The following is a 989,575-nucleotide window of genomic DNA, read 5'->3' on the forward strand; positions in this document are numbered from 1 at the left end:
CAATTTGCTACTTCACGTATCTAGTAATTTTTTACTGGATGCCAGACATTGTGAACCTTATATTGTTGAGTGCTAGTTTTGTCTTTAAAGAGTGTTCAGCTTAGTTCTAGCAGGTAGTTTGGTTACTTGTGGATCCGTGTATGCCCTTTAGTCTTGTTTTCAAGCCTTGTTGGGAAGTCTCAAGTAGCTTCTCTGGGTGACTCCAGGGTGGAGCTGCTTCCATGAGAAAAGTTTTCTGTACACAGCCATACTTCGTTTGGACAACAGCAGCAGGGTCAAGGGGCTGATAGAAGCCACAGCTCACAAAGCCTAAACTGTCTGCAGTCTGGCTCTTTAAAGAAACATTTGCCAAAACCCAGGCTTGACCAATTCCCAGAAGTGGATGGGCTACCAGACAGGATGGGATGTCATGAACACTGAGAGAAACCCATCATGCACTGCTCACGCCGGTGTCTCAGGGAGACCCCAGCATCTCAGGGAGACCCCAGCACAGACGGGTTCCAGGTACCTTCTGTTGGTGCTGCTTTTCTCAGTATCAGCTTTTCGCCTGGGTGGGTGGCCTGGCAGTGAGCCATGTTGGGTCAAGGCAGTGAGGCCTCTGGTAGCTCCTGGGACCCTGGTCAGCCCAGGGGTCCTTTGTCCCAGTTCCTGTAACTTAGGTTCCCATAACCCCTCTCAGGCCAGGCCACAGAGGGCCTCTGAAGACATGGTTTCCTCTTCCAACGCCACCTCTGCCCAACTCGCCTGCTCTTGGTGGCATTTCACCATGGGGTCAGGGGTCCTCTGCTCCTTGGTTGATGTCCCAAACCTCACTGGTGAGGCCCCATGCACTTTCAGGATGGTTGACACTCAGAGACTTCGTGTCCACGTGCTGGCAGAGGGGGACTCCAAACCAACACTCCAGGACCAGGGCGAGGGTTTCTGTGTGATACTCCAGAGGCTCTAGGACATCTCCCCTGGTCCAGGTCAGCTACTGGGCTTGTTCCTGTGCCATCCTCACTGCAGAGGGTCAGAAGACTGGACAGGTCTGGGGCATAGGGATTTGGCAGGCGGTGCAGAGGCGGGGGGGCAGTGCTGGTTCCAACAGACCTGAGGCCCCGAGGGTGATGCTTCTGCTGGGCAGCCGGGTTACTTTTGCCACGGAGAGAAGTGTGCAGGTGGCCCTCATAGTTGGTAAATACCTGTGACCACAGAGAGAGATACCTGGTAAACAATGCTGACAGTCACGGAAGGCTGTGGGCGACTGCTGGGCACCCGTTCCTCAGCGTGGCCTCAGAAGAGCTGCCATCTAGAGCCACGCCTGTGCCCTGTTCCCTCCTGGCCCCTCCGCCTCCCACTGCAGTCAAGGCCCCATCTGCACCATTTGCCATGACATGCACAGGGTGATCCATACCTTTCCCACTGTGCCCTGTGGTCACTGGTCAGGGATGAGGTCACGTCCTCAGACCTCAGGGACACAGCTGCTGAGGTCATGGTCCTTAAGGAAGGCCCTGCCAGAGTGGCCTGGGGATGTCCAGGCAGTTCCAGAAGGAGTCCAGAGCGGCTGCCCTTGAGAAGGAGATGGGTGTGCCCTGAGGAGGGGCAGGAGAAGGGGGTGCTGGGGGGCTCTAAGGCAGGGCCAGCCCCCAGGTCCCCAGGCATGGGCCTGAGGACCGGAACCAACTTGCACCCAGGCCCTCCCAGCCAATGCCCAGCCCCTGGCACTGCTGCCTGTGAGTGAGGACAGTGATGCCAGCCAGAGGACAAATGGGATGCACAGGGCGTCCCTGTGCCCCCCAAGGGAATGAAAAAGGGGTCTGAGGGCTCTCTAGCAGGAGAGGAGGGGCGCCCCACACCGCCCAGGTCCTAGAACCCAGGTGGAAGGAGGAGGCCTGTGGACTGAGGGGAGGAAGGAACAGACAGGGGCCTGCGGACAGACAGGTGGACCCCGACAGGCCCAGATAGGAAGCGCGTTGTGGCATTTCTGCCGCAGGACCCCTTTCCCTTGCCCGCTAGAGGGCGGCGCTGCCCCAGAGACGCACAGCCAGCGGCTTAGCCAAGGCCCCAGCACCAGCGGCCCTGGGCCCTGCCCTGACCCTGTGCTGACTCTGCAGCAGCCTCAGCTCCGAGTCCTAGTGTCTGTCGTGTGAATTATGATTTGTGACCAAAACCTTTGTCTTTCATGTGAGTTATCTGTGACTGAAAGCCTTCTTTCTCTCTCCCCTGAGTTACCATTTATGACTAAAACCGTTCTCTTACTGCCTCTGGGTCATTTTTTACTAAAACCTTTATCACCTGAGCTATCACTTGTGACTGAAAACCTTGTCCATCACCTGAGCTATTTAGTTTTGATTGAAACATCTTTTCTTTGTCATACCTACAAGAATCATAAATTATCCTTTATGACTTGCAGCTTCATCTGTCAATTTAGTTATCATTTATGAGTGAATTCCTTTTATCTTTATCAGCTGAGCTATCATATATGGCTGGAAAACTTTCTTCTCTCTCGCCTGAGTTACCTGTAATGGAAGGCTTCTCTGTATTACTGGACTTATTTACAACTACAGCGTCTGTCTCTCTAGCACTTGAGTTATCATTTATTTATGACTGGCCACCCCGCATCTCTCTCACCTGGTATCATTTATGTCTAAAACCTTTCATTCTCTATCAACTGAATTATTACTGGAAAATGTCTTTCCCCATCATCTAGTTGTCATTCATGATTCAGACCGTTTTCAGTCACCTCAGTTCCTTGTGGCTGGACACTTTTCTTTCTCCATCATCTGAATTGTGATTTATGACTACAGCCTTTCTTTTTATCACCTGAATTATCACATATGACTGGAAAAATGTATGAATGGAAACCTTTTTCTCTACCACCAAATTTCTATCTAAGCCTTTTTGGGTTTTGGGTGGCAGTGGGGGGTTGTTTGATTTTTTTTGTGTGTTTTTTGTTTGTTTTGTTTTTGAGACAGGGTGTTGTTCTGTCACCTAGGCTGGAGTGAGTGGTGCCATCACAGCTTGGCCTTCACCTCCTGGGCTCAATCAATCCTCCAGCCTCAGCCTCCTGCATAGATTGGACCAGGGGCCTGCGCCACCACACTGGCTATCCTTTTATTTTTAGTAGAGACAGGGTCTTGCTATATTGCCCAGGCTGGTCTTGAACTCCTGGCCTCAAGCAATCCTCCTGCCTCAGCCTCCCAAAGTGCTGAGATTATAGACGTGAGTTACTGTGCCCAGCCTTACAAAACCGCTTTTTCTTTATCACCTGAATTACCATTTATGACTGGCACCTTCTTTCTGTTACCTGAGTTATCATTTATGACAGGAAAACTTCCTTCTGTCTCACCTGAGTTGCTTATGATGGAAGGCTTCTCCCTGTATTACATGAATTATTTTTGAGTGAAGCATTCTATCATCTGAGCTATCATTTATGACTGAAACTTTGTATCTCTATCACCTAGATATCCTTTATGAATAAAAGCCTTTCCTTCTCTGTCATTTATGACTGTAATCGTTTTTCTGTATTACCTGAGTTGTCATTATTGCCCAAACCTTCTTTCCCTAGCACCTGAGTTACCACTGTGGCTGGAAACCTTCCTCATAACCCGAATTATCATGTGTGAGTGACACCTTCTTTTCTGTCACCTGGGTTACAATTTATGACCAGCAATCTTTCTCTCACCTGAGTTATCAATTATGACTGGTAGCCCTATTCTTTCTAGCAGCTGAGTTTTATTTATGACTAAAAACCTTTCTTTCTCTAGCATCTGATTTAACCCTTATGACTGGAACATTTCTTTCTCTATCACCTAATTATCATTCATGACCTCAAGCCTTCTTTCACTCAACTGAGTTATTTCTTATTGAAAAACCTTTCCTTCTCCACCTGAGTTGATTGATGACAAAAATCTTTCCTTCTCTGTCCATTGCCTGAGTTATAACCTGTGACTGGAAAACTTCACCCAGTTTTCATTCATGACTGAAAACCTTTCTTGACCATTGAAATGATATTTATAACTTGAAACCTTTGTTTTTCTATCCCTTGAATCATAATTTATAACTAAAACCTTTCCTTTTCTACCACTTATCACTTATGACATAACTTTATGAATCAAAACCCTTATTTCTGTAGCAGATGTATTATTTATGACTAGAAATCTTTCTCTATTACCTGAGTTATTATTTGTGACCTTGCTCTATCACTTCAGTTACCGTTTGTTACCTAGAACCTTTCTATCTCTACCATTTTCTATCGGAAACCTTTCTTTCTCTATTATTTATGACTAAAACTTTTCTTTATTACATGAGTTATCCTTATGGCCAGAAGCCTTCTTTCTCTGTTATATGAATTGTCACTTATTACTAAAACCTTTATTTCTCTTTTAGCTGTGTTATCCTTTATGGCAGGAAACCTGCCTTGATGTATCTACCTGAGTGATACATGAATAAGGCTTTTTTCTCCATTATCTGAGTAATTTGTGACTAAGCCTCTTTCTCTATCACCGGGTTTATCATGTATTAATGACTGAATACTTCATTATGTGATCAGTCTTTCTCTTCATTTGTGTGGTGGTTGGAAACCCTTTTTCTCCATCACTTTAGTTTGGATCTTTTGTTCTCTGTCATTGAGTTGTCATTTGGGACGGAGGCCGTCTTCCCCATCCCCTGAGTTCCGCTTTATGACAGCACCTCTCTTTCAAACCAAACCCTGTTGTAGTTTAGGGCTGGACACGTTTCTCTATCTCCCGAGTTACCATTTATGATGAGAAATCACCACTCATCCATCGCACGTGCTGTAATTCATGACTAAAACCTTTATTTCACTTGTTCTTCATTTTGGAAGCCTTCCTTCTCTATCACCTGATGATTATTACTGGAAATTTCTGTCTGTGTCACGCGAGTTACGGTTTTCTCTCTGGCGTTATTATTTTTACTGGAAACCTCCTTTCTCTCCCCCGTCCGAGCTGTCCTCGCGGCCGCAGCCTCCTCCTCCCGCCCTGCGGGGGCCGCCGTCCGCGCTTCTTCCCCGCCCGCCCCTCCTGGGCCCCTCGCGTCCCCCTTCCCTGTCACCCGAGCTTCGTTTGTGACTGAAACTCTGCTGCGTCTGTCATCTTGGTGTCCTCTATGAAAACCTTCCCAGAGCTCTTCACACTCCACACGTGGCTTTTATTTAGTGTTTTCTACCTACTCGGCAGCGTTTCCTGGGGAGGGAAGGCACCCAGAGCCTCCGGAGCCACGCGGCGCTGTGTTCCCGCGCCCTCGGCTTCCCTGTTGCTCAGGGTTATTTCTTCCTGCCATCAGCTGGAGAAGCGCTCTCCGAATATTTCCCCGGGAACGCGGACTTGCCGGCCCTGCGAGGCACCCGGCGGGAACCGGCGGAAAGGGAGGAACGGCTGGATGGCGCCCGCGCCTGGCAGCCCCGTGTGCCCGAGGCCAGGAGGGACCGGGCGAGCCTGGGGGCTGCGTCAGGGCCGCTCCGAGGGCGGCTTCGCGGGGACTCGGGCCCCGCCCCAGGCCAGGCAGGGTGTGACCGCCCCCTAGTGCGGGAGGCTGCGTCTACACCCGCGCCCAGGACCCTGGAAGCCACGGAACTGGCCCCACCCCACGCACCGAGTCCACGAAGCCCTCGCCCCCAGCCTCACCGGCTTCCAGACCTGTCCCGAAGCCCTGTTCTCCGCGGCTCTGGGTGGGCGCGGGTGGCGCTGGGGCGACCCCAAATCCAGGCCAGGAGCCCAAATCAGGCCACGACCCCAAATCCAGGCCAGGACCTCAAATCCAGGCTAGGACCCCAAATCCAACCTGCAACCCCAAATCCAGGCCAGGACCCCAAATCCAAGACACAATCCTAGCCCAGCGACCTGGGGCTTCCCTTGGGCCAGCGACTGACTGCACCGGCCCTGCTGTTCCAGCCCCTCCTGGCCTCCCTCCTCCCATCCTTTACCCCAGCCTCTCCCCTGGCCTTTTCTGGCAGCCTCTCCTTCCGGCCTTTGCCCCCGCAGGCTTCACGTCCTCGCGAGCCAGAGCAGGGACGCCTTCACTGGGAGAATCTGCTCAGAGCTGATTTCGTTATCGATGAGTACTAACAAAATATTATTTTACACTGATGTGTTAGTTTTTTAAAAAATGTGCTTAAGCCAGGAGGCTTTTTAGGATATCTTCTTCTACTGCTCAACAGCCATCTAAGAACTTATAAAACGTACATCCAGTTGTGTTTGGGGCTAGAGAGAGTACTGGGTGACGTCATCACTGACATCCTCAACAGATCTCTATTTACAATGCTTAAAAGTTGCTCCAGTGAACCGACAGGTAAGTACTTGAAGACCATCACCGACCTTTAGTGTTGGAATTTCACTCCTGCCTTCATGATGTCCAGGGAGCGGAATACTACAAACAGGTTGATATGCTTTGGATTTGTGTCCCCACCCAACTCTAATGTCGAATTGCAATCCCCAGTGTTGGAGGTGGGGGTCGGTGGGAGGTGATTGGATCATGGGGGCTGATTTCCTCCTTTGGTGCTGTTCTGATAGAATTCTCCTGAGATCTTGTTTAAAAGTACATGACTCTCTCCCCATCTTCCTCCTGCTCTGGCCATGCGGAGACATGCCTGCTTCCCCTTCACCTTCCACCATGATTGTAAGTTTCCTGAGACCTCACCAGCCATATTTTCTCTACAACCTGTGGAAACATGAGCCAATTAAACTGCTTTTCTTTATAAATTATCCAGTCTTGGCCGGGCGTGGTGGCCGTAGCCTGTAATCCCAGCACTTTGGGAGGCCGAGGCGGGTGGATCACCTGAGGTCAGGAGTTCGAGACCAGCCTGGCCAACATGATGAAACCCTGTCTCTACTAAAAATACAAAAAATTAGCCAGGGGTGATAGCGGACGCCTGTAATCCCAGCTACTCAGGAGGCTGAGGCAGGAGAATCACTTGAACCCAGGAGGCAGAGGTTGCAGTGAGCCAAGATCGTGCTACTGTACTCCAGCCTGGGCAACAAGAGCAAAACTCCATCTCTAAATAAATAAATAAATAAACCAGTCTCAGGCAGTTCTTTATAGCAATGGGAGAATGGCTAATACAGAAAATTGGTACCTAGGAGTGGGCATTGCTGTAGTGATACCTGAAAATATGGAAGTGACTTTGGAACTGGGTAACAGGTAAAGGTTGGAAGAGTGTGGAGGGCTCAGATGAAGACAGGAAGATAAGGGAAAGTTTGGAATTTCTTAGGGATTTGTTAAATTGTTGTGACCCAAATGCTGAATAATGATATGGACAATGAAGTCCAGGCTGAGGTGATCGCAGATGGAGATGAGGAACTTATTGGAAACTAGAGAAAAAGTCACTTTTGTTATGCGTTAGCAAAGAATTTGGTGACATTTTGCCCCTGCCCTAGAGATCTATGGAACTTTGAACTTGAGAGAGATGATTTAGGGTATCTGGAAGAAGAAATTTTTAAGCAATAAAGCTTTCAAGAGGTGATCTGGCTGTTTCTAAAAGTGTACACTCATATGTGTGAAGAAAGAGATTATCTGAAACTGGAACTTGTATTTAAAAGGGAAGCAGAGCATAAAAGTTTGGGAAATTTGCAGCCCAGCCTTGTTGTAGAAAAAGAAAAACCCATTTTCTAAGGAGAAATTCAAGCCTGCTGCAGAAATTTGTATAGCATAAGTAAAGAGGAGCCAAATGTTAATAACCAAGACAATGGGAAAATGTCTTCAGGGCATGTCAGAGATCTTCACAGCAGCCCTACCCATCACAGGCTCAGAGACCTAGGAGGGAAAAATGGTTTCATGGGCCAGGCCCAGAGCCCAGCTAGCTCTGTACAGTCTCAGGACATGGTGCCCTGTGTCCCAGCTGCTCCAGCTCCAGCTGTGGCTAAAAGGGGCCAAGGTACAACTTGGGCCATGGCTTCAGAGGGTGCAAGGCCCAAGCATTGGTGACTTCCACATGGTGTGGGGCCTGCAGGTGCACAGAAGTCAAGAGTTGAGATTTGGGAACTTCTGCCTAGATTTCAGAAGATACATGGAAATGCCTGGATGTTCAGGCAGAAGTCTGGTATGGGGCAGAGCCCTCATGCAGAACCTCTACTAGGGCAGTGCAGAGGAGAAATGTGGGGTTGGAGCCCCCACACAGAGTCTTCACTGCAGCACTGCCTAGTGGAGCTGTCAGAGGAGGGCCACTGTCTTGCAGACCTCAGAATGGTAGATCCACTGACAGCTTGCACCATGCACCTGGAATAGCTGCAGGCACTCAACAACAGCCTGTGAAGACAACCATGGGAGCTGTACCCTGCAGAGCCACAGGGGCAGAACTGCCCAATGCCATGGGTGCCCACCCTTTGCATCACCATGATCTGGATGTCAGACATGGAGTCAAAGGAGATCATTTCAGAGCTTTAATATATTAATGGCTGCCCTGCTAGGTTTCAGACTTGCATTGGGCCTGTAGCCCCTCACTTTCGACCGATTTAACCCACTTGGAATGAGAGCATTTACTCAGTGCCTGTGCCTCCATTGTATCTTGGAAGTAACTAATTTGTTTTTTATTTTACAGGCTCAGGGGAAGGAGGGATTTGCCTTGTCTCAGATGAGACTTTGGACTTGGGCTTTTAAGTTAGTGCTGACTTAAGACTTTGGGGGACAGTTGGGAAGGGATGATTTATTTTACAATATGAGAAGGACATGAGATTTGGGAGAGGCCAGGGGTGAAATGATATGGTTTGGATTTGTGTCCCCACACAAACCTCATGTTGAATTGTAATCCCCAAAGCTGGAGGTGGAGCATGGTGGGAGGTGATTGGATCGTGGGAGCTGATTTCTTCCTTGGCTGATGTTCTCATAGAGGTCTCATGAGATCTGTTAAAAAGCATATGGCACCTACCCTCTCTTTCTCCTCCTCCTGCTCTGGTCAAGTGAAGATGTGCCTGCTTCCCCTTAGACTTCCACAATGATTGTAAGATTTCTCAGGTATTTAGAGCACTGCAAGAACAGACATACACAGGTATACTCCAAATACTTCCACCGTGAGCACCATCACCTCCAAATGTGTTCACCTGTGAGCACCTTCACCTCCCAGTACATTCACCTGTGAGTACATAACCTACTGGTACATTCACCTGTGAGCACCTTCACCTCCCAGTACATTCGCCTGTGAGCACATAACCTACTCGTACATTCACTGTGAGTACCTTCACCTCCCAGTACATTCACCTGTGAGTACCTTCATCTCCCAGTACATTCACCTGTGAGCACCTTCACCTTCCAGTACATTCACCTGTGACAGATTCCCCTCCCAGTACATTCATTCACCTGTGAGCACATTTAATCCCAGTACATTCACCTGTGAACACATTCACCTCCCCGTACATTCACCTGTGAGCACATTAACCTGTGAATATGATCACCTGTGTACAGACTCTCAGGCTGCACCGGAGAATTTAACTGACGCAGAAAGATCAACAGGAGGAAAGCACGGAAGCTTATTTAAAGGAAGCTCTATATGGTGGGAGAGCCTCCCATGGAAGGAATGCCCTAAAGCCACAGAGTTGGACACTCACACCCATGTGAGCAAACAGGACTTGCAAGAAGTGGATGGGTGGATCTCTAGTGGCTCACCGGCCCTAAATCCTCATAGAGCCCAGTGACCGTTTGCTGACTAGAGGTCACACGGGTACCCGGAGTTCCTTGAAATCCCATACCTCTGTTAAACTTTGGGACTTCCAGAGCTCCCCTGAACCAACCCATCAGAACACAGGAAGTTTGAATTTTTCATTTGCATAAGCGAACCTATGTGAGAACTTTCAGTATAAAAGCTGGACCCTCTCTTTGTTCTCTGGAAAGCATCCTGGTTTTACGCTGAAGGCAGCATCTCCCACTTCACAAACTGTTCATAGGAATAGTCTTTCCTCTACATTCCTTTTCAAAGAACTTTTGTGCACCCTGAATTGGAGGTGGAGTAGTAAGCTGTGAAAAATACATTGTGTGCGGAGGCTGCCAAGAAGAGTGATTTTAAGGAGGCTATGCTGAAATCTCTCTGGGTCTGGGCCTCCCACTGTTGATAAGAAAGATGCTTTCCCAAACGTATGGGGAGGGCATCTTTCACATGAGAATTTCGTCTCCTGCTTTTAAGACATGGAATGGCGATCAGCTTAAAGCCAGAGCAATGCCTTTGGGGTGGTGGGCTCTTAGCTCCTTCAGGATCACGCCACAGAAGGAAATCGGTGAGCACCTGCTCCCGCCCTCAGAAAAAGCTGCAGTTTCTTAGGGAGTGACAGCTGTTCATGCCAGCTTTGGGGGCACTTCCCATCTGGAGCAAAGGAGGTCAACTTCGAACAGCACGAAGCCAGCTGCTTCCCAAGGTAAGAAATGTCAACAAAATTCAAGTGACCAAACTCTCCGTTTTGAAGATGGGGACTCTCAGTTTGGGGACAGGCCACACCGCTTCAAGAGAGCATGGGGTTCTGCACCCGCACCTCTGAGCCCTCCTTTCAAAGGACGCATTTGGTTCTTGCCTCGTTGGAAAGGCAGGTGGAGCTTCATTTAAGGAATAATGACCCTGCCATTACTGGCCATTTTGGGCTTGATTCATTTTCCTTTCCATAAACTCAGCCAAAGAGAGTCAAAGGCTTCCTTTAAGACACTCTCTTTTCTGTACTTGGACCTGCAGTGTGGCCCCTGGGAGGTGGACAATGACTTCACTCTCAGCTCACAGCATCCTTGCGTTCTGTGTCAGGGGAGCAAAATCCCATGTGAACTGGGCACCCTCCCTTTCCACAGACATTAACCCCCAAACGTGAGAGCGGGCTCCCAGCCACCTGGAAGGCAGCAGCATCCACGCCGCCGGAGCTGGTGTCTGAGGGGCAGATGGCATGGACAGGCTCCTCCCTTCAGGCATTGCTATGTCCTGGGAAGGAACAGAGAGAGGAATACAAGGATGATGGGAGTCAATTCAGTAATTCCAAGTGGGACATTAACATGCCAGCCCTCTGCTCACTGAGGGACAGAGTGGTCTGCCCAGAGGAAGCATGGTAGCCTGGGCCCGAGCTGCGGGACTGAGTGGCTGCCCTCCTGAAACCCACCCTCCTCTGTCCAAGAGCAGGAGCTGTGTTCAGCTGGGCAAGGCTGATGACTGAAGCCTGGCTGCTGGTGCCTGGGAATAAATCAGAGGCTGACGATGGTCACTGGAGAAGAACAGCAACAAGGCATCAGTGACGATTGCCACCTGTCAGTCGCCTCCTCAGAACCACATCCTGAGCTGAGCTGTGACTAACTTGACCTCTGCACCTCTGTGAAAAAGGATATGGCTGCCCGTTTTCCAGCAAGGAATGAGGACTGAGGGCAGCTCTTGGCTTTGGTTGGCCAGGGCTTGAACCTTCTGTTTCTGGGCAGAACTAGAGCCATAAGGGGTGATCCAAAGGGAAGGCAATTCCTGGGTTCACCCATAAACTCATAACAGAGTTGTTATACTTTCTGCTGAGATAAATGACTTCTTTTATTTCCCTTTTGGAGAACAATTGCCCAATGTTCTGGCTAGTTTTTATTTGGCTTAAATTTTGGAATGAAAGGAAAGTATGACCCATTAGTGAAGCTGGATGTGAAGATGGAGAAAGTGTGTATGCCTGTGTCTCCATGAGAAAGACAAGACTAAGCAAGAAATACTAACCCCTGAGCAGCAGGTCAGGCCCTCTTCTGGAAATGAACCTAAAGTTAGGTCTCTGTGTACTTTCTAATTATATTAGTCTGTCTTCACACTGCTATAAAGAACTATCAGAGACTGGGTAATTTATGAAGAAAGAAGATTTAATTGACTCAGTTCTGCAGGCTTAACAGGAAGCATGACTGGGAGGCCTCAGGAAACTTATAATCATGGTGGAAGGTGAAAGGGAAGCAACGCACATTTTCCTATGGTGGAGCAGGAGAGAGAGAGTGACGGGGGAAGTACCACACACTTTAAAACTTTCAGATCTCATGAAAACTCACTATCATGAGAACAGCAAGGGGGAAGTCAGCCCCCTGGATTCAGTCACCTCCCACCAGGCCTCTCACCAATTCAACATGAGATTTGGGTGGGTACACAAATCTAAACCACAAAATTTGACCCCTGGCCCTTCCCAAAGCTTACGTCCTTCTCACATTGCAAAATGCAATTATCCCTTCTCAACAGTCCCTGAGTCTTAACTCATTTTAGCATTAACTGAAATCTCCACAGTCCAAAGTCTTATCTGAGACAAGATAAGTCCCTTCCAGCTATGATCCTGTAAAATAAAAAATAGTTACTTCCAAGATATAATGGGGGTATAGGCATTGGGTAAATGCTTCCATTCCAAATGGAAGAAATTGGGCAAAAGAAAGGGGCTACAGGCCCCATGCGAGTCCAAAACTCAGCAGGGCAGGCATTAAACCATAAAGCTCCAAAGTGATCTCCTTTGACTCTGTGTCCCACATCCAGGCCACACTGACACAAGGAGTGGGCTCCCATGGCCTTGGGCAGCTCTGCCTCTGTGGCTCTGCAGGGTACAGCCACCATGGCAACTTTCATGGGCTGGTGTTGAGTGCCTGTGACTTTTCCAGGTGCATGGTGCAAGCTGTCAGTGGATCTACCATTCTGAGATCTGCAAGACAGTGGCCCTCCTCTGACAGCTCCACTAGGCAGTGCTGCAGTGAGGACTCTGTGTGGGGGCTCCAACCCCACATTTCTCCTCTGCACTGCCCTAGTAGAGGTTCTCCATGAGGACTCTGCAGGCAGACTTCTGCCTGGACATCTAGGCATTTCCATATATCTTCTGAAATCTAGGCAGAGGTTCCCAAACCTCAGCTCTTGACTTCTGTGCACCTGCAGGCCCCACACCATGTGGAAGTCACCAATGCTTGGGCCTTGCACCCTCTGAAGCCATGGCCCAAGTTGTACCTTGGCCCCTTTTAGCCACAGCTGGAGCTGAAGCAACTAAGATGCAGAATGCCATATTCTGATGCTGTACAGAACAGCTGGGCCCTGGGCCTGGCCCATGAAACCATTTTTCCCTCCTAGGCCTCTGGGCCTGTGTGGAAGGGGCTTCCATGAAGGTCTCTGACATGCCCTGGATACATTTCCCTCATTGTCTTGGCTATTTGGCTCATCTTTACAAGCAAATTTCTGCAGCAAGCTTGAATTTCTCCCCAGAAAATGGGTTTTCTTTTCTACCACATGGCTGCGCTGCAGATTTTCCAAATTTTTATGCTCTGCTTCCCTTTTAAATATAAATTCCAGCTTTATATAATCTCTTTGTTCACGCATATGAGCATACACTTTTAGAAACAGCCAGGTTGGCCGGGTGCAGTGGCTCATGCCTGTAATCCTAGCACTTTGGGAGGCCATGGCAGGTGGATTGCCTGAGCTCAGGAGTTCAAAACCAGCCTGGACAACACGTGAAACCCTGTCTCTACTAAAAATACAAAAAAAAAAAAAATTAGCTGGGTGTGGCGATGTGTGCCTGTAGTCCCAGCTACTCTGGAGGCTAAGGCAGGAAAATTGCCTGAACCCAGAAAGTGGAGGTTGCAGTGAGCTGAGATCGCTCCACTGCACTCCAGCCTGGGTGACAGCAAGAATCTGTCTCCAAAAATAAATAAATAAATAAAAATAATAAAACAAAGAAACGGCCAGGTCACATGGTTACATGTTGAACACTTTGCTGCTTAGGTATATTTTCCACCAGATACTCTAAATCATCTCTCTCAAGTTGAAGTTCCACAGGTCTCTAGGGCAGGGGCAAAATGCCACCAGTCTCTTTGCTAAAGCATAGCAAGAGTCACCTTTACTCCAGTTCCCAATAAGTTCCTAATCTTCATCTGAGACCACCTCAGCCTGGACTTCATTGTCAATATCACTATCGGCATTTTGGTTGAAACCATTCAACAAGTCTAGGAAGTTCCAAACTTTCCCACATCATCCTATTTCTTCTGAGTCCTCCAAACTGTTTCAACCTCTTCCCATGACCCAATTCCAAAGTTGTTTCCACATTTTCAGGTATCTTTGTAGTAATGCCCCACTTTCCTGGTACCAATTTTCTGTATTCATCCATTCTCACACTGCTATAAAGAACTACCTGAGACTGGGTAATTTATGAAGAAAAGAGGTTTAATTCACTCAGTTTCACAGGCTTAACAGGAAGCATGGGTAGGAAGCCTCAGGAAACTTACAATCATGGCAGAAGGGGAAGCAAGGTACATCTTGTGGTGGAGCAGGAGAGAGAGAGCGAAGGGGGAAGTGCTGCACACACTTAAACCGTCAGATCTCGTGAGATCTCACTATGATGAGAACAGCAAGGGAAGTTGGCCCCTTGGATTCAATCACCTCCCACCAGGCCCCTCCTCCAACTTGACATGAGATTTAGGGGTGACACAAATCCAAACCATATCACTAATCTTCCCTTGTGGCGAGATGAGCAGCTCAGTGTTTGCACAGCCTGAGGAATGAGTGAATTGCTGCAACTTAAACTTCCAGCAGGCAGATGACAAGCTGTCCATTCGACACAGTCAAAGGCTTGGTCTTACGCTGCGTGTGTGACTACAAGCAGACCCTCTCTCGCCTGCGTGAGGAAGTGGAGTTGATACCTATTACATGGCTCAACACTTTAGTCATCGGGTCCTCAGGAAGTTGGAAGCCTCTAAGCCCAGAGGCAGCCTGGACCCTTCCTCACAGATGCTTGGTGCTGGCAGTCCCACACTGTCCCCCACGGTGGCAAGCGGTGGTGTTTCTGGAATGTTCCACTTCACCCTCGTTCCTGTGTGTTCTCCTGCCCATGGTCTGTTGTCACGAGGCCTGTGCCCTGACGCTGGATCTGCCTGTCTCCGGCCGCTGCTGGGTCCTGCTCTGCACCTTCATGAGAAGCCATCTAGGAAAGTTTCTTCTTGTTTCTCCCGACTGGGGTTCATTCCCATGGGACTGGGGAACTGGGACTTTGCCCCGCTTTAAAGTTCTCCCTCTGGCTTCCTCCGTGGGCTATAGCCCTGACCCCACCCCAGCACGGAGAGAGCCAGTCGGCATCCTGGCTGCCCACTCAAGCTGGTGCCGTCACAGGGAGAGGCTGGGTTGGGAATCATGACGTCTTTGGATAGAGAGCTTTGCTTTTCACCTTCATGCCAGTTGTTTTCATGAAATCCACAGAAACTTCCTTTAGAAGAAGTCTTACCTAGAAGCCCACCCTGTAAATGAAGTGAAACAGAATTCTCTGGTGAGAGGAAGGTGGAATCTGGGACCCCACAGGTGGTTCTGTGGCCCCCTAGAGACCCCCTTCTGTGGTGGCTCCAGAATGTGGCCCCATGTGGTGTGTTGGTGGCTTCCCATGACATGTGTGCCTGTGCCCCCCACGCCATGTCCTCTTCTTGGTGCATCTGCAGCCCCCTCATGTCTGAGGCCTCCTCAGTGCTCTCTTTCTGGGCCCCTATCCCCATAGCCTCCACCTCCTGTGGCATGTCTGTGGTCCTCTCCTTGGTGCACCCATGGAGAGGTGCACCTCTGTCGTATACTGAAACACATCCGGGCTCTGCAGAGTTCAGCAGGCCACGCTTCTACTTCAGGCTGCCTTTCAGGAAGAAAAGTTTCTTCCCCAGCTTGGGGATTGTGATGGGAAAAACAAGATACCGGGGAGGGGTGATAAAAGAGGAGTGTGGTGGGAACTTGTTCTAGGAAAAACATTCAGTGGCGGACTTCCTGGAGAGGCTTGGACCTGAGCTCTTGGGAAGCTTTGCAATCTCTCCCATCGTGCTGAAGGGGAAACAGAGGCCGTGTAGGTTGCTGGGGCCAGTGGGCCTGTGCCTTGATCCGCCCGGAGCAGGCTGGAGGATTCAGTGTCTTGGTCGCCATGATCCCAGACACCATGCTAGGTGACATAGAGCCTCTGGCAAAACAAAGGGGACAGACTGGCTCCTTCCTCAAGAGGGAGTGTGTTGCTTCAGTAAAGCCACCCTGAGCTTTAAGGCAGAGTTTTAGGGTAAGAGTTCAGGCAGCTGAAAGCCATCAAGTCAGCGGGGCTGAGATCCTCCCAAACTGGGGCAAGGACCAGGGCTTGGATGTCAGAAGTAAAGTCAGAGGCCGTCTGGGCCAAGGGGACCCCTGAGCACACACTATAAGCATGGCGGGCGGTGGCAGGACTGCACCTGGGCACTGAGTGTCCACCACCTGACACCCCTGGGGAGCAGGGGCTGGCATCCCAGGGCTGCACCGCGACCCAAGGAGAGGCTCCTTGACCAACAGTTGCAGGTTGCAGCTCCCAGGTGTGGAGCACACTTGAAGATTCTCACTCTGGTGACCCAAAGCAGGATCAGCTGTGGATGCTTGTGTTTTGTTTCGCTTAAAGTTTCCCTTTTGTGGCTGGGCGCAGTGGCTCACGCCTGTAATCCCAGCACTTTGGGAAGCAGAAGTGGGTGGATCACCTGAGGTCAGGAGTTCGAGCACAGCTGGCCAATGTGGAGAAACCCTGTCTCTACTAAAAATACAAAAATTAGCTGGTCCTGGTGGCGCACACCTGTAATTCCAGCTACTCAGGAGGCTAAGGCAGGAGAATTGCTTAACACCGGGAGGCAGAGTTTGCAATGAGCTGACAGGGTGCCACTGCACTCCACCTGGGTGACAGAGCAAGACTCCGTCTCAAAAAAAAAAAAAAGGTTCCTTTTTGTCCCATGTCCATGTTCTCGGCATGCCGGGACCACTGCCTGTCCGTGGAGGTGTCTGGCCCAGCAGGGTCACTGCTGAGCAAGCAGAGAGGTGGGCCCATGTTCCGGGCTGGGCTGGGAACGTATCCCTGACTCCAGGCCCAGGACTCAGGACCCACAACCTCCAGGACAGACCTCAGCCCAGTGGCCCTGGCTTTGGGGTCAGGGCTGAGGCTGGTGGCAGCCCACCCACCCCTGGTGTGGCACTCATACCACCTCCTCTGGACCGGGCCTCTCGTCAGGAGAGGAAGGCTCAGGGGGAAGGCAGGGACAGAGGATGGAGGTGGGTGGCCAGAGCTCCACGTTCTTGTGAGAAGACCGAATGCCAGACCAAAGCTGGAGCAAGACTGAAGAGGACCAGGCAGGGAGAAGGGAGGCCAGGTCGCCTCTGCCGTGGTCTACCCCTGCTGCGTCTCCTGGGCTCAATCTCCTGTTTTGAGTTCTTAACTTAGATGCTTTGCTCACTAAGCTCTCTTCTTTTCCAGGTGAGTGTTTAACACATTTCTCTCAGAGCCATTCCTGCTGCCTCCCACATGCCCAAGAGTGGGGGAGTCTATCATTCAATTCCAGAAACTTCTCATTTCCACTATGGTCACTTTGATCCAGGAGTTATTTTGAATGTATTTTACGATTTCAGAAAGCATTTCAAATGGTTATTTTTGCAATTCATTTTCACACTTTTCCTCTCTCTCCTCTACCTCTCCCCTCTTGGATCTCTAGGAATGCATAGATTTTTAGAAATTCAATATTTTATACTCCATTATCTTCATTTTTTTTCTGTTGCCCAAATTGTTCTGAATTTGGTCCATGGGAGCAATATAGAGATATGAAATTTGTCTCTTTACCATATTTCAGGGATTGTTTATGTTTTTCTAAAATAAAAAGTAAACTTTTTTGAAGTATAATATACATAGCAAAAAAAGTGTACATCTCCCAAGTTTACAACTTGTTTAATTTTCACGAAGTTAACCACACTTGTAGTAACCAGACCCAAAATAGAACATGACTGGCCCCCTACAAGCCCCTGCCCCAGTCTTCCTACCGGTCACCATCTGTCTCAGTCAGCATGGGCTGCCATAACAAAATACACCTGGGGGACTTCTAGACAGCAGAAATTATTTTCTCCTGCTTCTGGAGGCTGGAAGTCCCAGATCTATGTCTGCTAGGGTTGGGTTCTGGTGAGGACCCTCTTCCTGCCTCACAGGTCTTTCCTCAGCGGCACGCGGAGGGCGTGGAGAGGCAGAGAGTTCTTCCTCTTCTTATAAGACCACCAGTTTTATAGGGTTAAGGCCACTCTATGACCTCATTTGACAGTTACCTCCCAAAAGCCCTGTCTCTGAAGACAGTCACATTTTGGGTTAGGGAGTCAGCACACATAGTTTGGAGGGCCCAGCCCACTCCATGGTCCTGTTCCACCCCACAATGAGGGTAGCGCCCCTCTGACTTCTGACGCTGTCCATGGGTGTGGCCTGCTTGGGGCTGTCTGTAAACAGGGTCGTGCAAAAACCTTCCTTTGCTCCTTTGTAAGATCCAGCCATGGTTTTGCATGTAAGTGGGTTCCGTTCATTCTCAAAGCTGCTGTGGTGTGAATATGTGGCTATTCATCCATTCTGCCGTTGATGGACATTTGGACTATTTAAGTATGGGGCAATTAGGAGTCATCCTATGAATGTTTTTACACAGTTTTTTGGTGAATAAAGGTTTTTACCGGGATATACCTAAAGAACGGAGTTGTTGGGTCATAGAATATGCATACATTTAACATGAGAAGACTACTGAGCTGCTTCTAAAATCCTACTCTAACATTCATTATAATATATATATAACTTGAGCATTCTGAGGTTTTAAAAAAGTATATTTTAATTCCCTCCCTTGTTTATTTCCAATCAATTCATCTTGAGTTATATGCTGTTAATGTCCAGTATTTTAGTTCTATTTTCTTTTCTTTAATTTCCAATAATATGTTTAATTTCTATTGTTTTGTACAGCTAATGTTGTTTGTTTGTTTTTGAGATGGAGTCGTACTCTGTTGCCCAGGCTGGAGTGCAGTGGCATGGTCTCAGCTCACTGCAACCTCCGCCTCCTGGGTTCAAGCAATTCTCCTGCCTCAGCCTCCCAGAGTAGCTGGGATTACAGATGCCTGTCACCACGCCCAGCTAATTTTTGTATTTTTAGTAGAGACGGGGTTTCACCATGTTGGCCAGGCTGGTCTTGAACTCCTGACCTCGTGATCCGCCTGCCTCAGCTTTCCAAAGTGCTGGTATTACAAGCATGAGCCACTGTGCCCGGCTGTACAGCTAATGTTTAATGACATTGACTATGTGTGGGTTTTTTTTTCTCTCTCTCTTTTTTTTTTAAAAGTTCTGGGCTACATGTGCAGGATGGGCAGGTTTGTTACAGAGGCAAACGTGTGCCATGGTGGTTTGCTGAACCTTTCAACCCATCACCTAGGTATTAAGACCAGTATGCGTTAGCTCTTTTCCCCAGTGCTCTCCCCACCCACCCTCCCCAGACAGGCCCCAGTAAATGTTGTTGCCCTCCCTGTGTCCATGTGTTCTCATTGTTCAGCTCCCATTTATAAGTGAGAACATGTGGTGTTTGGATTTCTGTTCCTGTGTTAGTTTGTTGAGGATGATGGCTTCCAACTCCATCCATGTCCCTGCAAAGGACGTGATCTCATTCCTTTTTATGGCTGCATAGTATTCCATGGTGTATATGTACCACATTTTCTTTATCCAGTCTATCATTGATGGGCATTTGGGTTGATTCCATGTCTTTGCTATTGTGAATAGTGCTGCAATGAATATACAAGTGCATGTATCTTTATAATAGAACGATTTATATTCCTTTGGGTATATACCCAGAAATGGGATTGCTGGGTCAAATGGTATTTCCAGTTCTAAATCTTTGAGGAATAGCCACATCATCTTCCAAATGGTTGAACTAATTTACATTCCCACCAACAGTGTAAAAGCATTCCTATCTCTCCACAGCCTCACCGGCATCTGTTTCTTGACCTTTTAATAATCACCACTCTGCTGTGAGATGGTATCTCATTGTGGCTTTGATTTTCACTTCTCTAATGATTAGTGATGTTGAGCTTCTTTTCATATGTTTCTTGGCCACATGTATGTCTCTTTTTGAGAAGTGTCTATTCGTATCCTTTGCCCACTTTTTAATGGGGTTGTTTGTTTCTTGTAAATTTGCTTAAGTTCCTTGTAGATTCTGGATATTAGACCTTTGTCAGATGGATAGATTGCAAAAATTTTCTCCCATTCTGTAGATTGTCTGTTTGCTCTGAAGATAGTTTCGTTTGCTGTGCAGAGCTCTTTAGTTTAATTAGATCCCATTTGTCAATTTTTGCTTCTGTTGCAATTGCTTTTGACAATTTCATCATAAAGTCTTTGTCCGTGCCTATGTCCTTAATGGTATTGCCTAGATTTTCTTCTAGGCTTTTTATAATTTTGGGTTTTACATGTAAGTCTTTAATCCATCTCGAGTTAATTTTTGTATAAGGTGTAAGGAAGGGATCCAGTTTCAATTTTCTGCATATGACTAGCCAGTTCTCCCAGTTTCCAATTTTATTCTTTGCCATTCCTTCTGATATCTCAATTATCATTTAGGGATCTTTCTCTCCTTCTTGAAGTTTGCCCTTGGAAACTCCTTTATGAAATATCTATTGATAGTAAACTTGCTTTTTTTTTTTTGAAAAACAAAATTATCTTCAGTGCTCATTCTTGAAAAATGGCTTTGCAGGATATAGAGGTCAAGGTCAAAGCATTTCCTTTCAGTCCTTGAAGGTATTATTCTGACCTCTTGTTTTTTCTGTTGAAAAGTCTGCTGTTGGCCGGGCGCAGTGGCTCATGCCTGTAATCCCAGCACTCTGGGAGGCCGAGGCGAGCGGATCACGAGGTCAGGAGATCGAGACCATCCTGGCTAACACGGTGAAACCCCGTCTCTACTAAAAATACAAAAAATTAGCCGGGCGTGGTGGCGGGCGCCTGTAGTCCCAGCTACTCAGGAGGCTGAGGCAGGAGAATGGCGCGAACCCGGGAGGCGGAGCTTGCAGTGAGCCGAGATCAGCCACTGCACTCCAGCCTGGGTGAAAGAGCCAGACTCTGTCTCAAAAAAAAAAAAAAAAGTCTGCTGTCAGTCTGATTGGCATTCTTTCCAGGAGGTCTGTGTCTTTTCTCTATGGTTACTTTTAAGATGTTCTCTTTGTTTGTATTCTGTAATTTCACTAAAATGTGTCTAAATTTGACTTTCTTTTATTTACCCTGTTTGGGGTTTCTCAACCCTTCAAAATTCTCAGCCATTATCTCTTCAACATGGCCTTCCTCTGTTTTCTTCTAGAAGTCTGAGTAAATGAACGTTCTACTTCCTTGCTCTGTTCTTCATGCCGCTTATCTTGAACCTGTTTAGAAATCTCTTTGTCCTGCAGATTTGTCTTCCAGTTCACTAGTTCTCTCTGAAACAGTGTCATATCCTCTGTTAAACACACCATTACACTTCTAATTTCAGCTATAATTTCTTCATATATATATACATACACACACACACACATATGTTGTTGTAAGTTCTATTTATCTCTCTTTCAAATCTGATTGGTTATTTTGGATAGTCTTGTGTTCCTTAGTCATATTTTTTTATATCCCCTCCCACATGTAAATATATAAAGTATACTTATTTTTTAAAAAGTAATTTGTATCCAATGTTCATAGGTCTTATTCTGCTGTTTGCTCCTTCTGGTGAATCTCACTCATGTTGGGCAGTTTATCAATATATTTTGTGATTTTTTTGAAGAGGAATTCTTGTTGAATAGAGTTCTATCTGTAAGAGTCTATGAGTCTGGCTTGGGGTGGGTTCTTCCAGAAACAACTCACATAGGCTGCCGGATGCCTTGGAACATGACCAGCTAGAGCCTCTATTAGCCTCATTCTCAGCTTGAGTTTAGGACACACAGGAAACCTAAATTCTGATGCGGAGGCTGCGTGAATATGGGCTTATAGTTAGGAATTCTTAGAAAAGTCCTTCCCTGCACCTTCCCAGAGCCAGGGCTAAGGCAGGCAAGTTTCCGTATTGTCTCCCTTGATAAGCAATTTTTATTAAGTTGTTCGTCGAGGGTTTCACCTGGTGGAGGTGCCAGCTCCCTGTGGCACTCTCAGGCCTGATTTTCCATCCTGCGTGGTCTCAGATTTTGATGCCGTTCTGCATCCAATGCGCCTGGCCACAGGGGACTGCTGTGGCTCCTCTCGCCTTGACCCCACTTCCCTCTCTGGACTTCTGCTCACTCTTGCCCGCTCAGCCATGCATTAAAACAGGAAAAAAATAACTTTATTCAGTATTTTACATGTTTTGTACCAGGGGTGTTTTTCTAGATATCTAATCTGTAATAGTGCATGAATGAAAGTCTCTCATGGCTTAATGTTTTGAAATTCGATCTGGTGTTGGCACTTTTTGTGAAACAGATGGCATCCTGAAAGCAGAGACCATCAAAGCCATCCTGACCAGACATTCCTTCCTAAGTTCAAGAAACAAGCAGCACAGGAGGAAACAACTGTCTTACAAGAGTAAATGCTTCTGAGAAGAAGAAACTCTACTGAAAATATCCACATAAAGAGGTTATAGCAAACCAAGAAAAGAAGCACAAAAGTAATTCAGAACTGACAGAATCAAAGCAGAGAGTTTAAGAAGTGGGGCTGAAGAGGCTGACCTGGCCTGAAGCAGGCATCTAGAAGTTCTCATTAGTGACAAGGGGCGGAGGTGGCTCCGGAGAAGCAGGAAGCAGACACAGAGAGAGGGAGGGAGGATGGCAGGAAAATGCAGGGAACTTTGTGCTCATTCAGAAGAAACTCCCTCTGATGTTTAAGGATCTGGCTCCTTGAGAGAAAAGCACAACCTCCAATCACAGAGGTTCAAGATAGAAGCAGAGTTCAGTGGGGCCCTGGGAAGGTGTCACCCGGGCGGATGAGCAGCCCTCACAATCTGGGGATCAGGAGGGCTATGGGCTGTAGAGAACTGCCTGGGGCCAGTGGGGAGGGTCCCCAAGGCCACAGCTGTTGTGCCCTCTGGGTGGTGGAGGACACACATGTGCCCAGGGCTGTAACTTCCAGTGCTTTTCATGTTCCCCCACCTGGGCAACCCCAGGGCTCCTTGTGCTCCTCAAGTGCCCTGCACTCCCCTGCTCTCCGTGCTCCCTGCTCTGTGCTCCCCATGCTCCTTGTGTGCCCTGTGCTTCCAGGGCTCCTTACATTCTCCATGCTCCTCATGCTGTCTATGCTGCCCTGCTCTTCGTGCTCCTGGTGCTCCCCATACTCCTCTTGTTCCCCATGCTCCCCATACTCGTCATGTGCCCTGTGCTTCCAGGGGTCCTTACATTCTCCATGCTCCTCATGCTCCACATGCTGTCTGTGCTCCCCTGCTCCTCGTGCTCCTAGTGCTCCTCGTACTCCTCATGCTCCCCATACTCCTCGTGTGCCCTGTGCTTCCAGGGCTCCTTATATTCTCCATGCTCCCCATGCTCTTCGTGCTCCCCATGCTCTCTGTGCTCCCCTGCTTCTCATGATCTTTGTGCTCCCCGTACTCCTCTTGTGTCCTGTGCTTTCAGTGCTCCTTATATTCTCCATGCTTCCATGCTCTTCGTGCTCCCCATGCTCTCTGTGCTCCCCTGCTCCTCATGATCTTCGTGCTCCCCGTACTCCTCATGTGTCCTGTGCTTCCAGTGCTCCTTATATTCTCCATGCTCCCCATGCTCTTCGTGCTCCCCATGCTCTCTGTGCTCCCCTGCTCCTCATGATCTTTGTGCTCCCCGTACTCCTCATGTGTCCTGTGCTTCCAGTGCTCCTTATATTCTCCATGCTCTCTGTGCTCCACATACTCCTCGTGCTCCCCATGCTCCCCGTGCTCCTTGTGTTCCCATGATCACTCTCCATGCTCCTCCTGCCTCCTCTGACTCTGACTTCTCCTGCCACAGGGGATGTGGACCAGGGAGGAATCGGAGTGGAAGGAGAGTGCGGTCTTGTCTGACTCTGGTTAAAATTTCTCTTTTTTGCTCATCACCAGGATGTAACTGTGGGAACACTTTGCTAAGGTCCCTCCCAGGACCTGCACATGTGCAGCCTCTGGTCTTTGTGGTTTTGCATAAATGCCCCATAAAAAGCAGGTTCCAAAGGGTCAATTGCCATCAATGTGAGCTAAGGTTATTAGGAAAATGTGGACTCTACATTGCCGTCTGAGACTCGGATTGGGGATCTGGCTGGTGCCGCGCAGGGCTTGGCAGACGCTTCCTGGCCACGCTGACCCTGAGAGAACCCACAGAGACTGCAGGGTGCTGACCACAAGGGCAGTCTGTTGGAGGCTTCAGCCTCCAAAAGTGGGGCACCAGCCCTCCTCTCACCTTGATGTACTGTGTGTTGCTGTTAGTGATGTCCCAATGGCATCGATTCAACCCACCACGAAGGCGCTCCTCTCGGAGAGTGAGTCTGCAGAGATTTGAGACCAGGTGTGCTCCAGGATGGAGTTAGGCTGGCTGGCTGCTGCTGCTGGAACTTTCCTGGGGAGCCTCAGCTTCTGGGTTGGAGAGGCAGCCCGGCAGGAGTGCCAGCTCCACACAGCAGCCCACGTGTTCTGTGGCTTCAGCTCCATTTGTCAGGGTGCAGGGTGGTGGCCGGCTGACCAGTGTTCCCCTTGGCTGTGGCTTCTGCCAGGAGCACAGAGGGGAGCATCAGCATAGCTCTGGCAGATGCCCCAGGTCCCACTTTATCACTTCTCCCCCCATCTCCTGCCTTGACTGCAAAATGAAAAATGCTGAACTGGAAAACCTGCCGGCAGATGCCCCGGCCGCCTGTGAAAGCATCAACTTTCAAGGCGCCAGCAGGGTGCAAAGTGTTCATTAAACCTCGTGACCCCAAGCTCACATGTCTGTGCCAGGAACACACCCGCCACCCTGGAGCTGTCCGGCGCATCCAGCAGGCTCTGTAATCAATCACAGTTCAGAACACAGCAGCCAGACACAGAGCTTTCAATAAAAGTGTGGTCTCAATGATTTCCCCTGTCATGCTCAGCAAAGGGCTGCTCTCCTGGGGAGAGATGCACGGGACAGCCTGGTTTCCCTGGTTCCTCCACCATAGGCTGCTTTGGGGCGGGAAATAACAAGAGCTGGCGGATGCAGCCTCACCTCGCTAGAGCCAGGCATTGTTCTGCACCGTTCTGGAGGTGGGTAAACCCGGGTAAACACAAAGCAGATTGGGGGCATGTGTTCTGAGCGCTGTCGTCCTCAGCACGCTGCAGGCACTGAAATGTACGTTGGCGACTTTTTAACCCCATTGTTCCCAGGCTGCTTTGGTAACTGGAGAGCTGTAGTGCTTCTTTGCTACATCATGGAAACTGCTTTAATGAAAATAGACTCCTGCATCCAATTATATGGTTTTTAAAGCCTCTTTCTCCAAATGAGGGCCATAGGAGGGCCTTTCAAAGGGAACCGCCCTCAGCCCTCCTGGGGCTCAGCTTCTCCTTCCAGCTCTAGGGGTCTTTACAGCGCCATGCTGGGAGTGGCTCTGGGGTCCCCTTGGTCCACCAGGAGGTGGGCATCTGAGGCTATGTTTCTCTCGGGTCAGGTTTGCAGCTGCTGCAGAAACCGCCTGTGTGCAGCCTGTGCCTTTGGGTCTCGTGAGGGCAGGCGGCAGCGTCCGTGCTGTTAGGATTGCATGTGGATTCACGCTCCTCAGCGTGACCTTGGTCAAGCCAGCGAGGCCAGCAGGGATGATGGAGAAAGCTCCAGCTCTATGCTCCTGGCCCCAGCCCAGTCCCTGTTCTGATGTCTCAGAAGTGAAGCAGGCAGTTGGCCTGGAGGATCCAGCTCAGGGCCGGAATCGGGCCGGGCTGACCTTCAGCCTCGATGCCTGCTGGCTCTGTGGGCTCCGGTGCCTCGTGTGACTCCCCTGTGCCCCCACGGCCTCTTGTAAAATCCAGCATGGAACTCACAGGCAGAAGCCGTCTGCTGGGCCCCAGAGCCTGCTCTGAGCTTTCTGTTGACTCCTGGCACACTGTGCACAGCACTGGACACGCACTGACCCTGCAGGCGTGGGTGTGGGGCCTGGAGACAGACGTGGCTTCCTGTGGTCACACAGCCAGGACAAGAGCCTTGGGCTCCCTAGGCTGTCTGAGGTCCGGGACCGTCGAGTCTCTGCCATGCCTGCTGTCTCAGGTACCTCCCAGCCCCGCAGGTCACACCCCGGAGTCCACCACAGTCCAAACTCTCTTCCCCACAGGAGTGAGTTAGCACCAGGGACAGGGCTGAGGTCGGATCAAAACTCAAGAGGAACCACGGGATACTGGGGCAGGCGGGGACTGCAGGCTGATTTAGTTCAAAGACTGTATCTTTCTGGTGTCAATGGAGGTCCAGAGAGGTTGATCGACTTTTTCTGGGGTCACACAGCCAGGGAGTGGATAGGAGAATGTTTCAGATATAACATCTGGTCCTCAAAATCTGGGCCAGTTTCCAGACACCAGTGTGGGTGGCAGAACATGTCTACAGCACCTGAATCTCTAGGGGACTGTGATGGGCACTGCTGATAATTGCTTCCCTGTTGTGGCCTCTGCAGAAACCACACAGATCCCTCCCGGGAATCTGGTTCAGACACCAAGACCTGTGGCAACCCCCCACCCCCGCCACCCCTCCACCTCAACACACACACCAGGAGGATGTGAAAAGCTTCTTTCTTCACACTGCGAGGCTTTTTGGGGGAGCAGGGTGGCTCCGAGCTGCCCTGAGGATGGATTGAGAGGGCGGGGCGGGGAGGGGGACCTGGGTTCCCGTGGCTGGGCTTGGATGAGGGTCCTGCCTCGTGTGGTCCTGCCTGAGGGAGCGGCCCAGGCGTGGGAAGGAGGAGGAAGGGCTGGGCTTGACAGATGACAGCCCAGTGTCAGAAGACCACACCCCCAGAGGTCCCCTACGGGTCTTCACCAGTGGCACTTAAAACACAGCAAGGAAAGCGCCTGGTGGGAACTGCATGTGCCCCATGGGGTGTCACTGTGGGCGTCACTCGCTTGCACCCAGGAACGCAGGCTTCTCAGTGGAAAATGGCAACAGCTCTTCTCCGATCTCGAGGTCTCTTAGCAGACTCCAGAGGGAGCTGGAGAAACCTCTCTGCTCTATCAAAATAACAACCAGCAAGTTATTCTGATCCTGTTTGATGAAGGCAGGCCGGCAATGCCTGTTTCTCTCATGAGCATCCTTCGCCCTGGCCTGGGGCTGGGGGACTTGCTGGGCCTCCCAGGCTGGTCGTCATCTCAGGAAGTTGCCCTTTCTTGTCTTGAATTGCATCATATGGCCCAAAGACCATGGGTTTAAAACAAAATCCCAATGGGGCTCAGAGCTCCTTCTGAAGCGTGGGAGGCGGGGGGCTGACGCGTGCTATGGGGTCCAGCATCTTCTGCTCAACTTCGGGTTTTCAGGGGGCGCAGAGTGGATGGCGCAGGTTCAGCTTCTGCCCCCAGTTAGGCCCCTTCACCCAGAGCCACAGGTGAGCTTGGCACAGGCCTTGGCCTCTCACTGCATTTCCCATTACCTCATGTCCCCGAGCTGGCCCTGCCCTGTGCGATCCTCTCCTGATGCTTGGACGCAGAGCTCTGGCCCCCGTGGGCCCCTCCTCACTGGCCAGTGCCTCTGCCGCCACCTGCACCCCCAGAACAGGCACCACGCCCACGGCTGAAAGACGGGAGGGATGGAAGTGGGGCTTTGAGGAAAGCCCAGTGAGGTCACCCCTCAGAGCACCTGGGTGAGTGAACAGGAGGTGGGGAGCTCTGAGCAGGGCTGGGTGAGTGAACAGGAGGTGGGGAGCTCTGAGCAGGGCTAAGGACCAAGCAGACCAGGCCTGAGTGCGGCTCCAGTATTGGGGATACCTGGTTCCCAGGTGAGGGGGCACATGATTGCTCCCCCAAGAGGTAAACTGAGCAAAAGAAGGCTTGGCCTGGGAGGAGAAATTAAATGTAAGGGACGGCAAGATTTGAACACCTTGGTGGGTCAGGGCAGCCATTTAGCGTGATCTGGGGTCAGAGCTGGACGGGTGCCCAAGGACCAGCTTATCCAGTTATCGTTTTCCACAGATGAGGACCCTGAGGCCCAAGGGGCTTGGGAGATGCTGTCAAAGTTCCGTGACTGGACCCAGGGCCTCCTGCCCACTGCTCTGTTTGAGCCTTTTCCTTCCATATGGACAGGTGGCTGTCTCACCCAGCTCAGTCCCACGCATGCCTCATTTTTCTTGGTTATCCTAAGGGTTGTTTTTCTAATTTTTAATTTTAAACACATTTTTTCATTTATTTCATTTTCACTTCTAGAATTTTTATTTCTGTTTGAGCTCGTTCATTTCTCTTTAAAAATAGTTTGCCATCTTTTCATCTATATATTTAAAAAATTTTTTTCTGATATTTTAAAAATATATTTTTTATTTTAAAACAATTTTGAAGCTATAGAAAAACTGCTAGGATGCTGCAGAGAGCTGGTATACTCCTGGCACTCAGGATTCCCCTACTGCTAACCTCTTACATTCATTCGCTGGATGTGTCCTAATTAGTGAGCCAATATTGACACGCTGCCATTAACAAAAGTCCGTAGCCCATTCACATTCCCCTGGTTTTCACCTCATGTCCCTTTTCTGCCTGAGGACCCTGTGCAGGATCCCATGTGACACGTCGTGGTCACGCCTCCTTAGGCTCTTCGTGGCAGTGACAGTTTATCAGGCTTTCCTTGTTTTTGATGATTGTGAGTAGTACTGGTCAGGTGTTTTGTAGAATGGTCTTCAAATAAGATTTGTCTGATGTTTCTTCATGATTAGACTAGAGGTAAGTGTTTTCGGGGGGAACACCCGAGAGGCGAGTGCCAGTTTCACTACGTCTCATCATCCGAGGAGAAGTCCAGCGTCGCTTCCGCCTCTGTCCCCCTAATGGTGAGGCGTTTTCCCCTCTGGCTTCTTTCACCATTTTCTCTCTGTCTTTGGCTTTCTGTCATTTGAATATGATATACCAAGGTGTAGATTTCTTGGGATTTATTTTGTTGATCTCTGAGCTTCCTGGATCTGGATCTGTGGTTTGGTGTCTTTCATTAGTTATGGACTGTTCTCAGCCATTATTACTTCAAATATTTCTTCTCCCTTCTCTCTTTCTTCTCCTTCTGGTATTGTAATTATGCATGTGCTACACTTTTTACAATTCTTCTGCAATTCTCGGATGTCCTGAATTTTCCCCATTCTTGTCTCTCTTCTTAAACTGAAGTTTGGGACATTTCTGTTGGCCTATTGTCAAATGCACTAATACATTTTCAGCTTTGTCCCATCTACTGATGAGCCCAGAAAAGGCCTTCTTTGGTTCTGTTACAGCTGATTCCTGCCTTTCCTTATGATTCTTTCTTAGAGCTTTCACCTGTTCCTGCATGCCGTCCACTCTTCCATGAGAGCCTTTAACATATTACTTTACATTCCCTGCCTGGTAATTCCAAAACCTCTGCCACATCTGAGTATTGTTCAGATGATTGTGTTTGCTCTTCAGTTTTTTCTTACCTTTTGGCATGGCTTGCAATATTTTGTTGAAAGCCATACGTGATGCATTGAGTAATAGGAAGGGTGGAAAGTGGGGATTTAGATTGAAGTTTTATTTTAATCTGGCTAGAGTTAGGCCACGTGTAATATTTTCCATAGCTCTAGGTGCCAGAGACTTCAAATTCCCCTAATGTCCTTGCGTGTGTCTCCTCTTTTGACTTTGGACTTCCCTAGGTCCTCCTCTTTAAATAGAATCCATATCTGGTAGCTCACTCAGCTGTAATCCACTGCAACCTGGTCATAATAGAACCCTGGTTGTGTGGTAGTCAGGTGTGTGGGAAGGGAGCATGCTACAATCTTATAATGAAGTCTCTGCCTTTCACTGGGTCTGCCTCTTGGCCTGTGACCTTCACTAGTGTTTTTTCAGTGGCATAGGGTCCCCCACTGTGGTGAGACAGGAAAGCTCCAGGGAGCTGGAGTGGGAGGAGTGCCTTTTGTCCAAGTGGGATAAGGCCCTGGTAAGGTCTGTTTGCCTTGGAAAGGCGGTTGCTGTGGCAAATGCCCTGGCTGTGCTCCACAATGATTACTCCTCTCCTTCTCTGCCAGACCCAGAGGAGGTCTTTTTGGATCTTTGAGAACCCAGCGGGGTTCCTGAAAGTAAAACCCATAAATGTGAGAGCCCCAGGACTGCAGCTCCAGGGAGATGCTCACCCTCACATGGCCCATGCCCAGCCTCTGCCACCTCCTCAAAGCCATCATTATGCTCACCTTCACGTGGCCCATGCCCACCCTCTGCCATCTCCTCAAAGCCATCATTATGCTCACCTTCACATGGCCCAGGCCTGGCCTCTGCCACTTCCTCAAAGCCATCATTTACATGTGTGCACTAGTTTCTGGGTCCAGTGGCTTTGGCTTTAGGTAGGCAGATCTCAGCTGTGATACTCTGTGTTCACCTGTTTCTCCAGGTGTCAGGTGGCACTCTGCCCTTTGACCTTGGTTCTTTCATGGGTCCAAGACAAATTGATGATTCTCACTTAGTGGTTTCCAAGCTCTTTACGTGTTGGAGCTGAAGGGAAAGTTCATCCCAGAATTTTGGCCAATGTTCTGGAAAACGAGCCCCCTCCCAGCTCAGCTGGCCCCTTCCCTGTGAATTCCTAATGGTCAGCTCCTGAGGAGAGGGAGGAAGCCCAGAGGCTGCCAGCCCCTTCCCACAGGCCCCGCTCCCACCCCCTGCATTCCCTGGGCAGAGTCAGGGACACGGGCTCTTCCCACAGGCTTCCTTGAGGAGTCCTCGTTCAGACACCGTGACTGGGGCTGAGCTACACGTGTGCACTGCTGTCCTGGCATGACCCTGACCCCTGGGTGGGCTCATGTGGCCCTGGGAGAGCTGGCGGCAGGACAGGAGAGGTCTTGGCCACCCCCCACCTCCCTCCCCTGGCTGTTCCCCAGCACTGCTGTTGACTTTTCCACATCTCCTGGTGTCTCCTCCACACACGGGCCCTTCTGACCTGCAGCCTGGGCCAGAGCTGACCCTGCACCTGCGCTTCCCAGGGCCTCGGCTGTGGCTGTGGGTAGCTGTGGGAATGATCCTCTTCCCAAGGTCCCAGGCAAGTGGTGGGAAAGACCCTGCCCCTGTAGGGCCTCCCTGAACCTGGTGCCCCTGAGTCCGGAGCACAGGCCCCCTGCCCTGGACGTCCTGTGGAGAAGCCGAGGGCGGTTCCACCTGCTTTCTGGGGTCCAGAGTCTGCCCCCCCGAGTCTTTGCCCTGCAAAGGTCAGGCGGCTCCGCCTTGTATGCCCACTCTGTCTTCGTGGTCACTCCCTCAGCCCCTGTTCTCATTTGCCTGTTCCCCTCTAAACATGGGCAGGGAACCAGAGACTGTCACTCACACTCAGCACAGACACCTGGGCAGGGCGCTGGGGCCTCTTTAGGGCAGGAGCTGAGACACCCCTGATGGCAGTGGCCCTCCTGTCCAGTGAACACAGGCCCCGGGCTGGGAGCACAGGGGGCTCCGGGAGGACAGCCCTGTGGCTCTGAGCATGCAGAATGTACCACAGGGGCAGGCGTCCTTGAGCCAGGACAGGCCTGCAGGGTCTCTGCACAGGGAACGGGCACACATCCTGGGCACGAGTGGAGGTTTGAGTCTCACAGGCCATACCAGGGAGCAAAATGTTCAGTGCAAGGCAGAGTTCGTCTCCCAGCCAGGGCCCCCTAAGCCAACTTAGAGAGCCTGCGGCTGGCCTGGCAGCTCCTGAGTCTGGGGTTACAAGCCTAGGCCTGAGTGTCAAGTGCGGAGGCCACAGGACACGGGGGCTGCTGGCCCCTGAAACTGCCACTCAGTAGCAGGTTCTACAAGTGCAAACAGAGGCCGGGGTGGGAAGAGGCAGGAGGGGGAAGAAAAGGCAAAATGCTTCAGCAACACCCTTTACGTTTTGCTTACATGCTGGAATAATATTTGTTACATTGGGTTAAACAACACATATTACAATTAATACCTGTTTCTTTTTTCTCAGTGTTACTTAGCTACTAGAAAATGTAAAATTTCATATGTAGCTGGCAGTGCATATTCCACTGGATGAATCCTAGTGCAGCAGAAACACCATCTGGGCAGCATCGAATCCCCCTCACCTGTGATCCTGTGGGTGAAGGGACACGGCAGGAAGGAAGCACGGAGGCTTTGCTGAGGGTGTGCAGTCCCTCGTGGAAACTCCTGGCACAAGTTCACTAAAATGCAAGCGCTATGTGCACTTTCATAAGAACGTGTACCTTGAGGCAAGCCTGGCCGGCAGGGAGTGTGCACACGCTTTCCCCTGCAGTGTGTGCAGGGCAGTCAGATAAGCAGGGCCCACAAGCACGCGGCCTTGCTGAGAGGCTCCAAGGAAGGGAACCCAAGGGGAGCCCACACCCAGGGCCGCTGACTCCATCCCAGGCTCGCAAGACTCAAGTGGGGTGACTAGGAGAGAAGGCAGGCACCCCCAGCCAAGTCCTCTCATGTTCTCTGATGAGTTAGAGATGCTCTCGGGTTGTGAGACCCTGAGGTTGCCGTCATGGAGGGTCTTTGAGAACATGTGGCTGAGGTGGAGAGAGTGCTGGCCTGGCTCGCAAGCCTGAGCTAGATGGGTCCCCCAAAGAGAGCCCATACCCTGGAGGACCCTCGCCCCGCTCCACAGGGTGAGTCAGGGGACATGTGTGGGAAGCAGAGGCCCAGACTGTAGGATAAAGTAAAAAGTAAAAATGCAACACACACCACACACACACACACACAACAACTCGACCTCGCACGGCACAGGGCTGGCCCTCGACTCAAAAGAGCAAAAAACGTAGATGGGCTGTGCCAGAGTACCAGCACCCACAGCAGAAGGAGCTTAAAATTAATTCCTTCATCCATTCGGTAACAGCTGATGACACGGAAAAGAGATGCAAAGTCATGCTTTGGTGGAGATGACACGCTCCACATCAGAAAACTCAGACAATAGACAGGAGCTCCATCCACACCATCAGTCAGGAGTGACGTGGTAGAGGGAGGGCAGACAGTGAATAGGTCTCTCGGTAAAGTTTTATGATGTTTTCCTCAATTGTTCTGTGCATCTTTTATTTGATTTTTAAACTGTAAATGCTTTTGTCAGCTGGGCGCGGTGGCTTACACCTGTAATCCCAGCACTTTGGGAGTCCAAAGCAGGCAGATCACGAGGTCAAGAGTTCGAGACGAGCCTGGCCAACATGGTGAAACCCCATCTCCCACTAAAAATACAAAAATTAGCTGGGTGTGGTGGTGGGTGCCTATCACAGGAGGCTGCGGCAGGAGAATCGTTTGAACCTGGGAAGCGGAGGTTGCAGTGAGCTGAGATTGTGCCACTGCACTCCAGGCTGGGTGACAGAGCGAGACCCCATCTCAAAAAAAAAAAAAAAAGGCTTTTTTTCTGGATGATGGAATTATGATTGATTGATTGTGAATGCTGGGTTTGCATCCAACATACTTGCTACCTTTTTTTTGTTTGTTTTTGAGACGGAGTCTCGCTCTGTCACCCAGGCTAGAGTGCAGTGGCGCAATCTCGGCTCACTGCAAGCTCTGCCTCCCGGGTTCACGCCATTCTCCTGCCTCAGCCCCCTGTGTAGCTGGGACTACAGGTGCCTGCCACCACGCCCGACTAATTTTTTGGATTTTTAGTAGAGACAGGGTTTCACTGTGTTAGCCAGGATGGTCTTGATCTCCTGACCTCATGATCTGCCCGCCTCGGCTTCCCAAAGTGCTGAGATTACAGGCGTGAGCCACCGTGCCTGGCTGCTACTTTTTATTATATCTAATAATATACATGTAAATCCTTTTAAATTTCTATGTTTATCTCTTGTTTCTTATCTGTGTTATTTTCTTTTCATTTTGTTCATTTTCTCCCTAACTCTTATAACTATACTGCTGTAGTCGTTATCGAGCTCCCTCGACAACCACGTTAATTCCTCAGGAGGGCCTCACCTCTTAACATGTCTGCCTCCACTCTGCACCTCATCTGGAAAATGGCAATTAAGTTTCAACATGAGTTTTGGGAGAGACATTCTAACCACAGCAAATACCATTTGTGAAGAACGTTTCTCTTTTATTCCAGATATTGTTTCATTATCCTCTGTGAGTGTCTCTCTCTCTGTCTTTGTCTCTCTCTGTCTCTGTCTCTCTGTTTTCCTATGTCTCTGTCTCTGCTTCTGTCTGTCTTTCTCTGTCTCTCTGTTTCTCTATGTCTCTCTCTCTGTTTCTCTGTATTTCTCTGTCTCTGTCTGTTTCCCTATGTCTCTGTCTGTTTCTCTCTTTCTGTCTCTCTGTTTCTCTATGTCTTTCTCTCTGTTTCTCTCTGTATTTCTCTGTCTCTGTCTGTTTCCCTATGTCTCTGTCTCTGTTTCTCTCTGTCTTTCTCTCTCTGTTTCTCTATGTCTCTGTTTCTCTCTGTATTTCTCTGTCTGTTTCCCTATGTCTCTGTCTCTGTTTCTCTCTTTCTCTGTTTCTCTATGTCTCTCTCTGTATTTCTCTGTCTGTTTCCCTACGTCTCTGACTTTGCTTCTCTCTGTCTTTGTCTGTCTCTCTGACCCTGTCTCTGTCTCTCAGTCTCTCCCTCCTATGAGTGACAGCCATAGCCTCTCTTAGAATGCTAAATGGAAGCGTTGTTAGAAGGCCTGTCTACTGTGTTCTGGTCTGACGGGGACAGTTTCTCTGTCTCGCCATTTAGTGCCGTACTGTATTTGCTGAAGGTTTTTTGAAGACCCTTTGTCCAGTTAAGGAAATGCCTTTCTATGCTTAGCCTGCTGAGAACCTTTTCATGACTGGCTGTTGAATGTTCCCAGATGCTGTTCTGCATTTGCTAAGGTGGCCACGCGGTTTTCTTCCTGACTTTGCTAGCGTGAGCTCCAGGAAGGCGGGCCTGTCCGTGTTCACCGCTGAGCCCGCCCGGAAGGCACCGTTTACGAAGCACCTTGCACATCCGGCTCCATTCTGCACCCTGGCTTCCTCATCTGGAAAATGGGTCCATCTCGGTGATCTGGGCTGGAGACCTCGGACTCAGGGCAGTGCCAGCTGGGCCCCAAGTGGAGGTGACAGCTGGGGACCAGAAGGGGCTACCGCATAGCCGGGGAGTGAGGGGCTGGTGCTGGCCAAGGCGCCTCTGACTGACCTCTGCTCTCTCGCCAAGTACCCAGGAGATGTCCCAGAAAGAACGGCAGCTCCACTGAGATCTTGAACCTCAGAGACCCCCTCCCAGGGCTCTGACACGCGGCGTCCACGGGGTCTTCAACTCACCCGTGAAGACCCGGCACCCTCTGAGGGCAACTCCACCCCACCTTGCAGTCCCACAGCAGCTGAAGCCCAGCAGGGCTGGGGGCTGAAGACCCTCCAGCATGGCTCAGGACCTCGGAAGGGCCAGGGGAGGCGGGCTTCCTGCAGGAGATGCCGGCACTCCCCAAAGGACTCTTCAGGGTTGGGGGCGGACGTGAAGGGAGGAAACCCACTCACCCTACTTGAATTCTGAACACGCACATGGATCTCGGTTCCACCTCCCTTTACAGTCTATTTAGGTCCTGCTCCACCTTGGAGTTCTGATGCCCATGAGTGGGGCAGAAATTCCCAGCATCATGGCAGGGAAAGTCGGTGGGGCTCAAAGCTCCAGCCAAGAATGGCTCTGCATCTGCCTGGTTCTCTCTTCAATCGGGGCTTCTGTGGCCAGGACACTGGCATTTCATAAATAATTACACATTCCTTAAACTCTCACAAAGCCAAGAGGAAACAAAACCGCAATGCTGAGATTCCTGGAATGTTTTCCAGTTATCTGGGCCAAGCAGAGGCCCAGTGGGGGCTGTGCAGCGCGCTTAGCCTGGGACTGGGCCGTAGTCCCCTTTCTTGTGGCATTTTAGCTAAAAGACCTGAAAGGAAAATGAAAGGCGCTTTATGACTGTGGTGTTCGTCAGGGTCCCCAGACAATGGGGGAAGCCCATCCAATCCTCAGAGCTGGCTCGGGGCAGCCCCATGGATCTGTGCCCTGGGACTGACCTCGGGGCCAAGAGAACCCTCAAAGGCTGAGGTCACCCCGCCAGGGTCGGTTTAGGTGTGGCGCCTCCTCTGGACGCCCCTGGGATTGCCTGCGCGCCCGGCCCGGAGCTCCTGTTCCAAGCAGGGAGCATCCCTGGACCGTGCCCTCGTTCCTTTGAGGTTTTCTGTGGCACGCACCACAGTTTAATGCGACTCACCCCAGCCATGCTGGGGCTGGTTTCCTGTTACAAACACAGGCTTAGTTTTAAGATCAAACAACTGTTTGGGTTGTGGTCTGACCTCGCAGGGGATGTGGCTCAGGGCCTGGTGCAGCCTGGCCAAGGGGTGACGTCCGGTCATGCTGGCTTCATTCCCTGAGCACCGCAGCCTTCTCTGTGTCCCCTGTCCCTGCCCACCTGGCCTCCTCAAGCGTCTGTCCAGCCCAGCCCAGGTTGCGCTCAGCAGTGGCTCACTGGCCCCTCTGCCATCCTTGCCACCGATGCCCAGCCTTATTTATTTGGGGTATTTCTGGGCCATTCCACCCACTCCTCTTGAGGGCACCCAGCGTGTCCCTTGCCCTGTGTGGTCGGCGCCCATCTCTGAAGTGCGGGAAGCAGGAAGCAAGGCCTGCTGATGGGAAGGACCCACGGCTCTGGCTAGAATGGCTTTGGCCCTAAGCCAAAGCTGAGGGTGTGGGGAAGCAGGAAATCCAGTGTGGAAGCCATTTTGGACGTCAAATCAGTGGGTCAGGGACTGCTCACACAGGGTCGTCTTCTTGTGACTTTTCAGGGACTTGCTTTTACCCCCCTTCTCTGGTGAGCTTTCTAGACAAGGCTGCGACATGACATTCTCATTCTGTTTGGAGCAGGATGAAGGGTTCGTGCGTAACACTATGAGGCGTGGACGGGGCTGAGAACTGGCGCATGGCTGCCACCTGCTGTGGTGGTGACCACCGGGAGTCTCCCTCGCAGGCTGTCTGGCTCAAAAGGTGACAAAGTTCCAGCCACGGGGCCCCTGCTCAGCCCTGAGGACACCCACACTGGCACAGGGGACACTGCGGCAGTCAGGGAAGGGCACCTCCCCACGCTGGCACAGGGTCTCAGCACAGGGGACACTGCGGCACTCAGGGAAGGGCACCTCCCCACGCTGGCACAGGGTCTCAGCACAGGGGACACTGCGGCACTCAGGGAAGGGCACCTCCCCACGCTGGCACAGGGTCTCAGCGAGAGACTACGGCATTTGGGGAAGGGCCATTTTGTCATTGACTGGAACTTTCTCAAGAAAGCATTTTCCACTTGCGTTTCCATGGAGGTCGGCTTTGCTGGAAACCACAGGACCCTGCCCTCCACCAGACACACAGTGTGCAGAGGCGTGTACCCGAAAAGCAAAGTGCGGCCTCACACGGTTCTTTAATCTGGAGCCGGACTCCTGGGAAACAAACCAAACAGACGCAGGTACGTGCTCAGCTCTGCCGTTGCGGTTTGGTTCAGGACTAGGGCCGTGCAGATGCCTGGCAACAGCCGTGCCTGGGGGAGGATGTGGCGCTGGGAGCCCGCAGGCCGGGAGCAGGCGCCGGGGGAGCTTCGGCGGTTCTGGAGGGACTGGGTGTTCCCGCCAAGGCGTTGCTGGCCAGGGGCACAAAAAACAGCGCGGATGGGAAACGGAGCAGCCGCACTCTGTCCGATGAGTCCACACGTGGGCGGCTGCGTTCAGTGCTCCCTGGCACGGGGACCCCAAGCCGTAAGCCGGACACCACGTTCCCAAAGCCAGGAGGGTCATGACATGTGCGTGCGGTGTCCAAAGGCCAAACCAAGGTTGCGGTCCCTGCCAAGTAGGCAGTGATTCACACCTGGGGAAGCGATGTGATTGGCCTTCTTCTATTCAAATAATGTAAGCATAAGGGACAGAGAACGCCAGTGCTTGCGCTTGACAAATCTCTGGGCATTTTGCCAAGGGCCGAGCTCGGCTCCCCACCCCCAGCCCTGCCCCCCACGTGACAAGGCCCCATCGGCCCCCAAGTCCATCTGAGCTCACACTCACGCAACAGGCAAGCCTCCTTCCAAACGAGTACCCTTTCCAAAGCCCAAGTGGCCACTCCCCCACCATGGGGCTGGGACAGAGATGACCGTAGACCTCAAGCCGCTATGGGGACTTGGGTCACAAGGTGCCGCAATGCCCGGGTGCCCCCTGTGCCTCAGTTTCCCCATGTGGGAAATGACTCCATATTGGCAATGTGAGGCATCGAATATCTGAGACTTGGGCAGCGTCTCGTTGCCAAGTCAGGGCACTGCCAGCCGGGCCCAAATTCAAGGCGACGGCCGAGGCTTGAGGCACCACGGCCCCAGTGGTCAGCGGGGGGTCAGCGGGGGGTCAGCGGGGCAGTCAGCGGGGCCGCCATAAGATGGTGGGGCCGGTGGGGGGTTTCAGAGGCAGCTCTTCCCCTCACACTCCGATGCCGCGGAGAGAGCCCAGGGCTGCAGGTGGGGAAGGGCGTGCCTGCGTCTCCGATGGAGGTGACCTCTGGGGCTCTCCTGCTTGCTGCCCAGGTCGGACGTCCCTCTGCTGGCCCATCTCCTGCGCCACACCCACCATTCCCTTCTCACCCCCTGAAGCTCCCTCGTCCTCACAAAAGCAGCAGGGCCACTTATGCGCCGTCCTGTTTTTCTGGACACCATGACCAGGATGGGACAGGACTCGTGAACCCACACGTGAGATCACACTAAGATCCTAAAGGCTTTGCGCTTCTCCAGAGCGGCTGCTGTCTCATGCACACCCGGCCTGGTGTGCCCGCCCCACCCAGTGTGCCCATCCTGCCCAGTGAGTGTCCCCCCCGTGTGCCTGCCCTGCGTGGTGAGGGCCCCCCTCCCAGTGAGTGTCCCCCGCCCGGTGTGCCTGCCCTGCCCGGTGTGCCTGCCCTCCCGGTGTGCCCTCCCACTGGGTGTGTGCCCGCCTGGTGTGCCCTCCCCACCCCACCCCACCTGGTATGAGCGCCCAGGTCAGCCGGGCTGCAGGATTCTCAGGGAGTCCAGGCAGCCGCCCCAGCCCCTGGCAACCCCTTCTCAGCAGGCTGGACCCAGAGCCTCACAGGGGCGTCCCCAGCACTTCCTGCCCCTGGGGTTCCTCTTCCCTGATTCACCTGAACCCAGACCGCACGTGGCAGACACGTTCCTGCCCAGACCCGGACGCCTCCATCTGCTTGGACCACTGGCTTCCCTCACGCTTTGACCGTCAGAACAGACAGGTGGTTTCTTTTAAACCTGGGCCACCCCGTTTTGCCCTGTAAATGCTGTTATTTTTAAAGCAACTGAATAATGTGATTTTCCTGCTTTGCTTCACGCCAGCCCTGGGCTGCGACTCTGCTGCTGCCTGCCCTTGCCCTGCCACTCCTGCAGAGGCCTCCTCCCCACCCACAACTCACAGTGGCCACATGGGCTGGGCTTCTCACCTCGGCCACCTCCTCCCATGTCACCCATGTGATGATGACGGAGGGCCCAGGGGTGCCAGGACTCAGAGCCGGAGCCTCTGCCCTAGTGCCTGGCTCTGCGTGGGAGGTGGGGTGGCCAAGCTTCAGCTGTCTTCTCAGTGGGCCTTTGACACCACTTTGTATCTTCCTATTAAAAATGTGTGCAATGCTGTAATGGAGGGGGGCCTTTCCGTCACCTTGGTGCCAGCACACACTCCACCCTCCAGGGAGGCCACAGGATCTGGTGAGGACAAGGCGCCCTCCACGGCAGCACAGCTGCCACAGCTTCCAGGGAGATCCCTGGGGGCCCACCGTGGGACCACTTGCCAAGCTGCTCCCCCTTCTCCGTCTCTTTCCTGACCTGCTTCGTCCTCTGGAACCCAGCCAGGCTGCTCTCCTCAGCAGCCTTCACACACGGGCGTGGCCATGAGGCCACTGTCCTTCCAGAGAATCCAGGGGACGGGAGGTGAGCCACTCCCGACGGGCGAAAGAGTCTTCCTGCGTGTCCCTCTGGGACCTGTGGGCCAGCTGGTGGGGAGACAACAGCCCCAGAGACCGTGAAGCCTCTGCCACGGCGGGTCTGCGTGAAGGATGTCCTTCCTGGTGGTCCACACTGCCGCAGAAAAATGACCCCCAAACTCAACGGGGTTCTGAAGGGCTTGGCTGGGTGGGTCTGGCTCAGCTGAGCAGCTGTCCCAGGCCATGGCTCTGAAGCCTCCACAGGGCTGGAGGGGCAGGTCCAAGCTCACCCCCAGTGCTGGCAGGTCGCGGCTCCTCGTGGCTGTGGGCCGGACGTCTCCTCACCATGAGGGCCTCTCCACGCAGGGCCCCGCACGCAGTGGCTGGCTTCCTTCAGGACGAGTGACCCAAGGCAGACAGAGTGACCCAGAGGGAAGCCACAGGGTCCTTCAGGCCCTGGACTCAGGAGTGGCATCCACTTGTGCTCTGGTCACATGGACACACCTGGCCCGGCATGGGAGGACGACACACAGCTTTGAGTACCTCCTTGTCTCTGGGCCGTCCCGGGCCCTCAGGCCCCAGAGATTCTGTGATTCTCCCAGCAAAATGCAGCCACTCCTCCCAAGGCCCCCAGAGTCTGCTGCCGTGTGAGGGCTCTATTGGCCCCAGGAGACTTTTCGAGGGTCCTGCACAGCTGCTGGCAGGCTTTGGTCCTTGCGGGCTGTTGTCTGGAGTCCCGTGCACCTCGGGAGATCGCTCTGTTCTCGCGTCGCCTGAGTTCCCACGGCATGGCTGCTGGCTTCACCCAAGCCCGTGACCCAGGAGACAGAGCAACCAGGAGGGAGACCTGGCATGTCCAGCCCAGTTTCGGAAGTGACCCATCTGCACTCTGCCGCATGCTGTCGGCCGCACAGACTCACCTGGGACTACGTGGAAGAAACCGCAAGGGCGTGAGTGCCAGGAAGCCAGGCTCACCAGGCAGAGCCGTTGCATGAGCAGGACACAAACCTCCGTTGTGTCAGGATCTTTCCATCCCAGGGACCACTTCTTGCCGCAGATTAGCCCTTCCCACAGACACAGAGACTGGAACCTTCATGCAGGGTGTGGCCAAAATATATTTCTACAGCATAGTTACACTGGGGAGGAAACAGACAGGGCAGGTGGAGACTGGGGGCCCTGCCAGGGGCCAGGGTCTGCGGGAATGAGGGGGCAGACCACCCCCACCGAGCCCAGATGCCAGGGAAGGAGCCTGGCCAGAAAGATCCAGAAGGACTCAGTGTCTGGCGGCCCTCGCTGCTCCCCATTCTTTGAGGCCGTTGTTCCCAGATGGGATGTCGGATGCGTCTCTGGCCCGGGCCCCTGGTGAAATGTGATGGAGGGGTGTGGATGGAGCGTGGTGGACACAGCAAGAGCCTGGCCAGGCATCCCTGGGGCAGGACAGCATCAGCCGGGGAGCGGGGTCTAGCCCCAGCCGCCTGGCACAGAGTGGCGCCCAATTCTAGAGCTTGAATGAAAGAGGGAATTCAGGAAGACGCTTACACCAGCCAGGCCCCGGGGCACTCAGGACGGTAGCATCACGGGGTGCCAAAGTCTGCAAAGGTGACAGAGGACGTGGGGCCTCGGCAGGGCTGCCTCCACTTCCCCAAGCACACGGAAGACAGGCAGGGTGGACGGGGGTGACCCGGCCTGGGACCTGGGCTGTACCTTAGACCTCAGTTCCCCTCCACATGGAAGCAGCACCAAGACCCACAAGCCCTCGCTGTGGGGACCCCCGGCCTCACCCACCACCGTCCACATGGCCCCCACACCCACGGCGTTCATCTGGGCCACAAGAAGTGTTCCTCCAGGGCACGGCCCACCCAGGCCCACCCTTGGAGCTTCCCTGGTATGGACTGGCTGGGCTGGCAGAATGGGTCAGGGTGCCAGGCAGACTCTCAGGGACTTGAAGCGAGGACAGAAAATACTCCCCAGACAAGGGCAGACACAGGAGGGAACAATGCCTGAGGACACAGGCCTGAGGCAGGCCAAGCGCTGCCACGCGTGGACTGGACGAAGGCCTGCTAGGCATGGCCTGGCTGGAAGTGAAGAACCGAGGCAGCACCTCTGGCTTGGAGGGAGCAGGTGGGAGCCCTTGCACTGGCTTCCTCTCCCCTGTTCTTATTCTTCTGGAATTAGGGAGGCTGCTGGGAGGTAGAGGAAGCACCTGCCCCAGTCCTCAGAGGACAGAATCATGCGAATGCTTAGTTACCGAGACCTCCTTCCCACCTGCACGCCGGGCCAGTGGCTCTGCCCGTGACAGCCCCGGGCCTGGCCTGTGCTCAGCACTCATCACTCTTGGGTCTTCCAGGCCATGGTGGCATTGCACGCCCTGCCCTAGGTGTGGGGTTGTTTCATGTTTCAGAAGCCGAAGGACCTGCCCTCCCTCTCATCTCAACACAGCGCCTGGCAGAGAAGCAGTTCCTCTGTCTACTCCAGGGGCTCACACGCCCCTCTGTAGCCCGAAAGTCGGCCTCGGATGTGATAAGCCAGGAAACTCCCTGGTCACCAGTGCATAAGCCCTCAGGGGCTCCAGACGCAGCAGCTGGTTCAGAATTTGTTATCCTGGACTAAAGCCTCCCCTTGCACCACCGTGGGGGTGGAAGGAGGTGGCTTGTCTGAGAAACACCAACATGGACAGGGACGTTCACTGTCACAGAGACAAGGCCTGGCCCCACCTCCCCACAGGACTCCCTCCCCAGTGCCTGGTCTGACGGCAGAACCAGGCAACACCCAGTTCCGCTCCCCTCACCCTTGCCTTCAGAAGCAACAGATAACGGCAAACCCTTGCGTGCAGCGACCACATGAAGACCGCAGCTGCGCGGGCTGTAGTTTCTTACCCTCTGTCAGCACGCACGGCTCTCCAACAGATGGGCGATTTCAAGTTGCTCTGCATCTTAAATGACCCCTTGATAAAACCCCAAACGGCTTTGGATGGGTCTGTTTCCTGTATCTTAAGCACAGAAAAAACAGCCCAGATGTTTCTGATTCATTCAAGCTTTAGTTCAAGAGCACGCTCTGCCGTGGGAGTTTCTTTGAAACTGAGGAGACACACAGGCCCTTCCTCCACTCCCTCCTGCCTGGCTGAGAAAAGGGACTTGCTTGCAGCCACCTGAGAGCAAACAGCACAGGTGCATGGAAGAGGGTCCCGCAGAGCCCTGGGGAGCCCGGCTGGGGACTCTGGGAAGCGGACGGCATCCACACGTGTCCACGCATTCATCGTTGGTACGAGATCCAACTCCCTACCTCCCGGGGGTGCAGAACGCAGGGTCCAGGGAGACGGCAGCCACCTTGGGGAGGATTCGGCCTTGTGAGATAGCAAGGTCCTTCCCTCAGTGGTCGTGGCCTCCCCAGAGTCCTACACCCCTCTGCTCTGCCCCCAAAGCCTGCACCCCCTTTAGAGGCCCCCTGAGCATGGAGACGGGTCCGTGTACCTGAGATCTGCAGGCACACAAATGTATCTGCAATGCTGCCTCGGTCAGCTGTGTCACATGGTTCTGCGGCTGCTCTGAAAATGGCCATTAGGTGGGAGTTTTTCTTTCCTTTTTCCTCTCCCCTTCTCTGTTATTGATTTAGAGACTTCATGCAGAAATTGAATAGGAGGAAGGGGGTGACAGTCCTCTGAGACCTGAAATCTCAGCCACGCCACGAGTGGCCGAGGGCCCAGGTCTGGTGACCAATGGTGAGAAGGAGTCATCTCTCAGAACGAGGCCCAGACAGTGCCGGGAACCAGGGGGTCCCACCAGGCACAGGCAGAACCAGCACGGTGCCTCCCCAGAGTCCGGTGACCTGAGGAGCTGCCAGGACGGCCAGACCCCAGTGAGTCAGTGACCACCAGGACGGCCAGGCACTCTCAGCAGCAGAATTCAGGCTGCATTCATTTTCTCCAAGGAGTGCAGTGTGGGTTCGGACAGTTTGAGCTCAAGCATTAGGGCTCTGTGGAGCAGGATCACAGCTAGTTATTGGGAAATCACCAAAAATGCATCGATACACAATTCTAGGTTCCAAACAAGAAGAGAAAGGACACTTTCGCTTTTAAAAGAAGGAAGATACAAAGCCTGGCAATGAACAGAAGTTTACAGAACAGAAAAATATGGGGTTAAAAACAGCCATTGGAGTCTTCCCAATTCTCATTCAGAGAGGGTGGCATGAAAGCCAACAGAAATCGATGTTGATAGGAAACAAGTGTCATCAGAGAAGGTAAGGGCATTCGCAGAGGGAATAATATTATTTGTGAACTGTCATGGCATGGCCGTTTTTAAACTTATCTTCACAGCATCTCTCCTCATAAGCAAGAGCATGAAGAGCACGGAGAATGTCTGTTTGGTGGCCGACAGCCATCACGGGGTCTCTACGTGCCGGCCAGTCCTCACCTCGTTTGCACGCGTTTATGAACTTAGCCCTCCCTCCGCACCATGAAGGGGCCCTTATCGTCCCGTTTCACAGGTGTGGAGACAGAGGCTCGAGGGGAGAAACAGCCCTGGCGGGCGAAGGCAGAGCTGAGCTTCCGAGAAGGGCCTCCTGTGTTCAGAAATTCCAAAGGAGAAGTAGAAGTTGTCCTGTGGGCAGGAGGGGAGGGAGAAACTCCCAGATGACAGGTGCGAGCCGCGGCCTCGTGCTGACATCTAGAACCGGATGATGGGAGCGAACCGCGGCCTCGTGCTGACGTGTAGAGTGGGAGGGACCCTGGCATCCAGGGGCTTCTTTCTTGGGGAAACACCAAGTATAGAAAGTCAACCATCGTTGTCTCTCACGTAGGATTAACTGTTGCTTTTCAGCTTTTTTACACTTATTTTTTGTTAAGCTATGTCACTACACTTTTTTTTCTGAAATAACGTTAGACTTATGGAAGAGTTGCCAAGATCGTCCAGGAGTCCCCGCCCCCTTCAGGCAGCTTCCTCCCGTGTCAGCACCTTGCATACCCGACCTTGACCACAAGGATTGAGGCTAAGAATTAACACGGGGCAATTAACTACACAGTAGCTTGATTCAGATTCCTCCAGTTTCTGGTAACATCCACCTCCTGCTTTAGAAACAACACTGAGTTCCATGAGCACGCAGGTGTCATCTCGCTGTAGGCTCCAGCCCACGGCAGGCCCCGTGTTTCCTTGCCTCCCATGGCCTTGCCACTTGGAAGAGCACTGGCTGGGTGTTTTGAAGAACAGCCCTCAGTTTGAGTTTGCTATTTTATCATGTCTGGATCGAAGTTATGTGTCTGTGCCAAGAAACTGGCAGAAGCCCCATACCCTGCTCAGCGTCCGCAGTAGTGACTCACGGGCCCTATGCTTTGCCTCATTATGGGTTGTTTTGGCCCTGGTCACCTGGTTCTGGTGGGATCTGCTGGCTTCCCCCACTGTAACGTTACTATTCTTCATTTGTAATTTATTTATTTGTATTTACTTATTTTGAGATGGGGTCTCTCTCTGTCCCTCAGGCTGGAGTGCGGTCGTGCAATTTTAGCTCACGGCAACCTCTACCTCCCGGGCTCAAGCAATCCACTCGCTCAGCCTCCCAAGTAGCTGGGACTACAGGTGTGTGCCACTGCGCCCAGGTAATTTTTGTATTTTTTTAGAGACAGGATTTCACCGTGTTGCCCAAGCTTCTCTCAAACTCCTGAGCTCAGATGATCTACCTGCCTTGGCCTCTCAGGGAAGATACTTTGAGACTACAAGAGTATCCTATTTCTCCTCAAAGTCTTTTCTGCTAATTTTAGCATGGGTTGGTGGGTTTTGTCTGCAACAATTACTACTGTGGTGTTCTGAGATGATTTGTTTCCTCACTACTCTGCTGGAATTCCTCTGAAGGAAGGACCGCCCTCCCCTCACTGATTTATTCAATCACTCGTGTGCCTTCATGTGGACTTGTGCATATTTATGCTTTGGATGATCATCCCACACTGTCATTATTTACTTAGTTGCTAAAATTTACCCAGCTCTGGCCACTGGGCTTTTCCAGGCGGGCCCTTGGGACCCTCCCATCCTTCGGGAGCACTTTCTCGCTTTCCAGCATAACCCCAGGCTGCCCCGGTTTTTCCCCCAGCCCTGGAATCCATCATTTCTCCAAGGAACCCTGCTCTTTTTACTGGAGAATGAGCTTTAGAGACCAAGGTCAGGGCACTAACTGTGCTCATTGCTGCTGGGGTGTCGCTGAGCAAAGAGAAATGTGAATAGCAAATTAGCCTATAATTATTAATAATTATTTATTGATGGGTAAATAAAGGAATGAATGAAGGAGGAATTATTCAAAATACTCAAAAGATGGATGTTGAGTACGACACTTCCTCCTTGTAAGAAATAATTTAAATGTAAATGAACACGTATCTAACTTACAGCAGGGGCTATGCCTCTTGGTGTTTTCCTGTGTGTACATCGCTGTGACACATGAAAAACGGAGAGACACCCAGAGGCAATGAGAAATGCTGAACGACGCAAAGCAAAACAAAAGCAAACATTTAAAACAAACTTCTAAGTTTACAAGAAAGAAAGAACAGACTTCGAAAAAATACCCACCTGTCGATAAAATGAGATAAATTGACCATAGATGAACCTGCTCATCAACCAGTCTGGGATCCATATTTACATTATTTCTGTGATGCCAGAACTACCAGGTAAAAAGACAAACAAACAGAAACGGTCCCAGGCTGGTGACAAGCCAAGACTGCCTAAACCAGGGCCACCTGCTCTGAAGGGGGACTCCCCCACCTGCCTCCTGAGATTCCCACGGTCAGAGTTCCCCCAAAGACGATCCTACAGTCCTAGTGACGAAACACCCAGGGAAGCCAGCCCCAGGAGTGAGAGCTGCCAGAGGCCGCCTGTGCCCAGACACGAGCCCCAGAGTTAATCTATAGTGACCATCTTTAAAGTTATCAACTGTAGAAGAAGGGTTCAAAATCAAAGGAAAACATGGGACACCATGAAAAATACGAAGAGTTTTAAAAGAATAAAATAAAGCCTCTAAAAATGAAGTGTAGAGCTATTGAAATTTCTTTTTTTCTTTGAGTGGCTGAAGGGGGTAGTTCCCTTTCTCTGTGGGTTTTCAGCAGTTTCCCTGTGATTTTCAATAGGAAAAGCAACAGATTCAGCATAGCTGAAAGATTTCCCCTACAAAATAGCCCACAATGTCCACACAGAGAGTGAAGGAGGTGCGGACAAATGGGAGATGAAGACACACAGAGGAGAGAATGAAAAGCTTCCACTGGTTGTTAACAGGATTCACAGGGGAACAGGAAATCAAATGTTACGGGCTGGCAATAATAGAACAAGACAGATAAACTCACATCCAGACACATTGCAATGAAACCATAAAACACAGAAGACTGAGATCTTTAAAGCAAAAAACAATTGCTTTAAGCCACGTTAACTACAAAGGGGCATTTGAACGATGGAGGCTTCCCAAGAGCAGAAGCAGGACAGAGACGCAAAGTCCCTTCCACACAGTGGGGGAATGGCAGTCAGCCTCAAATTCGACACCCGGTTTGTGGGGTGAGAGGTTTTTCTCATTATCTTGATTATGATAATGGCTTCATGGGTTTATATCTATATTTCAAAACCTACCAAATTGTAGCCTTTCAATATAATCATTTTTGTATGCCAGTTGTTCCTGCATAAGGCTATAAAAAAAAAAAAAAGAAGAAGAAGAAAAGAAAGACAAACCCTAACAGACAGGCTTCACAGCGGATTAGACACAATTGAAGAGGAGACTGGGAAGCCAGACCATGAGGCAGTGGAAAATATCCAGACAGAAGAACAGAGAGAAAAACCTAAACCCTAAAATAAAATCCAACGATTTAAAAGATGGAAGACGTGTTGGAAACAACTAGCAGCAGCGAAGTGTTTGTGGCATCCTGGAAAGAGGGCCAGGAAGCGTAGCCATCCCTGAGCCAGATAAGAGCAGAGAGAACAGCGTAGACAAGTCACAGGAGAACTGCTGGGAACCACAGGCCAGGGGAAATATCCCTAAGGCATTCAAAGAAAAGAAATGCCATTTTATAAGGAGCAGTAAAATAATGGAATCCAGGAGAGAATGGACCTCCATCCTCCTGACGCGAAGAAAACACAATTGCCAAGCCAGGCTTCCCTGCCCAAGACAAACAGGCTCCACGAGTGAAGGTGAAGCAGACATTCCAGATTAAAAAAGAAAACAAAAAACAGAAAAAACTCTTTGGCAAGATCCTGTGCTGAAGGAGACGCGATATGAAGTTACTCAGGCAGAGGAAATGTATCACAGATGGAAGCAAGAAAGTGCCAGATGGACTGCAAAGCGCAGGAGGACAAATGCACCACAAACCCGCACGCTGGCGAGAGCTCCAAAGCAACTCTGCGTCAGAGTCCAAGTGAGTAGAACAAGACAGACAAACTCACATCCAGACACATTGTAGTGAAACCACAAAACACGGAAGACTGAGATCTTTCAAGCAAAAAAACACAATTGTTTTAAGGCACATTAACTACAAAGGGGTGTTTGGACTGATGGGGGCTCCCCAAGAGCAGAAATGGGGCAGTTAAAGCACGACAGCCACCAAAGCACGAAAGGGGCTCTGCACATCGGGCACCACGAGCTCAACTGCGTGAGCCGGGCTCTGTGAAGGAGGCGCTAAGCTGTGTTTGACTGAAGAGTTCATGGAGGGAAACTGGAATACGTAAAACACGACAAGGTTTATTTCTACTTAGTAAAGTCAGAAGATCAATTTAAATACAAATATATTAGGAATTGCACTAAATACTCTCGTTAAGAGGTAAACATCTCCAAGGTCAGGTTGGACTTGAAACAAAACAAAAACCTATGCATGGCTTTTGAGAGATATGTCTTAAATATAGGTATATTAAAGGTGAAAAGTAAGAAGGTAGAAAAAGACGTGCTATCCAAATTCCAGTCAAAGGGAAGCTGGCACAGCTGCACCACTGTCCAAGCTGACGTTAGGGCAAGAGGCACTCATGGTGATGTGGGACTGGTCCCCTAGGAAGGTGTAGCAATTTCCAAGCTGTGTGCACCCAATCACATAGCCTTATTATAGGTTGTAAAATTCAACAGAATCCACAGTCGTTGTGGGAGTTTTAAGCACAGCATTCTCAGTAACTGTTAAACCTGCTAAGAAATCGCCAAAAGATACTGATTTGTAAAACATCATTTACATAATCATCAAATACAAGGCCCTGTACAGAATGCATTAAACAAAATGCTCATGTGCACACAGAACATTTAAACTAAATGACAACAAACTGGTCACGAAGCCAGATGACATTGTAGGATTAAAACCATTTAGGATATTTTCTCTGATCCCAATGCAATAATGGAAACCTAATTTTTAAAAACCATAAAAAAATCAGTGTTTGAAAATTAAACAGTGACCTTCTAAATAATTCAAGGGTTAAAAAATAAATCGCAAGAGAAATTAAAGCATATTTGAATGAAACAATAAGAATATGACAAATTAAAACTTGAGAGATGTAGTGATTTTATAGCCTTAAATAAATATTTAGGGGAAAAAAAAGGACTCAAAAATAGTGACCTATTATCCATCTTAAGAAATTAGATTGGCCAGGCACAGTGGCTCATGCCTGTAATCCCAGCACTTTGGGAGACCGAGACGGGCAGATCACGAGGTCAGGAGATCGAGACCATCCTGGCTAACATGGTGAAACCCCGTCTCTACTAAACACACAAAAAATTAGCCAGGCGTGGTGGCAGGTGCCTGTAGTCCCAGCTACTCGGGAGGCTGAGGCAGGAGAATGGCGTGAACCCAGGAGGCAGAGCTTGCAGTGAGCGGAGATCACGTCACTGCACTCCAGCCTGGGCGACAGAACGAGACTCCATCTCAAAAAAAAAAAAAGAAATTAGATTAAAAAGGCAAAGAAGGCAGTAGAAAGGAAATAATAAAGATAAGAACAGAAGCTAATAAAATAAAGGAGACACAATAGAACATCTTAAAAGATGATTCTTTGAAAAGAACAAAAACACTAATAAAATCTTGCCAAAAGTAATAAAAGAAAAAGAGAAAAGACATGAAGTATTAATATTAAAAATAAAAAGAGAGATGTTACTGTATATTCTGAGGATACTTAAAAATAATGAGCTTATTTTGAAATAATGTGCCATTATATTTGACAATATAGAGGAAATGAATGAATTCCAAATAAACACAGTTTTTCAAAACTGATGCAAGAATAAAAGAAGACTCGAAGAAATTAGAGAAGACACAAACAAGTGGAAAAACATGCCATACTCATGGATAGGAAGAATCAATATCATTAAAATGGCCATACTGCTCAAAGCAATTTACAGATTCAGTGCTATTCCCATCAAACTACCAACAACATTCTTCACAGAACTAGAAAAAAAATTATTTTAAAATTTATATGGAACCAAAAAAAGAGCCCGAATAGTCAAGGCAATCCTAAGCAAAAAGAACACAGCTGGAGGCAACACGTTACCTGACTTTAAACTATGCTACAAGGCTACAGTAACCAAAACAGCATGGTACCGATCCAAAAACAGGCACACAGACCAATGGAACATAAGGGAGAGCCCAGAAATAAGACTACACATCTAAGACCATCTGATCTTCAACAAAGCTGACAAAAACAAGCATCGGGGAAAAGATTCGCTATTCAATGAATGAATGTGGGATAACTAGCTAGCCATGTGCAGAAGATTGAAGCTGGACCCCTTCCTTACGCCATACACAAAAATCAACTCAAGATGGATTAAAGACTTAAATGTAAAACCCAAAACTATAAAAACCCGGAAGACAACCTAGGCAATACCATCCTGGACATAGGAAAGGGCAAAGATTTCATGACAAAGGCACCAAAGGCAATCACAACAAAAGCAAAAGTTTGCAAGTGGGATCTAATTAAACTTGGTAGTTCTGCATAGCAAAAGGAAATACAGCAGAATAAACAACCAACAGAATGGGAGAAAATATTTGCAAACTTTGCACCCGACAAAGATCTAAGATCCAGCATCTATAAGAAACTTTAACAAATTTACAAGAGAAAAACAAACAATCACATTAAAAAGTGAGCAAAGGACATGAACAGATACTTTTCAAAAGAAGACATACAGCCATAAAAAAGAATGAGTTCATGTCCTTTGCAGGGACATGGATGAAGCTGGAAGCCATCATCCTCAGCAAACTAACACAGGAACAGAAAGCCAAACACCACATGTTCTCACTCATAAGAGGGAGTTGAACAATGAGAACACATGGACACAGGGAGGGGAACATCATACAGTGGGGCCTGTCTGGGGGTGGGGGTCAAGGGGAGGGAGAGCATTAGGACAAATACCTAATGCATGCAGGGGTTAAAACCTAGATGATGTGTTGATCGGTGCAGCAAACCACCATGGCACATGTATAACTCTATAACAAACCTGCATGTTCTGCACATGTATCCCAGAACTTAGAGTAAAATTAAAAAAAAAAAGAAGACATACATGCAGCCACAAGCATAGGAAAAAAAGCTCAATGTCACTGATCATTAGAGAAATGCAAATCAAAACCACAGTGAGAAACCATCTCACACCAGTCAGAATGGCTATGATTAAAAAGTTAAAAAATAACAGATTCTGGTGAGGTTGTGGAGAAAAGGGAATGCTTATACATTGTCGGTGAGAGTAAAAATGAGTTCAACCATTGTGGAAAGCAGTATGGCAATTCTTCAAAGAGCTAAAAGCAGAAATACCATTTGACCCAGCAATCCCATTACTGGGTATATGCCCAGAGGCATATAAATCATTCTACTGTAAAGACACATGCACACGAATGTTCACTGCAGCACCATTCGCAATAGCAAAGACATGGAATTAACCTAAATGCCCATCAATGACAGATTGGATAAAGAAAATGTGGTACATATACACCATGGAATACTATGCAGCCATAAAGAAGAATAAGATCATGTCTTTCAAGAGAACATGGATGGAGCTGGAGGCCATTATCCTTAGCAAACTAATGCAAGAACAGAAAACCAAATACTGCATATATTCACTTATAAGTGGGAACTAAGTGATGAGAACACATGGACACAGAGAATGGAACAACAGACACTGGGATCTACCTGAGGGGGGAGGTGGGAGGAGGGAGAGGAGCAGAAAAGATAACTATCAGTCATCTTTTGGACTTGATGCCTGAGTGATGAAATACTCTGTACAACAGCCCCCTGTGACACGTGTTTATCTGTGTAACAAACCTGCACGTGTACCCCCAAACCTAAAATCAAAGTTAAAAAATAAAATATAAAGATTATTTCATGGTGTTCTAGCACCTTGGAAAAAAAGAATAAAAGAATAAATCTGAATAGATTCCTTTAAGAAATGGAATCTGGGCTGGGCGTGGTGGCTCACGCCCATAATCCCAGCACTTTGAGAGGCCGAGGTGGGTGGATCATGAGGTCAGGAGATCAACACCATTCTAGCCAACATGGTGAAACCCTGTCTCTACTAAAAATACAAAAAAATTAGCTGAGTGTGGTGGTGCATATCTGTAGTCCCAGCTACTCAGGAGGCTGAGGCTGGAGAATTGCTTGAACCTGGGACGCAGAGGTTACAGTGAGCCAAGATCGTGCCACTGCACTCCAGCCTGGGGACACAGCAAGACTCCATCTAAAAAAAAAGAAAAGAAAAGAAATGGAATCTGTAATTTAAAATTTTACCACAAAGAAAACTCTAGACCAAAGTGGTTTTACTAGTGAATTCTTCTAAACATTTAGGAAGTAACACCAAACTTGTAGAGTGCTTCCACAGAACAGAAGCAGGAAATATTTCACAAATAATTCTGTGAGGCTCGCATACCTCCATGTCCAACAACTAGACAAATTACAAGAAAAAATATTATAGCTCAATCACTCTCGTGGACATGAATGCAAAAATCCTCAACAAAATATTAGCAAACTGAAGTCAGATTTACATAAAAGGCATAATATATAATAACCAAGACATATTTTTCTAGAAATTCAAGGTTGGCAATTTAATATATTAATAGACTAGAGGGGAAAAATCATATAGTCATTTCAACTGATGATTTTTAAAAAGCATTTAATACAAGGCAACACCACTCATGAAAAATATGTTAAGCAAACTAGAAATAGAACGTTACTGCCTTAATTTGATAAAAAGCACCTACAAAGCCCTGCAGCAGGTGCGATGGGAAGACACAGAGCGCTTTCCCTGAGATGGGTCGGCTATCACCTAGTCCACCCAGCAGGGTGCTGGGGTCATGGCCAGTGCTGACAGGTAAGAAAAAGAGAAAAAGAAGTAGCACAAAATAAAACTAGCACTTGTTGAAAACACAACCGTGCCAGTAGAAAATCCAAATGAATCTATGGATCCTCAGAATTAATACATTTAGCAAGGTTATTGAGTACAAGGTCAACATACAAGCTGTATTTTTACAGGTGAGCAGAAGCAAACAGAAAGTGTTTTAAAATGTAAGGTTTTATAAATGGCAGTGAACCCATGAAAATACTCTGAGCCTCACTCATCAAGAGGGAAACTCAATCAAAACCACAATGAGATGCAACCTCATGCCCATTAGAAGGCAAGAAATAATAATAATAATAATAATAATAATACCTGTTGGGGAGGAGGTAGAGAAACTGGAACCTCGTGTACATTTCCTGGGAATGTCAAATGGTGCAGCTTCTGTGAAAAGCAGTATGGCAGCTCCTCAAAAAATTACGAATAGAATTGCCATATGATGCAGCAAGTTTGCTTTGGGTCTGTACCCAAACTAATTGAAGGAAGGGTCTAGAACAGAACTTCCACACCCATGTTAATAGCAACAGTACTTGCAATAGCCAAAAGGTGGATGCAACCCCAGTGTCCACCAATGGATGAATGGGTACATGCAACGTGATCTATTCACACAATGGACCATCACTCGGCCCTTCTCCATCAATGGAAGAAAGGGTACATGCATCATGGTCTATTCACACAATGGACCATCACTCAGCCCTTCTCCATCAATGGAAGAACGGGTACGCGCATCGTGGTCTATTCACACAATGGACCGTAACTCAGCCCTTCTCCATCAGTGGAAAAATGGGTACATGCATCATGTTCTATTTACACAATGGACCATCACTCAGCCCTTCTCCATCAATGGAAGAATGGGTATGTGCATCGTGGTCTATTCACACAATGGACCATCGCTCAGCCCTTCTCCATCAATGGATGAATGGGTACGCGCATCTTGGTCTATTCACACAATGGACCGTCGCTCAGCCCTTCTCCATCCATGGAAGAATGAGTATGCATAACGTGGTCTATTCACACAATGGAATGTCACTCAGCCCTTCTCCATCAATGGAAGAATGGGTACATGCAACATGGTCTATTCACACAATGGAACATTGCTCAGCCCTTCTCTATCCATGGATGAATGGGTACATGCATCGTGGCCTATTCACAAAATGGAATATTGCTCAGCCCTTCTCCATCAGTGGAAGAATGGGTACACGCATCATGTTCTATTAACACAATGGACCATCACTCAGCCCTTCTCCATCAATGGAAGAATGGGTACGTGCAACATGGTCTATTCACACAATGGAACATTGCTCAGCCCTTCTCTATCCATGGATGAATGGGTACATGCATCGTGGTCTATTCACACAATGGACTGTTGCTCAGCCCTTCTCCATCAGTGGAAGAATGGGTACGTGCATCATGGTCTATTCACACAACGGAACGTCGCTCAGCCCTTCTCCATCCATGGACGAATGGGTACGCGCACTGTGGTCTATTCACACAACGGAACGTCGCTCAGCCCTTCTCCATCCATGGACGAATGGGTACGCGCACTGTGGTCTATTCACACAACGGAACGTCGCTCAGCCCTTCTCCATCCATGGACGAATGGGTACGCGCACTGTGGTCTATTCACACAACGGAACGTCGCTCAGCCCTTCTCCATCCATGGACGAATGGGTACGCGCACTGTGGTCTATTCACACAATGGAACGTCGCTCAGCCCTTCTCCATCCATGGACGAATGGGTACGCGCACTGTGGTCTATTCACACAATGGAACGTCGCTCAGCCCTTAACAGGAAGGAGATTCTGACACAGGCTACCACATGAACAAACCCTGAGGACATGATACTGAGTAAAATGGGTTAGTCACAAAACTACAAATTCTGCATGATTTCACTTACAGACGGTCCCTGGGGTTGTCAAATCCACAGAGACAGAAGGTAGAATAGTGGGTGCCAGGGTCTGGGGGAGGTGGATGGGGAGTTAGCATTTATGGTGACAGAGCTCCAGTTTTGCAAAATGAAAATGTTCTAGAGATGGTTGTTGGTGATGGTGGCATGGAATAATAATGCCACTGAACTGTGTACTTAAAAGTGATTCAGATGGTAAATTTTATGTTTATGTATATTTTACCAAAATTTAAAAAATGGGAAAATATCACATTTTCAGCTGCATAAAATGCTATGGTAAATCTAGCTAAACTTTCCTCTACACAGAAAATGACAAGGTCTGATTGACGGCCATAGGCTATTCAAGGAACAGGGTTTCTGGGGGCAGCAAGCCAGGGGCCCAGGAGCTGGGTCCGTTTGAATTCTCCTTTGAAAGGAGGGCCAGGAGAGAGCTGCCCCAGAGGTCCCTCAGCAGGGCTGGAGTGCATTCCCACAGAGCAGGATGGAGCTGAGGCAGTGGCCCCTCCTCCGGGGCCTGGTGGGTGGTTCCCAGGTTCTGGGACCTCCTTACATCGGGCAGCGCCTTTCAGCATGGGAAGCTGGAGGCACTGGGAGATGGTAGGCTGGGGGTTCTGGGCAGCTGTGCCGCGCGGGCCTGGACTGCTGGGTCCTCGGGAGGCTTTCGCCCTGCAAGGACATGTGGGCTGTGTGGCTGGAGAAAGAGGACTAGGGCCCAGGGCGTGAAGCGGCCTTGGATGTGGCTCAGGGGTTCCATGGCCCCACCGTTGCCTGCTCTCCACAGAGGCCCCACTGCCCACCCCACACTCCTGGTTCCACCGGGGACTCACTCCGTCCACACATATCCTCAGCGTGGGCACTGGTCCCTTGTCCAGGACCAGATGCTGAGCCCACCCTCCAGCTGGGGCTCTTGTGACCCCAGTGAAGCCCACGGAGCCACTCCCTGCAGTGAAACCTGAAGCACATCTCGATGACACCGACGTCACTGACCGGGAAAGGCCAGCTCCAGAACATACCATGCGTGAAGGAGCCACCATGGGCCAGGGTGGTGGCTCTGTGGACACAGGCCCTGGGCTGAGGCCACCCTCTTCTGTGGGGGTCAGCACGGGGACCGGCCCTTCCCTCTTGGACCTGGTGGACCCTGTGGCACGTGGGGTGGCATCGGCTGCCTGGGCACAGCTCTCAGCGGGAGGGCCAGGTCCCAGGAAATGAGGCAGGGGCTGCCAGGCCCCCACAGGCCACCTCACCTGCAGCCCCTCTTTCTGGCCCTCTGCACGCAGGGAAGTGGTGGTCAGAGAGGGGCACACGGGCGGGCTGGCAGCCGCCCTGTCCCCATGCCCCCACTCCAGACTTTCCCCTTCCCATCCTTCCCAGAGGACCCAAGGGAGGACCACGCCTTTTTAAATTATTTTTAATTTTTTGGATACATAACAGTTGTACATATTTATGAGGTATGTGTGCTATAGTGATGCGTGCACGTAACACCTAACGATCAGACCAGGGAAACTGGGCTACCCATCACCTCGAGTGCTGATCATTCCTTTCTGTCAGGAACATCCCAAATCCTCTCTTCTAGCTATTTTGAAATAAACGATAAAGTATTAACTATAGTCACCCTACAGTACCACCAAACAGCAGGTCCTAGTTCTTCAGCCTGGCAGCATGCCTGCAGCCCTTCATCTCCCCCTTCCCTTCCCAGCGTCCGTGGCCACCAATCTACTCCATGAGACCCACTCTCAGCTCCCGCAGGAGGGAGGCACGGGGCGTTCATCTTTCTGCGCCTGGCTTCGTTCCAGTTCCATCCACGCTGCCGCGAACGGCAGGATTTTGCTCTTTTCAGCTGAAGAGTACCCCATGGTGTCCACGCACCTCGTTTTCTCTGTCCACACATCTGCTGATGGACAGATGCCCAGGCTGATTCTGCATCTTGGCTATCGAGATTAGGCTGCAGTAAACCCAGCGGCACAGACATCCCTCCACAAATTTCTTTCCTTTGGATGGGTGCCCGGCAGATTTCTGGGCCCTGTGGGAGCTTGGTCTTTAGTTTTCTGAGGAGCCTCCACACCGTCACCTCCCTGCCAAAGGTGCTCATGGGTTCCCCTTTCTCCACACCCCGGCCAGCACATTTTCTGTTTTTTTTAAATCGCTTTATTAAAGTTTGTAAAACTGGGTTTAGAAGCAGTTCTTTAAGAAAACCTCTGAACACTATGACTGTTTCCCTGTAAGCTGAAGGCGTGGGTCGCTGTTTTGGGTGGAAATAGGTGGGGCTGGCTCATGCTCTGGGGAGGAGGGATTTGAAGACACAGCTTATGGAAGGTTCCTGTGGGTCTCCTTAGGGAAATGGGGAATGTCCATGTTCCCACCCCCAAGAGACACAGTCTGGAAGAAGACAGGAAACAGACAGATTGGCTACAATCCGCAATGTGGGCTCCAGGCCCTTGTGAGCTGAGAGGAGGTGAGAAGAGGGGAAGGGAAGACAGAGAGGAGCTGCGGGCACGTGGGCGGGATGACGCCTGCACTGAGGAAGGCCAGAACCCCAGACAACGACATCTTTTTGGGTTCTGCTGTGACTCCCTACAGGAACCCCAGACCTCCAGGAAGCCCAGTGACACGGCGGCCTTCACTGTCCCCCGACAGCCAGGTGTCCACGAACCCTCATCTGGTGGCCTTTGTGACAAAGGAAAGTGGGCTGGCTGTGAAATAACAGCAAATGGATAGCAAGTGTCAGAAGAACTGTATTCCCACACCCATGCACACACACACACACACACACACGGAGACACACGCACACACACACACGCACACACATGCACCCGCAAACACACGCATGCACATGCGCACACATGTACACGTGCACACAGAGACACACACACATGCAAACACACACACACACGCACACGCAGGAACTCCAACCTCCCCTTCCCACTTTGTCAAAAGCGAGCTGGATGAGAAGCCTGGGAGGTTTGAGTTCTGTCTCCATGACCATAAGTCTGCAGCCACACAATTGTGTGATGGGTTGTGTGATCTTCCTGACAAGGAACCAGTTGAAGGATGCTGACTGGGAAGCCGTGCACGCGACCGGCCGTCAGGATGTGCCCGAGGTAGGAGCAGCCCTTCCGGGTTGACTGGGGCTGGAGACGCCCAGCTCGCCCCGCCCTGGCAAAGCCCAACACTCCTCTGGCCTGACTTCGTAATGACAGGGGATTGGGGTGCACAGCCAGCAGGTGCCCCCACATTGCAGGGAGGATTCAAAGCAAAACCACTTCAGTTTGCTTCCAGGAAGGGGTGAGCGAGTCGACTCCAGGCTGTCAAGGGCAGCAGCTGTGGCTGGGACCCTGGATGGTGCTGGTCCTCCTGCGGTGGAAGCAATCCAGGAGATGCTGGGTGCAGTGCAGGGCCACCGCACAGGGAGGTGGGCAGAGGCGGGCAGAGGTGGGCAAAGGTGGACAGGGCCCCACCCTTTTCTCCCTCCTTTCTTTGCTTTTCTCCTTCTGAGCTTCCTGATCATTTACAGCAGGAACTGTCTTCCTGATGACCTCACTCCCACCCCAGTGCCTGGTATACAGTGGGCGCTCAATAAATGTTGGTGGAGTGAATGGTCACTGGCAAGGGCAGAGGCCATAAAGAGGAGAGATTTCGGGCCTCAGCCAAGAGCTCCTGGCCACCGTGGGGCCTCCTCGCTCACCGCACAGGTCCTCCCACCCAACCTGGGCAAGGGATTGTGGTGTGAGTGTGGACGAGGCCTGGGCATCCTGAGACTTCTCAAGTTCCCATTTCCTCAGCTGGCACAGAGAAGCCAACTCTGTGAGGGCCCCAGGGCTCAGTATTCACCTTCTGAACTTGGGGGAAGAAAAACCAGTCCAGGTTACATCCAAGGAGCACTCGTTGAGACACTTGGTCTGGGAGGACAGTGCTAATCAAAGCCTCACGTCCCTGGCAGTGCAACTCCACAACTGCTCAGCCCCACACAGACACAACATGTGGGCGGGTGATTCGGTTTTTGCGGAATTGACTTTGTGTGTGGATGTCATGGAGACACTTCCTGGCGGGCGCCGAGAGAAAGGGGCATTGTTCTTCCCGCCGGAGAAAGGAGGGCACTGGGGGAGCCTTGGGCAGTCCCCTCTGTGGCCAGAGAAAGAGGCTGGGAGGCGTCCCGGGGGCCTCTGAGGCTGGGCGATTTGGGGTGCCAGAGACCGCTAAAGCAGCGGCCCACTGCCCAATTTATGTGTGCGCTAAATCACGACCATGATTTCTGCGTGTTTTCTAGAATAGTAGCCAGTCACAAAACACAGGACATGGTCTCATAACGTTCCAGATTCTAAACATTTACAATCAATCTCTATGCTTTTTAACAAATATCTCAAAATCAGACTCATCTTTTCAACATATTTTTAGTGTTCTGGTTTCCGTTTCTGTTTAGGCACATTTGTCACGGCAAAGCCTGGAGCTGCACTTATCAGAAACGTCTAAAAATTCAGAAGCTGATTGCTTTTAAAAGTAGCAGAACTAAAACAAAAACCTAAACACTAGGTTGTTACATTTTGGGAGGTGTCTCCATGTGGACTCCTAAATTATTGTCTGAGGTCTGCTTACTCCAAGAGGCATTTCTCTTTTCAGAAAATTAAAAACATTAAGTACTCCATCCGGACACAAAGCGTCTCCATATGACAGAGTTTTGTTACTGTGGGGAGAGGACAAAGCACCAGCCACACCCCTCATTCCACAGCCTTTCCCAACCCTCCCCTCGAGATGAAACACTGGCCATCTGCAGCGCTTCACCTCTGAGCTGGAAAGAAGCTTGTTTCTTTTGCTTTGATGAGGTTCTGCTGGTTTTGGCGGGACTTTGAAGTTTATTTATTGTCATTAAATTGCATTAATTATTTTTGAAGTTTATACTTTTGTTCACAACTCTTAAGACTTTGTGAAGTGCATAAAATAAGCGTAAATTCAAAAAATTCCAAGAAATGGATCCAACAGTTACTTTTAATTGGCAGCAGAATATGGCCCCCAATTTATTACAAACTTACATGCAATGGTTTAGAACTAATTTTAACTTCCCCTTGAAGTTGGAATTCAAAACCTCACTGGTGGCTTGACATGGTATTAATCAAGGAGAATGTTTGTTTCATAATTTGAAACAAGAACCTGGATCTTTTATGAGGTCCAACATTATTTCCATATGAGGGGGCAGAGTGGGAAGAAGGCAGCTGGAACAGACGCCAGGGCCCAGCCAGGATCTGGGGCCCTCTTGATCTCCCTCATTATCGGAGCTCCTTCTCCCAGGGCCAGCCAGGGGCGCCACACAGCGCAGCCTTTTGCCTGGGGTCAGAGAAAGCTTATGGGCCAGGGCAACAACAAAACCACTTACCACCGCCAGATCGCATTCCCCCCAGCAGAGACCCCAGCCTGCTTCAGCCCCACCCCGAGCAGAGACCCCAAGACCCCGGCCTGCCTCAGTCCACCTGTCCAGAGACCCCTGCCTGCCTCAGCCCCACCCCGAGCAGAGACCCCAAGACCCCGGCCTGCCTCAGTCCACCTGTCCAGAGACCCCTGCCTGCCTCAGCCCCACCCCGAGCAGAGACCCCAAGACCTCGGCCTGCCTCAGTCCACCTGTCCAGAGACTCCTGCCTGCCTCAGCCCCACCCCGAGCAGAGACCCCAAGACCCCGGCCTGCCTCAGTCCACCTGTCCAGAGACCCCTGCCTGCCTCAGCCCCACCTCGAGCAGAGACCCCAAGACCTCGGCCTGCCTCAGTCCACCTGTCCAGAGACTCCTGCCTGCCTCAGCCCCACCCCGAGCAGAGACCCCAAGACCTCGGCCTGCCTCAGTCCACCTGTCCAGAGACCCCAGCCTGCCTCAGCCCCACCCCAAGCACAGATCCCAAGACCTCGGCCTGCCTCAGTCCACCTGTCCAGAGACCCCAGCCTGCCTCAGCCCCACCCCAAGCACAGATCCCAAGATCCCTGCCTGCATCAGCCCTACCAGTCCAGAGCCCCCGGCCTGCTTCAGCCCACCCGTCCCCTTCACTGCATTGGTCTCCATTCCTTTCTCCACAGCTTCCCAGCACTCCTGTGCCAGGGCCTTTCCCCAGCTCCAGGCCCAGCTGCAAGTGAGGTCCAGGCCTCCCTCGGCCCGTGCCATGGAGAGAGGCAGTAACCTGGCGAGGATGCCCGGGTGTGGAGGAGGGACCTGGGCTGGGGCTGTGTTGTGGGGAGGGGCCGGGGATGCCCCCTAGCGGACTGGGATGGTGTCTCTGATGCAGAGATGTTGGGGGAGGTGGTCGCAGAGGTAGAGGGAGGGTAGAGGGAGCTGGAAACGGGGAGGGGAAAGGCCCCTCGCACTGGGTGCCCGCCCTGCAAGTGTTGTGCTGGCCAGGATGAGAAGCTGTGGCCACTCAGCAGCCCTGGAGCAGGCCATCGGGGAATCTCCAGGGAGGGGCTGGCAGGCAGAGGCCCAGAGGCAGGACCTGCAGCTCGAGTTGAATGGGCAGCAGGGCCACAAAGACGCCAAGGCCGGGGCACTGTGGGACCCCTGCCCGCAAGGAAGGGGGGCGCCATGTGGGCTGCGCGGGGCTGGGTTTTGCTGTTTTGGCCCATGCTTTCCCTGTGCCTCTGCCTGTTCAGAGCCCCTGGCGCCCTGGAGGAAGGTCTGGGGGCAGCAGGGGGACCTGGATGGCTGGGGGTGGAGTGGGAGGGGAAGGTGGGGTCCAGGGTTTTCCTCCTAGTCCAGGGAGTTGGCCGCGGGTTTGGAGGACAGAGCCCTGACAGGGACGTGAGGCATTGGCTGTGAGCTCGAGGGGACGTACTCATGGGCGCCAGGGCAGAGACAGAGGAGGCTCAGAATTGGAGTCTGGGGCCTCTGGGAGGGGAGCTGGCTGGTGAAGTGGTCCAGGGTGAGGGCGGGGGCATGGCAGCAAGCAGAAGGACCCCTTTCCACTGACCCACGCCGCTCGTCCACAGCAGAGGCTCGGACCCCATTCCACGTGGGAGGTGGAACATGCTGGGGGGGACAGCAGCCCAAGTGGGGACAGAGGGGGGTCCAGCAGCCTTGCCCCACCCCACCCCCCACCGGATCCCAGGGGTCCAGCAGTCCCCTTGCCTCTGACCAGATCGCTGGGTCCAGCAGCCCATCATCTGCATCACAGGGGCAATGTGTGGTTTTTAGGTTTTGGTGTGTGTGGTGTGTCTGTGTGGTGTGTGTGTGTGTGTGGTGTGTGTTTGTGTGTCTGTGTGTGTGGTGTGTGTGTAGTGTGTGTTTGTGGTGTGTGTGTGGTGTGTGTGTGTCTGTGGTGTGTGTGTGGTGTGTCTGTGTGGTGTGTGTTTGTGTGTCTGTGTGAGTGTGGTGTGTGTGTGGTGTGTTTGTGTCTGTGTGGTGTGTGTGATGTGTCTGTGTGGTGTGTGTGTGGTGTGTGTGTGTGTGTGTCTGTGTGGTGTGTGTGTAGTGTGTGTGGTGTGTGTGTGTGTGGTGTGTGTTTGTGTGTCTATGTGTGTGTAGTGTGTGGTGTGTATGTGTCTGTGTGTTTGTCTATGCACATTTCTTTGGTCCTGGCCTTTTTTAATGATGGCAACAAACTTTACGAGAGTTTAGTCTTCATCTTTCTTTCTTTCTTTTCATATCTCTTGCAGCTTTTCCTGGATTTGTTTTTCTTTTCATTTTGAGGTTTTCTCCATAAATGTTTTCATTGTGGGTTTTGTTGGCAAGTCTTCTGAAGGCTTATGAGACTATTTTTATTATACCCTCAAAATACTTCTTTCTTTCAACTATTGTATTTTTTTACAGCCATTATTTCCACTTTGTTCTTTTTTCAGGACATTTTTCTTTTTCACACCGCTAACATCTTTTCTTATCATGTTAAATATGAGCATCCTACTCATGTTAAGTCATGTGTCTATTCTAACACACCTGCTTCAGATGTCTGTCATACACCTTCCAGTTTGTGGCTTTTTCTTTTGTGATATTTAAATTGCTTGGGCGTTTAGTTCCCTTCACCCAAGAGCTCACCTTCCTCTACAAGTGGGTTTAATCACCTCTGGAGGAAGATACATCCTCCACAACTTCTATTTTCATGCATAGCATCCAAAATACAAACTTCTGGCTATGCCAAAGACCACAAGGCCAATCACCAAGAGACAAAAAGGAAATATAAACAGAACTGAATAGGAGCAGATGTTGGACTTACCAAATATGATTTTAAATTAACTTTAGTTAAAATCACATGACAATATGAACAATACTACAGGATAACTGAAGTCTTTTGTTTTTTGAAAATCAAATGGAAATACTAGAACTAAGAACTGTATTAACTGAAAGTACTTAAAAGATGGGGTTAGCAACTGATTGAACATCAGAATAAAGATCAGTGAACCAGAAGCTAGGTAGGTAGAACACATAAAGAATAATGCAATCAAAACTAAAAGGAAAAAAGTAGAAAAAAGGGCGTGACAACGTATGAGACATGATGCAAATGCATGACATGTATGGACTGGAGTCCCAGAAGAAGAAGAGAGAGAATGAGGGAGAAGAATATTTAAAGAAACACTGGTTAAGACATTCCCAAAATCAATGAAAGACATCAGACCACATATCTATGAAGCTCTGCAAACATGAAGCAAAATGAATGCAAAGAAAACCACGCCTGGGCATCTTACAGTCAAAAATAAAAAGGAAGAGAAAAATTGTGACAGTAAATAGGCTGATGTTTTACTTCTCAACAGAAAATAATGGAAGCTGAAAGACAACTGAATGATGTATTTTTAAATTCTGGGGTTAAAAATAACAGCTCACCTAGAATCTTATATCCAGTTAAAATATTTTTATGAAAATAAACATGAACTGAAGATGTATTCAGATGAAAAGTTTGAGGGAATTTATCACCACTAATCTTCACTAAAATAAATGTAAAGGAACTTTTTCAGGCCAAAGGCAAATTATCCAAAAATATCTTGTTTTCAAACACAAGAAAATAGGAGAAAATTTGAAAATCAATAGAAAAGGTAAACTTGTGGGCAAACCCACTGAAAACAATAAAAATAATGATATATTGTAGAATTAAATATGCATACAATTAGGATACAGAAAAATGATGCAAAAGCCAGGATAGGAAAATGAGGTTAAAGAATTATAACGTGCTTGCATCCAGGAGCAAGTGTGCTAAGTCTGATACATCACCAATGCAGGTGAGGAGTCATTAAGAGAATGATTTAAAATGCACATGACTAAAAGCTTAGTGGAGAAAAATAAGAAAAAGTATTAACTCATCAAAAACTAACAGGAAAAGATGAAAACCAGCTAATGAGGTCACAATGAAGAAAACTGTAATGGGGTAAATCTAAGCACAGAAGTATCGTTAATTAATGTAGTCATATAAATTACACAAATACTCCAACTAAAAGACAAAGATTGTCATGCTGGATTATAAAAATAAAACAAAACAAATGATATGTTCCTTTAGATGGTACTCGGTAGTGCAGGTGCCTAAAGGCAGAAGGATAGTGCCGAGACCAGCTCGGTCGGGGAGACCCTAACCCAGTGGCGCTAGAGGAATTAAAGACGCACACACAGAAATACAGAGGTGTGAAGTGGGAAATAGGGGTCGCACAGCCTTCAGAGCTGAGAGCCCCGAAACAGAGATTTACCCACATATTTATTAACAGCAAATCAGTCATTAGGATTGTTTCTATAGATATTAAATTAACTAAAAGTATCCCTTATGGGAAACGAAGGGATGGGACGAATTAAAAGAATAGGTTGGGCTGGTTAACTGCAGGAGGAGCATATCCTCAAGGCACAGATCGCTCATGCTATTGTTTGTGGCTTAAGAATGCCTTTAAGCGGTTTTCCACCCTGGGCGGGCCAGGTGTTCCTTGCCCTCATTCCCGTAAACCCACAACCTTCTAGTGTGGGCGTTATGGCCATTATGAACATGTCACAGTGCTGCAGAGATTTTGTTTATGGCCAGTTTTGGGGCCAGTTTATGACCAGATTTTGGGGGGCCTGCTCCCAACAGATAGGAAAGGTGTCTCATGCAAACAGAAAACCAGCAGAATGTTTGGGAAAAATGATCAACAAATTTGACTTGGTCAGCATGGACAGAGCCCCGTGCATGAGGACTGACTTCAGCCTATGAATTTCTCCAAGTAGACAAGGAACATTACCAAAACTAATGGCCCATTGGATCATTAAAGAGTCCCCCCAAAATTGGTGGTGTTGAAAACATACAGAACATAGTTTCTGACCTGGATTCCATCCAAGCCATGAGGGGTTTTATGCCCTGGGCTTAGATTATGGTGCATCAGGGTAGGCTTCCACTCTTTAGCACAGAGCTCGGTGTTCCAAAGGCCACGAGGAGTTTTAGATCCTGGACCCCGGACATGTTCCAAGACTCTTTTACATTATGTCAGACATGCAAGCCCTGCCTCAGCTTCTCCCAACACTCAGCTTTTCTCCCAACATTAACTATATCAAAAATGAAAATGGAGACATCACTAAAGATCCCACAGATACTAAGTTAATAATAAAAGAATATGCTGAACAATTTATGCCAATAAATTTGACAATTTAGAAAAATTGAACAAACTCTGAAAAACACAACTTGCCAAAACTGATGCAAGAAAAATTTATGAGTCCTGAACAATCTTATTTAAAATGTTCCCACAGAGAAAACTTCAGGTCCAGTTGGCTCCACCAGCAAACCATTCTTCCAAACGTTTGTGGGAGAAAAAACACCAATCTTACACAAACTCTTCCAGAGAAGAGAAAAAATGATTAATGCTTTGCAACTTTATTTAAAAGACTAGCCTGACTTTGTGATTAAAATGTGATGAGATCATTGCAAGAAAGAAACATTACAACAATCTCTGACATGTGCATGGACCAAGTATCCTCTAAAAATGAATGAATTGCTGATAAATGAATTCAGTGAAGTCTCAGGTTACAAAATCAATGTACACAAATCAGTAGCACCGCTATACACCAACAATGACCAAGCTGAGAATCAAATCAAGAACCCGAGCTCTTTTACAATAGCTGCAAAAAGTAAAATAAAATAACTAGAAATAACTTGACCAAGAGGTGAAATATCTCTACAAGGAGACCTAGCAAACACTGCTGAAAGAAATTGTATATGACACAAACCAACGGAAATACATCCCATGATCATGGATTGGAAGAATCAATATTGTGAAAGTGACCACACTACCCAAAGCAATCTACAGATTCAATGCAATTCCTATGAAGATACCAACATCGCTTTTCAAAGAATTGGGAAAACAATCCTAAATACCATGCTGTTTTGGTTACCATAGCCTTGTAAGATAATTTGAAGTCAGGTAATGTGATTCCTCCAGCTTTGTTCTTTTTGCTTAGGATTACTTTGGCTATTCAGGCATTTTTTTATTCTATGAATTTTAGGGAGGGAGGGGAAGGAGGGAAGGAGGAAGGGAAGGAAGGAAAGAAGGAAGGAAGGAAGAAAGGGAGGGAGGAAAGAAAGAGAGAGGGAGAGAAAGAAAAGAAAGAGAAAAGAAAAAGAAAGAGATGGAAGGATGGAAGGAAGGAAGGAAAGAAAGGCAGAAAGATAGGAAAGAAAAAAAGAAAGGAAGAGAGAAAGAGAGAAAGAAAGAGAGAAAGAGAGAAAGAAAGAAAGAGAAAGAAAGGGAAAGAAATCATTCCAGTCAAAAGCCCCGTGTTAGAGATCAGCCGGTGGTTTCTGCTTACCTGAACTATAACCATGTACACTGAGATGGACTTTGGTTTGCTTGAGTTGAAACCCAAGGCGCTGGGGTCATCTCATTCTAATGATCTCCCAATTATTTTAACCTGTGTGTGTGTTTACTATGTGCACACACACAAGCACAACTAAGAACTCAAATTCAGAATAAAGAAATTCTACAAATCAATAAAAGACAAAAACCCAATTTTTGAAAACGCAAAGACAGTATCCAAATTGCCAATAAGCATATACAACCGTGCTCAACTTCAACGATTGCGGGAGCAACGAGTATCAAAAACACAATAAAATACCAATATACACCCGACAAAATGGCTAAAATTTACAGCTGACAATTGCAAGTGGTGGCAAGGGTGTGGGGCAACTGGAACTCCCATAGACTGTTGGAGAGTGTGAGTTGGCACAGCCACTCTGAAAAGCTGTTAAGCCCTGTTTGATAAAGCTGAGCATGTGCATACTCTATAACCCAGCACTTCAAATCCAGTGTATGTTCCACATCTGTACAAGAATTCCATCTGCCACAAAGTACACATGAGGCTGTTTGTGACACCCTTACTCACAACAGGTAAAAACTACTGTGATTAACAGAACGGATAATAAACTGCGTTCACATAATGGAATACTATAAGGCCGCTTACATGAATGAAACAGTGCTGTGTTCAACAGCATGGGTGAGTTTCACACTTATATGAAGTTCAAGAAGAGCTGAAGGTAATCTGTGTGTTAGAAGAGGGGTTGTGGAGCCTTATGGGGTGGAGGTTTCTGGGGGCTGGGATTGTTCTATGTCCTGGTCTTGGAGGTCTCGATGCTGTAACAATTCACCATAATTTTCTTATTCATATTATACTTCAAAAAATTGCCTAAAAACAATAAAAGGGTTAGGAAACTAAATAAATCAAATTTAATTTAAAAATAAATTCCTGGCTGGGCGCAGTGGCTCACACCTGTAATCCCAGCACTTTGGGAGGCCAAGGTGGGTGGATCACGAGGTCAGGAGATTGCGACCATCCTGGCTAACATGGTGAAACCCGTCTCTACTAAAAATATAAAAAATCAGCCAGGTGCAGTGGCTCACACCTGTAATCCCAGCACTTTGGGAGGCCAAGGTAGGTGGATCATGAGGTCAGGAGTTCAAGACCAATCTGGCCAATGTGGTGAAATCCCGTCTCTACTAAAAAATACAAAAATTAGCCAGGCATGGTAGTGGGCACCTGTAATTCCACCTACTTGGGAGGCTGAGGCAGGAAGAATTGCTTGAACCTGGGAGGCAGAAGTTGCAATGAGCTGAGATCACGCCACTGTACTCCAGCTTAGGCAACACAGAGAGACTCCATCTCAGAAAAAAAAAAAAATACAAAAAATACAAAAAATTAGCCGGGCATGGTGGCAGATGCCTGTAATTCCAGCTACTTGGGAAGCTGAGGCAGGAGAATTGCTTGAACCAGGGAGGCGGAGGTTGCAGTGAGCTGAGATTGCACCACTGCACTCCAGCCTGGGTGACAGAGTGAGACTCCGTCTCAATAAATAAATAAATAAATTCCCACATTGATTCTTTTGCGGGAAAAAGCAATAAAATGTGTGACCAGGCAAACAGACTAATGGAATAAAAGAAAGTGCCAAAAAGGGCCCCCTTCAATGGGAACCCTGATATGACAGGACCATCATCTATGGAACCCCACTGTGATGAATGTGGGCCCCGCATCCCTGGAGAAGGGGTACCAGGACCAGCATGGGGGGTGAGAGCTTCCAAAAATGCCCGCCAACTGCCTTCCTTCTTCACCAGGCCAGGCGAGTGCTCAAAGCACTTTTCCTGCAGGAACCGAGACGCGAGCTCCTTTAACAGCCACCAGCGAGTCCCACATCACCCTCCCCCTCTACCCGACATCCCTTTTCATTCTCAGGGGAAGCACCCTGGCCCCTCTTTGGCCTGGGCCCCCTGGGATGGGCTGCCTGGCGCAGCTGCATCCTGTAGGAGTCAGTGGGCGGCTGGGGCTCCGTGTCTTCCTGGGACTTCTATTGAAGGCATTTTGAGGAGGTTGGAAGATAAGTGTCTAGTTAGGCATTAGAGAGAAGTCTCCCTTCACAGTGGCAAAGTTAGGCTGTGTGTCTTTTCCTGTCTTGGGAGTAGCCGCTCTTGCCCCAGCTGCGGATGCTGGGTGTGAGCAAGGCTTTCAGGCTGGCCATGGGCTCCTTCCAGGCTTGAGCTGTGTCCCCTGAAGCCAGGGGGAGCCATTGACCTGCGGCCTCCCAGAGCAGGGGCACGAGGTCTGTCGCTGGACTTTCCAAGTCGACTTCCTTCTTTTGTCCTGCCAATTTTCTAAAGAAGAAAGCTGCCTTTTCTCTGGAGGCTGGCAGGAGCCATCTGGGAGAATGAAATACAGCCTCTTCCTCTTTGTCTTTAACTTCCCTTCAAAGCTGAGCGAGAAAAAAAAGATGACTTGGTCTGGGGTCCTTGGTGGCATCAAGCCCCCAGCACCCCTCCTGTCAAAGCAAAGAATATTACCAAGGGTAAAAAAGCGACATTTCATAAAGAGGCAATTTATCAAGATGACATAGCAGTCCTAATTATTTGTGCCCGTAATTACAAAGCTTCAAAATACTTGAAACAAAATTGATAGAATTGCAAGGAGAAATTTTTAAAATCACAATTACAGTAAGAGATTTCAACATCACTCTCTCAATAATTGAAAAAAGAGCAAGCAGACAAAGCAGCAAGAAAGAACATTGTGTAGTCCCAGCTACTCGGGAGGCTGAGGCAAGAGAATGGCATGAACCCAGGAGGCGGAGCTTGCAGTGAGCCGAGATCGCGCCACTGCACTCCAGCCCGGGCAACAGAGCGAGACTCCGTCTCAAAAAAATAAAAAAAATAAAGAACATTGGACAACATCGATCAGCACGATCTGACTGATGCCTACAGAACCCTCCACCCAACCACAGAGGAACTCATGTTCTTCTTTTTTTGAGACGGAGTCTCGCTCTGTCGCCCAGGCTGGAGTGCAGTGGCACCATCTCGGCTCACTGCAAGCTCTGCCTCCTGGGTTCAAGTGATTCTCCTGCCTCAGCCTCCCAAGTAGCTGGGACTACAGGTGCCCGCCACCACATCCAACTAATTTTTTTTGTATTTTTTAGTAGAGACAGGGTTTCACAGTTTTAGCCAGGACGGTCTCGATCTCCTGACCTCATGATCCGTCCGCCTCAGCCTCCCAAAGTGCTGGGATTACAGGCGTGAGCCACCACGCCCGGCCAATTTTTAGGTTTATGAGTGGCTGTCCCTGGAGCTCAGCTATGCTTGGGAAGCTGAGCCTCCCAGTCACAGGGGGCAGGTGCAGACAGGCTTGTACCAGAGGAGGTCGGCTGTCACATCCTGTCCCCACCACTGCCCACAAGCTGTGGGGCCAGGCCTGGGGACTTAGCACACCTGGCCCACCAGCCATGGCCCACAGCCCATGGTGAGCTCAGGGAGGTGGGTGAGACAGATGGAGCTGGCCTGTGTGGCTTGGCCCTGGGAGGCCTCTGTTTCCTCCCTCAGTGCCACCCCCAACCCCAGGAGGGGTAGGGACCAGTGGGCAGACGCCGAGCCCCTGGGTGCTGGAGCAGAGGAGACTGGCGATGAGGACCTGCATGCCCATCACACCCTCTGATGATCAGAAAGAAACCAATGCAATCCCTTCCCCGGCTCTCAGCCCTTCCAGGACTTCTCACCAGTGCAGAATTCCACCGTACACCTCATCTCCATCCTGGCCCAGGGTTAGCCCTGAAGATCAGGGGGCCTGGCCCAGATACTTCCTGCTCCCCACAGTGATTTTATGGGACTGAGCCAAGAGGATGCCCTGGCAGGGGGCTTCTGGAACCTGGTGGCCTTCATCTGCACCGCCTCTCTCTGCAGGCTCCCAGGCAGCATCAGGGTCTGTCTGGCCCAAGGGGAGGTGGAGTGCCCAGGACCTTGGTACATGGGCAAGTAAGGACTGAGATGTGTGGACTGCAGACCAAGCCCATCTTCCAGGGAGAGCAAAGAGAGCGGCACTGTGCCCACCCGGGCGACCCCTCCTGCACAGGTCCCATCAGAAATGGCATGGCTCCACCCCCAGCCTCTGCGATAAAGAAATCGAGATGACCCTAAGTTGTGCAAGGTCAGGCATCCCTCAGTGGCACAGGAACAGAACCACGGGTCTGTCCTGTTGTGCTTTTTTTTTTTTTTTTTAAAATAAAAGTGGTGGTTTTTAACCCCTTCGATCCAGAGCTCTTCTGTCTCGGTTGTGGTCCCACAGAACATTCTCTGTCTCCTACTCCTCAGTGAGACTGAAGGAACGGCTGCCAAGGAGCAGAAAGGCAGCTCTGGGGGCTGAACCCTGTGTGCAGCTGAGAGGCCGTGAGGCCTGGGATGTCCGGCAGGGTTGGGAAATAATGAGGAATAACTGGCAACTAGAATCCCAGGAGAGGGGCTTATCTTTAATGAAGTTCCTGGAAGTTATAAGCATTAAAATTAAAGAGGCAATTTCTGCTGGGCGAAAACTTTTTAGCACCAAGTGTCCATGGGCTTGCGGGAGAGAAGCCCAGGACAGAAACCCCCAGGGCAGCAGAGCAAGGCTCTTTTGTCCATCACTGCCGAGCAGCTGGGAGCCCCCTGTACTCACTGGGGAGAAAAAGCAGGTGGCCAGGGCAACAGGCAAGGGAGGGAGGGCTTGTGTAGAAGGGGAGTTGATTTTTTTTTAAGTGCATTCCCTCTTGGGACATATCTATGGACACTTGGAAAACCCAGGAAAGAGAACAGGTCACTTCCATTCCACAGTGCAGCATGGTTATTAAGCACTTACTGTGTGCCCTGAGTAACACGGGGTCCCTGCTCTCGGGAACGGTGTGACATGCTCGGCAACTCTGAGTTACCAGGGAGCGGGAGGGGTTCTGAAGTTCCCAGGCTCTGAGGACCGACTGTTGATGGAAGGCCTGGGCCACATCAGGTGTTTGCCCTGAGGACCCTTGTCGAGTCCCGGGACACCATGAAGGAGAATCCTGGATTTGGGGTCTGTTGTTCAGAAGAAAATGATCCCAGGTCGGCCGGGCGCGGTGGCTCACGCCTGTAATCCCAGCACTTTGGGAGGCCGAGGCGGGGGGATCACGAGGTCAGGAGATCGAGACCATCCTGGCTAACATGGTGAAACCCCGTCTCTACTAAAAATACAAAAAATTAGCCGGGCGTGGTGGTGGGCGCCTGTAGTCCCAGCTACTCAGGAGACTGAGGCAGGAGAATGGCGTGAACCCAGAAGGTGGAGCTTGCAGTGAGCTGAGATCGCACCACTGCACTCCAGCCTAGTGACAGAGCGAGACTCCGTCTCAAAAAAAAAAAAAAAAAGAAAATGACCCCAGATTGTGAGGCCCGGCTGAGCAGCCGTGAGCAGCTGGATGGGCACAGAGCCACCTCCTACTCCTCACCCAGGCTGTTCCCGAGGAAACCATTTCTGGGGTGACTGCAGAGAGGACAGCCCACCCTCTGCTCTTAGAGAAACAGCAGGGAGGAGAAGGCTGGAGTTCAACCTCCACCCCCACTCCCTGACTGTCAGCCAGGATGATGGAATCTGTGGTCATTTCCAGGAGAGCTTGTGCAAGCAGGAAGTAGCCAGACAGCAGCAGCGACCTCTTTAAACCCATTTTTTCAGACTTGGTTGATAGAGAGTATCGGAGTCGAGCTAGCCCCACCTCTCAGTCTGTCGCTCTCAAGTTGCCCAATGTGGAAGAGATATGGGGTCTGGAGGAGGAACGAGTGACACAGGTTCTGCAGGGCCAGTGGGTCAGCGGTGGGACGGGAATGACAGCCAGGACCCAGCATGCACTGCCCCCTCACAGGGCTTTTTCACAAAGGCTGAACTCTGCCTGCAAATTGCACAGAGACCCTTACACGGCAAGAAACTTTTATAAATGGGAGGTACCTGCAGGCTCCAGGGGAGGAGGGGAGAGAGGAGAGGAAAGGAGGGAAGAGAGATAGGAGAGTAGGGGAGAGAGGACAGAGAGACCAGGGGAGAAAGGAGGGAGGGGAAGGGAGAATGAAGGGGAGAGAGGAGGGGAGGGGAGCAGGGAGTACCTGGGAGGGCTAATGCCCATTCTCATCCAGGAGCGAGGAAGGACCAGCTCCCAGGCTGGCCTTCTGTTAGGATAGATCCTGCTCCATAAGAGGCCATGGAAGCAGGACCTGCCACAGAATTTCCAGGACCCAGGGAAAGATGTCCATGTAGGACCCCTTGTTCAAAAGTTAAGAATTTCAAGACAGCAACAGCAGAGCATTAAACCAAGCTCAGGGCCCAGGAAGTGGGGCGTGTTACATGCAGAGGGCAATGGAGCCCTTGAAAATGCAAAAGGCATCTATCCCCGTGCACAGGCTCTGTGTGTGCTTGTGTGAACTTGTATATGGGTACATGTGCTGTGTGCATGCATGTGAACGTGTGTGTGCATGTTTGGAGGGCAGGTATGCAGAGAAGTGTCATCAGGTACAACTCTCCTCTACTTCAGTGGACCCTGGGCTCACCCATGGTGAGGGCCCCCCACATAGAGCGCTTCCACATCTCAGCCAGCTGGGAGCCCACAGTGTCCATGCCCAGGCCCCATGCAGTGTTCAGAGTCCATGCAGAGTGCTGCCCATTGGGTGGGCCTGAGGCTCCAGGAAACAGACATGACAGCCCATGGGCAGGTGGCCTTCTGGTCAACAGCCATGAGGAGGCCTCAAGAGAAAGCTGCCTGGCAACCTCTTTCATCTGGGACAACTGGTCTGGCCCAACTGAGAAACAGCCTGGACTTCAGGCTGCCTCCTGCCAGTGGCTCCGTGGGTACCAGAGGCCAGGGGTGCTCCATCCTTTTTCCTGGGAGGGGTGAGTTGGGCCAGCCAGCCTCACTGTGGCCGCCTGGTGGGGCTGCAGGCCTGCCCCTTCCACCTCCCCACAGCCTTCTGGAGGGAAACACTAAGAAGAAGGCCGCTTCCTACACCATGTCCCACTGGCCTGGGGGACTTCAAACCCGGAAGCTAGTGTGGCCACAATCTCCTTTTGCAGCCCAAGAGTTGGAGACTGGTTTCTAAGGAGACAGTCAGTGCCTGGGTTGGTGGCAGGTGGGCTGTCTGCAGGAGGAAACCTCAGTGGGCCTGGGCCTGCCTGCAGGAGGGCATTGTTGGGAAGGCTACGGAAGACTCTCAGAGCCTACATCTCCATTCAGGGGCAACTCCATCCACCCTCATCGCCCCCTCTCCACCTGGCTGTCCTTACCTCCAGCCGGACACCAAGCCAGCTCTGCTGCAGGTGCAAAGGGGCCACCTGCCCCAGCCCAGCTTCCACATGTGAATGTCCTGTGCTCTAGACAGCCAGGACCTGCTGCCACCTGCTTGCTGGGGCGGTGAGCACCCTCAGGCATACCTGTTCATCACCCACAGATGCCCAGCCCTGTGCTTACCCCACAGCACATGCACACAATGCCCCCTGGATGCCACAAATCGTTTCTAGCAGCAAATGAGTCAGAAGGGAATGGACCCAAAGTCTAGACCCCACTCCACCCCCATCCTGCTGAGGTTGTGAGCTCCAGGGGAGCAGAGGCAGCTAAGGACACGGGCCATGGCTGGTCCCTGGCAACCTTGTAGCACCACCTGGTGACCCAGCAGTGAGCAGGGTGCTTGAAACACCACTGGGCAGGTATCACTCACACCTACACCGTGGAGCAGCCCATTCCAATGGCAAAGATTCCCGATTACACTATTAAATAAGAAAAGAATGTACTTTTTTTCTTTTACTACATAGAGATGTTAAGCTTCTATAAATCAAAAAACAGGGCCAGGCATGGTGGCTCATGCCTGTAATCCCAGCATGTTGGGAGGCCAAGGTGGGTGGATCACCTGAGGTCGAGAGTTCAAGACCAGGCTGGCCAACATGGTGAAACCCTATCTCTACTCAAAACACAAAAAATTAGCCGGGCGTGGTGGCATGTGCCTGTAGTCCCAGCTGCTTGGGAGGCTGAGAGAGGAGAATGGCTTGAACTCAGGAGGCAGAGGTTGCAGTGAGCCGAGACTGCGCCACTGCACTCCAGCCTGCACAACAGAGCGAGACTCCCATCACACACACACACAAAAAAAATCAAAAACCAGATAAATGTAATAGCAAACTGGGTGAATGTTTGCAGCAAAATTACAGAGAAAACATATCCTTCACAGAGGAAAAGCTCTTACTAATCAAGAAAACAACACCATAATGGAAAGAGAAATATAACTGTAGACATTCAACGTAGATGTCAACCTTGCCCATGACCAAGGAAACAAACACTGAAACCATCATGAGACTTTGTTTTTCAGTTTGCTACAGTTTGGAAAGGAAACGAGCTTGCCCCTGTGTGGCTGGTGGGCATGTGGGCATGTGGGCTGGCAACAGCTTTCTGAGCGGCTGCACCTCTAAGAACAAAAGCAGTTCCATCCTCTTCCAGGGAAGAGGAATGTTTCAGGAATCACTTAGAAACATAAACAGGAATTTGTGAAGGAGGCCACCCAATACAATGTTACCTGCAATGGCAAACTAAAAGCAATGTAGCTGCTTGATGGGAAGAAATGGTGAAACCCATGTCCCTACATTTGTACCTTCAAGGACCAGGCAGAAGGGTAAAGTGCACTTTTAAAGAATATTTGAACATTGAGAAATAAAAATACAATCCCAAGACCTCCAACTGACTAAATGAACCCCTTCTTGGCCAAGGGGACTCCAGAGAAACCTTAAACACTGGGTTCCAAGCCATGAAGGGATGAAATGCCAGACAGACCTCATTATGCCCCCTCCCTCACTAACCGCTGCCATTGAGTTTCTTTCCTAAGGGTAAACAGAAAGCCCTTTTGAAAGATTTGCCAGACTCCCCACCCCTCGTGTAGTTTTGACACAACAACCAGCCAGCATTCCTTCCTGATAACAGATCCTGACTGTGGACTGGTTCTAGCTGGTGTAGAGGCTGCACACAGGATGCCTCTGTGTCCTTCATTTCACCTTTTGACCTACAGAGCCTCATTTCAATGCACTTAAATGTGAAGTCTCCACCCCAAAGTGAACACAGGACACATGTAACACACATGTGAGCTCACTGTGCATGCGTGCCCCTCACCCTTGTAGAGTACTCACAGTGCCTCCTGTAGCCTCTCAGCCACCACGGTCAGCACATTCCTGTCTCATCCTCCCCACCCTCAAAGTGCCTGCTTCCGGTTTAGGGTGGAGGCCACACCTCCCAGCCTGTGGATGGTTACTTGCAGGCTGCAACTCTTTAGAGAAATAAAGCTCTCCCTTCCATGTTTATGAATCTCATGAATCTTCAGTTGACAACATATAAAGAAATGAGCATGAAATGATTTTCAGTAAAATAAGTAGGAAACAAAACTGCAGATAATTAGGTGATTATCTTGGGAGATGGGAATCTGTGGGGGGGGGAGGGAATTTTTATTTTTCTCTTCACATTTTTCCACATTTTTCTAATTTTTTTACAATGATCATACAGCACTTTCATAACAAAAAATAATAAACATTTTATTTCACAAAACTATAACCTGGAAAAAGTGATAAATGTCTATAAGTGAATATTCCATAGCGGTAAGAATGGATGAGGCATTTTTATCCACAAGGCAGATCTTCAGAACATGAGGCACTGCTACTGGTACTGGGCATGGCTTTGGCTGCTCTCCCAGTGGGGGTCTGAGGTGGCCCTGGGCCATCTGCCCTCACCTGGCTCTGGGGCAACAGGGGCAGGGGTGGGAGAGGCATCAGGTCTGGGAAAAGGCACAGTCCACGGGCTCCACTGGATCAAGGCAGTGCCCTCCACTCCATCGGGCCTGAGTGGAGATGGCCTCACTGGCTTAGCTCTGCCCAAGCAAATCCACCCTCGTGTTGCCTCCAAGGCATCCGCCAGGTCCTCACCTCACCCCCTGCCCCAATTACTTATGTTCTTCTTTTTATCAGAAAAACATTCGATGTGGCCATATTTTCAATAATAGCTTGAGTCAGTCTCACTTGGTTGTGATAACTCAGAAGACTGGTGATCAGAGAGAAAGAGGAAAAGGGGGACGGGGGAGAAGGGGAAGAGTGAGGGACGGGGGAGGGAGGGAAGAGGGAGGGAGGGAGAGAAGAGCAGGACGGTGGGAGGAGGTTTCTTGGCATGCTTCCTGCTGGTTCAGACCCAGTCCAAGTTTCCTGAACCCATGTTCTGGAATGTCTGGCGCTGCCACAAGATGAGGAGGAGACCCAGCCACAGGCGTGAGGACATGGGTGCATCCTCCTCATGGCCGACCCGAGTTCCCACCAGGCACAGGACTTCGTTAACAGAAGCAGCTTCTCAGGCAAATCACACAGCACCCCCAGCCCCTGCTGAAGTGCCTCCTCCTCTCCAGCTCACCCAAGGAGCCGGAGCTTTGGCTGCACTGGTGCTGGGGGCGGCTTCACCCCGTGAGGGTGCCACTCCATGGGCCACTGGGAGGTTGTTGTGCAGTCCTGGCCAGTTTACAGAACAGAGATCCAAACTTTCACCTAATATATAAGACAGGAACCATTTTCATTTGACCAGAGAGGGCCTCAGGGGGATCCTGGCCCTCAGCTCCCAGGAAGAGGTCCTCTCCCCGCAGCATCCATGGGAAGTGCCTTCAGTTGCTCCAGTTCTTCACCCCTCTCTGTATCTGCCCTATGTCTGCAGCTTGGCAGGGTGTTTGCTGCTTACATTTTGAGACTCTCGGAAACAAACTGTGCCTTCTAAACACACAGTGGAATCTGACACCAATGATGCAGTCCAGAATGCTTTCTTCCCCTGGTGACAAACTTTCCGAGTATCTTACATTAGTTTAGTGGGGCCTTCCAGCAGCTGTCCCAACTCAGAGACAGACCTGCAGGCCCATGGGCCAAGACAGAGCCCTTCCCCACCAACCTTGACCTTGGATGAAAAGCATCATCCCTGTTTGCTGGAAGTGTGTAGTAGGATGACGGATGTGTTGGCAGAGCCAGGCCCATGCTGTCCAGGGAGGCATCAATGCTTTGCGGTGTCCAGACAGTTTACAAGGCCCAAGAATGCTGCTCCCTTGGTGAGGCAACCACCTCGTGCTAAAAATCCCCTGACAAGTCACCAAGACTTGAAGGGAGGAGGCTCTCTGGAGCATGAGCCAACTCTCCCAGATGCTAACTTGGATGGCTGTGAACCCAGTCCTGCCTCAGCCATGGGCACCCCCTTCGTCGGAATCCAAGTACATTGCTGCCACCTGTGTCCATGGTTGCAGAGACTCAAGACACCACCCACAGGAGAGAGTTGCAGGAATGCCTGGCCTCACTACCCAGGGTGGGGAGCCGGATGTCCAAGGCAGGGAGGACTGGCTCTCACATTCTGCAGAAAAGACTATTTGTGTCCACCTGGGGCCATGTGTGGGGCGGTGGGGTCAGGGATGCCTCACTGCAATTCACTATTCTGGCAGTGGGGTGGGAAGAGCCTCTTTTAGTAACTCCCAAAACTGCCACTGAAGAGGGGATCCTGGACATATCCACCCTGACCCTCTGAGGTGAGAAAAGAAACTATAACACAAGGACTGCTGCAGTTGCTCTCTAAGCAATAGGCTTGGCCCAGCAGGCACTGTTTAGGCAGCCCAGCAGGCTCCCCTGTTGCCAGGAGAATCCCAGAGACCCACTGGGACCCTCCAGCACCCAGCTATACCAGCTCCACTCCACAGCTCACCCAAGATGGACATGAGGACTTCAGATCGTGATGTCCAGTTTTAACTAAACTAACTCCCCAAAAACTGGACACGTGACTTCACGAGGCTTTTGCCGAGGAGCCCTGGGCTGCAGGGAACATTAATGGGGTAGGTGCACCCAGGCAAGGATGTGGGCAGACCCTCCAGCCTCTTGTGGTCTGGGTGTGCCTTGGGAAATGGCCAGCAGGATTCTTCTTGGAGGCAAGCTGGAGATTTTTAGGTCCTGGGTTAGAGGGAGAACTATGCGATTCCTCTGAGAGACCTGGGGATGGAGGGACTGGACCCTTCCAGCCACCTGTGCTGAGCCCATCTGCTGCCTCCTAAGGGGCTCCTAAGGGGCAATGGGTGGAAGTCTCCTGGGCTATGCCCTGAGCAGACACCATCCTTTTTGCTCCTTGGCAAAGATGCCTCTCAGGATCAAAGACCTGGTGGCCTGGTCCCTCCAGGAGGAATGGGAGGGCCAGCTTCCTTCCCTGACAGCTATGGGAAGATGGAACCCAGTCCAGGCCTTGAGTGCAGTTCCCTGACCCTCATGGTAAGCGCCGTGCCTGGTCCCCTCATCTCTCTCAGGGAAGAAGTGATAAACACCATTGGGTTTCCGTGACTCAGGCACAGTGACTTATACATCCTTGTCACAACCTGGGCTGTAAATGCTGCCCCACACGTTCCCAGCATGAGTGAGCGCTGCCTTTCTTTAGGAGATGGAGGCACGGCCGCCTCCAGGGGTCCTGCTGCCTGTGGGCGCCCATCAGGATAGAACTCACAATCTGCCCACCACTGCCTGCCATGTGGTCCCTCAATATCCCCAGGCCTCCTCCCACCAAGTACCCTCAGGCTTCTGTGCCTGCTGCAATCTCATCGTACAGACATCCATGATGTGGTGAAGACTTGAAGAAAAAGATGTTAAATGAGGGGTTCCTTCCTCAAGGTAGAAAGCCCCTTTTGTGGGCTGAGAATTGAAGACTGAGGACTGGGTTCGTTCCCTGAGTCCACGTCCGCTGCTGCAAGGAAAATGTGCAGTACACCCCCAACCCAATCTGCCTGGCATCTACACCTGTGCACCGGGCAGGGGAAGGAGTGGGTCCTTGTTGCTGGGACCCCAGGGAGTCCCCAGCGGTGGATGAGGTGGGCCATGGAAAGGGACTCCCCCCACCACAAGAGCTGCACAACCTGTTGAAGGGGCCGAGGCCTCCATCTTAAAGATAAGCGGCTTTAGGCTGGGCTCAGTGGCTGACGCCTGTAATCCCAGCACTTTGGGAGGCTGAGGTGGGCGGATCACTTGAGGTCAGGAGTTCAAGACCAGCCTGGCCAACATGGTGAAACCCTGTCTCTACTAAAAATAGAAAAAAAATTAGACGGGCGTGGTGGTGGGTGCCTGTCATCCAAGCTACTCGGGAGGCTGAGGCAGGAGAATCGCTCAAACCCAGGAGGCAGAGGTTGCAGTGAGCTGAGATCATGTCACTGCACTCCAGCCTGGGTGAGAGACTGAGACTCTCTCAAAAATAAATAAATAAATAAACAAATAAAAGATTTATTTATTTAGCTTTGTGAGCCCAGGGCTGGGGACTGTCCTGGGCAGCTATGAGGTGGTAGACCCAGCTGGCCTGCTGTCCCTGGGAACTTGGGACTTGGGCAGGTAATAGCAGCATGTCTCAGCACTGCCCCAGGAGCTGGGGATCCTGGGTAGAGGAATGGACAGGGGAACCCTCCTTCCTTCTCGGGGCTGATTGGCACACACAAAGCGCCTTCCATATGCACGCAGCCCCATGGACGGGGCAGGAGGCAGGGCAGTCAGGGGCAGTGGCAGGTGTCCTGGCAGGAGGGAGGACGCATCCCTGGTGAGAACCATCAGGAGAGAGTCTGGCATTGCATGACCAGGCTGGAGAAGGGGAAGCCCGCGGGACCAGGCCACAGAGGGGCATCTTGTGGCCTACCAGATGGCGGAGACTTCCCTCAGGGAGTATTCCCTGCACACTCACTGACAACACCCACGAAGGCATGCAGATTCTTCCAGAAGCAGCTGAAAGCCACACATGGAAGACTGCAGTGCAGTGGAGAAGCAGTTCTCTGGGTTTCTCAGGGGCAGGCAAAGAGGTGTGTGAGCCCCCTGGGCTGTGGACAGCAGGACACCTAACGGCCCTCGAGCCTCTGCAGAAGCATCAGTCACCATGCCCAACGATCGCATCCCCTGTCCCCAGACAAGGCCTGCGTGGGAAACAGATGTCCACAGAAATCCCTGAGCCGAGGTCGCTTTGTGATCTTTTCTGATTTCCCAGTGAAATTTCACCACAAACCACACATTTGGAACATGGCTGCTGCAGCTCAGGCAGAAGCAGGCCTCAGTGGTCGGGTGCAGAAGCTGTGGGAGTTTCCGTGTCTCAGGCCAGTTCCGGCCTGGGGACCCAAGGCCGACCGCACGTTGAGTTGAGCGGAGGATGAACCTGAGCCCCTTCACCTGGAAGTGAGAGCAGCAACTCACTGCTGATTCACACTTTCATTTCCAGCCAGGAGAGACTTTCCTCCAAGCCAGAGCTGATAAGATACAAAGACTAAGACTAAAACTCCCCAGGTTGGGATAAGATAAATATCACCAAATTACAGCAAGTGTTTAGGTGGAGAGGACCTCAGTGATCATAATTGATGCCCACACATGTTTCTTGGCATCTGGGCTTCCTTCACTGCTCACTCAGATTCCTGGGTTATTTTAAAAATCACGGCCAGGCGTGGTGGCTCACGCCCGTAATCCCAGCACTTTGGGAGGCTGAGCACTTTGGCAGGCCGAGACGGGGGTGGGGGGAGGAATCACTGGAGGTCAGGAGTTCGAGACCAGCCTGGGCAACATGGCAAAACCCCATCTCTACTAAAAACAAAAATTAACCAGGCGTGGTGGTATGCATCTCTAATCCCAGCTACTCGGGAGGCTGAGGCAGGAGAATCACTTGAACCCGGGAGGTGGAGGTTGCAGTGAGCTGAGATCACGCCACTGCACTCCAGCCTGAGCAACACAGTGAGACTCCGTCTCCAAAAAAAAAAAAAAAAAAAAAAAAAAATCACGCATACGGGACTCCTGGAAGGCAGCTTCTCACCGTCACTGCCGTCTGCCCTGCTACATGTGACGGCTGTGTTTCACATGTTCACCGGTGTGTACGCCCGGGTGTGCTTCGAACTGAGAAGCCAGGAGCCCAGGGCTTCTCTGCTGCCCACGAATCATGCCTTCTACTTGCCCTCGCTGCCCAGCTTGCAAGGCCCTTTTACTGAACTTACTTTGATTGCAATAAAAACCAGTAAAACCCAAAAAACAAGTGCATACAAAAGTATGCCCAGAACACCTTTGGAAAACCATTTTCTGACTTGGGTGGGTTTTTTCCTTCTAGGTCTCTAATCACAAATTGCCTGAAAGATTTGCACAAATATTTACCTGAAACTGGAAGAGGTGTTTCCTCAACCATGAATCGTGGCCAGTTGTGGGTCCCTTTGAGGCAATTTCCCTGGAGAAGTGCATGGTTATTAAATTTAATAGTCGGTGCAGATGATTCATCTTTTGAAGGCGCTCAGAATGATGGCTGAGGATAAATGTAGAATTAGCCTTCTAAGTATCCAGTGGTCTGGCAACGTTCCAAGTATGCCAGGAAACAGGTAGGCGTGCTTCAGATCCACCTCCCTTTCAATAGTTTTAACAGTCCATGTACCAGAGGTGATATCACAACCAACCTGTAATTCAGAATAAGCCTCGTGTGGCAACATGGTTGGGGGGGGTGCGGGGAGCAGGCGAAATGCAAGGCACTTGGGTGTGGCAGCCACGTGAACTTCTTGTTCATGCCTAAGAAGGCATGTTCATGCCAAAGCGTGTGTCTGCAGGGAAACCCGGTGCACTTGGGAGGCACAGCCAAGGCTTCAGGGGTCAGCATGGCTGGCGGACGCTGCACAGCCAAGGAGAGGTGGACTCAAACAAGGGCGGCCTCGGGGGCGGTGTGCAGGCGACACCCAGGGGATCTTGTGCACTTAAAAACGTAGGGATCCATTTGCAAAGCGAAGAGCACGCAAGGGGAGCACACATCCAGACCCGGAGTCGCCATCCTCCCTCGTGGGGCCAATCCGCCAGGGCCAACGCGGCATGGGCAGGGAGGGGAAATGTCCCGGCAGGCTCCGTGTGACGCGTCACAGTAGCGTTTTGTCCGATGTCAGGCAGTGCTTTTCTTAGACGTCCCCAGGGCTCCGGTGGAGACCAACCCGTGTGTGAATTTCAGTCTTGCCGGCTACTTCGGGTCGCGAGGCTCACGGCTTTGCTCGCACTATGGGGAAAAAGCCGGGCACTGAAGGGGACGTGGGTGTGTGTGTGTGTGTGTGTGTGTGTGTGTGTGTGTGTGTGCCGGCTCCGCGCATGCGCCTATTTCAACTCCAGCCACAGCCTGGGGCCAAGACAGTGTCTTCAAAAGAGGCCCCTGACCCCGGGGTCAGAGTTGGCTACACCATGCCTTCCAGGCACGCCACACCGTGAGGTCACACCGCGGACGCCCCTCACACAGGGGACGCCCCTCACACAGCGGATGCCCCTCATGCCACGGAGGCCTCCGCACACAGGGACGCCCCTCACTCCGCGGACGCCTCTCACACAGGGACGCCCCTCACACAGGGACGCCCCTCACGCCGCGGACACCCCCTCACACAGCGGACATGCCTCGACGCCCCTTCACATGGCGGACGCCCCCTCACACGGCGGACCCCGACCTCGCCGCTTTCTAAACGGGAGGGGAGGAGCCGTGGCCACCGTGACAACCACAAAACAGGATGAGCCCCGCCTCCCAGAACGCGGAGTCGCGGTGGAAGAGGGTGACGCCGCCGAGAGTTCACGAGCGTGTCCCAAGCCGAGTGAGGAGCGCGCGGGGGCGCTCTTGCTCCCAAGGCCGCACGAGCGCCAAGGCCTCGCGGGGAGAATAGCCACGGGGGGAGACGGGGCCCGCGCTGCCCCCACGAACGCTGTTGGTGGGGACCCCACGGCTGCGCCCGCTGAGGTGGAGGGGCCGGGAGGACAGAGCCCCGCGCCCGCCGCCGCCCGCTTCTGACCCTGCCGGTCCCGGGCTGGGGCAGAGAAGGGCGGGCGCGGGCGGCCGTGCCGGGAGCGGAGGCGGACGCCGGCCGGGTCTCCCCGGGTCTCCCCGCTGGGCGTCCTGCGGCCGCACCTCCTCCTCCATCCGGAGACCAGGCCCCTGCCCCGCCCGCGGCTGAGGAGATAAGGAGAGGCTGATTTGAAAAGCTGCGAGGACGCGCATTTTAACCTCCAGGGACGGCTTGAGCCCCGCCCTGCCTTTCGAAAGTGCTGGGAACGGATTTTATCAGCAGGCGAAACTGTCCTCAAAGCTCCGTGGCCCAGCAAAAGGCAGGGCGGGGACGCCCATGGCCCCCGGGCCGGCCCCCTACGGGCTCAGCCTCCGAGTCCCCGGACTGGACGGCGCGGGCGTCGGGGGTCCAGGCTGCTCCGGCCGCCCCGCTGTGAGCCCGAGCTGCGCTGCAGCCGCTGGTCACGTATGGGGGTCCCCCGCGTCCTTTCCTCCAGGCCGGCAGTGGGCTGGGGCCGCAAGTGTCCCCGCGTACACTGGCCGTCCCCCAGGGACAAGGACAGTTGCCCTGAAAAGCTGCGGCTCCCGCCAGAAGGTCCCAGCTCGGGCTGCCCCGGGCAGACGCAGAGCGAAAGGCGAGGCAGGACGGGCCTGAGGAACCTGGAAGTCCCTGCAGGGCCCCTGGAAGAGGCAGGCAGGGGGCTGCCCCACAGACGGGCCCAGGAGAGGACACGCCGGGCTGGCATCACGTGAGGAGAGCGTCCAGCAAACCACACTGGTCCCGAGGCCTCCACGAAAAGTAGATGGGCATCTCGCGGCAGCCACCACTGAGGCAGCACCGGGAAAGCATGGTGGGTGCCCACTGGCCCCGCAGAGGGCAAAGGCATGCACACGCCAGAAGGGAACGTCAAGGGGAGCAAAGAGAACCCCTTCCTCCTGGAATGGCTGAGGGGACCAGGCCGCTCTGTGATGCAGACATCTCAAGGGGCTCTCCCTTGCACTACCCCATGTGGACTTTAACTCCCAATTTGGAAAGTAATGATGTCATCTTCTGTGGTCTCAGGGTCCTAGTGAGTGTGTGAGGATAATAGTGTTACATGTTATGCAAAGGGATTGTGAACTGGCATGGGGGTCAGGTTTGCAGGGCCTGGAGCTGGTGACTCCAGCTCTAGAACAACCCCAGGCCGGCTCTGCCCTACCCAGGAGAGATGGTCATAGGGGAAAGAGTCCAGTGGGCATTGGAGGCGTAGGGGCCACTTAGGGTTGCCCTTTGAGCTGACAGTGGGGTACAGATTCAGCTCTGCAGTGCCCCTAACCCCCACTGCGGATCCACCCGGGGGAATGCCCTGAGGACACGCGAGGTGAGGGTCAGGCGTGTCCTGCTGGGTGGGAACTCCGGACCCTCTGGGAAGGAATGGGTGAATCGGCTGCTCTCACTCTCCAGCTCCCACTCAGAGGAGCCCTGGGGGATCCCATTCCTCTACCTCAGAGGACTCCCAGGACACTGTCTGAGCCCAGTGGGAGGAGGACACACAGCCCTGATCTGCCAGTCAGTGGGGCTGAGGGTCAAGCTGTGCGCCTTGTGTGCTGGCGGCGTCCCGCCTGGGATGGATGGAGATGGTCTGTACTTTCATGGGTGAATTGTAGGGCCCCTGAATTGTATGTATCTCAATAAAGCTGCTAAAGAATAAATGTAAAACCTTTGCCTAGTAACTCAGGTTCACTGGAGTGCATGGGGAGTTTCTGCTGTTTGGACTCTGCATGTGCCTAGTTCCAAGTGACAAGGTGGGTGCGAGGGCACGGCAGCCAGTGCAGGCCCAGCCTCATGGGCTCCTCCAGCTTGGGCACCCTGTAGGGTGTGGGGTTGGTGCCATGGCCCGCCCCCACCCCCCACCTCCACCTGTCCTCCCAGGACACTTCCTCCCCCAGACCTCCTGACATCTGCATTTAGCAAGGACCAGAGCTCAGTCAGCAGAGGAGTGAAACACAATGGCCCTTCCCCACCTGGCTGGGGCACCTCAGCCAACCTCCCCCAGTGGGACCTTCTCGGGGTCTTGGGAGGAGGGCCCATGCATGTGTGAGGCAAGGCTCCCAGCCACACAGGGGACACGAGCCCACCAGCAGATCTTCACCCAGGGTGGCTCATCGGTCCTCATGTAAGGGCAGGATTTAGAGGCACGGGAAGGGCTGCAATCCTCAGGCTGTGCTACTTTGCATAACATGTAACACTATCATCCTCACACACTCACTAGGACCCTGAGACCACAGAAGATGGCATTGTTACCTTCCAAATTGGGAGTTAAAGTCCACTTGGGGTAGCGCAAGGGAGAGAGGAGGGGCCGAAAGAGCCTGGGAGGGTGGCCCTGGCCCTGAATCTGGACGCCTGGACGCTATACACAAGGGCGCTCTGAGCCCATCGCAGGCACGGCCTGGCCGGGTGCAACCCTGCTACCAGGTGCCAGAGCTGTCTGCCTGCAGGAAGTGGCCCCTCCACTAGGGTTCTTCAGAGGATGGTGGGAATGGCTCGCAGGCAAGACTACTCCCAGGAGGGTCCGTGTGCCCTTGTTCATGTGCTCGCCCACAGCTCATGTATCTGCGGACAGCCAGCAGGGGAGGCTGCTGGGGTGGGGGGCGGGCCTCTGGTTTAACTTTCCGTTTTGCCACTGAGCAGCCTAGGCCTCTGTAAAATCGTGTGATGGCGGCATCTGCCCCGAGGATGGTCTGAGAATGGGAGGCAGTAATTGGAGTGAAAGGGCTTGGCTGGACGTCAGCTCCAGAGGTGCAAGTCAGCACTGGGCAGCCGCGGAGCTGCGCTGCTCAGCTGTGAGACAGGGCTCCAGCCAGGGGAGTGGGAACAGAGAGACCGGGTGGGACCTGGGCCAGCTTAGCGGAGGCCTGGCAGGGCCGGAGCTGGGCAGGTGAGGGGTCCCGCACCGCCAGCCTCGGAGCTCCAACTCCAGGGACGGGAGCTGCCCTGGCAGAAGGTGGGGTCACCCACTGAGGTTGGAGACGTGGGCGTGGCAACAGCCCGTGGGGAAAATGCTGAGCTAGCTCTTGAAAGGCTGGGGAGATACAATGTATCAATGCAACAGGGCGTGGCAGGGAGGAGAGTCATGGGTAGGGAAGGGAGAAATGTCCCAGAAACAGGAGCAAGTTAGGGTTCCAGGAGGAAGTGAGGGAAGAAGGTTCCTCTGAAGGTAAATAAGGAAGAGAGCCCTGAGGTACCCAGCAGGGTAGGAGGCAGAGAGGGGGTCCAGTGAAGGGTACTGAGGGACGGGTCTCCAGAGCCAGCTGGAGGAGCTTGAGATGAGGCCAGGGAGGTAGCAGCTGAAGCCACTGAGTTGGACACGTGGAGGAGGCAGCGCAGGTGGCCAGGCTTGGGGCTCCTGGGAGGCTCCAACACCCTCAAGGCACAGGTCGGAGGAGACCCTGCTCAAACCAAGGACAAAGTGAGGGGGTGCAGGGCCCTTCCAGCCGGGGCCGGGGGGGGCCAACGCTGGTTCTTCATCAATTTGGAGCGCCAGGAGAGGGCGGGGATCTAGTCCTGCCGGATACCACCCCCCTTTGGGCTGCCCACACCCCCACCCCCTCTCCAGCAGCCAAGGGAGGCGGGTCCTCCCTTTCAAAGGGAGGTGCCCTCAGGCTCCTCTGGAATTGGGGATCCCTTGACCCAGGACGGCCTGGTGAGGGGTCGGAGCTGACTCCCGCCAGGCTCCGCTGCAGCACCTGACCGCCCCCACAGGTGGCCGGGCCGGGTCCTCATCGCTGGTGGGGCTCCAGGCTGGGAACGGGGGTCGAGGCCGATGCGCTGCGGGCAGCGGCCGCCGGGGGCGCTGCGGGGGCCGCGGTTAAAGCCCCGGCGCGGGCGCACGCGCTCAGAGGGAGCCGGGCCGCCGTCGCTGCCGCCGCTGTCCCCGCGCCCTGCGCCCGGTGGCCCCCCACCTCCGCCCCGCGGCCGTACCTGGCGCCCCCTGGCTCCCCCGGCCCCCGCGCGGCGTGGAGCCATCTTCCCTCACCTCCTACCGGCACCCTAGCTTGCTCCCGGCCCATGCGGCCCCCGCGGGCTCCCGGCCCCGGCTTCAGAACTCAGCCCTGCACCTGAGCGCGGGGCCCGGCGGGGCGTGGCGGCGGCGATGGGGAAACTGCAGTCGAAGCACGGTGAGCCGCGGGCCGGTAGGGCGGGAGGGCGGGCGGGCGGGCGTGGGGCCGCCTCTCACTGTCGTTTTCCTCTCCCCGCGTCCCGCCGTGCCGCAGCCGCCGCCGCCCGCAAGCGGAGAGAGAGCCCGGAAGGTGAGCGGGCGAGCCGACGGGCGGGGCGGGGGGCGGCGACCCGGCCCGGGACCCTCAGAGCTAGGAGCCCGCGCGCGTCCTGCCCTGGAGCCAGCAGTGGGGGGACGGGGCCGCGGGTCTCCAGGAGCGCGCGGGACCCCCACGCCTGCCCCTGCGCGGTCTCCAGGCGATGGGGACACAGCGAAGGCGCAGCGCCCGCGGGGCTCACGGCGCGTCTCTTTCCCTCCTCGGTGCGGGTTTCCCGCGCGTCCGCCCCCGGACCGCAGGGGACAGCTTCGTGGCGTCCGCGTACGCGAGCGGCCGCAAAGGCGCGGAGGAAGCGGAGCGGCGCGCGCGGGACAAGCAGGTAGGCGGCGGGGCGGAGGCTGGGGTCGCGCTGCGCACCCGCCCGGGGGCGGGGAGCGGTGTCAGAGCTGTTCCTGGTGCCCGCCCGCGGACAGGCGAGACGTGGGCCGCCATGGCCGCACGAGTGACCGGGGGCCAGGAGAGCCAGTCTCTCCCCAGCCTCCACGACGTCTGGGGCTCCCGTGGGGCGAGCCCTTGCTAGTGTCCCATGCTGAGTGGCGGGTAGGGGAATCGGAATTCCTTGTCCTAGGCTGGGAGCCGTGTGGGGGCTCCATGTTTCGGGCTGGAGGAGCTGGGCGAGTGGGAGGGGCTGGACCTAGACGTCCCGGGCTGGGGGTCCCGGGGAGCGGGAATGCAGTACCCCGGCTGGATGAGCTGGAGGAGTTGGAGGAGGGGTGGGAGCTACAGACCTGGGGCATCACTGGTCATAGCCTCAGTGCTCAATCAGCAAACATGGCCAGAGTCAGAGGCCTCGGTGCCTCCCATCTCTGGGAGGGGTGACCACAGGCCTGCTAGAGGCTCAGGAGACAGAGGGACATCTGCACAGCTGTGGCAAGGCTGCAGAGACTGCAAGGCTGGCTCAAGAGCCAGGCGGCCCTGAGGGTGGGTGAGGAAGGTGCTATGTCCAGGAGCAGAGAACTGTCCAGGTCTGGGGCCCTGGAAGGGCCTGGGGTAAATTAGACCTGCATGTTTGCTGAGCGTGAGAAAGCTAACATTTGATGGTCATCAGTGTCAGTGTGAACTGTATCGGTGCAGACAGCCCCACCAGGTGGCCAGGCCCACACTTGCCCCTTGCTTCCTCCCCCACTGTCCCCAGAGGTCCCCAGACACAGAACATGCCGGGTCACGCAATCAGTTTCCTTTTTGGAAAGACATTGTTCTGGCAGTTGATTAAAAAAAGTTCTGGGTGTGTTTGGAGACATTTTCTGCAGCTCTGTCTTGAGAAGGGGCTTAGGTCTGCTTGGAAATTAACATGCAATAGAGTTAGGATTGGTGCTTCCTGAGAGTGACCATCTAACGCCTGTGATGGTGGGAAGCACGCTGTAAGGTACAGTAAGTTGGGTGGTCCTGTGAGCCTCTATCCGGGACAGGGAGACCAGGGTGAGGTCATCCAGGGAGCTGTCCCCGCCCCAATCTGGCTCTCTCTGCCAGTTACATTTGCACAGGGGCTTGCTGGTGAGTGGATGGTGCCACTTAGCAGCCAGGTGCTCCTGGTATGATTAGTCAGTGATGTGAGCACCTGGGGTGGGCGGGCGTTCACCTCTCTCGTGGTCAGGGCTTTGGCCGGCCCCTGTCCATTGGCCCACTGGCCTGGAGCCTTCTCCCTGGGAGGCGCTGCACCATGAACCTTAAAATCCCTGAGCCAGCGCCCTCACCATGAAGTGCAGCTCCCAGGGCCATGGGGCAAGGCCAGTGCGCTCTGGAAAATGCAGGTGCTCCTCATGTGACTACGATGTCAGCGTGAGGGCTGCTCGTGGGCGTTTAGACCTGCCACTCTACACTGGGACATTTTCTTTAGAGAATAGCTTGGGAATTGGGGCTTGCTTGGATTGTTACCTTCTAATTTTGCCATCATTTCATGAAAGAAAACTCCTTTCTAAGTTAAAATGAACAAACTCAGAATCAAAGGCTGTCCTGTGAATTAAATACATTTCAGCTTTCAGACAAAAGTGCTGCCTTTCTGTATTTTCCGCCTCTGGCCATGACTCCTCCCACCTGGCATGGAGACCCCAGGGCCCAGGTGCGCCCTCACCTGGCCAAGTGCCCTCCCTGCCACATTGCTGTTCCTCTCACCTGGCAGCTGTTCCCCCTGCGACAGATCCTACTGACGTCCAGGAGAGTCGCAGGCCACCACAGCGAAGTGTCCCTCTGGCTCTCACCTTCTTCTTTTGTGTTGTCCAGAGCCTCGCCCATCGTCCTTGTCCTCCCAGGTGGTATCCACTGAGGAGGGCCAGTCCTGGGTCACCCAGGGCACCCCTTGTGATGCCTGGCTGGGGCCAGCGAGGGGACTCACTCCTTCCCTTCTCCAAAGTCCACCTCCTGGTTCCGTGCGAGGCATCCTGGGTGCCACAGAACGGTGGCAGAGAACCCTGTGGAGATTGGGCGCACTAAGAGCCAAGACCTCCGACCTACCCTCTCTCCCCAGCCCCCAAAATAACACAAATGAGATTGGCTATTATTAATTCCCTGTGAGCAATGCTGGCTCCTGCCTCTGTACGTGTCTGAAAACACCAACAGCAGCACTTTCCCAGACAGGTGTGTCTCTGCACCCCCGACGTGGCTCTCCCTGGCGACTCTGCGGAGCGCCACACTTTGCTTTTGGCGGGACCCGCACGGCTTCATCACCGAGTGTCCCTGAAGGGCTAGGGCCATGGGATCACTGGTGACGGTGCCGTGAAGGTCTGGAGAGTGGATTGTGAGGGATCCGGAGTCCCTGGGGATGTGCGTGGGTGAGGAGTGGTGCCATGGTGGCAGTGCACTTGTGTGGCTGTTTTTCCAAGTGGTAGTGACTGCAGGGAGGATGGCTTCAGGCCTGGGAACAGGCTGCCCCTGCACACTCACCCTCACCATCTGGTCTGCGAGACTAGCTTTAATTTCTACAGCGCTCCCTGAGGCTGGCGGAAAATGGTTCTGAAGACAAGAGTCACTGTTAACTGGAATGTTGTTGTGAATGGAGCACAGGCTTCCATGAAGTAGTGCTGAGGAAGGGTGCGCTGGGGCTAACTCCAGAGGCAGCATTGTAGCGAACACTCGTGACAGACCAGCCAGTGCGTGGAGGAGGCCGTGGCCCTGGCCTGCACGGGGGGCTCTTGCCCACATCTGCAGGAGGCAGCAGGCACGGCTCTGAGTGGCCCGTCTAGGGCAGGTCCCAGCTTACAGGAGGCACTCGCCAGTCCCATCCCCATGCCACGGCCCTTCTGAGTGTGCCAACATGGTACATGTTTCCTGGAAGGGAGCCAGGAGGACCACAGTCGTAAGACCTGCTGGCTCTGTCCAGGGCTGAGCTCCAGGCCAGGGCCCAGGCCTTCACCTGCACTGGCCTCTGGCTTCCAGCAGCAAACTCCATCTGCCCTCAGCATGGCCTTGCTCACGGGAACTGGGCTCAGCCCCACTACATGGCTTGACGCCTTCCGACTGGAACCAGCCACAGTGCCCCAGAGGCTCATATGCCTGCAGCTGGCCTTCCCCCAGAGGCAGGGGTGGGGCTGCCCCTTCCCTGCCCCTTCCCTGCCCCTCCTGGCCACCCAGGAGCCAGCGCTCACCTGTCCTCTGTGGGTCCAGAGAGCTGGATGTGGCAGTGGGATGCCCAGTTCTTGGTCAGTGGGAGCAGTTTCTTGTAGAAGATCCTGGAAAATTCTTCATGGCTTCAAGCACAGTCTGGACGCTACCGCATCAACACAGAGATGCAGGGTGGGGGCAAGATACACATTTGCAGGAGAGACTCGGGCCAGTGCACGTGCGCCCAGAGACAAGGCAGTGTGGACCATACTCTGCTTGGTGCTCGGCCACGTGCCACACAGAAGGAGAGGTTGTGGGTGCCCAGTCCACCCAGCTCTGCATTTGGGGGTGCAAGCCACTCCAAGATGTCCAGGAGAATGGCAGCTTCCAAAGGGAGCAGGGGTGCCTGGGGATGCCTCCAGCACAGACTCTGAGGGCCAACCTTCTGTCTTCTGTGACTCATGTTCCGGGACCCTGTGTCCTCATGGAGCTGAGGCCCATGTGGGGCTTTGTGTCAGAGCCGGCGGCAGCTGCAGTGTGTCATGGCTGCCCTTTGCTTTCTTTTTGGTGCCCTCTGTGTGCCTGGCCCTTGGATACAGGCAGCCGTGTTCCTACCCTGGGATGTGGCCCAGCCATGTGGCGAGGCCAGCACAGACATGCACAGAGGCTCAGGCACAGAGGGAACCGAAGGGAGTTGCCAGGCCACCTGGTCATCCCCCCTTGTGGGAGGCGTCGAGGTCACCTCTGGGCATGACACCTGATGCCCAGCACCTGAGAGCCATAGGACGGGTTGGATACCATGTATGTAGTTTCTGTGCCAGCCTGGGCCTTGGGCCCACTGAGGGCTGTGTGTGCGCCCAAGCTCTCCACCAAGCCGCAGGCATCCCCTGTCCTGCAGCAGGGGCTCTGGGGTGCTGACTGGGAGAGCGTGCTGACTGGGAGAGGCTGCTGCCGGTGCCTGGCCATGAGGTTGGGCCAGTGGATCTGTGTTGCCCATGGTGGAGGCCGGAGGCTGGCCAGTGGCGTGGTCCTGCCCGCTCGGGTCACTGTACCTGGACAGTGCAGATGTGCATTCTCAGTGTCGGCCCCTGTGTCTGTGAAGTGCATCCTGAGAAGCCCTGCACATGGACCAGGCAGGTGTCTGGATGGAGGCCCTGGAGCACAGAGCGTCCCTGCCACAGGGCCTTGGGCTAGAGTTGGGGGTTTCACAGACGAGGCCATCTGGGGCAGCTGTCACCCCTGGACTTCCAAAACAGCTTCCTGAAGCTAAAACTGCCCATTTTGCTGCTGAATGAGCTGAAGTTTTAGATTTCTGCAGGTGAAAGAAGACAGGTGGCTGCACCCTGTTCTCCTCAGTGGGCTGAACCACCATGGGAAGCCTGGTGCTGCTCCGTCCTCCTTCCTTCCTACTTGTGGCTGAGTAATTTGAATTCCTTTGAGGTTTTCATCTTGTTTTGGCTAAAGAGCTTACATCTTTCCTTTTCTTAAAAAACCCAGGCTGGTTTGCAATCCTCGGAAACCAATCATCAGCCCTGCAGCTTTGGGCCGCCGTATGCCTGCATTAGGGTGTTGGGGGTCCATCAGACGCACACGCGACTCCTGGGAGCCGCGGGAACTGTGGCTGGTGCCGGCCAAGGCAGTTGTGCCAGAAAGGGCAGGGCCGTCTCGAGTACCCATCCACGAGTGCCCTTCGGTGCCCTGGGCCCCTGCTGTGCATGCCTCCCGTGTGAGCAGCAAGGTGATGGTGAGATTGGAAATGCAGTTTCATCTGCCTTGTAGGAGTGGCTGGCTCTCCTTTGCCCCTGGGTGGGCACCGCTTGTTCAGAGCTGGCAGTAAGTCCATGGCCACCCCAGGTCCAGGCCCCGACTGGGGGAAACACACACCTTGCCACTGTCCTGTCTAGGCTAGGGTTGGGGGTTCGGCTCTTTCTATTTCTCAGGAAGCCAGGAGTCTGGGCCAAGGGCTCCTGTCCTCCACCCCCGCTTTGCGGCCAAGGGATACCCACTTGGTCAGCCCCGACAGAGGCTGTGAATGAAGTCCTAGTCAAAGACCATAGTTGGGAGCCACCATATGGCCGTGTTACGTGTGGCCCCCTCGCCAGCACCAGGTTTCTGTCATCCCATCGTTAGCAGAGGCGGCTTGCATGGTGGCTTGACAGCCTCTGGACCCGGCTTCGGACCCGGTGCTGCCACTCACAGCCTGGCCACATCCCTCGTGCCTGGGCCACCTGCTTCCCCTTGTGGTCCTGTGAGGAAAGACAAAAGGGACAGCTCCACGCTCCATAAGGCCAGGCAGCGAGGGCCACCTGGAGAGCAGCCAGGTGTGGCCGGGCCCCTTCCTGGCCTTTTGCCCCAAGTGCCGGGGTGCTGCAAGCCAGAGGGGTGCGTGAGTCCGTGAGCTTGTGCCAAGATGCTGTGGGCCTGATTCGTACTGCACAGTCATCTGAGCTGTCAGCAAGCTCTCACTGGTTGGCAGTGCCCACAGCCTCCCTGGCGTGGCCAGGTGTGGTGGGAGCAGAGGCCAGTGGGTGGGAGTGGGGTCCACCGTCCTTCCTGTAGAGAGGAAGCCTCTGGCCTCCTGGCTGCTGTTCTTGAGTTGGCAAAGCCACACTTTACGGAAGCGGTAGTTCTTGAAGCCAGACACACCTGAATTTGGAGTTGCCCAGCCTACCCCAGAATTTGTAGACAGCTACCTGCCAGATCACTGGGTCCCTGGAGCTCTGAAGGCTGAGCCCTATGTCCTTCCTGCAGGGCTCTCAGACAGATGCCTGCATCAGAAACTCCCTGGGTTATGACGAAAGGCCTATGACACCCCTAGGGAGTTGGGGAAGCCTCAGGAGCATCAGGAAGCAGGAGGAAGCAGGAGCCACTGCTGGGGTGAGGTCAGCATTTAGAGGCGGTCCTGCCCGCACATGCTGCCGCCAGCATTTCAGGGTGGGCTGCTCCCAGCAGGACTGCAGATCGGCCTGTCCATGTGTGGAACCCGAGGGGGCCTGTGCTGCGTCCTGGGGCATTCATGCTGGAGGGTTCCTGTGGCTCCGTCCTCTCACAGGTCTTACCAGCCGTGGCCCCTCTCCTGTTGGACTTGCCTTCCTGAACATGGGGAGGGGTCCCGAGCCCAGGACCCCTAATCAGTTCCAAGGGCTCCAGAGCTTTCAGTCTCTGCCACCTTCTGAGCCGTCGTCTGTCACAGATCATGACCGTCAGCTGTCCCTGGAGGTGCGGAAGGAGCCCTTCCTGTGGGGCTGCTGGGTTAACGCCGGAACCATGGGGAGCAGAAGGCGCGGTGTGTGAGAGGGGTCTGCCCAGGTAGCAGGATCCCCCCCCACACCGGACACTTCCCCAGCGTGGGGCGGAGCTCGTGGTGCTGGCCTGGAGGGACACACGGTGCTGACCTGGCTGCCGCCTCTGGACTGCGAAGCCTGGACCTGCTGGGACAGGAGCCTTGCAGAGACCCCGATCCGCTCTCACGGCGAGCTGCACCCATGCTGGCTGATGGGAGCTTTAATCTGCTTTCATGTTGGCAAATACTTGGCAGGGCACCCTTTGGCAGCCTTTCACGCTGGCGTGAAACAAATTGGGTCTGTTCGATCCTGTCCTGCGCAGAGCTGGAATTCACTGGTGGTGATGGCCAGCCCTTGGCAGCTGGAGGGGGAGGGTTTGTTTTCCTTTTGTTCTGCAGAATTTTCCAAGGAAATCGTAAATAGTTTTGCGCACCAAAATCAGAGAAGCTAAAAAGCACGAAATATTGTAATACAAACATTCAAATTGGAGATTATTTTAATGGTAAGTGTCTTGGCGGATTTAGACTGAGAGCCTTGCCAGAGGCCGATGGAAACGGGGGTCCCTCCTTGCTGTCTCCAGTGAGGTTCTCCGTGAGGCACTCACGTCGGTAGCTGGCAGGACCCTCCAGGGCTCCCACCTGCCCTTAAGGCCGTGGTCCTGCGTGGATGTACTTCCAGGACGAGGCCTCTCACATCCGCTAAGGGGGACGTGACAAGAGCTACAGCAGCTGTTTTTGGATAACAGAGCCTACCCCATCCTCCTTTCCACAAAGGATAACAGAGCCGACCTCATCCTCGTTTCCCCAAAGGATAACAGAGCCGACCCCATCCTCCTTTCCACAAAGGATAACAGAGCTGACCTCACCCTCCTTCCCACAAAGGATAACAGAGCAGACCCCATCCTCCTTCCCACAAAGGATAACAGAGCCGACCCCATCCTCCTTCCCACAAAGGATAACAGAGCCAACCTCATCCTCGTCCTTCCCACAAAGGATAACAGAGCCGACCTCATCCTCGTTCCCACAAAGGATAGCAGAGCCGACCCTATCCTACTTCTCACCAGGACGTGCCTGGACATGGTGCAAAGCTGCTGCCCCTGGTGGCCTCCCTGCTGCCCCGGGGACGTGGGTAGCTTGGCTCTCTGTGGCTGGCGTCTGGGCCTCAGCGTCCTGGGGTCCTCAGAGGGACCCCATGTCCCTCTGCCCACCATCACCGCCTGCTCTCTTGGCTGCCCAGGTGCACCCAGCTCAACTGTCCCGAGGGCGTGCCAGGCCAGTGGCCAGGTCCGTGTGCCCTGCACCCTTCAGGGCAGCCACTCATGTCTGAGACCAGCCAGCCCCAGACAGAGCTGGAGCAGGGGCCATTTCAGTGGCCCTGATTTTGCTCCTGAGGGCTGTGGTGTAACACGAAAGAACGTTGCTGTAGGCTTCCAGCCGTGGGATTCCAGGGCTGTCTTTGCCTTGTGCTGCTGGACAGAGCAGGACCTGCACCTCTGTTTGTCACAGGCTTGTCCTGGGCACCGCCTCAAAAGGAGGAAACAAAAACAGAAGGGCTGAGTCCCGGAGCCAGGACCCCAAACCAGAAGTCCCTCCCAGAGCCCACAGCCCCCCACCACGGGGCCGCCCTGCAGCCCCAGGGCCTGAGCTGCTTTCTGGATGCTGGGAGAACCGGACAGTGGCTGCTGGAAGGCAGGCCTGGAGGGCTCTGGGTGCTGGGGTGCGGGTGAGGCCGGGCATGGGTGCAGGCCTGTGGTGCTGGGGTGTGAGAGATGCTGGGCTGGAGTGTGGGAGAGGCCAGGCAGGGGTACAGGGCCCGTGGTGCTGGGGTGTGAGAGAGGCCGAGCTGGGGTGCAGGGCCTGTGGTGCTGGGGTGTGGGACAGGCCAGGCAGGGGCGGGGGCTGCCACTTGATGTGGGTGTCAGGACAGTGTGTGGTGAGGAGGCATGGAGGAAGCGTGGCCCCCCAGAGGCTTCCAGGCTGGGCAGCCACTGCAAAGGCCCTGAGGCAGGAGTAGGCCTGGAGGACGGGACGGTAGCAGGCAGGGGCTGCGAGAGACACAGCGGAGGAAGAAGAATGGCGGCCCCCACCCATCTCCCTCTGCCAGAAGGAGCCACGGGCACAGCCTACAGATGTGCACTGGTCTCTGTGCTGTGGGAGGCCAGACCTGGTGTCTGTGAGGAGCACCACAGCTGCAGACCTGCCGGATGACCCTCGGGTGACACTTTGGGGTGGAAGACCCCACCCACCCTGCAAGCCATGTTCCTCGGGCTCCGAGCCCCATCCTCACATCTGTGGAGCAGGTGGGACCACTAGCAGGGGCTTCTGGCCCTTCCTCTCCTCCCATTGATTTGTTGAAAGCGATTTAGGTTTTCTGTAAAACAAAGCGGACATGGGCCTGGGGAAGGTGCTTGCGGGTATTTCATGAGCTTTTCTAGGCCTGAGACATGTTTTAGGTGGCAGCGGGCTCACGTGTGTTGGGGGGAGAGACTGGTCACAGTCAGGGCGACTCAGGGGCTTGTGCTCAGATGGTGACGCCCAGCCCCCTTGTCCCCAGGGTGACAGGGAGAGGTGGCAAGAACTGGCAGCTGCCCACAGGCTGAGCCGAGCCCAGCAGAAAGGCCCAAGGCCGGAGCACAGAGGTGGCCTGGATGCTTCTGGCCGGTGGTCAGGACCCTGCCAGGCCTTGCTTGGAGGCATCTTGTGTATGAGGGGAGCCCTGCCCATGCCAACCACCTAGCTGTGCCCAGGGGAAGCCGCCCCAGAGGCCCATTCTCGGGGTCTGTTTGCCTGTCGTGGGGAGAGAGTGTCACAAGCTGGGCCCACAGGGAGGAACATCCTTGGCCTCCGAAAGGGCAGAGAGCACCATCCCTGCTTTGGGGCATCTAGGGGAGCAGCAGGTGGGGACGTCACGCCTCTGTCCACAGCCCAGTCTGGGAGACTCAGAGCCCTGTTGGTGAGTCCTGGGTCAAAGGGCATAGCGACCAGGCCAGAGCGTCACCTTCCCGCTATCCCTGTGGCGGGGCTGTGATTGCCTCTAGCTCTAGTGACCGGGGCGGTGGTCCTGGCTGCCTGCACCTCCCCTGCCAATTATACCCACTATAGGCACCCCTGTGCCAGCTGCTCCTCTTTTGCGGTTGGAGTGACCCCAAGACGTGCTGTAAGGGTGTCTTTGTGTGCGGCTCAGAGCTCATCCCGAGAACCCTGCAGCCTCCAGGCCTTGGATCCGGTGCCCTTCCTGAGACGAGATTGTGTGTCCCGTAACAAAGATGCGCGTGGTCTTCTCTGAACAATTTTTACCTCTCACGCGGGGGTTCTCACCGCTCTCCCCTGAGAGTGGGCTGTGGCTTGTGTGGACGGCAGCCGCCAGGCATAGCCCCTGCCCCCTAGAGCCCTCTGCAGCCTCGGCCAATAGCAAAGCCGCAGGTGGCCACTGGGCCCTCCTTTCATCTCGTGGAGCCTCTCGCCAGCCACAGCAGGGCCCTCGTGGAGGTTCTGAGATTGTCGCGTGCAGGGCATGCGACGGGGGTGCTTTAGAGAAAGAAAAGGCCTTGATTACTTGTTTGAGTAGCTCAGTCCCCAGGGTCTGGAGCTGTAATCAAATATAAGCCCCTCAACCAGCATTTTCCGCTGTTTCTCTTTGGTAAGGACATCGACGTTGCATGTTCACATATGGTGTCTTCCAAATTAGAAAAAAGAAAACCCTGAAACGCGGCAGGGTTCTTTCCAGCTTTGGAATTAATCTTCCTTTGAAATAGGAAACATGAGGCTTTAATATGAATGAAAGAAAACAAAAACGTCCGGTGGGTTTTTCCCGGGGAAGAATTCAGATAGAAGAGAAGTGGATTCGGGTCTGCTTTCAATCCCAGTGGAATTCAGCCTCCTCTGAGTGGGGCGGTTGAGGGTGCAGCAGTTCGGAAGTTCAGGGCCCGAGTCGTGGTTTTATTTTGTGTGTTCTGCGCTCTGGATGGTAAGCTGAGGGTGGCAGCTGAATTTGGAAGGTTTTCCTTTTTCTGTGACATTGGGGATCGTTAGCTCTGAAGACAAAGACAGTAGCAGGCGTGACTGGGAGAAGAAAATTAGACCTGCAGATGAGTTGTGAAATGGTTGTCTAACATTCAGTGTCAGCACTTCAGGATGCTGAGAGTTGAAGGCAGGGAATAAAGTTTCGGCAGAGTTTATGATCACGCCTCTATTATCTGGGCAGGGGCGCACACACGTATATGTAGGTGTATGTATGATGTGTTCACATATGTGAGTACACACGTGTATACATACATGTATAGAGGTTACACACACATGTACGTAGGTCTGTATTTAATACCTGAGCTGAAGACATTTCATTTCAAGACACCTGCTCTCCACCCCCACCCCCTAGTCACCCTGCTCAGCCTCAGCCACACCTAGCTGACGATGGAGACTCTGGGAGGGCTGTGGGTTCCCATTCCTGAGCCAAGGTGTGGGCCCAGTGGCGCTCACAGCTTCCCCCTCCCATCCGCGTCGGTTAATGCGGGTAAAGTGCTCCCTGAGTCCCTCTCTCCAAGCGTGGGGAGAGGGAAGCTCGGCTGCCTGGTCAAAAAGCCAGGTCTTGCTGACCACGTGTTGCTTGTCTTTTTTTTTTTTTTTTTTTTTCTGCATGTGTTTTACGTTGGGGTTTATTTCATGGGCAGGGCAGCCCTGGGCCTGTCCCTGTAACTCATCTCTTCACTTCCACTTGTAAGGATGCCCCGTGGGTTGGGCTGGGTGCCCCTTTACCCCTTGGTGTGGTCAGTCGTCCCCTTAGGCTGAGCGTCCACCCTCGTGGCAGGGGTGGGCACTGCAGAGACCCTCCCTGGGCTTAGGGCGTTTACTGGGTGAGGGGGCGGATGCCAACACAAAAGCCCTGTAGTGAGGGAGTGAGGGGCGTGGGTAGTGTGGCACCTCCACGTTTTCCCATTTAAACAATCCAGATGATGAAAAGCTGCTGTGAGGCAGGATGAAGAGGGAGACAGAAACATTTCTATTTTCTGGTCTTATAGGAAGTTAAGTCGCAGCAGAACTCTGGCTTGTGAGGACATCTGAGTATTTTAGGAGACCTTTTGACCCCAAAGTTACTGCTTTTCTAGGTATAAATTTCACATGTGGTTATTAAAAGATCTCTCAAACCCAGAAGAACCGATGGGCAAAATCTGCAAATGCCTCTCAGATATGGAGGCTCCGTCTGAATGTATCTAGGGCTTATGTGGGAAGCCCGGCTCCCCTGCCCGGTCCCCCCGGCCCCCCACCTCCCAGCCCCTTTGCTCCTCCCGCTGACCCGGCCCCCCGCCCCTCCACCCACCCACCCACCCACCCACCCGTCCCAACCCCTGCCCCCGACCCAGCCCCCCCCAGCCCCTCCCCACAGGGCCTCAGTCTCATAGTACTTAAATCTTTCACTTTAGAACCAGAAGTTCAGAATAGCAAGCACAGCCTGGAAGGAACTGGCGCACAGTGTTGCTGTAGCCTTTCTGGGCCCCAGCTGCACATGTGTCGGAATTATTAAGCCCGTAAAACTACATTGTCACATCTGAAACTGTTTAGCCATTGAAACCGAGACTTTGACTTCAAAGCCGGCTGCGGGGTTTCCAGACAGGCGCGCTGGCGGATCACCTTGAAGTCAAATTCCATCCTATGGCGGCCGGCAGAAGTGGGCCCCCGGCACCTCCTTGTAAGAAAACACTCTCTTCCGCAGACGCCGGTGGCAGGTTCCCCCCTCCCATGGTGACATTTTGGAGAGGCTTCTTTGCATCTGAGCTCCCAGCAGGGATAAGGCGGATGGGGTGGTGGTCTTTGCATTTAAAGAGCCTTGGAAACCACTGCTCCCCACCAGGCCCCAGGCCCTCTGCCTGCTGCTCCGGGCCCCTCCCCCAGGGCCGCCTGCAGCCTGCTGCGACCAACCCCTGGCCTCCTTCCCTGTTTCCTGCTGGCCTCATTTTCCACCTTGTCTCATAAGGTGCCCTCCCACCCTCCCCCTACCGCCAGTCGAAACGGGGTCCTTGCTGTCCTTCAGCCCCAGAGCCTGCACCCTTGACCTTGCTGGCCCCTGTCCACCAGTAGCCAGTGGCGCTGTCCCTGTCCCTGCTCTTCCCACCTGCTGTGGGTGTCCCAACCCATTGTCCCTGCTCTTCCCACCCGCTGTGGGTGTCCCAGCCCTTTGTCCCTGCTCTTCCCACCCGCTGTGGGCGTCTCAGCCCATTGTCCCTGCTCTTCCCACCCGCTGTGGGTGTCCCAGCCCTTTGTCCCTGCTCTTCCCACCCGCTGTGGGTGTCTCAGCCCATTGTCCCTGCTCTTCCCACCCGCTGTGGGTGTCCCAGCCCGTTGTCCCTGCTCTTCCCACCCGCTGTGGGCGTCTCAGCCCATTGTCCCTGCTCTTCCCACCCGCTGTGGGTGTCCCAGCCCTTTGTCCCTGCTCTTCCCACCCGCTAGTGGGTGTCCCAGCCCTTTGTCCCTGCTCTTCCCACCCGCTGTGGGCGTCTCAGCCCGTTGTCCCTGCTCTTCCCACCCGCTGTGGGCGTCCCAGCCCTTTGTCCCTGCTCTTCCCACCCGCTGTGGGCGTCCCAGCCCTTTGTCCCTGCTCTTCCCACCCGCTGTGGGCGTCTCAGCCCGTTGTCCCTGCTCTTCCCACCCGCTAGTGGGTGTCCCAGCCCTTTGTCCCTGCTCTTCCCACCCTCTGTGGGTGTCCCAGCCCTTTGTCCCTGCTCTTCCCACCCGCTAGTGGGTGTCCCAGCCCTTTGTCCCTGCTCTTCCCACCCGCTGTGGGCGTCTCAGCCCGTTGTCCCTGCTCTTCCCACCCGCTAGTGGGTGTCCCAGCCCTTTGTCCCTGCTCTTCCCACCCTCTGTGGGTGTCCCAGCCCGTTGTCCCTGCTCTTCCCACCTGCTGTGGGCGTCTCAGCCCGTTGTCCCTGCTCTTCCCACCCTCTGTGGGCGTCCCAGCCCGTTGTCCCTGCTCTTCCCACCCTCTGTGGGCGTCCCAGCCCATTGTCCCTGCTCTTCCCACCCTCTGTGGGCGTCTCAGCCCGTTGTCCCTGCTCTTCCCACCCTCTGTGGGCGTCTCAGCCCGTTGTCCCTGCTCTTCCCACCCGCTGTGGGCATCCCAGCCCATTGTCCCTGCTCTTCCCACCCTCTGTGGGCGTCTCAGCCCATTGTCCCTGCTCTTCCCACCCGCTGTGGGCGTCCCAGCCCGTTGTCCCTGCTCTTCCCACCCGCTGTGGGCGTCCCAGCCCGTTGTCCCTGCTCTTCCCACCCTCTGTGGGCGTCTCAGCCCATTGTCCCTGCTCTTCCCACCCGCTGTGGGCGTCCCAGCCCATTGTCCCTGCTCTTCCCACCCGCTGTGGGCGTCCCAGCCCATTGTCCCTGCTCTTCCCACCCTCTGTGGGCGTCTCAGCCCGTTGTCCCTGCTCTTCCCACCCGCTGTGGGCGTCTCAGCCCGTTGTCTCTGCTCTTCCCACCCTCTGTGGGCGTCTCAGCCCGTTGTCCCTGCTCTTCCCACCCGCTGTGGGCGTCCCAGCCCATTGTCCCTGCTCTTCCCACCCTCTGTGGGCGTCTCAGCCCATTGTCCCTGCTCTTCCCACCCTCTGTGGGCGTCTCAGCCCATTGTCCCTGCTCTTCCCACCCTCTGTGGGCGTCTCAGCCCATTGCCCCTGCTCTTCCCACCCTCTGTGGGCGTCTCAGCCCATTGTCCCTGCTCTTCCCACTCTCTGTGGGCGTCCCAGCCCATTGTCCCTGCTCTTCCCACCCGCTGTGGGCGTCCCAGCCCATTGTCCCTGCTCTTCCCACCCGCTGTGGGCGTCCCAGCCCATTGTCCCTGCTCTTCCCACTCTCTGTGGGCGTCCCAGCCCATTGTCCCTGCTCTTCCCACTCTCTGTGGGCGTCCCAGCCCATTGTCCCTGCTCTTCCCACCCGCTGTGGGTGTCCCAGCCCTTTGTCCCTGCTCTTCCCACCCGCTGTGGGCGTCCCAGCCCGTTGTCCCTGCTCTTCCCACCCTCTGTGGGCGTCTCAGCCCATTGTCCCTGCTCTTCCCACCCGCTGTGGGCGTCCCAGCCCATTGTCCCTGCTCTTCCCACCCTCTGTGGGCGTCTCAGCCCATTGTCCCTGCTCTTCCCACTCTCTGTGGGCGTCCCAGCCCATTGTCCCTGCTCTTCCCACCCTCTGTGGGCGTCTCAGCCCATTGTCCCTGCTCTTCCCACCCTCTGTGGGCGTCTCAGCCCGTTGTCCCTGCTCTTCCCACCCGCTGTGGGCGTCCCAGCCCGTTGTCCCTGCTCTTCCCACCCTCTGTGGGCGTCTCAGCCCATTGTCCCTGCTCTTCCCACCCGCTGTGGGCGTCCCAGCCCGTTGTCCCTGCTCTTCCCACCCTCTGTGGGCGTCTCAGCCCATTGTCCCTGCTCTTCCCACCCGCTGTGGGCGTCCCAGCCCATTGTCCCTGCTCTTCCCACCCTCTGTGGGCGTCCCAGCCCATTGTCCCTGCTCTTCCCACCCGCTGTGGGCGTCTCAGCCCATTGTCCCTGCTCTTCCCACTCTCTGTGGGCATCCCAGCCCATTGTCCCTGCTCTTCCCACCCGCTGTGGGCGTCCCAGCCCTTTGTCCCTGCTCTTCCCACCCGCTGTGGGCGTCCCAGCCCATTGTCCCTGCTCTTCCCACCCTCTGTGGGCGTCTCAGCCCATTGTCCCTGCTCTTCCCACCCTCTGTGGGCGTCTCAGCCCGTTGTCCCTGCTCTTCCCACCCGCTGTGGGCGTCCCAGCCCTTTGTCCCTGCTCTTCCCACTCTCTGTGGGCGTCTCAGCCCGTTGTCCCTGCTCTTCCCACCCGCTGTGGGCGTCCCAGCCCTTTGTCCCTGCTCTTCCCACTCTCTGTGGGCGTCTCAGCCCATTGTCCCTGCTCTTCCCACCCTCTGTGGGCGTCTCAGCCCGTTGTCCCTGCTCTTCCCACCCGCTGTGGGCGTCTCAGCCCGTTGTCCCTGCTCTTCCCACCCTCTGTGGGTGTCCCAGCCCGTTGTCCCTGCTCTTCCCACCCGCTGTGGGCGTCTCAGCCCGTTGTCCCTGCTCTTCCCACCCGCTGTGGGCGTCCCAGCCCTTTGTCCCTGCTCTTCCCACTCTCTGTGGGCGTCTCAGCCCGTTGTCCCTGCTCTTCCCACCCTCTGTGGGCGTCTCAGCCCGTTGTCCCTGCTCTTCCCACCCGCTGTGGGCGTCTCAGCCCGTTGTCCCTGCTCTTCCCACCCGCTGTGGGCGTCTCAGCCCGTTGTCCCTGCTCTTCCCACCCGCTGTGGGCGTCTCAGCCCGTTGTCCCTGCTCTTCCCACCCGCTGTGGGCGTCTCAGCCCGTTGTCCCTGCTCTTCCCACCCGCTGTGGGCGTCTCAGCCCGTTGTCCCTGCTCTTCCCACCCGCTGTGGGCGTCTCAGCCCGTTGTCCCTGCTCTTCCCACCCGCTGTGGGCGTCTCAGCCCGTTGTCCCTGCTCTTCCCACTCTCTGTGGGCGTCCCAGCCCGTTGTCCCTGCTCTTCCCACCCTCTGTGGGCGTCTCAGCCCGTTGTCCCTGCTCTTCCCACCCTCTGTGGGCGTCCCAGCCCGTTGTCCCTGCTCTTCCCACCCTCTGTGGGTGTCTCAGCCCATTGTCCCTGCTCTTCCCACCCTCTGTGGGCGTCCCAGCCCATTGTCCCTGCTCTTCCCACCCGCTGTGGGCGTCTCAGCCCATTGTCCCTGCTCTTCCCACCCTCTGTGGGTGCCCCAGCCCATTGTCCCTGCTCTTCCCACCCGCTAGTGGGCATCTCAGCCCGTTGTCCCTGCTCTTCCCACCCGCTGTGGGCGTCCCAGCCCGTTGTCCCTGCTCTTCCCACCCTCTGTGGGCGTCCCAGCCCATTGTCCCTGCTCTTCCCACCCGCTGTGGGCGTCTCAGCCCATTGTCCCTGCTCTTCCCACCCGCTAGTGGGCGTCTCAGCCCATTGTCCCTGCTCTTCCCACCCTCTGTGGGCGTCCCAGCCCATTGTCCCTGCTCTTCCCACCCGCTGTGGGCGTCTCAGCCCATTGTCCCTGCTCTTCCCACCCTCTGTGGGTGCCCCAGCCCATTGTCCCTGCTCTTCCCACCCGCTGTGGGCGTCCCAGCCCTTTGTCCCTGCTCTTCCCACCCTCTGTGGGCGTCTCAGCCCATTGTCCCTGCTCTTCCCACCTGCTAGTGGGCGTCTCAGCCCATTGTCCCTGCTCTTCCCACCCGCTGTGGGCGTCCCAGCCCTTTGTCCCTGCTCTTCCCACCCGCTGTGGGCGTCTCGGTCCATTGTCCCTGCTCTTCCCACCCTCTGTGGGCGTCTCGGCCCATTGTCCCTGCTCTTCCCACCCGCTGTGGGCGTCCCAGCCCTTTTTCCCTGCTCTTCCCACCCTCTGTGGGCGTCTCAGCCCATTGTCCCTGCTCTTCCCATCTGCTGTGGGCGTCTCAGCCCATTGTCCCTGCTCTTCCCACCCGCTGTGGGTGTCCCAGCCCATTGTCCCTGCTCTTCCCACCCTCTGTGGGTGTCCCAGCCCATTGTCCCTGCTCTTCCCACCCACTGTGGGTGTCCCAGCCCTTTGGGTTCCTTGGGATCCAGACATCACCCTCAGCCTTTTCCTGAGAGGCCCAGCTCCAGCCCGTGTGCCATATCCCAAAGCTCCCCTCCCTGAGCCACCTGCCAGGCACTCACTTCATTCTACCACGTCCAGCATCCTCCCAGCCCCCGAGGCAGGAGGTCACTGCTGGCCTGGACGTGGCCTTGGTCCTGCCCAGCCGCATCCCAGGTGCCTCCCGAGTGCCCTGAGGTGGCGGTGGCTGCAGCCTAAGCTTGGCAGGCGCCTACCTTGCTCCTCACCACTTGGCATCCTGCCTGAGCCCCACAAACTGGCCCTCGATGCCACGACAGCCCCGTAATTCTGGCAGCCTTGGGCCTGGCAGCCCAGTTTGTAGGATTAGCCCTGCAGAACAGGGTGGCCACAGGGGTGGTGACAATGACCACAGGACATGGGCCAGGCTGTCACCCCGGCCCTTCTTTCCAGCTCCTGGGGGCCCCCTGGGCACAGCTCGAGAGCCACTGCTTGACCTGCCAAGGACAGGGAGGTGCACCAAGGCCATTTCCCCAGTGGCAGAAACTTCGAGCCAGGGGCTCCACCCAACAGGGCCGTCCCCACCACAGTGCAAGGTGGCCAAGGCGCTGGGGAGCCAGAGTGCAGCCTGGGAGGTGCCTATGGATCTAGGGGTGCCAGGTGCTGCTGGTGGCGATGAAAGCTGTAGGAGAGGCCCGTCCTGTGTCAGGCGGTGTAGGAGCTGTGCCTTCTGGATAACGTCCCAGACTTGGGGTTCCACACCCACTCCAGAGGGACCCGGGAGCCCCGAGGTCTGGAAAATGCTGCCCGACACGCCCACCCAGTTCTCTGAAGCCTTCCTCTCTGTCTCTCTCCTCCCTCCCCGCTCCCTCTCCTCTGCCTCGGCTCCCATCACCTCCACCCTCCCAACTCGTGGGGAGACGTTGGGCTCCAGGGGATGCTCCCAGCCTGGCCTCCTGGACACGCTGTGGCCTTTGCCTGTTGATCGGGGTTGGTATTTCTAGAACCCTAGACCAGGGTTTAGGTCATGTCCCAGAGGGCCGTGACTTCACTGTGGACACCCGTGTGTTTCCCACCGGGCGTTCCACCAGAGCTGTGGCCAACAGCTGCCCTCACGAGGCCCAGGAGGGGACAGCGCCTCCTTGCATTTGCGAGACCTGGGAAAGGTGCCTGGCCGTGCCCACCTGTCCACTGGGAAGAGGACATCGCCCGCTCCAGGTGGCTCCCAGAGGTGCCTGCACCGGCACTTCCAGGTTGAAGGCCACCAGGATGATACCTGTGTTGCAGCTGCCTGGCGCCTCTGCAGGGGTTCCGACAGACGGGGTGGCTCTGGGGGGCAGTGGTGCTCCAGCTGCTGGGCGCTGCCGAGCGCTGGCACGTGGGGAACACACTCCTTTTGACTTTTCCAAGGAAGCTGGGGGTTGAGGTTTTGTGAGCGTCTCTCCGTGCCTGGCCGCCTGTGGAGGCTGTGGTTTGCATCTTACCGTCTGGGCTGGGACCAGGACGGGGGCTGGGTGCTGGGAGGACGAAGCGCTCAGCCCGGTGCCTGTGGCGGGGATCAGATGTCCTCACTGTCGTGGCGGGGACGTGGACGGTGGCCTCGGGGTGGTTGGCTCACAGACCAGGGTGGCCTTCCTGAGCATCCCGTAGGGCCGTGGGACCTGAAGCAAAGGCTACCTGTTGTTGACGCCGTGTGACAGACGCCTGCTGCTCATGCAGCTGCGAGGCTATGGGTTCTGGTCCCGGAGGCCTCCGTGGGTTGGGGTCAGACCCTCCTCCCAAATCTGAGGTGATGCTGAGTGAGGGAGTGGGGTTGAGCTGCTCAGGCAGATGCGGCTGCTTTCCTTATGGGATGAGGCCCCACGGGGCAGGCCCACGGTCGGGTTCCTGTCCTCCCAGGGGCCAGGAGAGCCCCCGGCATCACAGGAGGATGCCATGGGCGGGAGGGGACAACGGGCATGGGGAGGTCTGCAGGCCAGCCGTGGGGTCCCTGCTGACCTGGAGGGTTCTCAGGGATGCAGAGCAGTGGGACAGGCTAGAGGAGGCGCCTAGGCACCCCAAACCGGAAGTGCAGCTGGGACAGGAAGGGGGGCGGAACAGGTTGGGGGATCACAGGAGGGTCTCGCTAGGGACAGGGCCAGAGGGATTGAGGGGGAGGGTTGGGCCCTCGGGAGGGAGTGAGGGTAGGGTGGGTCCTCAGGAGGGCGAGGCCAGGTGGGGGCTGCATCTCAGGGAGGGGCGCCCGCCCTGGGAAGCTGAGGCTTTGGTGGGTGCCGGGGCACATTGGGCCAGGCCTGCTGGGATCCTGTGTGCGGACTTGGCCTCTCAGAAGGTCTTCCCAGTGGGGAGGGGCTGCACATCTGGCCAGCGGCCCGGGGGCAGGTTTTATAAGTTGCAATTAAAGCTCTTGGCCTTCTAGTTAACCGAGGCAGCGTAGATTAAAGGGCAGTTTTATGCAACCAGGACGGATCTGATGAAATCACCAGCCACAGAGATTGGAGTGGCTTTGACTGTAGATGCTCATTTTTTCCCGTTTGATCCTCCCTGCATCTCAGAGGTAGCTGTTGACCTGGGTCTTAGAAAAAACACTGTGCGTTCGAGCGCTGAGAATTCTAGGGAATAAGGGGATATTTTTTCAATGTGGTTTTCCTCTGTGTTAGGAACTCAGTCATGGGCTGGTTGGTGTAGTATTGGCTGGTTGATACAGCGTTGGCTGGTTGGTGCAGCGTTGGCTACATGGTGTAGTTTTGGTTGGTTATTACAGTTTTTATTGGTTATTGTAGCTTGGCTGGTTGGTGTAGCGCGCGGAGCGTTTCCAGACATCAAACCACGGGTCTGTGCAGATTCTGTCTTGAACAGCTGCGCCCCTCCTTCTGTCACCCTGTGCATTTACACTCCTGTCTGTAACCAGTGAAATCCCCCACAAGTGCGCTCAGAATTTTTAGAAACACGGCACGGGCTGCGTTTACATTTTCACTGTATTAGCTTTATGCGTGGAGTGCGTGATGTGCTGTTTCTCACTTGACATGTTCAGCAAATCGTGGGAAACACTTAAAAATCCTTAAAAAATACTCCACCCCGTCCAACCCGTCGCCCGCTGCCTGTCCTCAGGAGCCACCGCACCTCCGGCTCCTCTGAGTTCTGGCACTTTCCAGGAAGCCACTGCTGCTGCCCCTCATCTGGGCAGCGATGTGGCCTCCATGAGTGACCTCAGTTAAGGCTCTTTAGCAAGGAGTGCTGTACGCGCTGGCCCTCAGGCCCCAGGGCACCTCACTGCTATCTGTAAGGAGGCTCAGGGCACCCAGCACCATGCAGGAGGCCTGAGCTCTGCCTGCTGGTCTGATGGGAGGTGAACTGGGTGCCTGAGGGGGGATTGTGGTGCGGGGGGGGGGGTACTGAGAACCCTGGGGGCTTCACCACACAGGTCCCCTGCACCCTCCCCACATCCCAGAGGAGAAGGTCTGGGCTGGAGCTCCCAAGGGTAGACAGGGATGCCTCGGGGCACCCACCTCAGCATTTAGGGTCACCTTCCCCTCCCTACCAGCCCTCCACAGTGGCAGTGCCTGCGTCCCTCAGCCTGGGCATTGGTGGTCTTGGCTGCCCCCCTCCACAGTGACAGTGCCTGCGTCCCTCAGCCTGGGCATTGGTGGCCTTGGCCCCCCTCCGCAGTGGCAGTGCCTGCATCCCTCAGCCTGGGCATTGGTGGCCTTGGCTGCCCTTATGACACCATTTCTGTCGGCAGCCACCTCCAAGCACCTGCACGAGTCCACCTGAGGGGCTGTAGAGCTCCTAGTATCTGGTCCATCCCACGAGGATTCTGTGCCCATGGGGGCTGCAACTCTGGGGCTCTGGGCACTGCTCTGCACTCCATGGAAGCCCACGACTGCAGCCTCACCCATTATTCTGATTTTGAAATAAATAAATAAATAACTACAGCCTGGGTTTTAGAGATGATTTGGTTTTATGCCAGCGTCCACCTGGACAGAGCTTTTCCCTCACAGCGGTGCCTCCCTGCTGTGTGGATGTACAAAGGCCTCGCCGGGCTGGGCTCATGGGGCCCCTCAGGCTGCAGCAGCCAGTCCCGGAATGTCGGGACTGCAGCCCCCAGGAGGGAGGCCTACTTTTTAATAATCAGCTGTTTTGTTTCTTATTAAAATGAGGGCAAGCTCTCCTGCCTCCCGCTGGGAGCTGCCCACCCTGCCTTGGCACCGCCCTGGGCGGCCAGCAGGAGACCTCAGCTCTGGGGGGCCCTTGGCTCAGCCACAAGGGGGGCTGGGGGCCTGGGTCTCACTCAACAATATTCAGCCTCGGCAGCGCCACCTTAGTGCCCATGTGTGGGTGGGGGTCTGGTCCCTCTCTCCCCACCCAAGTTCTGGGGTGGCAGCTGGCCAGCCTGGAACCTTCCACCATACCCTGTTTGGACCCTGGCCAGTGACCACGGTGGCAGGAGGCGCTTGGGGGGGTCCAGGTGCCCTCGAGGGTGACCCTGCTCAGCCTCCTGCCTGGGCCAGACTCCAGGAACCCCAGGGACCCCGGCAGGGCAGACAGCCCCATAGGAGGTCAGAAGAGATGAGGGGCACATGACCCCTGGTCAGGAGGAAAGGATGAAGCCGTGGGGACTGTGAGGGCAGTCCCAGCTGGGCAGCCCTGGGGTCCTGTGTCCACCCACGGAGACACCAACTCGGCACCAAAGTCATCTCCAGGGTCAGGCTCTGGCCGTCCAGGTGGACGGGACTGAGCTCTGTGCTGTATCTCCTTGTGGGCTTTCCACGGCTTTCCAGGGACCTGGAATCAGAAGCAGAAACACAGCTGCCCATCCCTCCCGCCCGCCTGCCCGAGAGCTGCCTGCTCTCAGGAAATGCTCCAGGGCGGTGTGTGCTGGGCCGAGGGGCTCCGCACCTCCACCACTGCGCAAGGCCCCTGCCCTGACCACAGGTCTGTCTCCTTCTCTGTGTCCTGAAGGCTGCAGATTATTCATGAGAACCATGTGAGCTTCGGCTCAGCTGAAACACCGCTGGGATGTGTTTGAAGTTTTTCCCCATTTTCCGTAACTGGTCTCGGCCGGCAGCCCTATAAGAGGCATGTTGGGGTCCTGGGCAGCCATGCGGGCAGCGGCTGGAGTCCTCGTGTCAGGCTCCAGTGGGCAGTGCTGGGAGCAGGCCCCAGAGCAAAGGGGCAGTGTGTCTCCTCTTGCATTTAGGGTAATCCAGCATGGGGGCCCTGGCCAAGGGGATCCCCAGGGCAGCACTGACTGAAGGGGTCATTCCAGGCAGCTGCATCTTCTACCTGGAAATGCTTTGGGGAACCTGACAACACAGGAATGTCTGTGTGTTTTGCTTCCTAAAATCTGAGGCTGAGTGGGGCACGAAGGGTTGGTGTTTCTGGACCCAGAGATTGAGACGCCCCAGGAGGCCTGAGGCGAGTGTCAGGCTCCAGTCCAGCCGCCCAGAGCTCCTGCCCATCTCCCCCGCCTGCCCACTGAGCTATGTGGCCACTGACTGCCCCGTTCTTCCTGCAGGAGCTGCCCAATGGGGACCCCAAGGAGGGGCCTTTCCGGGAGGACCAGTGTCCCCTACAGGGTGAGTGCAGCTCCCGCAGCCCTCCCTCCCCAAACTCACAGACTTCATCCCGTACCAAGGCAACGCCGAAAACCACCCTTAAAACAACCCCGTGTGCGGAGCGAGGGCACTTCCCAGGCTTAGACGCACTTTGTTCTTAAAAAGCCTTGGCAGCACAACTCACAGGGTCCTCGCTGGACTGGCAGCTGCGATCTGGCAGCAGAGACCAAAAAGGCCTGTCCCATGGGCAGAGCCCTAAGCGTTACCTTTATGTGTTTGGAGTCTCTGTGAGCCTGTGTTTGTGGATGGGGGTGGCTCTGTATAAAGGGGACCTGTGAATTTTCAAGTTAGCCCTGGGCTGGAGGATGTGTGAGATGCTGGCCCAGCCTAAGTCACTGCCACGCGTGTATGCCTCAGTGGCACCAGTCCTACCTGTGGCGCGTGGCAGGTCAGCACTTGGCTTACCTGTGGGTCTGTGGGAGGGTGCTGGGAGGCCAGCAAGCAGGGCCACCTTCGGATGGCTGCTGAAGCCAAGAGAGGCACCCACACCCCCTCAGTGGGAAGGCAGGCCCAGAGCATCGTCCCAGCTCAGGCTCGACGTGCACCTGTCTGCAGGTGCTGAGCCCGGACAGTCCCACACTCCTATCCTGGGGACGCAGCTTGCAAGTGCTGGAGAATAACGGAATAATTGTGCTCCAGAAACCAGAGGACTGTTCATCCATCCTGCCCAGAGGCTGCGGGGAGGGGGCCGCCTGTTGACACACTCAGTGCACAGGTGGCCTGTGTGGCCTGTGGGCTCAGTGCTAGGATTCTGGAGTGGAGGGCCGGAGGGACTGTGTCTATGGGGAGGGGGCCCAATGATGACACAGGGAGCATCTCCTGGAGGCCCAGGCTATGTTCCCCTATCTGTGCTCCTCGGAGTCTGCTGCACCCCCAGCTCTGAGGTGGTGGTTGCAGTTGGGGGCCACCGTGGGCTGGTGAGAGGAGGGCACACCCGGCTGTGGCTGGCCGGGATAGGGCCTCCCTCCCCTCCGCAGGGGTCCCAAGATCGGGCTCTCAGCTCAGGCCCGTCTGGACAGGATCATGGTGTGGTGAGGGGAGAGCAGCGAGGGTCCCCAATGGCGGGCCACATCCTCCATGTGCCCTCTGCCAGCCCCTTCGCCTCCTCTTGTCCCCCTAGTGGCACTCCCCGCTGAGAAAGCTGAGGGCCGCGAGCACCCGGGACAACTCCTCAGCGCAGATGACGGAGAGAGGGCAGCAAACCGCGAGGGCCCGCGAGGACCGGGCGGGCAGCGCCTCAACATTGACGTGGGTCTCTCTCCGGCCTCACTTGCGGGAACACGTCCCTGGGGCCGGGGGCTCAGGGACAGGCATGTGTTGCCCTAAACTGGGCATCTGTGGACACGGCGTAGTTCACTCAGTCTTCCCCACAGTTCACCCCGTTTAAGGCATTGAAGCAGAACTTGAATGTGCAAGCCAAAGTCAGCAGGAGCCAGAGAGTGCAGGATGTTGCTGTGAATTTGGCCAAAACTGACTGGTCTGGCATCAAATAACTTGAGCCGCATTCCCAGCCTTGGTGCCCTTGGCACTACAGGAGTAATGCCAAAGCTGACTTGACGGACAGCCCGACTCTCTGCCCGCTGGAGGCAGGGCACAGGGCTTCCGTTTCCCGGGAGGGCTCAGGGAGGACTGGGGTCTCCGTGTCCAGTCAAGATTTCTGGAATTGACAACACTTGACGGCCAGTGTGTCCTCTTCTCCTTCTGGGTGACGTGGAGTGCTTGCATGAGCTGAGATAGGTGTCACTGTGGGGGAACCGAATCACAGGGCACAAAGCTGGGTCCCCCCAAGAAGGGCTGGAGCTGGGCAAGAAGGGGTCTGCTGGTTCAGGGCTTGAGCTCCAGCCACGCTGCCCTCTAGGCTCCGCCTTTCCTAGCTGGCATGAGGGACCCCTGGGAAAGGCCCCAGAAGATCCTTCCCCCTGTGGAGTTGGGCGTGTTGGCGTGGGTAGGAGGCGAGGTCCCGGCCCCCACGTCCCCCCACAGGCACTCCAGTGCGATGTCTCGGTGGAGGAGGACGACCGCCAGGAGTGGACGTTCACGCTCTATGACTTTGACAACTGCGGGAAGGTCACCAGGGAGGTAGGTGAGCTTGTGTTTGCGTCAGGTCCACAGTAGTAGACAGACGGGGCAGACAGACTGTGCTGGCCTCGCGATACCTCAGGGGGCAGGAGGGGACCTGCCTGCTGCGAGGTCCTCATGCCAGCTGGGCTTGCGTCTCCCCAGGGCCCAGTTCACGTGTGTTTCTGGGCCGAGCCTGCGCCGCCCATTTCTGCGGCTGTGCTTCCCACACTGCAAGGCTGCCCTCAGGGCACTGGAGGCGCTCACAGGGCCACCTGGGCAGACCCAGGCTGCTCCGAGAAGATGCCTGTGTTGGTTCCTGTGGTCTGTTGGTGGATGCAAGGATGGCATAGGAAGGGGCGGGGGCTGGATGTGTTTTCTGGCAGGGAGGGCGGGTGGTGTCCCCTGGGGTCTGCTCTGTCAGTGAAACTGATGCCGGGCCCCAGGACATGTCCAGCCTCATGCACACCATCTATGAGGTCGTGGATGCCTCGGTCAACCACTCCTCGGGCAGCAGCAAGACCCTCCGTGTGAAGCTAACCGTCAGCCCTGAGCCCTCCAGCAAGAGGAAGGAGGGTCCTCCTGCTGGCCAGGGTGAGTGAGGCCTGGGCACACACAGAGGACCCTACCCAACATTGGCAGGGGCCTAAGCTGTGTGCGCGGGACAGGGAGGGACAAGTGAGTGGATGGAGGAGTGAGTGGGTGAATGGATGGGTGAGTGAGTGAATGAGTAAGTGGGTGAGTGAGTGAGAGAGTAAGTGGGTGAGTAAGCAGATTAATGAATGAATGAACAAGTGAGTGAGTTAATGAATGAGTGAACAAGTGAGTTAATGAATGAATGAGTTAATGAATGAGTGAGTGTTAATGAATGAGTGAGTTAATGAGTGAACGAGTGAGTTAATGAATGAGTGAACGAGTGAGTTAATGAATGAGTGAACAAGTGAGTGAGTTAATGAATGAGTGAACCAGTGAGTTAATGAATGAATGAATGAGTGAGTGAGTTAATGAATGAGTGAATGAATGAGTGAATGCTGAATGAAGGAGGGAGGGAGTGAGTAATGGCAGGACCCCCCTTTCAGACCGGGAGCCCACCCGTTGCAGGATGGAGGGTGAACTGGCAGAGGAGCCAAGGGTGGCTGACAGGAGGTTGTCTGCACACGTCAGGTGAGGGCTGGGGTGCCAGGGTGGGGCTGTGCCTTAGGCGGGGGCACCCTGGCCACACCCCTGCTTCCCGCAGGCCACAGGCCACAGGCCACACACCATCCTCTAGGTCAGACCTGCAGGGGGCACCTGGTCCAGCAGCTCTGTGGGGCATGGGCCCTTCCAGCATCTGGCACCCTGGCTGAGCTGGGCCCCCAAGTCTGTCTGAGCAGAGGGCTTTGAGGGGCAGCAGCCACAGCGGCCTTGACACCCTCAGTCTGGACTTGCTGTGGCTCACTGTGGCTCCCTGTGGCTCCACTCAGCAGCTTTGGGGGCAACAGGGCTGGGGGTGGCTGGGGCAGTGGCTGAGGGTGGCTGGGGCAGTGGTTGGGGGTGGCTGGGGCAATGGCTAAGGGTGGCTGGGGTAGTGGCTGGGGATGGCTCAGGCAGTGGCTGAGGCAGTGGCTGGGGGTGGCTGGGTGGCTGGGGTGTGGCTGGCGCAGTGGCTACAGTGGTCCCAGAGTGGTGATCAGGTGCCACTACAGCATGAGCCACTCCCTAGAGCACCTGCGGCTCTGGTGCCTGGGAGGGAGTTCACAGGGTTCTGGGGGTCGGCTGTGACCTTGTTTCTCTGGACGGCACTTGACTGTCTGTGCCCAGGCGTCCACTCTCCTTCCTGCTCTGCGAGGAGGTGGGTGCTGGTCAGGATGCACCCCGGACCCCTGCCGCCTGCTGTAGGCACCCCGTCATCAGGGGTGCGCCACCCAGTCTGTGCGGGGGTCAGGCCCTTCTCTGTGCTCCAAGCAGGAGGCCCAGTACTGACCCCCAGCCCTGCTCGGAGCGGGGGCCCTACTGCGTGGACGAGAACACGGAGCGCAGAAACCACTACCTGGACCTCGCCGGGATTGAGAACTACACGTCCAGATTCGGCCCTGGTAGGTCCTGGAGGCCACCCTGGGCGTGAGGCCCTGGCTGTGGGTGCCCATCGAAGGTCTTGATTCCCACAGCCCTGAGTGCAGGGGGCCCCTCCCTGCCCTGCCCCGCCCCCCCCCAACCCCCCCCACCCCACCCCACCCAGGACGGCACCCAGGTCCTTCCACAGCTACCTGTTGGTCATGGCTGCCTCCTGGCTACCTGTTGGTGCCGCCTGAAAGCAAGGCGGGCGTCCCGTCCAGGTGTGTGTATGTGGCGGATGCGGGGGTGCCTGGTTCAAAGTGAGATGGAAGACATTGGGTTTGCATTCAGGGAAACCCTGCCTTGGGGTGAGAAGTCAGTATTTTAGGGTGGAATCACCGGCTCAGTCAGCAGAGGGGGTCGTCCAGTAGTGTGGATGGCCGGCAGTGTGGACAACAGGCAGTGTGGACGGCAGGGCAGGCAGTGTGGACAACAGACAGTGTCGACAGCAGGCAGTGTGGATGGCAGGCAGGCAGTGTGGATGGCGGGCAGTGTGGATGGCAGCCAGGCAGTGTGGACGGCGGGCAGTGTGGATGGCAGGCGGGCAGTGTGGACGGCGGGCAGTGTGGACAGCGAGCAGTGTGGATGGCAGGCAGGCAGTGTGGATGGCGGGCAATGTGGATGGCAGGCAGGCAGTGTGGACGGCGGGCAGTGTGGATGGCAGCCAGGCAGTGTGGACAGCAGGCAGTGTGGATGGCAGGCAAGCAGGTGGATGGCAGGCAGCATAGATAGCTGGCAGCCTGCCCAGCACACGTTTATTTCCGACTAGCAGCACCCCTATGTGGCCTGCATGGAGATTCTTGTACCAAAGCCCAGGCCACTCCCCAAGGGCTGGGGCCAAGTCTCTCTCATAACCCCGGCTTCAGGAGTCCCCAGGGGCAGGAGGGGTGGAGCTGGATCAGGGTCATGGGGGCTCAGTGCGCTGTGTGCTGACCCTGCCCTCCTTGGCCGCGCTCTGCACAGGAGCTGCACCCTACAGGGCTCGCACTGCACGTTGTGAAGGTGGCAGTCCTGAGTCCTTCTCAAATCTATTTTGTAATGAGGGTTTAGGGGATGCGAATCCTGGGGGCGCCCTCCCTGATATAACCTGGCTTTCTGCCACGGCGCCCCAAGCAGGGTCTCAGCTGTGCGAGAAGAGAAGCTCCGCTCCCAGGACACACAGTGGGGACAAGGCTAGAGGAGTCGGCCTTTGCAGGGAGCTGTGGAGCCAGGCAGGTCACCCACAGTGGCCAGGCCCCTTCCCTTCAGGGCTGGTGGCCGTCTGACTGCAGACTTGGCTAACAGACTGGCCTCAGGTGGGACCCCTGGCGCAGCTCTTCCAGTGGGCCCTGGGCCGTTTCTGAGGAGATGGGAACCTGAGCCTGCACTCCCAGGGCCTCACACTCTGACCTGTGTCCGCAGGGTCCCCTCCTGTGCAAGCAAAGCAGGAGCCCCAGGGCAGGGCCTCGCACCTCCAGGCCCGGTCCCGCTCCCAGGAGCCAGATACACATGCCGTACACCACCGCAGGTCACAGGTGCTGGTGGAACACGTCGTGCCAGCCTCGGAGCCTGCTGCCCGGGCCCTGGACACGCAGCCCCGGCCGAAGGGGCCGGAGAAGCAGTTCCTCAAGTCCCCCAAGGGCTCCGGGAAGCCGCCTGGGGTGCCAGCCAGCAGCAAGTCCGGGAAAGCCTTCAGCTACTACCTGCCGGCCGTCCTGCCGCCCCAGGCCCCTCAGGACGGCCACCACCTCCCGCAGCCCCCACCGCCACCCTACGGCCACAAGCGGTACCGCCAAAAGGGCAGGGAGGGCCACTCGCCACTCAAGGCCCCACACGCTCAGCCTGCCACAGTGGAGCACGAGGTGGTGCGGGACCTGCCGCCCACGCCAGCAGGAGAGGGCTACGCGGTGCCAGTGATCCAGCGGCACGAGCACCACCACCACCACGAGCACCACCACCACCACCACCACCACCACTTCCACCCGTCCTAGCGCCACTGCCAAGCACACCTCGCTCCCAGCACACCACAGCCCGCGACCTCAGGGCAGGGAGCAGAGCAGCTGCCGGCTGTGTGCCCATGGGGAGCCCAGCCCCCACCCCCCACCTCCGACAGCAAACAGCAACTGACTGCAGGTGCTGGCATGATGGAGGTGGTGCACCTTGGACACGTGGACAAGGCCCAGGCGCCCTCTGCTCTTCTGCCCTCGATGCCACATGGCGGTGAACACATCTGAAGCCACTATGTTTCCTGGCTCTAAGGCTCGTCTGTGTAACCCATAAAACCTGCTTTGATTCCAAAATGAGGCCCTGGAGTGCGCAAGGAGTGCCCGGATGCTTGGGGTGGGTGTTCCTCCCGGGGCTTCAAGGGGTGACTGCTGTAGGCTGTCCCAGTGCGAGGCCGGGAGCGAATGGAAAAGCTGAGGCTTTGCCTGGCTTGTGCATCATGAAGTGAGAGGGGACAGGGCCGGTGGGGGGAAGCAGCTTGTGCTTAGCAGGGAGCATCCGCGGCTCCCCGCAGGAGGCCAAGCAGCAGAAGGCAGCAGTGCTAGAAAGAGAAGTGCCAGAGTAGGGAGTGCAGACCAGTGAGGAGGGGCCACAGGGCACAGGGGGAGCCCACACCAGTGAGGAGGGGCCACAGGGCAGCATGCGGCAGTGGAGGTAGCCCCTGGTCCCGGAGCCACAGCAGCTCAGGTGCATGCAGGACACAGTCAAGGCGGGGAGGGGCAGGGCAACAGATGCTGGGGAGAGGGAGAGGCTCGCGCTGGGTGCGGCTCAGAACACGGGGACTTGCACATTCACGGTCCCAACACTCACGGGGCGACTTCTGTGACATGTCAGCTTTGGAGAAAGGTGTGTCCTGCAAGGGTCAGGAGACGGTTGCAGGCCAGAAGGACGTCCCAGTGACGTTTCGGAGTCTTGCAGCCTGCAGGGGTCCATGTGGTTACCCGGAACAGGAACCGTGGGGGTGCTTTCCGGGACCCAGGGGGCCCGTGCCAATGTTTCTGAGTCTTGGAGCCTGCAGGGGTCCACGTGTTTACCCTGAACAGGAACATGCGGGTGTTTTCCGGAATCTGGCGAGGCCGCGCGGCAGTTTTGCATTTACATTCCTTGTTTTGTTTTTAAGGATAAAGCGGTGCTGGGTGGGGTCTGTGGGAGGGGTTTGAGCCATGGCGGAAGATCCCTGGTGAATGGCTTGGATGTTTGTCGCCTCCGAGTCTCATGCTGAGACGTGATCCGTGGTGCTGGGTGGGGTCTGTGGGAGGGGTTTGAGCCATGGCGGAAGATCCCTGGTGAATGGCTTGGATGTTTGTCGCCTCCGAGTCTCATGCTGAGACGTGATCCGTGGTGCTGGGTGGGGTCTGTGGGAGGGGTTTGAGCCATGGCGGAAGATCCCTGGTGAATGGCTTGGATGTTTGTTGCCTCCAAGTCTCATGCTGAGACGTGATCCGCAGTGCTGGGTGGGGTCTGTGGGAGGGGTTTGAGTCATGAGGACAGATCCCTGGTGAATATGGCTTGGCGCCCTTGCCGTGGTGATGAGTGAGCTCTCATTCGGTGTTTGTGGGAGATCTGGTTCTTTAGAGCAAGGGCCACAACCCCCAGGCTGTGGACTGCTACTGGTTTGTGGCCTGTTAGGAACGGGCCTCACAGCATGGGGTGGGCGGTGGTGAGTGAGCATGAGTGCCTGAGCCCCGCCTCCTGTTAGATCAGAGGCGGGATTAGATCCTGATGGGTGCTCGAACCCTGTTGTGAACTGCGCATACGAGGGATCTAGGTTGTGTGTTCCTTATGAGAATCTAATGCCTGATGATCGGAAGTGGAAGTTTCATTCTGAAACCATCCCCACACCCCGTCCGTGGAAAACTTGTCTTCCACAAAACCAGTCCCTGGTGGCAAAAAGGTTGGGGACTGCTGGTTTAAAGGAACTGGCACCTCCCCCTCTCTCTCTTGCTCTGACCATGTGACATGCCTGCCCCTCCTTTGCCTCCTGTGTTGAGTGGAAGCTTCCTGAGGTCTCCCCAGAAGCTGAGCAGATGCGGGCACCATGCTTGTACAGCCTGCAGAACGGGGAGCCACATAAACCTCTTTTCTTTATAAATACCCCAGTGCCAGGTATTCTTTTATAGCAATGCCAAACAGACTAACACAGGAACCTCCCCCCCGTCAAAAACCCTACAAAAAACACATATGCACAAAAAGTGAGCCAGTGCTGAATGGTCTCGTTCATTAAACACCCACATGTAAAGATCAGTGTGTCTTGTCAGTTACGCTGCAGCAGCTTGGCCTGGGGCCAAGGGCGAATTGTGTGTGTGAAGCTGTTGGGTACCATGTCCAGCAGGCCTGGCACATGGTGGATGGGAAGGGACACAGCACAGGATGGCATCAGGTCCCTCTCTGGCTCCCGGGCCACACCTGTCGGGGGACATGGGTGCCACCAAAAGGAAGGCCGTGCTGTGCTGCAGGCAAGATGGAGGCAGAGGCTCCTCGGAGGACTCCCGGCACACAGCCTGCTCCTGGGGCAGCTCTACCTGCCGTTTGGCCCAGTCTTCCCACCATGCTGGCACCAGAAAGGCTTCACTGCAGGAGACCGGGTGACAAAGGTGACACACAGACAGAGGCCTGGGTCACAGAAACCAAGAGCCTTGTTCTTTCTTGTGTGAGTGTAGACTTTGACTACCAGATGATCTTGTCGCTGGACCAGCCTGTATCTGAATGAGTGGGAGTGACTTGGTGTAAATTAGTGAGTGAATGGGTGAAGGATGAGTGGGTGAATTAGGGAATGAATGAGTGAACGGGTGAATAAATGAATGGAACGGTGACTGAGTGAGTGAATGACAGTGGTGAGTGAGGGCTGAGGGGTAAATGAGTACATGAGTAGGCGAATGAATGCATGACAGTGAGTGGGTTAGTGTGTAAATGAGTGTGTGAATGAGTGAACGGGTGAATGAACAATGAGTGAGTGACAGTGATGAGTGAGGGCTGAGGGGTAAATGAGTACATGAGTAGGCGAATGAATGGGTGGGTGACAGTGGGTGAGCTGTGAATGAATGGGTGCTTAAGGAGTGAGTGAATGATGAGTGGGTGAATGGGTGAGTCAGGGAACGGGTGGATGAGCAGGTAAGTGAATTAGTATGCAGATGACTGGGTGAACGAGTTGGTGAGTGAGGGAACCAGTGAGTGAGTGGGTTAGTGTGTGAATGAGTGGGTTAGTGTGTGAATGAGTGGGTGTGTGAACGAGTGGGTCAGTGTGTGAATGGGTGTGTGAACAAATGGGTTTGTGTGAATGGGTGTGTGAACGAGTGGGTGTGAATGAGTGAATGGGTGTGTGAAGGAGTGGGTTAGTATGTGAATGGGTGAACGAGTGGGTTAGTGTGTGAATGAGGGAGTTTGTGAATGAGGGAGTTAGTGTGTGAATGGGTGTATGAACGACTGGGTTTGTGAATGGGTGTGTGAACGAATGGGTTAGTGTGTGAATGGGTGAGTTTGTGAAAGAGGGAGTGTGTGGATGTGTGAATGAGTGGGTTAGTGTGTGAATGAGTGGGTGTGTGAATGGGTGGTGTGTGAATGAGTGGGTTAGTGCATGAATGAGTCGGGTTATTGTGTGAATGAGTTTGTGAATGGGTTAGTGCGTGAATGAGTGGGTGGGTTAGTGTGAATGAGTGGGTGTGTGAACGAGTGGGTGAGTTAGCGTGTGAATGGGTTAGTGTGTGAGGGGGTTAGTGTGTGAATGGGTGTGTGAATGAGTGGGTTAGTGTGTGAACGAGTGGGCTAGTGTGTGAACGAGTGGGTGAGTTTGTGAATCAGTGGGCGAGTTAGTGTGTGAATGGGTGAATTCGTGTGTGAATGTGTGTGAACGAGTGGGTGACTTAGTGTGTAAATGACTGGGTGTGTGAGCGAGTGGGTGTTAGGGTGTGAGTGGGTTAGTGTGTGAATGGGTGAGTTAGTGTGTGAATGAGTTAGTGTGTGAATGAATCAGTGGGTTAGTGTGTGAATGAGTGAGTGAATGGGTGGGTTAGTGTGTGTGTGAAGGGGTTAGTGTGTGAACGAGTGGGCGAGTTAGTGTGTCAATGAGTGGGTGTGAATGAGTGCGTGTGTGAATGAGTGGGTGAGTTAGTGTGTGAATGAGTGGCTGTGAACGAGTGGGTGAGTTTGTGAATGAATGGGTGAGATCGTGTGTGAATGGGTTAGTGTGTGAATGAGTGGGTGGGTTAGTGTGTGAATGAATGGGTAGATTAGTGTGTGAATGAGTGGGTGGGTTAGTGTGTGAATGAGTGAGTTAGTGAATGGGTGGGTTAGTGTGTGAGTGAGTGCATGAATGGGTGAGTTAGTGTGTGAACGAGTGGGCGAGTTAGTATGTGAATGAGTGGGTTAGTGTGTGAAGGAGTGGATGTGTGAACAAGTGGGTGAGTTAAGTGTGTGAATGAGTGGGTGTGTGAACGAGTGGGTGTGTGAATGAATGGGTGAGTTCGTGTGTGAATGAGTGGGTGTGTGAATGAGGGGTTTGTGAATGAGTGGGTGAGTTTGTGAACGAGTGGGCGAGTTAGTGGGTGAATGTGTGAATGAGTGGATGAGTTAGTGTGTGAACGAGTGGGTTAGTGTGAATGAGTGGGTGAGTTAGTGTGCAAATGAGTGGGTGAGTGTGAATGGGTGTGTGAACGAGTGGGTTAGTGTGAATGGGTGAGGTAGTGTGTGAATGAGTGGGTTAGTGTGAATGAGTGGGTGTGTAAATGAGTTTGTGAATGAGTGGGCAGGTTAGTGTGTGAATGAATAGGTGAGTGTATGAACGGGTTAGTGTGTGAATGAGTGTGTGAATGAGTGGGTTAGTGAAAGAGTGGGCAAGTTAGTGTGTGAATGAGTGGGCGAGTTAGTGTGTGAATGAGTAGGTGAGTGTGTGGGTGTGTGAATGAGTGGGTGAGTTTGTGAATGAATGGGTTTGTGAATGGGTGGGTTAGTGTGTGAATGAGTGGGTTAGTGTGTGAATAAGTTGGGTTGTGTGAATGAGTGTGTGAATAAGTGGGTGGGTTAGTGTATGAATGAGTGAGTGTGTGAATGGGTGAGTTTGTGAACGAGTGGGCAAGTTAGTGTGTGAACGAGTGGGCAAGTTAGTGTGTGAACGAGTGGGCGAGTTAGTGTGAATGAGTGGGCGAGTTACTGTATGAATGAGTGGGCGAGTTAGTGTGTGAATGAGTAGGTGTGTGAATGAGTGGGTGTGTGAACGAGTGGGTGAGTTTGTGAATGAATGGGTTAGTTTGTGAATGAGTGGGTGGGTTAGTGTGTGAATGAGTGGGTTAGTGTGTGAATAAGTTGGGTTGTGTGAATGAGTTAGTGTGTGAATAAGTGGGTGGGTTAGTGTATGAATGAATGGGTGAGTTTGTGAACGAGTGGGCAAGTTAGTGTGTGAGTGGGCGAGTTAGTGTGTGAAGCAGTGGGCAAGTTTGTGAATGAGTGGGTGAGTTACTGTGTGAATGAGTGGGCATGTGAATGAGTCGATGAGTTAGTGTGTGAATGGGTGTGTGAACGAGTGGCTGAGTTAGTGTGTGAATGGGTTAGTGTGTGAATGAGGGATTTTGTGAATGGGTGTGTGAACGAGTGGGTGAGTTAGTGTGTGAATGAGTGGGTGTGTGAATGAGTGGGTGAGTTGGTGTGTGAAAGAGTGGGTTAGTGCATGAATGGGTGGGTTAGTGTGTGAATGGGTTGTGAACGAGTGGGTGAGTTAGTGTGTGAATGAGTGGGTGACTGTGTGAATGAATGGGTTAGTGTGTGAATGAGTGGGTGAGTTAGTGTGTGAACGAGTGGGCGAGTTTGTGAATGAGTGGGGGAGTTAGTGTGTGAATGAGTGGGTGAGTTAGTGTGTGAATGGGTGTGTGAATGAGTGGGCTAGTGTGTGAATGAGTGGGTGTGTGAACGAGTGGGTGAGTTAGTGTGTGAATGAATGGGTTAGTGTGTGAATGGGTTAGTGTGAGTGAGTCAGTGGGTTAGTGTATGAATGAATGAGTGGGTGGGTTAGTGTGTGAGTGGGTTAGTGTGAAAGAGTGGGCGAGTTAGTGTGTCAATGAGTGGGCGAGTTTGAATGTGTGTGAACAAGTGGGTGAGTTAGTGTGTGAATGAGTGGGTTAGTGTGTGAATGAGTGGGTGTGTGAACGAGTGGGTGAGTTACTGTGAATGAATGGGTGGGTTAGTGTGTAAATGAATGGGTGAGTTAGTGTGTGAGTGGGTTAGTGTGTGAATGAGTCAGTGGGTTAGTGTGTGAATGGGTGGGTTAGTGTGTGAATGAGTGAGTTCGTGTGTGAATGGGTGAGTTAGTGTGTGAATGAGTGGGTGAGTTAGTGTGTGAATGAGAGGGTGTGTGAACGAGTGGGTTAGTGTGTAAATGAGTGGGTGTGTGAACGAGTGGGTGAGTTGGTGTGTGAAAGAGTGGGTTAGTGCATGAATGGGTGGGTTAGTGTGTGAATGGGTTGTGAACGAGTGGGTGAGTTAGTGTGTGAATGAGTGGGTGAGTGTGTGAATGAATGGGTTAGTGTGTGAATGAGTAGGTGAGTTAGTGTGTGAATGAGAGGGTGTGTGAACGAGTGGGTGAGTTGGTGTGTAAATGAGTGGGTGTGTGAACGAGTGGGTTAGTGTGTGAATGAGTGGGTGAGTTAGTGTGAATGAATGGGTGTGTGTGTGAATGAGTGGGTTAGTGTGTGAATGAGTCGGGTTAGTGTGTGAATGAGTGTGAATGAGTTAGTGTGTGAATGAGTGGGTGAGTTAGTGTGTGAACGTGTGGGCAAGTTAGTGTGTGAGTGGGCGAGTTAGTGTGTTAATGAATAGGTGAGTTTGTGAATGAGTGGGTGTGTGAACGAGTGGGTGAGTTAGTGTGTGAATGAATGGGTTAGTGTGTGAGTGGGTGGGTTAGTGTGTGAATGGGTGGGTTAGTGTGTGAATGGATGAGTTAGTGTGTGAATGAGTGGGTTAGTGTGTGAATGAGTCGGGTTAGTGTGTGAATGACTGGGTGGGTTAGTGTATGAATGAGTGTGTGAATGGGTGAGTTAGTGTGTGAACGAGTGGGCGAGTTAGTGTGTGAATGGGTGAGTTAGTGTGTGAATGAGTGGCTGAACGACTGTGAATGGGTGTGTGAACGAGTGGGTTAGTGTGTGAATGAATGGGTGAGTTCGTGTGTGAATGAGTGGGTAAGTGTGTGAATGAGTCGGGTTAGTGTGTGAATGTATGAATGAGTGGGTGGGTCAATGTGTGAATGAGTTAGTGTGAATGAGTGGGTGAGTTAGTGTGTGAACGAGTGGGTGAGTTTGTGTGAATGAGTGGGCGAGTTAGTGTGTGAATGGGTCAGTGTTTTGGTGTGTGAACGAGTGGGTGAGTTAGTGTGTGAATGAGTGGGTTAGTGTGTGAATGAGGGAGTTAGTGTGTGAGTGGGTTTGTGAACGAGTGGGTTAGTATGTGAATGAGTGGGTGAGTTAGTGCATGACTGAGTGGGTGAGTTGGTGTGTGAATGAGTGGGTTAGTGCATGAATGGGTGGGTTATTGTGTGGATGAGTGTGAATGGGTGTGTGAACGAGTGGGTTAGTGTGTGAATGAGTGGGTTAGTGTGTGAGAGTGTGTGAGGGTGTGTGAATGAGGGGGTTAGTGTGAACGAGTGGGCGAGTTTGTGAATGAGTGGGCGAGTTAGTGTGTGAATGAGTGGGTGTGTGAATGAGTGGATGTTATTGTGTGAATGAGTGGGTGTGTGAACGAGTGGGTTAGTGTGTGAATGAGTGGGTGAGTTAGCGTGTGAATGAGGGATTTAGTGTGTGGGTGTGTGAACGAGTGGGCGAGTTAGTGTGTGAATGAGTGGGTTAGTGTGTGAATGGGTGTGTGAGTGGGTTAGTGTGTGTATGGGTGTGTGAACGAGTGGGTTAGTGTGTGAATGAATGGGTTAGTGTGTGAATGAGTCAGTGGGTTAGTGTATGAATGTGTGTGAGTGGGTGGGTTAGTGTGTGAATGAGTGGGTGAGTTAGTGTGTCAATGAGTGGGTGAGTTTGTGAATGAGTGTGTGTGAACAACTGGGTGAGTGTGTGAATGAGTGGGTGAGTGTGTGAATGAGTGGGTTAGTGTGTGAATGAGTGGGTTTGTGAATGAGCCGGTGGGTTAGTGTGTGAATGAGTTAGTGTGTGAATGAGTGGGTGGGTTAGTGTGTGAATGAGTTAATGTGTGAATGAGTGGGTGAGTTACTTTGTGAACGAGTGGGCGAGTTAGTGTGTGAATGGGTTAGTGTGTGAATGAGTGGGTGTGTGAAGGAGTGGGTGAGTTACTATGTGAATGAATGGGTGAGTTAGCGTGTGAATGGGTGGGTTAGTTTGTGAATGAATGGGTGAGTTAGTGTGTGAGTTGGTTAGTGTGTGAATGAGTCGGTGGGTTAGTGTGTGAATGAGTTCGTGTGTGAATGGGTGAGTTAGTGTGAATGAATGGGCGAGTTAGTGTGTGAATGAGTGGGTTAGTGTGTGAATGAGCGGGTATGTGAACGAGTGGGTTAGTGTGTAAATGAGTGGGTGTGTGAATGAGTGGGTGTTTGTGTGAATGAATGGGAGAGTTAGTGTGTGAATGGGTGAGTTAGTGTGTGAATGAGCGGGTGTGTGAACAAGTGGGTTAGTGTGTAAATGAGTGGGTGTGTGAATGAGTGGGTTAGTGTGTGAATGAGTGGGTTAGTGTGTGAATGAGTGGGTTAGTGTGTGAATGAGTGGGTTAGTGTGCAAATGAATGGGTGAGTTTGTGAATGGGTTAGTGTATGAATGAGTCGGTTTAGTGTGTGAATGAGTGTGTGAATGAGTAGGTAAGTTAGTGCGTGAACGAGTGGGTGAGTTAGTGTGTGAATGAGTCGGTGAGTTAGTGTGTGAATGAATGGGTTAGTGTGTGAATGAGTGGGTGGGTTAGTGTGTGAATGGATGAGTTAGTGTGTGAATGAGTGGGTTAGTGTGTGAATGAGTCGGTGGGTTAGTGTGTGAATGAGTGGGTGGGTTAGTGTATGAATGTGTGAATGGGTGAGTGTGTGAATGGGCAAGTTAGTGTGTGAATGGGTTAGTGTGTGAATGGTCGAACGAGTGTGTGTGTGAATGGTTGTGTGAACGAGTGGGTTAGTGTGTGAATGGGTGAGTTCGTGTGTGAATGTGGGTGTGTGTCGGGTTAGTGTGTGAATGTGTGAATGAGTGGGTGGGTCAATGTGTGAATGAGTTAGTGTGAATAAGTGGGTTAGTGTGTGAACGAGTAGGCGAGTTAGTGTGTGAATGGGTTAGTGTGTGAATGGGTCAGTGTGTGAGTGGATGTGTGAACGAGTGGGTGAGTTTGTGAATAGGTGTGTGAATGAGTGGGTTAGTGTGTGAATGGAGTTTGTGGGTGTGTGAACGAGTGGGTTAGTGTGTGTTAGTGTGTGAATGGGTGAGTTGGTGTGTGAATGAGTGGGTTAGTGTGTGAATGAGTGGGTGGGTTATTGTGTGAATGAGTGAGTGGGTTAGTGTGTGAGGGAGTTAGTGTGTGAGTGGGTGTGTGAACGAGTGGGTTAGTATGTGAATGAGTGGGTTAGTGTGTGACTGGGTGAGTTGGTGTGTGAATGGGTTAGTGCATGAATGGGTGGGTTATTGTGTGGATGAGTGTGTGAATGGGTGTGTGAACGAGTGGGTTAGTGTGTGAATGGGTTAGTGTGAGTGTGTTAGTGTGTGAATGAGGGTGTGTGAATGAGGGGGTGTGTGAACGAATGGGCGAGTTTGTGAATGGGTGTGTGAATGAGTGGATGAGTTGTGTGAATGGGTGTGTGAACGAGTGGGTGAGTGTGTGAATGAGTGGGTTAGTGTGTGAATGAGGGATTTAGTGTGAGTGGGTGTGTGAACGAGTGGGTTTGTGAATGAGCGGGTGTGTGTGAATGAGTGGGTGAGTTGGTGTGTGAATGAGTGGGTTAGTGCGTGAATGAGTGGGTGGGTTAGTGTGTGAATGAGTGGGTGTGTGAACGAGTGGGCGAGTTTGTGAATGGGTGTGTGAACGAGTGGGTTAGTGTGTGAATGGGTTAGTGAATGGGCTAGTGTGTGTCAGTGGGTTAATGTGTGAATGAGTTGGTGAATGTGTGAACGAGTGGGCGTTAGTGTGTGAATGAGGGTGTGTGAACGAGTGGGTGGGTTAGTGAATGAGTGTGCGAATGAGTGGGTAAGTGTGTGAATGAGTGGGTGAGTTAGTGTATGAGTGGGCAAGTTAGTGTGTGAATGGGTGGGTGAGTTGAGTGGGTGTGTGAACAAGTGGGTTAGTGTGTGAATGAGTGGGTTAGTGTGTGAGTGGATTAGTGTGTGAATGAGTGGGTGGGTTTGTGAATGAGTGGGTTAGTGTGTGAACGAGTGGGCAAGTTAGTGTGTGAATGAGTGGGCGAGTTAGCGTGTGAATGGGCGAGTTAAGTGTGTGAATGAGTGGGTGACTGCTCTAGCCGAGTTCTTGCTCCTTGGGAAGCACCGGCCAAGGCTAGGAAGCAGCCTGGTTTTTGGGGTCCCAGGGAAGGGGACACCTAGGGGTTTCTGGCTGGGCCCTGGTCCCAGATGTGTAGGCATCAGTGGGTCTCCAAACCTCCCTGCTGGAATTTGTGAGCATCTGGCCCTCAGGACAGTAGGCCCACCCCAGCCGGCCGCTCCCGTGCTCTGAGTCCCGGGTGTGGATGCCTGGGTGCAGCCAGCACTCACCCCTCGGGGGTCCGAGGACGACGCTGCTCTCACGGTCACTCTCCTGTGACCCGAGAGCCAGAGCAGGACCCGCCACCCTCCTGTGCCGTGTCCCTTCCTGTCCACCATGTGTCAGGCCCACTGGACACGGTGCCCGGCAGCTTCACACACACAATTCGCCCTTCGTCGTGCACGAGGCAGTGTTCCAGCATGTTCAGTCACATAAGCTTCACCACAGCCATTTCGGAACATTTTCACCCAAAAAGAAATCCATACCCTGTAAGCAGCCTCCCCCCATCCCCCATCTCCCCCCATTCCCCTTGACCCACCCCCAGCACCCGCCAGTGCACCCCCTGCCTCTGTGCCTGGCCCACTCTGGCATTTCGTGTTAAGTGCAGTCCCACAGCGTGAGACCCTTTGTGTCTAGCTTCCTCCCGAGCGTGAGGCTTCCAAGCTTGGCTCCTGGTTCTAGCTGAGAGGCCTGCAGCAGGCACGGCCCACATGGACTCAGCATGTTCTCGGGCTGCATCCATTTTGGCTGCTGTGAACTTGCGTGCACCCGTTCCTGAGGCTGTGCCACACACCAGGAGTGGACCTGCCGGGGAAGGGGCGGCTCTGTCTCTCACACTTTCAGGAACCACAGGCCCTTCCCGTGCAGCTACAACCCTGCAAGAGGGGTCCGATTCCGCACGTCCTCCCCGCGATTCTCTGGTTTTGGCTGTGACCATCACAGGTGTGAGTTGGCATCTCACGAGTTAGAACACGCTGTCCCCACTCATGGCGGACTCTCTGGTGCCTCCATCCTTATATAAATTAAATTATAAATCGAATGGCCGGGCATGGTGGCTCATACCTGTAATCCCAGCACTTTAGGAGGCTGAGGCAGGCAGATCACTTGAGGTCAGTTCGAGACCAGCCTGGCCAACATGGTGAAACCCCATCTCTACTAAAATACAAAAATTAGCTGGGCGTGGTGGTACACGCCTGTGATCCCAGCTATTCGGGAGGCTGAGGCAGGAAAATAGCTTGAACCTGGGAGGCGGAGGTTGCAGTGAGCTGAGGTGACGCCACTGCATTCCAGCCTAGGCAACAGAGACTGTCTCAGAAATACAGAGATTGGGTCACTTCAACACACAGCACTAGGAAGTTTGGGGTAAGGTCATTTCCAAGCCGATGACATGATTTGGAAGCCCTCGTCCAATTCATATGGTCACTCTTCAGCCACCTGAGTTGGCTGTGGCTGGTCAGCCCTGACGCTCCTGCTAGAAAAGGGGCGGCCAGTACATTTTCTCCAGCTGTCTTTCATGCTGAATGAGACTCAAGAGATTCTTCAACGTACTCAGATTTCATAGGATTTTATTTTTCTACTAACACAGACAGACAGGGAAACCTACAAAAGGAAACGGAGTCAATTGTAAATGGCTGTAGTTACTGGTTACACGGAGTTGACAACACAAAGGATGCCTGGTGCTTGCGTGCAGAGGCTGCAGCCCAGGGCGGGGGCAGAGCTGAGCCCTCAGGAGGTGGTTTCGTGTGCAGAACTGAGCGGCCCTCAGAAGCAGGGCTGTTTTCCAGCCACCAACCAACGTTCAGAGCCAGCACCATGTGGCCGCTGTGCCTCTAGCCTGCTCTCCTCCAGGTGCAGGGGACACAGGACCTGCCGGCCCCATCCAGACATGGAGGAGCGTTTTGCTGCTTAACTCATGCTTAGCCAAGGCAGGCAGAGGCTGTGGGAACTGCTGAGCCCCGCTGTGATGTCTGGGACACGCTCTGGGCAGCAGCCGTCACTCTACAGCAATGCCAGCCCTAGTCTGGCTCCTCAGAAACATCTGGGGGCACAAGTGCAGCCTCTGCCCCGATTTGAACTTTGTTGATGGGGCTGATTCCCTTGGGAGACCATGCAAGCCAGACGTAGCCCAAGGCCTGGCCATCTGGGGCCTCTAGTATATAGAAGCAACCTCTTTATGGACAACCTTGTTACCACGTAACTCCCTGGGGTGTTTAAATAAATAAATATGCCACATAGAAAGGGAGGCCCAAGTCGGTGCCACTGCCCGCAGCCTGCAAATGTGACCACAACCTACAAAGCAGAAACTCACAGCCAGCCGAAGTGCAAAGTGTTGGGCCCTTGAAAGCTATCTCTTCAGTGCCACCGCCGCCTCCATGCAAGGCACAGGCCATGGCAGGGGACGCCCGGGACTCAGCCAGACAGACCTGACACCAGGCGCCACTGCTGCCTGAGGACCTCCCACGTCGGGTCCGTGTCCTCCTTCCCTGGAGCACCGGGGTGGGGATGGCACGTGTGAGCCAGCTCAGAGGCTGAACTGTGTGCCGTGCTCCTGGGGTGGGGTGGGGTGGGGAGGGCAGTCCTGGCTGTCGTGGGCTGTCGGGGGAACTCACTGTTCACTCTGCGCGCGTGTGCCCCTGGGTTTCAGTGCATTTGCCTGCGTGAGGCACTGATCGCACCTGTGGCTGTGGGCTGGGCCCTGTCAGTGCTTATGAAAAGAAGTGGCTGGTTTTCTAAAGGTGGATGGAGACTCGGACAGCTGCAAACACAGCCCGGCATGGCAGAGCCACAGCTGGGGGCCCCTTCCCGGAGCGTAGGCCCTGATGAACTGAACGTGTTCACCACACACCCGACAGATGATCCACCACGTTCTGGAAAAGCCGAGTTCCCTTTCCAGATGGCCCTGGCCCACGCCTCAGCTCATGAAATGTGGACCTGCCGAGCCCAGAGGCTCCCACACGAGGGTGACACGGGCATGGACAGAGTCCTCCAGCTTCAGTGCCTTGAGGTACAGAAACACAAAGACAGTCAAGGAACAGAGTGACTCGGAGGTGACCGGGGCCCTGAGCGGAGCCATGGCCAGGGCTGACGTTTCACCTTCATCATCAGGGACAGCTTCAGCTCCGGGTGCTCTTCCAAGAATGTTCTGGATGGGGTAGAAATGCAACCTAACCACTGGGTAAATCCAGCCAAGGAAAAGAACTTCCAGAAACCAAGGCAAGGGCTCACTGGCTTCTTGTGACCTGCGAGAAGATCTGGCCACGTCCAGGTCACTCCGGTAGCAGCGTCTGCCCTCAGATGCAAGGAAATCGTCCAGCCACGCCCTGATTTGCTGAGCCTGTTAAGGCTGAACAGGAGAGCCCTAGGTGACGGGCCTAGAAACTTCCGTAGGAAGCCCCATGGGCAGCTTGGGCGGCATCACTGGGGGACAGGTGTGTCTGCCGTCTGTTTCCCTGGGCCAAGCCCAGGCCCAGGCTGCCCACGCCGTCCTCCGTGCCTGTCCCAGAGTGCCGTGATGCTGTTGGGCATTAGGAGTAGATGGTGATCACCTCCCGGCCGCCACCCCTGACCAGGAGGACTCTGTTCAGCCCCTCGGTCAGGACTTCAAGAAACTCCATGTCTGTGGTCAACAGAGTTAAGGCCACAGCTGATCTTACCTGAGCGTGTGTAGCTGAAATCGTGATAGGAGTGAGGTTTATCCTCTCCTGGTTAGCTAAGATTTGGTTTGAGAAACCCAGAGCCAAGGTGAAAAGAGAGGTGGGGATTAGAGAGACCCCCCAGGCGGGGAGGAGCAGGGCAGGGGAGAGAGGGGCCAGTGCTCGGGAAAGAGAGGGAGCACCGTGGCCACAGGGAGGACGAGCAGAGACAGCGACACAGCCCACGGTGCTGACCCCACCCGACAGGGAACCCCAGCCACGGGACTGGGTCCTCACCAGCCTACAGGGGACCTGGGCCACGGATTCCGATCAGGACGCATGGAGGACATGCCCTCACTGGCCCCAGTTCTTGGTGCCAACCTGGCAGGGATGTGCCAGGCGTCACCCTGTCTGTGCCAATACGCCCAGATGCACTGCGGAGTTCTCCTTCCAAAGCACAAATTCCCAAAGCTGCGACCAATTGTGGCCTTAAAGCCGAGAGCTGGGCTCCTCACCTCCCACCGTTGTCGGCGCAGGGTGGGGCTGAGCCCCAGCGGAGGTCCCAGAATGCACAGCTGCTGTGGGGATGCATGACAGGGAGCCTCCCAGCCCCAGGGCAGCCCTGAGCACCTGGGGACAGTGGGGCTGGTACTGTAGGCGGGCCCTCCCTCCCCCACACCAATGCCAGGGCTGGCCCCAACTCTGGCCCGGTCACCACTGGGCTCAGAGCCCCACTGCATCCCGGTCGTAGCTCCCAGAGCCTGGGGCTGAAGGAGAGGCGGGAAGCCAGCCTCACTCCCAGCACCCACAAACCCAGGTCTTAGCGAGAAGCCACCAGGGGGTGCCCGCACGCTCAGCAGGCACACTGCAAGAAAGGATACAGTTCTCGTCTCCCTGCCGGTTTTTGGGAGGACCTGGCATGTTGAGCAGGACCAGCTGCGCATCCTGGGACTTGTTGAGGACGACGCCATTGAGCTTCACAGCCGTGTGCATCCGCCTGACGTTGGACTGGTCCCTGCAGGGGAGGTGGGCACGGTCAGCGGGCGGCGGGTGCACCCCACGCTCCGGACACGAGGCTGAGCTGAGCCCTGATGAGCTGCATTCACACGTGTTGGAAAGGGCTGTGTGAGTCAGGATCAGGCGGATTCTCTGACCCTGAAGGATGCAGAAGTGGCGGCTCCGAGCGAAAGGCGCTGACTGCAGCCAGGGCGGGCGTTCAGCAGCGGGATGCTTTGGCCTCCAGGGACCTAGAACTCAGCCCACTAAGGCTGCCAAGCTTCTAAGGGCTACAGTCACACAACACAAACCGCAAGCGCTTTCCTAACTACATCTACATCTGCAAAGCAGGCAGAACAGTGGAAGCCGTCTGGGTGGCCCATGTGCCTGACGCCTTCAAGGCTGACACGCTTCTCTTGACATCTACATCATCGCCCCTAAACCCCACGTCAGACACTGCCAAACACAGACCCGTCAGGCTGGGCACACATGGCCTCCTCTCCGAGGGTCCTGATACAACTGGGTCCAAGGGGCCGGAAGCTCAGGAAGGAAAGGCCCAGAGTCCCCCACACCGGCCTGTGCAGCCGTTGCTGCTGAAGCTCCCAGGCCTGACAAGGACAGGGTATGCCGAGGACTCAGCTGGAGGCACAGGCCCTCAGTGGCCACTACTGGGTCCCCTCCTACGGCCCACCCTGCCCCTGTCTGGCCAAGGGCTAAAGGACAAGCACTTCCACCGTGTGGCCGTCCAGCCCCCGCCTTCCGTCCTCACAACGCAGCTCTGCTCCACGACCCTCCCTGTCTGCTCTCTGAAGCTGCTGTGGCCGGTCCATGTCTCAAAGCGTCCCTGGCGGCCTGGGCCCGGCCACAGCCCCACAGGAGGCTCCCCAACCAAGTAGGTTTGGGGACACTGCAGAATCATGCTGTGAGGTGCTCAGGCCCTTGCGGGACAGAGCTTATCTCCCTCCTCTACCCCACGGTCCCCTCCTAGGCAGGCCCCTAAACTGCAGCAGAACTGGCGTTCCAGGAGGCCACCTGGGGAAACGCTGGGCGGAGGGGAGCACTTGCGTTTCTGTGTTGGAAAAACCCGGCCCGTGTGTGGACTTGAAAGTCGGAGCGGGTCTCAGGCCAGCTGCAGCCGTGCGGTCGTGACTGTGGCCCCCTGGGGGAGGTCACCAGCGCCCTGGACGCAGAGGGGCGGCGGCGGACAGACAGAGGCCGCCCATGCAGGGTCATGGAGAGGCCCCACGGACGCTATCCAGGCTCACGCCCTTTGATCCGCTTGACGCTTAAGCCACATAAACGTGATCATAACCACCAATTTCCAGGAGGAACACAGGGAGAGACCTTCTATCTTCTCTCCAGCCTGGTCTAATTACAGATGGGGTCTCTGTCCACAGCACAGTCAAGGGGCTTTCGTGCCAGGAACTTGGAACTTTGAATTCGACTTCTGGATAGACCACAATTACCAGTGTGTTTGGGGACAAAGAGCAGCTCCAGGAAGTGAAAGCAGGCCAGGAGCACAGGGGGGTCGGAGTGGGCAGCGTGTCCACAGCCAGTGAGTGCTGGGGTGAGGCGGAGACCTGGCCCTTGGCTACTGGTGGAGTATGCCGGCCGCCACAGCAAGGAGGACCAGTGCAGACACAGGCACAGACACGCACACTAATGTGTATACGCACACACACATACATGCAGACACACTGATGTGTACACACACAGGCATAGTCACACTAATACACAAGTGCATACACTATCATGTACAAACAGGCATGCAGTCACAATGTGCAAATGCGTGCAGACACACTAACATGTAAGACATGCATAGTATGTGCACACAGACATGCACACTAACGTACGTGGACGTGCACACAGGCAGGTACACGTCCACCGGCAGGTGCGCTGACAGGTACATGCGAGCACGCACACAAACAGACATCCGTTAAGTGTGCTCCCGGGGACGTCACAGTAAGCCACGCACATCTCACGCCCGCACTGCCCAGAAGAGGTCAGGGCCGACCTCCAGATCTTCGGAGGGCTTCTCCCAGCCCAACCCCGAGAAACTGCTGGGCCAAGAGAGTCAATGCCATCCCAGACGCACGCCACACATGAATACAAAGCCCACGCGTTGTCCATTCTGGCCCACCTTCTCCTGACCCTACAGGCCTGTGGGGACCTGCCCCCGCCCCGACCAAGGGGAGGCAAGCCCCGGCGCTGGGAGGAGGCACAGGTGCCACTGAGGGTCCCCGAGTGTGTGTGCCTGTGCATGTGTGTGTCAAACCCTACTCCTGGGTCTACGTCGTTCTTCGGCTTTAATTAACACGCTATTCTGAAGGCACTTTCAGATTTACAGAACGGAGCAGGAAGTACAGGGATTCCCTGCACGCCTCGCACATAGCTGCACAGTTTCTTGAGTCTGATTAATTCAGGTTTCGGGGTTAAAGATAAAAAGGGAAGGGAAGTGTGGCCACTCAGCCAAGGCGTTCCTCACTCAGGCACCAGGCACTGCCTGCCCACAAGGAAAACATGGCCCAGGCGGTTACTGGCGGGGGCAGGCAGGGGACAGAGACGGCATCGAGGACTCCCAGGGAGCACCCTGGGGGTCCGTCCAGGGTACACCCTCCCACCTGCCCCGGAGCTCAGACGCAGGTAGCTCCTGCCGAGGGTCCGACCACACAGAGAACTGATCTGCACCCCTCTCCGCCTGGAGGCTGGACAGCTTTAACATGGAAGGCATTCCAGGTGGGAACGCGACTCAGCTAGCGCCTGACCCAGAAGGACGTGGATGGACTCACTGACGGGCCCTGCGAGGCGCACGCCTCCCCTCCACTCCGGAGCGGCTCGGACACCTCCCAGGTCTCAGTTCCTGGGCCTCACTTAGGAAGAGGCTTCAGGCGTGTGCTGGAGCCACCGTGAACAGAGGGGAGCGAAGGCAACAGGAAACTGACGTGGGAGCCGCAGCAGCTCTGGGTGAGCTCTGGCTGTACGCGGACGCACACAAGCCACCGTGCACGGGGCAGGCACAGGCCTAGAACACGCGCACAGACACACGCAGGCCACACACACACAGGCATGCAGGGCAACCGGGCCCGGAAGGCGACCTGGTTGTAGCGAGTGGACTTACAGGTTTCCCCATTCTCTATGCAGGAGAAAAAAACAAGAGTGTGTTACTGACTTCAGGAGAGAGCACCAGGCTGTTCCAGATCGCATGGCTGCCCAGGAGGACGCCGCCTCATCCCACCCCACAGGGCCCAGGAGCCCCCAGCCCTTCCTGAGAACCTGGCTTTAGGGTCTGGCTCTGACCCCGGGTGAGAGGTGTCTCTTGCGCTCTCATCTGGAACTCAGAGGCTGCGTCTGCAGAACCAAACCCACACCCGCAAGGACCCTGTACAGCCCTGGTGTTCGCAGCCCAAGGCCACAGGTGGGAGCCTTGGCGTAGGGCAGGCCCTAAGGCCCGACAGCAGCCTGAACTACCCACAGGGTGAAGGCCAGGAATTCTGTGCCCAGCGGCACAAGCCTCCTCGCCTCCATGGAACAGACCCATCTGCCTGCTGCAGTGAGGCTTGCCTGAGTAAAGCAGGCCTGGCCGCAGGGCTGACTTCAGGGCTGGCCCAGGTACCAGGAGGACTGCTCGTCACCCAGCTGTGGGGTTAACATCAGGACCCACCCTAGGTCCTACAAGGACCCCTCAGCGCTTGGCACTAGAAGGACCCCTCAGCGCTTGGCACTAGAAGGACCCCTCAGCACTTGGCACCCAGGTCTTACAAGGACTCCCGGCCTTGGCACTAGAAGGATCCCTCAGCGCCCGGCCACAGGGCTGAACTCAGGGCCCGGCCTTGGCACCAAAAGGACCCCTCAGTGCCCACTCAGGCGGCTCCCTGTTCTCTAACGGGCCCACTGGCCTGCAGGGTTGCCCCGAAGCTCTTCAGTGGTCAGGGAAGGGACTCTGTCCTCACTGCCGGGCCAGCACTGCCAGGATCTGTTCCCCCCAGGCCACACGCACGGACACTCACGGCTTCATGCTGAAGAGGTCTTTGAAACCAGATAGGCTGGTGTCTCTGCTCCTGTACTTCTCAGCGATCAGCTTCTCCCTGGTCCAGGTCATCTGCACCTTGTCTGGCGTAGGCGGCGCTTGGGTCCTGGCTGCCGCCGCGGTGTGGGACGCGGTGTTCCTGTCGTGGATCAGCTGGGCCTGGCGGGCCCGGGACTTGGTGAGACCAGCCGGTCTCAAAACTCCTCTGGGCGAGAGCGACCCGGGATGCCAGGCCGGAGGTGAGGGCAGCTCACAGAACCTGAAGGGCCCTGTGTGCCTGACCCGGGACCCAGCCTGGCGTCCCACACTGGTCCTGCGCCGCCCCCGTGACTGCCTCCCTCCTCCCAGGCTTCCCGACCAAACGCTCACCCCCTCACCTTCCCGCCCTGGCCCTGAACTGGAAAGGCCCCATGACCCCGTACTGACAGGAGGTGACACGTGCTGGCAGAGTCTCCCCCTCACCTGACGGGGCTCCACACACGTGTTCACCCCAGACCACCTGCTCGCCCACACGACCAGCACGCAGGCGTCCCCGTCTCAGGGAGGCTTGGGGCAGGTGGGGCCGTACCAGCATCCAGGCCCTGTCCCCGGGGAAGCAGGCTGTGTCTGACCAGCCAGGGGACGTTTGGGGGCCGGCCAGGCTGGCAGGGGCCCTGTGGGGCACCGCTGGGGCCAATGACAGGGCCGGCCCCCTGTGCGTCACTTCTGACAATCCGAGGAAAATGAAAACACCGTCCACGCCCCTAGCTGTAGGCGCCGAAGGGGAAGTGGCGCCCTCACCGCGAGATCGCACCAATGGCGCAGCCCCTGGTGGTTAAACACCCTCCACTGGGTTCTCATTCCTCCCTGCACCCTTCACGCCCTCCATGCTGTCGTGGCCAGCCTGACAGGTAGGCCAATGGGAGCTCCCAGACACGGGTGCCACCTTGGAAGTGGTATTTATGCACACACTGGAATGGCCACCTCTCCCACTGTGGCTGGAGCCCCGCCTGAGTTTGTGACGCAGCCCGGGGAGCCACTCGTCCCAGGGGCATCAGGAGTTTGTGAGCCCCGGGGTGATTTTAAAAAGCCAAAGGTCCAGAGTGATTTCACTGGACCAGGTTCTTCTTCCCTGGATAAAACTGTTTAACTTGGATGTCGGTCCTTCCCGAAAGGGAAGAGATTGGCACAGATGGGGGAGGGCCTGGGGCTGCCTCCCTCTCTGGACACAGACAGTGGGCCCCAGGCCTCTACTCATTGTGGCGCCCGGCCCAGCCTAAATTTCCCATGGCCTTGAACGTGAAACCAGAGCCCAAGGGCTGCCCGCTCTCGGCAGAGCCAGCGCCGCCCACCTGGCCCGAGGGCCACCGTGTAAGTCACTAGAGGGTGTCCACCCAGCGTCTGCACAGCAGCTCATCCAAACCCTTCTGCAGAGCGGTGACACCTCCAACCCCCACCTGGCCCAGGAGGGGCCCTTCGAGCTCGAGCTTGCTGTTCCCGCTCCCGGTCCCTCCTCGGTCAGCATTTGCTGACTCTCCACACTGAACTTCCCATGAAGCCATGGGTGGATTCTTGTTCCTAGCTGGACCCGGGCTGAACCCTTGTGACGCCAGGGCGACCCTGCCGGATCTCAGGGACCTGGCCTGGACAGAAAACAGAGGATGTGGGTCCTCCCAGACACTCCCGGCTGCCCGGACCCCCGTGGAAGGGGTCTCTGTCCACGGACAAGCTGGGCGGCCCCCCGTGTCCTGCATCTGTGCCCACCCTGACCTGCCCGGGGTCTGGGAGTGGACAGGACCGCAGCTCCACACGCCTTTCTCTGTTGGGGGAGAGCAGCAGTCGCTGCTTAGTGATTCCGGCTGTCAGCACATATGGCCCCACACGCAGACCCGTGTACTGCAGGTTCCTGCTGAGGCCAAGGCCCCAGGGCAGGCAAATCCCCTGCCCCTGCCTCCGCCGTCACTGCAGTCTCAGAAAACCAACACCTGCACCTGGTCTGCAGACACACGTGTGTGATACCAGCCTGGTGGGACCCACGAAGACCCCATGAGGCCGTGACCTCACAGAGCTGAGCATCCCGCTACCAGGTGACCCCCGTGCTGTCCTCCAGTGCGAAGTGACCACAAAGACACCTGCCCTTGGGGTCTCACAGTGGCCATGGGGCCCAGGCCAGTATAACTCAGGTGGATACACCCAGACGTCCTCAGCAGCCTACAGTTACCCACGGAGCCAAAGCCGCTGCAGCCAGGCGGCCAGCTTCCACGCACGGAGGCTGCACAGGTCTGTGTCGGGGGGTGGGGGGTGGGGGGGTTGGCAACTCCCCTCCAGCTCGCTTCCCTCCCTCCCTGCACACTCACTCTCCCCTCCCACTTGGTCTTAGGACAGAAATCTGTGCATGCTGCGGGGAAGGGCACTGAGGGGCTCCACGGTTTCAGGCTGTGAGACAAAGCAGCCATCGTAAGCAGCTGTGGGCACTCATCCGGCTCAGAAGCCGCTGACCCTGTCAGAGGGCACTGCCCTTGGGGAGGGTCCCCATGTCTCCTGCCTGCACGCTGCTCGGTTAGAAAAGCTAAGTTCAAAGGTCTCGGCCCTCGTCCCTTCCTGCACATGAGCATGCATCTGGCAGGCTGCCGTTCCTCTAACCAGGCACCCGCACGCCCAGGCTCCGATGAGCTCTGGCTTTGACGCCACTCCTGTGCTCCTGCAGGGCCTCTGCCACCTCCACGCAGGCTGGGGGCTGAGCCTGCGACGCAGTACCTGAGGCATGCTCTCTGGAGGACCCTCGTGGGCTGCAGGAGGGTCCCAGAAAAGACTCGGCGAAGTCGGCTATACTTCTCAGAAAGCCTGGTGTCTGTGGCCACGGCCCCCACGTACCTCTCGCTCCTGCTCGTTCTTGGACAGCTGCATCTGCTTCAGCATCTGCGACCTCTGCTCCATCATTAGTGTCCTCTCGTAGGTGAAAGCAGATATGTCGTTTTCAACCTAGAAAGTTCCCAAGCACGTAGTAAGCCCGGTGTGCACAGAACCACGGATGGCTCCAACACCAGCCCGGTACCCAGAGACCGAGCCGCCCTGAGCGGTGGGAAAGGCCACGCGTCCCGGGCCCCACAGGCCCCCTCTGGCTCTCAGGCCCCCCGCCCAGTGGCCAGGAAGGTGTGAGCGCACGATGGGCAGTCACGCCGCACACACGCTCTGCTCATGTCCCTCCCCGGGACCCTCCGACCGGGCACAAGGGCAGCTGTGAGGGCAAGGCCACAGCCACAAACCAACCTGGCACACACGGCTCAGGGCGAGGCACTGCCCCATGGGGCTGCATGATCCACGCTCACAGGTGTCATTGTCTATGCTCAGGGGGGCTTGGCACCATGGGAAACCCACCCAGAACACATGGAGAAGCCACAGCACAACCTCAGCGCCCGCCATGCAGGACCCTGGGTCTCACCCATTGCACCCACCGTGCGGGACCCCTGCGCCTCACCCGGAACATCCACAGTGTGGGACTGCTGCGTCTCACCCACTGCACCTGCCGTGCAGGATCCCTGAGTCTCACCCGCCGCACCCGCCGTGCGGGATCCCTGAGTCTCACCCGCCGCACCCGCCGCACCTGCCGCATCCGCCATGCGGAACCCCTGCGTCTCACCCACCGCACCCGCCGTGCGGGACCCCTGCGTCTCACCCGCCGCACCCGCCGTGCGGGACCCCTGCGTCTCACCCACCGCACCCGCCGTGCGGGATCCCTGCGTCTCACCCACCGCACCCGCCGTACCTGCCGCATCCGCCATGCGGAACCCCTGCGTCTCACCCACCGCACCTGCCGTGCAGGATCCCTGAGTCTCACCCGCCGCACCCGCCGTGCGGGATCCCTGAGTCTCACCCGCCGCACCCGCCGTGCGGGATCCCTGAGTCTCACCCGCCGCACCCGCCGTACCTGCCGCATCCGCCATGCGGGACCCCTGCGTCTCACCCACCGCACCCGCCGTGCGGGATCCCTGAGTCTCACCCGCCGCACCCGCCGTGCGGGATCCCTGAGTCTCACCCGCCGCACCCGCCGCACCTGCCGCATCCGCCATGCGGGACCCCTGCGTCTCACCCACCGCACCCGCCGTGCGGGATCCCTGTGTCTCACCCGCCGCACCCGGCTCATGGGAGTTGGGAGCAGCTGTGCCTGTTAAGCACCAGTATTTAAAACAGCACACCAGATCAGGTGCGGTGGCTCACACCTGTCATCCCAACACTTTGGGAGGCCGAGGCGGGTGGATCACCTGAGGTCAGAAGTTCGAGACCAGCCTGGCCATCATGGTGAAACCCCATTGCTACTAAAAATACAAAGAAAAAAAAAAAAATTAGCCAGGTATGGTGACGTGTACCTGTAGTCCCAGCTACTCAGGAGGCTGAGGCAGGAGAATTGCCTGAACCCAGGAGGTGGAGGTTCCAGCCTTGGGGACAGAGCGAGACTCTGTCTCAAAACTTTTTTTAAAAAAATAAACAGCATGCCAGACTGAATGGCAGCGACCCAGACGCCCCTCTCCAGCCAGGTGGCACTTGTCCCTGCGGCCAGGGCTACGGAGGGGTGGGCAGCCCCAGCCCTGCCAGAGACATGGCTGGGAGCATGGGGGGTGCTGGGAGCTCCAGGTTCCCGGACTTCAGAGCTAACAACCCCTGCTCAGGAGCTGGGGAGCTGCTTCTGGCACCACGGAGGGGCTGGGGGTGCGGCTGGGGCCATGGGCTCACTTTGCCTGTTTCCTCTGGGCCCCAGTGGCCGCCCCACCTGGCCCCCTGGCAGGGCTGGTTCTCCCAGGCAGCATTTTGTTACTATTTTACTAAGCGGTTTTATGACTTGGAAATAACGTTATTCATACGACTATTAGCACCAATAATAACCCCTACAACCTTGAACCCGCAAAGCCTCGTCCAAACAAGACAAACTCCAGCCATCGTCCCCGAAGACACAGCCACATGGAAACTAAGCCCAGTGTACAAAACTGGGCAGAAAACCATCCAGCGTCACGCAGGCCTGCAGCCCTCGGCCTAGGAAAGGTCCTGCAGGGCAAGAGGAAGAACAACCCCACAGGACAACTGAGTTCCACGGGAACTGACACAGAAACACAGAAGGTTGTCGGTGAGGCACGAAGCCGTGCCTGGCCTCACTCACAGCCCGACACAAACCAGGAGCAGGTGCTCGGGGCCTCTGCCATACCCAGGGCTGGGGGGCTGGGGGGCTGGGGGACTGAGGGACTGGGGGACTGGGGGGCTGCGGGGCTGGAGAGACCGCACCTCCCAGGCTGCTGCAGGGGCACAGGTGGCTTCCTGGGGGACAGCGTGACAGTCTCTATCCAGCTTTATGTCTTCCCAGCACCCACCTCCAGGAGTCCAGGCCCCTGAGGACCTGCAAAACCATGCGCTGGGGTCACGGGAGCCGGAAGAAACCAGGACTTTGCGGGTTCTGACTTCAAGACCAGTGTTGTCGGCGTGATCCAAGTGGGGTCAGAACCCACAAAGTCCCGGGACCGCCAGCAGGACCGGAGGGGAAGGCACAGCCGTGGATCCGGGTGGGCTGGTAGCGAGCAGGCATGGTTCCATCCAGCACAAGGGGCCCACCAGATCCCCAGGATCCAGAGCTCCATGCTTGGGGGCCGGGGGCAAGCGCTCCAATGCCAGGCCTCCGCCCATCAACCCCGTCCTCTCCAGGCGTGAAGGACGGGACGAGTCTCTGTCCAGGCCCTGCCTATAGCTGACCGAGGGCCTGTCTGTCCCACGTGACAGCTGCAGCCTGGCCTCACTGACCAGTGCCCCTCTCCCCGGGTCCCGACTGCTGATGTGTGGTTTCCAGCCGTGGGAAGGTGAGCCCATCTGGGGAGAGCACCCAAAACGGGAGGTGCTCAGAGGTGCACCCACCATGGCAACACCACTGAGGTGTGAGGTCCTGGACGGGGTCCCGGGCCGAGGAGGACACGGGACCATGGAGGACACGGAGATGCTGATGCCGGCTCTAGGGCAACACCCACACCCGTGTTACACGAGGTGTCCACAAGCAACACACGGGGCTCTGTGCTTTCTGTGATGTCCTGGCGATTCCAAAACCAAGCCTCCTTGACCACCCCGCAAGGCCTGGCAGCCCCCGCCACAATCGCCACCACCTTCTCCTCCCCACCTCCACCTCCACCTCCTGATCTCCCCCTCCACCCCCACCTCACGAGGCCACAGCCCTCCCGATCTCCACTTCCCCCTCCACCCCCACCTCACGAGGCCACAGCCCTCCCGATCTCCACTTCCCCCTCCACCCCCACCTCACGAGGCCCACAGCCCTCCCGGGCCGCCCCCCACCTCCTCCCCACCTCCCCCCGGCCTCCTCCCCTCAAGCCCTCGGGACTCACCATCTCCACCACCTCCACCTCGGCGCTGATGCGCAAGTGGTACAAGAACATCTGCAGGTCCTTCTTCATCTGGATGCTGTTGTCGTCCACCTGGGCCACGGTGAAGATACGCATCCGGCACTTCCTCCACACCTGCAGACAGGGAGGGCATGGCTGTGGGGCCTCAGAGGAGCCCGTCCCGGCCCGCAGCACGTGGGGTGGCCGTGCTCCGGCTGGCGTGTCCCCGTCGCACGCCCCACCTTGTGCTGGCGCAGCAGGAAGGGCAGCAGCATGAGCATGCCGCCGTCGTGCACGATCCACCACACGTCGATGTGGCCCCCGCCGAAGCGCTCCTGGTTTTGCGGAAACGAGTCGACGTTCTTGGCCACCAGCAGAGCCTGGTGCGCGGCGGTGGTGTCGCGGACGGTGTCTGCGGAGAGAGGCGGCCGTCCGCAGGTCATCTGAGGCCAGGGTGCGGAAGGGGCCTCCCCGGGGACTCACAGCCAGTGCAGGGGCGGGCACGGCGAGGCGAGGGGGGTCCCCACAAAGCCCCCACCCTCACTCCGTCAGCTCCTCCAAGGACCAGCCAGAGACTCACAGCAGAGTTCAGCTGCTGGTCATGTGTCCAGGGAATCCCCCAGCCCCTGCGGGGCTCTGGGAGAAGGGGAGGGAGTGCCTGGACACTTTCAGATGGCCGCTCCCAGGGCCAGGGCCTTCGACAGCCTCAGAGCACACACCCTCGGGTCGGTGGCCTCAAGGCCCATCGGGACCTGACAGCGCACAGGCCTGGGGACGTTGAGGGGACAGCGAGGAGACAGAGGGGACGGCGAGGAGACAGTGAAGGGATAGCGAGGAGACGGTGAAGGGACAGTGAGGGGACGGTGAGGGGACAGCGAGGAGACGGTGAAGGGACAGCGAGGGGACGGCGAGGAGACGGTGAAGGGACAGCAAGGGGACGGTGAGGGGACAGCGAGGAGACGGCGAGGGGACAGTGAGGGAACGGCGAGGGGACGGCGAAGCGACGGCGAGGAGACGGCGAGGGGACAGCGAGGGGACGGCGAGGAGATGGTGAGGGGACCGCGAGGGGACGGCGAGGAGATGGTGAGGGGACAGTGAGGGGACGGCGAAGAGATGGTGAGGGGACGGTTAGGGGACAGCGAGGGGATGGCAAAGGGATGCAGAGGAGACTGAGGGGACACGGGACAGTGAGGGGACAGCGAGGGGAGGCAGAGGGGGACAGTGAGGGGACAGCAAGGGGACACTGAGGAGACACACAGGGGACAGTGAGGGGACGGCGAGGGGATGCAGAGGGGACACCAAGGGGACAGTGGGGACGAAAAGGGGACAGTGAGAGGACAGCGAGGGGACACTGAGGAGACACACAGGGGACAGCGAGGGGACACTGAGAGGACACAGAGGGGACGGTGAGGGGATGCCGAAGGGCCGCCAGCCATGCCTACCCACAAAGTTCTTCCAGGAGAAGGGGTTGTCCTCCTGCTTCCAGGATGCGGGCCAGGCCATGAGCACCGTGTTGTGCTTCAGGCCGCCCAGGCCGGCCGACTGGATCAGGTGGGACATGCCATCCCGCAGGCTGGACGAGACCACCAGCTGGCAGAAGCCCTTGGTCTTCTCTGTGCTCATTAGGGACCGTATGTTCTGCGGGAGACAGGACAGGTTGGTGCTACAGCAGGAATGGGGTGCACAGACCCACGCCCACCACCCACGGTGGCCAGGGCACCCGCACCACCTCCCCTGTGGACCCAGCAGGAGGGAAGGCCCGAAGGCTCAACGGTGTGCTGCGGTGCTCCCGGCCGCTGTGTGTGTATGTGTGTATGTGCGTGCTCACACACTGGGGAGAGAGACACAGAGCAGGTGTGACTGATGCCACGTGCAGGGGATGTGGAGGGCTGCTCTGGGGACACAACGCCAGGCAGTTCTCTGAGGCGATCCACAACATCCCAGACCCACCCCCAGTTCACTCGGACGCTCTGGGCCAGGTTCATCCACCTGGTGCATCAGAAACACCCGAAAATGGGCCAAATTAGCAGCTCTTCAAAGGGAGGCCGTGGGGTCCAGGATGCAGCACCCTAACAGCAACGGCGGGGGGCGGGGGTGGGGGACTGCCGTGTGGTCTCCTCCCGGGGTTGGAGGGGGTCACTGCTGTGTGCAGTCTCTTCCCAGGGGTGTCTGATGAGGCTGCACCACGGAACGGCTTGACTCCATGGGGTTTGCACGTGCGTGGCCGAGGACCTGCCACGCACTAAAGCCATGCATGTGTGGACGCAGGCCTCCCACCCTCTGACCTTCAGGCCCTGGAACCCCAGGGCCTGCCCTGCTGGGTCTCAGCCTTGTGTGGTACCAGTGGCCCCTTCCCACCTGATTCTCCCTTTTGGAGCAAACATGCCTCTCCTGGCTTGTCCCCTGCTGCGTTCTGGGATAACCACCTCCTCACTTGCACATCTACAGACACAGCAGTTTTGTCCAGGATGGACCAGACCCCACATTTCACTGGCTTCTGGTTTGGATGCTTAGAGGATGAGATTTGGGAGCTCCGAGCAATGAGATTTACATGAGAGTTGGGACTCAGAGCTGGTCTGTGCAGGCCTGAGACTTCAGGAGACACTGAGATGGGGTGAACATACTGTACATGTGTGGCAGATATGAATTTTAGGGCCGAGAGCTCAATTGCAGTGGGTTGAATAGTGCCCCCAAAAAAGAGGATACCCGCATCCCAGCCCCAGGAACCTGAGAATGCAACCTTATTTGGAAAACCTGTCTTTATGGATGTATTGAAGAACCCTGTAATTAGGTTATGATGTTGAGAGAGCATCCTGGGTCAGAGGTGGGCCCTGAAGCCACTGACAAGTGACCTTACAGGATGAAGGCAGGAAGAGCTCTCAGACTGGGAGGAAGAGACTGCGTGGAGGCACAGGCGCCCAGGGTCGCCCGGGGGCCCAGGAGCTGGAGGAGGCAGGAGGATCCTCCCGGGAGACTCTGGAGGCAGCGTGGCCTGCGGTCTCCTTCATCTCAGACTCCTGGGCTCCAGAACTAGGAGAGAACAGACGCCCTTTGCTGTGAGCCGTGTGGTCTGTGTCCCATCACAGCAGCCCCGGGCCACTCAGGGATCAGAGCCACCACCTGCCTCCTTTGCCGAGATTCCAGCAGCCCCTACGTCAGCCTGACTGGTATCCTCACCCCCTACCCTGGCTCACACCTAGAGCTCCACCAGCCCTTCACACACAAAACAACATCCAATGTTCTCCCACGGCCCCACTCCTCCTCAGGCACCCCTCGTCCTTACCCTGCTCTCCAGACACCTCCACCTTCTGCCCAGCTGCCCGGGCGCAAGACGGGACAGGGTGCAGGGCCAGCAGATATGCTCCTCTTTGAGACTTTTGTTTAGGTCAGGAAAGGCCTGAACACGTTACCCCCAAGGGGCACCAGCCAGCAAGCGGAGGCAGGGGCCCCAGAGAGGCAGAGACCGGCTGGAGGCGGACGCTGCGGGGTGGACACAGCCGTCTCTGGGCAGGAAGGCACAGGGAAGCACCCGCATCGGGCGTCATGTGGGAAGAAGGCAGGAAGTGTGGCTATTTCAGCAAAGGCCACACAGCAGCCCCTTTATGCGGCTGCTTCTCATCCCCACGAGACCCCTCTGCAGGGCAATTCAGGTTCTCTGTTCTTGTGCCCCGATCTGGCCGGAGAACGGAGCCCAGGGAAACGGCTGTTCAGGATCAGCCAAGTTTGGATGCAGCCACTGGAGGGGCCCTGAGGGCCTCCAAGTGCTGGAGCCACGTCACGGGGCCACTTCCTACATGACTGGCTGCTGTGCTCACCCCCACGTGCTGGCTCCGAGGAGTCGGAGCTGGGGATCTCAACTCTCTTCTGGCCTCACTGTTGGGAAAACCACCTTGCAGGACTGCAGGGTTTCAGGAGGACGCGGCACTGCCCTGGCCTGGCAGGAACTCAACACTGTGTGGGGAGACCCTGTTATCACAAGTCAGCACCGTGTCGGGGACCCTGTTATCACAAGTCAGCACCGTGTCGGGGACCCTGTTATCACAAGTCAGCACCGTGTCGGGGACCCTGTTATCACAAGTCCCCGCACCTGCCCGGCGCAGCAGTCGCAGAGGCCTCCGTGCAGACAGACCTCAACCCGGAGGACAACTTTACGAGCGGGGAGCAAGAACACCAGGGCCTTAGGACCCCTTTTATGCCAATCAGTGCCACACAGAACAGAGCACAAGGGCGCGCATGAGCCTCCCTGGCGACTGCATGAGTCACGAAGCTGCACGCTTCTTAGAGAAATGTCCATGCTTTACAGCCTTGCCCAGACAGGCTGCCGTGGCTCACACCTGTAATCCCAGCACTTTGGGAGGCCGAAGCAGACGAATCACTTGAGCTCAGGAGTTCGAGACCAGACTGGCCAATGTGGCGAAACCCCGTCTCTACTAAAAATACAAAAATGAGCCGGGCGTGGTGGTGGGCACCTGTAATCCCAGCTACTGGGAGGCTGAGGCAGGAGAACTGCTTCAACTCGGGAGGTGGAGGTTGCAGTGAGCTGAGACGGCGCCACTGCACTGCAGCCTGGGCAACAGAGGGAGACTCTGTCTCAAAAAATAAATAAAAATTAAAAAACAAATAAATAAAAAAGATTTGCCCAGATTTCTCTAATTTCACACTAACATAGCCACGATGGAGGAGAATACGGCTCCCCAGGGCAGTGCAGCCCCAAAGGCAGCCAAGGGAAGGCGGGGCCTGCGGCTGGCTCCAGCCCTCGCAACCAATGCAGCTAAGTCACAGCCAAAGGCTCGCTGAGAGCAGCGGGGGCAGGGTGCGCTCGTCCTCCCGTCCGCAAGAGCGGGCTCCTGTCTGAGGCTGCCCCAGACCCCCCAGCCGAAGGGCTGTCGGACGGAGAGGATCTGCCTGTGAGCTCCGTTAACGTGAGAGTATAAGTGAGCGCAGCTCTTCCCATGGCCGTGAAGACTGTGGCAGAGCGTGGCAGGGGGTCCCGTCATCCCCCAGTCACTGCAATCCCTGCCCTGTCCCTCGTGCGCACAGACGCGCCCTCACACACCTCCAGGGAGGCCAGGCAGTGCCAGGATTCTTAGAATCCACGCCAGCAGGGCAGTTCCAACTCCGGGATTCCTCCTAAGAGCATTCCAGCATGGGATAAGGAACACGGAAAGGGACATATGGGGACCAGGACCGTGAACATCCCCCCGAAAACCACGATACCTAAATCCACGGGTTCACAGTCAATAGCAGCTAACGCCTGAACCCGTGGTGAGCCATGACGCCGCCGTCAGGGAAAGGGAAGGCCCAGAGCATCTCCTGTCTTCCCTGGGAAGGCGAACCTGTGCAACAGCCTGAGAAGGTGGCCATCCACGTGGCCAACGTGGCGGGAGCGGCGGGGGCCATTTTTTACCTCCATGGGATCCTGGCCCTAGGCCACACCACCTGAGGCTGCTACCATCCACGTGCCCACAGCCCTCTTGAGCAGGGTTCCCACCCCTAGGCTGACCGGCCCAGACCTGGACGGGCCTCAGTGCGGCTGTGGTTGTGCAGAGAAACGGACCGGGGAGGCGGTGGGGGGCGGCTGCAGATGCCTGGACACACCCACAAGGTCCCAGTGGGGGCCTGGCAGCAGGGAGCTGGCTCCCAACCCACAGCAAGGACAGAGGGGGCACCCGCATGGGAGGGACCTCGGACACACACCACTGCAACAGGCACGTGGTATAGGCCCCACAGACTCCCACACACATGAGGGGGAAGGAGGAGGCTCGAGGCGCCCACGGCAGCCAGCCCTGCCTGGGAATGAGGTGCCCTTGGCATGAAAATCACGCAGGTGGGCACTCAAAAGCTCCCTGCTTTAGCAAGAAATACAGAAGTAACTCCAGGTGACGTGACGTGACGTGACGTGATGGGACCCCACAGGCTTTCATCGTGTCATCATTCCGTTTCTGGATAGTGTGAAGCTTCCCATAAGAAGTTTGAAAATCAGAGAAATGAAGACACAAAGTCTCAGACCCCGATGTCCTGGGGCAGCCGACTGCAGCAGCAGGGCTCAGAGCTGGCACCAGCATGCTACACGCCCGGGGCACTCACCCGTCCCTCCCCACAAAGCTCTGAGTGGGCAGAAATTCAGCAGCACACGGCATCACACTTAACGCAGCCCCCAGTGAGCCCCCAGCACACGGGCATCACACTTATGCAGCCCCCAGTGAGCCCCCAGTGAGCCCCCAGCACACGGGCATCACACTTATGCAGCCCCCAGTGAGCCCCCAGCACACGGGCATCACACTTATGCAGCCCCCAGTGAGCCCCCAGCACACGGGCATCACACTTATGCAGCCCCCAGTGAGCCCCCAGTGAGCCCCCAGCACACGGGCATCACACTTATGCAGCCCCCAGTGAGCCCCCAGCACACGGGCATCACACTTATGCAGCCCCCAGTGAGCCCCCAGCACACGGCATCACACTTATGCAGCCCCAGTGAGCCCCCAGCACACGGGCATCACACTTATGCAGCCCCCAGTGAGCCCCCAGCACACGGCATCACACTTATGCAGCCCCAGTGAGCCCCCAGCACACGGGCATCACACTTATGCAGCCCCAGTGAGCCCCCAGCACACGGGCATCACACTTATGCAGCCCCAGTGAGCCCCCAGCACACGGGCATCACACTTATGCAGCCCCCAGTGAGCCCCCAGTGAGCCCCCAGCACACGGCATCACACTTATGCAGCCCCCAGTGAGCCCCCAGCACACGGGCATCACACTTATGCAGCCCCCAGTGAGCCCCCAGCACACGGGCATCACACTTATGCAGCCCCAGTGAGCCCCCAGCACACGGCATCACACTTATGCAGCCCCAGTGAGCCCCCAGCACACGGCATCACACTTATGCAGCCCCCAGTGAGCCCCCAGCACACGGGCATCACACTTATGCAGCCCCCAGTGAGCCCCCAGTGAGCCCCCAGCACACGGCATCACACTTATGCAGCCCCCAGTGAGCCCCCAGCACACGGTATCACACTTATGCAGCCCCCAGTGAGCCCCCAGCACACGGGCATCACACTTATGCAGCCCCCAGTGAGCCCCCAGCACACGGGTATCACACTTATGCAGCCCCCAGTGAGCCCCCAGCACACGGGTATCACACTTATGCAGCCCCCAGTGAGCCCCCAGCACACGGGCATCACACTTATGCAGCCCCAGTGAGCCCCCAGCACACGGGCATCACACTTATGCAGCCCCAGTGAGCCCCCAGCACACGGCATCACACTTATGCAGCCCCAGTGAGCCCCCAGCACACGGCATCACACTTATGCAGCCCCCAGTGAGCCCCCAGCACACGGGCATCACACTTATGCAGCCCCAGTGAGCCCCCAGCACACGGCATCACACTTATGCAGCCCCCAGTGAGCCCCCAGCACACGGTATCACACTTATGCAGCCCCCAGTGAGCCCCCAGTGAGCCCCCAGCACACGGTATCACACTTATGCAGCCCCCAGTGAGCCCCCAGCACACGGCATCACACTTATGCAGCCCCCAGTGAGCCCCCAGCACACGGCATCACACTTATGCAGCCCCCAGTGAGCCCCCAGCACACGGGCATCACACTTATGCAGCCCCAGTGAGCCCCCAGCACACGGGCATCACACTTATGCAGCCCCCAGTGAGCCCCCAGCACACGGCATCACACTTATGCAGCCCCAGTGAGCCCCCAGCACACGGCATCACACTTATGCAGCCCCCAGTGAGCCCCCAGCACACGGGCATCACACTTATGCAGCCCCCAGTGAGCCCCCAGCACACGGGCATCACACTTATGCAGCCCCCAGTGAGCCCCCAGCACACGGGCATCACACTTATGCAGCCCCAGTGAGCCCCCAGCACACGGGCATCACACTTATGCAGCCCCCAGTGAGCCCCCAGCACACGGCATCACACTTATGCAGCCCCAGTGAGCCCCCAGCACACGGCATCACACTTATGCAGCCCCCAGTGAGCCCCCAGCACACGGGCATCACACTTATGCAGCCCCCAGTGAGCCCCCAGCACACGGGCATCACACTTATGCAGCCCCCAGTGAGCCCCCAGCACACGGGCATCACACTTATGCAGCCCCCAGTGAGCCCCCAGCACACGGGCATCACACTTATGCAGCCCCAGTGAGCCCCCAGCACACGGTATCACACTTATGCAGCCCCCAGTGAGCCCCCAGTGAGCCCCCAGCACACGGGCATCACACTTATGCAGCCCCCAGTGAGCCCCCAGCACACGGGCATCACACTTATGCAGCCCCCAGTGAGCCCCCAGTGAGCCCCCAGCACACGGCATCACACTTATGCAGCCCCCAGTGAGCCCCCAGCACACGGGCATCACACTTATGCAGCCCCCAGTGAGCCCCCAGTGAGCCCCCAGCACACGGGCATCACACTTATGCAGCCCCAGTGAGCCCCCAGCACACGGGCATCACACTTATGCAGCCCCCAGTGAGCCCCCAGTGAGCCCCCAGCACACTGGCATCACACTTATGCAGCCCCCAGTGAGCCCCCAGCACACGGCATCACACTTATGCAGCCCCCAGTGAGCCCCCAGCACACGGGCATCACACTTATGCAGCCCCCAGTGAGCCCCCAGTGAGCCCCCAGCACACGGGCATCACACTTATGCAGCCCCCAGTGAGCCCCCAGTGAGCCCCCAGCACACGGGCATCACACTTATGCAGCCCCAGTGAGCCCCCAGCACACGGCATCACACTTATGCAGCCCCCAGTGAGCCCCCAGTGAGCCCCCAGCACACGGGCATCACACTTATGCAGCCCCCAGTGAGCCCCCAGTGAGCCCCCAGCACACTGGCATCACACTTATGCAGCCCCCAGTGAGCCCCCAGCACACGGTATCACACTTATGCAGCCCCCAGTGAGCCCCCAGTGAGCCCCCAGCACACGGGCATCACACTTATGCAGCCCCCAGTGAGCCCCCAGCACACGGTATCACACTTATGCAGCCCCCAGTGAGCCCCCAGTGAGCCCCCAGCACACGGGCATCACACTTATGCAGCCCCCAGTGAGCCCCCAGCACACGGGCATCACACTTATGCAGCCCCCAGTGAGCCCCCAGTGAGCCCCCAGCACACGGGCATCACACTTATGCAGCCCCCAGTGAGCCCCCAGCACACGGGCATCACACTTATGCAGCCCCCAGTGAGCCCCCAGCACACGGGCATCACACTTATGCAGCCCCCAGTGAGCCCCCAGTGAGCCCCCAGCACACGGGCATCACACTTATGCAGCCCCCAGTGAGCCCCCAGCACACGGGCATCACACTTATGCAGCCCCCAGTGAGCCCCCAGTGAGCCCCCAGCACACGGGCATCACACTTATGCAGCCCCCAGTGAGCCCCCAGCACACGGGCATCACACTTATGCAGCCCCCAGTGAGCCCCCAGCACACGGGCATCACACTTATGCAGCCCCCAGTGAGCCTGAACAGCGGGAGACTGAGCTTGCAGCAGAACCATGATTACGGCTCTGGACGGGGCTCACCCATGGCGGGAGGAGGCGGTCCCAGGGTTCGCCCTTGGAAAGCTAATGGCCCTCACACCTCCCAAGCTTCCCGGGGTGCGGCTGGTGCTCCCAGGCCTTAGCGCGCTGCTCTGAGCTCAAAGCCACCGCCACGGCTAAAACACAGCAGCGCCACGCACAGCACCGTGTTGACACGCTGCGATGAGGACATGCCAGGGCACGTTTCCTGTGCAGCTGGGGTGGGAAAGAGGCCTGGCCCCCAGACCCCGCCCGGCCCACCTCCTCGGCCCGCTGAGCCTCCATGTGCTTGTCCAGGTACGTCCCCTCCAGCACCGAGCCCACGATGGTCAGGCCCTTGCCGGCCTTCAGCTGCGACGTGAAGGACAGCAGGCGGGGGTGCTTCACGGCCTGCTCCGCGTCCAGGTTCAGCATCACCAGCACCTGGGGCCTGCAGCCAGGGTGGGGCGGCTGTTACCACGGCAACGCTTACCAGGGCACGGCCCATCAACAGGCAGGGCAGATGGGACGGGCGGGGCACACGACACAGGTGGGACGGGAGATACATGACAGGCGGGACAGGGGACAAAAGGGGCAGGTGACAGATGGGATGGGGAAACGTGACACACGTGGGGTAAGTTGAACAGGTGACAGGTGAGACAGGCCACAGAAGCCAGGTGGGACAGGCAGGGCCGATGGACAGGTGGGCACTAGCCAGGCAGGACAGGAGAACAGGTAGGTTAGACAGGTGGGACAGGTGACATGCTAGACAGGTGAGACAATGGCCCAGGACACACACCTGAAGCCCCCACCGAGGCCCTGAGGGGACAATGGCCCGGGGCACACCCGAGGCCCCCGCCGAGGCCCCTGAGGGGACAATGGCCCGGGGCACACACCTGAGGCCCCCGCCGAGGCCCTGAGGGGCAGAGGCTTCCCAAAGATGGCCTTTGCTTCAGCAGGAGCCACCCTCTCCCACCCCAAGCCCAGGGCTGTGCTGGCAGAGGGGCCGGCTCCCCACACCCCCACCCTGCAGCAGGGACACCCCCGGCCCCCAGCTGCGCCATCCGCTCTGCACCAGGCAGTGTTCACACCCCAGACCTTGCCTGAGCGGCTGAAGGTGAGAGGCCCCTGAGACTCAAAGGTCCCCACTCAAAGGCCGACCTCAGAAACAGCTCTTCTGTGCGTCTGAGGACCACGGGGCATGGGCGGTGCTCACCTCCAGTTCTTGGTGTGGGGGGGACCGTGCTCCACGCGCAGCAGGGCGTAGCGGGCGGCGTTCAGGGATAGGCCACGGATGCCATCGCCCCACTCCTTCTCGGCCCTGTGGGAAAGGAAGTCGGGGTTTGTCCAGCCGCGTACCTGGAGGCTCCTCTCCCACCTGGGAAAGGGGACTTCTGGGGGCAGGTGAGTTGGGGCAAACAGGACCCCCAGGAAAAGTCCCTGGATGAGGAGGGAGGCCTCCATGCCCACCCTTGCCCTGAAGGGAGCCCGTCCTAGGAGCCACCGGGTCAGAGGGTGCTGTGGCTGTGGAGGGAACGAGGTCTACGTCCAGCATGCGTGAGGTGCCTTCCTCACAGGACGGGGGACAGGAGGCCCATGACAGGGAAGTGGCTGGACCCCGGGCACGAGGCGGGTGCAGGTGGAGGGAGGGTGGGTGCTGGGGCACGGGGAAGGACGCCTGTGGCTGCCGAGTGAGTACAGACACAACCTGGGGACACCTCGCGAGACACGTAGCAGGAATAGTCAGCCGTGGGCTCACCGCCTGCTGAGGACGGCACGAGACAGAGCTCCAGGCTGGAGACCCTGTCCACAAGTGCAGGCACCTCGGCCTGGCTGGAAGTGGGAGGGAAACCCCAGCTTTCACAACACAGCCCACCTGGACGTGCTCCCAGCTGCCCCTGTGAGGGCACACGACGCTCAAGCCCCAGGGAGGCCCCTCCAGGGAGCTGCCCCAGGCATAGCATGAGAGGGGCCCGCCCTCCCGTGCGCCGGGTCTGTAAGGGGGGCTGACAGCGCTTACCCGCGGTACTCGATGTACTTGTAGATGCAGCCAGCGATGAGCATGGCGGACAGCGCGTAGTACCAGGAGCAGATGAACATCAGCGCCAGGCACAGGCTCATACCCAGAAAGGACAGGGTCCTGGGGGCGGGGCAAGTGGCTCGGGGCGGCCCAACGCCATGCAGCCCCCACACCTCAGCCACCACCACACGGACACTGCCCCTCCCTCAGTAAAACTCTCTGTTAACACTAGGAAAACAGTCACTGACGCCTGACGACCATGGCTGTACTCAACCACCTCTGAGGGGTGACGTGGCTCCCTGGGCCCCTGTGGGAGCTGTCACTCCAAAACCCAGTACATAGCTCCAGCTCCCAGCGTGCACACAGCACCTCGGCTGTGCATGCAACAAGGGGCTGAAGCGTCCACCCAGCGCCTGATTCCTGGGGAGGGGAGTTAAGAAGACCCACAGCCCTGATGGGCTACGCCCCAAGCCTGGGAAGGCTGGGCTGACCACGGGAGGTACAAGGCACATGCAGACACCTGGGCATCCTCGTAACCAGAGGCCTTCCTCAGGTGCAGTCTCATCAGCTGCGCAGGGGCTTACTCCGCAAAGGAACAGTCAAGGACGCGCTGGGGTCTTCAGGCCCAGAGCAGCTGGCCTTGTAGAGGCACCCAGTGTCCCAGCCTGTGGGGCTCCTGACGCCTGTGCTGAGCGGCCTCACCAGTGGCAGAGGCACCCAGTGTCCCAGCCTGTGGGGCTCCTCACGCCCGTGCTGAGTGGCCTCACCAGTGGTAGAACTTGAAGCGTGGACGCCAGTTGGGGGTACGTAGCAGGGTCTGCACGGCGCAGGCCAGGTTCACGAACAGGTAGCACATGAGGAAGAACCTGCAGGGACGGCCGGCCACTGATACGGGCCCACTGGGCCCCCCTGAGCCCCCAGTCACTGCCACCTGGGAGACCACCCTTGTCACTGTCCCTCCCACCTGCGCCTTGTCTCCCCATGTCTGTCTCTGCACGTGAGCTGACTCAGACTGATTCCGAATCAGGCCCCCTCAGGTTCCAGCCATCCTGTGACCACCTGGTCCATCAAGAGATGGGCCATCGTCCCTTCCCCAGCAGCCGTCTGTCCAGCCACACTGTCCCTGGCTGACCCCAGCGGGCGGCTGCCTGGAGGCCTGTGTACTTGTCTTCCCCGGCGCAACTCCCTTCCCGGCAGGATCCTGACTGCCCACAGCTGGCCATGCCTGTCTACTGCTTGTCCTGAGCAGGACCTCCCATCCACACTGCCCCACGCTCCAGGCCCATACACCCATCCCCAGGTCCCCGTCCTGTGGGGGCTCACATGGAGAGGATCGGGGCCACGCTGTCCAGAGAGGCGATGAGGATGCCAGTCTCGCAGATGAGGACTGTCAGCAGCAGCGCCCACGTGGGCTCCCCGTTGGCCTTCCCGTGGCCAAACACCTGCAGGGAGAAGGGCAGGAAGATGGGGCAGATGACACCACCCTTTTAGGAGAGAAGCTGCAGGCTGGTCAGGTCTAGCCCAGATGAATCTTAAAGACACAGACCAGCAGAAACGCCTTTCACAGTAGGTCCCCGGGACATCACGCGGCTGGCCTGGGAAGAAGCCCTGACAAAGGGCTGCAGCCCAGGAGGCTTCAGAGCTGTGCCTACGCCCGGCTTGCCTGCAACCTGTGTGGCCCCAGCCTGCCCCCCCGCCTCAGTTTCCCCGACCACACAACACAGGACCAGCGTCTCCAGGGCACTCGCGGTTCCCCAGACCCTGTGGTGACCTTTCTCATCAGGCCACCCTCACCTCCCAGAAGCTGAGGCCCACGGGGCCTGTGTGCCTGTCCCCTTCCTGGACACCATGCCCTAGGCCCGGCTGGGACTGAAGATGCAACCACACAAAGGCCCTGCGGGTCGGCACCCTGCCGAGGGACCAGCGACGGGCAAGGATGGCTCTGCCATCCACGACCTTCCCACAGCTGCCCCTGGGCCCAGGTAGCAGGAGGAGCCACAATCGGCAGCTCTGGGCACAGCACACGGACAGGACCCATGCGGGCGTCCGTGCAATCCTCAGAGCAGCCACACACACTGGCTGCAGGTGGCTGGTGACGCCACCTCCCACGGGCTGAAGAGCTCAGCCACACAGAGAAAGATGTGGCAGGCAGGCAGAGGGCTTCTGACCAGACAACAGACCAGGCACCTCTGGACACGTGGCTGTGGGCCCTCACAGCCGCTCCTGACACACCCGGGGCCGAGCTCGGAGGGACCTGCAGGCAGGAGGGCTAGAATTGCCTCTGCCCACCACCCACCTCCCACCACTCCCATGCTCTGTGCAGTGGCCAGGGGCAGAATGACCACCATGGGGTCCAAGCCGCGGGCATGCGTCCCACACACGGCACTGTGAGGATCCCGCAGGGGAGGAGAGCCCCCGACCCTGACCTTCCAGGGTCCCCCCGACGAGGGTGCGGGACTCACCTGCAGGAAGGGGACGATGCCGTCACGGGCAATGGCCTGCAGTAGGCGCGGTGCCCCCGTGAGGCTCTGCAGGCCGGCACCGCAGGTGGAGAAGAAGGAGCCGATGACGATGACCCAGGGGGAGGGCCAGGCCAGCATGCCGATGACCAGGTTCCCCTGCAGGGCCTCCCCGAACCTGCAGGCAGGCGGGCAGGCGGGCGGGCGGCTTTCAGAAGTGAGCCTGAGTCAGACAAAATGTCTTCTCCCACCCAGAGCGAGGGGCCCAGTGCAGTGGGGGCGACTCCTTGGAAAGCTGAGGCCCGGCCTCCAGTCCCCGTTGGCTGAAACCTCCACCAGGCTCTGCCCAGCATGGCCAGAATGCTCTGGAGGGTCTTCAGCGGGGGAGGGGGTCCTGCTCACCTCAGGGTCGCTCTTGGGAGCAGGGAAGACCCAGCCTGGCATCAGCTTCAGTCAGGGACCACCCAGGACCCCCGGGGCCTTGGGGCTGCCAGACACGCACACCCCATGAGGATGCAGGGTCAGTGATGACCTGCCTGGGACCCCACTACTTCTCCACTTGCCAGCAGGGCTGAGGGATCTCCCAGGGCCAAGCCTCACCCGTCCACACCCCTGTGGCCTCCCCAGGAAGGGCCTGCGCCCCCAGCCGCATCAGGGCTTGGAGTTGGCTCTGAACGGTTCCCCAGGCCCTAGGCTCCAGCGGAAGAGACGACACATCAGACCAAGGGATCCCAACCCTGGGACCAGGACGCCTTCAGCTCTGCACGCGGACATGAAGTCCTAGGGCGATGTAATTTCAAAGCCGAATTCATCCTCAGGAAAACCCTTGAAGACTACAGGCTTTGCACGAAAACTGCAGGTGGAAACGTACTTATCTCGTAAGACCACGCCTTCAATGCAGGCCCCAAACAGCACAATGCAGGAGAGATCCACAGCCCTCGTCAAGGAAAGGCAGGTCCGTGGGTGCAGGGTCCTCAGGTACGGGGGGTGGGGTGGGGTGGGGTGGGGTGGGTGGGGAGATGCACTGGCCAGCGGGCCGCAGGATCCAGGTGGGCGGGGACCGTTCTGCATCCCATCCCATCCCGGGCACGTCCTGTCCCCCGTGTCCTCAGCGCACCCTCCTGGGGCTCTGTCCAGCGCCACAGAACGGGGCCCTGGGGTGGTGGACACACACCTGGCCTGGTGCTTGACCGCCAGGGATTGGCAGGGGACCATGCTGAGGGGACAATGCTCGGCTGGAAAGAGGCAGCCTTGGGATTGAGAAGCCAGAGGCCCCGCGGGCCCAGCCTGCCGGCGGCACACCCCACACACCGCTGCGCATCACTGTCCACACGCGGCAGGGTGACTGCTTCTGTTTTCTCTACGATCGCATCACACAGTGGTGAAGAAGCCAGGGTCCTGACAGCAGCCCTTGCCCCGTCTCCCAGGGAGGATGACGTGGTGAGAGCACAGCCTAACCTGGGAAGTCACATGCTGGTGGCCGAGGGTATGATGCTGAGCCGGGGAGGGCATGGGGGCCTCCCCCCAGGCAGAGGCTGGAACCCTCGCCTGCACCCCTCCAAGGATACAGATGAAAGACGTCGTCACTATGGCCAGGATGGTCCCCGTGGGGATGGACTTCTGTGCATCCTTGAGGTCCCCGGACCGGTTTGAACCCGCCATGATACCTGTGAACATGGAAAATGCTGCAAAGACCCATCTGAGGAGTCAGTGCCATGTGATGGCAGCCCCTGCCCAGAAAGCTGGAAAGGCGGTCTCTGGGGAGACCCCGAGCGTGAGCTGCAGCCGAGGCTGCAGTCCAAGCTCCGCCAGCCCACGCTGCAATACTGCGGCTGAGGGGATGCGGGCCCAGGCACGCGGATGAGCACCCACGTCTACTGCTCCCCTGGATCCGAGGACGAGAACCGACCCCGTCACTGACCCCCACGCCCCCCACACCCAGGGCTTCTCTGGAGCCTGTGTTAATCCCATGGCCAAGGGTCAGCCCAGAGACGGTGCTGAGCAATGGCTCACAGGCCCCCAGGACCTAAGGACTTTGGGAATGAGATCCTAGAACGACTCAGCCCAGCCAGCCAGGCCAGCAGACGCTGCGACCCCTCCCGCTGTGGCACCACCTTGCTCTAGGGAGCCACGGCCGGGGATGTTTCCACACAATCGGCTCCTACAAAGCTCTGGGAAGCCGGGTCGGTGGGGGCCACTTCACGCCTGGCTCGGTCCCATCCAAGGCGCAGCCTGAAGCACCCATTGCTCGGGGTGGCCTGGGAGGCAGCAGAGCCCACAATCCAGTGCCGCGGAGACACCCGGAGCCACGCAGAGGCTCTGCCCCCACGCCCTCCACCCGCGGCTCAGAGACACCCGGAGCCACGCAGAGGCTCTACCCCCACGCCCTCCACCCGCGGCGCGGAGACACCAGGAGCCACGCAGAGGCTCTGCCCCCACGCCCTCCACCCACGGCGCGGAGACACCAGGAGCCACGCAGAGGCTCTGCCCCCACGCCCTCCACCCACGGCGCGGAGCGCACTCAGACGGACGGGGGAGGCTGGAGCGGAGGTACAGGGAGAGGACCCCCGGCAGATCACCCCCTCCATAGCAAGACGGGCCCACCTTCAGTGGAGGCAAGGGAAACACGAGAAGCCAGCGCTGTGGCCAGGCCCTGCAGCTGACCCTGGGCTCCAGGGCTTTCGGATGTGCTGAGATGAAGTCCGGGAGCAGACGTGGGAGGGACCAGAAGGGACCAGAAGGGCAGCTGCAGGCTGCACAAGCAGCCAGCGCCTGTCAGGGGCGTCCCGACAAGAAGGCCGAGTGGAGACAGCCGGGGGCGTGTGTGTGCGACTCGAAGAGCACGGGGCCTGGCCCCACCCCCTGGGGAACAACCAAGGGCCCCACCCACCGCCGGAACAAGGCCCACTGTTTGAGGAGGACACAGAGGGCCGAGGTCCCCGGCCTCTGAGCTCACACTGAGGCCACTCCTAGGTGTCTCCTAACAGCCTGCCAGGTGTTCCCAGCAACCCTACAACAGCTTCTCCTGACACAGGGCTGCCTGGGAGAGCAGCAGACAGGCTTCTCACAAATCCATCAGGACGCAGGGCAGAGACCTCAGCCACTTCCCCTGAGCCAAACAGGCAAGATAAGCAGGGGCAGGAAGGAACACACTACAGAGAGAGAGACAGAGAGAGAGACAGACAGACAGACAGAGAGAGAGAGAGGGAGGGAGGGAAGAAGAGGGAGACAGAGAGAGAGAGAGAGACAGACAGAGAGAGAGGGAAAAGGGTAGGGGGAGAGAGAAAGAGTGCCGGAGGAGAGAATGACAGAGACAGAGAAATGGACAAAGACAAAGGAAGAGAAAGAAGGAAGCCAGGCGTGGTGGCTCAAGACGTCTGTAATCCCAGCACTTTGGGAGGCTGAGGATGGCTTGAGCTCAGGAGTTTGAGACCAGCCTGAGCAACGTGGGGAGACCCCCGTCTACAAAAAATACAGACATTAACCGGGCGTGGTACCGTGTGCCTGGGGTCCCGGCTGCCCCCCTCTACAAAAAATACAGATATTAGCCGGGCGTGGTACTGGGTGCCTGGGGTCCCAGCTGCTTGGGAGACTCAGGTGGGAGGAATATTTGTGTCTAGGAGTTGAGGCTGCAGTGAGCCGTGATCACACCACTGCCCTCCAGCCTGGGTGACAGAGCAAGACCTTGCCTCAAAAAAGAGAGGGAGAGAAAGAAAGAGAAGGGGAAGCCTGGAGCAGCGGGCTCACCGGTCACGGAAGGGAAGTAGATGCCAACCAGCAGGGTGAAGGAGGCCGCGATGTCGGTGAGCACGTAGGGCAGTGCGCTGGCACGGCTCTCCTCTGCCACGGGCACCGAGGGCACACCTTTCTTCTCCACAAACGCCCCCGCGTGCGCGTACGTACTCCACAGGTTCTCTGCCGGGCAAGGAAGATCCCATGGGTTTCTGGCACCTTCTGTGCAGTGCCCCCGCCATGGGGCCGCCCACTCCCCGGCAGGTGCCACTGGTGGCCGGAGGGGAAGGGTCACAGCTTGTGCGCCGCAAGCAGGCTCCAATTCAAACACGCTTTCGAGATGGTACCTCTGGGAAAGCTGCCTGTCTGCGTCTACGGAGGGAAGGTCAGCACTAAAGAGAAGCCTCATGTGGGGAACAACATACTCCTGGAAAGCCTGGGCTTCCCGTCTCGGGTTCTGGAAAGTCCAGGCTTCCCGTCTCGGGTTCTGGAAAGCCTGGGCTTCCCATCTTGGGTTCTGGAAAGCCTGGGCTTCCTCTCTAGGGTTCTGGAAAGTCCGGGCTTCCCCGTCTCGGGTTCTGGGGAAGTCCGGGCTTCCCGTCTCAGGTTCTGGAAAGTCCGGGCTTCCCGTCTCGGGTTCTGGAAAGTCCGGGCTTCCTCTCTAGGGTTCTGGAAAGCCTGGGCTTCCTCTCTAGGGTTCTGGAAAGTCCGGGCTTCCCCGTCTCGGGTTCTGGAAAGCCTGGGCTTCCTCTCTAGGGTTCTGGAAAGTCCGGGCTTCCCGTCTCGGGTTCTGGAAAGTCCAGGCTTCCCGTCTCGGGTTCTGGAAAGTCCAGGCTTCCCGTCTCGGGTTCTGGAAAGCCTGGGCTTCCCATCTTGGGTTCTGGAAAGCCTGGGCTTCCTCTCTAGGGTTCTGGAAAGTCCGGGCTTCCCCGTCTCGGGTTCTGGGGAAGTCCGGGCTTCCCGTCTCAGGTTCTGGAAAGTCCGGGCTTCCTGTCTCGGGTTCTGGAAAGTCCGGGCTTCCTCTCTAGGGTTCTGGAAAGCCTGGGCTTCCTCTCTAGGGTTCTGGAAAGTCCGGGCTTCCCCGTCTCGGGTTCTGGAAAGCCTGGGCTTCCTCTCTAGGGTTCTGGAAAGTCCGGGCTTCCCATCTCGGGTTCTGGAAAGCCTGGGCTTCCCATCTCAGGTTCTGGAAAGTCCAGGCTTCCCGTCTTGGGTTCTGGAAAGCCTGGGCTTCCCGTCTCAGGTTCTGGAAAGTCCAGGCTTCCCGTCTTGGGTTCTGGAAAGCCTGGGCTTCCCGTCTCGGGTTCTGGAAAGTCCAGGCTTCCCGTCTCGGGTTCTGGAAAGCCTGGGCTTCCCGTCTCGGGTTCTGGAAAGCCTGGGCTTCCCGTCTCGGGTTCTGGAAAGCCTGGGCTTCCTCTCTAGGGTTCTGGAAAGTCCGGGCTTCCCATCTCAGGTTCTGGAAAGCCTGGGCTTCCCGTCTCAGGTTCTGGAAAGTCCAGGCTTCCCGTCTTGGGTTCTGGAAAGCCTGGGCTTCCTCTCTAGGGTTCTGGAAAGTCCGGGCTTCCCCATCTCGGGTTCTGGGAAGTCCAGGCTTCCCGTCTCGGGTTCTGGAAAGTCCGGGCTTCCTCTCTAGGGTTCTGGAAAGCCTGGGCTTCCTCTCTAGGGCTCTGGAAAGCCTGGGCTTCCTGTCTTGGGTTCTGGAAAGCCTGGGCTTCCCGTCTCGGGTTCTGGAAAGTCCGGGCTTCCCGTCTCGGGTTCTGGAGCAGGTCTCGTGTACCCTGCCAGGGGTCCTTTTCCCTCAACCCCCTGGGGCAGGTCCGAGGCAGCCTCTCATCAGAGAAGGATACACAGAGGGGGAAGTTACCGCCCAGCTACCACTCCCTTCTTAACACAGCAAGTTCCCCATACATGCTGCCAGGAGGTCATGAAAATAAATCCATAGCATTAAGACCAGCTTGCTGACCATGACGGAGGCTGTCTCCCTGCCACACCGTGTTTGGCTTCTATGGCTCTGCCAGGGGTGTGTACAGGGACCCCCAGGCTCATCAGCAGCAGCTGGGAAGGGGCTCGGCCAGGCAGGAGGAATTGGGGCCCTGAGAGTGACTCTAAGGCGAGAGCAGCCACCAGGGCCAGCGCCTGCTGCCCCCGCCACCCCCCAGCTCCAGCTGCAGCCCTGTGAGCCTCACCCAGGAAGACACCACTGGCCGCGCCCGGGATGCCCTGGATTTCGGTGACGTTGTTCTGGATGAAGTACTCGTCACAGGCGGCGCTGGGCTGGGAGCCGTTGCAGAAGAGGCCCCAGAGCGCGGAGGTGGCTGAGTTGTTGTGGATGCCGTAGGCCTTGACGCAGGCATCGAAGCTGCGCCGTGACAGCGTGCGGTTCCCCAGGAGGCAGACCCTGGGCGGGACAGGGAGGCACGGCACGTGTGCTGCCACCGAAGTGGCTTTTACTGCCCCACCCAGCTCCCCCAACGGGCACCCATGGTGTCGCCCGCGAGTGGCTCCTGGCACCCTGCACCTCCCAAGACAGGAAGGCCACAGATCACGCCAGGGACCGGGCCCAGGCCAGGCTGCAGCAGGAATGCAAGGGCCAGGGATCACACTGGGGACCGGGGACTGGGGACCAGGGACCGGGGACCAGGCCAGGCTGCAGCAGGAACGCTGTACTGTACAGCCGTCCCCTCATCCATGGTTCGGCCACCCGTGGTCCAAACGTGCTAAATGAAGCGTTCTAGACGTAAACAATTCACACGTTTTCCACCGCGCGGTGCCGAGTAGTGAGGTGGAACCCAGCAACCTCCCCCCGCGCCAGCACAGCCACGCTGCAGCCGCTCCCTCCCCGAGGCCCTCGGCGGCGTCCTGGCCGGGTCAGCTGTCACAATCTCAGTGTCTGAGTTCAAGCCACCCTCGTGCCACGTGCCAACGGCCAAGAGCACAGGAGTGCCGCCCCCGACGTATAAGCCAGGCCTGTACGTGGAAAACAGTCTACACAGGGCCGTAGCGTCAAGCATCGGCAGGGGGTCTCAGGACGGGTCCCCGAGGGGGAGGGCAGCTGTGCTTCCCTAAAACGGGCTTGTGGGGTTGCAGCTGTTCTGCCTCCCTCTGTTTTGAGGCCTCTATGAGGCTGTTCCTTCAGGGGCTCCCTCCACGCAGAGACGGCAAAACCGCGGGAGCCTCAAGGGGCTTGGCTGCTGGCCCTTTCTGGACCTGCTCCCTGCGGGCTCTGGTGGCCACTCCCATGTTCCAGGACCCTGGGCCGCCTCCCAGCTGCTCCTCCAAAAGGACAAGAAAAGAGCCCCTCCAAGCACCTCTGGGAGGGAGAAGACACCCAGGCCCCAGCAGCAGCCAGGGCCACACCCATGACGCTCACTGCACCTGACCGTGCTCAGGGCCACCGGCCACCCCTGAAACCTGCCAGACCCCTCACCAGCCCTCCTGCCACTGAGGAGGGTCTTCATGCTCAGACCCGGCCACGAGGGTACCTCGGCCCACCTCACCGTTGGGTTTCCTGTAATCCCCAGAACGAGCCCACGGGGGTTCCCGCCACGGTCACACCCAGCCCACCCCTTGCGGGGAGCTCGGCGTCAAGGATGATGGACGAGAGGCGGGCAGAGCCCATGGGACCTGGCCCCAGCCCCACACCCACCCACGGCTCAGAGGCCCCGAGACTCACGGGATGTCCGGGGGGTCGAAGGCAGACTTGATGACGCCGGCATAGATGGCCAGGATGGACAGCACGACGCAGGCCAGGAAGACCAGCGCCAGCTTGTTGACATACTTGACGCCCACGAAGACCACCAGGGCCATGAGCACGAGCGTGCACGTGCCGTACACACGCATGTTGTGCAGCATGGCGGCCGCCTCGCCACCTGCAGCCTCCGCCTGGAAGATGGCCGCACCCGGGGAGATGTACGTCTGTGGGAACAAGGCCGGTCGGGAGGCCGTCCCCGGACACAACTCCCCAGTGCCCGTCCCTCCCGCAAGCCCCCAGCGCCACACAGGGGCCTCCTCCCAACAGGTGCCGGGGCCATCGGGACGCATCCGTGCTGGACGGAGCCCGCGGGGGTCAGCGCACAGGCAAGGGACGGAGCCCGCGGGGGTCAGCGCACAGGCGAGGGACGGAGCCCGCGGGGGTCAGCGCACAGGCGAGGGACGGAGCCCGCGGGGGTCAGCGCACAGGCCATGGACAGCCAGGGGCCTGAACGTTTCCCAGGAACCACCCGGGAGCCTTAGAGTAAAGCAACTTCAGGACCCGGGGCATCCGCATGTCCGCACTCAAAAGAAACACCTTCTGCTAAGAGGAATGTGACTGCTGCCCAGAGAGCTCGGCCCACCCCGGCTGGACGTCCTGGACACACACAGGGTCTGACCACGCCGGCGGGGGGCAACCTCTGTTCTGCCCAGATTCAAGGGAAGGGACGGAGACGTGAGACAGTGCTGCTCAGCTCCCTCAAGACCAGGACAGGACTGGGGTGCAGCAGGCATGGAGGGCATGGCACCCACCCCCACCAAAGGGGATCCTGGGAGTGCGGCAGCCACGGCACCCGGGGCAGGTGGAAAGATGGAGGGACATGGCCAGGGGACTCGGGTTGGGACGGGTGTGGGTGCGACCCCACTGAAAGGTTTCAGAACCTTCTTGGCCATGTGGCTCTCTTCAGGAACCCAGGAGGCCAGGAACCAGGTCTGGCAGCAGAGGGAGGGGCAGAAAGACTGGGGACAGGGGCTCAGGTGAGCGTCTCTGAAGCCCTGCAGGGACAGCGGGTTTCAGAACCTCAGCAGGAAGGACAGCACCCGTCGGCCAGAGAAGGGCGGTTCCCGTCCCCACGAGGACCAAGGAACTCAGGCCACAGCTCTCAGCTGTGCTCAGGTGATGTGGGACATGCTTTGAGCATGCCTGTTTTGAGAAGGTGATGACATCACCTGGTTGTACATTGCTGGGCTCTGGGACCCTCGGCCAAGTGCCCAGATCAGGCAGAGAAGAGGCTGGGATCCTGGCAAAAGGTTCTTCTAAGCCGAGTTCCAGCCCTGCTCCTAAAACAGCTCCGACTGCAGGACTGCACCTACGCGGGGCTCAGATCTACAGTCCAGATGTCTACCCAGCTCATGCCAGGCACGCCTCACGGAGGGCAGCAATGGTGCTCAAGGGGGACACAGGTCGCTGCTGAGTGGACGCTGCCCAGTGGCTTCCGCCATGGCCAGAGCCCAGGAGAGCCCAGGGGCAGCCAGGGCAGTGGGGTCAGGATGGCTCAGTGTGCTGTGTGTGCCACAGAGTGGGTCAGGCAGGGCCCCTTGGCATCCTGCCACAGACTGTGGGGTGGGAACCCTTCCAAAGCAGCACACTTACCAGAAAAATCTCGATGGTCCCCAAAATATACATGGCCCCTGCAAACGTCGTGCCCAGGTAGAAGCAGAGGCCGACAGCGCCTCCAAACTCGGGTCCCAGCGAGCGCGATATCATGTAGTAGGACCCGCCAGCTGCGGAGACAAAGGCGGCAGCCGCGGGTCAGGGGCGCACTTGGACTCGGACCCGAGGTGCGGTCTGCGCTGCCATTCACGGGCAAAGGAGGGCCTGTCTCTGCGAAGGCAGCGTGTAGACCCTCGTCCACCCGCAAAGCAGCACATGGAGACGCTTCCACGGTGAACTCTCCCCTCCCGAGGCTCGGCACACGTTCCACACCAAGAGCACGCGCTCTCATGGACATGAGGACCAGGTGAGATCAGGGATAAGGCTCTCTGGGGAGCAGGAGGCCCCAGCAGGTCCCAGAAAAAGTCCCGCGTACATCAGTGGCAGCCCCAGCCCCCACTTCCACTAAGTTTTGCTTATGAAAAAGGCAAAAGAGAAACTAGGATGTTCAGGAGTCGTCTCGTGTACTGTGAACCACGCACGCTATCACTGGCGGGAAAGCCGGGCGCAACCCCAGGGCTGCCTGGAGAACACAGCTCTCCCTGCTCTGAGCAGTGCGTGTGGCATGTGGAAGGGGTCCTAATGGACGCGGCCATCGTGAAGCAGAGACTGGTCCCTTGGCTGCGGAGGGAGACCCCTGGTGAAGGCCCTCGTGCTCTCCTGAGGCCGGGGAAGTCCGCTGAGCACCAAGCGATGCCCCCGTGGGGATGGGGACCAGCTGCGTGAGGACCTGGTGCTGAGCAAGCCCAGCCGTTAACACGCGCAGCACACATGCACTCAGAAGCAGACGTGGCAGCGTCTCCGTTCACTAGTTATTTCGTATCGTAATTCGTTTATTACTAATTAACAGTATCATCTCAGTTTACTAGTTATTACGTATTGTAATTAACTTATTACTAATTAATATCATCTCGGTTCACTAGTTATTTAGTTATTATGTATTGTAATTAACTTATTACTAATTAACAAGGTCAGGGCAGTGTTTTGTCTTCACCTTCCCTCGTGAGATACAGGTTCCAAGAACTCAGCCTATGGCACACGCTGGGCTACAGGAGCCACTGGAATCGCCCGTGCCTCCCCCTCCCCAGCCCGCTGCCTGGTGGGCACTGCCTACCCTGGCAAGAGACGGTCACCACGCAGCAAAATGGGGAAGAAAACCAAACAGCCGTGACCTCACGGCTCAAACGCCAGAGGAGCCAGTGGAGAACACGCAGAAGGCCCGGCTGAGACCCCCAGGCAGCCCCCGGCCCGGCCTCGCCAAGCGGCCTCCTCGCGGTTGCCGTGCGGCAAAACACAGACTCCTCTAACAGGACTCAGGGCCGCGGCTGGCGGGCACCCCTTACCTGGGACCACACCGTTGGTAGCGATCGCACTCATGGAAATGGCGGTCAGCATTGTCTGCAAAAAGACAGGCAGCCATCTGAGGAGAGTTTTCCAACAGCCTGCCGGCATCGCAACACTCCCAAGTCAGGGTCTATGACCCGGCTCCCGCCGAATGCCAGCCCCCAACTCCAGGGCTCTCCATCTCAATGGAGTGGCTAGGAAACAGGACCTGGAGGCTCCCGGGCACCAGGCATGCGTGTCCTGGTTCCCACCCCTTCCCCTATGACAGCGACCCCTGAAAGTGCCCAAGGTCCTTCCAAACTGGAGGTGATGTCATCAAAACACAGGGTGTCCCTTCCCTTGGAAGCCTCAGCCCCCGGGTGCCGCCCCATGACACCCACCACTGGCTGAGATGCCTGTCCGCAGACACGGGTAAATGAGGTGCCAGCACGCCAGTCAACACGCCAGCACTAACCCCGGACAGTGTGGCATCTCATCCCCGCAGCTGCCCGGCTCTCGTGGAGGAGACGGCGCTGAACGACGTCTACACGGGCGTCTGGGGAGGGCCCTACTGTCCGGCTGCCACCGCCCGAAGGCACAACCACAGCGGCCAGGGGAGACGGCATCTGGGGAGAGCCCTACTGTCCAGCTGCCACCGCCCGAAGGCACAGCCACACCTGGCCGGGGGAGACTCACACATGTGCAGCACATGGCCACGATGAGGAAGGACTCCAGGACACCAGCCACCCCCACGATCCACGTCAGGCGCAGGAAGAGGATGACGCCCAGGATGTTCTGCAGGCACGGCAGGTAGACGCCGATGAAGGTGCCCATGCGCGGAGCCTGCGACAGAGCATAGCGTGTCCCAGGGGCTCGTACCCCACACCCAGAGGGAGCCCCCTCCCCAGGCTGCACTCAGGCCCTGGGCAGGCAAAGCGGCCGTGGGGGCAGGAGGGGGCAGGAGTCCTTCCCAGAACAGATGGAGGTTCAGAGAGAGGCCCAGGACAGGACCCCTGACCATCCCGGAATGAGGGCTTAGGGGAGGGGAGCAGAACCACATGGTTGGCAGAGAACCAAGATGCAGCTGCTCCGCTGTGCCTCCCCGACGGAGGGAAACCTGTTACACTGGAAAAGTTATGGAAAAAACAAGAGGGAGAACGAGAGGGCCCCCGGCTCCGTTCCCTGGATGGCTCAGGGCCTGAGATCTGACACCCTGGGAGAGCCTGAGACTTCAGGAATGGAAGCAGAGCCAGCGGAGGGATGAGACGGCTGCTGCCCATAAAGCTAAAAAAAAAAAAAAAAAAAATCCACAGCTCAGCGTCGGCCCTGGGCAGAAACTGACACATCTTAACCGGGCACGGAGGTCACCACGAGATAACAGCAAAGGTTCAGATATCCACGTGGGGGCCACCCCGCCTGCCCCAGCACGGAGCAGGCAGCCTGCTTCAGACACCTGTGCCAGAGAGGGGGACACACCCTGTGCCCTGAGAAAACCCACATGGGCAAGGGTCAGCAGCACAGCCAGGAGCAGGCCAGCGCCTGCCAGGCAGCTCCCCAGCTCCACTCGGGACGGGCCAGGCTGGGGTAGAAGTTTCAGCTCCATCCCCACTGCCTGCTCAGCCCCACTCCCGCCATGAGCAGAGGCACGTGGCTCAGACCTGGAGGACGGCTGGTGCCAGCACAAGGTGACGTTTTAACAGGAAAACGTCTCAAGGTCAATACGGAAAAGGGGGAAGGTTTTATTTGAAGACACTTCCTGTGAACAGTGGCCACAATGTGGATCAGAACAGGCCCCGTGCGGGGCTTCGATCCTGGGGTTCACACAGCCCAGGCCTGGGGAGGATGGGAACAGGGGACCAGGTGAGGGGCAGCTCCCAGGGAGAGCACGCTGAACACCACATCACAAAAGCAAACAGGGTGGCTTCTGGGGTCACCGTGCCGGAACGCCTCCCACAGACTGGCCAAGGCTGGGGCCAGGGCAGGGCTCTAGGGCTCCACCAACTTTAGGACCCTGGGAAAAATAATGTAAGAGCAGCTCGGAGCGTGGGAAGCCCTGGATCTGAGAGCCTGGGGGATTCACTTGGTTCCCTGAGCCCTAGGTGGGAAGCAACAGGGGAGCGACTTGCTTCTGACGGGGGCCCTGGAGAGGAGAGGGTGACGGGGCTGGGGGCCGCTGCTGGGCCCTCCAAATCTGGGTATGCTTTGTTCTTGGTGCAAACGAGAGAAGCGGTGGCGGATGGTGGAGAACCGGCTTTGGGACATTCTCATTGGATAAAACTGAGAGCCCAGGGCAGAGGTGACAGCAAGGCTCCAGGGACAATTGTTGCTGTGACTTCCCAGCGAGGCTTCAGCTAACGCAGGAGCCGACAGGCAGAGCTCCAGGCAGAGACGCGGTCCACACAGGGGCCCCTGCCCTCCAGGCTCAGCCTCAAATCCCGCAGCCCCGTGACAGGCGAGTCAGAAGCTGGTTCTCGGCCAAAGGCGGGGGATCCTGACTCCTCACGGAAGGGCATGGCCGGCCTTGGCCTCTTGGTTCGCGCCTAAAGGCAACTTTTAAGGCTCAACCTGACCCAATTTCAGGCGCGGGAGGCTGGAGATGCCTGGGCCCTTGAAAAGGCTCCTCAATGGGAGCAGGTCTGCTGGGGATGAGCCTCTGAGCCTGGCAAAGAGGACCAGGGGCGGCCCCTGCCCTTCCACCCCAGGGGCCGAGCCACGGTCCCCTAAGGGAGCCGAAGGAGTCACTGCCAACTGAAACCCGCCACCGTCAAACAACAGGCCTGCTGGGGTCACGGGCCCTGGTCCCTCCACGACTGAAACGCAGGCAGCATCAGCCTGGGGTACCTGCATATTGTCCCTGAGGGACAGAGGCCTGAGAGCCACCAGCCTGGGGGTAGGGTTGCCAGGGAGGGCCAGGGAGAGCCTTCCAGGTGGGAACCTCCTGGGCCCTGGCCCACAGTGTGCCATGAACAAACACACCTGCCTGGACGTTTCAGTCATGTCTCAGTACCAAGTAGGGTGAGAGAAGCTGGGGTGTGCTCTCTATGGGCACCTCATGGCAGGCTGGGCTCCATCAGGCAGAGGGGTTGGAGCTGGATGTCCAGGCCAGTGGTGCCTGAGCCCAGCCGAGCTGGAGCTAAAGCCTGTTCCCGGAGCACTCGGACCAGGCCCGTGGGAAGACACCTGCTCCCTGGAGAAAGCCAACATCTCCCTAGGACACAAACTCCAGCACACAGGCGGACAGACAGGGAAGGCCTGTGGCTCCTGAGTTTTGGTGCCAGAGTACCAGCCTGAGCCCATGAGGCCTCAAGGTAGTGCCCAGCATGCGTGAAACCCCAGAAAGGTGCTGAGTGCTGAGCCCGGCAATACCCAGTTCCACAGCGTCCACGTGCGGAAAGGTACTGAGTGCTGAGCCCGGCACACCACCACCCAATTCCGCGGCGTCCACGTGCGGCACGGCAATACCCAGTTCCGCAGCGTCCACGTGCAGAAAGGTGCTGAGTGCTGAGCCCGGCAATGCCCAGTTCCACACCATCCACGTGCAGAAAGGTGCTGAGTGCTGAGCCTGGCAACACCCAATTCCGCAGCGTCCACGTGCAGCAGTGATGGTCCCACCCCAAGGGCTGGCCGAGCTACAGACAGGGGGGGCGGCCACAAGCTCCCCGAGCCGGGAAGGACCCAGCAGGGGAACCAGAAAGAGGTCCAGAGATGCAGCTTCTGAAGAGGCCACTACCCTGTCCTGGGACAACAGCCAGGGCTGAGGGCCCTCATCAGGCCAGGCCCCACCCCAAGGTGGTCTCACGGTCACGTCCCTCGTCTCCGGTTACTTCAACCCCAGATTGAGGCTTCTCAAAAACAAAACCAAATGTCTTCAAGTATTTTGGAAATGCAGTATTAATTCCGCTGTGTTTACAGTAAAAGGAAGGAAAGAGACATCTTGAGCGGCCTGACTTCCCGACTGCTGTGTGGGACCCAGGTCAGCAGAACACTGGACGCTGGCAGGAGGCACTCAGGGGTGGCGTCGACGCAAAGCGCAGAGCCCAGGCTGGGAGGATGCAGGGGAGGGCAAGGAGCCGGCCGACGGACGCCCCACTTGGTGGAGGTCACACGCAGCAGGGGGGCCCACCCTCCCTGGACCTGGGGGCGCCTGGCTCAGCACCTCCTTCCTTCCTGCTCACTGGCCTCTACCTGGCACTACAAAACCCTCCCTTCTGAGAAGATAGGGATCTCCTGATGGTATTTTTAGAGTTAGAAAGTTAAGGAAAATAATAGGGGAATTTAAAAATCACCCTAAAAAGCCAACGTATGCCCTTAGCTGTCTGCCGAAGGAGGGGGGCACAGGCTCGGGGCTGACTCGGGAAATGACAATTTTGTGTCAAGACTGGGGGAGGCCGTCGCCCGGCTTCAGAGCAGGGCCTGCGCTGCTTGGTTTCTTCCGGTGGATTATTTTTTTTTGTTTTTTGTATCTTATTCTAGAGCAACACAGACATATTTGAAAGAAGATTTAAAAAGCAGAGGGAGTTGAGAAGAAACTGAGCCACCCGCCGCACCCCCACAGCGAGGACCTAAGATCTCCCCCAACACGGGTCCAGGGTCTTTCTCGCCTGTGAGCGTCACCTCAGGGCCTCAGGCCTCAGGGTGGCTCTCAGGCAACCCGTCTGTACAGGACGGCAGAACCCTCCCGAGGATGCTCAAGGGGTTTCCACACCTCGTCACCCACAGAAACCACTCAAGGGAAACCTTTCCCCACTGCACCCCCCTCGTTTCCTAGGACGGATTCCTGGAAACAAATCCTCAGGGAATAAAACTGCAGGGAAAATGCTACCAGGCTAAGTGTCCTGGACAGGAAATGAAAAGGAGGGCGGCCCCTGGGAGCACCGAGGCCACAGCACCCTCTGGAAGGGGCCACGTCCCGGCCTCTCGGCACCATTCAGACTCCTCTCCACAGCAGGGGATGGGGCCGCTCCCGCAGAACGAACAAAACACCCCAAGTTCATTTCTCGACAGGGAACCCGGCCACCCAGATGCATGGGGGTGTCACGCTTCCCCGGACGGTGGAGAGGGAAGAGGCCTGGACAGGAGCTGCAGGGCAGGCACCATCGAGCCCTCCCAGGAAGAAAGGGCTGGACGTGGCCATGATACCAGAGCTCAGGGCAGCTCTTCTGACAAGCAACTGCCTTGCCGGCGTGATCTAACCCTGCCGGGACACACGGGGCGGGGACTGGGCGGGCACGGGCAGGGTGGCAGTACCTTGGCCTCCCGCCGCCGGCTCTCCTCGTCCTCCTCGTGCTCCACCACGCCCTGGCTCAGGTTGGTGTAGTTGGCCAGCTTGTTGAGCAGCGAGGACACCATGGGGTTACTGTCCATCTCCTCCTGCGCGGCGTGGACATGGTCACAGGCGGCCCGCACCTCGCCGTGGGCCCCCCGACCTCCCTCCCCGTGTTCAGGGTGTGGAGCTCAGGCCCTCCCCGGGTCCTCAGCCCCTGGGTCTGAAGCAAGCCAGAGAGGCCTGGACACCTGTGTGGCAGGTCTGAGTCCGAGGCCAGGGCTCCAGGCCTCACTGAGTGGGGCCACCCACCCATGGCAGGGACCCCAGGGTGTCCAGCACTCAGCAGCTCAGAGGGGTTCCCGTGGGGCCGGAGCACCCTAGATCCAGGAAGGAGCCCAGAAGGCACCAGCCGAGGAGCACGTCCCAGCTCAAGTGCGGGACTGGGCCCCCGCCACAGCCTTCAGGACAGGGAGGCCCCAGTTCCTTCCACGTGGTGTCCAGTCCTGTGGGAGGCCCCGGCCTGGGGGCCCCCAGGGGCTCCTTTACTTTTCCACATCAAAGCAACGGCCCTGGCACCTTCTTCTTCTAAAAAGTAAAGTTACCTCGAAAAGTGCCATGTTCTTCCCTTCAAAGAAGCTCTCTTGTTCCACCTCGACATTGTTGAGGAATGGGCTGTTTTCTCTTGGATTTCCATCTCCTAGTGAGGGAAAAACAATTCAGAGTCAGCTTAGAAGGAACTAAAAGCAAGCACAGAAGGCCAACTACAGATCTTGCACGGAGGGCTCTGGTCCCCACCAGCTGTCACCTCTAAACCATGGCTAAGGGTGATACTTCTCACACACTCTCCTTCCTTCCACACATCTGTGTTCCAAAGAAAGGGGCATTTCCCAGGGTGCACGCTAGTCCCAGGACACATGCTAGCCCCAATGCGCAAGCTATCCCCAGAACACAAGCTATCCCTAGGACACAAGCTATCCCCAGAACACACGCTAGCTCCAGGGCATACGCTATCCCCCACACACATCATCATTGAAGACAAAGCCCCTGAAAGCCTCGGCAAGTGAGCTGTTCAGCCCAGGGCAAGGGTACCTCCCTCTGGCGTTGAAAATCTCTCATTCAGCCAAATGTGGGCAAAATTCTCACTCTTAAAAGTCGGGGTGGCACCTCCTAGCCTTGCTGCTTAATCCGCCATTTCGGAGGGACACAGAGGACTTCCCACTGTTCCCTGTTGAGGACGCCGCCCACAGGCTCTCTAGGTAAATGAGCCCCTCCTGAGTCTTTCAGGAAGGCTGGGCCGGCGACCCCTCCATGGGGCTGAGCCCAGGCTTCGAACCAGGGGGTAATCCTAGCAGCTGCCCGAGAGCATGAGCAAGGGAATTGGTGGGGAGGAGGACTTGAGGCTCCCTGGCAGGTTGAGGCCCGATGGCCCATGTGACGGTGTTAGAAGATAGGGTCGGTAGGAGGTGGGGGCGGTAGGAGGCGGGGGGCCGGTAGGAGGCGGGGCCGGTAGGAGGTGGGGCCCGTAGGAGGTGGTGAGGTGTGGAAGGGGATGAAAGTCCCTACCCCCAGGCCTCAGCAGCAGAGCTGTCGCCCTCCCACCCTCCATGGGAGGACACGGCAGGGAACCTAGGGCCCTCGCCAGACCCCAAACCTGCCCAGGCCTTGGTCTAAGACTTTCAGCCTCAAGAACTCTGAGAAGTTTCTGTGTTCATGAATCACCTGACCTGGGGGACTGTCACAGCAACACAAGGAACTCGGCACAGGCCACTGCAGAGACCACAGCCTGCCCGGGACCCCTGAGCAGCCCATGGTCAGAACAGGGTCTGCAAATGCACATGCCCCAGCCAGGCACGGTGAGGAGCTGAAGGGCATCAAACCATAGCCACCCACGCACCCCAGGGCCCTCAGGGCCCTCTGCCCCATGTGCTGCACACCAGCTCCCCAGACTGGGAACGACCAAGCCGGGACCCTTCCTAGGGGTGCTCGGCCCATCCTTGCCCAGTCCACCCTAGCCCTGCACAGAATGGTGTGGGACCCTGAGGGTGCAGAAGAAACGGTCAAGGCAGGATGCGAGGTGGCCGGAGGAGGGCAGGCCAAGACCTCATCACTGCACCAAACAACCCCAGCTGGGAGGGTGGGCATTCTCTATGGGACATTTCAGATGTGCCAGAGCCCACTGGCGGCCACCCTGGCTGGCTGACAGGCACCAGCCGCAGGAGTGGTGGGTTCCAGCCGTGCCAGCAAAGAGGGCATCGCCGTCTGGGGGCAGGCGGGCAGCACGTGCTCCCAGTAGGGTGCCTGGGGCGGAAAGCACAGCCTTCAGGGTGTGCAGGTCCTTGGTGCGACCATGAGTGACTGCAGATGCCTAGACCATGGGGCACACCACAGAGAGGCCAGTGCCACGGAGCAGCGGCCCCACCCCTCAAAAACGTCAGGGAGACAACTCAGAGGAAGCTCCAGGTGACAGAGACGGTCAAATGCACGCACAACCTCAGACTTCTTTTTCTAGAGACCGTGATTGGGCCAGTTGGTGAGATCTGAAAAAGATCTCTCGTGTGTGATCATTAACTCCCTGATTCTGGTGACTGCACTGCAGAGATTCTGAAAGAAACGTGCTTGCTTTTAGGAAATACGCCTGTGAGAGGCACCACGTCAGCTGCTTACTCCCAACAGTTCAGAAACAAACGTGGGAGTGAAAGACGGAGACCTGGGGCAGGGCAGGAGGCAGGAGGGACACAGCCAACATGGCAGGAGGTTGGCATTTGGGCAACGGAGGCCAAGGGCAGATGGGCGTTCTCCACACTGGTCTTGCAACCTTTCTGAAATCTAAAATTACATGGAAATCAGGTTAAAAGAAAAATTACACATACTTTCAACTAAGAAAATATGTCTAAATGTCTTTCCCATCAATTATAGGTGTCTTTCCAAGATGAGTCCCATCCAGGGCCCTTCCCCACTCCTCTTCAATGGTTTCAGTGGATTCCTGCTCAGGCCCTTTTTCTGGACACAACGGCCAACTGTTTACAGAGAGATCAGTGGTGACTGGCGACACTTTCTGGAGTCAATGGAAGATGAAGGACCAGGAGCCTGGTGCAGCTATTCTTAGAGGGAGGGAGGGAAGGAAGAAAGGAGGGAGGGGGGAAGGGAGGGAAGGAAGGAGGGAGGAAGGAAAGGAGGGAGGGGGGAAGGGAGGGAAGGAAGGAGGGAGGAAGGAAAGGAGGGAGGGGGGGAGGGAGGGAAGGAAGGAGGGAGGGAAGGAAGGAGGGAAGGGAGGGAAGGAAGGAGGGAGGGAGGGAAGGAGGGAGGGAGGGATGAAGGGAGGGAGGGAGGGAAGGAAGAAAGGAGGGAGGGAGGAAGGGAGGGAAGGAAGGAGGGAGGGAGGGAGAGACCCGAGGGTTTCGGGTTCTCCCTCCCACGCAGCCAACCCCACAGACAACCTTGGACAAAGTCACAGCTGCTTGGGCTCAAGTTTCTCTTCCCCGCAGGAAGGGTGCGTGGCTCCGGAGGCTCAGCCCTGCCTGCCCTTCTCCACCAGGAGTGCAGCTTGGGGCTCCGCTGCCCGGCCTACATCCCTTCTGGAAAGCACAGGTTTACTGGTGGTTGAGGTCTTAGCATGTAACTATGTCTGCGTTCAGCAAGCAACCACTGTTTATCTGAACTCCTACGAACTGTACAAGTAGGAAAAACGTGTACACAGCAAGCACATTCGCTCAAACCAAGGGGACCAACATCCTTCCCGTCGCCTCCAACACTCCCAGCAGAAGCAACCCCTGCTCACCGCAGCGTCTCCTCTGCGCAGCCCACTTGGGAAGATGGCAACGCCTATCAGGCCCCAAGAACACCCCGAAAAACACACACACAAGCTCCCCACAGGCAACCTATGCAGTTGGAAAAAAGCACTAGAAACAACTTGCTCAAGTTGGATTAATATCGAGAAATTCATTAAACTTAGAAAACATAACGATGTAACCACCACAGGGTCACACCCGAGATCCCTGCGTCTGACTGTGCAGGGCTGTGCGCCAGCGGCCTCACGACAAAGCCCTGCGTGTGGGGCCAGCGAGGCACGACTCTGTCCTTCTGCTGCTTATTAAAGTAACACAGACGATGAGTCCAGAACGCGAGGACGCACAGAAAAGGGGGACGGAATACAGAAAAGCAGGGTGTGGCTGGTCCTCCCAGGTGGGGACTGCACTGAACATGTGAGCGTGTGTTCAGCCACCAGCATGTTGTCACCAAAAGCAGCCTCAGAGCATGATTACAACCTTCAAGCCTTTAAAGAGAACGCATCTCCCCTCACTTTCTTGAGAAGAGTGTCGCTTGGTCTCTACGGAGGCCACAGCAAGCGTGCTCTCAGCAGGATGGAAGTGCCCACTTGGGAGTGCCCACAAACGTTTCTATCTGGTTAAAACAGCCAGGTCAGACCTGAACCAAGAGTGCGTCCCGGGGACGTCATGGGCTCAATGCCATCCCAGTCAAGAGACCCTTCGTTAAAAATCCAATGCCCTCTCTAACCTTCTGCACACCCAGCCGCCCCCTCCAACCCTCTGCACACCCAGCCCCCCTCTAACCCTCTGCAAGCCCAGCCCCCACAACCCTCTGCAAGCCCAGCCCCCCTCTAACCCTCTGCACGCCCAGCCCCCCTCTAACCCTCTGCACACCCAGCCCCCCTCTAACCCTCTGCACACCCAGCCCCCCTCTAACCCTCTGCACGCCCAGGCCCCCACAACCCTCTGCAAGCCCAGCCCCCCTCTAACCCTCTGCTCACCCAGCCCCCCTCTAACCCTCTGCACACCCAGCCCCCTTCTAACCCTCTGCTCACCCAGCCCCCTTCTAACCCTCTGCTCACCCAGCCCCCTTCTAACCCTCTGCATGCCCAGGCCCCCCTCTAACCCTCTGCACACCCAGCCCCCTTCTAACCCTCTGCTCACCCAGCCCCCTTCTAACCCTCTGCACACCCAGGCCCCCCTCTAACCCTCTGCACACCCAGCCCCCCTCTAACCCTCTGCTCACCAAGCCCCCTTCTAACCCTCTGCACACCCAGCCCCCCTCTAACCCTCTGCTCACCCAGCCCCCTTCTAACCCTCTGCTCACCCAGCCCCCTTCTAACCCTCTGCACACCCAGGCCCCCCTCTAACCCTCTGCACACCCAGCCCCCCTCTAACCCTCTGCTCACCCAGCCCCCCTCTAACCCTCTGCACACCCAGCCCCCCTCTAACCCTCTGCTCACCCAGCCACCCTCTAACCCTCTGCTCACCCAGCCGCGTCCCTTGCGCTCCCTGGCCTGGACTTGGACATCGGCAGTCCTGGCTGCTGTGAAGGGCAGTGAGTTTTCCTCTGGCCGAGCCCTGCCTGTGTTTTGGGGATAGAGCCACTCGCCTGGGATAGCACCTCCTCCCTTGTCATTCTGCACATTCATGATGACCGGAAGGCTGAGAGGACAAACGGACACAGGGGAAAGCCTGGGCGTGCGGTGCAGGAAGGTGAGATGGGCAGGGTCCTTGCCAGGTGGCCCACAGTGTCTAACCCTCAGGGCAGGTCCCGGTGGTGCCCCTGCCCAGGCGCCATGCACCAGTGGCCTCTGCCAAGCAGGGTGAAGCGGGGGCGAGGGATGGCCCAACAACCCAGATCAGGTCTCCCCAGCCAAACCCCACCCCATGGGCCAAAGAGCAGCACCCAGATACCACGTGCCCTGAGGCAGGAGCAGGGTACAGACATCAACCTAACCCGGACCCGGTCCACCTCCTCCGGTGGACGGCAGAACCCAACCCGGTCCACCTCCTCTGGGGCACAGACATCAACCCAGCCCCGACCCAGTCCACCTCCTCCGGGGGACAGCAGGGCCCGACCCGGTCCACCTCCTCTGGGGCACGGACATCAACCCAGCCCCGACCCAGTCCACCTCCTCCGGGGGACGGCAGGGCCCGACCCAGTCCACCTCCTCCGGGGGACGGCAGGCATCCTCAGCGGGTCAGAGGATTGATCCCAGTTCCGGCCAGGACACAGAATGAGCCATGGTACCGACCTCCACAAAACTCGCCTCCCCTCCCTCCTCCCGAAGACGAACCCGTTTCTGACTTATCTCCACATTTAAGGGCTGAAATGCTGAACTCACCTCACAGAAGCCCTGTAAAGGCCGGCTCCTTTCACATTGTACATCACAGCCGTGGCCTGCCCACCACAGCTTAGAAAGGCTGACTCGGGAATCTCAGTTTGCGCCAAGCTCATGGTCTCCCCAAAACCAAGTGCAGCAAAACTCGGGACACCTTAAAACCAGCGATAGGAACGGCCCCTTCACAACCACCACGGTCCCCTCCGGCGGGTGTACGGGGCAGGAGTGCGCAGGGGAATTCCGGGGTCCCCCAGGCCTGGCCCGCCCCACTTCGCAACCTGAGGGCGCATGACCGTTACTGTTATCACTGAAAAAAGCGACTCATAAGGCTTTAAAAGGAGGCTACTTCAGCCAGTAGCATCCAGGGCGAGAAGAAGAAGGCATGGCATTTCAACCCTCTCCTCCTACCCGGCCGGGCTGGGCTCCCACACGCCTCGGAAGAGAAGAGCGAGGCAGCCGCTCAGGAATTTCCCCTTAAAGGAGACTCAGGCGGGTGTCTGCAAATAGCTCACGAAGCCCGTGAATCATCCACGAATGTCCCTCACCCTCGGGCGGCACCGGGACGGCAGGGGCTGGTACCCTCCGCGCCGCCTGATGAGGCTTGTACGGTGCTCCATTCTGCAGACACGCCGTCGGAATTAAAAATCCACAGGACCCGGCCAGAGTCACTGGGAAAGAAGCCCATGTAAAGGCCGCCTGGCCCCTGGGCCACCCGCAGCCGCCTGTCATCTATCTTTCCACAGCCTTTCAAAGGCTCGATGGTCTCGCAGCAGCCCCCAGGTGCCCTGGGTTACTCCACAGCACAGCAGGCCCCAAAGGCAAGCCCATCTGCGGATCCGACAGTGGGAACCAAAACCAAACGAGGCTCCAGAAGCCTGGCTGGGGCGGGAAAGGAAGGTGAGCTGCGCTCGTGGGTAACAGAGGAGGAAGACGGCGCCCTCGGGGAGACCGCGCCAAGTGCTGTTGACGCGTGTGCCCAGACGCCGCATGCAGGGAGGGCGCCTGTCCTCTGGGGTCTTCCTCCCCGAAACACTCAGCTGCAGGCTAACCACGAGAGAAAACACCAGACACCTCCCAACTGAGGGGCATTCTCTAAAAAGGACCAGGACTCCCCAAAACTGCCACAGTCGTCAAAAAAAGAAAGTCCGAGAAACCGTCACAGCCAAGAGGAGCCCGAGGCAGCGTGGGAACTTGGTGTCTGTCACGTTGGATCCCGGATGTGTCCTGGGACAGAAAAGCACACCCGGGAAGAGGCAGTGAAACATGAGCCTGCAGGGATGTGGCTCTGCATGGTGACCACCCACCAGGAGCCCTCGACGAGCTGAGCCCCGCACCCATGGCCAGCTCCCCCACAGCTGTGTGCGCTGCCCTCCTGCTCCGTCCATCCCAACATCTTCCCAGCTCTGGGAACAGCCCCGGCCTCGGCCCGCCTCGTACCTGGGAACAGCCTGTTTCAGCGCCCTCTCCCCAGAGGCCCCTCCTCGCTCACCTGCCCCGAGCGGCCCTAAGCAGCTGGCACTGGGTGGACTGCCCTGCCCACCTGCACTGGGACAGGGCCTTGGTCACTGTCACCGGTGCCCGTCCCTCCAGGTTTAAAGCAGTTCCAGCAGCAGCTCTGCTCACAGCTTGTCTGGTGCCTTCATGAACCCCATGCACCAGGCTGACCTATCCCCAGGGGCCAGGGTCTCAACAGAACCTGCCCCAAGCAGACGTGCCCGGGACTGACAGCGTCTGGCCAGCAGGCCCGACCTGGGTCCAGGCCCCAGAACCACAGCCTCTGGTGGGTCCCTGAGACCTTGGAGGAGCCCTCCCAATAGCCAGCAAAGGCCGACAGCCGCTGGTGGAGAACCAGCAACACCAGGCTGACCAATGCTGCCCTCCTCCTCAGCCATGAAGGCGGCGAGGTCAAGCCCTGGCCTGAAGAACTGGCCACAAGTCAGTTTTTTCTCGTCTTATTTTTTCTACCTCTTCATTTTATTATAAAAACGACCCCAGGTAAGCAAGTGGGCAGACACCCTGTGCAGCCCTATGGGTGCTAGCTGTCCACGCACAGATCCGCCCCACACAGCCCTGGTCTGATGCATGTCATGGCACACAGTGGCCACCACTGCCCCGACCCCCCTCCACCCCCCGACACTAAGCAGCCTTGTGGCCCTCCGGAGCCGCTTTGCTGAGTTTTCTCTGGCTGCAGCCGCCTGGGCAAGAGAACGTCTATCTGCTGAGCATTAACAAAGGCCTGCCCCTGCTCACCGGACCTACCAAGAGCCTCCCACCACTTCCCCAGCTCCCTCCCTGCCAAGCCCCCCAGCCACAGAGGCAACCTCCGGTCTGTTTTTCACTCTAGGTTAGTTTTCCAGACACCTTATCAACAAAGTGAATGCAGACCCTGTGGTCAGTAAGCAGATCCTGATGGGCTGGGCCCTTGGGGAACAGCCTCCTGGGCTTGTCCAACCAGGCTGTGTCCCCACCCCGAGAGGGAAGGAGGCGGCTGCAGGTGGAAGGGCAAAGACCAGACACACGAGTGTCCCGGCCAGAGGAGGGGCAGCCCCTCCAGCCAGAGAGGCAGTGAGAGTGTGTGTGTCAGATCCCTGACCCATCCCGATCCAGGCCTGGGAAGTGCGTTCATGGGTAGTTTCTGCAGGGAGAAGCTGGCTCACCTCCCTAATCGGCCCTAATCCCCTCTGAGATCACAATGCCTCCATCAGCCTCCCTATCTCCAGGCACAACCTCCTCCCTTTCTCAGTGGCTCATCCCTCCCCCTCTTCCTCCCGCGTTTTGGGATTTTACAGCCATTCTCCGCAAAGGGCTCTAGGAACGTCCTCTTAGACTCAGCCTCAGCCGGAAGCAGCTGACAGGCAGGAGGGGCTGTGAAGCTGAAGCCAGGTCCGACAGCCTCCGCCCCTTCCTGCCCTCCAGCGTGGGTGGTCCGTCCAGCTACCCAGCCCTGCAGAGCAGTGGCGGGTGGCACCGGACCTGTGCACACAGAGAGGCGCCGGGCCTGGGGCAGGGGACAAGCAAGTCCAGGCTTCCCGGCTCCCTGCACTCGAGGAGGTTCTCAGGCCTGGCTCTGTGTGTCCCCTGGGTCCAGCAGGCCACCCTCCCCTGGAGCCACAGGGGACTCACAGCAGAATGAGTCCCACCTGGTGACCCAGTGGCATCAGCTCACGTGGCCTCTGGGGACAGCCCGAGACTGAATGGACCCAGGAGCACCCCCCACCCAACCCCACTGCCTGGAGGCTGAGTTCCCTGTGAAGGCGCGAGGACCCAGGAACACTCCCAACCCCACTGCCTGGAGGCTGGGCTCCCTGTGAAGGTGCCGGGCACTGAAATAAAGTGTGTTTAGGTTCCAGGATCCGAACGCCAGCTGACGACCCCTGGCCCTTGCCCTCCCTCTGCCCCTCACAGTTTGTGCTGTGTGGGCCCCTAAAATCTAGAAACTGAGGCTCTCAAGGGGCACAGGATGAGAACGGCCCAGTGTTCAGGCTGGGACACGGGGGGCTTCAGGCAAGCTCTCAGGCTTCCAGCACAAGTTTCTGGCTAAAGCAGCGCTGCCTTCTGAGGGAAAAACAGGCCCTTCATCACCCATTCCCGAAGTGACCTCATCCCAACAGTCTGTGCAGACACCACCGCCAGTATCCTGTAAACCAGGAGAGCGCCGGGAGATCCCAGCTCACCGTCAGAGGCACTGGAAGCAAGGAAGCCTGGCTGGAAGGTCCTGGCAAGCTATGGCCAGACACACATGAACACACGCCACAGAAAATATACACTCACATGCACAGAGACATGCATGTGTACACATGCACAGACAGGCACTTCCACGTGCACACGCAAACTTGCTCACACGGAAGACACTCTCCATACCCATACTCACACGCTTCCCCCCTCATTCATACACACAACACTCACCTCGCAAACCTGCACACGCACCTGTCCTCACATGTGCATACCCATACCCGCAGTCACATACACACACCAACACCCGCACATACACGTGTACACACACACATACCTGCAGCACACACATCTGCACAAAGTCCCAGGGGCTACAGCCCCCAGACTGCACGACCCACGGGGCGGGGTGCCCAGGACACAGGCATGCACTGGGACTACAGCCCTTCCATCTAAAGGACACGCCTGCTCGCGGGAAGGTGGCCTCGGGTGAACTCACTTCCCGAACCCTCTGTCACGTGGCTGTTTGCTGGTCCTGGTCCAGCCTCCTCCCTCAGCAGCCAGAGTGACGTCTGAGCCATGGAGGGGCCGTGGGGTCCCCTAGTTCCAGAGACTCGGGGCCCAGGCAGCCTGCAGGAGCAGAGATGAAGGAAGGCGGGAGAGGCAGGGCCCCCAGCGCACCTGCCAGGCCCTCCCAGGGCGGCTCCTGTTACAGGCTGCCTCTGGGCTGCGGTCGGGGACCCTTGGCGGCATGGAGGGGACCCAGGAGGGGCCTGGCCTGGCGCACTTCCCTCCTCCGATTTCCACTCCACTCAATCCCTCCCCAGTGACTGCCCAGGGCGTCTCTGAGCCTCCCTGAAAGCCCAGGCCCGACCCGCTGGCGCCAGAGGTCTGCAGACAGAGCCAAGGAGATGAGAGGTCACAGCCACCGCCACCCTCGTGACAGGCTGGCTCCTGCCAAGGGAAACTGAGGCACAGAGCAAATGTTCAAGGATCACTTTAACAACCTCCTCCCGGCTGCACGTCTGCAAGGTGGACATCCCCTGTGCACGGGACTTAAATGGACAGGAACGCTGGGAGGGCCAGCGGGGCTACCCCACCATGAGGACAGCTCCAGGCCATGGCAGACACACAAACCAGGCATGCCAACCAAGCACACGGGCATGCTGCGTGCGGCTATCCATGGCCAGCCTTGGGCTCAGGTCCCAGCCCCCAAACTTCCCAGAGCCACTGTAACCACTACAGTGGATGGCAATCTGACTCCAGGGGTCAACACAGGCCTGGGCGGGGCCCACTCTCATCCCGGACCCCAGGACCACTCCCCACAGAGCCGAGGCCCACCGGGGGGTGCGTGTGGGGTGCGTGTGGGGTGCTGCCCAAGAAAACCCCAGAACGCAGGAAACAAACCACCCCAGGTCCACACGTGATTCAGAAGCAGCACTCTCCTCCCCACAACTGTTTCCTCAAAAAGACACCGCCCAAGGGGAGAGCGGAAACAGGCACGGGCTGGCAGGATGGGGGCCCACGTCACAGCCCAGGGCCGCAAGCACCACTCGGACCCCGAGACCCCTGCAACGGCAGCACACGCCCCTCCCCGCAGGGGTGAGGTCCTGCAGTCACCCACCAGCCAAAAGGGACCCTCCCCGCAGGGGTGAGGTCCTGCAGTCACCCACCAGTCAAAAGGACCCTCCCCGAAGGAATGAGGTCCTGCAGTCACCCACCAGCCAAAGAGGAGCCTCCCCGCAGGGATGAGGTCCTGCAGTCACCCACCAGCCAAAGGGGACCCTCCCCGCAGGGATGAGGTCCTGCAGTCACCCACCAGTCAAAAGGACCCTCCCCGCAGGGATGAGGTCCTGCAGTCACCCACCAGCCAAAGGGGACCCTCCCCGCAGGGATGAGGTCCTGCAGTCACCCACCAGCCAAAGGGAACCCTCCCCGCAGGGGTTAGGTCCTGCAGTCACCCACCAGTCAAAAGGACCCTCCCCGCAGGGATGAGGTCCTGCAGTCACCCACCAGCCAAAGGGGACCCTCCCTGCAGGGATGAGGTCCTGCAGTCGCCCACCAGCCAAAAGGACCCTCCCCACAGGGATGAGGTCCTGCAGTCACCCACCAGCCAAAGGGGACCCTGCCGTGGGCCTGCCCCCCGGCACTCCCGGCCAGAGGCTCCAGGACCCTTGGGGAGTCAGCGGCCACAAACAGGGGAAGAGGCAGGGCCTGGACAGCATGGCCAGCCAGGCAGCTCATCGTTCAGGAGCTCATCGTTCAGGCTGCTGCGCTGAAGCCAGAGGTTTATCTGCACAGAACAGGCCTCTGCCCCCAAAAGGGAGTTTCCCCTTTCTTCATAAAGGAAAGGTATTAACCCTTTGTGCTCTGCCCTTGTCCCTGGGCAGCACTTCCCCAGCATCTGAGAAGGAAGGCCAAAGGAGACCAGCCCCCCATGTCAGTTACCAGGAGGGCCCCCAGCCAGCTGCTCACCAGGCCCCAGACACCCCCAGCCCAGCCCACTGCCCTGAAGACCAGCTGGTCCACTCCTGAATGCCGTCCACGCCCAGCCCCACTGGGCTCCACGGGGTTCCCATGCCCCACAGTGGGAGGGGGAGGTCTACCCCTCAAGGCCCTGGCGGGCCTCACACTCCCCAGCACCCAGGGACTCCTGCCCCACCCACCACACGGCCGTCACAAAATGACTCTGGGATCCACCCTCAGAAACACTCAGCTGATGGAGCCGGTTGAAATCAAAAGCACCCAGCCAGGAACTGTGGTTAATACTTAACGTCAAACATCAAACTTTGCCCTCCAGACCTCGGTCTAAGGCACAGCTTAGAAAATTCATATTCTGGCCAGATATGGTGGCTCACTCCTGTAATCCCAGCACTCCGGGAGGCCGAAGTGGGCAGACCACTAGAGGCCAGGAGTTCAAAACCAGCTTGGCCAACATGGCAAAACCCCATCTGCACTATAAATATAAAACTTAGCCAGGCGCGGTGGTGCGTGCCTGTGGTCCCCGCTACTCGGGAGGCTGAGGCACGAGAATCGCTTGAACCTGGGAGGCAGAGGTTGCAGTGAGCTGAGTCTGTGCCACTGCACTCCAGCCTGGGTGACAGAGTGAACTCTGTCTCAAAAAAAAAAAAAAAAAAAAAAAGAAAATTCATATTCCAACAGGGATGGTAACAGGAGAGCCCTCCGGGCAGCCAGCTGGCCTCACAGACGCCATCCATCCCTGGGGTGTCGGCTCCACTCGTGCCCTTCACAGCTGGGGGGTCACCCTGGGCTGACCTCCACTCCCAGTGCTGTGCCCAGCGGTGCCACGTCGGGATGTGTCTGCAGTGCCCAAGGACAGCAGCCCTGGGAAGGCTCCCTGGTCCAAGGTATGAAAGGAAAACAGGATCTCGGGACCCAAACACACTAAGCCACAGGCAAGAGTCAGGCTGGGAACCGGGTCACGCAAGCTGCCTTCCATTTTCTTCCTGTGTAGAAAGCTGCAGGCCTCCCTCATATTTTAGGACCCACAGGATCCTTACACTAAAGCAGTTGTGATGAAACTCACACTGACGGTGGAAATGACAGCTCATCCTCACGGGTGTGGGACCAAGGACAGAACCAGGAGTTGCTGCTCTGCTCGCCGGAGGCAAACGCACACCTCACTGCTTCGCCCACCCTGTACTGACTGTGTCGAAGGTAAATGTGCAGAGTCACTAAGCGTGAGCCGTGAGGGGTTCTTCCTTTACCCCCATGTGTAACACACGGGTTCAGTGAACGCTGATCAAACGCTGCCTGCCTCTTATCTGCCCTCCCTCTTCTTTCTCTTTCTTTCTTCCCCTAATACTCACGCTTTACTCTCTGAATATTCAAGTTCTCAGCCTTCTTTGAGAAGAAAAGCCGGACCACAGGAGTTCCCCGTGGTTCTGTGTTAGGCGTAGCCTTAACCTCGGCAAATAAACCTCTCAAGTGATTGAGGCCCACCTGGGTCGCTTTCTGTGCTTTACAAAGGCCACCCATCCCCCATGCAGGAGCCTGGGCCATCTGGGAATCCCTGGGTCAGGTCCAGGGAGCTGTGTAGGACGTGGCCCCACGTCCAAAGGGCAGAGGCCCTGACAGAGGTGGCCTCACTCCACGGCCCACTCACTGCCGGGCATGAGGGGAGGACAGCCCCCAACTCACCCTCAGGGTCCCTCAGGTGCCTCTGCTTGACTCCAGCCACCACCTGGCAAGGTCTCCGACATTCACCGATCCCCAGCAAACCTGTGTGACTTCGGCCCCGACCAGCCGCCCTGCACCCAGGCCTGAGCACCTGGCCCTCCCCTTGGCACCACCTTCCCGACAGCCATCCAGACCACGGGAGAGGCACTGAGAAAGCCACGCACTCTAAGAAGGGGATCTGGTGTCCAACGCTAGACAGAAAACCACCGTGGAATCCGTTTGGCCTCGCCCACTCAGAGAAGCCTGGGGAGCTTTGCAGAAGAGGAAACCATGAACCTGAGTCCACGAGGCAAAGGTCTCCTCATATGATCAGAGGCCCAGGAGCAGGTTCAGACCTGAACACGAGGCCACACCAGGAGAGGGAGCCCCTCACCACTCACTGATGGGCCTAGACCAGGGGGAGGGAACGGATACCCAACACCCAACACCGCGTGACCCTCTGCTGTGGAGGAAGCCCCAGCCCCTCTCTACCTGCCACAGCATACAAACACACACATACACACACACACGTGAGCATGCCCACAGCACACAGCTGTGCAAGAGCACAGTACACATGTATGCACACGTGTGTACATATATGTGCACATATACACAGTGCAAGCACATGGCTCACACGTGGATACACCTGCACGCTCACAAGGCACATAGGTGCCCGCACACATGGACCCGGCCAGCTGACCTAAAGCACCATGCTTTACCGCATGCCTGCTAAGGAGAGCCTCTTGCCGGGAGACAGCCTGGGAGTATGTCAGGCGCAGGAGGAAGCACAGGCCCCGGCCTGGATGCCCAGCAGCCACGGCGTTCCTGTGTATCTTGTTTCCTTTGGTTTTAAAAAGGGAACTCGATACACAAAATGCATGTCTTGTAGCCTCCCTGCCTGCTCACCACATACCCATGACCTTCCGTTCCCGCAACGCAGTGCCCAGCTGCTGCAGGGGCTCCCGGGCACAGCCGCGGGGTCAACAGCCTGCCTGTCCCTCCTGCTCCGACTGCCTCCCATGTCCGTGTCGGGAACGCCCTCCTGAAATCTGGGCACAACGAGAGCTCTCTGTCCCTACTCGGCAGGACAGAACCTGGACGCTCTGTGTGTGGTCCCCCTATCTAATGCGTGATCCCCCAAGTCCCTGCATCCCCAAAGGGGACCCCAGATCAGCACGACCGGCGTGCACCGTCTCGCCATTCCCAAGGGCAGTGCAGAGCATGGCACCCAGCACCCGACAGGCGAGGACGGCCCAGGACAAAGCGGCAGCTCTAGCTGTCCTCAGATTTTGGGAGGGGGCTCCCAACACGGACACGGTAGGTAGTTGGAGCAGGAGGGACGGGCAGGCCACTGACCACGCAACCGGGCCTCTGTCAGCGGCCAGGGGCAGAGGGAGGCAGGACCGCCCCTGGACAACCGACACGAGCTCAGCCACAGTGGAAAATCTCAGAAACGGAACCCAAAGAGGGAAGTGGCGCCCAAGCCAGGAAGAAGCTCCCGGCAAACCTGGGAGAGCCCCAGCTGAGGGTGGGAGACCTGGGGGTACAAGGCAGGACCCACCCTCTCCCAGCCCAGGGAGCCCCAGACGAGTGGAAGTCCCTCCTAGACAGTGGGTGGCCAGGGCCTGTGGGACCTTGACAGAGGCTCTGCACGCTGCACCTTCCAGACAGGCCGGGGCACTGGCCAGCCCTCCTTTCCCACCCCTCCCAGGGTCTCCGAGGCCTCTGGACGCACCCCTACAACCTGGGAAGGAGTGAGTCTACCCTGATGTGGTCACGGAGGAAGGGTGGGCTCCCCCAAGTCAGTTACAAAACCCACTCTACCCTGAAGTCGGACGAGACGCAGCCGGCCCCCAGCAGTGTCCTCCCACCTCCTACTCTCAAAAAACCACCCCACTGAGAAACTGAGGGTTAACACGTCCTTCTCATTTCAAGACGAGGTATTTCACATAAGAATAAAAGCTCCGTCCCAAGAAGTGCTGAGGGCACAGTGCCCATCCCCGGGACAGGACGCCTCCCGCAGAGGCTCCACCAGAAGCAGCAGGGAAGCTGCAGGGGTCGGGGACAGAAGGCCCCTGGAGCCAGGCTGGGCAGACGCGGCCTTGCTGGGCTCTGGGTCGAGCCAGGCAGCCCGGGCAGCAGCATCTACCCCTCTTTCCCCAGAACCCCCCAACCCAGGCTGGGGACACCAAGGCCCCTGCTCCTCAAGTTGGGGTGGCTCAGGACGCCCTCTCCACGCCCACCTGGCAGTGCCTAGGATCAGCCCACCAGGCCCCCCAAACTTGCTTCGCCGTCACCCAGGCGCCAGCCCAGAAGCTCCAGTACCTCCACAGACCGTTCAGGGGAACGGCAATGGAGTCAGGAAGAGCTTGGGTGCTGGTAACTCTGTGGCCGGACAGTTTTGGACCTGGCCTGTGACCTTGTGGTGTGGACCCCACACAGAAGGCCTTTGGGAGGGGCTCCGGCTTCTGCAGGACCCCCGCCCCCAACCACCACCAAAAAGCAAAGCCTGTGCCTCCTTCCCCAGGCTCCGTGCCCATCACGGGACTCCTCGCCGCACCTCTGTGGGCTGAAGATCAGGATGTGATCAAGTGGATTCCGAAGGGCAGCTGCGTGCCCGTTACAGCCTGGCAGTGGCTGGGCACCGGGCCCTTTCTGTGGAAGTAGGAAGCGGGTCCAGCACAAAAGCGCCAGGTGCAAGTTCTCTGCCAGTTCGGAGAAATCTCCCAAGTTCAGCTCACACCACAGGGCCACCCTCAAAAGTGTCCAGAAGCCCACACCTGGCCCATGCCCTCCCGTTCTCAATTTCATGAAGGCCAGGGAGCCTCCTGACACGCCCGTAGCAGGACCTGAGTGCGCGGGCAGCGACATGGGCAGCGCTCAGCCAGGGCCACTTCCTGCTGGGCAGACACAGGCCCAGGGCACTGCTCAACAGCCTTGAGAGTAGAAGAGACAAGAAAACGAACAAGCACAAAATTCTCTCTGGCTTAAAAGCAAATGACACTTACAGTCTAAAGACAAAAGTGAACCTGATCAGCCTTGAGAAGGGGCCGGCCAGACAAGAAGAGGCTCCTTCTGAGTGCGTTCCGGGGGCGTTGCTACAAAGCTCACACAGAAAGACCACGCCAGGGCCCACACTCCTTGGTGCTTCCTGCCTCCACGGTGGTGACTGGAGAGAAGGGGCTTGGACTCACGGACCCTGCTTAGTTAGCACTTCACCTGGTGTTGAGCCTGGCGCCCCGCCTGACCACTTCCAAGATCTGGGCTGGCCTCTGTGCAGAGGAAGCTGAGACCACTCTTCGCCCGCCACGGGGACCCTGATGACGCACCCCAGGCCACCAGGCCACTGCCTTCACGGTGGGTCCCCACCCGTGTCTCCGGGTTCCTAAACTGCCTGGAGGGGATGTCTGGCCTTTCCTGCCCGGGATGGTGGGTTAGGAAGGATCTGGGGTCTGGCACCGGACTTGTCCCTGGACAGACCTCACCTTCCTTCCACTGCCAGGGAGCAGGGAGGCTGCCACCCACTGCATGAGACCCGGGCACATGCGGGCACTGCCAGCACGCGGGGTGGGGGCTGGACTGAGTCCGGACACCTTCTCAGAGACTCCGGATGGAAGGGCCTAAGAGCCTCCGGTTTCTAGAGGGGGCTGAGATCCGGGGAGTAACTGGGATTTGGAGCCAGGATGGAGGGAACAGGGCTGGGGGATTCTCTCCCCAGCCCCGTCCCCACCCCCTAGAGAAAGTGAAAGTGCTAGAAACCTCCAGATTCCCGGAACGGGGGACGGGAACACGGAGGACGCGGCCTGAGCAAGGCCCCGGTGGCTGCCCCCTCCCCAGCCAGGGCGCAGTCCTTCCTGTTCCGCCTCTGGGGGGTGGGCGGCTCCTCCAGGGTCAGGCGGGGGCAGGACGGGCCGGCCCGGGCTAGTGTTACCGGACGGCCGCGGCGCAGGGGAAGGGAGAGCGCGGGGGACGCAGGACGCCCCGGCTCCCGAACCGCCCGGGTCTCCACCGCCACCCCTGTCCCACTAGGGACCACCCAGGGGCCCGGGCTCCCTCCGGAGGCGCGCTCCAGCCCCTCCCCGTTTCCATGGCTACCAGCAGCGGCGTCCACACCTCTGCCCCCGGTCCCACCCGAGCTGACCGTACCGGGAGCCCTGGCAGGGCCCCTCGCCCCCTAGCGCTGCCACTAACGTGGGGTGGGGGCCCTCGTGGGGGACCGAGAACAGGCGGTGGGGGCGCGGGAAGGGGCGCCTCCTGTACCCCCGGCCCCGCCGCCCGCCTCCGCTCCCGGATGCCGGGCCCAGACCCGCGCTCGGGGCGCTCGGCCTTTGTCCGGCCAGGTGCGGCCGCGCTCACCCGGGCTGGGGCGCTCGGGCTCGGGGCCCTCGGGGGTGCCCGGAGCCTCCGTCCGCTCGGCAGTCTCGTCCCCGCCGCCGTCGGCGTGAGCCTCCACGGGCACCACGGTGAAGTTGGTGGGCATGGCCGCCTGCAGCCGACAGTCCCCGTCCCGGCCCGGCCCGCGCTGCGCCGCTCCCGCCGACGCCACGGGACTTGGAGGCAGGGGCGGGGTCCGACCGAGCCGCCCCGCCCCGCCCGGGCCACGTGACTTCACCTGCTTGCCCCGCGGCCCCACGAAAAGTTGGCCCGCGGCGACTTCCTGCAGGGACCCCAACCCAGGCTGCGTCTGTCTGACCGCCGCGACCCGGGACGCGGGGCTTTCGCTGCCTGCGCTCCCGACCATCGCAGAGCCCGCGAATCCCCGCTCAGTCTCCTGCACCCCCTCCTGCTCCAGCCCCCTGCCCCTCCTGCTGGAACTCCCCGCCCTCCCCGCCCTCCCCGGCCCCCTCCCCGCCTCCCCTCTTGTCCCCTTCCCCGACCCCCCACTCCTGCTCCAGCCCCCTGCCCCTCCTGCACGCCCTTCTGCTGGAACCCCTCACCCCTCCTGCACCCCCCCACCCTTCCTGCACCCCCTCCTGCTGGGCCCCCCTGCCCCTATGAACCCCCTCCTGCTGGAACCCCTGCCCTTTCTGCACCCCCTCCTGCTGGGCCCCTCCTCCTTCTGCGCCCCCTCCCGCACCCCCTCCTGTTTGCCCCCCATTTCCTGCTCCAGCCCCCTACCCCTCCTTCTTCCCCCTCCTGTTCCCCCCTGCCATCCTCCAGCACCCACCTCCCACACAGTCCGCCCACCCACTCCAGGCTGTCAACACCCGCTCAGACCCTGGGCTCCTAGCCTGGCTCCTGGCTAGCCCAACCTGGCTGCAAAGGCAACTCCAGTGGAAGGAGCCTTGGATAGCCTGGGGGTGGGGTACTCCGGAGCTTGGTCCAGCTCCAGTTTAGGGACCTAACCCAGTAGAGGGAGTCCCCCCCCCCACCCATGACAAATACCACCCACGAAGACCCCAGTCTCCTCCACACCTGCCCCAGGAGTGCCCCGCGGCCCCTGCCCTAGAACCCTCCCTTCCCTCCTTGGGAAATGTTCCAGAAGCTCACAGGGTGATGCAGGGAAGGTGGAGTTCCAGAACCCACCAGGCAGACACCAGGATACCACCGGCCAGCACCTGGCACATTTCTCAACAAATGACTCATGAAAAACGGAACAATCAGATGTCCGTCAATGGGGAATTGGGCTAAAATGCTATGGCACACAGGTGCAATGAGTCAGCCTTTATTCCTAATCACCCACAACTGCTGTACGACAACAAAGCAGAAACACAGGTGGTGTGGGCAAACACGGCCACAGCCTCTTGTCACGTGGAAAATGGGTATGGCCTGGCCATGTTTTAGCCGCTTGCCTGTCTAATCCTAAAAGGCAGCTGGAGGGGAGTGATGGCCTCCGGGCTGTGGGATCACCGGGCTCTGTGGGTTCAAGGAACGCAAGCCCAACCTCTCCAGCCATTTCCAGTAAAGCCAGTCATGCCCTGGGGTGGCCTAGGGTTCTACCCCTTTGCCCCATGGACTCTTCTGGGCAGAAGCTGTAGGCCTGGGACCCTCCTGGAACGTCGCCCATCCAGCACCAGCCCTTGCAGAGGTGGGGGTTCCTCTGGCCTGGGTGTCTGGAGCTGTGCCTGCTCCACACTCTCACCCCACCTCCCACCAAAGGGAGCTCAGGGCTGTGGATGGTGCTAGGTCAGCTGCCTCCCTGGGTCAGTGGGTTGGAAGGTAGGAAACCATCACCTCCCCAGAAGATAAAATAGTTCCCAGGCATCCTTATGAGGAGGGCTGGCTTTGCTAAAAAGATCCAGGGGGTGGGAACAGAAGTGCCCAATGGGGTCAATTATAGGGTTCACACTTAGGGTGCTGGGTAAACCCTCTCCTCAGTCACCCCAGCAGGGGCTTCTGTACATTCAACCCTGGTTGCCACCCAGCGCTATTCCCGAGGGTTGGACAGAGCTCAGGGTGGGCACGAGGCCTTCCCAAGTGATGCCAGCAGGAGCAACAGATGTGCAGGGCTCCCGTCGCACATCCAAGCTCTGCTTCACACCCCAGGACCCCAGGGCCGGCTGCCCGCCATGTGCTGGCTGTGGACCTTCAGAGGAGCTGGTTTGGAGGGTCTGTGGCCAGGGCCAGCTCCCGGACTCAGGACTCATCAGCTTCATTTTACAGAGGAGGAAACTGAGGCCCAGGAGTTTAGGGTCCTGTGGCAGCTCCGAGGGTGGTCTTCTCTGTGATTACAAAATCTTGACTAGGACCAGGGGCCATGGCTGAAGCACCTGGGTGGGTGCCCAGCCCTGCCAGGCAGAAGGCAGGTGGCTTCTCTTGTTTAAATCTTAGATCTTACTTGTGGGAGACCTCGGGTGGGGGGTGAGGTCTGCTGCCTTTTGCATTCTAATCAGGTGAGTCACGACAGGGATCAGCACCCTGTAAGCACCTGCGGGTCAAGACAGAGACCCTTGCCGGAGCCCAGAAGCCGCTGCAGGCCCCTCCCATCCCATCAGTAGCCCATCCCTAGGGGTCTGGTGGCCCCTCCCTTCGCTCTGTGGGTTTCCGTGTCCACGTATATCCTCCCACACGGCAGCCTGGGGTTAAATGTGCGTTGTGTGACTTTCAGTGCTCTCTTCCTACCCACCTCCATCCCTCTGTCCTTTTCTGTACCCGGCACCTGTTGTAGGAAGTGGCCCTCGGACACGTGGAGGTACCCGAGGCCTGGGTTGGAGCTGCATCTTTCGGTGCAGGCCTCTGCGTCTCCTGGAAGTGGGCACCTGGAGCCAGGGGACTGCTGGGATCCGGGTCCAGTCCCCTGGCAAGGCCGGGGGCTCGCAGAGGGAGCCACGCACTGTCTGGTGGTAGCTCCTCCGTCCGCAGTCGTTGGTGCTTGATGTCTGAATCGACAGATTCATGGAGCAAAATGGTGATTTTCCAGTGCGTGGTGGCTTCGTCATGAATTCACTGGAGGGAGAGGCTCATCTTGTCCGTCTGGCCATCTGGATAATGGTGCCCACAGGAAAGGCAGGGCAAGGGTGCCTCTCCCTCATTTGTCAGTTTCCACAACGGTGAATTGGTTCCCGACAATCTCCCAAGTATATTTGTACATCGCTGATGAAACACATTGGTGGGTCTCAGTCGATCACCATTAGTGCCCTTTCCAAGCATCGGTGTCCAGCTTTGCCCAGGGGGCCTCTTCAAATGCAATCTCGCATCCTTATGATGTGAGCCTGGTCATCTGCGATGGCCTCTTGGCCGTGTGCAGGGCACAGCCAGGGGAACCCTGGGATTTAGTGCGAAAGTGTAGCCGATGGTGGTTACATTCTGTGTGTAGATTCTCGAAACAGTCCCTGCTGCCTGCCACCCTGGGGTGGAGTTTCTAATGGATTAGGACGGACACCCAATGCCAGCTTCCAAGCCAGGAGGCCGCTCGTGCCCACGGCTTGGAATCAGGGCTGTGGCCTGGGAGGGCTCTCACCAGACGCAGGCTGCCTCCAGGTATCTGTGTGCCTCTGCCCACGGAGCTTCTCCCCAGGTCCGCGGGTCCCCCCAGTCCACTTCTGCTTTCCTGTTAGGGTGGGGGGCTCATCTCCTGGTGCGCCATCTGCATCCTTCTGGGCTGGGAACCTGCTGTCGGGTATCAGGCAGGGCGCACCTCCAGGGCTGAAGGATGCAGGTGGGGCTGGCAGGCAGAGTGTCCGTGGAGAGCTCCGTGTCCAGGGAAGGGGACACCTGGAGGAGGCCGGCCCTGGAGGCCCCACACTCCTTCTCACCAGAAAGCCACCCGCCTTCTGCCTGGCAGGGCCGGGCACCCACCCAGGTTCTTGCCTGTTGGCCCAGCACCCATGGTGAGTGGGGGAGAGAGCGAATAGGGCAGAGCAGAAGAGAGAGGGGAGGAAGGAGAATCGGGGGAAGGGGGAGGGAAAGGAAAGAGGTGGGAAGGGAGGAGAGGGAAGGGAGGCCCCAGTTACCCAAGGCTAAAGTGATTTTTAAAAAACAAACCTTTTTTTTTTTAAGCGTGGTGAGCCTCTCCTGGCAGGGTGGGGTATGTGGACATCAGTGGAGGAAGCAGAGTCTCCGGCCACCTGTGGGACCCACACTCTCCCTGCCCAGGAGTCCCACCAGGGCCGAGAATTCTGCCCATGGCCAGGGTGGCCCTAAAGCCCCACATCCGCCACCACCTGTGGGGGCTCGAAGGGAGCTGTGGTAGGCAGGGATGACAGAAGACCCCAGCCACAGCCCCAGGCCCATGGCTGCATCTCCCCTGAAGAAGCAGCCCTGTCCCAAGGGTTCTGCAAACAATGCCAGGCTCTTCCCAGGCAGGCACCGCAAGCTGCCCCCCGCCCCGATCCCTGGCTTGCCCAGGGCGGGGCCTCTGGGCCTGGTGGATGGTGGGCCTGGCCTGGCGCTGGGGAGCCTGTCTGCACAGTGGCCAGGTACGTGGGGTTCTGAGCCTCCCCCGGGTCCTGTGCCTGCTGGGCAGGGGTACATCCCATGGAGCTGAATCTGGGAATAGAAGGGGCCTCCCCTCCCACAGAGCTCGTCTCAGACCATCTGTGTCTGAGACTGTAAGTGACGCCAACAGAAGGTCAAGCTTGAGCGACAAAGCTCTCAGTCCTGTAATTCACGGACACTGAGTCTTCGCTCAAGTTCCCTCTGGAAGATTCCGTGGATGAGTCCGACACACTCTTCCCCTCACTCAGGAGGCTCCAGGATTTTTAGACCACGTGTGTGGCTTTCCTTCTCTCAAAGTGTAACTCACATAATGTTACTCAGAATCTCACACGGACGCCCGTGAGTTGCAGACACAGGGAAGGTTCGCATCTCCTCTGAAGTCCAAGCTGCCCAGAAGCCCACCCACCCCCCGCCAGCTCTCGTTCCTGCTCCACAGGTGACTTCTTTCCCGTGAAGCTTGGGCAAATGTTTGCTGTCGGCTCAGGGGGAAAGGCCATGCCAGGGTCCAGATGGGCTCAAAACCTCCCAACCTGGCAGACACGCAGCCCTTCAGAAATGGAAGCAGAGCCCAGGACACGATGTGGCCAATCCTCTCTCAGACGTCATAAAGAGCTGGGTTTGGAAGACGAGGCCAACCCTCATGGATGCCGCCCCCGACCCCAGCAACACCATGAGATCAGGGATTTGCTGGCTCTGTCTCAGAGCCGCGGAGGGTCCTGCTCAAACCCCAGAGCCGTGGGGATGGGCTGGGGGGCTGGTGGGGAGCGTACTGCGAGGGGCCACTGAGCAGGCTGGGGTGAGCTGGGCCTGGCCTGCGGGGGTGGGGGTGCAGCCTTCGCTGGGGAGGCAGCCAGGGAAGGGGTTCCTACCAGCCCGAGATGGAGCAACGAAGCAACTAGTGAAGCCAAGTTTGCAAAATTATCACCGTTGGTGGAAGGGTTCCGACCTGACTCCATCTTGGTTCTGACCTCCAAGCTGTCCTTGTTCCTTCCTGGGCGTAGGCTGAACTAACTTTGGGAGGAACTTAGTTTATAGTTAAAATAAACCTCCTTCTTGCCTGAGGGCTAGACTGCCTTTGTAGGATTAACAAATTAGCCACAAGATTAAAGAAATTGTGGTTTAGGAGTCATGCAGCTGGAGGCTACAAGATTCTGACCCTCCCTAAACTGCTCCTAAAATCCATGCTTGAGATGTTTTGCGGATCCTTGTTGCGCTAGATGGATCAGCTGGCACCACTCAGACCAATAGACTGGCTCATCTGATCTTGTGACCCCCACCAGGAACAGACTCCGCACAAAAGGACAGCTTCAATTCCCTATGAGTTCATCTCTGACCTGACCAATCAGCACTCCTGGCTCACTGGCTTCCTCACCCACTAAGCTGTCCTTAAAAACTGATCCCTGCCGGGCGCGGTAGCTCACGCCTGTAGTCCCAGCACTTTAGAAGGCTGAGGTGGGTGGATCACGAGGTCAGGAGATCGAGACCATCCTGGCTAACACGGTGAAACCCCGTCTCTACTAAAAATACACACAAAAACATTAGCCGGTCATGGTGGCAGGTGCCTGAAGTCCCAGCTACTCGGGAGGCTGAGGCAGGAGAATGGCGTGAACCCGGGAGGCGGAGCTTGCAGTGAGCTGAGAGCACGCCACTGCACTCCAGCCTGGGGGATAGAGTGAGACTCTGTCTCAAAAAAAGAAAAAAAGAACTGATCCCAAATGTGTGGGGAGACTGATTTCAGTAATAATAAAACTCCGGTCTCCCACACAGCCAGCTCTGCGTGAATCCCTCTTTCCCTATTGCGATTCCCCTGATTTGAGTGACAGTAAAACTCCGGTCTCCTGCACAGCCAGCTCTGCGTGAGTCATTCTTTCTCCCCTGTAATTCCCCTGTCTTGATCCATCAGCTCTGTCTGGGCAGCAGGCAAGGTGAACCCATTGGGCGGTTACATGAGGGGGAGTCCATGGGCCTCAGCCCCTTGAACAGAGAGATAAGAAGATCCCACACTGGGAAACGTTTCAGTGCAATCTGAGAACATCGTGGGCAGGCCTGGCAGCCATCCAGACCCGGCAGAAGAGTCTTCCTGGCAGCAGCGCCAGGGATTCTCCAAAAACAGGTGTGACCCAGACTCGCGCCCTCGCCAGACACAGATGAGCTGTTGGCCAAATGCGAAGGCCGCCAAAGCCGTCCTTGGGCGTGAAAGGTCTTGGGAAGTTTCCCCTTTCTAGACCGGGGGATGCCTCTTGCCAGGAAATTCGAATGAGTCCAGGAGGAAGGAGAAAGCCTGGACCTGACGTAGGCCTCAGAGAGCCTGGTCTCACCCATTTCTAATGGAACCCATTAAAAATCAGACAGTGTGGGGGACCCAGACAACAGTAAACAGCTGTGCTCATAACATCAAATGTGCTGGCCCCGCAGCCTTGCAGGTACCAAGGTTGTTTCTGGTGGCTTCTTCCAAGGCTGTGGGAGGTGTGGGCGTGTCTCGCTGAACTTCTGGGCCGGCTGGCGGGAGAGGCAGAGCTGGCGCTGACATCAGCCTCCCGGCGGGAGGGGCTCACAACCCACACTGAGCACCCAGAGCCAGACCTCCCCAGAGGAATGTTCTGGGGGAGAGGGAGGGGCACAGACGACTGCTCCCGAAAGGAGGGCCCTGCCTCGTTTTGTGGCCCCGCATCTGGTGTGCTCACCCTCAGTCTGCAGCAGCTCGAAGCCCTCCTGATGAGAGCCGACACAGGCAGGGGCCAGAGTCGCTTTTGCAGCGCTGGAAGGCTGAGTTCTGCCATCAGCTTTGCATTTTACAGCTTTCTGCTGGGATCAGAGAAGCACCTGCACAACCTCCCCTGCGTTTTCTAAACATTCAGCTGGGAACCTGGACTGCAAAGCCCGGCCTCAGTTACCGCCACTTTTTCCCAGAGCCCTTTTGGGGTGAGTTTTCTGGACTTGCTCATCAGGGCCAGCACTCGTTAAAGGTGAGGACCCCGTGATCCCACCCCGCACAGCAGTACCCAGACACCCGCTAGGGCCCCAGCTCCCAGGGGACGCCGCAGGCACGCACACATCCCTGCCCGGGTGACGCCGAGGTTACACAAGCCCTTTGGAAAGCTCTGGTGCTGCCTTGGCTGCACCATGACCCCCTCCAGCTGTGTGCGGCCGGCTCGCCGCCCATGGTGCTGTGGTCCTGGTTGGGCGGTGAGGTTCAGCCCTGACCGTCGGGCAGCGACCGTTTCAGGAAGCACGGGAACAACGGACTTTGAGCCACCTTCCTCTCCCCAGCACCCTTTCAGCCACCCCGTGCCAGGCTCCCCACCCACACAGCCCCATCCCAGGCACGCGGTGGCTCTGGAGGGCTGCATGTCAGGGTGCAGACCAGAACACGCCCGATTCCTTCCAGGCAATGGACAAATGGGGTCCACCGGCGCTGTCCTGTGATGGGCAGGCTGGGGGGCGGTGCCCAGCTTTGGGCCCTGTAGCCTCAGGCCTCCCCTCAGGCCACCTGCCCCCTGTGGCTGCTTCTGCCTCCCCGCAAAAATCCAGTCTGAGCTGGCTGAAGGCGCACAGGTGTCACCATGGCCCAGGCAGCTGGGACCCCCCCATAGGTCAACAGCCTGTCATTGGGGTCACTCAAGGGCCTTTCTGCCCAGCTGGCAGGGCCTGACCAGGTCCCCTGAATTTCACCCCCAGAGTGCAGTGGATCCCCCTGGGGCTGAGGGGACCCTCCACGGCCCCAAAGCCAGAGAGCACAGATTGACACTCAGAATCATGGCTGCAGACCCTGCCACAGCCCCAAACATGCTCTTCATAAGAGAAAGGCTGACAAAGTGGTCTTCACTAAAATGACACACTTCTCTTTCTCAGAAGACGCTCTCAAGGGCAGGGGAGCAAGCCCGGGTGCAGCTGGGTGGGCACCTGCCGTCCACAGGGCCCCCCCACCGGCAGTGTCCGGATCACACGAAGACGGCTTACAGACCAGCAAGGAAACGCTGAACCCGGAGGACAAGAGGGCAAAGACTTGAACTAACATGGAGGAGCACGTGGAGATGCCACCTCGCCGGGGGACGCGCGCCGTCGGCAGTGTGCCGGGGACACCACGGTGTGCTGGCCAGATGCTCACAGCCGCTGTACCTCCCCACACAACTGGAGGTCCGTGGAATGCACGGCCACTGTGGAAAACTCCAGACACGCCTCCATCACCACCCAGAAACCCCACTCTCAACAGAAACACACAGACACTAAGCAAAAGACACACAAAGGCCTTCCTGGGAGCCCAGACTGGACACAGCCCACATTCCCATCAGCAGGGCAGTGGGCGACGGGCCACAGATGGCGTGTCCCTTCAGGGAGTGTCTACCACACACGCCAGGGATGATCTCGCACGTGGGCTGCAGGGCAGGAGGAGGTCGGCATGATGCTGTCTACGTGAAGCTCAAGGGCAGGCAGGACTCACCCTGGGGTGCACACCAGCACAGACGGCAGTCCCTGTGCAGCAGAGACGGCTTCCAGGGCTTGGAACGGCCACGCTTCGACGCGAAGGGCTCCTGGGCCTGCCCGAGCTCGGAGCTCACCCGGCAAAGATTTAAGATGTGTGCTGCTCCCTGGGTGCCAGCTGCACCTCACTCAGAGGAAATAAGAGTGGCTCAGAGCATGTGCTGCACGGTAGACTCGGTGCATCCTGACCTTGACACTGAGTCCACCCAACCCTCCTGCTGCCCGCCACCGTTCCCCAAGCTGCCTCCTGCACGTCCCCGCATCCCTCATCTTGCAGGCAGTGGGACAGCTGGGCTGTTTCTGTCACATTCTCTGTGAAGAAGAGTCCAGGCCAGCAAATATTTATCACCAAGTGTCTGGCCAGTGTGGTCCCCAGACACAGCTGTCTCCGTCCCAAGGCCTGGACTTTACACGTGGAGTTCCCTGTGTCGGTCCCCAGACAGCAGTGGTGCCACCTGGCAGGGGTTTGGCCTGTGGAGGGCTGTGCCCCTGAGGCCCACGGGAAAGCTCATGGACTTGCTGGGGGGCAGGGCCGACATCAGCGCCCGTGTGCGGATCCCCCTGCAGCCGAGTCCCAAGCAGGATCGTCACCCTCACATTCCTCTCCGGTGGAATGCTGCTGAGAGGTCCTTTAAGCATATGGCCTCAAGTAATCGTGGAAAGAGAAGGCAGCGGCATTGGTGGGCACAGGAAGGATCCATGCCACTTTGTGGGACCCAGAGAGGCAGTGTGACCTCAAGGGCTTACAGCCAGTGAGTGGCAGGCAGGGACAAGGGGGAGTTCCAGAAGCCTTAGGACATTCCTTGTCCCATGGATGACTGGAAGGACCCTTCCCAGATGGGAATCCCCTGCCCGCCCCAGCCATGCCCAGCACTGAGGGGTGAACCCTGGAAGCACCCATGGGTCAGCCCCGGAGCCGCGCAGTTTCTCCTAGGAAGGGGTAACTGTGCCCCAGACTCAGGAGGGGCTGTCCTGTCTTCCTGCAGGCCTTGGAGGCCACTGTCCCTGATGGGGTTGTGCAAGTGTGGGGGGCATGAGAGGGGGCCCCTTCATCAGCTCAGCGCCCACCCTAGGCCTGCTTCATGCCAGGCACACACTGCGCTGCAGGCACGAAGCGGGGATGGGTTCCCTGAGGCGGGGCTCTGCCTACTCCCAGACCCTTGTGGAGGCCCTGTCTCCCAGCCTCTCTGCCTTGTGCCCCGGGCCCACGGCAACGCAGCCCCCATTCCAGAGAGCCAGACCCTCCAGCTCTCAAGGGAACAGCAGGGAAGACAGGGATGGTGTGGGGGGACACTGTCCTTGGGAACTTTCCCTGCCCCCACCGCCTGCCCTTGCGCATGGGCCTCCCTAGAAACGTGTCACCCCAACCCTTGAGAAACCAGAACCCCCGGCAGGGCTGTGCGAGGCGGGGTGGGATTTTGGGGGTGTCAGAATCTCACCAGAATCCGGGCAGTGGGGGGATGAAAATTCTGGCTGCCCAGCACAGCCCCCGCCACTGCGCTTGGCACCTCAAGGGGCCTGGGTTCTCAACACCAGCTCAGATAACTGGTAAAAATGTTTGTTAGTTTTAACTTTGCTTTTTCCTTTTTCTAAAAAAATCCATTTTATTTAATTGTAGTAAAATAATACATAAAATTGCCATTTTCACCATCTTTAAGTGTCCGACGGACGAACCGCATTCCCACAGCTGTGCGTCCACCTTCACCACCGGTCTCCAGAGTCCTCCCAAACTGAAGGCCTCTCCCCAGCCTGGCACCTGCCATTCTGCGTTCGGTCTCTACAGATCTGGGAACTCCAGGGACCTCCCAGGAGAGGATCAGACAGGGCCCCGCGGCATGACGTCCACACAGCTCCTTGGTGCTGTAGCCCGTGCCAGCATCTCTTTCATTTTCTCGGCTGTCGAGTGTCCACTGTCTGGACGGGCACGTTTTGTTCACCCACTCATGTGCTGATGGACACGAGGGTTGCTATTCCCCCTATGTAGTGATGGGTAACAACTTCAAAGGTATGTATCTAAGTAAAAATGAAAATGTGTAAAATGTGTGAAGCGCCCCACGTGCGCACGCACAAGCCCTCTGGGAGGAGCTGGGGGCGTCGCCCTGGCTGCCTGGGGGCGCGGGGCCTGACCTTCTGCCTACGCTCCTCTGTCCTGTTACCTGGGGTGGCTACGCCAGCATCATCTGGCCAAAAATACCTCCTAATCGTTCTGGCTGAGCCGCTGCCACTGCCACTGCCCAAGATAAGCAGGGCACGCTCGGGCTCCCGGCAGTGATTTCTGTCCTATTTTTACACTTGGCTCAGATAAGGTCTCGGGTGGCCTGTGCCCAAGGTCACTCTGTGGGGCCCCAGGGAGGCAGTGGCTTGCCCTGGGTCCACATTCCCTCTGGGGAAGTGGGTTCTGGGAGCCGCATAGAGAGGCATGCTGGGCGTGCAGAGCAGGAGTGGTCGCAGGGACCCCGGCTCCGAGGAGGGGAGGGGGCCACTCCTGGGCCCTTGAACCCTTGGGTCCCAGCACCTGCAAGCACAGCCCTGCCAGGTAACACCACCAACTCCTGGAGGCGCACTAGAGCTCACATCTAGGGTTCCTGGCAAAAGAACCCCCAGATAAATGAGTTAAGCTGTCTAGCCTCCTCCCTGCCAAAGACCCCCAGATAAATGAATAAAGCTGCCCAGCCTGGCCCCGCCGGCCCACTGAGGGGTAGCAGCTCAGCAAGGCAATGAGGCCGGCCAGAGACCGCCGCACAGAAGTGGGCGTTCCCCGCTGAGGGGCCGGGGGCCGCGGTCAGCTTCTCTGAGTGTCCTGGTCTTGGAGGACACACGTCACGTGTGTTGGCCAAGGAGCCGGGATCGGGGCCTCCATCAAACAGTGTTGCAAACTGGTAGGGCATATCCTGAAGGTTTAAGCTTCAAATTTTGCTTGGCAAACTGAACCCAAATCCACCTCTCTTTCTTGACTTTCTTCGTTTGTTTCATTAAGAGAAGAGAGAAGAGGAAACATGTTTGAGTAACAGTTTCTGAGATAACTCTCTTGGTCTAATTGCCTCATTGAAACCTTAAATATTTGGCTTGCATCACGAGGTCAGGCCAATACGCTACTAAATTCATCGCTCTCAGTGGAGAATGACTTATCTGTGCAAATACCACAAGTCATCAATTTCTATTTTCTCAGGGTGATAAGTTAAAAATACATTTAAAAAATAAGCTTTGATTGCTTTTGAAGGACAGCAACCTCCATGGACCTCGCAATGCAAAACCCACAGCTGACAGCAGGTCAATCTGCTCCAACAACTAGCAACAGCTAGATTCGTCCTCAGGGACCCACTTCACAGGCCAGAGATCTTCAGCATAGAGATCAGCGCCCACAAGCCAAGAGAAAAGTCTTTCAAAGACCACCTAATCCCTCACTGTTTTCGAGGAGAAAAGGAATGCACATTTAAAAAACAAAAACCAAAAAGATTTGCAGCTCCAGCGCCTGGTCATGAGGAAGTAGCTGCGTGCAGTGGTCAAAGAAAACACAGAGGACAGAAGACCATGGGAGGGTGCTTCCAAAGTACAGAGAAACAGCTGCAGCCTCGACCTCTGCGCCAGCAAACACTGTCTTCAAAAATGAAGGCAAAATCAAGACATTTCCAGACCAACGAAAACTGTGAGGATTTATCCCAAGTGGAAGGAAAATGGTTCCTGATGGAAACACCGAAATCCAGAGCTCAGAGAACACGGACTGGCGGGGCAGGCGGCAGAGCCTTGCGGCGCTGGACACATTGAACACTCAGCGCCCAGCACAGGGGAGGGAGGCCCTGGAGTCCCTGATCGCAGCAGACCTGGACCATCAAGGGCATCTGTGCAGGGCAGACACTGGGGCGACGACCGTGAGAACAGCAGAACACACAGCTAGCAAGCGAACACAGGGAGAAAACGGAGTAATAAAAAAAGTGTTTAATCCAAAATAATCAAAAGAAAAGACACCAGTGCTTGCACTAACCGGAGCGAGGCGGCCGGCCAGACCTCAAATCTCACACCCTGATGACGCCCCGCTTCAGCAAAATCCAGAGAACTGGAGGAGAAACAGACACTACTCCAGGGAACAGCTAGAGATTTCAAGACACCTCGCCCCATAACTGGTAAAACAAATCACTGGAGAGAAAGAAGATTTGAACAACCCATAAGCAAGACTGACCTAATTAATGGTCAGCTATGTGGAAATGCACCCAGCCACTGCCCGGCCCCTACTCCACACCACAGGGTTGAGAGAGGAGCTCTGACAGCTGGGAATGGAGCACAGAGCAGCTGTGGAAAGATAATGGAAAATCCCCCGGGGCCTGGGAACTGCAGCACATGGAGAAACCCACGTGCTGAAGAGTGAGCCGTGATCGGAATGAGATAATGTTTTAAACGAAAGTGTGTGTGTGTGTGTGTGTGTGTGTGAATTCTTTTTAATTCTAAGACTTTCATACAGAAACATCACTTCATGGGTAAAAGCAAGTAAAGTCAAACGGCACACTTTTTAAGTTTATTTTAGTATTTTTATGCTGAATAGTGCATAATAATGGTATTTTAGTATTTTCATTGAATCTGCAGGCGTGTCAACATGTTAGAAATTGTACTGCGGAAAATGTCACTGCTCTCCAAACTCCAAAACAGTGGTTTTGGAAAGTTTATCTAGGGTGGGAGACTATTCTAATTTATTTATAACTTTGACTAATTGGATCCCAATTACTTTGTATAAATGGTAAAATTTGAAATATATCAAACATGGTTAAAATGTCTACCTGGGCCGGGCACAGTGGCTCATGCCTGTAATCCCAGCATTTTGGGAGGCCGAGGCGAGCAGATCACCTGAGGCCAGGAGTTTGAGATCAGCCTGGCCCACATGGTGAAACCCCATCTCTACTAAATATACACAAATTAGCCAGGCATGGTGGCATGTGCCTGTAATCCCAGCTACTCAGGAGACTGAGACAGGAGAATCACTTGAACCTGGGAGGCGGAAGTTGCAGGGAGCTGAGATCACATCACTGCACTCTAGCCTGACAACAGTGCCAGGCCCTGCCTCAAAAAAAAAAAAAAAAAAAAGTCTGTCTGCTTGCATTGTTATATCTTCATTAATTTAATTGTTAATGTTTCCAAAAAGTCACTCATGTTATTAAGCTAATTCTTAGCAATATACACATAGTATATTTACACAATATTAACCCATGAATTCATCTATTCTTTTTATTTTATTTTATTATTTTTTGAGACAGAGTCCCACTCCAGGCTGGATGCAGTGGTATGATCTCAGCTCACTGCAGCCTCCACCTCCCAGGTTCAAGTGATTCTCGTGTCTCAGCCTCCCAAGTAGCTGACAGCTGGGATTACAGGCATGGGCCACCATGCCCGGCTAATTTTCTATATTTTTAGTAGAGACAGGGTTTCACCATGTTGGCCAGGCTGGTCTTGAACTCCTGGCCTCAGGTAATCTGATCGCCTCGGCCTCCCAAAGTGCTGGGATTACAGGCGTGAGCCACTGCACCCAGCCCCTACCTATTCTTTTTAATGTTTAATATAATTGAGATGTTACTCACTTTTTAAAACATTTTAAATTGTTTAGTTTTTTTCTTCTGATTTGTTTTTGGTTTTTGTTTTGTGTTTTAAGTTTCAGAGGTACATATTCACGTTTATTACACAAGTAAATTTGTGTCATGGGGTTTGTTGTACAGATTATTTCATTACTCAGGTATTAAACCTAGTACCCATTAGTTATCTTTCCTGATCCTTCCCCTCCTCCCACTCTCTGCCCTCAAGTGGGCCCCAGGCTGTGTTGTTTCCCTCTATGTGTCCATGCGTTCTCATCGTTTAGCTCCCACTTATAAGTGAGAACATGCTGTATTTAGTTTTCTGTCGAACTAAATTATAATGAAAATACAACCTATCGAAACCATAAGATGCAGCTGAAACCGTGCTTAAGGGACGAGTCACCACTGTAGATCCTGCAAAAGTATAAAGGTAGTGGAGTGGGTTGAGCTGGGCTTCCCCAGAAGGATATGTTGAAGTTCTAACACAGGTACCTGTGAATGTCCTGACTGGGAGGTGGCTCCTTGCAGTTGGGACCACATCATGAAGATGAGGTCATCCTGGAGTAGGGTGTGGGCTCTCAATCCAATGACTGATGTCTTTTTTTTTTTAGACGAAGTCTTGCTTTGTTGCCAGGCTGAAGTGCAGTGGCGCAATCTCGGCTCACTGCAACCTCCACCGCCCAGGTTCAAGTGATTCTCCTGCCTCAGCCTCCCAAGTAGCTGGGACTACAGGCACACGCCACCACGCCCAGCTAATTTTTGTATTTTTAGTAGAGACGGGGTTTCACTGTGTTGACCAGGATAGTCTCGATCTCTTGACTTCGTGATCCACCTGCCTTGGCCTCCCAAAGTGCTGGGATTACAGGCGTGAGCCACCACGCCTGGCCGACTGATGTCCTTATATGGACAGCTTTGAGGCCACAGAGGAGAGGCAAAAGGCAAGGGCCACAGAGATGGAGGCAGAGGCTGAGGCGATGGGGCCACAGACCCAGGGATGCCTGGAGCCGCAGAAGTTGGAAGGGGCAGGAAGGAGCCTCTTTTAGAGCCTCCGGAGGGCGTGCAGCCCTGCCCACACCTGGACTTCAGATTTCCTTTCTCCACCACTGAGAAGGCAGATCTGTGAAGCCACAGTGTGTGGTGATCACAGCAGTCCGAGGAAACTGATGGATATACAAATACCACAGATAACTCTGTGATAACGATCTTGTAAATGGAGATAAAATAGACACATTCTCCAAAATCCATACAAAAAGAAACAGAAGCTCTGAATAGTACTATGTCTCATGAAGAAATTAAATCCTTGATTTAACTTTGCCCCCCTCCTGCACATAAAACCTTCAGGGCCACACAGACTCACTGGTAAACTTTTCCAAACACTGAAGGAAGAAATAATACCAGTTACATTGAAGTCTTTCAGAGAATTTTAAAAAAGAAGTAATTTTGCACATCTCCTGTTATCAAATTAGCACTTGTCATCAAGGAAGGGAAGATAAAGCACGAGGAGATGCCCACACCCCAGGAAAGTGTCCCAAGAGTGGCTCAGATTCTCCAGGGCTGCGACGTCCTGGTTTTCATCTGGGGGTGGTGACAGGCGCGTGATCTCTGGTTATTCCAGAAGCAGTGAATGTAGGATGTGTGTCATTTAGCTTCTCACGCCATGCACTGGGGCAAGTTCACTGAGGAAACAGATCTCATCCTTAAGGCAGGCTGGGAGTGGGCGTGGCTGGGAGGTGGGTGCCTGAGGAACACTCTCGCCCCTTCCCCTGCACCTGTGGTCTCAACCTGGCGGGAAGTCCGCTCCAGCTCCTGTGGGACCAGGGTTGCTGGATCCAAGTTGCCAGGTAAACTCCCGCTGATCTGCAGCACAAGAGCCAAATCCCAGGACGAGCTCTCACGGAGCAGTCAGGCCCAGTGGAAACTGGTGGCCTCGCTCCAGGAAATGAAGCCAGACTCAGACAAACAAAAGCCACCAGCAATGCATGGAGGCAGGATGGGACATCTCACGCGGACCCAGTGACCCTGGAGCATGCCTGGGTACAGATGGAGCCCCCAACAGGGGTTTCCTTCCTCATGTGGTTGATGGAAGGTTCTAGAATTCATCTTCTCATAGGGAGGAAAAGTGCTGCCCAGCCCCCAACACTCTGAGACCTCTGGGGCTCAGTAAATATTTGATAAACAACAGGCTCAGCAGGTGCGGTGGCTAGTGAGACTGGTACAGACCAGGTGGCCCATGGGTATTGGGTCTGCCCTGTGACCACCAGTCCTGACAGGCTGCAGCGGAGCATGTGTGCACGTGTGTGCATGTATGTGTGCGTGTGTGTGTGCATGCGTGCACACCAATGGGAGTGGCCCCAAGTGCCTGCCTGGTCTCTACACGGCTTCCAGCCTTTTCCTAGAATGGATCACATGTTTGCATACACACATATGTGCACACACATGCAGAAACCAGACCCACTCCCACCATCCACCCACACAAGCTGGACCCTCAGTCACGCGGCTCCCTGCCACGTGCTCCATCCCCATGTGCGTCCAACACACCTGCCAGCTCTGCTTTCAGCTTTCCCTGATGGCCAAGCATACCCCGCTGCCCCTGCAAGGCTTGGGAGCACTCCTGGGATCCCCTGCAAGGCTTGGGAGCACCCCTGGGATCCCAAGTCTGATGGCCTCTAGAAGTCCCTCTCCTCAAACCTCGGTCACAGCTGCTGCCTAGGGCCTGCCAGGCCAGGGGGACAGCCACGTCTCTCCTAGACACACGAGGACACCCCTCCAAGAGGCCTCCCTCAGCCAGCCGCCACTGCTGCCGGCCCCTCTGTGCATCCCCAAGGGCTGAGCTGTTGCAGGGTACAACGCCTCCTGGCTCCAAGTGAAAGTCGGAGGTGGGCAGGACGTTCAGGTAACACCCCCACCTCCGAAGTCCAGTCTCACAGAGCCTTAGCAGCCACCCAAGGCAAGGAGGTGGCCATGGGCCACCAGGAGTGTCCCGAGCATCCCAGGCCCACAAGGGCCAGAGAAAGTTCCGGGCTTCCCCTAGCGTAAGGGACAGAACCAGGCGCCCTCCCCTCCTGGCCCCCTCAGCTTTCCTGTGACGCCCAGGACCAGGACCAGGACCAGGGAAACCACAGCGTCCCAGGCGACAGGGTGGAGGGCGGCTCCAGGAGCCCAGCTGGGGCATCGGCCAACCCCCGAGAGACACACTTGCTCAGGCATCCCTGGCAAGGTTTCCAAAGCCCTCACGCGGATGAACACGGGAACACCTGGGGCACCCACTGTTTCACGGAAAAAGTCACAGGGGTCACCCTGATGGGATGTAATTTCTGGATATGATTAAACAGGAAGAAAAGATCCCGGCTGAGATTACCGTTCAGAAGCACCTTGGAGCCGGGCTCTCGACACTGCTGACCCGAAACCTGGTGATTCAAGAGGAAAAGAACGCCCTGCTGCCGTCAGAGCTGGAAACTGCACAGCCCATTGTGTCCTGGGCGTGAAGCCATCACCTGACTCCCAGGTGAGGAGCCAGAGGGTCAGGGGTCAGAGCTCAAGGGACGCCCTGGCCAGCTGGGGCAGTCAAAGCTACCTCTGCTTCTTCCCCTGAAAGAGGAAGTTTAGATACCCAAGAAGTTTTGATATCTCCTCCACGACTTTACTTCTGGATGTGGTTCAGAAAAATCTGCGGAAAATCACCCAGAATTGCACCCGTTTGGTTTACAGGAGTATTAGCTGTGGGGGCCCCTTTTCCACCACCCCCATCAAGCAGCCTCCCGGGCAGCCCAGGACCCTCCAGAATCTTCCAGAAGCCGCACCACTCGCTTCAGTCGTAACCTGCAGGACCCCACCGGGCGAGGCTGGCTGGGAGGAGGCACTCTCAGGACAAGGGACCTGGGCAGGCACCTCCTGTCTCCGCTCAACACCCAGCGAGGACAGGAGGACCCAGGGTGCACCTGCATCTGCGTCTGGGCAGAGGAGCAAAGACCTGGCCTTCCCAGAGCTTGAGCTGTGGGAGGAAGAGAGGCTGAATGAAAGCCCCGCCCCCACCCCACCCCAGGAGAGGCCACCTGGGGCCTCCCACAGCCCTGCCCACGGCTGCACACGCGTGTCCCCTCACCTCCTTAGCCAGGGCGGCTGCCCGCGCAGGTCCCCTCACCTCCTTAGCCAGGGCGGCTGCCCGCGCAGGTCCCCTCACCTCCTTAGCCAGGGTGGGGGCAGCAGGGAGGGAGGGCGTGCTGCATTCTTCCCTGGGCCTGCAGGTGCACCTGTGCCTGCCCAGAGGGAGCAGCGGGAGCTTCCAGCAGACACACCTGGACAGGTGCACAGAGCTCCTGCCAGGGAAACCCAGCACAGACGCAGGTGGGCGGGTGGTGGGAGGGTGGCAGAAGCGGAAAGAGGAGGAGGCTGAGCTCAGCACAGCCCATGCAGTCTCCTTCCGGCCAAGGGGAGCGGCTGGGCCAGTCTGAGCCGGGAGGCAGCTCAGGGAGTAAGCCCTGGGGACAACATTGGAGTAGCACAGGGTTCCCTGACAGAACCTCACGTCGGAGGGTGGTCTGAGGGCTGCTGGGGGCCCACCTAGGAGATGGGGTCCCAGGACACAGAACAGGGAGGGGGTGGTGTTTCCAGGGTGAGGCCTGGGGGAGGGTAGCAAGGCCTGGACTAGGAGATGGAGGCCTAATCAAAGCAAAACAGAGACTCAGAGCTCAGCGCCTGTATTCGCAGGGACACACAGGGACTCACAGGGACGTCCCGGATCGCTAGGGGACTCACGGGGACACGTGGGGACACGCTCGGACTCACGGGGACTTGCAGGGGCCCATGGGGATGTGCAGGGACACCGTCCCTCCCGGCCGTCCTGCTCCTTGCCAAGAGTCACCCAGAGGCTGGGGCCTGGCACCACTTGCAGACAGGGGCATTCCTGGGCCCCTCCTTTTGGCACCTCAGCCTCAGCAGCTGCTGAAGGGTGTGGGGGAGGGAGCCGGTATTGGTGCAACAGGCAGATGGTTCCAGAAACTCAGGATTCTACACAATCCTAGCACCTGAGGCACAGTCCTGCACGGCCGCCACGCTGTCGGAAGCAGGCACCGGCCCTGGTGGTCAACACAAGCCCTGAGGACCTCCCAGAGGGCATGCTCCGGGCAACCTGCCAGGACCACCTCTCCTGCCTGGTGTTGGGGGCCTCACCTGACCTCTCCGGGTCCCTAACCAGGCGCTAGGGCTGCCTCCCTTGGGGCCCCCAGAATCCACCCTGGAACGGCTGCTGGGACTGAGACCCTGAGTCAGGCCAATCCCCAGAGCCTTGCCTAGCCATGGCTTGTCTGGGGTGGGTTCCCAGATCCTCGTCCAGGACACGGGAAAGGGGCTCCTTTTGTGGCCTGTGCTGTGGAAGGGCTCAGTAAGCAAGGTGATCCTCCTGGGAGGTAGGGCAATGCCTGCCAGGAGCAGCTTCCCAGGTGGGGCCCAGCGCCCTGGCTGTGTACACGGCAAAGCTCACTGCCCCTGGTTCTGTCAGGGGCGTTTGAACCAGAGTGACTCCATCTTGAACAGGGGCTGGGTCTGATGAGGCTGAGGCCTGCTGCGCTGCATTCCCAGGAGCTTAGGGATTCTCAGTCACAAGGTGAGACGGGACGACCGCGCAAGAGGCAGGTCGTTAAAACCTTATTAATAAAACAAGTTGTGGTCAGGAAGCCATCCAATACCCAGTACCCACCAAAACCAAGGCGGCATGAAAGTGACCTCTGGTTGTCCTCACTGCTCATTACACGCTAATTCGAATGCATTAGCATCTAAGAGACACTCCTACCAGCACGGTGGCAGTTTACAGAGGCCACGGCAACGTCGGGAAGCTACCCTCTATGGCCTAAAAAGGGGAGGAGCCCACAGTTCTGGGAATTTTGCACCCCTTTCCTGGAAAATTCATGAAAAATCCACCCCTTGTTCAGCGCATAATGAAGAAGTAACAGTAAGTGTCCTTGGTCGGGGAGCCATTCTTCATCCCTTCACTTTCTTAATAAACTTACTTTCACTTTATACTCTATGGACTCACCTCCAATTCTTTCTTGTGTGAGGTCCAAGAACCTTCTCTTGGGGGTCGTCTGGATTGGGGCCCCTTTCTGGTAACAGTTCTTTTTTCTTTTCTTTTTTGAACTAACACCCGGGCTGTTTTCTGTCCCTTCCCTTCCAGGGGGCCCTGACTCATGAAGAACCCTTGCCTGCCTTCTGGACCATTCCAGGGCCAGCTTTCCCCCTCAGCTTCCTGAGATCATCCTAATGTCCCCAGAACATCTCCTTGGCGTGCTCCGGCCCCTCCTAAGAGGCGTGTGCCCAGCTTGCTTCCCTCTGGAGCCTTGGGGCCAGCACCGCCTCCCAAGAACTGCACTGCAGTGTCCATGGCCAAAGGACCTGGTAGGGCTGCCGGATAAGACACGGGCACTCGGCCCAGCACAAATTTCAGATAAATGATGAATTTTATTTTGATGTAGTGTGACCCAAATATTGCTTCTACTAAGAATTTATTTTTGAGACAGTCTCGCTCTGTCATCTAGGCTGGGGTGCAGGGGCGTGATCTTGGATCTTGGCTCACTGCAACCTCTGCCTCCTGGGTTCAAGTGATTCTCCTGCCTCAACCTCCCAAGTAGCTGGGATTACAGGCGTGCGTCACCACACACAGCTAATTTTTGTATTTTTGGTAGACGGAGTTTCACCATGTTGGCCAGGCTGGTCTCGAACTCCCAACTTCAAGTGATCTGCCAGGCTTGGCTTCCCAAAGTGCTGAGATTACAGACATGAGCCACCGCACCCAGCTGCTTCTACTAAGAATTATTTGTGTTAGTTTGAAACAAATTTAACCAGGCGCCCTGCGCTGGGCTAATGGCTGGGAGTCGCACATGTGGGCAAGAGCTCCCCCCAACCCCCCGACCTCCTCAGGATCTTCAGACCCCAGCTTGAATCCCGTCAGCCCCACCTCCTCCAGGAGTGGAGGATTTTCAAATGCACACAGCTCCCTGGAAACCCTGCCCTGCTGGTCCTGGGGGAGAGGGCTGGGTGAGGTGGGGGCAGAGCCATGAGGTGCCTGTTCTTTCCGTCGACAGGACTTAAGGCAAGAGATGCGAGGGGGACCCCACACAGTGCTGTCTGGGGTTGACTGTGGGTGGAGAGAACAATCCCAAATACTGGTAGGCCGCTGTGGCTGCTGCTGACGCTGACGCTTGCTGGCCGGCATGCTTGCTGGGTGTCATCCCAAAGCACTGTCAGAGACGGGAGGCTGGACGTGCGCCCCTCGGTGAGAACTTCCTCTATGTGTGGAGTTTCGGGGTATGAACATCTGCTGCTGAATCTCAGAGGCTGAGGTTGGGGGCAGCTCAGGAACCCCCTGGGGTTCTCAGACCCTGTAAATAGCTTTCCCAGTAATCCCAGGGGAGCCAAGTTATTTCCCTGACCAACCGAGGCAGCAACACCAGAGAGGGTTGTGTGGAGCTGCAGCTGGAGGTGGGGGTGGGCTCTTGTTCTAACCGCTGCATGGCCTTCCTCCCTGAACTTTCCAGCACGTACACCATGGAGAGAGGGAGCTTGATTGTGCCCACAAGCCTGCTCAGCCCAGCTAGTCTCCCTGGCCCACCACAGACCCACCCCAGACAGCCAGAGCCTAGTACAAGCCCAGCCTCCCCTTTAAAAGCCTCCCGGCTGATTCTCATGTTGTGAGAGAACTGGGTGGCTCTCCCAGCTCCAGCTCTGCAATTCTGGGACAGCTACGTGTTTCTAGTGAGTTAAAAAACTTGGCTGGGCGCGGTGGCTCATGCCTGTAATCCCAGCACTTTTGGAGGCCAAGGTGGGCGGATCACCTGAGGTCAGGAGTTCGAGACCAGCCTGGCCAACATGATGAAACCCCGTCTCTACTAAAAATACAAAAATCAGCCGGGTGTGGTGGCACACATCTATAATCCCAGCTACTGGAGAGGCTGAGGCAGGAGAATCACTTGAACCCGGGAGGCAGAGGTTATAGTGAGCTGAGATCATGCCATTTCACTTCAGCCTGGGCAATAAGAGCAAAATTCTGTTTAAAAAAAAAAAATTTGAACACCCATGAAGACGGCTACTATCAAAACAGGAGAAAATGAATGCTGTAAGAATGTGAAAATACGGGGCCCTTGTCTTCTACCGGTGGGAGTGTAAATTGGTACAGTCCATACGGAAACAGAACGGCAGTTCCTGAAAAAGTTAATAGAATGACCCTCTGACCCAGCAATTTCACTTCTGCACGTGCTATAAAGAACTGAAAGCAGGGACTCGAACAGATATTTGCACACCCGTGATTAGAGCAGCACTACCCACAACAGCCAGGTGGCAGAATCAGCCCGAGAGGTGGTGAGCAGATAAAGCCATGAACAAAACAAGTCGGTCCACACAGCGGGATGTTGTTCCACCTTAAAAAAGAAGGGCACGGCCAGGCGCGGTGGCTCATCCCTGTAACCCCAGCACTTTGGGAGGCTGAGATGGGCAGATTACCAGGAGTTCGAGACCAGCCTGGCCAACATGGTGAAACCCCGTCTCTACCAAAAATACAAAAATTACCTGGGTATGGTGGCGGGGGCCTGTAATCCCAGCTACTCGGGAGGCTGAGGCAGGAGAATCGCTTGAACCCGGGAGGCAGAGGCTGCAGTGAGCCGAGATCTCACCACTGCACCCCAGCCTGGGCGACAGGGCAAGACTCCATCTCAAACAAAAGACATTCACCTTCCTGAGCCTCGGTTTGCTCATCTGTAAGATGGGGATGAGTAGATGGAAAATGAAAGGAGAAACATCTGGAAAGACTGTGGGGCCAGCCAGAACCTTCCTAGTAAGGAAATTGAAAGGTGCATTTGCAGCTGAGCCTGTGAGATTTTGACTAAACAGGCAGAGGGAGTTCCCAGGACCCAGGAAGTCAACCACACACAACCACCATGCTCCGTTTTCCAGGGCCTTGGACAAATGCCTCAACACTAGGCCCGTTTCCAGGGCCTTGGACAAATGCCTCAACACTAGCCATTCTCGCTCCAGCCCAGGTGCAGTCAACTGTGGGTGATGTCACCTGCGGCCCTCGTCCCCAGCCCTGCTGCCCCGGGATCCAGGGTGGCCATGGAGATACATGATGCTGGTCCCAGGGTTGAAGTCGCCACAGGGGTACAAAGACAGCTCCAAAACAAGTCTAGGGCGGTGCTTACCCCTAGTGCCATTTCTGTAAGTGTGAACATGTGCAAAGTGATGCCACACGCAGCTTCAGGTGCGTGCATGAGTGGTGACAGTGTGACGATATTCCTGGAAAGACAAACATCCCATTCAGGGTTTACTGAAGGCTCAGCTTAAGTCCCTCGCCCTGGTAAGGGCAGGAACACACCAGGTCTCTTGCAGAGGAGTGCAGTTTCACAGCTGGTGGGTTTTCCAAAAATATCTTCAAGAGTTTGACAAACAGTGCCAGCTTGGACTGCACCATCCCCACATCCAAAACGCACTCCCCGTTTCCCTCAACCTCCCTGCTCATCCTGTAAGTTTCCCACAGAAATGGTGGCCTCGTCGGCCCTGCGGGGTGCAGGGGTAAGCAGCACACCATCTCCAGGCCTGGCTCGGGTCCAGAGGACACGGATGCACATTGCCCCTTGATTCATGCTGAGATTCCCATGTTTAAGCAAACAGCTGCTGATGAGAAGGTTCAGAGGCCATGGAAGAGGAGACTGCGGAGAGGCCACAGGAGGAGGGAGAATCGTGGCCGTCTCTGCTCCTGCAGGCACTGCTGTGCGGCTTTGTCCTCCCAAGGAACCATCCGTGCAATAGAGGGAAACACTCCACTGTCCCTCCAACCCAGCTCCGAGAAATCACGACTCCTCCTGACACCCACCAAGACATGAGACACGACTGACACACAGACATGTGCACACACCCCAACACCAGGACACGCAGGCACACACGTGCTCAGACACCAACACCAGGACACGCAGACACACGTGTGCTCAGACACCAACACCAGGACACGCAGGCACACGTGTGCTCAGACACCAACACCAGGACACGCAGGCACACGTGTGCTCAGACACCAACACCAGGACACGCAGGCACACACGTGGTCAGACACCAACACCAGTACACGCAGGCACACGTGTGCTCAGACACCAACACCAGGACACGCAGGCACACATATGCTCAGACACCACCAGGACACGCAGACACACGTGTGCTCAGACACCAACACCAGGACACGCAGGCACACATGTGCTCAGACACCAACACCAGGACACGCAGGCACACACGTGCTCAGACACCAACACCAGGACACGCAGGCACACGTGTGCTCAGACACCAACACCAGGACACGCAGGCACACGTGTGCTCAGACACCAACACCAGGACACGCAGGCACACACGTGCTCAGACACCAACACCAGGACACGCAGGCACACATATGCTCAAACAGCAGGACACGCAGGCACACATATGCTCAAACAGCAGGACACGCAGGCACACATGTGCTCAGACACCAACACCAGGACACACAGACGTGCACACATACCACCAGGACACACACACATGTACTCACACACCACCAGGACACACATGTGCACACACACCAACAGCAGGACACACACACGTGCTCACACACTCCAACACCAGGACACACATGCAGACACACGTGTGTCTACAGCCAGTGTTTCCCAGCCCAGAGCTGGCTGCACAGAGCCACACCCAGCCACAGTGAGGCCGCTGCAGTCCCGGGTTTTCACCCCCTCAAGCTCACCCTGCCCCTACTCCAAGGATTCATGCCCCCATCACAGGCGGGGCCACCTGTGCCCTCTTCCCAGAGCACTCGAGGCCAGGCACGATCCGGAGCCACTTCCTGCGTAGCCCCCTCCATCTGTGCCCCGAGAAACCAAGGACTCCGAAGGACAAGGATCAGACCACGAATGACAAAGAACCTTGGCCCAGAGAGCCAGGACTCCATCCCTGACTGCCTGCCTCCCCACCTTGTTTCCTTACAGCTCAGCACCTGCCAGGGACGTCAAATACACCGCACCCAGCCCCAGGGGGTCCCCACTGCTAGAAGACCACCTTCAGCTCCAGCTACACCTTCCCTTCCCGTTGTCCACACCTTCCCCCTCCTCCTCAACCTGCCTGGACGTCCAGACCCCCCGAGCAGGCACTGAATGACCCCGTTCCCCTCCGGGTGGTCCCCACTCATGTCCATGGCCTCATCCTGGACTTGGCAAACAGGGCCCGCCCCAGGACTTCGCACGGCTGTCCTTGGGCCACACATCTGGGCGATTCGGGGCCGGGGCTCCTCTTCCTGGACATGGCCTCTGCAGGTCAGGCCCTCCCTGCTCGCCCAGGTGCGTCATCAGAACCCTTGGTCTGGCTGGCGGAGAAGACAGCACAAGCGCCTGGATCTGCCCCTCCCCCGGCACCAGCTCCCCGGGGCCTGGCGCACTGTGAGGAGAATCATGGATGTCGGCGCCAGCGCTGTGGAAGACACCCTAAGGGGGTCCAGTGAGCTGTGGCAGAAGGAGCAGTCTCTCTTGCCGGGCTGGTTCCTGGGCTCCTGGTTCCTGAGTGACCCTGGAGCAGGGATAGCCGCCGGCACCCGCCCCTCCTCTTCTCAGAAGTGGTCACGCTGTGTCCAGAGTTGGTTCCTTCCAGTGGGTTCTTGGTTTATGCTGACTTCAAGAATGAAGTCCCAGATCTTTGCAGTGTTACAGCTCTTAAACGTGGCACGGACCCAAAGAGTGAGCAGCAGCAAGATTTATTGCAAAAGGGGAAAAGCGGAAAAAAACACAAACCTTCCACATCATTGAAATGAACCCCAGGGCACCACCCACTGCCGGCGGGGTGGGGCAGGGCAGGGCGGCTTTTATTCCCTTATTTGACCCCACCCACATCCTGCTGATTGGTCCATTTTACAGAACACTGATTGGTTCATTTTACAGAGTGCTGATTGCTCCATTTTTACAGAGTGCTGATTGGTGCATTTACAAACCTTTAGCTACACACAGAGCTGCTCATTGGTGTGTTTACAATCCTTTAGCTAGACAGAAAAGTTCTACAAGTCCCCACCCTACCCAGAGGCCCAGCGGGCTTCACCTCTCAACCTCATAGGGCCTCCTCCTCTGTGTGCCTCTCTCCTCGTCTGTTTCTGATTTGCCAGTGGGCTTAGAGCCCGCTCACATAAACTGGGGCGACTTCAGCTGGAGATCTTTACCCCACATGCAAAGATTCTTTTCCAAATAAGGTCATATTCTCGGGTTCCAGGAATCAGGACATAGATGTAGCTCTTTGGAGGCCACCGTTTAGTTTACTACAAACCTTGAAACCAAAACAGGATCAAGGTCCAAACTTAGAAGGACTTGGGCTCCAGAGAGAGGCCCAGGAAGCTAAGCCCCACTGCCCGACACAGCCCTGTGTGCACAGTGGGAGCCCCAGGGTGTCTGTTCAACTGCAACACACAGCTTTCTACCAGGTCCTTAACACATGCTGGGTCCTAACATGTGCCCTGAGGTGAGCCGGGGATACTCGACTCCAGGGCACTGGCCAGAAGCCTTGGACCTGCACCCACCACCCAGGCCTCTGAAAGGAGAGCAAGCTGAAGTCTTGACTTTGAAACAGCTGCAGGGGTCGCCCCTCACCCAAGCTTGGGGTGGGGGGGGGGCTCTGGGCGGCAGCAGGTGCACTTTGGGAGCCTCCGATGGTCCCCACAGCTGGGCTCCCTCCTCATCCCCATGGGCGTAGCCCACCAGGTGGCTGCTGAGTCCTCATGGTCCGTAGGCAAGAGGAAGGGGGAAAGTGTGAGCCCTTGGCCTCCACGGCAGCCGGCTGGGATCCTGGCGGGGGACCCTCGCTGGTAACAGCATCTCCCCAGGACGTGCGGCCCCAGTGCCTGCACCCAAGCCCAGCCCTGGTGGGGAGCAGCCCCTGGAAGGCAGGAACCACTCCAGGCAAATGCAGCTGGTGCTCAGCTACATCCTCACGAGGGCCCTGGGCCCCAAACCAAGAGGCGGCTCAGCCTGACAGATGCGGTTCTGGGAGCTGGGGCGGTTGACACTGCCTGGGCCTTGCCGGCTTGGCCTTCTCTGAGGGGTGGTGTCCACACAGCAGCAATGGTGCCACATGCCGGAACCTGGAACCGAGGTTGCCTCGAGAACTGTTTGGGCAGTGGCCCTAGCGGGTGTGGGTGCCGGGAAACAGGAGGCAGAGTGGCCCCCATGTTCCTCTGTAGGCGTCCGCACAGCCTGCCTTCCCCGAGTGCACACGGCGAGCTTGCTTGACCCTGGGGTGGCCACGGCCCACTTTTGTGACCCACGTCCCTCCTCCCGGCAGGCCCCGTGTCTTTGGGGAAGGTGAGTAATTCTGAATCTGGTTCCCGAGCCCCACTTCCCAGTCTAGGGCCACTACGTCCCCACGGTTCTGGGACACTTGCTGAGACAAAGGCAGATTTTGTGAGTCAAAAGGGACTTTCCACATCTCCAAACGGCGTTTCCGGATGCATGGGCCTCAGGGCTCTGATCCCAAGAAGTGCCAAGAAGACCTCTGTGGTCACAGATGCGGACCAGGCCGGGACATGCTGGAAGGTGTCAGGACACGCCCGGCCTGCACCTCTGTCTCCCAGAGCATCCCAGGTCTCAGGGCATCAAACGCTCCGAGGTCGGTGACCAGGCACCACCGCCTTGGCCTCAACCAGCACCCCAGAGGCGCCGTCCTGCCCTCAGAAGGCCCCCCAGAAACGCTGTTTCCCATCGCTGGCTGGCTGTCTCGTACCAGCCGCTGCAGCCCCGGCCCACCTGCATGCAGGGAGCAGGGCCCCATGGGAACCCAGGCAGATCCCCCTCCTGAGAAAGGTGGCCCTGCCCCAGCCAGCACATCCCAGGCGATGAGGCATGTGATCCCCATGGCCCCTCGGGTGAATCCTGACCGCCAATCTGCACACACAGCCACACCTGCGTCTCCATCTCCCTCGGTTCTGTTCCCCCCCACCGGGTCTGGAAGACACTGGTAAGCAGGGGAGGAGGAAACAGGTGCAGCTCCAGCGAGGCGGTGCTCCCTGCTGGTGAGTGGGTGCCCCCTGCTGGTGAGGGGGGGTGCTCCCTGCTGGCTTCCCCTCCCCACAGCTGTCCCTGGAGGGAGGCGTCATTCTGTAAACAGGGAGATGGGGTTCAGGACGGTGCCAGCATGCCCAGCAATCCCGGAGTTCCCCGTGCTCAGGAACTCGCACCGCTGGCTCCACGCTCTCTACTCCAGTGGGACAAGAAAGCTCTGCTCACCAGGCAACGAGAGGCGCAAGGGCGGAGCCCAGGGCCCCGGGGAGGGCTCAGGTGGCTGGCGGAGGGGGTGCAGGGAAGGGAGATTCACCCAGGAGGGCCATTGACAAGCACTGGCTGGGGAGGGATGTGGTCACTGCACCGGCATGACAGCTCGGAGTAGCTTCTAGGTGACCACGCCATGGGAGAATGTTCTGAGGGGAACCCCTTGGGAGGCTCAGCATGAGGCAGAGCCGTTGGGGGCTGCAGCCAAGGTGGGCAAGCTGGGCCTGGGCCAGTTCAGAGCAGCCAGGCTGAGGGGGAGGGTGGACACGGGACGTTTATACCAATACGCTCGGGCCGCTGTGGAAATGAGTGCAGCCAGGCTGTGCACACCACAGACACGTCTCGAAGCCTCGGGCCTGAAGTCCCAGGTCAGTGTGTGGCTGGGCTGCTCCCCTGAGCTGTAGGCGGGCACCGGTTCCGGCCTCTTCTTGGCTTGCAGGCCCCAGCTTCTCCCTGTGTCTCTGTATCGTCCCTGCTCTGTGAGTGTCTATTTCTGTGTCCAAATTCCCCCTTTTAATAAGGACACCCGTTATATTGAATTAGGATGCACCCCTGTGAGCTGTCACTTGATGACCTCTGCAAACAGCTCCCTCCCAATACCATCACATTCTCAAGTGCTAGGCAGTAGGACCCCCAGTCCTCTCCCAGTCCTAATGGAGAGATGTCACTGAGCCTGTAACTTGGCTGTCCCAGCCGTCCCTGCTGCCACGGGCACCACAGCCGCCATGGGCACCAGAGCCGCCACGGGCACCACAGCTGTCCCTGCCTCCCTCTCTGTGCTCTCCCCTGGCTTGTTTTCTGTATCTCCTGGGATGGAGGCTCCCTGGGGACTGTCTTCCCCACTGTGTCCTCAGCACCCAGACCTCACTGGGACAGCAGCCACTAAGCTTGTGTGGTCACTGAAGTTTATATTTAAGTTAAAATTTTTTTTAAAAAATGAAGAATCCAGGTCCTCAGCCACAGCAGCTACAGCTCAAGTGCCGATAGCCACATGTGGCCGGTGGCTGCTGCATAGGACAGCGTGGACAAGGAATAACTCCGTTGGTGCAGAGAGGCCACTGGACACTCAGGCAGAGACAAGAGGGTTCGCCGGGACAGATCAACAGATGAACAAATTCAGAACAAAATGCTTAGTGAGGGAGAAGTGAACTTTCATTTTGCCCAAGTCACCATTATCATGGGTGCTGCTGGCAGGATCAGACCTGGTCATGTGGAGTCTGAAGTGCTCCCAGCCACCAACTGTGGCTGTTGCTTAGAGATACCCCTCTTCCCTGCAGCCCTGCAGGACTTCCCGGGGCTTCCTGGCCTCCACCTTTGCTTCTGGTGCTAGAGGCGGGGCAGGTGGCGTCAGGGTGGCCACTCCCCTCCCCAGAGCTGCACTGGGCCGCAGTCAGTTCACCCGGCCACCCCTGGCAGCATCTCTGGGCCCCAGACAGGGCCCCTCCATACAGAGCCCAGACGCTCCACAGGGCAGGGGCAGCCCAGCCCTATAAGCCCTGGTGCCCCCATAATCAGGAGGAAGAAAACCTCCCCCGTCTCCTGTCCCCTCTCTCCCCTCTCCCCTCCCCCCTCGCCCCTCCCGTCTCCCCTCTCCCCTCTCTCCTCTCCCCTCTCCCCTCTTCCCTCTCCCCTCTCCCCTCCACCCTCTCCTGTCTCCCCTCTCCCTTCTCCCCTTTCCCCTCTCCCCTCCTCACTCTCTCATCTTCGCTGTCCCCTCCCCTCTCTGCCCTCCACTCCCCCCTCCCCTCCCCCTCCCCTTTCCCCTCCCCACTCCCCTCTCTCCCCTCTCCCCTCTCTTCCCTGTTCTCTGCTTCTCTGTGTGTGTCTCTCTCTCTGTCTCTCTTTCTGTCTCTGTCCATCTGTCTCTGTCTGTTTTTCTGTCTCTGTGTCTCTGTCTCTCGCTGTCTCTGTCTGGCTGTCTCTGTCTCCCTGTCTCTCTGTCTCTGTCTCTGTGTCTCTCTCTGTCCCCCTCCCCTCTTCCTGAGCCACTGCCCAGAACTCCAGGCAGGAGGTGCTCACGGCCCTCCCCACATCTTCCCCCTAGAATACCCGTGACCATCAGCTGCCCCCCCCATACACACCCCTCCCCTCCAATCCCAAACTCACTCAGAGCCCCTGTTCTTTGGGCAACGTGCTCAGAACTCAGGGGAGGTAAGGGGGAGTAGGTCAGCAGAAGAGGAAATGGACTTTCCTGGCCCATTCTCCATCCTGGGAGGGCACTGGGCCCTGGGCCCCAGGCCCCGGGCCCCGGTATTCATGGTAACGGGGGCTGAGAGGCGGCCAAAGAAGGCTTGTTCCCGTGCCGGGCACCACAGAGCTTACGGCTCCATCTGTGACACGGGCCTTCCTTCCCTGAGGGCCCCAACACAGCCTCCTGGGCAACATGCCCCTCCATCCGCAGGGTCAGAAGCCGCAGCTCAAGGATCACCTGCGGAAGGTGGCATTTCCCAAGACCGGAGCTTCCCGACATCCCGCCACCTCCCGCAGCGCTGGTGCCAGTCCTGTCGGATAAGGGGCAAGTGTAAGACCGGCCTCATCAGCTCCAGCAATTGTAACAAAGCGCCATGGGCGGGGGCTTCAACACTAGAAATTGTTCCCTCGCAGCCTGGGGGCTGGAAGTCCCAGACCAAGGGGCTGCTGGGCGGTTTCTCCCAAGGCCTATTCATGGCCCGCAGACGGTGGCTTCTCCTGTGTCCTCCCACGGCCGCTCCTCTGCACACACGCATCCCTGGTGTCGCTTTCTCTTCTTACAAGGACACGTCCTATTGGGTCAGGGCCTTCCTCACAACCTCATTTAACCTTAAGTCCCTCCCTCAAGGTCCTAGCTCCAGATACAGTCCCGTTGGGGCTGGGCCTCAGCTGCGAATCTGGGGGCACGACTCAGTCGGCAGCTGTCTGTGTCCTGCATGCGCCTCCACTGACCTTCCCAGGGTTCTCCCTGTGTCCTGGTGCTGCTTCTTCACCCAGAGCGCTGCCACCCACTGCTGAGCTTCAGACATGTGACCTGCCCAGTCCCCTCTGCAAGCCCTGCACCTTCCTCAGTACCAACCAGCAAACCCGTGGCTGCACCGGGGCCAGCAGACACTCTCGGGCAGAGTGCTGGGCACCCTGGCCTCCTGGGCACCCTGGCGCTTGGCACCCTGGCCTCCTGGGCACCCTGGCGCTGGGAAACCTGGCCTCCTGGGCACCCTGGCGCTGGGAAACCTGGCCTCCTGGGCACCCTGGCGCTGGGAAACCTGGCCTCTTGGGCACCCTGCCCTCCTACCCCTGGCTGGCTCGGGCGGCTGTCACCAGTGTGTTCTAAGACTGCAGCCCAGAACCAAGAAATAGGGAGGGGGCGAACAGCCCTGCAGGGAGGGGCACACCCGCCAACCTCAGAGAGGGGACCTGGACGCACCCACCACCCTCAGGGAGAGGACGTGGACGCACCCACCAACCTCAGGGAGGGGACCTGGACGCACCCGCCAACCTCAGGGAGGGGAAGTTGGCCGGCGCAGCGCCGGGTGGCGGGAGAGGATGGTGTCTGGGGCTTACGCCATGCCCAAGCTCCCACAAGGCAGGGGCCCACGTCCCGGGCTCCACGCCAGGGCCTTGCTCTGCCAGGGCAGCTCAGGGCAGCTCCGACAAGGAGTGGCCCCTTTGAACGAGATCCTGGAGAGTCAGGGTTTTCACTCCAGCTTTAAACCAGTTGCTCCCAGGCCGCCGCCACTGCCCCCACCCACCTGTTCTTGGTCCCAGCATCATCATGACAATTTGGGGGCAGGAATTCAACTGTGGAACGGGAGGAGCCCTCAGCTCCGGGTCACGCTGGGTGGAGGGCACGGTGAGGTCACGCTGGGTCATGGTGAGCTGGTGAGGCAGGCAGCCTGGTGGGCACCCGCCTTGAAAATGACCCCTCAAACCAGCGGACCGCACCACACTTTACAATTGAGTACAGCTATTTATCCATTAACACCTGTACCACTTCCAGACCAACAGATCACCAGGCTGCAGTGGGGACATGTGAGAAAATTACAGGCAAGGAAGCAAAGACTAGAACCAGGTGTGTCTCTGAGTTCCAGCCCTGCTGAAATGCCCGTCTGAATAAACAGGGGCCACTGCCATCCCGGCTGCGCATGCACAGGCCTCCGAGCGGCAGAAAGCAGGGATGACACCAATGTGGCTTTAAACCAGTGTTCAATTCCCATGGCTGATTCGGAACGTCCTGAGGCAAAACGTGAAGTTTACTGCATCCGAGGAAGGAAGTGCAGCACCCACAGCAGCAGCCAGCACCACTGGACCAACCGGGCCGGGGCTGGGGAAGGAGCATGTGCTGTCGGCACGGCCAGGCCGGGCCTGGAGGGCTGGAGAGAGCCTGCGTGGGACAGCAGCTGGAGGCCGCAGGGGGCCCAGGGATCACCCCTTCTTCAAAGGGAACCTGGCCGAGAACTCGGCCCTCACACTTGGGTGTGGGGTCTCTGGAGACAGGACAGTGAGTGGCCACAAGGGCCAGGCAGGGGCCGCTGCCAGTGGGCCTGGAAGACCAGCGAGGGCTCATGTCCATCACACGGTCTGTGCAGTAAATGATGGCCGGTTCCGCAGACCCCCTCCCTGTGGGGACACAGCTGCTGGGGTGGTCACCCCTCCCCCTAATTCCCAGCTGAGGTGCCCCTGCAGAAGCCCCGAGTGCCCAGCGGGGTAATTGCGGCCAGGTGCTTGCTCTTGGAGCACTGAGGAGCCATCGGAGGCTGCAGGCTGCCTAGCGGCCAGGCTTGCTGCCCCTTCCTGGAATCTGCCCACAGGAAGTCAGAGGCTGCCAGCCCCTTCACTGACCTTTCCAGGACCAGCCAGGAAGGGCTCACAAAGGATGTTATTTGAAACAGGAAGGTCCCTGGACAAAAATATCTCTTCCAAGAGGCCTGAAAGAGCACCTTGCAGAGAGTAATTTAGATTAAACAGGACCCCCTCCCTGGAGAGCCTGCCTAGGTGTGAATTGATTTAATCAAACTGGCCTCCTCTCAGAAAACTAGAGGCCAGGATCAAGCGCCTCTGTCCTCTGCAGAAGGAAGGGGCTGGGGGTGCGGGAGGGTTTAGTTTATCTCTAGGCCCCTACTGTCTGCTTGCATTTTCTTTTTGGTATTTTTTGTATTGTGATAAAATACACATAACATTTTACCATTTTTACCATTTTTGGGTGAGCAGTTCAGTGGCATTAAATGCAGTCACAATGCTGTAAAACCATCACCGCCATCCTTCTCCAGAACTTCCTTTGCAAAACTGCAGCTCTGCACCCATTAAACTGACTCCCATTCCCCTCCCCCAGCCCCTGGCAGTCCCCGTTCTGCCTCCGTCTCCCAGAATTTGACAACTCCAGGCTCTGCCTGCAACTGTTATTCTGCAGGATTGACCTTTCTGTGTCTGGCTGCCCCATCCCTCCTCATTCCCAAAGGCTCTCCCTGGAACCTGCTCCCAGCAGGAGGGGCCATTCCCTGGTCACCCACCTTCTTGAGGCTCCTCTGGGAGAGTCTCCAGGTCTGTGATGAGACCTCAGGGACCTGCCAGCAGGTGGGCTTTTGGAGTGGAGTTGTGGGAGCCCAGATGCTGGTGACCCCTGGAGGTGACCACCTGGGCCAGTGACCACGGACCTCCAGGCCTGGGTCCCTCTGACCTGGCCGTGGAATGAAGCCTGGGGTGCCTGCATGTGGGTGGGAGCAGTGGTGGCCTGCTGAGAGGTGTTCAAAGCCATCTCTGCAGTGTAAACAAAAAATAAAATTCTAAGGCTCCTCCCCGACCGTCTGGATGGACCCCTCCTCTGGGCCAGGACACCCCAACGTTAACCAGAAAGACTGCTTCAGGCCACGACGGGAAGCGGTGGTCGGCCATGCCTCATGCCGCCCTCCTCCCTTTCGGAATTTAGGAAAAGCCGACCAGCAGTAACATCAACACAGACCTTAAGTCTGGTAAGAAACACCATACAATCTCTTCTCTCTGGAGCCTGCTACCTGGAGGCTTCACCTGCATGATGAAACCTTGGCCTCCACAGCCCCTTACCCTAACCCAGACAATCCTTTCTATTGATAGTAACTCCCAAACAATTGCCAATCAGAACATTTTTAAATCTACCTATGACCTGGAAGCCCCACTTGGAGCTGTCCCGCCTTTCTGGACCTGACCAATGTATATCTTAAATGTCTCATGCCCGCCTGAACTAAGGCCCAGCTGCACCCGCCCACCTCCCGAGGGCCGTGTCACTGCACAGTCACTCTGTGTGGCTCAGAATCAATCTCTTCAAATATTTCACAGACTTTCGCTCTTTTCATCGACAGGCTTATTTCGTTCACACAATGTCCTCAGCCTCCATCCATGTGGCAGTGTGTGTCTGAATTTCCTTTCTTTTGTAAACTAAAAACAAAATCCAAAGTCCCACAGACAAATGAACGGAACACCCCTCTTGGACAAGGGGACCCAGGGCAACAGGAAACACTAAATTCCCACGGTGACAGAAGGGAGGAGGGACTCTCCTCATCACGGCCCACCCCGCCACCCCCCCCGCCCCCGCCTTTAGGAGTTCAGGTGCAGCTGACCCACACTAACTCCAAAATAGTTATCCAAAGACGGCAGAACAGACTCTGTGGCGGTAAGACCCCAAATCCAGCCTGACCCTGGTATAGAGACCCACCGAGAGTCCCTCCGACCCGGAGAGACCCGCCGAGGGTCCCACACCCGGAGAGACCCGCCAGGAGTCCCCACACATTTGAAGGCCCTGCCTGCCCTCTGTCCTCTCGGGGCCGCCTCCTGGAGGCTTCTACGTCACCAGCACCTTGGTCTCCACAGCCCCTCAGCTGAAGCCAAGTGATTCTTTCCACCCACTGCAAGCCTTCACGTCTTCAGCTTAACTCTTTCACCCAAATACTAATCAGAAAACATTTAAATCTCTCTGCTCCCCTTCAAGATGTCCCTCATTTCCCACCGAATCAATGTATACTTTCCATGTACTGATTTATGCCTTTGCCTGTAACTTCTTTATTTAATTAAATTAATTAATTACTTTTTTGAGACAGGGTCTCACTCTGTCACCCAGGCTGAGAGTAGTATCTCAATCACAGCTCATTGTGGCCTTGACCTCCCGGACTGGAGCCTCAGCTTCCCAAGCAGGTGGGACCGTGGGTGTGCACCACCACGCCTGGCTAATTTTTAGAAAATTTTTTGTAGAGACGGGATCTTGCTATGTTGCCCAGGGTGGTCTTGAACTCCTGTAGGGAAACAATTCCCCCACCTCAGCCTCCCAAAGAGCTGGGATTATGCCTCGCCTGGCTTTGCCTGTAACTTCTGTCTCCCTGAAATGTATACAACCAAACTGTAACTGCCTCAGGCACAGGCTCTCAGGCCCTCCTGAAGCTGTTTTCTGGGCCATGGTCACTCACATTGGCTCAGAATAAACCTCTTTAAATATTTTACAGAGTTTGCTTTTTTTTGTTGATACTTTTTTCTTTCTTTCTTTTTTTTTTTTTTTTTTTGAGATGGCGTCTCGCTCTGTCACCCAGGCTGGAGTGCAGTGGTGCGATCTCCACTCACTGCAAGCTCCGCCTCCCAGGTTCACACCATTCTCCTGCCTCAGCCTCCCTACTAGCTGGGACTACAGGCGCCCACCACCACGCCCGGCTAATTTTTTGTATTTTAGTAGAGACGGGGTTTCACCATGTTAGCCAGGATGGTCTCTATCTCCTGACCTTGTGATCCACCTGCTTTGGCCTCCCAGAGTGCTGGTATTACAGGCGTGAGCCACCGCACCTGGCCTTTGTTGATACTTTTTAAGGCTAAATAATATTCCACTACATGTACTATCAAAATGTTATACAAAATTATAACAAATTTAGCTGTAGATTGAATTGGCCTTTATTCTCGATTCACGAATGGGGCAGCCTCAGTCGAGGAATGAGAGCTCCCCCTGGGCAATGGCCAACAGTGGGTTTTGTAAAGTGGGTACAGGGACACGGAACAGAAGAAAGGCTGACGGTTGACATCGGGTTCCCTCAGGTTCCTTGTTGTAAGGGTTAAAGCAGAGGGACTTCCTTTGTACACTGACCAGGTAGACTGCAGTCTCCTGTTTTCAGAAAAAACTGGTCAGCTTTGGGATCTATCTGCTTCCTTAAAGTTTCAGTTTGATGATGCCATTTAGCCTTCAGGCCAAACCAAAATGGAGTGATGTATTGGGGCCTGGTGTAGGAGCTCCATTCAAAACAACAGCTGCCCATAATTTTTGTTTAAAAGTACATGTCACATTTTATGAATCCGTTCATCCACCCACGGACAACTGGGTTGCTTCCACCTGTGTCTACCGTGAATGATGCTCCCAGGAACATGGATGTGCAAATGTCTCTCTGAGCCCCTACACCCAGAAGGGGGACTGTGGATCCTACGATGCCGCACCCAGAAGGGGGACTGTGGATCCTATGATGCTACCGTGTGAGCTTCTGACATCTGTTTTCCAGCCATGCCACTTTACATTCCCACAAGCAGCGCACAAGGGTCCCCACTTGTAACATCCTCACCAACACGGTATTGTCCATTCTAAAAATAAGAGCCTGGCCAGGCGCGGCGGCTCACACCTGTAATCCCAGCACTTTGGGAGGCCAAGGTGGGCAGATCACTTGAGGTCAGGAGTTCGAGACCAGCCTGGCCAACATGGCGAAACCGCATCTCTACTAAAAATATAAAAATTAGCCAGGCGTGGTGGCAGGTGCCTGTAATCCCAGCTACTCTGGAGGCTGAGGCAAGATAATCACTTGAACCCGGGAGGTGGAGGTTGTAGTGAGCCGAGATGGTGCCACTGCACTGCGGCCTGGGCAACAGAGAAAAACTCCCTCTCAAAAACAAATAAATTAAAAAAAATAAAAATAAGAGCCATTCAAATAGTTGTGAAGTGGTGTCTTCACAATTATTAGTGTTGATTTGCATTTCTCTAGTGATTAGGGATGTGAAGCATCTCTCCATGTGCTTATTATCATTTGTGTATCTTTTTGAAGAAATGGCTATTCAAGCCGGGTGCGGTGGTTCACATCTGTTATCCCAGCACTTTGGGAGGCCAAGGTGGGCGGATCACCTGATGTCAGGAGTTTGAGACCAGCCTGGCCAACATGGTGAAACTCCGTCTCTACTCACAATACAAAAAATTAGCTGGGCATGGTGGTGCACGCCTGCAATTCCAGTTACTCGGGAGGCTGAGGCAGGAGAATCGCTTGAATCTGGGAGGTGGAGGTTGCGGTGAGCTGAGATCGTGCCATTGCACTCCAGCCTGGGCAACGAGAGCGAAACTCCACCTCAAAGAAAAAAACAACAACAATAAAAACAGAGAAATAGCTATTTAAGCCCTTTTCCCATTTTTAAAAGGGTGTATTTGTTTGCTGTTGCTGTTGAGTTGTAGGAGTTCTTGGCATCCTCTGGGTATGAACCCCTCATCAGCTCTATGATTTGCAAATGCTCTCTCCCATCCCGGGAGCTGTTCTTCTACTCTGTGTGTGTCCTCTGATGTGTGTTTGCATTTTTTTTAGTCTGTGCTTGTAGTTTCCTCTGCCCCTCCCCCGACCCCGATAGAGCCATGCAGGAGCCGACATCCATGCACACACACCTGCCCCCTAACCCCATCCCTCATTTTCAGGGCACAGGCCTCGACCAGAGGAACAGAGGAGGCACCTGGGTGGAGCCCTGCACCAAGGCCCAAAGGCCCAGCCCACAGTGAGGACCCCAACTCATGCCACAAGCAGCTGAGCTGCAGGATCTCTTCCGAATATTCAAGTCTTTATTTAAAGAAAATTCTGGTGTATACATGGAGCTGGTGTCTCAAAACCCAGGTCCCCTCCAGTGGAAAAAGAAGCCAAATTAAACACTAAATAGCAAAGAACAGAAAGGATGGACATGCGTTCAAGCATTTTCTTTTAAAGCCAAAATTAAAATCACTGAGTCGAGACTTCTTTAAGAGCAAAGTGACAAAACGCAAGCTTGTCCTGCTCCACAGATAACTAGAGGCAGCTCATGGATGAACACGACGGCCGAGCTCCATGAAATATTTAAGCAAAAAGAAAACAGAGCCTGCCCCGTGGGGCTGGCAGGTTTTCAGACACCAGAACCAGTGGCCTCCGCCTGGGATCTGCACACCACGTTTCTGAGTGGCCCAGGAGGGCACGCAGAAGCAGCCTGGTGGTCTGATTTTCCCAACAAGGAGAGCATGCAGCCAGCTGAGGACATGGGATTTTCCTGAGGCTTTCCCCCATCAGAAGGCAAAGGCTGAGGGGGCAGCCCACTCTCCTGTGGTCCACGGATGGGGAGGGCGGCCTTGGGAGCTGGACGGAGATGGCGGGGCCAGAGCCTCACTGCTGTGCCAGCAGGGTCTGGGCCCATGGGTGGTACCCAAGGATCCTCCTGTTCCAGATCCCCGGGATCCCAGCTCACAAAGCTCAGGCTTGCAAAGGCGCCTTCTACCATGAGCGTTGCTTCCCAGCCAGAGCAGTTTCCAAGGCTCAGGCAACGAACTCTTCACCTTCTCCTTAAGCGGCAAAAACCCAACACGCTCCACAGAGATGCAGACATCCACTCACACACAGAGACACACAAAGAAACCTCAGCCTGGCCTCGGCACACATCTCATTGAAGATGTCAGTGGGCGCCGTTGCTAAGCTGGCGTCTGCAGGGGCCCGGCCTCTGCCAGCCCCAGCACTAGGGGAGGGTTCCTTTGGCCTCCCAGAGTGTTCTGGGCTGCACACAACCCTCCAGGTATAATTATGAGCGTCTGTAGGGCTCTGATGGCCCCACCAGCCATAACAACAGCTGCAGGGAACAAAAGGCCCAACCCTCTAATCAGGGACTCAGAACTGGTCTCTGTCCCAGTGCCAGGGGTGAAAACCACCAGAACCAACCGGTGCCAGAAGGGTCCGACAGGCTGAGGGACCCTGAGTTCCAGCCTGCCCATCCTCTAGAGCAGGCTCAGTGCAGCCCGGGAGGCGGGGGGCAGGGGGTGGGTGGTGAGGGGCGCACAGCTTGTGCTCCCCCTCAGCTGTGGCCTTGAGCCACTTGGACCTCCCTGAACGTCCTGTCCTCTGGGCAGCCTCCTGCACACGGCTCTCCTTGCAGGCTGGGAACCTACCTTTCCTCATCCCTTCCGGGTCTGGGGGCACGCCAGGTGACGAATCCTGCCATGTCCTGATAGCTGGATCTGGGACCCCGCTGAAACCGTCCCACAGAGGAAGCTACATGGGGGCTGTCATCGGCATCCCTTCACTGGGAAAGAGGGTGCAGTCACATTCACCTTCTGGAGCCTCTGGAACCATCTGTGAAATGGTCCTATCAATGCCGAGCTGGACCTTCCCACAGGGCCAGGGGGCTCTGCCATTGCCTGGTGCTCCCTGTCTCCCCTCCCCTCCCCTCTCCTTTGCTTTGTGAAATGGCCAGCCCCATCACCTCCCAGCTGGACCCTCCCACAGGACTAGGAGGCTGTGCGATCGTCTGGTGTTCCCCAGCTCATCTCCCCTCTGCCCTGCACACCCGGCCACCCACCCTTGTGCCCACGGAAGATGCCACAGTGTGCAGGGGGCAGTCATGCCTGCAAGGCTGACTCTGCGGCCGGCCACCAACTGAGTGTAGAAGCCACAGGCTGCTCCCTGCTGAGCAGGAAGTGGCACCACCCTCCTTGATGCAAAAACATAGCCGGAAAGCCCCTGTCAGACCTGCCTGTGCCCGTGGGCTCACCCAGCAGGACCGAGGGGGATGCTGGCACAGGGCGAGAGTCCCAATGGCATGTTTACATCCTGTGGCAGAGAGAAGGGACCCATCCCCTAGAGAAGGGAGACCTCCCTGGTAAGGGAGATCCCCCAAGCTAGAGAAGGGAGTCCCCCAAGCTAGAGAAGGGAGACCCCCAAGCTAGAGAACGGAGACCCCCAAGCTAGAGAAGGGCGACTCCCTTACAGAACGGAGACGCCCCCCGGACCATGCACTGCCTCAGCACCGACACACCCCAGCCATTCTCAGCAAAGTCAACTGAGTACAAAGTCGGTGTGGATTCCTGCATTGAAAACTGAGGGATGACCGACACGGGGGAGGCCTGCGGGGATTACTGACTTATCCCTGGGGCCTGTGAGCAGAGAGGAGCTGTCTCTGGAGGATTAGAAAGTTCATCTGATCACCAGGCCACACATCTGCAAGGGAAGGTCAGCCCAGGACAAATGGCCCGCCTGGCATGCAATTCCTGTGGCGCCCAACGCATGCCAATAAAATGTTTGTTTGCTTTTTTAAACTTGGTTTACATTGTCTTAATGGCACTGTTAAATAATAGGTCTTCTGTTCATATGTAGCGGGCACGACACAAAATCATTCAGCTGATGGTTGGCTGGAGCCATCCTCCTCCAACCCCCACAGGACTGGAGCCCAGCTGTCCACGGCAGCCAGGCAGCCGCATGGCCGTGGGCACAGGGTCTCTACCCCCGGGTGCTGACGTGGGAGGAGGGACGGGCTTGCCCAGTCCCTGGGCGGTCCAGCCCAGCCTCCAAGCACCCACCCCAAAGAGGAGATGAGGTGGGTGGGGGAATGCTAGGCCTGAACGGGGTCTCCCACCTGCTCCATCCAGGATTAAGGCAACACCTCCCTCCATGCCCACATGAATGTGCAAACATTCACAGCCTGAAGCAGGAAGGACAGATGAGTTCAGACCTTCACCTGCCCCCACACGCTTTCCTCAGGGGCCTCTGGGGGGGTCCATGGGCCAGTGTGCTGGGCACCCGGAGGAGAGGCCAAGGCTCCCTAGAAAGGAGAATGAGGCGTGGAGGAGACCAGTAGGGTCGGCCCGACTCAGGACCCTGTCCATGCCTGGGGTGCTGGCCCTGGCACTACAGAGCCAAGGAACAGCCCATGGGGAAGCCCCTGTTGCCACAAGCCGTGTTGTCAAACCATTTCCCCCGGAACAAACAAGGCCTGAGGACGCCCGAGAACCCTGCAGCCCTGACTTGGCGCTCTAGTTCACACTAACCGGCGACCTGCAGAATCACCAGCTCCTTTGTTGGCCTCCACAGAGAAAATCAAGAGGAACGTGCACCCTGGTGAGCAGGCTGACTTCAGAACTAGAGAGAAAACTTTGTGTGCATCTGGGGAGTGCCACACAGCAGCTGTTTGAAGACAGGGTCTTCCTTTAGGGAGGAGACCACAGCATCCTGTATCAGACATTGCAGGGCATGACCCTGGAGTCCAAGAAATGACTCCAGGCTCAGGAGAAGGACAGGGCTGGACCCGAGAGCCACAGCTGCCACCTAGAAGGGCAGGTGTCTCGTCCATCTCATCTCCACACGCATGTGTTCCCAACCCTAACCCTAACCGAGAATAACAAGTGTCCCATCCTTTTCATCTCCACACGCATGTGTTCCTGACGCTAACCCTAACCCACAGGAACAAGTGTCCCGTCCACCTCATCTCCACAGGCTTGTGTCCCTAACCCTAACCCTAACCCCTAACCCCTAATCCCAACCCTAACCCTAACCTTGTCTCCAAAGCGTGTGTGTCCACAACCTATCTAGGGCACTGAGCCGAATCCAACTGAGACACAGACCACAGCTCCCACCACACCCCTGTACCAATCCATGCAGTCCTGGACAACTGGTGTCCGCAACACACACACACACACACACACACACACACACACACAGAGACACATACAATGCACCACACACATCTAGACACAGACACACACTACACATAATATAGACACACACACCTCATATGCCATACACACACATATACACACATCACACTATAGACATATACACATACCACACAGCACACACATAGACACACACACGGACACACACAGGCGTGGACACTCACATGGCTCCCGGCAGTGCTGCAGGAGGTCAGCACAGAGACGTGCTGAGGAGCCTGAGATGCTCGCTCCTCTGGGCCATCGCGTGTAAAGGCTGCCCTCGCTGTGGACTCTCACATGTGTGACATACATGAACAGGCGAAACGGACACGCACGGCCCCCACACACGTGAGCTGGGTCCCCCAGGGCCCGTCGGAGCCCTTCTGCCTGGGACCTGCCTCATCCCCGGCCCCTCACAGGGCAAGACATCGCAGTAACCGCAGGTCTTCAGAGCAGCCTACCCTGGCCATGCCAGGCGGGAACAGCAGATGGACCCTCGGGGCACCCAGGTCCCACGAGAGAGTGACAGCTCAGGGACATCTGTCCTCGGGGCCCACGAGCTTTAAGCCCAAGCCAGGGTCCAGGCCTGGTGGCCTCTGTGTGGCCAAGGCTGGCGGGGGGCACTCCATGGTCCCAGGCAGGGCCCTCCTCAGCCCACTGGAAGCGGGCTTGGCTCTGGGTCCTCTGCCTCCCCCCGCCCCCGCCCCGCCCTCCCAGGCCCCTCGCCCACCTCAGGCTTCGGGACCCCCGTGTGAGCAGCGAGTGGTCAGGAGGACACGGTTCTGCTCCCCGCAGGGACGAACCCCCACTGCTTCCCAGATCTGCCGGGCCAGACCCCTGCCACCCTCCCGCGCTATAAATCATCAGATCACAGCCCCGCCCAAGGCCTCAGGGACCCGCCGTGGTCCCGAGAGAGGCAGCCCTGGACGAGAACAGGGCCCCTTTTCTGCCTGGTCCCCGCCCTCCCCGCGAAGTGACCCCGTCTGGACTCTGCAGCCGCGGGAACAGCGAGGTCAGAGGGCGCCCCGGGAGCTGTCGGCCCATCCCCGCGGCCCCTGCCCCGGCTCGGTGTCACCTGCAGGCCCCGGACAGGGCGGGATCCCCGCAGGGAACTGCCCCAGGTCCCCGGAGCGCGCGGCGGGCGGCAGGGGCGGGGCTCCGCTGGGCTGGGGGGACCCCAGGCAGGGACCGACCCCCGGGCTGACCGGGAGCCCCACCCCCGCCGGCCCGCCAGGCCGCCGCCGCCCACCTGCGCCCCTCGAGGGGACCGGCACCTGCGCGCACCTACCGTAGCGGCCGGGCTCGCGGCAGTAGAGCAGAATGGGAAGCGGGTCCTCGTCAGGCGGCTCGGGCGCGGCTGCGGGGTCCAGGCCGGGGTCGGGGGCCCGGCGGGGGCTCGGGGTGGGGCGCTGGCTGTCGCCTTCCTTGGCCCCGGGCCCCGCACCCCCCGCCGCGGGGGTCACCACGAAGCGCTGGGACATGGTGTCCGCGACGGCTGCGGGGAGCGGGGACCTGAGCGCGGGGAGGGCGGGGCCGGCGGGGCGGGCGCGGGAGGCCGGGAGGAAGGGAGGGAGGCCGGGGGGGAGAGAGGGACCGAGCGCACCGCCGGGGATGGGGCCGCGCGGCGCGGGGAGGGGCCGGGAGGGCGAGGCGGACTCCGGCTGACACCTCGGCAGCGGTCCCTGCCCGCGGGGGGACCACGGCCTCGGCCCCCGAAGAACGAAGAGCGGCCTCGGCTCTCGCTGCGTGACCTTGGAGACGCCCCAGCCGGGCGACCGGGTCAGCGCGCGGTGCAGAAGCCTGAGGGGAGGAACAGACCTCGCTCTGCGCCGCCTGGAACCGACGACGACCAACCCTGGCAGCAACGCTGCAGCCCGCGGTCTCTGGCGACGCCCACCGAGGGCCGGGACCAGGGGGCCGGTGAGGGTGGAGGTCTCGCTGGCCTTTGGGTCCGTGGGGAGGGGCGCCCTGATCTGGGGCCTCCACCTCCCCCATCCCCAGACTCCAGCCCTTGGCCAAGCAGGGTTCAGCCGTGCCTGCGTGCGAGGCAGAGGCCTCCTCCTGGGACTTCCACCTGGGGAGAAAGGCCTCCGGGGCAGCCAGGGTGGAAGGCGGAGGCCAGCCTGGCTGCGGAGGCGCTGGGAGCCGCGGACCCTAGAAGTCTTGGGAGACCCCGCCTGCTCTTCAGGGGTTCCTGCAACCACCGCAGCTGCACAAATTCTGCAACTGGCTCTTTCCTCCCCTCTAATGATGCTGTTGCCACCACCTTGCGTGGAAGTATTGAGCACTTTACAATATGTATTCACAGATTCAATAAATATTTATGAATGCTAACCTGTGCCGGGCCCTGCAGGTGACAGAAGGGAACCCCTGCCTCCGTGAAGTGTAGGTTCTAGAGGGAGGCAAGGGTAAGAGCTCTGAGGTGTGGGGAGGGCCTCAGGTGACATCTAGACAGTGACTTACAGGGAGCAAGTGGTCAGCTGTGCTGCCTCCAGTCATACTCTGCCCTCGTCGTCCACGGTGGCTGCTGCTGGTCCAGCCATCACATCTGAATCCCAGCAGTAGAGTGAGGAAACGGGAAAGGTAGCTAGCCACTCCTTCGCAGAGCACAGCCTAGGAAGCCTAGGAGTGCACATAGCACCTTCGCTTATCCTGTTAGCCAGAACTTAGTCCTGTGGCCACACCTTCGTGTGCAGAAGGCTGAGAAACACGCCTCACCCATGTCTGTGGTGCTATGGATAAGAAATCACCAGAGGCTGGGTCTCAAGGGCACAGCTAACACCAGTGGAAAGACCAGGGAGGATGAGAACTCCTTTCTTCAGCACATCCTCTCACCATCGCCCCACCTCCACTCATGTGGCACCGGCAGGCATGCCTGCTCACACCTGCCCACACTGGCTCACACCTGCTGACATCTGTCCACAGCTGTTCCAGCCCACTCACACCTACTCACCCCTGTGCCACCTGCCCACACCTGTTCCCATCTGCTCACACCTGCCCACACTGGCTCATACCTGCACACATATGTCCACACCTGTTCCAGCCTGCTCACATCTACTCACACCTGTTCCCACCTGCCCACACTGGCTCACACCTGCTCACATCTGTCCACACCTGTTCCAGCCTGCTCACACCTACTCACCCCTGTGCCACCTGCCCACGCTGGCTCACACCTGCACACATCTGTCCACACCTGTTCCAGCCTGCTCACATCTACTCACACCTGTTCCCACCTGCCCACACCTGTTCCCATCTGCTCACACCTGCCCACACTGGCTCACACCTTCACACATCTGTCCACACCTGTTCCAGCCTGCCCACACCTACTCACTCCTGTGCCACCTGCCCACACCTGCTCACACCTGTTCTCATCTGCTCACACCTGCCCACACTGGCTCACACCTGCACACATCTGTCCACACCTGTTCCAGCCTGCTCACATCTACTCACACCTGTTCCCACCTGCCCACACCTGCCCACACTGGCTCACACCTGCTGACATCTGTCCACACCTCTTCCCACCTGCTCAACCTTCTCACACCTGTTCCCACCTCCCCACACCTTTTTCCAAGATGAACTTTTGAATCATTTTTGGACGTTCCCCCCAAATACATTTCTGATTTGGTTGAAAAGTCACTAAATGTATAAATAAATTTGCTGAGAACTGACATCTTTATGGTGTCAAATATTTTCACCCAGGTCCTGCACATTTTTTCCATTAATTTATGTGTGTGTATTCACATTCTTGTCACTACTGGACTGACATGTAAAAACAGGATGAAACACCTTTGGCTGTTGTGTGTTTCTTTTGTAATCTTCTACCTTGCAGAACTCTAAATCCTATTATTCAAATACATTTCCAGTTCAACCTCTCGCATTTTGCAAGGAATTTTTGTTCTGTTTTGTTTTGTTTTGGAGACTGAGTCTTGCTCAGTCACCCAGGCTGGAGTGCAGTGGTGCGATTTTGGCTCACTGCAACCTCCAACTCCCAGGTTCAAGCAATTCTGCTGCCTCAGCCTCCCGAGTAGCTGAGATTACAGGTGCGAACCACGCCCGGCTAATTTTTGTATTTTAGTAGAGATGGGGTTTTGCCATGGTGGCCAGGCTTGTCTCGAACTCCTGACCTCAAGTGATCTGCCCACCTCGGCCTCCCAAAGTGCTGGGGTTACAGGCGTGAGCCACCGCACCCGGCGTGCAAGGAATTTTTTTAACCTGTAAGTAATGATATCGTTGTCCTTTTTTGTCATTTTTACCTCTTCTGTTTTCTTTTCACCCCTTTGTTCTTGTTTTGGAATTTCCTAGAAATTCCAGGGCGATATCCAGGGCTGTGTTGCTGGTGGAACTGAGTGTGTGGCCTGGACCCAAGTGAGGGTGGTTCTGGTGTCTCCGGGAAGCACTGTGCCGCCTGGGGAGTTGAAGTGCTGCCTCTTGCTCTACCCCATGAGGCCGACCCTGGACGCCTCCCCTGAGACCCGGAGGCGGCTTGGGACGGACTTGAGGAGGAAGGAGGTCCCACAACTCAGATCCTCTCACCTCCCGGCCTTCCGCCTCCCCTGTTCAGGCTCCTCAAGTGAGAGCTCCTCCGGACTCCTGCCCCAAAGGCAGCCTGTCCCCAGCTTTCATTTCCAAATGCCCCAATATCTGCCATTCAGCCACACCCTCTGCCCACCCTGTCCCTGGGTTTGAGGCTGCCAGAAATTTGGGAGGCCCTGGAGCCCCTTAGAAGCCTCTAGCCATGCTGAGTCAGCCTGAACGATGGGGCTCACTGCGGCCACTGCCCACCTTGGCCTCCCGTGGACAGTGGCTGCATGTGTCCCGGGAGGACTGTGGTGAATGCCTCCCGAAGACAGGACTGGAGACACAGGAGGCCCAACGGGCTCTGATCGTCTGACGCCTCCGCAGGAGAGAAAGGTTGTAAGAATCCAGGTTCTTTTATGAAATGCTAAAGACAGAAAAATGCCGCCTGGCTCCCGTAAGTTCTCCACGTTGAGCAGTGGATGGGAAGAAGGACAAGGGCTGTGGACGCCGAGTGGCTGAGGACAGGGGAGAGGTGCACCGGCCACGCGCGTCCCTCAGTGGGGAGATGGCTGCAGACATCAGGAGGCTGAGCACAGGCTAACCGCTGTTCCTGCTTTATCCTCCTCTCCAGGTCTTAAATTCTGCTTCTATCACTTTCTTGTTTCAAGACGGTTTTTCCTCCCATCTTGATCTGAGTACTCCTTCATGCTTTTTGTTTATCTTGCTAAATGGAGAAAACAGTGAAGCTTATACAGTTTCCCCTGAAAACAGCCTTGGCCTCTTGGTGTCATTGTTTTCCACTGTTTGTAATGACAACTTTAATCTCTTTGACTAACAACCTACTTATAGCCCCTAATTTTTTCAGTTGTCAGTTTGCAAAATTGAGGTCTGATCTGCAAACAGTAAGACTCGCCACTTTTCCTGCAAGTTCTGTGGGGGACTGACTGCAAGGGCCAGGAGGGTGGTCTGGCCCCATGCAGGCACCTCCGCCTTCATTCTGCAGCCAGGTCAGAGGGACTCAGGGGTCACCTCCAGGGGTCACCCGCACCTGGGCTCCCATGACTTCACTCCCACCTGCTGTCAGATCCCTGGGGTCTCACCACAGACCTGGAGGCCCTCCTGGGGGAGCCTCAACAAGGTAGGTGACCAGGGAACGGGAGAGCCTTTGGGAGTGAGGAGTGATGGAAGTGCAGTGGGGAGCAGAGACAGAGACAGAGAAAGAGAGGGAGAGAGAGACACAGAGAGGGAGGGAGAGAGACAGGGAGAGTGATAGAGACAGAGAAAGATGGAGACAGAGAGAGGGAGGGACAGAGAGAGGGAGGGAGAAAAACAGACAGAGAGAAGACACAGGATGAGTGATAGAGACAGAAAGACAGAGACAGAGAGAGGGAGGGAGAGACAGAGAGAGACAGGAAGGGAGAGAGAGAGAGAGAGACAGAGATGGGTGGAGGCAAGGGGCAGGAGAGAGGATGTTAACCCTTTCTCCCCACCATTTACTGAACTGTACGTTGGACGATGGGACGCCTCCTCCCCCTACCCCGTGACGGGGTCCTGGAGGGGCAGACTTTGGAGAGGAGCTGCTGAAGGGTGGTGGGAGAGCAGGCAGGGTGCCACCACAGCGCCACAGCGACACTGCTGCTGGGGGCTGGGTTCCATTCCCTCTGCCTCGAGATCATGGGGGGTACTTGGATTATTGTTCAGCAAACACCTGCTCTCTTCCCCCTCCACCCCTCCGAGGACACAAGCATGCTCTGCTCTGGATCAACAGTGGATCAATAATGGATTTCAAGCAGGCTGGGCTTGGCCTCTGCTGTCACTGTAAGAAACACACCCCAGGGGCCAGGCGCGATGGCTCACGCCTGTAATCCCAGCACTTTGGGAGGCCGAGGCGGGCGGATCACAAGGTCAGGAGATCGAGACCATCCTGGCTAAAACAGTGAAACCCCGCCTCTACCAAAAATACAAAAAATTAGCCGGGCGTGGTGGCGGGCACCTGTAGTCCCAGCTACTCAGGAGGCTGAGCCAGGAGAATGGCGTGAACCCAGGAGGCAGAGCTTGCAGTGAGCCGAGATTGCGCCACTGCACTCCAGCCTGGGTGACAGAGCGAGACTCCGTCTCAAAAAAAAAAGAAGAAAAGAAAAGAAACACATCCCAGGTAAGGCTGCCGGCCCCTGGAGGGTGAGAGACCTGGAGAGAGGTCTCAGCCCAGAGCACGGCCCAGAAGGGCCGATAAGCCTAGACCAGCTGGCCCTGACAGTGAGCAGGGATAAGTAACTGCAGCTCGACTTGTTACGCAGTGTTACTGACCCAACAGCAGACTGATGCACTTGTCCTGCACCCCCTTGCCGAGGTAAATCCTCCCAGGGCCTCAGCCTCCTCACATCCGAAGTTGGGAGAACAATGGTGCCTCCGCCCCAGGACGGGCTCAAGGTTGAGATGACTCAGCGCAGGGGAATTCTCTGCACACCCTGTCCTCTGTGAATGCTGCTCTTGTTCCTGACTTCCAGGACCAGGCGAAGGTGGCCCAGCTCCCTCCCCGCAGCCTGTTCCATGGCCCACGGTGCTGGGCGTGAGACTGCTCCCTGGTTCTGTGGGCTGGGCCCTCCCTCTGGGCAGGTTCTGTGGTGGGAGAGACAACAGGCTCGCTTTGTAACTCCAGCTGCCAGGTGCACACCCACTGTGTCCTCCAGCCCAGGCGCTTCCTGAAACTCCCCCTTGGTGCTCTGCAGCTTGTTTGCAAAGGTGCTACTTCGCCTGCTGAAATAAAGTGTCCCATTCAGCTCTCTACTCCCGCGTGGTCTGTTGGTCCACGATTTGCCCTTTGTGAGCAGCTAGCTCAGTGGCGTTTCCTGGAGACAAAGGCCCAGGGTTGAGGGTGCCGTGGAGACAGCGCTACCTAAGGAAAGGCGCAGCTACAGGGCACAGCCCCTTGCTGGGGGCGGCCGCCGCAGGGCCGGGCATCTGCCGACCCTCAGCCAGGTCTGGGATCACCCTCACCAGGGCCAGGCCAGTGGGGGACCTGCGGCAGACCTATAGGAGTAGGAGCTGCTCCAGGGCCCCAGCCGTTGCCCGTCCACGGAGGTCACGTTCAGGCTAAGCTGGGCAGCCCGGCCTTGTGTTGCTGGCCCCCAGCCGAGGGAGGAGCTACGGGAGGGGTTGGGGTGAGGCTGTGGCTGGGATGTGCAGTGCCCAGCGACGGAGGGTGCTGGACATGTGCCCGGCTACTGGACAGCAGCCAGGGAGCAAGTCACAACAGAAGCCGAGGGGGAGGATCCTGCATCCCCACTGCTCCAGAAGGTGCATCCAGCTGGGGCGCCCTCACCGTGCGGACACAGGGGCTCCCAGCTTTCTGTGCACGCAAGGCCACAGCAGGAGCTTCCCGGGGTCTGCAGATGACCCAAAGCAGAGTTCATTTTCTTCCAGTACCCTCTCTGCTTCTAGAACCTTCCTCCAGCCCCATTCCAGCGCTCACTCTGGCCGAGACCCCTGCCCACTCACTGGTTGGTGGCCGGCCAGCCGCCCACCCCACGTCAGCAAAGCCAGCTGCCCGTGGCCCGAGGATGTGTCCTCGCCATGTTCCTACGGCCAGTCCTCCTGAGGCCACCGTGACCCCGAGGGGTCCCGTGACGGGACAGGCAGCTGACCCAGCACTGGCCACGCGGCCACCCACTGGAACAGGATGAGAGGAAGCTCCCGGGCAGCAGAAACCAAGCCACCCTCCCCTAGTCACCCCTGCATTTGTCATGTGCCTCCTGCATCTGAGGATGCCCTTCGAGGCCCTGGGGGTGGGGGGTGGGTGTGTCCTCTCTCAGACTAAGGAATCCGTGTCTAAGGTGCGGCTGCCCTTGGGATTTTGCAGGGTGGGTGACGTGCAAAGGGTGGGTGATGTGCACAGGGTTGGGCCTAGGGTAGAATTTGGGCTCTAGGGGACTCTGAACAGAGCGGAAACGTAACATCCAGACGTTCAGGGGCCTGGCTTTTGGGTGCAGCCTCCACCTGGCAGCAGGTTCTGTTCAGGGACAGGGGCTGAGAGCTGGCGCCTGCCCCAGCCTAGTGAGGATGCCAACGAAGGCAACTTCTGCTTTTCTTGAGGAAGAAACTTGGCTTTTGACTGGCCGGATTCAATGATTTTTCTTCCCTCCGAAACATTCCCTCCTGTCACTAGACTCTTTTCTTTTTGATATCTGTTTCTTTCTTTCTTTAACAATGAGCTCAGCACAAGGGGTGTGTTTGCCACCTGTCAGGAGGCAGCTAAGGGCTTATTGTAAGAACTTCTTTTCTTCCCATGGCAGCACTGGGGGAGAGGCCATGGCTGTCCCCATTTTATAGAGGAGCAAACCAAGGGCCACAGCCGTCGGTCACCTTGCTAGGAAGAAGAGGAGGGGAATTTAGGCCCAGCAAGCCGGTGAGCGGCTGGAGCTGTCAGCTTGGTGCTGGGCTGGGCGCCAGGAAGGCCTTGAGTGCTGGAGGGGCTCTCGGTGGCCTCAGAGTGTCTCTATAACCTCCCATTCCCACTCCTGTGCTCTGCAGTAAGCTCTGGGGCTCCCCACTGGGAGGGTGGCTGTGCTCCTGCCCCTTGGGGACTTCCTGGGGGCAGAGGTCTGAGCCATCTCCAGGGCCGGCCCCTGCAGCGCTCAGTTTAGGTGCGATACAAGGGTCTGGCTAGCCAGGTGTGGGGGCCGGTCACGGGCTGAGGGTTGAGGGAACCGTAACATTTCTGGACGCGTTTTTCTGTGGAGCAGGCAAGGTGGTCTGGTCAGGGTGGTGGTCTCCCCTGGGCCGTGGCAGGGGTATGGGGACACTGAACCACAGTCGTGGGGTCCACGGCCCAGTTCCAGTAGCCAATCAGGGGCACATGGTCCTGGTTCTTACCTTGGCTCATTGAGCAGCTGTGCCCAGTGCTGTGGGGTCAGGGGTGACATCCCAGATGGGTCTCCTGGATTTGGGCTGAAAGATCAGTCTTGGGGTACCCCCAGGGTCAGGGTGCTCAGAAACCCCCATGGTGGGCCTGGCCTGCCTTCCTGGCCTGCAGCCCTGCCTGATGCCAAAAGGTCACTGGGCCAGTCCTTGCCCACGGGCCCCTCCCCACGGTGAGACCTGCCCCACTTGAAACTTGCAAACATGGAAACTTGGCGATCTGACCCATGGCCTGGCCCAGCACTGCGACCTGATCCTGCGGCCCTGTGGGCCCCGGGCTCCCCATCGAGGTTGGGTTTCTAGGCTGCCTCAGCCTGTTCCAGCGAGAGGCGCTCGGGGTACGCTGGCCCAAGCCCCGCTGAGGTGCCTCCCAAGGAGGAGCCTGTGACCCTCAAGTGCAGGGGGTTGCAGATGCCCGTGAGCTCTGTCTCCCTCGTGAGTGGCCTGGGCACTGCTGCACGCGGGTGGTGGGGGCTGTGGCCCACCAAGGATTCAGCCTGGTAAGCGGCAGTGGGTGGGAAGGATGGTGTGGGCTCACTTGAGGGTCATGGGAGTCCGAAAGACTGGGGGACAGACTCAGGCCCGGGGAAGTCACATCCACAGGGACATCAGGTGCCCCCCTTGGGCCACCAGGACCAGACACATAGCACCCTGGACTCTCATCTCACAGTGTGGATCTGTGCACACACAAACATAGACACAGATGCACACAGATAAACACACACAGAGATATACACAGAAATACACACAGACATGCAGATACACAGAGACACAGATGGAGACACACAAATATGGAGACACACACAGATACACACAGAAATAGACACAGATACACACAGACATACACAGACACACAGATATGGAGACACACACACCGACACACACACAGAAATACCGACACACACAGCCAGCTGCTCCACCTTTGTGACCCCACCACCTCCTCCAGGGGCCCACCCTGATTGACTGAGAAGCTTTTGCTCCTAATTTGCTGAAATGAAGCCACCAGCGCTGGGGGGAGTGTGGCCCCGTGTCCCTTGAGCTCCCCGTGTCCCTTGCGCTCCCCGTGCTGGCCTCAGAGACCACATGTTCTAGCTGCATGAACAGCCAGCACACGGATAAATCCGTCTCCAGAGGGTACTTTTCGTGCAGAGCCAGTCGGCTGGGCCCTTTTTCTCCCTGCAGGACACCCTGTGTCTCTGTGGGAGGAGGGCAGTGATGCGGAGTGGGGAGTCCTCCTCAATCAGATAACATTGTGTCTCCCAGACGAGAGGCCCATGAAGGTCAGGGAGGGCACAGGGCTCTCGGAGGGAGTGTCTGGGGCCAATGTCACAACCTCTGCTTCACGCCCTTTCCAGACACAAGCGCAGACACTGAGCAAGGAGGAAGGAAGCTGAGACTCTGCGGGCCCGGGGACTGGCAGGAGCTCTTGTCCATGAGTTGAAGCTGTAGCACCAGGGTGGGGACAAGCCGGGCCCATGGTTTCCAGGGCCTCTGTCCTCCGTCCACCTGAGAGTTGTGCCTTGAGACAGGAGGCACTGGGCAGCCAGCACAGCCGCACTTTGAACAGCCATGCAGAAGCCTCCACCCAGGCAGCCCCTCCTCCCAGGCTGGCCGCACCATCCTTCTGATGAAGAAAAACCAGGTTCAGCCCTCTCTTATCGGGACACAAAATAAGGGCCCTGGCGCACCAGAGCAGGGTCATCCCCCTAGGGTGCAAGGAGGTGTTTTGGCCTCTAAGGACACAAAGAGCTGAGTGGAAAGACCAGCCCCTTCTAAGGGGGCGCGTAGAGGTGGATGTAAAGGGCCCCGCCCAGAGCTGGAAAAATGCTGGCCCCAGGCCACATCCTGGAGACTGAGGCTGCGCCTACTGGGAGACCAGGAGCCTTTACCTTTGCAAGGAGCTCCTGGGTGGTCCCAGTGAGTAACGCCCTGAGAGGTTACACCCATATCTCTCAGGAGTCAGGCTCCTGCCTCTGTGTGGAGCATAGTTCACAGAGACTGGTGCATGGGACACAGGCCACTCAGGGACAGTAGGGTAGATCCAGCTCCAGGGCCTGAGGAACAAATCACCTACTCATTCATTCACTCATTCTTTCATTCACTCATGAACCCATCCATCCAGTAATCCACCCACCCATCTCCCCATCCATCCATCCATCCATCCATCCACCCACCCATCTATCCATCCATCCATCCACCCACTCACCCACCCATCTGTCCATCCATCCATCCATCCATCCACCCACTCACCCACCCACTCATCTGTCCATCCATCCATCCATCCATCCATCCATCCAATCATACATCCATCCTTCCATCCACCCATCCTTTCACCCACCCTTTTATCTACCCACCAACCCACCCATCTATCCATCCATCCATCCATCCACCTAACCATCTATCCATCCTTGCACCCACTCATCTACCCATCCATCCATCTATCCACCTACTCACCCACCCACTCATCTATCCATTCATCCATCCACCCACCCACCCATCCTTTCACCCACCCTTCTATCTATCCACTTACCCACCCATCTATCCATCCATCCATCCATCCACCCATCCATCCATCTGCCCATCCACTCACCCACCTATCCATCCATTCATCCATCCATCCATCCACCCACCATTCATCCATCCATCCATCCACCTATCCACCCACCCACCCATCTATCCATCCATCCATCTATCCATCATTCCATTCACCCATAAATCCATCCATCCACCCACTCATCTGTCCATCCATCCATCCATCCATCCACCCACTCTTCAGATAGAAATCTATCCACCTACCCACCCATCTATCCATCCATCCATCCATCCATCCATCCACCCACCCAACCACCCACCTATCTACTCATCCATCCACCCATCCATCTACCCACCTATCCATCTATTCATCCATCCACCCATTCATCCATCTACCCATCCACCAATCCATCCATTCATGGTACGGGGATGTGCAGAGAATGAGATACCTTATGTGGCTGGGGACACAAAGGGAAACCTCCCAAGGTAGCAGTCCTGAGACGTCTGCCATCAGGAGGGAAGTGAGAGGCACTGAAGGGGTGTGTAGGGAACCCAGGGAAGGTCAGTCGTGGGGTGGGCAGTGCAGGGAGAAGAAGCATGGGGGAAGCACCTGCCCATCAGGTTGATGCCAGGGGTTCAGAGCAGTTAAGAAGAGCCAGGGCCGGGCGCGGTGGCTCACGCCTGTAATCCCAGCACTTTGGGAGGCCGAGGCGGGCGGATCACGAGGTCAGGAGATCGAGACCATCCTGGCTAACAAGGTGAAACCCCGTCTCTACTAAAAATACAAAAAATTAGCCGGGCGTGGTAGCGGGCGCCTGTAGTCCCAGCTACTCGGGAGGCTGAGGCAGGAGAATGGCGTGAACCCGGGAGGCGGAGCTTGCAGTGAGCTGAGATCGCGCCACTGCACTCCAGCCTGGGCGACAGAGCGAGACTCCGTCTCAAAAAAAAAAAAAAAAAAAGAAGAGCCAGAAGGTGTTCAGGCAGAGGGACCCCCAGGCTACCAGCGTCAGGAAATAAATGACACAGATTTGCAGAGAGAGGCCGTGGTCAGTCCTGCCTCCAGCTTCCTGGCCAGCCCTGCCTGCCCAGACATCTGAGTCAAAGTAGCCTCTGTCTTCTGTTGTTATTTTCAACATGTGTGCCTGCCACTTACGGTCCAGAAGGTGATGATGACAAGCACTGAAATAACCTTCTTGATCCAGGTGCTTCCTTTCTCCACAAAGGCCTCCCTCAACCTAGAAGGCTCCGTGGCTCTTTATGGCCAAGCAAAACCCTGAGTGGTTTCAGGGCTCTTGGTAGCTCCTGCCCACTCCACACACACATAATCTTAGTCCCATCCTCCCTGCTACAAATTCCTGCAAGTTTCGTACTCAGGAAATGCAGCTGGGGATGGGCACATCTGGGTACCAGGTGCTTTCAGAAGAAGCAGGTGTGGTCAGGGTGCAACTTATGGCAAAAACAGAACTTTCGGTCAAAAATGTCCTGTGCATGGTGACTGAGCACCACCTTGCGGACAAACTGCCAGTGAGCCGAGCCCTCCGGGACAGATGCTGGCAGTGGGGGAGGTGGACTCCGTGTAGACAGCTGCGTCCACCTGCATCAACACCACCCCAGAAAGCTCGGTCCTGGCCTTGCTGTTGGCCCTCGCCCAGGGGTAATATTGGCCTGGCCATCTCTGTCCCAGGCATGCTTTGCCTGCTCCAGAACCCCACAGGACAGGGCCCCCGGCTTCCCGTCTCCTCGCCCACCGTGCTCCTGACATTGCGTCCACAGCTCCGTCCACAGCCCCTGCCCCTGGTGCTGAGCAGCACTCCATGGCACAGATGTGCCACAGCTGCCAGTCACGCTCCTGAGCCTGGACTCTGTGTCATCTCCAGTTTGGCGCAATTACAATATTGAAACACAGCGGCCACGAACCTTCCTGTGCCTGCATGTGGGCAGATGTCTGCGTCCATTTCTCTCTGGTAAACACCAGGGGGAGCCGCTGGGTCACAGAGTAGAAGGATGTTGCATTTCCTGAAAAAGTGCCACACTCTTCCAAATGCCTGTGCCCTTTCCCACGCGTGGGGCCCCTGCCCATTTCGTAAGGCAGATCCGCCTCCATGCCGCACTGCCTCCTCCGTATTTTTGGCATTCGGTTGCTGAAATAGAACAACAGCCATCTCTGCTCAGCACTGTCCATTCTAGGAACCTGCAAGCATTTCATATACATGATGCTATTTTGGCAGAATCCTTAAAAACACAAGTGTTACTACGATGGACAGATGAGTAAACTGAGGCATAGAGCAAGAGATAACTTGCCTGTTTCTGCTTGTTGGTGTTGAGCTCAGTTGCCCCAACCCCCATCAGGCTGGCCCTGACACAGAGGCCTTGGTCTCCCTCAAAAACCATGATTCTCAAGGTCATAAAGATCCCAACACACGCCCCATCACAGGACCCCACCGCACAACTTCCTGAAATGACCACCCCCCAGCCACCGCCCAGAGGCCCCGTGTGCAGCCCTGACCACCAGGCCGGCCCACTTACAACACACAGGATCTATTTCTAGGGACCCAGGGCCTTAGGCTGTTGCGTCAGCCCAGAGATGGTGCGTGGCGAAGCTCCCAGTGCAATGAGAAATTGTGGTCTTGATTTGTATCCAACCAGACGTTTAATATCCGAGACCGTGCCCTGTGGTATGATGGTTGGCGGCAGGCGCTCTGGAGCCTAGTTGGCTTGAGGCCTAACTGCTGCTCTGGCAACGGTGCCCAATTTTCTCAAAAGTGCGATCGTCCGTAACGATAGCACCAGGGTGGTAGCTGTGAGGTTTGAGAGTCCCAGCACCTACTGGGACTAGAGAGCCCCAAACACCCAACGATGACTAAGACTCCTGAAGTCTGCGGGTGCCTGGAAACGGCGTGAGGGACGCCTGGGCCCTGGACAGAGCTGCCTCCTCCTGCCCGTCTTGCCTTGCCGCCTCCCCGCACACTACCAACATCCCCAGCTCCAGGGCCCAGGTGGATCCACGGGTTCCCCACACGGCCAGCTCTCCGGTGTCCTGGGGTTGGTTCAGTGATGCAAGCATCACCCCGTTGGGATCTGTCATGTCTGGGATTTCCAGGAGGGATCACGAGATTAGAAACGTGGCCGAGGCCTGGTGCTTCGTGGACGAGAGCTGTGGGAATCGCATTAGGGTCTGGGGAGGTCAGGGCGGCCCCTTGTGCCCCAACCCCCAGAGGACCCTCTGGTTCCTGGAGGCAAGCCCGCCATGCTCATGTATGACTCTGGAGACCAACCACGCTGGCGCAGGGGTGGTGCAACTCAGGAGGCGAGAGCCTCACTGATGAGGAAAATGTCACCCTAATGAGGAAAGTGCCATGTACCTGGGTAAGGTGGTGTCTGCTGGAGACTGGAGACTGCGCCTCCCAGCCCAAGCCTGCCGAGCACGGGGGCTCCTGGGGGGCATGGCAGGGCATCAGCCCCAATGAGGACAGGACAGCCAGGGTCTGAACCCTAAAGGCTACAGCAGGGAAGGAGGGGAGGAGGGAAGGAGGGCCGGGGGCTGGCCATGACCGGTGTGAGACATGGCCTTGGTGTCTGTCCCCCGCCAACAGACCAAGTCGGGTCACAAAAGGGCCTCCGTTTCAGGACAGCTGGCTCAGAAGGAGAACAGAGCACAGAGCCTTTGGTGAGGGAGCAGGGCCTGAGACAAGGCCGGCCCTCCTGTCCTGGACGTCTCGTGTCCCTCAGCTCATAGCCCTGTCCACTAAAAAAGGAGTCAAGCTTTTAAATAAGGGAAGTTCATCTTATTTGGAAGTTTTTCTGAGCACTGCAGCCCGGGAGGGGTCTTTCAGAGGCACATGGTCAGGCTGCTGCGGAACAGTCCCAGCTCCTGGCACAGCTCTGGTGATGCAGCTCGAAATGTGCACAGAAGTCACGGAAGAGCAGAGTCACACGGAGCTGCAGTGGGTTACAGAGAACGTCTGGATTATAGACGCAGAAGTCACGGAAGAGCAGAGTCACACGGAGCTGCAGTGGGTTACAGAGAACGTCTGGATTATAGACGCAGAAGTCACGGAAGAGCAGAGTCACACGGAGCTGCAGTGGGTTACAGAGAACGTCTGGATTATAGACGCAGAAGTCACGGAAGAGCAGAGTCACACGGAGCTGCAGTGGGTTACAGAGAACGTCTGGATTATAGATGCAGAAGTCACGGAAGAGCAGAGTCACACGGAGCTGCAGTGGGTTACAGAGAACGTCTGGATTATAGACGCAGAAGTCACGGAAGAGCAGAGTCACACGGAGCTGCAGTGGGTTACAGAGAACGTCTGGATTATAGACGCAGAAGTCACGGAAGAGCAGGGTCACACGGAGCTGCACGTGGGTTACAGAGAACGTCTGGATTATAGACGCAGAAGTCACGGAAGAGCAGAGTCACACGGAGCTGCGTGTGGGTTACAGAGAACGTCTGGATTATAGAGAACGTCTGGTTACGGAGAAAGCCTGGATTGTACTGAATGTCCGATTACAGAGAATGTCTGGTTGTAGAGAACGTCTGGATTACAGAGAATATCTGGATTAAAAAGAACATCCAGGGCCGGGTGCGGTGGCTCACGTCTGTCATCCCAGCACTTTGGGAGGCCGAGGTGGGCGGATCACCTGAGGTCAGGAGTTTGAGAGCAGTCTGACCAACATGAAGAAACCCCGTCTCTACTAAAAATACAAAATTAGCTAAGCATGGTGGTGCATGCCTGTAATCTCAGCTACTAGGGAGGTTGAAGCAGGAGAATCGCTTGAACCTGGGAGGTGGAGGTTGCAGGGAGCCAAGATCTCACCATTGCACTCCAGCCTGGGCAAAAAGAGTGCAACTGTCTCAAAAAAAAAAAAAAATCTGGATTATAGAAAACATCTGGTTACAGAGAATGTCTGGATTATACAGAATGTCTGGTTAGAGAGAATATCTGGTTGCAAAGAACATCTGGATTATAGAGAAGGTTACAGAGGACAACTGGTTATAGAGAAAGTCCAATTACAGAGAACTTCAGTTTACACAGAACATCTGGATTACAGAGAACGTCCAGATTATACAGAATGGTTACAGAGAATGTCTGGTTACAGATCCCAGAGGCATAATTACCAACCCTGCCAGACCTTATCTCGTGCAGGACACAGCAAGGACGTGAGTCACGTACCGTCTTTAAGGAATGGAGTGGCTCAGGCAGGAGTCGGGGTGACGCATTGTCAGTTCATTGTGTCTTCAGAGCATCTTTCCAGCAAGCGGCAGTCATCACAGTCGGGTTGAGAAATGAGGCTGCAAGTGGCAGTGGGCACACACGGCTCCTCGTGCTGCTCCTTTGCCTCACAGCCCCCTTGTTCTTGGTCCTACAGCATCTTCCTGCATCGTCCACCCTCCACCCTGCTGCCTGTCCCCATCCTTGGTTGAAGTGGATGCCCAGATCCCACGAGTCTAAATATTCAGTTTTAAATCTCAGGACAAACTGTCACATAAAGTCAGCTCTGGGCCGTCACAGTGACCCACAAGGCCAGGATCCAGGTAGAATCTTGGCTCTCCGCATTCAGAATGGGATCTCTGGCCCAGGCCTCAGGGGGACAAGCTGCCCCCTCCACCCAAGCCCTGAAGGCTCCAGGACGCGCACCCTCAGTCCTCACACTGTCATGGGTGTGTAACCTGCCCCAGCACTGTCCAGCAAAGAGGGAGACCCAGCAAAGTGGGAAATGGGAAGGTGGCCTCCTCTGCCCCACCCCATCCCCCAGCAGCCTGGGGAGATCAGGAACACGGCGCTGCCCACAGAGGACCCTCCTGGCCCACCGTCCCCTCGTGGCGGGTATCTGCCCTGTGGGCTCGTGAGCTCTGACTTGACTATGGGCGGTGTGGGGGTGTCCACAAGGCTGTGCGTGGAGGCATGAGCCACCTGGGTGACCCCACCACAGGGACGGAAGCCAGCAGCATGGCTGGGGTGGGAACACTGCCTGGCTGGTACCCTGATTCCCCACCTGGATCTGGGGAGTTGGGCCTCTCTGGGGAGGCTTCCCTGACCAAGTGCCATGGGATCCCGGGATGCAAGGAACTTCCCGTCACCCTATAATGGCCAGTAGGTCCGGGGCTCCTCGCAAGCCCTCCCCTGGCCGAGGCCCCCTTCCGGTCCAGGATTCTGCAGAGTGACCAAGACCCGGGAGAGTCAGTCCGGAGTAGAAACCACCATACGGGCCCGGCCTGGTGGCTCACGCCTGTAATCCTAGCACTTTGGGAGGCCGAGGTGAGTGGGTTGCCCAAGCTCAGGAATTCGAGACCAGCCTGGGCAACGCGGTGAAACCTCGACTCTACTAAAATACAAATTAGCTGGGCATGGCAGCGTGCACCTGTAATCCCAGTTACTCCGGAGACTGAGGCAGGACAATTGCTTGAACTCGGCACGTCCGGAACTGGTTCCTTCCGGTGGGTTCTTAATCTCACTGACTTCAAGAATGAAGCCACAGACCCTCGGGTGAGTGTTGCAGTTCTTTGTGTCCGGAGTTCCTTCCGGTGGGTTCCTGGTCTCGCTGACTTCAGGAGTGAAGCCACAGACCTTCACAGGGAGTGTTACAGCTCTTACAGGTGGCGCGTTTGGAGTTGTTGGTTCCTCCCAGTGGGTTCGTGGTCTCGCTGGCTTCAAGAATGAAGCTGCAGACCTCTGCGGGGAGTGTTATAGCTCATAAAGGCAGTGAGGCCCCAAAGAGCAAGCGGCAACAAGATCTATTGCAAAGAGCAAAACAACAAAGCCACCAGGGTACCGAGAAGGACCCAAACGGTTTGCCACTGCCGGCTCGGCTACCAGCTTTTTATTCCTTTATTTGACCCCGCCCACATCCTGCTGACTGGTCCATTTTACAGAGTGCTGATTGGTCCATTTTACAGAGTGCTGATTGGCCCATTTTTACAGAGTGCTGATTGGTACGTTTACAAACTTTAGCTAGACACAGCACTGATTGGTGCATTTACAAATCTTTAGCTAGACAGAAAAGTTCTCCAAGTCCCCACTAGACCCAGGAAGTCCAGCTGGCTTCACCTCTCACCGGGAGGCAGAGATTGCAGTGAGCCGAGATCGCACCATTGCACTCCAGCCTGGTCGACAGAGCGAGACTCCATCTCAAAAAAATAAAAGAAAGAAAGAAACGGCCGTGTGGGGTGGATGGTCGTCAGGGTCCGCACTGCAGAGACCCTGGGAGCTCCTGTGCCTGGTGGGCAGAGAGTGCCCACCATGGTGAAGGGGCCTGCATCTGGCCTGACCAAGGACCAGGCCAGCTGATCGCTGCTCAGTGGACTTGGTGTGGACAGAGGGTAGGGAGGCTCCACAGGCCCTGGCCGCAGGCACCTCTGGGAAAGCATATCCACATCATCTTCCACCGTGAGGCGGGTGGCGACCAGAATGCAGTCAGTGTCTTGTATAAAACCCAGCGCGATGCCTGTGTTGCTGCCCCATGTCCCCAGCGGGGAGAAATCGCTGGGTCTGAGTACTTGAGGATGCAATTCAGACTGTCAGGAGGGGAGCGCCCCACCCAGCCCGAGGGGCCTCGTCCCACCCGTGCCCAGGGACACACGTGGACGCAGGTGGGGCTGAGCCGCCCCTGGGGTACCGTGGGCACTGGGGCACTGCTGGTGCCATCTCCCACCTCAGGCCCCTCCAAGGGGTGTCCCTGGGCTGCTTCCCCTCCCTCTGCTGGGGGGCTGCCCTCTCCCTGAAGCACCCCCAGTCCCTCCCCAGCAGACTGATGCCGAGACTGAGGCAGAGGCTGAAAGTCATTTCCAAAAGGTCCTCGGTGACACTGGAACTCGTTCTGCTTGTTAAAAATTTCAAACCGGAACGAGACTTTGGAGCTTATTTTGTCCAAGCCTTTTATTTTTCAAAGGAGGCAACTGCACTGAGAGCGTTAGACTCAAGGTGCCTGGCACTGACTCAGGCTCCAGGGCACCCCCTCCCCGGGATGCCCCACACGAAGCACCCGTCCCTAGAAGGTGGCCCCAGGTTCGTGGTCCCATCTTCAACCCCAGGGTTTACTGTCTCTATATTCTCTGCCGTGAAGTCTAAGGGCAGCTCAAATTTCATAAACGGAGAAACAGTCCTATTTGTCGATTCTCAACTGCCTTTATCTCCAGAGATCCCGTGAGAGCAGGGATTTGTGGAATGACTCACTGTGTAGCGGCGTCTTCTGGCGGTGGACGAGGCCGGGCGCACGATTTTCCCCGTGGGTGAGAGTGCCCTCTGCTGGTCCATCCAGACACCGCTGTCAACAAAGTTTCCTGAGGAATGGTCACCTGGCTCAGCTGGGGGAACCGGACTCCCCATTCTATCCCATTCCGTGCCCCACCCAGAGTCTTAAGCTAGACCAAAGCTGATTTTTCTCCCACACTAAGAATATGCCCGGGGCTGGTATAGGGCACCAGGTGTCGGGAATGCAGGCTCTGTGAGTCTCGCCAAGTCACTGAGTTACCATTGCAGCACAGGCTTCCTCCTGATGGCCCAAGGTGGCTGCTCAGGCTCCAGCCCTCACATGTGCCTTCCAGGCAGCCAGAAGGAGACATGAGGAGGGGAAGGGCCTGTCCCTTCCTTTAAGAAAACTCCTGGAGGTTGTATTCACACTTTTGCTCACCTGTCATTGACCTAAACATTTTCCTGTGGCCACGCCTGGCTCCAAGGAAGCTGGGGAGCCAGGGGGTCTAGGAACAGTGAGAGATGCTCATGTTGACAAAGAATGTGCCCGCCAGCCACAGAGCAGCTCCGCCCGGTCCTACACTCACCCTGCATGCAGCTCCATCGCTTCTCTCAGTGCTGGCGGCTCCAGAGCTTCTGGAGCTGCAGGATGCTTGGAAAGAACATAGACTCAAGGAAAGTGGCGCCTGGAGCCTGCAGCCACTGGTGAGATGGGTGGAAGCAGCCCTCAGAGGCCGATCCCTCCCTCACACCATCAGGATAGTCTGTTAGCCTCGCCAGGCCCCAGCTTTCTTGTCCATGGAGTGGGGTTACTAACAGTTCCCACCTCAGAGGCTGGGATTCATAGAGTCTGGGTTTTAGGGGAGGCTGGGATCAGAGAAGCTGGGATCGGGAGGCTGGGAGTGGGGGTCCTGGGATGGAGGAGGCTGGGATTAGGAGGCTGGGATTGGGGAGGCTGGGATTGGGAGGCTGGGATAGAGGAGGCTGGGATTGAGGGCACCTGGGTTCCCTCTGGTCTCTGCCTTCTCCCTGGCTGCCTGGTTGGTCCCAAGGCCACACTCAGATTTGGAAGGTGATCTGTGTCTCATCCAGGCGTCCACTGTGGCTTCACGTTTCTGTCAGTCATATGCACTAGGCTGCACCTCACCTTGTTAAGTAGAGATTTTAACATTCACCCCCTGAACATGAAATCAGCATGTGGACTAAACTCAGAAAGATTTCCCGAGGCAAAATCGTGTCTTTAGTGGGCCATTTAGTGTGGGATCTACTTAAACTATCACTGGAATACATGGTGGATGTCAAGGAAGGCCCTGGCCCAACCCTGCTGCTGCTGAGGGAGGGGGCGGGGGTAAGGCCTGGTAGGGGGGCGGGAAGCACCTCTGGGTTCTGTACCTGGAGTGCCCACCCTGAATCACCCACCTTCACGCACCGTCTCTGTGGCTGTGGAAACATCCGGCACAATGAGCACGGGGCGACTGTGAGACAGGGCCTTAGAAAGGGCGCGGTCTCTGGACTTGGAGTGAATGTCTGCACCCTTGGGTGTCAGACGCCCCAGTGGCTCTCAGTATCGACTGGAGGCTCTACAGAGAAGTGCAGTTGTGTCTGCTCTGTGGTACTCGCTGGTGACGATGAGTTACTGAGCTGTGACCATCGACACCGACTCCCACTCTCAACAGGGCTGAACACCTGCAGCGACTCCGTGGTCCTGCGAAGGTGCTTATGGCCACGCTGGGGCTTGGTCGACTCCTCCTGGGCTCTGGCATCACTGAAATAGTGTCAGGGACCTCGATCTCGGGCCTCCAGCCTCCAGAACGGTGGGGAAGCAATGTCAGTCACTCATCCAGGCTGTGGCATTTTGTTACAGCGGCCCAAGCAGACCAATGCACCCCCTCGCCCTGTGGGTGGTAGTGACGGGAATCCATCACTCCAGCGGGTCGCCTCATGGCCAGAGGCATGGCAGGCTGGAGAGGCCGACTGCGGTCGGAGGGACCTGCTGTGTTCTCCTGGAGGAAGAATGAAGCCTTGAAGTCAGCAGAGCCCAAAGCTGCGGGGTCGGGGGCGCAGGGAGCGCTTTGCACGTGGGTCGCTGAGAGCGAGAGCATTGCTCACCGCCACTCCCGGGACCTGTGCAGAACGAGCGGCCCCAGCCCCGGCTCTGGCCCCAGCGTTGACTGAGAACCATCGCCCTGCACCTGAGGCAGGAGAACAGGGAATGGGGTCACCGAGGGCTAAGGCAGAAGCCGGAGGGCAGCAGGTGCCACCGGTTCCTGGCTGGATTGGGCGGCACACAGGCCGCAGCCTCCTTCCTGGGAAAACAAGACAGGAGTCTCCACCTCAGCCTCTGATTGGCCGCAGGCCAGTCTTCATAGGATGCAGCCAATCAGAGACCTGGAAAGGGCACCTGGGGGTGTTACCAAATTCTTTTAGCCCAATACAAACCCTAATGGGGGCTCCGGAGCACTTGCTGGAGTCCCGTCCCCCCTTGTGGAGTGCATGTTCACTGCAAAGGATCTGCGCTTTCATTACTCTGTTATTTGTCGTTTTGTGAGTTTTGCTCAATTCTTTGTTCAACATGCCAGGAACATGGACTCACAGTCAGGACCTCCCTTCCGGTAGCACACCCAGTAGGGCCTCCAGCCCACCCACAGCGTGGCTCCCACCGCCCCCGGGGTTGCCCACGGCGGGGATCCCACCACCCCTCGGGCCGCCCATGGCAGGGCTCCCACTGCCCACCAGCGCCAAGCCCTTCTGCTCAGGTCGCCTGCTCCTGAGTGGCGGGGACACGGCTCTGGGATCCTATGGCCACAGATCCGTTCCTCACCCCTTTGCTGTAAAATGCGTTTCTTGGTCAGGAACATCGTGTGGGAAATTATAACATCTGAATAAGGCGTTCGGAAAGACTGTGGGCGACAGTGCTGAAGACAGCCCTGGAGTAAGGGATGGTGACAAGTCCCAGACAAGCACCCACCCCAGAGAGAATAGCTCTGCTCTCCCCACCGTAGAAAAGCCCAGTTTTGGCCGGGCGCGGTGGCTCATGTCTGTAATCCCAGCACTTTGAGAAGGCCAAGGCGGGCAGATCACGAGGTCAGGAGTTCGAGACAGCCTGACCAACATGGTGAAACCCTGTCTCTACTAAAAATACAAAAATTAGCCGGGCGTGGTGGCTGGCACCTGTAATCCCAGCTACTCAGGAGGCTGAGGCAGGAGAATCACTTGAACCCGGGAGGTGGATGTTGCAGTGAGCCGAGATCCTGCCATTGTACTCCAGCCTGGGTGACAGAGCGAGACTCTGTCTCAAAAAAAAAAAGAAAAAGAAGAGCCCAGTTTCCATTGGCCGCCACCGTGGCTGCGCCCTGCAGTGACGCTGTGACCAGAGCCACCTCCATGAGAGAAAACGCTTGCTGGGGAGCCCTCGTGTTCTCCCCAGTGCCACTGTGGCCACCCATCCCCAAGCTCTCGCAGGAAGGATGGGGCAGCTGGGAAGGCAGCATATTGTCCATTCTCACATGGAGAGCCCCAGTGCCCGGGATGGTCCTCAGTGAGCATTCACAGGGCGCGGCGTCCTCCAGCCGTGAGCATTGGATAGGCTGATGTACACCTCTGCCCCGACCACCCTGCCACGCCTTTCCACGGGTGCTCCTCCCTCCTTGATGGTCTCGTCAAACAGCGGCCGTCCACGAGTCAGCGTGCATCCATGCCTCTGGCCGTCTCTCCTCCAGTGGAGGCGAGCAACTCACTTAGTGTGGACATCCTGCCTCCCAGGGCATGTCCCTTCCCCAGCACCTTCAGGACCACCCGTGCCTGGGATGTGGGCCCACAAGCTGCCGCAGCCACACAAAAGCCACCCAGACACCGAGGGGCAAGTAGCACCAGTGCATTGGCAGCCTGCAGCTCACCTGCTGAGCGGGTCAGGATGTGACACGGGCGGTCACTGGAAGGCAGAGGGGCCCCCCAGCCTTGAGCCTCCTTCGCGGTAAGTGGTGCAGGGGCAGCCATTTCTCTTTCACTTCTCACTGTCTCCAGAACAGGAGAAATATCCGGAGCTCAGGCCTGTGTGTGTTTGTGAGGCCAGAGGTCAGTGAAGCCTCACAAACTCAGGATGTGCTCCTCCTAACCCTCATGTCTCCTCCTCTTCCTCCTCCTCACCCGTCCCCTCCTCGTTCCTCCCACTGGGATATCAGAGTCAGAGAGCTACAGGGGTAGAAGGGATGTGGGGGTCACACGGGCGTCCGCTCGAGCCCTGCCTGGGCGCTGGAGGAGGGCCTGGCCATGTTTTCTTTCCTAGAAACTCTCATTTGATCCTCCGAAGGGAGAGAAGGGACGGGAAGGAACAGAGGCCTTGGGTGTCGGCCTAATTCAGTCCCAAGGCCACCCCCACCTGCCATCCTTGGGGCCACTGGTGACTCCACATTGCAGAGCAGCTGCTGGCTGAGGCTGGGCTTGGCGGTGCTCACGTGCCTGGGGTGTGAAAGCTGCACGCAGCCCTCATCTGGCCAGGTCCCCGGCTCCGACTCACACCGTGCTTGGCCAGTGTTTAACTCACACAGCGTGATGCTCTCCACTTCATGCCTGGGGACGGACGTCACTCCTATTCCATGTCTTGTCTTTCCACAGGACTCACGTACGGACTCACATGGCTTTGTGTGCAAAAGACGACTACACGGTCGTAAACGAGGCGGCCCACCCCAGCTCTCCCTCAGGTGAGGCTCAGCTGGGGGCAGACCAGGCCAGCCACGTCCTGCAGGGCGAGAGGCACCCGGCCCGCTGGAGTCCCACGCAGCCCTGACATGCCCAGGACCCTGCTCACCCCACACCCTCGCTCGGGCACCCACCCCCTGCCTGCAGTGGGGGCTTTCCCTGGGGCCTCAAGACTGCAGGAGAGGCAGGCGGGGCCTGTGGGGTTGTGTTTCTTCTCTCCAGAGTTCCTGAGTCCGGAGCACATAGGCAGAAGGAGCTGCTCCCCATGTTCCCAGGGCTGCTCCTGCAGGGGCTCAGGAGTGGGGACCGGGGGGTTTTGTCAGAGCAAGTCCCCAGGGGCCAGGCCCAGTCATCTCGCTCCAGGCAGCCTGGGCCTGGGGCCCTGACCACTTGCCCCGCACGACTCAGGGCCCCCTCCGCACCTGGACACGGGCCCCACAGGCCACGCTCAGGCCACCCCAGGGTCAGGAACACAAGGCTACGCTGGGAAGTGCCAGCGTCTCGCACATAGAATTGGTGTTGCTTCTCTCTTCTCAATATCCACCCCGAATACCCCATTTTCCACATTTCCTATATTAAACTGTATTATTTTGTAGTTAGAAAAAAGTTTTATTTCTAAAGATGGCAGCTTCTGTCTCTGTACCCGTGGAGTTAGAATCAGGAAGAGAATGTGGCTCCCGTCGCGTGGCACCTGTGGTCAGGGTGGGGGCACCCAGCTATAAGCCACATCATTCGTGTTCAGTCCCTGTCAGTTTCATGAGAAGTGGCAGCCGAGAGGGCAGCCCGGGAGGTGCCACCCGAGCTGACGGTGACACCACGGTGATGCCTGGCTGAGCTCAGGGCGGCAGCACACCCCTCCTCGGGACCGCCTGTGTGGGTGTCCCCTGTAAGGTGGCATTGCCTGGGCCCCCGCCAGGCCACAGTTTTCCAAAGACTCCAGGGCTTGGCTGCTGCATCCAGCTGCAAAGAGGCCTGCTGGGAAAAGAGCTGATGCCACAGGGAAGAAACGCGACCCCCACGGGCCCTGCTGGCCTCTCCAAGGCCCCGACCACTGGACGCAGAGGAAGCCGGCCTTGCGTCAGGGTGAGATGGATGGAGACGGCCACGGGCAGTGCTGCCCCCAGCGGGGCGCGCCTCACCCTGGACTGTGGGGTCCTCTCCACAGGCAGCGCTGCCCCCAGCGGGGCGCGCCTCACCCTGGACTGTGGGGTCCTCTCCAGAGCCGCCCATCTGGTCCTGAGACTTGGCCCAAGGCTTTGGGTCCACAGCCTGGCTCTAAGGAAAGCCTGTGCCAGGCCTTGGGGAACCCATTGCCGAGCAGTCACAGAAAGCTCCCGGGGTCCCCGGGGCCCATCTCAGTGAAGCCTGAGGCGGGGGATGGGGGTGGGGAGCAGGGCCCTTCCCGCTGGAGCCTGGAGCCTGTGCCTCTGGGTCCCCTGTGGGGTGGGGGCCTCATAGCCATGCTCCCAGGGTGGGATGCAGCGCCCTCCCCGCTGGAGCCTGGAGCCTGTGCCTCTGAGGCCCCTGTGGGGTGGGGGCCTCACAGCCATGCATCCAGGTGCCTGGTTCTTCCCCCATGGAGCTTGTCATAGGTACGGCTGGTGTGCCAGAGTCTGAGGCCCTCTGTCCCGAGAGCCGTCGTTCTCCAGGCTCTAGGTACCAGACCTCCATCTGTGACTCCCCCAGGCGCCCACACTTTCCTGGCTCTCCTCCGCCCCCGACCCCATCTGCTGGGGCCCTGGCAGCCCTTCCACGTCTGCTCCTCCTTCCTCCTCCCCACAGAAGCCCTAGGGATGGTCCCAAAGCCAGGCCGAGTGTGTGACACCGTCTCCAGCTCCCACGTGCTCAGGGTCGGGGCGGGCTCAGCGGGGTGTCTGGCTGCTGCCTCTCACCCCTTCCCTCCTTCGGAAACACGGCACTGGGCCTGACATCCACCATACGGGACAGTGGCTGGGCTTCTCTGGCCAGACCGAGGGGCCGCCCCTGCTGGCACTACGGGAGGTCACCCTGCAACACCCCGGATGCAGGGAGGATGCCCCCAAAGGAGCCCCCTTCTCCTTCTGAGGCTTCTGAGGAGCCCGGGGCTCAGCGCAGCTATAACCCCTTAGAATCCCCCGCTCCTCGGAGCCCCTGCCACCTCCCCGGGCTTTTCCCAAACACTGCCTGCTCATGGTGGGCTCTGGGACCTTCTGGAAAAGAGGTAGCCCTTGTCTTTTCAGTGCTTCAGAGGCCGTGCTAGTTCTTTGCCAACACACGGGCAGGAAGAGTTGAGTGGCGTCCAAGGGCCGGAAAAGCCGAGCCCCTCCCCAGTCCTGGCCTTGAAGGCTGCTCTGTTCCTGAGCTGGGCACAGAAGCTGCAGTGACTCAGGGTCCACCGTGGGGTCGGGCCTCACCCTGGGCCCAGGTGAGCCAGAAGGGACAGCGCTTTGAGGGCTGACCTCACGCAGGTCCCCGGGCCAGGGAGAGGCCGCACCTGCGCCTGGGTGGTGGAGGGGAAGGGAGGAGGGGCTGCTCCCACTCTGAGCAGGCTCTGGAGGAGGATCAGGACAGGCCCTAAGGCGCTGTTTCTCCCCCACCCCATGGCCTTGGGAGAGGGTCTGCCCCACTCCCTCTTCTCTCCCATGACCTCTGACCCTCAGCCCCTCCTTCCTTTGGGCCATGCTGGCTAGTAGGCTCCTCCCATGTCCACAGCGGTGGCTCCGCGCTGCCCCTTGGACTTCCCCGAAGTGACCCTGACCCCTGGACCTTGGCCACCCCTCCCAGGCCACACCCCGACCTGGTCCCTCCAAGTGTCCACCAAACCCTGGAAGGGAAACACTGCACGCCTGTGCCCTGGGGGCCGGGGTCTGCCCAGAATGCCTTCTCTTCCTTGCTCCTTTCACTAAATGTTCTTTTCTTTTCTTTTTATTTATTTATTTATTTATTTTTGAGACAGAGTCTCGCTGTGTCGCCAGGCTGGAGTGCAGTGGCGCAATCTCAGCTCACTGCAACCTCCGCCTCCTGGGTCCAAGTGATTCTCCTGCCTCAGCCTCCCTAAGAGGAGCTGGGACTACAGGCGTGCGCCACCACATGCAGCTAGCTTTTGTGTCTTTAGTAGAGACGGGGTTTCACCATGTTGGCCAGGATGGTCTCGATCTCTTGACCTTGTGATCCACCCGCCTCAGCCCCCGAAAGTGCTGGGATTACAGGTGTGAGCCACTGCGCCTGGCCTGAATGTTCTTTTCAGGACCACTCAGGCCTCCAGCCCCAGGCGCCCAAGAGGTTTACCTGTTTCCCACCCAGGAGCCCCCACCCTGCGTGTCCTCTGACAGCTGTGGGGACCTCACTTCAAACGGGCTTCAAGGGAGGCCCCAGCACTGTGTCTTACCTCAGGCTGAGGTCTTACCTCAGCCTCAGGTCTTACCTCAGCCTCCCTCCCGGCCCGTCCATCTCAGGTCCCCTCAGCGCCCCCGGCAGATGTGCCTGAGAACCTTGCTGAAGGGGTGCCAGGGTCGGGGACTCCGGGACTCACAGCCAGAAGAACTCTCCCTGCACCCCGCTGCCCCGAGGAAGGGCGTCCAAGCCCTGCCTCTCCCAAGGCCCACCTCTCAGGGGCAGCGGATCGGAATGGGGCACCCACCCGGGGAGGCCCTGTGCTCCCGATTAGATTATCAACACCACACAGTTCACCTTTGCTCGGCTGCGCTGCTGTTGGTTGAGGAAAAGCAAAGAGGAGTTACATTTTAACATTTGTGATAGCGCAGCTAGCAGCTCGCAGCTCCTGCAGACAGCTGCTGGGGGGAGGGTGCCCAGGGAGTCCACGCTGGCTCCAATAAACCCGGCTCCCAGAGACGTGTGTCCTGTCGCCAGGCCTGCTCGCCCCAGAGAGGCTGTGGGGCACAGTGAGAAACGTCTCCGGCGTGATTGCTATTGGTGAACTGTGAGTTTCGTTCACCTGCTAAAAATGTTCCCCCAAACAATGTTTCCTTGGAAGCACTTCCATTTCAAAATACAGCTGCAAAGTGCCTTGCTTGGCCCGTGAAGGTCAATGAGCCCGCAGAAGGGGCAGAGACAAAAGGGTTTTTAATAACGCTCCTTGCTGTCAGCAGCAGCACAGGCTCTGTAGACAAGTCAGGCTTTGTTCCCGGCAGTCCGCTGTCATTACATGGGGCAGCTCCATAAAGATACCAAGGCCAGCTCTGAGGCCAGGGTGCAGACTCCAGATGCACAGATGCTGGGCCGGGGATGCCCCTCACCTGGACAGGAGGACAAAATCCCCAGGAGCCCTGGACGGGGGTGGGGCAGGAATGGGGTAAACCACATGCAGCATCCAGCACCCGGCACCCGGCACCCAGAACCCAGCACCCGGCACTGTGCTCAGTAAGGCCTGGAGGACACCAGGGCCGGCCCCAGGGAAGAGGGGGAGAGCAGGTGGCTCCGTGGTCAGGGCTGGGCAGAGGCAGGAAGGGGCAGGGCCAGCGGCCTTTGGGTAACAGCGAAGCTCCTCCTTGCTTGGTTTTCAAGCTCTGAGACCCCTCAGGGGCTGCTGCAGGGGGTGAGGGAGGGGCAAGAAGGGGCATGAGGGGGAAATAGGAGACGTAAGGGGAGCTCACTTCTCCCCCAACCCTTTCCAGGGCAGCAGACCCCCTCTGGCCAGCGGTGTGTGCTCCACCTCCACCTAAGGCTTCCAGTCTGGGCTGCTAAATGGGGAGCCCCTGTCCCCACCCCGGGCGCAGCCCCAGGCTCCCGATAGGCTGGCAAGGCTGGAGAGCCATGGGCAGGCCCAGCCAGGGCCACCAAGGGTTCTGCACATCAGGGCGTGGAGATGATGAAGGGCTGGGTGCACACGGCCCTGGGGTGGGGCAGGAGGAGCACCCAGGGTCTGGGGGAAGGGGCCTGGATGGGTGGGACACGGGCATCCTAGCCGTGGGCAGAAACCTGGAGGCCCCAGAGAGCAGACTCACCTGGGGACGAGAGCTGCCTGAGTACCCCGCACGGGTGCAGGTGCTAGGCAGGCAGAGCTCCTGGAATGTTCCACAGAGGCGGACCCCGCTCTGCCCAGGTTCTCTTTGCAGGTGCTCAACAGGGTCACAGGTGCTTCTTGGAAAACCACAGGCCACTGAGAAGACACCTCCCCAGTTGACGGTTAATCACAAACCATTGGTTAGAAACCATTTTACAGGATTCTAGAGGTGCTTGGAGAAGGAGCTCAGGGATAACCCAGGTGCTGCGGGGTCGGGTCAGGCTGTGGCCTTGGACGCCCCTTCTGTCCCATCCACAAACTCAACTTGGCGCCTCTTGGGGCTGAGACTGGCACCCGAGCCTCCCCTGCAGTGGAGGCCCCTGTACGCCCTGGGGTCAGGTGGACGGAGGTGAGGACCACTCCCCCTCACCGGGACCCACGGACACTGTGCCCACATCCCAGGACCTTTCTTCTGGGCCATGGAGGCCAGGGGTGGCTGAGCTGCTAGTCTGAGGACCTGGGTTCATTTACTGACCAGGCCCCTAGCGGATGCTTGGGCCCCCAGCTGGAAGATGGGGCTGGTCCTGCCTGGGGAGGCTCCTCTGGGAGAGGCCATTGGGAGGGCTTTATCCTGGATGGGGCTGGGAGGTGAGCAGGGCCATTGGACTGGGCTGGGTTGTGGGAAGGAGACCTGGGGTCTGGTGCCCCTTGGCCTCCACCCTGAGTGGTCTCTTTGTCCCCAGGACTCAGTTTCCTCATCTGTAGAATGAGGGCTGACCCAGCCCACCCTTTGTCACCCGGTACCTGGAGTGCCTGGAGGGTCTGTGGAAGGAGCTCCTCCCCCAACTCCCAGAGGGAGTATTGGCACATACATGTGATACGTGTGTGCATATGCACACATGTCAGGATGGAGTTGGCACATATGTGTGATATGTGTGTGCATCTGCACACATGTGATGGAGCTGGCACATGTGTAACACGCTTGTGCATCTTTACACATCTGCACACATGTCAGGATGGAACTGGCACATATGTGTAACATGTGTGTGCACCTGCACACGTGTCATGATGAACTTTACACATGTGTGATGTGTGTGCATCTGCACACGTGTCGTGATGGAGCTGGCACATGTGTAACATGCTTGTGCATCTTTACACATCTGCACACATCAGGATGGAGCTGGCACATATGTGTAATATGCGTGTGCATCTGCACAAGTGTCAGAATGGAACTGGCACATATGTGTGATATGCGTGTACATATGCACACATGCGTCAGGATGGAAAATGCTGAATTGGCTGTTTCTCGCCCCCATGGATGGTGAAATGAGGACACTTCTCCTCTCCGTGTTTGTTCTGCATTTTCCAAATATGTTACAAAACTGTATTTTATAATCACAAAAGTTACAAAAACACACATTTACACTATGGTTATTTCTCTGACAATAACTACAATAACTAGGGGTGTCCCTTCACTTTTCCCAGCTGTGCACCATAGAGCAGAAGGGTTCCATGGATGGGACCAGGGCTTCCGTGCAGGACTCTGGCCCCCAGGCCTCCAGGCCACAAGCTTCAAGCTGGCTGCTTCCAGGCCCAGGGCTTCTGGCCGGGCAGCCTCCCTGGATGTCGTCCACTCAGGGCAGCCAGGGCCCCATCTGACACACTCTGTGGAGAGGAGGTCACAGCCCCTCTCTGTGCTTCCGCTGCCACCCGCTGATCTCAGCTGTTATCTTGACACAGAGGAAAGTCAAACTGCAGCCTGTCCCAGCTTATCTCTGGGTTATTTCCGCAAAGATCCACGTTTGGGTAAGCACTGGCTCTCCTGATAACCTAGCAGTAAACACAGCCAGGAATGTGATGCCCATAGGAGAGGCACAGTGCCAGTGCAAGGCCAGCGTCCCCTGGCTGGCAGGTGCCCAGAGCGCCACACGCACAGGTGTCCTGGGAATTCCCACCCAGGGACCAGAGCATCTGGGGCACGGCCCCTCCTGGGAATGCAGTGGCCCCAGCATGGAGCACCCATGAGTGCCGTGGGTGCCAGGGACAGGACCATGGGGACTGGCCCCCTCTCTCCCCTTCTGTCCTTTCTCTTCTCCTCTTCCCTCCTTCTCTGTCTCTATCTCTCTCTGCCTCTCTGTCTCTGTTTCTCTCTGCCTCTCTGTGTCCCTGTCTCTCTGTCTCTGTTTCTCTCTGCCTCTCTGTCTGTCTCCCTGTCTCTCTGCCTCTGTGTCTTGCTGTCTGTCTCCCCTGCCCCCCGGCCTCCTGCCCTGGTGGGTGGACACTCTGCTTCCCCTTCCCTGGAAAGCAAAGGTAGAGACAAGGGCAGGGGTGAAGGTGACCAGGAGGAATGTCGGAGGTGGAGCTGACCCTGCGGATTTAGCTCCAGGCCTTGGGGAGGTGGGAGGCCTCAGGGTCTCGTGACTTAGGAAGCTGCTGCTCAATAACTTGGGCCTTACAAACTCGGCTCCTCCATGAAAACAAACCACCCCGTTCAGAACAAAGGTTACTGATCCGTGATCACGAGGCCCCCCATGGCTGCCCTCTTGGCTGCTGCCCAATGCCGGGTGCTGAGGGATGTGAGAGGCACCACCAATGAGCCATCAGCATCCCTGGCACCTTTCTCTGGCTGGGCATGGGGGGCGTCCATGCTTTCAGGATGTCTCTGCCCTGTCCTGGTGGCTGCCCCAGGATGTGGGCACCCCCACCCCCTCCTGCTTTTCTCTCCTGGGCCCAGCCCGGCCTCACACTCATCTTGCTGCACCTGGAAGTTTCCAGAAGGGATGGAATCAGGGCCTTGGGCCTCCTCAGGAGAGACCTGTACTTCGCTGTGATAGCTCCAGCCACACCTCAGGTTTGACCGCCATGCTCCAGCTGGCAGCTCCTCCAGGGCAGATGCAGGAGCCCTGTGGCCCCGCTGGGGTGACGTGGGCCTTGGGGATGAGCCTCCACTGATAATTCTCAGGCAGGGATGGGTGGGAGGGCTGTGGAGTCCAGGACGCAGCAGGTCCAGTCCTTGTTGGGGCGCTTGACCCTGTGCTGGGGACGGCAGCCCCGCCTTGGCTGGCTGTGAGCAGATGGTGGGGGTGGCACAGGAGGACCAAGCCTGGCTTCCTGCTGCTTCCATCTCCTGAAAAGGCTCAGAGGCTATGAAAGGGCGGTGCCTCCGAGGTGGGCCCCCTCCCCACCACCCTACCCAATGGGAGGTCATTCTTCCTCCCTGCAGGGGAGCGAGGACCTGAGCGATGATTCCCACGTGTGTGTCTCCTGAGGGCTTGGTCCCTGTGAGATGCCCCAGGGCCCCGAAAAGCCAAGGCCAGGGCACGCTGGGACCCCTGCTGGCCTGGTGGCTTCCAAATGCTGCCCTTCAGTGAGGGCCCGGCTGAGCAGCCAGGTCATTACCAGTCTGCTGTGCCTGAGAAGTCCTCTGCAGACCTGAGGGTCCACCCACCACACTGGGCTGAAGGCACAGCCGGAGGCCTCTGTTGCTCAGCACTGAGAGGTCCTGGCTGGGAGCTGAGGCCTCTGCCAGCAGGCTGGGTGGGGGCTGGGGGTGGCACAGTGGCTGGGAGGAGGCGGCCGTCCCCCAGGAGAGAAAGAAGCCAGAAAGCATGTCCAAATGCAGTGCTGGGCCTGTGTGGGGCTGGGGCGGCTGCGGCCGGTCCTCGGTGTGCCTGGCCCCTGGCCGTCCATCCTGGCCACGTGGGTACCTCTGACCATGCTTTCAGGCTCTCCTCCTCAAGCCTTGAGGGTGCTGTGCCTCCTTGTCCCCTTGAAGGAGCAGGTGCTTGGATGTTGGAATGGCTTTGGCCGGCAGACTGTGGGCAGGGGTGGCCCATACTGGGTCCCCAGCTCTCCCCCGCCAGCTTCAGCAGCTGTGGACTCTGCAGGTGCTCTGGAGGTGCAGCTGCCTGGAGGATCCCTGGCCCATAGAACATTGTCATGGACAGTTGGGGGATGTTTGTTCCTGCAGCGTAGCCTCTCTTGTGCCGGCTAAAATGTCGTCTCTTCCAGATGATTTGAAAGATGGGGCATCTTATGTGGGAAACATCTAAAGCTGAAAGCCTGCCCCATTTCAATAAAATCCGAGAGGCAAAAACACGAAATTGATTAAGGGTCAAATCCCCTTTACAAAGGATTCCGGAAGCTCTTTGGTATATTTCAGCTGTATGTTGTTAAGCTTATGAAATTAGTGAAGGTTTTAAATAAATAATATTACCTACTGTGAGTGAAAGTTCAGTGAGTAGAAGATCCGTAATTCCTGCTGGCGGAAGCATAACTCAGCTTTTTATGGAGAATTTTGTGATGTACGTGTCTACCTGGAAGATAAGGGCAGCCTGTGGCCTTATAATTCCCATCACAGCAATCCACCCCAAGGACACCGTTGGAAATGTGGATTAAGTCATATGGGCAAGGAACATAGATTATAAAACTCTAAGTCTATTTGTGGTGAACTGAAGCCAGTGTTGTAAAAATTATGCATGATGGACAGATTGGGATTATTCCAGGATGGTAAAATTGGTTTAATATTTAACAATCAAACCGTGGGCCAGGTGCGGTGGCTTGTGCCTGTAATCCCAGCCCTTTGGGAGACCAAGGCGGGTGGATCACCTGAAGTTAGGATTTCGAGACCAGCCTGGCCAACATGGTGAAACCCTGTCTCTACTAACAATACAAAAATTAGCCGGGTGTGGTGGCACGCGCCCATAATCCCAGCTACTCAGGAGGCTGAGGCAGGAGAATCGCTTGAACCCAGGAGGCGGAGATTGCACTGAGCCAAGATTACGCCACTGCACTCCAGCCTGGGCAACAGAGGGAGACTCCATCTCAAAAAACAAACAAACAAACAAACAAAATACTGTGTAATCACCTCATGAAGATAATGAAGAATGAAGAGGAACAATGTCTCCTCAAAAATGTAGGAGATAATTTTATGAAGTTTATCACCATTCATGATAAAAAGCAGAACATCAAGGAGGGTTGAGGGCAATGGGAATTTCTTTTTCGGGATGAGCACGTTCCAGCGTCGATTGCAGTGACAGTTGCAGGATGACGTGAGTTCCCTGAAAGCCACTGGATCATGGGCTTGAAGCGAGTGGATTCTACGGTGTGAGAATCAATAAAGCTCATGAAAAAATTAAAAGAAACTCTTAGTAAACTGAGAACAGAAGGAGGAGCCTTGAATCTGAAATGAGCTTGTACAAAAGTCTCCACCATACTAGGTGACTCCAGGGGTGACCTGCTGATGGCTTCCCACAGGCAGGTCAAGGCCAGGAGGCCGCCATGGGGACCCCACCCAGCACTGTGCTGGACACAACGCGGCAAGACAAGAAACACAGAAGAAGCAAAGGTGACAGAGTGGGGGAGGAGAAATAAAGCCGGCACCTGCAGTTGGCATAATTTTGTATTAAGATATCTTAAAAGGGCCGGGCGCTGTGGCTCACGCCTGTAATCCCTGCACTTTGGGAGGCTGAGGTGGGCAGATCACGAAGTCAGGAGATCGAGACCAGCCTGGCTAACATAGTGAAACCCCATCTTTACTAAAAACACAAAAAATTAGCTGGCTGTGGGGGCAGGTGCCTGTAATCCCAGCCACTCGGCAGACTGAGACACGACAATTGCTTGAACCCGGGAGGCAGAGGTTGCGCTGAGCTGAGATCGCACCACTGCACTCCAGCCTGGGCAACAACAGCGAAACTCTGACTCAAAAAAAAAAAAAGATATCTCTAAAAATCAATGGGTAAAATATTAGAAAAAGATTTTGATGTAAGGTCAATATACAAAAAGTAATTGCACTGTTATTGTCAAACCTAGAGAGTGGTTACAGAGAGACTAAAAGAAACTATTTGTGGCTGGGCTGAGGCTGGCATATCACGAAGTCAGGAGTTCGAGACCAGCCTGGCTATCATAGTGAAACCCCATCTTTACTAAAAATACAAAACATTAGCCGAGTGTGGTGGCGGGTGCCTGTAATCACAGCTCTTCAGGAGGCTGAGGCAGGAGAATCGCCTGAACCCAGGAGGCGGAGGTTGAAGTGAGCCGAGATCACGCCACTGCACTCCAGCCCAGGTGACAGTGCGAGACTCCATCTCAAAAAAAAAAAAGAAACTATTTCCTTGGGAACAGGCATTGTGAGGGGAGCAGGCAAACGCGGTCAGGAGGGCTTTAAAGGGAAAATGAAGAGGGTCGCACATGTTGTTGTGGAACAATTCCCCTTGGTGACAGCATCAACAATGAGGGTGGCGTCAGTCCAAGGTTGGACGGGCAGTGAGTGGGCCGATGTCCGCGAAGAAGCATTTTGTGCAAGGTTGTGGGTTTGCAGTCTTTTTTGTGGTTCTTCTTGTCAGGCATTCAGGCGGGAGACCCCTCCCTTCAGAGCCTTCCCAGGCTCCGGTTTCAGTGGGTTCAATCCATGGGACCCTGTTTCAAATCTGACAGCTCTCACATGACGTCCACCAGGCAGGCAGGTTAGGAGACGGACATTTAAAAACAACACCATTTACAACAGAGTCAAAAGATAAATAACTGGGAATAAATCTAATGAAAGATCTTCAGGACTTCTACACAAAACTATGAAACGTTAACAAAGAAAGCCTAAATTAATGGAGAGATACACGGTGTTCATGGTTTGAAAACCTTAACACTGTAAAGATTTCCACTTCAACTGATTTACAGATCTACAGAGTCAATTAAATGCATTTCCATTAAAATCCCAGCTGCCTTTTTTCTGCAGAAAGTGACAAGGTTGCTATAAAATGTATGTTGCTAAGAAAAACAAAGTGGAAGGACTTTACCACCAGACACCAAGGATTATTGGAAGGCAACAGGGAATACGATGGTGTATTATTGGTGCAAAGTAGACAAGAAGACCAATGAACAAAAGAGGAAGTGCAGAAGTCGATCGAACAGGCCTGGACATGGGTGGGAGGCAGGGGCAGCCTGCAGAGGCAGGAGGTGGAAGAGGAAGCTCCAGGGCCTGAAGGCGGGCAGAGGTGCACATAAACAGCAGACGATTGGTCGACTTACACTTGACAGCTTCTGTACATCAAAACATGTCATGAGGGGAGGAAAGGCTGAGGAGCAGGGGAGATGTCATGGGGGGAGGAAAGGCTGAGGAGTAGGGGAGATGTCATGGGGGGAGGAAAGGCTGAGGAGTAGGGGAGATGTCATGGGGGGAGGAAAGGCTGAGGAGTAGGGGAGATGTCATGGGGGGAGGAAAGGCTGAGGAGTAGGGGAGATGTCATGAGGGGAGGAAAGGCTGAGGAGCAGGGGAGATGTCATGGGGGGAGGAAAGGCTGAGGAGTAGGGGAGACGTCATGGGGGGAGGAAAGGCCGAGGAGTGGGGGAGACGTCATGAGGGGAGGAAAGGCTGAGGAGTGGGGGAGACGTCATGAGGGGGAAAGGCTGAGGAGTGGGGGAGACGTCATGAGGGGAGGAAAGGCTGAGGTGGGGGGAGACGTCATGAGGGGAGGAAAGGCCGAGGAGTTGGGGAGACGTCATGAAGGGAGGAAAGGCCGAGGAGTTGGGGAGACGTCATGAGGGGAGGAAAGGCCGAGGAGTGGGGGAGATGTCATGAAGGGAGGAAAGGCCGAGGAGTGGGGAAGATGTCATGAGGGGAGGAAAGGCCGAGGAGTGGGGGAGACGTCATGGGGGGAGGAAAGGCTGAGGAGTGGGGGAGACGTCATGGGGGGAGGAAAGGCCGAGGAGTTGGGGAGACGTCATGAGGGGAGGAAAGGCCGAGGAGTGGGGAAGATGTCATGAGGGGAGGAAAGGCCGAGGAGTGGGGGAGACGTCATGAGGGGAGGAAAGGCTGAGGAGTAGGGGTAGACGTCATGAGGGGAGGAAAGGCTGAGGAGTAGGGGCGGATGTCATGAGGGGAGGAAAGGCTGAGGAGTGGGGGAGATGTCATGAGGGGAGGAAAGGCTGAGGAGTAGGGGGAGATGTCATGAGGGGAGGAAAGGCTGAGGAGTAGGGGAAGATGTCATGAAGGGAGGAAAGGCTGAGGAGTGGGGGAGATGTCATGAGGGGAGGAAAGGCTGAGGAGTAGAGGAGATGTTATGAGGGGAGGAAAGGCTGAGGAATGGGGGAGATGTCATGGGGGGAGATGTCATGGGGGGAGGAAAGGCTGAGGAGTGGGGGAGATGTCATGAGGGGAGGAAAGGCTGAGGAGTGGGGGAGATGTCATGGGGGGAGATGTCATGGGGGGAGGAAAGGCTGAGGAGTAGAGGAGATGTTATGAGGGGAGGAAAGGCTGAGGAATGGGGGAGATGTCATGGGGGGAGATGTCATGGGGGGAGGAAAGGCTGAGGAGTGGGGGAGATGTCATGGAAAAGGAGGAAAGGCTGAGGAGTCGGGGAGATGTCATCGGGGGAGGAAAGGCTGAGGAGTGGGGGAGATGTCATGGAAAGGGAGGAAAGGCTGAGGAGTCGGGGAGATGCCATGAGGGGAAGAAAGGCTGAGGAGTGGGTGAGATGTCATGGGGGGAGGAAAGGCTGAGGAGTGGGGGAGATGTCATGAGGGCTGGATCGGCTCTGAGTGGGGGAGATGTCATGGGGGGAAAGGCTGAGGAGTGGGGGAGATGTCGTGAGGGGAGAAAAGGCTGAGGAGTGGGGGAGATATCATGAGAGGTGGAACGGCTCTGAGTGGGGGAGATGTCGTGGGGGAAAGGCTGAGGAGTGGGGGAGATGTCGTGGGGGGAGGAAAGGCTGTGAGTAGGGGGAGACGTCATGGGGGGGGAAGGCTGAGGAGTCGGGGAGATGTCATAGGGGGAGGAAAGTCTGAGGAGTGGGGGAGATGTCATGAGGGGAGGAAAGGCTGAGGAGTGGGTGAGATGTCGTGGGGGGAGAAAAGGCTGTGAGCAGGGGGAGATGTCGTGGAGGGAAGGAGAGGCAGTGAGTAGGGGGAGATGTCGTGGAGGGGAGGGACAGGCCGTGAGCAGGGGGCGATATCATGGAGGGGAAGGACAGGCCATGAGTTGTGGGAGATGTCGTGGAGGGGAAGGACAGGCCGTGAGTCAGAGATGTCGTGGAGGGGAAGGACAGGCTTTGAGTCGGGGGAGATGTCACGGAGAGGAGGGACAGGCCGTGAGTTGAGGGAGATGTCACGGTGGGGGAGGAAAGGCTGTGAGTAGGGGCAGATGTTTCAGGAACAGGACATTTTGGAATATGTTGAGAGTCCCGAAATCCCCATGAAGAAGTCAGCATCAGTAGCGTACGGCATGTGGACAGGCATTCCTTGGGGCAGCCGATGGCCCGTGAAAGCCATAGATGATGTCCAGCATCCCTGGCCACCAGGAAAACCAGAATTCAAAGCATGGAGATCCTGTGGCTGAATGGTGGAAAGGCTGGACGCCAGGGCTGGGTGTGGGTGGAGGGGCAGGGCCAGGGTGACCAGCTGGACTGTTCATGGAAATCACCTGCCTGCACCTTTCCGGCCGGACACACTCGCCCCAGGAGGCAGCATCTCCCCTCGTGGGCGCTTACCTCGGAGAACTCCGGGCATGAATGTGCGAAAGGCAGGAACAGACGTCCACGGCGGCTTTCATCCTCATGGCGCAAACGGGACCCCTACCGTCAGCAATGGAGCCGTGAAGGAGCTGCAGCCGTGGACCTGGAGCAGGCACAGCGAGCCAGGGTGCGAGGCCCGGACAGCTCTGAGCGGAACAGCGAGCCACCTGCAGCGTCCAGCTCGAGACAGTGGCTCCTTTCTGGAAGTGGGATGGGGCTGAGGGAGCCGGGCTGCTGGGGTTCTGGAACATTGCGTTTCCTGCTCTGGGCAGGGGTTTGTTCCGCGGATGTGCCGCTTCCTGAAAGTTCATCCACCTGGAGAAAGACGCAGGTGCAGCTCGTCCACCCCAGCAAGGCTTCTTGGGGAAAATGAAAGCCAAGGCTGCCGTGAATTTCCATAATCAACGAGGGTGCCGCTGGTGCAGAGGGCTTTCGATGTCACACTCCGGATGGTATTTGAAAGAAAAATTAAATAAAAATTCAAACCTAACAATCTAAACATTTAATAAACAGAAACTCCTCATGAGATTATGTTTATTTTTTAATTTTTTAAACTTATTTTAAGTTCAGGGCCGCATGTGCAGGATGTACAGGTTTGTTACAGAGGTTAATGTGTGTCATGGGGGTTTGCGTACAGATTATTTCATCACCCGGGTATTAAGCCTAGTACCCATTAATTATTTTTCCTGACCCTCTCCCTCCTCCCACCGCCCACCCTCTGACAGGCCCAGTGTCTTATATTCCCTTCTATCTGCCCAGGTGTTCTCAGCATTTAACTCCTGTTTATAAGTGAGACGTGCAGTATTTGGTTTTCTGTTCCTGTATGAGTTTGCTAAAGGTAATGGCCTCCAGCTCCATCCGTGTTCCTGCAAAGGACATGATCTGGTTCCTTTTTATGGCTGTATAGTATTCCATGGTGCACATGTGCCACATTTTCTTTATCCAGTCTACCGACGATGGGCATGTAGGTTGATTCCATGTCTTTGCTGTTGTGACTAGTGCTGTGAGGGACATAGTATGCAGACGAGACATGATGTTTAGTAAATATCATGCACAGAGTTGAATCTCACATCATGAGTGAGTGTATCACACACAGATATTTATAAACTACAGGACAGGGAGAAAACCATTGACAGCGTTTTCCTCCAGGAGGTATTGAAAATGCTCCAATTTCCTTTGCTGAGCTTGTAATAACTTGCTTTTGCAATAAGATATTTCCGTAGACACAAAGGCACACTGTTTCCGACTGCGGACCCCAAGGACCCTCCTCAGGTCTGTGTGGGCAAGGTGTATGGAAACCTGTTCTGCAAAGACCCACAACAATGACCCCCTCCATGTGCTCATCACGGACAAAGGTAACTTTTCACTACGTGCCCCAGGTGGCCTCTCTGGCCTCAAGGGAGGACATCTTTCTGGCCACCCTGGCCTTTCTGATGAGTCTCAAATGCAACCCGGAACAGGCAGAAGCCCGGGGTAGTTCACCTGCCCCCAAGCTGCCCCAGATTTCAGAAGGGAGCTTCACTCCCTGACCCCCATCAGCAAGATGGTAGGGGTCTCCTGCAGTACCTGGAGCTGGGAAGGGAGGGGCAGAGGTGGTGGGGACGAACCTGCCCTGGGGATATCTCTGGGGCCCCAAGGCTGCAGGGCGTCAGATATTGAGGAGGGCTCATAAGGCATCAGGCAGGTTCTGGGGGCTCAGGGCTCACCAGTAAACAGAGGCAACAAAGATTCCTACCTGGTCCCTCTTATGTCCAAGTGGGGAAGAGAGAGCATGAGCCCTTAGCCCAACAGCTAAACAAACTGGACAGCCTGTTGGAGGAGATCCTGCTATGCAAAGGAAAGGCAAGGAGAAGTGCAGTCCCACTGCGTGGCCCATGCTTCGCCTGTGCGGACCAAGCTGAATTCCTGGGAAGCAGCCCTCAGCCAGCAGCAGGTGCAGGCCAGGCCTGTGGGAGGACCCTGCAGGGTCAGAGGCCGTGCACAGGGCAGGTAGGACCCTGCTGGCCCTCAGGGATCATTGCCTTTGCTCTAATGAACACTGAAGGTTTCTGAGCGAGAGGGACTTGGTGACCACCTGGGGAGTGCAGAGGCCCTGAGAACTGCTTCCCTGGCCCCTGCCCCACCTTGGAGCCCAGAAGAGGACACCTCATCTTTCCCTGCCTCTGAGGAATGACGATCACAGACAGTCACCTCCCACCCCCTGGGGACACAGTTGATGGCCATTACAGACAGTCACCTCCCATGTCCCGGGCACGCAGTCGACAGCCATCACAGACAGTCACCTCCCACCTCCCAGGCACGCAGTCGACGGCCATCACAGATGGCCACTTCCCACCTCCTGGGCATGCAGTCGACGGCCATCACAGCCGGTCACCTCCCACCTCCCGGGCACGCAGTCGACGGCCATCGCCGACGGTCACCTCCCACCTCCCGGGCACGCAGTCGACGGCCATCACAGTCACCTCCCACCTCCCAGGCACGCAGTCGATGGCCTCTGAGACCACAGCAGCATCACAGAGGCCTCATGCTGGTGACCCGGCCTCAGGCTCTGCAGCAGGAAATGAGGTCCATGGTCCTTGGCTTGCCTGGTCCCTCCTCCCAGCCGGCAATGGGCAGGGCTGGCCAGGGCTGTGAGGGTTTTGGGAAGCTCAGGCGGTGGTGGCGCTGAGACCCTCCCAAGGGCTCCCCATTCCTCAGAGGCAGGGACAGATGAGATGCTCTCTTCTGCAGGAAGAAAGCTCCAGTGCAGGATCAGAACCAAAGTGGCCCCTCGAGGCCCTGTTGTGGGAGCTGCTGCAGGCGTCAGGCACTGGTCTTCCATCAGTCATAGCTATTTCTAGATATTTTCTCAGGGAACAAGCATGGAGTACTTACCTAGGTACGAGGCAGTTGAGTACTCTGGGGGTTGAGTACTGTGGCAGTTAGATACATTGGGAGTTAGGTATTTTGGGAGTTGGGTACTATGAGAATTGAGTACTATGGGAGTTAGGTACATGGGAGTTAGGCATTATGAGGGTTAGGTACTGTGGGAGTTGGGTACTGTGGGAGTTGGGTACTGTGGGTGTTTGGTACTATTGTAGTTGAGTACTGTAGGAGTTGGGTGCTGTGGGGGTTGGGTACTGTGGGAGTTGGCTACTATTGTATTTGGCTACTGTGGGATTTGGGTACTGCAGGAGTTGGGTACTGTGGGAGTTGGGTACTATTGTATTTGGGTGCTGCAGGATTTGGGTACTGTGGGAGTTGAGTACTATAGTAGTTTGGTACTGTGGGAATTGGGTACTGTGGGAGTTGGGGACTGTAGGAGTTGGGTACTGTGGCAGTTGGGTACTGCGGGAGTTGGGTACTGCAGGAGTTGGGTACTGTAGGGGTTGGGTACTATTGTAGTTGGGTCCTGTGGGAGTTGGGTTCTGTGGGAGTTGGGTACTGTGGGAGTTGGGGACTGTGGGAGTTGGGTACTGTGGGAGTTGGGTACTGCAGGGGTTGGGTACTGTGGAGGTTGGGTATTGTGGGAGTTGGGTCCTGCGGGAGTTGGGTACTGCGGGAGTTGGGTACGGCAAGGGTTGGGTACTGTGGGGGTTGGATACTGTGGGAGTTGGGTACTGTGGGAGTTGGGTACTGCAGGGGTTAGGTACTGTGGGGATTGGATACTATGGGAGTTGGGTACTGTGGCAGTTGGGTACTGCAGGGGTTGGGTACTGTGGGGGTTGGATACTGTGGGAGTTGTGTTCTGTGGCAGTTGAGTAGTTGGGAGTTGGGTATTGTGGCATTTGTGTACTGTGGGAGTTGTGCACTGTGAGAGTTGGGTACTGTGGGAGTGGGGTACTATGGCAGTTGGGTACTGCAGGGGTTGGGTACTGTGGGGGTTGGATACTGTGGGAGTTGTGTTCTGTGGCAGTTGAGTAGTTGGGAGTTGGGTATTGTGGCATTTGTGTACTGTGGGAGTTGTGCACTGTGAGAGTTGGGTACTGTGGGAGTGGGGTACTATGGGAGTTGGGTACTGCAGGGGTTGGGTACTGCGGGGGTTGGGTACTGAGGGGGTTGGGTACTGCGGGGATTGGGTACTGAGGGGGTTGGGTACTGTGGGAGTTGGGTACCGTGGGGGTTGGATACTGTGGGAGTTGGGTTCTGTGGGAGTTGTGTACTGCAGGAGTTCGGTACTGTGAGAGTTGGGTACTACGCTTTGTTTTACATATACGAATGCTGGGCCTGAGGGCACTAAGAACTATGGGGCCAGTGGCCCAGCAAATGTGGTCCAAGTTGGTTTTGGTTGCTACCCCGCAACCTGGTTGCCTCTGCAGAAGTTTCTAGAGGCACTGGGGAGAGGAGGAAGCCTCAAGGCCACTGGCCCCAGGCACCCTTTAAGTTGGGCCCCAAGGCCCCTGGGAAACTCAGGTGTGTCCAGTGGGGCTTGCAAGGGGCAGGGACCCTCCACACACATCTGGGCTCATGCCTCCAATCGTCTTTGGTGTGGACTCTCCCACAAAGCTCATTCAGAAGACCTGCCCTTAACCATCCCACGCTCATTCTCCCTTGCTGGTCCTTGGGGTCCAGGAGACACGTCCTCCCCATCTGAAGACTGTCCTGTCCCCTCCGCCATTCCTGAGTCCCCACTCCAGGCCTGGGCCAGCCACTGACTCTCTCTCTCTGTCTGTCTCTGTCTCTTTGTGTCACTCTGTCTCTGTTTCTTCCCCCTCTCTGTCTCTGTCTCTTTTTCTCTCTCTGTGTCTCACTGTCTATCTTGCTCTGTCTGTGTCTTTCTCTCTCTCTCCCTGTCTTTCTCTGACTTTCTTTCTCTGACTTTCTTTCTCTGTCTCTCCCTCTCTCTCTCTATCTCTGTCTCTCTCTGTCTGTCTCTGTCTTTCTCTCTCTGTCTCTCCCTATCTCTTTCTTTGTCTCTATCTCTCCCTGTCTCTCTTTCTCTATATCTGTCTTTCTCTCTCTCTTTTTGTCTGTCTCTGTCTCTTTCTCTGTCCGTTTCTGTCTCTCTGACTCTATCTCTGTCTCTCTCTGTCTCTGTCTATCCCTGTCTCTCTTTCTCTGTCTTTCTCTCTCTGTCTCTCCCTATCTCTGTCTCTCCTTGTCTCTCTCTGTTTCTGTCTTTCTCTCTCTCTGTCTCTGTATCTCTCTGTCTCCCCCATCTCTCTCTCTCTGTCTCTGTCTTTCTCTGTCTCTATCTCTCTGTCTTTGTCTATCCCTATCTCTCTCTGTCTCTGTCTCTCTCTGTCTTTCTCTCTCTTCCTGTCTCTCTGTCTTTCTCTCTCTTCCTGTCTCTCTGTCTCTGTCTCTCTGTCTCTGTCTCCCCATCTCTCTCTTTTTCTGTCTCTGTCTCTCCATCTCTGTCTCTCCCTGTCTCTCTTTCTCTGTCTGTCTCTGTCTTTCTCTATCTCTCTGTCTCTCTCTGTCTTTCTCTCTGTGTCTCTCCTTGGCTCTCTTTCTCTGTCTTTCTCTCTCTCTCTGTCTCTCCCTCTCTCTGTCTCTGTCTCTCCCTCTCTCCTTCTCTGCCTCTATCTCTCTGTTTCTCTTTCTCTGTACTTTCTCTCTCTCTGTCTCTCCCTTTCTCTCTATCTCTGTCTCTCCTTGTCTCTCTTCCTCTGTCTGTCTCTGTCTTTCTCTCTCTCTGGCTCTCCCTGTCTCTTTCTTTGTCTCTTTCTCTGTCTCTATCTCTCTGTTTCTCTCTGTCTCTGTCTATGTCTGTCTCTCTCTTTATCTCTGTCTCTCCCTGTCTCTGTGTCTCTGTCTCTCCCTCTCTCTTTCTCTGTCTTTCTCTTTCTCTCTGTCTCTGTCTCCCCATCTCTCTTTTTCCCTGTTTCTGTCTCTGTGTCTTTCTCTCTCTGTCTCCATCTCTCTCTGTCTCTCTGTCTCTGTCTTTGTCTCTCTCTCTGTCTCTGTCTCTCCCTCTCTCTGTCCCTGTCTTTCTCTGTCTGTCTTTCTCTCTGTCTCTCTCTTTTTTCTCTGTCTCTCTCTCTCTCCCTGTCTCTCTTTGTCTGTCTCTCCCTGTCTCTGTCTCTGCCTTTCTCTCTCTGTCTTTCCCTCTCTCTGTCTCTGTTCCTGTTTCTCTTTCTCTGTCTCTGTCTCTCCTCGTCTCTGTCTCTACCTCTCTCTGTCTTTGTCCCTGTCTCTGTTTCTGTCTTTGTGCCTGTCTCTCTTTCTCTGTCTCTCCTTGTTTCTGTCTCTCCCTGTCTCTCTTTCTCTGTCTCTGTCTTTCTCTCTCTGTCTTCCCAAGTCCCCACCCTTCCCTCCAATCTGCGCTGTGCTCGGAAGCCAGGAGTCCTTAAATGCAAACGTGATCTCTTCCTTCTGGCCTCCCTTTCTGAGTTCCTGTGTCCTAGGGGCAAAGGTCAGGCGCCTAAACTCGCTCATCTCTGAGTGACGCCCCCAGCGCCTTCATCTCCATTACTCAGCGAATGTCGATGAGCCCTGTGCAGGGTGGAGGTGGGGGCGGGGGCGGCTCTGGGTCCTTATCGCCCAGCGGTGCAGACTGAGATAAAGGAACCAGGAGGCTAGGGAGAAAGTCCCATGCCTGCCGGGAAGGCCCCGGCTATGGAAGGAGCCATGTGGGCAGTGGGGGCAGGGGGCCAGCGAGGGCCCCCAGGGAGGTGAGCCCAGAGGCTGAAGGAGGCAACGGGAGGAAGGCCTGGGGAGGCGCAGGGTGTGGCACCGTCCCTGGCCTCAGGAAGGCTGGTCCGGGATTCCAGAGCTTGAGGTCTCCTAGATGGGAGAGACGTGAGGGGAGGCCCAAGTGGGGGCCCAAACGGGCAGCGCCCGACAGAGGATGGCCTCCAACTCCCTGTGCGGAAAACCAGGAGAGAATCCCACTCTGGCTTTGGAGACACAACCCCCAGGATCCTCTCCTGAACTCCCCGCAACGTTCCTCCTGCCCCTCCTGGACCCCGTGGTCAGCCCTGTGGCTTCCCTGCACGGCCTCTTTGCTGGGGAGCAGGAACACCATCTCCTTCGCTGTCCCATGCCCGGCACAGGACTGCCCCCCACAAAGTGCTCCACAGAAGGACAGAAACCGTGCAGTCACCGGGAAGGTGGGGATCTGGGGTGGCTGCAGGTTCCATGACACAGGACCCTCCATCCCCCGTGACCCCAGAGGGCCCTTGGGGACGAGGCTGCCCTAGAGGGTGGCTCTGGGTCCTGAACCTATGGCCGGGAGCTGAACTCCTCCTGCTCGATGTTCTCCAGCTCAGCCAGGGATGGGATCCGGGCATCCAGGCTGGGGTTGGGCAGCGTGAGCTGTTCATTATGAAGTTCATTACGAACCCCAGAATGAAACTGTGGCCCAGGGGGCACAGCCACGGGAACCCCACTCTCAGGTTGATTCAGGCCACATCCCAAGGAGCCGTGGTTCCGTGGGGACTGGTGGGAAGCCGGGCCCCCGAGCAGCCGTCTAGAGCCCAGAGCCAGGCTGGAGGGGTCCAGGGCCTCGCTGTGCTTGGTGTGAGCAGACCAAGAGCTGCCCCAGGGCCCCTGCTCCCGCTGAGTTCCCTCTCCCTGGACTGGGGTGGGGGCCGGGGATGCCTGTGCTCCAGGGAGCTGTGGAGAGGCCCACCCGGCGTCCTGCAGGTGGGGGTGTGCGGCAGCCAGGGGCTCCCAGACCGGGGCAGAGCCAGCATCCTGTTTGCCTTGGTTCTTTCTCCCCGGGGTGCACCGGCGTTTGTACGCATTTGTGTGTGCGTTTGTGCAGGGGGAGGGGTGGCCAGCGCCCACGGAGCAGCCTCCGGTTGCCCGAAGGCAGTGGGTGGCTCTGCTGGCCCCGGGGCCGGGCGTCTCTGCAGATAAGGCATTAACAGTCCCTCCGCAGACGCACCCTGCAGATCTGCTGACGACTGGCTCCGTTCTGCCCAGGTGCCTGGGGCGAGGTGCCAAAGGTTCTCTATAAAGTGCCCGGCTCCCGGCCCACGGCCACTCGCCCTCCAGCTTCTGCCCTGCCTGCTGTGTGCGGAGCCGTCCAGCGACCACCATGGTGAGGCTCGTGCTGCCCAACCCCGGCCTAGACGCCCGGATCCCGTCCCTGGCTGAGCTGGAGACCATCGAGCAGGAGGAGGCCAGCTCCCGGCCGAAGTGGGACAACAAGGCGCAGTACATGCTCACCTGCCTGGGCTTCTGCGTGGGCCTCGGCAACGTGTGGCGCTTCCCCTACCTGTGTCAGAGCCACGGAGGAGGTAGGCTGGCCGGGCGGGGCTGCGGGCGAGGCCGTGGCCAGGGAAGCACAGACACACGCAGAGGCCCTGGGCAGACATCCTCCCCGGACCCTCGGCTCCCCAAGCACGGAGGGGAGAGGAGAAGCCGCAGGGTGTGGGGGGAGCTGGGGCCCCCACGGGCCCCCGTGCCCGGTTCCTAGGCTGCTGGTGAGGAGATGGGCCTGGCCGGCACGACCCCAAGACTTCGTGTGGGGCTCCAGGGAGGGCCCTGTGTTCCAGACTGGCAGTCCTGGAACGTTCTGGCCTGAGGGTGGGGCCGGGGGAAGGGTGTTTCTCCCGGTACAGCCCCTCCTCGGAGGACGCGGGGCTGGGCCCTCCTGGGCATCACCTCTCGTCCCAGCCCCACAGGCGGACACCTGCCAGTGCAGGGAGCAGAGGAGGTAGCTGGGTTGGGGGCAGGTGACCCTAGAGGAGCAGAGTGGGTAGCCGGAGCCTGTGGACTCGGGCCTGGCTCTTGAGCCAGGTGCCCTCAGGCCTGGAGGCCGGGAGCCGCTGTGCCCACCCAACACACAAGCCTGACTGCTCCTCGTTCCTCTGGCTCCTGCGGCCCAGGTAGGCATGGCCGCTGCTGGCACAGAGGTGACATTTGTGTTCCTGCCCAGTGGTCCTGAGCATCTGAGAAGTGGCTCCCAGGCCTGGCAGGGGGCTGTACCTAGGACCCCCACACTTGAACTCAGCCTTGGGCTTGGCGAACCCCAAAGCTGCTGCCCTCATAAACCTGCTGCTTTCTCAGCGGAAGGTCCAGGAGGGCCGGGCACCCTTGGGAAACAGGCTTCCTGCTGCCCTGGGGCAGTTCACGGGGGGGCCGTGAAGGTCTCAGCCTCCGTTTAGAGGAGTCTGCCCTCAGGGGGCCCTGTTCCTTCTCACCATGGAGAGCTGCTGTCTCTCACGCGGGCTTTGTGATGTGAAGGTTTTTAAAGAAAAACAGAAATGGGCTTTTCCTGAATCAGTTTCGCCTCCAGCATTGTCAAGGAGTTGATCACTGCCTTGCGGGGGTGGGCGCTTCATGAGCCTCTGGTCCAGCCTGCACTTTCCACTGGAGGCAGGTCGGGGGACCTTGGCCACTCCGATACTATAGTCCCTGACAGTCCCCAAGTCTCAGCTCACCAAAGCCTCAGGGGACTTCCTGGCCACTGTCCTCGCCCCCTCCCCCAGGGCCCTATCCTGTGGGGAGGATCCCTGCGCTCACCCACACCCTGAGTTTGTTTAGCTTGGAGGAGAAACTGAGTCACAGGCTCACATCCCCACTGGGGATGGAGGGGCAGACACATGCCTCCTGGGAAGAGGAGGGGTTGGGACTGCCTGAGCCTGCCTGGGAAGTTATTTGTCTTTGCACAGAAGGGCAAGTTCTAAGATGCGGGCTTGGGCAGGAATCTGATGGGGCTCCCAGCACCTCAGATAGTCCCCGCTCTGACACCCAGAGACCAGCCGCTGTGCACGGTGGAGCCTGGGAGCGAGCAGCTTTCAAGCAGCGGGTGCTGGCGCTGCACCCTGGGCCATGCTGGGGTGGACAGGTGCGGGCAGCGGGCAGCGGGCAGCGGGTTCCGGGCAGGCAGGCCCAGGTGAGGAGGGCCGAGCAGGGCTCTGGGATGTGCTGGGTCTCAGATGGTCCCACTCCTGGGGTGGACACCAGCAGGCCCTTCTCCCCAGACCCCAGACAAGCTTCCCCTGACCTGGCCCTTCGGCTGGGCCACCAGGTCACCTGCTAGACTCTGAGGGCCACTGTCACCTGGGCCCCCATCAGCTGCGGCATCGCAGATGGCTCCACAGGGTTCTGGCAGTCGCCCCGGCCTGGAGGAACCCTGTGCCTTTTGGTCATGCTGTGGGGGCTGACCAGGACCCCACATACCAGACCACCAGCCTGAAAGAGCTGAAGCCCACACTGCAGCCAGAGGGACTCGGGCCAGAAGGGCAGGGCCCCGAGAATGGGAGACGGCTCTGCAGGCCACCGGGTTTCCCAGCAGGGCACCCGTCTCCTGGTGAATCCAATCTGGGCCGCAGCTCTGCCACAAGGGAGCTTTCAGGGAGGCAGCTGAAAGGACCCGGCGACACAGGGTCCCCTCCTATGGCTCCTGGGGGCCTCATGGGCACCAAAACAGTGGGGCAGGCTGCGTCCCTGGGAGGCCACACCCACAGACAGCGCACTCTCTCTCTGTGCATCTTAGTGAGGGCCCCAGCATGCATGCCTTGTCAGTGACACCAGATTTCCTAATTGATGCGGGTCATCGAGACCAAATCGAGGGGAAGCAGGCAGCCAGGTCCTCCTGGTTCCCTCTTGGAAGCCTCCTGAGTGTCTGGGATTGTCCTTCGAGGTTAAAAACCATTTACGCGTGCCTCCGAGTCTCCTGTGTCTTAACAGATTTTGCCCTCCTTGGAGAGCCTGTGCCAGGTGGGCAGGCTCAAGGGACACTTTCCTGAGGAAGGGCATTTCCAAACTCAGCCGCCCCACTCACCTGAGCCGTCTCAAGGGCGTGCTGCACCTGGGCATTCTCACCTGGGAAATGGGTGTGATGGCGGAGCCCCCCGAGGGTGGTGCTGGGGGCAGTGGGCAGGTGTGCAGGAACAGCAACCAAAAGCCGTGAGGCGTGGTCAGCCAGGGCTCACCCCACTCACCCCCACCTGGGAGCACCACATCCCCACGGCAGGGCCCCGCAGTGCCGGTGGCGCAGGCGGAGACGCATTCATGCCCACCTGTGTCCGTCCAGAAACCTCAGTTGCCCCGTGTGTCCCCGTCAGTGGCTGCTGATAGAGCCCACCCCACAGCTGGCCCCTCAGGGGCTGCCCCCCCAGCTCCTCTGCACAGGGCAGTGATGGTGTCCGTGAGCGAGGTGGCGTGCGGGAGCCGGAGGAGCCACCCCTTCCAGGACCATGTGGCGCCAGCACAGCTGTTTCCAGCTGTCTCTTCTTTGCTGCTCAACGCCTGGCCCCGGGGTCAGCTTTCCCCTTAGTCCATCTGCAGCTAATTCTTAGCAAAAATCCATGCAGCATTTACTTGGTGCCACAAACACCACCTGCTGGAGAGAGAAAAAAGGGGAAGCTTAGTCCCTGCGTGAGAACTGCAGCTCCCTCCTCCCCCTCTCTCCTGGTTTCCTACTTTTTCAAGGACAGACAGGAGGAACTGTTTCTGTGCCCAGTGTCTCTTTCCCTCTGGGTGCTTTCCATTTGGCCACGTCCCCACCCCATTCTCTCGGTTACCTGCTTCCACCTGAGTGAGCCAACATCTGCAGCGCCGCAGAGAGGCCTGGTTTCCAGGGACCTTTGCAACCACGTCCAGGCGCCCTGCAGGGCCCCACCAGGCAGAGCCACGCAGTGTTCCCTGGGCGCTGGCCGCCCCTTTCCTTCTCTCCTTCCTCTGCACCTCACCCCACACTAGGAAGAAGTCGCTGCGTTTAAAAGACAAATATTCATATTCTGGTGGCTTTAATTGTCAAGAATGCTTGGCTTTCCTTGAGTTTCTTGGGGCAGGACAGCCTCCTTCATTGGGAGCAACGGAGGGCCTGGCTGCCTCCGGGCTGCATTTGGGGTGGAGTGGGTGTGTGCCCCCCACCCCCAGTCCTCTCTGTTCACTGCTCCATGCTGAGCCTGAGCCCCAGGGGTTGGGGATTTGAGGGTCTCCTGCCCGGAGGAACCTTCAGAAAGGAGAGCCACCAGGAGCAAGGGCAACAACTGAGACTCTCAAAAGAGGGGACACCCTGGTGGGGTTTTCAAGGATGAGTAGGAGTTTTCTCAATGGAGATGAAGCGATAGGAAGACCCGAGCATTTAGGGTTAGGGCATAGTGGAGGGAAGGGAGAGGGTGGAGGACACTGGGGATCATGCACTTGCTTTTTCTTGGTAGTTTTGTCTGGAAGAGTTTCAAATCAAGCTCTTGGGAAAAAAAAATTGGAGGAGTGAATCTTTTCTTATTTTAACCTAATGAGCAGGCCCTGCTGGGGTCTTGGGTGTCCCTGCAGGTGAGCCTGCAGCCCCCACACCCTCCCATAGGGACCCGCTGGTGAGCATCTCCTGCACCTGGCTACCATTCCCTTCTGCCTTTCATCTCTCGATGAATCCAGCATCCCGCCAGCCCACCCTACACACCTGGCTCTGCTGCTGCCACCTGCAGCTCCTGCTTCTGAAGGAACCTGTCCCTGGAACCCCAGCTCAGAGAGAGGGGCCTGTGTGGGGATAGAGGTGCTGGGCTCCAGAGGGCCCTGCTCCACTCAACAGGCAGGCACCAAGTGGACACAGAGGGAGGGGAGAGAAAAGGCTCCGTGTTAAACTGGGAGAGGGAGCAGTGAGAGAGGCTGGCAGGGGCCAAGTGAGGAAGTCACAGCCTCCAGTACCTGGCTTCTCCCTCCCTCCCTCCTTCTCTCTCTCTCTCTCCATCGCCCTGTCTGTTTCTCTCCTCTGTCTCTCTCTGTTTCTGTCTGTGTGTGTGTCTCTCTGTCTCTTTTTCTGTGTGTCTCCATCTCCCCCTCTGTGACTCTGTCTCTGTGTGTGTGTCTCTCTCTCTCCCTGCCTCCCTCTCTGTCTCTGTCTCTCTGTGTCACTGTCTCTGTGTGTGTCTCTGTCTCTCACACATGTGCTGTGCCATCCCCTGAGGATGGTAGTTTGGGATCTGACATGGCCCTGCTGGCTAAGGAGACAGTGGCTGGGTCGGGAAGGGAGGCGATGGGGATGGAATGGAGGGAGCTCAGGGTGTAAGAGATTTGGTGGGAGAAGGACAAATGGAACACGTGTGTGGGGAAGGAGGGTGAGGGTGCCCAGCCTGGGGGGCGGGAGGATGATGGGGGCTTGGCTCTGCTGGTGGGGAGGGTGCAGGCAGGCGGGTCACGCGTCCCTCCTGAGAGGCCCCAGGGACACGCAGCGTGAGGAGGGGCTGTCGCTGGGACCCCAGTGTCATGTGAGCATCCCCACAGCCCTCCCTCTCAGGGTCAGCCACCACGGGACACAAAGGTGGCCCCCAGGAGACAGGACCCATGTCGGGATCAGGCTCACTGGGGTTTGGGACCTGCACACCCCCAGGCCCTTCAGCCACAGCTGTGTTTGGAATTCTTGCGCCGTTGCAGCTGCTGACCTCGGTCCCAAAGGCTGTCGGCTTCGCTGTGCTCACCCCGGCTGCAGCGTGGCCCTTCCGTCCAGCCTGGGGCAGGCGCGACGGGAGCTGCTTCCGCGTCCCCATAGCAGGGTGCTCGGGTTCAGGTAGGAGACGCACTGCGCGGTGCCAGGCCAGCCTCGGAAGCCGGGCGCCACGGCCTGCACTCACCTCTGCTGTTCCCTGACCCTCGTCCTTCTCCACCTTCGAGTGAAGGACCCACCGGTGTCCACGCTGCCCTGGCCGGATGGGAGCCCTGCCAAGGCTGTGTCCCTCCTCGCCCTCTGCCGAGCACCTTGGGCACCGTCATGATGCCCAGGAGTGGCTGCACCTCATCCTGTGTGTAGCCTGGGGGCCTTGTGGCTGAGCTGGGAGGCCGTACGTCCACCCGCAGAGGGAGCGGTCAGGGCAGCCCGCTTGGCCGGGCGAGTGGAGTTCATGGGCGCGGCCAGGCCCCTTCTCTGGGTGCTGGCTGCCGCTGAGCTCTGAGAGGAAGCTGACCTATGCTTTTCAGCTTTGGTTTTTTAAAAGAGACAGAATTTAAAGATGTGAGGAAATGTGAGTGTGAAATCCTTCTAAGCATCTGCGATTTTTCCTGAATCTCTTCTCCCGGTCCCAGGCTGATTCTGAGCCTCTGCGCCTGATGATGGCAGGAGCCACTCGGCTTCCTCTCAGGATCAGCACATCCCTATCTTCTATCTATTTCAAACCAACTTTCAAACAAACAACTCTCCAGTCAGTTGAAACACTAAACGTGGCCCTCGGTTTAGACCATGAGTGAGTCACCTGTCTCCTGGCTGTCAGCGCCTGGACAGTCCCACTTTCCTGCTACAGTTCTAGCCCAGACTGAATGACCACAATTTCACAAAGATTAAATAGCATCATATTTCAAAGGTGATCTTACACTGTTCCACATTAGAGAATTAGCCCCAGAATGATAGCTGAAGGTGTCCTTTTAGAGCAAAGAGGTAGCAGTGCAGAGGTGGGTAGATCCCCCATAAGACAAGACCGTTGTCACAGCAGAAGCAGAAATGTCTCAACGTGGTTCTCCTTTTTGCAATTTTTTATTATTATTGAATACATATATGTAAAATTTGCCATTTTAATCATTTTTACATGTACAATTCAGTGGTATTAAAGACATCCACAATGCCATGTAACCAGCACCTGGGCTCAGGTCCATCTTTAGAACTCTGTCTTAAGAACCAAAACGGTCCCCATTAAACCCTAATTCCCCACTGAGGCCACACACGATTGCCAGGAAACAGCCTCTCCCCACAGGCATGCCAAATCCACAGAACGTTCATTAAGCCAAGGAGGGACGTGGCAGGTGCAGCTGGCACAGGCGGGGCAGGAGTGGCACGCTGCTGTTGGAAGCCCCTGGCTGGACAGGCAAAAGCAGCTCCTCCGTGGGACTCCTGGACTGCCAGGGGGTGGGTGGGGAGGTCGATTCCCAGGCAGCGGCTGTGGTTGCATGTTGGTCAGAGCGCGTGAGGCATGGACCACACCTCCCTTAACGACAGCAACGTCCAGAGGTCCCATAGGCGACCTCAGCCTGTGTGATGGTCAGGAATGTCCAGCTGCCCAGCAGTGCTTCTAGAACGTGGAGTCAGCTCTGGCCCTGATCCCATGGACTGGCTGCTCCATCTCAGCTCTGTTCCCAAGTGGTGGGCCGGCCATAGGGGCTGCAAGGTTTGCTGTGAATGCCTGCTCCCGAGGGAGGCCTTCCTGCTCCCCCGGGAACGGCTCTCAGGCATGGTGGACTCCTCCCATTGCAGGAGCCTTCATGATCCCGTTCCTCATCCTGCTGGTCCTGGAGGGCATCCCCCTGCTGTACCTGGAGTTCGCCATCGGGCAGCGGCTGCGGCGGGGCAGCCTGGGTGTGTGGAGCTCCATCCACCCGGCCCTGAAGGGCCTAGGTGAGTGCCTCGGAGCAGTTCCACCCGGGCCCAGGGGTCGCCTCTGCTGGGAAGCCGTTCCACCCGGGCCCAGGGTTCGCCTTGCCGGCCTCGGTGCCCCTGCTCTGCCTTCCCTGTCTGTTTCTGGTGCAACAAAGGTCCCAGCTTCATCTCCTGGAGGCCTTTGGAAACTCCAGGCCACTCCTGTTCACCAGGAACCAGACAGGCCAGCAGAGGCCGCCCGAGTCCCTGGCAGCCCAGGGCCCAGGAGGGTCCAGACACTGGACAGCAGAGTGACCACTCAAGCCCTGCCCATGGCGGCGCTCAGCGAGAGCCCAGGGCCCAGGAGGGGGCACCAGCCTCCTGTGTCCACTCCCCCACACCTAGTGAGGAGGTCCCCAGCACTGACACCCCCAGACATAGTCACTCATTTATAAGCTCTGGGGCCCAGGAGCAGACCCAGTGCAGCCTCACCAAGAGGACACGGCTCATTAAGCCCTCAGAATATGGGCAGACGGTGAAAGACGGAGGAGGAAAGGGCAGGGTCCACTCCAGAGAGGAGTCTGAGTCCAGGAAGCACCTGCCCTTCGGAAGCCTGCAGGCCTGGAGCAGAGCCTACACCCTCATCCCAGCCTCTCCCTGAGTCTCCAAGGCCTCCCTCCAGGCCCAGGGCAGAGCCCACACCCTCTCGCTGAGTATCCAAGACCTCCCTCCTCCCTCTCTCTTCCTCTCTCTGTCTCTCCCTCTCTCTTCCTCTCTCTCTGTCTCTGTCATTCTCTCTTTCCCCTCCTATTCTCTCCCTTCCCCCCTCTCTCTCATCCTCCTCCTCTCTCTCTCTCCCTCTCAGTCTCTGTCTTTTTTTCTTTCCCCCTCCTATTCTCTCTGTCTCTTCCCTCTTCTCTCTCTTCCCCTATCTCCGTCTCTCCCCCTGTCTCTCTTCCCCATCTCACACTCACATATTCACAACACACATTTGGTTTTGAGTTTGAAACTTCAGTAAAGCATGTACTACATAGCACACTTTCCATCCTGCCTAGCTGTCCCCAAATAATTGAGAACATTCCCCTCTGCAGTTTCTGTTGTCTCCCCTCTCATGAGTCCTCCACAGGGAAGGCTTTCCTGAAGCCCACCCACCTGTCCTGGGCCACGGGGGCTTCCCGGTTTGGGTCAGGGCCAAGTGGGCAGTCCCCCAGCCCGTAGGCAGCAACCAGGCTACTGGTACATCAAAAGTTCTCTGCGAAGGCGGTGGCCTGGATGCACCTGCTGGAGGCTGCACTGGGCAGGTGAGACCCATGCCTGGGGCAAGCCAGGCAGGCATGTGCCAGGAAGGTGTGAGCCGGGAAGGCGTGTGCAGGGCAGGCGTGTGCCAGGAAGGTGTGAGCCTGGAAGGCGTGTACAGGCTGCACCACGGCATCAGCTGCATGATCCCGGCCTGCACTGGGTCGGCCCCTCAGATTCTGGAGTAGCCCATCCCAGCCACACCCTGTGCCAGCCCTGGGACCTCCTGCTCAGAGTGGGGATGGGTGGCCAGTGGAGGGTGTGCCTCGGCCCCAAGCCTCAGCAGCAGCCTCCCTGCAGGCCTGGCCTCCATGCTCACGTCCTTCATGGTGGGACTGTATTACAACACCATCATCTCCTGGATCATGTGGTACTTATTCAACTCCTTCCAGGAGCCTCTGCCCTGGAGCGACTGCCCGCTCAACGAGAACCAGACAGGTGAGTCCTTGCAAGCAGCCCCATCCGTCTCACCTGTGAGGCTGTTGTGTCTCTCATAGCAGGCACATGGCCTCAGGAAACTCAGGTCAGGCGTGGCAGAAACCAGAGCCCCAAGGCAACAGGGTGTCAAAAAATGACAGCACGAAAGAAAAGACCTTAAAAGTGGTGGCTCTTGTGTGGGGGGCGTGGTGGAGGATGAGACCCTTGGGAGGAAAGCGTGGGAGCCCGGGGGGGCTGTGCCTGCTCTGAGGGCCCCCGGTCACCAGCCTGGAGCCCCAGGCTGCTGGGAGGCTGCTCCCTATTCTCTAGGAAGGGACATGGTGTCAGGACTGCCGCCTCCCGCCCCATGCATCCCTGCGTTGCTCCGCACAGGTGGGTCTGTCCTGCCCATGTGGGGCCCGCATTGCCCTCCCACCCCGGCCCTTCCAGAACCCTCTTGCCCAGGGAGGGAGCGTAGGGGGCAGACCCTCTACGTGTGACATGCAATCAGCTCACGGCGATTCACACGTGGTCCTGGGGCCTGAACGGCTTGGTCACCACCGGCTTCTGGTCCGACCAGCACAGCGGGGCCAGCGGGGCTTCCCTGCATGCTGCTGCTCTGTCGGGGCCGGCAAGATGGCCCCTGGGGTTGGAATAAGACAGGTCCTCCCACGATACGTGCAACCCTCACTGCTCGCTGGGACTGTCGGGGCCCTTTCCTGCCTCCGGGGCTGTGGGGTCCTCTGGAATTAGACCACTTCCCCTTTAGAAAGGTCTCAGGATGGTTCCACAAGCCCAGAGAGGCCCACAGTGGTGACAGTGTGTGGAGTGGGCAGTTGCAGGCAAGGGCCCCAGCCCGGGAGCGCAAACACTCTGAGGCTGCCAGACTTGCACAGGGAAGAGGGAGCAGCGTGAGGCCCAGGGTGCACCTGACTGTTGGGGCTGGAGCCTTCTAACCAGTGCACCTGTGTAGGAATGTGTGCTCGTGTGCTCACAAAGGTGTGTGCATGCATGGGGTGTGCAGATGTGTGTACCAGATGTGTATGCAAGGGTACAGCTGTGCATGTGTGCTATGTGTGTGCTGTGTGTGCATGCATGTGTGTGCACGTGAGCATGTGTGCTGTGTGCATGTGCATGTGTGGGGTGTAGAGGTACAGTATCGGATATGCACGTGAGAGTACAGTCACGCTTGTGTGCTGTGTGTGTACATGCATGTGCGTGCATGTGAGCATGTGTGCCTGTGTGCATGTGTGTACTGTGTGTGTGTGCATGTGCATGTGTGGGGTGTGCAGGTGCATGGACCAGATGTGCACGCGAGAGTACAGTCACACTTGTGTGCTGTGTGTGTACATGCATGTGTGTGCATGTGAGCATGTGTGTGCATGTGAGCATGTGTGCCTGTGTGCATGTGTGTGTGTTGTGTGTCCGTGCATGTGCGTGCATGTGAGCATGTGTGCCTCTGTGCATGTGTGTGCTGTGTGTGTGTGTGCATGTGCATGTGTGGGGTGTGCAGGTGCATGGACCAGATGTGCACACGAGGGTGTAGCTGTGCATGTGTGCTGTGTGCGTGCATGCATGTGCGTGCACGTGAGCATGTGTGCCTGTGTTCATGTGCACGTGTGGGCGTGTCACTGGTGTCAAGGCCTCTGGAACGTGGCTGGCATTTCTTCCAGCTCAGGGCCTTCCATTCTCCTCCCTTGGGGGACCCGTACCCTGAGGTGTGTGAATGGCCCTCTCCCCAGGGTATGTGGACGAGTGCGCCAGGAGCTCCCCTGTGGACTACTTCTGGTACCGAGAGACGCTCAACATCTCCACGTCCATCAGCGACTCGGGCTCCATCCAGTGGTGGATGCTGCTGTGCCTGGCCTGCGCATGGAGCGTCCTGTACATGTGCACCATCCGCGGCATCGAGACCACCGGGAAGGTACTGCATGGGCCCGGCCAGGCTGCAGGTGCTCCAGAGGGCGGGTGCGGGCAGCCCTGCCTCCGGCCGGCTGCACTCTAAAACCCAGGTCTGGGGGTCCCGGGCTCTGCCTTTCCCCAGACCCCACCAAGAGAGCTGCCTTTGCCCTTAGGCTCACTGGCCTGGGCGGGAGGGGCCCTGCCTGCCCCAGGTTTCCTGAAATGACCAGACTTGGGGCTCCAGGAACTTGACGTTGGCCCACACGACACTTAGCGTTATGTAGGAGTAATACAAACTACCAGAAAGAGATAGACGATGATGATGATGATGGTGATGATGGTGATGATAAAACAGGAAAGTGGAAATGGAAGAGTAAGGCTTGATCTTCCCCTACATGGGAATCTTTGGTACGAGGTCCAGAGCGGCCATCCCTTTCTTCTGGTGGGCCGGCAGCCTGTGAGGCCCTGTCCCCGTTCCCACTCGTCCCACATGCCCCCCACCACAAGCACGGCCCCCCTCCGCACCATCCCAAATACCCAGGCTCCCGCAGGCCCTGCCCCCCATCCCCACCCATTCCACATACCCAGCCGCCCGCAGGCCCTGCCTCCCGTCCCCACCCGTCCCACATGCTCGGCCCCCCGTCGCCCTGGGCCCCCTTCCCCAGATGCCCCAACCCCTGTAGGCCTGGCCCCCCTCCGCACCATCCCACATACCCGGACTCCACAGGCCTGGCCCCCCATCCCCATCCATTCCACATGCTCTGCCCTCCGCAGGCCCCGCCCCCCACAGCCCCTGCCCCCATCCCCACCCCTCCCACATGCCCTGTCCCCCCAACAGGCCTGGCCCCCTCCCCACCCTTCCAGCATGCCTCGCCCCCCGTAGGCCTGGCCCCCATTCCCCACATGCCCCGCCCCCATATGCCCCGCCCCCACGTGCCGCCCCCACCGCATGCCTGGCCCCCCAACTTCCCGCCCATCCCACATGTCCCGCCCTCCGCAGGCCGTGTACATCACCTCCACGCTGCCCTATGTCGTCCTGACCATCTTCCTCATCCGAGGCCTGACGCTGAAGGGCGCCACCAATGGCATCGTCTTCCTCTTCACGCCCAACGTAAGTCCCCGAGGCTGCCCTGGGCCCAGACCCCGGGAGAGGCCTGGCTGCCCTGTGCCCCCGCCAGCCTCAATACCAGCTCTCACCCACGGGGACAGGCAGCCTGCTGCTCGACCAGTCCCAGGCCTGAGGAGGTCCACGGGGCCAGCGAGGGCAAGGCCTGTCCCTGGGGCCTGGGGCAGCTCCTGGGAGGGTGGCTTTGCCCCTGTGAGCCGACGGAGCCCCCACAGGGAAGGCATAGCTGCCACCCCAGGGGGCCCTGGCCTGTCCTGACCACCCCAATAGCCTCGACCCTCCCCGCCTCCCTGGGAGCACACCCTCCCAGGTCCCCATGGCCCCATCTGCACCATGAGTGGCTGAGGGTCTCCATGTGGCGCAGGTCACGGAGCTGGCCCAGCCGGACACCTGGCTGGACGCGGGCGCACAGGTCTTCTTCTCCTTCTCCCTGGCCTTCGGGGGCCTCATCTCCTTCTCCAGCTACAACTCTGTGCAGTGAGTGCGGGTGTGGTGGGCCTCAGTTTCCCTCTCAGTCCTGGGGGGATCTTGCTGGGAGGATAAAAGACAAGGTGGAAAGCACTCTGTGGCTGTGTGGCCGGGGCCTTGCTGCCCCGATGGGCCCGTTCCCTCCTGCTCGGGGTCCATGTGAGCTGAGTCTAGAGTGCAGCATGTGGAGGAGGGGCAGGTCTCCCTGTGAGGAGGGCCAGGAGCCGGGCGCCTGCAGCTTTCCCCACACCCGTCCCTCCACGAGCCTGGTGCAGACCCCTCCTGTGCTCTCCCCAGTTCCCTGCTCCACACCCACATCGCTCCCAGCCCACCCCTGGGCATCCCAGGCCCCCAGACATGTGGCGCCCCCGACGCCCTCCACGTCCCCGACCAAGGTCTGATCCTTCCACTGCCCCTTCCCCACGTACCCACTGCGCTTCCCAATGCCCCTGGGAAGGATGCATACCCTGGAGTCCCCAGCAGCGTCTGGGAGGAGCACAGCTGGTGTCAGTTAATTTCCACTAGCATTTATGAAGCACCTACTATGTGCCCGACCTGGTGCATCAGGACCTGCCCTCAGTGACCTGTGGCTCTGCAGGTTGACAAGCAAGTGCAGAAGTTGTCCTCTGTGTGGTGACCAGAATTTCAGAGCAGAAGGGGCTGGGGGTGAGGGAGGACTCCTAGGGGTCAGGGTGGCCCTCCAGGCTGTGAAGGTGCGATTGGAGTCAGACACAGGGGACCCTCAGTGCAAGGGGGCAGGGCCTGGGTAGGGAGGGTGGGGCCTAGACTGGACGGGGGCCTGGGTAGGGAGGGTGGGCCCTGGGTGTGAGGGGCGGGGCTGGGCAGGGAGGGCATAGCTGAGGCGGGGCTGGGGCTTGGCAGGTGCAGAGCCCAGGCAGGGAGGGCTGGGGTGCAGAGGGAGATGTGCTTGGAGGCACCTGCAGATGGGCTTGTGGGCAGAGAGGGTGTTGGAGGGACAGAAAGGACCCTGGAGTCATTGTGCGAGCACTGGGTGGAGCAGTGAAGCCCCACCCAGGCCTCAGGAGCTCCCCTGGGTGCTGAGGGCAGGTGCTAGGAGGACCCCTGGGCACTGCAGGCAGCTGGGGCAGGGCCAAGGCAGGATTGAGGACTCTGACTTTTTCGTGGAGTGGCTGAGGTGGAACTGAGGGTGAATTATTTTTATAACAGCTTTATTCAGATCATTTGAATACCACACAACTCCCCCATTTGGAATGCCCAGTTCAATGGTCTTAAGTACATTCACAGAGTTGTGAAGCCAGCCATCAGCACTGTCCAGTTCTAGAAGGTTCCAATCAGCAAAAGCTCCACATATGTGAGCAGCCGCTCCCCAGTGCCCTGTCCTCCTGCCCCGGGTGAGCACTGATGCGCTCTCTGCCTCTGTGGCTGTGCCTAGTCCGGACATTTCCTGCGAATGGGGTGGCCACATTGCCACAGCCCTGTGTCTGATCCTTGCATGGGGCACAACATCCTCAAGGCTCATCCCATCACAGCCGGCGTCAGAGCGCCATTCCTGTTTAGGGCTGAGCAATATTTCATGGTGTGCATGGGCTACGGTTTGTGCATATCCATCCATGGACATTTTCCACGTTTTGGCTGTCATGAGTCATGCTGACGTGAGCCTGTGTGTACGCGTTTTTGTGGACGCATGCTTTCGTTCTTCTGGGTGTGCGCCTAGGAGTGGAGTTGCTGCGTCATGCTGGCCTCTACATGCAGTCCTTCGAGGAGCTGTCAGGCTGTTTTCCACGGTGGCTGCACCACTCACGTTCCCACCAGCGTGCAGGAAGCTCCAGTTTCCCCGTATCCTCACCAACACTTGTTATTGTCTGACTTTTGTTTCTGGCCATCCCAGCAGGGGTGTGGTGAGATCTCACTGCAGTTTGATTGGCATTTCCCTGAGGCTAACAGATTCAGCTTTTGATGGAAGCATCTGGAAGGATGGTGTCAGCATCAACCGAAATGGGAAGGGTGGAGTGAGCTGGCTGGGTTGGGTCAGGGAGGTCAGGGCTTGAGTTCAAGACACACTGAGCACAGGGTGCCTTTAGGAAATGGTGAGGTCTCAGCTGCCAAGCAGCTGGACAGGACGCCTAGGGTGGAGGCTGGGGGAGAATGGATGTGATGTCTTTGGCCTGGAGCTGTCCCTAGAGGCTTGACGGAGGTTACCGCAGGCACAAGACGGGGCGGAAAGAGACCTGAGCTCTATAACCAGAGTGGTCTGGGGAGTCAGGAGCAGTCATAGCCTGGGGCAGCCCCTAAGCTGAGGCCAGGTGAGCAGGGGACCAGGTGCTGCCCTGGGGCCACCTCTGCATCCCCTGAGCCTGCTCGGAGTGGGGCAGGGGCTCCGACTGCCTCCCCGTGTCACTCAGTGGCTCAGCCTCTCACTCCTGGGGCTGGCGCTCTGGGCGGGATGCGGATGCTGCCCTGGGCTGTGTCCTGACCTGGGACCTCATCGCCAGCCGCCATGACACTGGTCTCGTCTGCAGCAACAACTGCGAGAAGGACTCGGTGATTGTGTCCATCATCAACGGCTTCACATCGGTGTATGTGGCCATCGTGGTCTACTCCGTCATTGGGTTCCGCGCCACACAGCGCTACGACGACTGCTTCAGCACGTGAGTGGCTGTCCCACCATCCTGGTGCCTTGGGCTGCGCCTCCAGGAAGCCTCCCAGCCTCCCTGGCCCCAGGTGGCCGTCAGCCTCAATCTGACCCGCAGGAACATCCTGACCCTCATCAACGGGTTCGACCTGCCTGAAGGCAACGTGACCCAGGAGAACTTTGTGGACATGCAGCAGCGGTGCAACGCCTCCGACCCCGCGGCCTACGCGCAGCTGGTGTTCCAGACCTGCGACATCAACGCCTTCCTCTCAGAGGTAGGTCCATTCCGGAGCTCGAGGCAGGGAGAGGGCACCCCTTGCTGGCACCTCAGAGTCCGGCCACCCCTGGGCCCCTGGCCTGTGGAGGACGCAGATGCTGAGCTTCAGCCGGGAGGCCCAGCTCCCACTGTCTGCTCTGCCTGGCGTCCAGGGCTCTTCGGTCTGGGGCGCTGGTGTCTGCCAGGCCACGAGATTTCACTTCCGAGGCTCCTGTTAACGCAGAGGCGTAGGCTCAGAGGCAGGAGCCGGGGAACACCACGGGCTGCCCCTCCATTCTCTCCTATCACACACACAAAACACCCCCTGGGGCCATCTGTAACACGGTGACTTCTATCGACATTGAAAGAGTTTTTGTAGCTGTTTTTGAACCTGTGAGGCCACCAGGACAGGTTTTATTTTGGACTGGCGGGCGAGGCTCAGCCACGCTGATGTCGAGGATACTCCACGTAACGAGTGTTTTTGAATACTATTTCCACAGTTAACGAAGTTTAGATGCTGTTACAATTAAAGGTCGACATTTGCTGATTTTCATTATGCAGTGTTCTTTTGGGGAGCCACCCCATATTTTGCGGGCATGAGGCACTTCAGGGCCCAGTGCTGCTTCTCCAGTGGCCACTGGGAGAAGAGCTGGGCAGAGCGAGCCATTTCCGCACCAGCTGGAGCCAGGCAGAGGGCTCCGCGGCCTCTCCCGACCCTGTGCCACCAACTGTAGGAGGCCTCCAAGTGCAGGATGCGCAGGCAGGAGGGGCCCAACAGGGCCGTCTGGTCTAAATGTCTTTTAAAAGCAACTTTAGTGAGTTATAATTATGCACCATGAAATTCGCCCACTTCCAGTGCCTTGCACAGCCATGTGCAGCACCCCCGTCCACGCCCGCAAGCTTTCCGTGTGCTGTTGCTCCCCACCCCTGGCAGCCCCAGGCACCCCCTCTGCTGCTCTGCCCACCTGCCTTTTCTAGAAACGCCACAGAAAGAAACCCCCGTGGTGTGCAATCTCATGGCAGGGCTGCCCTCGGCAGTGCCATTCCGAGAAGCACCAGAGTTGGCGCCTCCATCCTGGCGCCTCCTCCCGCCACCTCCCACCACCTCCTGCCTCCTCCCGCCTCCTCCCACCTCCTGCCCTGCACTGAAGAGCGGCGTGCCTTGTATGCACGTGCTGCTGCCTGCTTCTAATGATTTCCTTTTAAACTCTTCAGAGCCCTCCACAAGCCACGTCCTGCTGTGCAAGGGGTTCCACTCTTGCCTCTGGAACTCGCATAGTTGTGTTAAGCGGCCGTGGAGGACCCTGTCTTCAGATGGGTCCTTGAGTCCTGCCATATCCAATCCCTGAGCCAGTTCCCTGCAGGGAGCCCCACGGAGCTGGGCAGGTCCCTCAGCCTCATGGGTGGAGGTTTTTCTCCGGAGATTCCACAGCTAGGACCACTGATCGCCAGGACCGTGATGGGCCGGGGCCTGGTTCTTGGTGACGGTCTGGGACCAGACACAGGAGCAGAAGGCGTCCGGGTGGTTGCGCCTTGGTGGTTCTTACCCGAGAGCCTGTCTGTGAGCACAGCCTGCTCTAACCCGGCCGTTGGCCACCTGCCTTCCGAGCACGTCCAGGGTATGCGTTTATTAACAGGTGACTCGCGTAACACCTTGGGTACGTGGCTCAGCTGCACTGGATCAGGGCTGTGCAGGCTGTGAGATCTCAGAAGCTCCCTGTGTTGGGAGAGCCCGTCTGTGGGCGGAACGGGGCTCTGAGTGCCGCTTGGTGATGGGATCCACGTGCTGGTCCTGATGCATAGTTCGGCTTTTGAAAATACACTTTGGGCCTAAAAGACAAGATCTAGCTATTTCATGACAGCTCAGACCTGCCCGCCCCATGCTGCGTGGCTTGGCGACGCACGAGACCTCGGGCGGGGAGGAGACGGAGCCCACGGAGGGCAGAGGCCCTGGTGACTGTGTGTCATCCGTGCAGGCCGTGGAGGGCACAGGCCTGGCCTTCATCGTCTTCACCGAGGCCATCACCAAGATGCCGTTGTCCCCACTGTGGTCTGTGCTCTTCTTCATTATGCTCTTCTGCCTGGGGCTGTCATCTATGTTTGGGAACATGGAGGGCGTCGTTGTGCCCCTGCAGGACCTCAGAGTCATCCCCCCGAAGTGGCCCAAGGAGGTGCTCACAGGTACGTGTGCAGTCGGGAGGGGTCCCCATGGCAATGGTGCCACCTGTGGGATGGCAGCCCCCGGCTGTGTGAACAGCTCTGTCCCCGGCCGTGCGTGCAGCCCCCGGGCGTGTGAACAGCTCTGTCCCCGGCCGTGCGTGCAGCCCCCAGGCGTGTGAACAGCTCTGTCCCCGGCCGTGTGTGCAGCCCCCGGGCGTGTGAACAGCTCTGTCCCCGGCCGTGCGTGCAGCCGCCGGGCATGTGAGCAGCTCTGTCCCCGGCAGTGTGTGCAGCCCCCGGGTGTGTGAACAGCTCTGTCCCTGGCCATATGTGCAGCCCCCAGTTGTGTGAACAGCTCTGTCCCTGGCCGTGCGTGCAGCCCCTGGGCGTGTGAGCAGCTCTGTCCCCCGGCCTGCAGGCCTCATCTGCCTGGGGACATTCCTCATTGGCTTCATCTTCACGCTGAACTCCGGCCAGTACTGGCTCTCCCTGCTGGACAGCTATGCCGGCTCCATTCCCCTGCTCATCATCGCCTTCTGCGAGATGTTCTCTGTGGTCTACGTGTACGGTGTGGACAGGTAGGGGCCACGGTGGGGACAGGTGCCTCTAATGCAGAAAAGCCAGGTCACAGGGCGTTCCTGTGAGGGAGGACCCGGGCTGTGTTCAGGGTACGGAGGGAGAGTCTATGACTCGGGGCCTCGGCCGGCCACAGAGGCTGGTGTAGACCTGTCCTGGCGGGAGCAGAGGGCATCAGCAGGGCCCTGGCATGCCGATAATGGGAGCTTTGTGTTGCTGGGAGCCGGGAAGCCCAGTGGAGCCCAGACCTTGGCGGTGCCCACGCAGAGAGCCAGAGCTCGAGGCCACTGCAGGGCCCACGGCCGGGGATGCTCCTTGTGTGTGTGTGTGTGCAGGGGGGTGGGGAGTGCCTTATTTCCCTGATGCTCCAGGCCTTTTTAGGGCAGAGAGACTCCAGCAGTGTGGTAGAGCCTCAGACAGGGACTCTTGGTTGGAGCCACCACAACTTTAGAAATAATCAGACAAGGCCGGGCACGGTGGCTCATGACTGTCATCCCAGCACTTTGGGAGGCCAAGGTGGGCAAATCACTTGAAGTCAGCAGTTTGAGACCAGCCTGGCCAACGCGATGAAACGCCGTCTCTACTAATAATACAAAAATTAGCCAGGCATGGTGGTGCATGCCTGTAATCCCAGCTACTCGGGAGGCTGAGGCAGGAGAATCGCTTGAACCTGGGAGGTGTAGGTTGCAGTGAGGGGAGATCATACCACTGCAATCCAGCCTGGGTGACAAAATGAGGCTCCATCTCAAAAAAAAAAAAAAAAAAGAGGAAGAAAAGAAATAATTGGACAGACTCAGTTAACATTGAGCAGGCACAGCCCTGCAGGCTCCCGGCTTGGGAAAACCCCAGCAGTGGGGTTTGCAGGACGCAAGGGCAGTAAGCCCTTGCCGGGTGTGAGGTGCATGCATAACCACCTAAATGTGGAGCACGTGAGACCAGCTCCTCCTCACACGCTTCTGCGGGGACCATGGGTACCCACCTGGACACTGCAGGCCTGGGACCGGCTTGGGTGTAACCTTCTGCCTGCTCCATCCTGATTTATGCAGACGATAAACTCCTTTGCGCAGAAGAGGGTTCAGCAGAGGATGGGAATTGAGCCGTAGGGTGGGGAAGGTGTGGGGTTTTCTGACTTCAGGGTGCTGCTAAGGAAGGAGAGGCTGGGGGTGTCTGGCGGCGCTCCCTCCTCCAACCCCCCATTCTGCACCAGTGACCACCTCAGACGTGGGTGAGGGCGGGGCACCTCTGACCATGGGCAAGCCGTCGAGCACTGGCTGGTGGCATCGTAGGGCAGAGGCAGCTGCTGGCCGTGCCCACAGAGGGGTCTGCTTGAGGAGGCACCCATGACCAGGAGGGAGGGATCGGGCCCTGGCAAGGGGAGGCCGGGCACCTCGCAGCACACCATCTGTTCGGGTAGCAGAACGTACAGAAAGCTTAGCGAGTTGAAGCCCAGCTGGTAGCAGCAGTGACAGCTGTCTCTGGCCTTGGCAGGTTCAATAAGGACATCGAGTTCATGATCGGCCACAAGCCCAACATCTTCTGGCAAGTCACGTGGCGCGTGGTCAGCCCCCTGCTCATGCTGATCATCTTCCTCTTCTTCTTCGTGGTAGAGGTCAGTCAGGAGCTGACCTACAGCATCTGGGACCCTGGCTACGTAAGTGTCCAGGCAGTCGCCTGGGGTGGGGAGAGGAATGGGGAAGGGGAAAGGAGGACACTCATCCACACACATGGCGCATGCACACACAATACACACACCCACACACATGGGCACACACACTCACACTCAGGTGCAGTCCAGCCACCACCCCACGCATCTTGCTGGTTCCCCCCTCCCTGACACCAATGTGTCACACCATCCCAGGAGGGAGGTGGGTGGGCTGGGAGTTGGGAGGTAGGGGAAAGGGGAAGCTGGAGGAGCCCCAGGCCACCCTGCCTGCCCCACAGGACAGGAGGTGAGAGTCATGGGGTGAGGGGCCTTTGCCTCAAAGTGAACCCCACTGGCTCCCGGGATGCCTACTCACCCATGGGGCTCTCTCCCCAGGAGGAATTTCCCAAATCCCAGAAGATCTCCTACCCGAACTGGGTGTATGTGGTGGTGGTGATTGTGGCTGGAGTGCCCTCCCTCACCATCCCTGGCTATGCCATCTACAAGCTCATCAGGAACCACTGCCAGAAGCCAGGGGACCATCAGGGGCTGGTGAGCACACTGTCCACAGCCTCCATGAACGGGGACCTGAAGTACTGAGAAGGCCCATCCCACGGCGTGCCATACACTGGTGTCAGGGAAGGAGGAACCAGCAAGACCTGTGGGGTGGGGGCCGGGCTGCACCTGCATGTGTGTAAGCGTGAGTGTATGCTCGTGTGTGAGTGTGTGTATTGTACACGCATGTGCCATGTGTGCAGATATGTATCGTGTGTGCATGTACATGCATGGGCACTGTGTGAGTGTGCACGTGTATGCACACATATACATGTGTGTGGGTGTGTGTATTGTATGTGCATGTGCCATGTGTGCAGATGTGTCATGTTGTGTGTGTGCATGTACATGTATGGACATTGTGTGAGTGTGCAAGTGTGCATGCATATACATGTGTGCGATATTTGCTGCCCGTGTGTGTGCATGTATATATAGACATACATGCCTATGTTGTGTGTGGTGTGCATATGTGTGAACACACACGTGTATACATGCATGCACATGTGCTCGTACAATGGGTGTCCACATGCACGTGTATATGTATATCTGTGAGTGTATATACATGCATGCAATTGTGTGTATGTGTGTTCTGTGTGTGCGTTTGCAAGTATATATGCACATGTGTATATGTACATGTATGCCTGTGTGACGTGTGTATATGTGAGCATGTGTACGTGTGTGTATACGTGTGTTGTGTATATGTGTGTGTCTGTACCTGTTTGTGTATATGTGTGTGATGTGTGCTCGTGTGTGTGCATATTCAGGCAGGTGTGCATTTGTGCATGCCAGTGTGTATGTATGTGCGCATATGGACACGCATGGACACGCATATGGACACATATGGACACACATATGGACACGTGTGGATATGTGTGCGTACACGTCGCTGGGACACATGCCTGCCACTCGGGGCCCAGCTGCCCTCTGTGTTTGTCCTTGCCACAGTCACGGGGTGCATGTGCAGAGGGGAGCAGACCACTGGGGACGTGCTGTGCCCTGCACGTGCCCGGGGGAAGCGGAAGCTGCAGCTGGGGTGGGGGCAGCACCTCTATGCTTCATCTCTGTGGGTGGCAGGAGACAAAAGCACAGGGTACTATCTTGGCTCCTGGGAGCGACTCTTGCTACCCACCCCCACCCATCCCCTTCCCCTTGGTGTTGACCTTTGACCTGGGGGTTCCCAGAGCCCTGTAGCCCTCGACCCGGAGCAGCCTCTCGGAAGCCGGAGTGGGCAGTTGCTGGCGATTCTGAGAAAACTTGGCCGCATCCACCGGGGCCCTGCCTCCAGTCGGCCGCTGCCGAGTCTCTGCGTTCTGGCCGCTTCCCGGCTTAATGAATGCCAGCCATTTAATCATTGCTCCTGCCACCACAAATAGATGAGCAGTTAAATAAAACTCAACTTGGCATAATTCAAGGCAAATACCACTCTGTGCATTTTCTTAAGAGGACATGAGCTGTGTGAATTTTTAGCCAGCCTTTGGAAAAGATGGGTTACAGGGTAACTCAACCCTGGCTGCCATCCTTGGGCACTGTGTGTGTCCAGGGCACCTTGGAGGACCGTGCAGCCCCCAGAAGCTTCCAGCTCCCGCACCACTCAGTGAAGCCCAGCCTGGCGCCTGCCCTGCCCCCGTCACGGGATGGGCCCCCATTGGGGTTCAACATTCCATCGCAGCCAAAGGCAGTCGGCACTTGGGACATCTGCTTCCACGGACAGGTCACCTCCGCTTTGCACGGAAGAATCTGGATGCTTACATTAAACTGGTGTTCTGAGAGTTCCTACGGACAGGTCACCTCCGCTTTGCATGGAAGAATCTGGATGCTTACATTAAACTGGTGTTCTGAGAGTTCCTACGGACAGGTCACCTCTGCTTTCCATAGAAGAATCTGGACGCTTACATTAAACTGATGTTCTGAGAATTCCTACAGGCAGGACTGAAAGCCTGGTGTGTGCCAGTATGATGTTCCACCCACAGAAACCTGGTCACAATCGTCCCTTCCAGCACCCCATCCAGCAGTGACTGCACACACTGAGTCCCCTACCAGCCCCTTTCACCCTGCTGACTGTCACTGGGCCCTGGGATGCGCAAGACTCCACAGCAGCAGAGGTGGGGGGACATATCACAGCCTCTGCCCCCGGCTGTGATGCCACCGAGGGGCTCGCCTGCTGATGGCTTCAACAGGGTCTCACCTCATCTTTTCCTGCTCTTTGGCCCTGGATCGAGAAAATTTCCATCAGTGCCCCATTAATATGCTGCCCTGTGGCATCTGCCCAGGAGGCCCTGCCAGGCGTGCACAGGTGTGCATTGGTGTACCCTGGCATGCACAGGTGTGCACTGATGTGCCCTGGCATCCATTGGTGTACCCTGGTGTGCCTGCCATAGGACCCTGGGCGGGAGCTCCCATCTCATCTACATCTCCTGATTCATGCGTTGTTTCATAGGTTTCAATGTCTCTGTAAATGTGGTAGAAATGCAGGCTTTATGGGCATAAAGTGTACATTTCTAAATAAATCCCTTCTATTGAGTATGCTCACCCTAGAAGTTACTGTTGTCCAGACGTAGAGGGATGAGTGAGCCAGTGACCTCAGACGGGATGGTGGGGACGGCAGGTCCAGCTCCTGCCTCCTCCTGGGGGGTCTGGCTTTGGGGGCTTGCTCCGAAGAGGCCATGGCCCAGGCCTGTGGCCTCACAATGGGGACCAACCAGCTCTTCTCATCTTCTTCCCTCACACTTCCTCTCACTCAAATAAGAACCTTCCAAAAATGTGTCCACCTGGGCCCCTGCCCTGGGACTCATGGATTTGGAGTTGTGGCCACACGGTTGAGGGGTGCAGTGTCCAGTGGAATGGGGCAATTGCGGGCCTGGGGGCCCTTGGCCTGTCCGTGGCGGGAGCATCTGCAAGGAGGAGCCCCAGAGTCCAGGGAGCACTGTGGGGAGCTCCTTAGAGCTGAACTCACCCGGCGTCAACTCATCAACCCTCCACCCATGGACAGGGGTGCCCCCAGCACAGGAGAGGACTCAGCCCTCTGCCCCCACGCACGGTGGGTGCCTGTCACCCTGTCCTGCCCAGCGGCCCGAGGGCAGCAGTGGGTGTGAGGGCAGCCCCCGGCCTCCCAAGAGCAGCTGAGAGGATCCCTGCGGGAATCCGGGCTTCGGGTGCATGCGATCTGATCTGAGTTGTTTCTGACAGTGACAGAGTGACAATCTATAAGTATCTCAAGATCAAATGGTTAAATAAAACATAAGAAATTTAAAACGATTAAAATATGCCTCAGTCTTGGGAATCCTGGTGTCTGCAACAAAAAAACTTGAGGCTGTCCTTGCAAACGGTCCTCATGGTGCTGGGGGTGGTGCCAGGCCCGGCGTTTGCCTGGAACACAGAGCATGCGAGAAGGAGCAGAGGACGTGGGTGCCAGGGAAGGACCCTGGCGTCAGAGCCAGGGCCTGGACCTGAGTTACCCATTAACGGCACTCCACTGGTTTTCCTTTAAAGAAATGAATAAATACAACTGCAGTGGGGCTGCTTGTGGTTTCCAAACGTCGGCAGAGGCTGGAGACGGCTCTCTAGTGCTGGGTGTGGAGTGAGGCACCACCCTTGCCCTGAAGCCTGGGGCACTCAGTCACCATGGCTCATGCCCCAGAACCGGACCCGGCCGCCTGCGACCTCGGGGATGAGAGGCCCAAGTGGGACAACAAGGCCCAGTACCTCCTGAGCTGCACTGGGTTTGCCGTGGGACTGGGGAACATTTGGCGGTTCCCATACCTGTGCCAGACCTATGGAGGAGGTAAGCACCCACCTGCGTCCTGGGGCAGACCCCTAAGCAGGGGAGGCCGTCTCCACCCTGACCTGCCAGGCGCCTGCCACGCATCCCCAGTGCTTGGGCAGAGTCACTCCTCCTGGAAACCAGGGTGCACCATTGCCCACGGCAGAGTCAGTCCCCTCAGGGCCCACCTGCAGTCTTCTGGGACCTCAGGGCAGCTTCACCACTGCCCACAGCACGGAGGATCCAGTCCCCTCGGGGTCCACTATGGTCTTCCGGGACCTCAGGGCAGCTTCCTGCCAGGCGTCAGGTTGAATGGGCCGCCCTGCCCGACACACACACCCTACAAACAGTGAGCGCTCTTCCATCTGAATGTCGTCAGTTCTTTAAAGAACACACAATCCGCTCTGGGTTTCCTCACCACAGCCTTGGTGTGTCCAGACATGTGCTCAGGTGCCCTTCTCCGAGGTTCTTTGCAGGAATTTGGGGGCCCACCCCTCGCCTCCCTGGCTTTGGTTCTCTGGGAGAGCCCTGTGGGGGGTGCCAGGATGTTCAGAACTGTCTGGGTGACTTTAGTGACCTTGGACTCACCACCCCCAGAAGTGCATTGGTGACTGAAATAGGCTCCCACGCACCTCGAGCCTCCCCTCACCCTGTGCCTGCTTCTCTTCATGCAGGGGTCACACTCTGCTCTCCATGTGGCGACACAGGATGTAGGGACAGGCATGAATCACTGCTCTCAGGGAGCCGACGTACAACATCACGCATGGACACCCAGGTCTTCCCCAGGCAACACGGGCAGGGGCTTCCCAGGCCGCAGGGTCCTCCTCAGGCCAGGCCGGGCTGCTTGGTCAGCCTGTTCCCCGGGCCCTCAGCTCCTTCCCTGAGAGCCCCGCACAACTATCCCTTGTTATAAGGTTACTCCTTTAAAGTGTTTTTCCTCCTGCTTAAGAAAAGATTCTCAACAGGCAGAAAATGCAGGAAATGCGCACAAATGGAAAAAACAAAAAGAAACACCCGTCACTGCCACCCTCGGGGCACTGGGGTCTCTTTGGGGCTTTGGGGCTGGAGAGGGTGCATTGGGCCTTGGATCTTCTCATCATGAGAGTCCCTTTGAAGGCATTTCTGAAAGCACCAAAGCCCAAGGGCAGAGGCGTCCCTGGCTCCCGGGGCCCTCGCTGCCTGTGCTGCGGCTCGATCTGCTAAGAGTCACCAGAGCATGCAAGGTTGTGGGGGCAGCAGGCTTCACGCAGAGCTGGAAATGCCGGCCAACGCTTTACCCACCAACGCCTTGTTCGCCAATGCCTTGCCCACCGATGCCTTTCCTGCTGATGCCTTGCCCAACGCCTTGCCCACCGACGCCTTGCCCACCGATGCCTTGCCCACCGATGCCTTGCCCGCCGACGCGCCCAACGCCTTGCCCGCCGACGCCTTGCCCGCCGACACCTTGCCCGCCGACCCCTTGCCCGCCGACGCCTTGCCCGCCGACGCCTTGCCCGCCGACGCCTTGCCCGTCGATGCCTTGCCCGCCGATGACTTGCCCGCCGATGCCTTGCCCGCCGATGCCTTGCCCACCGAAACCCAGTTACCATTGCTAAGCGCCTGCAGTGTACTGGAAGTGTCTGGCACTAGCCTCCCTTAAACTCAGCTGCTCCACGCTGGGGCAAAGCTGGGGAGGCCCCCACCTGGGGTGCTGCTGAGGAGGGAGAACAGCCCTGCCCGCCAGCTGCGCGGGGACTTCAGGGCTGCTCCACTCATGAACGACTCTACCATCAATCTCCTGATGCAAGCCACCGGGTTGCATGTCATGAAACATCCAAGTTTATTTAACTCACACACTTCCTAAGGGCCGTGCCATCAGCATTCTCACCCTGTGTGTGAACATGCCCTTCACTTTGTCTCGCTGTGAGGATCACTCATTGATGATTTTGAAAACAAGATATAATTAAGAAGCAGGTACTGTGTAGCTTTTAACATTTGCATATACTCATGACTACCAAAGGCGAATATTATTTGCTCTCCCATTCATAAGTATTCAACTACATAAATGTTCTCTTCAAAGCTAAGACTTGTAAAGCAACATTGTAACAGAATGTAGCAAAACGTTGCGGTAAAGATTTACAGTGATTTTCTCACACCTATGACATTTCATGGCAGCTGCTTTATTACACATTCAGCGTCTTTAAATCAAAGGAACGTAGACTCGTAAATGCCAAGCGATGGGTTCAGGCCAGCTGCCCGGGACACTCTAACACTTGCTGTGGTTTAAGGTTTCAACCCAGGAAGCTTTTATGACTAAGCTGGTGGCCCTGGGCTGGCTGTGTCCACACACGTGAGGTCACTCATCAAGCGCGCCCCCTCCCCGCTACTTCCTGCCTCCGGTGTTCAACCGACTTCTGTATCTGGTAGGTGCTGTTGAGATCTGTGGATTCTTGCACCAAAAACGACACTGTATTAATTACTATGGCTTCTTCGTTAGTCTCGACGCCTAGTAGTAGAGCAAGGCCTTTTTTTTTTATTCTTTGAACTTTTGCCAGCTGCTACTTTTCCTCTGAGCTTTACACCAGGTTGTCAATTTCCAGAAGAGATTCTTCGGCGCTCCCTTGGCCCTGTGCTGCTTTCTACACTGCCCGGGGGGAGTTTCCACCTTGACGGCCTTCACGCCTTGGAGGCAGTGCCCAGGCAGTGGGGGCTGGCACTGGAGCACCATCTGCCGTCTGCACCCTCGCGGCTCCCGGCTCGGTCTCCTTTCTGCCTTCCTGCGGGTCTCTCCATCATGACCCTGGGCGTGTCTCTGGTTGATTCTCAGCAATCCCTGGCTTTTGCCGCTGCTCTGAGCAGAGCCTGCTTCTCCTCTGCATTTGCTCAGTGGCTGCACTGCGGCCTCTGCATCTCTCAGCCTCGTGTGGTGGGGTGCAGGTTTCTCTCGATCCTGCGTGGATCGATTGTAACAGCAGCCAGCCGTTCACAGCCACCTTTCCCGTCTTCGGCAGACACCACTGCGTCCTCCATGCTTATGAACGACTGCTAAACTTCACGTAATTGTTAAAACTAGGAGCTGCAGCCTGGGCAACATGGCAAAACCCTGTCTCCATAAAAAATATAAAAATTAGCCGGGCGTGCTGGCGTCTACTTGTAGCCCTGGCTACCCAGGAGGCTGAGGTGGAAGGATGGCGTGAGCCTGGGAGGTCGAGGCTGGAGTGAGCCATGACTGTGCCACTGTACTCCAGCCTGGATGACAGAGAAAGATGCTGTCTCAAAACAAACACCCAAAAAGGAGTTGTGTAGACATTCTTACCATGTGGAATCAACGCTTCTTCTTCCTTCAAATTCGGAAAAAATGCATGGACTGACTGTCTCTTCCTGCGCATTCAACGTAAAGACTGCCCAGTGAGACCCGTGCCCACGCAGGCCGGGGAAAGTGCCCTCCGTGCTGGACTTGGGTTGGCCAACAGAGCCACCACCCCCAACCACAACACTCTGGTTGATTTTTTATCTACATTTATGCCCACGTGGCAGTCTACATACGGCTTTAATGCAGCCGCTGTACCACAGAGTCGACGTTCCTGTTTCGTGAAGATCCCAGCTGTGGCCACGATCTCGTATTCACAGAAAACCCTCTCATCTCCTCTCCCCTAAACACAGAAACCCTCAATTCACAGAAAACCCTCTCATCTCCTCTCCCCTAAACACAGAAACCCTCAATTCACAGAAAACCCTCTCATCTCCTCTCCCCTAAATACAGCAGATTCAGCTTCCCCAAATCAGTCACAGAGAGCTCACTTCTCCCCAAATCTTTCCCTTCGATGATCTTGTCAGGGTGGTCTCTGACAAACTGACCTCAGCCTGGTCACCTGAGGCCCCAGCCCAGGCTCAATGGCCCTCACCACAGAGCAAGGGTCAATGGGGCCCAGGGCACCTGCTGGCCTGGAGTCTGCAGTGCTCCCTGGACAGTGGATCCCATATCTGGAACCCGGAGCCCCTGCCCACCGCGACGTGGTGCCCACGCCACCCACATCTGTCCTCCACCCGGCCACTGTGCACCTGAGGCCTGAGTGTGGCCACGAAGCCACTACTGCGGGATGGGTGGCTGGTCACACACCAGCCTTGAGACCTCAGGTGCAGGCTGGAGGTCGGGGGGAAGAAGGCCTCCACGGTGCAGGCTGGGGGTGGGGGGAAGTGATGTTTTCACAGTGCAGGCTGAACAGGGGAAAGGTAAGAGGGGCTCTCACGGTACAGGCTGGAGATGGGGGAGGGGAGAGGGGCTCTCACAGCGCAGGCTAAAGGGAAGGGAAGGGAAGAAGGGCTCTCAGGTGCAGGCTGGAGGGGAGGGAAGAAGGGCTGTCACGGTGCAGGCTGGAGGGGAGGGAAGAAGGGCTATCATGGTGCAGGCTGGAGGTGGGGGAAGAAGAGCTCTCAGGTGCAGGCTGGAGGTGGGGGAGGGAAAAGGGGCTCTCACAGCACAGGCTGGAGGGGAGCGAAGAAGGGCTCTAACGGTACAGGCTGGAGGGGAGGGAAGAGGGGCTTTCACAGTGCAGGCTGGTCGTGGGGGAGGGAAGAGGGGCTCTCATAGCACAGGCTGGAGGTGGGGGAAGAGGGGCTCTCACGGTACAGGCTGGAGGTGGGGGAAGAGAGGCTGGCTTGGGGGTGTCCCCCCATTCACATGGGAGCCTGGCCCTGAGAAAGGCAGGTATGCTGACTCCCTGCCATGAGCTCCCTGGGGTGCCCTGGGTTTTGTTCCCTTTTGCTCCAGGCCCTGGCCACAGCTGTTCCCACCCTCCCAGGAGGCATCTTGGGGTGTCAGGTGCCTCCACCTGAGGCTGACCCCGTAGACCTCAGCTTCCCCTCTTCAATGCTTGTCTTTCTGCCGCTGTGTAAATGACACGGACAAGAGCCGTCCGGCCCCCACATGCTGGCCCTGGAGTCCTGTGCAGAAGCCAACAGGGGTGAGGGCTCACCTCCCACTCTAGGGCCTCCCTGTGCCCGTGGCAGTCGCAGAACATTCTCATGGTGACACAAACCCAGAGCAAGGCTGTGTTGATGACCTGGAAACGAGCTTCTAGAAGCCGGACCCTGCCTGGCAAAGTGGAGCTGATGGGAGATGCCAGGCGCGGAGACGCACGGCGGGGAAGAGTGTGGGCAGCCGGCACCCATGTAGGTCAGCGTCTTAGGGCAGAAGGCCTGAGGTCAGTGCCACCCCGCAGCCTGTCCCAGCACCTGTGCATGCAGGTGGGGAGGAGTCAACAGCCCTGGGCACAGACGTGGAGCTGCACAGAGACCCGAACTCGTGCACAGACGGTGACTCGCTTGGGGAACAGTGCAGCTGCCAACTCTGTGAGGCCACCAGGACTGAGACGCAGCATGCAGACACAGGGGCCTCTTCAGCAGCGTAGTGATGCCCATGGAACCAGGAGCCCGGGAGAACCAGCATCCTCCCAGCAGGTCTTGTAGGCAGCTGCTGAACTTAGAGGTCAAATTGCAGGAATCGATCATGCCCAGCTCTGCCGCTGGGGCCAGGAGGGTCTGTGGACTCCACGGGAAGCCAGCCCTGCTCGCATCCTCAGCACCAGGCCCTGGCACCTTGTCTGCCCCTTCCACTGCGGGTGCCCCAGGCAGAAGGCACGGCCATTCATCTCTACTGGGTGCTTCCACTAGCTCCAGGAAGTGGAGCCGGCCTGTTCCCCCTGCCCTGGGGCCTGTGGGGCCTTCATCCTGCCATGCCTATGGGCACCCCCATCATGGCACTGGATGGAGGTACAGAGGCCCGAGATGCCAGGAAGTGGGGGGACTGGTCCAGCCCTGATGCAGCTCTCAGAGCCTTGGTCTGAGACACCACTCTCCTGCGACATCCCCATGAGCAAAGATGGTTCCAGTTCCCAGGAGAGACCGCCAGCCGCCCCGGGTTCCTCGTGGGAACAGAGCAGCCCTCAAGCCGCCCTGGGGTCCCTGGGGGAACAGAGCAGCTCATGCCATCTGTTGCATGAAGCTCCAACAAGAGCAGCATGAAGCCGGGGAGCCAACAGGCGACCTCACACAAAAGCAGCCAGACCTCCTCCGGTGACTGGGGTGTTTAAAAAACATGCTCAGTCAGCACTTTATTTCTGCAGACTCATGAATTTTCAGAAACATCACGTTAATGAAAGGAGCTGTTTTCCCATGGGGAGGCTGATGGCAGAGGTTTTCAGTGTGATTCCGCCAGGCCCCTGCAGGCCTCCTTCCCACAGAGGCTGAGTCCCCACTGCCGGCCACAGCAGCCCCCAGGAAAAGGCAGGTGCCTCAAACAATGCTGGTCCCTCAGCAAACGCAACACAGGGGTCACGCTTAGACCCCAAGTCCTAGTCCAGGGCCGGCTGCCTCCTTTTGGGCCCCCTGCTCCCCTCCAGGGCCCTGCCCTCTTGATGAGAGGTCTCAGCAACCGAGCCAAAATCAGAGGCAGGGTTTGGCAACCCAACAGTGCCCCAAGGGTGTCTCCACCACCCAAGTGGTGCCCCCAACATTCAGGTCCCGTCTGCCCCTTGAAGACCACAGGTGGCTCCCCCTGGCCCACGCCACAGTCCCCCCCAGCCCCCGACCCTGGGCAGGTGCTGACCACCCCCTCCTCACAGGGGCCTTCCTCATCCCCTACGTCATCGCGCTGGTCTTCGAGGGGATCCCCATTTTCCACGTCGAGCTCGCCATCGGCCAGCGGCTGCGGAAGGGCAGCGTCGGCGTGTGGACGGCCATCTCCCCGTACCTCAGTGGAGTAGGTAGGCCACCGTCCTCGCTTGCCCTGACTGAGGCTGCCAGGGACAGGGCCCTCCTGGATGAGAGGTGGGGCGGGGGCGGGTCCATGCCTGTGGTACGGAAGCGGCCAGGCCAGGCCGGCGGGTGGGGTGGCAGGGAGCCCTTGGGTGTGTGTGAGAAGCAGCGGTGACTCGGGGAGAATTAGAGATGGAGAACATGTGTGCCAGGACATCCCGGAAGGACCTGGAAGCTGGTGTTGCCATTCACATGTGAGGTGTGAGGGAGGCCTGGCTTTCAGCTGCGCCCTTCAGCATGTGTTATTTTATGTTGTTATTTTGTTTTATTCTCACTGCTTCTGGGCAGAGGGAGCTGGGAAGGAGCCCCGGGGCCACCTGACATGGTCCCTGTCCACAGGGCTGGGCTGTGTCACGCTGTCCTTCCTGATCAGCCTGTACTACAACACCATCGTGGCGTGGGTGCTGTGGTACCTCCTCAACTCCTTCCAGCACCCGCTGCCCTGGAGCTCCTGCCCACCGGACCTCAACAGAACAGGTGAGCTGGGCGCCGCCTGCTGTGTGGGTCCGTGCACGGCCGAGAGAGGCATGTGCTGCAGCGTGTCCAGCATCAGAGCAGCTGCGGGTGGCGGATGCTCACCGCGGGGGGAGGGCCGGGGAACCGGTTGCTCTGTGTGCACATGCACGCGCCTCGGTCTCCCCAGGAGCACACGTGCAGTCCAGTTCTTATGACCTCCACGCTGTGCTGTGCTTCCCTGCCAGGTCCGGACCACCGAGGTCCCCTTGCAGCCATGTGCATGGCGTGGTCATGCGAGGGCACTGCTGTTGTTAGATTTAAGACGTTAGGTCGGACGCCGTGGCTCACGCTTGTCAACCCAGCACTTAGGGAGGCCGAGGTGGGCAGATCACTTGAGGTCAGGAGTTCAAGACCAGCCTGACCAATATGGTGAAACCCCATCTCTACTCAAAATACAAAAATCAGCCAGGCATGGTGGCGGGCATCTGTAATCCCAGCTAGCCAGGAGGCTGAGACAGAAGAATTGCTTGAACCCGGGAAGTGGAGGTTGCAGATAGCCGAGATCATACCACTGCACTCCAGACGGGGTGACAGAGTGAGACTCTGTATCAAAAAACAATCGAACAAACAAACAAAAAACAGACTTTGGGTCCAGACCTCAGCCAGGAGCTCCATCTGGGGAGATCCTCGAGACATGAATGACAGTTATATTTTCTTCTTTTTTTTTTTTTTTTGGGACAAGGTCTCCCTCTATTGCCCAGGCTGGAGTGCAGTGGTGCAAGCATGGCTCACTGCAACCTCCAACTCCTGGCTCAAGTGATTCTCCTACCTCCACTTCCCAAGCAGCTGGGACCACAGACAAGTGCCTCCACACTCAGCTAATTTTTTTTTTGAGACGGAGTCTTGCTCTGTCGCCCAGGCTGGAGTGCAGTGGTGCTATCTTGGCTCACTGCAAGCTCTGCCTCCCAGGTTCACGCCATTCTCCTGCCTCAGCCTCCCAAATAGCTAGGACTACAGGCGCCTGCCACCAGGCCTGGCTAATTTTTTGTATTTTTAGTAGAGACGGGGTTTCACCATGTTAGCCAGGATGGTCTCGATCTCCTGACCTCGTGATCCGCCTGCCTCGGCCTCCCAAAGTGCTGGGATTACAGGCGTGAGCCACCGCGCCCGGCCAGCACCCAGCTAATTTTATTTTTTGTAGAGACGGGGTCTCAATATGTTGCCCAGGATGATCTTGAACCCTTGGGTTCAAGCGATCCTCCTGCTTCAGCCTCCCAAAGCACTGGGATGACAGGTGTGAGCCACTGCACTCAACTGACAGTCGTATCTTTCAATGACTTGCTTAGGAAGCAACTCTGACTTTCTTTCCTTCCTGCCTTTTGCTAAAACTCACGCTGGGCTGGTGCTGGATGAGGCTGGCCTCAGGGACGAACACTGAGTCTGCACCTGGATGCCCTGGGCCAGAGCTGGGCACCCTGGGGAGGCCAAGAGCCCTGGCTGTGCCATCAGCCTCCTGGCACCTCTCTGAGGGTGGGTGGTCCTGCCAGGGTTCCTCCCAGCCACACTCCAGAAGCGGCCCCAGTACAGGCTATCTGCAGCCCGAGTTCCTGGGTGATGGTTTGTGGGTCCCAAATTCCTTCTACCTTGTCCAAGCGTTTACTTTTGGGGTCACTTAGGCCAGCCCTTTGATTTTCAGGCAGGCCGAGAGGAGTTAAGTCCTCTCTCAATGCACACGGCAGGGCCCCATAACTGCCCTTCCCACATCTGCCCCAAGCTCCACTGAAGGAAAATTTCCGAAGAAAAGGGCCCGGAGGGGCCAGCTCTGCCCATGCCCTTCCCTCAGCCAAGCGTGGGGCAGGCAGTGCCCACTCAGAGCTGGGCTGTGACAGTGCTTGATGTCAATGACTGGCAGGGCCTTAGAAGGAGACCTAGAAGAAGCCTTGGGGCCCAAGGACAGTGTGGAGGGAGGAGCCCTGTGGCATGGGCAGTGGCCCGGTCGGGATACCGGTAATCCTCAGACTTTTCCATGAGGGGCCCCCCACATTTCCCCAGTCAAGTGTCCCAGAAATGGGCTGCAGTGGGTCCTGAGAGATGTCACGGGAGCCTGCTGTTGTCAGACGCTGCCTCTGGATCCCTGCATCAGCCTGTGGCCCCGTCAAGGAGGAAGTGGGAGTCACAGGACAATCTGCCCGCCTGGCCACAGCCTCACTTTCTCCCCAAGCACTAGCCAGCCACACACTTGACACATGCAGCCGCTCTCCGTCCAGTGCTCCTGTGCCATCCTTGGGGGTCTGGGATGGTGGGTGGCAGGAGGAAGTGAGGGGACCAGCTTTACATGGTGACAGTGACGTCCAAGGGGCTGCAGGCTGCCCCGGCTCAGCAGGGCTCGTAAACCTTCGCAAAGTGGAGCTTCCCTTTGAGGTTCACTCAGCCTGTTCATTTTCACAGCCACGTCTGTTTCTCCATCTCAGCCCTGGGCCCAAAAAGAAGTGAAAGGGCACCTCAGCCCAAAAGGGCAGTGTTGTGAGCAGCCCAGGGAAATTGAGCTCAAGAGCCACATGGTGAGGGTGCCTACGCCCCACAGCCAGCCTGTGACAGGCCCCCTGGTTTCAGGGTTTGTGGAGGAGTGCCAGGGCAGCAGCGCCGTGAGCTACTTCTGGTACCGGCAGACACTGAACATCACAGCCGACATCAATGACAGTGGCTCCATCCAGTGGTGGCTGCTCATCTGCTTGGCAGCCTCCTGGGCAGTCGTGTACATGTGTGTCATCAGGGGCATTGAGACTACAGGGAAGGTGAGAGCTGGCAGGGCCTGATCCCCTCTCTTGCTTCCTCCAGCCCCCAAGACCCCTCCCCATTGACCTGTGTTCGCTTTGTGTCTACAAGCTCTTGCGAGGGGCATAAACATCTAGGATTGCAACGTCTTCTTAGGGAATTGATCCCATTATCACTGTGAAGCAACCTTTTTTATTCTGGTGATATTCTTGGCTCTGAAACTGACTTTGTTTTAAAATAGCCACTCCAGATTTCTTTGGGCTATGTTAACAGAGTGTATTTTTTCCATCCTTTTTCTTTTAAACTTTTTGTATCTTTATGTTGAAAGTGTTTTTCTTGTAGACAGCATACAATTGGATCTGGCTGTTTTAACCAATCTGACAATCTCTGCCTTTTATTTGGGGTGTTTAGAGCATTTACATTTAATGTGATTATTGATATGGTTGGGTTTAGCTCTGTCCTCAGATGTGTTTCCATGTGCCCCATCTGTTTTTTTTTATTCTTGTTTCTCTCTTTCTCTAGGTATTTTTCAGGATCCCGCTCTATCTCCTTGGTTGGTTTAGCTTTAACTCTCTCTTGTTATTCTAGTAACTGCTTTAGAGGTTACAGTCTACATCTCTAGCCTGTCATGGTCTATCATTAAGTGATCTTGGGGCATTCTATGGTCATTTAAGAATCTCATTGCATTTTATCCCATTTCCCTTCCCAGGCTTTGCGCTATTGTTGTCATACATTTTGCTTATAACATGTTATATAAACAGCAAATGCATTGTTATCAGTTTAGTTTTAAACAAGCGATTATCTTTCAAAGAGGCTTAAATAATGAGAAAAACTGTATTGATGTTCAACCATGTGGTTTCCATTGGGAGCAGCAGAAAGGACCAGTAGAACCTGAGCCTCCTGCTTGCCTGGACCCCTCAAGCAAGAAGAGTTCTTACCCTGTATTCTCTAGTGTGTGCTATCATCTCCAGTCTGGTATCACACATGTGTGGATTCTTTTCAAATGACGGTGCTCAGTCCATGCACCCTGGACCGTGCCTCCTGACCCATGGGCCACAGACACAGGACCCCAGTGCCCCATGCGCTGTGCAGTGTCTCAGGACGCCAGTGCCCCATGTCCTGTGCAGTGTCTCAGGACGCCAGTGCCCCATGCCCTGTGCAGTGTCTCAGTGTGCTGAGGTTGTCATTCCTCTTACATGGAGGGTGGGGGTCTTCATGCTTGAGAGGACTGGAATTACTGAATTAGACAAAGCAGCCAGCCAGAAATTCCAAATAATCCTATTATAAAGGCCCTTAAAAATGCATCCCAAGCTGGGCACAGTGGCTCATGCCTGTAATCCCAGCACTTTGGGAGGCTAAGGTAGGTGGATCACATGAAGTCAGGAGTTCAAGACCAGCCTCGCCAACATAGTGACACCCCGTGTCTACTAAAAATAAAAAAAAAAAAAAATTAGCCAGCCGTGGTGTTGGGAGCCTGTAATCCCAACTACTTGCGAGGCTGAGGCAGAAGAATTGCTTGAACCCGGAAGCAGAGGTTGCAGTGAGCCGAGATTGGGCCATTGCACTCCAGCCTGGGCAAGAGAGCAAGACTCTGTCTCAAAAAAAAAAAAAAAAAAAAAAATGCATCCCAGGTGATTCTGCAGTCAGTCTGTATTGGGGGAACTGAGGAGAGGAGTGAGAGAGGAGTGTCCATTTATGCTCTTCCATGTGGATGTCTAGTGTGTAGACCCTTGTCTACAGCTGATGAGAAGTGGGAAACAGCTCTATGTGGGCAGAAGGGGTACAGGGTAGGTGCAGCCAGGTGGGGGCATCGAGGTGGGAGGAAGAAGACTCTGGCCACACAGAAGGGCTGAGAACTCGAGAGTGGACAGGAGGGAGGCCGGAGAGGGGACCAAAGCAGGGAAAGGATATGGTCAGAAACGAGGGTGACCAGGAGAGAGGCAAGTGGAGGTGGGTGGCTTGGGAGAGGGAGGCCAGGGAGGGAGTTTGGCCCAGACCCCTCTTCAGGGCCCAGCCCCTTTGCTCAAAGGAGGCCTGAGTCTCCCAGACAGCCAGTGCTCCATGGGGCACAAACATGTAAACGAATGTGCATGTGACTGTCTCTGGTGAGCCCCAAACCCTCCGAGCTTGCCCTGAGCCTGCACCCCACCATCCCCCAAGGTGCACCCCCATCCGTCCTGGTCAATCCCATACCAGAGGCAGCCACTCTGACCACAAGGGCGGTGTCTGGAGCCTGCCTGCTTCTCTGAGGCTTGTGGACAGACCAGAGGCCATTTCAAGTCTCATGACTCCACCTTTTGTTTCAAGGTGATTTACTTCACAGCTTTGTTCCCTTACCTGGTCCTGACCATCTTTCTCATCAGAGGGCTGACCCTGCCAGGGGCAACAAAAGGACTCATCTACTTGTTCACTCCCAACGTAAGTGGGTCTTGGATCAAAGTTCAGGGCCTCCAGCACACACATTTCAGGGCTGTGGCCAGCAGCTCCCTCCCTCACCTGGGAGCGTGAGAGGCCAGGAGCCACTCCAGCAGCTGGGCTGCCTGGTGGTCAGGGGTGAGGTTGGCCCAGGATGGCGTGGCGGGAGGGGGGCCTTAGGAAAGAGGTCAGGTTTGGAGTGAGCCTGGGGCCTCAGGAAAGAGGTCAGGTTTGGAGTGGGCCTGGAGGACTCAGGAAAGACATCAGGTTTGGAGTGAGCCTGGGGCCTCAGGAAAGAGGTCAGGTTTGGAGTGGGCCTGGGGCCTCAGGAAAGAGGTCAGGTTTGGAGTGGGCCTGGGGCCTCAGGAAAGAGGTCAGGTTTGGAGTGAGCTTGGGGCCTCAGGAAAGAGGTCAGGTTTGGAGTGGGCCTGGAGGACTCAGGAAAGACATCAGGTTTGGAGTGAGCCAGGGGCCTCAGGAAAGAGGTCAGGTTTGGAGTGAGCTTGGGGCCTCAGGAAAGAGGTCAGGTTTGGAGTGAGCCAGGGGCCTCAGGAAAGAGGTCAGGTTTGGAGTGAGCCTGGAGGACTCAGGAAAGAGGTCAGGTTTGGAGTGGGCCTGGAGGAGGACTTCGGTCTGGGGCAGGTGGACTTTGGCACCTGTGGGACACCAAGTGGACATGGATGTGAGGGGTCAGGGGAGGAGGGACAGGGTTCTGGGAGAGGCTGGCTGGGGACTGGATGTCCCTGCTCTGGGCCCGACTCCACCAAGGGCCTTGTCCAGCTGCATGCACCCCATTGGGAAGCCACAGGAGCCAGCGCCTGCTCCAGGAGCCTGCACGGCTTCTAGAGCATTCTGTACTATCCCAGATCGCGGCACTCCCTGCCCAGCATCCCGAGGCAGTTTCCAGGGGCTGGTGTGGGAGTGGGCACCTGGGTATGGGCATGTCTGCCCGGAGTCCTAGCAAAAGACAGAGGACACCTTCCCAGGCCCCAGAAGCAGAAAAGCCAGGCTCCGTGCATGGCATCCCTGCCCTCGGGGCTTCAAATCACCCAGAACCGCCCGGTTAGAGAGGGCACAGTAAACATGCCCATGCAGGAGCTGCTCAAACCCATCTCCAGCCCCAAAAAACCTGCCAGCTACGTTCTCATGTGCGCCTGACAGCCACCGGCTCATTCGGCCACATCCCGGACAGGGGCCTGGCATTTGCCGTGTACAGAGCTGCCACTCCACACCTGCACACCTGCGTGGTCCTACCCTGTTCCTGGTGTCTGTACAGGTCACACTTGCTCACGAGTGTCCCCAAAGCCACCTTGGGAACGTTCTGGAACAGTCAGGGCCACCAGCTCATGTGGTTTGCCTGCTGAGTGAGACGCTCTCCCTGACTCATTCCAGATGCACATTCTCCAGAACCCCCGGGTGTGGCTGGACGCAGCCACCCAGATATTCTTCTCTCTGTCCCTGGCCTTCGGAGGACACATCGCTTTTGCAAGTTACAACTCGCCCAGGTAGGCAGTCGGGCTCAGCTGTCCAGCCAGGGAAGCTTTGGGGAGACGCCCGAGCACTTCCTGATCTCAGGATCACACTGTGGATCCAAGGGTGGCCTTGTGTGAACCTGAGATAAGAACCTCACGCCACAGTCTGGGCCCTCACGGCAGCTCCCAGCACGTCCGGAGCTGGCTGCAGGAAGACAGCCTGGATAATCACACCCAGGAACCAGGGTGTAACTGGGCACGATACCAATCAAAATGCACATGACACGTGGGGCCATAAAAGCCTCAATGGTCACCTGAAATAGACTCAAGGCCCGTTGGTGCCGACATGAGCAGGTGCTGCTTTTATGATATCTTAATATGCACAGATCCCTACAAAGTGCAATTCCACGGATCATAAAGTGCATAGCCCAGTGCACTGTGATGAACCTGAAACAAGCCTTATTTCCCGTGGCTGCCAGTATTTCTGCCCCCTTCGGAGGCAGGCAGTTTGCATGAGATGGGAGAGGCAGGTTGGTCCCTGGGCAGCTCTGCCCGCTGGCGGCCTTTAGGGAAGGAAGTGCCAGCTGGGACGCCAGGGAAGCTTTAAATGTTTGTGATCGACACCTTACTTCCTTGAACTCACACTGGAGCTGCACTTGTGTGCGTTTCTCCTTTGGAGATGATTTTCCAAAACATGTACATTTCAGATCCTCTATGAATGCCCTGCCTCTCAGCTCCCTGTGGGCCTAAAGGCCTTGGTGGGGGTGTGAATGGGTTTCAGACCCTTAGCAGCCTTGAGCTGGGGCTGCTGGAGTAGACTGTTGGGGGGATCTGAGGCCATTCTGAGACTCCAGGACTGGCAGCAGCAGCCCTTGGGTCAGAGAAGGGGCATCCCAGGCGGGAGAGAGGGTCAAGGAGGGAAGCCCCCTCCTCACTTCCTCCCCTGGATGAGGCCCAGTTACCTCCTGCAAAGCCTGTGATGAGCGTGCGTTTGTGCCCAGGAATGACTGCCAGAAGGATGCGGTGGTCATCGCCCTGGTCAACAGGATGACCTCCCTGTACGCGTCCATCGCTGTCTTCTCTGTCCTGGGGTTCAAAGCAACTAATGACTACGAGCACTGCCTGGACAGGTGAGCACAGGTGCCGCGCCTGGCTCTGTGGGGCACAGCCGCCAGACAGGTGCCTGCCGCACCGAGAATCCCAAGGCATGAGGAAGGGTGGCGTGGGCACATTTCATTTCTGTAGGGGTGTGGAGTGAATGGTGTCCCCAGAAGGTCACTTCCACCCAAAACTTCAGAATGTGACCTGGTTGGAAAAGGGTCTTTGCAGATGTAATTAAGTAGGATCGGTCTCTCTGGAGTAGGGTAGGCCCTAAATCCAATAACCACAGTCCTTATAAGAAGAGGAGACAGACACAGAGGAGGAGGCCACGTGAAGACAGGCAGAGGTCGCAGCGCTTGTGGCCACAGCCCAGGGATGCCTGAAGGTGCAGAAGCTGGAAGAGGCGGGAGGAGTCTCCCGTGCAGGCTCAGGAGGGGCGCGGCCTGGCCACACTGGGATTTCAGATGTCACAGTACTCCGGAACGGGAGAGGATGATTTCCCGTGGTTTTGAGGCACCATTGCTGGTCGTTTGCTGCGGTGGTCCCAGGACCTGATGCAGTTAGGTTGTCCCCTGCACAGGCAGCTGCCTCGTCAGACCCACGGCCCTCTTAGAGCACCCAACTTGCTTGTGAACTACCTTCAGGTGGGTCCTTGAGAACCCACTGGGCAGACAGCACGTCCCTGCAACATGGGGTGACTCTGACCCCACCAGGGTACATCTGGCAGTATATGGAGACATTTTTGATTGGCCACACTTGTGTGAGGGGTGTGCCTGGCATCCAGTGGGTGGAGGCCGAGGATACCTCGCAGCACCCTACAGTGTCCAGGACGGCCCCACCCAGAGAGTGACCAGCCCTGAGTGTTCCAACCCCAGCCTCCTGTGCTTGGGAGCAGGGCAGCACGTCAGCACTGCACCTGATGGCACTTTTCAACGGGGACGTCACCAAGAAAACGCACACAAAAGTGGAAAACATGGCACTCACAGGCCACAGAAGGGACAGTGTTTTACAGGATGAGCCGGGTCAGGGAGGACGGTGATTTATAGGATTTACAGGATGAGCCGGGTCAAGAAGGCAGAGCTGGGCTTTGTTCAGCCCCAGCCGGGGACGTGCATGGCGGGCAACTCTGATTTCTGCTCACTCTGAATGTCGCAAGTAACTGTAAAAGTGCGCAAATATTGACGGGGTTACAAGCACATCTCAATGAGCAGGCGGATAAGGACCAGCCGTGCGCACAACGCCCTGCGCCGTGCAGCCCAAGCTGGCCTCGTGTGCCACATGGGGCTAGAAGTGAGGGGAGCGAGGTCTCTCTCTTCAGGATTGTTCTAGGAATAGCTGGAGCCCCAAAAAGGTGTTTGCTGGTATCCATGTGTCCCGCCCTTGGCTGTCTGTGCTTGAACCTTAAGCCCTGAGGACAGAAGGAGCCTTTGGCAGTGGAGACAGAAGGGTGGGCGGGTGGGCTGAAGTCCTCCCAGCAAACCTTCAGAAGCCCAGGTCCTTGTCTGCAGGGCGGCCCCACAGGGCGAATCAGGACCCACCTTCGAAGTGAGGAAGCTGCCACCACCCCCACCCCCTTTGCACCCATGGGGGAGTGCTCCCCTTCCAAACCCAGGGGGGTAGAGAACAGCTTCTCCCCTCACCCGGCAGTGTGCATGGAGTAAACCATGCCCCTACCAGTGCCGCCCTGTCACAGCACAGACGTCCACACGATCCCAACAGGGGCAGGAGGCGTCCACACGATCCCAACAGGGGCAGGAGGCGTCCACACGATCCCAACAGGGGCAGGAGGCGTCCACACGATCCCAACAGGGGCAGGAGGCGTCCACACGATCCCAACAGGGGCAGGAGGCGTCCACACGATCCCAACAGGGGCAGGAGGCGTCCACACGATCCCAACAGGGGCAGGAGGCGTCCACACGATCCCAACAGGGGCAGGAGGGGCCCACACGATCCCAACAGGGGCAGGAGGGGCCCAGCCCTCCCAGGGATGCTGTGCTTCGCAGCACCAACCAAGGGTTTCTCTGGATGTGTTTGGGAACCAGGGCCATGAGCCCACAGTCCTCTCTGTCCCCGCAGAAACATCCTCAGCCTCATCAACGACTTTGACTTCCCAGAGCAGAGCATCTCCAGGGACGACTACCCAGCCGTCCTCATGCACCTGAACGCCACCTGGCCCAAGAGGGTGGCCCAGCTCCCCCTGAAGGCCTGCCTCCTGGAAGACTTTCTGGATAAGGTACCTGCACACCCCCTGGGGTAGCCAGGCAGGGCCGTCCACAGGAGCACCAGGGCCGCACTGGCTGTGTCCCACTGCCAAAGGCTGCAAACAATTCCCACAGACCCAGGGCCAGGGCCTGTGAACCAAGAACCCCAGTCTATCTTTGTCTCAGGTTGCCAGGCCTCCTGGAAAGCCCGAAGTCCTGGGGGCAGCTGTGTCCAGCAGACGCTGCACCCAGCAGTCTTGGGGGTTGGGCTGACCCGAGAGAGTGGGCATTGCTGGTGCCCAGACCCCAGGAGAGGGGGTGGCCAGCATGAGGGTCACAGTGCCAGGGCATGGCTGGGGTCAAGCCACACTCAGGGCCAGTGTATGCCTGGACCTAGGGGCACCAGGCAGGGGGGCACAGCCAGGAGGCAGGTGTGGGATGCATCTCAGGGTGCCTGACTCTAGGCATAAAAGGCGCTGGTTTCTAGGCCCAGCTGCCTGCTGTGGGTTATTAAAGGGGAAGGACCCTCCCCTGCAGAGTTGCGCTTGCAGCCTCGTCTCCCAGAAGGCATGGCCAGCCCTGAGCCACCTCAGCCCGACACCAGGAGGGGTGATGTGCACTCGTGTCCTCGGCCTGGGAGAGTGTGTGTCCTGCAGGCAGGCGTGTGTGTGTGGTGGAGTGTGTGTGTGCGTGGCCTGAAGCCCGGGGCTCCGTGTATTGCAGAGTGCCTCGGGCCCGGGCCTGGCCTTCGTCGTCTTCACGGAGACCGACCTCCACATGCCGGGGGCTCCTGTGTGGGCCATGCTCTTCTTCGGGATGCTGTTCACCTTGGGGCTATCGACCATGTTCGGGACCGTGGAGGCGGTCATCACACCCCTGCTGGACGTGGGGGTCCTGCCTAGATGGGTCCCCAAGGAGGCCCTGACTGGTGAGCGCACAGCTCCGCCGCCCTGGAGGACCCGTCCCCAGCATCTGACTGTCCACTCCCGCCCGCTGTCCAGACGCCCCTCCTGGATGGAGAGCGCAAGGGGCCAAGCCTGAGTTCAGGGAAAGGCTGAGCCAGGCTACTCCTTGCTGACAGCCATCAACGGAGAGCCGAGGGTCGAGGGAGGGTCAGGGCTGCCCCTCCCCCACGGCCCCGGAGGCCACATCCCCCATCTGGAGCAGGAAAGCAGGTCCTTCCTGCTCCTTGAGCACAATACAGGAAAGAGACTGGGGAGGGCAGGGATGGAGGGTGGGAAGCCGAGAGAAGTCTCCAGCCCAGGTGCCCTGGCCCTCCCCGCTGTCCGAGGGCAGGTCTGCCTGGCTGGCTTCCTCCTGACCCTCCCCACACCTCCACTCCCCATCCCCTTACCCCCCACACCCCTTTCCCACTGCCCCAGGGCTGGTCTGCCTGGTCTGCTTCCTCTCCGCCACCTGCTTCACGCTGCAGTCTGGGAACTACTGGCTGGAGATTTTCGACAATTTTGCCGCTTCCCCGAACCTGCTCATGTTGGCCTTTCTCGAGGTTGTGGGTGTCGTTTATGTTTATGGAATGAAACGGTGAGCTGCCGCCCCGCCGAGTGCTCCTCTGGGACCCACCAGGGTGGGACAGGGAATGGCTGCCGGGCACAGGTTCAACCCGCAGCTGCCCAGACCGCCGAGAATGTTCTGCCCTGGGGAGCTGCCGAGGCACCAGAGGGTGCAGGTTGGACCCCAGTTAGGGTCCGATCCTCGGCTTGGAGTGGGTGGACCTTCCACAGACCATGTGAAGCCTGAGCCCAGCATCTGGTGCAGGTTCTGCGATGACATTGCGTGGATGACCGGGAGGCGGCCCAGCCCCTACTGGCGGCTGACCTGGAGGGTGGTCAGTCCCCTGCTGCTGACCATCTTTGTGGCTTACATCATCCTCCTGTTCTGGAAGCCACTGAGATACAAGGCCTGGAACCCCAAATACGTAGGTCCTTCCGGTGGGAACCTGGGAAGTCCTGGGACCCCTCGGGCTTGGTCTGGCCCCTACGGTGCCATCCGGTGCCCGACGACCCATGCGGTGCACATTCACGTGCTAGTGACAAGGTGGCGTGGTCACTTCTGCCTGGCAAACTGGGAAGCCAGGGATGTGAACAGGATGGGCTTTGTGCAGCGCCCGAGTGCCCGCTGGGATCAGAAATGGCATGGGGGTGACCATGGGCAAGCGCCTGGTCAGTGGAGTGAGGACCTGAGCAGTGCCCAGAGCCCAGGGACCCCACAGGGCCCTGGAGCTCCTCCTTGGGGATGTGGCTTCATCCTCCCTGCCTGTGTCCTGCCCATGTGGCATGGGGACGGGCAGCCGGACAACGGCCCATTCCTGGTCTGTGACAAGAGAGGTTGTGCACAGACCCCTACTGCCACCCAGTGGGTCAGTTTGGCTGGAGGCCGTTTCCACACAAAAGCCTCCCGAGGAGAGATCAGAGTGCCAGCCACACTCCGAAAACGCCTCAGGGGCTCCAAGCAGCGCCAGCCCCTGACATACCATCTGAGTCCCCACTGGTGGCCGCTCAAAACCTCACCATGCCACCCCTTCTCGGGAATGTGGACGCCACTCCTCTCCAAATGTGTCTTGGAAAGTCCCTCCGTAGCAGAACACCAAGGGCAGGTGAAGGAGGAGTGACCATGTATTTTTGAAGAATTTCCACGGTACCTGCAGCCGGGTGGGTGGTGCCACCCAGTGTATAGGGGAGAAAGCTGGGGACACGGCCTCCAACGACGCCCAATGGGTTGAGGCCATGTAGCCCCTCTGGTTCCAGAACACAACACCTAGGCCTACCTCGGGGAGGCCCCAGCCCCAGGAGAAGCTCAGCCCAGGTCCCCAAACTCCTGGCCCGGAGGGGCGGTGGTGAGCGGCCACACGGCCTGGCCACTGCTCTGGCCGTGCCTTTTCCATTCCCATCCAAGTCCGGGTGGGCAGGTGGCTCTTGCCCCTTGGATTGAGGAGCACGGGGGTCAGCCTCACGGCCCAGGGTGGCCGGCGCCAGCTAATGAGGCTGTGGTCCCGCAGGAGCTGTTCCCCTCGCGTCAGGAGAAGCTCTACCCGGGCTGGGCGCGCGCCGCCTGTGTGCTGCTGTCCTTGCTGCCCGTGCTGTGGGTCCCGGTGGCCGCGCTTGCTCAGCTGCTCACCCGGCGGAGGCGGACGTGGAGGGACAGGGACGCGCGCCCAGACACGGACATGCGCCCGGACACGGACACGCGCCCAGACACGGACATGCGCCCGGACACGGACATGCGCTGAAGCCGGCCGGAGCGGGGCCTGCATGGGCGGGTCTGTGGGGGGGCTTGGCCTGATGGTGGGCGGGGCCCCGCCCACAGGGCCGACCCCAATACACCAGCGACTCAACCTTGATGCCGCTGTGTACGTGTGGTTACTGCTTTCCTGACGCCCGGGCAGCGCTGCTGCTTGGGGCCCGCCCCTAGGGAGGTCTCGCAGGGCCCCGGCATCCCTGCTGAGCCCGCGGCCTGGGCGTCCTGCAGCGGCTGAGGTCCCTGCGCTTGGCCGGGCTGGCTCAGGGATCTTCGCAGGTGCGGGGCTCCCGGTCTCACAGACTCTGAACCTAGCCTGGCTGGTCTCTGGGGAAGAGCGGCCGCCCGGGTGGCTCAGGGGGCCGCCTGCACCCCGGCTCCAGGTCCCAGGCGGGCTGTCCCCCTACAGCTCGCAGGCGGCAGGGGTACCCAGGACAGATGCTTCCTCCCGCCTGGGAGCGGGGGCCTGGGGTCTGGAGTCTGCGGTCTGGCTGACCCTTCCTGAAATTTCTGAGAAACACTGTAGGTTGCCACTTTTATTTTCCCAAACTGTCAAACTGTATTAAGGAGGTACCAAAAGGCTCCTGCTGTCCCGGGGCAGAGGGGCGACAGGCAGGAGCTCGCTCACGTGGGGCAGTCACCCGCGCCCCGGGCGCCAAGCGCACTGTGCAGCCCCCGTCCAGCCCGCCCTGCTCCAGAGTACCCCGGCTCCAGGCGCCACGCGCGTGCTTCCCTCCTCCCTCTCCCTCTGTTCCCTCCGCCCTCCTCCTCCCTCTTTCCTCCCCATCCTTTTCCCTCTCCTCCTTCCCCTGCAACAGCACCACGGAGCCAGGGATCAGGTCTCTGACTCGCCACACGGAGGGAGGCCCCGCAGGTCCTGGCTTCCTGCCGCCGGGAGGGGCCCTGTGAAGACCCAAGGCACCTGCTCCCGCTTTGGAAAAGGGCGCCTGGCCAGGCAGCACTGTCCGTGGTGCTGAAAAATCCCAGCATCAAGGCGCGGCCGCGGTGCCAAGCGTCCATTACACGCATTCTTGTTGGGAACCCGTCCTTGACCAAGGCCAGCCCAGAGTAAACAAAAGCACGTGCACCGCTACCCACCTGCAGATAAGCTGAGTGCTAAACATGCAGTTAACGCCAGTGCACCCCACCCAAGCGCATCCTGAGCCCACAGTGGGGGAAGCTGCCCACCTAAACGTGTCCTGAGCCCACGGCAGGGGAAGCTGCCCACCTAAGCGTGTCCCGAGCCCACGGCAGGGGGGGAGCTGCCCACCTAAGCGTGTCCTGAGCCCACGGCAGGGGAAGCTGCCCACCTAAGAGTGTCCCGAGCCCACGGCAGGGGAAGCTGCCCACCTAAGCGTGTCCCAAGCCCACAGCAGAGGGGTGCTGCACTTCGTCCCTCCGTCCTGCAGTTGTGATGCCCCCCACACCGGTGGTAAGGCAGGGGGACTTGAGGATGAACATGTCACAAAGCGAGTCAGTCCACTGTGAGATAAGGCTGCTGCAGAGGACAGTCTGGCATCCCCCAGTTCAGCCTCACAATCTTGCCACAACTCCATGCCTTGGGCCTAATAGCCAGCCTCTTCCATTGTAACTGACACAAACAAACTCAAACCAAATGGCCTTCACCAGCTCTCAGAACTGGCCAAGTTCAGGGTGGGCTTCAGGCCCTACTGGACCCAGGAGTTCACAGGATCCATGGGACTCTCTCCCCACACTGTTCAGCTTTTTTAAGTAGGGCGTCTCTGTGACCATTCCAAAATCCTTTTGGTTCATGATCTGGGTGAGATGCTCCCCCTTCAGAGTCTAGACACGAAATTGCAGGGAAAAGTGATTGCAGAGCCTGGAGGGTGGGGTGGAGGGAGGGGTGCTTCCCCAAAGGAAAGCCTCCAGCAGCCAAAGCAACAGCTGCGTTCCATGGTGTCACCCACTCACAGAGCCTGGAGGGTGGAGTGGAGGGAGGGGTGGTTCCCCAAAGGAAAGCCTCCAGAAGCCAAAGCAACAGCTGCGTTCCATGGTGTCACCAACTCACAGACGCAAAAGGTAGAGTAACCTGCTCAGAAGCAAACACTGCCAAGGGCGTGTGTCCCCAAAGGCAGCTCTTGGGACACCTTCCCCAACTCACCATAGGGCCTGCAAGTCCTGTCGTTGACCCGGACGAGAAAAACAGGCAGCTGTTGGCAGCAGGGGTGCTGACAAGCCACTCAGACTTATCCGAGGTTACATTTTGCGTCAATACCATACTTAGAAAATAACTAGGATGTGAGCAGGTGCCCCCTGCTCCCACCCTGGATCAGACTTTTGGGTGTAGCACATCCTAACGAGGGCTGGGGCTCTGCCCAACACTCTGTATGGGGGGAGCTAGAAGCAGCATCTATAGCCCCACCCTGAAGCTTCAGAGTCCTTGTCCAGCTGACGAAAAGGGAAGGGGTGGGGGGCTGGGACAGAGGACACAGTGGACGCTCAGCCCTCCAGAAAATGCCACACCACCCATGTGCCTGATGCAGCCATGGATAAAAGTGGGTAGAAAGGAGGAGGGACAGAGGTGGCCCAATAGGTGATGACAGGTGGACAGACGGACGCCACAAAGGGAGGCAGAGGTGGTCTGTCCCATCACATTGCCAAGGTTGTTCAGGGACAGGGGCTGAGGCCTCATGGGCTGTGGAGGTACCCGTGCACCATCGAGGGAGGGGGAGACAAGGGCCAGGCGGCGAGAGCAGAACTGGAGGGACTGACCCTGCGTGGCCACGCCCCATGCTCAACACCTTCAACTTGTCCCTCACCCTTGGGAAAAACATTCCAGGGGCGGGTGTCTCAGACTGGCCAGTGTCGGGACAGGAACAAAATGCTCCTATCACCTGACCAGAAGTGGCTGGAATAGAGGATCTGTAGCTCCACAGGGGCTCTCCCCTTCCAGGGGCCACCGTGTTGAACTGGAAATAAAGCCGGCTGCAAATGAGGCCAGCCGGCCCCAGAGATGGACACAGCTCCCATGACCATGGTGGTCACATGAGGACAGGCTGTCCCGTGAGCGGGTTCCTGGCAGAGGGTGACCCCAAGGCTGCTTTGCCAGGCACAGAGGAGTCAGGGAGCACTTGATGGGAAAACGAGGTTCAGGGCCCAGTTTTCAAAAGCCTGATGGGGCTCATCCTCAGGGGAGAGTCTGAGGTCACCAAGAACCAGGGGAGAATGCGTGAAGGACATAAGTGCAGAAGGAGAAGTGAGGCGGGAGGTCATGGAGGGCGCAGTCAGCACTGGAGCTGCCCCAGGACTCACCCACCCAGCTCCAAGGGAAGCAGCCCCTTCCAGCAAGGGTGGGCCTGGACCTGACAGAGAGGACCCCGCTGCCACGGCCAGGGAGCATGAGTCTCCCGTCCACACTGGGGGCTGGGGACTTACCACTCCAGGTGGCGAGCCCGGGGCTTCGTGCTGTGTCAGAGGAGAAAGCCAGCCAGGCCCCCTCCGGCAAGACTCGGTTCTTTCATGCCTGCATGAGGCTGAGGTGAGGCCCAGGCCTGTCGTGATGCTCGCTCTCTGGGGCCGCAGAAATGGGACCATGGAACCTGTGCATCCAGATGGCACCTTGGAGACCTGTCCGACCCTCCTGCAGGCCACAGCGGAGTGCCCAACACCAGGCTCCACAAACCTGGGTGACCTGCACTCGCCGGGGGCCCTGGTCAAAGCTGGATCCAGGGTGAAGAGGCTCCATCCCTTGCCCGTCAGTGTGAGGACTCCGCCAGCGGCCTCGGCCATTGGAGCTGGATGGGCACAGGAGCCCTGCTGCCCCAGCACACACATTTCATCATGACCCCAGGTGACCAGCACGCAGGGAGGCTGGCAGCCCCACTGTCTCTGTTCCTTTCTCCCTCTCGGCAGCAACTCCACCTGAGCTGTCCCACAGGATCCCCAGGGGTGGGCTGAGAGTCACTCTGAGAACTGTCCCTGTATTCATTTCCCTGTACTGCTATTCCATTTGCTGCTGTGACGAATCACTGCAGCTTAGTGGCTGAACACAAACGCATCATCTTACAGCTCTGGAGGCCGGAAAGCTGAAACAGGTCCCACTGGCCTGAAATCGAGGCGTGGGCAGGGCCGTGTGCCCTCAGGACCGGGGAGGATTGCTTGCTTTTCCAGCATGGAGCGGCTGCCCCCATTCCTTGGCTGGGGACCCCCTCCTCCATCTCAAAGCCAGCAGTGGCCAGTGGTCCTTCTCACGTCCCCTCTCTGACTCTCCCCTGCCTCCCTCTCTCACTTCTAGGGACCCTTGTGGCCATATCAGGCCCACCAGATAATCCAGGATGACCTTAAGATCGGCTGACTGGCAGCCGTGATTCCACCTGCAGCCTCCACCAGCCTCTGCCTTGCGGGTGACACATTCACAGGTTCCAGGAGAAGGACGTGGGCATCTTTGGGGAGGGGCTGTAATTGTGCCTGCCACAAGTGCCTGGGGCTTCTGAAACCCACCAAAGTTTGGCAAGCCCCCTGCACAGCATCCTTCCCAGGTGGGCACCTGGCACCAACATCGACGGTTACAGCAGGTGCAGGACCGGCAGGAGCGTGGGGCTGAGGCAGGAAAACAACCACTCCCTTTCAGGGGTCCTGGCTGGTGTCACCCACAGCCTCCACCCTTGCCTGCTTCTCCTCCCTTTCTGCTTTGAACTCACTCGCTCCATACACGCTTGTCTGTGGAAGGAAGCTGCTTGAGATGAAGTTCAGGCCTAAGGAAGTCCAAAGAGCTGGGGTTTTTCTTTCCCTTTAAAACTTTGTTATTTTCATTTTGCTCTGAGATTTGACAGTCTACCTAGCACCTAGCAGGCCTCCTTCTCCTTCTTTCTTCCTTCTTCCTTCTTCTTCTCTTTCCTTCTTCCTTCTTCTTCTCTTCTCCTTCTCCTTCTTTTTTTTTTTTTTTTTTTGAGACAGGGTCTCACTCTGTTGCCCAGGCTGGAGTGCGATGGTACAATCACAGCTCACTGCAGCCATGACCTCCCGGGCTCAAGCGATCCTCCCACTCAGCCTCCCGAGCAGCTGGGACTACAGATGCTGGACCCCACGCCCGGATAACTTTTTGCATTTTTTGTAGAGATGGGGTCTCCCTATGTTACCCATGCTGGTCTCAAACTCCTGGCCTCAGACAATCCTTCTGCCTCGGCTTCCCAAACTACTGGGATGACAGGTGTGGAAGCCACTGGACCTGACCTTACATAGTGGTTTTTAAAAGTGCCAGGCAAGGGCAGTGGCTCACACCTGTAATCCCAGCACTCTGGGAAGCTGAGGCCGGAGGATCACTTGAGCCTGGGGGTTTGCGGCTACAGCGAGCCATGACTGTGCCACTGCACTAACAACCTGGGTGACAGAGTAGACACCATCTCTAATAATAATAATAATAATAAATAAAAACAGACAAATAAAGTAGGTGCTTAGTGAGTTAAGCCATATCAAAGCAAATACCTTTTTTAAGGGTCTAATACTTTAGCAAAAAATATAAGTAATCCTGAGTAAAATTTCAACAAAAAACACCCGGAGAAACAGGAATCTGGAGCTTTGTAGAAGATGGATAGCTGAACAATGGCCTGACCTGTTGGTCTGTGATTCAAACCCAGGTGTGCCTGAGCAGCGGCCTCTGCTCCTGGGAGTCCCCGCCCTGTTCTGTCCAACCTCCCACTGAGGTCGTCCGCCCACGGCGCCCGGGGCCGCTCCCTTCCAGTTTGCAGGGCAAAGGCGCCCCCAGGCCGGCTGCCAAGAGCCCCTCCTTCCTCACAGCTCCTATACGGGGGCTCCAGGCACCAGAGTGCATTTACGACACAGTCTGTGGACTTGGGCCCACCATAAACACATTAGGCTCGGTCACTCAGACATTCTCTGAAGCAGCAGCAATAAATGACGCCATATCCAGTGGCCATAAGCCCCCACCCCGACACCAGGCACGTCCGGGCTGCACTCAAACCAGAAGCCCTGTCCAAGGTGCACTCAGTAGGACCCGGCCATACCATAAGGCCCCACCAGGGACCTGCTGGAAGGCTCTGGAGCCACTCACGCAGGGCCCTCGGTTTCGTGTGGCCCAAGCCAACTTCTGAGGAGGGGCTGTTTCTTCACCCCAAGACTGCGTCCCTCTGAGCCGCCCCTCCTGTTCTCTGCAATCCTTCCAGTTCCTTCTGCCTGAGGAAGGACGTATGTCCAGCTCCACTGCGAGCCTGGCACCCGCCCTGGGAGGTAAGTCTGGATGAGACTAGGAGATAAGAGGATAAGAGATGAGACTGGGAGATGGTAAGAGGATGACAGATGAGACTGGGAGATAAGAGGAAGACAGATGAGACTGGGAGATGATAAGAGGATGAGAGATGAGACTGGGAGATGATAAGAGGATGAGAGAGCATCACCAGCCCCACCCTGAAGCCTCCTGTGTCCACACCCTCCACTGCCCCACCCTACCCACCCTTCAGAGATCAGAATCCTGGTCTACTCTTAAGAGAATGGCCAGAGGCGGAATGTGACTTTCAACCTGAGTTGGGGCGTTCAGGAGGAGGAATCCTGGATTTTATACAGGATGGTGTCATGCCCCTGCCCCCCACCTCCATGAAAGCTGATGGCCCAGAGGATGTGCACCAGGGAAGCACATCCGGATCCACGGCTGCAGGTGGGAGGCAGGGGAGGAGGGGGCCCAGCCAGGCTTCCCCATCTTCCCCGCCACCCAGACCAGCCCCCCCCATCACCCCTGCCACCCCAGCTGGGGCCCCCATCATCCCTGCCACCCTGGCCAGGCCCTCCATCATCCCCGCCGCCCAAGCTGGGCCCCCAGCATCCCTGCTGCCCTTCGGGCCTGGACTTACTGTTATGTCTTCCAGGGTGGGGGCTCCCACTGTCTATCCCCTACCCTCCTTCCCCTCCTGCCTCACAGCATCAGAAACCTCCCAGGCCCAGCCAGGCCATGGGCCCGCACTGACCACAACCCCATTCACTCATAGACTTCCGTAAATGCACAGCCAGGCCATGGGCCCGCACTGACCACCACCCCGTTCACTCACAGGCTTCTGTAATTGCATACAGTGGTGTCTATGCAGTGCACATTAGGATTCAAACATGAGATTTTTTTCAAAACTGAAAAACTCATATATTCAGTATTTTACTCCCACAGCACCTCCCCCCAATTTGACCCACAGGGACCCCCATCCAGGTGCAGGGTCCTCGCCTGTGTACAGGGCACACCTTTGGTCACTCCAAATTCCCAGAGCTCCCAGGGTCCTTCTCAGGGTCTCCACCTGGATGGTGGGGGTGGAAGGCAAAGGAGGGCAGGGCGAGGGGTGAACAATGGCGAATCTGGGGATGGACTATTCCTATGTGGGGAGTGGAAGCCGGGCTCCTGGTGAGGAAAAGCTGGCCCTGGGGTGGAGCCGAGCGCCAGCCTGTGGGGAAGTGAAGACGGCAGGTGTGCTGGACACTCAGCCCTTGGCTGGACACTCGCTCAGGCCTCAGCCGGACACTCAGCCTTCAGCCGGACATGCAGGCCTCGGCCAAACACTCACTCAGGCCTCAGACTCCCAGCGGTGCGGGCCTGGGTGTGGGCCGCCCCTCCCTCCCTGGGACGTAGAGCCCGGCGTGACAGGGCTGCTGGTGTCTGCTCTCGGCCTGGCTGTGGGCGGGTGGCCATCAGTCCAGGATGGTCTTGAAGTCTGAGGGCAGTGCCGGGTTGGCTGCGGCCTCCAGGGCAGTCAGCGTCGTCCCCGGGAGCTTCCGACTCAGCTGCGTCTGGGCTGCGGGGCCAAAATCAGACTCCGTTCCAGAAGAGGCCAGAGGTGGCATCCTCCAACCCTCCTAGGACGTGTGGGTGGCCGGGCAGGCAGGGCCTGCACCTCGTGGCCCTGGCTGGTGGGAACCTCAGTGAAGGGACAGACACCCCTCCACCGGGGCGAGCAGACAGGCAGCCCAGTGACGCTGGAGCGGCGGGGCGGGGAGAGAACTTGCTCAGGACCCCAGGAGCTCAGGGCAGCAGCCAGGGAAGAGGCTGTGAGAGGACACAGGTCAGGGGTCAGAAGGCTCCCAAGCGTGGGGAGCCATCGCCCCTGAGATGGGAAGCAGGGGTTCAAGAAGTTGTGGACCCTGCCAGGCTCCGTGGCCTGGGGACACCAGCGTTTAATCACATAGGGCTGCCAGCGTGGCTCCAGGCCCCCAGGGTCAGGCCCGGGGGCGTCTGCACTTCAGCAGCATCTGAGGCTGCTCGCCCCACACAGGGCGTTCAAGGATGACCCCTGGGCAGGTGGGGCCCGCACTGGCCTCCACCCACACTTGCCTGTCCTGAGTGACCCCAGGAGTGGCACGTAGGTGACACGGTGTCGAGTCAGCTTGAGCAGGAATGCTTGGTGGCACAGCCACTGCACGGCCTCGGAGGGCAGAGGGCCGGCGGCGCCCTTGGCCCCCAGCGACATCCCTGGGGGAAAACAGAGGCTGAGGAGTCACAGGCCCAGCCCAGCTCCCCTCCCAGGAGACACCGGAAAGCTGCCCACACCCGACGGTCTGCGGGGTGGCTCCATCTCTGGCTGTCCCGACCCAAGCACCGCAGGAGTCACGACAGAAATGTTTTCTTCGGCTTCTCCAGGTGAAATTTCCACAACACAGAAAGAACAGAAAGTAGAAGCTGTTAAGCTCAGGACCGCAGGTTCGACATGGCTTGAATTTCAGACGGATCAGAAACCTCCCTGATGCTGGACAAAGTGTCCAGGGGCAGAGGACGGTGACTGGGAAGCAGAGGACGGCGCGGGGCTCTGTCGTGGTGATACGCGGCCTCTGCTCCTGAGAGGGGTGGGGTAGCCTGGGCCTGGCCTCCTCCTAAGCCCTTGGCCTGGGTTTGCACAAGGGCCCTAAGTGCCATGGACGGGAGACAGCCCAATCCCACCACAGGGCAAACAGGAGAGGCCAGGCCCCCCAAATCCCACCATGGGGCAAACAGGAGAGACCAGGCCCCCCAGCGCTTCCCCAGGCAGAGCAAGGTGGGAAGGATGGCAGCTCCCAGACAGCTCCTGTCCCTTCCATCAGGTGCTCTGCTCACCCCACGAGAGGGCGGGCAGACGAGCCTGACAGTGGTTGGGTTAAACCACTTCCTGATGCGAAAAGGGGTAAGAACTTCCTAAGCCCAGATTCACTCAGTCTCCTGACACACTAACACCAGCAGGCAGGCACTGCTGCCACTGAGGCCAGGCACCTGCACATACCTGCGTTCTTGGCTTTCAGGATGGAGTAGCAGAGGGAGGCCGTGTCAGAGATGACGCGCAGGAAAAATGTGGGGTTCTTCCAAACTTGCTGATGAAATGGGAGCTGCAGCACACATGCGTGAAACCTGAGAGGATGGCGGACAGCGTCAGAGGAAAGGCCTCCTAATCAGACGGTGCTCGTGGGTGTGGGCATGGGCCCACCGGTGCCTGTGTGCGTGCATGAATGCACATGCATGGGTTTCCTCATGGGCACAGGTGCACACACACGGATGCATGCATGCATGTCTGTGTGTGTGCTTGTGTGTGCGAGTAGCTGCGTGTCTGTGTGTGCACAGGTACACTGCGTTTCTGTGCACCATCTGTATGAACACGCATGTGGAGGCTGAAGCAGCTCCATCCTGGATGCCAGCCCCCCATGCTGGCTTCTGATTAGCCCCTGTTCCGGGAAGGCCTCTAAGGTTTCCAGTTTATCCATTGTTCCTTGTGTACCAGCAGGTACTTATCATGAATCCTGCCCTTCGTCAGACAACCTTGATGTCATCGTATATCAACGTCCTGCGCATCCCTTCTGAGCCACCCGCCCCTGTGGTGCATAAACCCTGGGTCTGGGGTGATGGTGTGAGGACCCATCATCTCATCTCACTGACACCGAGACACCGACTTGGCTTCTGTGTGTAGGTTAAGTTCCTACTAAATGTTTCTTTCCAAGAAACTGCATTTGTCAGTCTTCTTTGTTGTTGTTGAGATGGGCTCTCACTCTGTCACCCAGGCTGCAGTACAGTGGTGCAATCTCAGCTCACTGCAGCTTCCACCTCCTGGGCTCAAGTGATCCTCCCACTTCAGCCTCCCAAGTATTGGAACTACAGGCGCACACCACCATGCTCAGCTAATTTTTGTTTTTATTTTTCATAGAGATGGGGTTCTACTATGTTGCTCAGGCTGGTCTTAAACTCCTGGGCTCAAGGGATCCTCTCGCCTCGGCCTCCCAAAGTGCTGGGACTACAGGTGTGAGCCACCGCGCCAGCCCTGTCAGCCTCCATCTTTGGCCTCTCAGCTTCCTGGGACTTTGGGGCAGGTGTGCACAGACCTGGCTACCATGAAACAGCACATGTGCACATGTGCTCATATGTGCGTGTGATCAGAGCCCCCGTGTACCTGGTCTGACCCTCTGCCTGAGCCCCCCGTGTACCTCATCTCACCCAGTGCCTGAGCCCCCCATGTACCTGGCCTCACCCACTGCCTGAGCCCCCCGTGTACCTCATCTCACCCACTGCCTGAGCCCCCCATGTACCTGGTCTCACTGACTTCCTGAGCCACTTCTGGAATGACCTGAGATCACACCAGTCAAGCCAGCACCCCGGTTTCAGCCTCTCAGTAACTCTGCTGAGGTGGGATGTCTTTTCCCCATTTAGCAACAACGGAAGCCAGGCCCAGAATGTTTTTAAACAAATAAATAAGCCTAAGGTCCCGGGGTTGCCACACGGCCACGCTCCTGACCCAGGAGGGAAACACCTAGCATGGGTGAGGGGCTCTCTTCCAAAGGGAGAAATAGCCACCTGCTAGAGGTCGGGGCGTCCACCCCAAGCCCGTGTGGAGGCGCGGCCAGCACGGGCCAGGAAGGCCGAGCCCCAGCGGATTTGAATCAGACCCCGCCCCCAGCGCCACGTGGACCACCACAGCCTCGCCCACTGCAGCCTGGCTGCCGTGAAATCGGGGCCCAGCTCTCCGTTCTCCCACTCCTGCCTCGAGGGAAGGGGATTCCTGGGCCTTCCACGTGCCTGACTCTGTGTTTGGAAACGGCCCGTGGCCCATCGCATCTCGGCCTCCTCAGGGCTACCCAATCAAGCGACTACCCAAGGGTCCCCACATGGGTGGGGAAACTCAGCCGCCCTGCCCTGAGCCCAGGCCCTCTACGGGAGCTCCTCGGAGCTAGAGACCCTGGTGGGGAAATGAGGACAAGACTGAGCTGAATATGGGAGGAGCAGGTGGCAGGTCACATGGCCCTGGGAGTTTCCCAGGAGTTTTCACCTGGGAAAACTCCTCTGACCTCATCATGGCCCAAGGAGGCCCCAAGCACGCCAGCTGGACCCTGGGGTCAACCACAGTGTCAGACACCTCCAGTCCTCAGTGGCACCTGTATCCAGCACACCCCAAGGGTTTCCGGAAAGGAGTCAAGCAGCTTGCACGAGGGCCCAGGCACGCGTCAGGGAGATGCAAACGAGGGAAGATTTGAGGCAGAGAGAGAAGGCAGAGAGGAGGGCGGTCTGAGCCGGACGCACCCTGGAACTGAGACAGCCTGGTCCCAAGCCTCTGGAGCTGGTGCAAAGGCGGTAACATGCAGCTGTGGCTCTGCCCTCCCTGCCAGAGCATGAAGGCGCAAGCACTCGGGTTAAAAACCATTTTCATGGTACGACCTTGTAATGGAAAACTCTCCCGTGAGCCCTTGCTGGGTTTCCACGATAGACGACGACCTCATTTCACATCAAGTGTGCACGGTAATTCGCGCAGCCTCGGCCCTGGGTAACACAAATGCTCACACTCCTTCTCAGCCCTCATGGGGCGAGGGCTTCGGCCTCCTGGCATTCAGCTCCCAGTGGCTCGGGAGGCCTGTTGAGGTGGAGGCCCGGGCCTGTGGTGCCCGACTGCCCTTTGGTACAGCCCCGAGGCTTGTGCCACCACCTGCCCTGACTCCAGGCAGAAGCTGGCCCTGTGGCCTCCACAGATTGGCCCTTCCCTCTGTGATAAAGTTGTCGATTCTTGGCAGGGGCACCCCCTGACCAGCCAGGACAGGGAACGTTCCAGGAGCACAGCCATGCCCAGAGCACAGGTGCTGGCCGGGCTGTGTGGGGAGCCACAGCTCTGCTGCACCTTCCCGGGGGTGGGGCCAGCGACCCTCACCTGCACCCACCTCGGCCCTCTTTGCTGAGACCCCAAATCCTCCGGGCATCTGATCTCCCATCTACTGTTCAGACACCTTCCCAGCCTCCTCTGCTAAGACTCCCCATAAACATCTCTTTACCCCATGCCCCTGCTGCCCTGGGATGGCCTCCATGACGTCCCACGGCCAGTGCACAGGCACAGTGGGGACACCTGGGGCCACACCGGCTCCTACCACTACCCAGAGATGGAGAACAGGTGCTTTGCACAGAGCCACGCGAACAGAACTGTGCACAGGCAGCAGCACCACTGAAAACGTAAGACATTCCTTGCCCCTAAAACCCAGGAGTTCCAAGGTGAAGCCCCGGGTCAGAGGTGAGCAGAGCGCGGAGGGTCCCTGGAGGCTGGGCCTGCACCCCTTGGTGGCGGCTCACCTGTACGCCTGCAGCAGGAGGATCTTGTAGATGTTGGTGCACACCGTCTGGAGGCTGTTCACCTAGAGTCGCCAAGAAAGAGTGAGAAACGGTAGAAACCTCTCTGGGATTTTAAGTTTTTACTTTTTGCTTTATCATCCATTCAGATGGAACAAGAAAGAGGAACATTTTGACAAGAAACTATCCCTCTTCCCAGTGAAATCCGGCCTGGCCCTCACCCGGCAGCTGCGAACCACCCTGGGCGAGTCAAGACTCTGTGTCATCTGCCTGCCCCCGAGGCTCGGCCAAGACAGGAAGGAACCAGGAGAGGGAGTGGACGCAAATGCCCACAGAGAGGGGAGGTGGACGCAGATGCCCACAGAGAGGGGGAGTGGACGCGGATGCCCACAGGAGAGAGGGAGTGGAGTGGATGTAAATGCCCACAGGAGAGGGGGAGTGGACACAGACGCCCACAGGAGAGAGGGAATGGAGTGGATGTAAATGCCCACAGGAGAGGGGGAGTGGACACGGACGCCCACAGGAGAGAGGGAGTGGATGCAGATGCCCACAGGAGAGGGAGTGGACGCGGATGCCCACAGGAGAGGGGGAGTGGAGTGGATGCAGATGCACACAGGAGAGGGAGTGGACGTGGATGCCCACAGGAGATGGAGTGGATGCAGATGCCCACAGGAGAGGGAGTGGACGCGGATGCCCACAGGAGAGGGAGTGGACGCAGATGCCCACAGGAGAGGGAGTGGACATGGACGCCCACAGGAGAGAGGGAGCAGACGCAGATGCCCACAGGAGAGGGAGTGGATGCGGACGCCCACAGGAGGGGGGAGTGGACACGGACGCCCACAGGAGAGAGGGAGCGGACGCAGATGCCCACAGGAGAGGGAGTGGACGCGGACGCCCACAGGAGGGGGGAGTGGACACGGACGCCCACAGGAGAGAGGGAGCAGACGCAGATGCCCACAGGAGAGGGAGTGGACGCAGATGCCCACAGGAGAGGGAGTGGACATGGATGCCCACAGGAGAGGGGGAGTGGACACGGATGCCCACAGGAGAGAGGGAGTGGACGCAGATGCCCACAGGAGAGGGGGAGTGGACACGGACGCCCACAGGAGAGACGAGTGGATGCAGATGCCCACAGAAGAGGGAGTGGACGCGGATGCCCACAGGAGAGGGGGAGTGGACACAGACGCCCACAGGAGAGAGGGAGTGGATGCAGATGCCCACAGGAGAGGGAGTGGACGCGGACGCCCACAGGAGGGGGGAGTGGACACGGACAACCACAGGAGAGAGGGAGTGGACACAGATGCCCACAGGAGAGGGAGTGGATGCGGATGCCCACAGGAGAGGGGGTGTGGACGCCCACAGGAGAGGGGGAGTGGACACAGAAGCCCACAGGAGAGGGAGTGGACGCGGATGCCCAGATGGGACAATGCCCTCAGGGCTGCAGCTTCAGAGCCTCAGCCCACCAAGGCCTGGGACCCCGTCTCATCCTGTAAGGAGTGGCACTGGTGCTGAGGACCTAGCGGGGTGAACACGAGGACCCCTCAATACATGTTATGTGCACACATGCTACTCACACTGCACACCCACACGCATGCACCTCACGTGAATGCCCACACGACTGTGCACGAACACACATGCATGTCAGGTGTGCATTCGCATGTGCACACACTTGTGCCCTTGCACACCTGTGCACACACTGCCATGCCTTCATGTACACACATGCACACATGTATGTGCTCACGTGTATATGCGTACATGTGCACTCTTACGTGCAGCCAGTCACCATCAGCCTTGCAGGCACGCGCGCACACACACACACACATACTTGCGCACACACCTCCTGAACTCTGAACTCTGTGCTGACCATCAGCCTGCTCACCTGCAAATCCAGAAACAGGCTGTGACACTTCAGCCGCAAGACCCCAAAGAGTTTGCGACGCATGTTCCTCCCAGCCTTGAAGCCGCGGTTGAAGGTGAGACTGGCTCTGATGGAGGTCCGGGCATAGCTGAGACACAGGGGGGAATGTCAGACACAGGTGCCTGCCCCACACCCAGCCCCCTCCTGCAAAGCTTGCTCCAAAGAGCCTCCTGCCTTCCTCCCGCTTCCTTGTCCTGCCTGGGGCATGCGCTGCAGCCCGAGGGGGCTGGGTGCTCACTCCATGGACTCCAAATGCTACATGCCATCCAGACTCTGCATGACCAAACTCCACCAGGACCTGGCTAGTGATGTTGAGTGTATCCAAACCTCGCACGGCCGTGTTTGTGCACTCATCATCTGCCCTGATGAGATCTGCACATAACTCAGCCAAAAACACATAATAAACTGTGGAGCCCTGGCTCCCGGGCGTCCCTCGAGTGAACACAGGTGTGACTCAGGTTTTTTGTGGGAGAACACTGAGTTGGGCGTGGGGAATCTCACTGTGTTTGAATCTCAGGGATGGAAGAGCCAGGTGGCACCAGCTAAACAGGGCTCCAGTGAGTGCACGTGGCACACATGGTGTCTCCAGAGGGGCAGGATGGAGGCATCCCACCGATGTCCTCCAGGGCCTCACCACCACTCACTGCCCATGTATGTCCATGTCCAAAGATGAACACACATGACATCCACGGCAGGCTCCTGGGGTGTGTTCTTTTACATCCAGCTTTGAACACTGCTACATTGAAATAAACGTTTTGTGCCATTAAACATTCTTCAAAAATTCTTTGAAAAATGTTTAATGGCAGAGCAAGTTTTGTGATGCATAATATCTCCTTAGCCCTGTATTTGGGCAGGTTCGTGACTTGCTGTGGCAAGTCCCCCTGCCTGGAACACTGGAAATGGTAAATAAGACCCGTGATAATGTCTGGTCACTTCAGAAGTGGAATTACTGGGAAGACACAGGACATTGTGAGGACTTCCATGCAAACAAGCTGCTTTCCAGAAAAGTCTTTCCAGCTTGCCTCAACCTGATGCTGGCTCTTGGCAAGCCCAGAAAAGGAGCCAGCATGAGGGATGGGGACAGGTCTCGCCATCAGTTTCACGTGCGTTTCTTTGAGGGATGGGTCTCGCTGTCAGTTTCACATGCATTTCTTTGACGCTGCTGGTAGGACCTTCCCAAGTGTGCATCAGACGTCCATTTCTTCTTTCACAGCCATCCCCAACACGACCTTGGGCTCCGGCTCACCCTGAGCCTATGGGTCTGACTTGTGTGGGGTCCTCGGGCAGAGCAAGGGCCCCGGAGCAGGAGGCCAGGCTGCAATCATGCATGCCCTTTGCCAGCTGGGTGACCAAGGGCGGCTGCTCCCCTGGAGCCTTTCCTCCTCTACCTCTCAGGTGGTTAGGAGAACAAAGTGAGAGGATGAATGTGCAGGACCTCACAGGGCGCCTTAAATAAATCACGTGCACAAACGCTCCAGGGAATGGCCATTTTCACTGTGGCTCAGGCAAGCTGAGTTTCTCTGCAGTGAAAGCAATGCCCGTTGCCTCACTGGTTTCATCCGCCTCCCTGTGTGTCCTTCCCCAACACCAAACCAGGGAACGTTCACCTCCCTTCCCTTTGAGTCTTTTGTTTTATTTCTGTTGCTGGTGTTGTTTGCATGTGTCTCCTCTTCTACCTAGAATCTGCTCTGGTATATGCTGTAAAGACACAACTTATTTGCTTCCAGTCAGTTTTCTCAGAAAAAAAAATTACACACACACTCTCTTTTCCATCAGCTGTGCCACATACCACATTAACACACGTTTCTGAGAGATAGGGCTTCCGTTTTGTTCTATTGTTCTGTCCATCAGTTCTGACCACATTCTACCATCTGAGCTGTGGTTTGGGAGACTAAAATCTGGACAAGAAAATTCCCATCTTACCACTTTTCCTTTTTCACTTTTCTTAATCATTTTGCCTGTTTTCTTCTCCCAGATGCCCTTCAAGCCTCTGCTGTATACTTCAGACACAGAGGATGTGAGTTCACCCTGAGTATGGCGAACCACTGCCTCCACTGCTGAGCTTTTAGAGCCACCTCTGCAAGCACACACTCTGACCAAGTGGCCTTTGGGAGCACAGAATATTCTGGCATTGGACCCACATCTGATGACCTGATGCCCACCCATCCTGCACTAGCCTCTGTGGCTTTGCAATGTGTTTAGAGAGAACCCATTTTCCTGATTTGTTTGTCTGTCCTTTGTCCTTCAATAACATTCACTGATGCTGTGCCAGAGGCTGGAACCAGGGGTGCCTGTCCTAAAAAATACATTTCATGGGGAGCAAAATAAGCAGTGGACAGTTCACAGCTGACTGGTATGGCCAGCACTGCAGAGGTGCCTGGGAGAGGCGAAGAGGTGCTGGGAGCCCAGGAAATGTGGAAATCATGCAGACAAAGCCAGTGGAGGCCAGGACCAGGTAAGGCTGTGAGAGGGAAGCAGGGACTGTGGGGAGCACAGGAGACCGGCATCCTTGTGGGGAGGGAGCTGCAACAGGGACATGCTGGGCACCATGCACAAGGGTGTCTGCACCTGCCACTCCCCCATCATGAGGGCGTCTGCACCTGCTGCTCCCCCATCACGAGGGTGTCCACACCTGCTGCTCCCCCATGAAGCAAACCCCAGGGAGCATTCTGGAAAGAGGCAAAGTCCAGATCTGGACTGTTAACTCAGAACGACAGGACCCCAGTTTAAACCTCTGGTTTAACAACCATCCACCACTTATTTCTCTTCCCATGAAGGTGTGCCTTTCAGAGGAAGGCACCCCCAGTTCCGGCCTCTAGCACAGCACCAGTAAATATTATCGAAGGACAGAATAAAAAAACACCTGTCCACTATGGTTTTGGAATGCTGATACTTTTTTTTTTTTTTTTAAGATGAAGTCTCACTCTGTTGCCCAGGCTGGAGTGCAGTGGTGTGATCTCGGCTCACTGCAACCTCTGCCTCCTGGGTTCAAATGATTCTCCTGCCTCAGCCTCCCGCATAGCGGGGACTACAGGCGTGTGCCACCAGGCCAGGCTAATTTTTGTATTTTTTAAGTAGAAATGGAATTTCACTATGTTGGTTAGGTTGGCCTCAAACTCCTGGCCTCAAGTGATCCACCCACCTCGGCCTCCCAAAGTGCTGGGATTATAGGTGTGAGCCACCTTGCCCTGCCTGGAATGTTGATACTTTTTATTCATAAAAGAAACAGCACAGATTTCTGCATCTGTGTCCATCTTCAATTCATTTGTGTCTGAGCCTGAGACGGGGCCTTGAGCTCTCGGGCTCTGGGGAAACAAGACCCCAGAATTTTGTAGAGACCCCCCCCACACCATGGCCCTGTCCCCTGATGGGTCACACGTGATCATGAACTCATGGCATCCTGTAGACTGTGGATGAGCCTTGGAGTGTGGGGCTCACAGCGGAGAGACTCACGCCCAAAAGGGCCCTGAAGTCTCTGGGTTCGGAGAGACTCACGCCCAGCAGGGCCCCAGGGTCTCGGGTTCAGAGGGACTCATGCCCAGCAGGGCCCCTGTGTTTCGGGTTTGGAGAGACTCACGCCCAGCAGGGCCCGGGCGTCTTGGGTTCGGATCCAGACTGCTTTCTGAAGACACCTCAGTGCACCCAGGTCTGGTGCACCATTTCCTTTTACCAAAATAGCACAGAAAACTGCTCCCGTTGTGAGCACCCTCACTCCCACAGAAAGATGCATTTCTGCTCAGCCCCAGATGGGACGAGGGGCACCCTGTGGCCTCTGACCCTTTGGGATTGGCAGTCGCCTGCCCCACACGGAAGCAGAGGTGGACGCAACGGCCCTGCAGCAGCACCTGCCCCAGCCGGGCACAGGCTCCACTTCCGGCCAGGTGCGCTCACCTGGAGTAGTCGCTCTGCACCTCCAGGGTCCGGGTATCCAGCAGCAGGCCGCACCAGGGGAATAGGCCGTGGGCCGGCATCTGAACAAAAGCCGTGCCACCCAGGGCCTCGTCTTCTACAGGGAAGTTCACCACTGTCTTCCGCAAGTTCACCACGCAGCCATACTCAGGGACACCTCGGACCAGGGTCCTAAGGCAGAGGGGCAATGTCAGCCCCAGGATGCGGGGCCGTCACCCAGGAGGTAACCTGACACCCTTGTTAAATGCTTTGGAAAACCCCAGAGAAGTGGTGATTTGGAGCAGGGTGCTGGGCCTGGCAGGAGCTCTGAGGAGCCTGGACCCAGCCCTGCTCCAGACTTCGGGGTGCTTTCCCTGTCTCCCGGGCAGGACAGGTAGGTGAGCATGCAAGAACCTGGCCTGGACCCGGGACAGCCAGGACTCAGATGGGAGGTGCAGCCCCAGTGGCCTCTGTGATGGTCCATCTCATGTGTCCCCATGGCAACACCACAATCCCGTTATAGACTCATCTGTGGTCCGGGGCAGACTAAAATCTGGACAAGAAATTGCCACCATCCCACCTTCTTTTAAGACGTTTCTCAACGACTTTGCCTGTTTTCTCCTAGATGCCCTGAAGGCATCTGCTGTGCTTTAGACAAAGGGGAGGGTTCTGAGTTCCTGCTCAGGCGCGGGACCTGGCTGGGCTGTGAGCTGGGCAACACCAGTCGTCAGCTTCACGTCAAGGAGGTTCCCTCGCCGAGTCATGAGCCTCGCTCACCCAGCTCAGGGAGCCCCCCTGTGCCCGGTAGCCTCTGCTCTGGCCTGGGCATCCCCTTCCCTTCCTGCGGCCTCTGCTGTGGCCCCGGGCGTCCCCCTGCCCTTCCTGTGGCCTGGCCCTGGGACCTCGGCCAGCTGCGCAGCTCCCCTGGTGCATTCCCAGCTCCCTGTGGCCACCCCTTCCTGTTACATGGCTGCCGACTCATCAGAGACAGAGTTCTGCCCCCGGTGGGACCCCAACATACACTCTGAGCCACCTCCCTGGCCAGCACCCTCAGGAACTTGCCACACAGAAGCAGCGTTCCCCGTCTGCTCTGTCCCCTCAGCAGCCTCAGGACTCCTGAGCCCTCAGTTGCTTGGGACCTGGGCTCCCCCCGAGTGAATCTTAGTGGATTTAAATGTGCACAGCCTGCTGTGCTCCGGGCTGCGGCACAAGGAACGCCAGGCATACCCCCAGCCCAGGGCGGCCCTGGAGGGTGGACCTGGAGGGTGGACTTGGAGGGCGGGTCCAAATGGGTTTTCACAAACACAGCCCAGCAAAGCACCTGAAACCACCCCTGGCGGCCACATTTTCTGAGGGTTCCCTTTACAGCTTTCAAGGTTTCTCGTCCCTCGTCAAATCGCACTTTAAAACAAGCCCACCGGCTCTGTGGGGCGCCCTTGAGGGGGACCACATTGGACAATCCCCTGTGCTGAGGCCAGGTCCCCTGTGCCTGATTTTAGTTTGATTCACAAAAATCAACTCTGAAACCCACTCCTAGCCATCTCCGTGGTTCAAGACAGCAGCACTCAGCAAATCCAAATTCTCCCACCGATCCCAAACAACCCCACGCAGGAACGTGACCGCAGCGAACGCTGTGGGCCAGCTCACTCAGCAGCTCCTGCTCTCCGCAGGCTCAGGTGCACCCTGGGGAGGAGGCTGCCGCCTCGGCCCTGCAGGCCCTGTGCACAGCTCCTGGGGGTCTCACTGGGGCCCCAGGAGCCGCCACTCTTGACTTTCCAAAGAGCAGCAGGAGCCAGGTCACCGCCTGCACTCACCACGTGTGTAACCTGGGTGCGTCTCTGCAGGACCAGGGCCTGCACGGTACCCACTCCCTCCCGAAGGTGCCCCTGCGCCCCCAGGCCTGGGTGCACGGCCAAGCGCCTCTGCTCTTGCGGATCCAGCACCGGCAGAGAGAGAGGACTTGGCAGAGACAACGCTGCGGTGCCAGGGGCAGGACACGGGGGGCTCAACTGCAAAGCCCACAGGCTGTGGAGGTCCCCACAGACACACGGCACGGGCCTCACCTGAGGAAGGTTTTCGCGTGGGTGAGGTGAGGTGTCACCAACAAGAAATCATCCACCAAACGCAGGAGCAGCCTAAAATAAGGGAAAATACACAGCAAGGTTAACTTTACACTTTTTACGTAGTATCTGTCTACGAGGGACTGAATGTCAAACAATTTACACAGCCATAAATAAAGTAACATTCTCCAAAGCGGTTAAATGAAAAACTTAAATTTCTTTCCAACAGACGAGCTCTCTACAGTTAACTGCTACAGCAATTCCTCATTCATTATAAGTACTCAGTGTTTACCATCAGCTTGTGCAATTCTGTGCCAGCTGAAGACGAACGAAGGCCATCAGGCGCGGCCCCACTTCTCAGACTCTTAGGGAAAAATAACTGAAGACGGTAAGAAAGCTGGGGCTGGGAACCTCGCCCCCTCTGAGCCACGTGGTGCCCTTTACCAGCATGGCAGCTGTGGTCCTCAGCATGATCCGAGACCCAGATCCTATCCACAGGAAGCTGGGCATGGTGCACTGTGTGACCCTCAGGCCCAAGCCCAGCGCCCCATGACCATGGGCCAGAGGTATCCTGTCCCAGAGGGCTGACCAGTGTGCCGCCAGCTCGAGGACACTTTCCTCCAAATCCCAGAGCAAGTTGTGTGTACAAGAAATTTTTGTTTCTGTTACATAAACTTATTTCAATCTAGAACTTGAACCTTAATGAAGAAGAACCTTGATCCACTGTACATGCTATAATTGGAGCTAGAGTTTCAAAAGATGCACAGGAAAAACCCGGAGTCTTCGAGAGAAATGGCTGTGTGGCCTGCAGGCTTCCTGACGCATCCTTCACTAACTGTCTGCTTGTTCAGTGATACTATTTTCATAAAAAAATAACTGCTGTCCACATCCTCTCCAGCACCAGAACACTTTTACACTGTTGGTGGGAGTGTAAACTAGTTCAACCATTGTGGAAGACAGTGTGGTGATTCCTCAAGGATCTAGAACTAGAAATACCATTTGACCCAGCCATCCCATTACTGGGTATATACCCAAAGGATTATAAATCATGCTGCTATAAAGACACATGCACACGTATGTTTATTGCGGCACTATTCACAGTAGCAAAGACTTGCAACCAACCCAAATGTCCATCGATGATAGACTGGATTAAGAAAATGTGGCACATATACACCACGGAATACTATGCAGTCATAAAAAAGGATGAGTTCATGTCCTTTGTAGGGACATGGACGAAGCTGGAAACCATCACTCTGAGCAAACTATTGCAAGGAAAGAAAACCAAACACCACATGTTCTCACTCACAGGTGGGAACTGAACAATGAGAACACTTGGACACAGGGTGGGGAACATCACACACCAGGGCCTGTCATGGGATGGGGGGAGTGGGGAGGGATAGCATTAGGAGATATACCTAATGTAAATGATGAGTTAATGGGTGCAGCACACCAACATGGCACATGTATACATATGTAACTAACCTGCACGTCGTGCACATGTACCCTAGAACTTAAAGTATTAAAAAAAAAAAAGTAACTGCTGTCAATAAAAGCCAGCTGAGTTGAACCACATTAGGTTGGCACGATATTTAGGTGTGTGCGTCCTTGGGTGTAGACCCCATGCAAGTGGGATGGGCAATGGGCTGAAGAGGCGCCCAGTCCAGGCCACCTGTCGAGGGCCTGCTGGGAGATGTGGGGCCTCAGGCTGCACCAGCCCCATCTCCCCAAGGACCCTAACGGAACCTGGGTGACGTGACAGAAGCTGGTGTGCTTCCTCGGTGTTGAATTCACATGCTCATCATGCAGGGCAGCGGCCCTCCCGCCTGCTGAGCCCTGAGGCCTCTGGACATGGCCGCTGGACAGAGCCTGCGTGGAGCCCGCAGTCCTCAGGCTGTGCAACCCCTCCCGTGCGGCTTCATACCAAGAAGGGGCTGCAACCTTGTCTGGTTCCTCAAGACAGAGCAGTCATGGTCTCCAGAGCACCAGGAATATTAACACTGAATGCATCAAAAGCAAATCAACCCCCACCCAAGCCCCCCTGGGGAAGAGGAGGCCTCACCCGTCCCGCCGAATCCCCGCAAACAGCTTGTTCTCCATGTCGCCGTAGCACAGGCTGCAGAGCAGCGTGGAGAGGATGGAGCCCTGCGGGATCCCCTGGCACTGGACGTAGGACCTGGGGCGGGAAGACACAGGTGAGAGACGGGCAGGGCATGTGCTGGACATGCGTACACTCAAACCGAGCCACACACAGACACAGAACCTCATACACACAAACGACACGTCTACCATTCAGCCGGCAAACACCTCAGAAACATACCAGATGAGACCTCTGAACAAACAATCCCTGCTCCCCACTCTCACCATGCACTGGGGCGGCTGAAACAGATCCAGCCACAGGTGTGACCACATCCTTGCTCTGAATCATCAAGGTTTTCTTTCATTAAGGTTTCTTAAATCTTAGAGTTTATTCACAGAACCAGACACTTGACCCGGAATGAATGCTTAACCGGACTCCTTTTTTTTTTTTCAAGGAATTTGTCCACGGTGAAAGACTCATGACCCTACATGTAGCCGCTGCGCGCCAACGGATACAACCTTGCCCCTAGTTTCAGCATGACCAACGAGAAGCAGAAACTCTCCAAACAAGGATGCCAAGGGTGCGTTTTCAGACAAACAGTGAGAGCAGAATAGCCCCGTGGAACCTAAAGGTGCACACAGAAGGCATGGCTGCCACGCGACCCTCAGCCATCCCCAGAGCCCACAGGACGCCACTCCTGTTGCTAAGAGACGCTTGCAGCCTACTGCAAAAACAAGACCTGTTATTTTCGGGAAGCGCTATAGGTGGTCACCTTAAAAAGAGGCTTTCCGGCTGGGCGTGATGGCTCACACCTGTAATCCCAGCACTTTGGGAGGCCGAGGTGGGTGGATCACCTGAGGTCAGGAGTTCGAGACCAGCCTGGCCAACATGGCAAAAACCCCTCTCTACTAAAAATACAAAAATTAGCCAGGCGCAGGGGGTGGGTGCCTGTAATCTCAGCTGCTCGGGAGGCTGAGGCAGGAGAAATGCTGGAACCCGGGAGGCGGAGGTTGCAGTGAGTTGAGATCGCGCCACTGCACTCAAGCCCAGGCAGACAACAGTGACGTTCCGTCTCAAAAAAAAAAAAAGAAAGAAAAGAAAAGAGGCTTTCCTTGCTGGTGCAGATATCACAGTGATGGGCAAGAGGACTGCACTTTTTGCACAGAAGCACACGCACCAACTCTAGGAGTCCGGCCAGCCCAGCGAGTCAACGCAAGCAGATACGCCCCTGTGAGCACATGGGATGGGAAACTCTCTCTGTTCTTAGTTTTTGGGGCAACAGGTTTTGAAGACGTTTTTATTCAGAGGCCAAACTGGACCACGATGGGGACTAGAGCTTCGGGCCTGTCCGTGTCCTAGGGACAGGACAGACACAGTCACCTCCTGTCTGTCAGGGCATGAGGACGCAGTCATCACCTCACATTCCCCAAAGCCCTGCCACACGTGGACGGTACGTGACTTGATCCATCTTAATAAAATTCACGACCACGAAGGAGGCCCGTGGTGGCTTCTCTGGGGAGGTGACTTTGTCAGCGAATTCTGTGGGCCTGGGGGCCGCTTACACACATGTGCACACGTGTCCCTCGGCCAAAATTCACTCTGCTGCCATGTGCAATTTGTGTTTTTCCAGAACGTGTGTACTACTTAATATTTCTAATTATACTTTAATAAATATTATAATTGCTGATACCATTAGTGATTACTTATAATGCAATAATTAATAGTTATATTTTTAAATAAAAGCTTCCGAAGCTGTGCACAGTCCTTTATCCGCTGGAGACGATCCCAGAGAGAGGCCTCCACGTTCCACCTGACTGCGGATGACCTTGCTGATGACCTTGAGTGTGCACGAATTTCCTCCGTGCTACCACTCTCCCCAGGCACACACAGGGTCGCAGGCAGATGCCTGCCGGGAGGTGTGTGGTTTTACTTAAAATCCAGAGGACGTGATGTGGCACCAGGCACTGTGGCTCTACCACCGTGAGTGTGGCTCACCCAGTGGCTGTGTGACGGCAGCTCTCCCAGGCCGCCTGCCCCATGGCCACCACAGGCCCCCCGAGAGGAGCAAACTACACGGTCAACCCCGCACTTTCCAGATGGGAAATCTAGTCACAGAGAGAAGAGCCCGCGCCCTCGCGGGGGTCACACGACAGGGACAGGAATGAGAATCGGATAAAATCCTTTTGTATCGGGAGAGAGAGATACAAGCGTGTGAGAGCCGGGTGTCCAGCGTCAGTAGTAACTTGGAGCTGACAAGCTGCAGGCTCAAACGCTCGGCGCACACCTGACCCAGACACACCCCCCGCCCCTCGTCCTCCACGCAGGAGCAACTCCACACCCCGCTTGCCATTTCCAGGCCTCGTGTGGCACCTGCTCCGCTCCGGCTGCCGCAAGCCGAGCCATGTTTCCGGGGCCTCGGGAGCCTGCAGCCCAGGAGCCGGAGGGGGCGGGGGCCAGAAAAGGAGACTCTGGTGGCCCCGGGCAGAAGGGCAGTGGGGAAGGGGCAGGAGAGAGGTGAGCAGAAGCCCTGCCAGCCCGCCCAGCCACCCGCAGGGCAATGGCACCTGGCCACCTGACTCACTTGCCCCTGATGCGCACGGCGTGGTGGCACATGAAGCGTAGGAAGACGTCGAAGAGGCCACTGCTGGCCTCATTCAGGGAGGAGCTCTGCGAAAGCAGACGGGAGACACATGGGAGTGAGCCGGTGGGTGCTGAGACAGGCAGGACCACGTGGCCAAGACCCTCCGTCCCTTTTGGGGTCAGTGTTTGTGATGAAGTGCGGGGCTGGGCTGGAATGCAGGGCCATCGTGGGCTGGCCGGGCCGAGTCTCTGCAGACACACATGGGCTTAGGCAGAGTGTGTGACACAGAATGTCTCCTCTGGGCCACCTGTGGGTCCAGCTGGGCTCACACCCACACAGCCCACCGTGGCCCGGATGGCATATGTGATCCAGGAGTTGCTGCCCAGCTGCCGGGCACAGGGTCTGGGTCCCAGCAGCCCAGGCCACCTCCACCCCCACCCTGGGAGCCAAGGAAATTCGCCCAGAGGTCTCTGAGCCTCATGCGGTGGACACGACTGTCCCCTAGAGCCGAGCAAGTGCTAACAGGCATCTGCAAAGAGCCACAGGGCCACGTGGACAGACCACATCTGCAAAGGGCCACAGGGCCACGTGGACAGACCCAGCACTGAGAGGCCCGCTCAGCGGGGCGTGGCTCAAACACGGCCCGTCCTCCTAAGAAGGGGGACACGTTTCCTTTGGCCTCAGACCCAGCACTGAGGGGCCAGCTGGGCAGGACACGGCTCAAACATGGCCTGCCCTCCTAAAGGAGGGGGACACCTTTCCTTTGGCCTCAAGATCAAAACTGGCAGAGAAGACATTTAGCAAATCATGAACAAAGGCACTGCGGAACTGGAGAGAGGCCGCGCAGTCAAACGTGAGCAGGTGCCTGAATGCAGCAGCTGTCGCAGCCTGGCATGGCCCAGCTCAGATTTCGCCAAGGCACACAGCTCATCATGCCCCCATCACAGCTCATTCCCCCCACTGCCCCCCAGGGCCAACAGTCTGTCCGGTCATGAGCCCAGTGATTGCCCAGGGGAGGACCCACTGCTGGGAGTCCGTGCCCAACCCTGCAGGGCAGTGCCCAGACCTGCTCGATGACGACGGCATCCCTCAGCGGGCTGGTCTCCTGCAGGTGAGCCACGAACTGTCGCATGTACGGCTGGAGGTCTGTCAAGGTAGAGACCTGCCGGCAGAGGAGAGGGCATGAGCCACAAATGTGGCCTGCCCCGGCCAGAGCTGGGCACTTGTTTCTTCCGATCAGGACGTGTGGACCTGCGGCCAAGCCCGATGGCGGGATGAAGCCCAGAGAGCGCCTGGGAAGCTTCTGTTTGGGAAACGGGGGCCGGGGGGCCGAGGACGCAAAGTAGCTACAGACACACCTGGGACTCCACCTGCAGCTACCACACATCAGACCCCTGTGACCGATCACCATCCACAGTCACCACATCAGACCCCACGACCGCCATCCACAGTCACCACATCAGACCCTACGACCGCCATCCACAGTCACCACATCAGACCCCACGACCGCCATCCACAGTCACCACACATCAGACCCCACGACCGCCATCCACAGTCACCACACATCAGACCCCACGACCGCCATCCACAGTCACCACACATCAGACCCCACGACCGCCATCCACAGTCACCACACATCAGACCCCACGACCGCCATCCACAGTCACCACATCAGACCCCACGACCGCCATCCACAGTCACCACACATCAGACCCCACGACCGCCATCCACAGTCACCACATCAGACCCCACGACCGCCATCCACAGTCACCACACATCAGACCCCACGACCGCCATCCACAGTCACCACACATCAGACCCCTGTGACCGATCGCCATCCAGTCACCACACATCAGACCCCCGGGACCAACCGCCATCCACAGTCACCACACATCAGACCCCACGACCGCCATCCACAGTCACCACACATCAGACCCCTGTGACCGATCACCATCCACAGTCACCACACATCAGACCCCACAACCGCCATCCACAGTCACCACACATCAGACCCCACGACCGCCATCCACAGTCACCACATCAGACCCCACGACCGCCATCCACAGTCACCACACATCAGACCCCACGACCGCCATCCACAGTCACCACACATCAGACCCCACGACCGCCATCCACAGTCACCACACATCAGACCCCACGACCGCCATCCACAGTCACCACATCAGACCCCACGACCGCCATCCACAGTCACCACACATCAGACCCCACGACCGCCATCCACAGTCACCACATCAGACCCCACGACCGCCATCCACAGTCACCACACATCAGACCCCACGACCGCCATCCACAGTCACCACACATCAGACCCCTGTGACCGATCGCCATCCACAGTCACCACACATCAGACCCCCGGGACCAACCGCCATCCACAGTCACCACACATCAGACCCCACGACCGCCATCCACAGTCACCACATCAGACCCCACGACCGCCATCCACAGTCACCACATCAGACCCCACGACCGCCATCCACAGTCACCACACATCAGACCCCCGGGACCAACCGCCATCCACAGTCACCACACATCAGACCCCACGACCGCCATCCACAGTCACCACATCAGACCCCACGACCGCCATCCACAGTCACCACATCAGACCCCACGACCGCCATCCACAGTCACCACACATCAGACCCCTGTGACCAACCGCCATCCACAGTCACCACACATCAGACCCCCGTGACCGACTGCCATCCACAGTCACGTGGCACAAGTGGCACTCGAGCTCCCGGGCCTCTCCAGCCCAGTGCTGGAGGGATTGCAGGGATGCAGGTGCAGCCACAGCACAGGCAGGAGAAGAGTCTGAAGACGCGGGAGAGAGACCGGCACCCCCACCTCCTATTCTGCAGACTCCCCCAGGACGCTTGTCATTTACTACGGGACCTGCTAAGCCCCTGCGTCCCCAAGACAGGATGTGAGCAGGCACGTGACACACACTAACACGGACACAGGAGGCCTCGAGCTTGTGAGGCATCAAAAGACGCGCACGGTGACTCTGTGCTTCAGCATGTTCCCCAGCCCCCAGGAGCTGGCGGCAGGGCCGTGGGCTAAAACCACATCGAGTACGATTCAACCCTGAGAACCAACCTGGAAGGCAGTAACAGGAAGGTACATGGGGCCTGCACCCTTCCCAACCCAGGAGCAGGCAACACGCCCACAAATAGCCCATGGGTCTGAGGTCGGCGGAAAGCATCACAGAAATCCGTAATTATTCTGGACTCAACACAGAAAAGCCAATATATCAACACTGACGAGAGGCTGCTGAAGCAGGTCTTTAGCACAGGGTCCCCAACCATTGTGGTACCAGGGACTGGTTTCGTGGAAGACGATTTTTCCACAGGACAGCAGTGGGGAAGGGGATGGTTTTGGGAGCAAACGGTTCCACCTCAGATCATCAGGCATTAGATTCCCATAAGGAGCACAGAATCTAGACCCCTCTCACGCACAGTTCTCAGTAGGGTGTGTGCGCCTCTGAGCACCGCATGCCACTGCTGATCTGAGAGGGGCGGGGCTCAGGCGGGAACGCTGGCTCCCCACACCCCACCTAGCCTCCCGCTGTGCGCCGGGTTCCTAACAGGCCCCAGACCGGTGCCACTCCACAGCCAGGGGCCTCGGGATCCCTGCTTTAGAGGGAAAACGGCAACTTCAGATGCTTGTTTAGAAAAGAAAGTTCAAACATCCATAATCGAAACTTTTCCTTCAAGGAGCCGGAAAAACAACAATAAACAAAGCCTAAAGGAAATGGAAGGAGGCCATCGATAAACAGCAGACACCAATTACGCAGGAAACAGCCGGGAAATCAGCACACGTGAAACTCTTCTGTGAAGAGAGTCATGAAATGGAAAGACCCCTAGCGAGACCTGGAGAAGGAAAACGGAGGTTGTCAGCACCAAGGCTGCAGGCAGCTATCGCTGCAGATCTCACGGAAGCTGCAGGAAGCGAGTCTCGGCCGGGCGCGGCGGTTCACACCTGTCATCCCAGCACTTTGGGAGGCCGAGGTGGGAGGATCACCTGAGGTCAGGAGTTCGAGACCAGCCTGGCCAACATGGAGAAACCTCGTCTCTACTAAAATTACAAAAATTAGTCAGCATGGTGGTGGGCGCCTATAATTCCAGCTACTTGGGAGGCTGAGGCAAGAGAATTGCTTGAACTCAGGAAGCACAGGTTGCAGTGAGCCAAGATCACGCCAAACCACTCCAGCCTGGGCAAAAAAGAGCGAGACTCTGTTATCAAAAAAAAAAAAAAAGAAAGAAAAAAAGAAAGAAAGCAAGCCTCCAACTCGCAGGGGAATTCCAAGGACGGAGCGTAGCCAGGGCCACATCCAGGCCAATGAACACAAGGAGGCCTGGAAGCCCTGCCCACCGGCCACACACCACAGCAGGCACCACACGACCCCAGAGTGGAAGAAACAGAACAGGGAGCCCAGGGGAGGCCTCCACACCCCTGACTTACTATAAACCCGACCATAGTTCAAAGGAAGATATGGTCTCCTCAATAAAGCTGTTGGAGCACCTGCAGACCCACTACAGGAAGAAAGCTCGCCTTGAACTCTGTGTTACCCCACTCATAAAAACCAATCCCACAGATCCCCACCTATCCCACACATGAAAACCAATCCCACAGATCTCCACCTACCCCACACATGAAAACCAACTCCACAGATCCCCACCTACCCCACACATGAAAACCAATCCCACAGATCCCCACCTACCCCACACATGAAAACCAATCCCACAGATCCCCACCTACCCCACACATGAAAACCAATCCCACAGATCTCCACCTACCCTACACATGAAAACCAACTCCACAGATCCCCACCTACCCCCACACATAAAAACCAACTCCACAGATCCCCACCTACCCCACACATGAAAACCAATCCCACAGATCCCCACCTACCCCACACATGAAAACCAATCCCACAGATCCCCACCTACCCCACACATGAAAACCAATCCCACAGATCCCCACCTACCCCACGGATGAAAACCAATTCACAGATCCCCACCTACCCCACACATAAAAACCAATCCCACAGGTCCCCACCTACCCCACACATAGAAACCAATCCCACAGATCCCCACCTACCCCACGGATGAAAACCAATTCACAGATCTCCACCTACACCACACATGAAAACCAACTCCACAGATCCCCACCTATCCCACACATGAAAACCAATCCCACAGATCCCCACCTACCCCACGGATGAAAACCAATTCACAGATCCCCACCTACCCCACGCATAAAAACCAATCCCACAGATCCCCACCTACCCCACGGATGAAAACCAATTCACATATCCCCACCTACCCCACACATAAAAACCAATCCCACAGATCCCCACCTACCCCACACAAGAAAACCAATCCCACAGATCCCCACCTACCCCGCACATGAAAACCAATCCCACCTACCCCACACATAAAAACCAATCCCACAGATCCCCACCTACCCCACGGATGAAAACCAATTCACAGATCTCCACCTACACCACACATGAAAACCAATCCCACAGATCCCCACCTACCCCACACATGAAAACCAATTCCACCAATCCCCACCCAGGTTTGCAAGCTGACACAGTAAAGACTGTTCTAAAAGGAGGCGCAGAAGCAACGTCACCACAACCTCAATACCTTGAGTTCCTGCAGAGAACACAAACAGCTTTAGCCACAAACAGCTGATAAAGTGGACTGCGTTACTGGACTGTGTTAGTGGACTGCGATAGAAGTACAATCTTCCAGTCCTCAAAAGGCTTGACTTGAGAGCACAAAAGCAAGACACACACGGCACAGAGATTCACAGTGCACGCATGTGATGCCACACTTGCAGCAGAACACACAAAGAGCTCCTGCAAGCCGATGATGGCAGGCAGGCGCCCCATACAGAGCGGGGCAGGACGGACAGCCACCTCCCGCAAGAGCCCCGGGGCGGCCAGCACGGGAACACTGTGGGCACGTGGGCATCAAGAGAGCCCCCTGCACAATCCCACGAGGCGGCTTCGACACCTTCAGGCCAGCGGCCACCGGAGGCATCGCCCTCACAAGCAGCCAGCCGGGGTGTCACTGTCACCCCCCTGGAAACTCCCACAACATCCCTAAAGCACGTCTGTGACCCAGCAACCCCACCCCTGGAATTCACCCAGAGGCGAGGGCCTCTGACCCCTGGGACACTCCCAGAACCCAGCAGGCTCACAGCAGGCGCAGCCGTGCAGTCCGCACCCAGGAGCCTCCACAGCAGCGGGAAGGATACATCCACGTGGCGAGTTCCACAACGGATGCCATTCATGGACAGAACGCACAGCTGAGGCGTTCAGCATAGCTGAGGCTCGAACCCCAAAACCCACCTCCTGCCTGATCTCACTCACATGGAGACCGGGAGAGGGAGACCATGGAGGTCGAGGTCGGAACGAGGGTCACGGTGGGGGCGGTAGCTTCCGCTGCAGCGGGGATGTGGGGGGGGGTCTCCTGGGCTCTGGTGACTTTCTACACCCGGGCACAGGTGGGCGGTGGGGACGGGGGGGTCTCCTGGGCTCTAGTGACTTTCTACACCTGGGCACAGGTGGTGGCCATCAGCTTTCCATGAGGGTAAAATTCTGCTGAGATTTGCAAGTAGCTGCGATAGCTCAAGAAGTCAGAGAAAGAGGTCCTTGTGGGTTTCCACATGTGCCTCTCCCCAGACCGAAGCTCCAGGGATACTTCTTCACCTCTGCACCCCGGCCTGGCACGACTTTGAGGGCTTACCCCTCCAGCGTGCTCATGACCACTGGGTGGGAACCCAAGCCCAGGGCCCCTTTCACCCCTGCCGAGCCCCAAGGCCCCCGGCCGCTCTGGGAGGAGTGTGTCCCGGGGAGCGAGGCCTGAATCAGCCTTCCTATATCTCATGGAGCCGGCATAGGCCAGACTGGGGTCCTGGGGGTGCCAGGGGTCCAGGAAGGTACCACCAGCATCCCTACTCTCCTCTCAAACCTGGCTTACAGTCTCCAAGGCCCAGCCCTGTGACAGGACAGGGGCACCCATGCTAGAAGTGAGGACCCTGAATGTGGAGCTCCCCAAACCAGCACCCGAGAGCGTGAGGACAATGGTGCGGACCATGCCTGGAGGAGGAAGGAGTAAGGCCAAGGGGCCACACACACCCATGCCATAGACACGCATATGTCACGGACACATGCACACACACACACCACAAATAGGCACATCACAGACATGCAGCACACAGCATGAACATGCACGTGTCACAGACACACACACATGCACACCACAGGCACACACACCATGGACACACACGTGCCACACACACACACACCACAAATATGCACGCCACAGATACATGCACCACGACACACACGTGCCACACACGCATATCACAGATGTGTAAATCATGGAAGTACCTCCACCACAGAAACGCATCACAGACACGACTGCATTCTAGACACATTCATATCCCAGAGACACACATCCTGGACACGACTATCACACGTGAACCTTACGTGGCTCTTGAAGGCCTTGCGGACGTGCCCATGGGCGGCCTTCTGGACCACGGCATACCGACGCACGCAGTACGTGTTCTGGGGTTTGATGATGCTGGCGATGACCTCCGTGAGCCTGTCCTGGGGGATGGTGTCGTACGCGCCCGTCACATCCACCTGTGTGAGTGGAGGCGAGGAGACTGACAGTGGCCACGCAGAAACTCAGACATCACCTCTGCCCTCAGGGCCTGGCCTGGCGGTGTCCCCCACTCTCTCTCTGACCCCCACCACTCCAGACCCCAAGGGCAGGGCGGGCTGTGTCCCCTCTCTGAGCCTCAGGACAGGAGACCCCTGGCTCAGGACTGGGGTGCAAGGCACCGGGGCCTGGTGGCTGAGCCGTTGCGGTTCCTTCTCTGACGGAAACTGGAATCCAGTGGGACCCTCCTTGGGAATAGGAGCCCGGGCAGTCAGGGTGCACAGTCGGCCCCATGTGCTGCAGGAAAGGCTGAAGGCCTCCACCCTAGGTGCCAGGTGTGTCCTCAACAGTGACAGGGTCACCTGCACTCCCTGCGGCCCACCCAGGAGTACCTCCTCCACCCAACATGAGGTGCCAATCAGGCAGCCACTCCCAAGGTCCAGCAGGGCTGCTCACGGGGGTCCCCGGCACCCACCTTGACAAAGTACAGCTCAGGCGGCGGGTCCTGGGCCCGCACACGCAGCACGAAGGTGCGCCAGGCCCTGTGGATATCGTCCAGGCCCAGCACAGAGGCGCCCAGGAGGCCGGGGCGCCGCGCCCGCTCGTAGTTGAGCACGCTGAACAGTGCCTTCACCCTCGAGGTGAGACGCTCGGCCTGGCGGGGACAGCATGGGAGACAGTCAGGAAAGTGGATCCGGCCAAGTGCCCACCCCACCATAGGGACCCAGGGGAGAAGCAGCCCCTCCCCAGTGTCCCCAGCCACCCAGACCCGGGACCTAGAACCCCTCCCAGCTTCCTCAGACCCTGTTTGAAACGGGTTCCTGGCCGCATGTGTGTTGCACACGGGATCCTCATGCCACACCTCTGTCCACCTCACCCCACACTCTCCTCAGATGACGGGGTCACCGCAGCCACCGCAGCCACAGGGGTGGGGTGCAGGAGCCGTGGGGCAAGGTCCAGGATCCTCAGAGCCCGGTGGGCTCCTGGCAGTCGTGGCCTGGTCCCCGGGCCCCGTAAGCGGAAGCGCACGGAGGCTGCGCACCACAGCAGGACACGGATCCAGGACCTCGGGCCGTGCTGCATCCAGGCCCTGGCCCGGCTGCTTCTTGTGGTCCTCAGAGCCTGTCCCTGCCCCAGGAGCTCCCCCTACACCCCCACGCTGCTTTTCTGGAGGCACCGGCACCTCGGCCACCTCACTGTGCGCACAAATGGGTTGGCGCCGTGCCATGGCCCTGGCTGTGTCCCGTGGCCCCTCCTCCGGGCCCTTCATCTAAGCTGATACCAAATGTGGGGCTCAAACGCACTTCTGTTTAAAAAGGAAGTTAAACCAAAGCACAGCCACCCTCTTTTCTCTGCGGAACGTTCTGGCTCCCACGACGTAGTCCATGTTCACAATCGGCCGCAGCCCGTCAGGCTTGGGGATGAAGCGGAGTCTGGACGTCAGCAGGGCGGGCCTGGCTTCCCGATGCTGCCTGACCTCTGCTTCCGACAGCTCCCGCAGCTGCACCCTCTTCAAGTGCTGTCTGCAATAGAGAGCCCCTCAGGAGGCTTGCTCAGCCAGACAACAGACTAGGGGGAAGCTCACGGGAAGCCACAAGCCCCCACCGACTCAGTGAGGGCTCAGGGCACCCACGGCAGCACACGCTGAAGGCCATGCCCGGGGCCACGTCCACCCATGCCAGCCAGACGCCTCTGAGAGCCCCTCTACTTGCAGGGCACCTGGACACCTGGTCCTATAGTCAACCCTGGGGACGCCCAGTCCGGCGGTCAACCCCCAGGGTGACTGTCCCACCATCAGCACCAGGGAGCCTGGTCCCAGGCTGCATCTGGGGCCACGTGAACCCATGCCCCTCCACACAGGATGCCTGTCCCTCTGGTACAGCCACTGGGGTAGCCCAAGGCTGGCCCCAGGCAGGACCCCCAGGTAGAAAGAGCCACATCCCTTCAGATGGAGAGGGCGGGAGAGGCTGCTCAGGGCAGCTCAGCCAAGGAGCAGAATCAGCTCTCATGAGCCCACCAGTCTCCTGACACCTCTGCCCTTTGGCCTTTTCCCCCAAAACCACCCATGGGGGCACGGGGGCTGGAGCGGCCACACCTGGACCTGGGCATCTGTGGCTGACAGCCTGGCACTCCGTGGACACTGGGGCCGCGGGTGCTCCGGAGCTGGTGCCCTGACCGCAGGCCGCAGGCCCAGCAGAGTAGAAAAGGCACGGTACCCTGTCCAGGGAGGAGGGGCCTCCAAGGCCCCCCAGGCAGAACAACAGTCCCAGTAGTGACAAGGAGCATCTTGGGGACCACCACGTCTGTCTGCTCCTTCCGGTCACCCCAATTAAATTCTTTCCAAAATACTGGTCAAATGACCATGTTGGGTCGCACACCATTAAATACGTGTAAAGTCTAAGTAAGGTGCATTGTGTATTAACTTGTTCCCACAGGGAAAGCCCTGACCCTCCCCCAGATGCAAGGAAATGGCCCCAGCACCACGTCGGGGTCCCCAGCCCAGAGGCTGTGTTACCTCTGACGAGGTCTGCTGCCAGCTCCCTCTGCAGACATCCTGATTTGGGGCATGGGGTGTCACAAGGCCCCCCAGGGACTCGAGTGTGCAGGGGAGCTGGGGAAGCCCTGATCTTCTGACTAAAGCCCTCCACAGTCAGCCTGGGCGGGACACGGAGAAGCTAATACCATGGCCTGGGCTCAGCCAGGCTGGCATCTCCCAGACCAGCGCTCCCGTCCCTCACTGATGCAAATCCAGCTTGAATCTGTCACAATCTCACACTCTCATCAGCCGAACATTGCAGACAAAATCTCACAGCCATTCAAATGCAGCCACCTAGAAGTTAGCTCATGGTGGAACTCTCCTATCCCCAGGTGCTCCCTGCACAGGTGCTCCCTGCAGTGAGTCGCCAAGTGGGTGGGATTTTATCCTCTCATGACCTAAATCCAATAGATTGAAGATTCATACAGAACAGCATGAATTAAAAGAGAATCGGGGGCTGGGCACGGTGGCTTAGCCTGTAAACCCAGCACTTTGGGAGGCCAAGGTGGGTGGATCACCTGAGGTCATGAGTTCGAGACCAGCCTGGCCAACATGGTGAAACCCCGTCTCTCCTAAAAGTACAAAAATTAGCCAGGCGTGGTGGCAGGTGCCTGTAATCCCAGCTACTTAGGAGGCTGAGGCTGGTGAATCGCTTAAACCCAGGAGGTGGAGGTTGCAGTGAGCCAAGATTATGCCACTGCACTCCAGCCTGGGCAACAGAGTGAGACTCCATCTCAAAAAAGAAAAAAAAAAGAGAGAGAGAATCAGACCCACATCCCAGGGAAAGGCAAGGAGGCTAGTGGTAGTGTTTCCATCTAATTTAAATCCCTTCTGCTTTACAAACCCTAGAGACCACTTGGCACAAACTCCTGATTTTACAAGTAAGAGAACGTGAGCTCCAGGCAGTCAGAGCCTTGCACAGAATCCACTTGGACCAGGCCTGTGACGGGGCCCCTGGCTCCCAGCCCAGAGCTGCACAGCCAGGGAAGCACAGGCAAGTGGAGACAGGCGCATGCTGAGGCCGGGCTGGTGTTCCAGGACTTCGAGAAGCAGAGGCCTGGCGTGGGGATACAGTACCTGATTCCAATGCTTTGCAACTTGCTCCAGACACTCTTCCGGTAGAAAAAGAGCCTGTTCTTTTGAAACGTGGTCTCCGTGACATAAAAGAAAGACCTGAGCAGCTCGACGACGTACACACTCATCAGCCAGTGCAGGAACTTGGCCAGGATCTCCTCACGCAGACGGTGCTCTGCGGCCGGAACACAGCCAACCCCTTAAACGAGAAGGACATGCCACATCCAGATCACCGAGGGCCTGGTGACCTCACCCCGGACCTGCACCATCCGGACACCGCACATCCAGCTCACCAAGGGCCTGGCGACCTCACCCCAGACCTGCACCATCCGGACACGGCACATCCAGCCCACCAAGGGCCTGGCGACCTCACCCTGGACCTGCACCATTCGGACACGGGGACACCGCATATCCAGCTCACCGAGGGCCTGGCGAACTCACCCCGGACCTGCAGCATCCAGACACCACACATCCAGCTCACCGCAGGGCCTGGCGAACTCACCCCGGACCTGCACCATCCAGACAACACACATACAGCCCACCGCAGGGCCTGGCGACCTCACTCCGGACCTGCACCATCCGTACACTGCACATCCAGCTCACCGCAGGGCCTGGCGACCTCACGCCAGACCTGCACCATCCGGATACAGCACATCCAGCTCACCGCAGGGCCTGGCGACCTCACCCCGGACCTGCACCATCCGGATACAGCACATCCAGCTCACAGCAGGGCCTGGCGACCTCACCCCAGACCTGCACCATCCGGACACCACACATCCAGCTAACCGCAGGGCCTGGTGACCTCACCCCGGACCTGCACCATCCGACACCGCATATCCAGCTAACCGCAGGGCCTGGCGACCTCACGCCAGACCTGCACCATCCGGATACAGCACATCCAGCTCACTGCAGGGCCTGGCGACCTCACCCCGGACCTGCACCATCTGGATACAGCACATCCAGCTCACAGCAGGGCCTGGCGACCTCACCCCGGACCTGCACCATCCAGACACCGCACATCCAGCTAACCGCAGGGCCTGGTGACCTCACCCCGGACCTGCACCATCCGGACACCGCATATCCAGCTAACCGCAGGGCCTGGCGACCTCACCCCGGACCTGCACCATCCGGACACCCCACATCCAGCTCACCGAAGGCCTTGGCTACCTCACCCCGGACCTGCACCATCCAGACACCGCACATCCAGCTCACAGCAGGGCCTGGCGACCTCACGCCGGACCTGCACCATCCGGACACCACACATCCAGCCCACCAAGGGCCTGGCGACCTCACCCCAGACATGCACCATGCAGACACCGCACATCCAGCTCACCAAAGGCCTGGCGACCTCACCCCAGACCTGCACCATCCGGACACGGCACATCCAGCCCACCAAGGGCCTAGCGACCTCACCCTGGACCTGCACCATCCGGACACGGGGACACCGCACATCCAGCTCACCGAGGGCCTGGCGAACTCACCCCGGACCTGCAGCAACCGGACACTGCACAACCAGCTCACCGCAGGGCCTGGTGACCTCACCCCAGACCTGCACCATCCGGATACAGCACATCCAGCTCACAGCAGGGCCTGGCGACCTCACCCCGGACCTGCACCATCCGGATACAGCACATCCAGCTCACAGCAGGGCCTGGCAACCTCACCCCGGACCTGCATCATCCGGACTCCATACCTCCAGCTCACCGAGGGCCTGGCGACCACACCCCAGACCTGCACCATCCAGACGCCGCACATCCAGCTCACAGCAGGGCCTGGCGACCTCACCCCGGACCTGCATCATCCGGACTCCATACCTCCAGCTCACCGAGGGCCTGGCGACCACACCCCAGACCTGCACCATCCAGACGCCGCACATCCAGCTCACAGCAGGGCCTGGCGACCTCACCCCGGACCTGCATCATCCGGACTCCATACCTCCAGCTCACCGAGGGCCTGGAGACCTCACCCCTGACCTGCACCATCCGGACACCGCATATCCAGCTCACAGCAGGGTCTGGCGACCTCACCCCGGACCGGCACCATCCGGACTCCATACATCCAGCTCACCGAGGGCCTGGCGACCTCACTCCAGACCTGCACCATCCAGACACCGCACATCCAGCTCACCGCAGGGTCTGGCGACCTCACCCCGGACCTGCACCATCTGGACACTGCACATCCAGCTCACCGAGGGCCTGGCGACCTCACTCCAGACCTGCACCATCCAGACACCACACATCCAGCTCACAGCAGGGCCTGGCGACCTCACCCCAGACCTGCACCATCCAGACACCACACATCCAGCTCACAGCAGGGCCTGGTGACCTCACACCGGACCTGCAGCATCCGGACACCCCACATCCAACTCACAGCAGGGCCTGGCAACCTCACCCCAGACCTGCACCATCCGGACACCGCATATCCAGCTCACCGCACGGTCTGGCACCGTCTGGCGACCTCACTCCAGACCTGCACCATCCAGACACCGCACACCCAGCTCACCGCAGGGCCTGGTGACCTCACCCCAGACCTGCACCATCCAGACACCACACATCCAGCTCACAGCAGGGCCTGGCGACCTCACCCCGGACCTGCATCATCCGGACTCCATACCTCCAGCTCACCGAGGGCCTGGAGACCTCACCCCTGACCTGCACCATCCAGACACCACACATCCAGCTCACAGCAGGGCCTGGCGACCTCACCCCGGACCTGCATCATCCGGACTCCATACCTCCAGCTCACCGAGGGCCTGGAGACCTCACCCCTGACCTGCACCATCCAGACACCACACATCCAGCTCACAGCAGGGCCTGGCGACCTCATCCCAGACGTGCACCATCCGGACACTGCACATCCAGCTCACTGAGGGCCTGGCGACCTCATCCCGGACCTGCACCATCTGGTACAACAGCCATGGCCATGGGAAGCCCAGCAGGTCCAGGCCGAGATGGCCACGCACGGGACCTACACACGGGATCCCGCAGACAAAGCTCAAAAAATGTCAAATGTCCTGTGAGTGATGCTCCCACCAATAACACCCTAAAATGATGAGGTGTGGACATGCTGGGCTTCAGTAAAATCTATTATTACATTAATTTCACCTTTTCTTTTTTACTTTTTTAATGTGGCTACTAGAATTTTTTTTTTTTTTTTTTTTTTTGAGACAGAGTCTCGCTGTGTTGCCAGGCTGGAGTGCAGTGGTGCAATGTCGGCTCACTGCAACTTCCAACTCCCAGGTTCAAGCAATTCTCCTGCCTCAGCCTCCCGAGTAGCTGGGATTACAGGCACCCGCCACCACGCCCAGCTAATTTTTGTGTTTTTAGTACAGATGGGGTTTCATCATGTTGGCCAGGATGGTCTCGACCTCCTGACCTCGTGATCCACCCGCCTTGGCCTCCCAAAGTGCTGGGATTACAGGCGTGAGCCACCGCGCCCAGCCTAGAAATTTTAAAATTATCCACATGGCTCACGTCATGCTCCTGTTGGGCGACAACGGCTCGGAGCCTCATCCTTTGTCCTGGTTCCCAAGCAGAAGGGAGGAAGCAGACACTCCCCCGCCAGGCAGCACCGTCAGAGCTGGCGCCACACCGCAGGTTTGCGCGATTTCAAACTCGACACCGCGGAGCCACCAGACCCCGACATGCCTGGGGTTTTCCAGGCTGAACCCAGGCCGAGCGGACGTTGCTGTCACTCACTGGCTAAGGAACGCTGGCCACGTGGTGCTCCAGACACTCACGGGCCAAGATGACCGCCCTCCTCGTGAGTCTCCACATCTTCATCTGTGCATCATAAGCAGAGGTCCCCGGACGTCGCTAGATGCCATGGAGGCCAGCACAGGTAAAGCTGGGGTTTACCAGCAATAACAAGACAGAAGAACCACGCAAAGGACAAGGAAGGGGACCCCAGACGGCGGGCCTGAGACAGAAGACAGACGGGGAACAAAGGAGGAAAAGCAGGGCGGGGGCAAAGCTACAGAAACACTCAACACGGAAAACAATATTAATAATGCTTAGCTTGTGGGGGTGTCAAGATGCCTGAGATAGAACTAAGTCAGCAGGGAAAACAGCACACAGGCTGGGGGGTGGCCAGAGCTAAAATACACTAAGGGTCTTATTGCTCAGGACAAGGGTAGCAATGTTTCAGACTTCATTTTAAAAGATCAAGGTATGCCGGGCACGGTGGCTTGCACCTGTAATCCCAGCACTGTGGGAGGCCAAGGCGGGCAGATCACTTGAGGTCAGGAGTTTGAGACCAGCCTGGCCAACATGGTGAAAGCCTATCTCTACTAAAAATACAAAAATTAGCCAGGCGTGGTGGTGGGCGCCTGTAATCCCAGCTACTCATGAGGTTGAGGAATGAGAACTGCTTGAACCGAGGAGGCAGAGGTTGCAGTGAGCCGAGATTGTGCCATTACACTCCAGCCTGGGTGACAGAGTGAGACTGTCTCAATAAACAAAAGCAAACAACGACAATAAAAAGATCAGGGGGTAACACTAAGCAAAGAGAAATAAAAGCAAATGCCCAGTGACCAGGAGGCAACGAGAGGATCAACACACACTCGGCAGGAAACGCACATGGCAACCCAAGAGGTGGTGAGAAACAAGGGAACGAGGACATGCAACAGGCAAGTGGAGAATCAGAGTGCACCAGGCGGGTCTCTAGTGACAAAAAAATGAAAATAAATCAGGTTATCCAGTTAAACAACGACTGTCAGACTGGATTGGAAATTCACCTACATGCTGTTAACAGGACATACCCACACTATAAGAATATAAAAGTGTTGAAAATTAGGCCAGACATGGTGGCTCATGCCTGTAATTCAGCACTTTGGGAAGCCGAGGTAGATGGATCCCTTGAGTCCAAGAGTTTGAGACCAGCCTGGGCAACACAGCAAGACCCTGTCTCCAGAAAAAATTTAAAAATTAGCCAGGTGTAGCGGTGCGTGTCTGCAGTTCCAGCTATTCAGGAGGCTGAGGTGAGAGGACGGCTCAGGCCAGAAGGTAAAAGTTACACTGACCTGTGATCACACCACTGCACTCACCCTGGGCGACAGACCAAGACTCTGTCTCAAAAAAAAAAAATATATATATATATATATAAATTAAAGGCAGAAAACAGACACAGCAGGAAAATACTAATCAAAAGAAGCCCAGTGTGGCAGTACTAAGAGCAATTTAAAAAAAGAATTACTAGATTACTAGAGACATAGAAGTCTCCAAAAGATTCACTCATCAGGAAGATAAAAATTCTACCACGTGCATGCACCTAACAATGCCTCACATAAATGCTACCAAACGAGAAGAAATGAACAGACCCATCCCCCAGGTGAGGGACTATGGCCTCCTTCTTGGAATTTCATGCATCTAGAAGGAGACAGAAGCTTTGCACTGGACCTTAATAAGCTGGATATAGTGAACATGCATGCCCACTATTGACAGGATGTCAAATTTACAATGGACAGTTCTGGAAACCATGCACACACTAGATCACAAAGCAAGGCTCCGCAAACTTCAAATAATTGGTATTATACAGACCACTACACAACTGAGTTAGAAATCAATAATAAAATGATAACTTAAAATACTCTACGTATCTTGATACTCTACATATCTTGAACATAAACAGTGTTCAAATAACTCACTGCTCAAAGAAATCACAGAATAAGCTAAAGAATACTTAAAAGTCACTGATATCAAAATGATTTCACGTCAAAACACAGCGTGCACAAAGAAAAAAATCACAGAATAAGAATACTTAAAAGAAGTATTAACACTTTGAAGTATTTTAAGAACACTTGAAAGTGGCTGATGTTGAGATTACTTCACATCAAAACACAGGGTGCAGGTAAGGCAGCACTTAGAGGGAAAGGCATGACTAAACTAAGAAGCTAGAAAAGGAATGAAAGAATAAACCAAGAAAAAGCATACAATGGAGAGATAGAAACGTCAGAGGTAAATCAGTGAAATTCAAAACTAAGACCCAAGAGGGAAGTCTGACGAAGGCTGGCGGAGACACCGGCCCTCCACGTGGGTCTCAGAGCAGGAGACAGACAGAGACACTCCAACCTGTGGCTGGACGTCAATCCATGTGAGGGGGCGACTGGAGGCAGAGCCCAGCCTAAGCAATGAGCGGCAGGTGCCCAGAATAAGGTGACAAGCGTTGCCACCCACCCAAGGGGGCCAAGCAGAGGGGCAGCTTGGGAGAAAACAGGACAAGTGAGGGGGCTGGGGTGACTTGCTTTCCTTCAGGGCACAGAGAACCCTTTCTGGGATGTCTCCAGCAACACGTGGCAGCAGACACAGGCAGCCCAGAGTCCAGCCTCGGCATGAGACAAGCTGGGAGAGGAGTATTGGCAGCATGCATGTGGCGGGCACGTGGTGAGCAAGCCAGGCCCAACAGAGGCAAGCGGACCTGAAGCTGTGGCTGCAGTGCCTGGCACGCGGGAGGCGAGAGCCTGCAGTCCCGTGTCCCCGTAGCAAAATGGAACGGAGAGGTGACCAAGAAGAGCCGAGCATCAGAAAAGATAGGCTTGGGGACCAGCACTGCGCCTGCACCATCTACCCAGGCAATGGGCAACCGGCGCAGCTGTGGCTATAGAAAGAGCAAACATTCAGGAGCAAGCTCAAGTGAGCAAACGCCAAGGACACCTGGGGACAGAGCCTCACTCACCCTACACGAGACAGGGACACCCAGGGACAGCGCCTCACTCACCCTGCACCTGAGAGGGACACCCGGGGGCCGCAACTCACTCACCCTACACGTGACAGGGACACCCGGGGACGGCGCCTCACTCACCCTACACGTGACAGGGACACCCGGGGATGGCGCCTCACTCACCCTACACCTGAGAGGGACACCCAGGGACGGCGCCTCACTCACCCTACACGTGACAGAGACACCCGGGGACAGTGCCTCACTCACCCTACACGTGACAGGGACACCCGGGGACGGGGCCTCACTCACCCTGCACGTGACAGGGACACCCGGGGACGGCGCCTCACTCACCCTACACGTGACAGGGACACCCGGGGACGGCGCCTCACTCACCCTACACGTGACAGGGACACCCGGGGACGGCGCCTCACTCACCCTACACGTGACAGGGACACCCGGGGACGGCGCCTCACTCACCCTACACGTGACAGGGACACCCGGGGACGGCGCCTCACTCACCCTGCACGTGACAGGGACACGCGGGGACGGCGCCTCACTCACCCTGCACGTGACAGGGACACCCGGGGGCCTCGCGTCAATCACCCTGCACGTGACAGGGACACCCGGGGACGGCGCCTCACTCACCCTGCACGTGACAGGGACACCCGGGGACAGTGCCTCATTCACCCTACACGTGACAGGGACACCCGGGGACCGCGCCTCACTCACCCTGAACGTGACAGGGACACCCGGGGACAGTGCCTCACTCACCCTGCAAGTGACAGGGACACCCGGGGGCCGCGCCTCACTCACCCTGCACGTGACAGGGACACCCGGGGGCCGTGCCTCACTCACCCTGCACGTGACAGGGACACCCGGGGGCCGCGCCTCACTCACCCTGCACGTGACAGGGACACCCGGGGGCCGCGCCTCACTCACCCTGCACGTGACAGGGACACCCGGGGGCCGCGCCTCACTCACCCTACACGTGACAGGGACACCCGGGGGCCGCGCCTCACTCACCCTGCACGTGACAGGGACACCCGGGGGCCGCGCCTCACTCACCCTACACGTGACAGGGACACCCGGGGACAGTGCCTCACTCACCCTACACGTGACAGTGACACCCGGGGACCGCGCCTCACTCACCCTACACGTGACAGGGACACCCGGGGGCCGTGCCTCACTCACCCTGAACGTGACAGGGACACCCGGGGACGGCGCCTCACTCACCCTACACGTGACAGGGACACCCGGGGACGGCACCTCACTCACCCTACACGTGACAGGGACACCCGGGGACGGCGCCTCACTCACCCTGCACGTGACAGGGACACGCGGGGACGGCGCCTCACTCACCCTGCACGTGACAGGGACACCCGGGGGCCTCGCGTCAATCACCCTGCACGTGACAGGGACACCCGGGGACAGCGCCTCACTCACCCTGCACGTGACAGGGACACCCGGGGACGGTGCCTCACTCACCCTACACGTGACAGGGACACCCGGGGACCGCGCCTCACTCACCCTGAACGTGACAGGGACACCCGGGGACAGTGCCTCACTCACCCTACACGGGACAGGGACACCCGGGGACCGTGCCTCACTCACCCTGCACGTGACAGGGACACCCGGGGACCGCGCCTCACTCACCCTGCACGTGACAGGGACACCCGGGGACCGCGCCTCACTCACCCTGCACGTGACAGGGACACCCGGGGACCGCGCCTCACTCACCCTGCACGTGACAGGGACACCCGGGGGCCGCGCCTCACTCACCCTGCACGTGACAGGGACACCCGGGGGCCGCGCCTCACTCACCCTGCACGTGACAGGGACACCCGGGGGCCGTGCCTCACTCACCCTGCACGTGACAGGGACACCCGGGGACGGCGCCTCACTCACCCTGCACGGGACAGGGACACCTGGGGACCGCGCCTCACTCACCCTGCACGGGACAGGGACACCCGGGGACAGTGCCTCACTCACCCTACACGTGACAGGGACACCTGGGGACCGCGCCTCACTCACCCTGCACGTGACAGGGACACCCGGGGACAGTGCCTCACTCACCCTATACCTGGGAGGGACACCCAGGGACGGTGCCTCACTCACCCTACACGTGACAGGGACACCTGGGGCCGCGCCTCACTCACCCTACACCTGAGAGGGACACCCGGGGACAGCGCCTCACTCACCCTACACCTGGGAGGGACACCCAGGGACGGTGCCTCACTCACCCTACACGTGACAGGGACACCCGGGGACCGCGCCTCACTCACCCTGCACGTGACAGGGACACCCGGGGACAGCGCCTCACTCACCCTGCACGGGACAGGGACACCCGGGGACCACGCCTCACTCACCCTACACGTGACAGGGACACCCGGGGACGGCGCCTCACTCACCCTACACCTGAGAGGGACACCCGGGGACAGTGCCTCACTCACCCTACACGTGACAGGGACACCCGGGGACCGCGCCTCACTCACCCTGCACGTGACAGGGACACCCGGGGACAGTGCCTCACTCACCCTGCACGGGACAGGGACACCCGGGGGCCACACCTCAATCACGCTGCACGGGACAGGGACACCCGGGGGCCGCGCCTCACTCACCCTACACGTGACAGGGACACCTGGGGGCAACGCCTCACTCACCCTGCACGTGACAGGGACACCCGGGGACCACGCCTCACTCCCTGCATAAGCCAGGGGCAGATTGTGACCTCATCTGAAGTCAGAGAACAGCAATGACAGGCAGAGTCCTGATCAGAGAACTCAAACTCTCCTCAACGAAGGAAGCTGGAGCACAAAAAGCAAAACTGGGTTGCATGACGCTTATCTGACTCGGCGTGGTCCACCTGAGCCGCAGCAGGTGTGAGGCAGCTGCCGTTCGATGGGTAGGGACTTCCAGTCACGCAAGACGCAGCATTTCAAGCAACCTGCTGTAAACACCGCCGAGTTAGCAATTCTGCACTGTACACAGAAAACGGTGTTAGGAGTGCCAATCTCATGTTATATGACTTTTGCCACCATAAAAAGAAAAAAAGAAAAAAAAGAGCCCCAAGAAGGTCACCCTCCTTGTCTGCATGGCCGGAAGTCTTACATGTCTTGGGAGTTTGTGGGGAGGGGGTGAAATCGGGACTTCTTCTAGCTGCCACGGTAGGGCCTGGGAGCACTGGGAGCCAAAAGGGGGCTGGAGCGGAGGTTCCTCAACATCAAATCCAGAAAAACAGGGTGGGGACACGGCAGGGCCCAGCAGCACCATCCCCTGAACACCCACAAACACTGTCCCTTCCTCAGCAGGTGGAGCCATCTGCTGTCCTCTGCTCCCATGTGGCCCTCTTCATACCTAAAGATGGGACCAGGATCTGTGCTGGAGAACAGTCTTATCTCCCTCCCTCTACCCTGTCCTGGCACAATCAACGAACACTTTTTTTTTTTAAAGACAGAGTTTCACTCTTGTCGCCCAGGCTGGAGTACAATGGCACAATCTCAGCTCACTGCAGCCTCCGCCTCCTGGGTTCAAGTGATTCTCCTGCCTCAGCCTCCCAAGTAGCTGGGATTACAGGCACACACCACCATGCCCAGCTAATTTTTGTATTTTTAGTACAGATAGGGTTTCACCATGTTGGTCAGGCTGGTCTCAAACTCCTGACCTCAGGTGATCCACCTGCCTCAGCTTCCCAAAGTGCTGGGATTACCGGCGTGAGCCACCGCACCTGGCCGTCAACACACAATTAAATCTTAAACACAAACCTGCATATTGGCTGACCACGTGCACCTGCAAAACCCTTACCTCCCACCCCCAGGAAGAGGGGGTTCTCGTCCCCACCTCTCATTCCCACCCTTGAAATTGCGAAGAGGATTATAGGTAACCTGCAGGCACCCTCGCCAGAGCGTCTGTGCTTCCAGACACTTCTCCCCATTGCCGGCAACCCGGCTCCACTGCCGCGCCCAGCCTCCTCTGTTCACTGCTCTGGCCTCGGCGCCTGGAAACCGCGTGTCCATCAAAACGTGAAGGTGAACCTCGTAAGTTTATGCAAACTGGACAGGAGGGAGAGCAGAGGCAGAGATCACCGTGTCCACTCGACGTCCTGAGCGAAAAGCCACGTGTGCCCACGTGACGATGGAGACAGGAGGACCAGGGCTCTGCCTGCCCCCTTTTCTGAGCCCCTACTGCATTCAGCTCTGGGGCCTGGGCCCTCGACGGCCACCACCTCCTCACCTGGGCTCCTGCGCAGCCAAGCGCAGTCCCGCACGCTCATCTTCCACGTCAGCTCCTGCAGCGAGAGCTTGGCATGCTTCCCCAGGGAGATGAACTTCTTGGTGTTCCTGAGGAAGCGGCGTTCGTTGTGCCTGGAGCCCCAGAGGCCTGGGGGCACCAGCCGGCGCAGGCAGGCCCGCACGAAGCCGTACACCTGCCAGGGGCTGCTGTGCTGGCGGAGCAGCTGCACCAGGCGACGGGGGTCTGTGTCCTCCTCCTCGGGGGCCGCCACAGAGCCCTGGGGCTTCTCCCGGGCACAGACACCGGCTGCTGGGGTGACCGCAGCTCGCAGCGGGCAGTGCGTCTTGAGGAGCACCCCGTAGGGGCACTGCGCGTGGTTCCCAAGCAGCTCCAGAAACAGGGGCCGCATTTGCCAGTAGCGCTGGGGCAGGCGGGGCAACCTGCGGGGAGTCCCTGGCATCCAGGGCCTGGAACCCAGAAAGATGGTCTCCACGAGCCTCCGAGCGCCAGTCAGGCTGGGCCTCAGAGAGCTGAGTAGGAAGGAGGGCCGCAGCTGCTCCTTGTCGCCTGAGGAGTAGAGGAAGTGCTTGGTCTCGGCGTACACCGGGGGACAAGGCGTGTCCCAGGGACGTGGTGGCCGCGATGTGGATGGGGGGCCCGCGTGGTGCTGGCGGCCCACGGATGGGTGGGAGTGGCGCGTGCCAGAGAGCGCACCCTCCAAAGAGGTGGCTTCTTCGGCGGGTCTGGCAGGTGACACCACACAGAAACCACGGTCACTCGGTCCACGCGTCCTGCCCGGGTGGGCCCAGGACCCCTGCCCAACGGGCGTCCGCTCCGGCTCAGGGGCAGCGCCACGCCTGGGCCTCTTGGGCAACGGCAGACTTCGGCTGGCACTGCCCCCGCGCCTCCTCGCACCCGGGGCTGGCAGGCCCAGGGGGACCCCGGCCTCCCTGACGCTATGGTTCCAGGCCCGTTCGCATCCCAGACGCCTTCGGGGTCCACTAGCGTGTGGCGGGGGCCGGGCCTGAGTGGCAGCGCCGAGCTGGTACAGCGGCGGCCCGCACACCTGGTAGGCGCAGCTGGGAGCCACCAGCACAAAGAGCGCGCAGCGTGCCAGCAGGTGAACCAGCACGTCGTCGCCCACGCGGCGCAGCAGCAGCCCCCACGCCCCGCTCCCCCGCAGTGCGTCGGTCACCGTGTTGGGCAGGTAGCTGCGCACGCTGGTGGTGAAGGCCTCGGGGGGGCCCCCGCGGGCCCCGTCCAGCAGCGCGAAGCCGAAGGCCAGCACGTTCTTCGCGCCGCGCTCGCACAGCCTCTGCAGCACTCGGGCCACCAGCTCCTTCAGGCAGGACACCTGCGGGGGAAGCGCCCTGAGTCGCCTGCGCTGCTCTCCGCATGTCGCTGGTTCCCCCCGGCCGCCCTCAACCCCAGCCGGACGCCGACCCCGGGGAGGCCCACCTGGCGGAAGGAGGGGGCGGCGGGGGGCGGCCGTGCGTCCCAGGGCACGCACACCAGGCACTGGGCCACCAGCGCGCGGAAAGCCGCCGGGTCCCCGCGCTGCACCAGCCGCCAGCCCTGGGGCCCCAGGCGCCGCACGAACGTGGCCAGCGGCAGCACCTCGCGGTAGTGGCTGCGCAGCAGGGAGCGCACGGCTCGGCAGCGGGGAGCGCGCGGCATCGCGGGGGTGGCCGGGGCCAGGGCTTCCCACGTGCGCAGCAGGACGCAGCGCTGCCTGAAACTCGCGCCGCGAGGAGAGGGCGGGGCCGCGGAAAGGAAGGGGAGGGGCTGGGAGGGCCCGGAGGGGGCTGGGCCGGGGACCCGGGAGGGGTCGGGACGGGGCGGGGTCCGCGCGGAGGAGGCGGAGCTGGAAGGTGAAGGGGCAGGACGGGTGCCCGGGTCCCCAGTCCCTCCGCCACGTGGGAAGCGCGGTCCTGGGCGTCTGTGCCCGCGAATCCACTGGGAGCCCGGCCTGGCCCCGACAGCGCAGCTGCTCCGGGCGGACCCGGGGGTCTGGGCCGCGCTTCCCCGCCCGCGCGCCGCTCGCGCTCCCAGGGTGCAGGGACGCCAGCGAGGGCCCCAGCGGAGAGAGGTCGAATCGGCCTAGGCTGTGGGGTAACCCGAGGGAGGGGCCATGATGTGGAGGCCCTGGGAACAGGTGCGTGCGGCGACCCTTTGGCCGCTGGCCTGATCCGGAGACCCAGGGCTGCCTCCAGGTCCGGACGCGGGGCGTCGGGCTCCGGGCACCACGAATGCCGGACGTGAAGGGGAGGACGGAGGCGCGTAGACGCGGCTGGGGACGAACCCGAGGACGCATTGCTCCCTGGACGGGCACGCGGGACCTCCCGGAGTGCCTCCCTGCAACACTTCCCCGCGACTTGGGCTCCTTGACACAGGCCCGTCATTTCTCTTTGCAGGTTCTCAGGCGGCGAGGGGTCCCCACCATGAGCAAACCACCCCAAATCTGTTAATCACCCACCGGGGCGGTCCCGTCGAGAAAGGGTGGGAAATGGAGCCAGGCGCTCCTGCTGGCCGCGCACCGGGCGCCTCACACCAGCCACAACGGCCTTGACCCTGGGCCCCGGCACTCTGTCTGGCAGATGAGGCCAACATCTGGTCACATCCCGCCCGCACAGGGTGGAGGGCAACCTCGGGGTCCAGGCACCTGGCTCCAAGCCTCGGACTGCAGAGCTAGGAGGCCCGACTTCCAGCCCAGCAGTAGAAGCCACACGGCCACTGGTCCCCTCCAGACCTGGGGCCCCGGCACAACCGCAGGACAGCTGAGGACTTCCCAGGAATCCAGACTCCGGGTTGCTCAAGTTTGGATCTAAGGGGCGAGAAACTTCTGGGTCTCCCGAGGCCTTGCAGGGATGCTGTAGCTGAGGTCGGCAAACACTGAAATGCTAACAAACGCAACCTTAAATGTAACCTTTCCTACTTTCAGAAACTGCCGGAGGAAATTGCTTTATTTATGGAGCTAGCATTTGAACAGGCCTCGCACCCTCCCTGGGCTGTCACGCTCGCTGGAGGTTAGCCTCGTCTTGTAAATACTTAGGATTACAGGTCGCTCTTCTAGAAATCCCCTTAGTGATCCCTAAGCCTTTTTAAAGGGCTGTGTTTGTGAATTGTCTCTGCCACTAGGGCAAAGGGGCGGTTTGGAAAATTTGTTCCAACAAAAGTTAAGTTGTAGCTTACACTGGTTCTCTGCAGAGAAGCCAACATAGAAAACACAATTTTAAAAGAGGGAAGAGAAGAAATGGAAGCAGAAGATTATGCTGGAGTAATTAACACCATGTGCATGGCGAGGAAACGCCTCCCGGCATTCAATGAAGATCGCTGATACCCAGAAGACACCCCAGTATTATGGGTGCAGTTAGTGTGTCTTTGAAAAGCTGATGATGTCTTAGTCATCACAGTGTAAAACATCAAGAGTGTTCTAACAACAATAAAAAAATTCTATCATTGGCTTAAAACACCACAACACTTGAGTGGGGTGAGCTTCCTACCTCAGACCCAGATGTTTCTAAACAGAGTAAATTCTGAGCTGGGCATGGTGGCTCACACCTGTAATCCCAGCACTTTAGGAGGCAGAGGCAGGTGGATCATCTGAGGTCAGAAGTTCGAGACCAGCCTGGCCAACATGGTGAACCCCACCCCCACCCCCGTCTCTACTAAAAATACAAAAAATTAGCTGGGCATGGTGGCGGGTGCCTGTAATCCCAGCCAAATGGGAGGCGGAAGCAGGAGAATCACTTGAACCTGGGAGGCAGAGGCTGCAGTAAGCCAAGATCGCGCCATTGCACTCCCTCCAGCCTGAGCAACAAGAGTGAAACTGCCTCTCAAAACAAAACAAACAAACCAACAAATGAAACAGTGGATTCAGTACCAGCAGTGAAAAATAACAAAGTATCATTCCTTCCTCCACAGGAGTGAGAGGAACTCCTCTGCCCCTGGGGGGGGATAGGGAAGGGGCTCAATCCCAGTAGAGTAGGAGGGATGGACTTTAATTTCTACATGTTTCAGCACACACTGAGACATTGAGATTCAGGACAGTGTCCACACTCGCGCCCTGATTCTACATCAGGTTTCTACTGGCAGATGGCAACCCCACTGGGACCTGAAGCCTGCAGCCTCCCAGCTGCCCCTGCAGTGGGTCCCATGGGATAACAGGTGGTCACAGAAACTGTGAATATGTCAAGAGACGGTGTATCCCCAGTCTACGAAGAATTACAGAAAATATCAAAGGAGGGTAACTCCTGAGTAAAGGGGAAATTGAACTCCATGAACTCCTTACCAGTGGGTGTGACTTGAGCCCAGGGAAGTTTTAAAATGGTTAAATAGGCCAGGTGCAGTGGCTCATGCCTGTAATCCCAGCACTTTGGGAGGCTGAGGTGGGCGGATCACCTGAGGTCAGGATTTTGAGATCAGCCTGACCAACATGGTGAAAGCCCATCTCTACTAAAAATACAAAATTAGCCGGGTGTGGTGGTGCATGCCTGAAATCCCAGCTACTTGGGAGGCTGAGGCACGAGAATTGCTTGAACCCAGGAGACGGAGGTTGCAGTGAGCCAAGATCATGCCGCTGCACTCCAGCCTGGGCAACAAGAGCATAACTCTGTCTCAGAAAGTAAGTAAATAAAATAAAATAGCTAAATAAAATCACTCGTGCCTGCCCTGCCCTTGCCCGGAGGCACTTCAGCCCTGTCCTTGGATGTTTCTGTAAACCTTTGTTTTGAAATAATCCTAGATTCACAGTGCATGGGTTTCCTGTTGCTTCTGCAAATCCCCACACACTTCATGCTAGAAGGGCAGCGCGAGTGCCCTCCTATGGCACGGAGGCCGGAGGTCCACGATGGGCCCTGGTGGGCTAAGGGCCAGCCGTGCCTTCCTGCTGCAGGCTCCGTGGAGGGTCCCTTCCCCGCTTTTTCCAGCTTCTGGAGGCGCTTGCAGGCCTGGGCTCGAGGCCCTCCCTCCCTTTTCAGCCTCAGACTGACTGCCTCCATCGTCCTGAGGCTGCCCCCCTCTGACCCTCCTGCCCGCCTCTTCCCAGAACCCCTGGATTACTTTTCGGGCCTGCAGGTAGTCCCGAAGGATCCCAGACCTCAGGGTCCTCACGGAGATCACACCTGCAAAGGCCCTGGGGCCGGGCGGGTTCTGTCCACAGGTTTGGGGGAATCAGGACGTGGGCATCTCTAGAGCATTATCCTGCCCAGGACACTCGGGCATGGCAAAGATGGCACAGCCTCCGGGTTCCCCCATCCCCACTCCCCTATGGTTAGTCTCCCATAACTGAGCCAATACCATCAGAACCAGGAAACTGGCTTTAGTAAAAGGTGCGTGCAGTAGCCCCCAGCTGCCGCCCCCACCGTCCTTAACCCCCCTAACCACTCCCCTGCCATGGGGTGAAATTCTTTCTTTTTGAGCATGTTGCGTACGTATCCCATGGAGGTGGCAGTTTTGACTCAGCGTAATTCCCTTGAGATGCCTGCAGGCTTTATAAACGGCATGTTCCTCTTCACTGTGAGGAACTGTCCACCGTGCGGATGGACCCGTTTGTTTAACCAGTTTGTTAAAGGACATTTTAGCAGGGATTTCCCTGCTTTGTAGCTATTAAAATAAAACAGCGGGGGTCGGTCGTGGACGGGAGTGTGTACATGATGTGCGTAGTCACGTGAATTCCCAGGGCTGTGGGGCAAATGTCCAGGGGTGCCAATGCTGGGTCTTTTGGGAAGAGGATGCTTAGTGCTTGTGGAAACTGCCACTCTGTGTTCCAGAGGGAGGGGGGCAGAAAAGTGCTGGGCAGAGAAGGGCGGGTCCCTGGCGGGGGCTCCATCCCCAGGCCTGTGCCCGTGGACCTAGGTGAGGACAGGCACTCCTACTTTCACACCCAAATGTTGCATTTCCCAAGAGCGCCCTGGCCCACCACGCCCCCGTCCTATGCCTATAAAAACCCCCAGACCCTAGCGGGCAGAGACACACGCAGCTGGACGTGGAAAGGAGCACAGAAACAGAAGAACACACCGGCAGGCCCCGGCAGATGACAGGAGACGGGGAGCGCCTGGAAATGGAGGTCAGCGTGCAGCCGGACGCCAGGAACCTGCATCGGGGGCCACGAGCCAGGTTCAGGCTCAGAGGAGCCAGTCTGGGAGGCGCAGAATCTCCTCCCTTCAACGCATGTGAGTGTTGGGGAAGGAGACAGACACCCCATGTGAGGAGGAACCGTGCGAGCTACGTCGCTGAGACAAGACACAGTGGGACAGGTGAGACAGTAGCGCTGGAACACGGCCCACCCAGGGTTTAGGAAGCTGCTGGAGAAGCTGAGGCCTGGAGGTGGAGGGTGTGGAGACAGGGCTGGCCTCAGTGTGGCACCCCAGGCTGAGTCTCCAGGGCAGATGGCGCCCTCGGGAAGCAGCAACCAGGCCCTAGAATCTGGGGGAGTGCCTGCCAGGGTCTACTAGTCTAGAGGAACAGACTGTTCAGCCGCTGTTGTCACCCCAGCCTGGTGGCTGAAAGCAGCCTCATCTCTCCTGGACTCTTAATATATCAGGGGTGTGGGCCGTGCTCTGTGGGCCTAGTAAAAGAGTGGTGTTTGTACTGAGTGTTGTCATGGCTTGTCACACCCGAAGAAGTTGCTGGAATCATTCAATCCTTGGGGGTGAAGATGAATAATGATGGAAGGAACGGTCCCCATCAGCAGAGTCGTGTAATTTACATGGCCATTTCCTGCACACCACTTCATTACCCTTGACCCACCCAGGGAAGCAGGCAGGCAAGGGTCATGTTCGTTTCCACGGGTTCAGAGCTCCGTGACTTCCTGGGTTAGTGTGGGTGGGCCCAGGAAGCCGGTATGGGGTCCTGAGTCACACGCAGCGTGGCCGCCTTCGCGTTGCCCAATGTGGCAGCTCCCAGGGAGGACGGTCAGTGGTCCTGCTGTCAGCCTCAGCCTCCCAGGCCGGGGACTCTCTCCCCGGTGGCCTTGCCGTGCTCATAGCCCTGCCGCCCAGTCCTCTCCTCGTGTACTTTCCCTTGCACCCTAAGCCACCTTATGAAAACCAATAAAAAGTACTTAGGGCGAAAAATCCCTCTGAACATGGTTATTAAGTCCTTGGACCTTGGCAAACATAGCTCAGTTCCTGTTTTACGCCTTTGGATTTCTGCACTCCTGAATGTTATTTGATGAAATTTAAGAAAATATTAAGATAAAATCCAAATCCATTCGGATGTGGAAAGGTTGAATTTACTCATGGAATTAAGTCTTTGAATCCCGCCGTCGCTGTCCGCCCCCAGCCACATCCCAGTTTGTTATTAAGCCAGGCTCAGACTCCTCTCTCCAGGGCGGGGGTCTGTGGAGCCCTTTGCAAGAGGGTCCTCAGCACGGGCTCGGAGAAGCTCCACGGGGGTCACTCTGTCCCGATCAGAAACCGCGAGGGCAAGAGAGGGAGAGAGGAAAGAGGTAAATGACCGCAGAGCGGGCGTCTGGTTTTCCCTTGAGAAGGGTGCTTCCATGACTTTCTGTTTTAAAGAAGGCACCTAACTCAAGCTTCCCTCAGAATACACCTTGGTCACTGCTTCAGGTGAAAAAAAGATTTAAGCCATACTTCGAGGTGCCTTGACTCCTCTCCCTCTGGCACACGCCCGGGTGGGCGCCATAGCTGCTGGCCTGGGTTTGAGCAGGAGGCTTCTGACTCCTTGCATTCCCGCTGGCCGCCTTTTCCAGATGGTATCCAGAGCAATCTTTGCAAAGCGTAAATAAGGGCACTTCATGCGCTGCTCACCAACGAGGCAGGCTTCTCATCGCCCCTTCCCATCCGAGCTTTCCTGTCCTCGGGTCATCAGGCCTCTGCCTTGCACCTGGGTCTTGGCCAGAGACCCTTGAAGATTGAAGTGGCTCAGGTCCACAGAGCCACCTGCTTCCTGCCAGGTACTCTAATTCTTCTGGAGGAAATCACCACCATTTTTCGTTTCAGGATTCATACAGATTAAGTTTAACCAAACACGAACACACAATCGAAAATCTCCAAGCACACAAGAAAAAAAGCACCGTGAATGAGAGGACGGTGTGATCAGACGTGCCAATTCTGCAGCTCGATTTTAGAGATATCTGTAATTATTGGTAATTAATAGAGATTACCTTTCACCATTATTAGCAGTTGTTTTAGGGCTTATAGAATGCCTCTTTAACTTCTCCCAGCCTGTCTTTGGTTAAAATTAAGTCACTTACAGAGAGTATGAGCGTCTAACAACAGTAACTTCCACTGTTCCCTCCTCACATTTCTGCCATCGTGGCCATAACTTTTACTTCTTCAGAAGCTAGAAACCCCACATACATTGTTCTTATTTTAGATTAAGTGGTTAATTACCTTTTATAATTGTTTTAATTTTTAACTTCTAATATAGTAGAGTATATATTTATACGGTACATAAAAATTACAATTTTAATCTTCTTTTTTTTGTTTTTGTTTTGAGATGGAGTCTTGCTCTGTCACCCAGGCTGCAGTGCAGTGGCATGATCTCGGCTCACTGCAACCTCCGCCTCCCAGGTTCAAGCAATTCTCCTGTCTCAGCCTCCTGAGTAGTTGGGACTACAGGTATGTGCCACCACGCCTGGCTAATTTTTGTATCTTTAGTAGAGACAGGGTTTCATCATGGTGGCCAGACTGGTTTCAAACTCCTGACCTCAGGTGATCCACCGCCTCGGCCTCCCAAAGTGCTGGGATTATGGACATGAGCCACCGTGCCTGGCCATTAAAATTTTAATTTTTAATATAGTAGGGTTTATATCTATAGCATACATGAGATATTTTGATACAGGCATACAATGTGTAATAATCACATCAGGGTAAATGGGGTATCTGTCACCTTCAAGCATTTATCCTTTCTTTGTGTTACAAACAACCCAATTATACTCTTTTAGTTATTTTAAAACATACAATAAATTATTGTTGACTCTAGTCACCCTGTCCCCCACCCCTCTAGAACCACCATTCTCCTCTATTTCTATGTCAATTGTTTTAATTTTTGCTCCCACAAGTAAGGGAGAACATGAAAAGTTTGTCTTTCTGTGCCTGGCTTATTTCACTTAACATACTGACCAGTGCCCCCCATGCTGTTGCAACTGACAGGATCTCATTCTTTTTTATGGCTGCGTAGTACTCCATTGTGTATGTGCACCACATTTTCTTTTTCCATTCGTCTGTTGATGGACACTGAGGTTGCTTCCAAACCTTGGCTGCTATGAACAGTGCTGCAGTAAATGTGGGAGTGGAGATAGCTTGTTGATACACTGATTCCCTTTTTTGGAGTATATACCTAGCAATGGGATTGCTGTATGGTAGCTTTATTTTTAGTTTTTTGAGGAACTTTCAAACTGTTCTCCATAGTGGTAGCAATTTCCATTCCCACCAACAGTGTCCAAGGGTTTCCTTTTATCCACATCCTCACTGGCATTTGTTATTGCCTGTCTTTTGAATAAAAGCCATTTTAACTGGGGTGAGATGATCTCTCATAGTAGTTTTGATTTGCATTTCTCTGATGATCAGTGGTGTTGAGCACATTTTCAGATGCCTGTTTGCCATTTGTATGACTTATTTTGAGAAATGTCTACCCAGATCTTTTGCTTATTTTTGAAAATCAGCTTATTAGGTGTTTTTCTTATAGAGTAGTTTGAGCTCCTTATATATACTGGTTATTAATTCCTTGTTAGATGAATAGTTTGCAAATATATTCTCCCATTCTGTGGGTTGTCTCTTCTCTTTGTTGATTGTTTCCTTTGCTGGGCAGAAGCTTTTTAACTTGATATGATCCCATTTGTCTGTTTTTGCTTTGGTTGCCTGTGCCTGCAGGGAATTACTCAAGAAGTCTTTGCCCACTCCAATGTCCTGGAGAGTTTCTCCGGTGTTTTCTTTTAGTAGTTGCAAAGTTTGAGGTTTTAGATTTAAGCCTTTCATCCATTTTGATTTGCTTTTGTATATGGTGAGAGACAGAGTTCTAGTATTGTTATTTTGCATATGGATATCCAGTTCCTCCAGCACCATTTATTGAAGAGATTATCTTTTCCCCAAAGTATGTTCTTGGCACCTTTGTCAAAAATGAGTTCACTGTAGATGCATGGATTTGTTTCTGGATTCTCTATTCTGTTCCTCTGGTCCATGTCTCATCTGTTTTTATGCCAGTACCATGTAGTTTGGGTTACTATAGCTTTGTAGTATAATTTGAAGTCAGGTAATGTGATGCTTCCAGTTTTGTTCTTTTTGGTCAGGATAGCTTTGGCTATTCTGGGTCTTTTGTGGTTCTGTACAAATCTTAGAATTGTTTCTTCTATTTCTGTGAAGAACGTCATTAGTATTTTAATAGGGATTGCATTGAATTTGTAAATTGCTTTGGGTAGTATGGACATTTTAACAGTATTTATTCTTCCAATCTATGAACATGGAATATCTTTTCTTTTTTTGTGCCCTCTTCAATTTCTTTTATCAATATTTTATAGTTTTCATTGTAGAGATCTTTCACTTCTTTGGTTAATTCCTAGCTGTTTAATTTTATTTGTAGCTGCTTTTTTGGTTTCTTTTTCAGATTGTTTGCTGTTGGAATATAGAAATACTACTGATTTTTGTACATTGATTTTGTATCCTGCTGTACCAAATTTCAGCTCTAATAGTTTTTTAGTGGTGTCTTAAGTCTTTTCCAGATATAAGATCATATCATCTGCAAACAGGATAATTTGACTTCTTCCTTTCCAGTTTGGATGCCTTTTATTTCTTTCTCTTATCTGATTGCTCTAGCTAGGACTTCTAGTACTATGTTGAATCACAGTGGTGAAAGTGGGCCCTTGTCATTTTCCAGATCTTAGAGGAAAGGCTTTCAGTTTTTCCTCATAATACTACCTCGGTCTGTCATATAGGGCTTTTATTATGTTGAAATATGTTTCTTCTTCTTCCTCTTTCCCTTCCCCTTCCCCTTCCACTTCTCCTCCACCTCCTCCTTCTCCTCCTCCTCCCTTCTCCCTCCCTTCTCCCTTCTCCTTCTCCTTCTTCTTATTCAGTGGGGTCTTGTTCTGTTGTCTAGGCTGGAGTACAGTGACATGTTCATGGCTCACTGCAGCCTCGACCTCCTAGGCTTAAGTGATTCTCCCACCTCAGCCTCCAGACTAGCTGGGACTACAGGCATATGCCATCATGCCTGGCTAATTTTTTAAAAAAGTTTTTTGTAGACCAGGTCTCATTTTGTTGCCCAGGCTAGTCTCAAACTCCTGGGCCCAAGCAATCATCCCACCTTGGCCTCCCAGAGTGCTGGGATCGCAGGTGTGAGCCACTGTGCCTGGCCTGTATGTTTCTTGTATACCTGGTTTTTTGAGGGTTTTTATCATGAAGGGTGCAGAATTTTATCAAATGCTTTTTCTGCATAAAGTGAAATAATCATATAGTTTTTGTACTTCATTTTGTTGGGATGATGTATCACATTGATTGATTTGCATATGTTGAACCATCCTTCCATCCCTGGAATAAATCCCACTTGATCACAATGAATGATCTTTCGAAGGTGTTGTTTAATTTGGTTTGCTAGTGTTTTGTTGAGGATTTTTGTATCAGTATTCATCAGGGATATTGGCCTGTAGTTTTCTTTCTTTCTGTTTTTTTGTTTGTTTGTTTTTGATGTGTTTTTGTCTGGTTTTGGAATCAGGGTAATACTGGCCATGTAGAATGAGTTTGGAAGTATTCTTTCCTCTATTTTTCAGAATAGTTTGAGTAGGATTGGAATTCATTCTTCTTTAAATGATTGGTAAAATCCAGCAGGGAAGCCATTGGGTCCTGGGCTTCTCTTTGCTAGGAGACTTTTTATTATGGCTTTAATCCCATTATTGTTATTGGTCTGTTTGGGCTTTGGATTTCTTCATGGTTCAATCTTGGTAGGTTGTATGCATCTAGGAATTTATCTATTTTTTCTAGGTTTTTCAATTTATTAGTGTACAGTTGCTCATAGTAGCCTCTAGTGATCCTTTGAATTTCTGTGGTATCAGTTGTAATGTCTCTTTTTTCATCTCTGACTTTATTTATTTAGGTCTTCTTTCCTTTTTTCTTAGTCTGGGCAAAGGTTTGTCAATTTTGTTTATCTTTTCAAAAAACCAACTTTTAATTTTGTTGATCTTTTGTATTGTTATCTTTCAGTTTCATTTATTTCTGCTCTGATCTTTATTATTTCTTTTCTTTTACCAATTTTAGGTTTAGTTTGCTCTTGCTTTTCTAGTTCTTTAAGGTGCATCATTAGGTTGTATTTTTAAGTTTTTCTACTTTTTTTTTTTTCTTGAGACAGGGTTTCACTCTTGTTACCCAGGCTGGAGTCCAATGGCGCAATCCCGGCTCACCGCAACCTCCACCTCCTGGGTTCAAGCGGTTATCCTGCCTCAGCCTCCCGAGTAGCTGGGATTACAGGCATGTGCCACCATGCCCAGCTAATTTTGTATTTTTAGTAGCGACAAGGTTTCTCTGTGTTGGTCAGGCTGGTCTCGAACTCCTGACCTCAGGCGATCTGCCCGCCTTGGCCTCCCAAAGTGCTGGGATTACAGGCATGAGCCACTGCGCCTGGCTTTTCTACTTTTTTGATGTAGCTGCTTATAGCTATAAACTTCCTTCTTAGCACTGCTTTTGCTGTATACCGTGGGTTTTGAGAGGTTATGTTTCCGTTATCATTTGCTTAAATAAATTTTTCAATTTCCTTTTTAATTTCTTCATTGACTCACTGGTTATTCAGAAGTATATTGTTTAATTTTCATGTGTTTGTATAGTTTTCAAAATTCCTCTTGTTGTTGATTTCTGGTTTTGTTCCACTGTGGCCAGAGAAGATGCTTTATATTATTTCAATTTTTTTTTTTTTTTTTGAGACAGGGTCTCATTCTGTCACCAAGGCTGGTGTGTGGTGTTGCAATCATGGCTCACCGTAGCCTTGAACTCTTGGGCTCAAGTGATCCTCCCACTTCAGCCTCCTAAGTAGCTGGGACTACAGGCACACACCACTATGCCTGGCTAATTAAAAAAAAAAGTTTGTAGAGACAGGGTCTCACTATTTTGCCCAGGCTGGTCTCAAACTCCTGTACTCAAGAGATCCTCCCACCTCACCCTCCCCAAAGTGCTGTAATTACAAGCATAAGCCATCATGCCTGGCTCAATTTTTTTGAATTTTTAATGGCTTGTTCTGTGGCCTAATATATGGTCTATCCTTGAGAATGATCCATATGCTGAGGAAAAAATGCATATTCTGCAACTACTGGATGAAATGTCTTGTAAACATCAATTAGGTACATTTGTTCTATATTATAGATTAAGTCCAATTTTTTGGTTGATTTTCTGTCTGGATGATCTGTCCAATGCTAAAAGCGGGGTGAAGTCTCCAGCTATTATTGTATGGGGATCTCTCTCTCTCCTTAGTTCTAATAATATTTGCTGTATATATCTGGGTGTCCCAGTGTTGGGCGCATATAAATTCACAATTGTTATATCTTTTTGCTTTATTATTATATAATTACTTTGTCTCTTTTTGTACTTTTTGTCTTGAAATCTATTTTGTCTGATATAAGTGTAGCTAGTTCTGTTCTTTTTTTGGTTTCCATTTGCATAGAATATTTTTCCTTCCTTTTATTTTCAGTCTATGTGTCCCTTTATAGGTGAAGTATATTCTTGTAGGCAACAGATTATTGAGTCTTGTTTTTTTCGTCCATTCAGCCACTCTATGTCTTTTGATTGGAGAGTTTAGTCCATTTACACCCAGCATTATTATTGATAAGTCAGGAATTACTCCTGCTGTTTTGTTGTTTGTTTTCTGGTTGTTTCATGGTCTTCTCTTCCTTCTTTCTTTCCTTCCTGTGTTCCTTTTAGTGAAGGTAATTTCTTCTGGTGGCATGATTTAATTTATTGGTTTTTATTTTTGGTGTATCTGTTATATGTTTTTTTATTTGAGGTTACCATGAGACTTATATGTGCCATGAGATTTGGAAAGGTGCCCAGCCAAAAGTTTTTTTATATATTTATATATATATGTATATACGTATATACATTTATATATATACGTATATACGTATATACATTTATATATATACGTATATACGTATATACATGTATATACGTATATACGTATATACATGTATATACGTATATACGTATATACATGTATATACGTACGTATATACATGTATATACGTATATACGTATATACATGTATATACGTATATATGTTTATATATGTATATATTTGTATATACTTGTATATTTATATATTTATATATGTATATATATTTATATATGTATATTTATATATGTATATATTTATATATGTATATTTATATATGTATATTTATATATGTGTATATATATTTATATATGTATATGTATATTTATATATGTATATATGTATATTTATATATGTATATATTTATATATGTATATTTATATATGTATATATTTATATATGTATATTTATATATGTATTTATATATGTATATTTATATATGTATATATTTATATATGTATATTTATATATGTATTTATATATGTATATTTATATATGTATATATTTATATATGTAAATATATTATATATGTATATATATGTATATAGATTTATATATGTGTATATATGTATATATGTATATAGATTTATATATGTGTATATATATTTATATATGTATATATATGTGCATATATATTTATGTATATGTATTTTGTTTGTTTGTTTTTGAGATGGAGTTTCACTCTGTCACCAAGGCTGGAGTGCACTGGTGCAATCTTGGCTCACCACCTCTGCCTCCCAGTTCAAGCAATTCTCCTGCCTTAGCCTCCTGAGTACCTGGGATTACAGGCATGTGTCACCACACCCAGCTAATTTTTGTGTTTTTAGTACAGATGGGGTTTCGCTATATTGGCCAGGCTGGTCTCGAACTCCTGACCTTAAGCGATCCACCCACCTTGGCCTCCCAAAGTGCTGGGATTACAGGTGTGAGCCACCAAGCCTGGCCTAAAATATGTTTTGAAATATACTTTCAGTGGGTAAAAAACATTTTAATGTAGCATTTTTTTTCCTTTTGGTTTTAAAAAATGTCTTTTGTCTTGTGTTTCCTACAAGAAATCTGTATTGTTTTCGTTGTTTCTTGGCCTGTCATTAATCTCTTTTCCTCTGATACTCTTAAGATATTCTCTTTGTTGCTGGTTTTCAGCAATTTGACTGTGATATAACTTTTAATTTCTTCCTGTTTCTTGTGCTTTGTTTTGTTGAGCTTCTTGGATCTGTGGTTTTATGTTTTTCCTCATATTTGAAAAACTTTTAGACATTATTTCTTAAAGTATTTTCCCCCTGCCTCTGCTCCTACAGGGCCTCTGCTTACACATATGTAAGGCCGATGGAACTTCTGCTGAAGCTCACTGATGCCCTTTTCTTTTCGTTTCTTTATCTTTTTTTTCCTGTGTTTCACTTCATGTAGTTTCTGTTGCTGTGTGTTCAAATCCATTAATCTTTTCTTCGGCAATGCCTCATCTTCCATTGATCTAATCCAATGTATTTTTCTTCTCAGACATTACACTTTTTGTCTGTAGATGTTTGACAAGGATCTTTTGCTATCTTCCATGTCTCTGCCTTAACATCTTAATCTTTCCTCTAGCGACTTGAACACGCGGAATAAAGGTGATCAACGGGTTTAATGTCCTTTTCTACTAATTCTGTCATGTCTGTCGCTCCCCGGTAAGCTCTGGGTGGTTTTCTTCCCATTGCAGGAATTGTTTCCTTGCTTCCTCGCATGCCTGGTAATATGGATGCACGCAGTGTGCGTTTCATCTTGTTTGGTGATGTATATTTTTGTGTTCCTAAAAATATTGTTTAGTTTTTTCCTGGGAAACAGTTACATTCCTTGGAAAAACTCGATCCTTCTGAATCCTGTGCTTGGGCTCCAGTAAGTGGGACCAGGGCAGGGGTTGATCCACGAGGAAGGTTTTTTCTCCGCTACTGAGGCCAGACTCTTCTGAATACGCCAGTCAATACCTTGTGAATTGAGCTTTTCTAACTCACACGGTATTGACTGGAGTACTCCAAAGAGTCATCATGCCAAGATAATTGACGTTTGGGCTGGGCGTGGTGGCTCACGCCTGTAGTCCCATCACTTTGGGAGGCTGAGGTAGGTGGATCAGGATCACTTGAGCCCAGGAGTTTGAGACCAGCCTGGGCAACATGGTGCAACTCTGTCTCTACAAAAAATATAAAAATTAGCCACATGGGGTGGCATGTGCCTGTGGTCCCAGCTACTTGGGAGGCTGAGGTGAGAGGATCACCTGTGCCTGGGAAGGTCATAGCTGCGGTAAGCCAAGGTCGCACCCCTGTACTCCAGCCTTGGTGACAGTGAGACCCTGTCTCTGAGGCCAGGCTCTACTGAGTACTCCAGTCAATACCTGGTGAATTAGGGCTGGGGGCGGTGGCTCATGCCTGTAATCCCAGCACTTTGGGAGGCTGAGATGGGTGGATCACTTGAGGCCAAGAGTTTGAGACCAGCCTGGTCAACATGGTGAAACCCTGTCTCTACTAAAAATACAAAAATTAGCCAGGCATGGTAGCATGCACCTGTACTCCCAGCTACTCAGGAGGTTGAGGCAGGAGAATTGCTTGAACCCGGGAGGAAGACATTGCAGTGAGTCAAGATCGCGCCACTGCACTCCAGCCTTAGCAATAGAGTAAGACCTTGTCTCAAAAACAAACGAACAAAAACAAAAACAAAACAAAACAAATAACAACAAAAAAACCTGGTGAATTAGAAGCTTTTCTGCTCTGGCTAATTAGAACCGGCACTATTGCTGTGGGAACACCATTCCTTCCAATCCTATTGGGTTGTTCTTATTTGGACCTTTTCCTGTAATCCAGTCCTTTTTCTGACACACATGCCGACCAGCCATCAGCCACATATCCTGAAGCCCAGTTTCCACACAGTTCACTCCTCCAGTGCTTTCTCAGACCTCAGCCACCTTGGCCTCCCTGGTCTCCAGCTCCATCTCCTCGCCCCAGGGAGACGACCAGGTCCAGCCTCAGGTGGGCACCATTGCCCGGACAGTCTTCCCAGGTAAGCGATTGTAGGCTTGCCGCATTTGGCTCCTGCCTTTTGAGGTTCACCTTCTTTCCTTGGCTGAGCTTCAGGATCTTTAGGGCTGTGATTTCATACATTTTGTCTAGTCTATTGTTGGTTGTGTTGTCATGTCAAATGGGAGGACGAATCCCGTTCCTGTTGCTTCATTTTGTCCAGAAGTGAAAGTTCCTAGAACAAGGCTAAAGATTAATGAGCTCATTAACCAGCTCTAAAGGTATGAAATGAAATATGAAAATAGACCAATGAATGTACAAAGAAACAAGTAATGGATCTGAGCAGAAATTAGTGAAGGAGAAAACAAAATATCAACAATCAGCAAAGCTAAACATTTAACATTTACTCTTCTAAGAAAAACTAATAATAATGAAAATGACAAAAACAGGTCATTCCAGAAAAATAAAGATACAAGTAACTATGTAAGTGATGCAGGACACGCAAGCCCCAAAGTGGGGCTTAGCAGGTGAGGGTTCTTGGCTTCACTCAAGGATGAGCCAGTGGTAGTGTTACCAGTGGAGGTTGTCCAGGTTCTTGGTGTTTTGAACTAAGAATTGGACAAAATCCACAAAGCAATGAAAAAAAAAAGCACAGATTTATTAAAACAAAAGTACACTCCACAGAGTGGGAGTGGGCTCAAGCAAGTGGCCCAAGAGCCCAGGTACAGAATCTTGGGGGTTTAAATACCCTCTAGAGGTTTCCCATTGGTTACTTGGTGTATGCCCTATGTAAATGAAGTAGTGACCCACAGTTGGTTGGCTTGGTTGTGGGAAGCGAACAATCAGAGGCTGAATTGAAGTTACAGCATTATATTCCCATACAAATGAAGACTTGGCCCACGACCAGTCTGATTGGTTGCAGGAGGGGACTCATCAGAGGTACTTTCAATTTTTCATCTGCCACTCAGAAAAAAGGGGGAGGTATTGCAAAGGGAATAGCTTCTGGTTCTTTGGTAACTTGGGCATGGAAAGTTGGGGTTTTCCTTTTGATTTCGTTCTAGGAAGTCAGCGTGAATCAGCCTTAGGTTCCCTGCCTCCAGACCCTATTCTCCTGCCTCAGTAGGGTGGAAGGAAACAGCTGTATGGAAGCAGCAGGGTTACAGGTCAGGCAGTGTGACAGCCCCAGGACTGCTCCCGTGGGGCAGGGCTCCCCACAGGCGGCGCGCTGAGGGCAGGGCTCCCGAAGTCAATGCGTCCAGGGCAGGGCTCCCCACAGGTGTTGTGACAGCCCCGGGGCTGCTCCTGCCAGGCAGGGCTCCTCATAGGTGGTGTGCTGAGAGCAGCAGCTCAGGGCAGGTCTGCAGTCAGGTTTGTACCCACTTTTAATTACATGTAGACTAAGGGGCGGTTTATGCAGAAATTTCTAGGGAAGGGGTAGTAACCGTTGTGTAGTGGGGTCATTGCCATGGAAGTGGGTGGTAACGCCTGGGGGTTGCCACGGCAATGGTAAACACTGGTGGGTGTGTCTCATGGAAAGCCGCTTCCGCCCTGGCTGTGTTTCAGCTAGTCCTCAATTGGGTCTGGGGTCCAAGTCCCACCTCTGATCTCATAAGAAGTTGTTACGGATTGTACTGTGTCCTCCCCAAAATCTACGTGTTAAAGTCCTAACCCCCAGAACTTCAGAATGTGCCCTTATTTGGAAATAGAATATTTGCACGTGTGATTAGTTAAGATGGGGTCATTAGGGTGGCCCTAAGCCAGTGACTGGTGTCCTTATAAGAAGGAGAAATCTGGACACAGAGACAGACGGGCATCAAGGGAAGATGATGTGAGGACACAGGGAGAAGACGGCCATGTACAAGCCAAGGAGAGGCTGACACAGAGCATCCCTCGCAGCCTCAGAGGGAGCCAGTCCTGCCCACACCTGATCTGGGACCGTGGCCTCCAGAACTGAGTTGGCCAATGTCTGCTATTGAAGCTGCCAGCCACAGTGCTTTGTTGTGGCCGCCCCCACAAGCTCACACAGGGGTGGAGAAGCAGACGTTGCCACAGGTGTCACGTAAATCAAGACAGTGCTATGCCAATGTCATGCCAAGGCAGTTGATATTTGGGCCAGGCGCAGTGGTGCACACCTGTAGTCCTAGCACTTTGGGAGGCCGAGGTGGGTGGTGGATTGCTTGAGCCCAGGAGTTTGAGATTAGCCTAAGCAACATGGCAAGACCCCATTGCTACAAAAAAATACAAAAATTGGCTGGGCATGGTGGCTCAGGCCTGTAATCCCAGCAATTTGGGGAGCTGAGGTGGACAGATCAATTGAGGTCAGGAGTTCAAGACCACCCTGGCCAATATGGTGAAACCGCCTCTACTAAAAATACAAAAATTAGCCAGGTGTGCCTGTAGTCCCAGCTACTCAGGAGGCTGAGGTGGGAGGATCGCCTGTGCCCAGGGAGGTTGAGACTGCAGTGAGCTGAGATTGCACCACTGCACTCCAGCCTGGACAACAGAGTTAGACCTTGTCTTGAAAAAAAAAAAAAAGACAGTTGTCATTTTAGGTCAAACGGACAAATTCTTTAAACAAAATATAATAAAACATCAAGGGGAAATAGAAAATCTGCATGGTATTATTATCACAGAAGTTACAAAAATTAAAACAGTAGTGAAAAAAATATCCCACAAAGGAAACCGCAGACTTAGGCGGTTTCATCAGTTGCATCCACAAATGCCTTAGGGGATGATTTTAGACAACAGACAGGAGGAAATGGTCTCAGCCTCACCGTCCGTGGCCACGGCAGCTTCAGTGAGCCAGCCCTGCACAATCAGCTCTGCAAGGTGTGATTGGAGGGAACAGGAAACAGAAAACACAAAGAGAAGCCACCCAGAGGGTTGGTGAGGATACAAAGGGTTTTCAACGCCGCTAGTCAGCAGGGAAATGCACATTTAAACCGCGAAAAGGCTCCACTACACACCCACCAGAGTGGCTAAAATTAGACAGCAGCATTGTGTGCTGGAGAAGGGGTGATGCCATGGGGCTCACATGCCACAGTGCACAGCCAGAGTGGCACAGACCCCTTAGAACACGGGTGACATGTACTGGAGCTCAGCACACATGCACCACAACAGCCATGTCCCCCCTGGGTCTGTGCCCAAAGGCAGGCACAGCCACGTGCATGATTTGATCCGTAACGGCCCCGGTTCGTGCCATGGAATGCCACATGGAAGAAAGTCACAATGAGCACCGCTTGCGACAACACAGATGGACGCCAGACAGAGCCCAGCCCGAGAACCTGGGTACCAGAGCTCCCAGCATGACTGTTCATGTGTGGGACTTGGACCCGGTGACCCATGGGCTGGGTTCACCCGCCTGGTTTCCACTGAGAGGGCCCCGTGGGGCCGGGGTCTGTCTGTAGCCTGACTCGGGTGCTTGGTGCTGGAGTCTGGAAGCATGCAGGGCTTGTTGAGCTGCACGGGGTGCATCTGCCATGACACTGTGTGGAAATTGTATAGCAACAAGTTTTTTAAAAGTGCCTGCCGGCCTGGTGCAGCAACTCATGCCTGTAATCCCAGCACGTTGGGAGGCCAAGGCGGGCAGATCACGTGAGGTCAGGAGTTCAATACCAGCCTGGCAACATAGTGAAACCCCATCTCTACTAAAAATACAAAAATGAGCCGGGCGTGGTGGCAGATGTCTGTAACCCCAGCTACTCGAGAGGCTGAGGCAGGAGAATCGCTTGAACCCGGGTGGCAGAGGTTGCAGTGCCAGCCTGGGTGACAGAACGAGACTCCGTCTCAAAAAAAAAAAAAAAAAAAAAGTGTCTGCCTCTCAGTGCACCAGCTGAGTCCAGCCAGCAGGACAGAAGCCACTGGGACATCACACTGAAGGTTCAACAAGGGAAATGGCAGGATGAGGGGGAGGTGGGCATGTCCCCCCAGACATCCCGGTTCAGCCCCAGAACCGCGGATGTGATCCCACGTGCCAGAGTGGACTCGGTGGCCACCATCACACTTGGATCTTGGATGGGAGATGATGCTGGGTAATCGTCTGGGACTGATGTAACCACAGAGGGTCGGGGTGAGAATCAGGGATATGACCACGGAGGCAAAGGTTAGGGTGAGGCGAAGAAGGCCACAAGCCCGGGAATGCAAGGAGCACAGCTCTCGAGGTGGAGAGCACGAGGAACGGAGCACCTGGAGCCCCTGGAGGGCAGGGCCTGCCCACACCCCAGTGGCCGCGCAGGGAGGTCTGGTCTGGACTCCTGGCCTCCAGAACCATCAGAGAACAAATATGCTGCTTGAAGCATGAAAGCTGTGGGGATGGTGGCCGTGGCTGGGGGACACTCAGGCGGTGGCTTTTCTGGGACCAGTGTCTCTGCAGAGGCTGCTGCTCTGAAAGCATGGTGGGCCACAGGGCGCCACACCCCCTTGGGTCCTGTGCCTGCTTCAGGAAAGGGGTAAGCAGTGTGGTATACGCCAAGACCTCCTCCTGGTTTCCCTCCTCCGCATGGATCACTCCTCGAACACAGCCCCTGCTTCGTCAGGGTTCCGTAGCCTCACCTATCGCAGGCTGCACCCCATCCTTCCTCCAGACCCCTGGCCTGTGGGGCTTACCGGGGCCGAGGCCAACAGACTGATCTCGTTGCCAAAGACCCAACAGCCACCAAACTGGCTTCAACAGGGCTATGTGTGGCAGGTACTTCACAGGGGGACGTGTTCTCATTTTCCTTGGCTTTCTAATAAACTCTGGTCTAAAGAAAATCTCTTCTATAAAATGAGTGGCCAGTGCCAAGGGGTAGAGACAGAAGCTCCTTCTGGACACTGGCTGCTCCAGTAGAGCCCATCCTGCCCAGGTACGGAGCCCACCAGCTGCGATCAGGACACTGCAGTTCCACCGTGGGGGACCCCGGGCCCTCACCTTGTCAGTCCTCTGTTTCAGCTTCGAGGGCTTTGACACAGTCTAAAATCCACAGGTACTTAGCGCATTTCTAAGTCCCACCTCATGATCAATCATAAGACAGGGCTTTGATGGTATGCAGAAATATCAATGAAATCCAAGAGGAAAACAGAACTAAACTCATCGGGATGAATGACAGATAAACCCTTTAAGCATGTTTCAAGTCGCCCAGGTGGAGCCTCTGTTGGTCAGTGAAGCTTCAGGGTTCCCATGAGATGGATCTGCATGAGGCTCAGTCCTCTCTTGAAACACTGCCCATTTGCAGGAGCGCCGGCCCACAGGGCAGAAGTCAGACTGTCAGAGCAAGTGCCGGTCCTGAAGCTGGAAGGACTTTCAAGGCTCATTCCCCAAACTCATTTTTTTTTAAACCTCTGCTCATCTTAAAGAAAGGAGAGGCAGGCGCCCCAGAAACCTCTCAGGAGTAACTGACACACGTGACTTGCGGTGTCTTCAAAGGAACACTCTGCAACTTGCTACTGTTTAAACAGAGCAAGACTAACAGTCACCAGCAGCTGGTTCACGCATTAAGGCCCTTTGCAGGTGAAAGAAAACGGCACTGGAGGGCCGACTGCAGAAGCAGACGCAGTGCACGGTGGACATCTGCCCCTTTTGGGGGCCTGCCACGGTGCTTCCTGAAAACTCAGGTTAAGCTGACTCTGCTGTCAGGCTGATGAGGCGCCTGCACCCACCTTTGCTCAGCACGCCAGCCCAAATGGAAGAGCAGGTGCTATGACAAAAATCAGTTCTTGTAGCAACTATTTTTGATACTGAAACTGAAAAGCGAGAGCAGCAAAGCTATCCACGGAGCTCCTGACAGTTAGGCCCGGCTTTGGCTGCTGATGCAGGGGCCGAATGACGCTATTTCTGCAGCAGCCGGCCGCAGGCGCTGACCCACCGCGGGATGTGCCCCAGGAGGCAGAAGAAACGCTGGGAACCGCACCTAACCTTGCCAGCATCCCCCAGGCAAAGCCAGGCACTTTGAGTTCATCGGTGGAGTTGGGCGATACTCCTTTCCCGTTTGTGTGCTTAGCTGCTGCCAACAGGATGTGCTGGGTGAAGCCTTACAGAACACAGCCAGTTGTGTTTTATAAAGCAAGGCTCCCCTCCCCCAAAGACAAATAAAACCACAGGTGTGGAAGGGACACCCTCCACCGCACCCCGCCCTAGTAATCTGACACCGCAGGCAAAGGCACGGCCTGTGTGGGTAAGATCCATTGTAAACGTTTAAAACTTCCTGTTCCCTGATGCCTCAACTTCCCCGCAGACCGACGCACCTGTGATGGGCAGGGCCGTGTGACCTCGTGACCTTCACATACACCAATGAAGACCCTCACGCCTTCTGCTGTCTTTCCCCCACTGCTGACTTGCCTGCGGGCCCCCACTATCTGCCCTGCCTCTGGAGCCGCCTCCCGTGTGCCCCCCCAGGCCCCTTAAGGTGCTGTGCGTCCCATCTGGAACCGGCAGTTCACCCGCTCTCCCAGCCACCCTTCCAGACCCCACTTACAACACACGACTAAGTAACACAGTACAGGCCGTGTATTCGTATTTGTTTTCCTGTGCCAACTCATCTGGTATCTTCGTATTTTAATGAATAAAACTGAAAGATGACAACTTGAAGCCCCAGTGCATTCCTCTCAAATCGAGTGAAGTTTACAACACCTTAATTATAAAAGATTTATCTGATCCAGAAGAAAGCAGAGTGTACAGAAACTTCACTGTCATCTGCGAATGGACTGAGAGCATCTGGATTTGGTTCTCAGCCTGAATGAGCATCCTGGAATGGTGTGTCTCGTCCATTTACGTGGAGACACATGGAACAGGCCTGCAGGCTTGGGGCTCTGAGCAGGGCTCCCAAAGCCCCTCAGCTGCAAGGAAGCCAGGCCCATGAGAGGGGAGCCTGTTCCAGAAACACAAGAGGATGAAAGCTGTTATTGGCAAAGGAGACTTAGAGCAAGGAAATGACCAGGAATAAAAAAAGATTATATATTTAGAGGCCAGGTGTGGTGGCTCATGCCTGTACTCCCAGCACTTCAAAAGGCCAAGGCGGGTGATCACTTGAGATCAGGAGTTCGAGACCAGCCTGGACAACATGGCAAAACCACATCTCTACTAAAAATATTAATACAAAAAAGCTGGATGTGGTGGTGCACACTTGTAGTCGCAGCTACTCAGGAGGCTGAGGCAAGAAGATTGTGTGAACATGGGAGGTGGAGGCTGCTGTGAGCTGAGAACAACAAACCCCACAAAAACTAACTTCAACAAACATTAAACTTCACTACACACCGAGTCCAGCAGTTCTCCACCCATCTTTCTATTCCATTTCTCTCTCTCTGCCTCAACCTAGGGCAAGATAAGCTTGACCTGATGGGTCATGGCTCTGTACAATAGTTTAGTCTTAAACAACTAAGATGCTACGTATCTAAGAACACTCATGACTCAAAGGCTTGCAAAGGGCTCTTTAAATTTGCTCTTTTAATGCATAAATAAATCCATATCATGTATTACTTTCTGGAAAAGGGTTAAACTCAAATATCCGAAATACTTTCATTATACCAGGTCAAGAAAAATGCCACAGCCAGAAAAATTTATTTTAAAATAGAAACATACATTAAGCTTTAAAACAACCAACTCTCAAACAAAAGAGGAAAGAGCCTTTGATCCCAGAGTCCATGCGGAATGAATTCCATACGTGTTTGAAATTCACATAAGGAGCACTTAGAAAACCACCTGAAATGGAAATCCAACAGCCCCCTTGCCTGTGAGGGCTCCCACCCCTGCCCGCGTGAGGACATGGCCGAACCCCGGACACTCGTGTGCCGGGAGCCACCACAGCTCAAGGTGACCGGCAGCACCCAGCTCTGTGACCAAGACAGATGTTCACACGTGGGGGCATCGTAAGCGCTACCAGCTCCAAATCTGACGTGATGGGAACTTGGGAGATGTCTGAGAAATGTCCGAAGGGATTTTGGCAACACAGAAAACGCAATGTCTAGGAATTCCTCCAAATGCTTCCAAAAATACTCATTGACAATTCAAGTTGCACTTGGCTGGCGGCAGCCCGGGCGGCCTTCAGTCCGTGTGGGGCGCCCGCGTGGCCTTCTCCTCGTAGGACTCCCCAAACTCGTTCACTCTGCGTTTATCCACAGGATAAAGCCTGCAATGACACAAATGAGCACATCAGCAAACCCCACTGCAGGGGCTATTTTTCTAAGAGGAGGACTTGGCATCCTCGATTTATTTTCCAGTGAGCTGCCACAGTGAGCAAATTAACTAAAAAGTCGAATCCTCAGAAGTTTTACTGCCGAGGGCTGAGGAGGGATTTCTGAGTTGTGTTTTGTTCTGCATGGCCAGGCCAGCGTGCTGCTCTCAAGGAAAGGGAAGCTTGGCCGAAGGGACGACCCGGAGGCTGCACGGGCTGCCATGGCTGAAGGGGGGACCCGGAGGCTGCACGGGCTGCCTTCTGGGAACGGTGGCATCACGGAGACTCGAGTGATCAGAACAGGAACCGCTGTGTTCAGGGACCACGTCTCATCAGCTGTGAACACTTGGCAGGACACTGCCGCCGCCTTTGATCCTGAGCGCCCCGGAGGCCTTGCCAACATCACCCCTACGTATGGATGAGGAAGCTGTGGCATAAGGGGCAGCTCTACACGGCCGCGAACAGAAGTACAGGGTTTCAGCTTAAAAACAGACCTGCTGCCCACCAAGGGCCCTGTGATCCTGGCCAAACACCGTTTGCAGGTCTGGAGCCATTAACACAGAGCCTGAGTACAGCACAGTTTCAGGCACGCCCCGGGCCACCTGCGAGGACTTGGGAGCCACTTGAAGGGCTCACAGTTGAGACAACCACACCAGGCGCAGCAGCGTCCGGGGCTCCGTGGCTTGGACAACCTCAGGCTCTGCAGGGGGCAGGCGGCCAGCTGGGGGATCTGAGAATGGTGAACGGGGGACAGGAACCAAGCCCCGTGTGAGTGTGAGTGTTGCTTATGGTGAAATAGCCCTTCCCGCTGACACAAGCTGGAGCTCCCGTGCAGGGGCTGCACGAGACAGCAACAGGGTGGGGGGGGGCAGCCGGCGGCCAGGCCTGGAGAGCTGGGCAAGGGCGGCCATGAGCCACTGTGTGGATGTGCCAACTGCACCCGAACAAAGAGTTAAACCAGGCAGAACCATGCCAGCCTCATGCTGGCTGGGACAGAGGCTCTGAACACCTGGCGAGGTTGAGTGTGGAGACAGGGCGGGGACGGGAGCACTGCGCTCCCCAAGGGCCGGCACCCCGGACCTAGGCAGGACCCGCCAGGACGGCCTGGGGGAAGAGGATCCCTCTCCTGCACTAGTAGGATGGCCCCAGGCCCTGAGGGAAGGGCACAGGGAAGTGTCACAGCCGTGGTGTGTGAGGTGGCCTCCTGGTCGGGGGAGGGAGATGGGAAAAGGGACCTTGAGGGCCAGAGAAAGGACACAGCCAGGAGGCTCTGAGACACTTGGCAGCAGGTCTTGGGGGTGACACACACTCCTTCGACCCCTGGACAAGGCCCTGGGGCCGGCACTGGAGGTGAGGGCAGTGCTTGCAGTGGTCCAGATGCAACCCTCCCGAGGGGAGCCCCAGATCCCTGGCTCCTACCCTGGCACAGCAGAGCTGGAGGGAGGTTTTGCTGACTGAGAGGGCAGATGTCAGCCCTGGAGGGAAGCGGGAGGCCCAGGGTGGGGCCTGAGCCTCTGCATTTGGAAAATTCCGAGGCCCGGGGTGGGGCCTGAACCTCTGCCTTTAGAAAATTCCACAAAGCCTTTTCCTCAGCCGTCAGCCTTCAACCTGAAGGCCAAGCTGAGAGGTCCACGCAATGCAGTCTTCAGAGGCCCTGGTGGCTGGTTTAAGGGGTGCGGCCAATGCTGAGGTGAGTGAGCTCCCCAGTGACATTGTGCCCTGCAGGTCCACACTGCTGGCTGGACACTTCGAGGCTAGCGCCAAGTATGGATTAGCCATGCTACGGTCTCTGTTCTGCTCAATAGCAATGACTGTGAATAGGTAAATAAATCGCTTAAGGAGAGACATTTGCTTTCAGTGGCTCATCAATAATTCACATAGAAACGAGCATTTCTAAAGCACAGTGAGGAGACAGAGCTGGAACAGTTTCTTGCCAGGACATATCATGGGCAACTGGAACCCAAGTTTAGGCAAGACAGGAAAAACCACCACCTGCAAATTATCTTTTCCCTCAAATGGATAAACAGGCGCAGGGTGCGGTGAAAGCCGTCATTCCGTTCAGCAGCAGCCACGCCGCTGAGACGGAGCAACGGCCGAGCATACGCAGCCGCACTCACCACCGCTGGTACAGGTAGACCAGAAACACCACGTCGTCCCGGAAGCAGGCCAGCCGGTGAGACGTGGGCATGGTGATGATGAAGGCAAAGACGTCATCAATGAAGGTGTTGAAAGCCTGCAGGGCCAGACGGGAGGAGGGTGAACCCCAGTTGCTGGGGCTGGAATCCTACTGTTTTTGGTAACCTAACCAAGCCAACGGCTTTTGGCAGATGCTTGGAACTAACTGGAACTCCTCACAGCAACAACAAAAAGAGCAGAAAGCCGGCAAGTGGAGATACGGAGCTCTGTTCCCTCATGGGCTCCCCACAGCTGCTGGCACCCGACACACTGCGGGTCTTGCCCAGGCTCCCACATCGGGGAACCCAAAGAGAATGGCCTGAAACCAGAGCCAAGGCTGGAGCCGCCCGAGACAGAGCCAAGGGCAGAGCCACCTGAGACCAGAGCCAAGGTTAGAGCCGCCCGAGACCACAGCCAAGGGGAGAGCCAAGGGCAGAGCCACCTGAGCATTGCCCTTTCCTCTGGGAGCTTGTAATTGACTTCAGAAAAGTGCAAATCATGTCCCATTAACTCAGCTCCGCCTGCAATGCCGAGGCACTTCTAATCCCACACGGAGCCAAGGGGGCCTCCACAGCTCTGCCAGCGGGGAATGGCCACGGCCCATGGGGGCTTCCATTCCTGCCTGGGAGGCCTGAATCCGTTGTCCCCAGGCACCGGTTACTGAGCCACAGGGGGTCTGTGTCTTGACACATGTGCTAAGAAGAAACATAAACACTAAAAAAGAAAAAGAAAACCAAATCTGTGACAAGTGAGAGAACCACCCCAGTCTTTCAGGGTCTGAAGTTACTCTATAGCTCTTCGCTTTTTTTTTTAAAGGAGCCTCCTCAATATTCTTCAATGAAAGGGACAGGTGCAGATGCACTCTGGGCAGAGATGGCCCCAGTAATGCTGTTGGCTGGAAGACGCCCTTGCTCACGCTCTGCTCAGTGAGAAGGGATTCCTCACCGGCTGTCACACTCACCTTGTAGGTGAAGGCCTTCCAGGGCAGATGTGCCACTGACTTCAACTGAAACAGGAGAGACAGGCCCAGGTCAGCTGTGGGCAGCACAGGAGACGGGGGCCGGGCCGCGGGCAGCACACACCGCCTTACCTTGTAGTTCACAAAGAGCTGGGGCAGCATGAAGAGGAAACCAAAGGCATAGACCCCTGCAGAAAGACAGACAGCACTCACGAGGTGCGGAGGGCCGGGCTGCCACATCTACGCACAGACGGCACTCACGAGGTGTGGAGGGCCGAGCTGCCACGTCTATGCATAGTGGGCAGAAAACAAGGTCTGCTATCCAGACAACTTCAGAGTCCATCATGGTGTGAAGCAGCTTTCTGGCTGGTAAGTTTATCAAGAGTCTACGACAACTTTGGAGAGCAAAGCTCTTCTATTTATTAATCAGTGTAACTGCTGCCCACGGGGTCAAGTCAGTGAGAGCACTGGAGCACCCTGGGGCTATGAGGACACGGCCTCCTGACCCACAAGGTCCTGCCCCAGGGGTCAGGTGTGGGACTCCTACCAGGGAGGACGGCAGTGCGGGACCCACCTGCTCTGCACCAGACAGGCCCTCGCCCTTAATGCTCACGGGACCACTTCCCAAAGAGACCACAAAGCTGCGATCAGGGCTGGTCTGGTGGGGCTGGGGGATGGACACAGCAGCCCATGCAGCTGAAGGTGCCACCTGGGGCAGGCGGGCCTCCCAGGACATGTGGCCCCGAGCACAGGGCCCTGCAGGGTCCCCACACTGCATCTGCAGGAGGGGGCGCGCCGTGCACCAGAGCCTGGTGCTTCCATTTGCTCTAAGGAACCAGACGTGGATGGTGTTGTTTTAATGCTTAGGTTTCCTTGTTTCCATGAAGAAAACAGACAACAGTCATGCACCACACAATGCTGTTTTCATCAGCGATGGACACATATACCAGGCGGCTGCACCACACAGCCTGGCGTGGAGGGGCTGCCACATCTGGTGTGAGCACTCCCTGTCGCTTGTACAAGGACCTGTTTCTCAGAACCAGTCACTGTTGTGAAGCCACGCAGGGCTTTATCTGCTCACAGCCTGGGGGGAGCCCTGGGCACCGCACATGTGCCAGAACAGGGTGGGGAGGGATTAGCCTCAAATCACAGGGGGGCTTGCCACACTGGGTTTCAATGCAAGAACAATTAAATCGCTGCCTGCTGGAAACACTAGTACTGAAGCAGGGAAGCACATGGACTCACCGTTGACGAAGCTGTTGATTAACCAGGAGTACCAGCTGAAACGGAAAAAAAAGGAGAAGTCCTATTTCTCGCATAGCTTAATATCTGTATTAAATTGATGAAAAATAATTCTTTCATTAAAAATCCTCTGAAAATACCCAGATGCTCTCACGGCAGCTCGGCAGCCAAGAGCAGCAGTGCTGAGCCTGGTTCTCAAGCTGGAGATAGCGCTGAGCACCCCCGGCCGGGCAGCAGAGGCCGGGCACTCCAGGAACCCCTCAGCTCAGGGCCAGCACCCCACCTGGGCAGCAGAGGCCAGGGGCTCCAGGACCCCTCTCAGCTCAGGGCCAGCACCCTGCCCGGGCAGCAGAGGCCGGGCACTCCAGGAACCCCTCAGCTCAGGGCCAGCACCCCACCTGGGCAGCAGAGGCTGGAGGCTCCGGGATCCCTCTTGGCTCAGGGCCAGCAGCCCACCTGGGCAACAGAGGCTGGGGGCTCCGGGATCCCTCTTGGCTCAGGGCCAGCACCCCACCCGGGCAGCAGAGGCTGGAGGCTCCAGGACCCCTCTCGGCTCAGGGCCAACACCCCACCCAGGCAGCAGAGGCCGGGGGCTCCGGGAACCCTCTCAGCTCAGGGCCAGCACCCCACACGGGCAGCAGAGGCCAGGGGCTCCAGGACCCCTCTCAGCTCAGGCCCAAGCCTCCCATGAAGCCTGGTGGCTGGAGTCAGTCCTCTCAGCTACACCTTACCAGGGGGACACTGAGGCCCAGAGCCCACCGTGTGCAGCTGCAGGGGCAGGACCCCTCCCAGGCGCTGGCCCAAGTGCCCCGGCCCCGAGTTTGCCCTCCAGTCGCACCCCGCTCTGGCTCAGTCATCCAAATGGCTTTCTCAGGGGAAAGACGCAGCAGGGGAAGCGTGTGCGGCCTCCTACCTCTTATATTTGATATTCAGGAGTGAATAGACAGCACCCCCGACACAGAGAGGGTACAGCAGGTATGACAAGTACTTCATGGCCTGCAGGGAACAAAGATGGCTTCCAGTTAGAGGCCCAAACGCCAAGCCTCTGTAAACACACTGCATGGAGCTCACCCCGACAGGGACAGACAGAACGAGCTACAGCGCTCAGGGTGGCAGGGCTGCTCTGCAGGGGGCGGCGTGAGGGGCACAGGCAGGGCATCGCACACTCGCCACAGCCCCAGGAGGCACCGCACACGCCAGAGCCCGGGTGTAACTACAGGCGCTAGTTAACAATAATAGATCAATTCTGGTTGGTCAAAACCAACCAACCCACAACAGATCAATAAACATAATGGAAAGAAACCGGAAAAAACTGCCTACTAAGTAATGTAGTTACATCGCCAGCTGTATCCATTCTGATTTCAGCTTTACAACGCCATGCAAGTTGGATATAAGCTGGTGAAGATTAAACCAAACTAAAATCATCTGTGCAGAAATGTTCTATTAACTGGAACTGAGAATTCCAGCTCCCCCAACAGCAATGGGGAAAGGTGACGCCCTGTGCTGCTGGGGCCATTCCTCCAGGCCACTGTGCGGCCGCGGCCATTATGGCCTTGGTGACGGCAAGTGCGTTCCCAGCAACCACAGCAGACACCATGGCCTGCGTCAGCTGCCTGGCGAATGTGACTTACAAACGATGAAAATATCCCTACTATACGGTGACACAGGCAGGCTGTGCCTGTAAGGACTGGGAAATGAGTCTCTGCGAGCCCCCGCCCTTCCCAGTAAGAAATTTGGGTTTTATGTGTTCACTCTTGGGATCCCTGCTCAAGGCGGGCTGACCCGTACTCCAAGGAGACTTCCGCACTGAGCAATGACAGTAAAAGACCCGTCTTTGAGGGTGTTGGATTTGCCTGGCATGCACGTGCCCTGAATCACAAGTGACTTACCTGAGTATCGTACTCCTCGGTTTTCCTCTCAGATTCGCTGTAAGTGCCAAACTGTTGTGAAATTCAACACAGTGATATTAATAGACTCAGGGAGGATCTGAGCACAGCTGAGCTGTGACTAAGGGGCGTCACATATGGCTGCAGAGCTGACCCAGGCCTCACTACAGAGGGCGCTCAGGTCCCTACCAGGCGAGGAGAGGACCCAGAGGACGGGGATCCGCATGGATCCTTCCCGCCTCACCCTGGCCCTGGGTCCCACAAGCCTGATGGGGGCAACGCGGCCTCACTGCTGTTCCTTGCTCAGGTGGCTCAGTTTTCAGTGCCACCGCTTCAGTGAGAACACTGCAGAGCACACAGGCACAGCCAACACTGCTCCGAACCAGCCGGCCGGGAGCCATGGGGCAAGGTGGAACACAGTGGCTGCGCTGCGTGTGCTGGGCTTCCTGACCCCCCTGCCCACAGCATGGAAAATCTCAGCCTGTGACTGCTGAGGGCCCCGCCTCAATCAAGGTCCATCCGTGGGCACTGAGATTCAACTCCAGCTCTGCCCCAGCCCTCATCTGCCTAGGGGCCTTATGGGCGCCCAGGCACTGGGGCAGCCACCAGCTCAGGGCAGGGGCTCACTCACTTCAGGACTGCCAGGACTGTACGGACCCCAGTCAGCACCAGCCTCGGGAGCGCCTCTGGACAAGGTGCCAAAACGAAGCACACGTGCTGGCCAGCCAGCATCCTTCCTCCCAGAGGCCGGCTCAGGCCCAGAAGTGCTGCCGTCTGCACTGAAGACGGTCAGAACTAGGTATATGACCGGGGAATCCTCAGGCGAAGAGAGTGGCTGCGATCAGAAACCAGTGCTGCCTCCACCACGGAGGCTCCCCTGACAGAGGCCCGCAGTGACTCATCTGCAGATGGCCATCTTACTCTTTGCACAGGGGGCAAAATCACACTCTTCAGAGAGGCTTGGGGTTCAGCCATTACAACTAAATCCTACCTGAAATTCGGGCATCAGGCCTCTCCAAAAAATAGTCATCTTCAATGCCTTCTTCACTTTCCACAGCTGAGGGGAGAAATCAGGAAATAGTTCCTTTAATATTCGAAGGCCAGGAGCCACGAATGAACGACCCAGACAGTAACGGGTAGGACCTGCTGCCCATGGCCCCGCGCAGCCCACTGTCCTCTTCCTGTCCCTCCCACAGCTCAGGCCAGAGCGCTGGAGGCTGGACCTGGGCCTCTAACCCACACACGGCAGGCGTACCTGGTCAGGTGGGCTGCACAGCCACCGCCCAGCGGACAACAAAAACAGCATGTGAGGGCAGTTCTTTACGCCACTCTGCCTGCACCCAAATAAGCCCCCACCTACTTCTGCCTGCCACTCGGGCAGCCCTGGAGCCAGTTTTGGGACCGCTCTGAGAGCCGCCACCTCATGGCTAAATGCTTGGAAGGCATCACCCACGGAGCTCAGGACGGGTGCCAGAGCCGGGCACGGCACTGTGACTCGTACCTATGGAGGGACCCTGCCTGTGGAGCTCCAGCGTCATTTCATCCAGCTCCTCCTCTACAGGGACATTCCATCCAGCTCCTCCTCTACAGACACATTCCATGCAGCTCCTCCTCTACAGACACATTTCATCCAGCTCCTCCTCTACAGACACATTTCATCCAGCTCCTCCTCGACAGACACATTTCATTTCATCCAGCTCCTCCTCCACAGACACATTTCATCCAGCTCCTCCTCTACAGGGACATTCCATCCAGCTCCTCCTCTACCGACACATTTCATCCAGCTCCTCCTCTAGACACATTCCATCCAGCTCCTCCTCTACAGACACATTTCATCCAGCTCCTCCTCTACAGACACATTTCATCCAGCTCCTCCTCTACAGACACATTTCATCCAGCTCCTCCTCTACGGGGACATTCCATCCAGCTCCTCCTCTACGGGGACATTCCATCCAGCTCCTCCTCTACGGGGACATTTCATCCAGCTCCTCCTCTACAGGGACAATCCATCCAGCTCCTCCTCTACAGGGACATTTCATCCAGCTCCTCCCCTACAGGGACATTTCATCCAGCTCCTCCTCGACAGACACATTTCATCCAGCTCCTCCTCGACAGACACATTTCATCCAGCTCCTCCTCTACGGACACATTTCATCCAGCTCCTCCTCTACGGACACATTTCATCCAGCTCCTCCTCTACGGACACATTCCATCCAGCTCCTCCTCCACAGGGACATTTCATCCAGCTCCTCCTCTACAGGGACATTCCACCCAGCTCCTCCTCTACAGGGACATTCCACCCAGCTCCTCCTCGACAGGGACATTCCACCCAGCTCCTCCTCGACAGACACATTCCATCCAGCTCCTCCTCTACAGACACATTTCATCCAGCTCCTCCTCTACAGGCACATTCCATCCAGCTCCTCCTCTACAGACACATTCCATCCAGCTCCTCCTCTACAGACACATTTCATCCAGCTCCTCCTCGACAGACACATTCCATCCAGCTCCTCCTCTACAGGGACATTTCATCCAGCTCCTCCTCTACAGACACATTCCATCCAGCTCCTCCTCTACAGACACATTCCATCCAGCTCCTCCTCTACAGGCACATTCCATCCAGCTCCTCCTCTACAGGCACATTCCATCCAGCTCCTCCTCTACAGACATATTTCATCCAGCTCCTCCTCTACAGGGACATTCCATCCAGCTCCTCCTCTACAGGGACATTTCATCCAGCTCCTCCTCTACAGGGACATTCCATCCAGCTCCTCCTCTACAGGGACATTCCATCCAGCTCCTGCTCTACAGGGACATTCCATCCAGCTCCTCCTCTACAGACACATTTCATCCAGCTCCTCCTCTACAGACACATTCCACCCAGCTCCTCCTCTACAGACACATTTCATCCAGCTCCTCCTCTACAGACACATTTCATCCTGCTCCTCCTCTACAGGGACATTTCATCCAGCTCCTCCTCTACAGGGACATTCCACCCAGCTCCTCCTCTACAGGGACATTCCACCCAGCTCCTCCTCTACAGACACATTCCATCCAGCTCCTCCTCTACAGACACATTCCATCCAGCTCCTCCTCTACAGACACATTTCATCCAGCTCCTCCTCTACAGGGACATTCCATCCAGCTCCTCCTCTACAGACACATTCCATCCAGCTCCTCCTCGACAGACACATTCCATCCAGCTCCTCCTCTACAGACACATTCCATCCAGCTCCTCCTCTACGGACACATTCCATCCAGCTCCTCCTCTACAGACACATTCCATCCAGCTCCTCCTCTACAGACACATTCCATCCAGCTCCTCCTCTACAGACACATTCCATCCAGCTCCTCCTCTACAGACACATTCCATCCAGCTCCTCCTCTACAGACACATTCCATCCAGCTCCTCCTCTACAGACACATTCCATCCAGCTCCTCCTCTACAGACACATTTCATCCAGCTCCTCCTCTGCAGACACATTCCATCCAGCTCCTCCTCTACAGGATACATTCCATCCAGCTCCTCCTCTACAGGATACATTTCATCCAGCTACTCCTCTACGGACACATTTCATCCAGCTCCTCCTCTACGGACACATTTCATCCAGCTCCTCCTCTACAGGGACATTTCTTCCAGCTCCTCCTCTACAGACACATTCCATCCAGCTCCTCCTCTACAGACACATTTCATCCAGCTCCTCCTCTGCAGACACATTCCATCCAGCTCCTCCTCTACAGACACATTTCATCCAGCTCCTCCTCTGCAGACACATTTCATCCAGCTCCTCCTCTACGGACACATTTCATCCAGCTCCTCCTCTACAGACAGATTTCATCCAGCTCCTCCTCTACAGACACACTTCATCCAGCTCCTCCTCTACAGACAGTTTTCTTCCAGCTCCTTGTCTACAGACACATTTCATCCAGCTCCTCCTCTATAGACACATTCCATCCAGCTCCTCCTCTACAGACACATTTCATCCAGCTCCTCCTCTACAGGGACACTCCATCCAGATCCTCCTCTACAGACACATTTCATCCAGCTCCTGCTCTACAGACACATTGCATCCAGCTCCTCCTCTACAGACACATTTCATCCAGCTCCTCCTCTACAGACACATTCCATCCAGCTCCTCCTCTACAGACACATTTCATCCAGCTCCTCCTCTACAGGGACATTCCATCCAGCTCCTCCTCTACAGACACATTTCATACAGCTCCTCCTCTACAGAGACATTGCATCCAGCTCCTCCTCTACAGGCATGACGGCCGCAGAGGCCCCCACCCACAGGTGGGCCACCAACTGCAGAGACCTCAGACTCCGGCTCCTGCCGGTGTGGCACAGAGCTCAGTGAGGAGCTAGGCTTAAGCCTGGGCCCTCTCACCCTGAAGGCCATCGCCCCCCTCAAGGGTTTGCTCCTGAGCTGGTCTTGCCCCACGAGGCTCCCTTTTGGCCGGCTTTTCTGAGCTCCGGAACAACCAAGGCTGGACCACAGGGCACCGAGTGATTTCCGTCAGTGCCTACCTGGCCGCTGTGCTCAGATCTCCAGCCACAGCACGAGCCTCTCAAGGCCCCACGGTTTACACCTCTGCTTTGCACATGGTGGGATTTCTCAAGCACATGAAAACACTCTGTTTGGTGGACAGGGCCTCAGGCCTCTGCTTGGTGGACAGGGCCTCAGGACTCACCACTGCTTGGTGGACAGGGCCTCAGGACTCTCTGCTTGGTGGACAGAGCCTCAGGACTCTCTGCTTGGTGGACAGAGCCTCAGGACTCTCTGCTTGGTGGACAGGGCCTCAGGACTCTCTGCTTGGTGGACAGGGCCTCAGGACTCTCTGCCTGGTGGACAGGGCCTCAGGACTCTCTGCCTGGTGGACAGGGCCTCAGGACTCTCTGCCTGGTGGACAGGGCCTCAGGACTCTCTGCCTGGTGGACAGGGCCTCAGGACTCTCTGCTTGGTGGACAGAGCCTCAGGACTCTCTGCCTGGTGGACAGGGCCTCAGGACTCTCTGCCTGGTGGACAGAGCCTCAGGACTCTCTGCTTGGTGGACAGGGCCTCAGGACTCTCTGCTTGGTGGACAGGGCCTCAGGACTCTCTGCTTGGTGGACAGAGCCTCAGGACTCTCTGCTTGGTGGACAGAGCCTCAGGACTCTCTGCTTGGTGGACAGGGCCTCAGGACTCTCTGCTTGGTGGACAGGGCCTCAGGACTCACCACTGCTTGGTGGACAGAGCCTCAGGACTATCTGCTTGGTGGACAGGGCCTCAGGACTCACCACTGCTTGGTGGACAGAGCCTCATGAGCTGATACCACCCGAACACGCATTTCCTTGCTCTCCACTTGTTCAAAGCCTTTACACCCACTGCCTGCCATCCTACAGCTTCCAGAACACTGAGGCCATCGGGAACAAGCACACAGGCTTCCACAGAAGGTCTCAGGTCCCGGGGCTGAAAGCCTTTCCTGAGTGCGTGGAGGCACATGGACCTCAGACAGTTCAGGTCACTGCCCGGAACTCACCTCAATGGCGGCTCCAACACCCGCCGGGACCAGCACCAGCAGGCTCGTCTGCTCGTCCAGCAGGAACAGAAAGATGACCACGGTGCTGAAGCAGCGCCAGAGCACTGGGGACAGGATGGTCGGGCTGGGAGGGGGTGCAGGGCAGACCCCACCTGTGTTCCCCAAGTCACACACATACCCCCAGTCCCCCATCCCAACCCACCACGCCCAAGAAGCTTCAGGTACTCCCCAGTCCACGTCACCCCGTTTAAAAAGAACAATGAAGCATTCAGCAGCTAGGAAAGTGTTTGGAAGGCTGCTGAACTGAACAGCTGGCCCCACACCAGCTCCACAAACACGTGTCTGAGCCACACTTGCAAATGAGCATGGAACGTGGGCAGAGGTCGGATGACGGGGCCAGCACAGCTTTGCTTCCGGGCGTGTCTTATGCCAGTTCTGTGATAAGTGCGTGGCTTTTCAAGTCTGGATTTGTTTCCTCCCCAGCTGTACCTTAAGAACCACTCCAGCTTATTCAACACGTCTTCCTCCTCCTGCAAGCCCTGAGGGCAAGCAGGGGAAGCAGATCCATGGAGCCACAGGACAAACAGTGGTCAAGGCCACAGCCACTGTCTGCTGGCCACTCCAACCCAGGACGCCAGGAAAGGCATTAGGGTTAGGAGACAACAACGCAGAACACGGCACGGCCCCCAGGCAGCCAGGGCCACCTGCTTGGGCGTCTTTTCCATGCGAGAAAAACAACTTGTTCGGGTCTGATACTGGAGCCAAATGCTCCTCACTCCTAACCAACAGGACACACCCACTCCTCGTCCTCACACCCATCAACCACTCGCCCCTGTCCAGACCGCCGCTCCCCACCCCACTGTGACAACCTCCACCCCTGCAAGGTCAGGAGGACCCCTCACTCACTTGGGCCCCTTAAACCACGGCAGGCACCCTTGGCCAGGAACACTGGTCCCAGATCTTGGCAGGCCTCCTGCCTGGGCTGCCTGGCCTCAGGGGTCCCTGACTGCCCTACCTAACAGCTGCACACTGCCTGTCACTGCTGGGCACAGCACCACGGGCCTATTAACTGCCATCACCTGGCAGGCCCCACACGCCCAGGCCTGCGCTGGTCGGGGAAGGAACACCGGCGGGAGGACGGGGCGAGGGAACCAAGACAGGGGATGTGAGGCCCCAGCCCTGCTCAGCGCCCATGAGCAGCCGGGAAGGCTCGAGAGGTCCATGCATCTCACTCTCCACAGCCCAGACCCAGACCCCATGCACGCCAGAGTCCGCAGCCAGGCCCTGAGCTGTGCAGCCGCTGGAGGCCCTGAGCCGTGCAGCCTCTGATGGTCCCACCACAATTGCCGCAACGGCTCCCTGGGCTTTACGGTGCCTGGTCTCAGAGGCTTCTCAAGAGCCAAGCACACACCCGGGGCTGTGTCTGCAGCCAGCAGTGAGGCAGGCAGCCCTCTACCGCAGGCTCCAGTGAGCTCCCTGGGGCAGAGTATCTGAGCAGGGCCACGCTCGGGGGGCCTACCTGCCTTGGTGGACATGCCGATCATGCTCTTCTTCTTCTTCCAGAAACTGATGTCATTTTTAAAGGCCAGGAAATCAAAGAGAAGCTAGAGAGAACACACACGACAGCAACTCACATCTCCTGCTGTTTCCATCTCCTGTGAGACAGAGATAGAGGCTTCGTGTGTGACCGTGAGACTGCAGGTGTACTCAGCCTCAGGATGCATCAGGATAAGTGTCTACACTCGGGACCCATGCCTCTACGCGCCTGGCCTGCCATGTCAGAACCTAGAGTGCCCAGGCGGGCTTTGCAGGGGCACTTCTGAAATAATACGTACCTTTGACTTGAACTGCTGGAAAGGCCCCCAGGCAATTGGAGGCTCTGGATTCCCCTGGATCATGGGCCTGGCTGGGCACCCCTGCTCTCGGGTTGTGCCCACTCAGGGCAGCCTCATCTCTCAACTGTGCTAAAAACGCAAGGGCTGGGCATGGTGGCCCATGCCTGTGATCCCAGCTACTGCAAGGCCAAGGCCAAAGGACCACCTAAGCCCAGGGGTTTGAGACCAGCCTGGGCAACGTACTGAGACCTGTCTCCAAAAAAAACTTAAAAAAACCTAACCATGCATGATCTCATCCTTAGAGACACTGACCTTTTAATAAAAATCGTTTAATTCTCTAGTACGGCTTTGGAAAGTTTTAGCTTGACTGGCAGCCAAACTCCCAGGCACTCAGAACCAGTGCCGGCCGCACTCCTGGGTGCCGCCTAACCACAGGCCAGCCTAACAGCCACAAGGATGGCTCTCCCTAGCAGCTCAGCTCCACGAACAACAGTAAGAGCACAGCAGCCTTGCTTTACCCATGGTTTACTGTCCATGGTTTCGGTTAGCACGGAGCAGTGCGATGAGACAGATATTCTGAGAGTGAGACCACACCCACGTAACTTTATCACACTGTCCTGTCCTGTTTCTGTTACCAGTTATTGTGGGTAATCTCTTACTGTGCTTAACTTATAAATTGAACTTTATCAAAACCATTACATAATACATATATTCATTCATTACGTTATTTGATACACATATTCAGACATCCAATGAGGGTCTTTGAACACACCCCCTGAGGATGAGGGACTACTGTATAACACCAGATGAGGATAAGGGGCGGACTACTGTATATACACTGGATGAGAACAAGGGGGGACTACTGTATACACACGGGATGAGGATAAGGGGGGAATACTGTAGACACACCGGATAAGGGGGGACTACTGTATACACACCGGATGAGGATAAGGGGGGACTACTGTATACACACCGGATGAGGATAAGGGGGGACTACTGTAGACACACCGGATAAGGGGGGACTACTGTATACACACCGGATGAGGATAAGGGGGGACTACTGTATACACACCGGATGAGGATAAGGGGGGACTACTGTAGACACACCGGATAAGGGGGGACTACTGTATACACACCAGATAAGGGGGGACTACTGTATACACACCAGATGAGGATAAGGGGAGACTACTGTATACACACGGGATGAGGATGAGGGACTATTGTATACACACCACATGAGGATAAGGGGGGACTACTGTATACACACCAGATGAGGATAAGGGGGGACTACTGTATACACACACGGGATGAGGATAAGGGGGGACTACTGTATACACATTGGATGAGGATAAGGGGGGACTATTGTATACACACCAGATGAGGATAAGGGGGGACTACTGTATACACACCAGATGAGGATAAGGGGGGACTACTGTATACACACCGGATGAGGATAAGGGGAGACTACTGTATACACACGGGATGAGGATGAGGGACTATTGTATACACACCAGATGAGGATAAGGGGGACTACTGTATACACACCGGCTGAGGATAAGGGGGGACTACTGTAGACACACCGCAAGAGGATAAGGGGGGACTACTGTATACACACCGGATGAGGATAAGGGGGGACTACTGTATACACACCGGATGAGGATAAGGGGGGACTACTGTATACACATCGGGTAAGGGGGAACTACTGTATACACACAGGACTGACTTTTTACATTTAAAAATCAGTGTGTTAGAATTTATACAAGAGAACTACTTTCTGCTAGAGGCTGCCCAGCTCCGCCCCTGGCTCTGCATGGGGTCGGGGCCTGGGCAGGGGAGAGTGAGATGCCTGCACCTATTCATCTCATTGGTGTGGACACTGCTCAGAGTACCCTGGATCCTTTTCAAAACCGCCCCCAAAGCCAGCACAGCCCAAGTCGCCAAGGCTGTGGACGGAGCTTTATGGTCCCTCCCTTTTCAGAACTGGGAGAAACCGCCCACTGGGACAATGGTCGCCTGGTGTCAGGCGTGCTGGCTGCTGAGTGATGGGAGTGGACACTTGAGGGCCACAGGGCTGGACGGCGCCCACAAACCCCAGGTCCAGGACCCCTGCAGGAGGCCCGGGGCCCAGGGAGCCCCCCAAGTGCCTGCGGCAAGCCCCCCGGTGGATGACTCACATGGAACGCTGCGACAAAGAAGGTCAGCGCCAGGAAGTATAAGTTGGTATCTACAAAAATTCCTTTCACCTCATCAGCATCTTTCTCTGAAAACCCTGTCAAGGAAAAAAAAACATACAATATAAAACAGGCAATGTCAATCTTACCTAACATTACAAATACAGTTTTCAATATAAAAATTTAGGCCGGGCGCAGTGGCTCATGCCTGTAAACCCAGCACTTTGGGAATCTCAGGCAGGCAGATCACTTGAAGTCAGGAGTTCAAGACCAGCCTGGTAAACATGGTGAAACTCCATCTCTACTAAAAATACAAAAATTAGCTGGGCGTGGGGGCACGCGCCTGTAATCCTAGCTACTGGGGGGACTGAGGAACGAGAATCGCTTGAATCCGGGGGGCGGAGGCTGCAGTAACCAGAGATTGTGCCACTGCACTCCAGCCTGGGCAACAGAGCGAGACTCTGTCTCAAAACAAACAAACAAACAAACAAACAAACAATAAAAATAAATCTCATCAACAGTTAAGGTTCATTTGACCAAACTCATGGCATTTCACATATTATGTTCTTAATAAAGCCAATTTCCAGACAATCAACCAGGTCATCTCCAAGGAGAGAAGTGAGGCAGGCGCTGCTAGCCTCTGATTCAACGTCTGTGCAAGGATCTGCAGCAGGAGGCGAGGAGGCCCCGGCCTGTGTCAGGATTCGCACTTGGATGCCCGAGGGGCTCCAGGGCGGCCTCACCCAGGCGCCGGCCGTGTGCGGCACATACCGAACTGCTGCAGGGAGTACACGGCGTCCTGCATGTGGATCCAGAAGCGCAGCCGCCCCAGTGAGACCTTGTCGTAGGACACGGTGAGGGGCAGCTCGGTGGTGGAGCGGTTTATGACCTGATGAAGAAAGCCACACTGAGGGCCCTGCCCTCATACCCTTGCACCCAGCTGCCTGGCAGCCCTCGCCAACCCTGCCATCCCCCTTCCCATCCCTGTGTGGCCCCAGGTCAGCCATGACTGGGCCCAGCAAGCATCCCCCGGTCCCTCCTTCTGTCACCACAGGCCTCAGGCCCCAGCGTGCTGCGTTCCAGCACAGGGAGGTTCCCACCCCCACCAGGACCCCGTGAGCTCAGCAGCGCTAGCAGTGCCTGGTCTGTTTTGCTGCACGTGCCCCTTCAATTTTAAGCCGCACAAGTCCTGGTGCCCCGGAGGTGGTGCTTGCCACCCAGCTGCTAGGACTCCATGGCGCAGCATACGGCGCTGAGCTTGGCCTGCAGAGCCCTGGCCTGTCCTAAGAGTTGGAGACCACGGGACAAGCACAGCCCTGCAGCACATGGGCAAAGTGCCTCAGGGCCTAAAGCACAGAGCAGGGGGTGGCCGTGGGGACAACAGAAAGCTTCTGGAACGCAAAGCTAGCAGGGGCAGTAGGGTGGATGTGTAGGTCTCAGAACCACGAGCTTAGTCCTGCAGCCTGCCGGGGCCTCACGCACACAGGCTGTGGGCCAGGTCCCAGGGTGCCGAGGTAGGAGGGTGAGGAACGGGTTCACAAGCGCGAGCCCACACCCTACAGCACGTGGGCAGTGACCACACCCGGTGAGCACCACCCTCCACGTTCTGGAACATCCAGCGAGGGCTGTGCTCTAATCCACCTGCCCTGCCTCAAGCCCTGACCCGCCACCCTCCACGTGCTGGAACATCCAGCGAGGGCTGTGCTCTAATCCACCTGCTCTGCTATGGCGGGCACTGCTGGTGTCAGGGTGTGGTGGAATCAGAGCCACAACCAGCAGGTGCCAGGTTGCCCTGAGAGCGGCTGTCAGGGCGCCCCACGTAGCCAAGTGGCATCAGTGCACATGGATGGTGGCCTCCAGGCACCCCTCGAGCTGCCAAGCGTGTCCGAAGGGTGTCACTGCCTCCTCCATCTGGCAGTGCTGGGCCCAGCCACAGAAGGTGCCGACTTCCTGCACCTGCTGCATCCCAGCTGCCTGCTTCCTCTCTCAAGACAGCACCTCTCGAATCTGGCCCCAAGTGAGACACAGCAACAGCGACACATGAGAGAGACTGTGATTTGGGGGAAAAGCTGCTGTCGGCACACGTGTCTCCATAACCACTGGAACGCAGGCCACCACTGGCACAGCTGCGCCGCAAAGCCTGCCCCGGGCCTCTAACAAGACAGATCTGCAGACAGACACACAGGGCAGCCTTCTGCAGCTGCCTGCCCCTGTCCACCATCTCCTGAATGCCTGCAAGGAGTCAGCGGCATGAGGCTTCACAAGAGGTGACCACGAGCTGGTGCCACAGCTCACACAGCTCTGTATGGGGCATTTTAGCAGAACTTGCTGTCCTGAGGTTTGTCAGCAGCACACCAGCAAACTCCAGCAAACAGAGAAAGAGGTTGGAATTGCAGGGGCCGACAGAGAAACTACTCAGGGATAGGCTGCAGCGCCAGACCTGCTCGCCAGCCACTGCCTGTGCAGCCCCCAGCCTGCAGGTTGTATAGGAGCAATCAGTGACCCCAGAAGTGAAGGAGGCAGTATGTTAGGGACTGCAAGGGGTCTGAGGGAACAGCAGTACAGGGGGACTGTTCTGAGAGCCGCAGTCAGGAGGAGGCAGCAGGGCCTGGGCAGAGATCAAAGCAGCCAGGTGCTCGCTTCTCCGTTTCCCAGCTGCACCCCCCCGCTAGCAAGCCCTCTGCTCTCCCCAGGACTGTTTCCTCTTCAACAAAAAAGGGGAAAGGGCCCGCCTCAGAGGTCAGAGGTGCCGAGAGCCTTAAGTGGAAGTGGCCGGCTCCTAGTGGGTGATCCGGAGTGACAGTGATGGCTTGCAGGGAGGCAGGGCAGGGCAGCGATCCTGCAGGGCCCCAGCTGAGCGTTCACCTCTGAACCCCAAATAACCTCATCCGTGAAACAACGCCACAGCTCCCAGCACCACAATTACGGAAAGATTCACAAAGTGCTTAGCACAGTGCCTCATGTGCAGTAAGAGACATTAAATATTAACTGCTTCTGTGAGTCTCAATACTGGCCAAAGGTTGGCCACATTTCATCTCCTCTCAAAGCAACTATGGGAGAGCAGGCGCTGTCACTGCCCGTAATCACAGGGCGCCAGAGCCCAGAGAGCAGCCACTTCTATTCGCAAAGGCCTTCCGCCTTGCCAGGGGCCACCCCGGGGGCTCCAGCTCCGAGGAAGGGCTGTCACCCGCTCCTCTGGCCGCCTGTGCAGGACCAGCCCTGGTGGGGAAAGCAGGAGTTTGCTCAGGATACTGTGAATTAATCTACATGGCACACCAGGAGCTCACACGCAGACGCTGTTTCACACGGTGCTCATGTGCCTGCTCTCTAAGCGCTGCCCTCTATGCGCTGCATAAACAATCTTCCAGGGGCCTTTCACCAGTGACAGTCCAGAGGCTCAGCAGGACCCCGCAGCCAGCCAACGGCAAACCCAGCACACCACCAGGGCCCCCCTGTCACAACCCTCGCACACTCGAAGGCAGTGCTTCCCAGCACGGGTAAAAGCACCGTGTCAAATGTCAGCAATGGCCCGGTCCATTAGGGTGCAGGGGCTGCGGGGCCAGTCTTGGGGTCAGTGTCTCGCCAGCTGCACAACCAGCGGGCAGAGGTGTCACTCACCATCAGGTCCTTCACGCGGTTGCTGAGCTGGTCGATGAACAGGATGGGCAGGTAATGCACGGTTTTCCCCAGCTGGATCCTGGGATTAAAGCACAACTTTCCAAAGTCAGCACCAAGGCTTTTACCTTTCAATGAATGAACACATCCAGACACTGGGTTTACCCCAGAGAAGTGCCCCCAGCACCACCCTCAACTGCTTCTCAGTCACAATGACCCCAGGGCACAGCCTCCCCAAACGGAAGCAGAGAGCCTGACAACATATGCACGCTTGTGAGACCCGCTCCCCAGGAAGTGATGGCCACAGGTGGGAAAATGCCTCCACGGCCACTAGGAGCGGGGGAATTACAGGGACACGGCCGTACAGCAGAACCCAGGGCCCTCTGCGCACTGACACGGAGCAATCCCAGGATGCACTGACACGGAGCAATCCCAGGATGTGGCCACTACACTTGGAAGGGCGAGTCACCTGCAGCCACCTGGGAGGCGGAGCTGTGGCGCAGGAGTTGGGGGGGGGATCCCCAACACATGGGAGAGACGAGGTGAGCTCAGGTGGCCAAACACGTGAATTCCAATAATTGTATTTAACTGATGGCAAGTGATACTAAATAATCTAAAGATTAACTTTTAAGTAAATCTAAATAAGCCAAGTTAAAAAATCACAAGGGGAGCAAAGCAACCCGTTCCCATCAGCGCCTTCCGTTTTCTCTCCATGGAAGCCTTCGCCAGCCAGGAGCAAAGGGCAGGATGCTCCAGCTTGAATTCCTTTCTCCCCCCTTCCAGCCCTGTGGTAGCAGCACAACCTCAATGAGGAAGTGGGAAAGAGCTGGGAGGCCCGGGCAGCAAGTGCCTCCCCACAGAGGGGACTCCACGGTGCAGGAGTGACCTGCTGGCGAGTTCTGGCCAGCCAGGGTCCCAGCACCCTCCCCCCGGCGCTCCAGCTCTGGGGCCCCACTTACATCTTCATGTACCGATGCACATCGGCAGGCAGGGAGGACCCGTCAAAGACAAAGTTGTCCGCCATCACGTTCAGCGCCAGCCGCGGTCGCCAGTGGGACACTGGCTCATCCAGGGCACTCGTCGGCTTCTTCTCCGCCTCGATCTGCTGTTAAGTGAGGAAAACAGAGGCCAATGCTGGGACAGAAAACCATGCCCAGGACAGCAGGGTCAGCCCCCTAACCTGCGAACAGAACGGCCACACAGACAGGCAAACTGTGCCCGGGACAGCAGGGTCAGCCCCCTAACCTGTGAAGAGATGGCCACACAGACGGGCAAACTGTGCCCGGGACAGCAGGGTCAGCACCCTAACCTGTGAAGAGAACGGCCACACAGACGGGCAAACTGTGCCCGGGACAGCAGGGTCAGTGCCCTAACCTGTGAACAGATGGCCACACAGACTGGCAAACTGTGCCCGGGACAGCAGGGTCAGCGCCCTAACCTGTGAACAGATGGCCACGCACATGGAAAAACCGCACCCGGACAGCAGGGTCAGCACCCTAACCTGTGAAGAGAACGGCCACACAGACGGGCAAACTGTGCCCGGGACAGCAGGGTCAGCGCCCTAACCTGTGAACAGATGGCCACACAGACGGGCAAACTGTGCCCGGGACAGCAGGGTCAGCGCCCTAACCTGTGAACAGATGGCCACGCACATGGAAAAACCGCGCCCGGACAGCAGGGTCGGCACCCTAACCTGTGAAGAGAACGGCCACACAGACGGGCAAACTGTGCTCGGGACAGCAGGGTCAGCGCCCTAACCTGTGAACAGATGGCCACACAGATGGGCAAACTGTGCCCGGGACAGCAGAGTCAGCGCCCTAACCTGTGAACAGATGGCCACGCACATGGAAAAACCGCGCCCGGACAGCAGGGTCAGCACCCTAACCTGTGAAGAGAACGGCCACACAGACGGGCAAACTGTGCTCGGGACAGCAGGGTCAGCGCCCTAACCTGTGAACAGATGGCCACACAGACGGGCAAACTGTGCCCGGGACAGCAGGGTCAGCGCCCTAACCTGTGAACAGATGGCCACGCACATGGAAAAACCGCGCCCGGACAGCAGGGTCGGCACCCTAACCTGTGAACAGATGGCCACGCACAGGCACAACCGGGGGAGAGCCCAGCAGAGAGGGCACAGCGGCCCCACAGCTGCCAATTCCGCCAGACTCTCGCCAAACAGCCCCCCATCCTTATCTCCACGGAAGCCAGGGGGTGCTGCTTTGCAACATGTGGTCACGGACTTCACCAATTCCTTTTTTGAGGTCCTCAAACTAAGTGGGCCCACTTCTCAGAAGTTGAGAGGGTGAGAGCCCCCTGACCTTGGCAGAAGACTGTGCAAGTCCAGGGCTCACACAGCCCTGTGGCTGTAAGGAGACTGAGAGGGAGTCAGCTTCTAAAACCAAGCATGTGGGGCTGCCTAAAGGAGACATACTGAGGATTACACACGGCTCTTACATGAAGTTAAACAGGACATGGACTGACAGGGAAATCTTAGCTCGGCTCAGATCTGATACATCCTAGGAAGCACTATCGCCTCACCCATTTCCTACCTAAAGATGCAGTTTAGCGATAATTTACATTACAAACGGTTTTCCACACCTCCTCACATTTGCTACCTGCAAGGGAGGCTTCCTGCGCTACATGCTACATGCCCATCACCCCACCCACTTTTCAGGACACTGGAGAGGAGGGATGGGGGCCCCAGATGAGGGGACACGGAGAGGGGCAGGTGAGGGATGTTCCTAAGGAGACAGATGCAAACTGGGGAGAGGCAGGAGCAGGTGTTGGTAGGGCTTTCAAAACCCCATCAACTCCGAGAGACCTCTCTTTCTCTCTGTCTGGAACAATTTCACAGCCTCTTCCTGGAAAGCTGCCATCTTTCTTGTTTTGTAAATTTTTCTGAGGCAGAGTCTCCCTCTGTCGCCCAGGCTGGAATGCAGTGGCATCATCTCACCTCACGGGTTCAAACGATTCTCCTCCCTCAGCCTCCTGAGTAGCTGGGATTACAGGCGCGTGCCACCACATCCAGCTAATTTTTGTATTTTTAGTAGAGACGGGGTTTCACCATGTTGGCCAGGCTAGTCTCGAACTCCTGACTGCAGGTGATCCACCTGCCTCAGCCTCCCAAAGTGCTGGGATTACAGGCATGAGCCACTGCGCCCGGCCTTGTTTTGTAAATTATCTCACCTTCCACTCAACACAAAGGTGGGTGTCAGAATTCCCTTGCTTTATCCTTGGCCTGTATTCATGATCACTTAAGTGACTTCCAGTTTTTATTTGCGCATACACCTTTCTACAGATGTACAAACTACAACTTGTACCTCTACCTTTTCCATGATCTCCAATTACATTCTTAGAATAAACATCTAGGAATAGCCCAGTCCTACACAGAATGCAGAATGAGCCCAGCTCTCATCCCCAGAGCTCCTGGTGAGAAGCTGCAGGCCAGCTCTGCAGGACCAGCGCTCCATCCCACCAGGTGCAGTAGGTGCCCCCAGAGACTGAGAGGGCCCATTCCCCGAGGGACTCTGCATCGAGAATGCCAGCGATCACTTCAACTGTCCCTAATTTTAGATAAAACTTGTCTGCAAACTCATGGATATGATTCAGCTGAAAGTCAGAAATGCACGCCAGTAACATTCCAATGGCTTTTGGCTTTACTCCCAACAAAGTCACTGGAGCCCTAGACATCGCCCACCTGTGTGGAGAAAGACATGTCCGTTCTGACGGAGAGGCACAGCCTGTTATCAGTAACCCATGAAGACCCTCACCTGTGTATCAGACTCCCCGGTGAGCAGGTTGATTTCTTCTGGCTTGGGGACCATGTAGGTGGTCAGAGGACTGACCAGGTGCACCTGCTTCCCGTCGTGCCACGGCAGGACCCCAGCGTGATGGAGGAAGATGTAGGCATACAGCGTCCCATTGTTTCTCGTTTTCTTTGGTACAGAAACATTAACTGTCCTGAAACAGAACAATCATTTCCACTACATACATATTATATTCTGGGTCTCTAGAACCTATTCAAATACCTTTATAAAGCTGCTTCAATAAACTAATTTTAGCTCAGAAGTACTAAAAATGAAACCCACCTGCCCAGGGCTTTACGAGTCGTGTGTGTGTGTGTGTGTGTGTGTGTGTGTGCACGCGCACGCGTGCGCGTCCTGAGAACTCGGCACAGGTGTGGGCGCCTACAGCCGAAAGCAAAACGGCCCGCACTTCCTGCCTCCATCTCAGGAGGCTGAGAGGTCAATAACCCACCTGAGGCCACAAGGCTGAAGCAGCCAGATGGAAAGCAGCTTCTGGGCCTGGCCAGGGTACCAGCTGACCACACACACTGAATCACCCAACTCCGAAGCGACAGAAGGGAAGGGCAGCAGCCACGAGGGCTCCAGGTGCCTCGGCCCACACTACTGGAACCTCAGAAATTTAATGTGGGTAGTTTTTTTGGGTGTTGTAGTTTTAAGGATAAAAAGATGATCAGCCACAAAGGACTGACTTTCAAGGCTGTCAGTCCTGACTGTGTGGCATCCAGCACGAGCTGAGGAAAGGCCCGGCGAGCTGCTACAACTGTAGGCCTCGGACCAGGTGCCTGGCTCTTCACCCGCACACCAGGGCCCGACGTCCATACTACAGCCCCATGGAAAAACCTCGCATTCCACCTGTTTACGGTTACATGAGTTCTTCTTCCTCTTTAAAAGTCTCTTTTTTGAGACAAGGTCTCGCTGTCACCAGGCTGAAAGTGTAGGGGTGCAATCACAGCTCACTGCATCCTCAACCTCCTGAGCTCAAGTGACCTCCCGCCTCAGTCTCCCGAGTAGCTGGGACTACAGGTGGGCGTGCCACCATGCCTGGCTAACTTTGAAAACTGTTGTAGAGATGGGGTTTTGTCACATTGCCTAGGCTGGTCTTGAACTGCTGGGCTCAAGTGATCCTCCCGCCTTGGCCTCCCAAACTGCTGGGATTATAGGCATGAGTCACTGTGCCCGGCCTCTCCTTAAAAATCTTACGGTTGGCCGGGTGCGGCGGCTCACGCCTGTAATCCCAGCACCTTGGGAGGCCGAGCCGGGCAGATCACGAGGTCAGGAGTTTCAGACCAGCCCAGCCAACATGGTGAAACCCTGTCTCTACTAAAAATAAAAAAATTAGCCAGGCGTGGTGGCGGGTGCCTGTAGTCTCAGCTACTTTGGAGGCTAAGGCAGGAGAATCCCTTGAACCCGGGAACCGGAGGTTGCAGTGAGCAGAGATCACGCCACTGCACTCCAGCCTGGCAACAGAGCAAGACTCTATCTCAAAAAAAAAAAAAAATCTTACGGCCAAAGTTGTAATGAAAAACACAAAGGCATCTATGGCTCCTCACTACCCAGGAAAGAGTATGTCTCCACCAGGACATCTTAAGTGTCTCTCTTCAGGCAGAGGGTGCAGGGCTGTGTATTTCTGGTGGAATGTGCACTTGGAGACACTTGAGGCGGAGCTGTGTTAAGAGTGCTCATTCTCCCCACTTCCTCCAGGCTGACACTGTGCCAGGTCAAATGGAAAACCTCACTAGCTGTCCTTGGTAACTGGTACACGGCCCGGCACGGAAGAGGCAGTATTCATGTCTGGGAAATTAAACCCAGTGCAGATGAATCCTGAGCATTTTTGAAAGGTGTGGGCAGCTACAACCGAGCGGGCAGCTTGGTCACCAGCACTTCTGGCCTCCCCTTCATGGAGGCAGAGAGAGGGCAGGAACTGGCTTGAGGTCACAGGCCTAAAGAGGCCAGGCAGAAACCGGCTTGCCAGCGCCTCCAGCTACCCCCAGGGACTGGCTGCCTAGAGGGCGTGGAGTCCAGCATGAGTCTCAAACTTTCATTATTCTCTCCTCAGATACCTCCCAGGCAATGAAGGGAAATGGTTGACTTGTGAGAAGCAAATCATATTTAAAAGTATACTTATTCAATTAAAAAAAATTAGGCCATGTCAGATGTAATTTTTAAGATACTCTACATATTTGGACATTGATCTATTCTAACGTCACATGTCACTTATTTATGATTTTCTACAAAATTGCTTCCTCTATCCTCATCTCTTTTCCCTCACAAGTAACTTAAGCGAACTACTTCCACCAGGAAAAGACAAGTTGGTCCCCGGTAGTGAAACTGCAGAGTTGTCTGCTCTCCACTGGTTCACCAAGCGTGGCCCCTGCTCCTTCGGAGCCTCCCCGTCCAGGACATCCCACTGCCATCACACTCTGCTGAGAACTACTTCTTAAACGACATTCATCACCTGTCACCTTCCAGGCTGAATGTTTACAGGCCACGCATAGGCCTCCAGTTAGGATATTCTACCACTTCAAGACATTCGGTAAGACTAGTTCTCTAAAATAAACATGTTATGTACAGAAAGCTAACTTTTAAACAATCTGAACATGAGTAATGTTTTCCCTTTCACTGGCATTTTGTCCTACGCCCATACCTTTCAAATTTGGACTCCACATCAAAGTCTTCCACATTCAAGACCAGGTCGATGTTGTTCTCAGCACCCAGGTGGGACCTCGTCGTGGTGTACACGCTCAGCTGGAAAGGAGGGGGCGTCGAGAGTCAGCTCGGCCAGGCCCTGGCAGGACGCACTCAAATCCCACGGCCAGCTGGAGGGCGGAAGACCTGGCCGCTGGGGAACCAGGAAAGGTTCCATCTCGACTCGCGCGGCCACAGCTCCGAACTGGGACGGGAAGGCGACGTCTGGGGCCTGGAGGAGAGGCCCCCACCCCAACCCGCCCGGCCCCCGGCCCCGCGGACGCTCACCTGCAGCTTGGGCCGCCGCGCCAGGTAGGGCTGGATGCAGTTGGCGTCGCCGGAGCACGGGCGGGTGTAGACGATGCCGTACATGACCCAGCAGGTGTGCACCACGTAGACCACGAACACGCCCACCACCAAGCTGGTGAAGGAGCTGCGGCCGCTCCACATGGCGGCCCCGCGCCCGGCGCCCCCGGCCCGCCCGCCTCTCAGCCGCGAGCCCCGCCCGCCCGGCGCCCAGCCCGCCGCTCCGGGCTCCGCCGCTCACTGGAGAGCCGCCGCGCGCCACCGCCACCGCCGCGGGGGAACGAATGCGCCGCGCGCCGCAGACCGCCGGCCGCCCCGCATGCTCCGGCCCCGCTCCCACCTGGCGCCGCGGGATTCGCCGGCCCCGCGCGCCGCTTCCGGGCCCCGCCGCCTGCCGGAAGTGGACGCGCCGCGCGGCTCCCTGGGAAACGGAGTCTCGGCCGCTGCCGCGCACGCGCATCCAGGATGCGGCGCGTGTGTGACGTTACCCGCCCGCGCCGCCCTCCTGGGGTGCCTCTCAGGGACCCAGGCGCTCAGCTGCTGGGGCCGCGGAGGGCGTTCGCGGGGCGCCGGGGAAGGCTAGGGCCGCGGGGTCCCCGGGGCGCCGTCCCCAACCGCCGACGCCTGCCAGACCACCAAGTGGGGGCCATGTCGACGTGTGAGGAGCCTGGTGGAAGGTGATACTGGAATTCCGGCACTGGGCCTGCAACCCTTTTAGTCCACAGTTGTCAGAATCTAAAGGGAAGAAAAACGAAGTGCTCAGAACCCTCACAGAAGCCGGGCACCTCATCCCGTGTGTGGGTTTTTTCCCCAGTACAAACCCATTGTGGGGACAGGCGCTTTTGAAGAAAAAATTCAGATTCCCGGGCTGAAGTGGCTCCTCACAGCCTTGAACCTGACCCCCAGCTTCCCGCTAAAGCCGAGCGTGCCCAGCACGGCGAGGTCAGCAGAGGCCCCTCGGAGGGCGGCCGGGGGAGGTCAGTGGGAGGCCCTCGGGCAGCCGGTGGATGGGCCGGCGACCTCCCCGACTCCATCAGAAGCGCTCAGTCTGTGCCCTTCAGTTACTGGAGCAGCTCCCGTCCTTTGGCCAGTTCTCTGGAAGGTCGTTTCCGTTTCTGTGTCTGCCACACGTGCAGCACAATCGAAAAACCTTGTTCGACATTTCTAGAAAGAGTAGATGCTACTGAAGACCCAATAGATTGCTGAGGGTTTTCAGAGCAGGGACAATTGCATCAGGGTGCTGGGCTCCGGGAAGAACTCAGAGGACTTGGCTGACGGGCGGATGGGACAGTGATTGGTGCCGAGAATGGGCCAGAGAAGCAGGTCTGCCTGGAGCAGGCACCCGAGGCCGCGTGCAGGGGCGGTCCTGGGCCACCAACCCCTGGAAGCTGGGCCAGGAGCTTCGGAGCCATCCGAGGCTTTTTTCGCTCCTCTCACTCTCATGCACCTAGTTACCCTCCCCACAGAGTCTTCTCACGGCGCGGTTTTCGGCTACCATTGCAGTGGTGTCTGACTACACCCAGTGCCTCTATCGTTCCCCCCTCAGTCTGTTCTCGCTTCTTGGCAAACCTGTCCTTGGAAAGCCCTCTGCTGACTCCTGTTACCCTGATCAAATGCATCCTCCTCAGGAGGCTCGTGAGCCCTTTGCAGGGTGGCCCAAGAGGCATCACGCCCTGCTCTCCAGCCACTCTTGGGGTCCCCTACAGGGCCAGGCGTCCCACACCAGCAGCGGGTGCTGGTCCTGCCACAGTCTGTGCGACACGTGAATGAAGGCTGTAGACCTGTGGTCTGCGGGAGGCAAATTCCAACTCCAGCTGTCAAACATAAGGGGACTGGTAGGCTCTCCAGGGTGGATTGTCTCACGGCATCCAGAGGCAGGGACCGAGGCAGGGACCTAGCCAGGCCTCGGGAAGGAGCTGCAAACCCAGGAGCTCTGGGGTGTGGCTTCATCTCCCTCCCTCCCTACCACCCTACCCCCATCTCTCCGTGTTCTTCAGATGCCTCATTTTCCTGTCAGGCACCTGGCCAGCTCTAGGAGCTGGAATCAGGTTGGTGCCTCCTTGGTCAGTGTCCACCCCTAGTGTCATCCACAGTGACCAACGGAAGGGGTGGCCGGTGGTACAGGACATTGGCCATCTTGGGAAAGATCACAGAGACAGGAAGGGCCTCTCCAGCTGAGCAGATGAGAGGTTCTTCAGTGGTCTGGACACATTTGCCCACTCATGGCCGTCCCCCTGCCCTGTTGAGAGAACCGATGAGGAAAGGGAGCCCTGCATCTGTCGCCTTCCGACTCCGACCGCCTGAGGCTGGGCTGCCGGCAAGCCGCGGCAGCATATGACAGCACTTGAAAGAAAGTCCCTGGAAAGAATGTGGATCATTGCAGAACTCCCTCAAGAAAGCGCCAGAGGAGGACCCCATTCAGCACCCCGCAGAACTCCTCAAACTCCTGCGTCCACACTCCCCCAGCGTGGTGGCTGCTTCTATCTCCCCAGGCTTAGCTGGCCTGGGTCTTGAAGGCCTCTCCTCCTGCTGTCCCCACGCAGCATCCTCTCTGCCACTGCACAGCTGGATGCAGTGAAGGCCAGGCGGCTGTGGCTGCTTGGGCAACAGGAGCTGCTTGACCCTGTTCTGCTGGCCTTGTTGGCCTCACTCCCGTAGAGAGCCAAGGTTACCCACGTCTCTGAAGCTAAGGCTTTCTTTCTAGGCCTGGGGGAGTCACATCTTGCATTCGTACTCACTGAGCTCCACGTCTATGGTTAGAGAATTTATCAACATTTTATAATGCTTTTATCAATTCCATCATTTGAGGGCCCTCTGGCAAGGAACCTGTTAGTACATGGAGTGCCTGGAATGTTCCAGAAAGCTAACATGAACAGCTGGCCCTTGCTGTCCTTATACATTGAGGACTCCAAAGGCCACTCAGGATGACAGGAAATGCAGGCTCCAAAAGATTCGGTTCCTTTGTGAGGCCCTCGGGCAGTGGTCAGACACGAAGGAAATAGGAAATCACCCCCAAACCACACCTCTCCCTATGAGGCCACAGCTGCCGATGCAGCCTTGGGAGGGGGATGGAGGGAGAGAGGAGGGCATCTGAATGTGGACACACCCTGCTGTGAGGGCTGTGGGCGGTCCTGAGACTGGAGCCAGCCCCCAGGCTCAGCTCAGCTCGGGGACCTCGTGCCCGGGCTTTCCTGGGGAGGAAGGTGTTGGATCTCCTGCCTCTCTGTATTCATTCACACTTTGGGTTTCTCTCTCTTCCGCGCATTCTAACATCTGCAGGATTTTTTTTTTTTTTTTTTTTTTTTTGAGACAGAGTCTCGCTCTGTTGCCCAGGCTGGAGTGGAGTGGTGCGATCTCAGCTCGCTGCAAGCTCCGCCTCCTGGGTTCACGCCATTCTCGTGCCTCAGCCTCCAGAGTAACTGGGACCACAGGCGCCCGCCACGACGCCCAGCTAATTTTTTGTATTTTTAGTAGAGACGGGGTTTCACCGTGTTAGCCAGGATGGTCTCGATCTCCTGACCTTGTGATCCGCCCGCCTCGGCCTCCCAAAGTGCTGGGATTACAGGCGTGAGCCACCGGGCCTGGCACATCTGCAGGATTTATGGATGAAGGGCCACAAACCCACATTTGGTCTCATTCAACAGATGTTGTGTCGGCAGGGCGAGGTGGGACTCTGTCTCTGCCCACGCTACCTGCCCCTGGGGTTGTAGTTCTAGGAAAGCAAGTCTCAGACTGAGTTTTGATCTGGATTAAATTCTGTCCCAGGTGCAGATATTTATAGGAAAGCAGGGACAAGAGCCCTCAGGCAAAGCTGGGTATCCTGCGATGGGTGCCTCTGGGAGTTCGCAGATAACAAGGCCTTTTCCTGGAGGCAAAGCAGAAGCGTTCTGTGGCAGACCAGTCAGCTTTCTAGCAGGTCAGGGGCAGGGACATCTAGGCCCAAGGTGTCACACCGTGCCTGGCTGCTGGCTCTCCTCTTGCAAGGACACAGCTCTTACAGGACTTCCTAGCCCACCCAAGAACATCTTTCCATCATCGAAAAGTTATTGATAAGATTTTTCCATCACTGAAAAGTTATTGATAAGTGCCACCATGTGCATGAGCAGCCCTCCAGGTGCTGGCTTGTGGGCCGGTGTTTGAGAATCTTGCCAGTTGAATGTGGGCATCTGTTGAGGGTTTCCCAAAGGCTAACCGTTCGTGCCAGAGGGAGGCCGTGGCTCATTCCTAGGGCCCTGGGTGAGACTGGGGCTCATGCACACACAGGTATCGATGGCATGGGCTGTAACGAGCTGAGTGCCTGCTGCCCTTTCCTAGTGGGGGGGGTGGGCTCCTGGAGAAAGAGGGGAGGCTGCTACTCTCCAGGGCCACAGGGAGCCCAGAACGCCACCTCCTGGTGTCAGCAGCAGCAAATCCATATAAGTCTGCAGCAACTTAGCTTTTGCCTCCTCAGAGGAAATAATTCATCCAGGGGGCACAAGGCAGGGTCAGAGACTGAGGTAAGTTTCAGAGCAAGAGTGAAAGTTTATTAAAAAAGTGTTAGAGCAGGAACGAAAGGAAATAAAGTACACTTGGAGGAGGGCCAGGTGGGCATCTTGAGAGAGCAAGTACACGGTTTTGACCTTTGACTTGGGGTTTATATCTTGGCATGCTTCTGGGGGCTGCGTCCCTTCTCCCCTGATTCTTCCCTTGGGGTGGGCTGTCCGCATGCGCAGTGGCCTGCCGACACTTGGGAGGGCCGCGTGCACAGTGTGCTTACTGGAGTTGTGCGGTGCCCTCTTGAGGCAGTCTTCCCTTACCAGTTCCTAGGGGAAGGTCACACGCTGGTTAAACTTTGCCACTTTGCCTCGTAGTGTGCATGCTTGACCTCACTCACCAACTCCTGAGATTTTTTTTAAATTTTTTAATTTAAGTTCTAGGGTACATGTACACAACGTGCAGGTTTGTTACATAGGTATGCATGTGCCATGTTGGTTTGCTGCATCCATTAACTCGTCATTTACATTAGGTATTTCTCCTAATGCTATCCTTCCCACCCCACGACAGGCCCTGGTGTGTGATGTTGCCCGCACTGTGTCCAAGTGTTCTCATTGTTCAATTCCCACCTGTGCCAACTCCTGGGATCTTATCGGGAAGTGGCTCATCATCAGCTTTAGGTGTTTTCTATCTATTGGGAGCCTGCCTTTCTCTGGCACCAGCTGCAACCAATAATTATTTTAGACAGTTTAACAACAGCTTGACCATCACCTGATGATCACCTGACATTTCTGTTGGGGCGCGGGCCCATCTCCTGCCCCGCTCATGTGGGGCTCAGTCTGCCCAACCTTTCCCCAAGGGCCTGTCTTTACTTCATTTGTGGTAAGCCCCAAGCAGAATGGACTCTTGTTATGATCCCAGGAACTGCTCACGGCCACCTCTGTGGATGAACACCTAGCGGCTGCTCTAAATACATGCTGTGAAAGTTGTCAGAATCAAAATGGAGTCACTAATGTTAAGAAAGCCCTGACAAAGAGTTGGTGGGGAAGGCCACGAAGAGAGGACACTTATGCTTGCATGCCTGATACCAGAAAGGACTACAAAAACCACAGCCCGGCACAGAGGCCATCACACCCTTACACAAAAAATATTTCTGCAAGGACAACTGCCCAGCAATTGCCTGTCCAACCTCAGACTGGAATGACCTTTGTTATTGATGTTTGTAGCCAAGGAGAATTATCTCAAAACCACTGTGATCCTGCTCGCTTTTCCTTTAAAGACCTTTGTCTTCCTTGACCTCCCTGAATAGGCATATGGTTTACTATGGCGTGTGTACTCTCCTTGTAATGTTCTGTTCTCAAGCTAACATCTATTCTTCTAGAGAACCTCTCTCTTAGGCTGACAACGCTGTGGATCTGGGCTCCCAGGAACTGGGGCTGACATCAGAGGGGTGGAAAGAGAACAGCAGCTCTCCCTGAGGGGATGCTTGCCAAGGATAAGGAGACGATGGTTCTCTAAGGATTATTTTATATTCATCTAAAAGGGTATTTTTGTTGTTACCCCTAGCCTTTTTTCCCTTTTAATTTTCTGATGAATAATTTATATAAAGAAAACCCATTCTAAGTGTGCAATTCTATGAGTTTTGACAAATGTCTTCACCCATGCAAATCCTGTTACAACGGAGATATAGAACATTTCCATTACTTAAAAACAGCCAGGTGCTGTAGCTCATGCCTGTAATCCCAGCACTTTGGGAGGTCAAGGCGAGAGGATTACTTGAGCCCAGGAGTTCAAGACCAGCCTGGGCAACATAGTGATGCCCCATCTCTACAAAAATAGAAGAAATTAGCTGGGCATGGTGGTACATGCCTGTGATCCCAGCTACTTGGGAGGCTGAGGTAAGAGGATTGCTTGAGCCTGGGAGGTGGAGGCTGCAGTAAGCCACAATCTCACCACTGCACTCCAGCCTGGGTGACAGTCAGACCCTGACTCCAAACAAAAACCAAAACTTCCTTCTTGCCCCTTTGCAGCCAGACTGTTTTCTGTCATTGTGGATGCATCTGTTCTAGAAATTTACATGGATGGAATCACTCAGTCTTTTGTATCTGGCTTCTTTTACTTGGCACAGTGTTTGTGAAACTCATCATTGTTCCACATAACAGTAGTTCCTTTTAATTGCCAAGTGGCATTCCTTGGTGTGAATGCACCACAGCTGGGCTAGCCACCCAGATGCTGATGGGCAGTCGATAGGCGGTAGGATGTCCCCATTTTCAGTCACTATGAATTGGTCTGCTGTAAGCACTAGAGTAGAAATTTTTTTTTAGAGACAGGGTCTCGCACCGTCATCCAGGCTGGAGGGCAGTGGCTCATAGCTCACTGCAGCCTCAAACTCCTGAGCTCGGGCAATCCTCCCACCTCAGCCTCCCAAGTAACTGAAACTACAGGCACACACCACTACACTTGGCTAATTTTTAAACTTTTTGTAGAGACGGGGTCTTGCTGTGTTGCCCAGGCTGGTCTTGAACTCCTGGGCACAAGCAATCCTCCCACCTCTCAAGTAGCTGTAATAGGTGTAAGCCACTGCCCAGCACCATTTATTGAAGAATCTGTCCTTTCCACAGTGAGTGTGCTTAGCACCTTTGTTGGAAATCAGTCGGCTGTAGAAAGCGGATTAATTTCTGGGCCCTCTGTTCTGTTCCATTGGTCTGTGTGTCTGTTTTTATGCCAGTTCCATGCTGTTTTGGTTACTGTAGCTTTGTAGTGTATTTTGAGTCTGGGAGTGTGATGCCTCCAGCTTTGTTCTTTTTGTTCAGGATGGCTTTGGCTGTTTGGGGTCTTTTGTGGTTCCATACAAATTTTAATATTATTTCTTTTTCTAAAAAGAATGCCATTGGTATTTTGATAGGCATTGCCTTAAATGTGTAGATTACCTTGGGTAGCACAGTCGTTTTAACAATATTAGTTCTTCCAATCCTTGAGCATGAGATGTCTTCTCATTTGTTCATATCCTCTTCAGTTTCTTGCGTCAGTTTTTTGTAGTTTTCCTTGTAGAGGTCTTTCACCTCTTTTGTTAAATTTATCCCTAGGTATTTTATATTATTTGTTGCTATTGGAAATAGGATTGCCTTCTTGATCTCTTTTTCAGCTAGGTTTTTGTTTGTGTATAGAAATGCTACTGATTTTTGTATATTGCCAGGGGCAGCCTGTGGGACTTTTTCTTAGGCCCTTATTGGAGGCACAGAGCCATTGGGCAGGCCAGGGGCGTACCTGCAGGTGGGGGTGCCGTGGGGCTGATTTTCAGGCCCTGAGCTCCTGCTGTCAGTTGCTTGGAGGCTGGTGGGGCCTATGTGGGGAGACCTGCAGCTGTTTGGCTCAAGGGTGGGTTTGCTGCAGGTGGGAGGAGCAGACAGCTGGAAGAGCTGCGGTGGGGATGGGTTTCCCTGCTGTGCAGGACCAGAGTCACAGCTAAGCCTGGGCCCAAGCTCTATGCAGCTGGGGTTGTGGTGTTCAGCTGCCCATGTGGGCTTGGTGGCATGAAAGTGGAGCCCCAGTGCTGGAGAGGTGCAGGTGCTACTGGCCCCAGGGCAGAGCCCCTCCAGATGCAATAGCAGCTTGGCTCATGGCATGGGTGTGGGGTGGGAGGTGCACACCTTTTGCTCCTAATCGGGGGAACACTGCTGTGAGAATTCCCTGCAGTGCTCCCAACTGGGCTCAGGGCTTGCAAGGACTGTGGGTTCTCCTGCAGCAAGGACTGCCAGCATTTGCTGTAGCAGTGGCAGCTGGTGGAGATCTGCTTACCTTTTCCTTGCCACTGGAAGTCCCTCTTTGCTTCTAGGTCAAACTGGTGGGTGAGGAAGACTGGGCAGCAGACGCCACCTGGGCTTCCGAGCACCACAGGGGTGTCTCCGGCCTCTGCTGCAGTCCAGCACTCTGCCTTCGACGCTCCAGTCAAATTGTCACTGTCAACTTGTTGCCTTGATCCTTCTTTGTGGGGAGGAGGGGATGAGCGCCAGACAGTTCTAGTCAGCCCTGTTGCCAACACCACTCTCCTTCTGGTGACTTTCAAAGAGAAAAGTTGAACATTTTTACTACACCCAACGTAATCATGTTTCAGTGATAAGAGTTTTTGAATTTTGCTGTATGTGTTTTGAATTTCTGTTAGTAGGAGCATACTCATTTGGGGTCATTGTGTCCTCTTGATGTCTTGACCCTGTTGTCTTTGTTTATCCCTGGTGATGTTCTTTGTTCTGACATCTGCTTTGTGTCGTGTCAACATAACTACTTCAGCTTTCTTTTGACAGCGCTTCCCTGGCATGCCCTTTTCTCTCCTTTAACTTTTAACCTACCTGTGTTTTAAATATACATATGTATCTATCTGTCTATCTACACATTTTTTTTTGAGATGGAGTTTTGCTCTTGTCACCCAGGCTGGAGTGCAATGGCACTATCTAACTCTCACTGCAACCTGTGCCTCTTAGGTTCAAGTGATTCTCCTGCCTCAGCCTCCCGAGTAGCTGGGATTATAGGCACCTGCCACCATGCCCAGCTAATTTTGTAGTTTTAGTAAAGTCAGGTTTTCACCATGTTGGCCAGGGTGGTCTCGAACTCCTGACCTCAGGTGATCCACCTGCCTTGGCCTCCCAAAGTGCTGGGATTATAGGTGTGAGCCACCACGCCCAGCCTATTTTCTTTTTTTTAAGTAAAATTTTGAGACAGGGTTTTGCTCTATCACCCAGGCTGGACTGGAGTGCAGTGGTGCCATCTTGGCTCACTGCAGCGTCACCCTCCCAGGCTCAAGCAATCCTCCCACCTCAGCCTCCCAAGTAGCTGGGACCACAGGGGTTCACCACCACACCCAGGCAATATTTGTATTTCTTATAGAGATGGAGTTCCACCCTGTTTCCCAGGCTGGTCTTGAACTCCTGGACTCAAGCAATCCTCCCACCTCAGCCTCCCAAAGTGCTGAGATTACAGGCATGAGCCACCATGCTTGGCCTTAACCTATCTGTGTATTTATATTTAAAACGGGTTTCTTGTAGGCGGCTTAGAGTTAGTTCTGTATTTCAATCAACAATCTCTGCCATTTAATTAGAGTGTTACATCATTTAAATTTAATTATCAATGTTTTCTTATTTGTCCTATTCATTCTTTGTTCTTTTTCCTCTTTTTTCTTCCTGCTTTTAGAATTATAAATTTATCTTTTTTGGATTCAAATATGTCTTCTTATTGGCTTTTCAGCTAGATCTTTTTGCTTTACTTGTTCAGTGTTTTTTTCTACAATTGTCAATTTGCAGCTTAAACTTAAGCTAGTCTACTTCCAGATATTATAACCCTTCATGTGGATTTTAATGACTTTAAACAGTAACGTTCCATTTCTGTTCTATTCCTTTCTTTATTGTCATACATTTCACTGTCACGTGAAATACAGCTGATATATACCCTTTAGCCTCAATAACTTCCTTTAGCATTTTGTGTTATGCAGATCTACTGAAAATGGATTCTACCAATTGTCATTTGTATGGAAATATCCTTAATTTGCCCTCGTTTTTTGAAAGATATTTTCACTAATTCTCTAGGTTGATGGGCACTTTTTCTTCTGTCATGTTAAATCACATCGTTCAGTCCACTGTCTTCTGACTTGCATTGCTTCTGATGACAGATTGGCAGCTGTTCTTCTGTGTTTCTTTGTGTTTTGTGTGTATTTGTCTGGCGCTTTTGCCTTGTCTGTCCTGCTTGGGGCTTACTGAGCTTATCAATCTGTGAGATTCAAGTCTGAAAATGTTGCAGTGAAGGTTTCTTCAAATATTTCTCTGCCTGCCTCTTCCTTTTGGGACTCCAGTTATATGTATATGAGCTGCTTGATGCTGTTTCAATGTCAGTGAGGTTCTGTTTATGTTGAAACTTTTCTCCCGTCTCCGTGCTTAGGTTTGAATACTTTCTAATGCTTGTATTCAAGTTCACTGGTATTTTTCTGCAGTTTTCAAACTGCTGCTAAGCTCATATTATGAATTTTTCATTTCAAAGGTATTTTTCATCTCAGAGGTTCCATTTAGTTATATATATACATAATATATTTTGCCAGGATATATCCTTTGGTTAAAAAAAAAGTCTGTAGGTATTAAAAGCAGGGTTACGTTGAATGACCTTGAACATCCATTTTCTGATATTTTGTGACTTTAAGGTAGCTGCTTAGAAGTGGAATTGAAGGATGCAGTTGTGAATGCACACAGGTCTTTCCGGGCATCTCTGAGCTTCTTCCCGCAGGGGCTGTGCTGTTTGCATCCCAGCAGCAAAGCATGAGGTTGTGTGTTTCCCTGCAGCCTCCCCATCAAGGTGTGCTGGTGACCTTGTGGAGTTTTGCCAACCTGTTAGGAGAGATGTTGTAACTCAGTGTTTTCATTTCTAATTCTCGGATCATGAAAACTAACAGGCTTGGCTTGGTGTGGTGGCTCATACCTGTAATCCCAGCACTTTAGGAGGCCAAGGCGGGTGTAACACCTGAGGTCAGGAGTTCAAGACCAGCCTGGCCAGCATGGTGAAACCCCGTCTCTACTAAAAATACAAAAAATTAGCCGGGCGTGATGGTAGGCGCCTGTAATCCCAGCTACTCAGGAGACTGAGGCAGGAGAATTGCCTGAACCTGGAATGTGGAAGTTGCAGTGAGCCGAGATCGTGCCACTGCACTCCAGCCTGGGCAAGAGAGAGAGAGACTCCATCTCAAAAAAAAAAAGAAAAAAGAAAACAACGGGCTTATTTACAGCAGGAGCTGTGGTGCCCTTGGGGGATGTGTGAGCTCCAGGGATGACAGCAACCACCATCTGTTCATCTCAGCACTTGGGAGACAAGCCCTGTAGGATTCATTCAGTAAAAATAAAATCCTACGAAGTGAATTTGTAGGCTTGGGGAAGTGTGGACAATGCAGTTTGGGCATCACCTACGTACAAGCAGAATTCGCAGGAACAGCTCCTGGGCATTGGGATGAAACATGGCCCCTGCCATCTGCTTCTTGGTGTCAGGCCGGCCTCCTGCTTCCCGCCTTTGTTGCCAGCGTGGAGGAAGCAGAGGTCAGGGAGGCAGTCACTGCTTGTCCCTGACACGGGACTCAGTCTCCAGACAAGGCGGCTGCTCTCAGTGTCCTGTCTCATGACTCCAGGAAGGCCCCTCCCTGTAGAGTGTCAGCAAGTGCCCACGACCCACCCACAGAGCAGCTGAGCAGTGCCTAGCGCGCAGGGCAGGCCACACGGCGCCACCATCAGAGCACGAGAACAGAAGGGCTGGGGGCCGTGGGAGCCTGGGCGGGCCAGGGTAACGAAGAGCCCGCCGTCGGTCTCTGCATCCGTCGGCTCACGTGGCCACGGAGCAGCACCGTGTTACAGCAAAGCGGTCCTGATCCAGAACCCAAGAGAGGGTTCTTGGATCTCGCACAAGATAGAATTCAGGGGGAGTCCGCAGTCCCATGTGGAAGTGAGTTTATTAAGAGAGTAAAGTGGCGAAAGGACGGCTGCTCCACAGACAGAGCAGGGCATTCCCGAAACTAAGAGGAGAAAGGCGCCCACCTGGGGTACAATCCTGGTGTATACGGGGAGATGTGCTCTGCTACGAGCGTTGATGATAAAGAATTAATTTTCTTAATTAGTATATTTTGCAAGAATCAATATCATTTATCTTTAAGGCAAAATTAGGAATGCCTTTGTTCTCTGGATATCGGGGTATCTGGACTCCCAAGTCTGGGTCTGTTTAGTAAACATTATTTATTTGTTCCTTTATCTCTAAACGTCTAGAGGCTGGGAATGCCCGACTCTCTGGGAGTGGAGCCTAGCAAGTCCTAGCCTCGTTTTCCAGCCCTCACTCGAGGTGGAGTCGCTCTGGTTCCAGCGCCTCTGACGACCGCAGGCTGGGGCTTAGACAGGACATTTATTGCTCAAAGTACAGTCCATGAGGCTGGCGGTCCCAGATCCAGGTGTGGCAGGGCTACTTCCTCCTGAGGCCTCTCCTTGGCTTCCAGACACCGTCTTCTCCCTGAGTCCTCACCGGGTCGCCCCTCTCTGCGTGTCCGCCTCCTGATCTCCTGTTCTTACAAGGACACCAGTCACAACGGGCCCACCCTCTTGATCTCATTTAACTGAAATCCTTTCTGTAAAGACCCCATCTCCAAATACCGTCACATTCTGAGGTCCTGGGGGTCAGGACTTGAACATTTAAACTTGGAGGCAGGCACAGTCCCACCCATCACAGCCCATTGTCCTCCACAGCCCTCCAATCTCACTTCGAGTCTTCCCCAAGGGTCAGCACAGGCTCTGCCCTTGTGAGCTTCATGGGAATGAGGGTCAAGGGGGTAATGAGGGCCGGAAGTGATCGGAGGGAGGCGGGAAGAGGGAGGACTTGGACTCCGCCCACGGGGTCCCCACCTGGGCATGGCTGTAGGGAGGGGCATCGTGCTGCTCTTGTCCTTACTGGGGGCCAGTGTCTGAAGGAGGAAGGGATGGGTGGCAGGCACTGCGGGGAGGAGAGGGCTCTCCAGCACTCATATTTTCATCCTTTGACCGTGCTGCCTGGGCACTGAGCATAGGAGGATGTCGCTGGCTGGCAGGGCTGTCACCCTCATCGATGGCCCAGTTTCCCAGGAGGAAATGGATGGGATGGCAGGTTTCAGCAGAGAGCACACAAGCCCTGCTATTATCTTACAAAAAGCCAGGCCAGCCTCCCACAGCTCTCCATGTGACTTAGCATCAATATTGGGGGTTTTGTAGTTACCTCAGGAAACCTACTTTTGAACAAATAATAGATTATGTTCTCTGGAACACAGGGGGAGCTAAATGCCTTTTGACAGCCAGCAGCTTATGGAAATAGCCCTTTTCCTGGCAGAAGAAGTCGGTTCCCCACGGCCGCGCCCGCTGCTTCATCCAGCTTCCCCTCGCTCTGTGCCGACGGGTGCCCGGAGTTCAGCCCCTGGCCTGACTGTTGCTGTCACTGCCCCCTTGACCACTGCAATGGTGACAGCTGTGATGTACGATTACAAAGCGGGACACAGAGCCCTCCCAGAGCAAGGCAGCTCCCCTGTGGGCCAAGCGGACCAGGCTACTGGGGGACCCTGGGCTCCTGGGACATGGGGTGCGGGTGCAGACAGGGCCTGAAGTGCTCCTAGGTGCATGCCAGTGGCAGGAAGCCCCATGTCACAGAGATGTGGCCCAAGCGCTTGACAAGAGACGGCGTCAGATGATGTAAAAGAAACCAATGGACCTAAGTGGGTGCCATCCTGAGCCCCGCTGGTGGATTAACTCAGTTCCATGCCCACGACTGCCCGAGGTGGAGCGATGGTCATGCCCACTGCACAGATGAGGAGCCGAGGCCAGGAAGGGTTTTGCCAGATGCCTGGGCTGGGGCCAGGGCTCAGGACCACCCACTGAACTGCCTGCTCGGCCCACCCTGGCAAGTGTGTGCAAGGGCCCGGTGGTGCCGACGAGGAGGGCCATGGGGAGGAGATGTTGTTGTCCTGAGACTCCCAGCCCCACCTGAGGGGGAAGAGGGTGGGAGAGCAAGGCTGGGAGCCACCCTTGGGGGCTGTGCATGTGCCCCCTGACATTGGAGGACACAGGCCACGCCACACCTGTGCCACCCAGGGAGTGGGAAGGAAGCACGTGGCCGTGGAGAGGCCAGCAGGTGGCAGGAAGGGCTGCAAGCCCCCAACCACGGGGTCACACGTAGGGGACCCAGCACCCCATGCAGGAGCTGGGCTGTGCCCTGCATCTGCACAGGCCGGGGCATGAACTGGGCATCAGCACCGCCCTCCCATGGGGACGAGGACCCATGCCCGCGTGGTGCAGGAGCTGTGCACTGAGCAGCCCCATGGGCAACTCCAGCCCGCAGTGCCAGGAGCAGGGCCAGGCCTTGTGGCAGGGGTGCAGGCTGGCTCCTGGCGGTCGCTCAGCTCTCGGGGATAGGTGAGGACGCGTGGAGAGGGGATAGCATGGGCATCAAGGCCGAGGCACTGGCCCCTCCCAGAATGGCCTCCAGGACCACCCTGCCTGCCCCCGGGTGCCCCGCTGTGCCTGGGGAGGGTAAGGGTCACTTCGGGTTCACGGCTCCAGGGTCGCCGTCTTGAAATTCTTACCAATTTTATCACTAAGCTTATGTTTTTCAAGCAAGATAGGATGGGCATGGAGCCCCTGCAAGAGCAAGCCACGGGCGCCCTCCGAGCCCATCGCCGCTCAGAACCTGAACAGAGCACATAAGCAAGGCTCACGGCGACCACAGGGCTGGTCGCAGCCAGGACGGGGTGAGGAGCTGCAGCCCCAGCCTCGCCTTCCCTTCAAGCCGAGCAGCTTCCAGTGGGAGGAAACGCCAGCGACCGGGCCCCCGTCCTTCCTCCTCAGGCGGTCCTGTGGAAGGTGCGGTGCTGATGGAACGTGGTGACTGGGAGGTGGCATAAAAGCAGCCACTGTGCTGGTTTTGTGGGACCTCTCCTCCTTTCTGGGGGTCCCTGAGGACAGGTGCATGTGCGAACTGTGAAACAGAAACTGAGATTTCACCTTCCGGATGAGTTCCATGCTTTCTTTTTTGCATTTAAAACCGGACAATGTCACATTGGCAAAAATCTAGAGTTTTCTGCCGTCTTAGCTGGAAATGAGCTGCAAGTTTTTCTCAAGATGTAGTGTGTAATCCGTCAGAGCAAAACACGGAGAGCCCTTAGCAGAAGCCCACTTCAATGTATTTTCTTCATATCCCTGAAGTTCCTTAAAAATAGGTGACGATGTATTGGGAAGAGGAGAACTGAGAAGTTCCCTTGCAGGTTTTGTATCAGTGACATGTAAATGAGCAATTCACAGATGAGCGCGGGCACAGCTCTGTGTGCTGCGTACATACGGGCCGGGCTATGATGTCTCACACTGGATGATATTCCACCTTCGGAATTTTAGTGTTTGAATACAGAAAATGGGTTTAATAACTCACTGTGGTTTTGATTTATCTTATATTCATCATTTCTTAAAACTCATTTCTTATAAAATTTAAAGTAAAAAAAATAAAACTAGACAATATATGAATGGCAGATCCATGCTAATGATTCTAATTTTCAGAATTTCTTTACTTAGAATGACATAAAATAGCAACTAAAAAATAAGTTGAGAAACTGTGGAAAAAGAAAAAGCTAGGCCGGGCACGGTGGCTCATGCCTGTAATCCCAGCACTTTGAGAGGCCAAGGCGGGCAGATCACCTGAGGTCAGGAGTTCAAGACCAGCCTGGCCAACATGGCGAAACCCCGTTTCTACTAAAAATACTAAAATTAGCTGGGCTTGGTGGCTCATGCCTGTAGTCCCAGCTACCTGGGAGGCTGAGGCAGGAGAATCGCTTGAACCCAGGAGGGAGAAGTTGCGGTGAGCTGAGATGGTGACATTGCAGTCCAGCCTGGGCGACAGAGCAAGACTCTGATAAAAAAGAAGAAGTTGTATATTTTACTACCTTGCACAGCACTTTCCCCTGCTTTTTAATGAGGCACTCCACATTTTCACTTTGCACAGTGCCCTGAGTGGGCCAGATGGAGGGACCCTTCTTCTGGGGTCTCACCCTCATGTGGCTGCTGGTCCACACGGGCCCTGACAGTGGCTCTCGGGGTGATCACAGCCTGAGGCTCCTCCTTTCTCAGGCCCTGGTCACTCAAAGGATTCCCGGCGGGGTCCCTCCAGTGAACACCCAGCTCCTGCTTCAGAGCATGAGGGGTGTGAGTTTTCCAAAGGTACCAGCTTTGGACAGATGGGGTGAGATGGTGGCCAAGGGGTCCCTGCAGGGGCCCCTCATGGTCCTGGGGACACCCTGACTCTTCTGGCCGGGTGGAGCACAGCCCCAGCTACCTTTGCACTCTCCAAGGTCCCAGGGGCACCCAGGCTACTGAGTGTCCCAGACATCCACACGCAGGGATTGGGGGACCAGAAGCTGGGGAGCCCTAGGGGTTTTGAGGGCAGAGGGCAGGAGGAGGGTGTGGTTAATGGTGTCCAATGCAGGTGCTAAGCCACAGGAGGAGTGGGCTGTGGCGTGGACGATGCAGGTAGCTGTCAGCATCAATGAGATGTGCAGTGGGCTCATTGGGGGGTGGGGTTTTTTAAGAAAAAAGCCTCGGGGTGTGGCTGCTGGTGGGTCGCCCTGTCAGAGAAGAGAAAGCTGGAGAGGACACAGGGCTGGGGTGGAGGGCAGGTCTGCGGGTTCCAGGGGGCACACTGGAGGGGACACTCAGGGGCTGGAGGCTGTCTTGGGTTGGGACTGAGGCTGGTGTGGGGTCTTCTGCAGGCTGGGACTCATGGTGGGGCTGGGTTCAGGGGTGGGAAGTTGGAGGGGGATGCTGGGAATATCTGCTGTGACAGTAGAAAATGTACATTCAGGATTAGCCTAGTGGCTCACGCCTGTAATCCCAGCACTTTGGGAGGCCGAGATGGGTGGATCACTTGAGGCCAGGAGTTTGAGACCAGCCTGGCCAACATGGTGATACCCCGTCTCTACTAAAAAATAATAAAATCAGCTGAGCATGGTGGCACGCGCCTGTAATCCCAACTACTCCGAAAGCTGAAGCAGGAGAATTGCTTGAACCTGGGCGGCAGAAGTTGTAGTGAGCTGAGATCGCACCATTGCACTCCAGCCTGTGCAACAGAGCAACACCCCGTCTCAAAAAATATATATATATTTATTCTATTTTGTCCCCAGTTCCTGACACAGTGCTTCTTGGAATGTCCTGCATGGTAGGAGGTGAGAATTCATAACAAGCCCCTTTCAACCTCTCCTGAGCTTATGCTATGAGGGGACTCTTGGTAGGCCCCTAGATAGCTTGAGGGTGGTGCTGGTTGCTAGGGGAACCAGCCGTGTGATTGAAGGCTGAAACTTTCAGCCCCATTTCTCAATCTCTGGGGCCAGGGGTTGGAGATGGAGGCCAACGAAAAATCACCAGTGATGTCACCAATTGTGTCCACATGACACCTCCATCAGAAACCCTCGCCCATGGGATTTGGAGAGCTTCAGAGTTGGTGAACACGTCCGCGTGTGGGAGGGGGCACACCCCAAGTCCATGGGGACAATGGAATGTCCTGTGCCCGGGACCCCACCAGCCCTCGCCCCAGGCACCTCCACATCTGGATGTTCCTGCGTATTCTTCACAATATCTTCTCCAAGAAAGCAGTAACGGTAAGCAAAGTGTTTCCCTGACTTCCACGAGCCATCCCAGCAAATTACTGAATTTAAGGAGGGGATGGTGGGCCCATTTGCAGCCACGTTGGACAGACATGTGGGTGGCCTGGGGACACGATGCTTGTGACTGGCTGAGTGGGGGCAGCCTCACGGGCAAAGCTTTCAACCTTCCGGATCTGCGCTAGCGCCGGGCAGTGTTGGAGCTGAATTAAATTGCAGGACACTCGGGTGGTGTCTGCAGAGACCCGGAGAATTGGCTGGTGTGCAAAACCCACACGCTTGTTGTCAGCCGTGTCGTGAATCGAGGAACAGCTTTCCTTTATCCACAAAAAAAGCGAGTTTTCATTCCCTATTCTTAAGTGCGTGGCTCCAGCTTTTGCAATAATTCTAGTCCTTATGGTGAGGAGGGTAATGTGAGCGAGGCTGAGAAAGCTCCGGAGGAGTCCACACGGCCATCCTCTTTCTAGTTCAGCAACAAGAGCCAAAATCAGGTTTCCACGGAAAGTGACTGGCGTTGGCTCTCCATAGGGAAATGAAAGTAAAAGAAGCAGTTTGGCCAGGCGCAGTGGCTCACACCTGTAATCCCAGCACTTCGGGAGGCTGAGGAGGGCGAATCACCTGAAGTCAGGAGTTTGAGACCAGCCTGGTCAACACGGGGGAAACCCTGTCTCTACTAAAAATACAAAAATTAGCCAGGCATGGTGGCGGGTGCCTGTAGTCCCAGCTACTCGGAAGGCTGAGGCAGGAGAGTCACTGGAACTGTGGAGGTGGAGGTTGCAAGTGAGCCGAGATCACGCCACTGCACTCCAGCCTGGGCGACAGAGCAAGACTCTGTCTCAAAAGAAAAAAAAAGCAGCAGTTTGGGCCATGCAGTGAGCGCTCTGTGGACCAGTGGACTCATCTGCTGGGGTCCAGGCAGCCTGGGCTGCTCCTGGTTCTTCCCTCCTCCCTGCATGCACGGCCCTGCACTGCCCTCCCTGGGGCTGCTGTGGGAGTTCTCGGGGCTCTCGGTGGTTGTCCCGCTGGCTGGGAAGGGCTGTGGTGTGTTGGGTGCTGCCTACCCTGAAGTACACGAATTAGGGTTGTGCTGTGTTGGGTGCTGCCCTCCCCAGGGGCTGCTGTGGTGTGGTGCTGGGTGCTGGCTGCCCTCAAGTACATGAATTAAAAGTTGCTTCTCCTCTTGCCAGATGCAGGGAGGAGGCTGAGCAAAGCCCTAGCTCATTTACGTAGAGACAGACACACAGAATTTTTGCAGGAATTTAATGCACTCTGATTTTTCCGGAGATCTAACAATAGCGCACATCAAAGTGGGTGGCACTGGGCTCTGTTCAGAACATTCCAGCAACTGGTCACTGCAGCAGCGCACTCACATGGCGGTGGGCGCTCGGGCTGACCTCACCTTCTGGAAGGTGCACCTGTGTGCGCAGGCATCCGAGTCCATGTCACGTGCTGGCACGGCAATCGCCATCCTTTCACAACAGGTCACGAAGCCGACTGATTTTGAATGGCTGTGTGGGTAATACTGCCCATGACCTTCATTCCAGAGAGCAACAGGCATCAGGAAACGTCTGTCACAACAGGCAGGGCTGGAGCTTGACACGGTTGAGAATCCCTGATGCTCAACCCGTATTTTCTGGCTACCAGTTGAAAGAAAGGGTGAGAGGATGCTTGGCTCCGAGCAAGTGGCTGAGAAACGCAGCCATAACATTCAGCTCCTTCTCACCAAATTCTTTACCCCAAAGAACCCTGGGAGGAAGACACATTTGCTAGGAGCTGGGTACCTGAAATCAAGGTAAGGAAAGGATGCCAGGTTCTCTCCTCCAAATGGCGCTCTGGGCGTCTCCCCTACAATCAGAGAGGAACGAAACTTACACGAACCTTAAACTTCTGTTAGAGGTAAAATAGAATAATAATAATAAATCCCAGTTCAGTGAATTCAGGTTAACCGCAAAGCTCATCGGTTTGGAGAGACGAGCTCTGACCTTTGTGAAATTTTGTGCACAAACAACCTGGAACACTGCTGTGAGAGAGAGGGCTGTGTCCTGGCCAGTGTCGGCCCCACCTGCAGGAAGTGCTTATCTGTTTCATCGGTGAGGTTTGCTGGCTGGGCTTGGGGAATAATGGGTTCCCACTTTCTCAATTGTCTCCAGGGTTTGGAACACAGGGCTCTGCGCCTCTTTCTTCACTTGCTGTTCCACAGAGAAGGTGACCCGAGCTGCACAGTCCAAACCGAAGGACACTTAGTCCCCAACTGGATGAAACAGGGAAGAAGCGAAAGCATCTTCATCTATCGGTCTCAGTATTTGAAATTTTGCTTTCTAGATAGGCAGACCAACGGAATAGAAGATAAAGTCTACAAATAGAACCAAATATATGTAGAGATTAGGTATACAATGAGGTGGAAAAAGACGGACTTTTGACAATAAGTTTTTGGGACAGTTGGATAGCCACATAGAAAATGATACAACTGGCCAGGCACAGTGGCTCACACCTGTAATCCCAGCACTTTGGGAGGCCGAGGAGGGCAGATCACGAGGTCAAGAATTCGAGACCAGCCTGGTCAATGTGGCGAAACCCATACATCTACTAAAAATACAAAAGTGGCCAGGCGTGGTGGCTCATGCCTGTAATCCCAGCACTTTGGGAGCTGAGGTGGGCAGATCACGAGGCCAGGAGTTTGAGACCATCCTGGCCAACACAGTGAAACCCCATTTCTACTAAAAATACAAAAATTAGCCGGGTGTGGTGGCGGGTGCCTGCAATCCTAGCTACTTGGGAGGCTGAGGCAGGAGAATTGCTTGAACCTGGGAAGCGGAGGTTGCAGTGAGCTGAGATCGTGCCACTGCACTCCAGCCTGAGTGACAGAGCAAGACTATCTCGAAAAAAAATAAAAGAAAACTAAAAGATACAACTTAACCTTTAGCTTATTTTCCACACCAGAATAATCCCCAAAGACCAGAGATCTTCATGCGAGAAGGAAGTAAGGTCTGGCTGAAAACACAGCTGCAGGATGTCACAGGAGAGGAAAAGGCTTTCTAACCATATCTTATAATTTAGAAGAACAAATACAAGATTGCCAAAATTTATCACTTAAAATAATGTATACTCAGGTCTGGCACGGTGGCTCACACCTATAATCCCAGCATTTTGGGAGGCCGGGGCAGGAGGATCACCTGAGGTCAGCAGATTGAGACCAGCCTGGCCAACATTGTGAAACCGTATCTCTACTAAAAATACAAAAATTAGCCAGGCCTGGTGGCACACGCCTGTAACCCCAGCTACTAGCGAGGCTGAGGCAGGAGAATTGCATGAATCCGGGAGGTGGAGGTTGCAGTAAGCCGAGATCGCATCACTGCACTCCAGGAGCATCTCAAATATGTGTGTGTGTGTGTGCGCGCGTGTGTGTGTGTGTGTGTGTGTATACTCAATCAAAATCCTAGCAAGTTATTTTGTGGCTATTGAGAAATGATTCTGAAGTTTACATAGAGAGAGGAAAGACCCAGCACAACCAACACAAAATTGAAGAACAAAGTCACGGGACTCATGCTGCCCGGCTCCTAGGCTCCTGATGAAGCTGCACTAATCAAAGCAGGGTGGTGAATGAAAGATGGAGGAGGGGGCAGGTAGGGGGTGGATAAGGGGGCGGGTAGGGGGCGGATAAGGGGGCAGGTGGGGCGGATAAGCGGGGGGTGGGTAGGGGGCGGGTAAGGGGGCAGAGTGCAGAACCCAGAAACAGACCCATGTGGATGCAGTCAGAGGAGCAAAGCCAATTCCATGGGACAAAGAGTCTTTTCAACAAATGGTGCTGGGACAACAGGACACCCATGTGCAGGAAAGCAAATCCAGACACAGACTTCCCACCCTTCACAAAAACGAACTCAAAATGGATCAGACCTCAATGTAAAACACAAAACTATAACGCTCCTAGAAGATAACATAGAATAAAACCCAGATGGCCTTGGGCATGAGATGACGTTTTAGATTCAACATTCAACATGCCTGTTGGATCTAAAAGGCATGATCCATGAGAGAAATAATGGATAAGTTGGACTTCATTAATGTGAGAAACTTCTGCTCTGCAAGAGACTCTGTCAAGAGAAGACAAGCCACAGACTGGGAGAAAATACTTGCAAAAGACTTATCTGATAGAGGACAGTACTGAAAATATGCAAAAAACTCTTAAAACTCAACAATAACAAATGGACAATAGATTTTAAAAGTGAGCAAAATACTGGAACGTAAATCTCACCGAAGAAGTTCTGCACATGGCAATACGTGTGTGAGAATGTTCAGCGTCACGCATCATCGGAGAAATGCAAATTACACCAACACTGAGACACCACACACACCTACTAGCATGGCCAAAACCCAGGGACTGGCAACATCAAATGCTGACAAGGATGCGGAACAGCAGGAACTCTTGTTCATCGCTGGTGGGAATGCAAAATGGGGCCGCCGCTGTGGAAGACAGTTTGGCAGTTTCTCACAAAACTAGACATGATCTCACCGTACGGTCCAGTAATCATATTCCTCGGTATACACCCAAAGGGACTGAAAACTTCTGTCCGCACAAAACCTGTACATGGGTGTTTATAGCAGTTTTATTCATAAGTTTCAAAACCTGGAAGCAACCGAGATGCCCTTCAGTAGGTGAATGGGTAAGCAAGCTGTGGCACATCCAGACAGTGGACTCAGCACTAAAAGGAAATGAGCTCCCAAACTATGAAAAGGCAGGGAAAGAACTTAAATACTTATCACTGAGTGAAAGTGGCCAATGTGAAAAGGCTACACCCTGTGGGGTTCCAACTCTAGGACATTTGGGAAACGGCAAAACCATGGAGATGTTAAATAGATCAGTGGTTGTCAGAGGCTGGGGGGAGGGAAGGTTGAACAAGAGGAGCATAGAGGATTTTTAGGGCAGTGAAACTCCTCTATGTGATGCTATAATTGTAGACACGTGCCGTTAGATATTTGTCCAAACCCTTAGAGAGTACAGCACCGAGACTGAGCCTGAATGTAGGCTTCAGGCGCTGGGTGATGACGACAGGGGTCAGTGCAGGAGAATCAGCTGTAACACATGCACCTCTGGTGGGGAAGTTCATCTTGGGGAGGCTGTAGTTGGGGAGGGGGGCTATAGGAAATCTCTGTACCTTCGTCTTAATTTTACTGTGAACCTAAAACTGCTCTAAAAAATAAAACATTAAAAATGAAATATACAGGCTGGGCACAGTGGCTCACGCCTGTTAATACCAGCACTTTGGGAGGCCAAGGAGGGTGGATCACCTGAGGTGGGAGTTCAAGACCAGCCTGGCCAACATGGTGAAACCCCGTCTCTACTAAAAATATAAAAATTAGCTGGGCGTGGTGGCGCATGCCTGTAATCCCAGCTACTCGGGAGGCTGAGGCAGGAGAATTGTTTGAACCCAAGAGGCAGAAGTTGTGGTGAGCCAAGATGGTGCCATTGCACTCCAGCCTGGGCAACAAGAGCGAAACTCCGTCTCAAAAAAAAAAACCAAAAAACAAAAAAAACAAAACAAAACAAAAAACCAAAAAATACACATTTTTGCATGAACAAAAGCCCATGAAGAAAATCAAAGGTGTAGCACATGGGGAAATGAAAGCCATAGCACATGAGAAAATGCTTCCAACTTATCGCACAAAGGATCAAGCTCTGCAAACTATAACAAGCTCCTAAAAATCAAGGCAAAAACCCAATTATCTGTTGGAAAAATGGGCAGAAAAAGAAAGGCAATGGGCAGAAAAAGAAAGGCAATGGGCTCTCCCCTGTGAAGACACACTCAGCCTCACTTACAGTAAAAGTGCACCACACCCCAGGTCCTCTGCACGCCATTTCCCACCCATCAGATAGTCCGAGAGGCAGACTTCCAACAGCGCCTCTGCATCCCCAAGGAGATGGGCGGCTCATGGGGCACTGCTGCCTGGGAGGGGAGGTGGCTTTTGTTGGAGGGCCTCCCACTTACCCAGCTACAGCAACAAATGTGACATCTGTCCCTGAGATGGCCAGACACGCAGCAAGTGCTCCATGCTGTTCACTGTGGCATCACATGTAGTGGCAAAGGTTTGGAAACACCCAAATATCAAAGAGCAGAAGGTTTAATAAATAACTGAGACACACCCACAAAATGCATCTGTAAAGAAGAATAAAAAAGGTATCTCTGTGCTGATAGGCAGTTATCTTCCAGAGGTGGCGTTCTAAGTGCAAGGGAGGCGGGAGAGCGGTGGGGCTTATTTCTTGGTCACAGCCTTGCTGACCAAAGCCGGACCCGGTCCAGATGAGGTGAAGTGGAGAAGCTGGCAAAGACCAGCAGATGGTAAGAGGGCAAAACCTGGCTGCCCTTGTTGGTCACTAGCCTAAGACATGCCTACCAGTGCCATGACAGTTTACAAATGCCATGACAGTTTACGGAAATTACCACTGCTTTTTATGGCAATGACCTGGAAGTTATCACCCCTTTCCTAGAAAGTTCTATATAACCTGCCCCTTAATTTGCATTGACCTGTCCCTTAAGTTGCACGTAATTGAAAGCGGGTAGAAGTGGGTATAAATACAGTTGCCAACAACCCATATGCTGTGGACTCTGGGCACACTGCCTATGAGTCAGCCCCACTCTGCAAGGAACAGTGCTGGTCAATAAAAGTTTGCTGCCTAACACTGCCGGATTGCCCTTGAATTCTTTCCTGGGCAAAGCCAAGAAATCTCCTGGGCTAAGCCCCAGTTTTGGCCTGCATCACCTGGCAGCCATGAAGATGAAACAGTGGGGATGGCAGTGGTGGGTGGAGGGGTGGTGAGACAGCAGAGAGGTGATGGTCCACAGTGGGTAGGACAACTGCCATCTCTCAAAAGAAGTGGTGAGGTGGCAATTGACAAGAAGGCTGGACGGTGGAGAGGTAGCAAGACGGCAACCAGCCGTCTGGTGACTGGCTACACAGTGACTGGTGAGATGGGAAGAAGCAGCAATCAGAGATGGCGATTGGCTCTGCAGCGATCAAAGAAAATCAAAGTCATAGAGCGGCTAGTGCAGCGGAGCTGTAACCTCAGCCAAAGGCTCTCTTCAGAGCCGTCATCTTTCCTGGTAGGCAGCAGAGCCAAGTGGTTGGGGGAGTGGCCACAGTGCCACCACCACGCATGGGACCCCTGCCCTGGCTGGCAGGTCACCGGTCCATGTGCCAGTCTCCTCACAGCAGCTGAGCCTGCCCAAGCTGGGGAAACCCTGGGAGGAGACCTTTACCTAGGGATTAAGGTGGAGAATGATCAGCACCATTTTGGCCCCTGTGGTTGGGTGAGTGTCCTCCCCTCTGCCCACCCCTGCCAATATGAGCCAGGAAATTAGGCCTCTGGCTAGATGGTCAGTTTGAAGTCCCCGTAGCACACCTGACCAGCCACATCCTTGTCATTCCTTCTCTCGATCCTTTCTCCTCTAATGCCATTTCATTGCCTGTTGGCCATTTTAATTTCTGCTTTGAAATGTACGTTTCATCTGCAATTTTTGCTTTGGCTCCCTGCTAACTCTACTTGGGCAGTTACTTAAGGAAGGACACTTGGTTGTGGGAGGTCCCCTGTTGTGCTGACCCTAGGACAGCAGGGTCATGTTGTTCTGTGGCCCCAGCTTGGCCTTTGGGGTTCACTGTGGGCCACCAGCTAGATGCTCTGGGGTTTTCGACATTGGTGTGGGGACCCTTGTTGGCTGATACTCGACTGCTCTGGGTTTTTGGCATTTGGGATTGTAGGCCACCCCCAGACGCTCCAGAGTTTTTGGCACTGGTATTCCCTCTAGGATTGTGGCGTTAGAGGCCACCCTAGGGGAATCTTGGCCTTGCCTTTTCTGGTTTCGTACCGAAAGTTATTTTCTGAAACAGCATTTTCTTATTGTCACTTTATCTACACTTTTCCTTCTACGCTTTGCTTAGTAAAAATAGTTGTTTTGTCATATTTTGTTTGCCAGCACTTTTTTAATGACTTGCTACCTTGACTTATTCCTTCTCTGCAGGACATGGGAATCTGAAAGGGGATGACAGCAAAGGTCCAGCTGCTTCTGCTCTTGCTAGACTTAGAAAAATGCCTGTGCCCAGTAGAAATCCTTGCTAGACGTAAGGATGATGATGAGCATCCCAGAACACTTGCAGCTGGAGTGTCTTTTATGCTGGCCAGTGTTTGATGTTCTTCAGGGTACTAGTTCTAGCCCAAGAACAATTGGCATAAAGCTGTGGTTAGACCTGCAGATTTCTGAGCACTGGTCGTGGTAAGAGCCTGGTGGTGTAGACATTAAGGTTGCTTGGTTTCGATGTTCTGGAATTGCATCTGTTTTCAGGCCCGGTGACGGTACGGCTCATGAACGTAAAACGTCTTCTGACGAAATCAGTATATGAATTGATATTTCTATAGGGAAGACTACTCAATTGTCAACTTCATCATAGCTTATAGTAATCAATAGCTTTCCCGGCTTTAGATCTGTTGAGTATGGAAGAGTCAAAATTTAAGTCTTCATAATCTGCATATTCATAGCATCAGTATCATCAGTGTCCTGTAGTTTTGATGGTAAGCGAAGGGTTGTTAATTTCATCTTTGATGTATAGAATATGTAATAGATGAAATTCGGCTTAAAGAAATTCATTTTCTATTGCAAGACCATTTGGGTCCAACACAAAAATTAGAAAATCAAGAGAACTGGTCTAAACATGGTTCTACACATTATAATGCTATTTCACAATTGGACTTATTCCATAAAAAAGAAGAAAAGTGGGAGGAGGTCCCGTATGTACAGGCTTTTATGGCCCTTTACTGGCTCATGTTACTTCCAGGCACCAGGAAGGCACATCTAAGGGAACCCCTCATAGCTGCTCCCCCTAGAAGGCCTGTGCCCTCCTTGGACCCTCCTCAGTTCCCCAATTCTGAGGGGGTGTTCAGCCAGCGCAGGATTCCACCCAGGGCCATCAGGCCCCCACCCCCCTTATCCAACTAGCCCCAGCCTATACCCCCAACTGCCAAGAAAGCAGGTCCAACGGGCACCCCCAGAAGCAGGGCCCCATATCAGCCCTTCAAGTCAAACTTGTGTCTGTGGCAAGAGGCAGCTGACGGAAATGGGGGCACTTGGAGTGCAGGTGCCATTTTCTATGTCTGACTTGGCTTCATGCAAGGAGGCACGTGGCCGGTTTTCAGATAATCCGGGGTTTTATGGAAGAATCAAGTCTACCATGCTCTTTCACTTGTCATGACTTACAAGCATTGTTGCTCACTTGCTGTGACATGAGGGAGAGGCAGAGGGAGACGTGTGAGATTAAGCCAGTCAGTTATGACAAGGTTAGAGAAATAACTCATGGAAGGATGAAAATCACACTGTTTCAAGGTAGTTTGGTTGAGGTACTCGGGAAACGTATTGACGCAGGCCCCAACTCCCCAGAAGGGCAAGGTCTCCTGGGTATACATTTTATCCCTGAACCTGCCTCCGACATGAAGAGGAAGCTACAGAAAGCAGAAACGGGACCTGAAACCCCTATGAGCCAACTCCTAAACATGCCCTTTAAAGTTTGCAACAATACGAACAGGGCAAGAGGTAGAATTAAAAGCAAGATAAATAGCCAAAATGTACAATTGCTAACAGTTGCTGTCAGTGCCTTGCCCCTCAGCCTTACCCATCCTGAGAGTGTGTTTTAAGATTGGCATCTGACATGCCCAGACAAGAGCTCTTGACTTGCTGGCCCCTGGGTCAGAATCAGTGTGCCTACCATAAGCAAAAGGGCCATTGGCAATGAGAATGTCCTAACCCTCCCTGGTGAGAAAGATAAAAGCTGCCTGTCAATACTAGAGTTAACCTTCTGCTAGTCCCAATGAGGTGTTTTTTGTTTTTTGAGATTGTCTCGCTCCATCACCCAGGCTGGAGTGCAGTGGTGCAATCTTGGCTCGCTGCAACCTCCATCTCCTGGGTTCAAGCGATTCTCCTGCCTCAGCCTTCCAAGTAGCTGGGACTACAGGTGTGCGCCACCACGCCTGGCTAATATTTTGTATTTTTAGTAGAGACAGGGTTTCACCATATTAGCAAGGATGGTCTCTATCTCCTGACCCCAATGAGGTGTTCTGCTCAAGTAAGTGTACTGGGGGCCTCAGACCCTTGGCCTGGTGGATGGCTTCCTGCAGGCTGACAAGTGGCCACTTCAACATTTTTCTTTGGTGTCTCCGCTGCTGGGTGAGCTCTCTGGTGGCTCAGGGACTGCAAGGTTTCACACTGAGCCATATAATTCACCACCACCCCCCTTTCCTACAGAATCTTTCTCCACTTCCCCTTGTCTTTCATACTTATCAGGGCAAATAAAATTTGGTCAGGTAAACAGGTCCCAATTTTATAAATAATTTGGGTCCAGCTGTCTTGTACAGGTCACTTCATTTGCATGATATGTGTTGTGACTAGCATGCTATCACATTGGCTTATAAATAAGAGTGCTCATAAATTAAACAAATAAGTCTAAACATGTTAGTTTGAAGGGAATGTTGTGTCTTCTAAAATTTAATTTTTACCTAGGTAAACCAGATGTTCATAGGTTTTGGAATGGTTAAAATGGCTTTAGGTAGTGAGTTTTGTATGGCTTAAAAATCTTGAAACTGTAGAATGCTTCTCATCTACAGGATGCTAATGTCTGTTGGGCAGTTGAAGATTTCTTGCTTCCTACCTGTATATAAAATGTGCTAGGGAAGATACATTATTGGGAAAAGAATAACTTTTGTCCAGAAAGTATTAAATGAGGGGCTCAAAATATGAGGGAACCAGTACGAGTAGAAAAGAGAGAAGTGGGGAGTTATACATACATACATTTTTTTTTTCAGGAGGGGTATGAAGACTGACTTACAGGTGCCCGCCACCATGCCTGGCCAATTTTTGTATTTTTAGTGGAGACGGGGTTTCACCATGTTGGCCAGGCTGGTCTCAAACTCCTGACCTCAGGTGATCCACCCACCCCGGCCTCCCAAAGTGTTGGGATTACAGGCGTGAGCCACTGCGCCCGGCCAAGAAAGACTGACTTTGTATGAGAAAGGATCTCTGGTCCCAGAATAAAGAGACTGGTTGTGAGGGAGGTGTAGGACAGGTCAGAGAGTCCAGGCATGTCATGGGTGGTCTGTGTGGGTTGTAATGGGGTTTGTGAAGGGGAACTTCTGAGAGTAGTTTTGTGTGCAATTAAGCCTGCTGTGATTAAAGAAATTTTTTTTTTTTTTTTTGGAGACAGAGTCTCACTCTGTCACCCAGGCTGCAGTGCAGTGGCATGATCTAGGCTCACTGCAACCTCTGCCTCCCGGGTTCAAGTGATTCTCCTGCCTCAGCCTCCTGAGTAGCTGGGACTACAGGTGCCCACCACCACGCCTGGCTAATTTTTGTATTTTTAGTGGAGACAGGGTTGCACCATATTGGCCAGGCTGGTCTCGAACTCCTGGCCTTGTGATCTGCCCGCCTTGGCCTCCTAAAAGTGCTAGGATTACAGGCATGAGCCACTGCACCCTGCTGATTAAAGAAAAATGGTTTGTGGTAGACTTTCTAGGGAATGATCTATGTATTGGAACTGGGTTTTCTTAAGGTATTGATTTATTAAGTTATGAGAATTTTTGCTTTTAATGCTATAACCAGCTTCTTCTAAAACTTCTTTGGGCTGAGTGCGGTGGCTCACGCCTGTAATCCCAGCACTTTGGGAGGCCAAGGCAGGTGGATCACTTGAGCCTAGGAGTTCACAACCAGCCTGGGCAACATGGCAAAAACCCATCTCTACAAAAAAAAAACAACAAAAAAAAACACCACACACCACTTTTTAAAAAAAATGTAGTGTGGGTGTGGCGCACATCTGCAGTCCCAGCCACTTGGGAGGCTGAGGTGAGAAGATCACTTGAGACCAGGAAGTCAAGGCTGCAGTGAGCTGTGATCACACCACTGCACTCCAGCCTGGGCGAGAGTGCGAAACCCTGTCCCACAAAACAAACAAAAACTGCTTGGGTTGGTGTCCCAGAGGTTCAGCTGTTGTGTCCCACTGCTGTTAAACTGCAGGAAGTCACTCGCTGGGTACACCTGTCCAGGGTTAAACCTGCGTCTTCTGCGTCCCTGCAGGCATGAGGGGAGGACAGCATGCCCTTCACCTGTGAGCCCCTGGAAGGTGTAAAGCTGTTGTTTTGCAAATACACAAATCACATGGCGAGGAGCACGTGCAGTCATCAGCCATACCGATTCTTCTTGCCTGGTTTTGACCTTTCTCAGGGCCTTTAATGACATCTCATCATTACTAACTTTTGGCTCCCTTATTGGATTTTGGGTTTCTTCCCACCCAACCTTCATTTCCCCCATGATCAGACCAACGGTAAAGCAGCCTCATCTTCCTTTGATGCAGGAAAGATGAGCCCTAAAATTGGGGTTTAGCCAGGAGGGTTCTTGGCTTCACCCAGGAACGAGTTACAGGGCAAGCTGGCGGTGTTAGTTGCTCCCTGTGGAGCCGGGCTGACTCACAGGCAGTGTGCCCAGAGTCCACGGCATATGGGCTGTTGGCAACCATGTGGGCTGTAGGAAAGGCAAAGGACCTTTCCCAGGACCTTTAATAACTATCTTATCATTACTAACTTTTGGTTCCTAGCAAAGCTCGAGTCCTGTAGATTGCAACAATTCCACACAAAGACAACACTGGTACAGGCTTCAACCCATCCTATCCTCTGACCTGGAGAATGAAAGTGTCTGGCCTCTGGGGCCCTTAGATCAGAGATTTTCCCTCCTCTAACCTTACACAGGACCTATGCCCATGAACACAGCAGGAAGCAATCCCAGAAGACAGACCCTGCCCTTCTGCACCCCCTTAAGATTAAGGGGAAGGATCTCATCTCTGAAGAGAGGGGATGAGGTAGGAAGGTGGCAGGACTTGTTTTCTGGTCACTGACCCACTGACCAAAACAGGATCTGGGCTGGATGGGATGAAGTGGAGACAGGAATCAGGGGACGGCGAGGAGGGTGATCCCTGGCTGCCATCATTGCTCATTGGCATAAGACCCTCCCACCAGGGCCATGATGGTTTGCAAATGCCATGGCAATGACCTGGAAGTTACCACCTTTTTTCATTGCAACGACCCAGAAGTTGTCACTTCTTTTCTAGACAATTCTAAATAACCCACCCCTCAATTTGCATTGATCTCTACTTAATCTGCATGTAAAAGAAGTGGGTATAAATACAGTTGCCAACAGCCCATACACTGTGGACTCTGGGCACACTGCCTGTGAGTCAACCCCGCTCCACAAGGAGCAGCTAACACCTCCAGCTTGCCCTCAAACTCTTTCCTGGGTGAAGTCAAGAACCCTCCCGGCAAAACCCCAATTTTAGGGTTCATCTTTCCTGCATTAAAGGACAAAGGGGCAGAAAGGGTGAGGCTGCCTTACCGTTGGTCTGATCATGGGGGAAATGAAGGTTGGGTGGGAAGGAACGTAAAATCTAATAAAGCAGTTATCTGTACAGCAGCTAGACCTCTCCGAAGGAATCCTGCTTTGTGGTTTTGGCTTCCGAGGGTGTAAGTCTTCCACGTCTGCAGAATGCCGTCCTCGCCATCGAAAGGAAGAAGGTGAACTCTAAAGTGGAGACGTGAGCTGGATGGTGATGTTGGTCTCCTGTGGCTGCCATAACAAGGTGCTGCACACCACATGGCTCAGGACAACAGGCACCTGCCGTCTCAGAGGCCACAGTGTGACAGTGACGTGCAGGCAGAGTGGGCTCCTTCCACCCCCTTCTCCCACACAGTGGCTGCTGGTGGCCCTGGGTGTGCCCTGGCTGTTGGCTGCATCCCTCCAGTCTGCTCCCTCTCAGCGTGGGGCTCTTCCTCTGTGCTGGTCTGTCTGATGTCTTCTCATAAGACATCAGCTACAGGATTTAGGGCCCGCCCTAATCCAGAATGACTTCACTTTAACTCATTGCATCTGCAAAGAGCCTGTTTCCAAACAAGTTCACATTCTGAAGTTGTGGGCGGACATGTGTTTGGAGGGCACCGTTTGCCACAGGACAACTACGTATCACAGTGCTGGTGATGCAACCACACAAGTGAAATTATTTCAAGTAACTGTCTCAAAACAAAACAAAAAAAGTGTCTCGCTCTGTTGCCCAGGCTGGAGTGCAGTGACGTGGTCTCGGCTCACTGCAACCTCCACCTCCCGGGTTCCAGCAATTCTGTTTCAGCCTCCTGAGTAGCTGGGATACCATGCTGGAATAATTTCTGCATTTTTAGTAGAGATGGGGTTTCACCACGTTGGTCAGGCTGGTCTTCAACTCCTGACCTCAGGTGACCCGCCCGCCTTGGCCTCCCGAAGTGCTGGGATTACAAGCGTGAGTCACCGCGCCCAGCCTTCAGGTGACTTGTGAGCACAGCACTCACACTGTTTATACTTAGAAGGATATTCTCTGAGGATAAAAGATCATCTTGTTTTCATTTTTAATTTCTAAATAGTCACTTTGAAATGATTTCAGTCATGAAAAAAGTTACCAAAAAACAAAAACAGTGCAAAGAATTCCAGCATATCCTGTAAGTAGTTTCCCTAGAAGTTATCTCACATAGAACCATGGTGCAATGTTCAAAATTAGGAAATTAACACCAACGCAATACTGTTTTTAAAAAATTATTTGAAATGCAATACTATTAACTATCTACAGGCCCCATCCCAGTGTCTTTCTGGCCCACAGCCCAGTCCAGGACCACACATTGCATTTGGTTGTCATTCTCCCTGGCTGCCTCCCAGTGGGGACAGCTTGGAGTGTGGGGCCATTGCCCAGCACACAGCTGCTTCTCATGACTGCATTTAGGACATATCCTCTGGGCAGGACCCACAGAAGCTATGCCAGGCTGACTTCAGGGCATCTCATCAGGAGACCTATGATCTGGGCCTGTTACTGGCGTGTTAAGCTCGGTTGCTGGGAGCAGGGGTATCTGCCAGGGCTCTCTGCCACAAAGTTACATTTTCCCTTTAATTATCTTGTCGGGAGATAGTTTGAGGCCAAGAAATATCCCATTTCTCATCCTAATTTTGCCTACTAATCGCAACATCCCTCGATGATTCCTGTGTTGTTTGCCAAATGGCCATTCTCTGTTACCATCGTTCCTTCTACATTAACTGCAATTCGGAGGAGACGAGCATTTCACCCTCTTCCCCCTTATTTATCTATGCATTTATGTATGGACTTGTGGGCATTTAGCCTTATGAGTTATGAACTATTACTATAATTTTCTTTTTTGAGACAGGGTCTCGCTCTGTCACCCAGACTGGAGTGCAGCAGCATGATCTCAGCTCACTGCAACCTCTGCCTCCTGGGTTCAGATGATCCTCCCACCTCAGCCTGCTGAGTAGCTGGGACCACAGGCATGCACCACCATGCCTAGCTGATTTTTTATCTCCTGTAGAGGCAAGGTTTCACACCATGTGTCCAGGCTGGTCTAGAACTCCGGGACTCAAGCCATCTACCTGCCTCAGCCTCCCAAAGTGCTGGGATCACAGGCACGTGCCACTGCACCTGGCCCATTGGTATACTTATGTATTGTTTTGCTCCGATTATCCCAGGTTTGGCTCTGGAGCCGTGTAGATTGGTCCTGCATCCTTTTGGCCCCCCCCGCTGCCCTCTGAGCGCTCTGCCTTACTGACCACCCCCCCCCCGCTGCCCTTTGGGCGCTCTACCTTACTTTGTGGGACCACTCCATGTTCACCCGGGAACCCTCCCTGCCTCAGTGCTATCTGGGGGCCCCAGTGCCTGACCTGGAGAAAGATGTTAGTGCCCGAGATCCGGCTCTGGGGGTGCCCATGGCTGTAGGGTGTCCCTGCTCCGAGGTCCCCCAGTGGACACAGCTAAAGCCTCGGTGAGAACACACGGGCCCATGCCAGGCTCACACCCGTCTACCCAGCCGTCTACCGACACTTCCGTGCTGAAACTACAAGCTCCTACTGCCGCCTCCCCTCCCAGCCTCCCATGCTCCTTACTGGTAGCTCCCTTCTCCAGCAGCGAGGCTCGTCACCCACAGCGCGGCCGCTGGAAGGTGACCTGAGCGGCCAGACAGGGCCTCCTGCTCAGAGTTTAAAGCTCTGCTGTCGCCATCCTTAAGTTCTTAATGAGTTTTGAGCAAGGGCCCTGCAATCTCATTTCGCACCAGGTCCCGCAAATTATGTATCCGGCTCTAATTACCCACAATATGCTTGCTTGCTCAAGTCTGGAGCACACACAAAGTAATCTCATAATTGCTAACCCAGGTTGCTGTGCAAAACAGCTTCACAAACTAGGGCACAGTGTCTGCACGCCATTCTTTTTGTCTTACAGCCCATGATACTGTCTTCCAAAGCATGCGGTAGGTTTTCTTTTCCCCACTCCCTTCGATGAGGTTCACCTGTTACTGCTTATATTCCATTTCGGCTTCAAGCCCCCATCCCGGTTGATTTTAATCACTTATTTACTTTGGGGGGTGTGTGGTATATTTCTGTGGTCCTGGAAGGAACACAAAAGCTGCAGCCTCCATAATAAGGTAAGCCCACCAGCGCCTGTACCTTTGAGGACCATGAAGGGAAGGGTCTGTCTCCCTGTTCCCTCCACTAACTCCCCCCATCTCTCTGGCCCCCACTTCTCCGCAAAGTGGAAACTCCCTGGGGAGGCAGAAGACCAGGGTGGCAGGACTGCAGGCAGAGAGGGATTCCTGCCGCCCCATGGCTGGGTACCGCTGGTAGGCCACGCACACACTGGGTAAGTGTGCACTAGGCACTGACGTTAAGGGCCAGGCGTTGGTCCCTCCGTCTCACCTGCGCCAACTCAGCACAGGGAGAGAGCTGAGGCTCTGACAAGGATACAGGGCAGAGAGCAGGAAACAGCAGGGCTCAGGCTAGGGGTGGGAGCCCAGCTGCTCAGGAGTTGAAGTGCAGGCCCCCTGTGGGCACCTGGCGGACAGGAAAGGAAGGAGACTAAGGAGTGTGTTGTACTTTATCTGTACCTGGCTACGTGAGATCAGACTGTCACCCAGCATTAACTAAACCTTACAGTGGAGACAGTGGGTTGTATCACTCCCGAGAAGAAACCACAGAACGCTGTAGGAGTAATGCCTGCACCGGCTTCCCCCGCACCACACGGAGCGGCTGCCTACAGCTTTGTTAGGGGCTGAATGCAACCCCGATGCAGGCACCAGCCCTCCAGAGCAGCCTCCATGGAGGAATGCGGTTCCCCACTCTGCCCACATACCTCTCCTGCAGCAGCGCTGAACACCGTCTCCGGACGTCTGGAGCTATCACCATGGGCAACACTTTCGTGGTCTTTATTTTTAGCTTCTCCTTTAGAAACTCACTTTTTGGGGTGGTTTTGTGTCCAGAAGTTGGTGGGTTCTTAGTCTCGTCTTCAAGAATGAAGCCGCAGACCCTCGCGGTACATGTTACGGTTACCTAAAAACGGTGTGTCTGGAGTTTGTTCCTTCTGGTGCGTTCGTGGTCTACACTGATTTCAGGAGTGAAACTGCAAACCTCCGCGGTGAGTGTCACAGCTCCTAAAAATGCAGCACGTCCAGAGTTCTTTGCCCCTCCCAGTGGATTTACAGTCTCGCTGGCTTCGGGAGTGAAGCTGTAGACCTTTACCGTGAGCGTTGCAGCTCACAAACGCAGCACAGACACAAACACTGAGCAGCAGTAAGATTTACTACGAAAACCAAACAAGGAAAGCTCCCAGAGGACAAAAGCAGACCCTAACAGGTTGCCACCGCTGGCTCCCGCAGCCTGCTTTTATTCCCTTATCTGACCCCACCCACATCCTGCTGACTGGTCCATTTTACGGAGAACTGATTGGTCCATTTTACAGAGAGCTGATTGGTCCATTTTACAGAGAGCTGATTGGTCCATTTGGACAGGGTGCTCATTGGTGCATTTACAAACCTTTAGCTGGCTACAGAGTGCTGATTGGTGTGTTTACAATCCTTTAGGTAGACAGAAAAGTTCTCCAAGTCACCACCGGAGCCAGAAGCCCAGCCGGCCTCACCTCTCAGTAGCACTCCCTTTAGAACTTTGCAGCATCTACCCTGGGCACTCCGGCAGCCCAGAGGGAGCTCATCCCCAGATCAAGCCCAGCAGGCGTCGGCGGGCCAGCCAAGCCTGCACCCACCCGGAACCCGCGCCGCCCGCGAGCGCTGCGCTCAGCCCCCGCTCCCGCCCGCGCCTCTCCGCCAGCAGAGGGAGCTGGCTCCAGCCTCGGCCAGCCCCAGAGAGGGGCCCCACAGCGCAGCGGCAGGCCGAAGGGCTCCTCAAGCACGGCCAGAGCCGACACGGAGGCCCAGGAAGCGCCGAGAGCCAGCGAGGGCTGCTGGCACGTTGTCACCTTTCAGTTTCACAATATCCCAAGATGCATTAGTAGTTTCTGTAGCCTGAGTGTTAGTGGCCCCCAAAATTGATAGGTTGGAACCTAATACCCAATGTGATGGTGTTAACAGGTGGGACCTTTGGGAGGTGAGTAGATCACGAGGGCTGTGCTCTCACGAATGGCATGAGTGGCCCGGGTAGAAGAGGCTCCAGGGAGCTCCCTCGCTCTGTCCACCCTGAGCCTTGTCAAGAGGCGCCGTCTTGGAAGCAGAGGGCTGCCTCATGGGACGCCACATCCGCCAGCACCCTGGTCTTGGACTTGCAGCCTCCAGGACTGTGAGCAATAAATGTCTGTTGTTGACAAGTGGCTCAGGCTTAGGCGTGTTGTCACAGCAGCCCGAATGGACTCCAGCAGCAGAGCAGCCAGGGCTGCACGTGGTGCGTGAACACACCCGCCGCCCTCCTCCTCCTGGGGCATATGACGGCTGCGCAGCTCTGTGTATCCAGTTTCTGGGCTGTTCCATGCCCCTATTCCCCTGATTGCTATGTTCTCCAGCTGAAAGAGCACACTGATTTTGCCTTCAGCCCACTCTCATTTTCCCCCAGATTTCACTAAGTGATTTTGCTAAGTGATGGCTGTGCTTCCCCTGTGCGCTTCTCTCTGGCTGGTTTCTACTCCGGATCCACTAGTGGGGCCAGAAAGAGCAGTAGGAAGGAACCTGAGGTTCCTGTCCACCATCAGGCATGTGCACACCTACACCCACACACCCCTGCACTGTGCACACCCACACACACTTGCACACCCACCTGTGCACACGTACATCCATACACACATGCTCACCCCTACATGGACACCCACACACGTGCACGTGCCCATACACATGCACACCCATGCACACACCTGTCTGTGCACACCCCACACCCATGCATGCCGGCACACACCCATGCACATCCACACACAGGCACATACCCACACACACGTGCACACCTCACACCCATGCATACCTGCACACGCTTGCACACTCACCTGTGCACACACATCATACCTGCATGCACACCCCCACACGCACACCCACACACCTGTGCACACACCCATACACATGCATGCCCACACCCACATGTGCACACACCGTACATACCTGCACACACCCACGTATGCACATGGTCAACACTCACCCACTCAGGCACTCTTACATGCACACACGCACACAGACATGGCCACTTTCATGGACACACACCCACACACGCCCACATATACACGCATGCCCACCTAAACCACTCACTTGACCAAATAGCTTTTCAGGAGAGCGCCTGGTCCTGAAGCTTTCTAGGCATTTCGGTAGCCAAACCCTCTTGATCGTGTGGTTCCAGAAAAAGCCAGTGCGGCACCCACTTACCCGTACTGCAGCCACCGTGGTCCCGGGAAGAGGGCTTGCTTCCGCAGAGCTAATGAGGGAAGCGGTCTCTGAGAGTAGAAGGGAGGCCTCGGAGGGAGGTGGTCTCCAAGAGTAGCCGGGAGGCCTGGGAGGATGGTGGTCTCCGAGAGTAGCAGGGAGGCCTGGGAGGGTGGTGGTCTCCGACAGTAGCAGGGAGGCCTGGGAGGGTGGTGGTCTCCGACAGTAGCAGGGAGGCCTGGGAGGGTGGTGGTCTCCGACAGTAGCAGGGAGGCCTCAGAGGGAGGTGGCAGAGCAGGCTCTGCTCTCAGGAAGTGCCCCGTGGGTGGCGACGGGCCGAGAGGTGCTCTGGGGGACGAGTTATGGCTCTGAGCTGCCCGTGCAAGGCAGGGAGGCTGCGTTTTCATGCGTTCACACCTCAGTCCCTGGGTAAGGACCTCCCAGGATGTACCTCCAGCACCCCGGTCATGCAGAGGCCTGGGAAAGCCTGTTGAGGCTGGAGGGGTGGGGGCACATTGGTGTGTTGGGGGACCTGTGTCGTGGGCACGGCTCCCCGTTTAGGGAAGGCACTGCGGTGATCACGCACTACCAGTAAGTATTTCAGAGCCCAAAACGCGAAAACAAATGGAAGAAGTTCCATGTCATAGTGAGTCTTGGCTGGGCGCAGTGGCTCACCTGTAATCCCAGCACTTTGGGAGGCTGAGGCGGGCAGATCACTTGAGGTCAGGAGTTTGAGACCAGCCGGGCCAACATGGTGAAACCCTCTCTCTATTAAAAATACAAAGCTACTCGGGAGGCTGAGGCAGAAGAATTGCTTGAACCTGGGAGGTGGAGGTTGCGGTGAGCCAAGATGGCGCCACTGCACTCCAGCTTGGGCAACAGAGTGAGACTCCATCTCAAAAACAAAAAAGAAAAACAAATAAAAATACAAAAATTAGCTGGGTGTGGTGGCGGGCGCCTGTAATCCCAGCTACTCGGGAGGCTGAGGCAGGAGAATCGCTTGATCCCAGGAGGTTGTAGTGAGCCAAGATGGCGACATTGCACTGTAGCCTGGGCGATGGGGTGAGACTCTGTCTCAAAACAAACAAATAAACACACACAGAAAACAGTGAATGTTTTTATTACAAATAATAAATGTTTGCTTTTACATACCACACCTCATTTCCCCAGGGGTTCCTGAGCACCCCCCCCCAACCCCCTGCTCACCCTCCTTCATTCTCTCCACAGTGTTTGAGGCATATTTTGTGCCAGGCCCCTCCCAGGGCTGCTAACAAGAAAATACAAAATAAAAATGGCAGAGAAGCGAGTGCCTCCCGCGTATGGCAATGCCAGCCATGAGCCAAACGGCTGAACAGAGTCCACATCTCCCTCCGGGTTTCCGGGGTCCCCTGCTCAGGCCTCACCAGTGCAGCGCGGACGTCAGACCGCTACCGTCTCACTCAAGGCTCCCGTGGGCCAGGGTCCACCTGGGTTCTGCTCCTTGGGATATTGGCAGGATCCCGGGCCCTGCTGCTGTGGACTCGGGACTTCACTTCCTTGCTGGTCAGAGGCTGCGTGAGCTTCCAGAGGCCACCTGCTGTTCGTGTCACCTGGGGCTCCCCGGCCCAGCCATGTGCTTCCTCAAAGCCACAGGGGAGGGCCAGGTTCCAAAGAAATGGGCATTGCAATCCTGTGTAACACAATCACATTCCTCCACTCCACTTTGCTGTGTTCTGTGGGTTAGAATATGGTTATCGCCGGGACACCAAACAAGGGTGTCACCAACAGGAGGTGGGGGGCCTTGGGAGTATGGCTACCACACAGGAGGAAACGACAGCTCCACTCCATCACTGAACCTGAGCTCAGCAGTGGCTTTGAGTGTCCTGGCAGCCACGCAGGAAAGGGACTCTGCTCAGAACACACATGCAGAAGCAGGACACACTCCTGCTCTCAAGCCCAGCGCTGAGCCCATCAGCGCTGAGCCCATCAGCGCTGAGCCCATCAGGGGCAGGTGTCCTGGGCCTCCGGTCTCAAGGGCATCATTTCTGTGCAGGCAACAGTCACTGGGCTGTCCTTTCACGCCCTTTGGACACACAGACAACACAAGTGGTTCCCAGAAGCCCTCTGTGTCCTGTCAGGTGGTGACAGGTGGGGGTGGCTGTCCTGTGTCCTCTCAAGTGGTGACAGGTGGGGGTGGCTGTCCCCTCTGTCCTCCGTGGTGGTGACAGGTGGGGGTGACTGTCCTGTATCCTGTCAGGTGGTGGCAGCTGCAGGTGGCTGTCCTCTGCATCATGACCCCACCTGTGTCATGGCAGGGCCAGGCTCATCTCCAGAAACCTCAGGTCAGTGATCCCTACGGATGCCTTTTTACATCATGTCAGAATCTGGAAAGTCTGTTTTATTTCATTATCTGAAATACTTTTAAGAGTGGTAACGGTAGCATTAGACTGATAGTTACATGGATCTGGGACATCTGTGGCACTGGTGCATAAACATCTGAGCCATTTCCATCATTTAACTTGTCCAATCCTTTCAACAGCCTTCTGTGCTGGGCGCGATGACTGCTCTCTGCACAGATGAGTAAACTGAGGCACAGGTGCCTGGACCCTTGCCAAAAAGTGAGGGAGCCAGAGATTCTAACCCAGGGCCCAGCCCTGAGTCTCACCCCTGCCCTCTCCCATCTGCCTGTCCCTCCACAACCCCGATGCCCGACCCTGGGTGGAGAAAGTACAGGGAGGGTCTGCAGCTGCCCAGCTGCAGTGTCCAGTGTCCTGGCGACAGGACCCGGAGCAAACCAGGCCTCGGCATGGGCACGGGATGAACTCAGGGCACCGGTGGGGTGTTGGCCGTTTCTGGGTAACAGACCTACAGGTGATGTCTTTTCCTCTTCTTTCTAAGCTTTAAAAATTACCATTGTGATTAATAGAACTTTTTAGAATTTTAGATACAGTTTCTCTGTGTGAACAAGGCTTAAAGGATATGAGAATGTTTCTGTAGCTTACAGGTCATAATACTATCTTTGAATACACAAATTGAAAAGCCACTTAAATATTAACCTTTGATTCTGAACCAGGATGAGCTTAACGATGGGGACCTGCAGGGCGTGGCCGGCTGGAGCCCATGGCCAGCAGCCATGGCTGAGGGCATACTTCAAAACGGTCATTTCTGTCCCACTAATACTGTGTAAATATGTATGCCATCCAATTTTTAACCAAATAAAATGTTCTGTCTGACGGGTCCCTTCATCTATATGACAAACAGTTTTAAGTAAAGAGGATCTCAGCTTGCAGAATAAGTAAAATTGTTTAAATTCTAGATAAATGTGTTCAGTGCTTGATGGGCTAATGCTGGCTGGATTTGTGAAGGTCAGTCATATACATGAAAATTCTTCTGCATTCACCTTAGAAGAGCGATATTTTTAGGCGAACAGAGCTTGCGATATTTTCTTTCCGTGCCACCTGCCCGCTTGGTGTCTGGCCCTGCGTCCTCAGAGGACCATGGTGGGCTGGTGTTCTTGGAGAGGAGGCCTCTCCAGGGCCACCAAGAGGGGGCTGTGGCCCAGGCTGAGCTCTTCTAGTGGCATGAGGGACACGCTTTATTCATGTGAGCGTTGTGAGGTGGGAAGGGAGGCCAGCCAGGGGAAGGGTAGAAGAATGCCTGTTGCTTGGGTCGGAGGCTCGATGGACTTTCACTGCTGGACATAGTGTGAACATGGGAGACGCAGGTTCAGCGATCACGTTTCACTTTCCCATTCCCCGGACCTCAAACTCAGGCCTGTGTAACTAAAGGTTCTGTGCTGCCAGGCTGGGCGTTTCCCCCAGGGAAGGCACGAGAGAGCGAATGCAGGGCCGGCCGCGGGGCCTGGGGACTGTGCCGCTCAGCACCACCCACAGGGCGTTCCTTGGGGCGTGGCCTGGGCCGGGGCGGTAGGATCCCTTGGACAGGGCCGTGTCTGGCTCACAGGAAGCTGCCCTCATGGAACGGGGTGCAGTGGGGTGTTCGTGGTCCTGCTGCCGTTGGCTGGGCGCAGCCATCCCTGCCGGCTCCCCCGCGCCTGTGCCCCGGGCCCTACTGCACCTGCACGGGCGGGGCTCTGGGGCCGGCGCGGGGAGTGAGGCCGCCGGTCTCCTCTGCTGTGGTCGGTGTGGGGGCCGGCGGGGCGCAGAGCTGCTCACCCGGCTGACTCCCCCTTCTGCCCTGCTGGCCTCTGAGCCGGTTCTCTGGGGCCTCTGTGAGCGCCTTGTGCCCCCCACACCCGCCGTGAGTACCGTGTCTCTCTGCTCAGCCAGGTGGGCGCCTCTGCTGCTGCTGTTGCCACCGAGTGACTGACTGACGCAGCGACGCAGCCACCGACACCCAAACACTGGAGCGTTTTACCCAAATGTAAAAGTCTAAACTTCCGGCTTCTCGAACAAAAGAAAACAAAGGAAAACGTCAGACGCCCCGTTGACGCCGGGCGCGCGTGGCCGCGGCCGAGCCGCTCTTCAAAGCCGGCAGCGTCTGGTCTGGCCTGGCTCCGCCAGCTGCCCGCAGGTCCTGTCCTCGTGGCTTTCTGCCCTGTCCTCCCTGGCCGGCTGCACTGGCTTCTGTGACGCTCGCTCCTTGCTGCGCAAGTGCAGGTGCAGCACCTTAAAGGCTGAGTGCGTCCCACACAGCGGGGCTGGAGCTCGGCACCTTCAGTCCACCCCAAACACCGCCCTCCCGCTGTGCACGGCCACTGCTGCCCCTCCTGCACCCCGACACATGGGGAGCTGGTCTGAGCCTGCCCCACCTGCTCTCCTGTGATCTCCCCTCTGCCACCCCCATCTCGCGCTCCATACCCCTTCCTCAGACCTCCTTGCCTGGGGCTGCTCTCCCCAACTCAGCAGAGCAGGGCTGGCCAGTACTAAGGACAGGGGCGACCACTGGTCCCCAGAAATCCTGAATCCAGGAAACCCCTCAGTCCGGGGCAGACCGGGATGGCCGACCACCCTGACTAGGGGAGGGCCGTCAGAAGTCTTTGACCCTGATCTAAGTTCTCTCTGCTTTGCTGAGTCTCTTTCTGTCTCTCTCCTCCTCTCCCTGTCTGAATGTCTGCCTGCCTCTCTCCCACACACATCTGAGACACAGGTCTCACAGAACCGCCCTTGCCCTTCTGTCTGTCTGTCTGCCTGCCTCTCTCTCACACACACACCTGAGACACAGGTCTCACAGAACCGCCCTTGGCCCTCTCTGCCAGGAGGGTGGTTCTCGGAGGTTCCCATCCTCTGTGGGGATGCTGACAGCTGTGGGTCATGGCTGGTGCCGCGGTTCTCACTCTTGGCTGCAGAGAGCAGCTGGGGGCTGCAGGTCAGGCCACACCTAGCTCCCCATGGCCCTGGTTCACTTAAGTGACAGGCTGGGGTGAGGGGAGGAGGAGGCCAGGGTGTGACCGTCGGTTCCATTTCTGCTTTCCCCCAGCTCCCCAAGTCAGGCACCGGCACAGTGGCAGTTGGTTTGTGGGACACCCATCTGTCAGTAGGGCATGAGTATCCTTGGCTCTGTCCTGCTGAATCATGGGTCCTGGCTGTGGCGCCAGGGCCAGCTGTGTTTGTGATCTGGTGCATCCTCAGGAGAAGGAGAGCAGGCGAGGCGCCAGGGAATGTAGGATTTGCTGATGAATTGTGTTTCAAAAAAGGTGGCTTTTTTTCTGTTGTCAGACTTCAGGAAACAGGTAGAGGCTGTGACCTTTGGGCCAGTCAAATGAATCTACAGAGATTAAAGGAGGATTGTGGAGTGAAAACCAAAAAAAGCCAAACATAGAGGAATCCGTTTACCCTTTCAGCCACGTATTTCGCTGTTGCCGAACCTTTATTAAAATGCTTCTCTCAAAGGAAAAATTGTATAGTTTTTTCAGGCTTCAAAAACCCAGGCCATGTGTCTAAAGGTCACTTGACGAACAGCACAAATCCCATGGTAAAGGGCAGGGTGCGGAGGGGTGAGCCTCCCATCCAGCACCAAAGCGGGCTCTGAGGGCTTATCCCTCCCAGGGAGTCCAGCACCAAAGCGGGCTCTGCGGGCTCATCCCTCCCAGGGAGCTTGGGTTCTGCACAAACAGTGTCAGAAGAAAAGACTTCTTCAGACATTTTGAAATTAACATTTCATTTGTATTAAACAGCCCAACCCTCCTTGGAGAGCAAGTACTAAATACAGCATCCACACAGTCAGCCCTGTAGGGGAATTTGAGATTGGACCAGAATGGCAGACTTGTACATGTCATCCAGGACCTTCCACCCATCCATCTGCACATCTATCTATCCCTCCACCTACCCATCCACTCATCCATTCCTCCATCCATCTATCCATCCACCCATGCTTCCATGCATCCATCCATCCACACATCCATCTGTCCATCCACCCAAGCATCCATCCATCCATGCATCCATCTATCCATCCATTCATCCGTTCATCCATCTATCTATCCATCCCTCCAACCGTCCATAACCTACCCACACATCCATTCACCCATCTACCCATCCATCCATCCATCCATTCATCCATCCACAAATCCACTTGTCCATCCATCCATCCATCCATAACCTACTCACTCCCCACATCAACCCATCCACCCACACACCACCTATTCATTCATCCATCCATCACATACCCACCCACCCGTCTATCCATCCATCCATCATCAACCCATCCACTCACCTACCCATTCATCTATCCACCCATCCATGCATCTATTCATCCAGCCATCATCTGCCTGCCCATCCATCTAACTATCCATATATCCATCCACCCAACCGTAATCAACCATCCATCCACCCAGCCATCTACACACCCCCTTTCCCTCTCACCCTCCCTCCCTATCTCCCTTTCTTCTTTCTTTTGTCCATCAATACATCCATTCATTTACTCATCCATCTATCCAACTATCCACTCATCCATTTATTCATCCAACCATCCACCACTCATCCATTAACCCACCTGTGCATTCATCAATCTATTTATCCCTTTCTCTCTCTCTCACCCTTTTCTCTCTCTCCTTTCATCCATCCCTCCCTTCTTCTGTCCATCCATCCAGCCTTCCATCTATCCATTCATCCCTTATCTATCCACCCATTTATCCATCCACCCGCCCCTTCACCCACCCATTCATTCATCCATCTGTAAACATATTAAATGCCACTGCCTTCCATGTACCAGGCCTGTTCAAAACACTGGCAGAAGCGAGTGAGACTAACTCAGTTCCTGCTGGGACAAGAGACAATGGGCCATCTGCCTTCAACAGAACACCTGCTAGGGAAGACCTGGGGAGAATGGGGGTTTCAAGGAACACTGGCCAAGGGCCAGAACCCAGAAGCTGGAGTGGGAACAGACTTTCAGTGGTGATGTCTATGGGAAGCTGACATGGCATAGGAGCTAGTGGGTTAAGGTTGGAAAGTTCATGGTGAGAACAGAAAGAAGGTAGTTCCAGATGAGGGAACAAGAGGAAGTACAGGATGGGAAGGAGAGTGAAGCCTGGGAAGGCATCCCAAGGGCCGGGAATGTCTCAGGTACCCAAAGGCCCAGGCAGGATGGACCTGCTTTCTCTAATGCCCTGGGGACGCCCACCACAAACGGGGCACTTGAAACAACAGAAGTTTATGGTCTCACCGCTCTGGAGGCCAGAAGTTTGAAGTCACAGTGTTGCCAGGGTTGGTTCCTGCTGGAGGCTCTGGGGCAGCATCTGTTCCATGTGTGTGTCTCCAGCCCCTGGTGATGGCTGGCAGCCCTCTGTGAGTCTTGGTTTGCAGGTGCATCTCTTGATGTCTGCCTCCGTAGTCACACAGAGGTCCTGTCCTGGTCTCTGTTTCACTGTGTCTCTTTTCCCCTTCCCAGGACACCAGTGGTGTTGGATTCAGGGTCTCAGTGTCTCTCCTCTCCTCTTATAGAGTCCCTGTCATATTGGATTTAGGGCCCACCCTACTCAGGTATGACCTCGTCTTATCTAATCGCATCTGCAACAACCTTATTTTCACATAAGGAGTCAGGACTTCAGCCTTCTCAGGGGATACAGTTCGACCTTTCCCACCGCCCCACCAGCCAGTGCCGCAGCTCACGGGCCCTTCCTGCCGTGAGCGTCCACTCAGTGCTGGCCTTTCTGCTGCTCCCAGTCTCGGCTTTTATGGCCACTGCACACGCCTCTCCATGTGTCTCTGTCAGGCACACAGAGAGAACTGTGGGGCTTGTGATTGTCTCCCTTAGGCTGGAATCCTGCAGACTCTTGAGTGGAGATTGTTGTGCTCCTGAATCACTGGGACTCACAGGAGAAAACCAGGAGAGAGCGGGAAACAGGCCAAGGGAAGGGAGAGGCCGGAGCAGACATGGTTTCAGGTGGGGTCCAGTGGTCCTAACGGGGACTCTGGACATATATCAGACTGCAGGTCAGGATGGGGGCTTTGACCTCAAGGTGGTCAGGGTCTGGCCCTGGGCCACCCTGGCACAGGCTTCAATCCCAGGGGCCCCTGGACGAGGGCCCAGCTGCCCAAGGCAGGCCCTGGGGGCTCCAGGTGTGAGCTGTTAGGGCGGCAACTGCAGCGGGGGTGGTGGCCACCCCCAAGGGTAAGGGGCATCCTATGTGACAATGGGGAGGGTAGGAGCAGCAGTAAGGCTGCAGGCAGGTTCAGCCCTTGTCGTTTTCCTGCCATGGAGTTCACTCACCCACCTGAAAGCTGCGAGTGTCCTTCCTGTCCACACGCAGCCACACAGGGGCTCAGACTTTCCAAAGCCCAGCTGCTGTGATGGGTGTGCTGCCACATTACGTGGTGGCTGACTGCATTTCCATGACAACTGGTGAGGTTGGGCCTCTTTTCATAGGTTTGTTGGCCACTTGGGCACTTTCCCTTGCTGGCAGTCATTCAAGGTCTCTGTCCACTTTTCTGATGGGGTGTCTGCCTCTTCCCTATGGACTTGTGGAGTTCCTTCTACATTCAGGGTGTAAGTGCCCCTCCCTCACCTGCTCCCTCAGGCACTCCCTGAGTAAATCACTCGGCACGAGGACCCCGTGTGCACCTGCAGTATGCTGTTCCGGTTGCCTGCAGAGCCTGCAAGCTCGCCAGCGGCCAGCGGGCATGGGGCTGGTACCAGATGCCATCCACAGCTCACACGCCAGAGAGGCGGGATCCCACATGTGGCTCCTCACTCCTCCCTGCTCGAGGACTGCCGTGCCTTTGTTTTGGGGCTGGGGAATGTCCTCAGCTGGTTCTTCCCCCAATGCCCTGATCCTGGGCTCACATGTGACCGGTCCCTGCAGACCCCACACCTCTGAGAAAGGCTTCAGTGGCATGGGCCTAGGCTGGACCACGACGCACTCAGCAAAGCCCAGCTGTCTCTGTGACCAACGGCCATCTGGGCCGGCCCCTGCTGCCGAGCTGCTGGGACCACAGGCAGAGGAGACCCACCTGGCAGAGGAGACCCACCCAGCCCCGGAGCCCACCTCTCCGATTGCTGGGGCTTAATACAGTCGCCCATGAGGCTGTCGGAGTCCTTCAAGTCTCAGCCCACATAGTGACTTATGGCCACCCACACAGTATCTGCCTGGACCCCAGACCTGAGTGGTCAGCAGGGATCACACCTGGGGGCTCCAGGTGTGAGCTGTTAGGGCGGCACCTGTAGCAGGCGGGGTGTAGCCACCCCTGAGGGTAAGGGACATCCTATGTGACGATGGGGACGGTGGGAGGCACTAGTTAGGCTGCAGGCAGGTTCAGCCCTTGTAGGCAGCCCAGCACTTTTCCTGCCACAGAGTTCACTGACCCAGCTGAAAGGTGCGAGCGTCCTTCCTGTCCACACGCAGCCACGTGCTACGATGCAGCAGTAGCAGTGTCCCCATGTGCTGCCAGGCACAAAGCCCTCGGTGTGGGGTGTGCCCTCAGGCAGTTCGGGGCAGGGCTGCAGGTGGGGCTGGCGGGAGTGACGCTTGTCTTATCACAGGTCACTGCCTGGAAGGGGTGCTGCCATCCTATCACAGGTCATGCTGAGGGCATTGGCATTTACTCCAAGCACCAGGATAACCCTGGGGTTTCCTTGGGCTGTGGCCTGATCTGTTGGTATCTAGAAGAATCCTTTAGGCCACAGAGCGACGAAAGATGCTTGGACTGAGGACCAGGACCCACCAAGATCTGGGATGGGGCTTGGAAGAGGCTCTTGGGTTGGGCAGTGGCAGTGGTCAGGCAGTGTGGTTGGAGTCTGGACATGTGGGGAGCCCACAAGAATGCTGAAAGGCAGGTGAGGGGCTGGGGGAGAGCGGTGCAGGATGGCACGGAGGTCCAGCCTGAGCAAGTGGGCACGACATAAGGTGCCACAACCTGCCACAGGGGACCCTGCAGGAGTGCAGACGTGGGTGAGGGTCACCACTGCACCCAACACTGTGTGGGAGCCCAGGGAAGGGGAAACAGATCACACCCAGCACACCTGCGTGGGAGCCTGGGGAGGGGGACAGGTCACACCCAGCACACCTGCGTGGGAGCCTGGGGAGGGGGGACAGGTCACACCCAGCACACCTGCGTGGGAGCCTGGGGAGGGCGACAGGTCACACCCAGCACACCTGCATGGGAGCGTAGTGGATGTGTTATCTCTAACGTCTAGGCTTTAGGGGAGGCCGGAAGGAGAGATGGGCCAAGAGGCATCAGGTGAGGAAGCTTTGCTGTGGGTGGGCTGGGGTGGGGCAGAAGCTGACCTCGGGGTGTGAGCAGGTGAGCTGGGCCTGTGTAAATGGATGGGGCCCAGCGGAAACGAGACAAGGAGGCTGAGGCAGTTTTTCCATTGTGGATGTCTTTTATTGTGCTTAGGGACCCACACGATGCTGAATAGAGATTGGTCAACAGACACGGACAACACCTGGGTTGCTACACGGAGCCCCTCCCCAGAAGGCGATGGGGAAGCCGCTCTCTGTGCTGACTGCAGCAGCCAGAAGGCGATGGGGAAGCTGTCCTCTGTGTCCCTCCCCAGAAGGCAATGGGGAAGCCGCTCTCTGTGCTGACTGCAGCGGCCAGAAGGCGATGGGGAAGCCGTCCTCTGTGTCCCTCCCCAGAAGGCAATGGGGAAGCCATCCTCTGTGCTAACTGCAGCTGCCTGGCAGTTCACAGGCTGACGGCTCCCACCGAGCATTACACTCCAGTCCCTGGAGCCCACGTCCACTTGCAGGGGACAGCCATGACTGGCCCTGCACGGCCCCTGCCCTCGGGCAGCACGTAGGCAGGCCCACCGACTTGAGGCATGAATTCAAACTATGGCATCCACTTTCCTGTCAGTGGCAGAGGGCAGTGTGCCATGGAAAGCAGCTTTTGGCCAACATCCTTCACTCAGTATTGCTAATTATTCTTGTAAACAAAAACTGCAATATCAGCAAGCAGGCTCGCGGATACTGCATTCTTGAATTTGTTTTGATTCACAGGTAAATATGATTTTAAAAAGCCATTCGCAAACATAAAAACTGTTGTTATTGATGTGGCACGCACCTGAGAGAAATAAAATTCCAGTGGGGTCCCTTCCTGGAGGTCACGGCTCAAGGCCAGGCAGAGTGTGGTCTGCAGGCTGCCTGCATGGGGGCCCTGCATGCGTCCTGGGGTAGTACACGCTCCTGTGGGGGCCCTGCATGCATCCTGGGGTAGTACACGCTCCTGTGGGGGCCCTGCATGCGTCCTGGGGTAGTACACGCTCCTGTGGGGGCCCTGCATGCGTCCGGTCCGGGGATAGGACACGCTCCTGTGGGGGCCCTGCATGCGTCCTGGGGTAGTACACGCTCCAGTGGGGGCCCTGCATGCGTCCTGGGGTAGTACACGCTCCTGTGGGGGCCCTGCATGCGTTCTGGGGTAGTACACGCTCCTGTGGGGGCCCTGCATGCGTCCAGGGATAGGACATGCTCCTGTGGGGGCCCTGCATGCGTCCGGGGATAGGACACGCTCCTGTGGGGGCCCTGCATGCGTCCGGGGATAGGACACGCTCCTCTCAGGCCGTTCCCTACACCGCAAGGACCCACAGGCTGCCTGAGTGGCAGTAGCCTGAGCTGGTTTCAAGGAGTTTTATTTCTCTCTGCTGCAAGAACATAAACAGAATTTCCTGGTGAGACATACCAGGACCCCCATCCTCCAATGCCTCTGAACAGACTGTGTGTGCAATGTGTCAACTGAACGCTCAATTTACGGCCTCTGCTGGGAGCCACGCATCGGGAAAGGACTTTGCATGAATTTGTGGTTTCCTCCATTTCACCTTCTGCACAGCTAAACCAAGCAGGACACTTGGCTTTTTAATATGGGCAAAGTAAATGGTCTAGGAAGCTACTGTGAGCACGGGGATTCTCAGCAGGTGCGTCTACAAGGATCGTGATCCCCGCCTGAGAACACAGTGCCCCTGGGGCAGCCTCAGAGCCGGGAGCAGGGAGCAGGGAGGGAGGGAGCCTCACACAGACAGCATGAAGTTAGACGTTTTTCTGCCCTGCAGGGACAACAACGGGGTGGACCTCGCTGCACAGATCTACGTCGTTATTACAGCAACACAAGACACGGCGAGGTGCGCTCCCGGCACGGAAAGGTGTAAACAGTCAGAAGAGAGGAGTCTTCTGCTTTGTTGTTTGTGTTTTCAGTAGAGGTTGAAGAGTAGAAGTTGCCCTCCTTTCTCTCGAAACTTAGATTTCCTTGGTTTGTTCGTGTCTCTCCCATTGCAGGATGACTTCCTGGGGTCTTCGTCTCTGCTCCCTCTACACCTTGAGCCAGTGGCGGAGCTGGAAAGAAAACAGGTTTAGTCAGAAACCCTGGGGCGATGCCCCATTTAAGAGCAGCTGAAGGTGGCTAAGAGCAGCTGAAGGCAGTGAGCAGACAGTTTGCAGCCTCCTGGCCATGTGCCCTGGGAGAAGGGGAGGCTCACTGGGGGCCTGGACCAACACACCCTTGACAGGTGCCGGGGATCCGATGCCTCACTCAAACTCCTACAAATCAATCATTACTTGATTTTTTAAAAAGCCGCGAGACTGTGGTTGGCGTGGTGGCCATGGTGGCCTCTGGGGCGTATTGATCAGATGCTGAGTCTGAGAGATGCCGGGCACCCTCAGTCCGGGGCTGGTTCCAGATTGTACCCCAGCGACTTGGGTGTGACGTGGTGATGTCACCTCTCCCCCACGTCCCTCCACCTTCCTGGGGGCCTCAGATGCTCCATCTGAGTGACACGCTACCTCTGCAGCTCCATCTTGCTCTCTGCGACCCGCGCGGGCGCAAGTGCAGCGTGTACTGACTGCTCAGGGACTGATGAGATAGACAAGAGCAGCTATTTACACCACCAGCAAATGTCATCGCCTGCTATTATGCAGCTGTTAGTTCAGCCTGTTTGTGAGCGTCAAAGCCCCTCGATAGCACTAAATGGCAAGAAGTGTGCTTCATAAACATTTCCAAACAGGGGCATGCGGGGCTTGCTTCTGACAAAACCACGCCGGCCATGGAAAGCCACTGAAGCTACCACTGGCCACACCACAGGCTCCTCTGGCCACTCCACCAAGAGCCTGCAGGGACCTCCTCAGCCAGGGTGGGATCACACTGCAGGCCAGGGGTCTACCGGGGGCCTGGAGCAGCCACAGCTGATGCCGGCACAGGCAGCATCCAGGTGCAGCTCGGGGCTCAGTGAAGGAAGCTGGGGTCAGGGAGCCCGGCCAGGACCCACAGCCACGGGTGGCCCAGCGGCCAGAGCCCTAGAGCAGAGGCTCTGGGTGGCAGCCCCACTTCAGGCCAGCGATGAAGAAGCCATGCTTGGGACTTCAGCTGTGAGTCCTGTTCCCCCCAGGGTGAAGCAGTTCTCTGTCCTGCCCGCTGACAGAAGCAGAAGGTCCCCTCTGGAGGGAGGTGTGCTTGGGGGCTCCCAGATTCCCACAGATTAAGATCAAGCCATAAATGTAAAATAAAGACTAGAAACAGAAGACAGCAGCCCACTCTAAGTGAGTCCCCAGAAACCAGACCTCAATTTGACCCCAAAGGACCAGAGCTGTTGCAACAGATTACAGGATGGCCACATAGGGGACTCTCAGAAAAGTGACACACGCACATCACAGTGATGAGAATTTCACAAGAAACAGCAGAGCACACGCAGCTTCCAGAGATGAAGTAGAAAAGAGAATGGCTGGGCTGCAGACCAGGGGCAGGGCAGTGGAATGCGGAGCGTCCATAGCTGAGCTGTGGTTTGTTCACGTGACGGACGGTCAGGGACCAGTCACGGTAGGTGAAACGTAGCTATGGATACAAACATTTCTGACCTAGATGGAATAATAGGGATCGAATTTACCCTACTGTCCGAAACAAGCCCCAAATAAACAAAACACACGTGCCGATGACCTTCCAGACCATGGACACCAGACCGTAAGGGTCAGTGGTCCCTGAGGGAAGCCAACAAGGAGGCCCCCCTGCCACCCTGCTCGCTGCCTCGAGGGAGTTTCTAGATTGCAGCACAGGGAGGGTGCAGCCTGGTGGACTCCCTGAGCTGAGACGCTGGAAAGGAGAGCGAGGGAAACGGAGGTGGCTGCAGTTTGCAGGCCAGAGCGCCAGAGAGGAGGTGGCCACACAGAGAGAAGACCCGGGACAATGGCCCAGGACCCCTGCTGAGGGTTCAGACGAGCACATCCCGCTGTGAATGAGGAGGCTGGGGAGAGATCCGCCGACAGGACCAGAGGGAACCACCTCTGATGCCCACACAGGGCTGGGCACGGTGCCTGTTCCCCCAGCCAGGAGAATGTCATGATTCTCGGGGATCTGCATGGGGTGTGCATAAGGTCTTGCTTCAGTAGGGGTTGGTTAGGGCTACACCAAATGCTGAAGCCAAATAATACACTTTTTAGGAAGCTAGAAATATCTAGAGATGCAACAAATGAAATTGTAAGAAGGGCAAGGGAAAGATCAAGCTAGACGCAGATACAGAATGGGTGAGGGGCAGGCAGTTTCCACAGTGCCTAGTTTTCCTGCTGTGGGCTCACAAGGGTCTGTTTGTTACGGTGACAAATTAATAATTTAAAAATGGCCACATGTGGATTAATGATAAGATGCGTTACTCAACTGTGCACCTAAGATTCAAATGAAAACAAAATCTAAGTGAGGTAAGAGACCTGGAGGACCTGGGGCAAAGTGGACACACCAGAGCCTCATAATGGAAAACACAGAAAGGCAGAAGGCAATCTTTCAGTGTGTGGCTGCAAAATTCACAGAATGACAAGATTTGTGAATCCACAGATCTGGCCACAAAACATATCCAGAGAGGAAAAATAAAAAGAAACCAAATTAACGGTGGTGGGTGCCTGCAGTCCCAGCTACTCGGGAGGCTGAGGCAGGAGAATGGCGCGAACCCGGGAGGCGGAGCTTGCAGTGAGCCGAGATTGCGCCACTGCACTCCAGCCTGGGCTACAGAGCGAGACTCCGTCTCAAAACAAACAAACAAACAAACAAACAAACAAAAAAGAAACCCAGGTCCCGACACTCCGCAGTGAACCCGAGACACCGAAAGCAGAAGAAACTCGGCCGAGTGCAGGGGTGAGGACAGAGCCCACCACAGAGCAGGCTCACAGGCCACACATCTCAGCACAGCCACGGAACACTGCTGCCTCCAAAACGCAGAGATAGTCCCTGTCAGCCTAGAGCCCTGAGCCCACAACAGTGCTTTCGTGAATGAGAGCAGCATAAAGATGTTCCCACACACCAATAGTGAGGGAGGTTAGCAAGAGACCTCCTCAAAGGAATGTCTGAAGGATGCTTTTTGAAAAGCAAGAAAATGGTCCTAGAAGAAAAGAAGTCTATAACAAAAGTATGGGAACCAACAAACACCAAGCATGCACATTAGTCCAAGGAACATGATGAGTCCGTACAAAATAATAACAGGAACAAGAACAATGACAGTGTCTAATTTGTGGGTTAAAAAGAGAGAAATAGATTTGAACAATCATAGCATGTTCATCAGTAGGAGGAAGATTTAAGTCCTTATAATGGGATGGGGTTAAAATATGGTTTCTCTGTAGAGTTTAAGTGAAATATGTATGGTACAACCTCAAGAGTAGCTATTAAAGGAATAGAATAAGTCCGGGCACAGTGGCTTACGGCTGTAATCCCAGCACTCTGGGAGGCAGAGGTGGGCAGATCACTTGAGATCAGGAGTTCGAGACCAGCCTGGCCAACATGGTCAAACCCTGTCTCTACTAAAAACACAAAAATTATCCAGGTGTGGTGCTGGGCACCTGTAATCCCAGCCACTTGAGAGGCTGAGGCAGGACAATTGCTTGAACCTGGGAGGTGGAGGTTGCAGTGAGCAGAGATCATGCCACTGCACTCCAGCCTGGGTGACAGAGCAAGACTCCACCTCAAAAAAAAAAAAAAAAAGAATAAAGTATGTAAGTTCTAAGCAAGTAGAGAGAAATAAACGGAATAATAAAAATGAGTGAACCAAGAAAAATCAATCTATAAAAAGGCAATAAAGGAGAAAAACACTAAAAATGGGACAAATGGAATAGAAAGATAGTAGAATCAAGTTCAAATATATCAATAATCACAACAAATGTAAATGGATTAACCTGTCCAACTGTCAGCGTAAAAAATTCTAGGTGTATGCTGGGTTTGCAAAAGACACTTAAATCTTAAGGTTACTGCAAAGTTGAAAGTTAACAGATTGCAAAAGATATTTCAGGCAAACTCAAAAGACACCTTGGTGCAACTATATTTGTCCCAGACAAGTCAGACTTTAAGACCAAAAGCATCATTAGGGAGTGAAGATGGGTTCATGTCACCAGGAAGAGATGATCATTCTGGACATGGATCAACCTCAGAAAACAGCCTCAGACTACAGAGAGCAAAACCTGATAGAACTGAGGGGAACAGCAAACAAATATACTATCGAGGAAGAATATGCCACAGGCATCTCTCAATTACTCATGGTCAAGCACCCCTAAAGTTGACAAAGTGTAGACAATGTGGGTAACATAATATATAACCCTACTCAAATGGACAGAAGCAGAACTGTGTATTGACAATTAGAGAATAGCACATTCATCTAAAAGATGTGCAACGTTTATCAAAGTTGATCAGGTATAAGGCCCTAAAGAAGTCTCAATACATTTTAAATAATAGGTATCATATGTGTTTGAGAACAATGAAATTAATTTGGAAATTAAAAACAAAAAGATGAGTAAAACATCCCCATATATTTGGCAATTTAAAAGCAGACTTTTAAGCAAGTTATGAGTTGACAAAGTCACAATGGAAATTAAAATATACTTAGAACTAAAAGATAAAGAAAAATACTATGAAAAAAATACGGAATGTAGCACATGGAGTATTTTGAGGGAAATTCATAGCCTTGAGTGCTTACATTAGAAAAGAACGAAGGATGCAAATTAATAACCTAAAGTCCAAATTAAAAAGTTAGCAAAACTACAACAGAGTAGATCCAAGAAAAAGAGAGGAAGAAATGATAAATACAGGAGCTGAGATTAATGTGACAGGAAGCACAGCAAGAATCTCACATGAAGTCAAAGTTGGATATTTGAGAAGACTAGCAAGATCCTGTACAAAGTGTAAGACCCCCAGGTATAGGACTCTCAGAGGAGAGAGGCTCTGGTGGAGCAGGACCGGAGGCCCAGTGGGGAGGGGCTGGCATCCTCTGGATGGATGGGATGGGATGCCTGGACACGCCTCCTGTGTTTGGAGCAGGCAAGTCACTGGGAGGACAGAGGAAAGGGTGCCAACGGAGGGAGGCAGAGCCCACACCAGAACCTGACTTGCAGGTAGGAGGAACAAGCTGTGCAGATGTGTGCTCAGAGGCGGCTTCTCCCCACTGCCTCCCGGCCTGTTCCCTGCTCAGCGTCTTGTTCTGCCTGACGTCACCACCCACCTCCCAGGCACGCAGAGCCCCCTCCCTCTGCCTGTATCCTTGCTCCTGCCCCATGTGCAGGTCCATGCTGGGCTCCTCAGGCATGAGCTCATGAGACCCCTGCTGGGAGGACTGTTTACGAGAACCAGCCACAGAGAGGTGGCCAGAGGGAAGAGGCAGGTCCGAGGTGGGGCCGCGGTGCCCTCCACACTATGGCCTTCTCTCCCTTTTGCTGTGCATTGGACTCTGCTGTCGGCATTAGGCTGACATTAGTGTATGGAATCAGGTCGGGGCTGAGGCCACTCTGGGGTGGAGGAGGACAGTGCCACAGGCCCAGGGCACAGCCCAGGCTCCTCTCCTGCTGGCCAGCTCTGTGATCTTGGGCACATTCCGGGGCCTCTCTGGGTCTCAGGGACCCTGGTGTAGAGAGAGTGCTGGGCTGCCTCTTAGGGTTGTGGGAGTAAAAACACGTCAAGTGTTTACTGTGTGCCCCCGGGAATGCACCTGCTCCACGGCATGTCATGAACATGTTCGCACACAGCTGGATGGCTCCCAGGGTGCAGGAAACACCTGGCGTGACCATCCTCTCACTCGAAGCCAGCCCCAGGCTCCCAGGCCTCTCCCAGCCCCTCCAGGGCTCCCTGTGGCTTCCCATGGCCAGGCCCAGGCCTCCCCTCCTGGCACTGTCCCTTGTGCCCCCGTGAGGCGGGGGGTGGTGGTCCCTTGCTGGTCCTTAACCTGGCTCAGCTGGCCCCACAGGGCACTGCTCCCGTGGTCTGGGACATGCCCAGGTCTTTGCAGGGACCATGCTTTCCTCAGGCGTCTGTGCAGCCGCACCTCCCAGGGCCCCTGCGTCATGTGCCCCCCGTCCCGGGCACACGTCTCCACTGTCACCTGCCACCACTGGCTGCCTGTCCTCATAGAGCACATGCTGGCTGAGTAAATGAGCACCATCTACACCAGCCTCGGAGCCCCCTGGGGGCTAAGAACACTGAGCTTGGGATCATTCTGAATTCCCCCGAGAGAGGCCCAGCAGGGACCTCGACCTCACCGTGAACTGGCGCACCTCCCCTCTGTCCACCAGCTCACGGTCCTTCTCGGGTGCAATGGCGTAGGCCAGTTTCTGAAAGAGAAAGAGAGTGCAGGGGTCAGTGCAGACCAGTACCCACTGCCAGCACCCACCACTGACTCACACTGCCAGGACCCTCACCTACCAGCACCCTCACCACCAGCCCTCCTCACCTGCCAATGCCCACCCGCTGGCATCCATATCACCAGCGCCCACCACTGACTTACACTGCCAGTGCCCATGCCGACCAGACAGCCAGTCAGGCCCGAAGCCAACATCCTGACGGTCCCCTTAAAGTCTAGCGCAGAGCAGAACATCAGCATTTGAGCACTCGCTTGAAAATAAAACGTGGTCCTGGAGATGGCTCTTGAGTCTAAGCTACCACGTGTGCTGGGCTCTGAGTAAGAAAGTGCCCACACCCAGGTGGGCTGCCTCGGGGCCACCTGCAGCTGACATATTCCGGGAGCACTTGCTTTTTGTCACCTGCAGCTCTTGGGAGAGTGAACGCTGAACGTGCCTTCCTTCCACTGCCCGCTGCGGCAGCTCCTGGGGCCTGGACAGCACCAAGTCCTCCCAGAGCAGGCAGCATCTTCAGGAGCTCACCCTCTCGGGCCTGGATGCCTGTATCTGGATCTCTGAGGCCAGGTGACCTCTCACAGGGACCCCTGTGCGTGGCCCCACCCCACGTCATCACCACAATTCCACTTGTACCTGGCTCAGCTGCTGAGGTTTTACTTGGCTTACGTTCAGAGTTTGGCCATGCGAGGGGTAAGGGCGCTGGCTGTTCAGGTCCGCCGGGCTGTAGGCATCCTCCAGCTCTGCGCTGACCTGGGCCCCGCCTCCCACGTCCATCCAGCCTCCCAGAGGAGCTCTCTCCCTGCAGAGACTGCCCGGCTGCCTGCTCTTCCCCTGTGCTGGGTCCTGGCAGGTCAGCCCGTGGGGGTCTGAGAGGGACTGTCCACAGCAGGGTGCCATCAGCTTTCCTGGGGCCATGGCAGCCCCAGAGCTCCTCCCACTCCACAGAAGCCCCCAGCCACACACTGTGCTTTGCCTGCACTGGGCCTTGGCCTGGCCAGGCTGCTGGAGAGACTGGCTCAGTGCCAGCCTGAGAGCATCTGCCACATGTCTGAGCCCAGGGGACACCGTGTGGCCCTAAGGTGGAATCCTTGAACACAGCTGGTGCTGCTCTGGGGTTTTGATGCCCAGGGCCAAGCGACTTCTTTCTGAGAAAGGCTGGGATTTGAGGAAGCAGCTTCCGGGAGTTCCCAGTGGTGGGATCTCAGGTGAGGGCGACCCTCTTCCAAGGAGGGAGTGTCCTTGTCTCTTCCTGGAACCACAGAGCCAGGGTGTTAAACAGGGCCCTGTGACTGGTCCACCTGCCTTTCTTCTACACAAAGGCGGCAAAACCAAGCAGAAGAAAGGAGATGCATATCAGTGACTCCGCAAAGCTTCCTCCACTGCCTGGGGCTCCAGCTGCCCCTGTTCAGCCAAAGTTGGGCTCGGCCCTGGGGGGACCTAGATCACCCCTGATTCTACCGCCCTCAGATGGCTTCTGTGTCCACCACACCACATACCATAGTGTGTAGGCATGCATGCACTCAGTACACACAAACACTTGGACACGAATGTGAGCACAGACCCAGGCCCACACACACGTGCACACGGAGACAGCACATACAGACACAGAGATACAGTGGATGTACACACAGGCACAAGCACACACAGACACATGCACACACAGACACACACAGACATGTGGACATACTTAAAGACACACACATGAATACACATATGGACGCACACCCATGGGCCCGGGCGTGCAGGTGGACACACACACGCACACACACACACAGTGTTGTGGTGGCCACCTCCAGTCTCCTCCTCTTGGTCACAGATGACCCAGGCAGGTGAGGACTGGGGCCATGGACACCCACGGAGCCTTTCTGGTGGCCTCACACTCGGGTGAAGGCGCCCCGTCCAAATACCCACCTCTCGAAAGGACCCAGGCAGGCTGCAGAACTTGTAGGCCGCATAGATGGGCACCATGGCCATGGAGGATGTGGCGATGACCCAGCCCAGCGCGTTGGCCCAGTCGGGGAAGATGTAGGCTCCGTAGTGGGGGGGTCTGAAGGTCACAATGCTGACCACGACCACGAACTGCAACCAGCAGATACGGAGGTCAGGCAGCTCTCAGCCGGCGGTGCCAGGACAAAGCAGGGAGCGGGCAGGCACTTCATGGCAGAGCGTCTCTCAGCCCCCACAGCTGTGCAGGTGCAGACCCCGGCCAGGCCTGCAGACATGGCAGCTGGGCATCCCGGGCAAGCCATGTCCTCCTGAAGCATGATCTAGCCTGTCCTGTCCTATCCTGTTCTCTCCCCTCCCCTCCCCTCCCATCCCATCCTGTTCCATCACCTCTCCTCCCCTCCCCTCCCATCCTGTTCTGTCCCCTCCCCTCCCCTCCCATCCTGTTCCATCCCCTCTCCTCCCTTCCCCTCCCATCCCATCCTGTTCTATCCCCTCTCCACCCCTCCCCTCCCATCCCATCCCATCATGTTCTATTCCATCCCATCCTGTTCTATTACATCACATCCGGCTCTATCCCATCCCATCTCATCCCATCCCATCCCTTCCTGCTGTATCCCACCTTGTTCTATTCCTTGCTTGAAATCACAACAAAAACAAAACTGACCACCACCCAGTACACTGAATCTATGATCATCCATGGCCTGAAGACACAACTGTGACCCATGCGGGACCACCCTAGGGCCATCTGAGCTCCGTATCTCTACTCATTCTAGAAGCAAATCTGATAAAGTCACAGACCTGTCTCAGAACCACCACCACAAAGGTAACAGAGGGTGGGGTGGATGCCACTTGGAGGGGAAGCTTCCCACTCTCCAGAGGCTTCTCCTGAGGCAGCTCATGCATTTGTTCATCCACTCCACAAACATGCACCACCATCTAAAAAGATCCTCCATGTGCCTACATATGCACCTCACACCTGAATGTGTTCTGTGCACCCACATGTGTACTGCACGCCTACATATGTGTTCTGTGTACCTGGGTCCTTCCCAAGGACACAAGTGAAGCTCTGATAGATATGGTTTATGATGTAGCTTAAAATGCAATTTTTTCCCAATTGTCCACTTTTCCTCAATTTCAGAAAAGTTAAAACATCCAAGCCTTCCACCTGAAAAGCATGTTGGACGCGTGTCTCATGCCAGTCTCAGCATCTTCTTCATGCGCTACTTCGGGCCACTTGTAGGTTTGGAGCCGGCTAGCGGAGGACTGGGATGGGGGCTGGGGTTGTGTCTGTCACGTGACCAGAGCCAGGGTGAGCAGCACTTTGGCGAGCAAAGCCAGTGGCCTGCAGCATCTGGGATCAGGGGCGGCTGCCTTGGCTGCACAGAGAGCCCTGAGCATGCTTTAAAGAGCCACGCGTGCATCCCTGGACATGTCGGGCTTGCCTATCTGACATGGAGGTATTGCTGTAATGTGCTCTCTGTTATTGTTCAACTTCTTGCTAGATACCACCTTTCTTAGAAAGAACTATGCCTCCCCAGGCCACAGTCTGCCCATGTAAGTTGCCTTTGCTCCGGCATAATTTCCCTTTAGCAGTGCTGTGGCATCATCTGCCACAGAGTCATCTGAACGAGACTGGGGCGTGTACACCCCTTACGACCAGAGGTTAGCACACGCCAGAGGGCAGGGGACTATGCCGCAGCCTGAAGAAACAGATGATAACACAGACGTTATGTTTCTGCTGAAATCAGAACTTCATAGGAATTGTGCTGTCATATTAAATACAAAATGACATAGAGCAATGAAATTGTCATGTTTCTCTCAACTTGGCAAAATGAAGTCCTGTTTCGTATAGTTTGTAGTTTTATCTAAAAGTCTACGAAGTGTGTTTCTGTATGAAGTTCGAAGATTTAGTCTAAGATCAGTAGAACATTTTATCTCCTAAGATCGAGGTCAGCCCTCTGGGTGTTAAGAGGAGACACCCCCTCAAGGGGAGCCAACGTCCTCATGCAAAACAGCTCAGTTTCAACTAATGGCGGGGGAGAGCGGGAGGTGGGCAGGAGGCTGACTTTCTGGGAGGGCTTCCTCACTTTCCCCTCTGAACAGCCATGTAGTCTGTGTGCTATTAAAAGCCCGCCCCATGAATCCAGGAACCTTCAACGGGAGCCTTCACAAGCGCAGTTAACTGGACTTGGAACACTTACGTGCAGCCACACCACGCGGCCTGGAGCTCAGACACGGTGGAATTTCTACAAGATGCCGGGCAGGTTCTCTCACACTATGTTGAGCTCCTCCGGGATAGGGCCTGTCTCTCATCTCTTTCCTGTACCCCGGAACCCCTCTGCTGGCAACTACGGGGCTGTCCCACCTGCTGTGTGCAGGTGACGAGGGGTCTCCACGCACGCGGGCCCTGCTGACTCCGGGACCAGCCCTTGGTCCATGAGAGGGTGCGGCCTGAGTCCCCTGCCCTGTTCCAGTCCCCACCTCGTGCCTGCTGGACTCGGGAGGTGCTTCTCTACGTGAGCAGCTCACGGGACACTCTGCTTAGACTTGGACAGCTCTTAGGTTGCCTGCCCAGATCAGGCAGCACAGCTTTGCTTTGTGAGCCTCCAGGCCTCTGTGGTTCAGTGGGGGAAGCACTGCAGGCAATCCCTAATGAAAGTGTGCGGCCACCTTCCAACAAAACTCTATTTACAAACACCAGCGTCCGACGGCCTTGCCCGGTGGGCCCTGACTCGGTGGCGGATGACAGAAGCAAGTGCCTACTGGACACAGTGATGCTGCTGAGCCAGAGGGAGGCTTGCGTGAGCAACGGGACAGGGCCGAGGCCCCTGCTGCTCTCATCCAGCACTCGGCATCCTTTGTCCCCACTGCCCCGGAAGCTCTAACTTCGACCTTGATCCTCACAGGCAGAGGTGAGTGGACAGCCCGACTCACCTCCAGCTTCCCCTCCCAACACAGAGGCGCGGCCCAAGTGCAGGACTCACAACGGACTGTGACAGGGGTCCAAGACCATGTGAGGTTTTTTCGGTGGGTCTAGAGGGGAGGGTGGAAGCCACCTTAAGGAGACTATAGATGAGTTCAGGGATCAGCCTGTCCTTCTGGGCCGAGTCTTGAGGCCCCTGACTCCAGCCACAGTGACAACCCACATGCGGGCGCTGGACCTCGGGGCAGGTGCCAGAGTGGGGGCAGTGGGCAGACGGGGGAAGGGCAGGTGGCCCGAGGTCCCTTACCAGGAGAAAGCAGGGGCTGACCAGCTTCCAGCACAGCCGCCAGTACAGGCTGGGCCGCTGCCCGGTCATCTGCTGGATGTCGTCGCTGAACTGCCCAACACCTGAGGGAGAAGAGGTGGCATCAGTGTCCATCAGGGCAGCGCATTCCCCCGATGCTGGACACGTGTGGGGGTCCTCGCTGACTCCCAAGGGCCCCACCTACCGGCCCCAGGCTTCGGCTGCACCCAGCCTCCTGCAGAGGAGGCCAGGCCACACCCCAGCCCACTGGGTGCCTCGCTGACGGGTGGGAGCCCACGTGCCTGCTCCACCCTGGAGATGCACCAGGAAGAGCCGTGCCCCGGTGGGTGCTCCCCGCGCCCCGGCAACAGCCCCTCGGGTCCTCCTCCCCATCCCATGGCTCTCCCTGTCTCCCTCTGCTGCTGGTACTTCTTGTTCACTTAAAAAGATTATGGTAAAATACACATAACATAAAACTTACCATTTTAGCCATTTTTACGTGTAGAGTTCATAATGTATCAATACATTCACATACTGTGTAACCGTCACCACCGTCCATCTTCAGAACTCCATCCTCCAAAATGAAATTCTGCCCTCATGAAACGCCAACTCCTCCCGACCCCCAACCCCCGCCAGGCCCCAGCACCATCTGCTTTTTGTCTCAATGAATGTGACTCCTGTGGGAACCTCCCGTCAGTGGAGTCACGTGGCACGGGGCCTCTGCAACTGGTTTACTCCCTGTAGAGTGTCCCTGAGGCCACCTAAGCTGCGGCCCACATCAGCATTCCCTTTTGTTTTAAGGCCGAATCATATTCCGTCATGAGTATACCGTCACTGTGTCTTCAGAAAAGCTATTTCTAGAAACATAATAAACATTTTTTCTCCCCAAAAGCAAGTACCAGCAGTCCACTTTAGAAATGCATATTTTTCTTTCACTGGTATTATCTAACTTCTTCTAGGAACTGACCCTAAGACCTTAAGAGTGGTTTCTCCCCCCACATCTGGCCTGGTCTGTGACTCGTGTGACCGCGGCTGATCTGCTGAGATTTGGGGCAAGTCTTGCGGTTGTCCCGTGTCCCATCAGAAAGAAGCCTCCACACAGAATCCCCTCTTCACACCCACCCGGCATCCGAGCTCTGAACATGAGAGATGGACGTGGGAGGCAGCGGGGATGCAGAGAGGTGAGGCCGGAAGAAGCCAAGAGGGGCGTCCCCAAGGCCCCTCGGCCCCCAGACCCTGCCTCCCACCAGCAGGTCCCAGGGCCCCTGCCGGAGCAGGAGTCATCAGCTCCAAGACCTACAGGACCGCAGCGTGCTGGAAGCCCGGCGTATTCCGGCACATCTTATTAGAGCACAGGTTTTGTTTCATTTAGATGAGAGGGGCGTGGATTTCTCTTTGGAAAAATAACACAGATCTCGGTCTTCTGAGGTGCAGGTCGCCAGGGCCGGCTTCTCCCCATCTCCCGTGGTTCCGGAGGCCATGGCAATTCAAGGCACTTTCTCCCTTCCTCTGTGAAGGTCTATGTTTTGTTCAGGGAAGATGACAATGAAAGTGATAGACAAAGTATTGATTCCAGACACCCGTGAAAGTACGAGGTTGATATTTCCGTTTTCTGTAGAGCAACACTGAAAACAATGTTCTCAGAATAGGAGCTATTTGTCCTATTTGTCTCAAAGTCAGGGCGTTTATCTGGCTATAAATTCCATGGCTCTGAGGCAGAGAAAATGACCCCCTTGTTTGCAGGTGAGCTGGGCGTCCTCCAAAACCGGGGCTCACGCAGCACCACAGACATTCAGCTTTCAGCCGGATCCACACATTTTTTTTTTTCTTTTTTGAGACGGAGTCTCACTCTGTTGCCCAGGCTGGAGTGCAGTGGTGCAATCTCGGGTGACTGCAACCTCCGCCTTCCGGGTTCAAGCTGAATCATATTCCATCGTAAGTATACCATCAGTGTCTTCAGAAAATCTACAGCCTCCTGACTAGCTGGGATTATAGCCTTGTGCCACCACACCCGGCTAATTTTTTTTTTTTTTTTTTTTAGTAAAGATGGGGTTTTACCATGTTGGCCAGGATGGTCTTGATCTCTTGATCTCGTGATCTGCCCACCTCGGCCTCCCAAAGTGCTGGGATTACAGGCGTGAGTCACCGCGCCCGGACCACACATTCATGGCGAGATGCCCTGGCTCGGCCTCGCCACTTCCCTGGAAGTGAGCTGGCCAGGTAAGCGGAGCTGGCACTCCTGCCCATTTTACAGAAGAGAGAACTAAGGGGAGTCGAGGTGACTTGGCCAGGTCAGCATGTGGGGAAAGGGCAGCCCTGGCTCCAGGCTGGGTTTTCTGTTGCTGTTTAAACCACTGGTGGAAGTCCCAGGACACAGCTGGGGCAGCACAATGGGCCAGGAGCTGCACCCCGTTCGAGCGCCGCCCGCTGATCATCAGGTCCCGACTGCTCTGGAGCTCTGGTCAGCAGGGAAGGCGATGACGGCACCTTTGAAAGGCACCATGTCACATCCCTGCTGAAACCCCAGCATGGATCTGATTGTGTTCCCCTGGGTGGGATGGGCTCACCGGTGCCTCTAGCGTGGAGGAGGCAGAAGACGCCCAGCCGCTGTGAACACCTCTGACCACAGTGTGCCTCTTCTGGCTGCCATCCAAGCTAAGCACCTCACTGATCCCATCAAAGGGACCAGTGCCAAGCCTCTCCCCTCTGCGGAGCTGTGATGACCACAACCCAGGCTTCCTGCAGCTGAAAGGTGTTTCCTCACGGAGCCTTTTTCAGAAGGGGAGTGGCACAGCCACCAAACAAGAGGGTGCCGGCTTGGCTGCCTTCCCCCGGACTCACCATAGAACCAGGCCACTCCGATGGCTTCGATGAGCACTCCAAAGAGGATGGACGTGCCGGCTGCAAAATGGTCCAGGAGCGTGAAGACGTAGATGCCACCCTGGAAGAGAGGGGAGCCTGTGGACCTACAGAAGGGCTTTCCCCAGAGGTAAACCCAGCCTGGGGATTCACTGTGCACACAAATTGTTTCACTCACTGCAAAACTCTGGTTTGAGTCCCTAAAATTCAACCCACATGCAGCTTCTTAGGGCCACGTGTATTACAAAAAATAAAAATAAAAATGACCTCTCCTTTCCCTTCCTAGGGCTTCATGTGCAATTAGAAATGGAAGCAACCGAATGCGGAACTTGGCAGTGCCTCCCTTGGAGAGGGAGTGGCCTGGGCTCCCCCTCCCACATAGATAGGCTCTGCCACCACACCCCCAGCGTCCCCCAGTCCCCAAACCCTAGAAGGAGGCAGCTTCAGCCTGGGGTGCTTCTGGGGGAGCTGTCCAGGTGCTGAAGTGACTCTGGGACCAAGCTCTGGATGTGCAGTTACCCTGTGCACTGCTACGAGTCATTTTCTGGGGTGGGTGGGTTCGCAGCTCCCTGGAAGTGCTGCGGTTCTGTCTGGCCTGACAGTCCCAGCCAGGGCGCCCCGTGCCACGTGCTAAGGAGACATGACCAGGAGAAGGCGAAGCCGGCGATGGTACGTACGTTGGTGACGCAGAACAGGGACAGGAGGAAGGTCGCCAGGACGATGAAGAGCGTGAAGAGCTCACGGTGTCTGTGCAGCAGCTGGAACTCATCGATGAGCCCGGTGATCACTGACTCCATACCACCCATCTGCACACAGAGCACAGGGTCGGGCTGCAGGCTGGCGGCGCTCCTGACCGCAGCCTGGGCCAAGACCTACTTGTCACCCAGTGGACGCACACCCGGGGATGGACACGGAACAGGGGCCACATGGCCGTCCAGGGTGCAGGATGCCTGGTAGTGAGGACAGCTGTTGGCGAGGGCTTCTATGGCGGCACGACCGCAGGAGAGAGGACCCAGAGGGACCACTGTATCCACGGTAGGGGGTTTGCAGCCTCTTCGATGTCTCTGGGTGGGTAAGATGCGGCATGGCTAAAACAATGCCACCCTGTCCACTGCTGCTGCACGGGCTCAGCTTGGCCAGATTTTCCTGAGCAAGATGCGTCCCCCACACAAAGCTTTCAGCTGCACCTGGCCTTGTCATTGGCTACGCCTTCCCGACGGAGCCTCCTGACTCCTGGCATCCTCCTGTGGGACACCGTCCAGGCACCTGACTCCTGCTTAGTGACCTTCTTCACCTTGCTCGGTCCAGACCCCTCTTCATGCTCTCATGTCAGGAACATGAGGCCTGTGGTCAACCCAGGAGCCGTGGACGAGGTGGATAGGATATGAGTGGGGGGCCGGGTGCATGACCAGCGTTTATAAGGCAAGGGATTCTGGGTTCTTTGGTCCCAAGCAGCTGACAGGGAAGAAGGAGCCTGAGAAAGTCCAGCAGGCCCAGGGCCGATCAAGGGCTGGACCCGCCACCCCCAGCAGCTGGAGGTGCAGGGGCCACACACAAAGCATTCAGGGCCAGGCCTGGGATTGGTAGGTGCCAGGAACTTCTGTTGCCCTCCTCATTCCTCATGGGGTAGCTGAGGCTTCCAGGGAAAGCCACGAGATATGAAGGACCTGCTGTGTGCCCTCCAAGGCCCCACCACTCTGGTGTCCGGAGCCAAGTCTTTGGTGGCTGGGGCCCTGCTACACGTGCATGCATGTCTGTGTGTATGTGTGTGTGCATGCGTGTGTGCATGTGTGTGTTCGTGTGTGTTCATGTATGTGTGCGTGTGTGCATGTGTGTATGTGTGTGCATGCATGTGCATGGTGGTGTGAATGTGTGTGTTCGTGTATGTGTGTATGTGTGTGCGTGTATGTGTGTGTGTGCATGTGTGTGCACATTTCCAGGATCTGTAGGTGGCTCAGGGCAGGGCACACAGGTACCCCAGAGTAGGGGGATAAAGGGAAAGGTAAACTCCAGTCACCACTCACTCCAGCCCCGAGAAAGGTCTCCCAAATAATCACGGGGCTCGCCCAAGTCAAGGACAGGAGGTCTGGGGGCCGTACGTGAGCCCAGGGATCTTGCCTAGCCCTGGGAGGGCAGGGCCCCCTCGGGTGGAAGGAACCCAACTGCCGAGGACAGGGCCGGGCGGTGCGGGTTACTCACGGCGCTGTCGATACCCAGGGTGAGCAGCATGATGAAGAAGACCACGGCCCAGGCTGAGGACAGAGGGAGCGTGGCGATGGCTTCCGGGTAGATGATGAAGATCAGCCCTGGCCCTGAAACAGAACCCGCCCTGCTTGCCACAGAGCCCACGCTGTGCTCTCCCGCCCATCCTGCCCCACCCCGCCCCGAGAAGCATGGCCTGCCACAGGCCTGTAGAGACTAGGGCTGGTGCGGCTCTGCTGAAAAGCCCCCTTCTATATGTCCAGCAGACCAGGCCTGGGACTCAGGAAAGCGGAAACCCAGAACTGATCAGAGGGCTTTGGTTCATGCCCACCACCCAGCAATGGGGCTCCTCCAAATTACCTGGGTCCTTTTGGGCTATGGGGGTGCTTGGGGAAGGAAGGGGCAGAAACAAGGAGGAGCAGGAGGGGCTTCCAGGCTGGTCCTGCCCTTCATCCCAGGGACATCTGCTAATGTCCTTCGAGTTAGTTTTTCCTGCACATACCATGCAACATACACACTCAGACACACATACCATGCAACATACACACTCAGACACACATACCATGCAACATACACACTCAGACACACATACCATGCAACATACACACTCAGACACACATACCATGCAACATACACACTCAGACACACATACCATGCAATATACACACACAGACACATGCGCGCACATGCACGAACACTCATTTGTGCATTCAAACTCATACATGCAAGAACACATCCACATGCACGCACACAAACAGAAACATGCACGTGCATGCACAAACATACACAAACACACACAAATCACACACGTCCACACTATTTAGTAGCCTAATTTCTAAAATTAGCAAAACATTTAGGGATACATTCCTGACCTCCGCCTTCCAGGCACATGAGGAAGCTGAGGTCCTCCCACCCTCCCGTGAGGTTAGACGTGGCTGCACTTGGCCAATGTGCTGTGAACCCACAGTGAGCGGGTCCCTGCGAGTGAAGCTTGGTAGAGGAGTGTGTGGCTCCTTCACCACCTCCCCTGCCACGGGGTCCCGCAGGCCATATTGAGACAGGCTCCTGTCAGCTGGGGCCCTGAGGGCTCAGAGGAGCAGCACATCCTGATGGATACAGGGGCCCAGATGGTGGCTTCGGAGATAAGAGACAAACCTGCTACCTTGCTATCCCTGCAAGCGAGGGGCACGCCAGGCTGAGGGCGGCATGGCAAAGGCGGAGGAGGTGTTCCCCCACAGCTCTCTCGGGAAACGACACGTGCTTCCTGCTACCAGCAGGCAGACTCGGATGGAGGTGGAGGGGACGAGAGTGTGGCAGGCAGGCGACCAAAAGTCAACGCAGTTTGGTCTCTGATGACCCCAAAGTAAAAACCAGTCCCATAGGCAATTGACCTTTGACCAGTTCAGAAGCCTTGCATCCTCCACTGGCTGGCACCATCTCCCAAGCCCAATCTGCCTGCAACAGAGTCCCCTGTCCTCAGCAGGCACGTGTCTGGCCCTAGCCTGCAGGAATAGGCCTGCGCCTGGCCTTTTAAATAATCAAAGGCCAGAGCCAGGGGCCGTTCCTAAAGGTCTTTCAGGGGCCTCACTATCAGCCAAGCAGCGGGGTCAGACCTGGGCTCTCGCAGCTCCCAGATACCCTGGTGGATGGGGACAGCCTCCGCGTGGGGTGGGGGAGGCAGGCTCGCCTGAGATGTTCCGGGGCTTAGATGGTACCAGCCAGGAGCCTGGGAAGATATTCATCAGCTCAGGGAATGTAATGTCAACACCCGTGCCTTCGTTTCTGTACCTAAGTTAACATTTCACCCTATTTTCTTGAGAATTAAGGCTGTAAATGACATTTACTTTGCTTGTCATGAAATGCACAGAAGAACATTCAACTTTATTTTCAGGGGTTAATAGAGGTTTTTGCAAACTATGCTCGTTATCATAATAAAGGGCAAAAAGAATGAAGAAAAGGCATAAATGCGGCACCGAGTAAATTTCACTGCTCTGCATTTATTTGCAGATGTTCCCTTTCTCCCGCTTTGACTGAATTTTTTTTCCTAGTGGAAAGAACATGGGCTTAGGAGGCCCACCTCTGAGCTGTGGCTCCAGCCCCGACCCTGGCTTTCTGTTGCAAGCATGGAGTGGGCCCTTTCAGGTCTCTGAGCGTGTTCCTACCTGCGGTGCGAGGGTCCTAGTGCCCCACTCTGTGAGACTCAGGTGCGGTCAAGGCTGCCCCCGCTTGGTGCTTGTCGCTCCCCGCCTTCACTGAGCCTCAACACCCAGGCAGAGATCAGTCAGCAACAACACCCACACGGGACAGGGGCTTTTCTGAGCACAATCATTCCTCACAAATGTAGTGCCCCCACCCCACCCCCGGAGAAGACAGTCCAGAGGAAGCAAGGATGGGGACGCAGCATGGGAGCCCACCCAACCCAGGCCCGTGTCTGGAGCGAAAGGGCCTCCTCCACATCCATGTGGCAGAGCAGGCCGGGAGGCAGGCGGGGGCTCTGCTGGCTGACAGAGACCGAGAAGCCTTGGGACTCCCTGGAGCTCTCGGTTGGCCCAAGTTAGGGCTGCCAACGCCACAGCTTTCCACTGCAAGCACCGGAGCCAGGCACGTGGCCCCAAGTGCCTGGGCCCACTCTCAGCCCCTGCATCTGTGCCCGTCCTGCCGGCTCCATCCTGCCTGGCACACTTCTTGCTGTGGCCAAGGCCTCCCCCCACCACTCACCTGTGCCTGCCCGAGACCTGGACCCCTCCCCACCCTCTCGGAGACAACTCCAGGCGTGCAGGGACACTCAGCGTCATGCGTCGGCCTGGGGAGCGGGCAGGGACACCCTGTGCTGGAGGCCCCAGGGATCTCCCGGCTGCTCTGTGGCCAAGCTGATGTTTGCGGCATCCCAGCCTGCCTCCAGGTGTTGCTGGAACAGCTCATTCCTCCCCTTCCCTGAGCTGCATGTTCCCACACCGCGTGGCAAGCAAACATCTAGAGGGCCCTCAGTGACAGCATCTACGCCAGACCCTGGTGGGGCAGCCTCATGTGGCATCTGCAGGGAGCAGTCGAGGGACTGAGGCACCAACTATGCTGCTCAGCTGCATTTGGGCTTGAGGTTCCCCAGCCCAGGGTGGAGGCCCCGAGAGGCACAAGGCAGGAAAGGCACTGGGTGGGGGGGCCTGGAGGGGCAGGGCGGAGAAGGCACTGGGTGGGGGGCCGGGAGGGGCAGGGCGGGGAAGGCGCTGGGTGGGGGGCCTGGAGGGTCAGGGCGGGGAAGGCGCTGGGTGGGGGCAGGTCTGTACTGGGATGTGTACCACCATCCTTCAAGAGTGAGGCAGCAACTCTCACTGAAGTCGCTCAGGGCCCATGCGTCTCCTTCCTCTTTCACAAGGAAAAAGGCTTTGCTGAGAGCTCGGCGCTGGTGCTACACGGAGCAGGCCCAGGTGCAGCAGGAGGGGCTCACCGTCCTTGGCCACGTCCCCGATGGGCACACTGTGCTTCTGTGCCATGTACCCCAGGAAGGAGAAGACGACGAAGCCGGAGGAGAAGCTCGTCAGGGAGTTGATGGAGGTGGTGACAATCGCGTCCCTGTAAGAACAAGACACGCCGTCTCAGGAACCAGCTGAGCTGCAGCAGCTGCAATTTTCCAGTCATTATTCTTAATTTACTGTGTCTGGGGAAGGGGGCGGGAGGTCTTCGGAGGGGCTACTTTTCCCAGTGAGCACGGCCAGCTCCTTAGCAGCCTGGCAGAGCTGTCCTTGGGCCACCTTGGTCCCCTAGCTGAGCTGCTCAAGGCTCAGCCATCAAGGCTCAGGGTGGGCAGAACAGACGGCCACCCCTGTGCCCCGCGAGTCTTGCTGTGGACACCTCACCCAGGGCAGATCTTCCAGAAGCTCTAGGAGCACACACCTCCCGGGGACCTCGCTAAGATGCAGATCCTGACTGGGCGGGTCTCATGGGGTCTCGGGGGCTGTGTTTCCCATGAACTCCCAAGGGCGCTGGTGCTGCGGGCCTGGGGGCCCCACTCTGAGGGCTGAGAAACCAGAGAGCTGGAGGCAAGCCGAGGACGAAGAGGGAGGGTCCTGGGGTCGGTCAGGGCACCAGCGTCCTCCTCCTGGGTTCCTGTGTGGCCTGTCACTGGGGTGGAAGGACCACACACTTCATCTGCAGAGCACCTGGACCCAGGTGGACGCAGGTGGGCTGCGGGCAGGCGCTGCCTCAGGACCTGCCTTCCAGCGCCCACTCTCAGTGAAGCCTGCTTGTGGTCTGCCTGGCCATTCTGCTGCACACACTGTCCTTGTATTTTTACCGTGTTTCTAGCCTCATGATGTGAAAGAAAGTAAGCACAAGTCCATAAAGGTCAAAGCAAGCAGATCCCGGATAAAATTCTGTTTCTGTTTTTAGAAGGATTTGGGGTCCGGCACGGGGCTTCAGGTGCCTGCCAGTAAGTAACACGGGGTGCATATGGGATGGGGGGACACACTCAGGGGGTTGTGAAGCTGGACCCTGAGCGAGGGAGGACAGAGACCCCCCGGGGCTGGTGTGAGGGAAGAGGGTGTGTCCTTGTGGAGGGAGGGGCTGGCCTTGCCACTTGGGGCCCTCAGTGGGGAATCTGGCCGCAGGTCAAACCTAGGCAGGTCCCTCCCAGGAGGCGACACACCCACTGGCTTCAGTGCCTTCTTTAAAGTTGAAATCAAAATCGTGTTGGGAGCTGCCTCGCTGTCGCTTCTGTCTGAAAGGCCACGCAGCTCACAGGTTTGCGGGTTCAGTGGATCCGCCCTGTTCTCATCCAGGGACACCCTATTTCTGGAAGTCAGCGACCTCTCCCTAGTATTGATGAGGCCCCTGCCTGGCCCTGCTAGGGGCTCACCTGTAGCAGTTGTTGGTGAACTTGTTGTAGCTGGAGAAGGCGATCAGCACCCCGAACCCCACGCCCAGGGAGAAGCACACCTGGGTGGCCGCGTCAATCCAAACCTGCAGAGCCAGAGGGCGGTGAGAGGCTGTCCCAGGAGAACGCAGGCCACAGGCAAAGGACCTGAGCACCCTTCCTGTCCCAGCCCCACACTGAGGCCTCTAAACTCAACACCATCCTCAAGAAGTAAATGGCAGCAGACGACTGGTGGAAGATGCAGCCTCAGGAAGTGAACCCTCCCGGGCCAGCGGCCTGGAAGAGCCTGAGAAGCAGGGGGCTGTCTGTGTTCATTGATCTGGGATTCCCCATGGAGTATCAAGGCAGCGATTCCACAGAACCAGAGGTGCCCTGCTCCATAGCCCTCAGAACAGCATGGACTCATCCACACACGGCATGACCACAGCATCCTAATAACCCTCGGAACAGCACGGCCTCATCTACACAAAACATGACCACAGTGTCCTAATAACCCTTAGAACAGCACGGACTCACCCACACACAGCATGACCTCAGCGTCCTAATAGCCCTCAGAACAGCACGGACTCATCCACACACGGCATGACCGCAGCGTCCTAATAGCCCTCGGAACAGCACGGACTCATCCACACACAACATGACCGCAGCGTCCTAATAGCCCTCAGAAGAGCACGGACTCATCCACACACAACATGACCGCAGCGTCCTAATAGCCCTCGGAACAGCACGGCCTCATCCACACATGACATGACCGCAGCGTCCTAACAACCCTCGGAACAGCACAGATTCATCCACATGCTGCATAATGGTGGCACCCTGATAACCCTCAGAAAGTCATGAACTCATCCACACACAACATGACCGCGGCGCCCTGATAACCCTCAGAACAGCATGGACTTATCCACACTCACACCAGCCCTAGCGGGGTCTCCATCCTCCCTTGATCAGGGTCCAGCTTCACAACCCCCTGAGTGTGTCCCCCCATCCCATGTGCGCCCTGCTGCATGATGGCAGTGCCCTGAAACCCTCAGAACAGCACAGACTCAACCACAGGCTACATGATGGCGGCTTCCTGATAACCCTCAGAACATCATGGATCATCCACAAGCTGCATGATGGCGGCACCCTGATAACCCTCAGAACAACATAAACTCATCCTGAGGCTACATGATGGTGGCGCCCTGACAACCCTCAGAACAGCATGGATCATCCACATGCTGCATGATGGCAGCACCCTGATAACCCTCAGAAAGGCATGGACCCATCCACATGCTACATGATGATGGTGTCCTGATTGGACGCACACCAGCAATGCCTGCTTTGTATCCTTCCCAAAACATGAGCAGTACAGGTGCACAGTGGCACCTGGGCATGGCCAGGAGCCCACCTGCAGCTTAGACACTGGTGCTGTGCCTGCCCAACTCGGTGGATGGCACCCACAACTCTGGACGTGAAAGGAAAGGTGGGTGGGTCCACGATTGGACCATTGTGGTATTTTAAAAAGTCAGCCACAACCTGCTAAGGTGAGGGCACTGCGGAGACCATTCAGTGACTCAGATGCCCACCTTGCCCTTCCCTGGGCCTTGGATGGGGGAGAAGGAGCAGCCAACCCCCCCTTGGAGGCATTTGAGGGACTGGTCAGTTAGGGCTGTTCCTGCAAGTCCCTGGAGCCCATGGTACAGGCCTGTGGGCCAGGATGCTGAGGCAGAGACACCAGATGCTCCTGCTGGGGAGGCCAGGTGGGTCTCAGGGCATCCCAGGTCCCAGGTCAAGCTTGCCTGAGCTTGACTGAGCAAGGGAACTGGGTGCTGCAGAGGGGGCGGGGCCCTCTGTCCTTTGGGCAGCATGTCAGAGCCTCAAGGCAACCCCAGTTCCTGGGACAGTGTGTTTGGAGGCAGATGGCCAGGCCCCGCAGTCAGGACTCTGCAGGTGGCCAGTGTTTCAGCATGAGGGGAGGAGCCAAGCCGAGAGTGGCTGGGTGGGCAGTGGGTGGAGAGGCTCATACCCTGATGTGGCTCCCATGCTGGTCATCAGCCACCTGCCTGGCCAGGTAGCTGCAGGCTGGATCAGGTGTCACAGGGGAGCGCCTGCCTCCTCCTCACCCTGATCTGTGTGTGCAGCTCAGGCCTCTGCCCAGTGCCACACCAGAGCCAGTGCCCATGGCTGCCTCCCTGGGCCTCACCTCATGCACTTTCACTCCAGGACCTGCAATTGTCCTTTCCTTCCATTTCTTTCCTGATTTCTCTTCACTATACATCAATCCATCATCTATTATCTATCAATCAATCATCTATCTATCTATCATCTATCACTGTCATCTATCAATCCATCACCAATCTATCATCTATCTGTCATCTCTATAATCTATCAACTGTCTATCATCTATGAATATATGAAGTACATGTGTGTGTATGTATCTATCTCCATCCATCCTATTGTATATCCATCCTATCTACCTACCTATCATCCATCCATCCACCCATCCATCATCCATCCATCCACCCATCCATCATCGATCCATCCATCCATGCTATCCAGCTACCTATCATTCATCCATCCACCCATCTGTCCATCATCCACCAATCCACCCATCATCCATCCATCCATCCATCCACCCACCCATCCATCATCCATCCATCCATCCATGCTGTCCAGCTACCTACCTATCATTCATCCATCCACCCAAACATCCATCATCCAGCAATCCACCCATCATCCATCCACCCACCCGTCATCCATCCATTATCCATCCATCCATCCATCCTATCTAGCTACCTACCTATCATTCATCCACCCATTCACCCATCCATCATCCATTCATCATCCATCCATCCATCCATCCATGCTATCCAGCTACCTACCTATCATTCATCCATCCACCCAGCCATCCATCATCCAGCAATCCACCCATCATCCATCCACCCATCCATCCCATCCATCATCCATCCATTATCCATCTGTCCATCCTATCTAGCTACCTATCATTCATCCACCCATTCACCCATGCATCATCCATTCATCCATCCATCCATCCATCCATCATCCATCCATCCATACTATCCAGCTACCTACCTATCATCCATTCCTCCATCCACCCATCCATTATCCATACATCCAGCCAGCCAGCCTTCCATCCACCCATCCTATCTATCCATTCTATCTACCCACCTATCATCCATCCATCCTATCCACCTACTTACCTAGCATTCATCCATCCATCCATCCATCCATCCATCCATCCATCCATCCATCCAATCTATTCACTGTCTCCACCTAATTTCTGACATCTCATCTTTGTAATTTGTTCTCCAGTGAGCATCTTTTCACATGCACTGGTGTTTGTTTTGCCTCCTCCTGGGGCTGCCTATTCTTCCTAGCTGGAGCACTAGGCTCTACGTTGTCCTTGTGGTATTTTTCTTTGATTCTGTAACATGCCATGGTCCTGCAAACACACCCCTTGGCTTCATTTTGGCCTTTCTGGGGTCCAGACGCCCTGCTGACTTCATGGTTTGTCTGGCTCCAGCTCTGCACTTGTGGGCCCCCGGCCACAGCTGATTTTGCTGCCCTGGTTGTCCTCCTCTCTCTTCCTTGGCTCCCGTGGGCCACACGCCTGCTGCACCCATGGCTCCTGTCTCCACAGGGCTTCCCCTTCAGTGCTGCAGGCACACTTCCACCCCCACCCCCACCCAACTGCTTTGCAGCCTCATAGGTGCCATGTCCAGGTGCCCTCTCTCACTGCACCTGTCAGCTGCTGCCTCCCTGGGGCTTCCTGGGAGGCTTGCAGCCATGCCCGCCCATCCCTTCTCCCCTTCCTTCCCACTTCTGCCTTGGGTTTACACTTGCCTCATGACCCCCAGACCTGGCTCCACCGGCCCACCCACACAGGGCAGCACCTCTCAACGGCCTCCTGCCTCATACCCCAGCTGAGATGGCCCTTCCCCTCTTGCTGCATTGTCCTCCCACAGCAACATGGATGCCCCTGGGCGGCTTTGGGGCCTGCCACCTCCCCCACTTAGTCCACCTGATTTCCAACGATGCCCCAAGGGAGCTGCCATTTTTGTCATGCCAGCCTTCCGCCAACAGCTGCTTCTGTTTCTGGGCCTGTTTGCCAGGAAGGGTGCAGCCCTTTCTCCTCCCTTTCTGGACAAGGGTCCCATCCCCCATGGCCCAGCTGAGTCTCCTCTCTCCGGGAGGCTTTCTCCAAATATTTTAACCCTGAATTATGTCTTCTTTTGCTGACCAAAGCTGCAGCCTGAGTCTAGATGGAGTTTCTGATGTAATTTGATTTAGATGACTCGTGCTGTATCACAGGTACTTGGGATTTGGCTTCCCGAGGAAAGAACCCTGGTGTCTGCAACTCTGACACCTCTCAGCCCTGGCAGGCAATGCATATGGAAACCTGGGAATGCCAGAGCCCCTGTGGACTGTGAAGCAGTGAGCAGACTGTACTCACAGACGCCTCGCAGAGCCGGTAGAAGTCAACGCTCAGGTATGCTCTGATGCCGTCTATGGCTCCAGGGAGGGTGACCCCACGCAGGAGCAGGGCAGTGAGGACCACGTATGGCATGGTGGCTGTGATCCATACCACCTGCAGGAGAGGACAGTGTCACCAGGCTGCACAGGCAGGGCCCTTGGTGGGAGCAGACACTGGCACAAGGGCACCGGGTTGCCCTGACGGCTTGTCCTCTGATTGGGAGGCCCAATTCCCAAACATTTCCTGGGACGCCAGCTCAGCAAATGCTCCTTGGAGTGAGAAGGTCAGACACTTTCTGTCCTGCACACCCTCCCCAGGGATGGAAAGGGAAGAACAACTTGGCAGGGAAAGCACATTCCTTTTCTGCATTCGGTCCGCCAGAGTAGCTGGGAGTGGCTGATGGGGGTTTTCTGATGCGTGGGACGTGAGTGGATTCACACTGGTGAACGGCACTGTGGCACGATGAAGGGCTGCTCTGGGCTGTGTCCCTGCGGGAGGCTCCCGTGGCTGGTGCCATACTACACGCACTTTTCCAAGGGAGGAGTCGTATCTTGGTCAAAACTGGTTTTGGCCCATATAACAACCAAAGTTTTTTTTTTTTTTTTGAGATGGAGTTTTGCTCTTTTTGCCCAGGCTGGAGTGCAGTGGCATGATCTTGGCTCACTGCAACCTCCGCCTCCTGGGTTCAAGCAATTCTCCTGCCTCAGCCTCCCACGTAGCTGGGATTATAGGCACGTGCCACCGTGCCTGGCTAATTTCGTATTTTTAGTAGAGATGGGGTTTCATCATGTTGGCCAGGCTGTTCTTGAACCCCTGACCTCAGGTGATCTGCCCGTCTCAGCCTCCCAAAGTATTTTTATCAACAAAAAAATCATCTTGTGTGTGCCTTCCTGCCAGAAACACTGCTGTGAGTGCTTCCCTCCTGAGGCCCTTCCCCAAACACAGCCACACGTGGACCCAAAACCCAACTGTGCCGTGTGTCCGCCCAGCCCAGCCACGGCCACGTGTCCCCCCACCCACCCATGGCCGCGCGTCTACCCAAGCCAACCCGGCACAGCCACAGGTGTACCCTCAATCATGGCCACGTGTACACTCCCAACCTGATTATGGCCATATGAGTCTCCCAAACTCAACCATGGCCATGTGTCCACCCCAACCTGGCCATGGCCACATTGGTAGCACAAAACCCAACTGAGGCCACACGTGCACCTCCTGTCCAGCCACGGCCACATGTCCACTTGGTGGCCCCATGTCTACAGGCCCAATTGGTGACCCCCGAGCCTCACCTTCCCTGAGGTCTTCACGCCCTTCCAGAGGCTGAAGTAGAGCAGCACGATGACCAGCACCAGGCAGGCTGTGAGCTGCCACCGCGGAGGCCCCAGGTCGTCGATGCCATGGCTCTGGTGGAGGTGCAGCACGCCACGTCTGCAGAGGGGAGTCAGCGGGGGACTCTGTGGGTGGCTGTCAACCCACCTGGAACTGGACGGCTGAGCTTGTCCGGGGACCTGCCCTCCCCATCTCAGCAGGGCAGAAAGCATCCAGTCTGATGGACAAGAGATGCCTTCCAGGGAGGTCTGGCCCACAGGCCCTGGCAGAGGTGTCAGGGCCGCCCTTGAAACCCGTGGAGCACGTGGGAGGCCCAGGAAGCCCTGCCTCACCATCTGCCCTTGGCACCCCTGCTCACTGGAGCTGCGGAGGCGGAGGGCACCTTGGGTCTTTGAAGAAAAGGAGCCACAGAAACCAAAAGGAAGTTGCTGAGCAATGCTGGGTGCCCACCACTGCCCAGTGCTGCCCAAGGTGCTGGGTGCCCACCGCTGCCCACGGTGCTGCCCACGCTGCTGGGTACCCACCGCTGCCCACAGTGCTGCCCACGCTGCTGGGTGCCCACCGCTGCCCACAGTGCTGCCCACGCTGCTGGGTGCCCACCGCTGCCCACAGTGCTGCCCACGCTGCTGGGTGCCCACCGCTGCCCACAGTGCTGCCCACGCTGCTGGGTACCCACCGCTGCCCAGTGCTGCCCATGGTGCTGGGTGCCCACCGCTGCCCAGTGCTGCCCATGGTGCTGGGTACCCACCGCTGCCCAGTGCTGCCCATGGTGCTGGGTGCCCACCACTGCCCACAGTGCTGCCCACGGTGCTGGGTGCCCACCGCTGCCCAGTGCTGCCCAAGGTGCTGGGTGCCCACCGCTGCCCACAGTGCTGCCCACGGTGCTGGGTACCCACCGCTGCCCACAGTGCTGCCCACGCTGCTGGGTGCCCACTGCTGCCCAGTGCTGCCCATGGTGCTGGGTGCCCACCGCTGCCCACAGTGCTGCCCATGGTGCTGGGTACCCACCGCTGCCCACAGTGCTGCCCACGCTGCTGGGTGCCCACCGCTGCCCACAGTGCTGCCCACGCTGCTGGGTACCCACTGCTGCCCAGTGCTGCCCAAGGTGCTGGGTACCCACCACTGCCCACAGTACTGCCCAAGGTGCTGGGTACCCACCACTGCCCACAGTGCTGCCCACGCTGCTGGGTACCCACTGCTGCCCAGTGCTGCCCACGGTGCTAGGTGCCCACCGCTGCCCACAGTGCTGCCCACGCTGCTGGGTACCCACTGCTGCCCAGTGCTGCCCATGGTGCTGGGTACCCACCGCTGCCCACGGTGCTGCCCATGGTGCTGGGTACCCACTGCTGCCCACAGTGCTGCCCACGGTGCTGGGTACCCACCGCTGCCCAGTGCTGCCCATGGTGCTGGGTACCCACCGCTGCCCACAGTGCTGCCCACGCTGCTGGGTACCCACTGCTGCCCACAAGACAGCCCCAGGGTCCCTCTCCAGGGATGAGGCCGAGCAAACTCTAGCAATAATGCCAGGCACACAGGCACCAGCCAGCACTGTTTTCTGAGGGGATGGCTCACGACACCTGCTCACAGCCCCTGCTGCTATGAGGATTCCACAAGGAACAGATTCAGTGGATGACTCTGCTCCAGCAGGAATCACTCGCAGTTCCACTGTTTTTTGAAGGATCCCTCAGAAAGGGCAGAACAGAGGGTGAGGGATGGAGCTGACCATCGGCTGTGCTCCTTGCCCCAGGCACAGGTCCTGGGCCCCCTGTCTGTGGGAACTCATTCCATCCTGGTGACACTCTCTGTGGGAGAACATGCACCAGGCTACATGCAGTCAGCTGCGTCACCACTGCAGACTGTGACTTGGGGCCAAGACAACTGTAACAGCCGTGCCGCTGCCACCGTAGAGTCAGGAGCTGTGACAGACAGAAGCCGCGTTATGAAAGGAGCTCCCACTGCCCAGGTTTGCTTCTGTTGTGGGTCCACTGAGGTCCCCAGGAGATAAAACCTGACACCCATGGTGGAGCCCGGCCGAATGCAGCCTTGGGGAGCTTTCCACCAGCTGCAAGGCATTCCAGGGCCATGTCCCAGGAATTCGGCTCTTCAAACTCCAGACACCCTGGCTGTTGCCAACAGGGAAGGCCCCACGAGCCCTGAAAGCGCTGGACAGTGCCTCCGTCCTATCCTGGAGGGCGCCCAGGCAGAGGCCCCAGGTTGGCACAGGCCCCAGGTTGGCCGGGTGGGCAGATGGCTGCACCACTGAAACCATCGCCACCATTCTCTGCTCTTCTCCAAGGGCAAGCCGCTCAGTCAAGAGGCTATCCGTCACCCGCACTGTGCAGGGAAAGTTGTCTGAGCTGGTGGAGGTCACGCCTGCCCTTCCTGGGGCAGTGGGGACTCCCAGGGCCTTCTTCTCACTCCTCCTGCCACACACCAGGCTCTGCCCCTGCTGGCCAGTCCCCGTCGTTCTGCTCCCCCAGCAAGGTCTCATCACTGAGAGCTTCTGAGGCCTCCCAGCAACTTTGTGCAGCCCGGACCACTCCTCCCTCACTGCCCATGGTGTCACTGACCCCAGCATGCCACCCGCCCACGCCTTGGCAGCCTCAGTGCCTCACACACACACGTGCATGAATTATACACCCAGACCAGACAGCACACCCTCTCCCCTTGCCCAGGTGCCTGGAGAAAAGGCAAACTCAGTCAATGCCCATACATGGCACAGGCCCTCCTGGACCAGAGGGGGAGGCCCAGGGAAAGTGCGCTGCCCCACTCAGGGCCTTCTCACAAGGTTGCGTCCACAGCACACACAGCTGGCTCAGCATTAAACATGAAAGCAACTTCAGACGCAGCACCTTGACACACTGGGTCGAGCCCCTTCTCGAGATTAGAAAGTCACTGTGCTTTGAGGTTATTTGAAAACCCACAGACAATTTAGAGAACCGGACACTCCTGAGTGCTGTCAACCTGAGAAGAGGGGTCCCCAGAGCTGACCACAGCATGGGAACCAGCCATGCCAGGAGCAGGGGAAAGCTGTGCGTCTCCCAGCATGTCCATGCTTCTGAGGGCAGGGCAGGCGAGACCATCAAAGGACATCCGGGAAGGGGCATAAGTGCAGGCCTACGTGCAGGTGTTTCATAAGCCATAATAGTTGGGAGGACCAGAAAAGTGTTGGCCCAGGATGTTCACCAGGCGTGGAAAAGACACAGCACCTCCCAATTTCTACTGGGCTCTTTTTCCTGGTGAATTCCTGGCCATGATTCAATTGGGTGACAGTGGAGCCACTGGTGGTGATCCAGGCATGCTCAGGCCTCCCATGCATCATTGTGATGACCTCACAGCAGCCCTCTCACCCCGTTTTACCAAGAGGGAGCCAAGGCAGTGAGGTGGTGAAACAAGCTTCCAAAGGATAAAATTGTGCCAAAGCACGTTAACTTCCTATTAGAACAAATCTAACACTCTCTAAACAAAGACGACAAGAGCTAAATACCCATTAGTATAAAACTCACCAAGTCTAGCATCTAATAAAAAATTACTAGACATGACAAGAAGCAAGAAATGTGATCTACAACCAGAGGAAAATCAGTGAACAGCTACTTCACATGATATAGAAAAATTAACCCAAAATGGATAAAAGAGCCAAATATAAGGGCTAAAACCATAAAACTCTTGGAAGAGAACATAGGGTAAATTTTCACAATCTTGGACTTGGCAATGGTTTCTTAGATATGACACAAAAGATGAATTAGACTTCATCAAAATTTAAAACTTTTGTGCACTGAAGGATGCTATCAACAGAGTAAAAAGGAAAACTACAGAATGAGAGAAAATATTCGCAAATCACCTATTAATCTGAAAAGAGAATAATATCTAAAATATGTAAAGAACTCCTAAAACTCAACAACAAAAAAACTGACAGCCCAATTCAAAAATGGGCAAAGGACTTGAATAGACATTGCTCCAAAGATGGTATACAAATGGCCAATAAACACATGAAGAGATGCCCAACAGTCACTAATCATTAAGGAAATACAAATCAAAAATACAATGACAGACCACTTCACACCCATTAGGATGGCTATGATCAAAACAAACAAGCAGAAAGTAAGTGTTGTCAAGGATGTGGGGAAATCAGAACCCTTGTTCCGATTTGCATCCACTGTGGGAAACAGTGTGGTGGTTCCTCAAAAAATTAAACACAGAATTATCACATAGCTCCAGCAATTCAACTTCTGGGTATCTACTCAAAAGTAGGTACTCAATATTGAGGTTCATAGCAGCATGTTTTTACAGTAGCCAAAATGTGGAAGCAACCCAAATGTCCATCAAAAGATAAATAGATCTGGCCAGGTGTGGTGGCTTACATTTGTAATTGCAGTGCTCTGGGAAGCTGAGGCGGGAGGATTACTTGAGCCCAGGAGTTTAAGACAGGCCTGGGCAACATGGCAAGACCCCACTTTACAAAAAATTTTAAAAAATTAGCTGGATGTGGTGTCACATACCTGTAGTCCCAGCTACTTGGGAGTCTGAGGCAGGAGGATTGCTTGAGCCCAGAAGGTCAAGCCTGCAGTGAGCCGTGATCATACCACTGCACACTCCAGCCTGGACAACAGAGTGAGATCCTGTCTCTAAAAAGGAAAAAGATAAATGGATAAACAAAACATGATATATCCATACAATGGAATTGAAATATTATTTGGCCTTAAAAAGGAATGAAATTCTGGTTCTGAAATTCTTCAATAAACCTTGAAGACATATGCTAAGGAAAATAAGGCAGTCACAAAAAAATAAGTGATTCTACTCAGAGGAGGGACCTAGAGTAGACAAATTCACAGAGACAGAAAGTAGAATGGTAGCTGCCAGGGGCTGCAGTGAGGGAGGATGGGGACTTAGTATTTAATGGGGACAAAATTTCAGCTTTGGAGGAGGAGAAAGTTCCAATGGATGATGGTGATGGTTGCACAACATGTGATTGTACCTAATGCCACTGAACTGTGCACTGAAAAATGGCTAAGGTGGTAAAAGCAATGCTATGTATAGCTTACCACAATAGCCCCCCAAGAAGGCAAAATACTTTTGTGTAAAGCCCAAGCTGAATCACTGCCAGCAAGTCTACGCTATGAGAAATGTTAAAGGAAATTCTTTAGATGGAAGGAAGATGGTCTTAAATGGAAACCCCAATCTACATACAGGACCGGACAGCACTAGAGATGGTGCCTATGCAGGTAAATATAAAACATTTCTTTGTTAGATTTATTTAAAATGTAAATGCTTAAAGCAGAAATAACAGCAAGGTATCATGGAGTTGATACATATTGTAGAAAAAATCTATGACAACAATTGCACAAAGGATGTGAGGAAAACAGAAGTCTACTGTTGTAGGCCCTTCTGCTCTGTGAAACGGTATCATGTCACTTGAAGGTCAGTGTTGTAAACCCTATAAAATCCACGAAGAAATGAAAACAGAAAGCTATAGTTTATTAGCTAATAGTGTTGATAAAATGAAAGCCTAAAAAATTAATTCAAAACAGGGAATAAATAGAGGAAACAAGAAACAAAGAAGAGAGGGGGCAAAAAATTAGCACAATGAAAGACTTAAAGCCAGCCATGCTGACAATTATTGAATGGAAACTCTAATTAAAAAACAGAGATTGCCATATTGGATAAAAAGCACAACCAACTCGATGGTGTCTACAATAAATCCATTTTATATATAATGACACATATAGTTTAAAAATAAAAGGCTGGAAAAGATAATACCACACAAACAGTAATGATACGAAAGTTGGGGTGGCCATATTACTATCAGACAAAGTAGACTTCAGAATGAGAAATCTAACCCAGAAGGATAGTTCAAATGGTAAAGCGGTCAATTCAAAGACTAATAATAATAAACATGTATGCACTTCATAGCAGAGTTTCAAAATATGTGAATGAAGCAAATACTGATAGAAGTGAAAAGAAATAGACAAATCTACAGTTACAGTTGAGATTTCAGTACCCCTTTCTCAGTAACTGATAGAGCAAGTGGACAGAAAACCAGTAAGGATGTAGAAAACCTGAAAAACACAGTGACCTAACATAACCTCTCTGACATTTATGCAACTTTCCAACCAAAGACAGCAGAATACATATTCTTTCTAGGTGCATGTGGAACATTCACCAGTGTAAACCATCTAGTAGGTCATAAACAAGTCTCAATATATTTTAAAATATTAAAGATGTATAAGCATATCATCTTGCCAAAACAGAATTAAATTAGAAATCAATAACAAAAATACCTAGCAAACTTCCAAATATTTCAAATTAAACAACAAACTTCTAAAAATGCCCTGTTAGTCAAATAGAAATCAAAAGAAAGATTAGGGAATACTTTGAACTGAATGAAATGAAAACACAGCATATCAAACTTTGTGGGATGCAGCTAATGCAGTCCATTTGAGGCAAATTAATAGCTTTAATTTATAACTTTATAATTTATATTAGGCAGTGTCGATAAGTATTTATGGAAGTGGGGAAACTGTAAACTGGTCACAGTTATGTGGTCCTGTGTTGGGGTTTTGAAATGAAAACACAGCATATCAAATGTGTGGGATGCAGCCAATCAATAATCTCCAGGTTCCTACAAGGAAGGGTTCCTTTTATTTCTCTCCAGGAACCATTTCTGCCACCTCCCTCTGGTGGGTGGGCTGCTGCCCAAGAAGGAAGTGGCAATGCAGGAAGGCTGGCTGGGACCCCTGGGGGCCAGGGGTGCCAGCAACTCCCACAGGATACGTTTCATTTGCCAACCCTGAGGAACACTGGGTGTAGGAGCCAGCACTGCACACGGCATTCATGGCACATGGAGGAAGCACCATTAGTGGGGCAGCTCAGCAGTCTTTTCTGACTTAGGGCCCAGAAGACATGGCCAGCGTCTCACCCAGGCCTCACGGTTACTTCCTGAGGACCTGTAGTAAAAACGCACGATAAAGCCCTTTCAGATCTACTCTTGCTAACATCTTAGTTGTCAAATTTATGACACGTCATGTTTCGTACATTGTGTAGGAAACTCAATCCCTTTTGTGTTTACTGACAAAGTCAGGCATGCCCATTATCTAGGACAAAGAGCTGCACTGTCACACATCACAGCCACTCTGGCCTTTATGGCCTTTCACAGTGAGACATCCACTCCCTGATTACATGCGCTGGCAGGAACCCGACATCCTTTGTCCAGTGATCTGCTTTATAAAGCAGGTTTGAAATCCAGAACACCCCTGGCAGACCTGAGTACGTTATGACTGTCCTCCCTGCTCCCCAAGAGTCACTGGGGCCTGTTTCAGGGGAACCTCAGTCCCACTGGTGGGAAAATCACCTTCAGAAGGTGTGGGAGGAGTGCCAAGCACCTCAGTGCCTTGGGTCATTAATCATTTGTGAATTGATCTTAAACCTTCTCCAACTCCCCACGTCTGCTCTTGAGCTGCCGCCAGCTAAAGTGTACCACGTGCCAGTGCGGACAGGGCTTCTGAGTGAAGGGCTGGGCACCTTTCTGTTTCCTTCCTTCCTTCCAGACTGAGAACTTCCAAATAGACTTCGCTAGTCTGATCGTTTAAAATAATAACACGTGTTCTTTCCTTCTAGCATTCTTAACAACGAATCACTGGACTAATCACTACACTAAGTTTTCCTCTCCAATTCTGTTATCTGAACATCACTTCAATGAGTCAACATTTCCCACACTGCCCAAACAAAAGGAAGGCAGTCCCCACATGGCAGCACTTGGCAGCTTTAACAGGGCGTTGGGTACCGGGAACTCTCAGGCTCTTGCCCTGGTGGCACCTCTGCGGCCACTGCCCCTGGCTCTGTGTGCCCCCCACTTTCTCCTGCTGTCCCCTCTCTTTGATCACATGCTAACCCTGAGAGCTGGGCACACAGCAAGAGCACATGCAGCCCAGGCCTGGGGTGTTCATAGGGTGTTTAATTAGGGAAATGTAGGTGTGAACAGGCCATCCACACGCAATGGGAGTTTTCTCCCTCGAGAATGTTAAAATCTACTTGGACAAATGGTGTGACTGTGCATTATTTGGACAATTTTATCATTTCCCGCTTGCCTGTCACCCACGAGAGTCCTGCCCAGACTCTCCCACGACCTTGCCTGCAGCTGCGCTTCCTATGGCGATGCTCGTCCAAGTGTCTTCAGGCAAACAACCAGGACTCATCCCGGGTGCATCTTCTCTCCCGCCTGCCCCACCTTCTGAAACCAGCCCTCCTCCCATGAGCGTCTTCCTGGCGCCCCAGCCTGGACTCTCTCTCCTCCTGCTGGGTACTTGGTGGGCCACTCTCTCCCATCGTGGCACCGTCCTCCTCAGAGTTCGTCACTCTTGTCCACTCCCAAACCACAAGAAAGGCCCACACAACGCTCACCCCACGCGACCCATGGTCTTCCTCATGCTCTAAGAAAAACGCCGGGTGGCCCCCCAAAACCTGCCTCCGCCCCGGCTCCTCACCTCCAAGGCCAGTCCCGGCAATATGCTTCCATGCCCGAGGAGGAATTCTAGAACCAAGCACTTGGGTTCTGAATATCTGAGTGCAGAGCAGTTTGAGAGACCGAACGCCTGCCCACCATGAGAACTGGTCCCTTTCCGGCAGCATCAGCCCTACTTTCTCCAAGCCACACCCTCCGGCCTGCCCGAAGGCTCCATCTCAGCCATCTCTGACAAGACCCCCAGGAGAGGGCGAAGGTCCCTTCCTTGCAGGAAAAGACCTCAGTGATGTCTGTTGATACGGTTTTCAGATATAGAAAGCATCTCTCTGGGAGGCTGTGCGCCCCGAAGGTGCCCTTGCAGACCAAGACCAAAGTTCTCGGGGATGATCCTCCCCCAGCAGAGGCGAGGTGGGGGCTTCTCTGCTCACCGTGACTTGTACAAACTTAACATGAGATGCTTCATTTGCTTTCAAGCTCCCTGTTTTCTGACTCAAAACAAATTTTGCAAAGGCACCTACTGGCTGTTAAAACTGGAATTAGTCTTACTGGTCAAAGTTCCTTTTCCTACCTTGAAGTGGACTCATTTTGGCATATAAACGTGAATAAGATGCGTCTAACCAGGCAAGCGAGCCCCCCAAACAGGAGCGCCCTGGCTGACGGGAAACACTGGATCTGGGGAGAATCGCGCAAACGTCCTCTCCTCCTCTCCAAAATGACGGCTGAGTCGAAGAGTCCGCCTGTCAGAACGGCGACCCGGCACGAGGCCCCAGGCCCGGCTGGCGAGGGCAGGAAGATGTGGATGGCACCCGCCAGATCCAGATTCCGGGAGGGGTCCAGGGGAAACAGGGAACCCCTGGGTGTCAGTAACGACCCTTCCAGGCTGGGCCAGGCCATTGGTGACGAGGGAGGGCCAGCAGGAGCTGGCACGGGGCCCAAAAGGACTTCATCGGAGACATCGGGGTCCAGGAAAGCAGGTGCTGCAGGTGGATGGTGAGGGGCGGGCCTGGCCTGGGTGGACAGTGAGGGACGGGCCTGGATGGGGTGGACTGTGCGGGTTGGGGCTGGTCGGGGTGGACTGTATGGGTTGGGCCTGGCTGGGATGGACAGTGAGGATCAGGCCTGGCCGGGGTGGATAGTGAGGGATGGGCCTGACCAGGGTAGACAGTGTGGGTTGGGTCTGGCCGGGGTGGACGGTGAGGGGTGGGCCTGGCCGGGGTGGACCATGAGGGGCGGGCCTGGCCGGGGTGGACGGTGTGGGGTGGGCCTGGCCGAGGTGGACAGTGAGCGAGGGGCCTGGCTGGGGTGGACTTTGTGGTTTGTGCCTGGCTGGGGTGGACAGTGAGGGTTGGGCCTGGCTGGGGTGGGCAGTGAGGAACTGGCCTGGCTGGGGAGGACTGTGCAGGTCAGGCCTGGCCAGGGCAAAGGGAGAAGGAGACAGAGACCCAGGAGGCTGCTGGACATGGGATACGCTGGCATGGGAGGTGGAAAGAGGCCCAGAGACAGAAATAAAGCCATGCAGGTAAACAACAAAACAAAGTCTTGTGAAAAGCGGACGGCTGGGTCACCCTGGAGACAGGGGCTGCCTACTGAAGCCAGAGACTTCTTGCGCAGTGACACCCAGAAAGTTATCTTTTCTGGAGAGGGCAAGGGCCGGAGTGAGGCAGTTCGGCCCCATGCTATGCACAGAGGAAGGGTAGGGAGGAAGGGAGCCCAGACATGGGGCTGACTCACTCCAGAGGCGCCACTGCAGCTCCCAGAGACTGGAGCTTGCCCACCTTCTGCACAGGGTCTGCTGTGTTCCCCATCAGCCCCCTCCCACCCTGAGCTGCCGCTGGGAGCAGCCAAGGGAGCTGCTCAGTGCCCCATCCTTGCTGAGGGCTCGCCCTACAGGAGCTTTGCTGAGCTCCTGGAGACCACCACAGTGATTCAGAAATGTGCCCCTCCAGAGCACTAAAGGGATGGAGTGCAGGAACAGATTCCCCCTCCCCGCACCCTGGGAGTCAGCAAGGGCTGGTGTCCAACCAAGGGGCTACCATGGGGGACCTGGCTGCGCCATCTCTCCCGTTCCCGAGGACCCGACTCCCACTTACTCAAAGTACTCGGCAGCAGGTGTGGTCCCAAAAGTGTCGTTGAGGCCCGAGCTGTCTCCACTGGAGTCACCAGGATGGGCATCCGAGCAGTTGGGGCTGTTCCAGGAGTTGTTGCAGTGGATCCAGGGGAGCTCCGTGGTGAAGGAGGAGAAGAGATAGTGCAGCGCCCAGGCGATGATGACGTTGTAGAAGAAGCCGACATACAGTGAGATGAGGATGACCGTGAAGCCCACACCTAGCGGGAAGGGGGAGGCCATGGAGCCCACGCAGGTGGAGCACAGAGCCACCATCAGCAACGTGTCCCTTCCACCTCCCCTCACGGGAGACATTACCCTGAGCCCACAACTCCTGGACAGCCCTGATGCCAGACAGCATCTTCAAACATGCAGGGAAGGCCCGTGAAAGGCCTGAGACCAGATTTCACACTGTGACCACAGAGAAGAAGCTGCCCACTCCCCAAAACCATGCACTCCTACACAAGGACTTTCAGGGTGTCTCTGAGAGACATCCAGAGCCAGCAAGGTCACCCAGAGCTATGGCGAGTATCCAGGGCCACCCTTATGCACCCAGAGACCCCCAGGGACACCAAGGTCACCCCCAGCCACATATGGTCATCCATCCCCACCACAGCCACTCAGGATCCATAAGAGTCATCCAGGATCATTGAGGCCATCTAGGGGGTACTCTGGGTGACCCAGGGCAACCCAACTCATGGTTAACCAGGGCTATCAGGCCCATGTGAAACCATCAGAATCATCCACGGCCACCCAGAAGCACCCAGGGCTACCTAGGGAGCCCATGCAAATAGGGCCATCAAAGGTCGTCTAGGGTTACCCAGGAACACCCAGTGTCTCCCAGAGCCATCAAGACTGCCAATAGTCACTAAGGGACACCTGGGGTCCTTGACAGCCATCCACAGCCACCAGGCTCATTCAGGACTATGGAGGGCACCCAGGACCACATATGGCCACCCAGGCTAATCCAGGGCCACTTTGAGTCGCAAAGGGCCATCCATGGCCATCCACAGCCATCTCCATTCATCCACAACTATCCACGGTCAGCTATAGCCATCCTCAACCATTCATGGCCATCCACGGCCATCCACATCCATCCGCAGCCATCCACAACCATCCATCCATCCACAGCCATCCACAGTCATCCATGGCCATCCACATCCACCCCTGGCCATCCACAACAATCCACTGTCATTCACAACCATCCACAGCCATCTACAGACATCCACAACTATCCATGGTCATCCATAGCCATCCACAACCATTCATGGCCACCCACATCCATCCACGGCCATCCACAACCATCCATCCATCCACAACCATCCACAACCATCCACACCCAACCACAACCATCCACATCCATCCACAGCCATCCATAGTCATCCATGGCTGTCCACAACCTCCCACATCCACCCGGCCATCCACAACAATCCATTGCCATTCAAAACCATCCACAGCCATCTACAGACATCCACAGCCATCCACAGCCATCTGCATTTGCCCATAACTATCTACGGCCACCCATGGCCATCCACAGCCACCCATGGCCATCCAGAGCCATCCATAGCCATCTATGGCCATCTGTGGCCATCTATAGCTGCTCATGCCTCTCCTGCAAGACTACTCAGAAGAGTCATCTGAGCTCATTTACAGCCATGTGGAGCCATCCAAGGTCACACTACCCATGCATGACCATCCAGGGTTTCCTAGAATCACCCAGGGCCACGTAAGACCACCAGGGTCCACCCAGGGCAGGTAAGATCATCCAGGGCTTCCTTGGGCCACCCAGAGCCTTGCATGACTATGAAGGACTACTCAGAGCCATGTTTGACCTTCCGAGGCCTTCCAGGGCCATGCAAGACCATCAAGGACCAGCCAGGGCCATCCATGGCCATGCAATGCCATCCACGGTCTTTTAGAGTGTCCTTTCCAGGATCACAGACCTGGAATTTGGGATCCATCATTTATGGGGTCTCCTGGTAAACTGGAACAGAACTCAGTGGTCAGCAGTCTTTGGAGTGGTGTCAGCCTGACTGGTGGGCAGATGGGCCTGGTGGTCAGATGACTTCCTCCTTGTTCACTGCTGGATGGGCACCATCACGTTCTTGCTACTGGGGTTCACTTTACTAAGCTCCAGGAAGAATTTTTTTCATTTCCACATTTCTTCTCAGTTTACTGACATGATTAGTTTGGGTACAACTTTGATTTACTTTATTAAAACCCAGTAGGCACCATGCCGTCTTGCCTGTTCATGGCCGGGGTAGGAGCATACCTTCAAGGTGACTTTTGCAGGGGGTGGCCTGGGTTGCTTTTTATAGTCTCAATCCTTAGGAGAAGCTGTTCTCATGCTCAGGGCACCTCAGTAAAGTTCTCTTCCTACCTTGAAAGCAAAAAGAAGACTCAAAACTTTGTTTTAAACAAATCTAAGATCAGGAGTGCGGGTAATCCCCCTTGGAAAGCATGCTCAGTAGTGGTGACGATGAAAGCCAAGCTGCTGCCTTTGGAAGGTCTTCTCCTATGTGGATCTGGTCCATATTAAATAATTCTGTATTGCAGTCTGTCATGGATTGCCTTTGAAAAGCCTTCTCCCATATGGATCTGGTCCATATTAAATAATTCTGTATTGCAGTCTGTCACGGATTGCCTTTGGAAGGCCTTCTCCCACGTGGATCTGGTCCATATTAAATAATTCTATATTACCGTCTGTCCGGAGTCCCTTAGGAGAGAGGCTGGGTTGTGATCCACAGTGAACTCACCCAGGCAGCCAGGTTGGGAGCCACACTGTCGGTGAGCCACATTGTTTCCAGAGAGCACTGTGGAGGGTTTTCCATGGTGGTAACTGACAATGGATGCCCAATTTGAAAATTTTTCAAGGTTAAAACTTTCTGTATCAAGTCCTTAGCTTGAAACCCTGGGAAGTCCTTGATCAAACAACACCAGAGTGGATCCCAATCCAGAGTCCGAAGGAAGGGCTGAGTGTACCCTGGGTCCTTCCAGAGCCACTGCTTTTGTTTCCTGCCCTGCACCACAGATTGGCAGGGCCACCATGGGAGCATGACATCACCATGGCCACTGTGCATGACATCACCACTGGCCACACTGGCTGATGCGGCTCCCAGAGCAAATGGGCCTGCTCTGATCCATGGGACAGTGCAGCCCCCACACCAGAGTCCCCCTTACCAAGAGGACCCCTCCTGGTTGAGGATGCTTCCCTGGGCACCTGGGTGAGGAAATGGCTCCCTTGAACAGTGGTGGCCAGTCCCCTCCTGGATGCTTCCCTGGGCACCTGGGTGAGGAAATGGCTCCCTTGAACGGTGGTGGCCAGTCCCCTCCTGGATGCTTCCCTGGGCACCTGGGTGAGGAAATGGCTCCCTTGAACGGTGGTGGCCAGTCCCCTCCTGGATGCTTCCCTGGGCACCTGGGTGAGGAAACAGCCTTGAACGGTGGTGGCCAGTCCCCTCCTGGATGCTTCCCTGGGCACCTCGGTGAGGAAATGGCTCCCTTGAACAGTGGTGGCCAGTCCCCTCCTGGATGCTTCCCTGGGCACCTGGGTGAGGAAATGGCTCCCTTGAACGGTGGTGGCCAGTCCCCTCCTGGATGCTTCCCTGGGCACCTGGGTGAGGAAATGGCTCCCTTGAACGGTAGTGGCCACTGTCAGCACTGGCCAGGCATTCGGTTGCTCCAAGCCCTGCCCTTCAGGAAGGCAGAGCCCGTGACCTGGGCCACTGACGTGTAGCCCCTCACCAACCAGCCAACTTCACCACGAGCTCCTCAAGCTCACCGAAGGCCCAGACGCAGGAAACCCACTACCCTGTTGGCTACAGAACCTTCTAGTGATCTCTGCTCATGACATCACTGTGGGCTCCAGATGAAGCTTCACCTGACACATTTCTTAAACACCATTTAGTGACACGGGAGACTGTCTCCCCAAGGAGGTGGCAGGCAAAGTCCCTGCTCGCGTTTCCAGGGAAAACATTCATGAGAACATGGCGCTTCCCTTCCCTCCTGTCTGACTCCCAGGAAGCTCGGCGCTAAGTGTGAATTTCAAGCATAGCTTTTAAGGCCCATTTCCTTAAATTTATTTTTGCTTAGTATCTTTTTCTTTATATTAACCTTGTGTGTAGTTTGTTTTGTGTTTGAGAAATCACACTAAAATATGACTGACTATAAAATATTTTATATTCAATACAATCGAATGGTGGGGTTTCCAGGGCGTCTGTAAAATGGGGTTGCCCTTGGCAATGAAACCGAAACCTGACAAACAGAAGCTGGCTGAGGGTCGTGCCTGCAAATGGTGCTTCGCCCACCAGAGCACGGCCACCCTGCCCCACCCCTGAACACCAGTACACCCCAGGGCACCCACGAGAGCTGGCTTCAGGAGAGGGTGTTGTCAACGCATGCACGGATCCCGCTGGAGGAAGCCTCTGGTGGAGCAGCCCCTCCATACCTCACAGGAGGCATCAAGCAGGTCTTTGGAAGAAAGACGGGAGAGGGCCGGGCACGGTGGCTCACTCCTGTAATCCCAGCACTTTGGGAGGCCAAGGCAGGCGGATCATGAGGTCAGGCAATCGAGACCATCCTGGCTAACACGATGAAACCCCGTCTCTACTAAAAATACAAAAAATTAGCGGGGCGTGGTGGCACGCACCTGTAGCCCCAGCTACTCGGGAGGCTGGGGCAGGAGAATCGCTTGAACCCGGGACGCGCAGGTGACAGTGAGCCAAGATCGCGCCTTTGCACTCCAGCCTGGTGACAGAGCGAGATTCCGTCTCACAAAAAAAAAAAAAAAGAAAAGAAAAGAAAAGAAAGAGGGGAGAGGACGCCTCTCTGTGTCAGTCTGGGTGTCTTTAGTATGTGCTTGCTGTGTGTGCATGTACCCGAGAGACAGAGAGGAGAAGAGACAGAACAGGAGAGAGACAGAGAGGAGAAGAGACAGAACAGGAGAGACACAGAGAGGAAAGGAGGGAGAGAGACAGAAAGAGACACAGGGAGAGGGAAAGAGAGCGAGGGGAAGGGAGGAGACGGAGAGTTTTAAAGACCCACCTCTCAGGACCCTGGGGTGCACTGCGGGGCTGAAGGCCCCAGAGGCCCCTCTGGCTGTGGTGCCCATCCCAAGCTGCTCTGGTGAGACTACGGGAAATGCACGTGAGTCATGGCTGCTGAGCAGCTGGGCCTCACCATGAACTCCGCCCTCTGGCTTTCAAGGGTGGATCTTGGCTCCCAGTTAGGAGCAGGGAGCAGCTCGCAGGTCTGCAGGAGGGGAAGGGCCAGGAACAACCAGGCTTCCTGGAGAGCTGGCTTCATTCCCCCATGGAATTGCCACCTGCTCAGGGCTGGATGGCCTTTTAGCTCCACAATGATTGTTGTGGGCACTTTAGCTGATGTCTTAATTTACCACGTGGCACTTCTATTCAATGAGACATGAAAACGTATGCATTTTTATTAACCAGATTTTTAAAAAGGACAAAGGCACATGTATCAGGGTGCCGGGGGTGCATGGTGTACATCTGATTTCATAAGCAATGTCAGTCTCCTCTAAACTGGCATCCTGCGCTTGACAGGTAGGCAGAACAAACGGGACGCTGGCACCGGAACCTGCAGCGTTACTGAGATTCAACAACTCAAGGTGTCTCGTCTCTAAAAAGAAGTCCAGCTTTCTTGCACTGATTCATCTATCCCTTCGTGGGTCGAACAGTTCACTTTCTGTGATTTGCAATTTTCCTTCCTCACCAGGACTAGGTGAGTGTGAACAAGCTCTTCCAAAGATCCGCCCGCAGGGCCACGAGCCTTCCTTCCTGCGGCCACACTTTGCAGCCCTCCTCTGGGACTAGTCTTCAGAACGAAGCTGGCGGCATGGAATGCGGGATTGTGGGCACAGGGTCTGTGACACAGAGGAGACGACTGCCCAGCTTACCCCGGCTGCGCATTGTGGAGAACACGATGATATGCCCACATCCGCCGGCTGCATTTCTTCAGAACGAGGTGCCACTGCTCACGCTGATGGAAGTCAGAGGTTCTCTACTAGCCCAAGTTGAGTTGGTGCTCTGAAATTCTTAGAAATTGCTTCTTGACATTTTATGGACTACACCATGAAGACCCACAACGGCAGCTTTGTTGGTGAACATCCTTTCTGTGTGACAGACGGAAGGAAATGAGCTCTTATCTGCGGACCTACAGGTCCCTTTTTCTCCTGCCCTCCTCACCTGAATCCTGCACGTGAAGAGGTGATTTAACTTGCTCCAACACCAGGCTCACTGGCGGGAGTGGGGCACAGGGCTGTGCCTTGTAAGACACTTGTGACAGACTCCAGGGTGGCTCTTGAAAATCCAGCAAAGCACAGTTGGATGTCGCTGCAGCCTGTGCCAGAGCACAATGTCATCTTTCCTCAGTTTCCCCTACCCCAGTGGGCCGGCTTCATCTCTGACTCAGCATCCCAAGGCTCTGAGCCCTCAGATACTCTCCAACACGGACCACGGTGCAAGCTCAGCATCGCTTACGACTGCAGGCTCAGAGGCAGCACTCCTCTCTGAAACACGTCCGTGCCGCTGGCCAGGGCCAGGCAGGACACAGGTAACGCGTGTGTCTTGAACTGTTAGCCTGGGTTCACTGCAACGCCGGATTTGACACGCGCCCCTGTCTGTCTGTAACAACAGGCCTGGGTCTTCCGTTGGCTGCTGCATTCTTCCATTGGGGACCTGATATCAGGGACCTGACGACGGGGACGGAGGCATGTTCTGAGCAATTCTTGTACGGTTTGACTTCTACCTGCAGATCCCGCCAAGGGGTCGTCTGGCACCAGTGCATGCCCAAAGCATCTGTCTCTCACTCTGAAGATGTGTGTGGGGTGGGGGTGGGGGTGGGGGTGGGGAGGGAGGCCTCTTTTTGTAGCTCCATTTCAGTGCAGTCCAGTGAATGTGGAGCCCAGGAAGAAATTACTGAAGTCATAAGATTCACTAAGCAGCCCATTAAGAACGAATGAGTCTCGTGCCTGGGAAGAACCATCACACCTGTCCAGTCTCAGCATTTCCACGGCTGCGAGACTGACTTCTCCTCCTGGAGCCTGACCTCAGCAGCTGTGAAATGCCATCTGTTCCCTCTCCTAAGGGAGGTCAGCGGCTCGCCTCTGAAGGCCCACCCCTGACCCATTGGTAATGCGTCCTGGGGCCGTGCTGGGCTCGGCTGTCTTCTAAACACACAGCTTTTCCAGAACTTCTATGAGTATCCAGAGGCTGACCTTCTAGTAGTCATTTTCTTAATGCCAATTTTCTGAGTGGTGCCTCTGAGTAAATGCCTGAATCCTCCCTGAACCACCAGCCCCTGAGAGGTGGCTTTGGCCCACTGGGCAAGTGTGACCTGCGTGCAGGGATTGGGGAGTCAGAAACGTCTGGGATCAAATCCCACTCTGCTCTGATGGGGACACCAGGGGGAACGACCCCGGCCCTCTGGTCCTCAGCATCTGCATCTCCAACACAGAGACCTAGTGTGTGCCCTTCCCAGGGTCTCATGAAGATGGAGTCAGAAATGCTGGGAGAGGGCTTGGTGCTGGGCAGGCCACCTGCACTCAACACGAGGTGTGTCCATTTCATGGTGCCAGAGCAGGACATCAGCAGCCGGAAAGGTTCAGTGACAACTAGATGGATCAATAGCTAGTAGATAGGTGGATAGGTCGATAGGTGGATGGATGGATTAATCCATACATAGATGAATGGATGGATGGATGGAACAATGGATAACAGATGGATGAATGGATAGATGAATAGATAGAAGATGGATGGATGGATAGATCCATAGATAGATGAATGGATGAATGAATGGATGGATGGATAGATAGATGGATCGATAGGTAGATGGATGGATCAATAGATAATGGATGGATGGATGGATGGATGGATGATAGATCCATAGATAGATGAATGGATGGATGACTGGATGGGTGGATGAATGGATTGATAGGTGGATGGATCAAAAGAAAATAGATGGATGAATGGGTAGATGACAGACGGGTGAATAGATGATTGACAGATAATAGATAGATAGAATTGTGGGATGTGTCCCTCCCCCAAGTTCATCTGTTGAAGTTCTAACCCCGCAAACCTCAGAATGTGACTTTATTTAGAGACAAGGTCTTTACAGAGGTGATCAAGTTAAAGTGAGGTCATTAGGGTGTCCCTAATCCAACAGGACTTCTGGCCTCATAAAAACGGGGAATTTGGTTACAGAGATATGCATAGAAGCAAGAAGTATAAAGAGGCACAGGGAGAAGACAATCTCTGAGACAAGGAGAGAGGCTAGAACAGATGCTTCCTCACAGCCTCAGAAGAAATCAACCCTACAGACACCTTGATCTTGGACTTCCAGCCTCCAGAGCTGTGAGACAATAAACGTGTGCCTTTTAAGCCTCCCAGTTTGTGTCATTTGTTACAGCAGCCACAGGAAACAGATACAGATAGATGATGATGATAGATGGATGGATTAGGTAGATAGGTAGATAGATGGGTGAATGATTGATATAAAGACCAATAATAAAGATAGATAATGGATAGATAGATAACAGATGATTGACGGATGGACCGATGGATGATAGGTAGATGGCAGATCCATAGATAGACATGTGTTTTATCTTAACTACATTTTAGCATCTTGACAAAGTAACACCACAAATGAATTGCAGGACCCTCACCTAGAGCAAGGGAATGAACTATCCAGTCCTTGTCACTGCAGATCTTTAAGGTGGGACCCAAGTTCAAGTGGCGTGTGCCATGCCTGTGTCTTAGCAAAGCAGGGCTGGATGCCCATGATGCGGCTGGCTTGCTTTGAAAGCTCCAGCGTCACCACCATGATCCGCGCTGCGCCAGGGTGAAGGGAGGCACCCGCATATTACCTTTCAGTATGGGGCAGATCTTCCAGACACCAGCGGCCCCTTCCCTGTTGAACTGGCCGAGGGCCAGCTCCATGTAGAAAAGTGGCATCCCAGCAATGACCATGAAGAGCAGGTAGGGGACCAGGAAGGCACCTGTGGGGCAGAAAAGCACCTTTAGTTTGGGGCCTCGGAAGGGCCCATCTCTCCTCGTGGGAGCTTGGGCGGCTACCCCAGTCAACCATCCATGTCCTGGCCCGACCGTTTCACCCCACTCTCCAACGGGAAGTCCCAGGCTAGGGTAGATGAGTCCCGAAGCCCGCCCTCCACTGCTGTCAGTGCCTGACACGTCCCTCCTGGATCCCCTTGTCATTGCGCACCTCGAGCCATGAAGTCAAACCCAAGAGCAGCACAGGGAGGCCCTGCCCATGCTCAGCGGTGCTCTAGGTACTATCCTTCCCCGTGGTGGTTCGGGGTGCCCTTCCCTGGCCTGCGTCCCCCCACTTTGCCCTGATCCTCTTTGCCTCTTGAGTTGTGAATCTGTGACCCCCCAACTCTGCCCCTGAGCTGAGTGGGCCCTGCCGTCCTGTCCCCAGCTTCTGGGGCCCTCAGAGGCTGCCCCTATTGACTGTGGCTGAGGGTCTTTGCTGCCCCAGGTGCTGGGAGCCCCTCCAGGGTAAGGCCTAGTTCCTCTGAAACCTGCACCTCCCCCACCCCCAGCACAAAGCCCAGGGAACCCTGGTCTCAACCTCCTAAATTCCCTCTGCTCCCCTGGTCTGACTGGAGTGAGGGAGAGCTTTGCCACTCTCTCTCCTGGGGAAGGGGAGGGGGAGGCATGGGGCCCCTCAGCTCTGTCTTTGGGCAACTTCCTGTACCTGCTGAGGCCTCTGTCTTCCCCTCTTCAAGATGGGCATAAAAATGCCAGCCTCCTCGCAGGCATCCTGTGAGGCTTCCCCCCAGATTCTTCCCCAGGCCTCCCTTCCCAGACCTAGCATAGAGGCCAATGAGGGAGGCCAGGCAGGGAGGCTGGGAGGCCCAAAGAGGCTCCTGGGAAGGGATCACCAATGTTCTTGGACGTCCCCGGTGGCCCTGCCTCGATCTTCGCTTTCTGGCTCTGTGGCTGGGTTCTGGAGGGTGCAGGGGACACAGTCACTTTCCAGGGGCCTCCTCTGCCACTCCAGGCTCCAGGGCCTCCACATGCTTTGCAAAGGCTGCCAAAGTCAGCCGCAGGCTGTTCTTTGGACCTTTGAGAATTTTCTTTCCAAAGCGAAGATAGCCTCTGGAAACAGGAGGCAGAGCCAAGCTGCCCCGTCTGCCGCCCCCCACCCCCCAGCTTCTTCGCGGGCCTCCCTTTCCTAAACTCTGAAATGCAGGCGTGGGACAAGGCAGCTCCGAGTCCTGCTCAATGGTTTTGTGACATCCTCTGGGAGGATCTGCACCGGCCGTGAGCTCTCACAGGGAGCTCCGTCTTCACGCATGGGAACAGCTTCATCTCGTTTCCGTACGTGCCTTGGCCCCGGCTGCCCCTACGACCCCCGCCCGGCCAGCATGCTCAGGGAGGCTGAGATGGGACTTACCGCCACCATTTTTGTAGCACAGGTAGGGGAACCGCCAGACGTTGGCCAGGTCCACAGCAAAGCCAATGACGGACAGGAGAAAGTCGATCTTCTTGCCCCAGGTCTCCCGATCCTGGGCCTCCACGGGGCTCTGCCGCGGGTTGGTGAGGGTGGAGCTGGTGAGCTGCACTCCGTTCTGCTCCTTGACAAGGATGAGCTCCACCTCCTTCGGGCCCACGGCATTGGGCTCCTTAGCCGGGGCCACCACGGAAGACATGAGTCCCACGGAGCATTTGCTCTTACTCATGGGCACACTGGGAGTTGAGGAATTCTGTGCTTCTTCCCTCTTGGTCTTCAGCCAATATGAAAAATAAACACACAACAGGAACGCAACAATTCAGCAGCCAGGGCTAGGGACATACCTGGTGCGGAGGGCAGAGCCCCGAGGCATTCACGGGCATTCCTCTGGGAAGGGATGGGTGCGTTCTCAGCGCCTGAGATGGTACAGCTGGGGCACGGGAGCTGGGAAGTGCCAGCCCTCACCACAGGGCTGGGGCACTGGCCCATGGAGGCCTCAAGACAGACACTCTGGTTTGCTCCTCCTTCCCCTGCACCCCTCCCCACTCCTATCAAAGTGCAAGGCTGTGTGAGCTCTAGCGTGGCTTTCTACTAACAATGCATGGATATCACTTCCACCTTCCCCCACACTTCCAGAGAGCAATTTTACAATCTTCTAAGAGCATTCAATAATGTCTTCATGACTGTTCATCTGTATTCTTTTTTCTTTTTTTTTTCTTTTTTAACATGAGGTCTCGCTCTGTCACCCAGGATGGAATACAGTTGTGATTACAACTCACTGCCTCAACCTCCTAGGTTCAAGTGATCCTTGCACCTCAGCCTCCTGAGCAGCTGAGACTACAGGTGTGCACCACAGCACCGGCTAAGTTATTTTTGTGTGTGTTTTTTTGTTGTTGTTGTTGTTTTTTTGTAGAGACAGGGTCTGACTATTGTTGCCAAGGCTGGTTTTGAACTCCTGGTCTCAAGCGATCCTCCTGCCTCAGCCTCCCAAAGTGCTGAGATGACAGGCATGAGCCACCAAGCCTGGGCTTGTATTGTTTATACTCAGTAATAAAGAGCAAAATTTATATAAGCAAAATCAGCCACTGTAAAGAGAGTTTAGACATAACCATCACAACTGCTTCCTCAAAAAGTGTCTGTACAAGCCACATCCACCTAGGGCAGGTGGCACCACCCCGCGTGAGAGAGCTGGGCGGAGGATGGACAGGGCTTCATCGCGGGAACTAGCTCCTGGGCCAGCAGGGTAACCCGGGAAATCCTGTCCAAACGGCTACATAAACCCCCCTGCAACGCTGAGCAGGAGAGCAGGAGCGTCTACACCGCCCCAGCCAGGGCGACTTCTGTCATTTGGATCCAGCAGCAGCGTGTTTCAGTCGAGCGCACGCACACACAGACACACAGACACACACAGACTCACAAACACACATACACACTCACACACACACAGGCGAGCACATACACTTACACACATACACACTCACACTCACACAGGTGCGCACACACACACAACGACTGAAGCAGGTCGCAGGTGGAGGCTCTAACAGGCAACTTTCCCTGCATCCAAGTTTGCACAAAACCTCACCCATGAGCTATCACGAGCTATGCCACGCACCCGGTGACAACCTCAACCGGCACGACCCCTCCGGTGGGTAAAACACCCGACGAAGGGGTTCCGCGGCGCGAGCAGGAGGCCGCGTTGGGAGAGGGCGTCGGGTGCGGAGCTCGCGAGTCTCCGGCAAGCCGCCGCCGCCCTGGGGCCACCTGACCCCGCTCCTGAACGCGGGGCCTCAGAGGCGAGTTTTGGGTCTACACAGCAAAATGTGGCCCGTTAGAAAGCGTCCTTCCTCACCGCGCCCAGAACAAGAAGCGGCGCTGCCTGGCGAGTCCTCGCCCGGCCTCCCCGCCCTGCCCAGAGCACCAGCGCGCAGCCCGCGCCCGCCACCACCCCCAACACAGACAAAGCCCCCGCGAGATGGAGCGGCGGTGTACAAAACCCACTCCGATCGGATCTGGGATGCGCCGCACCCCTAGTAGGGTTAAGTTCCACGAGAAGAAACCAGGACCCCCGAGTCACAGCCATAGACACCCACGCGTCCCCTAAGCCGGTGACTGCACCAGGTGCCCACCCGGTTCTGAGCCTGGAGCGGGGCCAGGGGCAGCCCTGCACCCTCCTCGCGCCTCGGACGGCCTCAGGGTCCCATGTGGCGCTATCGGGGGGCGCTCGGCACCCGCGACTGTTGGCGACTTTGGAGACGGCGCGGTCTGCGGGACGCGGGGACCCCAGACTGTGCCCGGTCCCCGGCCCCCGCCCCTGCGCCCCACTTCGGGGTCTGCGGAAGGAGCGGGGCGCCCCGATGCCGCGAGCGACGCTGGCCTCACCTGGCCGCCCGGGCCTGGGCTTTGCACGCGAGTCCTGGCGCCGAGAGCGTTCCGCGAAGCCTCCCCTCCCGCTCCGCAGCGCTGGGCGGTCTCAGCCTCGGCCTCGGGCTCTTATCCAGTAGACAGGGTCCGCCCCGCCCCGCCCTCCCGCCGACGGGGTCGCCCTCGCGTCCTGGCTCCTCCTCCTCACCTCCCCGGGCCGCGCCCCCGCCCCCGCCTCCCGGACGCAGATGGCTGGGAGCAAGCGGCGGCCACGGCTCCACTGTCCTGCGCGTCCCGGAGCCTCGGACACGGGGTGCGGGGGCCTGGGGGTCCGAGACGTCGCGGATCTAGACGGGCGCCTTCCACGCGGGAACTGTCTGGGCCGCCCTGCGCCCTCGCCCGCACCCCTGGGGGCTGCCCCGGGCACCCGCTATCTTCGGACGCCCAGGGCTGGCGGCTCCCAGCTGGACGGGGAGGGAGCCGAGCGGCTGCGCGCGGGGAACTGCTGGGACCCCGTCGGGCCGACCCTTCCCTCCCTCCCCATCAGGGGCCCCTACGGTGGCCCCGCGCTCTGGGGACCACGTCCCTCCCACCCCGCCGCTCCACGCTCTGACCAGCGGGCTCGGGACCCCGCCGAGGACTCTGCACGCTTCCCGGCGTGCGGGCTGCGGAGACGCGGGTCCTTCCGTGGCCTTGGGGTCTCCGCGACCTCGAGGCGACCGAGGTCCCCTAGGCCTAGTCCCCGCCTTGCCGGCATCTAGTGCGCCTGCATCGGAACCGAGGGGCCCGCCTCGCACTCGCCTAAGAAAACCATTTCCCGGGACGGGCCTGGAAAGCCCTGGCGGTTGGTATCCGGCTCCAGGGCCGAATGGACTCCGAGGCTTTCCTTCCGAGATGCCCGGGCGGGATTTCTTCCATTCAGCGCGCGGAGGAATGGAGCCCCCAGGCCGCCAAGGCCCAGGATGTCCAGGTCCTTAGAAGGCACCGAGGTGAGTGGCCGCGCCCAGCTCTGTGCGTCGCCCCTAGGGTCGCCCGAACCCCGGCGTTCCTCCCCGTGTACCCTCGATGCTCCCGTGAGCACCCTGCCCTGGGCGTCCAGGCGAGCCCTGGGGCTCTCCAGCCATTCCAGCCTGCAGCCCGCGCTCAGCAGTGAGGGAGGCAGGGACCCTTGGTGCCTGACTCCGCAGTACCCGCCCGCAGCGCGGTGCCCCACCCCCTGCGCCCGCCCCGCACTCCCCGCACACCACCACTCCCCTCCCCGCCCCCCGCTCCCCCGCTCCCCGGCTCCGGGGCTGGCACCCAGGCAGAAGGCACTCAGGGCTGTGACTTCACGCTGAGTTGGAATCAAGTGGGAGCCTAGTGACCCCCTGGGGCTGCCATGACAAAAAACTCCACAGCCTGGGGGCTCACACAGAAGCCTTCAGTTCTAACGGTTCCGGTGTCCCGAGGCCAAGGCCTGGCCGACTCTGTGTCTGGTGAGGGCCGCTTCGGGGTTGCAGACAGTTCTCTCCCTGTATCTCCCCACGCTAGGGGCTGGGGAGAGCTCTCCGGGGTCTGTTTTATGAGGGCACTGGTCCCATTCCTCAGGGTGGAGCCCTCCTGGCCTGACCACCTGAAGGCCTCCTGACACCACCTCCCATCAGGGGTGGGACTTCATCGCCAGGGAGGTGAGGGGACTTCAGGAGAGGGGGATGTGCCACCTCGAAGCTGTAGTGTGTCAGTGGCTGCCACAGAAGGGATCTCTCTACCCCTATTATCTCCATGGCACAGGTTTCAATAAAAAGGAGTGAGCCAGGGCTTGGCCCCAGAGCAGCAGGGTTGAGGAAACAGTCTCCCAAGGAAAAGACTTTGCAGGTGACTAAGGGAGGCTGTTAAATAAAACACACAGAGAGAATGGATGTTCAGGTATATTAAAAATACACAGGCCAGGAGTGAGGGCTCACGCTTGTAATCCCAGCACTCTGGGAGGCCGAGGAAGGAGGATCTCTTGAGGCCAGGAGTTTGAGACCAGCCTGGGCCACATGGCAAAACCCTGACTTTGAAAAAAAAAATTAGCCAGGCATGGTGGCCCACACCTGTAGTCCCAGCTACTGGGGAGGCAGAGGTGGGAGAATAGCTTGAAGCTGGGAGGTGGAGGTTGTAGTGAGCTGAGATTGCGCCATGGGCCACAGGATGAGACCCTGTCTCGAAACAAAACAACACACAGGCAAACAGCGTTTGGGAAGGGATTGCAAGCGCTGCAGGAGCGCAGAATTGTGACCCAAAGCTAACAGGGTACAGGCAGGAAGGTGCAGGGACTAGAGGTCACACAGATCCAGGCAGCCACATCCTTACTGACCAGTAGCACACAGAGAATGCACCTGCCACACTCAGGAGGGGCCACTGAGTGATCACACGCATGTAACCTGCACTCTGCCAAGACAAAGAGCATTCCTCCACCCCTGCCTCAACCCCGACTTCCAACCACATGAATTAGGATAAAGGAGCTTTGGGTGCTCTAAGAACAAACTAACTGCGGGAGTTGGGCTCATGGATGACACAGAGAAAGCGCAGCTGCCAGACCCATGGGTCTCCATCCTCCCACAACAGGAATGCTCCGTGAACTGTGCAGGTAGAAGCAGTGTGGTTATGAGCTGATCAGACCTGATCAAACGGCCGACCTTTGCATGCTTGGAACTTTGCCCTAAATGCCAAGTCGGCTTTATTATCATTGTGGTTGCTGCTATGGCTGCTGTGGGCTCAGGGCGTTGGGTGCAGGCAGGTGGAGCCCCCCTGCCTCTGCACTTCCTGCCCATGCTCGGCACCTCTCCCCACTGGCTGGGACCGCAGCTGCAGAGCCCACAAGGAGCCCCTGGCCACTGACTGCTGTCTCCAAAGCAACCTTGCCCCACGGGTCCCCCCCTCCTTGGGTGCTGCCTCCTGGGAGGCCCTCAGTGCTGGATGTTGCGCCGTGTCTCGCCTGATTTGGAAGACAGCGTGGATGCTCCCCCCATGAGTGCTGTATCTGAGAGGGGACAAGGACAGTGGCAGTGAGATGACAGTCATTTACCTGCCTGCGTATTTACTATATTGAGGGTGTCCTGTGTGCTTTCAGAGGAAGTCCCAGGGAGCCCAGCTCAGACTTTAAAGACCCTGACCTCTCACTGGTGCTGGGAAGGCCCTGGGGGTAGGGGGCTTGGGGAGGGCAAGGGTGAGGGGACCAGTAGGCAGGAGTGGCTTTTGTCCAGGGGTGTGGGAGGTCAGATCCCAGACCTTGTCTGTCCAGGTTCTGAGAATGATGGAAGGCGCTGGCTCCAGGCAGGAGGCCCTGCTCACTGCTGCACCCCTGTGCCCTCCCCGGGGGCCACCTCAGGAGGAAGATAGTTTCCTCTCGCATGGCAGGGACAGCAGTACACTTCCAATGTCTTCTCTCAGAGCTGTATCATTTTCCGGCTCACTGCTGGTTTTAGTCACAGACATCTTGATGGTCTTGCCACTGCACAGCATGTCACAGTGGTCTGCCACACTGATGACATCAGGCTGAATCAACCTGGGGAGCAAAAAATGAAAAATGCCAAGATGCCTTGGTAAGACACGTGCTTGCTAAAAATTGAAAGAGAAAATAACACATTTTCAAAACCTGCCACCTTGGTGAACTTTCTGTGGGTCCATTGGTCTGATTGGTCAAAATATATATCCAAAATGAAAGAAAACACGCTGTCTCTGGCAAGCAAGACTACCACTAAGAAAGAAGTATCATACCTGGTGAGGCTCTTCCGGTTTGCAAGGTGAGGTGCAAGACACTCGGGGATGCTTCTCTGGCCTGTTTTGTGTTCTTCATAAAGCGTTTGGTTTTGAGTAGGGCCCAGAGTAAGAAAGATTCTGCTGCTGGTCTGGATGGGCAAACTGCTGCCCCAGGAGGCCACACAATCTGGTGTTGTTCTCCGACTTTAGCTGGCATCACAGTCACCTACATAAACCTTTACATGCATAGGAGGCACAGATCACCTCGCTCCATCCTTAGAGACGCAGGTTCAGTAGGTCTGAGGTGGGACCTGAGGACCTGCGTTTCTAGAAAGTTCTCAGGTGACACTGACACTGCTGGCCCAGGAACCACACTTTGAGAACACTGATCTGGCAGAACCAGTGGGAATTGGAGGGTCTGTGGCAGACGGAGATGTTGTAGGCAGCGCAGAAAATAACAGTTGAATAAGAGCTGAACGCTCTCCTGAAAATACGTCCTCTCCTTTTGAGTAAGAGCAGCCCTGAGCCATAGCAGAAACTCAGGGAGCTCTGTTACCATAGAAGCTGAGCGGCCCAGCAGAAGCTATTTGTTATCGGACCCACAGAGGTTGTGTAGACAGCATCCTGCCGTCCTCAGGTGGAATGTTTACGACACAAGGCTTGAGCAGGTCTGGAAGGCGCGGTAAGTTCCATGAACAAGCACCCACTCTTGCTGCATGGAGACCGCTTCCTTAACCCAGACCTCTGGCTACATGAGAGTTTCTTATGACATTGAACGGAGAAAATGCATGCGTTGGGGCCTGGATTACATGTGTCTATACACAGCACACTGCCCCCACCAGAAAGTGAAAGGCTGTGTCATCATGGCCTTCTGTGAAAGACCAGTGAAAGAAAGCTTCCCAGTGGGCACATATTCAAACCATGCATCAGGTTCATCATCTAGCCAAGGAGGGATGGCCAGAGGATGGCCCTAAATGTAGTCATAGGCAGTGGCGAATGGTCTGGCTACAGAGCAGGAGGCTTCAAAAAAATTGAAATATTGATGACAAGATTTTTCTTGGTAGATTTCATGTTTGTAGAAAATCTTGAGGAATTTACAAAAAAAACTACTAGAATTTATAAATGAATTTAGCAAGGCCATGGGATCTGATGAAAACCAATTGTATTTCTATGTACTGGCAGCAAACAATTCTAAAATAAAACCTAAAATAATTTCACTTACAATAGCATCCGAAACAAAATGCTTGGGGATAAACCGTATCCGAGACTTGTGCACCGAAAACCTAGAATCCATTGCTGTGAGAAACTTTTGAAAGTCTAGACAAGCAGAGGAGTGTGTATGTTTATGACTGAAAGGCTCAATATTAATGAGATGTCAGTTCTTCATAAATTGACATACAGATTCAATGCAATCTCAATCAAAATTCTAACTTGCTTTTTTGAAGAAATTAACCAGCTGGTTCTAAAATGTGTTTGGAGATGTGGGTGACCTAGAGTAGCCAAAAGAATCTTGAAAAAGAACAACATTGGAGGACCTAGGAGATGCCTTTCATGATTCCACCATCCTAACAAAACTAATTGGACTTTTTTTCTGTAATTATCTCGGCATTTGTGTCTTTTTAAAAACAGCCTTGCTGAGGTGTAATGGATATGCAATATTCCAAGTGTACGATTTGGTGAGTGACTGATGGGGTCATGGCAACGCGATCACACAGAAGATGATGGCGGTGCTCCTCCCTCGCTGACTTCCCTCTGTCTGTGTCTCTTTACCTCTTCCCATCCCCAGGCAACCACTGATTTGCTCTTTTTTTTTTTCTTTTTGTGAGACGGAGTCTCACTCTGTCACCTAGGCTGGAGTGCAGTGGCACGATCTCAGCTCACTGCAGCCTTTGCCTCCTCAGTTCAAGCAATTCTCCTGCCTCAGCCTCCCAAGTAGCTGGGATTACAGATGCCCGCCACCACACCCAGCTAATTTTTGTATTTTTAGTAGAAACAGGGTTTCACTATGTTGGCCAGGCTGGTCTTGAACTCCCAACCTCAAGTGATAAGCTCGCCTTGGCCTCCCAAAATGCTGGAATGATTTGTTTTCTATGATTACAGAACAATGTGTTTTTAATAGAATTTTATATAAATAGAATTATACAGTAAGTACTGTTTTCTGGGTCTGTTCTTTTGCATTCAGCATATTTGAGAAGAATCCACATCATTGCATCGGCAGTTAATTCCCTTTTAGTTATTTGTAGTATCCATTGTGTGGATATGGGATATGATGTACTTGGCTTTTCCATCTGCCTATTGATGGACATCTGGCTGTTACAAATAAAGCTACTATGAACATTTGTGTGCAAGTCTTTGAACATAGGCTCTCATTACTTTGGGGTAGGTAAGAAGTACTTAGTTGTGGAATGGCTGGGTCATTTGGTAGATATATGTTTAACTATTTTTTTAAAAACTGTTAAATTCTTTTGCAAAGTAGTTGTATCATTTTATATTTCCATGAACAGTGTATGATAATTTTAGTTACTTCATATTCTAATGAATACTTAGTATGGTCAGTCTTTTAAATTTTAGACATCCTAATATGTTTACAGTAATATCTCCTATACTGCTCTAATGAGCGTGATCTTTGAACAATTTCTCATGTGTTAGCTGCATCAGTGCCACTTCGTGTTAAGTGTCTGTTCAAATCTTTTGCACCTTTGGGTTGTTTAATTGAGCTTTGAGAGTTCTTTACTATTCTGGATACCAGTCCCTTATCAGATGGGTACTTTGCAAATATTTTTCCCAGTCTTGGACTGTCTTTTCATTCTCTTAATAGATTCTTTCAGAGAAGAGTTATTAATTTTGATGAAGTCTAATTTATCCATTTTTCTTTCACAAATCCTGCTTTTAGTGTTGTATTTAAGAAATCTTTACCAAATTCATGATCATCAAGATTTTCTCCTAAGTTTTCCTCTAAACTTTTTAAAATTATAGATTGCATATTTACACATAGAATGCATTTTTAAACTAGCTTGGTGTAAGACACCAATTGAAGTTCACCACTTTACCTCCGAAGAGCCAGTTGTTCAGTGTTCTGCTGAGTTGCTTTTGCACCTTTGTTGAAAAGTCAGTTGTATGTATGTGTGTGGGTTTATTTCTGGGCTCCCTGTTTTATGATCTGTTAATCCATTTTGATGCTAATACCACACTTGCTGTGGACTGAATTGTTTACCCCCAAATTCATAGGTTAAAGCCATAACCCCCGCAAGGTGACTTTATCTGGAGATAGGGACTTTAGGAGGTGATTAGGTTAAATTAAATTGTAAGGGTGGGGTCATAACCCAGGAGGACTGTGGCCTTATAAGAAGAGGAAGCTCTCTCCATTTTACTTTCTGCCATGTGAAGATAGAGTAAGAAGGCGGCCATCTGCAAGCCAGGAAGAGAGGCCTCACCAGGAACTGAATCAGCTGCCTTGATGTTGGATTTCCAGTCTCCAGAACTGTGAGAAACAAATGTCTGCTGTTAAGCCCCCAAATCTGGTGTATTTTGTTGTGGCAGCCTGAGGAGATTAAAATGGCACTATCTTCATTATGGTCCTTTTGTAATACATTTTTAAATCAGGTAATGTAAGTCAGACAACTTTGTTCATTTTCAAAGTTGTTTTGCATATTCTCGGTCCTGTGCTTTTTCATATGAATTTTGGAATCAACTTTTCAATTTCTTCCAAAGTCCCGCATGGGATTTCTTCGGGTGGAGGCTGCCATCAATTTTTCATCATTATTCCTTTCTGAGGCAGGCTTCATGTCTAGATTTTCTTCTAAGTTCTGATTTAGCCAAATTCCAAAAGGTTTGATATGTTGTTTTGTTTTCATTCAGTTCAAAATATTTTCTGATTTCCCTTTTGATGTCCTCTTTGACCCATTGTTATTTAGATATGTGATTAGTTTCCAAATATTAGAAGATTGTCTGGATATGCTTCTTTATTTTTTGCCAAATGTATTTTTCATTTTGGTATCAAATTTATTTGCCTCTTTGTTGGAGAACTTGCTTTACATGACCTGAATCCCTAAAGGGAATTTTATGGTCTGGACTGTGGTCGATCTTGGTAAGCTTTTCACATGCATTTGAAAAGAATGTGCACTCTGCTATTATTGGATGAATTATTGTATAAATATCAAATAGGTCATGTTAGTTCGTACTGTTTTTGAAGTCTTCTGTATCCTTAAAAGTTTCTGTGTATCTGTTCTATCAACTATTGGGAAAGAGGTATTGAAATCTCCAAGTATAATTGTGTGAACTGCTCTATGTCTCCTTGCAGTTCTATCAGTTTTTGCCGAATTCATTATGAAGCTATGTTATTAGGTACATAAACATTTGTCCTTTTGGTGAACTGATGCTATCATAAAATGACATTGTTTAGACATGATCTGTTTTGAGGATTCCTATGGCTTGCATATTAGGTGGCTTGAAGTCCCACAGTTCTCTGATGCTTGGTTCATTTTTTTGTCTTTTTTCTTTATTTCATTTTGAACAGTTTGCACTGCCATCTATGTCTTCAAGTTCATGTATCCTTTTCTTCTGAGATGTTGAATCCACCCCTCCTCTCAACCAGTGCATTTTGCATCTGAGACATTGTGGTTTTCATCTCTAGAATTTGGATTCGTGTCTTTTAAAAAATATCTGTCATGTCTCTATTAAACATATTCAGTCTCGCCTTTGGCTAGCTCTTGGAATGAGGTAACAGTTATGATTGTCAATGCCTCTCTAATTCTATCATTTGAGTCATCTCTGGGTCTGTTTCTATTGACTGTAGGTCACATTTTCCCACCTTTTTGCATTGTGCTAATTTCCAGTGGATGCCCAGCATTGTGAATTTAACCCTGTTGGTTTGTGGATAACACTGTACTAATGTGAATATTCTGGAAGTTTGTCTTTGGCCACTGGTAAGGTCCCTGTTGTAGTTTGGTCATTCTTTCAGGTTTTGCTTTTAAGCTCTGCCCAGGAGGACCAGAGCAGTGCTTTGCTCAGGGCTGATGCTTCTTCCCTGCTGGGGCAAAGCCCATCTTAGTTTCCTGCCTAATGACCATGTTTCCCAACGGAGGGTAAATCCAGTCTCTACTCTTCCATTTTGACTGGAAGCAAAAATTGTGGACCCATTCACTTTTCTTTTTCTTTTCTTTTCTTTGAGATGGAGTCTCACTCTGTTGCCCAGGCTGGAGTGCAGTGGTGCGATCTCAGCTCTCTGCAACTTCTGCTTCCTGGGTTCAGGCAATTCTCTTGCCTCAGCCTCCAGAGTACCTGGGATTACAGGCGTGCACCACCACACCCAGCTAATTTTCATATTCTTAGTAGAGACAGGGTTTCACTGTGATGGCCACACTGGTCTGGAACTCCTAACCTTAGGTGATCTACATGCCTCAGCCTCCCAAAGTGTTGGGATTACAGGCATGAGCCACTGCGTCTGGCCCCCATTCACTTTTCTTACATTTAAGGGAGTTAATCTGCACCTAGCCAGCCCTTGACAGTGTCACATGACAGACAGTGGCCTCCTCATCAGTATTGCTGTTTCTGTTGTCCTTCCTCAGCAAATGTTTTCCAGTTACTCTTGTAGCTTCTCGGCCAAGTAGCTCAGTTCTGCCCTGGGGAATATGGGCAGAATTCATGACATTTAGCTTCATTTAGATGAGAGAACATACTCTGTGTGATTTAAACATCTTGAAATTTATCTGTGGTCAAGCACATGGTCTATTTTGTCAACTGCTTCATGTGCACTTGAAATGGCACATCATTTGGTGAATAGAGCTGTTTTTCTATGTAACTACATTTTTCCCTGATAGTTATATCAGTTACTAAGAGATCTATGTTAAAATCTCCAACTATGTTTGCAGATTTATTTCTCCTTTAAATCCTGTCATTGATGCTTAATATATTTAAGCTATGTGATTAGATACATGCACTTTTAAACATTGTGTCTTCCAATTGAATTGAACTTTTATCATCATGAAATGTCTGTCTTTAACTCTGCTAATTCTCCTAGTCTCTAAAGTACACTTAGTATGACAATCTTGCCAAATAAACTTTCTTAAGCTTCTGTTTGCATGTTATAAATATATTTCCTATTCTTTTACTTTCTTACCTTTTTGTTTTGTTTTTTTATGAGACAGAGTCTTGCTGTGTCACCCAGGCTGGAGTGCAGTGGCGCAATCTCAGCTCACTGCAACCTCTGCCTCCAGGGTTCACGTGATTCTCCTGCCTTAGCCTCCCAAGTAGCTGGGACTACAGGCATGTGCCACCACGCCCAGCTAATTTTTTTGCATTTTTACTAGAGATGGGGTTTCACCATGTTGGACAGGCTGGTCTTGACCTCCTGACCTCAAATGATCTACCTGCCTCGGCCTCCCAAAGTGCTGGGATTATAGGCAGGAGCCACTGTGCCCAGTCTATTCTTCTACTTTCAATCTATATTTAAACAGCATATAGTTAGGTATTTTATTTTTTATTTAGTCCAACAAATGTCATTTAGGAGTTTTTAGTCTATGTTTAATGTAACTACTAATATGATTGGATTTAAATTTACCGTTTTGCTATTTGTTATCTATCTCTATTCTCTGTCCTTTGTTCTTTCCCTCCCACCTTCCTTCTTAGTTTGGGTAAAATTTACATTTATATTAGTTATACTTCTTTGGTTCTGTTTTCTATGGGAGGGGGTCTTACTATGTGTATTTTTTTTTTAGATGAAGTTTTGCTCGGTCACCTCAGGCTGGAATGCAATGGCACCATATCAGCTCACTGCAACCTCCACCTCCAGGGTTCAAGAGATTCTCCCACGTCAGCCTCTCAAGTAGCTGGGATTACAGGTACCCACCATCATGCCCAGCTAATTTTCATACTTTTAGTAGAGATGGGGTTTTACCATGTTGGCCACAAGGTCTCCTGACCTCAGATGATCCACCCACTTCAGGCTCCCAAAGTGCTGGGATTACAGGCGTGAGCCACCATGCCTGGCCACTATGTGTATTTTTAACTTACCACAATCTACCTTCAAATGCCAAATTTCTGCATGGTATTCTCTTATTTCTGCCTGTAGAACTCTGAACATTGTTGGTCATTATGAACTACTGGCAGTGAATTATCTCAGCTTTTGCTGATTTCAAAATGTTTCTATTATGCCTTGATTTTTAAAAGATGTTTATTTTAGCATAGAATTCCAGGGTGGCCGCATTCGTCTTTAGTCTCTTTGAAGATGTCATCAGTCATCTGGATTGCATAGTTTCTGCAGAGAAGTCGGCTGTCGTTCTTATCTCTGTTCCTTGACGTCTGGGTTGCATAGTTTCTGCAGAGAAGTCGGCTGTCGTTCTTATCTCTGTTCCTTGACGTCTGGGTTGCATAGTTTCTGCAGAGAAGTCGGCTGTCGTTCTTATCTCTGTTCCTTGACGTCTGGGTTGCATAGTTTCTGCAGAGAAGTCGGCTGTCGTTCTTATCTCTGTTCCTTGACGTCTGGGTTGCATAGTTTCTGCAGAGAAGTCGGCTGTCGTTCTTATCTCTGTTCCTTGACGTCTGGGTTGCATAGTTTCTGCAGAGAAGTCGGCTGTCGTTCTTATCTCTGTTCCTTGACGTCTGGGTTGCATAGTTTCTGAAGAGAAGTTGGCTTTCATTCTTATCTCTGTTCCTTGATAGTATGTTGTTTTTCTCCAGCTGCTTTTAAGATTTTTCTCCTTTTCAGTGGCTTTCAGCAGTTTGTGATGTGTGTCTTGCTGTGTTTTTATTGTATTTTTTCTGCTGGGTGCTTATTGAGCTTCTTGGGTATCTTAGTTTATAGATTTGGAAAAAAATTCTGGCCATTATTTCATCAAATAATTTTTCTGTCCTGTCCTCCTCCTTTTCTAGGGCTCCAATCACATGTGATGGGCCTTGTGGCATTATTCCATGCCCACTTGTGCTTCATTTCTGTCTGTTTCTCCCTGTACATCACTGGGATCACACATAGCTGTATTTTCAGGTTCACTAATATTTTCTCTTGTCGGGTCTAATTTACTATAGTCTCTGCCAGGGTATGACACAGGCAGTGGATGTCAGCCTGTCTCTTTCCCAGCCAACCCAGTGTTTACCTAGTAGAACCATTCACAAACTGGCACTGGAAATAGGGATGGAGATGAGTGTGGATCAATAACAAAGAGCTGACCCATCAACAATAGCCTAGGCTGATGCAGTTATCACTGGACTCCCAACATGTCGGAAGCAGGGTCCCATACTTAGCCCCAGGTACCATTCCTGGGAAAGGGACTAGCCAGCCCCCTGGAGGCAGGTTGATCACACTGGACTCTTCCATCATTGAGGGGAGTATCTCTTGGTTTCAGTTTCCCTTATTCCAGATATGGATATGTCTTTGCTGTCAGTGTTTCTGACAGCACCATCTGTGGGCTTGATGAATGGCTTATTCACTATTGCCCACCTCCTATGGCATTGTTAAGGAATTTACTTTACAGCAAAGGCAGCATGGGAACAGGTACACACTTGGAATCCCTACGTTTCCCATCACCCAGAGGTGGCGAGTCTGATTAAGCATGAGGATGACTTCTTGAAGCTTTAGGTGTGCTGCCCATGGGGAGGCAGTGCCCTAGAACATTGGACTGCCATCCTGATGGATGACATAGTGCCTCGAACTGTGGACCAAGACATGGCACCATTTCATAGCCAGAATAATGTCTGTAATGTCAATGGGTGGAATTAGGACTGGCCCTGCTCACCACCACATCCAACACTTACTGCAGGGTGGCTGGTGCTGCTGTTCAGAAGATCCTTCACCTCCTTTGAGGGGCTCCCTTGCAGGACTGTACGTCTCTGGCTGTTGAATTCAGCTGTGACCACATGGCTTACTGTGGCCAATGAACCAGGAGTGGGCCTGCTGTATTCTGCGTCTGTGCAGCAGATATAGCATCTAGGCAGGCTTGCTTGTCACCTCTTCCCAAAGCCATCTGACTGGCTGAGTCCCAGGAGGGGCTGCTGTGCTGGGCTGGATGCAGATGGTGACATGGAGCAGAGCTGCAGCTGACCTGCCTGGGAGAGACGGGCGAGGACCACATCTGTTTAGCTGACCCTGACATTTTATTGGTTTACATTTGTTACCGCAGCATCAATGATCCCAGGTGGGCTGATAAACCCATTCACATATTTTTGCTTTTCTCGTCTGTGACATTGGGCTCTTTTGCTTTCAAGGTCCTAGTTCCCAAGGCTGGAATGCTCTTACCTGGGACCTCAGTGATCCATCTGCTGCACTGAAAGTTCAGACGGTCATCAGCTATTTGGGGCTGCTCATGCCACTTAGCTAATAGTTCAAGAAAAGCATGCTGTCTTGGTGGGGATGGCTAACCCCAATGAAAGGGCTATCTTGGAGCTCAGTGGATTCTCTAGGTACTTCTCAGGGCTTTCACGACTAATATTGTGACTAATAAAGGCAAGACGACAACTGCATCAGACACACTGGAATGAAAATTTGAGTCCTCTCACTGGGTAAAGAACCCTGACCATCCAAAGTACTGCTTAGGGTCAAGAAAACGTGGAATGGGTAGTGGAAGAAGGAAGGTGTAGCTGCTGATCACAGCCTCACAGCTAGCCACAGCATGAGGACAGTACCGGGCATGCAGGCTGTCCTCTTTGCTTGCTGTGTGTGTGTGAGCATGTGTGGGAGCATATAAGTGTGTGTGCATTAGTGTGAGCATGTGCATGCATGTGAATGTGTCTATGAAGACGTGCATGTGAATGTGCTCATGAGCATGTGTGTACATGTGTAAGCCTCAGCATGAGTGCATGTGAGCATGTGTGTACATGTAAGCCTCAGCATGAGTGCATGTGAGCATGTGTACATGTGTAAGCCTCAGCATGAGTGCATGTGAGCATGTGTGTACATATGTAAGCCTCAGCATGAGTGCATGTGAGCATGTGTACATGTGTAAGCCTCAGCATGAGTGCATGTGAGCCTCAGCGTGAGTGCATGTGAGCGTGTGTACATGTGTAAGCCTCAGCATGAGTGCATGTGAGCATGTGTGTACATGTGTAAGCCTCAGCATGAGTGCATGTGAGCATGTGTGTACATGTAAGCCTCAGCATGAGTGCATGTGAGCATGTGTACATGTGTAAGCCTCAGCATGAGTGCATGTGAGCATGTGTGTACATATGTAAGCCTCAGCATGAGTGCATGTGAGCATGTGTACATGTGTAAGCCTCAGCATGAGTGCATGTGAGCCTCAGCATGAGTGCATGTGAGCGTGTGTACATGTGTAAGCCTCAGCATGAGTGCATGTGAGCATGTGTGTACATGTGTAAGCCTCAGCATGAGTGCATGTGAGCACGTGTGTACGTGTAAGCCTCAGCATGAGTGCATGTGAGCCTCAGCATGAGTGCATGTTAGCATGTGTGTACATGCATAAGCCTCAGCATGAGTGCATGTTAGCATGTGTGTACATGTGTAAGCCTCAGCATGAGTGCATGTGAGCATGTGTACATGTGTAAGCCTCAGCATGAGTGCATGTGAGCATGTGTGTACATGTGTAAGCCTCAGCATGAGTGTATGTGAGCATGTGTACATGTGTAAGCCTCAGCATGAGTGCATGTGAGCATGTGTGTACGTGTAAGCCTCAGCATGAGTGCATGTGAGCATGTGTACATGTGTAAGCCTCAGCATGAGTGCATGTGAGCATGTGTGTACATGTGTAAGCCTCAGCATGAGTGCATGTGAGCATGTGTGTATCATTGTGTGAGCATGTGTGGATGTGAACGTGTTGTGCATATGTGTGTGTGCACGTGAGCCTGGGAGCATGCAAGTCATTTGTTAATTGATTACTCCTTTTCCCACTTCTCAGCATCCCCACTATTTTACACAGGGAATATTAGTGGTGGTAGATGGTGAACTTTGAAACTTAAGTTTTTCATGTCAGAGAATGTCCAGATGGGTTTGTGGCTGTACCAGAGAAACCATTAGTGGCGAGGAAGACTCATGGGTCTCTACTGTTTCTGGGGAAGGTAAAAGCACCTGTGTTGGGTGGTGTGAGTACAGCACTGTGTTGGAAGATGTCTGAGTGTGTGACTTACTTGTGGACACAGAGCAGCTATGGGTGGGCAGTGCTGGTCCTTCACTACCCCGTTTGCCCTCAGCCCCACTTCTCACATTCCCGAGCTCTGCTTCATGGCCCAGGGGGCCTCTCCTCCCAGCCAGCTTCTGGTTAGGATCAGCATACGGCAGCAGCAGGTGCAGCTGTGTCAACTCTTGCGTGAACACCGGGGGTGGGTTTGCTTTTTCCTGAGGGTCCCACCTTCATTTCTCCTGGCTCCAATGCTGAGTGGAGAACTGAACACACAGAAGCAGAGGCATGTTCGATGACAAACACGTGTGCTGCAAACCACACGAGTTACCCTGCTGTGCACCTCCCTGGGTGCACCCGCCGGGCACGGCCACCCTGCCCACAGCCGGCACCTGGAGCCAGACGCTCCTCCTTCTCGGTCTCACACCAGCCGCATCTTAGCAGCAGCTGCCCCATCCAGTGCTGATGTGAGATGTGCAGATCTAGTTTTTGTTTTAACCCTTGCTTTACTTGAAAACTTGGACATATTCAATCAATTTCAACGGCAGTATTCATGTATTAAAAATGGCAGATGCATACAAGCATGAAGAAGTAAAAATTGCTGTTGCTTGAAATAATGTCATTTTGGTGCACATTCTCTCTCACTGAGTGAGGTCAGACTGCACAGCTCCCTGGTAGCCCATGTCTGAGACTTACCTTCCTGAACAACGTAACGATTCATTTTTCACCCTCCCAGTATCCCCCATAATTGTACACAGGGAAATGAGTGGTGGTGGATGGTGAACTTTGAAACTTCGTTTTTCAAAGTATTAAAAAGGAGAAACACCTGCAGATTGGCCATTTGCAGGCTTTTCTCCTTAAGTTTTTCTTCCATCCTTGACGCTGGTGGAGACACAATCTTGATTCTTCACGTGCAGTTTTGGAGAGTGTAACAGGTGAGCTCGGTCTTTTACCTCTAGTTCCAAACCTTTTACTGACTCAGTAGGACTAAATGCCAGATCCATTTTTCTCTCTGCTTGACAAAACACGCTTAAGGTGCATGTGCTTAAAATTGAGAAATTACGTAAGTCAACCCACCAGGCAGGCAGCCAGCCATCCATGTTTCAACTCTGTAAGATGTCTGCTACTGTCCGCAAAATACCAGAACACTCCGGAGCGTCCCTTTGCCACCAAGACAGCTTTTTCTACAGAATTTCAATTCTTGTGTTTTCCAAACATGCTAGAACCACACCAAGAAAATCTCATCTGGATTGGCTCTCCTCTCACAATGCCTGTTGTTGTCTTTCTAATAAAGAACCACACAAAACAACATCATTCCCAAGTATAGACTTTATGTTTTACTTATTCCATTGAAAATCCCAAGTTCCTTCATGGCAACCCTCCCTCTGCCCTCACACCCCAGCAGGTCCCCGCAGGCCAGGGCCCATGCCCCACCTGCCCACGGGTCTGGCCCCCAGGCCACCAGGGGCCCGCTGCGTCCTGTCTCACACACAAGGGGTTTAACTCAACGCTATGTACATTCACAGTTCCGAATATCCGCCAACTCTAAGTCGCCACGAAGAGAAAAGAGAATCAGGAGGAACAAACATCCATTCAAAGTCTGTTTATCAGAGATTTTTTTTTCTGAAAATGCACAGTGGCATTTCATTCAAAAAACCCTTCATCTGCAGACCTGCGGAAGGGAGGTGGCCTGGGTCCCTTCCCTCGGAATATCTTAGTTTATTTACCTCCTTCATTGGCCATTTGCAGGCTCTTCTCCTTGAAAAATGAATCTTTACGCATTCTCCAATTATAAAATCAGTGACTGTTAGCTACCAAAGGCTGCACTAGGATTTCTTCTGTGTCCAACACGCCAAGAGCCCTGAAATTGACTTCGGTTTACTCCATCCCTGTCTGTCCTGCTGGCAGTGTCCATGCTAAAAAACAAGTCGAGGTGATTGATTGAAACGGAGCTGAAGGTTGTTTTTAAATGTCTGTCAGTGGAGAAACGCGTATCACGAATCTCTGAGGAAGTTAGTAAACATTTTTTCCCGTACTTACTGGCCTTGGTGGTCACTTTCTATAGAGATGCCCCAAATATAAAAATCAATTCATTTCAGAAATCAAAAAAATTTTCCAAACAAACCCGGAGCCTTTGCTTTAGGAAGCAAACTCAAGTCTGTGATGATTATTGTGCTTGAAGGATGGGTTTCTAATTCTGTCATAAAAAATGATGAAACAAGGTGATGTCAGAGGGACTTCAGGTGACACCAAAATACCCCATCCAGGGCCTGGAAGCCCCTCTGCCTTTGACTCTAAGATGGGGCAGGACCCCCGCTCTCAGTGGGATGTGCCCGCGACCCTGGCGCTGGGAGGCAGTGCTGCAGAGAGGAGTGGTGTCCGCACGGCTGTCACCAGACATCCTCATCACCCTCCGCACCGCACAGCCCAGCGTCTCCTTCCACAAGCAAAAGACTGCGGCTCCTCTCTCTGCAGGAAGGTCAGCCATACTCGGGTGGCAGCGTGACGCCAGTCACCATGGAAACCAGGGCTGACAGGAAGATGCAGCCGCTTCCAGCAGGGACCTGGCCTGAGGGCAAGGGAGGAGCGGCACGGCGGCGGCTGCCTTGCGCTTCCAGCTCGGGCCCTGCTCATTTGAACAATATCCAACCTCGGACTGGAGTTTAGGCTACAGTGAAATGGATTACGTTATGCCGAAACAGAAACATCAAACTGCCAACGTTTATAAAAAAAGAGGGGACTGGAAAAGGATTAAGAAAAGCAGAAAAAGTGTTTTGGGGCTAGGCCCTTGAGTTCACACCTCCCCAGGGGACCCAGCGGAAGGAGAGGGATTACCTGCTGGAGAGAGGCCTGATGGAAATTTAAGTCAAAGCCCAAACAGCCTCAGATTCTATATTAAAAAAAAAAAGGCCTATAAATAAATATCCTTTGACTCTAAAAGGAAAAATGAAGTAGAAAAACAATTTTCATTTTTTAAAAAATGCTGCATGTTTCCTGAAGTACCTAAATGGAGTTTATAAAATACTCATGAGCTCCAGCACACAGGTAGAAACACTGAAAAATCAGGTGACGGCTCGGCTCTGCCAGGCTGTGGATCCACAGAGGCAGACAGGTTTCGTGCCAGAGTGACACGCAAGCGCACGCTGTGTGGCAGGCGTGTGCTGAGTGTGCACGGAGGCCCGCCCGGTGCACGCTGCCGCCGGAAGAGGCTGTGACAGAGACTCGAAACCAGGGCCCCGTGGGAGAACACGGGGCGGCACCGGTGCCCCCCGCCCGGCAGGGAACCTGACCCCACGGGGTCCAGGCCAGGCGGGGGATCCGCGTGCGCGCCCTCCGATTCTCGCACAGTAAGCGTCGGTTCTGCAACACACTTCACAAAGGAACAAGATACAAACAGCCCCCGAGGCCCCTGGAACTCGGGCTGAAGACAGTGCCTGTACAGCAGGAGTGAGGAGCGGAGCCCAGAGGTCACTCGCAAAGAGGCTCATGGCGGTGATGTCCACGCGGGAGGGGCCGCGTCTCTCCGCAACCCTGGGTCCTAATCCAGCTTCTTGCGAACAGGCTTCCGCCCAGCGTCTGAGTTTTCCGGGCTGAAATCGGCACAGAAGCCGTTTGGGATTGGCGCAGGTGAGGTCTCTGCACAGCTTTCGAAATGTGTCTGATCCGGGTACAGGTATTCCTCTGCGAAGGCAGGGTACATTTCTGCAAACCTGTGGAAGTCAGCTGGAAAGACAAAGGCACCTGTGGTTATGGAATGGGGACGAGCAAATGTCTAGGATTTGGAGGCTCTTTTCCCACGGCCCTGGTGGGTGTCCACCTCACGCCCTCCAGGGAGGGTTAGAATCGTCTGTGAAACGGATGCTTTCAGGGTGGAGAGAAGAACTTGCGCTTACTTTCTTTGCAGCGCACGAAGTCACCCTGACAACCGGGGCAGGCTGGGTGTCCTCCTAGCTACTCCTGCTTTTGGGAAACCCTACAGAAAGCTTCTGGTTTTGAATTCGACAGATATATCCCGGGGACTTAGCACTTCTGAGGCACTGTAACCAGAGAAGCTGGCTCAGGGACAAGACCAAGTGTCTGGACAGTGATCTGGCGCTCTGAGGGGGTGCCCTCGTCCACCCTGGGAGACCCGGTAGGCAGGGGGCCGTCCTCACAGAGCCTCGGACTGCACTTCCTGGCCGCTGTGCCTGGCTCTCATGTGAGCGCCCTCGGCTCCTACTGATGGCGCCATGGAGGCTTCTGGTGGGGCTGGAAAGATGGTGCAGGGGGCTGGTCATGCTAGGCCGCTCCAGAAACACTCAGAACCTGGGCCACCCGGCGAGAAATCCAGGGATGGTTGTTACTGGAAATTGCAGCTGGTCGGTGCCCACTACAAACATCAAAGAGCCCGAACACACCAAGGAGCATTGCACACTTTCAAAATGGAAACAAGCGCACGCATGCACACATGCAAACACACACACACGGTAACCAAACACACATGTGCGCACACACACAAAACAAGCACACACACGGTAACCACACATGCGTGCACACACACACACACAAAAGCACGCACACACACGGTAAACAAACACATGCGTGCACACACACAAAGAGCACACACGGTAAACACACATGCACGCAGACACACACACACAAAACAAGCACACACACGGTAACCAAACACACGTGCGCGCACACACACAAAACAAGCACACACACGGTAATCACACATGCACGTACACACAAGTGTGTGCACACACAGTAAACACATGCGTGTACACACAAACAAGTGCACACACACACTAACTAAACACACATGCGTGCACACACAAAACAAGCACATGCACACACATGGTAACTACACACATGCACGCACACATACAAAACAAGTGCAGGCACACAATAACATGCACACACACAAAACAAGCGCAGGCACACTAAACACACATGCGCACGCACAAGTGCACGCACACACACGGTAACACACATGCGCATGCACACATGGTAACCACACACATGCACACACACACAAAACAAGCGCAGGCACACGCGGTAACTAAACATGCATGCACACACACAAAACAAGCGCACGCGCACACAGTAACTAAACACACATGCGTGCACACACACAAAACAAGCACACGCACACAGCAACTAAACACACATGCCCATGCACACACACACACGCACGGTACTAAACACATGTGCGCGCACACACAAAACAAGCGCAGGCACACAGTAACTAAACACACATGCGCACGCACAAGTGCACGAACACACACGGTAACACACATGCGCATGCACACATGGTAACTACACACATGCACACACACACAAAACAAGCGCAGGTACACACAGTAACTAAACATGCATGCACACACAAAACAAGCGCATGCGCACACAGTAAACACGTGTGCACACACACAAAACAAGCACACGCACACAGCAACTAAACACACATGCCCATGCACACACACAAGTGCACGCACACACACGCACGGTACTAAACACGTGCGCACACACACAAAACAAGCACAAGAGCACAGACACGGTAACTAAACACGTGCGCTTTCAAAATGGAAACAAGCATGCACATGCACGCACACACACAACACACATGCACGCTTTCAATACTGAAACAAGCATGCACATGTGTACACAAACGTGTGCACACACGGTAAACATGCACACTTTCAATACTAAAAGAAGCACGCACATGCGTGCACACACGTATGCACACGCACGGTAACACACGTGCACTTTCAGTACTGAAACAAACGCACACAGGCGCACACGCACACACACGTGTGCACACACACGGTAACTAAGCACACATACATGCTTTCAATACTGAAACCAGTGCGCACATCCGCACTCCCGCCTCCGGCTCCCGCACAGACGCTGTGCACGCAGCTCTCTCGCGTGTCTTCTCGTTTGCTCTAAGACCACCCTTCCAGGTGGGGATTGCGGCATCCACTGGGATGAGCCAGGCCAGGGCCTGCAGCCCTGGGAGCCTCGGGTGGATGCAGCGTAGCTCATTCACACTGCAGGGGAGGGAGGCGCCCCGGGCTCGGGTTTGCGGATTTTGCACAGCAATTTAAAAATATCAACCGCCATTACCGACAGCTCGTGCTCTGGAATCAGCCGTGTTACCAGTCACCTCATCAGATGTCCACAGACAGGTGACTTTTCTCGGGAGGAAGTCGCCCTGGGCGGCACGGGGGTCTGCAGCGCCCGCCTCCTCGTCTCTCCTGACAGACCCCTCCCAGGAGAGGGGGGATGTGAGCCACACCCCGGCTGGCAGTGACAAAGCCCACAGCCAGTGGCCTCGAGGGCTGGGTGCGGGTATCCCCCACCTCCAGGCACCTGAATCCCAGCCTGAGGCCATGGAAGGCTCAGAGCTTCGGAACTGGGCTTGGAGTTTGGTTGTATAAATCGCCAAAACAAATCAGATTGGAAAGCTCCCTACGAACGCTGCCAGGTCTCCAGAACCTTCCTTCTCAGGGGTTTCTTTGTTACACAGGGCAGCCTGGTGAATGGAGGCATGGCGGGGACTCCACTCCTGTCCTGGGCTCCCACGGAGACTCGCCCCACACTCTGTCCAGCCCCCGCCCAAGGGTCGCGAGGACGACCCCACTCCTGCGGGCTCACCGAATGTGATCTTCCCCTTCTCCTCTTGGTCAATGGCTCGGAATAGGTCGGTCACGGTGAGCTCTGCCACCCCCAGGGCCGTCTTGAGGATGCAGGACAGGTCACCTTCGCCGACGCTGCCGTCCTCTTGCGCTCCGTACATCTGCAAGGCAAACTGGGTGTCACCTTGCAGCCTCCTCCCCTGCCCACCAGGCCCCGCTGTCCAGGGACACCCCAGCGGCCCTGCCCCGCTTTGTCAGAGCTGCTGGGCACCTGCAGGGCCGGCGGCTGGACACGGGGGACTCGAACTTCCATGTGGAGCCATGCAGCAGGGCCCTGTGCCTTGGATCTGGCCCCCTCCAGGTGCCTCGTGGACACACAGCAGATGCTTCTCGGGCAAGGGCTCAGACGCTGCCCACCCCACCCGTGATAGCTCAGCAAACCAACCAGCACCTGTGGCTGCCACTGGGAGGCCGCGGAAGGGTCCTGCCTGGGCCACGGGCGAGCGCGGCGCAAGCTTGGGCTGCAGAGTTCCCCCACGGCCCTCTGCCTCCGTGAGTGCAGGCTACAGCAGACGTGTTCACAAGCATCAGTAATAACATGAAAAAGCCCTGATGGTTAGAAATCGACAGGGCAGATCAGGAGCAGAAATGAGAAGGACCTGGGAGGGCCGGGAGGGCTCCAGCGGGGAGCGGGAACCAGGACCCGGGCTCTCTCCTGAGCCTCACAGGTGACGCCTCCTCTCTTCCTCCTGCTCCAGGTGTGGAAGCGGCGGCTCCGGCCCTCTCTGTGCAGGGCCCAGTGCCGAGGCGCCTGCCGCCCGCTCCCCACAACTCCACGGCGCTCCCCTCCCTGGCTCCACAGACTCTGTGCCCTGGAGATCCCCCAGACCCCTTGATCAGGGCCCGCCCATCCCTTTGTCCCTCTACCTCCTTGGAAACACTTCGGCTCCCTGTGGGGTGCAGGGTCCTGCCCCAGCCCTTTAGGCTCGAGCCTGGCCCACGGGCTCTGTGGCAGCGCTTTCCTCTGAGGTCCCGACGCCGCCCGTGTCCTTCCGCTCCAACCCCTGGGCTCCCTCAGATGGGCCAGCTCTTCTACCTGGTTCTTCCCCGAGTCCTCTGCCTGGGGCTGCACCATCCCCCGCCGCCCTCTCTCTGCCTGGGGTCCACGGTTCCTGGGGCTCCGACGGGGCCGTCGCCCTGACTCCGAGTCCCCTTCTCCTGCTGCAGCGCGCTGTGATCTTGTGAGCGTTTGCTCCACCCTCCGAGAAGTGGGCTGCCTGGGAGGGGCGTCGCCTCTCTTCAGGGAGGGGCTGCGCCTTCACCTCCACCGGCTCCTCCTTGCGGTGCTCAGGGAAGAAACGCTGACGCCTCCAGCCTTCCGGCCTGGCAAGCTGTCCCCGCGTTCACACCCTCTTCCCGGGGCTCTGCCTCTACCCCATGGACCGGGTCTGCTCCAGGCTCTGGAGACCCCATCCTCACCCTCCACTCTCCCTCCCCTGGGCCTCATCCCACAGCGCTGCCGCACGCGGCCACCCTGTCTTCTGTGGTCTACGTTTCTCTCCTGCTTTTAGATTTGCTGAATCAAACATCTGCAGACGAAATCCACGTTGGTGCTGCTGGAGCCTCAGAACGGGCCGGGTCAAAGCTTCAGGGCCACGGCCTCCAGCTCCTCGGCCGACCTGGATCCCACTCAGCCCCCAGAGAGCAGTGCCTCCTGCCCCCTAGTGGTTGCAAGGCTGCTTCAGAGGGGACAACCTGACATCTGTGTCCATTTGGACATGAGAACTGCAGATGCAGACTTTCATCCTCGGAGCCTCGTGTAGATGCTGCACGGGAAACGCAGAGGTAGGACTGAGGCTACCACAGGCAACAGACTTCAGGTTCTCACTGTCCACTCTCTGAGCCGCTGGAAGTTTTACCAGGGCCACATCTTAAGGTTTTACACAGTAATGATAACGAAAAAGAACAAAAACAAGGGGCCCCAAGGCGTATGAAGCACATCGGTGCGCTGCGCATCCGGAGTCCTGAGCACCGGCGTGTGCCTCTGGGGTCCTAGGTGCTAGGAGTTCTGTGTCCACAGTCAGCCTGGGGGGCAGCTTCCTGGATCTCTGTGTCCCAAGAGCAGCACGCTGGTGCACTTGCCACGCTCTCTCACACGAGACTGCTCCGTGGAAGCCCTTCCTGCTACATGCAGTCCCCCCAAAATGTGCCAGGCTCCCAGAGCAGCAGCAAAGCACAATGGCCATGACTTCAGGAAATGATGACACCATGAAAGGTATAGGCTGCAGAAAGGGACATGGGGAAGCAGCCTGCAAGAAGGTGGGAGGAAGGCAGGGCATATGCCGTCAGGGCGGAGCTGCTGAGGGTGGAGGTGAGGCGGGACCCTGGTGTCGCCGTGGGGACGCAGCCATATCAGCGGCCTGGAAGCCTGTGAGAAGTGATCACCCATCCTGCCCCCAGGTGGTCACTGTAGGGCAGCCTAGGCCTCACCCATCGCCTGGTTCACCTGAGAAAGACCTCCTAGTGGCACATACCCCACCCCAAGCAGGGACCCGGTGCACACTGTCCTCCCCAGTGGGCGTCCTCAACCCTACCACAGCCAGTTACCCTGCCCACCTGCAGGTGGGGCCTGTGCAGGAGGAAGGTCGGGCTCCACAGCCCATTGTTCATGTTGAGAAACAAGGCAACTGCCACCCCCACCGCTGCTGTCATTCGTTCCAGGTTATACTTGGTGGCTCTACAGCAGGGGCTGGTGGGGCCAGCAGAACGGGGGGCGGTGGCTCATGCCTGTAATCCCAGCACTTTGGGATGCTGAGGTGGGCGGATCACTTGAGGCCAGGAGTTTGAGACCAGCCTGGCCAACATGGTGAAACCCTGTTTCTTCTAAAATTACAAAAATTAGCTGGGTTTCATGGCACGAGCCTGTAATCCCAGCTACTTGGGAGGCTGAGGCACGAGAATCACTTGAACCTGGGAGGCAGAGGTTGGTTGCAGTGAGCCAAGATTGCACCACTGCACTCCAGCCTGGACAACAGAGCGAGACTCCATCTCACAAAAATTAAAAAAAAAAAAACAACAGGGCACAGTGAAAGCAGGGCCAGCAGGGGCCGCAGGGCCACAGGGCCTGGCTCAGATCAGGGGCCCTAGGAGGCAGGCTGCCCAGGCCTGGAGGAGGCAGGGAGGTCAGGCTTTCTTACACAGAGCTGCCAAATGTTGAGGTCATCGAGTTCATCCTGCCTGGGGAGACCCCCACAAGCCACCTTTTCATGTGGGGACATTCCCCAGTGTTGCTATGGAGAGGGTGTGCTGGCATCAGAAGCAAGAGAAGGGAGTTCTTGGAGCGGTGAGAGACATGCAGCTTCTTGACTCACACATCAGGCCCTTGAGAGTCTGGCTAATGTGAGTCACACCCTGTGAGAAGCCTTGGTAAAGTTGTGCCTCTGTACAGGCAAAGCCGGCCCAGCTCTATCCCAGATGAAATCCACATTGGTGCTGCTGGAGCCTCAGAATAGGCCAGGCCAAACCCTCAGGGTTACCTGGCCTCCCGCCCTCCAGGCCTGACCCAGACCCCACTCAGCCCCCAGGGAGCAGCGACTCCCTGTGGTGAGGCAAGTCCTGAGGGCTTCCCAGGAGTCTGCAGCTGGGCTGGGACCCCAGACTCCCCCAGTGGTGATGACTGGGCTCTGACATGTTGTAGCCCCTGGGGTTAGCTGAGGTGGGCAGCTCCTAAGCCGTGCTTTCTTCACCAGTCCAGTCTGAGGGGGAGAGAGGACAAGGTGTGTGGCCCCTGTGTTAGGTGCCCTGTAGTGTGTGATGGTGTGTGACACCACCAGCCCCACCCAGGTGCCCCAGGACCCAGGAAGAACCTCAGCCATGCTTTCTGATGAGTGTGGATTGCTAATCCAGGAAGAAATAAATCTGGGAGTTTTCTGGGCATTTTACAAACAACAGCTAGCATAAAAAGCTTACGTAAAAATAGCAGTTGGGCAAATGATCAATTAACTGATATTATAAGGAACTAGAGAAATGAACAATGGTGCTGACGTGACTGCACCGCCCTGTCCCCCAGTCAAACCCATGTGAACTCTGCACTCACCTTGAAAGCCAGCTGGATGGTGTCCAGGGTCCGGGCCGGCCGGCAGACGACAGACAGGGCAACCACACACTCTCGCAGGTCCACCTCGCCGCTGCCGCTCTGTGGGGAGAGACGCTCTCAGCCACAGCTCGGCCGCCTTCGGCACTGGAGAAACGCCAGGGTTTCCCATGGGTGCTGGTGTTAATTAAAGGCCAGTCCCACTCTCACTCGGGAACATCTGCCCATGTGAAAAGGGAATCTTGGAAGGACATTCCACCAAGTGGGTTCTCCAAGGTCACTGTGCTGTGTACACTTCTTGGGGCCATTACAGTGACTTCCCAAAGTTCACAAGGCTGCCACAGGAAGCACCTCAGCAAAGCACACGCGATGCAATGCCTGCCACCTGCCAAGACCTGCATTTGAGAATACCCCCTAAGCACCAAGGCTGATTCTGGGCTCTAGGAATTTGGTCTGTTTATGGCAACCCATTCATCCTGCAGAAAGAAGGTGAACCCGGAGCTGTGACGTGGAGCTAAACAGCAGCCCGGGCCAGCTGTGGAAGCCAGTCAGCCCCGCGCTGACCATTCTCAGTAACTCCTCACACCCAGAGTCTCCAGGGACATGCTGATGTGAGTGAGCAGGGTGGTGAGAGGCACAGGTGGGGGCTGACAGGGTCTGCACTTCTGATGACGATGGGGACAGTCTGCACGTGGCTGCAGGGTGTGCCCAGGCCACAGGAAAGAACCTCCCAGGTCAGGGCGGGAGGAGGTGAGGAGCACCCTGGACAGGGGGAAGACTCTCTGGTCAGACAGCAGGAGATGAAGGGCAACCAGGAGTGGAGGGAGGACTCCCTGGTCAGAGAGCAGGAGGAGGTTCCAGGAAGAGAGCAGCAGGAGCATCCAGGGGTAGAGGGAGGGCTCCCAGGTTGGAGAGAACAAGAGAAGGTGGGGAGCACACAGGATAGGGGGGAGGACTCTGGCCAGACAGCAAGTGAGAAGCACTCAGGACAGGGGGAGGACTCTGGCCAGAGAGCAGGAGGTGAGGAGCACCCAGAGGCAAAGGAAGGACTCCCTGGCTGGAGAGAGCAAGAGAAGATGAGGAGCACCCAGGAGAGGGGAAGAATTTTGGCCAGAGAGCAGGAGGTGAGGAGCACCCAGGACAGGGGGAGGACTCTGGCCAGGCAGCAGGAGGTGAGGAGCACTCAGGAGCAGAGGGAGGACGCTCTGGTCAGAGAGCAGGAGGAAGTGAGGTGAGGAGCACCCGGGGCAGAAGGACTCCCTGATCAGAGAGCAGGAGATAATGAGCACCCAGGATGGGGGAGGACTCTGGCCAGAGAGCAGGTGAGGAGCACCCAAGGGCAGAGGGAGAACTCTGGTCAGAGCAGGAGGAGGCGAGGTGAGGAGCACCCAGGGGCGGAGGGAGGACTCCCTGTTCAGAGAGCTGGGGGTGAGGAGCACCCAGGGGCAGAGGGAGGACTTTGACCAGTAGTTGCCCCTCTACGCTTGTGTCAACCACAGGCTGTAGGTGCTAGGGGTGAGACGCACACAGGTCCCTGAAGGTCTTCTGAGGGAACTGATAGCTTTCTTTGTGCTACGCCACACCCCTTGCAAGGCATGGGGTACTGGGACTGGGGCTTGGGTGTCTGGCAGGTGGAAATGACTACAAGTCCCTGGCTCTGGGAAGGTCTCGGGCTGGGGGTCTGAGGTCCTGGGTGTAAATGGAGAATACTCCTATCTCATAAGATCATGTGCATCTGAAATTGCAGAAAATAAAAAATTAACTGCACAGTGTCATAAGTTACCTCGGAACGCTGCCTGTGAAACCAGGAATGCTGCCTGTGAAACCAGTATTCACCATTTCACGTTTCAATTCCAACACTGTGGTAAAGCGCCTGAGTGCAAACGCAGCTGCAGATGTGGCACGGACACCAGGAGGGACTCGCATCCGAGACGCTGTTTGCAGCTGCCTCGTAGTAGAGGGCCCGCGGCTGGGGGCCCCTTACGGACACTAGGCAGGACTCGCATCCGAGACACTGTTTCCAGCTGCCCTGTAGCAGAGGGCCCGTGGCTGGGGGCCCCTCTGGTGCGTGTGGGAGAATGCCCTGAGCCACGCACTGTGATCCTTGGTTCACACTCTGCATACTTGCGGGGCAGCCTCCTTCCCCTGTCCTGGGTGCTCCTCATCTTCTCTTGCTCTCTCCAACCAGGGAGTCCTTCCTTTGCCTCTGGGTGCTCCTCTCTCCTCTCTCCTGCTCCTCCTGCTCTCTGGCCAGAGTCCTCCCCCTGTCCTGAGTGCTCCTCACCTGCTCTCTGGCCAGAGAGGCCTCCTGCCAGCCCGGGTTCCACCCAGGACTGCACTGCAGCTGCTCCGTGTTGGTGCAAAACATATATGGTGCTGTCACACGGGACATCTCATGCTGTCACGGGACAGTCATGGCTGAAGGAGCCTTCTACACACACCCTGGCGTATCACCAGCTCCTCCAGGACCACAGTGTAAGTGTCCATGCTGTGACACTAACACCCAGAAAAGACCAGGATTGGCTGACCTGTGGCTCGCCGTGGCAGCCTGTCCCGCCCCTGCGTGCCACCTCGCACCTTCCTAAAACCCCGAGGCTGCCCGCCATGTTCAGGGCCACCTGGTGTGACCGTGGATGCCTCATCAATTACGACGAGGACCTGGGGATGACGTGCGGAGGGCAGAGGGGAGTGGGCGGCTGCACCAGGAGGAAGCCCTCCCACACCCACAGGCTGGCGGGGAGCCTCTAAGCCGATCATAGAGGACGGGCGTGTTATTAGAAACTCTGACGCTGCAAAGAGCAGCTCTGGTGAGCAGGGGACCCTGCAGGGGGTCCCTTGGAGACCCCAGGCTGGGTGTCACAGTTTGATATTGTTAGACTCCGTAATCACACTGAAAAACCCCAAACCACAGGCACATTCATCAGTGAAGGGTAATTTAAACGTCAAATGTGTACGCGTATTTAAAAGCATGGAAGGAAATACCTCAAAATGATAGGGTGGGGTGGTGATGGGTGGTTTTCCTTCTCTGCTTTCAAATTCATGTGAAAATATATTTATATTAGAATGAGAACAATTTATGCTTCAAAAAGCAGGAGGTTTTGCCGACACCCCGCTCCGCAGGCGACAGGCCCTACCTCGTCGAACAGTGAAAACATGTCTTCCAGCAAGTCAGAAACGGGGACTTCCAGGGAGGCGGCAAACTCCGCAATACCTATCTTCTCTCCTCCCTTCATCCTGGCTCTTTCTGAGTATCTGTCCAGATCTTTTTCAAGCTTTTCTGGTTTTAGCCTAGACAAAAAAAGAGGGAAAGCTTTCTTTTTCAATAAAATGGTGGCATGCTAACACCAGATTTACTTCTAAGACTCATCAAAATATTAAAATTGACAGAAGTAGCAGCAAGCTAGTTTTCAAGAAAAGGCATTCTCCTAATTGGAAGGTGCGAGATGTGTTCTGTCCAAGTGTCAAGCCAGGTGCCTGTGCCCCTGAGACCCGTTCCCTTCCCAGGGCAGATGTGGCAGGACACAGGGTGGCCCTCCTGGGGCGCCGTCCACAGACAGCTGATGCCAGCATTAAGGGATTGAAAGACACTATGTGGGCTTAAGTTGATATTTGAAAAAAGCCAGAATAATTAATAATTATCTCCTCAGTTCCCCTCCCTGCAACCCCAGGCAGCCCCCGCCAGACCTCGGCATCACGGGTTCTAGCTAATGCTCAAGGAAGAAGAACCAGGTACTCACCCGAGGCCCCGCACGAGCCTGGCAAATTCTAAAAGGCAAGTGTCAGCGGGGAGACGGAGCTGTCCTTCCGCCAGGGCCAGCTGGCAGTCCTCGAACGTGTAGTCAGTCACGGAGACACCCAAGGCCCTACAAGGAGGGCAGCACCCCCGTCAGCCCAGCCTCGTGGCAGCCAGTTCCCACCGCCCCACCAGAATAACCGCCGATGGCTCAGGGGAGAGGAGGGCTGAGGAGAGGCAGTGAGACAGGGGAAGGGCCAGTTGGTGGGGCAGTCACACATTCATCGATCAGCTTCACCTCTCGTGGGTGCTCTGAAACGATGACGGCAGCCACACCAAAGGTCACTGACACAGACTGCCATCACGTGAGAATCGTGAAAAAGTTTGAAACAGCGTGAGAATTACCAACATGTGACGTGGAGACACGAAGTGAGCTCATGGTGCGAGAATTACCAACATGTGACCCAGAGACGCCAAAGTGAGCTCACAGTGCTGGAAAACGGTGCTAATAGGCTTGCTCAACACAGGGTTGCCACAAACGTGAAGCAACTGTCTGTGAAGCACAGGATGAAGCAGAGTGAGGCGGGCTGTGCCCTCACTCCCAGAGCTGCTCTGACCGTGCCGTGTGTGCTCAGGTGATGAGAAATCGGTGCCTCTCTAGTCCTAGTTGAGAGCCGCTGAAGTTCCCCTTGGCAAACTTAGGCATCATCATTTGGAACAGGAGAGTCTCAGGCTATCCACAGGAAAGGACAAGGCCCAACTGAGCGGCTGCCTGTGAAGCTCACAGCAGTCCTGGCCCCGCCACGTGTGACTCCAGGTGAGCCAGGGACCAGGAGCCCTGGCTGGGAGAACCACCCACCTCCGCCAGCCACACCTGGGGCCATCCCCGGCCTCTCCTGATGGCCCGTCCTGGGTGGCACCTCTCTCCAGGCCAGCACTGCACACGTGCCATTCAACTCAGAACCCCAAATGACTCAGAGGCGAGCCCCATCCCAGATGAAAACCAAGGTCGAGGAAGGATGTGTGCGCTCTGCCACCCTGGGGTGCCACCATCCTTGCAGCGGGCAGGGGAGGAGAACGTGCTTCCAACACTGCCTCCTAGGACCCACTACGGGAGTGGGAAACCAGCCGGGAGGAGGCGCTGCCAGGGTCCCTCTGCTCATGATCAACTCCACTCCCCGAGTGGGGCTGCACGGCCCCGCCCAGGCCCAGGAGTCCGAGGCTGCTTCTCCCTCCCATCTCCACTCCGAGTGGGGCTGCACGGCCCCGCCCAGGCCCAGGAGTCCGAGGCTGCTTCTCCCTCCCATCTCCACTCCGAGTGGGGCTGCACAGGCCCCGCCCAGGCCCAGGAGTCCGAGGCTGCTTCTCCCTCCCATGTTCCTTGGTGGGGGGTTTTGCTGACGGTGGCAGACCCTCCAACGGCCCTGATGTGATGAAACATGGTTCCCGGTAATTTGGAGTGGGGTTTTAAGAGAATTCTGAATTACTACAATGGAAATGGCAGCACTCTCGTACCCTAAAAAAAGTACAAGTTCCTCGGAGTCTGTTTGAAATGGAGGGTTCTAAAATAATCAGTGAGGCCCACAGGCGATCTCTCCTTGAGCGCTGTAAAATCTGTTCTCTTCCTCCTAAGTCCCCAAAAGTAGCCAGTATTGGCAGCAGTCCGGAGCACAGGTGCTGGGCTTGGAGGTGGGAATGCATTCCCCTGGCTCGGCGCCTACTCAGCTTTTTGTATTGTTCAGAGCTGCCTGTGGTGGGGGTTGAGTGGAGCTTTGCGGGACAGAGACTGCCGGGCCCATTTCTACCCTCGGACACATGCTTTGGGAGGGAGAGGATGGGAACGTGAGGGAACGGGCCGCCCAGCTGAATCTTCAGGGTGTCAGCGGAGTGTGAACAAAGTGGCTCGGAGGTCAGAGCCAGGCACACTCTGATGGGCCCGGCCGTGGCTGTGTTCCCCTCTGGGCTCTCTGGAGAGGCGAGTTCCCAGCCATGCCCCGACCTGCTGCAGCAGGAGCCTGGGGGTGGGGCCGGTGGACCGAGGCTGATGTGGCTTCCAAGTGGCTCCTGCAGCTCAGGTCTGGCAGCCGCCCGGTGGAGGGGAGGCTCTAGCTCCACTGGACAGAGCTTTGCAGGAGGAAGCACTAGGGAGGCATTCACGTGGGGGTAAATCCAGGTGGGAGGACCTGGTTGCAAGGACAAGTGTGGGGGGAATGGGACCTGAGGGATGGAAGGTGCTGAGGGAGGGAGATGGGGAGGGCGTGTGAGCTGACGACACCGAGGGAGGGAGAGGGGGAGGGCGTGTGAGCCGACAGCACTGCCGGCCATGCAAGCAGGGGACCTGGGACCATGGGAAGCGAGGACATTCCCTCTTCCTAACTGCATGCACGACAACTGTGTAAGCAGCACAAGTCACCTTACAAGATTAAATGTGCAACCACCACTCCACTCTGCCAGATAGAGTAAGGGCACCGGTAAGTATCACACAGGCAGATGAGCAAAGGTAGGCGTGGAGGCCGCCGCACAGATGTGAAGTTGGCCCAGGCCAGCGCCCCGCTGGCTCATTTAGGGCACAGGAAACATAGGACCTGGGGTGACCAACGGCTGCAGGCAGGTCTGGAAGAACCAGTCATGCATCTTCCCAACGTCAAAGAGGGTGAAATGCCATCAGAGGGAAACAAGGGGCGCACAGCACAAGGCCAAGCACGCTTCACCAACATGCATGAAGCTGGTTCCCGCACTTCTGCAAGAATGCCTTTTCCTAACGCTGTTGCCTATTTTAAATATACAGAGAGCAGCACTCTGGGAGACACCCCTGACTCGGCGATGGGGGAAGGAGCTGCTCACTTACTCGGCCATGACTCGCCGCACGTTGCTGGCATACAGCGCGGGGTTCCTCTTCTCCTCCTCAGAAGGGCTGTACACAGGAAGGAACTGAGCACACAGAGAAGCTGCGTTAGTATCACAAGACGCTGACCTCAGCAACACCACTGTAACGACAACTGGGAGGCTGACAAAATTAAGATCTGTCAAAGTAACGCCCATTAGAACCGTCTTCAAAGTTGTCATGTGCACGTGTGTGTACGCACACACACACCCCCATGATGCATGAACTGCACACGTGTGCACCTGAACACTCACCCTCATTGGTGCTCCCTGGGAGCACCTGCTGCCTACATCAGAACATCTGGCTCTCTGATCTACACTCACCCCCGTCAGTGCTCCTGGGAGCGCCTGCTGCCTACATCAGAACATCTGGCTCTCTGATCTACACTCACCCCCGTCAGTGCTCCTGGGAGCGCCTGCTGCCTACATCAGAACATCTGGCTCTCTGATCTACACTCACCCCCGTCAGTGCTCCTGGGAGCGCCTGCTGCCTACATCAGAACATCTGGCTCTCTGATCTACACTCACCCCCGTCAGTGCTCCTAGGAGCTCCTGCTGCCTACATCAGAACATCCAGCTCCCTGATCTCACAGAGGGGCTTACGCCCATTTCTGACAGCATCAGTTTTGTAATGGGGATAATGCAGCACGTTATTCCTACATTTGGAACAGATTATTGGCAGCGTTTTGCCACCTCTTGCATTTTGAAACTAAAAGAAATTGTCCAGTGAATTTGTCCTTGCCTGAGTGACACTTACACAGCATTTTAAATGAATATGACCCACATTGCACACCGTGCAGGAAAGGGCACAAGACTACCCTGGATGTCCTTTTCTCTAATACGGAATATTTCAGAATACAGGAACATCCTGAAACCCCAATTCTCGCTGTTATTTCTAAAACTTCCGTAAACTGCCATGGTTCCTTGCATCAACATTTGCATCTTGTATGAACAACGTCAGTAAGGACAGAGCAGTTTTGCACAGCCATTCACTTTCTTTTCAACTCTTAAAATTAGAAACCAGGCCTGTAACACAGCCATTCAACACCAGGGAGCCCTCAGGAGCTCAAGCTCAGTCCCTGTGTTCTGTGCTCGAGGCCTGGCCTGCACCCTCCCGGCCACTGCCCATCCAGCCACATAATCCTGCTGGGTGGGGGAACTGCCGCCCTCAGGCCCGGGCCAAGGCCCTTCAGCCCAGTCCTCTGTAATGAGAGCAGCTTATCCTCTATGGAAGTGAACAGCCGGGCTGAAAGCCGGGCTTATCAGTATATTTCGTAGTGCTCTCCAATATTTACTGGAAGGCAGCAAATTGTTTTATTAAATATTTAAGTTGCATGTGACTCATCTTTTATTTCCAGATGCAAGAAGTGCATATTAATTCCCCTTTTAAACAAAAAAAGAACTACTCCTCATCGACTTAGAAAAAATTGTGCAGGCTACACAGAGGTGACTATTTAGCCCAAGGTCTTGACTCTGGAGACCTGGGTCAGGCTGAGAAGGGGGATCTTTGACTATGTATTAAACAGAGCATGGTGCTATGACAAACTCAGCGGTATTAAATATGTAAAGTAAAACTAAGAGCCAAACAAATAATTATTTGCATGTGGGCCAGCTTCATATGTCCTTAAGCTACAATACCCATAATAATGAATGGTAGGTTTAAAAAATCCTTTCCAGCTGGGTGTGGTAGTTCACGCCTGTGATCCCCGCACTTTAGGAGGCCAAGGCGGGAGGACTGCTTGAGCCCAGGAGTTTGAGACCAGCCTAGGCAACAAAGTGAGACCCATCTCTACAAAAATTAGCTAGGCATGGCGTGTGCCTGTGGTCCAATTACGTGGGAGGCTGAGGCAGGGAGATCACTTGGGCCCAGGAGGTCGAGGCTGCAGTGAGCCCATCGCTACACTCCAGCCTGGGCAACAGAGCAAGACAAAATGCTGTCTCAGAAAAACAAAAAACAAAAACCCAAATCTTATCCAAGTGGTTCAGACTCATAAGAGAGACATAAAGTCATTGAGGTAAAGCAACCAGAGGCTCCTCGAAGGAGCCCTGAGAAACGGAAAGATGGGAAAGCAAGACAGGTGATATGCCACATTGTACAAGGCTTATCTGGGCATCCTGGTGTAAGCTCGTGTCTGCATCAACCACTGTGAAGAGCGCTGTGTAACTCTGTATCCATACGAACCTCGATTTCCACTTGGTTGTGAAACTGACACAGCGTGAGCCACAGGATTTCCAGCCTTAAAAACAGATTGCACAATGTTGAGCAGATTTACAACTCGGGTTAACAAGTAAATTACTCCCAATTCTGGGGTGAAACCTCCAGACGCGCCCTCCAGAGGGCGCTACTGGGCAGTCAACGCTCCCACGGAGGGGGTGCCGTGCCCACCCAGCCCGAGCCCCAGTGTGACGTACAGCCGTGGGTGGAAATGCTGCTTTTCCGATTCAACACCTGCTTATGTCCTTGGTTCGTCTAGCAAGACACCATCTCCTGCTTGTTCTCCAGCTCAGGAGACCTCGTACAGCCCACACCTGTCCCTCCACACCTGTCCCTCCTCGCTGTCCCCAGGCAGCACAGGCCCTGAGTCATGCCACCCCTCCAGCCTGGATCCAGAGTTCCCAACCTCAGAACCAGGATCACCATGCCTTTGCCGCAGGAGTTGACATGGGAGACATTTGGAGCTGCTCCCAGGGCCACACTCACGCCTCCGACAGCCCAGTGCCCCAACCCTCTTTCTGCCCTGTCATGCCAGCCCCAGCCCTAGGCCCCCGGGACCCCAGAACCCCTATACCCCCCAGAGCCCCCTCCCAGCTCTGCTCCCAGCTGGGAGCCTCCACACGCCAGCCTGGGAAGCGCTGACCTCAACACCTTCACCTGAAAGCACCAGCGGACCCACATCCTCCCAAACGCCTGGAATGGAGCTGCTCTCTCTTGGACTTTCCCGCTCCCTCTGCCCTCCCGACGTCAGCTCAGACGTCAGCACCCAGGAGGCCCTGACCAGCCTGTGGCCCCGGGCTTCTCCTCTGGGGCTCGTTCCCGTTTCCGTGGGGTTGTTCATTGTTGCATAACTGACCTTCGGTGTCTCTGCTGGGGGGACAGGGACACTGACTCACAGCAGGGGCTGGCCTCCCACCCAGCACTACTCAGTCTCTGTGCCTGTGCAGACGGGGTCCCCCCAGACACCCCTAAATCTCCACTTTCCTTACCAGGGGCCACCAGGTGGACGATCGTAATTACTGAGCTGGCAAACTCGAGAGCCGAATGCAAGACTCACAGTTCCCTTCCTGCTGGTACTGAAGACGTGCAACTTAAGACCCCAGAATCCAGGAGTGTCAGGCCTGGGCCACATCTGTACGTTTAGTTTTCACAATGGGCTGAACCTAACGGCTGTCCCACACCTGCTTTCACAACTGCAAAAGTAACTAGCGTGCACAGCAGACCCCAAGCAGCCCCTACGTGTTCATGGAACAACAGGACAAAGAGGACGACACGGCGTTCAACTTACGCTCCAGGTCCTTGCCACGTCCATGTGATGGTGTCCTGGGGAGGAAGAGGCAGGGTCAGTCAGCATGGGGCCTGCACCCAGGGCCTGCACCAAGCACCTGCGTGTGCCGGCCTCTCCCTGCACCTCCCACCCCACAGAGGCGCTGCAGCCAGGGGGAAGGGAGGAGGGTGCTAGAGCTCCAGCTTCCCAGAGTCCCTGAGGATCCAGGACTCGGACCAGCCCCCCAGCCTGAGGTCCCCAGAGCCTCTAAGGACCCAGAGAACCACCACCTTACAGGTCCCCAGAGTTCCCCCAAGATCCCCAGAGTCCCTGAGGACTCAGAGCCCCCTCTTATAGGTTCCCAGAGCCCCTAGAACCTGGGAAAAGGGTCCTCCCTCCCTCCATGCTCTCCGCTTTCCTCACAGACCTGGGGACACCAATTCCAGTGTGCACCCGGGACCCCGGCCCTCTCCTGCCCACCGCTCTCTCCAACTGCTCTGAGTGTTCCCCCAACCACGGTGCATGTGCAGGGCCCCCCCACCCCGGGTGCTCTGAAGTCCCATCTTCAGCCTCAGTGCCGCCGGGCAGGGACCACACAGCAGGGGCCGTGACGGCAGAGGCCCAGACACCGTCACCCTGGGGTGGACCTTCTGCTCCCCTGACGGCTAAGCTAGTGCTTCTTGGTGCATCCAGTAATAGTGTGTTGCTTTAAACACACTGATGAAACAATCTTAAAAGTGGAAAATCTAGATGACTGCACAGATCGGAGTCTGTTGTCCTCGGGTTGACTTTTTTGCCCACAGGAGTTGCACTGGGGCATGGTTTCCGCAGCGGAGGCAGGAAGGGGCCCTTGGCCAGGAGCCTGGCTGACAAACGCACGCCTCAGTAAGAAGGAAGAGGTCTTTCAGTCGTGTGACTACCGGCCCTGACTCCATTTTATTACCTGACCGTCAGCTCTCCGGGCAAAGTGAAGCCCGGCAGGCATCGGACGGGACAGGCCCTGAGGCGGATGGCCCAGAACCCTGGCACCCAGAGGTCACCTGTATTTCTGCCCCACTATGTCCTGACCCACGGGGGTTTTCTTTCAGTGCTTTCCTTTGCCATCACAAAAAGGAACTGCTATAGACGGGAAGCTCGCTGTGATGGGCAGGCCCTCCTCGGTGCTCTCCCAGGTGGGTGCTCCACCAGGAACCTGCAGTGAGCCCAGCACCAGTGGGCTGTGGGGACCTTGAGTCCACCTGGGCCGTCTTTATGCTCCAGGAGCCCATGAAGGGGCAAGGACGTGCGGGAGTCATTGCTGTGGAAGGGGGAACACAGCTGGCACCAAATGAATGCCCTGAGCTCGGCGGCAGGCCTGTGAGGCAAGGTCGCCTAAGTGGGGAGGGCCGATGGAACCGGAAGTATTCTGAGCATCCAAGAGCACCTGGAGGAAGGTGCAGCAGCCACCTTACAGGTGTGGAAACTGAGGCAGGACATGGGCAGGGGCGGGGCCAGGGGGTGGGGCTGCGGCCAGGGGCAGGGATGGAGCAGGGCCTGGGTCAGGGTGGGGTGGGGCGGGGCAGAGCCAGGGCAGGCTGGGGTGGGGTGGGGTGGGCTGGGGTGGGGTGGGGTGGGGCAGAGCCAGGGCAGGGTGGGGTGGGGTAGGGTGGGGCAGAGCCAGGGCAGGGTGGGGTGGGGTAGGGTGGGGCAGAGCCAGGGCAGGCTGGGGTGGGCTGGGGTGGGGCAGAGCCGGGGTGGGCTGGGATGGGGGGAGTAGGGTGGGGCAGGGGGGTGGGGTGTGATGGGCCAGGGCAGGCTGGGGTGGGGTGGGGTGGGGTGTGGTGTGGTGGGCTGGGGCAGAGCCAGGGCAGGCTAAGCCTCCTCCAGAGGTGGCAAGGCCCCATGGGGAACTGCTCTGAGGCCTCGTCCAGACTTTCTCCCAAAGGTGGGGTCTACCACCTTCGCCCCAGGAGCTCTGGACCCCAAACACCTTCTTAATTCTCTTAAACCAAACAAAACCTGGGCACTAAATGATAAAACCACAGAAATGACAAAGTCACCTCCTTTCTCTCCAGCTGCCTCCGCCTTCCAGAACTTAAATGTTCTTAATTTTTAAACTTCCTGGAGCATGAACTGGGTACTGAAAGCTGCTGGGGGCCCTGGCCGGTGATGTGGGGTGGAGGGGTTCCCTCTCCAAAATGTCAGGTTTGGCACACAGAGGAAAGGGCAGCTTTGTCAGGAGCTATGGAAGCAGGGCTCTGGAACACTGGGGACCACTGTGGAATCATGGGGTTGATCAGGGACACGTGCATAGAACAGGCCGCACTCAGGAACGTGCCGAGCCCAGGGCCCGGGCCTGTCCTGCCCTCTCCAGCGCTGAGGCCGGATGGACTCAGCATGGCCAAGTGTGGGCTGTGGCGCAGATAAAGGGTGTGGAGAGACAGAGACACAGGTGCACAGAGGCAGCTCGCAGTTCCCGTTTCCCGGAGAATTCCCCTGGAAGCTGACCCCAAAAAAACACAACTCACCAGTTTATTTGGATATCGTAAAACCACAGGCTGGACGGGCGCTCCAGGGATGAATGCACCTGCCGAGAAAGGAACAGCGGTGTTGCCCATGGCAGCCCACGCAGGACAGCGTCTGCTGCGTTTCTCATGCTGCCCTTGGGATAAAAGTGAGCTTTTCTGTCTAGGCCTTCCTGGTCAGCAAGGGCACTCCATGCCTGGACTATCTCAACATCTGTCCTGACCGTAAACACCCAGCGCCACAGCACGGATGGGCAGGAACATCGGCCAGGGGCGCTCCCCGGCCAAGGAACACTTTCTGTTTTAACATCGCGCACGAGCTGGAAGGCGTCTGTGGAGGGACACTTGCTATTATAACATTGCGCACGAGCTGGAAGACATCCGTGGAGGGACACTTTCTGCTGTAACATCGCGCACCAGCTGGAAGGCGTCTGTGGAGGGACACTTGCTATTATAACATTGCGCACGAGCTGGAAGACATCCGTGGAGGGACACTTTCTGCTGTAACATCGCGCACCAGCTGGAAGGCGTTGGTGGGAAGTGGGGGTCCTCATCACCGGCCAATGCTCACCCACCTGACGGGGTTAGGGTCTGCCCTCACCAAGCACATACACCTGCCTCGGGGCCCCACCCGCCGCCCTCACCTGCCCCTGGGGCTCAGCTCCAAGGACGGGCGGATTTGGTCACAGCTGCAGCAGGACTTGCCCGGGATCTGCCTCTCTCTCTGAGTGGCTGCCACCTGATGGGCTCCCAAGGAATCAGGAGGAGCCCCAGCGAGGCCCAGCTAGAGCCACAGGCCGCAGAGGCTCAGGAACTTCCCCGTTCCCACTGGAATTGTGGCTGTACCCAGCAGCCGCTCCGCCTTCTCACTGGCCGGAGTTGTGCCCTTGCGGGCTGGAGCAAGGCACCATGGACTCTGTGGATGATTGTTTCTATTTTAAATTCTATTTAAATCTCTATTGAAAGAGTTTTTTTTTAACTGGAAAACTCAGGCATCAGAAGTACTCAAGTTTTAGAACAGGACAGGCGGTCTGAGAAGGGCTCCCCTGCCTGGCGACCTGAGGCCAGGCGAGTGAATCCCCAGGCAGCGCGTTCCTCCCAGGCTGCCAGCGAGTGCCACTATGTGGTCAGGAATTTGCGGTTGGTCCTGGCTGCGGGATTCTGCACAATTCTGGGAGAATGGAGCCCATGCTTGCCCCTAGGGCTGCCAGGAGCATCTGTCCCTAGGGCCAATTCTCCCTTCACGGTGGCCTGAGGCCAGAGGCCCGTGTCAGGGCTGAAACCTCGAGCTGACCGCCCAACCCACTCAGCTTTCGTCTCATGCAGGACATCCACCTGCAGCCTTGGTGTCCAGCTGGCACCCCAAGTCCCTGGGCCCGTGTGCCGCAGCTTCCCCTGTGTCCAGGGCTGGGTTGCCCCCTTCCTGCTGTGGGCTCAGCAGCACCTGGGAGCAAGCTCATGCAGTTCACCCAGCACTTCTGTGTGCCCAGGTGGACGGGTGGCTGTGTCAGGGGAGGCGGAGGACGGCAGGGCTGGCACAGACCCAGGCTCAAGCCCCAGCTCCAACGCCCGGCAGCCGAGTCCCAGCCCCTGAGACACGCAGTGTGGAGGAAATAGTCCTCATTGCCTGGGACCGAGCCCAGGAGCTCGCGTGGAGTGCCGAGACCTGCTGTGGGTGATAATGGCTCTGCTGCTACAGCTCAGCCGACCATCCCGACCATGTGTCAAGGGGACATCACTGAAACTCAGTAAGAATCAAAGGAAACCTCAACACCCTGGGGACCTCTCAGGAAAGTCCCCAAGAGCACAGAAACCCCCCATGAGCCTGAAAGGTCAGTGACTTCATGGAAACCCCGGTGGGAAAGTCTGCAGGGGTCTCTGGCCTCCCTAGTCTCCCAGGGGCCCCTGAGGGTCAGCAGCACCCAGACCCCGCCAGCACTGTGCACCCAAGGCAGGCTGCACAAGGGCCAGGCTGGGAGAAACCAAGATGAGGCAGTCAGAGCCCAGGGCTTCTGAATGCAGGAACAAGGCAGAGGGGAGGAGGTACGGGCTTCTAAACTGCACAGAAACCTCCATATTCACACATAGCTTGTGCTGGGCATGGGTCTAACGTCACTAGTTGCAACAATGAGGCTGGAAGATGGCTCAACAGGGACCCCTGAGGCCCCCAGAAGGCCATCACCCCTTATTCACCCTGACCATCCCCCACAGCCCACCCCACAGGAAGAAACAGTCCACCATGGCCCAGGGAGAGCCGTGTCCACATCTGCTCACAGCCTGTGCAGGGAGGCCGCTGCGGCCCAGGGACAGCCACATCCATGTTTGCTCACAGCCCGTGCAGGGAGGCCGGGGAGAGCCACATCCATGTCTGCTCACAGCCCGTGCAGGGAGGCCAGGGACAGCCACATCCATGTCTGTTCACAGCCCGTGCAGGGAGGCCACTGTGGCCCAGTGAGAGCTGCGTCCACTTCCAACAGCCACATTTGGTAGGCCCGCCTCTGCATCCTCGGGCTGTCAGTGCCATCGCTGGGCCCACGCAGCATCCTAGGGCCTTCTCACTGTCTTCGTTCTGCTCTGAGAGCTTGGAGCTGGCAGGCAGGTGGGGTGTGGGCATGTGGAGGGCGTGGGCCCAGGACCTTCCAGGAGGGGTCTCCAGGTACCCAGTCAGCCGATCCTGCTCTAGTGCCCTCTGACAAGGAGGGTGAGTGTGGGCACTGGAGAGGAAGGCCCCACATGGGCCTGTTTCAGGAGCAACTCAATCCCTGCAGAGCCCTGAGGGTCCCAGCCCTGCTGGAACCCACCACATCCAGCAGACCCCACAGGGCTCTGCTGAGCTCTATCACCCCCACCTCAGAGGCGGCACCCCTGGCCTGGGTCAGAACAGGGGGACTCAGGTGGACAGTGCAGCACAGACAAGAGACACTCAGGAGAAAGAAGGCACCTGGGCCCAGGAGGACCCTGCTGGAGGCTCCAGGAGCCTGAGGCTGGAGGCTGGGCCCAATGCGGGAAGGTCTCCGGGGATGAAGGCGGGGAGTCAGCAGTGGTGCCCAAACGGGTGACCCCAGCAACGTGACCCCAACATCAGGCGATGTGATGAAAGGTGGAGGGAGGGTCTGAGTGGGTGGGCCGCCATGGAGCTGGGGCAGCTGGAGCCCAAGGCAGCAGGCAGGTTGTGGGTGCCTCTGTTGTCAGGCTCAAGGCGGGAGACGCTCACGGCTCTGGAGGGCTCCACCACGAGGCGTCAGGATCACGCACCACACACCAATTTCACCTCCAAACAGGAGGCTCCAAACCTCACTAAGAAGTACCCAGCTAAGACGCATGAGGGCCTGAGAGATTCCGAACACGTGACTCGAGGCAGCCGGAAACCCGGGCCTGCAGGTGACACGCAGAACTCATGGCTGGACCCACTGGAAATGGAGACGGGGAAAGGATCAAGCCACCGTGTCATCTCCCCAGACCCCGTGGAACCCACCTGGGGCACAGCGAGCGCCCTTCCTGGACTGCACACAGTGAGCTCCTACTGGGCACCGCCATGAGTCCCCTCAGTTTCGTGATATGCGTTGAGAGGTGCTCACACGCCCTCCTCACGTCTACACAAGGGCCGCCAGCTCCAAAGGGCAAGGCGATGGCCCTCCCCAGGGGCCTCCCTGCAGGCACGAGGCTCCACTCCCGAGGAACACCTGCCCTTGAAGACAGGGCCCAGCAGTGACCCCAGCCCCACACCTTGTCAAGGAACAAGACCTGACGTACTTGCCAGCTGTCTTCTGCCTGGGGCCTTGGAAACACGGCCCACTTTTGGCCTTCACCAAGGTTGCCCACAGGCCACGCCCAGGCACGGACCCAGTGTGGTGGGGGCACACGGATTCGTGGTCACCGCGTGCCGCCTCCACCCTCTGCATCTCTGGTTCTGATCAGAATGACTCAGAACCACGCGTGGTGAAGACAATGGAACGGGAAGACCCAGTACCTTCCAGTGAGCTGCACCTTGAAGCCTCTGGAAGCAAAACCTGCCATCTGCCTGCTGCACCAAGGAGGGTGGAGGGTGAAAGCACGCGCATCTGAGCTGGAGGAGGATGGCCACAGGCTCGGAAACCCCGGCGGCACACGTAGGTGAGTGACTGCACACTTTCTCGACCCAGCTCCCATAAATGTCCAGACACTCAGGTTGTGCGGCCCCAGAGGCACGGCAGCCGGTGCCAGTGTGAGCGAGGAACTGGCTTTTCCACGTGACTCTGATCCAACCACAGAGAACAGGTCTGCATGCCCCAGTATGGACACAGTTGATGAAAGCCACTACTTTCTAAAGTAGCCCAAGGGAGACGACAGGATCCAGGTGGACCCTCTGACACGCCCAAGGGTGTGCAGAATTCCAAACAGACTCAGCGCAAAAAGAACAGTGGACTCTGCTGCCTGCTCACTGCCACACTTCCCACGTCAGGGGTGCAGACACAATACTAGACCCAGGTAACCGCCGCGGGAGAGACCCAAGTTCACACGCATTTGAGTCCCCCCTCCCCAGGGAGAAAGAACACTGTCTAACTGGGGACCTGGGGACCTGGGCATCTGAGGATGGCTCGCAGGGATTTGCACCTGGGATTCCCAGGCGGGTGTGGGGCGTGAGCTGCAGGCCAAGAAGGGTACCCTGAGCCATTCAAAGGCAGTGAGACCCCTTCTGCACCCAGGACCCTCCAGCCTGGACCTCAAAACAGAGGCAAACATCTATCTCCACCTCACTGGAAACGCCCTGAAACCGTAACTTCTCCATCTTCCTGCAAACATGATAATCCTTGACTCACATTCTCAAATTTATTTTGTGACTTTTCTTAGGAATACCTCTAAGAACCCCAGCACACAGGATAAAAACAGAAACTGTTCTTATGTGCACAGCACATTATTAAAAAACATCTCTTTAATATTTTCCTTTTCTCTAGGAGAAAAATAAACATTTAAGAAAACTACATACCAGGTTTGAAGGTAATTAGGCAGGTCCTGTTTGTACAAGTTCCTTCTGGAAAAATCATTATCTGGAAGTGGGAGAAAGAAAAGGATCAGCATTAAACTGTACATAATTATAATTCAGAACTTACAGAAGCCAATCTTCACAATATATTTTCTTTTCTGCTGACATAATTTGGACACTGGGATCATATTCAGTACGTAAATTATTAAAATGCATTATGGAAGCACACACTGATTTCCGCTCTGCTGGTTTTATTAAAGTGTGGCAGCAGTATCAACACATAAACAGCATCTGTCTTCTTCAACTACAGCTCCTGGAAAGCAGGGTAGTCGCGGTGCCCACCTCTCAGACACTGTGAGAACCAGGTGCAACTAAATATAACCCACGGTTGGCACAACATAAGCACCTCCTGGGGGCAGCACTCATTCTCATCAGGAAGAAGGTGGGGAGGAGAGCAAAGACCCACAAATGGCAGTGCCTGGCTGATGGAGCCGAAGGAGGGCTGGGACCCCAGCAACGGGCTGGATGAGCAGGAGAGCCGAGCCCCAGTCAGGCAGCACCCTCCACACCGGGGTTTCAATTCCTCTGACTCACACTGGCCTGCAGTAGCAAAAACTGCCCTCAAACTCCCAGCCCCGCAGGCTGCTTTCAGTTCTGGGCCCCGTGAGGAAGACAGACCTCAGGGGGGCCGGCGTGGGCTCACCCTGGCAAGCCCAGGGCCAGGCAGGCCAAATGGGTGGGGGAGGAGACTGCCTGTGCTTGTGGGGGCAGAGCTGGGGCACCCTGGAAGTCACAGCCCTCTAAGGGGCTGCCCCCAGCCAGACCCTGCAAAGCTTCGTGAGCAATCAGATCCCAGACAGTTCTGTAAAATTTCCAGCTTCTAATGATGGCTCAGCTGGAAAGAAGAAAAACAGCGTCCAAGCTAATGTCAGCCAGGCTGCCCCTACAGCTGGGTTCAGGGCTTCTGAATGCCTGGGAACCAGCATACAGACCAGGAAGTTTACTCCAGGACTTTTAGAACCACCCAACACACAGCAGGCTGACACATCAACTCCAAAATCACACTGCACCAGGAGGGCGGGTGAGCAATGCTCTATCTGAGTCAGAACTTAGTTCAGAAAAGATGATTCAGGAAGCTGAGATGCATTTGAGAATTGTTTTTCTTTACTTTAACTTTAAATTTCGGGCACCGAAACCAAATGCACCTGACAGCACCCTCCTGAGTTCACGCACTCACTAGGAGAAGAGAATCAGAATCCAGCCCCGGAGGAAGGGCCCCAGTTTCTTTCTCCCCACTCGCGAAGTTCGCATCTTTCGGAATAAAACCACTGAAACACAATCAGGGCTACGTGCATTACCTGTGGCCACTTTCCGTTGGACTGCGCCCGTCTCTTGATTTCTTCTACTGTTTTCCTGCGAGAATCCTGGTCTGACCGGGACACGAACACAGGCCGTATATACTGGATCAGAGCTGGAAGAGAGGAGGGGAGACGGATCACGTGGAATGCACGGCTCCCGCCAGGCAGGGCTGAGGAACGAGGGGGCTGCTGCATGGCGCCCAGTGGGGCGGGAGACTCCAGATGCCCCAGGGGCTGTGCCATGGGTGGGCTGTGAGTCCCTGACTGAGGGAACGGGAACAGCACCCGGGCTTCCCATGTCTGTGACAGCAGGAAGCCCTGTAGCCTCAGTGCCACAAGTAACAAACAGCAAGTCCATGGCACCCACTGAGGACACGGAGCACAGAACGGAGGTCAATGAAAGACAACCGCCAGGAAGCAGAAAGTCTTTAGACCCAGTCTTCACAGAGGACAGGGTTGAAGGTGCCAGGTCCCTAGATTGGACCCCGCCTTCCCCCTGTGGGTTGAACTGCATCCCCTAAAAGACAAGCTGAAGTCCTCACTCCTGGTACCGGGAATGGGACCTCATTTCGAAACAGGTGGTAGCAGATGCTCAAGGTCCCGGATGAGGGTCCCTATGGGAAGAGGAGACAAAGCAGATGCTCAAGCTAAAATCCCAGATGAGGGTCCCTATGGGAAGAGGAGACGAAGAGGGGGAGAGAAGGCCAATGATGAAGGAGGCCATAGGAGGATGTGGCCACAGCCCCCACCACGAGCCGGGAGGGCCGAGGGAGCTTTCAGAAGAGCCCAATGCGGCCAGCACTTTGTTCTGGCACTTCTGCTTTTAGACGGCGGGAGAATATGCTCCTGTTGTTCTAAGCCACCAGCTTTGTGGTGCTTTGTAGCACAGCCCCAGTTTAACCATGGCACCCCACAGCCTCCTGGAAGTTGCGGGGTTGGGGTACAAGGGACACCCCGCCATGAAGGCTGGTGCTCAGCCAAGGCAACGTGGCCACGGCACCTGTCTTTATGCAAGAGGATTGAACGTGGAAACATACTTCTTAGAAGAGAAAACTCTGAAGACTTTAAAATGAAACTATCCCTGAGTGGAGCTTCCTTTTTGAGGACGGTGAGCAGGATCCACACTCGGCGCCCCCCAGGCCAACTGAAGGTGTCTCTGACCCCACCACGGGCTCCTAGGCTGCTGCAGGTCAGCCCCACCTCCCCACCCCAGTTCAGTTTCCAGTTTCTTTTCTTAGCGTTTTTATTACTTGTAAGGAGTAGCATTTCATGACTTTTATTCTTTCTTGGAGGTTCTCTCCTCCAAGAACGAGAAAATTGAAGCCAAAAAAAGAAAATTCCTTCTATCCTGTGGTTGTCTGTTGGGTCTCTGTGGTCTTTCCTATGTCTTGAATCATTTTGCTTTTTCACGATTCCAGTACTATTTCATCCTTGCTCATTGGTTATTCCCAACTCTGCTAAAAAGGACGATATCGGAAGGGAAGAATGGCGGAGTCGTCTCGCAGGATGGCGCACGCGTCAAAGAAATGGCCCTGATTGCGTGGTCTTTCGGTGCCCACTGTTTTGGCCAAAGCGTCCCATGGTCGTCCCGGGGCACACGGGGTCTGGAGATGCCACCCTGCCACCTTCGCAATCCTGTCAGCTGGTTTGTTTTGTGAACAGAGTAGAGATTTCAGAAGTTGTCTATAACGGCAAAGAACAGAACAGTGACGTGGGGGCGTTTCACACTCAGATGGGTCCGGGGGTAAATGTGGGGGGTGCAGGGGGAGGACTCTGAGTGAAGTCTTGGGCCGTGCGTCTTCATGTGGGTTGCCCGGTGTGCCTTTCACGCTGAGAACTGGGCAGTGAGGACAGCAAGGAGATGCAGCTCCTCCCCGGGAGCCCTGAGGAGGGAAGGGTGTCACCACGCCGTGTGCACAGCCACACTGGGACTGGCGCATTTTGCCAGCAAGAAGGTGACAGCGTTCTGCCGTCTTTTGGGCATTTGAGGCTCAAACTTTCCTTGACAAGGTTTGTAAATGGATGGTGCGGATATGAAGGTCACTGAAAGGAAACTAAGAATGTGAAAAGGAAAAAATCTACCTGGTTGATCACTTTCATTGGTATTCATACATCTAAAAATGAAAATATTTTGAACATTTTCAACATTCATCTCTTCAACAAAGTTGTGAGCTGTCAAAGGGTCCACGAAAGGAACCAGAAGTCACCACAAGCTGGGACCGGGGAGATGTCTCTGAGCTGGAAACCTGGGAGACGTCTCTGAGCTGGGACCAGGGGAGATGTCTCTGAGCTGGAAACCAGGGAGATGTCTCTGAGCTGGGACCATGGGAGATGTCTCTGAGCTGGAAACCAGGGAGATGTCTCTGAGCTGGGACCAGGGGAGATTATCTCTGAGCTGGGACCACGGGAGATGTCTCTGAGCTGGAAACCTGGGAGATGTCTCTGAGCTGGGATGGGGGAAGATTATCTCTGAGCTGGGACAAGGGGAGATGTCTCTGAGCTGGAGCCTGGGGAGATGTCTCTGAGCTGGGGCCTGGGGAGATGTCTCTGAGCTGGGGCCTGGGGAGACGTCTCTGAGCTGGGGCCTGGGGAGACGTCTCTGAGCTGGGACCTGGGGAGATGGTTTTGAGCTGGAGCCTGGGGAGATGGTTCTGAGCTCCCGAATCAGAGGGTGCTCCAGGTGCGCAGTAGAGGAGTCATCAGCCACGCCCCAGGACAATGGCCCTTTCAGGCCAGGACAGCAGGGAGCAAAATGTGGTTCCTGCTAAGTCTGAATTCTAACGAAAATTTCTGATAAGCTTGTCACTATCCTCTCCCTCGCAGGTCCGTGGATTATCTCTGAAATGACAAGAAACACGCAGGGCTCCACGAGGGCCCTGCACACAGCAGCATGGCTGTGGCCATTCTTCCTGCTGCGCCGAGATGAAGGTCAGTGCTGGGTCACCTGGGTTGATCTGGAAGAGGTGGAATCCCGGGCCTCTAGAAAGATAGGACTACAACGTCCAGCATCACCGCACCAAACACTCCTTCGTGTTGGTGATCTCCACAGGGAGGCACCAAGGGCACAGGGAGAGCCCGGCCAACGCTCAGATTCACTCTGGGTGGGCCAGCCCCCCTGTCCAAGGACCCCTGCAGCTGCGAGGGTGCCTGGGCACACAGCTCCACAATCCCCCTCCCTGAGCAGATGACGAACGACCATGGGCCTTTGCCACAGTGGGGGGGCAAATGTGGTTTCCTGGGTATGCCAGAACCACAGGATGCAAAGGGTGCTGAGTGGAGCTGGGGCTGCCCCATGAGCCTGTGGAGCTTGCAGAGCGGGGAAACCTGCGTGTGAGAGCCAAGGCCATCACTCGGATGGTGCCTGCAGTCCAGTCTCGCCTCCAGTGCCGGCCTGTCCAGCCTCCTCCAGGCTTCCCCAGCCAGCCGAGTGCAGTGAGCCCTCCAGTCCCACCAAGGACCATCCCCGATTTCCAAGCCTGACCCAGGCAGACTCAGGCCACCCACAACTGCCCAGCTGCAGGCACAGTCTGGACACCTTCCGGCTGCTGCAGGCCCAATCCCCCATGGGCCATGCCAGGGTTCCTCACCCCACTTCCAGCCTTCCTATCCCAGCTGTGGCCACCACCCTCAGTGGTCAGCACCACAGAATGTGTCCCCACCCAGTCCATACTGAATGTGTCCCCCCAGATATTTTCTAGAAAACTGTCATATGAATGCTAACGTTAGGTGCTGCATGGAAACAGAGCCGGCAGGAGTGGCCAGGTGAGGGCCCCGGCCATAGGCGACGCCCCTCGTCCCAGCAGCTCCTTCCCTCAGCACCGCCCACTGCCAACCCAGGACCCGCTGTGCCCCAGAACGTGCTGTGCTGTGCTGATGGCGGCTGTGAAGGAAGCACGAGGACAGAACGGGCCCAGATGCCCTGAAGAGCACCGAGGACAGAGCTCTGGTGGGTCAGGGCTGCGCACAGGTGGGTGAGGGGCCACGCAGGGCTCCCTACAGTCCTCCCAGAGCAGTGGGTCCATGGGATGCGGCCCCCAAAGATGGGTCCACATGCTGACCCTGGAACCTGTGAATGAGGCCTTATTTGGAAAAAGGTTTTTACAGAGGTAACTCGTTAAGGATCTCAAGATGAGAGCATCCTGGATCACCCAATGACTGGTCCTTATAAGAGACTCATAGAGGAGACACTTGGAGGGAGCCAGGCCAGTCGACCACTGAGGCAGAGTCAGAGGGACGCAGCCCCCAGAGGAGGAAGAGGCAGGAAGGGGCCGCACAGGGCCTTCGGCCCAGAGACGCCTTGATTTTGAACATCTGGTCCCCAGATGACGAGAGGGTGAATCTCTGCTGGAGTGAGCCCCCGGCTTTGGGGAGGGGTCATGGCAGCACCAGGTGCTCAGGTCCCTGGTTCACGGCACAGCCGCGGTGCATGGGCAGCCCTGCCGACCTGCTCCCAAAGACTTCCAGAACTGCCATCTGATAAAGGTGAGCCACCCTTGCCAAGCAGACCTGGAGCAAGCACTGTAGCCTGTTATGATAGTGAGGGCACTCAGGTAGCAATAAAAATAACAATTACAACAACGAAAATTACACAGGAAACCCCAACACAGAAAATGGGGCACAAGGCCAATGTGCCCGGCGGTGGGGGCTCGATCACTCCCAGCAGCGTGGTGGGGGGGGGGTCCCTCACTCCCGGTAGGGAGGGTCTCACTCATTTCCAGCAAGTGGGGGTCCCTCATTCCTAGCAGGGAGGGATCTCTCATTCCCAGAAGGGGGGGTCCCTAAAAACCAGCAGGGAGTCCCTCATTGCCAGCAACAGAGGGGGTCTCACTCATTCCCAACAGAGGGGGGACCCTCACTCCCAGCAGGAGGGGAATCTCTTATTCTCAGCAGCAGGGGGATCTCTCACTCCCAGCAGGGCAGGGTCCCTCACTCCCAGCAGGGGTGTCTCACTCACTTCCCCAGATCGGGATGTCTCTGCTCTCTGCCTTCATCACGATGGAGGACATCGTCATGGTCACAGGGATGGCGTCGAAGTAGGACGAGTGAGGCGCGAGCGTGAGGATGGCCGCCTCGGTGGGCAGCGCCTGCCGCCCCTTCACGGCCACCCGGTGGAAGCCGCCGGCGAACCACATGGTGCGCATGATGGCCTTCAGCAGGAAGTCCACAACCCTGCAAAAGAGGGCGCTGCGTCACGCGGGCACACGTCCGCAGTCTCGGAGTCTGTGTGAGGCACAGGGGCGGTCCCACGGGAGAGCCCTCCAGGGCGCAGTCCAGGCCACGGGCTTCCTGTGGTCGCCGCCGCTGGGACATCTGCTTGAGGGAAGAAAAGACGCCGCGCCTTCCTGGCCTCCGCCTGTGTCCTCGCTGGCTGCGCTCTCACCTACGAAGGAGGCCGCGGGGCCCTGTGTGGTGGTCACGGGCCACGCGGCAGGCAGTGCTAAGACAACATGAGACTCCGGAACACAGACAGCACAAGTCCCAGGCCAGAAGACCTCCGGACCTTCATGTTAGCAACTTATTTATCAGCATCCTATCATTTTGAAATGGGAAAAACATTAAAACACCTAAAACGCATATCGCAATATGGGGGGGGGGGCGCTCAGAGCTGAGGGCGGAAGCTGAGACCTGCGTGCGAACTTCCCCATCTCATCTCCACAGGAAGCCCGGGGTTCCCACAACCAGGCGTTGTGTTATTACAGTGAGCTGTTTCTGGAGGAAATTAGATGGCCAATAAATTTGGAAAATAAAGTAAAAATCAGCCTAGGTTAACTGAATTTGTGTACTCTTTATCTCTTTTTAAAATAGGTACAAATTTAGCCTTTTAAATGTGTGTATTCTCTTTCATATGAGGCTACAGATTAGGCTGTTATTCCACACCTCAGGGAATTGACACGCAGCAGACAGCCACGGTGTGTGAGAAGCCACAGGTCAGGCACACAGAGAACATGATTCAGCCTCATGAGAAGCCACGGCTCACTCGGCCACTGGGTTAAGTGGGCGCATCACACTGGGTAAAACTACTGCACAGAGAAACAAGAGCCTGAAGCCTTACTGGATTCACATTGCCCTGGGACAGATGATCCTCCCAGAAGACTTCCAGGACAGGGGTCCCCATGGATCTGAGCCAAGGCGGTTGCTAGGAGGGCACAAAGCCTCCTCTCGTGGGGCCACCTTGGAATGGCCTTTGTGTATGCGATGATAAACAATGGTGTAGTTACACATGGAGATGCTGGGGACCAACCCAGGGTGCTGCTTGTCTAGAGGAGGGGGGATTACACAGGTGTGCACTTCTTCACCACCTGTTCAGCTGCATATTTAAAAATGTACTTTTCTGGCCAGGCATGGTGGCTCACGCCTGTAATCACAGCACTTTGGGAGGCCAAGGCAGGTGGATCACTTGAGGTCAGGAGCTCAAGACCAGCCTGGCCAACATGGTGAAACCCTGTCTCTACTAAAAATACAAAAATTAGCTGGGCATGGTGGCAGGCGTCTGTAATCCCAGCCACTCAGGAGGCTGAGGCAGGAGAACTGCTTGAACCCAAGGGGCGGAGGTTGCAGTGAGCCGAGATTGCGCCACTGCACTCCAGCCTGGGCAACAGAGTGAGACTCCATCTCAAGAAAACTAAACTAAAAAATAAAGATGTACTCTTCTGTGCACATGTTATTTTCCACAAAAAAAAAAAAAAAGTACAAAAACAAAAGCCAAAAGACAGCAATTGATGCCTAAGATGGAAGAAACAAGGCAGCGGCGGAGGGAGAAGCGAGGCTGCAGAGGAGGCTGCGGCGGGCACAGGAGCCAGTCTCGGGCAGGTTCAGGGGCAGGAGAGAGGACAGCAGGAAAAAAGGGATTAAAACCCGGGCGGCCCTTAGAGGAACACACCTGCCAGCCCCGAAATCGAATTGCAGGGACAGACGGTGCTCAGGGGAACTGTACTGGGTGTCGGGGCAGGGAAAAAGCAGCCTCAGCTCTTCTCTAAAGATCTTGGAGGAATTTTATACCCAAACTATCCACATGTGAAAACCCGGACTGCTGGTGTGGATGACAGCCTCAGAGAAAAGCTCCGCTTGCTGTGGGGTTGGGGACCCAGCACCCACTCACCCCAAGGCAAAGGGAGCCAGCACAAGCCCAGGGTGCTCAGGTGCCTGGGCAGCCCATTCCCAGGGGAATGTGAATCAGGAGACAGATCTATCTGCATACACAGGAGCGGGGATCTCCATCAGCACCCCCAGGAAATCCACTCCGTCCTACCGCCCTCACACGGACGACACCCAAGAATCCTGAGACGTGTGAGCAGAGCAGCTGCATGGCAGAGAAGCAGAGGACTGACCCCAAGGAGACAGAAAGGGTGGGCATCAGAAGAGGGGTGCAAAACATCCACCACGCTCGCCAAGAGAGTCTGGAAGAACAGGGCGCTGAGGAGCATCAAAGAACAAGAAAACACTCTCAGAAACCAAGACTGTCACTGTGGAGACAAGCAACTCACAGGAAAGACTGGGAAATGAGGAGGAGGAAATCTCCCAGAACATGCAGGGGGAAAAGGAGGAAGGCCGCTGAGGCCTGCATCTCCTCAAGCCAGCTGGCATGTGGAGGTGGGTGGGGGAAGCCCACACGTCTAAGCGTGAGGGGCAGGCGCAGGCCCCGGCTCTGCAGGTTCCAAATGTTCTGCTGTGAGCAGAGGCAAGAGGCAGAGTGGAGCCGGCCCTGGAGAGGACCTATACACATGTACACAGCCTGAGTGCTGGCTACGGTGCCAGGCCGGTGGGGTAGGGCAAAGGAAGGGGCCCTGGGGCCACGTCTGGCGGGGCTTCAAGGAGGCAAGTCTGGTGATCCACGTGGACTGGCTTAGCTGGGTCAGGGACGGCCCCTGGGTGGCTGGTGGGAGGGCTGTGTTGGGCTGGCAGGTGTGGAGGGGCAGCCCCAGGCTGAGACGCAGGTGGCAGGAGCTGCTGGCTTCTGGGAGACCAGATAAAGTGGTTTGATGCTCAAGTTCAAGCTCCAACCTCCAGGCCAACATACGGGGAGTACCTAGAGTCATCATGGGGATGGCATCCCCAAACTTGGGAACAGGTGTTCCCACACAGAGCATTCAGGAAAGGGCACCATCCATCTGAACCATCCGGTCAGCCAAGGGGCAGCCCCTGGAGGACCTGGCCCAGCTCAGGACTTGGCCCGTGGTCAAGGATTCAGCGCCAGATGGTCGGGTTTTGCAAAACGATGCTACGGTTTTTACAACACTGTGTGTGTTGAAAGTAACCTAAAATAGTGCCTTTTGCGAAACTGTGTCATTCTTTCACTGAAAGCCTAAGATTTTTATTTTAGGAAGGTTTGAATGACACTAACTTACATTCAGCAAAAATGCTTTAACTCAACATCAATCTATTCAAAACTGCAGAGCAGTGCATAACGTGAGCCAACTTAAGTCCCAAACCGACTACGTAATTATTATTCAGCGGTACACTCTGAATCTGCTACTTCAAATTCAGTTTCCTCCTGATCCCTTACGTCCCTAACTACGGTGCTTTTGTGACTAGGTTTCCCCTTGGGGAGTTCAGAATTCAGGGTTTGTTCTCTCTTCTGTTTCCCTTCAAGCACCAAGCCAAGCCCAGGACTGTGCACCAAGGGAGCTTTCATCAGTGCTGCTGAAGGAGACGCCAGGGGCTCCAGGGGTGGGATTCAATGCCAGGCAGCACGGGCAGCTTGAGTGCCCACAAGCATCCGTGCATACTCCCACACATGCACACATTCACACACATACACAGACATCGCTCTCATATATACTCACATGCACACACACACTCATACATATGTACACACATATACTCTCATACACATATGTACATACATCATACATATGTGGACACCTGTACACACGTACACTTGCACATATACACACATACATGTACACAGAGACACAACACTCATACACATGTACATACTGTCATACACGTACATGTATGTGCACACGATACAGACATCCATCCACACATATATACATGCACTCACATGTACACACATGCAACACACACAGGTACACAGCACACACATATACACATGTACACACTCATATACATACTTGCACTGGTGGCTCACATACACACAGTAATGCAACCACATGCCTATGCACGTGTACCTACTCCCGTGCATGCACATACATATGTATGCACACTCACATGCGCATATGTACACACATACACACCCTCTCTGCACACATACACAGAATGATACACAGTGAGTCTCCACAGACCCAGATGCCCAAAGATCTCATGAAGCAGAGGTGACAGAAACCCCAACGTGTCACTGTCACGGGACACTTCACACGTGCATGAGATGTACATATGAAAGCGTCTCTGAAGTACAGCTGCTAGAATAAGAGTCCGTTGTGGTCCATTTATCGCCTGTTGAAGCCAAGTCAATTATTCACAGACAAGAAAAGCCACCAGGGTTAGCATGGGGAAACGGAAAATTGCCCCAAGCCATCTATTTTGAAAAGTGAGAGCCTGTGCTCGCACGGGGCTCCTGCCTCCTGAGACAGAACAGAGGAGGCGGGGAGCTCGGCCCAACAAGGACATGGGGAGTAAAGAGAAAGGGTGCCAGGAAAGCACCACGAAGCCATTGCTGCCCACAGCACCACATTCAGCCAGGTCACCTGCAGCCTGCTTCACACTACAGAACCCCCACTTTCTAGCTGTGGCTTCTCAACTCAGCAAAACTGAAAGCCTGACTTTGATTTGGCCTTGATTTACTTTGCTTGGTTATATATTTGATACCCAATTCCTATTTTATGGTTAAAACGTTTCAAAAACAAACCAAGATAAAGCATAAGAGAATTTTAAAAATCTAGAAAGGCTAAATGAAGAACTAAAGCCCGTGATGATCCTGTTGCCCCTAAAGAACCCAGGCTGCCCCAGGTCACCACTACCCAGCAAGCTGCTCAACGTCCACCCACTCAGCAGGGCCCAGAGTGAGGGACCCCCAACGCCCAGGCTGCCCTCTCCTATGACTGCACCATGTCTGCACGCAACGGTGCGGCAAACCCGGGACCCTAAGTGGCCGTCTTCCCCCTGCACCTAACTGCATGTCTGAGTGTGGCCCTGGGTATCAAGGAGAACCGAAGCTCAGGCAGATGTCAGCTCCCATCAGCCTCTTGGCCGTGAAAACTTTGCTGTACATACAGCCCACAGATCAGACACCTTCCAGAGAAAGGAGGGGCCTGGGCGTGCCCATTACACCTTTCGGAGGCCAGGCAGTGAATGCTTTAGGCTCTACAGCCACACGGCCTCTGTCCCAACCACTTGGCCCGGTTCCCCACCAATGCAGCCCTGAACATCACGCAGGCCAGCGGGCGTGCCCGTGCTCCAGTAAAACTTTACTTATAGTCAGGCAGCAGCCTCCAATTAACTACTAATATTCCTGTTTCTGAATAAAAGATTCAGGGAGCCCCTCCAGAATGATGAGAGATGTTAACAACACATGGAAGGGTTGTCAGAGCTGTGGTTATAGGACACGCGTGGTAACTTTTAAGATACTGAAAATATTTATCAAAGTATTTATGATATCTCAACATTTTCATTTGCTAATGGCAGATACTTTCAGTGAAAGCACAGCTTTAGGAATTTAAATGAAACAAGAAAATATTGTGATTTAGTTTAATTTTTTGTGGTCTGTTTTGGATCTTTAGTTTAGATGTATTCCTCATCGGGTAGGTGTGCTTTATTTATATTCCGTGCTTAAAAGCCAGGAAGAGTTTAGGTCCACAAAGCAAGGGAAAGACGGCCCTGGAGGGGTGGTGCCAGCAGGCAGCAGGCCAGGCCAACGTTGGCTGACATGCAGTCTCGGAGGGCGGGGAAGGACCCGAGCCTCCTGTCCGAAGGCAGGGCTGGGCCTGGCTCCAGCCAGTTGCTGGCCCTGGGGAGCAGGCCCACTGGCCGGAGCTTCTGCTTTTCCAAGACTGGCCAGAAATGGGGATTTTGATGTCAAGTCACTGGGCCTTTATGATGCGGCAACCTGTTCCCACTTAGCCCAATTTTAATAAGACCAGGTTGGCAGGAGATGCCATGGTGGCCACCTGCCCCCCGAGCAGCCGTTCCCCTCATTGCTGCTGCTCTCACACCTGGAAGATGGCCCCTCCCGGGCCCACGGCACCCGCACCAGGTCCAGCTGCCTCTGCATGGGGGCCACTGAGGCAGGGACCTCCCTAGGCAGGAGGCCTGTGTCACTGTGGTGCCCTGTCACTGCAGCCCAAGAGGCCGTCCACTCACAGCCTGAGGGTCTGGGGGAGGCCACCATGGGCAGGGCCAGAGCTGAGGGTCTGAGGTGGGAGGGGTAAGGGGGCTGGCAGTCACAAAGCCAGGAGAGGGTGTCCAGAAGCCTGACTTTCGTCAGCAACAGGGAGCCCCAGCAGGTTCTGGAGCAGAGAAGGCTACGGTGTAGGGGGGTCTCTGTGCTCAAGGGTGTGAAACAATGGCCACACATCCTGCAGACCCCTGGAAAATGAAGCCTCAGAGCAGGACTGTGGCGGAGGCGTGGAAGACAGAGGCAACGGGGAGGTGGCCGAGTCCCCACTGGCAGGGGGCAGCCCTGGTGGACGCTGGGCTCAGAAGGGAAGGACAGATGGGCTAGGGTGGAGACACACAACCCCACTGTGAGAATGGGTTCCCACTGTTTGGCCGCGTGACCCCCCCCCAGGAGGAGAGCACGGCACACGCGCAACTTACTTCCTCCACAGGGCCGGGGGCTGCTCGGGTTCCTTCTCCGCAGAGCCCAGGGATGCGACAAGTGCGAGGGGCCAGGCCAGCAGCATCATGGCAGCGGCAACCAGGAGCCGGACCGGGAAGAGCGTCAGTGTCATGAGGGCCACCTGCAGACAGAGGGGGGCATTATCCAGAGAATCCATGTAGGACACCAGGCAGCTCCCCACCCGGCAGAGGCTAGCCCAGGGGGACAGCGCGCCCCACAGAGTGGAGAGCTGGGGAGGGGCTGCAGCTGGCACACAGCTGACCAAGGCTGACCAGCACTGACCGAGGCTGACCAAGGCTGACCGAGGCTGACCAGTGCTGACCGGCGCTGACCAAGGCTAACCAACACTGACCAGCACTGACCAAGGCTGACCGGCACTGACCAAGGCTGACCAACATTGACCGGCACTGACCAAGGCTGACCGGTGCTGACCAAGGCTGACCAACACTGACCGACACTGACCAAGGCTGACCGGCACTGACCAAGGCTGACCAACACTGACTGGCACTGACCAAGGCTGACCAACATTGACCGGCACTGACCAAGGCTGACCGGTGCTGATGCCGACCAGCCCTCACCATGGCTGTGGACACTGGCCAGTGCTAACTGACATGCTCCACACCCACTGCCCGCTTCCTGCCTCCTTACTGGAGCTGCCATGCGAGTGGCTTGGGAAAGACACAGTGGAGCTTCCTCCTGCAAATTCAAGGGCCACTCTGACGCACAGCACACAACCCCAGGCAGCTCCACCCCGCAGGACGCACCCCCAGGCAGCTCCGCCCCCCAGGACACACCCCCAGCCCCGCAGGCCTCACTCAGCAGTTTCCCCTGAAATCGTTTATGTGGACATGAGAAAGCATACGCCACCCTAGGCAGTGTTGGTGACAGGGGGAGGTAGCTGGCCTGCAGTTTGCAAGGTTGGACCTCAGACCACAGAGAAGACGGCAGAATGAAGGTGTGACTTTCCAGTCAATGGAAGACCCGGCGCAGGAGAGTGAACTGGCGGGAGGGCAGGGGCGCAGGTCAATATGGGGGCTCAGGAAGGCCCCCCAAGCCAGGGCAGGCCCCCACGCCAGGGAAGGCCGAGGCTGCGGGATCCCAGGCAGCCCAGGGTCTGAGGATGGAGGTCCCTCCGGGAGGCGGGCAGGACTCCGTGTAGAGGGGCGGGAGGCTTTGGGTGAGGGGAAACACCAGTCCTGAGGTGCAGGTTTAGTGCAGAGACAGAAAAGACCCAGGAGACACAGATCGCAGTTGGCTCCCCAAGCAGCAGCCATCCCTAATTTCTGATGCCTGTCATGAGAGCGCTCCCACTCTGTTTCCTTGGTTTGTCCCTAGATTCTTTTGAGTTCTCAACGGAGACCAGCATAGCCCAAGAGAAACATGCCTGCCACATGTGTCATTTTAAATTTTCGAGTGGCCACATTTAAAGGGAATGACAATTTAATATACAGCTCATTTCGCCCGGTATATCTGAAATACCATTTCGACACGTACTCAACGTAGAAGTTGCTACTGGCTAGTTTGCATTTTCTCCCGCTGTCTTGGATTGTGCAGTGTGCATTTCACTCTCACAGCTTTATGCCACCTGTGTCTCCACCCTGTCAGTGCCCAGTGGTCAGGTCAGCCTGTTGGGTACGCAGATCTAGATGATGTTTGGTTTGCGAGAGATGACGACCTCTAATTTGCCTCCCCTTCCCCGCTTCTGGGGGCTGCTCCTCACCCCAGCTGGGTCCCCGCTTCAGCATCACACTCGCTGCACCAAGCAACCACAAATCTGTTATCCCGCCATTGGTGACGATCGTCACTGTTCCACATCGTGTTACTGGCATTCAGCAAACGTTCTTTACTGCTGAGAAACCTTCCCAGGCCTCATCCTCCACGAGTTTTGTTTTGCTTTAAATCATGAACGGGTGCTGAGCTTTATCAGAGGTGCTTCCTGCATCTGTGGGGAGAGCCACGTGCTGCACCCCACTTGAAGCCACTAACATGATGCCTTACGGCCACGGTCTCTCTAATACTGAAAGCTAGCTTCAGCGCTGTGCAGCTCCCTGTTAGGATTGTTTTTTAAAAGGAATTGCTAGGTCTGTTGGCCACTGTCACCAGCTGTTAAGTAAGACGCGCCTGTCCGCTCCTGTCACTTCCTCCCAGCGGCTTCCTCGTGCAGTCGCCCTACGAAACCAGCGTGCACCCATGCCTGCCGGCAGCTCCTGACCGTTGCTTCACTGTTTCCAACCCTACTGTTTATAGAGTCCCTTTTTTTTTGGGTTGACTTCACTGTTTTTGTCAATGGGGAAGTCTCTTCCTGGAAGCTTTTGGCATATTTTTCCCTCCCGCTACCAAGGTCTCCTCCCAGCTGCCTTTAAGATAACAGTGAAGTTGCCCGCCACACTCTCCTTGGGTTCACACCAAGCCTGCTCTCTGGTTTCATTTCTAATGTTATCTGTGTCTGCCAAAACTTCTAAACCTACGTTGCCAGATATTTTTCTATTTTATCAGTCTTCTTACAGAACCATCTCAGATTTGTTCATTCTCTCTGTTGTGACCTAATCATATTAATTTTGGCTCTTATTAGTTCCTCTTTCTTCTGCTTTGAATTTAGTCAAATATTCTTTTCAACTTTTTGAGGGAAAAGCCCACTTTGTTATTTTCAGAAATACCTTATTTCCTGATAGTCACATTTAGAACACAGCTCCCCCTAAGGACCACCTTGATTTAATCCCACAAGTCTAAGGGGCAGCCTTTTCCTTTATTTGTAAAATTTAGTTTTAAATATTTCATCCATTCCCATCTACTGTTACTGTTTCATATTTTGTTGCAGTGGAGGAGAGCGCAGCGGAGGAGACCGTAGCCTCGGCCTTCAGCCCACCTGGTCCCGGGGCTCCAGGGCCACTGGCTGGGAAGAGGCCACTCTGCAGTGCACAAGCCTGGCTCTGCTGTTAAAGCCGACAGCTAGGCAGGGCGTGGTGGCTCACATCTGTAATCCCAGCACTTTGGGAGGCCAAGGTGGGAGGATCGCCTGCGGTCGGGAGTTCGAGACCAGCCTGACCAACATGGAGAACCCATCTCTACTAAAAATACAAAAGTAGCCGGGCGTGGTGGCGCATGCCTGTAATCACAGCTACTCTGGAGGCTGAGGCAGGAGAATCACTTGGACCCGGGAGTCAGAGGTTGTGGGGAGCTGAGATCGCGCCATTGCGCTCTAGCCTGGGCAACAAGAGCGAATCTCCGTCCCAAAAAAAAAAAAAAAAAAGCCGACAATAAGTTACTGGGTAAGTTTCTTCTTCCCATAAATTGTTCTTAGAACTTGTTGCCTCCCTGGGCAGACGCCATGAAGTGTGATAACCAGCACTAAGAGAAAGTCTCAGGAAGTTCCCCGGTCTGACCCTGGGGCCACGGCAGCCTCTGCCCACAGCCTGCTTCAGTCCACCTCTGGTGCTGCAGCCAACTCTGCTACAACACTGCTTCCACCAGAGTGTGGAATAAAATCACAGTAACCCACGCTGTTCCTGAAACAGCACCGACTGCAACACTGCTTCCACCACAGGGTGTGGAATAAAATCACAGTAACCCACGCTGTTCCTGAAACAGCACCGACTGCAACACTGCTTCCACCACAGGGTGTGGAATAAAATCACAGTAACCCACGCTGTTCCTGAAACAGCACCGACTGCAACACTGCTTCCACCAGAGTGCGGAATAAAATCACAGTAACCCACGGTGTTCCTGAAACAGCACCGACTACAACTGCTTCCACCAGAGTGCGGAATAAAATCACAGTAACCCACGCTGTTCCTGAAACAGCACCGACTGCAACACTGCTTCCACCACAGAGTGCGGAATAAAATCACAGTAACCCACGGTGTTCCTGAAACAGCACCGACTGCAACACTGCTTCCACCACAGAGTGCGGAATAAAATCACAGTAACCCATGGTGTTCCTGAAACAGCACCGACTGCCAGGCCATTCCATATGGGACCACCCACTGGGAACAGCTCCGGGGCTGGGGGAGCAGCGCCCCATCCCCAAACAACACGGGGCATGAATGAGCCCTGGGTGGGGAGGCCCCGCCTGCATGCCGGGTAGGGTAGTCAGGCTGCTGGTTCCTTAGCACATGGGGTTCGCTGGGCCAGCCAGTGGGGGGATGCACTGTGAGACCACGTGACCCTCGGCTCGCGCACCCCCACGCCTGCTCCTGCGCACATAGGGAAGACTGGGCGACCACCTGAGCCTCGACTTACACATTCCTGCACCTACTCCTTCGTGCATGGGTTAGACTGCATGACCACCTGACCCTCACCTCACACGTCCATGCATCCATGCACCTGCTGCTTCGTGCACGGGGAGGACTGTGTGAACAAGCGACCCTCTGCACCAGCTCCTTCCTCTATGGGAAAGAATGCCTGACCACGTGACGCTCCCCACCAGTCAGTGCACCTGCTCCTGTTGGTGTCCCAGAAGACTGCGTGACCATGTGACCCTCAGCCCATGCACCCTTGTGCCTGCTCGTGGTGCATCAGGGAATGCGGCCCACACTTCTGAGCTTAGCAGCAGCAAGGAGAGGGGCCTGTGGGCCACAGTTGCAATCGCTGATCCTCGGCAAACAGGGCTGATGAGGGGAGGGTGGAGAGGGAACATGGCCAGGGAGGAGCTCCCCAGGCCTCCAGCAGATGGGGAGGGTGTGGCTCTGCTCTGCAGTGCTGTGAAAACTGCTTGGAGAGGGGGCCTCTGGGAGCCCCAGGCAGGAGGAGGAGCAGTGCTCCTGGTGAAGAGCCCGGGCATCTCCACCGATCTGCCTTCACCTCACCCAGCTCTGGGCCTGTGCGCTCTTTCTCTGCCAGGCTCGGCCCGCCCACAGGAGCCGGGAGCCCTCACCAAGGAGAACAGGACTTGGGTGACTGCTGTGACTCCTTCCAGAAGCTTCTATGACCCCGCACCTTCTGCCCACCTGTCTCCACAGGCCCCACCCCTGCGTCCAGCCTCAGGCACACCCATTGGGATCCCTCCATTCCTCATGCCCCCACGCCCTGGTGCAGATGGGTCTGGATGGACTCTAGCCCCCCAGGAGATGCCAGTATGGCAGAGCTGCAGAGAGAGAAGCTGGCTGGGGCAGCTGCGGCAGCCAAGCCCCTCAGCACTGGCAGGGGTGGCCAAGGGAGGTGCTGGGTAGGCAAAGAAATTCTTAGAAAATCCTGGCTAGACCAGAAACTCCCAGAACAATGGCCTTCTAAGGAAAGGGGGCTGGCAGTGCGGTCTCCCAGGCAGCGTCGCTGGAGACTCAGGTCGCTAAAGTGGAGGCACCGGGCACAGCCATTCCTCCCCACGGCAGCTTTGCAGTGTCCACTGAGAGCAAGCGTGCGTTTACAGACCTGCAGCCACAGGGACACCTGTCAGAGAGGGCAGGTGTCTTTTCTCCTCACCCAAGCAAGGCCCAGCACCCTGGCTCAGAGGCTTCCACAGAAGCCCCCTTGGCACCTTCACCAGAGGCAGCAGGGGCAGCATGCGGAACCAAGACATCACTGCAAGTCGTGGACAGGGATAAGCGGGCTGTTGCGTGGACAAGGTGGGCAGATGTGGGGAGCGGGAGCAGCCTCCAGGCAGTGTGGCCAGAGGCTGAATGCGGAGAGGGGGAGGGACTCAGAGAGGAGAACACGGACCACGCTCCTGGTCACCATAGGTCAGGCCTCCACGCGGCAGCCAACTGGGGAGGACACTGTGGACGCCTGCAGACGCTGAGACCTGCAACCTGGCCCTCCCAAGACAAGCTGCTGATGGCTGTGGGCCGGCTGTCACCACAGGACCCTGATCACCCTGAGAAATGCCAGTTGGAGGAAGCAATATGGTCACCCTGTGTGAGCCATAAGTGAGGGTTTATAGCATAATCCTAATGAGGAACTTTGTCTGAAGTCTGAGGCTGAGTTACTTCAACTATTTGAAAGTTGGCTACGATAAACCAAGGCGTCCAGGCAGTGACCTGCCCACATGCAGGGAGAGCTTTGGTGCGGACTGCGGCCGCTAAATACCACTTCCCAGCAGAAGGCCCAGGGCTCCTCAGCCGGGCTTGCTCCAGGTCACAGGTGGGAAATGCAGAGATGAAGATGGGACAGCACGGCGCAGCCCACATCAGGGAAGCTGGCAGGGGCCGGGCGCGAGCGCTCACGCCTGCAGTCCCAGGAGCACGGCGCGGCCCAAATCAAGGAAGCTGGCAGAGGCTCATGTCCTGAGGGCTGGCTCGAGGCCTACCCAGCTCACACTCACGTGACAGGGATCCAGCAACAGCCAATGCCGAGCCTGGTGCAGGAGCAGCACAGCAGACCAGTGGGAACTGACCCTCTCTGGGTCTAGATGCAACCACCAGCTTCCAGAAAGCCCCAATGACAACAAGGAGATGCAATCAATCAGAAAATGCAGAGAACTCCACAAAACACAAAACTCCACAAAACACAGCCCAAATCCATTGCAGCAAACAAGGAGGAGCTGGAGGACCCTCCTGATCCACACGCACCAGAGGCCCGAGGGAGCTCGTTCACCCCTCCACCTTGCGAGGACACAGAAGGTGCCATCTATTGACCCGGAGGGGGTCCTTGGCAGACACCAAATCTGCCGGCATCTTGGACTTCAGCCTCCAGAATGGTGAGAAGTCCGTGTCTGCTGTTCGGGAGGCACCTCGTCTGTGGTCCTTTGTGACAGCAGCCGCGCCAAGCAGGGCGGGCACAGTGGGAGTGCACGTGACCCCGGCCTGGCCACACACCGTCATTCTCCGGGCTGGGGGACAGGTCCCAGGCCCACTGTATTATCACTGCTTTGGTGTTCTAGGTTGAATTTTGCGCCCCCTTCCCCAATTCCTGTTGATGTCCTGACCCCCAGGACTCCAGAGGGTGACTGTATTTGGAGAAGGGGCTGTTAGAGAGGTGACGAAGGTAAAATGAGATCATCTGGGGGCCCTGAGCCAACCTGCCTGGTGTCCTTATAAGAAGAGGAGATGAGGACACAGACACCCAGGGAGGGACGGCCCTGTGAGGACACAGGGTGAAGGCACCATCTGCAAGCCCAGGAGAGGCCTCAGGAGGAACCAGCCCTGCTGCGCCTCGGTCTCGGACTCCAGCCTCCAGGATGGTGAGACAACAATGTCTGTGGTTTAAGCCCCATCTGAGGCACTTTATTATGGAAGCCGGAGCTGAGAAAGACACTTGACATATGTTTGAAATTTCCCATGATAAAAAGTATAAAAGTGATGACTCTTGGCTTAAATGTAAACAAGGCCATCCAAATGTTGGCCTGGAACTCTCTGGAAGTCTCTGAGTGAAGGCGCCGGTGGTCACAATGCCCAGGCCCAGGCTCTCTGATTTCAGGCAGCTGGCAAACCCCTCCCTCGTCTCTGCCAAGGCCACCAGGGCCGTAAGCAGCCCCAGGCCCCAGCATCACCCGGCGTTTCACAATCAGTGCTGAACTCAAAGACACGAGGTTGCCAGAGAACATGTGGTCCCTCTCGTGTGCACTCACGCCATCGCGGTGCCCGACAGGGGTGCTGCGGTGAGGCCCACCAGGCGCAGGGATGCTGCGGCCCCTCCGAGCCCACTTGTTGGAGATGTCACACTGCAGTGCCCCAGCCAGTGAAGGGGCTCCAATGCACCTGCAACGAGGCAGGGGTGGAGGGGAGGCTGCCCAAAGGATGGCGCCCGGAGACTCGAAGGCCGCGAGGCCGCGTCATCCCGCACAGGCGGCCGGGGCAGATGCTCAGTGCCAGCCACCCCAAGCTCTACGGTTAGCGCGGTGGAGGCAGCTCACAGGAATGCTCCCTCCTGAAGGTGCATCCCAACATTGCTGCTTTAATTATGTGGAAAAAATTATCCCAACTCCACAGGATATGCGACAGTGCGCTTGCAAATCCACGAGAGAACGTGCACTCCTCCCACGGTGAGAGGGCGAGCGGCAGCACACACAGGCGCCTGCTGTCCAAGGTCTAATTTTCTTTTGCTTTTTCCTTTTAGAGAAAGAACAACTTTTGAAAGCACAGCAGTTCTCTCAGGCATCCCATCGGACGGAGCCGGCACTTCCATCAGCAAACACCACCAGCCCGCCCTCGGCATCTGAGAGCTGGAGGGAGCTTCGGGAATCACCCACTCCCGTCCAGCACCCACAGACACAAACCGAGCAAGGCAGCAGCAGGAAACGCCCTCCTTTTCTGTCTCCCCAATCACCAAAACACCTTTATTCATATAACATGACTTCTGGTCCAAACCAAACGCTGCCTTCAAATATGGAATCAGCGATCACGCCCACAATGAATTCTCATAGTTAACGATACTAAAAGCAGACAGGAAATGTGAAAAAGTGGCACCGTGAACCATTGCCGTGGGCTCTCTCTGCACACACAACCACTCTTACCTTTGGAGCCCGAGGCACGGCCCGCACCCCAGGCGCTACAGATCCCAGGTGAGGCCTGCAGGAGGAGGGATGGGCTGCCAGGAGCGCAGGCCACATCACGGGGACGGTTTCATTGGGAGGAACATTTTATGTTTACTGGGTATTCCCATTTCTGTTTGTGTAATTTTCTCATTTATATAAATGTATATACATCTTGTGCCAAATTTATGGTGGGTTTCTTTGTCTTTTTCTCACCCCTGTGAACATCCATTGTCTCCCTGACCTTAGATTTCAGTGAGGTCACACTCTGGAGCTTTTCACCCCCACCCCGTGTGACTGCAGGAGGATCTGCGCCTCCCCGCAGGAACCCCTCTCCCCCACAGCCCGTGCTTACTGCTATCTATAAAGCTGTTTCTTCTTCGCTCTCCCACTCAAATCTAAAATTAAATATAGCTTTTCTAAAACTGAACTATTTCTTTGCAAACCCTCAACCAGCCGTACCGCCTCCCGCCGCTGTCATCTCTACTCCACCGTCCTCACCAGAACCCTCGGCACCATCACCTACCCGAGGCTCTTGCCTGCGAGATGACAGTGTGTTCAGTAATTCCCTTTGGATTTGCAAATCGGCCCCGCAGTCCCACAGCACAGTGATTCTCCTAGACCACTCCATTTACCATTTTCAACCCACTCCAGTCCACGGGCGTCTTACGAGGATGCTGCACGGTGTTGAATGGGATCAAAGCCAGTCTGGTCTTGGCCATGTCTAAACCACGACACCCTGTGACTGGGGAACCCCCATCAACACCCAACCAGCTCCCCTGTGAGCCAGCTTCCAGGATACAGGGACGGCCCTGGGACCGTTGGCACCAGTGTCGTCACTGGGACTGGATGGTAGCATGCAGGTAGCACCCTGGGGTGACACCAATGCCGCCTGGGCCGTGGTGCTGCATCTGTGGGACACTGGAACATGACCTGGAGGGCAGGCAGGCCTGGAGGAGCATGTGGTGTCTCTGGAGCAAGGGCCGCTGCTGGAGGGCAGGCGGGCCTGGAGGAGTGCAGTGTCTCTGGAGCAGGGGCCGCTCTCCGCAGCGTGGGTGGAGGCTGTCTCCCATGGCTTCTGCAGGCCCTGGTTAGTCCTGCTTTCTGGAAACAGCCATGGGGGAGCACACCTTCCTCCTGCGGGGCGTCCCCACCAGCGTCTGAGGGGCACTGGCTCTGAGAAAACCCTGGGCCCCTAAGACGGCACTGAAGCCCCATATCCCAGCAAGAAGAGACCAGGGAGTCACTGCGGTTACTTGCTCATGCCCACGCAGGCCTTTCTGTGGATCTCCACACACAGCACCTCCGACTGCGACCGCACAGCTCCTCTCTTGCACCTGGGCTCACGGTTGGCTCTGCGGGGTTGACCTCCCCGGCGCGCGCTGTTTGTGTGTCCCAGTTACCTAGGTTCTGTAGCAGACGTGGCATCAGAGACCACGTGGCCCCAACCCCTCAGGGGACACCACCTGCACGCCTCGCTCACCCTACGTGGGGACATCACCTGCTCACCTCGCTCACCCTACATGGGGATGCACCTGCTCACCTCGCTCACCCTACGTGGGGACGTCACCTGCTCACCTCGCTCACCCTACTTGGGGATGCACCTGCTCACCTCGCTCACCCTACGTGGGGACGTCACCTGCTCACCTCGCTCACCCTACTTGGGGATGCACCTGCTCACCTCGCTCACCCTACGTGGGGATGTCATCTGCTCACCTTGCTCACCTTACGTGGGGATGCACCTGTACGCCTCACTCACTCTGCCATCAGGACACTGCTTGAATTCCTCTCTTGAACACAGAGCTGCTTCCTGCAGACAGGGTCAGAGAACAGCCAGGGAATCCCTGAGTGGGATCAGGCCACTCCAGTCTTGGTTGGCCAGGAACCGAGCCCCTCCAGGAGGGAGGTCCATCGAGCAGCCTCATGCATCTGCACAGCAAAGCTGTGCATCGTCCTCTGCTCCCAGATGGTGGCACCCTCCTGCTTGCCACTCAGCCAACAACCCCAAGGAGGCAGCCTCATGGCTGGGGATGGCTGTGTTGAGCTGCAGCCCCAGCTGTCCCTAAGCTCTGTGGCTTGGGAGGAGCATCACTTCCCGGTCTCAGCGGGTGTCTGGAGGGTGGGCTGGGTCCTGCTGAGGCCAGGCAAGGAGGCTCCACCTGGGCAGCCCCACATCACCACCAGGACACAGCAGGTGGCAGAGGGCGTACCACACTTAGAGCCCTGCTCATTCGCCAGTAAAGTGAGCCCCACGGCCACCCGGACAGGGCTTGGCAGGCACAGTAGTCTGAGCTCCTGTGTGGCGTGCGGCCCCGTGAGTCGCAGTGGGGCTATGTGCTGGGTGGTGCCACACAGGCAGGCCCTCCATGCCCCATGTCCAATCAGGAAGATATGGAGCCGCTGGGCCGGCCACACCCGCCTTCGGAGTCACTGTCAGCTCTGCATCATCATCCCACGGAGGCTCACAGGGTCACAAGGCCCCGGCCCAAGAGCAGTCCCACACTAGAGCCTCCCTCTCACTATCCCTGAAGCACCCAGTGTCCATGCTTCCCGTAGAATCAAGGGCCATAGACCCCCAACATCTGGGGCAAGCACCCTGCAGTCACTGGAGAAGACACAGCTTGCTGAAGTGCCCACGGGGGGCCACATCTCAGACTTTCAACCTTGTGTACTACAAATGCAGATTCCTGGACACCTTGTGACCTTTGGAATGAGGCTGTGCCCTGTGGGCTGACTCCCTCGGGCCCCCTGAGCTATGTATGGCCCACGCCTTCACCTGGAGTCTTCCTCCCATCGGGGGGCTCTGCTGTCTGGACTAAGCGTTCCCTGACACCCTGGCTCACACCCGTGATGCCAGCACAGGGCATGGTGCTCACACATTGGTGCTGTTGGAAAGTAACCAGTAAAAAGGTGTGTGAAAGAAAACACGCTTACTCATTCTGCAGACAATTCCTGAGCACCTGCAATGTGCACTCTGGACAAATGGTGTCCAGGTGCAGGCAGAACGAGACCGACGGAAACCGCAGCACCACCTGGCTCAGACGGCACAGGTGCAGCCCGTGTAAAGATGGCACGCGCCGGCATCCTGGTGTGGGCCTGCGGGAAAAGGGCGTGGGGTGGAGGTGCAAGCTCAGCTGAGAAATCAGGAGTAGAGAGTGCAGAGCCCCACGGAGGGAGGGCCCAGGCAGGGTGGCTATGTGAGCATCACAGCCGATGCCCCAGTTCCTGCTTCAAGATGACCGATGGCAGGCAGGTGCCGGAGCCGCTCCTCCGGTCCCCAGGCTGGCCTCCGGGTCCTGCCCACATGCTCTCCCAGACAGTCCTCATGCCTCCTCACCCGCAAAGCTCTGCACAAATCCCCCTTCCCTGAAGGGTTTGGGACACCCAGCCAGAGTTCTGTCCCTCTGGTCCCTACATATGACGTCCCCCATGTCCAACCTGCAGCCCCACACTCTAGAGGAGAGATTCCACAATACAGGCTGCAGGCTGGGAGGCCCTTCCATTGCTGCCTGGTGACCCCGAGGGCTCAGCTCCTGCAAGGCCTGGCTCACGGCAGGTGCTCGCAAGAAGAATACAGGAGGGAAGGGAGCAGAAACTCAGAAGTGTAAGCTTCTGGGCTGCACACGTTCCACTGTGGGCACAGGCTAAGCTTCAAAAGCAGAAACTAGCTGCAGATTCCTATTTGGAGGCTGCGGGGACTCGGTTACACCTGACCCATTTCCACAGGCTCTCACCCGTGGGGCAGGACACCCTGCGATTATGTTTCCTCCATTTCCACAGGCTCTCACCCGTGGGGCGGGACACCCTGCGATTACATTTCCTCCATTTCCACAGGCTCTCACCCGTGGGGCGGGACACCCTGCGATTACATTCTCACCCGTGGGGCGGGACACCCTGTGATTACATTTCCTCCATTTCCACAGGCTCTCACCGGTGAGGCGGGACACCCTGCGATTACATTCTCACCCGTGGGGCAGGACACCCTGTGATTACATTTCCTCCATTTCCACAGGCTCTCACCCGTGGGGCGGAACACCCTGTGATGACATTTCCTCCATTTCCACAGGCTCTCACCCGTGGGGCGGGACACCCTGCGATTACATTTCCTCAGAAGGCAGCTTTCAAGGCAAAGCTCCCACGTGCAGAAACGGGCCCTGGAGGTGGGAGTCCCAGGAGCCGTGGAGAAGCTCCAATGAGAACGGGGCCAGATGGGCAGCCCGAGAGCAGAACCCCCACCACCAGCGGCTGGGGAGAGGCTGGAGATGCCAGGGCCCTCCTGGGAGGCACCAGCTTTGTCCTCGAGGCCGAGGGGAGGAGAAGCACAGGAGATGCTGGGCACAAGGGGCCCGGCACAGGCCAGGCACAGGGAGGCCCCAGCCTCATCTGCCCAGTGAGCGATATCCAAAAACAACAAACAGGGTCCACATGCCAGCACTGCAGCCACAGCAGCACGAGGGGCCATCGCAGGTGCACGGGCCTCACAGCTTCACAGAGCAGAGCCATGCCAAACGCTCGCGGTGAAAGGCAGCCTGTTTCTTCAGTACTGTTCCTTCGACAGGTCAGTCCTGAGCCCCAGGCTGTGTCCCAGGACACTGGGAGTCTGCTCCGCACTGGGGGACTCAAAGTCCACACGGGGCCCACAGGTGGTCAAGTGAACCAAACGCCCCACACCCTGACCCCCAGGTGTACATTCTGCACATTTTAATTCCGAGGTTGGGAATGCACCCTACGCCGCCAGGCACGCCGCCAGGCCGAGGTCTGCAGCAGCATTTCACTCTGTTGGTGTCCGAGGACCTCAGGGGCTGTGGACCATGCAGGCGCTGCAGACAGTGATACATCGTGGGGGGCTCAGGAGAAGCAGGCTCCTGGGATCATTCCAACAAAAAGGTCCCCCTGCGTGCTCCGCCAGGACCCCACCTTCCACCTCCAGCCAAAACAGGACCTTCACACATACCAGCACGCTTCCCATTCAGCCCAGGCCCTGAGACAGGCCCTCCGGAGCTGTGGCCCAGGGAAACGCCAATCTCCCCGGACCTCCCGCCTGGTCTGAGTAAAAAGAATCCTGAAATTCAGGATCCGTGGCATTTCTAGCTGCTTGCATTTGTTTAACAAACATCTGCAGAAAGCCAGTGGGGCCCTGGTGGAGAGCACCTCCCAAGCCCCCTGTGGTGGGAGCCCCACCCCCAGCACATCCTGCATCAGGGGATCCTGCTACAAGAAAGAGTCCCCAGCCTGCTGGCCCTTCCTACTCCGAACTGGCCGCAGATACAGGGAGCCCCCCAGCACATCCTGCATCAGGGGATCCTGCTACAAGAAAGAGTCCCCAGCCTGCCGGCCCTTCCTACTCCGAACTGGCCGCAGATACAGGGAGCCCCCCAGCACATCCTGCATCAGGGGATCCTGCTACAAGAGTCCCCAGCCTGCCCGGCCCTTCCTACTCCGAACTGGCTGCAGATACAGGGAGCCCCCCAGCACATCCTGGCCCAAACCCTCAAAAGCTGCAGGAGCCCACAGCCTGCCCTGTACACCCTGCGCCACACTACCCGCAAATACAAGGTCCCCCACCTCCCCCGCCAGCCCAGAACATCCTGGCCCAAGTCCCACCCCCAGCCTGCCCTGTACACCCTGCCCCACACTACCCGCAGATACAGGGGCCCCCCAGAACATCTTGGCCCAACCCCCTGGCCTGCCCTGTATACCCTGCCCTGCACTATCTACAGATACTGGGACCCTCCCCCACCTCCCACTGCCGCCCACACACAACATCCTGGCCTAAGTCCCACCCACTTAGCTGCAGGAGCCCCTGGCCTGCCCTGTACACCCTGCTCCACACTACGGGCAAATACAGGGGGCCCCCCGGAACATCCTGGCTCACCCCCACTCCCCCGAGCTGCAGGAGTGCCTCTGTCCCCACAATTCTGGGTCTGCGCCACCATCTCCAGGGAGCCCACCAAGCACATCCTGGCCCTGTCCCTGGCTATGGGAGACCCTCCACCCAGGACATCCTGCTTCCCCCAGCTGCAGGGAGCCCCTGGACCACCAGTAACGTCTGTGAGGCAAGGCTGACCCCTGCTCAGCCAGTGGGTAGAATGGGAGTGGGCAGGGGCTGTGGGCCCTGGCAAGTATGTCCACTCCTCTGAGTGCAGGGAGGTACAGAGGTGACCAGCCTGACGTGCAGCTGTGGACACAGAGGGAGGGCTGCTGGGGGCTGGAGGCCACTGCCCAGTGGCAGTTGTGGGGGAGGCAGAAATGACCTGATCGCTCTAAGGTGAGGGAGAGGAGAGCCCACTCTTTACAGAGACTTCCCCAATGGCACAGGCGCCACGTGGTCCTGGGGCCACTGACTGGGCAGACAGCCTGGCACAGGGACAGGACAGGTCTAGCCTGGGATGTGCTGAGCTTGATGGATGCATGGGACCCAGGAGGATGTCACAATGATGATTCACATGGCACACAGGTGACCATGACTCTTCCCTGATGGAGACAATGACTCACTGCTGCAGAAAGGTGGATCTAACCCCTCCAGGGTAGCCTAGGAGAACAAACAGACTCCACTCTAAGGAGCCCAGGCATTCCATGCTGATCCACGCCTGCCCAGCCCGGCGGCATCCCCACTGTCTGTGCATGGACACCAGCCCTCCCTGGCTCCAGGGCCCTTGCCCTCCAGTACCTTGGCCCAGCTTTGGTTCTACCCCAAGGGTTTTAAAACATTTAGAACTGGGAGAGAAACTGTTTTCTTTCTTTCCTTTTTTTTTTTTAAGCTTGTATGTGGCAAATATCTTTAAGAGGAAATAACTCACTCCTCTGGCTCTAAGAGGGAAGTGTGAAATTCAAGAGTAAAATCAAGGTTTGGAAAAGGCTGCTGTCCCCAGGTACCAGCCCCCACCCCAGCAGTGTCTCCCCACACAGGGGACGAGGGCACAGGGGATGAGGTTAGAGGGCCACCAGTCACAGCAGAGGAAAGACCACACTGAGGGAAGCTGGGAGCTGACTGTGCTGGAAGTTCAAGAACAGCACCTCACCTTTAACACACCTAAGCTCATGCTGCTGGCACATGGCTGAGAAGCCAGGGATGCATTGGTTTTAATACAGCAAAAAGTATCCCCCAGGGTTGCAAAATGACGTGGGTTTCACAGGGACAAACAGTGATCACATTAGAAAATAATGTTATTTCCAAACACAAGCCTAGCATCATGCTTTTTTCCTGGGCTCATTTTCAGAATGATTCACAGCTAGATTAAAGGTTTACACTGGAAATGCTGGAAACAGTAACCGGGAATGGTAAGCATGCCCCAGCACCCACAGGAGGCCCACAGGACTTGGAGGGGACGGTCGCGGCTCCTGGCCATCCTGAGAACCATAGCACTTTTGTCATGGGCCGCGTGGGGATGAGGGCCCTGGAAACAGGAAGAGGAAGGTCAGGAGGGCTCCTCCTGCAGTCTCTGTGTCAGAGGCAGGGACATGGCTTAGCAAGACAGGTGACCTCGTGGAAGCCTAGCTTGGACACTCCCAACCAGTCATGTCCAAGCAGTACAGCACAGGGCGCCTTCTCAGACAAGAGCGGTGAGACGGAGTGGGACAGGGAGCCACGTTCTCCGCTGCCTGGGCCCTCCCAGCACTCAAGGGCGCTCTGCCCCTGCAGGCACAGGAGGCACCGGGCATGGGCCAGACACCCAGCAAGTGTGGTAGTCGAGTCCCGTGCCCGGCTCCTGAAGCAGGGCTCCTGAGTGGCCACTTTTTCAGGCACAAAATCCTAACATGTTTATACGAGAAATAGATAATTCAACTGCAAAAAAAAAAGCCAATGTTAGGAAGAAACGATTTAAATAAAATGGAAGCAAGTAGTGACCATAGCTTGACATTTTCTAAAGACTACAGTTCGTCTAGGAACAGAGGCGACGTGTCAAATTCAAGAGTAAAATCAAGGTTTGGAAAAGGCCGCTGTTCCCAGACAGGAGCCCCCACCCCTGGCAGTGCCTCCCCACACGGGGGACGAGGGGACAAGGGGACGAGGTCGGAGGGCTCAGGAGAGCCGCATCCGGAATGCATTCTGAACGCAGCTGTGGGCCGCCTGCCTCCTCTTACTAAAGAAAGTGGACATCAGAGAGGAAGCATTTGCAAAGTCTGATGACGGCTCACATGGACTAATGCAGAAGTGAACCCGCAGGGCTGACGGACGCCTCAGGGTTCTCGCCCCACTCTGAGCACGGCCCTGCGGCCTCTCTCGAGCCCACCCACTCCTGACCCTGGGTCCCACAGGGTGGGGGATGCACCGTGGCCCCATGCATGGGATGAAGGGCTTGGGCCGGGTGACTGGCTGGACGCCTTCCAGAGAAAAGGCAATGCGTGGTTTAAAGCGGAAAAAAAACACAGCTGAAAAAAAAGAGAAAAATATAAGACAGAGCTGATGTCTTACCCCAGGTTGCTTGTCCCGGGCACAGTAAAAACTTTTTCTTTATCTTTTTCTTTTTGGAGACGGAGTCCGGCTCTGTCGCCCAGGCTGGAGTGCAGTGGTGCGATCTCCGCTCACTGCAAGCTCCGCCTCCTGGGTTCACGCCATTCTCCTGCCTCAGCCTCCTGGGTGGCTGGGACTGCAGGCACCTGCCATGACACCCGTCTAATTTTTTGTATTTTTAGTAGAGACGGGGTTTCACCGTGTTAGCCAGGATGGTCTCGATCTCCCGACCTCATGATCCGCCCGCCTCGGCCTCCCAAAGTGCTGGGATTACAGGCGTGAGCCGTTGCGCCCGGCCCACAGTAAAAACTTAAAATGCACCTGCTGCGGCCAGCACCGACCATGGCTGTGAACAGCAAGCAGAGGCAGGAGCAGAACCCACATGGCCCTGTGTTCCAGTGGGAGGAAGGAGCAGTCCTGAGTGCCAATGACGATAGGGGGCCGGACCCAGGCAAGAGGCCAGCATCATTCTGAAATGCGTAAAAACATGTGCTCCTTTAGAGTTCCGGAGCCACGACCACAGGCAGTGAAGGAGGCGCCCTGGGTGTCATCTCCTGTCTGGGAACGGAAAGGTGTTGTCTCACTTGGGCTGATGTGAGAAAGGAACCGTGCCTGCAGGAAGCGTGCAGAGCAGGGTGCATGAGTGGGGGAAGAAAGCAGCTCCCATGGCTCACGCCAGCCTGGCGTCCTGAAACAGACCCAGAAGCTGCAGAGTTTTAAAAGTTGGCACAGATGCGTGCTGACAATATAAGATAAAGGGCTCTTTCTCACGATGAAACAGGAGTGCAAAGACAGTGTCCGTTTAAGACGAACTTTGGGTCACAATCACGGGTTTCTGCATGAAACTGATGGTGCTTTGCTGTCAGCTGTAAAACAAAACTATGTGCGTGAGCTTCTGTGTGTATGTGGGTATGCTTATGTGGATGTTTGTGTACACTCGCATGTATATGCCTGTGTATGCACTTATGTATATGTGTATGCATGTGTGTACACACATATTCTCATACACACACTCATATTAGAAACCCAAGTTTTAGGACAGAATGCTATAAAAAATGAAAAGTAAAGTCTTTTCCGATTTTGAACCCCCCTTCCCATTTTGCAAAGTTAACCACAACTAAGTTTCACGAGTGCGTCATTCGGAAAATTCATTCGGAAAATTAGACAGGATTACAGGAACGCTCTCGATGACTTTGAGAAAAAAGCCAGTTCCCTAAGGTCAGGGCTCCTTGTGAGGTGAGGGCAGGCATCCATGCTAAGCCAGCCCACGCTGCCCTCCCTGCCTGGGAGACGGCACAGCAGCTGGGCCTCTGTGTCCTCACCTGTGCTTCCTGGGGCAAAGGATGACAGTGACCAGAGGCGAGGACACGGGAAAATGACGCTTGGGCCTCTACTGGGCCAAAACAGTTGGCACCATCACACCCAGGTCATCAGAAGGCAGCTGGGGGCCATGGGCCTGGCACCGTCTCCAAGGCCTCTGAGGCATCCAGGGAGACAGCAGGCCCTGTACAGCCCTGGCCTTCTCCATCCTCCCCAAGGGACAGGCACTCTCCTGCACATCCTCCACAGGGTGTGGCTGCCCTGTGCTCCCACCGGGTACACTGCCCAGGGCTCCTTGGCCCACCCCACCCCTCCACATCCACTGCCCGGCAATGGGGCTGAGCGAAGAGCCAGTCTTACTGAATCCAGGCAGGCAGCACCCAGGGACCCAGTGGGCAGCAGGAGCAGCTCAGAGAAGCCTGAGGAACCCCCATCCCCGTGCATGTGTGCCTGGAGGGCACCAAGGGTCAAGAACACACTGCAAACACAGCCATCCACGTGAGGAGCCTGGCAACGTGTGCAGGCACACGAATTCCTGTTCTGCAGTGGCCATGCTGGACTCAGGAGCGAGGCTGAGAGGGCGGAGTCCTGCTCCTGAGTTTTTTTAAAAAATCACAACTCAGGTATTTGTATAAAAATGTGGAGAAAAAGATGGCCCACTTTTGGGTAAATTCTATGCAGGGCCACCAGGCAGGGAGGGGCAGAATCTGTCCCTGGACTCAACCCTCATCATAATCCTCTCTGTGGATTAGCCAGCGTGGGCAGGCGGGCACCCAGCAGCCTCCTCCACTCTGAGACAGCAACGCCCGTCCAAGGACTCAGCTCCAAGGTGCACAGGAAGGCATTATGCTTTCCAGGATGTAAGTTCTTGCCAACTCTGGTTCCGAGCAGCAGAGACTTTAGAAATGGGGAAAATGGGCCGGGCGCGGTGGTTCACGCCTGTAATCCCAGCACTTTGGGAGGCCGAGGCGGGAGGATCACAAGGTCAGGAGATCGAGACCATCCTGGCTAACACGGTGAGACCCCATCTCTACTAAAAATACAAAAAAAAATTAGCCGGGCATTGTGGCGGGCGCCTGTAGTCCCAGCTACTCGGGAGGCTGAGGCAGGAGAATGGCGTGAACCCGGGAAGCAGAGCTTGTAGTGAGCCGATATCGCACCTCTGCACTCCAGCCTGGGCGACAGAGAGAGACTGTCTCAAAAAAAAAAAAAAAAAAAGAAAAAGAAAAAGAAAAAAAAAAGAAATGGGGAAAACGCATCAGAACCATAGTGGGAAATACTCATACCCACAGATTCCAAGGAAAGTACCGAGAAAACCCTGGGTGACAGAAACCACTTCATGACTCCAAAACGATATATGAATGTGTGACTATGAAGAACCTCAGCTGAACTCACTAAGATCCTGTACCATACCATTTACCGCTCTCTACTAAATCTATATCCTTGCTTTAGCCAGAGGATTAAAACATTGCACGTATTACAGACCCTGATGGCTTTGATACCTCTTTTCAGATCTTAATGTGCTGTTTTCTGTCCAAAGAGATACTTAAGCTCCTCACTAAATCTGTAGTTAAATGACAGATGGGCTGGCTGGAGGAGGAGGTGTCCCCGCATGGCGCTAATCCGAAGACACACAGCAGCCCCTCCCAGGCGGCAAATGCTCACAGGTAAATGCAGGTACTCACTGGTTTATCTCAACTGGGAACTTAGCTGGGTTTCTGCGGGTTCTTGAGTGTGTCAGCCACTACTGGACCCATTTCTTTCTTTGGGGAAGAAGGCTTTCTTGGCTTGAAAGACAGGCTATTTCACTCTGTGGAAACTTTACAAGAATATATCACATCAAAGTAAAAGCTTTGCAAAGCAATGCTTGGTGAAAAGCAAAATGTTTCTGCAGAGAACTTTGAGAACGTTTACAAACTAAACCCTTGAGCCACACATTGCAGACATCCAGCAGAAACGACTGGATGTACAAACACACCTAATTCCTCAGATGGAACCTCTGAAGTGGCAACAAAGCAAGCCCCCTCTCTGAGAGGCCCCAACACCTCAAGCCAGGATCTCTGCCTGGCTTCGGCCCAAGGGAGAACAGCTGCCCAAAGCCTTCAATCTCGGGACCAGGAGCCTCTCGATGACCCCCTGCCCAAGAGCCACTGGGAGCAGCTTGCACCCTGAGGTCTCGGGGAGGAAAGCAGGCCCCTCTGGGCACTCTGGCAGTGCCCTGACATCTGTACCTACCCATGAGAGTCTCTGCCCTGCTTCTCGCCAGGGCAGTGGGTGCACACTTTTGGACAGAACACACCTCAACCGGGGGCTGCAACTATGACAGGGATGACGAAGTGGCCTCCGGGGACCTCCAGGGAGGGGCTTGATGTTTCCCCCCAGGGAGCCAGGAGGGAGTAGGAAAGGCAGGAAGAGAGAGCATGCCTGAGGCAGCCATAGCTGGGGCAGGAGCAGGGCTGGGGAAGCCCTGGAAACCACAGCAGGGGTTCGAATTTCATCCGGGGGCGTCCCCGCTGAGGGCTTCCGAGCAGCAGAGTGCAGGAGGAAGAAAGCCTGCTGGGAGTGACTCAGGGAGAGTGACCAGGGAGAGAGCCTGGTGGCTGGGTGGGGGTGAGGATTGAAGAGGAGGAATGGTTGAGGGGCACAGAATGAGCGACCGTGTCCCAAGTCCTCCTTTGAGGGGCACAGCACACGGCAGCTGACAGCGTGTGGCAGACAGAGGGCCAGGCAGAGCGGCGGCAGAGGGGCCGGCACCGCCCCAGCCCCAGAGTCCAGCTCCCGACACACAGGGAGACGGGGGCCAGGGCCTGGGAGCCAGGCTGGGGACGACCTCACCCTGTGTGTCACCAGGAGGGGCGGCACCATCGGGCTCTCCTGCTCCCCGTCCCCTTCCATACCCTGAGGACCAGCCGCATCAAGGGGCTTTGAGCAAAAGCAGGCGTCCTGGGAAAATGACAAGCTCAAACTGGCCTCAAGAACTTTTCACTTCAGGGTTCTTTCAGATAAAGTACTTTATGCATTAACAAATCTCCATCTTCCCGGAAATCTATTCTCACAATTGGAAGCGTGCTCCCTACAAACCGGACAGCCCCATAGGCCCCGAAACAGTGCTTGCTTCTAGGAATTATTCTAGAGTCAAAAGTAAGGTCCTCTTGAGAGTGGATCTCAGGTAACTGTAAGCCCAGCTGGCAGCCAGGTAGCCGGAAAAGCCAGGCTGAGCCAGCACATCCCCGGTGCAGCTTCCTGCAGCGAGCGGCCCCCTCCCCACGACGCCCCCGGGTCTCCCCTCACCACTGTCCCATCGCAGGATCTCAGCAAACCGTTCCCTCCCACGTGGCAGCCCAGGTTGCATAAAGTTGATTCGGGTCAGACCAGCCCCGAGAAAGCATCCCTTACAACAGGAGCGAAGCATGCACCCCAGAAGGCAACGTGCGGCCGCAGAGCAGGGAGACCCGTGCGCCTACAGGGGACCCTACAGGGGACCCGCACCGCCCGCGCGCCCTGTCCCGGGCACCACCAGGCCCCGCACACGAGGCTCACCCAGAGCCGCGGTGCCCTCCCGCCCGCGGGCCGCGTCCAGGCAAAGCCGCTCCGGAGTCCCCGGGCTGCGCGCAGGGCCTGCCAAGGCGGGCGGGGCCCGGACCAGGGACGAGCGCGGGGACCGGCGATGCGGGTCCAGCCTCCCGCGGGAGCCGAGGTCGGGGCTCTGGGAGGCAGAGAAAGGGTTGTGGGCCCGGTTCAGGGTGCAGGGGTCTGGGGGGAGGAGCAGAACGCGGGGCGGGGATGGGAAGCGGGGACCCCGAGGAAGGCGCTGAGGGACCAGGATGCGCGTGCGGGCGGCGGGAAGCCGGCGCCGAGACCGAGGCATCGGGTGCGGGCGGCGGGGACGCGAACTGAGGGGCGGCCGCGGGGAGGGAAGGCGCCGCGGCTCGCAGGGCCGCGCCGCGCCCCAGGCCCCCTCCCCGGCCCCTCCTCGGCCGCGCCTCCCTGGCCCCAGCATCCCTGGCGTCCGCGCCGGCTCCCGGGGCCGCGCGCCCTGGGCACCCACCTGGGCCTTCTGCAGGGCGCTGAGGCGCAGCTCGTGCACGAAGGGGTTCCGCCCCGGGGGCGCCAGCAGCCGAGCGTCGCTGGCCCCTGCGCTGGAGGCAGGGGCGGCCCGGGGTCCGCATCCCCGCAGCCTCATGGCCGCGCCGTCCCGCGGCGAGCGCAGCCGAGCTGCCTGGGGCGCCGAGCGGGGCCGGGGCTAGCTGGGCGCGGGTCTCGGGGCGCGGGCCGAGGATGCGCGGCGGCTGGAGCGGGCCGGGCGCGCAGGCGCGGGAGGTGACGTGGGCGGAGCGGGAGCGCCGGCCGGGGCGGGGCGTCCCTGGAAGCCTCGCCTCCCGCCGGCCGGCAGGGGCGGCACCAGCCGGAGTTCCGCTACCTGGTGGTTTCTCTGGGGTCTGTGGGGGGCCGGGGCCGCTGGGGACCGGGGGCGCCTCCTGCAGCCACTGGAGCACAGGGATCCCCGGCAGGGTCTGCGCCAGGAGAAAGGGAGGTCCCCCGGGCCCGCGAGGCTGCCACGTCGTCCCCTTCCGCCGCTCGGCCCGCCTGCTCGCGGGGAGGGAGGAAGGGGCGGGCACGCGTCCAGCTTACGCGCAAGGCGGGCCAGGCCCTGGGTGCCGAGCCCCGGGCTGTTCCGGCGAAGGCCCCACGCCATTCTTCTTATTCGTTGGGCTCCTAGCTCGCACCGGCGACCCTGGAAGCTGCCCCGGGCTGAGGGAGCTTCTTCCAGCCGCGCCTCAGCCCAGGCGACTCCCGCCTGAGGTCCACTCGACCTTAGGACCCCCCAGACCTCGGGATCCCCTCAGATCTCAGGACCCCTCAAGCCTCAGGACCCCCTCAGACCTCAGGACCCCTCCGATCTCAGGACCTCTCAGGCCTCAGGCCCCGCAGGGATGGCCCAGGCAGGAGGCGCACATAGGGGCCCTGACTGTCCGTGCTGGTTGTGCAGGGGCTGCGATGAGATCCCAGCGCTTTCTCACCCGTAGCTGCTTTGGCTCGGGCATTGCCCTTGTGGTGCTCAGGAGCCGTGTGAGGAGCCCCAGGGTGGGGCCCATAATTAGCCGGAGCGAGAGTAGGATGGGCTCCTGCCTCCGGGTGAACACGCTTGGATTTCAGAACTCACGCAGGCCTTCGGTCACAGTGCTCACGGCTTCCTCACCCCGGCTGGCCCTGTTGGTTCCTTCATGGCCAACGGACCTCACCCAGACAGAGCCGGTTTGGGCCACCTGGCCAACCCCCCAGGGTCCTGGCTCCTGGGGATGTCACTGCTGTGTTGGCCCCAGCTGGGCCCCATCCTCAGCAGACGCCAGGGAGTGCCCCGACCCCTCCAATGACCCTGCCTGCGCCCTTGTGGACCTCATAGTGCAGCGGGCTGGCAGAGACCCTTCTGTGTCTGAGACCGGGGTGAGGGCCAGGGGTCTGTGCCATCCACATATCATGCACAGAGAAGGCCCCGGCAGGCCAGACCCGCTGCATGGCCTTATTCCTGCCCCATAAGAGTCCCAGCCCATATTCCTGCCCCATAAGAGTCCCAGCCCATGCCTAGCAGCAGCACCTGTCCCAAGTGCCACACCCACGGGGATGGGGTGAGCCCTGTGTGCTGGTGGGCATTGGTGGCTCTGTGGCCCAGCCACCAGCGTTGCACCCACCTCCTGGGCTTTTAGTGGCCACTTGCTCTGATCCCCAAAACCAGAGCCCAGCACCCGAGGCCACCCAAGGCTCCTCACCGAACTGATCATCAAGAAAGCCCAGGACACAAAGCCTGCCAGCCACAGGGCAGCACCTGCACCCCAGCGATCCAGGCGGCCCCACCTGCTGCCTGAGTGCTCTGGAGAGGAGGGGCCCTAGGGTGTCCCAGTCCTGGGATGAGAGCAGCCTCAGGACTGGACTTGGAGAGCCATGAAAGTGGGGTCCTCCCAGAAGCACAGGCCAGGAAGCGGTGTGTGGCGGAGGGGAAACCTGCTGGAGATGGTGCAGAGCCAGATTCAATGGGGAGAGCTGCCAGAGAGTCATGGCTGTGTCCCCAGAAGATGCAAAAGTCCTAACCCACAGCACCTGTGGCCGCGACCTTATTTGGAAACAGGGTCTTTGCAGATGATCAGGTTAAGAGGAAGTCATTAGGGTGGGCCCTAGTCTGAAATGGCTTGTGTCCCTATAGAGAGGGAGATTCGGTCTCAGAGACAGACACAGAGAGAGCTCCATGGGAAGGCCAGGGTTCTGCTGCTACAGGCAAGCAGTTCCCAGGAGCTGGAGAGGCCTGGAGCAGGTCCTCTCTAGTGCTCTCAGAGGGAGCCTAGGCCTAGGGTGCCATGATCGCAGGCTTCTGGCCTCCAGACTGGGAGAGAATAAATTCCTTCTGCTTTAACCTGCAGAGTGCAAAGTGAGTTGGAACCCAGGGAAGGAGGTGGGGAGGCTGGGGGAAGAACCTCATACTGCCCGGCAATCTAAGCAGGGTCAGCAGGTTGTCCTTGAGCCAAGGTCGGTGGAAAGAGGAGTCCCTCTCCCAGAGGGGTCTTAGGTGGAGCCACTGTGGGCAGCGTGGCCTTGGTGTAGAAGCTCAGTGGATCCTTGGGTCACAGGCACCATGTGGAGGAGGCGCAGAGGCCCAGCTCCGGGGTCAGTACACAAGGGGGCACAGCTGGGAGGGTGGGTGTGACAGGGCCAAGGGCTGTGCAGAGCAGGGGGCAGGACTGGGGCACACTCGTCCTCACCAAGCAGAACCCAAGAAGGCCCCAGAGAGCGGCCAAGGAGCGGAGGTCCCCAGAGGGGCTGAGTCCACGGAACTGCCCCATCCAGGAGGACTGGCCAGGAGAGAACTGGGAAGGCCAGCCAGTGGTAGTAGCAAGGGTGGAGACCACCACCCTGCAGGGTGCTGTGGAGTGGGCAGGAGTTACAGAGGTTCTTTCCCAGCTACCTGAGAAAGGAGGAAGCGTGATGGGCAGGAGGAGGAAAATGGATGCTTGGCGGGAGGCTGGGATCCAGGGCAGCAGCTCAAGGAAGGGGCCCAGGACATGTTCCTGGGTGGAAGGCAACAGGCCAGCCTCACAGGAGACGTTGAAAACCCCTGTGAGAGGGGGTGTCATGGGCCCATCTCAGTCTGGAAGGATTCTGCGCTCAGAGGAAGGAAAGGCCTGGGGCCCGGAGCGGGGACTCCTTCTCTGCTGCAGCTGGAAGGGGTTGGATGGTCCACAGGGCACGTGCCCAGGGGGTGGGGAGCTGGGGCACTCTTGTGTGTGGGAGTCAGTTTTCTCCTGGGGACTGCGAGGGGTGGGGGAGAGGGGCTGCTTATGGGGAAATCAGCGCAAGCGTGGAGGAGCAGCAAGGAAATTCCTCCACCCACACTGGGCCTTCACACTTAGGCTTTGGTTCTGCTATGTAATGGAACGTTCTTAAGACCTGGAGGGTCTGGAAGCTTGACTAAGAGAAGTTGGTCTTGGGTGGGGAGGTATAAGCAGTTTTCTCTGTCTAGCAGGGGAAACATGAGTTTCTCATTAGGACTTAGTTTTGGGAAAACCACCCTAAGGGCCCTTTAGCTACAAAGGGAGCCCCCACTGTGGTTCTCAGGAACCTCCTGGAAGCCCCCCACAGCTCCCTGGGGCTGGTAACCACACCCCTGAGGCTTCTTGCTCTGGTTTTGTCTCTGTTTTAAGAGTGTAAGCTCACAGAGAAGTGTTTCCTATACTCCAAGTGCATTGAGAACACAAGGTACCTGCTTGTTCTGGTAAGGCTGAGTATTTTTGTTTTGTTTGTTTAATTTTTGAATTTTAGAGTTATCTATAGGATAGAAAAAGATATTCTCCTTCATTTTCTACTAACATCTTTTTTCAGTTCTGCCTTTCATGGTTGCATTTTATTCTATTTGAAGATTTTTTTCTCTGCATGGAGACCTGATATTCTCAACACCACGTATCAATCACAGACTCCCACTTGTGGGTCCACTTCCAGCATGAACAGAAAGAAGGGTTCCTGAAGCTCCTTCTGGCTGCCCCATCTCACCCATTGGTCCGTGTACTCCTTTACTCCCGTCTCACCCGCCGGTCCGCGTACTCCTTTACTCCTGTCTCACACCTTTCAACCGTCTGCCTTAGTAACTGTAGAGGGGGTTCCTTCCTGTTGGCGCTTCTTCCCAAGAATTGTAGTAGGAATTCAGGGAATTTTATTTTTCCATCCAAATTTTGGAAGCAGTTGTCCCCATTGCTAAAAATTCCCGCTGGAAGCTTCCTTTTGAATCACATTAATTGTACAGGGTACTTCAGTAAGAATGTTACTTCATTCTTACTGTTCATTCTCCCTGTTCCCTAAGAATGTTACTTCAGTAAGAGCTGGCTGGTCCTGGGAGGGGCCCTCGAAGGGCCAGCAAGGCTCCAAGGCTCCAAGGCTTCAAAGCACTAGAAAATACAAAAAAAAAATTTTTTAAATGGATGATGTGGCATGGACACTTTATAATTTTGAGAACGATTTTTCACCAACATGGTTATTCTACCATTTATTTAGATGTTCTTTCATGCCCTTTGATAGCATTTTAAATTTTTCTACATAAAGATTCTGTATTTTTGTTAATTCCTTGATGCTTCATACTTCTGCAGTGATGTAATAATCGTTTCAAAAATTACTCTTGGGCCGGGCGCGGTGGCTCATGCCTGTAATCTCAGCACTTTGGGACGCCGAGGTGGGCGGATCATCTGAGGTCAGGAGTTCGAGACCAGCCTGGCCAACATGGCAAAACCCCATCTCTACTAAAAATATGACAATTAGCCAGGTGTGGTGGCACACGCCTGTAGTCCCAGCTACCCGGGAGGCTGAGGCAGGAGGATTGCTTGAACCTGGGAGACAGAGGTTGCAGTGAGCCAAGATCACGCCACTGTACTCCAGCCTGGGCAAGAACAGAGCGAGACTCTCTTTCAAAAAAAAAAATTACTCTTGACAGTATGGATTATATGGAGAACCACTACTGCTTGTGTAGAGGTTGTATGAAGACAGACCCCAGGGTACAAGAGGACCTGTGGATGTTCCAGATGAGGAGTGCACAGCCCCAGAGTGAGGGACTCCATCATGTACAATGGATGGACTTCCTATTCAACCCACAATCATGACAAACAGAAAATTGTGGTGGTTTTCAGTCACTACAGACTGAGATGGTTTGTTAAGCAGTGATAGTGTCTTTCAAAGAGCAGATATTTTAAATTTTGATGAAGTCCAATTTATCAGCGTTTTCTTTTAGGGATCATGGTTTTGGTATCCTCTTTTATAAATATTTACCTGCATCAAGGTCATTCAGATTTTCTTACTTCAGAAGTTTTACAGTTTTGGCTTTACCATTTAGGTCTGTATTCCATTTCAAGTTGACATTTGTACACGGCATAAAGTAAAGTGGAGGCAGAGGTTTTTTAGTTTCAAATGTTTTCGTCTGAATATTCAACTGTTTCGGCACCATTTGTTGAAGAGAATATTCTTTCTCCATTGAACTACCTTGACAACTTTGTAAAAAAATTAAGTGGCCATATATGTATAGTTGAGTCTATTCCTGGACTCTGTATTTTGTTCCATGGATCTGTACATCTGCAACTGCCAACATCACACTATACTGATTACTAAAGCTTTATATTAGTCTTGAAATTAGACTGCACTGCACTGGAGTGCAGTGGCCCGATCTCGGCTCACTGCAGACTCCGCCTCCTGAGTTCAAGCGATTCTCCTGTCTCAGCCTTCGGAGTAGCTGGGACTACAGGCATGCACCAGCACGCCCAGCTAATTTTTATATTTTTTAGTAGAGACGGGGTTTCACCATGTTGGCCAGGCTGGTCTCGAACTCCTGACCTCAGGTAATCTGCCCGCCTTGGCCTCCCAAAGTGCTGGGATGACAGGTGTGAGCCACCATGCCCAGCCAAAATTTTAGAATCATTTTGTCAAGAAACTGAAGTATCCAGGAACAAACAAACAAAAGGTTGGTGGGATTTTTAATGAGATTGTGTTGAATCTATTGATCAATTTGGGAAAATTGCCATCTTAGCAATATTGAGTTATCCATCCATGAGCATGGTATACAGATCATTTATTTAGGTTTTCTTTAATTTCCCTCAGCAATGTTTTATAATTTTCACTGCATAGGTCTTACATAGGTTTTCGAATTCTGTTCCTATTTCATGTTTTGATGCTGTTATAAATGATACTGCTTCTTAATTTCAATTTCCAGAAGTGTGTTGCTCGTATATAGAACTACAACTGATTTTATGTATTTACTTTGTAGGCATTAACCTTGCTAAATTCATTTATTAGTTCTAGTGACTTTTTTTGTAGATTCTTTAGGATTTTCCCCATTTCACAATCATAATACCTGTAAATAAGGAGCTTTATTTCTTCCTTCACCAGCAACACGTATGCCTTTCGTTGTTTGCATTTCCTCTTGTTCCACTGACTGTGACATCCTCTACAGAATGTTGGACAGAGTGCTGAGACTGGGCATCTTGTCTTGTTAACAATCTTGGGGATTGTTAGTACCCAGTGCCCAGTCTTGACATGAGCTGTGGGTTTTCACAGATGCCCTGAAAAAGGATGAGGGTGTTCCCTTCTATTGCTAGTTTACTGAGTAGTTTTTATCATTTTGGCCAAAAAGCTTGCTCGCGTCTATTGAGATTATCTTAAAATTTTCTTCTTAATCCTGTGAATATGGTGAATTGAATTGGTTCATATTCTGATTTTAAACCAACCTTGTTTTTCTGGATAGGCCTCACTTAACCATACTACACGATTGATTTATTACCGAATTTAAATTGATAAATTTATGTTAAAGATGTTTGTGTCTATGTTCATAAGAAATATTGGCCGTAGTTTCCCTTTCTTATAATGTCTTTGCCTGATTTCTAATGAGGATAATACTGTCTTTAAAACATGAGTTAGGAAGTATTCCAAATTCTCTATTTCTAAGTAAAGAGTGAGTAGGGTTGGTATTATATCTTCCTTAAATGTTTGTTAGAGTTCATCAGGGAAGCTATCTGGAATGAGAATTTTCTTTTTCAGAAAGATTTAAAGATTATGAATTTGAGTGCTTCATTAGATAGGTGTTATTCATCTTTTCTATTTCTTCCATCTAAAAACCTAAATTTTTTTAGTAATTTAGATATTTCCAGGAATTTGTCCGTTTTATCTAAGTTATTGATTTATTGGCATAAAATTGTTTATCATAATCCCTTTTATCCTTTTAATATCTATAGGATCTAGACTGATAGCCCTTGTTCACGTTTATAATATTGGTAATTTGTGTCTTCTTCCTTTTTCTTGATCACTTTGGCTAGAGGTGTATTTTGTTATTGATCTTTAGAAATAGCTGCCTTTTGAATTCATTGATTTTTTCCTATTATTTTTCTGTTTTCTATTTTTGTTGATTTCTGTCTTTATCATTTTCTTTTCTCTCCTTATTTTAGGTTTAATTTGCTCTTCTGTTCCTACTTCCCTAAGTAGGAAGTATAGACCATTGATTTTAGACCTGCCTCATGTAATACCACAAATTTCCTTCTAAGTTCTGCCATATCTACATTCCACAAATGGTGGCATGCTGATTTTTCATTTTCTTTCAGTTTTCAATGTACTTTCTCTTTTCCCATGTGGTTTCTTCTTTGATTACTGTGGCTTTTTTGTTATGTGTTAACTTCCAAATATTTGGAGAATTTCCAGTTAATTTTTATTATAACTTATTTGTGGTCACAATACATACTCTGTATGATTTCAATCCTTTTATAGTCTGTGTTTATGACTGTTCAGGTGTATATTATAAGAAAAGGTTCTCTTGTTTTTGTGTGGAGTGTTCTATGAATGCCAGTTGACTCCATTGGTTGATAGTTTTGTTCAAGCTTCCTGTATCTTTGTGCTTTTCTGTTACTGTTATATGAATGACTGAAAGACCAACTATAATTGTGGATTTGTTTATTTCACCTTTCAATACTGTTAGTCTTTGCTTCGTATATTTTGAAGCTATGTTATTAGGTACATATATATTTGAAATTATTCTGTCTTCCTGGTGAATCAACCTTTCCATCATTATGTTATGTCTCTCTTTTACTCTGGTAACATTTCTTTTTTTTTTTTTTCTTTTCTTTTTTTTTTTGGGACAGAGTCAGTCTATCGCCCAGGCTGGAGTGCAGTGGCACAATCTCGGCTTACTGCAACCTCCACCTCCTGGCTTCAAGTGATTCTCCTGCCTCAGCCTCCCGAGTAGCTGGGATTACAGGTGCGCACCACCATGCCCAGCTAATTTTTGTATTTTTAGTAGAGGTGGAGTTTCACCATGTTGGTCAGGCTGATCTTGAACTCCTGACCTTGTGATCCACCTGCCTCAGCCTCCCAAAGTGCTGGGATTACAGGTGTGAGCCACTGCGCCCAGCCTCTGGTAACATTTCTTGTTCTGAAGTCCACTTTGTCTGATATTCACATAGTCACTCCAGATTTCTTATGTTTAGTGTTTGCGTGGCATATTTTTCCATCCTTTTAATCTTTCTGTGGCTTTATATTTGAAGAAGGTTTCTTGTATACAGCATAGAGTTGGATCTTGCTTTATTATCTAATCTTAAAATCTTTGTCTTTTAATAGGCATGTTTAGATCATCCATATTTGATGTGTTAATATGGTTAGATTTAAATATACAACCTTGCTATTTGTTTTCTGTTGTCTTATCTGGTCTTTTGGTTTACTCTTTAACTGCAGTCTTCTAGATTAATTTAGTATTTTATCTCCACCATTGGCTCATCAGCTATACCTCTTTGTTTTAACTTTTTAGTATCTGCTATTAATATGTGTATTATTGGAAGACATTTTAAATAATACACTGCTTCACATATAATTGAAGACCTTTGCAGTATTACACTTCCACTTCCCTTTTCATCCTTTAAGCTAGTGCTTTCATACATTTCACTCTTATATATGCTGTAGGCCCCACAATATATAATTTTTTTGTCTTGAACAAAGTCTTTTCAAGCGATTTTAAAAAAATTAAGAGGTTTTTGTATTTATCTGTATGTTTGCCATTTCAAGCACTTTCATTGCTCTCTTGAGATTTGAGTTTCCTTCTTGTATCACTTTTCTGCCTTCTGAAGAAATTTTACTAATTTTTTTGCAGTGCAGAGCTGTTTGCAACTAATCTTTTGGATTTGATCTGTATAAAAAACTTTTTTATTTTACCTTCGTTTTGTAGGATTTTTCCCCTGATAAATATAGAATTCTAACTCAACAAGTTTTTATTTTGTTTGTATATTTATTTGCTTTTGAAATTTTGTCTTTATTACTGTTTTCCTGCAAATCAGTTATGATGTACCTGTGTGTGAGAAATCACTGAGCTTCTTTGATTTATGGGTTTATACTTTTAATAAAATTTAGAAAACTAATAGTCATTATTTCCTTTTTATCATGACTTTATTGAATTATAATTGATATATAATAAACCACATAAATTTAAAGTGGACATTTTGCTGTTTTTATATATACACACATATATATGTACACACACACACACACACACACACACACACCCTATGAAATTGCCACTGTATTTAAGATAGGAAACATAGTTATTATTCCCAAAAGCTTTTTCACTCCCTTTTGTAATCCCTACATCCCACCCCTACACATTTCATCCTCAGGCAACCCCTGTTCTACTTTCTGTTGCTGTAAGTTAGTTTGCATTTTCTGAAATTTTATACAAATAAAATCATACAGTTTCTTCTTTGGTTCCAATTATTTCACTCAGCATAACTATTTGAGGTTCACCTTTTTTTTTTGTTTTTATCAATCATTTACTTGTTTTTATTGCTGAATAGTATTCCATTGTATGGATATTTGTTTATCCATTCTCCTGTTGATAAATATTTGGGTTGTTTCTAGTTTGGAACTATTACAAATAAAGATGCTGTGAGCATTTGAGTACAAGTCTTGGTATGGATGTATGGCTTTCATTTTTGTTGGATAAATACTTATCAGTGGGAAGCTGGGTGATACATTTTGAAAGAAACGTTCAAACTCTTGTCCACAGGGGTTGGACCATTTTACATCCCCCAACCCAGACTGTGTATGAGAGTTTCAGTTCTTACATATTTTTGCCTACACTTAGTATGGTAAGACTTTTAGGTTTTAGGCATTCCAATACATATGCAGTGGCGTCTCGTTATGATTTTAATTTGCTTTCCCTTTGAACAATGACCTAGAACATCTGTGCATGTGCTCATTTATCATCCACAAATCTTCCTGATGTGTTCAAATATTTTTCTCATTACAGTATTTTTCTTTGTTTTATTATTAATGGGTCTAGAGAGTTTTTATATATTGTGAATACAATTTCTTTATAAGATAAGTGATTTGCAAATATTTTGTACCATTCTGTGGCTGCTTTTTCATTGTTTTAACAATATTTCTCAAAGAGAAGTTTTTAATTTTTTATGTTCAATTTACCTTTTTAAAAAACAATCATGCTTTTGATGTTATATCTAAAAATATCTCTGCTTAATTCAAGGTTATGAATAGTTTCTCTTGTTTTCTTCAAGAAGTTTTATAGTTTATATTTTATAATTAGGTCTATAATCCATTGTGAGTTAATTTTTACATGGTATGAGGTATAGATACGAGTTTTTTATTTTTATTTTTTTACCTATAGATGTAGAATTGTTCCATATCATTTGTTGTAAGACTATCCCTTCTCCACTGAATTGCCTTTGCAGCTTGGTGAAAAATTGATTGACCACATCTGTGTGCTTCTGTTTCTGGGCTGACTATTCATTGCATTGACCTATTTATTCATTTGGATGCAAGTCTTGACTACTGTAGTTTTATAATATGTCTTAAGATCCGGTGACATTAGTTCTTAACCTTAGTTTTTCTTTTTGAAAGTTGTTCCAGTTTTTTGAGGTCCTTTTGATTTCCATATGAATCTTAGAATCAGTTTGTCAATTACTACAGAAAAAATTCTGCAATTTTGAGATTATGTTGGCACCGCGCACAAATTTTGGGAGAAATAACATCTTGACAATATTGAGTCTTTTGACCCCCTGTCATGGTACATCTCTCAGTTCATCTAGGCTTTCTTTAATTTCTCTCAACAATGTTTTGTATTTTCCAATGTGTAAATCTTACCCATCTTTTGTCAGATTTATCATTAAATATTTAACATTTTGTGCTACTGAAAATGGTACTTAAAAATTTTTGTGAACTTGTGGAGAACGTATATTCTGCATCTGTCAGGTGTAGTGTTTTATAAATGTCAATTAGCTCAAGCTTGTGGATAATGATGTCATGTCTTCTATTTTTAACTGATATTTTTCTCTGATTGTCTTTACTGATGTGTTGTTCATATTGCGATATGGTTTACTTCTCCTAATTCTTTTTTCTTTTTACCTTTGCTTTTGGTGATTTGAAGCTCTGTTATTAGGTACACACATATTTAATTATGTCTTTCTGATGAGTTGAGCCTTTTAACATTATGAAATATCTCTATTTCTGGTAATACACTACGTTTTGAAGTCTGTTTTTTCCTGATATTAATAAACTCACTCTAGTCTTAGTTTTGCATGGTACATTTACTATCAACCTATTTGTGTCTTTATATTTAATATGGATCTTTTGTAGACAGTATATAGTTTTTTCTTGATTTTTCATTCTTTTTCTATCAGCCCATTTACCCCCATTCTTCATAGCACACTTTTAATGTGCCTTATATCTACATTGATTACCTACCCTATAAGAGAATATAATAATTTTTGCTTAGCCCTATGTATTTTAAAGAAATTAATAGTAAATTAATAATCACTTCATTTACTATTTCTGAAGCTCTTTATTCCTTTCTGAAGTTCCCTGTTTCCATAAGGTATAATATATGTTCATCCTGAAGAATTTCCTTTAACATTCCTTACAGTACCTGTCTGCTGCACGTGAATAGTTTTTTAAATCTGAGTTTTTAAATCTTTGTTTTGCTTTCACTATGGAAGGATATTTTAATGATTTTAGAAATCTAGGCTGACAGTTTATTTTCATTCCGCCCTTTAAAAATCTTGCTGCCCTGTCTTCTGGCATCTAAAAATGCTGGTGAGAAATCAGCAGTGATTTAAGTCTTCGTCTTGTGTGTGTCATGTGTCATTTTTACCTGGCTGTGCTCTCTTTTTATCTTGATCTTTGGTCTTTGGCAGCTTGATGTTAATCTTCCTAATTGTGGTTTTCTTAGAGTGTATCCTGCTTGTAGGTTTTCTGAGATCCTTGAATCTGAAAATGTACATCTTTCACTACACTTGGGGACTTACCTGCTACTATATCTTCGGATTTTTTTTCTGCTACTTTTTTTTCTCATTTCTTCTTCTGGAGCTCCTATTACAGATATATAAGCCTTTTGATATTGTCCCATAGGTTCCTGAGATTCTGTTCATTTTTTTAAAAATTTCCCTCTTTCTTCTTTATATTGAGCAATTTCAAATGATCTGTCTTCCATTTTAATTCATTTGTCATTGCCGTTCTGCTGTTAAGCCAACCCGGTACATTTGTATTTTCAGATACTGTATTTTTCAATGTTAGTTTCTCACTGGGTTCTTTTTAGTAGTTTCTTTTTCTCTGCTAATATGTCCCATCTTTTTATTTATTGTGAGTGTGTTTTCTTTGCTCTAAGCATAGCTGGAATGGCCGCCTTACAGCCCACATCTGCTGTCTCCGCACTGGCGCCTCAGGGCTTAGGTTGGTTGGTTGTCCTGTTCTTTGAGATTGGGTCACGTTTCTCTGTTCTTCATGTAGGACGTAGGAGCCTCTGGGGTGCACGTTCTCGCAGTGAATGCTGGTGGTTTCCCTTTGGTGCTGTCTGGTTGGGTCTGACTCACATGTGAACTCTGTCTCCTGGGTGGCAGCCTCTGTTTTGGTTCAGTTCAGTCCTTGGCTAAGCTGCTTTGGGTCACTCCACACCTGGTGATCCTGGTGTTAACCAGTGACGTGACATGGATAGAGCTTATGTACAGAATTTGGGGTTCCTCTTCATGTCTCTTCTCTTTTTAGGGCTCCCCCTTACCCTTCAGTGGATTTTCTGTCATAGTGTTTGCCACTCTGTGCTGTTCTAACCTCTGGCTCAAAGCTACAAAATGGGACAGTTCCCTGTGTATATCTCTTCTTACAAGGTTTACCTCCCATCCCCAATTTGCCAGCTTTTGTTCATTCTCCAAGATAGGTCATCAAAACATTAAAAAAAAAAAAAATTCTCAGGGATCTTGTCTAGTAGCAGCTTACACAGACACAGCCAAAGTGCAAAACTCCAAACTTATGTTTTTAAAAATGCCTGTTCTCTCTCCAGATATCTTAATGCACTTCACAAATGTTTAAAAAACGGAATCAACTGTAACTCTTTCACTTTCACTTTTAGTTCTCATCTAAGATAAACTACCATATAAATTGAGTTGAAAATCCACACTGATGAACTATTTAATAGGAAACAATATGGGTACTTGCCTACAATTTAGGCTTTTTCTGATTTCCAGAAAGGCTACAAATGAAAATGTTTGCTCAGACGTTTACTTTGTACCTGAAATAAGAAGGATGTGGTCCATCTGGTCACTGTGGCCCTGTTTGTGGTAGGGCTGGTGTCAGTATTCTAGCATCAGCGGTGACCTGGGTACTTTAACATGAATTATCTTCTTGTTTATTAACTCCATAAGGAAGTGTTAATCCCAGTTTTCAGAGGAGGACGTTGAATCTCTGCAGGTTGCACAACACACCCCCAGGTGTCGGAGGAGGCCAGGAACAGCACTGAGGTTGGAAACCAGGTTTATGCCTCGAAATCCTGTGCCCGTCCCACCACAGGCACTACCTCTCAAACTTCCAGGTTCTAAATTTGTTGGTTTTGTTCACTGTATGACAGTTGTAGATAGAAATTTAAAAAACGGAAAAGGTTGCCACAAAGCCCTCCTCATTTAATAAAATCTGTGACTCGAGTCTTCTCTTCTGAGCTGGGGTCGGAAGATGGCTCTTTCCCCAGGATGGAGCTCCTTTCAAGGGACACAGCTGCGGTTCCAGGGTCTGCCCGAGTGAGCCTCAGGGTTGGGGGATTCTGTAGTTTGTAGTTTGCTCGTGTTTGCATGGAACTCATGGCAGAGTTTTCCCTTGGCCCGTGTACTCGCTGCTTAGGGCTATCGTAACAAATTACCACAAAGCGGGGGTCTTAAAACAACAGAAATATGTCGTCTCACAGTTCTGGAGGTCAGAAGTCTGAGATCAAGGTGTGGGCAGGGCTGGTTTCTTGAGGGCTCTAAGGGACGGTCTGACCCAGGCCTCTCCCAGCTCCCGCCGCCCCGCCACCCGAGTTCGCGTGGCTGCTCTCCTGTGTCTGTGTCTACAGTTGCCCTCTTCTTTTTCGGATAAGGACCTCAGTCATGGGATTTAACGCCACCTTAAATCCAGGATGATCTCATCTCGAGATGCCCCTCCTAATTACAGCTACAAAGACCCTGTTTCCAAATAAGGTCACATTCACAGGTACCAGAAGTTAGGACTTGGACACATCTTTGTGGGGCCACTCCCCAACTCTACAGCCATCCAATCTCGTACAATTTGGGCAAAATCCATGACAGATGTTAGCGATGAAGTGTGGTCCCTGCTGGCTGTCCATGCCCCCTTTGCCACCTACTTCTCCTTGCTGTGGAGGGCAGAGCTAAGGCTCCCTCCTCGTGGCGCTGGGGAGTTCTGATGGCGGTCCAGGGCCCTCGCCACCATCACCTGAGCGCTCATGTTGCCCACACAGCCGGCCTCGCCGCCAAAGCCTTTCTCCCTCGGACTTCAGGTGGAGAGGCTGCTGCGGTCTCTCCCCCTCCCTCTGGGCTCTGGCCTCTCCTCCTTGTCTTGGCTGATGGCTCCCCCTCATCCAGCTCTGAATGTGGCTCCCTCCACGCCCCTTCCCTCTCTTCTCTGCACACCCTCGTCCTGTGTGCTCTGGACCACGCCTGTGCCTTACACACTGCTTGCCCATGGGTGACGCCTGCATCCGCGTCTGACCTCCTTCTGAGCTCAGATGCACACGTCTGGCAGTGATTTCATGCTTCCGCTTGGAGGTCTGTCTTAGTCTGCTCAGGCTGCTGAAGTAGAAGCCACCATAGGCTTGTGGCTTAAACAACAGACGCTTTTGCTCACAGTTCTAGAGCCTGGAAGTCCAAGCTCAAGGCATGGTAGATTTGCTGTCTGGTGAGGCTGTATCCTGGTTTATATACGGCGCCTTCTCCCTGTGTCCTCATGTGGTGAAAGGGGCGCGGGAGCTCTCTGGGTCTCTGTTATAAGGACACTCATCCTATTCATGAAGGATTAGGCACCGAATCACCTCCCAAAGTCCCTGCCTTCTAATAGCATCACCTTAGGGGTAAGAATTTCAGCGTAGGAATTGGTGGGGGAGGGGGGCGGTAAGCGGGGCACAGTTCAGTACATAGTGGGGTCTAACAGGCATTTCAAATCTACAGCATCCGTGGCTGCACTCCCATCATCCTTCCCAAGCCTACATCCCCTGCTCCCGGGACCACCCCAGGGAGGGCAGCCCATGCTGTGGCTGCTCAAGCCAAGACCTGGGTGCCCTCGGACTGCCCTGCCTCTGCCTCTCACCCTCACTCCCATTTACATTTCCTCATGGCCCAACCTTGTTTGAAAATGTAGGTTTTATTATTATTCAGGTATGGCAAGGCCAATGTGTCAGGAGATGATGCCCACTGACAAGAGAGTTTCTTCCCCACAGTGCCCAAGATGGGGGACTGGAGGGACAGCATACCACGCATGGCCACACAGGCCACACAGGGCCACATGGGGTCACACGGGGTCACACAGGGTCACACGGGGTCACAGAGTCACACAGGCCACACAGGGCCACACAAGCTACACAGGGCCACACAGGGCCATAGGGGGCCACACAGGGTCACACAGGGTCACACAGGGTCACACAGGGCCACACGGGGTCACACAGGGCCACACAGGGTCACACAGGGTCACACATGGGGTCACACAGGGCCACACGGGGTCACACAGGGCCACACAGGGTTACACAGGCCACACAGAGCCACACAGGGTCACACAGAGCCACACAGGGCCACACAGGGCCACACAGAGCCACACAGGGCCACACAGGGCCACACAGGGTCACACAGGGCCACACAGAGCCACACAGGGTCACACAGAGCCACACAGGGTCACACAGGGCCACACAGGGTCACACAGAGCCACACAGAGCCACACGGGGCCACACAGGGCCACACAGAGCCACACAGGGTCACACAGGGCCACACAGAGCCACACAGGGTCACACAGAGCCACACAGGGTCACACAGGGCCACACAGGGCCACACAGGGTCACACAGGGCCACACAGGGCCACACAGGGCCACACAGAGCCACACGGGGCCACACAGGGTCACACAGAGCCACACGGGGTCACACAGAGCCACACAGGGCCACACAGAGCCACACAGGGTCACACAGGGCCACACAGAGCCACACAGGGCCACACAGAGCCACACAGGGCCACACAGGGCCACACAGAGCCACACAGGGCCACACAGGGCTTCACGGGGCCATGTGGGAAGAACCCGTCAGGAGGCATTTCAGCTGGACAGGGCAAGCAGGCTTAGGGTTGGCTCACTGGATTAGTCTGTGGTTCCATGGGCTCCAGGGCACATGTAGAAGCTGCCCCCTGCTGTCCAATACCTGGCCCTGGGGTGGGCAGGGCAGGTGGAGAGCGGGAGGCAAGAGCACCCTGGCCTGTTTGGTTTCCACATGGAAAGTGATGTGGTTTGTCTGTGTCCCCACCCAAATCCCACCTTGAATTGTAATAATCCCCACATGTCAAGGGTGGGGCCAGGTGGAGATACTGAGTCATGGGGACAGCCTCCCCCATACTGTTCTCATGGTAGTGAATAAGTCTCACGAGATCTGATGGTTTTATGAATGGGAGTTCGCCTGTACAAACTCTCTTGCCTGCCGCCATGTAAGATAGGATTTTGCTCCTCGTTCGCCTTCCACCGTGTGTGAGGCCTCCTCAGCCACGTGGACCTCTTTAAACCATTAAACCTCTTTCCTGTGTAAATTACCCAGGCTCGGGCCTGTCTTTCTCAGCACATGAGAACAGACTAATATGGAAGGTGTGCTCACAGGTAAGCAGCTTCCTGACTCTAGGTGCTGGCCAGGCCTGGGAGAGGTGATGGCTCCAGGGTCAGCAAAGCCCCAGAGTCAAAGCTCGGAACATAAAGACGACTGGGACCCATTCCCTCCTCGCCACGCCAGCACCTCCTGCCTGGGGAATCTCTGGCTTCCTGGCTGGCCCTGGCTGTGCCCTGGTTTTTCTTCTCTGTGGCCAGGGGATCCTTCCGGACATAAGTGGGTGGATGGGGCTTCCTTGACTGGGGCCACCAGTGGCACCCACCTCTCCAGCAGGGAGATGCCTCTGGGCCTGGCTGCCACTGTGGCCCCTCATTCCTGACCCCTCTGCCTCATCCCTGCCCTTCCTGAGGGTCCTCCCTGCCCCCCAGGCTGCTGTGCTCTGGCCAGTGGGCTCTTGCCCCTGCTGTTCCTGCAGCCACTTCTTTGAGTCTTGACCCAAAAGTCTGGCAGACAAGCCCTGGGCCCTGCTGTGTGCACAGCTCTTGTGAGTCCACGCATCCTGCCTGCATCTTAGAGAAGGTTTCATTGCTTGGTATAGAGTAGTTTCCAAGGCATCTCGGTGAGTGAGTTAGACCATTTTATAGACAGGGAAACTGAGGCACAAGAGACTGACCCGGGTCATAGCCAGGACCAGTGAAGGAAGGTGGTGACCTCATTCCCAGTCTTTGGGGTCTTTCTTCTGGGCACTCATCCAGCGTCCCAGGTGGAGTGTGCCCTGTGACCGTCCATTTCTGCAGGTGACTTTCTAGAAGGAGGCTCTGGTTCATAACACTTGGTTCCCAGAAGAAACCATTTTTCTCAACTACGGTACATTTGACATCAAATAAGGATTTAGATACTTAACATTGTTTTTATATCCTATTAGAAATTCTGACTTCATTTACTATATTGTGATAAACCTTCAAAGCCCACGGTAGTAATTCTGGCAGCAGAGCTGGCAGGCTGAAACCGCTTCCATGGAGATGCATCTCACAGGGTCCCAAGTGATGTAAACAAAACTTGTGTAATGAACACAGCATCTCCCTCAGCGGCTGTGTCTGTCCCATTTTCTTTGACTTTAAATACATGATACTCTGTGGGAAGCATGAGCTGAAATAATGATCTCGTCAGTGGGTCTTTGTGAAAACTAAAAAGATTTTTGAAATCTAGAGGCACGCAGCTTTTTTTAGTATTTGAATGCATCTTTCTTCACACTTTGGGTTTGCAGAACAAATGTTTGCATGTAATTTTGCTTCCTAAAATGTCAAAAATAGCACAAATATGAAAACAAGTATTCTCAAAGAGTGATCTTTTATGGAAAGACTGCTTACAGTAACTCGTTCCAGTTGGCTTTGAAAAATGCTGCGTGGAATTATCTTCACATACTTGGGAACAGGGAGTGTAAGGGAAACCCCTGCCTCACCGTCTCAGGAGCATTGTGACGAGGGCCTCTTCCTTTCCTGGCCTCCCACAAGCCCCAGCATCTGTTGATTGAAAGAGGAAGGTGTATCTCCTATTTTAAAATCATGTATAATTTTATATTTTCTAAAACATAAGCATGGCTAATTGTATGATCGCTTATGTCATTTGTAAGGAATTCAGCATAAAAAAATTTTTCTCAGCTGGGCGCAGTGGCTCACGCCTGTAATCCCAGAACTTTGGGAGGCCGAGGCGGGCAGATCACGAGGTCAGGAGTTCGAGACCAGCCTGACCAACATGGTGAAACCCCCGTCTCTACTAAAAATGGAAAAATCAGCCAGGCATTGTGGCACACACCTGTAATCCCAGCTACTCAAGGAGAATGAGGCAGGAGAATCGCTTGAACCTGGGAGGCAGAGGTTGCAGTGAGCCGAGAGCTCACCATTGCACTCCAGCCTGGGCAGCAGAGCAAGACTGTCTCAAATATATATATATATATATTTTTTTTTTTTCTCAGAGTTGCAAAGACAGAGACCTCCTTTGGTTGAGAGGAGGGCAAGTTTCGAAAGGAGGAACTTTGCTGTGGGGAGGAGTCAGTGGCCAGGCCCCACAGAGTCTGACGGCCTCTCCTGGCATCCAGCCTCACCTCCTTCCTAATGATACAACCTGCATGTTTTAGCTGGATGTGTGGCTACCCAGGGTGAAGACTGTATTCCCAGCCTAGGTGTGGTCGTGTGACTAATTCCTGGCAGCACATTGGATATGATCCCAAGATTGTGGAGCTTCTGGGAAGTGCCCTTGAGTAACTTCCTGTTGGCTGGAAGGTAGCTGTGTTGGCTAGAGCTCCAGCATCCATCTTGGCCTATAAAACAACTTCAGGAAGGGAAATTAGGCCAGCAGCAACTGGGGAGAAGGAGTCTGGGTCCTGGACCTTTGGAAGGGCCCTCTCAGTTCTGGACTGGCTACCTCTGGCCTTATGAATGGGAGGGAGGAATGAATGGTGGGGGAATGAATAGGAGTGGGGAGTGAATGGGAGGGGGGAATGAATGGGGGGGAATGAATTGGAGGGGGAAATGAATGGGAGGGGGAATGAATGGGGGGAATGAATGGGGGGGAATGAATGGGGGGGGAAATGAATGGGAGGGGGAATGAATGGGAGGGGGAATGAATGGGAGGGGGAATGAATGGGAAGGGGAATGAATGGGAGGGGAGAATGAATGGGAGGGGGGAATGAATGGGAGCAGGGAATGAATGGGGGGAAATGAATGGGATGGGGGAATGAATGGGAGGCGGGAATGAATGGGAGGGGGAATGAATGGGAGGGGGGAGTGAATGGGAGGGGGGAGTGAATGGGAGGGGGAATGAAGTTCTATCTCATTTAGGTGATTATTGTTTTGGACATTTCTGCTACTTGGAGGTACAGCTGATTCTAATGGACCTGCAGGCTCCTGGAGACACTTGGACTGGAAAAGCAAAACCAAGGCCCATGACATCTATCTTTGCATATTGAAGTAGATTTAGAAAACCCTTTCGAATCCCTCTGAGTACTTTTATTTGCTGCTCCCTCTCAACCTCAACTTTGTTCCTCATCCCACTTTCTACTGGACATTTTGACCTGGCCCTTTGCCCTCCCTTCCCTTTGCCCTCCCTTCCTGCACGCTGCTGAGCTGTAGCTCTCTCGGGGGTGCCCAAAGACTCCAGCCCTCCCAGCCCCATCTCCCCACCCTCGCCTCAGCCCTTCCTCCTCACTGAGCCCCCGTGCCTAGCTGTCTGCTGACCGTGGGTGCTGCCTCACACTCCAAAGCCCATCTCCTCCTCAGGTCACCCCTTGGCATCCGACACCCCCAGAACCTTATTCACCTTCTCTGCAGGTCCAGAGCCCAGCAGAGCTCTATGCCATGGCAGGAGAGTGGGAGGCATTTCCTAAGAATGCTGCCTTTGGCTCTGAATTCCCAGGACATTTTGGTTGCATAATATTCATTGTCTGAGAAAAGAAAGAAAAGAGACTCATTTGGAGAATTAAAAAAATTATTGTAGAAAGATTTCATTTAATAAATCCTCACTCTCATTAGTATCTAAGTAGCCCTTTTACTGTCCTAAATAGATGCCAGGGCAGGAACCAGGGTGCAGAGGGCTCTGGCCCTGGCGGCAGCCTGGGACTCACATTGCTATAGGTGGGCCCAGAGGCTTCAGGGAGAAGCCTGTCCCCTTCTATCTCCCCTCTTCTCTTGTGGAGAAGCAGCTCCTTCCTGCCTGGGAGTCCCAGGACATCTTCGAGGAGGGGACATTTGAGAAGGATGGGGGAAGAGGCCAGGAGAAAAGCAGGGAGGGAGGAGGGAAACCCATCATCAGCTCTGGCCGAGGCCTGTCTTGTAAGACCCCAGGGCCAGGGCCAGGCCGGATGTGTACCAAGTCGGACCACGTGGAAGAGGCTTGAATGCGTGAGAAGGTGCCCTCTCCCTCCTTCCCTCCTTCCCTGTCCCCTTCTATCTCCCCCCTTCTCTGTGAGCAGGCATTGGCTCCTCAGAAGGGCCTCTCACTCAGTTGGATGGTGATGCATTCCCCACTCATGCCTGGAAGTAAGCGGGCGCAGCCACTGTGGATGAGTTGCCAGTGGAACCATGAGTGTTCCTGCGTGCGGCCTGCACCTGCACACACACCTGCACACACGGGCACCTATACACACACTTGTCCCTGTGTGCACATACCTACACCTGCACACACACCTCCAAACACACCTGCACCTCTACACACTTGGCCTGTGAACACACACCTGCACCTGCGCACACACCTGCACCTATACACACACTTGTCCCTGTGTGCACATACCTGCACCTGCACACACACCTCCAAACACACCTGCACCTCTACACACACTTGGCCCTGTGAACACACACCTGCACCTGCACACACACCTGCACACACGGGCACCTATACACACACTTGTCCCTGTGTGCACATACCTGCATCTGCACACACACCTCCAAACACACCTGCACACACATGTGAACCTCTACACATGCTTGGCCCTGTGAACACACACCTGCATTGGCACACACACCTGCACATGCACCTACATGCACCTGCACCTATATACAAATTTGCCCCAGTGAGCACACAACTGCACTTGCACACACATCTGCACACAAACTTCTGCACACACCTGCACACACCTGCACCTATACATACACGTCCCTGTGCACACACACCTAGAGCTATATACATACTTGCCCCTGTGCACTCACACCTGCACACACACCTGTACCTGTGCACACACCTGCACACATACCTACACACACCTGCATCTATACACACTTTCCCGTGTGTACACACACCTGCACCTGCACTCACACCTGCATGCACACCTGTACCTCTGCACACCACCTGCATGCACATCTGTACCTCTGCACACACCTGCACACATACCTACACACACACCTGCATCTATACACTTTCCCCTGTGTACACACACCCACACCTGCACTCACACCTGCACGCACACCTGTACCTCTGCACACACCTGCACACATACCTACACACACCTGCATCTATACACACACCTGCACCTGCACTCACACCTGCACGCACACCTGTTCCTCTGCACACAGCTATGTCACCCCACATGTGCACTCTCACCTAAGCTGGAGCAGCCCAGAGGGTTTGCTCATTTGCTCATTAAGTGGTTCTTGCTTGAGCAAACCGGGAAGTCATCTTGAGTGGAAGCACCTGGTCTCTGGTAACAGACGCTGAGAATCACCTGATTTGACCCTTCGACAGTGAGATGATTGTCAGAACAGAACCCTTGTGCATATTTTCAATATGAGTTGATGAGGCCAAGAGCTCTTATTGGATGGGAGGTTTATTTCATAAGCCACTTGATTTTAAAGACTCAACAGAGAGGACATATTTCTTAGTATACTGAGTAAGACATTAACATTTGTGTTTGAGGGAGGACATTTGAGCCAGGATTTTGCAAACATAATTGGTTTGCAGTCCTTGACTCCTTGGAGTGTTTGTGTCAGTTGGGATTGAAACGGCATGTATTTAACTTTATCAGTATGTTTTCAGAGTCATCTTCATTTAGAAAACGCATTGATAACCCAGAATGAACATATTTTTTGCAGTGATATTCTTTAAGCTGAAAATGAAATATTTGCTTCTACACCATTTAGTTGTGCCAGTCGCCTTTGATTTAGCAGACGATTTTGCTCTGGCTAAGTTGCTCTTTTAGACAGACGTTTATATGGGCGATGTTTTCCAGCAATGTGTTTAGCAATTCTCCTTTTCTCCATGTTCACATTTAAAGGGTTGTCTTAGACACCCATTTGCAGCCAACATGATCCCTAAGCTGGGACAAATGCAGCAAGTCAGGCCCTTGTGTTCAGGAAGTTACTCGTCGTGACCCAGGAAGGCAGTGACACAGGGAGTGACAGGGCTCTGGGCTCTGCCCTGTGATCTTGGGAAGTGACTCGGCTTTTCTGCCTCACCTTCCATCCTCTGCAAAGCAGGGGCGAGGTGGAACTTACCTGTAGGACCGTGGAGTCTGGAGGGCGCGCAGCTGTCCTGAGACCGGGCCTGGCCCACAGCGGGTGCTTACTCAATGCTGATGTCTCGGCACGTGCGTCATGTTCCGTTCTGGAGTTAGTCGTCTTTCATGAACACGCGGGAAATTTTGGGGTGGGCAGGGGCCCATCACCGGATCAAGGTAGGGTTTGACCGATGTGACTGGTTAGCTGGAAAACATTGATTATTTTATGGGGGTGAAGAACCAGCCACACTTTTTACAGTGTTGGATCTTAGATTGCAAACTGCGTTTTGTGAAAAGCTGGGAATTTCAGCTTCAGCTACTGATTAAATTACCACAAAAAAGCACTGCCAATTTAGGGTATTTCAGTAGAACTCTGGGTTTGAATATTTCTGATTTCTAGAGGAAGAGACAGCATGTTGCGTCTTGGACAAGTCAACACCTTCTCTTTGAGCAAATTATTTCTTCTATATTCACAGTTGATTCAGAATTAGATGGACCCAGCAACGATGTGTCCTCAGTTCTTCATTTTGACAGTCTGGGTTTGTTACTGCTCAGAGCGCACATGTGTTTCTCCGGACATACATCCCTCGCACATCTGCGCACTGACAGGACTTTAATGTATCAATGTGCACACATCGGGCCCTAGAACCGGAGGCTGTCCACTCTGCTCTGCGGCTACCCTTGCCCTTCAGGGTCTCTGGGGAGACAGTGACACCGTAGGGTGTGGGGCAGGCACCAGGACTCTGCAGCTAGAAAGGCCTGGGTTCAAACCCCCGTACTATTTTTACCACTGTGATAACTTTGGAAAGGGATTTCCATTTCTAAGCCTTGGCGTCTCCTCTATAGAAAGGGGTGAATAAGAAGACCTGTCTTCAGGGCTATTGGAAGAGCATCGTGGTAGAACGCTCTTAGTCAACAGTCACTGCCATCGTTAGCTCCCTAAGTGTGGGTCTCCTCTAACCTAAACACAAAATTCTGGTCTTTCTCCCTCACTGTGCCAGCAAAGGGAATGTACTCTTCACCACCCATCAGGTTTGAAGCTGTGGCTTCTTCTCATCCAGGAGTCTGCTTGGTGCTTGCGGCTGAACTCCTCCAGCATCCTTGTCAACACGGCCTCCTGACAGTGGTGCTCTCCAGAAACCAAGTGCGCTGGTGTTCTGCTGTCTTTTTCTTATTAACCATGAACTCAGAGAATGTTTCAGCAGTTGGTATCATGTCTTTCAAGGTGATGCTTACTTTTTTTTTTTTTTTTTTGAGATGGACTTTCGCTCTTGTTGCCCAGGCTGGAGTGCAATGGGGCGATCTCAGCTCACCGCAACCTCCACCTCCCGGGTTCAAGCGATTCTCCTGCCTCAGCCTCCCTAGTAGCTGGGATTACAGGCGCATGCCACAACACTCATCTAATTTTGTATTTTTAGTAGAGATGGGGTTTCTCCATGTTGGTCAGGCTGGTCTCGAACTCCTGACCTCAGGTGACCCACCCACCTCAGCCTCCCAAAGTGCTGGGATTACAGGCATGAGCCACCGCACCCGGCCAGCGATGCTTACTTTTATTAGAACACGTTAGCTGGCATCTGAGTGTCACAGGGATGCTGTGTGGCAGCCAGCCCGGTGCTTGAGTCACAGCTCAGCTCTGCTTCTCAATTCTCATTCCATCCTTGTTCCCTGGAGTCCTGCGGGAGTGGCTGCTGCTGGATGTTGTCTCTTCTTTGGTAGCTGTCAAAAGAGATTCATGAAAAAAGTGAGTAGGTAAACGGCCCAACTACCTTACTGACCTGTAACCCTAGGAAATAAGCTGGGGTGGTTGGGGGCACAGGATCCTCTAACGGAGACCCCAGGGACCCAGGCGTGTATGTATAAAACCAGCCAACAACAAATCAATCTGTAACAGGCAAGAAGATCTACGGAAATGTTCTCTTTTCCTTTTTTAAGAAGAACGGTGGGAAAGCGATGCACATGGCCAAACGGTGCAATCGGAGGGGCAGATAAACAGCGCGATCGGAGGGGTTGATAAAGGTGTGATCGGAGGGGCTGATAAACGTTGCACAATGTTGCCTGTTTTTCTACATTGTCGCTGTTTCTCAGAAAGTGCCCTCAGGCGATGACACTCAAGAGCCCTCCTCACTGCAGGCTACAGGTGTCTCCCTGGAGAACTGCGGAGGGGCTCTATAGCACGGACCCTGCCCGTGTCATGGGCATACAGAAGAATCCGTGCAGGCTTCCCAACGGGCGGGATCCTGATGAGGGGCTGGTTCTTCTAAAGCAGGAGCAGCTGAGCGTGCAGGGAGGCTGCTGACCATCCTGCCCTGGAGTCTTCCGCAGCCACGGTTGCCTTGAGCAGGCAGAAAGGAGAAATATCTGAAAATGGGACTCCTTGTGCAGGAACCCACATTTGCAAATGGGACAGGTCCACCCCAGAAGGTTGCTGAGCAAGCTTACATGTCTGGGACTGGCCTGTCCTGCTGTCCGAGGGGTCCTTTTTCAGGGCCAGGCTCAGTGGGGAGAGGACGCCGGGTGGGGCTGCCTGCACGGGTGGGCCAGTGACGGTTGGGCTGTCTGCACAGGTGGGCCGGTGCAGCCCGCAAGCGGACAGCCTGCCCGTTGGAACAAAGAGTCATCTAATTTGTTTAAAGTCCAAGTGTAAAGAGACACGGCAACTTTAATGCTGAGGGGCCGGCGTTCTTCAGAAGACGAATCCGGAAATAACTTCCTTCCTTAGAACTGAATCCTGCCTTACGATAGGAACTCGGTAAAATCTGTGAGCAGAAGACTTGCAAACTTTTACTCTTAACATCCTTGCAATGGCCATTTCTCCTTTTGGTCCACCTCTCAAGCTGCACTGCACGTAACATGTTTTCAGCCCCAACGCAGGCTGCCGTGGGATGTGCCAGGTCTCGGCAGGTCAGTGACAGCTGCAGGCAGAGTCTTCCTCCCGGGTGATGTAGCTTTGAAGCACCTGCCATCGGCCGCCATCTCTCCTCATTTCCATTTCATATCGATTTAGCATTTGTGATTGTGTACCATTTTTCTTAAAGAAAACCCCTGAAGTCATCTGAGGCCCAGGCCCTGTGAAATGTGGACCAGAGTGGGAGCGGATCACAGGGAGCCGCCACCTTCTCCTAGAGTCCCCACAGCTTTCAAGGGTGACAGCCCTGGGCGTGTTCTGCAGAGGCAGGAGGAGACAGTTTTTGAGGGCAGCAGGGCAGGGCGCTGATGGAGCCTGCCGGCCTCAGCCATGGACCCGTGGGCTTGCCTTCCTGAGGCCAGCACCTCTGCTCTCCAGCCACGTGGCCATAGGCCGGCTGCTGACTTTGTGGGTCCTTGGTGTTCTCATTTGGAAAATGGGGCATAAGAGCTGCTTCGTGGGGTCATGGGAATGTCAGAAGCCCCTGCCCAGCGTGTGGCACTGAGCATGTGGGTGGCTTTCTCCCTCTGCCCCTGGGCCTGAGTGCTGTCAGGAGTGTGACCAGCACCCTGTCCTTTTTGTCCCACGTCCTCCACCCCTACCTACGGCAACAGTCATCCTGTCCCCTTGGGCTCAAGATGGCCTTGGGCTTGCATTTAACCTGAGTGTGCCTCTTCCCAGGTGAGAACGCAGCTACACAGAAAATGACGGTTCCTGAAGAGGAGCTTTGACCTCTGACCTCTGCTCTGCTCCTGCCCCAGGGCCTTTGCCCGGGCTGCCCCTCCTACAGAAGGTTCTCAAGGCTCGTGGACTCCCGCTGTCCTTGCTAAGACCAGCTCTGCCTCCACCCCACCCTGTAGGCTCCCTGCCTTTTCCCTGGGATCAGGCTGTTTCCGTCCGCACTAGAAATGGGCCCTGTGCAGGCAGGGACGAGGGCTCAGTGGGTACCTGGCATGGTCATCCCTCCGCAAATGTCAGTGGAGGCAATGAGCTCAGTTTTAATAACATGAGTTCTTTCTTTAGAAGTCTGCACAACGGCCCCGTCTTGTGCCTCTTCCTTACCATCTGGAACGGGAGTCTCATCGCTACACCCAGGAGAACAAACATCATGAGAACTGGGGCTGAGGAGCACAGCTGGGGGTGGACACGCAGCACAGTCACTGCCCTGGGGAACAAAGGTTCCCTCTGCAAAGCCATCCAGGCTGCCCTTGCCCAGCCCCAGGCCCTCTCATTCACTTGTTTGCTGTGCCCACTGTGCCTGTCTGTCTGCCTCCCCTGCTAGACAGCAATCCCCCTGAGGGCAAGGCCCGGCCATTAGGAGATGCTCAGCCAGTGCCACTGAATATCGGGTTAGAAAGTGAATGAGTCTGTTCAGGTGATAAGGAGCTTTGGAAATAGAAACGGTGATGGTTGCACAACATCGTGAATGCCACTGACGGGTAACTCAAAGACAGCTAAAATGGCAAATTTTATGTTATACATATTTGATATTCCATAGTTCATAAAAACCCAAAAGAAGGAGTGACTAAATGTAAAAAGTGTAATCTTAAAGTTAAAAACTAGGAGATTTTCTTAATGCCTGAGATAGAAAAGGATTTCTTAATAACTAAAAGCATAGAGAAAAACATTGGCAAATTGAAACAAGGCAACATTGTTAAAGTCACCATAAACCAATGGAAAATAAAAGCTGTGAACTGGCCAAATAGTAGTTACAGTGAATAAAATTGGAAAAGGATTGGCATCCACAGACTGAAGAAGTTCCTCGTAGCTGTAGGAAAGCAAAACACCAAAAAACAGGCACAGCTCATGAACAGGAGACTCGCTGAGAGGAGACCTACCGGGCCACGGAGACAGGGCACCTGCCGTGCTGGAGCTGGCTGGGGTACCGAAGCTGCAATGGGCACCCGGCCTGGAGCTGGCTGGGGTACCGGAGCTGCAGCGGGTGCCCCGCTGGGGATGGATGCACCTCTCTCCCCTCGACTGAGGAAGGGAGCAGGTCTGACCAGGCCTAGAGCCCGTGACTGCTGGGCAGTCACACTGAATACAGAGACTGGAGGCTCTACTCAGGAAGGCAATTTGCAAATCTTCAGCGAGGGAAGCTGCGAGGCTGAGATTCAGGAACAACACTTGCAGGAATATGCCCTGGAGGGACTGACACTCGAGAAGAATTTTTGTTTTGGAATTGTGAGAAACTGAAAATGCCCATCTGCAAGGAAAGTGATAAATGAAGTGGAAGGAGTGATAAGAGTTTTGTACAGTAGTATACGGAACACTCAGTCGAGCCGGATGCGTGACCACGACTGCCCGCACCTGCTCCTGTTGGCAGCATCACCGCGCAGCCCAAGCCCGACAGTGGGATGGGGGTCACTTCAGAGGCCCTGCAGTAACTGTGTTGTGCAACCGGAGAGGAGAGACACGGGTTCTGGGGGACTTTGAAGGCAGCGCTTTTCAGTGGGGGCTCTGGATCTTCGTAAGAGACGGAGTAGAGACGGCAGAGAAAACACCACTTGGAAAGAAGGAGCAATAGCAGATAAACCCTGTGTGGCTGAGCCTGGGGACATGGTGCACAGAAAGGGAACTGGGTGACCTGGTGGACCCTCAGGGTCTCACACGCCAGGCTGGGTGGGACTCGGGAGAGGGACTGAGAGGGGTGAGATGCTACGATACTTCACAAGTGTTCAATTATGACTTTAAGTTTTACCCATTTAGTTTTGTTTTATTTGACAAATTATGGTTTTATATTTTTATTGTAATATTGCTTTTTTCAATTCATTTTACATTTCAAAGTAAAACCATTTGCCTAATCATCAGTCATTTTACTGCTAACAGCATTGATGGGCATCTGGTTTTAGCTTCAGTTTGCAGCCAACCCTTTCGCTTTCAGAGTGAGGATTCAGTTCATTGGCGCGGTTGTGTCTGGCGGCGTCAGCACCCCTGTGACAGGCAGCCTTTCTCCGGGCTTAGAGCGTCAGCGAAGGGATTATTTCAGGCCGACACTTGGCATGGAGAGTTGTCAGGCAAATGCATTTTTGAAGAGTTGGATTTGATCTCAATTATTCCATTTGGCTTTGTGAAAGGAGAGGGTTGGAAAACAGTTTACCCAGCTTCTGGCTCTGTCATATTTTCATTTTAAATCTAAAGGCAACGATGCTGGCAGGCAACCAGCTCTCGGCGTGGACTGACACTTCAGCTACTCTGGGAAAAGCAACCTCATTCAAACAAGCCAGAGCCTTAGTAGCAGCCACCCCACTTTCCCGCCGGGCTGGGCCACGATGCTGACCCAGCGACACACAGCTCCCTTGTGTTCCCGCTGGACGCTGGCCCGGCGGCCGTGGCCTATAGAGCAGGCCCCTCGGTGCATGAAGCCAGCACAGCCCTGGAAATCCCGTGCAACAAAAAGCCTCTGTTCCACCCAGAAGAGCTCTGAGCAGAGAGGGCCCCGCCGAGGCCTGCCGCGACGGACTCACAGATGGGCGCCTGGAGAGAGCGGGCTTTCATTAGGTCAGCCCAGGGGTGGGGGGAGCAGACAGCACTGCTGGGCTTGGCTTGGGAAAGAGGCGCCCCGAACCCGGAGGAACTTCCAAGAGTTTACAGGACGCTCAGGAGCCTCCTTCACTCTGCCTTTTCTTCACGTCCTAAAGTGCACGGAGCTGGTCTTTAGTTTCCAGACAGTGAGCATTAGCCCAGGTGGGCTCTCCTCTGCCAAAGAGGGTCCTGAGGACCCCCACGACTTACAGCCCCCACCACTAGAGCCCCCACGACTTGGAGACCCCACGGCTTAGAGCCCCCACCACTAGAGCCCCCACTACTTAGAGCCCCCACGACTTGGAGACCCCAAGTCTTAGAGCTCCCACCACTAGAGCCCTCACCACTTAGAGCCGCCGTGACTTAGAGCCCCCCACTCCTTTGGATTTTGGGGAGTTGCCCCGCCAGCTCCCCGTCTTTGTGGCTCTGTAATCTGAGATGTCCGGATGGTCCTCTGATAGAAAAGCCCAGCCCTGCAGTTTCCTCTGCAGCCCATTGATGGGGGAAGTGGGGTCCTGCAAGGCTCTGGTGGGCCTGCAAGCTGGGCCTGCTGAGCCACAGGGGCTATTCTGATCACCTCCTTCCTCTCTACCCTATTGGTGAGGGGGACCCGCTGCCCTCAATGGCACCAGATGCCTGAGTGCCCAGCACCCAACCCTGGACAGCTGAGAGTGACAGCAGGCCACGGTCACAGGTGCTGATGTGCGGGTGGAAGGCGGCCCACTCCACTCGGGGACAGGGTGGGCTCTCAGGGGCTGCATGGCTTTGCAGTGGCCGCCCACAGGGTGAGGGGACCCTGGCTCTGTGGGGCTTGGGGCAGGGTGTTGGGAGAATCCTGTGGGCTGGCAGGGATCTGAAGCCCAGCGGGCTGAGGACCAGATGGGTGCTGCTGGTCCCGCTGGTGGAGGAACTGGCAGGGTGGGGAGCCTTTCCCCCTGGGGGACACATCCTATGAGGACAGCGGCTCCCAGGAGGCCTCCAGAGGCTGGGAGGCCTTTCAACGCGAGGATCTTACTGGCCACAGGTGCTGCTCAAACGAACGCTCCGAAAGTCTCAGCAGGTGAGAGCGCAAGTCTCAGTGCCGGAAACTGCTGTGCTGGGGGTGAGGAGGGGTGGACCCAAGGGCAGCCAAGGGCTTTGTGGGGGCACCTGGGGCCCAGGGCACAGGAAGAGCCATGCCCCACATCCAGTGCCCCCAGGTGTAACCCTGCTCCTCATGGCCCAAGAGGTTTTACGTGTGGATGGGTTTTAATTGGGTGTCTGGAAGCAGGTAAAGTTGTGTCTGAGCTTGGTAATGAGAGGCAGGGTAAAAGGGAGGGACATCTTGGAGGTGACATGCCTGATGCAAGGTCTTTACCAAACAGAAACTCCACAGGCCTGACCACACCTGACCAGGGCACAGGGCAGCCGAGGGCAAGGGACAGGTCCTGGTTTGGGGCCACTGCATGTCCTTGATCAAGGCATTGGGTGTTCAGCACCTCATCTTCCTTCTCTGCAAGGTGAGCGGCTTGGTCCCCCAAAACTCCAGTGCATTTATGAATTTTAACTGTTCTACAAGGCTACGGCCAACATGGGTGCCTCCGAGGCTCAGCCTGAAGGCAACATGTGGGGAGCCTGGTGGAAACCAGCCGTGTGGCCGAGGGCAGGCGCGTGCCGGGAAGTGCCCCTGTGCTGCGCTCATTAAGTTGTGATGGTGGCTTGTTAGCAGCTTGTTTTACTTCAAGATACTTCACTACATAAAGATTTTCAATTATGAGACAGATTGAATTGAAAACTGACTTTTCTAAAAACAAGGATTATTCCACATTGCAGAAATGATCCTCAGCTTCAAAGCTTTGTTTTTTAATGAGTGCACCCTTTAGGCATTTGGCACGTCTGGGATCCAAACCCTTGTGTTCATCCTGTGGACTCTGCAAAACGCACAGTGCCTCATGTCTCTTTCTGAACCTGGTCTGGTGTGAGCAGTGAGGAGGGAGTGTCTCAGGCTCCCATGGGGCTGAGGATGGGCTCCACGATGTCCCTCAGCCCACAGAGACAGAGACACACCCAGAACCTCCAAGCCACGGGTCTTGTCTGCAGCTGGGCCAGGTGGACTGCACCTGCCAAGGGAGCCTCCAGGGTGGGTGCTGGCTGGCCGGGCGCCCTCCTCACACACGAGGGCGGGCCAACTTGAGTGGAGCCGTGTCTGCATGCAATGCTGTCTCTGCCCCCAGCAGCTGAATGCCACCTGCTGAGCTAATATTTGCTGAACCATCGAGTCATGGATTCCTTCCTGACAACGTTGCTTAAGTGTTTATCCGAGCAAGAGCTTGGGTCAAGGTTGCCCTCGTCTCCCTGCCTCCCTCTGCAAACACCATTCAACTGCCAGCAGTGCCCTTGATGTCCCGTGTCCAGCTCCTCTGAGTGTGGTTTCCTGGCTCATAGTTGCCCAATGTACGGCATTCCTTGTGGTGAACCACAGGGCTGGCCCAGGATTCTTAGATGTCGGAGGAGGCGAAGATGCCACGTCCAGCAGAAAGAGCTGCACAGTGGCGGCCGCGCGTCAGAACGGCAGCTGTGGGGTGGCTGTGGAGCGGGGCGCCGGCGGTGGGTTGTTTACCACGAGCTCTACAACCAGTGGCTGTGTCTGTGTTTTTTCTCTTTAATGGAATGAAGCAAACGCAGGAGTGCCATGTCCCTGCAAGGACACAGTAGGGGTCTGGGTGATTTAGGGCCCTGGTGAATTCACACCCTCCAGGACATGAAGCCCTGTTTTCTGCACCATTTTACTGATGAGAAGCTTGAGGCTGAGAGAGGCCACTGGAGCAATCTGAGGGGAGGCCAGATCAATGCTGAGCCCTGCGGGCCTCACCTTGCAGGCCACAGCCTCCCTTATCATCTCTCCAACCCCAGCCGAGGCCCTAGGTCCACCCCATGTCCGGGTCATGATCCAGGAAGGGGTCAGTGCTGATCTAGAGCCTGGCGACAGAGCCCCTGGCCCGAGGCCTCCAGGAAGGAGTGTATCTCCAGCTTGCTGCCCATTGGCTGAGGACAGCGGGCTGGGGCATGAATCCCACGTGCGCGCAAGTGCCATTTTGCTCTGTGCTCCATGAACACAGGTGCCCCGAGCGCCTCCTGAGTGCCATGTGCAGAGTGGGCGGTGCCAGATGGGGCCCACCGTTGTCCACAGGGCTTGTGGAGGTGCTGCCGTGCCTCCCAGATGCCCTGTCTGGGCCTGTACCCCTTTGCCGAGTTGAGGAGGCTGTGTACCTCTTTGGGAGATGCCTGGGAGGTCACGAGCACAGACTGTGGGTGGCCCAGAGCCAATGACTGACAGTGGCGGGTGCCATGGCCACCCTGGCCTCCCCAGGGCCAGCAGTGGGGTGCGGGTCACTGGCTGACAGGGACCCCCTCCTGACGCCTGGTCCTGCCCTATCCTGCTCGCCTCGCCCCTTACCCTCAGGTTTCTCCTGCAGGAATCCCCATGGGAGTGCTGGCTGCTGAGGGACGGAGCTTCCCTCCTGGTGGGGCTACAGGGTGAGGAGGGCTTCGCATGGCGGCGGCGGCAGAGGGAACGGTGCTGTGAAGGCCCTGGCAGCACGAGAACAGGTCCACGGGGTGGGGGGGGGGCGTGGGGGGGGCATCGGAATAAATGGAAGAAGAATCGATATGATACAATTTAGCGCTTTAAATTATGCACTTTTATGACATGGAATTGTCTTAAGAAAATACCACGTGACAATGAAGGATGCAGAACTGTGCGACGTCAGCCCTGAGTAGACACGAACACGCAGGAAAGTCCCGGAAGGCCTGTGGCCATGGTCTTCAGTTTCTTCCTTTCCCTCAATGCCTCTTCCAGTTTTGTAGGGTTAGCACGCATTGCTTTCATAAATAAATACAAAATAATAATGTGTGACATAGAAGGGCCAACTTCTTGAAATGCTGAACTCAGGTAACTGTTTGACTCTAAACTGGTTTCTGGAAATGGTTTTCCTGTTTCTCATGAACTGCTCAGGTGGGCAGAGGCCACTTACAGTTGGCAAACGGCAGAGGGCCCGGGTGTGGAGCTGTGGCCCAGGCTGGTAACGGGGAAGTTCCTCTGATTCGGGGTGAGGTTGTTCCCAGTGCATTTCCAGGCACACCCACCTCTCTGAATTGCTGAAACCTTTGCGCCTCCTCCTCAGGTGGAGCCCACACTACACTCCCCTGTCAGCTCAGGTCATGTGTTTTTTACCTGGGGTGAGCAGGGCCCAGCCCACCGCGTGGGTGAGAATTCGGTGAATTCCCTGTGTGTGGGTTTCTGCGTGCCCCACGTGCGTGCACCAGGGCCAGGTGCTGTTTCACTCACAGCCGGGAGCTCCATGGCCCTGGATGGTAAAAGCGTGTTTCTCCCCAGGGCCTGACTCTGCCTTGAGATGCTGCCTTCCTCTAGGGACCTCTTGGAGCGTCTGGCTGGGTCCCTGCGTCCAGCTGTGGATGAGAGAGCTGGGGGCTCAGTGGACAAGTGGGGGCGTGGTGGGGTGGGAGAGAGCGCCGGGGAGCGTGGCATCCTTGCCCCCTATCCTCCCAAGCAGGAGCAGTCATGTGGTCATGTCTGAGTGTAAGGGCACAGAAGCCAGTGGCCCCGTGCTGTGGGAGGGAGTTGGCTTGGCCAGCACGCTGCCTTGTTGCTGCACTGGTGCCTGAAGCATGGCTCCTGATCGGCGTAATAAATGCCAGCTGCCATGGGAAAATGTGTCTCAAAGTGTGTGCATTGCTACATCCAAGAACAAGCCACTTTCTAAGACGAAAGGAGCATATCCCAGGCATTTTAGCAGTAATTGGTCTCACATCTATTCCTATTACATCTGCAGTGACTTCCTTCACTGAAGGCTGGAATCCCTGAAAGTCATCCATGAGGATTGGAATGAACCTCTTCCAAACGCCTGTTCATGCTGACACTTTGACCTCCTCCCATGAATCATGAATGTTCTTAGTGGCATCTAGAATAGTGAATCCTTTCCAGAAGGTTTACAATTTACTTTTCCCAAATCCATCAGAGGAATCACTAACTATGGCAGATACAGCCTTAAAAAATGTATTCCTTAAATAATAAGGCTTGAAAGTTGAAATGAGTCCTTGGGCTGTGGAATGGGTGTTGAGTTAGCAGGCATGGAAACAAGATTCATCTCCTTGTTCATTTCTATCAGAGCTCTTGGGTGACCAGGTGCATTGTCGGTGAGCAGTAATATTTTGAAAGGAATCTTTTTTTCTGAGCGGTAGTTCTCAACAGTGGGCTTAACATAGTCAGTAAACCGTGCTGTAAACAGACATGCTGACATCCAGGTTTTCTCGTTGCATCTATAGAGCAAGGCAGGGTAGACTGAGCATGGTTTTTAGGGGCCCTGGGATGTTCAGAATGATCCATAAGCATCGGCTTCCAATGAAAGTCACCACTGCACCAGCTCCTAACAAGAGCGTCAGCCTGTCTTTGAAGCTTTGAAGCCAGGCACTGACTTGGCCTCTCTAGGTAGGAAAGTCCTAGATGGTGTTCTTCCAATAGAAGGCTGTTCTATCTACATTGAAAATCTGTTGTTAAGCGCAACCACCTTCATCAGTGATCTTAGCCAGATCTTCTGGACGCGGAAGGTAACTTGCTGCAGCTTCTCCATCAGCACCTGCCGCGTCACCTTGCGTTTTTATGTTATGGAGACGGCTTCTTTCCTTAAACCTCATGAACCCACCTCTGCCAGCTTCCACTCTTCCTCTGCAGGTTCCTCGCCTGTCTCAGCCTTCACAGAATTGAAGAAAGTTAGGGCCCTGCTCTGGACTAGGGTTTGGCTTAAGGGAATGGTGTTGCTGTTTTGACTGTCTATCCAGAAAACAAAAGCTTTCTCTGTATTAGCAACAAGGCGGGTTCACTTCCCATCATTCATGCACTCTCTAGAACAGCACTTGTGATCTCCCTTAAGAACTTTTCCTTTGTCTTCATTACTTGTCTCACTGGTGCAGGCCTCGCTTAGCTTTCAGCCTATCGCAGCTTTCAACCTGCCTTCCTTGCTAAGCTGAATCATTTCTGGGTTTTGATTTAAAGTGAGGCGTCGTGGCTCTTCCTTTGAGCACTCTGAGGCCATGGAAGGTTTAGTAACCGGGCCAATTTCAATATTGTTGTGTGTCAGGGAACAGGAATGATTGGGAAGAGGGAGAGAGGTGGGGGAACGGCTGACTGCAGGGGCAGCTAGAACACACCAAACATTTATTAAGTTTGTGTCTTATATGGGTGCAGTTCATAGCACCCAAAACAATTACGTCGGTAACATTGAAGATCCCTGATCACAGATTGCCACTGCGTATATAATACTAATGAAGAAGTTTGAACTGTGGCAAGAATCACCAAAATGTGACCCAGAGCCACGAAGGTGGCACACGCTGCTGGGAAAACTGCGCCCGTGGAATTGCTCCACGCCGGTTGCCACAAACCTTCAGTTTGTAAAAAAAGTAACATCCATGGAGCAAAATCAAGCAAAACACCACAAGACAAAGTACACCTGTATAGCTCTCTATAGATCTACATTTTTAAATACATAGATCTATATAATTTATATAATACTTACATAATATCTCTATATAGTATATATTAGGTATGCAATATTGATTATACAGAGCTACATGTAGATCTATAAATTATATACATAGCCAATATTTTAAAACATATAAGAATGACTCTTTATAATGGCAGAAGACATAAATGTCCCCTCCTTTTCTATCTATGAATCTGGAATCTGACAGAGAAACCAACCCTCACAAGCTTTCGTCGTACGATGGGCCTGGCTTCACTGAATCCTATCTATGAACCTGGAATCTGACAGAGAAACCAACCCTCACAAGCTTTTGTCGTACGATGGGCCTGGCTTCACTGAATCTGCATCTTATGTCACACTTATTGCCAGCAGGACCTGCCTAGTGACATTTAGCTGCCCTTCGAGTGGGCTGGCACCAGATGGAAACTGGACATAAGCTTTCGTGAGAGATCGTGTGCAGTTCCTGAGCTTTGTGTTACCAGATACTGTCTCTTCTCAGATGAGGGTCAAATTGAAATTTCATTACAGAAACCACCAGTCGCCACTGTTGAAGTTCAGAAGGGGTCCACCTAGTAAGGAAGGAGACCACTACTACTCCTGCTGCCCACCTTGCCTAGTTCACAAGACAGGAGGAAAGAGAGAAAGCAAAGAGTTGGAAAGAAACAAAAGTAAGATAAATAGCTAGATGACCTTGGCACCACCACCCAGCCCTAGGAATTAAAAAATAATAATAACATCAACCCCTGACCTAAACTACTTGTGTTATCTGTAAATTCCAGACGTTGTATGAAAAAGCATCGCGAAACTTTCTGTTCTGTTAGCTGATGCATGCAGCCCCCAGTCACGTTCCCCACGCTTGCTCGATTTGTCACGACCCTTTCACGTGGACCCCTTAGAGTGTAAGCCTTTAGAAAGGCCAATAATTTCTTTTTCAGGGAGCTCGGCTCCTAAGACGCAAGTCTGCTGATGCTCCCGACTGAATAAACCACTTCCTTCTTTTTTTTTTTTTTTGAGACAGAGTCTTGATCTGTCACCCAGGCTGGAGTGCAGTGGCATGATCTCGGCTTACTGCAAGCTCCATCTCCCAGGTTCACATCATTCTCCTGCCTCAGCCTCCCAAGCAGCTGGGACTACAGGTGCCCACCACCACGCCCAGCTATTTTGTATTTTTAGTAGAAAGGGGGTTTCACCATGTTAGCCAGGACGGTCTTGATGCCCTGACCTCGTGATCCACCCATCTCAGCCTCCCAAAGTGCTGGGATTACAGACATGAGCCACTGCACCCAGCCAAACCTCTTCCTTCTTTAAGCTGGTGTCTGAGGAATTTTGTCTGCGGCTCGTCCTGCTACACTGGGATAGCCTTTCCTGGATCCATGAAATGAGAATTCAGTGAGTCAACTTTCAGGGTAACAGGATTTTAAGACATCTTCATTTATGTAAAAGAAATCCCATTCACAAACATTCCATTTTCAGTAACTGTGTTAATTGTAAATGACTCTTGTACAGTCACTAGAGCAGGCATCGCAAAAACATTGGTGCCTCGTTTTCTCATTGATAAATATGCATGAAAGTCGTCTGTTTCAACGATGCAGACAAAGATACAATGTTCCCTAATCCAGATTACATCTTTTAGCCTGCTTGATGGATTATCACTAATTAGATTTATTCTTAGTTTTGTTACATGCAAATTTATCTCAGTGAAAAATAAACTCAACTAAATACTGTTCTTTACTTGCTCTCTTGGATAATAAGAATGTGGAGGGAAGGGTGAGGTTGCAGTGATGTGGGGATAAGGGGAAGGCGGAGGACAGACCTGGACCTGGCAGAGGAGGAAGAGGAGGAGGACGAGGTGAGAGAGGCCCCTCATCTTCCCTGGTGTCGTGCACGCGACCTCAACTCTCGGCTCCTGTGGTCTGGGTGGTTCCTGGGTGCACAGAGAGCCTGGGACAGAGGTCCCAGGGACAGAAAGTCCTTGTTTCAGAGGATCCAGGGTGACTGTGCAGTGAGTTTGCAGCAGCTCACCCAGCATGTTGGGGGACGGCAGGGCTGGGTCCCTTTCTTGGGTTGCAGCTTTTCCAGGTCATGACATTGGCTCACTGAGCACAGCTCACACAGTGGAACGGCCAAGGCTCCAGGAACACGGCTGGGCACTGGGTCATTCCGTGTTTGGGAAAATATCTTTCTTTTCACAAGGAATGTGGCATACATGCACACACACACACAAACTGATTAACACACATATATGCATAAACTAATAAACACATATACACACGTGCACACACTCACATATTTACCAACATACAAACATGCATACACTCACACACACACACACACCGACACACACATATGTAGAAATTCATAACAGACACACACCAACACATGACCATACATCTACAAACTTATAAACGCACACACACACACACATCGACACTCATACATACAAATTCATAACACAGACACACACCAACGCAATACCATACATCTACAAACTTATAAACACACACACACACATCGACACTCATACATACAAATTCATAACACAGACACACACCAATGCAATACCATACATCTACAAACTTATAAACACACACACACACACATCGACACTCATACATACAAATTCATAACACACACACCAACGCAATACCATACATCTACAAACTTATAAACGCACACACACACACATACATACAAATTCATAACACAGACATACACCAACACAATACCATACATCTACAAACTTATAAATGCGCACACACACACACACACTGACATACATACAAATTCATAACACAGACACACACCAACGCAATACCATACATCTACAAACTTATAGACACACACACACACACACATCGACACTCATACATACAAATTCATAACACAGACACACACCAACGCAATACCATACATCTACAAACTTATAAACGCACACACACACACCCCAGCAATACATGTGTGTTAATCTGTTTGTGCTACTATAACGAAATGCTTCTTGCTGGGTAACTGATGAAGAACAGGTTGTTTTCTTGCACAGTTCTGGGGGCTGTGAAGTCCCACATCGAGGCACCAGCCTTAATCCACCCTCCGCCCTCATGACCTAAGCTCCTCCCAAAGGCCCCACCCCCAACACTGTTGTACTGGATATTAAGGTTCCAACACATGGATTTTGGGGGACCCATTCAGACCATAGCAGCATTCATACACACAAACTCTTACCCTTGAAAATTAAAACCCTCACACTGAACTGAGGTCCTGAATCCTCCTCTCTGTTCCAGACTCCACTCAGCTCAGCCTCAGCCCCAGGACTCCTTGTTCCCAGGGAGTTCAGTTCCCCGCAGCAGCTCCAGCTGGGCCTCCTCGCCCGGAATGGGCTGGGTCGCTCCAGGGCCTCAACGTGCTCGGCCATCACCACGCTTTAAGGGGTCTCAGGAGGTAGCAGGATGCATCGTGCCATTGGTCACGCAGGCTGCACGCTCCTCAGCCCCTAGAGCAGCGGTCCTAAACCACACTCTGTGCCAGCCGCAGGCCGGGTGAGCACAGAACAGAGGCAGCTCTCGGGACGAGAAGGAAGCTTTCTGGAAATGCCTCCCTGGCTGAGCCTGGTCAAGCGGCTGCGAGCCCACACCAGGCAGCTTCCAGGGCCCAGGAACTGATGCCACATTGGGGACCCCTCCTGTCAGGAGGCTGATGCGGCCCCACACGCTGGCTGGCCACGTGCGGGAGGGTCTCCGGGGGCTGCTGCCTCATGTCTCTGCCTCTGCTTTTCTGGAGGACAGCCCCTAGACAGGCTCCTGAGATGTGGCCGCTGCTGCTGCTCCCCTCACTCACTGGAAGCGCATGGTCTGGAGCTCACCCCAGAATCCTTGGGTGGTTTTCACCCACAGCCTGTAGAAAAGCCACATGGATTCAAGGCCATGCCTCTGCACCATGTCCTCTGTCCCTGAAGGCAGAGGGGACTTGGAGCTGGCCCCAGCATGGCCATCCCAGCTGTGCCCAGGAGCCACCTTCTCACACCCAGTTGAGGGCCTGGTAAAGCAGCACCCCCAGCAACAGCTATACAAAGAGCCCCTCTGGCCAGCCCTGCCCCCCACCTTTCCTTGTGGAGGGTCCTCAGGTCCAAGGTCCTCAGGGTTTTGCTAAGGCCCGTCGGGGGCCCTGCTCTGCAGAAGCAGTCTCCTCCTGTGGACAAGGCTACCGGCACTCACAATGCCAAAAAGCAGCAGAGCCTGCAGGCCACAGAAGCCACGAGCCAGGGCAGCTGCAGGCACTCACCTGGTGACTGGCACCCTGGCCCACCGGCATCCGAGATTCTCCTCCGCACCTCCCCCTGTCCTCCTCACCTCCCCTATGTCCTCCTCACCTTCCCCCACAACCCCATCCTCTGGGCTGTGACTTCCCACCCTCTGGGTCCTGGCACAGTGTCTGGCCTCCCAGAGAGGGGTGAGGTTGAGAGAGGCTGACAGGCGTCTCCGACATGAGTCAGCCCATTCAGTTCCTTTTCCAGGGGCCACACTGAGTCAGCCCATTCGGTTCCTTTTCCAGGGGCCACACTGAGTCAGCCCATTCGGTTCCTTTCCCAGGAGCCACACTCGAAGTCACAAGAGCCTTGACATGTTGCGGTGACCGCCTGCTGCCGGGGCTGACTGGCTTGTGACCCCGGCACCTGGAGGCCTGTCTCAGATCCAACCCATCCTGCCCACCACATTTTCTGGACAAACCCTTGTCCCCAGGGAGACAGTGGCTACTGGTCCCTGAGTTTCTCAGGGAGTTGGGCCTGCCCCTTGGGATCTGGAGGCCCCTGCAGTGTGGGGAGGAGGGGCCGCTCCTGGTGTCACAGGGGAGGGAGCTCAGCAGGCAGGGGAGAACCTCGCAGAGGCTCAGAGCTGGGATGGGACGGGCAACGTGCGGCTCTTCAAAGGTGACTGTGGCTGTTTGTTCATTTCAGAATATCCCTTAAGCCAACTCTCTCCAGCAGGTGAATTATAGAATCAACACAGTGCTTGAAATATCTAAACCTTTGAAGAAATCCCTAAAAGGATGACATGAAAGTATTAAGTTTATTTTAATCAATTCCGCTAAATATGTGGATGGATAGAGGCCATGTTTTAAGACAACCTCCAGCAAATTAAGGTGAACAGTTCTGCAGAGTAATGAAGATCATGCCTAGAGTATACCTCCGAGGTCCTGGGAGTCCTGGGCACAGGCGGGACCCAGAGGACAAGGGTGAGTCCATCCACAGGCGGGTCTGTGCACTGGTGAACTTAGAGAGTGCAGGATGTTCCCAGTGTTGTCTGGATTTCCAGGCTTTGCTTTGCACCTTGCCTCCCTCTGGCCCTCTTGCTCCTGGCCTGGCTCCGGCTGCCCCTCCATGCAGCGCCGCCCTCTGTGCAAGGCTCTGAGTGGGGCTGCCTGGAAGAGGAGCCCAAGGCCTCCTCACCCCTCCTGGAGCCGGTAGCTGGGGGTCCCACCCAACATCGCCCTGTGGCATCTGCCCAAACGCCCCATGGGCATCCTGCCTCCCTGCACCTGGTGAAAGTTCTGTGGGAGGCGCTCTCCATTCCTGCCAGGTCTTTATCATACCATGCTCTGGGCAATGTTTTTGTTAAATAAGATAACATGAGCCCTCTCCAAGTTACCTGTCCTGCAGGGTGCAGGGTGGCGACTCATGCCCAGGCGAGTGACCTTCACCAGCCTGTCCTGGATTAGCCGGTGACTATGCAAGACATCCGATTGTGCAGCTTAGAGCCAGAGCTGCTGTGCAGGGTGCTGCCCCCGAGCCATCCCAGCGCATCCTGGCGTGGAGCAGGGTCACGGCTGGATTAAGGGGAAGGTGAAGTGGGGTCAGTGCCCTGCCCCCTGGACACACAGCAGGGGGCTGCTCCTGGGCATGGCCTTGGGACGTGAGGTGCAACTGGCTACGCACACTGGCCAGGGGAGGACCCCTCTTCGCCTCCACACTGCACGCCCCTTCCCTGGTTTTCCTGCTTTTGCTTCCTGACCTGTGTCCGCCAGCACACACCCATCAGCTGGAGGGCAGAGGAGCCCTCTCCCCAGTAAGGACTCACCCAGGCCGAGGAGCCCAGGTGGACAGCAAGGTTGCCATGAGCAGGGACCGTCCTGAGTCCAGTCCAGTCCCCCCTAGGGGCATGTCAGCCTGGTGGGCAGAGCTCTGTGCCCTTGAGGCCCACCAGGTTTGGAGGCTGGACAGGTGAAGACACCCCGGTGCCATGTGGCTGAGTGGACGTGGCAGGCAGAGCGAGGACAGAGGGAGGGGCACGTGCTAGTGCCAGAAGGAGGCTGCCCACGGCCAAGTGGCCGACACTGGTCTTCCCAGCCAGCATGGAGAGTGCCAGAGGCATCGGGTGGCCCCTGGGGAACGCAACTGGCCAGACAACGGGCTGAAGCCAGGGAAGGCCTGGGCGCCTGCCAGACCACCCTGGCACTTCCTGTCACTGTGGCCTCCACTGCTGCATACTGGGCCCCCAGGGTGCCACGACCATGGCCATGGCCAGCCCCGGAGGATGGCCAGGGGCGGCCCACACTGTGGGCTCATGTCCCCTGTCCTGGAGGCAGCAACCGTGTGCCGGGACCCACCTCAGGGGAGGCTGTCGGGGGCAGGGGGGTAGGGCTTTAGATGCAGGTCGAGGGACCCACCTGGCCTCCAGACACACACTTTGGGGAATTCCTCTCACTCACTGGCTTGTGTGGCTGGGCAGTCTTGTCTGTGTCTTGCCATGTGGGACGGGACCAAGAACCCTGGGCACCAACTCACCGTCAGCCAGCCACCTCCCCGTAGCTGGCGGTGCAAACCTGACTGGAAGGCACCAGCTGTTGTGATGCCCAGAGCCGGGCTCAGGAGGCCTCTCCACCTTTCTCTCAGGCTCCCTGTGCAGTGCAGCCTGACTCTGAAGGGGGCTGCAGGCATGGCTTTCCCAGCACCCACAGCCCAGCTCATTTTCCCTGCCTGGGTGATGCAGGGTGTGTGTGGCTCTGTCTTTTTCTGAAGCTTTGGTGCTGGCTGATTCAGCTCATCATAAAAGGCTTGAAACACTGGTTTGGGAGAGTGCCTGTGGACCTCCCCTCGGACTAAAATAGCAACTTGGGGGTTTAGCCCTGTCCCATCAATCCCCAGGCCTACATGTTCTCCTTTCTTCCAGTGGGGGTCTAGGGGATTAGAGATTATTAGTTCTAGTGGGTTACAGTGACCGGCAGCACAGGAGAGATTGGCTTCCCCTTTTTGAAGGTGAACTGGGTCTTTTTTGTCCTTTTTTTAAGTAGCCTAAATAACACATGGCCAATAGGCACAATTTTCACAGATCCTTGACTTATGACAAACATATTTATTTTTTACTGTGTAGCTCTTTTCCTAGTTAAGAGAACTCCATTTTAATTCTAGCTTGTTACCATTAATGGCTGCACAAGCATCAAATTTTAAAGTTACTTGTTTGGGAATTTCTTTTTCTTCTCTTCTAGTTATTATTTTACTTGTATCGCCAAGGAAAGGACCAGTTTTTTATTTTAAAAACGGTGGTCGCAGGGGGCTTGGATGGGTTATAACACCCATCAGATTGGTCATTTCCTGGGCTACGTACCTTGTACTGTGACATTATACAAACAAGTTCCTTTTGATGTTCCTGTACATTTATAATAACTATAGAATGAAGGGGACCAGCCCCTCCACACCTGTGGGTATTTCTCATCAGGCGGGATGAGAGACTGAGAAAAGAAATAAGACACAGAGACAAAGTATAGAGAAAGAAAAGTGGGCCCAGGGGACTGGCGCTCAGCATACAGAGGACCCGCACTGGCACCGGTCTCTGAGTTCCCTCAGTATTTATTGATTACTATTTTCACTATCTCAGCAAGAGGAATGTGGCAGGAGAACAGGGTGACAGTGGGGAGAAGGTCAGCAAGAAAACATGTGAGCAAAGGAATCTGTGTCACAAGTAAGTTCAAGGGAAGGTACTATGTCTAGATGTGCACGTAGGCCAGATTTATGCTTCTCTCCACCCAAACATTTCAGTGGAGTAAAGAGTAACAGCAGCATTGCGGCCAACATGTCTCGCCTCCCACCACAGGGTGGTTTTTCTCCTATCTCAGAATTGAACAAATGTACGATCAGTTTTATACTGAGACATTCCGTTCCCAGGGGAAGGCAGGAGACAGAGGCCTTCCTCTTTTACTAATCCTACTCAGCACAGATCCTTCACGGGTGTCGGGCTGGTGGATGGTCAGGTCTTTCCCATCCCACAAGGCCATATCTCAGTGGGGAGAAACCTTGGATGGTACCCGGCTTTCCTGGGCAGAGGTCCCTGCGGCTTTCCGCAGTGCATTGTGCCCCTGGTTTATCGAGAATGGAGAATGGCGATAACTTTTACCAAGCGTACTGCCTGTAAGCATTTTCTTAACAAGGCACGTCCTGCACAGCCCTAGATCCCTGAAACCTTGATTCCATACAACACAGGTTTCTGTGAGCTCAAGGCTGGGGCTAAAGTTACAGATTAACAGCATCTCAGGGCAAAACAATCGCTCGGGGTACAGATCAAAATGGAGTTTCTTACGTCCTCCTTTTCTACACAGACACAGTACCAGCCTGATCTCTCTTTTCCCCACATTTACAAACGCCACAGTGAAGAACTTTGTTGCAAACACATGCAGGCTGTGAAAAGAACTCTGTGCCTAAAGTCCTTTCATTTCTTTGCTGGAGTTTTTTTGAGGCAGATTCTAGAATTGCTGAGTCAAAGGGCAAATGCCATGTAGTTTTGTTAGACGCTGCCAAATCCTCTTCCATGAGGCTGCAATATTCTGCATTCCACAGTGACGTATGAGAGTCCTTGTATCCCACAGCTTCATAAACAAAGCATGACGGCACATCTGCACGTTTACCAATCACACAGGTGAGAAATCTTATCCTAGTTTCACCTTTGTTTTTGGTTTGCATTTTTGTGACCAGCTTTTTTATGGTATAATGCACAGAAGGTAATGAACACATTCTACCCACAAGCTTCTTCCTGTGCCTTTGGAATCTGCTCCTGCCAGTCTGCAGGCAACCACGGATCTGCTTTCCGTCACGTAGGAGGCATTCTTGACACCCTCTGTACACAGCATGCACTTTTTAAATTTGGCTTCTCTTACACAGCATAGTGACTTTCAGATTTATTCAAGCTGCTGCGTGTGCCAATAGTCCACTCCTTCCTAGTGCTGAGGCCCCCATCACATGAGCACAACTGTTTCCTGTGTGTGATGTGTTGTTCTCTGGCTGTGCACTGCCAAAAAAGACATCATTAAAAAAAATCTAAATATAATGTAAAACCTGCCTTGTCTTAGGAAAAGTTTTTCTGGCAGTGGCTCACACCTATAATCCCAATACTCTGGGAGGCTGAGGCAGGAGGACTGCTTGAGCCCAGGAGTTTGAGACCAGCCTGGGCAAGATGGTGAAACCCTGTCTCTGTAAAAAATATAAAAATTAGCCAGGCATGGTGGCTCACACCTGTAGTCTCAGCTCCTTGGGAGGCTGAGGTGGGAGGATTGCTGGAGCCCGGGAGGTGGAGGTTGCAGTGAGCCGAGATCACAGCACTGCACTCCAGCCTGGCCGGCATGGCAAGACTCTGTCTCTACCAAGACAAAAACAAAAAATTAATAGAAGAAAAGCAAAGATTTTTCTTACCAAAAATACACTTTAAGGAACAAATTTATCATATTAAGTTGGTGCAACAGTAATCATGGCTTTTGCCATTGAAAGTAATGGCAAACACCACAATTACTTTTGCACCAACCTAATATTATTTTCTAATGACAAACTTGGAAATAATTGTCATTGTTCTCTAAAAAGAACAGTCTAAAAATAAAGCAGCAGCCCATTTACTTCTATGCCAGTTCTTTTAGTATTTGGTTATTTAAACTGGTGGTCCCTAACCTTGTTGGCACCAGGGACTGGTTTCATGGAAGACACTTTTTCCACGGACAAGTGTGGGGATGGTGGGGATGGTTTGGAGATGAAACGGTTCCAGCTCAGATGAGCAGCATTAGATTCTCATAAGCGGCGCATAACCTAGATCCTTCGCATGCGCAGTTCACAACAGGGTTCCACTCCTATGAGAATCTAATGCCACCACTGATCTGACAGGAGGCGGAGCTCACACAGTAATGCTTGGACAGGAGGCGGAGCTCACACGGTAATGCTGTGACGGGAGGCGGAGCTCACACGGTAATGCTGTGACGGGAGGCGGAGCTCACACGGTAATGCTCTGGCGGGAGGCGGAGCTCACACGGTAATGCTCTGACGGGAGGCGGAGCTCACACGGTAATGCTCTGGCGGGAGGCGGAGCTCACACGGTAATGCTGTGACGGGAGGCGGAGCTCACACGGTAATGCTCTGGCGGGAGGCGGAGCTCACACGGTAATGCTGTGACGGGAGGCGGAGCTCACACGGTAATGCTCTGGCGGGAGGCGGAGCTCACACGGTAATGCTGTGACGGGAGGCGGAGCTCACACGGTAATGCTGTGACGGGAGGCGGAGCTCACACGGTAATGCTCTGACGGGAGGCGGAGCTCACACGGTAATGCTCTGACGGGAGGCGGAGCTCACACAGTAATGCTTGGACAGGAGGCGGAGCTCACACAGTAATGCTTGGACAGGAGGCGGAGCTCACACAGTAATGTTGTGACTGGAGGTGGAGCTCACACAGTTAATGCTTGGAGAGGAGGCGGAGCTCACACAGTAATGCTGTGACAGGAGGCAGAGCTCACACAGTAATGATATGACAGGAGGCGGCGCTCACACAGTAATGCTCTGGTGGGAGGCAGAGCTCAGAGAGTAATGCTCTGGCAGGAGGCGGAGCCCACAGAGTAATGCTCTGGCAGGGGGCGGAGCTCACAGTAATGCTGTGACTGGAGGCGGAGCTCACAGAGTAATGCTCTGGCAGGGGGCGGAGCCCACAGAGTAATGCTCTGGCAGGGGGTGGAGCTAACAGAGTAATGCTCTGGCAGGGGGTGGAGCTCACCCAGTAATGCTCTGGCAGGGGTTGGAGTTCACACAGTAATGCTCTGGCAGGAGGCGGAGCTCACAGTAATGCTGTGACTGGAGGCGGAGCTCACAGAGTAATGCTCTGGCAGGGGGCGGAGCTCACAGTAATGCTGTGACTGGAGGCGGAGCTCACAGAGTAATGCTCCGGCAGGAGGCGGAGCCCACAGAGTAATGCTCTTGCAGGGGGCGGAGCTCAGAGTAATGCTCTGGCAGGGGCGGAGCTCAGAGAGTAATGCTCTGGCAGGGGTTGGAATTCACACAGTAATGCTCTGGCAGGGGGTGGAGCTCACCCAGTAATGCTCTGGCAGGGGTTGGAGCTCACAAGGTAATGCTCTGGCATGGGCGGAGCTCACACAGTAATGCTCTGACGGGAGGCGGAGCTCACACAGTAATGCTCTGGCGGGAGGCGGAGCTCACACAGTAATGCTCTGGCAGGGGGCGGAGCACACACAGTAATGCTCTGACAGGGCGGAGCTCACACAGTAATGCTCTGCAGGGGGCAGAGCTCACAGAGTAATGCTCTGGCAGGGGGTGGAGTTCACACAGTAGCTCACCGGCCCACTGCTCACCTCCTACTGTGCGGCCTGGCTCCTAACAGGCCATGGACTGGTAACAATCTGTGGCCTGGGGATTGGGGACCCCTGATTTGAATAATCGAGGACACACTCACCTAGTAAACCATCTGCCAAGAAAAAGGAGGAAATGTTCGTTTTCTCCATTTGCTCTCAGGCACCAACATTAATTTGAACTTAGAAATAAACTACAACAAAGCCAGGCATGGTGGTTCACACCTATAATTCCAGCACTTTGGGAGGCCAAGGAGGGAGGATCACTTGAGCCCAGGAGTCTGAGACCAGCTTAGGCAACACAGTGAGACCCTGTCCCTACAATTACAAAATAAACTAGCTGGGCGTGGTGGTGCACACCTGTAGCCCCAACTACTCAGAAGGCTGAGTTGGGAAGATCACCTGAGCTGCCCAGGAGTCTGAGGCTGCAGTGAGCTGAGATTGTACCACTGCACCAATCCTGTCTCAAAAAAAAAAAAAAAAAAAAAGAAAAAAAAAAAGAAACTACAAGAACATATCTGGATTTTGATGTAACAGAATACAAAGATTACTACATTTGATTTTTAGGTCAACAAATATGACTAAAGTCATAACAGTAAAATATTTTAAATGGATTTGGAAATAAAAGAAAGTTTGTTCATTTATATTTTATTTAAGAGCTGTGCCCAGTTTTATCATCTCACAAGAATGAAGCAAGGGACAAAGGTAAGTGCCACGCTCCCTGGCCACTGGGTTCCTGGCAAGCTCCCAGCCTGGGTGCCAATCTCCCTTCAATGTACTCCTTCTTCCCCGGAGTGCAGAAGCGTATGAAGACAGTTATGACATGGACACATGCATGAGCTATTATACATAATTACAAAAGCTGATTCTGTCATCACCGCATCTTGTCTCATCAGTAGGAGCGAATGGCTGGGGGGACGGTGGCACAGTCAGCCTCGTTCAAAGTTTTGTCGATTACGGGTCTATATCCCAGGGTGACCATGAAAAGAAGAGTCAGTGGTAAGTTAAGCACAAAAATGTACAAAAAACCATCTCTTGTGTTCCTTTTGAAAAATTTTAACTATAAAAGTAGATTTACAGCATGTGAACTTAAAGGTATTTGCTGCAGTATTTTCCAATAACAAATTCAAAAATGATCTACATGCACAACAGGGGACTGTAAATGATGGCAGATTCGTAGAGTGGAACAGAGCAACGAAAATGACACTGTACCAGATTCTCAGTGCTTTACAATAATGCTCCCGTCATGAGCAGTGGGAGAACCCTTGTCTATACCAAGACACTTTATGTTTAAACCATCTACTTCCAGTTTTTCTACTTCAAAGTTTAGTATTTATATAGGTTGAACATCCCTAATCCAAAAATCTGAAATTCTCTAAAATCTGAAACTTTCTGAGCACCAGCATGACATTCAAAAGAAATGTGCTATGGAGTCAGATCTTCCAATTAGGGATGCTCAGACAGTAAGTATAATGCAAATATTCCAAAGTCTGAACAAGCCTGAAATCCAAAATGCTTCTGGTCCCAAGGATTTCAGAGAAGGAATACTCAAGCTGTGTATTAAATATACACACACAGGAAAAGGTAGGCACATATACAAAGAAATTTAAACCATAATGGGTCGTCTCTGGTTAGTGAGCTCTTATTTCAATCTCTTTGTACTTTCTAAAATGAGTATGTATTTCTTGAAAAATCACTGAAACTGGCTGGGCGTGTTGGTTCATGCCAGTTGGAGAGGCCAAGACAGGTGGATCACTTGAGCGCAGGAGTTCAAGACTAGCCTGGGCAACGTGGAGAAACCCCATCTCCACAAAACATATGAAAATTAGCCAGGCATGGTGGCATGTGCCCAGGAGGCTGAGGTGGGAGGATCACCTGAGCCTGGGGGAGGTTGAGGCTGCAGTGAGACGAGATCAAGCCACCACATTTCAGCCTGGGCAACAGATGAGACTCTATCTCAGAAAAACAAAAACAAAACAAAAAACCCGAACCCGGAAACATTAAAAATAGACTTGTGCTAAGCGAGTGAAGTGTGATTTCTATACACTATCAGGAAATGGCCTTCATGAGAAGTCCTGAAAATGACCTACTGCCCGAATCACAGACACACTAGATGATAGTGAGAGTCCAAAGGTAACTTCCACAGACACAGCTAAGTGATTATACGACTCTTACAAGCTATGAAAAGTTTAAGGGTAAAAGCTTTCTATCTTCATTGTTTCTGAATCTTAATGCCCAGCGGAAATGCCACACGGGTGAACTGTGCTTGTGTGGAACAAGGCTGCGACCCCCTACCACACCCTCGGCTGGCTGTTCCCAGGATGCTGCTCACCCCAACCCCACCTCCATTTCTGCCCTTCTCTGCTTGCTCAGTGCCCAGGGGATGCTAAAGACTGCACCACATCCCCTCAGCTCCCCTGCAGATGCTTCCAGTTGGCCCAGCCCGTGGGAGGAGAGGGGAGGCGTCTCTTCTGGGCTCCCTTGACGTGGGACTGGTTTCTGGTAGTGGCTGTGTCCCCACCCCACAGATGCTGACTTTCTCACTAGGTCTACAATCATCTCCTCCCCTGCCACCAGGCCTTGGACACTTGCTCCTGCCTAGTGACGTCCATCTGACCCACACCACGGAGCAACCCTTCCTTAAGGCTCCTCTGAACCACCTGCAGGAACTGGATTCTGTTTCCAGCCCAAAGCCCAACTGCTGTCAGAGTGCCTTTTTCAGCGGTGCCTCAAATCTGTCGGGAGTTGATTTAAATCTGGCCTGCTCCTCCCTGTTCACCATCAGCAAGGCCAGCCCGCAGGCCTGGGCGGGGCCGTGTGGGTGCTGGGCTGTGGTGAGAACGAGCTCCACACTGACCTTCCCAGTGCCAACGTCCACATAGGACAGGGTGTGCTTCCTCCAGTGCTCCTCAAAGGGCTTCTTCTGTTGCCCCTGGATGGGCTTGGAGTAATCGTACTCATCAATCTGCACCTGAGGCCAGAAACACCATCACGTTTCTTATTACTCTAACAGAGCAATACAGAAAAAACACAGCAGACATTAACATGATCTAAGAGACAGATGCCCTAGAACTCATTCCATTTCCACTTCAGCCCAGGAGGTTGGCACCATCAACATGTTCAGAACCCACGGAGGCCGCATGGCTGGCCAGGGGGTGTGCAGCCAGCAGTGAGTCCACAGTAATCCATGTCCGCATGTTCCCTTAAGCATCCTTTATGTACCTAAGAGTTTATCAAATACTTTGTCTTTTTGCTCCATGTGCTGGGAGACTACCTCAATCTTTTCTTTCAGCCTGTTTTTATTAAAAAAAAATTTTTTTTTTGAGACAGGGTCTGGCTATGTCACCTGGGCTGGAGTGCAGTGGTGTGATCACAGCTTGCCGGAGCCTTGACTTCCCAGGCTCAATCAATCCTCCTGCCTCAGCTTCCTGCGCTACCACCGCGCCTGGCTCATTTTTTATTTTTTTGTAGACACGTTTCACCATGTTGCCCAGGCTGTTCTAGAACTCTGGGGCTCAAGTGATCGGCCTGCCTCAGCCTCCCAAATGCTGGGATTACAGGTGTGAGGCACTGCACCTGGCTTCTATTCTAATTAAAACTCGCTGTCACCAACTAAATTTATGCACTGGCCAGGCACAGTGGCTCATGCCTGTAACCCTAGCACTTTGGGAGGCCGAGGTGGGCGGTTCACTTGAAGTCAGGAGTTCAAGACCAGCCCGGCAAACATGGTGAAACCCGTCTCTACTGAAAATACAAAATTAGCCAGACATGGTGGTGCGTGCCTGTAATCCCAGCTGCTTGGGAGGCTGAGGCAGGAGAATCACTTGAACCTGGGAGGCAGAGGTTGCAGCGAGCTGAGATCGCCGCCACTGCACTCCAGCCTGGGGGACAGTGAGACTCCATCTTAAAAAAAAAGTAAAATAAATTTATTATTCTGTATTCTGGCAAACACGGATTCACATACTTTGCAGGAAACTCTTAATACGTACAAGGAGACAAGAGCAAGTTCTGAGCAGTGATCACAGCCATTAGCATATTCTAGTGGAGGGTAAATCAGTAAAATTTCATGGTGAATAAAAATGATTTTCCCATTCACCATGTTCAGCTGACTGGAAAGGCTGCCACCAGCCGCCTACACACGGTCCTGAACCAGCCTGTGCGCCTGCCTTGTGGAGCCTTTGTCCTTTTGCTGATGTGGTTTATCCTGAACTTGCATTTGCACCCCAAGCTTCCCTTTCTGTTGTTTTTTGCTATCATATGGGAAAAACTCTTACCAGGCAGAATCCAACACGTGTGCTCTGCACAAAAATCAGTTCATCTGAAGAACAAGTGACCACAGGGCAGGCTCTATAATCAAACCACAGGGCAGGCTCTATGATACCTTTTCCAAACCACAGGGCAGGTCTGAAACGGTGGCTTACTCGTTAATAAACTGGCATTTCCTCCACAGGGCAGGTTTGAAATGGTGGCTTACTCGTTATTTAATAAACTGGCATTTCCTCCACAGGGCAGGCTTGAAACAGTGGCTTACTCGTTATTTAATAAACTGGCATTTACTTCCTGGTCATGCCACTCTAGCTGCACTTCTAACCTTGGCCTTCTAACAGCAAAGCACATTGGCTTGGAGATGCCACTGCTGGCATCAGTGGATGCCGACCCAAAGCAAGGAAAAGGTCACGGTGATCCAGAAGATGGCGAGAACCCAGGGATCAAAGTTACCAGGGGGAAAAAGGGATTTTTTGGATTTACTTCTGGGGCAACGAAATAAAATGCAGAGAAAATGCAGGGGTGGGGCTGAGTCCCACCAGGCGGGAGGAAAAGGCAGGTGCAGGTGGGCGTGGTGAGAAGGCCGACCTTGTAGCCTTCCCTGGCGTGCGTGCCCCGTGACTCCTTCCGCGCCTCTGCTCCGTAGATGGTCTGCAGCGCACACAGCATCAGGTTCTGCAGCTCCAGGGTCTCCACCAGGTCCGTGTTCCAGACCATTCCTGGGGACACAAAAAGTTCCATCAGGGGCAGGCGGGACCCAGTCACATGGGCCCTCCGAGCTGTCAGCCTGGGCCTGCTAGTCCATGGAGTCACTGGTTGTGGCTTTATAGCTGTGGGCCAGGACCCATCCAGACAGCAAGCACGGAACTAAGTCAGCACTGACGGGACAGACACCAGCCCACCCTGCAGAAGGCAGGGCCCAACAGTGTGCACAGAGCCCACTGTCTGCTGACCCCGGTCGAACGTCTTCAGGTGCTTTAGGTCTCCGTAGAGCTTGCTGATTTTCCCACAACCTTCTTGCAACACGCTTCCCACACGGAACACGGCAGCATGATTTTGCATTTAATATTTTGATATTACAAAATATTATTTGTAAACTTTTAATCCATAGAAGCAGCCATATCAAGAACTGCTTAATTTTTAGACCTGTTGTTTTGCATTTCATTTAAAAGTTAAGTAAATTAAACAGAAAAATTAGGAAATTCAGACTATGAGTTTATTACTCTGAACTTAAAAATGAAGTTTTGACTAAAGCTTCTGAATAAATAAATGTTTCTATTACATACACATCTTAGACCCACACACATCCTTTCCAGCGGGATACAGCCAGGGTCCAGGACTCCAAGCAGACTGCCTGTGAGGCACCATGTTCCATACAGCTCCACGGCCAACCAGGCAGTGCTGCCTCCCCACACCCCTGGCGGGACTCCTGACGCGGGGTCTGGTGGTGAACGTGACACAAGCCAGCAGCCCTGTGGTGATACACACTAGGAGGAGCTGAGCAGAGCCCTGGTGATGGTGGTGTTGGAGCCACAGGTCTTCAAGGAGAGGGAGGGGCGTGGGTGGCTGGGGCCCTAGGCCCATCTGGCTACTGTCTTCTGCCTATCTTGTAGAAGCTCCTTGTACACTGAGTTCCTTCATAGTTTTACTGTGATGAGACATGTGCTATGCAGTGGGCCTGAAGTTTACTTAGGTATGCTGGGAAGTAGGCGTCAGCTTTTGCTTCCTGTGGGACAGACAGGCACCACCTCAGTGATCCCTCCTCCTCCTTGCTTCTCCCTCTAACTGTGCTTTGCTCCACTGACCCTAATTGTCTCTTCCTCTACCAATGCACCTTCATGGTTTAATTTGGAAATTTCATCTGATTTTCCTTAGACTCATACATAATCGTAACACTGTAATGCACATCAACCTAATGATTTTTCAGGAAGAACAAATGAAAAAAATTGCATCTCAGAATCTAGTATTACATTCTTTCATGTCCATTAGCAGCCACGTTTTCATATCCTTTTTTTTTGTATTTCTGGTTACATTATTTCAAGGCATTTTTAATTTTTTGTTTAAAATATGAATGAGGTATTTACTGATGTCTAAGCAGATTACTGCTTGCACATTGCAAAGCTACTGATTTTTAGATACAAATCTCTTACCCAGACACCTTACTACATTCTTGTTTTGTTTCTGTTAGTTTTTCAGTTTATTCCCTGGGAATTGTTTGGAAATTCTATCTGTAAATAATGACAATTGTATCTATTCCTTTTCAATATTTACTGCTGAGACCAGCTCGGTTGTGGAGACCCTAACCCAGTGGTGCTAGAGGAATTAAAGACACACACACAGAAATACAGCATGTGAAGTGGGAAATCAGGGGTCTCACAGCCTTCAGAGCTGAGAGCCTTGAACAGAGATTTACCCACATATTTATTGACAGCAAGCCAGTGGTAAGATTTACTAAAAGTATTCCTTATGGGAAACAAAGGGACGGGCTCTGGCTAGTTATCTGCAGCAGGAGCATGTCCTTAAGGCACAGATCACTCATGCTATTGTTTGTGGTTTAAGAACGCCTTAAACGGTTTTCCACCCTGGGTGGGCCAGGTGTCCCTTGCCCTCATTCTGGTAAACCGACAATCTTCCAGCATGGGCGTCATGGCCATCACGAGCATGTCACAGTGCTGCAGAGATTTTGTTTATGGCCAGTTTTGGAGCCAGTTTATGGCCACATTGGGGGGCCTGTTCCCAACATGTCCCCTTTGTTTTGCAAAGCGATAAAAGCAAAGGCAGCTTTGTCATGGTGGGCTACTTCTTGCAGAGTCAGGATCCACATCTGCAGACTATACAAAGACAACACAGATTAAAAGCACAATCTTCATTGAAATCACAGAGCTTCCAAGTGTTTTTATCCATTTTAATGGGTTACCAGCTGCTAATCTGTCTGCAGCTCCTTCAAGCACTCCAGTTCCTGGCATTAAGGTCAGGTGTGCCGGGATGCTTCAAATATCTGTTCTTTCAATTTTGCAATATCCAAAGACAAGTTTGTAGAGTGTCCTTCTCGATGCTTTTTTATTCTTTCCCAAATTTTGATCTTATTAAGAGCTATTAACAGTTTCCACAAATCCTTATGTTTAGCTCCTACAAAGGGCCATATCATTTGAGGTTGAGGTGCCACTACACCGCCATGGTTCCAGATAATAGGAATTCTTGCCGTATTTCTTATCATTTCTACCATCTGACCATTTTGTTCAGACCAGCTGAACATAGTGGGGCCGTGGCACACAGACTGAGAGGTGCAATTCAAGCTAAACATCCCCGTAGGGGATCAATCAATAATGATTCCATAGGAATCGTTGCCAGCACCCCTGCCTGTTCTGCAATGCAATCTTCCCAAACATGTACGTTCATTTTCTCTGACTGGGTCCAATCCTGTTTACAGATAGGTTTTTGAGGGCGGTATGCCTCAATTATAGGAGCAGATTTATCATGGTAAATACTGAGATCAGAAAGCATGTGTAACTGTGTCATAGAGTGATTACATCCAGGCATTCTTGCCAGCCAAGATTGATAAATATGCCCAGTAAGTATAATTGTTCTCTGTGTCAGCCCTTGTTGAAGGAATACTCATGGCAATGGTGATCACCACTATCATAGCTACCATTAAATTACTCATTTTGACTGGTTGTCCCACTTACCTCAGGTTTTCTTCTGCCATCTGTGACAGCTTCTTGATCTGACCTCAGGTGGATGGCTGTGTTTGACGGGTGTTGCTCGTGACAGTTGGGGTCCTCCTCAGCATCAGTCTTGACATGGCTGCAACTGGGGGGGTCCTCGGGATCCTCCCGGAATCTCTTCCTCAGCATTCGCTCATGATAAGGTTTCAGGTGTCTTGATGGTTCAGTCCTGGAGAAACATAAGCATAACCTCTACCCCAAGTTATTATTTTACCTATTTCCCAACTTTCTGTTATCAGGTCTCTCCACCAAACCAGTTGTTCTGCTTCTGTCTTTGCAGCTGGTTTCTGTAGATGCTGTTCAGCTGCTGATAAGATCCGGCCTTTAGGCAGGCTCAAAAAATTTAAAGTTAATAATGCGATTCAATTGCTTATGGGGTGTCCTGTAGTACCTGTTTTCCCCCTTTTGCTTCTGCAACTGCTGTTTCAGGGAGAGATTCATTCTTTCCACTATGGCTTGTCCTTCAGAATTATATGGGATATCAGTAATGTGTTTAATATTCCGTATAGAGAAAAATTTAGCTAGAGCTTGAGAATTAGGTTCCAATCCTCGAGGATTAACTCCTCCTGTAAAAGATGAGGAATGTACCATTTGGCAAGTTGGGCATCGCTGGATAATAGCTTTAGCTTCTTTCCAGGTACTGCTGTATCTGCGTTTGAGACCAGAGGTATTAACACGGGTTAAATTGTGAAAGTGTCCAGCATTAGATATTGCAGTAGCAACTAGGCGATCAGCCATTTGATTCCCTGCAGTCAAAGGTCCTGGAAGAGGTGTATGAGCCCTAATGTGAGTGATGTAAAAAGGGTGCATTCTACTCCTAACTGCTGTTTGCAATTGCATAAATAAAGTCATCAGTTGTTCATCTGTATGAAATCGTAACTCAGCATTTTCAATTAATTGTGTCGAATGAACCACATATGAAGAATCAGAAATCACATTAATAGGCATATTAAAAGCAGTCAATACCTCAATTACAGCTACAAGCTCCGTTTTTTGAGCTGAAGCATAGGGTGTCTGGAAAACTTTACCTTTCGAGCCAGAGTAAGAAGCTTTACCATTACTAGACCCATCTGTAAAAACATTCTCCACACGTTCAATTGGTTTAGTTATTTTAGGGAGAATACAATTAGTTAATTTCAAAAATTGAAACAGTTTCATTTTAGGAAAATGATTATCGAGAATACCCAAAAAGTCAGCTAAATGGGTTTGCCAAGTAAGACTATTTATAAAATCTTGCTGTATTTGTGCCTTCGTGAGAGGGACAATTTTTTCAGGATCATATCCATGTAATTTAACAATCCGAGTTCTCCCATTTCCTATCATAGTAGCAATTTGATCCAAATAAGGAGTTAGAGGCCATGAATTAGTATGTGGAAGAAAAAGCCATTCTACAAGATCTTGCTCTTGAACAATAACACCAGTAGCTGAATGTGGAGTTGGAAAAATTAGCAAATCTAGAGTCTTCTCTGGATCTATTCTATTTATTTGGGCTTTATGGACTTGCTTTTAGATCAGCTGCATCTCGAGTCTTCTCTGGATCTATTCTATTGATTTGGGCTTTATGGCCTTGCTTTTCAATCAGCTGCAGCTCGAGTCTTCTCTGGATCAATTCTATTCATTTGGGCTTTATGGCCTTGCTTTTTGATCAGCTGCAGCTCGAGTTTTCTCTGCATCTATTCTATTGATTTGAGTTTTATGGCCTTGCTTTTCGATCAGCTGCAGCTCGAGTCTTCTCTGGATCTATTCCATTTATTTGGGCTTTATGGCCTTGCTTTTTGATCAGCTGCAGCTCGAGTCTTCTCTGGATCTATTCTATTTATTTGGGCTTTATGGCCTTGTTTTTCGATCAGCTGCAGCTCGAGTCTTCTCTGGATCGATTCTATTGATTTGAGCTTTATGGCCTTGCTTTTCAATGAGCTGCAGCTCGAGTCTTCTCTGGATCGATTCTATTGATTTGGGCTTTATGGCCTTGCTTTTCGATCAGCTGCAGCTCAAGTCTTCTCTGGATCGATTCTATTTATTTGGGCTTTATGGCCTTGCTTTTTGATCAGCTGCAGCTTGAGTCTTCTCTGCATCGATTCTATTGATTTGGGCTTTATGTCCTTGCTTTTTGATGAGATGCAGCTCGAGTCTTCTCTGGATCATTTCTATTTATTTGGGCTTTATGGCCTTGCTTTTCGATCAGCTGCAGCTCGAGTCTTCTCTGGATCGTTTCTATTTATTTGGGCTTTATGGCCTTGCTTTTCGATCAGCTGCAGCTCGAGTCTTCTCTGGATCGATTCTATTTATTTGGGCTTTATGGACTTGCTTTTCGATTAGCTGCAGCTCTGCCTCAGCTTCTCTTGTTAATTACCGAGGGCTGGTGAGACTAGGATCTCCTCTAAGGATAGAAAACAGATTACTCATGGCATAGGTAGGAATGCCTAGAGCAGGTTGTATCCAGTTAATGTCCCCTAGTAATTTTTGAAAGTCATTTAATGTTTTCAATTGATCCCTACGTATGGCTACTTTCTGTGGCACAATGGTAGTGTCATTTACTAAGGTTCCCAAGTAGGAGTAAGGAGTAGTAATCTGAATTTTGTCAGGAGCTATAATTTAACCAGCACCAGAAATTGAATTTTGCAAGTGATCATAACACTGGAGTAATATTTCTTGAGTAGGGGCAGCACAAAGTATATCATTCATATAATGAATAATGTAACACAGTGAAAATGTTTTACGAGGAGGTTCAATTGCTTGCCCTACACAAATCCGGCAAATCGTTGGACTGTTTAACGTGCCTTGTGGCAACACTTTCCAATGAAAACGCTTAGCAGGCTGCAGGTTGTTTACTGCAGGAATTGTAAATGCAAACCGTTCACAGTCTTGCTCAGCTAAGGGGATAGTAAAGAAACAGTCTTTTAAATCTATGACTATTAAAGGCCAATTTTTTGGAATCATAGCAGGAGAAGGCAATCCTGGCTGTAATGTCCCCATAGGTTGTATAACTGAATTAATGGCTCTTAAGTCAGTTAACATTCTCCATTTACCTGATTTTTTCTTAATTACGAAAATTGAAGAATTCCAAGGGGAAAATGTTGGAGCTATGTGTCCCTTTTCTAATTGTTCATTAACTAAGTCCTCTAAAGCCTCCAGTTTCTCTTTACTCAGCGGCCATTGTTCCATCCAAATTGGCTTATATGTTAACCATTTTAAAGGTATAGGTTCTGGAAGCTTAACAATGGCTGCCATCAAGAATAATATCCTAAACCTTGGCAGGAACTGTCTTTCCACTTGAAGTGGTTCTTTCAAACCTTGCAAATTTTTTCCTAGTCCCATACCAGGGACATACCCCATTTCATGCATCATATGCTGACTTTGAGGGCTATATAATTGCTCTGGAATTAGAACTTGTGCTCCCCATTGTTGTAATAAATCTCTTCCCCATAAATTTATAGGTACAGAAGTTATAATTGGTTGAATAGTCCCAGGTTGTCCATTGGACCCTTCACAATGGAAATATAACTACTTTGATATACTTCAGGGGCTTTACCAACTCCAACTATGTTAAATTGAGCAGGTTGAATTGGCCACGCGGATGGCCAGTGCTGTAGAGAAATGATTGAAATCTCCGCTCCTGCATCTACCAAACCTTAAATTTCTTTCCCTGAATAGTTATTTCACAGGTAGGACGTTTATCAGTAATTTGATTCACCCAATAAGCTGCTTTGCTTTGTATATTTGTACTTCCTCCTGTTCGTTTAGTTTCACTTTTCCCCATTTCCACATATGGCACAATCAGGAGCTGTGCTATATGCTCTCTTGGCTCTGTTTTCCAGGGAACAGAAGTAGATATAACACTTTGAGTTTCCCCATTGTAATCTGAATCAATGACTCCTGTGTGTATTTGTACTCCTTTTAAACTTAAACTAGACCTTCCTAAAAGTAATCCTATTGTCCCCGCTGGCAAGGGTCCACAGACTCCTGCTGGGACCTTTGGTGGGGGTTCCCCAGGCAGAAGTCTCACAGCTAATGTGCAGCATAAATCTACTGTGGCACTACTGGCTGTGGCGGGGAACAGACATTGTACAGGGGTGAGGGAATGGCCTGAGCCGGAAACGCTCCGGTTTGGAACGGGACCCAGGACGGGCCCCTCATGGCATTTCCCAAAATCGAGTTCCCATCTTTATCAAACTTAGAGTGACACTGATTAGCCCAACGTTTTCCTTTTTTACATTTTGGACATATTTCAGGCTCAGCAGTTTTCTTTTTTCCCCTATCTGGCAGCCTGACTCACTCATTTTTTCTACGTTCTTGTTTAGTATGACCATGCTTCCCACAGTTAAAACAAGCTCCAGGCAACAAAGGATTTCCTTTATCCACTCTCAGTCCTGCCATTGCCTGTACCAACAAAGTAGCTTTATGCATATTACCTCTGATACCGTCACAGGCCTTGATATAATCAACTAAGTGTGCGTTCCCTCTGATAGGTCACAGAGCAGCCTGGCAATCGGGATTAGCATTGTCGAAAGCTGATAACTGCAGCACTATATCCTGAGCAGCCGAATCTGCAATCACCTTTTTAAGAGACTCCTGTAACTGAGCTATAAAATCTGCGTACGGTTCTTTTGGTCCCTGTTTTACTGCACTAAAGGAAGGGTATTGTTCTCCACCTGAAGTGATTTTTTCCCAAGCTCTAATGCACACTCCTCTAAGCTGTTCTACGGCATCATCCTGCACGACCACTTGTGCATCTAAACCAACCCAGCCGCTGACCCCCAAAAGTTGGTCTGCAGTTATATTAATTTGAGGTTGGGCCTGGGCGCTGCAAGTAGGCTGAATGGAAGCTTCACCTGCCCACCAAGTTTTACATTGTAAGAACTGAGCAGGAGTTAGACAAGCTCGAGTAAGAGTGTCCGTCAGTAGGAATCATCCGACTGGAAACAGCAACATTCTTTAACAGTCCCATTACGAAATGAGAACCTGGTCCATATTGATTGATAGCCTGTTTAAACTCCTTAAGTAATTTAAAGGGAAAAGGCTCAAATGTGGCTATATTTCCCTGTTGATCTGCGGGGTGTATTCTAATAGGGAACTGCCAAGCCTCTAAATCACCCTCTCATCTAGCTTGCTGAATTCCTACCTGAATAGAACTGAGAGGGGTCGCTCAAGGTGCTGCTCGGACAGTCACTGGAGCAACTACTTTTCGCCCACTGTCCTCTGGAAATGAAAGATCTGGAGGGTCAGGCCACTCTTTTTCTTCAAAATAAGGAGGGGGTGCAGAAGGGTAGGGATGAACCTCTCCCTCCTTTGCCGCTTTAGCTTTAGTTGGCAAACAAACCTGCTCTGTTATTTCTTCTGTTACTTCGTTATACTCTCCTTCCCCCTTATTATTAGCGTGAAAAGGTTCCAAGGTGGAACGAACCAGAGCCCACACGTCCCATTGTTACCCTGATGCTTCCGAGCTCCCCTTCTTACTCACCATGGGGACTGTGTAAGAGTACTCAGTGTCCTCCAGCTTAGAACCAGAGCCCACACGTGTCCCATTGTTACCCTGATGCTTCCGAGCTCCCTTTCTTACACACCATGGGGACTGGGTAAGAGTACTTGGGTGTCCTCCGGCTTAGAACCAGAGCCCACACGTGTCCCATCGTTACCCTGATGCTTCTGAGCTCCCCTTCTTACTCACCATGGGGACTGCATAAGAGTACTCGGTGTCCTCCAGCTTAGTTCCAAGTTTTCTGTCGCTCCGGTGACCCTTCGACCTGGATTCGAGCCCCCATGTGTGGGCGCCACTTGCTGAGACCAGCTCGGTTGTGGAGACCCTAACCCAGCGGCACTAGAGGAATTAAAGACACACGCACAGAAATATAGGATGTAGAGTGGGAAATCAGGGGTCTCACAGCCTTCAGAGTTGAGAGCCTTGAACAGAGATTTACCCACACATTTATTGAGAGCAAGCCAGTCATAAGATTTACTAAAAGTATTCCTTACGGGAAACAAAGGGATGGGCTCTGGCTAGTTATCTGCAGCAAGAGCATGTCCTTAAGGCACAGATCGCTCATGCTATTGTTTGTGGTTTAAGAATGCCTTAAGAGACCCTCTCTAAAACAAACAAACAGCTCTCCCCTCTCCCCTCTTTCCACGGTCTCCCTCTGATGCCGAGCCAAAGCTGGACTGTACTGCTGCCATCTCGGCTCACTGCAGCCTCCCTGCCTGATTCTCCTGCCTCAGCCTGCCGAGTGCCTGCGATGGCGGGCACACGCCGCCACGCCTGACTGGTTTTCGTGTTTTTTGGGTGGAGACGGGGTTTCGCTGTGTTGGCCGGGCTGGTCTCCAGCTCCTAGCCGCGAGTGATCCGCCAGCCTTGGCCTCCCGAGGTGCCGGGATTGCAGATGGAGTCTCCTTCACTCGGTGCTCAATGGTGCCCAGGCTGGAGTGCAGTGGCGTGATCTCGGCTCGCTGCAACATCCACCTCCCAGCGGCCTGCCTTGGCCTCCCAAAGTGCCGAGATTGCAGCCTCTGCCCGGCCGCCACCCCGTCTGGGAAGTGAGGAGCGTCTCTGCCTGGCCGCCCATCGTCTGGGATGTGAGGAGCCCCTCTGCCTGGCTGCCCAGTCTGGAAAGTGAGGAGCGTCTCTGCCCAGCCGCCATCCCATCTAGGAAGTGAGGAGCGCCTCTTCCCGGCCGCCATCCCATCTAGGAAGTGAGGAGCGTCTCTGCCCGGCCGCCCATTGTCTGAGATGTGGGGAGCGCCTCTGCCCTGTCGCCCCGTCCGGGATGTGAGGAGCATCTTGGCCCGGCTGCCCCGTCGGAGAAGTGAGGAGACCCTCTGCCTGGCAACCGCCCTGTCTGAGAAGTGAGGAGCCCCTCCGCCCAGCAGCCGCCCTGTCTGAGAAGTGAGGAGCCCCTCCGCCCGGCAGCCACCCCGTCTGGGAAGTGAGGAGCGTCTCCGCCAGGCAGCCACCCCGTCCGGGAGGGAGGTGGGAGGGTCAGCCCCCTGCCTGGCCAGCCACCCCGTCCAGGAGGGAGGTGGGGGGGGTCAGCCCCCCGCCCGGCCAGCCGCCCTGTCTGGGAGGTGAGGGGCGCCTCTGCCCAGCTGCCCCTACTGGGAAGTGAGGAGCCCCTCTGCCCGGCCAGCCGCCCCGTCCGGGAGGGAGGTAGGGGGGGTCAGCCCCCCGCCTGGCCAGCCGCCCCATCCGGGAGGGAGGGGGGGGTCAGCCCCCTGCCCAGCCAGCCGCCCCATCCGGGAGGTGAGGGGCGCCTCTGCCCGGCCACCCCTACTGGGAAGTGACGAGCCCCTCTGCCCGGCCAGCCGCCCCGTCCGGGAGGGAGGTGGGGGGGTCAGCCCCCCGCCCGGCCAGCCGCCCCGTCCGGGAGGGAGGTGGGGGGGTCAGCCCCCCGCCCGGCCAGCCACCCCGTCCGGGAGGTGAGGGGCGCCTCTGCCCGGCCGCCCCTACTGGGAAGTGAGGAGCCCCTCTGCCCGGCCACCACCCCGTCTGGGAGGTGTACCCAACAGCTCATTGAGAACGGGCCATGATGACAATGGCGGTTTTGTGGAATAGAAAGGGGGGAAAGGTGGGGAAAAGATTGAGAAATCGGATGGTTGCTGTGTCTGTGTAGAAAGAGGTAGACATGGGAGACTTTTCATTTTGTTCTGTACTAAGAAAAATTCTTCTGCCTTGGGATCCTGTTGATCTGTGACGTTATCCCCAACCCTGTGCTCTCTGAAACATGTGCTGTGTCCACTCAGGGTTAAATGGATTAAGGGCGGTGCAAGATGTGCTTTTTTAAACAGACGCTTGAAGGCAGCATGCTCATTAAGAGTCATCACCACTCCCTAATCTCAAGTACCCAGGGACACAAACACTGCGGAAGGCCACAGGGTCCTCTGCCTAGGAAAACCAGAGACCTTTGTTCACTTGTTTATCTGCTGACCTTCCCTCCACTATTGTCCTGTGACCCTGCCAAATCCCCCTCTGCGAGAAACACCCAAGAATGATCAATTAAAAAAAAAAAAGTTGAAAAACAAACAAACAAACAAACAAACAAAAAAAAGAATGCCTTAAGCAGTTTTCCGCCCTGGGTGGGCCAGGTGTTCCTTGCCCTCATTCTGGTAAACTGACAACCTTCCAGTGTGGGCATCATGGCCATCAAGAGCATGTCACTGTGCTGCAGAGATTTTGTTGTTATGGCCAGTTTTGAGCCAGTTTATGGCCACATTTGGGGCCCTGTTCCCAACAATTTACCTCATTTCTTTTTTTGCTTCTTACTATTAATGGCCGGAGTCAGCAGAAAAATCCCTTCCCCCAACGAAACACATTTCCATGAGTACAGGAAGCTCTGTTTGTTCAGTGCCGACTCCAGCATCTCATGGAGCCTGGGATACAGCAGGCACCAAGACGCAACTTGTATGGTGGGAATGCTTCTAGTATTCTCACTTCAAACTATCTCATGGATTTGCCATTTCTGTATCTGAAGGCATGTTCCCATTCTCTAATGCAATGGTTCCTTCTTTCCCAGCTGGCCTTCAACCCTACAAAAGTACTGCAGGGCATCACTCAGCCTTCTGTGCCTTAGTCATGCTGTTCTTCTCACTGTTCCACAAAGCCTCCCTCAAGCCCAGCCTCAGTTGAAGACTGAAGGGCACAGGCCTCTGAAAATGTGAGCAGGGAACCTGTTCTCTTGTGTCTAACACCAAATGCCTTTCAGAATAGGACTAAAGCAATAGACTTCTTTTTAGAAAATATGCAGAAATCCTTGCAAATAGTAGACAAGAGATCTCATTCATGGACAAGAATCCTTGTTATTAGAGGAATTCAGTTTCTTAGACTGACTATATATCAGGTTCTCCACGGCCCCATGGCTAATGGCTGCCATACTGGATGGCAAACACTCGGAACATTTCCATCATCACAGATGGTCCTACTGGACCGACTCCCAGCGCACAGGCCACAGATCAGTTTCCACCCGCCGCCCACTCTCCCTCTCTTCCGAGTATATTTAGGGCCAGCAACAGGTCCAGCTTAAAGACATTTCCAAGCTGCTGGAAGCCAGGCATGATGACATGATCAATATCCGGGCCTGAGATGTAAGCACCAGTGTTGTGTTGAACTCCAGGAAACCTCTAAGAGAAAGCTGCCCTGCTGGGGACTGAGCTTCTCCGGCGGTCCTGCGGTTCCCTCTCCTCCACGCTGTGACTCATCCATGACAGCCATCGACGGTCAGGTCACGGAGGTCACACCCAAGCACACACGAGTGAACCACAGAAGGCTGTCCTGGATGCCAAGCAGTCACTAATTCTGCCCTAGTCTGCTGACCTTCTATGTGGAAAAGAAGTGCACTTCTGTATAGTTCAGGCCTCCTGGTCTCTTTCATATTCTTGATACGGTGAGGAGTACGTCCTACCGCTGTTTACCTCCAGATTCTGGTGCAGCCTTGTGTATTTATCGCAGCACTAGTCACAACAGCAAAGTCATGGAATCAACCTAAGTGCCCATCAACGGATGACCGGATGAAGAAAATGTGGTACATATATACCATGAAATACTACTCGGCCATAAAAAAAGAATGCAATCATGTCTTCTGCAGCCACAGAAGATGGCTGCAGGATGGATCAGGAGGTCACTATCCTAAGTGAAGTGACTCAGAAGGTCAAGTGTCACACATTCTCACTTGGAAATGGGAGCTGAACGGTGAGTACACATGGAGTGGACTAGCAGAGACTGGGGGCTCCAAAAAGCGGGAGGGGTGGGGTTGAACAATTACCTACTGGGTACAACACACACGACTTGGGTGACAGGTACATGAAAAGCCCAGACTCCACCACCTCCCAGTACATCCACACAAAACTGCACCTGCATCCCCCTAGATCTAGTTTTAAAAAAACAAAACCAGTGCAGGGCCAGGTATGCAGCCCGCCTGCTCACTCCAGAGCGAGTCCAGGCTCTTACCTTCTGCATGCTGAGTCGCAGTTCTCATGTTCTTATGCTTCCATCAGCAAATCTCAATTTGTCAAGATTCATGACAGATTCTTCCCCAGCGTTTGGTTTAATTGGAGGGACTTTATCTCCTAAAACAAAAAAAAGCTAGAATTTTACTTTTGAAAACTTTTTTAAAAAACCAAATGGATTTAGAATGACACAGAAACATGTAGCACAGCCACTCAAGGAGCTTGGAAACTGTGTAAGACTCCTGAGCTAACACACTACCAGCCCACCCTACGTCTGAGGCCATCTGTTGAGTTGGGGCCAATTTTAAAGAACATAAAGGCAAAATTGTTGGCACACAGTAGATATCCATTAAGTGATCTTAGAGTGAATAAACTAGAAATCATCTCTAAAATTAAAAAATTAAATGTAGGCCGGGTGCGGTGGCTCACGCCTGTAATCCCAGCACTTTACAAAGCTGAGGTAGGTGGATCACTTGAGGTCAGGAATTCAAGAGCAGCCTGGCCAACGTGGCAAAACCTCATTTCTACTAAAAACACAAAAATTATCTGGGTATGGTGGTGCGCGCCTATAAACCCAGCTACTCAGGAGGCTGAGGCACAAGAACTGCTTGAACCCGAAAGGTGGAGGTTGCAGTGAGCTGAGACTACGCCACTGCACTCCAGCCTGGGCAACAGAGTGAGACTCTGTCTTAAAAAAAAAAAATTAAATGTATACAAATGTATATACATTAAGTGTATATAAGTGTCACTCCACTAAGGGAAAAAAAAGACACCTTCCAGATGGTGGTCCCGAGGGGCCGGCCACCCCACTGTCCTTCACATCAAGGGGAGGAAGGTGGCCGCTGTGTGCATGAAAGTCACCTGCTGATTTGGACTCTTGTCCAAAAGATTTGCAATTTTTTTTTTTTTGAGATGGACTCTGTAGCCCAGGCTGGAGTGCAGTGGCACCATCTCGGCTCACTGCAACGTCCACCTCCTGGTTCAAGCAATCCTCCTGCCTCAGCCTCCGGAGTAGCTGGGACTACAGGAGTACACCACCATACCTGGCTAATTTTTGTATTTTCAGTAGAGATGGGTTTCACCATGTTGGCCAGGCTGGTCTCGAACTCCTGACCTCAGGTGAACCACCTGCCTCGGCCTCCCAAAGTGCTGGGATCACATGTGTGAGCCACTGTGCACAGCCAAGATTTGCAACTCTTGTGTTTCTAAGATGTCTTGAAAAAAACTTTAAAGTTTTTTTTTATAACATTATATATATTTTCTTCAACAGGTAACACATGCAGGAGGTAGGATGTATGAAATGCAGGAGTCAAACAGGCCCCACCCCGCCCACCACCTCTCCACAGGACCAGGCTATGGGTCTCTTGAGGTTCTGCTCAAATGCTTCTAGGCTCGCTGGTGTTTCTCCTCCTTTTGATAATAATGCTTTAAAAATTGATCATTCAGTAAAATTGACTTTTTTCTTTAGGTGGACAGTTCTACAATTTACTTTTTCTTTTTTTTGAGACAGTGTCTCCTCCCTCTCTTGCCCAGGCTGGAGTACAGTGGTGTGATCTCGGCTCACTGCAACCTCTGCCTTCCAGGCTCCAGCAATCCTCCAACCTCAGCCTCCCAAGTAGCTGGGACTACATAGGTGTGAGCCACCATGCCCAGCTAATTTTTGTATTTTTGGTAGAGACGGGGTTTCACCATGTTGCCCAAGCTGGTCTCAAACTCCTGAGCTCAAGCAATCTGCCTGTCTCGGCCTCCCAAAGCGGTGGGATTATAGGCGTGAGCCACCGCACCCAGCCTCAGTTCTACCAATTTTAACATATGTATAGACGCATGTAACTACTTCGGGAGGCTGAGACAGGAGGACCTCTTGAGGCCAGGAGTTCAAGACCATCCTGGGCAACACAGGGAGACCCTATCCCAATGAAACATTTTTAAAAATTAGCCAGGTGTGGTGGCGTGCACCTGATCGTACCACTGCACTCCAGCCTGGGCGACAGAGGGAGACTATCTCTGAAAAAAAAAAAAAAAAAAACAAAAAAAAAACACATATATATACACATATATATGTGTTTTTTTTTTTTTGCAGGGGGGCTTGGGGGAGAATAGTGATGCTACAACCATTTTTTCTTTCCTTTTCATTTTTAAAAATTAAAGCATAAAGATACAGTAAAATAAACTCATCATTTTTAGTGTAGGGTTTTTCAAATTTTGACACACACAGAGTTGTGTCTGTATCAGCACAATCAGGAAACAGCCTCTGGCAACCAGCAATCCCTTTTCTTCCCTAGATGTGCCTTTTCCAGAATGTCGTATCAACAGAACCACAGGCGTGCAGCCTTTTGAGTCTGACTCCACAGCATTCTGCGTGAGATGCTGCATGCGTGAGCGGTTTCTCAGATGTAAAGTATAGGGTATTCTTACAAAATGTTCTTTTTTGCATTTTCAAAGAAAGAGCAGCTCAAAATTTCTACATTGCTCTGAGAGAAGTGATATCGGTCCTCACCGCTACAAAGTGCGGGGCTATGGAGTGAGATAAGCACTACCTGCGGCGTCAGGAACGATGGACCTGAACTCCGCCTTCGCCGATGATCAGCAACGGCTGGGGATGAGACGCCAGCTCTGCGTGTGCTGGCCTCCCGAGCAGTGGTCAGATCCAGAGACAGAGTGTCTGAAGTAAGCTACCCTTTTAATACTATCTGCACCTTTCTAACTACAGATACAAAAGGGGGCATGTTTATAAGTTACGGCCGTGCTAGTTTTTATTTCACTTGAATCCATACAAAAAGCACCTGTTGTATAAAAACAGCAGAAATGATGCTAACAGTTAACACCAGAGAAAGGTAACGGGAAGAACATGGGCCTGGGGTCCCACCATCCTTGCCACGCAAACATCCACCAGTGCCTCATCCACCTCACACTGTTCTGAGCACACGAGGCTGCATGACCACCGTGAAGATGTCTGGAGTTAGGAGCGATGCTAACTGCCCCGTTCTTAGTGCACGTAAGACTCACACTCCCACACGTGGTATTTCCTTTACTGCACATTATTTGACGCTATCATGAAAAGAAAACCAGCAAGTGAAATCCAATCTGTCCGTAAAGGGTGGGAATCCTGTTCACTGTAAGTCATCCCTTCTCCTCTAATAGAGGCTAGCTGTACTTTGTTTCTAGAATGGCCTAAATTACTTTTCTAAGTACCAAGAAGTCACATATTCATTCATGCCAACTATTTAAGATATTTCATTGCAAATCAGTGATTTTTATCAGGCAAGTAAAAATAACAACTTCCTAATAGTGCTTTTTCTAAGCAGAACATAACGACTGCAAAATAATTTTTTAAAAAAACGTAACCCCAAAAATGTCACCTTAACTGTTAAGATCCCCAACCAGCCTCTATCTAGTCTCAACATTACCACCATATAATTTCTGGATTTCTCAGTTTAATCACTTCTGGGGGAAAAACCCAGACTACCTCTATATGATCACTAAGCAAATTTCCAGTAAGAAATCAAGGCTTTGTAACCTGGCTGGGTGCAGTGGCTCATGCCTGTAATCCCGATACTTTGGGAAGCTGAGGCAGGACTGTTTGAGTCTAGGAGTTCAAGACCAGCCTGGGCAATATTGTGAGACCCTGTCTCTACAAAATAAATTTTTGTTAAATTAGCCGGGTGTGGTGGTGCACATCTGTAGTCCCAGCTACTTGGGACTCTGAAGGTTGAGGTGTTGAGGACTGCTTGAGCCCGGGAGGTTGAGGCTGCTATGACTGTGCCACTGCACTCCAGCCTGGGCTGACCCTTTCTCAAAAAAAAGAAAAAAGACTTTCTAACTTCCTGCGCCTTCTCAAATAGTCTGGCTCCTGAAGAAAACACTTACCAGGCCTGCATGACTCTTCGATGCTCAGGGCACATGCCTGACCAAAGACAACCAAGTCCAAGAGCGAGTTTGCCCCGAGCCGATTGGCACCATGTACCGAGGCACAGGCGGCCTCCCCACAGGCGTACAGGCCGGGCACAATCTGATCCTGGCCATTCACGTGCCTCAGGACCTGTGGAAAGGAAGATTTCAGGTGAAATGTCAAGGTGCTCATGCCTCCACCAGCCCACCTTCCCCAATAGGGTGTCTGTGCTGCAGGTCAGAGAGAGAGGGAAGTAGGCCCGGCGTGGTGGCTCACACCTGTAATCTCAGCACTTTGGGAGGCTGAGGCTGGTGATCACCTGAGGTCAGGGGTTCAAGACCTGTCTGGCTAACATGGTGAAACCCCATCTCTACTAAAAATACAAAAATTAGCGGGGCATAATGGCGGGTGCCTGTAATCCCAGCTACTAGGGAGGCTGAGACAGAAAAATCACTTGAACTTGGGAGGCAGAGGTTGCAGTGAGCTGAGATCGCGCCACTGCTCTCCACCCGAAGCGACAGAGTGAGACCCCACCTCCAAGAAAAAAAAAAAAGGGGAAGTAAAGACCGTATCTAAGAGGGAAGTAAGGACCATAGCTACTCTTCTTCAGAGGGAAGCTTCCGAAGGTATCCCCCAGTTTCCCCTCTGCCCCTGAGCACCTGCTGTTACAAGCAGGTCAGAGGACCTCCAATGTCAGCATCTGCGACTGTCCCCCGTGTCCCATGTTCCCGGGGCCCTCACCACCTGTGCTCCGGCTCAGACCCAGGAGCACGGCAGGTGGAGGAACATCAGCAGGGGAGACTGATATTCCAGACTCTTCCACTCGCTGTTCACCTCTTCATCTACACAGGGAAAGTAACAGCTTCCACCCACCTCGCCCAACAAGGAGCTCTGGTGACCTTGGGCAGACACGACTCCTCCCCAAGTCCACCCGCCAGGCACTGAGGCGAGGGGCTACCTCAGCCCGGGAGGTCTCTGGACCCCAGGCCCGGACCAAGGCGGCGGAGGGGACGCCCAGCAAGCCCGCGGGGTCGTGACCTTCACCGGACTACCTGCTAAGGACCGAGCTCCCCGGACCCCCGAGTCCGCCCCACGGCTCCCCCTTGCACTGGCGCAGGGCTCTCCCAGCCCCTTCCAGATCCCGGGACAGGGGGCGCAAGGACCTGGCGCCCGCTCTGCTCGGGCCCGCTGGGGACCGTCCCGCTCCTACCGCCGCCTCGGCCCCCGCCTGCCCCGCCCCGGTCCGCGGCACGGACTCACCGCCTTGGCCAGCGCCAGGCGCGGAGCGCTCAGCAGGCGCGACAGGACCCAGACCGCCATGCCTGTAGTCGCCTCCGCGCAGTCCCGCCAGTCCCCGCGCAGACTACGCCTGCGCACCACACCGGGGTCGAGCTTTGGGGGGCAGGAACCGCGGCGGGTGGGATGCCGCGCCTGCGCACGGGGTCAAGCGGGGCCATAGTGGAGGCGCCTCGCCTGCACAAAGCGCACCTGCGGACGGTGGCGCTGTGGGGATAGGGAGGTCCCGCGCTCCCTGACCGATGTAGGGCGGGCCCTATTCCGGGGAGGTGTTGGGCACCAACATTTTTAAAGCCCCGTGGGTGGTTCCCTGGGATCGCCCAGACCGAAAGGCCCCGAACGTCCAGATCGCAGGGAATGGGGTCGGAGGGGCGGCGCTCGTCCGCGGAGGCGGGCGGGAGCGGCCACGGGCCTCTGGCCTCTAGTGAGCGGGTGTGACCCTCGGTCTCCGGCCTGTGAGGTGAGGGAGCGATCCTCAGCCGTGTCCCTAGCCTCTGGCTTCCGGCTAATTTTTAAATTTTTTGTAGAGGCGGGATCTTGCTGTGTTGCCCGGGCTGGTCTCGAACTCTTGGCCTCAAGCGATCCTCCCTCCTCGGCCTCTCCAAGTGCGGGGATTACGGGCGGAGCCACCGCGCACGGCCGTGGTCAGCTTTGAAAGCTGCGTAGATCCCTTTGGCTCATACGCCTTTCTGCTAGCTTACCCTGATTCTGCTTCTGGTTCAGATAGTATTTTAATATTTCTAGTGTGTCTTTTTGTAAGATATCTGAAATCTTTTTGTGGAATGAAGTGGCATGAAAAATAAACCAATAATCGTTAGTAATTACGTTTCCTGTCTTTTCACTTTAAATTATTAAAATCTTCGTTTTGTGCATGTTTAACAATTTTGAGTTATTTTAGTAAATTTGCAAGGGTTCAGTCCCATTTTATTGATATTTGGGTTGTTTCCCATTTTTGCTCTTAATAAATAACACTGTACAGAACATATTTGTGACCATAACTTTAGGATTATTTTCTTAGATTGTAGGCCCCAGACGTGGCCTTTATTGGCTTGCAGGGAATGAACGTAATAGCTCCTAGACTTTTTTTTGAAAGTTATGCAGTTTTAGTCCTGTGTTAATTACCTAATTTTGTTTTGTTTTGTTTGAGACAGAGTTTTGCTGTTGTTGCCCAGGTTGGAGTGCAATGGCGCGATCTCAGCTCACTGCAACCTCTGCCTCCAGGGTTCAAGAGATTCTCCTGTGGAGCTTGCAGTGAGCGGAGTTCGAGCCACTGCACTCCAGCCTGGGCAACAGAGCAAGACTGCCCCTCAAAAAACAAAGAGATTCTCTCGCCTCAGCCTCCCGAGTAGCTGGGACTACAGGCCCCCGCCACCACGCCCAGCTAGTTTTTGTATTTTTAGTAGAGACAGGGTTTCACCATATTGGCCAGACTGGTTTCAAACTCCTGACCTCAGGTGATCCACCTGCCTCAGCCTCCCGAAGTGCTGTGATTGCAGGCGTGAGCCACCGTGCCTGGCCTTAATTTTTTAATTCTATAATTACCACATGTAGGGGTGGGTTGCCCCTCCACACCTGTGGGTGTTTCTCGTAAGGTGGAACGAGAGACTTAGGAAAGAAAAAGACACAGAGACAAAGTATAGAGAAAGAAATAAGGGGACCCGGGGAACCAGCGTTCAGCATATGGAGGATCCCGCCAGCCTCTGAGTTCCCTTAGTATTTATTGATCATTCGTGGGTGTTTCTCCGAGAGCGGGATGTGTCAGGGTCACAAGACAATAGTGGGGAGAGGGTCAGCAGACAAACACGTGAACAAAGGTCTTTGCATCATAGACAATGTAAAGGATTAAGTGCTGTGCTTTTAGATATGCATACACATAAACATCTCAATGCTTTACAAAGCAGTATTGCTGCCCGCAGGTCCCACCTCCAGCCCTAAGGCGGTTTTTCCCTATCTCAGTAGATGGAGCATACAATCGGGTTTTATACCGAGACATTCCATTGCCCAGGGACGGGCAGGAGACAGATGCCTTCCTCTTGTCTCAACTGCAAGAGGCATGCCTTCCTCTTATACTAATCCTCCTCAGCACAGACCCTTCACGGGTGTCGGGCTGGGGGACGGTCAGGTCTTTCCCTTCCCACGAGGCCATATTTCAGACTATCACATGGGGAGAAACCTTGGACAATACCTGGCTTTCCTAGGCAGAGGTGCCTGTGGCCTTCCGCAGTTTTTGTGTCCCTGGGTACTTGAGATTAGGGAGTGGTGATGACTCTTAAGGAGAGTGCTGCCTTCAAGCATCTGTTTAACAAAGCACATCTTGCACCGCCCTTAATCCATTTAACTCTGAGTTGACACAGCACACGTTTCAGAGAGCACGGGGTTGGGGGTAAGGTTATAGATTAACAGAATCTCAAGGCAGAAGAATTTTTCTTAGTACAGAACAAAATGGAGTCTCCTATGTCTACTTCTTTCTACACAGACACAGTAACAATCTGATCTCTCTTGCTTTTCTCCACACCACAAACCCCTTAGTATTAAGCTCCAAGACATATTTTTGTCATATCTTTATTGCTTATAATTTTCTATCTTTAGATATTAAGTATTTGTTGAAAATCCCATGAAAAGCTTTCAGAAATTGGATTGCATTTCTTGCTTATTATACATCCCTTGACTATTTTGTAATTGTGTGTATTTGTGGAGGTCACATGTAAATAAACTTAAAGTGACTCTACTTTGTGAAAATGTGAAACTTCGTGTAGGTACTCAGTAAATCAGTAAATTCTTACTAACGTTAGCCCCCAGCCTAGCTATGGAGGGTGCATGCTGAGCCCGAAGCAGAGAGCTCTGTAATCTCTGCATTCATCACCACCATGAGGAGGCCTCAGAAGCTTCTAGCACTGTTTGCACCTTCCCCACATCACCCCTCCCTGCCTTCCTCACAGTCTTCCTTCTGATCAGAAGACCCTTTCCTTCTTTCTCTGCCTGTCAAAATGCTGCTCACTCTTCAAACCCTAGCTCATATGAAAGTGTCTGGTGTGAGCCCACTTTTATTGAGTTGATTCTGTATCTTTGATACAACTGTATGAGGGTTCTCCAGAGACACAACAAATAGAAGGGAGACGTAAGAAATTGGTTTAAAGGTTCAATTGCTAATCTCATCCAAAAACACCCTTACAGACACGCCCAGAAATAATGCTTAACCATGTATCTGAGCACCTCATGATGCCGTCAAGTTGACAAACAAAATTAACCATCGCAGCAGCCATACATTTAAATATATTTGTACCAGAGAACTTACCTGATTCTACCTGCACTTCAGATGCTTAAGACATGTCTGTTTTCTCCACTTTCCCCAACCAGATTGTGAGTCGCTTTCACCTAAGGTCTTGTTTTTTTTTCCTTTTTCTTTTTCTTTTTTTTTGAGACGGAGTCTCGTTCTGTCACCAGGCTGGAGTGCAGTGGCGCGACCTCGACTCACTGCAACCTTCACCTCCCAGGTTCAAGCGATTCTCCTGCCTCAGCCTCCCGAGTAGCTGGGACTACAGGTGCCCGCCACCATGCCCGGCTCTGGTCTAGTTTTTTTCTTCTTTGAATCCCGTAGGGCCTCAGTGCTGTGCAGCAAGCACATAGTTAAAACTGAAGAAAAATTTCTTGAATAAAAGTAGTTAACGTTTTTATTCTTTACTTCAAGGTATATCTCCATGAATAACCTAAATGATCCCCCAAATTGGAATATCCGGCCTAATTCCAGGGCGGATGGTGGTGATGGAAGCAGGTGGAATTATGCCCTGTTGGTTCCAATGCTGGGATTGGCTGCTTTTCGTAAGTCATGGTTTTCTTAAAATTAGTGTTTTCCAGGCTGAGAGTGTGGAGCCCCGGTGAGGGAGGCAGCATGGTGTGGGAGCCTGAAGGCCGTGACTTTGGGACCTGCCAGGGACAGCCGAGTTTTATCCCCTGCAGTGAACCGTGGGCAAATCACTTAAGCTCTGAGCCTCAGTCTTCCTGTTCACAGGAGATGGATAATCATACTTAACCTCAGCACACTGCAAGGATTAAGTCAGCCAAGGCGTTTAGAAGCATTTTGTGTGGGGTGGGTTTTAATAACTTAGTTCCCTCTGAAGGCTTTGCTGCTCTCAAGTCGGGGAGGAGGTTCCTTATTTCAGGTGCCCTCATAAGGACTGCTGGGGAACAAAACGGGTGTAAAGGAAACCAGTGGGCTGGGCGTGGTGGCTCATACCTGTAACCCCAGCACTCTGCGAGACCCAGGTGGGCAGATCGAGTGACCAGCCTGAGCAACACAGCAAAACCCCGTCTCTACAAAAAATACAAAAATTAGCGAGTCGTGGCGGTGCACACCTGTAGTCCCAGCTACTCAGGAGGCTGAGGTGGGAAGATCAGTGGAGCCTGGGAGGTCGAGGCTGCAGTGAGTGGAGATGGCACCACTTGCCCTCCAGCCTGAGAAACAGGGTTAAAAAAAAAAAAAGAAAACCAGTTTTGGAAAACCAGTGATGTTTAATGTTTAGGAAATCAGTCTTTGGGAGACTTCATCCATGAAATCTCTGCTTGGCCTGGCCAGAAATTCTCTCTAGTTTAGATTGACTTGGCACCACTTTGGGGAACTGTCAGTCACATGCAGACTTACATCCCCACCACACAATCAATTCACTGATGCAGAGGAGTGAGTTTTGTGTTTCTTCACATTCCATGGTTCTGGGCTGGCACTTAGGAACATGAGAAACTGAATAATTGAATGGAAGAAAGGCAAGACTGCCCTCTAGTTGTAGCGATACATTTTGTGTAGCGGCTTTTTATCTGCTTCGATGTCTCAGGTCAGAAGTTTTGCTGTAGAGGAAGAGGAGGCTGGTAAGAGCAGGTGGTTTTTATGATTCAGTGATCTGCGCAGTGCTTGCTTCTTGGTGAAAGACAGGGCAGGTCCACATCCAATCCTAAGGGGCTGCCATGTAAAAAGCTCATCCGCCTGCAGGCTTGGGAAAAAAACCCTTAACACTTGGAGAGGCTACTGTTGCCTGTGGCTAGGGTGAGTGGATTGGAAGGCTTAAAATTACTCTGACTAATGTAATAATTAATTGGCTTTGAGGCTGGGAGAGGCCCTGAAGTGACTCATTTTCCATTTGTTTTTCAGACTCATCTCAAGCTTTTATAGCCTTTCATGATAACTTTCACTTCTGAAATTCTTACCTTCCCTTCTTGGACTTTTGAAATGATGCTTTCTGTCCCTGAAAAGGGTTGAAGAATATTTTTTCTTCCTGGTTTTTTGCTGAGGTAGTGTGGTCAGAGATAACTGTTAACTTGGTGTTCTTGTAAGGATTCTCCAAAGGTGTGTTACGATGTGTTTGAGGTTCTATTGCACATAAGAGCGTAACCAGCCTTCAGTGTAGTCTAGAAGAAGAGGCAGACATATGAATACTTGATAAGCGCTATTGATTGATTGATGAGAGGCTAGTTTTGTCCTGATCACTCGCTTCATTTAGTATTATTATTATTATTATTATTTTTTTTTTTTTTTTGAGACAGTCTTGCCCTGTTGCCAGGCTGGAGTGCAGTGGCGCGATCTCGGCTTGCTACAACCTCCAACTCTCTGGTTCAAGTGATTCTCCTGCCTCAGCCTCCCGAGTAGCTGGGATTACAGGCACCCACCACCACGCCCAGCTAATTTTTGTATTTTTAGTAGAGGCGGGGTTTCACCATATGGGCCAGGATGGTCTCGATCTCCTGACCTTGTGATCTGCCTGCCTCGGCCTCCCAAAGTGCTGGGATTACAGGTGTGAGCCACCGTGCCCAGCCCATTTACTAGATTTTTACTTAACATAACATAGAAATGTGTGTAATTGTGCTTGCCTGAAAGAGCAGTCCCTGGAGAAATTCTTACCCTGAGTAGCTCCCAGGGGAGAATATTCAGTATTTCAGCACTCCAGAGGGCTTCTCTCTCTTCACACCTCCTCTGTCATTCTGCTTTCCCCCTTTTCTCTCGGTCTTCCTGATTGCCCTTTCCCCGTCTCTCTCTCCGTGCTTTTCCCATCTCTCCGTGCTTTCTCCCCTCTAGCGTTCCTGTACCTCCTGTTTCCTCCCCTGACCTAGAAAACATAGTTTTAGAGGTGAAAGGGACTGGTTGAGTTCACTGGGCCCAACTCAGTTTCTTTTACTTAACCATTTTATTTTGGGGTCATGTAAGTCTTATGCAGTTGTCATCAGCAATACAGAGAGCCCATGTACCCTCTACCTAGCTTTCCCCAATGGAAGCATCTGCAAAATGATAGTGCAGTGTCACAGCCAAGACATCTGCCAGGATGCGGTCAAGATACCCTAGCAGAGGCTGGAGGAAACATGTGCACCCCCTGTAAACACTTTTATTCATGTTTTCATTACTTATTTTTCTTAGTGTTAGTCAAAACTGTTGAAAACTAGGCATATTAAATCTTGCAACATTAAGTTTAAATATATTATTTGTACCTCATCAACATTACTTGTTGAGAAAGTCTAAGGTTAATTGGCAGTGTATTTGTAATAGTAGATAGAATAATGTCTGTTTTATAAACATTGACATCCTACATGTGTGAACCCCGAAAATCTGAGACAGGTCTCAGATTTTTTAGAAAGTTTATTTTGCCAAGTTTGAGGATGTGCACCCGGGATGCCTCCTCAGGAGGTCCTGACGACATGGGCCCAAGGTGGTCAGGGCACAGCTTGGTTTTATACACTTTAGGGAGACGTGAGGCATCAATCAATATGTGAAAGATGTGCATTGGTTCAGTCAGTCAGAAAGGTGAGAAGGCCAGACAGGGGGCTTCCAGGTCATAGGTAGGTAAGAGACAAATGGTTTCATTCTTTTGAGTTGCTGATTACCCTCTCCAGATGAGGCACTCAGATACGCATTTATCTCGGTGAGCAGACAGGTGACTTTGGATACAATTGGAGGCAGGTTTGCCCTCAGCAGCTCCCAGCTTGACTTTTCCCTTTAGCTTAGTGATTTTGGGTCCCCAAGATTGATTTTCCTTTCACGAGGTCTAACATGTTTTACTATGAGCATTAATTATTCATTGTGTATTTTATTGCACAAATAAGGCATAGATTTTTTAAAAATCGTCAACTCAGACACCTTACCACACACGGGCTCCACAAGGAACTCAGGGAATCCTCACAAGTCTAAAACACATGCATGGATGGGAGGTGAGGGAACGAGCCCCAGGCTGCTCTGGGAAACCTTGAGACACAATGCCATGGTCCCTGTGAGGCAGAACTGAACCCGGGATTCCATATTAAAGAGGCCTGAAGGGGGCCACACCTCCCAGCAAAGGAAGCCTTTCAGAAATCAAGTGGGGCGGGGATGGAAACCCGACTCTCCTCAACACCTGCCTCCCAGGCCTGCCTGCCCCTGGAGCTGCAGCTCCACCTGGCTACGGGGGATGGAGACACAGCACGACTCTCCTGAACACCTGCCTGCGCCTGGAGCCTCAGCTCACACCCCGGCTACCGTCTGGGCATGGGGGTGCACACCTGTAATCCCCACTTTTTGGGAGGCTGAGGCAGGAGGATTGCGTGAGCCCAGGAATTCCAGACCAGGCCTGGGCAACACAGGGACACCCTGTCTCTTAAAAGAAACAAACAAAAACCCAGCTGCCTATACAGCTGGGGAGACCCTGGACCCAAAGAAATGATGCAGACCCTCACATTAAGGCTACACATGAACCCACAAAACAAACAAAAATTACAGAAGCATCAAGGAAGTTGGTCACTCTGTGTGGGCTTGAGCAGGAAAAATATTTGGCTGTAGACCACCCTCCCAAGGACTTCAAACACAGTCAAGGAACTCCACGTCACAAATATCTAGCGCTTTTCAAAAAAGCATGTTCTTAAAACTGAAGACTATCATATGAAATATTTGAATAAAGAATGGAATCACAAAAATAAATAAGCAATGTCTATCAAAAACACCCAGATAAGATGTGAAAGTAACTAATAATTTAGAAATTTTAAATATATGTCATCTTTAGAATTAGAAACTGAAAGGACAGGTTACACCGTACATTAAAAATAAACAGAATCAAGAATAGAGCAAACATACACGGAGAGACGTGAAAAGGTACAGAGACGGGGGGAGAGGGATGAAAGGGCCGACGCTCATCTAAGTGGAATTCCAGAAGGGAGCAAAGTGATACGGACCCACAGACAAAGGAAACACAAGCGGGTACCCAAGCGGGTCGGATACAAAGCAGCCCAGGTTGGTCCGTCTGCCGATACTTACATATGATCGACCTGACAGTCACTGGATTAAAGGGAGTCCACGTGCCTGAAAACAAACAACAACAGGAGTTAAAGTAAAAGGAAAATCTTTCTGGGACACTGAGTTTGTGATCTATACCTGGAGGCACCAGGAAAAGCAGTGGGGGCTCTAGGGTAGTGGTTTTCTAGACACTCCAGGTGACGTGTCGGCTGCCATGACTCCTGGGAGGGGGCCAAAGCACTGCCTGGTGGGTTCACACCCTGCTGTGTGTGGGAGTCCTTTGTGGCCTCCCAGACCTCCAAGGCTGTCCACAGTCATCGCGGCTGGACATGCACTCTTATTTAACAGATAACCAAGAAATGGTTCTGTATCATTTTACACACGGAATTTTTCAAGGATGCAGTCACCAGCTAAGTTGAGAAGTTCGCACTTAGTTTTGTTAGAGAACTTCACGAATTCCCATTTCAGAAAATCCATCATCAAGGCCACCACTGCCTGCAGACACCTGAGCATAGCTTGGTCGCTGTGGCATTCACACTAATTCTACTGAAAGGTGCAAGTACCAGACCCCTTCCTTCCATTCTCCCTCAGTAATCATCCTAAAGCACGGTGAAGACATCCATCACACCACACTTCAAAAATTCCTGACAAATTACGGTCTGCGCTTTATACAATTTTCCTTGAAACTGAATAGGAAAGCTCTACTATCCTCAGACTCATCGTTGAATCTGATACCCTTGAGTACTCACAACCATTTATCAACTATGAGGATGAAGATTCACTGATGACCTTCACACACAAGAACCTATCTTCAGAGTGATTTGTACCTTCAGTAATTTCCATACTCACCAAAAATGAACTAAAAAAATATTTTTAAGGTCAGGAGAGACCAGTGGCTCTCCTCATACCCCATCTGTATTAGACACACAGTTTTTTTTTTTTTTAATATACACAAAAATGCCACAGTCCTGGGCAGCACACAGAGACAGCCCCCTGATCTCAGAGAACAATGTCAGGCTCCTGGTGGAGCACGGGCAGTGGGGTCTGCTGGCACGGTCCCTTAGGCCTCTACGTGCCACCACTCTGGGCTCATGGGGCTCTTCCTAGTGCCATGCCCGCTCTCACCTGAAGTGCGTCCCCTTCTAAGACACACACACCCTCCCTCCAGCTCCTTCCTTTCCTTCCTCAGGGAGACTTTCACGGGGGTACCACGTTCTCCCAGCCCAGAAGTTAAATCCATTTGCTCTGCCTGAGCACCTCCCAACTTCCCCTTGGGAAGATCCCACCCTCCAGCAGTTTTGCAGGGAAGCTGTGCTCTTCCCACAAAGGCAGGTGCACCTGAACCCGAGGCATACACACACAGCAGCACTGGATGACCCGCCCTCCAGCAGTTATGCAGGGAAGCTGTGCTCTCCCCACAAAAGCAGGTGCTCTCCCCACAAAGGCAGGTGCACCTGAACCCGCGGCCCATACACACAGCAGCACTCGATGACCCGCCCTCCAGCAGTTATGCAGGGAAGCTGTGCTCTCCCCACAAAGGCAGGTGCACCTGAACTCGAGGCATACACACACACAGAGCAGCACTCCACGACCCACCCTCCAGCAGTTATGCAGGGAAGCTGTGCTCTTCCCACAAAGGCAGGTGCACCTGAACCTGAGGCCCACACACACAGCAGCACTCGACGAGCATCTGTTAAGCTGAATAGAGTGATAATCTGCAGGATTACCTTTCTGTAGGCTTTACAGGTATCTGAAAGGAGAGTAGACAGGTATATGTACATAGAGGTATTCGGAAAGGTCGGAATTACTGAAAACTAGTGTTACAAAAAGCAAAGATGGGCTACAGAGAACCCACAAGGCAAAGAAAGAGGAAAACTCTAAACACCAAGGAGCATCCCTGCCTCACCCAATTCCATCTGGTCTCCCCCATTCTTCACCGCTGTGTGCAGCAACCTAGTGTCTGCACACAAGGGTGACCTGCTCTGACCCAGCGCTGACAAGAAGCCCCAGGAGCCAAAGCCCCTGGAAGCCTCCTGGGCAATCAATCCTCTGTCTTTATGCCATGAGCTTCTTCTCCTCTGTCTTCTGCGTCCGTGGCCCTGGACTGACTGTGTGGAGCTGGATGAGACCTAAGTCCTCAAGTGAAGGCTGCACTGTGACGTGTCCTGATCATAAGTAGAAGCTTCTCTGGGCCATCTCAGCAAATAACACGGTCAAACAAGTTTTAAACCAAAGCAACACAGGTTAAAACACAAGCGAGATGTTAATGCCACAGCACAGGCACAGGGAAGCTCAGGTGCCATCTGGACGGGCACGCATGGAGTGTGCCCAGATGGTGCATTCCTGAGAGCTGGGGCCCAGGAGGAACCGGACGGCCATACTGGGGTCTTCCGGAGTATTCTAAGGATTGCCCAGGAGAGCAGAGGTTGTCCCGGGATTAATCAAGGATGAGAGAGAGGCAGCCACCCCACCAGAAAGGGCCGCTGAGGGATGGACACTCCTGATGTCTCCACTCGCCTTCCTTGCCAACCACAGCGGGGTCTGGCTTCTCCACAGAAACCAAGAGAGAACCACCACAAGGCCTAACGGCCCATAACGAGCTGAAGCACCATGGCGCACAGGCATTTCACGCCTCGGTTACATTAGGTGCTAGACATACCTGGGCAACCGCCTGAAAACCTAAGTAGATGCTGTGCTTTGCCCAAGGCCATGGAGTCACTTGTCACCAAATCCCAAGCCTTCCCCTGAAGCCCTGCCAAGGTGAGTTTTTGGTGAAAGCACGAAAGACTGCATGGGGGTCCCTGAGACCACCCTCCAACTTGAAAGGGTACAGAGTAAACCAGCCAAGGGAAAGGGCTGCCAGGGAAGCCAGGCGCTTCCAGAGTCCCTCCCAGCGGAGTCACACAGGGTGCACCGGATTCCTCCAGCAAGAAGCTGGGACAGCTAGTGCCGTGGTGCGGACCAGGGAGGCTCTCCTGAACCTGGGGGTCAGTCAGGGAAGTTCCAGCCACCCACAGCGAAAGCAGGTGTTTGCCATCCATCACCTTGTTGGTCAACTACCCAGGCAAAGTAGTGCAACATGGCTCCAGTCTCTCTCATCAGTCAGAACACTGCAGGAGCTCAGCTCCCAGGAGCCAGCCAAGGGCCCCTCCTGGGAACGTGCAGGGTTTGAGCAATCCACACCCGCTGAGTTAAACCCTTCCCACATAGGCAGATCAAATCTGCTCCATCACCAGGGGCAACAAATACCATCACCCACATCCCTGGGCCCATGTGAGAGAAGGACAGTGATGGGAATGGACATGTACTTCACAGGGCACTGTCCTGCTTCTGAGGTCTGATTTTTCTCAGTTCTCTTTAATATGGGATCTCCAAGAGAGCCTCAACTGTATTTGATTAAAAAAAAAATACCGGCCGGGCGCAGGGGCTCACGCCTGTAATCCCAGCACTTTGGGAGACCAAGGTGGGTGGATCATGAGGTCAGGAGTTGAGACCAGCTTGACCAACATGGTGAAACCCCGTATCTACTGAAAATACAAAATTAGCCAGGTGTGGGGTGCATGCCTGTAATCCCAGCTACTCAGGAGGCTGAGGGAGGAGAATTGCTTGAACCCGGGAGGTGGAGGTTGCAGTGAGCCAAGATTGCGCCATTGCACTCCAGCCTGGGCGACAGAGTGAGACTCCATCTTAAAGAAAAAAAAAACCTTCAAAAGAATATAAAAATTATTTCTTAAAGTACAGCTTTAAAAATGCCCCTTAAAAATACATCAATGTTATATTAAGGCAAACCTACTTCAGAAGCACAGAGACCTTGAAAAAAGTTAATTTCTTGTAATTCCAAGATGTTTTGGGAATGAGAAATCAGCACAGAAAATGGGCTAGGAGGATAATGGATGAAACCCGATGGGCTGATCATGGTTCCAAGATGGTCTCGCCATGGAGGTGACAGGGTGAGTGCTGCAGTGCAGGACTGGGGATGCCACAGGAACGGGTGCCCCAGGTAGGGCGTCATCCAGGAAGGATGAGAAACCTGAGAACAGCTGGGTGGGAGCAGCTGGGGGGGAGCAGCTGGGGGAGAACAGCTGGGGGGAGCAGCTGGGTGGGAGCAGCTGGGTGGGAACAGCTGGGTGGGAGCAGCTGGGTGGGAGCAGCTGGGGGGAGTAGCTGGGGGGGAGCAGCTGAGGGGGAGCAGCTGGGGGGAGCAGCTGGGTGGGAGCAGCTAGGGGGGAGCAGCTGGGTGGGAGCAGCTGGGTGGGAGCAGCTAGGGGGGAGCAGCTGGGGGGAGTAGCTGGGTGGGAGCAGCTGAGGGGGAGCAGCTGGGTGTGAGCAGCTGAGTTGGAGCAGCTGGGGGGAGCAGCTGGGGGGGAGCAGCTAGGGGGGAGCAGCTGGGTGGGGGGCAGGGTCCGCTGGCTGCACGGGGGTGGGGAGAGGAGCCCATGAGGGCCTGAGAGCAGCGAGGCCGGGCGGAACCCTAATCCCTCATCTGCACATGACATGGGGCCTGCCGGAGCCCCACAGAGCTTGGAACGGAGCTGGGGAAGAGCGTTTGCCAGGCCTCCCGTCCCCTCCTTCTTCCCACTGGGATTGCTCTGAAGGAAGAAGAACCCATCAAGTCCTTGTAAATGTGCTGGGGAGAGAACCCCTGACAGTGCCTGGTGCTCACTCCTGGGGAGCCACTGTCTCGGGTGGTCCTGGTACCGTGAAGTTTCTGGGCTCAGGTCCACGGCACCTGGAAAATGTCGTGTTTAAGTGAAATGATATTCAAAGCCCAAGAGGAAATGTTCCAGGCACTTCTCAGAGACCCCATGAGGCAGGAAGGACAGTGGGGCTATGGGGGCCCCCAGCTTCTCCAGCTGGACCCGTGCCTGGGAATTACTCCCTGAAATCATGAGCAGAGCTGGATGCTGGGTCAGTTCTGTGTGCCTGGAAATTACTCCCTGATATCGATAGCAGAGCTGGACGCTGTGATCTGTGGGACTCTACCCTTAATGGCTTCATTTATTTACATGGATGTAACCGTACATTTGTCTATGTAAAGAAATAAATTTGTCATTTGTTAGATTCGCCTGCACTTGAGATATCTTTTTAAGAATATTTTCCTAGCCATTAAAGAACATGTCGATTTTCTTTTTTCATTTCCCTATTGCTATGTGACAAAAGGTCATATTCTATACTTTTTGTATTAAAGGACTTCAAATTACTGATACTTTGAATGACTTCTAAAGTCTTTGCCATATTCTGAATGAAGAATGTGAGCCCCAGGTTAAAAAGATCAACAATTAAATCACAGGGTGTGTGTTCACCAGGAGGCCTGGTGTCATTTTCTTGTGGGCCGTTTGCGATTGTCTGAGAGGGAAGATCTCGTGCTGTGTTCTCACCACGGGCACAGGCGCAAGGAAGCCCCCAGGAAGTGTGGAATTCCTCGATTGCTTTGATTTGGTGATGGTTTCATGGGTGTTTGCTCAGGTCAAGTCTCACCAAAGTGCACACATGAAATGCGTGCAGCTCTTTGAGTATCAATTATACCTCAAAAAAGCTGAAACACTTTTACACTTGAAATAATCGAAGTGACATTTTAATCTAAAGGTATACAAATCTATCGCCTACATGGCTGATTTTTCCATGAGAGTCTCATTTACAAGAGAAACACAATTATGAAATCAGTACCCTTTACTTTTAAAGGGTAACGGAAGAAGCATAAGTTTCTGTTAGGACAGCGCTTACGCTCTCCCCTATGTTTATTCTGTGGTTAACCACCATGGTAGATCCGCAGTGATTCAGGAAGATGAATTATCTGCAACACGCAGAAGTTCAGTCCTCTGGCATGTACGAATCCTGGTGTGGTTTTTGCACAACATTCTGCCTGGGATGCGTAGGGAGAAGCTGTGATAACAGGATCGGGATTCACTCATGCTTCATTCATCTGGGAGGCCTGCGACTGCCCGGCACAGTGTGGGCTGAGCCTCCAATGCCGAGCACCAGACACTCCACCCTCCTGAGGCACTTGTGCGGATGCAGGTGAGATGCCCAGACCAGCACGGTGTGCGTGGGGGGTCGGGCACCAGAGAACTTGAGATGAGATTCAACTGTGTGGATGGGTCTGGTGGAGGTGGTGGCTCCCGGGCTGGGGAGGCATAAAGATGAATCCCGGTGACCCTTGCCCTGAAAAGCTGCTATGTACATTTAGTAGAAGACTGTCGATGAAAACAGACTCTCAGAAGCAAAGAGGGGCCTCGACGGGCCCCCCCACCCATGTGCAATGCCAGTCTTACTCTCTCCACCCTCGAAGGGAGCATCCTCCTCACCTTTCTGGTCCACCTTCCCTTGCGTTGCCTGCAATTATCCACTGAATTCCTGCAGCCCCAAACAGTCTTTTTGATATGGACTACTTTGAGCTAGACATAAATCAATTAATTAGCAGCGTGTGTTTTTGCTGCTTCATCCACTCACACACTATCTGAGACCCATTCATGTTTCTGGGGGTCCCTCACTCGCCTTGCGCTGGCTGACTCCACTGACATCCACTGGGATGTCCTCATCCACCTGCAGTGAACAAGCATTTGGATCTCTTCCCACTTAGGTCTGTGCAAACAGTGACACCAGGTGCATCTGAAATATGCCACGTGCCCAGGTGCACGCGGGGCGTGAGCAGCTCCCTGACCCCTCTGTGGCGAGAGAGCAGAGGCCCAGGGTGAAGTGGGGAGGTGTGGGTGTGGGGCCAGGCTGGGGTGGGGGAGAGGACACTGGATTCTGGGCTTTATCTGAGGGCCGAGCAGCAGGTGTCATGGCAGATCAGATCTGGTGTTGAACTGGCCTGACTGTCCCATAGAACTGATGTTCATGGTTTCTCTGAATAACACAGAAATGGAGCCTTGTTGTCTTGAAACTTGAGAAAGTGACATTTGTCTTATTTGAGTTCCTTTCTTAGGAAACTGACCATCAGGCCTCCCGGGTAGTGTGAAGGAAGAGAGACTCACCAGATCACGCCATCTGGACAGTGAGATGCCAAACCCCTCACCCATCATGAGTGCCTGACCAGCCACCTGCCTCCTCCTGACCAACTCCTCTTCCTCACTCTCCCTAATTCCTGTTTTCCTTACACACAGTCACACTTCTTCCCTGCTATATAGTCAGTCAGGAAGATGGATTTGAAGCTGACCTCCCATCTCCTGGCCTGTAGCTTCTGATGCACGCCTTCTTCATTGGCAGTAACTATCGTCTTAGTGATTGGCTTTCTGTGTGGAGAGCAGCGGGATCTGGAACAAACCCCTGCATTCCGGGAACAGGGAGAGCAGCCTCAGCAGGCCCCGGGCCCTGAGTGCGGTCATGACCACCAGGGACCACCCACCGAAGGTGAATGTGGACAAGAAAAAAAGGCTCCTGAGGACCCAGCCAGAATTCCTGCAACATCACGGAGAATCATGGCCACCCGGCCCATGCCCCCTTGAAGGGCAGCTGCAAGATTCATCTCATTTGTCTTTCTTTCCTGGACATCTTCAAATTTCCTTCACCACAACCTTGTGATCCTGAGATTCCATCAAGATGTGCATTGTTTTACTATATTGCTTTAATTTACTCTGCCGGTTATCTGGAGAAATGCAACCTCATCAGCAGAAATTATTTCCACCCTGCCACTTTTTAAATGTTATTTCCTATAGCCAGGTACTGAGCCCTTCAATGGAGGTCTAAACCCTCCACTCTCTCCCTCTGGGATTGCCAAGCCTGTGGTTTCAGTTCCATGCTCCCAGGTAGATGATGTCAACTCAAAGTCCAACGGGCTTATGAAATACTTTTTGTGGTTTTTTTCTTAATTTTAAGAGTTTTTTTTTAATGTTTTTGTTTCATGGAGGTGACACCCTCTGTCTTTGACTTGCGGAAGCCTTCCACCTTCAGTCTGCGTGTACTGAAGCCAGTGTTTGCTGTACAGCCTCTCAGCCGCAGCAGCCCACAGTGAGGTGCAGGTGCTCACACCACTGCCCCAGAGAGCTCCTCCATTCGCCCCTCCACCCATAGCCCCTCGAAACCACTGCCCTGCTCCCCAACACGGTAGCACTGTCTTCTCCAAGATGTCATGCGGCGGCATCCCTCGGCCTGTGCGCACCGAAACTAGCTTCCTTCACCGGGCATATGGCCTGGGAGACCTGGGGCATTTGGGTGCATCCTTCCACTGCTGGTTGGTGCCCCCTGTGTGGAAGCATCCGCGTTGGTTCCCGCCTCCTCCTGCCGATGGACATTTTGTTTTCTTCCAGTTATTGGCAATGAGGAATGAGGCCTAAACACTTGTGTGCAGGTTTGTGCATGCATGTTTAAGTTTTCTCTTGGGGGACGTTTCAGGAGCGGGGTTGCTGGATGACAGGGTAAAGATGTGCTTAACTTCATAAGAAACTCCCGGACCACTTTCCAGCATGGCGGGACCCGTCCCATTCCCACTGCAGCTTATGAGGGTCCCAGTTCCTCGGCATCATCACTAGAACCTGGGTCGGCCTGTGGTTTTTGTCTGTTTTTAGCCATTTTAATAGATTTGCAGAGGTACTGTTGACTGGCATTTCTCCAGCATCTCTATGATGTTGAGCCTCTTTCTCGGGCAATATGCCCTCCTTATACCTTCTTTGATTCTCCATTCAAATATCTGCCCTCTCTTTAATACTGGGGTTTTTACTTTCTTATGGTTAAGTTTTGGTGGTTCTTCACATATCCTGCGTGCCAGTACGTTGTGAGACGTGTGATTCACAAATACTTTTTTCTAGACCATAGTTTGTGTTTCATTCTCTTTAGATTTTTATATTGCTTTATAGAATTATAATTTTAAATTTATGATTAAGTTTAATTTGTCAATCTTTTATGAATCATGCTTTTGGTGTCATGTCTAAGAACTTTTCGCCCAACCCCAGGCCATACAAATTTTCCTGTGTTTTTATCTAAGGGTTTTATAGCGTCATGTTCTCCATTTAGGCCTGTGATAAATGTTGAGTAACATTTTGTGTCAGCCATGGCCATACCTTTCTCCATCTCTGACAGTATCGTGGGCGTTTGCAGCTCCCAGTGCCTCGTGCTGTTCCCGTCTTCTTGATCTGCTCTTCCTGTCATACCTTTCTCCATCTCTGACAGTATCGCGGGCGTTTGCAGCTCCCAGTGCCTCGTGCTGTTCCTGTCTTCTTGATCTGCTCTTCCTGTCATACCTTTCTCCATCTCTGACAGTATCGTGGGTGTTTGCAGCTCCCAGTGCCTTGTGCTGTTCCCGTCTTCTTGATCTGCTCTTCCTGTGAGTTCCAGGGCATGTCTTAGTGCTGGCGCTGTCCTGGTCCATCAGGGGGTCCTGTGGGCTTGTCCATGTGGGAAAGTCGGGACTGTGATGTTGACGGGATGCTTTGTGAGTCAGGGGGAGGTGCTGATGGGGGTTTCCCTGTAGGAGAGAGAGGTGTTTGGTTTTCCAGATGGTGCAGACTTGAGAGGGGACAAACTTGAGAAATGCCACCAAGGAGAAGCCCAGGCAGAGCAGGTCTCGGGGCCGCCCAGCTGTGTGGGAGCCAAACGTGGATGTGTCAGTGGCCATGCCAGGAGGTAAACCCTCAACCAAGGGCCTCTGGGTGTCCAAGGCCAAGTCTTATTCAACAGGTGCCTTCAGCTGAGCCAACCATGGCAGAAATGCATAAGGGAGATCCCATGGTTCCTCTGTTTAAATCCCCTGCTAATCCCACCCAACTCAGAGAAGGAGCCAAGTCCTCACAGCAGCCTGCCACCCCCGCCTGACTCGGCCTCCTCTGGCTCTGATTCTCCGTACCCTTCTATCCCTCTCTGTCTCTTCTCCCACCAGAGAGGAGACCCTGCACATTCATCCTGGTGGATTCAAACCCATCTTTGCCACACAGATAGTCACCACAATGAATAGGTATAATCTAGAAAGAGTCCTTTTGAAAAAGAAAAAGGCAGGCCAGGCATGGTGGCTCACGCCTGTAATCCTAGCACTTTGGGAGGCTGAGGCTGGAGAATCACCTGAGGTCAGGAGTTTCAGACCAGCCTGGACAACATGGTGAAACCCCATCTCTGGTAAAAATATAAAAATTAGCTGGGCATGGTGGCGGGCACCTGTAATCCCAGCTACTTGGGAGGTTGAGGCAGGAGAATCACTTGAACCCAGAAGGTGGAGGTTGCAGTGAGCTGAGATCGTGCCACTGCACTCCAGCCTGGGCAACAGAGTGAGACTCTGTCTCAAAAACATAACAATAGGAATAATACAAGAAAACTGCAAATTCAAACAACTTAACAGAAACTGGGCAAAAGAGCTGACCGGCCCTCCACAGAAGAGGAAATGTGGAGGAATGGCTAATGAAAACATGAACAGGGGCTCAGCCTAACAGGGGGAGATATCACATGACACCCACCAGACGGGCAAAAATCCCACCACCCACAACTCAATCAATGCCAGTGTTGGGGAGAATGGAGAGAAGCAGGAACACCACGCCCTGCTAAGAACGGTTGTGAAATCTATTTTGTTATGCTTGTATATGAAAGAATGTATGTTGTGGGTTATGAGGAAAGTTACATTTCTTACCTGGGATGAAATTTTAAAACTTGAAAGCTACTGACCAGAAGAAACTTGCACTTGTGTACAAAAGAAACGCCCAAGAACGTTCCCAACAAAACACAGTCCTCAGGGCCCCAACCTGGCCACACACTCATCCACAGGAAGATGGAAGACATTTCCCATGCTCCCCTCAGACGATGGGAAATCATGCAGCAATGAAAATGAACCGTGTCAGTGTGGGAGGGTCTCAGGGAGAGAATGGAGACGGGAGATCACGCAGCAGTGAAAATGAACCACGTCAGTGTGGGTGGGTCTCAGGGAGAGAATGGAGACGGGAGATCACGCAGCAGTGAAAATGAGCCATGTCAGTGTGGGTGGGTCTCAGGGAGAGAATGGAGACGGGAGATCACGCAGCAATGAAAATGAACCGTGTCAGTGTGGGTGGGTCTCAGGGAGAGAATGGAGACGGGAGATCACGCAGCAATGAAAATGAACCACGTCAGTGTGGATGGGTCTCAGGGAGAGAATGGAGACGGGAGATCACGCAGCAATGAAAATGAACCACGTCAGTGTGGGTGGGTCTCAGGGAGAGAATGGAGGACAGAAATAGACATAGAGCAGATGCTCAGAGCCATGCAGGGCAGGAGCAGCCACGCAGGAGAACTTCCTTACATCAAAGTTCAAAACTACAGCCGAGGCAACAGAGCAAGACCCTGCCTCAAAAAGAAAACAGAAAGTTCAAAAACTAAATGGCATATTTTTTAGGGATGTGCAGATACGTGGTGAAAGAAACGTACTATGAAGAAAAGTGTGGGAATAATAAAGACTAAAGCAGGAACTGATTCCCTCTGCAGGAGAAGGGAAGGGACCCGGGACTCAGGCAGGGCCTCCAGGGAGCATCCACAGTTATGTTTCTTGAGATTCTACTCCCTAAGCTTGGTGGAGGTCCTCTGTGTCCAATGTGTCAATATTCTTTATACCTTACCCATACTGTACAAATGCTTTATTTCTATTCAACATTTAGAAGGCAGTTATAAACAAGATGCATTCAATAGCAAGGTGGCAGATGAACATCAGGAAGGAACATCCATGAGCTTCCATCCACGGAACCTCACCATGGATACGCTTGTGATCAAGGGCCTGGTCTCCCCTCAAGACACGGTCAGAGATCAGAGGCCACACCATCATGGCAGTGGAGCAGGACCAGCTGGGACAGGGTTCTTCTGTGACACCTGCTGCATCCCCAGGCTGTGTGAACGGACTCAATTGCCAGAACTCACAGAATAGCAGTATCAGCGCCGAAACCTCACAGGAAAAATGGTAAGTTCTAAGTTTCTCCACTAATAGTAACTCTCAGATTAATCTCTGTCATCCATTGCTTCTCCAAGAAATAACTTTTTAGGGTGACGTGCCAGGCGACATGTTGGAGGGTTGGTGGTAGTGGCTTGGGGAGATGCTCGCTCTGTTGGTCTCACTCTCTCACATGCTTCCCCTGGCTCCCTTCGTTCCCCCCACCCCACTTGGCCTGCATGCGGGAGTGTGTGCGAGGGAGTGGGAGGACGTCGGGGGGTGAGGGAAGGCATTCTGGTCCCCAAGAGACCCGCGGAGGAAGGCAGAGGCTGTGAGGGACTCCGGGAAGCTATGGACGTCGAGAGGCTCCAGGAGGCGCTGAAAGATTTTGAGAAGAGGGGAAAAAGGAAGTTTGTCCTGTCCTGGATCAGTTTCTTTGTCATACAGCCAAGACTGGAGAAACAGATTCAGTGGTCCCAATTTAAAGGCTATTTTATTTTCAAACTGGAGAAAGTGATGGATGATTTCAGAACTTCAGCTCCTGCGCCAAGAGGTCCTCCCAACCCTAATGTCGAATATATTTCCTTTGATGAAACAAAGGAAAGAATACTGAAAACTGTCACTGGATTTAACCGTATCCCTTTTACTATTCAGCGACTATTGAATTGTTAACAGATCCAAGGAGAAACTATACAGGAACAGACAAATTTCTCAGAGGAGTAGAAAAGCATGTGATGGTTGTTAGCTGTGTTTATCCTTCTTCAGAGAAAAACAATTCCAATAGTTTAAATCGAATGAATGGTGTTATGTTTCCTGGAAATTCACCAAGCTATACTGAGAGGTCTAATATAAATGGGCCTGGGACACCCAGGCCACGTAATCGACCAAAGGTTTCTTTGTCAGCCCCCATGACAACAAATGGGTCGCCTGACAGCACAGACAGCAAAGAGGTAAATTTGCAGCAAAATGAAGAGAAAAATCACAGTGACTCTTCGACATCTGAATCAGAAGTTTGCTCAGTGAGCCCTCTGAAAAATAAACATCCAGATGAAGATGCTGTGGAAGCTGAGGGGCATGAGGTAAAAAGACTCACGTTTGACAAAAAAGGCGAAGTCAGAGAAACAGCCATTCAAGCGACTTGCAGCGAAATTTCTTCGGTTATGGTAGAAGAAACAGAAGCATCACCTTCATCTCAGGATAAAGACAAAGAAAGCCGTTGTACCCGGCAGCACGTACAGAAGAGGATGAAGAAGAGGATGAAGAGGAAGAAGAATATATTGAGAGACCATCTGTAAAAGGGAGGAGTAAGAAGATCCTCAAATTCTTGTATTCATTGCTTTCGTGAAAGAATTGTACATAATAGAACTCCTTGTAATGCCGACATTGGGCTTTTCTCCCACCTGTATGTAGTTGTTGCTGAATTTCAGGGGATGTGATTTGAACTACAGAACATCAGAATTCATGAAACTTAACTGTGGAGGTATTTTGAAAATAAAATTTAAGTACAACAACATTTGCTTATTTTTAGAGTCTTTTATGATATCAAGAGAAATGATCCCGGAAAGAAAAAATCAAGAAAAAGAATCTGATGCCTCAACTGTGAATGAAGAGACTTCTGAGGAAAATAATCAAATGGAGGAATCTGATGTGTCTCAAGCTGAGAAAGATTTACTACATTCCGAAGGTAATGAAAACGAAGGCCCTGAAAGTAGTGGTTCTTCTGACTGCCGTGAAACAGAAGAATTAGTAGGATCCAATTCCAGTAAAACTGGAGAGATTCTTTCAGAATCATCCATGGAAAATGATGACGAAGCCACAGAAGTCACCGATGAACCAATGGAACAAGATTATTTAGAAACATTTAGATGCAGTATTTTACGTACAGTTCTGGTTTTAACGCCGTATAAAACTTTTATGTAAAAAAGTGGACCTTTAGTTTTACAAGAAAAGCAGGTTGTAAAATAAAGTACTTTATGGATAATTCCTGGAAGAGTTGTACATGTAAGAACTGTGAATATCAGCTCCTCTGGGTCCTGCTTACCTTACCGCTGATCTTTCTTTCTTTCTTTCTTTTGGTCTGGGCAAATCAGTGGTTTGTGTATAGATTTTTTTTTAAATTTAGGATTAAGGTTTTTAAACTGGAAGGTAATCATAATGTTGAAAAGTTTTTTGAGATTGTCACATTTAGTTTATACATATGCAAGAAGGTTTTTGTCTTGTCTCTTTCTGATAGCTCTAGCAGTTTTCATATTTTGGTCATAGTTTCAACATTTTAACATGTGAATAATAGGGTTTCATGCTGGTTTCCAGATGTTATTGTTCAGCTACATACAATGGAACATTAAGTTATATTCTAAGGGGGGAAATGTTATATTTTTCTGTTTCTATAAGAGATGAATACAGTGGATACTTTTTCTATTGGTAATGATTGAGTTCACCTCTTTCAGAAGACATTTTCTTTCGCTTCTGAGTAACTGAAATAAAATCTGGCCTTTGTGAAACCCTGGAAATACCACGACCCACAACTAGAAACACCAATACCAGCTCCTCCACGAGTTTCCAGCTCCACAACCTAAGACATCAGAGGCAGCATTGGCTCCTCACCCAGATTCCAGCTCCGGGACCCTCATATTTGAACTGCAGGACCATCTCATCCCTGGATCTCCAGCTGCACCACACTCAAATTAGAACAACATCAGCTCCTCTCCAGGTCTCCACCTGCACAGCCCTCGAACGGGAACGTCAGCTCCTCCCCGGGTCTCCAGCTGCACGGCCCTAAAACTAGAACATCAGCTCCCGCCCGGGTCTCCAGTTGCACCATCCTCAAACTGGAACATCAGATCCCCACGGGTCTCCAGCTGCAGGGCCCTCAAACTGGAACATCAGCTCCCCACCAGATCTCCAGCTGCACGGCCCTCAAACTGGAACATCAGCTCCCCGCTGGGTCTCCAGCTGCATGGCCTGCAAACTGGAACATGAGCTCCCCGCCGGGTCTCCAGCTGCATGGCCCTCAAATTGGAACATCAGCTCCCCACCAGATCTCCAGCTGCACGGCCCTCAAACTGGAATATCAGCTCCACCCTGGGGCTCCAGGTGCACAGCCCTCAAACTGCAACATCAGCTCCCAGCCGGGTATCCAGCTGCATGGCCCTCAAACTGCAACATCAGTTCCCCGCCGGGTCTCCAGCTTCACGGCCCTCAAACTGGAACATCAGCTCCCCGCCCAGGTCTCCAGCTCCACGGCCCTCAACCTGCAACATCAGCTCCCCACCGGGTCTCCAGATGCATGGCCCTCAAACTGGAACATCAACTCCCCACCAGGTCTCCAGATGCACGGCCTGCAAACTGGAACATCAGCTCCCATCAGATCTCCAGCTGCACAGCCCTCAAACTGGAATATCAGCTCCACCCCGGGGCTCCAGGTGCACAGCCCTCAAACTGCAACATTAGCTCCCAGCCAGGTATCCAGCTGCATGGCCCTCAAACTGCAATATCAGCTCCCAGCCAGGTATCCAGCTGCATGGCCCTCAAACTGCAACATCAGCTCCCCCCCGGGTCTCCAGCTCCACGGCCCTCAAACTGCAACATTAGCTCCCCGCCAGGTCTCCAGCTTCACGGCCTTCAAACTGGAACATCAGCTCCCCGCCCAGGTCTCCAGCTCCACGGCCCTCAACCTGCAACATTAGCTCCCCACTGGGTCTCCAGATGCACAGCCCTCAAACTGGAACACTGGCTCCCCACCGGGTCTCCAGCTGCATGGCCTTAAACTGGAACATCAGCTCCTAGGCCCTCAAACAGGAACATCAGCTCCCCACAGGGTCTCCAGCTGCACGGCCCTCAAATTGCAACATCAGTTCCCCCCTGGGTCTCCAGCTGCACCACCTCAAACTGCAACATCAGCTCCCTGCTGGGTCTCCAGCAGCACGGACCTCAACCTGGAACATTAGCTCCTACCCACCCGGGTCTCCAGCTCCACGACCCTCAACCGGCAACACTGGCTCCCCACCGGTTCTCCAGATGCACGGCCCTCAAACATCAGCTCCCAGCCGGGTCTCCAGCTGCACGGCCCTCAAACTGGAACATCAGCTCCCCGCCAGGTCTCCAGATGCACGGCCCTCAAACTGGAACATCAGCTCCCAGCCAGGTATCCAGCTGCATGGCCCTCAAACTGCAACATCAGTTTCCCCCCGGGTGTCCAGCTTCATGGCCCTCGAACTGGAACATCAGCTCCCCACCCAGGTCTCCAGCTCCACGGCCCTCAACCTGCAACATCAGCTCCCCACCGGGTCTCCAGATGCACGGCCCTCAAACTGGAACATCAACTCCCCACCCAGGTCTCCAGCTCCACGGCCCTCAACCTGCAACATCAGCTCCCCACCGGGTCTCCAGATGCACAGCCCTCAAACTGGAACATCAACTCCCCGTCGTGTCTCCAGATGCACGGCCTGCAAACTGGAACATCAGCTCCCGTCAGGTCTCCAGCTGCACAGCCCTCAAACTGCAACATCAGCTCCCAGCCAGGTATCCAGCTGCATGGCCCTCAAACTGGAACATCAGCTCCCCGCCCAGGTCTCCAGCTCCACGGCCCTCAACCTGCAACATCAGATCTCCACCGGGTCTCCAGATGCACAGCCCTCAAACTGGAACACTGGCTCCCCCCCGGGTCTCCAGCTGCATGGCCTTAAACTGGAACATCAGCTCCTAGGCCCTCAAACAGGAACATCAGCTCCCCACAGGGTCTCCAGCTGCACGGCCCTCAAATTGCAACATCAGTTCCCCTACTGGGTCTCCAGCTGCACCACCTCAAACTGCAACATCAGCTCCCTGCTAGGTCTCCAGCAGCATGGCCCTCAACCTGGAACATCAGCTCCCACCCACCCGGGTCTCCAGCTCCACGGCCCTCAACCGGCAACACTGGCTCCCCACCGGTCCTCCAGATGCACGGCCCTCAAACTGGAACATCAGCTCCACCCCGGGTATCCAGCTGCACGGCCCTCAAACTGGAACATCAGCTCCCCACCAGGTCTCCAGATGCACGGCCCTCAAACTGGAACATCAGCTCCCCGCTGGGTCTCCAGCTGCACGGCCCTCAAACTGGAACATCAGCTCCCCGCCGGGTCTCCAGGTGCACGGCCCTCAAACTGGAACATCAGCTCCCCGCCAGGTCACCAGCTGCACGGCCCTCAAACTGGAACATCAGCTTCCCGCCGGGTCTCCAGCTGCATGGCCCTCAAATTGCAACATCAGCTCCCAGCAGAGTCTCCAGCTGCACGGCCATCAAACTGGAACATCAGCTCCCCCGCGGGTCTCCAGCTGCACAGACCTCAAACTTGAACATCAGCTCCCTGCCGGGTCATCAACTGCACGGCCCTCAAACTGGAACATCAGCTCCACCCCTGGGTCTCCAGCAGCATGGCCCTACAACTGGAACATCAGCTTCCCCCCCGGGTCTCCAGCTGCACAGCCCTACAACTGGAACATCAGCTCCCTGCCGGGTCTGCAGCTGCATGGCCCTCAAATTGGAACATCAGCTCCCCGCCAGGTTCAAATTGTTCCAGTTTGAGGGCCGTGCAGCTGAAGACCCGGTGGGGAGCTGATGTTCCAGTCTGAGGGCTGTGCAGCTGGATACCCGGTGGGGAGCTGAAGTTCCAGTTTGAGGGCTGTGAAGCTGGAGACCCGGTGGGGAGCTGATGTTCCAGTTTGAGGGCCATGCAGCTGGAGACTCAGTGGTAGCCGATGTTGCAGTTTGAGGGCCGTGCAGCTGGAGACCCGGGTGGGAACCGATGTTCCAGTCTGGGAGCCATGCAGCTGGAGGCACTGCGGGGAGCAGATGTTCCAGTTTGATGTTCCCCCCTGGGTCTCCAGGTGCACGGCCCTCAAACTGGAACATCAGCTCCCCACCGGATCTCCAGCTGCACAGCCGTCAACATCAGCTCCTCCCCGAGTCCTCAGCTGCGCAACCCTCAAGTTAGAACATCAGCTTCTCCCCAAGTCTTCAGCTGTGCGACCCTCAATCTAGAACATCAGTTCCTCTCTGGGTCTGCAGCTGCAAGACCCTGAAACTACATCAGCTTCTCTCTGGGTCTGCAGCTGCAAGACCCTCAAACTACAACATCAGCTTCCCTCCAGGTCTCCAGTTCCGTGACCCTAAATCTAGAACATCAGCTCCTCCGAGTCTCCAACTGAAAGACCCACAACGCAAACAACTTCAGCTCCTCCACAAGTCTTCAGCTGCACGACGCTCAATCTAGAACATCAGCTCCTCTCCGGGTCTGCAGCTGCAAGACCCTCAAACTACAACGTCAGCTCCTCTCCGGGTTTTCACCTCCATGACCCTCAATCTAGAACATCAGCTCCTCCCTGAGTCTCCAGCTGAAAGACCATCAAAGTGAACATCATCAGCTCCTCCCCGAGTCTTCAGCTGCACGATGTTCAATCTAGAACATCCGCTCCTGTCTGGTTCTCCAGCTGCACGACCCTCAAACTACAACCTCAGCTCTTCCCCGAGTCTTCTGCAGCATGATCCTCAATCTAGAACATAAGCTCCTCTCTGGGTGTCCAGCTGTAGGGACCTCAAATTAGAACGTCACCTCCTCCCAGAGTCTTCAGCTGCACGACCCTCAATCTATAACATCAGCTCCTCTCCGGGTTTCCAGCTCCATGACCCTAAAAATACATGAGCAGCTCCTCCCTGAATCTTCAGCTGCACAACCTCAAATTACAACATCAGCTCCTGTCTGCATCTCCAGCTGCAGGGCCCTCAAACTAGAATATGAGCTCCTCCCCGAGTCTTCAGCTGCACGACCCTCAAACTAGATCATCAGTTCCTGTACAGATCTCCAACTGTAGGGCCCTCAAACTAGAACATCAGCTTCTCCCCGAGTTTGCAGCTGCAAGACCCTCAAATTACAACCTCAGCTCCTCCCGGAGTCTTCAGCTGCACGACCCTCAATCTCGAACATCGGATCCTCTCCGGGTCTGCAACTGTAGGGCCCTCAAACTATAACATCAGCTCCTCTCCGGGTCTGCAGCTGTAAGGCTCTCAATCTAGAAATTCAGCTCCTCCCCGAGTCTTCTGCTGCACGACCCTCAACCTAGAACCGCAGCTCCTACCCGAGTCTTCAGCTGCATGACCCTCAATCTAGAAAATCAGCTCCTCTCCAGGTCTGCAGCTGCAAGACCCTCAAACTAGAACATGACCTTCTCTCCAGGTCTCCAGTTCCATGACCCTAAATCTAGAACATCAGCTCCTCCCTGAGTCTCCAACTGAAAGACCCTCAAGGCGAACAACATCACCTCCTCCCCAAGTCTTCAGCTGCAAGACCCTCAAACTAGAACATCAGATCCTCTCCAGGTCAGCAGCTGCAAGACCCTCAAACTAGAACATCAGCTCCTCTCCAGGTCTGCAGCTGCAAAATACTCAAACGAGAACATCAGCTCCTCTCCAGGTCTGCAGTTGCAAGACCCTCACACTAGAACATCACCTCCTCTACAGGTCCACAGCTGCAAGACCCTCAATCTAGAACCTCAGCTCCTCCCCGGGTTTTCAGCTGCAAGACCATCAAACTAGAACCTAAGCTCCTCCCCGAGTCTTCAGCTGCAAGACCCTCAATCTAGAACCTCAGCTCCTCCCTGGGTCTTCAGCTGCATGACCCTCAATCTAGAACCTCAGCTCCTCCCTGGGTCTTCAGCTGCATGACCCTCAATCTAGAACATCAGCTCCTATCCAGGTCTGCAGCTGCATGTCCCTCAAACTAGAACATCAGCTCCTCTCCAGGTCTCCAGCTGCATGACCCTCAAACTAGAACATCAGCTCCTCTCCAGGTCTCCAGCAGCATGACCCTCAAACTAGAACATCAGCTCCTCCCCGGGTCTTCAGCTGCATGACTCCAAAATTAGAACCTCAGCTCCTCCCCGAGACTTCAGCTGCACGATCCTCAATCTAGAACATCAGCTCCTATCCAGGTCTGCAGCTGCAAGATTCTCAAATCAGAACATCAGCTCCTCTCCGAGTCTGCAGCTGCACGACCCTCAAACTAGAACATCAGCTCCTCTCAGGAACTGCAGCTGCAAGACCCTCAAACTAGAATATCAGCTCCACTCCGGGCCTGCAGCTGCAAGACCCTCAATCTAGAACCTCAGCTCCTCCCCGGGTCTTCAGCTGCATGACCCCCAAATTAGAACCTCAGCTCCTCCCCGAGTCTTCAGCTGCATGACCCTCAATCTAGAACATCAGCTCCTATCCAGGTCTGCAACTGCACGTCCCTCAAACTAGAACATCAGCTCCTCTCCGGGTCTGCAGCTGCAAGATTCTCAAATCAGAACATCAGCTCCTCTCCGAGTCTGCAGCTGCATGACCCTCAAACTAGAACATCAGCTCCTCTCTGGAACTGCAGCTGCAAGACCCTCAAACTAGAACATCAGCTCCTCTCCGGGTCTGCAGCTGCACGACCCTCAATCTAGAACCTCAGCTTCTCCCCAGGTCTTCAGCTGCATGACCCCCAAATTAGAACCTCAGCTCCTCCCCGAGTCTTCAGCTGCATGGCCCTCAACCTAGAACATCAGCTCCTATCCAGGTCTGCAGCTGCACGTCCCTCAAACTAGAACATCAGCTCCTCTCCAGGTCTCCAGCTGCACGACCCTCAAACTAGAACATCAGCTCCTCTCCGGGTCTGCAGCTGCAAGATTCTCAAATCAGAACATTAGCTCCTCTCCGAGTCTGCAGCTGCATGACCCTCAAACTAGAACATCAGCTCCTCTCTGGAGCTGCAGCTGCAAGACCCTCAATCTAGAACCTCAGCTCCTCCCCGGGTCTTCAGCTGCATGACCCCAAAATTAGAACCTCAGCTCCTCCCCAAGTCTTCAGCTGCACGACCCTCAATCTAGAACATCAGCTCCTGTCCAGGTCTGCAGCTGCAAGATTCTCAAATCAGAACATCAGCTCCTCTCCGAGTCTGCAGCTGCACGACCCTCAAACTAGAAACATCAGCTCCTCTCCGGAACTGCAGCTGCAAGACCCTCAAACTAGAATATCAGCTCCACTCCGGGTCTGCAGCTGCACTACCCTCAATCTAGAACCTCAGCTCCTCCCTGGATCTTCAGCTGCACGACCCCCAAATTAGAACCTCAGCTCCTCCTCGAGTCTTCAGCTGCTTGACCCTCAATCTAGAACATCAGCTCCTATCCAGGTCTGCAGCTGCACGTCCCTCAAACTAGAACATCAGCTCCTCTCTGGGTCTGCAGCTGCACGACCCTCAAACTAGAACATCAGCTCCTCTCCGGAACTGCAGCTGCAAGACCCTCAAACTAGAATATCAGCTCCTCTCCGGGTCTGCAGCTGCATGGCCCTCAATCTAGAACCTCAGCTCCTCCCCGGGTCTTCAGCTGCATGACCCTCAAACGAGAATATCAGCTCCTCTCCAGGTCTCCAGCTGCACGACCCTCAAACTAGAACCTGCACGACCCTCAAACTAGAACATCAGCTCCTCCCTGGGTCTGCAGCTGGAAGATCCACTAACTAGAACATCAGCTCCTGCCGGGTCTGCAGCTCTGTGACCCTCGATCAAGATTACCAGCTCTTCCCTGAGTCTCCAGCTGAAAGACCCTCAACGTGAACAACATCACCTCCTCCCCGAGTCCTCAACTGCACGACCCTCAAACTACAACATCTCCTCCTCCCCGAGTCTGCAGCTGCACGACCATCAATCTAGAACATCAGCTCCTCTCCGGGTCTGCAGCTATAAGAACCTAACCGTAGAAGATCAGCTCCTCCGTGGGTCTGCAGCTGGAAGATCCACTAACTAGAACATCGGCTCCTGTCCAGGTCTCCAGCTCCATGACCCTCAATCAAGATTATCAGCTCCTCCCTGAGTCTCCAGCTGAAAGACCCTCAATGCGAACAACATCAGCTCCTCCCCGAGTCCTCAGCTGCATGACCCTCAAATACAACATCAGCTCCTCCCCGAGTCTTCAGCTGCACGACCCTCAATCTAGAACATCAGCTCGTCTCCGGGTCTGCAGCTGCAAGAACCTAAAACTAGAACATCAGCTCCTCCCTGGATCTGCAGCTGGAAGATCCATTAAGTAGAATATCAGCTCCTGTCCGGGTCTCCAGCTCCATGACCCTCAATCAAGATTATCAGCTCCTCCCTGAGTCTCCAGCTGAAAGACCCTCAAGGCGAACAACATCAGCTCCTCCCCGAGTCCTCAACTGCATGACCCTCAAACTACAACATCTCCTCCCCGAGTCTGCAGCTGCATGCCCCTCAATGTAGAACATCAGCTCCTCTCCAGGTCTGCAGCTGCACGACCCTCAATGTAGAACATCAGCTCCTCTTCAGGTCTGCAGCTGCAAGACCCTCAAACTAGAACATCAGGTCCTCTCCAGGTCTGCAGCTGCAAGACCCTCAAACTAGAACATCAGGTCCTCTCCAGGTCTGCAGCTGCAAGACCCTCAAACTAGAACATCAGCTCCTCTCCAGGTCTCCAGCTGCACGACCCTCAATCTAGAACATCAGCTCCTCTCCGGGTCTGCAGCTGCAGGGCCCTCAAGGTGGAACATCAGCTCCTCCCCAAGCTAGAACACCTCTCCCACCTGGATCTCCAGCTCCACGACCCTCACAGAACAATCCCTTCTCATGAAATTCAGCAGTCAAGAAATCTGCAGCGGAAGTAAATGAATAAATGTTTTGTTTTCAAATCGATATCTCTTTTATGTTCGTGAGTTAACTTTTCTACTTTCCATTAGCCTTGCAATCTACTTATGTCCAATGTGAAATAGAAACACACCATTTGAAATCACGTTTAAAATCTTAGTAATATTTTTAAATAAAATCATCACACAGCTGTAGACACGATCTTATTTCTCTCTGCCTGTGCAGAAATCTTATGAAAATTCGAACTATGAATTTACTTTGTTGAGATTCCCAGAATACACATTAATCCCAACTGTTACTCCCCTCCTTAAAATCTTTTAACATATTCCCATCACCTGAGCATAAATGCCAGCTCCCATCCACAGCCCAAAGTGCCCAGCACGGCCCTGCCCTCTGCCCTGGTCTATGGTCTCCCCTCTTAAATGCCAGCACCATCCACAGCCCACAGTGCCCAGCACAGCCCTGCCCTCTGCTCTGGTCTAAGGTCTCTCCCCTGTGCTGTTCCCTTCCTGCCGGGCAGGCCTCTGTCCGTTCCTCAAACCACACAGGCTCAGGCCTGACTCCAGGCCTTTGCCCTGCTGTGCCCTCTGCCTAGGGTGCCTTTCCCGGGCTCTGCATCCTCCTCTCAACCCGCTGAGCTCCAGCCTGCTGGTCGCCCCTCAGGTGGATGAACACATGGTGTCCTCTCGCCCCGCTGGCTTTTGCACAGGCTCTTCTCTGTGCCAGACACAAACCCTCTCTATCGGGGTTTACTCTCTAAATACCATTCGTCCTTGGAGTCTCCACTGAAATATCGCTCCCTGCCCACCCCCCTCCCTTGGACTTAACCTTGGTTAGGTTGCCAACCCCCGTCTCCTGACTCCGGGAAGCTAGATGCTCTCCTAGCACTCGGAACTTGCCCATCGCCACATTTGCACACCCGTGATTACTGGGTTAGGTTGGTGCACAAGTCATCGTGGTTTTTGCCATTACTATTAATGAACTGCAGCACCGGCTCCTCCCCGTTTTTTTTTTTTTGCCATTACTTTTAATGACTGCTGCACCAACCTATTAGAATCATTTATATTTATTCATCCATCATCTGCCTTCCCCTCTAGAAAGGAAGCTCCATGAGAATAGAAGCCAAATCTACTCAAATCACTCCACCTTCCCACACATTGTCAATAATCATTTACCAACTGACTGATAGAGAAATGCCTTCCCTGTTGCTGGGATGAGGCACATGACACGCCCCTTTGAAAGTCACTGTCATGGACAGTTGGCATTCGCTCTTCACTGCTGTACCCGTGGCGTGGCTGGGTTTAGGCTGATCTAGTCTGGCCTTGACTCCAGGCTGAGGATGGGAACCATGCCTGCTCCACATGCCTCTCATCCCACAGCCAGAGCCGCCGTTCCCTGGGGCACGCACATCTCGTGGGGAAAATCAAGAGCCTTAGAGGGCAGGCCTGGCAGCGCCACACATTCCAGGCTTCTGCTTCTGCCGTGTCTGTGAAAATCTCATTGGCAGAAGCAAGTCACCCAGCCACGAGCCACACCTATGGGATGGATAAGTCCATCCACCCTCCCTCGGGCCCTGGCAAGGTTGTGGCTATGTCATACTCTTATGGGGGGAGTGAAAAATTGAGGCCCAACATTAAATCACCCACGCAAGAAATGTCAGCCTCTGTCCCCACGCTGGAATCATTCTTCACCAGCCGGTTTGCCTGAATTCCCTTTGCAATGGTGTCTGCAGGTTTAGGCCAATGCTGTTCCCCGTGGAGGACAGAGAAGCCTCAATGGGCCTCCATCTGTTGGGAAGAACAAGATATTAGCTTGGTGCAAAACCACCGCAAGCCCCAGGGGGCCCTTGTGCCATGAGACAGGAGAGGGGCAGAGAACTGTGAGAACTCAGGAAACTTGCATCCCCAGCCCCTCCCGTGCATCCCCAGCCCCTCCCCCGTGACCCCAGCACCAGTCCTCTTCCCCTGCTTGCCCCATCTCTGCTTTCTTTTTTTCATTTTCTTTCTTTCGTTTTTTTTGAGACAGGGTCTGGCTGTGTCACCCAGGCTGGAGTGCAATGGCACGATCTCGGCTTACTGCAGCCTTCACCCCCTGGGCTGAAGCAATTCTCCCTCCTCAGCCTCCCCAGTGGCTGGGACTACAGGTGCATGCCACCATACCCAGCTAATTTTTATTTTATTTTTATTTATTTATTTATTTATTTATTTATTTATTTATTTATTTATTTATTTTTGTAGAGACAGGATCTGCCATGTTGCCCAGGCTGGTCTCAAATTCCTGAGCTCAAGTAATCCTCCCACCTCAGCCTCCCAAAGTGCTGGGATTACAGGCATGAGCCACCGAGTCCAACCTACTTTATTTTTCTCTACAGTACTTGGAACCTTCTAATGTACTAAGGACACGTGTATTTTCTTTCTTTTTTGTCTTCCCTAGAACAGGAGCTTAATGTGGGCAGGTATTTTTGTTGATCTCATTTATCACCCTATCCCCAGTGCCTGGAACAGGGTCTGGCACATGAATGGTGTGTTCTAAATAAATATTTTTAATAGATAAATAAATGAAATATCCTACAAGAGAAAGCTAGTATCTGGAACTCACCCATCAACAGAACCTAAAAGCCAAAGACCTTTAGCCTGTCTCTGCCTCTGAACACACCCAACCCCGGAGGAGCCAGCAGAGGAAAAAGAGGAACAAAGGCGGGGAAGGGAGCAGGTGGTGCCCACCAAGTAAGGAACCCTGAGGCTTAGGCCGAACCTGAGCTGGAGAAGGGACTCATCTAGGAACTGGGTATGAGATTAAAGTTTAGACTGGTCTGGCCTGGATTTTGTAACACCTAAACAAGGGTTAGTCCATTCTTTTTTTGTGTTTTTTTTTTTTTTTTGAGATGGAGTCTCACTGTCCCCCAGGCTGGAGTGCAGTGGCGCGATCGCAGCTCACTGCAACCTCTGCCTCCCAGGTTCAAGTGATTCTCACGCCTCAGCCTCCCGAGTAGCTGGGATTATAGGCGCACACCACCATTCCCGGCTAATTTTGTATTTTTAGTAGAGATAGGGTTTCACCATGTTGGCCCCCTGGCTCACGCCTGTAATCCCAGCACTTTGGGAGGCCGAGGTGGGCGGATCATGAGGTCAGGAGATTGAGACCATCCTGGCTAACACGGTGAAACCCCATCTCTATTAAAAATACAAAAAATTAGCTGGGCATGGTGGCAGGTGCCTGTAGCCTCAGCTACTCAGGAGGCTGAGGCAGGAGAATCGCTTGATCTCCAGATGCAGAGGTTGTAGTGAGCCAAGATCAATGCCATTGCACTCCAGCCTGGGTGACAGAGCAAGCCTTCAGCTCAAAAACAAACAAACAAACAAACAAACAAAAAACCTTCAAATGAATGTAAGAATTATTATTTTTTAAAGTACAGCTTTAAAAATGCCCCTTACAAATACATCAGTGTTATATTAAGGCAAACCCACTTCAGAAGCACAAAGTTAATTTCTTATAATTCCAAGAAATATGTGAATGTTAAAAAAAACCCAAACACCCGAAAAGGGATCAAACTCAAGATAGTTTGTAACATTTTATTGCAAAAAGAAGGGCAGAGAACAGTCTTTTTCTTCGTACCTGTTCACCGCAGTAATTTTTAGCAGCTCTCCTGTGCAAAGAAGTCTAATCAATGAATCAGCGTATAGGCCACAAATACCTTCTCAGTGCGGTTTCACCTAGAATACAAGCACTCAGAAGCACAAATTTAACTGAAGTGAGAAACCAGGCCATTTTGTAGCTTCAGTTTTTCTACCAGTAATATATTAATTTCTTGAAATAGCCTAATAATTTAGTTCTACTATCAAAACAGAAGCCCAATCTGGGAGAACAATTATTATAGAAGTCAAACTAATTTCAATCATATTAGTATACAAATTCATATTAGCATAGCCTAATAATTCATATTAGTAGAGGTGGGAGGATCACTTGAGCCTAGGAGTTTGACACCAGCCTGGGCAAGACAGTGAGACTCCATCTCTACTTTTTTTTTTAAATAAAGAAATTCAGAGAGGAGAAGGAAGTGGATTGATATGTGTCTATCCAAGGACAAATTTTGTGTGCCTGTACATACAACTCAACTATGAACCTTCCTTCACACAGCTCACAATCTAGTAGCGAGAGGGAATTACGAAAACATGAGCCCCCACGATGAGGAAAAAGGCGCATATCAGAGAAAAGAAAAATGCTGCGATGATCCAATGGCAGGAGCAGCACGCATCCACTTTCTTTGTTTTTTTGAGATGGGGTTTCGCTCTGTCTCCCAGGCTGGAGTGCCGTGGCTTGATCTCAGCTCAATGCAGCCTCAACCTCCCAGGCTCAAGTGATCTTCCCATCTCAGCCTCCCAAGTAGCTGGGAATACAGGCGTGCACCACTACACTTGTTTAGTTTTTGTAGAAACAGGGTCTCACGATGTTGCCAAGGCTGGCATCCTGAAGGGCGGGTGGGGCTTCATCCTACAGAGATGAAAGGCAGAAGAAGCTCAGAGCCCAAAGCAAAGGGGTGGAGGACAAGGGCATCTTCAGAACAGAGTGGCTCGGCTGAGACATCCAGTAGGATGCCACCAGGCAGAGGTGTGGTGGAAAAACACAGGGCCACGGTGAATGCTCACATGTGAGGAGCAAACCACCACAGAACACAACAGAAACACGGTGTACTAAATCAGGCTTCAAATCGCAGCCCTGCAACTTCAGAGCTACCGCAGGTAACCCAGAAAGGGAGCACGGACAGCACCGCCCACTGCCTGAGGCTATGAGATGGACCAGAAACCTGTGCTTACTAACAACCTGCCTTATTCCAGAAAGAATTCAGGGAACACAAAGACACTCACAGTACAGCAAAATAAAGTAAATGTGAATCATGTTGGCTGAGGAGAAAGTGAAGAGTCTAAGACTATGTCATAAAGTTTACCTCTACTCTAAACTCTCATTACTGGCGAGCCACCAATCTGACTTTAAGTTTTCTACCAGCTAAATTGAAGAGGAAAATGTAATCAGGTAAAGGTTTATAAGATGCAAACAAAAGAGAACAGCCACCACAGTTTCTGAGAACACACGCAGCTCCAGCTCCAGGAGAAACAGGGTGGCCATCTCCTGGGGCTGCCCCACAGCAGGCGTGTGAGCCCCAAAGCCAGCGTCTCTCAGGGTGAACGGTGACTACGGGCTTCATGGGGCCACACGCCTCCAGTACAAGCTGAGGAAATCTCCCAGGGCAATTCAAGGAACAGGGTCTCACAATGTTGTCCAGGCTGGTCTCAAACTCCTGGGCTCAAGCGATCCCCCTGCCTCGGCCTCCCAAAGTGTTGGGAGGTCAGATGTGAGCCACTGCATCTGGCCCCGCATGCACTTTATAGAGGAGGGCTTTGCATCCTGAAGGGCGGGTGGAGCTTCATCCTGCAGAGATGAAAGGCAGAGGAAGCTCAGAGCCCAAGGTAAAGGGGGGCGCCTAACAAAAGCGACTCCATTGGGACCACAGTGAGAGGGTCCCGACACACAGCTTGGGTTAAGCCAGACACTGATTTCAAAGTATCTCAGGAATGGTGGACTCAGCACCTGTCAGGCAATTCTCTCTCTCAAGCAGTCTCCTGGTAGATATTTAGTAGCAGCTGAAATCAAGATTATGTTCTGACTGACACTTGCTGATGGTTAAAGAGCTATATATGCTTTGAGGACCAGCTGAACTGGGGCAGGACTAATGCCCTCTGGTGAAAATACAGGAACCCAAACACACAAGTCAGAGCAGGAGGTGTCTCCCCAAACCCCAAACAATAATGCTGACCTTGGATTTGGGTTAAGTGCCTAGCCCAGCATGTGAGTGTTCAGTAAGTGGAAACCATCATCACCATCATCAGGTAATGGAAAACCATCAAAGCTTTGAGCTGGCTTGTTAGCCAAGAATAGTAGCAGTGTATTAGCTACTACTAATACTCACAGCTGACAATTACTGACCACTTGTTCCGTGCCAGGAATCACGGAAGCACCTCGCATGCATTTCCTCAATACTCCCTCCCAGTAACAGCAAGGACACAAAACTGGTAGAGCCAGGACTGGAATCCAGGCCGGCCCCAAAGCACTCCAGTGGAGCCTGCCAAGGTGGGCAGGCTACCATACTAATGCGGTCCAGTATTTGACCACCACTCCTAGTTGAGCAAGTTTAACAGAAAACCTAAAACTAAACCTAAAATCTAAAAATTTGAGCAAATGCATAAAAAGCAGGCTGTTAAAATGGATCATAAATCTTGCATCACTCGCTGGAAAACCACTCAAAATAAACGTCTCTGAGACATGGCCTCTGAGGAGGGCACTCTGTGTGGCTCATATCACCTTGCTGACAAACCACTTGAACCTGGGTGGTCATCTGACCATACTGAACAGACGATGCACAGAGCCATTTGCATCCACTGTGGTCAACATTTAGGAAGTTTTAAGCTAAGATTTGCCAAATTGTAGCCTACTGGATTCCGGGTTCTCTTGACATCTCTTTCTAGTCGCCATGTCTTGCACTTCCCGAGTATAAATGAACTGAGATGCAAATAAAAAAAGGAGGATTTAAGAATAATGAAAAGAGAAAAATCAAGAAAGCACAATCACTAGTGTAGAGATAACAGCATTTCTGAATTCCCTGAAAACAATCTATATAAATGCATGTGAAATAATACACCAGCATCTGTGGCCCACACGCCACATATTAGGAACGGATGTCATAATATAAGGTAAACATGTTACTCTGAAAACACAAATCCTCACAAATCAGGCAGTAAGGCTGAATCCAGCACCCCCCCCACCCACAGCGCAGTGAGGCAGTGTCTAGCAGCCGTAGTGCTCCCCGCGTCCCAGTTCAGTCTCCGGCAACATCAGATACTTCCCACTAATAACGAGGAGCCTTTCAACATTTTCACAACATCTCAAAACTGACCCCTTTTCTAGCTTAAATGGCACGGATCTGGAAAGGCAAACTATACACAGAATCTAAAGCAGTAGTCAGGTGTTCAATGAAGTAAAATGTATCCAATGATAGCTCAGGGGAGGGGGATCAATTGAGCTGAAACTGGCAAGAACGTAACTCCAGGGAGCTCACAACACGCAAGGACCCGGATTTCCCGCTGCCTGAACGCCCAGTATTCGCACACTGATAAGAACACCTCCCCATAACTCCCCTGCCAGCGCCTCCAACACCCCCAATCCTTTCCCCAGGAACCCAGTCCCAGTTTCTGCAGTTCCTGTAACAGCCACGTTCCCACACAAGGGCTGCCTGAGCTCCCCAAGCCCTCCAACAATCACCCCCCAGTGCCCTCGAAGGTCTATTCAGAGAAGTCACCAAGATGCAGTCACCCAGGAAATTCAAGGACCTCCAACTTACCAAAAGGCTTTCGGCTGTACAGAGCTAAGCTTCCTATTCCCCTCCTAAACCTACAATCTAGTTTTCATTTCTCAAGAAGCCTTTCCCTGTGCTCACGCACGCAGTTGTTACCTGGCTCGGTGAGGCACTCCAAGCAGTAACAGCGGTAGCCACAAAATAAACCAGAAGCATCTCCACCATGAAGCAGTATTAACAATTTGTCCTAATGATTCCTTTGTCCTTGGAAAAACAACTTCAGAAAGTTATCCACTGTGAACAGGGCAGGCTCACGGCTTCTTGGTCCGGAGACCCAGTTCCCACTGGCCCACTCACCGTTGGAGAGAGCTTGCTGAAGCTCGGTGTCTGATATCACTCCACTCCTGTCTTTATCGACCCTATAACATCAAGAAGACCAAATAAGCTGGCGATCGAAAGTTCAGGAAAAGCAAAACAAACGTCTCCTGTCAACCCTGCACCGACTCTGGAAGGCTCCCTCCTGGAACCTCCGCCTCTCCCGTCCCGCTGAGGAGTACAGCGGAATCAAGGAAGTGCCCCAGGAGCCGACGTCCAGTGTGGTCTTCCCCTAAGAGGACAATCATCTTCACCTCAATCCTTCCCTTCCTTCCTCTCCTGGCCTGTCTGAATTCCCATTTGCACCAGTTTCCCTTTTTCACAGACAAGAAAAGATTCCCTCAGATAACTAAGCCATTCCCTGGCCATCAGTCACTACAGTTTCGGACATTCGGTGGAAAAGCGACCAGGGACAGAAGGCGCCACCATAAAGGTCACCTGGCCCGAGCAGACGCCAGGTCGCTGCTTCTTCCTTGGCTGCTGACATTTTAACAGCGGCCCAGACAGTCTGTTTCCGCTTTCCCCAAACAAGCACCCTGGAGACCCTCCACCTGGCGGCTCTTGAGGCGAGAAAAAGGGCCTAGCCCAGGAGCCGGTGGCCGCGACCTCGGGTCTGCAGTGGCGCACTCTGCATCTTGGGAAGGGCCGACGCACAGGACAGGGACCGGGCAGGAGGCAGGGGCGGCCCCAGGAGACCGGGCAGCGGACGGGGGAGACCGCGGGGGACCCGCCAGGGGACGGGGGCGGCCGCGTCGGCTGGGGCAGGGGTCGGGGGAGGCGGCGGCGGTCGGGGCAGGGGACGGGGGAGGCCGCTGGGGACACGGCAGGTGACGGGGGAGGCCGCGGGGCAACCGGCAGGGAACGGGGTTGGCCGCGGGGGTCGGGACAGGGGTCCGGGGCGGCTGCGCGGGAGGCGGGAGATGCCGGGGCGGTGCCAGCCCGCACCTCTGGAAGACGTTCCACAGGAAGCTCTGGTCGGGCAGCGCCGCGCCCGCAGCAGGCCCAGGGCCGCCCGGGGCTGGGGCGGTAGGAGTAGGCAGCCAAGGGCCAAGGCCCGCCGCTGGGCTGAAGCGCCTGCGGCGACTGGCGACCCCTCAGAGCGACACCGCTTCCGCCTCTGCTGGGGGCAGGGCCGGGCGTTACCGCCACTTCCGGGGGCGCAGGAAATGCGCGTTGTCCGGGATGCACAGGCCGCCTGCGCGCGGGCCGGGAAGGCGCTTGGAGACAATGTCCCGTGCTGCGACCCGGGACAGGCAGTGATGGAGCAGGGACTTAGTTTGCCTTTTAGTTCTTGTATGAAAAGAAGTTTTGAGGTGAATGTGATTCACGCTAACAGTCGGAAACTCTGGGCGGGGCGCGGTAGCTCACACTTGTGATCCCTGCGCTTTGGGAAGCGGAGGCGGCCGGAGCTCTTGAGCCCAGCAGTGCGGACCAGCCTGGGCAGCGTGGACCAGCCTGGGCAGCGTGGACCAGCTTGGGCAGCGTGGCTAGACCCCATCCCTACAAAAATTACAAAAAGTAGTCCGGCGTGGTGGGCTCCTGTGGGCCCATCTACTCCGTGGGCTGAGGCGGGAGGATGGCCTGAGCCCGGGAGGTCGAGGCCGCAGGGAGTCGAGATCACTGCCCTCCAGCCCGGTGGATAGCGAGACAATGAAAAAAAAAAAAAAAAAAAAAAAAAAAGCAGGCCGGGTGCGGTGGCTGACGCGTGTAATCCCAGCACTTTGGGAGGCCGAGGCCGGTGGATCACCTGAAGTCGGGAGTTCAAGACCAACCTGGCCAATATGGAGAAACCCAGTATCTACTAAAAATACAAAATTAGCCGGGCGTGGTGGCGCACGCCTGTAATCCCAGCTACTTGGGACCCTGAGGCAGGAGAATTGCTTGAACCCGGGAGGGAGAGGTTGCAGTGAGCCGAGATCAGGCCATTGCACTCCAGTCCCGGGCAACAAGAGCAAAACTCCGTCTCAAAAAAAAAAAAAAAAAAAAAAAGGCAAAGCACAATTCGCGTGGGAAGGGCAGTGTGCAGCATTCTCCGTTGTCTGTTCCGCCCCCAAAAGCTTCCCTCCTTTAGATTTAACCTGCGGCCCCGCGCTCTGCATCAGCGCGGTCCCCGACCCGTGCAGCTGGAAACACTGGGCGCCTCCCTGCCGCGCCCCTTCCCGCCCCGGTGGTGGTGCAGCCCTGCCTCCCTCAAGACAGCACTGCCTTCGTGCTGGACACAGTTCTGTGGTGGAGCCTGGAGTGCCTGTAGCACAAATCCCGGAGTTGGGAAGTGCCCACCTTTGGGCCAGTGTGATCCCTGGGTCTTTCCCGCACGGGTGGTCTCATGCGGCCTTCCACTCCAGTCCTGTGTCCTGTGCCCCGGTTCAGAATACTACAATTATTCTCGTTATTTCATGGGGTTATTCCAGCTTTTCAGTTTCTTCAGTGCCTCATTCCATGAATGCTTTTTTCATCCTCCTAGTTCCTAGGGTTGTCTCTGAATATTCACCCAGTTGCCTACCAAGATGTTGTCTGTGTCTACTGCAGGGGATGGTGCAGGTCTGAATATCTTACTCACAGCAGCCACTGTGTCTACTGCAGGGGACGGTGCAGGTCTGAATATCTTACTCACAGCTCACCTTTTTGGTGCCTTTGATCCGTGTTAGGAATTATCCACATCTTCTCTCTGGGCAGTATTCTACTTTCTTTTTATATTGACCCAATTATTTTACTTCTTTGGTGTGTCCTTTCTCCTAAAACATATGGGTTCACTTTGAAACCTTGAAACCCACATTTACAAAAACATTTTCAATAGGAAACATCGTTCCATGACTCATTAGTGGAGTACTATAAACATTTACATTTCCAGACCACCCACTGCCCAGTGGTTTTCTTGGTCTCAGTACTCATGAAAATGGTCTGAAGGTTTGTTTTGGGTTCCTAAGCAGTAGACACACACACAACACTGCCTGTCAGTTATTTCTTGGAAACTAAATCAGCCCTTCTGTTGCCATCCTATCATGCTTCAGGGGTGCCTGTGCTAGTTTTTAATTCTTTGTCCTAACACTTAAATGTTTGTTCAAACGCCCATATTAATACTTCCTCTTAGTTTACAAAAGGATTTACTTTCTTACTGGTTGGGATGAAGCTGCCTGAGGTTGCCACCTGTTACTTTTCCTTCATTTATTGGACCATGTCATCCCATTACATGTCAGCCATGGAGGTTTTCAAACTGTGGTCCCTGGACATGTTAGAAATGCAAATTCTCAGGCCGAACCAGGACTGAATCGGAAGATCTGGGGTAGGGTCCCTCCAGGACTGAATTGGAAGATCTGGGGTAGGGTCCCCCCAGGACTGAATCGGAAGATCTAGGAGGGTCTGGTGCTGTGCACCCCGACATTCCCTCACTACCCCACTGCCTCTCCCTGCCCTGTGGTCACCACAGCAGCCGCCTCTGCAACCTTGACCATCAGCATGCAGGTCCCAGGGCTTGGGGGTCTCCTAACCCGTGCACCCCGACATCCCCCTCACTACCCCACCGCCTCTCCCTGGCTCTGCCTCTGCGTGGCTCCTCTCCTGCTGCCGCCAGAAGGTTTTTGTAAAGCCCGACTCAGGGCGTGCATGGCCTCTCCCTCTCCCACACGTGGGCTCCCTGTCCCCTCCAGCTCAGCAAACACACAGCGCATCCAGGAGCCACGTGGGACCACAGTGTCCCATGGCCGGTCCCCCAGGTCCCTTGGATGTCTCACCCTGGTGAGCCCCTCGCCCCGGCTCCCTCCAGGAAGCCCCCATCTCCCCATACAGAAGGGATCTCTTCCCTCCTGAGCCATCGGTGCCTGACCCTCCCTCTCCTCTGTCGCCCCATTTGTGGCAGGTCAGCCACACCCGTGAGCCCCGGAGCTCTGTGAAGGCCGTCACGGCTCCTTATGATGGCGCCCAAACAGTGCAGGTGGCCGGAAGCTGTTCCCTGATGAAAGAAAGGAAGAGGAAAGGAGGAGGGAGGGAAGAAGGCCTTTTCTTGTCCCAAGAGACTTCTGTAGGAATTTTTGGGTGATACTGAGCATGGTAGACCCAGGTCATCTTTCCATGAGAGGGGCCAGAGTACAGCAGGCTCAGCCGCGGTCAGGGGCTCAGGGCGCCGGGGAAGCATTCGCGTGGGCTGCCCCCACGAGCCGCCTTTGCTACCAAGACCCACTCTTCCAGCCAAGCCTTGGGCCGGCCTTTCTTTCCCTTCGGACAAGGTCTTCAGTCCATGGAGAGGATGGCCCACCTCCTGCCCCTGCGTCAGTGTGTGGCCCCAGGGAGGAGCTGTGTGAACCTGGGAGGTGCTGGGGAGCGAGGGTGCTCCACCAAGGGAGGCAGGAGGCCAGAGACCAGCCCAGGCCAGGAGGAGCCTGGCCAGGAGTCCCACCAAAGCCACTGGACCCGGGCAGCCTCCAGTGACCCAGCCTTGGAGGGTCAGCACTGTCCCTAGGACAGATTCCACTTCGCACACAGGTCTCGCTGTCTGTGGGGGCGGCAGGCCCTGATGCCTGGGCACACAGACTGACGGCAACCCTCGGGGTGGGAGGCCCCAGATGGGACTTCCTGGCCTGCCCGGGGTGGCGGGGTTGTGGGAGAGGATGGCGCGTCTGTGCGCATGTGTGAGAGCATCAAGGATGGCATGTCTGTGAAGATGGCTTCTCCCAGCCGCGGCTGCCTTCCATGTGTGGGCAGTGGTGGGGGAGCCATGACTGCATGGGACAGCCTTTTCCGTGTGGTTTTCCTGCCTGTGATCCCTTTCCTGGGCTGAGGAGCCTGGCTCTGGGGCTCAGGGTGTGGGGTTTGCTAGCACCGGCTCCTGCTGTAGACATCCTAGTGGCCCTGGCACAGGCATGTCCTCCAGCATGGTTCCTAGCCTCCCCCCCGTCACGGGACCCCTAGGCCCCTGAGGGTCGGTAGGAGTGAGGCAGGCAGTCACCAACTGTCCTTGGGTGAGCCTAGTGGCCAGGGGTGGACCCAGCAGGTGCAGGCCAGGCCACCCCCAGCAGGTGCAGGCCAGGCCACCCCCAGCAGCCGCCCGAGCCCGTGTCTTTCCCACCGCACAGCACAGCCGGGACATGGGGGTCAGGCCATTACTTGTGCTTCTAGTTCTTAAATCACCCACAACTCACCCCTAACCTGTGCCTGACTGTGGCGCCCACAGCCTGGGCTCCACATAAACACAAGCCAGGAAGTCCCATCTGGAGCCTGCCACCCCGAAGGTTTCCAGCAGTCTGGGCTCCCCAGGCACCGGCCCTGCAGCCCCCACAGACAGGGAGACCTGTGTGTGAAGTGGAATCCATTTGAGGGACAGCGCTGACCCTCCAGGGCTGGGTCACTGGAGGCTCCAGTGGCTTTGGTGGGACTCCTGGCCAGGCTCCTCCTGGACTGGGCCTGGGCTGGTCTCCGGCCTCCTCCCTCCCTTGGTGCAGGACCCTTGCTCCCCAGCTTCCTGGGAAATCCGACGCCATCTGATCCCCGCACGCATCCAGCACCCCTGACGCTGACGGAGTTGCCTTTTTGCGTGTATAGCTCCTAACAGGGCAGCACGGCCATTCTGAAACCTCGCACATTCTCACTGGGGTGGCTGAGGCTGGGCCACCGGGTGTTCACCTCCTGACCCTGGAACCGTGCACAGGACCTCTCTTCAGGTAGGAGGCAGGTCTTTGTGGCCGTGATTAAGTTAAAGATCTTGAGATAAGGAGGTCATTCTGGATTAACCCGTTGGCCCTAAACGCATGGCAAGAGGCAGAGGCAGGTTACACAGAGGCAGAGGGAGGTTAGACGCAGACAGAGTAGGAGGCCACCTGGAGACCGAGGCAGAGGCGCAGCAATGCAGCCGCGGCCCAGGGACGCCTGGAGCCACAGAAGCTGGCACAGGTGGGAGGGTCCTCCCCTGGAGCCTCTGGAGGGAGCACGGCCCGTGGACTCCTTGATTTCAGACCCCTCGCTGCTGAGCAGGGAGAGAATGAGCCCCTGTTGTTTCGAGCTGCCCAGGCTGTGGGGATCTGCCATGGCAGCTCCAGGACCCTTGGACCCTCGGCTCGGAGCCCCTCCAGCACTGAGCAAGACGACCACTCAGGGCCACCCCTCCCCGCCCAGCTGGTGTGTGCCTCGCTGCTTACCCGAGCATGCTGCCTTCAGTTACAGATGCCTGCCTGGGATGTGTGGGATGGAGGCTGTGGCTTCCCTGGGGACGGGGTGCGTGGAGCCGGCCTGCAGCCGTGCTCCTGTTTAGGAGCTGAGTGAAGCTGGACCTGGGTTGGATGGGGCATTCTGTACAAGGGTCTCTTGGGGGTCCATGAGGACTCTGTTCTGACGATACTGCCCTCCTTCCTGAGGCTGCTGTGGGGCTCCATGGAGGCCATGGGGTGGTGAGGACGGAAGAACACCTAGGCTGGGCTCCTGGGACCCCAGCAGCAGCTGAAGGCACTTGGAGCACCACAATTTCCACCCACGGGCCAGGCAAGGCCAGAACCGTCCCCAAAGAAGGGAGCAAGGAGACAGGGCCTTGTAGTGATAATATAATAACCAAAAAGTTTTTTAAACATTGTTTCATTTTTTTCTGTCACTCAATCTTTTTAAAATTACGTCCTGTTTTTATTACTTGCACCCATCTAATTATTGCCATCTACACCAAACAAAAAAATCTATACACCAATGTTCACAAAGCACTTAAGATGCCTATGAAATGTAATAAGAACTAACTGAAGCTGCACAATATTCCCTTGTATGCATGTTATCACCACGCTGACGCTGGGTACTCAGGTTTTCTTTATTATAATGAATTCTGCAATGAACATCTTTCTGTATAAATTTTTTTTGTGAGTACTTTGCATTATTTCCTAAAATAAATTAGAAGAAGGAATGATGAATCGGAGAATGTAAACATTTGGGGCTTTTGAAACAGACAGTTTTTATAAATTAGAGTCTGTAGTTTTCATTCAGCGAGATTGTTGTGTCTCTGCACATTTTTCACGGTGAAGTCTCATCTGACGGCCCTTCCTCGTCCTCCGCAGAGCCGTGTGTGTATGTGTATAGGGCCCAGCGTGCTGACCGGGCGGTTCTTCAACACAGTGAGTGACAGCAGGAGCCCCGAAGGTTCTCAGGTCTTCTGTCCATGGAGGGCATTTTGTGGCCTCTCCCAGGGCAGCTGGCAGGAGCCAGGTGAGAACAGATGCGTCTGTAGCAGGAGGGCGTTGATGCCTCTGAGGTTGTAGCGAGCTTGGTATTTACCTTTTCCTCCTGGTCCATTCTGAAGCTCCAAAGGACGGTCAATTTAATACAGAGACACAATTACAGCAAGCGTCTAGTGTGAGGCCAATCACGCATTTTGGCTAGAACTACTCAGGGTGTTGGAAAATCACAAAGCTTTTCACGTAAACTTGCAAATTGCTAGCAGTCTCTCTGCAAGACAAGAGATGCTGTCTGTTCCCTGACCCCCGACTCTATACCTCAGCTTGTTCTGCCCCTTTCTGATTGTTCTAAGCAACTGACATACTTACAGCGTTTGGAGCCACGTCATGGCCTTTTGAGGCCGGCGTGCTGTGATATTTTCCTACAGAGCACGGTCACTTCCAGAGGCGAGAGAGGCACAGAATTCTATTCTGAGAACCCCTGGGACGCACGCCGCGGTGGCTGTGAGTATGAAGGCAGATGCTGCGGAACAGCCTGGAAAGGATGTGGGGCCCACGGCCCCTGGCAGTGCCCGGAGCCGAGCAGCCCCTCCCCACCTTCCTGGAGGAGAAGGCCTGGGCCAGATGCCTGAGAATGACACACGCAGGCCCAGCTGTTCTTCAGAGATACAGAGCGACCCACCGTCTGCTTTGCTGGGACTGTCCAGTGTTGGCAGGGAAAGTCCTGCATCCGGCACGCAGGGGCGGTGGCTGCACCAGCTTAGAACCAGTCTCTGATTTTAGGGGTGAGAAAAGTAGAGGTGGGTGCTCTGCCTGAATGCTCACCAGCTCAGGGGGTGCGGCTGAGCAGTGGACATCAGTCAGACATCTCTGTGAAGTGTTAGCGGGAAAAGTATCATGGAACCATTAGCAGCCGCTTGAGGTTAGGCCCAAACCAGTGGGGCCCACCGCATCCAAACACTTGGGGCCACCTGCCGTCATCAGGGGTGGCCCACCTTTCTTCTGAGCGGGGATTCTCTTCCTGCCTGGAGGGAGCAGTTTGGCTACAAAGCTGCCTTTTAGAGCGAGACCCCGTCTCCCCTCCCTGCGTTCCCAGGACTTTGTGAAGAAGAGAAAGTGAGTGGCCCTTCCTTTCTCCTGGATCCCGGCTGTGGGGCTGCCCGCCGCCCTCCTCCTCCCACGCTAGGCTGCCCGCCGCCCTCCTCCTCCCACCCTAGGCTACCTGACCCATGGAGACCGGCCTGAGACAGACGCATCCCCGAACACCAGGTGCCCCGTCTTCTAGGCCATTCCAGGGACGGATGAATCAACATGGGCTTCTTATCCTAATGTTTTAATTTGGAACTCTGCTATTGATCTGATGTTTACAAAGGAACCCATGCGTGACATTAAACTGTCAAAAGAGAAGCATGCACCCTGCGAGAATTCCTGCCTGAGATACTGTCTTTTTGTGACTGTAAGTGCAGAGAGAGCCCACGCAAACCGCAGGACACCAGAGCCGCCGCCCTGCCCCTCCAAGCTGCTGGCACTCGGGCTCACCCTCTCTGGAGGAGCCATCATTCTGGCCTCAGATTCTCCTTCCAAAACATTGCAAATAGAATGTCAGGCAAAGAAAGAAAGAGCCAGGCACACATGGAGAGATGGCAGCGCGAGTGTAAGTGGTGAGAAACCCAGCGAATGAAAACATCTACATAAGAACGCAGACACAGCGCCCTCAGAGGCCGGCTGCAGAAAGGACTGGAGACACTGCAAATGAAAACGTCTACACGAGAATGCAGACACAGCGCCCTCAGATGGCTGCAGAAAGCGCTGGAGACATTGTCCATGAGAAGAAAAAGACAAGGTCAAGAACTTCAGTGGAGAAATAAAAATTACACGAAAAGGAAAGATTTGTATTTTTTTTTTCTGATTGTATTTTTCCTATTCTCCCTCCACTTTCTTTCTAGAACTCCAACTTTTCTCATTGCATTCTCTGTTTTCTCATTGCAGTCTCTATCTCTGTGCCTATTTGTAAATGCAATACAAAAATGATTGCCTGGAAAAAATACAAGCAACGTTTCAGAACTCAATAAGTGGGTTTAAAAATAGTTTAGATGTCATTGAAAAATAATGAATAACTGGAAAGTAGGTCAGAAGAAAATTCTCAGAATGAAGGATAGGAACATAAGGAGGAAAACAGAGAAGAGCAAGTGTGAGGGACTGAACTGCGTCCTCCCAGAATGCACATGTGGAAGCCTGGCTTAGTTCTGGCTGCCATAACAAAATGCCATAGACTGGGGGACTTAGAAACAACAATGCATTTCTCAGAGCTTTGAAGGCTGGGGAGTCTCAGATCAAGGTACCGGCAGATTCCGTGTGTGGTGAGGACGAGGACCGGCTTCCCTAGTTGTGTCACTGCGTCCTCACATGGCGGACGGGGGAGGGGTGCTCTGGGGCCTCTTTTATGAGCAGCCGGGCATCTTGGCCACTCTCCTGTGGAGGGTTAGGTGTGGACAAAAAGTATTTGGCAAAAAGAGTTTGAAACCAGCAATGAGACCCTCCCCAGCTCTGCCCTTTCTACCTCCCACATGAGATGCTTTTCTTTTAGTAAAAGGGAGGGGCCTGGGCCAGCCTGGCCTGCTGCTGCTCCCACACCTCCAGGACTCCTCCACAGGCAGGGTGGGGCCGCCATCAGCTCTGCCCAGCAAACTGTGGGCACAAGGGCTGGGGGTCAGGCTGGGCTGAGGCAGCTCCTATGCCTGCTCTGTGACCCAGAGACCGTAGCCCTGGGGGCTGTGGGAGGGCCACCCAGCCCGGGTTCAGCAGCGACACTCTGTGACCCAGAGACCATAGCCCTGGGGGCTGTGGGAGGGCCACCCAGCCCGGGTTCAGCAGCGACATGAGTGACACACAGACCCTTTGCTTTGAGCCAGTGGGAGGTGGGTGTTACTGCAGCGCAGTCCCGGCCTTGGTGATGCCACCAGCATGTGCGGCACTCACCTGCACTGCAGGACCACCCCCTCTGTAGGACCACCTGCCTCCTCGCCCCACACACGAGCCCTTGGGGGCACCTCTTGGCCCTTGTGCCTGTGTGGAGCTTGATGCCTATTTGAATAAATTATTAGAAAAATTATTAGGTGAGGCCGGGCACAGTGGCTCACGCCTGTAATCCCAGCACCTTGGGGGCCTGAGATGGGCAGATCACGAGGTCAGGAGATTGAGACTCATCCTGGCTAACACGGTGAAACCCCGTCTCTACTAAAAATACAAAAAAATTAGCCGGGCATGGTGGCAGGTGCCTGTAGTCCCAGCTACTCAGGAGACTGAGGCAGGAGAATGGCGTGAACCTGGGAGGCGGAGGTTGCAGTGAGCCGAGATTGCGCCACTGCACTCCAGCCTAGGCAACAGAGCAAGACTCCACCTCAAAAAAAAAAAAATTATTAGATGAAAGGAGCCAGACATGAAAGCAACCACGTGTCCTGTGATGGTGTTCATATGAAATGCTGGGAATAAGCTGCTCTATGGAGGCAGAAAGCAGACTGGGGGCAGCCGGAGGCTGCGGAGAGAGGGAGCTGGGAGTGAATCCAGGGCTCCTTTTCAGGGTGATAGAAATGTTTTGCAATGAGATTCTAGTAATGCCAATATACTAACAACTACACCTCTTTCAGATGCTGCAGGTGGACAGGTGACAGGTGGGGATGCAGTCCCTGCCCCTGACACTCCCATTGAGAGGGCACAACCCTCTGTGCTTTGGCTGGGGGCATCATGGCTGCAGATGCTCCTGCCCCGGCAGAGCTGTTTCTTCCCAGACTCCCATGTGGCCCTGAGTCACCGGGGATCAGAATGAGCATGAGAATGTGGATTCGCGGGGCCCAGGTAGGGTTTTTTCACAAGTGCCCGGGAGCAAGGCTGAAGCTGGTAGCTCAGAAACTGGAGCTGGCTGTCAGCATCAAAACACTGCTCAGTGACAGGGGCTGTATGGTCTGGGGCAGTCCAAGAAAATCATCCAAGAGTGGAGGAAAAACTGTTCTGAAGCCTTCCGGCCTCCAGTGAAATTCCTTGGATGGGAAACCCTGGGGAGGGAGGGTCCCCATTCCCCCATCCCAAAGGGGCCCCTTTGGGCCACTCACCCCGACAAGGGACAGTTTCCCTGGGGACGTCCTCGGACCCGCCCTGGGTACTCAGATATTAAGAAGATGTTCTGATATTCAGTGATTTTCAGAGTACTGGTGTTAAAGTTACACATATATATGCAAAAATAAGAAAATAAACGAATTCCTATTCCTCCATCTAGAGAACACTACCCGTTTTACCTTTTTTGGTGTTTCTAAATAAAATCTTCAAACGAGATCGTGCTGTTCCTGCTATGTAGTTACTTTTAATTCTCTCAGTGATGTCTTAGAGCACCTACCTTCCTGTTTAAACGAGCGCCTGACGCTGCGTTCACGGGCAGTTTTACAACGGGATGCCGCAAATGCATTTCAAGGCATAAAACAGAGCTCCACCGCACCCCGCAGGCAGGTGGATCTGATTTTCCTCTGCTGCAGAGTTTGCTGAAAGCGAGCTCCCCCGCACCCCGCAGGCAGGTGGATCTGATTTTCCTCTGCTGCAGAGTTTGCTGAAAGCGAGCTCCCCCGCACCCCGCAGGCAGGTGGATCTGATTTTCCTCTGCTGCAGAGTTTGCTGAAACCGAGCTCCCCCGCACCCCGCAGGCAGGTGGATCTGATTTTCCTCTGCTGCAGAGTTTGCTGAAACCGAGCTCCCCCGCACCCCGCAGGCAGGTGGATCTGATTTTCCTCTGCTGCAGAGTTTGCTGAAACCGAGCTCCCCCGCACCCCGCAGGCAGGTGGATCTGATTTTCCTCTCCTGCAGAGTTTGCTGAAACCGAGCTCCCCCGCACCCCGCAGGCAGGTGGATCTGATTTTCCTCTGCTGCAGAGTTTGCTGAAAGCGAGCTCCCCCGCACCCCGCAGGCAGGTGGATCTGATTTTCCTCTGCTGCAGAGTTTGCTGGGGGCTAAGGGTGAGAACCGCGGGAACGAACTAACGCGCTGCAGTGTCGGGAAACACGGCCCACAGCGCCACCGTGTGGTCTCCGCGTCCCCAGTTCGGAGCCGCAGCTTACGCGCTGCTGGCCCTGAGCCTGTTCCCTTCCTGCAGTCCCCAGGAGCTGACGCTATTCGGTTTGTTTTTAAACACTCCAGCTGAGCAAGCGTCTTCTCAGGACGTCCTGCGTGCTGCCCACACTCTCTTGTGGATGGTCCCCCGGGTCCGGCGGAATCCCGCCTGGGAAGGCTTCCCCGAAGCCTTCCTCCATCCTGGGCAGTGGCGGGGCTTGCAGGAGGCCTCAGAGCTCTGTCGGGGCCGGACGGACCGCTGTCGTCGCCAGTGCAGGGACAGAAGGGAGGACCCCTTGGAGGGCGGTGGAGACCAGAGTCGTGAGCGGCCCTGTGGAAAGCTGGCGAAGGGGCAGACATCCAACTCGCCAGCAGGAAGCCGCGCCCAGCACGGTCATGCTCAGCCTCAGTGATCCTGGCGGGAAAGACCGAGACAGAAATTCTTCGCACACCCACCAGGCCTCCGGATCCAGCCAGCACCGGGGCTAGCGGACCCAGGCCGTCTACACCTGGGCTTTCCTTCCCAGCTTCCCCGCTCTCAAATTCAGTTGAAAGTGGGTTTGTAAGAATTGTATACCTAGAAAACCCCATCGTCTCAGCCCAAAATCTCCTTAAGCTGATAAACAACTTCAGCAAAGTCTCAGGATACAAAATCAATGTGCAAAAATCACAAGCATTCTTATACACCAATAACAGACAAACAGAGAGCCAAACCATGAGTGAACTCCCATTCACAATTGCTTCAAAGAGAATAAAATGCCTAGGAATCCAACTTACAAGGGATGTGAAGGACCTCTTCGAGGAGAACTACAAACCACTGCTCAACGAAATAAAAGAGGATACAAAGAAATGGAAGAACATTCCATGCTCATGGGTAGGAAGAATCAATATCGTGAAAATGACCATACTGCCCAAGGTAATTTATAGATTCAATGCCATCCCTATCAAGCTACCAATGACTTTCTTCACAGAATTGGAAAAAACTACTTTAAAGTTCATATGCAACCTAAAAAGAGCGCACATTGCCAAGACAATCCTAAGCCAAAAGAACAAAGCTGGAGGCATCACACTACCTGACTTCAAACTATACTACAAGGCTACAGTAACCAAAACAGCATGGTACTGGTACCAAAACAGAAATATAGACCAATGGAACAGAATAGAGGCCTCAGAAATAATACCACACATCTACAACCATCTGATCTTTGACAAACCTGACAAAAACAAGCAATGGGGAAAGGATTCCCTATTTAACAAATGGTGCTGGGAAAACTGGCTAGCCATATGTAGAAAGCTGAAACTGGATCCCTTCTTACACCTTATACAAAAATTAATTCAAGATGGATTAAAGACTTAAATGTTAGACCTAAAACCATAAAAACCCTAGAAGAAAACCTAGGCAATACCATTCAGGACATAGGCATGGGTAAGGACTTCATGTCTAAAACACCAAAAGCAATGGCAGCAAAAGCCAAAATTGACAAATGGGATCTAATTAAACTAAAGAGCTTCTGCACAGCAAAAGAAACTACCATCAGAGTGAACAGGCAACCTACAGAATGGGAGAAAATTTTTGCAATCTCATCTGACAAAGGACTAATATCCAGAATCTACAAAGGACTCAAACAAATTTACAAGACAAAAACAACCCCATCAAAAAGTGGGCAAAGGATATGAACAGACATTTCTCAAAAGAAGACATTTATGCAGCCAACAGACACGTGAAAAAATGCTCTTCATCACTGGCCATCAGAGAAATGCAAATCAAAACCACAATGAGATACCATCTCACACCAGTTAGAATGGCGATCATTAAAAAGTCAGGAAACAACAGGTGCTGGAGAGGATGTGGAGAAATAGGAACACTTTGACACTGTTGGTGGGACTGTAAACTAGTTCAACCATTGTGGAAGTCAGTGTGGCGATTCCTCAGGGATCTAGAACTGGAAATACCATTTGACCCCACCATCCCATGACTGGGTATATACCCAAAGGACTATAAATCATGCTGCTATAAAGACACATGCACACGTATGTGTATTGCAGCACTACTCACAATAGCAAAGACTTGGAACCAATCCAAATGTCCATCAATGATAGACTGGATTAAGAAAATGTGGCACATATACACCATGGAATACTATGCAGCCATAAAAAATGATGAGTTTATGTCCTTTGTAGGGACATGGATGAAGCTGGAAACCATCATTCTCAGCAAACTATCGCAAGGACAAAAACCCAAACACTGCATGTTCTCACTCACAGGTGGGAATTGAACAATGAGAACACTTGGACACAGGAAGGGGAGCATCACACACCAGGGCCTGTTGTGGGGTGGGGGGAGAGGGGAGGGATAGCATTAGGAGATATACCTAATGTAAATGACGAGTTAATGGGTGCAGCACACCAACATGGCACATGTATACCTATGTAACAAACCTGCACGTTGTGCACATGTACCCTAGAACTTAAAGTATAGTAATAATAATGATAATAAAAATCATGTTTACAAGCAAAAGCCACCCTCCAACCTTCTGTCATAGGCGTTTTAATCGTGTGAGGTTTCTAGCCCACGGGCGCCTCTCTCCAGCCCATGGCTCTCTGAGGCAGAAGCAGCCTTCCACTTTCCAAGGTAATGGCACCACCACCCTGCTTGGTGCCCACCAGCATCTCCCTGTCACTCGAAAGACAGTGTCCAAACCCCTGCCTGTTACCCCAGGCCCTGTGGGTCTATCCCGGCAGCTCACCAGCTGTGGCCTCCTCAGACAGCCTCCTTTCCCCCAAATCCCAGCCTCAGTCCCTCGGATGCTTCCAGGTGGGAAGGCTCTGGCAGGCTCCAGGAGGAGCAGATAGAACTTGGGTGATCAGCCACCGGGCGTGGTGGCTCATGCCTGTAATCTCAGCACTGTGGGAATCCGAGGCGAGCAGATCACTTGAGATCAGGAGTTTGAGACCAGCCTGGCCGACATGGCGAACCCTGTCTCTACCAAAAATACAAAAAAAAAAAAAAAAAAAAAATTAGCTGGGCGTGGTGGCCTGCACCTGTAATCCCAGCTACTTGGGAGGCTGAGGCATGAGAATCACTTGAACCCAGCAGGCAGAGGTTGCAGTGAACTGGGATTGCACCACTGCACTCCAGCCTGGGTGACAGACTGAGACTGTCTCAAAAATAAAAGGTGATCAGGAAGTTCTTGTTTTTGCTTTTTGTTTTTCCCCCTGTGGAATCCTTTGCTCTGCAAAACAGGTGAGCGTTTCTTTGGTGGGGCGCTCAGCTCCCCCACCCCCCCCAGAACTGCTGATCCCACCCTCATGTCTGCATTCTTGAGGTGGTCCTGAGACGTGGCTTTGAAAAACACTGCTTGGGCTGGGTGCAGTGGCTCATGCCTGTAATCCCAGCACTTTGGGAGGCCAAGGTGGGAGGACTACCTGAGGTCAGGAGTTCAAGACCAGGCTGGTCAACATGGTGGAACCCTGTCTCTACTAAAAATACAAAAATTAGCTGGGCGTTGTGGTGCATGCCTGTAATCCCAGCTACTTGGGAGGCTGAGGCAGGAGTATCGCTTGAACCCAGGAGGCAAAGGTTGCAGTGAGCCAGGATTACACCACTGCACTCCAGCCTGGGCAACAGAGTGAGACTCCATCTCAAAAAAAAAGGAAAGAAAAAGAGAAACACTGCTTGAAACAAGAAAGGAACACAAAGATTAAAAGCTTAGAATTTTCCATAAACCTTTTGGCCACTTATATGTCTTCTGTTGAGAAATGATCTTTTGTCTACTTTCTATGGGATTATTTATTTATCTATTTTTTTCTGTTGTTTGATTTCCTTGTGTATTCTGGATATTGGCCCCAAAAAGCAAGCGAAAAAATGCTCAACATCATGAATCATTGGGGAAATGCACATCAAAACCACAATGAGGTATCATCTACCCCAGTTCAGATGGCTTTAATTAAAAACAAAAACCATAACAAATGCTGGCGAGGATGTGGAGAAAGGGGAACCATACACACTGTAGGTGGGAATGTAAATGAGTACAGCCGCTATGGACAACAGGATTGAGTTCTTAAAAAATTAAAAATAGAGCTACCCTATGATCCAGCCATCCCCGCTGATGGGTATTTATCCAAAGGAAAGGGAATCCTGTGTGAAAGGGAATCTGGGCCCCCCTGTTTACTGCAGCACTGTTCACAATGGCAAAGATATGGAATCAACCTAGGTGCCTATCAATGGATGAATGGATACAGAACACGTGATATCTATTCGCGATGGAATACTCTGCAGCCATACACAAGAATGAAATCATGTCGTCTGCAACAACATGGATGGAATTGAAGGCTGTCATGTTAAGGGAAGTAAGCCGGGGTAGAAAGACAAATGTACCATGTTCTCACTCATTTGTGGGCACTGAAAGAGTGGCTCTCACAGAGGCAGAGAGTTGGCTGGTGGTTCCCAGAGGCTGGGCAGGGTGTGTGGGTGAGAGGCAGACAGAAAGTGAGGCTGGTTACGGGGCACAAACATGCAGTCAGGGGAAGGAGTAAGTTCCAATGTTCCATAGAACAGTTCACAGACCAAAGGCAACAATCATTTACTGTTTCCTTCCTTCCTTTCTTCCTTCCTTCCTTCCTTCCCTTCCTCCCTCCCTTCTTTCTTTCTCTCTCTCTCTTTCTCTCTTTCTTTTCCTTCTTTCTCTTTCTTTCTCTCTTTCTCTCTCTCTCTCTCTTTCTTTTTCTTTCTCTCTCTCTCTCTTTCTCTCTTTCTTACTTTCTTTATTTCTTTTTGACAGAGTCTCACTCCAGGCTGGAGTGCAGTGGAGGCATGATCTCGGCTCACTGCAACCTCCGCCTCCTGGGTTCAAACGATTCTCCTGTCAGCCTCCCGAGTAGCTGGGATTACAGGTGTGTGCCACCATGCCTGGCTAATTTTTGTGTTTTCAGTAGAGACAGGGTTTTGCCATGTTGGCCAGGCTGGTCTCGAACTCCTGACCTCAGGTGATCCACCTGCCTTGGCCTCCTAAAGCGCTGGGATTACAGGTGTGAGCCACTGCACCTGGTCCGCTGTATATTTCAAAATAGCTAGAAGAACTGGAATCTTCCCAACAGAAAGAAAGAGTAGATGTTCCAAGTGATGGATATACTACATACCCTGATTTGATCACTACATGCTGTGTGCACAATCAAAATATCACAACTGCCCTGTAAATATGTACAATTATTATGTATCAATAAACACTTTTCAAAAAATTTTAGATTTGATTACAAAGACATTAAACCCTGTGACACTTCAAAAAACACCATAACAAAACAAACAAAATCCAACAAAAACCGGAAGCACGCTGTGACGGTTTTGACATCTGATGTCCTCAGTGTCTAGAGGTCTTACGGGAAGAAGGAAGGCGCAATCGAATGAAGTTAGATGTGGAAATAGAATCACAACAACCCAGGAAGATGCAATTTGAGTTTTAACGATGAATTTAGCAATTTGCTTAAAAATAGTAATAGTCAATGTTGGCAAATATTCAGAGGAATATGCGTTTTCAGATACTAGTAGCAAAAGTATCAGCATAATTTTGTTCTGGAGAGGGGTTTGGTAATATGCACCAGAAGCCTTCCAATGTGGCTGACCTAGCAATGCTGCCTTTAGGGTGATAAACTGGCAAGTGGTCAAAATCCGCTCTGTGGCCTGTTGCTGCACGGCCAAGAGCTCGGAATGGTCCGTTACTGTGAAAACGATTAGCGAATAAGGAAGAGTGTGCGGTGGAGACCATCTTCCCCGTCCCCGCCCCCAGCACAATACTGACTCTCTAGCTGTCTGCAGAGCACGTTTGCAGACCCCTGATCTATGTGGAGGAGTAAACAAGTAAACAACAAAACGGTCCAGGTGTTCATTTTGCAGCATTTAGAAAATGTTGGTAAAAATAAAATAAAGAAATAAAGGGCCTAAATGTCCGTCTTTCCAACCTCATGGAAGTAGTTCAATCGATTCTGGCAAATGCAAATCCTGTCGTGTTCGGCAGCCGCTACAGGTAGACAGTGCTGCTGAAGAACTTCCAGTAACATGAGAAAACACTCATGAGAGGGTCGTGCTAAGTGAGAGCATTAAGTTATACAGACGACTTTATTCCAATTTTAATTTGAAGGTGTGTAAATAGAAAGAAATGGAAAGAAAGAAAATACTTGAACATCTTAATTACTGGGTGTTCATCCCGGGTGTGGGGAAGCAGGGGCTTCGGGTGAGGGTGGTGGGGGGTATGAGGAGTTTGGAGGTGGGTGGGAGGGGATCCCTAAAGTGACAGAGTCCTGGGAGCCCAGGGCTTGGAAGCTCACCACCTGGCAGTGCAGCCATGGGATCCAGACAGCTTCGCTGGACAGACGCACCGTGAGGGCTGGGGTGGGTCCTGGGGAGGGCAGGGCCAGAAAAGGGTGGGGCTGGGGAGAGTGGGGTCAGGGGAGGGCGGGGCTGGGGAGGGATGAGGCCTGGGGAGGGGTGAGGCCTGGGGAGGGTAGGGCCTGGGAAGAGTGGGGGATGGGGAGGGGTGAGGCCTGGGGAGGGTAGGGCCTGGGAAGAGTGGGGGATGGGGAGGGGTGAGGCCTGGGGAAGGTGGGGCTGGAAGAAGGTAGGGCTGGGGAGGGGTGGGGCTGGGGGAGGGATGAGGCCTGGGGAGGGGTGAGGCCTGGGGAAGGTGGGGCTGGGGAGGGGGGGGCCACAGAGGGCAGGGCAGGGGTAGGGCAAGGCTGGGGAGGGATGATGCCTGGGGAGGGGTGGCCTGGAGATGTCAGGGCTGGGGAGGGTAAGGCTGGGGAGGGATGAGGTCTGGGGAGGGGTGGGGCTGGGGGAGGACCGGCCTGTGGGGCAGGGCCTATGGGGGCATGGGGCCTGGGTCCTCGGGGCCTGGGACAGTGTCACTCTTCCCTTCCTTGGCTCATCCTGTGACCCGAAGAGCCTCTGCCAGGCCCTGGGCTCCTGCTGAGCTCCTGCTGAGAACAAGGCAGCCTGGTTTTTCTTTGATCTCCTGCCCCGAAGGTTGATGAGGGGATGGAGGGTCTGGAGCAATGGCCCAGACAGGGTGGAAGTTCCCTGGGGAAGAAGGGGGTGCCTGGAGTGGGTGGGTGGTCAGGGACCTTTCGAGAGGAGGGGTCTCAAGGTGAGGGCTCCTCAGGCCCCCGAATGTGGGGCAGGGTGGGTGCACAAGCAGAGGCTGTGGGGGAGGTGCTGGGCAAGGGAAGGGCAGGGCCCATTCTTAGGAGGAGCCTGAGAGTGGGACAAGAACAGATAAATTCTCAGGGAGAATGGGGTCCCTCGCCATGGGGGGTCCTGGAACAATCCATGGCGGCCTGTCCCTCTGCCTGCTCCCACCACAGTTCCGTGCTTCTCCAGAGGGCCAGGCTGGCCATGCTGTCCCTAACCCACTCCAGGGACCACATGAGTGTAACAGGATGTAGGAGAGAGCCAGGGCTTGGAAATCCATGATCTGGCCGTGTGGCCATGGGATCTGGCCAGCCTCGCAGGATGCTGTGAGGTGGGGCGAGGGCCGGGTGCAGGGAGGATGCTGTGGGTCTCCCAGGTGCCCTGTGCAGGACAGCAGCCAAGTGCTCCCAGGGGCCACCCTATGTCACACCCAGTGTGGGGGGCCCTGAGGGCAAAGGGTCCAGGGGAGGATATCAGGAGTGCCCTCCCTGTTGGAGGCTGGACTGGCCCTCCTTCCCCACAAGTGGGTTTTAGGTTGGGGCAGGAGGGAGGGACTTAGGAATGAACACGATCAGAGTAGACTCTGCTCCTGCTTCCTTGGGCCCCCACCAGCCTGGTGACTTGCTGGGGGGACACGAGGAAGATGGGGCGTGGCTGAGGCTTGGGCGGTGGGGAAGAGCCAGCTTGGGCCGGGTGTCTCTCTGTGAGGGGAGGGACCCTGGCAGGCCACGCCGAGGCCTCACAAGGAACTTGTGGTTGATGCTTTCCAAAACAGGCCCTTGGCATTTGGGTGACAGCCAGGCAGAGCTAGCTTGGTGGTGGAAGCCACTGACAGCGCCGGTTTCCCGATGAAAACTTGACGTTCGTGTTTTGAGAGCTAGCTGGGGAGACTGGGAGCTGGGTCCTCTCGGAGTGCCAGGTCAGCCGATGGCGTGTGGCCTTACGTGTGGGGTGGGGTCCCCTGTCCAGGGGTCTGAGCTTCTCACGCCTCTGGGCCCTCCGTGCTCCAGCGTTCTCAGGTTCTTTTTTTTTGGGGGGACCTTGTGGGGGCCACACATCGCGCCTGACTCCCCAGACGGATGGACCTGGCTGCTGCCTCCCCGTCCCCGGGAAGCGGCTGGCCAGTGCATCAGGGAACACAGGTCTCTTTCCTCTGTCTTCCTCCATCAGGCTCCGGAAAAGCTTTCCCCAGAGAAGACACCGGACAGCAGGGGCCGCCTCCCGTAGCTCTTGTGACCCAGCCTGTTTCTGCATCTGAGCTGCGTCCTCTGGGTGGGGGTGTCTGCACCTGGGGTGTGTGTGAGAGGATGAGGGAGGGAGCGTGCCTGTGCCTGTGTGCGTGCAACTGTGTTCCTGCAGGCTGTGCCTCTCTGTGCACGTGTGTGCAGCCATGCGTGCGTGTTCACACGTGTGGAGTGTGTGCGTGCGTCCGTGCCTGGGTGTTGCGGGTGGTGAGGCTGGCAGAGCGTCCTGACCCCTCGGGCCCCAGGCCTTGTCCCTCTTCTCCGTGTCCCAATCTTCCTTCAACCGCCCGCCCCGCCCCTGCCTTTGGTGGCCTGGAGTCCCCACCAGCTCTGGGTACTAGGGCGCCGGGCAGCGCGGGAACTAACGGGCTGAGTCTGTGGGGTCGGGATGACTGAAAACAGGCCCTGTCTTCGGTTTAGGCTCAGGCGGAAACCCCCCGGGGGCCTCTGGGGGCTGCGGTCGGTGCCAGGGGTCCCGGGCAGCTGCCTGAACGCGCACAGCGGCTCCTGCCCCGCAGCCTCCGCCCCGCGCCCGCGTCCTCGGGCCGGCAGCGCCCCCTGGTGCCGCCTCGGGTCTGTGCAGGGCCGGGCGGGCTGCGCTGAGCATCTGCGGACGCCTCCGTGGGTGACGGAAGACAGAGGGGCTGACCAGGTCTTCTACAGGTCAGTGGGCGATCAACAGCTGGACGCGTAGCAGGGGGTATCCGGGTGGCCTAAAAGAATTCAGCAAGGCCGACTGCAGGCCGAGGGTCACCAGGAACTGACCTGGAAGGAGTGGATGTGGCCGCCCCAGGACCACCCTGTTCCAGGTGCCCGGCCCTGGCCATGGAGCCCTTGGACTTATTTGTTTCTTTAGCTGCAGCGAGCGGGGTCCCGGTGCTGAGCAGAAGACCCCGTGCTGCGGTCCCTGTGCTCCCTGGCAGCTGTGGGAGGAACTCTGACCTTTGGGGCCCCTGGGCACCTACCCTGTTGGTTCCCGCTCTGGGCTGCCGAGGGCTGGGTGCTGTGCTGTGTGAAAGGCCGTATGGGCGGGGCTTCTGTGTCCCCTGAGTCAGGCACTGCACCCTTATGCTCCCCTCAGGGGCCACACCACCTGCAGTGGTCCCTGGAGAGCAGAGGAAAGGTCCCCCTGGGCCAGATGGGGGCAATTGGTGGGCGGGGCCTGGCTCTACAGGAATGGGGGACCAGGGGCTTTCCCTCCAGGAGTGGTAACAGATCAAAGAACATCTACCCCAAACCAGACCGGACTCAGCACACACCTTATCCAGAGCTCTAAAGACACTAGAGTGGGGAGTAGAGAGAGAAAGAGACCGACAGAGACAGACAGAGGGAGAGATTCAGAGCAAGGTGGGGCAGGGGTGGCAGAGGAGGAGAGACCCCAGCTCTTCTCACCTCACAGACCTCTCGGGCCAGCTTGGCCCCACCCCCACCATCCACCCTGCAACTCCACCCCCACCCGCCCCCTGGGCTGAGCAGAGACCTCTGGGACATGGTCACCTCCACACAGAGCCTGTTCCAGAAGGCAGGACCCCGTCCCTGCCCCAGCTTCTGGCTGGCAGGGCTGTGTCAATGACTTCTGGCCAAGCGACCCCAGGAAATGGCATTCCATGGGGTCAGGTGGCTCCTCAGTGCCTCTTCCCGGCTTTTCATGTAAAATCATGGCAGGTGGCATCAGGCAGTGTCCCACACCCCTACAAGCTCAGGGGGAAGCCACCTTTACCCACAGGGCCAAAATGTGGACGCAGGCTCCCCTCTGGAGTGGACGCGCTGAGGGCACACCCAGGCCCTGGTCCCCTCAGCCGCATCAGAGCAGCACACAGGGCCGGGTGAGGGTGGCCTCCACCCCTCCACCACACCAGGCACAGCTCGGAGCCAGGCCAGAGAGAGGGTGTCAGCTCTGCAATGCATTGAGTAGTTTCCACCCGTGGCTGTGAGGAGCAGCATTTCCTGACAGAAGTTTCTAGCACATGTGTGTTGGCGAGGATGCGGTCGTCTACTTGCTGGGCACACACTGTGCCAGGCTGAGGGGAGGACCCCAAAGATGTGCAGCCCCGCAAACCTGTGAGTGCCGCCTTAGACGGCAACATGATGACAGGTCTGGAGCGGGGAGAGTCTCCCGGGTCACCCACCTGCACCCTGTGCTGTGCCAGGTAGTGGCCCCCCCAACCCCAGATTCATATCCCTCCCCACACCTCAGAATGGGACCCTATCTGGAAATAGGCATTGCAGACGTGATTCATTAAGACGTGGTCATCCTGGAATAGGGAGGCCCTGATCTAGTATAACCCGTGTCCTTATGAGAAGAGGAGAACGCAGGGAGGAGGGCGCCATGAGCAGAGAGGCCCAGCGGGGCCAGGAGCCCACTGAGGGCCACCAGGGGCTGCCGGCCACACCAGATGCTGGAGGGCAGCCGGCCCGACTCTCAGCCTCCAGGAGGCACCAGCCCAGTTCACAGCTACGGATTCCAGACCTTGGCCTCCAGAACTGCGAGACAGGCGTGCACTGTTGCAAGCAGCAGGTGTGGGTGGTTTGCTGTGGCCACCCAGGAAACTCACACAGGTCCTCACTGCAAAGACAATGTCCTTGCAAGGAGGAGGCAGGAGAAGGCGGCCGGTGACCGAGGATGGAAGTGGAGAGAAACTGGAAGACGCTGTGCGGCTGACTCTGCGAGTGGAACCAGCTGCTTCTGTGGAAACTCCTTCGAAGAAGGCTTTTGGGAACCACCTCTGTTTAGGGACAGACTGTGGTGTGACTTATTTCCTGTACAGCAGCTAAGGTGACCCTCAGTCCTTCACATTCCCACTGCATGTCTGGGTTTACAGATCCATCAGCTCTGGCCCGGCCTGCAGGTGCGGGCCGCTTAGGCACTGCCCGATGCCCTCAGCTCCTCCATCCCCTCCGGTCCACCCTGGGGCTGCCCCCGTACTTCCTAAACATGCGGCCCCTCCTGTGCCATGGCCCATAACCGAAGCCACTTGCCCAGGAGGCGCTGTGGGCAGAAGGTGGGGGCCCATGGTACTCTTAGGGGCTCCCAAAGTGCTTCCATTTCTTTTAAAATAAGAAAAATATAAACTTTTAGGTCAAAACAATGTTTTACTCTAAAAAATAATGTTTCATCTTTATCCTGTGGGTGTCAATGCGCACAGTGTTCCCTGTCCGTGGTGTTGGGGGAACTGTAAGTCACAGTGTGGCTCTCCCCAGAATGTGCCTTCCACCTGCGGTCCCCACCTCACTGTCCTATCCTGGCAAGGGCTTCTCAACTCCCAAACCTCAGCTGAGTCTCTCTTCGGTGCCCTGTGGCTGCCATAACAACTAGGATTCATTCTCTCCCAACTCTGAAGGCCAGAAGTCCAAAACGAGGATGCCACCGGGCTGGTTCCTTCCGGAGGCACTTCTGCTACGGACTCAATGTCATCCTCAGATTTGTAAGCTGAAGCCCCCAGCCCCCAAAGTGATGGTCTTAGAAAGCAGGGCCTATGGGGGGTCATGAGGGTGGAGTTCCCAAGATGGGATTTGTGTCCTTGTAAGAGGACGACCACACCAGGGCGCTCCCTCTTTCTCTGCCCCTCTCTCTTTCTCTGTCTCTGGCTCTCCTTCTCTGTTTGTGGCTCTCCCTGCCATGTGAGGACAGAGTGAGAAGGCGCCTACCCCAAGCCAGGAGGAAGGAATTGAGTGGGCTGGGACCTTAATCTTGGCATGTGCAGGCCCCGGGACTGTGAGAAGTCAGCCTCTGTTGTTTGAGCCTCTGGTCGGCGTTTGTTGACTGCCGGAACTGATAGAGATGCCTGCATGCCTCTCCCAGCCTCTGGCAGTGCCAGCAGTTCGTGGCGCCCCGTGGCTGTGTCTCTGCCTCTGCCTTCTCGGCCTCCTTCTCCCTGCATCTCTTCACGTTGTCTTCACTCTGTGTCTCTGTTTGCCCTTCCGATGAGGGCACAAGTTGTGTCTGGGTCCCAGGGCTGATCGGGTGGCCCAAGTAACAGACTGTGCTGTCACGCTGTCTTGCTGAGATCACGGTGTGGGCAGGACCATGACCCTCCCGAAGCTCCAGGGAGTCCCTTCCTGGCCTCTCCCAGGCCCTGGTGCTGCCAGCTGTCCTTGGTGGGTGGATGCCTGCCATAGGTTGGACACTCAATCAGTTACTGTTTGGAAAAATAAGTGAAGCTGGAGTCCCCACCTCCTGACGAAAACTTGTCCAGCCCCCTGTGTGGGGCACATGTGCTAAGTCCCCTTAAAACCTTGTATTTCTTATTTTTATCTTTATTTTCTTTTATTATTATTATTTTTTGAGATGGAGTCTCACTCTCGTGCCCAGGCTAGAGGGCAGTGGCATAATCTCAGCTCATTGCAACCTCTGCCTCCTGGGTTCAAGCAATTTTCCTGTCTCAGCCTCCTGAGAAGCTGGGACTACAGGTGCCCGGCATCACACCCAGATAATTTTTGTATTTTTAGTAGAGATAGGGTTTCACCATATTGGTCGGGCTGGTCTCGAACTCCTGACCTAGGGTGATCCACCGACCTCGGCCTCCCAAAGTGCTGGGATTACAGGTGTGAGCCACCGCGCCTGGCCAAAACCTCCTATTTCTAATTCCCCTGACTTGGGGTGTGAGCTCACCCCTCGTAGGTGACAGTGTACCTGCTCTGCTTTGCAAAGTATCAGGACTGAAGTGTGTCCCTTCTGCTTCATAATTACCCATGGACTCTGTTGTCCCACACCATGTTTGCGTAGTGAACACGCCTGTTAATGCCCATGTACTTCTGTTCATGCACAAAGGCTTAAATGGTTAAACATCTTAAAACAAATATGCTCAGCAAATGGAAATCAAACCCATTTCCTTTTCATTTCAGAGTTGTCCGGGGAAAGCGGACTTGAAAGACGTTGAAATTGGATAGGTAATTAATTCACGTGCACCTACACGAGAAAGCAAAGAATGCACAAAGTATTTGTAACATTTTGTAAGCACTGAAATTAATGTAGTGTGAATTTGTCATTTCTACCAAAAGTTACAGATTTTCTATATTATAATTTAATCTTTTTAATGTAAAAAGAATAGAAATTTTGCCCTTTCTGGCCTCTCGGGAAGCAGGAACTAGTGTATCTAATTATCTGAACACATAAGAACATAAAGGAATACCAAGTAGTGGAATTATAAATCGGCTGGAACAACTCCATGTTTTCTGATTAAACTCTCTTTCTGGGGCCCTTAGCAATCATGTTGCCCCTATGTTCATAGTAATTGCATGTGTCAAAGCAGAGGCTTTGTGTAAATGGGACTGAACGAGTTACAATTTTAATTTAGAAGGAGATAACTGTGTCCGCGGCTAGCAGGCCGGTCGGCGGGTTGGGAGTCTGGTGGAGTGCGAGGGCAGAGGCCCCAGGGCGTCAGGTTGATGGCGGGCGGAGATCTAATCAGGCCACCTCACAACAGCTGAATTGTTAAAAAAGAGAAACGCAATTTACCAACACAAAACCAGCCACCTGCTCTCTTGCCTGCGTTATCCATGTAAAGGAGGGCGTCTAATTTTTTTCATAGCTCAAGGGCAATGAATTTTAACAATGGATACTGCCTTGATCATCAAAACGGTAACAGGCTTAAAATGAGATCTTTTGGATAGACTGGAATCTTAGAAACAAAGCAAAATTCTGTTTTTAACTTTTAAAATGCTCAGTATATGCAGAGGAGTAGCCACTCCTTTATAATTTTTGTGAGGAATCTCAGGTGCATGGATGTTTGAGGTTGCTTTTTACGGAAGGGCATATTCGATTCTCCCAAGCAGGCTGTGCTGACTCAGTCATTCAAAGGAAAAATCCAACGGGCAGGAGCACCTCTGCTTCTGACCCCAGAAGGGTTCTCTCTCTAAGGCTGGAAGGATTCATAGCAAAGTCTCCATCGGGAAGCACCGACTTAGTCACAGGTGAACCCAGTGATGCTGAGGCTGAGCCTCTGCCCACTCCTGCACCCATGTGGCCCGGGGCTCACCACCACACTTGTGTCCTTCCCGTGGGCTCTGAGTGCAGCCCTCTCCCGGGGCAGGGAGGGTGGCCGCGAGCCGGTGGGTTCGCTGGTGCCGGCTGCTCCATTCCTAGCTCCAATCCTGTCTCTTCCAGCTCAGCTTTCCTGCTGGTCTCTCATTTTTGGCACATAAAAAGCCAGCGTTAAAGAAACTCTCCTATGTAGACAAGGGAGGCTGAGCTGGAGGCAAGAGTTGCAGGACTTTAGACTTCATGGCTGTTTCAGTCTGCTCAGCCCTCCCTAACAGGATGCCACAGGCTGGGGGCCCCAAGAACAGATGTGGGTTTCTCACAGGAGGCCGGGGGTCTGAGGTCCGGGTGCCGGCAGGGTTGGGGTCCGAGGAGGGCCCCCTTCTGGTTCACAGACGGCCCCTCCTCCGTGTGTCCTCACACGGCAGAGAGAGAGGAGGCTCTGGTGTCTCTTCTCATACGAGCCCTAATCCCATGACAAGAGCTGCACCTTCATGGCCTCATCTAACCCTCGTTATCTCCCAAATACCACTGAGGCCGTCCTGCTGGGGCGAGGGCTTCAGCGTGTGAATTCTGGGGCAGGGGCACGGTGACGTGCTTGAGGGAAAGAGCAGGCGCCCTTCCCCCCACCGACCCCGACCCCGCCTGGCCCAGCGCACTCCTCCGGCAGGGGCTGCCCAGCTGCCTTGTGCCTGTGACCCAGGACCCCAGAGTGAGTCTCTGTGGGTGCTGCCCTGACTCCACTGGACACGCGCCATCATCCCTGCCTTAGGGACAAGGAGGCAGATGGGTGGCACTCACTCGAACTGCCCCACTGGCCGGGAGCTGGGGCTGGCTGGAGGCTGTCTGCCGCCTGGGCTCCTGGCACTCTCCTAACCACCTCATGGGCCTGAGGGTGGCAGCTTCTGCCCCCGAGAGGTCACCCACCAGATGGGGGGTTCCCTGCCGCTCTGCGTGGGTGTCTGTGGGAAAAGGCCTCCAATCAGGAAGAATGATCCGCACATTTATGAACAAAAATCTTCCAACTTTTGAGACATTCTGCCACTTTGTGCAAACTCTCTGTGCCTGTGGCTTATTTGTGGCAGGAGCAGGGAAGGGCTCGTGGCTCCCTCCTGCACAGCAGGACGTGGCGGAAGGACAGGCGAGAACACCTCCTCACCGAGGGACGGAGGCCAAAGAGGCCTACTGAGTGTCCTGATGTCAGGAGCAGGTTCCCCTCCCCGGACACAACCCCAAGTCTCAGCTCCCACTCTTCCCGCGGGCCTCAGGTGGTGCCATCAGGTCAGGCTGGGTTGCCTCTGTGTTGTGTGTGTGTGTGTGTGTGTACATATGAGGCTGGGTTGACTCTGTGTTGTGTGTGTGTGTACGTGTGAGGCTGGGTTGACTCTGTGTTGTGTGTGTGTGTGTGTATGTGTGTCTATTATCACCAGTATCAAGGAATACGGTGGGAAATGTTATTATCAACAAAAGTTGAAACAACATGGCAAATAACAGATTCAAATGGTAGACAGGTTTTGTTTATTCGTGCTGGGGTTATTACATTTAATTTTTAAGCTGTGAGGCACACAAACAAGAGGAAGAAGGATGCGCTGGCCAGAAGCGCAGGTGGCTCCAAACGAGAGAATCCCTGTCCCCTAGCACCAGCCTTCTGTCATTACCAAAATACTCCTGGCCACCCCATCCTTTTGCCACGAGCCATGCGAGTCCTTACACACCTGTTTTGCCCCTGAAAGTGAGATAGAGACCAAAATGATTAGATTCTAAAATGACCAAGACCCATGTAGCCTAGAGGACACTAGGCTGCTGGACTGAAACACGATTCTTCAGGGGTGCCAAGGTGGAGCGGGCTGTCCCCACCCACTCAGCACAGCGACAGCCGTGACCTTGAGAGGGGCTCCGGGCCCTCCATTTGGCTGCTGTGCCACTGGGGAGGGACCCCAGGGATGCTGGCCTTGAGAGGGGCTCTGGGCCCTCCATTTGGCTGCTGTGCTGCTGGGGAGGGACCACAGGGATGCTGGCCTTGTGGAGCGGCAGGTGTGGGCCTTGGCACCAAGGTCCCCTGGGAGCTCAGCTGCTCCTGGCAGCCCCGAGCTCAGGCCTCCACGGGGCTTTGCGTTTGTCAGCATCCACACAAGGGCCTTCTCCACGGCAAACCTGCTTTGTTTGTGGCACTTTGTTTTCGGGGGTCGGGGGTCGGGGGGTGGCTATCAGGAGCCCTCAGCAGTGCAACTTTCCTTTTCTGAAACACGTGGAACCAGAGGACTCTGTCCTCGCAGACACGCTGGCCCTCAGAGCCCCTGTTTCTCCCACCTACGTCATTTTACTTCTGGCCTCCACTCTTGGGGTCCATTGCAGGCTGAGCAGTTTGGTTTGAGGAGCCCCCAAGGTCCTAACTTGTGGTGTCTGAGCCAGGGGGGATTGAGGAGCCTGTTTAGCCCCTGCTGGGGGATTTCTCCCACAGCAGACCCGAGAGTGGGTGCCAGGCACTCCAGGGGTAGGGGATGCCTTGGACCAGCCTGCTCCTGCACACCTTCCCGCGGTCCCCGGGGTCTGGGTCCATGAGCTATGGCCACAGCCTCCTGTGGCCCCTGCTGTGATCCGGGCCACCCCAGCTCCCGGCAGAATAAAGGGCACCAGCAATGCGTGTCCAGTAAGGCTTGTCATAAGCTGACCTCCCTATAAACTCAGGTGACCTTCTCATGCCCACAGAGACCTCCCGGCCCTGGAAATGCCAAACTTTCACCCCATAGTCCCTGCCCCTGGACAGCCTGCCACCACCCGCTGCTGACCCTTCCAAAGGCGTCCCTCCTCGGCAGGGTTAGGTCGTGCTCCTGGGTCGTGTCAACGAAGTTCATGTCGGCCTAAAACGTGTGGCCTTCCCGTGGTGCTGCCAGTCCTGCTGGCTGGACCGGACATCTTTGAGGAGGGAGAATCAGAAACTGACCTCTGCCTGCCCAGCCGCCCCTCTGCGCCGGGCACCACTCAGCACGTGGGTGGGAGTGGATGCCGCTCCATCTTTAGGACACTTTTACTTTCTGTACATAGTCCTGCCTGTCGGGATGCAAAACAGCAGGCCCAGTCCTTTTCCGCAAGACAGCATTCCAGATACCGGGAAGCAGACACTCCGTCCCAGTGCTAGTCGGCTGCGTGACAGAGTGCACAGGTGGGGCCGAGAACACAGCAACGTGTCCCACACTCCCGCAGGCTGGGGACACGCAGACAAAGTGTGTCCCTGTGTCTGTGTGTATCTGTCTGTGTGCGTCCCTGTGTCTGTGTGCATCCCTGTCTGTGTGTGTCTTTCTGTCTGCGTGTCTCCCTGTGTCTGTGTGTGCCTGCGTGTCTGTGTGCATCCCTGTGTCTGTGTGTGTCCGTGTCTGCGCATCTCTGTATCTGTGTGTGTCTGCGTGTCTGTGTGTGTCCGTGTGCATGTGTCCCTGTGTCTGTTTGTGTGTCCCTGTGCCTCTGTGTCCGCATGTCTGTGTGTGTCTGCATGCGTGTGTGTCCCTGTGTCTGTATGTGTCCCTGTGTCTGTGTGTCCACGTGTGTGTCCCCATGTCTGTGTGTCCCTGTGTCTGTGTGTCCGTGTGTCTGTGTGCCCTGTGTATATGTGCATGTCCATGTTTCTATGTGTGTCTGCATGTCTGTGTGTGTCTGTGTGTGTCCCTGTGTCTGTGTGTGTTCTTGTGTCTGCATGTCTGTGTGTCTGGTCCCTTCCTGCACCAGAGCCCAGGTGTGTCAGGTCAACCCCAGCCCGATTCTGAGCTGTTCTGACAAACGGTCATTGTGAGTGTGGTCCTGACCTTCCCTGAGGGCCATGTGCTGTGATGTGGCCCAGTTGACCTGGGCGGGGCTGAGACCTGGAGGGGCCGCACTGAGCCAGATCCCTCTCCGGTCTGCTGCCCCCACAGTGTGTAAGGGTGGCACGTGTCCCGCCCTCCTCACAGGCCGTGTACCCCCATGGCGAGTGTCTCCTTACGGTTGAGGGCTGGCGCTGAGATTGAGCTTTCGGGGTTGGTGAGGACGAACCTGTGTCCCCAGGTGTGAGAGGCAGGAGCTGGGAGGTCAGGGGGTGGCTGGTTCCACCTCCAAAGTCCCTCCCAGATGGTGAGTGGACGGAGGGGTCCTCCCGGTGAGGGGCGGCGGTGAGTGGACGGAGGGGTCCTCCCGGCGAGGGGCGGCGGTGAGTGGACGGAGGGGTCCTCCCGGCGAGGGGCGGCGGTGAGTGGACGGAGGGGTCCTCCCGGCGAGGGGCGGCGGTGAGTGGACGGAGGGGTCCCCCTGGCGAGGGGCGGCGGTGAGTGGACGGAGGGGTCCTCCTGGTGAGGGGCGGCGGTGAGTGGACGGAGGGGTCCCCCTGGCGAGGGGCGGCGGTGAGTGGACGGAGGGGTCCTCCTGGTGAGGGGCGGCGGTGAGTGGACGGAGGGGTCCTCCTGGTGAGGGGCGGCGGTGAGTGGACGGAGGGGTCCTCCCGGCGAGGGGCGGCGGTGAGTGGACGGAGGGGTCCTCCCGGCGAGGGGCGGCGGTGAGTGGACGGAGGGGTCCTCCCGGCGAGGGGCGGCGGTGAGTGGACGGAGGGGTCCCCCTGGCGAGGGGCGGCGGTGAGTGGACGGAGGGGTCCTCCTGGCGAGGGGCGGCGGTGAGTGGACGGAGGGGTCCCCCTGGTGAGGGGCGGCGGTGAGTGGACGGAGGGGTCCTCCTGGCGAGGGGCGGCGGTGAGTGGACGGAGGGGTTCTCCTGGTGAGCAGGAGACAGCCTCCGCGGGGCTTTGGCAAAGTGGCCTGTCTTCTCTTTCATGCTATTACAATGGGCTCCACTGGCTGCATCTTGTTACATTGTGTCACATCATGAGACACTAAGATCCCTTCAAATTAAGATTCTAAGATTTGATGAATTTCCTGCTGAGTTTCTTGAAACAACATTTTGTTCAGAACCACAGGACCTGTGTTTTATTTCTTCAAGGAAGGTAGACACAAAAGTAACAGCAGGAGGGAATACTTGTCTATGCAGGTTATGTCAAGTCTACAGTTAGCTCTCTGTCACTCCGCAGACTGGACATGACAGCCATAAAGGTGTCAATATACCCCCTGCACTATTGTTTTGATCCAAGAGCACATGGCTATTGAAAGGTTCTGTCTGTCTGAGAGAATGATTCTCATCTGCTCTGTCTTATAGTAGCCATTTCCTAAAATATTGTCATGGTATATTATGGTGTTATTTTTAATAATTTCTCAGTCCTCAATACAAATAGATATTTACTAAGCCCTTCCTGGATCAGCTCATGTAATCCCCAGTCTCAGGGAGTAAACACTGTGATTATCCCCAACTGAGGCAGGGAGACCTGAGAAACATGCCTAAGTTTGCCATGGGTGGTGGCAGAGAGGGGCTGCTGAACCTGGCAATCTGACTGCACAGGGTGCCCTAAAACTGCTCCTCCATGCTGCCTTGCCATGGCAACAGTTACCCCAAATGTCCCCTTTGGGAGTGCAAGGTCCTCAAAGCCAGGGACTTCTTTTTCTAGTTTTATGCATGCCGTACCTCCCACAGAGCTTTGCCTGGTTTCTACTGTATAGTGAGGGCTGCAAAAACATTTGGTAGTGAATGAATGAATGAATGAAGGTGAGTTGGTTCATGGACCCCACAGCAGGTGAGTTGCAAAAGGTGGCCTCTTGCGTTCCATCTAGTCAAGCTGTGTTCCTGCTGAACTGGGTCTGCAGAGGAAGAGGCAGCTTCCAGTGAAGGGAGCTGGTTTTCTCAGTGGGTGGTGGCCCCAATGATGCAAACGTGAGCTGCTTTGCCTTGAGACATCCTCTGGCCTTGTTGCCTGAAGATGCTCTATTCCTTCTGCTGACAGGAGAAGGAAGCATGCTGAGGCTGGTGTTTGGGAGCCCCCGGGGATGGAGGAATGCCACAGGCTCCTCTGTACACCCGCCATACCCTGTCCCGCCTGGCCCTGCAGCTGTAGGGAGTGCTCACCATCACCATGGCAGCCCTCCAGGAGCAGGCTGTCTGGCCTCTGTGCTGAGGGCTGGAGAGCCAAGGGAAAGGCCAGGTGAGAGCGTGGAGGTCCTGGTGAGAACACTCAAGTCCAGGTGAGAAAGTGGAGGTCCAAGTGAGTACGTGGAGGTCCAAGTGAGAAAGTGGAGGTCCAAGTGAGTACGTGGAGTTCCAAGTGAGAAAGTGGAGGTCCAGGTAGAACATGGGGAAGTCCAGGTGAGGATGTAGATGTCCAGGTGAGGATGTGGAGGTCCAGGTGAGAACATGGGGAAGTCCAAGTGAGGATGTGGGGAGGTCCAGGCAGGATGCAGAGGTCCAGGTGAGGACATAGAGGTGCAGGTGGGAATATGGGGAGGTCTAGGTGAGAACATGTGGAGGTCCAGGTGAGAATGTAGAGGTCCTGGTGAGAACGTAGGGGAAGTCCAGGTGAGGACATGGAAGTCCAGGTGATAATGTAGAGGTCTAAGAGAGGATGCGGAGGACCAGGTGAGGATGCAGAGGTCCAGGTGAGGATGTGGAGGTCCAGATGAGGATGCAGAAGTCCAAGTGAGGATGCAAAAGGACGGGTGAGGATGTGGAGGTCCAGGTGAGGATGCGGAGGTCCAGGTGAGGATGCAGAGGTCCAGGTGAGGATGCAGAGGTCCAGGTGAGGATGCAGAGGTCCAGGTGAGAACATGGGGAAGTGCAGGTGAGAAAGTGGAGGTTCGGGTGAGGATGTGGGGGTCCAGGTGAGGACATAGAGGTCCAGGTGAGAACATGAAGGTCCTGGTGAGAACGTGAAGGTCCAGGTGAGAAAGTGGAGATCCAGGTGAGAATACAGGGAGGTCCAAGTGAGAACGTGGGGCAGTCCAGGCGAGAATGTGAAGGTTCAGGTGAGGATGTGGAGGTCCAGGTGAGGATATGGAGCTCCTGGTGAGGATGTGGAGGTCCAGGTGAGAACGTGGGAATCCTGTGTCAGGTGTCTCTCACAAAGCGGCTGGCCCTGGGCTGCCCCTGGGCTGCCCCTGGAGGGTCCCTGGTCTTCTTGTGAGATGGGGGTGTCCAATCTTTTGGCTTCCCTGGGCCACACTGGAAGGAGAATTGTCTTGGGCCATCCACTCCAACATCTATTATTTTTTGATTTTTTGGATTATGGCAATTTTAGCAGGAGTGAGGCAGTATCACATTGTGGTTTTGATTTGCATGTCCCTGATCATTAGTGACGTTGAGCATTTTTCCATATGCTTTTTGGCCATGTGTATATCTTCTTTTGAAAATTGTCCATTCATGTCCTTACCCCACTTGTTGATGGAATTGTTTGTGTTTTTCTTGCTGAAAAAAATCTCATAATGTTTTAAGAAAGTTTGCGAATTTGTGTTGGGCCGCATTCAGAGCCATCCTGGGCCGCATGCTGCCCCAGCGGTGGGTTGGACAATCTTGTCCTAAGGGGAACTCTTTATAGAGCAGGGGTAGGCAGGGTGGGGCAGGGGCAGAGGGTGTCCCCGTCCAGCCCGGACTGGTTGAGACAGGGGGATCCCGTGTCTCTTGCCTGCCTGTGGCACCTCCTAGAAGGCAGCACCTTCCAGCTCAACTCCAGCGGCTGCAGGGAAGGGGCGGGCGGCGGGAACTAAATGGTCCCTGGGCTCCCGGGCCTCTAAAGGGCGCTCCGCAGGCGGCAGGCGGTGGCCCCGGGGCTGCGTCTCCCGCCCTCCTCCTGCGCCCCAACCCAGGCCTGGGACAGACACTTCTCTCTCGCGCTCTTCCCCGACTAAGTGCGGACTCCTGGCCTCCCCGCGGCGCCGCCCTCCCCTCCTCCCCCCTCCCCCCCTCTCGTCCTCCCTCCTCCCCTCCCCTCCTCCCCTCCTCCCCTCCCCGCGGGTCTCGCCCCAGCGGTGCAGTCTCCGCGCCCGCCGAGCGGTGGCGCCGTTGCCCTGGGAACCGGGGACTGCAGCCGCGGACTTCGGGGTCTCGGCTCCGGCCCCTGCAGGACCGCGGGCGCCGCCGGGGAAGCGAGGCCTTTGGGTCTGAGGGTCCGAGCGGCTCCCGGAGGTGCGGGCGGAGATAGGAGACCCCCCCCGAGCCTGGGGGGGGCGCAGGAAGGGGGCGCGCGGGGCGGGGGCGCGCAGGAAGGGGGCGCGCGGGGCGGGGGCGCGCGTTCTCCCTCCGGGCAGCCTCGTGGGCGGTAGATGCAGCCAACGCGTCCGTCAAAGCGGTTCAGGGGCGCTGGGAAGAGGCGGCGGTGACCCCGGGACGGCAGTGGGCCCGACCGAGCCTCAGTGGGGGTCCCGCGTGTACGCTGGCCTCGCCCTCCCGCCTCGCTTCTGGGCTTTTGCTCCAACTCTCAGCCGCCGTGGAGATCGCAGGGGGCGTAGGGCCAAGCCAGGGATTCCGCTGTGCCCCGGGCTCGGGAGAGGTGTCCCGGGAGTCTATGGCAGAATTTCCCCCTCATCCTGCGCTGGGAGAGGGGTCTCGCCCCGGATGGAACTCCGCGTTCCCACCTCCAGGTTCTCCCCTGACCTCCACTTCTGTACCCTGGACAGGCGGGTATTCTCCCCGGCCCTGGAGGCTCCTGTCCCCCAGCATTTGCGCGGCCAGGCCTGGCGCTGGGCTCCCCACCCCCAGCCCTCAAGGGCACGAGCTTGCAGAGAAATCTCTGGGTTTGGAGGCCTGAAGTCCCCCTTGGGGCCTGGGTTCCCTTTTGCCCTGTCTGCAGGGCGCTCTGCAGGTTTCTCGCGGCCGTGGGTGATCCGGGGGGTTGTGGCCCAGCCTGGGGTTGTGGTGAAAATGGGCTTTTCAGTAGGGGTTGGGGCAGTGCCTGGAATAACCCGCAGTGCTCACATCTGCCTGCGGGGACCTTCTGCAGTCTTTCTGGCCACCCTGGGGGCGAGGGCAGGACAGGGCTAGGTGTGTCCTCCCCAGCCTGGCCTCTGCCTACCTTGCAGGTGCAGTGAGCTCTCCTGCCTGAGAGAGAGCAGGTGTGCAGGGAGGCGTGGGGGCTGGCAGGTGTGGGGGCTGCGTGCTGCGGCTGTGTTGGGGGAGGGGGTGAGAGTGTGACTCACGGAGCCCCGCCCGCAGGAGAGGGTGGCCTTGACAGGGAAGAGAGTGTGGGGGTGTCTAGCCAGTGAAGACAGCAGAGCGGCAACAAGCTCCGAAAGCTGGAAGGTCGCTGTTGGCCTCGGGAGAGGAGGGCCAGCGCTGGGGACCGTGGGACACAGGAATCCCGCAGCGTGTTCTGCGGGTTAGAGCTGTGTGCAGAGACCCAAGCTTGTCGAGGGCAGTGAGCAGCTGTGGAGGAAATGTCGAGGCTCCCACGTCCCCACCAGTGTCCCCAGCTCCACGTTGAACCCCTCTCTATGATGAGGTGTCTTCCTGGATGGGTGCTGTGGGCATTGTGAAAGGAAAATAAGTCTGGGGTCCCCACATCACTAAGCTAAAGGGAAGAGTCAAGTTGGGAACTGCTTAGAGCAAACCTGCCTCCCTTTCTATTCAAAGTCTCCCCCTGCTCACTGAGATGAATGCAGATCTGATTGCCTCCTTTGGAGAGGCTCATCACAAGCTCAAAAGAACGCAGCCATCTGTCTCTTACCTACCTTTGACCTGGAAGCCCTTCCTCGAGTTGTCCCGCCTTTGCTTTGAATTGTCCCACGTTTCCAGACCAAACCAATGTTCATCTTACACATGCTGATTGATGTCCCATATCTCCCTAAAATATATAAAACCAAGCTGTGCTCTGACCACCTTGGGTACATGTCGGCAGGACCTCCTGAGGCTGTCACAGCTGCGCAGCCTCAACCTTGGCAAAATAAACTTTCTAAATTGAGACCTGTCTCAGAATTTTGGGGTTCACAGCATGCAGCCAGCAGACCTGGTGATGAAGGAGGCTAAGATCTGGCCACATGAATCTGAGGCTCATGTGTATCTGAGGCATGATGAGCCAGCAGGGTGGGGACAGGGTTTGTGCAAGAGAGCTGGGACCCTGAACTTGTGGGCTTGTGTGAGTGCCAGAGCTGGGGGCATGGTGAACCATGCATCCTGGGTATGTGGCAGTAGGGCAGTGACTTCCCTGGCCCTCTACGCCTCTGTAGGGCCTCAGCTATCTGGTAAGGGCTGTGTCTAAGACAGACCCCTGACCATGGTCCTGCCCAGCCTGTTCCCGTGGACCCTGCCAGCATCAGGATTTCTTGGCTGCCTAGTCAAGTGCCATACCTCTCAGAGGAGAGGACAGGGAGGGGCCTGGGGTCTACAGAAGGAGGCTTCAGCTAAAAAGAAGACTTGTGCCACAGAGAACGGCACGGCAAAGAAAGCCGGGGGCACCAAGCTCTGAGGACGCACATCTGCAGAAGCCCAGCAGCTGCACACCGGCTCCCTCCAGCCCTTTCCACAGCACACAGAGAGCCGGGGGTTCCCAGGCCTGGAAACAGGACAGAGTGTGGACCCCCTTTCCTCAGGCCAGGGTTTGCCTTGTCACGTCCATTGTGTAAAGCTGAGGATAAGGGTGAAGGGTAAGGGCTGAGTACTGTGGAGGCCCTGTCCATCAGCACTCTCAGCTTGAGGAAGGTGATGAGCAGGGCCCACCCCCCATTCACCCCTAAACCCCACTTGTCTACCTTGGACCTGGACGAGCAAAGCTGGCTCAGGCACAGGACTCCCTGGGTGTTTGAAGCTTTCCACCCTCAAGCAGGGGCTGTGAGCATTGCAGGCTTGCCAAGCACAGATGTGCACTGCACGGAGTGGGAAGGAGACAGTGTATAGAAATCTTCAGCCAGATTCTGTTCATCGCAATATAAAGATGGCCTTGTGCTCAGGACACATAAGTCACAGGGAAAGTTCAAAAGCTGAGAATGTAGGTGTCTACTTTGGAATTCTATTATCTTAGGTAATATCTAAAAGCAAGACAAATGCTTACAGCAGGCTAGCAGCATGAAAGAAAAGTGAAGCTTCTTAAGGAGAGTTGGGATGATGACATACTGTGGTCAATTTTTAATGCTCTTACAAAGGAAAAGAAGCACAGACAATAAATAGTGCCAAATGCAGTTAGTCACACACGTGTGTGGCTCCCACATGCACATGCACTCACCCCATCAGCTGACCTGCCCACCATCCTGGGAGTCTAGTCTGCAGCTGAAGGCTCATTTGCAAGAGGAAGAGGTTCTGGTGATGGTGACTCAGCTACTTACAGAAAAGTCTTGATCACACATTGAGACATTCATGACACGTTTCCATATTTCCAAATCCATTGTCATCAGGTACATAATTAATTGTAACATTGCTAACTCTGGAAGAAGAAGGAGTTTCCATAATTTATTCATAAGACGAAGTCACCTGTTTGAAGAGCCTTGAGATACTCCATTGAGGGGCTCTCTTTTAAGCATCACTTCTCCTTCCCAAATGTTGGAGGACAAAAGAACTTTCCTTTCCAAATTTGGAAACAGTAGAACTTAATCCTACCTGAATGTGTTCTCCCTTCCTGGGACCAGTGAAAGTACCCAGGTAGAAGCAATAAAGGTTTTCTGGGAAAAGTAGACCCCTTCTGATTCCTGATTCCTGAGAGATGGAAGGCGGGTGGGAATGTGGGTATCATGGGGTGGATAATCGGCTCTTCTGCAACCTTTTGGGACTCCTCCTTGGGCCAGGTTTGGCTCATACATCAGCCCTGTAAGGGGGCCAAGAGAGAATTCTGTGTTTGGCGTGCAGAGATAGAGATGAGGGTGTTTCATCGCCATTGTTCAGTGAATTGCCCAAGCATGGACTGCGTGGTTAGGAAAGATAGAGAAGCTTTGTATTCCTCTGTGACATTGACCAGTAATGTCATAAACCTGAGCTGGAAGAGTTTTCTTGATTTCATGCTTGAGGTACCAGGCACAGCATCTGGCCGCAGCACCAGAAGCACCAGCTCCTGCCCAAACAGGCTCAAGGCCTCATAGGTTGAAGTTGGAGGGCATTTCTGTTTTCATGAGCCAGCCATATGCTGGAGAAACTTAGGGTGGCTGATGGATTTCATTCATGGCGCTTCTCTTAAAGTGATCGCTTGAAAACGGATGGTGCTGTGTCCATGGGAGGCACCCCAGGCCTCCCAAGTGCTGTTGCAGAGCAACTCCCAGAGTCTCGGGCGAGGGGCGTGGCTGCCCTGTGACGGTGGCATCAATCCCCATGTTAAAGCATTAAAAAGGACTCGTACGTATTATCGCCACTAAAAAAACTTGTCACTAAAATTTACTTTATAGTAGTTTTATTCTTATGCTTTCATGTATGAACCGTTGTCAAATGTTGACCCTCTAGTTTTTAAATTTGATTTAATTTTATATTTCCAATGCATGAGGAAGATCACCCGGGCTCTCAACATATTTTTCCTAGTGTACTCCCGTGGCGTGATTGTAAATATTGGGAAGCTCTATGTCTGGGGAAGACAGCCCTGATCTGCAGTGTGCGCTGACTTCCGTGGTGTTAATACCCCCACCCTGGCTCATTTCAAGCTGCTGACATGACGTCTGTGAGCGAGGAGTGGAGATTAGGGGTGTGCGTGGGGTCGCTCAGGGGCAGAGGGGCTGTGCCACCCCCAGCTTCACGGGCAGAGAGCTGCTTAGACTCGGGTGACGTTCAAGCCCCACCCATAACTGCAGGCCCCGGGGACATGTCAACTTTTCTTTTGGTTACAGGGGAGCCTTGTTTTTCCAAAAAAGGACTGACCATAGGAAATCTGACAGCATCAGCACAAGTCAACATTATCCGGGGGTTGAGGGAACAAAGTAGTCGGCCCCACGGGGGTGAGTAAGGAACCATCACTGCCCTTTGCCACGCAGTGTAATTTTTATTAGCTCATTCACCATCACTGAAAAGTAATTTATTTTTTTAAAACAACATAGTAGATTGCAAAGAGTCTGGTGTTTTGGGGTGGTCAGACGCACCAGGATTAAAATTCGGGTTCTGCCATCTAATAGCTGCTTGACCTTGAGAATATGACACGAAATGCCCAGCCCGGAATGCCTGCCTTTCCTGGTGCTGCGAAGGTCATTAATGCGAGCGCCTAGCCCGGGCCTGATGTGCATCCACACTCGGGGAGCCAGCTTGCATCTGCATCTGCCTTCTTCCCCAGGGCCTTGGACAGCTTGCAGAACTCACTCAGAGCACCTAAGAAGGATGTAAATCCCTCCCTTGCCGCCAGGTGCCTGGTGGAGGGGAGTGATGGGTATAGAGGTGTCGGGGAGAGCGCGGGGTGTGGTGCTGAGTGGTCTCTCAGTGGGCTAAGAGCTCAGGGCTGCCCGAGGTGCAGGGACCCCCGGGGCAGGAGGAGTCATAGCCGCTGTGTGTGTGATGTATGCAGTGGGTCTTGAGGTGGGGGTGGCATCCGCCAAACGGGGAGGGAGGGCTACGCTATGATAAAGAGTTCGAGGTTTATTTTTCAGATAAATGTTTGGGATTTGGGGCATATCTTATAAATGTTCACACAGAAACCAACGTGGTTCTCTTTTTTTAAACATTCAAGTATGCGAGAACAAGAAGTTTAGGTGTGAATTCCTCAAATTCTGAGCAAAACATACTGAGATGAGGAAATGGTATTTCACTTTTCTGAGAGGTGTTTTTCATCACTCAGTCACTGTGACATACCGTGGCTTGAGGCGAGCAGCAGGCGGCAGCCCCTGCAAACTTTAAAGGCCGGGGAGGGACACACAAGGCTGGTGAGGGACACGGAAGGCCGGGGAGGGACATGGAGGGCTGGGAAGGGACATGGAAGGTGGTGAGGAGCACGGAAGGCGGTAAGGAGCATGAAGGGCCGGGGAGGAGCATGCAGGCCGATTTGTCCTGTCTTCTGCCACTCCTCGGCCTCCCGTCCTAATCCATCTCCCCACCTGTCCTGACACTTCCGTGCCACCCTCTGGTGACATGCAGGGAAGCCCGTGTGAGTTTCTTGGTCTCAAGCTCGGGTATTCCCAGCAGCTCTTCCTTTTCGCACGCTTGTTTGGCGCCCTCTCACCTTCGGGCGGCCGTCTCATGTCTCTTAGCCTGTGTCCTAAACGTCATCCAACTGTAATCAGAGCAGCTGGAGTGAGTCCAGGCCTCGCCACTGGGAGAACCGAGCAAGACGTTATCTCACCCAGACCTCAGCTTCCTCATCCACAAAAGACAAAGTAAAGTTTCTAACATACAAGGAGTTTGTGGACATCAAAGTTAAAAAATGAATTATGAATTTAACAGAAATATCCCCTTTTATGAAATACTTTTGAACTCTCTAGAGAAATAAAGTCCTTTTTCAATCCCACTCTCACTATATATATATATATATATATGTTTGTTTTTTGAGACAGGGACTTGTTCTGTGGCCTGGGCTGGAGTGCAGTGGTGCAATCACAGCTCACTGCAGCCTCCATCTCCCGGGCTCAAGCAATCCTCCTGCCTCAGCCTCCCAAGTAACTAGTACTACAGGCACATGCCACCATGCCTGACTGGTTTTTTTTTTTTTATTTTTTTTGTAGAGACAGGGTCTCACTAAGGCTCGTCTCGCCCAGGCTGGTCTTGAACTCCTGGGCTCAAGTGATCCTCCCATTTCAGCCTCCCAAATTCTAGGATTACAGATGTGAGCCCCTGTGCCCCGCCCTGTCTCCACTCTCTCTCTCTCTTTTTTTTTTTTTTTTTTTTTTGAGATGGAGTCTCCCTCTGTTGCCCAGGCTGGAGTGCAGTGGCACGATCTCAGCTCACTGCAACCTCTGCCTCCCAGGTTCATGCGATCCTCCTGCCTCAGCACCCCCTAGTAGCTGGGATTACAGGCGTGTGCCAGCATGCTTGGCTAATTTTTGTATTTTTAGTAGAGATGGGGTTTCACCATGTTGGCCAGGCTGGTCTCGAGCTCCTGACCTCAGGTGATCCACCTGCCTTGACCTCCCAAAATGCTGGGATTACAGGCATGAGCCACCGTGCCCAGCCACCTCCACTCTCTTTGTATTCTGAGTAACCTAGAAACACACAGCTTTGTACAACTAAGACTTCCTAAATACAGGCCCTTAAGGAATCCAGAAATTGCAAGTATTAAACATGGATTATAAAATAAAAAATTAAGAATAGTCTTAAAAATATCTGCAGGAATCAGGAAAATTTTTTAAAAATAGATAATTTGCAAAATAATTAAGTAGAATTTCCAGAAATAAAATGTTAAAAAATAGCAAAAAACCTCAATAGATGGGTGTAACAGAAAATTAACACAACAGAGAAGAGAATTGGCAAATTGTAAAATCAGCTAAAAATATTCCCCAAACAGAAATATTTTAAAAGGACACTATAGAAGAAGAGGTAACTTTCCCAGGAGGATTTAGGAAATAACAGATTTGTCTAATGAAAGAAGGGCTAAGAGAAAACGAGGCAGATAAAACATGTGAAGAAATGATGTGCAGAAATTTTTAGAGACACCAATACAGACATTTAAGAATCCCAATTATCGCAAGAAACATTTAGACAAGAGGAAATCCATCCTTAGACACATCAAAATGAAGCTTTAAAACAACAAAGTCTGAGAAAATCCTAAATAGGAATCAGCAAAAATAAAGATTAATCGTGTTCAGTTTGCTTTGAATCCTTGAACATATTCATAAGAGCTTTTTAAAAGTGCTTCCCTGCTAATTCCACCACCTTTGCTATTTCTGTTGACAAAGAAATGTTGCTAAGGTGGGACAAGGAACAACTATCAGAGGTGGCACAGGGCTGGGACAAATTCAAGTTCTGACCAGGCAGGGTAGAAATACTTTGTTGAATGCCTAGGACTTTTAGTAAAGATCCCAGAAAAGGCATACCTTAGTATCAGGGCCAAACCAGATCTAGGGTGAAGGCTAATCTATCTCCAACTCTATAAAGCCTAAATCAACCTTCAAAGAAAGCACCTGGACCACGAGGAAATTCACTTCCTTCTGGGGGAAATGTCCTCAACGTGTACTAAAGGAAGGCAGTGAGATGCAGCCACTCAGCAGCGTAATAGTCACAATGCACATCACCCGATAAAAATTATTAGGCATGCAAAAGATCAGGGAAACTTGACCCAGTCCATGGAGAAAAAGATCCAGAAATGACAAAGATGATTAAAATAGCAGATAAGAAATTGAAAATAGCAGTTAGAAATAGGTCCAAGAGGCTGGGCGCGGTGCCTCATGCCTGTAATCCCAACACTTTGGGAGGCCGAGGTGGGCAATCACCTGAGGTTGGGAGTTCGAGACCAGCCTGACCAACATGGAGAAACCCTGTCTCTACTAAAAATACAAAATTACCCAGGCATGGTGGTGCATGCCTATAATCCCGGCTATTCAGGAGGCTGAGGCAGGAGGATCACTTAAACCTGGGAGGCAGAGGTTGTGGTGAGCCGAGATTGTGCCATTGCACTCCAGCCTGGACAACAAGAGCGAAACTCTGTCTCAAAAATAAAATAGAAGTAGATCCAAGAACTTAAGGAAAATTGCACATAATGAACAGGAAAAAAACTATATGAAGAAATAGTATTACAGAGATGAAAAACAAAATACTATTTCTTTACAATAAGTATAAATAATACTAATATAAATATAAAGAAATAATATTACAGAGGTGAAAAACAAATACAGATGCCACTTCATTGTAAGTTGAAAATATTGTAAATAAAAAATGCAGTAAATACACCTAACCACCAAATATAATAGCTTAGCCTAGCCTACCTTAAATGTGTTCAGAGCACTTACATTAGCCTAAAATCATCTAGCACAAAGCCTAGTTTATAATAAAGTCTTGAATATCTCATGTAATTTATTGAATACTGTACTAAAAGCCAAAAAAGAGAAGGGTTGCTTAAGCACTCAAAGTCCGGTTTCTACTGATTATATACCATTTTTACACCATCGTAATGTTCAAAAATCAAGTTAAACCACCATGAGTTAGAGACCTTCTATATGAAATAAAAAGTTACCTAATGGGCTTAAGAGCAGACTAGAAACTGCAGAAGAAACATGAACTTGAAGACTGATCAATAGAAATCATCCAAACAGAAGGAACAAAACTTTTTTAAAAGGCTGAAAAAAGATCAGATTTTCTTTGGCTTGTGGGCTAATATCAAGAGGCCTAACGTGTGTAGTGAGAATACAAGAAAAAGGGAGAGAGCAGAAAATATTTGAAGAAATAATGCCTGAAATTTCTCTGGATTTGGAGAAGATATATACCCATGGATAAAGAAACTCAAAGAACAAAGAAAATCACACCAAGGCCCATTTTAATCAAATTACTGACAATGAATTATAAAAATAATAATCTTAGAGGTAGTCCAGGGTAGGCAAACATATTACATACAGAATAACAAAGACAGAAATAATGACTGACTTCCCATCAAAAACAATGTAAGACAGAAGACAATGGAATTCCAACCTGAAATGCTGATTTAAAAAAATGTTTTTAATTGATGCATGATATTAATACCTGTTTATGGGGCATGTGCTATTTTGATGCATGCATAGAATATGTAATGATCAAGTCAGGGTTCAGAATATCCATCACGTCAAACATTTATCATTTCTTTGAATTGGGAACATTTTAAATCTTCTCTTCTAGCTATTTTGAAAAATGCAACATATTGTGTTAACTATAGTCACCCCACTGTGCTATCAGACACTAGAACTTATTTCTTCTGACTGTGTGTTTTTGTGCTCATTAACCTCCCACTCTTCATTCACCCTGCCAATCTTTCCCAGCCTTGGTGACTATCATTCCGCTGTCAATCTCCATGAGAGCCACTGTTTCAGCTCCCACATATGGGTGAGAACATGTAATATTCCTTTCTGTCTGGCTTATTTCACTAAACACAGTGACCTCCAGTTCTATCCATGTTGCCATGAATGGCAGGATTTCATTTTTTATGGTGGAATAGTATTCCATTGTGTGTATATACCACCTTTTCTTTATCCATTCATCTGCTAATAGATACTTGGTGTAATTCCATATCTTTGCTATTGTGAATAGTGTTGCTGCTGCAGTAAACATAGGGGTGCAGATATCCCTTTCATATACTGATTTTCTTTCCTTTGGATAAATACCCAGTAGTAGGGTGGCTGCACTAATTTACATTCTTATCAACAGTGTGTGAGTTCCCTTTTCTCAACATCCTCACCAGCATTTGCTATCTTTTGTCTTTTTTTTTTTTCTTTTTTGAGACAGGGTCTCACTCTGTTGCCCAGGCTGAAATGCAGTGGCATGATCTTGGCTCACTGCAACCTCCACCTCCCGGATTCAAGCGATTCTCTTGCTTCAGCCTCCTGAGTAGCTGGGATTACAGGAGTGTGTCACCAAGCCCAGCTAATTTTTGTATTTTTAGTAAAGACAGTGTTTCACCATGTTGGTCAGGCTGGTCTCAAACTACTGACCTCATGTGATCTGCTCACCTCAGCCTCCCAAAGTGCTGGGATTACAGGCATGAGCCACCATGCGCAGTCATCTTTTGTCTTTTTGATAATAACCATTCTAACGGGGATACAATGATATCTCATGGTGGTTTTGGTGTGCATTTCCCTGATGATTAGTGATGTTGAGAATTTTTTCACATACCCATTGGCCATTTGTGTGTTTTCCTTTGAGAAATGTCTATTCAGATACTTTGTCCACTTTTAAACAAAATTATTATTTTTGCTGTTGAGTTGTTTGAGCTCCTTGTATATTCTGGATATTAATCCATTGTTGCGTGAATAGTTGGCAAATATTTTCTTCCATTCAGCAGGTTGTCTCTTCACTTTGTTGATAGTTTCCTTCGCTGGGAGCAAGCTTTTTTAGTTGAAAATAGTCCTATTTGTCTGTTTTGGCTTTGTTGCCTGTGCTTTTGAGGTTTTAGCCACACAATCTTTGCCTAGACCAATGTTCCAGAGCATTTCCTCTATGTTTTCTTCTAGTAGTTTTATAGTTTCAGGTCCAACACTTAAGTCTGTAACCCATTTTGAGTTGAGTTTTGTATATGGTGAGATATATGGTTCTAATTTCATTCTTTTGCTTACATATATCCAGTTTTCCCAGCACCATTTATTGAAGAGAGCGTTCTTTCCCCAATATATGTTCTTGGCACCTTTGTCAAAAATCATTGGGTGAAAATATGTGGATTTATTTCTGGGGTCTCTGTTCTGTTCCATTATGAAGTATTCTTGACTAGTATTCTACAGTATTCTTGACTAGTAGTTTTTTTTTCTTTTAACACTTCTGTATTATGTTTCATTTAGCTATTTGTCTGTTTTTATACCAATACCATACTGTTTTGGTTACTTTAGCTTTATAGTATATTTTGAAGTCAGATTGTGTGATACCTCCAGCTTCCTTCTTTTTGCTCAGGATTGCTTTAGCTATTTGGGATCTTTTTGGTTCCATATGAATTTTATAATTGTTTCTTCTATTTCTATAAGAATGTCATTGGTATTTTGATAAGGATTGCATTGAATCTGTAGATTGCTTTGGGTATTCTGCTTGTTTTAACAATATTATTTTTCTGATCCATAAGCATGAGATGTCTTTCCATTTGTTTGTATCCTCTTTAATTTCTTTCATCAGTGTTTTGCAGTTTTCCTTAGAGATGTCTTTCACCTTCTTCATTAAATTTGATTACTTTATTGGTTTCTCTTTTGGCTGGCTTGTTATTGTTTATAGAAATGATATTGATTTTTTTCTATGGATTTTGTATTCTGAAATTTTAATTCATTTATCAATTTTGAGAGTTTTTTTGCTGGAGTCTTTAGGTTTTTCTAAATATAAGATAATATCTTGTGCAAAAAGAGATAATTTGACTCCCTCTTTTCCAATTTAGATGCCTTTTATTTCTTTCCCTTGCCTGATTGCTGTAGCTAGGAATTCCAGTAGTATGTTGAATAGGAGGGGTGACAAGTGGGCATCCTTGTTTGTTTTAGTTCTTGGAGGAAAGGCTTTCAGCTTTTCCCCATTCAGCATGATGTTAGCTCTTGGCTTGTCATTTATGGCCTTTATTATGTTGATGTCTTCTATGCCTAATTTGTTGAGAGTTGTTATCATGAAAGGATGTTAAATTTTGTCAAATACTTTTCTGCATCTATTGATCATGTGATTTTTGTCCTTTATTCTGTTGATGTGATATTCACCATGTTTATTGATTTGTATGTGTTGAGCCATCCTTGCATTTCTGGGACAAAACCCAATTGATTACAGTGTATTATCTTTTGATGCATTTTTGGATTCAGTTTGCCTGAGTTTTGTTGAAAATTTTTGCATCTATGTTTATCAGGGATATTGGCCTGTAGCTTTGTTTTCTGTTGTGTCTTTGTCTGGTGTGGTATGGGGCTAATGCTGGCCGCATAGAATAAGTTAGAAAGAATTTCTTCCTCTGCAATTTTTTGGAATAGTTTGAGAAGATTTGTGTTTGTTTTTTAAATTTAAGTTTGGTAAAGTTCGGCAGTAAAGCCATCCTGTCCCAGGCTTTTCTTTGTTGGGAGACTTTTTAGTACTAATTCAATCTTGTTACTCATTATTGGTCTGTTCAGGTATTCTGTTTCTTATTGGTTCAATCTTTGTATGTTGTATGTCATCGATTTCTTCTAGGTTTCCCATTGATTAAAATATAATTGTTCCTAGTAGCCTCTGATGGTCTTTTTTATTTCTGTGGTATTAATTTTAATGTCTCCTTTTTGTTTCAGATTTTGTTTATTTGGGTCTTCTTTCTTTTTTCTTGGTTAATCTGGCTAGCAGTTAATTAATTTTGTTTATCTTCTTTAAAAAACTCTTTTCATTGATTTTTGTTTTTTTTAGTCTGTATTTTGTTTAGGTCTGTGCTGATCTTTGTTATTCTTTTTTATCTATGATTAAGTAATTTTGGATTTGGTTTGTTATTGCTTTTTTAGTTCTTTGAGGTTTATCATTGGGTTGTCTATTTGAAATCTTTCTGCTTTTGTGATGTAAGTGTTTATTGTTGTAAACTTACCTTTAGCACTGATTTTGCTGTGTCACATAGGTTTTGGTGTGCTGTGTTTCCATTTACATTTGTTTTAAGAAATTCTTTGATTTCTTTCTTAATTTCTTCATTGACCCAATAGGCATTCAGAAACATATTGTTTAATATCCACATATTTGTACTGTTTCCAAAGTCCTTCTTGTTATTGATTTCCAGTTTTATTATGTTGCAGTCTAAGAAGATACTTGATATAATTTTGATTTTTAAAAATTTGTTGAGACTTGTTTTGTGGCCTAACTTATGGTCTATACTGGAGAATGGCCCATGTGCTGATAAGAAGAATGTGTATTCTCTAGCCATTGAATGAAACATTCTGTAAATGTTGCTTAGGTCCATTTCATCTAATATGCAGTTTTAATCCAACATTTCTTTGTTGATTTTCTGTCTCAATGATCTGTCTAATGCCAGGAGTGGAGTGTCGAAGTCCTCAAATATTATTGTATTATAGTCTATCTCTCCCTCTAAATACAACGTTTGCTTTATGTATCTGGGTGTTCCCGTGTTGGGTGCATATATATTTAGAATTGTTATATCCTCTGGCTGAATTGAACCCTTTTAAATTATGTCATGACCTTCTTTGTCTTCTTTGACTGTTTTTGACTTAAAGTGTTTTATTAGGTCATTGTTGCATTACTATAAAGAAAGAAATACCTGAGACAGGGTAATTCATAAAGAAAAGAGGTTTAATTGGTTCATGATTCTGCAGACTATACAGGAAGCCTGGTGCTGGCATCTGCTTGGCTTCTAGAGGAGACCTCAGGATGCTTACAATCATGGTGGGAGATGACAGGGAGCAGGCACATCACATGGCTAGACCAGGAGCAAGAGAGAGACAGCCGGGGGTCAGGGAGGTGCCACACACTTCTAAATGATTGTATCTCATGTGAACTCAGAGCAAGAACTCACTTATCACCAAGGAGATGGCCCAAGCCATTTATGAGGAATCTGCCTTCATGATCCAGACATCTCCCACCAGGCCTTAACTCCAACATTGGGGATTACATTTCAACATAAGATTTGGGTGGGGAAAAAAATCCAAAGTATATCAAGTCTGTTTTATCCGATAAGTATAGCCTGGTGGCAGCAGGCCAGTCATGTCTGTCTTTCAGCCCCTGGATGATACAGGTGAACACTAGTGTTAGTGGGTCCAGGTGGGCTGATTCTTGGACCTCCAGGCAGTTTGCTTGGGTGCCAGTGGCTAGTGTCCTGGGACTTTTTTCAGGCCTCTTGATGGTCTGGACACATGTGCATGGTGATAGACAGGGTGAGTGGACCCAGGGTGTCACTGGGGATCTGGAGATGTGAAGAGGCAGGGGCTGCTGGGCCCCAGGTCAAAATGCAGCCTGGTGGCAGCTGGGCTCTCAAAACAGTGCTGTGCTGCAGCTGCTTGGGTCCCTGGGAGTATGTGGGACCCTGCATGAACTTCCTCTCAGGAACAGTGGTGTCACATGGACTCCAGGCAGCTCTCTGTACTAGACTCAGTGCCCATGAGGCTGAGGGGCTCTCCTGTGACTCGGATTGCAGGGTCTGTGGTCGGGATGTGGAGCGTGGGAAATCTCACACGGACACTTTCCAGGCTCCTTGCCAGTCCCAGCCAGGGAAGTGACTTGCTACCCTCTCCTTCCGTGCCTCAGATTTCCCCTGCCGTGTCCCTCCTGGTCTCTAGTGTCCCTCCTAGATGCTCCACTTGACACGTGGCTATCTGCTCTCTGCTTTGGTCCTTCTTTGTGGATGGGGTGAGTGTCAGCGGCCTCTAGTGTTCCTTTGGAGCCATCTTGAAGATCCCTCCCAAAGTAATGATTTTTTTTTTCACAAAGTCAATTCAGAATTCTATATCTAGTTAAAATTTCCTTATAGAAATAAGGCAAAATAAAGTGAATTCCAGCTGATACCAGCTTTTACTACCAGCAGAACTGGTAATTCAAAAATCATTAAGGCGGGGCGCGGTGGCTCACGCCTGTAATCCCAGCACTTTGGGAGGCCGAGGCGGGCGGATCACGAGGTCAGGAGATCGAGACCATCCCGGCTAAAACGGTGAAACCCCGTCTCTACTAAAAATACAAAAAAAATTAGCCGGGCGTAGTGGCGGGCGCCTGTAGTCCCAGCTACTTGGGAGGCTGAGGCAGGAGAATGGCGTGAACCCGGGAGGCGGAGCTTGCAGTGAGCCGAGATCCCGCCACTGCACTCCAGCCTGGGCGACAGAGCGAGACTCCGTCTCAAAAAAAAAAAAAAAAAAAAAATCATTAAAGGCATTTCTTCAAGGTAGAAAAAGAAAAAGATAGATCAAAACTCCATCTACTTGAAGGAATTAAGACCATTAGGAATAATAAATATGTGCGTAAATTTAAAATATTCTAAACATTCTTTCAGTGTATTAAAATAATGATTGACAATTTAAAGCAAAAATGATGACAATGTATTGGATAACATATAGCATATGTAGATGTACAACGTATGTCAAAATTAGTGTAAAGGTCAGGAAGGAGGAAATTGAAGTACGTGGTTATATTTTTATACACGCAGTGGTGTAATGTTTTGCAAAGGTAAACTGGATAAAAGATACATTGAACCATCAAAACTACACAAATAAAATGAAGAGTAATCACTAATATGTCAACAGAAAGCAAAATGAAATGCTGAAAAATACCCAATCCATATGGTTGCAGAAAAAGAAACAAGAAAGAACAAATGGCACTAAGAAAACGCACAACAAGATGATGGACTTAAATTCAGCCTATGAATGATGAATTAAATAAACTAAACACACACATCTAAATGCAGATCTAATTCAACTAGGAAATAGTGCTGTCTATCAGCAACAGTTTTTAAACATAAGGGTGAAAGGATGGAAGATGTTATATTATTCAAACACTAAATATAAACAAGCTGGGGTAGTATAATATTAATATCAGGACAATGAGAGACCTTTCAATAAAAAGACGTGATAATCATAAATATGTAGGTACCTAACAATGGAGTCACAGCATATATGACAAACTGGCAGAAGCAAAAACAGAAATAGACAATGCACAATTGCAGTTGGAGATTCAACGTTGTTCTCTTGGAAATTGATAGATCAAGTAGACTGAAAATCAGTAAAGATATAGAAGTGCTAGATATAGAGTGCTAGACCAGCACTCTCAACCAACCTGACATTTATAGGACATTACACCTAGCAAAAGCAAAACTCATTCTTTTCAAGTCCATGTGGAGCATTCACCAGAGTAGACCATAGCTGGGCTATGAAACAGGGGTGCTGTATGTTGTCTGACAACAAAAGAATTAAACTAGAAATCAACAACAAGTAGCTGCTGGGAAATCCTCAAATATTTGAAAATTAAGTAGCACAGTTCTAGGTAGTTACTGTGGTATTGAAGACACTCTGAGATTAGAAAATATTTTGAACTGAGTGATAATTGAGAACAAAACATATAAAAATGTAAGGATTGCCACAAAGCAGTGCTCAGAGAAAAATTGATAATGTTAACTACTTACGTAAAAAAGAAAGTTGGGCTGTCGCGGTAGCTCACGCCTGTAATCTCATCATTTTGGAAGGCTGAGGTGTGTGGATCACCTGAGGTCAGGAGTTCGAGATCAGCCTGGCCAACATGGCGAAACCCCGTCTCTACTAAAAATACAAAAATTAGCTGGGCGTGGTGGTGCATGCCTGTAATCCCAGCTACTAGGGAGGCTGAGACAGGAGAACTGCTTGAACCCGGGAGGCAGAGGTTGCAGTGAGCCAAGGTCATGCCACTGCACTCCAGTCTGGGTGACAGAGAGAGACCCTGTCAAAAAAGAAGAAAGAAAGAGAGAGAGAGAGAAAGAAAGAGAGAGAGAGAAAGGAAGGAAGGAAGGAAGGAAAGAGAAACAAAGGAATGTTTGAAATCAATGACATAAGCTTGCACCTAAAGACTCAAGTAAAGGAAATGTAGCTTGAACTGAAAGTGAGTAGAAGAGAGGAAGTAACAAGGATAAAATAAAACATCAATGACAGAAAGTAGAAAAAAAATCACTGGAAAGAAAAGAAGGTTCTTTGAAAAGGTCAATTAAATGACAAACTAGCTAAAGTGATTGAGGAAAAAAGAGAAAACATGAATTACCAATCTCAGGGCTGAAAGCAGGGAACTCACTAGAGATCTTAAATTGATAATAAGGAAACATTATGAAAAAATTATGACAAAAAATTAAACAACTTGGATGAAATGGACAAATTCACTGCAAGGCACAAGTGACCAGAACTGACACTTCCGGGAAAAAGAGAAGTTCTAAATACCCTTGTTGGTGTTTAAAAGAAAAGAAACGCCTGTTTGTGTGCATTTTCTAGGGTGTTTTGCTGCTATCTATAATTTTGAGTTCTCTCCTATTTCTCACCATGGGAATAACCACCTTCACCGTGATTCTTTCTGTGTGTGCTTAGAATCAAGCTCAAATCGTGCTGTTTCAGGGGTCCCCATTTGTCTGAACACCGACTTATATTTATGTCCAAGTTTATTTGATCTATAGCGGTGGCCCATAAAAACGTACTCAAGCAGTGTCAGACTGAGACTTGCCCATTATGATTAAATAAAAATATCATTCTCTCTTCCCAGTATCAGATGTCAGAAATCTTACAATTAACCTTCAACGGTGTTCAGGAAAATGAAACAAAATCAGCGTGGGTTCCCCAAAGTCTGACTTTTGCCCTGAAAGCAGCTTGGCCTATATGAACAGCCAGGAAAATTGCAGCAGAGCCCAACTCTCCCTGTGATCCATTTATCACAGTCTCTCTCAGCCTGACAGAGACAGAGGCGCAAAGCAAGATGCATCAGCGTGAGCATCCTGTGTGGACAATGAGCACGTGGTCTGGTAATATCCACCCACTCAGGCGTGAGCCCCATCTGTTGAAACACAGATGCAAATACGGTAAGAAGTTTCCCAACACCACTGCCGCGCAGCACCTGCTTCACACTGAGATCCACAAAATGTGTACTTCAGTGCCGTGAACCACCCGTTCTGTGCTAATATTTTGCTGTAGTGTTTTGGGTTGGTTTCTTTCTTGGCTGGGCACAAAGGTGTATCAGTTGATCTTATGAATCTCTGAAGTGCAGAAGGAAACCTTATGCAGGAGATGAGCCGAGGATGGTGATTTTGTCCAAGGCTTTTCTTAGGGGACACCCTGAGCATTCCACAGGAAGGGCGAACTGTCAGACATGATTCGCTCTGTCTCTTTTAACTCTAAATGCTTCCAGGCCTCTTACGATAAGCTTTGTTGAAGCAGGCTCTGCGGAGGCACTTCACATCCTAAACATTCTATTTCCTTAAGCACTGCATACCAGTGAGTAAGATTAAGAGATGACAAATGGGAAGAAAGATGGCTGCAATAAATAGAAAATTGTAGAAAAGACACAGACTTTCCGGCCTCTGAGTGCACATGTGAGTGGTTGTGTGTGCATGTGTGTGAGTGCATGTGCGCGTGTGCTGAGGGTATATGTATAAGCCTCAGTGCGTAACCAGATGCGTGTGTGTGAGCCCAGGTGCGTGTGTGGTGAGGGTATATGTATAAGCATCAGTGCATAACCAGAAATAAATAATTTAATTATTTTCTCCATCAGAAAAAGTTGTAGCTGTTGAGATACATACCAGATGACCTTTATGCAAGAATATCGCAGCGGAGTCATCCCTGTGTCCACACAGCCCGGGTTTCTGACTCTGACGGTGACATAAGGGGTGTTCTGTGAGAAGGCATACTTGTCTCCATGGTGTCACTCTTAGCAACATCCCAGAGTACACCCAACTCCTGGAGCTGCCCTGTGACTGGCCTGCACAGCTGGCCGGGCCCCTTCCGCTGTCTCCTGCGTTGAGGTAGGAGCAAGGAATGCATGGACCTGGAGGAGCTGGGGACAGGGCGCTGCTGATCTGGGAAGCTCACCTGGCCAGCAGGTGCCTCTGACCCCTCCCACTGGGGATGTCTGGAGGCTGAACAGCAGTGTGGGCTGAGAGCAACCAGGCCGTAGGGCAGCCCCCGAGGCTGTGGAATGTCCTTGGGCTGCTGGCTCCCTACTCTCCGGGAACCAGCAAGTGACAGCAGGCTCGGCCTCCTGGAGGAAGAGAGAATCACATGGTATCCCCAAGCCACAGGGGGGCCTTGGAGCATGGCCACAGGGCACATGACCTCAAAGAGCGTGAGAGGCCGGGCGAGGCTGTCCTGCCAGGTGAGCTGCCTGGTGACAGGGAGTGTGAGCCCCACGCATGGCTGATTGAAAGATGCTCTGCTGGAAAAGGGGCACCCAGAGCTGCTCTCCCTGGGCAGGGTCGGGGGTGCCCCAGTGCTGGTGGATCTCGAGGGGCAGGAAGAGTGGGGGCACCTGTGAGGTTCAGTTCAGCCAGTTGTGCCCCAGCCAAGGTGGGGCGAGTCCACACCCTCCCTGATGCTCAGGTCTCGCCTTGGCCCTTGCACACCACTCTTGAGGGGGACCCACGTTCTGCCCGCTTTCTCTCTCCCTGGGATCCAAGTACTCTCCCTGGTCAACCCTGGAGGAGGGAAGCCCACCTGAGAGCTGCGCCTGCTGCAGCTGGACGCACTTGTCATTTCCAGGCTGCGCTCCTCTCCAGGGACCCCATGCCGTGTGGTGCAGGCTCCTGCACAGCCTTGGTGTGAAGTACCATCTTATAAATAATCCACTGCCTGCCTCTCCTGCCCCATCACTCCAGCCGCATGGGACAGGTGATGTTTCTAACAGAAGAGGAGCGTGACCACACACAGCAGTCCAACAGGCATGGCCCAGGAAGCTTCCAGTGGCTCTGGTTCCTGGGCCATTCTGGGAGTGGGCCTGGGAACTTGCGTCTCTTCAGGGTCTCCAGACAGTGCTGTTTTGGGCCCACGTTTCTCAGCCCCTACATCACAACGTTATATTGAAGCATGAGGAGCTCTCCCCTGCACCCTCCAGCATGGCTTATTCCACCCTCATGCCTAAGCCTATGTCTTTGCATGTGGGGTCTTTGCATGTGGGGCAGCCTGAACAATGCACACCCCTCTGGGGCTCAGGGAAGACGTCTTGGGCTGCGTTTTCTGCAACGTGGTCTGCCTTCTGGCCTTGATGCCCGGGAAGCTTCTCTTGGAAAAATGCTGAGAGGCAACCTTGGCTCTGCAGGGCAAGCCTGCACCCGGGCTGGGGATCCAGTGTGAGGCTGGGGCTCTGCCCCATGGGCAGCGCACGGCCAGTGGCCACTGCAGAGCCAAAGGCAGTGGTGATGTGGGGTTAAAAAGGCCGTAGCTTCTGGAGCTCACCCACTCCAGTGGTTTTTCTGAGGCCTAAAGCAAGGGCAGCCTTGAGGGTCTCAGTCCTCCATGCCCACCACGCCTCACTCATGCCCCATGCAGGCCCTCACACCACACTCTGTGGAGCCATTGCCCACGGGCACCTTCTTCCACAGCGAAGCATTGTGAGACCTCAGTGGAGATGAGCCAGCCCTTCCCCGGGTGTTTCTCTTTTATTTCCTTTTCTATTTCCCTCTTCCTATGGAACTTTTATCAAAAAATATATATATAGAGAGAGGGGTAGTTTTCCAACTTGCATAGGACTCCAATATGAGAACAAAGTGGGGTAGTGGGAAAGTTGGTCTCAAGGGCCGGATGTCCCTGAAGATGTCACAGCCCTGCACACCCACGTCCTCAGGGCTTGCAGAGGTTAACAGGCTGCAGAACTCCGCGGGGTGGGAATGCATCCTTAGCCTCCTTGCTTAGACCTGGACACTGGCTTTGCTCCCCTCACTCTGACCTTGATGCAGGACTGGGTGCAACTCTTCATGCCTGAGTGTGTGTGTGTGTGGATGTGTATGCGAGTGTGCGGATGTGTGTGCATGTGTGAATGAGTGTGTGTGCATGAGTGTGTGTGCGTGTGTGAACAAGTGTGTGTGTGTGTGTGTGTGTGTGTGTGTGTGTGTACCATGGCAAGGGAGGGTGAAGGAAACCCATCGCTCCGGCTACAGATGGATTTATCATGAAAGCCATCAAGTTCAAGCTGCGTGGCCTTTCTCAAGGCCCATGTTCTACTCATAATTTTGTTTTATCTTTTTTTTTTTTTTTGAGATGGAGTCTCACTCTGTCACCAGGCTAGGATGCAGTGGTGCAATCTCGGCTCACTGCAACCTCTGCCTCCCAGGTTCAAGCAATTCTCCTGTCTCAGCCTCCTGAGTAGCTGGGACTACAGGCGCCCGCCACCACGCCCAGATAATTTTTGTATTTTTAGTAGAGATGGGGTTTTACCATGTTGACCAGGATGGTCTCAATCTCTTGACCTCATGATCTGCCTGCCTCAGCCTCCCAAAGTGCTGGGATTACAGGCATGAGCCGCCATGCCTGATCTCACAATTTTCAGTGGCTTCTCCTAAAGAGGACCCCATAGTGTATCAGCGTCAGGCCCCGAAAAACTTAGATCCACCTCTGGGTCCAAGTCAAGAGACCCTGAAGGCAAAGAGGTTGGAGTCATGGTGTCGTGGAGAGGTTCAGAAGCCATGCCCTGCTCACAGCTCTTAAACCTGAGTGTTACGAATGAGACATTGGGTCTGGAGAGTGGTCGGGCATGCTCCACTCTCATCAATGCAGGCTGCATGCCTTGGTCCTGAACCTTCTCATCTCCCACTCCATTATCTGCCCCTAGCCTCACAGATGACTCACTCAAGCATGAATCTCCAGCCACATCTTTATAACAAACCCTTGGCAAATGTCTCCAACTACCTCATTAACATCACAGAGATTCCTGAAAATTAGGACACCCTAAACCCACTAATGAGAGCATTCCCTAGTCAAGATGGAACCCTCAGTTGCTCCCTTAAAATCTTCAGGTACCCAGAAAAGACTTCACTAACTTTTATCAGTCCACTCAGTCTTCAATCCATAGGCCATAGAGAGAATGTATTGAAAACAGCAAGGGCCGAGACTGATGGGGAAAGAAAAAGGGAGAAGACAAATTATCCATATCAGGAGTGGGGCAGGGAACACTACTACAGATTCTACAGATACTCACAAGATAATAAGGGAGTACTATGAGCAATTCTATTTCTACCAGTATCAGGGTGGGGCAGGGGACATCACTGCAGACTCTACAGATATTAACCAGCTAATAAGGGAGTGCTATGAATCACTCTATTTCTACCAACATCAGGAGTGGGGCAGGGGGTACCACTACAGATTCTACAGATATTCACAAGTTAATAAGGGAGTACTATGAGCAACTCTATTTCTATCAATATCAAGAGAGGGGAGGGGACACCACTACAGATTCTACAGATATTCACAAGTTAATAAGGGAGTACTATGAGCAACTCTATTTCTACCAATATCAGGAGTGGAGAGGGGACATCACTACAGATTCTACAGATATTCACAAGTTAATAAGGGAGTACTATGAGCAACTCTATTTCTACCAATATCAGGAGTGGAGAGGGGACATCGCTACAGACTCTACAGATATTAGCCAGATAATAAGGTAATGCTATGAATGACTCTATTTCTACCAATATCAGGAGTGGGGAGGGGACATCATTACAGATTCTACAGATATTAACAAGATAATAACGGAATACTATGACCAACTCTATTTCTAAACAGTCTATCATATTCCATTGGACTATTTATCTGTCTTCATGCCAATAACCCCTTAATTAATTAGTACAACTTTAGAGTAAGTCTCCAAATCAAGTAGTTTATGACCTCCAACTTTGTTCTTTTTCTTTAAGATCATCCTGGCTGAGCATGATGGTTCATGCCAGTAGCCCAGCACTTTGGGAGGTCAAGGCAGGCAGATCACCTGAGGTTGGGAGTTCAAGACCAGCCTGACCAACATGGAGAAACCCCGTCTCTACTAAAAATATGAAATTAGCCAGGCGTGGTGGCACATGTTGGAGTGAGCCTAGATTGTGCCATTGCACTCCAGCCTGGGCAATGAGAGCGAAACTTGGTCTCAAAAAAAAAAAAAAAAAATCCTGGTTTTCTAGGGGCTTTGCATTGCCAACTAAATTATAGAATCAGACACAATTTCTACAAAAGACCTTGTTGAAATTTCGATTGAAATGTCATTAAACTTATAGAGAAATTTTGGGAAAATTAACCTCTTAACTTTTTTTAGTTTTCCAATCCATAAATATGTTATATTGTTCCATTGATTAGGTCTGCTGACATATCTGTCAGCAATGTTTGTTGTTTTATTTATTTTATTTTTATTTTTATTTTTGAGACGGGGTCTGGCTCTGTCACCAGGCTAACATGCAGGGGCACAATCTTGGCTCACAGCAAACTCAGCCTCCTGGGCTTAAGCGATCCTTCCACTTCAGCCTCCCAAGTAGCTGGAACTACAAGTATGCACAACCACACCCAGCTAATTTTTCTATGTTTTGTAGAGACAGGGTTTCACCATGTTGCCCAGACTGGTCTCAAACTCCTGAGCTCAAGCAACTCACCAGCCTTGGGCTCCCAAAGTTCTGGGATTACAGGCATGAGCCACTGCACCTGGCCAATGTTTGTTATTTTAAATTTGTAGGTTTTCCACATATGCAATGTATTTTTATGCTATTGGTATTGTTTTTAATTTCATCTTCCAGTTACTTTGTTGATAGCAAATAGAAACATTAATTGAGTTTAGTTTATTGGCCTTGTAAATTCATTAATTCTAATATTTTATAGACTTTTAGAATGCACATAATCAAGTTACATGTGAATAATGGCAGTTTTGCTTCTTACTTTCCAACTTGTATTACATATGGATTTCATGATTTAAATTTGTATTTTTTCTTATTGTACTGGGCAAGATTCATAGAAGTTTTTTGTTTGTTTGTTTTTTGAGACAGAGTCATGCTCTGTCACCCAGGCTGGAGTGCAGTGGTGTGATCCTGGCTCACTGCAACCTCTGCCTCCTGGGTTCAAGCGATTCTCCTGCCTCAGCCTCCCAAGTAGCTGAGGTTACAGACACCTGGCACCGCACCCAGCTAATTTTTGTATTTTTATTATAGACAGGGTTTCACCATGTTGGCCAGGCTCGTCTCGAACTCCTGACCTCAAGTGATCAGCTTGCCTCAGCCTCCCAAAGTGCTGAGATTACAGGTGTGAGCTTCTGTGCCTGGCCAGCAGACATTCTAATTTTGTTCCTGACCTTAGGGAAAGTGTTCGTTATTTCATCCTTAAATTCTTAAATTGGATGTTAGCTGTTGTAGTGCCTGTTCCTAGTTTGTCGGGAATTTTAAACATGAACTGGTGCAGAATTTTCTTTCTGCATCTGTTGACATAATCATGTGGCTTTCTACCTTTCTTTTTCTTTTTTTGTCTTTTTAAAAAATTATCTATTTATTTTTTCTTTTTTTGAAGAAATCTTGCTCTATCCTAGGCTGGAGTGCAGTGGCACGATCTCAGCTCACTGCAATCGCTGCCTCCCAGGTTCAAGTGATACTCCTGCCTCAGCCTGTCGAGTAGCTGGGATTATAGGTGCCTGCCACCATGTCCAGCCAATTTTAGTATTTTTAATAGAGACGGGGTTTCACCACGTTGGCCAGGCTGGTCTCGAATTCCTGACCTCAGGTGATCCACCCGCCTCGGCCTCCCAAAGTGCTGGGATTACAGGCATGAGCCACCGCGCCCAGCCTTACCTTTATTTTTCTAATGTGTATAAATAATTTTGGCTTATATTCCTAAAATTTTATTGTGAACATTTTCAAACATACAAAAAATGAAAAGAATTGTAGAGTGAATGCCCATGGCAAGATTGCTTTTATATCTTTGATTGATCATGTGTATGTCCAACTATCTTTCCATCAACGTATTTTATTTATTTTTGATGTATGTCAATGTCTTTTGACATCAGTACAGTTGATCCTTAAACATTTTGAAGCAGGATATTTCCCTGCCCCCTCCACTGGCAGGAACCGGAGTGCACAGGTGCTGGTAGGGGTGAACTCCACTCACTCACTGCTCCACCCATCGTGGGAGGGGGAGTGCAGGTGTGTGGGTGCAGAGACTGGAGTGAGCACTTTTTGGGGACTGGCAATAGTGAATTCTGTACCAGCCCTGCAGCAACATCTAGGGTAGGGTGCCCACAACCCCTGAAGCCCCAGAGGAAGTGTTACAGTGCCTTTTTAGCTTTGCTGCTCATGGATGGCTTAAGTGTTAACAGCTCAGTGGAGGGCCAGTGTGACAGCCTTTTGCACCCATGCTCATGGCACCCGAGTTCTTGTCTGGTGTCCAGGAGGAATGAGGTTGCATGAAAGAATTGAAGGTGGTAAATGTAGGGGATTTTATTGCTGGTGAACGTGGCTCTCAGCAGGAAGGGGAGCTGAGAAGGGCATGGAGCAGGAAGGTGATCTTCCCCTGGAGGCTGGACTCCTCTCTGAAGCTATGCCATTAAGCTGTCCCTCTGAAGTCAAGCCACTTGTCTCCAATGTCCAATGATAGTCTCTGACATCCAGCTGCTTCTCTTCTCTGCTGGCTGAGTTATGGCATTTTTATAGGCACAGGATGGGGGACGGGGTGGGTGGTTTTGGAAAAGGCAAAATTCGAGCAGGAAAGCATGGATGTGTGGTCTCACTTTGGGCTGTGGTTCCGGGCTTTTGGGCTAGAAGGTGGGGCTCTTGCCAGGGGCTTACCCTCTTCTACCCAGAATTTCCCGGCCTGCTGCTCCTATGAATTTTAGCACGTGTATCACTAGAGTTGAAAATTATATTTTTGTTTTGAGTGAAATGCTCAAATCTTAAGCTTACCACTTGAAAAGTTTTAACAAATACACATCCCTGCATGAGGCAAACCTTTGTCAAGGTAGGACGCTACTGCCACCATGGAAGATTCTGTCACGCTCTCGTCCATGAATACCTTGCCAGGTAACCAGCATTCTGATTTGCATTCTTCATAGGCTGGTGTAGCCTGTTGTAAAATGTCACTTACATGGCATCATGTTATCCTATAGCATGTACTTAGAGTTTGGTTTCTCTCACTTGAGATAATGTTTTGAGGGTTATCATGTAGTTGTGTTTATTGGTAATTTATTTCATTTGCTGCTGAGTAGTATTCATTTGGCTATCATAAATGAGGCTACTGAAACTGCCTTTGCAAAATGATGACAGTGAGAGAAATCTGACATAGTTGACTCTGTCTTGCTTCTGACTGCCAAGCTGTCCTCGGTCATTCCTGGGTGTACACCAGGCTGACTTTGGGAGAAACTTAGTTTCTAGTTTAAAGCAAGGATGATAATAGCCCTTCCCAAAACTAAACCACGTTTGTAAAACTAATGAAAGGTCACAAGATAGGTGTATCTTCTATAATCCCTTGCTGCTTAGGACTCATGTGGCCAGAAGTCACAGATTTGTGACTTCCCCAATTACTCATATAGACAACTTCACTATTGTAGAACCTAGGATTGATGTGTTGAGATATCTTTCAGACTGACCCCACCCGGACACCTGACTCATGACTCAACCAATCCTGTGGTCCCCCCAGGGGCAGACTCAGTGCACCCCTATGATTTCATCCCCAAACAATATTCCCCATTCCCTGGTCCCCTGCCTACCAAACTAGCCTTGAAAACCCCTTATAATTTTTGTTTTAAACGATTACGTTAATTTTAAAAAATTCAAAGGAAAATAATTTTTTACATTTACCCATGTATTTATTGAAACTGGTGTTCCTCAGACCTTCTGGAGGATCTGACTTCCATCTGATGTCATTTGGCTTCAGCCTGAAGAGCTTTTAGCATTTCTGGAGTGTAGATTTGCTAGGCACATGTTTTTTTAGATTTTCCTTCTTTGAGAGCATGTTTGCTTGTCCTTATTCTTGAAGGATATTTTGCTGGAGTATAAAATTCTCGGTGTTTTCTTTTAGCCCTTTGGAGATGTCATTTTCCTGTCTTCTGGCTTCCGTTATTTCTGCTGAGAAGTCCAGCAGTTGTTTGCATGTTGTTCTCCTGTGTATGATGTGTGCTTTTTCTTCAGCTGCTTTTAATGTTTCCTCTTACCTTTGACTTTCCTCATTTAGACCCTAATGTGCTTGGGATACTTTTCTTTCTGTCAATCCTGCTTTGGGTTCACTTGGGTTTCTTGATTCTTTTTTATTTATTTATTTATTTTTTTGAGATGGAGTCTCACTCTGTCGCCCAGGCTGGAGTGCAGTGGCGCAATCTCAGCTCACTGCAAGCTCCGCCTCCTGGGTTCATGCCATTCTTGGGCCTCAGTCTCCTGAGTAGCTGGGACTACGGGGGCCCGCCACCACGCCCAGCTAATTTTTTGTATTTTAAATAGACATGGGGTTTCACCGTGTTAGCCAGGATGGTCTCGATCTCCTGACCTTGTGATCCGCCCGCCTCGGCCTCCCAGAGTGCTGGGATTATAGGCGTGAGCCACCGCGCCCGGCCTCTTGATTCTTTAATCTCATGTCTTCTACTAAAGTGAGAAAATGTGTCCTCTACTTTTCAAAAATGTTTTTCTCCCCCATTTGTTCCTGTACACCTGTGACTCACATTTCACTATTAGACCCTTTGATGGTATCTCTCAGGTCTCTGAGACTGCATTGATGTCTTTCAGTTTTTTTCTTCTTCTCCCTAAGATTAGATGATTTCTGTTAATGTATCTTCCAAGTTTACTGGCTCCTGTATCATCCCTATTCTGCTGCTAAGTGTACATGTTGCATTTTCCATTTCAGATATTATATTTTTCAGTTATAGAATTTCATATAGTTCTTTTATATTTTATACATTTTAAGTAATTTATATTTGGTTCTCTTAATTTTTCTGATGACATTTACTATTTGTTCATTCATTTCAAATATTCATTCATTCTTTATGCCCTTGAGTGTTATTGTTATCATTTCTGCCTTAACATTCTTGTGTAGTAACTCCAACACCTGAGTTATCTTGGAGTTGGCCTCTGTCATTTGCCTTTACTCTTTTTTTTTCTTTGAGATGGAGTCTCACTCTGTGGCCCAGGCTGGACTGCAGTGGCGCAATCTCGGCTCACTGCAAGCTCCGCCTCCTGGGTTCACACCATTCTCCTGCCTCAGCCTCCCGAGTAGCTGGGACTACAGGCGCCCGCCACCACGCCCGGCTAATTTTTTGTATTTTTAGTAGAGACGGGGTTTCACTGTGTTAGCCAGGATGGTCTCAATCTCCTGACCTCGTGATCCGCCCGCCTCGGCCTCCCAAAGTGCTGGGATTACAGGCGTGAGCCACTGCGCCTGGCCCTGCCTTTACTCTTTATTGTGGGTCACATTTTTCTGGTTTTCCTTTTTTAGAAAAATATAATATCTACAAATTTTAGGGATTATAGCAGGATATTATTGTTAAACATTGTAAAAGCTTGATTCTTTTTGTTCTTTGGAATACTGTTGCTATTTTATCTGTTTTTAGAGGCAGTTAATTTGCCTGAATGTAAACTCCAAACACTTTCCTTATAATAATGGCAAACAGCTGAAATCTCTGCTTATTTCTTTCATTTTCAGTTTCTTTACATTTACTGTAATCACAGTTTCAGAGCTCAGCTGGAGATTTGGAAAGGTCTAACACACAGAACTCAGGTATCAATCTCTGTAGTTCTCTGTTTTTCAGAATTCATCCTGCCAAATTCCATCTGCTGAGGTCTCCACAATCTCTGTCCCTGATTCTTTGTGCCAGTAACACTATTTTCTATGAAAGTTTTATCTGTCTGGCATGGTGATGACTTTGACCTGACCCCAGTAAAGACTGAAAATTGGAAACTCACTCAGAACATCATCTTACAAATGTGGTGGGATTTTTTTTTCTTTACTTTTTAAAAACCAATATGGCAAGCTTGGTCATAATGAAGTTAGTCCTTTAAATTTACTTATATTCATAGTTGAATGGTCATTCTAAAATCTTATAATTTATTTTCTGTTTATTCCATGTGTCTTCTTTACTTTATTTATCCCCACTTTATTGGCACTATAGTTATATATTTTTTATTTCCCTATAGTTTATTATTTGCATAGTTGAAGTATAAAAACCTACCTTAGGCCAGGCACAGTGGCTGACGCCTGTAATTCCAGCACTTTGGGAGGCAAAGGCAGGAGGATTGCCTGAGCCCAGGAATTTGAGAGCAGCCTGGGCAACAAAGTAAGACCCTGTTCTCTACAAAAGATGTTAAGAAAAATAAGCCAAGCATAGTGGTGGGCACCTGTAGTCCCAGCTACTCAGACGACTGAGAAGGAGAATCACCTGAGCCTGGGAGGTTTTGGCTGCAGTGAGCCATGATTGTGCCACTGCACTGCAGCCTGGGTGACAGAGCGAGACCCTGTGGGGGGAAAAAAAACAAAAAACAAAACAAAACAAAACACCTACCTGAAACGAATACTTTTATCACTTCCCAAGCAGTTGAAGGATCTTATGAGTGGTCTGTCGTGCCCCCGCTCGCATTTCCTTTAATGCCATTGTAGTCATATATTTTACTTCTGTGTTCGTTGCAAACACCAGAAGATCACTTTAAACAATCCATACACTCACACTGCCCCTAACAGTTATCCTTTGTGGTGCTCTTCATTCCTTTCATCCTTTCCCCCATGAACATTTTCCTTGAGCTGAAAAATGTGGCTTTAGTATGCCTTGTAAGGCAAGTATGTTGCAGATAAATTTTCTCAACTTTTTAAATAACCACATCTTTATTCCACCTGCATGATTTAAAGCAGCAGTCCCCAACATTTTTTGGCACCAGAGATTACTTTTAATGGCAAAAACCGCAATTACTTTTGAACCAACCTAGTAATTATTACATTGTATTATATACTGAAATAATTATACAGCTCACTATCACGTATAATCAGTGGGAGCCCTGAGCTTGTTTTCCTGCAACTCGATGGTCCCATCTGGGAGTGATGGAGACAGTCACCCCCAAAGTGTGTTGCTTATGTCCGGTGTACTCTGTAATCTCGTTTTGGTTGCTGTCACTGCAGAAAACTCTGCTTCACAAAGACAGGATGTTGGGCATGGAAGCAGGTTTTTCAGTGCGTTTGTGGCAATCTCAGGATATTCCACCTTGACTTTAGTCCAGAACATATGGAGATTTGAAGTTGTCTCAAACACACTTGTAAGGCCACCATTATTTGTGATCTCAAGCAGCCGACCCTCTTCTAGCAAGGACAAAGTCGATTCACCTGGCTTATTCACAAATGGGTCACGGATCCATTCCTTCCCAGTTCGGGGTTCTTTTGTAGTTGGGAAGTAATGCTCAAGCTCTTTTGGAAGCTGAAAGGTGATCATGCACCAGCTGGGGGAAAGAAGGCCCTGGCTCAGTCTCTTTCCAAACAAAACCTCCGCTAATGTTTGAAACATGTCAGAAGTCCCAGTGTTCACTCATTGACCCATAATTCCAGTCTGACTTTTAATGCAGCCACTTTATCTCCTGACTTGAACACAGTTGTCCCTCTCCCTGAAGTGACGGTTTGTGTTGCTGGTTGAATATGTCACACAAGTAAGCAACATTTGTAGCCCATTCTATGTCACTGAAATGTGTTGCCAGTGGTGACTGTTTTTCTAAAAGAAATCTCTGGAGTGGCTCTCATAACTCAAAATCTCGGCCAGTGATCTACCTTTAGAAAGCCACCTCATTTCTGCATATCAGAGGAGCCATCTCACTCCTGTCACACATGTGTCACTGTAAGCACATGTATTTCAGAGAAGACGTGTGTGCTCTGCATCCGTCTCCTCACAGAGCTGCGTGAACAGACATGAGTTAAGGGCATGTACTTTAATGAGGTTGATAACTTTAATCACATACTGCAAAACTTTATTAAGTTGAGGCAACATTTTCCAGCTACCCAGCATTTCTCTGTGGATGACACAGTGCATAGACTTACATCCAGAAGCGACCTCTTTGACACAAGTAGTGAAACCAGAAAGCCATCCAGTCATGGCAGCCACTCCCTCTGTGTGTACACTGACACAAAATGGCCAGTTCAGTTTTCCTGATACATAATCATTGAAAGACTTGAATAGTTCTGCAGCTGTGGTGTTGGTTGGCAACAAAAGTGCACCTAACATAACCTCGTGCACAGCCTCCTGAAAACGGATCTCACAACAACAAGCATTGTTGCCTTGCTGTCAACATCAGTAGACTCATCAGCCTGGCTTGTGTACCACGGTGACTCATTAATCGTCTCTGACAATTGTGCCTCAATATCCTCTGGAATTTTCTCAATTCCTCTAGGTACGGTGCTAGCCAAAAGAGGAACACGTGCCACCTTTTGAGCTGCAGCCTCTCCTAAAAGTTCACGACAAATGTCCTTAGCGCAGGCAAGATCAGCTGTTCACCAACAGTAAAGGGCTTCTTAGCTTTAGCAATGCAGTTAGCCAGTAAGAATGATGCTCTCAGTGCAGACACATTTGAAGTGGTGGCCTTCAATCATTGCTTCTGTTCTTCGTGGTCACACTTTTCTTTTTTCCTTTTGAAAAACTCCAAAGGCTGGTCTTTTAACGCAGGGTGCTTGGTCTTCATATGGCGAAGCAGTTTTGAAGGTTTCATGGCTTCATTGGATAGTCATCACATATTACATTGCAAGTGGGCTTGGAAAATGTGAATCACCTGTTGGAATGAACCTGCAATTTAAGTGGGATTCGTGGTATTTTCTATTAAATGCAGCTTGCTTCTCATTGGCAGTCATAGAGTCTTCTGCTGCCTAACCATTGGGACTTTCCCCCTTTTCAAAGCCCTCCTGTGATGTTTCTTTTTTACTCGTTTTGGCTAGGGTTAGCTCGTGGGCTTACCAAAACTGTGACTGAGACAAGCGTGCAGTGCGGGAAAGAGGCATGAACAGAAGTGGTAAATAAAATAATGGGTGGGCCTCACATGGACTAAAATAAGTGTAGGATTCCAACTTAAAGCCTGCCACCAGATGCAGCTTAATTGTCACTTGCCAATCACTAATAGGGTTTTGCTATGAGTCTGCAACCAATTGATTTATTAGGGTCTCTGTGCAGTCAGACCTCTCTGCTAATGTTAATCTTCATTTGCAGCAGCTCCCCAGCAGTAGCCTCAGATCATCAGGCAGTAGATTCTCACAGTGAGCGTGCCACCCAGATCCCTCACATGCACAGTTCACAATAGGGTTCGTGCTCCTATAAGAATCTAATGTTGCCGCTGATCTGACAGGAGGTGGAGCTCAGGTGGTAATGTGAGCGATGGGGAGTGGCTGTAAACACAGGTGAGGCTTTGCTCACTCGCCCCAGCTCACCTCCTGCTGTGCTGCCCAGTTCTTAACAGGTCATGCACCAGGGCTGGTCCATGGCCCAGGGGTTGAGGGCCCCTGCCCTACAGACTATCTTGCTGCAGGTGGAATTTTAGGCTGGTGGTTTCTTTCCTTTCCTTTCACTGTTCACAGGTAGCATTCCATTGCCCCACGACTTCCATAATTTCTGTGGAAAGTCACTCATGTGTCCAGTTTTCTTTCTCCTTTGAAAGTACCATGGAATCATTCTTTTGCCAATCTTAAGCTTTTTTCCCCTTGTCTTTATTCTATTTGTGTTTACTGAATTTCTTGAACCTGTGAGTTGATGTCTTTAAGGGTTTGAAAATATTAGCCATTCTCTCTTCAAATAGTTCCATCATGTTCCTTTCTCCTTGCAGGATGGGATTGTTGAAAATATTTTCCCCATGTCCTTCACACTCTGTTACATTTTCTTCATTTTCTGTTCTTTCTGGGTTTCAGTTAGTGTACTGTTTATTGATTTGTCTTTCAAATTCCATTTTCAATTAATTAATTCCATTTTCAACTATAGTCAGTTTATTGGTGAACCCATCTGATGAATTATTATTATTATTATTATTATTATTATTATTATTATTTTTTGAGATAGAGTCTCACTCTGTCACCCAGGCTGGAGTGCAATGGTGCAATCTCAGTTCACTGCAACCTCCTCCTACTGGATTCAAGCGATTTTCCTGCCTCAGCCTCCTGAATAGCTTGGATTACAGGTGCCTGCCACCACACCAGGCTAACTTTTTTATTTTTAGTAGAGACTATATCCTTCTGGGGATTTAGCTGGGAGCCATCCATGCCATTCTACAATCTAGTGAACATCTTGGTGAGAAGAGCTGCCACCCTTGCTGCAGGCCCCTCACTTTAGGGCTTTCTCTCTTGAGTACTGTGAGATAACAGGAAATTCCACTTTATCTTCCTGGCCCAGCACTGAAATTTTGGTTCACGTGGTTCTCATTGCTTTTATTGTTCTCTAAAGTCTTTAAAACTATGGTTTTTGTAATTTATTCCATTTTTTTCCCCTAGATTTTACAGTGAAGTACACTCTGCTGATATTTACTTCATCTTACTCGGAAGTGAAAGCCCCACTGATTTTTTTAAAATACGCTAAAAATTAGCCAGGCGTGGCGGTGTGTGCCTGTAATCCCAGCTACTCAGGAGGCTGAGGCAGGAGAACCGCTTGAACCTGAGAGGCAGAGGTTGCAGTGAGCCAAGATCGCACCACTGCACTCCAGCCTGGGCGAGAGAGCGAGACTCCACCTCAAAAAAAAAAAGTTATATAAAATATTGGGGTTTCCTTCATAAATGTTACTCGGGCCAACTAGTAGACTAAGTAAAAAGTAAAAGCATTGTGTTTGTAGAGAGACACTGAACATTTATGGGATGAAAGCTGGGACGTGGGAGAAATGGAAAATGCCCCAGGGCCGCTGGCCCTGCCCTCTCCAAGGCCTGCTCATCGCCCTAAGCGTGGCTGCATCTTCTGCTCCCTCTGGCTACCATCAGCGTGGGCAGGAGGAAGCCTGGGAAGATGGGGAGAGGGGAGCAGTGCTAAAGGGGGGCAGTGGAAAAATCCACAAGGTTGAAGAGAAATAAAAACCACAGGAGGGCCTGTCTGGAGTGTTTTCCCCACCAGAGGTGATAACCAAGAACTAATGTGTCCCACGAAAACCCAGAGTGCAATGGTGGCTGGGGTCACTCTCTTCTCCCGACGTGGCCCTGTGTGCTCCTCCTGGGCTCTGGGGACTCGCCTCCGGTTCAGGAGATGGAGAGGTGGTCTCCAACACCGCAGAGTCGGCCTGCTGTGCTGGCACGTGGCAGGAGTTCTGTGCCTGGCACTTTGGCACTTGTGAACTGACTGCACCCCGGGAAAGACAAAAGGAAGGACCAGTGCTGTGGCGTCTGTTTGCCTGTGAACTGCGACAGAGACACGATAAGTGTCCCCTTGTTATCATCAGCCTAGGGAGAGCTGTGTGGAGGATGGAGACACCAGCCATCAATCTCCCAGAGCACGCGGCATCTCTGTTTAATAGCTGATAGAGCGTCTCCAAAGGGCTTTTTTTCTGCTCTTTGTTTAAAATGACATATAATGGGCCTGGACTTATCAGTGTCTCTAAATGCATTTTCTGTGCTCTGTCCCCACTGGGGGGTTTAGTCCTTTCTAATGAATATATGCAGGATTGATTTTGAACTTGGTATAATTTAATCCATCAATTTAACATTAAATGAATATGCAAAGGGAGCCTCTTTGTGGATGAAGACCAGAAGGCGACGTTCTCATTCATCCGAAATGGACCTGAGCAATGAAAATCTTCCGCTGCTATTCGTATCTGCCATGGGGTCTGTGACTGGGCCGTCTGGGGCCGGGTGAGTCCTGACGCACCTAAACCAGCCCACAGCCCCTCAGCGACTCCCGGGCACGGCTCACACTCACTCAGAATGGAAGGATGTGGCTGCTTAGGGGCCTGGCTGCCACGCTGAGAGCTTTCTGGTCAAGCCACGCTAGCATTGAGCTCTGAACTCAAGCCTGGAGCCCGATGGGGAGCTCGAACCCATTGTGCCGATGCGTCATTGAAAGTTACACGCGTGCCCAGGACTGGACAACAGGTTGAAGCGATGTCCGATTTCTTCGATCCTAATGGTCTGTCAAAGCCTTTGGAGAGCGGATCATTTATAAAGCTCAAGGCCACACGGCAGCGGAAGAGCAGTCCTCCAGGCGCGCACAGACGCCGGGAGCTCGGGAGGTCAGAAAGAGCCGAGTGGTTGAAAACACAGCCCCTGAGCTGAGAGAGCTGCCGAGTCATTGTCGATTGTGCTGAGTGCGGCCGTGATTCCCTGACTCACCTCTCTGTGTGGGGGTGGGAGCAGGGATCCCCTTTTCCGCAGCTGTTGGTTTCTCACGCGCCGGGTCTTTCCAACGCCTCCCACTCTCTGACTGATAGTCTGTGAGCCCAGCAGCAAGGCCTTTGTTCCAGGGAAACCAGAAGTGTTTCTGGCCCAAGGGATCCCCCACCCAGGCCCTTTTCAGACCCATCGTGCGCACTGCAATGGGTCCGCTCCTGGGTTCTCCACGGGGACTTGAGGGCTTGCTCTAGAAACCAAGCCTCCTCTGGGATCTCAATTATCAATCATGTCCCCACCCTCCCCCATCCAGCGACTGGGCTGGGAGCCTGCTGTGATGATCGGAAGGCAGCAGAGCCCACGATGACACGAACCACTATTGTACAGACCTCCAGGACTCTAAACTGACAGGGGCAAGCAGATATAGAGCAGATGGGCCCACAACCTGGGGCAAAAAGGAATATTTCTATTGCAAATCCACACAATTATTGTGTTTGACAACGTTTTTCTTTGCACAAACTCTTCCACTCTACTTCCAAAGAGAATATGAGAGAGACTTAGCGCACACATTCGATTTTCACGATTGGAGACTCAGCCTCAATCAAGGAAGAAGAACTCTGGTGTTCAGGGAGCTCTGCAGCAGCCAAGGCTCATACTCCAGTAACATCTGTGCACTCCCTACAAGGCTAACCATGGAAGTGCCCTAGAGTGTCCAGGTTCATAATCACCCCCTCCTCAAAATGACTTCAGGATGGCTAAATGACCTTCCTAAAGTGCTATTATTTCAACCAGAAAGTCTCATTTCCCACGGGCACTCACGGAACTGAGGCTGCCTCTGGCTTCCCTGTGAAGCCTTGTCCCTGGCCCCACTTTCTCTCCTGCTCTGTCCTGTCACCATCTGTGACTGCTGTGCTCTCTAATCCCGATGGCTGCCTCAGCCTCCAGAAGCCAGGCTGCACCACCTCCCTTTTGTCAGGGCCCTGCCCATGTGCACAGGCCCTCAGGGTCTGCAGAGCCCAGCTCAGCCCATCCCCAGGGCTCCACGTGTTCACAAAGGTGCAGCCCTCCCAGGTCTTCCCAACATCTTCCACACCCCTCCTGGCGGTGACTTGGGTTCCTCACAACTCGAAGGACACCAGTTCTGCCTGTGTGTGGCAGGACTCAGCCCAGCACCATGATCCTCCTGGACACCCAGCCAGGAAGCACAGGGTGCAGGTGGCCCAAGCTCTCCCCATCGGGCCGTCGCTTCAAGCCAGGCAGCTGGCTACACTGCCTAGGGAGCCTTCCTGACGGTGTGTTCAGAAACAGCAATGCCAGCCGGCAAGGACTTGGTGTGCAGCCGTGAGCACTGGCCTTGTGAGTGCGGGGGCTTGGCACGCTGGCACTGTGCGTACCTGCAAGGCCTGGGTCTGGACGGGCGGGGGCGGCATGGTCTAGGCCTCCTTAGAGCAGCCCCGAAGCCCCAGTGCTGTGGCCGAATGAGCTCCCCATGGTCAGGGCACTGCGTCGTTGCCTCCTTAGTGGGGACTGCAGATCTACATGGGGGCCCATGGCTTTGCCTGATGCGGTGGCTGCAAAAGCCATATGGACTTGAATGATGAGCACCTGAGCTTCCCCTCAGCTGAGCTGAGCTGAGTCTTTAGAAAATGAATCCTTGTTGCTTCCCATACAAAATAAGTGAGCCTGAGCTGTGGCCAATGGACATCAATGTGGACACGAAGAAGAAACAATCATATTTATTGTTATAAAATAGACTTGCCCAGTTTGTGTGGGGTGTGCCTGGGATGTGAAGGGAGCAGAGTGTTCGCATGTCTGGGGTCCCCTGTTCGCTCAGCTGTCATGGGAAGAAGCCCCTTCTAACCTCGCTTACTCTGAGGTGAACGCAGGTGGCCTCTACCCATGCTCTGGCTGGAAAAGAGCCATTCCTTGGCCCTGAGTGCCACAGGAGGCCGGGGGAGCCCCACTGCCTTCTCCGTTCTCTTCCCAGCAGGTGCCCACCCTCCATCTAGATCCTGGGATTGTGGGCCGATCCGGCTCCAGCCCCGTGAAGGTGCAATGCTTGAAGGTGCAATGCTTGCCGCCAATCCCCACTGCGCAGAGCTGACCAGGTGGAGGGGACGAGGCCTTGCTGGCACAGGTGCCTTCTCTGGGCTGATTTGCACCTGGCTGGGGGCTTCGTGAAGAAGTGGGGCCAGGGAAGGAAGGCCCTTCTTCACAGTTCTCCGTGTGTCACTGCCATGTTTCTCTGGCCAGCATGGTGTCCCAGAAGCTCTTCCCCAGGCCCAGCAAGGCCGCCCTCCCTCCTTTGTCTCCAAGCTGCCGGTGATGAGTTAAATGAATGCACAGCGAGTGTCCAGAATCCCCCTGCCCGTCCCCCGTGTACTCACTGCTCCCTGGGTGGCCTGGGTGGTGACTCTTTTTGGACCCCGTAAGTTCCAGACCCCAGCTGGGGTCACACTGGGCACCTTTCCAGAACATGCCCTGTGTCCCCTCTGTTGCAGATCTGAGTCAGTTCCTTTGTGTGGGGCAGGATAGATGGCCCTGCCCAGGAGAGGTGGCTTCTGCCTGGTGTGTTGGGGCCCACAGAACCCACTGGGATGCCTCTCAAGGCCCCGCACTGGGAAGGCAGGGACAGTCCAGCCGTGCACTGCGACATCTGAAGATGGTGCTTCTGTGTTCGACTGGTCCCAGTGTGGACATAAAGAAAGAGTTCCTTTCCTGCCTAAACTTACAAGAGTGACTTTAGTTACAAATCAGCTGTTGGATCAACGTGTACATTTCATATTTCTCCTGTGGGTTTAGTTGCTCAAAGACTTGAAATTTTAATATTGCAGCAATGATTGTGTTGATGCTATAGAAGTCACTGGAATTGTTTTGCACTTTTCACAAATACTTTGCATGGCCTCAGAATTCTTCAGAGTAAACCGTCTTCCTGGTTTCTCAGCTCCAGCTTTGATGAATCCTGAAGCTGTCACCTTGGGAAGTTACGCTGGGCTTCAGGTGTCAGGTGCAGATTGCACAGATGGGTCCCATCTCATTCCCCCCAAAACACCAAACTGCAGGAAAGAGAGTTTTTACGAAAAGGCAGACCTGCTGTAACAGAGAGGACAAGAGAGTCAATATCAACAGAACAGGACCTTAGAAGCTAGGAAGCAGGAGAAGTGGAGACTTACTTAGCAGAACCAAGAAAGTGAAATTCTAGGTCTGGGCGAGAGAAGCTGAGGCAACCCAGTTATGCTGCAGAACCTCTGGGAGGCTCAGAGTCCTTCTCTCCAGTGGGAGAAAGTGGCATGCGGGAATGCCTAAGTACCTGGCGATTTTCTATTTTTTTAGGGTAGGTGGTGGGTAGTGAGTGTTTCTTTAACACATAAGTTCCACCATCCTGGCTAACATGGTGAAACCCCGTCTCTACTAAAAAATACAAAAAATTAGCCGGGCGTGGTGGCGGGCGCCTGTAGTCCCAGCTACGCGGGAGGCTGAGGCAGGAGAATGGTGTGAACCCGGGAGGCGGAGCTTGCAGTGAGCTGAGATTGCACCACTGCACTCCAGCCTGGGCCACAGAGTGAGACTCCATCTCAAAAAACAAAAAAACCATATTAAGTTCCACACAAGGAGTTGTGTTGAAGACACTTGCATAGCAAGAAATCCCAAACACCACCCCCAACATCTGCAAACGTGAAGTGAGTCTCAGTAAGAGCCCCTCGTCCGCTGGCCGGAGCAAAGGCCGGTCACTAAACAGGTAAGCTCTCCAGAGAACCAGATCAGCCACGGGTCGGGGGCCTCCTCCGCGGGCGCCTTCCCTGGACACGTATTTACTGAGTGGTGAACGGCATCGTGCGGCCTCACTTGCTTCGTGTTGATTCGGTGGCCAATAAGAAAGATTTCTTTTCTCTTGATCTTTCTAGTGTCTCCCAGGAAGTGACATTTATCAATGGTCAGTACGTTTAATTGATGATTTGGGTTACATATTCAATTTATTTATACCTGCCTTGTCCCATGAACAGTTTCAGTAGGTGTTTTACGTATTCCCGATTGATTTAAACGACGCACAGTCGTTCCCCTTTGCAGTCTTGCAGTGTGTAACACAGGCTAACCCTGTTCATAATCTTAGCCTGTAATGCTGACTACAAATTGCCATTGCTTAGTCATTGTTAGCAGAACTCATGATGTGGAGAAGGAGCGGGAATCCCTTTCGATGGTGACGGACTGTTTCTCTGATGCTGACGATCTCTCCCCTGATACCGCCAAGAAATTGTCTACAGAGATCACTCAATCTCTCCTCGAAACTGTGGGTTTGCAAAATCACACATTGATTCACTTTAATAATTTCATAAGTGCAGAGTTGAGCACTAGGCTGTGGAAGACCCTCTGGGGAGTTATGGAATGCAGGTCTTGGACACTGGTTTCTGCCACCGTGCCTTGTGGAACAAGGGACCCCAGAGAGAGCCACAGGGCACTGGCCCTCAATGGGCCCACGTGTGCAAGAGGGAGACAGCCCCAACTGGGGTTAGCCACGTGCTCTGAGAGGCCTGGGGCATAGCCCTCTGTACTTCAGCATCAGTGAGAGATGAAGCCACAGGAGACCTTTTCTGCAGAGGGAGGGGCTGTGTGAGCTCAGAGGTCCAGGCAGTGCCTCCCTCCCACCCTGACTGCCTGCGCCAGCTCCCACCTGGACTGAAGGTGCTGCTTTTCTGCAGGTTCGCTGGTTAAGGACTGAGGAGGCAGCTGCACATCCTCTCCTCTGTCCGTGGTGTCATAGCAAATGGCTCTTCCTTTTTCTCACCGTGCAGTTGGTCTTGAGGTGAAGCTCAGAGCACAGGACACATTGTTTGAAACTGGTGAAGCCGTGTGTTGTACCAGGCAGCGAGAGAAGACATGTGGCCTTATTTCCCATGCGATGAGTTTTCAGAGTGATGTGAAGACGTGCCCTCTTACTGAGCACCACCTCTCAAATGGCCAAGGGCTCCCACGTGGTCCACTTGCAATGTGGGAGGTCATCCTAGCAGACGGCAAGGGAGGGGAGCTGGCTGCAAAGGTGGACAGTCAGGCTGGAAGGCCTGAGACCCGCAAGAGACCGCTCTGCTACGGGACAGGGGGCTGGTGTTTCTGGAGACAGTGTACTAACTCCGAGGGCCCAGGGAGGGCCGTGCTCCTGGGAGCCAGCCTCTGCAACCTGGCTTTCTGGGTGCCGTGGGACGGCGGGGCTGAGCCTGGCCTCTCCACACATGTGGCCAGCTGCCACTCCCCAGGGGTACAGGTGATGTGCAGTCTGCACACAGGGGCCCAGGGGCCTGTTGCCTTCCTGGACACCCCTGCTCCCATCTTGGGGCTGGTCAGCTCAGCCCAGAGCGCCTAGTACCTTCTGAAGTTATTTTCTCCTCTTTACCAGGAAGAAATGTTTGTAGTAAAAGAAACGGTGGCACATAATTTTGGAAAACAAAGGTATTTTGAGGGCTAATGCTTGTAGCTGGGTTTCCCAGATGCAAAGTTTGCACATTTTATTGTCATCCTTCCATGTTTTGTGCATACATGATCGAGAAGTGTGTGTGTGTGTGTGTGAGTGTGCATGTGTGGGATGCCAATGTGTACATGGTACAACTGTGTGTGCACAGGTGTGTGTTTTTGCCCTGAGTGTGTGCGGTGTGTGTGTTATGTGTATGTTATGTGTTGTGTTGTGGAATGCCCATGTGTGTTATGTGGTGTGTGTGCCTTGTGTGCAGGTGGCATGTCTGTGTGTGTTACATGCCTGTGTTGTGTGCCCATATCTATGTGATTGGTCACTGTTGTGTGTGTTGTGTGTGTCTGCACTGGGTACTCGCTATGTGTGTCGAGTTTATGTGCATGGTGCATCTCTCTGTGGAGCTTTGTGGGAATGAAGAATCAGGTTAATCTCCCAGCTCTCAATCAGAAAAGGACAACCAAAATTTGCAGTCGCACACAGAAGATGAATTTGTTAATGCCTGGCTGGACTTTCCACTCAGGTCTTAACCACCTGGAATGCTGAGGTGCAGCATATGTGATTGATGAAACAGGGACGAGGGTGGTTTCTGCTGAGCACTTCAGGCATGAAATCCAAACTCAGCAAAAGAGCCCCCTTTGCCAGCCCCCTGCTGCTGTCCCAACCCAATTGCTTGTCCCGCTCTCCTTGGAAGATGGCAGCCACACTTGAGTGGGATATCAGAGTGGCTGCTTTTCATCAGGAAGAGGCAGAGACAGGCTGAGTCAAGTGGAACCACTGCTGTCCCCCACTGTCAGGCGGCCCCTGCCCCCACTTGGAGCCCGCCCAGGGGCAGCTTTGTCTAGACATGGAGGGGCACAAGGACTTGAGCTGAGCAGGGCACTGGGCAGTGGGGGCAGCCCAGTGTACTGTGCTCAGAACTGCCTCGACCCAGAGCCAGACAAGTGACCGGGCAGTCACAGCCCCATCTCCTCCCTGCTAAGCACTGGCAGGACCCGCAGGGGAGGAGGAGGGAAGGCACTTCCTGCTGCCTGGACATTCCCCACTCTCAGGAGCAGCACAGACCTGGCCACTCCCATGAACAGAAAGTACCCCTGCAGTGTTGCCCTCCCACACCGTAGGCCACACACCTGGACATTCCACAACATATAACATACACATAACACACACACACACTGCACACACTCAGAGCAAAAACACACACCTATGCACCCACAGTGGTACCACATACACACTGGCATCCCACGGTGTCCCATCTGGCCACAATTGTCTCTCCCCTGTTAATGGCTCTCAGGACACTGCACATAGGGTAGCAAAGGGCAGTGACCCATGACAGATGACATGCAAGTGAGCTGAGCCCTGACGCTCTCCAGCTTCCTGCCTGAAGAGAATCTCTGAGCCATGACACAGGCAGAGGAGCCCAGGCACGGCCCACAGCCTGGCTGAACGCAGGAGACAGAGCCGAGAGTCTGTGGAGGTGAGAGAAAGTGACCTTTGCCCTACAGAGTCTTGCAGAAAAGAGACAGGCGTGGGGCACGAGCTCCTGGGATCCACAACAGGTCTGGGTGGAGCAGGCCACAGAGTGCTGCTCGGTGCACGAGAGAAAGACTCACGAAACGGGAAGGAGGCTCTGGGAAGGAGTAGAGGTCAATGCCCAGCACTCACACTGGGCCGGCCGCCTCTCCTGCCAGGCAAAGTTGAATACGCATTGGGTAGAGCACACAGGAGAGTGTTGCCTCGGTACTGGAGAATAATTCATCCTTAATTGCTCACCTCTCAGGTTCTGCCTAACAAAGCTTAAAAGCAAGATCCAAAAGGCTCAATCTTGTTTCAAAGAAACTCAACGTTGTCCTTGGACAACCCTCAAGAATATGTATAGAATCAGAGGAGCCAAGATGGCCCAATAGGAACAGCTCCGGTCTACAGCTCCCAGCGTGAGCGATGCAGAAGACGGGTGATTTCTGCATTTCCATCTGAGGTACCGGGTTCATCTCACTAGGGAGTGCCAGACAGTGGGCGCAGGTCAGTGTGTGTGCGCACCGTGCGCGAGCCGAAGCAGGGCGAGGCATTGCCTCACTCGGGAAGCGCAAGGGGTCAGGGAGTTCCCTTTCCCAGTCAAAGAAATGGGTTACAGACGGCACCTGGAAAATCGGGTCACTCCCACCCGAATACTGCGCTTTTCCGACGGGCTTAAAAAACGGCGCACCACGAGACTATCTCCCGCACCTCGCTCGGAGGGTCCTACGCCCACGGAGTCTCGCTGATTGCTAGCACAGCAGTCTGAGATCAAACTGCAAGGCGGCAGCGAGGCTGGGGGAGGGGCGCCCGCCATTGCCCGGGCTTGATTAGGTAAACTAAGCAGCCAGGAAGCTCCAACTGGGTGGAGCCCACCACAGCTCAAGGAGGCCTGCCTGCCTCCGTAGGCTCCACCTCTTGGGGCAGGGCACAGACAAACAAAAAGACAGCAGTAACCTCTGCAGACTTAAATGTCCCTGTCTGACAGCTTTGAAGAGAGCAGTGGTTCTCCCAGCACGCAGCTGGAGATCTGAGAACGGGCAGACTGCCTCCTCAAGTGGGTCCCTGACCCCTGACCCTGGAGCAGCCTAACTGGGAGGCACCCCCCAGCAGGGGCACACTGACACCTCACACGGCAGGGTATTCCAACAGACCTGCAGCTGAGGGTCCTGTCTGTTAGAAGGAAAACTAACAAACATAAAGGACATCCACACCGAAAACCCATCTGTACACCACCATCATCAAAGACCAAAAGTAGATAAAACGACAAAGATGGGGAAAAAACAGAACAGAAAAACTGGAAACTCTAAAAAGCAGAGCGCCTCTCCTCCTCCAAAGGAATGCAGTTCCTCACCAGCAACGGAACAAAGCTGGATGGAGAATGACTTTGACGAGCTGAGAGAAGAAGGCTTCAGACGATCAAATTACTCTGAGCTACGGGAGGACATTCAAACCAAAGGCAAAGAAGTTGAAAACTTTGAAAAAAATTTAGAAGAATGTATAACTAGAGTAACCAATACAGAGAAGTGCTTAAAGGAGCTGATGGAGCTGAAAACCAAGGCTCGAGAACTACGTGAAGAATGCAGAAGCCTCAGGAGCCGATGCGATCAACTGGAAGAAAGGGTATCAGCAATGGAAGATGAAATGAGTGAAATGAAGTGAGAAGGGAAGTTTAGAGAAAAAAGAATAAAAAGAAATGAGCAAAGCCTCCAAGAAATATGGGACTATGTGAAAAGACCAAATCTACGTCTGATTGGTGTACCTGAAAGTGATGGGGAGAATGGAACCAAGTTGGAAAACACTCTGCAGGATATTATCCAGGAGAACTTCCCCAATCTAGCAAGGCAGGCCAACGTTCAGATTCAGGAAATACAGAGAACGCCACAAAGATACTCCTCGAGAAGAGCAACTCCAAGACACATAACTGTCGGATTCACCAAAGCTGAAATGAAGGAAAAAATGTTAAGGGCAGCCAGAGAAAGGTCGGGTTACCCACAGAGGGAAGCCCATCAGACTAACAGCGGATCTCTCGGCAGAAACTCTACAAGCCAGAAGAGAGTGGGGGCCAATATTCAACATTCTTAAAGAAAAGAATTTTCAACCCAGAATTTCATATCCAGCCAAACTAAGCTTCATAAGTGAAGGAGAAATAAAATACTTCACAGACAAGCAAAGGCTGAGAGATTCTGTCACCACCAGGCCTGCCCTAAAAGAGCTCCTGAAGGAAGCGCTAAACATGGAAAGGAACAACTGGTACCAGCCACTGCAAAATCATGCCAAAATGTAAAGACCATCGAGACTAGGAAGAAACTGCATCAACTAACAAGCAAAATAACCAGCTAACATCATAATGACAGGATCAAATTCACACATAACAATATTAACTTTAAATGTAAATGGACTAAATGCTCCAATTAAAAGACACAGACTGGCAAATTGGATAAAGAGTCAAGACCCATCGGTGTGCTGTATTCAGGAAACCCATCTCACGTGCAGAGACACACATAGGCTCAAAATAAAAGGATGAAGATCTACCAAGCAAATGGAAAACAAAAAAAGGCAGGGGTTGCAATCCTAGTCTCTGATAAAACAGACTTTAAACCAACAAAGATCAAAAGAGACAAGGCCATTACATAATGGTAAAGGGATCAATTCAACAAGAAGAGCTAACTATCCTAAATATATATGCACCCAATACAGGAGCACCAAGATTCATAAAGCAAGTCCTGAGTAACCTACAAAGAGACTTAGACTCCCACACATTAATAATGGGAGACTTTAACACCCCACTGTCAACATTAGACAGATCAACAAGACAGAAAGTCAACAAGGATACCCAGGAATTGAACTCAGCTCTGCACCAAGCAGACCTAATAGACATCTACAGAACTCTCCACCCCAAATCAACAGCATATACATTTTTTTCAGCACCACACCACACCTATTCCAAAATTGACCACATACTTGGAAGTAAAGCTCTCCTCAGCAAATGTAAAAGAACAGAAATTATAACAAACTATCTCTCAGACCACAGTGCAATCAAACTAGAACTCAGGATTAAGAATCTCACTCAAAACTGCTCAACTACATGGAAACTGAACAACCTGCTCCTGAATGACTACTGGGTACATAACGAAATGAAGGCAGAAATAAAGATGTTCTTTGAAACCAATGAGAACAAAGACACAACATACCAGAATCTCTGGGACGCATTCAAAGCAGTGTGTAGAGGGAAATTTATAGCACTAAATGTCCACAAGAGAAAGCAGGAAAGATCCAAAATTGACACCCTAACATCACAATTAAAAGAACTAGAAAAGCAAGAGCAAACACATTCGAAAGCTAGCAGAAGGCAAGAAATAACTAAAATCAGAGCAGAACTGAAGGAAATAGAGACATAAAAAACCCTTCAAAAAATTAATGAATCCAGGAGCTGGTTTTTTGAGAGGATCAACAAAATTGATAGACCGCTAGCAAGACTAATAAAGAAAAAAAGAGAGAAGAATCAAATAGACGCAATAAAAAATGATAAGGGGGATATCACCACCGATCCCACAAAAATACAAACTACCATCAGAGAATACTACAAACACCTCTACGCAAATAAACTAGAAAATCTAGAAGAAATGGATAAATTCCTCGACACATACACTCTCCCAAGACTAAAACAGGAAGAAATTGAATCTCTGAATAGACCAATAACAGGATCTGAAATTGTGGCAATAATCAATAGCTTACCAACCAAAAAGAGTCCAGGACAAGATGGATTCACAGCCGAATTCTACCAGAGGTACAAGGAGGAACTGGTACCATTCCTTCTGAAACTATTCCAATCGATAGAAAAAGAGGGAATCCTCCCTAACTCATTTTATGAGGCCAGCATCATTCTGATACCAAAGCCAGGCAGAGACACAACAAAAAAAGAGAATTTTAGACCAATATCCTTGATGAACATTGATGCAAAAATCCTCAATAAAATACTGGCAAAATGAATCCAGCAGCACATCAAAAAGCTTATCCACCATGATCAAGTGGGCTTCATCCCTGGGATGCAAGGCTGGTTCAATATATGCAAATCAATAAATGTAATCCAGCATATAAACAGAGCCAAAGACAAAAACCACATGATTATCTCAATAGATGCAGAAAAAGCCTTTGACAAAATTCAATAACCCTTCATGCTAAAAACTCTCAATAAATTAGGTATTGATGGGACGTATTTCAAAATAATAAGAGCTATCTATGACAAACCCACAGCTAATATCATACTGAATGGGCAAAAACTGGAAGCATTCCCTTTGAAAACTGGCACAAGACAGGGATGCCCTCTCTCACCACTCCTATTCAACATAGTGTTGGAAGTTCTGGCCAGGGCAATTAGGCAGGAGACGGAAATAAAGAGTATTCAATTAGGAAAAGAGGAAGTCAAATTGTCCCTGTTTGCAGACGACATGATTGTATATCTAGAAAACCCCACTGTCTCAGCCCAAAATCTCCTTAAGCTGATAAGCAACTTCAGCAAAGTCTCAGGATACAAAATCAATGTACAAAAATCACAAGCATTCTTATACACCAACAACAGACAAACAGAGAGCCAAATCATGAGTGAACTCCCATTCACAATTGCTTCAAAGAGAATAAAATACCTAGGAATCCAACTTACAAGGGATGTGAAGGACCTCTTCAAGGAGAACTACAAACCACTGCTCAAGGAAATAAAAGAGGATACAAACAAATGGAAGAACATTCCATGCTCATGGGTAGGAAGAATCAATATCTTGAAAATGGCCATACTGCCCAAGGTAATTTACAGATTCAATGCCATCCCCATCAAGCTACCAATGCCTTTCTTCACAGAATTGGAAAAAACTACTTTAAAGTTCATATGGAACCAAAAAAGAGCCCGCATCGCCAAGTCAATCCTAAGCCAAAGAACAAAGCTGGAGGCATCACACTACCTGACTTCAAACTATACTACAAGGCTACAGTAACCAAAACAGCATGGTACTGGTACCAAAACAGAGATATAGATCAATGGAACAGAACAGAGCCCTCAGAAATAACGCTGCATATCTACAACTATCTGATCTTTGACAAACCTGAGAAAAACAAGCAATGGGGGAAAGGATTCCCTATTTAATAAATGGTGCTGGGAAAACTGGCTAGCCATATGTAGAAAGCTGAAACTGGATCCCTTCCTTACACCTTATACAAAAATCAATTCAAGATGGATTAAAGACTTAAACGTTAGACCTAAAACCATAAAAACCCTAGAAGAAAACCTAGGCATTACCATTCAGGACACACGCATGGGCAAGGACTTCATGTCTAAAACACCAAAAGCAATGGCAACAAAAGCCGAAATTGACAAATGGGATCTAATTAAACTAAAGAGCTTCTGCACAGCAAAAGAAACTACCATCAGAGTGAACAGGCAACCTACAAAATGGGAGAAAATTTTCGCAACCTACTCATCTGACAAAGGGCTAATATCCAGAATCTACAATGAACTCAAACAAATTTACAAGAAAAAAACAAACAACCCCATCAAAAAGTGGGCGAAGGACATGAACAGACACTTCTCAAAAGAAGACATTTATGCAGCCAAAAAACACATGAAAAAATGCTCATTGTCACTGGCCATCAGAGAAATGAAAATCAAAACCACAATGAGATACCATCTCACACCAGTTAGAATGGCAATCATTAAAAAGTCAGGAAACAACAGGTGCTGGAGAGGATGTGGAGAAATAGGAACACTTTTACACTGTTGGTGGGACTGTAAACTAGTTCAACCATTGTGGAAGTCAGTGTGGCGATTCCTCAGGGATCTAGAACTAGAAATACCATTTGACCCAGCCATCCCATTACTGGGTATATACCCAAAGGACTATAAATCATGCTGCTATAAAGACACATGCACACGTATGTTTATTGCGGCATTATTCACAATAGCAAAGACTTGGAACCAACCCAAATGTCCAACAATGATAGACTGGATTAAGAAAATGTGGCACATATACACCATGGAATACTATGCAGCCATAAAAAATGACGAGTTCATGTCCTTTGTAGGGACATGGATGAAATTGGAAATCATCATTCTCAGTAAACTATCGCAAGAACAAAAAACCAAACACCGCATATTCTCACTCATAGGTGGGAATTGAACAATGAGAACACATGGACACAGGAAGGGGAACATCACACTCTGGGGACTGTTGTGGGGTGGGGGGAGGCGGGAGGGATAGCATTGGGAGATACACCTAATGCTAGATGACGAGTTAGTGGGTGCAGTGCACCAGCATGGCACATGTATACATATGTAACTAACCTGCACAATGTGCACATGTACCCTAAAACTTAAAGTATAATTAAAAAAAAAAAGAATATGTACAGAAGTACAAAAATATCCATCACCCAGCAAAGTACGATTCTCAATATTTGGCATCCTGTTATAGACTGAATTGAATCATTCCGCAAAATTCACTTGTTGAAGTTGTTTTATTAATATGGTTAATTACATTGCTGGTTTTTTTTTTTTTTGACAGGGTCTCACTCTGTTGCCCAGGCTGGAGTGCAGTGGTGTGATCTCGGCTCACTACAGCCTCTGGGTTCAAGCGATTCTCCTGCCTCAGCCTCCTGAGTAGCTGGGATTACAGGTGCCTGCCACCATGCCTGGCTAATTTTTTTTTTTGAGACAATATTTTACTGTTGTCACCCAGGCTGGAGTGCAATGGTATAGTCTTGGCTCACTGCAACCTCTGCCTCCTGGGTTCAAGTGATTCTCCTGTCTCAGCCTCCCTAGTAGCTGGGATTACAGGTGCCCACCATCATGCCCCGCTAATTTTTGTAATTTTAGTAGAGACAGGGTTTCACCATGTTGGACAGACTGGTCTCGAACTCATGACCTCAGGTGATCCACCTGCCTCAGTTTCCCAAAGTGAGCCACTGTGCCTGGCCCCTTGCTGGGGTTTTAATGTTAAGTCAGTGTTGTAATATGGGCATGAACCTAGTCATGATGTATTATCCTTGTTGTACACAACTGGATAGAATTTGCTAGAATGTTGTTCAGAAGTTGTACATCCATATTAATGAGAGTTTTTTATTTTTATTTTTTTCTGTACTTTTAAGACTGTGTGGTTTTGGTATTGGGGTAATACTGACTTTAAAAATGAATTGGGAAAGAAATTCTGTCTTCAATTTTATAAAAGAGTTTGTGTAGAAATTGTAGAAAGTAAACACTTTCCCCCTCAAAATTTAAGAATAAATCATAAGTGTTAGAAATAATAGTTTCTTTTTAAAACTAACTTCTTTCAAGCCTCCTTGCTTTGTACTAATAACTCTTTGTTAAGCCCTATCCTATGTAGCTGTTAGACATGCACATAGGCACATAGTACATTCTATGTCCTTGTACCTTAACCAAGATATTTGTGTTGGATGTGCTCATAGGCATGTCCCAGCTCACAGCCTATGCCCCTTCCTTATTTAGAAATGTTATAACATTTATACCTATTTTTAAAAAGTATTTAATTATTAGCCAATCGAGTTTTAGTTTAAATTATGAGGTCTAGCTCCAGCCAACAGAGACAGGACACAGCAATAAAGACCTCAATTAGGAATAAATATTCTAATGTCTCCTTATTCTATATGTACCCTTGCCATTATTCCATCTGCAAAGGGCACTCTTACTGCAAAAAATAAAAGTTACCTCACTAAAAAACCTTTTTGTCTAAATGCTAATTTTTCCTTGCAGCACTGAAGAACAAACATTTTGCATTTCTAACAGAAATAGTATAATTTCTTCCCTAAATGTTTAGTAGGATTCACCAGTGAAGCCACTATAGAAAACAGTGTGGCAGTTTATTTAAAAGTTGATGGCCAGGCACGGTGGCTCATGCCTGTAATCCCAGCACTTTGGGAGGCTGAAGAGGGTGGATCACCTGAGGTCAAGAGTTCGAGACCGGCCTGGCCAATATAGTAAAACCTCATCTCTACTAAAAATACAAAAATTAGCCGGGTGTGGTGGCAGGTGTCTGTAGTCCCAGCTACATGGGAGGCTGAGGCAGGAGAATTGCTTGAGCCCAGGAGGTGGAGGTTGCAGTAAGCTGAGATAGCACCATTGTATTCCAGCCTGGGCAACAGAGGAAGACTCTGTCTCAAAAAAAAAAAAAAGAAAGAAAAATGAAAAAAAAGAAAGAAAAAAAAAGTTGACCACACTCCTAACATGTATTCCAGCCTTCCCCTCCTAGGCATTTACTCAAGAGAAACGAAAGCCTATGTTTTCTCACTAAGACTTTTCCACTTAAATGTTTATAGGAACTTTATTTGTAGTATCCCCAAATTGTAAACCAACCAAATGTTCATCATTAAGTGAATGCATAAACAAACAGAGGATATGCTCATTTTCCTGATTGTAATAATGGTTTCATGGTTGTATATATCTGCCAAAATGTGTCAAATAATACACTTAAATATTTGCAATTTATCGTATGTCAATTATACCTTAGGAAAGGTGCTACAATATGTAACAGTATAATAAAAAATTTATTTTAATAGGCAAAAATCTGAAAACAACCATATATGTTGCAAACAGAATAATTACAAATGCTTCCGTAAATGTAAAAATATAACAGTAGAAAGAAAACTTTGATAGGCTGGGCATGGTGGCTCATGTCTGTAATCTCAGCACTTTAGAAGGCCAAGGTTGGCTGATCATTTGAGGTCAGGAGTTTGAGACCAGCCTGAGAAACATGGTGAAGCCCCATCTCTACTAAAAATACAAAAGTTAGCTGGGCATGGTGGCAGGTGCCTATAATCTCAGCTACTCAGGAGGCCAAGGCAGGAGAATTACATGAACCTAGGAGGCAGAGGTTGCAGTGAGCCAAGATTGTGCCACTGCACTACAGCCTGGGTGACAGAGCAAGACTCCATCTAAAAAAACAAAAAACAAAACACAACTTGATAAATGAGTTAAATAGAAGAGATGACACAGATAAAGAGAGAATAAGTGGACTAGAAGATAATGCTGAAAAATTACTCAGAACACAACATAAAGTCAGACATTTCAAAAATGTCATATAGAGTTTGAAAGATATTACAGATGGGGTTAGAAGTTCTAATATGTTATTGGAATTCACAAAGGAACTAGTTCAGAGAACGAAGTAACTATGTAGAGAGTTAATAGCTGAGAATTATCTAAAATTTATAAAAAACATGGATGCCTAGATTCAGAAACACAAATTCAAGCAAGATACATAAAAAGGAGTCTGCACCTAAGTGCAATATAGTGAAATTTAAGGATAAATAGAAGATCTGAAAAGTATCTGGAGAAAAGATAAAGAACTCATTAAAGATTGATAATGGATTAACAGAATAAAGTCATTTGGTTAAAGAAATTAAAGAACTACTGCAATTAGACTGACAGCCGACTTCTCCATCCTCAATATGGAAACCAGGAGCCAATGGAATTACATCTTTGCAGTGCGGACACTAAGTAATGTCAACCTTTATTCATATACCCATAAAAACTATCTTTCAAGAAGTTTTCAGTTTCATATTAAAGAAGAAAACAATTCAGACAAATGTAAACAATGAGACGAAGGCCAAAATTACCTTCTTTGAAGTGGTTTTCTCACCCTCTAAAAACATCACCATTGCTATACTCTTCAACTTACCAGTGCTATTCGAAATATGTTTTTTCTTCCTAGCACAATCTATCCCAGAGTCTTTATCATGTTAAACTCAACAATGCGTCTCACTTGCATCACATGTGGATAAAAAATAATGAGAGACAGTTATTTCATCCTGTGTTCTTCCTGAATTCTCTACTTTACTACTTCTATCCCTTAGGGTAAAAAAAAAATTCAGAGAACATTTAGGGTAAAAATGGGAACTCCCTTAATCCCCCCAAATGTGGTAGACAGACCAACATTGTTTTTCATTTCTGCATCTACTCTCCTTTCTTTCTTTCAAGTTCAGAGCAAGAATTGCCACCATGTATTTAGGAGTGGTTCCTCCTTTCTTCTGGGCACTTTACTCCTTCTGTCTTGCATGTCTAGTCTCTCAGTTCAGAAGCTCAGCCTGCCTTGCTGGAAAGACTTTGATGTCCTTGTCTTCTGGGTCAAGCCTACGCATTGTTCATGACTACATCGAAGGGTCCTTTCGCTATTAGGCTGTGGGAATAATACCTCTCACCCTGGACAGGTCTTTCAACTGCAGACCCAGCACCCCTGTACAGACTTGGACCATGACTGATAATGGTCTTTTTCCCATGGATGTTTTCACTTTGTCCATCTCCCTCCATTCAGCTGAGACTTCTTTTGAGCAAGAACTGCTTGTTTTCCTCAGCACCTTTGGTGCCTCATGTAACACCTGACATTGATGAGCTGCCATATAGATATCAGAGGAATGTGGAAATAAATTAATGAATTTTTTTTCTATGATTACATCTAAACTTCTGGACCGATGTGTGATGAAGCAGCAGGAGCAGGATGTGGCAGGATACAGAAGGACCAGGAGATGCTGTCAAAGGAGGACAAGACGCTGGGGTGTTTGGGCTGGAGAATGCCTAGGTGGCCAGCAAGTGATGCTCAGATCAGGGGGAGGCCACTGCAGCTGGAGCATCTGTGCAGGCTCTTGGTAGGAATCTTGTGTGGAGCCCTTCGCTTATCTAATGGTGGAAAAGATTACCTCCAGGTCTCTATTGAACGTGAGAGTCAGGATCCGTGGGAGTGCCTGGGAGGCCACTGTCTCTCTCTCTCCAGTTCATCCTCCTTTTGATAAATTAATCTTCTTAAATACTTCCAGCATTAGTTTACTCCATTGCTCACAACCCTCCAAACATGCTGCATTGCCTTTTAAATCAAACCCCCATTTTATAAAAGCCCTCCATGAGAGTCAAACTTGTTCCTGTGATTCCCCTGGTCCCCATGTGCCAAGGCCATTCTGAGCATGGCCAGTAGCTTCCGTCAGCTCCTGCCTCCTCCACTTGCTGTGAGCCTTCTCTTGGGAGTCACCAGGGATTTCCAAGTTAACATATCCAAATCGAATACATGACCTTCGGGTTGTTGGGTTGGGAGAAGGCTTGAATTTGCCCCCACGGGCAGTGGATGTGTCACAAAGTGGCAAATTTTCCACCTCTGGAAGCGTCCAAGTAGAGAACAGACTACCGTCTCCCGCGAGTGCTTGAGAAAGCTGGCGGGGGCATTTCACCTCCCAGAGGCTCCTCCCAACGCCAAGCTTCTAAATTCCTGTGAGTTTCAACAATCTGCTGGCATAGATCAATCAGTCAAGTTAAATCAACCAATCATCTCTTTCGTGTGTACTGGCATATTACCGCTTCCACCTCGGCTGCCCAAATAAGACCCCGAGACATCTTCACCACGGCCCCTTCCTCCTGCCTGTCTGCACGGTGCCTGGCTCCCCATGAGCCCCACGCTGTCTGAGGGAGGGCAGTGCTCACTCATCTTTATGCACCTGCTAGCCACCTTGGAGCAAGCACAGTGCAGACCCTCAATACAGGCTCAGGACCTGTGGGAGGCGGGGAGGTCTTCAGGGAGATACAAGGAAAGAAGCATGTCGCGGGGGCCAGCAGACTTTAACTTTGCCAGGCGGGGGTAGCTGCTTCTGGCACTTCCTTTGCCATCACTTCTGTCAGGGACAGGCTTTTGGAGACAATTATATGAAACCATACTTCCTTCTGTATTACTTTCCTGCCATTCCTCATAAGCTATATTTTAATTTTAAACAGCAATTTACAGGGTAATTCATTTACAACAACACAATCCATTGTGATCACAATGCCATACATTTATGTTTTAAGTAATTTTTAATGCTTGTAGCAGCTGGGTCTCTGAAAATAACTAACATTTTTCACCTTGTGCAGCGAGGGGAAGAAAAATTCTCTGCTCTTTAATTATAGAACCACCAAAGACAACATGCAGTGAGTAGGGCAGTTATAATTGCAAAATAAGAAATGGTTTGCTTGAGAACATAGCAGATCCTTCCGTGTCAACATGTAACTGCCAGGGAGAGCAGGTAAAGCCTGGAGCAGAACTGTGCCCACTCCAGGCTCACAAGCCACTGTAATTTTAAGTCAAATTGATTAACATAAGAAGCATTATTAGGAAGATGGAATTATAGAAAGAGTGGAAATAGTTCCCTCTAACCAAAAAGAGCTGTATTCAAAGGGCAAGAGACTGGGGTTTATTTCTGTTTGTCGTTATTAGAAATGCACACACAGCCTGTGCCACAGCCTTGCATGGGTGTGCAGCTGCGGCTGCCACTATGTTCCAAAGGGCAGTACCCTCAGAGGACCACCTGTGCCCTTGCCTACCTGTGTGGCTGCCACTATGTCTCAAAGGGCAGTACCCTCAGAGGATCACCTGTGCCCTTGCCTACCTGTCCACAACATTAACCGTTTTTTCTCTCTCTCTTTTTTGAGACAGGGTCTTGCTACGTTGCTCAGGCTGTAATGCATTGGTGCAATTGTGGCTCACTGCAGCCTCAATACCCTGAGCTCAAGACAGCCTCCTGCCTCAGCCTCCCAAGTAGCTGAGACTACAGGTGTGTACCACCACATCCAGCAGACTTTTTTATCTTTATATTTTTAATTTTAAAGGAATCTATTTGCAGAATACTTACTGGCTAATTTCCAAATTTTTTGTAGAGATGAGGTCTCACTATGTTTCCCAGTCTAGCAGGGAACTCCTAGGCTCAAGTAATCCTCCCATCTTGGCCTCCCAAAGTGCTGGGATTATAGGTGTGAGTCCTATACTTAGCTGCCATTTTCTTTTTTTTTTTTTTTTTTTTGAGAGTAAAAACTGATTTTTAGTTGTGCTTGATTCAGTTCTCGATAACATGAAAGATCCTATAGTAATAGAAAATTTCACATTTCTAATATCCATTTTTATGGTTCCATTTAAATTGAATATTGGTAGTTTTTATTATTGAAACTTTATATCATGCTTAATCAACTTTTATTCTAACTCTTTTGACACTAATTTTTACCAACTTTTATGTCCTGGTTTTGTAATTCTTTACTTATTTGCTGTTTTTAAATGACTTATATTGGATGAGCCTTTCTAACTTTAACCTTTTAGAACCTTTATAACTTTAACCTAATTGGCATCTCTTGTATTAAGTTTGTTTATTGGTTTAGGCAGAAACTGCCTTTTATTTTTTTTATTTTTATTTTATTTTATTTATTATTATTATACTTTAAGTTTTAGGGTACATGTGCACAATGTGCAGGTTAGTTACCTATGTATACATGTGCCATGCTGGTGTGCTGCACCCACTAACTCGTCATCTAGCATTAGGTATATCTCCCAATGCTCTCCCTCCCCCCACCATTTTCTTTTTGAATTAAGATGTTCTGGGAGTGATTAAGCCACCTGTGCTCATATGTAAGTAAATCCCTCATTGCTCACCTAGCATCAGAAGTGCGAGGCAGGACCACACACGTGCCACGCAGGCACTGGCCTTCAACAGTCACGCCAACGTCCTCCGCCACAGACACCTCAAATCCAAGTCTTCATTTCTTCACGTTTTGCTGACATGCCACATGGAGGGAAGTCCATGTTGGTCTCGTTACCACCTAATGGGATGAGTGTCTCATCTCAAAAGAGCAGGCCCTTCCCGGGTCCCGTGGGGCTCAGCCCTGGACAGACGTGCAGCTCAGATCCCCTGGACAGGGTGCCGGTGGCTCCCCTCATCTCTGCCTTTTCCCCTCCCATTTTAACTTACCCCCTAGAGAATTATGTTAAGATAAAGTGACATACACCTGTGTTCCTTGCCCCCTCCCAATGGCACACTGCGCTAGGCCCATCAGAACTAGAGGAAGGAAACAGAATGTTTGGGAAACTCGTGCTGGTGACTGGAGGAGTTCTGTCCAGCCTCGCCTTCCCTCTCCCTCCCTCCCTCCCTTCCTCCCTCTCTCCCTCCCTGCCTCTGTCTCTTCCTCTGTCTCTCTCTCCCTCCTCCTTTCTCTTTTCCTCACTCCCTCTCTCTCCTCTCTCTTCTCCTCCCTTCCTCTCTCCCTTTCCCCTCCTCTCCCTCTCCCTCTTTCTCCTTCCCTCCTTCTCTCTCCCTGTCTCCCCCTCTCCTTCCCTCCCTCCTTCCTTCCACCCCTCTTCCCCTGTCTCTCCCTCCCACACCCCCTCTGGGTGGCGTCAGGTTGGAATCACACAGCTCACCTGGTTTGCCTGCTGGGCACCAGGCTGGCGGGCATAGTGTGGTTCTCCCATGGTGACCAGGCCCAGCGCGTCTCTTTACTGCGTGAAAGGCCTTCCTCTATCCAGAGGTTTATAGACCCCGCCTGACACTGCAGAAATGTAATACGAGCCACCTGTGCATGGTTTGTGAGAAGAAACAGGTGAAATTAATTTTAATGATGTATCCTTTTTAACTCATCATCTCCAAAATATGATCACTCAACATGTACTAATATGCAGTTGTTATTGAGCTATTTCACATTCTTCTTCTTATTTTATTGATTTATTTTTTGTACAATCTTTGGAACCTTAGCACCCTTAGTTCAAATGGCCACATTTGGCAGGCTCGGGAGCCATGGGGCTGGTGATGCCGCGGTGGGCAGCTGTAGACCCTGGAGGAGAGTGAGCCTAAGCCAGGCCCAAGCCAGTTCAATGCCTGCTTGATTAAGTAACTCACCCATAGCTAATTCCAAATGTGGCAGAGAGGCCACCAGAGTGTGGCTTGGGTGTGAACCACAGTAACCCCACCAATGAGCTTGTGTGAGGAGCTTCTTTGCAGAAGTGGTGAGGACGGGGCCCGTCCAGGCCTGTCGGTGGCCCTGCTACTCGGCCATGCCCACCCTGCACCACTGGGTCTGCCCAGGCCCTGCTCCTCGGCCATGCCCACCCTGCACCACTGGGTCTGCCCAGGCCCTGCTCCTCGGCCATGCCCACCCTGCACCACTGGGTCTGCCCAGGCCCTGCTCCTCGGCCATGCCCACCCTGCACCACTGGGTCTGTCCAGGCCCTGCTCCTCGGCCTTGCCGACCCTGCACCACTGGGTCTGTCCAGGCCCTGCTCCTCGGCCATGCCGACCCTGCACCACTGGCCGTCTCGTGACTGCACCAGTGTCACTCCAACATGAAAGCCGTGGGCAGACAATTATGCACAGGCCACCTTTATCCTTAGGCCCCTCTGAGGGGTGTGGATTGAGTCAGGACTGAAGAAGGTGCATGTGATGCAGGCTCACTGTTGCCAGGCCCAGGGAGGACTCCTGCGGCATGGAGGAAGCACACAGTGTCACTGGGCCACCCGCTAGAAGCAGGAGGAGGCAGCTCTGCCCACGGCATCCCGGCAGCAGGGTGAGCAACACCTGAGCCCAGTGAGAGAATAAACTCACAACAAGCTGCATGATGCGGGTTTACTACTCACAGACGGGCAGCAAGGATCAAAAGAAGCCTCAAACTCATCATGAGCCGGTCCCCCAAGGCCTGAGAAAGCTGTCTGGGGCGCAGAGTCCCCACTGTGTATGCCCCATTTGCACCACAGCCGAGGGACCTTGGAAGGCAGCCCACCGGGTTCTACACCTCAGGGGCGGCGCTCAGAGGGACCTCCTGCTGCCGGGGAGGGAGGAGCAAAGTCTGCGTGGTCCCCGGTCTGCGTGGTCCCCGGCAGCTCCTCCCTGATCTGCTTACCTAACAGACCTCGGACGGCCTCAGGAGCCAGGGACACAGGCGCAGGCTCCCGCGTGCTCGCCGGCTGTGTTGTTAAACATCTTCATGCACCAGCCCTCCCGGCAGGCCCGGGCGGGCAGAGCAGCGGAGGAGTGCTCGGGTTCAGACCGAGTCAGGGTCAGCCTGCTGGTCCTCAACGCCGTTCCGGGTTAGTTCAGGTTGATTTTCCTCTCTGAGGGCAAGGCCACCTCTAAAGTTGGGAGGGACAGGGGCGGGGACGAGGCTCGGGCTGTGCTGGGCGGTTCCTCTGTATCTTGAGACGCTGCATTTCCCCGCCTGCTGCAGCTCCTCCCAGAACCGCCAGCAAGAAACCGAGAGCTGAGCTGGCCAAGGCCATCAGGGCCGTCCACTGTGGGTGGGAGACGCAGCCTTGCCACATGGAAGATAAACGAGGCCGAGCAGGCTCTCTCCCCTCCCCTCCCCTCCCCTCCTCTCCTGGTATACCCCGGCTTCCCCCTTGCCCTCAGCCCTGCGTCCCGGGCATGGCTTCCATCTCCAACAGAACACAAGGTCGGAAGCCCTTCCCCCGATTTGAGGTTAATGGCACTTCGGTGTTTAGGCTCCTTCTGGCTTTGGCCCAAGCTTGGCAGGTGGGCCTCCCGCCTTGCTCTTCTTGGGGCCTGACAGGCTCACCGGCATTGCAGCTCCGTCAGGGACAGAGCCCACCATCTCCAGAAAGCCAGCCCCTACCTGAGAGCTGCAGCCCAGCAGCACGCGAGGACCCTGCATTTCTTTCCCGCGGTTGAGGGTGAGGGAGTGAGTGTTCAAGGAGGAAGGCCGCCCTCGCCCCCTAGAGCCCTGCCTTCCTCTACACGCCCACGCGAATTCCTAGGCGTACGGGTTTGTTTGGATGGTGGAGGGAGACAGGGCCCGTCAGGAGGCACTCTTGGGGAATCGCGCAGCCATACAACTTTAGAGCTGGCCTTGGCTGGGAGAGGAAAATCCATCTGAACTCACCCGGAATGGTTCCGAGGACCAGCGCGCTGACCCTGACTCTGTTAGTGCCTGAGCCCTCCTCCGCCGTTCCGCCGGCCGCGGCGTGTGGGGAGGGCCGGAACCTGAGGACCTGCATGAAGACATTTAAGAACACTGCTACGGTGCATACAAAAGCCTGCGCCTGTGTCCCAGGGCTCTGGAGGCCTTACAATGCCTGTGACCTGCGTCAGACTGACGGCTTCATCCAACAGAGCAGGGGAGCACCAGAGGAGGGAACCTGTGTGCAAACACTGCATTCCTGGGGCGCACGGTCTCGGGGCCGGCTGCACACACCACGCTCAGAACTACTCATTGTCATGGGGTCACTGTGTCTCCCAAATGCATATGTTGACGTCCTAACTCCCAGCGCCCCCAAGGTGGCTGCATTTCTACATAGAAACTTTAAAGAGATGATTAAGGTAAAATGAGGTCATTGGGGTGGCCCCGATTTGCTAGGTCTGGTGTCTTAATAAGGAGACAAGGACACAGACATGTACAGAGGGACGGCCCCGTGAGGACACAGGGAGAGGACACCATCTGCAAGCCCAGAAGAGAGGCCTCGGAAGGAACCGGCCTGGCCACCCCTTGACCTTGGACACCAGCCTCCAGCACGCTGAGGATGAGCTGCTGTCATTTCAGCTGCCTTGGCTTCGGTGCTTCTCCAGGGCAGCCCTGCTAACTCATGCTCACGGCTAGTTCTGGGGTTGGCAGATCCTGCGGATACCTGTAGACACAGGCATGTGTTCAGGCTTGAGCTGGGTGGGGTGAGGGGTGAGCAGCCATAGAAGGAAAAGGCAATCCTCTGGACACACAAACTGTGTTTTCTCTCAAACCCAAACACTCCTACAAGAAGGACAGTCGGTATTAGGATAAAGGCCTCACCACATCCCCCCTGGTTTTCCTCACAGCAAGCTCGAGATGTGGGAACCGCTGCACCCTCCACATCAGGGAACGGACTGAGGGAGGAGGTGACTGTCATCCTGGGGCCTCACGTGGCGCAGGGCCGGGGCTGAGCCTCCCGTTGTGGGGACCTGGACCCAGGGCCTCTCTTGGGGTCTAAAACTTTTGAGGCAAAGGAGATGCAGAGATGCCCATGCCGAGACCCAACAGGCCACAGAGGACTGACTGGTGCTCAGAATTTGATCTCAGAGATCCCGGTGACTCTGGACCTGAGGTTGCGTGAGATCCCCTCCCCTGTGCCAGGTCTCACTGGTGCAGTCATCGTTTAACTTCTGGGATCTTTACAGTATCAGGAAATAACTACGGAAGATAGTCTGAATTGTTGGGCAGCAGAAAACCACCAAAGTTAAGTTAAAAACAAAGAAGAAAATCACTCTCAGAAATGCATTGTGAACTCTCCACCATACCCAGTACCGTCTAACATTTTGGCCTGAATGGTTGATGTTGGTGATTTACAGTCCAAGCACCCATCAGCTGCCAAGGGAGCCCTAGAGGGGACTGCAGTCCCCACGGCCTGCTTACAAAGCAGGGAAACCGAGGGCCCCACGCGGGGGCTTGGGAACAACCCATGACGGAGCCCCTCCTCCGCGGTCGTCTCTCAGGCCTAGGCCTGCTGGGCCTGGACTGTTCCCTCTGCTCTGCTTCTCCAAGTCTCCCGCCTCACACCTGCCTCGGCGGGTGCACAGGTGGTCTCAGAGCTGACGTCTGACCACACCTCTCCCGGGGGCGTTTCTGTCCCTGCTCACAGGTGCATGAGGATCGGACTCCGCCTCCCATCTTGGTTTCGAGTGAAGTGACGGCTGAGCCAAGAGCTTGCTTTCAGCTTTAGTATTTCCGCAATGAAAAGACAAGAGAAAGCTCTGTGCTCTCCCAGGGCGTCCGCTGGGTGGGAGCCTGTGGCTCCAGCTGCTCAAAGACGAGCCTTCAACTTGAAAGTTCTGCAGCCTGGAAATTGGGAGAATGTTCCCTCTGGAAAATTTCCTCTCACCACGTTTTCCTTCCATTTCTTTTGTCTCCATATAGCAGTCCAGGAAACCGGAGAAAACGGGGCAAAGAAAAATAAAATAAAATGAACCCAACATGCAGGTTCCCAACATTCTTCCTTTAAGCACTATTAATGAGAATGAAATGTGATTTTCTTACAATTTGATTCATTCAATGTGTGTTTCTTGGGCAGTGCTCTGCGCTAGCCCAGGTGCTGAGGTCGGAGAAACACTGCAGTTACAGCGGAAGTCGGGGTGACCCCACGGGCTCTTGGTAGCACCTGGCTGAACACACAAGGGAATGATGTTGACGCGGGGACAGGTGACGGCACGTGCCCTTGGTGTGATTCTCCCGTTTCTTCCCTTGCCTCCTCTGGTGAACGTAAATCCTACCTAGAACACTAAATATCCAGAAACAGACCCTACCACACTGTAATCTATTACTCGTGTAGAACAACGCACAGTAGGCCTGTCCTGAAATTCTCTCCAGAATAACCATTACTTGATTAGACATGGAGTCATAAATGGTATTTTAGCATTCTTTGTTTTATTTATTTTTTATTTATTTTTTGAGATGGAGTCTCACTCTCTTGCCCAGGCTGGAGCGCAGTGGCGTGATCTTGGCTCACTGCAACCTCCGCCTCCCGGGTTCAAGCGATTCGCCTGCCTCGGCCTCCTGAGTAGCTGGGATTACAGGCATGCGCCACCACACCCAGCTAATTTTTGTATTTTTAGTAGAGACGGGGTTTTGCCATATTGGCCAGGCTAGGCTTTCTTTGTTTTAATGAAAGAGTTCTGACTCTGGGACCTTGGAGAGGCAAGCCCAGGCCCACTCTGTGTCACCACTGGCTGCTCCATTCTCCTGCTTGTCATTGATATATGCGGCGTGGAAATAAAGGGAGCGCTGGTAACACAGAGGCGGAGTAAACGCACATTAAGGAGCGCCGGCCCGCGTGCCCTTATCTGCATGTGCAGGTCGGCTAGATCCATCACTGCAGGGGCGGCCGGCTCCGGATCTCAGACCCGCCGGAGGCCGGGAGGGAGGAGCAGAGCGAGGAGGACGCCGCGGACCGCGCGCTGAAATGCAGCCGGTTCCATTTAGAAATTTCTGTTGGGGGCAGGGGCAAAGTATCTATAATAATTTTAAGGACATTTCCCAAATGTTTATTTAGATAAAAGATAGATAACGGTCAAGCTCCCGAACCTGCGGCCCGATAACGAGGCTTTATTAATGACCTGCCATATGCGAGGGCTGGGTAATTAAAGTTTTTCCCCCAAAGGAAGAGAGTGGACAAATTTATTTGATGGTTTGATAACCAGGGACACTGGTTGAAAACTATTGATATAATCGGAGCTCATTCGATTTCCTCGCGACAGCCACTCCTATCAGCTAATTTCACCTGTGAATAGTTAATTACCCCGGATGCATATGGACCGGCCATTAATAACCTGGACTGTCACCGCTCCTTTGTCACCCACGTGTGCCTTTTATCTCCTGAATCTCCTTCTTCTTTTTTTTTATTCCTTCCCATTCTCTCTCTTAAAACAAATGCTTGGGAAGACAGATGTGAGCTGTAAGATTCCGCGGCTGTGTTAGAGGAGGCGCCGGGGCCTGGGTGCAGAACGAGTCTCCAAGTGCCGCGTGAGCGAGGGTGGGTGGCTGGAGCTCCCGGGCCAGCCCGGGCGGAGGCGCTGCCTCCAGACCCAGCCTGTGTGCAGAGGGGCTGGCGGAGCTCGGACGCCGGGCTCGCTGGCCTTTGCCGATGGACCTCGGGTGTGTCCAGGCCGGGCGAGGGCCGGCAGCTCCAGTGAGGCGGGACCTCACTCTATCTGTGTTGTGCATCCTGTTCGAGTTTCTGGGTCCCGATCTTGAGCAAGCCAACTGACCTCTCTGATGTTGGTTTGCTCAGATGTAACGTGCGGTTGACAGCGTCTATGCTGGAGCACGTGGCGGCTTAAGAGCAATAGGTGAAAGGGGTATCTCAGAAGACGCCCTCAGGACACGGGGATGCCATAGGCCTCGGGTGGTGGAGGGTGCCCCGGCTCCGAAGGGCTCCTGAGCCTGGCAGGCTGGCACCCGCGCGTGGGCTGGGGCTCACTCTAGCTGTTCCCTTGGCGCTTTTATGGATGTTCACAGAGTGGGGTGAACTGCTTCCCCCACATTTTGCTTTTCAGGGCTATGTGTCCTCTGTGACCATGGCTGTCCTGGGATCCAGTGGGATCTCCCTGCTGGCCCAGCAAGGAGGGTGGGCTCAGAGCAGGCTAAGGTCAGGGGGAAGGGAAGCCTCATTGTGCAGACAGATGCTCTCTGCAGGGGACGCTGCTCACTGGAGTGTGGAAGATGGCCAGAGATGGGGAGATAGGGTGGGGACAGGAGGTTCCTGAGAGCTGCCCCTCCCAGGGGAGGTGACCACAGAGGGGACTTTGTCATCAAGGGAGCCCATCTGTGTCCACAGCAGACAGGGCTGGTGCTCCCCAGCAGGCGGGGGTCAGAGGCAGGTAGAATCAGGTAGGAGGCAGGCAGCCCTTCCTCCAGGACCCTGTGCGATCCGATGGGTCCTGCACTTCCTTCCTTTTTCTCCCTGTTTTCTGCCTGTCTCCCCCAGGGTTGAATTCCCTGAAGCTGAGCAGAGCTTCCCCTGCCTCGATATCCGCCCACAGCAGGACCACAGGGTTGCAGCAGGTGCGCAAGGAAGGCTGGAAGAATCAATGACCTGTGGAGGAAGTGTTTGCTCAGTGACTGGCAGGATGGAGCCGCTGACTTTAGGGAGGATGCGGACCATCCAGCCTCGTGGTCGTCCCTTCAGAGACCTCCAAGCCCATTTCTGTGTCACCAAGCGGAGGAGTGCTTCATGAGTTTGGGTGTTCAATCAAGGACACTTTGGGGCCCCTGGAGGAAGAACAAGGCGGGTAGCGGGCAGCCCAGGGCATCATTCTAGTTTTGAAAAGTTCTCTGATGGATTCTAACCCGCAGTCAGAGCCATTGACCTTCTCTAGAGGACAGCACTAATTTTCAAACTCGGTGGCACTTTGGAATCCCCCCACCCCATCCCCGCCCCGAGAAGCTTTAGAAATACTGACGCCGCTGTCTCACCAGAGGGATTCATGATCAACTGGTCTGGAGTACAACCTGGGCATGGGGATTGTTAAAAGCTACCCAGGGGACTTGAACTTTGCAGCCCCGGTTGAGACCACTGAGTATGAGATTCCTATGCAAACTAAGCCTGGACTCCATCAAGGCTCCAGGGATGCTGGGCGTGGGGCCATGGGCTGGCCTGGCCCAGATCCAGTTCTATAAGGCCACCTGTGTTACTCTAGCCTTGGTCCTTTGAAAGATGCTTCAGTACCCCCCAAAACCATCCCCTAAGGGCTTTGAGGGGCCAAGGTGGTCCTCAAGGAGGATGAGTGACCCTCAGTTCCTTGCTGGACACCGCCTCCCTCCCCAGACACACAGATTCCCCGCAGGTAGAAGGAAAGAGGGAAACAAGGGGCTCCACCAAACTCCCCGCATCCCGTCCTGTCAGCCCCACCCCAGACACATCTCCTCCCATGGCACAGCTGCCAGTGAGACCACTTTTGCAAAATTATGACTGAGACAGTGAAAGAGAGCTAACTTAACCAACTCCACCTTGCTTCTAACCTCCAAGCTCTCCTTGTTCATTCCTGGGCGTAGGCTGAATTAACATGGGGAGAAACTTAGTTTATAGTTTAAACAAAAACAAAAACAGCCCTTTCCCAAGGTAACCTCCTTCTGGCCTGGGGACTAGATTGCCTTTGTAGGACTAACAGCCACAAGATTAGAAATTATGGTTTAGGAGTCATGCGGCTGGAGGCTACTAGATTCTGACCCTCCCTAAACTGGTCCTAGGATCAGTGCTTGAGAAATTTTGCAGACCTTGCACTTGATGGATCAGCTGGCATCACCCAGATCGATAAACTGGCTCATCTGATCTTGTGGCCCCCACCCAGGAACTGACTGAGCGCAAGAAGACAGCTCCAGGCCCCTGTGAACTGACTGAGCGCAAGAAGACAGCTCCAGGCCCCTGTGATTTCATCCCTGACTATTCAGCACTCCCAGCTCACTGGCTTCCCCTCATCCACTAAGTTGTCCTTAAAAACTCTGCTCCCCAAATGCTCAAGGAGACTGACTTGAGTAGTAATAAAACTCCGTTCTCCTGCACAGCCGGCTCTGTGTGAATTACTTTGTCTATTGCAGTTCCCCGTCTTGATGAATCAGCTCTGTCTAGGCAGGGGGCAAGGAGAACCCATTGGGCAGTTACACCAGCACCCTTCGCCAGCTCCCACCAGGCCCAGGCACCCCCCAGGCTGACCTGGGCCCATCATCCTCTGGCCTTTGGGTGGGCCTGGCCCAAGAGAGGCTCTGCAAGGGTGGGGGCAGGAGGAGCTGCATTGGGTCCTGGTGCCCCTGTGCTACTGCCAGGCCCTGGGTGGCTGCTTGCCTCCCTGGCCCAGTAGACACCACTGTCTCCTGGTTCCTGCTCTCTCAGAGCCTGCAGGGCTGCCTTCTCCCTGCCCTGCTGCCTGGGTGAGGCGCCACTGCCCATGACAGCTCATTCTTGCTGCCCAGGAAGACCAGCGCCAGACAAGTGGAGAAGACAGATTTTACCCAGGGCAGTCACATGAGGGGCGGGGCCCACTGTGGAGCTGGGCTGTGTGGCAAACATGGCAGGACAGTAAGAGACTTGTGGCCAGGGAGCGGGAGTTGGTGGGTGGGGAGGGACCACCAGGAGACATGGAGCCCCCCTTTTTCTGGCAGAACCAACCTCACAGAATTCCTGCTGACTGGAGGCTGGGGGTCAGGTACTGAGGGTCAGAGAGAGGAATTTTCCAGACACTGACCGTGGCCAGGTACCAAGGGTGGGGGGTTCTTGCTACACTGACCGAGTGCTAAAACTGGATTGTACAGGGAAGGAGGCAGATGAGGTTCAGGAGAGCAGCTGCAGTCTGGACCACAGATAATCTATCACAGCCCCCCACCCCCAGCCAGCTGCCATGGGACCCTCTCCCTTAACCAGCTGAGCACCCCTCCCAGCCTTCATTCCCAGAGAGTCCACTGCCCCTCACCTCCTGCCGCTACCTGCCCATCTCATCCTGCAGCAGCCGGAGGGATGGTGGGAAACCCAGGCAGGACTCACCACTCCCTCGCTGGGCTCTGCAGGGGCACCCATGGCTCTCAGGACAAATCCAGGTTCCTTGCCTCGGGCACTGGTCCCATGGCCCTGACCCCTGGCCTCACCACCCTCCCCTCCCCACCCCCCATGGCCTTGACTCCCACTCTGCCCTCCCTTCTCCACCCTCACGGCCTTGACCCATGGTGGGGCCACCCTCTCCTTCCCACCTCCCAGGTCCCTGACCCCCACCCGCTTGCCCTCTCCTCCCTGACCCCCAGGGCCCTGGATCCCACCCTCTCGCCCTCACCTCCCTTACCCTCACTGCCGCCCTCTTAGCCATCTCCTCCCTGCCCTCAGGGGCCCCTCAGCAGCCTGCCCGGTCCGCCCAGCATAGCCACCATCCCTTCTGCTCAGGAAGTCTCACCCAAGGCACTCTCTGCAGAGGGCCCCTGCGCCCCTGGAGTGACCCCTCCCCACTCTCCACCACTTCCAAGCCTCAGGCATCACTGCTGGGGGAGCCTCAGGCTCTCCTGGGACTGAGCTCCCTCATCTTCCTCCTCCCACTAGGACCTGGTTGGGGAATTCCACAGATGTGCCCTCCATGAATGGGGCTTCCTGAGGACCAGGGTGTTACTGCAGAGGGTGTGGCGTGTGGGGTGGATTAGCAGGATTTGACCCTGTGTTGGGGGCATGGCTGAGACATGGAGCTCTCACCAAGCCATGCGTTCCTGAGAGATGATTTTTTTTTTTTTTTTTTTGAGATGGAGTCTTGCTCTGTTGCCAGGCTGGAGTGCAGTGGCGCGATCTCAGCTCACTGCAACCTCTGCCTCCTGGGTTCAAGCGATCCTCCTGCCTCAGCCTCCCGAGTAGCTCGGACTACAGGCACACACTGCCACACCTGGTTAATTTTTTGTATTTTAGTAGAGACAGGATTTCACCGTGTTGCTGAGGCTAGTCGTGAACTCCTGAGCTCAGGCGATCCGCCCACCTTGGCCTCCCAAAGTGCTGGAATTACAGGTGTGAGCCACCGTGCCTGGCCGAGACGATGCTCTTAACCATGGCTGGGAGGCCCTGCCGCCATCTGCTGTCCTGGCTGCGGGGCAGGCAGGGACCCCAGGAGTGTGGGCAAGAGAAGGGTGTGGGCTGGGGCTGGTGTGATGGGGTGGGGCCCAGGAGGTGCTGCCAGAGGGTTGGGGTGAGCCCTGTCATTAGCCAGGGACAGTCCCTCTGGGGTGGGGACTCGGGGGCGGGGGTTCCTGGAGGTTCATCATTCCCATAATCAGGAGGTGGCAGAGCCCTGGCTTTGGGGGTTTGTCCGGACCTGCTGGCCTCCTTCAACAGGCAAGAGACCTGTCTGGGGCCGGCTGGGCTGCCTGGCCCTCACCCGAAAGGGATACAGTCCTTGCAAGCCCCCATCTGCAAACCTGCAGCCAGAGGCTGGCCACAACGCCCTGTGGTTCTGGTGGGGGCGGGGGAAGGGAAAGGGCCCAGCTCTCAGGGTTCCCCGTCATGCCGTGCCAGGTCTTGCTGACTCAGGGACTGTGCTGGCCGTGGCATCAGGGAGAAAGGTTGCAGCCGGCAGGGATGAGTGAGGTGGGTGGATGGGGACCCTGCCCTGGGTGTCATGAGCACCTGCGTCCAGCGAAGCTCAGCAGACATGGGACCCGATCGGGATCCTCGGGCTGAAGCTCTAGCTGTGGGCTGGGCCCTCTCAGGCAAACCCGTTCAGACAACTGCAGTCTTAAACTCAATTTAATAGCAAAGGGAGGGAAATCCATCCCGGGGGAGGCTCAGCCCTGCAGCCCCAAGAGGCTGGCGATGTGATGTTTGCTGTGGGAGTGCAGATTCCCAGCCTGTGATTAACTCCAGAGGATGCGCCCGCATCCCGTCCTTGATAAGAGGATCCCACAGCCAGGGAGTCCTGCACAAAGACACCAGCAGGAAGGCACCGGCAGCTCTTAGAGATGGGGGGCCCAGGGAGGGACAGGAAGAAGCTGGTCCCATGCTGCCCACGTTGTGACGTTTACCAGGGCATCCTCCAGCCTAACAGCTCTAAGGTTTGGTTCACCATATAAGCAGCTGGCAGGCTGAGCACAACCTTCCTTAGCCCTGCACTCCTGTGTGTTTGGGCAGGTGGGCTCATAGGTGCCGGAGATGTTTCGGGCAGCATGCTGCGCGTTACACTCACCCTGGCACTGGGGAGTCGGAGCTGAGCCAGGCGGAGAGCATCCATACAGGGAGGCACAGAACAAGGCAGCAGCGCAGTGCCCGCCGTTCACTCCTGCCTAACAGATGTCCCCAGGGGCAGCACCTTCAGATGGCAGATGGCAGCCATGTCCTTAGCTCACAACTCTGTGGTCAGCAGCAGGGGTGCCTGGGCTCAACAGGGAGTTCTGCCCACCTCCCCATGACCATGTGACCATGTGGCTGTGGCTGAGTTCTCTGTGGGTTGGAACCTGGGCTGGAACAAGCAGCTGATGTGGCTGGTCCAAGGTCTCACCCCCAGGCAGTCTCATCCACTCATTCTGGTGGCTTCTGGGGAGGGCTCCAGGACAAGGGGCAGCAATTCCAAGGCCCCCTGAGGCCAGGCTCTGCCCTGACATGAAGTCCCTCCCAGGGTGCTCCATTGGTCAAAGCAAGGGCAAAACCAGCTGTGATGCAAGGATTGCTATGCAAAGATAAGTACATCCATGCAGCATTTAGGACATACTTAAAGCACTACATGATTTGTTGTTTATCTGAATTTCACATTTAAGCTGGAGTCCTGTCTTTTGTCATTGTTCTTGTCGGTGTGTTTCTGCTATGCCTGGCAACCCTATTCAAATCACGATTGATCAGAGACAAAGGCTTGGTGCATGGAGAGCTTTTCTCTGAGTCCTGGTCAGCCTTGCCATGGAATACTTACCCTGGGATGAGGCTGTGTAGAGGGGGATACACCAGGCTTCCTTGGGAACATATAGCTGACATCTTAAAACCACTTTTAAGAAGGTCAGGGTCCTGATAGACAACTCTGGAGCTGGTGGGTATGAAGGAGGGGTGAGCAGCCCTGCAGCCACCCGGCTTCCCCCAGTCTCCTTGTCATGAGCTGCGGTCAATGCACAGTTGGTCCCTGGGGCAGGAAAGCAATTGTAGGTCCTGGTCCTGGTGGTGCCCATGCTGACTCTGTGACCCGACCAGGCCCCTCCCTGGGCTTCTGAGTCTCACACAAAAAGAGAGAAGTCAAATCAGATGCCTTGCACATCCTATGCATCTGCGTAAATTAATTTTCATTTGAGCTGCTATTCAGTGAGACGGAGAGGAACTTCTGGGAACTAAACTAGAATCTGATTTCACAGTTATTTTCTTTTACATGTGGATAAAGGAGGTTCTGGCTGCCTTAGTGACTTTTATGACAGTTCCCATTCTCGGGATGATGGTCCTCATTCTGCACCTTGCTGTTCTGTTCTATGTAACATCCAGGCTGGGAGGGGAGGGGGCCGGCCCTCCTCCTCTGTCCCAGGCTCTGCAGTGGGCAACTTGGTTCCGTCCTTACCTCCTCAGCTGGGCATGTGATCTTGGTGCTCTGAGCCTTGTTCTCTGTGCTAAGTATATGGGGTTCATTGGAAAAACTGACATCGAAATGGCCTTTCCTTTCTTTTTTAGAAACAAGATTTTCCCACTCTGTATCTGAAGATCTGTCCTTTCCTCTTTTTATTTCTTGTAGTCATTTGCATCTCTGCAACAAAGTGCATCCCTTGGACTTTCTAGGGTTCCAACAAAGTGTCTGCACAGAGGAAGCCGGTGGGGGAGAAGCGGGTGCCTCCCTCTGCTGTCCTCATTCTCCAGCAGCCCTTGCCTCCCAGATAAAGAGGCCACTCTGAACATGGGGAGCCTGGCCGTGGCAACCCCAGGGGTGACCCCATATCCACTGTGGGCCCAGCCAAGGCCCAAGAGCAAAGGCCCTGCTGGCCCTCAGCTCGGTGAGATCCTGGCAGAGGTGGCAGCTGTGTCTCTACCTGCTTCTCCAAATTCCTTGAAACAGGGAGACCAGGATGTGCAAAGCTGAGGACCCAAGATGATGGACCACTGGTCCCAGGGACCCCCTAGTGGGGATGATGAGCGTTAACCGGCCCAGTGCCTTGATGACCCCCCTTCCGCCCGGGAGGAGTCCCAGACAAGGAGCCCCTCAGCACTGAACAGAGACGGCCCAGTACAGCAGGCAGCAGACTCTGCAGCTCTGGAAAAGTCCTCCCGTGGGCGGCCCTGCCAGGCCCCTCAGGGAAGTGAGCATCCTCACAGTGCCTTGGTGCCCACTCCCTCCGTGCTGCTTCCTCCTTGCTGCTCCCTCCATGCTGCCCCAGCACCAGCCAGGCCTGGATACCCGCTGCAGTCTCCCCCTTCGGGACAATTTGGAGACCCCTGCATCCCATCCAGGATCATGTCCCGCTGTGCCTCCTCACCTGACCCTGGGAGGCTGGAGCTCCCTGTGTGCCCTCCCTGTGGTCAGCCTCAGGATCCTGTCCTCAGACAGCCCAGAGACCCCGAGCCAGCTGCACATGTCTACCCTACAAAGGCGCCTTCTTCCTGTCCCATACCTGGCTCTGCTCCATTTATGAACAACTTGTTTTTGAGATCAAATGTCTATTGTTTTCAGAAAATTTAGGGATTAATGTGCTACACAACTCTCTTTTTAAAATTAATAAACTTTATTTTTAGAGCAGTTTTAGGTTCACAGCAAAATTGAGCAGAAGGTACAGAGTTCCAGGGACCTCCTGCCCCCAGGCAGGCACAGGCTCCCCTCTACAGATTTCCCCACTAGAGGGCGTGTTACTACCAAACCATCATCATCACCCAGAGTCCACAGCCTGCATTTGGGCTCACTCTTGGCACTGTACAGTCTAGGGTTTGGATAAACGTGTCCACCATTGAAGTGTCCACATGTGTCCACCATGGAAGTGTCATGCAGAGTATTTTTGCTGCCCTAAAAAATCCTTCATGCTCTGCCTATCCATCCTTCCTTCCCACTCATGCCTGGAACCACTGATCTTTTTACCATCTCCACAGTTTTGTCCTTTTCAGAATGTCCTAGAGTTGGAATCACACAGTGTGTAGCTTATCAGATTGGTTTCTTTCACTTACTAATAAGCATTTAAGTTTCCTCCATGTCTTTTCACTGCTCATTTCTTTTTAGGGCTGAGTAATATTCCGCTGTCTGGATGTGCACTGTTTATTTATCCATTCACCTACTGAAAGATATCTCAGTTGCTTCCAAGCAAATATAGAATTATTAGGTAAGGAATGGAATTATGAATGAAAGCTTTATACCATAAACATTATGAATAAAGCTTGTATAATGAACAATGTTTCTATGAGCATCATGAATAAAGCTTCTATAAACATCCACATGCAGGTTTTGGTGTGGACATATGTTTTCAACCCCTTTGGGTAAATACCAAGGAGTATGGATCCTGGATTACAGGTTAAGCGTATGTTTAGTTTTTCAGAAACCACTAAACTGTCTTCCATAGTGGCTGTATCACTTTGTACGCCCACCAGCAATGGATGAAAGTTCCTGTTGCTCCACATCCTCGCCAGCATTTGATGTTTGCAGTGTTAAGGATTTTGGCTATTCTAATAGGTGTGTAGTAGTATGACCTTGTTTTAATTTGCATTTCCCTGAGGACATATGATGTGGAATAGCTCTTCAATGTTTACTGCCATCTGTATGTATTCTGTAGTGAAGTATCTGTTCAGATCTCTGCCAATTTTTAATTGGGTTGCTCATTTTCTTCTTGTTGCATTTTAAGGGTTATTTGTATATTTCAGATAACAGTCCTTATCAGGTATGCCTTTTGCAAATATTTTCTCCAGGTCATGGCTTCTCATTCTCTTGACATTGTCATTTATACAGCAGAAGTTTTTAATAAAGCCCAACTGGTCAATTACTTATTTTATGAATCATGTCCTTAGCATTTTATCTAAAAAAGCCATTGCTATACCCAAGGTCATCTAGGTTTTCTTATATGTTATCTTGTAGGAGTTTCATAGTTTTGCATTTTACATTTAGTTCTGTGATCCATTTTGAGTTAATTCCATTTTGAGATGATTTTTGTGAAGTGTGGAATGTCTGTGTCTAGATTTATTATTTTGTCTGTAGCTATTTGTTGAAAAGGCTATCCTTCCTCCATTGAATTGAATTGTCAAGGATCAGTTGACTAAATGTGTGTGGGTCTATTTCTGGGCTCTCTCTTCTGTTCCTTTGACCTATTTGTCTATTCTTTTGCCGTTACCACACTGTCTTGACTACTAGAGCTTTATAGTAAGGCTTGACCTCAGGTAGCACCAGTCCTAGGACTTTGCTGTTCTCCTTCAGCACTGACATGTCTATTCTGAGTCTTTCGTCTTGCCATACAAACTTTAAAAATCTGTCTGCATTTGCAAAATAACTCACTGGGATTTTGATTGAGATTACATTGAATCTACAGATCAATTTGGGAAGAATGACATCATGACTGTATTCATGGAGATGGAATATCTCTCCAATTATTTAATCTTTGATGTCTTTCATCAGAGTTTTGTAGTTTTCCTCATATGTATCTTGTAGATATTATTATACTTATACCTAAGTATTTCATTTGTGGGGGTGCTAATGTAAATGGTGATGTGTTTTTAATTTTGAATTCCACTGTTCATTGTTGGTATATAGGAAAGTGATTGCCTTTTTATATTAATCCTATATCTTGCAATCTTGCTATGATTTATTCCAGGAGGATTTTTAGTCTTTTTTTTTTTGGATTTTATACATAGATAGTCATGTCATCTGTGAACAAAGACATGATCATAGATGACATTATTTGTTTTACTTTTTCCTTCTCAATCAGTATACCTCTTATTTTCTTTTCTTGTCTTATTGCACTGGCTAGGACTTCCAGTATGATGCTGAAAAACAGTGGTGAGAAGTGGCATCACTGCGTTCTTCCTGCTTTTGGTGGGAAAGCTTCTGGTTTCTCACTATTAAGTGCGATGTTAGCTGTAGGTTTTTGTAGAAAATATTTGTTAAGCTAAGGAAGTTACCCTCTATTCCTAGTTTGCTGAGAGTTTTTATCATAAATGAATGAAATGAATCATGAAGTCCATTTTGTAATAACACTATAGCACTTTGCAGATAGTGCAAGTATCCTATATGACAAAATAACCCTAACTTTTCTTTTCCATCCCTTGTTATCATTGCTGTTACTCATTTCTTATACATAAGCATATATGTAAGCACTGTTAACTGAACGCATTGTTGCTATTATTTTGTTAAATCCAACAAAAACCCCAATATTTTCATCTATTAATGTAATCATCTGTTTTTTCTTTCTTAGTCTGTTGAGTGATGGATTTTATTAATTGAACTTTGAATGTTGAATCAGACTTGCATACCTGGGATAAAACCCACCTGGTTGTGGTGTATAATTTTTTTACACTTTATTGGATTTGATTTGCTAATATTTTGTTGAGTATTTTTGCATCTATATTTATGAGAGATATTGGTCTTTGTTTTTTTTTTCTTGTAATGTCTTTGTCTGGTTTTGCTATTAAGGTAATGTTGGTCTCATATAATGAGTTAGGAAGTGTTTGCTTTGCTTCCATCTTCTGGCAGATATTGTAGAGAATTGGCACAATTTTTCCTTAAATGTTTGATAGAATTCACCAGTGACCCCATCTGGGCCTGGTGCTTTCTGTTTTGGGAAGTTATTAACTATTGATTCAATCTCTTTACTATAGACCTGATAGTCTATTTCTTCTTTTGTGAGTTTTGGCAAATTGTGTCTTTCAATGAATTGGTCTATTTCCTTTAGGTTATCAAATATGTAGACATAGAGTTGTTCATAATGTTTATTTATTATCCTTTAAATAGCTATGGGATCTGTAGTGATGTTTCCTCTTTCCTTTCTGATATTAGTAAGTTGTGTCCTCTCTTTTTTCTTAATTATCCTGGCTAGATCTTATCAATTTTACTGATATTTTCAAAGAACCATCTTTGGATTTTCTTGATTTTCTTTTTTTATTTTCTGTTTTTAATGTTATTGTTTCTGCTCTAATTTTTATTGTTTTCTTTCTTCTGATTACTTTGGATTTAACTGCTTTTCCTTTTCTAGTTTCCTAAGGTGGAAGCTTAGATGATTGATTTTAGATATTTCTTTTTTTTTTTGGGGGGACAGAGTCTCATTCTGTCACCCAGGCTGGAGTGCAATGGCACGATCTCAGCTCATTGCAACTTCCTCCTCCTGGGTTCAAGTGATTCTCCTGCTTCAGCCTCCCAAGTAGCTGGAATTACAGGTGTGTGCCACCACACCCAGCTAATTTTTGTATTTTTAGTAGAGATAGGGTTTCATCATGTTGGCCAGGATGGTCTTGAACTCCTGACCTCAATTGATCCACCTGCCTCGGCCACCCAAATTGCTGGGATTATAGGGATGAGCCACTGTGCTCGGCTGATATTTCTTCTTTCCTAAAATATATTCAATGCTATAAATTTTCATCTAAGCACTGCTTTATTGCCATTATTTTGCTATTATATTGCCATTATTTTGAACACAGTGTTACCTGTTAGATCAACCAACAATATGAAAAATAGAAGTTTTATTTAACTTTCACTCATTTCTTCTTCGGTGTCCTTTCTTTCTTTATAAAGATTCAAGTTTCTGACCTCCGTAATTTTTCTTCTCTTTAAAGAATTTTTAATATTTCTTGCAAGCAGGTCTGTGGACAAGAAATTTCTCAATTTTGTCTGAGAAAGTCATTATTTTTTCTTCACTTTTAAAGGATAGTTTCACAGGGTATAGAATTCTAGGTTGGTGAGCTTCTTTTTTCTCAACACTTTAAATATTTTATTCTACTCTCTTCTTGCTTAGATGATTTCTGAGAATAAGTCAGATGTGATTCTTATCACAGCTCCTCTATAGGGAAGGGTTTTTTCCATGTTGTTTCTCTTAACATTTTTTCTTTTACTTTGATTTTCTGAAGTTTGAGTATGATATGAATAGGTGTCTCTTTTGTTTTTGGCATTTATACTGCTTGGTGCTCTCTGACCTCCACAGATTCCTGAAGATCTTTGGTTTGGTGTCTGATATTTGTTTGAGAAAAATTCTTCATCATTATTGCTTTAAGTATTGCCTCTGTTTCTTGATCTCTTTCTTTTCCTCCTGGTATTTCCATTAAGCATATATTATACCTTTTGTAGTTGTCCCACAGTTCTTAGTGTGTTTTTTTCTTTGCTATTCAGTTTTGAAAGTTTCTATTATCATATCCTCATGCTGAAAGATTCTTTCCTCCGTTGTGTCCAGTCTACTAATGAGTCCATCACAGGAATTCTTTATTTCTGTTGCAGTGGTTTTGATCTCTAGCATGTTTTTGCCAGAATTTCTACCTCTCTGCTTATGTTATTCATTTGCCCCTGAATGTTGTTGGCTGTCTACATTAAAGCCTTAGTATATTAATCACAGCTTTAAAAATTTCAGGAATCCCAACATTCCTGCCATATCTGACTGATTCTGATGCTGGTTCAGTCTCTTCAAACAGTGTTTTTTGCCTGTTAGTCTTGTAATTTTTTGTTGAAAGGTGGACAGGTTGTACAGGGTAAAAGGGAACTGCTGTAAATAGGACTTTAGTGAAGTGGCCATGCTGTAGGGGGAGTGTCTATGGTCCTATGACTCGGTCTCAGCCCCAGTGAGACTGGGGCCATGAGCTACACAAGTACCTCTCAGATTCTTCCTCCCTTAGGTGGAACAGGATGGCTAGAGTGGGCTGGAGTTGGGTGTTTCCAATCTCAGCTCTGATAAAACTGTAGCAGGTCTGGCTCTGGTTAAATAGTTTCTCCTGAAGCTTTGCTAAGAAGAGAATGCTCTGGTGTAACTCAGAACAGCCCCTTTACCTTTCCCCTGCCTAAAGCACAGGGGACATTTCTCTGATGTTCACTGTGGGCACTGCAGGGCTCCTGGAGGTAAAACTCACAAAGGTGTGCCCCCAATGCCCGGGTCCCCTGGAGTTGATAACTCTCAGACTTGTCCGCACTGAGCTTCCAGCAGCTCAAGAGGTTTCTGCTCATGTGTTTCTGCTCAGGTAAGTTGTGCTTCTCTGTATCCACCTGTCTCTCCAATTGTGAAGGCAGGGGCTTGCCATGTGACCTTACTTGTCTGATGAGTCTAAGAAGAGTTGTTGATTTTCAGTTTGTTCAGCATTTTACTTGTTTCATTAGGACTGATGGGAGACCTCTGAGTGCCTTACATGCCAGACTCCATAACTCTTTTTTACAGCTTCACTGTGTCTATGCCAAGCTGGAATCTTTTTCTACATCGTCAATGCTAGATACAGCAAAATGATGACCAATGGGTTGGATACTTCAGCAGGTGTTCACTAAGCACTCATTAGGGCTGGTCCTACACACTGCAGTGAGGGCACAGAGGTAAACAGCATCACCAAGGGGCCTGCATCAGGATGTTAACGACCTTGAGGTTGTTCACAGGACAAAGGACAAGTTGGGAGACGAGACAGAGGACCCAGTGCCACCAACAGGGGCACTCTCAGTCTTCAGCCCCAGCCAGAAGACAGTTCCCGGGTGCCCAGGAGTTCCCCAAACGTCCCTGGCAAACCAGTGGAGTGTGACAGAAACAAGATTAAAATAAAATGGTTCAGGCCGCTGGCCCTGGCCTCCTGCCTGGAACTGGAGCTCTGCTGAAGGGATCCATGGGGGCCGAGGCTGCTGTCTTCACAGAAGCTGATGGTCAGGATTTCCCTACAGTGCCGAGGGCTAAGTGGTGTCCCCCATACACACTGTGTTGGAGCAGTAGCCCCCAGCTCCTCAGAACACAACCTTATTTGGAGACAGAGCTCATACAGTAGTAGCATGGCCCCAATCCAATATGACGGCGTCCTCATAAAAAGGGGATATTTGGACACAGATAAACACACAGAGACCCCTGTGATGGAGAGTGATATTGCCGGGAGCCGAGGAACAATGGATGGCCAGCAGCCTCCAGTCACTGAGAGGCTGGAGCCGGGCCTCCCTCGGCCTTCAGAAGGAACCAACCATGCTGACACCTTGATCTTGGCCTCCAGCCTCCAGAACCATGCAAAAACAAACTTCCATTGCCTAAGTCCCCATCCCCAGGAAACAAATGCAGTTAGAGTTGTGAAGAGCAGAAACTACTGAATATACGAGGCTTTTTCTGATCTACTCTCTCTGATAGTCAGATGTGGAGTTTGAGAGTTCATTATTGAAATTCTAGTAAACAAGCTGACTCCACGTTGATTCTGGAAGCCGCTGACAGTGGAGGCAGTATTCTCTGTAAACTCCCAGTGTGGTTTTGTGGCCTGGGCCTCGGGGCTCGCTCTGCCAGCTGATGACCCGCTGTCCTCCATGCTCCATGTGGCGTCTTGCTGACCGTCTGCTGTTGGTAGAGCCTGAGGAGGTCAAAGTCCCAGGAATGGTTCGTCAGCATTTGCTAACTCTAGAAATGCAATCCCCAAGTCACTGACCCCTGGCATTAATTCTGGGTGCTGGGGGGTGGCCATGGGCAGCTCGGCCAGTGTCACTGCCTACAAATGGTCCTGGGGCCCTGGGAATGGGTGCGTGACAGGTGGGAAAATGCGTTTCCTCCAAAAGGCAGAGCCCGCATAAGTAGGGGCTGCTCCCAGCGTTCATCTGCCGACCTCGCAGCTGACCCATTGTCCTTGGCACCGGTTCAGGAAGAAGCTCAGCTCAGGACGATGGCCACGAGAGCCACTTTTTGGCTCTTCTCTTCCTTTCCCTCTTGAGGAAAGCCTCACCTGGGAAGCAACAGCTGGAGGGAGTGAATGGTCTTGTTACGCTTGGAGAAAGAACAGGTTTCGTCACGGCCTTCCCACTCTGACCAACAGCACCTTGGGATGTGGGGGGCACTGACATGAGGAACCCCCCAAGCAGGTCTCCCTTTCCCCAGCAAGAAGCCCCTGCTGGCCCAGGTGGCTGGGAGAGCTGCAGACAGCACCCAAACCACTCACTGGGGTGCCACCCGCACTCTGCACCCTGCACCCCACACCCTGTAGAGCAACCCCATGTGCCAGCGAGCGGCCTCAGAGCAGCCTGCCCAGGCCCGGGGCTCGTGGCTTGCCTGTTTCCCGGGTGGGGGAGGGCAGAAAGGAGAGTGTGAGGGAGCGGCTGGCTGAGAGATTAGGATCTCAGCTCCTCTACAAGATGCATGAGCCTCGCCGCTCCTGTGCGGGCCCCATTCCTCTTCTGATCCATTAGCGGGGTCTCCATCACGGCTGTATCTCCCTCGGAGGTCGGGTAGCATCCATCCTGGCTGGCCGCACCCGCATTTCCGTGTCGCATGATCCATCCGGTGCCTCTGCAGACAGCAGGCACTAGGACAGATGGGCTGGAGCTGGCATATCGTGCGGATAAACTGTTTATCACTCCATTGACGCCGCTCCATCTCCCCGCAGCTGACCCCACGCTCACTAATGCCTAGATAGTGGGCAGGAGAACGGCCGTCCCTGGGGGTCATGGTGCGCGTCTCCTCGTTCTTTGGTGCTGAGGAAGGAGGTGGCAGAGGCCTTGGAGCAACAGAGCCAGGGTTGTGGGAGAGGAAGGTGGCTGAGTGTGGTGAGGGCCCTGCCAGGTGCTTTGGGAGTCCTGTGGGACTGCAGAATGAGCACGTTCGCTCCATCGTTTGACGACAAAGGCACCCGGTGTCCCTGAGCCGAGCACGCCCCGTCCACTTGGTGGGGGCATTAGCCTGTCGGAAAGCTGCCTGGTCCAGGGGGGCTTTCAGCCCGCAGGACGCCGAGAGCTGTCTGTAAACCTCTCCATGGTTGTGTGGGCCTCGGGCCGAGGCAGCCTGCAGTGAAGGAAGATGTTTTGGAGAAGTTGTTGGGGGGCTGAATCCCTAAACGCAGGGGACACTTCACGCCCGTGGAATTTGGAAAACCGAGGCAGGGAGCAGGGAAGGGTGTGGGACTCGGGAAGGGGAGCAGCTGGTGCTCCTTTAACTCGCCCGGTGGCAGTTCAGGGTGTTTCCATCTGAGATCCTACACTCAGCCGGGGGCCCACGGTGTAGCGGGTCGTCAGCCGGGCCCCGGGCCTTCTGGGCAGCAAGGGCCCTGGCAGGACCCTGAGGGCTGGGCCAAGGAGGGCAGTTCGCTCCGGGGCACCTGTCAGGGGCCCCACACGGCTGCTTTTAGGCCAGGGGTGGCAAAGACGCTGCTGCCGCCTGCTCTGGGCTCGGCTCCCATGGCTGTGAAGGACCCTCGTCACTCCCCGTCGCCTGCCTGGGCTGCCCGGGGACCCTCCTGCTGCGTCAGCACAGAGCCTGGAACCGCGGCCAAGGCAGGAAGCTCCCCTGTGAAGGCACCAAGCACGGCAGACGCCCTCACATCGCCGGGGCCCGTTTCCCTGTGGACGGGAAGTGGGAACGTGACGTGGACGTGACGTGGGAACGTAACGTGACGTGACGTGACGTGACGTGGCATGGCGCGAGGACAGCGCGGCGGGAGCGGCGCCTCAGATCCAGCAGGGAGGGAGACGAAAGGCGGATGGAAGAGGGGCCCCCGGACCCCGCCCCTCGAGGCTTGTGTGCCGCCCTGGCTGCGGCGTTCTGGGCGACGGGAAACAGAGTCAGGACACAGACCAGGGAGGGCCGGGGCAGAGCCAGGGCACCTGCGGGCGAGGACGGCTGGGTGCTGGGTCCCCGGCGTCAGGGCGCAATGCCGCCTGCTGGGCGTCACCCTTTCCCAGGGCTGCTGGGACACGTGGCCGCAGCTGCTTGGCTCACCACAGCGGAAGTCGGTCTCTCTCATCCTGGAGTCCGCGCGGCTGAGGGCGAGGTGTCCTTCCGGGGGCCCTGAGGGGCTCTGTCCCCGGCCTCTCCCCTCGGCGCCCCTGCCCGGCCAAGCATTGCGCCAAGCCCACCCCCACCTCACGTGGCGGCCTCCTCCCCGGCTTGGGGACTTCTCTCTGTCACTTGCAAAAACACGCGTCCTTGGATTTAGGGCCCTCCCTGTTCCCGGAGGCTCTCATTTCAAAGTCCTGACCTTAAGGACAGCTGTAGGACCCAATTTCCAAGCAAGGTGGCATTCCCAGGCAGGAGGGGTTAGGACCTGGGTGTGTTTTTGGGGGGACTCCATTCCGCCCCTGACAGGGCCTCAGGGTGGCCACTGCTTCTAAAGTTGGATGTGGGGCTTGTAGACTTGCCACGGCCATCCTGGTATTTTTGAGTATTTGAAATGACAGATTTACCACCTAGGAAAGTGAAGCAGGTGCGAGCGAGTACCGAGGCTGTTCGTTCAGGCCCCCACCCCTCGCTGCAGCCCCCACCTTGACCCAGCCTCGCCTGTCAGTCCTTCCCATCCACCTGTTCTGGGGCCACTGGCACCATGTCCTCTTCCTCCCTAACCATGCCGAGGGGTCATCGCCTCTGGTTGTCAGCCTCCTTCCCATGGATGTATGTTCTTCCCACCACTGGTCAGCCCCTCCTGGTGTCTACCGGAATCTCAGCTCAAGTGACTGATCCGGAGGGACCCCCCCCGCCCCCTGCCCCGCTACAACCTTGCCCTTGCCTTGTGTGTGAAGAAGTAGAGTTGCTAAGGGCTGGCAGCTGTGAACCCTTGTGGGGAGTGGGGACTTGAGGGCCTGGGCCTGGGGCACCTGGAGGAGCCCAATCGCCACCTGCAGCCACCCAGGGCCGCCAGGCACCAAGGGGCCCCAGGACCCCAGGCACTGTGTGTCCATCTCAAGAGTGACTCAGGCTCACAGGGGCCCCCACTGCTGCCCTCTTGCATCCCCACAGACACACCCGGAGTTCTCTCAACCTCTGCTTGCTCAAGTTCGGACTCCAGTTCGAGGACATCCAGCCACACATAACTTGGATGAGCAGCCCTCATTTTGTGTTCAATAAAAGATAACACAAGAGATCATTCGAGCAACTATGTCAGAGTAAATGTATTTCCTTGTTCAAGAGTGAAGCTCCTTCAGGAACATCTGCAATTTGCTTTGTCTTGCTGAAAACAATATTTTCCCAGAAGACCCCAGCATGAGGGCCATTACAAAACGTAATTCATATTGCATAAGTTCCGAAGCGTTCAGCACGAATAACAAATGGAGGGTTAGTGAAGTATTTATGCTCTGCTGTGAGCGTGGCATCTATAAGTCATGGGGGTCCCAGGCGCCCAGCCCAGCACTCACTCAGGATGTGCTCGGCCCCCACGGCTGCAGCCGAAAAGAGCCCTGCTTCTTCTATGTGGGGGAGTGCGGTACTTTGGGCACAGACGCAGCCAGACTTGGCTTTCTTGTTACCTATGGAGAAAAGGGAGGGCTGATAAGAGGAGTGAAAGACACCCTACCTAGCAGGAGGATGTGTCTGAGATATAAACAGCGGATGAAGGGCTGGGGTCTAGAATGAACAGGAAAGAGCCAGCCTGATTGAAAGATGCCCAAAGGCTGGCAGGGCCCTTCCCGACTGAAGGAGTGCCAACCAGAAACTCAGCACCCAGGGAGGTGGTGTCTTGTGAGCTGTTGGGGACATCCAATTTATGTCACAGAAATGCACTGTCACACCCACAGTGGGTTCAAGACTACAGTGTTGATGTGCAAATATTGCCAGAATGAGGGACACTGAGAACTCCTTCACACTTCTGCGTGCGAATTGGCACAGCCACCTTGGAAACTGCAGGAGCTGTCTGGGCCTCCAGCAAGTCCACGCCTCGTCTGCTCTCATCCTAGAGATCCCTGTGCACACGGATGGGGCGTCCACACCGCCTGTCTGTAGTGGACCCCGAGGAAACCACTAGGCTGCCGTCAAAAGTGCATGGACGAGTAAAGCCTGGCATCACCAGGGAATGAAAAACCGCACAGTGAATGACCTCGGCCTGGCAGTCCCACACTTAAAACTCGATTGTGAAGGCATGCTGAGAAAGGCACCAGATGATTTGTGTCCAGACCTGTTCGCTGGACGGAGTGAAAAGGTGTGCAACACATAAAGGGCCGGCGGAGTGCACTGATGAGAGCCCCGGCTTCCGTGGTTTAGGAGAGAAAAAAGCTGGGCACAGAAGGGTTGGTGTACGACGTCCCCTCTTTTATGTGGAAATGGGGCAAACCATGTATTTTCAGCTATGCTGCACCAGTATCCCCACCTCACACACGTTCATCCCGCCCCGAGAGGGTGGATGCCCCACTTCCCGTCTAAGCAGACCTGTGACTGGGGTGGATGTGGCCTTGACAAAGCTGGGTCACCAAAGGCAGTGATCAATGGCCAGAGATTGGTCCATCTGGGACGTCCACCTTGGAACCCAGCCGCTGTGCCACCGAGAAGCCAGGTGGCCACGGGGAGACCACGCAGAGCCCCCGGCCACAGCCCACATGGGGTCCCCCTGACAGCCACACCACACACCGAGCACCTGTAGGATGTGTGATGGGCCTTCCTAGGACTGAGGACCCAGCTTCCCACTGCCTCAGGGGCAGAGCCCATGTCTGTCCAAACTGGATGAAAGAGCAAGGCTCATTACCTTGTTATTTGAAGCATGGTGCTCTGAGGCAGTGGAGGACCGGAACCATGACCACAGTGCTGTGGACACACATATGTACATACACTGTAAAAAGAAACGCTGGGAGGCTAAACCCAAAATCAACAAATCTACCAGGCACCGTGGCTCATGCCTGGAATCCCAGCACTTTGGGAGGCCAAGGCGGGCAGATCGCTTGAGCCTAGGAGTTCAAGACCAGCCTGGGCAACACAGAGAAACCCAGTCTCTACAAAAAGAAGAAGAAAAAAAAAATAGCCAGGCTGGTGACTCGGACCCGTGTTCCCAGCTGCTCAGGAGGCTAAGGTGCGAGGATCACTTGGGCCCAGGAGGTTGAGGCTGCAGTGAGGCAAGATTGCACCACTGTACTCCAGCCTGGGGGACAGAGCAAGCCTGTTTCAAAAAAAAAAAAAATTAAGAAATCTATCTTGAAGTGGGGGTGTCAGGGAGGGGTCAGAGGGGTCAGGGTTGGGAGAGGACCTTCTCGTGGCATATCCTGTTAACACAGTTCAGCTTGGAATCATTATATTTTGTACAAACAAGAATAAAATTAAAGCCAAAAGAAGAAAATGCCGTCCTGAAAACTGAAAACAAGCCAAGACAAAAGAACCTAATGATATATCAAGTTGGTGACAAATCCCGAGAGAAAAGCATTGCTTCAAGTGACTTTGGAGCACAGCGTTTTGACTTCAGTCCTCCATAGAAAATGGCATCGGGACAAAAGAAGACCTGAAGAAATTGGGGGCATCACACGGTTATCGTCACACGGACATTGTCACACAGTCATCGCCACATGGTCGTCGTCACACGGTCACCGCCACCCAGTCACCTGCCACACGGCCACTGCCACATGGCCATCGCCACACGGCCACCGCCACATGGCCATCATCACACGGTCACCTGCAGTCAGCTGACATTGTATTGATGGGGAGCGCATGCCCAGGTAATCAAACATAAAGGAAGGCGGCCACTCAGCCGCTGGGAACTGAAGATGAGGGGACTGAGCTGTAGGGAGACATCATGGCTTCTGGGGGCTGGGGCTTGTACAGCCTCTTCCAGCTCACCTCATTGTCTCCTGCAGGGAGCAGGTTGGATTTCTCGGGCTCAGGATGGCAAGTGTGGCTACTAAAGTGGGGTCTGTGGCCTTGCTGAGCGCAGGCCAGTGGGGTGTTCCCCGAGCATTCGGCAGCAGCTGCTTCTCCAAAATTAAAAGCATCCGAGGCAATCAGATACCATGCTTGACACATTCTCCATGATTCCAGCCTCTTACCTATTGCAAGTAAACAAATCCTGCCAGGATTTTGGGCGACCACAGTTAGCAATCTGCCTTCCTGCCTACCGACACCTGAATCGTCACTCTGGCTCTCCCTGTTGCCCGGCCACCTGGTGACAGCTGCCGGATATGGGCGCCTCCCATGGCCTCGGGACACCCAGTGTTCATGGGCACTGCCTTCCTGCATTCCTACGAGCCCTGTGGGGACAGTTTCCACACTCACCCTACCACCTCCAGCCTTGACTGACCCCAAGCTGAGAGTGTGCACACCGTTTCCCAGCCCCCCAGAGACTGCCCTGCACGGGAGCTTACACACCCATTGCACAGGTGGCCTGGCCAGGAGCCTTTCCCGGATTTGCTGAGAAAGGTGCGCCTTTGTCATCTCCCTCCATGGGGACCTCCACCCCCTTGTCCCTCTCCTTCCTCCACAGGGACCTCCACCCCCTCATCCCTCTCCTTCCTCCACAGGGACCTCCGCCCCCGGTCCCTCTCCTTCCTCCATGGGGAACTCCGCCCTCCCCTCCCTCTGCCACCCCACCTGGGCCCCTCGCCCTCCCCTCCCTCACACTCAGGCCTTGGGCTTTGCGTTGCTGTGCTGACAGCTCCCTGCTGGCTGCCCTGCTGTCGTAGCAAGTCTGCTCTGCTCACCCTGCTGAGTCCTGGGTCTTCCCGCTTCTCGCAGGTCCCTTGCCTCCTCCTGTCTCCTGCTGCTGGATGTGCAGTCCTGTGAGGGCCACGGGCTTTGTTTGGCTCTCGACGCGTCATAGCACCTAGAACTGGCCCTGGCGAGGCCTGGGGGCAAAAGCTCACGCATGCCTTCCAGGTGCTGAGAACAACCCCCGGGAGCTGTGACTGGTGGGGACCCCCGACCCCCAGGCAGCTGAAACCTCCCCACAGCCTGTGCAGCTGAGACCTTTCCCCTCTTAGCTGAGATACCCCCTAGGGCAGCTGGCACCCCCTTTAAGGCGACCGGGATCCTGGTCCCATGGGCAGCCGGGACCCCAGCCCAGGGCAGTGGGGCCCCTACCCCAGGCCGTGGGATCCCTCTTCCCAGTCCTGGTGAGGCGGGCCTGGCTGATTCTCAGTGCTTTTCCAACATTATCCCCCACAACTGACACCCTGACCCAGCCCAGCAGGCATGGGACTGGTCCAACCCTCCCTGCCCCTGCTCTGTGCCGACACCCTCCTAGGACCTCTCCCCATGGGCAAAGAAAAGAAGAAAAATAGAGGGACCTGGAGAATGTGGGATATTTTGGGTAGAAAGTGAACACCTCCTCCTTCCAGGAAGCTTTTCTCCTCTCCCCAGGGACTCGGTTTCCACTGCAGACGCTGGGGGCGGGGGGGGGGGGGGGCAGCCGTGCACGGCTCAGTGTCCTGCCAGGTACGACTTGTCCCCGTTTGCTCCGATGACATTTTGAAGCCACTCTTTCACCACAAAGATGACAGAGCAGGGTGTGGAGTGCGTCTTAGCGCAGAGGAGTGCCACTTTGCTGTGATCATGGCTCAGAGGAGCTTCTTCTCCAGGGATGCTGCCTTCATGACGCTGACCACGCCATCCCAGCCTTCGCCGCCCGCTTCTGCCAGCCTGGCTCTTCCCACACACATTTCTACCACGTAACAAAGAACTGGACCCTCCAGTGCCATGGGAAACCAGGCTCTCATGTGAGTTCTTTGGGAAAACGAGAGCTGGGAGAGGAGAGGGTGAGATGGGAAAACACACAGCGAGTTAGTCCCCTCACAAGGAAACGAACAAACTCCACGAAAACGTGACTTTGCAGGACAAGAGGCAGGACCCCGCAACCTTCAGTGATAACATAAGAGGACCCCGGTTGGAATCCTGGCCAGAGCAAACTGTTCTTTCCACTCTGAGCTCCCTAGACCTCCATCCACCCAGATAGGTTTAGCTGTCCCGTGGGGACTGGCCCCGTGGACCTCTCCCTCCGAGCCCAGATGGTGGCCAGGACAGCCAGGCGGTGGGAGGCGCCCCACAGGCCCCTAGAAGATGAGAGACCCCAATGGGGAGGAGATACCTACCCCCCTGGGGGCACGGGGAGTGCTGCAGACAGGATTTCCTAGGACGAGAGCTTTTCCACCGGCTCCCTCTGGGCCTGGGGAGCCTTCATCCTCAGTCCTGAAATGAGGTGGTCACCCCTGACCAGGGGGCTTTGGCTCCTGGTATTTCCCGGTCTGTCACGAAGGTCCTTTTCCTTTAAGTGCCGGCCAGAGCCTGAGCGCTCCGAGGGAGCCCCGTCTGGCCGCCTTGCCTTCAGCAAACCGAGTGGTTTTATCTGGATACACACGTGCATCTTGTATCCAAGTATGTAGAATTGTAAAAATGAAAGAACGATCTGTAAAACTTTTAGAATGTTTTACCTTTGAGGGTCGAAAGGGGAAAGGGTGGAGGGGATGTGAGCTCAGGTTCTCTGGGCAGCCCCAGCTTTGTTTAGAGGCAACTTTGACCCCTCATCAGTGTTTTACGTAAGTATGAAAGGATCAATCCCTAAAAATGGAAAGCAAAAACAAGCAACAGCCTAACTATGCACCAAGTGATGGCAAAACCACGCTGATGACTCCTGTTTCAAAGACAATAAAACACGGAGATGTGGCTGGAACTCCCAGATGGGACAAAAGCTGGGAAAATAGAAAACAAAGGGCCCTCGACATCCCGCTGTGTCCGGGGTCCATGCTACTATGGGCAGCATTGGTGCTGGTGCCCCGGGCCCTGGGTGCAAGTGTAGGGGAAAGTAACCGGGTCCTCAGGGCAGTCTGCTTGGGAATAGAGGTTTTCAGCTCAGGAGAACAAAGACACAAAGTAGGAGGCGAGGAGTTACCTAGAACCTTTTTCAGACAGAGTCTCACTGTCACCCAGGCTGGAGTGCAGTGGTGTGATCTCGGCTCACTGTAACCTCTGCCTCCTGGGTTCAAGCTATTCTCTTACCTCAGCCTCCCAAGTAGCTGGGATTACAGGTACACACCACTACACTTGGCTAATTTTTGTATTTTTAGTAGAGACGAGGTTTCACCATAGTGGCCAGGCTGGTCTCGAACCGCTGACCTCAGGTGATCCACCCGCTTTGGCCTCCCAAAGTGCTGGGACTACAAGCATGAACCACTGCGCCTGGCCATGTTTCTTAATAAAACATAATGAACGAGGACGGTGTCTTTATTCTGAAAAGCACCAGTTTATACAAAGTACAGGAGACAGAGGAACCTGACCCACCAGTGATTCATCATCCAACCCCTCAGCAGGGAGACACAGGGAGGACCTGAGCTGGACTTTGGCAGGGAAAGGCTGGGAGGACCTGAGCTGGAGAGCATGGCCATTTCAAGGGCCTCTTGTGTTTTTCTTTTGCTTTTTCTTTTTTTTTTTTTTTAGACGGAGTCTCACTTGTCACCCAGGCTGTAGTGCAATGGTGCGATCTCAGTTTACTACAACCTCTGCCTCCTGGGTTCAAGCGATTCTCCTGTCTTAGCCTCCTGAGTAGCTGGGATTATAGGTCCCCACCACCACACCCAGCTAATTTTTGTATATTTAGTCAAGACGAGGTTTTGCCATGTTGGTCAGGCTGGTCTCGAACTCCTGACCTCAGAAGATCTGCCGCCTCAGCCTCCCAAAGTGCTAGGATGACAGGCATGAGCCGCCGCGCCTGGCCTGGGTGGCTGGTTTTATTCAGTGCCCACACAGGGTCTGGCACCTTTGACCTTGACAAAGCCTGCCAGCCTGGCTGTCTCCTTAGCTGGCCTGTGCTGTGGACTCATCTCTCCAGGGACCTGCTCTCCCTTGCCTTTCTCTGATCAAGAGTTTGGCTCCAACTCAAACCACTATTGCCCCTGCTGAGGATGGAGCGTTTGTGCCCCATGAAATTCATATGGGGAATCTATCCTCCATTGCAATGTGTTAGGAAGTGGGGCCTTTGGGAGGGGACGAGGCCACGAGGGTGCAGCTCTCGTGATGAGATTAGGGCTCCTATGAGAAGCAACACCAGAGCCTCCTCTCTCTGCTGTGTGAGGACACAGGGAGGAGGGGCCGTCCGTGAACCAGGAGGGAGCCCTCCCTGGACCCCACCGCTGCCAGCATCCTGACCTCAGACCTCCAGCCTCCAGACCTGTGAGGAACCACGTCTGTTCTTGGAGCCCCCCAGCCTATGGCATTTTGTTATTCCAGCCTGAGTTGGCTAAGATACCCCAGAAAGGGAGGACTTTGTCCCCTCTCCCCAAAAATAGTCCACACTCTACTTTTGGCTTGGAGACTAACGTCCTAATCTAGCAATCTAAAACCTTACGATTTTTTTTCGCTCTACTTGATTTTTGCTCTGTTTTGCTTTCTGATGTTTTAATTACCAAAGTAGCGTATGCTCATTGTAGCAAGTCAGATAATGTGATGGAAAAGTTAGCGATCTCCCTCCTGCGTCAAACGCACCTGTGAGGTGCAACCTGAGAAACTTGGTTTATCATTAATCTGTCTCTGTGCCTTTCTCTATGTGTGTGCAAACACACACACACCTCACATTACACATACCAGTGGGCTTCTTTTCTGTCTCATTATTTTTAAGCAAAACCAGGACCCGTCCCACACCGGACTCTTAGAACACGGCCTTCTCTGCTACTTCACATCTCCAGCTGCTGCTGAGCCAGCTCTTTTGGTGGACAGCTGCCTTGGGAAAGTGCCTGTTTGCACATCAACAGTATGGGGACCAGGGACCCTGGGGTCAGCCATGGCTTCACATAAAGGAAAGCCTCTTCCTCCTGAGGCTGGCTGAGGACAGGCGCCGTGTTCCACTCAACGTCTGCTAAAGGCAGGCAGCTGGCAGGGGTGCAAGGTTTTGTCCTCATAAAAAGGCTTCAATAAACACCCCTAAACCCCTAGGTTTATGCACACAAATGCTAAAATGCCTGCGTGATACTTTTCCCCTAGCCACCGGCCCCCGCCCCCCTGAGCAATCGCTGGATAAATCACATTCACTTTTAATTTAGCAGACAAGGCCAGATAAGATTCTCAAAAGATCATTTCAGTATGCACTTCTGCCAGAAACGTGAACTAATTCCCCGCACCCTCAGCAGCTCCAGAGGTGCGGAGTTTTGATGTTTGCTGTTCCAAAGCGGAGAAGCAGGCTCTGCTGTTGCCAGAGTTCGCATTTCCCTAACCCCGCACTGTGCCTCATTTTAAATTCTTATTAGTTGTCCGTAGATCGTCTTTGGCACATGGCTAGTTCCTGTTCTTTGCTATTTTTCCCATTGCATTGCTTGACTTTTTCTCAACATGAAGTAAGAGAATTTGGTCTATGAAGGACGCTAACCCTTTATCATATGAACTGCAGACATTTTTCTCAGTCTATCACTTGTTAGATTGCTATAATTTGTACTTGCCATGTAAAAATACCTAATTTGATACTGTAAAATATATTTAACTTTTCTTTAAGGTTTTGGGTTTTCTGTTCTGGTTAAGGGAAGATCTCCCAACTTCCAGGTTACAAAAGTAGCATTTCAAAACTTCTTTCTAATATTTTGTTGTTCTATTTGTAGCATACTTAAGCTTTCGTGCTGTTACATCTTTTTTCTTTCTAAAGTAGAGGCCTACGTTTGTTTCCGTTCAGCCGGAAGACGCCTCAGTGCTCAGGCAGCCCATCGCCTTCCTCTACAATGTTTAATTTGCATTTCGTGCCTTGGGTCTTAGATCCCAAGTCACTTCCTCAGAGCTTTGAATGCCCAACTTAATTAGCTCCTTTTCCTGCTTGATCCAAATCAAACTGGAAGACCGAGTAAGTGCATACGGTTCCTTTCCACTCAACATTTCTCCAAATGTGAGAAAATATAAGTTAAAAATAATAAATCCTGGCCGGGCGCAGTGGCTCATTCCTGTAATCCCAGCACTTTGGGAGGCCAAGGCAGGCAGATTGCCTGAGCTCAGGAGATCGCGACCAGCCTGGGCAACATGGTGAAACCCTGTCTCTATTAAAATACAAAAAATTAGCCTTGCGTGGTGTTGTGTGCCTGTAATCCCAGCTACTCGGGAGGCTGAGGCAGGAGAATTGCTTGAACCCGGGAGGCAGAGGTTGCAGTGAGCTGAGATGATGCCATTGCACTCCAGCCTGGGCGACAGAATGAGACTCCATCTCAAATAATAATAATAATAATAATAATAATAAATCCTTAGGAACATTGGAAATCAGTGTCCAGGAGTTGTGACACATTCGTGAGAAATGAAGACAGAATCCGACTGAGCTGAAGAGAGAAGACTGCAGCCCAAAATATGGGAGAAAGAAGCCCCGGGGAAGGTTGAAGCCAATCAGGAGACTGGAGGCGCGCTGGAAGAACGGAGCCAATCGAAGCCCAGTTCCCATCGCGAGCAATGAGACGGGGTGTTTCCACCAGGCAGAAGCGGGGAAATGCTGTCCAGAGCTCACCACCTGTCTCCAGAAGACCATGGGGTGAGCAGAGGGGCTCAGGGAGAAAGAGCTGCGTGGAGTTCCTGAAACACTTACTAGAGACTCAGAGGCAATTAAATGTACGGATGGGTAGCAAAGCTGGTAGTCCCCAGGAGGGGAGGAAATGGAAGCTCCACTGCAAGGTTCAGCTCTCACTGTGGCTGAGCCCGAAGCTACGGGACCCCTGCCTGGCCCCTGCCCAGCTGCCCCGGGTCCAGCCTCTCCTGGCTAACTGGCCCATGCCAGCAGTCTCTTCTGGTCCAGAGTCACAAGAGGTTAGTAAAGTAGATCCACATAAATGCAGATGCCACAGCAGCCAGGGCGGCCGATCGACTTAGTCCTGTGTTCCACAGCGTAAGCATCAGGGCCTCCAAATACTTGGATCAGCCCCACCCCCCGGCACACATGAGAAGCAACGGGGTAAGCAAGCACAGCAGATGGCTCTGGGAAACAGAAGTGATATGGAGACCCAGAAACATTATTGCAAATTTTTTTTTTTTTGAGACGGAGTCTCGCTCTTTCACCCAGGCTGGAGTGCAGTGGTGCGATCTCGGTTCACTGCAACCTCTGCCTCCTGGGTTCAAGCGATTCTCCTGCCTCAGCCTCCCGAGTAGCTGGGACTATGGGCACGTCCCACCACGCCCAGCTAAGTTTTTTTTTTTTTTGTATTTTTAGTAGAGACAGGGTTTCACCATGTTGGCCAGGCTGGTCTCGATCTCCTGACCTCGTGATCCACCCACCTCTGCCTCCCAAAGTGCTGGGATTACAGGTGTGAGCCACCATGCCCAGCCCATTATTGCAAAATGTTAATTCGTATCAGAAGTGATATCCAAGAGTCTAATGCATTCATAAGATTAAACAGATGGGCCCCTCCAAAAACAAAGATGAAAATACTATCAGAAATTAAAAATCTGAACATCTCCAGCAAAAAATGCAAGAACAAGTCAAGTCAGCAGCATGAACATGGCTGAAGTCCAGATTAATGAACTGGAAGTTATGATCAAAGAAATCTCTCAGAATGCAGAGAGATAAGTAGACACTGATGTTCACTGTGTGTGTTTTACCACAATAAAGAAAATTCAGAGGAGATGACACTTACATGCAATCCAGGGTATCCAGTGTTTCTCTAGGATTTCCAGGAAAGAAAACAGAAAATTCTAGGAAGAATAACAGAGAATTAATAAAAGATCTCAGAGCTGATACGATACAAAGCACTGGCTTTGACTCAACAGGGGTAAAGGGGTTAAACGACACAATCAGGCCAGTCCCAGACCAGTAAGCTCTGAGTCTCTATTCTACCTGAGACTGAGAACACCAAAGACAAGAGAAAGCATTGCCATCTTCCAGAGAGAACAGACAGCTTACCTAGAAAGGAAGAAAACCACACATACATCAGACCCTCCTCATTGTGACACTGGGTACCAGGAAGAACAGTGAGCCTGTCCAGGGGCAATTTCGGTATCCATTAAAATTAAATCAGTCTCATCTTTTCCTGTTTTATTTCTAGGTAACTTCCTTAGAAATATACTTGCAAATGGACAAAAAAAAAAAAAAAAAAGAGAGAGATCTACAAGGCTGCTGTTTGAAGCTTTGTTTATGTGAGACAAAAACTAGCACACACATGGCTGTGAACAGGGAAAGTTACATCAGGTTTGCTGGGTTTGTACAATGGAGGGCCAGGCAGCCGTTTAAAAGAACAAAGTAGAACTGCACACACTGCTGGGGCGGGATCGTCATGACAGCCAATGAGCTACAGAGAAGTCAGGTCCCATCTAAAATATATTTTTACAAATATATTAATATTAATAAATATACTTAAATATATCCAAAATTTATATATATGTATATATACACACATATATGTGTATATATATATATATATATATATTTTTTTTTTTTTTTTTTTGAGACAAGGTCTCATTCTGCCACCTAGGCTAGAGTGCAGTGGTGTGATCTCGGCTCACTGCAACCTCCACCTCCCTGGTTCAAGCAATTCTCATGCTTCAGCCACCCAAGTAGCTGGGATTACAGGTGCCCTTCGATGCTTACTAAGGTCCCCTGTGGAGGTTTTGGGAAACGTCCTGCTGGTCTGAATTCTGCACACACTGAATGCTCAGGATGCCAGGGAGCCTGGTGGATGGGATTGGATGGGGCTTGAGGCAGGTGTTTGCTAACTCCAAGGGTTCCAAGGGTGGTCTCCCAAGCAAGTCCCATCAGGCCCTGTGACAAAGGCCCTGTGACAAAGCCTCAGTGGGCAGGAAGGGGCGGCCCCCTCTACTGTGGGGCTGGGGAGTGACCACCTGCTTTTGTAGATGGAATCACCTTGAGAGGTGGCCACACTCATCGTTCACTCATCGTCTGAGGCTGCGTTTGAACAAGAGCAGAGCTGAGCAGTGGAGACAGAGACTGTGTGGTCTGCGAGGTGGAAAGTACTTGCTCTCTGACCGTTTAGGAACAGGCCTGCTCGCCTGCCCAGGGCATCTGTGTCCTGTGGAAGCTACAGGTCACCTCCAACTCACGCCTCGGGTGCCGAGAGTCTCAGGGAGGAGCCTCCAGGACCCCAGGAGTGGAAACTTTTGCAAAGAAAAGTAACTTTATATTTCTATAAAAAGGATTATACAATATGATTTAATTATTCCAAGCCCGTGGTAAAGCCCACATTCTCAACACATTCTCCTGCTGCTGTCAGCCCATTCCAATGAGAGGGTGTTTATTTTGACAAATGCAGTGTCTTACTGAGAACTGTTAAAAATTAATATTAAGTTTAAATCTGAAAAGTGATTATTGCACGTGACTAGTAAATTCCACACTATTTGAACTCTTTAAGAGTCTCCTTTCTTTCCAAATACATTTTGCATCCAAAATGTGAACACAGTGTTAAGTCTTTACAAAATGGTTTAAAAAATATTGTTTTAAAAAGTCCATTCTTGCTTAGAGTTTGGCAGCAGAGCAAAATGAAATCCCATCCAAATGAAATGTTTTACCATGTTCAGTTCCATAATGAAAAGCTGGCAAAGTCAATGGGATGGGGAGGGGGTGGCAATCACATTTGGTTTAATTTATAACAAGAAATCCAATCCAACGCATTTTTAAATTCAGGAAATACTAAAATGCAGACTGTGAAGGCCAACTCCATGTGGAGTGCGCAGCCCATAATAGTCGGCTGATTTAAAACCTGACCAATATGAACTACCCAACTAACGAGACTTGAAAAACCAGTACAATTAATTAATAAAAGTAAATGTAATAGTTAGAAATGTACTGAAACAAAAAGGGAGCACTAAAAGTAAGTATTCTCAACAAGCTGCAAACGCGGTCCTCAGCAGGGCACACCCCGCTGGAGGCCCCTGAGTCCTCAGGGAGAAGGGCTGTGGCCTCCCGACAGGGACCCTGGCAGCCTCATGGGGGAGGATTTTGTTCATCGGTCCCCTTGCTCTCCCATTGTTTGCAAGCGAGGACTGAAGGAGAAATCCTCGTGACTTCTGTGGCCCAGGTTAGAGTTACACAGACTCACTGTGCTGAGACCGGAAAACCTGCTCTTTCCCTATAGGTTTCAACCACGCTCCTCCGACTGGGGTCTGGGTGAGGAGCGCCGGGCCAGGCCCCGGGGCGGGGAGAGGGGTTTGTGCTGCTGTCTCGGCTCAGGATCCAGCAGTGCCTCTGGGGCAGGTCCTGAGTTCCCAGATCCCGTCGGGGCTCTCCCAGGCAGCATGGACCCTGTGGTTCTGCACGTCACAGACTCTTTGGGGGCGTCCACAGCCCTTTGCGCTTGAGGCTGGTCTGATAGGCTTGGCAAGGGCAGGATCACACCGAGTTCACGCGGCAGCCCCAGTCACCTGGTTGCTCCATCTACAGACTTGATAACCGAGGGCCGGGTGGTCTCCTCCCAGGTTATCTGCTCGAGCCCCAGGCAATATCATGTGGCTCACTGCTCATGGTGTGGTCCCTGGGTGGCCACGTCTCTTCACCTGGAACCCGCCAAATCAGCCCATGCATTTCAACAAGGTCCACCTTCCACATCTGAAGCTCCCCCTCAGACTCCCCCGCTGGCTTCTTCTGCACCAGCCCTCGGAGGCAGTCGCTCCCAACCCCCAAAGCCTCCTGTGCACCCTGTGACCCTCAGAGTCAGAAACACCTCTCCACGTGGTGACCACTGCCCGACTCCCACCTGCCCACTGCACCTGCCATCCGTTTGTCTCGCCGGCCATGCAGGCGGAGCTCAAAGTCTCCCCCATCGCCTGCTCTCCTGGAGGGGCACCTGGCCACAGCTGTGGTCACTTGTGTTCTCACAGTCGTCTTAGGTTCCAGAGGCAATGGCTTTTAGTGTCAGAACCCATCAGATTAAGGAATGAGGTGTATTAGATATTTTTAAAAATTAACACTGTTTTATTTTTTCTCAGCATAACATTTAAATGATCTAGAAGTTTACCAAGTAAAAGTGAGAGCCAATCCTCACACCCTCCGGCAAATCACCAGGTTCCCCAGAAGTGGCCTCCGGTAGCTCTTCTGTGTGCACTTTTTTTTTTTTTTGAGATAGAGTCTCCCTGTGTTGCCCAGACTGGAGTGCAGTGGCACGGTCTTGGCCCACTGCAACCTCCGCCTCCTGGGTTCAAGTGATTTCAGCTAACTTTTGTATTTTTAGTGGAGACAGGGTTTCACCATGTTGGCCAGGCTGGTCTCGAACTCCTGACCTCAGCTGATCCGCCTATCTCGGCCTCCCACTGTGCTAGGCTGACAGGCATGAGCCCCCGCACTCGGCCCCTGTGTGCATCTCCGTGTGTATGTGCTTGTGCAGGTGAAAATCTCTTTTTAAGTATGAATGGGATCTGACTGTTCTGTAGCTCACGTGTTTACCCTCTCAACACGCCTCCCACAGCAGCATGCACAGTTGTTTTGTCCTTTTAAATGGCTGCCTGACCCGCCATCGTATGGACTCAGCAACATTGGTGGAGCTTTCTCTATTCACGGCCAGGGTTCGGCACAGCAGTCGAGGGGAGCTGGAGCCACTGCGCTGAGTGGAGGAGGCAGAGGCAGAGGCAGGGGTGTTGCTGAAGCCCAGGGGTCCCTGTCGGAGGCTGGACACAGGCAGAGCTGGCTCTGCTGGTGACAGTGGCTCCTGTGTAGAGGTCTGTCCCCGCAGAGGGCCGTGAACTAAGGGGAGGAGAGGACTGGCCTCGTGTGTATTTTCCAAGCAACCTTCTCCCAGTCAGGATGTGTAAAAGCAATGCCCGGTTTCCTTACCCGTTCACCACACCGATCATCTCCGCATGGCAGATGGTGTGTGCAGCCGACTGTCAGCTCTGCCCAAGCTTTCGTGACTGCCCCCCACTCCTGACAGTCAGCACGTAGCATGGAGGGGCACAGATTTCCAACTGACCAGCTTCCCTATCAGGGAGATGGGCTCTGATCCGGGATTTGGCTGGGCCCAGGGAAAGGAAATGGGAGTGGTCACAAACCAGGGTCACACCCTGGCCTGGCAAGGTCGGCAAAGCCAGCCAGTGACCGTGCCCAAAAGATGAGGACAGTTTAAGTCTCAAATATAGACTTGAAGTCAGAGATTTTCAGCCCTAGGTGTGGCTGCCTCCCTCCTCTCCCTGGAAGCCACACTGAGGACCCCACACTGAGGACCCCACAGGGACCCTCAGGAAGCACCTGCTGGGTTTGGGGTTTCCTCCTGCAGCAAAACGTCCCCCCAGATTCGGAGAGGGAGCAGCGGTGGCACTGGTGTCTCCAGACCTGGCAGCTCATAGCCTTCTCTTCCTATCCCTGGGTTTAAAATTGAGTTTGCAGCCATGCAGGCAGCAGCTGTTTCTCAGGTGCATTTGGTTGTATGACACTGACCTGCGTATCTTGTTCTGGACTCCCAGATCGACCCCTCAGAAAAGCTGCCTGTCCTCCTCCCGTTTCCTCGTCCTTTCTCTCTGACTGTGGATACCTCTCTAGACACAGAGGGTGGCCGGGACCAGCTCTGCACGGCGTGTGGTGGCCTTGTGTGTCATGCGTATGGAGAAAAGGCTCTTTCTCCCTGGGGTCTCCAGGCATTCCCCAAATCCTGCTGCTGTTTGAGAGTCTCAACCTGGAGCCCTGTTGGCCTGAGAATCTCCACTGAAGTCTGAGAATTACAAGCCACCGAGAGCCATGGAATGAGGGCTTGACCCTCTGCGTCCTGCTCCAGTGAAAATGGACGGAGACCACACCCCCGAGCCCTGCTGGGGGTCCTGAGAGACACGAGCAGAACATGCCCCTCTCTGCTGGAGGCTGTGTCATTCAGGAAGCGACGTTTATTTCTTCGGGTTCACATGCGGCCTCCTGTCCAGCTGGAGGACAGGGAGCTAGAGAACGGGTCAGCCGCAAGGCCCCGCGTGTCCATAGAGGGCAGTCTTGGTTTACCGAACGGATACTACACTCCAAATTGCATTTGTTCTCACTTAGTAGAAAAATATGCTATGAATTTGCCATTACAACACAATCAACATGTCTTTTTTATGAAGAATGTCATACAGCCAATTATTTGTGTTTCTGTTACAGCTGTGTGTTGTTCCTTTAGAACAAACAATACTCCCCTTCTGCTGCAGAAATAGCATATGTTGGTTTGAAATGAAACCTAGTAGCGAAAAAGTTGAACGCTGCTGGATGGCGAGAAAACCCTGAGCGCACCGGGTCTTGATAGAAGAAAATGGGGAGGCAGCCGCTCGTCGCCTCTTCTTCCTTGACAGTAGAGTGAGCGAAGCTGCTGTCCGTGAGAGGAGGAATCCGGGCGGAAAGCCTCCATGTCCACAGCCCTGTTGTCTTCTCCTGCAATGTCCTCCTCCGTGGGGCCCCAGGAGGACAAAGCTCGTCCCTTGGCACCGCCAAGGCTGAGGACACCAAGGCAGGAGCCCCAGGCTGAGGACAGGGCCGGAGATGAGCGGCTATAAAGTGAAGTGGAGCCCTGACCACAAACGCGAGGCCCGTGGGAGTCAGCACGTGCTGCCGTTTTAGCCGGGTAGCCCTTTGATTGTAAAATCATAGAAGGCCCACGAGCAAGCTTCGTAGTTAAAGAAAGCTGGTTGCAAAGAAAAGTGATGAGTCTCGGGAAAGGACGTGCTCCTTCCTGGGACTCCACGAGACACGGGCTGCCTTGGAGGAGGAGCCGCAGCCGGAGAGCTGGTTGCTTTTCTCTCGAGATGCAGCCCCACTTGTTTTACATTTGACTTTTATGATTTCTGTTTACATTCCTGTACTGCTCTTTACTACTAAAAACAAGCGGGGAGCAAATAACCCCATGGCTCTGGCACCTCCTCGCTCTCTTCACCCGGTCGCCTGAGTGGGAGTCCTGGGGTCGTCCCCGACTCCTCACGTCCCCGCCTCCAACGCCACAAGCCCGACCGTCCTCCCCTTGGGTTCTGCTTCTCCAACATCATTGCCAAAACCTCATTCATTACAAATTCCAACTTTGTCCCAGAATAACAAGCACAGCTAGGACTGTTGGCCACTTGCTGGGCTGTGGTCCCTGCCCTGTGCTGGCTGGTTGGCACAGATGCTCTTTAACCCTCCAAAGAAGCGTCCCCAGGAGCCCCTCCTCCTCCTCCTGGCATGTCTGGATTCTCTGCAGGTATTTGGGGTGATACACCCACCTGTCTTTCTTCCCCCACAGGTGCTGGGTTCCTGAGGCAGGGGCTCAATGCGCATGGTCTTAGCATCTGACCAGTGCCAAAAAGTGGCAGCAATGTGGTGCCTGACTGACTTATGAAAGAATGCATCAGGCATGAGCTGGACCTCAAGCTCTCCGCATTCCTCCTGGGTGGTCGCCTTAGTCTGCAGCTGTCTCCACCAGGGAGGAAGGTATGCAAAGCTACAGAACCACATAGGGTGGGGCCACAGCACGGGCACCTCTCAGCTCCCCCTGAGTGAAACTTGCTTCACGGGGCCAGGTGTCAGGTGGAAATGTTCTCTTTGGTGCCACTGATCCCATGGTGGAGGAGGAGGGGGGGCTGTTGCAGCAGCCCAGGTGGGAGCTGCACACCCCTCTGGCCAGGTGGCGGGGACGGCCGGCCTCTGTTCAGCACGGCCCACTGCACAGGTGGGGGATGGCCAGCCTCTGTTCAGCACAGCCCGCTGCTGGCTGCACATCTCACGGGTCTTGTCCCAGCCTGTTTCTCCCACCACCTCTCAACAGTTAGGGAGGTTATGTTTTTAAAGATGTTTTTGCTGACTTCAGTGGTATGACGGACTCCCAGAGACCAACCCAGTCGAAGGATTTGAACCTCTAGGGGTCTGTCACCCCTCACACCTCCTACAGGGTGGGAGTTGGGCCATTGCCAGGGCTGGGTCTGGTGCTCCATGAGTTAAAGACCACGCTGTCTGTCTCTTGGTCTTCCCGTCATCCTTTGTTCCTCATAGTTGCAAAATGGCTGCTGGAGCTCCAGATGTGGGCCACATCTCCCTTTTGTCAGAGCCCTTCTGACGGTGAATTTTATGTATCAACTTGGTGAGGCCCTGGTGCTCAGCTGTTGAGTCAAATGCCAGCCTAGATGTTTCTGGGAAGGTATTTTTTAGATGTGATTAACATTTAAGCTAGCACACTTTGAGTAAATAGATTACCACCTCCCCTCCCACCATTGTGTGGTGGGCCCCATCCAATCAGTTGAAGGTCTTAGGAGCAAAGACAGGTTTCTCCTCAAACCTGTACCACAGACTTCCTGCCTGTGTTACTAGTCAACCCAGCAGATTCTAGACTCAAGATTGCAGTGTCATCTGGGCTGGGTGTGGTGGCTCACACCTGTAATTCCGGCACTTTGGGAGGCTGAGGTCGGCGGATCACTTGAGGTCAGGAGTTCAACACCAGCCTGGCCTACATGGTGAAACCCCGTCTGTACTAAAAATACAAAAAACATTAGCCAGGCATGGTGGCATGCACCTGTAGACTCAGCTGCTCGAGAGGCTGAGGCGGGAGAATCACTTGAACCTGGGAGGCAGAGATCACAGTGAGCCGAGATTGCAACACTGCACTCCAGCCTGGGCAACAGGGCGAGACTCTGTCTCAAACAAACAAACAAACAAACAAAAAATAGAGTGTGACATCCACTCTTACTGAATTTCCAGCTTTCTCTGGAGAGCTCTGATTACGTCAGCCCTGCATCCATTCCTGCTCCCACCTAGAGGGCAGGTGGCCCATCCCAGCTGTGGAAAACTCAGGTGTGTCATCGCACCTGTCCCGCCTCCAAGGTGGAGATGAAAGAAGGGGTTGTGGTGTCCTTTGGTTTCCTCCCCCAGGTCTGCAATCCAGATGTGGTGGAACCAAAGAGAACCAGGGCATCCAGAGTGTCCTCACCCCAAGTCCAACAGCATACCCAACGTCATGGTGGGGTGACAGTCCCATGCCTCAGTCATCACCACGCTGCGTCACCACGGACAGGGTGGTCTCGGGAAATCAGACATGAAAGCAGGAACCCAGCTTGCAGGCTTGGAAATTTTCCCCGAGCGTTTGGTATTAGATTTGTTTGCAAAGTGCTCAGATAACTAGGAAAATAGCAAGATTTTCCAGTATTTCCCAGTCCCTAAAATTCAGTTTCTGCTTCACTGCACATGATCTCACCAAGAAGGGGATTAATACAGTTTTAAGTTCTTTTCGCTGTTACAGTCATCACTTTCCTTCACGTGTGACTATGTGTGAAAAAACAATAAAACCATTTTAAGAAAAAAAGAAACATTTTTGATTGAACTGGAAACTAATTCTTATTTGAATCTGTTGTATTTCTAGATATGTAAATAATTTATTCATATCAATGGAATAAAATATTCTTATAAATAGAATCCACAAGGCTAATTTAGCATAGTATTGCTCATACACAGAAAATGCTGGTACTCTAAACAAGCAGAAAATATGGTCATTTTCAAAATAAACTCCATGTTTTACACACAGAATTTTCTGTGTTGATTAAAATTCTGAAAAATGAGATGGTATAAAAGGGTAGCTTTATTTACTTTTTCTTCTGAAGTAGAGAAACAGACATTTCAGTTTGGCTAAAATATTATTTTGGTTGGGAGTGAGAAAAAGAGATAAAAAAATTTCCTCGTTTTCAGCAAAACCAATAGAAATTAAATCTTGTAAAAATAAGAGCCACATCTGGAGAGAGAGCTCACAGCCAAGTGGGGGTTTCCCTGGCCGGGGTGCGTGGGGCTCCTTCTAGGTGATGTGAACTCTCCGGTTCCATGCAGAGGTGAAAGGATAAGCTATGAGCTACTGCAGACAGGTGCCCGGCCGGCTGTCATGGAGGAAGGCTGATCCCTGGGAGGGCCCTGTGTGTGGGGCGGCCCCCCCACCAGGCCAGAGAAGGACCAGGGGAGAGTTCCTTGGGGAATACTTAAAAGCATCTCTGTATTTTTAACGGTTTACATGGATTTTACAGAGACGAAGAGTGAGCCAGAAGGAGCCCCACTGAGGGTGGGTGGGCTGCTGCAGTGGAGGCCGGCCCGATGCCCCCTCCTTAACCCACAGGGGAGGTCGGCCCAATATCCCTCCTCAACCCGCAAGGGAGGCCGGCCTGATGCCCCTCCTCACCCCAAAAGGGAGGCCAGCCCGATGCCCCGTCCTCAACCTGCAGGTCCCCTCCTTCACCAGTCTGGGGCCCTGGGCTGAGGGAGCCCTGGGCTGAGGGAGCATGCAGGGCCCAGCCAGGGACCCCCGGGTGCAGCTGCCCACAGCTGCTTTTGTCCAGGGACTCATGGGGTGCTGGTCCCTGAACTGTGGGTGATGGACAGGTATAGGCAGTTTTAGGAAGGCCATAGTCTGGGTTCTGGAGGCCCACCCAGGTGGAGCAGGACCCCTGCCATGGGGTCTAGAGAGCCCCATCTAACCCAAGGAAGAAGAGGTATGTGGGTCAGAAGCCAGGTGGGTGGCACAGGCCAGCCAGACAGGATCAGGAACGAGGGAAGACGAGGGGGGTGCCCGGCTGCAGGGGCGCTGCACTGGCATTGTTGCTTTGGGCATCAAGGCTGAATCCGAGCCCTGCCCACGGGGCGTTCAGGGTCAACTCAGATGTGTGGAGGGGGCTGCTCTGCAGCTGAAGGTCACACAGGGTCACTTCTGTCCAGGGAAAGGAATTCAGGAGCAGACAATACCCGCCCACCTGCAGCCAGCGTGGCGTCCAGGCGGAGTGGAGCCCACAGATGCTGGCGGGGGGATGAGCTCACAGACACCCTCGTTGTCATGGAGGCTGTGGGGTGTGTGGGTGGGGTTGAGGGGCTCCTGCCATCCCTTTGCTGCTAGCCAGGCCTTGATGAGGGGAGGGGAGCTGACTTCCTAGAGATCGCACCACGTGCCTTCCACCATTTCTGAACAACCCGCTGATGAGGCCCAGCCCCGGTGGTCATAAGAAATTGGTGCCTGGCGAGACGCCAGTGATGTCCCACGCGATCACTTGGCAGAACCCACCACACCACTGGACCTCACCGCTGGGCCGCACCGCTGGACCGCACCGCTGGACCGCACCGCTGGACCTCACCGCTGGACCTCACCACAGGACCGCACCGCTGGACCTCACCGCTGGACCTCACCACAGGACCGCACCGCTGGACCTCACCGCTGGACCGCACCGCTGGACCTCACCACAGGACCGCACCGCTGGACCTCACCGCTGGACCTCACCACAGGACCGCACCGCTGGACCTCACCGCTGGACCTCACCACAGGACCGCACCGCTGGACCGCACCGCTGGACCGCACCGCTGGACCGCACGGCAGGACCGTACCGCTGGACCTCACCACAGGACCTCACCACAGGACCTCACCGCTGGGCCGCACCGCAGGACCGCACCGCTGGACCGCACCACCGTCCTGGCAGGTGAGCGTGGAGCCTGGCGCTCCCTGGCGACGACCCTGGTCAGACTTCCAGGAGCGCCCCTGCGGGTAAAGTCACATGTACGCTCTGTTCTGGGCTCAGCAACCGAGTCGTAGGAGAGACGGAGTGGCCTGGGGCCAGGTCCTGAGTCCGAGGAGCAGCTGTCTGGGCTCTCCCTTGGCCACGAAGCAGCTCACACCGAGGGCAGGAGCAGAGGCCTCCCGGCCCCGGGCGGAACCCCGCAGGAGGGCCTCCCTGAGGCCAACGTCTCTGGCGCCACCTCCCGCAGTGTTCGCTGGAGCCCGCGGCCATGCAGGGCCACACGGACCCGGGGGCTGCGCAGAACTGGGGCCCTCGTGCACCGTGGGTGGGAATGGAACGTGGCGCCGCTGCTGTGGAAAACCAAAGGGCAACTCCTCAGAAAGTTAACACAGAATCTCTATAGGGCCCAGCAATCCCACCTCCAGGCCTATCCACAAAAGAATCGAAAACAGGGGCTCCAAGAAGTACGAGTACACACATGCGCATAGAAACCGCATGCGCAGCAGCCGAGAGGCAGAAGCAGCCCAGACGTCCCCTTGACGGCTGAGTGCATAATGGGGCCTCCATAGAAGGGAATATGTTTCCGCCACAGCAAGGGACGCCGCACTGACACGGGGAACCGCACGGGTGAACCTCGAGACACCGTGCTCAGTGGGGTTCGCCAGACACAGAAGGCCACAGAGCGCACAATTCCTTTTACATGTAATATCCAGAACCGGTAATTCCGCAGTGACAGGGGGCTGCCTGGGGCTGGGAGAAAGGAACGGGAATGACTGCTCATGGGTGCGGGGCTTCCTTTTGGGGTGATGAAGCTGCCCTGAAGTGTCCAGAGGTGGCAGCTGCCCACTGCGAGTGTGATAAATGCCATCGAGTTGCTCACTCTAAAAGGGTTAATTTTGTGTTGTGTGAATTTCACCTCAGTTTTAAAAAGAAGAGGACTCTGCCCGGTCTCCCGAGGCCACCATGACCCCTGGAGGTATAAAATGTGCGTGCAAAGGGCTCACCCAAGCTCTGCCCTTCTGGGGCGAGCACAGCCCCGGCCAGCAAGCACCATGCGCTTTGGATGCTTCGGAGGCTCCCCATGGAGTGTTTTCCAGACACTTTTAATGTATTCAAGTTTTATTTTACAGAAAAGTGGTGGTTATGTGTGGGCCCAGGGGCTGAGACACTGCTTGCTTGTTTTATTTTTCCTTGTTTTGAGGCACGTCGTCTGGTTTTTCTAAGGAGCACTGAGAAGGGCTGGAAACCTGAATTCACATAACCCCCACCTCGCCGGGTGGTGCCTGTGTGGCAGCAGCAGCCGCTGTGACAGCAAGCACTGGTGGCAGAAAACCTGGACGGCTTCCTAGAGAAAGGTGAAAGTCAGGGCATGACACCCTGGCTGTGTCCTGAGGCACATCCAGCAGCCTCTCCTTTCTCCAGGCTTCTGGGGATGCCTGTTTTGTGAACACAAGTTCCCTTCACTGTCCATAGTGCAGGTTTCTGAAAAGCTGTGGGAAAAATCTTCTACATGTACATTTAAATATCAGATGGAGGAGACCTCAGTGTGTAATCAAACCTATCCTTTGTGGAAAAGAAAGAATTCATTTGTGAAACAAATCACCAGTCCCAAAGCATCGGCTCCATGACGCTGGCATTTTCTCTGCCACTCACTATGATTTTGACCTTGGACTTCACCTCCTCAAGCTTCAGTTTCTTTGTGGCTTGTTCCATAGTTTGTTCTCATGTGTAACTGTCTGGGGGAGAGGGGAGCTCCTCGGAAGGGGGAGATGTACTTTAGATGGTTGATGGTGAAAGAAAAGGAGAAAGTAGCTGATGATGATGCACTACTGACCCAGGGTGTTATCAAAGAGTCGGAAGGAAACAGAGCCCCAAAGTTGCCATTTATTAAATACATTGAACTTTACTATAGCAAATAAGAGGGTGCTCTTGACCTATAAAACAGGGATCATAATTTTCATCTCACAGTGTTTAGTGGGGATGATATGAGATCATGGAGCAATGACGAGTACACTCACATTTTTGTGGACATTCCGGTTGGTGTGGACTAGCTCATCCAAGTCGACAACTGAATTCTATGCCTGTTGTTTACAGTGCAGAATAACAATGTGCACCATGTAAATGTAAGGTGACACTGCAGTCATTACAGGATGTGATTGATCAAGATTCATCCAGCTGCTTAGGAAAGCAGGGGCAGCCCCATAGGAGGTCCCCTTGGCAGGGCTGGGAGCTCTGTCAGCAGCAGGACAGGTTATGGATCACAAGAGACTGGCCCAGGATCAGAAGGACCTCATGGGGCACATCCAGGCCAAGCACCCGGCTCAGATCTCAGCCATGTGAGGGCTCAGCTTTCAGGGAGGGCTCGCGGGGGTGAGGCAGGAGTGCAGGTGAGTCCTGAGAGCTGCCGCACAGCGCCGAGGTTGTAGTAGGAGGAGCTGCAGGATGCATGCTCTCAGGCTTGTCACCGAATCAAACCAGGTCCGTCTGCCGGCACACAGTGGAAAGCCGAACACCGAAGCACTGGGTTTTGCAGCAAGAAAGATTTTTTGCGAGTCGACTGGCCAGGAGACAGGAGGAAGTGCCCAGATCTGCCTCCCCGAGCTGGGGTTGGACCAGGTCTTCCAAGTATGCACTAATGAGCTGTGCTGCCATGGGGCTGATGCTGGGGCTCCACTGATTGGATCCTGGATCCTCATTCGGTCCCCGTTCCCCAGCCCCAGCACTTAGGTTCCCCCATGTTGCACACGTGGGTTGTCTGGGCATGCTCAGGTTATATGACCTTCAGCCTGGGGGTCCACGGCAACTGAAGAACAAGTCACAACTCCATTACACGGATGTTGAACCAGATTGGCCAGATGTGGCTATAAGCTGGGCATGGTGAATCCTGCCTCAGCCAGAATTATGTGCAAAGTTGGAAATGAATGTGTTGCCATGGGCTGAGCCCACGTGGCTGCCGGGTTCTGGGGGACGTGGACCCATTTTGTGTACGTGGCTCATGCATCTTGCCAAAAGGTTCACTGGTGTGGTTTATCCTCAGCACATGTCCAGGGAGGCCAAGTGCAGTCACTCCACAGTGCTTTTCTGAGCCTGCAGAGCCATTGCCACACCCGGGAGGCCTGGACACCCGCAGCCCTCATCAAATCAGTTCTCACACCTGGGCCTTCATTATTCTCAGTCTGTGTCCCATGTGCCACACAGGTGGGTTGCTGGGAGTTCAGCTGCAGACACTCCCGGGTGCAGTGTTCAATATGAGTGAGGGAAACTGAAAAAGGAAATGAAGAAGGGGAAGGAGTAGCTTCTGGGACCTGTTGGATAATGACTGTCCCTTAGATCCAAATCTGTCCACATATCCTCTATAAAAGCACAAAGAAAGCAAACAAAACCACCCCCAACCAAACAGAACACAGAGAACAAATAACACAAACTTCAACTGACACATAAAAGATGAAACAAACATTTGAACCCATCAGAGCTGGCGAGGGGGCCCACAGCAGAGCAGAGTGAGTTGGAGTGTGCTTGGAAGACAGGAGGGTTTGCAGTGCCCACGTGTAGGAGGAAACCCATGACATTCACCAGAGGAGACGTCTGCTCCCCGAGAGAGGGAGACAAAGAGGAGGTCTAAGGCAGATCAGAAAGCTGTGCTGGGAGCTGAAAGGACGATGCTTGGAATATGCACAGGACCCATGGATGCAATCCTGTGGACAACTGTCTGGGGAGAGGAAAGCTTCTTGGAAGGGGGAGATGCCGCTTTGATAAGGGCGCTACTGACCCAGGGTGTTATCGAAGAATCAGAAAGAAACAGGCCCCCAAAGTTGTCATTTATCAAACAAATTGGACTTTACTGTAGCCGATAAGAGGGTGCTCTTAAACTAAAAAATGGAGTAAAACACCCAGACTCCCTGCACAAGGCATCAGCTACCACTGGTTCAGGAAAATCTGACACAAATAATCCTGAACAAAATAAGAAATCAGCGTCCAGCCATAAAAATTGACTATAAGAGAGCCAAAATTGAGAATAAGAATAGAAATTTCAGCAGGAGAAAAACCTACCTCAAAAAATCCTCAAAGCTAATGAAAAGTGTACCACAACCCTCCAAGATAAACAAGCAATTGCAGATTTAAAAGGTCATCACAAATCAGAGGCTCAAAAACTCAGAATACAAATAGATAAATACTGGAAGGTATAAAATTACAGCTAGCAACATTCAAGTAAGAAACTGAAGAAAAAGACAGAAATCATAACAGAAAGTAAGGACAAATTATGGGGTGCCCAAGGGAAAACATATATAACCAAAAGCACAGTAAGAGACTTAGAGAACAGAAATAAGAAGATACAAATAAGAAATTAAAATGAAAATAAAGGAAATTAAAAATATGAGAAAATAATAAATATAAAAGCCTGTCAAAGAATATACAACACAGATGCAACTGGAGTAAATGAAGACTAAATTAACACAATGGAACAGAACTGATATTTAAAACTATAATTCTGGCCAGGAATAGTGGCTCATGCCTGTAATCCCAGCACTTTGGGAGGCCGAGGCGGGCGGATCACCTAAGGTCAGGAGTTTGAGACTAGCCTGGCCAACATGGTGAAACATTGTCTCTACTAAAAATATAAAAATAGCTGGGCATGGTGGCGTGCACCTGTAATCCCAGCTACTCGGGAGGCTGAGGCAGGAGAATAGCTTAAACCAGGGAGGAGGAGGTTGCAGTGAGCCGGGATTGTGCCACTGCACTCCAGCCTGGGAGACAGAGTGAGACCTCATCTCAAGGAAACAAAAGCAAACAAACACTATAATTCCATACCTATAATCTCAGCACTTTGGGAGGCTGAGGTGGGAGGATCCCTTGAGTTCAGGAGTCTGAGACCAGCCTGGGCAACATGGTGAAATCCTGTCTCTAAAAAAAATATAGAAATTAGCCAGGTGTGGTGGTGCACATCTGTGGTCCCAGCTATTTGGGAGGGCTGAGATGGGAGGATGGCTTGAGCCCAGGAGGCAGAGGTTGCAGTGAGCCAAGATTGCACCACTGCACTGCAGTCTGAATGACAAAGCCAGACCCAGTAGATATATATATATTTTTTATATACTTTGTTGATGAGATCAGATTCATGGGAACTTGCGGACAGTGATGGGAAAAGGTGTCGGGAGCCTGTGTCACACCTGGGGCCCATCGAAGTGACCGAACAGCACTCCAAAGGCATGAGCACTTCTCAGTATGGAAATAATTCCTCAGTTTCCAAAAAATCCACATTTGTTTTTCTATGAATGGTGGGATTTTATTTAATTATATTTTATTGTTCAACCCTGTCTGTGTTTTGTAAGTTTTCTGAATTTAATTCTACCTATTGAAAGATGCCCATCATATACTCAAGAAAATCAACTTGGAACATTGAAATCAAATACAAAAATTGTGGGATGGAGCTAAAGCAGTCCTTAAGGAGAAATTGATTAATGCCTATATTAGACATGAAGAAAAAGTTTAAATCAATTATCTTTGCTTCCACCTTAGGGAGCTAGTTAAAAAAGAAAAAAATTAAGGTCAAGGTAGGCAGGAAAAAAAAGAAATAATAAAAACAGAAGGAAATTTAATGAAATATAAAACAACGGAGAAAATTTACAAACCCAAAATTTGTTATTTGTAAAGATTAAGGCCGGGTGCAATGGGTCACACCTGTAATCCCAGCACTCTGGGAGTCTGAGGTGGGCAGATTGCTTGAGCTCAGGAGTTCAAGACCAACCTTGGCAACATGGCGAAATTTCGTCTCTACAAAAAATACAAAAATTAGCTGGGCATGGTGGTTTGAACACCTGTAGAAGGAAGCTACTTGGGAGGCTGAGGTGGGAGAATCACTTGAACCCAGGAGGCGGAGGTTGCAGTGAGCCAAGATTATGCCACTGCACTTCAGCCTAAGCAACAGAATGAGACTCTTTCTCAAGGAAAAAAACAAAAGATTAATAAAATTGAAAATCCCTTAACAAGACTGATTATTTAAAAAAAAAAAAGGCAAGACAAATCATCAATGTCAGGAACCAGGAAGGGGCATCACAACAGGTCCTGCAGACACGCAAAGGGTAATGAGTGATGACACGAACAATTTCATGCTGATGCATTCGACAGCTTAGATAAAATGGACAAATTCCCTGAGAGACACACATTACCAAAATAAACCCAGGCAAAAATAGAAAATTTAAATCGCCCTATATTTGTTAAAGATATTAATTCATAATTAAACTCCTTATAAAGAAAATTCCAGGCCCAAACAACTTCATTAGTAAATTCCATCTAGTGTGTAAGAAAGAAGTAACATCTATTCTATATAAACTCATAAACTAGAGGAGGAACTATCATTTCCTAAAGTATTTTATGACGTTACTATAACCAGAATTCAAAAACCAGACAAAGGCATTATAAGGTCAGAAATTGACAGACCAATAGCCTTCATAAGCATAGATGCAAAAATCACTAACAAAACATAAGCATATCAAATTCAGCAATAAGTAACAAGAATAAGATATCATGATTAAGTTGGACCACTTAATCATGATTCTAGAAAATTCCAGAAATGCAACATCTGTTTAACATAAGAGAATAAATCAATGTAGTTCACCAAATTAACTAAAGAAGAAAAATTATATTGTCATTTCAATAGATGCAAATCAATTATTTGAGAAAATATAACACCGTTTTATAACTTAAAAACTCTTAGCAAATGTTGGTAGAAAATAGTTGGTAAATTTTTCAACCTGATAAAGAGCTCTTACCGCTTCTTCTCAGTATAGTACAAGAGGTACTAGCCACTGCAGTAAGACATGAATGGGAAATGGAAGTCATATTAATCCAAAATAAAGAAGTAAAAGTGCTGAGGGAAAGAAGCTGAATGCCAACTAGTTTATACTGAATTATTCCATTTACATGAAAGTCTTGAACAGGTAAGACTAAACTTTGTTGTTGTTGGTTGTTTGTTGTTGACGAGATCAGATTCATGGGAACATGTGGGCAGTGATGGGAAAAGGTGTCGGGAGCCTGCGTCACACCTGGGGCCTGTTGAAGTGACTGAACAGCACTCCGAAGGCATGAGCACGTCCCTGTATGGAAATCATTTCTCAGTTTCCAAGAATATCCACATTGGTTTTTCTACAAATGGTGGGATTTTATTTAATCATATTTTATTGTTCAATCCTTTTTTTATTTGTAAGTTTTCTGAAATGACTATGTATTACATTGGTAAATCAAAATATTAACTAATCCAATGTAGTCCAAACAGTAAAAATACGACCTAAAATTATCTCAAGGTATAAATGCTTAGCAAAGAGTGATGTAGGGCCTAGCTCTCTTCTGAGCTATTTGATGAGCTCTTTCTAGAAGATGTTCTTACAATGAACTTGGGTAACAGAAGAAAGGATTCATAATCATAATGAAGGCCTGGGGCTGGGAGGGCATCTGGTCAATAAGAAATTGGCCCCTAAACCTCGAAGGTCCAGGCCCGAGGTTGGTCAGTTACTCCTCTCAGGTCAGCCTTGGAGGCAGCTGCCTTGTATTGGCTTCTTGACTCTTTGTTCTTCCTCTTCTCCATGTGTTTTGGGTCACAGTTCCTTTCTTCCTAAGTTTCACAAAGTCCTCACTGAGGTCTTCCTCCTGCCATGTCCTCAGTTACCTCCTGGGCTCAGCCTCGCAGGAGGAGCTCCCTCTGTTGCTGCTCCCCTGGGCATCGGGCATCTGGCATCTTCAAACACCACATGGCCTTCCAGTTCTTCTCCCATCCCCACCCACCCATGCCTCCGTGGGGAGGGCGGCAACTCTCCCAGGTCTTTGCCTCTGGAGGGCTGAGGCCCCACTCTCTTCCCAGGATTTGTGCCAATTGCTTTGGTGACACAGACACATGGGATCCCGTCTGTCCTGTCACTCCCTGTCCCCTCTCGGAGCTTCCTTTTTTTCTGACCCCTTCTGGATGCATTCAGGGCAGGACACAGTGGGCAGTGGGAGCTGCGAGGAGCCTCTGAGCACATGGAGCTGTCTCCTCCAGGACTGTCCTGAGGGGCAGTGGACACAGCCCACAGCAGACACCGGCCTTGCTGAGCAGGGAGACTAAGGACAGCAGCCTGGTGAGACCAGGAGCTCGGCTGAGAAAAGCCGCGCCCTCTCCGGGGAAAGCCCTGCGCCTCCCGTGCGGCGTCTGTTATGGTGGATGCCGCCGGCAGAGAGCGACACTGTGGACTAAGCCGTGTCCTCCAAAGTCATAGGTGAGGCCCCAGCCCCCACGGGACTGTATCTGGAGCTAGGACATTAGGGAGGGAATTAAGGTTAAATGAGGTTGTGAGGAGGGCCCTGACCCGATAGGACATGTCCTTGTAAGAAGAGAAATCGACACCAGGGATGCGCGTGCGCAGAGGAGTGGCCGTGGGAGGACACGGGAGAAGCCACAGTCTGTAGGCCATGAAGAAGCCTCGGGAGAAACCGCCCAGTGGCCCCTTGGTCTTGAACTCCCGGCCCCCAGACTGGGAGGGAACAGTTTCTGGTGTTGAAGCCCCGGCCCGTGGTACTTTGTTACAACTGCCTGAGCCAACAAGGCCAGATGAAGAGGAAGGACAGCAGTGTGCCAGGTGTGTGTGGGCCTTGCACAGCCGGGGAGGCTCTGGTGTCAGGAGGTCCTGTCTTCAGCCTGGCTGGGTAGTGCTGGTGAGTCAGCTGACATCCGGGGCTCTGTGTTCATTGTCTACCTTGTGGGCAGCAAAGCAGATGACCCTCCTGCATTGAAGCCCCCTGGGCCTCTGGTCACCCAGAAGTCAGAGTCGGGAGACACACACCTGCTGTCCATACCTGCTGCCCTGGTGCGACTGCAAAGAAAGGCAGAGACCCAGGGGCATCGGCTATGGCACCAGGATGCAAAACACCAAGTGCCTCTCCCTCCCTGGGAACACTGGCAAAGGTGCAGCGAGCCACAGCCTGGCGTGAAGATGAGGGTTGGTCTGGGCCGTGCTTGCCTGAGCAGCCCAGGGTTTCCTGTGCCCTCCAGCTGAAAGCTGGGGGCCTGTGGGGTGACCCAGGCTGCAACGGTCACAATGAGGGCAGCACTGGCTGTCACTGTCTGTCCCAAGCAAGCCCTTTGTCTCTGAGAGGGCAGGGTGCATGTGTGTGCATGTGTGTTACGGGCACCTTCCCAGCAGGAAAGCGACATGCCAGCTCCCCTCACCCCCCTCGGGGGGCCAGTTTCCACGGTCTCAGCTTGGTTGGGGGTATGGGCGCTCCCTTGCCCTAACCCCTGGGGGAGCCCATTTTCCCAGACACAAGGACAAATCAGGCCGGCTCAGCTGGGGACAGCCAATTTCCTGCATTTATTTGTTTCTCCCGAAAGAAGGCTTCTGTTTGGTTCTAATGAGTAGCTTTTCCTAAAGAGAAACAATAATAACAGCAGAAACGTAAGTGGATTCTGTAAACTTGTAATCATACGTGTCAAACACAGTGTGGTATTTTCCCCCGCAAAATAGAAATGGTGGGAAGTCATACAGAGTGGGTGCGGGAAATTGTGTTTTCTCTGACAGAAGTTAATTCTAAACTAAGTATTCCCTGAAAGGAAAGCAGGGAAACATTTTTACATGTCTATCATTCGTCCTTAGAGGACACAAAACAAATATGTTTTTTAATGCTTGACACCAGCATTATTCCGGGTGGCCTCGGGCTATATGCTGTTTTCCAGTTTGTAGAATTGGAGGAGAGGAAAACAGCCCTGCATTAAGAGGAACATATTGTACAGGTTAATCATAAGCACGCAGAAATCAGAGTGCTGCCAGCCGGCAGGACGGAAGGCCTGGGCGCCAGGAGTTGCGGGAAGGCAAGGAGGCGGAGGTGGCAGCAACGAGGGGCCAGACCAGGGTCACTGCCCCGGTGGCAAACGCTTGTGGATGTGCCATGGGCTGGAGCTCTTTTGGGTCCCTCTCCATCAGGAAGCCGCCCTTCACAGGTCTCCCAACAATGCTTACGTGCAGAAGGAAGCTCCTTGGAAAGCCGAGGGTCATTTAATCAGAGTCCATTCCCCAAGAAGTCCCCGTCGAGGAGCACTTAGGCAGTCAGGTCCTGAGAGGCAGACGGCACCATCAGGGCCAAGGCACCGGGGCTGTCCCAGATCCTCCTGCGAATGTGGTGGGAATTACGACTGCTCCGCAAAGTGAGCCCAGACGCACACATTGCATAAAAGCGTAGCGGCCGCAGGGCCGAGGTTCCGGAGGGCACTTGTTGCTTCGGGGTGTGTGTGGCCCCACCTCGGGGTCTCTTATCCAGCTTGGCCTTCGGTCACTCCCACCTCAGCCTCTCCCGCTGGGAGGCAGGCCCATGTGCGCCCTTTCGGTGGGGCGTGGAAGTCTTGCTTTGGTAGGAGGCAGCCCTACCTGGGATTTCCACTTCGAGGTTCCTTCTTTTCCATGGGATTAGGAGTGCTTCATCGCTGACCCTGGGGCCAAGCTTCAGGATTTCTAAGCCCACAGTCCCCCATGAAAACCCAGCCCACGTGGCTGATGCTGGGGGAGGGCTCTCAGAACAGGGGCTCTTGGGGTCCCTGCCCTGTGAGAGTTCAGCAAGAGGTCAAAGTGTGCAGCTACTGGCCCTGGTCCCCACTGCCTGTCAGCCTCCCTCCCCCACCCAGCCTGTCCTTCCAGGGGCCGCAGCAGGGCCAGCAGGGCACACATAGGCCTTCCTGGACCCCCGCAGGGGAACCCCAGCCCATGCACTTGCCCCATCCTGAGGGCGATGTGAGGCTGAGGGGCCCCTGGCCACGGGTCCCATTCCTTCCCGCCTCCTGCCAGTATGGCCTCCCGAGCACAGGCCCTTTACCATCCTTCTGAAATTCTCAGCAGCATCTGGAAGGGAGCTGGAAACATGGCCCAGGGAGTGAGTTGCCCACAGAACATTCTAGTCCGATGCTGGCCCCAGCTTCCCTTCTTCTTTCCTAGGCTATGTGCCTTTTACTCCCAGAGGCATCCGGCCACCCTGGCTCCTGTGGGGATGGTGTCTCTCCCACTCTGTCTCTTCTCTCCATCCCTGTCTCTGTCATACATTCACGCTGCGTGATGGCTGATTTGGTCCAGCAAGAAGGTGGCGCTGCGACCCCTCCCCTCCAGAGCATGGCTGCCACCACTGCCCAGGGAGGGTGGGAGGAGGGACGCTCTGTTCTCAGTTCCAAGAGGATCACACTGAACCCCAAACAGGTCTGCTGTTGGCATCAGAGATGCCCGCGGAGGGACTCGGCTGGCAGCCCCTGGCTCAGGGATCAGCATCCTGCCAGGGGTGGCTCCCGGGTGTCCTTTGCTGGACTCCGGCCTCGCCACTTCCCTGAGGCCTTCAACATCCAGTCTTGGGGGACAAATCAGTTTCCGTTGATAAAAGAAAAACTTCAGCCAAATTAAATGTAAAGGAATTTAATTGAGCAATGGATGATTTGTGAATCGGGCAGCCTTCCCAGCCATAGCAGGCTCCAGGACTCCAGTGCACCCTCGGGCAGAAGAATAATTTTGGATAGAAAAAGGAAAGTAACGCACAGAAGATGGAAGTGAGGCCCAGACACAGCCGGATTGTTACAGGTTGGTGTTTGCCTTATTTGAACACAGTTCAAACAGCTGGCTACATGTGATCGGCCAAATCTCAGTGATAGGCACAAGTGTAGGCTCTGGCCTGTTTACACCTCCACTTGTTATAGTTGACAATATGCAGAAAAACCTTTAGGCCGAACTTAAAATATGTAAGGAGGCAGCTTTAGGCTAAAGTTGATTTAGCACCGTGCATTTTGAAACTCACATTGGCAGGAATCTCTTTTATTCACTTTCCCCAAGATGTCTTCTTGGGTCTTCCGACAGTGCCTCGCTGCACTTCAGGATCTTTCTCTAGGAACATCAAGCAGGCGACTGAATGGATAATGCATCCTCGTTCTCAGCTCAGCCCTTCCCTCTGTCAGAGGTGGGAAGGGCAGAGACACTGTTTCTGGAAGGTTCTTCTGTATCTGCTCTCCCACCGCCATCTCACCCTGGCCTACACCCTGGGACCTGGTTTCACAAGGACCTGGCAGAGCAGCCTTGGGACAGACCCCAGATGCTGGAGGACGGTGTAGCTGCCTCAGCCTCATCCTCAGCCTCACCCTCAGCCTCACCCTCAGCCTCACCCTTAGCCTCAGCCTCACCCTCAGCCTCACCCTTAGCCTCAGCCTCAGCCTCACCCTCAGCCTCACCCTCACCCTCAGCCTCACCCTCACCCTCAGCCTCAGCCTCACCCTCAGCCTCACCCTCAGCCTCACCCTCAGCCTCAGCCTCACCCTCAGCCTCACCCTCAGCCTCAGCCTCAGCCTCACCCTCAGCCTCAGCCTCACCCTCACCCTCAGCCTCACCCTCAGCCTCACCCTCACCCTCAGCCTCACCCTCAGCCTCACCCTCACCCTCAGCCTCACCCTCAGCCTCAGCCTCAGCCTCACCCTCAGCCTCACCCTCACCCTCACCCTCAGCCTCACCCTCAGCCTCAGCCTCAGCCTCACCCGCTCCCCCCCGCAACTCCACCAAGCCCCAGGACAGCTCTGAGCTGTGCTCACTCTCTCCTGGGCCAGGCTGCAGACAGCACTGCCAAGCCACCACTTCCCCACGATCTCAAACAGCAAAGGCTGCAAATGCTTGGGTGACTTTTTGGTCCCCAAAACTTTCTGGACTCACACCTGAGAAGGCACCTCTGAGGGAAGCAGGGCTGCAGCTGCCCAGACCAGGAGGGAAACTCCAGGGCTTGGTTGCTCACCTGGTTCCCCGCCAAGGTGGCCTCTCACTGGGGCCATTTAGCTGAGGGGGCTGCTGAGCTGGTGTGAGACCCCTGAGGCCAAGTTCCCCAATCTCCTGGGCTGTGTGTGGCGGTTCCTGATCCAGCTGTCCCCTCCTCATGTGTGAAGCACAGGTGGCAACTGCAGGCACCGCTCAGGAGCCTGGGGGGGTGGTGGTGTCCATGCAACTGCCGGTTCGTGCATCCTTGGTGCTGTGTCTCAGCAGGAGACAAAAATGTCACCCAACGTACCCCTCAGAAGAACCCCCCTGCCTCATCTGGTACTCCCCTAGACAACTCCTAAATAATGTCAGTCTCCTTGGAAGGGGTTAATAAGGCCCCTCACAGAACTTGGGTGATCACTTCAGAGCCTTTCGGCCTTAGAGTAATTCTGCCATTGCACCGTCACCCTTGGGAACTGTGAGCATTCCCCATGGGAGCACCCATCTTGTCTCAGGAAACTCACGTTGATCACTGCCCACTGGTTCAGAATAAAATATGGTCTGGACTGTTGAAGTGGAAGCCCCGGAAATGCTTAACGCCTTTTTCAGTGTTTTCATTTTCCTAAACGGGAGGGATCCTCCAGTGTACATATGTGTGCACACACACACACTCATAAACACACCACACATGCAAACATGTAAACGCACCATGAGAACACACATGAACTACACATGCACTGACATGCCATGTGTGCATGCACACACCACACATGCACACGTCTGAGCACACATACCACGCATGCGTGCACCCTATGCACTCACACACGCACATTCACACGTGCTCACATGTGCACACATGCACAGCATGCAAACATGCCACACACACACACCACACATCTGTGCACACATATGCTCTGCCCTTCCACATGAGATTCAGTTGTTCCCTTGCAAGCTCTTACCCTGGAGTGGGCCCTGTCCCCAGAGATCCCTAAGAAACAGCCACGCACAGTTTGTCTGAAACTGGGCTCTGGACACAGAGCTCTGGAAGGGGTCCCCTGCCTTTGAAAAGGCCACAGGACTCTCAGCAGCTTGTAAGGACTTGTGTGTCACAGTGTGGGTTTAAAACAAAGACGGGTCCCTCTGGTCTGTCAGATGCCATGACCAGCATTGCCCAGGTTGCTCCTCCTCTGGCTGCTAGGAAGGGTGAGGCTGGTAAGGCTGGATTACTTATCAGTGGGGGAATTTTTGGGCCTTTTGAAGTGGCTTTGTGAGTCTGGAGGCTCTGAGTTTGGCCCGGCGCCTGCTCTAGGGGTTGACACGCGCACCTATAAATAACAGCGGTGACAGGTCCCCTGTCAGTACCCGCTGATGGACGGCCCCTTCTCCCGCCATTACAGCCTTGTGACTGTGGGAAAATTAATTTAAGTGGTAGTTAATTTCTAATGAATTCCACTCAAGCGGCTAATATGGTCCCTCGGCGTTATGGTAACCTTCATGGATCATTGCATTATGTAAATAAATTCTACTTTATGCTGGTTTATTAAAAAAGAGAGTGAAGATTGGGAAGCCTGGTGAAATCTTCTCTCAGACGCACACAACTAACAGACAGCAGGGAGATGTTTAAGGAAGGGAAGCCGCCCAGCCCAGAGGTGCTTTCCTGGAAGGCTGCGCTTCTCACCTCTAACTTTCCAGATGGACCCCACTGCCCACTTTCAGGGCTCCGCATACATATCTCCAAATCTCCAAATTCCATTTTGTTTTGTTTGAGATGGAGTCTCAATTTGTCGCCCAAGTTGGAGTGCAGTGATGCGATCTTGGCTCACTGCAACCTCTGCCTCCTGGGTTCAAGTGACTCTCCTGCCTCAGCCTCCTGAGTAGCTGGGATTACAGGCAGGCGCCAACAAGCCTGGCTAATTTTTTTTTTTTTTTGTATTTTTAGTAGAGACGGGGTTTCACCGTGTTGGCCAGGATGGTCTCAAACTCCTGACCTCAGGTAATCCACCCTCCTCAGCCTCCCAAAGTGCGGGGGTAACAGGCATGAGCCACCACGCCTGGTCTCCAAATTCCTTGTGTCATCATTGTATTCCAAATGGAAAGAGGAGTGTTCTGCCTTAAACCACATGCAGTTCCTCATAACCCTCAGAGACAAACCTTGGGAGTACCCTGATCGGAAGCCCCACTCTGAGGACAAGTGCAGGCCGGAGGACCTGGGCGTGCTTCGGCTTCCTGGTCCAGCATGGAGAGGGACAGGCGTGCAGACTCCCCATAAATTCTTCCACGCAACCCTCAGCAGCCCACCCTGTGGAGGCCCCTCCATGGCCCTCCCTTGCCCACTCCTGGTCACTCCAGTCCCCTGGTGGCATTCGCTGAGGCAGAGACGCCCTCCACCCTGCAACTCTTTCCCGTCTCGGCACCCAAAGCCTTCCGTGCTCCCAGTCTTCCTCCAGTGCCTGGGCACCTGCTTTTCCCCTGCTGTGGCACCATCTTTTTCTATGTGGGAGTCCACAGGGCTGGAGCCGGGACCCCTTCTCTACCTACACATTCTCCTGGGGGACAGAGTCCAGCCCTTGGCTTTCAATATGCTTTGTTGGGTTGTCTAATGCTGCAGTCAAGCCACCCTAAGGCAGGACTTCAAATTCAAATAGTAATGACCTTGCATGTTGTTCCCAGGTCTGGGGTGACTGGGCTCAGCAGGGCTGCTCTTGTTCAGCAGTGGTCAGATGGTGGCTGTGGCTGGGGTCGTCTCCTTCATCTCACCTGGTCCTCAGACTGAGGCTCCCATACCTGGACTCCTCTGGCGCACCTCTGTCTCAACAGCCTCTCCGTGGAGCAGCCTCCGGGTCTGGCCACTGAATGGTCCCGGGGCGAGGGCCCCAGGACAAGCCCACAGAGGCTTCGTTGGTTTCCTAAGCTCACTTTTCATTGTATTGATGGAGATGGTCGCAGAAGCCCATCCATGCAGGTGGCGTGGGGGCAGAGACCTCACCTCCTCAAGGAAGAAGGGTCCAAGAATTCTGGGCACATTGCAAAACTTCCCACTCTTCCTGTGGCCTAGACACCCTGATCTTCACCTCCAGACTCAGGTCCAGCCTCTGGTCCTCTGTCTCGGGGGCTCACCCACATGGGCTGTTTGAGGGTGCTTTGCCTTCCTCCCGCTCAGTTTCCTGCTCACTGTGGGTTTAGCTGGTGGCAGGTGCTAGCAGATCAGAGCAAGACAGAGGCTTTGCTTCAGCTTTCCCTGCATGCAGCAAGCCTGGGCGTCTCGGGGGCCCCTCCACACAGCTGCCCTCGGCTCCGGGAGCTGCCCCTCCCCTGCCTGTCCTGTGACTCTTTTTAAACCCTGCTTTTATATTTATGAAAGCTGGTGGCCAGGTGCGGTGGCTCACACCTGTAATCCCAGAACTTTGGGAGGGTGAGGCAGGCGGGTCACTTGAGGTCAGGAGTTCGAGACCAGCCTGGCCAACATGATAAAACCCATCTTTACTAAAAATACAAAAATTAGCCGGGTGTGGTGGCACGTGCCTGTAATCCCAGCTACTTGGGAGGCTGAGGCAGGAGAATCGCTTGAACCTGGGTGGCAGAGGTTTCAGTGAGCTGAGATCGCACCACCGCACTCCAGCCTGGCAACAGAGTGGGACTCCACCTAAAAAAAAATGCTGGCTAAAGCTCACCTGTCATCACCCAATTCCCACGTGCCATCTCTTTCCTGCCTGCCCCGACCAACACTGTTTCTCTGAATACCACAATGGGACCCAGCCTGAAGGCACCATTTTTCCTTCCAAACTCACCTCTTCCCAGTTCCCCACTGAGCAGAAGGAAACACCATGCACTCAGGCGCCCAGTCAAAAATGAAGAGGCCAGGCGCAAATTCTCCTGCTTCATCACCACACAGCCAATGCACAGGTGTGTCTGGTCTACACCCGGGTCTACCCTGGAGTCTACCCTGGGGTCTACCCTGGGGTCTACGCTGGGGCCTACACTTGGGTCTTGCCTCGGGTCCAGGGGTTTCCCGTCGTCCCCTGCCAGCCACGGTGCCCTCTGGTTGGGCCACCACAGAAGCTCTACCTGACTTCCTGCCGCAGTCCTGGTTCCTGCCGTCTGTTCCACACATGGGGCCGGATGACCCCTGGAAGCACCCATAGGGCTTCCCGTCACCTTTGGGACCACGCCCACCCATGCCCAGCCTCCAGGCCCTGCCCCATCTGACCCCCCAGCTTGGCTCCCTGCCCTGCTCCAGCCGCCACCTAGCCCCAGAAACATGCCGTCCCAGGTGACCCTCATGGGAAGGGACCCCAAGGGGGAGTTGGGTGGGGGTGCGTGCTGGGAAGACCTCCCAGGACCAGCACAGAAAGAGGCAAGCTGCACACAGGGCCGGCATTGACGGCATTCCAGAGCAGAAGAAGGAAAAGTAGAAGGCGAGGCTGGGGACGTGAAACAACTTTGCATCATTTACTATTAATTGAGTCCAAACAAACAGTACAGGAGCAACTCCCCTACATCTAAAACCAAATCATCATGTCTCGAGGCTCTTCCTCTGCGCCATTGGCGGCCGTCCATTCTACAAATGACCTGCCTGCTTGCCTAAATGCGTCCTGACGGGGCCGAGGGAAGGCCGCACCCCTCGTGTGAGATGCTGTGGATGTGTTCTGGAGATTTCTGTGGCCGTGTCACGGGCAGGGGCGTCCCGCGTGCACCTGCAGCTCTTGCCTTTGTCCGATTCTTCTTTCAGCACAGGGGGTGCCGGTTTCAGGTGGAGCCCGTGCTGCGTGGCCCTTCTGTTTTCAGGTCACACCAGTGTCCACCCAGCGGGTTTCTGGGTTTGATGGCTCTGCTCAACATTGGGAGTAAAGAAGACCCAATCAGGCCCCCACTGGGGAACGGGACCCGGGCTTGGCCTGATTTGATCCATGCTCCTGAGGCCTGTGAGTCCCAAGGCTGTGAGTGGCATGTGCTCCAGGGTCTCTCCAGATGGGGCTTTGTCTGGGGTCACACGAGGCTGTCAGGGGCCTAAGCAGGGCCCGGATTTCCTAGGGAGGCCCTGGAAGGAGGCCGTCCATGAGGCTGGAGCCTGCAGGAGGTGCCTTCGTGGGTAGCCTGCCCTGCGGGAAGCTGCTCTTGGCAGACCTGGCAGCCCCGGTCCTTTGCTTGTCCTTAGGTGAGCTTCCAGCAAGGCTGCAGCAAAGATTTACAGGCGCCCAGGCTGCTGGGCAGGCTGAGGCTGGGGGAAGCAGAGCTCCTGGGCAGGTGAGTGTGAGCTGGGCGGTGCCTCCCGGCCAGGCCTGCTCTGCCTGCATTCCCCACGCAGCCCATGGCTTTCCCAGGTGAGGCCGAGGTAAACACAAGGAAACTCGCTGTGCGGCAGTTTCCTTTGCCACGCACTCTTCCATCAGAGATGGCCTCCAGCCTACCCCCAGCCACCTCCCATCTTCCATATCCCTGTCCTGGAGGGCTGCCTCGCCGCCCACATCTGGCCCCCTCTGTCCCCGCCACCTCCCCACACAGAGCAGACCTGCCCTGGGTCGGTCCTCTCTTCCCAGGAACATCTCCTCCCTTGCCCCTGCTGCCCCCGAAGCTGCTGAGCCAGAGTCTGAATCCTGCCTTGCCTCCACTGGGTCCCCGGGAGGGCAGGGCTGTGTGGGTCCCCCTCCCTAGAGCCCACCCCGCCCATGTTCTGGCCAGGACTGGGGCGCTGGACAGGAGAGGAGGGGCTGGAAACCAGTCTTCCTTCCCTCCTGGGGGCGGGCTCCTGGATTTTTTTGAGACCCCCAATTGCTGCAGGGCCCAGACCAGGAGGAGTGCCTTCCGGTGGACCAAATGGCCTTTACCCACGTGCCCAGCACCTGCCTTCAGTGTCTCCCTGACACCCTGTGGCCCGGGAGCTGTGGCAACCTCATCCTGTCTTCCCTCCTCCCTCCCCTCCTGCTCTTTTTCTGTCTCCATTTCTATCTATCTCTGTCTTTGTTTCTCTGTCTCCATCTCATTCTCTGTATCTATATGTCTCTATGCCTATCTCTGTCTCTGTCTCTTTCTCTGCATCTCATCCCCCAGGGGTCCCCATCAGCTTAACGGGGGTGTCCCCCCTCCACCCGCCCTGGGGTGGTACACTTGGTGGGGAGATGGTGTGGTGCAATGCAGTGGATTTGAGATGGGGGGGCAGATCCAATCACTGGCTGACGGGGGCTCCTCCACTTGCAGATGGGGTGACCTGGGGAAAATCACTTCACTGCTTTCATCTGTAAAGTGGGAGTACGGGTGACATCCGCCTCCTGGAGTCACTTTGAGGATTGAATTGATGAATACACCCTGAGCAATGCCTCGTGAGTGGGCCCCGTGTAAATGCTGGTGTGACCATTACCCAGGTCCTGGAGGGCACCCAGGCACGTGTGGCTCCTGTGGGGTTCCTGTGGCTGAGACTTGGGAAACATCAAACAATATTCATAGCAACACCTCCAGACTGTGAGCCATTAGCACCTGACCATGACAAGGGCTGCCTTCTCTGTGAGTAGAGACAGAGATTACATTTTGTGGTGGGAGGCGCAACTTCACGGTAGCCTGGGTGATACCTGTGAACTCAGCAGCTACGATAAATACTAAAGCGAACAGCAAAATTTGCATTTCAAAATAGTAAAAGTAAAAAATCCAAATTAAATTCTGATGGTATTGAGAGCTGAAAGCCATTTGTTAATAAAAGCCTTCCAATGAAAAGCATTAGAAAATCTAACAATAATTATTGGAATCTTACCATGTGCAGTTCTTCGTAAGCAAGTTTTACTGCAAGTCCTATGAGAAGGTTCAAAGGTTCTGGCCACAGAGCACCAGAACCGACGGATCCAGCTGCCAACAGCTAAGAGCGACCCCCCTCCTTTCCTCAAAGCAGCCTCTGATGAAAGCAATGTCCAGGTGACGCCGGGAGAGCTGCCTAGAAGGATGAGAGGAGTAGGGGCAGCGGGTGTTTCCTTTGTCCTCCAGCTCTTCGGCGTCTGACTGCCTGCAAGGTTGGGAGTAACCGCTAGAGCACTGGCCACCCTATCGTGCCAGGAGTTTGTCATAAGGATGGAAAGTAAGCACCAGGGTTGGCTGGTGAGGGAGAAGGGAAGAAAGAGACCGGGAAGTCCAAACACAGAGATGTCCTAGCCGCCCAGAGAGCCTTTGGACGGCCTTCCTTGAGGTAGGCAGACAATACGCTGCATGTTTGGTTTAAACCACGGCTGAGGCAGGAGAAGAGGGTCTGGAGGCGGGGAACCTAAGGCTGATTCACGCTGACTTCCTAGAACTAAATCAAAAGGAAAACCCCAACTTTCCATGCCCAAATAACCAAAGGACCAGAGGCTACTCTCTTTGCAACCCCTCTCCCTTTTTTCTGAGTGGCAGATGAAAAATTGAAAATACCTCTGATTAGTCCCCTCCTGCAACCAATCAGGCTGGTCTAGGGCTAAGTCTTCATTTGCATAGGAGTATAATGCTGTAACTTCACTTCGGCCTCTGATTGGTCACCTTCCACAACCAATCAGACGTTTGCATAGGGTATAACTTTGTAACTTTGCAACTTTGCTTCAGCCTCTGATTGGTCCCCTCCCACAACCAGTCAGACAGATCATGGGCCACTACTTCATTTACATAGGGTGTACACCAAGTAACCAATGGGAAACCACTAGAGGGTATTTAAACCCCAGAAAATTCTGTAACTGGGCTCTCCAGCGCTTGCTCAGGCCTGTTTCCATCATGTGGGGTGTACTTTCATTTTCAATAAATCTCTGCTTTTGTTGCTTCATTCTTTCCTTGCTTTGTTTGTCCAATTCTTTGTTCAAGACACCAAGAACCTGGGCACCCTCCACCAGTAACACTGCTATTTTCATCCCTTCTCGTTTGAAGTGGACACAATTTATAACCAGCTGTTCATCTTTGGATGATCAGGCAGGACTCTCCTAATACGTGAATCTATATACATACCATGCATTTGGCACAGTGCGTGATTCAAGATAACAGCTTAATAAACACTTGGCTGGATGAGTAAAGACTTAGAGTTTGATTCACTGACCACAGGAAATGCCTTTATCCTATCTCAAACAGCATGCTAGTTACTTAAACTGATAAAAATTATACATAAGAAATCGATGACAATTTTGGAATAGGTGACTGCATTCTCAACCACTGAAAGAACCATTATGCTTTCGACAGAAACCTTAGGAGAAAGCGTGCCTCCAGACTTCCTGAGAGACGGCAGACAGGCCGCCAGGATTTCTGGGTAGCAATTCATCCTGTGTTGACTAACAGCATCACTCTGTAAGGAAAAACATGCATCGCTTTCTGAGGAAAAGACAATGAATCTTTAGTGGTGGCCAGCCAGGGGAAGCAATTCTCATTTCCACCCTGGGGAGCTGCTTGGGTGGGTCCTAAGACTCCCGGGGCTGGCTTCCTGACAGCATGTTTCTGAACACTGACACAGCCAGAGTCAATTTCTCATGCAATGCAAAACAGCTTTCTTTGTTGTATGCATTCCTCATTTCTTCCATGCATTTTAAATAGGAAATGACAAGTGGGAACTGGGAGAAAAAAACAATTAACCTCTAATTGGGAATCATGACCACTAATTATAAAATAGGGGGAAAATGCTTTAAAAGTCAAAAAGAGGAGTGAGAAAAGATAAAATTGTGCATAAATGCTGAAAAACACCCTCAGTCATAAATAATGCTCACCATATCCTAAACCATCTTCAGAAAATGAAGGATGCAGCCACCTGGGGGAAGAATGGGGATGCCCCTGGGTCACCGGCAGGAGCTGCTGTCCAGATGCAGCCTCAGGTTGCAAGACGGTGCACAAGACAGGAAAGAAACAAGAATTATAGGCATTTGTTTAGAGACTCACAGGATAGAGCCCAGAGGTCCTGCAGGAGCCAATAATCCTGCTGGCTTCTAGGGAGAGAAACTGGGTCTCGCATTCGGGAGAGAACTTCAACTCAGGTGTCTTTTGCATTTTGAACCATGTGAACACATTATCTAGTAATACTAATTTAAATTAAAATTATTTTCAAAAACATTCTATACCACTGTAGTGGGTTGACTAGCAGCCCCCGCAAAATTCCTGTCTACCTGAAACCTCGAAATGTGATCCTATTTGGAAATAGAGTCTTTGTAGATGTAATTAAGAATTTCCAGATGAAATTATCCTGGATTAGGGTGGGCCCTAAAGCAATGACGGGTGTCCTTCTAAGAAGAGGAGAAGGCACAGATCCCAGAACAGAGGAGAAGGCCTTACGAAGACAGAGGCAGAGGTTGGAGCCCTGTGGCCAGAGCCCAGAATGACCTGGGGCCACAGAAGCTGGAAGAGGCAGGAGGAATCCGCCCCTGGAGTCTTTGGAGGAAGCACTGCCTGGCCCACACCTGGATGTTGGACACCTGGCCTCCAGAGCTGTGAGAGAATACATTTCTTATGTTACAGTTTGTAGTAATTTTTTATGGCAGTCACAAGCAACTAACATATCACTTCATTCCTTTTTAAATCATCTTATCCTCTAAAGAAGTATACTTGAAGTGTAATTAACAAAATAAATTTCCCCCCCCTTTTTTTTTTTGTTTTTGGAGATAGTTTCACTCTGTCCCCCAGGCTGGAGTGGAATGGCACGATCATGGCTCACTGCAGCCTCAACCTCCCAGGCTCAGATGATCTTCCCAACTCAGCCTCCCAAGTAGCTAAGACCACAGAGGTGCACCGCCATGCCCGGCTAATTTTGGTATTTTTGTAGAGACAGGGTTTCACCATGTTGCTCAGGCTGGCCTTGAATGTCTGGGTTCAAGCAATCCTCCTGCCTCAGCCTCCCAAAGTGCTGGGATTACAGGGATGAGCCACTGTGCCTGGCCTTTCCCCACTTTTCAATCTTAAATTTGTCTTCATCTGGGATGAACAAGAGAGGTGTCTTTCTAAAGCCGACAGGCATGTAATGCACAATAATAAAATATTATACAATTTGTTTCTCACCCAGCCACTTACTCAACAAAAGCCAAAGAGAATTGCTATATTTGGTATAATTAGAAAAACAATAATAAATAAATAGTATCTGTCACAGTTTTTTCCAAAGTACTTTTATATGAAAACTGATTCCCTGAGTTCTTAGGGTTTTACACCTTAAATTTAGGGAGAGCACATTCTTTCAAGATTTAAATTTTGCAACAACACAAGTCAAAAATAATTTGAGTAATGAAGGGAAGGAGAGTGTCATCCTGCCTGGGACTGCGTCCAGGCAGTCCAAGACACATGTGCAGAACACGTGCACATGTGCAAGGTGTGATGTGATGTGAACATACGAGTGTTGCTCCCAATAGGGAGGAAGGAGAGACTATGGCATCTTCTCTAAATCTTCTTTTTATTTATCCTTTTGTTTTTGTTTTTTTTGAGACCGAATTTTGCTCTGTCCTACAGGCTAGAGTGCAGTGGTGTGATCTTGGCTCACTGCAACCTCCACTTCCTGGTTTCAAGCAATTCTCCCACCTCAGCCTCCTGAGTAGCTGGGATTACAGGTGCCCACCACCATGACCGGCTGATTTTTTTTTTTTTTTGTATTTTTAGTAGAGAAAAGGTTTCACCATGTTGGCCAGGCTGATCTCCAACGCCTAACCTCAAGTGAACCCCCACGCCTTGGCCTCCCAAAGTGCTGGGATTACAGGCATGAGCCACTGTGCCTGGCCTAGTTAAACTTTTTGACTTTTAAAAATAAGTAACGGTTGTTCAAAGGTCTTTAGAGCAGAAATGAGAGTCTCAGGGCTCCCCAAATCTCTGCACACACGGCTTTCAGAGTGGAATTACCCTTGCTCACACACAGCTGCACACAGCATAGCTCTGATGGCAGAGGGTTCACTTGCTGCGGTGAATGTCCTAGAATAGAAGTGGGTTGGTAAATGCTTTCTGCAAAGAGCCCGAGAGCAAAACCTTTCTGTGCTCTGAGGCAATGACTCAACTCTGCTGTGGCAGCAGGAAACACACACAGACCACAGGATGCATAAATGAGCGAGGGGGCGTGTGCCAATAAAACTTTATCAACAACAACTGGCAGTGGCCCAGCCATGGACTTGTGGAGGAGACCATCATTTGATGCAGTTGGCCACACTGAAGCTCAGACACGCCAACGTGGTAATGAGGCAGAACGTGGATTCCACTCCATCCTTTTAAGATTAAAGACATGCTCAGCAACAGGTGATACTAGTTCAAGTATTTACCGGGTTATGTGCTGGGTGAGCTGGTGAGCCTGCAGTCCCAAAAGGAAGAAAAAGAGAATGAACGCAGCAGCCAGCTGCGGGAGAAGCAACCGTGCAGCCATCTCGGGTTGGGGGGCAGGAGGTTTCCCAGGGGAGCTGCCTCCTGGCAGGAAGCGCTGGAATCCAGCTCAGTAATTCCCATGAACTCTGTTTAACACCAGCAAGATGGGAAAGGAAGGCAGCTGCAGCCCCAGCTGGAGAGCAGGGCCCTGAGGCTGGGCTCTTCCTGGGCACAAGCCTCTGCCCAGAGCTTCCTGGCGGGGCCCTCAGCTCCTCTTCTCCAAGGCCTGGAAACGAGCTCCATGGGGCTGAGAATCATCTCTGTGTGTGGGAGACACATGGTCAATCTGAGTAAGCGGAAAAAATGGTGAGTGGCTGCGATGGGAAGGAAGCCCCAGAGAAGGGGCTGAGCCTGACTGGCAAACGGGAGGGCGTGGAGTGGGTGGGCAGGGACTTCACTTTTCCTTGACAGTTGTTTCATTGCTCAGATTATTTTGGCAAAGCATATTGTTGACGAATTTTTATGTTTTTCTAGGTATCAATATAAAAGTAAGATATAAACACAACTCCTCAACAAAATTAAAACCCACAGAAAGGGAACCTCACATTTCACTCCCACCTGTCTGTTCTCCCCTCTCCTTGAGAAGTAAAAACAACCACTGTCTTGCAGTGTGTTGCTGCAGAACTTTTCTTACAAAGTTACCTAAATACGGTGGCTTCGAAAAACGTGCTTAGATTTATGTTTTTTACTTAAATGGAAACGTATTTTGCACACGGTTGTACAACTTTTTTTTGCATATTTAATATTCAGAAATATGTCTTGGCGTTGAGTTTCGAGATGGCTTGTGGCGAGCCACGCCGTTTGCCCTAGGGCTGCTTGGTTACCATTTGTTGCAGGGCTCTGTGGTTACCAGGAGCCTGTGTGACCACTGACTTCACATCTGCCCTTCGCTGAACGTGTATTTCTAGAAAAATCCAGTGTCAAACTTGTCCCACACTCCAGTGCCAGAGGTGCTGAGGGTTCTCTTGGGCAGGACCGTTCAGCAAAGTCCACAGAGCAAAATGGGAGCTTGGCCTTAAAAGGGGTGAGCAAGCAGGAGGCGGGCCTCCTCTCATGAGCAGGCACGGAGGTGCTGGTCTGCCTTCGCTGGCCGAGTGCCCGCTGCAGGCTGGGCTGGTGGGAGACGTACGGACACAAACACGGCTGGGAAGCAGGCTCTGCCTCCACGCAGCATGCTCATCTGTCCGGGCTGCAATAACAAAATTCCACCAACGGCTTACAGACAAGAAACTGGTTTCTCACAGATCTGGAGGCTGAAGTCCAGCATCAAGGCGCCGGCAGCTTCCGTGTCTGGTGGGGCTTCCTGGCTCACAGACAGGGCTCCTCCTCACATGGTGGATGGGGCGAGCTGGCTCTCTGGACTCCCTTTTCTCAGGCCCAAACCCCATCACAAGGCCCTGGAGCAGGACTGAGTCACCTCCTGAAGGCCCCGTTCCAAAGCACTCCCACGGGGGATTAGGTTTCAACACAGGAATTTTTGGCGACACAAACATTGAGACCACAGCACCCAGCTCTCTGGGTTCCCAGAACCCTGTGGGAGGGCTGGGTCGCGCCTGCCCCCTTTTAAACACGAGGCTTCCATGGAAGCTTCTTGCCGGAGGCTGGACACTGAGGAATGGACAGGATCAACACTCTTCCACCGGCTCTTCCACCTCCCGATCACTTCCACCATCGCTGGGGGAAGAACGAATGCACCGCGTGGAGTGCTTCCGCCACAAAGCAGCACATCACCTCTGCTCGGAGACCCTGCTGGTGACCCTCAGCCAGCCTCATAGGCCACAGCAGGTCTCACAGCCATGCCCACTCGCAGGGAGGCAGGGAAGCCCCAGCCCCCACCGGTCCGGCACAGGAAGGAGACCTGGACCCTGGGAGTGCCGGTCTCGCCTCCCACTCTCCTGGGTGAGTGACAGCGACGCTGCCAGGTGGGTGGTCCATCAGTTAGACCTGGTCCGTGAGTAGCCTCCTAGGTGGATACAAACATGACAGCGTCCCACAGAGCACCTCGCCTCCTTCTGGAAATGCATAGACAGCTCCTATGTTCTTCTCTCCATCTGGGCATCATTTACTCTTCCTTCACTTGCACTGCTGTCCCCAGTTGATCTTACTTTAAAAGTCCCTCAGAGAATAACCTAATAACGTACACCTGAATAGCACTTCTAACTTCTCACAGTATTTTCAATCCGTCTTTCAGTTCATTGGCACCACACCTTCAGGAGACAGGGAGGACATTGGCAAGACAGGGCTGGCATCTGGCAGGGCCCCAGGCCACCCGTAGGTCTCGCGAGTGCAGGGACAGCTCCTGACAGGATGACCCTGCCGGCCCACGTGCCCACTCCTCCTCTCTCTGCAGTCGCCTTTCTCTGTGCCCATGAGGACCTGCTCAGCCCACCTTTGGGTGGCTTGGAAGTGCCTGGGATTTAAGTCCCCACACGGTCACCCTCAACCACCAGTGACGAGCATCTGTGGATAAACGCCCCCCCCCCCCCAGTCCTCATCCCCTACAGGACACCAAGGTCCATTCCGCCAGAGCTCAGGGGACACAACAAGGTGGCACCCGGTGTCGCTCTGGTTCTGTGCCCTGGAAGCTCCTCTCCCTCCCTGACTCACATCCCCACTCCCCATCCTGACTTCCGAGATCACCTCCCAGTGGTGCACCTGCATCCCAGCCCTCGTCATGGCAGGCGGCAGCAACCCTGGTTCATTGATGGGGAAACGTGTTGCCCCCCAGGGAGTGCTTGACAGTGTCTGGGGCACTTTTGGTTGGCCCTGCTTGTGTGTGGGGTGCTCCCGACATCTTGTGGTGGAGCCCAGGGATGCTGAACACCCGGCAGTGCCCAGGATGGGCCCGGAGCACAACCCAGCCCCAGATGTCCACAGTGCCGATGCCCAGGATTCCTGGCCTGGTTCTGCAGAATTCTTTTATTAATCACTTATTCTGGACTGAAGCCTGGATAGGTAATTATCAGCCTTAGATTTCTACTCAAGCAAAATTAGCAGAATCCCACCTTTCCCCGTTGGATCAAGCGTGCCATGAAATCCATGCCTTCTTTATTCCTTCCTGTTGGCTCCTGTGCCACGCTGCCTTGCTGGGGATTTGTCTGTGCAATTGTCAAGAGGCCACGACTGTGTGCCCACGTTTGCATGGCACGTAAGCACATCACACCCAACTGCAGGCATGCAGCCGGTGGTCAGGTCTCCCCCCAGAGCACTGCGTACTGCAGAAACACACCCAGTTTTCATCCACGCAGGATGGCTTGGATGCCCCCTGCCCGTGCCCAGCCTCAGGCCCCTCCTCGGGTTGCCTCCCCTGCAACCAAAGTTTCAGCTTGGCCGTCATCCCCTGCAGGGAGCATCCTTGACCTCTTGCCTTGGAGGGCCTGGCATGCTTCACACACAGCACTCACCAGCCTGTTTCACACGCTCCTACGCAGTAAGGGTGTGAGGGCAGCAGCACCTCTTCTCCTCCTCACCCCAGGGCCCAGGCTAAGGGTGCTCGGGAAGCATCAGCAAGCCATGCTGGGGGCTGTCAGGACCCTGTGGTTCTCAAAACCACATCACCCACCCCGTGAGAGATCAGAGACATGGACAGCACACGCTGGCTGAAGGTTGCAGTCTGCTGAGGGTCACTACAGCGGTGCCACTGACCCATCACACCCTCCCACACTGCCTGTTCAGGTAGTGTATGCAGACACACGCGTATATATGTGGACACACTCATGCATGCACACACACGTGCCATATACACACATGCACGCACACACACACGCTTGAGGAAAGTCCTCTCTCTTGCTGAACTATTCTCAGCCCCAGTGCATAACAGGTCTCCTAGTGGGGTCTGGCTTCTGACACTTTCAGGGGCCCCCGTGACAGACACTCTAGTGCATCAACTCCTCACTTAAGAACGGCTCGAGAGAGGGCTTCCCTTTCACTGCACAACAGAAGCAGGCTCTTCGCAGAGCTGGTTCCCTTTTCTTTCAGGTAATAACGCTCTCCACCTTCTTCAACTGGCCAGACGCCTGCGGGCTGCAATGCCCATGTCAAGCTGCTTGCAGAGGCCCTTTGTGAGGGTGAATGGGCACAGCACAGAGTTCACAGCAACACACACCGGCGTCTGCTCCCCCTGGAGAAGTGATGTGGGTGCTGGGGAGGAGCTTTGGCCCTCATGTGGCCATGCTGCCCCCTCTGCCGCCCCACCAGGCCTTTCTGGGTGACCCTGCTGCGCCCCTGCTGCTGATCTGGGCAGGAGGGCGCTCCCCCCGCGCTAGGCTTCTTGCGTGGTCTCCTGTCTCACAAAACTCCTTTCTGGGAGAAGGGGAGGTGTCCCTGGCCAGGAGGAAAGGAGCCGTGAGAAGGCTGTCGCATCTCAGCATCTGCTCTGGGTTGGACTGTGCTCCCCACCCCCAAATTCATGTTGATGACAGTGCTCCCCCAAGGCATGGGGCTCACTCAACTATGAATCCCGATGACCAGGGAAGGACCAGCCCACTCCATCCCTCCAAGTCCTTACCAGTTGTAGGTGTGGTCATCCTCTAGCAAGGGGAGCTCCTTGCCTCCCCCTGAATCTGGGCTCACCCTAGGGACTGAAAGAGTGCGGTAGAAATGACACGCTGGAATTTCTGAGGCTGGGTCATAGGAAGCCTCGTAGCATCTGCTTGGGTCTCTCGGGACACTCTCGGGAAGCTCACTGTGGGGCAGTGCAAGCCACGCTGTGGGCCCTGCCTGAGGAGGTGCTACGTACAGCCTGAGGAGCACTGAGACCCCAGACAGGAGAGCCGGTGCCATCTTGGAAGTGGGTCCTGCAGTTAATGCCACACAGATCAGACAAACTGCTCAGCTGAGCCCATCCCAAATGCCTCACAAAATCGTGAACAATGTAAAATGGCTGATTTAAGCCACCAAGCCTTGGCTTGTACAGCGACGGGTGACCAAAACACCACTTCTTCCAAGAGGCTCTAAGCAGCCTCACGGAGACATAGAGAAGTCCTGCCCAGCCTCACCCAGCACCATCCAATCCCTACCTGCAGCCTGAGTTCAGAGAGAATGAATGAACTAAGCTATTCGGAAGGTCTATTTTAATAGGAAAATGTTTTTTAGTTGGAACGTTTTGGAAATAAGATAACGCAATGTCTTCTATAGTTACTCATTTACACTGAAACGTGATGGGTAACTTTTAGGGCGTTTGCTTCCAGTCACTTTCCCCTGACTCCTTGATGTGATAATTCCTTCCATAAGATACAACCATTCTCCCAAGTGATGCGATGACGAGTATGTGCGTGACTCTGGAGGGAAAGGGTCTACATCTGTCTCTGCTTGTGCCTCGGATGGGTTTTACAGTAGACGTACCACCGACCCCGCCTCTTCACCAGGTAACAGTCCTTGCAGCGCTTCTTAAGGACAGTCTTGTTTTTGAACCCCAGCGCAGGCAGCAGATGGGGCAGGAGGCCGGGTGAGAGAAGTGAGCGCACTGCTGCCCCGGGTTCCACAGCCACGGGGGCTGCACCTCGAATGGATCCAAATAGAAATGTGGAGAGGGCTCGAGGCTTCACCGTGTGACGACTGAGATAGAGCAGAGGGTTCACCATTTTCCTTATAAAAAGATTTGCCATGTTGTGGTGAATCTATGGGAGAGAGAAAAAAAGGAGTTATAGCTTCTCCTGCACTTCCACCTGCTCTTTAAGGCTTCCTTTTCTCTGTTTCACTGAGGCTTGGGAAGGCAGGGACCTCGGGGACTGAGGGTGTTCCCATACCAGCTGCAGCCTCGACCTGAGCTTGAACACTGCCTTAATCAGCCAAGTGTGCCAGGAGAATAAGGGGCAGTGGACGGTGGCTTCCTTCCCTTTCCCGCCTGCTGCAAGTGTAGGTGAGTGTGCAAAGCCCTGCGATGTTGAGGAGCCGCTCACTTGGCTGGGAGGGAGCTTAAACTTAGGCCGCATCCCTTTCCAAACAGACACCAGGTCAAGGACGGTTCAACTGATGAGCTCCTCCCTCCAACTCTTCCCAGACCCAGGGGCCCTCCCTCGGGCCAGTTTCGGGACAGGCCCCCGCTCCGGAAGAGCACGGAACTCTGGCACCCCGGTCGCCCGCCCCTGCTTCCCCACGCGCCCCGGCCCTTAGGGTTCAGCGGCCCCGGCTGGGAAGAGCTGGGCCTGCAGGGCCCGGAGGACACTGCGGCACCGGAGCCGGCCCTGCGCGCGGGCTGTGAGGTCGCGTTCGGGAGCCGCCAGTTCTCCCGCCCCGGGGTCGCTGGACACCCCCTCCTGTCGCCAGGTCGGGCGCCCACGGTCGGACCCGCACCCCCCAACCCTGGCCCTCTGAGACCGCCAGGCCCCGGCCCACGCTCCTCTGACCGCAGCCCACTCGGGGAGACACGCCCGAGGGTCCCAAGGTGGCCGGCCCCACCCTCTCGCAGCCCCCACTCTCAAGACACCCGGGACCCCTGACCTGAGAAGACGGCTCCCTTACCCGGCCGCACGCTCTCACCCGGCGCCGACCCCTGCGTCTGCGCACTGGCACGCGGACGCTGCTGCCAGGAAGGAAGATGGCGGCGGGGGGGGGGGTCACGTGGCGTGCCCACGTCCAGTGCGGGGCGCAGAGACGCAGCAGCGAGTGCGCAGGCGCTGGAGTGCGACGTATCACTCCCCGACTGCGCGCACTCTGCGGGCCACCGGGATCGTCGTGCTGTTTGGAGCGCTCTCGGGAAAAAAAATGCAAAAACCAGGAACGAAAATGGATATCCGCAACGAAAAAGAAATTACAACCACTTAGGCCTTAGAAAAAACTGGCAAATACCAATGTCAAAACAAACTGAGAAAGAGGACATGTTTTTAAGTGGACAGGAGAAATGTAAACAGGCTCCGGGAAACGAGTGGAGACGGGCAGTAGTTTCAACTGGTTACGGCTGTTTTCCCCAACATTATGAAAAACTTCGGACATAGAGAAAAAGGGAAAGAACTGTACGGTGAACACCCATATACTTGCCACCTAGATTCTACCCTTAGCTCGCTTATCCCTGCCTTTTCAGGTATCTACCCGTAACTCCATTCGCCTTCCTTTTTGTGTGTGTCCGGGTGAGTTGCAGACGTGGCTGCGTCCACTCCGCGCTCCCTGCAGGCCCCAACGCTTCATCGCAGCGCCCACTTTTTCCACCTGACCCGGCGAACACCGGGCGGGCCGCTGGAGTTTATCAGCTCCAGGACAAATCTGCCTCTGACCACCACGTTTGCTGGGACATCTTTGGGACCGGAGGTTTTCATGTGCATTCTTGTTTCTCATGCCTTTCCTCCTCTTTATCATCTTCCCCGCCACTCATCCATCTCTAGTGTTTTGTTCTTGGAGTCACGTGGTCCTCAGGCTCTGACCACAGCAAAAGAAAAGCTGGATGCTGGAGCTTAAGCTGGGATTTATACCCAAGTCAACTCTAAGCAAAACGGGCCTTTTTAGAGGCTGTATTTGCATGCTGTAAAATCAGTCGGTGTACTAGGCTTTGTTGCAGAAATCCCCAATATACGTTTCCTCTGCGGCTCCCCGTAACCACACACAGGAACGCTTGCCTTGAACGAGGAGAATGCACTTCCAGTCTCGTCTGCTAAGCAGTTGACTCCTTCACCCAATAATTTTGATATTTAAATGTCTCATGATTATCGGTTACCATAAGAATATAAACAATGTATTTTCAGTTTACATCCTCCCCTGCCTGTCCGCTAAATAAGAACCACTGGGTACTCCTAATCGCTGAAGGTTTCGCACACCATTGCCTGCCTCATCAGGGCCCTAGCTCTAGCCTGCGGCTGCAACTGCATGAGGCTGCACCTGCCGGCGCAACGGGGCCGCTTAACTTTTAGGCCATTGATGAAAAGTCAAACAAGCGCACAGTACTCGGTGTAATCAGGGGCATTTTTAGCGAGATACCTGGGATGAAAACGGGTGACCACCTGAATCAGAGAGCAGCTCCGGCGCACCCTCTGCCCCGACCCGCGCTCCCCGCCCCCAGGGCGAAATAAATACCGGGTGTTTGGCGCCGCCAGAAGCCGTGCGCATGCGTTAGCGCTAAGCGGGACGTTGCGCCGGGTCAAAGGCCAGCGGCGCAAAATGGCGGCGGCGATGACCTTCTGCCGGCTGCTGAACCGGTGTGGCGAGGCGGCGCGGAGCCTGCCCCTGGGCGCCAGGTGTTTCGGGGTGCGGGTCTCGCCGACCGGGGAGAAGGTCACGCACACTGGCCAGGTAACGGCCGCTGGGTACAGGATGCACCTTCCTCCAGCCGCACCTCGGGCGACTGGTGGCAGTGGGCTCGCCGGGCATCCGCGGCCCTGGTTCTGCGCCGGCAGCGCAGGTCGTGGTAAGGTTGTGCTGTCGCTCACGCGCCGGGGAGGACGCCCGCGAGTCGGGACGGTGGTGGCAGCCTGTAGCGGTGGGTCTCGTCCTTCCAGGGCCTGCGGGCTCTGGAACGGGAAGTCTCCCCAGCGGGCAGCACTTGCTGTGGACTGGCTGCCCATAGGCGATTTGTGGCAGCCGATTATTTGGGTCAGAACGTTTAGAATTTGTGTAATATTCAATAATAAATTTTAGTAACCTGAGAAGTCGGTTGTAGTCCAAGGCACAAAAAAGCCCTAAGCCAAAATGAAGAACAAAGGTACCTGTGTATACTGGAATGTGCCCTAGTAGATTTAATGGGGGGATAGTAAAGCTCTCAGGCCATATGCCAAAGAAGGTTGGGGGCGGTTCTCCTCGGTCAGGATTTGTCTCTCCTCCTTAGCTCCACCTTCCCGGGCTATGTCTCTGTGCTGCTCTCTGATCCAGGTGACCACCCGTTTTCATCCCAGGTATCTCGCTAAAAATGCCCCTGATTACACCGAGTACTGTGCACTTGTTTGACTTTTCATCAATGGCCTAAAAGTTAAGAAAAACACTTTCCTGTAATATTTATGATTGATATGAAGTGACTTTCAGAATTAGGCCGTAAAAGTCACACATGGTCTTTTTGTTTTTTTCCAGGTTTATGATGATAAAGACTACAGGAGAATTCGGTTTGTAGGTCGTCAGAAAGAGGTGAGTAAAAAATCTAGTGAAGAGAGGTAAGCTTTCCTAAAACTTTTATGTAACCAACAAGAAATAAAAATTAATATATAAGATTTAAATAAATTTTCCCCATATTGCAAGCACCCTAACAGTTCTGGATGGGGTTCTTCCTTTCTTAAAATCTTAATTGTGTCTATTTCTGACTTGTTTCCCCCTGAAATACATAACATTGTAGCCGTAGTTCTGGTTTGCATATAAATGGAAGTGATCTTTTTTAAAATTCTTGTCCCTTATTCTCCTGAGACTCTCAGATTTAAGTAAATCATATCAACTTTAAAAAAATTATTCTTTTAACCACCTGGAGGTGTGTTTTTTATAGTTTTCACCAAATAAATTAGTGTGTGTTTTTTACAGGGACTTACACTGACAAGCTGAAAATGGCACATGAGTTTTTCTTCCCTTAGTGGGTCTGTTAGCTCTATGCATTGTAAGGGAAGATCAGTTCAGGTGCCTGTGAGTGACCACTGGAGAAAGAATGTTGAAATTAGAATCCTTCTGCCTAAATCAGCCTATTTTTTTTTTTTACCTGACTCCTTCTCTATCACTCATGTCAATGAGCTCCTGAATTCGTAATTAGATCAGGCATGCCTCCATGATTCCTGAATTTGCTTCCTGAAGGATGCTGTGAAGTGTCCTTCACAGCCACCTTATTCATTCTTTTTCCCACTTTGGTTAGCCTGGTGTTCTTCTTGTTAACACCGTAGCTATCCCTAAATCATGTATTTTCCCTTCTCCTTCAATCTTGGTTACGTTATCCATTCCCAGTGTGTAGTTTTTGTACGTCTATTCCAGAGCTACAGGGCATTCCAGAAAAGCTCACATGATCATGAATTGACTATAAATTCACATTCTCAAAATTCAGCTGGTTCACTGTTGTGTGGTTTGATGGGTGGGTGTCAGAAAAGTTTGTTTTATAGTGGTTGATTATTTGGCAATGCCACTTGAGTGTTGGGTTGAGAAAGATCCTGAGGCCTGATGCACATTCAGTGGAAGAGTGTGCCATGATTGATTAGTGATGTCTACCAGGATCATGGTGGTGGAGAGGGGCTTGTGTCTGGTGGGTTTGCCTCTCGGAGTAGAAGCTGTGTGGACTTGCAGTCTAAAAATTGTGAGGTTGAATCACAGCATGGGTTCAGTTTTCTCATTTGTGAAATGGAACCATGTGAATATTTTTAATTGAATCATAAGTCTCCAGTGATATCACACTGTCAGTTGTCGAGTAAGTGGTGTATAGGGTAAGTGCTCTTTCTCTCCATCCTCAGAAACCCTTTTCTGTTTGTTGTTTGAATTGTTAGTGTATTCCCAGTAGAAGCATCTGTTCCATGTGCCACATTCTCCAATGCTGTATCCCAGTGATTCACACAAAGGAGCTCATGGCATTGCGAATGGGACATTTCTTCCGTGTGCAGGCTGTCCTGGGCATTCTTGTTAGGTATATGAACTTGACATTTGGAAGGTGGAAACCGATGGATGTTGAAAGGATTTGCAGGCCCTTTGGTTTCTTTTGGCAGTGATCGTGGAGAAGGGGAGGTTTCTCTTAGTGTGGATGCGGTATGGTTTCTTTTAGTGGTGACCGTGGAGAAGGGGAGAAACCGATGGATGTGGGGAGGGTTCGCAGGCCCTTTGGTTTCTTTTGGCAGTGACCGTGGTGACGGAGGTTTCCTGGGCATCGATGGGTGGTTGTTACTGAGGTAGTGGCTGGACTCTACATCCTTGCTTTGTGGGTGTTATGGCACGGTCGTGGGGGCAAGGTAGGAGCCCCAGATTGAGCAGTTCTGGAGCAGATTGGTCCTGAAGCCCTTGGGCTCATTCATGCAATCTGGCTTCCAGCCCAGCTCCCTATCTCAGCTCTTGTAGTGACGAAGCAAGTATGTGGGTCCCTGTCACAAACGCCTCTCTGCTGAACATTCTTTGTGTAGCTTCTGGTTTCTGGTTGGTGTAGCATAGGGTAGTGGGAAACAACTTAAACCAAACAGAATCAGGATTGGCGAAGCCAGTGAGGGGTGGGTACGGGATAGTGTGATAGTAGTGTCTGTGACCGGCAGCTCACCCAGGGCGTCCTGGTTGTGACCTCAACGCTCCAGCCGGCCTAGCCTCCAGTGCCTTCCCCCATTCAGCATCCTGAGTGTCCAGGGCACGTCTTGGCCTCACACCTTGGAGGTTCAAGGCATGTTGATAACATGATGAGTGGGCATCCTGCCCAAGCTTTCCTTCTTTCAACACAAATTTGGTGTTTAGTACTATTTTTAGTAGTAGTTGTTTGGCTTCTGAGAGACTTAATTTTTTGGAACACTTTTAGATTTACAGAAAAACTGAAGAAAGTAGGGTTTTCACAGCCCCCCAGCTCAGTTTCTGCTGTTTACTGCCATCTCTCATTAGTGTGCTGCCTGTGTCACAGTTGATGAGCTGATACTCATACATTATTACTAACTCAAGTCCACAGGTTCACTCTTAATGTTGTATGTTCTAGGGTTTGGATAGATGTGTAATGACATGTATTCACTGTGACAGTGTTGTACCGAGTTCACTGCCCTAAAAATCCTCTGTGCTCTGCCTGTTCATCCCTCCCTCTGCCCAACCCCTGGCAGCCCCTGATCGTACTGTCCTCTAGTTTTGTCAAGTAATACTTTAAGAAGTAAACTGGGCCAGGCACAGTAGGCTTATGCCTGTCATCCCAACACTTCGGGAGGCCAAGGTGGGCTGATCACTTGAGCCCAGGCGTTCAAGACCAGCCTGGGCAATATGGTGAAACCCTGTGTCTACAAAAAATATAAAAATTAGCCTAGCATGGTGGCACATGCCTGTAGCTCAAGCAACGTGGGAGGCTGAGGTGGGAGGGTCATTGAGTCTGGGAGGTTGAGGCTGCAGGGAGCTGAGATCATGCCATTGTACTCCAGCCTGGGCAACAGAGCAAGACTCTATCTCCAGAAAAAAAAGAAAAAAATAAACTGAATCTGAACTTCACCTGTAGAACAAGCATAGCAGGAAGCTAGATAATTGAGCTGGTCTTTGCAGAAAAACAGTGGAAAGTATCTTTGTGTGGCTCCTGCCCAGCTTTGACCGGGGGTACCTTCAAAGGAATCCATGGCCCCTGGGCCTGTGACGGGCCTGCCTGTGAGGAGACTCCTCACGTGCTAAAGAATGTGCCAGCCACCCCCAGCCAGAAGTCAGGCCTCACATGGTCCTGGAGCAGGTGGCACTCTGGGGCCACATAAGTCAGATGGGGGACTGGAACAAACTTGGAAGTGACCAGGTATTTCTCTGCTGTTGATGGAAATATTTTCATTGCTTTATAGTCGTACAAGTAAAATTAAAAGCAGATATGACTTGTCCCCTAATAGAAGGGATGACTGGGGGAGGTCTGCAGTGAGGTGTGGTAATAATAACAGCAATAACAACAGCCTGGTAGCCAGGTACTTGGCGACATCATTTGCTTTTTTGGTTAGTAGCTGGGGCTGCCCTGCCTGGCCGCATCCGGATTCAGGCTCCTGCGCTGATGGGCTTATGAGGGCTGTGTGCTTCAGTGACTTAGCTTGTAGGCTCGTGGGCACTGAGTCCGTGTAGATGAGGAAAGGCTTGGAGCAGCGCCTGTCCCAGGGAAGCCTCTAGTGTGTGTTCGCCTTACTCTGCTGCTGCCTTCGCCACCACCATGAGGGCAGGCTTCACTTTTAGATTTTTTTAAAATACTGAAGTTAAACGTTAGTGTCTATACACAAGGTCTTTACTTTTAGTTTTTGAAAAGAAGGAATTAGGCAGCAAACCCGGAACATCAGGAGGCTGGGATCCCTTGAGTGCGACTCTGTGCCACCCCTCTCCACCTGTGTGTGTCAGGATCACGGAACAGCTGGGGGCTTCAGCTTGTGCCTTCATCTGCCCGCCAGTGGGATGGATTCTCTCCTCAGATGCTCGGCAGGGCGGAGTCACTCCCTGACCCGCACAGCCCACAGCTGGGCGTTTGGGTCAGCGAGATTCTGCACGTTTTCTGAGACACCTAGGCTGGCAGGGTTGAGTCCAGTTGTGACCCTGTGGCCTCACCTGCCTGGCCCTCAGTTCTTCAGTAGCAGACTTCAAGGTGCGTGGTGCCACCAGGATTAGGAGCAGTTGCACGCGGTGCAAATGTCTACCTGGCGTGCTGTTTTGTTGCGATAATGTGAAGTTTTATCCTTCTGAGAAGAGTGTGTAGATTTCGTTAATGGAAATAATTGAGTAGTGCTCACGAGAGAGGAAAACTACCAAGACCCTCCAAACAGAAAACAAGCGTGGGTGACGGCGTGGAGCAACTGAAACTTTGTGCCTTGCTGCTGGGAATGTAAAATGGCACAGCCGTGAAGGAAAACAGCGTGTGGGTTCCTCAAAAAGTTGAAACTAGGACTTCCATCCAATCCAGCGGTTCCACTTCTGAGCGTGTGCCCAAAAGAACTGAAAGCGGGGTCCGGGGTACACTCGTGTCATAGCAGCATTATTCATTATAACTCAAATCTGGAAGCAGTTTGGGGGTCCATTGTCAGCTGAACGGATAAGCAAAATGTGATCTGTCCATGGACAGTGGAATATTATTCAGCCTTAAGGAAGAACGCTTGACACGCCCCACAACACGGATAAGCCTGGAGGACGTTGCGCTCAGTGAAGTGAGCCAGTCACAGAAGCAGACTGCGTGATTCCTCTAACACGAGGGACCAGAACAGTCGCTTCTTAGAAGTACTGTATGAGGTACTCAGAGGTACTGCGTGAGGTACTCAGAGGTACTGCGTGAGGTACTCAGAGGTACTGCGTGAGGTACTCAGAGGTACTGTGTGAACACTGTGTGATTCCTCTGATACGGGGGACCAGAACAGTCGCTTCTTAGAGGTAGCAAGTAGTTGGTGGTTGCCGGGGGCGGGGGGTGAATTTGGAGTTAGTGTTGAATGGAAATGGAGTTTCAGTTTACGAAGGTGGAAGGTTCTGGAGATGGGTGGTGGTGATGGTTGCACAATAATGTGAATATACGTGGTGTCCTTAGAAATGGTAAAGATGGCAAGTTTTATGTTATGTGTATTTTACCACAATTAAAAAAAAATTAAGAGGGAAGTGGCTTCAGGCCCACGCAGGAATTGACCAGAGGTTCCTCCCTGAGGCTTCTGTGGCTGGTGTCGCTCATTCTTATTTCTCCCAAGAGGCCGGCAGGGCAGGGCACACTCGGGTGGGGAAGCAAGTGAGGCTGAGGCTGGGCCCACGCGGCACCTCCAGAGGCTCTGCACACCCGTGGTGGTAACTTGTGTTATCACCCAGGACAAGCGCACTCCTCGGATCAGCAGTGGAAGAAACTTGTGACATCTTTCGTCTACATTGAGCCATCTCTTGAGGCCAGCGCAGCACCACCCGAACCATGTTGGCTCTCGTGCGTGCACACACACACTGTTGGTCACAGGAGGGATGCCACCAGAGAGCTGAGAGGGAGTGCTGAGGTACCCAGGGGTCAGTAGCTGCAGGAAGCAGCCACTATTCCTAGGACTTGGGGGGCAGGAGGAAGAGGTGGCGTCACCAGGAGGGAGCTGTGAAAGTGCCCTTGTGGTGCCGCTGGAGCTCCAGGTGGGAGACAGGACTGGGAGTCGGGGATGGGTGCTAGGGTGAGGCCCCCAGCCAGACAGTGGTGGCTGAGAAGGTCCTCCGTGAGAGGAAGATTGAATTGAGGGGCCTCGGAATTCCACCCTCCGCCTTTGCAGGTCATCTGGTTGGTGGCAGAGGTGGAGCTCTGTGCTTGCTTCCAGGTTCATCCTTAGAGGGTTTAAGAGGGGAGGTTTGCCTGAGTCTCTCTTGTCTTGAAGCAACCTGGGCGTCCTTTAGGGGGTGTTTGAGACGCGGGCGGTGCGATGTGCGCCATGGCTGCTCTCCAGAGCTTTTGTGTGGCTTCCCGCTTCTGCATGCTCCTCCTCCTGAGCTTCCCTCCCAAATACGCCATCTTTATAGTGGAGTGAAGGCAATCGGATTTTAAAAGAAATCTTCTGGATGGATAAGAACCGTGGGTCTTTGCTTCCTTTAGAAAGGCTTGGACTGTCAGAAATAATGGTTATAAAGTGAGGTTTATTTATCCCAGGACCCAGAGGAAAATAGTTGGAACTGTGAATTCACGAGCCCCAGGTTCACATGCTGGTGGCTTTGTTTGTGAGCTGGCGAGATGGGCTTTATTTCCTCCCTCATGCAGCTCCCCAGCTTCGTCTTTGCTTCTCTATTGTGTCTTTGTGTCTTGTGGTTCTTTCTCTTCCAAGGCACTGGCAAAATTAGTCACTGGATTCCAACATTCTCAAAGCAAGTTTGAACATGTTGTACAGACAGCTCAATTGTGGTTTTTAGAGCATTTTCTATAAAGTTACTTAGTTTAAAAATTAATTTGAATGAAAACTTCAGTTTTGCCTGTGATTTAAGAATTATATACTTATATAGACATGTATACACACGTTTAGCTTAAATAATTATTGGCATTCATGTTCAGAATGCCTGATGTTCTAAATAATTGAACTGAGCTTTTACTTTATTTTAAACTTTTATTTTAAATGTCCATGAATGGGGTCGGTATTCTACAGTGTCGATGATCCAGCTGGTGGACTTTTCCCTTCTGCGTTGGTTTTGATGCTGTGTCACAGAATCACATATTTTATGTTTTATCTTTAATAGATGTAATCTCAGTTTGACACAATAGGACTTTGACTCCTAAAGATTTAAACCTACATATCTTTATGCCCAATCATTTGATCATCAAGAGGTCAATGGAAAGAGTGTTTCCTATTTTTTACATTAGTGACGGGCGAGGGACTCATTTTACAGAGGTTGGACACTTCACTGTGTATGATGTGCCGTGTGCTTAACAAGAGATGGCGTGCGGGCTGCTGTGACGGTTCTCCCTTGATTCCCTCGTGAAGTGCAGCAGCGCTCTTCAGTTTTTCTCACCTTTCCCCAGGTGAAAGCAGGTGAGAATGGAGCCTTGAGTCTGAACCCAGAGCGGGGCTTTGTGTTGTGGCTGGGTGTGTTCACTGCCGGAGCTTGGCCGTGTGAACCCGGAGCCGGGCTCTGTGTCGTGGCTGGGTGTGTTCACTGCTGGTTCTTTGTATTCCTGCGGTTGCACTGAGCTCCTGGAGCCAGACGTTTGCTGGTGATGGGCGGTCAGGGTCACCCTTGAGCTGCGCACACTAAATGACGGGAGGGCATCCCGCGTCAGTCGCCAGTGTCGAGGCGTCAGCAGCCCTCCCTGCAGGGAGGTGGCCGGTCTCTTTGACTGCCGTGATCGGGGCCTGGCAGTTTGTTAGTGCGGCCTTTGTGACACGTTGTCACTTAGGCAGACACCATATTATTTACACCATAAGGCTTAATTTGTATGGTTAGTTGCATCGCCTGCAGCAGGGGTGAGCAGAACATCGCTCACTCCAGAGCCCTCTGTAAGGCGCTGCGACAAGGCGAGCCGCCGGGCCGGCAGCAGAGGCTTGTGTTGCTGGAGCGTGTGGAACAACCTGGGCGGCGCCACACGGCTCAGGCCTCTGCTTTAATGTGGCTTCATTTTCCACTAACTTCCTACTGTGTTTCTGGAAATAGATCTTCAAGGAAAAGCTTTACACAATGGTCATCTGTAACTGACAGAACCTCTTGAAAAATAAACCTTTCCGAAACATATCTGTGAGGGAGAGTGGTGCCCTGCCTCCCACTGCGTGTGTGTTCTCTGTGACTGTGTGGCATTGAATGGGCCTCTAGTCTCCAGAAATGAGTGACTTTGTGATGAGCCCTGTTGCTGCTTCCACTCTGGGGCGGGGACGCTGTAGAAGGAGCACAAAGTTTCAGGCTGTGCCATTAAGCAGGGGAACCCCAGGAGCAACATCCGAGGCAGAGGGTTGTGTCATGCTTGGCGGGGCTGGCCCTCCAGGAGGGGACATGCAGGTAGACCCACATCCCTGGGCTTAGAGGCCTGCTGGGGGTGTAGAGTTGAGTTCCTTCCCTCTACATGCACAGATGCCGGCGCTCTACTTCCCATAGCTTCCCGGTTCTTCGTGCCTTGTCTTCCTGGCACTTAATCGTTGACTGTTCCCAGGGGCAGCTGAAAGGGGCTGGCTCATTACAGAGTCAGAGGAAATCAAGGCATGTCCCCTTTCCAAGTTCCCAAATTTGCCATCGTGAGCATCATCAAATACATTATTTGCCAAGCCAGGATGTTTTAATTGCTTTTTAAAAAACATAAATTCTGTGAAACAGAGGGAATAGTCTAATGATTCCCTTTTCCCATGTATCCAGGCAGTCAGTTTCAACAATTACCAACCGAAGTAGTTGTCGGAGGGGCCAGTCTGGCTCAGCTCCTCTAATGGTTGTCGGAGTGGCCAGTCCGGCTCAGCTCTGCTAATCGTTGTCGGAGTGGCCAGTCTGGCTCAGCTCTGCTCTGCCTCTCCCCCGGCCCCCCAGCCCCTGGTAATGTTGATGTGAATCTTTGACATCATGTTACTGAGTCTAAATTTATCTGTATGTAAGTTGACCCTTGAACAACATAGGTGTGAACTGTGAGTCCACTTAAGTGGCTTCTCTTTCGCCTCTGCCACCCCTGAGACAGCAGGACCAACCCTCCCTTCCTCCTCCTCAGCCTGCTCTACGTGAAGATGATGAGGATGAAGACCTTTATGACGATCCACTTCCACTTAATGAAAAGTCAGTTCATTTTCTCTTCCTTGTGATTTCCTTCATTGCATTTTCTTCCTCTAGCTTACTTTATTATAAGAATCCAATATATAATACTTGTAACATGCAAAATATATGTTAATCGACCATTTATGTTATTGGCAAACATTCTGGTCAGCATCAGGCTATGAGTAAATTGTGGGGGAGTCAAAAATAATATGCAGATTTTCAATTGTGTTGGGGGTGGTTCCCCCAACCCCTGAGTTGTTCAAGGATTAACTGTACCTTCAAAAGATACTAACATTCAGATCTTACAGGGAAGTAAAAAAAAAACAAAATAACAAAATATATTAACATGACAACAATATAATTATCACACCTTAAAAATTATACTTTCTTTAAGTTAAATATCTAAGTGGTGTTAAATATTCTTGATCATGCATGTTTTTAAAAATGTTACAGTGTGACTCCGAGCCCAGGTAAGTTCCTACATGCAGCTGTTGGTGTCTCTTATGTCTCTTTTAATCTGTAGGTTCCCATCGGTCTCCCACTCTCTTTCTCATTGGAGAATTTTATTTGTTAAAGAACCTGGGTCATTTCCTCTGTAGAGTCACCCACAGCTGGATTCTACTGACCGCATCACTGTAGTGTTGTTGAACATGTCTCTTGTCTCTGCATGTTTTGAAATTAGTTGGATCTCAAGACTTGATCAGATTGAGGGTCAGTGTTTTGTTCCTGGTGAGACTGCTACATAGGTGATGTATCCGTCCATCAGGAGGCACATAATATAATTGGTTCTGGTTGTAGTAAGAGACTTTGATCATTGTCTCTTACATCTGTGATTTCATAAGGGGTTGTAAAATGATATTATCCATCTTATTAGGTTGAATACTTATATCAAAAGAAACCTTGGTGCTGAGGTAAAGTTTCTGTAGGAAAATCAGAAGAAATACTTGATTCTTTCCCTATATTTACCAGTCTTTAATGGGTTGATTCTCTAGTTTCTGTTTGTTTTGTGTTGCTATAACAGAGTACCTGAGACTGGATAATTTATAAGGAACAGAGATTTATTTCTTACAGTCTGGAGGCTGGGAAATCCAAGGTTGAGGGCTGTGTCTGGTGAGGGTGGAAGGTGGAAGGACTGGAGAGTGTGCATGAAGGGGACTGAACTCCTTCTTCTACCAGGAGCCCGCTCACCACCTGTGAGGGCAGCCAGAATCCTTCATGAGGCAGAACCCTCATGACCTCAGTACCTCTGAAGGCCCCGCCCTGTCTCTCAACACTGTTGCATTGACTATTCAGTTTCCAACAGAGGAACTTTGGGGGAGCACATTCAAACCATAGTACCTGGTAAGGTAATTAATGAGTTTTTAAAATATGTTTATGAAATCATGAGTGTAAAAATTTGTGTTTCCACATTTTGCAGTTATAATCCCCTTGTCCCTCCAATTCCCTGTATCCCAGATTATCCCATGTGGCAAATTTCCCCGGGTTGACTCCTCTTTTAACACAACCTTAGTTGCCTTAAAAACTTCCCTGACTTGTGCCACAGTAGAGTGTCTGAAGTTCATTCTATAACATTTCCTGTCCTGGACCCAGAATCAGTCATTTTTGAAAGAATCCAGTCCCTTCCCTTCGGTGTGAAATGGTGTTTAGAGACCACCATGTGGGCAGCAGGGGTCCTCATTGCCCTGAGTTAATCATGGTCCTGGGGATGGAGCTAGAAAGGGTGTGTGTAGGCCAGGCTCAGTGGCTCATGTCTGTAATCCCAGCACTTTGGGAGGCCGAGGCGGGCGGATCACCTAAGGTCAGGAGTTCGAGACCAGCCTGACCAACATGGTGAAACCCTGTCTCTACTAAAAATACAAAAATTAGTCGGACGTGGTGGCGGGTGCCTGTAATCCCAGCTACTCGGGAGGCTGAGGCAGAGAATTGGTTGAACCTAGGAGGCGGAGGTGGCAGTGAGCCAAAATCGCGCCACTGCATTCCAGCCTGGGCGACAGAGTGAGACTCTGTCTCAAAAAAAGAAAAGAAAGGGTGTGTGTGAACATCAGACATGGGATGAGTCACACTGATCCTTCCAAACTTAGTTCAGGGTTACAAGACTTCTGCTGAACCAGTGAGCTGACCTCTCTATTTCCTTCCCCACACTGAAAATCCTGATTTTTCAATAATAATTTCATTTGCTTTGGAAGCGGTTTTATTCTTAAGGTGTGTCCTGTTAGAAATGTTCCTGTTACTCTCTTAAAGTGTTGGGAATTCCTTAGGTCCATTTGTCTCTTTTAAAAGTTTAGTTTTCTAACTTTGAAAAATATAAAATATAGTCTCAGTCAGATTTATAAAACTTGGAAGAAAGTCTAACGATCGTGCTCGCGTCCTCCTTCCTTTCCACCTCACAGTAGTAACTGTTCAGTGCTTTCTCCTTTGGATTTCATGTAAATCAGTGAATATGTAGGCGGACCCCTGGTATTCCCCACATGGATGAGTGGAAGCTTCCTGTCCACTTACCCACTGCCTGGCATCTCCACGTAGTCCTGTGTCCTCCTTCACCCCATCGCGGTATTATGGAGACACTTTTTTCATTCCGTTTTGATAGTAACTGAAAGCATCAGCACACAAGCAGGACGTGAAGTTACCAGAGTCTTTCCCGCACATGCCTATGAGTCATAAATGACCAGGTGGAAGACACAGTGGATGAGGAGACCCAGTGTACGGTAGCAGCAAACAAGAGAAAACACTTAGGAACAACCTAACCGGCATTCAGGACCTCTGTGGCCCAAGGGGAAAGCCGGAAGGACATTGTTGGTCTAACGGATTGCAGAGCTACTGGCATTTTTGGCATTTTAGATAAATCTATTCCATCGGTATCATGTTTACTGAGGTGGATAACTGCATGGAGGTTCTGTGAGAGAATGTTCTTATGAAACGCACATGGGAGCCTGTGACAGACAGGCCCGAGCAATACAAATGTCCTCAGGTGGGACAGAACGATGTGGTGGGGAGAAGAGGGCGTGGCAGAGCCCACGGGGCACGTGTCAGCATTTGCTGGGTCCACGGGGACAGAAGGGAAAGGCTCTGTGCTGCTGGGATTCTTGCAGTGCCTCTCCGCGTTTGGAACTTTATTCCAGTGAAAAGTAGATGTGTGTGTAGGCCCTGAATTTAATAAGGTCTACAATGATAATAGTTAAATGAAGCATGCACCATAGATTCGTGCTGATGGTACATGAATTTGTGTGTGGTGGGTTAAATTGTATGTAGTTAGCAAGTTTGTGTATTTGTTTACGTAAGTCTTTCTTCTTGTTCCAGGTGAATGAAAACTTTGCCATTGATTTGATAGCAGAGCAGCCCGTGAGCGAGGTGGAGACTCGGGTGATAGCGTGCGATGGCGGCGGGGGAGCTCTTGGCCACCCAAAAGTGTATATAAACTTGGTGCGTAGCTGGCCACCTGTGCACATGTTAGGGCAGCCTGCTCGTCCTCATACTCCCCTTCACTCCCAGTGCCTGTTCTTTCTGTCCTCTTCTCTACCTGCTCCCGAGGCGGCCCTTACGGGGTTCACACTGCTGGCACATTCACCCTACAGCGCCACACTACAGGGCCTACATAGAGCCGCCTGTCCGAAAACCCCCTTTCAACTGTGAAGTGGTGGGCGGCATGTTTCTCTTCTCGGACGCCCAAGCGTCTTTCCTCTCTGGGCCCTTCTCGGTTTGGTCATCATCTCAGCTCAGGCTGCCACACACAGCACCGCAGGCTGGGGTCGAAAACAACAAACACATTTCCCACAGCGCTGGAGGCTGCAGCCCAAGACCACCGTGCCGCTCTGTGGGTTCCTCCTGGGGCCTCGCTCCGGGGCTTGCAGATGAGGTCTCCTCCCTGTGTCTTCACAGGGCCGTCCCTCTGTGGGAGACTCCTCATCCCCTCTTCTTATAAGGGCACCAGGCAGATTGGCTCAGGGCCCCTATGTGACCTCAGTTTACCTTCATCACCTCTTTAAAGGCCCCATCTCCAAATACAGTCACATCGGGGGTTAGGACTTTGGGGGGCACACGGTTTATTTTCTAACAATCCCTATGTAATCTTTTATGCCTGTTGATGAGTGTCATATACAGGACCATTGAGAAAAAAAAGAACACAGGACCGGAGAAAGAGACCGTGGGCTGAAGCTGGGATGTGGAACTGGGGTGCAGGGTGGGAGGGAGGCTGCCACAGATCACTCAGGGACTCGGGCGGCTGCTGACCTGGGGTGCAGGGAGAGGGGGAGGCCACCGACAGTGGAGCACTCAGGGACTCAGGCGGCTGCTGGGCTTGGTGTTCTCCCCAAAGCAGAGTCCTGGTTAAGGGACTTTAACTTCGTTAGAGCTGACATTTATTAAAAGCTGTCATTATCTTGTTGCCTGTCCTGAAAAGGGGACAGTGTAACAGGCATAAATGGTTAAGCAGCCTAGAGTGGGACTGGGCACCCGGCATGTCCCCTCCTGGGCTCCAGCCCTGAAGGCCAAGCCTGGTTGTGCCTCACTGTCGTGTGCAGCACCCACCGCCTGCTCCAGGCCGCTGAGGTGTGGGGAGTGAATGGAGCTGCAGGCTGACAGTGATGTCCCTGGGGGTCCTAGGGGATGGCTGCGTAGCCCGGGGTGGGAGCCTGAGGCCAGGGGCTTCGGTCAGCCTGGAACCGAGATCGACAGTCTGCATTCTTACTTCAGTAGTAACTGCGTATTTTTGTTTCTGACAGTCTAAGTTTTATACATACATTTTCAATGCTTAATATCTAGATTTGAAGTAGAATATGGAAATATGACATCATTCCTTTTGAATTTTTTCAGGACAAAGAAACAAAAACCGGCACATGCGGTTACTGTGGGCTCCAGTTCAGACAGCACCACCACTAGAGCGTGTGGCACGCCGGGGGTCCCGCAGCATCCTGTGAGCATTTCCGCGGGGAAGCTGAGCACGTGAAGCTCGCTGGTTCTGTGCGAAGGGTATTCCTGGTGCTGAATAAAGGGTGTTGCTGTCAAGGCTGACAATTTGTAAGTTTGTTTCTTTCATAGTCTGGGCTTTGGAAGTGAACATCCACGTGGACATGGGTAGACATGCGAGTGGAAGCAGTGCCCGCTCCAGTGAGCCTGAGCTGCCTCCTGCCGGCCGCTGCCTGCCTTACCGGCTGCTTCTGTGTGTCTCCTCTTATCCTTGGGGCCACGTGGGCTGCAGGAATGGGCGGGGGGCAGGGAAGGAGAAGGAGAAGTGCCTCTTGTTTTGCAGATGCAACTGTGCTTCAGAGAGCCAAGGTGGGTCTTGAGGTGCATAGTGAAGGAGGGTGCCCAGGCCTCAACTGGTCCTATGGGAAGGTCAGCCTCTCTCCTGTTGCTGGCTTGCAGAGCTGGTCTATCCGTCCGTCCTAGTCCCTATGTTGAAATGTCAGATCTTAAAACCCAAGAATTTAAGCACTGGTTTGAAGGCATCGAAAGTCACATACTGGCCACATTAAGGACAGTCTATGTTTTTAAAAGAGTAAGGATTATAATGTAGTGTAACATAAAAATAAAAGTAGATTTTGAGGGAAGAGAAAGGAGTCTTGCTAGAATGATCCAGGAGTCTGGCCTGTGAGTAACGGGAATTCCAGAGGAGGAAATACCAGAGCAGAGGGAAGGTAAGAGGGAAGGTGAGACGGAAGGTGAGAGGGAAGGCGAGAGGGAAGGCGAGTGGGAAGGCGAGAGGGAAGGCGAGTGGGAAGGCGAGAGGGAAGGCGAGTGGGAAGGCGAGAGGGAAGGCGAGTGGGAAGGCGAGAGGGAAGGCGAGAGGGAAGGCGAGAGGGAAGGCGAGTGGGAAGGCGAGAGGGAAGGCGAGTGGGAAGGCGAGAGGGAAGGCGAGAGGGAAGGTGAGAGGGAAGGTGAGAGGGATGGTGAGAGGGAAGGTGAGGCAGAAACAGCAGAAACACATTTCCCAAGCCAAAGAAAAACCCACAGATCACAGGGCTCACCAAGTTCCTAGCAGTATTGGTGAGAAAAGACAACTAGGCATATTCTGGTTTAAGAAAAGAATTAAGCTGTAAACTTTAGAGTCTAGAAAAAAGAAAACCTTTTAAGCGCATGGATGAAAACAAATTGTAGTGGAAAAGTGATCAGCGATCAGGTATCCACCTCTTTGTCTTTGATGCTGGAGGCTGGAAGAGTGAAACATTGTCCACAATCTTCATGCATAACCAAAGTTAAATTCCTTATCCTGAGAGGAAGACATTCTTGGATGTGGGAGAGTTCAGAGGTCATCATCCTGGACCCCACTGGGGAAGATACCTTGAGGAGAAGGCCTTACCCAGCAGACATGATCACAGCCCTCGGTGTGGGGAGGGAGGCTGAGGCAGGAGCGGCTGCTAGTGGGAACCAGTTCATTCCAGTGGCACGCTACCCAGACATGCGTGTGAGGCCATGCTCCCGGGCTGCAGGGACAGTCCAATCATGTTGCCCTTGGTGCTGAGTTGGGAGGTCTGGGAGGGGGAGAGGGAAGAAGGGGATGCAGGCATCCAGGAGGTCTCTGGGTTGGGTGGGTGGAGGTGGAAGGAGGCTGAAGCTCCCTCTTGGAGTGGCGTGAAAACAAAATGGAGACAGATGTGATGGAGTACATTGATGCCACCTGGATTCGAAATAACTGTGGCGACATCTGTGAGCTGTCCCCGTGAGGGCCCAGAGAGGGAAGAGCAGCAGGCCAGGAAACTGAAAATGTGGATGCAGAATAACCAGGGATGGGGAGAGGTGAAGGGGTGGGGCCAGGGGAAGGGGGAGAGAAGGGAGGAGCGAGGACTCAGAGCCAGGAGCCAGGCCAGCCCCTGGGGGAGCCACTGGTGGAGATGAGGCCCCAAAGCTCCACCCTGGGCTACGGATGCACCCCCACCGTCTCTAATATACCACATGCTTGTCCTTCATCTGTTGGGCTACCATGCTGCTTTTCTTTACACGTGTTGACATGGTGAGTGACGTTAGTCAGTCCTGCACGTTCCAAGGTGGACCTGAGTGTAGGGGCAAGTCTTGCTTTTAATTCCCCTTTAAACACTGTCCTCCTTGGGTCTTCGTGTCAGGGCCGTGCTCACTTTGAGTTGGGAAACTGCCCACATTTTCTGTTCTCTGGAAGAGAAGGTGTAGGATTGGGATTCCTGTTTCTTGCCTGGTGGAACTCGCAGGAAAGTCTTCTGGGCCTGGGTTTGTTGTGGGAAAGTGGGTATCTAAGATCAAGTCTCCTTGAGTAGTTACAGGACGTTCAGCCTTCTTCTTGAGCCAGTGTTGTAGATTGTGTTTTTTCTAAAACTTGGACTCTCTTGCCGAGACTTTCAGAGTTTTACTGGCATGGAGATGAAGCTCAAGTATTTTCAAGATTTTTCAGTGTCTCGGGTTCACAGTGACACCCTCTTTTCTAATGTTCGTCTGTGCCTTTGTTTTTTCCTAAGTCTCACCAGAGGTTGTCAGTAACATTTGTATTTCTAAGCGACCTTCAGCTTGGCGATCCACTCTGTTGTATTTTTGGTTTCTACTTAATGTCTGCTCGTTATTTTCAGTTTCTACATTCTTGCTGTTTATTTTACTGTTCTGTTTATAACTTTCTGAGGTGGGTTAATTATTTTGTTCCCAGCTTTTCTTCTTTTCATGTGTATTTCATGCTCTAAATTTCTTTCTAATCTCTGTTTCAGCTGCATTTCCCCTAATTTTGTAGGTTATTTTTTCATTACCATTCAGTTTTAAATATCTTACAAAAGCGTGTTTATTAAAACAAAGTGTATGGGGTTTACACTTTTATGCTGATTTGTATTGTGGTCTGAGAACATCCTCAGATGAGTTCATTTGTGGGAAGTCTGTGGAGACTTGTTCCATGGTCCACCACATGCGTTTCTAGAAACGTCTTGCGCCTGCTCAGAATGTGAGTTCTTCGGGTTTCAGTGCAGGCTGACCCTTGTCCAGACCTCCCACTGCGGGCTCCCAGGGCCCCTCCCAGAGTTCTTGCTCTCTTCTTTTGTGCCTCTTTAAAGAACTACCTTTGAGGCTCTGCTGATAGTGTCTTTCATTTTAAAATGGCTTTATCTTTTCACTGAATGGAATCTTTTAACAACTTGCTTTCAAGTCTGTTCTGCCAGCATTTAACTGGGCTCTGCTGGCTTGGTCTGGTTACCTTTGCTTACTATGTTTGTTGAGTCCTTTCACCTGCATCTTAATGTAGACTTTGCTTCTGTTGCATCTCCTATGAAAATATAGCTGAATATGTGCTACCAGTTTAAAATTCTTTGTCTCTTACCTTGAGATTTTAGTCCATTTCTGTCTAGTGTAATTGCTGGCCTGCTTCAGTTTCAAGCCGCCATCTGTCCCAGCTGTTCCATGCTCCTGTGTCTCCTTTGTTTGGCAGAATTATTTTATCATTCTCTTTCCCTCCTAATACTTTAGAAGTTATTTTTTCTTCAAAACAGAAAAGCCACATACAAACTGGAGAAATTGTTGACAATGAAAATAATAAAAAAATTTCTCATATAGCAAAATATAGGTCATAACCTATATTAATCAACATTAAAAAGACAGCTGCCTTTGAGGGAAATGGGAAAAAGCATAAAGATAGTTTATGAAAGAGGAAGCACAAAGGCCAGTGGTCATGTGTAAAGGCAGGTGTTGCATTTCCATGATGAGCTGATGTGAGGCCCCGTGGGCAAAGCAGTATAAGGAGCGGCTCTGGATGTCTGGGCTGGGGGTCAGTTGTGCATCCAGAAGTGGAGGGAGCATCTTAGTATCTTAGTATTGGAAATTTATCCTAAGGAGTTGGTTGTCAAGTGTGAAAATTATACACAAAGCTGTCATAAAAGGACTGCTTATGGTAGGCAAATGATACAGAAATACAGGCCTGATTAAATAGGTTTCTTTTTCTTCTGCTTAATTCAATGAGATAGTATGAATCCATTGGAAATAATAATATGGACCAATATTCATTGATGTGGAATGAGTATGTTACATACGGTTGCATTAAGAAAGCAAGTAACAGAATAGTTCTATAGAATGCCCACTGGTTGCGGCTGTAGTTGTAACTTGTTTGAGCATTCATGTATAAAGAGGTTCACCAAAACATTGACTGTGATTCTGGGAATGAGATTTGGGTGATTTTTACTACCCTTTCTGTACTTTTTGAGATTATTATAATAAATGTGTCACGGTAAATATGTTTTCCATACAAAATTTTACATGGGGAAATAATATTCTTATCAATGTAATGGATTGAGAATTTCAGAGAAGAAAAGATCTAATATTACTCATGAAGCAGACCAGTTTCAGCTTCTGTTGTTTACAAAACCTACAGCAGCTATGTTCACATTACAGCATCCAAAATTTGTCATTCTAATCTGTGTCCTTAGACCTGTTCACAGAAACGATATGTCCCGGCTGCAATCTCTAAGGTGGATGCACAGGGCAGCTGGCCACTCTCAGAGCCAATTACCCTGATTGGATTTCTGCAGCACCCTGAGGAACAGCTGAGTCAGCAGCCCAGCCTTCCCCTGCAGAGCGTCTGCACTCGCCCTGGGTCCTGGAGGTAGAGAGCGGGCAAGCTCTGGTTTTTCAACCATGGTGCTTCTTGCTCCGCCAGGAAATAGGGCGCTGGCTGCGCCAGGGGAGGCGGCTGCTCCTGTGCCAGCTTGAGGGTCCCGTCTCTTCCCCACTCAGCCTGCCTTTACCTACACATGCCAGTTCCACCACCACACATTCCCTCTGCGTGGCTCACTTAGATATTACGGAATCTTGTCCCAGACAGTCCTCCTACAAATACTACCAACTGAGTTAGTGTTAGGAAGTTAAAACAAGTTTCCCATGGAAACCACATTCCAGCTCTTGCTTTTACCTTCCTGCTGGGACCGGGGTGACCAGGAAGCTGGAGTGAGACTCTGGGGCCCTGAGGGAGAGCCCTCACCACAGCTGCTCACCCTCCATCCTTTTGGGGCTGTAAATAAATGTTTGGCTGACTGCTCAACTCCCACATAGACCCGTGGTGCTGTTGCTCCGAGCTGACTTGAAGTGTGGGGGCTCATAACTCTGTTCTCAATCCTGCAGGTGGAGTTTAGCCACAGGTGGCCCATGCATTCTGAGGAAGTCTCTGTGTTTCAACTTAGGACAGACCCCCATGGCTGGCCTGGCGGGGACCCTGCAATGGAACATGAAGCTCCCTGAGCTCTCCCTGCTTCTTCATCTACCTGGCCCTGAGGGTGGGGGGTGGTCGCCACTAGTCCTAGAGACATGGGGGGAGGAGTGCCTATTGTTTTGGTTTTTTACTTGCTTTGTATGTGCATACCAAACACCTAGTTTTATGGAAAATCAGATACATTTCTCCAATCCTGTAGTAAGGCTGAAGTGTGGGTATTACACATCTGGTAGTCTAGGCATAAAATGAATTTGGAAGGTGTGTGCTGATCTCCTAGGGCTGCCTAACAAACTAGTGCAAACTGGGTGGCTTCAAACAATAAATCCACTCCCTCACAGATGCCTAAAATCTGAGACCAAGGTGCTGACAGTGCCCTGCTCCCACTGAAGGCTCCAGGAAGGTCATTCCAGCCTCTCTTCCAGCTTCTGGTGGATGCTGGTGTGCTTCATAGTCTTTGGCCTTCCTTGACTGTCCTCAACATTCCTTGGCTTTCCTTGGCCATTCTTTGCTTTTCTTGGTGTTCCTTGGCCGTCCTTGGCCTTCTTTGGCGTTCTTTGGTCTTATTTTGCCTTCCTTTTATTTCCTTGGCGATCCTTCATCATCCTTGGCTGTCCTTGACATTCCTTGGCCTTCCTTTGCTGTCCTTTGCTTTTCTTGGTGCTCCTGGGCTGTCCTTGGCCATTCTTTGACCATCCTTGGCATTCCTGGGCTGTCCTTGGCCGTCCTCGGCTGTCCTTGGCCATCTTTGGCTGTCCTTGACATTCCTTGGCCATTCTTTGACCATCCTTGGCATTCCTGGGCTGTCCTTGGCTGTCCTCGGCTGTCCTTGGCCATCTTTGGCTGTCCTTGACCTTCCTTGGCCATTCTTTGGCCCTCCTTGGCGTTCCTCGGCCTTCATTGGCCATCCTTGGTGTCCTTGGCCTTTGTTGGCCTCCCTCGTCCTTCCTCAGTCATCCTTGGACTTCCTTGGCATTCTTTGCTTTGTGTCTTCATCGCTTTATTCTCTGTGTTCGTCTTTATGTGGCCTTCTTCCTGTGTGTGTCTGTCTTCATATGGCTTTATAATAGACACCATTCATTGGATTTAGGGCCCTCCCTAACCCAGTATGACCTCGTCTTAACTAAATCTACAAAGACCTGATTTCCAAACAACATCACATTCTGAGGTTCTGAGCAGGCATGAATTTTGGTGGGCCGTACTTATCCCAGTGTGGGAGACCAGGGTGTATGTCTCAACCCTTCTCACTAGAATGCAAACAAGACCCCCAGTTTGCAGGTATCAGACGTTCACAGACTTGGAGCCTGCTGAGGAAGGGGGACTGGAAGTCTGGAGCCACCAACCTGTTTAAGGTACTTTTAACTGTTTTCCAGAGTAATGGTGACCTGGAAAGGAGAATAATTAGACTCTTCTATGACGGCTGAATGTTAGTTCTGAGCTGGCACTGATGCCAGGGGACCCAAAACACCACGGTGGCCTCCCCTTCCGTCCCTGGTCATGTTCTTTGCTCCAAAGCCTTCACTATCTGATTCGAGGATAGTAGCTCTTGCTTTCTTTGGTTAATGCTTGCCTGATGTGTTATTTTCCACCATTTTCCTCTCAGCCTGTATACATCCTCATATTTGAAGTGAGTTTCTTGTACACAGCACATAGTTTTTCTAATCTACTTTTTCTATTTTTTTTCTATTTTTTTTTTTTCTTTGAGACAGAGTCTCACTCTTGTTGCCCAGGCTGGAGTGCAGTGATGCCATCTCGGCTCACTGCAACCTCCACTTCCCAGGTTCAAGCAGTTCTGCCTCAGCCTCCTGAGTAGCTGGGATTACAGGCGTGTGCCACCACACCCAGCTAATTTTTTGTATTTTTAGTAGAGACAGGGTTTCATGTTGGTCAGGCAGTTCTCGAACTCCTGATCTCGTGATCCGCCCACTTCGGCCTCCCAAAAAGTGCTGGAATTATAGGCATGAGCCACCGCGTCAGCCCTTTTCTATTCTTTTCATTGATGTCTTTGTACTGTTTACATTGAATGCAATTATTGATATGTTAGGGCTTACATCCACCTTTTTGTTTTTTTGTTCTGTGCTTAGTGTTTCTTTTAATTAATTACTTTAAATGGACAAAAAATAATTGTAAATATTCATAGGATACTCTGTGATGTTTTGATGACACACACAGGGAAGGATTCATACCTGTGGTGTTCTGAGCGTCTCTGTGTGTGGGCAGCTCTGGGAGTTATCTTACACATGGGCATATACGGCTTCCTGATGCCACCTTAGTAGGGTTTGAGGTGTGGTGTTGCGGCCTGGCGGAGGTGGAGTCCAGGCTCCCCCGCTGGCCTTTGCTGGCGTGGGTGGGGTGCAGTGTGGCCCCTGGTGACTGGCTGGATGGAGCAGTTCCCATCCGGACATTTCTCATCCTGTTATACTGCTCATTCCCTGGGTCTCCGGCCAGAGACAGCAGGCTTTTGCAGGACATTTTTGGGGGTTGGGGGGTGCGGTTTGCATCCATTGGTCTTTCTGTGTTGCTGGCTTCTTCATCTGTCAGGGATCTATGAGGAAAAAGCCCAGGGCTCCCCAGAATGCCATTTCTCAGGTTCCAAGCCCAGCGGGGCTGCCTCCTCCCCTCCTCTCAGAGTGTCTGTCTTGTGCTTGTTTTTTGTGCAGGGTCCAGGGTTCACGGTTGCACTTAGCAAGAGGCATGGGGAAAGCTCATATCCTCCACATTCTGTGAGCAAAAGACCTGGCCATTCACTGTTTTGGTTTTTGTTTGTTTGTTTGTTTGTTTTTTGCGACAAAGTCTTGCTCTGTCACCTAGGCTGGAGTGCAATGGTACGATCTTGGTTCACAGCAGCCTCCACCCACCGGGTTCAAGTGATTCTCGTGCCTCAGCCTCCCGAGTAGCTGGGATTACAGGCGCGCACCACCACGCCCGGCTAATTTTTGTATTTTTAGTAGAGATGGGGTTTCGCCATGTCGGCCAGGCTGGTCTCAAACTCCTGACCTCAAGTGGTCTGCCTGCCTCGACCTCCCAAAGTGTTGGGATTACAGGCATGGGCCGCTGCTCCCGGACTGGCCATTCACTTTTAAAGGAAGGAAGCATAGACTTAGACTTTGCTGTGCCTGGACTTCTTGGGGATGATGAAAGGTGGCTGGCAGGTCAGGGGCCTGGTGGAGGCAAGAGCAGCTGACCTGGGAGAAGGTCTGAGAGGGTGTCCTGTGTGGGCAGGTGCGGAGCGTGTATGTCAGCTGCTGAGGGATACATGGGACCAACAGGGAGGTATTGTTCAGGTGTGGGCTCTGGCCCCCTAGCCTGCACCGTGGCCCCTGTGCCCGGGGGTCACTGAGGCAGGGGAGCAAGCGACGCATGTCCTGATGGGGGCGCCCTTCCCGGCCTGATCCAGCTGAACCGCGCCACGGGTCCCAGTGCACTTGCAGCATCCCCAGCACTCCTGTGAACCGCAGAAGCCTCACCTGTCTCCAGGGACCACACAGCATTGCTGACGCCGAGGGCCCCATTTCGAGGCGACGTGCACACTCTGCAGAAGCGTGGTCCTGCGGTGTCCCCTCCCAGAGGCAGGCGGGATGACAAAGGCTCAGCTGAGGTGTCTCTGCCCCAGACAGTGGCACTGAGTTGCCAAACATTGGATTCAAGGGCCTGAGGGTGGGGAGGGAAGCAGGACCTGCCCTTCTTATTGCCCCATCTCGGGACACACTTGGAGTTTGTGCTTCTCATTTCTGCAGCCTCAGCTGCTGGCCCCCTAGTCTTGCTTCCGCCCCGTACTTCAGTGAGGCAGCCATGGAGCTGCAGTTGTGAGGGCCGCCTGGCCACTTTGGAGCCCTTGTGCTGGTGGGCAGAAGGCAAAGAAGAGAGCTGCTTAGGTGGGGCGGGGCGGGGTGGGGGGCAGTGACAGAGGGTCCTGTGAGGACCTGGGCACCGCCAGGTAAGGAGGTGCCTGGAGCCCAGCACGTGTCTCTGCTGCCACAGTGATGATCATGGGTACCTGGGGACCAACAGTGGCCGAGGCCCAGCAACCCAACTCTCAGGGGTGAAGCTGGTTCCCCCACCCGGCAGGCGATTTCTCCGGCTGAGAGTGGCCATGGAAGATGAGGCACGCTACTCACACCACATGGTAACCTGCAGCCGCATGCACTGGGAGGCCCTGCAGAGCCTCCTCTGCTAGCTCTCTATGGTGCCGTGACCTGGGAGGGGCTCTGGGCAGAACAGGGTTAGTGCCAGGCAGGAGGAAACCAACAAGGGCAGCAGTGGACTCCAGTGGCCACAGCTCTCTCTCGGGCCCCAGCTTGGTACTGCTGCCCTTGGGCTTCCCCAGTTGTCCCCAGGCAGTGTGTCCCCCTCTCCCCTGCCAGTGCTGGGCGCTCCAGCTCACGGCTCGGCTTTGCAAGGTCAGGGCCCAAGACGTCCATGGGAACCTGCAGCACCTGCTTGCTTACCACCTGCCCGCTTGCGGCCAGGAAGCGTGTGTGACTGTCTTGGCAGTGGCATTTTCCTTTGTCCCAGCACTGGTTCCGCAATGCATTTTGTAAGGGTCCTCCAGGGGCCACCTGGGGAGTGGCCAGGGCGATAGGGTGTCCTCTGCACTCTCCGTTCCTGGGTGCTCAGGGCATCCTGGGGGTGCCTGCCTCTGCCCGGCTCTCCTTGCGGGGAAGCCACACTGAGGCACCGACACTGCCCGTTGTGAATTCTGCGACCACTTCTGGTAAGTTCTCAACAAGTAGGCGTAGCACAAAGCAAGCATTCGTGTTCTCAGATCCCAAGTTGTCTTTTCTACAAAAGCCAGTGACAATTTAGAAACGGAGAAAGTGACCTTGCTCTCCAAGAAGCAAATGAAAATAGTGGGAGCAGCATCCTTGCTGGCCTTCTTAGAAAGCAGTGTATGAATGTATCTTCTCATGCTTTCAACAGTCACCACAATTTAAAAAATACAGTATCAGGAGAACTAAACTGACCCAGGTGATTATGTTGAAGCATCTTTTTTTTTTTTAACTTCAAGTTCTTTTAGCAAAGTGAATCCATATTCCACCTGATTATGATTTATTCCAAGAAATCAATCATCTACGACGGATGAGCTGAGCAGGAGATGTCGTTCCAGAGTGAATTAACTGGTCAACAGTCAACCATCGTTTTCCATTTTGTGTCCAGACCCGGACACTGGTGGTTCCCAGCCTTGGGTTTCAGAGGTCAGCACAAGGAAGTCAGGAAGCAAGTTTCCTCCTGTGGTTGCTTCTGTGGCCAGGGAGGGGCGTCCATCTGGGATTCTCATCCTGTCACACAAGCATGGCGTACTAAGCCAGCAGGCAGGGACGCCATTGCTTCTGAATGACGGTTATTTTCAGGGAGGGACCCTTGGCAGTCCTACACCACCCTTGGTCACAGGTGTGTTTCTGGTTCTGCCGGCAGCAGCGTTCAGGAGAGGGGTGGGGCCCTTAGAACCACCGCCCACCCCAGCAAACCTGGCCCCAAGGACGGCCTCGCCACATCAGCCTCACGGCTCCGGGGCTGTCTCCACCACGAGCCAGTGTCCACAGTGCCCGCTGACCTGGGGAGTGGCTTGGCTTGGCCTGGCCTAGAAAAGACCTTGCCTGGCTGGAGGCCCCACCTCAAGGGTGACCTCCTGGGTGGGGAGGAGGTATGCCGGGGTGCTCCCAGTGCAGCATGTGTGACTGTTCAGCCTTTCTCCCAAGACGGAGCCGCCCAACCTTTAGCGTGTCTGCTTCCAGATGGGGAGGCCCAGTCCCTGTGGAAGTGACTGCTCTCCCGCGGCCCAGCCTCGGGACCCTCCCGTCAGCCCTCTCCATTCACGCTAAACTGCGCTGTTCCTCAGGCTAATATCACCATTACAGTACTAATTTATTAGACACAGGGAGATTTTAAATTTCATTTTAGTGCAGTTATTTAAAATTTAAAACGATAACGTCTAACTCAATTAAATTTCAGTTGATTTATTTAAAGAATTGTAAATGCACGAAGTCTAATAACATGAGTGAGTCATAAGAACTCTAAGAACAGCTTCATCTCCATGTAGGGGACCTGCTTTCGGGCTGGTCTTGTCAGGAGGTAACAGTAAGAAAGATTCAAACCAGGCAGATCCGGGATTGAAAACTGATCCAGCCTCAACTTCCTGGACTATTTTTTATCTACCTAAACTTCTCATGTCTTACAATAATTACGTTTTCTTTTTTACCTTTCTTTTTGGGGATTTCTGGCACTTTCATCATTTAGAGGCTCTGGTGGAAGAGCCAGCTAGCTGTTCACCACTGTGGAGAGGACTTTGAAGGCACGGGGGCCACGCCTGGCATCCCCTGCCCCATCACGCTCCTCGCGTGGAGCTCTGTTTCCCAGCTTGACTTTGTGCCTAGATGAACCGGCTGAAGGATGCGTGACTTGACTGCGTAGATGAACCGGCTGGTAGCACACTGCGGCTCCTCTTATGGAAACATGCTCCTGGCCCTGTGGCCTGTGGGGCCCCCCCTCCCCGGATGTTCGCATCATCTCGCCAGGTCAGCTCAGCAATGTCGTCTAACAGCCGGGACTGATGTGGTCTGCATGGCTGAGCCCCCCAGATCCGAGTGTTGAAACCCTCGGTGGGGTTATGAGGAGGCGGGTATGAAGTGGTATGAGGAGGAGGGTCCCTCAGGAATGGGATTCGTGCCCTTATAAAAGGGACTCCAGAGAGCTTCCCGCCCCTTCCACAAAGTGAGGACACAGCGAGAAGGGGCTGTCCGTGAACTCGGAGCTCTCAGGGGACACGAAACCTGCCGGAGGCCTGATCCTGCGTGTCCTGGGGCTCTCCGTGGGCATTTCCTGTCTGCGTGGAGAGGCACAGCCGCAGCGGGAGCCGGAGCAGGTGGTGTGCAGGGAGAGGCGGAGCCGCGCGCAGGGAGGGGCGGAGCCGCGCGCAGGGAGGGGCGGAGCCGCGCGCTGGGAGGGGCGGAGCCGCGCGCTGGGAGGGGCGGAGCCGTGTGCAGGAATGAGAGGGGCGGGAGAGCCCGATTTCACTGCTTGCGCCCTTGGATGCTGCTTGAGCCCGGTTGTGGGTTCTCATTCTGTTAGGCAGATTGGGCTTGGTGTTTATCCCATTCACTGGATGGAATCCTGGTGGACTGAGGTCTGGCCCCCGCTTAGGAATGCGGAGATGGGAGCAGGTTAGTCCTGTGCTGGCTCCGAGGTCGCCCTGAGGTCGCGCCCTGGGCTGTGGGCTGCCCCAGCTGCTTGCTTCCAGGAGCACCATTTTCCCTTGCAAAGAAAGGACGCCACTGTGGTTATTGCACGTGGCTGTCGCCAGACGTTTTCTGAAGCCAGATGAAGTGAGCCCACTACTTTGGGGAGATCAGTCAGCTCTGTTTGTCGTCAGAACATCTGAGCATTCAAACAAATGCTAGAGTTTGGGGAACGAGTATCCCCCACTGTGAGTTTGGCAGTTTCCCAACATGTACAGACTCCTGAGGCGCTCGGTGAGAATGAGGATGAATGCGACTTACTCACCTTGTGAAGTAGAATGTGCTGACTTACGGAGATCTGCTTAGCTAAGTGACCCAGTATCTGCTAATGACCAGTGCAAGCTGTTACAAAATTATGCGTGGTTAAAAGAGTCAAAGTGCACTATGAGGCTGGGCACAGTGGCTCACGCCTGTAATCCTAACACTTTGGGAGGCCGAGGTGGGCGGATCACCTGAGGTCAGGAGTTTGAGACCGGCCTGGCCAACATGGTGAAACCCTGTCTTTACTAAAAATACAAAAAATAGCTGGGCATGGTGGTGCGCGCCTGTAATCCCAGCTACTCGGGAGGCTGAGGTGAGGCAGAAGAATCGCTTAAACCCGGGAGGTGGAGGTTGCAGTGAGCCGAGATCGCGCCACTGCACTCCAGCCTGGGCGACAAGAGTGAAACTCCGTCTCAAAAAAATAAACAAAGTGCACTATAGACCAGTGGAGTTTAACACAATGGAATATGAAGTTCACTGGTATGTTTCAGATTTTATTTTTGGGACCAAGCTTTAGGAAACTGTAATTTGTTGAGTTTTAGTGTAATATCAAAGAAGAATCCAAATTCTCAGAAAATACTATAAAATAGATCTTTCTTTTCCAACTAGATATCTGTGTGAGGCTGGATTTTCTTTGCCTACTCCAACCAAAGCGACACATCACAGCAGACTGGATGCAGAAGCGTGCGTGGGAATGCAGCTGTTTTCCATGGAACCAGACGCTACAGAGACTGCAACGTGTAAAACACTGCCATTCTTTTCATTCCTTTGAATAATTTTTTTAAAATTTGCTATTTAACACGTAATAGTTTTTTATTTTAAAATGAATTAATACTTTTTTTTTTTTGAGAAGGAATCTAGCTCTGTCACCCAGGCTGGAGTGCAGTGGCCCCATCTCAGCTCACTGCAACCTCCACCTCCCAGTTTCAAGTGATTCTCCTGCTCCAGCCTCTCAAGTAGCTGGGATTACAGGGCACCACCGTGCCCACCTAATTTTTGTATTTTTAGTAGAGACAGCGTTGACCATGTTGGTCAGGCTGGTCCCGAACTCCTGACCTCGTGATCCACCTGCCTCGGTCTCCCAGAGTGCTGAGATTACAGGCGTGAGCCACCGCGCCTGGCAATAAATATTTTAAATGATCGGTTTTAATTCTAATAAGGTAAATATCAACGCACATTGCCCACATAAACAGAAGCTCTTTAGGGTCCTCAGTAATATTTACAACTGTAAGGGATGCTGAGACCGAAACCCTTAAGAACTGCAGCTTTGAAGATGTGTTTGTTCTCTTGAGGAGATTTTATTTTGTTCACTTAGGGACAGTTTTCTTCCCCAATTATATACATGTTTAAAATCTACAAAGCATTTGTGAGAACACTTGGCCAGGGCGAGCAAAATGTAAGTATGTGTTAAGTAGGAAAATAAATACCTTCTAAAAATGTGCAGTAACGCATTGGTGTCGCGTAATTTCCTTGAAGATGTTGATTGTCCTCTGAACTCAGGGTTATAAGGGGATTTCTCTGTGTTTCGTGGGACATGCCTTTTTATTAAATGGAGTTCTCTAAAAATCACATGAAGCACGTTGATAGCGTCCATGTTTTTGACAGATAAAAAGAGGAAACGTCTGCACACTGTCCATTTAAACCAGGGAAGGGCTGTGTTTGGTAACTCTCATATTGACCATCATCTTCAGTCAAATGCATTCCACTGAGTCTTTATACAGTCTCACTCATGTTCTTCTCATCTGGTTAACAATTAGCAATGCATTCATTTATTTCATGTAAATGTTCAAAATAAAGGTCACAATTTATTTCCCCCAAAACATGTGAGTCGTGATTTCATGGTCTGGCATGTGGTTCTGAGTTACTCTTGATATCCGAAAACTTTGTTCCTAGGCCACTATTTGCATTGCTATAATACCTGCATAGAGCTTCACAGAGAAAAGCAAGTTCACGCTGAAGGTGGAGATTCACCAGAAGAAACCTCCACAGGCACCAGAAGTGGTCCCAATGCCCTTGGCCCTCCCCTCCCCACCCCTCCTCTCACTTCCCCCTCCTCCACTTTTCCTCCCTCATCCCTCCTTCTCTTCCTCCCCCTCCTCCTCCCCAGTGCCGGCAGAGGCAGGCTACAGCCCTCTCCTTCCCTCCCACTCTCTGTAGCCACCTCTGCTTCCTTCTCCATCTCTGCGGCTCTTTCTAATATGTGTGGACCTGACTTCTGGGCGCTGATGGAAGCGCTGCGTGGACGCATCAGAACGAAAGCCAGACACGCTGACCATTTAAAGCAGAGTGCGTTGTTTTCTTGGAATCTGGGCTCCCAGGAAGGTGGCCCTTTCCCTGTGCTGGGCGACAGCCTCACCTGACAACCCCCCCAGGGCCGACTGCTCCCTGTCTTGTCATCTCTTCATGGGACATGTACTTCGGAAACAAATGTCCAGCACAGTCCTGGTGGAGCCCAGCAGTTCTCATTTCTCGCCTTCATTTTCCTGGGTGGCTCGTTATTTTACTGAGAGTACTTAGGGGTCGTTGGTCGTGGTGCTGCTTGCAGGCTGGTGTGTTTCAGTGTTTCCTGGCCTCTCCCCTGAGTGCGGGGACGGGAGGCACTTTATTAGTGTCACTGATTTTGCTGATGTTTCTGTTAATTTAATTTTATTATATACTGTTGAGAATGCCTTTTTCCTCTGCAAACACATTTGCATACTCCAAGTGAGTTACTGCGCCCTCATTAATGAATGGAGCTTGTTCTGCCGTGAGAATGGCCGTGGAGCGCCCTGGAGGTGCCCGGCCCACGATGGGTCGCTTCCAGAACTGTGTGTGCTTGCGCCAGTACTTTCCACTCCCTGTGTGTTTTCTAATAGGAAAAGATGTCACTTAGTGTGAGTGAAATTCCCTCCAGGCCCAGGCGAACATTCCAGAAAGGCATCTTCCCTGGTGCTGCTGGGGCAGGGGAGATGGAAGGAGATCCCCAGAGGGGGCCTGGGGCCTGGGGCCTGGCGCTGTGGATGAGAGGCACTCTGGGGCTGGCTGTGCTGAAGCAGCAGGAGCAGGTGGCTCTGGAAAGGGATTTGGAGGGGACACCCTCTCCATCCTCTCTGTGCCCCTCCCTGTTCCCAGCCCCCTTCCCCCGGCTCCTCCTCCTGCCAGCTCCTTGCTGGGCTGAACCTTCCCTGCCTCCGGCCTCTGTGGAGAAAACCCGGTCCTTCCAGCTTCTTGGAATGCTTCGGGCAGCTCTGGGTGTTGGTGTCTCATCTCTGTCTGGTCAGGGGGACTTGAGAATCTGTCCTTGAGGCCCGCAGGGGTGCTGGGGCTGCCTCCTTCCTGAGAGAGTGCCGTCTCCCTCGGGAGTGGGCTGTGCTTCCACTCCTGCTGTTGCAGGGGCACCAAGAGGGCTGCTTCAGGAGTCAGGTCAGGAGGGAGATCGAGTCGCTCCTCACCCTAGAGCCATCATCAGCTCTGTGGCAGGAGAGGATGGCACCTCTGTGTGCTCACCATCACCAGCCGCAGGGATTCCGGGAGGAGGCATCCAAAGGGAAACTTCCTTGCTGTTTTCCTTCCTTCTCACTTAAAAGGCACCTGCGGTTCCGAGAGCCTATTACAGGCATCTGTTTCCACTACACGGGTGAGTTTGTAACCAAACTGTAGTGTCTGAATCATAAAATTAGTTATTTCTCTAAAAAACCACAATCTTCCAAAAGCTATGTTTAGAAATACTTAAAGTAAATCCCTATGAGAACAAAACAAAACAGAGTAGCTTGTTTGTTTAAAGTAGCCCTCATCCCACCTGACTTGGGTTCACACTTCCTGGCTAGACCGTTGAGCTGTTTGTTTACGTGATGAGAGCCCAGACCCCCAAGAAACCTCAGAAACCCCCCGGGCACGCCCAGGGCTCAACTGAAGGCAAAACGCAACCTGCACGTGCCGCGGTGTGAGCAGTGCCAGGAGCAGCGATAAACTGTCCCCACACAGGACACCGTGTGCTTGAGGCCAGGAACACATCCCGGTGGCCCCTTCTGAGTACATCTGACCCATGTTCAGACCAGCTGCAGGGGCCTGCCCAGCCCAGGTGTGAACAAAGGACGGTGGCTTCTGATCTCCGCTGAGCACCTCGCGCTGCAAAGACTGTGAGGACCTGGTGCTGGGTGTTGCCTCCGCCTCCTCCGGCCACAGAGCCCACAGGGCATGGGCGTGAGTCCCTGAGAGCAGAGCCTGGCGCCAAAGCCCAGCTCTGAGAAGGAATGGTTGGGAGGCCCCCATGGCCAGGAGAGCCACGCTGGCCCATTTGCACACAAGTCAAAAATTGGAGCTATAGGTAAAAGTGACAGCATCGTGGACTGGTCCCATGACCGCACCTGCATCTGCAGCAGCCCCACTGTGATGGCGGGGACCTCCTTACTAATACGAAGGGTCTGCTGCAGCCCCACTGTGATGGTGGACTGTCTTACTAATATGAAGGGGCACAGGTGGGGCTTTGAACTCAGCCTCGGTTGAACCCCTCCGAAGGTGAAATTCCTGGAGTCCGGGCTCTCGGGGGTGTCCGACGTGTGAAAGCAACTCAAAGGCCCACAGCACATCCTCATTTCCCTGCTCAAGGGCTGTGCTGATTAACCTGAAAAACTGCCAAATGTGGTAGAAAAGGCTGGAGTTGAGAATTGGAGAGTTCATCACCGATCCTCATAGCTTTATCCTAAAGAGGGCCCCAGCCTCTTAAGTTGCATGCGTACACTGAATTTTGTGGCTCACCCGTTGGGGCCTGGCCTTCTCAGAGCTGTGGGATGGACTAGGGGTCAGTGGCCAGCGCAGCCTGGGTTCCATTTCTGTATCTGTCATGGGCAGAATGACGCCCCCCACATGCATATGTTTAGGTCCTGACCCAGTGCTTGAGAACCTGACTGTGTTTGGAGACAGGCCCTCTAAAGATTAGGGTGGGCCCTGATCCACTAGGACAGGTGTCCTTCTAGAAGGAGGTGAGGACACAGACAGGCACAGAGGCAGACCCTGCAAGGACACAGGGAGTCTACACGGTCAGGATCGAGGCCCTAGGAGGATCCAGCCCAGCCGCACCCTGACCTTGGACTTCCAGCCTGGGGGTTGGTGAGAGAAGCCCCTCCTGTGGCATATCCTTGGGGCCGTGCCTGCTCGCTAATCCAGGCTCGTGCGCCCTGCCTGTCCCTCCGGGTGGCTTCCCGTCTCTACCCAGGCCCCCTGCTGCAGAGCCCACCTAGGACCAGGGAGGTGGCAGGGATCCACCAGTGGGCCCCGGAGCCCCTTCCTATAGCCCTCTGTCAGGCAGGGATGTGGGACCCTCCACCTCCCGGCTGCTCCCTCTTCTCTGCCCTGGGCCAGGCAGTGGTGTCTCCCCCATCAAGTTCGCCTTTCTCCAAGTCACTGCTGGGAGCTGCTCCTGCCTCCCTGGGCGTCTGCAGAGCTGGCAGGGCTCCCACCACTCCGGGCATTCAGAGCTTCTTAGGCCTACCTCTGCCGCCTGTGCCATTTCGGATGCGGGGTCAACGTGTACCCTTCTTTGCACCTTTTAAAGGGTCCAGCCAGGACACCCGCCCTCTCGCTCCACCTGGCGTCTTGGAGTTCTGGCTTGAAACCCAGTTGAGGCCCTCAGCCTCGTGCCTGCCGCCCCGGCCCATCCATGTTTCCACGGTGGCAGAGGTGATTCTGGAACCACAGGCAGAACAGCGTTTTCTTTTCCTGCTGAAGATCGGAGCAGGTGCCCCTCCCTCCAAGTCGTGGGCGTGGGTTTGTGTCTGGAAGGACCACACAGCCCGGTTCCTCTCATTCCTGAGCTGGCACCTCCGCCGCCCGCTCTGCACTGGGTCTCAGACACCTGCTTGTCCTGCAGCCATCAGAGGGGATTAAAATTAACAGCAGCTCGGACGTGAGGGGAGACGGGCCTCAGACGCTGCCCCCGCCCATGGTTACCCTCTCACAGCGGGAGGCTCACAATCAAATTCTCACAAAAGGTCACATTTGCAATAAGTAAAAAGGAAATGCAGGTAATTGGTTCTGGAGACTGTTAATACCTCTGCGGGCCCTGAGAGGCGATCTGATGGAGTTGAAACCTTTTTGTTCAGGTAATTAAAAATGAGATTTCATTATATCTTTTAAAATGAGGGCAAGTGAAGTGTTTTCTCAGATGCTATGATGTTATTGAAAGAGGAAAATAAATCAGCAAGGCATGGCACAGCCTTGGCTCATAAATGGATCATGGCTCCGTCCCGGGCTGGGGGTGCCCATAGGAGAACTCACCCACAACCCCGAACCCTCCGGGCAGAGATGGAGCCTGGGGCACAGAACAGTGTGGACCCCACAGGTTCCAGAGGGTTGGGAGCGATTAGACCCCTCGGGATGAAATGTGGATGGAGAAATTGGCAGACTGAGATTCTAAACAAGTCACAGGCAGCCTCTTTTCCAGTGCGGGAGATTATTTGTAGACACTATTACGAGGTAAATGGAAGGGAAATGAGATAGTCTGCCCCCCGGGGCCTCATCTGTCCTTCCCCAGACAAAGGGCGACCAGTGAGGGCCGAGTCTTCGGAGCTGGAGGAGAGAGACAGAGACGAGGGGCAGGTCAGCTTGCCGGGAGACAGGTGTGGCAGCAGCTGACGGGGCTCAGACGTGGTGTCACGTAATCTCCATCTTCATGACAGGTCCCCAGAAAATCACGATGAAAACTTTGCATCGGGAAATCTCACCATTTATATAAACCAAGGCGAATGTTGCATCTAACAATAAAATACAGGAATGTATTTGAATGTTTTTTTGTTTTTTTTTTCAGTTCCAACTAAGGAGGCATTTGTGGGTGCTTTATTCACACCCGGATGGGAGGACGTGGCAGCTTTGTGGCTGGCAGGCTGACTTCCCACGTTCTTGGAGCCCACGTTGAGGGGCTAGCATTGCTCTAATGTCTGGGTAATTTTGAAGAAAGCTGCTGCGGGTGCACCGGGAGCCCTGTTGTGCGTCGGTGACCCCTCTGTGCTGCGATGGCCGTGTCCTGCCTTTGGTCACACAGGGTCCCAATGCTGAGGCTCACTCTGCAGACGCATTACCCTCACCTGAGTCTAGAGATGCCACCATGGGCTTCCCCGGTGGATTTGCTCACAAACGCTCTGGAGCTCCATAAACCTCATGGTTTTCTTTCATATGAAAAATTCTTTTTTGTGGTTTACAGGAAGAAAAATTCTGATGTTCCAGATCTTTCAGGCACATTTTATTGGTGAACATTATTCTTCACAAGATTCATTTAATTTGTAAATGGAACAATTAATTTCTATCCAGATGTTAGGATTAAAAACATAACTGAAGGAGAGGTCTTTTTGGCTTCAGTAAAAATGCTTATCAACAAAATCCCAATTTTATGTAAAGATAAAGTGCTGTGCCAGAAAAATCATGGCTTATTTTCTTGCATATTTCTCGTCATCATTTCCATTTCCAGCATTTACTTTTTTTATTTTAACTGAAGAGAAAATTAAATGCTCTACTTAAGTTTCCTCCTGTTATTTACAAGTTGTCTTCTTCAATCCGTGGGTGAGATTGGCTGCAAAGTTTGAAGAAGATAGCAAACTCTGCAAAGAGATGAGATTTGTGTCATTAAAAATAAAAGCCACATGCACGAGTCATCATTTTTCATCTTTCAGTGTGTTGTTAGTTTTGCTGAACCGTATACTTTGTACTAATAATGCTAATTTGTCTGTTACCTTTGATGACTGTTGAATGGAGCTGCTGTTCCACAGACAGAGGCCTGATGACTCTCCCCGTTCTTACCCTAAGAAGAGGCGGCGGGCAACAGCCCCCACTTTCAAGGACTGCGTGCCGGCCCCTCCTCTGCTGGCCCCACATTTCCTATTTTAGGGTTTTGCATTCTTTCCTGGAGGCAGCAGGTGACGATGACAGCCTCAAGGCCTCCGGGGCACTCGGCTCTGGTTGCGAGAGCTGTTACTGGCGATCTTTAAACAGCACTGGTCTGCTCTGGAGCTGCCCGTTCTGGGGCCCTCGCTGTCCGCGGGCTGACTGCGTGTTGTCGGGGACACTTGTGGACACTGTTTCTAGGCTGTTCTCACACCACGGCTGTTCTGTGTCCCAGAGGCCAGGCCCCTGTCCGCAGCCTGTCTCTTCCCCCTGGGGCCTTTCCGTGGGTCCCCATTGGGTTGGTCTTTCTCTCCTCTCTTCTCCCTCCACACTGTCCTGTCGGTGGGGCCCCCTGTCCTAGTGTCCCTCTCCAGCCCTCCCCCGAAGCCAGCTGCAGCTGGCAGGGCTCCCTGGTGGAGGCCTCCCTGTCCCTGCCCGTGTGGTTCTCAGGTGGGGGTCTTGTTTCTTGGTGGGCGTCTCCAGGGCAGGACTGGGTGTTCCTTCCTCTCTGTGGACCCCAGACACAGGGCGCTGACACCTGTGTCGGGTGATACTTAAGAGCGTTTTGTGCCACGGGGGACCCAGAATCGAGCTCGGCTGTTCAGTTGATTGTAGCCATGTCTGTAATAAATGGTGATGATCCAGGACCCTCGGGACAGTTTCTCCTCGAGCTTAAGGGGACCTTCTCAGGCTCCCCGAGGCTCTGCCTGGCTGCGATTCTGCATGGAACAACGCAGCTGCGGTGGGAGGCATCCAAGGAGCTGGTACTAGTGAGAAGTGCCCCCCCAGCACCCGAAGTGAGGTCTTTACAAGGGCCACGTCTGACTCTGCTCAGAGAGTTCGTTGGCCTGTGCTGATCAGCACACACCTGGGCTGGTGACCTCTGTCCCCCACTGCCTGGGCCTGGTGTCCTCCATTCCCCACTGCCAGTGCTGGTGACTTGCACCCCCCACTGCCTGGATCTCGTGACCTCCACTCTGCCGCTGCACGGGCCTGGTGACCTCGGTTCCCTACTGCCCAAACCTAGTGACCTCCACCCCCCTGCAACTTCCTGGGCCTGGTGACCTCCCTTCCCCACTGCCCGGGCCTGGTGACCTCTGCCCTCCACCGCTTAGGCCTGACAAACTCGGCCCCCTGCCACCCAGGCCCGGTGACCTCGGCCCCCTGCCACCTGGGCCTGACGACCTCTGCCTCCAGCTGCCTGGGCCTGCAGGGGTCAGCCAGTCTTCCCCCGGGAGGGGAGAGGCTCCCTAGGGCCAGCGGGTGGTTTGCTCCCTGCTCGGGGTTCTGGCGGGGCCTGCAGGGCTCTGAGCCCTGGAGGGAAGGGGCTCCTCTTTTCAGATTCACCCACAGGAGCCTGGAGAGTGAGCCGCCCCCACACTGGCATGCAGAGGCCCAGGGTCTCGCTCCCCACTCCTGGCCTGGCTTTTCCTGGAGGCTGTCCCTGGAACCCTTCAGGAAAGAGGAGGCATGTGGGTGAGGGGAGGACTCCTGCATTATCTCAGAACCCAAATGGCTCCAGACCTCTCCAGCCCTGCCCCAGGACTCAGCGCTCACTAATACCCACCTGCCCTTTGTCTCCCAGCCCCCACTCTCCCTCCCCACAGCCTTGGGAGGGTCCCACCTGGACTGAACTAGGGGCTGCGGCGGGACCCAGCCCCGTTCCTGCTTCAGCTCTCTGTCAACTCTCCGGAGCTGGGCAGGTCCCCTCGCTGCTGGGGGTGAACCTGTGGATATGCTGCTCTGTCACTCACACTGCCGCAGGGCCATCCAGCCACGGCTCAGGATTCTGCGCAACAAACACCTTGAACCCACTGTAATTAGCAAAATGTACCTTTTAACCCAATCCTGAGTCCTGAAGTGCAAATATAAATTCCAATTAACAGCCACATCTACTTGGCAAGCTATGCTTGCATGTATACATTTTTAAAAAATTACTTAAGATAAATGATTACTGGAACTCCTCATTAGTTTTAAGCAGAACTAAATGAATACAGTATTAAAAAAAATTAACCTGCCTTCTTGAAAATATTATACTAACTTCAAAATAGGAGAGGCTTCGTGTTAATGGACTGGATCCTAGTGTGTGGGAATTCAGTTCACCGGCTGCTCGTGTGAGAATCATACTGAGCACCCACAGAAAAGCCTGCTGTGGACAGTGCCGTACAGTTCACAAAGGCGCCGCAAACTATGAGCTCTGCTAATCCAGTCACTCGAGTCTGTCCTGTAACAGGGACAGTTTCTAGATTAGGTCAATCACTAAAAAACTTAAAATCTAAATCTTTTCTTTTCTTCTTTTGAGACAGAGTTTCGCTCTTGTTGCCCAGGCTGGAGTGCAGTGGTGCAATCTCGGCTCACCGCAGCCTCTGCCTCTCGGGTTCAAGCAATTGTCCTGCCTCAGCCTCCAAGGTAGCTGGGATTACAGGCACCCGCCACCACGCGTGGCTAATTTTTTTGCGTTTTTAGTAGAGACGGGGTTTCTCCGTGTTGGTCAGGCTGATCTCGAACTCCCAACCTCAGGTGATCCGCCAGCCTCAGCCTCCCAAAGTGCTGGGATTACAGGCGTGAGCCGCTGTGCCCTGCCACTTGTTTGGATCTTAAACCGCAATTCCCTCTTCTGTTCTCCTGGGATCACGTGATGCGGACGCCCCGTGCACGGTTTCCACCAAGACTCCCTGACGACCACAGCCAGCAAGCTCAGCTTCCGTGGAAATGAGCAGATGGTCGTGTGTCTGGCCTGTGGGTCAGTCTCTCCCCTAAAGCCTGGCCCAGGACGCGACTCTGAAGACGGGTTTCGTGTGGATTTTCCTCTCTGCGCGGGACTTTTCCTCTGCAGCTCCTAAGAAGTATTTTGGACAGTGACCTAAATACTTTCTCCGACAGAAAAAGCATGATCTGATCAACTGCGATTGACAAAGCATGGACTCATAACCCTGCTTCCGAAAGCATTGATCGTGGGTACGATGTCTACATTTGTGTGAGATCAGACCCGGCCTTCTAGAACCACGCAGTCAACACTCAGAAAGGATGGCACGACCATCCTCTGAGCGTGGCTGGCGGAGATGATGAAACCAGTTTTTAAACGGTGATTTATTTTAAAGGCAAGTGTTCTCCAGCAGCAAATTAGCAGAGAGAAGCCCATTCCTCCTATTTCTAAAAGAAAGAGATTTTGAGGGAGATCTTAGCTCACCTGAGGGGTTTGGATCAGAAAAATTCTGTGGCTTATAAAGTCGTTTGTTATTTTGCTGTGATTTTATACACAATGGAAGGGTGAGGAAAAGGTCAGCAATAACTCTGCGACTGCATTTTAGCTTGGAAAAAATGTAATATTGATCGATAGGAAAATGGAAAAAGTGCAACTATTAGCACCTTACTTGATCTTCTCCGACCTTTACCCGTCCGCGCTGGTTTTATTCTTAAATGTTATGCCTCCTGTTCAAAGGTTTGTCCTGCTTAGTCTTTTATTTAATTAATCCATGATCTTCCTCACTCTCTCTAATGTTGGGACAAGACCGGCTCCTGATTTCCCTGCTGTGCTCCCGAGTCTGGGTCACACACAACTTGGAGCCGTGAAAGAGCTGCCGTCCGCGGGCATTAACCCTCCATCTTCCTGCACATCACTGGAGGGAACCGCCGCGCAGCCCAGACAGCCACGCAGGTGGCGACTTCTTGAGCCCTTCCCCCTGCGGTGTCCCACGTGAAGCCCCGGGGAGCTGGAGCCGCCTCCTCTGTGGGGAAGATGGCTCCTCACCACCTGGCAGGGGGCTGACACCACAGACCCAGGCCCTGGTGCCAACTCCTGCTGCTCAGGGACTGAACATGGCCCAGATGGTCCTGGGTGAGGCATGGCACGAGGGGGTGCCCCACGTCTAGCAGGCACTGCTGCTCCGTGGCAGAGTCCTGGCCCTGTGTGCACCCCAGCCCTGCTGAGGCCTTCAGGAGGGGGGCAGAGATGACAGCCCCAAGACCTGAAGGTGGACTGAGCTGAGGGCGTCGGGCTCGCCAGGCCTTGGGACGAGTGTGTCGGCACCTGCTCTGGGTGGATAGTGTCCCCAGAATTTACATCCACCTGGGGCCTGTAATGTGGCCTCACTTGGCAACATGGCTGTTTCCCATGTAATCAAGGTAAGATGAGGCCCTACCGACTGGGACTGGTGGGGCCTTAAATCCAATAAGACCAGTGTCCTCACACGAGGGGAGTGTGGACACAGAGACATCCAGGAAGAAGACACTCACAAAAAGATGGGCAGAGATAGGCCAGCATGGCGACAGCAAGGCAACCCGAGGCCTGCCGGAGCTGGGAGGAGTGAGGCCAGCCGGACACACAGGCACGTGGGAAGCTGGCAGGCAAACTGGCCCCACTGTGGGGAGACATCGCCCCAAGGCATCTGAGATCCCCATTTCCAGGAAAGCCACCTGCACCTGCTTCCTCATTCGGTGCCACGTGAATTAGTGATGTGACTTTGTGTGGACGGGGACTGGGAGGCAAGGACGCAGGGAGAGGCAAGGACACGGGGCCTGGCGACCCCTGAGTTGAGGATTCCGCAGGCCCTGGGCCGACTCCCACTGAGGACTGAGGACCTGAGGCTCACGCTTCATCCCCAGCGCCGGCTCCCTGAGGAGGCCCCTCTGCACTCTGTCCCTCCTCAGGGGACAGGAGGGGGAGGGTGCAGATAAGGCACCGGGCCCCGGGTTATCTGGCTTGACCTTTGGAGAAGCCGAGAGGGGAGTGTTGTCACCCAGAGGAGATAGAGGGTCGCCTGGTGGGAGCAGCTTCCAGCCTTCCTGAGTGGTCAGGGGCAGGGCCCTGCGAAGACAGCCTGGACTGGGGCACTGGCCTGGCCTGTCAGCGCCATCCCTGCGCGGCTCCCAGACACCCAGCTGTGCCGGCCTGGGGCATGCATGAGCGCTCACGTGCCTTTGCTTCTGAAAGGAACTTGCAGGCTGGGCAGCCGCTGCTCCAGGGCCTGGACGGTCTCCACGTATGCAGAGGCACAGCCGAGCCACACACCCACCATGCAAGACAGGGCCTGGAGACCCGGAGAGGGGAGCCTCTTGCCACTGGGGAGTAAGGAGAAGACCAGCTGTTTTATTTAGACATGCAGTTTAAAATAATGATGGACACAAGAAATCACGTTGCCGGGCAATCGGCAGAATCAGATTGGCAGAATCAGCTTCTCATTGGGTTTAGTTAAATCTGGGTTATCTCATTTTCCAGGTAACACCAAGAATATGAGAAAGGCGGATGTGGCTTCTTCTTTAACCAAAAAAAAAAAGGGGGGGAAACTTTTTTTCTTCATTCGTTTTTTCATTCATGAATTTTTTCTTCATTCATTTGTGAACAAACATCACCTGCATATAAAAAAACTAAGAGAATCTCCACTTGCTCATCCCAAACGCAGACCCACGGAGCCCCAGGAACAGTATTGCTGTTTCATTTGATGGGAAGAATCAGAAAGCTGAAATTTTCCCAGATAATCATTGCTTTGTAATTCCCTGTGATTGATTTAATAGCAGAGTGGACAGTTCAATACAATTGCACCACATTAAGGATGACTTTCTGAAGGCGCAGCAGCGCGAGTCCCCACGTATTAATGTTTACATGAAAAGCACTCAGGGAGCTACAGGGTGGGTGGGAAAGACTTTGCCTCATCTGAATTTCAGGCAGTTTGGAAGCACACTAAAATGCACTCTATTTTATTAAGCAACCCACACTTGAGGGGCATAATTCATCCTTGAATTTCACTCCACAATACGAGTGACTTAATGTTACTGATTAGAATTACAACAGGGTTTTATATCACCATAAATGCACTTTGACAATATTTGTATAAGGCACATTTTATTGCTCATATCTACACGTGTTGCCAAAGTGAAATAATTTTTCGGGGTAGAAAATGCAAGCCACCACGCCCGGCCCGTGATTTATAATCTTTTAATGAGAAGTTTTCTAGCTTCTAAATTCCATTCTAGTTTAAACACTTACCAAAATAACAGAAAACATGATGCCCTGATAGGCAACAAGGGGGAAAAGGTGTTTCTCACCAATACAAACCTGTGCATCACCTTCAGAAATCTCCACTCAGGAAAAGGCGGCAATTCCAGTGAATCAAGAAACGTGTTTGCTATTTGCACGTCAAAGAGCAGCTGAGTCAGCCCCTGTAATAATACGAAAATCACTGTGCAAATACTTCACGGCCATAGGAAGAGCAAGATATTTTAAAACTAAAAACCCTCCTGTCTGTTGCGGTGTGTGCTGGGGGTGAGTGGGTCGTGAACTCAGGACCCTCCTGTCTGTTGCGGTGTGTGCTGGGGGTGAGTGGGTCGTGAACTCAGGACCCTCCTGTCTGTTGCGGTGTGTGTTGGGGGTGGGTGGGTCGTGAACTGAACTCAGGACCCTCCTGTCTGTTGCGGTGTGTGCTGGGGGTTAGTGGGTCGTGAACTGAACTCAGGACCCTCCTGTCTGTTGCGGTGTGTGTTGGGGGTGGGTGGGTCGTGAACTCAGGACCCTCCTGTCTGTTGCGGTGTGTGCTGGGGGTGGGTGGGTCGTGAACTCAGGACCCTCCTGTCTGTTGCGGTGTGTGCTGGGGGTGAGTGGGTCGTGAACTCAGGACCCTCCTGTCTGTTGCGGTGTGTGCTGGGGGTGAGTGGGTCGTGAACTCAGGACCCTCCTGTCTGTTGCGGTGTGTGCTGGGGGTGAGTGGGTCGTGAACTCAGGACCCTCGTGTCTGTTGTGATATGTGCTGGGGGTGGGTGGGTCGTAAACAAGTGGGAAAAACAGGAACAAGAACCCCAGAAAACCAAGTGCAACCTCTGTGGCTGCAGACAGAGGGGAGGCCAGAAATGCAGTAAAGCATGGATTTCAACTGGAAATGCTTTATGATTATTATTTTCTCTGCAGGCTTCACCTGATAACTCTATACCATGTGCTCCTAAAATGGTGATTTGTTTTTTCCCCTTTTCCCTTGAGAATCTTTGCTTTTAAAGTTATGCCTCAATTAGAAAAGCAGGACTTCGGCACGTTGGTGGGAAATGCCTCGTCTCCTGGGAGCTCTCTGGTTCCTCAGTGCCACCCTCCAGAGATCCTGCCGGTCACCATCTCGCGTTCTCCCCGTATAAGCATCACTTAGACACACAACACCTATTTTGTGTAAAGTAAAATATGCTGGGTTTTTTTTGTTTTGTTTTGTTTTGAGACACAGTCTCGCTCTATCACCCAGGCTAGAGTGCAGTGGCGCGATCTCAGCTCACTGCAACCTCCGCCTCCCAGGTTTAAGCAATTCTCCTGCCTCAGCCTCCCAAATAGCTGGGATTACAGGCGCCTGCCACCATGCCTGGCTAATTTTTGCATTTTTAGTAGAGACAGGGTTTCATCACATTGTCCAGGCTGGTCTCACACTCAGGTGATTCACCCGCCTTGGCCTCCGAAAGTGCTGGGATTACAGGCATGAGCCACCGTGCCCAGCCCAGCCAAAATATACTGATATTTTGAAGATCACATATGAAGGTGAAATAAAAGCAGGAAACACAGTTGATGAATTCTGTTTGGCAGCTATAAGTGCTGACACACAAATGTTTAGCGCCTGCTCCCGAATCCCACACGAATCATAGATCAGAACCCTGGATGGTTCTGGAAACAATGACCTACACACCTTCATCCCTTCAAGCTACCCATGGAGACCCTTCAATCTCCAGGTGTGTGCCCAGTTCTAACCATGTTCTGGAAACATGGAAAATGAACGACAGGGAATTCCCTGGCTCTGCATACTCCCATGTCCCAGGTGCTGTTTGCTGGAAGCCAGTGTTTCTTGAAAAGACTAAGACACGGGAACAGATTTCTCCACAAAACAGTAGCATCGCTCTAGTGCATTAATAATCATCCCATGGTAACTTAACCCACACTTTCCACTTTCTATAAGTAGGTGTGTCTGTATGTGTATACACCTGCGTCTATATGTCTATATCTACACCTGTACCTACGTCTACACGGACGCCTACACCTGTACCTACACCTATACCTACAGCTATGTCTGTATGTCTATATCTGCACCTGTACCTACTTCTCCACCGACACCTATACATACACTTGTACCTACACCTGTATGTATATCTACACCTACACCTACATCTATATCTATATGTCTATATATATACCTACCTCTACACCTACACATATACCTACACCTGCATCTATATCTATGCCTGTATCTGTACCTACATGTATACCTATACCTACATCTATACCTACGCACATAGCTCCACCTGTATCTACACCTATATCTACACCTTCACCTACATCTACATCTATACCTATAGCTATGCCTTTGTCTATATCTATACCTACACCTATACAGACACCTACATCTACATCTACACCTACACCTATGTCACCTATGCCGACACCTCACCTACACCTGCACCTACACCTGCACCTAAACTAACACCTGCATCTATACCTACAGCTATACCTGTATTAATATATCCACACCTACCCCTACACCTCTCTCTCTTTTTCTATCTCTGTCTCTGTCTCTACCTCTTTCATCTCTATTTATCTCTATCTCTATTTCTGTCTCTCTCTCTATCATCCTTATCTCTATCGCTGTCTTATATCTGTCTCTATCGCTATCTCTATATCTATCTCCATCTCTAGATCTGTCTCCATCCCTATCTCTATCTCTATCTCTGTCTCTATCTCTATCTTTAACCTCTCTCTATCTCTATATCTGTTTCCATCTCTATCTCTATCTCGGTCTCTCTCTCTATCATCCTTATCTCTATATCTGTCTCTATCTCTATCTCTAACCTCTCTCTATCTCTATATCTGTCTCCATCTCTATCTGTCTCCATCCCTATCTCTATCTGTCTCTATCCCTATATCTCTCTCTATCTCTATATGTGTCTCCATCTCTGTCTCTATCTCTATCATCTTTATCTCTATTTCTGTCTTTATATCTGTCTCTGTCTCTATCTCTATATCTCTCTCTATCTCTATATGTGTCTCCATCTCTGTCTCTATCTCTATCATCTTTATCTCTGTTTCTGTCTCTATCTCTCTATCTCTCTCTGTCTCTATATGTGTCTCCATCTCTGTCTCTATCTCTATCATCTTTATCTCTATTTCTGTCTTTATATCTGTCTCTGTCTCTATCTCTATATCTCTCTCTATCTCTATATGTGTCTCCATCTCTATCTCTGTCTCTATCATCTTTGTCTCTATTTCTGTCTTTATATCTGTCTCTGTCTCTATCTCTATATGTGTCTCCGTCTCCATCTCTGTCTCTATCTCTATCATCTTTCTCTATTTCTGTCTTTATATCTGTCTCTGTCTCTATCTCTATATGTGTCTCCATGTCTATCTCTATCTCTGTCTCTATCATCTTTATCTCTATTTCTGTCTTTATCTCTGTCTCAATCTCTATCTCTAACCTCTCTCTATCTCTATATCTGTCTCCATCTCTGTCTCTATCTCTATTATCTTCATCTCTGTTTCTATCTCAGGCTCTATCTCTAGCTCTATGTATCTCTATTGCCTTTTTTCCAACCTAGCTTCTTGCACTCATTCCCACTCTAGGACACAGCCTTAAGGCGACTTATTAAACTGAAGGAACCACTTCAATCAAAGCTCCAAGTGGCTTTAAGAGTGAAGACCTTGACCTGGGTCTGTGAGGATGGGACCTCGGTGCCTGTGGGGCTCTCGTTTTGTCGTGTCTGGGGGTGTCTAGTTCTCGGGCTGTTTTCTGCTGCAGAGTATGGAAGGCTGAGTGATAGATGCAGGTGTGATGTTTTAGGTTAGAGATCAAAGTCTTACACATCAGGAATCGCTGTCCCTTGAGACGCCATTTGTGGAAACACATAAAGTCTTCAGGCCTACATGGAGTCAACCCCCTCCAGTGTTCCCAGAGTTTTCCTGCTCTCTTGGCCAGTGCTTTGTGTCCTCACATTGGGTCCCTGGGGTGTGAGGTTTCACAAAGAGGGGGCTGGGGACCAGGGGCTGCTCATGGACTCCCCCAGAAATTACAGGCCCTCCCAGGGGTGGGGAGGGCGGTGGGTGGCTCGCCTTTCAGGGACTTGTGTAGTTCTCAGAGGGGCAGGCTTTGTGCCAGCAGGCTACCTTCATGTTGGGGGCCTGGAGGTGTCACAGTGCAAGCCGCCCACCTGAGGTATCCACCACACCTTCCTGCCACAGTGCGTGTGTGCATGCATGCCCCCACACAGGCACAGGCACATGCATATATGTGTGCACGCACATGTGTGCACATGCGTGCATAGGCTCACACACGCATGCGAGCAAGCACACATCAGCACACACGTGCACAGGGACACAGGCACATGCATAGTGAAGAGCCTGACCAACGGCTGCACCACAGCCTGAGGGACCCCGAGCAGAGGGCCCAGCTTGGCTGCGCCCAGTTTCCGGCCCACGAGGACCAAGGGAGGAAACTTGTGTTTCCAGCAGCTATGTTTGCTGCGTTCTCTTCTGCAGCAACAGGTAACAAATATGATGCTGAATGGAGGAATTGAAGGGTATCTGTAGTCCAGTGGCCTCATTTTGAGGGTAGGAGACAGATGTTCAGAGAGAGAAGTGATTTTTCTGGGCACCTGGGGCCAGGTTGTGGCAGAGTCTGAATTTAAGCCTGTCCTCGCCTGCCCCGCACTCCCTGTGAGGCGATTTGCGTGCTCTGAGAAGATGACATTGTGAGCCCCTGCCTCCCTGCACAGCAGAGGAGGGCAGCCCCACGCACTGGGTGTGGGAGTGACTCTCAGACGAGGCAGGCAGTGTGCGCCTTACAGAAGAGGGAGTGGAGGCAAGAGAAAGCCCACCCCTCACTACGTTCTCTCCCTGGAGAGGGGTCGGGTCTGAAGCCCCTAGCTTTACCACTGTGACATGGCTGCTTAAACTGGAGACCCTTCGAGAATACAGGGATCAGGATGGGAGCCACTTCTTGAGTCTGATTTATTTTTTTCACGAAGAATGAATGAGAAATGGGATGTAGCATGAGTTGTGAGTTGTTGTGTTGAAATAATAAGGGAAAATGTGCTACCCTGCCCAGGACCTTGAGGCTCCATTGAGGCAGATGCCCACCTGGCCACTGTGGGTGGAAAATAAAGACCTCTGCTCACTCATGTCCCTTTCCTGAGAGCAGAAAGAAGCCTGCTTCTCTGGAGGGTGCAGAAGAGATCTCTGCAGGCGAGGCGTGTGGGATGCTCTGCTGTAGACCCACGGCACAACAGGCGGCTTTGTGGGCTGAGCCCTGGCCTGGATAGAGGGTCAAATCGCAGCAGGCGCCATGTGCTGGTGGCTGCTCTTTTCAGGACGTGTCCCCGGTGGCAGGAGGAGGCTGGGTGTGGAGCACTCTCATGTTCACTTTGCTGGTAGGAGCAGGCTGGGTGTGGAGCACTCTCGTGTTCACTTTGGTGGCAGGAGAAGACTGGGTGGGGAGCACACTTGTGAGCACTTTGGTGTTGGGAGGAGGCTGGGTGTGGAGCACTCTCGTTTTCACTTTGCTGGTAGGAGAGGCTGGGTGGGGAGTACACTTCACTTTGGTGGTAGAAGGAGGCTGGGTGGGGAGCACTCTTGTGTTCACTTTGGTGGCAGGAGGAGACTGGGTGGGGAGTAGACTCGTGTGCACTTTGGTGGTAGGAGGAGGCTAGATGGGGAGCACTCTTGTGTTCACTTTGGTGGTAGAAGAAGGCTGCGTGGGGAGCACTTTCGTGTGCACTTTGGTAGTAGGAGGCTGGGTGGGGAGCACACTTATGTTCTCTTTGGTGGTAGGAGGAGGTGGGTGGGGAGCAGACTTCACTTTGATGGCAGGAGGAGGTTGGATGGGGAACACTCTTGTGTTCACTTTGGTGATAGGAGGAAGCTGCGTGGGGAACACTCTCATATTCACTTTGGTGGTGGGAAGAGGCTGGGTGGGGAGCACTCTCCTGTTCACCCTGGAGGTGGGAGGAGGCTGGGTGGGGAGCACGCTCGTGTTCACCCTGGAGGTGGGAGAAGGCTGGGTGGGGAGCACTCTGGTGTTCACTTTGGTGGTGGGGGAGGCTGGGTGGGGAGCACTCTGGTGTTCACTTTAGTGGTGGGAGGAGGCTGGGTGGGGAGCACACTCACGTTCAACTAGAACCTCAGGGCTGTCACAAGTGGGGGCCAGGCTCGAGGCTCAGCATTGTGGCCTCAGAAGGGCCCAAAGAGTTCTCCCAAAGGAGAACTCTCCCATGACGCCAAGGTTGCCTCCTCAGCCATGTCCCTTGTGGCTTCACCTATTATCCCAGCTGTTGGCCAGCTTGGTTGCCTTTCCATCTGTGACCCCCTCCTCCACTGCCTTCTTCCTCACTGTGCCTGACTTCCCCATCCACACAGCATTTTGTACCGAAGCCGACCGATGCCACAGCGCAGGCCCCTGAGGGGCGCTTTGCTGTGCAGGCTCCAGCCTCTCCTGCATCTGCTTGGCAAAGTGAGGTCCACCTCCTTGGGTTTTTGCCTCTTTCTAAACACCACCTGCAAACTGCCTCCCCGCAAAGGAAAGTAGCAGGGACTTGTCCTCCCCAGGGCACTGCACACAGGCTCGAAGCCTGGTCGGGAGGCTCTTTGGTCAGGCTGGAAAGAGCTTTGACAAGACAGAGTGGCCCCTGCTGGGCTGGGGTGTGCTGGGGAGAGTCCCTTTTCCTCTGACTCCTGAACTCATCAGGCAACAGTACAGGAGGTTGAGACGAGGCTCTGGCAGGGTCAGAGTCACAGGGCAGGAGGTAACCACTTGAGGGCCATGGGGCCGGAAGTAGCTAAGGTCCCATGCGATGACCTCCCAGCATCCTGAGCTCAACCCTGAAAAGGGGCTGCAAGGACAATCACAGCAATTATCTTCTTCATTTTGCTACAGGCACAGAGCAGACACCACACAGCTTCCTTGTCGCCTTCCCTCATGTGCGCACAGCACGGGTGTCATTTAGACATACAGTAGAATGTGTGGCAATTACATCAGAATCATCACACCAAATGTGGCTGTATCCTTTGTTAATCAAAGTTTATCTGTGTTAGTTAATGGTGTGAAGGAAGCCTATGTAGAGAAATTACCAACTGTCTGTAAGAAATCCAACATAAACATCCTTTTGTGGCCAAAGAAAAGCATGCTTCAGCCAGAGCCCCGGCATCCACCCTCTTTCCTGCCATGAAGCTTTGCCACCTTTTCAACACAGCACCTTGTATTTCAATGCTGGGAGTTCACTGTCAAGGTGCCCCAGTGCTGGGTGAGACACCCCCCACCTCGCCAATGTCTTTTTGGAAGACTGAGCCTAAAACCAGCAGTGTCTCAGAGACGGAGAGATTGTCGCAGCGTCTCAGAGACGGAGGGACCGTCGCAGCGTCTCAGAGACGGAGGGACCGTCGCAGCGTCTCAGAGACGGAGGGACCGTCGCAGCGTCTCAGAGACGGAGGGACCGTCGCAGCGTCTCAGAGACGGAGGGACCGTCGCAGCGTCTCAGAGACGGAGGGATTGTCGCAGCGTCTCAGAGATGGAGGGATTGTCACAGTGTCTCAGAGATGGAGAGATTGCCAAAGGGGGTTGATGGGCTATTTCAGACCAAACTAAACAGCACAGGACCTGCGCTTCTGGCTGGGGTTGTCGCTGTGCCCAAGGAGTGTTGCTTTGGGGACAGTCATCCAGGACGGATCCCCTCCCTCCTCCTCGGGGCCTTTGGGTTGGTGGCTGCTGCCAAGAGAAGGCTGTGGCTGTGCCTCTTTCCAAAGCCCACAAAACCGGGAGAGCCTTCACCGCAGTCCTCAGCATGTAATCCCCAGGACACTGCGCGTGTGTTGTACTTGCACAAGCATGCACACACACCCAGACACGCTGATACACACACATCCAGCACAACCCGACTCTCAGGTAAGCCTGGCCTGCAGAAGCCTGAGCCTTTTGCTCACATGTTTGCCAGTGCGTAGGCTGGATGACAGGCCTGCAGCCAGTACCGGAACCTGGTGCTCCAGAGCAGAAGAGCTGCTCCTTGACAATCAGACCGAGCGCGCATTCATTTATGGACAAGCTTTGTGTTCCACAATGGGGTCCTGGGGTGGGTCGGGATGCACCGTGACAGGGCCAGCAGCGACTCTCCCCTGCCCCGGACATGGAAAACCTGGAACACAAGAGTCATCAGCCCTCTCGGTGTTCGACTGAATCATGGGGCAAGCCTGTGTGTGCACATGTGTGTGAACATATGAGCATGTGTGCACGTGTGAACGTGGGCTTGTGTGCATGCACATGTGCATGTAGGAATGTGTGTATACTCTGTGTGTCGCCAGCTGACCCGGTGTTTGGTTCTTGGGTCTACTTAGAGGCTGATACTTTGTGTCCTTGTGTCCAGAGAGGATTTGAAATGCGGAGCAGCGCCTGTTCTGGAATTTTCTGTGGCTGCTCAGCTCTCTCCCAGGGAGCGCGGGTCTTGAGCCACAGCAGAGGGCATCAGCCTCAGCAAGCCCAGACCCGCCCGGAGGCTCCGCTTCTGCAAACTCAGCCGGACTTGGGAGGGCCGCCCAGAGAGAAGTGGGTTTCGGTGAGGGGAGGGGTGAGGGAAGGGGTGGGCCCACTGCTTTTGTTTATTGTTTGCTTTATTTGTTTTGTTTTGTTTTTCCTGACTAAGCCCTTTGCTCTTCTTGTTTCTAGGGGGAAGATCAGGTTCTTCGGCTGCTCTGTAGGGAGCAGCCTCCCCGCGTCCAGGCAGTCCTGAGTCAGCAGGACCCCGTCCGTTCGTCTTTCACCCCCATTCCTTGCTACTCCAGGGGCCGCGCCAGCAGCATTTTCCCAGGCAGCCGGTCGTCATCCTCCTCCCTGCAGCCTCCTCCTGCGCCCTCTCACGAGGCGCTGGGGCCTGGTGCGGAAGGATTTACAGGGAAGGAATGTCGGGCTCCTCCGGCTGGGAGCGCACCTGCGCAGGGAGGGTCCTGTCCCACCACACCTGGCCCCCTGGGGAACAGCGGGTGAGTGCTGCTGCAGGAAGGAGCAGGAGAGACGCACTGCTCCCCGCTCCTCTCTCCGCTTCCCTCCTCTCCTCCCACCTCCCCCATCTCCTCCGTCCCCTGTCTCCGCCCCTCCTTGTCCTCAGGAAGCCATATCCCACTCTGGTGGAGTGGCTCAGGCCGCTGATGAGGGTGCTCGGGGCAGGGCTCTTCTCTGAGTGACGTTGGAGGTTTTCACGGTGAACACAGAAAGGGGCACTCCGTCCGAGCTGAGCCTCAGGGACCGTGAGGCTTGCTCTTGGCCCTGCTGCTCATACAGCCCTCCGTGCCTCGCTTCCCTCCCACAGCAAGGAAGGATGACGGGTGCGGGGTCTGCACGGTGGCGCGGGGTGGCCGCGTTGCTCAGGAGGCACTTGCAGGTCACCACTGCTGCTTACACAGCCTTACTCTAGCAAGGCCCTGGGCAGCCACACTGTGACACTCGGAACGTCACACCTGGCGTTTTCCAAATGAATTGAATGGGTAGGAATCTCCACATCCCTGGATACTTCGCAGAGTTGCGGAGGGACTGGCCACGCAGCTCCGCAGACAGCCGCCTCCCACACGCACTCAGGTACACACAACCCTCACCTGCAGCCTAGGCCTTCAACACCTGATGCTCACGGAACTTTCTGGAGCTTCCAGGGAGTGACAGGAGCTTCCCGGGGAGCTCTGCATTTCCTGGGAAACTCTGTTTCCCAGGGAGCTCCTTCCCTTCTAGGCCCCGCGTCTGCAGTGACAGCTGGGAGGCCTGGACTCAGAGCGGTGACCTTTCCTCACCTCTCCCTGGCACGTCTGCGCCTCTGCCCCTATGGCATTTGGAAGCCCCCCCGCCCCCCCGCCCACCACACACACACCGCTGCCTCTGCCGCAGGACATGAGTGGCGGCTGCCAGATGACACCTGTCTGCTGGCCAGAGCGGGCGCCTGACCTCGCTGGCCTGCACTGGAGGCTCTGCAGGTGGGGAAGGCAGCGTGCAGTGGCCATCTGGCATGTCCCAGAGGCTCCCGGCCTGGGTGGTGACAGGTTCCCCTCGCCCCTCATGGCCCACGCTCAGGATGGGCTGGTCCTGCATCCTTGGGCCCCGTGTGAACGTGGAAATGCCCAGCCCCTGCTGCCCTCCCGTCCTTCTACATGGGGACAGGAATGTGACTCTCCCGGTGGCAGTGACCACCGCCTGCAGGGGCCTGCTGGCCTCCCTTTTGCACCCGGCTCAGGTGCCTCCTGGCCGAGACTCCTTGAGGCCACTGTGTGACACACACCACACACCCCTGGCACCAGAGGCCCGGGAAGGGCCAGCCCCTCCTAGCGGCTTCTCCGGCCCTATGGGGGAGGGTGGGCACATGCTTGGCAACCCCTGGAGAGAAGGGGAGGGGCCACATCCAGTCCATCTATCTTCGCTTTTTACATTTTTATCCAGCAAGCATGTGTTTCATCATGTTAAAAGAGCAATCCATATTCTAAAAATCATGAGAAAGAATTGAAGGTAGCTTCCTGGCAGGAAGAATGAAATCGTGGGTCCCACCACAAGACACCGTCACCTTGCTCCCCATTTCCTTTCCCATTTAAACATTTTTGTTTTATTTTTTATAGAGATGGGGTCTCACTATGTTTCCTAAGCTGGTCTTGAACTCCTGGCCTCAAGTGATCCTCCTGCCCGAGTAGCTGGGACCACAGGCACGCACCATACCTCGCTGACTTTTGCATTTTTTTGCAGAGACGAGTCTCACAACATTGTCCAGGCTGGTCTCGAACTCCTGAGCTCCAGCGATCCCCCCCACCTCAGCCTCCCAAAGCGATATGATTGAAGGTGTGAGTCACCGCACCTGGTCTCTCTCTCTCTCCCTCCCTCCCTCTCTCTCTCTTTCTCTTTCTCTCTTTCTTTCTTTCTTTCTTTTTCTTCTTTCTTTCTTCTTTCTTTTTCTTCTTTCATCTTTCTCCCTCTCTCTTTTCCTTCCTTCCTCCCTCCCTCCCTCCCTCCCTCCCTTCCTTGTAATAGACTTTAGTTTTTAGAGTGTTTTTGGGCTTATGGAAAGAGTGACCAGAAAGTGCAGAGTTCCCACATATGCCCCACCTGCCTCCCTGGTTGCTACTAGTGTCCCGCCTTAGAGTGGAGCGTTTGTCATAGTCCTGCCAATGCTGCTGTCATTCACTGGAGTCCGTGGTGCACCGGAGGGCTCATGCCTGCTGCGGCACATCCTGTGGTTTGGACAAATGGAAAGTGACATGCGTTCCCCACTATGGCATCACACAGGGGAATGTCACCACCTAAACCCCTCTAGGCTCTGCCCGCTCATCCCCCTGCCTCAGCCCTTGGCAACCACAGCTCTTCCTGCTGTCTCCTGAGTTCTGCCTTTCCCAGGGGTCAGGGTGGGGATCGTGTTGTGTGCATCCTTCCCAGACTGGCTCCTTCCCTCAGCAGCAGGCACTGAGGGCTCCTCTGTGCCTCTCATTGTTTACCTCCCTGCCTGATGGCTTCTCCTGGGTGACACCTGCTGTGCCTAGGGCCATCTCGTGGCCCCTGCTGCCTCATGCTCTGGGGTTCAGGGTGCATTCCCATCTCCTCTGTCGCCTGGTGGCTCACTGTGGCCTCTTCCCTGCCTCTACCACAGGTGTTTTTCTGGGCATAAAATCTATTCCTGACTCCATCTGGAGCTCCCAGTGGTTCAGGGCATGGAGACCAGGCACACGTAAAGATTGCATCTCTGACTGAATTGAGAATAAGCTGCCTTCAGGACTCACGCTTGATCAACCTCGCCAAGGCTGAGGTGGGAGGGTTGCTTGAGCCCAGGAGTGGGCAACATAGCAAGACCTTGTCTCTACTAAAAATAAGAAAATTAGCAAGCATGGTGGCACATGCCTTTGGTCCTAGCTACTTGGGAGGATGAGGTGGAAGGACTGCTCGAGCCCAGGATTTCAAGGCTGCAGTGAGCTATGATTGTGCCACTGCACTCCAGCCTGGGCAACAGAACAAGACCCCGTCTCAAAAAAGAAAAGATAAACAAAGCAACCTCTTATTTCCAAAGCTTGCAGCTCTGCAGCTGGAGGGCTGTGTGGGCACTTTCTTGGCAACATGGGCCCTGTGGCCATGAATGGCAGCGGTCACCTTCCTGGATGGGGCTGACTTTTCTCTAGCCTGAGCCACAGCCTGAGCCTCTGACTCCACTCAGTGTGACCTGCAGACAATTGTTTGCGGCCCCATTCTAATTCCCTCCTAGGGACTCTCAGCCATCTTTCTTTTTCCTTGTGGCAAGAGATGGCCAGGACTTTGGAATGGGCAATGGGTTTACTGAAGATCACGTCCGTGGAATGCTGGGCTCTGGCGTGGTCTGACCCTTGCAGTGAGCCTCTTTTCTCAGCTATTTCATGACTCTATCCAGATAGGAGCTACCTTAGGAAAAGAGCAACACCTACGATTCCTATCCATAGAATGGCTTTAGTCGGGTCCCATGGAATACAATTGATTACACCCTGAGCTCAGATCAGGTTCTACAAATTCATGCTGACATTCCTGCACTGTAGATAAACCTGCGTCCTGTGGCTTCCCTGCCCTAGGTGCAGCTCCAGCTCCTTCCTTAACTCCACTGGTATTCCCTTTAATCTGCAGGAGGGGCCAGTGATTGACTTTGGGTGTACACTGTCCCTCCACACCACTTCCCTGTCTTCCATGGTTTTTTGTATTCATTTTCTTCCACCTCCCAGGCACTGACCCCCAGTAGTGACCCTGGGGGGAGACCATGCCAGGAAGCACACTGGCTGGGGCGACCCTGAGGCATCCCAGGGAGAGGCAGGAGCCAGAGGCAGCAGGAGCTGAAAGGAGATACCTGTTCTCTGCAGGTCTGTGCTGTGCACCCTCTGCACCCACGAGGCATCCTCAGAAGTGGGGAGGGAGAAGGAGGGATGGAGGAGTCTTTTAGCATAGTGTGGCCTCCATCTTCCCTCCCCAGGACACCGGGGACCATCCTGAGGGTGGCCTGAGTTGAGGGCCCCTCTGCAGAGGCTGGCAGTCAGGCCCACATCCCGAGAGCGGGACAGGGACATTTGGCCAGGCAGTTGAAGCTGGAGGTTCAGACGGCCGTTTATTTGGGGATTTATGACCTTAAGGGTCCCTCTGGAGTGGAGAAGAGCAGCTGCCTCCTCTGCTCAGCCTGGACACCCCTCCTGCCTGTTGGGACACTCTGTGGGTGCCGCCTGTGAGTCCTGAAATGTGCGATGTCCTGTACGTGCTGCCCAGCTCGATGTGAGGCAACGCGCTGTCCCCATGCCTCTCGCGGGGCCCATCAGTCATCCCTGAGCACAGACTCCGCTTGCCCTGCACTTACAGCCGTCACGTCGCTAAATGGCTCTGCCTGTTACCGCAGCGCAAATACATGATCCTTTCACTTTGCAGATTCCATGTAATTGTGCGTGGACTGTGTCAGCTTCGGATTTAATTGGTGTGTAGGCTGCGAGGCATGAATTACAGCATGTGTAATTTATTTATGCAATACAATTTACCATTAACTGAGAGAGGAAAAATAAAGAGAAAAATAATATGTTTTGTACTATAATTACATAATAAAGTTTGAATTAGGAATATCACTTGGCCCACAAACTTCCTCTGGCCTGAGAAAGATCAGAAAGCAACGTCGTCTCTTCAGTTCCTTCCTGGATTCTCAGGAGGAGCAGGTCTCCCTCTAAGTGCCACGGGACAAGCGCGTTGGTGGTAAACGGAGCCGCGGGGAAGAGTGGGGCCTTTGAGAACCAGCTGCATTGACGGGGACATGGCCAGCCCAGGTCAACTGGGGAGAGATGGAGAAAAGTAGGGGACGGATAAAGAGAAAGTTACTTTTTTTCTTATATAAAATGAATCGTGAAAACTGCTCACTGGATAGCCAGGCCACTTACTCATAAAGAAAAAGCAAGAGAAATGCCTGCCACTGCGCCTGGGAGTCCATTCCCAGGTCTAGGGCCACCCCAGAGCTCCCGGTCACCCTCAAGCTGAAATGTTAGACGCGGAGGGCTGGCTTCCCATGACATTTTCACCGGAGCCCCTGGCATGACTCAAAATCTGTGGTTCTTCAAAATGATGAACATGGGCTCCCGTTGTCTCCTCACGCGGGAAGGTCCAGGAGCCCACACCCAGGTGTGACTCTATTCTGCTGCGGTGACTCCGGACGTGAGGCTGGGACGAGCCTGAGGGAGCTGCGTGCTCGCCAGCGCCTCCCGGCCCACCTCTGCGGTCCGTCCTCCGGAGCCCACCCCGGCTCCACCTTGGCTCCCAGGCCGGCACCCCCGGGCTGAGCACAGGGCCAGGGGCAGGCGGGTTCCAGAGGGAGCATTTCCAAGGGAGGAGGAAAACCAAAGTGCCTGCCAGGCAGGGGGCAAGGACAGAGGGGAAACGCCCCCGCTCCCAGGGCCGGGTGAGAGACGGTGGGGACCAGCTCAGGGACCCCCACCCAGAGGGGCCGCCACTTCCACGGGGAATGCTGGTCGGAGTGGGCTCCGGACCTTCCCGCGTGAGGAGACAACAGGAGCCCAGGCTTGACGTGGCCTCTCCGCCTCAAACCCGGGCCGCTGGCTCCCCGCACAGGCTGGGGCGGCGTGGGGCGGGCGGAAGAGCCCGATCCCTCTGCGGCCGGCCTGGTTGATTCGGGCCCAGCGGACCCTGCCTGGCCCTGGCCCTGGAGGCCGCTGCGGCCCCCACCCAGCTCCTCAGCAGCCACATGGCGCCGGCCCTCACACCCCGGGGCGGCGCACAGGGCCTGGGCCTGACGACGTCCTTAGGGTCCCTGAGCAGCCGGGTCCCCACGGCCCTCGGCGACCCGGGGTCCCCGGGATGGAGCGAGGCTCTGGGCCTTCAGCAGACGCCGGGGCCCCAGACGCCCCTGAACCGAGCTCCAGAGACATCCGAGCCCAGGCTCCTAGAGAACCGCCCCCCGCCGGGTGCGTCCGAGTCAGGGCTCCCCCGAAGGCGGGGACGTCGGGCGAGAAGCAACTGCAAGGACTCGCGTGAAGAAGCCACCGGGAATCATGGCGGCCGCGCTCAGAGGGACGGCTTTGCACGCAAGCTGTATTTTTCTTCAACTCCTCTGTGTTTTTCAGATCTTCTGTAGAAGTGTCTGTAGTGACCATCAGAAAAACAATCTGAAAGAAAGACAGGAATTGCCACCGACCCCAGGGCTGCATTTATTGCTGGACATTTGTCACGGTCTGAGCCGTGTGGACCGGCCCCGCTCAGCCAGAGCCAGGAGGGCTACGAGGGGAGGCGGGGCAGGGTTTGGGGACGATTTCTCTCCGACCGAAGGAGTAATGGGGCCATCACGTAGGCAAGGTCAAAGGACGATGTGGCGGTTGCAGGGTGACCCGAGGTCACGTAGGCAAGGTCAAAGGACGATGTGGCGGTTGCAGGGTGACCCGAGGTCACGTAGGGAAGGTCAAAGGACGATGTGGTGGTTGCAGGGTGACCCGAGGTCACGTAGGCAAGGTCAAAGGACGATGTGGGGGTTGCAGGGTGACCCGAGGTCACGTAGGGAAGGTCAAAGGACGATGTGGCGGTTGCAGGGTGACCCGAGGTCACGTAGGCAAGGTCAAAGGACGATGTGGCGGTTGCAGGGTGACCCGAGGTCACGTAGGGAAGGTCAAAGGACGATGTGGCGGTTGCAGGGTGACCCGAGGTCACGTAGGGAAGGTCAAAGGACGATGTGGGGGTTGCAGGGTGACCCGAGGTCACGTAGGCAAGGTCAAAGGACGATGTGGCGGTTGCAGGGTGACCCGAGGTCACGTAGGGAAGGTCAAAGGACGATGTGGGGGTTGCAGGGTGACCCGAGGTCACGTAGGGAAGGTCAAAGGACGATGTGGGGGTTGCAGGGTGACCCGAGGTCATGTAGGCAAGGTCAAAGGACGATGTGGCGGTTGCAGGGTGACCCGAGGTCATGTAGGCAAGGTCAAAGGACGATGTGAGGGTTGCAGGGTGACCCGAGGCCAGCAGTCCTTTGCAGAGTGGATGAGCTTTCAGTGAGGGGTGAAGTGTGGAATGGGACTCGCTGACGAAAGCCCACTCCTCCCTGGGCCAGGAGGGGCGCGGGGCCCAGGGCCGGTGTGGCTGGACGGGGGCCTCCCAGGTGGACGGGCAGGGGGGCTCTGAGAGCAGCTGCCGGGATGGGAGGCGGATGCGTCTGCCTGCTCTGTCCAGGCCTGGGGCCTGTTCCCACCAGGACGTGCCGGAAAGAGGCTCTTGCTCTGTGGGAAAATCATTCTGCTCCTCTTTCCTGTACAGCCCTGAGGCAGAGCCCGCACTGCGGTTTCCTTAGTTGGGAGCTGTGGTTGTGAGGAGCCCCCAGTCTCTATCGTTCAGGGATCCCCTTGACCTCAGTAAAAGCCCCCCTTAAGTCCACCAACCTTCTGAGAGCCTCCACTTGGCTCTGGTGGGGCAGTGCCCTGGAAGAGAGGTTTGGGGCTGCTGATCCTGGCCAAGGGTCTTCCAGAATGACGCTACTCAATGTCCAGGAATCATAGGAGCCCAGTGTCTTGGCCTCACCAGGCTCTGTCACCCCCTCAACCCTGTGGCCCTGCAGTTCTTGAAGCTCAGGTCCCAGTCCTTGGTGACGACTGAACAACCCTGGCCTCTGCTTACTTCTTCAGGAAGCTGGAGCCTTACCCTGTTAGCAACGTCTTTCCAGCATCCCTGGGAGAGAAGCAGCTTGCCAGCCCTCTGGGCTTGGTTTTAAACCTGCAACTGGAGCATGGCCCAGAGGTATGTGTGTGCCTGGGCCCTGCCCAGTGAGCGGGAGCCTGGCTCTGAGCATCCTGCCTGAACATCCCCAGCCCCTGGCGGGGCGACGCCACTGAGCAAGACACCCTGGGAGGTGAATTCGGCAATGGGATGGCACAAAGGCCCAGCTTTCCCATCTAATGAGACAACTTCCACCGAACTCACAACACCGTAAACCTTCTAGAGACCAAGGCAACGTGCACCCAGAAAATGTTTGGATCATTCTCTGCCTAGACTAATTTAGAGGGAAGATTCTCAGCGAATCCAGCCCCCAACCCTTGATTGTCTCCGGCAAGGATGTTAGGTCCCCCTGTGCTTCAACATGTTTGGAACAAGAACCAATTCGTTTGTTCCTAACGTGACACCTGGAGGAGGCAGAGTCGCTGTGGATGCCACGCCACCTCGCAGCCGTGACAGCTAATGACGCCTGCAGTCCCCACCATGGTCCCTGCCTCATCCTCTGTGCCGTTGTCTTGTGTGTTCCATTTATATGAATGGCAACAAAAGTAGAAACCAGGAAAGCAAAATGGCTTCAGTGAGGCTGTTTTGTTTTGTTTTGTTTTTCTTCTTCAACCTGGGAAATTCAGGTCAATAAAAGTGTAACAGAAAGATGAGAAGAAAGAACATCCCGAAGTAGTGTGTTTAAATCGCTCCAGCGCCAAGACCACAAATCCTGGGAAGCACAGGTGTCCTTTTCACGGCCTCGCAAGGAAAGCAGGTGCCTTCTCCACAGAGACTCTTGGTGGGCTCCTCGATTTGGGGTCATCTGCTCCTGCAGCCTGGGCTCGCGGGGGTGAGAACACAACAGGGTGAGCCATTTTGCTGCGGTGCCCCAGGCATCTTCTGGGTGTGGAGGCAACTCCACGTGAGAGGTACCGGTGCGTCCCAGTCCCAGACTTGTGCCACTTTTCTGAGCCCTCTGGGCCGGCCTCATGCCTTCCGGGCCTGCTGAGCTCTGTGCCCTACCTGCCACTCCTGGAGGGCAGGCTGCCACTGTGCTCGCGGGGCCTCGCTGCAGGGTGGGCTCACCAGGGGCAGCTTCTGCGGTGTGTGTCCATCACCTGGTGGCCTGTGATGGGCAGTCAGTCTCGACCAGGGGCTAGTAGGAAGCCAGGGGTGGTTTTCCCACAGGGTCCAATCTTTCTGCAGAGGACAGCATCGATCGGCATCGATCGGCTCCTTAGTCCTGAAGGTCTGCACGGCCATCCTTCCTCAGATCCACTCCAGAGGCTCTGCTGGCTGGTCCTTCTTCGCCACAAATGTTTGGGGTTTCTGGGCCTGCAGCCTGCCCTGCCGTGAGCCTGCATCGAGCCTCATCCTGTGTGTGAGGGGGTCACTGGGCTAGGAGCTCGTGGCTTCTTGAGGGGGTGCAGCAGGGGTGACATCAAACCCAGCCCGTGCTGTTCCCACTGTCCTCCATCCGCATGGTGCCGTGATGCTCGTCCTGAGGTCATGGGGTGAAGCGTCTGCTGCCTTGGGTTTAGGGCGGTCGCCCTCTGCAAGAACATCACAGGAAATGTGCAAACAGGATCTCAGAATGGAACCATCGACATGTTTGAGGGAGTGGCCTGTTTTTATGGAATCCCAGGACAAACCTTGTTGCAAAATGAAAAATCTTTCCACAAAATGACCAAGCGCTCCCTAATAGGCGCCATCTATGAGCCTCACATTTGGGGTGGTTGGTTTGCTGATGTCAGGCTTCCTCGGCCTTGGCACGACTGCCTGTGGGCCCATTCACTTTGCTGCCAGCCTGTCCTGGGCACCATTGGATGCTGAGCAGCAGCCTGCCCCCACCCTGCAGAGGCCAGCAGCACCAGCCCAGGGTGGCGATGACCATAAATGTCTGTAGATGTCACGAGTGTCCCCTGTGGGAGGCAAACTCCCCCCAGTTGAGAAGCACTGACTTAAAGTGACTTTTCATTCTTGATCTGGCAGAAAGGCTTGGGCAGCAGCCAGGGGAATCCACGCCTCCCTCCATGGGGCCTCTTGAAATCCACGCAGCAGTGCCAGGCTCCATCTGGGGCATGGCACAGCAGTGAATGCCAGGACTTTTAGCAGCTTCCGCTGGAGTTGGGGATGGAGGGAGATGAAGGCCCCTGTAGTCAGCATGTGACTTGTCATGGGACAGGCTGCGTCCAGGGGTACGGGTCTTGCAGAGGGGACCATGGCTGAGTTGTACTGAGGCCCCCGGGAGGGGGACCGCTGAAGCCTGCCGTGGTCCCCTTAGCCCTGCGGTAGGACAAGCTCATCCTCTGTGATCAAGCTCAAAGCATCCCTAGTTGGCCTTAATGTCTCACTGAGTGTCTCTGACCCGGGATGTTTTATGTAACTCTTCAGAGCTGTACGACTGTTGATGTCAGCTGCATTTCCTGAGGCCCGTGAGCTCTAAAGCACCCACGTGCAGTTTCATTTCTGTTGACCTGTCCTTGGTTTACCTATTTTATGCTCCAGGAGGGACCTTTAGTTCCGGTATGCCAGGATTGGGGGGCTGTTCCCCCAGCTCCTCCCACAGGCTCAGCCCCAAGTCCAGGGTGCTCACTCACATTCTACCATCAGCTGTGACACCCGGGCCCAAAAGTGGCTTCTTCTGCATGGATGTCCCCTGCAGGGACTGGCCGACACGATGGTGCTGCTTATGAGCATAATTTGCTCTCTCTTCTACAGAAATACCATGTTGCTCAAGCTCTCCCAGCAAATTGCTCCTAAGCACAGAAGAAAGTGGGCTCAGAACATTCATTTATCATCTTCCTGGTGGGGGCCGCTGAGAGCCCCACATGTTCTGGCATTGAGGCTGCATCAGTCAACAAAACAAAGTCCTTTTCCCCGGAACTCCTGTCCTGGGTCAGGAGGTCATGGCCTAAGTGGTCACCATCCATCCCAAATCTGCTGTGTTTAGGAGACCATGGGCTGGAAGACCCAGGAGTGGATGCTTTTGCCCCAACGATGGCTGTCACCCAGAATCCCATGGGGCCGCCACCCTCCAGCAGCTGAGAGGGACCTGGTGGAGAATCATAACCTTCCCTACCATCCAGCACCTCAGAGGTGGCTCTGCTGGTGGGAGAATCACAACTTTCCACCTGTAAGTAGTTGGATGCTCCACGTGACACACTGGGCAGAGTCGCCAGTGTTTCCCAGACATCAATATGCTTTCTAAATAGAGGCCACAACATTGTGGCCAATTTAAGCACAGCTCTGAGCCCAGCCAGCTCAGAGCCCCATGAAGTTCCATGAAGTGGAAACGTCAGGTATCAGTAAGTTACACCTGGTTTGGAAATTCAGCTGAGCCCAGGCTTTCAACAGGCAGGCACACCTGTCTTCCAGGCTCAGGGAGCGGCCTCCTGATATCCATTTAGCACGTGGTAAAGGCTCTTCCAGGGCAGCTTACAAGCTTTGAGGCCGGCGTTTCCCACCATGGTGCCTGTCTTCACAGTCCTCCGGGATGGCGCCGTGACTGCATTCCTGTCTGGCGGGAAGAGGCGGTTCTGACCCCCCCTGGCCTTTCCTACCATCATGGCCCCCACTCTGCAAGTCAAGAGACCAACACAAGGGTCTTCCCATTGCTGGTCACTCACACGAAGCCCACATTCTGCATCTGAGGGAATGAGCCAGGCAAGCACAGGCCACTGCGAGGAGAGTGGAGCCCAGACCCAGTTCTCCGTCTGGCCCCCAAGAGTTCCTGCCTTTGGGCCTCCAGGAGTTAGCATTGATTCAGAGCCACTGTCTAGAAATTGCCAGAAGGCCTGTGGAATGTGTCTTCCCGCAGTGCAGTGACCTGGAAAATGGCCCCTGCAGGCTCCCTTTGGGGAAGGTAGCACAGATTCCTTCTGTGGTGTAGCAGTGTCTTCACTCGAGGGAGCCCAGAACCCCGTTCCCGGGCCCTGATCTGGCTTAAGTCTGGCCAGGGGTTAAGAGGCCGTGATTCAGGTCAAACCTCAGTTTATCAGGGTTGGAGGTTGCTTTTTCTTGTTTTATTTTTCCTTTTCATGATACAAATCAAGTAAGATTTGAGTTGGCTGTTGCTATGGTTTGAATGTCTCCCCCCAAACTGTTGAAGCAGCCCCCAGTGTGGCAGTGTTGAAAGTGGGGGGCCCTCGAAGAGTGATTGGATCCTGAGGGCTCTGCCCTGGGGGATGGATTAACCTGTTCATGGATTCAGGGAGTAATGGGTTGCCATGGGAGGGGACTGGTGGCTCGATAAGAAGAGGAAGGGAGACCTGAGCTGGCACGTTAGCAGGGTCGGGCCCCTTGCCATGGGATGACCTGAGCTGCGTCAGGTACCTGCAGAGAGAATCCCCCCAGCAAGATGGCTCTTACCAGCTGTGCCCCCTCGACCTTGCACTTCTCAGCCTCCATAAGCGTAAGAAGTAAATTCCTTTTCTTATACATTACCTGGTTTTGTTAGCAGTGGTGCTTATGGGTATGGGTCTGCAGCAACCTCAATTCTGGCCTCCTCAGAAGAAAGAATTCAACTGAGAGGCAGAAGGCAGAAGGAGAGACCAAGGCGAGTTTTAGAGCAGGAGTGAACATTTATTAAAAATCTCTAGAGAAGGAATGTGAGGAAGGAAAGTCCACTCGGAAGAAGGTCAAGTGGGTGACCTGAGAGACCAAGTGTGCGGCTTGGCCTCTCAACTCAGGGTTATGCATCGGCATGCTTCTGGGGTCACCTTCCCCCACTCCTGAGCTCTTATCAGGAAGCTGCTCATCACCAGCTTCAGGTGTTTTCTATTAGGAGCCTGGCTTTCCCTGGCCCCGGCTGTGGCCAGTTATTACTTTAGAGAGACAGTGTGACAACCGCCTGACCAGCACCTGATGGTCGCTGACGCTCCTGGGGTGAGTGGACCCTCTTCTGCCCTGCTCACACCACACGGGCTGCCCACTGTAACAGGCTTAGGTATTCTGTTACAAGCAAAAGAGAACAAACGATCACAGCTCTCTCCTTGAGTCCCAGGAATGCTGTGATTCACGGGTTGTCATCAGAGATCTCTGTGGGCCAAGCCATGGCCGTGTTTGGGCAGTCCTGCTGCCCACTGCGTGACCACAGCCACCTCATCGACGACTCGCCCCGGGCCCCTGCCCTTCTGAGATTTCGTTTTCCCATCGAATTTGGGGGGCTCTGAGATAATGGCAGCATCTCTCACGGTGACGGCGGCCTCAGGTCACGGCTGTGGTGGAGTCTAACAGTGGGGGCTCTCTTCTCATCCATGCTGTGGGGAGGGGGTCCTCTGGACTCTGGAGGAGAAGTGACGCGGTGGGTGAGAAGGTCATGCGTAAGAAACCCAGCCACGGCGACAGCTCCCTCTCCTGAGATGTTTGTCTTTCCTGGTAGCATTTGGCTTCATCTTACGATGGCAACCATCAAGTCTGTGTTTCAGAACTGTTAGAGCCACTGATGGTCACTCAGACCAACACAAGCCAGCGGACGCAGTCAGGGCACCGGTGGCCGAACCTTCCACGTCTTCCACCCTGGTCCATCACCCTTAGGAGCCAGTGCCACGTATATTCCCTGTGTTTCTGTTGACAAAAACAGGCAAGATCTTGCAGTTCTTTTTGTGTGCATGGTCCCTCCTCCTGGCTCTGACCCTGGGACTTAAGGCTGGTGCTAGGTGATAGGAGGTGACAGTGGACTCGAGTCTTTCAGGCCAGGAGAGGGTGGTCGGGGCAAGAGCAGGAAGCGGTGCCCTGAGTGACTGGGGAATTCAGGGTCTCAGCTTCTCAGATTCTGCCCACCTGCCTCTCCCCACCTATGTCACCTCCACCTGGAGAACCTGCAGGGCTGTGAATCCCGCACGGCTGACTCAGCCTGTTGCACTGGTTCCCAGAAATTGCAGACCTGTGGATCCTGGAGATAAGGGCTTCCTTCAGGCCAGCACAGAAAGTCAGGAGCGGGTGTTCAGAGTCCCAGGGCGATCCAGTCCCTGCACCCTGCAATTTTATGACCCTGGTGCAAGCTGCAGCCATGGGTCCTGAGAGCCGCGCCATGTGTAAACATGCGCCAGGCTCCAGATGATCGCAGTGATAACCGCGTGACCACTCCGGGATCACGTGTGAGTGCACCTTCTCCACAGGTCCCAGGACCACCCATCGGATCAGGGATCACTCCAGACTCCTCTCCTAGAGGCGCTGCCACCCTGGAAGCACATCTGGCACTCAGATCATGTTCAGTCAGAAAAACGAAGCCACCGCGATTATGATTATGGGAACATAGGGTTTACACGGGGGAGTTGCTGGGGAGGGCATTTCAGGACAGCCTTGATCAAAGGGCTGGGGAGATGGTCCAGGCGATGCCAACCGGAAGCCCCAGAGGAGGAGAGGAAAGCCATCCACTAGGGGACCATCGCTGGCCCCGAGCTCTGGGTGGGCCCGGTGTCCGGAGTCTGCCGTCTGCCTCCTGGAAATTCAGGCTTCCTTTCACCTGGGCCTCCCCCTCCTCCCCTGAGCTTCCCTCACCGGCAGGCCAGCCCGGCCCTCAGGGACAGCTGGTGGGAAAGATGAGAATGAACACGTCCAGCCCAGCCCTGAGCCAGGGCAGGTGCGATAGATATAGGCTGGGAGGCCGGTCTCCCTTGGTTCTCATCTCGCCGGGTTCTAATCTCTCCTGAAGTCTTTTTCACACTAAAGCCCTCAAAGCCAGCTGAAGCACTCGCCCGTGGTTCTGATTAAACATTGTTCTGACAAAGGAAATATTATCCTCAAAGCCCTAACACTACAGATGGGCCCCGTGTCTCTGGGTCCTGCCCCGTATGCTTGGAGAGGGGTTTGGCGACTCAGCCATGCCCCAGGGGGAGGCTTGCCGGCCTGCGGGCCCCGCCACCTTCCTGTAAGCGCTGGTCTAGCTGAATATCAAGGTCCCCGGAGGGCCATATTTGATGCTGTAACTGCTGGTGTCACTTTACAGTGAAGACATTCATTATGTCCCTTTGCAGAGCATATTTGATGCAGAGGAGGCCGCTGGAGGCCTGAGAGGAGTGAGGAGAAAGTGCAGGTCCCCGAGCAGCCCCTGGGCGCTTCGCCGCCCAGCTGTGGGCAGGTCAGCAAGGCTGAGTCGCAGGGAACAGGAGGGGCCTCTCCAGGATCCAGGGCCGGGGCCCTTGGAACTCAGCAGTTTCCGGTTTGATAGGGGAGGGATCAATCACACAGATGTATAAAATGTAATACAGAATATTGAATTGCAGTGAACAAGTCTAAACAACTTTAAAATGACCTTCCAGGAAGACCTGTGATACGATTTCTCCCTGGTTTCCATGTATTCCGTACCTACATTTAAATGGCGTGATGATTTATTTTAAGTATCTGTGTGTTTGTATCTCACACCATCCCACATGGATGTCATCCCATAATCGTCCGATTTATCGGCCAAGCGGGACCCCTCCTCCCCCCACAGGCCAGGGTCTGGGTGGGCAGGACCTGGTCTGACTCACAGCACTTGTCAATGATGGATAAGGATGCAGTGAAGAAACGCATCAAACGATGGATAAGGATGCAGTGAAGAAACGCATCAAACGATGGATAAGGATGCAGTGAAGAAACGCATCAAACGATGGATAAGGATGCAGTGAAGAAACGCATCAAACGATGGATAAGGATGCAGTGAAGAAACGCATCAAACGATGGATAAGGTTGTGGTGAAGAAACGCAGACACACCCTCGCTCTCTGGAAGTTTCCGTGACTGAGGTTTTGGGACCAACATTGATTTTAAATACAAGGACAGCAGTTTTAAGGACTCAGTGTGGTGAGGACTCATTGGAAATAAGAAAACGTTTGCCTACTTTACAGATTTTTATGTTCTCTAAAATAGGTCTGTTTTTAAAAAAGACATTTTAAAAGGGACATGTTACATTCAATGAGGGAAGAAAATGGTAAATGTCAGGGATAATTATTTTGTGCTTGAAAGCAGAAGAAAATGAATGATCCCTGATTTCCTGAAGCATTTAAACTAAAACAGAACAGCACCCTGCTCTGTGTAGGTGTGGAGAGAAGGGCATGTGTGGACAGTGTGTGTGTGTGGGGAGAGGGTGTGTGGGAGAGGGTGTGTGGGGAGAGGGTGTGTGGGGAGAGGGTGTGTGGGGAGAGGGTGTGTGGGAAGAAGGTGTGTGGGGAGAGGGTTTCTGTGTGGGAGAGGGTGTGTGGGGAGAGGGTGTGTGGGAAGAAGGTGTGTGGGGAGAGGGTTTCTGTGTGGGAGAGGTTGTGTGTGGAGAAGGGTGTGTGGAGACGGATATGTAGTGTGGAGAGAGGGTGTGTGAGGTGCCCTCTCCTCTAGATCAATCCTAGTGTGTCCGATGCTTCCTTCCACAGGCTCCCGACACAGGTGGCTAATCCGGAATCCTGGTCAACAAAGTCTGCAGCCCTGCAGCCTGCTGTGATGTTTGCTGAGCAGCAGAGACAGGTGAAGAGTTGCTCTGAGAATGCCCTGATCTGCTGCAGCTGTAGGTGAAGGAGCAGCTTAGGATAGAAATCAAGATAAGAGCAACAAACCCAGGCTCCCGCGAGAAGCCAGTGGGTGTCCAACTTGAGGGCGGAGGAAGGCCTGCACTGCCTGGACGAGGACTGACTGCGGCAAATTCACTCCAGGGCTGGGCGTCCACGTCCAGCCAGAACGCAGAACTTGCCGGGTTGCGCTGCTCACACAGGCCCCGCCGTCCCCGCCGTCCCCGCCGTCCCCGCCGTCCCCGCCGTGAAGGTGCTCAGCTCTGCGTGGCTTGACTGCGGGCCCTCAGGTGTCCTTGTCCAGGGCTCAGCCTCCCCATCCTCTGCAGCGGGGACATTCTAAGTGAGTGTCTTGTTTAAAAAATAAAGGTGGTAAAAACTGGAGTGTGAGAGGTTAACAAGTTGGCTCCTGCTTTACTACGGGGGGTCCCTGGCAGCTCCTCTGTTGAAGGACGCATGGGGCATCTGTGCCGCTCTCGTAGGGACGTTTGCAGGGCCTTGTGTGACTGTGTTCACGTCGGCCCCTCTCACCTCTGAGCTCCTCCCCACCGCGCTTGTGAGTGGAGCAGCCCAGGAGACTGTATGTGGGGTTTTCCAACCACAAAGCATGGGGGCTTTGGAGTCTGACGTGCTCCTCGGCATGGCCACATGTGCCTCTTTCTCCACTCCTGGCCATCAGCTGCCCTCAAGAAGTCAGCCACCCCTGCAGATGGACAATGAGTACCCAAAGCCAGGGAGGAAGGGCTTTGTTGGGGGAGCTTGGCGTAGGCGTCCACTTCGTCAGGGCCTCAGCTCTTTCCTGGTGATTCCTGTGGGCTGATGTACCCATCACGGGGCACAGAGTGGGACGCCTGCCATGCCGTCCTCCCTGCAAACCACAGCCAACGTCCAGGCCCCGCCTTTCACTCGAAGCTCAGCCCTTGTTCTGGCCGGGGAATCTGGTGCATCCTGCTGTGTCCAGGGCCCTTGCTATGGTCCCTGGAGTGGTCTCAGGGGCTGTGCCACACCGCAGGGGCCTCGGATGGCCCCCATGTCTCACTGAGCAGACAACCAATTTTCAGTATGCAAGTGACAAGCAAGAAGCGGCGTCACCCCTAAGCCTTGAATTTCTTTGCCAAGCAGGAAGCGGTGTCACCCCTAAACCTTGAATTTCTTTGCCAAGCAGGAAGCGGTGTCACCCCTAAACCTTGAAGTTCTCCAGTCCTGGGCGTCCCCACTGCCTCCTTCCGGGTCACGTGTTCACAGAGCTAGGGGAAGACCCAGAGACTCCAACGTATCCTCCAGGACCTGCAGATGGGCAGAGGCAGAGGCAAGTCCAGCACCCGTGCCGTGCAGTGGAGACCCAGAGATCAGGCGAGGTGCCTGCATCTGTGCTGGCTATGCCACCGCAGCAGCACTGTCCCCAGACACCTGGAACCGTCCGCGTGCACAGGCTCGTGGCTGCCCTGGCGGAGGTGCCCCATGCACCCCCTCGTCTGATGTCAGGTACACTCCTGCCCCAGGCCAGTGCTGTTGCAAAGCTGGAGTTTGTGTTCAGGCTGATTATCTTGAACTTGGGCTAATGTTCCACGAAGAGAGTCTCTATTATCTGATTCATTCATTAAGGGCCCATTTATGGCTCCCTGGTGAATGGGAGCCACTTGCCCCTGGGACTGTCCCTGCCCACTGCGGGTGAGGGAGGCCCCGTGTGCTGTGAACACAGGGGCCTGGGCAGGAGCAGGGGGCAGGAAAGGAGGGGAGCCCCTGGAGCCCAGCCAGACGCAGAGAGCCCTCACCGGCCTGCCGGGAGCCTGCAGGCTGCCCCGGGCTCCTAGGCTCTGAGGCTGGGAGTGCAGTGGCCGGGCCCTGGAGGAGGCTGGGCTGGCAGGTGTCATTCCCTCTCCCGGACTGTCTGGGACAGGAAGGCGGTGCATGTGAGCACCTGGGCGCTTCATTCTGGAGAGCAGCAGCCTCTGGGGAAGAGCAAGCTCGGGCCCCAGCACTGGGGGGTCCAGAATGGCTGAACTCCCGGGCGCTGGTCCAGGGCTGCCTGCTGACACCTGGTCCCACATGGGGCGGGGCAACTCCATCCTTCCCTCCAAAAAATGAAATAGGCCCCGGGGCCCTCTGTAGGTGCAGGCCTCTGATGGTTCTTCCAGCCCACTCTGAGCCTGCAGGAGGCTGTGCAAACAGATGTGCATATGTGTGGATGCATGCACATGTGTGTGTCCCTGAGTGCCTGCATGTATTCCCACACGTGTGCCTGTGTGCTGCATGTGTGTGTATGAGCATGAGAAAATGGGAGAGGGACACATGGAAACAAACGGAGAGAGAAGGAGGAGTGTGTGAGTGTGAGTGCATGTGTGTCTGTGTGTGAGTACATGAGTGCCTGTGTGTCAGTGTGAGTGCATGTGCGTGTGAGTGCATGCGTGCCTGTGTGTGAGTGCATGGCTGTGTGAGTGCATGCATGCCTGTGTGTGAGTGCATGCGTGCCTGTGTCTGTGTGAATGTGAGTGCATGCGTGCCTGTGAGTGTGTGAGTGCATGCGTGCCTGTGTGTGTGATTGCATGCATGCCGGTGAGTGTGTGTGTGAGGGCATGCATGCCTGTGTATGTGTGAGAGCATGCGTGCCTGTGTGAGTGCATGCGTGCCTGTGAGTGCATGTGTGCCTGTGAGTGTGAGTGCATGCATGCCTGTGAGTGTGAGTGCATGCATGCCTCTGAGTGAGTGCATGTGTGCCTGAGTGTGTGAGTGCATGCGTGCCTGTGAGTGCATGCGTGCCTGTGTGAGTGCACGTGTGCCTGTGAGTGTGAGTGCATGCATGCCTGTGTGAGTGCATGTGTGCCTGTGAGTGTGAGTGCATGCGTGCCTCTGAGTGAGTGCATGTGTGCCTGAGTGTGTGAGTGCATGCGTGCCTGTGAGTGCATGTGTGCCTGTGTGAGTGCATGTGTGCCTGTGAGTGTGAGTGCATGCGTGCCTGAGTGCATGTGTGCCTGTGAGTGTGAGTGCATGCGTGCCTGTGAGTGTGAGTGCATGTGTGCCTGTGAGTGAGTGCATGCGTGCCTGTGTGAGTGCATGCGTGCCTGTGAGTGTGAGTGCATGTGTGCCTGTGTGAGTGCATGCGTGCCTGTGAGTGTGAGTGCATGTGTGCCTGAGTGTGTGAGTGCATGTGTGCCTGTGAGTGTGAGTGCATGTGTGCCTGTGAGTGCATGCGTGCCTGTGAATGCATGCGTGCCTGTGTGAGTGCATGCGTGCCTGTGAGTGAGTGCATGTGTGCCTGTGAGTGCATGCGTGCCTGTGAGTGAGTGCATGCGTGCCTGTGTGAGTGCATGCGTGCCTGTGAGTGTGAGTGCATGCGTGCCTGTGTGAGTGCATGCATGCCTGTAAGTGTGAGTGCATGCGTGCCTGTGAGTGTGAGTGCATGTGTGCCTGTGAGTGAGTGCATGCGTGCCTGTGTGAGTGCATGTGTGCCTGTGAGTGTGAGTGCATGTGTGCCTGAGTGTGTGAGTGCATGCGTGCCTGTGAGTGTGAGTGCATGCGTGCCTGTGTGTGTGAGTGTGAGTGCATGCGTGCCTGAGTGTGAGAGTGTGTGTATCTGTTCAAGGGGGTGTGCACGTGCAGACAGTGAGAAAAGGCCTCCTCAGCAACTCGAGCCTCCTAGAGCCTCCCTGGTTGCCAGAGGGGCTGGGGCTGCTGCCTTGTCCAGCTCTCTCCTGCCCACTCCACTGTGCCTCTCCCTGTCCTGCCATTTGCCCTGGGGGACAGCAACTGCGCCTGGGGACCTTGATAACCAAGGAGCACTTTGCCGTTCCCGGCGCCTTCAGATACAGAATCTCACCTCACCCCCGTGCTCACTCCCTTCAGCCGGGCCACCCTAAGAGCAGCACAGAGCCTGCAGAGGCCCCTGGGCCTTCACCCGTGGTGTGGTCAGGAGGCCCGAGAGGCACCTGGCTCCATGCTGGTGCCCTGTGTCTCCTCTGACCACACACCAATCTGGTGCTCAGGAAGGCAGGGCATGCACTGCCAAAGCCACGGCAGAGGGAGACCTGCCCCAGGGCGCCCGCGTGCCAACACGCACAGTGGTCTCTGTTTCATTGTGACCACGGACACCCCCAAATTTATTAGCTTAGCTGTGAGGCTTCCTGACACAAAAACATAGCAGGTTTCTCCTTGCCACATCCAGTTAGGTGCCTACGGGGTGTTAAATATCACATGAAAGCAACCTTTCCTCTGACTTTTTGCTCCTGCTAACTTCACGCAGGTGGATTATTGGATATTTTCTTTCAACCTCTTGCTTCCCCATGCCAGGGGAACCTCACCCGTTTGAGCCAGCCGCCTCTGCCTGCTGCAGCTGCCCTGGCTGGGTCCTGGGAGCCTCACGCCAGGGGCTGCAGCCGTGCTTGCTCCCGGAGGCCTGAGCCGGCCCAGGCCCCCTTCCAAGTCTGCCCATTCCTTAGACGCCTTTCCTTTGCTCTAGGGTCTCCTTAAGGCTCCCTCCAGCCCTGTCACTGGATGGCAATTGTCTACACTACAGAGTCGGTTTCACAGGCAAGCAAGTCGATGCTAACCCCACCTACAGGCTCTCCCCAACTCCAGCCCACATGACTCCCTTGGGGCCCCTGTCTCCCCTCATCCCTGTGCTCCAGTTAAAGTAAGCCTTGTCCCCCCACCCCCCCGCCCCCCGTGGCCTGGCCCCTGCTCTGGGCTCTGCCCACACCCCACCCTTGGACGACCTCCCTCCTCTTGCTCTGTTGGTCAAAATCTTACCTGACCCCCAAGACTCAAGCCTGGGGCCATCTGCAGTGCCACCCCGCTCACCACAGCCTGGGGCATGGTTTCAGCAAGGACTAGTGTGTGTGTGTGTGTGTGTGTGTGTGTGTGTGTGTGTGTAGTGGTAGGGGGGGTGGCAGGGTGTGCGGACAAAGGCAGGGCCTGTGTGGTGTGCTTGACTGGCTCGGGTTTCCTGGAAATGCTTCCAGAATCCTGCAGGGATGCTCTGGTGCTCCTGCCAGCCTGGAGGTTGTGTCCTCGGCACACCCTGCCCTGCTGCCTGCTGGGCCGGGGACAGAGACAGCTCAGCCCTGCTCAGGGGCTGGACCAGCACCTGCAGGCCCTGGATGGAGCCCCGAGAAGGAAGGACATGGTCCAGCGGAAATGGGGCCTCACACACACACAGATGTACACACAGGGTTCATCTGCCCTATCCTTCGCCGGCCAGAGGAGGCCATACATGTTATGAACATGCATCTTAAAATCATGCAACACATTGAAAAACAAAGACTTAAAATGAGCTCAGCTGATGTCCTTGCCAGGACACCACTCCTCTTTGGAAGGTCCCACCTCTCCACCTATCATTGTCATTCATGATTTCTCCATGAGCTGAGGGTCTGTCATCACGTGGGCAATGCTTCTGAGTCCAGGTCTGCGCCAGAGCAGTGAGTGGAAATCCGAGGGGGGCCTTGAAATGACCACGTCACTGTCGCAAAGACAGAAGGAGCAAGGGGTGCTCTGAGCTGCCTGAACGTCTCACCTGGGGAGAGTTTGGACAGAACTTCGAAAACCCCTCATTCTTCCATTCAATTATTTGGGCATTTGGTACCTTCCTACACGTTGGTGGGTTCAGTTCGAATCATGAAGGCTTTTAGGGGAAGGCAGCTGCCTCCAGAACCCACTCTTGGTTTTCTGATGTTGTTAGAAGGAGCAGCGGCTCTCAGGGGACTCCCCCTTCTTAAAGCCCAGAGCGGGTCTGGCGGACGCCCGAGAACCTTTGGGTAAAGTCCACTCCCTCCCTTCCCTAGCAGGAAACTGGAGCCGAAGCTCCTGCTCAGGGCTGCTCTGGTGTCCTGCGGGATCCCACCTCCAGAATCCTCTTGGGAAAAGACATTTTGCTCCCAAGTATTTCTTCATAAAGCTGAGGCCCTGCATCTTGGAAGACGGTTCCCCTGCCACCTACTACTAGGTCTCTCCTCCTCCCCTTAGCCTCCCCTTCTCCCCCAGCCTCTCCCCATCTGTCCCTTCTACCCCTCAAATTGCCCTCCCCTCCCCCACTTCTTCCCTCTGCCCCACTGTTCAAGGTCCCTTTCAGCTGGGACTTCCCCAGGGGTAAATTAAAGGGTGTGGTGGTTCCCTCCCTGGGCCTGGCTGCTCTTCACAGTGTGACCCTGGGTAAAGGTCCGTTTGGTGGCTCCGATGGGAAAAAATTCCCAGGCGGGCATCACCTCCATGGAGGTGACAGTATGAAAGGGATGTGACTGCCCCCAGAGCAAGGGTTTCCCTAGAGGGACCCCAAAAAGCTGGCAAGAAGGTGGCAAGGGTGAGGAGGTGGTGGGGAGCCCCTGCCTCAGTCACACCAGGTGGAGGGGTTCAAGGCAGCTCCCAGCTTCTCCTCTGTTGTTAACTGTTTTCCCACCCCCCCCCCCGCTTTGCCCCCTCCGTCCCATCTGTCCCTATGCTGGAGGCCTGGGAGCAAGGCCTGAACCCAGTGAGAGACCACTGTGGGGGTGCCTAGGTCATGGAGAAACTGTGGGCCAGCCAGATGTCTATGGGGTGGGGGGTGAGGCTCAATTTCCTTTAATCCGCCATTCTTCTGATGGGGCAGGCTGCCCATCTACCAGGAAACCTGCAGGGTCCTTGCACCGGGAGGGGATGGATCAGGGGAGACCTGGCTGCTTCTCTGCCTTCTGCTATTCCCTTTATGGGGGGTGGGGGGAGAGACAGAGGGAGGAAGAGAGACAGAGAGATTATTCTAGACAGAGAGAGTAAGGGAGAGAGGGAGAAAGAGGAGAGGGAGAGAGGGGAGCAGAGTGGAGTTGGAGGGAGACGGTGAGGGACTGGGAGACCGGGATGGGGAGAGAGAGGGAGGCCGGGCTGTCTCGTCAGCAGCAGGCGTGCCCAGGGAAACGCAGGTGGCATACATCGCATGCATAATCTCAGGAGACGGCCACTTTAAATCTTAATTGGTTGCCTTTTAAATATCATTTAAGGGCTGGCTTCCCTGCCTCTCTCTCTAGTTAAGAAGGTGTCGTGTCAAACTCTATTACCTTGCTGGACGTCTCTCCCTTAAGTTAAAAAAAAAAAAAAAAAAAGAAAAGAAAAAAGAAAAAAAAAATGGAATCATCAGCCGCGGTTTGAGAGGTCGATAAAGCTTTTAGATTTGGAGACGTTTTCCGGGAGCCCATTTCCTGCGGCTAAGAGTTGTTAATGGAGCTTAAGGAATTATCTTAGGCCGGGCGGCCGGGAGAGCCGTATATCTCCCGCGCCTGTTCCCTTGTCGAGCCTGAATATGCTGCTGTCAGACTCGCTTAATGAAAAGTAACGCACCGCTGATTACAGTTTTATTTGGGCTCTATGTAAAGAGCGCCGTTAATTTGCATCCCCTCCTTGGTGTGTTTGAATTCGCCACGCCTGAATAACCGAGCGCGCCGGCCCTGCCGGCCTCCCGGCGCCTTCCCAGCCCTTCTCTGACAATCTCCCTGGGAGCCCAGTCGCCCGCCCCGACCCTTCCCCGTCACGCCCCCGCCCCACTGACATCGACCTCCCTGGCGCGTCCACTCAGACACCTAAAATTCACCCCCTCCGTGTCACCTCTTTGCAAACGCCCCCTCCCCACCCCGCTCCGACTTCGGAATTGTCCTGCCTGACACCTCCCCACCCCACAAGATCAGCCAGAGGGTGTTTGGGGGCGCCTAAGGCAAACCGGCTGGACTGTGCCCCAAGGGAAGGGTGTGGGGGAAGCGCCCAGCGAGGGGATGCCATTTCCTGCGCGTCCCCTTAGAATGTGGCTGAATCCGCCTCCCCACCCGACGTCTTTATTTAACACAATCTCGCAGCTTATTCAAATAAGCCAGCTTTGTCAGCCAGTTCCACCAAGATCCGGGGGCTCCAGCGAGATGGAATTCCTATGGCCAGGGCCACGGGGAGGGGCTGGGGTCCCGAGGGCAGCAAGCTTGGCTGGCGGCAGGAGCCCTGGGTCCTCCCCAGGAGAGGGACCCAGAGCCCAGACCAAGTCCAACCCGCCAACCTGCGCCACCCATGCGCGCACTGGGGGCTGCAGAGCCCCGCCAGGCTGCCCGCGGCCGGGAGCGTAAGGCCGGGGTCCACGCCTCGATTTTCAGTGTCCGCAGCCCCTACCCCGCCTATCTGCGACGCAAGGCGAAACCTTGTTTTTGCGGAAAATGCCTGGCTTTGTCTAGGGCTGGGGTGGGGGCGTCTGGGCAGCCACCCTCGGCCACATTAAAATTCCTGGCGCCCCAGCCTCGGGCCTCAACGCTGTCCCCCGAGACGCCACTTTCGCTATTACTGTCAAGTACCCTTGACTCTTTATTTTTGCCCTTTTATCTATTACAACTAATTCGAGTTCTTTTGCCCTTTTCAGTCTAAGACGTGGGCTTTCTGCAAAGCCTCCCCCTGCCAGCGAGCTCTCGGAGCGCGGAGCCTTTAGAAATTGAGGGGTTTACTGTCAAAATGAAAATTTCACTTCAAATTACCTTGGCTGATGCTCGCTCGCCAGGCCGGGGGCTCCCGCCGCAGCCTTTTGACAGGCACATGAGCCGCGAGCTTCCGAACCTCGATAATATCATCTCGAGCGCGAAAGTCAATACGGTGACAGCGCGCGGCCGGATACAATCCAATTACGCTCGGCTGCCCGGGCGCTCCTGGGGCTCGGGGTCCGGCGGCCGAGGGTCCCCCTCAGGGCCCGGTCCAGGCCCTGTCGCCAGGGTTCAGGGCAGGCCCCACCACGCGGGGGACTTTGGTGGCCCAGGGGTCCCCACGAGGCCGCAGTCCGGGTCCGCCCAGCCCCAGGCTCCTAGAGGAAAGCCGAGCCTAGTGAGTCCCTCCAAGGCCGCCCGCCCGCAAGACAGTCCTGCGTCTCCGGCTATCCTGTCCCAGGCAAGGGCCTGTGGTCGCCTCCTCGCCGCCCCCGGGCCGCTCCCGTAGTCCTTGGGACACCTGGGCCTTTGATGAGCCCAGCAGGGCTTCGGGCGGAGGGCTCGGGGTGGGGGGTGGGGGGCGAGAGGAGAGGCCTCAAGTCCGCCAGGCGCCTGCGGGGGATGCGGAACCGCCTCCGCCGCGGGGATGGGGAGGGGAGCCCGGATTTCTGAGCGTAGCCACGGCTTGGCCGGGCCCCCCGAGCCCCGGATCGCTCCGCGGGTTCCTTCCACACGCCCTTCCCGCCCTGCCCCGAGGCCTTTCCTCCCAGTCCCGCCTCCGGTCGGCGGCCTGTGAAGCTCTGAGCATTTCCCCCCGCGGAGCCGCGGCTCGCCGGCTTTCCGAGCAGAGCTGATTGCGGAGCGGCGGGTCCCCGGAAATAGGAGAGCCGAGGTTAGGAGGTGGCTGAGACGGCAGAGGCGTCGAGGCCGCCCTAACTCCTGCCTAGGATGGGCAGAGGCCGCTAACAGAGAAAAGCAACGATGGGCTCCCACGCCCCCCCCCGGGACACGGCTCTGGGAATTTAGAAAGTTTAAAATCTAATCAAAGAAATCCCTATTTTTTCAAACTTCTAGAGTTGGGTGATGGGAAGTACGAGTTCTGGGTCTCACACCCACTTCTATTAGGGAGCTCAGCAGAACCCTCAAACTCTACAGCGACAGTTCTTTTAAAAGTGGCTTAAAGTCTTGGGTTGAACCAGCTGCTTTTGGGGAGTGGAGTCTGGGTCAGTTCCTGCTCCCCACTCCTTCCCTCCCGGATTAGCACCGCTTTCCCTTGGGAATTCTCAAATCCCCTGGTTTTAAATGTGTTCATTTTGCAATACAAACACCATCACTCGGTTTTATTGGTTTTGTTATATTAGCCTCTGAAGCAGGCAATTATTGGTGTGAACATACATCTTAAAAAGCATCATATTATGGAGTCAAGAGTGTGCAAGAGTCAACTCAGTGCAAGTGCTGTTGGTGAGCATTACGTGCTGAGGATGAAATCGGAGGCCCGACAGGCCCAGGAGGCCTCACGCCCAGGGGACAGCAGACCACGCTTCAGAACGGAACCGCCTTCTCCATGTAAACTTTTGACGTAAACTTTATGCTTCAGGGTATCTGGCCTCTTCTGCTCCGAGAGCCTCTCCTTCCGCGTCCCAAATTTGGGAATGGCCCGGTCAGGCTCAGGCCCAGGCGGTGGAGGCCCCGGCGTGGCAGCGCCGGGCTTGTCCATGTTCCCAGGAGTCCAAGTTCAGAAGCCCCCTCTCCGGTGGGTTGGCGGCTTCGCGGTGGCCGCGCTAGTCTTCCTCTGGAAACTCAGTGAAAAGAGTCGGCGCCGTCCGCCTGAGCGCGGGTTCCCTCCTGGGCTCGGGACCCGCCCGCCTCAGGCGCAGAAGGGTTTGCCGCCGGCCTTGGGCAGGGCGAGCAGCTCCCTGGCGGCGCCTGCAGCTGGGGCGTCCTGGGGCACGGCAGGCGGAAAGGCGCGGGCCAGGGGTGCAGTCAGCACGTTCGCGCCCGCCCCCAGCGAGCGTCCCAGAGGCCCGGGGTCCAGGAGGGCGCCCTTGGCGGTGGCCCAGGCCTGGTTCAAAGTGCTGTGCCTGAGGATGGGGTCGTGGAAGACCCCGTCCACCCAGTTTCTGAGACTGGTTACCGGGGAGTCCTGGTGCCTGTCCAGGGCGCCAGAGTGGGGAAGGGCCACAGACGGGGACGTGGCGGGCGCGGAGGACACAGCCGCAGGGGCCGCGGGACCTTGGCGCTTGAGCATGCACGACGGAAACTCAGTCTGGCTCAGGGAGGTGGCGGCGGCGGCGGCGGCGGTGGCTGTGTGGGCCAGGGACCAGATGCGCGGCTTAGCCTCCAGGCCTGCCGACGCCCCCGCCGGCACAAACCCCAGCTTGGCCTCGCAGACCTGAGGGCCGCCCTCTGCGCCCGGCAGTGGCTCCGGCCCGGCCGCCGCGCTGCGGAGACAGCTCCGGGCCCTCTCCAGGTCCTCGTCCAGAGCAGCTCCGCCACCCGCGGCCAGAGACATCCGGAGCGCGCCTGAGGCCTCCTTGACCGGGCCGTCGGGCGCGGCGGGGACGCGCTCCAGACCGCCGTCCAGGGAGTGGAAGGGCGGCTTCAGCTCGCACGCCGGCGGCTCTGCTTCCAGCGGGTCGAAGTCGTCCAAGTCACTAAGCTCCAGCTCCTTCTCCTCTTTGCCCACGGGCTCTGCGGGAGAGAATGCGTGGCCAGTGGAGGGAGAGGGTTGGTAGGTGAATCAGACCCCCTGTCCCCGTCCACCATTATGAGGCCTGTTCCCGACGCTACGAAAAGCACTCGGGGCCTCTCTTCGCGTCTCCCATTTCCTCCAGAGGCCACCAGGTCACAAACTGGCAACACAGGGGCCTCCAATGGGGGAGGGGGGTGTCTAATTTTTTTTTTTTTTGAGACGGAGTCTCGCTCTGTCGCCCAGGCTGGAGTGCAGTGGCGCGATCTCAGCTCACTGCAAACTCCGCCTCCAGGGTTCAGGGCATTCTCCTGCCTCAGCCTCCCGAGTAGCTGGGACTACAGGCGCCCGCCACCACGCCCGGCTAATTTTTTGTATTTTTAGTAGAAACGAGGTTTCACCGTGTTAGCCAGGATGGTCTCAATCTCCTGACCTCGTGATCCGCCCGCCTCTGCCTTCCAAAGCGCTGGGATTACAGGCGTGAGCCACCGCGCCCGGCCTACTATTTTTATACGTGATTTGAGTTCCTTTAAATGCTCAGGGGTCACCACCACAGTCCCCACATTGGTAGCCTGAGGCAGAACCGGTTTGCACGGTGACCGCCTAGGCATGGGGCTCGGCGTTTGGGACCCCCAAGACGTCCTAGAACCGCAGAGAAGGCACTGTGCCTGCACTCCAGGGCCTCAGCCCCCAGTGACAACCTCCCAACCCACCTGCGTTCTTGGAGCTCTTGAGGGGCTCCTCCCGCGCCTCCTCCTCGCCCCCCTCCTCCTCCTCGCCCTCCGCGTAGGGCCGCTTCTCGTCTGCGCACTTGTTCCGCGGCGGCCACGTCATCTTGTTCTCCTTCTTGAGGCGCCGGCGCGCGTTGGCGAACCAGGTGGAGACCTGTGTGAGGGTCATCTTGGTGATGATGGCCAGCATGATCTTCTCGCCCTTGGTGGGGTAGGGGTTCTTGCGGTGCTCCTGCAGCCAGGCCTTGAGCGTGCTGGTGGTCTCGCGCGTGGCGTTCTTGCGCCGCGTGCCGCTGTCCATGGTTCCATACCTGGAGACAGGCTCTGCAATGGGCTCAGGCTGGGCCCTCTGGGCCCCAGGCATCATGGGCATAGGGGTGGGGGTCGGCCAGGGGCATGCCAGGATGGGCTTTGCTTCCCCGTCGTGGGGTTGTGGTCATGGTCATAAGGCCCAGGTAGGACCCGAGCCCCAACCAGGTGCCGCTGCCTGCTGGCACTTGTCTTCTGTGGCCAAAGGGCAAAGATTATATTTGACTAAACTTACAGGGAGCCTGGGCTCCTTCCCAAGCCAGAGAGGTCCAGGCCAATTCCTTTATGGGGATGACCGCCTAGCCGTTTGATCCTCAAACCATAAAAAGGTATAGACAGGTAAGCCCACACCCTGAGATGTAACACGTGTGGCAGGAAGGGTCATTACTGCCCAGGAGGAGAAAGCACCCAAGGGGCCTAAGTGTACCGTCTTTGGATAAATTTGTAGTGGTTGCATTGAGGAAAGTGGGGCATCCTGTCCAAAAGTGGGACAGGAGAGAAAGGAGGGCCACCAGGGGTTCCCCACTGTTCCCACTGTAGGGGCAGTGTGGACACTCGGAAGGAGGTGCCCAGAGTCTGCAGAGCGGGCTGCCCCGTGAACTGGGCCTTCCAGATTCGACTTCCCTGAAAGCTGCCGCACATTTAGGACTTCTGGGGCCCAACAACGTGGGGGACGGGGAGACTGGGGAGCATTTTAACCATGGCTGTGCAGGAGCAGGTGGGACAGGAGGCTGGACCCCACAGACCACAGACTCAGGTCATGCCTGACCTAAGAGTGTCTCTCTTCCTGCCTCCCGCCTTCCAGAAAGGGGGCATGATGGTGGAGGGGAGTTGGTGGCTGACAGTGCAGAGGGCCCGTGGGGCTAGTGCTGGTTAGGAGGGGTGGGTCCTCACCTGTCATAGGGGTACTGGCCCAGAGCTGGCTCGTAAGGGTAGTAGGCGGCAGCGGCTGGTGCCAGGCCCCCATGCGCAGATCCCGAACCATCCTTGGAATCAAAGCTGTTCTGTGGGAGCCAAGAGTCTGGGGTCGCAGTTTCCAGGGAGGCAACCCCACTCCAGCCTCTCTCCTAGGAGCCCCCCACTCCCAAAGGCTTGGCAAGGATTCCTGGGCAGCCCTACGCCCCGGCAGGAAGGAGCTGATTTCCCGCTTGCTTTAAAACCTGGTCTCGCAAACCTGAAGTGGGGATGTTCTGAGTTGCAGAAGCAGTGTGTGGTGGAGCGCGGGCCGGTGGGGGGGGGCGGGGGGGAGGAGGTGCAGTGTGGGGAGCGGGGATGTGGAGTAGGAGGAAGTTGGAGGGAAGCCAGAAAGAACTGGGGGCCGGCAATAGGGGGCAGCTGGGAGAAGGAGTGGGGATTGTTAGGGCTGGGGATGCCCTGGGATGCACTCAAGTGGGGAGGAAAAAGGGGTGGAGAAAGGGGAGGGGCTGCTGAGCGAGGGGATGGAAGCCAGGAGGGGAGAAGGGAGGAGAGAAATGGGGAGGCGCAAGGCGGGGGGAGGAGCAAGGGTGGGGGAGGAGCAAGGAGGGGGAGGAACAAGGAGGGGGCGAAAGCAGGGGAGAGGGAGGAAGAGGGAGATAGGAAGGATGAGTCAGAGAGGGGCTGGGAGGACAGGAAGAGGGAGGCCAGGAGCCTGAAGGAGGCGGGGAGAGGAGAATGGGGTCAGGGAATGAGGGAGGGAAATCTACCAGGAGGGAAGAAGCGGGAAACACACGCAGACCGAATCTGCCAGCTGATGAGGATTTAGTAGGGAACCAAAAACAAGAAACGCAGTGGCCACCTGCCGGGTCATCTGTCCCAGGGGGTGGGGGTGGGGTTCTGAGGGTCTCGGCTGGGAGGCGCAAAGTTGAAGGCAGCCAAGGTGAGCGCCTCCCCTCTGTGACAGTCCGGGGACCCGGACTGGCGCGCCTACTGGGGCAAAAGTGGGCTTGGCAAATCGAGGGCCAGGGGCAGGGCAAGGGCTAGGGATGCCCCACTTACCAGCGAGTAGAAGGCGGACGCCTCCGAGCCGTAGGTCACGTAGTTGCCATAGCCCTGCGATCCGCCATAGGGACCCCCATAGACGCCCAGCGCCGCGGCCGAGTTGAGCTCGTGGCGCGCGGTGGCCAGCAGCCGGCTCTCGTAGACCGGGCAGTAGACCGGCGCCTGGGCCGAGGCGGCGGGCCCGGAGTCCGCCAGCGTGCGGCCTCCGGACTCGCAGCACGTGCTCAGGGAGTTGGTGGCCATCAAGAACTGCAGAGAGAGGCCGCGAGGACTGGCGGGAAGCCGGGCTGGAGGCTGGGGCCCTGGGCCTTGCCAATCCCGCGCGCCGCCCACGAGGGCGTGCCCCGAGTACCCCCGGGCCTCCCGCCGTCCACACCAGGATGCTCGCCCCTTTCCACTAGCTTGTGCGCGTCTGGCCTCCTCCGCCACGTGGGGCCCAGCCGAGCACCTACACCCTTCCCCGGAGGGTTTCCAAGGCCTCTGACGCCATTTGCGCGCCAAGCCTCCTTCCCCAGGGGTTCCTTGGGGTCCTAGGACTCCCCTGGGGCACAGCCTGAGCCTTGTGGTTCAAACATCAGGGAACCCGGGCCCGGCCCGTCGGATTTTCTTAGCGCCTCGGCCTTTCCCCGGGGGTTTGGGGAGCAGGGGTTGGGCGTGAGGGGCGCGCGACCCAGGCCTTGCTAGCTCGGAAGCCGCAGGCAGTCGTAGGTCGGACACTCCCCACCCCCCGTCCCCGCCCCATCCGCCCTACCGGCACCTGCGGTGGCCTGGGCGGGGCGGGGCTCCGCTTACCTGGGGAGCCGAGGAGTAGGGGTATCCAAACTGCGGGTAGGACATGGCGGGCGCGGCCCGGGGCGGACGGGCGGGGCCTGCAGGGTTCTGCGCGCTGGGGCCGGCGTGGCGCGGCCACTGCTCCGGAGCTGCAGGCTTCTAGGCGCTGGGAGGGCGAAGCAGGAGAGCCGGTTAGTCCATCCCCGCGCTCCGCAAACTTTTCTAACCGGGTAACAAAGTGAGCAGCGGTGGCCGCCGCGATTCCTTTAACTTCGCATTCCGGAGGCTCGAGGGGGCTCTGGGACCGAGCGGCCTCGCAGCGGCGACAGAAATACATATTTTACGAAAAAGAAAAAAAAAAAAACGAGTCGCGCGAACCCGTCAAGTCAGATGTGCGCGGCTTGAAGCGGAGGAGGCTCTGACGTCAGCCCCACCTCGCGCAGCCCGGCCTGGCCGCAGACTCGCCGGTCACTCGCCGGCGGCTCAGGCCGGGAGGGGCCAGGACAGTCCCGGCCGCGCGGTGGACGGAGGGGCCATTCCTCCGGGCGTTAGCAAATAAATTCCATCCGAGTCAATATCGCCCAGCGAACGGTGTTTCTCTTTAGTCACCCGAGAACGAGAGGCACTTTTAATTAGAAATTAATTAATGAGCAGCTGCTCCTTCCCGCCCCACTGTAATCATTCGTCTCAATTACAAATGAGACCTATGAAAGGACACGCTGAAGATGTAATCAACAGTTAAAATTAGCCCGGCGCTGCGCAGGCGGCCGGCCCGGCCTCGCGCTGGCGCGCTCTGCTCCGAGTGGCAGGAAGGGGCTCGCAGGCGCCCCGCACGCGTCTCGTCACTATTGTTTAATCGAGAATCAGCAACGCCTCCCGCCGGTTTCCACCCTACGCCGGAATGGACTTTCAGAACCCACTGCGGCCGCAAGACAGCCCGCAAGAGCTGGTCAAAATGCCCTCAGGTGCGTGGGGGCTTCGGGGCCTTAGTTGGAGCCCGACACCCTGAGACTGGCGGCCCGAGGGCTGTAGGGCCGCCCCGGGCGTGCGCCCACCGGCTTTGCACCTCTGGGCAGCCGAGTGTCGCGGAGAACGCCCCATCTTCTCCACCGCGGTCTTTTAAGTTCCCGCTCAGCCCACCGCCCCCACCTCGCCTCCCCGACTTTCCTCCCCGATCCCCTTTCCGCCGGCCGTGCTCCGCCGGCTTCCCCCTGCCCCTCGCGGCTAAGCCGGGGACTGCCGGGCGGCCCTGCGCGCTCGGAAGAGCAGGTTCCTCAACCCAGGCCCCGGCCCCTCCCGCTAAGCTCGTCCCTCCCGGCGCCCCGCAGGGCTGGCTGCGAGGGAGGGGGCGTTGGGTGCCTGGCGGAGGCGCCCTCCCCTGTCCATTTTGCCCAGCTTTCTGTCTGGGGCGCACGGAGCAATCGGAAGAGGGGACCGAGCGCCCACCCCAGGACTCCCTCGGCCAGTACCCTCCCTGGGACCTTGCCCAAGTTCAAAGCGGAGGCCAGTGAGCAGGCGGCAAGGGGGCGGCAAGGGGGCGCCCGGGCCATCCCGAACCCGTTCCCCGCCTTCTGCGCCATCGCCCTCCGGGACCGGGACTCGCCCCGGTTGCCCTCGCCCCCTGGGCCGGCCTCCCGTGGTAAGTTGGGAAGGAAGCCGTGCAAGGCAGCGTTGTGCAGACTTGCTCAGAAAGATTCCTGGGTTCAGACCTGTGAATCGCCCCAGGGTCACCCTCTAATTAATGATGACGTCCTCGCCCTCTCCCCAGCTGCAAGCCTGCCTCCCAGAAACGAAATCTGCCTGCTCTTTTGACAGCTCGGTTGAAGGTGATTGATGACTATCTGGAGACCACAGTACACATCATATAATATCTGCTGCGTAATTGCTTTAATTTACAGATGAAAATACGAGTTCTCCGATCGCGTTGGACCGGAGCGGGCCACGTCCGAGCTGCTTGCAGAGGGAAACCATCGGAAATAATGAATAGCCGCTCCATGCAAATTATTCAGACAGTTTAGCGTCGGTAGCCGCGAGAAATATATAAAGAACACGAGTCAAATGACATTAATAATTGTTTCTGAATTCTGTATTGATTTCGCGGCAGGCCGCGTTTCTTTCTTTCTCACCTGAATCGCTAATATCACCTTCCTGTAAATAATAAGAAACTAGCCACCGGGGTTTCTCGCTAGAAATGAATCTCTCAACCCCTTTCCCTCTCCTCCTGCTCCTCCCCTCCCCCACCCTCCTTCCTCCCCTCTCCCACCCTCCCTCCTCCCCACTCCTTGCAGTTTTCTGGTTTTTCCCGAGCATCCTTCTACTTCCCATTATTTATTGTTTACAAACTACTCGCTCTCTCCAGGTAATGAGGCCCGGCTGAAGGAGGGGTGTGAGCCCAGCCGGGCCAAGGGCTGGGATGGGGAGTAGAGACCCCCAGAGGGGAGGCATTCAGCTGTGGCTTGTCCTTTCCTCACCTATACTCGGGGACCTGGCCTCGGCGACTGTGAGCACTCCGCCGGCTGAGGGGGAGAGCCAGGGCCCAGGGGCCCAGCCACCTATGCCCTGCACCTCTGGGCTCTAGTGCAACAGCTCAGCCCACCCAGACCTGAGGCTGGTGCATTTCCTTCCTTCCAGACCCGGCGGGGCTTAACTGGAGCCGAAGCCCCAGAACAGGCGGCCATTCATCTTCTGAGCAGAGTCTGGGAGAAGCAGCCTCCACTTCCCAGGGCAGCCAGTACGTGGGGGCCCTTTCGGGGGCTTCCTTTGACCACCACCGCCACCTTCTCCTGTTCTCTTTTGCCTTTCCAGCCTGTGTGCATAAATCGACGCTCCAGTCCCCACCAGCGGGCGACCCTTTCTCCGTGACCCAGAAACCTGGCCTCTGAATCGGCTTTCCCAGGCCGCCGCACACACACGCTCCACTTCCTGCCCGCCAGCAGGCCCCAGCGCCTGGGGTCCGGGCCCAGTCACAGTCACCCTGCCTCGGGAAGCTCGCAACTGCCCAGGAGGCCTCCTGACCCGCCCGGCCTCACCCAGGCCCCACTACTCATTCCAGGACACAGGGTCAATCCAGCCTGTGGATTGGCGACCACCGGGACATCTCACTGAAACCCTGTAGCCTGGCCTAGGCCCGCCTGCCCAAACCGGGGATTCTCACTGGGCCACCCTTCTCCCATAGATAATACTGGAATATTTTCCAAGTGCCTTCACCAAAAGGCCAAGCCTGGAGCGGAGGCACCCAGTGTCCCTTTCACCAACGATAGGACGCTCAGCATCTCAGGTATCAGCTGAACGCGTCTGCATAGACTCGGAGTGCTGAGCCTTCCTCCCTCTAGGGACCCCCGGTACTAAATACACCCGTGAGCAGGTGGGCCAGAAGTCAGCCGGCTCCCGGAGTACACAGCACCGGCTCAGCTTCGGGGAGATGAGGTGCTCCCGCTGGCCTGGAGCGCTCCGAAGAGCGGAGGACCAGGGCCGGAGCAGGCCGCAGGGGAGGCAGGGGATGGTCAGCCCCTAACGCGAAGCGCAGGCGGGTCGCCTATTTTGACGGGGTTACCGTTGGCCGTCGGAACCATGGAAGGCCTCCGGGGAGACAGGCCGGGCCCTGACCCTTCTTCGGCCAGCCTAGCCCTGGTGCTTCAGGAGTTACCCTGGGGGCCACCAGTTCCCCGCACCAAGAGCTCGTCCGGAGGGAGCTCCTTCCAGCCCAGAGAAGTTAACTCCAGCCAAAGGCGAAGCCGGGAGCCCGGGGCACCAGGCAAGGGCCTTTCTTTCTGAGACCTGGGGCCAGAGACCTTGGGGGCGCCTGTGCCCGCCCACCGCTCGGGACACCCGGCTGGGGTGTGGGTTTGAGAGGCCTCACGGTCGCTGACGCCGCACTGGCGAACCTCGAGGTTGGCAGGTCATTTCCTCACAGCCCCGAGGCCCCCTCGGAGCCAGTGGTAGGAGAAGGAGCCACAGGGACAAGCGGTGAATCTCTGGATTCCCAACCGCCCTCCATGGGGGCCCGCGGCCCTCTCCCTCCTCTCTCCCGCTGCGCCCCCGCCGCTTGCTCCCTGGGTACGGCCTGAGGCTGGACGGAGCGCCGTCCGGGCGTCCAGGACTCAGGCCTGGCCACTCCGAGCCCCCCACCCCCCGCCCCGCGCCGGCCCGCGCACCCTGCTTCCCGCAACTTGCAGCAAACGCAGCGGCCTCTGGAGAGCCTAGCGACGGGTAGCAAACTTTGTCCCCTTAAGCGCAAGAGCAATCCTCGCAAAGTTTGTGCGGCGGAGCCCACTCCCTACCTGAGCTGGGGAAGCTCCCGCCCGCGCCGTGTGGCTGCCGGGGCCGCGGGGAGCAGCTCGCAGCCCGGGACGCACCGGGGAGTCGCCGCAGCCGCCGCCGCCCGCTCCCCTCGGCGGCCGCGCGGAGCCTCCGCCTCCTCGGAAGGGGGGAGGGGTCTCGGAACCCCGGGGCGGGGGCGGGAGCGGGGGACCTCACCTACCTGCGGTGGCGCTGGGCCGCTCCCGGCAGCCCGCGAGGGCTCCGCGCGGAAGCTCGGCGCGCGCGCTCCAGCGGGGAGCCGGCGACAACTAATGGAGACATTTCCAGGCGGAGCACCTGGCGAGCGGAGCGCGCCGGCGTCCCCAGGCGCCGCGGTCGTCAGCCGAGCCCGCACCGGCGTGACGTGGGCGAGCGAGCGCGCTGCTCCCACCCGGCCGCCCATTAACGCTTTCTCCCGCGGGCGCCGCGCTCTTGCCAACTTTCCCCTCCGTCCGGTCTGCGCGCGGCGCGCCGGGTGCAGGAGCTGGGGTGAGGGCGCCCCGGGTGCCAGCAGGGGCGCTGGGAGCTGTTTGGGCGGGGACGTAGGGCTCCGGGAGGTCACACAGCCCTAACAGGACAGTGGGAAGGCGCGCGAGCCAGATTTGGCCAAACGCTAAGCTCGCTGCGGCCTCGGGCCCTCGGCCCACGGGGCCCCTCTCCCCGTTTGGGCTGCCCCACCCAGGGACGCTTGGGCCGGGCGCGAAGAGCCCGGAAATAGCCACCCTTGTCGTCGGCCCGGTTTCCCTCCGAGGTCTTAGTATTTCCCCCCTCCCCCACCCCCCAAGGCCTGTGGAGGGCGAGGCTGCTGCTCCAGCCAACCCTCGGAATTGGCTGCAGGGCGCTCAGGTCCTGCCTTTCTTCCCCTGCCCCTCTCCCAAGCCCCTCCGTGCTAAGCGGCCCAGTTCTGGGTTCTCTCCTGGTGCCCACGCTAGTCCCTAGCCGGCTCACTCTCAAAACAGCAGGCTGTGGCAGGGGCAAAGCCTAGGTCCGGGCACCAGGACCCGGGCAAGTGGGCGCGAATGGACCACGGTGATAAGCCGCCCGAGGACCAATGAGTCTGTGACCTGCCCGGGCTAAGGGGGGCATGCCCTGGTGGGGAGCCTGGTCCCAGCCGCCAGGGTTAGGGGAGGGCATGGGGGCTGGACCTCTGGCCTGGGGTCAGACTAGGGCTGGAGGGTCTTCCGCTTCTGCAGCCTGAGGCCAGGACCCAGTCAGGGAAGGTGCGCCTGCGTGCAGCTTGCCCTGCCCCTCCCTCAGGGAGCTGGGGGGCCCCTACCCTGCCCCCGCCACCTCGCCCCCGCAGCCGGGCACAGGTCTGTTTGTCATCCACAGAGCCGCTGCTCTGCAGAGGTCAAGACAGGCCCCGAAGGGAAGCTGGAGCAGCAGGTGACCGGCTGCCCAGGTCAGAGCCAGAAGGGACTGGAGGATGATGCAGCCCCAGGGCTCCTGGGGGATGAAGGAACTAGGGCCCTGAGAGGGCCACTCTCCCAGGCACTGGCCTGGCTGGGGCTGCAGACGCGCCCCCTGGTTCCCATGCTGCCCCCATTAGTGGCGATGTGCGGGGCAGGGCAGCCTCACTCCTACCTGGAGGATGTCCTTTTGGGCAGTGCCATGGGGTATTTGGGGCAATCCTCACATATATTTGCTTCCTTCCTTTATTCTACCCTCCTCCTCCATCATTTTTACTTCAAAGAACCATGAACTTGTTTCTTGTCATCTGTGGTCATGCAATGACATTTGAGATTTGTTGACTTGGACAATCTCTGAAAAAGTTATTTGCATCGTTTTCTTCAGCTCTCTCTGTAGCTGCGGGAAAGGGAACAGGCCTCTGCTTGCCTCCCCATTGCACAGGGAACCATCCTTGTCTGCAAGCCTTGCTCATCCTTCTTTTCCTCCACCCGTGGGGCTTCCACGGGGAAAGAAGAGGGCCCAGAGTGTCCAGCCCAGGTGCTGGATCGAGAGCTCCAGGGGCTCCCCCGGGAAGGACGAGGCTTTGGTCTCTGGCCTGCTCTGGCAGCAGGGAGGTGGAGTGGGCCGTGAGGCATGGTGCGGACCGTGCGTGTGAGTCACCAGTGCAGCCCATGGGCGGACTCTGGGGCACAGGGAAGGGGGCTCTGGTTCTAGGTTTCTACCCTCCAGCTTGCTTCAAAGCGTGGGGGACAGATGGGCGGGAGCGAGCGGGTGTGCCCTCCGTGTCAGATGGAATCGTCCTCCTTGGGAGGTGGGGAGAGCGTCTTCAATTCCAGCCAGAAGGAAGTTGAGGCCCAGCAGGCTCCACCCCGGAAGGGAGAGGAGGCCCCTCCGTGCCGCACTGTTGATCTTGGCAGGCCCTTCGGGACCAACAGGGACAGTGCGTCAGGACTGCCTGCAAGCTCATGTGGACTTAGGTTCTTGTTAAGGCTCAGTGTAAGCAAAGCGTATGTGCCTTTCCAACCTGACTTCACGCAATGAACTCCTTTCATAGGCACTGCGGCCTCTTCAACAGCAGCAACAGTGGCTAAGAGGCCCTGAAGCCCACAGATGAGGAGCTCAGGGTCACCACCCCCCAGAAAGGGCTCACTGCTAGGATCTTCGTAGCTCAGAGACTGTCAGGCATCCTCTGAAACAACCCCGCCTCCCATCCCTAGCGAGGCTCCGTGTGTGACTTTGTCCCCTTCCCTGGAGGGCAGGGCCAGCTGTGTCCTCCCCCACCTTGGTGCTCCATCCTCAGCACAGGTCCTCTGCACACTGCCAGGCCTGACCTTACCCTGATTTCATGACTCAAGCGACCATGGGCATCTGCAGCTGCCCTCTGCCCCTCAGCCCTTGACCTTGAGGGCAGGGGAGCTGCCCCCACCCTCCTGCTGAGTTTCCAGGCGCTCTGAGGAAAGGATGGAAATTCCCAGGTCTTGGCCAGGAGGCCTGGCAGGGAACATCTGTCTGGGGCCTCCAAGCGAGCAATCAATCCAGAAAGTCTGTCTGCAGCCTGGGCCACCCCTGCAGGGGAGTGTCCTCCAGGGCCGGCTGTGCCTGGCCTCTGCTCCGTATCCTGCTCCCCCCATGGATCCTCTTTCAATCCCTCTTTTGTTCTTCCTGCTGGCAGGGCCCCCAGAGTGCAATCTGAAATAGAAGTCTTTGTGCCCCCAGGGCTTGGCCACGCTGCCGCCTCCTCCTCCTCACCTGGATGCTGCTGTAGCATGCACAGGCATCTGGGGTGGAGAACGCCATCCAGGATTGTCCTGAGGCGTGGTCCTAACATAGCTCCCGGTGCCTGTTGTCACCCAGAGCCCCACAGCCTCATCTTCTCCACCCTTTCCAGAGACCCAGGAGGGGAAGGAGGCCCTTCCCCAGGCCAAGGGGGAGGCCTGGGAAACCTGTCTGAAGTGAGGATGGTCTCCAAAGCATCCTGGGCACTAGTTCACAGAGATGCTCTTGTCCTTGGAAGGCTGGTCCTGACAGCAGAAGGGCAGTGTTTGCAGGATGTAGCTCCCTAGGGGTGTGGCGTGGACAACAGTGTCTTTCATCTCTGGAAGCTCCCTGAGCTCCTGGCTGCTTCAGGGGGTCCCCAGCCTTGGGGCCCAGCCAGTGCTGCAGGGGCAGCCTGCCTTGTACAGCACAAGGGCAGACACAGTGAGTTTCTTTCCCAAGCAGAGTGGCATCTGGGTGGAGACGGCGCTGTGTGGCCAAGGATCAGTGGTGCGCATGGCTGCTGCAGAGTGACCACCAGTGGCTAGCCAGGGGTGGGAGCTTGAGCCCCTTTCACTCTCCTTCTCCTGCTGTCCTGTCCTTGTGAGGCTGGAATGAGGCCAAGGGAGCAAAAGTTGAGAAGTTATTTATTTCTCCTCTTTTCGGGATGAAGAAACGGTGTCCATAATACTGAAATGCATCAGCAATTTTAAGAAGGCCTCATTATTAAAAGCGAAAGGCTATTAGTTCCAGCAGTGTCTGCAGTCTGTATATTTAAATTTGAAATGTTTACCTGGCACAACCTCAAATCACGAGAACCCCAGCTAGAAGAGACATCCACATGAGATTAAGTTATTTTAAATTGTAGAAAAAGGCAGCAGTATGTACGACTGCCAAGTGACTTGAATATTGTTTTGAATTATTTGATGTAGCATTAAGAAAACCTTCAGTAGGTAGAGAAGAAATGTATAAGTGTATCTTAAATGCAATTACTCTTTGCATATTGCTATATGTCGTAGGAACCTCAAAAATACCGAACTATAGATGTAGGAGAGGCCCTGAAACCTGGGAGCTAATGGGGTCTCCTGCCTGGAATTTGCAGGGAGGTTACATTCCTGAAATGAGAATGTATGAGAAACAGCAGAAATGAGAAACAGCATCGCTGCTTCCTGAGGGCTGTTACTGACATGAACGATTCTCTAGTACTTGGATGCAAAATGTACTTTAATAAATAGAAGGTGACAAGACACCATGTAGCATCTTCATGGGTCAGTACGTAAATAGGAGAGAAGAAGAGGCAGAGCCCTCCTAAGGGTGACCTCCGTCAGCCCCAGGAACTTGGGCCTGGGTGCCGCCCTCAGGCTGAGTTCTCTGATACTAGTCCTGTCCTGCCACAGCACGGCATTGTGACTTCTTCCCTATACTCCCCAGCAGGGCTTTGGGGAGGTCCGTGATACTCACCTCCACTTCTGTGATGCCCAGAAAGAGACAGGAAGTGAGGGAACACGAGTGCACGTCGAGGCACCACGTTTTGTCGTTTGCGTTGAGGAGCTGGCCTCTGTCTGCACCTGGCTGCCCTTTGAGCCTGGGCGTGCTCCCTTTAAGGGCTCATCCAGGAACATGTGCCAGCGACCCAAAGACGGTCCTAAAAATTAAAGCGCACTCCCTGGTCTCACAGACACCTGGGGAGCATTCCTTATCCTAAGTTAAACCTCAGTGCTGGCGGTGGCAGCGCGCCTGCAGTGACCAGTATAATGCACCAGTCATTTAATTACCGTGGCAGTAAATCTCGCACGAATATCCTCCAGGAGTTAGCTGATTTTTATATAAAAAAATTTCAGAGTATTTCTTGAAATTCAATTAATTGAAGGCCCCAGATAAAAGGAACACATTGTTAATGGCTATAAAATAACCCTGAGGGAGGAGACGGAGCGCAGAGCCTGACTTCAAAGTGTGGTAGAAATACTTACTGTCTTACTTTAAAAGTATTCAGATCAATGAATCAGTTAAAATTACTTATACGCTTAGCAACCTTTTCATTGACTGTTTGAAAATGACAGAAAGAGAAGCTTTTATTGTCCATGATATGAAAGCTCCGGAGGAGAAACTGTAGTTTTGCCACTTGGTCAGGAGCAGCATCAGGACCAGACCTGGAGGCTCAGGGCTTTGTGAACTGGGAACGCCTCTTCCCTTTCCTGCTAGGAGGTTGTAGGAGGGTCCTGGGGCTGTCACAACAAAGAATCACAACTGGAGGCTTTGGCAACAGAGCCTCGTGTTCTCCCAGTCCTGGCGGCCAGAGGTCTGAGATCCAGGTGTGGAGAGGGCTGGTGCCTCTGAGTCTAAGGCTGGGACAGAGCCTCGGCTTTTGGCCAAAGCCATTCAACAAGTCTGTCTTCTGCCATGGTGGCTGCCGGCAGACTGTGGAGTTCCTAGTGGGTGCATCTCCCCAGCCCCTGCCTGCATCGTCGCAGGGCCTTGCCCCTGTGTGTGTCTCTGTGTCCATACTTCCCTGTTTTATAACGACCCCGGTCATCTTGGGTTGAGGCCCATCCTTCTGCAGTAGGACCCCATCCTAACGGATGACATCTGCAGCGACCTTGTTTCCAAATAAGGTCTCATTCTGATGAAATGGGGTTAGGACTTCAACCCATGAGTTTTTGGGGGACACAATTCAACTCAGAACAGAAAAGTCCCCTGTGATGCCACCTCTGAGGCAGAGTCCATTTTTTTGGCTTGAACTCCCTTCGTCCCTGACTTCCCAAGGGCTCCCAGCATCCCGGCAAGCCCCGCACAGCCCTGTGGGTAGTGAGGCCCAGCATGCTCTCCTCCTTCCTTCCTTTCTGTTTTATCGCTGTCCGACACGCTGCGCGGTTGATTGGCTGTCCTTGCCTCCCTCCTCTGCTGAATGAATGCTCCCTGAGGGCTGTGTGTTGCATTTCCCTGGGACAGTGCCCTGTACCACTTAGTGGGCGCTCAGTGACCATCGCATGAAGGAGGAAGTGTATGTGGCATCTCCAGGAAATGAGAGCAAAAAAGAAAGAAGCAGCCGCACCTCCGTAAGGCAGAGACTCTCGGGAGTCATGGATGGGGAGCCTGAGACTGTTCATTCAACGGGTGTCTATGGAGTGTGTGCATGTCCCGGGCACTCCCGCTGCCTCTTGGATACATCGATGAAGGGACAGTAAGCAGGAGCTCATGGGCTCTCAAAAGAGACACATAACACTATCAGCACCATGAGCGAGTGAATGGGCTGAGCACCTCAGTGGCTGGATGAACGAGCGATGCCTGGCATCAGCTGTCTGTGGCTGCACAGCAATCTAGCCTCACCACACAGCACAGGCACATCCACCTGTGTCCTGCTTGACGTCCTGGGCCCCGTGCTCTCTACCCAGCCTATTCTCTAGATTCTGTCCATCCCTGCACAAGCTGGTGGGATTTTTACTGAAATTACTTTCTGGAGAAGTTTGTGCCACTTCCTCGGCTTTAGCTGGGGTTCACTGTGTTAGATTACATACGTACTGCAGGTCTTTCTGAGATGAGCCTTCTGTCTTAACCTCCTGCTGAGACGGCTGAGAAACAACAGACCCTTCGTGTGACCAAAATTCTCCGACCTTGGATGTTTCTGAGGTCTTCTTAGCTCCACCTTGCCTTTTTCACCAGATGACGTTTTCTGACAATGCTTTAAAGTCATCTCTGAGCTTGAGTCTTTTGCCATCTGAGGGCACTGAACGTGTTCTGTTGCCAGTCCTGGCTCTGTTTTGCGCTCTCCTCTGGCATTTGACCAGAAGCAGCAGGAGGAACCATGTGGCGCCTTTAACATCTCGGAAGTCACCTGTGATGCTGCTTCCCGCATCACATCACACCACATCTCCAGCATCATTGCAGGAGGAGCTGCAGCCGAGTTTCTGCCACCCTGTGAAGATCCCAGCACCACGCTCTCCATTCTCGCACATCCTCTCTGCAGCATGCTCAGGTCTGCGTTTTTGCCCACATTCTGCTTGAGGTTCTTCTGGCTTTCTCTATCCTGGTCCTCAACCTTTTCTGGCTTCTGCCTGCTGCTAGCTCCCAAAGCCACTCCCGTAGCTCTGGGATTTGTTACAGCAGCAGACCGCTTCTGGTTGGTGCACTGCTTGTCTATTGCTGTATGACAGCGTTACAAGAAACCTGGCTGAGAAGAGCACACATTTCACATCTGATTTTTGTGGGTCAGGGATGCAGGCATGGCTTTGCTCAATCCTCCCCTTAGGCCTCTAAGGCAGCAATCACCACGTTAGCCAGGGCTGGGCTCTCAGCGGGGAGCTTGACAGGGGAAGGGCTCCTGATATGGTTTGGCTTTGTGTCCCTATCCAGATCTCATCTTGAATTGTACTCCCGTAATTTCCACATGTTGTGGGAGGGACCGGGTGGGAGATAATTGAATCATGGGGGCGGTGTCCCCCATACTGCTCTCGTGGTGGTGAGTAAGTCTCAGGAGATCTGGTGGCTTCACTTGGCTCTCATTCTATTTTGCTGCTGCCCTGTGAGATGTGCCTTTCACCTCCCGCCATGATTGTGAGGCTTCCCCAGCCACGTGGAACTGTAAGTTGAATAAACTTTTCTTTTGTAAATTGCCCAGTCTCAAGTATGTCTTTATCAGCTGTGTGAAAATGGACTCACATAGCAAATTGGTATCAGTAGAGTGGGGCACTACTGAAAAGATACATGAAAATGTGAAAGTGACTTTGGAACTGGGTAATAGGCAGAGATTGGAACAGTTTGAAGGGCTCAGAAGAAGACAGGAAAATGTGGGAAAGTTTGGGACTTCCTAGAGACTTGCTGAATGGCTTTGGCCAAAAGCCTGATAGCGATATGGACAATAAGGTCCAGACTGAGGTGGTCTCAGATGGAGATGAGGAACTTGCTGGGAACTGGAGTAAGGGTGACTCTTGTTATGTTTTAGCAAAGAAACTGGCGGCATTTTGTCCCTGCCCTGGAGATTTGTGGAACTTTGAACTTGAGAGAGGTGTTTTAGGGTATCTGATGGAAGAAATTTCTAAGCAGCAGAGCATTAAGATGTGACTCGGGTGCCGTTAAAGGTGTTCAATTTTTTTTTTTTTTAGCTTTTCTGTATTTTTTTTTAATATACTTTAAGTTCAGGGGTACACGTGCAGAATGTACAGATTTGTTACATAGGTATACACATGCTATGGTGGTTTGCTTCACCCATCAACCTGTCATCTACATTAAATATTTCTCCTAATGCTATCCCTCCCCTAGTCCCCCATCCCCCGACAGGCCTTTCACCTTCTGCCATGATGGTGAGGCCTCCCCAGCGACGTGGAACTGTAAGTCCAACAAACCTCTTTCTTCTGCAAATTGCCCAGTCTCAGGTATGTCTTGGTATCAGCAACGTGAAAATGGACTAATACCGCTCCCTTCCCTGCTTGGCTTGTGTGGTTGTCAGCAGCATTCATCCCCTTGCAGTTGCAGGACTGACAGCTTCAGACTCTTGCTGGCTGTTGGCTGGGGGTGTGCTCAGCTCCCAGAGGCCGTCCCCAGTGCTGGGCCTTGTGAGGCTGAGCATGGCTGCTGGGTCCCTTGCAGCTGGCAGGGGACAGACTCCAGACGGGCTCTGCAGTCTTATGTAACGTAACCACACAAATGTGCTTATGTGTAGCTGGTTAGCTTTGCCATATTCTGTTCATCACAAGCAAGTTGCAGGGAGGGGATCACCAAGAGGTGAATGTTGAGAGGCAGCGATCGCAGGCCACCCAGAAAGCCTGTCTGTCTCACTGAGAAACAAAGACATAGGAGATTATGCGAGGCACGAAGTGCTGTGGGAAAACCGAGGACACAGACGCAGGGCTCGGGCAGAGTTCCCACGGTGGGCACAGCTGGGCCCTTCCTGGTGGTGTTTTCTCTCTGTTTCTTGTTCCCAGCTGGTTCCCCTTGTGGTGTGGCCAGGGACCTGTGGTGACATGGTGGCAGGCCGTGCCGCTCACTGCGTTGGGGGCCTCCTGCTGTAAGCACTGAGTGGGACTGCACTTCCCTGCCCCTTGGAGCCCCTCTGGCCAATGAGATGTGAACAAGGTGACTGTGTCTCAGCCATAAAGAAGCCTTGGAGCCCAGTGAGAGTCCCCCTCCCCTTCCACCTGCCATGGCAAACAGGAGCATTTCAGACAGTGGAGACTGGCAGACGAGCTCCCTGAATGAGCTGGTGTGAACCGGAGCCCCTGGGACCTGGGCCGACACCTGTGAGAGCAGGAGCAGCTGCAGTTTTCAGCCACTGACAGGTGGAGATTGTTTGTTACAGCCACACGGTCTGTCCTACTGACTGATGCAATGATTCCTTTGCAAGTCAGTTTCATAATATTATAATTGCATATTAGGTGATTTACTGTAATATAATAGTAAATTGTATAATTATATACTATACTTGTGTATTATTATGTGATTACATACTGTAATATAATTTTCAACATAGAAAAAGCTACTAGACAGAAGGGGAATTGTGTGTCTCTGAAGTGCCTGTGGGCATTCCACCTGACCTTAAAGAGAAAATGTAATGTAAGGACAAAACACACAATGCCAATTAAAGACCCCATATAGGAACCTGCTGACCCCCTGCTTCCACCTGCTGGCTGGCTAGGAAGGGGTGCAAATCAGAGCAGCCTCCTTGGACCTCGGAGCAGAAGCCCTTTGTGGAGCTGGGTGGAAACGCCCTGTGCTGGGCCACCGCCCCTCTACTCTCAGTGAGCGAGGAGTGGCTGGAGGGATGCACAGGAGCTGCTCTGCATTTGGGCTCTGCCTTGCAGTAGAGTCTGTGCCTTGTGGCGCAGCGGGGCTGACCTGAGGCAGCCGCAGTGGAGATGGGCCAAAGAATCGGAGGAGGGACTGAGTGGACTTGGTGAATGGTTGGGTGCGGGGCTTGGAAGGAGACATCAGAGAGGATTCCTGGACTTCTGGCTGCGAGGGTGGGAGGCAGCTGGTGGAGCCACGGACACAGTGAGAGTGCATAAACGGCCACAGGTGCCCTGCCCGACCCAGGGGAGTAGGTGCCTCAGCAAGGTGGGGTTCCTGCAGCCGTGTGGGGCTAAGGGGCCCCGGCCTTGTGCGGGCCTCAGGGATGGCTCACCCAGCATGTTTCACTGTGTGTTACATTTATATAGGAAGGTGGCAGTGGGGACTCTCCTCGGGGAAAGAAGAACAACCTTGTAAAGGTGTCCTAGTGTAGTAAATTGCTAGAGTTTCCCAAGCAGGTCTGTTCTGCGTTCTTTCACGTGCGATGCAATGAGATAATGGTGATAACATCACCGTGGATGTTGGTAGGGTGAAGTGGATGACACCTGACTTTCTGGGTGCAAAAGTGCACATGCTCCCAGAGCCACACATGCCCAGACGCCCGTGCTGTGTGCTGGGCTTCGGGTTTTGGGCCATGGGACCCCTTGGAGAAGGCACTCCTGCCATGGGACTCCCTTGGAGAAGGCAAACCTGTGTCTGCCGGAGCCTCAGCTGGCAGCCGGCATCCAGAGCACTTCCTGCCTTTCCTCGGGGAGAAGGTCCATACAGGCCTGTGGGGGCTGGCTACTTCCTTGGGAAAGGCTGGGCATCCCTGGCACCCTGGACACTGGCCTCTGTTACACAGTTTGCATGCGCTTCCAACTCCAGCTCCGAAGAGGCTAGCTCCACGTCTGAAAGTCTTGTACCTGAGGATGTGTTCAACTTTCTTCATCTGTGAAACGGACTCCCCACGCACATGGGGACGTTGCCGTTGGGAATTATTCCTGGTGCCTGCCTGTGCCTGAGGGAGGGCTGGGATGGATCTCTGTGCTCCTCACCTAAAGAAAACCTCAGCCTTGGGACAGCCTTGCTTCTTGCACAACTCTGGTGCGGGCCCAGCCTCCAGTGGCCGGGGAGTCCCCGTCTCAGCCGGTGAGCACTACTCAGATCACTCTGTCCCCTCTCCAGACAGGGCGGCCTTGCCACAAGGTGAAGGAGCTGCCCGGGATCTTTCCTGCAGGACGTTCTGTCACAAGGAGAACGCGAGAGATGAAGTTGGTGAAGACTCTGCTTTGCAGGCAATCTAAAATCCTGGGTGAGTCACAGGCCCCTGGAGCAGCCGGCGCAATGCCTAGACTGCAGCCCCTCGGGCTGGGCTGTGTGGGAGGGGACTTGTGTGTCTCTGATGTGCCTGTGGGCATTCCACCTGGCCTTAGACTCCCAGCCTAAGCAGGTGCTCCAGGTTCCACCTGGCCTTAGACCTCCCCGTCCTTCGTCACCGAGGCACTGACGCTCAGGGCCCCTGTACACATCTCTGTGGGGCACGGGGAGGCGGAGTGGTTTCCCTTGTGCTCAGGGTGGATTGGAAGCCCTTCACCACCAGGAGCCCTAACTCTGGGGTTTGGGGCATCAGCTACTTGGCAGAGGAGGCATCTCATTTTGAATCCTCTGATCTTCATCATTTGGGAGAGCCCCCCACCCCACCCCACCAAAATTGGGAAAAGCTTGGTTTTCTGTTTAATTCTTAACAGGTTTTTGAGAACTGGGTGGATAGACTGATTTTCTTTGGGCTAAATATTTTGAAAACCATTGAACTGGTAGTTCGAACACTTGCATTTTGCTGAAATCTCTCTCTGCAGCCACTGTGAGACAGAAGCCCAGAGAGGAGGCAGAAACAGCCACCTTTATCCACAGCCAAACACGCTGTGAAGAGCGGAGACAGGTTATACAGGAGCGATGCTTTAATAGGAAACCCAGAAATAGAATGTGTTCAGTTTGATAATCGTTTTAAGCTTTTCTTCCCCCTGTAGATCGTGGTAACTTGGTTCAATATTATGAGCCATGGGTGGCGAGGAAGAGTGAAGCGTTATTGTCAGATAGTGGAGCGAGATCTCTTTATTGGCTGCAGATCCCTGAAGCCTGTGCCCAGCAGGAAATCAATGTCCATCTTTCTGGCTTCACTGCCCCCGGGATCCTCATTTTCCGCTTGTTTGTGTGTGGCTCTGATTTGTTTTTAGGTCTGATGTTGCCTGCTTCCAGAGCTCCATTAAAGCTTCGGTGAAGTCTCCCCCAGCCCACAGGATCATCTCGGCATTGACAGTGTGCCTTGCAAGGCTGGAATGCACTGGGCCGCTCCCAGACTGCTGCCTGCAAAGCAAAAATCCCCTCTACCAGGATGTGGTGGGCTTCAAACTATTGCTGTTCACCTGCAATTCCAATTTTGCATGGGTGTCTCTCTAGTCCCCTCCTAGTCAGCCTCTTGTGGACTATGGGCCAACATTGTGGACACCTCTTGAGTCAGTGGCCCCGAAGCTGCAGTGGGGTCTGGGGTCTGGACCAGAGCATGTTCTCAGGGCAGGCCGAGCCATGCTGTCCGGATGTGAGAAGGGAGCTGTGTCAGGCAGGCTGACAGGCCCTGGGGCCTGCTCCTGGGGCCACAGGGTTCTAGGGACCCATTACTGAGGTCTGGGGGCACCAACAGACCCGGCCTGGGTGGGTGGCCAGCAGCCCAGAGCCAGATGCAGCTGCACCTGCCTGAGTGTGTGATGTGATGCTGAGCTGAGATGCACGGGAAGTGAGTTCAGTGTTCTGGAAAAGATTCCTTCACTGATGAAAAGAGACAGGAAGGGAGGACCTCTTTTTCCCCTGGATATGGTCATATCTCGAAGCGACCTGGGGGACCAAGCAGGTGTTATGCCAGCAGGGGCCCCACATTGGCCAGAGGTGCCGGGCTCTCCCCTGGGACCATCACTTTGACTCTTAGTCTAGAAATTAGAAGTGTGGAGCTCAACAGCTGCTGGTGTCCCCTCATCTCACCTACATTTAAAAACCATTTCTCATGGAAAATTCCAAATATTTACAAAAATAGGGAGACTTATTGAATAGGGAGAAGAAGTGGGCACCCGTCAGCCAGTTTCAGCACTTACATAATTCATGGCCAATCTTACCCATTTTCCCCAACCAATTTGCTTTGGAGCAAGTTCAGGGTATCATATCTGTAAAAAAAAACACATAGACAAAAAACAAAACAAAACAAAAGAAAACAAAACTCATATGAATATCATATGTGAAAAGGCAACAATTCTTTTCATGTTTTTACATTTTTAAATTATTTCATTTTATTTTATTTGTGGAGACAGGATCTCACTATGTTGCCCAGGCTGGTCTTGAACTCCTGGGCTCAAGCAATCTCCATGCCTCAGCCTCCCGAAATGCTGGGATTACAGGTGTGAGCTACCATGCCTGGCCCAATAATTCTTTAATATCTTCAAATACACAATGTTTCCGTTTCTTTGCTTTTTGACAGTTTATTTGTTTTTATGTTTTATTTTTAAATAACAGGTTTCTTGAGAAACAATTTGCATAACATTTACTCTTTTAAACTGTACAATTGAGTGATTTTTAGTACTTTCATGAACTTGTGCAACCATGACCATAGATTGCAGAACAATTTCATTACCCCCCAAAAAGAATGCTGTTTCCATGAGCAGTGGCTCCCTGCGCATCCCCAGCCCCCATTTCAGGGTGATGGGACTCTCCGCCTTGGTCCTCTCTGCCTCTCTGAGTTCTGTGTGAGGGGTTAGATCCTGGCCCTCCCTGCCTCTCCACATCTGCATATTCATTTCCAGTTTATGTGAATCTTCGGGATCCTGTGACAGTGACGTTGAGCTCAGTTGATGTGTCCCTTAAGCTTCTGAGGCCTTCAGGTTTCCCATCCACCTTTCATTGGTTTGTGTACTGTTTTGCGGTTGTTCCTTCATGATAATCTACAGAACCACCATCCCATCCGTGGACGCTTGTTTCCAGAAACATCGCGACGTGGTGTCTGACTGTGTGCATAACCCAGCAGAAGAGCTCTCCGAGACCTAGAGCCGGGGAAACAGACTTAAAACCCAGGGATGCAGGAGCCCTTTGCTGGCTTGTCTTCTCCTTCTGTTGCTCATTCCTTGAGTCTCTTTATTAAGAATTTGTAGCAAAGTTCCCTGGAACAATAAGCTTTCTCTTATAAACTCAATTGATTTTATGGTACTCAGAAGTGTTTTTCGTAAGCACCTCATTGGAAAAATATTCTTCAGTAGTCTCTGCCAGCAAATTGACATGAAAAAAGAGTAGAATTCACTGGACAGCTTTTCCATGGTTTAATCCATTGCCCCAATTTTGAGACTTTAGGAAGAGCCAATAACACGAATCACAGTGTGTCATCTAAAAGGCTCTAAATCACAGTGCAGCAGGATGCCAAGCATGAGACAAACAACGGTCCTCTTGCCAAGAAGCAACCACCACCAGCCGTTCCCAAGGGCCCAGACTCACGAATTCCACCCAGGCACTGATGAACACTTTCTTCCTTGCTCAGGCCTGGAAGAGTGGTAGGCCCTTAGCAAATGAGCCAGATTGAAGAGATGAATGAATTTGTGTACTCACAGTGGCTCCCATCCCAACCAGTGGCTCTAATGGGATCTCCCCTAGCCCTGTTTATTCAGGTGCCCACCTTCCCTGCTTGTGGCCTCCAGAAAGGGTGACCGTATCCTCAGCTCCAAGGGTCAGTCCAATTGGCTCAAGGCAGTCACTATGGTCTCACCCCCTGCCCCAGTGATGGCTCGAGTTTGTATTAGTTATCTCTTTCTACCTAACCAGTTGACTTAAGCTTTGGCAGCTTAAAACAACACACCATTATCTCTCAGAGGTTCTGTGGGCTGTGGACGTGGGCAGAATTTACATGGCTCCTCTGCTTCTGTATCTCCTTACAAGGCCACAACGTGTCAGCCAGGGCTACCGTCTCATCTGAAGGCTCTACTGGGGAGGGAACTGCTCCCAAGGTTACTTCTGAGGCTGCAGTCAGGATTCAGTTCCTTGAGGAAGTTTGGACTGAGAGTTTCAGGACCTTGCTGGCTGCTGCCTGAGTGTGTGATGTGATGCTGAGCTGAGAAGTACGGGAATTCAGTTCAGTGTTCTGGAAAAGAGTCCTTCACTGATAAAAAGAGACAGGAAGGGAGGGCCCCTTTTTCTCCTGGACGTGGTCATATCTTGGAGTGGCCTCTGGAACAAGCAGATGTTATGCTAGGCTGAGGATGAAGCCAACAGGGAAGGGTGGAGCTGGGGTGAGTAGAGGAGCGGAACCATGCTGGGCAGGGGAGGGGAAGTGCACTGCGCATGGGAGGGGAACTGCACTGGACAGGGGAGGGAAACCATGCTGGGCAGAAGAGGGGAACTGTGCTGGGCAGTGCCCAGCATGTAGGCTTCCAGTACGGGTGGGAAAATAGGTCTATGTTGGGTGGAACAAATTTGAGTCACGGCCTCCTGTTGCTTGCAGCCAAAACACTCTAACTGCCATCTCTTGTGACCATGTTCTCAATCTTCCTTATGTACCATTTTGGTGGGGTTTGGATCCTGTTAACCGATCAGACTTGCCAGCAGCACGTGGGATAGCTTCTGGGTTCCTTGGGATGGAGTTTGATCACCATCACTAACTCAAATTAGTCAAGAACGGGTTAATAGTTTCCATTACAATTCAGTAGCTACATTTGGTTCTTAGACTCCATTTTTCTTCCATGTTTAGTTGATCATTTTCTGCTGTGCTCTGCAACATAGCTAGGTACAGAGAGCAGGGTGGTTGAGAGGACAGTGAGTAGTTTTATATAAGACGAGAGAGAGGAAGAAACAGAGAGAGGGGACAGAGAGAGAAAGAGAAAGGGAGGTCACCTATCTGTATCACCTGCTGAACTGCATTGGCGATAGGCTGTGTGACTTGGATATTTCAGTCCCAGAAACAGCTCTTTAAGGACATTGATCCAGTTTTCCTGTAAGGTAATAGCTGTAGGGAAATGGAATGCTTCTTGGAGCTCAGGATTTGAACGCAGTTTGGTCTGGGGTCAAAGCCTGTGCTCTCAGGCACTACCACGGCTTCCCCTTCTATGAGCTCCCTGCACACATTTAGAGCACCATGCAAGGGAGAGGCCCACCAGCAGGGATTCTGCCAATGTGTGTATGTGTGTTTGTGCGTGTATGTGTGTGTATATGTATGTGTATATATATTAATATAAGCATATGAGTCTTATGAAAAATACCCGTGAGTATTGTATTAGGGTTCTTCAGAGAAGCAGAACATATATATATATATATATATATATATATATACACACACACACACATATACACATATACACACATATATATGTGTATGTGTGTGTGTATATATATATATATATATATATATATATATATATATATATATATGTGAGTAAATAGATATAAACAGATAGATAGATGTAGATGTATGAGAAGTCCCATGATAGGGACAGGTCCTTGGCAAGTGGAGACGGAGGGATGCCAATGGTGTGATTCCATCCAAGTCTGAAGGCTCCAGAACCAGAGAAGCTGATGGGGTAATTTTCAGTCTGAGACCAAAGGCCAGAGAATGAGGAGTTCTGATGTCTGAGGGAAGAAGAAGTGGGGTGTCCCAGCTCTAGAAGAAAGAGCAAATTCACCTCTTCTCTGACTTTTTGTTCTACCCAGGCCCTCTGCTGACTGAATGATGGCCCCCAGCGTTGGATCTTCCTTACTCAGTCCACTGATTCAAATGCTGATCTCTTCTGGAAGCGCCTCACAAGCACACCCAGAAACGATGCCTTACCAGCTATCTGGGCATCCTTTAAAACAGCCAAGGTGACACCTAAAATTAACCTTTACAAGTGTCACAAAAAATAAGGTGTGTTAGTTTAGAAACATTTCCCCATCTGAATGTGTTTTATGTCTGAACTACTGAGTGGCCAACACAGGGAAGACCCTGTCCACCTGGAGCTTATGTTCTAAAGGGCAGGGACATCACCAGTCCAGGATGGAGAGCAATGAGGAGGCCGCCTGAGACAGGTGGTTGGAGATCTCCCTGGAGGAGATTATATTTGAGCCAAAATCTAAAGGATAAGATTGAGCAAGAGGGAAGTGAGGGCAGAGTCTTGGGGATGGTGAGGAGCTGGGTTTCATTCCAAGAACTATGGGAAGCCACTAAAAGGTTTAAAAATAGGGACATTTGGAATTTCTGAAAAAGATGATTTGATTCTCACGACTTTGTGATGAAGGGATGGGAGATGAGCTAGACTAGGAGAGGGGAGAGCATTCAAGGGGCAGCTGCGTTCATCCAGGACAATGATGGGTGGGCCTGGGGCTGGTGGGGGAGAATGCTAACGCTCAGGTTGCCGCTTCCACCATCAACGGCTCAAATTTCTATGCTTTTTCCAGCTTTAGAAAGATGAGCCACAAATTGTCCTTCTTATATCTTGCATCTTAACTCACAAGAGAAAGAACTATTCATTTTGGATGGATGCCCCAACCCAGCAGACACATGGAAGACCCGTACCTTGCCCAGGCCCTGGGGATCCTGCTGAGGATACCAAGACAAATGAGATGTTCCTACCCTGGCACAACTCACCATCCTGAGCAGGAGTGTCAGGGCCACTTAGCAGGTAATTTAATTTAGGGTTAGGGTTCCAGTGAAGCCAGATATAAGGAGCCAATGAACCCTGAAGCCATTGCATTCTTTGTGCCAGAGTACATTCCCATCCACCTTGGGGAATGGCTAGGAGGCTGGTTCTGGGGTGTACTTGGTGTCATTACTGGGCAGAGATGGTGAACAGCCCTTGGACAATTCTCCAGGCTTTCTCTCCCCTGCCTTGGAGGCTGTGGAGGCCTCATGTTGAGTGGAAGGAACCACAGGTTAGAAGCACTGGAATCCTTGAGTCACAGCATGGAGGACAGCTGCCCTCATGAGCTGTTACTGCTGACCCAGACTCGTGCTAAACTTTGCTTGAATGACAAACCAACTTTGTTGACATAAATCCCTAGATTGGGGGATTAATTATTACAGCAATTACTCTAGGTTATCTGGACAAGTACGCCATAGATAAAGCCCTGCCTTGGTACCAGAACATTAAACAGAGATACAAAATGGCCCAAGGAAAAGGCATATGCGTGTGTCCCCCAGGGAAGCCACAGGCTCAATCTATCAGTTTTTATTAATCTCCAGGTTATTATATTAGCTGTCATTTTCTTAATTAAGTCTACTTTATCAAGTTCTCCCTACATTTATTTAAATCTATTTATTCTGAAATTAAAATACTTGAAATCCAATAGTAAGTTTTAGTATACTAATTCAAAAATTAAAGGTCTGAGTGGACTTATTACTAAAACCTATGTATTTGTGAGTGTCTTATAAAAATCAACAGTAATTTAATGTCTGCCAGAGCAAAAGTCAACATTCTTTAGAAGAAGATAACAGAATCCAGAGTGTCTACAAAATATAATTCACAGTGCCTGGTATACAAACAGAAATTACTAGACATTCTCTAAAGATAAAAAAGTGAATGACCCGGATGTTGAATTAGCAGACAAAGACATTAAAACAGCTTTTATAAATATGTTAAAGAATTTATAGGAAATTATGGCAGATGGAGAATGTTAGCAAAAAAAAAAAAAAAAAAAAAAAAAGAGAGAAGTGAAAAGACTGAAGGAAAAACCCAGAAATAAAAAGCACAATGTCTGTTTTTGTTTTTTTTCTGAGAGGGAGTCTCACTCTCACTCAGGCTGGAGTACTGTGATGCGATATCTTGGCTCATTGAAACCTCTGCCTCCAGGGTTCAAGCGATTCTCATGCCTCAGCCTTCCGAGTAGCTGGAATTACAGGCACGTACCACCACGTCCCGGTAATATTTTGTATTTTTAGTAGAGACAGGGTTTTATCATGTTGGCCAGGCTGGTCTCAAACTCCTGACCTCAAGTGATTCTCCCGCCTTGGCCTCCCAAAGTGCTGGGACTACAGGCATAAGACACTGTGCCTGGCCAAAAGTACAACTGCTTACAAAAAAAGTTTTGAAAAGTTTAAAAGCAAACTGGACATAGCAGAAGGAAGGATAAATGACCTGAAAGATAGATCAATAGAAATGATTCAAACTAAAGCATAGAGAGGAAAATGAATGGAAAGAAAAAACAAACAAACATGCAAACACAACAGAGCAACCACATAAGTGGGACAACATCACTCCGTCTAATAGGTGTGTAAATTGGAGACCCAGGAGGAAAGGGGATACAAGGGGTAGATACGTTGGACAGAACTTTCCCAAATTTGATAAGTGATTCAACCCCACACTTCCTAAAAGCTAAACGAACCTCCAACAGGAAAAAATAAAAAAAAAAAAAAAGGACAACAAAGGGGATACCATAGGAACACTACGAAACCCCAGAATGAAGAGAAAATCTAAAAGCAGCCAGAGAAAAATGAAACACTGTATTCAGGGAACAACAATAAGAATGATGACTGACTTCATCAGAAACAATAGATGTAAAGATGAAAGAAGATGTTTTCTAATAGAATTCTATATTCACTGAAAATATCACAAACTATAAAGGTTAAATATATTTTTAGATAAACAAAAGCTAAGGAAATAATTTGCCATGAGACCCATATATTAGAAAGGCTAACTGATTGTAAAAAGAATGAAGAGCAGTGGAAATGATAAATATCAGATAAATAGAAATACTATTTTTTGCCAGTTTTCTTAATGAGAATCTACTGAATTAAACAAAAATAATTTAAAAATTTATTGTGAGTTTGATAACACACATAGAAATATATGACAAGAGTAGCACTCAGGTCTGAAAGGGAGGAAGACTGTCATACAGGAAGTGATATGATATTAGGTACACTGGGATAAGTTAGTAATGCGTGATGTGATTACTAGAGCAATTGCTAAAATTTGAAACAAGCACAGCTGCAAAACAAATGGGCATTTGATAAAACACATCAAAGTTTATGAGATTCAACTAAAACAGTGGGTAGGAAGACACACAGCAGTTTAGTATGTGTGAAAACAGAACACGTCAGAATCTGTTGGGTGTACCTAAAACAGTGCTTAGAGGGACATTTATAGTGTTAGATGGATATAGTAAAGAAAAAGAAAAATGAAAATCAATTATATTTTCTTTTTAGGAGGTTAGAAGAAGAAAAGGAAAGTAAATCTAAGAAAACAGAAGAAAATAATAAAACTAAGAGAAAAAATCAATAAGATAGAAACCAGAGAGGCAATAGAAAAAAATACACAAAGCTAAAAGTTGATCGCTCGAAAAGTTAATAAAATTGATATGTCCTCAGAGACTCAAAAAATGTTAGAAGGCACAAATTACTAATTTCAAGAAGCAAGAAGGGAATATTCCTACAGATCCTCCAGACATTAAAAAGAATAATTCACATATGTTATGTCCATTTTCAAATGTGTACACATCACATTCAGCATGCTCAAAACCAAACTCATGCTATCCTCATTTTCTTTTCATAGTAGTCCTATCCCCTGAGATTGTTTTTACTCTTTTATTGTCCTTCTCTTATATTTACACATACATTTATTTACTTATGTATTCTTGGACCCTAATAGCTAGCAAATATCTAAATAGTGGTGAGTGTGTTTGGTGATAGTCACTACAGAACACAAAGATGACTAACATACACAGAGTCTCGTTTTACACAAATATCTAGTTCCTGCTAAGATGGTGAAGTTGCACAGGCTTCTGGTTCTGTCCCTCAAAATAAACCCTGAAAATAGACAGAGCTTAGAGGGCAGCACGCACTCCAGTGTGGCAGACAGCATCCAAGTGGTCACAGCGTTCCACACCCTCGGAAGTAGAGTTCATGCCTGTATCCTGGAGGCTGGCTGGGCCACCTGACCTGCTTTCCCTAAGGGAGCTTTAGTAGGTGTGACATAAGCAAATGCTTGAAATGTGCTTGCACCTGGGGCTTTCGCTCTCTTCGCCACTGTGTGAATAAGCCTGGGCTGGCCTACCAGGGACACATAGTCCAGCCAACTGGCAGCACCACTGCTAGACATCGAGGTAAGCCATCCTGGACCCTGGAGAGATGCCAGCGACCCCTGGATGAGCCCACTCAAATTGCCAGTCTGTGAAATCGTGAGTAATTTGGAGGAGCTTTGTTATACAACAATATGTAACTGATAAATCCATACAAAAACCATGATAATTTAAAAATCAGAGATAAAACTCTGGGGATATTAAAGTGTCTTTTGAACTGGAGTATGTGGGGAGGTGGGTGCTTGCAGCATGCTTTTAAAAAACTACCAAGCAAATAAATATATTACAATTAACTTCCAATGTCTGCCAGTGGAAGTCGCATTTTAACTGCCAATTTGACGTGATTGTGTCCTAGAATGCCAGGAACGACCTTACCAACTGAACTAGGAATTATATTCAGATGCCTATGAAGAAAACCCAAACAAAAATGGCTTACTTATATAAGCCAATCTGGAGGTACGAAGTCCAAGGCAAGTCTCTCTACCGTATGAAGTTATTGGAAAACCAAGCTGCTTCTACCCTTCCGTTCTAGGATCGTGGTGCGTGGGTTTAATGGTCAAGGTCACCCTGTGGTCCAAGATGGTTACTGGAGTGCCAGCCATTACATCTGTATTCCAGGCAGTGGGAAAGTGAGGTGAGGCCTCAGGGGTACACCTTCCAGCTATGGAGGCCTCCTTTTTACCACCACCTTGTATTTATATTAATATAACATCTTGCTCTTTATTTTCTATCATTATCTCCTATTTATTTTCTATATAAACAAGTGAAGTCTTTCCTTTGGGTATTTGCTGGTTACTGTTCCTCTGGTCTTCCTTTTGGTAAGTTTTTGCCTTCTTGTTACATACACACATGCACACGCACACACACACACATGCTCACACATGCAAATGCACACATGCACACACACATGCACATTTGGGAACCGAGTTCTAAAACACAATGTCTTTGCCTCCAAGAGCAGAGAAATTAAACTTTTCCCTTAAAAATGAGAAAGTAAGTCAGCGTTGTGAGACCCAGCCTTCCCTGGGTCATACGGGGTTCTGTTTCCTCCAGCCTAGGGAATGTCTAGGTGGTGGTCACAGAGTGGTCAATGCCTGTGAGGATGGGCTGGTCCCACTGGATGGGGCCTTAACAGAGCGGATGCCCAGGGCTGCCAGTGGCACAGCAGGGTTGATGGGGGCGGCAGGGCCCTGGGCTTCCCTTTGGCCCCAGCAGAGACGAGTGCCTCCAGGTTTGTATCCATTGGAGTTACCTTCTCCCTCCTGTCTATCACAAGGACCACTCACACATTGCTCTGCCAACACCTGGCCCTTGCCCTTCCTCCCCCTGTCCAGGCACATGGGTCTTGGCATCTTACACCGATGTCCTAATCGCTGACCCTTCGCCTGCCCCTGGTTGGGCGTGGGCTCACCTGCTTAGTGCTGGCAGTTCTCCGTGGTTTTATCTGCTGATGGGTGCTCCCATGCAGTGAACATCTGGAAAATGAAGTGGACATTGTCTGGGGTCATTGTGTGGCTTTGTTTGGGGTTGGCAGACCTGGGTGTGGACCGGAGACCTGATGCTTTAGTCATTCAGTACTCACCAGCCCCTCCCCCATGCTTAGACCCAGCAGGAACTGGGCATCATCGTGAGCCTCAGTTTCCTCTTCTGTGAAGTGCAGATTGTCAGCAGGTCCATCTAAGAGGTCTGTTCTGAGGATGACCAGAGCTACCCACATGGAGCCCAGCACGTAGAGACCGCACGTGACACATGCTGCTTACTGCAATAATCGCCGGGGAGGATCCTGCCCCAGCAAGCACGTTAAGCCTCCATCCATGAGCCTGAAGATCATGCAATCCCCAGCCAAGGCTCCGCCAGCCTGAGGAGCCCCTTTCCTTCCAGCGACCTGTTGTCCTCACTAGTGTCCTTCCTGCGGGTGACACCTTCTCCTTGGGCCTGCTTGTCTTTCTCTGCAGTGGTGTCCAGCAGCTCCCCATCCCGACCGCCGCTGGGTTTCTTTCTCTTCCCTAGGTTGGCCCCTGCCTCTCTGATCCACGCTGCCCATTGATGTCCCCTCACTCCACCTCTGGCTGTTTGGAAGGCTTTGCTCTTATGTGCTATTATTCTCTCCTAGTCACTGTTTTCATGTTTTGGCAGAGATCAGAGACCATGTGGGGCATCTAGTGAAACGACAGAGCCATTCTAGAAAAATATACGTCCCTAAGAATTTGCACAAAACTTTTGCACATCACTTCAGAGAGTCTACGGCCTGTCGGGGATGTGTCCGTGGGCCTCGGCTGAGGGACCTCTGGCCTGTGACATCTGAGCCCCGTGCTGTGGGTCAGTCCGAGGCCGGGGACCCTGCATCGGGCCTGTGTCCCTGTGGATGAGGAAAAAACAGCTCTGGGGATAGAGTCTTGGGCCACACGGCTGCTCATGTGCCGACATGCCATGTCACCCAGGTGGGGATCCGGTCATTACCACGGAGTGGTCTTGGGCCTCTGTGGAGGGGCCCTGCACCTGCCCAGGCCGGCGTCTGACTCCACATCGCGTGCTCTGTGGGAAGAGCCCAGTGGAGCCCTGTACCTGCCCAGGCCGGTGTCTGACTCCAGATCGCATGCTCTGTGGGAAGAGCCCAGCCAGCCACGCACAGGCTCCTGCCTTGAAATATCTGCGCCTTCCGAAGGAGAGGAGAGGATCCACCACTGGGGGGGTCAGAGCCCAGCGTTGTCTCTGCACGTCTTCTGTATACGCTGGAAGGCGGCCTGTGCTGGGTGAACAAGTCCTCTCTGCAGCACGACTTCAGGGGGCAAACGAGGTGCCAGCCAGGCCCGCCCCGGCAGCTGGTCCTGCACACGCCTTTGCCCACCATCGCTGAGAGTTGGACTTCTGACTGTGAAGGTTCTCCCCAAGCTGGAGCCAGAGGAACCAACATTTAACTTGTGGGAATGTAGATGTAGCAGCACTCATTAGAGGGACAGCCACGTGGACCTCCTTTCTGGGAGTGGGTGGGGACAGAGGGAAGGGTGGGGACATGGGAAGCCCTTGTGGTGGCTGACCTAGGCCACTCCCAGTCCAGTCTGTTCCCAAAGATGTGCTTGTCATTCCCAAGGCACAAACAGGCCTGGGGCAGCTGCAATTCCCCACACTCACCTGGAGTGAACGCTCGGAGGGGTCCTTGGCCCCATAGCCCAGTTAGGTGCCCTGGCCCCACTGTGCCTCAGAGGTCCTGGCATGGGGAGAAGCCCTGCTGTGCTCCCAGGTGAGGCCGGCAGGGGTGGATGCATGATCCGAGGCCATCTGCTCGTCTTAGGGT

The 989,575-nt window shown here is 53.9% G+C and overlaps 13 protein-coding genes, 15 long non-coding RNA genes, 4 other non-coding genes and 5 pseudogenes across 76 annotated transcripts, besides 213 other annotated features; 13 read left to right on the plus strand and 24 right to left on the minus strand.

The window, feature by feature from the left end:
- Positions 5,546-5,605: a silencer, noted in NCBI's record as "silent region_15879". NCBI's record gives its function as "represses an Ori minimal core promoter by ATAC-STARR-seq in GM12878 lymphoblastoid cells {active_cell/tissue: GM12878}" and the evidence as "EXISTENCE:reporter gene assay evidence [ECO:0000049][PMID:35858748]".
- Positions 7,891-8,067: a silencer, noted in NCBI's record as "fragment chr5:929600-929776 (GRCh37/hg19 assembly coordinates)". NCBI's record gives its function as "represses an EF-1alpha promoter that drives an FKBP-Casp9 reporter gene in an ReSE screen in HepG2 liver carcinoma cells {active_cell/tissue: HepG2}" and the evidence as "EXISTENCE:reporter gene assay evidence [ECO:0000049][PMID:32094911]".
- Positions 39,082-39,321: an enhancer, noted in NCBI's record as "active region_22303". NCBI's record gives its function as "activates an Ori minimal core promoter by ATAC-STARR-seq in GM12878 lymphoblastoid cells {active_cell/tissue: GM12878}" and the evidence as "EXISTENCE:reporter gene assay evidence [ECO:0000049][PMID:35858748]".
- Positions 40,724-42,567, minus strand: LOC124900931 (uncharacterized). The gene is made up of 2 exons (XR_007058676.1): positions 42,505-42,567; positions 40,724-41,132 (listed from the first exon to the last, which is right to left on the minus strand). It is a non-coding gene; the product is annotated as an uncharacterized LOC124900931 (long non-coding RNA).
- Positions 41,996-42,155: an enhancer, noted in NCBI's record as "active region_22304". NCBI's record gives its function as "activates an Ori minimal core promoter by ATAC-STARR-seq in GM12878 lymphoblastoid cells {active_cell/tissue: GM12878}" and the evidence as "EXISTENCE:reporter gene assay evidence [ECO:0000049][PMID:35858748]".
- Positions 43,742-44,243: an enhancer, noted in NCBI's record as "H3K4me1 hESC enhancer chr5:965451-965952 (GRCh37/hg19 assembly coordinates)". NCBI's record gives its function as "activates a minimal SCP1, AML or CMV promoter by ChIP-STARR-seq in naive H9 embryonic stem cells {active_cell/tissue: H9 hESC(naive)}" and the evidence as "EXISTENCE:reporter gene assay evidence [ECO:0000049][PMID:30033119]".
- Positions 65,583-75,746, minus strand: LINC02982 (long intergenic non-protein coding RNA 2982). 2 transcript variants are annotated; one of them, NR_104615.1, is made up of 2 exons: positions 75,677-75,746; positions 65,583-68,963 (listed from the first exon to the last, which is right to left on the minus strand). It is a non-coding gene; the product is annotated as a long intergenic non-protein coding RNA 2982 (long non-coding RNA). The 2 variants fall into 2 exon arrangements; NR_104614.1 differs by having other exon boundaries at positions 65,583-69,029.
- Positions 69,537-70,251: an enhancer, noted in NCBI's record as "H3K4me1 hESC enhancer chr5:991246-991960 (GRCh37/hg19 assembly coordinates)". NCBI's record gives its function as "activates a minimal SCP1, AML or CMV promoter by ChIP-STARR-seq in primed H9 embryonic stem cells {active_cell/tissue: H9 hESC(primed)}" and the evidence as "EXISTENCE:reporter gene assay evidence [ECO:0000049][PMID:30033119]".
- Positions 73,179-73,679: an enhancer, noted in NCBI's record as "H3K4me1 hESC enhancer chr5:994888-995388 (GRCh37/hg19 assembly coordinates)". NCBI's record gives its function as "activates a minimal SCP1, AML or CMV promoter by ChIP-STARR-seq in naive H9 embryonic stem cells {active_cell/tissue: H9 hESC(naive)}" and the evidence as "EXISTENCE:reporter gene assay evidence [ECO:0000049][PMID:30033119]".
- Positions 75,747-76,049: 303 nt separating the features above from the next.
- On the minus strand, positions 76,050-82,379 carry LOC124900932 (uncharacterized). The gene is made up of 2 exons (XR_007058677.1): positions 81,692-82,379; positions 76,050-80,728 (listed from the first exon to the last, which is right to left on the minus strand). It is a non-coding gene; the product is annotated as an uncharacterized LOC124900932 (long non-coding RNA).
- Positions 82,618-83,261: an enhancer, noted in NCBI's record as "H3K27ac-H3K4me1 hESC enhancer chr5:1004327-1004970 (GRCh37/hg19 assembly coordinates)". NCBI's record gives its function as "activates a minimal SCP1, AML or CMV promoter by ChIP-STARR-seq in naive and primed H9 embryonic stem cells {active_cell/tissue: H9 hESC(naive and primed)}" and the evidence as "EXISTENCE:reporter gene assay evidence [ECO:0000049][PMID:30033119]".
- Positions 83,262-83,906: an enhancer, noted in NCBI's record as "H3K27ac-H3K4me1 hESC enhancer chr5:1004971-1005615 (GRCh37/hg19 assembly coordinates)". NCBI's record gives its function as "activates a minimal SCP1, AML or CMV promoter by ChIP-STARR-seq in primed H9 embryonic stem cells {active_cell/tissue: H9 hESC(primed)}" and the evidence as "EXISTENCE:reporter gene assay evidence [ECO:0000049][PMID:30033119]".
- Positions 83,380-83,674: an enhancer, noted in NCBI's record as "tiled region #4144; K562 Activating DNase matched - State 4:PromP". NCBI's record gives its function as "activates a minimal TATA promoter and a strong SV40 promoter by Sharpr-MPRA in K562 cells {active_cell/tissue: K562}" and the evidence as "EXISTENCE:reporter gene assay evidence [ECO:0000049][PMID:27701403]".
- Positions 83,380-83,674: a silencer, noted in NCBI's record as "tiled region #4144; HepG2 Repressive non-DNase unmatched - State 4:PromP". NCBI's record gives its function as "represses a minimal TATA promoter and a strong SV40 promoter by Sharpr-MPRA in HepG2 cells {active_cell/tissue: HepG2}" and the evidence as "EXISTENCE:reporter gene assay evidence [ECO:0000049][PMID:27701403]".
- Positions 83,907-84,550: an enhancer, noted in NCBI's record as "H3K27ac-H3K4me1 hESC enhancer chr5:1005616-1006259 (GRCh37/hg19 assembly coordinates)". NCBI's record gives its function as "activates a minimal SCP1, AML or CMV promoter by ChIP-STARR-seq in primed H9 embryonic stem cells {active_cell/tissue: H9 hESC(primed)}" and the evidence as "EXISTENCE:reporter gene assay evidence [ECO:0000049][PMID:30033119]".
- Positions 85,704-86,469: an enhancer, noted in NCBI's record as "H3K4me1 hESC enhancer chr5:1007413-1008178 (GRCh37/hg19 assembly coordinates)". NCBI's record gives its function as "activates a minimal SCP1, AML or CMV promoter by ChIP-STARR-seq in naive H9 embryonic stem cells {active_cell/tissue: H9 hESC(naive)}" and the evidence as "EXISTENCE:reporter gene assay evidence [ECO:0000049][PMID:30033119]".
- Positions 86,470-87,235: an enhancer, noted in NCBI's record as "H3K4me1 hESC enhancer chr5:1008179-1008944 (GRCh37/hg19 assembly coordinates)". NCBI's record gives its function as "activates a minimal SCP1, AML or CMV promoter by ChIP-STARR-seq in naive and primed H9 embryonic stem cells {active_cell/tissue: H9 hESC(naive and primed)}" and the evidence as "EXISTENCE:reporter gene assay evidence [ECO:0000049][PMID:30033119]".
- On the plus strand, positions 87,208-117,349 carry NKD2 (NKD inhibitor of Wnt signaling pathway 2). 6 transcript variants are annotated; one of them, NM_001271082.2, is made up of 11 exons: positions 87,208-87,488; positions 87,585-87,620; positions 87,887-87,966; positions 110,558-110,618; positions 111,778-111,905; positions 112,641-112,736; positions 113,162-113,309; positions 113,795-113,879; positions 114,663-114,790; positions 115,926-116,104; positions 116,211-117,349. In NM_001271082.2, exons 1-10 carry the CDS (start codon positions 87,464-87,466, stop codon positions 116,072-116,074), a joined length of 936 nt encoding a protein of 311 aa, NP_001258011.1. In that variant the 5' UTR covers positions 87,208-87,463; the 3' UTR covers positions 116,075-116,104; positions 116,211-117,349. The 6 variants fall into 6 exon arrangements, with proteins under 6 accessions (NP_001258011.1, XP_005248439.1, NP_149111.1 ...); XM_005248382.4 differs by lacking the exon at positions 115,926-116,104 and having other exon boundaries at positions 114,516-114,790; NM_033120.4 differs by lacking the exon at positions 115,926-116,104.
- Positions 95,345-95,845: an enhancer, noted in NCBI's record as "H3K4me1 hESC enhancer chr5:1017054-1017554 (GRCh37/hg19 assembly coordinates)". NCBI's record gives its function as "activates a minimal SCP1, AML or CMV promoter by ChIP-STARR-seq in naive H9 embryonic stem cells {active_cell/tissue: H9 hESC(naive)}" and the evidence as "EXISTENCE:reporter gene assay evidence [ECO:0000049][PMID:30033119]".
- Positions 96,978-97,661: an enhancer, noted in NCBI's record as "H3K4me1 hESC enhancer chr5:1018687-1019370 (GRCh37/hg19 assembly coordinates)". NCBI's record gives its function as "activates a minimal SCP1, AML or CMV promoter by ChIP-STARR-seq in primed H9 embryonic stem cells {active_cell/tissue: H9 hESC(primed)}" and the evidence as "EXISTENCE:reporter gene assay evidence [ECO:0000049][PMID:30033119]".
- Positions 96,978-97,768: a biological region, named in NCBI's record as "H3K4me1 hESC enhancer GRCh37_chr5:1018687-1019370".
- Positions 97,598-97,768: a silencer, noted in NCBI's record as "fragment chr5:1019307-1019477 (GRCh37/hg19 assembly coordinates)". NCBI's record gives its function as "represses an EF-1alpha promoter that drives an FKBP-Casp9 reporter gene in an ReSE screen in K562 erythroleukemia cells {active_cell/tissue: K562}" and the evidence as "EXISTENCE:reporter gene assay evidence [ECO:0000049][PMID:32094911]".
- Positions 100,388-101,049: an enhancer, noted in NCBI's record as "NANOG-H3K27ac-H3K4me1 hESC enhancer chr5:1022097-1022758 (GRCh37/hg19 assembly coordinates)". NCBI's record gives its function as "activates a minimal SCP1, AML or CMV promoter by ChIP-STARR-seq in naive H9 embryonic stem cells {active_cell/tissue: H9 hESC(naive)}" and the evidence as "EXISTENCE:reporter gene assay evidence [ECO:0000049][PMID:30033119]".
- Positions 103,036-103,695: an enhancer, noted in NCBI's record as "NANOG-H3K4me1 hESC enhancer chr5:1024745-1025404 (GRCh37/hg19 assembly coordinates)". NCBI's record gives its function as "activates a minimal SCP1, AML or CMV promoter by ChIP-STARR-seq in naive and primed H9 embryonic stem cells {active_cell/tissue: H9 hESC(naive and primed)}" and the evidence as "EXISTENCE:reporter gene assay evidence [ECO:0000049][PMID:30033119]".
- Positions 103,916-104,418: an enhancer, noted in NCBI's record as "H3K27ac-H3K4me1 hESC enhancer chr5:1025625-1026127 (GRCh37/hg19 assembly coordinates)". NCBI's record gives its function as "activates a minimal SCP1, AML or CMV promoter by ChIP-STARR-seq in primed H9 embryonic stem cells {active_cell/tissue: H9 hESC(primed)}" and the evidence as "EXISTENCE:reporter gene assay evidence [ECO:0000049][PMID:30033119]".
- Positions 104,419-104,920: an enhancer, noted in NCBI's record as "H3K27ac-H3K4me1 hESC enhancer chr5:1026128-1026629 (GRCh37/hg19 assembly coordinates)". NCBI's record gives its function as "activates a minimal SCP1, AML or CMV promoter by ChIP-STARR-seq in primed H9 embryonic stem cells {active_cell/tissue: H9 hESC(primed)}" and the evidence as "EXISTENCE:reporter gene assay evidence [ECO:0000049][PMID:30033119]".
- Positions 104,921-105,423: an enhancer, noted in NCBI's record as "H3K27ac-H3K4me1 hESC enhancer chr5:1026630-1027132 (GRCh37/hg19 assembly coordinates)". NCBI's record gives its function as "activates a minimal SCP1, AML or CMV promoter by ChIP-STARR-seq in primed H9 embryonic stem cells {active_cell/tissue: H9 hESC(primed)}" and the evidence as "EXISTENCE:reporter gene assay evidence [ECO:0000049][PMID:30033119]".
- Positions 106,646-107,147: an enhancer, noted in NCBI's record as "H3K4me1 hESC enhancer chr5:1028355-1028856 (GRCh37/hg19 assembly coordinates)". NCBI's record gives its function as "activates a minimal SCP1, AML or CMV promoter by ChIP-STARR-seq in primed H9 embryonic stem cells {active_cell/tissue: H9 hESC(primed)}" and the evidence as "EXISTENCE:reporter gene assay evidence [ECO:0000049][PMID:30033119]".
- Positions 117,037-117,811: an enhancer, noted in NCBI's record as "H3K4me1 hESC enhancer chr5:1038746-1039520 (GRCh37/hg19 assembly coordinates)". NCBI's record gives its function as "activates a minimal SCP1, AML or CMV promoter by ChIP-STARR-seq in primed H9 embryonic stem cells {active_cell/tissue: H9 hESC(primed)}" and the evidence as "EXISTENCE:reporter gene assay evidence [ECO:0000049][PMID:30033119]".
- On the minus strand, positions 128,790-234,305 carry SLC12A7 (solute carrier family 12 member 7). 10 transcript variants are annotated; one of them, XM_011513941.3, is made up of 25 exons: positions 234,080-234,305; positions 172,560-172,654; positions 171,939-172,061; positions 167,388-167,534; positions 166,712-166,766; positions 165,309-165,439; positions 163,638-163,879; positions 162,151-162,362; positions 159,983-160,150; positions 157,804-157,902; positions 157,107-157,164; positions 156,239-156,413; positions 155,100-155,218; positions 154,544-154,642; positions 153,777-153,896; positions 152,973-153,077; positions 152,039-152,207; positions 143,689-143,884; positions 142,489-142,658; positions 142,250-142,381; positions 138,750-138,857; positions 135,877-136,055; positions 134,988-135,002; positions 131,755-131,888; positions 128,790-130,857 (listed from the first exon to the last, which is right to left on the minus strand). In XM_011513941.3, exons 1-25 carry the CDS (start codon positions 234,270-234,272, stop codon positions 130,766-130,768), a joined length of 3,336 nt encoding a protein of 1,111 aa, XP_011512243.2. In that variant the 5' UTR covers positions 234,273-234,305; the 3' UTR covers positions 128,790-130,765. The 10 variants fall into 10 exon arrangements, 7 of the variants coding, with proteins under 7 accessions (XP_011512243.2, XP_005248288.1, XP_047272596.1 ...); XM_005248231.4 differs by lacking the exon at positions 234,080-234,305 and adding an exon at positions 190,274-190,469; XM_047416640.1 differs by lacking the exon at positions 234,080-234,305 and adding an exon at positions 188,926-189,007.
- Positions 141,302-141,380, minus strand: MIR4635 (microRNA 4635). The gene has a single exon (NR_039778.1). It is a non-coding gene; the product is annotated as a microRNA 4635 (primary transcript).
- Positions 145,896-146,395: an enhancer, noted in NCBI's record as "H3K4me1 hESC enhancer chr5:1067605-1068104 (GRCh37/hg19 assembly coordinates)". NCBI's record gives its function as "activates a minimal SCP1, AML or CMV promoter by ChIP-STARR-seq in primed H9 embryonic stem cells {active_cell/tissue: H9 hESC(primed)}" and the evidence as "EXISTENCE:reporter gene assay evidence [ECO:0000049][PMID:30033119]".
- Positions 147,118-147,617: an enhancer, noted in NCBI's record as "H3K4me1 hESC enhancer chr5:1068827-1069326 (GRCh37/hg19 assembly coordinates)". NCBI's record gives its function as "activates a minimal SCP1, AML or CMV promoter by ChIP-STARR-seq in naive H9 embryonic stem cells {active_cell/tissue: H9 hESC(naive)}" and the evidence as "EXISTENCE:reporter gene assay evidence [ECO:0000049][PMID:30033119]".
- Positions 151,373-151,927: an enhancer, noted in NCBI's record as "H3K27ac-H3K4me1 hESC enhancer chr5:1073082-1073636 (GRCh37/hg19 assembly coordinates)". NCBI's record gives its function as "activates a minimal SCP1, AML or CMV promoter by ChIP-STARR-seq in primed H9 embryonic stem cells {active_cell/tissue: H9 hESC(primed)}" and the evidence as "EXISTENCE:reporter gene assay evidence [ECO:0000049][PMID:30033119]".
- Positions 151,928-152,482: an enhancer, noted in NCBI's record as "H3K27ac-H3K4me1 hESC enhancer chr5:1073637-1074191 (GRCh37/hg19 assembly coordinates)". NCBI's record gives its function as "activates a minimal SCP1, AML or CMV promoter by ChIP-STARR-seq in naive and primed H9 embryonic stem cells {active_cell/tissue: H9 hESC(naive and primed)}" and the evidence as "EXISTENCE:reporter gene assay evidence [ECO:0000049][PMID:30033119]".
- Positions 177,950-178,796: an enhancer, noted in NCBI's record as "H3K27ac-H3K4me1 hESC enhancer chr5:1099659-1100505 (GRCh37/hg19 assembly coordinates)". NCBI's record gives its function as "activates a minimal SCP1, AML or CMV promoter by ChIP-STARR-seq in naive H9 embryonic stem cells {active_cell/tissue: H9 hESC(naive)}" and the evidence as "EXISTENCE:reporter gene assay evidence [ECO:0000049][PMID:30033119]".
- Positions 178,797-179,643: an enhancer, noted in NCBI's record as "H3K27ac-H3K4me1 hESC enhancer chr5:1100506-1101352 (GRCh37/hg19 assembly coordinates)". NCBI's record gives its function as "activates a minimal SCP1, AML or CMV promoter by ChIP-STARR-seq in primed H9 embryonic stem cells {active_cell/tissue: H9 hESC(primed)}" and the evidence as "EXISTENCE:reporter gene assay evidence [ECO:0000049][PMID:30033119]".
- Positions 184,724-185,569: an enhancer, noted in NCBI's record as "NANOG-H3K4me1 hESC enhancer chr5:1106433-1107278 (GRCh37/hg19 assembly coordinates)". NCBI's record gives its function as "activates a minimal SCP1, AML or CMV promoter by ChIP-STARR-seq in naive and primed H9 embryonic stem cells {active_cell/tissue: H9 hESC(naive and primed)}" and the evidence as "EXISTENCE:reporter gene assay evidence [ECO:0000049][PMID:30033119]".
- Positions 195,822-196,355: an enhancer, noted in NCBI's record as "H3K27ac hESC enhancer chr5:1117531-1118064 (GRCh37/hg19 assembly coordinates)". NCBI's record gives its function as "activates a minimal SCP1, AML or CMV promoter by ChIP-STARR-seq in naive H9 embryonic stem cells {active_cell/tissue: H9 hESC(naive)}" and the evidence as "EXISTENCE:reporter gene assay evidence [ECO:0000049][PMID:30033119]".
- Positions 197,426-197,959: an enhancer, noted in NCBI's record as "H3K27ac-H3K4me1 hESC enhancer chr5:1119135-1119668 (GRCh37/hg19 assembly coordinates)". NCBI's record gives its function as "activates a minimal SCP1, AML or CMV promoter by ChIP-STARR-seq in naive H9 embryonic stem cells {active_cell/tissue: H9 hESC(naive)}" and the evidence as "EXISTENCE:reporter gene assay evidence [ECO:0000049][PMID:30033119]".
- Positions 206,666-207,199: an enhancer, noted in NCBI's record as "H3K4me1 hESC enhancer chr5:1128375-1128908 (GRCh37/hg19 assembly coordinates)". NCBI's record gives its function as "activates a minimal SCP1, AML or CMV promoter by ChIP-STARR-seq in primed H9 embryonic stem cells {active_cell/tissue: H9 hESC(primed)}" and the evidence as "EXISTENCE:reporter gene assay evidence [ECO:0000049][PMID:30033119]".
- Positions 207,734-208,267: an enhancer, noted in NCBI's record as "H3K4me1 hESC enhancer chr5:1129443-1129976 (GRCh37/hg19 assembly coordinates)". NCBI's record gives its function as "activates a minimal SCP1, AML or CMV promoter by ChIP-STARR-seq in naive H9 embryonic stem cells {active_cell/tissue: H9 hESC(naive)}" and the evidence as "EXISTENCE:reporter gene assay evidence [ECO:0000049][PMID:30033119]".
- Positions 208,450-210,842, minus strand: LOC107986396 (uncharacterized). Its single transcript, XR_001742547.2, has 2 exons — positions 208,934-210,842; positions 208,450-208,822 (listed from the first exon to the last, which is right to left on the minus strand). It is a non-coding gene; the product is annotated as an uncharacterized LOC107986396 (long non-coding RNA).
- Positions 209,870-210,403: an enhancer, noted in NCBI's record as "H3K4me1 hESC enhancer chr5:1131579-1132112 (GRCh37/hg19 assembly coordinates)". NCBI's record gives its function as "activates a minimal SCP1, AML or CMV promoter by ChIP-STARR-seq in primed H9 embryonic stem cells {active_cell/tissue: H9 hESC(primed)}" and the evidence as "EXISTENCE:reporter gene assay evidence [ECO:0000049][PMID:30033119]".
- Positions 215,576-216,108: an enhancer, noted in NCBI's record as "H3K4me1 hESC enhancer chr5:1137285-1137817 (GRCh37/hg19 assembly coordinates)". NCBI's record gives its function as "activates a minimal SCP1, AML or CMV promoter by ChIP-STARR-seq in primed H9 embryonic stem cells {active_cell/tissue: H9 hESC(primed)}" and the evidence as "EXISTENCE:reporter gene assay evidence [ECO:0000049][PMID:30033119]".
- Positions 218,900-219,743: an enhancer, noted in NCBI's record as "H3K27ac-H3K4me1 hESC enhancer chr5:1140609-1141452 (GRCh37/hg19 assembly coordinates)". NCBI's record gives its function as "activates a minimal SCP1, AML or CMV promoter by ChIP-STARR-seq in naive H9 embryonic stem cells {active_cell/tissue: H9 hESC(naive)}" and the evidence as "EXISTENCE:reporter gene assay evidence [ECO:0000049][PMID:30033119]".
- Positions 230,720-231,245: an enhancer, noted in NCBI's record as "H3K4me1 hESC enhancer chr5:1152429-1152954 (GRCh37/hg19 assembly coordinates)". NCBI's record gives its function as "activates a minimal SCP1, AML or CMV promoter by ChIP-STARR-seq in naive H9 embryonic stem cells {active_cell/tissue: H9 hESC(naive)}" and the evidence as "EXISTENCE:reporter gene assay evidence [ECO:0000049][PMID:30033119]".
- Positions 245,962-246,483: an enhancer, noted in NCBI's record as "H3K4me1 hESC enhancer chr5:1167671-1168192 (GRCh37/hg19 assembly coordinates)". NCBI's record gives its function as "activates a minimal SCP1, AML or CMV promoter by ChIP-STARR-seq in naive H9 embryonic stem cells {active_cell/tissue: H9 hESC(naive)}" and the evidence as "EXISTENCE:reporter gene assay evidence [ECO:0000049][PMID:30033119]".
- Positions 246,484-247,003: an enhancer, noted in NCBI's record as "H3K4me1 hESC enhancer chr5:1168193-1168712 (GRCh37/hg19 assembly coordinates)". NCBI's record gives its function as "activates a minimal SCP1, AML or CMV promoter by ChIP-STARR-seq in naive H9 embryonic stem cells {active_cell/tissue: H9 hESC(naive)}" and the evidence as "EXISTENCE:reporter gene assay evidence [ECO:0000049][PMID:30033119]".
- Positions 248,240-248,409: an enhancer, noted in NCBI's record as "experimental_80773 CRE fragment used in MPRA reporter constructs". NCBI's record gives its function as "activates a minimal promoter by MPRAs in K562 erythroleukemia cells, with activity observed for both the introgressed and non-introgressed 5:1170034 or rs13177034 variant alleles {active_cell/tissue: K562}" and the evidence as "EXISTENCE:reporter gene assay evidence [ECO:0000049][PMID:34662402]".
- Position 248,325: a transcriptional cis regulatory region, noted in NCBI's record as "Neanderthal adaptively introgressed variant 5:1170034 (GRCh37/hg19 assembly coordinates) or rs13177034 in the experimental_80773 CRE". NCBI's record gives its function as "modulates activity of the experimental_80773 enhancer by MPRAs in K562 erythroleukemia cells {active_cell/tissue: K562}" and the evidence as "EXISTENCE:reporter gene assay evidence [ECO:0000049][PMID:34662402]".
- Positions 251,502-257,011, minus strand: TERLR1 (TERT regulating lncRNA 1). Its single transcript, NR_109911.1, has 5 exons — positions 256,844-257,011; positions 254,367-254,950; positions 253,535-254,094; positions 252,930-253,036; positions 251,502-251,884 (listed from the first exon to the last, which is right to left on the minus strand). It is a non-coding gene; the product is annotated as a TERT regulating lncRNA 1 (long non-coding RNA).
- LOC124900189 (uncharacterized) lies at positions 251,502-261,253 on the minus strand. Of its 8 annotated transcripts, none has more exons than XM_047417960.1 (8): positions 261,049-261,253; positions 257,780-258,617; positions 256,844-257,685; positions 256,454-256,660; positions 254,367-254,950; positions 253,535-254,094; positions 252,930-253,036; positions 251,502-251,884 (listed from the first exon to the last, which is right to left on the minus strand). In XM_047417960.1, exons 2-3 carry the CDS (start codon positions 258,210-258,212, stop codon positions 257,165-257,167), a joined length of 954 nt encoding a protein of 317 aa, XP_047273916.1. In that variant the 5' UTR covers positions 258,213-258,617; positions 261,049-261,253; the 3' UTR covers positions 251,502-251,884; positions 252,930-253,036; positions 253,535-254,094; positions 254,367-254,950; positions 256,454-256,660; positions 256,844-257,164. The 8 variants fall into 8 exon arrangements, with proteins under 8 accessions (XP_047273916.1, XP_047273918.1, XP_047273917.1 ...); XM_047417962.1 differs by lacking the exon at positions 261,049-261,253 and having other exon boundaries at positions 256,844-256,997; positions 257,094-257,685; positions 257,780-260,589; XM_047417961.1 differs by lacking the exon at positions 261,049-261,253 and having other exon boundaries at positions 256,454-256,657; positions 257,780-260,589.
- Positions 265,324-266,017: an enhancer, noted in NCBI's record as "H3K4me1 hESC enhancer chr5:1187033-1187726 (GRCh37/hg19 assembly coordinates)". NCBI's record gives its function as "activates a minimal SCP1, AML or CMV promoter by ChIP-STARR-seq in primed H9 embryonic stem cells {active_cell/tissue: H9 hESC(primed)}" and the evidence as "EXISTENCE:reporter gene assay evidence [ECO:0000049][PMID:30033119]".
- Positions 266,018-266,710: an enhancer, noted in NCBI's record as "H3K4me1 hESC enhancer chr5:1187727-1188419 (GRCh37/hg19 assembly coordinates)". NCBI's record gives its function as "activates a minimal SCP1, AML or CMV promoter by ChIP-STARR-seq in primed H9 embryonic stem cells {active_cell/tissue: H9 hESC(primed)}" and the evidence as "EXISTENCE:reporter gene assay evidence [ECO:0000049][PMID:30033119]".
- Positions 273,604-274,411: an enhancer, noted in NCBI's record as "H3K4me1 hESC enhancer chr5:1195313-1196120 (GRCh37/hg19 assembly coordinates)". NCBI's record gives its function as "activates a minimal SCP1, AML or CMV promoter by ChIP-STARR-seq in naive H9 embryonic stem cells {active_cell/tissue: H9 hESC(naive)}" and the evidence as "EXISTENCE:reporter gene assay evidence [ECO:0000049][PMID:30033119]".
- Positions 274,412-275,219: an enhancer, noted in NCBI's record as "H3K4me1 hESC enhancer chr5:1196121-1196928 (GRCh37/hg19 assembly coordinates)". NCBI's record gives its function as "activates a minimal SCP1, AML or CMV promoter by ChIP-STARR-seq in naive H9 embryonic stem cells {active_cell/tissue: H9 hESC(naive)}" and the evidence as "EXISTENCE:reporter gene assay evidence [ECO:0000049][PMID:30033119]".
- SLC6A19 (solute carrier family 6 member 19) lies at positions 280,001-303,517 on the plus strand. The gene is made up of 12 exons (NM_001003841.3): positions 280,001-280,258; positions 287,152-287,292; positions 288,850-288,987; positions 290,709-290,890; positions 291,869-291,979; positions 292,359-292,471; positions 294,964-295,092; positions 295,195-295,351; positions 297,309-297,513; positions 297,911-298,070; positions 299,557-299,719; positions 300,107-303,517. Exons 1-12 carry the CDS (start codon positions 280,057-280,059, stop codon positions 300,308-300,310), a joined length of 1,905 nt encoding a protein of 634 aa, NP_001003841.1. The 5' UTR covers positions 280,001-280,056; the 3' UTR covers positions 300,311-303,517.
- Positions 282,469-283,032: an enhancer, noted in NCBI's record as "H3K27ac-H3K4me1 hESC enhancer chr5:1204178-1204741 (GRCh37/hg19 assembly coordinates)". NCBI's record gives its function as "activates a minimal SCP1, AML or CMV promoter by ChIP-STARR-seq in primed H9 embryonic stem cells {active_cell/tissue: H9 hESC(primed)}" and the evidence as "EXISTENCE:reporter gene assay evidence [ECO:0000049][PMID:30033119]".
- On the plus strand, positions 303,787-324,595 carry SLC6A18 (solute carrier family 6 member 18). The gene is made up of 12 exons (NM_182632.3): positions 303,787-304,043; positions 310,625-310,765; positions 311,157-311,294; positions 313,887-314,068; positions 316,356-316,466; positions 317,856-317,968; positions 318,937-319,065; positions 321,113-321,269; positions 321,961-322,165; positions 322,620-322,779; positions 323,014-323,173; positions 324,254-324,595. Exons 1-12 carry the CDS (start codon positions 303,884-303,886, stop codon positions 324,482-324,484), a joined length of 1,887 nt encoding a protein of 628 aa, NP_872438.2. The 5' UTR covers positions 303,787-303,883; the 3' UTR covers positions 324,485-324,595.
- Positions 304,181-304,723: an enhancer, noted in NCBI's record as "H3K4me1 hESC enhancer chr5:1225890-1226432 (GRCh37/hg19 assembly coordinates)". NCBI's record gives its function as "activates a minimal SCP1, AML or CMV promoter by ChIP-STARR-seq in primed H9 embryonic stem cells {active_cell/tissue: H9 hESC(primed)}" and the evidence as "EXISTENCE:reporter gene assay evidence [ECO:0000049][PMID:30033119]".
- Positions 330,734-331,392: a promoter, noted in NCBI's record as "MNS16A promoter containing VNTR-302 haplotype". NCBI's record gives the evidence for it as "EXISTENCE:reporter gene assay evidence [ECO:0000049][PMID:14562040]".
- On the minus strand, positions 331,573-373,474 carry TERT (telomerase reverse transcriptase). Of its 4 annotated transcripts, NM_198253.3 has the most exons (16): positions 373,177-373,474; positions 371,719-373,072; positions 360,835-361,030; positions 358,564-358,744; positions 357,697-357,876; positions 357,047-357,202; positions 350,591-350,686; positions 349,525-349,610; positions 346,926-347,039; positions 344,870-344,941; positions 342,810-342,998; positions 338,880-339,006; positions 337,004-337,065; positions 333,693-333,817; positions 332,774-332,911; positions 331,573-332,237 (listed from the first exon to the last, which is right to left on the minus strand). In NM_198253.3, exons 1-16 carry the CDS (start codon positions 373,393-373,395, stop codon positions 332,134-332,136), a joined length of 3,399 nt encoding a protein of 1,132 aa, NP_937983.2. In that variant the 5' UTR covers positions 373,396-373,474; the 3' UTR covers positions 331,573-332,133. The 4 variants fall into 4 exon arrangements, 2 of the variants coding, with proteins under 2 accessions (NP_937983.2, NP_001180305.1); NM_001193376.3 differs by lacking the exon at positions 342,810-342,998; NR_149163.3 differs by lacking the exons at positions 342,810-342,998; positions 349,525-349,610; positions 350,591-350,686 and having other exon boundaries at positions 357,047-357,166.
- Positions 342,613-343,230: an enhancer, noted in NCBI's record as "H3K4me1 hESC enhancer chr5:1264322-1264939 (GRCh37/hg19 assembly coordinates)". NCBI's record gives its function as "activates a minimal SCP1, AML or CMV promoter by ChIP-STARR-seq in primed H9 embryonic stem cells {active_cell/tissue: H9 hESC(primed)}" and the evidence as "EXISTENCE:reporter gene assay evidence [ECO:0000049][PMID:30033119]".
- Positions 355,100-355,394: a silencer, noted in NCBI's record as "tiled region #13256; HepG2 Repressive non-DNase unmatched - State 21:Repr". NCBI's record gives its function as "represses a minimal TATA promoter and a strong SV40 promoter by Sharpr-MPRA in HepG2 cells {active_cell/tissue: HepG2}" and the evidence as "EXISTENCE:reporter gene assay evidence [ECO:0000049][PMID:27701403]".
- Positions 364,880-366,126: an enhancer, noted in NCBI's record as "+7969 enhancer". NCBI's record gives the evidence for it as "EXISTENCE:reporter gene assay evidence [ECO:0000049][PMID:27191258]".
- Positions 365,472-365,497: a protein binding site, noted in NCBI's record as "Snail1 site; binds with T allele at rs2853677". NCBI's record gives its function as "disrupts promoter-enhancer interaction" and the evidence as "EXISTENCE:protein binding evidence [ECO:0000024][PMID:27191258]".
- Positions 368,900-369,651: an enhancer, noted in NCBI's record as "H3K27ac-H3K4me1 hESC enhancer chr5:1290609-1291360 (GRCh37/hg19 assembly coordinates)". NCBI's record gives its function as "activates a minimal SCP1, AML or CMV promoter by ChIP-STARR-seq in naive H9 embryonic stem cells {active_cell/tissue: H9 hESC(naive)}" and the evidence as "EXISTENCE:reporter gene assay evidence [ECO:0000049][PMID:30033119]".
- Positions 369,652-370,402: an enhancer, noted in NCBI's record as "H3K27ac-H3K4me1 hESC enhancer chr5:1291361-1292111 (GRCh37/hg19 assembly coordinates)". NCBI's record gives its function as "activates a minimal SCP1, AML or CMV promoter by ChIP-STARR-seq in primed H9 embryonic stem cells {active_cell/tissue: H9 hESC(primed)}" and the evidence as "EXISTENCE:reporter gene assay evidence [ECO:0000049][PMID:30033119]".
- Positions 373,034-373,725: a promoter, noted in NCBI's record as "P-330; PstI/XmaI fragment". NCBI's record gives the evidence for it as "EXISTENCE:reporter gene assay evidence [ECO:0000049][PMID:9887342]".
- Positions 373,034-377,394: a promoter, noted in NCBI's record as "P-3996; PstI/EcoRI fragment". NCBI's record gives the evidence for it as "EXISTENCE:reporter gene assay evidence [ECO:0000049][PMID:9887342]".
- Positions 373,039-373,395: a transcriptional cis regulatory region, noted in NCBI's record as "+1/+397 region". NCBI's record gives its function as "suppresses promoter activity" and the evidence as "EXISTENCE:reporter gene assay evidence [ECO:0000049][PMID:12480519]".
- Positions 373,092-373,892: a DNaseI hypersensitive site, noted in NCBI's record as "HS1; the nucleotide coordinates are approximate for this feature". NCBI's record gives the evidence for it as "EXISTENCE:in vivo cleavage assay evidence [ECO:0001075][PMID:12611896, PMID:15516693]".
- Positions 373,256-373,285: a protein binding site, noted in NCBI's record as "PAX site". NCBI's record gives its function as "positive regulation of promoter activity" and the evidence as "EXISTENCE:protein binding evidence [ECO:0000024][PMID:19806612]".
- Positions 373,393-373,412: a protein binding site, noted in NCBI's record as "KLF4 site". NCBI's record gives its function as "positive regulation of promoter activity" and the evidence as "EXISTENCE:protein binding evidence [ECO:0000024][PMID:20629177]".
- Positions 373,398-373,430: a transcriptional cis regulatory region, noted in NCBI's record as "E1 box". NCBI's record gives its function as "mediates activation by MYC" and the evidence as "EXISTENCE:deletion mutation evidence [ECO:0005510][PMID:10022128]".
- Positions 373,411-373,445: a protein binding site, noted in NCBI's record as "downstream E-box". NCBI's record gives the evidence for it as "EXISTENCE:protein binding evidence [ECO:0000024][PMID:12181331]".
- Positions 373,414-373,423: a protein binding site, noted in NCBI's record as "E-Box". NCBI's record gives its function as "negative regulation of promoter activity" and the evidence as "EXISTENCE:protein binding evidence [ECO:0000024][PMID:15371341]".
- Positions 373,415-373,439: a protein binding site, noted in NCBI's record as "downstream E-box". NCBI's record gives the evidence for it as "EXISTENCE:protein binding evidence [ECO:0000024][PMID:12044867, PMID:12181331]".
- Positions 373,415-373,467: a protein binding site, noted in NCBI's record as "+4 (53 bp) fragment". NCBI's record gives its function as "negative regulation of promoter activity" and the evidence as "EXISTENCE:protein binding evidence [ECO:0000024][PMID:22240313]".
- Positions 373,416-373,437: a protein binding site, noted in NCBI's record as "HRE2". NCBI's record gives its function as "positive regulation of promoter activity" and the evidence as "EXISTENCE:protein binding evidence [ECO:0000024][PMID:15199161]".
- Positions 373,417-373,441: a protein binding site, noted in NCBI's record as "-46/-22 probe". NCBI's record gives its function as "negative regulation of promoter activity" and the evidence as "EXISTENCE:protein binding evidence [ECO:0000024][PMID:15331176]".
- Positions 373,422-373,464: an enhancer, noted in NCBI's record as "IL2 responsive enhancer +9/+51". NCBI's record gives its function as "mediates induction by interleukin 2" and the evidence as "EXISTENCE:reporter gene assay evidence [ECO:0000049][PMID:15629899]".
- Positions 373,435-374,151: an enhancer, noted in NCBI's record as "H3K27ac-H3K4me1 hESC enhancer chr5:1295144-1295860 (GRCh37/hg19 assembly coordinates)". NCBI's record gives its function as "activates a minimal SCP1, AML or CMV promoter by ChIP-STARR-seq in naive H9 embryonic stem cells {active_cell/tissue: H9 hESC(naive)}" and the evidence as "EXISTENCE:reporter gene assay evidence [ECO:0000049][PMID:30033119]".
- Positions 373,443-373,472: a protein binding site, noted in NCBI's record as "KLF2 site". NCBI's record gives its function as "negative regulation of promoter activity" and the evidence as "EXISTENCE:protein binding evidence [ECO:0000024][PMID:25694435]".
- Positions 373,468-373,492: a protein binding site, noted in NCBI's record as "Sp1 site 5; corresponds to Sp1/Ap2 site (PMID:11454703) and probe 7 (PMID:9973199)". NCBI's record gives its function as "important for promoter activity" and the evidence as "EXISTENCE:protein binding evidence [ECO:0000024][PMID:9973199, PMID:11064449, PMID:11454703, PMID:16344462]".
- Positions 373,483-373,502: a protein binding site, noted in NCBI's record as "EtsB". NCBI's record gives the evidence for it as "EXISTENCE:protein binding evidence [ECO:0000024][PMID:18586674]".
- Positions 373,486-373,503: a nucleotide motif, noted in NCBI's record as "nucleotide_motif; homopurine-homopyrimidine tract". NCBI's record gives the evidence for it as "COORDINATES:motif similarity evidence [ECO:0000028][PMID:17560709]".
- Positions 373,495-373,562: a sequence secondary structure, noted in NCBI's record as "G-quadruplex region; thought to form multiple G-quadruplex structures,; indicated by circular dichromism, Taq polymersase stop assay, and DMS footprinting". NCBI's record gives the evidence for it as "EXISTENCE:nuclear magnetic resonance spectroscopy evidence [ECO:0001105][PMID:20704263]" and "EXISTENCE:spectrophotometry evidence [ECO:0001126][PMID:19601575]".
- Positions 373,500-373,508: a transcriptional cis regulatory region, noted in NCBI's record as "Sp1 site 4". NCBI's record gives its function as "contributes to promoter activity" and the evidence as "EXISTENCE:site-directed mutagenesis evidence [ECO:0005528][PMID:12019268]".
- Positions 373,504-373,556: a protein binding site, noted in NCBI's record as "bait oligo; binding increased with C228T and C250T mutations". NCBI's record gives the evidence for it as "EXISTENCE:protein binding evidence [ECO:0000024][PMID:26553150]".
- Positions 373,520-373,528: a transcriptional cis regulatory region, noted in NCBI's record as "Sp1 site 3". NCBI's record gives its function as "contributes to promoter activity" and the evidence as "EXISTENCE:site-directed mutagenesis evidence [ECO:0005528][PMID:12019268]".
- Positions 373,528-373,553: a protein binding site, noted in NCBI's record as "C250T mutation site; binding is strongest in T mutation". NCBI's record gives its function as "bind cooperatively to activate promoter" and the evidence as "EXISTENCE:protein binding evidence [ECO:0000024][PMID:26389665]".
- Positions 373,548-373,569: a protein binding site, noted in NCBI's record as "Sp1 site 2; -119/-98". NCBI's record gives its function as "important for promoter activity" and the evidence as "EXISTENCE:protein binding evidence [ECO:0000024][PMID:15367601]".
- Positions 373,561-373,630: a silencer, noted in NCBI's record as "silent region_15880". NCBI's record gives its function as "represses an Ori minimal core promoter by ATAC-STARR-seq in GM12878 lymphoblastoid cells {active_cell/tissue: GM12878}" and the evidence as "EXISTENCE:reporter gene assay evidence [ECO:0000049][PMID:35858748]".
- Positions 373,563-373,590: a protein binding site, noted in NCBI's record as "Sp1 site 1; -195/-168". NCBI's record gives its function as "mediates downregulation of promoter activity" and the evidence as "EXISTENCE:protein binding evidence [ECO:0000024][PMID:9973199, PMID:11855854, PMID:12151407]".
- Positions 373,624-373,645: a protein binding site, noted in NCBI's record as "HRE1". NCBI's record gives its function as "positive regulation of promoter activity" and the evidence as "EXISTENCE:protein binding evidence [ECO:0000024][PMID:15199161]".
- Positions 373,624-373,645: a protein binding site, noted in NCBI's record as "distal E-box I". NCBI's record gives its function as "negative regulation of promoter activity" and the evidence as "EXISTENCE:protein binding evidence [ECO:0000024][PMID:10723141]".
- Positions 373,624-373,645: a protein binding site, noted in NCBI's record as "MYC site 1". NCBI's record gives its function as "induces promoter activity" and the evidence as "EXISTENCE:protein binding evidence [ECO:0000024][PMID:9973199, PMID:11102531]".
- Positions 373,624-373,645: a protein binding site, noted in NCBI's record as "upstream site". NCBI's record gives the evidence for it as "EXISTENCE:protein binding evidence [ECO:0000024][PMID:12044867]".
- Positions 373,630-373,649: a protein binding site, noted in NCBI's record as "EtsA; core binding site altered by polymorphism at rs2853669". NCBI's record gives the evidence for it as "EXISTENCE:protein binding evidence [ECO:0000024][PMID:18586674]".
- Positions 373,633-373,656: a protein binding site, noted in NCBI's record as "E2F site". NCBI's record gives the evidence for it as "EXISTENCE:protein binding evidence [ECO:0000024][PMID:11433024]".
- Positions 373,647-373,668: a protein binding site, noted in NCBI's record as "SMAD site 1". NCBI's record gives its function as "mediates repression by transforming growth factor beta" and the evidence as "EXISTENCE:protein binding evidence [ECO:0000024][PMID:16785237]".
- Positions 373,731-373,820: a silencer, noted in NCBI's record as "silent region_15881". NCBI's record gives its function as "represses an Ori minimal core promoter by ATAC-STARR-seq in GM12878 lymphoblastoid cells {active_cell/tissue: GM12878}" and the evidence as "EXISTENCE:reporter gene assay evidence [ECO:0000049][PMID:35858748]".
- Positions 373,743-373,759: a protein binding site, noted in NCBI's record as "WT1 site". NCBI's record gives its function as "negative regulation of promoter activity" and the evidence as "EXISTENCE:protein binding evidence [ECO:0000024][PMID:10601322]".
- Positions 373,743-373,759: a protein binding site, noted in NCBI's record as "WT1 site". NCBI's record gives its function as "positive regulation of promoter activity" and the evidence as "EXISTENCE:protein binding evidence [ECO:0000024][PMID:17485108]".
- Positions 374,028-374,037: a protein binding site, noted in NCBI's record as "CEBP-BS-2". NCBI's record gives the evidence for it as "EXISTENCE:protein binding evidence [ECO:0000024][PMID:23023397]".
- Positions 374,116-374,140: a protein binding site, noted in NCBI's record as "TBE". NCBI's record gives its function as "mediates activation of promoter by Wnt signalling" and the evidence as "EXISTENCE:protein binding evidence [ECO:0000024][PMID:22854964]".
- Positions 374,142-374,169: a protein binding site, noted in NCBI's record as "-687 MZF2 site". NCBI's record gives its function as "negative regulation of promoter activity" and the evidence as "EXISTENCE:protein binding evidence [ECO:0000024][PMID:10871406]".
- Positions 374,210-374,230: a nucleotide motif, noted in NCBI's record as "nucleotide_motif; homopurine-homopyrimidine tract". NCBI's record gives the evidence for it as "COORDINATES:motif similarity evidence [ECO:0000028][PMID:17560709]".
- Positions 374,262-374,284: a protein binding site, noted in NCBI's record as "-450/-473 Cbfa1 site 1". NCBI's record gives the evidence for it as "EXISTENCE:protein binding evidence [ECO:0000024][PMID:17352650]".
- Positions 374,325-374,350: a protein binding site, noted in NCBI's record as "-949/-935 ERE". NCBI's record gives its function as "positive regulation of promoter activity" and the evidence as "EXISTENCE:protein binding evidence [ECO:0000024][PMID:10805720]".
- Positions 374,669-374,681: a protein binding site, noted in NCBI's record as "CEBP-BS-1". NCBI's record gives the evidence for it as "EXISTENCE:protein binding evidence [ECO:0000024][PMID:23023397]".
- Positions 374,782-374,807: a protein binding site, noted in NCBI's record as "PRE2". NCBI's record gives its function as "negative regulation of promoter activity" and the evidence as "EXISTENCE:protein binding evidence [ECO:0000024][PMID:21300782]".
- Positions 374,801-374,826: a protein binding site, noted in NCBI's record as "PRE1". NCBI's record gives its function as "negative regulation of promoter activity" and the evidence as "EXISTENCE:protein binding evidence [ECO:0000024][PMID:21300782]".
- Positions 374,816-375,216: a DNaseI hypersensitive site, noted in NCBI's record as "hHS3; 1.5 kb DH site; the nucleotide coordinates are approximate for this feature". NCBI's record gives the evidence for it as "EXISTENCE:in vivo cleavage assay evidence [ECO:0001075][PMID:15516693, PMID:19270068]".
- Positions 375,597-375,997: a DNaseI hypersensitive site, noted in NCBI's record as "2.3 kb DH site; the nucleotide coordinates are approximate for this feature". NCBI's record gives the evidence for it as "EXISTENCE:in vivo cleavage assay evidence [ECO:0001075][PMID:15516693]".
- Positions 375,979-376,013: a protein binding site, noted in NCBI's record as "DR3' element". NCBI's record gives its function as "negative regulation of promoter activity" and the evidence as "EXISTENCE:protein binding evidence [ECO:0000024][PMID:12939463]".
- Positions 376,133-376,154: an enhancer, noted in NCBI's record as "-2678 ERE". NCBI's record gives its function as "estrogen-responsive enhancer" and the evidence as "EXISTENCE:reporter gene assay evidence [ECO:0000049][PMID:10606235]".
- Positions 376,133-376,154: a protein binding site, noted in NCBI's record as "-2678 ERE". NCBI's record gives its function as "positive regulation of enhancer activity" and the evidence as "EXISTENCE:protein binding evidence [ECO:0000024][PMID:10606235]".
- Positions 376,139-376,539: a DNaseI hypersensitive site, noted in NCBI's record as "2.9 kb DH site; the nucleotide coordinates are approximate for this feature". NCBI's record gives the evidence for it as "EXISTENCE:in vivo cleavage assay evidence [ECO:0001075][PMID:15516693]".
- Positions 376,190-376,212: a protein binding site, noted in NCBI's record as "-2792/-2815 Cbfa1 site 4". NCBI's record gives the evidence for it as "EXISTENCE:protein binding evidence [ECO:0000024][PMID:17352650]".
- Positions 387,716-387,783, minus strand: MIR4457 (microRNA 4457). The gene has a single exon (NR_039662.1). It is a non-coding gene; the product is annotated as a microRNA 4457 (primary transcript).
- Positions 391,434-391,503: an enhancer, noted in NCBI's record as "active region_22305". NCBI's record gives its function as "activates an Ori minimal core promoter by ATAC-STARR-seq in GM12878 lymphoblastoid cells {active_cell/tissue: GM12878}" and the evidence as "EXISTENCE:reporter gene assay evidence [ECO:0000049][PMID:35858748]".
- Positions 394,322-394,711: an enhancer, noted in NCBI's record as "active region_22306". NCBI's record gives its function as "activates an Ori minimal core promoter by ATAC-STARR-seq in GM12878 lymphoblastoid cells {active_cell/tissue: GM12878}" and the evidence as "EXISTENCE:reporter gene assay evidence [ECO:0000049][PMID:35858748]".
- Positions 395,002-395,151: an enhancer, noted in NCBI's record as "active region_22307". NCBI's record gives its function as "activates an Ori minimal core promoter by ATAC-STARR-seq in GM12878 lymphoblastoid cells {active_cell/tissue: GM12878}" and the evidence as "EXISTENCE:reporter gene assay evidence [ECO:0000049][PMID:35858748]".
- Positions 396,158-423,505, minus strand: CLPTM1L (CLPTM1 like). Of its 3 annotated transcripts, none has more exons than XM_011514144.3 (17): positions 423,086-423,505; positions 422,757-422,857; positions 420,077-420,266; positions 417,266-417,408; positions 416,310-416,388; positions 413,463-413,580; positions 412,695-412,789; positions 410,205-410,289; positions 408,686-408,789; positions 404,157-404,222; positions 403,169-403,219; positions 402,193-402,275; positions 401,283-401,317; positions 400,170-400,225; positions 400,041-400,085; positions 399,022-399,137; positions 396,158-396,859 (listed from the first exon to the last, which is right to left on the minus strand). In XM_011514144.3, the coding sequence occupies exons 1-17, from the start codon at positions 423,245-423,247 to the stop codon at positions 396,775-396,777; spliced, it is 1,614 nt and encodes a 537-aa protein (XP_011512446.1). In that variant the 5' UTR covers positions 423,248-423,505; the 3' UTR covers positions 396,158-396,774. The 3 variants fall into 3 exon arrangements, with proteins under 3 accessions (XP_011512446.1, NP_110409.2, XP_024301990.1); NM_030782.5 differs by having other exon boundaries at positions 417,266-417,411; XM_024446222.2 differs by lacking the exons at positions 420,077-420,266; positions 422,757-422,857; positions 423,086-423,505 and adding an exon at positions 417,552-417,585 and having other exon boundaries at positions 417,266-417,411.
- Positions 398,355-398,499: an enhancer, noted in NCBI's record as "145 bp 5:1320136 sequence used in MPRA reporter constructs". NCBI's record gives its function as "activates a minimal TATA-containing promoter with rs421629 allelic activity by MPRAs in C283T melanocytes and UACC903 melanoma cells {active_cell/tissue: C283T | UACC903}" and the evidence as "EXISTENCE:reporter gene assay evidence [ECO:0000049][PMID:36423637]".
- Position 398,427: a transcriptional cis regulatory region, noted in NCBI's record as "rs421629 or 5:1320136 MPRA-significant variant associated with a GWAS melanoma risk locus at 5p15.33". NCBI's record gives its function as "allelic transcriptional activity by MPRAs in C283T melanocytes and UACC903 melanoma cells {active_cell/tissue: C283T | UACC903}" and the evidence as "EXISTENCE:reporter gene assay evidence [ECO:0000049][PMID:36423637]".
- Positions 403,588-404,088: an enhancer, noted in NCBI's record as "H3K4me1 hESC enhancer chr5:1325297-1325797 (GRCh37/hg19 assembly coordinates)". NCBI's record gives its function as "activates a minimal SCP1, AML or CMV promoter by ChIP-STARR-seq in naive H9 embryonic stem cells {active_cell/tissue: H9 hESC(naive)}" and the evidence as "EXISTENCE:reporter gene assay evidence [ECO:0000049][PMID:30033119]".
- Positions 405,941-406,555: an enhancer, noted in NCBI's record as "NANOG-H3K27ac hESC enhancer chr5:1327650-1328264 (GRCh37/hg19 assembly coordinates)". NCBI's record gives its function as "activates a minimal SCP1, AML or CMV promoter by ChIP-STARR-seq in primed H9 embryonic stem cells {active_cell/tissue: H9 hESC(primed)}" and the evidence as "EXISTENCE:reporter gene assay evidence [ECO:0000049][PMID:30033119]".
- Positions 406,556-407,168: an enhancer, noted in NCBI's record as "NANOG-H3K27ac hESC enhancer chr5:1328265-1328877 (GRCh37/hg19 assembly coordinates)". NCBI's record gives its function as "activates a minimal SCP1, AML or CMV promoter by ChIP-STARR-seq in primed H9 embryonic stem cells {active_cell/tissue: H9 hESC(primed)}" and the evidence as "EXISTENCE:reporter gene assay evidence [ECO:0000049][PMID:30033119]".
- Positions 409,059-409,203: an enhancer, noted in NCBI's record as "145 bp 5:1330840 sequence used in MPRA reporter constructs". NCBI's record gives its function as "activates a minimal TATA-containing promoter with rs452384 allelic activity by MPRAs in UACC903 melanoma cells {active_cell/tissue: UACC903}" and the evidence as "EXISTENCE:reporter gene assay evidence [ECO:0000049][PMID:36423637]".
- Position 409,131: a transcriptional cis regulatory region, noted in NCBI's record as "rs452384 or 5:1330840 MPRA-significant variant associated with a GWAS melanoma risk locus at 5p15.33". NCBI's record gives its function as "allelic transcriptional activity by MPRAs in UACC903 melanoma cells {active_cell/tissue: UACC903}" and the evidence as "EXISTENCE:reporter gene assay evidence [ECO:0000049][PMID:36423637]".
- Positions 419,320-419,464: an enhancer, noted in NCBI's record as "145 bp 5:1341101 sequence used in MPRA reporter constructs". NCBI's record gives its function as "activates a minimal TATA-containing promoter with rs31487 allelic activity by MPRAs in UACC903 melanoma cells {active_cell/tissue: UACC903}" and the evidence as "EXISTENCE:reporter gene assay evidence [ECO:0000049][PMID:36423637]".
- Position 419,392: a transcriptional cis regulatory region, noted in NCBI's record as "rs31487 or 5:1341101 MPRA-significant variant associated with a GWAS melanoma risk locus at 5p15.33". NCBI's record gives its function as "allelic transcriptional activity by MPRAs in UACC903 melanoma cells {active_cell/tissue: UACC903}" and the evidence as "EXISTENCE:reporter gene assay evidence [ECO:0000049][PMID:36423637]".
- Positions 436,106-436,661: an enhancer, noted in NCBI's record as "H3K4me1 hESC enhancer chr5:1357815-1358370 (GRCh37/hg19 assembly coordinates)". NCBI's record gives its function as "activates a minimal SCP1, AML or CMV promoter by ChIP-STARR-seq in naive and primed H9 embryonic stem cells {active_cell/tissue: H9 hESC(naive and primed)}" and the evidence as "EXISTENCE:reporter gene assay evidence [ECO:0000049][PMID:30033119]".
- Positions 436,662-437,217: an enhancer, noted in NCBI's record as "H3K27ac-H3K4me1 hESC enhancer chr5:1358371-1358926 (GRCh37/hg19 assembly coordinates)". NCBI's record gives its function as "activates a minimal SCP1, AML or CMV promoter by ChIP-STARR-seq in naive and primed H9 embryonic stem cells {active_cell/tissue: H9 hESC(naive and primed)}" and the evidence as "EXISTENCE:reporter gene assay evidence [ECO:0000049][PMID:30033119]".
- Positions 437,218-437,773: an enhancer, noted in NCBI's record as "H3K27ac-H3K4me1 hESC enhancer chr5:1358927-1359482 (GRCh37/hg19 assembly coordinates)". NCBI's record gives its function as "activates a minimal SCP1, AML or CMV promoter by ChIP-STARR-seq in naive and primed H9 embryonic stem cells {active_cell/tissue: H9 hESC(naive and primed)}" and the evidence as "EXISTENCE:reporter gene assay evidence [ECO:0000049][PMID:30033119]".
- LINC01511 (long intergenic non-protein coding RNA 1511) lies at positions 441,988-458,479 on the minus strand. Its single transcript, NR_125810.1, has 2 exons — positions 457,968-458,479; positions 441,988-443,097 (listed from the first exon to the last, which is right to left on the minus strand). It is a non-coding gene; the product is annotated as a long intergenic non-protein coding RNA 1511 (long non-coding RNA).
- Positions 448,949-449,351, minus strand: MTCO2P32 (MT-CO2 pseudogene 32; annotated as a pseudogene).
- Positions 464,180-464,474: an enhancer, noted in NCBI's record as "tiled region #8068; K562 Activating DNase unmatched - State 4:PromP, and HepG2 Activating DNase unmatched - State 4:PromP". NCBI's record gives its function as "activates a minimal TATA promoter and a strong SV40 promoter by Sharpr-MPRA in K562 cells, with weaker activity in HepG2 cells {active_cell/tissue: K562 | HepG2}" and the evidence as "EXISTENCE:reporter gene assay evidence [ECO:0000049][PMID:27701403]".
- Positions 464,531-465,099: an enhancer, noted in NCBI's record as "H3K27ac-H3K4me1 hESC enhancer chr5:1386240-1386808 (GRCh37/hg19 assembly coordinates)". NCBI's record gives its function as "activates a minimal SCP1, AML or CMV promoter by ChIP-STARR-seq in naive H9 embryonic stem cells {active_cell/tissue: H9 hESC(naive)}" and the evidence as "EXISTENCE:reporter gene assay evidence [ECO:0000049][PMID:30033119]".
- SLC6A3 (solute carrier family 6 member 3) lies at positions 471,200-523,846 on the minus strand. Its single transcript, NM_001044.5, has 15 exons — positions 523,754-523,846; positions 521,318-521,648; positions 519,765-519,896; positions 510,870-511,104; positions 500,282-500,420; positions 498,975-499,109; positions 494,504-494,607; positions 493,097-493,221; positions 489,649-489,761; positions 488,127-488,255; positions 487,432-487,531; positions 484,594-484,694; positions 481,328-481,495; positions 479,321-479,392; positions 471,200-473,164 (listed from the first exon to the last, which is right to left on the minus strand). Exons 2-15 carry the CDS (start codon positions 521,601-521,603, stop codon positions 473,141-473,143), a joined length of 1,863 nt encoding a protein of 620 aa, NP_001035.1. The 5' UTR covers positions 521,604-521,648; positions 523,754-523,846; the 3' UTR covers positions 471,200-473,140.
- Positions 483,249-484,448: an enhancer, noted in NCBI's record as "CDK7 strongly-dependent group 2 enhancer chr5:1404958-1406157 (GRCh37/hg19 assembly coordinates)". NCBI's record gives its function as "activates an origin of replication core promoter dependent on BRD2, BRD4, P300/CBP, MED14 and CDK7 cofactors, with strong dependence on CDK7, by STARR-seq in HCT116 cells {active_cell/tissue: HCT116}" and the evidence as "EXISTENCE:reporter gene assay evidence [ECO:0000049][PMID:35650434]".
- Positions 490,966-491,466: an enhancer, noted in NCBI's record as "H3K4me1 hESC enhancer chr5:1412675-1413175 (GRCh37/hg19 assembly coordinates)". NCBI's record gives its function as "activates a minimal SCP1, AML or CMV promoter by ChIP-STARR-seq in naive H9 embryonic stem cells {active_cell/tissue: H9 hESC(naive)}" and the evidence as "EXISTENCE:reporter gene assay evidence [ECO:0000049][PMID:30033119]".
- Positions 493,173-494,145: an enhancer, noted in NCBI's record as "H3K4me1 hESC enhancer chr5:1414882-1415854 (GRCh37/hg19 assembly coordinates)". NCBI's record gives its function as "activates a minimal SCP1, AML or CMV promoter by ChIP-STARR-seq in naive H9 embryonic stem cells {active_cell/tissue: H9 hESC(naive)}" and the evidence as "EXISTENCE:reporter gene assay evidence [ECO:0000049][PMID:30033119]".
- Positions 494,146-495,118: an enhancer, noted in NCBI's record as "H3K4me1 hESC enhancer chr5:1415855-1416827 (GRCh37/hg19 assembly coordinates)". NCBI's record gives its function as "activates a minimal SCP1, AML or CMV promoter by ChIP-STARR-seq in primed H9 embryonic stem cells {active_cell/tissue: H9 hESC(primed)}" and the evidence as "EXISTENCE:reporter gene assay evidence [ECO:0000049][PMID:30033119]".
- Positions 501,076-501,601: an enhancer, noted in NCBI's record as "H3K27ac-H3K4me1 hESC enhancer chr5:1422785-1423310 (GRCh37/hg19 assembly coordinates)". NCBI's record gives its function as "activates a minimal SCP1, AML or CMV promoter by ChIP-STARR-seq in naive H9 embryonic stem cells {active_cell/tissue: H9 hESC(naive)}" and the evidence as "EXISTENCE:reporter gene assay evidence [ECO:0000049][PMID:30033119]".
- Positions 517,238-517,919: an enhancer, noted in NCBI's record as "H3K4me1 hESC enhancer chr5:1438947-1439628 (GRCh37/hg19 assembly coordinates)". NCBI's record gives its function as "activates a minimal SCP1, AML or CMV promoter by ChIP-STARR-seq in naive H9 embryonic stem cells {active_cell/tissue: H9 hESC(naive)}" and the evidence as "EXISTENCE:reporter gene assay evidence [ECO:0000049][PMID:30033119]".
- Positions 524,484-524,983: an enhancer, noted in NCBI's record as "H3K4me1 hESC enhancer chr5:1446193-1446692 (GRCh37/hg19 assembly coordinates)". NCBI's record gives its function as "activates a minimal SCP1, AML or CMV promoter by ChIP-STARR-seq in naive H9 embryonic stem cells {active_cell/tissue: H9 hESC(naive)}" and the evidence as "EXISTENCE:reporter gene assay evidence [ECO:0000049][PMID:30033119]".
- Positions 534,274-535,473: an enhancer, noted in NCBI's record as "BRD4-independent group 4 enhancer chr5:1455983-1457182 (GRCh37/hg19 assembly coordinates)". NCBI's record gives its function as "activates an origin of replication core promoter dependent on BRD2, P300/CBP, MED14 and CDK7 cofactors, and independent of BRD4, by STARR-seq in HCT116 cells {active_cell/tissue: HCT116}" and the evidence as "EXISTENCE:reporter gene assay evidence [ECO:0000049][PMID:35650434]".
- Positions 539,833-602,366, minus strand: LPCAT1 (lysophosphatidylcholine acyltransferase 1). Of its 5 annotated transcripts, XM_005248373.4 has the most exons (15): positions 602,116-602,366; positions 599,753-599,886; positions 579,867-580,009; positions 573,106-573,320; positions 568,152-568,264; positions 566,797-566,857; positions 561,834-561,892; positions 559,348-559,382; positions 558,027-558,081; positions 555,810-555,892; positions 552,966-553,091; positions 552,363-552,516; positions 549,232-549,330; positions 545,155-545,296; positions 539,833-542,241 (listed from the first exon to the last, which is right to left on the minus strand). In XM_005248373.4, the coding sequence occupies exons 3-15, from the start codon at positions 579,998-580,000 to the stop codon at positions 542,057-542,059; spliced, it is 1,461 nt and encodes a 486-aa protein (XP_005248430.1). In that variant the 5' UTR covers positions 580,001-580,009; positions 599,753-599,886; positions 602,116-602,366; the 3' UTR covers positions 539,833-542,056. The 5 variants fall into 5 exon arrangements, with proteins under 5 accessions (XP_005248430.1, NP_079106.3, XP_047273719.1 ...); NM_024830.5 differs by lacking the exon at positions 599,753-599,886; XM_047417763.1 differs by lacking the exons at positions 599,753-599,886; positions 602,116-602,366 and adding an exon at positions 596,709-597,097.
- Positions 543,215-544,044: an enhancer, noted in NCBI's record as "H3K4me1 hESC enhancer chr5:1464924-1465753 (GRCh37/hg19 assembly coordinates)". NCBI's record gives its function as "activates a minimal SCP1, AML or CMV promoter by ChIP-STARR-seq in naive H9 embryonic stem cells {active_cell/tissue: H9 hESC(naive)}" and the evidence as "EXISTENCE:reporter gene assay evidence [ECO:0000049][PMID:30033119]".
- Positions 545,328-545,828: an enhancer, noted in NCBI's record as "H3K4me1 hESC enhancer chr5:1467037-1467537 (GRCh37/hg19 assembly coordinates)". NCBI's record gives its function as "activates a minimal SCP1, AML or CMV promoter by ChIP-STARR-seq in primed H9 embryonic stem cells {active_cell/tissue: H9 hESC(primed)}" and the evidence as "EXISTENCE:reporter gene assay evidence [ECO:0000049][PMID:30033119]".
- On the plus strand, positions 567,937-573,925 carry LOC124901162 (uncharacterized). The gene is made up of 2 exons (XR_007059103.1): positions 567,937-571,079; positions 571,878-573,925. It is a non-coding gene; the product is annotated as an uncharacterized LOC124901162 (long non-coding RNA).
- Positions 572,343-573,542: an enhancer, noted in NCBI's record as "BRD4-independent group 4 enhancer chr5:1494052-1495251 (GRCh37/hg19 assembly coordinates)". NCBI's record gives its function as "activates an origin of replication core promoter dependent on BRD2, P300/CBP, MED14 and CDK7 cofactors, and independent of BRD4, by STARR-seq in HCT116 cells {active_cell/tissue: HCT116}" and the evidence as "EXISTENCE:reporter gene assay evidence [ECO:0000049][PMID:35650434]".
- Positions 578,656-579,547: an enhancer, noted in NCBI's record as "H3K4me1 hESC enhancer chr5:1500365-1501256 (GRCh37/hg19 assembly coordinates)". NCBI's record gives its function as "activates a minimal SCP1, AML or CMV promoter by ChIP-STARR-seq in naive H9 embryonic stem cells {active_cell/tissue: H9 hESC(naive)}" and the evidence as "EXISTENCE:reporter gene assay evidence [ECO:0000049][PMID:30033119]".
- Positions 579,548-580,438: an enhancer, noted in NCBI's record as "H3K27ac-H3K4me1 hESC enhancer chr5:1501257-1502147 (GRCh37/hg19 assembly coordinates)". NCBI's record gives its function as "activates a minimal SCP1, AML or CMV promoter by ChIP-STARR-seq in naive H9 embryonic stem cells {active_cell/tissue: H9 hESC(naive)}" and the evidence as "EXISTENCE:reporter gene assay evidence [ECO:0000049][PMID:30033119]".
- Positions 580,439-581,329: an enhancer, noted in NCBI's record as "H3K27ac-H3K4me1 hESC enhancer chr5:1502148-1503038 (GRCh37/hg19 assembly coordinates)". NCBI's record gives its function as "activates a minimal SCP1, AML or CMV promoter by ChIP-STARR-seq in naive H9 embryonic stem cells {active_cell/tissue: H9 hESC(naive)}" and the evidence as "EXISTENCE:reporter gene assay evidence [ECO:0000049][PMID:30033119]".
- Positions 587,039-587,557: an enhancer, noted in NCBI's record as "H3K4me1 hESC enhancer chr5:1508748-1509266 (GRCh37/hg19 assembly coordinates)". NCBI's record gives its function as "activates a minimal SCP1, AML or CMV promoter by ChIP-STARR-seq in naive H9 embryonic stem cells {active_cell/tissue: H9 hESC(naive)}" and the evidence as "EXISTENCE:reporter gene assay evidence [ECO:0000049][PMID:30033119]".
- Positions 587,558-588,075: an enhancer, noted in NCBI's record as "H3K4me1 hESC enhancer chr5:1509267-1509784 (GRCh37/hg19 assembly coordinates)". NCBI's record gives its function as "activates a minimal SCP1, AML or CMV promoter by ChIP-STARR-seq in naive H9 embryonic stem cells {active_cell/tissue: H9 hESC(naive)}" and the evidence as "EXISTENCE:reporter gene assay evidence [ECO:0000049][PMID:30033119]".
- On the minus strand, positions 589,168-589,262 carry MIR6075 (microRNA 6075). The gene has a single exon (NR_106723.1). It is a non-coding gene; the product is annotated as a microRNA 6075 (primary transcript).
- Positions 590,180-590,474: a silencer, noted in NCBI's record as "tiled region #9592; K562 Repressive non-DNase unmatched - State 14:Gen5'". NCBI's record gives its function as "represses a minimal TATA promoter and a strong SV40 promoter by Sharpr-MPRA in K562 cells {active_cell/tissue: K562}" and the evidence as "EXISTENCE:reporter gene assay evidence [ECO:0000049][PMID:27701403]".
- Positions 590,180-590,951: a biological region, named in NCBI's record as "Sharpr-MPRA regulatory region 9592".
- Positions 590,392-590,951: an enhancer, noted in NCBI's record as "H3K27ac-H3K4me1 hESC enhancer chr5:1512101-1512660 (GRCh37/hg19 assembly coordinates)". NCBI's record gives its function as "activates a minimal SCP1, AML or CMV promoter by ChIP-STARR-seq in primed H9 embryonic stem cells {active_cell/tissue: H9 hESC(primed)}" and the evidence as "EXISTENCE:reporter gene assay evidence [ECO:0000049][PMID:30033119]".
- Positions 591,512-592,071: an enhancer, noted in NCBI's record as "H3K27ac-H3K4me1 hESC enhancer chr5:1513221-1513780 (GRCh37/hg19 assembly coordinates)". NCBI's record gives its function as "activates a minimal SCP1, AML or CMV promoter by ChIP-STARR-seq in naive and primed H9 embryonic stem cells {active_cell/tissue: H9 hESC(naive and primed)}" and the evidence as "EXISTENCE:reporter gene assay evidence [ECO:0000049][PMID:30033119]".
- Positions 592,632-593,190: an enhancer, noted in NCBI's record as "OCT4-NANOG-H3K27ac-H3K4me1 hESC enhancer chr5:1514341-1514899 (GRCh37/hg19 assembly coordinates)". NCBI's record gives its function as "activates a minimal SCP1, AML or CMV promoter by ChIP-STARR-seq in primed H9 embryonic stem cells {active_cell/tissue: H9 hESC(primed)}" and the evidence as "EXISTENCE:reporter gene assay evidence [ECO:0000049][PMID:30033119]".
- Positions 593,191-593,751: an enhancer, noted in NCBI's record as "OCT4-NANOG-H3K27ac-H3K4me1 hESC enhancer chr5:1514900-1515460 (GRCh37/hg19 assembly coordinates)". NCBI's record gives its function as "activates a minimal SCP1, AML or CMV promoter by ChIP-STARR-seq in primed H9 embryonic stem cells {active_cell/tissue: H9 hESC(primed)}" and the evidence as "EXISTENCE:reporter gene assay evidence [ECO:0000049][PMID:30033119]".
- Positions 593,752-594,311: an enhancer, noted in NCBI's record as "NANOG-H3K27ac-H3K4me1 hESC enhancer chr5:1515461-1516020 (GRCh37/hg19 assembly coordinates)". NCBI's record gives its function as "activates a minimal SCP1, AML or CMV promoter by ChIP-STARR-seq in primed H9 embryonic stem cells {active_cell/tissue: H9 hESC(primed)}" and the evidence as "EXISTENCE:reporter gene assay evidence [ECO:0000049][PMID:30033119]".
- Positions 594,312-594,871: an enhancer, noted in NCBI's record as "NANOG-H3K27ac-H3K4me1 hESC enhancer chr5:1516021-1516580 (GRCh37/hg19 assembly coordinates)". NCBI's record gives its function as "activates a minimal SCP1, AML or CMV promoter by ChIP-STARR-seq in primed H9 embryonic stem cells {active_cell/tissue: H9 hESC(primed)}" and the evidence as "EXISTENCE:reporter gene assay evidence [ECO:0000049][PMID:30033119]".
- Positions 595,431-595,991: an enhancer, noted in NCBI's record as "H3K27ac-H3K4me1 hESC enhancer chr5:1517140-1517700 (GRCh37/hg19 assembly coordinates)". NCBI's record gives its function as "activates a minimal SCP1, AML or CMV promoter by ChIP-STARR-seq in naive H9 embryonic stem cells {active_cell/tissue: H9 hESC(naive)}" and the evidence as "EXISTENCE:reporter gene assay evidence [ECO:0000049][PMID:30033119]".
- Positions 599,889-600,393: an enhancer, noted in NCBI's record as "H3K4me1 hESC enhancer chr5:1521598-1522102 (GRCh37/hg19 assembly coordinates)". NCBI's record gives its function as "activates a minimal SCP1, AML or CMV promoter by ChIP-STARR-seq in naive H9 embryonic stem cells {active_cell/tissue: H9 hESC(naive)}" and the evidence as "EXISTENCE:reporter gene assay evidence [ECO:0000049][PMID:30033119]".
- Positions 601,554-601,753: a silencer, noted in NCBI's record as "silent region_15882". NCBI's record gives its function as "represses an Ori minimal core promoter by ATAC-STARR-seq in GM12878 lymphoblastoid cells {active_cell/tissue: GM12878}" and the evidence as "EXISTENCE:reporter gene assay evidence [ECO:0000049][PMID:35858748]".
- Positions 602,024-602,333: a silencer, noted in NCBI's record as "silent region_15883". NCBI's record gives its function as "represses an Ori minimal core promoter by ATAC-STARR-seq in GM12878 lymphoblastoid cells {active_cell/tissue: GM12878}" and the evidence as "EXISTENCE:reporter gene assay evidence [ECO:0000049][PMID:35858748]".
- Positions 602,354-602,753: a silencer, noted in NCBI's record as "silent region_15884". NCBI's record gives its function as "represses an Ori minimal core promoter by ATAC-STARR-seq in GM12878 lymphoblastoid cells {active_cell/tissue: GM12878}" and the evidence as "EXISTENCE:reporter gene assay evidence [ECO:0000049][PMID:35858748]".
- Positions 603,523-603,758: a transcriptional cis regulatory region, noted in NCBI's record as "candidate enhancer chr5.422 targeted for multiplex CRISPR interference". NCBI's record gives its function as "positively regulates LPCAT1 gene expression with high confidence in K562 cells {active_cell/tissue: K562}" and the evidence as "EXISTENCE:mutant phenotype evidence [ECO:0000015][PMID:30612741]".
- Positions 614,723-614,860: a silencer, noted in NCBI's record as "fragment chr5:1536432-1536569 (GRCh37/hg19 assembly coordinates)". NCBI's record gives its function as "represses an EF-1alpha promoter that drives an FKBP-Casp9 reporter gene in an ReSE screen in both phorbol 12-myristate 13-acetate-treated (for megakaryocytic differentiation) and untreated K562 erythroleukemia cells {active_cell/tissue: K562 | K562(+PMA)}" and the evidence as "EXISTENCE:reporter gene assay evidence [ECO:0000049][PMID:32094911]".
- On the minus strand, positions 620,512-626,805 carry LOC124901161 (uncharacterized). 3 transcript variants are annotated; one of them, XR_007059099.1, is made up of 4 exons: positions 626,715-626,805; positions 625,165-625,371; positions 622,499-622,622; positions 620,512-620,703 (listed from the first exon to the last, which is right to left on the minus strand). It is a non-coding gene; the product is annotated as an uncharacterized LOC124901161 (long non-coding RNA). The 3 variants fall into 3 exon arrangements; XR_007059100.1 differs by lacking the exon at positions 620,512-620,703 and adding an exon at positions 621,118-621,500; XR_007059101.1 differs by lacking the exon at positions 620,512-620,703 and adding an exon at positions 621,118-621,511.
- Positions 626,806-626,815: 10 nt separating this feature from the next.
- LOC107986397 (uncharacterized) lies at positions 626,816-634,361 on the plus strand. Its single transcript, XR_007059102.1, has 2 exons — positions 626,816-626,907; positions 628,753-634,361. It is a non-coding gene; the product is annotated as an uncharacterized LOC107986397 (long non-coding RNA).
- Positions 628,295-628,795: an enhancer, noted in NCBI's record as "H3K4me1 hESC enhancer chr5:1550004-1550504 (GRCh37/hg19 assembly coordinates)". NCBI's record gives its function as "activates a minimal SCP1, AML or CMV promoter by ChIP-STARR-seq in primed H9 embryonic stem cells {active_cell/tissue: H9 hESC(primed)}" and the evidence as "EXISTENCE:reporter gene assay evidence [ECO:0000049][PMID:30033119]".
- Positions 644,115-645,096: an enhancer, noted in NCBI's record as "H3K4me1 hESC enhancer chr5:1565824-1566805 (GRCh37/hg19 assembly coordinates)". NCBI's record gives its function as "activates a minimal SCP1, AML or CMV promoter by ChIP-STARR-seq in naive H9 embryonic stem cells {active_cell/tissue: H9 hESC(naive)}" and the evidence as "EXISTENCE:reporter gene assay evidence [ECO:0000049][PMID:30033119]".
- Positions 650,363-672,937, minus strand: SDHAP3 (SDHA pseudogene 3; annotated as a pseudogene). Its single transcript, NR_003263.2, has 7 exons — positions 672,801-672,937; positions 671,519-671,690; positions 667,653-667,771; positions 663,390-663,539; positions 654,585-654,715; positions 652,588-652,701; positions 650,363-650,692 (listed from the first exon to the last, which is right to left on the minus strand). The product of NR_003263.2 is annotated as an SDHA pseudogene 3 (transcript).
- Positions 654,223-654,723: an enhancer, noted in NCBI's record as "H3K4me1 hESC enhancer chr5:1575932-1576432 (GRCh37/hg19 assembly coordinates)". NCBI's record gives its function as "activates a minimal SCP1, AML or CMV promoter by ChIP-STARR-seq in naive H9 embryonic stem cells {active_cell/tissue: H9 hESC(naive)}" and the evidence as "EXISTENCE:reporter gene assay evidence [ECO:0000049][PMID:30033119]".
- Positions 654,724-655,224: an enhancer, noted in NCBI's record as "H3K4me1 hESC enhancer chr5:1576433-1576933 (GRCh37/hg19 assembly coordinates)". NCBI's record gives its function as "activates a minimal SCP1, AML or CMV promoter by ChIP-STARR-seq in primed H9 embryonic stem cells {active_cell/tissue: H9 hESC(primed)}" and the evidence as "EXISTENCE:reporter gene assay evidence [ECO:0000049][PMID:30033119]".
- Positions 671,166-671,667: an enhancer, noted in NCBI's record as "H3K4me1 hESC enhancer chr5:1592875-1593376 (GRCh37/hg19 assembly coordinates)". NCBI's record gives its function as "activates a minimal SCP1, AML or CMV promoter by ChIP-STARR-seq in naive H9 embryonic stem cells {active_cell/tissue: H9 hESC(naive)}" and the evidence as "EXISTENCE:reporter gene assay evidence [ECO:0000049][PMID:30033119]".
- Positions 671,668-672,167: an enhancer, noted in NCBI's record as "H3K4me1 hESC enhancer chr5:1593377-1593876 (GRCh37/hg19 assembly coordinates)". NCBI's record gives its function as "activates a minimal SCP1, AML or CMV promoter by ChIP-STARR-seq in naive H9 embryonic stem cells {active_cell/tissue: H9 hESC(naive)}" and the evidence as "EXISTENCE:reporter gene assay evidence [ECO:0000049][PMID:30033119]".
- Positions 672,625-673,134: a silencer, noted in NCBI's record as "silent region_15885". NCBI's record gives its function as "represses an Ori minimal core promoter by ATAC-STARR-seq in GM12878 lymphoblastoid cells {active_cell/tissue: GM12878}" and the evidence as "EXISTENCE:reporter gene assay evidence [ECO:0000049][PMID:35858748]".
- Positions 672,820-673,114: an enhancer, noted in NCBI's record as "tiled region #3968; HepG2 Activating DNase unmatched - State 1:Tss, and K562 Activating DNase matched - State 1:Tss". NCBI's record gives its function as "activates a minimal TATA promoter and a strong SV40 promoter by Sharpr-MPRA in HepG2 cells, with weak activation in K562 cells {active_cell/tissue: HepG2 | K562}" and the evidence as "EXISTENCE:reporter gene assay evidence [ECO:0000049][PMID:27701403]".
- On the minus strand, positions 675,963-712,411 carry PDCD6P1 (PDCD6 pseudogene 1; annotated as a pseudogene). Its single transcript, NR_003713.1, has 4 exons — positions 712,214-712,411; positions 711,251-711,312; positions 681,097-681,141; positions 675,963-678,233 (listed from the first exon to the last, which is right to left on the minus strand). The product of NR_003713.1 is annotated as a PDCD6 pseudogene 1 (transcript).
- Positions 681,962-682,463: an enhancer, noted in NCBI's record as "H3K4me1 hESC enhancer chr5:1603671-1604172 (GRCh37/hg19 assembly coordinates)". NCBI's record gives its function as "activates a minimal SCP1, AML or CMV promoter by ChIP-STARR-seq in naive H9 embryonic stem cells {active_cell/tissue: H9 hESC(naive)}" and the evidence as "EXISTENCE:reporter gene assay evidence [ECO:0000049][PMID:30033119]".
- Positions 685,742-686,241: an enhancer, noted in NCBI's record as "H3K4me1 hESC enhancer chr5:1607451-1607950 (GRCh37/hg19 assembly coordinates)". NCBI's record gives its function as "activates a minimal SCP1, AML or CMV promoter by ChIP-STARR-seq in primed H9 embryonic stem cells {active_cell/tissue: H9 hESC(primed)}" and the evidence as "EXISTENCE:reporter gene assay evidence [ECO:0000049][PMID:30033119]".
- On the plus strand, positions 693,015-693,354 carry LOC100132773 (serine/threonine-protein phosphatase 4 regulatory subunit 2-like; annotated as a pseudogene).
- Positions 697,884-698,844, plus strand: LOC112267946 (uncharacterized; annotated as a pseudogene).
- Positions 712,111-712,330: a silencer, noted in NCBI's record as "silent region_15886". NCBI's record gives its function as "represses an Ori minimal core promoter by ATAC-STARR-seq in GM12878 lymphoblastoid cells {active_cell/tissue: GM12878}" and the evidence as "EXISTENCE:reporter gene assay evidence [ECO:0000049][PMID:35858748]".
- Positions 720,616-721,168: an enhancer, noted in NCBI's record as "H3K27ac-H3K4me1 hESC enhancer chr5:1642325-1642877 (GRCh37/hg19 assembly coordinates)". NCBI's record gives its function as "activates a minimal SCP1, AML or CMV promoter by ChIP-STARR-seq in primed H9 embryonic stem cells {active_cell/tissue: H9 hESC(primed)}" and the evidence as "EXISTENCE:reporter gene assay evidence [ECO:0000049][PMID:30033119]".
- Positions 721,169-721,720: an enhancer, noted in NCBI's record as "H3K27ac-H3K4me1 hESC enhancer chr5:1642878-1643429 (GRCh37/hg19 assembly coordinates)". NCBI's record gives its function as "activates a minimal SCP1, AML or CMV promoter by ChIP-STARR-seq in primed H9 embryonic stem cells {active_cell/tissue: H9 hESC(primed)}" and the evidence as "EXISTENCE:reporter gene assay evidence [ECO:0000049][PMID:30033119]".
- Positions 721,761-722,423: an enhancer, noted in NCBI's record as "H3K4me1 hESC enhancer chr5:1643470-1644132 (GRCh37/hg19 assembly coordinates)". NCBI's record gives its function as "activates a minimal SCP1, AML or CMV promoter by ChIP-STARR-seq in naive H9 embryonic stem cells {active_cell/tissue: H9 hESC(naive)}" and the evidence as "EXISTENCE:reporter gene assay evidence [ECO:0000049][PMID:30033119]".
- Positions 723,372-723,421: a silencer, noted in NCBI's record as "silent region_15887". NCBI's record gives its function as "represses an Ori minimal core promoter by ATAC-STARR-seq in GM12878 lymphoblastoid cells {active_cell/tissue: GM12878}" and the evidence as "EXISTENCE:reporter gene assay evidence [ECO:0000049][PMID:35858748]".
- Positions 780,050-780,683: an enhancer, noted in NCBI's record as "H3K4me1 hESC enhancer chr5:1701759-1702392 (GRCh37/hg19 assembly coordinates)". NCBI's record gives its function as "activates a minimal SCP1, AML or CMV promoter by ChIP-STARR-seq in primed H9 embryonic stem cells {active_cell/tissue: H9 hESC(primed)}" and the evidence as "EXISTENCE:reporter gene assay evidence [ECO:0000049][PMID:30033119]".
- Positions 781,892-782,391: an enhancer, noted in NCBI's record as "H3K4me1 hESC enhancer chr5:1703601-1704100 (GRCh37/hg19 assembly coordinates)". NCBI's record gives its function as "activates a minimal SCP1, AML or CMV promoter by ChIP-STARR-seq in primed H9 embryonic stem cells {active_cell/tissue: H9 hESC(primed)}" and the evidence as "EXISTENCE:reporter gene assay evidence [ECO:0000049][PMID:30033119]".
- On the minus strand, positions 782,604-803,790 carry LOC105374614 (uncharacterized). The gene is made up of 4 exons (XR_925684.3): positions 803,526-803,790; positions 802,054-802,205; positions 801,289-801,455; positions 782,604-783,975 (listed from the first exon to the last, which is right to left on the minus strand). It is a non-coding gene; the product is annotated as an uncharacterized LOC105374614 (long non-coding RNA).
- Positions 785,540-786,041: an enhancer, noted in NCBI's record as "H3K4me1 hESC enhancer chr5:1707249-1707750 (GRCh37/hg19 assembly coordinates)". NCBI's record gives its function as "activates a minimal SCP1, AML or CMV promoter by ChIP-STARR-seq in naive H9 embryonic stem cells {active_cell/tissue: H9 hESC(naive)}" and the evidence as "EXISTENCE:reporter gene assay evidence [ECO:0000049][PMID:30033119]".
- Positions 786,042-786,541: an enhancer, noted in NCBI's record as "H3K4me1 hESC enhancer chr5:1707751-1708250 (GRCh37/hg19 assembly coordinates)". NCBI's record gives its function as "activates a minimal SCP1, AML or CMV promoter by ChIP-STARR-seq in naive H9 embryonic stem cells {active_cell/tissue: H9 hESC(naive)}" and the evidence as "EXISTENCE:reporter gene assay evidence [ECO:0000049][PMID:30033119]".
- Positions 787,143-787,298: a silencer, noted in NCBI's record as "fragment chr5:1708852-1709007 (GRCh37/hg19 assembly coordinates)". NCBI's record gives its function as "represses an EF-1alpha promoter that drives an FKBP-Casp9 reporter gene in an ReSE screen in HepG2 liver carcinoma cells {active_cell/tissue: HepG2}" and the evidence as "EXISTENCE:reporter gene assay evidence [ECO:0000049][PMID:32094911]".
- On the minus strand, positions 787,191-787,274 carry MIR4277 (microRNA 4277). Its single transcript, NR_036240.1, has one exon. It is a non-coding gene; the product is annotated as a microRNA 4277 (primary transcript).
- Positions 787,262-787,825: an enhancer, noted in NCBI's record as "H3K27ac-H3K4me1 hESC enhancer chr5:1708971-1709534 (GRCh37/hg19 assembly coordinates)". NCBI's record gives its function as "activates a minimal SCP1, AML or CMV promoter by ChIP-STARR-seq in naive H9 embryonic stem cells {active_cell/tissue: H9 hESC(naive)}" and the evidence as "EXISTENCE:reporter gene assay evidence [ECO:0000049][PMID:30033119]".
- Positions 787,826-788,390: an enhancer, noted in NCBI's record as "H3K27ac-H3K4me1 hESC enhancer chr5:1709535-1710099 (GRCh37/hg19 assembly coordinates)". NCBI's record gives its function as "activates a minimal SCP1, AML or CMV promoter by ChIP-STARR-seq in naive H9 embryonic stem cells {active_cell/tissue: H9 hESC(naive)}" and the evidence as "EXISTENCE:reporter gene assay evidence [ECO:0000049][PMID:30033119]".
- Positions 788,391-788,954: an enhancer, noted in NCBI's record as "H3K27ac-H3K4me1 hESC enhancer chr5:1710100-1710663 (GRCh37/hg19 assembly coordinates)". NCBI's record gives its function as "activates a minimal SCP1, AML or CMV promoter by ChIP-STARR-seq in naive H9 embryonic stem cells {active_cell/tissue: H9 hESC(naive)}" and the evidence as "EXISTENCE:reporter gene assay evidence [ECO:0000049][PMID:30033119]".
- Positions 823,738-824,237: an enhancer, noted in NCBI's record as "H3K4me1 hESC enhancer chr5:1745447-1745946 (GRCh37/hg19 assembly coordinates)". NCBI's record gives its function as "activates a minimal SCP1, AML or CMV promoter by ChIP-STARR-seq in naive H9 embryonic stem cells {active_cell/tissue: H9 hESC(naive)}" and the evidence as "EXISTENCE:reporter gene assay evidence [ECO:0000049][PMID:30033119]".
- Positions 829,427-830,066: an enhancer, noted in NCBI's record as "H3K4me1 hESC enhancer chr5:1751136-1751775 (GRCh37/hg19 assembly coordinates)". NCBI's record gives its function as "activates a minimal SCP1, AML or CMV promoter by ChIP-STARR-seq in naive H9 embryonic stem cells {active_cell/tissue: H9 hESC(naive)}" and the evidence as "EXISTENCE:reporter gene assay evidence [ECO:0000049][PMID:30033119]".
- Positions 847,025-847,733: an enhancer, noted in NCBI's record as "H3K27ac-H3K4me1 hESC enhancer chr5:1768734-1769442 (GRCh37/hg19 assembly coordinates)". NCBI's record gives its function as "activates a minimal SCP1, AML or CMV promoter by ChIP-STARR-seq in naive H9 embryonic stem cells {active_cell/tissue: H9 hESC(naive)}" and the evidence as "EXISTENCE:reporter gene assay evidence [ECO:0000049][PMID:30033119]".
- Positions 847,734-848,440: an enhancer, noted in NCBI's record as "H3K27ac-H3K4me1 hESC enhancer chr5:1769443-1770149 (GRCh37/hg19 assembly coordinates)". NCBI's record gives its function as "activates a minimal SCP1, AML or CMV promoter by ChIP-STARR-seq in naive H9 embryonic stem cells {active_cell/tissue: H9 hESC(naive)}" and the evidence as "EXISTENCE:reporter gene assay evidence [ECO:0000049][PMID:30033119]".
- Positions 850,130-850,629: an enhancer, noted in NCBI's record as "H3K4me1 hESC enhancer chr5:1771839-1772338 (GRCh37/hg19 assembly coordinates)". NCBI's record gives its function as "activates a minimal SCP1, AML or CMV promoter by ChIP-STARR-seq in naive H9 embryonic stem cells {active_cell/tissue: H9 hESC(naive)}" and the evidence as "EXISTENCE:reporter gene assay evidence [ECO:0000049][PMID:30033119]".
- Positions 860,551-860,660: an enhancer, noted in NCBI's record as "active region_22308". NCBI's record gives its function as "activates an Ori minimal core promoter by ATAC-STARR-seq in GM12878 lymphoblastoid cells {active_cell/tissue: GM12878}" and the evidence as "EXISTENCE:reporter gene assay evidence [ECO:0000049][PMID:35858748]".
- Positions 861,001-861,060: an enhancer, noted in NCBI's record as "active region_22309". NCBI's record gives its function as "activates an Ori minimal core promoter by ATAC-STARR-seq in GM12878 lymphoblastoid cells {active_cell/tissue: GM12878}" and the evidence as "EXISTENCE:reporter gene assay evidence [ECO:0000049][PMID:35858748]".
- Positions 861,931-861,980: an enhancer, noted in NCBI's record as "active region_22310". NCBI's record gives its function as "activates an Ori minimal core promoter by ATAC-STARR-seq in GM12878 lymphoblastoid cells {active_cell/tissue: GM12878}" and the evidence as "EXISTENCE:reporter gene assay evidence [ECO:0000049][PMID:35858748]".
- Positions 870,640-870,899: an enhancer, noted in NCBI's record as "active region_22311". NCBI's record gives its function as "activates an Ori minimal core promoter by ATAC-STARR-seq in GM12878 lymphoblastoid cells {active_cell/tissue: GM12878}" and the evidence as "EXISTENCE:reporter gene assay evidence [ECO:0000049][PMID:35858748]".
- Positions 871,471-872,274, plus strand: LOC101929003 (uncharacterized). Its single transcript, XR_241722.5, has 2 exons — positions 871,471-872,041; positions 872,210-872,274. It is a non-coding gene; the product is annotated as an uncharacterized LOC101929003 (long non-coding RNA).
- Positions 872,735-872,844: an enhancer, noted in NCBI's record as "active region_22312". NCBI's record gives its function as "activates an Ori minimal core promoter by ATAC-STARR-seq in GM12878 lymphoblastoid cells {active_cell/tissue: GM12878}" and the evidence as "EXISTENCE:reporter gene assay evidence [ECO:0000049][PMID:35858748]".
- MRPL36 (mitochondrial ribosomal protein L36) lies at positions 876,791-879,840 on the minus strand. Of its 6 annotated transcripts, none has more exons than XM_011514080.3 (2): positions 879,740-879,840; positions 876,791-877,353 (listed from the first exon to the last, which is right to left on the minus strand). In XM_011514080.3, the coding sequence occupies exons 1-2, from the start codon at positions 879,770-879,772 to the stop codon at positions 877,030-877,032; spliced, it is 357 nt and encodes a 118-aa protein (XP_011512382.1). In that variant the 5' UTR covers positions 879,773-879,840; the 3' UTR covers positions 876,791-877,029. The 6 variants fall into 6 exon arrangements, with proteins under 6 accessions (XP_011512382.1, XP_016865240.1, XP_016865239.1 ...); XM_017009751.3 differs by lacking the exon at positions 879,740-879,840 and adding an exon at positions 879,644-879,708; XM_017009750.2 differs by lacking the exon at positions 879,740-879,840 and adding an exon at positions 878,216-878,243.
- Positions 877,713-878,122: a silencer, noted in NCBI's record as "silent region_15888". NCBI's record gives its function as "represses an Ori minimal core promoter by ATAC-STARR-seq in GM12878 lymphoblastoid cells {active_cell/tissue: GM12878}" and the evidence as "EXISTENCE:reporter gene assay evidence [ECO:0000049][PMID:35858748]".
- Positions 879,203-879,252: an enhancer, noted in NCBI's record as "active region_22313". NCBI's record gives its function as "activates an Ori minimal core promoter by ATAC-STARR-seq in GM12878 lymphoblastoid cells {active_cell/tissue: GM12878}" and the evidence as "EXISTENCE:reporter gene assay evidence [ECO:0000049][PMID:35858748]".
- Positions 879,313-879,442: an enhancer, noted in NCBI's record as "active region_22314". NCBI's record gives its function as "activates an Ori minimal core promoter by ATAC-STARR-seq in GM12878 lymphoblastoid cells {active_cell/tissue: GM12878}" and the evidence as "EXISTENCE:reporter gene assay evidence [ECO:0000049][PMID:35858748]".
- Positions 879,622-880,609: an enhancer, noted in NCBI's record as "H3K27ac hESC enhancer chr5:1801330-1802317 (GRCh37/hg19 assembly coordinates)". NCBI's record gives its function as "activates a minimal SCP1, AML or CMV promoter by ChIP-STARR-seq in naive H9 embryonic stem cells {active_cell/tissue: H9 hESC(naive)}" and the evidence as "EXISTENCE:reporter gene assay evidence [ECO:0000049][PMID:30033119]".
- On the plus strand, positions 879,813-894,454 carry NDUFS6 (NADH:ubiquinone oxidoreductase subunit S6). The gene is made up of 4 exons (NM_004553.6): positions 879,813-879,955; positions 880,727-880,780; positions 892,745-892,867; positions 894,257-894,454. Exons 1-4 carry the CDS (start codon positions 879,824-879,826, stop codon positions 894,320-894,322), a joined length of 375 nt encoding a protein of 124 aa, NP_004544.1. The 5' UTR covers positions 879,813-879,823; the 3' UTR covers positions 894,323-894,454.
- Positions 880,053-880,192: an enhancer, noted in NCBI's record as "active region_22315". NCBI's record gives its function as "activates an Ori minimal core promoter by ATAC-STARR-seq in GM12878 lymphoblastoid cells {active_cell/tissue: GM12878}" and the evidence as "EXISTENCE:reporter gene assay evidence [ECO:0000049][PMID:35858748]".
- Positions 894,186-894,697: an enhancer, noted in NCBI's record as "H3K4me1 hESC enhancer chr5:1815894-1816405 (GRCh37/hg19 assembly coordinates)". NCBI's record gives its function as "activates a minimal SCP1, AML or CMV promoter by ChIP-STARR-seq in naive H9 embryonic stem cells {active_cell/tissue: H9 hESC(naive)}" and the evidence as "EXISTENCE:reporter gene assay evidence [ECO:0000049][PMID:30033119]".
- Positions 895,419-895,920: an enhancer, noted in NCBI's record as "H3K4me1 hESC enhancer chr5:1817127-1817628 (GRCh37/hg19 assembly coordinates)". NCBI's record gives its function as "activates a minimal SCP1, AML or CMV promoter by ChIP-STARR-seq in primed H9 embryonic stem cells {active_cell/tissue: H9 hESC(primed)}" and the evidence as "EXISTENCE:reporter gene assay evidence [ECO:0000049][PMID:30033119]".
- Positions 895,921-896,420: an enhancer, noted in NCBI's record as "H3K4me1 hESC enhancer chr5:1817629-1818128 (GRCh37/hg19 assembly coordinates)". NCBI's record gives its function as "activates a minimal SCP1, AML or CMV promoter by ChIP-STARR-seq in primed H9 embryonic stem cells {active_cell/tissue: H9 hESC(primed)}" and the evidence as "EXISTENCE:reporter gene assay evidence [ECO:0000049][PMID:30033119]".
- Positions 905,795-906,310: an enhancer, noted in NCBI's record as "H3K4me1 hESC enhancer chr5:1827503-1828018 (GRCh37/hg19 assembly coordinates)". NCBI's record gives its function as "activates a minimal SCP1, AML or CMV promoter by ChIP-STARR-seq in primed H9 embryonic stem cells {active_cell/tissue: H9 hESC(primed)}" and the evidence as "EXISTENCE:reporter gene assay evidence [ECO:0000049][PMID:30033119]".
- Positions 906,311-906,826: an enhancer, noted in NCBI's record as "H3K4me1 hESC enhancer chr5:1828019-1828534 (GRCh37/hg19 assembly coordinates)". NCBI's record gives its function as "activates a minimal SCP1, AML or CMV promoter by ChIP-STARR-seq in primed H9 embryonic stem cells {active_cell/tissue: H9 hESC(primed)}" and the evidence as "EXISTENCE:reporter gene assay evidence [ECO:0000049][PMID:30033119]".
- Positions 906,387-906,496: a silencer, noted in NCBI's record as "silent region_15889". NCBI's record gives its function as "represses an Ori minimal core promoter by ATAC-STARR-seq in GM12878 lymphoblastoid cells {active_cell/tissue: GM12878}" and the evidence as "EXISTENCE:reporter gene assay evidence [ECO:0000049][PMID:35858748]".
- Positions 909,579-910,272: an enhancer, noted in NCBI's record as "H3K4me1 hESC enhancer chr5:1831287-1831980 (GRCh37/hg19 assembly coordinates)". NCBI's record gives its function as "activates a minimal SCP1, AML or CMV promoter by ChIP-STARR-seq in primed H9 embryonic stem cells {active_cell/tissue: H9 hESC(primed)}" and the evidence as "EXISTENCE:reporter gene assay evidence [ECO:0000049][PMID:30033119]".
- Positions 910,273-910,966: an enhancer, noted in NCBI's record as "H3K4me1 hESC enhancer chr5:1831981-1832674 (GRCh37/hg19 assembly coordinates)". NCBI's record gives its function as "activates a minimal SCP1, AML or CMV promoter by ChIP-STARR-seq in primed H9 embryonic stem cells {active_cell/tissue: H9 hESC(primed)}" and the evidence as "EXISTENCE:reporter gene assay evidence [ECO:0000049][PMID:30033119]".
- Positions 912,079-913,072: an enhancer, noted in NCBI's record as "H3K4me1 hESC enhancer chr5:1833787-1834780 (GRCh37/hg19 assembly coordinates)". NCBI's record gives its function as "activates a minimal SCP1, AML or CMV promoter by ChIP-STARR-seq in primed H9 embryonic stem cells {active_cell/tissue: H9 hESC(primed)}" and the evidence as "EXISTENCE:reporter gene assay evidence [ECO:0000049][PMID:30033119]".
- Positions 917,593-921,084: an enhancer, noted in NCBI's record as "VISTA enhancer hs2567". NCBI's record gives its function as "enhancer in: heart[7/7]" and the evidence as "EXISTENCE:transgenic organism evidence [ECO:0001131][PMID:17130149]".
- Positions 919,193-920,180: an enhancer, noted in NCBI's record as "H3K27ac-H3K4me1 hESC enhancer chr5:1840901-1841888 (GRCh37/hg19 assembly coordinates)". NCBI's record gives its function as "activates a minimal SCP1, AML or CMV promoter by ChIP-STARR-seq in naive H9 embryonic stem cells {active_cell/tissue: H9 hESC(naive)}" and the evidence as "EXISTENCE:reporter gene assay evidence [ECO:0000049][PMID:30033119]".
- Positions 934,376-934,974, minus strand: LINC02116 (long intergenic non-protein coding RNA 2116). Its single transcript, NR_104602.1, has 2 exons — positions 934,809-934,974; positions 934,376-934,702 (listed from the first exon to the last, which is right to left on the minus strand). It is a non-coding gene; the product is annotated as a long intergenic non-protein coding RNA 2116 (long non-coding RNA).
- Positions 934,975-935,677: 703 nt separating this feature from the next.
- On the plus strand, positions 935,678-938,295 carry LOC124901163 (eukaryotic translation initiation factor 3 subunit A). The gene has a single exon (XM_047418001.1). It carries the CDS (start codon positions 935,934-935,936, stop codon positions 936,861-936,863), a length of 930 nt encoding a protein of 309 aa, XP_047273957.1. The 5' UTR covers positions 935,678-935,933; the 3' UTR covers positions 936,864-938,295.
- Positions 938,296-943,291: 4,996 nt separating this feature from the next.
- On the plus strand, positions 943,292-946,483 carry LOC124901164 (uncharacterized). The gene is made up of 2 exons (XR_007059104.1): positions 943,292-945,635; positions 945,968-946,483. It is a non-coding gene; the product is annotated as an uncharacterized LOC124901164 (long non-coding RNA).
- Positions 944,279-944,778: an enhancer, noted in NCBI's record as "H3K4me1 hESC enhancer chr5:1865987-1866486 (GRCh37/hg19 assembly coordinates)". NCBI's record gives its function as "activates a minimal SCP1, AML or CMV promoter by ChIP-STARR-seq in naive and primed H9 embryonic stem cells {active_cell/tissue: H9 hESC(naive and primed)}" and the evidence as "EXISTENCE:reporter gene assay evidence [ECO:0000049][PMID:30033119]".
- Positions 953,991-954,503: an enhancer, noted in NCBI's record as "H3K4me1 hESC enhancer chr5:1875699-1876211 (GRCh37/hg19 assembly coordinates)". NCBI's record gives its function as "activates a minimal SCP1, AML or CMV promoter by ChIP-STARR-seq in naive H9 embryonic stem cells {active_cell/tissue: H9 hESC(naive)}" and the evidence as "EXISTENCE:reporter gene assay evidence [ECO:0000049][PMID:30033119]".
- Positions 954,504-955,016: an enhancer, noted in NCBI's record as "H3K4me1 hESC enhancer chr5:1876212-1876724 (GRCh37/hg19 assembly coordinates)". NCBI's record gives its function as "activates a minimal SCP1, AML or CMV promoter by ChIP-STARR-seq in naive H9 embryonic stem cells {active_cell/tissue: H9 hESC(naive)}" and the evidence as "EXISTENCE:reporter gene assay evidence [ECO:0000049][PMID:30033119]".
- On the minus strand, positions 955,819-965,585 carry IRX4 (iroquois homeobox 4). 5 transcript variants are annotated; one of them, NM_001278635.2, is made up of 7 exons: positions 965,268-965,351; positions 961,009-961,153; positions 960,214-960,465; positions 959,131-959,240; positions 958,472-958,549; positions 957,910-958,238; positions 955,819-957,198 (listed from the first exon to the last, which is right to left on the minus strand). In NM_001278635.2, the coding sequence occupies exons 2-7, from the start codon at positions 961,051-961,053 to the stop codon at positions 956,375-956,377; spliced, it is 1,638 nt and encodes a 545-aa protein (NP_001265564.1). In that variant the 5' UTR covers positions 961,054-961,153; positions 965,268-965,351; the 3' UTR covers positions 955,819-956,374. The 5 variants fall into 5 exon arrangements, with proteins under 5 accessions (NP_001265564.1, NP_001265563.1, NP_057442.1 ...); NM_001278633.1 differs by lacking the exon at positions 965,268-965,351 and adding an exon at positions 965,468-965,585 and having other exon boundaries at positions 955,833-957,198; NM_001278634.2 differs by lacking the exon at positions 958,472-958,549.
- On the plus strand, positions 961,739-963,055 carry IRX4-AS1 (IRX4 antisense RNA 1). Its single transcript, NR_183257.1, has 2 exons — positions 961,739-961,952; positions 962,886-963,055. It is a non-coding gene; the product is annotated as an IRX4 antisense RNA 1 (long non-coding RNA).
- Positions 962,195-963,047: an enhancer, noted in NCBI's record as "H3K27ac-H3K4me1 hESC enhancer chr5:1883903-1884755 (GRCh37/hg19 assembly coordinates)". NCBI's record gives its function as "activates a minimal SCP1, AML or CMV promoter by ChIP-STARR-seq in naive H9 embryonic stem cells {active_cell/tissue: H9 hESC(naive)}" and the evidence as "EXISTENCE:reporter gene assay evidence [ECO:0000049][PMID:30033119]".
- Positions 963,597-964,130: an enhancer, noted in NCBI's record as "H3K27ac-H3K4me1 hESC enhancer chr5:1885305-1885838 (GRCh37/hg19 assembly coordinates)". NCBI's record gives its function as "activates a minimal SCP1, AML or CMV promoter by ChIP-STARR-seq in naive H9 embryonic stem cells {active_cell/tissue: H9 hESC(naive)}" and the evidence as "EXISTENCE:reporter gene assay evidence [ECO:0000049][PMID:30033119]".
- Positions 965,586-965,736: 151 nt separating the features above from the next.
- CTD-2194D22.4 (uncharacterized LOC101929081) lies at positions 965,737-978,899 on the plus strand. The gene is made up of 4 exons (NR_109912.1): positions 965,737-965,775; positions 966,619-966,688; positions 976,451-976,525; positions 977,448-978,899. It is a non-coding gene; the product is annotated as an uncharacterized LOC101929081 (long non-coding RNA).
- Positions 967,711-968,511: an enhancer, noted in NCBI's record as "H3K4me1 hESC enhancer chr5:1889419-1890219 (GRCh37/hg19 assembly coordinates)". NCBI's record gives its function as "activates a minimal SCP1, AML or CMV promoter by ChIP-STARR-seq in primed H9 embryonic stem cells {active_cell/tissue: H9 hESC(primed)}" and the evidence as "EXISTENCE:reporter gene assay evidence [ECO:0000049][PMID:30033119]".
- Positions 978,900-989,575: the final 10,676 nt, after the last annotated feature.

Source organism: Homo sapiens, chromosome 5 (assembly GCF_000001405.40).
Source record: "Homo sapiens chromosome 5, GRCh38.p14 Primary Assembly".
NCBI lineage: Eukaryota > Metazoa > Chordata > Mammalia > Primates > Hominidae > Homo > Homo sapiens.

Coding starts and splice junctions, on each gene's coding strand:
- NKD2 (XM_005248382.4), top strand. CDS start 87,464: ATGGGGAAACTGCAGTCGAAGCACG. Junction 112,737..113,161: donor GCGGGAAGGTCACCAGGGAG/GTAGGTGAGCTT, acceptor GCCGGGCCCCAG/GACATGTCCAGCCTCATGCA. Junction 113,310..113,794: donor GGGTCCTCCTGCTGGCCAGG/GTGAGTGAGGCC, acceptor CCCCCCTTTCAG/ACCGGGAGCCCACCCGTTGC.
- SLC12A7 (XM_011513941.3), bottom strand. CDS start 234,272: ATGTCCCAGCGCTTCGTGGTGACCCCCGCGGCGGGGGGTGCGGGGCCC. Junction 165,440..166,711: donor TACCAACGGTGTGGTCCCAG/GTAAGGGGTGCC, acceptor TTGTCTCCGCAG/CTGGCGGGTCCTACTACATG. Junction 152,208..152,972: donor CCCCACACCAAGAACTGGAG/GTGAGCACCGCC, acceptor CCCTGGCTGCAG/GCCCCAGGTGCTGGTGATGC.
- LOC124900189 (XM_047417960.1), bottom strand. CDS start 258,212: ATGTGGAAAATGGGGTATTCGGGGTGGATATTGAGAAGAGAGAAGCAA. Junction 257,686..257,779: donor GCCCCCACTGCAGGCAGGGG/GTGGGTGCCCGA, acceptor CTCGCCCTGCAG/GACGTGGCTGGCCTGGTCTG.
- SLC6A19 (NM_001003841.3), top strand. CDS start 280,057: ATGGTGAGGCTCGTGCTGCCCAACCCCGGCCTAGACGCCCGGATCCCG. Junction 280,259..287,151: donor GTGTCAGAGCCACGGAGGAG/GTAGGCTGGCCG, acceptor CTCCCATTGCAG/GAGCCTTCATGATCCCGTTC. Junction 288,988..290,708: donor GCTCAACGAGAACCAGACAG/GTGAGTCCTTGC, acceptor CCCTCTCCCCAG/GGTATGTGGACGAGTGCGCC.
- SLC6A18 (NM_182632.3), top strand. CDS start 303,884: ATGGCTCATGCCCCAGAACCGGACCCGGCCGCCTGCGACCTCGGGGAT. Junction 317,969..318,936: donor GCAAGTTACAACTCGCCCAG/GTAGGCAGTCGG, acceptor GTTTGTGCCCAG/GAATGACTGCCAGAAGGATG. Junction 321,270..321,960: donor TGGAAGACTTTCTGGATAAG/GTACCTGCACAC, acceptor CGTGTATTGCAG/AGTGCCTCGGGCCCGGGCCT.
- TERT (NM_198253.3), bottom strand. CDS start 373,395: ATGCCGCGCGCTCCCCGCTGCCGAGCCGTGCGCTCCCTGCTGCGCAGC. Junction 347,040..349,524: donor GCCGTGCGCATCAGGGGCAA/GTGAGTCAGGTG, acceptor TTCCCGCCCCAG/GTCCTACGTCCAGTGCCAGG. Junction 332,912..333,692: donor CCTGAAAGCCAAGAACGCAG/GTATGTGCAGGT, acceptor GTTTTCCCCCAG/GGATGTCGCTGGGGGCCAAG.
- CLPTM1L (NM_030782.5), bottom strand. CDS start 423,247: ATGTGGAGCGGCCGCAGCTCCTTCACCAGCTTGGTGGTGGGCGTGTTC. Junction 420,267..422,756: donor GTGGAGTCCAAATTTGAAAG/GTATGGGCGTAG, acceptor GTTCTGTTTCAG/GACAGTTAATGTTTCTGTAC. Junction 399,138..400,040: donor GGAAGGCCTTCACCTACAAG/GTGAGTGTGACA, acceptor CTGGCCCTGCAG/GCTTTCAACACCTTCATTGA.
- SLC6A3 (NM_001044.5), bottom strand. CDS start 521,603: ATGAGTAAGAGCAAATGCTCCGTGGGACTCATGTCTTCCGTGGTGGCC. Junction 488,256..489,648: donor CCCTGGGTATCGACAGCGCC/GTGAGTAACCCG, acceptor CTCTGTGTGCAG/ATGGGTGGTATGGAGTCAGT. Junction 481,496..484,593: donor TCAGCCCCTGCTTTCTCCTG/GTAAGGGACCTC, acceptor TGCTGGTTGCAG/TTCGTGGTCGTGGTCAGCAT.
- LPCAT1 (XM_011514132.2), bottom strand. CDS start 580,548: ATGGCAGCTCCAGTAAGGAGGCAGGAAGCGGGCAGTGGGTGTGGAGCA. Junction 559,383..561,833: donor TACGATATCCAAATAAACTG/GTGAGTTGTGTT, acceptor CTTCCTCCCCAG/GACACCATCACATGGACGTG. Junction 553,092..555,809: donor GTGCGGCGAGTCATGGCCGA/GTAAGTGAGCAG, acceptor CCCTCCTTGTAG/GGCCTTGGGTGTCTCCGTGA.
- MRPL36 (XM_011514079.2), bottom strand. CDS start 877,668: ATGCGGCCTAAGTTTAAGCTCCCTCCCAGCCAAGTGAGCGGCTCCTCA. Junction 877,354..877,482: donor TCAGGTCGAGGCTGCAGCTG/GTATGGGAACAC, acceptor TCTCTCCCATAG/ATTCACCACAACATGGCAAA.
- NDUFS6 (NM_004553.6), top strand. CDS start 879,824: ATGGCGGCGGCGATGACCTTCTGCCGGCTGCTGAACCGGTGTGGCGAG. Junction 880,781..892,744: donor TTGTAGGTCGTCAGAAAGAG/GTGAGTAAAAAA, acceptor TTCTTGTTCCAG/GTGAATGAAAACTTTGCCAT. Junction 892,868..894,256: donor CAAAAGTGTATATAAACTTG/GTGCGTAGCTGG, acceptor GAATTTTTTCAG/GACAAAGAAACAAAAACCGG.
- LOC124901163 (XM_047418001.1), top strand. CDS start 935,934: ATGGCGGCCGCGCTCAGAGGGACGGCTTTGCACGCAAGCTGTATTTTT.
- IRX4 (NM_001278635.2), bottom strand. CDS start 961,053: ATGTCCTACCCGCAGTTTGGATACCCCTACTCCTCGGCTCCCCAG. Junction 958,550..959,130: donor GGCCAGTACCCCTATGACAG/GTGAGGACCCAC, acceptor TTATGGTTTGAG/GATCAAACGGCTAGGCGGTC. Junction 958,239..958,471: donor GGAAGGAGCCCAGGCTCCCT/GTAAGTTTAGTC, acceptor GCCTGTCTCCAG/GTATGGAACCATGGACAGCG.